General features: G+C 43.6%; 6 protein-coding genes across 15 annotated transcripts; 1 reads left to right on the forward strand and 5 right to left on the reverse strand.

The window, feature by feature from the left end:
- Positions 1 to 6,576: 6,576 nt before the first annotated feature.
- On the reverse strand, positions 6,577 to 30,617 carry MSMB (microseminoprotein beta). The gene is made up of 4 exons (XM_033943721.1): positions 30,461 to 30,617; positions 25,479 to 25,599; positions 14,529 to 14,634; positions 6,577 to 6,961 (listed from the first exon to the last, which is right to left on the reverse strand). Exons 1-4 carry the CDS (start codon positions 30,578 to 30,580, stop codon positions 6,832 to 6,834), a joined length of 477 nt encoding a protein of 158 aa, XP_033799612.1. The 5' UTR covers positions 30,581 to 30,617; the 3' UTR covers positions 6,577 to 6,831.
- Positions 30,618 to 199,350: 168,733 nt separating this feature from the next.
- Positions 199,351 to 549,860, forward strand: LOC117360112 (PH and SEC7 domain-containing protein 1-like). 7 transcript variants are annotated; one of them, XM_033943788.1, is made up of 18 exons: positions 199,361 to 199,483; positions 202,082 to 202,151; positions 213,785 to 214,850; positions 216,214 to 216,316; positions 238,153 to 238,660; positions 277,347 to 277,793; positions 310,078 to 310,278; positions 314,363 to 314,443; positions 320,007 to 320,119; positions 321,936 to 321,994; positions 324,515 to 324,604; positions 455,743 to 455,786; positions 503,348 to 503,526; positions 519,057 to 519,127; positions 536,882 to 537,039; positions 538,041 to 538,185; positions 547,155 to 547,298; positions 547,942 to 549,860. In XM_033943788.1, exons 3-18 carry the CDS (start codon positions 213,897 to 213,899, stop codon positions 548,185 to 548,187), a joined length of 3,543 nt encoding a protein of 1,180 aa, XP_033799679.1. In that variant the 5' UTR covers positions 199,361 to 199,483; positions 202,082 to 202,151; positions 213,785 to 213,896; the 3' UTR covers positions 548,188 to 549,860. The 7 variants fall into 7 exon arrangements, 6 of the variants coding, with proteins under 6 accessions (XP_033799678.1, XP_033799682.1, XP_033799683.1 ...); XM_033943789.1 differs by lacking the exon at positions 199,361 to 199,483 and adding an exon at positions 199,641 to 199,750; XM_033943787.1 differs by lacking the exon at positions 202,082 to 202,151 and having other exon boundaries at positions 199,351 to 199,483.
- Positions 549,861 to 568,635: 18,775 nt separating this feature from the next.
- On the reverse strand, positions 568,636 to 691,198 carry NFKB2 (nuclear factor kappa B subunit 2). 2 transcript variants are annotated; one of them, XM_033941033.1, is made up of 23 exons: positions 691,070 to 691,198; positions 637,767 to 637,885; positions 621,060 to 621,129; positions 620,199 to 620,239; positions 619,101 to 619,199; positions 611,414 to 611,565; positions 607,992 to 608,104; positions 606,112 to 606,270; positions 599,005 to 599,109; positions 597,067 to 597,152; positions 596,568 to 596,706; positions 596,338 to 596,457; positions 592,623 to 592,865; positions 591,106 to 591,247; positions 586,973 to 587,087; positions 581,652 to 581,859; positions 580,776 to 580,945; positions 580,307 to 580,409; positions 579,743 to 579,984; positions 574,864 to 574,933; positions 572,589 to 572,761; positions 572,375 to 572,486; positions 568,637 to 569,843 (listed from the first exon to the last, which is right to left on the reverse strand). In XM_033941033.1, the coding sequence occupies exons 2-23, from the start codon at positions 637,785 to 637,787 to the stop codon at positions 569,680 to 569,682; spliced, it is 2,847 nt and encodes a 948-aa protein (XP_033796924.1). In that variant the 5' UTR covers positions 637,788 to 637,885; positions 691,070 to 691,198; the 3' UTR covers positions 568,637 to 569,679. The 2 variants fall into 2 exon arrangements, with proteins under 2 accessions (XP_033796925.1, XP_033796924.1); XM_033941034.1 differs by lacking the exon at positions 637,767 to 637,885 and having other exon boundaries at positions 568,636 to 569,843; positions 691,070 to 691,187.
- Positions 691,199 to 695,862: 4,664 nt separating this feature from the next.
- On the reverse strand, positions 695,863 to 773,750 carry LOC117360104 (steroidogenic acute regulatory protein, mitochondrial-like). 2 transcript variants are annotated; one of them, XM_033943773.1, is made up of 8 exons: positions 773,725 to 773,750; positions 754,179 to 754,351; positions 748,644 to 748,766; positions 742,599 to 742,741; positions 735,842 to 735,997; positions 722,474 to 722,655; positions 704,548 to 704,671; positions 695,863 to 696,026 (listed from the first exon to the last, which is right to left on the reverse strand). In XM_033943773.1, exons 2-8 carry the CDS (start codon positions 754,240 to 754,242, stop codon positions 695,883 to 695,885), a joined length of 936 nt encoding a protein of 311 aa, XP_033799664.1. In that variant the 5' UTR covers positions 754,243 to 754,351; positions 773,725 to 773,750; the 3' UTR covers positions 695,863 to 695,882. The 2 variants fall into 2 exon arrangements, with proteins under 2 accessions (XP_033799664.1, XP_033799665.1); XM_033943774.1 differs by lacking the exon at positions 773,725 to 773,750 and having other exon boundaries at positions 704,578 to 704,671; positions 754,179 to 754,476.
- Positions 773,751 to 778,523: 4,773 nt separating this feature from the next.
- On the reverse strand, positions 778,524 to 781,867 carry LOC117359733. The gene is made up of 5 exons (XM_033942951.1): positions 781,858 to 781,867; positions 781,680 to 781,772; positions 781,394 to 781,534; positions 780,723 to 781,251; positions 778,524 to 778,584 (listed from the first exon to the last, which is right to left on the reverse strand). Exons 3-5 carry the CDS (start codon positions 781,497 to 781,499, stop codon positions 778,524 to 778,526), a joined length of 696 nt encoding a protein of 231 aa, XP_033798842.1. The 5' UTR covers positions 781,500 to 781,534; positions 781,680 to 781,772; positions 781,858 to 781,867.
- Positions 781,868 to 782,335: 468 nt separating this feature from the next.
- On the reverse strand, positions 782,336 to 949,212 carry LOC117359446 (microsomal triglyceride transfer protein large subunit-like). Of its 2 annotated transcripts, XM_033942239.1 has the most exons (19): positions 948,877 to 949,212; positions 944,942 to 945,129; positions 940,115 to 940,255; positions 922,417 to 922,524; positions 920,097 to 920,213; positions 910,082 to 910,221; positions 903,243 to 903,393; positions 883,302 to 883,456; positions 882,120 to 882,285; positions 863,286 to 863,393; positions 850,295 to 850,507; positions 849,052 to 849,263; positions 830,471 to 830,568; positions 818,826 to 818,947; positions 816,307 to 816,531; positions 800,461 to 800,585; positions 791,079 to 791,249; positions 789,870 to 790,044; positions 782,336 to 783,002 (listed from the first exon to the last, which is right to left on the reverse strand). In XM_033942239.1, the coding sequence occupies exons 1-18, from the start codon at positions 948,947 to 948,949 to the stop codon at positions 789,882 to 789,884; spliced, it is 2,676 nt and encodes an 891-aa protein (XP_033798130.1). In that variant the 5' UTR covers positions 948,950 to 949,212; the 3' UTR covers positions 782,336 to 783,002; positions 789,870 to 789,881. The 2 variants fall into 2 exon arrangements, with proteins under 2 accessions (XP_033798130.1, XP_033798131.1); XM_033942240.1 differs by lacking the exon at positions 782,336 to 783,002 and having other exon boundaries at positions 789,765 to 790,044.
- Between the last annotated feature and the right edge of the window lie 3,572 nt (positions 949,213 to 952,784).

Genomic DNA, 952,784 nt, shown 5'->3' on the forward strand with positions numbered 1-952,784 from the left:
AAACTATAAACTTATGTGTGTCCATCTCATCTCATGCGCAGTTCCAAAGGGAGTATAGCCAAAGGTCAGACATAGGCAGGTCAGGAGTGTTCCTACATTTTACATCAGCAGTCTCAAACTCAAACCCTTTGCAGGGCCACATTTTGGATTTGTAGGTACTTGGAGAGCCGCAGAAAAAAATAGTTAATGTCTTATTAAAGAAATGACAACTTTGCTTGAGGTAAAACATGTTAAAGTATAAATCTTTCCTTAATTGCTTCTGATAATTTCAGCTATACACAGCTGAAAACAGTGCAACATGTAGAAAGTGAAAAACTATCAAAGTATCAACTGCAAGAGACAAGATTTTGGACTAACTATTTTGAGGCCCTTGGTAATATAAAGAATGATTCTTTATGGGAAATGTGTGTCTTCGTTCGCAGCTGCCTTCAGCTCTCACCTTCTCCAGCACCAGACACACGCACAATCTGCACTGCCTCAAATGGTTACCTTACGTTCTGGAACGTTGCCTGCCTCACTGTTGTAACCTCATGCAAGCTCTTTTCTGCATCTGTACGCAATTGTCTCCTTCATTCCACCTCACAATCGCGTACAGATGCAGGAAAGCACTTGCGTGAGGTTACAGCAGTGAGGCGGGCAACGTTCCAGAATGCGACCGCCGGACACTCAAGGCACAAGTTTTCCATAAAGAATCATACTTTATAATACAGAGGGCCTCAAAATAGTACCTGGTGGGCCACGAGTTTGAGACCACTGTTTTACATGAAGTTATATGAGGGTTCTTCAAAAAGTTTCCACAGTTTCATATTTTTGCAGGAAATGGTCAGGGTAAGAGAAGTGGTAAGAGAGTGTGTCGTAGAATGTCATGTGACAAGTCAGTCAGGTAAGCCGGCTCACCATGCAGGTAGTGGTGTAATTTGTTTATGAGATATTTAATAAATAGTGTTTAAAAAAATAAAAGTGCAGAAATATTTTGAAGATCCCTCGTAGAATACTGTCATTTTGGTTCCTTTTTTTTTTTTTTTTTGCCCTTGAGTTTTTTTTAACTGCCCTTGAGTTAGACACAGGTGAAAATGGCAAAACATTATTTATAAACATATGCAGTGTTCAATCCTTATAAAAATATTAAAAAATAAAGGAAGAGGGGTATCAGAAACACTTGTAAAAGATGGAGCATTGAGCCTCCTATAACACAGTATTCCAGGTCCCGATCTTAATACCAAAACTTTTAATCTTATGGCTCTCTTTCCCGTAAACCAAAATTGTGCACTATTCAAACAGTCACTTTCAACATTCAAGTGGTACAAAAAATAGTCCAAAAATATATACCCAAGTTAAATATCTTACTTAGAAACCTTAATGTTATGAGATAAATTCAGGTTGTTAACCAAAACGCTTTGATGGTAAGTGCCAGGAGTTCTGTATTACCAGTGCTGGAGTCTTCAAAGACAGATAAGTGGTTGCTTTAAGTATATTGTTTTCTGATTAAATCACGATTAAGTTAGGTATATTACTTTTTATACAATTTTTGTTCCTCTTGGATATTGAAAACGATTGTTTGAATAGTGCACAATTTTGGTTTACGGGAAAGAGAGGCATATGATTAAAAAGTTTTCGTATTAAGATTGGGATCTAGAATAACTGTGTGTTATAGAAGTCCCCCAAATCCATCTTTTTACAAGTGTTTTTGATGACTCTCTTCCCTTATTTTTAAAATATTTTTTAATAAGGATTGAACCAGTGGCGTACCTAGCATATGTGACACCCGGGGCCCATCATTTTTTGACACCCCAACTCAATGATTTTTAGTAACAATCCACATATTGCACAACAAGAGTGTACCTACGAAAAGGCAGCATCTTAAACACTGCAGTGAGCACTAGAACACCAACACATACATTGTAAAACTAAACAAGCCAGATCCCGCACAGTTAATTGATCCTTTATAGTCAATGCTATCAGAAAGCCATGTCCCTTTCATACACACAGACAGATACACCCTCACCCAATATGGAATAATCACAAACTAAAAATAGAAATGTGTAGACAAAAGTTAAACTGAACCGCCAAGAAACCAGACTCTGCATACAATGCAACACCACAAAAACAGTAATACATGTCCTCTAATACTGTGCAAAATATAAGTAATACATGTCCTCTAATACTGTGCAAAATATAAAGACAGTAGATGTAAATGTGAAAAAACTGATACATAACAATCACCACTTTACAAATTAACAAATCTATATATATAAAATCGGAGGTATGTATGTGTGTGTGTATGTGCCGCGATCACGCAAAAACGGCTTGACCGATTTGAACGAAACTTGGTATGCAGATCCCTGACTACCTGGGATGATATGTTCTGGGGGTCTCACGGCCCACCTGCACACGTGGGCGGAGCTACAAACAGAAAATCAGATTTCACCCATTCATGTCAATGGGAAAAATGTAAAAAGCTGCCATTCTCACAGTAATTCAAAAACGGCTTGACCGATTTGAACAAAACTTGGTATGCAGATCCCTCACTACCTGGGTGGATATGTTATGGGGGTCTCGCGGCCCACCTGCACACGTGGGCGGAGCTACAAACAGAAAATCACATTTCACCCATTCATGTCAATGGAAAAAATGTAAAAAGCTGCCATTCTCACAGTAATTCAAAAACGACTTGACCGATTTGAACGTAACTTGGTATGCAGATCCCTCACTCCTGGGGTGATATGTTCTGGGGGTCTCGCGGCCCACCTGCACACATGGGCGGAGCTACAAACAGAAAATCTGATTTCACCCATTCATGTCAATGGAAAAAATGTAAAAAGCTGCCATTCTCACAGTAATTCCAACTATAAAACACTTTCTATGACACTATAACCACTAGGGACATCGTTTCTATTCTACCACGGACACCATACATATAGAGTTTGTATGTTCTAACTGTGTTTGTAACTGTTTCCTTCATGCACCCCAGTTCATAATGTTATTACATTACATGAGTACTCACATATGCTGAACTAGGAACACAGGTTCCATCCTGAACCGGGAAAAAACTGCTTGGAGTTTCCACATATTGAGATGTTTAAATCAATACTGAAACTTTTGGATGCCACTTATTCCAACAGATCTTCCTTTTCAGTTTAAGAGATTGCAAATTCCAGTGAGACTTGCATTCTCTATCACAATCAACAAATCACAGGAACAGACTATTACATACTGTGGAGTGGATTTAAGATCCCCCTGTTTTTCCCATGGACAACTCTATGTTGCTTGATCAAGGGTGGGTTCACCCAAGAATTTATATGTTCTTGCTCCTGGAGGTGAAACTAAAAATGTTGTTTATAATCAAGTTTTGTGTTAGTTGTATTGTATTCATTTTGTCAAATATTTCACATTATAATTTGAATATTGTACTTTTTATAAAGCTGTAAAAAAATAATTTCATTCACCACTATACAGTATCTTTATTTCAATCCATTTACTGTGTTATTGCTATCATTAAATACCCGTGCAACGCCGGGGCATCAGCTAGTAAAAAATAAAACAAATAATGAGAAATAAGAAAATACCATTTTATTGGACTAATCCCCCTAAGCTCGGTCCCCATCCCCGCAAACCACCTGATTCCATCCACACAAGCCTTGAATTGTTTTATATTGAACTTATTATATTAAAGTATAAAAAGAAACAATATTCTGTACGATTGTCAATTTCTAAATTAGTGTCTTCTCTCCACTCCCATTTCCCTTCAGCGTCCTCAGCCCACTCTCTCTCCACTTTCCTTCAGCGCACGCACATAAAAACAAGCAAGTCATTTTATATCATTTTCATTCTATTCATTCATAGAAATTAAAGTCTAAATAATGCCAGTCACATAAGAACATAAGAAGTTGCCTCCGCTGAGGCAGACCAGAGGTCCATCTCGCCCAGCGGTCCGCTCCTGCGGCGGCCCATCAGGCCCACTGCCTGAACAGTGGTCTCTGACTAAATTTTATAAATTACCTCTAATCCTATCCCTATAACCTTACCTCTATTCCTATCTGTACCCCTCAATCCCTTTGTCCTCCAGGTACCTGTCCAGACCTTCTTTGAAGCCCTGTAACGTGCTTCTGCTTATCACATCCTCAGGTAGCGCGTTCCATGTATCCACCACCCTCTGGGTGAAAAAGAACTTCCTGGCGTTTGTTCTAAATCTTTCCCCTTTCAATTTCTCTGAGTGCCCCCTTGTACTTGTGGTTCCCCATAATTTGAAAAATCTGTCCCTGTCCACTTTTTCTATGCCCTTCATGATCTTGAAGGTTTCTATCATGTCTCCTCTAAGTCATCGCTTTTCCAGGGAGAAAAGCCCTAGCTTTTTCAGTCTGTTAGTATATGAGAGGTCCCCCATACCCTTTATTAGCTTAGCTGCTCTTCTCTGGACTCTCTCAAGTACCGCCATGTCCTTCTTGAGGTACGGTGACCAGTACTGGACACAGTACTCCAGGTGCGGGCGCACCATTGCACGGTACAGTGGCAGGATGACTTCCTTCGACCTGGTCGTGATACGTTTCTTAATGATACCCAACATTTTGTTCGCTTTCCTTGAGGCTGTGGCGCACTGCGCCGACGCCTTCAATGATGTGTCTACCATCACTCCCAGGTCTCTTTCAAGGTTGCTCACCCCTAGCGGTGATCCCCCCATCTTGTAAGTGAACATCGGGTTCTTTTTCCCAACATGCATGACCTTGCATTTCCCTATGTTGAAGCTCATTTGCCACTTTTTGGCCCACTCTTCCAGTGTTGTCAGATCTTTTTGGAGGTCTTCACAGTCCTCCATGTTTTTGACCCTGCTGTATAGTTTAGTGTCATCCGCAAATTTAATAACCTCACATTTTGTTCCCGCCTCCAGGTCGTTAATAAATATATTGAACAGGAGCGGTCCCAGCACCGACCCCTGTGGAACTCTGCTCGTGACCCAGTGCCAATCTGAGTAATGGCCCTGTACTCCAACCCTCTGTTTCCTGTCCGCCAGCCAGTTTTTGATCCATCGGTGGACCACCCCTTGCACCCCGTGGTTCCATAGCTTCCTTAGCAGTCTTTCGTGTGGTACCTTGTCGATGGCTTTTTGGAAGTCAAGGTAAATGATGTCTATGGATTCCCCTTTATCCACCTGGCTGTTTACCCCCTCAAAGAAGTATAATAAGTTCGTGAGGCATGACCTGCCCTTGCAGAAGCCATGCTGACTCGACTTTAGCTGCCCATTGTTTTCGATGTGTTCCCAGATGCTGTCTTTAATCAGCGCTTCCATCATCTTTCCCGGGACCGAGGTCAAGTTCACCGGCCTGTAGTTTCCTGGGTCTCCCCTTGAGCCTTTCTTGAAGATGGGCGTGACATTTGCTATTTTCCAGTCCTCCGGAATCTCTCCAGTTTTTAAGGATAGATTGCATATTTGTCGAAGTGGCTCAGCTATTTCGTTCCTTAGTTCCTTGAGTACCCTTCGGTGAATGCCGTCCGGACCTGGCGATTTGTCGCTCTTTAGCCTGTCTATCTGCCTGAGGACATCCACCTTGCTCACCTCTAGTTGGACCAGATTTTCATCCTGATCTCCTTTTACGATCTTCTTTGTTTCACCCTGCCCCCTTCTTTCTTTCTCTCTCCATGCCCTCTTTCTTTCTCTCTGTCTGTCTTTTTCTCTCTCTCTCTCCGTGCCCCATTTTTTCTTTTTTGTTTCACCCTGCCCCCTTTCTTTCTGGCTCCCTGTCCCCCTCCCCTCGTTTCTTTCTTTCTCCCTCCCCTCCCCCATGCCACCGCCATTGGGAAAATGCTGCCACCGCCGCTGGGGAATAGGCTGCCACTGCCGCCATCGGGAACAGGCCGGCTCCGAGTTTGCCCTGCTTCTTTTCCCCATGGGGCCGATCAACTCTTTGCTGCCCGACATCAATTCTAAAGTAGGAGAGGACATTCCAGGCCAGCCAGGCAGCGATTGGCTGACCCAGAACGTCCTCTCCGACGTCAGAATTGACATCGGGGGGCGAGAGTTGGTCGGCCCTGCAGGGAAGAAAAGAAGGGAGAACTCTGCTGGCTTGTTCCCGATGACGGCAGTGGAAGCCTTTCCCCGGCGGCAGCCTATTCCCCGGTGGATGACCAGTTGGGCACTCCCTTGGGGCGTGCACCCGGGGTGGACCCCCCCCCCCCCTTGGTACGCCACTGGATTGAACACTGCATATTTTTGAAAATAATGCTTTTCTGTTTTCACCTATCCCTTCTCTTTTGATGAGTTGTTATGGGAGTGTGATTTTGTTTGTGATTTGTTCACTTTCTATTGTTATTCCATTGAGTTGGGCACAAGCATTTACATATATTAACCTTTGGAAGGCATAAATGGTCAGAGTTAGGCACAATAATGTGCACTAAAGTAGCATTCTATAAAGGGCATCCTGTGCAGAGCCCTCTTTGCTGAATACTGTCTTAGCCTAACTGTGGGTACCATTTATTGAATTCCCCTCCCCCCATGTTATACTACATGTAGGCATCAGGGAAAATGATATACACAAAGACTGGAGGGGGGGAGGGGGTTGGGGAAGTAAATAGAAAGAAATCTGGGATAATTGCCAAGATTTATTATAATGCATTTTATTTTCATCACATAGAAATCGTAGACCAGGAATTAGCAAAGTTTTCAGTGGAAAAGAGCAGAAGAGTTTTGCTTTCTAGACATTTAGGATCACTGTTTTATTTTGGATAGTTTATAGGTAAGCAAAGGTAACCACAGCTACTGATTTATGTGTTGTCCTACACCAAATCTGCTCTCCAGTTCTGGGGTTAGCATTTTCAGACACGGTTTTCAGCCATCTGTTAACCAATATAACTAGTCACTTTACAGTGCTCTTTGGGATTGTCCTTCTTCACCACAGTGAAAGAGCAGGAATCCTTATTAAAGATGGATTCACAGTTCTCCTTATCATATCCCACTGGATTAGGAATGCTATCAAAGAAGAGAGAAAATAAAATTGTCAGAACAAGACAAATCATGTACAAGGATGCTGTGCAATGTTGCTACTATTTGGATTTCTGCCAGATATTTGTGACTTGGATTGGGCACTGTTGGAAACAGGATACTGGGCTAGGTGGACCATTGGTCTGACTCAGTATGTCTACTCGTATGGAGCCCAGCATCAAAATAACTATGATCTGGAATTATTCTTCTTAATCTGCATCACTGCTTTTCTCCACATTAAATTTCATCTACCATTTGGATACCCAATCTTCCAAATTTTTAAGATCCTTCTGCAATTTTTCATACTGTATACAGTTTAATAACTTTACCCAGGGCTCCTTTTACTAACATATAGTAACATAGTAGATGACGGCAGATAAAGACCCGAATGGTCCATCCAGTCTGCCCAACCTGATTCAATTTAAATTTTTTTTTTTTTTTTTCTTCTTAGCTATTTCTGGGCGAGAATCCAAAGCTTTACCCGGTACTGTGCTTGGGTTCCAACTGCCGAAATCTCTGTTAAGACTTACTCCAGCCCATCTACACCCTCCCAGCCATTGAAGCCCTCCCCTGCCCATCCTCCACCAAACGGCCATACATAGACGCAGACCGTACAAGTCTGCCCAGTAACTGGCCTAGTTCAATATTTAATATTATTTTCTGATTCTAAATCTTCTGTGTTCATCCCACGCTTCTTTGAACTCAGTCACAGTTTTACTCTCCACCACTTCTCTTGGGAGCGCATTCCAGGCATCCACCACCCTCTCCGTAAAGTAGAATTTCCTAACATTGCCCCTGAATCTACCACCCCTCAACCTCAAATTATGTCCTCTGGTTTTACCATTTTCCTTTCTCTGGAAAAGATTTTGTTCTACGTTAATACCCTTTAAGTATTTGAACGTCTGAATCATATCTCCCCTGTCTCTCCTTTCCTCTAGGGTATACAAATTCAGGGCTTCCAGTCTCTCCTCATACGTCTTCTGGCGCAAGCCTCCTATCATTTTCGTCGCCCTCCTCTGGACCGCCTCAAGTCTTCTTACGTCTTTCGCCAGATACGGTCTCCAAAACTGAACACAATACTCCAAGTGGGGCCTCACCAATGACCTGTACAAGGGCATCAACACCTTCTTCCTTCTACTGACTACGCCTCTCTTTATACAGCCCAGAATCCTTCTGGCAGCAGCCACTGCCTTTAGATCTTCGGACACTATCACCCCAAGGTCCCTCTCCCCGTCCGTGCATATCAGCTTCTCTCCTCCCAGCATATACGGTTCCTTCCTATTATTAATCCCCAAATGCATTACTCTGCATTTCTTTGCATTGAATTTTAGTTGCCAGGCATTAGACCATTCCTCTAACTTTTGCAGATCCTTTTTTTAGCGGTTTTAGCGTGCGCTACAATGCCACGCACGCTAATCTGCAGCTTAGTAAAAGGAGTCCCTAGTTTTATGTCACCTTCAAATTTAATCACCTCACTTGCTCCCATTTCCAAATCATTTACTGGATTAATTCAGTGCATTTTATGATGAACTTTCAAAGGTAACCCTTCTTCTTCAGGGGTCTTAGAGCATGTCTTTTAGCCCTCACAATTATCTCAGACACACAACTAGTACCAAAGAAATGCATTCACACCACACCATGCACAGTCATTTACTTCTCTTTATTCTTGTTACATGGTACTCACACACACAACAGTAGACAAGAGGTTATACAAAATAGAAATGAACAGTAAGGTTGACTAAGATAGGACATATCTGACCCAATTTTGAATGTGATATTTTTGCCCAGAAGGTGCCAGGGCATCCCAAACCCATGAGAATGACAGGGATGTGGGTAAAGGTAAAAACTTTCACATTAACAGGAAAGAGGTTAGTTGTCAAACATGCAGTTTCCCAGGGGGAAGGAAAACAGAGCAATACCAGGATTCCTGGAGGTTAATGACTATACTAAATACATAGAGGAAGCACCTGTGAGGAAAAGCAAGCCTTATCAGGGTGTGCCTCGCTACACAAAGGGGAGTGAGAGAAGAGTGAAAAGCGAGAGGATCTCAAACAGCAGGCTTGCCAGAGGGAGAACTTGGAGGAAAGCTCCAGCCTTCAGGAGAAAGCAGATATAGAAATGTTGGATGCTGCTGAGAGTAATGGGAATTAGATTTTCTGCTTGGTGCATCTTTCATCACAAGGAGCCTCAATCTACCTCCTTATGTTCAATTTTGGATTACCTGTTCCATTTGTTTCAATCAGGCCTCAAAACAGCATCCATTCGAGTCCATCTCAGTGCAATTAAAGCTTTTCATCAGTCTATCGAAGAGAAACCCCTTTCTGCTCATCCTGTGGTTTCCAGATTTATAAAAGGACTTTTCAATGTCAAACCACCTCTCAAATCTCCTCCAGTGGTTTGGGATCTCAATGTTGTTCTTGCTCAATTGATGAAGCCTCCTTTTGAACCAATGGCTTCAGCTCATCTCAAATATCTCACTTGAAAAGTGATTTTTCTCATTGCTTTCATGTCTGCTCGCAGGGTCAGCTTTAGTACAAGCTTTAGTTGCAGACCCACCTTTCACAGTACTCCATCATGACAAGGTGGTCCTCTGTACTCATCCTAAATTCTTACCTAAAGTGGTTTCAGAATTTAATCTCAATCAATCCATTGTACTTCCAGTGTTTTTTCCAAAGCCTCATTCTCATCCTGGAGAAACAGCTCTTCATACTCTGGACTGTAAGCGTACTTTGGCTTTTTACTTGCAAAGGACTAAGCCACACAGATCTGCTCCTCAACTTTTTGTCTCCTTTGATCCAAACAAGTTGGGACAACCGATTTCCAAGCACACCATCTCCAACTGGTTAGCTGCTTGCATCTCTTTCTGCTATGCTCAGGCTGGACTGCATCTACAGTGTCAAATCACAGCCTATAAAGTCAGAGCCATGGTGGCATCAGTAGCTTTCCTTAGATCTACTCCTATTGAGGAAATCTGTAAAGCTGCCACTTGGTCCTCGGTTCATACCTTCACCTCTCTTTATTGTCTGGATGTTTTTCCAGACGGGATGGCCATTTTGGCCAAGCAGTATTGCAAAATTTATTCTCCTGAATTGCCAACACTCCCACTATCCCATTCTGGTTAGCTTGGAGGTCACCCACATGTTGAGAATAGGCTGCCTGCTTGTCCTGGGATAAAACACAGGGTGTTATCCAGGGACAGCAGACAGCTATTCTCACAACCCACCCACCTCCCCTGGTTGGCTTCTCTGCTAGCTATCTGAATTGAGGAGAGACACGTGCCCTGTGTCGGGCAGGAAGGCACTCGCGCATGCGCGGTGTGGCAGTCGTGAACTTTCTAAAGTTCTTCAAGCAAGACTGCTTGTGAAGCTGTCCACATCCGGGCTCCGTGGATGACGTCACTCACATGTTGAGAATAGTTGCTTGCTCTCCCTGGATAACACCTGTTACGGTAAGTAACTGCTTTCCTGCAAGTTTGTTCCAGGAGCTTGAATTAATGGATGTGGGTTTGGCTACTAAGCACTACTGAATGCAATGCTGTGAGTTTGGAGATTGCTGTGTTTTGGGACACTTGAGTGACTATTTTTGCTGCTGCTTATTTGGGGAATATGTTTTTTTTTTCTTTTCATCTTTTGTCTGGACTGTGTTATATGTGGGGGCTGAATCAAGGACTTAGTATTTGAAAACCCCAATCATTTGTTTTTGGGCTCTGTGTGGGGTAGGGCACAGCCTGGTACCATGAAAAGAACTGTGTTTTTTTTGTGTGCATTGCAGTTGCCTGGCTGTAAGAATTTGTTTTTTCATTGTTTTCAGCCAGAGTTTTTCGAAGCTGAGTTTTATCTAAAGAGGAAGAAGTTTGCCACTATCAGGGTGGGCATTTTGGAGCTGTTTATTGAGCTACAATGTAAAGCAAGCCTTAGGCAATTTTCCCAGCCCCAGCACTGTTTGGGTTTTTTTTTTTTCTTTATTACATTACATTAGGGATTTCTATTCCGCCATTACCTTGCGGTTCAAGGCGGCTTACAAAAGATTTATAAACAGGGTTACAATGGGATAACAATAGAATTGCTAGAGTGGTAGAGAGTACCGTATTTTCACGCAAATAACACGCACCCGTATAAAACGCGCACACGTGTATAGCGCGCAGAAATCACGATGATAAGCACAAAAACTTTGGTATAACGCGCTCACGATTATACCGCGCATGCTGCCCGACTCTCCGTTCACCCCCCTGACTTCCGTGCACTGCCCCGCCTCTCCGTGCGCTGTCCCGACTCTCCGTTCACCCCCCCCCTGACTTCCGTGCACTGCCCCGACTTTCCGTGCGCTGTCCCGACTCTCCGTTCCCCCCCCCTGACTTCCGTGCACTGTCCCCCCTTGAAGGTCTGTCCCCATCCTGAAAGCCTGGTGCCCCCCCCCCCCGACGTCCGATACATCCCTCCCCCCGAAGGACCGCCGATTCCCCAACAATATCGGGCCAGGAGGGAGCCCAAATCCTCCTGGCCACGGCGACCCCCTAACCCCACCCCGCACTACATTACGGGCAGGAGGGATCCCAGGCCCTCCTGCCCTCGACGCAAACCCCCCTCCCCCCAACGACCGCCCCCCCAGCCGACCCGCGACCACCCTGGCGACCCCCACGACCCCCCCACCCCCCTTCCCCGTACCTTTGGTAGTTGGGCCAGAAGGGAGCCCAAACCCTCCTGGCCACGGCGACCCCCTAACCCCACCCCGCACTACATTACGGGCAGGAGGGATCCCAGGCCCTCCTGCCCTCGACGCAAACCCCCCCCCCCCCCAACGACCGCCCCCCCCAAGAACCTCCGACCGTCCCCCCAGCCGACCCGCGACCCCCCTGGCGACCCCCACGACCCCCCCACCCCCCTTCCCCGTACCTTTGGTAGTTGGCCGGACAGACGGGAGCCAAACCCGCCTGTCCGGCAGGCAGCCAACGAAGGAATGAGGCCGGATTGGCCCATCCATCCTAAAGCTCCGCCTACTGGCGGGGCCTAAGGCGCGTGGGCCAATCAGAATAGGCCCTGGAGCCTTACGTCCCACCTGGGGGCGCGGCCTGAGGCACATGGTCGGGTTGGGCCCATCTGCCTCAGGCCGCGCCCCCAGGTGGGACCTAAGGCTCCAGGGCCCATTCTGATTGGCCCACGCGCCTTAGGCCCCACCAGTAGGCGGAGCTTTAGGATGGATGGGCCAATCCGGCCTCATTCCTTCGTTGGCTGCCTGCCGGACAGGCGGGTTTGGCTCCCGTCTGTCCGGCCAACTACCAAAGGTACGGGGAAGGGGGGTGGGGGGGTCGTGGGGGTCGCCAGGGGGATCGCGGGTCGGCTGGGGGGCGGTCGGAGGTTCTTGGGGGGGGACGGTCGTTGGGGGGGAGGGGGGTTTGCGTCGAGGGCAGGAGGGCCTGGGATCCCTCCTGCCCGTAATGTAGTGCGGGGTGGGGTTAGGGGGTCGCCGTGGCCAGGAGGGTTTGGGCTCCCTTCTGGCCCGATATTGTCGGGAAGTCGGCGGTCGTTCGGGGTGGGGGTGCGAGTGGTCCTGCCGGGGGGGGGGGATGTATCGGACGTCGGGGAGTCGGCCGGGCAAGAGGGCTTGGGCTCCCTCTTGCTCCGATCGTGGATGCGGGTGCGGGTGGGAGCGCGTGCGAGTGGTCGTTCGGGGTGGGGGTGCGAGTGGTCCTGCTGGGAGGGTGAATCGGGCGTCGGGCGGGGTGGGAACTATGTTTTAAAACTTTTGTATACCGCGCTCACGCATATAACGCGCGAGGGGTATGCGCGGTAGGTAAAAACGCGTATAACGCGCGCGTTATATGCGTGAAAATACGGTAGATCTTTTGACATTTCTTTGGTAGTTAAGAACAGGGAGGCTTAACAGAAGATTTATAAACTACAATTGTCCTTGCTATGATAGTAAAGGGTAGATCCTTTGTCTATTTTAGTGTTGTTGAGTACGTGTGGTTAGGGCTGTTTCAGGAATTTCTTGAAAAGTATGGTTTTTAGTTCTTTTCTGAATGTCTTGTAGTCTGGGGTGGACATCAGAAGCTTGGAGATCTGGTTGTCTAGTCTTGCTGCTTGAGTGGCTAGGAGGCCGTCGTGTAGTTTTGATCGTTTTACTTCTTTGATCGGGGGGGGGGGGATGAATGGGGAGTGTGTTTTTCTGTGTCTGGTTGTGGATGCTGGGATGAGGCGGTTGTTCAGGTAGGACGGGCTGTCTCCGTTAAGAGTTTTAAATAACATGCAGTAGAATTTGAATTGTATTCTTTCTTGGATTGGTAGCCAATGTGAGTTAATGTAGGCTTCTGTGATATGGTCATGTTTTCTCAATGAGTAGATGAGTCTTAAAGCTGTATTTTGGATTGTTTGTAGTTGTTTGGTCATAAAGGTTGGGCAAGGGAGGTAGAGGATGTTGCAATAGTCCAGTAGTCCTAGGATTAGGGATTGTACTATAAACTGGAATTGTGTTCTTTCAAAGAATTTCCGAATTTGTCTGAGATTTCTCATGATAGCGAAGGATTTCTGTATTGTGTTGTTTATTTGCGGTTGCATGGTACAGCATCTGTCTATAGTTATTCCTAGTAGTTTTATGGTGGTTTGGATGGGGTACTTGATTGAGTTGAGTTCTAGATTGGCTATGGTTTGGATTTTGTCATTTTCAAAAAGAATGAATTTGGTTTTGTCTGGATTGAGTTTAAGTTTGTGATCTTTATCTGGAGGCTTCTGTGTTTAAGTTGGTTTTGAAGTACTTGGACTGCTAAAGCTTATAAAGCACTTACCTGGAACCTACAGGAAGCAGGCTGGGTGGAAAGAACTTTGGAAAAAAAAAAAAAAAAGAAACTGTTAAAAAAAAGCACAGGTTTTCTGTCTGCTGGGGAAATCCTGAAAGCTACCCAGGATTTTACCTGATGTTTTCTGGCACTGGAGTGCATGAAGGTGCTCTGGTACATTATGAACATTAAAATTATTTTGCAATTTGCTAGTAGTGAGCGTTTTGGTGTTTTTTGTCTTTTATTTTTCCTTAAACCCTACAGGGCTATCTCCTTACTGAGAAGCGCGCCTAGGCCAGTTTTTATTGTGGCCAGCACAGGTGCTGTTGACCTGTTCCTTGGAACCTTGGTGGCTACAGTGTTACATTTTGAAGAGTTATTTTGCTCCTAGGCAGGTGAGACTGTTTTAGAATGCTTGTATATAATTGCTTTCCAATTCTGTAGGGTTCGATAAAATAAGAGTTAATTCAAATAAGTCAGACTATTCAGCAAGTATGCATGTTCATTCATAACACAGCACATAAAAAAGAAGCATCCTGAGAAGCTCTTCAGGGCATGTTGCTAAATTTATGTGGTCACCTTACATGTGGAAAATGCAATTGAATAAACTGCGTAACAATTCTATGAACTCTTAGCAAGACCATAAGCTGAGACCAGAGTCATTTTGCAACAATCTTAACAATAAATGGCTATGGTCTATTCTTCAGGGGCATAATCAGTACCCAGGAAGGACATTTACACCAATTTACCTTCTGAAGGGGACTATGCTGGATCAACACTTACTTGAAACAGCAGGTTATATAAGCATCTTTGCTGCAACTGCAATCCATGCAGTCCTTTTTCCACTTGGTATCAAAATCACGACGCGTTCTATCGGTTTCAACACATTCTGAAACAGAAGGGAAAACAGCCTAAAACATAGAACTCAGGTGACTCAAGATTTAAGAGCTGTCTTGCATTACAGTTCTATTCCATAGTTGCCAGCTTACAAGATAATAGAGCTACTTCTTGTTGTGTCCCTTAGCTGCCATTTATTAAACTTTCATGCCTACAGCTATCATCACTCTGCCACAACTCCTTGTCCCACAGCTTTCCCATAGCATAACTTTTATAAACTATAGCTAATACTTATGTGTTAAAGCAACAAGCAGAAAACCAGGGAAGCCAAGGTTCAATCTCACTCCCAACTAATATTCTTTTCGATTTGGACAGTCCCATCACCCTCCATTGGCTTAATTACAAATGTTACATTGTAAGCCTTCTGAGGACAGGACAGTACCTACTGTACCTGAATGTAACTCATCTTGAATCACCAATGAAAAGAAGCAAGCTAAATCCAAATACAGTACATGAAGGTAGCAGGATCCTCACAACCTTTATGTCCTCAGAAGGGGAACATTCTGGAGTCCCAGTTTCTAATTTGACTTGTCAGTAATGAAAAATCCCTGAGGATGGGCCAGTCCTGCCATTCATGGTGCAAGGAGCCTAGATGCACTAAAGTCAGCGATCCTCAAACAATCGTCGCTAAACCGGTTTTGACAGATTAGTGACGATTGGATTTGCCAACCCGTGTAGTTTTCTGCAGGATCGCTCCAGTCATGCAAATGAGGTCATTAATATTGAAATGCCATGTAAACTAGCAGAGCAAATGATGCTCTAACATGGCTTCCTGATGCACAAAAAAAAAAAAAAAAAATTGATCGCTTTTAGCGGTCCAAAAAAAGTGACTGATCAAGACCAGTTGCTTACCTCTCCTACCTAAACAAAAATGAGCACAGGTGCTGTGTGAGTGTAACACATGCAGAGACAACAAGGAAAGATAAGGGGGGATGTCTTTACAACTCAAACAAGTCTTTATTAGAAACAGTAGGTCCCAACCAGGATCTCAGTTTTGGTGTATAGACGAAGCCTTCTTCAGGGGACACTATAGGAAGAGTTGTAACATACAGAGAAAAATGAAATTAAAACCATGCCATAAAATATTCAAAATTTATATATAAAAAACATGAGGTCATAGTGTAAAACACATTAAAACAAATAAAAACAAATACATATAGACAAGATGGCGTCTTGAGCAGGACGCTGAGAGGAGCACTCCCCTCTCGCAGGAGAAATTTTCCTTTTCAACTTTTTTAAAAATGGCTTTTTTCATGCCTAAGAGAAGAGGGAAACCGAGGGGTATCCCTCCACCTACCTCAGGCTCCTCGACGCCGAGACAGACTGTAATTACAGCTTTTACAGTCCCTCCTTCCATATCGGGCGTTTCTGCTGCTGTGGAGCGAAACTCCACAGCTTGGACTGAGAGATGTCTCTCTTGTTGAGCCCACGAGGACCGCATACCCCTCCCAAACCTGGAGAAACGTCGGCGCAGCAGAACTGGCAAGAGGGCTCCCCCGATGTGTGGGGGGAGGCTCATTCTCTACCCGAGGTGAACCCGGAAGTGAAAGCAGCTACGCTGACTCCGATGTTGGAGACGCAGCGTTCAGGGGGAGAGGATCCGTTGGTAGCCAGCGGAGGGGAGGTTGCAGGAGCCCAGAGTTCTTCTCCTGGTGCAGAAGCCATACCAAAGTCGGCTGATATCTCCCTCCTTGGACCGTTGGTGAGACCACAGGCTGTTACCCTGGACTCCATTTGGTCTGCGATTGAGAACCTTCACCTGGTATGCACTAACTTTGTTTCTATAACTCAGAATTCTACTTCCAGGATAAGTTCTTTAGAGACTATTACCCAGCAACACCAAGTGGACTTAAAAAATTTAGACAAAGTGACAATTGAGACTAAGAATTTAATTACTAAACAAACAACAGATAAAATGATGATTTTGAGGAAGATTGAAAACCTGGAAAACCAGCAGAAAAGTTTGAATTTGAGGATTCTTAATTTTCCGGTTGCCAAGTTTATGCCACCTCAAGAACTGGTTAAGAACTTTATGTTGAATGTTTTAAATATACCAGAAGCAAGTCTTCCCCCGATACAAAAAATGTATTATTTAAAACAAGTGCAGAAAGAAAAAGCTTTAGTAGATGAAAATGTTCAATTAGATGTTTCTGCTATTCTGCATTCCTCTGGTATTGAAATTCAGGGAAGGGCAACACTGTTGGTCTCGTTGGTATTTCTTCAAGATAAAGAGATGTTGCTGAAATTATATTTTAATGTAAAGCAGATTACCTATTTGGGGGAAAGGGTATATATATTTCCTGATGTCTCGAGGTGGACGCAATCCAGGAGGAAAGAATTTTTGTCTTATAGATCAAAGGTGATTGCTTTGGGGGCAGGTTTTCAGTTGAGATTTCCTTGTAAATGTTTCGTCTCCTATCAGGGGAGTAAATATATTTTCTTTGAACCTGCCCAATTAGGCTTTTTCCTTGAAGGTAAAGGAATCTCTATACAGTCCGAATGATACAGGTTATTTCATGTGGTATTTAATTTTTTTTGGATAGGATAAGATCTAGCTGCTCTATTTCTTAATATTTTCATTCTTTTGTATATGTTCCCCTTCCCGAGGGGCTTTATTTCATCTTGTCTCCTCTCCTCAGGTTGTGGACTGTATTAGATTTATTATGGATGTTTAATTTTTAGTTCTTAGTTTGTGTTATGACTAAGAGAGTATTATATTTCTGTATTTGCCTTTAAACATCTTTGTATATAGGATGTATTAAAATGATAAATAAATAATATAAAAAAAACAACAAAAAACAAATACATATAAACCATAAGGCAGTAGTAGCATATATAGCCAAAATCATGACTAAAACCATCCAAATGAATAAAGACAATGCCCAAATGAATAAATGCTTTGGGTAAAGTCTCAACATATAAGAACAAATAGTAGTATTTATATATAGAAAACCTATAACAAAGTAGATAGAAAATGCGTGTACGTCATAACAGCAGCGAAAGCATATACAGTGGTACCTTGGTTTGCAAGCATAATTCGTTCCAGAAGCATGCTCGCAATCCAAAGTGCTCGTATATCAAAGCAACTTTCCCCATAGGCCATAATGGCAACTTGGACGATTCGTTCCACCTGACACCCGACCCTACCTCCGAGCTGATACCTGACCCGACCCCCGAGCTGACCCCTGACCCCAGGAACTGGCTTTATTGCTCCTCCGAGGCCGCCGGCGCTGCTCCCTCTCTTCGTGATCATCTCCTTCCCCCACTGACCAGCCCTGTCCTTACCTGTGCACTGCCGGTGTTGGAAAGTACCTGCCTGCTGCTGGTTTTCTGGGCTACTGCTGGGCCTTGAGCATCTACACATGCTCAAGGCCTTCTGGCTCTCACTCACTCCTTCTATAGAGCTTATTTTCCTATCACAATTCCAGATCTTAGTCCAGGCCCTAGTACTGGGTTTTCTAGACTATTGCAACATTCTCTATCTCCCCTGCCCCGCAACCATGATTAAAGAACTACAAAGAATCCAAAACACAGCTCTAAGACTCATCTACTCACTGAGGAAACACGACCACATCACCGAGACATACCTCAACTCACACTGGCTACCAATACAAGCAAGAATTCTATTCAAATTCTACTGTCTATTTAAAACCATAAACGGCGATAGCCCAACCTACCTGATCCAAACCACCGCAACCTAATTTAAACTACCACAACCAGACAAAGGAGAACCCACACTCCATTCACTACCCTCCAGTCAGAGATGTCAAACGGAAGAAACTGTACGATGGCCTCCTAGCCACACAAGCATCAAAACTAAACCACCAACTCTCCAATTTACTGATAACAACCTCAGACTACAAAATATTCAGAAAAGAAATAAAAACTCTACTATTCAAAAAAACCATACTATCCAACAAACCCCTGAAATCAACCTAATACCAAAAGAACCATCTCTACTCTCTAATACAATCTAATGCCACAAGAACCACCTCAACTTTCTGCATCAACCTTCTCTACTCTAATTCCTCTGGAAATGGCCAGATCTCTCCTTGTGTAATCCACCTTGAACCGCAAGGTAACAGCAGAATAGAAATCACTAATGTAATGTAATCATCATTCCATCCAGCATCTCCCCTCTTTCCCCTTACGTCAATATTTCCATCTTCTTTATATCTCTCATAAGAACATAAGAATTGCTGCTGTTGGGTCAGACCAGCAGTCTGCTCCCGCGGTGGCCCCCAGGTCAAAGATCAGTGCCCTAACTGAGACCAGCCCTACCTGCATGTGCTCCGGTTCAGCAGGAACTTGTCTAACTTTGTCTTGAATCCCTGGAGGGTGTTTTCCCTTATATCAGCCTCCGGAAGAGCATTCCAGTGTTCACCACTCTCTGGGTGAAGAAGAACTTCCCTACGTTTGTACGGAATCTATCCCCTTTTAATTGTAGAGAATGACCTCTCGTTCTCCCTACCTTAGAGGATGAACAACCTGTCTTTATCTACTAAGTCTAGTCCCTTCAGTATCTTGAATGTTTCTATCATGTCCCCTCTCTGTCTCCTCTTATCAAGAGAGAAGAGGCCCAGTTTCTCCAATCTCTCGCTGTACGGCAACTCCTCCAGCCCCTTAACCATTTTAGTCACTCTTATCTGGACCCTTTTTATCTTTCTTCATGTACGGCGACCAGTGCTGGATGTAGTATTCCAGGTGAGGGTGTACCATGTCCCGGTACAGCAGCATGATAACCCTCTCTGAACTGTTCGTGATCCCCTTCGTAATCATTCCTAGCATTCTGTTTGCCCTTTTCGCCACCGCCACACATTACGTGGACAGCTTCATCGACTTGTCGATCAGTACTCCCAAGTCTCCAAGTACAGCCCTGGACACCATGTATTCGTGTATAAGATTTTTGTTATCGACATGCATCACCTTACACTTATCCACGTTGAACCTCATTTGCCATGTCACGGCCCATTTCTCGAGCGTGTTTGTCACGTTGCAGGTCTTTGCAATCCTCCTGTGTCTTCCCTACTCCTCTCCCATATGTCTGCCCCTCTCTCCCCCTCACCTTCCATCCAACATCTCTCTGTTTACTTCCCATTCCATCATCTCCCTCCTCTCTGTACACCACCCCAACATCTGCCTTCTCTCTCCCCTGCTCTATCTAGAATCTGTCTTCCAACTTCTGTACAAAATCTACTCTCTTACTCTCCTCCACCCCAAACCATTAACACCAGTTTCCGCTCACTTGGAAGAAAACTGAAGATCAGGGAGGTGAAGGTGGCTTTCTCAGAGATCCTTCCGGTACCAAGAGTGGATGGAAAGCGACAAGTGGGTCAACGCCTGGATGAGATGATGGTGCGAAGAGGAAGGCTTTGACTTCATGCGCAACTGGCTGGCGTTCTGGGGAAAAAGCAAGTACTACAGGAAGGACGGACTACACCTCAACAAGGAAGGAGCAAGAGTATTGGCAGGCAACATGAAGTGGGCTATCGAGAAGGCTTTAAACTAAAGGACAGGGGAAAGCTGACAGTCGACCATCAGTCGATGGCCTGGACGACGAGATGCCCCAAAGAAGGAACTACGGACAACTACTCAGACACAGGAGGGGATGACCTCAAAGCAAATAAGGGAGACAACGCAGAAGCAGAAAAGGATACTGTGAAAGAAACAGCTAAGCTTAAAAAGTCCAAGAAGGTAGTACAAAGAGAACTTAAATGTATGTATACGAAAGCTAGAAGTCTGAGAAACAAAATGGGAGAATTAGAGACCATAACAAGACACGATGAGCTGGAAATCATTGGCATAACAGAAACATGGTGGAATGATGATAACAAATGGGACACAGTACTACAAGGATACAAACTATACAGAAGAGATAGAGTGGGGCACAAAGGTGGAGGTATTGCCCTATACTTTCAGGAAGGAGCAGAATCTGTTAGAGAGGCTACGATGGAAAGGAAAGAGAAGCTGGAATCCCTCTGGATCAAGATTCCTAGACACGATGGAGCAGACACAAAAATTGGCCTTTACTATCGACCCCAGGACAGACGGAGGAGACAAACTCAAAAATAACAGAGGAAATTAAACAAGAATGTAGGACAGGTAATGTAATAATCATGGGAGACTTCAATTTCCTGGGGATAGACTGGAACCTGGAACTGCAACAAGGAGGCCAAGTTCCTGGAAGTGCTAGGGGACTGCTTCCTGGAACAAATGGTGGGAGAGCCGACGAAAGGAAACGCCACCTTGGACTTGATCCTAAATGGCATTACGGGACCGACAAAAGAAGTAGAGGTCCCGGTCCCGCTGGGGATGAGCGATCACAACATGATTAACTTTAAACTTGACATTGGGAAAGGGAAAAGTACCAAAACCTTAACCACGACCTTAAACTTTAAAAAGGGAAGATACGATAGTATGAGAGTCATGGTGAAACGACAGTTCAAAAATAAGATGGACAAAGTTAAAATGGTAGATCAGGCATGGTCCCTAATGAAAAATACTCATCACGGAAGCACAAATCTCTACATTCCATGGATCTCCAAAGAAAGGAAAAAGAAAGGCAAAGGAGAACCGGCATGGCTTACTAGAGAGGTGAAGGAAGCCATAAAAGAAAAGAAGGACTCTTTTAAAAAATGGAAATGCATGAAATCAATCAAAGCTTGGAACAAACACAAAGAGGATCAGAAGAAATGTCACAAGGCGGTGAGGGAAGCCAAAAAAGACTATGAGGAGAAAATAGCGCAAGAGGCCAAAAATTCCAAACCTTTCTGTAGGTACGTAAGAGGGAAAAACCCCGCAAGAGAGGCGGTAGGACTGCTGAACGACCAAGGAAGAAAAGGGTACATCAAGGAAGACAAACAAATTTCAGACAGACTAAATTCCTTCTTTGGGTCTGTCTTTATGAAGGAGGACACCACAACAATACCAGAAGCAGTGAAAGTATTCAAAAGAGTAACAGAGGACAGCCTCACCACGGTAGAAGTGGACTTGGACCAGATATACTACCAGATCAACAAACTCAAAAGCGACAAACCCCTGGACCGGATGGAATTCACCTGAGAGTCTTAAAAGAACTGAAGGTTGAAATTGGAGAACTATTGCAAAAACTTGCCAACCTGTCAATTAGAACTGGACAGATACCGGACGACTGGAAGATAGTGAACGTCACGCCAATTTTCAAAAAAAGATCAAGAGGAGAACCGGGCAACTACAGACCGGTGAGCCTTACGTCTGTCCCTGGAAAGATGGTTGAAGCACTGATTAAGGATAGCATAGTCCGGAACTTGGATACACACGACCTGATGAGAGCCAGTCAACATGGCTTCAGAAAAGGGAAATCGTATTTTGATGAATTTACTTCAATTTTTTGAGACTGTGAACAAACAAATCGATAGTGGGGAACCGGTGGACATAATATACTCGGACTTCCAGAATGTGCTCAACAAGGTTCCACATGAGAGACTTCTCAGGAAAATACAAAGCCATGGAATAAAGGGGGGATATACAAAGATGGATAGGAAATTGGCTGGAGAATAGAAGGCAGAGAGTGGGCATAAATGGGAAGTTCTCAGACTAGGAGAAGGTGACTAGCGGTGTACCCCAGGGCTTGGTCCTTGGGCCCATCTTATTTAATATTTTCATCAATGACCTAGAAGAAGGAACATCCAGTGAAATCATCAAGTTTGCAGATGACACAAAGCTATGCGGGCAATCAGATCGCAGAAGGATAGCGAGGAACTCCAAAATGACTTGTGTCAGAGAAAAGGGCGGAGAAATGGCAGATGAAATTTAATGTGGAAAAGTGCAAAGTAATGCATTTAGGCGGAAAGAACAAGGAACACGAATATAGAATGTCAGGTGCGACTCTGGGTAAAAGCAAACAGGAAAAGGACCTGGGTGTACTGATAGATAGGACGCTGAAACCGTCAGCAAAATGCGCGGCGGTGACAATGAAAGCGAATAGAATGTTAGGCATGATAAAGAAGGGAATCATGAGTAGAGCAGAGAAAGTTATAATGCCGCTGTATAGAGCAATGGTCAGACCACACTTGGAATACTGTGTCCAACATTGGTCTCCCAATCTAAGGAAGGATATAAAACTGCTGGAGAAGGTGCAGAGACGAGCAACGAAGCTAGTAAAAGTTATGGAGAACTTGGAATATGAGGAAAGACTTAAGAGAATGGGATTGTTCTCCCTTGAGAAAAGGAGACTGCGAGGGGATATGATCGAGACCTTCAAAATAATAAAAGGAATCGACAAAATAGAGCAGGAAAAACAATTATTTACAATGTCCAATGTGACACAGACAAGAGGATATGGACTGAAGCTAAGGGGGGACAAGTCCAGGACAAATATCAGGAAGTTCTGCTTCACGCAATGAGTGGTGGACACCTGGAATGCTCTCCCAGAGGAGGTTATTGCAGAATCCACTGTTCTAGGATTTAAAAGCAAACTAGATGCACATCTCCTTATGAGAGGCATAGAGGGGTATGGGTGACTTAATTTATGCCAGGTGTACACCTGGCAGGGCCTCCGCGTGTGTGGATCACCAGACTTGATGGACCAAAGTCTGATCCGGTGATGGCAGTTCTTATGTTCTCTCTCCCCCCACCCCTTTTCCACCAGCATCTACAACCTCTCTCCCCCTCAACTCACATCCATCAGTGCCTGTTCCCTGTTTTCTATCCATCCCACATCAACCAGTGTCTGCTCCCTCTCTCTTCCCCACCCTACATCCATCAGTGTTTGCCCCATAGCATCCACACACCGCTGCTGCTTTCCTAAGCAGCAAATTGAAACAAACCAGCTGCCGACCCTACCATATATATCTGTGGCTGCTGGCTTTGCTCCAGAAGAAGAAGTGACATCAGAGAGGGCTGGCTGATAGCTGCGGGTATGTATGGGAAGGTCCCTCAGCCTGTTTTTGTTTGCCGCTGCTGCTGTAGCAGCAGTGGCACAGGTAGCAGCAGTGGCACAAGATGAAGAATTATACCGGAGGGGTGCTGGTCCCAACTCCACTGGCTGTGCAGTAAGGCTGAATGGCTGCATGGCCTCCTGCTAAAAGGTGCACAGCCGTACAGCTGCAGCTTATAGGGAACATTGGAATGGGGTATTGACCCTCTACATTGGTTTATATGACACATATGCTATACTGTACCCACTCCTTATGTGTATTAAGAACATAAGAATAGCCTTACTGGGTTAGACCAATGGTCCATCTAGCCCAGTATCCCATCTTCACAGAGGCCAATCTAAGTCACAAGTATTTGGCAAAAACCCAAATAGTAGCAGCATTCCATGCTACTATCCCATGTCTGTCTCTGCAGCAGACTAAGGACTTTTCCTCCAGAAACTTGTCCAAACTTTTTAAAAATCAGTTACATTAACTGCTCTTACCACATGCAACATGTTCCAGAGCTTAACTATTCTCTGAGTGAAAAAATATTTCCTCTTTTGGTTTTAAAAATATTACTCTGTAACTTTGAGTGTCCCCTAGTCTTTGTAAATCTTGATGTAGTAAAAAAAAAAATTGATCCCCTAGTTTTTCAAACAAAAGTATTTGAAAATGTTTATTATTATCACGATTTGATTTATGCACACTGACGTGCCCTATGATGGGGTGTAGCTGAAATTGAGTGGTATTTGCCCCTCATTCAACTTTTGCTGTCAAGCGCTGGAGTGATCTCATTGTGGCACTCCTTATTGCTTACTCCCTCACACTGAGGGTATGTCTACACTGCTCAGGATTTCGTAGACTTCAATCATATCTCCCCTTATCCATCTCTTTTCCAACTGAAGAGCCCTAACCTTTTTAGTCTTTCCTCATACAAGAGGAGTTCCATCGCCTTTATCATCTTGGTTGCTCTATTTTGAACTTTATCTAGTGCCGCTATATCTTTTTTGAGATAAGGAGACAGATCTAAACACAATATTCAAGGTGAGGTCACATCATTGAGTGATACAGAGGCATTATAACATTCTTAGTCTTGTTAACCATCCTTTTTCTAATAATTCCTAGCATCCTGTTTGCCTTCTTGGCCACCACTGCACATTGGGCGGAAGGCTTCTGCGTATTGTCTACGATGACACCAAGATCCTTTCCTTGAGCTCTAACCCCCAAGGTGATTCCTAGCATCCGATAATTATGATTTGAATGATTCTTCCCAATGTGCATCACTTTGCATTTGTCCACATTAAATTTCATCTGCCATTTGGACGCCCAGTTTTCCAATTTCCTAAGGTCCTCCTGCAGTTTTTCACAGTCCGCACGTGTTGTAACAACTTTGAACAGTTTAGTTTCATCTGCAAATTTAATCACTTCACTCGTAGTTCCAATTTCTAGATCATTTATAAATAAGTTAAATATACTGGTCCTAGCACAGATCCCTGTGGCACACCACTATTTACCCTCCTTCACTGAGTAAAATGGCCATTTAACCCTATCCTTGCATTTCTGTCTGACAACCAGTTCTTAAACCACAATTGAACATTGCCTCCTATCCCATTCACACTGTTGAACAAAAATAAAAATTTCAATAAAAGTTATAGTAAAAATAAAAAGAGGTACCATCATGGCATGTTGGCCCAGCATCTCCATTCGTGCTTTTCAGCTCCAGGGGAACTATCTCGGCTCTCTGAGCATCAAGAAAGTATCCTTGCCCTCACCCTCTGGTCCTGCCCATGGGTGCCCAAATCTTAAATCTAGCCCTGCTTGGAGCTCAGTCTGTTACTATTGCATACCACCAGAGGTTCTCTGTTCTCAAGCCATGCTACATAGCCAATGGCAGTCTCTAAGCAGGATGGCATGTAACTGCAATAACACGTAATCTTACCTGTGGGAACAATTGGTTTGCCATTACTGTCGATTTCAAGTTGTGGCTGGATTTGGTAACATTGTGCATCACACAGTGAGATGCAGATGCCAAAGGCAAGGGTGAAGATCCAAACACATTTCTGTGAAAGAGAACATTGTGAAACTCAGGCAAATTCTGTAGCAAATCCTCAATGATAAAAAAAAAAATAAAAAATCCACTTTTTTGGGTTTTGAATTATGACATCTTAATAATCATAATGCAGCCACCTTCAGGATGAGGACTTCAAAGAATGGATTTTGCTAAGGGGTTCTTTATCCAAACTGTGGTAAAAAGTGGCTTTGGCAAGTCCTTACATGGGTCTTTCCTGCATGCTAAGGCCATGTTTAACTTGGGGGGAAAAATGGCCAAATCCCCATTAATTGCCACACAATCATTTTCTCATTAGCACGTGATCACTGGTGCATGAGCCTCTAACGCTACCTGTTTTGTAGGTGGTAGGGACTCTGCAACTTCCACCTGCTGCTCGCACTGGCCTCAGCTCTCTTTTGATATCACTTCCTGGTCACGGGACAGGACGTGCCATCAGAAGGGAACCAAGGCCGATGCACGCAGCAGGTGAAAGATGCTGCTCATGCTAACGAACATTTAAGGAAGGACACGGGGGCGAGGGGCGCTCAAATGGTGGGGAAGATAGGGGGCGCACGGTGCACCGATGCCGGGTACCACTGCCCCAGGGGCCAACCTCCCTCACTATGCCACTGCTTCTCTCCACCCATCCCTCCTGTCGGCTCCTTTTTTTGTTTTTGTCCTGTTGCTGCTGCTCTTCTTCCAGCCAGCTCATCTTGATTGCAATTACAGAGCTGCAAACAAGATGAGCTGGCAGGGAGAGCAGGGGCTGCCCCCTTAGATGGGGGGAGGGTTTTGGGATGGGATAGCTGTTGTGTGAGTGCACAATGCATGTACAACAGCTAAAGGCAGCTCAAGAGCTACCGGAAAATTTTCACAGTAAAAGGGGAGGCGTTTCCTTTGTGCATCACAAGGAGACCTCATTAGACTATTAATGATCTCCTTGTAATGCATTGGCAAAGGATTCTTGGTATCTGATACGAGGGTTGGTAGCAGCCACGGAGAACCCTTTTGAATATGAGGAGAGCTGTGCCAGTAAGATTGCTTTAACGAGTCTCACAGGCACAGAAAGCTTTTAAGTATCGGGGCCTGAGTATTTAAGCCCACTCCCTGCTATCCCACTTTGTCTTAGGTTAATTTCCTGCTTCTGATCTTGCAACTAGAGGGAGGTCTTTTCACATATGCCTTAAGTAGCAGTCTAACTGAAAGAATCAACCGGTTCATACCTTCACAGGTTGGCCTTTAAAGGCACTCGCAGAGGAGCAAGGTTTCAAGAAGGATCACGGACAAGAAACAGAACTAAGGGCTGGATGCACAAAAAAATGTTTAAATCCTGTGAGTCACTGTGGGGACGATTAATTGTCCGTTTTGATAACGGCGATTGATGCTCAAACAATTTTTCAACCAAATTCATTTCCTGGAGTTCTGTCGTAATGCCATCTGATCAGTCATCAGAGAAAGCAGCTGACACATGTGCAGAGCCGGCAAGGGAAGCCGAGCAGCAGGGGAAGTCTGAGGCAGCCATCTGCCACTCAGTTGTTCATGGCAGGAAGAGTAGTTTTTTAATGGGCACAGATGTGTATGTGTTACATACACACATCTGTTCCCATTAAAAAAAAAAAAAAAAATTAGGCTGACCCCTGAACTTTAAAAAGTAAAATCGGCAGGAGTGATATCCACTTCCTCCTGCCTTGGCCAACCAGACCCCCCCCCCCCAACTTTAAATTAAAAAGCGGCAGGGCTCTCGCTAACCCCTGACACCCCCCAACACAACCCATACTTTAAATGACAATCCGGCAGGAGGGATGCCCATTCCCTCCTACCGGCAGGCCCACCCTTTCAGAATGGCGGGCCTTCCCCTTCCCGGTACATTCTGGGATGAACCTTTGAAAGGAGCCCTAGGCACCTGGGCCAATTAGAACCTTATGATTCTCCCAGTGCATCCCGGGAAAGGGAAGGGGGTGTGGGTGTCCGAGGCAGGAGGGAGTGGGCTTCTCTCTTGTTGTTTTTTGTTTTTTTTTAAGTTTGGGGGTCGTCATCAGGGGGAGGGCTGGAACAATTTTTTTTAACTGGGGACAGATATTGTGCATATCTGTGTTCATTAAGAAAATAAAATACTGGCTTTTTTTTTCTTGTAATGCTACCGGCACCTCCAGAGACCTGTTGGAGATATTGGAGCATTAAAAACTGGTGCTTCATTTTGTGCATCATGTGGGCATTGATCGGAGTGCTCATTGTAATATATTTATATACGATTATCGGATGCTGCTATAAATCACAGAAAAGACCATGATTTGCCGTTAAAACTGGTATAGTGACGATCGTTAAAAGCACGGTGAGTTTTGTGCTGTCTTGGTATAGTGGACAGTGATGGGGAACCTATTTACTCCTACTACATCCTAAAAGAAAGCAGCTGGAGGTTAGATTGTGTTTCTACAACAACCAGGATGCCTTTTCCATCTATAGAGGGCTGAAGGTATAACAGTCTACCATTGATTAACATCTTATCTATTGGAACCATCTGCCAGCAACTGGAGGTTGGGAAAAACTGTAAGTGAATAATAACTGAGCACTGCTATACATTTAATATCTGTCAAACGACTTAATACCACTAGCTCCTTCCCACTTCCCAATACCTTCCCGATTCCCCAAAGCAAACTCATCTACTCTTTATCTCCTCTAGAAATTACCAGATATCTTCTTTTTGTAATACGTTTTTTTGTAATTCTTTTGTAATCCGCCTTGAATTGCAAGGCAATGGCGAAATAGAAATCTCTAATGTAATATAATATGAACACCAGATGTCCTAAACTGTGTACAATAGAATCTCAATTAACTGGCACACACAAGGATTGATGGATACCAGATAACTGTTTTTCTGGTTAATTGAGAGTGTGTTAAAAACCTTGTCTAACATAATCTCCATTTCATCTCCACCCTCTGAACACTCCCTCCTGCCCTGAAGCCACAAAGCCCGCTTCCTTCCCTCAAGCTCTGAAGTGGCAGAAGCAAGTGGTGGTACTGAGCCATGAACCTCTTCGCTGGCTCCCTCTCTCTCTCTTCCTTACCCAAAGTGCAGCGATCAGCAGGAGGCAGCCTCAAAACAGGCTGCTCACAGCTAGCTATGGCAGGGCCTTTCTTCTGATGTGTCGCTTCCAATGCGTCAGAGGAAAGGCCCTGCTGTTTTGAGGCACAGGTTTAGCACATGAGTCCCTACCACGTACAAAATAGGTGGAGTTAAGGGCTCATGCACTAATGGCCACATGCCAATAGGGAAATTAGCTTGTGGCCATTACTGAGAAAATAGGAAATTTGTCCGTTTTACTCCTGTGGTAGAATGGCCTTGGCATAGAGAGAGACTCATGAAAGGGTGTGTTAAGGACACTTTTTAAATTGCAGTTTGGTAAAAAAAAAAAAAAAAGTCTGTTAAAGTTGATTTGTATATGTTAAAAAATTGTAATATATGCTAGCATTTTTTTTTTTTTTTTTATTAAAAACTGAGCAGAATCACTCATCTCATACATTAACCAAACTTTTTTTTTTTTTTTACAATGGTTAAGATATAATCACATATGGTCAAAAATATGCTCAGAGACACGGAGGCAAAAACATGGGGTGAACCCCAAGAATATCGCCTCACCACCCAGTCATTGCATATGATTAAGTGATGTGCAAAAAAATTGAAATTATTCGCTGCAAAAAGCACTCAAACTTATACTTATTTGAATATTTCAAGCAAAGAACTTATCTTAATCAGAGGTTCTTTGCATGAGAATAAGTTTGACTGCTTTTTGTAGCGAAAAATTGTATTTTTGCACATCGCTTAATCATATGCATTGACTGCGTGGTGAGGCGATATTCTTGGGGTTCACCTCTTGTTTTTGCCTCCGTGTGTCTGAGCATATTTTTGACCGAATATGATTATATCTTAACTATTGTAAAAAAAAAAAAAGTTTGGTTAATGTATGAGATGAGTGATTCTGCTCAGTTTCTGATATACTCTCTTTAATCACTCTCATCTCAGTGATAGTGTACCAGTTATTTGGTTTTCCCCATTACTTGTTTTGACATAGCAATTTTTTATTGACAGGAATGTTTGAAACAAGTTGACAAAATGACAAAAACAAACTAAATTGTTCCCTTGGCATATCCCTAGTAAACAGTTAGCATCCAAATTTCTCTCTACATGCTTCCTCTTTGAAAATCTCCCCCCCCCTCCATCATCTTCACCATACCCACAAGTGCCGCCACCAGTTCCACTGACAAGAGACTGGTCTGAGTATCCCGTGCAATAGTGACATGGCTAACAGCTCTTGAAACTGGAGGGGAGAGGAGCAATGCATTAGGAAATCATTTCAGTGGGGAAAAGGGGACCATATCAGCATTAACACCTGCACCATTCGGCGGGGAGAGCACCACTCCTGCACCCATCCCAAACTATGCCTAGAAAGAATGCATTTTGTTACCATAAAACTTCTTAGAAGATTTAAACCAGGGGTGTCCAACCTTTTGGCTTCCCTGGGCCGCATTGGCCAAAAAAAATGTTTCTGGGGCCGCAAAATGCTGCAGCAAGACAGAGAGAGCCAGCAAGACGGTAAACACCCAGGGGCAGCAGAGAAAAACACTGCATCACCCTTGACTGGGGCCACACAAAATATTTCACGGGGCCACATGCGGCCCTCGGGCTGCAGGTTGGATACCCCTGAATAACTGTAAAAAGAAAGGATCAGAATACTCGTACACAAACTGTAATTTCGCGTCTGCTTGAAATTTTGTTATTTGTTCTGACCTCAAAAGTATTCTATTTTATTACTTGAAGACAAACATTTCAACAGTGAGACACTCCCTAGAACCCAATATATGCGAAGACTTACCATGGTGAAACGCCTCAGCTTCTGAAAGATACTGACACTCAGCTTCTGGAGGATACTGACACTGTATCTCTGGGCTGGTTGATTTATATACTGTGTGAGGTAAGGTTTGTGCAAACACATCCACTCCCAAAGGCACTATACTAAACGCTAATGATTAAAAACACAAGCTATCTTTTATGGAAAAGTCTTGTCAACAGCAACCACCCACCCAGTCTTATCTCTCAGATGGCAGACAGCCAACTTTGGAAGGCTTCCAAAGAATGAAAGGCTTTTTTTTTTTTTTTTAGGATAACTTCATTTGAAGATATGTTGAATTTAGAAAGTTCTGAAAATCTGGCTATTTCCTCTGGATCGAGAGTGGCAGTAGACAGAAGGTAGGGAGGGAATGCTGGACACTGTGCTAGTTTTTATATTTGTGCTAGCTAGAATATATTTTTGTATGTATATGTAATTTTGGGTTTGTACCTTGCTTGATAGAGACTTAAGAGGGGAGTAACTACAGCTCTGATGATCTCCATAACTTACAACATTTTAAATACAATTAAATGCATTAACCCTCACCATGGAAACTTGTAAAAGTCTGATCCTTGCACGGGGAGACAATTCACTTCTTTTACTGACCAGTTTGTGGCTGTTTAGTGGAAATTAGCAGCAGTGGTGTAGCCTATAGCCAAGTACTGAGATTTTGGGAAGGAAGTGCCAAGGTTAACCTGTAAGAACATAAGCTGTGCCTCTGCTGGGTCAGACATGAGGTCCATCATGCCCAGCAGTCCGCTCACGTGGCGGCCCATCAGGTCCAGGACCTGTATAGTAACACTCTATCTATACCCTTCTATCCCCTTTTCCTTCAGAAAATTGTCCAATCCCTTCTTGAACACCAATACTGTACCCTGTCCTATCACTCGTTCTGGAAGCGCGTTCCAGGTGTCCACCACCCGTTGGGTGAAGAAGAACTTCCTAGCATTGGTTCTGAATCTGTTCCCTTTTAATTTTTCTGAATGCCCTCTCATTCTTGTAATTGTCAAAAGTTTGAAGAATCTGTCCCTCTCCACTTTCTCTATGCCCTTCGTGATCTTGTAAGTCTCTATCATATCCCCTCTAAGTCTCCGCTTCTCCAGCAAAAAAAGCCCCAGTCTCTCTAATCTTTCAGTGTATGAAAGGTTTTCCATACCTTCTACGAAATGTGTCGCTTTCTTCTGAACCCTCTTGAGTATCGCTATATCCTTCTTTAGGTACGGCGACCAATATTGGAAGCAGTACTCCAGATGCGAGCGCACCATCGCCCGATACAATGGCAGGATAACTTCTTTCATTCTGCTTATAATACCCTTCTTGATTATTCCTAGCATTCTATTCGCTTTCTTAGCAGCTGCTGTGCACTGTGCCGACGGCTTCATTGTCATGTCCACTATTATCCCCAAGTCCCTTTCTTGGGAACTCTCACTCAATAACAGCCCTCCCATCGCGTAGCTGTACCTCTGGTTTCTGTTTCCTACGTATAAGACTTTACATTTCTCTACATTGAACTTCATCTGCCATCTTGTCTCCCACTCCCCTAGTTTGTTCAGGTCCTTTTGTAAATCTTCGCAGTCCTCTTTTTGTCCTAGCCCCATTAAATTGCTTGGTGTCTGCAAATTTTATTACTTCGCTCTTCGTCCCTGTTTCTAGATTGTTTATAAATACATTGAATAGCAGTGGTCCAAGCACCGACCCCTGCGGAACATCACTTGTGACCTTTCTCCAGTCCAAGTAGTGGCCCTTCACTCCTATCCTCTACTTCCTGTCCACCAACCAATTCCTGATCCATCTGTGTACATCTCCTTCCACTCCTAGTTCTTTAGTTTCCGAAGTAGGCGTTCATGGGGTACCTTGTCAAAAGCTTTTTGGAAGTCTAAGTATACAATGTCTATGGGGTCCCCTTTGTCCATCCATTTGTTAATTCCTTTGAAGAAGTGCAATAAGTTCGTAAGGCACAATCTTCTCTTGCAGAAGCCATGTTTGCTTGTTTTCATAAGTTTATGCCTCTCTAGATTCTCCTCGATGCTATCTTTTATCAGCGCTTCCACCATTTTTCCCGGAACCGAGGTCAGACTTACTGGCCTGTAGTTCCCCGGGCCATATTGAGTTGAACAGGATAATTCAATTGGTTAATTTTACCCTGGCATTTAAACTTATCCCGCTAATATTAGGACTGCTGTCAAACTCAACCAGATTTGTCTAAGTTAAACTGTATATACTTTTGATTGTCTCTGAGATTGTGCTGGTAGCTCTAAATTGCTCAGAAAAGTTTTTTTGGAATATTAATTCCTAGGTATATTAGTAATCATAGGCAGCGGAACGCTTTATTGTTTGTGGGGCCCCCAAAGCTCCACCCTAGACTCCGCCCAAGCTCTGCCTCAGACCTTGTCCTGGACCCCACACTATAATAATAGTACTAAATTGTAAATGCCATTTCTTTCATTCATTTTTCATATACACACAATATAATCTTATTAACAATACGTAATAGTAATTGCAAAATTAAACTCTCTTCCCCACCCCTGCACAACAATTCTTCTCTCCTCCATCCCCATGTGTAATGTCTCCCTCTCTTTCATTGTCCACCATCTCTCTCTCTCCCCCTTTCTCTTTTCCTACTCCCTTTGCAGCAAGGGAGGGAATGAGAGAGAGAGAGGGATCCAGGGTGCATCTCTCCTACTCCCTCTACTGCCACATCCAACATTTCTCCCTCTCTTATCCCCTGGACTGTTTGCAGAATCTTTCACCCCTGCCCACCATTCCCATAACCAACATTTCTCCTTCTATCACCCCTCTCCAGCACCATACCACATCTTTTCGTCCATTCCCTTCACCACCATGCCCATCATCCCTCCCTCTTGCATCCTTTTCCATCTGTCCAACTGTTCCCTCGCCACCACCACCACCCTCTCTTTAGCTCACTCCTCTCCTACCATAAGAACATAAGCAATGCCTCCTCTGGGTCAGACCTGAGGTCCATTGTGCCCAGCAGCCTGCTCACGCGGCAGCCCTCTATCTCCTTTTCCAACAGGAAATTGTCCAATCCTTTCTTGAAACCAATACCGTACTCTGCCCTATTATGGCCTCTGGAAGTGTATTCCAGGTGTCCACCACACGTTGGGTAAAGAAGAACTTCCTAGCATTCATTTTGAATCTGTCTCCTTTCAACTTTTCCGAATGCCCTCTTGTTCTTTTATTTTTCAAAAGTTTGAAGAATCTGTCCCTTTCTACTCTCTCTATGCCCTTCATGATCTTTAAGTCTCTATCATATCCCCTCTAAGTCTCCTCTTCTCCAGGGAAAAGAGTCCTAGTTTCTCCAATCTCTCAGCGTATGAAAGGTTTTCCATACGTTTTATCAGACATGTCGCTCTCCTCTGAACCATCTCGAGTAACGCCATATCCTTCTTAAGGTACGGCAACCAATATTGGATGCAGTACTCCAGATGCGGATGCATGATCGCCCGATACAACGGCAGGATAACTTCTTTCGTTCTGGTAGTAATACCCTTCTTGATTATACCTAGCATTCTATTCGCTCTCTTAGCGGATGCTGCGCACTGTGCCGTCGGCTTCATTGTCATGTCCACCATTACCCCTAAGTACCTTTCTTGGGTACTCTCCTTCAATAACATCCCTCCCATCATATAGCTGTACCTCGGGTTTCTGCTTCCCACATGTAGTACTTTACATTTCTCAACGTTGAACTTCATCTGCCATCTCGTTGCCCATTCCCCTAGTTTGTTCAAGTCCCTTTGCAATTCTTCACAGTCCTCTTTAGTCCGAGCTCCACTAAATAGTTTGGTGTCGTCCATGAATTTTATTATCTCGTACCACGTCCCTGTTTATAGATCATTTATAAATATATTAAATAGCAGTGGTCCGAGCACCGAGCCCTGCGGAACACCACTCGTGACCCTCCTCCAGTCCGAGTAGTGGCCCTTCACTCCTACCCGCCAACCAGTTTCTGATCCATCTATGTACGTCTCCTTCCACCCAATGGTTCTTCAGTTTCCGAAGTAGGCATTCATGGGGTACCTTGTCAAAGGCTTTTTGGAAATCTAGATATATGATGTCTATGGGGTCTCCTCTGTCCATCCGTTTGTTAATTCCTTCGAAGCAGTGCAATAAGTTCGTTAGGCATGATCTCCCCTTGCAAAAACCATGTTGGCTGGTTATCAGAAGTTTGTTTCTTTCAAAATGTTCATCGATGTTGTCTTTTATCAGTGCTTCCGCCATTTTCCTCCGGAACCGAGGTCAGGCTCACTGGTCTGTAGTTTCCCGGGTCACCTCTTGATCCCTTTTTAAAGATGGGCGTAACGTTGGCTATCTTCTAATCCTCTGGGATCATGCCTGTTTTCAGGGATAGATTGCAAATTTGCTGCAATAGTTCCGCTATTTCCTCCTTTAGTTCCTTCAGAACCCTTGGATGGATTCCGTCCGGACCCGGGGATTTGTTGGTTTTTAATTTTTTTAGCTGCCTGCATACGTCTTCAAGGCTCACTTCCATGAATGTTAATTTTTCTGCTTGAACTCCTTTGAACATTTGTTCAGATTCCGGTATGTTGGATGTGTCTTCATTTGTAAATACAGACAAAAAGAGCATGTTAAGTCTTTCTGCTACTTCTTTATCCTCCTTCACCACTCCCTTCCTGTCTATGTTATCCAGTGGTCCCACCTCTCCCTATCCGGCTGCTTCCCTTTAACATATCTAAAGAACAGTTTGAAATTTCGTGCTTCCCTGGCTAGCCTTTCTTTATACTCTCTTTTGGCTTTTCGAAGCACAGGGTGACATTCTTTTTGATACCTCCTGAGCTGTTTCCAGTTCCCCTCAGTTTTGTCCTTTTCCCATTTCCTGAATTAATTTTTCTTATTGCCTATCGCTTCCTTCACTATTTTAGTTATCCACGCCGGGTCTTTTTGTTCAACTCTTTTTGCATCCCTTTCTGAATCTGGGGATATACAGATTTTGCTCCTCGCTCACCGTGTCCTTGAAAAAAGACCAGGCATGTTCTATCGTTTGAAACACTTAACCACTATGATAGGCAAAGTCCTCTTGCAAAAATGAAGACAAACAAACAAAAATAAGGACTAGAGCAGGAAAGAATTCTTGCTATTTTTGCACTACCGCTCTCAGAGACCTGTATTGTTTAAACACAGCAGTGTTTAAAACCACATAAACAGGTAAATGGTATCTTTCATTGAGCCGGTATTTTTCTGTGCAAAACTACAATCATGCTGCTCGCTCTTATAAAGTGCTGAATATAATAAATAACTTTAAAATGTGTATCAAAAAATTATTTGCACTTAACTTATATAAAAGCTGGCTTGTAGTTAATGATTGTTGTAGATAATGGCTAAACGCCCTACGGGACCCGTTTCACCACACTCAAGGGCTTCTTCAAGGGTCTTATGTTTGAAAACTACAAATGAACAACAAGACATAAAAAAGAATTCATTAACGTGAAAATGCAATAGTGCAAGAACTCATACTAAAAAATGAAATAATGAAACGGACATACTCACTGTGCAACTTTGTTTTCGTTAACACATGCAAAAATGGCGCTGGCGAACTTTAAACGCCACGCATGCGCATTTTATTCTCTTCCAATAAATGACATGCACATTCGTGCGCATGTGCTAACCAGATAACACAAACCAGTGAAACCACTGTGAACTACATAAACTTTCTTAAGAAAAACTTATTAACAAAAATTGGAAAAAGTTTAGAAAAAAGAATACCAATCAATATTGGAATTTAACCCTTGCGGTTTTAACATATTTAATCTGAATATCCATCGGGATTCGCGTTGATGTAACCTGCGTTGTCTATTACCTCCTCTCACATTTTGCACTTCTTTGTCAATCCCAAAACATTTTAAATCAGAAAATGAATGGTTCATCTGGATGCAATGTTCAGCCAAGGGTGCGTTGCGCTTAAAACATTTAATATTAGACTTGTGTTCACCCATCCTAATCTTCAATGATCTTGTGGACATGCCGACATATAACTTGTTACATGGGCACAAGATCACGTAAATGATGTAATCCGTGGAACATGTTAAGAAATGTTTTATTTTGTAGATCTTACCATCCAGTGGATTCGTGAACTCATTCTGAGAAACAGTGAACTTGCAAATATTACAATGTCCGCATTTAAAAAAACCAACGATCGATGGTCTTGGAGGTTTTACAATGTCACAGATAGTCGGAGATAGAATGTCTCTTAAATTCTTGTTTCTAGAAAAGGCTATTCTGAGATGTACATCTTCGAAAAGAGGGTTAGTTTCCATGATTTTCCAATTTTCCTTCAAAATGTGAGCGATAGAATTCCCCTCATTAGAATATCGGAGTGCACAAGTCATAATTGTGTCATCTGGTGTCACATCTTTTGGTTTTTTATGAAATAACCACTCCCTGTGATAATTTTTAGTACGCTTCAAAGCTTTCTTTAAAGTGGTTTTAGGATAACCTCTTTCTTCCAATTTTACTATCAACTCTTGAGATCTTATTTTGAAAGTTTTCTTAGAAGAACAATTTCTCTTCAATCTCAAGAACTGAGAAAAAGGAAGATTGTTCTTTAAACTAATTGGATGGCAGCTACGGTAATCTAGAAACGTATTTCTGTCCGTTGGTTTAGTGAAGATATCAAATTCAAAATGATCCTCTTTTTGAAAAATGGACAGATCTAAAAATTCGATGTTGGAATTAGACCAATTCATAGTGAAATGTAAATTTACATCACAACTGTTAAGCCAGTGCAGGAAATCATGAAGGTTCTGTTCTCCCCCTTTCCACAAAACCAAGATATCATCTATGTATCTGTGCCAACTGTAAAGCGCTTCTTTAAAAGGGGAATGATTTATCCAACATGCCTCAAACTCTGCCATATATAAATTGGCAGACCTTGATGTGACTTGGTTGCCTTCCTTGTTTTTTCTAGTTTAGGATTTGTTTGGCAAATTAGGAGTGTGTTGTTGTTGATATATAAATTGGCAACAGAGGGAGCAAACACCGCCCCCATGGCCACCCCTTTTCGTTGTCTGTAATATGTTTGATTATACATAAAAAAGTTTTCTGTCATGGTAATTGTTGCAAGATTTGATAAAAATTCAGTGGGGATGACATGAGGTCTTTCTCTCCTATCCAATACATCAGTGATGATATTTAAAGCCGCCTCCTGAGGAATAGAGGTATATAGTGCGGTGACATCAAAGGAAGCAAGGATGAAAGGAAACAAATCGCTTGGAACGTCATTCAGTTTTTCTATGACATCTCTAGAATCTTGGAGATAAGAATCCATTTTAGGGACTTCATGCTTAAGAAATTCATCAATGAATGTTGAAAGGGGTTCCAATAATGAACCCCTAGAGGACATGATAGGTCTCCCCGGTGGATCTACCAAACTTTTATGTATTTTAGGAAGGACATAAAAGGTAGATGTCATAGGTGTCTTCCTATTCAGATATTTATGGTCACGTGAGGTTAAGAAACCTTCTTCTACTCCTTGGTTTGTCAAATTTAAAATTTGAGTTTGTAAGCGAGGAGAAGGATTTACTGCTATTTGTTCATAAACATTTTCTTCATTTAACTGCCTCATGATTTCAGCGTGATATTTGTCTTGATCTAAAATGACCAAAGCTCCTCCTTTATCAGCCTTTTTAATCACAATGGTGTTATCTGATTTTAAAGTGGAGATGGCAATTCGTTCCGTAATGTTCAAGTTATTATGAAAACTTCTCTGGGAACCTTGCCATGTTGCCACATCTTTGAGAACACATTGTTTAAACGCATGGACCATAGGATCCAAAGGGATAGGAGGAGACCAGGTCGATTTCGGAGTTATGATGGTTCGATCTTGCACATTGTTTTTATTAGAGAAATAAATTTTCAATTGTAACTTCCTTACTAGCTTTTCCAAATCTATATTAAATTGGAAAAGATCAAAGGAAGTAGATGGTACAAATGAAAGACCATATGTTAAAACCCTCAATTCGATGTCAGTTAAAGGTCTCTTGGAAAGATTAATCACCACTGGTTTCTTTTGGACTGCGATCTTGTGTTGGGTCTTGATTGTTGACCCCCTCTTTTTCCTCTCGAACGAACTCTTCTGTTTGGTTGACCTCTCCGTAAAAAATTCACGGAACTACCGCTGCTGGTAGAAGCAGATGAGGAAGAGGCGTCCGATTGGGTGACATCATCTGTCCTAGTATTTTGTGGATTAAGTGTATCCATCCAAGAATAAACTCTATTGAGTGCATAGTCCTGTTCGTCTCGTTTATATTTTTTAAATTTATTTCTTTTCAAATTTTCTCTGAATTTTTCCATATTCTCGTTAAGATCTTTAAAACTACTAGAGAATTCAACTTCCGTTGTTTTGGTCTTCAGCTCTATCAACTCGGCATCTAATTTCTGTTTTAAATCATTAATGTGTTTGTTACTATTATCAATGATTAAAAGCATTAGATCTAAAGAACATTTATTAAAAATTTTATTCCATGTTTCTACAAAAGTTAAATCATCTTTAAATATCTGCGGAGCTTTCGACACCCGTAAACCTCTCGGGATCCTTTCTTTCTTACAATACTCGATAAGCATGTCGCTATTAACTTCCATGCCTATCAATGATTTAAATGATTTGGAAATATCAGACCAAATAGAAGAACTGGTATTCAAAGTTTGAGAAATATCGACTGAGTGGGGACATCTAATAGTTTACTCACTCGTTCTGTACTGAAGCTGAAAACTGTTTTCCATCCTTCAGTTGCCATGATAATCAGTGAAACACTTAACCACTATGATAGGCAAAGTCCTCTTGCAAAAATGAAGACAAACAAACAAAAATAAGGACTAGAGCAGGAAAGAATTCTTGCTATTTTTGCACTACCGCTCTCAGAGACCTGTATTGTTTAAACACAGCAGTGTTTAAAACCACATAAACAGGTAAATGGTATCTTTCATTGGGCCGGTATTTTTCTGTGCAAAACTACAATCATGCTGCTCGCTCTTATAAAGTGCTGAATATAATAAATAACTTTAAAATGTGTATCAAAAAATTATTTGCACTTAACTTATATAAAAGCTGGCTTGTAGTTAATGATTGTTGTAGATAATGGCTAAACGCCCTACGGGACCCGTTTCATCACACTCAAGGGCTTCTTCAAGGGTCTTATGTTTGAAAACTACAAATGAACAACAAGACATAAAAAATAATTCATTAACGTGAAAATACAATAGTGCAAGAACTCATACTAAAAAATGAAATAATGAAACGGACGTACTCACTGTGCAACTTTGTTTTCGTTAACACATGCAAAAATGGCGCTGGCGAACTTTAAACGCCACGCATGCGCATTTTATTCTCTTCCAAAAAATGACATGCACATTCGTGCGCATGTGCTAACCAGATAACACAAACCAGTGAAACCACTGTGAACTACATAAACTTTCTTAAGAAAAACTTATTAACAAAAATTGGAAAAAGTTTAGAAAAAAGTTTAGAAAAAAGAATACCAATCAATGTTGTTCTATCGTTTGCCATTTCTTGGAAGTGTTCCTAAGTTTCTTCCTTACCATTTCCCTCATTGCTTCGTAGTTTCCTTTCCTGAAGTTGAAAGTTGTCGCTATGGTTCTCTTTCCTTTTGGTATTCCTATTTCGCTTATCAAGCTTCTAATCAATGTACAAAATTAAAATAATTACATAGATAGGGACAAGAAAACATATTTGATAAAATTAGAGATAGACAAACAGGACCAATGGGTGAGAAGGGGGTGAAGTACAATTTTGATTGGAAAGAAAACAAATAAAGGAAAACATTGTGGAAGGGGCTAGGAAATAATATTAGATAAACTAAACTAAACTAAGCCTTAGGTTTATATACCGCATCTTCTCCACTGAAGTGGAGCTCGACACGGTTTACAGAGTTTAAAAAATATGGGAAGAGAGAAGAGAAAGAGTTTACAAAACATAAAAAGAGGGGATGTAATCAGGAGAAGAGATTATTATATGCTAGAGAAAAGCCAGGTTTTCAGTTGTTTTCGGAATAGTTGGAGGGAGTCCAGGTTCCGCAGCGGGACAGTGAAGTCGTTCCAGAGGCCGGTGATTTTGGAGAGGAGGGATCTACCCAGTTTACCTGCGTGGAGGATGCCATGTAGAGAGGGGAAGGATAGTTTATGTCTGTGGGCAGATCTGGTGGTAGTTGGTGTCGGGGCGAGGAAGGATAGAGGGATTAGGGGCGGAAGGATGCCGTGAATGATCTTGAAAGCCAAGCAGGAGCATTTGAAATGAATTCTGGAAAGTACTGGGAGCCAGTGAAGATTGGTAAGTAGAGGGGAGACGTGGTCATATTTGCGTTTAGCAAAAATCAGCTTAGCCGCAGTGTTCTGGATAAGCTGGAGTCTGCGAAGACTTTTTTTTCGTTAGGCCTAAGTAGATGGCGTTACAATAATCGAGTTTGGATAGGATGATGGATTGTACAAGGACGGTGAAATGCTTTTGGTGAAAATAGGATCTAACTTTCCTCAGCATGTGGAGGCTGAAAAAACAAGATTTTGCCAGGGAATTCAGGTGATCGTTGAGGGAAAGGGAGGAGTCCATAATGATGCCAAGGACCTTGCTTGAGAACTCAAGGTGTAGAGCAGGGCCTGTGGGTAGGTTGAAGAGGGCGGGCAGGTGAGCTAATTTTGGGCCGAGCCAGAGTAATTTTGTTTTTGATTCATTTAATTTCATCTGTACTGAGAGGGATCAGGCGTGAAGTCTCATTATGCATGATGTGATGTTCTCTTGAAGGTTTGGATCTGTTTCGAGGAGGATGAGGATATCGTCTGCATATGTGTAAATTGTTTCAAGGGGGGATAGTTTAAGGAGCTTCAGGGAGGTCATATATATGTTGAAGAGAATAGGGGATAGGGGAGAGCCCTGTGGAACACCACAGGATGGTGTCCATGAAGCGGATTTGGAGCCGTTTGTGTTGACAATGTAGGAACGATCGCGAAGGAAGTTTGAGAACCACTTTAGGACAGAAGAGTCTATCCCAATCTCGGAAAGTTGGTAGATTAGTATGTCGTGATGCACGACGTCGAAAGCCACGGAGAGATCAAACTGTAGGAGAACAGCAAATTTGTTTCGGGCGTGTAGTTGTTGCACCTTTGAGATTAGGGAAACTAGGAGGGACTCGGTGCTGAAATTGGGCCTAAATCTGTATTGGTAGTGTTGGAGAATGGAGAATCTCTCTAGGTAAGAGGAGAGCTGAGTGGCGACTATGGTCTCTAGAAGTTTTGTTAAAAGAGGGATGTTTGCTATGGGGCGATAGTTCGATGGTGAGGAGGGTCAAGATCGGGGTTTTTCAGAAGAGGGGATAAGGCAATGTGTCCCATTTCGGTGGAGAACAGGCCCGATAGTAAGACTTTGTTTATGAGGTTAGTAAGGGAAGAGATGGCCTGTGTAGGGATTTTTTCGTAAAGGTAGGATGGGAAGGGATCTAGGATGCACTTGCAGGATTTAAATTTAAGGCAAAGTTTAGAGATCTGGGTCTCGGATACAAGTTCGAATGTAGTCCATGATCTGTCGGCAGGGATAGCGTCGGAGTCTTTCGGGGGGAGAGAGTTGTAAGAGATAGCTGAGGGAAACGAGCTCTTTATGGTAGTGATCTTCTCATTGAAAAATTTGGCTAGGTCATTTGGAGATGGGAGGGGGAGAGATAAGATTGGAAGCTGAAAGGGGGGAATGCCAAATTTGTGTTAGGTGGAATCAACTTCAAGGAGTTATAAATCGAAGGCATCTTTAAATAAAAAAAACATTTTAAGTTACCCTTAAATTGATCGAGATAACTTTCTTCCCTTAAGTGAGCTGGTAGAGAATTCCATAATTGAGATGCTGTAACGGAAAAAATGGTATGACGCCTTGTATTAATAACTTTCAGAGAAGGAATGGATAATAAGTGCTGGTCGTTTGATCTGAGTAGCTGAGAAGGGTGTAAGAAGTAAGAAGTCTATGAAGGAGGGAGCCTTGGAAGTGTTTTAAACATTAATAAGTTTATTTTGTATGTGATTCTATAAGAGACTGGAAGCTAGTGTGCTTTCTCAAGAAGTGGCGTAAGATGGTAAAATGTCCAATGTCCAACAATTCTCTCCCTCCCTATACCCAACAATTCTCCTCTTTCTTTCTTTCCCCATGTACACTATCTCTTTCCCTCTCACATCCTTGCTCAACAATTCTCCCTTTCTATTCCCTCACCACCTCAGCATCTTTCCTTCCTTCCATCCTATGTCCCAAGTTCATGCTCCCTTCCTCCGTATCTCAAGTTTGTGCCCCCTCCCTCCTTCCAGCCTTTGTCTCAACTTTGTGCCCCCTCTCTCCCTTCTGTGCCCCAGCATGTTTCATCTCTCCATTCTGTGTCCCAAGTTCATTCCTCTTCCCTCCTTCTTTTGTCCCAAGTTCACGCTCCCTTCCTTCTGTGTCCCAATACACTCCTCCCTCCTATGTCCTAATGCACCCCTCTCCCTCCCTTCCGTGACCCAATGCACCTCTCTTTCTCCCTCCCTTCTGTATCCCAAGTTCATGCCCCCTCCCAAGGGTGTGTACCTGCATTTTGGCCAGCTCTAAGACATCCAAGTAGGCTTCCTCCAGCCATACTTTTTTCTTCACAAAGTCACAGGTAGCAGTAGAGTATAGCCAGAGGTCCTGGTGTGCTAGCTGCGTGGCCTGCCACCAAAAGGTGTGCAACCACACAGTTTAGAGCAGGGGTGTCCAACCTGCGGCCTGAGGGCCGCATGCGGCCCCGTGAAGTATTTTGTGTGGCCCCGGTTGAGGGCGATGCAGTGTTTTCCTCTGCTGCCCCTGCCGGCTCCCTCCTCTGTCTTGCTGCAGAGTTTGTGCGGCCCCAGAAAAATTTTTTTCGGCCAGTGCAGCCCAGGGAAGCCAAAAGGTTGGACACCCCTGGTTTAGAGGGAACAATGTTTTATTCCTTTTCAATTTTTATCTAATCATAGTAACATAGTAAATGATGGCAGATAAAGACCTGAACAATCCATCCAGTCTGCCCATTAGTTAAACCAATGAAAAATACATGATTAAATTAAATTGTCTCTTCTTTGGTATTTCTGGGTCATAGACTGTAAAGTCCACCTGGTATTATCCTAGGTTCCAAATGCTGTAACCTCAAATTATGCCCTTTAGTTTTACCATTTTCTCTTCTTTGGAAAATATTTGGTTCTATATTAATACCTTTCAAGTATTTAAATGTCTGTATCGAATCTCTCTTTATTTAGGTCTTCCAGTCTCTTGGTCTTCCAGTCACTTTCTATCTCCTTCTATTGTCCTCTAACTTTCACATTTCTCATCCTCCTAATCCCTTTTATATGCTTCCCATTACCACATTTCTACCATCGTATACTACTTATTCTGCATTTCCTTGACAACTCTTCCACAGGAATCCAGCATTTCTAGCATCTTCCCTTCTTATCACTTACTTCACTCTTGTAACCCAGCATTTTCTTCCTCTCTTCCGTTCTCTCTCCCTCCCACAAGTCTCGCATCTTTCTGTCCTTCCACTCCCTCCTCCCAAGTCTGACATCTCTCCTCTCTCCCCCTTCCAGCCCCCAGTCCATATTCTCTCCGCCTTATCCTGTCCATCTCTCCTCTCCCTCCTCTGTGTTCCCTGAGTCGTCCATCTCTCCTTCCCTTTCTGCCCCTCTCCTGAATCTCTTTCCCTTTCCATATTTTGCCCTTTCCACCAAATCCATCTCTCCCTCTCCCCATTTTGCCTCCTCCATATCCACTTCTTTCTCCCCCCTCTGCCATCTCTCCCTCCCTTGTACCATCTCTCCCTGATCTCCTCTGCCTTCCTCCATGTCCATTTCTTCTCTTGCTCCCTCTGTCCTCCAAATCCATCTCTAACTGTCAACCTTATACCCCCCTGCCATCTCTCCCTGTCCTCCTTCTACCCTCTCTGCCATCCCCAATTCCATCTCTCTCTGTCCCTCATAAATCTGACATCTTTCCCTCCCTTACCCCATTCCTGAGTCTCACATTTCTCCCTCCTTCCCTCATTTGAGTCCAATATTTCTCCGTTTCCCCACTCCTTCCCCCAAGTCCTATATTGCTCCCTCTCTGCCTTCTACCCCTCACCTGAACCTGAAATGTCTCAGGAGGGGCCTTATTTCTAGGCAGCACTCCGGTGGAAGCAGCATTTTGCTACCAGCCAGCGAACCTACTGGTCAGCTCTCTCTGCCGCATCCCTTCCCCGACATTTATTCCTTCCTTCTGCTCCGCTGCAGTTTGTGTACCTCAAATTTCTTGTAAAAAAACACAGCACCACACTAACATAAGTCCCTGGCGTCTTCTCTCCACTGTGGGCTGCCCTCTCTGCCAACTTACTGTTTCCGCTGCAGAAGGCCACAGTGTAGAGAAGACGCTGAGGCCAACGTCAGGGCGACACAGTGTTTTTACAATAAGTTTAAGGTAGAATGGGGTTGGGGGGTGGGGAAGAGTAGATGTCGGCGAAGGGATGTGGCAGAGAATCGACCAGCAGGTACACTAGCCGGCAGCAAGATGCTGCTCCCATGAGTGTGCCACATGTTTAGGTACACTATTGCAGCCTCACAAGAGGTGTTTCTAGCTGAACTGGTGGCCACTTGACTCCTATCTAGAGCCTTGCAGTCAGACCCCAGCACCGGAGCCCGGCAAGAATTGAGCCCCCAGCACCGAGGACCATGCTTTCCTCTGGATGAGCCCTCCTTTAAAAAAAAAAACCAAACAAACCCCAAATCTTTCTTTCATTACACAGATCACACATGCTATGAAACTGAAAGTAAGGGGAAAGTCTGGCACATTTGCACAAGAGTTTCATAGTAAGCACAGCTTTTGCGCGCAAGGCCAGGCAAGACCGGACATGCAAGCATACCTTCTTCTGCACCTTTAAATATAAACTTTTCAAAAATTGTTTTCACTTGCAAAGGCTTATATTTTAAACACAGAAAAACAGGTGCCAATGTATGCCGTCATATTTGTTTTTGCTCGGGTTGCACACATTTGTTTCTCACTATCGGCATTTATAGGCTGCATAGGTTTCCTTCTGCTTCTAAAAGAAGACAAAACTGGCATTTTAAATCCTCTCTTCAAAACCTTCAACAGCACCCCCGAGTTGGTGAGGTTTCCAGTGGTAAAAGACAGCATTTGTTTTTGCACTATTCTCTGAGCACTGGAAGGGAATACCAAACGACCTCATTAGCATCTCTTTGATTATATTTAAATACAATTTTCAGCCACCTTTGGCATGCATTTTATTTCCTGCACTAGAGCCCTCTGTATATTCTGTTCACATTATTGTGTGCGCTTGTCTGGTGCTAATTGCCTCTAATGCCAGCATTAGGTTTTGAGCATCGGGGCCTAAGGCAGTAATGAAAAGTAAGGGGGACAGTAGACTTGCTTGGAAAATGAGTAGAAAGCCTCCAACAGGGTTGGTGTTAATAGCCTGGCCAAGGCTGAGTATAATATTTTAACTTTTTGAATGAAGCACTTTCTCATATCAAGCAACAAACAAAAGGAAACCTCAATATTCCACTCGAAAAATGGAGGAACCACAAGATAGGAATGGAGTTGATGAACTTGGGTAGACCAAGTAATAAAGTTGATGCAGCTGACAAACTGTAGGGCAATAAATATGATGAAGAGTGTCACCAGTGGGGAGCCACAGGGCTTGGTGCTTGGACCCATGCTCTTCAACATATTCATAAACGATCTGGAAATGGGTACGATGAGCGAGGTCATTAAATTTGCAGATGATACAAAGTTATTCAGAGTAGTGAAGACGCAAGGGGATTGTGAAGATCTGTAATGTGACATAACTACGCTCGAGAAATGGGCAGCGACTTGGCAAATGAGATTCAACGTGGATAAGTGTAAGGTAATGCATGTCGGTATCAAAATCCCATACACGAATACAAGATGTCTGGGGCGGTACTTGGAGAGACCCCCCAGGAAAGAGACCTGGGAGTACTGGTTGACAAGTCAATAAAGCCGTCTGTGCAATGTGCGGTGGCGGCGAAAAGGGCGAACAGAATTCTAGGAATGATTAAGAAGGGGATCACGAACAGATCGGAGAAGGTTATCATGCCGCTGTACTGGGCCATGGTACGCCCTCACCTGGAATACTGCGTCCAGCACTGGTCGCCGTACATGAAGAAAGACACAGTACTACTCGAAAGGGTCCAGAGAAGAGAAACTAAAATGGTTAAGGGGTTGAAGGAGTTGCCATACAGTGAGAGATTAGGGAAGCTGGGCCTATTCTCCCTTGAAAAGAGGAGACCGAGAGAAGACATGTTCGAAACATTAAAGATAATGAAGGGAATAGACTTAGTAGATAAAGACAGGTTGTTTACCCTCTCCAAGGTAGAGAGAACAAGAGGGCACTCTCTGAAGTTAAAATGGGATAGATTCCATACAAACGTAAGGAAGTTCTTCTTTACCCAGAGAGTGGTAGAGACTGGAATGCTCTTCCGGAATCTGTTATTGGGGAAACATCCTCCAGGGATTCAAGACAAGGTTGGTCAAGTTCCTGCTGAACCAGAACGAACGCAGATAGGGCTGGTCTCAGTTAGGGCACAGGTCTTTGACCTGGGGTGCCGCCGCGTAAGCGGACTGCTGGGTGCGATGTCTGGTCTGGTCTGACCCAGCAGCGGCAATTCTTATGTTCTTAACTCCAAAGGTAAATTTAAAAAATCACTTTTTTGTTTATTGTACAACTTGAGAACTTTTGTGTATTGTACAACTTGTGAACTGCATCGCCAATTTATTATTTCTTTGGAATAAACATTGAACTTCTTTTTTATTTACCTTTATTGCCTTTATCATGCCAAACCATCTCAAGACATTAAATATGAAGCTCATTCCACCCTGTTGAATGTATTCTTGCATCCAGAGACAACAGCATTTCTGACCTATTTAGCCACGCACCTATTTCCAGTACATGACAAAAAAGTCTGATGTTATCTGCCACCAATCTCCCTTTCCAAAAAATAAACCTCCCTAAATAGTCTGGTGCAGTTTGATCATACAAGGCAAGACAAATATTGCATATATTTTATATTCATAATTTGAGAGTGAGACAGGTCTGTAGTTCAGGATCCGGTTGGGAGTTTTCAGAGGCTTTGCTAATACTATTATTACTTGTGTCTTAGTAAACATTCCAGATATACATCTCTACTCAGAAAATCCCTCATTTAACTGTAATAACCTGGGGGCCAAGTTCCAATGCAAAACACTAATAACATATTTTGTGATGAGACCATCTCCTCTTGTGGCCTTACACTTCTTCAGTACTTGGATGGCTATCAGGATTTTTATCATCTGTATGATTTCCGCCCCCCCCCAAAAAAAAAAAAAAAAAAAAAATTGGGCCTGCAGAAACAGAGAAAAATGAAGGGCGATAAAGACATGTGGCCCACCCACTCTTATCACTGCAGCTTCTGGTTCCACTGTAGGGTGTGAGAGCTCGGCCAGGAATCACAAGATTTTCTCCTCCAATGACATTTCAACAAATACTCTTTGTATGTCCTCTGTTTTAGAGAGTAGAGATAAGCCTTTTTGAATTGTTTGTATTTCATTCTCTCGTAAGCCTATAAGTAGTTTGCTAGGAGCTTAAACCTCTATCTTGCATGTATTTACTACAAAGAGCTCCCACCCCACCTGTTGATTTAGCATTGTATTCTTCTAGAAAGATCCATAGGAGAGTTTCCTTGCTGACACTTTACCATACACATCACTCTGAAGACAGCAGGATTATTTCCTATTTTCTTCTCCCACAAACCTGCTAGGTCCCCTTGTACTCTCCTCCTCTGTTTCCATGGGCAGCTTCATTTTCATGCTCACTATAATTCAGTGAAAATTAAAAACCAAAAGATAAAAAATGCAACTTAGTCATGTTTTGGTGAAAAGCCCACATAAAGATATTTTCAAAAGAATGTTGACTTCAGATGTGTCTGTATGAGTCCAGCGATGTCATATGGATGAATTCAAATTCTTCCCTCATAAAGTAGATTGAAAGCGGTATACTGTATTTTAAAAATTGTATTAATTTACCAGAGCAGCATCACTACCGCGGCTTTGTAAAAGACCCCCATAGTGGTGACTCAAAACAGGAAAAATGACATTGTACCTGTTAGGAATGTATTGTGTAAGAAACTTGTTTAAGTGGCTATACTTAGAACCTTTCAACACTTCATTTTTCAAAGGAATTGCTTAATGATGCATTACATTTGACAAAGGTAATTTTATAAAAAATTTCCTACATGAAAAAGAAAGGACTTTTATAAAAATGCCTGGTCACATAAGTGTATAAACATTATACCCCATGGTAGTGCACACCTGCATTTGCGTGATCTGCTGACAGGATCAGAGATTGGAGCCGGAGTTGTGATGAGATGCCCATTTTATAAAGTACAGATGTAAACACGTGAAGGGGCATAATCAAAAGACACGTCTTAAGTCCCCTTTTGGCCTAAGTCCCGAGTGCAGAAAGTAGGCAGCAGGGAAATGTCCATTCTCATTAAAAAAAACATCCAAAATGAGGGTTTTTTTTGAGAATGGCCTACCTCTACGTTCACAACAAAACAAAAAATAATAATTCAAAATTCCACAACCAAAAATTACAAAAATGGAATTAAAAAATTATATCACATTATGCCTCTGGTCATCTGACTTGTCTGAAAACTCATATATCCAACTGTTTCAATCATTAACTTGTTCGACAATAAGTGGAAAGGAGGAGAGACCTCAAACTATACGTTCGTGTCACACGCCAGCTGAATGGTTGTTCGGCCCATACGAACAATGTTGTAATCGCTGGTCTTCCTCCACCACCATTATTCTACTTAAATGTGCAAAATCAGCAATGTGCATGTGCTTCAAATATTTCAGCAGTGAAAAACATCAAACACACTTATCTTAGTGGTGCTGAACTGTTCATTCTGAATACTGATTCTGACGGGCCCGTTTCACCACTTCTTCTTCAGAGAATCAGACCCACAATGCAGACCAGATAACCAGTCGGCTAACTTGTTACGATCAACACACGTCACCATCTCACACACTCACTCATCCCAGCAACCTCATTAACATACCACAGACAACCTGACCTATTCAACTACAGTGACATCAACTTTTCAGCATATTAATGTAATGTAGCAAACTAACCTTTATCATTAATAATGCATACAATGACTTAAACTAACTCATTGTGTGTGTTGCATAATAATACTATCTCAATTCAACACTAAAAGGCTGCAGTGCAACAGCAAAACTTTTAAACTATAGTGGCTTCTATTGCTGCAACACGCTGAAGAGATTGCATTTGTCGCCACTGTAACTCACTACATAATGAATGCTAAAAGGTAAAAAATAACAGCAAGGTGGCCTATTCAGCCACAATCATTCCATAAATGATAACATAATAAGCATCTCACTGACTCAAGTACTACAAATACCAAACAAGCCATGCAAATTTGACATTTAAAACCAGTCAGTACTACAATGCCTGCCCTGTACGTACCAAATAACTGTGCCCACATGCTATACCGCTGACTTGCCCCAATTACCGAAACTGTTAAAAATCTCAAGCTCAACATTAACAGATAACACGTACTTACAAAAAAAAGAAGTCAATACTGTATCACAAGGGTGCTCCATTCGCTTCTGCTATTCTTGCCAATACGCCTGAATGATGGCGTCTCCGAAGCTGCCCCATGCCATGGCAAACGTAAAAACCTGCCATGCCCCCATTACAAGCATTGCCTAGATCAATTGGCCAACTGCTCATGAGTGTCAAACCTGCCACGTCCCCATCAAAGGGGAGACCGGCTCCCTATCAAATGGGAGACTGGCTCCTTGTCTACCATAGACGGGTTTTAGAGAATGACATGGTGACAAAATTCATCACCGTCCCCGCGGATAACCGCGGTAAACAATCTTCATGTCATTCTTTAAGAAGAGAGGGAAGAATCAGAGTATGAATGGCCACAACCACTGACCAGCAAGCTTTGATTTTAAGAATGCTGGTGTAGAAGGATTGAGGCTGAGATAGACACTACAGAATGACAGTCTCTGGTATCCAGAGCAGATATTGTGATGTCATAATGCCCCATTCCACCAGTGCCTAAGAGCCAATCACATCAGTGATGTCACAATGGCTTCATTATTCTTCGCTCACATAAGAATCAGAGTATGAATGGCCACCACTGACTCGCAAGCTTTGCTTTGAATAATGCTGGTGTAGAAGGACTGAGGCTGAAATAGACACTAAAAAATGAAATGGGATTATTTCCCGCGGTTATCCGCGGGGACGGGAACGGTGATGAATTTTGTCACCGTGTCATTCTACTTCCCAAAACAACCTCCTACTGTAAAACCTGCAGTCCAAACCAGTAAACAGATCAAACCAAAAAAATATGAGAAAATATATATGAGAGGTTGTTTAAATCAACTTTCACTATGCAGAAGGCTTAACTCAGGACTGTCAACACCCACAGCGTGACAGGGTACCGCTGTCAATGCCAAGACACAAAACATATAACAACACTCACACAACCAAGTGCAACCAAACTGCGGGCACCACTATCGCCTCACAGTCTCATTTATAACAGAAACATTTGTACACGCTCTCATCCATACAGGCTCATCAAAACTATTCTTAAAGCCCTTCTAATTCACCTCCTAAAGAAAAACCCTCCCATCCATAGATATATTCACTACTACAGGAAAACCCTCCACTTTATAGATTTATTCAACCCAATCGGCTCTACTGCATGCAGGTGATGTATCCAACGCTGCTCCCTTTATGTGAGCAGCCTATCCACATCCCCACCTCTCTTCTCTGGAATTATCATATCAACTGTCATTGCTTTAAAACACTCAAAATTGTGCCCAGTGGCCTGACAATACTGTACTAAAGGTGCACCAATTTTGCGTGCAGAAACAGATGATCTGTGTTCGGTCAACCTAACATGGAGTGACCGCGTGGTCTTACCCACGTATACCCTGTTACACAGACAGATCAAAATGTATACTACATTTCTGGATGTACATGTTGTTGCATGCTCCAAATGATACATCATAGGGATTGACAAAGGTGTCTCCCTCCATAGTTAAGCTACATGATTTAAAGGAGTCACATTTATAGTGCCCTATAGATGCCATTCTTTCAAATTCTTGAATCAGGAAAAGGCTATACGCAATGGCATGTCCTTAAAGACCGGATGCATTTGCATCACAGCCCAATTCTTCTTCACAAGATTGATTATCCGTTCTCCCCCTGATGCATAACGGGTGACTAAAGTCATTGTTTGAACATGTACTTCATCTTTCGAATTGGAACGTAGCACCAGGTCCCGATTAAGATGCTTAGCACGCTTGTATGTTTTCCTCAAAACACGTCTGGAGTACCCTCTCTGTTCATGTCCTGTAAAAACTGCTTTGCTTGCTGTTTGAAAGCCCAGTCATCTTTACAAATCCTTTTAAACCGCACCAGCTGAGAGTACGATAAACTCTTCTGTAAGTTCCAGGGATGACAACTATTGGAATGTAGAACTGAATTACAATCTGTCGGTTTTTTAAACATTATTGTTACAAATTTATCCCCAATCCTGTTGACCTTGATGTCTAAAAAATAGATAACAGAGGAGGACCAGTTAGCTGTAAATTGAATGCATGCATTACAACTGTTCAACCATTGCATAAAAGACTGGAGTTGTAGATCAGTGCCAGTCCAAATCATGAAAATGTCATCTATGTAATGTTTCCATAGAAAAATAGCACTCTTGACGACAGGGCCTCCGTCTGCGGTATGGAGGTGTACAGAGATTTAGGGCTCCTTTTATGAAGCTGCGTTAGTGGCTGTATCGCACGCACATTTTTAGCGCACACTAACCCCAGCGCTAGCCGAAAAACTACCGCCTGCTCAAGAGGAGGCGGTAGTGGCTAGCGCGGCTGGAAAAATAGCGCGTGCTATTACGCACATTAAACCATTAATCCGGCTTTGTAAAAGGAGCCCTTAATATCCAGTGTCACCATGAGCAGCGATGTGGGGACACAGGACTCCACCGCTGAAAGAATAGTCAAATAAGATTCGGTTAGCCCATGTGCCTAAGGCCCTGCCCATAGGAAAGGCTTTAGGCAACTGGCCCAATTCCATTTGGCCCAGGTGCCTAAGGCCCCTCCTATGAGTGGGGCCTTAGGCACTTGGGTCAACCAGGCCCTAGGCCCCTCCCTGGTGCATCACACAATGCACCAGGAAGGGGCAGGCCCATCTTTCGTAGGAAGGCGGGCCTGCTGGACAGACAGAATGAGGACCCGTCTGGCCAGCCAACTTTTGAGGTTAGAGGGGGAATCCAGGGGGGTTGGGGATTCAGGGGGTCCAGGGGGTGTGTGGAGGGAGGATCTGAGAGGGCTGGGTATGTGGGGGGTTTATGGGGTTTGGGAGGGGGTGCTTGCCATCTGGCAGAAGGGCTTGGGATCTCTCCTGCCAGTCATTGCCGCAATTTTGGGGGGTGCTTGCCTTCCAGCAAGAGGGCTTAGGATCCTTCCTGCCGGTCATCGCCGTAATTCAGGGGGGGGGGGGGAGGTGCTTGCCTTCCGGCAGCAGGGCTTGGAGTCCTTCCTGCCAATGAACCATGCCGGGAGAGGGGTACTTTGTGTCCGGCAGGAGAGATTAAGTGGTGCGGGTGGAGGGGGGGACAGGTTGTCTGGGCTGCTGAGCTGATCGCAGCGGCCGCTGTCAGCTCAGCGGCCCCTATTCAGAACTTATACCTGTTTTGACTTGGTTTAAGTCAAAACGTATAAGTTCCGTCTGGTATCCTGTCAAACCTTTTTGGTTATGGATGCCCACCACCTGCCCTATCCACTCCACCCAAAACTCCCCTTTTCACTCTAGGGGCGTACAGAGGCAGGGTAAAGGCTTAAGCTGGTTTTAGATATGTCTAAAACCAGCTTTGATTATCAGTACTTGGATGATCTGTCGTCTTGATCGTCCAAGTACCTACTTAAGCCACTTTTTGTATGTTTTTTAACATTTTTATTATGAGCCCCATAATGTACATAGGTAACAAACAGGCAACTGATCCAGTAAATAAGTTTATTTATTTAGCTTTCTATACCATTCTCCCAGGGGAGCTCAGAACAGTTTATGTGAATTTATTCAGGTACTCAAACATTTTTCCTTATCAGTTTCAGTGGGCTCACAATCTATCTAATGTACCTGGGGCAATGGGGTTGGGGGTTGGGTGGGGGGTTAAGTGACATGACCAGGGTCACAGGAAGCAGTGTGGATTTGAAACAACAACATCAGAGTGCTGAGGCTGTAGCTTTAACCACTGCGCCATGCTCTCTCCTTAGATTAGCAGAAAGTACTTCTGGATGATTGATTTTTTACTGATCTACTTGTTTGCTGCCTAACAATAAGGGGGAAAGGGATTGGGACTTGTATACTGCCTTGTAGTTGCACAACTACACTCAAAGCAATTTACATGTACAAGGTGCCGTATATACTCGAATATAAACTGGGATTTTTTGTGCCAAAAAAGTGGCCCAAAAATGGGGGTCCCGGTTTATATTCGGGCCAGTGCTCCCCTCCCAGAATTATTGTACGAGAATTCATGGGAGCCAGTCAAGTAGCCACTCGGTACCAAGCATGAGTGCCAAAGCGCGCTCCTGCTCATTGTCGCTCCAGGACTGAAGAAACCTGATCTCACTGCAGCCACCACTAACCAGTTTAGCAGCGGGGCAGGAGCACAGAAAGCTTGCTCCTGCCCGCTGCACCTCTGAACCACCAGGTTATCTGCAGAAGAGGTACGAGGACAGGGCAGAGAGGAGGGACAGGGTGCAGAGCCTGGGAGGGAGGGGAGATGAGTGCAGAGTCTGAAAGGAGAGGGAGGAAGGGGGGCTGTGTGCAGAGCCTGACAGGAGAGGGAGAGAAGGAAGAAAGGGGACTGGGTGCAGAGCCTGATGGGTTGGGAGGGAAGGGGGCTGGGTGCAGAGCCTGACATGGAGAGAGGGAGAGGGCTGGGTGCAGTGCTTGACAAGAAGGGAGCTGGGTGCAGTGCCTGACAGGGGAGGGAGGGAAGGTAGCTGGGTGCAGTGCCTGACAGAAAAGGGGCTGGGTGTAGTGTCTGACAGGGGAGGGAGGGAAGGGGGCTGGGTGTAGTGCCTAGCAGGAAGGGGGCTGGATGCAGAGCATGACAGGGCAGGGCACTTGAATATTAAGCCGCCTGACATATTCGAGTCATGCAAATACAAAAAAATAAACCCAAGTGATTAATATACAAAATATACCAACAAAAAAATTCAACTCACTTAATGAGATCAGTGCATATCCCGGCAACCACTTTTTTTTAGGGCTTTTTATCTCTTTTATTTTAGTTTTATTTAAATTCAGGAAAAGGCCTCAGAAAAGGAGCCTACGCACAGTCTTGTCACAGACCAGGGAATTCTGAGTAGTTTTGTAATGCTCCAAGCTCCAGTCATAGGCCATTAAAACCTGAATCTGTTTTTAATTTTATTTAAAATATTTTAATAAGTGTAGCTCTGTTACTTTTATTATTTAACTTCTATGTTAATTTATAACCACATTATTGTCTTTACTTTCATTATTTTTGCAATAGTTACTCTTCAGCAACAGTTAAACATAATTTAGAATGCACTTCTCTTTAACTTTGAGAAAATTGATAGTTTTACTTATCTTATAATTTATTTCTTAAATAGCTGTTACTTCTCAGTAATGATCTCTCTGCCGTATCAATGCCGACGCAGGCCAGCGTTTCGCGGAATTCAAACTCTTTCCGCTGCGTCAGGGCCAACAATACAGTATCAAGCCATGAATTTGATCGTGTCTACCATAGATTCTGAGAATCTATTTAAGAAATAAATTATAAGATAAGTAAAACTATCAATTTTCTCAGGGCTTGCACCCGGGGCGGACCCCCCCCTTAGTACACCACTGGGGTAGGGGCAAAAAAAACCATCATTTGTCAGAAAACAAATTCCACGATAACAGTACAACAAGTCACAGAAACAAACCCAGCGCTCAAGCAGGAATTAACCAATAACGAGGAAAATAGAAAACTTATCTTGACCATTAAAAGCAAATTGGACACGATCTTGAATGAAGGGAATCTTCGGGATCCCAGTCAGCATGGATTCACCAAGGGTAGGTCCTGCCAATCCAATCTCATCAGCTTCTTTGACTGGGTAACAAGAAAGTTGGACTTGGGAGAGTCTTTGGACGTCGTGTACCTGGACTTCAGTAAAGCTTTTGACAGTGTCCCACACCGCAGGCTGCTAAGCAAGATGGAATCGATGGGGTTAGGAGAGACACTAACTGCATGGGTCAATGATTGGCTGAGTGGCAGACTTCAGAGGGTGGTGGTTAATGGTACCCTCTCTAAAACATCGGAGGTGACCAGTGGAGTGCCACAGGGCTCGGTCCTGGGTCCACTCCTTTTCAACATATTCATAGGGGATCTGACTCAAGGGCTTCAAGGTAAAATAACACTATTCGCCGATGACGCCAAACTATGTAATATAGTAAGTGAATGCAGTTAACAGAATTATATGGCGCAGGACCTGCTTACATTGGAAAGTTGGTCCTCAATCTGGCAGCTAGGCTTCAATGCTAAGAAATGTAAGGTCATGCACCTCGGAAGCGGAAATCCATGCAGGACGTACTTCTTGAACGGAGAAACTTTAACTAGGACTTCAGCAGAACGAGATTTAGGAGTAATCATCAGTGCAGACATGAAAACTGCCAATCAAGTGGAGAAGGCTTCATCTAAGGCAAGGTAGATATTGGGTTGTATCAATAGAAGTTTCGTCAGCCTAAAGCCTGAAGTCATAATGCCGTTGTACAGGGCCATGGTGAGACCTCATCTGGAGTACTGTGTGCAATTCTGGAGGCCACATTACAGTAAAGATGTGCGCAGAATTGAATCGGTTCAACGGACGGCCACCAGGATGATCTCGGGGCTCAAGGGTCTCTCGTACGAGGAGAGACTGAACAAATTGCAGCTCTACACTCTCGAGGAACGTAGGGAGAGGGGAGACATGATCGAAACATTTAAGTACCTCACGGGACGTGTCGAAGTGGAAGATGATATTTTCTTTCTCAAGGGACCCTCGGCCACAAGAGGGCACCCGCTCAAACTCAGGGGCGGAAAATTTCATGGCGACACCAGAAAGTATTTCTTCACAGAGAGAGTGGTTGATCATTGGAACAAGCTTCCAGTGCAGGTGATCGAGGCAGACAGCGTGCCAGACTTTAAGAATAAATGGGATACCCATGTGGGATCCCTACGAGGGTCAAGATAAGGAAATTGGGTCATTAGGGCATAGACAGGGGGTGGGTAAGCAGAGTGGGCAGACTTGATGGGCTGTAGCCCTTTTCTGCCGTCATCTTCTATGTTTCTATGTTTCATTATTTCAGACGTTTCTCATTCTCATTCTTAATATTAAACCACATCATGCGGTAATCACTGGATGCCAGATGATCATCCACTGTAACATCAGAAACACTTTCCCCATTTGTAAGCACTAAGTCCAGTATGACCCCTATCCTGTGTGGGTTCCATTACCAGCTGCTGGAACAGTTCTCCTTGTAGAGAATCCAGGATTTCCCTACTCTAGAAGACCCCACAATAGGGATTGGTGGCTCCAATCAATATGGCGACTCCAATGTTTAGGATAGTGTTGCAGTCGATGGCATTATCTGGTTTGATTACTGTATTATGGTGTTCTTGGGAGTTCCTGAGTCAGTTTTGTGTGCGTTACAGGTGGCCAAAATGTGGTGGTAAGATCATTGTTCAAACTGAGTAGACGTGAACATGTGATGGATATTTTAAATAAAGTTATATTGGTTGATGGTAAAGGATAGGATACGTCACAATTTATTGGTAAACGTCTTTATGTGCTTTCAGAAGTTGAGCCCCCAAACATCTGGTCCAGAGTATTTTGCCACTTGAGTCGGCTTGCTTGCTTTGATCTATTGAGTACTTTGACTTGTTTGTCCCTTCTGTGCAGGACTTGTGGCTTTCAACATCCAGGAATAGTGTTTTTCACTGCATTGGCCCTAGGGAATGGAACAACCTTCCAGAATATATCCGCCATTACATTACATTACATTAGGGATTTCTATTCCGCCATTACCTTACGGTTCAAGACGGATTACAAATGGTTTGTCCAGAGACTAGAAGTATTTAGGGAGTAATTTGTACATTTCTTAGAGTTGTTAAGGATTACATCTGAGTTGACATGATATTAGAAGTTCATATGTAGTAGTAGCAGGTGTTTGGTTTTATGTGTTTTATGAATAGAAGAGTTTTTATTTCTTTTTTGAAGGTTTTGTAGTCTGTGGCCATGGTCAATGGGTTGTAGAGTTGTGGGTCGAGTTTTGCAGTTTGAGTGGCTAGAAGGTTGTTGTATAATTTTTTTCTTTTGATGTTTTTGGTTGGAGGGTGTGTGAATGGTGCGTGGGTTCTCCTATGTCTGGTTGAGATGGATTGAACTAGTTGATTGTTCCAATAGGCTGGGCTGTCTCAATTTATTGCTTTAAATAGTAGGCAGTAAAATTTTAAGTATATTCTCGCTTGTATTGGGAGCCAATGTGAGTCGTGGTAAGCCTCTGTGATGTGGTCGAATTTCTTCAGTGAGTAGACCAGTCTTAGGGCTGTGTTTTGTATTGTTTGTAAATTGTTTTATCATGGTTGCTGTGCATGGGAGATATAATATGTTGCAGTAGTCTATTAGACCTAGGATTAGGGATTGTACCAAGAGTTGGAATTGTTTTCTGTCGAAGAATTTTCTGACTGCGAATGATTTTTTTTTTTATTGTATTGTTGATTTGTGGCTGCATTGTACAGCCTCTGTCTATTAGCACTCCCAGGAGTTTTAAAGTGGGTTGGATGTGGTATGTTGTAGAGTTTATGACAAGGCTTGTTATGGATGGGGTTTTGTTATTTTCGAGTAGGATGAAGTTTGTTTTGTCTGGATTTAGTTTTAGTTTGTGGGCTTTCATCCAAGTTGTTGTTATTGTTTCAAGTGTTCTGTGTATTTTATCTGTCATGGATGGTGCTGGTTGGTCGAACGGAAGGAGAATGGTGATGTTGTCTGCATAGCTGTAGGAGGTTAGACCTTGTTTGTCTAGGTAGGAGCTGAGGGAGGCAATGTATAGGTTGAAGAGTGTGGGAGAAGGAGGTGATCCTTGGGGTACTCTGCAGGGGTTAGAGCACAACTCAAATTTTTCTTTGTTTGTTTTAACTCTGTATGTTCTGGATTGTAGGAATCCTTTAAACCAGTGATTCCCAACCCTGTCCTGGAGGAACACCAGGCCAATCGGGTTTTCAGGCTAGCCCTAATGAATATGCATGAGAGAGATTTGCATATGATGGAAGTGATAGGCATGCAAATTTGCTTCATGCATATTCATTAGGGCTAGCCTGAAAACCCAATTGGCCTGGTGTTCCTCCAGGACAGGGTTGGGAACCACTGATTTAAACCATGATTGTACTTTACCACTGATTCCTATTGAGTCCAGTATCTGTAGAAGGATGTTATGGTCTACCAGGTCAAAGGCTGCGGAAAGATCTAGTTAGATAATTAGCATTTTTTTTGCCTGTGAAGTGTTGTCTGGTGGTCCATGAGTGAGCCAAGTAGGGTCTCAGTGCTGTGATTGGTTCTGAAGCCTGATTGTGTTGGGTGGAGTAGATTGTGGTTCTCTAGGTATGAGTTTAGGACTTTGGCTACGAGGCCTTCCATTAGCTTGACATAAAGCGGTATTGAGGCTATTGGTCTGTAGTTGGATGGTTAGTCAGTTTCTCCTTTGGGGTCTTTCAGGATTGGAATGATGATGATTTCACTGAGATCTTGTGGGAAAAGGCCGTCAGTTAGTAGGGTTTGTATCTATTGCAAGAGAAGGGTGCAAAATAGTGTTCTGGAGGTTTTCAGTAGGTATGGTGGGCAGTGGTTGAGGTCGCAAGTTGCGTGGCTATATTTGTTGTAGAGTTTGTTGAAGTCTGACCATAGTATTGGTGAGAAGTGGGACCATCAGCAGCAGAAGTGGGACCATCAGCAGAATTTACAGAACTTTAAGAAAATATTGAAAAGACATTTATTCTGTATGATGAAATATGGGGTATGAGAGTGCTCAAGAGAGTTATAGTAGTGACTGTTGAGTGCAGGTGAGTTTAAAAGTGTATATTTAAAAATAAAGCACATAGAGACTTTCAAATATTCAAAGTACAGTACTGTCTTCTGACATCGATTTATCATTTATTATGACAGGTTATATTTACAAGCACTGTCATGATGCCAAGCTAAACAATTTTTGACAACCTTGCAAAAATCCAAAACAAACTTGCTCAACTCTTTATCAGTGACAGAATACAGTTTATCATAATTATTTTAAATATTGAGGGGCATTTATGATGCTGCATTTGAGTCCGACTTTGGATGTTTCCTGCAAGACATCCAAAAGTCAGGGTGGGGAAAGCATTTCCGAAATCGCTAGATGTCCAAATTTATTTTTGAAAATGACCTATTTGGACAACTTAGCCGCCAGGACATCCAAACTTAGGATGTCTAACTTGTTTTGCCATTTTCGACCACAACAATGCCCAAGTTCACAATGTCCAAATCCAGATTATCTGGACATGGGAGGGGCTAGCATTGTAATGGACTGGCCACATAAACATGCCAACCAACAGTGAGGCACCTTAGAGGGCACTGCTGTAAGCTTCACATAAAGAGTGCCCAAGTGTACCTCACCATAACCCATTAAAATTTATGATGAGCTCTCTAAAACGCCCACAAACCTATTATACCCACCAGTCTATACCCACAATAAACCTTATGGCTGAAGATGGCACCTATATGGCAGTATAGTAGGGTTTTGGTGGACTCAAACTTTCCACCATAAATGTAGTGGTTAGAGTGGCTTATGGGCCCGGGTCCTCCTCTCTATGCTTCACTAGGCCACTCACCTGGCTACTTAAGACACCTGTGTGATGCTTTACTAGGCCTTCCCATACCAGGTGCTGTTGTTCTAGAGACAGGTATGTACTGTTTCATTCAGATCTTTTTGGGGTGGGAGTGGGTAAGTGACCACTGGGGGAGTGCGTGGGGGTCATTACTTAATCCCCAGTGGTCATCTGTTTGAAATGTGCCAGTTTTTGAAATTTACACCTATTTTCATATTTCCCACAGTACAGGGGAACAGACAACACTGTTTCTCTTTCTGTGGTGTTGCTTTGTATGCAGAGTTTGGTTTCAGTTAAATTTTTGTCTAGGGGAGAGTGTGGCATAGTGGTAAAGCTTGAGCCTCGGCACCCTGAGGCTGTTGGTTCAAACCCATATAGCTCTTTGTGATCCTGGGTAAGCCACTTAATCCCCCCTCATTGCCCCAGGTACATTAAGCTCACCGGGACAGACAGAGAATGCTTTGAGTGCCTGAACAAATTCATGTAAACCATTATGAACTTCCCTGGGAGAACAGTATAGAAAACTGAAAAAAATATCTGTTCTATTTTTAATAATCTTTTTTTTTTTTAATTCTTTATTGATTTTTAAATAATAACAGTGCACTACAATGAATTATCAAGAGCAAATCAGAAAAAGCACTTTACACATACAAACATTTTAAAACAAATCATTTTCACTCCCTTCCCTTAATTAGCAATAATTTGAAATATATACTTATATAACTATAGTTTCCATAAACTATATACCATACATAATATTACTATCCTCCCTCCCTCCCACCCTGGATGTGCAAGGAAATAATCTAATAAGAAAAAGTACATGTCAGCTAATATGACCCTATATATGAAGTCAATGGACTCCACACCTTATTGAATGCATTACTATGTCCTAAACATTCAGCGTTCATTCTCTCATACTTATAAGTTGAATATAAGTTTGCCCACCAAAATGTGTAATTAAGTCTATCGCATTTCATCCAGTTACGTGTAACCATCTGAATAGCTATTCCTGTCATTATTAAGAAAAGCCGGCTTTTATACCAATCCAAAGACGGTTTAAGGTATAATATAGTACCACAAATTATGGCTTCATAAGTTAACGGAATTGATGCCTCAAGTACAAGATTAATTTGTCCCCAAATTGACTTCCAAAAATTAAGTATCAATGGACAATAGAACAACAAATGATCCTGAAAGGTCACTTGGACACACAAAGTCAGAGGCGTGAAGAAAGTACAAGAAATTTATTACGGTATACCGGACTCTAGTGCAGATAATAGCCTGCCTACTAGAGTGTCAGAAACAGGAAATACATGGACTTTTATGCCCTTTTTGCAAACTAATATATGCAAAAACTACAATTTTCATTTGTTACTTCTATAACTTTCTACAATTATTATTGGTCCTAAGCTAACACTAGCAGGTCACTTATCTAACTCTTACAGGTCTAAATGTTAAATGTACAGAATAAGGATTATAAGGATTATAAGGAGTGAGTCTATTGTTTTGGTAAATGTACAGAAGGGCAGGGTACATCATGGCTCAAACTCTTATCTATTTAGCTTACAATGTGGTAAGGCAGAGACATACATTTTAGGCAGATGAAGTCAATAGATTGTACACTTTCTTCAGCAATGTAGGCCAGAGCAATGTTTTAAACAACAGTTAACCATTTCATGACCCTACATTCCCCCCTTTCAGGCTGGCGTACCTAAGGAGCCAAGCCTGACAAAATAAAGTTAGGGGTCAGGAAAGTCGGGGTCCCCAGTGGATAAGAGACGATACTGGGAGAGAGCAAGGGCCAATGCAGCAGTGGAACAGTTGACAACAGAGTCCATAGTTCAGTGGAGCAGCTTTATGGCTATGGGGACTACACAGGGCAGGCAGCAAAGGAGCAGAGAAGACATGTATGGCCGTTTGGAGGAGGATGGGCAGGGGAGGGCTTCAATGGCTGGGAGGGTGTAGATGGGCTGGAGTAAGTCTTAACAGAGATTTCGGCAGTTGGAACCCAAGCACAGTACCGGGTAAAGCTTTGGATTCTCGGCCAGAAATAGCTAAGAAGAAAAAAAAAATTTAAATTGAATCAGGTTGGGCAGACTGGATGGACCATTCGGGTCTTTATCTGCCGTCATCTACTATGTTACTATGTTACTATGTTAGGGCGGCAACCAGCAAGAAATCACCAGACAACAAAAGGTAGGAAAATGATTTTATTTTCAATTTAGTGATCAAAATGTGTCAGTTTTGAGAATTTATATCTGCTGTCTATATTTTGCACTATATTTGTCTATTTTTTTGTTGTTGTTACTGAGTTAACATTGCATATTTTAAAGTCATCTGCCTTAACATCTTTGAAAAAACCACAAATATAAATAATTAACATTTTCTCTCTGTACAGTGTGCTTTGTGTTTTTTTAATTTTGTGGTTACCATTATGTATTAATAATATTATATTGTGTGTATATGAAAAATGGATGGAAGAAATTGCATTACAATTAGTATTATTATTATTATGAGAGTAGAGTCAGGGGTGGAGTTTGGGTGGGTCTGGGGCGGAGTTTGGCCAGGGGTACTCAGTTGGTATTTGTTAGGCTTAGGGGGTACTTGGCTTGAAAAGGCTGAGAAACACTGCTGTCATAGGTGTTAGAACGGGGGGAGGTCACAGGGGTTGTCAAGGGGAGCAGCAGGGAGGAGCGAGCTTTCCGTGCTTCTGCCCGCTGCTAACCCGGTCGGTGGCAGATGATTTCTTCTGCCACTGAGCGGCAACCAGCAGGAGCGCGCTTTGGTGCTGCCTGCTCAGCGCTCAGCGGCTTCTTTTACTGGCTCCTGCAAATTCTCGCAAATTGTGAGAATTTGCGGGAGCCAGTCAAAGAAGCCGCTGAGTGCTGAGCGGGCAGCGCCAAAGCAGGCAGTGCCAAAGCACGCTCCTGCTGGTTGCTGCTCAGCAGAAGAAGAAATAAGCTGCCACCAACCATGAGGAGGGAGGAGGATGGGGCAGGGTGCACTGCAGAGTCTGGGAGGGAGGAGGGCTGGGTGCAGAGTCTGACAGGGGGGAGGGAGGGAAGGAAGGAAGGGGGCTGGGTAAAGAGCCTGACGGGTTGGGAGGGAGGGAAGGAAGGAAGGGGGCTGGGTGAAGAGCCTGACAGGAGTTGGGAGGGAAGGGGGCTGGATGCAGAGTCTGACAGGGGAGGGGGAAGGGAAGGAAGGGGGCTGGGTGAAGAGCCTGTACAGGGGAGGGAGGGACAAGAGATGGGTGCAGAGCCTGGCAGGGAGAGGCTTGGTGCAGGGAGTAAGGAGATGGGAAGGCAGGGAGGACAGATGTTCAGGGGGTTGGGAAAGACAGATACTGCACGTATTGGGAGAGGGTTGGGAAGGACAAATGCACGGGCTGGGGGGAAGGGTTAGGAAAGGAGGAAAAGAGAGATGCTGCACAGGTAGAGTAATGGGAAGGGAGATAAATAAATGCTGCTGGTGGGGGGAGGGAAAAGGAACAGAGAATTGTTGGACATAGGTGTGTGGCATGAGAGGGAAAGAGAGATGATGTATATGGGGAAAGGAAGAAAGAGAGAGAATTGTTGGACATGGTGGAGAGGAGGGAGAAATGTTACACTGGGAGGGAGGAGAGATGACCCAAAGAAGGGAGAGATTTCAGACCACTGGAATGGGAGGGGGGAAAGAGAGATACCAGACCGCAGAAAGGAGAGGAGAGAGATGTTAGACCTCGAGAAGAGGGAGGGAAGGAGAGAGAGATGCCAGAGCATGGGAGAGGAGAGAGATTCCAGGCTATGGGAAGGAGAAGAGAAAGATGCCAGATCATATGATGGGGGAAGGGGGGAAGACAGAGATATTTGACCATGGGAGAGGGATGAGATGGTGCATAGGGATAGAGGGGAAGGGTAGACAGAGGGAGGAGATGGTGCACAGTGATGGGTGCGACAGGGAAGAGATAAGAAGAAATGCTTCTTATGGATAGATGGGGGTAGGGGAGAAGATGGTACACATGGATAGATGGGAAGGGAAGGCATGGAAAAGTAGATTTTGAGAAGAAAGCAGAAATGTTGAATGTTAAAAGTTAATGCTAAAGACGGATGTATTGAAGAAAGTGAAGGAGAGAAAAACAAAAAAATGGATACACAGTTAATAGCATAGACAGAAGGACGTGCAGCCAAAGACTGGGAAAGATGGTTTGAAACCCAAAATCATCAGGCAACAAAGGTAGGGGAAATAATTTTATTTTCAATTTAGTGATTGAATTGTGTCAGTTTTGAGAAATTACATCTGCTATTTATATTTTGCACTGTTCAGGAAGAAATGCATTTGTTTCTATTTCTCTGGGGGGTTGTACTACATGCAGAGTCTTGCATCTTAGGGTTTTGTTTGTATATGTTAGTACTTTTAGTTTGTGGTCCTGTATTTGCATAGGGGTTATCTGTGTTCTGCATGTGTGACCAAGGCCAGGTGTTCTGGTAGGAATGAATGTTGAGAAACATATAGTGTGCTTTGCATAGTTTAATTTTGTGGTTAACCATTATGTATTGTTAATAAAATTATATTGTATGTATATATGAAAAATGAATGAAAAAAATTGTATTACTATTATGGGGGCAGGGTCTGGGGCAGAGCTTGCGGGCCCCCCAAACAAAAAGCGTTCCGCTGCCTATGACTGCTGTAACACACTGGCAAAAAGAGAGAAATATGATATATGCCAGGAGATAGGAAAAAAAAATCTCAGGAATGTTGCCTTTATCAATCTAGACAGAAGCTGCAGTTTCAGGGAAATTGCATGGTGTGCAAAGAGAAAGCTTTTCCTAATCAGACCCAAGGACTACAAGCAAGGCTTATCACACACAATAAAAGGGAAATTATAAGGCTTATAAAGAATCTGCAAGAATAGACTCTTAGGCAATAAGAATAGTTAGAACAGGTTAGAAATAGAAAGTCTTATAAAGTGAAAGGAGAAGAATAGTCTGGAGGTAAGATCTCCTTTAGTGTCTCAGCCCCAATTAGATGAAGGTACATGCACATTATTAAGAGAGAGAGAGAGAGAGAGAGAACTCTATAAGAAATCAGCAAGTACAATCCCTAACAGACAGAAAGGAGAAACATCTCACCAAGCACTCGAAGCTGCAAACACACAGAAAGAAAAGAGAGCTGTTTCATCAGTCACAAGCATTCAGAGCTGCATACACACAGAAAAGACTTTCACACAGATCCTAACAGAAGGCCCCTGAACATGGGAAAGAACTAAAAATGTATAGGTTCTGTTTGCATTGGCCACAATGGAAAATGTCAATTCATCCTTCCTGACCTTCAGGGTCAAGGAAATAAAATTCTTCTATTCTTTTAAGTGTCAGTATTCTTAAGTAAATCATAACTATACTTCTGAGCTAAAAGATAATACTTTTCTGTTGTGAGATCATACACAGGTGTTGTTCATTCCCAGGCCCAAAACTTAAGTTTATGGGTGCACCTAACTGGACTGGACTATGCATGAAGTAAGCCCAGCTGCTTGAGATGGGGCAAAAAGATAGCAAGGTAACCCATCACTCTTACAAGTTAGACCTCAAACACAGGACACCTATGCAATTAATGCTAGGTCTTATCTGGTGGGAAACAAATATGCCCCCCAAAATATCACTTAACTAGGGGAACTTGGGCCTACAGCGTCCATCCCCAACCATTGCTCATTTACCAGATAGTGAAGGCAGACAGGGCCCAATTAAAGAGAATGTCCTAGGTTAAGACAACCTATGAGGTAATTGTTTCTGGTAATAGTTTAGAAGAGACATACAGACAGACACAAAAAGCGAATTGGAAGACCATCCTCTATAACAAAACCCTAAGCGTGCATGCACACTTAGGACGGCGTGTTCCCTGACAGTGTGATGTATCCCTCCATGCCGAATTCCATTTTCGAACACAGAGGCAGGGAACAGGCCGGCAACTCCCCCCTCGCGCCCTCACTCACCCAGACAACAAACTGCTGCCAACGCTACTGCTCCTCTTCAAAGTAGCCGTGGCCAGCTGTAGCAATCCCTTGCATCAGAGAGAATGTACTACCGAGGTGGAGAGCAGCCTTCGAGGTTCGCTACAGCCAGCCGCAATCCTCAGCAGGCTGCTTTCAAGAGGAGCAGCAGCGGCGGCTCATGCTGGTGGGCCAGAAGAGGGAGCAATACAGGCAGGCAGGGGGCCAGGGCGAGAGGGAAAGGGGGGCTGCTTTGGGGGAGGGGTGTGCTGGGGGCCAGAAAGCAATCATGCTTTGCTCTGGGAAGACGGGGACAGAAGGGAGCCACAGAGCAGGCAAGCATGGCACAACAGGGGGCCAGGGGGAGAGGGAAAGGGGGCTGCTTTGGGGGGAGGGGTGTGCTGGGAGCAGACAGCAATCATGCTTTGCTCTAGGAAAGGAAGACAGGCAGACAGACAGCGTCCAAGGAGAGAGAGAGAAAGAAAGACAGACACACACATCTATTCTAGCACCAGTTAATGTAACGGGCTTAAAGGCTAGTAAAGAAATAAGCCTGCATGCAGCCTTATCAGTAAGGCAAATGTCCTTGTACAGAATTTCAGTATTTTCCCCATCCAACTCCTTTGGCTGTTGATCAATTCTCTGCTTGTGCTCATCAGTGTTTCAGCTTCCCTGAGCCTTAGATCATACATCCACCAAATGGATGTCAAAAAATGGTAAAAATAATTAAAGCTCTATGTTAAGCTCCATGCACTAACAGGTTTCACTTTGTTTTGCAGCTGTGGGGAAAGGGGGGACAAAAGTGAGTGAGACAGAGAGTTTGTGGTTCCTCTAGGCCACCACAATAGCAGCTGGGAGGAGAAGTTATGTTTTTATCCCTGTCCCCAGGTAGAGGCAGCTTGTTTAGGGTGGCAATGCCCCCTCAATCCCCCCCCAAAAAGTTTCAAGTTTATTTAAAATTTCTTATACCGCCCAATCAGTCTTCTAGGTGGTGTACAAATTTGTAAAAACAAAAGAAAAACTTTAAATAAAATAAAAGTTTGGAGTGACACTACGTCACCAAACTCTAACTATAAAAACTTTAAAAAACTATTAAAAACACAAACAAGAACATAAGGTAAAAGGCAAAAACTACATAAGGCAAAGTAAAAGAAAACAATGAAGAAAAAAACAAAACAAAAAAAACAAGAGGGAGGGCTGCTGTAAGTGTAAGTATTTTCACTCAATTGCCCTTAAAAGGACAGTTAGGCCTCAAAGGCATCATGGAAGAGAAATGTTTTTAGCTTAAAGTTATTAAGATTTGATTCTTCGTGTAAATAATTTGGAATACTATTCAAAAGAGAGGAGGCAGTGACAGAGAAGATATCTCGTTGTGTATAGAAACTTCAGTGTTGATCTTAGGGACCTAGAAGGAATATATAAGGGGTAAGAAGATTATTTATAAATTCCGGCTGATTGTTTTGTCTAGTCTTAAATGTTAACAGATGAATTTTGTAAGTGATTCTATGTTCCACCGGCAACCTATACTCATGCTTTTTGTATAATTCCTTTCAACTTTTAATGGATTGAAAGAATAAACACTGACTAACCTAACCCCACTAACTTTCCACAGATTAGAATAGACATGGGCAAACTATGGCCCGCGGACCATATCTGGCCCATTTAGTTTTTTAATCCGGCCCGCCGATCATCCAAACCTCACCGACCGTGAGCCCTACATACCTCCCTCCAGAGCAGTGTCGGCCTTCTGTTGTCGGGGAATTCCCTCTGCCGTATCACTGATGATGTCATCAGTAACGTGGCACACGGAAGAAGGCCACGAAGCAGCCTGTTTAGAGTGCTGCCCGTCCGACACTGCTCTGGAGGGAGGTATGTAGGGCTTGCGGTTGGCGGGGTTCAGATGGGAGGGAAGGATGGAGGGTCAGCGGGGGTTCAGCAGCGTGGTGGGGCAGGTGCTCAAGGGTTCTGCTGCACGAGGGATGGGAGGGAGGGAAGGGTAGAAGCTGGGCAAGAGTTCTGCTGTATAGGGGGATGGGAGAGATAAAAGATGCTCTTGGTCCGGCCCCTCTGTCATATTTAAGAACCCATTGTGGCCCACGAGTCAAAAAGATTGCCCACCCCTGGATTAGAAAGTTCCCTCATGTTCCGGATACCTTCTTGTTTAAGCTTCTAAACTTTTCCCTGTGTACTGAGAATGTTGACATAACACAAAGGAAAGAGGATGGGATTTGATATTCTGTCTCTCTGTATATAATGTGTTACAAGCAAAGCAGTTTACATATTATACCGTATACAGGTACTTATTTTGTACCTGGCACACTGAAGGATTAAGGGCTCCTTTTATCAAGCAGTGGTAGAGCTTTTTACCGTGGGCCGGAGAAGTAAATGCTCCAATGCTCATAGGAATTGAATGAGCATCAAAGCATTTACCTCACCGGCCCACGCTGCTTCATAAAAGGAGCCCTGACTTGTCCAGAGTCACAAGGAGTTATAGTGTGAGTCAAACCTTGAGTTCATTTTACAAAGTCAAAGCTGCACAAAATGCATCAAAACCCATAGGAACTGAATAGGTTTTGGTGCATTTATCATGGCTAGGGTTAACAGATTTTACCTCAGTAAAATTCAGATCACGCCCCCAGGCCCGCCTAGTTCCACCCATCCCCGCCCCATTATGCACCATCCCCGCCCCCTAGCCCCACCCCCTGCTGCCTGTTTGTCGGGCAGGAAGACATCCAACCATGGGCGCATGTGATGTCATCATGTTGGATCCGTGCATGCGTGGATGCTCCCTCCCAATGCAATTTCTTTTCAAAACCCAGACAAAGTGCTGGGTTTTGAAAAGCTGTCTGGACCCCCGGACATGTCCAGGGAAATCCAGATGTCTGGTAACCCTAACCATGGCAGCATTGCTACCGCGGCTTTGTAAGAGGGGTCCTTTGTTCCCCAGATTCTCAGGCCACTGTGTTAACCTTTAGGTTACTCCTCCACTCCACTCCACAACACTGTGACTAATCACACTTCAGTTTAAAAAAAAAAAAAAATCCTGGTATTTTACTTGGGGCCATTTTTTTTTTTTTTTTTAGATGTTTATAGGTGAAATTTTAAATACTTAACACTTCTTCAATATAGTAAGAGATCATTTAGTTTTATTTATAAACCACTTATGGCCCAAGTAGTTTACATTCAGGTACTCAAACATTCTTCCTAATCTGTCCTGAAGGGCTCACATTCTATCTAATGTACTTGGAGCAATGGGGGATTAAGTGACTTGCCCAGGGTCACAAGGAGCAGCATGGGATTTGAACCCACAACCTCAGGGTGCTGAGGTTGTAGCTCTAACCACTGTGCCCATGCTTACTTTTCCAACCCTGACTTTTTGCATGCAATCTCATTTTCCAGTCTATTTTTTGAGAGACTTTTTAAGCTATTTTAATTTTAAGTCTCATTCTGGGCTGACATTCATTTTGACAGATTCTCTCAAAACTCATCGGCAAGCAGACTCTGCGTTCCAAAAAAATATGAATACTTTCCTCTAGCTCTGACATGTGGCACTGATACTGTTCTGTCTTTTCAAAAAGTAAATAATTTTCTGAGTGTATTCCAACCTGTACCTCATCAGCAGTTTTTAAACTGTGGTTGGCTTAATTGGTATTTCAAATGGCTCTCTGAGCTTCTCTCAGAAGTGGGTACACAAGCATAGCTCACTATAGCAATGTGATTTCTGAAATGTCTCCTTACTATTGCTATCTACGACTGTATTTCAGCACTGGAGCAACTCATCTAAACAACTTTCACAGAATCTCTCGGGTTTGAGATTAAAACACTACAGCAAGATAAGAGTTTGCTCCTTAAATCTGGCTTCCATTCACTACCTAAAGCTTCTAAAAATAATAATAATAAAAAAATGCTTTTTTTTCCAAGTTTCACTAACTTTTCCATACTTGCTAGTCCTCATCCAAGAAAGCTTTCATAAATGTTCATATCCTCTAAAAAAAAAAAAAATCCCATAAATTTAAATAACAGTAACTTTGTTCACTTGTAACAGATTATAGACAGGGTTTCTGCATTTCCCCACATATAGGCCGCCCCCATGTATAAGTCGTAGGAAATGCCGATTTAGATTTCTAAAACTCTTAGATAAGCTGCCCCATGTTACTAGCCATGGCTTATCTAAGAGTTTTAGAAACCTAAATTGGCCTATACAATGGAGTGGCCTATATCAGATCATCATCCCCTCCCTCTTAAATACCTCTTCCAAACACGCTGACTGCCTCCTCTAAACACGCTGTGCAGGGTAGTAGCGATGCTTGCGATCTCAAGCCTTGCCCGTGCCTTCAGTTCTCGCGATGACAGCCAATCAGGAAGGGCAAGGGGCTAGGCTTGAGATTGCAAACATCGCTCCTGCCCTGCACAGCATGTTTGGAGGAGGCAAGTGCAGCCATCCAGCAAGTATTTAAGGGGGGAAATGATGTATTGCTCCATATATAGGCTGCCCCATTTAAGCAAGCTGCACTCACGAGGCTGGTTTGCAAAATCTATGTATAGGCCACGGCCTATATATGGAGAAATATGGTAATAAGGCACCCAAGCAGCTGATTTCATCTAATGTTGCTGGGACAGAACTGCTTTCCCATAGCTTAGAACCATATTCTATAAACAGTGCCATTATCGGCAGCTGCCTAAAAAACGGCTATCGATCATGTGTCAATCATATAATAGCACCTTTTACAGAATCACAGCTTTCATCAAAAGTAGGCGCCAGAAATGTAAGCCGGGGTTTTAAAAGCCTACATGTCTGGCGCCTACCTTTGACGAGAATTATATCTACCAAGGCACCTTAGAACACACAAGGGCTGAAGGGGGCTTCCCGCGAGATCCACTGTCTAGATGAGCTTTGTGGATCATGCTGGAGCGGGGGACTCGCCCCTGGTGTCCATCTTCGGCGCCCCATGGTCGTTGCGGTCCTCTTCGCCGCCTCCGCTTGTCTCATGCACACCTGGCTCCGATGGCAGCGGCCTGTTTGGCGCTTGACCGGCCCGGAGTCTGAGGGCTTCTGCCCCGAAATCCCAGCGTCTCCAAAGTTCTCCAAAGTTTCTTGCCGGTGTCGCACAGTCCGTGCGCTATGGGGAACGCAGCAACAGCAAAGCAGGGGATTCCCTGTCAGCCCCAGCTCCTGCGGCACCAACACACACCAAAATCACCGGGAAAGTCATTTTAAAGACAATGTATTATTTTATTTTCTCTCCCTACTTACTTATGAATTATGCTTTTATTATTATTATTATTATCTTTAATCTTACTTATTGTTATACCTTTTTTCTACGTTTTATAACATTTTTGTCATTTTAAATTTCGCCAGAATTCTATTGTTTAACGGTCTCCCCTTATGCATTTATTCTTTGATCTTCTCTCTTCTATCTACCAAAGAATTTAATTCAATGCTGTCTTGTTAAAATGTTTATTTCTATTCCCTCTTCTATCTTTATTTTTAATTAATTTATTAATCTCCAGGTACTTTAGATAGATTGTGAGCCTTCGGGACAGAAAGGGAATTTTTTAAGTACCTTTATAATTTTCTTATTTTTTAATTTTAATGTATATTTTCTGTAAACCGCTTAGAACTTAACGGATGTAGCGGTATATAAGAAATAAATTACATTACATTACATTACAAGGTTGTTTCTGACTTTAACCACACCTACTTTGACCTTTGCTGTCGCCATAGACACGATGAAGGTGCCTACATTTCTTTAAAAGATGCTTAAAACCTTTTTAAATGACTTTTCCAGTGCAATAGGTGAGACATTCTAGACCAGTGTTCTTCAACCTTTTTACACCTATGGACCAGCGGAAATAAAATAATTATTTCGTGGACCGGCAAACTACTAAGACTGAAATGTTTAAAAACCCCATCGCTGCCCCATCCACACAAGCTCGTTCCCACAAACCATCTGATCCCATCTACACAAGCCTCTAATAGTTATGATTTTATATTGAACGTATTTTATTAAAGTATAAAAAGAAACAATATTCTGTACAATTGTCATTTTATAAATACAAATAATACAGGGCAAGGATCAACAAAACCCCTGTCTCCCCTCCCCTTCCCATATATCCCCTCTACTATCAAGAAAACTGAATAAGCTAAATTATTACAGAATGCTACACAAATATCATGCTAACAGAATACCGCAGTCACACATGGCAGGAATGGTGTTAGGGGGAGTGTAACTATGGCAACTGCCCCCTGGTCAGAGAGAGCCCTAGCCAGTTGGAAGCTAAAGAAGCACTGCCTGGGCTTTGCACTCCCCAGTTATGTCTAACATCAGCTCTAGCAGGTACATATTTCAAATCTGATATATTCTAATCACAAGATAGAAATAAAATTATTTTTTTCTACCTTTTGTCGTCTCTGGTTTCTGCTTTCATCATCTTTTCACTCTCTTCCATCCAGCATCTGCCCTCTGTCTCTTCAATCCAGCATCTGCTCCTTCCATCCACTGTCTACCCTCTCCCCCTTCCATATGATATCTGCCTTCTTTCTATGCCCCTCTCCCCTTTCCATCCAGCCTGTGCCCCTTCTCTCATTTTTACATGATTCATTCTGCTCTCTTCATTTTTATCTCTTCTACACCAGATCTAGCATTTTTGTCCCTCTCTCCTTATTTCTCATCTGACCCCCTTCCCAGCATCAATCTCTCTCTACTTTCTCATTCCACTGTCTCTCCCCTTTCCCTCATCTGATCTCTCCATTCCATCCTGACTCCTTCCCCTCTCTAATCTCTCTGCCAGCGGTTTCCTTCCTATTTTCCTCCTCCCCTGTCCAGCAGTACCCCTTCTTCCTTTCCTCCTCCCCTTATCCAACAGTAGCTCTCTTCCCTTCTCTCCTGTCCAGTAGTACCCCCTTCCCCTCCCTTGTCCAGGAGTACCCCTTCTCCCTTCCCTTCTTCCCTCTCCAGCAAAAGTTTCCTCTTTTTAGGCTAGCGGCAGCTCTGTGTGCTTTTAACTTCGGCACACAGCTGCCCCTAAGCAGTAGTTTAGCCGCAGTTTCATGAGGCAGCCTCGAGGCCTTTGGTAGGCCGGCCCACATTGCATAATCAAAGCGGGCCGGCCTAGCAAAGGCCCCAAGGCTGTCTCATGAAACCGCGGCTAAACTACTGCTTAGGGGCAGCTGTGTGCTGAAGTTAAAAACACACAGAGCTGCCGCTGCTGGTCTGGGGGTGTGGAGACAAAGGCAGGAGGCATACGCGGCAGGAGTCCCAGCATACGCGGTGGAAGGCAGGAGTCCCAGCATAGTCAGCTGACGCCGGCACCTTTTGTTGCGGCGGGGACCCGAATCGTTATGGGCCGGCAAGATTTTTTTGCGGAACGGTGATTGAAGAACACTGTTCTAGACAATAGGGTTATTCCCCATACTTGCATGCTCTGCAGAAGGAAAGAGTATATCGAATTTAAAACAATAAAATGGGGAGAGCAGAACACACACAGCTGCAGACAGGCTTGCAGAAGGAAAGACTGTAGAGGGCGCTAAACTGATCAATGAAGTACTACAGAGGCAGAGCAGTGCGGGTATGGGGAAATAACCCTATTGTCTAGAATGTCTCATCTATCTACTAGAAAAGAGCTTACCAGGGTAAGTACAAAATCTCTTTATACTGATTAACCTCCCCCCCCTTTTTTTGTTACAAAAGCGTGCAAGAGGTTTTTTTGTGCTGGCCGACATATTGAATACTCCGCTGCTCTGACGCTAATATGAACTCTATTTTCTTTATTTTCCTTTGATGTGTTATGGAAAACTTATAATTTCATAAAAGCAATTAAAAAAGTCATCTGAGCAACCCATACAATGCAAAACGAGAGTTGGTTCGTTCACAGGAACAGATTGGCCAGTACTGCTTAACCAAAAGTACTGTCTTGTGCTGAACAATAATGTGCCATGAAAGTATGAAGAGAGGATCACATAACCATTTTATTTATTTAATTCGTTTTCTATCCTGTTCTCCCCAAAGAGCTCCGAACGGGTTACATGTTAAACATACATAATATGCAGTTAATAGGTTACAGTTCGCCATAGTTACAGGACAAGTTTTGTGATACAAGTTTGTATCCTAACTTGAGACATACTAGGGATCTAATACCAAAATATATAATACAGTGGAACCTTGGTTTGCGAGTAACGCGGTTTGTGAGTGTTTTGCAAGATGAGCAAAACACTTAGCAAACTTTTGCCTCGCAAACCGAGCACTGCCCCGATAAATGAGCACTTACAGGTGCAGGAAGCGCCGCTTCGGGGGATTCCTCTTCTGTCCACCAGCCAGCCTTCCATGTCGGGTGCCTTCCGCATGTTGGAGAGCCTCTATCTGAGCCTATGCACCCAAGTGCCATCCCACCTGCACATTGCGTATGATCACGAACAATGTCAATCATTGATGTTGTGTGTGTCATACGCAACGTGCAGGTGGACCAGCACTCGGCTGCATAGGCTCAGATAGAGGCTCTCCAACATGCGGAAGGCACCCGTCATGGAAGGCTGGCCGGCAGACGGAAGAGGCATCCCCCCCGAAGCGTCACTGCGGGGTTCTTCAGCGGATGACGGACGAAAGAGGCGGACAGAGGAGACGGCGCTGCAGCACCTGGCACCCAACAGGTACAGACCCCTGGGCCATCTTTTGGGTTCTGGAACAAATCATCTACGTTGCCACTATTTTTTATGGGGCACTTTGCTTTGATATAAGAGTACTTTGGATTACGAGCATGCTTCTGGAACGAATTATGCTCGTAAACCAAGGTACCACTGAATACAGTTTTCAGGTTACAATTTGCCAAAGTTAAGTGCAAGGTTTATCAATATACACTTCTCCCTCCGTATTTGCTGTGATAGGGGATTAACAGACCTGCGTATGCAGAAAAAATGTGAATAACTTTTTCATATGTTATTCGCTGTTTTCTATTAAAACCCATCGTGACTATGGTGAAACCGCGAATAACATGGTGGGAGACCTGGCAAAACACAGTGAAGAAAGTGCTGGGAATCAGCGATTTTCTCTGTAAACGCTTGGAATCAGCAATTTCTCTATGCAAGCTGACGTAATTGGGGATGAGCCAGAAAGCTAAAATCTGTGAATAATCGAAACCACGATTGCTGAAACCGCGCATACGGAGGGAGACGTGTAAGTTTTTTCCCAAACTCAACACATACTAGGGATCCAATACCAATATACATATTATACAGTATACAGAAAAAAAAATCTTCTATGCTACTCCTTGCACGAAGAAAGAAATAGAGACAAGTATAAATTTGAATGGAATTTTGTACTTGATTAATTCTACTACAAGAATTCTAGGGATTATTTTAGATCAAACTCTCACAATGAATTCAAATACAGATGCTTTACCCCCCATTTTACAAAACCACGATAACGGGTTTTAGCACAGGCTAGCATGCTGAATGCTCTGCGCTGCTCCCAATGCTCATAGGAACTCTATGAGTGTCGGGAGCAGTGCAGAGCATTCAGTATGCTGGTCTGCACTAAAACCCCTATTGCGGTTTTGTAAAATGGGGGGTGCGGGATGGGAGTTAGTTAGGAAAAGTTTCTCTATGTTGTGGAAATTATGGAATATTAGACCACATTTCGATGTTTCTTCTTTTAGACTGCTGGTACAATCATTAATTCTAAGTATTTTGGATTACAGTAATATAGTTTACCTAGCGGGTTGTCAGAAAAATAGTCATAGACTCTGCATCATACAAAACACGGCAGTTCGATTAATTTTCAATCTGAAAAAAATCAGATCATGTCACACCTTATTACCAAAGATTACATTGGTTACCAGTCAAGGCCAGAATCAGATTTACGTTTGGTTGTATATGCAATAAAGTCTTACATGGTTTAGTACCTAATTATCTTGTGGATCATTTTTTTATACATTAATTCACAATGCCCAAGATGTAATTGTAATTTGTTTTCTTTTCCATCAGTAAAGGGTTATTTATACAAGAGCTATTGTCAACGACTCCTATCTTATTAGGCAGCTTCTTATGATAAAGAGTTTATTAATCTATTAGTTAGCTTTGTCCTCTACCAGCAGTTCAGTAAATTATTGAAAACCTACTTGTTTAAGAAATGTTTGTAATTTCTAGGTTATTTGTTTTTATTGTCATTGTTTCAATTTTCTTTTGTAAACCACATAGAACTCCTAAGGTACTGCGATATATAAATACATTTTTATAAGGTTATATTACAGGTTAAATTTGCCATATAGTTACAGTGCAAGATTTTTCAATACAAGTTTTTATCCTAATGTGACACTTACCAGGATCTAATACCAATATAAATTTCTTTGGAATCCATCGGTCATGGGCAGGGGAGTTAGGTGAGTTAGGTTAAGAGGTATGTTTTTTTGATCTGCGGGGGCAGTCGATTCCAGTGGCTCAGTATGAAGTGGGAGTAGGACCATCCTCCAGCAACTAGTTCTAGAACTTAACTATACCAGTACTATTATGTAACTTAGGGCTCCTTTTACCAAAGCCACGCTAGGGCCTTAACGCACGAAATAACGTGCGCTAAATTGCCGCGTGCGCTAGCCGCTACCGCAACAGAAACAATAGAGTGTTCAGTTTCCAGGCTCTGAGGGGCAGAGACTTGAGATCTGGATGAAGAAGTTGAGCCCTTCTTGGTCCTTCTTTTGAGTGATCAGTGCTGGAACAACTTGCAAAGGGGTAGAACTGTGAGGTTGCGAAGGAGAGGGAACTAATTCTGTGGAGGCCAGTAAAGCACTATGGGACATATTCTGTAATTGCGTGCCTAAAAAGATAGGCGGCTAAAGTTAGGCACCTATTTCATGTCAATCACAGGTGCCCATTACAGAATCATGCCTAACTAAAACGTAGCTAAAGAAAAGAGCTGACTCTGTATATTAACACACCTCAAGAGCAGAAACTGCTATGCAAAAATATTTGCTCAGAGAAATGTAACTCTAAAGAGGGAGAGGAAAATCTGATGCTAGTCCGTTGGTATGTGTGTTGCCTTATTCTACTTATGCATTCCAAATAAAGAAAATCATCAAACATCATTGGCCTATTTTACAGTATCATGCAGCTTTTCATGAAATCCCTAGATTTGCTTTTTCTAAACCTCCCAATTTGAAACAACAACTTACTCATTCACAATTTTTGAGTACAGCGACTTCTGATTACATTAGGGGTCAGCATTCACCATGTGGCCATTGCACATATTGTCAGTTCAGTGTTACCATTCAACAAATGTCATTACCTTCCCGATGCAAGTATACTCAGCATGTCACCAACTGTAATTCTCATCATGTGATTTACGCTATATGTTGCCCGTGTCAACTTGTGTATGTGGGGAATATTACACGCAGCTTGAAACACCGGATTGGTGAACATATGAGCCGTATACGCACCGCAGTGCAAGAAGCCCCCCTTGTACAACATTGGCAAGTTAAACACCATGCCATAACTGATTTGAGATTTACAGTTCTGGATCATTACAACAATGTCAGGGGAGGGGACATAGCCCGTGCATTGTGGAGAAAGGAACAGAAATGGATCTATGATCTCAATACTCTCCATCCACAAGGTCTCAACAATGAGATCGAGTGGGCAGCTTTCCTTTGATCATGTCTGGCACTCGTGATTTACTTTTGGAGTTTTTTGCCTTTTTTTGTATTTTTGTGATGTCATCACGTTCTGCACGTCCGGTTTCCCGCCTTTTTTGCCGGTTTAAATACGGCTGCGGGTGCCGGCGTTCTGTGTTGCACAGAGAGGTTTCATCTTAAGAACGGTACGTACTGTATTGTGCTCCTGTCCTTTTGGCTAGCTACAAGTTTTTCATGAGATATGCATGGGTTTGTGGCTTTTGAATGTTCCAGCCCATATCTATTGCATTTTAACAAGATTGTTCTTGTATTTCAGACACTTTTTTGGAATTGTCTTATGGTTGTTACCCTTTTCAGCTTTGATCAGACGGGGTCTCCTGAAGCAGATACTGAAACGGGGCCGCGTCGGGACCCTGATAAGTATCTTTACTTTTCAACCTCATGACTGTAAAGTGTCCAGTGTCAACCTAAATGCAAGAATTGAAGTCGTTTGAAAGTTTTTGAAAGTTTTTGAAAGCATACAGCAATATTAAGAGATTTATTCAGTTCAGTTTTTTCACTTATTTGCACCCTTGAGTGGGAATTGCTTTTGCATTTATTAAGCAATGATTGGAAGATAAAACTCTTTCGTCCAAGAGGGGGTTTCCTCTCCCTCTTTAGAGTTACATTTCTCTGAGCAAATATTTTTGCATAGCAGTTTCTGCTCTTGAGGTGTGTTAATATACAGAGTCAGCTCTTTTCTTTAGCTACATTTTTTCTGACTCCTTGGTTACTTTGTCCCTGCCATAGTGGAAACATAACTAAAACGTAGGCCAGGCTTTTAAAAGCCTACATTATAGGCGCCTAAGTACTTTAGAGAATCACATCTAATGGGGCTTAAGTCCTTCTCCGCCCCCTAAACACACCTACTTTGGAGTTAGGCACTATAAGATAGGTGCCTATCTTATTTAGAATCATAGATATATGCCTATAGCGCAATTCATATTTTTTTCAATTATGAGCTTATTAAAGTTCATAATTGAAGCCAATACAGTATACTACTTAAGTTAGGTACCTTTTATAGAATTTTTATAGAATTTCCCTCTATGAGAAGAATCATATTGCAACAACTTTTACTCTCAGCACGTGTAGAATTGGAGCGTAAGTGTAAAGAAGCAAATACCTGGTATTGCCAGAGCATCTGCGGTGAGATATAGAGGAGAAGGACAAATGAAACAGAAGAGAGGAAGCCTCACGTTCTTTGAGTTGAGGTGTTCCCCAGTCCCAAAGGAGGAACTCAGAATATCTACATGGAAGGATCACTCATGAAGTTGATGCATTCAGCTGAGTTTGTCAGTTTACTGATTTAGTGGTCCTGGTATGTAAGTAGCCAGGATCTGGATTGTCGCTGCAAACCATCGCCAAACACCAAGTGAGTCAACAGCTCTAGAGCATATGTTTCAAGTTTATTATAAATTTGATTAATCGCTTATTTAAAATTCTAAGCGATGTACAAATCAATAAAATTACAAATTTCTGGGGGAAACAAAACTAACGAATAGAACTAACCTAACAAAACATATTAAACAAAAGGAAAGGATGGGAAAAGAAATACAAGTTGTTGATAGTAAATAAGACACGTATGGGAAAAAAACAATAGGAGGGGAGAGAGCAATGTGCTTCAAAAAAGTAGTGAAATGGGATTCAATTGAGGCTCCTAATCAAGCTTTCTAGCTATCAAATGCATCTTTAAAAAGAAAGCTTTTTAACTTGCTCTTAAATCTGTCTAGATTGCGTTCTTCCCTTAAATAAATAGGGAGGGAATTCCATGTTTGGGGGGCTGTGACAGAAAAGATGAATTGCCGCCGTGTGTTAATGTTTTTGAGTGAGGGAACAATTAATAGATGTTGGTCATTTGACCTCAGTAATCTTGTTGAGGTGTAGGGAATCAATAATTTATAAATGGAGGCGGGAGTTTTATAAAGAGATTTGGTGTGTTTTAACCTTATAAGGTCTTTCTACATATATGCAAATGCCCAACCACAGACTGCGTAAGATTTAAAAAAAACAGCAATGTGTTCTCACCAGCCAGCTTAACATTATGGAAGTCAGCCCAAGCTTTGATTTGCTGGGGCTTACTGGTACTAACTCCATTAATCATTAAATATTTATAAGCCTCCCCAAACAAGATTATTTCACCACAGAAGAGCTAACTAGTACTAGCCTCAAGAATAAATATATAGAGAAAGAACATGGACAATAAAAGACGACACTTAAACCTGGAAACAACCCTTTTGGTCAAATAAAAAAAAAAAACCCAACAAAAGAGAAGAATGTCATGTGAAACAAAACCAGCATTTTCAAAACACACTGTGGTAAAAAACCAGCCACGCTTACCAAATAGTGCAGATCTCCCAGAACAATTGGCAGAAAGGGTCCTACATTAGGTCATTTCTGTTCAGCCATCCTCTGCTGTCAATCACCAGCACTGGCTGAAAAAGACTGCTCTAATAAAAAAGTCAGTTTTATCATCGCTGGCGTTCTTTAAAATGTGCAACAACTTGTGGCTTGCCCTAAGACCCTTTCTGCTAATTTTTGTTGATGATCTGTAATATTTGGTAAGTGTGGCTGCTTTTTACTACGTTTAAAATGCTGGTTTTCTTTACAAAGGCTTCCCCCCCCCCCTCCCATTTGACCAAAAGGTTAGTTTTCAGGTTTAAGTGTTGTCTTTTGAAGCCTGTGGGGTCCTTTTGCTAAAGCAGTGATTTTCAGCCTTTTTCATCTCATGGCACACTGACGAGGTGCAAAAATAGTCCAGGCACACCATCAGTTTTTAAGGCTATACAGTGGTACCTTTTTGGTTTGCAAGCATAATTTGTTCCAGAAGCATGCTTGTAATCCACGACACTCGTATATCAAAGTGAATATCCCCATAGGAAATAATGGAAACTCGGCTGATTCATTCCAAATCCCAAAAACTTTAATAGAAAATATAGTAAGTTTGCAAGCATAATTTGTTCCGAAAACATGCTTGTAATCCACAACACTCATATATCAAAACAAATTTCCCCATAAGAAATAATGGACACTCCATAACCCCAAAACTTTAATACAAAATACTGTATGTACTCATATTGCTTGTTTAGAACAGTCACTACACTCCTGCAGTGTGTGAGAGAGAGAGAGAGAACAACCATCGGCTCAGTTGTGATGATATGATGTGTGTATACTGTATGTACTTGTAATACAAGACATTGCTTGTTTATCAAGTTAAAATTTAATAAAATGTTTTGCTTGTCTTGCAAAACACATGCATACCAAATTACTTGCAGTCTAAGCTTTTACCTGTGTATATGTAAAAAATAGGCAGTTCTCAGGGCACACCTAAACCAGTTAGATTTTCAGATTATCCATAATGAATTTGCATGGACTATCTTCATCGTATGTAAAATGTAGCATCTCACCGAGCCTCATCAAGGCGCTTAAATGGAGAAGCTGTTATAGATTTGTCTCCGTGGTATCCATTATGTGCACAGTTATATAAATAGAGCATGAATGATCACTTTCTTGGCATAGTGCTATTTTAGACAGTATGTAATAGTGAGTAATATTATACGTAATTAATAAAATTGCTCTGAAACAACACAATAAAACTAGCCCAAAAATCTATACAAAACAATTCAAATGATTACTGTAACTAACTAAAGGTGCCATTTTGAGAATTTGCTCTTAAGGGAACCTTCCTGTCCCTCTTTTTCCTAGAACAAGTCTTTCTTTCAAGCTCCTTTGATGTTAATAGAATGCGTGGCCTCTTTCATACATGCAGAACACAGGTAGATCTTTACCAAGTATAGAATAAGTAACCACAAACAAAAACCAGACATACTGTATGTGTAGCAAAATTAAACTAAACCCCCAAGAAGCCAGACTCTGCATGCAGTGCAACACCAAAGAAATAGAACCAGTGATACACAACCCCCTGGACTGTGCAAAATATAAAGCCAGCAGATGTACATTTCAAGAACTGATATACAGTATTCCAATCACTAATTAAAAATGACAAAAAAACAAAACAGAAAATAAGGTAATACCTTTTTATTGGACTAGCTTAATACATTTTTGACTAGTTTTGGCCAAAATCTTATTTAGTTCAGGGCACTACACTGCTGTAATAATATACTATCCTGACCTAAGGAAGGAGATTTTGGCACCTGAAAGCTAGTCAAAAATATATTGCTAGTCAGACAGAAAGGTATCACCCTATTTTCCATTATTTTCCTTTTTATTTAGAATCCTTTAAAGCAGCGGTCTCAAACACGCGGCCCATGGGCCACATGCGGCTCTCCAGGTGCTATTTTGCAGCCCGCGATCTGGATGCAATCAAAACAGCATTTCTCTTCCCCCTTCCCTTCCTTTTGGAGCAGTAGCATGTCTGGCCGGCTCAGTCGATCGTTCAGTTCAAAGCCGCGGGTTGGCAGCTCCTCGCGCTATCCACTCCTGCATCAGAAGCCTATCTGATGTCACAACATCAGAGAGGCTTCAGACGCAGGCGCGGATCTCATGAGGAACCGCCACCCGCGGCTTTGCTGTATAGGGAAAGGGAGAGAAAGGGGAAGAGAAATGCTTCTGCTGCACAGGAAAGGGGGAAGGGATATGCTGCTTCTTGCTGCTGCACCCAATTGGGGAAAGAGAGGGAAGGAAGGAGAAGGAAGACAAGGGAAAGGAGAGGAACAAGAGAAGCCATGTTCATGGGAGGGAGGGAAGGAAAGGAGATATCAGAACATGGAGGGGAAGAGAGAGATGCCAGGGCATAGGGGAAGGGAAGGAGACAGATGCCAGACCAGGGGAAAGAAAGGAAGGAGGGAGGGAGAGAAAGGAAGGAAAGAGATGCCAGACCATGGAAATAGGACGGAAGAAGAGAGAGATAGGAAGGGAAGGGAAGACATGGAAACGTAGATTTTGAAAAGAAAGCAGAAAAATTGAACATTAAGTTAATGCCAAAGATGGATGCAAGGCAGAAAGTGAAGATGGAGAGAAAAACAGTCAAAGGACAAGAAGGCCCTGGAAACATAGTTGAAAGCACAGAAAAATAAAGTCACCAGACAACAAAGGTAGGGAAAATGATTTTATTTTCAATATAGTGATTGAAATGTGTCAGTTTTGAGAAAGAAAAGATATTAAACTTTAAATGTGAGGGCTGCAGAAAAAATAGAGTACTTGGAGGACCGCAGAAAAAATAGTTAGTGTCTTATTAAAGAAATGACAATTTTGCATAAGGTAAAACTCTTTAATATATCTTTCCTTTTAACTGTTAAAGGAAAGTTTTATAAACTATAAAGAGTTTTACCTCATGCAAAATTGTCATTTCTTTACTAAGGCATTAACTATTTTTTCTGCGGCCCTCCAAGTACCTACAAATCCAAAATGTGGCCCCACAAAGGGTTTGAGTTTGAGACCACTGCTTTAAAGTGAGCTAGCACAGCTACCATATTACTTCATCTTGGATTAAAAATAAAATTATATTTTCTCTCTTTTGGTATCTGGTTTCTGCTTTTTTCTATCTGTTCTTAACTCTCTTTCCAAGGATCTCCTGTCTATCTGACATTTTTCACTCTCTTCCTGTCTTCTTCACTCCTCCACTACATCCAGCTCCAACAATGATTTGTTTCTTTCAGCTTTCTTCTGTTTTTTCCTGCGTTTCTATCTATTTTTATTTAATTAATTCTTATGTAGTCTTCACTCTTCTTCTTTTTAGTGTGTCCACCTATAGTTTTCTCTATTTCTTTCACCCTGGCTCCCCTTTCCCTTATTCTTAGTCCACATTCTTTCATAAACTCTTTCTTCCACCCCCCTCCCCACCAACTAGGCTCTCTTCACCTCCCACCCAACTGATCACCAAGCTCTCTCCAGCTCCCTACCCCAGCACCCAGCATTTTTTCTCTTTCTCTCTCCACTTCCCATCCAGCATCTCCTCTCTGTCTCTCTCCCCCTTCCATCCAGCATTACCCATCTGTTGGTCAGTGCCTCTGACATGCAGTATTCTCCTAGCCCCCTTCACAATATCATTGCTGCTTTCTCCCCCTCCTATGCTTTATTGCCCTTGTCTCTCTTTCCCCTCCCAAAATAGTCAGTTTAAACATTAAGCAAAAATAGTCTAGTTTGACCAGTACCATGTCCAATGGGGGGCACTGCTACCTGCCTCCACCAACAGGCCAAGGACAATTTAGCTGCCACAAAGAAGTGGGTCGCAAATCTGTGTGCAAGTACCGGCATCCCCGGAGAGCATTGATGGAGGAGACAGAAAGCTGCAGTCATAGGGTACGAAGCATCCAGAACAGAATTCATGCAGCGCATGATCTCAGTCCAAAAGAGATGCACCTTCGGTCCCCTTGTAAGAACATAATCTCCAGCAGAGTTCAGAATTGTGAGGAAACATTTTGTGCAAACGTGCTGGAGTGAGATATCAGTGGTAAAAAAGTTTAAAAACATTTTCCATCAGTGATGCTGAGATAGATTACCGTTAACAGATGGGAGAAAATCCGGGACCAGCTGGGTATGGAAAATTGTTGGTCTACGAATTGCTCCCACCTAGCTGTGTAGAAAAACATGGGGGTCCGTTGGGATAACAAAGCTTGATATAATTTGCTTATGCCCCCTCTCCCTGTACCCAGTCTTAGAGCCCGTTCCAACATTGTCTCAGCCAGCTCCAGTTCTTCCCTCCCCCTATGCATTATAAAACCACACAACTGATGATAATGAAAGAGGTCTTGCGCAGAAATGTTATATTCTGAAATAAGCTCATCAAAAGGGAGAAATTTCCCATCCACCCAAATTTGAGCTAGTGTTTTCAAAGAATGTTGGGCCCAATTAAGAAAGGTCCAATCCAGTTAATTTAGGGGGTAGATAGGAAATGGCAGAAAGGATAAAGTATCTCTGATCTGGGAATTAAGTTATTCCCAGATTGGAGATACTTTCTCCTTCTGCCAGAGTTTTTCCAGATCAGAGGTACATTCTCCTTTCTGCCTTAAACAACCTGGGCCAATCAGAGCCTCAGGCCCCTCCCTGGTGCATCCCAAGATGCACCAGGGAGGGGAATTCCCATTTTAGACGATGCAGCATCAGCTGGGAGGAGGGTGTTCACGTCCCTCTGGCTTATCTGTTGAGGTAAGGGGGAGGGGGCAGTGGAGACGAGGGAGGGAGGTCACTTGAAAGCAGGGGAAAGTGGGCATCTCTCCCGCTGTGGGGGGCGGTCAGGTATTTTAGTGCAGCAGGAGAGAGTAGGCATCTCTTTTACTGGGGGGGGGGACGGTTGGGTCGTGTTGGGGTGGTCGCGTCGGGTATTTTAGTGCAGCAGGAGAGAATGGGCATTTCTCCTGTTGGGGTGGGGGAGCGGTTGGGTCAAGGCAGTTGCGTCGGGGATTTTAGGACAGCAGGGCATGTGATGTCATGCCACGCAGATGCCACATATCAGCATGCGCATGATGCCATCACGTGGCATCCATACATGTGCAGACTTCCTTCCTGCCTGACGAGCAGGCAGTGGAAGTGGGGCTAGGGTGGGACTGGGGGGGCGGGATAAGGGCGTTACAGGGCGGGGATGAGCACAACTGGGCAAGCCTGGGGGGTGGTTCTAGGGGTTTGGATTTTCAAATTGGAGAATCTGGCAACCCTAGTTATAAGCACTGTGGCCCTGTGTATGTTCAGCAGAACATTCTAGCTGGACATGTGGACTGTCACTTATTGTGAATTTCTTCCTTTTTTGCAAAGTTCTGGCCCTACGCTATGTCACGGCAAACGTCCACTGCACAGTTGCTACCAAGCTTCTGCTGCAGTTATTTCAGGCTTCCACTGTGCAGTTGCTGGCTGAGAACATTTCTTCCTGCTCTATACATCACCAGCACACTCATTGCACCCATTCTACATTATGCCAGCCACCGCTGGCGTTATTCCCAGATATTCAATGCTGGGCCCTGTCTGAGCTTTCGAACTGAATATCCTGTTTTGGAGAGCTGGCTAATGCATAGCAGTATAAGTCCAATATTCAGATCTTAGCTATGGGATACCACATAAAGATAGGACTGAATTAATGCTGTCCCCATCTATGCAGTAAATCTGACTTGTTACGTTCTGAATATCAGCACTTGACCTGTGAAGTGCTGATTCCATTCCTGGAATGCCCCCAAAATAGGCTCGAACTGCTAATTTTCAGCAGCAATAACTGGTTATAGATTCACCCTTTAAAAAAAAAAAATAATAAATTATATTCCGCATATCCTACAATTCTATGCGGATTACAAATTATTCAGGTACTCAAGCATTTTCCCCTAACTGTCCCGGTGGGCTCCCACTCTATCTAATGTACTTGGTGCAATGGGGATTAAATGACTTGCCCAGAGTCACAAGGAGCAGTGTGGGATTCAAACCCACAGCCTCAGGGTGCTGAGGCTGTAACTTTTTGTCCTGTTTGTCACAATTAGATTGTAAGCTCTCTCGAGCAGGGACTGTTTCTTGCATGTTAATGTACAGCATTACGCGCATCTGGTAGCGCTGTAGAAATGATAAGTAGTGGTAAGTGCCACTAAGGACTTCTTTTACGAAGCTGCGTTAGCGGCTTTATCGCATGTGACTTTTTCTCATGCACTAAGCCCCACGCTAGCCAAAAAACTATCGCCTGCTCAAGAGGAGGCGGTAGCGGCTAGCGCGGCTGGCAGTTTAGCGCGCACTATTATGCGAGTTAAACCACTAACGGGGCATCGCAAAAGGAGCCCTAAAAATTATCCGATAGTCCTTAACAGGTGATTAACTGGTCAGGAGCCATTTCTGGACAGTTCAATTGCTTTGAATATCGACTCCAAAGAATTTATACTTCCACCTCCTGGATTTACAACCTCATTGAGTTTTTGTCAAGACTATTTCTACTTCAACTTTGCTGCCTAAGCTGTTCCATGCAGAACTTTTAGGCCTCTGACAAAAGTCCTTTGTACTGAAACAGCGAATTCAGGTTACTCAGTCTGTTAGAAAAGAAATAAAGACTATACTCTTCAAGAAATCCCTGAAAAAGTCCCTCCCATCTTCTTCCTGACCCCCCCCCCCCCCCCCCCCGAATCAACCTGATCTACTCTTTACTCGCTGTGGATATGCCCAGAGATCTTCTTTTGTAACCCACCTTTTATATCTCTGGTAATCTGCCTTGAACCGCAAGGTAATGGCGGAAAAGAAATCTCTAATGTAATGTAATGTAATGTACTATGTCAATAAATTGGCTTCTTTTTGGGAACTGCAGTTTACTTAGTCTCATCTTCTTGGTTAGCTCTGCTCCTTCTCTGTGTTAATTCCAGTGTTGTTCAAAGTATTTAAGTAAAAAATAAATGTATAATTAAAAACATATACCCCCCCTTAAAACTGAAGCGCTTCTCAAAATACATACATAATTATAAAAACAATACAACCAATATATTTACATTTATCAAAAGAACTCTTAGGTAAAAATACAGGGCCAGATATATATGTCTCCTAAAAAAATCGACACCAACTAGTGCAGAAATTAGGTTCCCACTTAACCAATTATCAGCACCAATTTAGCCTATAACTAAATTACCCACCCTCTTTTACAAAGCTACATTAGGCTTTTTTTTTTTACATTACATTACATTACATTACATAAGTGATTTCTATTCCGCTTGTGCCTTGCGGTTCTAAGCGGATTACAAGTTAGAAGACTGGACATTTCCAGTAGCATTGCAGTACATATAAACAAGAATGCGTTAAGTTACCGGAGTGGCGGTATTACAAGTTAGAAGACTGGACATTTCCAGTAGCATTGCAGTACATATAAACAAGAATGCGTTAAGTTACCGGAGTGGCGGTATTACTTCCAACACTCATAGGAATTCTATGAGCATCGGAGCTAATACCGCTGCAGCCGGCGATCAAAAAGATTACCACAGCTTCGCAAAAGGGGGCTTAATTAGGTGCACATTATAGAATTTGGGAGCAAAAAAAGTAAAAGTACTGAAACAACAATGAATGCAACTGTTGTTAACATTTTTATCCCAACTTTATTGCCCTACTATTCAATCCACTTAGCCTTTAGTAAAACTGCAGTTTCTAGTGCGGGGAGCCACGCTGAATGGCCCGCGCTGCTCCCGATGCTCATAGAGTTCCTATGATCATCAGGAATAGCGCAGGCCATTCAGCGCAGCTCTCTGCGCTAAAAACTGCTAGTTGCAGTGTAATAGAAGAGGAGTTAAAGTTTGAAAATGACTGTTAATCATGTGAGTGTGCTTGTCAATCTTTAATCTGGCACAGCTAAAAAGGTGATCAACTGCACTGGCAGGAAGTGATGTATTCAGCCTGATTAAAAAAAAATTTCTTCACATCAAGCCAGGTTGCAATATTACTGATATCTTTTGACTGGGTCTGCAGGCATTGATCAAGGGAATCTCTGAAACACTATAGCAAACAATGTTTTATCATTATTATTGTTATTCTGTGTGTGTATTTTATAAGCCACTTAGATCTGTAGATTTGAGTTATATAAGAAATTAAAAAAAAAAAAAATCTGCATTAGAAATGGTACCATCTCATTCATCACTTGCATTCTTCATCTTTGTCATCATTGTCATGCTGCCCAGGTACAGAGAAGATTTTCGCAAGGTTGTAATCATTGTGTTGTTCTAACAATTTTTCATCTGATGGCAAACTCTGTTTAAATATCTTTGAGGCCCTTAAGGCCCGATAAGCAGATTTAGGGCTAGATTCACTAAGGGCACGGATCGGATTGGATCGGACCCGATCCGTGTCTGGGGGGCTGATTCACGAATCACCCTCATGCAAATGAGTGCGATCGGAATCACACCCCCAACTGACTGCAGGGATTGCTGAATAGTGATCCCGACACATGCGCAGACCATCTGTAGATGGTCTGCGCATGCGCTGGCCCTCCGTGCCCGGCAGAGCTTTTTACTTTTTTTCCGTGAGCCCATGGTTTTAACCCACTTTAAACCCGCAGGTTAAAACCATGGGCTTGCACTGCAGGGAAGAGAGCAGATGGGGCAAAGAGCAGGAGCAGAAGATCGGACCGAGAGAAGGTGGGGCAGAGAGCAGGAGATCGGGGCAGAGAGCAGAGAAGAAGGGCAGAGAGCAGGGCGGCAGAAGGCAGGGCATTCAGAAAGGACCTAAGCGACTGGTCCTCAGCAGTCGCTTTTTTTTGGATTGGTCAGCCCAGTTGGTGTCCCTCATTTTTTCTAGTGAATCGCTTCCTGCCTACAATTGAATGCCGTTCCTCCTCATTTGCATGCGTGGATCGGAGGATGATCGGGACAGAGGTTAATGAATCAGGTCGGAGGGAAATTGGGTCATAAAGGGGTCGCTAAGTGGTCGGAACACGATTGGTGGGCTTAATGAATCTAGCCCTTAACCTCTAAAGACTGTCAGTCCAGTAGGCAATCATCTCAATGTAAATGTTCCATGGGATAACCAGCATTCTGTTGTAATAAAGACATATGTCTGTTCACCAAGAATTGCAAGCAGCTTCAGCTACAACTCTGCTTCAAAGTGACCCAACTCATCACTTTTCTTTATGGCTGGAGATCAGTAACTAGTTCAACAAAAACAGGCAACTCCACTGTTTTCATAGTCACTAAACGGCAGAATTAAAGATGGGATGATCCACTTTTGTGTGATGAGTTTTTTTGCAATAGCAAAATTCAGTTTCAGCATTTTCTGGTTCATTTGATTTCCTGAGAAATCATTTACATTTTGCTTCTGCTTTAATTTCTAACTTTGAACTGAAAGCATCAGATGTAACTGAATAAAAGTAGTCAAAATTGATGAAATTATTACTTTGGCAAAAGTACAAGTAGCACATTTTCATGTACTTTACAAGTAAAAGTACAGTAATTAGTTACATTTACTTTGTTACTAAACTTCTCCCTCCGTATTCACGGTTTCAGCATTTGCGGTTTCGATTATTCACGGTTTTTAGCTTGCTGGCTCCTCCCCCCAAATTACATCAGCTTGCATAGAGAAATCGCTGATTCCAAGCTTTTACAGAGAAAATCGCTGATTCCCAGCACTTTCTTCATCGTGTTTTGCCTCTCCAGGAACAGAACAGGTCTCCCACCATGTTATTCGTGGTTTCACTATATTCACGATGATTTTTAATAGAAAACAGTGAATAACATATGAAAAAGTTATTCACAGTTTTTCTGTATTTGCGGTTCTGTTAATCCCCTATCACAGCAAATACGGAGGGAGAAGTGTATACAACATTAGTTACTTCCATCTGCAGAGGTTTGTTAACAGCGGAAGCTGGAGCGGCCCGCTTCCCTGAAGCATACCCATCCTAACCTTGAAACCCCAATCCAACCCCCCTCCAAAAAGACACGTATACCTGAGTGGTGAAACCTGGCCGCAGCCCTGTTTATTGTCAAATAAACATATTTAAATAACATTTACATATAGTAAACAACATATACAAACAGCATTATATAACAGTTTATCTGATTAAACCCACACAATGGTATCACCATTGTGACCCTGATCCCGAGCTACCGACATAGATGAAAATGGCCCCCGACCCTGCCGTCTAAGCAAGGGTCCGAGGGGTGGCATGACCCACATGCCCCCTTGTCCAGGGTCATCAGACCCACCAGGCACGGCTCCCAGCCGGCCCACCACTCATCCCATGATGAGACCAGCCGCCAGTAGCTTGGGATACCGCCACAGGCCTGAAACTCGTTACAGGCCCCCCCCAACAATGAACAGAGCTGCGGCTAGAGGTCTAACACGCGTTCGCAAGAAGAAGCAAAATCATCGAGCAAGAGATCCCACCCGGTGTCCGACAAATGTACCTGATCCCTGTAAAACAACCCTGAACAAGAAACATCAACCCAAGCATGCCTGATCTGCACCCCGCCCCGAGCGTCCACCCACCTCCCAATTTGTCGATTCACTTTGATAAGCCCCCTGGTCCATCTACGAGACACCAACCGCTTCGATCGCGGAATAATGTCGGACCAAACGAGCCGAGCACCAGGAAACCAACCCTGAATCACTCCAAGATCTCCAATTACCATATCAATAAAAAATTTTCCACTGAGTGAATCAACATCATTGCCCCCAAGGTGAAAAATTAAAAGATCCGGACGCCGGGCACGACGACGAAGATCGTCCAGAAGAGGGAGCAGCTGGTGCCAACGCATACCCCGCTGTCCCCACCAAGAGACATAGACTCCACGAAGACGAAGGCCCAAGTGCTGACCACACGGTCGGACCGCAGCACGCTCCCCGGCCCAGTGGACGAAGGAGTGCCCGATGATCCAGACCGACAGGACCCGTCGAGCGGCACCTGTAAAGCAAAGCCCAGCAGTCAAGCCAACGTCTCCCAACACCTTACAAGTTAGTAACAGGAGGCCATGCAGGGAACCCACCCAACAGGTCCCAAAAACAAACAGCCCCTCTACCAAACCGTCCACCCCACCAAGCTGCCCTGGACCCCCCCTACCGGCTCAGGAGCACCCTTACCCACTCGACTGACCCGACGGAGAACCCCCCCCGCCTGGCTCCCGACGAACGGATGTAGCCACGATAGGCATCCGAGGACCAACGACCCAACCGTCGAATAACCTCCGCAGGCACCCCCGCCTCGAAGGCACTGGTAGCAGCCCCTATGCGAAAGGAGTGCATGCCGAAGCGCATCGGCTCAACGCTGCAATGACCCAGAGCCCGACGCAAAACTGCCAGAAATTGGAAACGAGTAAGGCGAGTGCCGTCGGCATGAAGAAACAACGCCAAGTCCGAATCAGATCGAACCGCCATATAGGCAGCCAGAGATTGGACGGGGCACGAAGTACAGCCCTCCACTTGGTGCAATACTATCATGCGCCCTCTGCCCAGCTGATCCGACTTAGACCGGGCGATGAATAACTGCACTGTATCCCCATCCACGAGCACTTGACTATGCAGGAGACCGCGCATTCCCTGTAAGTCGGACGGGTGAACAAGCAACTCACCCACTCGTAAAGCCCCGAAGAACGCCAAGTAAAAAGCCGCCCTAAATAAACCAGCTTCAAAGCCCGAATGCGCAATCCCAGGCAAAACCCCTAAGATGCGGGATAACAATGCATGCGTGATAGGCAACCGGGAATCCGGCAACCGCGGAGCCACCCGATCCCAGGCCGCCAGCATCCTGCGTGGCAAAAATCCCGTCACTGGGCAGAACCACCCGAAGGCCCTACAAAAGAAAGCAAAGCCGGCCAGATGACCCGCCGCTGAACTACGAGAACAGCCAGCAGACAGGGAATCAGCTAAGAAGTCCGCTAACAAGACCTCAGTGACAGGGCCGGGGTCCCAACCCCGCGGACGCAGAAAGTTGAACACTGTGACAAACCCCCGATTGTACCGAGTCCAAGTAGCAGGAGCTACGGACTGCTGCAACAGGCTCCAGATCCGCTCACCACCTGGTTCCACAAGTGCTCTGGCATCGGTGACCCGTCCGTCTTCGCTGTCGGCGCCAGCTGCCGGAACTGCAAAAATTGAAATCGAGAAAGGGCATCAGCAAGCTTGTTCTGAACCCCGGGGACGTGACGAGCCCGAATGTATAAATTAAGATGCAAACAGCGTAAGACAAGTTCCCGCATCCCAGCGTTTACCTTCAAGCATTTCGAAGCTTGCCGGTTCACCACCTCCACCACCCCCATGTTGTCACACCAGAAAATAACACGCTGATTCCGTAACTTCTCCGGTCACAACTCACATGCCACCAACAAGGGGAAAAGTTCCAGCAAGGTCACATTGCGAGTAATACCCGCCTGACGCCAACCCTCAGGCCACGCTGCCGCGCACCAGTCCCCCTGAAAATAAAGACCAAAACCCACACCGCCAGCAGCATCCGATTGCAGCTCGAGATCCACAGAAGAGACTTCGGGAAGCTGAATCGGGAGCGACCCGTTAAACTGGGATAAGAATAAAGACCACATATGCAAGTCCGCTCGAATCCCCGCTGTAATCCGTACGAAGTGTCTACGATCACGTATACCCGACGTTGCCACCGCCAGACGACGAGAAAAGGCTCGGCCCATAGGCAGTACCCGACAGGCAAAATTAAGGGACCCCAACAAAGATTGAACCACCCTCAGAGTAGGTTTACGGGTGTCCCGAACAAGCGAAATCAAAGCTAACAACTGTCGCACTTTACCGGACGGGAGCCGAGTCACCATAGCCACAGAGTCAATCTCGATCCCCAAGAAAGTGAGACAAGTAGTGGGCCCTTCAGATTTATCAGCTGACAACGGCACCCCAAATTCAGCAGCCATGGCTTCGAAAGTAGATTTCAACAGACTACAATCACCAGAACCCGCCCCACCAACGAAAAGAAAATCATCCAGATAGTGAACCACCGACTCCCTCCCCGCACGACGAACAGTAACCCAATGCAGAAAGGAGCTGAACAACTCAAAGAATGCGCAAGAGACGGAACAACCCATCGGCAGACAGCGATCAAAGTAAAAGGCACCCTCGAACCGAAACCCCAGCAGAGGATACGAAGACGGATGAACCGGCAATAGCCTAAAGGCGGACTCGATATCCACTTTAGCCAGCAAAGAACCACTGCCTGCCTGTCGAACGAGGTGTAAGGCACAGTAGAAGGAGGCATAGCGGACAGAGCAAAGATCACGAGGAATACCATCATTCACCGAGTGCCCCACGGGCCTGGACAAATTATGGATCAGGCGATATTTGCCCAGCTCTTTCTTAGCGATAATCGCCAGAGGGGACAATACCATCACAGGGAACGGGCGCTCCCGAAAGGGCCCCACAATTCGCACCCGATCCAGTTCTTCACACAACTTACGTCGCACCTCCACCCGCAACTGAGACACCGAAGAAGCGTTGGACGCCTGAACATTAGCCAAAGGAAGTGAATATGGAATAACAAAACCCTCACTAAAGCCCCAGACAAGCGTCGCAGCGGCCCGCGCATCACTGTAGAGGTCCAACCAAGGCCTCATGGCACCCACCCGGACCGGGGTGGGCAACCCCTGCACCCCGACCTCACTTAGCCAGGGTGGGAGGTGGCCCAGCTCCCTTCTTGGGGCACTTGAGCGCTGAGTGCCCTTGCCCGCACAAGGAGCAGGCATGACGGAAACGACAGTCCGTAAAGGAACAGGAAGATTTATTGAACTGCCAGCAAAGGCCAGGACCCCCCCCCCCAGCCCCCGGGCCCCCAATGGGACGAAAGGAACGAGCCCCCCCAGAGACTTGAGACCCCGGCTTCCCCGACGCACTCAATCCCGACCCCGCAGGTTTCGACATATGAGTGAGCCACAGATTGATGTCCTGCGTACCCCAGGACATGTGCCGGTTTTCCTCCATCTTGTCGCGGAACGCTTCATCGTAGTTGACCGCCCGCCGAACCGCTGATAAGCGTCGAGGATGGAATCAGCATAGGCCAGCAACAGGCCGTAGTCCTGAGGGCGCTCCCTCCCCCAGACACTCGCCAACCTCAAAAATGCACGCGTCCAATTCACAACATTGCGGGACACCAAGCCCACCTTTTGCTTCCCCCCCTCCTTCTTACTCTTCTTCTTCCGCCCACGCACTCTGCCCTCCAGAAGCCGAAAAACGTCAACGCACGTACACTTCTGGATCTTACGACGGAGAGACCGCGGAACCTTCTCCCACAGTTCCGACAGCGCCACGAGAGCCGGAGCCCCCCGACTATCCCCCTCCTGCGCTGGCTTCTCACCCGCCCCCCGCCGAGGTGACCCTGCCGAGGAAGACAACGTCGAAGAGGAAGAGGAGGTTAAAGAAGACGAAGAGGACGAAGAAGAAGAAGCCCTACTCCGACGGCCCTTCCTACCTTTCTTCTTCCCTTTCCGCTCCCCCCCCTTGTCCCCAACCCCAGCCTCTAAGGCCATGTTACCCGTGGTCCTGACTCCTCCAGGTCCGCTTCCCGCACCAGGAGTGGCGCCCTCTGAAGCAACCACCATAACAGGGCTCTGGCTCGCCTGCATTGGCTCCTCGACTCCGGTCCGCGGGGCTTCCATCCGACCTCCAGTCGAAACTCCGGCAGAACAGGGCTCCATGAAGCGCTCACGTCCAGCGGCGGGATCCAGGGGGAAAAAATCCAAACAGGGGCCAGCAACCTGCACAGTATGAGGAGAAGTTAACCCTGGGGGCCAAGCCCCCACCAACTGATTTCCCCCCCTTCCAACCTCCGAGACCCGCCCCCAAAAGAGGTGCCAGGGCCCCTAGACGGCGATGGAACAGCTCCTGGGAACGGAGGAGGACCCATAGCCCAGGGGCCGGATCCCCAAGGAGAACCCCAAGGCCCAAATGCCCACGGCGGCCACCAAGAGGACGCTGGTGACCCACGACCCAACCTGGACGTGGAGGGAAACACGGGGGTATCCACTCCAACCTCACCCCTCACCCCAGAGGAATACGCCGGCCCACCCTGCTAGCCAGGCTCGAACCCAGGCCAGCCCAGACTCCCCTGGAACCACCCGGAGCTGCTAAAGGCACTTCAATAGAAGGCACACTCCCAGCAGCAGAAGCCCTCCCAGCTCCCTCAGTAGCAGCTGCTGAAGACTCCACAGGCACACAGCCTGCTCGAGGGACGTCTCTACCCCTCCCACGGCCTCCCTGCAGCCTGCTTCTGCCCCTGCGGGCCGACCCCGCGCAGCCACTACCAGACAGTACCTCCCCCCTACCTCCAGCGCTATCGCGGTTCGGGCAGCCGAACGCGAGCGCCAAGGAGGTAAAGATCGGCCCCTCCCACCAGAGGCACTCACCGGCTCCCAGTCTTCTTCGTCCAGCGAGTCTCCGGCTAACAGGGACAGCTCCACGGGATCAGCAGCATCGGAGGTGGGTGCACGCGCCATCCTCCCGACCCGACACTCGCCGCCGACACCCTCCGCCGTTCAGACACCCGAAATCGAAACCGACCACGTGGCAGGCCTCAGGACTTCGCGAACAGCCGACCCCGACAAAAGCAGCCTCGGAGGACAGGAAACCGTTACGGTCCTCCGAGAGCCCTGCTTATTTACCCTCTCCCCCCCCTACCCTGCGGCCCCGACTCGACCCTTTAGGAGGTCCCTCCCACGGCAGGAAAGACCTCCCCCCCTCAATTTAGCTTCCCTGCCTGCCTAACCGCCCCTTCCTAACTTTTTCCCGACGGACGGCTCCGCGGACCTCCCAGCTCCGCGTTAGAGCCGCCCGTTGAGACAAGCTCTCGGGCTTTTTATTCAAGTTTCAAATTTATTTGGGATATGATAAAATCACTTTTTTCATAGATTACAAAGCGATGAACAATAAAAAAAAATGAGGGGAGAGGACAAACAATTTTTTTGGGGAGGAATCACAGACATACTTTCCACGAGAAGGAAATGGAGGGAAGAACTACAAATTAATATAGGAAAGAGAACAAAGAAGGGAATAAACAGAAGGGCATTTGTTTGATCAATGCTTGCCTGCTTCGAGTGGAGATGTCAGATGGACTCCAAAATCAGATTAATTAAAGGCGTCCCTGAATAGATAGCTTTTTAATTTTGATTTGAACTTTTCAAGGGTGTTTTCTTCCCTTACTAGAGCTGGTAGTAGGTCCAGATTTGGGGATCAGTAACTGAAAAAAAGTGTGTTTCACTTAGTGTTTATAATTCGTACGGATGTGATTGTGAGAAGATTTTTATCCTCTGATCATAAAGTACGGAAAGGGATAATGACTATCCAGGAACAGTGGAGCTTTAGATAGTAGGACTTTAAATGTAATTAGTGCCAGTTTGTAAGTAATTCTATGGTTGATGGGGAGCCAATACGCATTCTTTAATAAAGGTGTGACGTGATCAAATTTCCTTTTTCCTGTGATAATTTTTATTGCGGTATTTTGTATTATTTGTAATCTCCTAATTTCCTTTTGTGCGATACCTTTGTAAAGTGAGTTGCAATAATCCAATTTAGATATTATCAGAGAATGTATTAAAGTATTCAAGGAAAGAGCATCTAAAAAATTGACCAAGGATGTTCTTTTTGTGATCACCATATTTTCTATTCTTCTACTTCTGTTTAGTAACTGTGATGTTGTATGTACGTTTCATCTACAGAATTTAGAGACAAGTATTTATTTTTCTTTCTTGTTCCTAACAATAAGACAGGTTTGCATTACATCAGATTAGTTCCGGTATAAGTCCTCACCTTTATTTATTTGTCAGCCTCTAAGATATTTTTCAGATGTTTTGTACACAAGACTTCCTAATAGCATCTAAGATTAGTGTTTGAATGACTGGTATTTTGAATTGCAGTCACAGTCATAGACTTTCATTATCCACACTTTTGTTGCAATGTTTGCAAGTCCACCCTAGATTAAATCAGCATCATTTTGTTTATACAAATTGTCTTGAATCTATATCCTTTCTTTCAAAATGTTGGATTCCAGCTATCATAGCACAAACTTTTGTGCTTGGTCTCACCTTAAAGAAATATAAGTCAACTGCTTTGGAGACAATATTTACATATTTACATCTTCATCTTATTAGAAGTAGATCCAATGCTGATCAACTTTGAATCAAATATTAACTCTTGAATTTCCAGATTATAAGCCCTGGCTACATCTGTTCAAATGAAACCCAATGTGGCAAAAACAAAATTATTGTGGTTTGGCCCAAAAACTGATCTTTTACCTTCTTGGATAACTTTTGAGTTCTGGAGATCTTTTGAAGAAAGATTTTTTATCTAGGGTATTGGGTATTTTGTTGAACTCTTCCCTTTCCTTTCAAAGTCAGGTGAATCATCTTTTAAAAAAATGTTTCTTTAGTCTTTGAATGCTACGGAGGGTGCGTTACTATTCTCTAAGCCAGTGGTTCCCAACCCTGTCCTGGAGGAACACCAGGCCAATTGGGTTTTCAAGCTAGCCCTAATGAATATGCATGAAGCAAATTTGCATGCCTATCACTTCCATCATATGCAAATCTCTCTCATGCATATTCATTAGGGCTAGCCTGAAAACCCGATTGGCCTGGTGTTCCTCCAGGACAGGGTTGGGAATCACTGCTCTAAGCAACATTTTGCTGTATTACATTACATTACATTATATTAGTGACTTCTATTCCACCCTATTGGTTCAAGCCATCATTTGGCTAAATTAGATTATTGCAATTCTATTTACATTTGCTTGAGTAAAGGAAATATCAACCGGTTACAATTGATTCAGAATACGGTGGCCATGTTGGAAAAAGGAAATTTGATCATGCTATTTTTTAAGAAATGGTACTAAGAAGTGTTAATTGCTTTTGTTTAGTAATTCACATTAGGTAAACTGTTTCCATGTTTATTGAAGTCGTATGTAAACTGAGTTGAGCCCCTGCTTCAGGAGATGACACGGTATATAAATCTAAGGATTAGATTAGACGAGCATACTCGCAAACCATCCTCCACACCACAATCCTGTTCATGTCCTTTTACTACAGGATTAATGAGGTGAACATGTCAGTGTATCAAATACTGCTGTGATCAATTCTTCTACTCTTTGATTCCCTTTTTCTTTGGCTTTTCCTCTATTGTAGTAGGAAATGCGTTTGTAACTTAAACTGTCCTTTTAAGGACGACTTAGATTTAAGAAAGATTTCTACTTACAGTTCCCCCTCCTTTTCTTCTTCCCCTTAAGTGTTCTCTTTCTTTCTATCAATTGTAGTTCCAATCCCTTCTTCCCTTTGTTCCCGTTCGTCTTTGTCCTTAAAAATGGTCTTTTCCCTTGGTTTGTTTTTGATTATATTGCATTTTAATTGGCATATTGTTATGGTGTTTTATGTTCACTGCCTAGAAGGTTTGAGTGGGTGGTTTAATAAATTTTAAATAAACTTGAAACTTGAAATTTGAAATGCACATTCCCATGTTAGTAGTTACCAGCATGTTACCAGCATCACAGATGCTTCAAACTGAGCAAGGTGAACTCATTCAGACAATCATCATTTGCGGGGTGAATGGTTAAGATATTATTTCACTCGGTGGCATAGCCAGACATGAATTGTTTTAGGAAAAATGAGTGTCCCTACCACCCAAAAATTTAAATTATCTTAGCTAGCACGGATCACTCAGCCCTGCCAGATGAAGATATCTGGAGCCTGCCCTCAGTCAAAGTGCTTTGAGCCACTGATATTGGCACCATGAACATGCAGGTTGTGAGAGCTGAGTGTGCCTACGATGCCAGCAAGGGCACAGCACATTCAGTTGTCTTCTAGCTGACATGGGGCTGGCTCCAGATTTCTTCAGCTGGTGGGACTTAGGGATTCTCATCAGCTATACTGACAATGCATCCAGGTGAAAAACACACGTTGCAGGTAAACAGCCTTGCTTTAATAACCTACACATGTATTTCCTGACTCTGTGTTGTGCTCAAATATTGTCCCTGAATATGCCTGTGTGAATATACATGTGATATCTTTTCACAGCATGTAATTTTATGCATATATACCACGGCACAATTTTATAATAGGTCTTTTCTACAGGTAAAACAGGATTTTCCTTTTCCAATCTTCCCCCCAAAAGAAAAAAACAATATCAACAAAAAAAATGTGAAATTACCTCCACAGGTCTTCATGTTATCATAGGACCCTTGTGTGAGAAGTCCAAAAGAATTCCAATTTTATACAGGCAACTTAGGCATGTGCATCACAACTTCCTCCAGGTCGCCCAAACTACCGTATTTTCACGCAAATAACGCGCACCCGTATAAAACGCGCACACGGGTATAGCGCGCAGAAATCACAATGATATGTACAAAAACTTTGGTATACCGCGCTCACGGGTATACCGCGCATGCTGCCCGACGCTCCTTTCGCCCGCCCTGACTTTCCGACTCTCCGTTCACCCCCCCTGACTTCCGTGCACTGTCCCCCCTTGAAGGTCTGTCCCCATCCTGAAAGCCTGATGCCCCCCCCCCGACGTCCGATACATCCCTCCCCCCGAAGGACCGCCGACTCCCCAACAATATCGGGCCAGGAGGGAGCCCAAATCCTCCTGGCCAGGGCGACCCCCTAACCCCACCCCGCACTACATTACGGGCAGGAGGGATCCCAGGCCCTCCTGCCCTCGACGCAAACCCCCCTCCCCCCAACGACCGCCCCCCCCCCCAAGAACCTCCGACCGCCCCCCCAGCCGACCCGCGACCCCCCCTGGCGACCCCCACGACCCCCCCACCCCCCTTCCCCGTACCTTTGGTAGTTGGGCCAGAAGGGAGCCCAAACCCTCCTGGCCACGGCGACCCCCTAACCCCACCCCGCACTACATTACGGGCAGGAGGGATCCCAGGCCCTCCTGCCCTCGACGCAAACCCCCCTCCCCCCCAACGACCGCCCCCCCCAAGAACCTCCGACCGCTCCCCCAGCCGACCCGCGACCCCCCTGGCGACCCCCACGACCCCCCCACCCCCCTTCCCCGTACCTTTGGTAGTTGGCCGGACAGACGGGAGCCAAACCCGCCTGTCCGGCAGGCAGCCAACGAAGGAATGAGGCCGGATTGGCCCATCCATCCTAAAGCTCCGCCTACTGGTGGGGCCTAAGGCGCGTGGGCCAATCAGAATAGGCCCTGGAGCCTTAGGTCCCACCTGGGGGCGCGGCCTGAGGCACATGGTCGGGTTGGGCCCATGTGCCTCAGGCCGCGCCCCCAGGTGGGACCTAAGGCTCCAGGGCCTATTCTGATTGGCCCACGCGCCTTAGGCCCCACCAGTAGGCGGAGCTTTAGGATGGATGGGCCAATCCGGCCTCATTCCTTCGTTGGCTGCCTGCCGGACAGGCGGGTTTGGCTCCCGTCTGTCCGGCCAACTACCAAAGGTACGGGGAAGGGGGGTGGGGGGGTCGTGGGGGTCGCCAGGGGGATCGCGGGTCGGCTGGGGGGCGGTCGGAGGTTCTTGGGGGGGGGCGGTCGTTGGGGGGGAGGGGGGTTTGCGTCGAGGGCAGGAGGGCCTGGGATCCCTCCTGCCCGTAATGTAGTGCGGGGTGGGGTTAGGGGGTCGCCGTGGCCAGGAGGGTTTGGGCTCCCATCTGGCCCGATATTGTCGGGAAGTCGGCGGTCCTTCGGGGTGGGGGTGCGAGTGGTCCTGCCGGGGGGGGGGATGTATCGGACGTCGGGGAGTCGGCCGGGCAAGAGGGCTTGGGCTCCCTCTTGCTCCGATCGTGGATGCGGGTGCGGGTGGGAGCGCGTGCGAGCGGTCGTTCGGTCGTTCGGGGTGGGGGTGCGAGCGGTCCTGCTGGGGGGGGGTGAATCGGGCGTCGGGCGGGGTGGGAACTATGTTTTAAAACTTTTGTATACCGCGCTCACGCATATAACGCGCGAGGGGTATGCGCGGTAGGTAAAAACGCGTATAACGCGCGCGTTATATGCGTGAAAATACGGTACTTCCTGGGGGGCTGTCTATTCGCAGATCATGTAAAAGTAAGCATAAGAAGGAGTGTTGAAAAGTTCTCAGCCCAACCAGTTTCCTAAATTCTGAGCCACTGTAGTTGAAAAGAGTGTTATCTTATTTTGTTAAGTGGCAGTTTGCAGAAACAAAATTCTATGTTTTGACATATCCACGTCATTCTCCCTTGGCTGGGCTGAGAATTTTTCAGAACCCCCTCATACACTTTCCATGCATGCACCTGTTATGTGTATTTGGAACTGCCCAATTTCATGCAAGCCCTGTTCTGCATATAGAACACTGTTTAATTGTGGGAAAAGTGTTGTAAAGTTACTCATTGCAGGGAGAGATTTTAAACAGGGTGGATAAAAATCAAAGATTTTTTTTAGGGTCACGTGATGCATTGAGCCGCAGCAGACGCACGCCGCCTGAGCTCCCGGGCCCCGAGTCCAAATTCGCCTTGTTGCTAGGGAGCCGCGGAACGCCAGAGACCCGCGATTTGCAGCGTTGAAAGCCCCCGCTGCATGGAGAAATTTTTATCCTCTCCCGCGCCGCTGATGTCGACCCGCCTGCACAAGAAGGACCGCGAACGCCAGCAGTGCAGCGGGGACAAAATGGCGCCGGGCACCCACGCGCCGGCGATCCAACAGCTAGTGCCGGAGGCGCTGACTGCACTTACACAGGCAGTCACAGTGGCCCTGCAGCCCAGCCTTGATAAACTTTCTGCACAACTTCTCAATATGGAACACCTACTCACAGAGACGACTGCCAGAACTACAGTACTAGAGACCAGAGTATCCGGTATAGAAGATACACAGACCACCCAGGCAGCTACTCTACTGGAATTACAAACCCTGACCCAGAAGCAAGCAGAGCACTTGGAGGACCTGGAAAATCGTTCACGTAGGTCCAATTTGCGCTTCCTGGGTATCCCGGAAACGGTAGCGGGCCCAAAGCTACTCCGAACCTTGGAAGTATGGCTCACAAACACCTTTTCTCTACCTGAGGGCTTGGGACCTATCCGGCTTGAAAGGGCACACCGACTGGGAAGGGAACAGGCCCGAGAGGCCCGACCCAAAATGGTCATAGCCAAACTATTGAATTACAACCACAAACTGGAAATCTTGCGCAAATATAAACAACTCCGGGAGACCCTACAATTTGAAGAATCGGAGGTCCGCATCTTCCAGGATTACTCAGCGGCCCTCACAGAGCGCAGGAAGCAATTTTATCCGATATGTGCCTCCTTGGCTGAGAAAAAAGTACGTTTCCTGTTCTTGTACCTGGCCGTCCTGCGAATTCACCATCTGGGACAATGGCATGTTTTTGACGTGGCTGCGGAAGCTACGCTATACGTGAATACCCACGTGCTTACCCAGTCTGATCTGACCTAATGGAGAGGGCTAAATTCTATGCTCACTTTAGCTAGTACACATGATTTGAGTTGATGTTTATACAGCTGTTATGTTCTGCTTGTTCATGGGATAGTATGTTGTGGATACGTTATCTTCTCTAAGTTTTTCTAGCACTGGGCTAACACTGTATAATAATTCTTGTTGCACTGATGGGACTCGGGGCCTGGAGTGGCATTACTTTGTGATCTTTCACATCTCTGGGACCGCCCGAGGGCGGACCCCTAGTTGTGATTTCCAAACCATGCGACAGGGGGATCGGCAGGGAAGGGAGGGGGAGTGGGGAGGGGATCGAAAGGGGGGGGGAGTCCTTTGCTATTATATTACTATAGATATAATATAGAGATGAAAGAGAGTGAAGATTCTGAAGTTACTGCGAGATTCTTGCCAGATAACACACTTACTCTATTGAGGGCACTCGGGCGGGTCCTGAGTGCTTTCTGGCTGCCCTGGGTATGGCTGGGAACCTGGGGCGGTTTCTTTCCTCACACTTTACAGTATTGGTTGTTATTCGCCCCTCTCACACAGCATAGCTAATACTCTGAGAATTACGTCATGGAATGTGTCTGGCATTACCTCACCTGTTAAACGTACCAAAATTCTAACACAGTTAAAACGTAATAAAGTAGATATAGCCTGTCTACAAGAAACCCGATTGACCGAGCTAGAGCATCGGAAGTTTAGGAGGTCCTGGGTGGGCGCAGTGTATGCAGCCTCTTCTCCACAAAAGCGAGCAGGGGTGGCGATACTGATTTCGCAAGTCTTTACCATATACAGCGAGAGTGATTGATGCCGACACACAGGGTAGATATGTATTGCTACAGATGACGGTAGGAACATACTCTTTCTACCTTTTGAATATTTATGCTCCTAATACTTACGCTCACGCCTTCTTTGAAGGTATCACGGCATTGCTTTTAGAACGCATTACTGATCCGGTCTATTTAGCTGGAGATTTTAATCAAGTTCTAGACCCGACATATGACCGCTCTGGGCCGGGACAAAGCGTAGGCTCCTCCCAAACTAGAGGCATACCCTACCTCTGTGCCACTTTGGATCTGGTTGACCCCTGGAGGCTCTTACACCCTACAGAACGGGATTATACTCATCGCTCCAGGGCGCATAACACTCAATCTCGAATAGATTACATTCTTACTACACGTAGGGCATTTCACAATGTGGACGCGGCGGTTATAGGTCCTGCAGTTATTTCTGATCATGCAATGATTTGGATTGACGTGAACCTGGGCTTTGGCATTCGGGGACCCGTACGCTGGCGCTTCCCTAGTTATTTGTATTCAGAAGACCATTTTAAATCTTATTTAACAACTAAATGGGAAGATTTTTTGACTTTTAATGGTCAACACTGTACCGATCCGACGCTGTTTTGGAGCACAGCTAAGGTTGTGCTCAGGGGGGATTGTATAGCATATGTGATAGCGCGGAATCGCCGGTTATCTCGGGGCATCCTTAGGCTAGAAAAAGAATTGGCCTCTGCTAAACACCATTATACACACTTTCCTTCACGAGCTTCTAGGGAACGCCTGATTTCTGTGGAGGCAACCCTTAATTCCTATATCCATGAACGTACGGTTAAAATGCTTCTGTATCAAAAATACCGCTACCATCGCTATGGTAATCGTGCGGGGAAATTATTAGCTCAGTTAACAACACAGGCTCGAGGTCATCGCTATGTAATGGGTCTGAAGGATGATAGGGGGCATTTACAGCACTCCACAGCACACATTGCTCAGATTTTTACAGAACATTTCCAGAGGATCTATGGGCGCCAGGACTCGGGAGCTGCCCCACTCAATAGGGATTATTTGGCAGATTCCGGCCTAATGCCCTCTCTGACCCTGATGTAGAATTTCTTAATGCAGCCATCACTCCTAAAGAATTGTCACATGCTATTAAACAGCAAAGAAATTTCTCAGCTCCGGGGCCGGATGGCTTTACCGCAGAGTTTTATAAACTTTTAGTGGAGCAGCTGAGTCCCTTCCTTAGGGATTATTATTCGCAGGTTACGCGGGATGAACATTTTCCCACAGAGGCGAATGAGGCTTTGATTACTTTGATTTTGAAGCCAGGTAAGGACAGCACTGCTCCTGAGTCCTATCGACCCATATCTTTATTAAATGTGGACATAAAAATTTTCTCCAAAATATTGGCTGATAGATTAGCCACTCTTCTCCCGAACGTTATCGCGTCGTCACAGGTGGGCTTTGTAAAGGGTAGGCAGGCGGTCCATAACGTTCGAAAGGCACTCTTGTCCTTGGCCCATACTCAATCTCAGGATGCCCCGATGCTCTTACTCAGCTTGGATGCAGCGCAAGCTTTTGACCAAGTTAATTAGACATTTCTCTTTGAAATACTGCACTTTATGGGAATTTCGGGCTGGTTTGCCACAGCGTTACTCACGTTATATTCGACGTCGCGGGTGAGACTGCTTGTTAATGACACTATCACTGACCCAATATTAATTGAAAGAGGCACACGGCAGGGATGTCCTTTGTCCCCCCTGTTATTTTTATTGTACTTGGAACCCTTTCTGCGCACTGTAACTCAGGATCCTGATATAGTAGGGGTGGATTTCGGGGATCATTCATTAAAGGTGTTAGCCTTTGCAGATGACATCTTGTTTATGCTAACTAACCCTTCTCACTCTATTCGACACCTTCTACAATCCCTTAACGAATTTAGATTTTATTCGGGCTTCACCTTAAATTATCAAAAATCTGTTGCTTTAGCTAGTCCGGTAACACTGCAACGGACCTGGAGGGGCCCTTTCCCTTTCACATGGGCTGAGCACTCGATTCGATACTTGGGGGTTTGGATCCCCCGAGACCTCCAGACTCTTTATGACTGTAATATTTCCCCACTACTCCATGACACTTTACGGGATTTACAAAACTGGTCTACTTTCCCGCTCACAGTAGCAGGACGGGTGGCTCTTTATAATATGGTGCTCTTTCCCAAATGGTTGTATCGTTTTCAGGTCCTGCCCCTGCTCTTATCCTATTCTCATAAAGCCCGGTTAATTAAAGGATTACAACGTTTTCTTTGGGGAGGTAAGCGACCCCGCATGCAATTTCTTAGAATATGCTTACCTAGGGATAGAGGGGGTTATGGCTTATTAAATGTACATTGGTATGCTATTGCTTGTCAGATGAGACATTAATGATTGGTTTAGGGGGACGTCTGACTTTACTGCGACATCATTGGAGTTGTCTTTGTTGGCTCCGTATCATGTGAGTTATTTCTTGCATGTGGCGGACCCACGGCTTCGTCCTGTGGTGGCCCGGTACCCGATATTTGCACCGGCTAGACGAGCCTGGAAGTGGGTTTGCAAAATTGCTAGATTGTCTTCTGAGGTTTCATTATACTTATCCATCCAAGGCAATGGAGCCTTTCAGCCTGGACTGCAAAATACCGCCTTCCAGAGGTGGGGTGTGAAGGGACTTCAATACCTATTACACTTATTCTCCGAGGAGCGGAGACTGGCAACTTTTGCTGACTTATGTCGGACATTTACTTTAACACCCAATGATTTTTTTGCATACTACCAAATCCGACATTATGTTCAATCTCTTCCAGCGCACCATCTTGAGGAAGATAACAGGGAGGCTCTTTCAGAACTCTTTAGCCTTTCTGCACAACAGCGGATTCCGCTTCACTTTCACATAGTGGGGATCCGGGATGGACACTCTGGCACTAATTTGGCCATCTTAGCGGCAACATGGGCTGAGGACTTGCACTGCACGCTAACGGCCCAACAGCTACAGAGGACGCTGAAAAACATTCTGAAGGTGTCTCCTAATATTGTCCACTGGGAAATGCAGTTAAAACTTGTTTTGAGACTCTATATCCCGCCGGAACGAGCAGCCCGGATGGGGATTACTACAATTCACTCTTGCCCGAAATGTGCACAAGCTCATGCTTCATTGGGGCATATGCTTTGGAATTGCCCCAAAATTCAACAGTTCTGGCGACATTTAGGGCACTATATTACGCAGCTTTGGGGGAGGCGTTGGCTCCCACAACCGAAAGCTTTATTTGGACTTTATAATATAGCTGCGCCCAAACCCAAAGGAATGTCAGCTTTTGTCACTAGAGTGCTTTTGATGGGCAAGAAGGCAATTCTTACTAACTGGTTGTCCCGTGATCCCCCTTCCTACGCTTAATGGAGAGCGTTGATGATTGTTCATGCGACGCTGGAGCGGTGACTGGTGGGGGATTTAGATCGTGGACCGGGCCGCAAATTCTGTCAGACCTGGGAATGCTTCTGGCAGGACCTCACACCATATGCTCGCAGTAGACTCTTGAATTGTTAGGACTATTTTACACTCTCAGTCATGGTAGTGGCATTGGACTTTTGGGGGGGGGGAGGGGGTGAACTAGCATTGTTATTCTCTGGATTTGTATGCAACTTCTATTTGTACGTTCTGGTTGAAATAATAATAAAAATCATTTGACTATAAAAAAAAAAAATCAAAGATTTTTTAAAAACTTTAAATCAGATTTTTAAAAATTTTAATTGGATTTTTTAAATAAAATGCTTTTTTGGAGGAAATATCTATCTAAGGGCCGCTTTATATTTAAGATACATTATAGTCTAAAAGTTATTCATCATGAAATAAGGATTAGTTTTTAATTATGTAGCATGAAGCTGAATATTCATGTAATATTTAAATTTTTTGCTAAATGAATTCCATTAATCCATTCATAACGTCATAAGCAATTTTTCTATCTAGAAGATATCACAGAAGCTTGGTTATGCATTTGTTATAACTGTGAATTTGTGTTTGCAGAGATAACATGCTTCTTCTACACAGCACAAATATTATAGACTATACAGAGTTGAGAAAAAGACTTTCTCCCTATTGTTCCTTTTTCAAATTGATGTACACAGAATCAGCCCCTTATCTCTTAAGTGCTAAGGGGCTCGTAATAACAATAATAAAAACATAGCACGGGCAAACTCTTTTTTAAAATCATTTTGACTGTAATAACTTTAAATGTGCAACTAGCAATTTTGCCAATGCTGACAGTGTCTGTGTCATTCAATGATACTAACAAGCGTGGCTATCTTGTACTATTTGATAAACTGCTTTTAACTAAATATTTTACAATTTGCCCCTCACAAAGCTTGTGCAGTCTGGTTTCTGTCACTGTGGCTGGCTTGTACTTTTAATAGGACCACATAGAGTACTTTTTTAATATAGGGCTCCTTTTACGAAGGAGCGCTAGCGGTTTTTGCACACGCGCTAGATGCTAACGCCTCCATAGAGCTGGCGTTAGTATTTTCTGTGTAGCGCAGGGTTAGCATGCGTGGCATTGTAGCACGCACTAAAAACGCTAGCGTACCTTCGTAAAAAGAGCCTATAGTCTATTGGACTGCCAGTAATATATGGTCTTTTTCTTTGTTTGAAGCTTTTTTGTTTTTTGCCGGATTATTTGGTCTTAATTGGATATCATCCCCGTTCACTGCCTGAAGATTTGTTTTCATGCTACTTATTGGCATTCAGGCTGAACTGCTCTTTTTCATACTGAGACTTTTTGACTCTGGTAAATGGAGCACTTTCTATTCTTCTGTTAAAACTTTTTTTCCCAAAACTGCAGAAGTTTAACATGCAATTATGAGATGTTGTAATATTCTGCTATATGATTTAGCAACACAGAGGGCTCCTTTTACTAAGGTGCGCTAGTGTTTATAGCGCACGCAGGAAATTATCCCGCAGGAAGTTCTGCTTCACGCAACGAGTGGTGGACACCTGGAATGCTCTCCCAGGGGAGGTTATTGCGGAATCCACCATTCTAGGATTTAAAAGCAAACTAGATGCACATCTCCTTATGAGAGGCATAGAGGAATATGGGTGTACACCTGGCTGGGCCTCCGAGTGTGCGGATCGCTGGACTTGATGGACCGAAGTTCTTAACGCAGCTTAGTAAAAGGAGCCCAGAGTGTTTTCCAGTTTTACCACATCATTTTTTAGTAACATACATAGTAAATGACGGCAGATAAAGACCTGAACGGTCCATCCAGTCCGCCCATAACTTAGAACATGAGAATCGTGCTCTCTAGGTGATTGATAGCTTTTAACGGTTTGTTTAAACAATTACCGCTGTAATCACTGACTTCAAATCATGTTGGTGAAGTTTTCAATTGAACATGCATACTTTATTGCACAGTTCCTTGTCTTGTAATTATGTAGCTATACTTCTCTACAAGCCTGTCATTTTTTTTTTTTTTTTTGTAATTCTTTATTCATTTTTATAACTTACATCAAGTGCATCAAAAGGTATCAACCATTTTAACTTAAATATATCACTTGAAATTCTACAATTTTTCATATTAAATAGAATTATCCCTTTCCCTCCCATCCTTTCAACATCTCATAACGCTTATACCATATGATAAAATCATTTTTTTTAATTTTCTGATACTTTTGATTTCAGATCACAGTGGCATAGCTATCTACTGTTCAAGATAATATATGTGACTTGCTGTTTACTTTTGTGCTTTAGTGAACACAACCCTTGAAAAAACTTCCAGCGAAACAGTTAGGCCACTGTCGGTTCACTAAGATAAGTGCTCTCTCTCTTTTTTTTTTTTTTTTTTTTGGGGGGGGGGGGCGGTTTGTTGTATGTCACTGCTGCCTCTGGGTTCTATTTGAAAATCAGCAAAAATTTCTGCTATAGAGACACTTCAGGCAGCAAGATCACTGTGATTTGTACTATTTTTATTATCAAGTATTTTGAAGAAAACAAAAATATGGGAAACAGGATGTTTGCATTAAAATTTTTTTTATTAAAAAAATATATATTTTCCCTGGAGAAGCGAATGAGGCTTTAATCACGTTGATATTGAAGCCTGGCAAAGACAGTTCTGCTCCCGAGTCCTATCGCCCAATTTCTTTGCTGAATGTAGACATCATAATTCTGTCCAAAATCTTAGCTGATAGATTAGCGACCCTTCTCCCCGATGTGATTGCATCCACACAAGTCGGCTTTGTACAGGGTAGACAAGCAGTACACAACGTACGTAAAGCATTGATCGCCTTAGCGCACACGCAATTCCATCACACTCATATGCTTCTACTCAGTTTGGATGCGGCACAGGCGTTCGACCAGGTCAATTGGACGTACCTCTTTGAAGTGTTAAATTGTATGGGGATATCTGGCTGGTTCGCCTCGGCATTACGCACTTTATATTCCACTCCAAGACTACGTGTCAATGACATTATTACTGACCCGATACCTATTGAGAGGGGAACTCGACAGGGCTGTCCCCTGTCACCCCTCTTATTTCTATAGTACCTCGAACCCTTTCTTCGCACAGTGTCTCAGGACTCCGACATAGTGGGTGTGGACTTCAGGACTCATTCACTCAAAGTGTTGGCCTTTGCAGATGACCTATTATTTTTGCTAACTGACCCCGCTCACTCTGTTTGATATTTATTGCAAGTACTTGACGAATTCAACTTTTATTCGGGATTTACGTTGAACTACCAGAAATCTATGGCCCTAGCTAGCCCCCTGACACTACAACAGACCTGGAGCGGTCACTTCCCATTTACGTGGGCTTAGACTTCAATTCGCTATTTGGGGGTACAGATCCCCCGAGACCTTTGGGGGTACAGATCACCCCATTGCTTCAAGACACCTCACAACATCTACAGAATTGGTCCACTTTTCCCTTATCGGTGGCGGGCCGGGTAGCCCTTTTTAATATGGTGCTCTTTCCCAAATGGTTATATCGTTTTCAGGTTTTACCTCTGCTGCTGTCCCATGCCCATAACATTCATTTAACGAAAGAGCTACAGCGTTTTCTATGGGGTGGTAAGTGACCACGTATGCCCTTGCTACGGATGTGTCTGCCCAGGGATAGGGGGGGCTATGGTTTATTAAATGTACGTTGGTATGCTATGGCTTGTCAGATGAGACATATTAATGATTGGTTTAGAGGCACATCTGATTTTTCTGCTACACCACTGGAGTTATCTTTGCTGGCTCCGTTCCATGTGAGCTATTTTCTACATGTGGCGGATCCGAGGATGCGTCCTTTGGTGTCTCACTACCCCATTTTTACGCCGGCCAGAAGGACATGGAGATGGGTCTGTAAAACAGCCAAATTGTCTTCTAGGGTGTCTTTATATTTGCCTATACAGGGCAATGGAGCTTTCCAGCCGGGCATGCAAAATGCCACCTTTCTTAGGTGGCAAACACAAGGTCTACAATATCTTTTTCACCTGTTTTCGGAGGAGGGGAGCCTGGTCACATTTGCCGAGCTGCAACGAACTTTTGACCTACAGGCTAATGATCTCTTTGCCTATTACCAGATCCGTCACTATGTTCAGTCCCTCCCAGTGGCTGCCCTTACTGAAGTCTGCAGGGAGGCGCTTTCGGAACTCTTCAGCCTTTCAGCCCAATAGAGGATTCCTCTACGATTTCATATTGTGGGGATCCGGGATTGCCAACCAAGTACGAATCTGGATATATTAGCGACAGCGTGGGCTGAGGACTTGCATTGCCAGTTGACTGCTCAACAGTTACAACGGGTCCTGAAGAACATTCAGAAGGTGTCACCCAATATTACTCACTGGGAAATGCAATTGAAAATTGTTCTTAGAGACTTTACATTCCACCGGAATGTGCAGCCCGGATGGGGATTACTGCGTCGCATTCTTGCCCGAAATGCAATCAGGCTCACCCATCTTTGAGTCACATGTTTTGGACCTGCCCCGCAATCCAACAGTTTTGGAGACATCTTGGCCTATATACCACATCGCTTTGGGGAAGGCGATGGCTTCCGCAACCGAGGGCGTTATTTGGATTTTATAATATAGCCTCGCCCAAACCCAGGGGAATGTCAGCATTTATCTCCAGAGCCCTTTTGATGGGAAAAAAAGCCATCCTCACCAACTGGCTCTCCCGTGATCCCCCGTCATATGCACAATGGAGATCCCTAATGATAGTGCACGCAACACTGGAGAGACGCATGGTGGGAGACTTGACTCTTGGCTCAGGTCGCAAATTTTGTCAGGTGTGGGAGCACTTCTGGCAGGACCTCACACCGCGTGCTCGCAGTAGACTTTTGAATCTTTAAGATTTTATTCCCACTCTCAGCTGTTGGACTGGCCATGGATTCTTGGGGAGGGGAACTGATTATATTGTTGAAAATGTTATTTCCTGAATGGTACTACTGTTTGTATTTGCTTCTTACTGCTGGAATAATAAAAATCATTTATGTGTAAATCTTTTTTATTATTGAATAACAACACAAGAACAAATAATCCAGCAACACGGTCAAAACAATACTTCCAGTTCCATTAATTCAACCCCCCAATTACCCAACCTCCCACCCACCCACCCACTCCCTCCCATGGGAACAGCCAGAGTTTACACATCAATTCAGCAGTCTACTGTGTACTACTGGTGTCAGAGTTTCGCAAAAAGGCAGCCAACACGTAAGTATGATGATCCTAATTTAGAGTTCATATCAGTAATGGCCAGACGTTCATAACCCGCCAGTTGGATCATCTGAGCGCGCCAATGGGCTAATGTTGGGGTATGAGAGGACAACCAGAACTGAAGAATAGTTTTTAGGCCCATGAATATTGTCTTTTGAACAAATGCTGCCGCTCCCGGACGTTTGGGCATTAAAATAAGTTTCAACGTAAAAAGAAAAGTGTTTGTGGGTGACCAAGTACAGTTCCAAATGGATTGAACATGCAGACAAATTATCTTCCAATATGCCTGTATTCCCGGACATAACCAAAACATGTGACCCAGAGAGGCCCTCGGGGTCACGCATCTCGGACAGCAGTCGGTAGTACTCACATGCGCCCGATAAGCCCGAACTGGGGCAAAATATGCCCGGGCCAAGAACTTGTAGTAGCGTTCTTTTTCAGCAGGAGATACCAACAGTCTCATTCCCAAGGAGAAACTCCGCTTAAGCACATCTTGTGTAATGGTAATATGTAGGTCCTGAGTCCATTGATTAGCCAGAGAAGCATAATCCAGGTTACCGGCTAGGTCTTGTAAGAAGCGGTGGTGAAAGCGTAATGATAAAGGTTCTTGTGCCGTCAAACAGAAAGCTTCGGACAGTTTATCCTGAACTTCTTTTCTCAAGGCTGATCTGGGCAAAGTGCTGACATAATGATGTAGTTGGTTATAAGAGAACCAATCACCGGGCTCTAGCATAGAAGAGTCACATAATGATTGAAAAGATTGGAGAGATCCATTAGACTGCAACACATGCCACAGATAATACATTCCCCTCCCATTCCACCAAATACCAGCGTTCAAGGGCATACCTGGGGAAAAGGCTCCATTGCCGGCGACAGGAAGACACGGGGTCACATCATATCTAACAGCCAGTCGCCGGCAAAGAGATTTCCAAAGTTTTCTCAATGGAAACAAAAATAAATCCCCATAAGTCACTTCCCTATTAGGTAAGCAACCAACATGTAGTAAGTAACTAAAGTGGTAGGGGGTAAATGCCGAACATTCCACCCTAGTAGCTGTAAAATAGGAAGTGGTACAAAACCAGTCGTTTAAATGTCGAGTTGGCAAGCCTCATTAAATCTACCAATATGTAAGAGACCCAGGCCCCCTTGGGAGGTAGGTAATGATAAGTTACGTAAAGGGATCCTAGATCTCCTACCCCCCCAAAGAAATCGTGTTACTGATCGATGATGTTGTCTGAGGTGGGCGTGCGATAATAATATAGGTAGTGTTTGCAAAATATAAAGCCATTGTGGGATCACCATCATATTATATAAAGCAATCCTACCCATTAACGTCAACGGATACGCTCGCCACGCCTGCAGACGCTGTTCAGTTCGAGAGAGCAAAGGCAATACATTTATAGAGTAAATAGTGGCTAAGTCCCTGGGAATGAGGACACCCAGATATCTAATGGATGAGATAGCCCATACAAGTGGAAAAGGTTCTGGCCAAGTGTCCCTAATTATGGGTTGTAGCGGGAGTACCATAGATTTCTGCTTATTCAATGTCAGTCCAGAATATAAGTGGAATTCGTCCAAAATCTCTAAAGCATGCGTCAATGAGCGGTGCGGCTGAGCAAGAGTAAGCAAAATATCATCCGCAAAAGCCAGCACTCTTAGTTGGGAGTTTCCCTCCGACAACCCCACCATAACATCATCCCTCTGTATTGTACGTAATAGCGGTTCTAAATAGATCAAGAAAAGTAAAGGGGACAATGGACAACCCTGACGAGTTCCCCGGCCAACTGTAAAGGTCCGCGTCAGGATACCATTCACTAGTAGGGAAGCAGTTGGATCTGTGTATAACACCCTCAAAGCTGACCAAAACCAGCCTTCCACCCCCATATATAACACCTCAAAGAGATAGTTCCAGTTGACTTGGTCAAAAGCCTTTGCAGCATCTAGACTGGCCAGAATTCCCGGTGTAGATGTCGCTTGCGCTCTAGACATTGCCAATAATACTCTCCTGACATTTACCACTGAATGCCGACTCTGGACAAATCCCGCCTGCGCAGGTGAAATCACACGTGGTAGGATAGGAGCCAAGCGGTTGGCCAGTAATCGGGCTAGAATTTTTAAATCTACATTAAGGAGGGATATGGGACGATAAGAGTCAACCTCATCTTTTGATTTGCCCGGTTTATGGAGTAGTGTAATGGTGGCGGTGTTAGCATGAGATGGAAAGGTTCCTTTCTCCAATGCCACCACATAATAGCGGAGAAGGGGTTCACACACCTGCAGTGACATGGCTTTGTAAAATTCATTAGAAAACCCGTCAGGGCCCGGAGCTGTACAGGATCGTAAGTGTTGGATCGCTTTCTGGATCTCTGTTCCTTGTATAGGTCCATTTAATACCGATCTCTGCAGGTCCGTGAATTTTGGCATGCCCGCATCTTCTAAAAAATCACAAACATCAGGGCCTGTATAGTTGCCAGGGCTTTTATAAAAATTAGAGAAATGCTGATAAAATGTCTCTGCAATGTCCGCCGGTTTAGTATGGTAAGAATTAGGACCCGATTTAACTCGGGGAATATAACGGTCGTCCTGCCAATTTTTAGTCAATGTGGCTAATAATTTACCTGTTCCGTTTCCGAAGCGATGGAACCTATACTTTCTATAAAAAAGGGAGCGCTTTGCCCGATCATGCAATAAAGCATTCAGTGCTACTTGTGCTGAGTGCATCTCCTCACCTAGTAATCGAGTAGGATGGAGGAGATAGCGTGCTTTCAAGCGAGTATATTGATTTTCCAATCTAATAATACCATGGGAAATACGTTTACGACGAGCAGTGACAAAGGAAATTATTGCTCCTCTGAGTACAGCCTTGGCCGTGTCTCAAAAGAGGTCTGGAGTGGATTGATGTTGTCCATTAGTTATCAAGAAATCCTCCCAACAAGAACCTAAGTATGTCAGAAAAGAAGGATCATCCTTCAAGTATGAAGGAAATCGCCAACGGTAGCTTCCCGAAGGAGGCGAGCCCCAGGACACATCCAGCCAGACAGGACAATGATCAGATATCGCCAATGGTCCAATGGTGGCCTCAGTTACCCGAGAAAAGAGAGATTCAGAAATTAAGGTATAGTCTAAACGGGAAAAAGTCCCATGTGCCCTAGATTGGTGAGTATAGTCCCGCTCGAATGGATGCAGCAGGCGCCAGGGATCCACTAGACCCAGGGTACCTCTAATTTTTATAAAAGCCCTGGCAACTATACAGGCCCTGATGTTTGTGATTTTTTAGAAGATGCGGGCATGCCAAAATTCACGGACCTGCAGAGATCGGTATTAAATGGACCTATACAAGGTAACCCCTTAGTATTAGCTGTAGAGGTAGAAGCGGATTGACCCGAACGGTCAACTGTAGCATCCATTACTTGGTTAAAATCCCCCCCCCCACCAATAAGGGAATGGAAGTATCTTGGAGTCCCAAAGAAACTAATGAGTTAAGATAGGATTGTGAATAGACGTTAGGCCCATACGTGATCAGCAGTCTAAATTCTGTACCCTGTAGTGAGATGTGTAATAGTAAAGTCCTACCCTGAGTATCTGCATGGCAGGAGGTGACAGCGCACTTCAAACCCTTGCGAATCAGTAAGCACACTCCAGCACGTTTACCCGAGGAGGAGGCATAGAAAACTGAGCCCGCCCATCCGCGCCTCAATTTCTCTGATTCTGCGGCAGTCAATTTAGTCTCCTGCAAACAGGCCAAATCTGCTCGGTGATGTTTCAAGTGTTGTAATATTTTGGATCTTTTTACCGGTGATGATATGCCGGAAACATTCCAAGAGACAATTCGAAGTGCGCTGTCACCCAGGGTCCCTCAAAAAACCATTTATACAGAAACATATATTCAAGTACCACGCCCAGGCACCCAGCCTCACCCGAGCGTATACCACACAGCACCAGTCAGAGCGTAGAAGAAACAAAAAGTAATACAGTATGAGAGCAGTAAAACAAACCCAAATGAAAAACATAACCATAGCAAACCTTAGCTCCATAGGCTGTTCCCAATCCCCCTCCCAATCCCAAATCCCTACCCTTGCAATCCCAGATACCTTACAAAACATATCCCGTCCGGAAAATGCCAGAGGCCCGTAGGACACCAAACGGAGCTCCAATCCCCTTAATGGACATTAATCTAAAGTGTTTTTTGAGCTTTTGAACAGTAAACAGTGTATATTCCATCCCGGCCAGGAGTAAAGATTGTCTGACCCAGGGATACTCAAGGAGGGTCTCCCGGAGACTTTAGGCGGGTATTAATGAACTCAGCTGCCTCAGATGCATGTGGAAATAAGTGCCAAGCACCCTCATGGTGTATTTTCAACAGAGCAGGGTAAACAAACAGAAAGCGCTGTTTGAGTTCCACCAAACGCTTGCAGAGAGGATAAAATTCTTTTCTCTTGTCTGTGAGGGCCGTCGAGTAATCTTGGCTAATTCTGATAGTCGACCCATGGAGTGTTAGTGAATCCATTCTTGCCCGGTACTGGCGTAGTATGGCTGCTTTATGTTGGTAGTTCAGAAATTTTGCTATTACCACTCGTGGTCTAGCATCATGCGCAGGTCTCGCTCCCATTCTATGGGCCCTTTCTAAGCAGAGGGAGTTGGAAATCATGGCATCCGGAAATTCTGTTTCAAGCCAATGCTCCAGTTCTGCCGGTAAGCGTGCATCAGGGATTAATTCCGGAACACCCATGAAGCGAAGGTTGCTGCGACGCGACCTATTTTCCAGGTCGTCAATCTTTTCGGCTTGCCTGTGCACTGTTTCCTGTAATGCTGCTATATCCAGCTCGTGGGAGTTAACATTGTCCTCTGTTGTGGAAACCCGCTGCTCCAAATCTGTCGTGCGGGCCGCTGTGTCAGTGAGCAGTTGTTCAAGGCGAGTCATAGTATTTGTTAGCACCTCCAGTTGCGGACCCAACACTTGAGCCACCGCCGACTTTATATCTGCCAGCGCCGCGTCCATAAACTCGGACACAGCCGTGCTCGAGGCGGCCGCCATTTTGTGTGCGCCCGAGTTTTGCTTCGGCATGCTAGCCCGCACCTCTTTAGATCTTGCTGCCTCTTGCGATCGGGTTAAATACTTGTCCATGCGTGCCCGCCGCTGTACGGTGCCAGGAGACCCGGCCAGGTTTAAAATTTGTAATGATTTAGCTCAGGAAAGAGGATCGGGTCCCGGAGCCAATGTGGAGCACGTCCTCAGCGGCTCACAGCGTCACGTGACCTCATAAAAATCATTTAAACATAAAAAAAATATATTTTCTCACATTTTGGAGCCACAACAAGGTTTTGACCTATAATAAGAAATTTACCCCATTTGCAAAAAAACTTTGTTTTTTTTTTTTACAAAGGGGAATTTGAGGTCTTTCCCCTCATTGCGTCCATTAGTATCTATTCCATTTTGTTTATTTGTGGTGTTTTATCAGTATATAATTACACAGTATTCCCCTATTTTTCTACGATCACTTTTGTGAATACTATTATGGAGATTAAGGACAAGGCCTGGCATACAGGCATTAGCTTCAACATTGAGGAGGCAAAAAATTTGATGAGTACATTCGATTCTATCAGTAATGATAGCAGTGCTGGTAACTATGGATGTTAGTGCCATTTTGTTTAAATCACCCGTCTCGAATTAAATGGGTCTGCCATGGTAGAATATTGTAAAAAAGAACAGATTCCTAGAGGTCTTAGGGTCAACTTGGCTCCTCAGATGTTTAAGTATGACAAAGATTTTATAGATATTTGGAACTGAATACTTAATACATATTCGTTGGACCTGATGCTCCACATCATTGAGTGGAGGCAGAAGGTCATAAATGATGAAAAGATACTATTAGATCAGGATTGTCACAAACTAAAAACAACATTAGGTAAGGAATCATTTAACATTAAAATGAAGGAAATTCATTCTGAGGTAGACAAAAACAAAGAACAGGTACGTAGTGTGGGACAGGATCCTGGCTAGGCCTAGTTGCCCCTCTGAATCCCAGTCCCAGAGTTTAAATAAAGGGGGTGGAACACAGCATTCAATGCTTCCCAAGAATTGCACACTGAGATTTCCCTGGTTGAATAAGGCAAAACACTTTAATGGTAAACGAACTTCAAACACAATTACAGAAATGGCATGAGCAAAAAGAAAAAGGCTTCTATGAATTCAGTTCATTCTTATAAGGAAACAAGTAAGTTCCACTTTAGCATAAGCCATGCTTTTAGACTCAGTCCAGTCCAAAAACAAAAGTCCAAAACTTTTCCTTCTGGCCTTACTCTTGGGCCTATCAAAACAGTGCATTAGCCAAACACTTCTCCTTTGAAAAACACTCTCCCTGGCTCTGGCTGTGGCCCTGTTGGGTAGAGCCGAATCCCCAAAAGGCTGGGAGAAGATAGGCCTGTACACCACAGGTGTTGCCGCCCTCCCAAAAAACAGGTTCAAGTTTTACTTCTTCACTCCCAAGCACAACTAAGAGCAGTGCACAAGCTGCTCCAAAAATAAAACACAAAAACTCAAAACTTTCAGCTACTGGTTTTTACAGTTCCTGGGGTAGCTAGAACCCCCGCAATGCCCCAGCATAATACTCTGGCAGGCTTTAAAACAAAAGGCCAAAATGCAAAACTCCAGTGAGGAAAAAACTGCCTGGCTTAACAGCCTACTCACAGTCCATCATCTGTTCTTCCCAGTCAGACAAAACATAGTTCTCTCATAGTCCTCAGGCTGGGCTTCTGAGACTGGTTTGGTATGGCTGTCTTCCAGCTCCTCCATCTCCCAGTCCTCGGAGAAACTGCCTTGAGGTGGCCCTGGTTCAGCTGAAAGGACTGGCTTCTTTCCCAGCTTATATTCAGCTGCTTGTTCCAGCTGTTTCTCCTTCTCCGATGAAGAAAGCTCAGTAAATGGGAGTCTTGGCAACCAGCCACGCCCCCTCCTAGCAGGGATAGACAAACTCTTAAAGGGCCCTGCATTCTCAATGTCAACCTGAGCTCTGGACACTCTTAAAGGGACAGGCTCCTTTCTAAAGCTGTACACAGGATTTCTACACTGTTCAGGATGTTTCCTATACCTGGTAACAGGGTTTTTAATGGGGCTTACAGAGACTTTCTCCCTGTTTCTAGTAGGGCTAGCCAGATTCCTGTCACAGTAGGCAGAAATTTTTAAAAAATCTCTCTCGTGATGAAAAGGATTATTCATCCAATCAGGTTTACCTGTATACCTGGATGTTTGATAACCATCAGTCTGGTCAGAAACAGAATCAAGCAGCTGGCTCTGTATTTGGGAGTCATGTGTCCTCCCAAAGTTCATCTATACATAGCAATTCCTCTGATGGTTTTTTAGCCACACGCAAGCAAAACTACAGAAGAACGCGGGGAAGAAGAAACAACTGAGGAAACAGATAACAAAGATTTCAAACAAAGAAATAATAACCAACGCTGTAATCTATAACGTCTCTACCCAGTACGCCATCAAAAGTGCGGAAGACATTGGCGCGCCAACAATCCTTCCCTGACATTTGCGTGCAGGACAAATGCACACTGCTGTATTTCCTTCAGTTTGGGGCCAAATTGTAAATGGATTGGGGGTGTTTTAGGTAATGGTGTGCATTGGCATCCCCCTCATTGTAGTGGGGTTTTCCCCCATACCCCCCCTCAACGAGAGCGGGAGTTACCCCCAAACCCCCCTCTGAACACAAACGGGAAGGGCGAACAGAAGGAAATATGGCAGCACACGTTGGTCCTGCACACAAATGTCAGGGCGGGATTGTTGGCGTGCCAATGTCCTGCATGCTTTTGATGGGTCTCCTCTCCACCCACATCTTGTCTACACAGGAAGAACAGGTCTTATCTCATAAGCTGTCATTTGTTCCCTCATCCCATTTTGGCAGTTTCCAGTTCCACAAGGATTTTGAAAAATTCATCAGATCATTACATTAAAAAATTTTTTTTCAGGATAAACCAAGTAATGATGGTTCTCTTGTATATAATAAGTCCTCCTGGTGCCCTCTGGGCCCCATTAATCTGATCTTCCAAGCTTTCAAACAGTTAGTATACCAGGATGTTAATGACCTGGAAATGACTTTCCATCTGAACAATTTGAACAAGGAACAGCGCCAGGCCATGTACTAACTAAAACACAATGCCAATATTGTAGTTAGGCAAGCTGACAAGGGTGGTGCCGTCGTTATTATGAACAAACAGGATTACATTGAAGAATGTCGTTCTCAATTGAGTGATTCCTCTGCTTATAAAAGATTACGTTCTCAAATTTTCAAGCTTACTAAAGAAGGATTAACATCTGGTTTCACAATGTGAATTCAATTTTTTGAATCTCAAACACCTAACTGTACCTGTTTTCTATACATTACCCAAGATCCATAAAGATCCAAATAAACCTCTTGGCAGACCCATCATTTCATCAAGGGGTTCACTGCTGGAACCTTTTTCCATTTTTTCTGATTTGTTCTTGAGAGAGCTAGTACAACAACATTCCACTTATATCAGGAACTCGTCTCATTGGATGGTAAAGTTCTATATATGTCCATACCACAAGATGATGCTTTGACTGTCATCAGAGACGCACTTGATAGAAGACCCTGACCACACAGAGTGCCCACTGAGTTCATCTGTTCATTAAGCAGAATTGCGATGAAGGAGAATTTTTTCTTTATTAGTCAAGGGGGCGACTTTTGCCCCTCCATAGCTTGTCTTTTTATGAATCAGTTTGAATGTTAGTGGATTTTTTGTTCTCCTTTTTGTAATTGCATTCATTCCTGGTACCGTTACATTGATGATTTTTTTTTTGTTTGTTATGGACTGGCACATCAAATTAACTCGATAATTTTGTCCAATGGCTTAATATTTGTGATGCTAACATCCAGTTTTCATTTCAGTATTTAACAACCACTATTTATTTTTTGGACATTGAGGTTCATCAGAAAGAATTATACTTCTTCAAGGAAGTTCACAAAACAGGCACAGACAGAAACACCTTATTTCATGCTTCAAGCTGTCATCCTTACCATCTGAAGCAGGGTCTTCCCTACTCGCCATTTATATGGTACAGGAGGATTTGAAGCAATGATTTGTCTTTCAAGAAACAATCCAAGAAATTGTATAAAGATCTTATGGATAGAGGTTATTCTGACAGGACCTCAAAGAGATATTACACCAGGGTGAAATATAACCATTGTGAGCACCTTTTACATGTAAAACAAGAAGTTACCCCTGCGTTGGACATACATAATTTCATAACCCGTTACACACACCGGGAGCACTATTATTGATAAAGTCAACAAGGGACACTGGAACATTGTCCAGGCTCATGAAGTCTTCAAACATACCAGATTAAGGAAAACATACACATGCGGAAAAAACTTAAAAGAAATCCTTAGTCCCTCCGATGTATCCAGCAAGAAAGTTCCCTCTACTCTGGGGATAAAGGGACACAACCGACATGGTACATGTATCAGCTGCCCGGTCATGCTACAAGTCAAAGAATTTGTGAATCCATCAGATAACATATGCTATGCACTTAAAATGTTCAGCAATTGTCATATCAATTATGCAGTATATGCTCTTGTTTGCCTCTGTAACAAAATTTATGTGGGCCAGACTATCAGACCATTAAAAATTAAACTTAATGAACAGCGTTCGAACATCAAGCGACAGAAATTGGAAGCCCCTCTGGTACAACATTGTATCACCAAAGCACACAAATTCAAGATGTTACAATGTGTTATCATTGATCAAATTCCGCACAATAAGAGAGGAGGGGGTGATCGTGACAAAATTTTGTATCAGCGGGAATAAGAGTGGATATTCAAGTTAAAATCTCTAGAACCAAATGGCCTTAACAACTGCCTTGAATGGAGGGCTTTTTTTCTGAGTTGAAACCAGATTAGTGTGCAATTTTGCATTACACTTTTTTGCAGTTTTATTCGGTAGTTTTTCTTTAATATTAATATTGAACATTTTGCTGTTTCAAAGTATATATACAAATGAGTAGCAGTATGACGCTGTTTGAATAGCCCCTCCCTTTACAGAGCTCCCAGCGCTAGTGTTAGTATCCCAGCCGGTATTATCAACATTTCTAAAATTTCTAAAATGGCATGGGCAGTCCCATTATTAAGCATTCTTACCGACATTTTGCAGTTCTGGTTATTTTTTTCACATATGCTCCAAGAGCATTGTGGGATTTGTTTTATAATTAATAAAAAAATTTTGAACAGCGCTCTTAGTAGTGACGTCAGCACTGACTTTATTCTGGCTGACGTCCATATAATTGCCAAAGGACACTCGCAAGTGTGGCCATTTTGAATTAACTTTTCAAGCCGATGCAGAGGCTAAATTTTGAAACCTTGGGTTCAAAAATTCAAAGTAAGTTTTGCTGCGTTTCAAGTCAAGCAATTTTGTCGTCGAGCAGTTTTTGGATTTTTAGAAAGCTTATTTGAATTCAGTGCACTTGGCTGTTATCAATATGATGTTTTTTCGTTCAGGTCTTTTCAATTGCCGATTGACCAACATGCAGTTTCTTTGGTTTGTGTTTCAAACGCCGGGTGTTTTTTCAATTGAATTTTTCAATGGATTTTTTTCCATTGACAGTGTTTCCATTAACGCTATGAGCATCCAGGTTGCCATTTTTGAAGTTTTTATTTCACAACATAGCATGGGCAACCTCTTTTTAAATCATTTTGACTGTAATATCTTTAAATGTGCAACTAGCAATTTTGCCACTGCTGACAATGTCTGTGTCATTCAATGATACTAACAAGCGTGGCTATCTTGCACTATTTGATGAGCTGGTTTTATCTAAATATTTTACCCCTCACAAAGCTTGTGCAGTCTGGTTTCTGTCACTGTGGCTGGCTTGTATTTTTAATGGGACCACACAGAGTACATTTTTATATAGTCTATTGGACTGCCAGCAATATGTGGTCGTTTTCTTTGTGAGGCTTTTTTTTGCTGGTATATATGGTCTTAATTGGATATCATCCCTGTTCAGTGCCTGAAGATTTGTTTTCATGCTACTTATTGGCATTCAGGCTGAACTTCTCTTTTTTATACTGAGCCTTTTTGACTCTGGTAAATGGTTCAATTTCTTTTTAAAAAAATCTTTATTGATTTTCAAAACTTTTAGCTGCTCCCCAGGTGGGATTTGTTAGGGGCCACTCAGTGTCAAGGAATTTACATTGTATATTGTTATCTTTGGATATGGTGCAGAGAGACTCACTGCCTTCTCTGTTAATAAGTTTTGATGCCGAAAAGGCCTTTCACAGAGTCCACTGGGAATTTTTATTTAAAGTACTTTGCGGGTATGGTTGTGGGGGAACCTTTTTGGCAGGGACTTGCGCCTTGTATCACAGTCCCACAGAGAAGCTTCTGGTGAATGATAGTTTTTCGGCTCCGTTCAGAGTACATAGAGGTACGTGAAGGGATGCCCCTTGTCACCTCTTCTCTTTGTCCTGGTTTTAGACACCTTACTGTGAGATATCCAATTGAATCCAGAGATAGAGGGGATAGGTATAGGGACTGAAACCTTTACACTTTCAGATTTTGCAGACAACATTGTAGTTCACGTTCTTAACCCCGAACATTCTTTACAGGCCTTGTTTGAAGCTTTTTCTGAATTTGGAGATTTCTTAGGCTTTAAGATTAATCTTGTGAAGTCGGAATATCTGGAGACCTTGCCGAACTGGCACTCCCGCGGACTTTATTCTTATCCTTTGCATAAAGCACAGGGCTCATTCAAATATCTGGGCATACAATTGGGAGTAAACACTCAACAGCTCTATGACTTTAATATTACTCCCCTCCTGGCTTTTACTAGACTTAGACTTCAACAATGGTCGGCACTTCCCCTAACTCTTATGGGTCAAATTAATTCGTATACCATGGTCCTTTCCCCCAAATGTTTATACTGTCTGCAAACTCTTCCTTTATATCTGAAATCTAGGGATGTTAAGGCATTACATAATATGCTGTCCTGCTTTTTTTGAGAAGGACGGAAAGCTAGATTGCGTTTCTCTCTTCTGCTGGGTAATTGGAAACAGGGAGGGTTAGGAGTTCCGGATATTATGCTTTATAATATGGCCTGTCTCTTATGCCACCTTGGGGGTTGGTGTAATCCCACAGAATGTTTTTCACCATTGCGATGGAGCGAGCATGGTGTTCCCCTTATCACTTACCGTATGTTCTCCATGCAAAGCCTAGGGCACTTCCTAGCTATATTAGTTCCTCAGTGTTAATTTAAACAGTGAAAAGAGTGTGGAAAGATCTGGCAAAATGGGGTCATTTTTGGCAAGGGATGGAGAACATGATACTTCGCAATTGGGGCTTGATGGGCATAGAGTTGCTCAAGCATGTTCTCACTGAGGACAGTAAGTTGTGCCCTCTGGGCTCCCTCGGGGGTCTGGGAACAAGTTGGTCAGAGTTATTCACTTACCAACAATTAAAGCATTACATACAGTCTTTGCCACTGTCATCGCTGGCGGTGGTGGTAGTCACATGCTTAGATGATTTATTAATTCCCGTGGAGGAGGATAATTTATCTATAACGGGTTTGCATAAAAAGTTAGTGCTGCACTTACCTTTGAAAAATTTTGCTGGGATCGTGCATAAGTGGACTACTGATCTGGGTATTGAGTTGACCCTCTCTGACTTTCTGAGACTTTTGCAGCGTATTCCAACATAGGTGACATCAGCGGAACTACGGGAGTGTTAGTTTCATAAACTCTATAGGGCCTATATCTCGCCACATCAATTGTTTCTGATGGGATGCATTCCTTCAGATATCTGTGGCCGCTGTCAGAGAGCATCTAATTCTTTTATGCATGCTTTGTGGAGCTGCCCCCAGATAGTCGAGTTTTGGACCGCAGTATTGGCTTATTTGGGGGCTATTTTGCAACAGAATATTCCTTTACATCCGAAAGGGGTCCTTTTGGGCCAAGTGGATGTTTTACATATTCAGGGGAGGGGGTCTAGACTTTGGGTTATAAAGGGCTGTATCTTCGGTAAAAAGTGTATCTTACAACAGTGGACTCGAGCCACACCTCCTTCATATTGGCATTGGAGAAATCATTTACATGAATTATTGCTCCTTGAATTTTGGGAGTTAAGACTAACGTTTAAAAACTCTAAGAAATTTTATTTGATCTGGGGGTCTTACCTTCAATCTTTATCCCCAAGGATACGCAGCTAATTTTTAAATAAATTGGGGAACTCTGCTTTGTTTCACAGCCCTCCACATTCCTACGCCTCTTAGAATTCTTTAGGCTTTATCCCATATCCAAGACTCACACAGCTACAGAAGGGATGGGGAGGGTGGGAGACCATAGAGTTCTTGAGGTTTGAGACAGACTGTATTATTCTCCAGGGCTCATAAGAACCCAGTGCCTTGGAATACTATATTCTTTAATCATATAGGGGTCTAGTCTCAGGGAAGGGTGCTTGGATGGTTGATGTTATCAATGTTCTGGTTACTCTAAATGATGATCATCTTGTCATGTTTATATAGTAGAGTCGTGATTTGTTAGTCAGTGTAGCTGCTATATATGATAGTGATCTTTTAGGATGTACTGTTTGCATAGTCATTGATTATTTTGTTTGCTGATAAGAAGATACCACCCTAAGGGGGAGGGTGGGCATTTTGGACTCTGCTGATGATTGACCAGTAGCATGCTGAAATATTTTCTGTCCTGCAGTATTATTGTTCATTGCTATGTGAGGGGGAGAGGGTATTCAAGCAGGATAATGGAAAAATGGATGATTTGAGTTGGTTTGTTGTATTCCGTATTGAGTTGTATTTTTGTGTTGTCATCAATAAAACTGTTCAAAGTAAAAAAAAAAAAAAAAATGGTACAGGGAAGGGGCGCACGTAGGAGGGGCAGAGAAGAGGGTGGGGGAAGGGCGCTACCACTCCGGGTGCTGCTCACCCTCGCTGTGCCAGGGTCCCATGCCAATGTTGGAGCATTCCTACCAAGAAAAGATTCATTGAAGAGAACGATTCAATCAGCATGCCAAGGCTGCCTCAAACCATTGATGAACTTCTTGTCCCCCAAGAGTTCCAGGAGATCAATATCAATGGTGCACAGCAGCAGTTCCTTCTATGCGACTCAGGTAAGCTCTTGCTCACACTGTGGATAGGGAGGAAAGAGCCAAGGGAATTAGCCTTAGGTCAGGGTTTATGATGGTGATTGATGCTAAAATACTGCACAACCTGACGAAGTGCATATCAAATAAATTAATTCAAACTAAAACTGAATCAAATAAAATCAAAACCAAATCTGACTAAATTCCATATATAAAGGTACTTTGATCAAAATTTGACACCACATCAAATCATTTGTTGATTATGCTGTAGGAGTGTTCTATCATTGTCCTTTTAAAGGCTTAAGGCCTGGCTAGGCCTGACACCATTTTACTGAATCCATCTTTGCTGAGCTGTAAGGAACTTTGATGAATCTGTTCTTTTAAAACAAAGAGACTATGAATTTTGCTGTGCTACAGAGTTCAGCTTGAAAAAGTATGTAGAAGCAAGTTATAAGCATAGTAATGATGTCTGTCTTGCTTCTTTATCATCTTGGCTGGACATGCTGTATTAACCTTGGAAGAAGGTACATGAAGAAACTTATTCACCCTCCTAGAGATAGGTATGTACTGTTTCATTCAGATTTTTTGGGGGGTGGGAGGAGGTAGTGACCACTAGAAGAGTGTGTATGTATGTGTGTGGGGGTCATTCCTTAATCTTGTCAGTTTGGGTAGTGATCATTGCTAAACCTGTTTTCACAATTTTAGCTACGATCGCTGCTAATTGACCCGATTCACAAAATGGCCCACCGTGTGTTTTCCCCCTTGATCGCCCATTTTCCAATCCGGCCATGCAAATTAGTAAAACCCCATGCAAAATAGCCAAGCGATTGATTTGCTTACATTGCTTGGCTATTTTCATCAGGTTTTATGATCCTAAAAACCCGACTGTGGGGGTTGGGCCCATGTGCCTAAGACCCCACCCACAGGAGGGGTGTAAGGCTACTGGGCCAATTCTGGTTGGCCCAGGTGCCTCAGGCCCCATCTGTGAGTAGGGTTTGAGGCACCTGGGCCAATCGGGCCCTAAAGCCCACCATTTGATGGATGGCAGGCCTGCTGGCCAGCCGGGCTTGGAACCCATCCATTCATCCAACTTTTTTTCAGGTACGGGGGGTCGGGTTGGCGGGGGGGTTGCGGGAGTCGGCGGGTGGGGCCGATTGGGGGTTCGGGGATGGTCATGGGGGGCTGCATCGGGGTTGGGGGGCTGGAATCCCTCCTGCCCATATCTTAGTGGGGGTGGGGGATAGGGGGGATCGCCTGGGCAGGAGGGGTTGGGCTCCATCCTGCCCAGATCAGATCAGCGGGGTGGAGTGGTCGCTGGGGCAGGAGGGCTTGGGCCCCCTCCTGCCCAGATTGTTGTCGGGGGGGGGGGGGAGTAGCTGGGGCAAAAGGGCTTGGGCTCCCTCCTGCCCGGATTGTGTCGGGGGAAGGGGTGGATCACTGCAGGAGAGATGGCTCATCTTTTCTGCCGCGATAGCGATCCCAAGTGCTGTGTTTGGTTGTATTGCTATTGCGGCAGGGGAGATGAGCCATCTCTCCTGCCACGATGGTTGCGGTGGGGGGTGGGTAAGTTGCCGGACTGCTGAGTAGAGGTCTGCACGGGAACGGGGATCGCGGGAATCCCACGGGTCCCACGGGGGTCCTGCAGGAATCCCCCCCTAATCCACAGGATTCCCACGGGGACCCCCCTTTAGCCAACGGGACTCCCATGGGGATGGAAGGCTTTGGAAGCAGGGTTCGTCCATATAATATAATGGACACGTCAGCCTTAGTAAAAGAGGGGGTTTATAAGTTAATTACCTGAACAGAAAACAAAAAAAAGGGTTCCACCAAAGAGATTCCACAAGGAAAACAGCAACACAAACAGAAAAGAAACTCTGGAATTGATGATCTTGTCAGAAGTAATTGCTGCTTTTTATGGGGACGGGCAGGGATGGAGGTAATTCCTTGCGGGGACGGGTGAGGATGGAGAGGATCCTGGCGGGGATGGGTGGGATTTCTGTCCCCGCGCAACTCTCTACTGCTGAGCTGATTGCGGCAGCTGCCATCAGCTCAGTGGCCTCTTTTTCGGCACTTATACCTGTTTTGACTTGGTCTAAGTCAAAACGTATAAGTGCCAACTAGACAACCTGCCTAAAGTTTTGGTTATACCTGCTGTACGCCTATGTCTAGGTCGGCTCACCTCCCGCCCTTTCCCTTCCTCTACAAACGCCCCTTTTCGCTCTATGCGTTTAGAGGCAGGGGAAAGCCTATGCTGGTTTTAGATACGTTTAAAATCAGCTTTAGTTATGGGTATTTGGATGATCAGGCTTTTTGATTGTCCAAGTACCCATTTAGGCCACTTTTTAGACAGTTTTTTTTTTTTTTTTTAAATTATAAGCCCCATAAGGTTTTTAAATAGCCCAGATTGGATTGGGACTTCAGTATAAATAGTCTCCAGAAAAAAAAAAAAGAAAGCCTAATGCCTTTTTGTGGGAGAGTCTGGCTCCCCACAAATTATAGAGGTCTTTTTATTGTGTACTAATGCGCATTTAACATGGAAAAAAAACACATACTGCAAAATGCATTAAATCAATTTGCAGAGATTTACCTGTCACCGTGCAATATTTAGGGTTTTTAAAAATGTTTCTTTGGGAAGAGGTGTGCAATGGGTGTGGCTGTGTTCTCCAGCTAGTTCAACCGCATTTGGGTGTGCTAATTGGATAATACTACAGCATGAGAACACTTAGCATCTCCACCATAGGAGGTGGTAAGTGCCTCCGTATTCATATATATATATTTTTTTTTAGTCTCGCATGCTAATAGAAAAATGAGTGCGGAACTTACAAAAAAGAAAAAAAGCTCTATTTTAGAGATGCACTAGAAATGGACTTAGGGGGTCTTTTACTACGGTGCGCTAGCTGATTTAGCACACGCTAAATGCAAAGGCACCCATTATATTCTATGGACGTGTTAGCATTTAGCGCGTGCTGAATCAGCTAGCGTGCCTTAGTAAAAGACCCCCTTAGTGCGTGAGAAAGTCGCATGTCAAAATGCACTAAACCAGTGGTCTCAAACTCGCGGCCCAGGGGGCCACATGCGGCCTGCCAGGTCCTATTTTGAGACCCTCGGTATGTTTATCATAATCAGAAAAGCAAAATAAAACAGTTTCTTGATCATATGTCTTTTTAGCTATAAATTACAATATTATTATTAAGACTTAGCCAAAAGGAAAGATTTATAAACCATAAAGAGTTTTACCGCATGCAAAACTGTCATTTCTTTAATAAGACTTTAACTATTTTTTTCTGAGGCCCTCCAAGTACCCACAAATCCAAAATGTGGCCCTGCAAAGGGTTTGAGTTTGAGACCACTGCCTTAACTGTATCCATGACATCCTGTTTGTCTTTGGGAAGCAGAGCCAAGATTGTGATGTCATAATGCCTCATTCCACCAATAAGAGCCAACCTCATCAGTGATGCCACAATGGCTTGATTGTCCTGTTCTCCCTTCTGCCTTCCAACCCAGCCAGCAGATTAACCGTTCCCCTTAACTCAGTGGTCTCAAACTCGCAGCCCGCCAAGTACTTTTTTGAGGCCCTCGGTATGTTTCTCATAATCACAAAAGTAAAATAAAACAGTTTCTTGATCATATGTCTCTTTAGCTATAAATGACAGTATTATTATTAAGACTTAGCCAAAAGGAAAGATTTATAAACTATAAAGAGTTTTACCTCGTGTAAAATTGTTATTTCTTTAATAAGACATTAACTATTTTTTTTTTTTCTGAGGCTCTCCAAGTACCTACAAAACCAAAATGTGGCCCTGCAAAGGGGTTAAGTTTGAGACCACTGCACTAAACCCATTTCTTATCAAATCTTTGTAAAAGAGGCTTCAAATGTTCTGTTCAAACTACTTTTCTCCTTTATTCTCTCAGACATACATACGCATAGGCACAGAGGGTTGCTGTACAGAGTTCCAGGAGCCATGCTTCATATGCTGATTGCAATCCTTTCAGCTGGGCTTCATAGATCCAGGATTTCCCGAGTCAGCCCCTTTTTCTGGGTGAGAGCAACCACAGTTAAGTGAAGCAAGTGTACTGTAGACTCTGTTTACAGATCTTCAACCGCCTTGCTTATGCTAAAAAATAGAAAGCAATCATAGGAGGTCTTTGCATTTCCTCTCTGTTTGCTTTTTTATTTGGGAATTAACCAGTTTTATAAAGCAAATGATCTGGCCCTGAAGGGTCTAGAAAATAAAGGAATGTGATGCCATCTGGTGGTTGTCAAATAACATGACCATTTAGAGGTCAAAGTTCAGCCAACACAGTCACCAAGTTAAGTTAAATGCCTTATGCTGGTGCCATATATTCAACACTATTGTCTGTATAGGTAGCAGTGCTGAATATATGCATTGGTTGGTGACCGTGCCTGCACTCTGTTAGTTTAGGACTGCTCTCTGGCAAGTCTACATTAAACAGATAAATTATCAGGTTAACAAATTTCACTGCGATCTGGACAACTTTTTGGCCTGCCCTTGTCTTACCTCTAACCCAGCTCACAAGTATACTACTACTACTACTACTATTTATCACTTATATAGCACTGAAAGGCATACGCAGCGCTGTACATTTTGACATTTAATAGACATTCCCTGCTCAGACGAGCTTACAATCTATATGGATAATATTACTCACTTTTGTAATTTAAACAACCCAATTGCAATCAGAATTCTGCTGCATTAAGGATCACTGGTTTGTCTTGCTTTGATGAACATATATGAGTACGTCCTTTTCTTATTTCCTTACTTTGAACCACGTCTCAGTGATCGTCACTATATCCAACTCATCTTCTTCCATCACTGCTTCTAGATCCAGAATCTTGTTTCCCCACACTTCAAGCATTAGTATATATTGCCCCCTTTTCCCATAAAACAGTTTCTTGATCTTATGTCTCTTTAGCTATAAATTACAATATTATTATTGAGACTTAGCCAAAAGGAAAGATTTATAAACTATAAAGAGTTTTACCTCATGCAAAATTGTCATTTCTTTAATAAGACATTAACTATCCTTTCTGAGGCCCTCCAAGTACCTACAAATCCAAAATGTGGCCCTGTAAATGGTTTGAGTTTGAGACCACTGGTGTAGAGGTATTCAGTGATTTACTTACCTGAGGGCTTATACTCACCTGGGGGCTTTGATCACCCTGCCCCATCACTTCTAGTTTAAAGCCCTCTTCAGTAGATTAGCCAGCCTGCCTTTCCTTCAGCATCTCTCAACACCACCATCCCCACTCCCAACCACCTTTTAAACATTTTGGCCCTGATTCTGCAAAGTGCTCCCGATTGTAGGCAGCTGTCTAATCAGCCAATCGGAAAGCATTTTTCTAAAAAAAAAAAAAAAGCTCTCTAGGCAGGCCTCCTATATTGAAGGCGCCTCCAGGGAGCCTAGAGAGGCCTGCAAGCCCACCTAAGCTTGCCTAAGGCTAGGCGGTAGCCTTAAGCGAACCTAGACGGTCCTACACATCTCCCTAGCAGAACAGGAGACGCTTATAATGTAGGCTAACAAAATGCTGGCCTACGTAGTAAGTAGACGTGGCTGCTATACCTAATCGTGGCAAGGATCTCCCTGCTGTGATTAGTATAGCGGCCGCACCTACGGCCCCAAGTCTCCCCTCCCCCCAGCGATCATGGCAGGAGGGTGCCCAACCCCTCCTGCCGACAGAACCTGCCCCCCTTGCCAATCACCAGCAGGAAGGTGCTCAACCCTTCCTGCCGACAGAACCTGTCCCCCAGTGGCGTACCTAGCATATGTGACACCCGGGGCCCATCATTTTTTGACCCCCCCCATCTATATGAAAAATATGATTTTTAGTAACAATCTACATATCGCACAACAAGAGTGTACCTAGGAAAAGGCAGCATCTTAAACACTGCAGTGAGCACTAGAACACCAACACATACATTGTAAAACTAAACAAACCAGATCCTGCACAGTTAATTGATCCAGTACAGTCGATGCTATCAGAAAGCCATGTCCCTTTCATACACACAGACAGATACACCTTTGCCCAATATGGAATAATCACAAACTAAAAATAGAAATATGTAGACAAAAGTTAAACTGAACTGCCAAGAAACCAGACTCTGCATACAATGCAACACCACAACACCACAAAAACAGTAATACATGTCCTCTAATACTGTGCAAAATATAAAGACAGTAGATGTAAATTTGAAAAACTGATACATAACAATCACCACTTTACAAATTAACAAATAAAAATAAAACAAATAATGAGAAATATGAAAATACCATTTTATTGGACTAATCCCCGTAAGCTCGGTCCTCATCCCCACAAACCACCTGATTCCATCCACACAAACCTTGAATTGTTTTATATTGAACTTATTATATTAAAGTATAAAAAGAAACAATATTCTGTACAATTGTCAATTTATAAATCAGCGTCTTCTCCCCACTCTCTTTTCCCCATTTCCCTTCAGCGCCCTCAGCCCACTCTCTCTCCACTTTCCTTCAGCGCACGCACATAAAAACAAGCAAGTAATTTTATATCATTTTCATTCTATTTATTCATAGAAATTAAAGTCTAAATAATGCCAGTCACATAACAAAACATGATTTTACAAAAATAATTCCCTGCAGTCAAGCCTGCAAGGATTACTAGATGTCTTTCAGCATCTCCCCTCCCTCCCTCCCCATTACCTTCGTGGCCAAGTCAAAATGATCTACCAACAATAAAATTTTAAAAACACAAAGCGCATTGTACGCAGAGAAAATGTTAATTATCATTTATATTCCACGGGTTTTCAAAGAGGTCAAGGCAGATGACTTTATGCAATGTCACCTCATTAACAACTATACAAAAATAGACAAATATACCCCCTCCCTTTTTATTAAACCGCGATAGCGTTTTTTAGCGCAGGGAGCTGTGCTGAATGCCCCACGCTGCTCTCGACGCTCCCTGCGCTAAAATCTGCTATTGCAGTTTAGTAAAAGGGGCCCATAGTGCAAAATATAGACAGCATATATAAATTCTCAAAACGGACACATTTTGATCACTAAATTGAAAATAAAATCATTTTTCCTACCTTTGTTTGGTAATTTCATCAGTCTCTGGTTGCACTTTATTCTTCTGACTGTGCATCCAATATTTCTTCCCTTCTTTCAGCCTCCTGTATGCTTCCTCTCCTCCAGACTTCATTCCCTCCCCCAACTTTTTCTTTGTTTCACCCTGCCCCCTTCTTTCTTTCTCTCTCCATGCCCCCTTTCTTTCTCTATGTCTATCTTTTTCTCTCTTTCCCCATGCCCCATTTTTTTTCTTTCTTTCACCCTACCCCCTTTCTTTCTTTCTGGATCCCTGTCCCCCCCCTTTCTTTCTTTCTGGATCCCTGTCCCCCCTTGCTTTCTTTCTGGCTCCCTGGCTCCCCCCCTTTCTTTCTTTCTCCCTTCCCTCCCCCATGCCACCGCCGCTACCACCACCATGCTGCCACCACTGCCGGGGAAAGGCTGCCACTGGCCATCGGAAACAGGCCGGCGCCAAATTCGCCCTCCTTCTTTTCCCGCGGGCCGACCAACTCTGGCTGCCCGACATCAATTTTAACATCAGAGAGGACGTTCCGGGCCAGCCAGGTAGCGATTGACTGGCCCAGAACGTCCTCTCCGACGTCAGAATTGACGTCGGACGGCTAGAGTTGCTCGGCTCGGGGAAGAGAAGCAGCAGGGAGGGAGAATTTGGCGCCGGCTTCTTTCTGATGAGGGCAATGGCAGCCTTTCCCCGGTGGCAGCCTATTTCCCGGTAAGTGGCCAGCTGAACACCCCCTCGGGCCTTGCACCTGGGGCGGACCACCCCCCCGCCCCCCCTTGGTACGCCACTGCTGTCCCCCGATGATTGTGGCAGGAGGGTACCCAACCCCTCCTGCCTGACCCCCAACGGCCCTCCTGAAGATTGTTGCAGGAGGTTACCCAACCCCTCCTGATGGCCCCCCAATGGCCCCCCCTAAGATCACCGGCAGGAGGGTGCCCAACCCCTCCTGTCAGACCCCCCCCAACGAACCCCCCCTTGGGCTTACCTGCAAGTTGGACCAGATAGCTCCTCGCATGTCCGGCCAGCAGGCCCACCTCCATCCAAATGAGGCGAGCCTGCCCTGCCCCTCCCCTGCCCAACCCACAGGATCCTAGGGCCTGATTGGTCCAGGTGCCTAAGGCCCCTCCCACTATAATTCTTAAGTTACGTCTATAATTTACCTCGTCTTCATTTCCAGATTTTAACCAAATCTTTTCCAGTTTTCTTAATTTCTGTTTAAAAGCCAATAATTCAGCATCATACCAATCATTTGAGGGCCTTTGTTTTCTTTTGCGTGTCTTTAATGGGGCTATTTCATTTAAAATCTGTTTACTAAAAGTTTCCCACATTATTGGAAAATGTGCCTCAGAATCCAATTTGACAGTTACTTAGATCATAATGGGCCCAAAATTCAACTGGGTTCACAAACCCTCTGTTGGTCACAATCTTTTCTTTCCTTTCATTTAAAAAAGTTAGGTTGAGATAATGTCTCCTGCCAACCTAGTGTAAAATTACAGATATAATGATATGACCAGATAGAATCTTTCCAATCTGCCTGCTTAAAGTAAATTTTGGGACTCAACAGCTCTTTGAAGGAAAAGGTAATTAAATCTAACTGGTAACCTTTTTGGTGCATTTTTACTGGCTTAGGTTTGAAAAAACCCAAAGAGGTTAAAAAGGAATAGAAATCAGTTGTATCTGCATTTTTATTTTGTTCTAGGTAAATGTTAATATCGCCCATCAGAAAGTTATAAGACCCCACCATTGTGTTAGTGAGGAGGAATTCATAGAATTCTTCCTTCACATTGTTCCATTTCTTGGGGGGGAATATAAAATAAAGTTACTATTTAAAATCCTACAAGTTAGAATTTCAAAATCCTCAGTAGATTTTGAGTCTAACATCCTAAAATCAAAGGAATCCTTTAAGATGATGGCTCACCCAGCTCCCCGTTTTCCAACTTCTGGATAAAATCAGAATTTTGAAGCCTTGAGGAAGACAGTCATTTACGATGGGATCATTATCTGAAACCATCCAAGTTTCAGTCAAAAATACAAAATCAGGGTTGGTCTCATCCAACCAATCTTTCAATAATTGTGTTTTGTTTCTAATTGACCGAATATTTAAGTAAAAACCTTGTAAATTATCAAAATTTAAGGTATTGGGTAAATTATAAAATCCAAGATTTTTTAAAACACGTTGTTTTTACCATAGGATTAACTAGAACTTTGAGAAGAGGTCACTACTAGTATTTGCAAAGGGCCTGAATCCAGACAATCATACAAGAACTGCCGAGAGTCAGGCTCTCCTACAAATTTAGTGGAATAATGCCAAGAATAGTGAACAGGAATAGGTTTGGAGTACAGCACGTCTATACACCAACTTTTATAGCAAATCAAATATAACATAGCAAGTAACAGCAAATAATTATTAAAAAGTGCCATCTTTACGCAAGGTAATATCAAATTTTAAAAGGGGAAAGTGCCTATGAATAGTTAATACTTATCCACCTTCCACAGTCCCTTCTCCTTACAGCTCCATTTTGCTTCGTCCTATCCTTCACGGCAAAATTGTCTCTCCCTGCCAGTAACTCTTTTCATACATTGGGTGGAGTAGGTACAGGAGGGGCCTAAGGCTACTGGGCCTATTCCAGTTGGCCCAGGCGCCTCAGGCCCCACCTTGCTGTTATCAGGCCCGATCTTGCTGTCATCAGGGGGGAGGGGGGCCAGATCTTGCTGTCATCAGGGGGGGGGGGCTTGATCTTGCTGTCATCAGGGGGGGCTTGATCTTGCTGTCATCAGAGGGGGCCCCGATCTTGCTGTCATGGCCATTAAAAAAAAAAAAATTTGGAAGGTGATGGTGAGTGGGCCCCCCTCATAATTTCAGGCCCTAGGCACGTGCCTCCTGGGCCTATCCATTAATCCAGCCCTGCTTAGAGGGCATTTCTATAAACTGGGTGCTAACATGTATGTGTGTCAGCATGCTGCCTAAGCGTTATTCTGCAAATCCACACATAACTTACTTAGCACAATTTGGAAGGAGGAGTATACAGGGACATAGAGGAGTACACAGGGAAGGAGAATGGGACATAGCCAGGGCTTCCACTTACACAAGTAACAACACAAGTTATACAGGAGAAGCCACTGCTTGCCTTGGATCGGTGGCATGGAATGCTGCTACTATTTGGGTTTTTGCCAGGTACTTGTAACTTGGATTGGTCTCCATGAGGGCTAGATGGACTGTTGGTCTGATCTAGTAAAGCTATTCTTATGTTCCTACCAACTTAGGCCTCCATGGCTGGTTAAATGCAAGCCCATAATTTATTTATTTAATTCATTTTATATCCCATTCTCCTCAATGAGCTCAGAATGGGTTACAGGTTAGCATATATAATATATAGTCGAATTGGTTACAATTTGCTATACTTATTATACAATGTGTTCATCCTAACCTGAAGACCCACCTCTTTTGACAATTAACAGTCTTAGTTTCTGTAAAACTCCTCCTACTTCTGTGTCCCCTCCTTGATTTGCCTTGAGCCTGTATAGGTATGTGTGATGCACGAATGGAAGATTAGATTAGTATACCTTTCTTTTTTAACCATTCGAGCATTAGGCTAAGGGGTTAGGTGAAAAGGTAGGTTTTTATTGCTTTCTTAAAGTTCAGAAGCCCTTCGAGGGATCTGATCTGGAGGGGCAGTTGATTCCAGTAGGTTGGTATGAAATGGGAGTAGGATCGTCATCTGGTGTTCTGGAGTTGAAGGGTGTGAGCACTGTACAGTGGTACCTCGGAATCCGAACGCCCCAGAACTCGAGCAACTTGGAATCCAAACTTTTTTTTTCTTCATTTTTGCCCCGGAATCCGAATGCTGCTTTGGAATCCGAACGTAGCTTCCTGGCTCCCCTCTGCAAATCCTTTCCGATCCTTAACATGTGCTTATCCATTAATGGCGACATCTTCAGCGGAGGAGACAGACCGCCGGCCCATCAGGAGAGTTCGATCGAAAGTGACACCCCATACCTTGCCGAGACCAGGATCTCCCTCAACCTGGGTAAAGATAGCATGACCTGGTCCTTGCCAGCCTTCTCTCGCCTTCCCTTCTACCCTCTTTTCTCTGGTCGGGCACGTGCGCGCCTCAGTGTGTACTGGGAGAGTGCGCAAAGAGTCGCTACTGGCCGTGGCAGCCGTGCGCGCATGTGCCCTGCTCTCCCTCATCTCGCGCGGTGTTGCTGGTTGGGACCAAAGAGCTCTGTCGGGTTCTCATAACCGTTTCAGGAAGCGGTTTCTTTTAATTTTTTTTTTCTTTCTTTGGTTAGTTTTGGAGAGTTGGAGGAGCAGAGAACAAGCTGCCGGCGCTCTTTCCTCCCCTCTGGGCTGCTGCCATAACTCCCACTTTTAGAATCGCTCTCTCTAATGTCTTTTGCAGTTTCTTTCATTTGATGAGAAAGAAAGTCCTGTAACAATTAGTTAGCCATTTCACAACTACAGTTCTCTTCCGAAATTCACGGGGTTTCCGTTCCAGGAACTCCCGCGAATTTTGAAACACAGAGAATGCGGTTTGACATGCAGCTCCTGATTGGTGTAGCCTGAATTTACTACAGGAAGAGGCGGTCAGAGCAGAACGTGAATGAGTGAGTCCGCAAACTGCAAATTCGGGGGGGAACACTGTACTATTAATCAAGTCTACTCGTACTGTTATTAGTCTTGCCTTTTGAAAAGAATTCACTCGGGATGTATGCAATATTGTACATGTTATATGTAGGTACTTTGTCCTTGGGCTCACAATCTAGGTTTTCTATGTGGGACAATGGAGGGTTGTGTGGCTTGCCAGGGTCACAGGGTCTGTGGTAGGAATTGAACCTGGCTCTCCAGGATGTCAGAGCACTGCAAGTTCAAGTTCAGTTTATTTGATACACCACAAATAAAAAAAACCCAAGGTTAAAATCTAAGCGGTTTACAATATAATAAAAATGAAGGAGGGGATAAAAACTAATAGACTAACAATGACACTACAGACATCACTGAAACACGAGGAAAAGAACAATAAGGAAAGATTACAATAAAGCCAAGGGAAGGAAAAGAAAGGGTAAAGGAAAAATCATGGGGAATATTAGGGTATAATGTTCTTATTCAGTGATGAGCTCATTCATTGGAACTGAAAAAAAATCCCTATTAGGTGGCTACTCCCCATTTTGCTCCCTTTGGTAATGAAAACTGATACAGTGTATCCTTTGGTAGGTATGCACTATTTTGCAGGGACACCTTTTTCAAAAAAGCACTTTTCATATTCACGCTTTCTTTAAAATCAATTTGTTAAAATGTCTTCTGCAATTTTTCCTAAGGGGCCCCTTTTACTAAGGTTCGCTAATGGATTTAACACACACTAATGTTTGTTTATTAAAATTTATAGACGGCCCTTCGCTTTACCATCAAGGCGGTGTACAAAATTAAAATTCAGAAAGGAATTCCATTTTCAAAAAGTATAGGAAGGAAAAGGGTACAAAAGTTCACAATGGACTTATGTTGGTAGAGAAATCCATAAGGTGGGTACAAAAGTAAAAAAACACAGAATGCCTAGGAGATGTTAGTCTTGCCAGATGAACTGATTGTAGTGTAAGTTGATGAGCTGTGGATGATCATAGTCTCCGTGAATTAGTGTGCATTAAGTGCCATGCAGTCCAAAAGTATAGAATGAGTTGTGCAGCATTTAATGCATGATAATTATTAGCACATCTTAGTAAATGGCCCCCTAAATGATTTATGTGCAGTGAATCAACGTATTGCAGTAGTATTTATATCTGCCAGAAGAATTAACAAATCGGTTCTGAAAAAGATCAAACCGGCTATGTCACTCGAAGCCCAAATGACGAAGTTACGACTGTCTTATTTTGGTCACACTATCAGAAGAGAAAGCTCACTGGAGAAGGGCATTATGTTTGAGAAGATCGAAAGAACCAGACAAAGAGGGTGACCTGCAATCAGATGGCTGGACATGTTGAAAACAACCATGGGGATGATGGGGGAGGACCTTACCGGACTAGCGCAAAACCGATCTCTTTTTAGATCGGTAATTCATCAAGCCACTAGGACTCGAGCATGAGTTGATGGCACCTATTTATATCCTTTTTTGTGGTAATGAGAACAGTTTGATAACTGGCAGAGTGACTGTGAAGTGCTAGTTAGCACGGGCACACAATTTGGCAGGGGCGCATTGTTTGCACATTAAACACTTTGGGGTTCATAATCAAAGCTTAAACACATCTAAAAACCCACCCAAGTTGGCATTTGGCTGTCCTAAAAGTGTCGATAATTGAAATGGCTTTTTGGACGTATCCAGGGACTTTTTAGGCCTCTGAATCCTGCTGTATGCCCAGAGCAGAAAGGGGTGTTTCTGGAGGAGTGGTGAGTGCGGGATGTGGGCCGACCCAGATTTAGTTGTCCTGCAGGGATAATTGAAAGTTTGATGAGACTTCATAGGTGAAATATACATTGTGAGTTAGACGATGTAAAAGCAAGCATAAGTGCCAAAAGGGTATCCAAAGTGACCAGATAACCAATGCAAAGACAAAGTAAAGACTCTCACACACTCCCCCCATGTTCACTGACCCTGTTGCACCCCACAAAGTCCAGAACATCAACACCTAGTATAGGAAAGCCTAGTAGAGCTGCACAGAGGTGGGTTAAATAGTCTGGGGGGTGGGCTAGTGAACCATAGAGAGGAAGAATCAGGCCCATAAGCCACTCTAAACACTACATTCATGGTGGAAAATGTGAGCCCCCCAAAACCCTACTGTACTGCCATATAGGTGGCACATGCAGCCATAAGTGCTATTGGGGTTGTAGACAAGTGGGTATAGTGGGTTTGGGGGGGCTCACCATAACCTATAAGGGAGTTCTGGTAAGATGTTTATGTGGCATCCTATTTGTGAAGTTCACAGCAGTGCCCTGTAAGGTACCCCTCTGCTCTGTTGCCATGTCTGGGTGGCCAGTCCATCACAATGCTGGCCCCTCCCACATCCAAAAGGTATTGTTCTGAGCATTTGGGTCTTGGACAAATTTTTGGTTGAAAATGTGTCATAAAGATAGATGTAGCGGCGGTCTGGATGATTAAACATCTGAATGTACAGATAGATGATTTTCGAAAAAATATTTTGGACGTACTTTTTGAGAACGGACATTTTGCTGCTGCCGACTTTGGGCAACTAGCACCCTTCATCCAAATCAGACTTTGATGTATCTTTTGATTATGCCCCTCTTTCTATATACCTATGATTAAAATTCCTTCTGCCATATAGACTTTGTGAAACGTTTCTTTGTTTTATCATTTTCCCTCTAGCAATAACTGTTAGATAATTGTAGTGTAACCTTTGACAGTGACACACTATTTAACCAGAGCTTGCATTTTGATTGGGGCAAACTTTCTGCAAATTAGAAAGTAAGCATTCTTTATTTGTTTAAAAGCAGTTTATTACAATATTTTCTACAGCTTAAGAAGTGTTACTTCAATTTCACACAGTGTGCATGCAATTTAACTTCAAATAGATTTGTGTCATCTGCAAATTTGATCACTACACTTGTCTTTCCCATTTCCATATCATTTATAAATATGTTAAAAAAAGCAGCTTCACAGTACAGATTTCTGCAACACTCTACTACTCACCTTCCTTTATTCAGAGAATTGACCATTTATCCCTACTCTGTTTTCTATCTTTTAACCAATTCCTAAACTAGAACAGAATATTGCCTCCCCCTCCTTTCCCATGGCTTATTAATTTTCTCAGAAATCTCTCATGAGGATCTTATTCAAATAGCTTTCTAAAAATCTAGATACAATACATCAGTTGGCTCACCTTTATCCATGTGTGTATTCATACCTTCAAAATAATATAGCAAATTGGCAAGGCAAGATTTCCTTTCGCTGAGCCCTTTGCTTCATTAACCATCCTCCGCCTTTACAAAACTGCGTAAAAGTTTTTTTAGCGCCAGTTAAAACACAGACAAGCTGTAGCACAGTATTCTAAGCCTGTTTGCAGTCCAGCCAAAACATTGGAATCTAAAAGACTGCATGTCCCTTTAATGTCAGCAGGAAGCTGACGTTAGAGCACTCACAGCTACAGAGCTTTCTCCCTTCCCCCTCTCCAGGTTGGGGAGGTGTGGCTTGGATCAAGTTAAAGGGAGGCGAGTGAGAGCTACAGGGGAAGAGCCTCGGAGAAAGCAGTGCTTGTCTCACCAGCTGAACCCTGATGAGAAGAGAGACTGAGAAATGTTGGGTGCTTCAGAGGTGCCTTCCACTACAGTTGAGAGGGAGCTAGAAGGTTTGGAAGCAATGGTTATTTGTGAGCCGTTTGTTCCAGAAGTGAGAGTGGAAGCATTGGACGCAAGCTAAGGAAAGTTCCTCCGATCACCCTCATATGCATATTTTTGTTTCCTGAATTCATCGGACCTGCTCGAATCGGGCCCGATCGGGCAGGTTCATGAATCGAGCCCTAACTTGCTTACAAGCTCTCCTAAGGTCTAGATTCTGTCTAGATGTTTCTGGAGAAGATTCATTTTGTCTTTGGAAAGCTTTATTTTTCTGCAGCATATATCTGTTTGCTTCTTTCTCCTGCTCTTTTGTAATGAGAGTAATGCTATTGCAATTTGAAGAAGGCCTGGTTTACGCAGAAGCGTTAGCAGGGCATGACAGAGACCTTCCTAGTCCTGATCAGAGGGTCTTATATACATGCAAACACATTTAAAACTTTGAAAAAGTCAGGATAATAAACAAAAGACCAGGAAACCAATATATAGCATAGGAAAAGGGGAATTCACTATTTGTGTGAGGTGTTAGGTAGGGCAGAATTATAGAGGAAATCAGGTATAGATATACATAATACATACATAGAGGTAAATCCATTTTGGGTTTCTGTCTTTCTGTGTCTCCTCTTCTTCTTGAGGTAAAATTTACTGCAGCTTTCCCACCTTGAGCCTCATGGCTCAAATTAATACCAGACCTCTCAGTCTGGCTTACTGAAGACATAGAGTTTCACATTTTTGAATACAGATAGTTATATGTATCTTATGAATGAAATATGTGTCTTGGTATGAGTGAATGGGATCCCATGAGTGATTATGTGTGTGAATGTATATTAAACATGAGAATTGGTTTTGAAAAACATGTTTTATATATTTTAAACCTGAAGAAACTTTAAGGGAGCCTAAGAGGCAACATCTGGCAATAGTTAGAGTCAGAGACACTGTACCAGTCTTTGAGAGACTTAGAGTAGGAAAGGTCAGCTAGTTTGACCTCCAGCATAGGAAGGGAGGGTACTTGTAGCCCACTTAGGAAAGTGTGTCAGTGAAACTTGAAAACTATCAGTTTACCAAAGCAAGTGTGTCGTTTGACACAGACAAGTGGTTTGATTTCACCGTTTTGAGAATGACAAAAAGTGTATATTGAGTATGTTATAATATTTTATGCATATTCAGAAATTAAAATATGATTTGTGAAACTTTTTTGTCTGTCAAAAGGAATGTTCTTTATTCAAACTTAAGGACAGCCCCTGTTGGCCGAATGGCTGACAAGTAATGATAGAATACATTAACTGAAAGAGGTCTTCAAATATAAATTTTCTATAACAATTTGTTATTTTCGAAACCACAGACCTCGGAAAGCCGTACTGTATGTATAGTGTCTTCAAAAAACATACAGATTAGTTACGGTAACCATGGTCGTCATAGGTCTCTAAAGCATTTTTATAAATATATTTTTTTAAATTTTTAATACATTTTATTGACTTAAGAAGTACTTATCTTATATCTATGCGGGCGGGGGTAGGCACTCCGACATAGACTATGTTTCGCCCCGAATGGGCTGTATCAAGGAATCCCCCTTATATCAAGCGACTCATGCTTCCCGCTATAGATTTTTGTAATGATGTCATGCTGGTCATGTAAGATATATATTGGTGAATGACAATTAAAGAGTTGGGATTCTTTGCTAGAAATGCCAGCTTTTGGCATCTGTAAAGACCCCCGATGACACAAATAATCTTTTGATAATTGTTATGGAAATAAATAAACGCAATAACATTTTTAATACATTTTGCGTCATTTGCCATTATTCCTGTACACTTTACACACCTAAGAGCAAGCCTAGCTGCTAAAATTCTAACAGTACTGTGCTGGTGATGAGAACTGGTAAAGGGAAGACTAAGGGCTAGATTCACTAAGCAAACCAATTGTGTACTGATCGGTTTGTGAGCCCTTTGTGACCCGATTTCCCTCCTGCAGTATTCCTCCTGCAGTAACCTGTTTTGCGATCCAATTCCGATCCACGCATGCAAATGAGGGGAACTGCATGCAAAGTAGGCAGGGACGCGATTCACTAAACAAATTTGCCAATTCGACTGTGCTGGCCGATCAACCCAAAAAGCGACTGCTGAGGACCAGTCGCTGAAGCCCTTTCTGACTGCCTTCTTCCTTCTGCCGCCCTGATCTCAGCCCCGATCTCCTGCTTCCCTGATCTGCCTGCCTGCCCCGGCTGTAGCTGCCCTGATCGCCTGCCCGCCCCGATCTGCATGTCTGCCCTGACACTGCCCTGATTGCCTGCCTGCCTTGATCTGCCTGCCTGCCCTGAAACTGCCTTGAATGCCTACCTGCCTCGATCTGCCTGCCTGCCCTGACGCTACCCTGATTGCCTGCCTGCCTGCCCCGACGCTGCCCTGATCGCCTGCCTGCCTCGATCTGCCTGCCTACCACGACGCTGCCCTGATCGCCTGCCTGCCCCAACTCTCCCACCCTTCCCCGCAGGCTTTAAGTGGGTTAAAACCATGGGCTGTAAAAAAAAAGTTAAAGAAAAAAGTGCCAAGCCGGAGGTCCAGTGCATGTGTAGACCATTTAAATATGGTCTGCACATGCGCAGGGATCGCTATAGAGCAATCTGTGCTTGCAGATGGGGACATTCCTCCGATCGCTCCCATCTGCATATTGGAGTTTGCTGAAGTTGTTGGACCTGCCTGGATCGGGCCCAATCGGGCAGGTTAGTGAATCTGGCCCTAAAAGTCCAGACATTGTTTTATGGTTTTGTTTTTGAACTAGAGCCAGACTGTATAGTTTGTGAAGCCAGTGTGGCCAGGTTGGCTCAGAGCTTTATTTCATTTTTTTTGTGACTGTATTGAAAAGTTATTGCAACCTGCTGACAATATCAGCGCAGGCTGACCAGGGGTCAGAAATAAAAGTACAAATTATTGTGCATTCCTGGGTGTGTGTTTTCCTTGCCTGTAACGTTTTGGTCATTTACCTGATAATATACACCCTAGGCTGGTGCCTAGAGAAGAGCCTAAAGGATTCCTTGGTAGGAAGGAACACGCCAAGTCAATAGCTGTTGCAGAAAGCCCGCTTCGCTGCACCTATCAGGAACCACGGTTGCAACATCCCTGAGTTCTTTTACTCATTTAAGATCAAATGGTCTAATTGACTCACTTATATGCTATCTGCTTCAAACATACCTGAAAAGTTTTTGCTATAAATTTTTGCCTTTACAGCAAGCTTCTTTTTAAATTATCTTTTAGCTTTCTTTATCAATGCCTTGCATCTAACTTGATAAAGTTTATACTTCATCTTGTCTTCATTCAGACTCTGTTTCACCTCATCTTTTAACTGTGCCAATTGTCATTTGGCACACCTCCCACCCTTTTTGATACATGGAATACATTTAGTCTGGGCTTCCAAGATGGTATTTTTAAACAACATCCATGCCTGTTTACAATCTTAACCTTTACATATGCTCCTTATAGCTTCTTGTAATCATGTTCCACATTTTATCTTAGTTCTTTTGATGGAAATGCCTTTTCAAACAGATACATCTTTAGCTGTTTATGAAATGACAACACTTGCTCTGTCTTTTGTACCTTATGTGCAATGTGCTCCATAATTGTGAGCCTGCCACCTTATATGCTTCTGGTGGGAAATGAAAACACATCTAATAAATACTTTCCTGTTGATTCCAGCATTCGTGAGAGGTGATAGATTGTCAGTGTTGCTGCTATGATCATGAGGGTCTCATTGCTCAAGGTTTATAAATCAACAGCAGCATCTCAAATTGAATCCGCCATACTATAGGAAGTCAGTGAAGCTCAGATAGAATAGATTTAATATGCTTAAATTTTGAACACTAATCTAGCTGTAGAGTTCTGCACAATTTGTAATGTCCTTAGGGCATAGGCTGGTAACACTAAATATAAAGAGTAACAGTAATCAACATGAGGCACTATTATATTGGCATAATAAGAAGCTAATTGGAAAAGTTTTTCTTAAAATGGATTAAATTTTGGATAGGATGAGAGCATTCATTAGAAAGTTTACACTTGATAAAATATAAAACTTTAGAGACTGATGAAGAATTGTGAAGCACAAACTCCCAGTGAATACAAAAACTTAACAGTCCTGTGTGACACCACTGAGGTCTGTATGGATTTTTTATGATTGTCTTTTATGAGTTCTGTTTGGATTTTTTATGATTGATATATGTGTGATTGTATGTTGGATTTTTATCACTGTATTGTTTATCATTGTACTTTTTTAATTGAATTTTCATGATTTTATATGTCAGTGTTTAATAAATTATCTCCAGAACATCTGTATCCACAGTTTTTGTTTTTGTTTTCATCAGGTGATTGTATGTCCAAACAGCAAAGTTTTATTCTACAGGGTGGGCCATGGAAAAGTAGCCCGCATCCAGCGATAGTATGACAAGATGAATGAGCAAGTGGATTGTTTTTATTCACTTACCCACAAGTTACATCAGATGGTGAAAGTGGTCCCCGTTCACATCTGTGCACCTTTGAGCACATCAGATCATGTTGGCTGATACTCCTTGCACCTCTTCAACAGTATTAGAGGCGGGCTACTTTTCCATGGCCCCCCTGCATTACACAAGCCATTTATATTAAAGTGTTTACAGAATAGTAGCATTTATGCATTAACTGCCTTACACCAGCCATTAATTAGGCACATAAATGTGGTCTTCTGCTTGTATTCTATAACAGCAGTTGTGCATTTAATTGCCGTCATCTGCACCTAGTGCTCATCATCCCGGTGCCTAACTTTAAGTGATCTGTTGAGAATTAACCCCTTCCTGTGCATAGCTGAAGAAGCAGTAAAAGGCCATGAGGGCCGAGGAGGTGAAAACAGTGAAGAGGCAAGGAGTGTGAATGCCTGCCAGGCCTACAACCTTTCAACTATTTGGTGTGTTGGCTTCCTGGTCGTGCTGATGTTCACCATGCTCTCTTATTGGGCCCTGTTGCCTCTGCCTTAGGGATAGGGAGAACATTGGATTATCTTTTATTAAAATAATAGATCAGGTGAAGAGCTTAGGGTTGGCATTTGATAGCAACGAGTATGGAAGCACAATTAGCAACAGTTTTACATATCTGTCATTTAAAGTTAAGGCAGCTTCATGTGCTGTGTCCTTTTTTTTAAAAGAGTTGAGAAAAAACCCCTTACAATATCAGCTTGGATATGTTTGCTAAAATAATCATGTCTTTATCGCAGCCTTAAAAGATTTATAGAAAGTTTTCCATGACTTAACATAGGAAGTGAGTTCCAAAATACAGGGCCATAAAAAAAAGAAAGCACTATGATGTATATACTTATCCCTCCATATTCACGGGGGATGCGGGCAGAACATAGCTGTGAATACTGAAAAACTGCGAATAACTTTTTGCATGTTGTTCGTGTTCTTTTGGTAAAATAGACCTGAAAAAGATAATAAACTGTGAATAACCTGACCTGTGATTTGCTCCATACAACGCTGGGAGTAGCAATTTTCTTTAGGAACTACTGGAAGCAGAGATTTCCTCCATGAACCACCAGGAGCAGCGATTTCCAATGTGAAACACTGGGCTCAGTGATGAAAATTAGGGGGCCGAAAAATCACAAATAAGCGAAAAATCACAAATAAGCGAATCCTTAGATACGGAAACCGTAGACTCATAATGAGCTGCCCATGGACTGGACAGAACCATACGATAATCGTTAATTTATCAAAGTGTTCGTAGGGGGGTATGTGGAATAGTCGGGAATGCAAGTAGGAAGGGTTACCTATACAGAAAGCCATAAAGACTAGAATATTTGTAATAGAGGGAGTGGAAAACATGAAAAAGGATCTGAAAAAGTTAGAAGAATAGTCTAATGGCTGGCAATTAAAATTTGGTTCATAGACAAAACTGTCGAAGACAAAGGCGCGCGCCGACATCTGAGCACAAGACGGAAGCGCGCGCCGAAGAAAAAGTGTTTTTAGGGGCTCCAACGGGGGGTTTTGTTGGGGAACCCCCCCCCACACTTTACTTAATACAGATCATGGCAGTGTTGTGGGGGGTTTGGGGGGTTGTAACCACCCTCATTATACTGGAAACTTAACTGTTTCCCTGTTTTTTAGGGAAAAAGTGAAGTTTTCAGTAAAATGTGGGGGATTACAACCCCCCAAACCCCCCCCATCGAAGCCCTTTAAAACAGTCATTTTCTTCGGCGCGCGCCTCCACATTGCACTCAGTTGTCTGCGCGTGCCTTTGTCCCGGCGCGCTTTTGACCTGACACCTAAAATTCAATGTAAAGAAGTGCAGAATGATGCATTTGGAGAGTAGAAATCTGAGGGAGCAATATGTGATGGGAGGTTAGAGGCTAATGTATATAGATGGGGAGAGGGACTTTGGGGTGATAGTATCTGAGGATCTGAAGGTGACAAACAGTGTGATAAGGCAGTGGCTGTAGCTAAAAGGATGCTAGGCTGTATAGAAAGAGGTATAACCAGTAGAAAAAGGGAAGTTTTGATGCCCCTGTACAGGTCATTGGTGAGGCCACACTTGGAGTATTGTGTTCTGTTTTGGAGGTCATATCTGGTGAAGGATATAAGAATATAAGAAGTGCCTCTGCTGGGTCAGACCAGAGGTCCATCATGCCCAGCAGTCCGCTCACGCGGCGGCCCATCAGGTCCAGGACCTATATAGTAATCCTCTATCTATACCCTTCTATCCCTTTTTCCTTCAGGAAATCATCCAATCCCTTCTTGAACCCCGATACCGTACACTGTCCTATCACACCCTCTGGAAGCACATTCCAGGCGTCCACTACCCTTTGTGTGAAGAAGAACTTCCTAGCATTGGTTCTGAAACTGTTCCCTCTTAATTTTTCCGAATGCCCTCTCGTTCTTGTAGTTTTCAAAAGTTGACTTGAAGTGGTCCAAAGGAAGACAATGGAAATGGTAGGGTGTCTGCACCAAAAGAAGTATGAGAAGAGACTGAAAGACCTGAATATGTATACTCTGGAGGAGAGGAGGGACAGGGGAGATATGATACAGACATTTAAATACTTGAAAAGTATTAATATTAGACCAAATCTTTTCCAGAGAAAGGAAAATAGTAAAACCAGAGGGCATAAATTGAGGTTGTGGGTAGGTAGACTTAGGAATAATGTTAGGAAATTCTTTTTCACTGAGAGGGTGGTGGATGTCTGGACTACACTCCTGAGGGAGGTGGCAGAAAGGGAAATGGCAGAATTTAAAAAAGCATGGGATAAACACAGAAGATCTCTAATTAGAAAATGAATGGTATATATTGAAGAGCTAAGGCCAATACTGGGCAGACTTGTGTGGTCTGTGTCTCATATAAGGCAATTTGGTATAAGGTGGGCTAGGGAGGACATCGATGGAAACTCCAGAAACTTGGAACACGAGGACATTGCTGGGCAGACTTTATGGTATGTATCTGCAAGTGACGAGATGGTTGGATAGGCTGGAATTAGCTTTGACGACAGCTCCAGAAGTAGAGACCTAAGGACAGTACCGGATGGACTTTACGGTCTATGGCCCAGAAATATCAAAGAAAAAAGAACAATTTAATTATCAATAGACTGGATGGACTGTTCAGGTCTTTTTCTGTTGTCATTTACTATGTTACTATGTTAGAAACATCTGAATTCAACAGGTAACCAGTGATGTTCTTTGAGCAGACGAATGGCACAGTGTTGTAAAGTTCTGTAGAGATATTGAAGAAGTATTAATTTATGCAATAGCTAATTGGGGGTAGTTTGGGGTGGAAAAAGCATATCTTGCCTGTCATGGCAGAACTTCACTGGCTTCCAGTTGAAAGCTTAATTGTTTTTTAAGGCTCTTTTTGAAATTTTTTAAAGTGTTACATGTCTAAAGTTTCAAGTTTTATTTTGATTTGATAAATCGCTTATTCAAATTTACTAAGCGAATTACAGTAAAATAAAAAAAAAAGAACGTACATTTAAACATGTTATTTAAAATTTAAAAAATAATGGGTTAGACTGACAAACTTACAAACTAATTGATACACAAGGAAGGGAGGAATAAAGTTACAAATCAATGCTTTAAAGTACAAAAAAGAACCAAAAAATGGAAAGAAACATTGGGGAAGGAGTAGTAAAAGCCTGGAGGATAACTACTTTACAAATTAAAGGTTAAAAGCTTCTTTAAAAAGAAAACTTTTAAAATTATTTTTAAAACGGCTAAGATCATTTTCCTCTCTTATATATTGAGGCAAAGACTCCAAAGTTGCAGGGCCATCACCGAAAACATATCGTGGTGTCTGGTGCCGATAACTTTCAAGGAAGGAACTACTAAAAGTTTTCTGTACTTGAAAGAGAAAAGTAAGATTAATACACCAAGGGTTCTTTTCACTTGTAGTCTATGTTGCGGAGCTTCCTGTCAGCTAAATTTCCTATGTTGTGGAAATTTAGCGCCAGCCAGAAATAAAGTCCTGATTTTGCTTTTGTGAACAGGACCAGTAAGAGGATTTAAACATCTTCTGCAATCATGGTTTTCTGGTTTTCTTCTTCTGGTGCTTATGGGACCAGAAATTGCTGGATTACGTGGATGGATACTGTCCCAACTTTGTTGGTTGGGCTGAGAACTTTTCAGCAGCCCTTCATATGGTGTTATGAAATGAATGGGAATTGCAATTAATATGTTACATATTTTTGAGTTGCATAATTATTTTATTGCTACCATGTATCTTGTAGGTCCACTTGGATTGTTTAGAAAGTTGATGGATGTTAACAAAACATGCTTCCTTCCTGGACCTTATCATTCCTCCTGTGATCTCTTAACCCCAAATAACTTTTACATCTGCATTATTTAACAGCCTAAAGGCTGCTACCATTGAAAATCTTGTGATTGTGGTTATCTCAAAATCAGACAATTTTATTTATTTTATTGGAAAAAGTGGAAGAGTAACCTTGTGGTAAAGGCAACAGGGGGGCTGGAGTTCAAATCTCACTGAGCTTCTTGTTAGGTTAGTCACTTCAATGGACAACATACACAAACGATTATGCCTTTTAGAAAATCCACCCTCAGACTGTAAGCCCTCTGGAATTAGGGAAACACTGGAATGAACTCATCTTTAGCTACCAATAAACAAGTATGATATAAATGAATTAACATAAAAAGTGACAAAAAAGTAATGATAACAGTGAGAAAAATTACATTGGATAGAAAGGACAATGTCAAGCTTCTGGAGAAATGTGGAGAAATGCAAGGTAATGCATTTAGGCAATAAAAATAAGGAATACGAGTATACAATGTCAGGTGCAACTCTGGGGAAGAGTGAACAAGAAAAGGACCTGGGTGTACTGATAGATAGGACCCTGAAGCCGTCGGCACAATGCGCGGCAGCGGCAAAGAAGGCAAATAGAATGTTGGGCATGATAAAGAAAGGAATCTCGAGTAGATCGGAGAAAGTTATAATGCCGCTTTATAGGGCAATGGTCAGACCACACTTGGAATACTGCGTCCAACATTGGTCTCCCTACCTAAAGAAGGATATAAAACTGCTGGAGAGGGTGCAGAGACGAGCAACAAAACTGGTGAAGGGTATGGAGAAACTGGAATACGAGGACAGACTTATAACACTAGGATTGTTCTCCCTTGAGAAAAGGAGACTGTGTGGGGATATGATCGAGACCTTCAAAATACTGAAAGGAATCGACAAAATAGAGCAGAGAAGATTATTTACATTGTCCAATTTGACACGGACTAGAGGACATGTAATGAAGCTAAGGGGGGACAGGTTCAGGACTAATGTCAGGAAGTTCTGCTTCACTCAGAGAGTGGTTGACACCTGGAATGCCCTCCCAGAAGAGATTATGACGGAATCGACCGTCCTAGGCTTCAAGAGCAAACTAGATGCATATCTCCTTAAGAGAGGCATATAAGGATATGGTGGACTATAAATTAAGCCAGGTGTACACCTGGCAGGGCCTCCGCGTGTGCGGATCGCCGGACTTGATGGACCGAAGGTCTGATCCGGAGAAGGCAGTTCTTATGTTCTTATGTTGGTATTGCTGTTTCTCTTGTTTCCTCAGGGATTATACAGATATTTGCCTCCTCATGGATTATACAGATATTTGCTGTTTCTCTTGTTTCCTCAAGGATTAATACAGACACTTTTTCTGTGGGAAGTATTGGATGTTGTTTTCCCTTCTTAGCTTTGGGGATATACGTCTCTCGGCGCTTCCTCCTCCTCCTCCCTCTTCATCCCTCAAAGCTCTCCCCTGCTGTTTTTAATTCAGCGCACACACTGCTTTCCCCCTGAGATCATTCGCTCTCATCCTCTATCCTAGCTCTCGTCTGCTGTTTTCTTTTAATCCTTCCAGAGTCTGTCGCTCTTATCCCTCTGAGTTATCGCTGTCCTCTCTATGAAGTTCTCCCCCCAGCTCTCTCTTGCTGTCTTTGTCCAAAGCCGGGAGCTCTTGCCCCTGTGGATCTCCTGTTAGCATCGTATGACTCTTCTGCTCTCTTCAGTTCCCCAATTCTCCGCTGCTGTCGTTTACTCGGAGCTTGACACTGTCGTCTCTGTGGGAGGGCCTAAGGGACTGTCCCGCTCTCTCTGATCTTTCCCCAGGCGATTCCCGCCGGCTTTGTTCGACGCTGGTTGCTAAACACCACGCATGCGCAGTGCGGCTGGAGCCGTCTAGCAGGGAGCTGTCCGTTCAGCACCACGGTCTGGAGCCCCCATAGTGCCGGAGCCTTGCAGTCGCCCGGCTCCTCATCTTCTGCCGGTAAGCTCTGCTCTGCCCATGGCTTCTCTCATCTGCGGCGGTTATATCAGAGGGGAAGGGAAAGAACTGTGTTTGTGGAAGAAGGTGGCTGGTAGAGAACACTTTGCGGCTGGAGTCAGGCTGCAACAGCACCCGACAATGGACGCGAACCCCAAAATTGGAGGGGCGAAAACCTGTCGCTAGCTTCCTCATCAGTGCGCTGATGGGGGCACGTTTTGCTGCACTGTCCTGTTCCACCCGTTACTATAACGACACATGAGAGATCACTACCAAAAGAGAATAGTATTTTGTAGATATATATGTGAGTGGGGTAGATTTCTCTATCTCCTTCTCGGCTCAAGTATTTCCGAAATCATTAGCAATAATTTTTCAGCCTGGAAAAAGAAATACGCACAAGGTGAAGTAGAGCAGTGAGCTAATTTAAGTGCACCACTGTAAGGGCAACAATAAATCTATATAATAGAGTAAATAAAACTTGATAAAAATAGATCTGCACGGTTTTCAAAAGGGACAGCTAAGAAGATAAGGAGAAAAAATTAACATTCAAAAGATAAAATAAATGCAAACCCCCCACAAAACTCCAGCATAGGAAACCAGAAAGGTATAGTTTGGTTTAGTGTTGAAGAAGATGTTGGAGAATGGCCACAGAAAGCAGATGTAGATTTGTAAAAAGAGGTAAATACCATACCATTTAGAGGAGATTGTATAGACCTGGTAAAATGGATAAGGCAATGGGCTATTAGTAGAATATTGAGGGGATTTAGACACATTATTGGGATTTCCATTGACTTGTTCGGTTTGGTCAGTATTTGGAGACTGGAATGGACCAAGAAGACTGGAGATTGGCAGATTTGCCCCTTCATAAAAATGGGAATGGAGGAAGCAGGGTCTGACCTCAGGGGTGAGTAAATTGATGGAGTCATTACTAAACACAAGGATAGTGCAATACTTGAATTCAAAAAAATTTACAGGATACAAGATAACATGAATTTAAAAGAAGATGGTCACATCAAACAACTATCATCAATCTATTTGACTAGATGATCAAAAAATTAGATCAGAACCAGATGATGGGTATAGTGTTTTCAAAATTCAGTGACACCTTTGACACTGTTCTTTACAGAAGACTCATACCTAAGCTAAAAAGCCTAGAAAATGGGCCCTAAATGGGTAAATTGGATTAGATACAGATTGAATGATTTGGAATGGATTTATAGTATCAATGGCATTTATTTCAAATACTGTGCCTCAGAAACAAGTTGCCATATATTCAATTTTGTACTCTATTTTAATAAGTGATATTGTAGAGAGAATAAAAGATATCTTGTTTTAGATAACAGTAAGACATGTAATAGAATGGACAATGTCAATGGAGTGGATACATGAGGACTGATCTTGGTAGACTTAAGGAACAGTTAAGTTTGATAGCAAAATATTTAGCACAAGAGGCTGACTGAATTTTGGTTTTGGTTATTTGCTGAAACTGGCCCTAATATCTTTTTTCTACCTGGTTGTGGCTGAAAGATTTTTTAAAAAAAATTTTGGCCATGTTTTTGATTTGTGCTGAAAATGGCCATGTGTTTTCAGTGGAAGCCAAATATTTGTGCTTTGTCCCATTTTTCTCTCTCTTAGATCCCCAAGTGCCTTCCCCTTACCTATAGGCCACCATGGGCCTATCTTACAATTCCTAGTGGTCTAGGGTGTAGTTGGGGCAGGAGTGAACCCAATTACTCCTGCTTATTTTGGCTCTGTTATCAAAATGGCTGCCACAACTGGGGCATTGTTCCTCCCCTGACTACATCACTAGACAACTAGGAATTATAACGTAATCTTGTGAGACGAGTCTACTCTTTGTATTCTTTATTTTGTTATACTGCATTTATAAGTAATCCAGTTATGATCTTGCACAATAGTTTATATGGTAAATAGAGTGCTTCAAATAAACGTTTCTATACAAAATTTTAGCAGGAATTTAAATCTGTAAATTTGAGATCATAAGCTCTGTAGGAATTAGCCTCTCTGTAAAGTTATGACATCAGCAGTCATTCTGAGTGTGGCACAAAGTCAGCCACTCTAAAAGCACCATGGCTGTTCATTTCAATTTTTATTGGCTGTGCTCTATATCTGTCTATCATTATTTAAATTATACTGTATTCTGGCTTTGATACTGAGGAACCAATATTCAGGCTGCAGGAGGCAACCCATCTACTGTAAGTCCTGCAATCGGTGCTGAGCCTGAATATTCAATGCCAGGCCATTTCTGGTGTCTGTGGCAATTTAGTCAGTTAAGTCGATATTCAACACTAACTGGCTAAATGCTTAATGGTCAAAGGTTGGCCTGCTATTTAGGCAACCTATTTTGACCACTAAACTTAGCCAGTTAGAGCTGAAGGTTAGTGCTTAATTGGCTAAGTTGTGCAACATAGCTGGTTAGTGGCTAGCCACAACAATTTAATATTTAGCAGAGATAACTGGTTATCTTGCACTGAATTATAGCGCTTAGCCAGCTAAGCACTATTTAAATGGCCAGGAGCTGAATATTAGGGGGCTTGTTAGCATAGAGATGCATACTACAAGCTCTGACCATCCCTAGTGGCCCTCACTGGCTCACATTAATGCAATCAAACTTGTTGAGGCATCAGCAAGGGGCAGGAGTGATGGGGCTGCACGCCTGCCCCCAATGACCATTGGACCAGGGGGGTTTATCTAGATATGGGGGCTGGATGGGCCTTGTGGGAAGGAGGTATTATTGTAGAGTGGGAATCTTGTTTAGGGGCAGCAGGGGGCTCAGAATTATTTTGAAAGGTTGTATGCATGGCCTGATATTCAATTGGCTGGGCCTGCATAAGCTCTAGGCAATCAGGCATTGCATATCAAGGCATAATTTAGCCAGTGACAATCAATTTTATATAAATATTGACCACCACTGTCTGAATATCAGGGGGGAAGGGACATGGCCCAGCACTGAATATCAAAGCATAATCTAGTCGGTAACAATCACCATTTAAAAAATTGACTGCCACTGGCTGAATATCAGGTGGAGGGTGTACAAGGTAGACACAGTTGAGAGGAGGCGTTTTTTGCTTGAAGGTTCCCCCCAGGTGAGAGAATGAGAGACACTGAGAGCAGCAACATTTGATGTCACACGCTGCTGCTGCTGGACCAGCTGTTTAAAAGAACTGCCCACCAGTGATCTGGTAGAGGAGGCACTGCTTGAAGATTACCCCCGGGTGAGAGAGAGAAAGAGACTGAGAGCAGCGCATGGTCAGGGGTGGTGTGCCACAAGGAGCAGATTTAGCCCTTTGGAGCCTGCAGGAGCTTCAAGAAGGCAGAATCTCAACTGGTTGTTTTCTTCTGAGGTATTGTTTTTGATCTTTCTATAATAGTTAAGTGGAAAGGGAAGGCTAAAGTTGCAAGTACTCCAAAGATATCTGGACCTATGGACAAACATGTTCAAATAAAATTACCTACAGTAACTATATGTGTGTGACTTGTCCATTTCTGGTGTCTCTTTGAGTGAGGCAGGGCATTCCACTCCTTCTCCTCCTTTTACTATTGTTTGTCCAGCAGGAGCATTTTTCCAAGATGGTTTAGCCCCAAAGGACAAAGTATCTTTGCATCCATGCACTTTGTCTTTGTCACAGCCACAAGGTGTTTGTGCATTTCTAATTTGACCAAAATTATTGATTAGCCTCGGTATTACATTGAAAGATATTTGGCAAGTCGTGGTTAGAACTGAGGAGTTCAGAAAAACTACTGTACCACAACTTTGTAGTTTTTCTCAGCAGACAGTTGACTAATTTCATGAAATGGACTCTAAAATTGAAAAGTTGGACACCAAGCTGTCACGTATTTCCTCAATGATGGTTAATCAGCTTCTTCAGCTTTTGTTAAAGACAGTTTAGAAATCCATAGATAGTTAGAACTTCTAGAAAATCGTATTAGTGCAAGAACATTACATATTTTGAATTTTCCTGTATATCATCTTTTGTCTTCTGAGATATTGTTGCATAGATATTTAAAGGAGATATTGCTGTTAGATAAGAGTGGAGGAATTGATTATTTCTGATTGTAGATATGTTTCTGTTCCTCAAGCTGAGAAGGTTGATGAAGGGCAAAAAGAAGGACCCAAATTAGAATCTTTAAATGTGACTAATTTCATAGAATCATCTCAGGAGAAAATCACTACAAGGGCCACTCTTTTGGTGCCCTTCTCAACTGAACAGGTAAAAATTAATATTTTGAAGAAATATTTTCAGAAAGAAAATGTTCAGTTCTGTGGTCATCCTATTTAGATTTTTCCAGATGTGGCTAGGACTACACAAATATGTCAGAAAGAATTTCTGAAATAGAAAGACAGGGTAACAGCTTTAGGAGGTTTTTTTCTTCCAGTTTCCCTGTAAATGTATGATACCATTGGAATCTGTTAGATATATTTACTTTGATCCCATTCAGCTTGAAAGATTACTGATTGAAAAAGAAGTTTCTTGATAAAGGGTAATGATAGTAGAGACAGAAAAATTTTTAGAAATAGATTTGAAGAAAATGGGGGTGGATCTTTTTTTTCCTTTTAATTTATTTCCTATATAATATTTCAGTTTGTTTCCTCTCATTAATGTGGACTATGAATTTATTTTTTATTTCATTTGTGTGAAATATGTATATTTGTAAATGCAAAGAAAAAAGGTAAAAACTGCCACACCAGCAGTTTCTCATCCAATTAGGGATTTATTTTTGCTACTGCTTCAGTTCCATCTCTAGCAGCATTATGGATGTTAGCTAAAAATGAACATACAAAAAGCTAACTCAAAGAAATCCCCCTGAGTGGCTCTTTTTTGGGGGGGTCCATTGCTACGGTGGAGAACTGTCTGGTCTGAATCTAGCAAAGTATGGCTTTCTGACTTTGATGTCTGTTCAGTTTCTCCTGGTTCTTGCGACTCTGGATATTGCCTCTCCAGGGCATTTATTCTGTGCACAGAAACTACCTCCCGAGTCAGCTATAGTTCTTGCATTTCCTTTCTGGTTGAAGTTGGGAGTGATCCTTGAACATAGACAACGTCTGGGACACTGTGCTACCGGGATACAAGCTATACCACAGAGACTCAGTGGGTCTCCCCATTCCATCCAGCCTGAGCCCCATCTCTCCTTGATCCAGCATTTCCCTTCTGTGTCTGTCAGAATTACCATTCCACCTATTTTCCAGCATCACCCTTCTTTGTGTCCCTCTCACCTATATCCCTATCTCACCACTTTTTCAGAATCTTCATTTGTCTCTGTCCTTGTCTTTACCCCATGTTCACCATTTGCCCTTTCAATGTCTTTATCTCCCCCCCCCTTTTTCAGCATTACTTCTATGTCTCTATTTCACTTCCTCTTCATGTCCCCTCTGTATCTCTATCCTTATTCAGTAGGTCCTGTTTACCCTTCTTCTTCTTTGTGTCACTATCTCTATTTTCAGCTTTCCGCCCTTTTCTTGTAGCCAGAATTTTTCCACCCTCCCTCCACTCCGGCCCAGCCCGGTATGAAATATTTGCTTTTGTTTCCCTCCCCTCTCTCTTTCTCTCTCTCATTCACCCACGAGTCCTGCATCTGGCCCTCTCCTTTCCACCTGCATCCAGCCACACACCCTGCCCTGCGGCCCTCTTCAGCAACTCGTCAGCAACGGTGATCAAGACAGGCTGCCGACATCGAGACCTTCCCTCTGCAAGTCCTGCTTTTGTAGAAAAAGGAAGTTGAAACAAGCGGGACTTGCAGAGGGTAGGCCCCGACATCAGAAGCTTGTGTCGATCGCTGCTGCTGAGTTGCCGAAGAGAGCCGCGGAGCAGGGGGTGTGGCCGGATGCAAGTAGAAGAGAGAGGGCCAGATAGGAAGGCTGTAGAAGCTCCGGAGCATGACACCGACCCCAGCCAGGATGATTTCTTTTTCAGGCTGCTGCCACTGCCACCGCCTCCCCCCCCCACCCCCGAATGACAAAAAACAGACTAAACTGGATGACCGGCGGCGTCCTCTTTGACGTCCGGGAGAGGAAGGCTGATCGGCCGGTAGATCGTGACGGCAACACAAGTCTATCACGGGATGGGCTCCGCGATCGACTCACGTTGCCTTCCCGATCTACCGGTCGATCGTGATCGACGTATTGGGCACCTCTGCTCTAGAGGGTAATCAAGAGGCCAAAACAGTAAAGAAATTAGGGAAACAAATCTAAAACAGAATCTTGTCAAGGTTTAAAAACTATTTGCCATTTTAAAAGATATGTGAGCCTGAATAGAAAAACAATGTAATTTGAACAATAATGGAGAAGCACTCTAATTTCAAACTTTAAATATTAATGTAACAGAAATATTCTATAAAAGCTGAAGTCTATTAAGTAATTTTACTGAACTCTTCAGGTATAGGGGTTCTTTTACTAGGTCATGATAAGCACTAATGCTTATCACAGCTTAAAATGGTGTTTTATGAGGAGTGCTGAGGCATCCCATGATAAGTAGCACATGTATGCATACTACTCACATACTAAAAAAATATATTTTTGATTTTATTGATGGGGCATGTCTGGGGCCAGAGAGTGAGTATTTCTGCACTAATCAGCACATCAGCATTGCCATGAGCTAACTCATTAGTACGTGAGCCCGTAGGGCCTGATTCTCAAAATGGTGTTCCGATTGTAAGCAGTGGTAGGCATTCTACAGCTGTCTAATGGACCAATTTGGACATGTGTTTAAAACAAAACAAAAAATTGATGCGGTGAACGACGACTACAATGTAGGCGTCTGACTCATGCCTATGGAAGTATCTATGTACGCCTATGGCCGGTGGATGTAGATATTGTTTATGCCAGAAGTGACCATAGGCATGCCTAGGCTCTTCTGTATGCATGAGTCAGATGCTTTAAATGTAGGTCTATAAAATGCTGGCCTACATTTAAGGCAACTTTACAAAAAAATAGACGTGATTCTGGACGCGGCACCTACCGATGATCGACATATGGTAGGCACCCATTTTGTAGGCGCCTACCACAGCAAATGCTATTTCCAGAATCAGGCCCTTACTGCCTACAAAATAAATGGCAGTAAGGGCTGACATGCTAATTTTGGTTAAAGCTGTGCACTAATGGCAACATTAGCACATGGCCCTTAAATCAGAAATTAGAAAATCAGCCACTTATAAAAGGGCCCCCATAAAGAATTGCAATAATCTATTTGAGACAGAATCAATAAGTTGGCCAATTAGATTTAATGATATTCATAAAAAAGGTTCTAATATACCCTGGCTTTTACTAAACAACGGTAGAGCTTTATACTGCAGACCAGTGAGGTAAATGCTCTGATGCTCACAAGAATTGAATGAGCTTTGGAGCATTTACCTCACCAGCCCATGGTAAAAAGCTCTACTGCAGTTTAGTAAAAGGAGCCTATAATAAGGTTACCTTAGTTTTAAGATATGCAATGAAATGAGGACCAGGTTGAACACTGGGGCTTGAGGCATAGGTTTGTCATCTGAAGCATCAAGAGTCCCAGTACACGAATTTGCTATACAGAATAGTCCAAGTTTTATTTTGCTGTAGTGATTGGGTGATATCCTTGTATAGTGACAACTGTCAATGTTTTATTGTAGACTACTCCTTATAAAAATAATCAGCCTCTCTCTCTACTATTCAGTACTAAGCAGAAGGCCTTCCTGAAAAGGCAACTGGATATCAGGCAAGCCATCACCCTGGAGTGGAGGGTCTATTTATTATTTGTACATATATGGATTGGTTGTGAAATTTTAACTTGCCGTAGTTGAGATGCATTTTATGGGACATGATGGTTGATTTTATCCTTCATACAAATGCTGACCATTTCACCTTGTATATTTACGTCTTTAAGAATTCTTAAGCATGTTTTTTGTGCAATGTAACCAAATCACTGTTGTGCCATGAAACCCCATATTACTGCTTCTTTCATCATCAATAGATTTGGTTGAGGCAAAGGTAAGAAATGTGAAAGAAGAAAAAGAGGTATTATAGAAATGAGGGATGATGTAGAGATGGAGGAACAGGAGAAGAAGGTAGAGGAGATTAGAGACAATGAAAGGAAGGGTAGGTGAGAAGAAAATGAACTGGAAAGGTGGGTGAGAGAGCTTAAAGTTGCGAGTCCATTACAATGCAGGCCCCTCTCACATCTAAATGGTACCTATTTGGGCGTTTCTAACTTGGAAATTTTGTTGGTCAAAAATGGCAAATAAAGTTAGATGTCTTGGCGGTCTAGACGTTTTGGCGGCCAAGACGTCCAAGTAGGGGATTTTTGAAAAAAAATTATTTGGATGTCCTGTTCAAAATTGGCTATTTCTCCATCTCCAACTAGATGTTGTGTGTGAAATGTCCAAAGTTGGACTTAGACATCCTATTAAAAATGCCCCTTCACATGTACATAAGACATCTAAGGAGTTTTTAATTTGTAAGGGAGACATGATAGAGATCTCAATAGGTATTCACTTCTGGCTACATTACCGACTGTTCATCTCTATAATTCCTTCTTCTCACATAGAGATCCTCTGGGCTTGTTCCATGCTCTCTTGTCTTCACCATTCTACTAGGAGGTTCATCCATGTATTCACCTCTCTTTCTGTAAATCTAATCTAATCTAATCTAAACCTTAAGTTTATATACCGCATCATCTCCAGTTTACCCATTTCACCCTCATTCTGGGATCCCAATAATTGGTAGGACAACAATTGGTAGAATGACAATAAGTAGGGCAACAATTGGTAGGAAGACAATCTGTAGGATACGACAATTGGTAGGATCTTCCTACCAATTGTTGTCCTACCAATTTTCAAACCTAATTTTCCTACACCTGCCAATTGTCAGAATGGCATCAGAGGCATTGAAACAGAAGGATGGGGGGGGGCCTTCCATGGGTGTGTACCTCTGGTCCATGGAGGCCTACTCCTTCTCTTCCTCCTCCTTCTTCCTTCCAGGCTTTTTCTTCCAGGCACACTTCTTCAAAAATCTGTGGGCAGCGGCTGACCCAGAAGCCTTCCATCTCAAGTCAGAGGGAACCTCCCTCTGATATTTCAATGATTCTCTGACATCAGAGGTAAAGCTTCTGGGTCAGTCACTGCCCACAGATTTGTGAAGAAGTGTGCCTGGAAGGAAGAAGGAGGAGGAAGAGAAGGAGCCAGCCTGCATGGATTGTCTTAGAGCAGGCAAGAAGGAGGAGGAAGTAGGCCTATTCAGAGAGGTATATAACCATGGGAGAGAGACACAAACTTGGGGACACAGAAGGGAGGGTGGGTGGGAGGGGATGCTTTGGGACATGGGTGAGGGTGCATGTTGGGACACAGGTGGATAGAAGGAAGGAAGGGAGCATGAACATGGGACAAAAGAAGGAAGGAAGGAGGGAGGGGGCACAAGCCTGGGAACGAGGGAGGGAAAGAGATGCTGAGGTGGGGAGAGAATGGAAAGGGAGAATTGTTCAGCATGGGTGTATGAGTGAGAGGAAGGAAAGGAAGAAAGAGGTGAATTGTTAGGCATAGGGAGGGAGAGAATTGTTGGACATGGTGGTGAGAAAGGAATGAGGTACAAATGCATAGGGAAGAGAGATGAGAGGGAGATATGTGGCATAGTGGTTAGAGCTAGAGCCTCAGCACCCTGAGGTTTAAAGACTAAACTTAAGTCCTGCAATATTATTTTAGTGTCTTTGAATGGGAGTTCTCCCCTACTATCAAATTGCACAAGAAAATGATTTGTGTCATTTCTGTGAATTTTTTTTTAAATTTCTTAGCAGTTCTTGAAAAATTGCATGAGTCCTTGCATGAACCCTGAATGTCACATAAATGCAAAAAAATTTGAGTACATTATATTTACTCCTTTTTCAGTTTGCTAGACTAATGCTTAAATCTGGTCCTAATTATGCTACTGTATGCATGCATAAGTTTCTACATCAGACATCTGTTTTCAACATTTCCCCTTTTCTTTGCAAATTAGCAGGGAAACTCTTCTTTCCTTAGGTGGTTCACATTTTTCATTAAAAGTGAATTTGCTGTAATTTTACATAATGGCAGGGAAAGAGAAATGATAGAAAGCTGGATGAGTGGGAGTAGTAGAAGAAAATGAGAGAGTGAGGAGATGGATGGAAAATTTTTGTTGACAATATTTAAAAGACCCAAAATGTGATAGAGCAGTGGTTCTCAAACCTGTCTCTGGGGACCACCAGCCAGTTGGGTGTTCAGGATATCCATAATGAGTATGCCTGAGAGAGATTTGCATGCCTGTCACCTCCATTCTATGCAAAATCTATCATGCATATTCATTAGAGATATTTTGAAAACCTGACTGGCTGGTAGTCCCCCAGGACAGGTTTGAGAACCACTGTGATAGAGCACTCAGCTGAGGCCCCATCCCACATAAATCTTGAAAAGAGGATAACCCAGTGGCAGAATTATGCACTTCCATTTGGAGACCTGGGTCAAATTCCTGCCTTCTGGATTAACCAGTGATGCTGCAGGAGAAGTGCTCACTCCCCCTCTCCCATGGAGATGGAATTCTTTATTTTTAGATTTTATTGTATTTTCAAAGTTAACATTAAAACACTGAAAGCACATAAACAAGCAATAAATATCAATTACATATTTATAAAGATAAATACTTGAATATGTAGTCAAGCTATAGACTATACAAAAAAGATAAAATCTCAAAAGCGATTACAATAGATATCAAAAGGGAGATGGAATTCTAATTCATCACTCTTCAGTGACACTTCCTAGTTCTGTATAGATTGCCTAGATTTGGGCAAAGATCCCAGCCTGCATGCACATTAGTCAATTAGGCACTAACAATCAATTACAAGGAGTTAGCAAGCATTTAATTGGCGATGATTAGCAGATACACGTGGAACTGCCCCACACCCTATTGTATAACATGCATGCCTAGATGTCACAGTGTGGAGCTCCAAAGGGGGCGTGGCCAAGAGAGACGCATGGCTAGGTCAGGGGTAGTCCCAGAAATTAGGTGTGACATTGTATGATACCTGCATTTGCATGCCTAACATGAGGTGGGCACAAACATTTACACCAGCCTTTAGCAGGCATAAATGGTCAGGTCCACAGTTAGACATGAAGGGCCAGATTCTCCTTGTGCCGCCAAAAGTTAGGCAGCGGTAGGCGTCCTACTGCCGCCTAACTTAATTGGTGATAAATGACGCAGTAATTGACTGCATCGTGTACAACCAATTAAAAAGATAATTAACACAAAAAATAGCCGCCGCTAAGCACCTTCCCAAACGGCACTGACTTCCCTGGCGGTTAGTGGCGCATAGTGATGCCGAAGCCCAGAAGGGGGTATGGTTACGGGTGGCGCCGGACTCTGGAGTCACTATGTGCCACTGCCTATGATTCTGACGTAAACCTGAGCGCCGAAAATGTAGGTCTCTGAAACCCTGGCCTACATTTCTGGGGCCTAGGGTCCCGTCAAGCTGCAATTCTGGAAGCAGTGCCCATCAGTGATTGACACTGTGGCCGGGCCAGACCCCAAGTAGGTGGGAAACCCCGGCTCGGATCACAGGTAAGATTTTTAGGAGCGCCTTTTATATGGCTGGTCAAAGGAAAAACCCAGAGACTGGACTTCTAGCAAAACTTCCTCGGGTTTATTAACGGACTAAACAAAACATCACTGCATGCACATTTGTCACAGGGCACAGTCATTGAGTTCACAGTATATTACATAAGTCCCGGGCACGCTGGATGTGCCTCGGCCTGTGACTGTCAATATTCCTCAGTGCATTGAAATCATATACAAAAAAAAAAAACCAGAAAAAAAAATGCTTCTGCAGCCTCTTCACTGCCTCCATAGCGTCCCCTCTCAGGACTAAGACTTCTCCCCAACCAGAGATGGTTTACTGATTCACAGCTGAGCACAACAGGTGCTAGTAAGCTGTCCACTATACTTTGCAGAGGAAAAAAAACCGTTTTTGGCTTTTATTATTTTTCCTCTTTCTCTCCCAGTCCCTCCCTTTGAAGGACGTTCACAACCTGAACCCAGGTTGTGCGGGCAAGCCTCCCTTATACTAAAGGTCTTCTCCCCACCCGAACATGCCCATAACATCCAGAACTTTAATTCAAAGGGCCCCTAGGAGAACTGAGGTTTAAGGAATTATTTTGGCATTGCTTAATTAGGCACTGCTGCCATGCCTTTTCCAGCTTAAGACTCCATGTCCATGTCTTCCTCAAACATGTATTCTCCAGAGCCTTCCTCACTGAGCATTTCCCAGGCTGGCTCCAGGGGATTAGGGCTCTCTATGAAGTCCTGCACTTCTGTCTGTTCCTCCCCTCCCCCTCTTGGGATGCCTGCCAGCCTTCTCAAATCGTTTTCCCCTTCAGGGACAACCTCCAGCCCCTCACCCCAAAATGTGTTAGGAAAGTGATTGCACTTCCCTGGAGTTAATCTCTCTCCCTGGGTGTCCTGGAAACTTTCTTAGCTGGCTTCTGGCAGAAGGGAGATAGCAGCTATCGTGGTTTGCTACTGGGCTCCTACAATCAGGAACAGGTGAACCTCCTCCTCCTCCCTGATTACTCTGCCTTCTGCCTATTTGAGGTTTGCTTGGTTGCAGGGCTCGGTGACCAGCTCCACCCCCTTCTGCCTTGATTTCTCTAACCTTGGGAAAGGAATAATAGGGACTGGCTTGTGGTTTCAATGCCCTCCCTTCCTGAATTTTGGGCTGGCTCCACCCCGGCTTTTCCTCCATGCTATTTGGTTGTACTACCCTACTGCTTTTACCAGGAGAAACAGGCTTTATCTTAGAGCTTACAGCTTTAAGGGCAGTATTTCTGACTGGACCCACAGTCTTTTTACCTGTGACAGGAGCTTCCCTGTTACAACACGCAGCAGGCGCCTGCTTTGTAAGCGCCTGCCACAGCAGGTGCCGCTTTCAGAATCAGCACCGAAATGTGTTCTAAGCTAGTATTCTATTAAGGATGTTCCACACAGAGCGCTCTTTCCAGAATATTAACTTAGTGTGGATCATCCCAGTGCCTAACTTTGGGTGTCATTTATTGAATCTAGCTCTTAGTGGCAGGGAGAGAGAATTCTGCTGTGAAGGGCTGGAAGAGGCAGAACATTGCTGAATGGGGAAGAGAGGCTATGGAATGGGGACAGAGGCCAGGAGTGCAACTGTGGGGCAGGAATAGAGGGGGCTAGGAAAGGATGAAGGGTATTGGAAAGTTACTGGCAAGGAGAGGAATAAGAATGGGAGATAATATTCTGCCATGAAAGACTGGAATAAACAGATACGAACAGTAAGAGGAAGAAGGGCTGGGTGAAAAGGACAGGCACTAGTAGTGGAGCTATAGAGAGAGGAATAGAGGGGACTAGGAAGAGGTATAGTGAATTAAAAGGGGTTATACAGAGAATATTGCTGTAAAGAGCTGGAAATGTCTGAAAGGAAAAGCAGCTGAGTGATGGGGACATCAACTGAGAATATAACTGTGAGTGAGAAGAAGCAGGCTGTGAGAGTGAGAAGAACTCTATGATGAGGGAAGGGAGCTGAGAAAAGATGATTTGGTAAAAAGGACAAGATATGGAGGAAAGGAGTGTTTCTTTGTGGGATTGGGAAAAGAGGAGCTAAAAGAAAGGTGAGAGGAAAGAGGTCATGATGGAGGGGAGAGATATGAAGGTGACACGGGTAAGAAGTGGCGTGAGGGAGTGACATTAGAAGGAAGTGAGGCTCTGAGAGAAGGTAGAGCAGGGGTGCCCACACTTTTTTGACTCGCGAGCTACTTTTAAAATGACCAAGTCAAAATGATCTACCAACAATAAAATTTAAAAAAAACACAACGCACATTGTACGCATAGAATTGTTAATTATCAATCCTATTCCGGGGTTTTTTCAAAGAGGTCAAAGCAGATGACTCTATGCACTGTCACCTCAGTAACAACCATACAAAAATAGACAAATACCCACCCCCCTCCCTTTTTACTAAACCACAATAGCATTTTTTAGCGCAGGGAGCTGCGCTGAATGCCCAGCGCTGCTCTCGAAGCTCATAGGCTCCCTGCGCTAAAAACCACTATTACGGTTTAGTAAAAGGGGACCATATTGTAAAATATAGACAGCAGATATAAATTCAGACACATTTTGATCACTAAATTTAAAATAAAATCATTTTTCCTACCTTGTCTGGTGATTTCATGAGTCTCTGGTTGCACTTTCTTCTTCTGACTGTGCATCCAATCTTTCTTTCAGCCTGTATGCTTCCTCTCCTCCAAACCTCATTCCCTCTCCCAACTTTTTCTTCCTCTCTTCCTGCCCTTTCTTTCTCTCTTCATGCCCCCTTTCTTTTTTTCCTGTTTCTCTTCTTTCCTTCTGTCTCCCTGCCTGCGCCCCTTTCTTTCTTTCTCCCTGCCCTTCTCCAAGCCACTGCCACTGCCGCTGCCATCGGGGAACAGGACCCAAACGCCACCAATGGATAACAGGCCCCAAAGCCGACACCGACGCCGCCCCATGCTCTCTCTGTATCGGGCCGATCAATCTTCCTCTCCCTGACGTCAATTCTGCCGTCGGAGAGGAAGTTCCGCCCAGCCAGGCAGCGATTGACTGGCCCGAACTTCCTCTCCGACGGCAGAATTGACGTCGGGGAGAGGAAGATTGATCGGCCCGATAGATCGCCAAGGCAAAGGGAGTCCTGGATGATCGATTCACTTTGCCTTGGCAAGCTGCCAGTCGATTGCGATCGACCTATTGGGCACCCCTGAGGTAGAGAGACAGGCTATGGAGAGTCAAACACATGGAGTAAAGATCAATGAAAATGTAAAACCCTATAGTGGCGATGTGAAGTAATTATATTACAATTTAATTTTTACAATTAAATGAATGAGATGTTATAATCATGGTCAGATGTTTCAATAGGTTTCCCCTTCAATTCACACCAACACAGAAGATAAACATTTAAATATTTGTATTTATTTGTTGCAACTAAAACCCCCCAATAACAATCAACGGTGAAAGAAAACTAAATAGATATGTACAAAACCACAAGTAAGTATTTAACTAGGTGACTGTTTTAAAACCAGATGTTTTTAGTCACAAAATTGAATAAAATGCATAAATTGTATATGTGCACACAAAAATAAAGTATGAACCCCCCCCCCCTGTTTTTATCAGTATCGCCACTCTCTTGCATTTGGTACCACTGAGTTGATGTCCTGTCACCTGTCTGTAACCAGCAGCTCCTCTGAAGATCCGTATGGTGCTACTATCCTATCCGTAAACAAATGAAATGAAGCAAAACCCTAACCTCCTTGGATGAATACAGGCTAAAGTCAGTGCCTTCTTAGGTTAAAGCCATGTATTTCTAACTATATTAGTGGCCAAAATTGTGGAAACACTAGCGTTTTAGAAACTGTATTTTAAAAACATGGCTATAACATCATAATTGTATTTAATCCATAAATTTTTGACTAATAACAAATTCTGTAGGACCAAGGGACATATTTGTCCCATAACTTTAAAATCCTATAAATTTTGATTGGGATAGTCTACAGTTCTAAATTTGATATGTACGGATTCCATATGATACTGCCTTTATGTAAACAAACTGGTTCCGACATTCATTCATTAGCGTCGTTGCCAGATTGACGAGAAGATTCACTTGCCACACTGTCCATAAGCCAGAAGCTTGATTTTTTTAAATAAAAATAATGATATTTCACAAAAAAAATCAATTTTTTGGCATCTGCAAGCCCTTTTTACCATAAAAATGTCGTCAAAACCACAAAAATTGGCCTACGATCCTTATGGTCCTGAAAGGGTTAACAAGAGCAGCATAATATTTGGCACATTTCACAAAAATTATGCTGTTCATAAGCTGCCCAAGCTAATACAAGGGGCCACTGAAAAGTTCTCAGCCCAACCAAAAAAAGAATGATGTGCAGCCATGAAACTTACAAGTTATTTCCCACTTTTCTTGACACTTTTGTTTTCATTTCATATTATTGAAATGAAAAGTGTGGAATAACTTGTAAGTTTCATGGCTCCACATCATTCTCTTCTTGGTTTGGCTGAGAACTTTTCAGTGGCCCCTTATAATGATAATTTGTCCAGTTATCCAATAACTTCATCAGTCCCTTAGCCTTGATTACTGCCTCTCATCTTCTTGGCATACTGTCCACAAGTCTTTGAAGATCAATAGGTATTATGTGGAACCAGGAGTTGATTATTGCTGCTATCAGCTTATGTTTGTTGGACGGTCGCTTTGCCTCTACTGTTCTCTTTAATCTGGCCCAGAGGTTCTCAATGGGTCTTGAGATCTGGGCTGTTTCCTGGCCAGTCCAGCAGCTCAACCTTGTCTTTGAACCAGGTGAGGCATTTATTGGTTGTGTAGCATGAGGCGCCATCCTGTTGAAAAATGAATGTTTGACTGGCAACAAAGATGTCTCTAGCTGTCTCTAGCTGAGGACAGGACCTAGGGCTGAAGGCCTTCCTTTATGCATTTGTCAGCAGTTATCACTCCATCAAGCACCTGCAATCGACCCATAACATCTCTGGACAATTTTATCACAACCGCTGGGATTCCTTTGCATAAGCTTTTTACATGCTTGTCGTATAGAGCTGGCTAAATGCCCTATTGTTATTACCACAGAGTATCAGTGTTGTATAAGCTTTTTACATGCTCGTCACATAGAATGCCTAACTAGTGTTTCTACTGAGTATAAGACTCCTGATGCAGGCTAGTTGGGCCGAAACATGTACATGTCAAGTCATTGAGTGAATTGAGTTATTGAATAAAGCAGAATCGTGAAACACACCAGCTTATCTGTTCTCTTTGGACATCTTCACTGTTTATTTGTCTGCACTTAATTCATGGAGGTAACTCTCCTGTTTTGCACGTTTGAACCAGGTGAGGCATTTATTGGCTGTGTAGCATGGGGTGCCATCCTGTTGAAAAATGAATGGTCAATTGGCAACAAAGATGTCTCTGGCTGAGGGCAGAACCTTGGGCTGAATGACTTCCTTTATGCATTTGTCAACACACCTGCAATCGACCCACAACATCTCTGGACATGCAGCCCCATACCATCACACTCAGAGGATGCTTTATGATGGCAGTGGTATACTCTGGCAAGCAGTCCTCACCTGGTCGCCAATGAGCATAACAGACACTGTCACTGCCAAATATGGAGATTCAGATCTTATTGCTCTATTGATCTATTGCATTGCTTTGTGGTCCATCTGGCATGCTCTTAAGCCCAGTTCAAACATTTACAAAGCTGAACTGTGTTGAGAAAGGGCTTTTTCCGGGGAATTCTTGCTCACAGGCCTGCTTTCATCAGTCTCCAGTGAACTGTTCAGTTTGACACCAACATCCCAGTTTCGGTCAGTGACTTATTGATGTCAGCGGCAGTTAATTTCTGATTCTGTAGAGTCAGTCTCACTATCCTTCTATCAGTCTGAGATGTTGTAACCTTTTTCCAGGCCCTTTCAGTCTTGTTTTTGATGCTTCTAGTCTCTTCAAAGTGCTTGCAGAGTTTCAGTATCCCAGCTGGTGATACACCTTGACCAAGTTTGGCTGTAATCTCTCCGTAACTGTAGCCTTCTTTTCTTAAGGTTATGGCTGTTGCTCTGTTTTTAGGCGACCTGTCAAATCTCTTCTGCAAAATTTAGCAATCAGCTGTAATTTTAGTGTATTTAGACAATATTCATTTAATTCAATGAAACTGCAATTAATAAAAATAGCAATTTAAATTTTGGCATATTGCACAACGGGTCTTTCGACAATACCCACAAGCTGTGATAACAATATCAGATTATCAAACGAAACACATATACAATTTACTGTACGTGCTCAAAATCTAAGCAATATATATCAAAAGACACATGACCGATTGTTTACTTTTTGATGTCTAATCGCTTTCATTCCTAACAACAAACCCCCCCAAATATTACGTAATTCACGTGATCTCCACCTCATAGACACATTCCCCCCCCCCCTTTTTTATACTATCACTCTGATCATATTAAGCTACAGAGTGCACAAGTTCTCACTGGATTCATCCTAGACACAGCACCATCTAGCTTTCACATAAATATCACTAGCACACCTTCAACTCAAACATATAATTTTATACATTTATACTCATAGGACCCCTGAAGAAGACATTAGGGTTGAAACACAGACCATTTATTTTTAAAATTTCTATACTGTTTTATTCCAAAATGGTTTACAAATAGTTACATACATAAAATCTTATAAAATTCAGAACAAGGTAAGAACAAAACAAACAGGTTCAATCCTTACATAAAATCAATTTCTCAAAGAAATGCATCTACAAATAGTTGTGTTTTCAGCATTTTTCTACATGAGCTTTTATCTCTACATGTTGGGTCCTCTTCATTTTATACTTGTGGATGGTTTCTATTGTTTCAAAAGCTGTGGATGATCTTCTTGATACAATAAAGTCTGCGTCAGTAGCATTAGACTCCACATCTTTGTTATGTATGTGTTCCTACATAATGGGTTGTAGTACACTTCTCCCTCCGTATTCGCGGTTTCAGCAATCGCGGTTTCGATTATTCACGGTTTCTAGCTTGCTGGCTCCTCCCCCACCAAATTACGTCAGCTTGCATAGAGAAATCGCTGATTCCAAGCGTTTACAGAAAAAAAATTGCCGATTCCCAGCACTTTCTTCACCGTGTTTTGCCTCTCCTTCAGGAATAGGCCAGGTCTCCCACCATGTTATTCGCGGTTTCACCATACTCACAAGGGTTTTTAATAGAAAACAGCGAATAACATGAAAAAGTTATTTGCGGTATTTCCGTAGTCATGGGTCTGTTAATCACCTATCACAGTGAATACAGAGGGAGAAGTGTATTGTTCATTGGGGTTTTTTTTTTCCTAATTCTTTATTTATGCATTTTAACTTTTTGACAAACACATTTTAATCAAAAGAAAGAAATAACATAATGCCAGTTTAACAATCATTCTCATAAAGCAAATCACAATTTTCAAAGGAATAACTATGCCGGCTTGTACAACTAGTCCACAATATGGGAGGCGAGAGCTGCAAATTTAACTGAAATATTTCACTAGTAATTATTCAAAAGAAAATAAATATGTGACTAGGTGGGCCCTGAACTTAACTTCATTGATCTAATATACAAGTAGCACATCTCACTTAATATCAACAATTTGCCCTTTGGCAGAAATAAAATTTGGCAACTGCTGAGGTTCAAAAAATATATATCTACTCCCTTGATAGTGCATAACACATTTGCAGGGGTACCTCAAAGCAAATGTTGCCCCCAACTGCATAACCTGGGGCCTCAAAATAAGAATGTTTTCTTCTCCTCTGAGTTGAATGTGATGTTCATTGTACCTGGCCACCCTCTCCTGCCCACCAGAGGAAGTATGGCTATGCTCTGGCTGTTGGTCAATGGTTCCTAATACATGGGCCTGGGTGCATCCCAGCCAATCAGGTTTTCAGGATATCCACAATCAACAGTTATGAGGGCTCTGGGTGAGTTCTGGAGGCAGCGCATGCAAATCTCTCTCGGCAATATTCACCTTTTAAAATCCAGGAGCAAGCTTGGAAATCACAGGCATTGACATTATCATGTATGCTTTAAGAATGCACAAACCCTGGCATACGCCCAGTGGTGCAGTGAGGGTCGGAGATGTCCAGGATGTTAGCCCCCCACTGCTGCGCCTCCTCTCTGCCCCCCCCAACTCCTTTCACGCCCCCGTGCCACACTCGCACCCTCCCTTCCTATCCCCGTACCTCTTTAAATCTTGGTCAGTGTGAGCCGCTTTTCTGGCCTGCTGCTCACTGCTGGTGTTGGCTTTCCCTCTGATGTCACTTCCTGGCCCCACACCCCAGCACGACAGCACCCTCAGCAGTCCACCCCCCCTTACTATGCCACAGCATACACCAGTGGCCTCAAACTCATGGCCCAGGGGGGCCACATGCAGCCCGCCAGGTCCTATTTTGAGGCCCTCGGTATGTTTATCATAATCAGAAAAGTAAAATAAAACAGTTTCCTGATCATATGTCTCTTTAGTTATAAATTACAGTATTATTATTAAGACTTAGCCAAAAGGAAAGATTTATAAACTATAAAGAGTTTTACCTCATGCAAAATTGTCATTTCTTTAATAAGACATTAACTATTTTTTTTCCTAAGGCCCTCCAAGTACCTACAAATCCAAAATGTGGCCCTGCAAAGGGTTTGAGTTTGAGACTACTGGCATACACCCATGACCTGGGAGAGGGGACTGGGAAGGAGACTGCAGAGATGTTTACTCACCTACATCACACCTTTGTCAGGTGCTGCACTGGTGAAACAAGTCTTGCTGCTCGTGCTGGCACTATATAGTGCAGGATCTGTTCTCTGCCACTGTGGTTTAATGGCTTTGCATACTCACTGTGGATATCTTGAAAACCCATCTGGATTGTGGCCCTCAAGGATCACGGTTAACCTCCCCTGACATAGGGGGATAACTTAGGAGGAGGGAATTATGGCTAGGTAGGCCAGTGCACCGCTGTCAAGAGAGAAGGGGAAGATACAGGAAGAAATGAAGCATCTCTGAACAGTGGCTTAGTGAGGGCGAGAGGTGCCCCCCTCCCCACCCTTGTCCCCCTCTCCCCTGCCGTGCGTGCGCCCCCCTCCCTTCCCCGTACCTCTAATTGTTCACCGCGAGCAACGAGACCTTCAATGTGCCCCTCGCAACTCTGTTGGCTCTCCCTTTGATACTACTTCCTATGCGCAGCACCCAGAAGCAATGTCGGCAGGAGATATGACGCGGTCATGAGGAGCCTGTTGAAGTTGTCGCTCGTGGCAGTGATCAACGAGAGGTGCGGGGGAAGGGAAGGGGGTGCGCATGGTGAGAGGAGGAGTGGGAAGAGGCGGGGACGGAGAGGAGGAGGGTGCCACACCCCTACCAACATGGCACCCGGGGCAGACCGCCCACCTGCCCCCCTCTTACTTTGCCACTGTCTCTGAAATACTGGAGGGCAGAATCCTCTGGATTTGGACAAAGAGGTCCAGGCAGTAGCAAGGCACTGCACCTCTGTCCAGGGGCGTAGTAATGGTGCATGGCGCCTAGGGTGGTAGCACCCTTCCCCCCCTCCGCTTGCACACCCCCTTCCTTTTCCTCATACCTTTTTAACTTCTCCGGTGTGAGCAGCATGCCCACGTCAGTGTTGGCTCACCCTTTGATGTCACTTCCTATGTGCGGGCCCTGTAAGTGACGTCACAGAGTGCCGATGCCTATGTGAACAGCAACCTCGCATTGGGGAAGTATAAAAAAAGATACGGGGGAAGCAAGAGGGCGTGCATGCATGGCAAAGAGAAGAGGGGGAGGGCAGAGAGGAGGGGTGCCATGCTCTTAGCAAGACAGTGGTTAAGGGGCTGGAGGAGTTGCCGTACCGCGAAAGATTAGAAAAACTGGGCCTCTTCTCCCTCGAACAGAGGAGATTGAGAGGGAACATGATCGAAACTGAGAAGAATAGACTTAGTAGATAAGGGCAGGTTGTTCACTCTCTCCAAGGTAGGGAGAACGAGAGGGCACTCTCTAAAATTGAAAGGGGATAGATTCCATACGAACGTAAGGAAGTTCTTCTTCACCCAGAGTGGTAGAAAACTGGAACGCTCTTCCGGAGTCTGTCATAGGGGAAAACACCCTCCAGGGATTCAAGACGAAGTTAGACAAGTTCCTGCTGAACTGGAATGTACGCAGGTAGGGCTAGTCTCAGGGCGCTGGTCTTTGACCAGAGAGCCGCCGCATGAGCGGACTGCTGGGCACGATGGACCACTGGTCTGATCCAGCAACGGCAATTCTAATGCCCGGGGCAGACCGCCCCCTGCCCACTTTACTATGCCACTACCTCTGCTTAGATCTGAGTTCAAACTAGATCTACAAGGTATTCTGGGGAAAAGAGTTAGGTTACACATGGACTCCTCTCTTTTAGATGGAGAGCCCCCCTCCTTTCTAAGATGCTATAACTGTTTAATATTTTTTTGTGGTCTGCACAGTTTGATTTTTGATAATACCCCCCTAAGATTTTCAGTAAATCGCTGCAGAACAAAACTGGTCTGAACTGAATATTAGGAAGGAGGGGGGGGGGGGGGGAAGGTATGGAGCGAATGGATTTTGGTGCCAACAGCCTCCCAGTTTGTATTGGTCCTGATCTGGACCTCCTAAGCTCCCAGCTTAAAACCTGCAAAAGCCATTATCACCTACCTGAAGTTATGCCCCCTCAGTTTACCAGAGCACAAAAAAGCCACTGTGAGGGTCCCTAGCATGGCAGGGATTACCCATACTGTAGATATAGATGAGCTTTCTTTTTTTTTTCTCCCTTCTTAGACCCTACTTCCTCTTTTGTCAGTGCTGTTCTTTGTTTTGCCTCAAAGGATAATTGTTTTGTTTATATAATAATAATAAATTTATTTATAACCCGCTATACCTTAACACTTCAAAGCGGTTTACAACAGAGAATTTGCCAGACGTAGATGAAATACATATCGAATTATATAACTTGCATGGTTGGGTTTCTTAAGCCAAAATTGTCATACAAATTAGATTTCACAGGTTTCCTTAAACATTTGGGCATTCTCATTAATCTTGAAAGATAACCAAAAACCACTAAGAAAAGGACTGGATGATGTTTCCTTTCTGTGGCAGGTATTCAGCACGTCACTTGATTGCTCTGCCCTTAACAATCTTTCCAGACTCTGAATGTGATGGATGCATCATTTCTGTTCCTTACCACGATCATTTGTATTCTGTCAGTGTGCAGAAATCTGTAGGAACAAACAGTAGAAGCTACCATTTTGCTGTAGCCTGTGAGTGAATTATTATTCAGTGACTGTTTGCAGCTTGAAGGCAACATAATGTGAATATTGTACATATTACTGTATATGCATTTCATTTTTACCTTATATTTTGGATTTTTAAGGTTTTATTTAAATTAGCACTCCAAGATCTTGCAGCATATGTATCCCTTGCAATGTTCCATTGTTTGATCTTTGTTCGTCTCAACAAATCCTTTAGTGGCACCCAAAAGGAATCATTGACAGAGATTTAAAAAAAAGCATATGCTTGTGTGGGCGAGCTGTCACTTTGGAATTCCATTCCATATGAGTTGTGATCAAGGTCACTCTATTAAAAAATGTAATGCCTTATTCTTTCTTTTTCATACTTGATACAGATTGACTGCTTTCTTGATTGTTTTTCAAATTTATGTAAAAGATTTATTTTCCACTCATTCCACAGCCAACATACATAATCAAAAGTCACAAAATAACAATACAATAAACCAATATTTAGAAAACTAGTTCCCAATACTGTATTATTATCAGAGCAAAATCAAGAAAAAGCTTTCTGAAACAGATATGTCAAGTTGTTTTCTAAAAATCAATTTATACAAGTTTGAATGGGAAAAATAATCACGTTATACAAAGCACCCAAAATACAGCATACCACAAAATGGGAAAAAGTCAGATAAGTTGAATCATCTAATTCAGAATTTAAAACTGGAAAAAATACCCCTGTGCCTTTAGGGATACCATAAAAACTGATACCCCACATTCAAACTTGTTTCAACTCAACGTTGAAACATAAAGACACATCCTTGGTCAGAAAAACTCCATCAAGTCTCAATCATTCAATAACCTTGCAATATCTTTCATTTAATTCTCCAAAATACTACGGGGTCCTTTTATCAAGCGTAATACCGCGCGTTAAACCACTTCCCCCGCTAGCCGCTAACGCCTGCATTGAGCAGGTGTTAATTTTTTAGCCATCCACGGGGGTTAGCGCACGATGAAATGTCCGACGCACTAACCCCGTTAGCGCGGCTTGATAAAAGGAGCCCTATGTTTCAAATTCAAAAAAATGAAAAAAAAAAAAACTTATCTGTTTGAAGTCCAATACACCGTGGTGCTGAATTTGATAGAAGCGGAGCTTTTAAAGCTTGGAGCGTACACCAACATTTTTGCGGTCAACAACCACCACTGCTATTAGAATAATCCACTCCATATCATGAGATTCCCATTTTCTAAATCATATGTGAACCTATTTTATGAACTTTCAATGGTAATGAATTCCACAGTGTAGGGCCAACTATTTTTGTTTATTTTATTTTAAATGTTTGTTGAATGATGCAGTTTATATGTATTATGTTGTAAACTGTCTTCTAGCCTTTTGTGGGAGATGGTATATTAGTTTCATCATTCAGTAAATAACACAGCCTTTCATAGTTCTATGCTCTATGTATGGGTATATAGCTCACAGATGTATATAAGTCTTCTAGATTTTTGGATTTCTTCCACCCCTACCTTCATCCCCACACCAATGGATGAGATCTGTAAATCAGCCCTGTATATGCATAGTTTTCTCCTCTGACCAAGTTATGCCCTAAGACTACTTAATTTATTTATTTATTTGCTGTGGTTAAAAATGTCCTAAGCTAACTAGGCAACTATTTGGGTACCACTGCTGAATATCAACAGTACCAAGGCAACTTCTGGCAGCCACCTTGGCCCTGATTCTATAAAAGACACCTATAATTAGGTACCTAGATTGGCGTGTCTAGCCGATCTAAGTGCCTAACTTAATTTTATTTATTTTTTATTGGCTTAATTGGTGCTGATAATTGAAAGTGCGATTAAAAAAAAATTAATTTGCTGGTAGGTGCCTAACTTGGTAGGCGCCTATCACTTCAAGGTAGATGTCCACACTGAGATGCTTACTGGTGCAATGGCAAGTAGACATTGTTAAGGGTGGATTTGGGGCAGAGTTTGGGCATGGATTGAATTAGGTGCCACTAGGTAGCTACCTTAGGCGCACTCATTTAGGCCAAGAAAGGCCGGCCTAAATGGAGTGCACCTAAGGATTTTAACACCTAGCAGTGCCTAAGACCACTTAGGTGCTGCTAGGTGTGATTCTATAAATGGCGCCTAATGGTTGATTGACAACTGCACCATTTATAGAATTGGGGCCCTTGTATGTGGATATTCGGTGTTAGGATCTGGATAGGGGTTGGCACTGAATATCCAGGTCTAATTTAGCTGGTGGCAACCAGCGTTTAAAGAAACACTGCCAGCTGCCAGCTGAATATTGCTACCAGTGTTGATTAGAAGAGTGGATTGATAGGTCGTTATTTGTTGTTTATCCTAACAGTTTTCTTCCTGCTCATTTTTGGAGCTTCCAGTTCAAGTGGGATCAACCTCTAGTCTCAGCTATCCAGGTGTAATTTTTCTTCTCTCCTTCAGTCTTGCCTGGATTTATGCAGCAATTATCCTGAAACAGGGCCAGCTACTACAGCTATTTTCAGAGTCTACAAAGCATGTGCCTTGAGCCCAGTTAGTTTGAGGGTTATATGTCGAATAAATACACAAGAGTCGAGTCTCTTTCAGCTGACAGGAAACTCCAGAGTGAGAGAACATAAAATGGAGTTAAGAGGTGCTTGTTCTATAAATAAAAAAAAAAAAGAGGTGCTTGTTCTGGATCGGTAGCATGGAATGTTGCTAATATTTGGGTTTTTGCCAGGTACTAGTGACCTGGATTGGCTATCGTGAGGATGGGCTACTGTGTTCAGTAGCATGGAATGTTGTTACTTATGCGGTTTTTGCCAGGTACAAGCAGGGCTGGATTAATCACTAGGCCAACTAGGCATGTGCCTAGGGCCTGAAACTGTGAGGGGGCCCGGTGAAGGAGGGCGACTCACCTTGCTATTTTTCAATGGCAACGGGCCCCCCCGCAGTAACGGCAACAGGTCCCCCGCAGTAATGGCAACGGGCCCCCCATGCAGTAACGGCAATGGCCCCCCCAACGCAGTAACGGCAACAGACTGCCTGCCCACAGCAATGGCAATGTGGCTGGATGTGTTACTGGAAGGTCCCGCGATGACTGCTTCTGCCGATCCAGCCCCCTCCGACGTCACTTACTTGCTCTGGAATACATTCGGCTGCGTTGGTGTTGCTGCTGTTGCTGCGGGCAGGTGGGCCCGTTGCCGTTACTGCGGGGGGGAGGGGCGTTGCTGCTGGGGGGACCTGTTGCCATTACTGCGGGGGGGGGGCATTGCCGTGGGGGGCCCATTGCCGTTACTGCGGGGGGGCTGTTTTCCGTTGCTGTGGGGGGTGCCCGTTGCCATTGCTGGGGAGGCAATGCTGTTGATGCGGGGGAAAGGCGTTGCCATGGGGGAGAGAGAAAGGAGGATAGAAGGGTGGTGGAGGGAGAGAGAAAGGGAGCAGGGTGTTATGGAAGGGTTGTGAGAAGGATGATATGGAAGGGTGGTGGAGGAAGAGAAAGGGGGCAGGGTGATATGGAAGGGTTGTGGAAGGAGAGAAAGGGGCTGATGGAATTGGTGTGCAGGGGAAGGGGAGAGATATAAGGGGAAGGATACTGGATGGAATTGGGTTGAAGGGAGAGAAAGGGGGCAGATGCTGATGGAAGTGGGAGGAAAGGAAAGAAGAGAATGAAATGCCTGACCATGGGGATGTGGGAGAGGGAAGGAGAGGAGAGGGTATACCAGACCATTGGAGAAGGGAAGAGAAGATGATGGATGCCACACCAATGGCGGGGAGGGAAGAAGAGATGGAAGGGAGAGGCAGACAATTTCTGGAAGAGGCACAGAAGGACAGAAGATGAAAAGAAGAAAGTGACAAGAAGATGAGGAGAGCAGAAACCAGAGAAGACAAAGGTAGAAAAAAAATTTCTATTTATTTATTTTTTTGCTTTAGGGGACATCGCTATTTGCTTTAGGGGACATCGCTATTTCTGAGGTGTTGCATTGTATGCAGAGTCCAGCTTCTTGGTGGTTTTATTTAACCTTTGTCTACGTATTTATATTTTATCCCCTCTTTTACAAAACTGTAGAGCATTTTTTAGCGCTGGCTGTGGCTAAAAACCATACTATAGTTTTGTAAAAGGGGAGAGGTTAGTTTGAGATTACATATTCCATACTAGGCAAAGGTATTTTCTGTGTTCTGTTTTTATGAAAGACATGTTTTTTTTGTTAGCGTTGACTAGCCTTGTTTGGTGAAATGCATCAGGCATGGTTCTTGGGAGCACCTTGAATTAACCTGATTTGAATCTCCTTATTTTTCTACCAATCTTCTTTTGTTTCATGTTGGATTCTTTGGTGGACTGCTTGCCTTGTTTTGTTGCAAGTTAACATACATGGAGTGGATCATGCTAGAGGAGTTACAGATTTGGTTGTTTATACATAGTAACATAGTAAATGACGGCAGATGAAGACCCGAATGGTCCATCCAGTCTGCCCAAACTGATTCAAGTTAAATTTTTTTAAATTTTTTCTTTTTAGCTATTTCTGGGCAAGAATCCAAAGCTCTACCTGGTACTGTGCTTGGGTTCCAACTGCCGAAATCTCCATCAAAACCTACTGCAGCCCATCTACACCCTCCCAGCCATTGAAGCCATCTCCAGCCCATCCTCCCCCAAACTGCCATATACAGACTGTGCAAGTCTGCCCAGTACTGGCCTTAGTTCAATATTTAATAATATTTTCTGATTCTAGATCCTCTGTGTTCATCCCACACTTCTTTGAACATATGGGTTACAGTTGGTTGATGTAGAGTGAGGCAGTTGAGAGGCATTGTAAACTTGGTTATTAATGTAGACATATTTCGGATAGTATTACTGCTTTACAACTATTTGAACACTTTTGTATATGCATGGAAAGGGTTCAGAGTTAAAGTCCTGGGTAAGTAGGTGGGAAGGGAAGGAAGGGGGATTTGTTCAGAGATGTTGGGGGGTTGCATAGAAGAAAAACTGTGCACTGGTATGCTAATCTTTGTTTTGAATTAAAAAAAAAAAAAAAGAAATACAAGGTGAAATAAAGAAGTAAATAAGAAAACAGATAAATGGGGAAGGGACAGGGGCGGGGCATGGACAGGGTGGGGCGGGACAGGGGCAGGGCATGGGTGGGATAGGGGTGGGGCATGGGTTATATACTACAATCCTTAATTGGTTTACATCAGATTTACTCAGCTGGACCTTCTGGTAATAACCGTAATATCCTTCTTTACCACAGGGTCCAGTTAGATTCTTATAGGTTGCTTCCAATTGGAAAGAGAAAAAGAAAACTTTTTATCTTCAGCGGTACTGCCAGCCAGCCTCCTGGTTTCACTTTTAAAGCACACTTTAACTTCCAGCAGCTTCTATGGTTTGTAGCCTTTCCTTCCAATCCTGGGTTTAAACTTCTTAATTGTAGTGCAACATGACTACACTTCTCCCTCCGTATTCGCGGTTTTAGCAACTGCGGTTTCGATTATTCATGGTTTTTAGCTTGCTGGCTCCTCCCCCTAAATTACATCAGCTTGCATAGAAAAATTGGTGATTCCAAGCATTTACAGAGAAAATCACCAATTCCCAGCACTTTCTTCACCGTGTTTTGTCTGTCCTTCAGGAACAGGCCAGGTCTCCCACCATGTTATTTGAGGTTTCATCATATTCACGATGGTTTTTAATAGAAAACAGCGAATAAATTATGAAAAAGTTATTTGCGGTTTTTCTGTATTCGCGGGTCTGTTAATTGCCTCTCACAGCGAAAACGGAGGGAGAAGTGTACTACATTTTCATTCTTAAACAGCACTATAGTCCAGCACCCTTTTGCAATTCCCCAGCACACTTAAATTTCCATGGAATCACTCGCTACATCATTTCAGTGCAGTCCATAAACTCATTTTCAGATTCCATTTCTATTTCAGGCTCCCCTAGTTCATCCTGATTCAATGACTCAGGGTAAGCAACTCCAGGTTCAGTTAGGTACCTGGGTTGCTGAATCCCTTTGTCTTCATTCCTAACCCGAGTCCAGCATGGCTTGGGCTGTGGCTGTTTCTCCTGGAAACTCCGGCTGGGAACTGCTGCTTTGGCTGTGACTTTTCCTTCTGCTGCTGCTGGGATACTTATGGCCAGCTCCAGGTGGTTGCCTGCCTCTAATTGGTGTTGTACAAGGAGGTATGTCTGCCTGACTTCCCTTAGCTTTCTGCCTAAGATTTGCACCCATCTTTGGCACAATATGTTCAAAGTTTTTCAAGTTAAAAATTAACTATGTTCTGAATAATTTGCACCTTGTAATATTCTTTTTACATGAGGCTACATAGATAATATTGCAGTAGTCTACAGAACTTTAAATCAATGATTGTACCAAAAGCCTAACAGAAGTAAAGTCAAAATATTTTAGAAAGATGCGTTTGCATCTTTATGTTTAAACCCTCTGCTTAGTGTACAGCAGCAGCTAAGAAAGCAAACAGAATGTTAGGAATTATCAGAAAAGGAATGGATAACGAAAATGAGAATGAGAATGTTACAATGCCATTTTATTGCTCGGTAGTGCAATTGTATCTCAAATACTATGTGCAGTTCTGGTCACTGGATATCAAAAAGAGTTATACAGTAGTAGAATTAGAAAAGGTACAGAGAAGGGCAATGAAAATGACTAAGGCATGGTCAACTTCCCTATGAGGAAAGACTAAAGTGGCTAGGGTTCTTCCCCTTGGAGAAGAGGTGGCTTGGGGAGATATAACAGAGGTCTATAAAATACTGAGTGGAGTGGAATGGGTAGAGGTGAATCGCTTGTGTACCCTTTCCAAAAAAACCCCAAGAACTATGAGGCATGCAATGAACGCAAGTAGTAGATTTAAAATAAACGAGAGAAAATAGTTAAACTCTGGAATTTATGGCCAGAGAATGTGGTGAAAGCTGCTAGCTTAGCAGGGTTTAAAAAGGTTTGGATAATTTCCTAATAGAAAAGTCCTTAAGCTGTGGACTTGGGGAAATTCTCTGCTTATTTCTAGGATAAGCAGCATAAAATATGTTTACTCTTTTGAGATCTTGCCTTGTATTTGTGACCTTGATTGGCCACGGTTGGAAACAGGATACTGGGCTTCATGGACACTCGGTCTTTCCCAGTATAAAAACTCTTAGGTTCACATGTTTCCCTTATAAAGGGGTCCTTTTACTAAGGTGCTCTAACTAATTTAGCGCACGCTAACGTGCCCATAGAATATAATGGGCGGGTTAGCATTTAGCACACGCTAATCGATTAGTGCGTGCTAAATCGGTTAGCGCACCTTAGTACAAGATGGGGGAAATGTGCCTACATACTTTCTCAGCCTGGGTGCGCTGTTGAAAAAAATACAGTCATGTTTGAGTGATGCTTGGATCTGCCTTCTCTGGGGACTGAATGTTGCTACCACAGCATCCCCAACCCTGGCCAGTGGGGAAAAAACCAGAAGGCTTAGTAACTGAACTAGAACATTCCTCTCAGCACCATACAGCATGGCTAGGGTCCCTTTATTCAGGTGGAAATGAGTGGATAGTTTAGCAGCAAAAGCTGCAAAGAATAAATTAGACTTCTAAGATATTCTAGCTTTAAAAGGGAATTTCAATCTATCTTGTGAAATTTCTAAGCTTTGGCTAAATGAAGTAGAATATAATAGCATAATCTGAAAATATCAGGAATAAGTTTTTATAGAGATGGAACAGCTGGATTAATAATGGATCATTTAGCCAACACTTGACTAGAGTATGGCGCAGTGGTTAAAGCTATAGTCTCAGCACCCTGGGGTTGTGGGTTCAAACCCACGCTGCTCCTTGTGACCCTGGGCAAGTCACTTAATCCTCCCATTGCCCCAGGTACATTAGACAGATTGTGAACCCACCGAGACAGACAGGGAAAAATGCTTGAGTACCTGAATAAACCCATGTAAACCGTTCTGTATAAGGACGCATTCAAAACATAGACAGCAAAACTCACCAATTACTAAACCTTTAGACCAGTGATTCCCAACCCTGTCCTGGAGGAACACCAGGCCAATCGGGTTTTCAGGCTAGCCCTAATGAATATGCATGAGAGAGATTTGCATATGATGGAAGTGATAGGCATGCAAATTTGCTTCATGCATATTCATTAGGGCTAGCCTGAAAACCCAATTGGCCTGGTGTTCCTCCAGGACAGGGTTGGGAATCACTGCTTTAGACCTTTATCAATCTTACGAGTAGATCGCAATCAATCTTTCGAGCACGTCGCTAAATTATTCCTTTTTTTTATGTGCTCCCACCATGTGTTTTTCCTTAAATGTTTCTTTTCTTTCTTTAAAGATTGTAGTTCATCCCTTTTTATCACCTTCAGAAACTGGTTCATGCTTTTGTTTTATCACATGTGGACTATTGCAATGTGTTGTACCTAAGTCTCTCAAATAAGGAACTGACAAAGTTACAGTTGACTCAGAATAGCTCTGCTAAAGTTATTTTGGGTAAGAATAAATTTGTTAGAGTGCAGTTATGTTGGGTAAGAATAAATTGGTTCTTTGGTTGCAAATTAGTGCCTATATAAACTACTCTGCATTTCTTTTAAAATATTATATGGTGTATGCCTGGTTATCCATCATCAGAAACTTAACATTGTAATACACGTTCAAAATTTTTATTTCACAAATAAGATAAGTATTGTTAATTGTTTTGTGTATGTTGTATTGTTTTAATGTGTTGTAATTCTTAATTTCTTATGTCAACTGCTTAGATCTTTTCATTGGACAGTATTTTCATAAATTGTTATAATTACTATTGTTACTTCTTTTTTTTGTTTGTTTCCATGATAGTCTTTCCCAAACTACACCACCTTACCATATATATGTAGGTTTTAATAATGATACTGTTAGTTAATGTTTGTTCTGTCAACACATGTTTTAGTATTCTTAGTATGTATGCTTGTAATTTTGTAAACCGCATAGTTTTTATAAGGTATATAATTTTTTTAAATAAATAAATGTGTAAATCCTGACTTTCTAAAATTGAGTTTTCCATGTTTATTGGGGTATACATTTAAATTTGAACTGAAGCTTATTTTGCTAATTCTGTTACTTTGACTTTTGAGTTTCTTACACAAATTATGAATCCAGATTAAGTGAATTGGAGTGACCATCTGTGAAATCTGGAATCAAAGATGGATACAGTGCAGAAAAATGGGACTGTTTATTATGGATAGCATGGTTATGCATTTGAAAATGGAAGCTTTGGAAAATGCAAATACAGTAAAATTAAGAACATGAGGATGGGCTACTGGGCTAGATGGACCATTGGTCTCACCCAGTAAGGCTATTCTTATGTTGTTATGTTCTACCATTCACTTGTTAAACTTTTCTAACACCAGGTGTTTGTCATCAAGTCACTTGTATTTGAGAAATGTGCTGAAGATTTTAAACCTGAGGATCTCTGGATATGGAGCCTGTTGAAACATAAATTCAGGAATGAACATGCATGTAGCAGCTACCTGTGGCGAGAGCAGCCATTATACATTAATCAATGTCTAAAACATCAGTGAAGGCCCTTCAATAACATACTGTACATGTCTAAGTGTTGGCACTCATGTGTAAGCTAATATTTTGCAATCTAGACGTGTATGCCTGCCATTTTGGAAACCTTCACGTCTAAATGCTCTCAATTAGATAAAGAGGTTGCAATACCTCCTGAGACAGTAGTTGTGATAAATGCTCTATTTGCTGGTTGTGAAAAAGGACAATGAGGAGGAAGAGACATTGATAGTTATCTTTCTGAAAGAATCATTACAGGATAACATATCTACTAGGGCAACCCTCAATGTGGCTTTGTGCTCCTAAACTTCTAGTTTAAGGATGTTGCTGTTTGTGGGCAAGGATGATCAGAGGAAGGCTTTTCTCCAGCTAAAACCTAAAATTGAGGTTACCCTAGAAATGCATAATCACGGATCAGGAGATTAGCTGTGTCATTGTAGACCTATTTCAGTTAGAGTTGTTTCTCATTTCCTGCAAATGTAATTAATAATATGAAAATTTTTCTTCTCTTATTTATCCAGTTTGTTTAAGGGGGTTAAAGTTGTTATTTAGCAGTGACTAGAAGAGATCATTTTTCCCCCTTTTTCCTCTTATTGCTTATTTGCCCTTCTTCCTTCCATAGTAGTGGACTAGAGGAAAATTTTGGAAACTGTATGTATCTTATTTTTATTTCTTTTTGAATTTTTTCTTGACCATTCTTCTTTTTCTTATTTCCTGATAACGAGATGTGTAAATTTTTTGAAAACTGCAATAAAAATAGTGTTAAGTGGCAGCAATGGTACCTACCTTGCCAGAAATTACACTTACCCTGGTACAGGTGTAAATGCCTGCACTTATAATTAAGTATACATGTAGATTAATGTATTCTTTAATCTACTGTATATGCATGTTTGAGGTTGGCTACACTGTTCAATCAACAAGTAGCTTGAATAGTTGCCATGAAGATATTTTGAATAGATGAAACTTACTGTTGCCATGATTGGTTGACTTTATGGTTTCTAGAACCAATCAGATGTTGAGTTAATCGGATTGGATGAAATATCAAGAATGCTGAGATGCCATTTTTTTGCATGCTCGGAGTGCAGAGGAAGTAACCTTCTAACTTTGAGTAAACTACTTGGGTTCTTATTTTTATTGGCTTGGTTTATAAGTGCATAATGAAGAATTATTTATTGCAGGTATACTAGATGTGAAAGTTTAGTGCCCCTGAAGAAGTGGTATTTTTTGCCATGAAATGATCGTTGGCCCTACAGAATGTGACCTTTTGCTTTTTATGTGGAGCATAACAGCATATTTTTCCTTGCATGGTTTGTTAATAGTGCAGATTTAATACATTTGGTGAAAGTGTTTTACGCCTATGATGCAAGTTGGTAGAGTCATAGTTGGTATAGTTTTTCTTTTGTCAATTATACGTATTTTATGGTGCTTTGTGATAAGTTGATTATTGGAGAGTTGTTTGTTTAAGATATAGATTTTTCTCCATTCCTCTTTTTTTTTTTAGTTTGTATACGAACTCCACCTAAAATTACAAAAGAAATACACCATATAATTGAAATACTCAAAAATAATTAAACAGCTCATTTTCAAAGCACTTAAACACACAAAGTACCATAGAAACCTAAGTGCTTTGAAAATGAGCCCCATAACACATAGTGAGAGAATAGGCTAAGCACATTAGCAATTATAAATACCCTGGGCAATTACAAACTCCACCTAAACCATACCTGTACAGGCTTACTGACAAATTACTTACCATCGTGTCATAGGATGTACTTTTATGCTACTCAATATTTGTATTTAATAAGTGGTCATTTATGTGTGTATATGGTCACATATACACAAAAATAATTTTATAAAATTAATTCCATAATGTTCATGCACATATGAATTCATAGATTAATGAAAGTGAAATCATCATAGTATGCATTAAATTTAATGTGCGCTACCAACATGAATGTAGAAACAGAGAAAAATGAAGGCAGATAAAGACCATATGGGCTATCCAATCTGTCCATCCATGCCATCTACTCTCCCACTCCCTTAGAGATCCTGTATACCTCACCCAAACTTTCGTGAATGATACTAGGATTCGTGAATGAATCTCCATTTTATTAACGTTCCTCAACCTAAACTTCTATTGAACTGTTCAAGAACTATCTGATGGAGATTTTGGAGATCTCTAAGGAAGCTATATCTACCTCTTGAGTGTATTTTTTGCCAGGAAAGACAAGAATCGAGTCTGGAAGGACTTTTTTTTTTAACATTTTATTTATAGCATATTCAATTTTACAATCAAGTATAATAATTACAACTTGAATCAGATCAAATCATGATAATAGTAAAACAAAAAGGAAAATAATATCTCTCATCTTTAGCCCACAATATTAGAGAGATCAATAAGGAAAAAAAAATATATTTCCCTTTCGTTTTATCCTCTCCTCCTCTCCTCATTTTATTTTTATTCATATAATGTAATTTTAAAACTTTCCCTTCGCCTCTCTCCCCTTTTGTTACATACTCTTCGTAATCAAGTCTTTGTATCGACCTTAACCCCCATTCTTTATTTTTGCTTTATATATATATATATATCTATATCTTTTATTACTGTAAACTGACCAGATACTTGGGATGGTCGGTATAGCAAAATATTAATAAATTTGAAACTTAAACATAATAATCAAGTAGCAGCAAGATTCAACCTATCCTACAGCTGGTACGTGCTAAAGCGTGGCAAGTCATGCATCATTAGCTATAATTACCAACCCTTCCTTCACCCCTGTAAATTCTATCAGCTGCTTTGTGATAGGTTGATTAATGGAGAGTTGCTGAAAATTTCAAAAGAAATCTGGAAGGACCATCAGTTGATAGTCTGAATGTCACACAGTTGTTGGCCTACACTTTTAGGCCAGGATTCACAAACACATTGCCTTACGTTGGGCACTGTCAGATGCCTAGATCACATTTATTAGTGCCTAAAGTAAGTGGTTTAATTGGGTTTAAGTGGCGCGATAATTGGTTGCACTATTAAAACCTCATTAAACCCTCATTAAAAAAAAATAGCCACCACTATGTGGCCTCTCGGACCAGCACCTAGGTCCCTGGCAGCTAGCGGTGCATAGTGATGCTGAAACCCAGAAGTGTGCATGGTTAGGGGGCGGCACTGGACTTCAACATTACTATGAGCGATTCTGACAGAACCATAGGTGCCGGAAGTATAGCCCTGTTAAACCATGGCCTAGGGTCCCTGCTCACTGCAATTCTGGAAGTGGCCTGTCCATGATTGACATGCGGCCGATGCCCGTCTGGTAGAGGCGCCGCTTCCAGAATCAGCCCCATAGTGACATCTGGTTGTTTTTTTTTTTAAATTATTTATTCATTTTTAACATTAAATATAAAGTGCATACACATAAGCAATCAAGTATTATAGTCTACTGCACTCTTTTCTAACAAATAAACTAAAGCTGTTTTAACCCTCCCCCCTCCCCTCCTGGATATGTATAACAATATTTCATGACTCAAAGGGAAATACTAATTTTATTACTACTTATATTATAACTTACAATATTTTGTTAACAGGCCCCAAATTTCTTTAAATTTGCTATGGTCTCCCTTCTGCAAAGAATTCATGTTTTCAAACTTATAAATCTGACATAGGGATTCCCACCAGAAGCTATAATTTAAGTTGTCCCAGCTTTTCCAATTTTTCATTATTAGTTGCATGACTACTCCTGTCATAATGAGGAGTAGTTTGTTCTGATTTGCACTAATTGGTTTCTTAGACAGTAAAATCGTTCCAAACAAAATTATATCATATGATAATGTTAATGGAACTTCCAAAACCATGATAATTTGACCCCAAATAGATTTCCAGAATTTGAGTATCAAGGGACAATAATAAAGCAAATGATCCAATGTCCCTACATCAAGATGACAGTGCCAGCATCTATTAGATTTAGAACTATCCAACCATTGTAACCTATCAGGGGTCCAAAAAAATCTGTGTAATAAATCTGTGTAATAAAAAAAACCAAGTCTGTCTCATAGATGCTGAAGCTGTACATCTCATTCTCCAAGTCCAAATTCGTGGCCATTGAAACGCAGAAATCTGCTGCTTTGTCTCAATACATTTGTTTTTGAGTCCAATAAGGACTGGGCGATAAGACTTTATTTTTGGAACCGTGATATGTTGGGGGGGGGGGGAATTTGGTGATGAGGTTTGGTCTGGGTTTTTCCTGATATCTATGAGCATTTACCTCACCAATCTGCAGTAGAAACATCTACCACAGCTTTGTAAAAGGAGCCCTAATCCTTATTTCATGATGAATAACTTTTAGACTATAATGTATCTTAAATAGAGATTTTTCCTCAAAAAATCCAATTTAAATTTTTTTAAAAATCAACTTTTTTGATTAAAAATAATCTTTGATTTTTATCCACCCTGCTTTAATTACACATTGAGTGAAGAAATATTATCTCTGGTTTGCTTTAAATTTACCACTTAGTAATTTCATTGTGTGCCCCCTAGTTCTAGTATTTTTGAAAAAAGTAAGCATGTAATTCCACTCGGTATTTTATAGCCCTCTATCATATCTCCCTTTCAGCCATGGAGTGATACAAAGGCATTACTCGTAACATTCTCAAGGTTGTTTTCCATTCCTTTCCTAATAATTCTCAATATTCTATTTGCTTTCTTAGCTGTCACTGCACATTGAGCAGAGGGTTTCATCATACCATCTAGAATGACACCTAGATCCTTTTCCTTGGTGGTGACTCCTAATGTGGAACCTTGCATCATGAAGCTATAGTTTGAGTCCTCTTTCCCACATGCATCATATCATCTGCCATTTTGTTGCTCAGTCTTCTAGTCTCGTAAGGTCCTCTTGTAATTTTTCACATGCCTATTGCAATTTAACAACTTTGAATAACTTTGTGTCATCAGCAAATGTACCCCCTCCCTTTTACTAAACCGCAATAGTGGTTATTAGCATAGGGAGCTGCGCTGAATGCTCTGCGCAGCTCTCAACGCTCATAGAGTTCCTGTGAGTGTCAGGAGCAGCGTGGAGCATTAAGCGCAGCTTCCTGCACTAATAACCGCTTTTACAGTTTAGTAAAAGGAGGTTTTAATTACTTCATTAATTATTCCCATCTCTAAATCATTTATAAATATGTTAAAAAGCAACAGTCTCAGCACAGACCTCTGGGGAACCTCAATATCTATTCAACAATTCTCAATGTTCTTGAGTTCATACCACGGATAGGAAACCATTAAATAATATTCAGTTAAACCTTGGTTTGCAAGCATAATTCATTCCAGAAGCATGCTTGTAATCCAAAGCACTCGTATATCAAAGTGATTTTCCCCATAGGAAATAATGGAAACTCAGACGATTCGTTCCACAACCCAGAAACTTTAATACAAAATACTATATGCACTTGTATTGCAAGACCTCGCTCATTTAGAACAGTCACTACACTCTTGCAATGTCAGAGAAAGAAGAACCTTCAGCTCAGTTGTGAAGTGTGTATACTGTATGTACTTGTATTGCAAGACATTGCTTGTATATCAAGTTAAAATTTAATCAAATGTTTTGCTTGTCTTGCAAAACACTTGCAAACCAAGTTACTTGCAATCCAAGGTTTTACTGTATATAAAAAATACATGAGAATGTGGAATACTAGTAGGAGGATGGAGGGTTTTTTTAGCTTATAAGATATTTTCCCTTTCCAGTTTGCAAATAAAGATTAAGGCCCTCTTCTATCAAACTGCGATAGCAGTTTTTACTGCGGAAAGCCGCGCTGAATGGCCCAGACTGCTCCCGATGCTCACAGGAACTCAATGAGCGTCAGGAGCAGTGTGAGCCATTCAGTGCAGCTCCCCGCCCTAAAAACTGCTATCGCTGTTTGATAGAAGAGGGCCTAAGTCTGGCGGCAAACGAGGATATGAGGCTTTTTCCTATTAGTAGAAACATACTTGCTTGAAAGTGAAAAATTATCTGCTTGAAAATGGAAAATTAATGGGAAATGGTCCCATCCATGGTATGAACTGTTAAAGAACATTGAAAATTGTTGAATAGGAACAGGGCTGAGAGTTTTGTGTTGGTATTTGATTGATCTTCTCTCAAAGTGTCTGTACAGTCTTTTTGCTTGAACCTCAATATCTACCCTTAACCCCAATATCTACCCTTTTCCATTGAGAATACTGAACTCTATTTTCTGTCTTTTAACCAGACCTTAATCTACAATAGAACATTATCTTCTATCCTATGACTTTCTCTGATTATATAGTTAATTAATCTGATTTGTCTGACAAGACCTGCCTCTAGTGAAACCATGCTGTCTTAAGTCCTGCAATTCATTGGATTCCAGAAACCTTACTTTTTTTCTGTTGTAGAAGGGCTTCCATTAATTTACTTACAGTGGAAGTCAGACTAAGGGGCTGGTAGCTTCCAACCTCCTCCTGAATGTACATTTCTAAGTACAAAGTTTCACAGTTGCGCCAAAAGCTTCAGCACAAAGTTGCACCTTCTGTGACGAAGATATGAGGTCTGTTCAAAATATTCCAGGACTGATTTTATAAAAATTTATTAAACAATCTTACAACTTATTCCATTGGGTTCCCTTCTAAATACTCCCCTTCTCTACATATAGAGGTACACTTTTCCCAATGTCGTTTCTACTTCTGGAAACAGTCCTTAAACGCATCTTCAGGAATTGCCAAAAGTTGTTGCGTTGAATTTTGATTTATGTCTTCAGTGGTGTCGAATTGGATTTAAGTTTAGGAAACAAGAAGAAGTCAGCAGGGACCAAGTCAGGAGAACAATCTGGCTGGGGAAGAACTGTTATCGCATTTTTGAGCAAAATTCACAAATTTTGACACATTCAAAACGCCTTCCACAACTCATGACATGTTTCCCTATAAGCCACTTTCAATATTTCATAAGTTTCTGTAGCGGTCTTACCCAATTTAAAACAGAACTTCATGCTGTAGCACTGCTCATTGAGGACGTACATGATGAAAAATAGCTGATCACAAAAACACACTTTCACAAAAACTGTTGTAGCTTGGAGACGAAAACAGATATCAACAAATGGAAAAGGAGAAATTAGGTTCTTCCCTGCTAATTTGCTTTCTTTTAGCATCTCCAGACCGGCATAGGCATCTTACAAGTGGGTTATATCTCATCATGACCAGCAGGTGGAGACTGAGACAAAACTTTGGAATGATACTTAATAGGTTACTCCCCCTAATTACCTCAGTCTGCCGAATAGCCAAGCAGAACTAAGAACTGTAAACAGAAATAAACAAGACATTTAAATACATCACAGGACGTGTCGAGGTGGAAGATGTCATCCTCTTCCCCAAAGGACCCTCGACCACAAGAGGGCATCCGCTTAAACTCAGAGGAGGGAAATTTAGTAGTGACACCAGGAAGTATTTTTTCACGGAAAGGGTGGTAGATCACTGGAATAAGCTTCCGGTGCAGGTGGTCGAGGCCACCAGCGTGCTTGACTTTAAAAGTAAATGGGACATGTACGTGGGATCCCTACGTAGGACGAATCACTAGCATCTAGACTTATCGGGGTGGGTCAGTAGAGTGGGTAGACTTGATGGGCTATAGCCCTTTTCTGCCGTCATCTTTCTATGTTTCTATGTTTCTAAACAGGAGTAACAACTAATATACTTGAATGCTGTTGGAAAATGCAAAGGAGAGATCCCAAACAGAAAATGTCCCCACAGCTCGCCAGCTGAGCCACAGCTGCTGTTCTTCAATTCTCCCCGGCCCTAGAAAAATACTAGAACCCGCAGAAAAAACAAAATCTGCAGAATAAGTGGGATTTGGTGGGGAGGGAGGGTTGAATGACATTTTTTTAAATTAATAAGAGTCCAGGACTGGGGGTGTCTGAGTTAGTTTGCTGTTATGTTTTAGTTATACATGCTTCTTATTTTATTTTATTGTATTCGATTCACTATTGTTGTACTATGCACCTTGGGGTGCCCTTATGTTGTATTTGATGTTGTTTGCATCAATAAAAATTGTTTGAACCTAAAAAACTGACAAATCTCTGGGCCCAGACGGAATCCACCCTAGGGTATTGAAAGAACTAAAGGAGGAAATAGCGGAACTACTACAGCAGGTTTGCAATCTATCCCTGAAAACGGGCGTGATCCCGGAGGATTGGAAGATAGCTAATGTTACGCCCATCTTTAAAAAAGGATCGAGAGGTGACCCAGGGAAAATGGCGGAAGTGCTGATAAAAGACAGCATCGATGAGCATCTAGAAAGGAATAAACTTATGAAAACAAGCCAACATGGCTCTTGCAAGGGAAGATCGTGCCTTACGAACTTATTGTACTTTGAAGGAATTAACAAACGGATGGACAAAAAGCCTTTGACAAGGTACCCCCATGAACGCCTACTACGGAAACTGAAGAACCATGGGGTGGAAGGAGACGTACATATATGGATCAAAAATTGGTTGGCGGGTAGAAAGCAAAGGGTAGGAGTGAAGGGCCACTACTCGGACTGGAGGAAGGTTACGAGTGGTGTTCCGCAGGGGTCAGTACTCGGACCGCTGCTGTTCAATGTATTTATAAATGATCTAGAAAAAGGGACAAGTGCGAAGTAATAAAATTCACAGACGACACCAAACTATTTAGTGGAGTTAGGACTAAAGAGGACTGCAAAGATTTACAAAGGGACCTGAATAGGCTAGGAGAGTGGGCAACGAGATGGCAGATGAAGTTCAATGTGGAGAAATGTAAAATCTTGCATGTAGGAAACAGAAACCCGAAGTACAGCTATACGATGGGAGAGCTGTTAATGGGTGAAAGTACCCAAGAAAAGGATTTGGGGGTAATAGTGGACAAGACAATGAAGCCATTGGCACAGTGCGCAGCGGCCACTAAGAAGGCGAATAGAATGCTAGGTACTATAAAGAAAGGTATTACAACTAGAACGAAAGAAGTTATCCTGCCGTTGTATCGGGCGATGGTGTGCCCGCATCTGGAGTACTGCGTCCAATATTGGTCGCCGTACCTTAAAAAGGATATGGCGATACTCGAGAGAGTTCAGAAAAGAGCGACACGATTGATAAAAGGTATGGAAAACCTTTCATACGCTGAAAGATTGGAGAAACTGGGGCTCTTTTCCCTGGAGAAGCGGAGACTTAGAGGGAACAAGATAGAGACTTACAAGATCATGAAGGGCATAGAGAAAGTGGAGAGGGACAGATTCTTCAAACTTTCAAAAACTACAAGAATGAGAAGCTATTCTGAAAAATTAAGAGGGGACAGATTCAGAACCAGTGCTAGGTGCAGTGGACACCTGGAATGCCCTTCCAGAAGGTGTGATAGGACAGAGTATGGTATTGGGGTTCAAGAAGGGATTAGACAATTTCCTGAAGGAAAAGGGAATAGAAGGGTATAGATAGAGGATTACTAAACAGGTCCTGGACCTGATGGGCCGCCACGTGAGCTGACTGCTGGGCATAATGGACCTCTGGTCTGCCCCAGAAGAGGCACTGCTTATGTTCTTATGAATACCCCTTCTTACCTAGGCATTCCCTTTCAAGAGTCAAGCTGTAAAACAAAAGGGACCCGGATCGAACATGGGAATAGGACCCTGAGTCAGAAGGTTGGGCGAGAGAGGTAGAGGCAGAGGATCCGCTACCAGATGCCTCACCAGGTTCACATGCCATGGATGTCTGGGCCAATCCGGGGCCACCAGAATCACAAGGCCCAGATGACGCACAATGCAAAGAGAACTCTGCCCACTAAAGGCCACGGAGGGAACACGTACACCAGACCCTCCATTGGCCATGGTTGGACCAGAGCATCATGACCCTCGGCCTGACAGTCTCTGCGACGACTGAAAAAGCGGGTTGTTTTGGCGTTGACACTTGTGGCCATCAGGTCCATTAAGGGCTGACCCCAAGCTTGCACTATCAACTGAAAAGCCACATGACTTAGACACCGGGATCTAATACATGACGACTTAGAAAGTCCGCTTGAACATTCTCCACTTCAGCTATGTGGGAGGCTGAGAAGTCCTGAAGATGAGACTGCCCAGACCATGAGCAGAGACGCCTCTTGCACCACCAGAGTGCTCTTAGTGCCCCCTTGATGACATAGGCTACCACTGTGGCATTGTCTGAAAGAACTTGAACTGACTTGCCCGTCATGAAGGATTGGAAGGCTAAGAGCGCCAGACTGATGGCTCTGGTTTCCAGAACATTGATTGACCAGATCACCTCCTCTGTGGACCAGGTCCCCTGAGCTGAGTGATTGAGACACTGAGCTCCCCAACTGAGAAGACTGGCATCCGTGAGCATCACCGTCCACTGTGGCTGATCCAGACTCACCCCTTGACCTAGATGAGAGGTCTGGAGCTACCAACGAAGACTGCAGCGAGCCAAGCTCCTCAGAGGAACAGGAAGATCCAGACTGTGCCTCTGGGGTGACCACCTCCGAAGAAGAGCATACTGAAGTGGATGCATGTGGGCTCGAGCCCACCTCACCACGTTGAAGGAAGCCACTATCAACCCCAAGGCTCGGAGAAATTCCTGCGCCCGAGGACACCGGGATGCCATAAGCAGGTGAATTTGAGATTGCACTTTGCTTACCCGGGCCTCTGGGAGAAAGACCTTGCTCAAGGAGGTGTTGAACAGAATTCCAAGGTGCTCCAGGCGCTGAGATGGGGGTCAACCGACTTTAGGAAAGGTTACCAACCCAGCCTGGCGACTGCAGGAACTCCACCACCTGAGCCGTGACCCGAGTGATCTCCTGCAATAACTTTGCTTGAATCAACCAGTCGACCAGGTAGGGATGAACTAGAATGCCCTCTTTTTGTAATGCTGCCGCAACTATCATCATAACCTTGGTGAACGTCCGCGGAGCTGTAACCAGATCAAAAGGAAGCGCACAGAACTGAAAGTGCTGACCCAAGATCACAAAGCAAAGGAAACGCTGATGGGATGCCCTGATTGGAACATGCAGGTAAGCCTCCATCAAATCGAGAGAGATCAAAAACTCCCCCAGCTAAACCGCCAGAATCACCAACTTCAGTGTCTCCAAGCAAAAAAGAAGGAACCCTGAGAGCCCTGTTGACCCCTTTCAAATCTAAGATGGGTCGATCAGTCCCCTCTTTTTTGGGCACCACAAAGTAAATCAAGTACCTGCCAGAGAAACACTCCTGAGGAGGGTCTGGAACTACTGCTTTGAGATCTAACAATCTTTGAAGGGTCCGGCAAAAAGCTTGCTTTTTCCACGGTGCCTGACAAGACGAAGCTAGAAAAAGATTTGGCAGGGAGTGAGCAAACTCCAGGGCATAACTGTCTCGAATCACCTCCAAGACCCACTGATCAGATGTGAGTTCTGCCCATTTTGGAGAAAAATTGTGCAGCCGGGCACCCACCGGAATCAGCGGGAGCAGCGGTGGAGGGATTCCCAGATCCTCGACAGGCCCCTGAAAGAACTGCATGCACTGAAAGAAACGACCCCTGGAAAACCCAGAAGAAAAGGGAGCAGCCCCATGCCCAGGGCGATATCTGCAGAACTCCTGCAAATGACCCCAAGCAGTGCCACCCCCTAACAACCGGGCGAACACGGTCTTCAGGCAGGCAGGGCACTTTAGAGTCCGTCAAAGTCTGAACTAACTTATTCAAATCCTCTCCAAACAAAAAAGACCCCCTAAAGGGAAATTTAGTAAGTTTAGTCTTAGACGCTGCACCGCCGACCAAGCATGAAGCCACAAGGTATGACGAGTGGTCACTGCAAAAGCCATAAACTTAGCGGACGTCCGCACCAAGTCTGAGAGGAAAGAGGCTGCCATCTCAATCTTTGCCACCTCCTGATCCACCAAAGACCAGTCATCAGACACATGATAAAGGACACACTCGGACCACTGAAAAACAGCCTGAGCTATGAGCCCACCCTAAATAACCACTTGGACTCCCAAGGCAGAGACATTAAAATTCTGCTTAAGAATGGTCTCCAGCTTACGCTCCTCAGAGTCCCATAGAGCAGAACAGCCCTCCATGGGCACAGTATGCCGCTTAGCAACAGCTGAGACTACTGCATCCACCACTAGCATCTTCAAGGTAGTCCCATCCCCCTATGGAATGGGATACAAACAAGTCATGGAGCGCATAAACCAAAACTGTGCCTCTGGCATATTCCACTACGCCTGGATAACAACCCGAATATCCTGATGCATAGGAAAAGAGCGGGACACAGAGCGGATCCTCAAGAAGAGGATCCTCCACACGCGGGGTCTCAGATGGCGCATCCTCAAAGCTCAACACCGAGGAGACCTGCTGAATCAGAACTGGGAGCTCGTCGCTCTGAAAAAGGTGTACGACGGATGCCTCCACGCTAGTAGATGGAGAAACCAAATCCCTGGTACCAGTGGCCGTCCCCTCAAGAGGTTCCTGGAAGTCTCCCCAAGGGTCCAGGTCCTCATTGAAGTCAACACGCTCCTCAGACCACAAGACTTTGTCCAAAGCAACCCGTGGGTGCTTGGACGAGGGAGCTGGTGGAAGGGGCAGTAAAGAAGTAGAGGGGCAGAGCTGCAGGGGGTGCAGAGGAACCCCCCCTCCCCCCGAGACCCCCCCGGGGCAAATGCCTCCAGCCGCCTGAAAATAAGCTCTGCATAAAGTAAAAAATAAATCCGGGGAAAAACTCCCTGGCGGCCCCATGGGACACCCTGCCACAGCAGGGGACCCAGCTAAAACCTGCCCCTGTTTCTGCAAGAGAAGGGGAAGGTCACCTGAGGCTGCAGAGAAACTGGAGGTTCTTCCCATCAAAAATGGTGAAGTTGCAGCTGAAAATAACCCCTCCAGGGCCTGTAGTAGCTGGGAAGCCTGAACTGTCCCAGCCGCTAAAGCAGGCAAGCCGGCATCAGCTGTGAGGGAATCCCCAGCTGCTTTGGCGGTAAGGGAATCCGTTTTACCCTCACCGTCAGCAGTTGAGTAAATCCCTCCGTCGGCGGCTGGGGAAGACCACTTGCGAGGCACTTTCAGCAGGAAGCCCTGGCCGCTGGCACCCACTGCCGACGAGGCTCCTCCACCGCTCCAGCCCGTGCAGCGCTTATACAGGCTGACTGCGAGTGTCTCGCGTCTGGATCAAAATGAACACTTCTTTCCCTTGAAGTGCTCATTACTCCATACGCACCTAACTAAAGAAAAGTGCTACAGTAAAATACATTAAATTTAAAGGGAAAGCAACTCTTCAGACCTGCACTGCCTCAGGATTTTTGTGTTTTTTTTTTTTTTTAACAGAACAGACTCCATTGGCTCTCAAAGCAGTATGCCTTGCTTGAATTAGGGGCAAGGCTTACTGCTGAGGCATCTCTAAAAAAATATTGGGGAGGTGGAGAAAAGGGAGGAGGGACCCCCAGCATGAGATCTTGTATCATTTTTCTGAGTTTACAAGGCTATGTACATCTCATAACTCTGTTCCAGCTTTGCCCAAGGTGTGCTCTTAGAACTCTTGTACCTATACCACAGTCCATGTTTTAGCAGTGTACTGTGTATTTTGCCTGTGTACCTTAGACAGTTTTACCTATATGCTATTTCTGTTTCTTGATGCTTGATATACTGGCTTTCACAAAACAGCCAAAGCGATTTATAATCGAAATTAAAACAATATCAGAAAGGAATCATAATAAAGAGAGGCAAAGGAAAAGTATTGTAGCAACAGGAAAAGAAAGAGAAGAGCTGCAATTCATGCAAGTTTATCACCGTGTCCAAATTCCTTATAAGGCAATAAGAAGAAGGGATGGAATGCTATTTCCAGAGGCGAATGCATAAAAGGGGGTAGATTCCAGTCCCACGGTGATAATTTAGGAGGACCAGACCAGCAATTAAGAGCCAAATCCTTGGTTGTCCCACAAATCTAATCTACGATTTGTGAATCGCTCTATGCCTAAATAGGTTCAAGGTAACGTACAATTCAAGTGATAGGTAAAAGATAGAAGAAATGGGTGTAAGGAGCTACAAAATCGCATTCCGTTTGCTACCTACGGCATGGCCAATGCGCTACTATACAAAAGGATGCTTCTGATTTCAGTCAAAAGCTGGAAGGTAAGGGGTTAGGGAGCCCGGCACTGTCACGAAATACAGACTCGTGGTTACTGAAAGCTGTATCTCATTATTAATGCCTTGGAAAGCGGTTAGTGCAGAAAGGCAGATGAGCCTCTTCCTGAAAATGAGTTAAAAAAAAAAAAAAACAACCCCTCCCAGAAAACCCAAAGACCTATTTGAGAAAGGTTTGTCAGGAAGACCTGAACTGTTGGTTAGAAGGATGCTACAACAGCATTTTAGCGACTACTCCTGACCTTGCCTCCAGCTGTCTGAAGAGCACGAGGCATTAAACCTCTCTTCCAATCGGGAGCTAACGTGAGGGGGCGGGGCAGCAGCCCTCATTGGCTGATCCGCCCGCTGCAAGCTTTGACTGACAAGGAGAGGGGGGCGGGCAGAAGCCGGATGGAATTTTGCAGGGGGAAACGCGTTAAAAACGAGACTGCGCAGCGATCTGTAGGGCATCTGCCGCGAACTTGCCATAATGCACCTGCGGGGGGTGAAGCATCAGCGGTAGTAGCAGGAGGCTGGGGGTAAGTGCCGAGTACTAAGGCTAGATAAGGACAGGCGATGCATCCGTCTCTTCCCTCCTGATGCACAATGAGCAGATCGGGCTGGAAAATCCCAGCAGAGGACAGATCTCTTTATTTAGATTATTTCTAGACCGCTTAAAACTAAGCTTCGTCAGATGCGGGCTCTCCAGTCCAGGAACTTGCTCTACAAAGCGGTTGCCCAATGCTGCCTGGCTGTTGGAGGGAAAGACCTGCTCATTATTCTCCAGTTGCATGAAGAATTTTAATGTAGGGGGAGGTGCATTGGAGTCGGGATGAGAATCGCTGCCTTAAGTTTGTGAGCTTGCGTGTTCCATTAATAATAAGAGGGGTTGACTTGGTGGTAACTCTTAAAGCGTCCAGTTAGAGCGTCTGTTATTTTGCCTGAGACTGAGGTTGTTCTAAGGACATGGAGGGTACCTAGGGACTGGTTGCCTTTGGGAAAGGACTGCTTTGATGCTGCAGGTTTGCAGAGATGAATTTCAAAATCGCCTTCTATCTTCTTGGGGCTCACAGACGGAAGCGTCACTGCCTTGCAGAGCCACAGGGCAACATAAGCTATATTCATTGAGAATGCTGATAAGGTCCTCTGCCTGGATTGGAGAGCAGAGCAGCTAGTAAAGAGTTAAGACAGGGAGTAAAAGATTGGGAGGCAATGCAGAGCAGGTGATTTAAACTTTGTTTACTTTATATAGTGCATCACCATATGCTACAACTAGCAAAACTCTTTAGGATGTACCCTCTATGAAAAGTGCTATATATATAAAAAAAAATCTACAGTATTCTCAGCATTACTTACATTTCTACCTCACTAAGACTGACTGTGAGTCCCTAAGGATTTTTTTCATTGTGCTAATAGGTGACACTTTAAAAAAATTGATGAAAATAGTTTTCACTCAACACACAAACTGGAATTTGTTTCCAGAGGAAGTGGCGAAAACACTTAGCTTTTAGACAAGCTCCAGAAGGAAATGTCCACACACCATTATTAGCTGTGCAGATTTGGGGAAACCCACAAGTTATCCCTGGGTATAGAACAGATGAAATAGGATTTACTTTCTGGGAACCTGTCAGTTCCTTGTGATCTGGATTGGCCACTGATGGAGATAGGATGCTTTGCTTGATGGACCATTGGACTGACCTAGTATGAAAAAAACCTTGATGGAAGCCTGCTCCATCAGTTCACACAGTGAGAGTAATTTTATCATGCACTTTTAAGTAGTAAAATAGGCACACATTTTGGAATGTTTTAGTCATATAACCTGCAAATGTGAAAAATACGTGCATACATAAACTCATACAGTACTGAATGGGGCAAAAGTACCACTCTAACATGTCACTTATGTTGCCAGCGGGTATGTGCAAGGGTGGAGTTCAAGTCGAATGTGGGTGGAGCAATGTGCAAGAGTGGAGTTCAGGTTTAATGTGGGTGGAGCAAACAAATATGTACTTAGGGGACAGCAAAAAATTTGCACCTAGAGAACACCTGGTTGGAGCCTATTCTAGAAAGGAATGTAGGTGCTTACTTTTCTTTATAGAATCCTAGCATAACATTAAAAATATGCACTATAATTAGATGTTAGCACTTAACAGCAGCCTTAGAGCTGGTATTAAGTTTATTCACCTAAATGCCAGGGATATGCATGTAACGTCTATATGTGTAAGTGTGAGTCCCAGCTAGACTGTATGTATTTGCAGAATAGTGCTTAGAAGGAATTTTGGCATTTATACTCACATTCATTGCTTCTTCTGGATGTCTGCCACATGCTACTCAGGTGCTTGGAGGTCACCAATGAGGTTCTGCAGTCAGATCATCTTTTCATATTCTTTGACAAGCAGAACAAGGGGGAAATGGTGTTGAAAGCCATGATCGTGAGATGGCTGAAGAAAGGTCATCCTTTCAGCTTACTAAAGGGCAAGCAGCCACCATAGGTCTTGAAGGCACATTCTAAGTGGTGAGCAGCAGCGTCTTGGGTAGAATCGGCTTTGACGTCACCGATGAAAATCTGTAGGGCAGCGACCTGAGCTTTGCTGTATTCCTTTGTGAAACATTACAGGGTGGATGTGGCAGACCGGTCTGACACGGGATTTAGAGTGTCAGTTTTGTGGGTGGCAGGCCCAGGGTCCCACCCTGGCTAGGGATTGCTTTTGAACATCCTACAAGTTCTAGAATAGTGTGAAGTTGCGCTATGGAAAGAGAAATGAAGACTTACCTGATCATTTTCTTTCCATTAGTGCTTCCCCCTATTCCAGCAGCCCACCTGAATATCTGTGTCTGTTGGAAGATGTGGCAGCTCACATCATTGTCTGCCTTGAGGTGAGCAACTAGGTGCAATATAGTTTCCCAACCCTCCAGGGAAGGCTCGAGAGAGGAGGATTAGCAAGTCGTGTTGTAAGTTGTGAGGATGAGCAAGACTTGTTGTAACTTGTTGCCTCCCAATCTTTTACCCACTGTTGTTGAGGTTCTACCTGTTATTTGTTCTTTCTCCCTTTTGTTTCTTTCTGCTTTTTTACATAAATACATGAGGATCTGGGTAGATATAATGGGCTCAGTTTAGTGTTTTCTATCTCCACCTGCAGGTCGATGGACACAACTATGTCCCACAAGTTCTGGAATAGGGTAAAGCACTAATGGAAAGAAAATTATCAGGTAAGTCTTAAATTTCTCCTTATGTCGGCTCTATGTCTGACACAAATGCAGCAGGGATGGACATAACTTGCAGTATCTTGTAAGTTGCCATTGTAAATGGGAGTCACGTCTATGGTCTGCCTTTGGTCTACCCCACGTATGACCTTCTTTCAAATATGTACTATATAAAGCAGATATTTGTAGAAAAGCACTTAGGTAGAATCAATGGTGTAGTAAGGGGAGCGCGGTCCTTCCTGGGCGCCGTCTTGCTCCTCTCTGCCCCCCGCTTCTTCCTGAGCCCTCCTGTCACGTGTGTGCACCCATTCCTTCTGTTGTACCTCTTTAATTTTCTTACTCAAAATCGCTATTACACCAACACTATTAATTTATCTTTCAAATATTTAATATCTTTTTAATAAATTGCAACATCATTGCATTCACATTTAATATACCATTCACCCCACTCTTATAAATGAAACCCTCCCAATCCTTTCACCCCAAAGTTCACCCTTTCACTTTTCTGGGGAGATGAAAAAAGAGGAGAATTGTTGGGCATAAAGAGGGAGAGAAAATTATTGGACATGGTGGAGGGAGAGGAGTGAGGTAGAGATGCATGGGGAAAAGAGAGATGAGAGGGAGTAATGTTGGATGTGGTGGTGGAGAGAGAACAGTGGGATGGATGGAAAGGGATGCAAGAGGGGCCTCAAAGAGGTGGAGAAGGTGTGAAAAATACTAAGATCCAAGTTACATACAAATTCAACTTAAGAACAGTTTAAAAAAATGAAGCCCGTTCTTAATCCGGGGACTGCCTGTATCTGTAATACTCAGTTTACAGGTTAAATTTGTCACTGCTACAGTGAATGGCAGCCTGCAGAGCGAACGTAGCAGGCTGCTATCGGCATCTGTAGCACATTCCCTCTGCCGCGGTCCCGCACTTTCTCTGACGTCGGGGCAGGACCGCCGCAGAAGGTTCGTGCTTCAGAGGCTGACGGCAGCCTGCTACGTTTGCTCTGCAGGCTGCCGTAATTACTTTAAAGATGAGACAGTGACCATGAGGGAATACGCTAAGAAGAACACTGGCTCTGCGATCTACCGGCGTTGCCTTTACAATCGACTGGTAGATCGCGTCAACGTTTTGGGCACCCCTGCTGTAGAATAATAATATACTCCTTCTCTCTACATTAAATTGGTATGGTCCTGAATCCAGAAGCATATTGGGTTAGTATAGTTAGTTCTCTTACATGGAGAATTTAATTCAACAATTGTATAGTTCAGTTTTAGGCTCTACAGCAAGGGCCTGACTTAATACAAACCTGGGCACAAATACTTTTGGAATCATAAGTAACATTAAGTTTCATGAGTTTTTAATATGGAAAATATAACAGCTCTCTTTAGGACAGAGAAAGTAGAGAAACAAGAGGGGGAGGTTTGTTAACCTGCTTCTCATTGGGATAATATTGGGACAAATCTCTTGGGGTATCATTATCTGCCTTGCTCTCTCTTGTTATTTTTTATTGAACATAGAAACAGAGAAAAGTGAAGGCACATAAAGTTCATATGGGCCTATCTAATCTGTTTATATTGGATTACCTTTTTTCTCATTTTGAATTGTATAGTCTGACTAAATCTACTCGATGCTCTGGTTTATTTACCTTTCCTAATCCCAAAAATTGCCGTTAAAAAAGTTTTTTGATAGAACCTTGGCCTATTAAGCAGGCAAAGTTCAAGTTTGGTTAGACGATATGATTCGACAGACTGCATCTTATTGCACTTTCAGGAAATTGGTTAAGACTTATTTGTTTAAAAAATTTGTTACTTGATCGATGATTATATCATAGAATTCATACTATAGTTTTATAAAATGGCATATTGTACTGTGGTTTCTAATGTGTTTTTTTTCATCACTGAATTGTTGAGTCTTCTTACTTTGTGAACCGCCTAGAACTCTTTGGGTGTTGGCGGTATAGAAAAATAAAGTTATTATTATTACTAGTCTTTAAGCCCATTACATTAACAGGTGCTAGAATATATGTTTGTCTTTCTTTCTGTCTGTCTGTCTGTCTGTCTCTCTCTCTCTCTCTCTCCTTGGCCCCCTTTCTCTGTCTGTCTTTCTGTCCTTTTCCTTGTCCCTATGTCTTTCTTCCTTTCTGTCTGTCTCTCTCCCTCCTGCTGTCTGTCATTATTTCCCTCTATTTCCCTGTGCAGCAGCATTTCCACCCCACTTCCCTGTGGAGCAGCAACAGCATTCCCCCCCCACTTCCCTGTGCAGCAGCAGTATTTGCCTTCCCCTCCAGGTCTCTGTGCAGCAGTAGCAGCATTTTCCCCCACCCCACCTTCCCTTCTCTTACCGCGATCTGGCCTCCTCCGTTTGGCCCCTCCCCCGCATTCTGGCCTGCTGCGATCTGGCTGCTCTGTTCGGCTCCTCCCCCTTCCCTTCCCGCGATCTAGCCTGCTCCATGGCCCCCCTTCCCTTATAGCGTTCCCCGCAGGCAGGCAGGCCCAGCTTCTTCCTTGCAGCTCGCGGCTGGAGTCCTCTTCTTTGTCGGCCCCCCCTTCCCTTCCCTTCCCATGGTCTTGTCTGCTCGTGCCAAATTTTTTTTTTTTAAGTTTACAGGTGCCGCGGCGGTTCGCGGCTGGAGTCCTCTTCTTTATCGCCCCCTTCCCTTACCGTGTATCAAAGGTTTTTTTTTAAAGTTTACAGGTACCGTGGCGCCTCCTCTCACGATCTCCGCCAGCGTGGAACCCTTCTCCGACGCTGGTGTGGCTCGTGAGAGGAGGCACACCGCGGCGGCTTTTAAACCCCGCAATTGGCACAGCACAGTACAGAAGACAGTCCTGGAGACTCGCGCATGCGCACTCTGCCGACCACGGACCTACAGATCAGGGATCAGGGAACACGCCGGTAAGAGTGCGCATGCGCGCTTAGCATTTTATTATAGTAGATTAAAGCTTTTCAAAATACAAAAGAAACTAATACATGTTGATTTTGTGACTAGGTAACAATACACATGTTATGTGAGCATTCCTGTTTTTTGGATAAGGGTTGGGCAGTGACTTTGAGCATTGCCATACTTCATATAGCAGGTGAAATATGCCATTGTGCAATGCTTAGAGGGTGCATTTTCATCTTCTTTGGTTATGATTGTTCGTATTAACCTATGTTGAATAATTAATAAAAAGGTTGAAACACAGAATGTTGGCTTGCAGCACTCAGCTAAATCAATATATTTTTGATATATATTTAATTACTGTCGTGCATCTGTATACTTTATCATTAAGACAGCTATCCTTGGAGCTCAAACGAGCTGAAAAGAGCATGTCTATAATCATTCACCCCCCCCCCAAATTAAAATTATATATCCCAAGTGCAATATAGGTGCCACTGTGAACCGAGCATTAATAGAGTGGAAGTGGCTGGCTCATCCGTGGGATGTGCGTAGGAGCTGCTATTCCCGGTAGGAGAACCATAATGATTCTGGCAAGGGAGATTGGGGATGGGTGGCAAGATTTGTGAGAAGCAGGTCAGAAAGGGAATTTTGAGGGTAGAAAAGTTCTCAAAAGGAGGACATGTCCGGGGGGATCCGGACGTCTGGTAACCCTAGCCACAATTCAATGATGAACCTTGTTGCCAGAAATCTAGGCCTTTAAAGTCCTGGCCTACATTACCAGTGCTTAAGTTCATCATTAGGCGCCGGTAGCCGTGATTCTTTAAGTGGCGCCTAAACGTGATTGACATGCAGCAGTCACTATTGTTCTAGGCGCTTGCTGTTTTAGGCGCCACTTATTGAAACAGCCCCAGACTGCCTCCGATTCTTTCCATACCCAAAACTACTTTTCATTTATTGTGTTTCTCACTTGTGTGAGAATTATATCCTTGTTACGCACCAGTAAGATAATGCAACATCTGCAGGTTTGTAATTTTGAGTTTGCTTGTCATTTTAGTTTTCTATGTTAATTAGGGCTTTACATCAATTAAAATTTTGAATTGCATGATTAAACGCAATTAAAATTTTGAATCGCGCAATTAATCGCATAAAGAACCTCCCTCACATTTCATCCTATGTAGTGCAATATATACATAGCAGAGGTAAATTCTCAAAACTGACACATTTCAATTCAGTTGCCCCACAGAAAGGTGATATATCAAATCCCATTACACCCTTTACTAAACTAAAAGTAAAACCATTTAGCTTACCTTTATTATTTGGTGATTTAGCTTTCTAATCATCTCATTCTGCACCTCTGGTTCTGCTTTCCTGCTCTGTCTATTCACTGTGTCTTTTTCTGTCCTGTTTACTTCCTGTCCTATAATCATCTTTCATGATCAACTTTACTTCCATTTTCTTCCTAAGAACATAAGAATTCAGGGACAGACCGAAGGTCCATCAAGCCCAGTATCCTATTTCCAACAGTTGCCAATTCAGGTCTCAAGTACCCAGCTAGATCTCAAGTAATAAAACAGATTGGACTACTAATGGACTCGATAAATAGAATAAGCTCCTTAAACCAGTCACTAGATACCTTTTTCTTGTATAGGTTTATTAATGGATTTCCTTAAAGTTCACTCATAAATTCTTGAATCAATATTTGAGGACTTGAGATTGTTAGATTTAGAGATTTTTAGTATTATGGAAACTAATTTCTTCTATTATTATGAACGATTAGACAATCTTTCTGTACAAAATGTTTTGATTTTGTTAAAATTTAAAATGATAAATAAAGAATTTAAAAAAAACCCCCAAAAAAACAGATTGTATGCTGCTTATCCTAAGATTAAGCAGTGGATTTCCCCAAGCCATCTCAATAATCAATAAAGGTCTATGGTCTTCCTTTTTAGGAATTTATCCATACCTTTTTAAAACCCCGCTAAGATAACTGATTTTACCACATTCTCCAGCAACAACTTTGTGCCTTCATTATATAAACATGTGTTGGCTCATTTGTTCCTGCGTCCAAATTCTTATGCTCGTATACAAGTTTCTTCACTTGGCAGTTCTATATTATCTGTACTGTCTCTTTTTGCCCCACAATCTACTCCTAAAATCTGCGCCTCAAGAAAATTGCTGTTATCTGTGCCCTTCTACGTCACCAAATCTTGACTTTGTTCATTCTTCCTTTGCTTTACAGACCGGTAAGCCTGACCTTGGTGCCGGGCAAAATAGTGGAAACAATTATAAAAAATAAAATTGTGGAACATATAGACAAATATGATTTAATGAGACAGAGTCAGCATGGGTTCAACTGAGGGAGGTCTTGCCTCACCAAGGTGCTTGACTTCTTTGAAGATGTGAATAAACATGAGGATAAAGGCGAGCCAGTTGATGTAGTATATCTAGATTTCCAGAAGGCTTTTGACAAAGTTCCTCATAAAAGGCTTCTGAGAAAATTAAACAGTCATGGGATAGGAGGCAATGTTCAATTGTGGATTAAGAACTGGTTCTTAGACAGAAAACCGAGGGTTGGGTTGAATGGCCATTTTTCTCAGTGGAGGAGGGTAAATAATGGTATGCTGCTGGGACTGGTACTATTTAACTTATTATAAATAATCCAGAATTTGGAACTACGAGTGAGGTGATTAAATTTGCAGATGACACTAAATTGTTCAAAGTTGTTAAAATGCATGCAGACTGTGAAAAACTGCAGGAAGACCTTAGGAAATTGGAAGACTGGGTGTCCAAGTGGCAGATGAGATTCAATGTGAACAAATGCAAAGTGAGGCACATTGGGAAGAATAATCCAAATTATAGTTATCGGATGCTAGGGACCAGCTTGGGGGGTCAACGCTCAAAAAAAGGATATGGGTGTTATTGTAGACAATACGCTAAAGTATTCCGCCCAATGTGCAGCAGCAGCCAAAAAGGCAAACAGGATGCTAGGAATTATTAGAAAAGGGATGGTTAACAATACTAAGAATGTTATAATGCCTCTATATCGCTCAGTGGTGTGATCTCACCTTGAGTATTGCGTTCAGTTCTGGTCTCCTTATCTAAAAAAAAAAGACATAGCGGCACTGAAAAAGTTCAAAGAAGAGCGACCAAGATGTTAAAGGGAATGGAACTCCTCTTGTATGAGGAAAGACTAAAAGGATTAAGGCTCTTCAACTTGGAAAAGAGATGACTGAGGGGAGATATGATTGAAGTCTACAAAATCTAGAGTGGTACAAGTGGATTTTTTTTTTTTTATAACTGAATCAAAATTTACAAAGACTAGGGGACACTTGATGAAGTTACATAATAGTACTTTTAAAACCAACAGGAAGAAATATATTTTCACTCAGAGAATAGTTAAGCTCTGGAACGCGTTGCCAGAGGATGTGGTAAAAACAGATAATGTAGCTGGTTTTTAAAAAAGGTTTGGACAAATCCATAGTCTGCTGGTGAGATAGACATGGGATGGTAGCATGGAATGCTGTTACTATTTGGGTTTTTGCCAGTTATTTGTGACTTGGATTGACCTCCGCAAAGACAGAATACTGGCTAGATAGACCACTGGTCTGACCAGTAAGGCTATTCTTATGCTCTTATGAATGCTTGGAATTAGGCCTTGCCAGATCAGTGTATCTGGCTCCTTGTCTAACTAAATTCAGATCCTACAGCACACTATGACCTTGACTAATCATCACAATCAGATTGTGTGTATGAATACACGGTCTTTAAAATACCTATTTGCCAAGCATGCTTCAATACCATCCACCCAGTATAATCTATTGTCATAAACAAAACCCAGCAGCACTCGGATTTGGAGTCGCCATCTGCCTGGCTACTTACATCCTACTGTCACTGGAGAAAGTGCAATTGAATACCTGTAATGGGGGTTCTCTGAAGACAGATGGCAAGATCATGTAGCCACACCCTCCCACCCATCTTCTCTTAGATATGAACTGATCAAGTGACACTTTTTGCCAGAGAAGATAGAAAAAGGTTGGATAAGTCTGCACTAGACCATCAGGAGCCACATTTTATATTTTGTAACATTTGTAGGGCCAAATAGTATAGCCATGTATTTTGCCACATGGTTCATCAAATAATAGCAAAATACAACAGTGTGTCATCCCCTCCCAGCTAGTCTCTCTCTCTTTTTCACATACCCACAGTCTTCATCCAGTCTACTTGCTGTCTCTCATATACTCCCCCCCCCAAGCTTTATCCAGTCTCTTTTCCCTCACTTGGCTTTTGTTGCAGAGCAAATAATGGGCTCCCTGCTTCCCCATGACTCGACTCTCTGCATGAGATTTGAAACAGAGATCAATCCAAACTTTTGGCACTGGTTGACTCAGACTTACAGAGCTCTGAGCCATGGCAAGGAAGAGAGAATCCATAGTCTGCTGTTGAGATAGACATAAGGGAATCCACTGCTTTCCCTGGATTGGTGGCCTGGAATGCTGCTACTATTTGGGTTTTTGCCAGGTACTTGTGAATTGTATTGGTCTCCTTGAAAACAGGATACTGGGCCAGATGGACCATTGGTCTCACCCAGTAAGGTTATTCTTATGTTCTTATGCTATAAGACTACATGAATTATCAAGCTACTGAGGGCCAGAAAAAAAGCACATAGAGGCCCGGGTTCTGGCCCTAGGTCGATAGGTTGGACAAGTCTGGTCTGGTGCATGCCAGGAGAAATTTCTAGCTTCCTCTGGATCTTTAGAGAATTTACTGTTGTCAGGTTCTATCTGAGTGACATCTACTTTTTCCTTGTTATGTCGCACCTAAAAGCTAAACAAATTTTAAATATTTTGTTGAACATTTTTTCCTATGTCAAGTGGTCTATGAACATGATTGATAGGATGACTGTATGGTTGACAGACAGGCATGATACTCTCGCAGACAAAGAAGGCAGGTGTAGTGGAAGTCAAAAGAGCTTTCTTATTGAACAAGTTATCAGAGTAGCACAATCTGTTCATGTTACAGTCTCAACCACACTGACAATCATTTCCACATTTCTTAACAGTTCTATCTTGCCAGGCGTCTTCAGCACAGTTCAAACTACTCACATATAAATCATGGCTGGGTTCTAGCTGGCGACACCCAGGACCAGAGTCTTTACAAATAAAAAAAAAGGCAACCTTCTGTTCTCATGCAATCCCAGGCATCTACTTCTTAACCCCAGATGCAAATCTCTGAGCTAGGGCCACTCCTCGCTTCTCTGGGACTCCCCCACAGGTACTGCAGCCCAGCCAGCACCCTAGGAGGATTTCTTCACTCAGGGTCTCCCTCCAGGAGTACTCTTGCCCTAGAGTCTCTCTGATTGGCATTTAACCACATCTCTGACTCACTCCTGCCCCTCTTTCTCAGCAGGTTTGTGCCACTTTCCATAAGAACATAGAAACTTGATGGCCCCGGGAAAAATGGCGGAAGCACCGATAAAAGAAAACATCAATGAACATTTTGAAAGAAACGAATTTCTGATAACCAGCCAACATGGTTTCTGCAAGGGGAGATCGTGCCTAACGAACTTATTGCATTTCTTTGAAGAAATTAACAAACGGATGGATAGAGGAGACCCCATAGGCATCATATATCTAGATTTCCAAAAGGCCTTTGACAAGGTGCCCCATGAACTCCTACTCCAGAAACTGAAGAACCATGAGGTGGAAGGAGACGTACATAGATGGATCAGAAACTGTTTGGCAGGTAGGAAACAGAGGGTAGGAGTGAAGGGCCACTACTCTGACTGGAGGAGGGTCACGAGTGGGGTCCTGCAGGGCCGCTGATATTTAATATATTCATCAATGATCTAGAAACAGGGACGAAGTGTGAGATAATAAAATTTGTGGATGACACCAAACTATTTAGTGGAGCTTGGACTAAAGAGGACTGCGAAGAACTGCAAAGGGACTTGAACAAACTAGGGGAATGGGTGACGAGATGGCAGATGAAGTTCAACGTTGAGAAATGTAAAGTATTACATGTGAGAAACAGAAACCCGAGGTACAACTATACGATGGGAGGGATGTTATTGAATGAGAGTACCCAAGAAAGGGACTTGGGGGTAATGGTGGACATGACAATGAAGCCGACGGCACAGTGCGCAGCGGCCGCTAAGAAGGCAAATAAAATGCTAGGCATAATCAAAAAGGGTATTACTACCAGAACGAAAGAAGTTATCCTGCTGTTGTATTGGGCGATGGTGCGTCCACATCTGGAGTACTGCGTCCAATATTGGTCGCTGTACCTTAAGAAGGATATGGCAATACTCTAGAGGGTTCAGAGGAGAGCGACACGTCTGATAAAAGATATGGAAAACCTTTCATACTCAGAGATTGGAAAAACTGGGACTCTTTTACCTGGAGAAGAGGAGACTTAGAGGGGATATGATAGAGACTTACAAGATCATGAAGGGCATAGAGAGAGTAGAGAGGGACAGATTCTTCAAACTTTAGAAAAATAAAAGAACAAGAGGGCATTCGGAAAAATTGAAAGGGAACAGAATCAAAACGAATGCTAGGAAGTTCTTCTTTACCCAACGTGTGGTGGACACCTGGAATGCGCTTCCAGAGGGCGTAATAGGGCAGAGTACAGTACTGGGGTTCAAGAAAGAATTGGACAATTTCCTGCTGGAAAAGGGGATAGAGAGGTATAGATAGAGGATTACTGCACAGGTCCTGGACCTGTTGGGCCGCTGCGTGAGCGGACTGCTGGGCACGATGGACCTCAGATCTGACCCAGCGGAGGCATTGTATGTTCTTATGTTCTTAGATAAAGGCCAAATGGGCCATCCAGTCTGCCCAACCGCTTTAACAACTATTTCTTTCTCTCTCTAAGAGATCCCATGTGCCTATCCCAGGCTTTCTTGAATTCAGATACAGTCTCTGTCTCCACCACCTCTTCAGGAGACTGTTCCATTCATCTACCACCCTTTCTGTAAAAAAAAAGTATTTCCTTAGATTACTCCTGAGCCTATCACCTCTTAACTTCATCCTATGCCCTCTCATTCCAGAGCTTCCTTTCAAATGAGAGCCTCGATGCATGCGCATTTACATCATGTAGGCATTTACCATATCTTCCCTCTCCTGCTTTTCTTCTAAAATATACAGATTGAGATCTTTAAGTCGGTCCCCTTATGCCATATGATGAAGATCACGCACCATTTTAGGAGCCTTCCTCCAGACTGACTCTTTTTGAAGGTGTGTCCTCCAGAATTGTACACAGTATTCTAAATGAGGTCTCACCAGAGTCTTGTACAGGGACATCAATACCTCCTTTTTCTTACTGGCCATACCTTTCTCTATACACCCTTGTATCCTTCTATCTTTTGCCATCACCTTTTCAACCTGTTTGGCCACCTTAAGATCATCACATACAATCGCACCCAAGCCCCTCTCTTTTGTCATGCACATAAGTTCTTCACCCCTAAACTGTACTGTTTCCTCGGGTTTTTGCATGACCCAAATGCATGACCTAGCTCAACTTCAACACCAGTGAGGAAATGTTCATATGGAAACCTGTCGGTATACCATTCCCTCCCTCACAGATTGCTAAAACTGTAATCATTGGCTGCATGTGGCTGTAAGATGGATGTCAGAATGAGATAGGGGGAGGAAGAATATATTTTTGTTTGAATGGCGCCAAATAATCTAATCTTCAGCCCCACCACCAAGCTCTCTAGTTGCTGATGCTTTGTTAGGGAGGTGGCCCTTATGGCCCATCCCATTCTGCTGCCTTTGGAATAAGAGAAAAATGATAGAGAAGGCTTGTAGGGATAGTGGCAGTGGTAAGATGCTCATGAAAATGGTAGTCAACCAGGAAAAAGAAACATTCTGCTCTGCACAAATCCAAAGAGTTGAAACAAAGGAAGCAGAGCGAGCCTGGTCTTCAAACAAACCACACTTTAATAGCAACCAGTGGATTATATACAGAAATGATGCATGGGACGTGACATGGACAGTGTTTTGGCAATTATGCCTGCATCAGGAGTCCAGGTTCGAATCAATTGGGATTACTCAATGCCCATGGATATCATTGCAAAACAATCAATATAATTTCTGAAGACGTAATGGAATACACTCCAAAAGGTAAAAGTACTCCTGATGCAGATATAATTGCTGAAACTTCCTTTGTTTGGACTCCATGAAAATGATGGTGCCATGCAGTGTGCTTTTAGAAGGATAAATGATGTTATTGCAAAGAGAATATGTGCATAGTCTCTTTCAAACCAGAGAAAAGAACTGCTAGAACAGGACCTTTCGTGGCCTTTGTTCTGATTTCATATTTCTTCCTTATTCTCTCAAATTACATGTGTTATTTTTATCTCCATACCTTACTCCTCTGTCTTAGTCTTTAACTATGCTCTGTTTCATTCTGCGGCATACAGAATATTCCGTTTCTATTTTTTACTGCTGTTCACATTAAATTCGACAGTGCAGTACAGCTCCTTCTATGCTTGAATTTTAATTTTCTTACTTTAAGAGGAGCTTCAAAAGTGCTAAACTGTGCTTCCCTGAAATCAGTTGGTTGTAATAGCTTGTCCCCTTTTGAAAAGATTGGTGAAGTGGTAGAAGTGGTGCGTTGATGAGGGGGGGGGGAGGGAATATATAAAATTTCTCTTATCAGATTGCAGTTTTCAGTGCCAAACTTTTTTTTTTTTTTTTTAATCTACTGCTTTCATGTTTTCATCCTTTCTCAAGTGTAATGATTTTCTCTCTACGCTTCTTTTAGATGTCATTGAGGATGAATTGCTGTACAGACAATCTACACCACTGCTGGGACATCACGGGGCTCTTCCAGCCTTGCACCCTTTGGACTGAAACCTGACTCTTCAGTGTCCAGGATGGCCCAGGCTGCGGGACTCATGTGCTTCCGCCCTGAGGGGGACTGCATCTTGTCATCTCCAAGATCCCTCAGGGGGTCCCCGAGGAGACCCTGGCTTCCAGCAGCATCTTCTGAGGCTGTGCATGGTTCTCTCCGCTCTCTCAGCCCCAATCTCAACTCGGGCAGAATCCAGCTGCTGAGGAAAAGCCTCAGCCCAGAGGCCAGGCTGGCTCATCTGGGTATGTACAACAGCACTGGATCCTTGGCTCGCAAGCATACGGAGTTGCCTTTAGGCTCGGGGCGAAGGACGGCTCCCTGCACGCCAGTGAAAAGCAGCTCAGGTCATCCCCTGTGCTCTCCTGGCAGTAGGAGTCCTCTGGCGCTACCTCACACATCCTGCCAGAGTACTGTTGTGACATTCACATTTGTGGAAAAAGCCAGTGTGAAGAATGTAAATGGAGTTCCATCTGCTGCCAGTCATGAGGAGAAGCAGGTTCCTAAACAGCAGAATGAAAACTTGACCTCTTCAGGAGTTGTTGAGACTTCCACTGGAACAGAAGCGAGCTCTTGCTGTGAAACAGCTGCTGTGTGTCAGATTTCTCCCACCAGGGATTCACAAGGTGGCAGATCTCCACGAGTAACACTTTCTCCTGGAGATGGAGAGCAGGTAGTGCATGGAAGCACACAGATGGTGCAGAGACAGTCTGAGACAGGGGGAAGTCTTTGTGCTAGAAAAAACAGTTACTGCCAGGATTCTCACCAAAAGAAAACAAAAACAGAGCATCTGTCGGAACGCACCATCTCTGCCGACCGCAGTCTACCACAGAGTCCTGTCACTAAAAAGCAGGACCCTGATCCTCAGCACCAGAGCACAGACTGCATCTTCACAGCCCTGACAAATGGTTCAGAGATCCTCAAGGAGACTGCATCAACCAATCACAGAAGTCCTGTTGAGATGGAATACCAGCATCAGGTAGCTGAAAGGGTTTCTGCTTTTACTTTTTTTTGAGATCTCATCCTCTGGTGAGACTTGTCCCATGGAATCAGCGGTCTCAAACACGTGGCCCGTGGGCCACATGTGGCTCTCCAAGTTTTATTTGAGGCCCGCGGTCTGGACTGGATAATTCCTTCCTTTTGGAGCAGCAGCGGGTCTGGCCGGTTCGTTCCGTTCAAAGCCGCGGGTTGGCGGCTCCTTGCGCTATTCGCTCCTGTATCGGAAGCCTCTCTGACATCACAACATCAGAGAGGCTTCAGATGCAGGCATGGATCTCGCAAGGAGCCGCCACCCGCAGCTTTGAATGGAATGAGCCGGCCAGACACGCTGCTTCTCCAGTGGCGTACCAAGGGGGGGGGGGGGGCGGTCCGCACAGCTGGCCACCCTACACTGTTCTTCCTAGAGTGCGGCTCGCGGCTCGTCTAGAGCAGGGGTGCCCAACTGCTTCCCTTCCCTTCTCACCGCCGGCACCATGCTCTTTGATCTCCCTGCTTCTCTCGCCGCCCGACCTCAATTCTGACGTCGAGAGGACGTTCTGGCTAGCCAATCGCTGCCTGGCTGCCCGGAACGTCCTTTCCGATGTTAGAATTGACGTCGGGCGGCGAGAGTTGGTCGGCCCCGTGGAGATCTCGGCCTGTTCCCGATGGCGCCAGCAGCAGCAGCAGCCTATTCCCCGGCGGAGGTGACATGGGGGAGCAGGAAGGAAGAAAGAAAGAAAGGGGGGGGGGCAGGGAGCCAGAAGGAAAAAAGAAAGAAGGGGGGGACAGGGAGCCAGAAGGAAAAAAGAAAGAAGGGCGGGGGGACAAGGAGCCAGAAACAAAGCAAAAAATGGGACAAGGAATCAGAGAAAGACAGACATAGAAAAAGAAAGAAAAAGTTGGGGGAGGGAATGAGGTCTGGAGGAGAGGAAGCATACAGGAGGCTGAAAGAAGAGAAGAAATATTGGATGCACAGTCAGAAGAATAAAGTGCAACCAGAGACTGATGAAATTACCAAACAAAGATAGGAAAATGATTTTATTTTCAATTTAGTAATAGAAATGTGCCAGTTTTGAGAAAGAAAAGATATTAAACTTTAAATGTGAGTGCTGCAGAAAAAATAGTTAATGTCTTATTAAAGAAATGACAATTTTGCATGAGGTTAAACTCTTTATAGTTTATAAAACTTTCCTTTAACAGTTTTACCTTATGCAAAATTGTCATTTCTTTAATAAGACATTAACTATTTTTTTCTGCGGCCCTCCAAGTACCTACAAATCCAAAATGTGGCCCCGCAAAGGGTTTGAGTTTGAGACCACTGCATGGAAGAGACTTCCTGCTGATGCTCTTCTTGTTTAATTCAGGTGGCTGTGTGGGCATACCCCAGAGGAGCATCTTCAAGAGCCCAGCAAATAGCAAAGGCAAAGTGGGAATTCTTCTATGGCTCTTTAGACTCCCAGAAAACAGGTAAGAGGATCAGTATGTGGAGGGAAATTTTTGTTCCAGAATTAGAAAGGATTATGCAACTGTAGAGCTGGAGTTCTCAACCCATTCTCGGGGCACGTCCAACCAGTGGCATAGCAAGGGAAGTTGGTGCTCGGGGCGGTGGTGCTCAGTATTTCTGTGCCGTACGTCTCTCCACTCTTCACCGCCACTTGCCCCCACCCCCGTGACCAGAAAGTGATGTCAGAAGGGAGCTGAGGCTGGTGCAAGCCGCAAGTGGAAGATGCTGCTGGCACTGGTGAACATTTAAAGAGATACGTGGAGGGAGGGGTGGAGAAGAGGAGAGGCGTCGGCTCCATTGCCCCCACAAAGATGGCTCCTTGGGCGGTCTGCCTCCCCCCTCCCTGCCCACCCTTACTACACCACTGCATTCAATCACTGAAATTTTTAGGATACCTCCAATGAATACACATGAGAGAGATCTGTATACAATTAAGGCAGTGCATGCAAATTTATCTCATGCATATTTTTTGTGGAGATCTTGAAAACCAGGCTGGTTTGGTGTGTCCTGAATTAAGAACCCCTGCTGTACAGGGTTATATGTACTGGAATTTCTAGGGTGTTTTTTTATTTAGCATTTTTCTTCCTGTGTAGCTCTATAGCTCAGTTGCAGAGTTTTGTCCTAGGTTGTCAGCTACTGACTCTCCAGTATGACCGTTTCTGTTAACGCCCTTCTATTTTTAAGATACTTCTGTCTGAATAAACCCATAGACTCCCCTAGATAACACATTCTGTATGGGGCCAGAAGTATAGATCAAAGCAGATGTTTCTTTGGCTGAAAATCATAGTACACTTCTCCCTCCGAATTCGCAGTTTCAGCATCCACGGATTCGGTTATTTGCAATTTTTTTTTAGATCCATTTCCATTTTTCAGGCTATTTTTAAGCCCTCTTAGACCCCCCCTTAAGCCTTCCTTGGCAGTCTAGTGGGTTTTCGGGGCATGAGCGATCTTCCTATGCTCCTGCCCTGTGCAAATCTCTCATAGGAAATTGCTGCCGTGAGCTCCCATAGTCTTGAGACTACAACGGGAGCTCATGGCAACAATTTCCTATGAGTGATCTGCATGGGGCAGGAGCCTAGCAAGATCGCTCCTGCCCCGAAAACCCACTAGACCACCAGGTAAGGCTTAAGGGATGCTGGGGGGAAGCGGAGGGTGGGTCAGAGCCGGCTCAAATATTATTCACGGTTTTTTAAATATTCGCGGGCCGGCTCTGCCCCTAACCTCCATGGATACGGAGAGAGAAGTGTAACTGATGGCATCACTTCCTGATTTTCAGAGGTTGTATTCCAGGCTACTTTGGAAGACCAATCTCTGAAGCCCATGCAAAAAGCTTGCATTAGAGCTATACACCAGTGTATACTGAGATGCCGATGAGGAGAGATTCGGCTGAATACCTACAGGATATGCCTCTTGCGGTGAGAGGCATGTCCTGTAGGTAGAGACAGCTGGTGCCTCTTCTCGCTGGCACCTCTCCTCCTCCAGCCCTCCCCCCTCCCCACTGGCAGCTCTAGATCACATCTGGAGGGTCTCCTTGCATGCACGGATGTCGACATGATGACGTCGCGCATTGCATCAACATGTGCACTAGTGCTGACCAATTCAGGAAAAAAAATTTGATTCAATTCAGCCTATTGAATTGGTTTATCGATTCGATTCGATTTTCCGGCCCAATTGGGTGTTTTTTTTTTTTTTTTTCAAACATCCTGTTGGGTTTATTTTATAGCCTCTTCACCCCCTTTGCCTTCTCCTAACCACACTGGCGCTGTGGTGTAAACAAAATAAACAAACAAAAAAGACTTTTCTTCTCTCTGTTAAATCCTAGCTCAGGTTTGCGGTCTAACACCAGCTCTGGCAGGATACATGTTTCAAATCTGCCATATTGTAATCAGAAAATGGAAAATAAAATTAGTTTTTCTACCTTTTGTTGTCTGGTCATTAGTCAAATCCTGTTGGTCCCAGGCTCTGGTTGTCTTCTGATAACTTGCTTGCCAGGGTCTCCTTCTTTCTCCATGCTAACCATCCATCTTCCATCTCTGTCCTTACCTTCCATTTCCCTTCCCTCCCCCGGAGGTCTGGTATCTTTCCTTTTTTTCGTCTCCATCCACAGATCCACCTTTTCTTAACTACCCTTCATCCAGCATCTCTCCCTCCTTCCCACCACCCCAGGGTTCACCATCTCTCCCTTTCTTTTCCCAACTACCCTCTTATCCAGTATCTCTATCCCCCCTCTACACCATCCCTTGTGTCCAACTTCTCTCCCTTTCTGTTCCTTCCCTCCCTAAATCCCATTGTCCATCATCCCTCTTTCTCTCCTCTATTTTCAGACCCATTATTTCTTCCCCCCAAAGTCTGACATATGCACGTGTCTTTGAAACCCCCTTCCCTCCCTCCCTCTGTGTACTTCTACACCAGGGCCCCCCTCCCCTGGTCTGTCCTCCCCCCGAAGCCCTGCATCTCCCCCTGAAGGCCTGCACCCCACCCCTAAAGGCCTGCCTGTCCCCCTTGAAAGCCTTTTCCCTCCCTGTACTCTCCACTCTCCCCTTTCTTCACCCTCTTCTCTCCATTCACCATTCTCCCTTCTGTCCTTTCATCTTTATTCTTCCCCCTTTCTGTTATTCTCTCTCTCTCTCCCTTCTCACTCCTTTCCACACTCCCTCACATCTTTCTCTTTTCTAAACAGTATCTTCTGTACTCTCTCTCTCCCTCTTCTCCGCAGTGGTTTGGAACAAGCCCAGGATGCAAAGTGGTCTTCATTAAGTGAGCAGGAACCACAGGGAGGGGGCAAGCTGCCTGGCCGATCTTTCCTCTCATTTCTGTTTGGTAGGTTTTAGCCGCTCTCAGGATGTACAACAAGCTTAGTTCTCTTTGGAGGGCCCAGAATGAACTGTGAGAACTTGCCATGGACTAGCAGTAGCACCGCTCTCTCCTTATTGTAATTTGCCTGACAGCTTAGAAACATAGAAACATAGAGCATGACGGCAGAAAAGGGCCGACGGCCCAACAAGTCTGCCCACTCAAGAACCCTCCCTCCCTCAAAAATCCATCTATTAAGCTTCCCTCCCTTCCTTGAGAATCCATCTATTAAGCATTCCTCTTAAGCAACTTCACCAGTCTGTCCCATCGTCTCTTGAAGTCAAGCGTGTTGCTGGCCTCGACTACCTGTCGTGGAAGACCATTCCATCGATCAATCACCCTTTCGGTGAAGAAGTATTTCTTGGTGTCCCCATGAAATCCTCCCCCCTCTGAGCTTTAGCGGATGTCCTCTTGTCACCGTGGGACCGGTAAGAAAAAAGGTTTCTTCCTCCACTTCAATGCGACCTGTGATGTATTTGAATGTTTCTATCATGTCCCCCCTTTCTCTGCGCTCCTCGAGAGAATATAAGCTCAGTCTGCTCAGACGTTCCTCATATGGGAGATCTTTAAGTCCTGAGACCCTCCTGGTGGCCATCCGCTGAATAGACTCCATTCTCTTTACATCCCTTTGATAATGTGGCCTCCAAAACTGAACACAGTACTCCATGTGAGGTCTCACCATGAATCTGTATAGTGGCAATATAACTTCAGGTTTTCGGCTAATAAAGCTCCTTCTGATGCAACCCAGCATTTGTCTAGCCTTTGCTGAAGCTTTCTTCACCTGATTGGTAGCTTTCATATCTTCCCGGATGATTACTCCTTAAGTCCCGCTCTGCTACAGTTCTTGTTAGGTCTTCACCATTCAGGGTGTATGTTCTGCAAGGATTTCCTCTTCCAAGGTGCATTACCTTACACTTTTTGGCATTAAAATTCAGTTCTTATACCTCAAGGGAATTTAATTATCCAAAGTGATATACTTAAATATGTTCTACTAACTCACTTTGTTATTCAAAACAATATCATATCAATCAATCAAGTAACTGAAGTTATTTAGTGAACACTCAGACCCACAGCTGAGGTCTCAGTGAAAAATTCACGGAGCAGCTGTTAAAGAGACCATCATCGTTGTTCACAGTCTCACCCTCCATACAACAGCTAAATAACTGCACAAAGATGGTAAAACAAAACCAACTTAGCTTTGAATGGAGTGGGTAATCGATATAGCTGCTCCGGGTTCCTTTTTATTCAAGTGACTGCATTCAATACAATTGCCGACCCCCCTACCCAGGTTTCGCCAACTGGCTTCTTCAGGAGGGGTACTATGAATGTAAAACAACCACATTAACACTAAAACACTTCAGTTACCACTACTCTAATTTTACACAATAATCACAATTAACTGCCATACCATTCACACTCGGACCTACCGGCATAACGCACTCCACACTACTCACAGACACTAGAGCTTTTGACGACGAATTTCCATCAGCAGGCTCACTTTATATACTCCTCCCCTTCAATTACGTCATACTGACGTCACTACAATCTAACCAAAACCCTGCTCCTTCTATAAATGGAACCATTCGATTTCGTTATTTAACCCTTTTGGGGTCAAAGTATGCCACTGGAAGATGAATTTTTGTTCCAAATATAGTAGACACTGAGTCACATCCCCTGTTTTTTTATGTGTCCTAGCTATCACTGTATATTTGACATCTTCAATTGAATGCTGCTGTTCAAGCCAATGGTTCACAAGAGGAGCCGACACACGATTACATCTAATATTACTTAGATGTTCGGCGATTCGAGTTTTAATGGCCCGCCGAGTATGTCCGATATAATAAAGCCCACAGGGGCATATTATACAATACACCACTGCCGTGGACAGACAATTAGTATTAGTTCTTAAGTAGAATTTCTTGCCTCCTGATTGAGGAATGAGTACTTGGTCAGTATTGAGGACATGAGAGCAATATGCACAATGGGCACAGCTTACATGAGGACCCCCATAATTCTGTTGACCGGGGGCTTGCTGTTTAAGAATTTGGCCCAGATTACGGCCTCGAGTGTAAGCGAACAATGGAAAATGGTTCATGCTTTCATGTACCTGCAATACTGACCAGTGCTTTAGAATGATTTGTCTAAGTTGTTGACTCCTACTAGAATAAGGTAATACACATACTAGGGCCCCACTTTTCTCTTTCTCCTTTGTATGAAATAACCATTCCCGCTGACAGTTGCGGGCTCTTTTCCATGCTGCTTTGACCACCCTGGATGGGTAGCCGCGTTCTATAAACTTTGCATATAATAGTGTGGCCTGCTGATGGAAATCCCCTTCGTCAGAGCATATCCTTCTCAGTCTCAAAAATTGCCCCACCGGTATACTATCCCGGAGAGGCTTGGGATGGTAGCTGTGGTAATGGAGGAGTGTGTTACGGTCGGAGGGCTTCCGATACAATGTAGTGTCAAAATGTACCTGAGAATCAAACTGGGATTTAACTACCTGAATGTCCAAAAAAGATACCTTATTGGAACTCACTTCATGAGTGAGAGAGATGTTAAGATCCACTTCATTTAATTCCTTAAGGAATTCCTCCAACTCGTGACGTTCCCCATTCCACGTAAAAAAGATGTCGTCTATGTATCTTCTCCAGAAACCTACTCTGTTAAACCACCTAGATGTATACACATATTTTTCTTCGTATTCAGACATATAGAGGCAGGCGACTGAAGGGGCCACTGTGGCCCCCATCGCCACCCCTTTAGTCTGAATGAAGAACCTATCTATAAACTGAAAGTAATTTTGACAAATCACGAATTCTGCCAATGTACCCACTAGTTCCTTCTTCTGTGTTGACATGTTAACACTGTCTATAGATTTCTTTATAATTGCCAGGGCCGCCGATTGTGGAACATTGGTGTACAGTGCTGCGACGTCTGCAGTGACCAAAAATTTACAGGCATGATTATCACTTCCCTGCAAAATTTGCAGGAAGTGAGAAGAATCACGTATATAAGACTGTTTTTTACTCACTTGTTCACAGATAAAACTATCAATGAACCTTGATAATGGTTCCAGCACTGAACCAATGCCAGCCACAATCGGGCGGCCCGGGGGGCATGTGGGGGATTTATGTATTTTAGGGATGAAGTAAATATAGGGGATTTCAGGGAATTCAACAGTCAAACTCTTGAACTCCCTGACTGTAATAACTTCCGTCTGGCGAGCGGTATGTAATACAGTATCAATTACTGTTTTAATATGTTGAGTAGGATCTCCATTAATCTCCCTATAGAAATTCTCATCCAACAACTGTCTAAATGCTTCTGTGCAGTACTGTTGATAATCTTGTATCACTATCACGCCGCCTTTATCGGCACGTTGGATAGTGATAGTAGGATCCTGCTGTAAAGACTTGAGTATGCTAAATTGCTGCAAAGTTAAATTCGAGCCACAATGGACATTGGAAGTCTCAATTCTTTCTACATCCTGTAAGACTGCTTTTTCAAAAGCAGCCACCGAAACGTCAGGTACTCCAGGCGGGATCCACTTAGATTTCACTTTTATACCTCTTACTGGTTCCACAGAGTCAGGAGCAGGTGAAGTCTCACCAAAAAACGCTTTTAGACATAGTACCCGAAAAAATCTATGTAAAGACGCTCGATTTTGAAAAGCGTCATACTTATTAACTGGTACAAAAGAAAGTCCTTTAGTCAGTAACTCTTCCTCTGCCGGGGTAAGCACTCTGGATGATAAGTTAAACACTCCGGTATTTACTTGCGGAGTGGTTTCTTGGGTCGAATTACTTTGAGTCTCACCACCGGATCTACTGCCTCTGTTGTCTCCACTGGCACCTGAGGTGGTAACCGTAAAAAAGAGTCCGGTAGCAGAGGAAGAGATTCTACTGACTTGACTGCACTTTTTCCTTTAGAGCTTGCATTATCCTCTGCTTCTGACGAAGATCCACTGGTGGATAGTTTGAACAACACCTTCTTCCCTGTTTGTCGGCTTCTTCGAATGTTGACTTTCTTGTTCATCCATGGGTAAACATATCCACGTGTGTAGTCCATGTGATCCCGATGATATTTTTTAATTTTGATGGCTTTTTGTTCACTAGTATAATTATTCATCTGTAATTCTAATTCTTGTATGCTTTGTTCAAACACCTCCTCTGAATTTTGATTTTTTAACAAATCTAATTTTTCAGCCAATTCGTTCTTCTGCTCCTGAATAATAGGAGCCAATGCGTCAACTGTGAGCAACATCAGGTCTATAGAGCAACGAGTTAACGTTAGATTCCAATTCTGAACATAAAGTGTATTGTCCATAAATCTTGGTTCCTTACGGATCCTCAACCCACGAGGTACCCTTTGGGCATGGCAATATTCGACTAGAGTTGCCGAGTGTAACTCTGCCCTAATTAGGGCTTTATTCAAAGATTTGACTTCTTCCCAGGAACAAATGGGATCTACATTGGCTCCATCAAATAATCTAGAGCTGGCTAACAGAGTGGAAATGCGTTCGTCTGTGAGCCCTGATTTGGAGGCCCATCCCAGGGAGGTCATAGTCCCAAAATTTAAGATAATATCTTATACCTCAAGGGAATTTAATTATCCAAAGTGATATACTTAAATATGTTCTACTAACTCACTTTGTTATTCAAAACAATATCATATCAATCAATCAAGTAACTGAAGTTATTTAGTGAACACTCAGACCCACAGCTGAGGTCTCAGTGAAAAATTCACGGAGCAGCTGTTAAAGAGACCATCATCGTTGTTCACAGTCTCACCCTCCATACAACAGCTAAATAACTGCACAAAGATGGTAAAACAAAACCAACTTAGCTTTGAATGGAGTGGGTAATCGATTACCCACTCCATTCAAAGCTAAGTTGGTTTTGTTTTACCATCTTTGTGCAGTTATGTAGCTGTTGTATGGAGGGTGAGACTGTGAACAACGATGATGGTCTCTTTAACAGCTGCTCCGTGAATTTTTCACTGAGACCTCAGCTGTGGGTCTGAGTGTTCACTAAATAACTTCAGTTACTTGATTGATTGATATGATATTGTTTTGAATAACAAAGTGAGTTAGTAGAACATATTAAAATTCAGTTGCCAAATACTGGACCATTGTTCCAGTAAAAGCAGATCTTGCGACATAGTCGGGTATGGTTGCGCTGCCTGGTTCTGCTGCGTTGCCCACAACGTTACATAGTTTAGCGTCATCTGCAAATAATGTGATTTTGCCACGAAGTCCCTGAGGTAGATCCCTTATAAAGATATTAAATAGTATTGGGCCCAAGACCGAATACTTCACTGCATACTTCCGATGTTTTTGAGGGAATACCGTTTACCATTACCCTTTGAAGCCTGCCACTAAGCCAGTCTTCTACCCATGCAGTCAGTATTACTCCTAGGCCCATTGCGTTCATTTTGTTCAGTAACCTTCGGTGTGGGACACTGTCAAAGGCCTTACTGAAGTCCAAATACACTAAGTCCAGGGATTCTCCCTCATCCAGTTTTTTTGTTACCCAGTCAAAGAAGCTTATCAGATTGGATTGACAAGATTTTCCCTTCGTAAAGCCATGTTGGTGTGGATCCCTTAATTTTTCATCATCCAGAATTTCATCCGATATGGTATTTTTATCAGTGTTTCAATGAGTTTACACACTATTGATGTGAGACTCACCGGTCTGTAATTTTCAGCCTAAGACCTGCATACCTTTTTGTGGAGTGGAATAACGTTGGCAGTTTTCCAGTCCAAGGGGACTTTTCCCTTGCTTAGGGAAAGATTGAAAAGCTCGGCTAACGGTTCTGCCAGGATATCCCTCAATTCCCGAAGTACTCTGGGGTGTAGATTGTCTGGCTTTGTTTACTTTTAGCTTTGGTAGTTCGTGGTAGACATCGCTCGTGGTAAATTCAAGGTCCCGGAAGGGGTCCTCTGAACACCCCTTTGTCTGTAGCTGAGGACCGGATCCTGGTGCTTCACAGGTGAAAACCGAGCAGAAGTAGTTATTAAGTAGTTCTGCTTTGTCTGCGTCCGAGTCTACGAAGTTTCCGTCGGGTTTCTATGTGTTTTTTTTCTTGTCACTAACGTACTTGAAAAAGGATTTATCCCCTTTTTTTGACCTGTTTTGCTATGCTTTCTTCCATTTAGAGTTTGGCCTCCCTGACTGTCTTTTTAACTTTCCTGGATTTCATCAGATAGTTTTCTTTATCTTCCGGTCGTAGTGATCATTTATATGTTACGAATGCTTTCTTCTTTTGCTTTACTAGTGCTGAGATCTCCTCTGAGAACCACTGTGGTCTATTTTTTTTTTTTTCTACGCCGTTTGCTCACGGTCTTCATGTATATGTTGGTTGCTTCTTCCAGGGTTGATTTCAGAGCCTACCATAGTACCTCTACACTGTTCGTCACGCTTTGGTTTTGTAGTTTTTTGTAGACATAGTCTCCCATGCACTGAAAGTCAGTTCCTTTAAAGTTTAAGACCTTAGTCGATGTATTTGACCTGGTGATTTCTTTCTTCAGGTGGAACCACACTGTGTTGTGGTCGCTGGAGGCCAAAGCTTCTCCCACCGATATCTCTGTGACGCTGTCCCCGTTGGTGAGCAGCAGGTCAGGATCGCTTGATCCCTGGTGGATTCCAGTACCATCTGTTTGAGACTTGTTCCTCGCATGGAGGTTAGTAGCCTCTTGCTGTCGCTGGTTGTAGCGGAAAGTTTGTTCCAGTCCACATCGGGTATATTGAAGTCTCCCAGCAGCACTGTGTCTCCTCGCAGTGTGATGTTCTCAATGTCTTCAATTAGTTCTTGATCCGCTTCACTCTTTTGTCTTGGTGGTCTGTACAAAACACCAAGATACAGGCATTTGTTATTGCCCCTAGCAAGGTTCACCCAAAGAGATTCTCCCTTATACTTGATGTCTGTGATTTTAGTGACTTTGATGTCCTCTCTAGTGTATAGAGCTACTCCTCCTCCTGACTTACCTTCTCTGTCATGACGGAGTAAGTTATATCCCGGTATGACCATATCCTAGCTGTGGGACTCTGTGAACCATGTTTCTGATATCGCCACCATATCAAGGTCGGCCTTTCTCATTTCTGTTTCCAATTCCAGGATTTTATTGCCCAAACTTCTGGCATTAACATACATGGCTGTCCATTCGTTCTGTCTGTATGAAGTGTTCTCTTTCCGAGGTAGTTTGTCCCCCTCTAACCCGTCTCTGTCCCCTTTGGTATATAATTGATTGCTTATCTTATAGTCTAGGATAGAGTTTTCATTTCTCCCTCTATCTTCCTCCTTATTGACGCAATTACTTACCTCAGATTCCAGTATGGAATCTCTGTCTCTCGCACTTCCTCCCTCTCCTTTGTTATAGCCTTTGTCCCCTCTATCATTGCTATTACGTACCTCAGATTCCAAGATGGAGATACCTACCTTACTAGTGTGAGAGCGGGTCCTCTCCCCCTGCTCACCTAGTTTAAAGCCTTCCGGAGCAGGCGAGCCAGGCGTAGTTCCAGGATATTCTTCCCTCTTTTGGATAGGTGTAGCCCGTCTGGTCCCTGTAGTCCCTGAAGTGCCTCTTCGTGGTCCAGAAAGCCAAAATTTAATTTCTTTGCACCATCCCCGTAGCCATTCATTCGTCCTCTGTATTTGTTCTTCTCTTGCTCTCCCTTTGTCTCTTACTGGTAGGATGGAGGAGAAAGCCACCTGCACTTCCATCTGTTTCAGCTTCACTCCTAAGGCTCTAAAGTATTCCGGTATCTTCTCCGGTGAGTCCCTGGCGATATCGTTTGTTCCAACATGGATGAGGAGCATTGGGTAGTAGTCTTGGGGCTTGATTATTTTTCCTATGCAGGCAGTCACATCCCGGATCCTGGCTCCTGGTAGACAGCAAACCTCTCTTGATTGCAGGTCTGGTCTGCATACCGGTCCCTCGGTACCTCGTAGCAAAGAGTCCCCGATGACAATCACTCTGCGCTCCTTGGGGGGGGGGGGGGGGGGTGCTGATTCATTGCTTCTTGAGTTAGGTTTGGCTGCTGGATTACAAAAGTACACTCCAGAATGTCTTCCTGACTATCCTCCTGAGCTCCGCTGGCAGGTCTCTCTTGTAGGGGCTGAAATCTGTTGCTCAGGGTGATTTGCGGTATCGATGTGGGAGTATTGTGCTTGCATGAAGATGAAGATAGCGAGGACCGTCTTCTGTATTTGCTTGCAGAGGTGACCAGTTGCCAGGTGTCATCGTCTCGTGTCTCTTCTTGTACCCCAGTTGTTACTTCAGTTGCTGCCAGTCTGGTTGCTTCGGGTATCTCTTGCACTTGCTCGGAGACTTGAGACAGTTCTTGGAGGACTTCATCGATGAATGTTTCACTCTCTCTGATACTTCTTAGCCGCTGCACTTCTTCCCTCAGGTTCGTCAGTTCTTGCAAGATGTCTTCGTTGGGCTGTTGCTGGGTGTCCTGTCCTGTCTGCGTAGAGACTGAAGTCCTCAGCTGGGGTTCAGCTTCGGTCTGCACAGAGACCTCCGTCATCCGTCAGGGGGGATCCTCTTCAGTCTGCACGGAGACAGTGGTCTTCATCTGGATCTTTTTGGTAGCCTGAGCGTAGATCTTGATTGCAGTCTTGGCGCTTCTAGTCTTCCCTTCCGTATCTTTAGCGAGTCAATTCCCCTTCTGCAGCCTCGGGGATTTTGCTAGGCCGCCCCACCTCCGATGATGAAACTTCCTTCTTCCTTGGAGGGGGGATGGCCTAGCAGAGGCCCCGAGGCTGCTGGAGGGAATTGACTCGCTAAAGCTATGGCAGCAGTCAGGCAAATTACAATAAGGAGAGAGCAGAGCTGCTGCTAGTCCAGGCTAGTGTTACGGGGAGGGTTTGAAATCGCCAGGGAAGGGCCGGGGAAGGCCGAGTCAGGAAGGGGAAGGGCCGAGGAAGGGCTGAGTCAGGCCAGGGAATCCCCAAGCTGGTGAGAAGGGTTTTAAAAATTGTTTGAGTGACGGGCAGCAGGATTCGCGCCCAGCTAAAAAGCGCTAGGGAGAACACTGCAGTTTCCTGCCTCAGAGACAGAAACTGTCTAAGAGCGGGAGCGGCAGCTTTAGGTTAGCGGCGTGGGGAGGAGGGTTGGGCCCTGAATCGAAGATGCCGATTTTTTTAAAAAAATACACATCGATTTGAATCGATTCCCCCAAAGTGAATCAGTGAATCGATTCGAATCGGAAATTGGGCAGCACTAGTCTGCACATCTCTGGATGCCCTCCAGCCAAGTCCCTGAGTTGAGTGTGCTGCGGCTTTGAAGAGTTTGCGAGACTCTTCTGTACACTGATGACTCGGTGCATAGCTTCTAATGTAAGTAGAGGTAGGTTATATAAATGGTCAGGAACCACTTCACAGGTCACAGACCTGATGGGCCGCTGCGGGAGCAGACCGCTGGGTGCGATGGACCTCTGGTCTGACCCAGTGGAGGCAACTTCTTATGTTCTTATGTTTAAATTTTGCTTCCTGATACAATAGACTTATACAATAGGACCTGTGCTACTCTTATGCACTGATCAGGGAGAGCACACTGGATGTATGTGCACAAGTTTCTGTGCTAAGAGTGGCTAATACCGTCTGCATATCTGAGCAGAAAAACACATCTGCAGTTGTGCTGGAATGCAATTCGTGCATACAGTTTTTGCAGTGTTGATATTTATGCCCAGAATAGCAGTCCAGCACACATTTTTTCTGCTCAGACCTGTGCACAGCTCTAGCTGCCCTTAACGTAGAACTGTCACCTCATTTCTGTCTTTTTTTTTTTTTTTTTTTTTAACACCTGCTAAAAGTTGGCAGGTCCCATATGCTTGCAGGAAAAAAGAGCAAGCATTAAATTCTCACAGATGCTACTGCTCAAAATGAGCTAGCTTTACTTCGCCTCCTTCATCTTGGCATTAATACCCCAATGTGCTCAGCCTTAGTCTTGTGTACTTCTCTGCATCAGGGTGGAATAGCTTTTTGTCTCATTACCATTGATTTTAATATGCCTCATGCTGGTGTTTAACCCAAGGCTTTGCACATGTTTAACTTCTGTGCAAAATTCTTTTTTGCATTATGTGCCCACAAAATATGGCTCAGATGTCATTTCTAACCCTCATAGTAATTGTCCATGCATTTGTGCTGTCTTAGCCCCTCTGGGGGGGGGGGGGGTCAAACTAAGAGCCCATGTCATATTGCTTTTCTTTCTGTTCCGTCCCCCAACAATTAATATTCTATTTTATGGAACAGAGTATAGCACATGATTGTGTAGAAGAACTCTGATTTTCCTGTTGTTGTTAGGTGCTATTGACTTGTGTTCGACTCCTAGCGACTTGATGAAAATCATCAAGGTTTGTGGCAGAATACAGAAGTAGATTGCTGGGCCTTTCTTTTGTGCAGTGTAAATTCGATGTTGGCGCATCAGACACGATCCTCTTGACTCCAACACTGCCCATCTGCTGCTGCCCAGATGGGTGGTACATCGTAGGTCTGACATCTCTGCTGAAACCTGTCCACCTTGGGAGGCCCTGCTAGTAGTGAAACTAGCAACGATATAGCTTTCTACTTCACAGATGTGCGCAAGCCCCAGTGGCACAACAAGCATATGTACCATGACTGGAGGATTTTTCTGTTATTAACTACAAAGCTTATCTACTCACACCCATGTTGTACTGTAAGTGATGTATCTAATATCCAATGACTTCTTTGCATGGTTTACGTTTTGCATGGTGCCCAAATGGTCGATCGCGATTGACCAATAGATCGCAAAGGCAATGCGAGTCGATCACGTTGCCTTTGTGGTCTTGTTGTTGCTGCCTCCCCGAGCCAGGCCAGGCGCGTACATGCACCGGACCCACAAGCCTTCACCTCCAGCTGGCCTGGAACTTTCTCTCAGAGACGTCAGAATTGATGTCAGAAGTGAAGGGTTGTGGGTCTGGCGCTTGTACATGCCATGCCTGGCTCAGAGAGGCAGGGAGAGAGAAAGAAAGACAGAAATAAAGAGGGGGCATGGGTAGAGAGAAAGAAAGAGAGAGAGAAAGAAAAGGGGGGTGGGGGAGGGCAGAAAGAAAGAAAGGCAGAAAGAAAGAAATATTGGATTTACAGTCAGAAGAAGGAAGTGCAACCAGAGACTCATGAAATCACCAGACAAAAAGGTATAAAAATGATTTTATTTTCAATTTAGTGATCAAAATGTGTTTGTTTTGAGAATTTATATCTGCTGTCTATATTTTACACTATAGCCCCTTTTTACTAAACCGTGATAGTGGTTTTTAGCGCAGGGAGCCTATGAGTGTCAGGAGCTGCGAGGGGCATTCAGCCAGTTTCCTGCGCTAAAAACCGCTATCGAGGTTTAGTAAAAGGGGACAGGGTATATTTGCCTATTTTTGTACAGTTGTTACTGAGGTAACATTGCATATTTTAAAGTCATCTGCCTTGACCTCTGAAACATCCCCGAATACAAATGATAATTAACATTTTCTCAGCGTACAGTGTGCTTTGTGGTTTTTAAAATGTTATTGTTGGTAGATCATTTTAAAAGTAGCTCACAAGACAGAAAAGTGTAGGGAGTTCTAAGCTGCAAAAAATGGCATATAACATTTATATCATGTGCACTCTGAGCACACTGCCCGGACCCTTGTCCACACTCTCGTAACCTCACGCTTAGATTAATGCAATCTACTTCTAACTAGTCTCACGCAGTGCCGTCTCTCTTCCCCGCAATCTGCGCAAAACTCTGCTGCACGACTCTTATTTATTTATTTATTTTTTCTGCTTCAAGCTTCATCTTTATTTTATTTTATTTTTATAAATCTTTATTGATTTTTAAACTTTGACAGTGCAATACAATTATTTGAACATAAATATTTCATAAAACGCACTATTAAATACACAATTTATATATAAAACAATCATTTTCTCCCACCCTCCTCCCAATTAATACAAGAAGACAAATTTTGTGTTTACAGTATTATAACTAAGTAATTTTAATAATCAAAGTACATTTCCCTCCACCCACCCTCCCCTGCATGTGTAAGGAAATCCAACAACAAAAAATAAATACATGACAATTATTACGATGTAATAAATACAGTCAATGGGCTCCACACTCTATTAAATGTACTACTAAACCCCAAACACTCCGCATTCATTCTCTCATATTTATACGTGGTACAAACATTTGTCCACCAAAACGTGTAATTCAGTCTGTCATAGCTCTTCCAATTATGTGTAACCATTTGAATAGCTATGCCCGTCATGATCAAAAAAAGACAACTTTTATATTTATCCAAAGAAGGCTTGACATGTAAAAGCGTACCACAAATTATGGCTTCATAGGTTAAGGGAATTGCTGAATCAAGAATAAGATTAATTTGTCCCCAAATTGACTTCCAGAAATTAAGTATCAAAGGACAATAATATAACGGATGATCCAATGTCCGTATATCACTATGACAATGCCAGCATCTATTAGACCTGAAACTGTCTAATTTTTGTAAACGAACTGGGGTCCAAAAAAATCCTATTATTATTTATTTATTTAAAAAATTTATATACTGTTTAAAACTAAACGGTTTACATACACAATGTTAAAAAGATGACAAAATAAAAGCAAATACATGATAAAATAATCATATAATAAAAAGAAATACAATCCTCAGGGAAATATCATAATGTGAAAAGAAGAGCTGAAATAACTTAAAAAAGGTATCAACAAATAGCTGTGTCTTTAGTAATTTTCTGAACCTACCCTTATCATAGCAATTTTGTATATGACCCACTAAAGAGTTCCATAGCTTAACCCCCGTACAACAGAAAGACCTTTTACCTGTCTTAGCAAGTCTTGGATTCACGGACGTCTTCAGTAAAGCTGAACTCTCAGAACGCAGAGATCTTTTTGATGTGTAGCTTTTTAAGTAATTCTGGGATGTTTCCATATACAAATTGATGGCAAATCGTCACTGCCTTATATTGGACTCTGAAGGCGACCGAAGCCAATGGACTTTTTTTTTTGAGATATGGTGAAATATGGTCATATTTAGACACACCCACTATCAAACGTGCTGCTGCATTTTGTATAACCTGTAGTGCCCTACATCTTGCCTTTGTTATTCCAAGATATAGAGCATTGCAGTAATCAAGCTGAGACAAGACCATGGCCTGAACAACAGTTCAAAAAATCATATGATTCGAGCTTTGGTTTCAATCGGTGCAACAAATGCATTTGTGCAAAACATGCCTGAATGGTCTTAGTTACTTGCAGGTTCATGTCACTCCTCTCCTTAAATCGATTCACTGGCTCCCTATCTGCCTTCGCATACAGTTCAAGCTGTTATTGCTGACCTACAAGTGTGCTCATTCTGCTGCCCCTCAATCTCTCTTCTCTCTCCTTATACACCTCCCAGATAACTCCATTCCTCAGATAAGCTGCTCTTAGCGTTACCCTTCTTCTCCACTGCCAATTCCAGACTTTGTTCCTTTCATCTAGCTGCCCCCTGTGTCTGGAATAAATTATCTGAATTTGTCCGCTGAGCCCCATCCCTTCCCTTGTTTAAAAACAGACTGAAAACCCACCTTTTTGATACAGCCTTCAATCCATAACCCCCCATTGCCCACCAACCTAGCCAGCAGATTAAGCGTTCACCTTAACTGTATCCATGACATCCTGTTTGTCTGTCTTGTCTGTTTAGATTGTAAGCTCTTTCAAGCAGGGACTGTCTTCTTTGTGATTCTGTACAGTGCTGCATTCATCTTGTAGTGAAATAATTAATAATAATAATAATAATAGTAGTAGTAGTAGTAGTAGTAGTAGTAGTATTACTGAGCATTTCACATTCAAAAGAGGTGATTCTATAAATTGGCGCCTCAGTTTAGGTAGCCTCAATGCCAAGTACTCAGTGCCAAGGTTCCAATATAGAACATCCAGAAGGGAGATAAATCCTTCTTCAGGTATATCAGTGATAGAAGAAAAAACTCAGGCGGGATTGTACGTCTTAGGAAACCAGACGGAAACTATGTGGAAAAGGATTCGGAAAAAGCCCAACTATTAAATGAATACTTCTGCTCAGTCTTCACCCGAGAAGCGCCAGGGCTCGGCCCTCAGCTACAGACAAAGGTTGGCTCAGTTGACCCGTTTAGTAACTTTGAGTTTACGCCCAGCAGTGTCTACGGTGAGCTGTCAAAGCTCAAGGTTAACAAAGCAATGGGGCCGGACAACCTGCACCCCAGGGTGCTTAGGGAGCTGAGTGATGTCTTGGTGGAGCCACTGTCCGCGCTCTTCAACCTCTCCCTTAGTACAGGCAGCGTCCCGTTGGACTGGAGGACGACTAACGTCATTCAACTCCACAAGAAAGGCTCAAAGATGGAGACAGCAAACTACAGACCAGTGAGTCTAACATCGATAGTGAGCAAACTAATGGGAACTCTAATCAAACACCAATTAGATAAGATCCTGGATGAGGAGAATCTACGGGATCCCCGACAACATGGATTTACTAAGGGGAGATCCTGCCAATCCAACCTGATCAGCTTCTTTGACTGGGTAACGGGGAAGCTGGATATAGGGGAGTCCCTGGACATCGTGTACCTGGACTTTAGCAAAGCATTCGATAGCGTACCACACCGCAGGTTACTGAGCAAGATGAGTTCTATAGGATTAGGTAACACATTGACGAAATGGGTTGGGAGCTGGCTTGGAGGTAGGCTCCAAAGGGTGGTGGTGAACGGCACCCCTCCGAAATGACGGAGGTGATTAGTGGAGTACCACAGGGCTCAGTCTTGGGCCCAATCCTATTCAACATCTTTATAAGAGACTTGGCAGAAGGGCTTCGAGGTAAAATAACATTATTCGCCGATGACGCCAAACTGAGTAATGTAGTGGGCAAATGCACAACAGACGAAGATTCAGTGCCCGACAACATGATGCACGACCTACTCCTACTGGAGCGATGGTCTAGGACATGGCAACTCAACTTCAATGCCAAAAAATGCAAAGTTATGCACCTGGGTAGCCAGAATCCATGCAAGTCTTATACCCTTAATGGCGAGATCCTAGCAAAAACGGTAGCAGAACGAGACTTGGGGGTAATCGTCAGTGAGGACATGAAGTCTGCCAATCAAGTGGAGCAGGCTTCGTCCAAGGCAAGACAAATCATGGGCTGCATACGAAGGGGTTTCGTCAGTCGTAAGGCGGAAGTCATTATGCCATTGTATAGATCCATGGTGAGGCCCCACCTGGAATACTGTGTGCAATTCTGGAGGCCGCATTATCGCAAGGATGTGCTGAGACTGGAGTCGGTGCAAAGAATGGCCACCCGGATGGTCTCGGGACTCAAGGATCTACCATATGAAAAACGGCTTGACAAATTACAGCTATACTCGCTCGAGGAGCGCAGAGAGAGGGGGGACATGATCGAGACGTTCAAGTATCTTACGGGCCGCATCGAGGCGGAGGAAGATATCTTCTTTTTCAAGGGTCCCACGACAACAAGAGGGCATCCGTTGAAAATCAGGGGCGGGAAACTACGAGGTGACACCAGGAAATTCTTTTTCACTGAAAGAGTGGTTGATCGCTGGAATAGTCTTCCACTACAGGTGATTGAGGCCAGCAGCGTGCCTGATTTTAAGGCCAAATGGGATCGGCACATGGGATCTATTCACAGGGCAAAGGTAGGGGACATTAAGGTGGGCAGACTAGATGGGCCGTGGGCCCTTATCTGCCGTCTATTTCTATGTTTCTATATTGGAATTGTTGCTCATGTTTAAGCACACCCTCTTATACCATGTCAATGCAAGATGTAAGCTGGCGCGCCTGGGTGCATTAAATAGCATGATTTAACCAGCCAGAAATGGGCACTGATGGATTAAATCACTTGTTCAAGAATATCCACTAATTTTCAGCAGCAATTAAGCAATTGGAGAAACTTCCCCCCCCCCCCCCACAGTTTTTGTGTTGTTTCTCTTTAAACATTAACATAAAGCATGCTGGCCAAAAGTGGATACTAGTGCTGTCCGATTCAGGGAAAAAAAATTTCTATTCGATTCAACCTATTGAATCGATTTTTCGATTCGATTTTCCTGCCTGATTGGATAGTTGTTTTTTTTTTTTTTTTTTTTAAACATCCTGGTATGTTTATTTTAGAACCTCTTCACCCCTTTTATAGCCTCTTCACCCCCTTTGCCTTCTCCTAACCACACTGGCGCTGTGGTGTAAACAAACAAAAAAGACTTTTCCTCTCTCTCTTAAATCCTAGCTCACGTTTGCGGTCTAATACCAGCTCTGGCAGGATACACATTTCAAATCTGACATATTGTAATCACAAAACAGAAAATAGAATTAGTTTTCCTACCTTTTGTTGTCTGGTCATTATTCAAATCTTGTTGGTCCCAGGCTCTGGTGTCTTCTGATAACTTGCTTGCCAGGGTCACCTTCTTTCTTCTTTCTCCGTGATAACCATCCATCTGCCATTTTTGTCCTCCCCTTCTGTTTCCCTTCCCTCTCCCGGAGGTCTGACATCTTTCCTTTTTTTCATCTCCAGCCACAGAGCCACCTTTTCTCAACTACCCTTTCATCCAGCATCTCTCCCTCATTCCCCACCACCCCAGGATCCACCATCTCTCCCTTTCTTTTCCCAACTACCCTCCTATCCAGTATCTCTATCCCCCCCCACACCATCCTTTGTGTCCAACTTCTCTCCCTTTCTGTTCCTTCCCTCCTAAATCCCATTGCCCATCATCTCTCTCCCTCTCCTCTATTTTTAGACCCATTATTTCTTCCCCCCAAAGTCCAGCATATGCACGTCACTTTGAACCCACCCTTCCCTCCCTCCATGTACTTCTACACCAGGGCCCATTCCCATGAAGGTTTGTCCCCCCTGAAGGTCTGTCCCCCCCCCTCAAGGGCCTACACCCTACCCCTGAAGGCCTGCCTTTTCCCCCTGAAGGCCTGTAAACCTCCCCCCCCCCCGAAGGACTGCACCCTCCCCGGAAGGCCTATACAACCCCCCTCCCCCCCTCCCCCGGAAGGCCTGCGTGTTCCCCCTGGCCTCCCAGCATCAATTTACCTCATTTCAGCAGCCTGGATAAGATCGCTAGCGCTAGCGATCTTAGCAAGCTGCCATCGGGTCTTCCAAGCTGCCTTCTCTCTGCCGCGGTCCCGCCCCTCCTCTGATGTTTTATGTGGAACGTTGTTACATGTTAAACCCCCTATGGATTGTTATAAATGTCGCCTTTTTCTTGTCATGACTGGGATAGCCATGCAGATGGTAGCCTGAAAGTGGAAGAATTATGACCGCCTAAATTTTCCTTGCTGGTGGGCAAATTTGTGCTCCAGCTATAGATATGAAAAAATGAATGCAGATAGTTTGGGGCACAGTAATTTATTTAAGCTGCTTTGGTGGCTGTTGACATCATATATTACCTCACTATAGTAGGTCTTTGATTATGAGTCAGTTTTGGTTTATTTTCGTACACATCCAGGAAAGGGTGGGTGGGGGGCTTTTTCTGTCCTAATTTGACTTTTGAGTATGTCCACCTGGGATGGGAGGAGGGTGGGAGGATATTTTTAATCTGAATATGGTAAGGTTATTGGGATAGTCTATTTTTCTGTGTTTTATTGAATAATCATTGGGTGGGGGGTGGGGTGAGAGAAAATGATTGGTTATGCATATTTGTAAGTTGAATGTGCTTTTAACTTATTATATTATATGATGATATATATTTGTGTATTGCACTTTTGAAAATCAATAAAGAATTTAAAAAACCCTAAAACCCTCAAAACATTAGCATAAAGCATGCAGACCAAAAATGGATACCTTATTTACACCTCTTTTGGGTGGGCAGCTCAGGAAAGTAAAATGGTGTCCAGCACTTCTGAAAAATGCCATGCAGGTCTGCTGTTTTCTTCCCCTGACTTCAGACATGTTTCTGGGAATGTCTCCTTGCAAGCCAGCTAACAGCATTCATGCTTTGGATGTTCATGGGAGCACTTAGCCAGGCTGGGGAGCCCAGTTTGCAGAGAAGGAAACTGAATTGCATTAATCCATTTTAATGAGGCTAGATTGCGTTGGAGATTGTATTCACTTTGTTTTATGGTGCCAGATAAGATGATGCAGTTGCAGAGCCCTTAGAGCTGCTCTCGTCTTTACTACACTTCTCCCTCCGTATTCACGGTTTAAGCAATCGTGGTTTCGATTATTCACGGTTTTTAGCTTGCCGGCTCCTCCCCCCCAATTACATCAACTTGCATAGAAAAATTGCTGATTCCAAGCATTTACAGAGAAAATTGCCGATTCTCAGCACTTTCTTCACCGTGTTTTGCCTCTCCTTCAGGAACGGGCCAGGTCTCCCACCCTGTTATTCGCGGTTTCACCATATTCACGATGGTTTTTAATAGAAAACAGCAAATAACATATGAAAAAGTTATTTGCGGTTTTTCTGTATTCGCGGCTCTGTTAATCCCCTATCACAGCGAATATGGAGGGAGAAGTGTAGAACCTTTCTCTCTTTCTTTTGTCACTGACATCTTTTTAACAAGATACTGCAGTGCCCTGGACATGTGGCACTTTGTGAATAAGGTAGGGAGGGGCGGCCCTCTTCACCTTTTTGGGCTTGCCTACTTGTAGATTAACTTAAAAGGGCTGCAGTTGCCCTTCAAGCCCAGTACTTTGAGGGCCCTTGTTTTAATCTCTCCTTCTGTATGCACTTGCATTTAATCTGCTACTTTATCAGCTTCTCGTATGTTTTCCTTATCACCTCCTTTATCACTGTCCTGATTTTAATCTCTACTTTTAAAGTTTTCACTTCCACCATTTTGTCCTCTTTCCTCTCTTCAGTTCTTCTCTTTTTCTGCTTATCTCATTCTGTCTGTTTTTTTTGGATGCGGAAATCACCTCATTGGTAGAGGTCTCATGTCTTTTGCACATCTTCTTTCTTCTAGGTGCCTCCTCACAGCAGTTTCCTACAAACTCAGCCTTACTAGCAGATTCATCCCAGACACCTGGCTGCCAAGAAAAGCATCAGACAGAAGCTGAACGACCTGTGTCTTCCAAACACAGCGTGAGCCATGTGGAGGTAGAGATAGAGCCAGTGTCCTGGGCTACCAAACATCCAGGCAGCTTGGAGACAGGCATCATCCAGCGCACGGTGAAGTACTCGGAGACAGACCTGGACTCGGTACCGCTCAGATGTTATCATGAAACCAACATTGACGACATCCTGGCTGAAAAGGAAGAGGTGGATTCAGCCATTGGAAGCCAGAAGGACAGTGAAAGCAACAAGAGTTTCACAGGAACAATGGGTGAGAGACAGAGAAGCCTTCTGATAGAATCACAAGATCCCCTGCACAAAGAGCATTGTACAATGGCAGTACAGAATGGGTCAGAAGTCCCACAAGAAGATGAGGATGAGGATGTGTTTGAGGAATCAAGGGCGGAAGGCAGAGCCAGGTAAGATTTTAATAATGAAACAGGCAGCTTCTCATGAGAAAGAATTTTGATCATTGTTGCTCACAGCTGTTTCTTACAGACATTTTAGAAAACAGCTAAAATCCTATCTTTTCTCCAAATACCTGACTAGCTGACTCATTCAAATATACAATTATGTTGAATGTTTATAATCTTTTGTAAACCGTGTAGACCTTTTTGGTAACACGGTCTATAAGTATTATGCTATGTTAGAAGAGTTTCCGGAAAGAGTAGAACTTCCAGTGCAAAAACTGCTCAACTTCTTGTGTTGTGAGGCTTCTCCAAATCACTAAATAAACCTGAAAATATGTTCAGGTGGAGAAAAAATACTTCAACACAACTTCAGTGCTATTAATTTGTTGGTTACCCAATCCAAGCATATCACTGCTCCATCATAAGTCAAAGAAAAGCATCAACAGTTTCATAAATGTTATATAAAAGCAAAAACGTTATGGCCCAGTAGTTAGAGCTACAACCTCAACACCCTGAGATTGTGGGTTCAAATCTCACACAGTTCCTTGTAACCTTGGGCATGTCACTTAATCTCCAATGCATATACCTACATTTTTCTTTAAATTCTTCTGTAGTCAAAACTTTTAGTAAAGTACTTAAAGCTTATGTACTATATACAAGGAGGGATGAGCCTCAGATCCCCGTCTTCAGTTAGATGGATCTTGCTGATAGACTAGAAAGGGTAAACACCTCATTGGCTTGTCTGAAACCTCCTTGTGGGCGTTAATTACTTTACTAAAGTTTTGATTACAGAAGAATTTAAAGAAAAGAATTGGTATATACATTGGATGTTGAATTGAACCTACTGTCCTGCATTTTTTGATAGAGTAAGTCACTTAATCCTCCACTGCCCCAGGTACATTAGATAGAGTGTGAGCCCACCAGGACAGATAGGGAAAAATGCTTGAGTACCTGAATGTAAACTACTTAAGCTATAAGTGGTATATAAATACTTAAATAAAATAAATACAAAACATATTGCAAACCTTATTGAAGGAGAGACCACCAAACTCAGTCAAAATATCAAGAAAACAATTAAGTATGGATCTCTAGCTCTGGGGTGTAACACTCAAGACCATGTCTCAAAGAATAAAAATGTACTGTCCACATAGGTGCATAATGCATTCAAATCCAAATTTTTGTTATTTATATCTCATTTATCATTACATGCAACAAAGCAAAACAAGGAAAATGAAAGAAGCATACACTGCATAATCAATCAATGCAATATAACAAAGCATAGCTAAAAAGAAGAAAATTAAATCATATGGACCACATTGTAGGAGTGACCAACTCAGATTCTTATACCACTAACAGGCAATAGCATTAAACTATACTCTTAACACGACCTGTTAATATTAAAATTAAGAATCAATTCCTTGAAGTACAGGTTTATCTAACAAAAAGTCTCTAAATCAGAAGTGTCCTGGAATATATACTTTATTTATTGTTCCCATAATTGACTAGGCATTTGCAAAGAAATCTAAGGAACAATATTGCTCCCACAGCCAAGACCTTAGCCTTTAGCTGTAGGAACTGCTTCCTATGAAACCGAGTATGCCTGGCCACATCTGGTTACCCCCCCCAAAAAAACGGAAAAATAGTTTGCAAAACTGGCCAGATAGCGTCTATGACCAGAAAACAAAAATACAAACTGGCACGCTATGTACACTTTCAGTGAACTAAATGAAACTCCGAATAATCTATTTCAAGCAGTGCTCAGAGTTTGAAATCTCAGAGCGAACTTCGGGTCACGCCCGAGCAGTTATCTGGATGCCCGAGCTGTGTCTGGAAGCTCAATCATTGCAAACGAGTGACACAGACGCATAACAGCTCGGGCTTGACCCAAAGTTTGGTCTGAGATTTCAAACTCTGAGCATTAGATTTCAAACTTGAGTCTCATTTAGTTCACCGAGAGTGTACATAGTGTGCCAGTTTGTATTTTTGTTTTCTGGTCATGGCTACATCTGGAAACATATTGATTGGTTAACCACAAAACAGAGCCTGCTTCTTAGGAAAATATGATTTCAAAATCAAAATTTTCTCTGCTTCTGAGAAAAAGGTTGCTAAAAGGTGGCATACTTAGTAATTAGTTCTTGGGAAGACTCATGAAACTGAGACAAGTTCAAACCATCAGGAGCAATTTGAGGGAAAGAGATTGGGACTTGTTTGCCGCCTTTTTGTAGCCATACAACACTCAAAGAAGTTTACATACAGGTACTTCAAGCATTTTCCCTATCTGTCCCGGTGGGTTCACAGTCTATCTAATGTACCTGGGGCAGTGAAGGATTAAGTAGCTTGCCCAGGATCACATGGAGCAGCACAGGGTTTGAACCCACAACCTCAGGGTGCTGAGGTTGTTGGTTCAAACCAGCCTTTCTTTGGTTTTCTTGGAATCCTTTAACATATAGTATATAGTCTCCACTGACAGAGGCAGTTTTAGAATATTGTAGAATATCTTTCAAATATATTTTCAGTAGTTCCAAAGGAGCCAAGTGATGTCATAGGGAAACTCAAAAATCTCAAATTGCTACTACGAAATTGATTTTCCATAGCTTCCAATTGATTATGTAACAAAATACTGTCCTTAACAAGTTTCAAGTTTTATTTTTAATGTGATATACCGCCTAGCTAATAGTCTAAGCCAGGGATCTCAAAGTCCCTCCTTGAGGGCCGCCATCCAGTCGGGTTTTCAGGATTTCCCCAATGAATATGGATTGAAAGCAGGTCATGCACATAGATCTCATGCATATTCATTGGGGAAATCCTGAAAACCCGACTGGATTGCGGCCCTCAAGGAGGGACTTTGAGACCCCTGGTCTAAGCAAAGGAAGTAGCAGCAACCTATATTGTCTCTATAAATTTCCCCATCTTCCCAACATTCCCACCAATCTCATCGGTTTTCAACCTCAGAGAATTTAATAGCTCCATCCTGAGAAAATTGACATAACGAAGCAATTGTCCCTTGCACGGAAGACTCAGTTCGCTTTACAACTTGCCACACATTTTGTAAAGTGACCTGTTTGCCCTGAAGCTCAGTTTCTTCAGAAATAATTGCAGTGACCAGCTGAACTGGTTTAGGGAGAGGGGCCTTCAAAAAAGAAATTTCTATACCCTCATTACCTATTATCTTTCCCATATGAGGTAAAAATAAGGGAGGAGAAGATTGATTACCTCATGGGGAAACAGCTATCTCCTCCAAAGATATGTTTCCAGGTTGAGAAGGTGGAGTTCATTCAAAGGATGACAGGGAGGCAACCATTGTGGAAGTATCAACTTCTGTTACCAAAGCAGCAGACCTTAAATGAAAATCCATAGGACCTTTTACTACAGTTGTAGTTAGCGATGAACCAGATATTGATTTACTCTTCCTATTTTTTTCCCCATGGTAAAAGTCGATAATCCTCTGCTCCCTGCTTCTCTGGGCTCTGAAGGAGCTCAAAAGGGGTGTGCCGCATACCGTGGACAGGGCTCAGAGAAAAAGGCCCCAAGGTCCCAGAGATGATGTCAGCAGTGTGCCCGCAACTTGCCTGCAGCAGCGGCGTCAGGAACACTGGTCTGTCCCCATTCAAATTCTCATTTTCATGGCGGGGATCAAATAAATCATAAGAACATAAGAAGCGCCATCTCCGGATCAGACCTTCGGTCCATCAAGTCCGGCGATCCGCACACGCGGAGGCCCTGCTAGGTATACACCTGGCTTATTTTATAGCCAACCATATCTTTATATGCCTCTCTCAAGGAGATATGCATCTAGTTTGCTTTTGAAGCCTAGGACTGTCGATTCCGCAATAATCTCCCCTGGGAGAGTATTCCAGATGTCAACCACTCTCTGTGTGAAGCAGAACTTCCTGATATTAGTCCTGAACTTGCCCCCCCTTAGCTTCATTTCATGTCCTCTTGTCCGTGTCAAATTGGACAATGTAAATAGTTTTTTCTGCTCTATTTTGTCGATTCCTTTCAGTATTTTGAAGGTTTCGATCATATCCCCACGCAGTCTCCTTTTCTCAAGGGAGAACAATCCCAGTGTTTTAAGTCGATCCTCAGATTCCAGTTTCTCCATACCCTTCACTAGTTTAGTTGCTCGTCTCTGCACCCTCTCCAGCAGTTTTATATCCAACCCAACAATATCCTTATTTCACAGGTTCTGCTTCAGGAGACTTTGTAAACTTGCTTTAACTCAAGGCTTTAGTATGGTTGAGCATTTGGAAGTTCTTGTACAACCCCACTCTGTTCCTGGACTAGTAGGTTATTTTCCCATACTCGCCAGAGCTTATACGAAGCCTCATCATACAGAATCTTGCGCTCTTCCCTCAGGACTGCCCCGCAGGAATCCAGTTTCTTTCCTACAAGCCAGACTGTAGGAACTTGGCTTTTCTGCTCATGTTTATTTTTCTTTAAACCAAATTTGTTTAGTTCGCGTTTGCCACCCTTGTGCTGTAGAAGTTCCGCATAGAGATAGCTCTGACTGTGGAAGATTGTAGACTTTGCAGAAAGACTGTTTCTGGGGTGTTGGCTGCTTGTCAGTGCACCCTCTGGACAGCCTGCACTTCGGATTGGGGCTCAGGGACTGTTCCCTTGGAGCTTGCACACACCAGGTTCATCTGTTAGTGGGTTGCGCCCAGACTGCATAGCTCCGTGGAAGTGCGCCTGGGATTGGAGCCGACTGCATCCCTCCACTAAATTGTATGCATAGTGTGTCTGAGAGTGGCAGAGGTCCCCAGCCATGGGTGTTGGGCCGTTGGGGCAGTCAGATCGGCAGTCTAGTTTGTGTGTTTGTTGAGTCAAAGGATCTACCTGTAAGCAGTTTTAGCTTTCTTTTCAGCAGTCCACAGCAGCACATTACACAGTGAGTACTGGGCTGACAGCCTGAATCAGCGATTTTGAGGGAGTCTCCAAAAGTGGGTTTTGGGAGGTTGGGGAGTGTGCCCTAACCCCTCCCACTCCTAAAATCCCAAAATTGCAGTGTTTTTAGTGTTCCTGTGCTTTTCCCAGGCTGTTTTATGTTAAAAATAACACCCGTGACGGCCATCTTGAATTTTCCTGATTCAATTAAAAGTTATTTTTAGCCTCTACAAGCTTCGTTTTCACAAGAAAACTGCTCAGATGGATTCCCCAGGGCAGGATTGCGTGGATTTATGCCTTAATTTTGGTGGATGCCTATCTGGTGTGCGGCTATGTTCCATGTGCGCTGCGGCGTGGGAGGGGACGGAATTTATTTGGCTCGAGTATACTCGACCTCTGAAGGGTACTTGACAACATCCGATGTTAATTGAACCCCCAGATATTTAATCGACTTACACACCCAGTGAAACGGGAAATGAGATTGCAATACCTGTACACAGGCAGAATCCAAATTGATATTGAGAATCTCAGATTTGTCCATATTAACCCCAAAGCCCTGCCATATGCCTCCAAAACACAGTAACAACTTTTTCAGGTACATCAGAAGAAGACAACCTGTGTGAGAGTTCATGGGGTCCACTAGACCATCAAAGAGCAAAAGGGGCACTGAGGGAGGATAAGGCCATAGCAGAGAAACTGAATGAATTCTTTGCTTCGGTCTTTACAGAAGATGCAAGAGATCTGCCTGAACCAGAATTGGTTTTCACAAGTGACGATGCAGAGAAACTGAAAGAAATCTCAGTGAACCTGGAAGACGTACTCAGTCAAATTGACAAGTTAAAGAGTGATAAATCACCTGGTCCAGATGAAATACACCCCAGGGTACTGAAAGAACTCAGACATGAAATTGCTGATCAGCTATTAGTGATGTGTAACCTGTCATTAAAATCATCCGTAGTACCTGAAGATTGGAAGGTGGCCAATGTTCTAGGGGTGGTCTGGGAAATCACAGACTGGTAAGCCTGACTGCCGTTCCGAACAAGATAGTGGAAACTTATTATAAAGAATAAAATTACAGAGCATGTAGGCAAACAAGGCTCAGTGGGTCAGAATCGGCACGGGTTCAGCCAAGGGAAATCTTGCTTCACCAATTCACTTCATTTCTTTGAAGGTGCAAATAAATGTGGATAAAGGTGAGCCAGGTGATGTAGAGGGGCATTTTCGAAAAGATTTCTGACTTTTCTTGCAAGACGTCCAAAGTTGGAGGTGGAAAAACAGTCATTTTGGAAACTGGCAACACCGTAAGACATCCACATTTTTAAAAAATTGCCTACTGAGATGTCTTGGATGCCAGGACGTCCAACCTGAGGATGTCTAAATTTGTTTGCCATTTTCGACCACAAAACTGTTCAAGTTCAAAACTTTTTTATCTAGACCATTTGGACTTGGGAAGGACCAGTATTGTAATAGACTGGCCACATGTATATACCAGTAGAGCAGTGGGGCACCATCTCTCCATAACCCACTTATAATGTATGATGAGCCCTCTAAAACCCCCCTAAAACCTACTATACCCACCTGTCTTCTATCCCAATAACCCTTATAGCTGCAGGTGGCACCAATATGACAGTATAGTAGGATTTTGGTAGGCTCACATTTTCCACCATAAATTTTGTGGTTAGGGTGGCTTATGGTCCTGGTTCCTCCTCTCTATGGCTCACTAGTCCACTCACCAGGCTACTTAAGACACTGTGATGTTGTATTATGCTTTTTCATACCAGATGCTGTGCTAGTCAGGTTTTCAGGATAGCCCTAATGAATATGCATGGAGCAGATTTGCATGTCTGGCACCTCCATTATATGCAGATCTCTCTCATGCATATTCATTAAGGCTATCCTGAAAACCCGACTGGCCTGGTGGTCCTACAGGACAGGGTTGGGAACCACTGCTCTAGAGACAGGTATGTATTGTTTCATTCAGATATTGGGGGTGGGGGTGGGGGTGGGAGGGGTTTAGTGCCCACTTGGGAAGTGTATGTGGGGGAGCATACCAATCCCTCCAGTGGTCATCTGATCAGTTTGGGTAATTTTTTTGCACTTTTAAAACGGGTCTAACTCACAGCATCTAAGTTCCATCCAAGATATCTATTTATTTATTTAATTCAATTTCTATCCCGTCCTCCCAGTAGCTCAGAATGGGTTACAAGTGAACATTCACAGTGGAATACATTTGGACAGTACAAAGACTGTACAGCAACTTGAATATAAGTCAGGAATGGCGAGGAGGGTACAGAAAGGAGGTGGGGGGGAATATAAGGGGGTCAAGGGATGATTGCAGTTGAAATTTCAGTTGAAGAGGATGATCTTTACCGCTTTCTGGAAGGTCATCAAGGAGTTCTGTAGGCTGATTTGCAGGGGGAGTTGGTTCCAGAGATGGGGGATGAAGTGGCTGTAGGAGTGCTTGTGGACGGTTTCTGACAGGAGGGACCTTCCTCAGGGGATGCATAGGCGTTTCAGAGTGGAGGAGGCGGGTGGAGCTGTACAGGATTAGCTTGGATCCTATGTAGGCTGGGGTGGTGGCGTAGATTATTTTATATGCTATTACCAGGGCCTTGAATACACAACGTTGGTTGATCGGGAGCCAGTGCTCTGTGCGGAGGGCTGGGGAGATGGGGTCATGGTAGTTGAGGTTGTATAGGAGGCTGTGTTTTGTACATGCTGGAAGCATTTGAGATCTTTTTTGGCCACTTCATTAAATAGGGAGTTACAGTAATCCATCCTTGAGAGAACATAGGCATAGAGGAATTGGGTTAGGTCAGGTTTGGAGATATAAGGTTTGATCCTTCTCAGTTGGCAGAGGTAGTAGAAGGCGGTAGAGACTATTTGAGATATATGGGTGGACAGGGACAGGTGGCCATCTAATGTTACTCCTAGGCTGCGTACCTGATCTGCTGCTGTTAGTGAAGTGGAGTCCCATGGTAGTGTTGGGCGTGTGTATTTGGTACTTTTTTCCCTAATCCATAAAAGTTCGGTCTTGGAGGCGTTCAGCTGTAGTTTGTTGTTTGTCATCCAGGTTTTCATGTCAAAGAGGCAAAGTTGGAGTTTGGCGATTTGGGATGATCAGTTTTTGCCTAGTGGGAGGAGCAGCTGGATGTCATCAGCGTAAGAGTATGTTTTAATGTTGTACTTTTGGGCTATATTGAGGACAGATCTGATGTAGAGGTTAAATAGGAGGGGGGATAGAAGGGCACCTTGGGGAGCACCGTATTTGATAGGTTTGGAGTCAGATTTGTGTGGCCCTAGTAGGACAGTTTGGGTTCTATGGTGAAGGAAGGAGGTGAACCACTGGAGGGCAGAGTCTTTGATTTCGAGATCACAGAGTCTGGATAAGAGGAGGTGGTGTTCAACAGTGTCAAAGGCAGCGCTGAGGTTAAGTAGGACCAGTAGGGCATCGCTGCCTTTGTTGAGTATCAACCAGCTGTCATCTAAGATATCCAGGAGTACTGACTCTGTGCTGTGGTCTTTTCGGAAGCCAGATTGTGCAGGGGACAGGGCTGCTTGTTCTTCTATGAAAGGTTGTAATTGGCGGAGCACTATTTGTTCTAGGAGTTTGGAGACAAATGGGAGGTTGGAGACTGGCTGGTAGTTGCCAGGCTTGTTGGGGTCGAGGGTGGGGTTTTTGAGTGTGGGTTTGATAATAGCTGACTTCCAGCTGAGTGGTACTGTCCCTGTGGTGAGGGAGGAGTTAATGATATCTGAGAAAGATTCATTACCATAAGATGTCCAAATCTAAGCCTATTCAAAGCCCACCCAGAACACACCTCCATCACATCCCCTTTAGTTTTGGTCACACAGCAGCTAGGATGTCTCGCAGGATGTCCAGAAAAATGTTTTTGAAAATTAGCACTTGGACTTTTTGGCAATTAAGACATCCAAATGCTGGTTTATGAAGTGATAAAATTTGCAGATGACACAAACATAGAAACATGATGGCAGATAAAGGCTAAATGGCCCATCTAGTCTGCCCATCCACAGTAACCATTATCTCTTTCTCTCTCTGAGAGATCCTACATGCCTATCCCAGGCCCTTTTGAATTCAGACACAGTCTCTGTCTCCACCACCTCTTCCGGGAGACTGTTCCATGCCTCTAGCACCCTTTCTGTAAAAATGTATTTCCTTAGATTGCTTCAGAGCCTATCACCTCTTAACTTCATCCTATGTCCTTTCATTGAAGTTTCCTTTCAAATGAAAGACTCAACTCGTGCGCATTTACATTATGTAGGTATTTAAACGTCTCTCTCATATCTCCCCTCTCTCGCCTTTCCTCCAAAGTATACAGATTGACTGGACTGTGAAAAATTACAGGAAGACCTTAGGAAATTGAAAGACTGGGTATAAAAATGGCAGATGACATTTAATGTGGACAAATGCAAAGTGATGCACATTGGGGAAAACAATCCAAATCATAGTTTCTAGATGCTAGGGTTCATCTTAGGGGTCTGTATTCAAGAAAAAGATCTAGGTGTTATTGCAGACAATACACTTAAACTTTCTGCCCAATGTACAGTGGTGGCCAAAAAATCAAACGGGATGCTAGGAATTATTAGGAAAGGAATGGTAAATAAGACCAAGGATATTGTAATGTTTTTGTATTATTCCATGGTGTGACCTCATCTTGAGTATTGTGTTCAATTCTAGTTGCCATTTCTAAAAAAAGATATGAAATTAGAAAATGTTCAAAGAAGAGAGATCAATATGATAAAGAGGATGGAACTCCTCTCTTATGGGCTCTTCAGCTTGGAAAAGAGATGTCTGAGGGAGATATGAGGTTGAGGTCTACAAAATCCTGAGTGGTTTAGAACAGATACAAGTACTCTTATCAAAAATGACAAAAGACTAGAGGACACTCAATGAAGTTACATGGAAATGATTTTAAAACCAATAGGAGAATAGTTAAGCTCTGGAACTCATTGCTAGAGGATGTAGTAATAGCGGTTTTGGACAAGTTCCTGGAAGAAAAGTCCATAGTATTCAATTGAGACAGACATGAGGGAAGCCGCTGCTTGCCCTGCGATCAGTAGCATGGAATGTTGCTACTATTTCTGCCAAGGTTTCTGACAGGTACTTATGACCTGGATTAAGACCATAAAAGAGTTGCCATACTGGGCCAAATCAAAGGTCCATCAAGCCCAGTATCCTGTTTTCAACAGTGGCAAACCCTGGTCACAAGTACCTGGCAAGATACCAAAGAGTAAAACAGATTTTATTCTGCTTATGTTAGGAATAAGTAGTGAATTTCCCCAAGTTCATCTTGAATGGCTTATGGACTTTTCTTTTAGGAAATTATTCAAACCTTTTTTTTAAACCATGCTAAGCTAACTGCTTTCAGCACATTTCTGGCATCAATTCCAGAATTTAATTACATGTTGAGTTAAGAAATAAACACACACCCATGCACACAGTACACATGGACTGGAGCAGATGCAAGTTTGTGCTACTGGGGGCTGTTTCAAAGGCTTATAAGCACAACTATTTTATTTCTTTATTCACTTATTTAGCCCGTCCTCCCAAAGGAGCCCAGAATGGGTTACAAGAGTACATTCACAGTATAAGTAGGACAAACTTTTTAGTGGGGAATACAGACTTGGTGGACATAGGGGTTTTAATTTCAGCTTTTACAGTATAGTGATAACATACAGACTTAAAAATACAGACTTAGTGGACATAGGGTGGTTTAAATTGCAGCATTTTCTAAAATAGAGGTAAAAGAGCTTTTGTTTTGCAGGTGTGTGCATCATTGAAGTATGGTGATTTTGAATCCAGTGGGTGTCACAGATAAGTTTTACTGTGATTGAGGTTGGTTTTTAGAATATAGTATAATTTGATTTTGTTTGGAGTGATTTGTAAGTTTGGTAATAGTTCAAGTTATGCTTGCTGTGGCATAGAAGTTTTAGTGAGAGTCCATTTAGTGTATTAGGCGGTGCTTTTGAGATCCATCAGTCAGGGGTGCAGACGCAGGTCGTTAGGGAGCTGGGTTTGTAAAGAGTCTATGGAGTTCTGAAGTTCCATAGACTGTTTAACGATATAATGGATGGGGGATGATATGCCATAGTCTGGGTATGTAATGTGAATAAGAGTATTTCTGGGCTGTTTCAGGCGTGAGTGAGCGGCCAAGTGGTAGGACCAGCCGTTTTTCTGCTTGGGATCTCAGTGATTGGTTGGGGACATAAATTTGTAGTTTGGTGCTATCTTGTGGAATGTCGTGAATGCTAAAACCAAGGATTTAAAGGCGCATCGTTTTTGGATAGGCAGCCAGTGGATGGATATTAGTGCAGGGGTGACATGGTCGTGGAAGCCCAGGTTTTTCAGGAGTTTGATTGCAGCGTTTTGCACACCTTGGAGACGGGAGTCAATTTTTGCGGGTAAGCCCACTAGTAGCGTGTTGCAGTAATCTAAGCGGGATAATACAAACGCATATAATAGTTGGGCAAATCGCTTTCTGAAAAGTAAGCCCATATGTACTTTAGCTGGTGGAGGTAATAGAAACATGAAGACACTAATTTTGATACTTGACCTGAGAATGACGGGTTTGAGTCAAGAATCACTCCTACGCTTCAGATGTTGTCATTGGCTGTAAGGGTGTCATTTCCCCAGGAAAGGGATGGGCGGGAGTATGTGCAGGAATTCTTGTGTATCCAGAGAAGTTCAGTTTTTGACGTGTTGAGCTGTAGTTTATTTGCCGTCATCCAGTTCTTTATTTCAGTTAGGCAGCAGTGAAGTTTTTTGATTTGTGAGTCTCTGCGTTCCTTACCCCCATGATCAGGATATAGTTATACAAGGCTATATCTATTCAGAAAAGAAAGGGTGGAAGAAAGAGCAGGTGTTTTATGACCTTCGAAGACCAAACTACTTGTGTGACCCTTAATCCAACTGATTCACTATTGGCCACTGTGGAAACAGGATACTGGACTAGATGGACCACTGGTCTGACCCATTATAGCTATTCTTATGTTCTTCTGACAGCTAGGGACAAAGATTCTGTGCAGTTTGATTGTCTCTCGGATTAGGACTGCTACTCCTCCACTTCATTTCCCTGGTCTTAGTTGGGGCATACTTCAGCCAATGGGACTCCTCCACTTTCTTCCTGCCAGGTCTCAGCTATTCTCAAGAAGTCTAAGTAGTGTTCACTGATGACATCATGAATCATAGGAAATTTTTTGTTGGCTGATCTGTTATTTACTAGGCCCAATTTCCCAAGTGGTGGTCTGTTAGCTGTAAGGGGTTACTTAATGGTGTTAGGCAAATATTAATGTGGGTTTAGTTAGATATTTTTCATCTCGAGTTTGTGACCTCTAGGCAGATGGGGGAGGTCTGTAAAATAATGAATGGAACAGAGTGGGTAGATATGAATTGCTTGTTTCCAAAAGTAAAAGGACTAGGGGGCACATAATTAAGTTACTAAGTAGTACATTTAAAACAAACTGGAGAAAATATCTTTGTACTCAACATATAAATAAGCTCTGGAATTCATTGCCAGGGAATGTGGTAAAAATGATTAATGTAGCAGGGTTGAAAGAAAAGGTTTGGACAGATTCCTGGAGGAAAAGTCCATGAACTGGACTTGGCAAAAATACACTGCTTATTCCTGGGATAAGCAGCATGGAATCTGTTTACACTTTTGGGATCCCACTAGGTTCTTGTGATCTGAATTGGCCATTGTTGGAAACAGGATTCTGGGCTTGAAGAACTGATGGTCTGTCCCAGTGGTGATACATATACTGTTTCTTCACTGTAGCCTTCACAAAACTCCAGCTGATTAGAGTCCAAATAATTACAATCAACAGGGATCTGAATCAATTACTTGGCCACAGTAGGTTTGATTACTTTACTTGAAAAGGCCAAGTTAAATAAAGAATAGTAAGTGTCAATCAGTAAGGGGTCCAGCTGTGGTTTTTTACGTAGGGAGTGAATAATTGTTTCCATTAAATATCTAGAAAAAATACTCTTTTGAAAAGAACTATTCATGATTCATTGTAACAGCCACAGTAAAGATGAAAATCGTACAGATATCTGTAAAGCAGTTTTATAGCCAATAGAAAGGAAAAAATCAAAAATATTGGAAAGGGGTAATATCATTTTTCCTAAAACAGTTTGTAGTACAGTAGAACCTCAGTTATGTAACCTCTGGCGAAACCGGAAGTTACATCAGAAGGAGGGACCTAGTGGCAAGAAGGTTCCCAGAGCAGTGCTTCGTGCAGGAAGTTTCCAAGTGGCTGGTAGGCCTGCCCCGGGAGGTGCGAAGGGGTCGATCCAGGACAGTTGCGGGTTTGTTGTGTTTTTTTGGGGGGGGCTTGTTGACGGAGTTCGGGAGCATGGGAGGGAGGGTGCGAGGGCTGTTGGATCCGCCAGAGGGAGGGGGCTGCTGGACTTGCGAAGGGGGGGATGCTGCTGTACCTGTGAAGGAGGGAGGAGTTTGGGAAGGGCTTGCTTGGGCTGCTGGATCGACTAGAGCGGAAGGGAAGGGAGACAATTACTGGATCTGTTCTGGGGATTGGGGGGAGAAGGGAAACTGGTGCTGGGCCCATGTGGTGGGTCGAGTGTAGCTGGAGGGAAGGGAGAGGTCTAGACCCACACTTGGGCGCTGAAGGAAGGGGATAGAGGTGTTGGACCCATGGGAAGGGGGCTAGAGGCAAGGGAGAGAGGTGCAGGACCTGCAGGGAGGACGAGAGAGAAGGGAAAGAGAAAAGCTGAACCAAGTTGTGCAGAACAAAATATTTTATACCTTTCTTAAATAATATTGTACAGTAATAGTACTCTTCCATGCAATAAACAAAGTGATTAATTTCTCGTTATTTTAATAATATTTCCTGACAATGTTTATAGTGATAATGGAGACCATCAAATCTTGAAAAAAAATAGGCATTTTGTATAGCTTGAAGGACCGTCCTACCTTCTAAAGAAAGATTATTTTTTTTACAAATTGTTGTCTCACCTTTTCTTGAGGGACACCATTTCTCCGGACTAGAAGTTCAACTAATTGAAGCATTGCCTCTCCCATACAGTTGCCAAGTGAACTAATGAAAGCTGTGCACTGTGAGCCAATGCAATTTTTCTAAGAGGGCAAAATTACTCTGGCAAAAATACTGATGAGTGTGAAAAGTATTTTGACCCTTTGGGAGTCTGTAGATCCCAATCTGATTCCCTCTTATTATTATTATTATATATATTGTTTTTAATGTGTTAAAGCAACTATATTTAGAAACTCAGGGGCTGATTCTATAATCAATGCCTAAATTGTCCGGTGCCTAGAAAAATGGCATCGGACCCATGTCAATCACACTTAGGTGGTGTTTACAGAATCGCAACTAGCAGTATCTATGTAAAAACCTAGGCACCTGAAATGTAGGCGAGGGTTTTATATACATATAGAGGGGCATAATCAAAAAAACATCTAAGTCCCCTTTTGGCCTAAGTCCTTAAACGTTCAAAGCAGAAGCAGGGAAAGTGTCCATAACCAAAACAAATGTCCTTGTTTTGATTATGGCCTGCCTCTACTAAACGCCTAGATCACCACTACGTCTACAAGTATACCCCCACGACGTCTACACTTTTTGCCCATAATGAACCAAAAAAACGCCTAAGCCCCAAACATCCAACACAAGGGCTTTTAGGCAAAGGAGGAGCCAGTCCTTTGCCTAAAAGATGGATTCTGTAACCGGTGTCTGTCAAAAACAACACCGGTTACAGAATCCCCCCCCCAACGATCCAGGCAGGAGGGTGCCCAAGCCCTCCTGCCCTGTCAAACCGCGACCCCCTCCCCTAGGACAACATCGGGGCAAGAGGGAGCCCAAGCCCTCTTGCCCCGTTGAACCGCGACCCCCCCGATGACATCGGGGCAAGAGGGAGCTCAAGCTCTCTTGCCCCAGTGACCCCCCCTCCGACACGAACGGGCCAGGAGAGAGCCCAAGCTCTCCTGGCCCCGGCGACCCCCCCAACTGGATTGGGCCAGGAGGGAGTCCAAGCCCTCCTGGCCCCGGCGACCCCGTACCCCCCACCCCCCACTACAATATGGGCAGGAGGGATCCCAAGCCCTCCTGCCCTTGACACAATCCCCCGGCCCCACCCCCCTTCCCCGTACCTTTAACGTTGGCCGGACGGACGGGTGCCAAGCCCACCCGTCCGGCAGGCCAGCCGGCTCCAGAATGGGGTCGGATTGGCCCAGCCATCTGAACCCCCGCCCACAGGTGGGACCTAAGGCACCTGGGCCAATCAGAATAGGCCCGGTAGCAGCGCGGTAGGGGAGATGAGGCATCTGTCATGCCGCGATGCTTGCGGTGGAGGGGTAGGCAAGTTGCTGGGGCCACTGAGCTGTTCGCAGCAGCCACAATCATCTCAGCGGCCCCTTTTTCGGCACTTAGACCTGGTTTGACTTTGTCTAAGTCAAAAAGGTATAAATGCCGACTAGGCAACCTGCCTACGGTTTTGGTTATACCTGTTGTACGCCTAGGTGTAGGTCGGCCCATCTCCCGCCCTTTCCCCTCCTCTAAACACGCCTCTTTTCTCTCTGTGCATTTAGAGGCAGGGGAAAGGCCTAAGCTGTTTTTAGATACGTCTAAAATCCAGCTTTGTTTATGGGTACTTGGACGATCAGGCTTTTTGATCGTCCAAGTAGCCATTTAGGACACTTTTTAGACTTTTTTTTTTTTTTGATTATGAACCCCATAATATATATATACAATATATATATTGTAGGACTAGTGTTTTAGCCTGTTACATTTGTTACAGTAACGGGTGCTAGAATAGCCCCACCTATACCCTGACTCTGACCCCACCCATGCCCTGCCTCTACCATGCCCGGACCCTGCCTCCCACTGATCCCAGTTCCACCACCTCACCTTTCACCATTTCCTTAGTCCTCTGTACCCTTTTGGCCCTCATAGATCCTCCACTGCATTTATCACCAAACAGGGCATTTCCCTCCATGTGGGTCTGGTCTCCTGAACCCCCATTACTTATCCGAGGTGGCAGCAGCGGTCCTGACGTACCAACCCCTCCTCCCTAAGTGCCCCAAAGCAGCAGCGGTCCTACCATTTCCATCTCTCCCTTTTCCCCTTTCACACACTCTACCGTCTCTCTCTGACCCTGTTTGACCCCTTTTGCCATCTTTCCTGTCTCCTCTGTCCTTTCCCAAGGCCATCTCTCTCTCCTGTCCTCCATCCTCCCTGAAGTCTGTCTCTCCCTATCCCCTGCCTTCTCTCCCTGTCCCCCTTGTAGCCCCTCTGTCCTTCCCATCTATCTCCCAAATCTGACATCTCTCCGTCCCTTACACCATCCCTGAGTCTCTCTCTCTCTCTTTCCTTTCCTCACTTGAGTCCAACATCTCTCCCTTCTCCCATTCCCTCCCCCGAATCCAGCACCTCCTTCCTCTGCGGAGCTCTCGCACCTCATCCAGCCAGGCTTCAGCCATCAGCAGCTCATTGGAGATACGGGTGGGACGGAAAGGTGGCCGCATGCCAGACCCCCGATCCTGCAGGGAATCAGCAGCACATCTGCACTCCCCCCATTTTTTCCTTCTACCATTTCCATCTCTCCCTGTCACGCCCTGTACCATCTCTCTCTGACCCTGTTTCACCCCTTTTACCATCTTTCCCTTTCCTGTCCCCTCCGTCGAGGGAGCAAGATTTTGCTTCCGTCCCTCTCTGCCGCTCCCCTTCTTATAATGCTTTCACCCTTCTCCCCACAATCAGTACTTTTCCCATTCTAAACTCCTTCCCCCCCCCCCCCCCGCATCTACCTATAGTGTTCTGTAAAGATTGCCGGGTGGCAATAGTGATTCCCTGCCACTGGTCCCTATGTCTTTTTTCCACTGCGGCCCACCTCAGTGGATGCTTCCCTGCTCGGCGATTACTTTCACACCCTCAGGCCACCTAGCAGATGCTTCCCTGCTCGGCGGTAACTTTCACACCCTCTACCATCTCTCTTTGACCCTGTTTCACCTCTTTTGCCATCTTTCCCTTTCCTATCCCTACGTCTTCTCTCCACTGTGGTCCCGCCTCCCTGCTGGGCGGTTCTACTGTACTGCGCATGTGGAGGCACGGAAACACAGATGCACGGAGTTTCAAGAGCGCATGTGCACTAAGGGTTTTATTATAGTAGATGTCAAAAGCATAGAGTTGCAACCAAAAGACTGCTGCAACCACAAGACAGTAATAATGATATTAAAAAGGTTAACGCTGCAGGAAGCTTTAAGTCAGTGCCTCGCAAACTTTCCAGAGCCGCAGCACATTAAACTTGGGGCAGCGGCTGGAGGGTCTGTGCACATGCACAGATGTTGATGCGATGACATCAAGTGCATGTGTGATGTCATCACATCGACATCTGGGCATGCAATTACTACCCCAGTGGGGCGGTGTGAAGAGGAGGAGAGGCGCTGGCTGACTTGCCTACAGGACGTGCCTCTCGCAGCACACCGCTTTAAGTTATGGCTAAATGACTTAGTTGAAACTGAGACTAAGGACTCTGGAAATCTACAGCAGGTAAAGCTAAGTAAACTATTTTCTTACACGGAAAATAAAGTAGTATGCCTGTTGTGTGCAGAAGCCAAAATGAGTTGCAATTTTTGCTGATGGTAACATTTGGTATTTATGGAAGCTTGACCACCTAAAGAGACATCTCGCTCAAAAAGTTCATCTGGAGGGAGTGAGCAAATTATAACAAATTCAACAAGACAGTGGAATAAATTATTTAGTGATGGAATCAGATTTTGATAGTAAGTCTAGATTGGAGTTTAGTAAGAGACAACACTGTCAAGCCAAACAAGTGAAAATATTGAATGACAATGTACTGCTTGCTGTTTCCATTGATTCTTCAATACTCTCCGTTCAAAATATCCATAATCACGTGGCAAGATATGTTACACGTCCAGAAAGTTGTCAGAGTCAAAAATTATGGATTTGAATTTGTTGAGGGCATTAAACGTGTCATTTTGCAAAATGTGTTGAATGATATTCACAGTGCCTCTTGCTACACATTACCAATTGTAGATTAAAGTAACGACATTTCAGTTAATAAAATGTTGGGGGTTTTTTGTTTGGGTTTTTTTTTTTACATCGAGTTTTTTCCTCTAAAATCAAGAGTTACAAAACAATGTTTGCTGGAATGATACAGCTATCAATATGTGATAGTGAGTCACTTTTTACAGCAATTTAAAAAAAGTCTATGGGGCTCATAATAAAACCCCCCAAAACAAACGTTCAAAACGTGGCCTAAATCGGTACTTGGACGATCAAAAAGATAGATCGTCCAAGTACCAATAATCAAAGCTGGTTTTAGACGTATCTAAAACCAGCTTAGGCCTTTACCCTGCCTCTGAACACCTAGAGCGAAAAGAGGCGTTTTTAGAGGAGGAGAAAGGGCGGGAGGTGGGCCGACTTAGACTTGGTCCTGCAAGTATAACCAAAAGTCTAGGGAGATTGCCCAGTCGGAACTTTTACGTTTTGACTTGGACTAAGTCAAAACGAGTATAAGTTCCGAATAGGGGCCGCTGAGTTGATGGCGGCTGCCGCGATCAGCTCTGCAGCCCCGGCAACCTGCCCATCCCACACCGCAATGATCGCGGCAGGAGAGATGCCTAATCTCTTCTGCCGCAATCGTGATCCCCCCCGAACGGCCACGAACCAGCAGGAGCGAACCCAAGCCCTCCTGACGACACCCCCGAACCCCTGCCAACACCGGCAGGAGGGAGCCCAGGCCCTCCTGCTGAAGATGCCCCCCCTCCCGCAAAACCCCATCCTTCGACAATACCGGCAGAACGGAGCCCAGGCCCTCCTGGTGCAGATGGTCCCACCCAGCAAACTCCTGTAACCACCCCGAACAATCCCACCACCACCCTGGACCCCCACACACACTAATCTCGGAGAGGGTGAGATCCAGAAGGCCTTGAGCATGCGCAGATGCTCAAGGCCCAGCAGCAGCCCAGCAGAAAACCGGCGGCAGGCACTTTCTAACACCGGTGGCGCACGGGTAAGGACAGGGCTTGTCAGTGGGGGGGGGGAGGCGATCGCGAAGCGAGAGAGCAGCACCAGTGGCCTCGGGGGGAGCATGGGAGTCGGGGTGAGTCTGGCAGGAGTGGGCCAGCACCTGAGAGTCCCGGCGGTATGGGGTAGTGGTATCCGGGAGGGGCAGCGTCCGGGAGCAGCAGGGCTCGGTGACGGTGGCGCTGGTTTGATTTACAGCCAGCACCCTGGAGCAGGGGCACACCATCACCACCCACACAACCCGCAGTGACATGAGCACCCTGCAGTACAGACCCCACCAAGGTACCACTGTATTTGTTAATATTGTACCTTAAAATCCAGTGTATTTGCTGTTACAATTTCCGTTTGTGGGACCTAGGAACACATTAATCCTGTTTCTATTATTTTCAATGGGAAACATTGTCTTGGTACTTGAACGCTTTGGAACTCGAACAGGGTTCTGGAACGGATTAAGTTCGGATTCCAAGGCATCGCTGTACTATAAATAAAAAAAAAAAATTTTTAAGTACCTTTTTTTTAATTTTTTTTTTTACTTCCCTGGCACGAGGTTGCTGCCCGTGCCAGCATTGGTGATCTCTCTGACGTCATTTCTGGGACCCGCATCTAGGAGGTGACATCAACGTGGGCACGCTGCTCACGCCGGAGAAGTTAAAAAGGTACAGGGAAAGGAAGGGGGCATACGCAGGGAAGAGGGCAGGGGAGGGGTGCCACTCATAAGGAGAATATCCTATCATCTGTCTTTGAGCTGAAGCTGAAACATGATTGCAAGACCATAATCTGACTCAGTAAAGCTGCTGCTACTACTGCTAATCATTTCTACTAGACATACGTAGCGCTGTACATCAAAACATAGAAGAGATGGTACCTGCTCAAAAGAGCTTACAATCTAGTCAAGACAGGCAAACTGGACAAGAAGGTGCATCTATAAATGTGCTAAGGTGGGAAATTGCAGATATTGGTGCTTAGAAGGTGGGTTGGAGTTTGAAATTGAAAACATCTTCAAAGAAGTGGGCTGTTCTTAATTTTTAAGCACTATCAATAAATGTTCAAAAATACGTCTGTATCAATGTACAATTTTACTAAATTCAAAAAGGACACCTCAGCCCCACCGCATATAATGTTTTCTATAGCGGGAAGTATATTGTGGTGCTTCATCATTGGCTATCACTTTTTGTTATTTCACTGCTGTTTTTAGTTATTTTTTATATATATATATATATTTATTTATTAGTTTTTATATCAATGGTTTAAGAAATAAATATTTCCTTCACACTAAACATTCTCCGTGTCATAGTGTATAGTTTAAAAAGTAAATAATACTTATCTCAGCCAACACCTAGGGAGTCTAACCCAGTAGATAGCGCTTAATTTTTAAGCGCCATCTACTGAATCTAGCCCTATATAAGATAGCATAAGATATTTGCCACAACAGAAAGAGGAGAATCTGATTAAAAAGACTTTGCAACATGCTTAGAAGAGGCTACAGTCTTATTATCCATTGCCCCAGCAACACTTCCAGTGCTGACCATACAAAAGTGAAATGCAGTGAATGATTGGCAAAAGAATTACAGTGGTGTCTACTCTGGAGACAGAAAAGAATACCCTAGTGATGATTTCCTCTGAGTACAGGAAGTAAAGGGAGGACAGGATGTGTCTTTCTATCTGCCTCATGACTGGAATTGTTATTAAGTTAATGAATAGGTAATGAAAGTTTTCAATCACAGCTTCCATAACATCAGAAAATGCTCCTACACCAGTAGCCTTATCGAGTTTCAGAATCTAAAGTGCAAGAGGTCTGTTTAAAATTGGACCAAAACACTGTCGTCTTCATTGGCTTCTACTGTGGGAAAGGGGGGACGGAGCTTGCTGCTTGTTAATGTTTCCTGTAAGGAAGCTGAGCAGATTATTAATCAGCTAAGTTGCCTTTATTCTCCTCTGGATCCAGGCCCAAGTGAGTTGATTAAGGAGTGTCTTGGTACACTGTTGGAATCTTTTACTCATGTTATTAATCTTTCTCTTCAGTCTGGTATTTTCCCAGGGGTACCAAAAGAGGCTGTTATGCTTCCTAGATTAAAGAGACCACATTTGGACTGAACTGTGTGAGAGAATTACCAATCGATATTCAATTAATCTTTTTTTTTTTTAGGCAAGATTATTGAGCTCTTGCTTGAGTATGAGTTATAGGATGTGTGTGATGAGCAAGCTTTTATTAAATGATTTTCAGTCAGGTTTTTTGTGCCCATTTTAGTATTGTCTGTGCTGATTACACTGGTGCCTGATTTGCAGAAGTGAAGTTGTATTCTTACGAATGAATATTTAAACTCCACAGCTGGCATTTCTTATAAAAGCTGTCCAAAGTGTTTAAACATATACCTAACTATTCAGCACCAGCTGTTCTCTGGATAGCTATCCAACTTTCTGAATTTTTATCAAGTACCAATGCATACTCTTTTGGGCCTTCTAAACTATATCAGACAAATTCTCAATACTAACCAAGATATTGTCCTTTTTTCTCTTAATATGTCAGCTGCTTTTGACCTTATGGACCTTGCCATTCTCTTGCATCATTTGGAAAAACTTCAGATTACGGGCTTAGCCCTTCATTGGTTCCATTCCTACCTGTTCGGCCATTCATACACTGTTTATCACTCTGAATCAAAACAGCTTCATTCCGGTGTTCCTTGGGTATCTGTGCTCGGTCCAAAACTCTTTAACATAGTAGATGACGTCAGATAAAGACCCGAATGGTCCATCCAGTCTGCCCAACCTGATTCAATTTAAATTTTTTAATCCAAAGCTTTACCCTGTACTGTGCTTGGGTTCCAAGTGCCGAAATCTCTGTCAAGACTTACTCCAGCCCATCTACACCCTCCCAGCCATTGAAGCCCTCCCCAGCCCATCCTCCACCAAACAGCCATATACAGACACAGACCGTGCAAGTCTGCCCAGTACTGACCTTAGTTCAATATTTAATATTATTTTCTGATTCTAAATCCTCTGTGTTCATCCCACGCTTCTTTGAACATAAGAACATAAGAACTGCCATCTCCGGATCAGACCCATGGTCCATCGAGTTCGGCGATCCGCACACGCGGAGGCCCAGTCAGGTATACACCTGATGTAGTTTTAGTCACCCATATCCCTCTATGCCTCTCGTAAGGAGATGTGCATCTAATTTGCCTTTGAATCCCAGCACAGTGGATTCCTTAATAACCTCCTTTGGGAAAGCATTCCAGGCGTCTACCACTCGCTGCGTAAAACAGAACTTCCTGACATTTGTCCTGGACTTGTCCCCCCTTAGCTTCAAACCATGTCCTCTTGTCCGTGTCGCATTGGACAATGTAAATAATTTATTTTCCTGCTCTATTTTATCGATGCCTTTCAGCATTTTGAACGTCTCGATCATGTCCCCTCGCAGCCTCCTCTTCTCAAGGGAGAACAGTCCCAGTTTCTTGAGTCGTTCCTCATATTCCAAGTTCTCCATACCTCTTATTAACTTCGTTGCTCGTCTCTGCACCCTCTCCAACAGTTTTATATCCTTCTTTAGGTTGGGAGACCAATGTTGGACACAGTATTCCAAGTGTGGTCTGACCATTGCTCTATAAAGCAGCATTATGACTTTCTCCGATCTACTCGTGATTCCTTTCTTTATCATGCCTAACATTCTGTTTGCTTTCTTTGCCGCTGCCGCGCATTGTGCCGACGGCTTCAGGGTCCTATCTATAGTACACCCAGGTCTTTTTCTTGTTCGCTCTTACCCAGAGTTGCGCCTGACATTCTATACTCGTGTTCCTTATTCTTACTACCTAAGTGCATTACTTTGCATTTCTCCACGTTGAACTTCATCTGCCATTGCTCTGCCCATTTCTCTAACTTATACAAGTCGCTCTGGAGTTCCTCGCTATCCTCCTGCGATCTGATTGCCCGGCATAGCTTTGTGTCGTCTGCAAACTTAATGATCTCACTGGATATTCCGTCTTCCAGGTCATTGATATAAATATTAAATAGGATCGGCCCAAGCACTGAGCCCTGGGGCACACCACTAGTCACTTTCTCCCAGTCTGAGAACTTCCCATTTATGCCCACTCTCTGCTTTCTGTTTTCCAACCATTTGCCTATCCACCTTTGTATATCTCCCTCTATTCCATGGCTTTGTAGTTTCCTGAGAAGCCTTTCATGTGGAACTTTGTCGAATGCTTTCTGGAAGTCCAAATATATTATGTCCACCGGCATTCCACTATCAATTTGCTTGTTCACGGTCTCGAAAAATTGAAGTAAATTCGTTAAACATGATTTCCCTTTCCTGAACCCATGTTGACTGGGTTTCATCAAGTCGTGTGTATCTAGGTGCCGGACTATGCTATCCTTGATCAGTGCTTCAACCATCTTTCCAGGGACAGACGTAAGACTCACAGGTCTGTAGTTGCCTGGTTCCCCTCTCGATCTATAGGATTAGGTAACACATTGACGAAATGGGTTGGGAGCTGGCTTGGAGGTAGGCTCCAAAGGGTGGTGGTGAACGGCACCCCCTCCGAAATGACGGAGGTGATTAGTGGAGTACCACAGGGCTCAGTCTTGGGCCCAATCCTATTCAACATCTTTATAAGAGACCTGGCAGAAGGGCTTTGAGGTAAAATAACATTATTCGCCGATGACGCCAAACTGAGTAATGTAGTGGGCAAATGCACAACAGACGAAGATTCAATGCCCGACAACATGATGCACGACCTACTCCTACTGGAGCGATGGTCTAGGACATGGCAACTCAACTTCAATGCCAAAAAATGCAAAGTTATGCACCTGGGCAGCCAGAATCCATGCAAGTCTTATACCCTTAATGGCGAGATCCTAGCAAAAACGGTAGCAGAACGAGACTTGGGGGTAATCGTCAGTGAGGACATGAAGTCTGCCAATCAAGTGGAGCAGGCTTCGTCCAAGGCAAGACAAATCATGGGCTGCATACGAAGGGGTTTCGTCAGTCGTAAGGCGGAAGTCATTATGCCATTGTATAGATCCATGGTGAGGCCCCACCTGGAATACTGTGTGCAATTCTGGAGGCCGCATTATCGCAAGGATGTGCTGAGACTGGAGTCGGTGCAAAGAATGGCCACCCGGATGGTCTCGGGACTCAAGGATCTACCATACGAAAAACGGCTTGACAAATTACAGCTATACTCGCTCGAGGAGCGCAGAGAGAGGGGAGACATGATTGAGACGTTCAAGTATCTTACGGGCCGCATCGAGGCGGAGGAAGATATCTTCTTTTTCAAGGGTCCCACGACAACAAGAGGGCATCCGTTGAAAATCAGGGGCGGGAAACTACGAGGTGACACCAGGAAATTCTTTTTCACTGAAAGAGTGGTTGATCGTTGGAATAGTCTTCCACTACAGGTGATTGAGGCCAGCAGCGTGCCTGATTTTAAGGCCAAATGGGATCGGCACATGGGATCTATTCACAGGGCAAAGGTAGGGGAGGGACATTAAGTGGGCAGACTAGATGGGCCGTGGGCCCTTATCTGCCGTCTATTTCTATGTTTCTATGTTTCTATGATCCTTTTTTGAAAATTGGCGTGACATTCGCTATCTTCCAGTCCTCTGGTATCTGTCCAGTTCTGATTGTCAGATTGGCAAGTTTTTGCAATAGCTCTCCGATTTCAACCTTCAATTCCTTTAAAACTCTCGGGTGAATTCCATCCGGTCCAGGGGATTTGTCACTTTTAAGTTTGTCGATCTGATAGTATATCTGGTCCAACTCCACTTCAACTGTGGTGAGGCTGTCTTCTATTATTCCACTAAACACTTTCACTGCTTCTGGTATTTTAGCGGTATCCTCCTCCGTAAAGACGGACGCAAAGAAGGAATTTAGTTTGTCTGCAATTTGTTTATCTTCCTTGATGTACCCTTTTCTTCCCTGGTCGTCCAGGGGTTCCACCGCCTCTTTTGCGGGTTTTTTCCCTTTCACGTATCTAAAGAAGGGTTTGAAGTTTTTGGCTTCTTGCGCTATTTTTTCCTCATAGTCCTTTTTGGCATCCCTCACCGCCTTGTGACATTTCTTTTGATCATCTTTATGTATTTTCCATGCTTCGGTTGTTTTCATGTGTTTCCATTTTTTGAAAGAGTCCTTCTTTTCTTTTATGGCTTCCCTCACCTGTCTGGTAAGCCATGCCAGTTCTCCCTTACCTTTTGTTCTCCCCTCTTTGGAGATCCTCGGAATGTGGAGATTTTGTGCTTCTGTGATAGTATTTTTCAGTAGGGACCATGCCTGGTCTACCGTTTCAAGTTTGTCCACCTTTTTCTTGAGTCGTTGTTTCACCATGGCACTCATGCGATCGTATTTGCCCTTTTTAAAGTTAAAGGTTTTGGTTAAGGTTTTGGCACGTTTTCTATTCCCAATGTCAAGCTTAAAGTTTATCACATTGTGATCGCTTGTGAACTCAGTCACAGTTTTACTCTCCACCACCTCTCTCGGGAGCGCATTCCAGGCATCCACTACCCTCTCCGTAAAGTAGAATTTCCTAACATTGCCCCTGAATCTACCACCCCTCAACCTCAAATTATGTCCTCTGGTTTTACCATTTTCCTTTCTCTGGAAAAGATTTTGTTCTATGTTAATACCCTTCAAGTATTTGAATGTCTGAATCATATCTACCCCTGTCTCTCCTTTCCTCTAGGGCAGGGGTCTGCAACCTTTAAGACATAAAGAGCCACTTGGACCCGTTTTCGAAAAGAAAAAAAAAAATTGGAGCCGCAAAACCATTATAAAACAAATCTAACACTGCATATATTGTTTTTTATCTTAATGCTATATACAGGATCATGCAGTTAGCTGCTCTCAATGCTCATAGGCTCCCTGCGCTAAAAAACGATATTGCGGTTTAGTAAAAGGGAGCCATAGTGCAAAATATAGACAGCAGATATAAATTCTCAAAACAGACACATTTTGATCACTAAATTGAAAATAAAATCATTTTTCCTACCTTTGCTGTTTGGTGATTTCATGAGTCTCTGGTTGCACTTTCTTCTTCTGACTGTGCATCCAATCTTTCTTCCTTTCTTTCAGCCTCCTGTATGTTTCCTCTCCTCCAGACCTCATTCTCTCCCCCAACTTTTTCTTTCTGTCTCCCTGTTCCCCCTTCTTTCTGTCTCTGTCTGCCCCCTTTCTTTCTTTCTCCGTGCCCTCCCCCAAGCCACTTGGTTTGCTGCCACCGCCATCGGGGAATAGCCCCCAAGCCACTGCCGTCCCAAGTTTTCCCTGCAGAAGCGTCGCGCTGACCAGCATTCCGCTCCCTGACGTCAATTCTGACGTAGGAGAGGAAGTTCCGGGCCAACAAGGCATTTCTCCTCATTCCATCCAGCCTGAGCCCCATCTCTCCTTGACCCAGCATTTCCCTTCTGTGTTTGTCAGAATTACCATTCCACCTATTTTCCAGCATCACCCTTCTTTGTGTCCATCTCACTATATCTTCCTTTCTTTCAGCCTCTCCTCCAGACCTCATTCTCTCCCCCAACTTTTTCTTTCTGTCTCCCTGTTCCCCCTGGCCCACGGGACTCCCACGGGGATGCCCCCCTGACCCACGGGACTTCCACGGGGACGCCCCCTGGCCCACGGGACTCCCACGGGGATGAAAACAGCCTACCTAAATTCTGGCGATGCAGGCATGCAGCTTACAAGTCCGGCATCGCGGCGGGAAATAACCATGCTGAGCAGTGAGCTCAGCACGTACACAGATGAAAGCCTTGCTTGCTGATTGGTCCGGCGGCACGGCGGGGCGGGGCCGCTGGACCAATCAGCAAGCAAGGCTTTCATCTGTGTACGTGCTGAGCTCACTGCTCAGCATGGTTATTTCCCGCCGCGACGCCGGACTTGTAAGCTGCATGCCTGCGTGACACACTACCAGTCTCTCCTCATACGTCTTCTGGCGCAAGCCTCCTATCATTTTCGTCGCCCTCCTCTGGACCGCCTCGAGTCTTCTCACGTCCTTCGCCAGATACGGTCTCCAAAATTGAACACAATATCTTTCTTGCTCCTTTAACACTTCTATTCCAATCACTTTCTCCTTTAACACTTCTATTCCAATCACTTCATCTATCCAGATGATATCCAACTTTTACTTACACTTTTTCACACACTTCTCTCAATTATTGTCTAGTTTCTGCCAAATTAGACATGATTGCTGACTGGTATTCAACAAACAAACTACAGTTATGATCTCCTCTGGCACTTATCCCTAACCCACCCAGTTTTTCAATGAATGGCGCTACTCATTTGTTGCATCAATCAAGATTCTTGGAGAAGTGCTTGACAGCTCCTTATCTTTCCACCCTCACATCTCAAAAGTAGTCTCCTCTATTTTCCTTGCTCTTTGTCGTATCCATTCTATCTGTTCACTTCTTCATGCAGGCTCCATCCACATTTTGTTACATTCTCTGGTTTTCTCTAAACTTGATTATTGCAATTCCATTCTTATTGGTCTTCCCAATTATCAGCTTCAATTAAAGTTACTAAAAGTCCTTTACTACTACTCAAAATTTGATCATGTAACCCCCCTCTTGAAAGCAGAACATATTTTCCCGGTTGCTTATTGTATTCTCTTCAAGTACAATCTTCTTTCCTTTCAGATTCAGTCATCTGGTCTCCCTGCTTTCTTGTTTAGTCTTTTTGTTCAATATTCTCCCCAGAGAACCCTCAGTTCCTCCCAGCAGCATCTGTTAACCATTCCTTCCTTCTGACAGTTATTTCTTGATATTCACAGAAGTTCATCCTTCCCAGTTATGGCCCCAACCTTATAGAACTCTCTCCCTTTTTATTTCCTTATTGAAATTTCTTTTTCAAAATTCAAAGCCCAATTAGAAGCCTTTTATTTTACACAAGCCTTTAACGACTAGCTGTTCCTTTCCCCTGATCTTGAATATTGTGTTCAATTCTGGAGACCACATTATCAAAAAGATGTGCGGAGAATTGAGTCGGTTCAGCGAATGACCACCAGGATGGTCTCGGGACTCAAGAACCTCCCATATGAGGAAAGACTAAATAAACTGCAGCTATACTCGCTCGAGGAACGTAGAGAGAGGGGAGACATGATTGAGACTTTTAAATATATCACGGGCCGCATCGAGGTGGAAGACGATATCTTCTTTCTTAAAGGACCTTCAACCACAAGAGGTCATCCGCTGAAAATCAACGGCGGGCAATTTCATGGTGACGCCAGGAAGTATTTCTTCACCGAAAGGGTAGTTGATCATTGGAATGAACTTCCATTGCAGGTGATTAACGCCAGCAGCGTGCTCGATTTTAAAAAGAAATGGGATATGTATGTGGGATCTCTATCCGGGTGAAGTCTGGGGGTGGGTCATTAGCGTGGGCAGACTTGGTGGGCTACAGTCCTTTTCTGCCGTCATATTCATATTCATATTTATATTCATACCTACTAAAAATACAGGTCACGTTCAACTTGGAACCCTGCAACTTTGAATTTTGACACAAGTAACTCATAGAGATTACATTGGTAATTCTTGGGAACCAGACCGGAGACAAGTAAAGTATAGTGCTGTGCCGAGAGACAGTAACATACTCCGTGACCCTGCAGGAGCAGGCCAATGGAGAACCTTGTTACATCTAAGGAACATTTTTGTTTTTATTTTCTCTCCTGCACCTGTGAATGGTACAGGATCCCTAGCCGATACTTATAATAAATTATATTTTTCTTTACCTGCTCCTGTTATGTGGCTCCAGGCCCACCCTCATTCATGTTACCACACTACCCTTTCTTTTCTAAAGACAATCTAGCCATGGTTATCCATGCAGTAGTTACTGTGTGATTAGACTACTGTAACTTACTTTTCTTTGGATTGCTTAAGATTAGAATTACCAGATTTCCTCTTTAAAAAAAGAGAACATCTGGCTGCGCTTCACCCCCAGCTCTGCTCTGCCCCCAGAAGAACCTTGTGTCTCCTTCCCCAAGCTCGGGGCTATGTCTGGAGGACATCTGTGTATTCACAGAGGCCCTCCAGATGCAGCTTCAAACTCAGGGCCTTTCAAAACCCAGACAAACTGCCGGGTTTGGAAATCCCTCCGGACACCTGGATAATCCTCTAAAAATAGGACATGCGGCTCCTCCTCATTCCGCCCCAGCCCTGCCCCCATACCTCATCTCCTCTTTTTCCCAGAGCACAAGGCCATGTCTGGAAGACCTCTGAGCATGCACAGATGTGACACGACGTCGCATGCATGCCCAAACTACTGAGCCACAGACTGCCTATGCGTACCACTCTCCTGACCCCTCTCCCAAGAACATTGGGCTCTTCCTACTCCCCTCATCAAGACCATGCCCCCCCTTCTGTGAGGGAGCAAGACTCTTTCTGGGGAGGTCAGGAGGGATGATTCAACTTGTGGGGGAGAGAGGAAATGGACATATTTCCTTATGTAGGTCCCAGCCAGTATTCAGCCTGGACCTGCATAAATGTCTCATGTGGGTCCCAGCTGAATATCAGCCAGCGCAAGTCAAGACATATGCAGATATTCAATTCTGGTGATCAGATATGGCTCGACATTTTCATATCTGGATCTAATTTAGCTGGCAACAGTGAGCATTTAAAACACTGCCGCTGACTGAATACTGACTGGTATAATATTTTTAATATACTCTGTTGTATATTACTGTGATCCGCTCTGAATTTATTGGTAATGATGGGAGTGGAGGAGTGGCCTAGTGGTTAGGGCTGGAGCCTTAGTACCTGAAGTTGCAGGTTCAAGCCCAGTGCTACTCCTTGTGACTCTGGGCAAGTCACTCAACCCTCCATTGCCCCAGGTATGTTAGTCAGATTGTGAGCCTACCAGGACAGAGAGGGAAAAATACTTGAGTACCTTAATGTAAACCACTTTCGGCTATAAGCAGTGTATAAATGCTAAATAAATTTAAATTACAGCCCTTATCGATTTGTTCCACATTTCACAAAATTTTATACCACTCCTTCATATCTCTTCTCCGAAGTCTCTTCTCCAGTGGAAGAGCCCTAGTCTGTTAAGGTTTTTTTCACCAGGAAGCTGTTCCAATATTTCCCTATCAATGGCCTGAAGCATAGCTAGGTTTGGATGTCGAGGGGAGCAGTCCTTTTGTAAAATAGGCATCAGTGTGAAACGGAAGGGCTGTTCCTCATAGGTACTAGTGGCGTAGTGAGAGGCGCCCGGGACAGTGGCGTAGTGAGGGCTGTTCTGCATAGGTATCAGTGGTGTAATGAGAAGCGCCCGGGACAGTGGCATCCCTCCCCTGCCCTCTTTTCTGCCCCCCCCACTTCCACATGCTCCTTCCCTGCCCTCTTGTGCACGCCGCTTCCCTTCCCCTGTACCTCTGTAATGTCCCTGGCGTGAGCAGCAATTCTCAAGCTCAGGGGTGTCAAAAGTCGATCTGCGAGGGCCGCAATCCAGTCGGGTTTTCAGGGTTTCCCCAATGAATATGCATGAGATCTATTTGCATGCCCTTTCATTGTATGCTAATAGAACTCATGCATATTCATTGGAGAAATCCTGAAAATCTGATTGGATTGCGGCCCTCGAGGACCGGCATTTGACACCCTTGCCTGCTGTCACGCCAGTGTGGGCTCTTCCTCTGACATCACTTCCTAGGTACGGGTCCAGGAATGACACGAGGACAAATTTGTCCTTGTCCCCGCAGAAACTCAGTTTCTCCGTCAAGTTGTGTTGCTGTCCCTGTCCCTGTCCCATTCCTGTAAGGTCTGCCTTAACCACACAAGCCTCAAACACTTATGATTTTAAAGTGTTTGAGGCTTGTGCAGATAACATAACAGATTTATAGACCGCATAACCATAAGTTCAATGCGGTTAACAAAAGCTATGCTTTGAAGACACAAATTATGTTAGAAAATAATGTGATAATCTAATTGGTCAGGAATTTAGAAAAGAGAAAAGTTTTTAGCAGTTTTCTAAAGTGTTCACAAGAGCTGGACTTGAGTATTAGTGGACGAAAATCTTTATCATAGTAAGCTGCTTGGTATGAGAGTATATGCTTATGGTATTTCTTACTTTTGCAGCCTTTAACTGACAGAAACGTAAAGAGGGCGTGTGATTTTCTGCTATTCTTATGCGACGTAATAAGCAATCTATCAACTAAGTATAATGGAGAACATAAGAATTGCCGCTGCTGGGTCAGACCAGTGGTTCATCGTGCCCAACAGTCCGCTCCCGCGGCGGCCCTTAGGTCAAAGACCAGTGCACTAACTGAGTGTAGCCTCACCTGCATATGTCTAGTTTAGCAGGAACTTGTCTAACTTTTGTCTTGAATCCCTGGAGGCAGTAGTGTACTAAGGGGGGGGGGGGGCGATCAGCCCCGGGTGCCAGCCCTGAGGGGGTGCTCCCGGCCTTGCCGTTCAGTCCCCCCACCCGCGAAGAACCGCTCGCCCCACTGACTTTCCTGCACCACCTATGAAGCAGCCCGCAGCAGGATCACGATGTCAGCGATCCCTGAACTGCTTGGGCGCTGCTTCCTGCGCCGCGGTCCCGCCCCTTCTCTGATGTCAGAGGAGGGGCGGGACCGCGGCACAGGAAGTAGCGCCGAAGCAGCGCAGGGATCGCTGACATCGCGATCCTGCTGCGGGCTGCTTCATAGGTGGTGCGGGGAGGCCAGGGGGGCGAGCGGTTCTTCGGGGTGGGTCAGGGCATCAGACCTTCAGGGTGGGGCGGGCGGGCAGGCAGGCAGGCTTTCAAGGGGGAGGGGGTGACAGGCAGGCAGGCCTTCAAGGGGGGGGGCAGGCCTTCAAGGGGGTGCAGGCAGGCCTACAAGGGGGTGGGACAGGCCTACAAGGGGGTGGGACAGGCCTTCAAGGGGGGTGCAGACCTTCGGGGAGGGTGCAGGCCTTCAAGGGGGGGGACAGGCCTTCAAGGGGGGTGCAGGCCTTCAAGTGGGGACAGGCAGACCTTTAAGGGGGGACAGGCCTTTGGGGGGGACCCTGGTTTAGAAGAACATGGAGAGAAGGGGGTGTTCAAAGAGACGTGCATATGCCAAACTTTGGGGGAGGGGAAGAAATAATGGGTCTGAAAATAGAGGAGAGGGAGAGAGATGATGGACCAAGGGATTTAGGGAGGGAAGGAACAGAAAGGGAGAGAAATTGGACACAAGGGATGGTGTGGAGGAGGGATAGAGATACTGGATAGGAGGATAATTGGGAAAAGAAAGGGAGAGATGGTGGACTCTGGGGTGGTGGGGAAGGAGGGAGAGATGCCGGATGAAAGGGTAGTTAAGAAAAGGTGGATCTGTGGAGGGAGATGAAAAAAAAGGAAGATACCAGACTTCCTGGGGAGGGAAGGGAAATGGAAAGGGAGGACAGAGTTGGCAGATGGATGGTTAGCATGCAGATTGAAGAAAGAAGGAGACCCTGGCAAGCAAGTTAGCAGAAGAAAACCAAAGCCTTGGACCAACAAGATTTGAAATATAACCAGACAACAAAAGGTAGAAAAATTAATTTTATTTTCTGTTTTGTGATTACAATATGTCAGATTTGAAATGTGTATCCTGCCAGAGCTGGTGTTGGACTGCAAACGTGAGCTAGGATTTAACAGAGAGAGGAAAAGTCCTTTTTGTTTCTTTATTTTATTTACACCACAGCGCCAGTGTGGTTAGGAGAAGCCAAAGGGGGTGAAAAAGCTATAAAACCCACCAGGATTTTTGAAAAAAATCACCCAACTGGGCAGGAAAATCGAATTGAAAAACCAATTCAATAGACTGAATCGAATCAAAATTTTTTTTCCTGAATCTGGCAGCATTAGTTTGCGCTACTGTCTTAGACTTTAGGACCTGGGATTGGGGAGAGATGGCATCCTCAGTACTTTATAATGCAAGTGAAACGAGGATTTGGTCAGACTTTTGAAGGGTCTGCAGAAAAAAAAATATTGTATAGGCCGGGGACATGAGACAGCAGGAAATGGGAACTTTTCTTCCTTCTATTTTTGTGAATGGAAAGGCTGAGGATGTCAGAGAGTTCAGTTAAAATATGTGCTTTATAAGAAAATATAATAATGTGTTTTATAAAGTTTATAGCATAGCTGGCCTACCCAGTGAGGTGTTCCTAGTGGTGGTGGTGGCAGCGTGTCAATGTGTTGAGAGGAAGAGGTGGTCTGGGAATTTCTGCTGAGCAAACTCCGGGCCCATTTCCACCCCCCAGTTAGTCCACTCCACTCAACTGGTTCACACACTGAGTGGGTCTTTGGGTGTTGTTTTGGGATCTCTTTGAGTGGTTTATCAGTATCTCCTTCTGGTCCAAGGAAGGAAACTTTGTTATCCTTAGCATTGACCTACAGAATATGTTTGTAACAGTGCTGCTTGTGTGGCATTAAGCTATGTAGTGATCGAAAGAAAAAAACAGACCTTTGCACATTTTTGCACTATATGGTGGGTGTATGAAGAGATTCACTTTTCCTGCACATCTAAGTCCATGTGAAGTTACCTTGTGCTGTATTTGACATCTAGCAAGGTCTCTGTTTGAAAGGAAAGATCTAAACTTAAAAATGAAGTGGCCAGAAGTTATGGTAAAAGCAGATAGTGTAGCTGGTTTTAAGAAAGATTTGGACAAATTCCTGGAGAAAAAGTCCATAATCTGTTATTAAGACATGGGGGAAGTGTTTGCTTGCCCTGGATCGGTAGCATGGAATGTTGCTACTATTTGGGTTTTGACCAGGTATTAGTGTCCTGGATTGGCTACCATGAGAATGGGCTAATGGGCATGATGGACCATTGGTCTGACCCAGTTAGGCTATTCTTATGTTATGTTCTCATCTGTAGGGGCCTTTGTTTTCACTTCTTATTTTAATGTATTTTTTTCTGGGAACTTAGTGTTTTTTATAATGGGAACAAAAATGGAAGAGAATTAATGTGTGTGGGATGAGGGGGTAACTAATTTCTTCAGCTAAATAATTCAATCTACCTCAAACAGACATAGGAGAACTCACGCACCATTCACACACCCTCCAACCAAAAACGTCAAAAGAAAAAAACTGTTCGACAACCTCCTAGCCATTCGAGCTGCAACACTTGACCCCCAACTCTACAACCTATTGACCTCGACCACAGACTACAAAACCTTCAAAAAGAAATAAAAACCCTTCTATTCAAAAAACACATAAAACCGAACTAACACAATCAGAACTGCCCAAGCATCACCTGCAACTACTCCTTATGTACTTCTGATGTCATGACAATTCAGACATAATTTATGTTATGTTATGTTTGGAATATAAGAAAATTTTCACTGCCTGTTTCTATTCTGACCATTTATTCCGTTTCATGGTCATTACAAAAAAATATTTTTTTACATGGGGGGGTGTCAAAAAATGATGGGCCCCGGGTGCCACATACCCTAGGTACGCCACTGTCTGGAGGGTGTCTTCCCCTATAACAGCTCTGGAAGAGCGTTTCAGTTTTCCACCACTCTCTGGGGTGAGGAACTTCCTAACGTTTGTACGGAATCTATCTCCTTTTAACTTTAGAGGATGCCCTCTCGTTCTCTCTACCTTGGAGAGGGTGAACAACCTGTCTTTATCTACTAAGTCTATTCCATTCTTTATCTTGAATGTTTCGATCATGTCCCCTCTCATTGTCCTCTTTTCAAGGGAGAAGAGGCCTAGTTTCTCTAATCTTTCATTGTACGACAACTCCTCCAGCCCCTTAACCATTTTGGTTGCTGTTCTCTGACCCTTTTGAGTAGTATTGTGTCCTTCTTCAAGTATGGCGACCAGTGCTGGACGCAGTATTCCAGGTGGGGGTGTACCATGGCCCGGTACAGCAGCATGATAACCTTGTCCGCCCATGAATTCACTCTGTCGTTATGCAGCAGAGTAAATTCATGGGTGGAGAAGGCTGAAGCAGTCTGTTTAAAGTGCTGCTGGCCCGACGCTGCTTGGGGAGGTAAGTAGGGCTCAAGGCAGGGTTCCGATGGGAAGGATGGGGATTTGGCTGCGCGGCGGGTAATCTGGAGGGGGGGGGGGCGGTGCTCGCTCAAGGGTTCTGCTGCACATGGGAGAGAGAGGAGGGAAGGGAAGGGAGGGAGGGAAGCTAGGCAAGGGTCCTGCTGCACATGGGAGAGAAGGAAAGATAGAAGCTAGGTAAGGGTCCTGCTGTACAAGTGATGGGAGGGAAAGAAAGCTGGGCAAGGGGCCTGCTGCATGAGGGATGGGAGGGGAGGAAAGATGCTGCACATGTGAGGGGAGAGAAAGGAAAGAGGAAGAATTGGGGTGAAGGGGAGGAAGGGAGAGATGATCATGTACATACCCCGAAAATAAGACCTAATACATTTTCGGGGCCTAAAATGAATGTAAGATACTGTTTTCTTTTCAGGAAAATACAGTAGTTGTGTAAGATCCTCTTTGATGCAAGTAGTTTTCCTTCAACTCTTGTTATATGATTCAGGATTTGATATCAGTAAATTAGAATGCACAATGTGTCAGTTGTGGGCTAGCCACATATCTGTGTGGGACAGAGGTGGCTAGAGGTCCTAAATGAGGGAAGCAACCAATCTAGCACATCCTATGTGAGATGCATAAATATAGAGGTCTGAGTCAGAACGTGAACTAAAAAGCTAGTTTCTTTTTTCCCCCCAGCCCTCATACAACAGTGCTTAAACTACTGTATTAACCATCAAATGTCTTTTTCCAGACTAGATCACAGCATGCTTTGCAATTGAATAGTAATTTATCTGTAAAGGCTGATGGTTGCTTTTGAACAATATCCAATTAGGTCAACTGAGGCAGAAAGAAAGGAAATTCTACTTGTCCAAAGTTACACAGGGTCCTCAGGGAGAGTTGAATTTGAATAAAGAAGTCCCTTTTCTCTCTTTGTCAATACTCTAACCATAACATAACATAAAAATGTATTTCTATATCGCAAATACCTTGCAGTTCAATGCGGTGTACAACAAAAATAAAATTGAATATTATCAGTGAATTACATTTAAATAACAATTTCTAGAATATTCATTAAACTACAAATATTTAGAGAATAGATATGTTTTTAAAAGTTTACTAAAATGCATATAAGTCATACATCTTCTAACCAGTGTCCCAAACTTGGAATCCCAAGACATAAGACATTTGACGATTTATAAATCTTGTTTGAGTACAACCTTTGACTTCTGGAAATCTAAAAAAGGACAAATTATGCAAAGAATGTCCTAGAGAAGCAAATAGAAAATGATTGATTCATCAGATATTTTGGTAACAAACCATATAAAACTTCAATAAAACTCTACTCTCCATTGGCTTCCAATGCAATTTTTGATAAAATGGGGATACAAGTACAGGTTAATTTCTTCAGATTAAAAATCAGTCTAACTGCTATATTCTGTATTATACATAATTAAAAAAAAAAAGATTGCTGTCCCACCAGATAAACAATGTTGCAGTAATCTAAAAGTCTCAGTGCTAATGATCAAACAAGTAACTGAAAAGTGTCTCTGCCAAAATACAATCTAATAGATCTTAATTTCCACAGCATGAAAAATCCTTTTCTCACAACAAGGTCATCTTGCAACATCATTCATTTTTTATCAATATGTACCCCAAGTATTTTAATAGTGGGGACTATAGGATAAATACTTCCTTCTAAAGCAGTGGTCTCAAACTCAAACCCTTTGCAGGGCCACATTTAGGATTTGTAGTTACTTGGAGGGTCGCAGAAAAAATAGTTAATGTCTTATTAAAGAAATGACAATTTTGCATGAGGTAAAACTCTTTGTAGTTTATAAATCTTCCCCACCCCCTCCCCCCGAAGGCCTGTATGTTCCCCCTTATTTGTAGTGTCTTCTGGCTTCCCCCCTGGCCTCCCGGTCTTAGTTTCACCTAATTACCGCAGCCTGCAGAGAGGATCGCCGGTGCTGTAGCATTCCTTGCAGGCTGCCATCAGCCTTTGCAGGACGTTCCCTCTGCTGTGGTCCCACCCCTCCTCTGACGTCAGGGGCAGGATTGCGGCAGAGGGAACATGCTGCTGAGGACAACGGCAGCCTGCAAGGATCGCTACAGCACCGGCAATCCTCTCTCAAGGCTGCGGTAATTATCTGAAGGTAAGAGCAAGAGGCCAGGGGGGAAGCCGGAGGACGCTGCAAAGAGTGGACAGCACTAGTACTGATCGTGGGCTTCATGTGGCTCCCAGGCCGCGAGTTTGAGACCATTGTTCTAAAGTTATGCTGTCGATATCACAGTTAGCTGACATAGCTAAGAAAAATTTAGCTTTTTCTCTATTCAGCTTGAACTTAAAGTCAGACATCCATCCTTCTATAGTAGATAAAACCAGTTCCACCCTTGAAATCTCAGCAGGTAAAAGAAAAAAAACCGGAAGGACAATTGTGATATCATCAGCATAGCTATAGTTTATAACATCCATATCTACTAAACACACTTCCAAAGAAGAGAGATAGATGTTAAAAAGGATGGGACATAAAGGAGAACCTTAAGGTAGACCGCATAGACTTTTCCATCTACGAGACTAATTCTCTTCCAATTTTACTTGTTAACTATGAGATGTCGAAAACCCTCTAAATCGTTGGAGGACATTGTCAGCTAATTCAAATGAGTCTAGACCAGTGATTCCCAACCCTGTCCTGGAGGAACACCAGGCCAATCGGGTTTTCAGGCTAGCCCTAATGAATATGCATGAGAGAGATTTGCATATGATGGAAGTGATAGGCATGCAAATTTGCTTCATGCATATTTATTAGGGCTAGCCTGAAAACCCAATTGGCCTGGTGTTCCTCCAGGACAGGGTTGGGAACCACTGGTCTAGACATAATAATATGATCCACAAGATCAAATGCAGAACTAAGATGTAATTGTAACACCAATGCATTTAGACCTCTACTTAATTTTCCATACATGTCATTCAAAAGAGATGCAAGAACCTATTTCTGTACTATAAAATGGCCTAAAGCCCGATTGAGAGTCGTGTAGCAAAGAACATTGTTCCACATGATTAATTAATTGATTGTGAACCAATCCTTCTATCACTTTAATAAAAAGAAAAATCAATGCTATAGGTCTATATGTTTCTACCTGGGAGATTGGTGTTACTATAGAAGGTAGATTTCAGGCTGACTTATGGTTGTACGGTTATGCAACCAACTTTCACTTGTTCTTGATTGTAAGGGAAGGGGGGGGGTTGAGATGAGGGGGGTTTCTTATTCCTCACTGATCTACAAACTTGTTTAATTCTGTGTATCAGCCTTATTTGTTCAATGAAAATGTTTCTATATAAACATAACAAGAGAGAAGGGGTGGGATGTACTCAAAATACAAGACTAGATGGGAAACGTAACATACATATTCTTTATTGCTGTATTGTGGTTAAGTCATCAATAAAAAATGTTGAAACATAGTGATTGGTGTTACTATAATGTGGCCTCTATCCATATGCACTTCGACCCCTAATGATCTTCCTTCCCTCTTCTCCCCTCCACCTTCACCCTTTACTAGTTAGGGAGACGAGTGCACATTTTAATCTCAAAACAATTGTTTATCAGCTCTGTCTCAAGAGTTATGTAAACCATCAAATGCCTGCCACAATCTGAAAGTGGTAATGACTTACTAAAAATCGAAAATGTCCTCTGGGCAGGGAAGTGGTTTCCTATACTAAAACAAAGAAAAGGTGATTGCTCTTTGGATGTGGAAATGTTTTGTCTATCTGGAAGGGATGGGAAATGAAGATTCAGGTCTCAGCGACACCAGCCTAATGTACTGAAAGCATGGTTTTCACAGGTGATTTGTCTACCTTTCCTCCAGGGTAACTGTCCAGGCCTCACTGAAATCCCCAGTGTCATTGTTGCCTGTCCACCGTCTTTCTGAAGATGGCACGGACTCCTTCAGCAAACACTTTGAGAACATCATGGAGTCCCATCGGGCTAAAGGCACCTCATACACCAGCCTGGATTCTATTGATATTCTTGCCTCTCCTACTCCAAGTCAAAGCAATTACTTCACCTTTGACTTTCCTACTTTGACCTCAGAAATACAGGACCAGATCTACCACAATGCCAAACTCATCGAGGAGAACTTTGCACCTCTGGCCTGTTTAGAACCAGATTCCGGTACAAGCTCCACCACAGACCCGGTCTCTAATGAAAAGGAGGAGGAGGAGCTGGGAGAAAGCAGCAGGGTGTTAAACAGTAGCCCACATAGTCCCTGTGGGTCTGAAGAGAGTTTCATGATGCCACATAATTCCATTACAAGGTAAGTGTAAATAATTCTGACTCCAAAACAGACCAAATCGTTTTGCAACTCGGTATTCTTTCAGTTTTGGTTTCTGTTCTTGTAGTTTCCTGAGATCTTGGGCTCAAAATCCAGGTGTATTCTTTTTTAATATAGAATGAATGATCCATATTTTCCTTGTAAACTCCAGTAATGACATAGGCAGTCTATGGCTCAGATGTTTGTGGAGTCAGAAAGTGGGCAGGGCTGGGGATGAGATAGGGCAGGGTAGACAGGGTAGAAATCCTTGGAACGGCAACAGCTGTGTTAGCACTTTTGAACTTTTGCCTCATCCCTACCTCTTTTAATAATTGTAATATGCAAGCTGAATACACTCATGAGAATTATCTGACAAATATTGTCACATCTCTCTCCTCCCTCCAACATCCAGCATTGCCACTGTCTGTCTTCCCTCCCTCCATCATCTGGTCTTTTTTCTTCCAATCCTCTACTATCCAGTACTGCCCCATTTCTTTTCCCATCATCTTATCTCCTTCTCTTTGTACCTCCCACACTTCAACCACTCTCCCCCATTCACTCCTTCACCAGAACCTCTGCAGGACTGCTACTCAACAAGAAATGGAATCCACCACCTTCCTCTGTGCATCCCACCCACTCCCTCACTTGCTCATTCTGCCTGCTGGGCTGCCAGCTTCCCAGTTAGGTAGCTGCAAATAATAAGAAACCATGGGACCATAGCCCTCGGTGCACCACTGTGATCCCAGCCTTCCAAATCAGAAAGTTATATCATAGGGAGTGGACGCTATGGCTTCGCATTGTTTGCAACTACTGAGTTGGGTAGTCACAGAGGCCTGGCAGGCAGAGTGAACAAGTGGGATGCACGGAGAGGAAGCTAGTGATTTCTTGTTGCCCCTGCAGACTTGAAAAGACAGCTACCCGGCAGGAGAGCAAATGGCTGTAGGGAGGGGTAGTTAGTGGTTGAGGCTAGGGAGGCTTAGCCTCTTATATGGGGTGCCTATGAGTAGCGGACATTTTTACACTTACATAGCTGTCTGTTTCTATGCTGGATAACCTTCAGGTGCTGTAGGTCTGGACTGAGATATATCAGTAGAGGGTTTCCTAATCAGTACTTACAAATAAATTTGTGTTATACTGATCTCATTCATAAACCTCATTCTTAAGCCACCATACATTGAGTATGAACCAGTTTTTAAATGTACTAGATTGGATTTATTGCATTTGATATACCGCTTGAACATAGGTATTAAGTGGTTTACAAAACTAAATATAGGCATTGAGCTACTCTCTGTCCCAAACGGGTTCAAAATCTAATTAAACATACAAGAGAAGACATCACTAACATTATGGAGATATATAATAAGAGGGAGGAAAAGAAAGTACTAAAAAAAGTCCATATACAGGAATCTGAAGAGAAATGATCAAATTCTAAGTCCAATACCTCTCTCAGAGTGAATTCAAAATATTAACCTAGACACTGTTTCATTGAACATTTTACTTGCATCAAAATGGTCGTGTTACTTATATGTTTCAAAATGTAAGGGGAGAGCCTCAGATCCCCGTGCGTTGCTAATTAGTAGAACCACACTGGAAAGGGAGCAATTCTTCACTGGCTTTGAATCCCCCTCCTACCACTGAATGCTGCTCAGACTTAAAGCTTAGAAGAACAAGGCAAAACTACTTAGCTGCAGGTAGGGTAATTGGATTGAAACATATAAGTAACGCGACTATTTTGATGCAAGTAAAATGTTCAATGAAACAGTGTCTGTTAATATTTTTAATTCACTCTGAGAGAGGTATTGGACTTAGGAAAAGAAAGTACCCAATGAAAAGTAAAAATCAGTGAAGGCAAAGAAAAAAAAATCCCTCAAGATCCAAGAAAATGAGTATTATGGTTACATTATAAGGAAAAATAGAATAGTTAAACTAACAATCTAAATTTATAAATATCAATAGCAGGAAAATGAGAGAGATTAAAAATTAACCTTAAGTAAACTCTACACCAGTGGTCTCAAACTCGCAGCCCGGAGGCCACATGTGTCCCACCAGGTACTATTTTGAGGCCCTCGGTGTGTTTATCATAATCACAAAAGTAAAATAAAACAGTTTCTTGATTATATGTCTCTTTAGCTATAAATTACAATATTATTATTGAGACTTATAAACTATAAAGAGTTTTACCTCATGCAAAATTGTCATTTCTTTAATAAGCCATTAACTATTTTTTCTGAGGCCCTCCAAGTACAGTACATACAAATCCAAAATGTGGCCCTGCAAAGGGTTTGAGTTTGAGACCACTGCTCTAGACAGTTTATAGTTCTGAGTTTCATTCCGGTCCAATAGACCAAGAAAGGCTAGCATTGTTAATGTGGATCCATAGTGAAGATGAAAGAATAGGTTGCTCGCGCTCCCCGTTTTAGAAGGGAGACTTTTTGGCCAGTCCTCTCATCATTCTGTCAATCTCATCCTGGTGCAGCAGCGATTTCAGTGGGTAGATTCTTGGACTACAAACACTACATTGTTTTGGGATGTAAGTTTAAAACCAGAACCAGCCAAAACATCTTCCTCCTGGAATGAATAACTTATCAGCTCTGTCTTTAGTCATGCTGGACTAGAATTTTTGCACCCTTTATCATTGGTGCCCTGAGCCAATGCCTCACCTGATCCAATAGGAGGGGAGACTTTCCCATTTAGATAGTGTCATTTGTCTTAGAAGTAACAAAATATACTTTAGCCCTTTTAATTGTAGGTCAGGGAATCATATGCAGAGAAGTGTATAACACGGGAGGTGCCAGTTCTCTCATGTTGACAACAAAGCTCAAATTGGGCCTCCCTAATTGGAGGGTGATGATTGATAGAAAGGGGGTATGCTATGCATATCTCTCCAAAACCCAGATAGCTTTTTCTGTACTTGCTGTGACCTTCACATAAGGTTTATGTTCGTTTAAAAAAAGAGAAAAAAACCCAGAATGAAAGGAGCACTGAAAATAAGATACTGAGAATCATTAGGGAGCTGGGCCTGAGGGGCCTAGGTGAGGTAGCATTTGTTAGTTCTTGTAGCAACTTAAAAAAGATAGGGCAGATTCCTAGTAGAGGAAAAACAGATTTTACTTCAAAGAAACAGAAAAAGTGCCTGTTTTTTTATTTCTGCATTCTTTCAAGGCCCATCTTGTAACCTTGTTCCTTCACACAGTCTAGTGTTTTAGCCTTGCAGATCAAACATCCCACCCTTCTCCAATTAGCAGTAATTCAGGCCTATTCCTCAGAAAAAAATTAAAGAGGTCAGCCACTGTATTAATCTTACTCACACTGTATAACTTGTAAAGGTCAAAAACCCCAAACTAAAGAAGAATAGTTTGCATAATCATGTTGACATAAAGTGCAAAAATACACAATAAGAATTACTATATTTATTCTTTGGAAGCTTCGGTCCATTAGGGCAGTGTTCTTCAACCTTTTTACACCCGTGGACCGGCAGAAATAAAAGAATTATTTTATGGACCGGCAAACTACTAGGACTAAAATTTAAAAACCCCGTTTACGCCCCATCTCCGCAAACCATCTGATCCCATCTGCACAAGCCGCAATTATAATTTTATATTGAACGTATTTTATTAAAGTATAAAAAGAAACAATATTCTGAACAATTGTGATTTTATAAATATAAATATACAGAGCACGGACCAGCAAAACCCCTGTCTCCCCTCCCCTTCACATATATCCCCTCTACTATCAAGAAAACTGAACAAGCCAAGTTATTATAGAATGCTACATAGAAATATCATGCTAACAGAATACTGCAGTCCCCAGTTATGTCTCTAGCAGGATATATATTTCAAATCTGATATATTCTAATGACAAAATAGAAATAAAATTATTTTTTTTATACCTTTTGTTGTCTCTGGTTTCTGCTTTCATCTTCTTTTTTTTCACTCTTTTCCTTCCAGCATCTGCCCGTTCCAGCCAATGTCTGCCCTCTCCCCCTTCCATATGTATCTGACTTCTTTCTATGCCCCTCTTCCCTGTCCATCCAGCCTGTTCCTCCTCTCTCCTTTTTACATCATTCATTCCAGCTTCACTGCCTTCTTCATTTTTATCTCTTCTACACCAGATCTAGCATCTTTATCCCTCTCTCATTTATCTGCTGACCCCTTTTCCAGCATCAATGTCTCTCTACTTTCTCATTCCTCTCTCTCCCCTTTCCCTCATCTGATCTCTCCATTCCACCCTGACCCCCTTCCCCTCCTGTAATCTCCCTGCCAGCTGTTTCCTTCCTTTTTTCTTTCTCCCTTCCCTCCTCTCTCTATCCAACATTAACTCTCTTCCCATCCCTTTCCCTCCTCCCCTCCCAGCAGCATCTCTCCTTCTTCTCCCTTCCCTCCTCCCTCTATCCAACATTAACTCTCTTCCCATCCCTTTCCCTCCTCCCCTCCCAGCAGCATCTCTCCTTCTTCTCCCTTCCCTCCTCCCTCTATCCAACATTAACTCTCTTCCCATCCCTTTCCCTCCTCCCCTTCCAGCAGCATCTCTCCTTCTTCTCCCTTCCCTCCTCTCTCTATCCAACATTAACTCTCTTCTCTTCTCTTCCCTTTCCCTCCTCCCCTCCCAGCAGCATTTATCCAGCAGCTTCCCTGCCTCCTACAGTGGCTTCCTCCCCTTCCAGCAGCTCTCAATACTTGCCTGCAGGAAGTTGCCGGTAAATCACTGCCCTGGCAAGTAGGAGAGCTGGTGGGAGGGGAGACAGCCACTGTGAAGGCTCTCTAGGATCTTGCTCGCACACGCTGACCATCTCCCTCCACCTGCACCTGAATCTGCAGCTCTCTCCGCGGCCCTCTTCAGCAACTCGGCAGGGGTGGCGATCAAGGCAGGCTGCCGACGTCGGGACCTTCACTCTCTGAGTCCCGCCTATTTTGTTTCAACTTCCTGTTTCTGAACAGGCGAGACTCAGAGAGGGAAGGCCCCGACGTTGGCAGCCTATCTTAATCGCCTAAGGCTGGGAGGAACATTAATGAGCAGGAACTGCAGTTGGCAGGAAATTTAACTGCTGACTTGATCTCGCCGGCCCTGTGCGGACCGGCAGAAATTTTCTGCGGACCGCCACCGGTCTGCGGACCGGCGGTTGAAGAACTATGCATTAGGGCGTATTTTGATGTTACATCATTTAGAGTTTTGGTGCTGTCTCTTATACTAAGCCAGCTTGATTACTGCAATATTGCCTATTTGACAATTTCCCAGAAGAATATGCAACGATTGCGAATAGTATAAAATGCAGCGGTCAGGCTGATTTTTAGGTTGAAGAAATATGATCACGTAACACCCTCCTATCGAGTACTGCATTGGCTGCCAATGGAGGCGCGGGTGAAGTTTAAATTTGGTTGCTTCTGTTTTAAGGCTTTGTTTGGTTTAGCTCCCAAATATATAATTGAGTTTTTCTCTTTTGCAATCAACAGACATAAGAGAAACTTGCATTTGAATTTTGGTTTTCCGCCTGTTAGAGGATGTAAACTTAAAAAAACATCATCAAATCCTTTCTCATATCAAGCAGCGTTATGGGGTAAGGATTTAGAACAATTGCTTTTGCTTACTGACACTTATGGGGAATTTAGGAGACATCTAAAAACATATCTGTTTTCGAAGTATTTAGGCAGCTAATTCGTAAAAATTTTATTATGCACTATTTTGATCATTTTAGTATCTCTAATTATTGGCTTTTAACTTTTTTTAGTTTTATTCAACTTCTTTTATTTATTTATTTTTTTAAACTACTGTAAACCGCATAGAACTTTAAGGCCTTGTGGTATATAAACTGATTATTATTATTACTTGATTTGAGGTTCAACTTCCCCCAGAGTTCTCCCCTTCACATACAAACTTTTTTTTCAAAAATGAGATCAAGCTTTGAATTGAAAGAGCTGGGTACTTATCTGACGATAGGAATATGTATGATAGTTGGTAAGCAGTCCATTGTTCGTGCTGTGATGATAAATGCTCAACAGCGCTCCATTTCGGAGGCAACAATACCTCCTTCCTCAAGAGCAGCGGCACTAATCTTCTCAAAGTTGAAAGGGGAAACGTGGAAACACGGGAAGCTGAGCTGAATCCCAAATGAAAATGGCGCTCCTCATTGGGACTCGCACCGTATAAAGCAGTTCTTGCATTTTTCTTCTTTACCACTTCAGCTAGTTCTCTGGAATGAAAGGATTTTTTTTTCCTGTTCTTATATGATTATCCCTTAATCAAAAGGGCTTATACCATTTTCAATGAATGAACTATGTTACTGTAGCAAGATTTCAATAAATCTCCCTTTTTGTGAGTCGTAGAGAAGTTTCTGGAGTCATAAGGGTAAATCTATGACAGGGTGCCCACTATGGGCACTGGTTTATAGCACCTATTTTAAGCTTCTATAAAGAAGAGTAGGTGCCTACCTTTTGTTATAGACCACTGATACAACTGGAAGAAAATGCTACATGAAGGCATGACCACTTGTATCAGCCCTACAGCTTTCTCCTAGATGCTACCATGTATCATGCTGCTGTACCGGGCCATGGTGCGCCCTCACCTGGAGTACTGCATCCAGCACTGGTCGCCGTACATGAAGAAGAACACGGTACTACTTGAAAGGGTCCAGAGAAGAGCGACTAAAATGGTTAAGGGGCTGGAGGAGTTGCCATACAGTGAAAGATTAGAGAAACTGGGTCTTTTCTCCCTCGAACAGAGGAGATTGAGAGGGGACATGATTGAAACATTCAAGGTACTGAAGGGAATAGACTTGGTAGATAAGGACAGGTTGTTCACCCTCTCCAAGGTAGGGAGAACAAGAGGGCACTCTCTAAAATTGAAAGAGGATAGATTCCGTACGAACGTAAGGAAGTTCTTCTTCACCCAGAGAGTGGTAGAAAACTGGAACGCTCTTCCGGAGACTGTTGTAGGGGAAAACACCCTCCAGGGATTCAAGACAAAGTTAGACAAGTTCCTGCTGAACCAGAACGTACGCAGGTAGGGCTAGTCTCAGTTAGGGTGCTGGTCTTTGACCAGAGGGCCGCCGCATGAGCGGACTGCTGGGCACGATGGGCTACTGGTCTGACCCAGCAGTGGCAATTCTTATGTTCTTATGTAAAAGACAGAATTCTATAATTTTGCTTATACCTGTGCATTCTGCTCATGTTCTGCCCAAACTCCACCCATGTACATGCCCATTGGCAAAGTACATTCCATCAAAGCATGGTCTGTATGTTTTCTCTATTTAGTAGCCTATATGAGGTCATTTATGCACATGAAGACTCTGATTCTATAAATGGTGCCTAAATCGATAGGCCCCCATTGGAAACAGCACCTACTGTATGTCAATCAGAGTTAGGCGCCATTTATAGAATGGCGCCTAGCGGTGCCTAACTCAACTTCTAGTGCAATGTGTCTAGTAGTCCTGAATGCTAGGGTTATGTAAATTGCTTACAGAATGCTGTCAGTCATCTTTGAACTCTGCCTCCTTCCCTGGACTCTTCTCCTGCCTTCTCAATTTTTTTTCTTCAAGGAAGTTGCTTAGAAGTGTTTCTGCTCTGCTCTGCGGTTTTATTATTTTGGGGTATTTTTTCTTAATATTCAGTTGGAGGCTTGGTGTCTAGAGGTTCCTACTTGTTGCGACCTCTGCCTGGGAGAAGACACAGACTCGCACTGCAGAAGTCTCCTGCTAGCAGGATCAGCCCTATGGGACACCTAGCTAGCCAGCCTGCTTTTACATTTTTTGGGGAGCTGAGGGGCTGCCCCCCATGTAGCTGCTTGCATCCCTGATTGGAGCTGTTTGGCTCCGTCCTGGCTTGGCTGGGCTTAATAGTGGGCCAGCTGTGTGGTCTTCTCCCCCTTCTCAGCGTGAGGTTATGGCTCAGTCCGACATTGGTTCAACTGGCAGTCCAGAGACCAAGTTTGTTACGCGAACCTGTCAGGCAGTGTTCTTATCCATTTGTCCCAGCTGCACTCCTAAGCTGAAGCAGGCAGGCACATGGCTCGGTGAGTAAGGCTAGTATAGCCTGTGGGGGAGGGGGTTGTCTCCAAGAGTGAAATTTTGTTTATGCAGCCAGATCCTAGGTTATCCACCTCTTAAATCTCTTTCCCTGTATTTTTTGTACTTCAGGAGAGTCCCCGTGGGCTGTTTCCTGTGCAATTTTGTTGGCGGTGGCTATCTTGGATTTTAAATGATCTTTTTTTTCTAAAGCCTCCATCTGCCTCAAAACCCCTCAATTTTACTTAAAATTGATAGGGATGGACCCTCAGGCCTTCTACCCCTGTATCATGCTAAGTTTCCACTGAATGGGAGGGGTAGCCAAGATGGCGGTGGTGTATGAGCTGTGAGTGAGACACAGTTGAGAGCTGACAACTGCTGGACTTCCTCATTACCTGGCGACTGCACAGAAACTTTTTCAGCGCTTCCTGTTATGCCGCATATGAAGAGGAAGGGGGTGATTAGAGCCTCATCCTCGCCGGCACTAACATCCACCCTAGCCCAGCAGACTGTCGATCACTTCTTCCCAGCTCTTATCGATGATGACGCAAGCAATTGGAGGTTTGGACATCCCGGCATTGGAGAGCCTATTGCCCTTTCGGGCCTTGAAACGTCTCTCTCACATGCGCCCTCCCTTAATCATCTGTGTCCAACTGTAACCGGGGCTCTGGGGCAGGAGAGCCGTGATCCAGGAAGTGGATATATGGGGTCTCCCAGCGAGGGCACAGCGTCAACAGAAGAACAGCTGATGGTTACAACCAAGAGAACTGAGGAAGTATCAGCTCCCATGGAGGCGTACCTGAATGATATCTGGCAGCGGCTACAACGAATGGAGACTAAAATGACCAAGACCACAGAGGAAGTAACTAATATTACAACCAAACTTGATACTTTAACTAAGACTGTGGATTTAATGAAAATGGAGTTTACAGACCAAGCCAGGCAAACACAGGAAGAAATAACACGCTTACAACAGTTTGAAGCAGCTACAATTATCAAAGATAATACCTTGATTCATAGGAAACTTGAACAGATAGAAAATTATAATCGTCGGCTAAATCTTCGTTTCCTGAATTTTCCTTTGGCTCCAGATGTTTTACCTATTGATTATCTTAAGAGGTATCTATCTGAGAATTTTAAAATTTCCCTTAATAATATTCCTCCAATTAATAAACTATATTACCTGCCAAATAGAAAGGATGAACAAAAGGATTCAGGGACAAAGAATGGTCAAAGGACTCAGATTGATTTCCGGCCCCACTCTGCAGCTCGAATTCTCCAGCAAGGTCCTGGGCATCATCATTGACTTTTCATTGTCCTTCAAAGACCACCTCAACTCCCTGGTAAAAAAATGCTTTTTCAGCCTACACATGCTGAGGAAAGTAAGATCCTGTTTCCAGCAAAAGCATTTTGCCGTTCTCATCCAATCCATCATCCTCTCTAGACTGGATTATTGCAATTCTATCTTCATAAGCCTAACGAAGAAAAACCTTCACAGACTCCAACGGATTCAGAATGCTGCGGCTAAGCTTATCTTTGCAAAAAGCAAATTTGATCACGTCTCACTGCTCCTGTCCAAGCTTCATTGGCTTCCGATAATTTCCAGAGTCCACTTCAAATGCATCTGCCTAACTTTCAAGATCCTCTGCGGCATTCTTCCTCCATTGGAACTCCTCAAATCTTAATACCACCAGAACTACCCAAAAGTTGAAATTATCCTTCCCTTCATCAAAAGGCATTTCCCACCCAGGAAAGCTGGGGACTTCCCTCCCCTTCAGATTCACCGAGCTCTAGAACAACCTTACCTCCCCTCTTCGGAACCTGAGCTCTCTCCAACTTTTCCATAAACATCTGAAAACCTGGCTTTTCTCAAAAACGTAACACTCCCCCTCCTTTGATATCCTAGTCCTTTGATATCTTAGTCCTCCAAACCCTCTTCTTTCCTCCTATCCTCTTCCTTTCCTCGAAGTTCCTTTTTCATCTCAATTCCTGTAAACCGTGCCGAGCTCTACGACTGTGGAGATGGTGCGGTATATAAACCTAAGGTTTAGTTTAGTTTAGTACTTCTTGAACAAACTTTAACAGCTGACAGGGAAAGAGCTACTCTTTTGGTGTCCTTTGTTTTTGAACAAGATGCCAGTATGATTTTGAAACTATACTTTAAGAACTCTCAGAAATTATTTGGAGGTCAGAAAGTATGGATATATCCCAATGTTTCTAAAACTACTCAAGAATGAAGGAAGGATTTCCTCTCTCAGCGTCAAGAGACAATTAAATTAGGTGCTACATTTCTTCTTGCCTATCCCTGTAAGTCCCTGGTCAGGTACTTGGGTGTCAAATATATATTTTATTCTCCAGAACATTTGAAGCAGTTTCTAGATATTAAGAAAATCATCAAGGAATGAATGGAAAAAGGGATTTATTGAATTAGTCGTTGATTCACACTAAGCTTTACTGCAATTGACATGTAATTAATATCTTCCTTAATATGTTTGACTACCCTTATTGAAATTGTGGTCTAAGAAAAGGGGATTAAGATTTGGTTATATTGTAAGAATTTTTTCTTCCTTTTTCTTTTGGAAATATTTTCCTTCTCTGTGTTTCATGTAGCAAGATGTTCTTGTGAATTTTATTTGAAAATTATAAATAAATAAAGAAAAAAAACAAGTTTCCACTGAATGGCCGGTTGAGGAGCGTCCATGTCCCTTTAGCTCCCTCGTCGTAGGGCTCAGTTACTCCGATGCATTCTTTCCCTCGTATCTGGACATCACAAAGCTGGTCACGGCTACTGAGAGTCACCAGAGGGGTTCCTGCGAGTGGAATTATATAGCGGACGCTCTGTATGACATTATCAGAGTCATGAGTCATCAGAGTTGATGAGTTATCTTGCTCCCAAACAGACAGGCATTATTGATCCCCTATGTATAATTTCTTTCCAACATCTCGTGGGTTGAAAAGAACAAAAAATTCCAGCCCATCCACTTCAAAACAGATTTTGTGATGCATGGACTTTATAAGAATTCTCTAACTTGTCATTCCTCTCAGTCCCAGCAGGTGTTTTGACCTTGATTCATGTTGCCAGGAGGGAGGGAAAGCATGTAGGACTAAGAGGTAAGGAGGGGATGGAAATAACTTAATATCACAGAGTTATAAGCAGCTGTGTTGACTGCAGCCTGATTTTAGTGGATCAGTAGGGTAACTGCTTCTTTTCTGGCATCCTGGAGGTGTAATATGGCATAGTTACATCTGTCAGTGGTTTCCTCCCTTATCGTCCTGAGCCACCAGATGGTGCACTATGAATGTAAATTCTATCCTCTGAGAGACCTGAAATAACATGTGTAACAAGATTTAAAACTACAAAAGAGGGAGATTCCTAGGGAGAAAGAAGGATCCTTTTTAGTGAAATCAGTTTTTAGAGGGCCCTTCAAATATAGACTTCAGCTTTTTAGTTTTTATAGGATAGGAAGGTGTTTGTTTCATGGTGGAGCATTCAGAACTAAATAGGGAGCATTAACTCATGAGAATTTCTAGAAATACCGTAAGTTAGTCAATAAAAATATGTATATTTTATAGTCGATAATCTTTATTTCCTAGCATGCTAAAGACTCAAAAAGGGTAATTTCATAACGGGCTGCCTTTCTTGTGACCCTGGGCAAGTTACTTAATCCTCCCTTGACCTGGGTACAAAATAAGTACCTTTACGGTATATATGTAAACCACTTTGAATGTGTAACCACAAAAAGGTGGTACAGTACTCCCCTGAAATTCACGGGGGTTCCGTTCCAGGAACCCCCGTGAATCTTGAAAAACCGCAAATACGGTTTTTCATGGGGGAGAATGGAGAGGGCAGCAGGAGAGGCAGGAGAGAGCAGCCGGAGCACCGGCAAGTGAAGGAAATCACTCGCTATATGCTCCAACCGCCTCTTTCTGCTCTAAGTCGGGCCATACCAATCAGGAGCTGCTTTGACAAGCAGCTCCTGATTGGTAAGTCCAACTTTAGTGCAGGAAGAGGCGGTCGAAGCATACAGCGAGTGATTTCCTTCACTCGCCGGTGCTCTGGCTGCTCTCTGCTGCCTCTCCAGCTGTCCTCTTCTGGTTGGCGGTTGCGGTCGGAAAATACCACGAATGACTGGGACCGCGAACCACCGACCGCGAATGACCAGGGGAACACTGTATACAAGTCCCATCCCCTTTCCCCAATCCCCTTTAAGCAGAGGGAATACATGCAAGTTACACCAATTTGTAGTGGTGACTGCTATCACCAGGGCACACCCTCTGCCCTCTCTCTTTGCTCTGGGAAGCCTCAACACCTTTAGAATAGAAAGAGGGAAGGGTGGGTAAGTGGACAGAGAAAGGTGGCAGAGCAGTTTTAAATGTTTTTATAGTGGGAAAGAAAACCCCAATCTCTGCTAAAGGATCCTTCACATGTTCAAAGAGGCATGTCTTTCCTTCCCTCTCAGCCATCCCCTTGTGCAGTATCTTTCTATCTATCCCTCCCTCCCATCCCCCTGTGCAGTAGAACCCTTGCAGTTTCTATCCCTTCCATTCCTTGTGCGGCAGAACCCTTGAAGCTTCTATCCCTCCCTTCCTCCCACCCCCTGTGCAGAATCTTTCTACCATCCCATCCCCCCCTTCTGCCACGCACCCCGCACACCCCCTGCCCTTTTCACGTCCAGGTGTTACTCTGCTGCATCACTGATGATGTCATCAGCAATGCGGCATGGAACGGCTGGGCGTGAGAAGGGCAGGCTGCGATCCAGCCTGTGCTGCCGACATTGCTGTTTGTTTCCAGGTATTTCGGCTCGTGGTCGTGGTTTGCATGGGAGGGAGAGTTGGAAGGGTCAGCAGGGGGGTGCGGGGTGCGCAGCGGCGGGGGGTATAGGAGGGATAAAAAGATGCTGCACAGAGGGATGGGAGGAAGGGAGGGATAGAAGCTTCAAGGGTTCTGCTGCGGAACAAGAACTGACAGGCAGCCATTAAGAGTGCAGGAAAGGACCAAGCAGGCATGCAAAAAGCGCACGCCTGCCTCATGACCACTGTGCCACTGCCGGAAGAGAGCAAGGGAACCAAGGTAGGAGAGCAGAAAGCACGCTGGACCACTGGGATGCCAAAAAGAGGTATGGTTTGGGGTTGGTTTTTTTTTTTTTTTTTAATATTCTCTCCTTAAGACGCACCCTTATTTCCACCCCCTTTTTGAGGATGGAAAAATTGCAGCTTATGGAGCGAAAAATATGGTATTTTCGAAAGCTCCAATAAAAATGGTATCATCTTATTTTCTTTGCTTTATTTCTTTATATTTTTTGGTACATTTTTAAATTAGGATGCAGTAATATTGTAGCTGTATTAGTCAGGGCTGGCTTTAGACATGCTGGGGCCCCTCTCCCAATTTCCCCACCCTCCATTACTACTATATACATATAAAACTATTTTAAATGACTTCACACACAACACACAGACAGACCTGCACCAAATACAGAACAATGGATCACAAAATAGAAATTTGAATACAAAAACTGAACTGGAAACCCCAAAACAAACTCAGCAAGTACTTCATTTTGTACTAAACACAATTGGTGGCATAACCATGAGAAGGGGCTGGACCTCCCACTTTGAGCTTAGGCCTCTTCAAAATGAACATCTCCCTTGCTGTAGCTGGTGGGAATCCCCAAGCCTCACCAGCTGATGACCAGCTCCTCAGGTCCAGAGACCAGAACTTTCCAAGTTTTGCAGCTTGCAACAGTATTTCAGAGCTGCTGCTGCCTCCCCACCCTCTTGGCTTTCATGCATGTATGAAAGCAGTGGCAGCTTGAGGATACAGCCACTAGCTGCAAAGTTTGGAGATTTCTGGTTGCTAGACTGGAGGAGAAGATCTTTAGTTGGAAGGGCTTGGGGATCCTCACCAGCTCAAGTACTTATATTTTGCATGGGGAGAAAATTTGCTGCCCATCCACTCATTTTGGGCTCCAGCCTCTCCCCCCTCTCAAATTAGTTGTGTAGCTATGCCACTGAATAGAATACAAGTATATTTGTAATGCACATGTCCCAAAGCCAACATATTCCAATTAATAAATTTAAAATAAAACACTTTTTTCTACCTTGTCTGGACATTTTGTTTTTCCATCATCTTGGTCCCAGCTTCTCTTTCTGCTTTTGTCCATCTTCTAATTCTCTTTCCAGTGTCTGCTGTCCATTTTTTTTCTCATCTTCCCTCTTTCTCCATTCCCTCACTATGCCTGTCTCCAACATATTGATTTTGCCCTTTCAGTCTTCTCCCTTTTTTCTTTACTGCCTCTGTCCACTCAAACCTCACCTTCTTTCTCGCCCTTCTTTTTAAATTTTCATCTACTTATCAATTTTTCACCTCCTCTCATTATGTAGCTCTTCCCTTTCCCATTTTTCTCTTTTTCCAGCCTCCTATTTCCTTCTGTCTACTCCCCATTACCACATTTCTGCCACTGTACTTAGTGTTCTCTTTCATCTTATCTTCCTCTTTTTTACCTCTTCCATGTGGCTCACCACTTTCAGAATTGCCCTCCCTCTCTCGTCAGGCTATAACTCCCTGTCCCTTTCTCTCCTTCCCCTAGCATCTTATCCCACCTCTCTTCCCTCCTATAGGTCCATCTTTCATCCTCTCTCCCCATGCTCCAACATCTCTCCCTTTCTTTTCTGTTCTTCTCTCCCTCCTTGATGCTGAACAATAGGTGGGAGGGAGGAAGAGAGGGAAAAAAGATGCTGTATCTCTTTCCCTTCCACTCCCAGACCTAATATTTCTCCCTTCCTCCCTCCTTACTCTCCTTCCATCTCCAGGTCCAATTCTCTCCTTTTCTCTTCCCAACTCCCCTCCCATGCCATATCTCTCCCTTTCCAACTATCCTATCTTCCTATTCTTTATATCTCCCTCCCTCCCTCTACACCACCCCCAGGTCCACCATCTCTGCCTTTCTCTTTCCAACTGTATTCCCTTCAAGTATCTCATTCCCCTTTCCTTCACAGCACCCCTCGTCTAACCACTCTCCTTTCCTCTCCCTCCAGACCATTGCCCATCATCAAAAATCGTGGTACTATTTTTTTGTGGTCAGAGGATTTGGTTATATTCAGATGTGACTACTAACACAGGAGAGAAGGAAAGAATTCCTAATTACGAGGAAAGAAAAAAAAAATTAGGAGCTACCCTTTTGTTAGCATATCCATGTAAATGTGTGATGTAAAAGTATTTAGGTTTGAGATATGTCTTCTTCCTACCTGAATATCTGAGGTCCTTTTTAGACCTCAAGAAGTTAAATGTTGGTGCTACATGAAGCTGAAATGTTAGGGTTAGGGTATCAAGCTACAAGGAACAGCAAAATTGGTGGCACATCAGAATGAAAGTGTTTTTGACGTACAAGTGAGGTATATGAAGACCAACAGCTCAGAGCGGCAGTCATGTTAGATGCCGACTCAAACCAATGGTTTTGCTAATAGCAAAAAAAATTGATATGTGCATTTGCCGAAACATGGTAGCATTGGGTGCTTTAGTGTCGATACATTTTCTCTCTGCCATACTGGTACTAGTTTACTGTTTGTTCCTTTGGCCTTTCTACTTTTCCTAGGTATGCCATTTTTGTGTGACTGCTGAAAGTGAATGCTACAATAGACTTTCTGTTAACCAGAACTCTAAAGCAACCAGTCACAAAAATCTAATACTTTAAATAAAAATGAAAATAAAATCAATTTCCGGTGGAAATTTAAGTGTAAACTTGGCACGCCACACCGGAGTACACCCACGCTTTGGCCACCACATGCCCGGTAGTTTGCCTGGAACAGTTTATGGTATAGCATAGGGTATAGCATTAGTTAGGCCTGTTTTTAATAGTAACTCTCAAGCAACCAGAAGCTACATTCATCTGGCATCAAATCAATCCCCATGGATGCCGGTTACCTGAGAGTCTACTGTATTATGGTATAGTAGAATTGCTGTATACATCCTGAATGACTTTTGTAACATTTTCTATTACTTCATAATTTGCCTGGTATTGGATTTTGGATTTGGATTTAGCTCATTCCTTTTTTAGTTGTAGCTTAATGTGAGTTTTGGGTACATTGTGGTTCAGTAGGTATTTTCCTGTTCCTGTACAGATTGCAACCTAAATTTCTAGTACAATAGGTGTGTCATTCTGGACAGTAAGGTATTCTCCTTCGCCAGAGGGCAATGCTGCCCTTTCAGTTTTTCCTTTTGCACGCAAGCCAGAAGGTTCTTTCTGATCTGCTCTGTATATTTTCTTATTTGTAGTATTTGTTTTGCAGTTTTGGCTGCTATCAGTGCACCAGAGCTCCCCAGTGCAGATGTAAGCTCTGCCTTCATGGGGAAGAAGCAAACTTGGGTCTGCAGCTGGTGGGTTAATCACTTGGGGATCTGTTTGGCCAGCCTGCAGAAAACTTTGTGGAGCTTGGGGTCCATATCCCTAGTTGCTTAGCTCACCTAATGAATTTCAGGGGCTTCAGCGCAGACTGTTAGGCATCCAGGGGAGCTCAGAGGGGTTCTTCAGTTTGCCAGCTGTGATTTCACCTTTCCCCTTCATAGTTCAGCGGGGATTAAGTATCAGTCAGACTGTCAGTCTGAAGATCTCAGCATTGGAGGACTGGCTGATTGAGGCAAGGATTCTTCTCCCAGATCCAGCTACTGCAGTTGAGGCAGGCTGCAGCACCTTCAGAGCACATGTCACAGCACCTTCAGGGCACGTCACAGTGAGTAAGGCTAATACAGCTTAGGGGCAAAATTAGAGGGGAGGTCTGAAAAACCTTTTTGAAGGTTTCTGCCACATCCTGTAGGGTCCCAAACCTCTAAAATCCTGTTTTCTGAGTTTAAAAAACTGTAGTAAGGTTGTTTTTGAACCATTTTTTGCCATTAAAATGCTGTTGTGGTGGCCATCTTAGATTTCCCAATTTTTTTTCAAAGTTCTCCAGATCCTTCAAATCACCTCGTTTTGACTCAGAACTGGCAGGGATGGGGTTCTCAGGCTCTTTTACCAGAATTGCACTAGATGGGTGCTGGAAGAACACCGTTGTGCTAGGTGCTGTGCAGCACATGAAGGGGTGGGGGCTAGAATCAGGCTTAGCCTCCCCTTTGGTCTCTAAGACTGAGGATCCTTCGGGAGGCCTGTTTACTAGATGAAAATCTCTCCCAGAGCTGTCTCAATTAGGAAGTTTGAGTCAAAACTGAAATTTGGATGTCAGTCAGACCTTATGGGTCTGAAGCATAATCTATTGCTTTAAAACATTGGGGGAATGTTTGAGCTCCATAAATGTTTGTGATTGGTATAGTTATCCTGATGTTTTGATTGTTCAATTAAAATGTTTAAACATGTTTGGCATACTTTCAGAGCAGAACAGATTTGTAGATCGTGGAGTCTCACCTTACCCCTCCTTCTTATATGTTCCATAATAAATAATAAGTAAGTTGATCAGCAATTGAATTCAGGATTATTAACTCTGCCCTCTTTATTTTTAGTTATTTTTATTTCTCTTTTTTCCCCCTTCCTGATGTTATTACCTTACATGTTTTCAATCCTGTTAAGAATTGTAGTTCCTCCCTTTCTCCTTTTGTTATCGGTTAGTTTTTGGTTTTTTTTGTTATGTCTTGTATATGTGATTTTATTTATCATTTTGTATCCCCCTATTTTTTAACTTGTAAATCGCTTAGAACTATTGATAAGCGTTCAATCAAATTTTAATAAAACTTGAAACTTCCTATATTGGGCTTTCATCTGCTTTGGTACAAACTGAAGGGGGCAACAGAGCTCTCTGGAGAAGGAGGAGGAATAGAAAACCTAGAATGGAATCCTTCTGCATGGCTTGCGAGCATAGGGAGAACACCCTACTGTCCAGAATGACACACCTATAAACTAGAAAAGATATTAGCAAGGTAAGAATCTAATCTTTTTTTGTACCTGAGGTAATGGAAGATTAAGTGACTTCTCCAAGATTTCAAGGAGTAGAAGTGGGATTTGAATCCTGGCTTCCCTGCTTCTCAGCTTGTTGCTCTAACCATTAGATGAAGCTAATACTAGGGTTACAGACGTCTGGGAAATCCTGGACATGTCCTCTTTTTAGAGGACTGTCTGGGTTCCCGGACGGACTTTCCCAAATCCAGTAGTTTGTCCGGCTTTTGGAAAGCCCTGATGAGCTCTGGCCACGTCTGGAGGCCTCTGAGCATGTGTGGAAAACGTCTCACACATCCGTGCATGCTCCAGGCCTTCCAGACGCAGCTGGAGCTCGTCAGGGAAGACAAGCGGAGGCTTTGTAGTAGCGGGGCTGGGGGCAGAATGGGGCGGGGCTTGAGGTAGAACTGGTTGGGTCTGGATGGAACGGGGTGGGGCCATGTGTTTGGGGTTCTACTGCTCAAAATATGGTAACCCTAGCTAATACAGATAATACATATTCTAAACATGTTTAGTAACTCAACAATAAACTAAAAGCCAGCAGACCTGAATCTTGGTAGCTATTTGACAACCTACCAAAATAACTGATAGGCAAATCATTTGTATGGTTCTCAGTAACCTCAGGATTTTTATTACACTGCTGATAAACCCAACTGTTCACATGATCAACAGGAAGGTGCTAGACTGGGGAGCTAATAGGACTGACTGGGAACCAGGTGTTAAAAGTACTGTGTATATTTCCAGAATACTGCAAATATTATTCTATTTAGTATGTTGGTGTGTTATTTTGATTTTTTTTTTTTTTTTTGGGGGGGGGGTACATTATTCCTGGAGTATATTCAGTGTGCATTTTACCATTGGTAACAGAGGTACTAGGGGAAAACAGCTTATACTGTAGTTGTACCAGAGCTATACTCTGAAAGACTCCTTCCTCACTGTTCAGAAGTGTTTCATTTTCCCTTCTCTGTTGATATGGATGCAACCCTCCCACCATGCCATGTACCGTTTAGTTTTAAACGGTATAGCAAATTTTAAAATAAATACTAAAACTTGGGGCTCCTTTTACGAAGCCGCGTTAGTGGCTTTACGCGCGTAATAGTGCGTGCTAAACCGCCGGCCGCACTAGCCACTACCGCCTCCTCTTGAGCAGGCGGTAGTTTTTCGGCCAGCGTGGGGGGTTTAGCGCGTGATTAAAAGTCGCGTGCGCTAAAGCCGCTAACGCAGCTTCGTAAAAGGAGCCCTTAGTCTCTTTTGTCTGCCCCAGATTGCACTCAAACCCCACTCGCATTTTATCCTCCCCAACAGCCAAATCACCGACTCCCTATGTCCAAAAACCTGAAAATTAATTGGGTGAGGGAACTGCAAAGCTTCAGATTCATTTAGGGTGCAGGTTCAAAGTTTGCAAAATTTCTTTTTATCATTAAATCAATGTGCAGGAAAAGCATAATAGGAGGAAAACCAGAACTGAATATGAAAAAGCAGAATACATTTTTTTTTTTTTTTTTTTTTTAGAAAAGTTTATTAAATGTTACAAAGATAACAGAAAAGGAAAAGTACTACACATCAATTTCAAAAAGAAAAGAACAGTAAAAGTAATTACCATCTACAGTATATAATACCATGAGCCCACATTACCGGAGAGCGAATAACAAAGAAAAGATAAATATGTATAATAATACAGGAAAAGTATCTTCCTACTACTTGGCCTATAATTAAACTTAAACCTTTTTATTTTAACTGCAGAAACAGTGAAATTCATACCTCACAGTATAAAGTACTTGTCTCCATAATACATTGAGTAACGAATCTAAACAAATAAGCAACACGAACGGTAACAAGAAATACCCAGTTCAGCCTCCTAAATAATTACCGTATTTTCACGCATATAACGCGCGCGTTATACACGATTTTACAAACCGAGTATAACCATGCGCGTTATATTCGTGAGCGTGTTGTCCAGATTTTTTTTTACATAGTTCTCCCCCCCGACGTCCGATTCACCCCGCAGGAACGCTCGCACTCACACCCGCACCCCCACCCCGAAGGACCGCTCGCACCCCCCCCCATCATGGAGAAGCTGCCTACCGTTGTCCTGCTGCTTCCTCTTCCGGCAGTCCCACCCTTTCTCTGACATCAGAGAAAGGGCGGGACCACTGGAAGAGGAAGCAGCGCAGACGCAGGGCTCAGAGAAGGGGCGGGACCGCCGGCAGAGGAAGCAGCAGGACAACGGTAGGCAGCTTCTCCATGATGGGGGGGGGGGTGGGAGGCTGTGGGGGTGCGAGTGCGAGTGCGAGTGGTCCTTCGGGGTGGGGGTGCGAGCGGTCCTGCGGGGGGGTGAATCGGACGTCGGGGGGGGATCAGGCTTTCAGGGTGGGGACAGGACTTCAAGGGGGGACAAGACTTCAAGGGGGAGAGGAGAGTCGGGGCGGCCAAAGGAGGGGCGGGCGACGACGGGAGAGTCGGGGCGGCATGCGTGGTATACGGGTGTGCGCGCTATATAAAAATTTCTTTACATAAATTACAATTTCCCGCGCGCTATACCCGTGTGCGCGTTTTACACGGGTGCGATGTATATGAGTGAAAATACGGTAGTCATCACTGCATCAGTGTTTCTTTCTTGCCTCATATGAGACTAGTAGCAGATTCCAGTCAATCAGTCTTCATCAGTTTAATCTTCTAAATCAGGGGTGTCCAACCTTTTGACTTCCCTGGGCCACATTGGCTGAAAAATTTTTTCTGGGGCCGCGCAAACGCTGCAGCAAGATGGAGGAGGGAGCCGGCAAGACGGTAAACACCCGGGGGCAGCAGAGGAAAACACTGCATCGCTCTTGACAGGGTCGCACAAAATACTTCACGGGGCCGCAGGTTAGACACCCCTGTTCTAAATCATGAAATCAGGAGTTTACTTCCAATGTTGTGCTATGTAATAAGCCTGGCTACATGCAAACAGTGTGCAAAGAAAGCTTTTTGGTCTTTAGACATGTTATCGTCCTCCCATCTGCTTAATAAACATGATTGCATAGTAAGTACAGTCTGTATCTTCAGTATCAGAGAAATGTCTTTCTCTACCTGTGACCATAGGGCTTATTCTTTAACTTATATGTGAAAATAATCTTCCCTTTCCCTTTCCAGCGCTGGGGAGTGAGACACACTAAACTGGGAGAAGAAAAATGGATATCAATTAATATAATGTGACAATTTGAATATTTCCTGGTTCATAACATTATCTGAAGCCGTGATATCTGAAGCCAGATCTGTTGCCAATCTGTGTCCTCTAGTTTCAGGGCGAGATTCTGGTTCCAGTGAACAATCAAAAGTAGGATCAAAAGTACTGTAGTGCAAAGTAAAGCTTACTAATTATTTTCCCCTGGATTCTGTCACCGAAAGTTGGGTGCGCATCACAGATCTACACGTAAATGAATTAGCTAATAGGTGATAATCAATTATTGGCAGGAACAACCCCCCTCTTACCATCCCCTCCCTAACCCCAGATCCTACTTTTCCCTCTCTTGGAAACCTCCTCTGATCTAACGTCGTAACCCTTCTTCCATAACTCTTTTTGTAATCCACTTTGAACTGAAAGGTAATGGCGGAATAGAAATCTGTAATGTAATGTAATGTAACAAGTGCTAATTAGCAGTCAGTAGTTATGAGTAGATACCATACCATATTGTTTCTATACCCCACAAATGTCAACTGGGAATCATTGCGGCTTACATAAGATTAATAAAGTTAGTAACATTGACATCACTTTAATGAAAACAGATGTGATTTTAGCACCTTCCTAAATTGACGTAAGCAGGTCGGGAGGCAGTTCCAAATTTTGGGCCCTTGAAACTCGAAGGTGGATTCGAAGAGTGATTTCCTCCGAACTTGACGTAGAGAGGGAAGAGGTAATTTATAGCATTGAGTCATTCTTGAGTTATAGGAATATGGAACTTGGACGGCCATAAGTAAGCATAGTCAAGCTTTCTCCTTATATGTATAGCCCTGTGAACCATACATGCAATTTTAAATTGAATTCTATACTTGACTGACAGCCAGTGTAATTCTATCAGCAGCAGACTGGCCCTCTCAAATCAGGCCTTACGGAAATCGGGCTGTGTTCTGGAGTAGCTGCAACCTCTGAAGTCCTTTCTTTGTGCCCTACGCCCATATTCTATAACCCGCACACCTAATATTTCCTGTGCGCATCTCCAAAGGAGGCATGATCAGAGGATGGGCATGGGCAGGTCATGGGTACTGCCAGGATTTAGGTGTGGAGTTATAGATTACCGTAGAGAATTACATGGGGACAAATTTGTCCCTTTCCCGGTGGGATCTCAATATCCCCATCCTGTCCCCACGAGTTCTGTCCCTGTCACATTCCTGCAAAGTCCATACATAAGCCGCAAACACTTGTAATTTTAAAGTATTTGAGGCTTGTGCAGATGAGAACAGAGCTTGCAGGAATGGGGCAGGGACAGAACATGCAGGGACAGGACAGGGATAGAGAGATCCTGCGGGGCTGAAGAAAATTTGTCCCTGTGTCATTCTCCAGATTACTGTCATTTCTGTACCTAACTGCCAATAGTTGGACGGGAATATTTACACCAGTGTTTGTCAGGCATAAACGCTCACGCCCAAAGTTAGGTGTGACAATGTATGCTAAGTTAGTATTCTAAAAAGGCTATTCTGTGCAGACCTACTTTTATAGAATACTATCTTAGTGCAAATCATCCTAGCAACTAACGTTGGTCCAGAATTTCCCCCTTTATGACTAAAACCAAGTTTTGTTATTACCTTCTCCATGCTGTTGAGTGACCTCAGGGATCCGTCATATCCCCCTCTTTAAAGTAACACATCTCTTTGAATCCACAGATATAAGTACTTAATGTGGGGTGGGGGGGGGGGGTCAATTTTTATGCAGTTCTTCAAAGAGATTAAAAGTAGGCTCTTTCACATCTGACCTAGGCAGTGTAATCCTGTTTTTATCCAACATCTGCATCCCTGATTGCCTTTTACGTCGGACCACCAGACCGAAAGCCCACCATACTTTAATGACGCACAAACCTACAAAGCTATTTTACCCATGTTAGGCTATGTCCATATGGGAAATGATGTAATTTAAACCATCATAGACTATGGGTTCCTTTTACTAAGGTGCACTAGCGGTTTTCGTGCACGCGCTAAACAGTAACGCCTCCATAGAGCTTGTGTTTGTATTTTTTGGTTATCGCGTGGTTATCGCGCGCTAATCTTTAGCATGCGTTAAAAACGTTAGTGCACCTTAGTAAAAGGAGCCCTATGTCTTCTCAGAAAATACTGCAATCTTTAAAACACCCTATGTCCACTGTCTATATCTCCAAATCTGTATGTTATGAATATACTGTAGAAGCTGAAATTTATACTTCTATGTACACCAAGTTTGTTTTTCCCAACAAAGTTTGTCTTACTTATATACTGTGAATGTAATCTTGTAACCTGTTCTGGGCTCCTTTGGAAGGACGGGCTAAATAAATAAAATAAATAAAGAACCTGTAGAGAATTGAACGCTCATAAATGAACCTTGTAGCAGGGGCACACATCTTTTAATACTGCCTTCCACTATCTACTTATTTGTGACAAAATAGGGCTAGTTCTAAAAATTAATAATAATAACTTAATTTTTTTTATACCATAATACTTCACAATTCAGTGCGGTTCATAAGAGAAACACTGAAAACACAGCAGTAATACACCAAAATACATAATTGATAAAATTACAATATTCCCCAGTTATACATGTTTCCTCAGGAAGAGCCTGACGAGCTTAGTTGGCCAAAAGTAGATGCCCTGGTGACTGTAGTGATTAAGAAAACCACTATCCCAATGAAAGGCGGGGTGGCCCTAAAGGATGCTTAGGACCATATATTGGAATCCTCTCTCCTTTGAGGTGGCGGTGCTGTCCCTTCAGGCTGTGGTTTGCAGCTCCTATGTGGCTTGGGCTTGTCTGTCTTGAGTCTAACAGCCAGTGGATGCGGTGGCGAAGACGGAGGTGTTTGGCCTCCAGGATCTCACCGCTATAGTCTGGCGTGGTCTACCTGGTTGACTCTATGATTTGGTTAGAGTGTCTGCTAAGCAAATGGTGGTGGCCATTACAGGATGTCGGATCTTATGGTTGCGGAACTTGGCAGCTGATCAAGCCTCAAGTTACGTTTGATTAAGCTTCCCTTTCGGGAACATCTTTTCGGGGAAGACCTAGAGAAAATAGTCAAGGAATTGGGAGATTACAAGGCCCAGCATCTTCCCAAAGATCATCCTTGAGGTGCAGGAAAGCAGGCGCTGAGCAGGCCGCACCTAAGGGATTCAAAGATATACTGGGTCATTCTCAGCAGTTTCAAAGACCGCTTTTTTCACAGAGGCAATCCTTTTGTTCAAACAAACGAGCTCCCCTTCAGGCCAGCTGTTCCACTTCAGCCTCCAGAGCAACACAATGACGGATGCTTCTGTAAGGGGTCATCTTTCCCTTTTTATGGAGAGTGGTCCAAGGTTACCTTGGACCAGTGGGTCTTAGAGATCATCAGAACTGGCTATAAGTTAGAGCTCACCTCTCCAGTTGTTGGGTCAGCTAATCTGGACTACACTAGTAGCTCAAGTCGTCCACTTATTTATGTATGTGTGTATTTATTAATTGTGCTCAACTTCGAGTAATGTATTCATGTATTAAGATTTGTTAACCACCTTTAGGAAGGGATCCATCAAGGCAATGTATAATAGGAGCCTGCTTCTCATGCCGGCATTGGCTTTTCTCCTGACATCACTTCCTGGCCCAGTGATCAGGAAGTGATTTCAGAGGGGAGCCAGGCCAGCGCAAGCAGCTGTCCTGAGAAGTTGCTCATGCTGGTGAAGATTTAAAAAGATACCAGGGGGGCGTGGGGTGTGGGAGGGGGAAAGAGGTGCCAGCGCCTCCACCAAGATGGCACCTGGGGCGGTCTGACCCCCCCACCCCTATCCCCCCCTTTACTATACAACTGCATCCATGACCCCCTCATCTAATCTAAAGTCCTGTCTATCTATTATCTACCAAGGATCAAGTCTTCACTCACTCGTAGATACCGACCATCACTGCAGTTAACTTTTTCCCTCTACTTAGATTGGCAAGGACAAGGGTAGGAGAGACAGGGTGCAAATATTCTCTCTCTATTTCCTACACCCCACTTAAATCTTTCTCCCTTCCTAGGCCAAACCCCATCAGCCTTGATGCTCCCTTCTGTTCATTTTCCAAACCTATATATTCTTTATATTTTTATACACTTCCATTCTTTTCCTCCTTTCTCCCCTTGCTCCTTATATATATCCTTCCTCCCCAGCACTCTCCCTCCCCCTTTCACATACTGTTCACCTCTTATTTAACTCTATTTATCTTTTTTTTCCCCTCCTCTATCCTCTTCACTGTCTCATCCACTCCTCTCTCCTTCACCTTTTCAATGTCCTTCATTTTTCCCCTTCATTTTCTTGTCTCTCCTTTTCCCCTTTATCCTTTGTCTTTTCCCTTCAGATTCCTTTTTTCCTTTTTATTGTCTTCTACCTTTCTTTCCTTTACCCTCCTTATCCTCTTCTCTCATTTCATGTCCCCCTCTTCTCATACCTACTTCTCATCTTAAATCTCTTCCAGGTTTTCCTCCTGGTTTTTTTTGCCATTGACCCCTTAATTTTTCTCTTTTCTCTTCCCCATAGCTGTCAGTACAGGCCAAGGGGTATATATAGTGCTATCAACCTTTGCGGGCCCTTCTTCCTTTTGCTGGCATGCCTGAAGAGTAACAATGAGTAGAAACAGGAGGAGGATCGTGGGGATTAGCAGCAATGCATATGCTCTGATTCCTGGTAGTTCACTCAGTGAGAGTAGGAAGTATGAAGCAATGCAGCTCCTGTCTGCTAGTGACTCATTTGCCCTTCCTTCACCAAAGACCCTTGGATGCTGGCTCCATGCTTTGGTCCATGTGAGCCTATGTAATGCCGTTATCTTCTTTGCGCTCAGATGGTCTCATTTGGCATCACAGCATTTTGGACAGTCACCAAACCCCATCCCCCTCTCCCAAATTCATTTTATGCCTGAATTCTGACAAAGATGGTCTCTGCGTATCAGGACTTTTGATAATGTAGCTCATGACTTTGACCACTAGACTACATCTGAACTTTGATATTGGGATCTAGATATCTCTGTGTCCCCATTCTCATGTTTATGCTAGAACAGAATGTCAATAGGTCAGGCTCATGCAGTAATCCACATGAAATGTCAAAAGTGCAGACCCAACATGGGCCATGTTTCGGCTATAAATGCCTTCCTCAGGGGTCCCAAACTACAAGGGCTTGAGATTAGAAGGCACAAGTGTGGGTAAAAGCAAAGGCACAGAAATCCAATGTGGGGTAAAAATCGCTCTCCAGGCTGCTAGTAGTGGCGTAGCGAGGGTGTGAGGCGCCTGGGCAGTGGTGCCTCTCCCCACCCCTCCGCAGCCCTCTTCTCCGCCCCCCCCCCACCCCTACATGCTCCTTCCCCACCCCCCACTGCCACATGCGCACACCGCTTCCCTTTCCCCGTACCTCTGTAACGTTCCCGGCGCAAGCAGCAACCCCCAACTTGCTGTCGCACCTGCATGGGCTCTCCCTCTGACGTCTATTCCTAGGCACGAGTCTAGGAAGTGAAGTCGGAAGAAGAGCTGACGCAGGCGCGACCGCAGGTTGGGGGTTTCTGCTCACGCCGGGAACGTTACAGAAGCACGGGGGAAAGGAAGCGGCACGCGCGGCAGTGGGGGAAGGGCAAGAGAGGAGGACGGGTGCTGCGCTCCTACCAAGATGGCATCCGGGGCAGACCGCCTCACGCCAACCCCTCCTTACTACGCTACTGGCTGCTAGAGTCATGAGTAGTCGCTAGTGGACACTTGCCCCCCTCTTTTACAAAGGTGCGTTAAGCTTTTTAGCGCGTGCTAAATACTAACGCGTGCATGTTATCCTATGGACGTGTTAGCGGTTAGCGCACGCGTTGATTTAGCGCACGCTAAATCTGCGCTAAAACGCTTAGCACGCCTTTGTAAAAGAGGGCCTTGGTTTTGGAAGTGGGTACGAAGGTTTCATTGATCAGTTGAATGGGTGCAGGAGCCAAAACCAACTAAGAACCCCTATGCTTGATTGAGCAGGGCAGATGTCCTATGATATGCAAGGTTATTGTCCGCATCTAGATATGAAACCACTATAAAGGAACACCAGCTGTAATAATTACCCAGCAAATGCAAATACTCCTTTACTCGCCCATCCCTAAGGATGTTATACAACTCCATGAACCAAATAGCAGCGGGGTGCCCAGCAGGGACTAATCTGTGTCTTTCTTGCTGTTTCATGTTTGCGTTCCTTTGTTCCTCTTTCTGCATGTGTTCTCTTGCTGTAGCGCTATGTCTCTCTCCAGGCTGGCGTTTCAGGCAGCGTAGGCCAATGGTTGTGAACTTTGCAATAAACCTAGTGAATATGTATCAAACGTTTGCGTACATTTGGCTTAAGAACCCAGGTTAAATTTGCATGTAAGAGTGAGGGGAGCCAAAGGAGGCAGGGAGTTAGTCACTCGGGCTCCAATACAAGGGGGTAAACAAGAAACATTTATTTTTAAAAAATCAATGTAATCTTAAAAATATAGAAAATGCATCATCACAGATAAAACTTGAAAATGGACCCAACGTGGGCTGTCGGGGTTACTGTAAAAGGTTTGTAGTCTGATATAGAAATATGAAAAAGTTGATGATTAATGTAAAAACAAACAAAAACACTTTTAACGTTTGTTTCAGTACAGTGAGCAGTGTTTCAACATAGTATAAACAATGATACCTAAATCCTTTTTCTGGACTGACTCCTAACGTGGAGCCATAGCTATAGTTTGGGTTCCTCTTCCTTACATGCATCACTTCATACAGTATTTGCTCACATTAATCCCCTCTTCTACGAAACCGCGCTAGCGGTTTTTAGCGCAGAGAGCCACGCTGAATAGCCTGCGCTGCTCCCAACGCTCATTGAGTTCCTATGAGCGTCAGGAGCAGCGCGGGCCATTCAGCTAAAAAATGGGAGCAGCGCGGGCCATTCAGCTAAAAAACGCTAGCGCGGTTTCGTAGAAGAGGGGGTAAAAGTCCCAAAAGCAGTGTGGCATTTCTAATCCTCAGTGCTATTCATTGAAATCAGTAGTGCAAGCCTCCATAACGCATCAGATTAAGGTTAGCAGAAATCTAGAACTGGGCTAAAAATGTCTCTCCTGGAGCTTGACAGTTCTGCACCTAGTGTTCTCTGTTTATCAACAAACCTCTTGCCGTGTCCCTTTTTCTACCCATCTCTGTTTGCACATGCATCTCAATTCTTTTGCATGCCTAATGTCTTTTCTGCAGAGATTAGCATGAGTAGGGTTGCCATATTTCTAGACTAAAAAAAGAGGACACCTGGTCCTGCCCCGTTCCGACCCCCCAGTCCCACCCAATTTCACCTCCAGCCCCACCCCATTCTGCACCAGCCCCACCTCCCCAAAAATCTCCCCAAGCTCGGGACCGCGTATGCGCATACATGGATGTTGATTCAATGATGTCACACACATGCGTACTTTCACGCATATATGATGTCATCACGTTGACGACTGCATTCGCAGATGCCCTCCAGATTCGGCCCTGAGGTCGGGGACTTCCAAAACCCGGACAAGCTGCCGGGTTTTGGAAATCTCTCCGGGCACCTGGACATGTCTTAAAAGAGGACATGTCCGGGGTTACCCAGATATCTGGTAAACCTAAGCATGAGGTCTAATGAGACCCCAAAGTTTAGGTCACAGTGCAGCTAGGCAGAATCCAGCTTTCCAGATATGAATCATAAATGCAGATACAATGCTGCAAGGAGTAATCAATAAAGTTTTTCATGCTAGAATGTTGCCATAGCAACAAGGAAGCCTGAACAGATGAATGCAGCACTTTGGTAGTTGGTAATTAACAAGAAAAGGTCAAACCACTTACCAAATCAGCCTTGCTTTGGAAGGGAGAACAAGAACAAAACAAGAAAAGGAGGTTATGAAGCAAACCTGCAAAATAAATGCTGGGTGTCCTTGTGCTCCAAACATTTTTCCACCGTAAGAAAAGAAGAAAAATGTCACTTTAGTTAGGAGTTCTGGTCTACCTTCTCAACATTATATAGAAACATTTAAGAAAGCAGTATTAATTCTTGCTGCATGCATTCTGCTTATAATGTTTGTGGTACTCTCAGCAATTCCTATCTGTGTTCATTGAGTTCATTATATTGTTATTGTTGAGCTGCCTAGAGTGAATGAGGAAAGACACAAGATATAATAACTCATATGCTTGAGGCATGAACATGCTGGGGTCATTATTCATCTAACGGCACTCAGCATTTTGCTGACCGCTACTAGCGTTATGCCCAGAAATTCATTATAGGGCCATGTGTGGGTAGGGGTTGCTAGATTTTACGATTGTAAAATACGGACACCCTAGACCTGCCCCCCAGGGCCACTCATCTCTGCTTCAGTCCCACCCTAGCTCAGCCCCTGCTGCCTGCTTTGGTTGGGCAGGAGGCAATCCGCGCATGTGCAGATTGCCTCCTGCTCGATGCGATTGAGAGGAGGCTTTTCAAAACCTGGACAAAATGCCGGGGTTTGAAAAGCCATCCGGAGGACATGTCTGGGGAAATCCAGATGTCTATGTGTGGGCTTTGGCTCTGAATTTCCAGGTTTGAGGAACCGGCTAAGTAGTAGCATACCAAGGGGAACTTGTGTTCGCGGTGGAGGCATCCTCCTCCCCCCTCCTGCCCCCCCCTGCACAATTCTCTGTGCCCTCATCCCTATACCTATTCAAATCTTTGCCGACTGCTAGTAGCATCTCTTGCTGCTCACGTTGGCCTCTTCCTACTCTCTGACATCACTTCCTGGTACTCTGTTATAGAATATGTCCAATCTGCACAGAATTTAGGCGCAGGCATTTACACCAGGTTTTAGTTGGCACAAATGGTTACGCCTAATTTTAATCATGGGACTGGCTACTATGTATGTTCTATGTTAACTTTAGGCATGATTTGTAGATTAGTGCTAAGCGTGTTCTTTTTCAGCACCAATATTTTTGATACCATATGTAGAATCTGGCCCGATATGTGTAAATGATTAGACTATTAGGGTTGGATTCTGTAACCGGCGCCCAAGTCGGTGGCTGCCTTAAAAGCAACCACCGATCACCTGTCAATTATTTTAGGGCACCAGTTACAGAATCTGTGGGGAGTCCTTGCCACTCAGCTGATGGGGGAGGGGGGGAATTCTCCTGCCGCAATTGGCTGCTGTGGTCTAACGGCAAAGATAAGCAGCTAAAATGTAGGCCAGGGTTTTCCGGACCTACATTTCAGCTGCCTATCTTGGCGTGATTCACAGCTGGGTAGCCACTTTAGCCCGCCTAACGCCACTTCCGGCATTGGCTATGCGAATATCGGGGGAGTACTGTAAACCACAGTCAAGGTGACATAGAGTAACCTCTTTTCCTTGGCATTGGTCTGCACACTGGTACAACAGTTTATGATAGAAAATTGCTCAGCATTATCAGGACTACAGAGCATAGACATTCAAGGGAAAAATGCTTGAGTATCTAAATAAACTCATGTAAACCGTTCTGAGCTCCTCTGGGAGAATGGTATAGAAAACTGAATGAATGATTAAATAAATAAATAAATAAATTAGCAATCCTAAGCTTGTCTGAGTGACACATTTCTTCCTTGGAAAAGTTAATGCCCTACTAGTGGCCCTGAGATCATTCTTTTAAACCTAGACCATAATGAATGATCACTATTGTTACACCATATGATTGAACAGAACAAGTGTTTCCAGTAATCCAAGTGGGTTTGGTTTTACCTGGAGGACAACAAAAGAGAAAAGGAGACCCCAAAATCCACAGTAGAATCAATCCAACGATAAAAAACAAAAAACAGTGGCTGCTGATGTTCTGAGAATGATTTATTATATGTCCTTTCACAATAAAAACATAAAAATACATGTGTTTTTATGGTTATATTGTGAAAGGACGTATAATAAATCATTCTCAGAACATCAGCATCCACAGTTTTTTGTTTTTACCTGGAGTGCTCTACTGCCACGATCCTGTTTTCACTTATTCAGTCAACAACCAATTAGATATTGTTTTACAAGATTTATTTATTCCAGAATATAGAAATTTGCATGTGATAGTAACCTAGAAATATATTATGATAATAGCATGCTTATTGGAACGTGTGTCTCGAAATACAGAGTTCTCTTTAAAATAATTGTCATTGCCTTTAGAATTTTTAAGGCTATTGTCTCACATTATTTTATACTCAGAGCAGTGTTTTCCCTCTTGCTCCTGTCTTTCCAATCAAGATTTATAGCTAAAGGACTCTCCAGTACAAGAGCTCAGACTTTCAACAACTCAACAAAGAATATTGGCTGATAAAGCCCTTGTATTGTGGAATTCTCTTCGATCTGACCTTAAATTTGAGGTAGAGCTTGGCTGTTTAAGATGAACAGGGTATTATATTTTGAAGCTGTGTTTATACCTTGTCCACAGTATATTTTTTGGGGGGTTGTATTTATATCTTGACTACTTCTTACATTCCAATGAGATCTCTTGTTTGTCATATATGTTTGTTTTGACTAGATGGTAAGTGGGCCATTTCTCCGAATGAGTTGCACATACCTCACTCCTAAACTGGGGCATGTGGAGTATAATCTCAGTCTCTCACATTTATTGTTAACGCTTACCATAGTACTTGTATTGAGCCAAAAAAGAGCTCCTTTTTGGAATTCATAAGTTGTAACATGAAAACTGTATGACGAAGGGACTGTCTTTCTTATCTGTGTCAATATAATCAGTGGCGTAGTAAGGGCATACACATTGGATTGGATACATATGAAAATAGTTGAGCTGATATTCATCAGGACATATCCAGATTTCCACTAAATATTGGTTCAGACTGTCATGGCACTCTGCTTAGCTCCTGAGTGGTCTGGGATCAATTCAGGATTCACCCAAATGTTATTCAGGCACTACTGATATTCAGTCCTGGTGCCTGGATAACGAACTGGGCAAGTAGGACAACGCAGAAAAGGCACGGCAGCTCTATCTATACTTGTCCAGGCACTGTTAACTTCTGAGTCCCAACAAAGATTTGGATATTTAGTGCTGGTACCCAGGTAAGGGCTAGCCATGAATATGAGGATCTAATTCAGCCCACAGCAGTAAATATTTTTTAAAAATGCTGACTGCCACTATGATTTTAGAAAAATACTATTTCCATGTGCTCTGTGTTCCGTCTTGTCATGTTTAAGGATTTGGTTATTTGATTCTGTGATTTCTTCCTTTTATTGCAGTGAACATCCCCTGAGCCCACTCGTCTCAGATTCTGAGTCAGAGATGGACAGCACTGAGCAGCTTGCACTAGGGAGCACTGATACGCTCTCCAACGGACACAAGGCTGATCAAGAGGCTGCCCAGCGCCTAGCCAAGAGACTCTACAATCTGGACGGGTTCAAAAAAGCAGATGTGGCCCGGCACCTGGGGAAGAAGTACGTGTGGGTATTGTGAGGAGCTGCCTGTCATTCAACAGAAATGCCAATTAACTCCAAGCCACGAGAGAGACACTCCAAGCTAGTCTTGGTTCCTTAATCTTCCTAAGCATTCTAGAATGTTCCATTTTGTTGTCATTCATGATGCTTAGAAGAGATTGAAAGAAACTTACATGGAACTTTTTAACTTTTCATGGAGTTACTTGGCAGCTTGGATTCAGTGTTTTATTAATGACTTGCAGAGAAATCCACTACAGCATAAATAAGCCATACACTCATCCATGATCAAACAGACAGGCGTGCCCTAGTGGGTAGGTTTATAGATTGGTTAGCTTCATGAAGAGTATCCTCTCTAATGAATGATATTGTTGGATTTTATTTACTTTATTGCGTCTTAGGGAAGGAGTTATCAGTGTGGACTGGTGTTAAGATATGCTTTTTAACTGTTAACCCCAGTTATTGGTAACTAGGTTTCACTCTATAAAATGAGACCTTTACTAAACAGCACAAGTTGTGGTAAAATAATTCAGCTTACGCTGATAACGCCCCCTTATCATTCCTTTAATTTCTCTGGGATGACAGTTTCATCCATTGGCGACATAAGCAGATAGCTGGTAAATATGGAATATGTAGTTATTGTATTTGATATACCGCAATTTTTAACAAAAAAAAAGTTAAGCCAAAGCGGTTTACAAGAATAAAAGTAATGGGATAAAATTTTAAAAAAAAGACAAACAGGGCAAGGGCACCAAGACAAGTGAACAAACTAAGGGCCTCTTCTATCAAACTGCGCTAGCAGTTTTTAGCGCGGTGAGCCGCGCTGCTCCTGGCGCTCATAAGAGTTCCTATGAGCATCGGGAGCAGTGCGGGCCATTCAGCGTGGCTCTCTGCGTCAAAAAACTGCTAGCGCAGTTTGATAGACGAGGCCCTAAATACAAATAGGCTGACAGGGGAAGGTAGAGCTAACAATGTTTTAAAGGGAAAAAAACCAAGAAGGAAAATAACAAAAGGTGAAAGGGTAAGAAGAGGGAAAAGCAATTTTGACACTGAAGTAATTGTAATAGGATAGACTGAGATTGATAATTAGAGAATGAAAAGTTTCACAGGAAACTGCATTTCGCGACCTTAGAATTACATGGTTCTAACTGTACCAAAAGTCATTCTCAGGAATTTGAAGTGGAGGTTTGTGGGGCAATTTGGTGTTCAATGACATGTGTGGATTTATTTATTAATTTAACACCAGAACAGAGTTTCTCCAAATACTACATGATGATAATATAAAGATCATGTCAGATAGAACCTGGAAGTCATCGGAGTTAAAAATACTGAAAATTGTCACTTAGAACCCTGTAATTCTAAGGTCGCGATTTGTAGAAATATGCAAATCCTGGTTAGGTCACTGTTTTATGCATGGAAATTAACTATCTGAAATTTGTCTACCCTGTTTGAAATAATACACACATTTTTACTTACATTTACAGTAACAGAGGTATTTTGAAAGGTGGAGCTAGGGCAGGGATTGAAGAGCATTGAGCAAAACAAAGAAAAATCCAACGGGTCTGTAGTGAAAGGCGAACACCAAAAACAAGAAAAAAAACTGCAGCGCGGAATGTACAAGGTGCAGGAATCTTTATTAAAAGTCGATACAAAATTGTAATCCATAAAAATGGCTCTCATATGCATGGGTCCATACTCCATATATATGAGAGCCATTTTTATGGATTACAATTTTGTATCGACTTTTAATAAAGATTCCTGCACCTTGTACATTCCGCTCTGCAGTTTTTTCCTTGTTATTGAAGAGCATTGAAACATCTGTATTTCAAAAGCATATGCATTGCTTTGGTTGCAAGAAGGCCCCACACAGAAAGTGGTGCAAGCATAGGTGTTGGAAAAGGGGGAGCAACAGGTGCCATGGCAGCCACAAAATTTTCCTTACCTTTCCTCTGGCTCACTGGTAGAGCCGCTGCCTCTGCATCCAGAGGTTGTGAAATCAAATCCCAGTGCTGCTGCTTGTGACCCTGGGCAAGTCACTTAATCCTCCAGTGCCCACCACTTTGAATGTCATCTTTGAAATGCCAAAGCAACAAAAAGGTGGTATTCAAGTCCCCATTCCCTTACGTTTCTTCTCCCCCCCCCTATCTCTTAATCCTCCTCTTTTGGTCTTATAGTTTATAATTTATTAAAATTTGCTATATTGTCTGTACTACTATCAGATCCAGTTGGTTTATAACCTAAAAACAAAAATAAGAGAAAGAAAAAGAACTACGACTTTGACAGGAAACAGATCAGCAGTCATTCCAGAACACACAAAACCCAGTAGAACAATGCAGGAGATAGAGGGTATGAAGGAGGGAAAAGGGAGATGGGGAGAGAATGTAAGGGGATGGGGGAGAAAAATGGGTCTTCAGCATCTGTCATCTATCTCCCCTGCAAGCTGTTCAGTTCCTTAACTCCCTTGACAAGGCAAAAGCATTGTAGCTAGATGGTATGAGACCTTGAACATATGTGCAGACTCAAAACATGCCAGCTAACCCCCCCCCCGAAACAGGAAGTTCAGAGGGGGCAGGAACTGACAGGCCATGAACCAGTGCAGATGTTTGGGGTTCTGTGCCAGCTGTGATGCTTGTGGGAGGAGGAAACGAGGAAGAGAAATGATTGACACCACAAGGAGTTGGGGGTTGAGAAGTAGGGAAGAAGAGAGATGCTGGATGCTATGGGGAATGACTAGGGCAGTGTTTTGCAAGCTTTGTCAAGCTGTGGCACACTAAACATAGTGGCCGCGACTCGAGGTATCTGGAAGTGTGTGGACGTCGAAGCGGTAACGTCACATGCATGTGTAACGTCATCACGTCAACATCCGTGCATGTGCGAAGTCCCTCCAGACAGGCCCTGAGCTGCCAGTGGGGGGGTGCTGGAAGGGAAGAAACGCAGAGAGAAGGAGAGGCGCTGGTGCTGGCTGACTGCCTACAGGATGTGCCTCTCGCCGCAAGAGGCACATCCTGTAAGGCACATCCTGTAGGCAGTCAGCCTGGGAACTACAACTACAAACAACTACAAACTATTCAAAACACAGCTCTGAGACTTGTCTACTCATTGAAGAAACATGACCACATTACAGAGGCATACATCGATTCACATTGGCTTCCAATCCAGGAAAGAATACAATTTAAATTCTATTGTATACTATTTAAAACTATAAATGGAGACAGCCCAATCTACCTAAACAACCGCTTCATCCAAACTACCTCTACCAGGCATAGAAAAACACACACCCCATTCACATACCCCCCAATCAAAGAAGTAAACTATATGACGGCCTACTAGCCACTCAAGCTGCAAAACTAGATAACCAAATCTCCAACCCAAGACTACAAGATGTTCAGAAAGGAAATAAAAACTATACTCTTCAAGAAATCCCTGAATAAAGCTTAAAACCACAAATACCTTCCTTCTTACCATCCTCTCCCTAACCCCTGATCCTACCTGACCCACTCTTGGAAATGATCTATAACTCTTTTTGTAATCCGCATTGAACCGCAAGGTAATGGTGGAATAGAAATCTGTAATGTAATGGCAGGGAAGGAATGGGAAGGATGCAGTCTAAATGCACAAGAGATTGCCAAGGAAGGAGAGGGAGATGAGAGGCCTAGAGGTGGAGCTTGGCGAAAAAGGCATTCCACTACCCCTGAGTGCAAGGATGTGTGGATGTACAGGCATTCTTTCCATAGACAGTTTTCATGGTGACAATTGTACATTCATGTTGAAGAAAAGTCGAAACTGTGCAATTAAAGTATACAATTTGTCTTCTGTATTCATACATAGAGTGCCAACATCACACAGGATCTTTGAAGGCAACCCTCGTATGAATCAATGCATGACAGTGTTTCATAATTTAAAAAGTCTTCTGAGTAGTTTACTCAACCACAACATTACAGGCTGATAAACAAAGAGAGATGTCTTCTGATTAGCTGAGTGCAGTTAATCTTTCCTTGTGCCTCTGTCTCTTCTGTTTATATGTTATTCTGTCCACACAAAAGCGTAATTCAGCCTTTTAACCATTTCTGTCTCTGTGCGTTTTGTCTTACAGGAATGAATTCAGCAAGATGGTGGCTGAAGAATATTTGAAGTTTTTTGTGTTCTCTGGAATGAGTCTGGATCAAGCCCTTAGGTTAGTGCTGACTCCACAGTCTTCTTGGAGTATGCTGTTACAAAGAGGCAGGAGCACCATGAGTATGGCAGCTATGTAGCAATCGGCTTAGCAGTTAAAGGGAGTCATTTAAAAAGGTACTTCAAAATGTAGAGCATTTTATGCACAAATAGGCTCTTTCAAAAATTGCCTGATATGAAGAAGTAACAACTAGTGCAAAGAAGTCACAGTGTCTACTTTTCACCCAAAATACACATAAGTGTTTCTGTAGACAGAGAAGAGGTGGAGTGGGGTTGGCAATTAAGCATGACATTTTATAAAATAGGTGGAAAACATAAAAATATTTGTTATAATTTGAAGACATTTATGCAAAATTATCTCACAATAAACCAGAGACTTCAAAATATTGTCATAATAATTTAAAATATTTATTTTACTGTCATTATCGCTCTCTGCAATGCACTGGGTATTTTTTTCATGTCACCACAAAATAATTTTAAAAAGTCAATTTTATTTGAAAAGTTCCTCCAGTTTCAAAGAATACCCATAGGAAAAAGAAGACGTGGAGGGGCATAATCAAAAAAACCGTCTAAGTCCCTTTTTGGCCTAAGGCCTTAAACGTTGAAAGCAGAAGCAGGGAAAATGTCCATAACCAAAAAAAACCGTCCTTTTTTTGATAATGGCCTGCCTCTGTATTCAGCTGTTTAAACGCCCAGACCACCATTACGTCTGCACTTATCCCCCCATGACGTCTACACTTATACAATGAAAAACAATCCTAAATACTGCAACTAACTAGCAGTGCACTTTAGTGTTAATAGCCCTGAAGATTGAAAGGGCTATGGCCTCAGAATCGGAGCCTACGTATCGCAATAGCAGTCACAGGTTAAGACTAGTCTGCGTAGTATACTCGCTCCTGCTCCAATCATCGGCCAACACCAATGCAAAATTTTTTTAAAGAATTTTCAAAAGCATATAAATCTACCACCCCATATGTTTATATGAAGTAAGTGCAAGCCATAATGTAAAGAAACAAAGACCAAAAAAGCAACTTAGCTTTATAGCTGATTTGTCTTTACAGGAAGTAACGGTCACTAGTGTTCGTATGCCGACGCGGCCAGCGTTTCGCGGAGTTTTATTGTTTTAAGTCATCCGCTGCGTCAGGGCCACTAGGACATTCAAAAGGTCAAGGCTTCAATTACTGCAGTAATTGACCTTTTGAATGTCCTAGTGGCCCTGATGCAGCGGATGACTTAAAACAATAAAACTCCGCGAAACGCTGGCCGCGTCGGCATACGAACACTAGTGACCGTTACTTCCTGTAAAGACAAATCAGCTATAAAGCTAAGTTGCTTTTTTGGTCTTTGTTTCTTTACATTATGGCTTGCACTTACTTCATATAAACATATGGGGTGGTAGATTTATATGCTTTTGAAAATTCTTTAAAAAAATTTTGCATTGGTGTTGGCCGATGATTGGAGCAGGAGCGAGTATACTACGCAGACTAGTCTTAACCTGTGACTGCTATTGCGATACGTAGGCTCCGATTCTGAGGCCATAGCCCTTTCAATCTTCAGGGCTATTAACACTAAAGTGCACTGCTAGTTAGTTGCAGTATTTAGGATTGTTTTTCATTGTATAAGTGTAGACGTCATGGGGGGATAAGTGCAGACGTAATGGTGGTCTGGGCGTTTAAACAGCTGAATACAGAGGCAGGCCATTATCAAAAAAAGGACGGTTTTTTTTGGTTATGGACATTTTCCCTGCTTCTGCTTTCAACGTTTAAGGCCTTAGGCCAAAAAGGGACTTAGACGGTTTTTTTGATTATGCCCCTCCACGTCTTCTTTTTCCTATGGGTATTCTTTGAAACTGGAGGAACTTTTCAAATAAAATTGACTTTTTAAAATTATTTTGTGGTGACATGAAAAAAATACCCAGTGCATTGCAGAGAGCGATAATGACAGTAAAATAAATATTTTAAATTATTATGACAATATTTTGAAGTCTCTGGTTTATTGTGAGATAATTTTGCATAAATGTCTTCAAATTATAACAAATATTTTTATGTTTTCCACCTATTTTATAAAATGTCATGCTTAATTGCCAACCCCACTCCACCTCTTCTCTGTCTACAGAAACACTTATGTGTATTTTGGGTGAAAAGTAGACACTGTGACTTCTTTGCACTAGTTGTTACTTCTTCATATCAGGCAATTTTTGAAAGAGCCTATTTGTGCATAAAATGCTCTACATTTTGAAGTACCTTTTTAAATGACTCCCTTTAACTGCTAAGCCGATTGCTACATAGCTGCCATACTCATGGTGCTCCTGCCTCTTTGTAACAGCATACTCCAAGGTCTACACTTATACCCCATAATGAACCAAAAAAACGCCTAAGCCCCAAACGTTCAACACAAGGGCTTTTAGGTGAAGGAGGAGCCAATCCTTCGCCTAAAAGCTGGATTCTGTAACCGGTGTCTGTCAAAAACAACACCGGTTACAGAATCCCCCCCACACACACCTTAAAGCGATCCGGGCAGGAGGGAGACCAAGCCCTCCTGGCCCGTGGCACCCCAAACCACCGACTATGTTCAGGGCAAGAGGGAGCCCAAGCCCTCTTGCCGCGCTGACTCCCTGACAGCATCGGGGCAAGAGGGAGCCCAAGCCCTCTTGCCCCGCGGCAACCCAACTGCCCGACTACGTTCGGGACAAGAGGGAGCCCAAGCCCTGCGGCACCCCGACTGCTCGGCTACGTTCGGGGCAAGAGGGAGCCCAAGCCCTCTTGCCCCAGTGATCGTCAACACCCCCCCATTACATTTGGGCCAGGAGGGAGCCCAAGCCCTCCTGGCCTCTCGCCCTCCACCCCCTACAATATCGGGCAGGAAGGAGCCCAACCCCTCCTTCCCAGGCGGACCCCCTACCCCCCACTACAATACGGGCAAGAGGGATCCCAGGCCCTCCTGCCTTCGACACAACCCCCCTGCTGACCCCACGACCCCTCCCAATCCCACCCCCATACCTGGTAAATGTTGGCCGGATGGACGAGTGCCAAGCCCGCCTGTCCGGCAGGCCAGCCGGCTGCAGAATGGGGCCGGATTGGCCCAGGTGTCTGAAACCACACCCACAGGTGGGGCCTAAGGCGCCTGGGCCAACCAGAATATTGATATGAGAGCTACTCTTCTGGTTACCTTAGATTCAGAATAGGAAAAGACAAACCCCTCCTTTTACAAAGCCACATTAGTCTTTTTTTATCTTCGGCTGTGGCAATATTATGCAGCTTTGTAAAAGGAGCCCAAAGATAATGAAACAATATTTCCTTAAAAAAAACCCAAAACAACAGTTTTTGTGGTCAAAAAATTCTTGTTTTACCAGATGTCTCCAGGACAACACAATTATGAGGAAGCATTTTTAAAATTATAAATCCCATGTTTTGGCTTTGGGAGCATCCTTTTTCTTTGTCGATTGTAAGATTACTTATGATGAGAAAAAAGTTTTTCTGTGATCCTCCTCAGAATGTGGTAAAAGTAATTTGAATAATTTCCTAAAACAAAAGTCCATAAGCTATTATAAAGATGGACTTCAGGAAATCTACTATTTATTCCTAGGATAAGCAGCATAAAATTTGTTTTACTTCTTGGGATCTTGCCAGGTATTGGTGACCTGGGTTGGCCTCTGTTGGAAACAGGATACTGGGCTTGATGGACCTTTGGTCTGCCCCAGTATGGCAACTCTTACCCCATCTTCTATTAAACTGTGCTAGCAGTTTCTAGAGCGGGGAGCTGCACTGAATGGCCCGCGCTGCTCCCAACGCTCATAGGAACTCTATGAGCGTCGGGAGCAGCGCGGGCCATTCAGCCTGGCTCCTCACACTAGAAACTGCTAGCGCAGTTTAATAGAAGAGGCCCTTAATGTTCTTAGTATACTGTATATAGTTTTCAGAAAAGCATAGAACCAAATGCACAAATACAGGCAGTCCCTGGGTTAAGAACGAGTTCTGATTTTTTAAACCGTTCTTAAGTTGAATTTGTATGTAACTCGGATCCTGTACAGTACACAGTCTATAAAAACATTAAACATTAAAGAAACAGTCCTCAAAATAAAGTACTGTAGTTTAAAGATAGGCGGTTTACACTTACTTTTGTTCTTCATCCATCCCACTGTTCCCTCTCCACCACCACATCCAACATTTCTCCCTCGCATCTCTCTCTTCCCCATGCATCTGTACCTCATGCCTCTCCCACCACCATGTCCAGTATTTTTTTCCCCTCCCTATGCCCAACAATTCACCTCTTTCTTCATTTCCCCATGTGCACTGTCTCTCTTTCCCTCTCATTCATACACCATGCCCAACAATTCTTCCTTTCTATTCCCTGCCCCACCTCAGCACCTCTTTCCCGCACTCCCTCCAGTGTTCCATCCTATCTCTCAAGTTCATACTCTCTCCCTCCTTTCTTTCTTCCTTCCTTTGTCTGAAGTTTGTGCTCCCTCTCTTCCTTCTGTATCCCAATGCATCCCTGCTTCTCCCTTCCTATGTCTGTATGCCCCTTCTTCTTCCCTTCCTGTCCAAACATGGCCCTCCTCCTCCCTTCCGTGTCCCAATACACCTCTTGTCTTCTTTCCCTCCGTTCTGCGCCCCAAATTCGTGCCTCCCACGGATGTGTACCTCCTCTGGCCGGCTCCCTCTTCCCATCACAGTTCTCTTTGCAAAGCTGTGGCTGCAGTTCCTGCACGCAGCTGACCTGACAGCCTGATCCTACGTGCCTCCCTCGGGTGTTTGCTTCTCTGGCAGGCTCTCTTGTCCTTGTGGCACTTCTCTTTTGCGAAGCCTTGGCCGCTGGTTTCTGCAAGTGGCTCGCAGATGTCCTGGAAGCTTTCTCTCTGACTTGAGGGAAGGCTTCCGGGTCAGCTGTGAGCCTCGTGCTGGAACCAGTGGCCGCAGCTTCATGAAGAGAAGGGCCATTGGGAGGAGAGAGCCGGCCAGAGGAGGTAAATACCTGTGGGAGGCACTAAGGGTCAGGCTGCCGGGTCAGCTGCTTTGCAAAAAGAACTGGGATGGGAGGAGGGAGCCGACCAGAGGAGGTAAACTCCCATGGGAGGCATGAATTTGGGACGCAGAATGGAGGGAAAGATGATGAGGGGCTCGTTGGGACATGAATGGAAGGAGGAGGGTCATGTTTGGACAGGAAGGGAGGAAGAAGGGGCGCATTGGCACTTGGAGAGGCAAGATCCCGGTTCGTAAGTACAAGTTTGATCTAAGTTGTGTGTTCTTAAACCGGGGACTGCCTGTAACACAATAGCGATATATTTTGTGAATTTTAATTTAAAAAAGTTGTATGGGAGGCTTAAGAACTACAGTATTTGTGATAACAACCTGACTTTCAGATGTCTTAAATAAAGCAAAGGCTTCAGCAGCAGACGTGAAAAGAGTTGCTGAGGCGGGATTTGTATTTACCAACGTCTCTTACAATTGGGCTGGTTAGTCGCTAGTTATTAGTGTTCATCTGGGTCAAGGGATCACTGAGGTACTCCAACCTGCACTTCTCTTTCACTCCAAGATGACCAACTTGCCTGTCTTTCTATCCAGGACATTCCTGCGGGAACTGGCTCTCATGGGAGAAACTCAGGAGCGTGAGCGGGTGCTGGCTCACTTCTCCCAGCGCTATCACCAATGCAACAGCAACACCATCTCTTCTGAGGGTGAGGACCTTACTTTCTGCATGAGTAGAACACATAGTTGAATATTGATGTGACTGTTGACTTAAGTATATACATGTAAGAAGTCACAGGGTGGACAATAGCAAGGGCCAGTTAAGTGCAGATAAACTCATCGACTACTAGACCATAATGCTAACTTCCTCACCAAAGCGTGTATAGTTAGAGAATCTCAGATGATTATATGTACCATATTTGATCAGTGTATCTCAGAGGTTTTTATGTACTTTAGGAAGGTTTCTCAATGTGCAGTACGTGTACCCCAGGGGGTACGCGGGCTTCTCATTAGGGGTACATGGGCTGACCGCCACCTGTCCGCCACCGCTGCTCACTGCCCTCCGCCCGTCTGCTCCATTTAATTCCCCCTCCCCCACTTCTGCTGCAACTACAAAAGGGCCAGGAGCGTGCAGTTATTGTACGCCGCTGGCCCATAAGCCTTCCCCACGAAGTCCAGGCCAGCCAAGCAGCTACGTTTCATGTCTCCCTGCCCCAAGCATATCTATATATTATACTTCCCTTGGTTTATGTTATCTGGTTCTTTTTATACTTTCATTTATATTTTATATATTTTCAACTGATGTCTCCTTTAAACTTTACTTCTTTACTTAACGATTTTGCGTCGATTATGTATCTACGTTCCTCCTGTCGTCACATTTCACCCTGAGCATTCACGTGGCTACGTTTCCCCTTTTTCAAGCCCTTCTGTAAAGTGCGCGGTTTCACTTTGCTTCTGCATTGCTCGGAGCGTTTACACACCACTGTCCGGTAAGATTCCTCCCTTTTTTTCTCTCATCATTTAATGCCTTTCAAGACTTTTACATCATGTTTTAGTAAGTTTTTATTATAATCCCCCTTGTTGCTGCTGTTTTAGTGGCCTCAAACTTTAGCGGATTGACTGATTCGTTTGCATGGTACCGGCTTCCCTTTGATTTTTCTCGCGCTATCTGGGCTCCCCTGTCTATACTTTTTCAGCTTAAGTGCACAGTGAAGCAGCTTCAACATGTATGTACGTTTTTTAGGACATATCTCAGTCTCACTTCATTTTGGTTTTGTCTAATATTTTGTATTTCTCCAGCTTTGTTGACACCAGTGCAAGCGCTCCTCTCTATATGCTGCCTTTACACGCATTTTAAACCATGTCTCCTGAAAATTTAGGTTCTTGTAACTACGTTTCTTCTTTCGTTTCCCAGCTTGGATGACACCAGTGCAAGCACTCCTCTCCATAAGCTGTCTATGCACATATTTCAAACCATGTCTCCTCAAATTTTGGTTTCTTTTTTCTTTTCCTGTCTCTCTGACATACTGCATTTTCGATGCTTGACTAATACTCGTTCTCCACCTTTCCTCCTTTTTTTTTTTGTAAGGACACAATATGAATCCAATATGTATGCATGTTCCTCCTGCTTGCAGGCCCACACTCCAAAATGGCAGGTCTTTCCCTTTTTGGTGCATGCCAATGACTGAAATCCCAGAATATATGCTTGTTCCAACTCCCCAAAACTAGGTGGTTCCTTATATCATTGCACCTTACAGGCTTCAGGTGCATAATTTTACCTGCTTACCTGGCAAGCACATTTTATAAATTCACCAATTTATAAAACACTGTTTTATCCATGGAAATGCTTCTGAAAATTGCTCTCTGGAATTTCTTGACATGAGGTTACTTTACATGTTAGGCTTATATACTTCCTTTTTCCCAAAATACAGACCCTTAATGGTTCAATAATAAATAGCAATACCATCAAAACAGTTTATAATATAATGTAAAACTAAATTGCCTTGTCTTGAATTTATCCTGTAGATGAAGTCCACACTTTGACCTGTGCTTTGATGCTCCTGAATACGGATCTTCATGGACATGTAAGTACTGCATAATGAGGGCGCCTTTTAGTAAAATGCATTAGATTTTGTAGTCACCGTGGATTAATGCAGAAAATCAACATGTGCAAAGCTAGTGTTGTAAGTATTGGGAGCGTGCCCAGCATAATCCAGTGCAGTTTGTGCATTAAAATTTGCACACAGATATCAGGTAAGGAGTCCCAAGCTAACTTTATGTTAGGACTCCCTCACAGAGTTATTAAAGGCCAGATTCTATATAGTGCATGTGGAAATCTTTGCGCATTGTTGAAATGCACGCACAACTTAATTGTTTAGCAAGCCAGTCAGCACTGACAATTGGCAATTAGCAAGTAATTGACACTAATTAGAATTTACCCACACAACTTTCTAAGCATATTCTATAAAGTGGTACATATACAGTAAATTCTAATGTGTGGATCTCAAAAGGGGTGTGGTCAGGGAAGGAACATGTATGGGTCATGGGCATTCCTAAAAGGCGCGCTGTTATAGGATATGCCTGATCTTCGCACAAATTAGGTGTAGGTATTTTGCCTAAATGTTAGTCACGTGCTTGAGTACGCTGCGTCTATCATTGTAGGTGTTTTATAGAATCTCCCTAAGTACCATCCTTTTCAGCACTGAATTTTTAGGCATCATATATAGAATATGGCCCTAAGTGCATCTGTGCTAACTGCAACAGTGATAGCACACATTAAGTTGTCCTGTGCTAACGCAGTATGTAGATAGCTGCAAAAATTAGCACTTGTTAACTGTTATGCAAGTGCAAAAAACAGGTATCATGATCTTGTGCTGTTTCTGCACGCTAAGTCATATATTAACTGCTTAATGCATAGACAAAAAGAAAGGGATCAAAAGGGTGCAATCAGTGGTATAATGTGGGGGGGCAGTCTGCTCAGGTGTCATCTTGGTGGCACCCCTGTCCTCCTCTCTGCCCCCACTGCTCCTTCCTCCCCCCAAGTACCCTGTGCGCGTGCCGCTTCCCTTCCTCCGTACCTCTTTTAACACTCCCGGTGCAAGCATCACCCCCAACCTGCTGCTCACGCCAGCATCGGCTCTTCTGATGTCACTTCCTGGCCCAGGTTGGGGTTGCTGCTCATGCCGGGAACGTTGAAGAGTACAGGGGAGAAGAGAAGGGGTAGGTGCTCGTGGCAGGAGGGAGGCAGAGAAGAGGGTGGGGGAGAGGCCCCAGGTGCCTCTCACCCTCGCTATGCCACTGGGTGCAATGTCCACAGAACAAACACCAAACGGCCTGCAGATTGGGGACCAAGATGTCTCAGACCAGTGATGTGCCAGAGATTCAATTAGAGGGGAGGTGGCTGAGGCCAAATTGGGTGAGCACAAATTTTTGTCCCCCCCTTCCCCCCCAACTCCCATCTCAATCTGTAAACACCTGAACTGGTAGGGATCCCCAGCCCTACCAACTGGAGGTCCTCCTTCTGCGGCCAAAAACTACCAACACTCACAGTCAGTAGCACTTTCTATGGGCCGCCACCACTCCAACCCCTTCAGTTTTCATGTATGTGTGGAAGGAGGGCTAGTACAGCAGCAGTCTATGGAAAGTGCTGCTGACTGTGAGCATTGAGAGTTTCTGGCTGCAAAAGGAGGACCTCTTCATCTGTCAGGTCTTATGGATCACCACCAGCCACAGCAATAAATAGTGCCATAATTTTGAAAGGGCCTGAGCCCTAAGTGTGTGTGTTAGGGTCCCCGCATGGCTATGCCACTGGCTCAGATCTCTCAATAAAAACCTAGGTGGTGCTAGGACAGTCCAGGGATGGAGTTGAGGAGGAGCTGGCATTTACATGAGCATGGGCCATATTCAGCGCCAGTGCCTGCATAGCTAAATGATCAAATTTGACTGTACAAAAGGCTATCTTGTCTTAACTATGCAGGTGCTGGCACTGAATATTGGCCAGCACATGCATAACCTCCAGGTTGCTGATCCAACTTCCTACCCCCTTCCAGTACCTTTTGGTTTCTTTTTTGATCCCCTCCCCTGACTTTCTGATCTGATCCTGATCCTGATTCCCCCATCCCCCGGGATCCCCAGCCATCCCTGTCACTTACCTGGAAATGATCCTTGGTAGTGCATTTTATTTATAACACTTGATTTTTGTTTTGCTTTGCTTTTATTTATTGTACTTTATCTTCCACATTTTGTAGCAAAAAAAAATGCAGAAAAGTGGATTACAGATAAAGTGCATAATTCTAATAACAATAAAATTACACAAAAACCGTACAGTGAAAAAATTCAAAAATCTCCAACATCACAGAATCACAACCATTAAAATGAAATCTTCACTATAGACTAGAAGTGTTCCAGGGATCATCAGCCACCATCTCTCAGCATCTCTGCAACCTTTGCTGTAGCTACTCAGGAACCTGGAAACTCACATACAGACGCATTAATATACAAGCATGCAAGCATGTGGGCAGAGTTCAAATGTAGTCCTCATACATTATTGCAAAATTTGAGGTGTCTCAGCTACTGAATTCATGTATCCTTCTTTCCCCTCCTAGAACATTGGAAAGCGAATGTCTTGTCTTGAGTTCATTGGAAACCTGGAAGGACTGAATGGTGGGAAGGATTTCCCTAGAGAGCTGCTCAAGGTAATTAGAAGTAGTTGCTTGTAAGCAAGGGAACCCAGGAGCTCAGAACTGAAATATAGCAATATTTTGTTCACCGCTGGATGAACTAAGGTTTTTATATTTATTTTATTTTCCATTTTCAGGATTTCTTTAGATAAGGTTGCTCAGTCTAACTACCAAGCAGTAAGCAGTTTCCTTTAAAACTGCTTCTTATGATCTCATAATGGATATAAATGGTCTGACATTATTGCTTATTTCTGAGTTGGTTCCCATATACACTTCTTCCTTCGTATTCACAGTTTCTGCACTCGCAGTTTTGCTTATTCGTGATTTTTTTGCATGCTGACTCTGCCTACATCATGAGTAAAGTTCCTCTTCCTTTACTGTACCAATAAAAAAAAGTTTAGCGCTTACCAACATTCACTCTGAAAATTGCTGCTTCCTCCCACAAAATTGCTGCTTCAAATTTTTCACCCTCAAAATCGCTGCTTCCAAGCTCCCCAGTGTTCACAGAGAAAAATGTTGCTTCTTGGCGTCTATAGAGAGAAATGCTGCTTCCCAGCATGCATGGAGAAAATCGCTGGGAATCGCTGCTTACCTGCTATCAGCCTGAAAATCGCTGGGAATCGATGCTTGAGAAACCAGTATTGAACTTTTTTTTTACCCTGTTGATTATTACTTTACACTACTTTATTGTTATGCAATAAATATTGTTATTCCCCCCAAATTGCGAATTTCAATAGTAATAATAGTGACTGTTTCCAAAAAATGCGAATAACAGTTGAAAAGTTATTCGCGGTTTCAATAGTAAAAACTCTGGCTGTTATTAAAAAAAACGCGAATAACATATAAAAAGTTTATTTGTGGTTTTTCCATATTCGTGGCTATGTTTTGCCCGCATCCACCGTGAATACGGAGGGAGAAGTGTACTCAAAGATGTCATCAACGGGTGACTGTACCTTTATAGATGACTGTTGTTCAGACTGTTGAATAGTGATTTAGCATCTCGCTAAGATTGTGAACTGCTCTGCTCTCCCTATCCCCGACCCTGATGAAATTATGAAACGCGTCGGTGGGGATTGAGACAGACCCAGTTTTACAAAGCTAAGTATTGCCTTTGCAGTAACTCATAAAAAATGATAATTATATAATTTATTGAAGCACTTGCACTTTACAAGCATTATGAAATGTTATAAAATGACATATCCACACATTACTATGTTCCTATGAGGACGGCTACCACACGAACATCAGGTGTGGCATTCTGAGGAACTTGTGTGTTAAATTTCTCCAAATCAGGTGGTAACTTGATATTTATTGGGATTTCAGCATTGTTACTTTGGTGCACTTTTAGATTTTGAGCCGTATAAAAATAAACATACTGCAAAGCAAAATTACAGAAACGCACAGCATAAAAGTACAGTACATGATATAACAACACAATTTGTGAGAGCAAGAGCAAGCTAGTTAAACATCATGTCAAAAAGCACTAGCAATCCATCATTTTAGTAAGTTTTTGTTTTTGTTTAAAATATTTTTAAAAAACCTCTCTTAGTCTGTGATGCTCAGATGGTTTCCTTCCTTATCTCAGGCTGTGACCCTGGTGCAACACACTAGCTCCTGCCATTGTTGCCATGAAAATTTTGGCCCTCTAGGTAGACACAGATCTTGCATAGAATATGTCATAAATTTTGAGTTTCTAGCAAATGGATGGCATTATTTTGGGAGGCACTTCTATAATTTAAATAAGAGTTATATCAGAGCAATCAAATAAGGCAATACAAAACAACTCTGCTTATTTTGTGACTCACACTAGAGAATCTTCAGATTGGAAGGGTGTATATTCTCTTACCCCTCCTAACTCTCTTCACAGTAAATAGTAGAACGTTTATAGATCCTCAGAAGTTCCACCTAGCACTCATACAAATTCATTGTGTCGGGCTTTATATACTACTTCCTCACCGGATCTTCCATACTTTGCTATTAAATTTATAAATACTTTTTTCTACCTTAGCGTATAAATAGTTTAAATACTTAGCTTAAAACTTGTGGTCATGCTTTCAGGGATTTATACCACCAACATGTTTCACCCGAAGGGGGTTTTATCAAGGCATCATATCCCTAATAGAATCAAAACAAACATTTTAATACTCACATATCTAAACTATGTTACTATAAACGTTGTACTATTTACTGTGAAGAGAGTCAGGAGGGGTAAGAGAATATACACCCTTCCAATCTGAAGTTTGGGCTATACTCTTACAGAAAATTTAACTTGAACTATTGTGCTGTTTGGTCAATTGATCACACTAGAGAAATTTGTCCCCGTCCTCACAGGAACTCAATTTCCCAGTTCCATCCCCGCGAGTTTTGTCCCTGTCCCTGTCCTGTAAGCTCTGCCTTAACCACACAAGCCTCGAACACTTATGATTTTAAAGTGTTTGAGGCTTGTGCAGATGAGGACGGAGCTTAGGCATTGGTGGAATGAGGCATTATGACGTCACAGTCTGAGCTCTAGAATGTCGCTACTTAGGATTTTAAAGTGTTTGAGGCTTGTGCAGATGAGGACAGAACTTGCAGGAAAGGGGCAGGGACAGGCAAAGAACTTGCGGGGATGGGACGGGAAAATGAGTTCCTACGAGGACGGGGAAAAATTTGTCCCGTTGTCATTCGCTAACTAACACCACACTGCCTTAAAGTACAAAAAGAAAACGGGGAAAAGAGGCCCCAGATTTCAAATTTTCATTAGCCCAAGGAACAACTCTATTTAAATAAACAGCATTTTACAGATATTTCATTGCTATGTTTTCCTGTTTCTGATACTCAAAACATTTCTTATCAAGCAGCATCAAAATCACTTAGGGCTCATTTCAGTATGGTGTGCTAACAGTTAGGGAAAGGGATTTGTATACCACCTTTTTGTAGTTTTTATAATCACACTCAAAGTGGTTTGCATACAGGTACTTCAAGCATTTTCCCTATCTGTCCCAGTGGGCTCACAATCTATCTAATGTACCTGGGGCAGTAGAGGATTAAGTGACTTGCCCAGGATCACAAGGAGCAGCACAGGATTTTAACCCACAATCTCAAGGTGCTGAGGCTGTAGCTCTAACCACTACACCACATAATCCATTGCTAAAAATGCTAAAAGGCCCTTAGCATAAAGTAAGTTCCTCAGCATTTAGGCCCAGATTCTGTATAGGATGCCTGGGAAGGGCCTAAACTCACCCAAAATAAACCCGATTCTCTAACCAATGTCCATGAGTATAGCGGCCACAGCTGCCAGTCCCCCCCCCAAACGATTATGGCAGGAGAGAGCCCAACCCCTCCTGCCTGAAGACCCCCCTCCCCACGTAGATCACGGCAGGAGGTAACCCCCAACGAACCCCCCACCCCTCCCGGAAGATCACCGGCAAGAGGGTCCCCAACCCCCCCTCCCTGACCCCCCCCCCCAACAGAAACTTCCAACCCTCCTCCCGGGAACCCCACCAGGCTCACCTTGAAAGGTGGCCGGCCAGGTTTTCCCATTGTCCGGCCCGCCTCCGTACATATGAGGCGGGCCCGCCCCTCTCCGTCCCATCCCACACAAGCCTAAGGCCTGATTTGCCCAGGCGCCTAAGGCCCCTCCTATAGGTGGGGGTCTTAGGTACATAGGCCATCTCGTAGAGGTGTGGGCCTGCCTCACTTGGTTGGAAGCGGGCCTACCGTCAGACGGTGGGAAGACACGTCCATCCATCTTTCAAGGTGAGTCCAGGGGGGGTTCCGGGAAGGGGGTTGGGAGTTTCCGTTGGGATGGTCCAGCAGGAGGGGTTGGGCACCCTTCTGCTGGCAATCTTCTGGGAGGGGTGGGGGGTTCATTGGGGGAGGTCTGGCAGGAGGGGTAGTGGCACCACTCCCCTGCCCTCGTCTCTGCCCCCCCTTTCCCTTCCCCGATACCCCCTGCCGTGCGTGCACCCCTTTGCCTTCCCACATATCTCTAATTGTTCACCGCAGCGAGCAACAAAAACGTCAACGTGCTCCTCGCGACCCCGTCGGCTCTCCCTCTGATGTCATGCATGGCACCCAGAAGTGATGTCAGCAGGAGAGAATACGGTCACGAGGAGCACATTGACGCTTTTGTTGCTCACTGCATTGAAGTTGTTGCTCGCGGTGGTGAACAACTAGAGGTACAGGGAAGGGGGCATGCGTGTGGTGAGGGGAGGGGTAGAGAGGAGGAGGGGTGCCAGCGCCAACACCAACATGGCACCTGAGGCGGACTACCCTTCCCCCCTTACTACCACTACTAGAGATGTCCTTGGTGGTCTACGGAAAGATCAGGGAAAAGCAATGCACACTTGCTTCTACCCGGTGCTGTCTCCTCTTGAGAATGGCTGCTATGACCTCTAGCGGCAGCCTCTTGGTACTTGGAAGTTTTGCCACTCTGGCTATTTTATCATGCTTTAGATGTTAACATGGATGCACGCTAATATCCAAAAGCCACACTAGCTGCTTACCACAGCTTTATAAACATGTCCAAAGGAGATAAATAAAGAGAGACAGAAATAGATAGGGGGAATAGGGTCGGGACTTGATATACATGCCTTATTCATGGTTTTGGCACCCGCAGTTTCGACTATTTGCGGTTTTTGGTGCCGAGACCCCCCCTAGTGAATCGACCTTACTTGGTGGTCTAGCGGTAGCGCGGGGCAGGAGCAATCTTCCTATATTCCTGCCCCGTGTAGAGCCGTCATTGAAAATGGCTGCTGTGAGTTCCCGTGGTCTCACGAGACTACAACAGGAACTCACGGCAGCCATTTTCGATGATGGCTCTGCATGGGGCAGTAGTGTAGGAAGATTGCTTCTGCCCCGCACCATCGCAAGACCACCAGGTAAGGTCCAGGATGCAGGAGGGAGGCGGGGGTGGGTCAGAGTTGGCCTGAATCCATCTATCATAGCTCATACAGTAAATCACAATAGACAGAGGAAAGGACAAGGGGGTACACCCAAAGATGGATGTTTTCTGTCAGAGGAAATATAACCCTACCCTTGCCTGGGTCCTGTTGCAGGTTATATACTTTTCAACAGCAATCTAATATTAATATTCAGCAATCCAATATTAATAAGAACATATAAGAACATAAGAACTGCTATCTCTGGATCAGACCTTCGCTCCATCAAGTCCGGCGATCCACACACGCGGAGGCCCAGCCAGGTGTACATCTGGCATAATTTTAGTCACCCAATATCCCTCTATGCCTCTCTTAAGTTTATGTGCATCTAGTTTGCTTTTAAATTCTAGAATGGTGGATTGCGCAATAACCTCCTCTGGGAGAGCATTCCAGGTGTCCACCACTTGTTGCGTGAAGCAGAACTTCCTGATATTTGTCCTGGACTTGTCCCCCCTTAGCTTCAGTCCATGTCCTCTTGTCTGTGTCACATTGGACATTGTAAATAATTTTTTTTCCTGCTCTATTTTGTCGATTCCTTTCAGTATTTTGAAAGTCTCAATCATATCCCCTCGCAGTCTCCTTTTCTCAAGGGAGAACAATCTCTTAAGTCGTTCCTCATGTTCCAAGTTTTCCATACCTTTTATTAGCTTCGTTGCTCATCTCTGCACCCTCTCCAGCAGTTTTATATCCTTCTTTAGGTTGGGAGACCAATGTTGGACGCAGTATTCCAAGTGTGGTCTGACCATTGCCCTATAAAGCGGCATTATAACTTTCTCTGATCTACTCATGATTTCTTTCTTTATCATACCTATCATTCTATTTGCTTTCTTTGCCGCTGCCGCGCATTGTGCCGACGGTTTCAGGGTCCTTTCTATCAGTACACCCAGGTCCTTTTCTTGTTCGCTCTTACCCAGAGTTGCACCTGACATTCTGTACTCGTGTTCCTTGTTCTTTCTGCCTAAATGCATTACTTTGCACTTTTCCACATTAAACTTCATCTGCCATTTCTCCGCCCATTTCTCTAACTGATACAAGTCACTCTGGAGTTCCTCGCTATCCTTCTGCGATCTGATTGCCCAGCATAGCTTTGTGTCGTCTGCAAACTTTATGATTTCACTGGATGTTCCTTCTTCTAGGTCATTGATGAAAATATTAAATAAGATGGGCCCAAGTACCGAGCCCTGGGGCACACTGCTAATCTCTTTCTCCCAGTCTGAGAACTTCCCATTTACGTCCACTCTCTGCTTTCTGTTCTCCAGCCATTTGCCTATCCAACTTAGTATATCTCCCTCTATTCCATGGCTTTGTAGTTTTCTGAGAAGTCTTTCATGTGGAACCTTATAGAACGCTTTCTGGAAGTCCAAGTATATTATGTCCACCGGTTCTCCACTATTAATTTGTTTGTTCACGGTCTCAAAAAATTGAAATAAATTCGTCAAACATGATTTCTGTTTCCTGAAGCTATGTTGACTGGCTCTCATCAGGTCGTGTGTATCCATGTGCCGGACTATGCTATCTTTAATCAGTGCTTCAACCATCTTTCCAGGGACAGACGTAAGACTCACAGGTCTATAGTTGCCCGGTTCTCCTCTTGATCCTTTTTTGAAAATTGGCGGGACATTCGATATCTTCCAATCGTCCGGTATCTGTCCAGTTCTAATTGACAGGTTGGCAAGTTTTTGCAAAATGTCTCCGATTTCAACCTTCAGTTCTTTTAAGACTCTCGGGTGAATTCCATCAGGTCCAGGGGATTTGTCACTTTTAAGATTGTCGATCTGGTAGTATATCTGGTCCAAGTCCACTTCTACTGTGGTGAGGCTGTCCTCTATTACTCCTTTGAACACTTTCACTGCTTCTGGTATTGTTGCAGGAAGGAATTTAGTCTGTCTGCAATTTGTTTGTCTTCCTTGATGTACCCTTTTCTTCCCTGGTCATCCAGCGGTCCCACTGCCTCTTTTGCAGGTTTTTTTCCTTTTACATATCTAAAGAAGGGCTTGAAATTTTTGGCCTCTTGCGCTATTTTCTCCTCATAGTCCTTTTTGGCATCCCTCACCGCCTTGTGACTTACTTTTCAGCCAGTTCAAATTGGTTTGGTCTTAGTTCTCTTTCTCTTAGAAGCTAGTTTTCTGTCTTTCCCATCTGTTATACCTTGATAAATGATAATATGCCTCAAATGGAAGGGGGGAGGGGTTCAGTTCTTTGCTTCACTTTAAAATAGTAGATGTTTCTAGAGCACTGTGTCTCAACAGAAACCAGCTTTTTCTATATGCATATCTCAGTTAGTACATGAGCAGATCAGTCCATACTTAGGCATGCACCCAAGCTTATCTAATGCTTCATACCACACTAGGCTTGTACATATTATTTTAGTTTTACAAGGTCTGTATTTCTACAGACTAGCAGAACTGTTGATAGACAGATATGTACAAAGTATAAGTTCTCCTTTATGAAATTTTCCTCTCTTTTGAAGTGTTAAGACCATATTAATTTTTTCCAATTAAGCCAGTTTCTCACATGATCCAGATCTTTCTTCCTCCCATCTCTAATGACAAGAAAGCCTTGTAAGAGAGCCCCCCATTTCCCATCTCCGTAGGCCCTCTTCAGGCTTACCACCGCAGAGGATATTCCCTGCCCGCCCAAAGCTGCAACCACCGCTGGGGATCCCTCCTTGCAGCCTGTCCTGCCTGCTGAAGCCGCTGCTGGAGATCTCTGCCCGCCCTCCCTCCCTGCCTGCCTGTCCATCGAAGCCGATCCCTCCTTGCTTCCTGCCCCACCTACTGCCAGGGTTCCCTGCTCCTCCATCAGCTGACCCACAGGGCTTCCCTGTGACGTCAGAGGAAAACCTTCTGGGTCAGCCGGGGGGAGGGGTGTTCCCAGTTACCTCCTCGCTCATTCTGCCTTCAGCAGTTTGTTCGGGGGACGCACAGCAGACAGCAATTTACACGCTGCACGTAGCTGACCCGGAAACCTTCTCGCTGATGTTGGAGGTAAGGCTTGTGGGTCAGCCACGTGCAGCGTGTAAATCGCTGCCTGCTGCATGTCCCCTGAACAAGCCACTGAAGGCAGAAGGAGCAGTGCAGTTCGAACAAGTAAGAGGACAAAGTGAGAAAGGGGTGGGGAAGGGGGGAGAAGGAGCACATTGGGACACTGGAGGGGTAGGATTCTTGGACAACAGCTGGAAGACAGGGAGGGTGGGGGGCATGAACTTGTTACAAAAGGAAGGGGAGCATGAACATAGAACACAGAAGGGAGAGAGGAAGGGGGCACTAACTTGGGACGGGAGGGAATAGAAAGGGAAAATTGTTGGGCATCAGTGTGTGAGTGAGAGGGAAAGGAAGAAAGAGGAAAATTGGGCTTAGAGAGAAAGAGGAGCGAGGTAGAGATGGATGGGGAGAGAAGGATGAGAGGAGAAATGGTGGTGGAGAGGGAACAGAGGGACAGATTGAAGGGTATGACAGGGGGAAGAATGTTGGAAATAGTGATGGAGGGAGAAATGTGGCATGGTGCTGTAGAGGGGTGATAGACGGAGAAATGGGCATGGGGCTGGTGGGCAGTGGTGAAAAATGCTGTAAATGATCCGAGGGATGAGAGAGGGAGAAATGTTGGATGTGACAGTAGAGGAGGTGGGGGAGATGCCTGGATCTCTCAAGACAGATGGACAGTGAGAGAGAGAGGGTGATTTGTTGCCAATAGGGGTGGAGGAGAGAGAAAGAAAAGTAGGACTCATTGGAGAGACAGAGAGAGATGTTGGTTGGGGAAGAGAATGAGGTCCAGAAGAGAGGAAGCGTGCAAGAGGCAGAGAAAGATGTTGAACTGGTGGAAAGGAGGGAGAAATGTTGGATGTGGCAGTAGAGGGAGTGGGAAATCTCTGGATCTCTCTCTCTCTCTCTCTTTGTTTCCCCACTCCCTTTGCAGCAAGGGAGAGAAGGAGAGAAGGACAATGAGAGAGAGAGAGAAGAAGACATGTTGCCAATGGGGGTGGAGGAGAGAGGAAGAAAAGTTGGACTCATGGAGGGACAGAGAGAGATGTTGGTTGGGGAAGAAAATGAAGTCCAGAGGAGAGGAAGCGTGCAGGAGGAAGAAAGAAATAAATATTGTACGCAGAGTCAGAAGGAAGTGTAACCAGAGTCTCATGAAATCACCAGACAATAAAGGTAGAAAAAATGATTTTATTTTCAATTTAGTGATCAAAATGTGTCAGTTTTGAGAATTTATATCTGTTCTCTATATTTTCAACTATATTTATCTATTTTTCTATAGTTGTTACTGAGGTGACATTGCATATTTTAAAGTCATCTGCCTTGACCTCTAGGAAAACCCCCTGAATATAAATGATAATTAACATTTTTCTCTACGTAGTGTTCTTTGTGCTTTTTTAATTTTGTGGTTACCATTATGTATTAATAAGATTATATTAGGTTTATATGAAAAATGGTTGGAAGAAATTGCATAACAATTAGTACTATTCTTATGGGGGTGGAGTCGGGGGCGGAGCTTGGGCAGGGATACTCGGTTGGCATTTGTTAGGCTTAGGGGATACTTAGCTTGAAGAAGTTGAGAAACACTGGTCTAGGGGAACTTAATGGGCAGTAGCAATACCCACATGCTCCTGCCTCTTGTGGCAATGGTCACAAAATGGCCACTGCAACCTCTCCTGCCCAGTTGAAACACTGTTTTGTAAAAAAATATCTTTATTCATTTTAAAAGCCAACTTCAAGCGCAACATATTATCAAGCAATGTACAAATAGACAGCACTTAATTCCATCAAATAATATAATGAAATAATAAAAACATATCCTTTCACACCCACCCACCCTTTCATATAGCAATCAAGAATAATACAAATGATCAAGACCAACAAATTACAATCAATTAATAAATTAAAGGCATATCCCCCCTCCCCACCACCCCTCCTGGACGTGTATAATCAAAGGGCTAAAACCAATAATCAATCTTTACAAAATTTTGTCAATGGGTCCCAAACCTCTCATATGTTCAAATTTATAAGTTTGGCACAAGGATTCCCACCAAAAACTATAGTATAACCTGTCTCAATTTTTCAGAATAAGTTGTATGGCAACTCCCGTCATGATGAAAAGTAATCTATTATTACATGAAGTTATTGGACTCTTGGCCCTCATTAACGTGCAAAATAGCACTATATCATATGCCAGTGCCACTGGAGCTTCCAGTATTCTATTGATTTGACTCTAAATGGATTGCCAAAATCTAAGTACCAAGGAACAAAAGAAGAGCAGATGATCCAGTGTCCCTATATCAAGATTACAATGCTAGCATTTATTTGACTTAGAACTATCTAATTTTTGCAATCTAACAGGGGTCCAAAAACTTCTATGCAACAAAAAAAACAACAAATTTGTCTCATAGATGCTGACGCTGTACATCTCATCCTCCAAGTTCAAATTCATGGCCACTGAGACGCAGAAATCTGCTGCTTTATCCTCAATGCTCCAAATGTCTCCAAGACTAGTTTTTGGTTTCTTATTCATATAACCAGATATTAATTTATACCACTGGGCGGCCTGATGTCCTAAGAAATCTGCCTGGAAGTATAGGACTGGCAAGCTATACTGATTTTTTTTAGATTTCGCCAATCGGGGAACCCCTTCTGAATGGCTTGCTTCAACTGCAACCACTTATAATTTTGAGACTTTGAAATACTGAATGATTGTTGCAGTCGTGAAAAATCAAGCATTTTCCCATTTGATAAAACATCATCTAGTGTAGTATACCTGCCTGCATCCAATGCCTCCAGAAGATCCCAGACTCGCCAATTTGAATCTTGGAGTTTAGCCATAAGGATTGACACATAGACTTCTCTACTGGAATATCTGTTAAGTTGTTAATAAATCTCAAAGTTTCCAGTTGTCAAATAAAATACTATTGTCCTTAGTATATCTGGGCAACTTGATACTTAAAACATGACACAATCGCATTGGAGACATGAGTTGCCATTCTAAGTAAAGCCAATCAGGAAGATGTTCCATGAGCTCAGGAAGGATCCACTACATACCCTGATGAAGTACATAGGCCTAATCGTACCTATAAAAGTTTGGGAAATTTACCCCACCCGCCGCAATTGGTTTTTGGAAAGATACTAAATCAATTCTCGCAGTTTTACCCAGCCAAATAAATTTAGTAAGGATACTATTTAATTTCTTATAAAAGGACCCCTGAAAAAAACTGGTAACATACCTATTTGGTAGCAAACTACAGGCAAAATCATCGTTTTAACCATTTGGACTCTTCCGCCACCAAGAGAGATGCAAATGGTTCCATTGCTCACACATTTCTGTGACCTTCAGCAATAAAGATTTTTCATTTACTTTCATTGTATCTTTCAGTGTTTTTTGAATCCAAATACCTAAATATTTTAGACCCTCTTCCTTCCAAAGGAAAGGGAATGAATCAAATAATCCTGTTACACAATGTACATTTAGCAGAAGGACCTCCGATTTACTGCAGTTTATTTTTTATGCAGAAAATTTTCCAAATCTGTCAATCAAATCTAGTAAATGCAGGATGATAGAATCAGGATTTCTCAAATGAAGCAAAATATCATCTGCCTAAGTAGAGACCTTATATTCCCGACCTGCATAAGGAATACCTTGTATCTCCTTTGCCTGTTGAATAGCCAATAGCAAGGGTTCCAGTACAATATCAAAAAGCAAAGGGGATAATGGACACCCTTGTCTAACTCCCCTCTCCAGACGAAAACGTTCTGAAAAAGTATTATTAATATGTAATCTGGTAAAAGGGGAACTATACAAGGTTTGAATCATTTGTATAAATCAAGAATCAATACCAAACCAATCCATTGCTTGATACATAAAGGTCCATTCCACACGATCAAAGGCTTTCTCTGCATCCAAAGATACAGAGAAGGACAGATCTTCCATGGCTTTTGTTAAATTTAACATATGAAAAGCCAGTCTGGTGTTGTTTAATGAATGTTTTTGAGCAACGAAACCCGTTTGGTGGGTGCCAATAATATAAGGGAGAGCCATGCCCAAGCGTAAAGCCAATTAAAACATTTTGAAGTTACCTTTGTGTGTCTATAAAATTGTCCCTGAAAAGCTACGGAAATTGCAGCTAAAGTGAAGCTGCTGATGTTTTTCATCAGTTTGGGAGGAGCTGTAAATATTTGTGTGAAAGTGTGTGTGTAAATCATGACTTCACCTGGGCTTTGTGTAAAACTTGCCACGAGCACTAGAGTAGTGTCCACGCACATGCAAACTTGCCACTGCTGTGCACGTACACGACAGGCGATTGTATCAGAGTGCAAAATGCTTTTGTAAAATCACTCCAAAGCACCTGAAAATAATCACATTGCAGATTTATACATTCACTAGCTACCAGTGACCATCATTTGAAGATTGTATGTATGAACTTGTAGTCTTAGGGGTCGGACATTCAGGACTACATCAACCCTGTGGGCAATCCTGGAACCAGTGGTGATGAACGTTTTTATGTTCACCAACTGCAGTGTCAGGCTATGTGTAGTGCTCTGGCATTGGTTTTAGGTTGGGCACTAAAAACTTATTCGGTTAAGGTCAGTATTCAGCCCAACTGCATAAGCTGAACTGCTTAAAGATAGTACTGCTGTTTATACTGCTCAGCTTAAGCAGTTATCTTATGTGGTCAAGGGTTGAATATCAGCATTTAACCGTATAAGTGCCAGCTCCACCCCTGGAATGCCCACGAGTTAACCGGCTTCAGTGATTCTATAAACCGTGCCTAGCTCCTAGGCGCCATTCAGTGCGGTTGTCAATCAGCCGCTAGGCACCATTTATAGAATCGCGCCTAGTAGCGCCTAAGTGCTTTTAGGCGCCAGTAAGCATTAAAACTTTAGGTGCACTGTCGTTTAGGCCAAGGTTTTCTTGGCCTAAATGAGTGCATCTAAGGTAGGTGCCTACCAGTGCCTAAGTCATTCCACACCCAGACTCCACCGCAAATCTGCCCCTAACCATGCCTACTGGCAGACAGGGGCCTCGGCGTAGATGCCTATTTCGAAGTGGTAGGTGCCTACCAGCAAATACATTTTATAAATCATTTTTTGGGTTTTAATAGTGCTTTCAATTTTCTGTGCTGATTAAACCAATTAAAAAAAATTAAGTTAGGAGCCCAGATTGGTTAGGTATGCCGATCTAGGCACCTAAATGTAGGCTTTTTTGATAGAATCAGGGCCTAACTGCAAATATTGAGCGATGCTAACCAGTTAAGTGCCGCTTAATATTGGCAGTAAGCGATTTAAGTAGGCAGGAGCCTTCCCGCCTGCCTTAATCATCTTGAATATTGGCCGGATACTGTAATCAAGTTTCAAGTTTATTTAGAAATTTGATTAATCGCCTAATCATATATTCAAGGCAATATACAATACAAAAATAGTTTATAACAACAAGTAAGGGTATAGTACAAAAGCTACACACATGGCACAGGACTCAATGAACCACTAGGAAAGGCAGGGATAGAAATACAATTCTTAATAGCAAGTGAGACAATTAAGGAAAACAACAAAAGGGAGGGATTTAAAAGAAGTCATGGAGCTAAATTTGGGCTAAAAAAAAAAATCAGAAATCACAAAAATTGTGCAGTCTTCACTAAGGGATCTGTCAGTTAAAAGCATCTTTAAAAAGAAAGCATTTTAACTTGCCCTTGAATCTATCTATGTTAGTGCTGCTCTATTCAGGAAAAAATATTTTGATTTGATTCAGCCTATTGAATCGATTTTTCGATTCGATTTTCCTGTCCAATTGGGTGTTTTTTCCCAAACATCCTGGTGTGTTTATTTTATAGCCTCTTCACCACCTTTGCCCTCTCCTACCCACACTGGTGCTGTAAACAAAATAAACAAAAAAGACTTTTCTTCTCTCTGATAAATCCTAGCTTACGTTCATGGTCTAACACCAGCTCTGGCAGGATACACATTTCAAATCTGACATATTGTAATCAGAAAACAGAAAATGAAATGATTTTTTCTACCTTTTGTTATCTGGTCATTATTCAAATCATGTTGGTCCCAGGCTCTGCGACAAACGTCTTTTGATAACTTGCTTGCCAGGGTCTCTTGCCCATTTGTTGTTTTCTTCTTTCTCCGTGGTAACCATCCATCTTCCACCTCTGTCCTCCCCTTCCATTTCCCTTCCCTCCTCCGGAGGTCTGGCATCTTTCCTTTCTTTCATCTCTATTCCCATAGCTGCAGCGATGGACCCCACCATCCCCAGATCCACCATCTCTCCTTTTCTCAACTACCCTTTCATCCAGCATCTCTCCCTTTCTCTTCCCAACTACCCTCCTATCCAGTATCTCTATCCCCCCTCTACACCATCCCTTGTGTACAACTTCTCTCCCTTTCTGTTCCTTCCCTCTCTTAATCCTATTGTCCACCATCTCTCTCCCTTTCCTGTTTTTAGATCCATTATTTCTTCTATCCCTTCCCCCATCTCCCCCAAGTCCATCTCCCCCTCTACCATCCATCTTCTCCCTCCACCAAGTTCACCTCTCCCATCCATCTTCTCCCCATCTCTCCTTCTCAACTCCAACAAGTCCATCTTCCCTCTTCCCCCCCAGCTCTGACTTCCAACACAGAAGCCCAGTATTGGCTGACAGAGGGCAACACTTGTGCATTGTGGCACCTACCAAGAGCTCTGGGCACTTCGTACAGCAGACAAATGCTTTTCCCATGAGCTGCAGAAGACGTGGCCTTGCAAAAGCCAAGCGAGAAGCATCTCCACAGCACTTCCAATGCGCTCGCACCACTCCTCGTGAGCCCCCAGCATGCCACCACATCACCTGGCGCTCACAGGGGCACAGGGCTCTGGCCGTCATGTGGCGGCTATTGAAAGGCCAGCCGCTGGCAGGGCCCGGGAGAGCAGACGCGCGCCACTGAGCAACAGCAACAAGAGTGGTGCATGCAGGTGGCAGATCGGGGGCATTTGCTGGGCTCCGGGGGAAGCATGAGCGTGCATGTGGGAAGATGAGGCGCGTGCATCTGCTGCCAGCCAACCAATTAAAAATCACCTTGCTGCTGCTAATCTGCACACAGAGGTCCACTCGGCTTTCCCTCTGCCACCGGAATCCTTGCTTCTGATGTAACTTCCAGTTTCACAGAACCAGAAGTTACATTAGATGGAAGGATTCCGGTGGCAGAGGGAAAGCCCGAACGGGTCTCTATCAAGGGGGCCGATGAATCGGTGAGTTCGATTTTTTGCAAAAACAAATCGATTCGAATCGATTCACCCGAAGTGAATCGGTGAATCGATGCGAATCAGGCAGCACTAATCTATATGTCTTTCTTCCCTTAGATAAATAGGTAAGGAATTCCATAGTTGAGGGGCTGTAACTGAAAAAAATATATCTGTAGGACTAAGCAAACATGGGTTGGACGCTGCAGTTTTAGGTACTGACTTTCATTATCAGAAGCGATAGAAAATAGAAAATTATTTTAATACCAAAATTTGCTTGTGTGTGTGGTGAGATATGGAAAGCAAAGTTAAAACTGTAGCTATTAAATGGCATTTATGACTTCCTAGGCAGCCTGTCTCATGAATAGGTGTAATTGTTCCACTGTGCATGAGCAGCTGTCATTCCGCTGTAAATGAAGGAGCATTTCAAGCTAGATGAAACTGGCAAGTCTGAAATGTTCCCGTTAAGGATTGGAGTGCTAATTTTAAGACTGTCCATCAAAAGAAACAAATCACTTTTATAATCAAAGCTTATGTTCTCCACTATCTCAGGGCTTGTTTCTGGGCACTGTACACCCTCCTTGCCATCCAGCCTTCTGCTGAGATGTGTGGGGCTCCCTGAGAAGCTCTGCAGGGGCTGGAGCAGTGTGGTGAAGGAATCAAGAGCTCTTTTGACACACTCCCAAGCTGCCAGGGATATGTTGTTTGTTTGTTTTTTAAAATTTCATTAGGTATTTTATTGTTAGTATCAAAAACAAAACAGGCCGCACAGTGGTACAAAGTATTAAATGGATTTATTAAAAAGAAATAAAAAACTTGTCTAAGAGATATTTGGAGCATTGAGATTAAGCATGAAATTACTGCATCTCAATGGCCACGAATTTGGTCTTGGAGGATGAGATGTACAGTGTCGGCATCTATGAGACAAACTTGGTTTTTTCTGTTGCATAGAGCGTTATGGACCCCTGTTCGATTGCAAAAATTAGATAGCTCTTTGTCTAATAAATGTTGGCACTGTCATCTAGAAGCAGGAACTTTAGATCATTTATTATTTTATTTCCCATTTATTATGAATTTCTGGAAATCAATTTGGGACCAAATTAATAGTTTATTAGATAACCCATATTTGGTATGGAAATGAGAGCAAAAAGTCAGATTTCTGCGAACAACAATAAATTATTACTTATAATGACTGGTGTTGCCATTCAACAAATTACATATAATTGGAAGGATTGGAGTTATAATTTTTGGTGGAACTCTTTATGTCATATCTATAAAATGGAAAGATTTATTGCAACACAGCGGGGATATTTCAGGAAATTTCAGAATGTGTGGAAACCATTTACAAAATATTGTACGGATTAGTTGGCATTGTTTCCCTTAATTTATTAGTTTAATTGTGAAGGAGGGGGATATTTTAATATTACATATTATATAAGATAATGGAATATATGGTAGGGAGGGATGGGGAGGGATAAGAGTTTATGTAAGATACCAATGATAGTTTTTAAGTGATGTATTTATTGTTAATGTGATTGAACATATATAACACTTATTGTAATTTTGAAAATGAATAAAGATTTATTAAAACAAAACAAAACACACCTGTGACTCTGGACAAGTCACGTAACCCTCCATTGCCCCAGGTATCAAAAGTTAGATTGTGAACCTGCCGGGACAGATAAGGAAAAGAGCATTCTCATATGTGGGTCCTAGCTTCTGGAACTCCATACTCCAGGGATTCCTTGAGGAAATACATGTACCTTACGTCTCCTTTCAGAAACAATTGAAATCAGTCCTGTTCCATCAACATTATGGAACCCTATGTGATTTTTCTCCATTGTCCATGAGCAAGTGCTTGTCATCAGCAGCAATGCATCTAATTCTTACTGATTTTGTGTCTGATTCCCATCTGTTCGTTACTCCTGCTCTCTTTCTCATTCTTCCTCTTTCATTCTCTTCTGTCCTCTAGCCTTTTCATCTGTCCTCTGATGGTTTATAAACATGTAAATCCTATTCCTATTGTAATAGCTTTACTTTTTCGCTGTAACAACTGGACCGATGGAGTTGGTCCAGAGGAAGGATACTAAAATGGTGTGTGGTCTTTGACAGACTTAAAGATCTCAATCTGTATACTTTGGAGGAAAGGCGAGAAAGGGGAGATATGATAGAGACGTTTAAATACCTACATAATGTAAATGTGCATGAGTTGAGTCTCTTTCATTTGAAAGGAAATTCTGTAACGAAAGGGCATAGGATGAAGTTAAGAGGTGATAGGCTCTGGAGTAATCTGAGGAAATACTTTTTTATGGAAACGGTGGTAGATGTGTGGAACAGTCTCCCGGAAAAGGTAGTGGAAACGGAGACTGTGCCTGAATTCAAGAGGGCCTGGGATAGGCACCTGGGATCTCTCGGAGAGAGAAAGAGATAATGGTTACTGTGGATGGGCAGACTAGATGGGCCATTTGGCCTTTATCTGCCGTCATGTTTCTATGTTTCTAATATACCCCTCTCCTTTACTAACGCGTAGAGCAGGTTTTAGCGACGCGCATAGAAATCCTGTGAGCGCCGGAGCAGTAATGTCGGCGCTAAAACCCGCACTATGCATTAGTAAAGGAGGGGGATAGTAGTATTGTAAACTGCTTAATACTCATGTAAAAGCGGTATATCAAATGTAATAAATCCACTCCAATCCAATACTTAAAGAGTACCTGAGTACTATTCAGTATATTGTAAACTGCTTTGGCTGAATCTCTTCATGAAGGCGGCAGTTAATAAATCCCAATAAATAATCAATCAAAATAGCAAAACACAAAACAGACTTGCATACAAAATCCCCTTAATTTTATTTTTTTTAAAATCAGCACTCGGTGTAGGCACTGATAGCCACTTTAGCTCTTTATTTGGAATTGTTGCTCAGAAGCAACATGTGTCTTCTGTGGCTCTTATGGGAGATCTACTTCTCCAAACGCCTGTTTACTTGACACTGGTGCTCTTGTTCAACATCAAGGGCTCCTTTTACGAAGGTGTGCTAGCGTTTTTAGCGTACGCACCGGATTAGCGTTCGCCAGCTGAAAAACTCCCACCTGCTCAAGAGGAGGTGGTAGCGGCTAGCGCACAGGGCACGGGGCTATTCCACCCGTTAAGGCCCTAACGTGCCTTCATAAAAGGAGCCCCAAGTTGCGTAAAGCAGCTGTTTTCACCATCTGCCAATTAAAGGGTTAAGCGCCAGAACGAAGGAAATGCAGTGTGCAATTGTATAAAGACCCAGATTTGGCATGGAACGTGGCCGTCGTGCCTATTTTTCTGTGTCCAAAAAAGAAGCAGAGGACCCAGGCTTTGTGCCTGGTAGAATGGATAGAACGTATGAAGATTGGACAAAGTCATCCTTATGAACTCTGCATCGGATATGGGAAGGTAATCAAGTAGTTTCCTTCCAGAATTTGGTGAAATTATGTGGCTTGCTTTTTCGAGATATTTCCATATAACAACAAATCAAATATGTTGTGCTTCAAAAAGCTAGCAAAGGTTATGGCCAAGTTTAGAAAAGGTTCTGCGCTTTGGGTTGAGCAGAGGTGGAATCTCTTTTGGGATAGGACTCGCCTATTTTGTACTATACAGCTATTTGGGAACAAGATGTCCATCAAACATATGATCTCTCACAATGGCAGAGGATATTCCACCTACTGCTGAAGGTGTCAATGTCAAGCAGGGTAGTGGAAAATGATTTAAAAAATCTCTATAGATGGCACTGTATCCCAGAGCAAATCTAAAATATCTTTTACAGGTTCATCATTATGTTGGAGGCTTCTATCATATTTGGTTCTAGAAAGATATAATTTGAGTACAACATATCCATATGAGGCTGTAATCTGCTTACTACATGTCATATGCATGTTGGACAAGCATCTGACGAGCTTTGGGTGCATTTAGTAATCTCTTAAGCTCTTTTTCTGCGACTGGGGCAAATTCGTGCCAGTACCTGTCTGCTGCACTTTATATTTTAGTTTAATTCTATCTTTTTGAGGTCTGTATTGTGACTTAATACTTCTTTGGGGGGGTGCTGAAAAGTTCTCATCCCAAACAAGACGAGAATGATGTGGATATGGCTCAATCAATGATCTGAAACAATGTCAAAACAGAATTTCATTTCTGCAAATTGGCACTTAATGAAATAAGATAACGCTCTTGTGGCAAAATAATGCTCAAAATTTAGGAAGTTGGTTGGTTGGACTGAGAACTTTTCAGCACCCCCTGGTGGCTGAGCTACAAAGGTAGGAAACATAGACATTGCTTACAGTCATGTTTTCCATTAGCTGCATATTATTTCAAAGGTAGACATTGTATTTTGGAAGTTAACCATGGTTTGTATGGTTAGGGACCAACTGTTGGCTATACATTGCCATGTGCTGTTTACAGTACCCCTGTTAGAGTGTTCAAATATGGCAACAGCTCATTCAGAAGCTCCTCCCACTTGTGGCACTGTCTGTGCTATATTTGAAGCCTGGGGACCAGCACCATATTGAACACCTTTACTTTGTGCCACATAGAGGGTTACCTTCCCCTAATGGTTACCATGAACGAGAAGTGGAGAAGGAGTTGATGACATATGCATTGATACTGATGTGTTACTCACCTGCCTAACTTCTCAAACCCATCTTCCCCCCCTTCCCGCTCCCCAAGAGATAATCTGCTTTATGCTGCTGCAGGAAATGGGCCGGTTTCCTCAAATCCTTAGTCTGTATGGAGACAAGAGGTGGGAAAGGAGAAAGAGAAGGAGTTTGAGTGGCAGCTAGATTATAGTTGTTTCACAATGCTACCTTGCCATTTACAGTGGGGATTGATGTTACTGTATTACATTACTCCTCCTGTCTCCACCTCTACATGCTTCAGTGTAGATTGCCATGCTGATGTCTGTAAATCTGCCTCATGACATCGGGGAAGTGGTATTGTGGCATGGCATCCTAGTGGTTAGAAATATTTGGTGTTTGAATGTGAAATTACTTCTCAGTCATTGCATAAACTTCAACATCCAGAAATCCTTAAAGCTGTTCTTGTATTAATGGAAATAATAGAGCTTTGCGCTTATCTCAAATAGTGACTTCTAGGTCCGGATGTGTTTCACCGAAGCTACCTCAAAGGACCCGTATTTAAATCTCTTCAATATTGCACGTGGTCTGTAAGAAACATATAATAGTATTGTATTGTGTTTATTTATTATTTGCCTTATACAAAGCGAAGGACAAATGAACAGACATAATAAATACCATTACAAACATAAAACAGTTAACATCGATCATTTTCAACTTACACAGCATCCTCCCCACAACCACAACACAGACATCTGTTCTTCAGCCACATTTCATTTTACAGCAATCTTTTAAATATCTCCATCTTCTCTGGCTGCCATATATATTGTGGAAGCCTGTTCCATTCCTCTGGACCAATGCAGAAGAACACCCCCACCCTTGATGTTTGAAGTCTCAACTCCTTTCTTGTTGGGATGGGCAGATCCCAATGTTCAGAGGAACGCAACTTGGGACGTGTAATATGATATGCCAGACAATCTGTTAGGTATTTCAGGGCCAACCCATGCAGACTTCAGTGCATAAACAAAACAGTTAAAAATACACTTATCTGGAGGGTACCTCATTACAAAGGGCCTTCAGACTTTCCACTCTTTATGACACTACAAACCGGAAGTGACATCACTAATCTAAAACAGTTGGGATCAAAGGCACAGTCATGATTTCAAAGAGAGCTGTGGAGGTCACTGTAAAAAAGCCCATCATTCCACTTCCCTGTTAAGACCTGATGGGGCCACCGTCTGCCAGTTGTATATCCATTTCTACTTTTAGGCTGCTTCGACAAAACGCGTCAGGATCTAGAAGTCACTATTTGAGATCAGTGCACAGCTCTGTTATTTTCATTAATACAAGAACAGCTTTAAAGTTTTCTGGATGTTGAAGTTTGTGCAATGATTGAGAAGTAGCTGAAATTATTATGTGGGGCAAAACTCCACGATGTGGTCTCTCTAGCAACATTTCTGAACACATATATGGATAATCATATAAGTTCTAATTTTACACTCAAATGCCAAGTATTTCTTTTGTTTGTTGATTAAGGCATTTTTACTTAGCTACACTGAAGAGTTTTTTCCCTATCAATTTTTGGGTAGCCTAGTGGTTAGAACAGTAGATCTGACATTCAGAGGTTGCTGTTTCAACTCCACCTACTGGTACCTGTCACCTTGAGTTATTCACTTCACTCTCTATATTGCCCATACCTTCCTATATTTCAGGTATGTTCTCTTCCTGTGCCCTGGGCTCACAAATAATTCTGTTGGCTTGGCCAACAGCAAGGTGCCTGCAGCATTAAAATCGGGCTGCCTTTTGCTGTTTGCCATTTTGCCTACTGTCTCTGGGTATATGATGTCATCACGCATTACGCTTTGACATCCATTGGTGCTGAAAACACCTTGCTGAGTTTTTGGCGTGCCACATTTCCATGCAGAATTTTGAGGCAGTATTCCGTAAAGGGTGTATTTTCTTCCGCTACCTTTGCTGAATACTGCTTCCAGTTTCCATGTGAATATTTTGGTATGGATTCAGGTTTTTAGGCACCATTTATAGAATTTAGCCCACTATGTCCAAGAACAAGCAATACATGGCCTCTATTTACAGTTCTATACAAGATAACAAATTCTCTTTTAGGAAATCTTTTCAGTTTATTTAACTTTTCATTTGAGTAGGCTGAAGTGGTCCTTTATTAAGCACTAGGAATTCTTATAACTCACCAAAAGGTTTTGAATGAAAAGGGTGACTACATGCACAATCTTTTTATTTCAGGGATACTACAGTATAGCATTTTTCTGAATAAGCAAGAGGTTGATTAACTTCAGATTCTAACCATGGTTGATGTATATTACAAAGATGTAGCACTATAAACCTTCAGAGGAAAAAGACTGCTTTAGATTAAGGAAGTTATTTATCAAGGGGCGCTAACCGATTATAGTCTATGGACGTTAGCATTTAGCGCGCGCTAAATCGGCTAGTGCACCTTAGTAAAAGGACCCCTTAGTGCATTCTAAATGCTAAGACGCTCATTATATCCTATGGGTGTCGTGGAGGGGCATAATCGAAAGGGACGTCTAAGTCCGTTTGCGTCTAAATCGCAAGTCGTCCAAAGTAAAAAACAGCCTAGGACACATTTTTTCGAAAAATACGTGCAAAATGTTTTTCGTTTCGAAAATCGTCTAATTATACATCCTGCCGATCTGATTGTCCAAGCCACTAAATCGTCCACCTTTATACCACATTTCCGTCCAACTTTTCATCCAAGTGAAAAACGCCTAGAACAAGCCCTGTTGGACGTGGGAGGGGTCTGCAAAGTGATGGATTAAACACCCAGACATGGCACCTAAATACTGGGGTACCTTACAGGTCACGTCTGTGAACTTCACAAAAAGGGTGCCATGTCATCATCTCACTACAGCTCCCTTAAAGGTCATGGTGAGCCCCCCAAACCACCTCCAGAAACCCCTAGACTTATCTACCACCCTTATGGCCCTTATGGCTGCAGGAGCCACTTATATGCTAGTGCAAAAGGGTTTTGGGGGTATATAGGGGAGTGCACATGTTTAAGTATCAACGCAGTGATTACAGGGGCATATGGGCATGGGTCCTCCTCTCCATGGGTCCATAACCCACCCTCAAGATGGCTTAAGCCGCCTCTGTGCTGGACGACTAGGCTTTCCTATGCCAGGCGGCCAGGTGATGATGGCCTGGAGGCTGAATTTTAAAGGTGTGATTAATATTTTTATGGGGGTGGGGGGGGTGTCGGTGATCACTGGTGTAGTGTGTGGGGGTCTGTTTCATGTGTTTGCGGTGCTTATCTGGTGACTTTAGGTGGGTTTTTTGTGACTTAGACCATGTTTTAAATGGTCTAAGTCACAATGTCCAAGTTCCGTCGATCCTGGGCTGTATAATTTTCGGTTATACATACTGTACAACTAAGTCTAAGCCAGCCCATGTCCCGCCCAACTCCTTCCCTCGACACTCCTCCTGAAACGCCCAGTTTAGCTTTGGTCGTTCAGCGGCACTATGAAGGCCTAGGTCGTTTAGAAATACATCCAAAACCCATTTTTATTATCGGCACTTGGACGTATTTGGGAAATGTTCGGCCAAGTGCCGAATTAGGCCGTTTTTTTTTTTTATTATGAGCCCCTTAGTGTTTAGCATGCACAAAATCAGTTAGAGCCTGTCGATGACCCCCCCTCCCCCCATATGTCTTTTCTGAGTGTTTGGAACTGTTTATCAAAGGAAAATGTCTCTGCTCCTCTGGTGCTCCAAATCACTGCTGCTCTGCATATTCCCATTACAGCTCAGCAGGGGAAAGAAAAAACCCTGAAATTACAAGTAAAACCACAATAGTTTGAGACAATATAGAACCATATATTTCTTCTTCTGAAAGAATATAGAAGAAGAATGTTTCAGCATTGTCAGTTTTCTCAGTTGGTTCAGCTGAGGTGTGTTGAAACCAGGGATGCAGGAGTACAGTCCTTGAGTGCCGCAATTTTCAGGATATCCCTAATGATATTCCTAATGAACCAGCTATTAAATCTTTAATACAAACAAGTATTATCTTAATCAATTCAATTTTAATATTATCTAACACAATTCATTTCATTACAGTACAACTTATCAATACTTAATTTATTAATAAATATCAGAATAATTTAGTCAGTGAATCTAATCCCCATCAACTCGCACTCACTTCCCACCTTTCACACACATACTACAGTCATTGTGATTGCTTTTATCCAAAACTGGATCTTGGTTAGTTCATGAATTCTCTGTCCTTATGATGGTCCTGTTCTTCAATTCATAAAACATTCAGCTCAACACAAGACTGTGTTTCGCCACCTGGCGTCTTCAGGAGCTGTGTTTGCAAGGCTCACCAACATCACAACTTCACCTACAATACAAAATAATTTACATACATTCCCTTTCATTCATGCTAAAACCTCACCAAAATCATGAAAAAAAACCTTTCACCTACTGGTAAACTAAGCATGACTTGAGCAGGGACCCAGGGTTTGGCACAAGCCGGGATCAGCTGACAAGCAGGAAACACCGTCTACCAGGAAATCAAACTGCATGACCTCACTTCCTCTCTATGAACCTTATATCCCTGTTCAAACAACTCTCGTTCCAGTTATAACAACTTCCAGTTCACTTTGTTGAATACAACCATATTCAGCCCCCATTAACTGGAAAAAAAAACCCCAAATTAGGCTTTAGGTTGACGAATATGCACGAGACAGATCTGTATACAGCAGAGGTAGTATTCATGCACTTACCGTATTTTCACTCATATACCGCACACCCGTGTAAAACGCGCACACGGGTATAGCGCGTGGGAAACTGTAATTTATGTAAAGAAATTTTTATATACTGCGCACACCCGTATACCGTGCATGCCGCCCCGACTCTCCCGTCGCCACCCGACTCTCCTTTCGCCTGCCCCGACTCTCCTCTGGCCACCCCGACTCTCCTTTTGCCCGCTCCAACTCTCCTCTGGCCGCCCCGACTCTCCTCTGGCCCGCCCCGACTCTCCTCTGGCCGCCCCGACTCTCCTCTGGCCCGCCCCGACTCTCCTCTCCCCCTTGAAGTCCTGTCCCCACCCTGAAAGCCTGATGCCCCCCCCCCCGACATCCGATTCACCCCCCCCTGCAGGACTGCTCGCACCCCCACCCCGAAGGACTGCTCGCACCCCCACAGCCTCCCCACCCCACCCCCCATCATGGAGAAGCTCCTACCGTTCTCCTGCTGCTTCCTCTGCCGGCGGTCCCGGCCCTTCTGTGAGCCCTGCGTCTGCACTGCTTCCTCTTCCAAAGGGAAATTGGACGTCGGGGGGGGGGGGTGCGAGCGGTCCTGCGGGGTGAATTGGACGTTGGGGGGGGGGGAACTATGTAAAAAAAACATTGTAAAACGTGCTCACGCGTATAATGCGCAAGGTTATGCACGGTTTGTAAAAATCGTGTATAACGCACGCGTTATATGCGTGAAAATACGGTAGATCTGGAATTCAGCATGCATGTTATTCTGTAACTATGCACATATCTTTGATAGCATGCAGTTTGTAGGTAAGTGTTCACATGAGACGAAGTCTGAGCGGAGCATGGGCAGGGCGTAAACATGCATGTGTAACTTACAGAATACTATAACTTACACATTTATCTCTGGAATCCAGGCACAAGTTTTTACATCAGCTCTATGGCTGGTGTAAGTGCTCACACCTGAATGTATATGTGTGTATATAAGTAGTGGTGGGGAGTGTGTGGTGCAGTGGTTAAAGCTACTACCCTAACACCCTGGGGTTGTGGGTTCAAATCCCACACTGCTCCTTGTGACCCTGGGCAAGTCACTTAATCCCCCAGTGCCCCAGGTACATTAGATAGAGTGTGAACCTACCAGCACAAACAGGGAAAATACTTGAGTACCTGAATAATTTGTAATCCACATAGAATTATAGGATATGCAGAATATAAATAAAAAAATTAGTTGTGTTAATATTCTATAAAGGAAAGTAGGTACCTCTTTTGACCCTTGTTTGGTGGTATGAAATCTTCAAGACACTTTTGAGGCCTTGGGAGTGCCTATCTGCATGTTTTATTAAAAATGGATGGAATACCTCACTATTAAGAGTAGGGTTACCAGATGTCTAGAAAAACCTGGACTTGTCCTCCTTTTTATAGGACTGTCTGGGTGCCCAGACGGACTTTCTAAAACCCGGCAGTTTATCTGGGTTTTAGAAAGCCCCAAACTCTGGTCATGTCTGGAGGGCCTCCGAGCATGCATGGATAACATCACACGCATCTGCGCATGCTCGGAGACCCTCCAGTCTCAGCCCTAAGGTCAGGGAAGAAGAGTTGAGGCTTTGTGGGGGTGGGGCTAGGGGCAGAATGGGGCAGGGCCATGTGTTCTAGTTTTTACGTCACTTAATATGATAACCCTAATTGAGTGCAAAATTGTTGTCCCATTGACTTGAATAGACCCAAATGAAAGAAAAGAGACAAATATTTGGAAACCAAAAATAGGGGTGATTGATCTTAAGAACATAATGTAACATTATACTTATAGACCGCGTTACCAAAAAGTTCTACGCGGTTTACAGAAGATTATAAACATTAAACATAATCGTATATTTGAATGAGTCAGCTAGTCAGGTATTTGGAGAAAAGTTAGGATTTTAGCTGTTTTCTAAAATGTCTGTAAGAAACAGCTGTGAGCAACAACGATTGAAATTCTTTTTTATGAGAAGCTGCCTGAGATGCTAAAGAGTGATTTAGGAATTTCTTGCTTTTACAATCTTTTATAGAAGGGAAATTGAACAGAGCATGAGTTTTTCTACTGCATTTGTGCGTAGCTATGGAAAAACTATTAGCCAGATAAGTAGGGGCTGCACCATATAAAACTTTGTAACAAAAACAGCCCAACTTGAACAATACCCGAGCTTCCAAAGGCAACCAATGCAATTTGCAATAAAATAACATAACATGATCGTATTTCTTCAATCCATAAATCAATCTAACTGCTGTGTTCTGTATCAATGATAATCTCAATATATTCTTCTTAGTAATTGATAAATAAGCAATATTGCAATAGTCAAGGAGACTCAATAGTAATGACTGGACCAATAATTTAAAGGCTGAAAATTCAAAATAGGGTCTAATTGTTCGAAATCTCCATAAAGTAAAATAACTTTTACGTACAACAGCCATACTAGGTCAGACCAACAGCCCATCTAGCCCAGATCCTGCTTCCAGTCCAGATACGTGGCAGAAACCCATCATTTTCTCATGTGCTCCCCTCTTATTTTGTATTATTGCTTTGTCTCTCTTGAAAGAATATTTTCTGGATTTGGTTTTGATATTTTTGCAATATTTCTTTTGTTGTTAATTTTAGCTTCTCAGATTGATCTCTTACATTTTTTTGAACTTGTGTCATCAGTCTCTTCTTCAGTTTCACCAGTCTCTCTCAAACACATTCTGTCCCAAGGAATATCTCTCAATTCCCACCCTGTCCCTATCAATCTCTGCTTAGAATCTCCGTTTCGTTCTGTAGTGAGACTTTTTCTGTCTTTTCTCCTTTTTTAAAACATTTTTACGGGGTAATTTTGTAACAGCTCAGCTAGATTGAGAGGGCAACTGAACACCTATTTTTAGCCTGTCTATAAAGACACAGAGGTAATCCAGGGGTGAACACTTGGGCACCATAGATTTCTTGAGGGAGATTGGACAGGGTGGTAAGAGGTGAAAGGGAGCCATTGAACTACCATGGATTTTTGGTGTGTGTGTGTTAGGGTGGAAGGTACAAGGGGATCATTGGGTCATTGAAATTTGAGAGAGAGAGAGAGAAGCACTGCTGTTGTATTTTGCAGGTGGCCGGAGGAGTTGCATACTAGAAAAGGATGATGTGGAGAAAAAAACAAGAGTTCTGACTTTGGATCTAAAAAATACTAAAGTAGGAGATGAGAAATCCCAAGAAAAGGATGTATTTCAATGTCTACATTTTTGTCTTTTGTTTTTTTTTTTTTCATATTCAGATTAACTGTGTTTGTATTTATTTATTTATACCCTGCCTTTCCCAAGGCGGGTCACAATAGAGTATGTACACAAAGAGAATCACATACAGTAATAGAAACATAGAAACATAGAAAGTGACGGCAGATAAGGGCCAAGGCCCATCGAGTCTGCCCACACCAATGACCCTCCCCTACCTCCCTTTGCGAAGAGATCCCACCTTTCGGTCCCATTTAGCTTTAAAATCAGGCACACTGCTGGCCTCAATCACCTGCATCGGAAGATCAGTACAACAAATCGAACATGAATAAAACATCACAGTGATAATGTAAAACCTCCTAAAATTATAAAGAGGGCGCCTCGCATCAAAAACTATAAATCAAGTCCATATTTCATCTTACAGAAGAGATATTTCTTCAACATTTTCTTAAAACTACTCAAACATGTTTGTTGTCATAAATATCCCGGAAGCTTTTTCCACTCCCGAGGACCCACACATGAAAATATGCTAGCTCTAGACACGGCTGTTTCACTGTCGGAATAAGTATGTCATCGTGAGTCACTGAGCACAACATGCACTTGGTTCATATGGCAGAATGCTATCCATCAAATGTTTTGGTGCCTTATTGTGTATACAAAGATGCACCATAACCAGTAATTTATAAAGGATTCAATGTTCAAATTTAACCAATACAAAGATATATAGCACTCTTATCATATGATCATTCTTTGTTAATCGAAACAGAGTTCGAACAATCACGTTCTGGGCTACCTGCAACGCACTCAGTGCTGATTCAGGTATACCCAGTACACTTCTCCCTCCGTATTCGCGATTTCAGCATTTGCAGTTTTGATTATTCACAGTTTTTAGCTTGCTGGCTCCTTCCCCCAAATTATATCAACTTGCATAGAGAAATCGCTGATTCCCGGCACTTTCTTCACCGTGTTTTGCCTTTCCTTCAGGAATAGGCCAGGTCTCCCACCATGTTATTCGTGGTTTCACCATATTCACGATGGTTTTTAATAGAAAACAGCGAATAACATATGAAAAAGTTATTCGCGGTTTTTCTGTATTTGTGGTCCTGTTAATTCCCTATCACAGCGAATACGGGGGGGAGAAGTGTAGTCGAAGCATGATAATATCACACTCTGCAAGACAGTCCTAAATATAGAAGCAGACAAATATGTATGTTGTTTTAAATTGCTTAGTAAAAAAAATCTATTTTATATATACAACCTAAACATGGACTGGATTTTGCCAATTTTGGGTGAATGGAGGTGTGGTTGAAAGAGTGAGATACTGGTGCATTCACAGAAGATGGAGTTCTGAAGTATACCTTCTCAACGGCTTTTCAGGTTTCATACACAGAAGGTTAGTAGTAGTCTTCACCTTTACAAAGTGTAGATCCATTATGACAATTATTCGAGGACTTGGCTATGGAAACCTCACCTGAGTGGAATGCCGCAGGGTTTGGTGCTCGGGCATGTGCTCTTCAACATATTTATAAACGACCTAGAAATTGGCACAACGAGTGAGGTGGTTAAATTTGCGGACAATACAAAGTTATTCAGAGTAGTGAGGACACAGAAGGATTGCGAAGACCTACAAAGAGACATAAATACACTCGAGGAATGGGCCGCGAAATGCAACGTGGATAAGTGCAAGGTGATGCATGTCGGTAACAAAAATCATATGCACGAATACAGGATGTCCGGTGCTATACTCGGAGAGAGCCCTCCGGAAAGAGACTTGGGAGTACTTGTAGACAAGTCAATGAAACCAATGTGTGGCGGTGGCGGTGGCGGTGAAAAGGGCAAACAGAATGCTAGGAATGATTTAAGAAGGGGATCACAAACAGTTCTGAAAAGGTTATCATGCCGTTATACCGGGCCATGGTACACCCCCACCTGGAATACTGCGTCCAACACTGGTTTCCGTACATGAAAAAAAACATAGTACTACTCGAAAGGGTCCAGACAAGAGCGACAAAAATGGTTAAGGGACTGGGGGAGTTGCTGTACAACGAGAGGCTGGAGAAACTGGGTTTCTTCTCCCTTGAAAAGAGAAGACTTAGAGGGGACATGATCGAAACATTCAGAGAGATTGTTCACCCTCTCCAAGGTGGAGAGAACGAGAAGGCACTCGCTAAAGTTAGAAGGGAAAAGATTCCGTACAAACGTAAGGAAGTTCTTCTTCACCAAGAGAGTGGTAGAAATCTGGAACGCTCTTCCAGAGGCTGTTATAGGGGAAAGCACCCTTCAGGGATTCAAGACAAGGTTGGATAAGTTCCTACTGGAACAGAACATATGCAAGTAAGGCTAGACAGATAGAGCACTGGTCTTTGACTTAAGGGCCGCCGTGTGAGTGGATTACTGGGCACGATGGACCACTGGTCTGACCCAGTAGCAGCAAATCTTATGTTGTTATGATTTCACTGAGAGATGGGACAGCACAGATACTTGCTATGATTCAAAGGAACTGAACTGTGCAAAGGTGCAACACAAAGAAGCAAAGCACGAGTGACAATAGCACTAACTACAGAGTAAATGATGCGTCCTGCCTCACGTTCTGTTTCCTAGAAGCCATGCCAAACATACTATAGTGTGTGCCAGAGAGAGAGATACGAGTAGCAGACTTCTGATCTTCATACATTTTCACTGAACGCTTCAGCTATTGCTACTTTCTTTTTAAATCTCTGTAGTTTGGCTGATGAACTGTGGTTTTGTTCAGCAGCAGTGCTGCTGCTAGCCCTAGATATCTTGGGAGCATCAACTACCTTCACTCTTCTGCTTCTACCACCTTTTCCATGCCTAATTCATAGTAACATAGTAGATGACGGCAGATAAAGACCCGAATGGTCCATCCAATCTGCCCAACCTGATTCAATTTAAATTTTTTTTTATTTTTTAAATTTTTTCTTCTTAGCTATTTCTGGGCAAGAATCCAAAGCTTTACCCGGTACTGTGCTTGGGTTCCAACTGCCGAAATCTCTGTTAAGACTTACTCCAGCCCATCTACACCCTCACAGCCAATGAAGCCCTCCCCTGCCCATCCTCCACCAAACGGCCATACACAGACACAGACCGTGCAAGTCTGCCCAGTAACTGGCCTAGTTCAATATTTAATATTATTTTCTGATTCTAAATCTTCTGTGTTCATCCCACGCTTCTTTGAACTCAGTCACAGTTTTACTCTCCACCACTTCTCTCGGGAGCGCATTCCAGGCATCCACTACCCTCTCCGTAAAGTAGAATTTCCTAACCTTGCCCCTGAATCTACCACCCCTCAACCTCAAATTATGTCCTCTGGTTTTAACATTTTCCTTTCTCTGGAAAAGATTTTGTTCTACGTTAATACCCTTCAAGTATTTGAACGTCTGAATTATATCTCCCCTGTCTCTCCTTTCCTCTAGGGTATACATATTCAGGGCTTCCAGTCTCTCCTCATACGTCTTCTGGCGCAAGCCTCCTATCATTTTTGTCGCCCTCCTCTGGACCGCCTCAAGTCTTCTTACGTCCTTCGCCAGATACGGTCTCCAAAACTGAACACAATACTCCAAGTGGGGCCTCACCAATGACCTGTCCAGGGGCATCAACACCTTATTCCTTCTACTGACTACGCCTCTCTTTATACAGCCCAGCATCCTTCTGGCAGCAGCCACTGCCTTGTCACACTGTTTTTTCGCCTTTAGATCTTCGGACACTATAACCCCAAGGTCCCTCTCCCCGTATGTGCATATCAGCTTCTCTCCTCCCAGCATATACGGTTCCTTCCTATTATTAATCCCCAAATGCATTACTCTGCATTTCTTTGCATTCCTCCAACCATTGTAGATTATAAGCTCTATGGAAAAGAGACTCTCTTTTATATATCTCTGTACAAAACCGCATACTTTCAGTGGCGCTTTAGAAATGATAAGCAGTAGTCGTGGTGGTGCTAGTAGTTAAGAAGAGTAGCGGTACTGTCTATCCATCTGACTGTCTGTCTGTTTCTAGCTGTCTGTGGTCTTTTGGGTTCTTTTCTCCCTCTGCTTTGATTATGCAGTCTGTCTGGATTCACAGAGCCTGACAGATTTTGAAAAGTGACTTTTCAAATGAAGCAGAGATTTATTTATCCAATTTTCTATACCGTTCTCCCCAGGGAGCTCAGAACAGTTTACCCAAATTTATTCAGGTACTCAAGCATGTTTCCGTCTGTCCTGGCAGGCTCACAATCTATAATAATAATAATAGCTTTATTTATATCCCGTCATATCTTTTCAGTTCAAGACGGTATACAGTAAAGTGGAAATACAGTGTGGATACTGCAGGTATCAATACAAGTGAAGAGAACAGGGAGATTACAGCATTGGTTTAGTGGGGAGGGAGAGAAGAGGGTGGGTTGCGCAGGTAGGAGAAGGTACATGTTGGGATTGTCGGTAGGATGGATGGGTTTTGAAGAATCAGATAAACTTGTCGACTAAGTGGGTTTTCAGAGATTTTCTGAAGGGGGATTAAGTAATTTTACAAGGGTCACAAGAAGTAGCGTGGGTTTGAACCCACAACCTCAGGGTGCTGAGGCTGTAGCTTTAACTACCACGCCACACACTTGTTTGGCATCATGTTACTATTGTTCTAATCTGATCAGGTGACCTCTGCTTCTTTTTTCTACCCCCACCCCACTCCAAAAGCTATGTCTGGCCGTATAGATATTTAGCAGTACCAAAAACAAATGAACACGAGTGAATTTCTATTCATTCATATCCCACAGGGGTTTGATTTATATAAAGATACACATACTGAAGATGCTCTCATTTATTCATTTAATCGCATAGTCACCGTTGTTGGCTCCCGCTGCAGTATATCAAGCACTGTGGAATAAATAAATAAAATAGATAATTCACATCCTCGCTGAATAATTTTATTTCCTCAGTAGAAAGGCAACTAGAAGAAAACAGATCAGATCAATAGACCCTGCAGTTAAGCAGCATAAGGATTCTATGAATGAAGAATGGGCCAGAAAAAAAAGAAATGGATGGACTGAATATCATATGTAGGTTCAGGAAGAAAATAGCACACACAGATTACATTCTATGCATGTTATTTTCCTTGAACAAATGCCCACACAGAACACAGATGCAAATGTCTGAGTACTTTGTTCTTGTTGCAGGTTTCAAAATCTAATCTAATCTAATCTAATCCTTGGGTTTGTATACCGCATCATCTCCACGTTCGTAGAGCTCGACGCGGTTTACAGTAGGAGAAATAGGAAGGATCTACAACAGAGGGTTAGAGGTAGAAGTGTGAAGAAAATGTAGAGGATTTGGGATGCCAAGATATAAGAGATTCCTTGATTCCTAAGTTGGAGGGAGACTTACATTTTTTGAGAAAAGCCAGGTTTTCAGATGTTTGCGGAAAACTTGGAGAGAGCTCAAATTCTGAAGAGGGGAGGTAAGGTTGTTCCAAAGCTCAGTGATTTTGAAGTGGAGGGAGGTCCCTAGCTTTCCTGTGTGGGAAATGCCTTTTAGCGAGGGGAAGGATAGTTTTAATTTGTGGGAGGATCTGGTGGTATTAGGGTTTGAGGAATTCCAAGAAAGAGGGATAAAGGGAGGGAGGATACCATATAGGATTTTGAAAGTTAAACAGGCGCATTTATAGTGGACCCCGGCGATTATCGGAAGCCAGTGGAGCTTGAAGGAATGCACACACTTTTGCTTTGAAAACTCTACATAACTTTGGGCTCCTTTTACAAAGGTGTGCTAGCATTTTTAGTGTACGCACCGGAATAGCGTACGCTATCCGAAAATCTACCGCCTGCTCAAGAGGAGGTGGTAGCGGCTAGCGTGGGGAGCAATTTGTAAAAGGAGCCCTTTGTCTCACTGTGGGAAAGTATGAAAGTTGGCCCCATAGGATTTTAGATTTGTTTTCTCATCTTTTTCAAATCCAAGCTCAAGGATTAATTATGTTCAGGTGTACAAGTTATGTCCCTTGCCAAATGGGCTCTTAATCTAAATTGTACTTGAGGCTTTCTCAGTGTTGCAATGCTGTAACTGTAATGCTAGGAGAGCAGAGTTTCTGGAGATCTTTAGAGTAACTGAGGTAATATATTAACAGTAATTTACTCAGTACGGTAATAGCACCAAGGAGTTCTTGTCCTTCATCACATAAAATTACTCCCCAAAGGATGGCTTTTACTTTTGTTTTCCCTATAACCCAAGTCCTGTTCTCACTAGAAATATGTTTTGGGATAAAAAAAAATATTTTCAAGTCCTTAAAGGAATCAGTCTTTATCATTTTTTGATTAACATGCTGTATTTTAAATTATTCCAGCTGAAATTTCATTGAACCAAGAGCACACTGTGGTGTGTTCACTAGAGCTATCCGATTCAGGAAAAATTTTTTTTGACTTGTTTCAATTTTGCCAATTGAATTGATTTTTCAATTCAATATGATTCAGTTCACTTTCTACGATATAGCTTTAAAATTAGCTGGCGGGTTTATTTTGCAGCCTCTTCACCAAACTCCACCCCCCTTTGCCATCTCCATCCCCACACCGGCGCCGTCAAGTGTAAACAAAACAAATACTGTTGGGTCCTAGTTCGCACTCGCTGTAACACCAGCCCCGGCAGGATACACATTTTAAATCTGACCTAGAGTAATCACAAAATAAAAAATAATATTATTTCTTCTACCTTTTGTTGTCTGATCATTTTATTATTAAAATCATGTTGGTACCAGGCTCTGGTTTCTGTTTGTCTTTGTTAACTCGCTCACCAGGGTCTCCTGCCCATTTGACATTTTCTTCTTTCACTATCCATCCACCCATCAGAAAAATGTTAGTCCACAGTCACATGGTAATGCCAGACAAGTCAAAATGGTTAACTTTTTCAAGCTGCTGAGAATATTTTATTGTGTAAGAAGTGAACATAAGAATAGTCATACTGGGTCAGACCAGTGACCTGTTTCTAAAAATGGCCAAGCCAGGTGACAAGTACCTGACAGAAACCTAAATAGTATCAACTTTCCATGTTACCGATCCCAGGACAATCAGTGGCTGCCCCATGTCTCTATCCTTTCTTTCACATCACCTGTGAGAACGCTGTATGCCCCTGACATATAATACATCAAATGGGGGTTGGATTGCATATCCTTTTGAGTTTTACAGGCATTTCAGAAAAACTGTGCACGGAGGCAGGTATGCATTGTACAGGAGTCCATTTCAGAGGTATTTGAACCTGGATTGACAATGCATTTTAAAATTTGTTCGAGAGAAACATTAATGAGTATTGTGCTCTGTCTCGGCCCAGCATCCATTCATGTGCTCTACTGGAAATTGCAGAGGTGGGTGGAGAGGGGGAGATGGAAGGGGCGGAAGTACTGCATGTGCCAAAGCTATCTGACAAGTCATGTTTTGCAAAATAATGTTTTGCAATTAGGTAACAGATGTGTTGGTGTAGAAATACACTAGCTTTAGTTGGTCATCCCACTTGCTTTCCTGCCACCCTCAATTAAGAACCAAAGTGTACTTAGAAGGTTGAAGTGAGGATATCACAGGCATGCTTGTTTTGTTGATGTTCAGGTCAGTTGCTTCTTGTAATTAGAGAGGTGATGTGAGCAGGACCAGGAGCTTCTGTGTGTGATTCACTCTATGTTACCTTGGCAGATCACTCTATCTCTCTCTGCCTCGGTGTACAAAGTTATGAGTGAGCAAGAATTAGAACTGCCTGTTTGCTGCCGTTGTCATGGAAACTGGGATATTTGGCATTTTCTAAAGATTTTTCACCCAGCAGTTGTCGCTCCGCTTTATTCCCTGCCTTATTCTTCTTCCCTGCTTTCTGTTTTTCCTAGTGATTTTGCTCCTTGATGATGCTGTTGAGCATGCTCTCACTTCGTGCACTTCAGGATAATTCTGTACTTTGAAATAATGCTCCCTAATGCGTTAGTTTCCAAATTACTCAATCCAGCATCCATCAATAATTTAATTCATTCTTTGATAATTTCATGCCTGGATTACTGCAATTCCCTCTATAAAGGAATAACCCAGAAGGAAATAAAATGCTTACAGATCGTGCAAAATACCGCAATCAAAGTTATATTCAACGCTAAAATATATGACCACGTCACGCCACTACTCATTAAGACCCACTAACTTCCCAAGCATGGCATTGTATTGCTGACTTTGATTGTAACCTCTTCGCTGACTTTGACTGTAACATCTTCGCTGATTGTCCAGCGCTTCTTGCTATAAACCGCCTCGAACTTCTATGGCTTAGGCGGTATATAAGAATAAAATTATTATTATATAAAATCCTTCTATTAACATTCAAAATCCATTCTAACAATTCCCCAGACTTCGTGAATAGATTACTCATTCCATATACCCCCCAAAGGTCCCTCCGTTCCACATCTCAAAACCTACTCGCGATTCCATCCTTGAGACACATCAGTTCAGTGTGCTCAAACATTTTCTCGGTTACAGCTCCTATCCTCTGAAACGGTACGCCAAACTACTTAAGAGAAGACACATCTTTACCTGGCTTCAAGTCTAAATTAAAAACCTACTTGTTTAAAGACGCTTTTAATGTATAACCATCCTGCTAAGGACATGACTTCCCTGAACTATATTAACTTATTTTACACCTGATCCCTTTACTCGTGTTCTTCCCATTTGTGCTTTTCTATCTAAAATAAAGTAGTTCTACCAGTTTCCTCTTATTCCATTTGTCTGTGTGTTTTGTTAAGTCTTTGTATGACAACCTAAAACTTAGGGGTCCTTTTGCTAAATATTAGTGCGTTCTAAACGCTAATGCATCCATTATAGTCTGTGGATGCGTTAACATTTAGCGCACACTAAAATTTAGCATGTGCTAAAACGGTTAGCATGCCTTAGTAAAAGGACCCCGTGGAGGGGCATAATCAAAAGAAATGTCTAAGTCTGTTTTGGGCCTAAGTCACACAAAGTCGGAAACGGGAAAAGGTCCATTTTTGAAAAATACGTCCAACATATTTTTATTTTGAAAATCGTCCAACTGTATGTCCTGCTGTCTGATCGTCCAGACCACTAAGTTGTCCATCTTTATACCCCATTTTCATCCAAAAATTCATCTAAGTCACAAACGCCTAGAAAAAGACCTGGGCGTGGGAAGGGTCAGAAAAGTGATGGACTGGACACCCAGACATGGCACCAGAGTAGTGTGGTACCTTACAGGGCACTGATTTGAACTTCACAAAAAGGGTGCCACATAAACATCTCACTACAACTCCCTTATAGGTCATGGTGAGCCCCCCAAAACACCTCCACCTATCTACCACCCCAATGGCTCTTATGGCTGCAGGAGCCATTTATATGACAGTACAAAAGGGTTTTTGGGGGGTGCACATTTTTCATCATGAATGCAGTGATTAGAGTGGCATATGGGCCATGGTTCACTAATCCACCCCCAAGACCGCTTAAGCCACCTCTGTGCAGCACTACTAGGCTTTGATGCCAGGCTGCCAGGTGCTGATGTTCTGGAGGCAGATATATAAAGTTGTTATTACGATTTTTATGGGGATGAGGGGTGGTCAGTGATCACTGGGGCAGTGTGGATCTGTACTTTGTTTCTGCAGTGCTTATCTGGTCACTTTGTATACCTTCTGTGGACTTTGACCTGGTTTTAGATGGCCTAAGTCACAACATCCAAGTTCCGTCTTGGAAGAGTTGTAAAACTTTTGGTTATACATGCAGTACACATAAGTCTAGGACGACCCACGTCCTGCCCAAATCCCGTCCTCAACACTCCTCCTGAAACACCCCTTTTAGCTCTGGTCGTTTAGCAGCACTGTGAAGGCCTAAGTCGTTTTTAAATACGTCTAAAACCCGGTTCGATTATCAGCACCTCGACGACTTGTGTTACTGATCGTCCAAGTGCCGATTTAGGCCAGATTTTAGACGTATTTCTTTCGATTATGAGCCCCATGGTGTTTTGTATTTATAAATATATGTACTTTTAAACTTTTGGATGTACACTGCCTTGAAATTTGATTTGGCGGTATAACAAATTTGAATAAAACTTGAAACTAATAACGGGCTTGTTCATTACTGTTTCTCTGCTGCAAGTTACTTGTCGTATAACTTGTTTTCAAATGGATCTTTGAAGGACAAACTTAAATATGGTAAAAGGGCAGTTTTAGGGCTCCTTTTACGAAGCCGCGTTAGCGGTTTAACGCGCATAATAGCACACGCTAATTTGCTGGCTGCGCTAGGCGCTACTGCTTCCTCTTGAGCAGGTGGTAGTTTTTCGGCTAGCGCGGGGGTTAGCGTGCACTAAAAAGTTGTGTTCGATAAAGCCACTAACGAGGCTTCATAAAAGGAGCCCTTAGTACCCGAAGATATATCCATGATTTTGTTCACAGCCCTATGTCGTGCTTTCCATTCCACTGTTAGCAGGGCTTACAACTATTACATTACATTAGTGATTTTTATTCCGCCATTACCTTGCGGTTCAAGGCGGATGGTATTTATAGTACAAGAGATGGCATTTTATTTTATTTGGTTGGATTTTATTTTCTTCTGTAAGCATTTTTGTTTTGTTGTCATTTATTTTTGTGATTTTTATTTATTTTTGTATTTTACTTGTTTTATGTAGTTCAACGTTGTTTCCATCGGTTAAGAATGATCAGATCCCTCTCAAAATTACTGGAACCCTCTTCTTTAAATAGTCTAATTCACTTTTTAGTAATATCCCGCTTAGATTATTGTAATGCTCTTTTCAAAGGCATAACAAAAAAAGAAATAAGACGCCTCCAAATCGTGCAGAACACCACAATAAAACTTATTTTCAATGCTAAAAAATACGACCATGTTTCCCCCCCCCCTTCTTCACAAAGCACACTGGATACCAGTTGAATATAGAATTACTTATAAAATCCTTTTACTAACATTCAAAACCCATTCAAGTAATCAGCCCGAATTTATCAATAGCCTTCTCATACTCTACTGTCCATCAAAAGCTCTTCGTTCGGTAACCCAAAATCTCCTAATGATCCCCTCCCTAAAACACATCAACACAATCAGATCTAGTAATTTTGCAGTGACTGCTCCCTCTACCTGGAATTCTATCCCTAATCATATTCGCTAAGAAGCATCTCTATCCCATTTTAAGACAAAGTTAAAAACTTTCCTATTTCAAGATGCTTTTGACATTTAACTGCCCTTTTCAGGGCTAAACTCCCTACAGTTAATTCCTCCGCATACCCCCTTCCTATTGTCTGTCCCTTTTTTGTTCCTTTACTTTGAATATTGTAGTTCTTCCATCCTGTTCCTGTTAGTCTTTGTATCTTTCTCAGTTTACTAATATCCTCTGTTGACAACATTTGTCAGTTTTAACCAGTTGTATTATTTTCAGTTGTAAAATTTTTAATTGTACACCACTCAGAAGTTTGATTGAACGGTATAAGAAATTTTTACTAAAACTTGAAACTTGAAAACTTTTTATTATGCATGTTTTATTCTTTGCCACCTAGAATTAGAAATAATGCAAGATACAAGATGTTGTAAATAAATAAAAAGAAGTAGAAATAAATAAATTTATCCCATGTCTTTTCAGTGGCAGCTCAAGACGCAATAAATATTTACGTTACAATTTAAGGGCCTCATTTTCTAACCTTACATTAACATGTTAATATGCATTGATGTCTTCAGAATTATGGTAAATTCAATACTTCTCGTTTTCTAAGCTGTTGCATTCAGGTAGTTGGGCTTCATTGTGTTATTGTTGGTGTTACCTTTTGGAGGCATTTTTTCACCTTTTGGTGTTATTATTTGTGTATTCAGGTAGTACCACAGCTTGGATTAAAGATAAGTGTTAGATATGGCGGGGCATTTTCAATTTGACGTTCAAGTATGGGAATATACATCTCCCAGAAGACACCCAAAAATTAGCAGCTATAATGCAAAAACGTATGGCATGTTTCAATAATTGGTAAGATAAACGTCTGGGAAATAGGCGTCCAGAAGCAATATCACTGTTCACTGATAAACATCACTGCACGTAAAAATACACTACGGAGAAAGGTCTTCAGTATTACCATGCAAAGAGAACGTTAGCGATGATATGAACATGTCGCCGTAGTAGTGAAATGATGTTCTTGCAACATGGTGAATGTGTATATATAGAACACACACAAAAAAAGGAACAGAAACCCCACGTATAGTCAAATACCAAAATAACAAGTGGGGAGTGGGATAGACTGCGTCAACCTGGGTAAGACAATCTTTATTTATGCAAATCAACTTACAAATATAATACATCTAAAATCACATGAAAAGTCCATTACTCACTGGACCTTTATACTTGGACTTTTCATGTGATTTTAGATGTATTAAATTTAGAAGTTGATGTGCATAAATAAGGATTGTCTTACCCAGGTTGGCGCAGTTTATCCCACCCCCACTTTTTCTTTTGGAACATGTATATATAACATGGAGCAATGTTTCCTTATGGGAGTGAGGAGTAGAGGAAAAATAGTAGAGGTAGCTCGTATAGAGACAGATAGCAAGGAGAGAGTGAGAAAGAGATAGATAATAGGTGGGAGAGAGGTAGAGGCAAGAGAGAGGAGGAACATGATAGGACAGGAGCATGTTCCTTAGGAGGGAGCCTAATTACACTCATATTTAGCACTTCACAGCATCTGGGGCAGAAATAAAAACCATCCTGACAGCCTTAACTTCTACACCACACAAGCATCTGACAAGGAAGAAAGCGGTGAAGGACAGCACACTGTACAGAAGGCCCTCACAGCATCTCTGGCTCCTCAAACATATTCCTTCTCATACTCCTTAACCCACACTCATTGGATTGACCACTGTCAGCTTCGCAGGCTGGGATACTGCCTTGGGAGACATGACTAATAAGCACAAACCCGGGGCCCACAAAATATCCACATCACAGGGCCTCCCAAAACCCACTTTCTCTCTCTCTCTCTCTCTACTCTGGGACCCCCCCTACCTGTGTCTACATGTCTTCTGTACCTCCGAAGTATGGTCATGAGGACCCCCTGTGCAGCCACCTCACCACTCAACTTCCCAGCAGCTACCATGCAGCCCTCACACAAACATGTTCCCAAACATAGCTAGCTGATCTACCCTCAAATCCCAAACATGGCAGCCAGAAGAGTCATGCAGTATCACAAGATCCCCTGATGGCTGTCAGCAAGCCTGAGGACGCATATGCATGGCAACGCATACATTCACACAGCCCTATCCACATAAGCCTCATTAATCCAGTGCCCCTGGCGCACCCCATCCTGAATGCCCATTGAGAGGCACTTTCCAGGGATCCCAGCTATGTCATCTCATTGCTGCCAAAGTGCCAACCCATTTCCCTGGTCCCCAAACCAGGCCACAAACCTGTCCCCATCTCTGCCCCTGTCTGTGTTCCCTCTAAGCTGAGCACATGAGCAGTCGCTCATACATACTAGGAGAGTCACTCACAGATTTTTACATGGCTGCTCACAAAAAATACTTGTAAATCTGGAAAATTGTTTTTAGAACTTGTAGCTCTCATGAAAAAAGTTTGCACACACCCTGCCAATTCTTTGAGAGAGCAATGGAAGCTCAGAGAATAAATGAGTTAAACCTAGCAGCGATTCTAGTTTTATTGCAGCGTCTTTCTATGGTCATGTTTGCTTACCCATATTATGTCAGGCGGCAGGAACCTTGTAAGACTCTCTACAAGTAACCTCAGTTGTGCTTGATTTTATGTCGTTTGGCGCCATCTACTGGGCTACTTTTTACAACCCCTGAGGAAGGCCTCTGTGGCCGAAACAGGGACCGTGTTGGGATCCAGTATATATCTTATTACAAAGGACTTTATAATCTTCTCTTCGCCTTTTCTCACTTTGTTATTGCTGCCAGGTTACTGCTGCTAGGTTATCAGTTTGTCTTTGCTGCTAGTTAAATAATTTCTTTCTGTCATTCTTAAATTGTCTCTAGTTTATAATCTTTTATAAACTGCGTAGAACTTATTGTTATGCGGTTAAGAAGCACGATGTTATGCCTGCCATGTTTTGTTTTATTCATGTGTATACTTATGCAAATTTTAACTGAAATTTAATATTTTAAATAAATGTATTTGTCCACACAGTGGTTTGACTAGTGTCCCTTCCCCACTTCTTTCTCTGTTCTCTTAAACTTAAAAAGAGCCATGATGAAATAAGCCAAAGGTTTAGTCTGGGTCAGATGGGAGCAAGAGATTCCATTATTGACTGAAAAAATATATTTTAAATTTTGATTTAAACCTGATACTAGTTAATTTTATGGCAAGTGCGGGACTCGTGAGAACTGGCGGCAGCCATTCAGGGAGCGGCGCAGGGCCATACGGGAGCTTAAAAAGCTCACTCCTGGAAGCCAGCCTGGGTGCGCCGCTGGCCACGAGATTGGAAGGAGGGGCTCAGCACGGGGCAGGAGTGCGGAAAGCTCGCTCCTGCCCATACACCACCAGAGAAAAGGTACGCGAGGAAGGAGGGATTAAAAATTGTTAGTATCGGCCGGGACGGGTGGGATCCCTCCTGTCCCAGCCTAACGGCAGGCCTGCAGCAAGTCCGGGAGTGTGTCAGGTGGTCATCGGGTGATGACCCGAATATAGGACGAGACCCCCATTTTTTGGGCCCAAAAATTTTGTCCTACATTCAAGTATATACGGTAAGTGGGAACAATGTGGATATAAAGACAGGGGACAGGGCAGAGGAATATTCCTGCTGTTCTGAGAAATAAATTTCTGAATCTGAATATACCCTCCATTTATTTTTGAGATTGCCTGAGGAAATTTTTATTTTTTTTTAATTTTTAAATCTTTATTGATTTTTAATCTAAAACAGTGTCACACAAATGAACAAACAGTAGGTATTACATACATTACACTAATATCTGTACAGGTAACATATATATCATTCAAGATTTTCAGTTTTCCTACATATAACAATCTAATATAATAAAACGCTAGGCCGCGCATGCGCATTTCCTATGTGTGCGCTGGTTTTCCGTGAGCTGTAGCGACACATAGGAAGTGCGCATGCGCGGCTTATGGTCTGTCCTGCTCCCTGTTGAAAGACGCAGCGGTCGCCGCCTCTCCGCTCTCTCTCTTCCTCCCCCCCCCCAAGGCCATCAAAAACCAACCCTTCCCGATTTTAAGTTGGGCAGTGCTTCTCCTCCGGTGCGGCGGCCCAAGTCGGATGTCGGCCGCGGCGGCCCGAGTCAAATGTCGGCTGCGGCAACTGCTGGCCGCGGCAGCCAAACCCAGAAAACAGTTCAGAAGGAATGTATGGGGGTGAGGAAAATACTGCACAGGGAAGTGGGGTGGGAGGGAAATGCTGCAACACACAGAAATGGAGGGCAGAAAAGGGGTTGATGGACAGGGGAAGAGGTGCTGATGAACAGGGAGGGAGGGGCAGAAAAATAAAGACAGGCCTACTGCTGGACAGGGGGAGCAGGAAGGAGGTGATGATGGACAGGGGTAGGTAAAACAAAGGGAGAAGGGCTTCTGCTGGATAAGGTGAGCAGTGATGGGGTGGTGGAGGACACAGAGGAGGTAAAAGGAAGGGAGAATGGACAGGGGGAGCAGGCAAGGGGTGGTAGTGGACAGCCAAGGAAAAAAAAAAAAGACAGAAAGCGACTAAGAGAGAAAAAAAAATAAAAACATACACACATATATATATTCTAGCACCCGTTAATGTAACGGGCTATAAGACTAGTAACATAATATAACATAATATATAGTATAAATGAAGAATAAAGTTACCCAAATGTCACCATCAATATTTATTCCCCTCCCTCCAACCCCCCCACCCCCCATGGATGTGTAAAGGTGAATGAACAAAAGGAAAGATAAGATAAATATATATATTATTATAATTTTACAAATTTAGTCAATGGGCTCCAAACTTTATTAAATACACCACTAAATCCCCTATTCTCTGCATTAATTCTTTCATATCTGTAAGTGGTGCACACGTTCTCCCACCAAAAAGTATATCTTATTCTGAAATTTGTGGAAGGTGACCCCTGTTAAAGTAACAGGATACAAAAGAGACACATTTTGGGAAGAAATTCCTGTACCTATGATTAAAGCAGGTGTGCATTTAAATTGCAAACTGTGCAACAAATTGCAAGGTCCAGTTGCTCAAATGAAACAGCATCATAAGAATTGTTCCTACACTGAAGATACTGAAAGGAATATATGATATAACTGCACCCACTTAGGGCCCCTTTTACAAATCCACAGTAATGTGTATAAAGAAGCTAAAAGGATCAGTTGCAAAGGTTAGGACTGTAAACCAGGCATGGATGTTATTTAAAAATACCATCGTGGAAGCCCAGACCAGATGTATTCCACATATCAGCAAAGGTGGAAAGAAGAGGAAGCGAGAGCTGGCGTGGTTAAAAGGTGAAGTGAAAGAGGCTATTAGACTCACAAAAACATCATTTAAAGAATGGAAAAAGGATCCGAATGAAGAAAATAAGAAGAAACACAAGCACTGGCAAGTTAGATGCAAAGCATTGATAAAGACAGCTAAGAAAGGATATGAAGAGAAACTTGCAAAAGAGGCAAAAACTCATAACGATTTTTTTAGGTACATCAGAAGCAGAAAACCTGTGAGGGAATCTGTGGGACCATTGGATGACCAAGGAGCGAAAGGGGTACTCAGGGAGGATAAGGCCATAGCGGAAAGACTGAATGAATTCTTTGCTTTGATCTTTACGAAAGAAGATGTAAAAGATCTACCTGAACCAGAAATGGTTTTCAAGGGTGATGATGCGGAGGAACTGAAAGAAATCTCGGTGAATCTGGAAGATGTACTGAGCCAAATCGACAAGTTATACAGTGATAAATCTCCAGGACAAGATGGTATACATCCCAGGGTGCTAAAAGAACTCAAACATGAAATTAGTGATCTGTAACCTGTCGCTAAAATTGTCTGTAGTACCTGAAGATTGGAGGGTGACCATATTACACCGATTTTTTAAAAGGGCTCCAGGGGAGATCTGGGAAATTACAGACCGGTAAGCCTCACTTCGGTGCCAGGCAAAATGGTAGAAACGATTATGAAAAATAAAATTGTGGAACACGTAGACAAACAAGGGAAATCTTGCCTCATAAATTTGCTTGACTTCTTTGAAGGTGTGAATAAACATGTGGATAAAGGTGAGCCGGTTGATAAAGTGTATCTAGATTTTCAGAAAGCTTTTGATAAAGTTCCTCACAAGAGGCTCCTGAGAAAATTAAAGAGTCATGGGATAAGTGGCAAAGTTCAGTTGTGGATTAGGAATTGGTTATCGGATAGAAAACAGAAGGTAGGGTTAAATGGTCATTTTTCTCAATGGAGGAGAGTAAACAGTGGAGTGTCACAGGGGTCTGTACTGGAACCGGTGCTATTTAATTTATTTATAAATGATCTGGAAATTGGAACGATGAGTGAGGTGATTAAATTTTCAGATGACACTAAACTGTTCAAAGTTGCTAAGACGCATGCGAATTGTGAAAAATTTCAGGCAGACCTTAGGAAATTGGAAGACTGGGCGTCCAAGTGGCAGATGAAATTTAATGTAGACAAATGCAAAGTGATGCACATTGGGAAGAATAACCTGAATCACAGTTATCAGATGCTAGGATCCACCTTGGGGGTTAGCGCCCAAGAAAAAGTTCTGGGTATCATTGTAGATAATATGATGAAACTTTCTGCCCAATGTGTGGCGGCAGTCAAAAAAGCAAACAAGATGCTGGGAATTATTTAAAAAGGGATTGTTTACAAGACTAAGAATGTCATAATGCCCCTGTATTGCTCCATGGTGCGACCTCATTTGGAGTATTGTGTTCAATTCTGTTCTCCTTATCTCAAGAAAGATATAGTGGCGCTAGAAAAGGTTCAAAGAAGAGCGACCAAAATGGTTAAGGGATGGAACTCCTCTCGTATGAGGAAAGACTAAAACAGTTAGGGCTCTTCAGCTTGGAAAAGAGACAGCTGAGGGGAGATATGATTGAAGTCTACAAAATCCTGAGTGGAGTAGAAAGGCTACAAGTGGATCGATTTTTCATTCCATCAAAAATTACAAAGACTAGGGGACACTCGATGAAATTACAGGGAAATACTCTTAAAACCAATAGGAGGAAATATTTTTTCACTTGGAGAATAGTTACGCTCTGGAACGCGTTACCAGAGGATGTGATAAGAACGGATAGCATAGGTGGTTTTAAGAAAGGTTTGGACAAGTTCCTGGAGAAAAAATCCATTGTCTGTTATTGAGAAAGACTTGGGGAAGCCACTGCTTGCCCTGTATTGGTAGCATGGAATATTGATACACCTTGGGTTTTGGTCAGGTACTAGTGACTTGGATTGGCCACCCTGAGAGTGGGCTACTGGGCTTGATGGACCATTGGTCTGACCCAGTAAGGCTATTCTTATGTTCTTATGATAAACCTGCCATCTCTCTCTGATTAGTAAGGGTAGGGTTACCATATAGCTCAAGAAAAAAAGAGGACAGACAGAGATATCTGGGTTTTACTTCCATTGAAAGCAATGAAAGTAAATCCTGGATGTCTCAATCCAGCCTTTTTTTACTGGAGCCATCTGGTAACCCTAGGTAAGGATGTCTTGGTGTTCCTATTTGTTGCAGGATGTAAGGAACTGCCTTTCGCAAAGTGAATGCCAACAACAGAAGTTTGACTAGAGGCTGATAAAGAGCAGTACTATATTAAATTAGTCCTTCCTAAAGAGCTCAGAACATCATCCCTAATAATTGGTTTTCACTGTGTATAATTCCACCTGCTATCTCTGTCTGCCCTTCTATTAGCCCTCAGAGGTTTTCTAATTATCTCTCAGAGACAATAAATAACTTATGTATCCTTTGTCACAACTGAATGGCTCTGATTAGCTTGTTAGTGATTGAATGTGATATGGTTTGTGTTCTTAAATCAATGAAATGTACTTGTCACCTGATATTCAGTCGCTGGCGGTCAGCATTTTTTTTTTAACTCTATACATTGCTGGCTGGATTAACCCCCAATATTTAGTGCCGGGCTTTGTCCAATCACCGGCACAGAATAGTGGAGTCTAGATGAGTGGCCAGGCTGCCAGAGCTTATACATTTCCAGCCGATATTCAGCCAGACCCGCTTAAGTGAGTTACTGTATGTGGCCCTGGCTGATGATTATTGGGCTGGGATCACAAAACCATTTTTGAAAAAATCCCCTCCCGACCCCCCCCCCTGTGGGCATTACGAACCCCTCTCCCACCTGCATTGTATCAAGTACCCACCTCTCCTCCCTCGAAGAATCCCCCCTACCCCAATGGATGCAGCAGCCATTATGAATACCTGCCGCTAGGGAGCCACACTCCTGCCCTTGAAGACTCCCGCTAGACCACCAGGTATACAGATATACCCGATGGGGACCCACCTGAACATTGGTGGGGAGAGGGGTTTGGTTTGGGGGATGGGCGGGGTGGGAACTTGGTACATCATGGGAGGGGAGGAGGATATGCAATGTCTGCAGGGAGTTTGGGAAGGGATTTTTTTAAAAAAAAGTTTTATGGGTGCTGGCTCAATGTTCAGTGCTGACACCCACATAGCAAAGTGACCAGATATAGGATAGCTTTTGAGCTGTCCTAAATCTGGCTGGGACCACAAAACTTTTTTTTTTTTTTTTTTTAAATAAGCCTCATGACTTCCCCCATGGACATTACAAACCCCTCTCCCACCCCCCTGCATTGTATTAAGTCCCCCCTCCCCTCCCTGGAAGAATCAGCAGCCATTATGAATGCCTACCGCTAGGGGGCCTCACTCCTGCCCCTGAAGACTTCCACTGGACCACCAGTTATACTGGTACATTCAGATGCAAATAACTGGAGAGTGCCCCTGAATATGTCAGCACATGTATAACCTGGGGCTCTTCCCCATTGCCACTCTCAGCGCTGCTCCTGAACTGCCTACTTCTCATTTGGGCAGTCTGAGGGAATATTCAGTGATACTCTCCAGTTAATTGCTGCTGAATGTCCCCACTTAAGGGATGGCAAGTGATTTAAGGGGGCAGGAGAGCTTCCTGCCTGCTTAAATTGCTCTAAATATCAGCCCCTTGGTGTCCCCTCAATTCCTTTCTTATTCACACTTCACAAACAGTGAGTAATAAAGTCTATGAAATTGTAAGGTATTTTATTCAGGCTTCCTGGAAACAAAGGGTGCTTCTATCATTTCTTAAACTGACAAATGTTAGGCCGTTTTTAAAGAAATCATGTGATGAGTGATGACCCCAGTTTGTTGTACAGTTACCATTCAAACTCCAGTTTTCTGTGTAAACTGGTTGAGCAGGCTGTACTATCTCAATTGCAGGATTTTTTTTTTAATACTAATAACTTACTGCATTGTTGTCAATATGGAGTTTGAACAGGGCATAGCATAGAGTCACTTTCAGTGTCTGTGCTGAACTCAGTTCTACAAGAAGTAATTTGGGGTCATAACTTGTACCTTCTGTTATTCCTGGATGCGTCATAGGATTTTGATATGATTAATCATTCAATCATGATATGTTGTCTCACTGATCTTAGGATTGCTTCAGTGGAATTACAATGGTTTACCTCTATTTTGTCAGGCTGGACTTAACAGAATTTTTGTTCTGTTTGACATCAGTTCGAAAGGAGTGAGGAGAGGAGGGGGATCCCTTATGTCTCTGCACTCTACTCTATGAAATCTTTACCTACACCTACTTTGCTGTATCTTGGATAACTGGGGCCATAAGTTTTAGATTATATGCCATTGATTGACCTCATGATTTTCTCCTGAAAATTTTTTAAAAGTCAGTTACTGTTACCAAACACAATTTGGAACAAATGATTCATCGGCAATTTCCAAGATCCAAAAACATCAGATTCAGCTTTAAGTTATTTGCATTATTACATTACATTACATTACAGATTTCTATTCCGCCATTACCTTTCGGTTCAAAGCAGATTACAAAAAGAGTTATGGAAGAAGGGTTACAACGTTAGATCAGAGAAGGTTTCCAAGAGAGGGAAAAGTAGGATCTGGGGTTAGGGAGCGGATGGTAAGAGGGGGGTTAAGCTTTATCATGGTATTAAGCTTTATTAAGGGATTTCTTGAAGAGTATAGTTTTTATTTCCTTTCTGAACATCTTGTAGTCTGGGGTTGTTGTCAATAGGTTGGAGACTTGGTTGTCTATCTTCGCTGCCTGAGTGGCCAGTAGTCCGTTGTATAGTTTTTTTCCGTTTTACTTCTTTGATTGGGGGGTAAGTGAATGGGGGGGGGGGGTGTTTTTCTATGCCTGGTAGAGGTGGTTTGGATGAGGTATGGTAGCTGAAGCAAAATTTAGAACCTAATGAGTATTGAACTGTTTAGCAGGCCATCATTTTGCTCACCCTTGATTATCACCCAAAGCTGGGTTTGCAAATTTGAGTCAGAAGAGCTAATAAGGTGCCCCCAATTAATAATTGGTGTTAATTGCCACTCCTTTGGAGTTACATGTGGGTCTGCCTTGTGCCTTATTCTATCACATGTGCACCTAAATTTTGTAGTGCACAACTCCAAAGGAGGCATGGTCTTGGGAGGACTATGGGTGGGTCAGGAACATTCCCAGGATTTAGGAGTGATGATACAGAATAATCTTATTTATGTACCTAACTCAGTGGTGTAGCGAGGGTGAGTGGTGCCCCTCCTCCACCCTCGTCTCCGTCCCCTGTTCCTTCCCCAATTCCACCTGTCACGCGTGCTCCCCCCTGCTCCTGCTGTGCTCACTCTCCCTTCCCTTCCCTCTAGTTGAAATTGTTGCTTGCGGCGGTCAACAACATGCTCCTCGCGACCCCGCCAGCTCTCCCTTTGCCATCACTTCCTATGTGCGGCATCCGGAAGTGACATCAGCAGGAGAGCTGACGGGGCTGCAAAGAGCAAACAACAACTTCAACTAGAGATATGGGGGAAGGGAAGGTGGGCCCACCTGAAGGAGAGGAATGGGAAGAGGCAGGGGGTGGAAAGGAGGATGAGTACTGGCGCCCCCACCAACAAGGCACCCCCACCAACATGGTGCCCAGGGCGGACTGCCTCCCTCGCCCATCCCTTTTACTATGCCACTGACCTAACTGCCATTAATTGGGTGCCAGCATTTACACCAGCTTCTGACAGGTGTAAATGCTTTTACCCAAAGTTAAGTGTGAGATGAGTAGTAAAGCTAGTATTCTCTAAAGGTTGTTCCACACAGCACCCTTTACAGAATACGTCTTAGGTGCTGGGATGATCCACACTGACTTTGGGTGCCATTGAAGATGCTGCGATATCTTCAATGTATTTGAATGACCTCACACCGACAACCCAGTTGCTGTATGTAATATATGTTTATTAGTAATAAACAAAAGTCAGCTTACATGTAATAAATTGTATCCAAGCAGGATATAGTAACAGCAGTTAGGCCAATGGAAGAATAACGCAGAGTAGTGGCAGTCTGTTGATATTATAATAATAATAACAGTTTATTTATGTACCGCAAAGCAGTGAAGTTCTATGCGGTTTACATAATTTAAAATACAATAAAAGCAGAAGATTAGAGAGTAAAGAACCAATAGCTAAAAACCCTAAAACACTAATAATTACGTAGTATAACATTTTTACAAATTAACTACCTGAATACTTCAAAAATAAATGTGTTTTTAGATGTTTTCTAAATTCCCCATAAATTTCAGTAAAAAGGAGCAGTTGATCTAAGTCTTTGCCCCATGCTACTGCTTGATATGATAGAAGATGCTGATGATATTTTTTAAGTTTGCATCCTTTAACAGGCGGAAAGGCAAAAATCAAATATGAGCTTCTTTTATGTCTATTAGTTGTAAAAGAGAAAAGTTTATTTATATATTTGGGAGTCAAACCAAATAGAACCTTAAAACAAAAGCAACTGAATTTAAATTTCACGCGCGCCTTCACTGGCAACCAATGCAACACCCGATAAAAGGGTGTCACATGGTCATATTTCTTTAACCCAAAAATCAACCTGACCGCTGTATTTTGCACCATTCGCAATCGTTGCATATGTTTCTGTGCAATTGCTGAATAAGCAATGTTGCAGTAGTCAAGTTGACTCGATATAAGAGATTGCACCAAAACTCTAAATTATATCAGTCCATCCTGCCTTTTAAGGAACTAAGCTGGACCTTTTATAACCAAACTTAGTAGCCTGGAGTTAAGAGTGCTACCTGGTAACTAATTACATACTTAGTTTCTATTAGATTGTCACACTTGTCATTTTTGCTGATTGGATGGTATACATAATTGCAGTTGAGTCATAATGAAGCTTGATGCCACCTGCTGTCAAATATGACTTCTCTATTTTCCCTGGCAATGCATTCTTAATACTAAGGTCAATGATCCCTGAGGGTAGGCACCCTCGGTGGGCACCTTTCCTCCTAATCTTGCTTGTAGATTGCCAGGAGCTTTATCTACAGTTCATGTCATTTTGACTATGCCATCTTGACCTGACATTGTGGCTTTATTGTGGACCAAGCATTTCTTGGAATGTCCTAGAATAGAACATCCATCACTTGTCACAGTCAACAGATAATTGCCAGCTTCTAGGGCAAAGATGAAGTCCTCTTGCAAAAGTATTATTTGTGCTGACAGGAAAATGTGCACTTTTTTGCACAGTTCATAGACCTTATGGTAGGTTTAATTCAGCAGCACAGTGTCTCTCCTGAGGGTCTGCTATAGGTCTTCTCCCTCACCATTTATTTCCCCCTTGGTGTACAAAGGTTTTTGTTTTCAAACTTCAAAACTTGGTTTACCAGTACAGCCTGCTGCTGCTTGGACTCCTTATCTCCCCAACAATTTACAGGTGCTTATGGACTGCCATTTTAAAATTTTTTACTTGGTTAACTACATGGAAGCAAGTATTTTCAGTGACAGGAGGTCAAGTGTGGAATTTTATTTATTTTTTCTTTTTTTTTTTCCAATTCTTTATTCATTTTCATATCTCATAACAAGTATACAATAATCATTCAATATTCATACAATTCACTTGTATAATTCATATAATATTAAATCTTATATTATCCCCCCTCCCCCCTTCCCTTCCACACATATCAACATTTTATTTGAATCTCACACATTATACCCTCCCAATCCCATATCATATTATTCTTCTATAAAAAAAAAAGTGTCTAATCATTCGAATATTCAATCAATGGCCCCCAAATTTTTTTAAACTTGTTATAATTTCCTTTTTGCATAGCAAGAATTTGTTCCATTTTATAAATATAACATATAGAATTCCACCAAAAAGTATAGTTAAGTCTTGTATAATCTTTCCAATTTCTAGTTATATTCTGAATGGCAACTCCTGTCATAATCATTAGTAATTTATTATTATTTGCTGAAATTTGACTCTTTGCTCTCATCATTGTTCCAAACAAAATTGTATCATATGACAGAGCAACTGGATTTTCTAGAAAATAATTAATTTGAGACCAAATTGACTTCCAGAAGGCGTTAATACAAGGACAATAAAAAATTAGATGATCCAAAGTCCCTGCTTCTAGATTATAGTGCCAACATTTATTAGATCTAGAGCTATCAAACTTTTGTAAACGTACTGGGGTCAAAAGAGCTCTATGCTACAAAAAGAACCAAGTCTGTCTCATAGATGCCGACATTGTACATCTAATTCTCCAAGACCAAATTCGTGGCCATTGAGAAGCAGAAATTTGATGCTTAATCTCAATGCTCCAAATATCTCTGAGACCCGTTTTTTGTTTTTTATTTGTAAAACCATATATCAATTTATACCACTTAGCGGCTTGGTGACCCAAGAAATCCGCCTGGAAACACAGGACTTCCAAACTATATTGATTATCAAGAACTTTCCATTCAGGGAACCCCTCCTGAATAGCCTGCTTCAGCTGCAACCATTTAAAACTTTGTGACTTATTAAAACCATATTTATGTTGCAGCTGTGAAAAACTAAGCAGCTTACCATTTGAAATAACATCATTTAAAGTTCTTATTCCTGCAATGATCCATTGTTTCCAGAGAATTTTATGACCGCCTATTTTAATCTTGGAGTTTAGCCAAATGGATTGATTTAATGATTTAAAAATTGGAATAGGTGATAATTTAGTAACATATCTCAAAGTCTTCCAAGTATCAATCAAAATTATATTCCCTTTGTATCTATTAGGCATTGTTATACTCAAAAGATGAACCAAATGTATAGGAAACATGAGTCGCCATTCTAAATACAACCAGTCTGGGACATTCTCCATGAGCTCTGGAAGGACCCAATACATACCCTGTCTTAAAATATAGGCTTGATGGTACCTATAAAAATTTGGAAAATTTACCCCCCCCCCCCTCCACAATTGTTTTTTGTAACTTTACTAAAGCAATTCTAGGTCTTTTCCCCAACCAAACAAATTTTGTAAGAATACCATTCAACTTTTTATAAAATGACCCCTGAAAAAAAACTGGTATCATACTCATTTGATAACAAACCACAGGCAATATCATCATTTTAATTGTTTGAACTCTCCCCCACCAAGATAAATATAAAGGATTCCATTGCTCATACATTTCCATTACTTTCTTTAATAAAAGTTTTTCATTTTCCTTTACTGTATCCTCAATAGTACTTTTGATATTGATTCCTAAATATTTTAATCCATCTTCTTTCCAAACAAATGTAAATGAATCAAATAATCCTTTGGTACAATGTACATTAAGTGGTAGCACTTCCGATTTGCTCCAATTAATCTTGTACCCAGAAAACTTTCCAAATTTTTCAATCAATTCAAGCAAACATGGAATAGTAGTCTCTGGTTTCCTCAAATAAAGCAGAATATCATCCGCATAAGCAGAGAGCTTATATTCCCAACTTGAAAACGGAATTCCTTGTATCTCCTTTGCCTGATTAATAGCTATCAACAAGGGTTCCAAAACAACATCAAAAAGCAAAGGAGACAAAGGACAACCTTGTCTAACCCCCCTCTGTAAACTAAATCTATCCGATAAATTATTATTAATATATAGCCTAGCACCAGGGGAGCTATACAATGTCTGAATCATTTGAATAAAACCAGTCCCTATACCAAACCATTCTAATGCTTGATACATAAAAGACCATTCAACTCTGTCAAAGGCTTTTTCTGCATCCAAAGAAATTAAGAATGCCGGATCCTGAATATCTTTTATTAAATTTAAAGTATGAAAAGCCAGTCTGGTATTATTGGAAGAATGTCTTCTTGCAACGAATCCTGTTTGGTGAGTATCAATAATAAAAGGGAGAGCTTTGGCCAATCTTAATGCCAAAACTTTGGCTAAAAGTTTACCATCTACATTAATTAATGAAATAGGCCTGTAGTTTGATACCAAAGTATGATCTTTGTTTGGTTTTGGTAAGACAATAATTAATGAATCTGCCATAGTACCTGATATACAACTTTTATTCAGTTGGTATTGATATAATTTTAACAAATAGGGTAACAAAGTATTTTGAAATAATTTATAGAACTCTACCGTATATCCATCACCACCTGGAGCGGATCCAACTCTAAGAGACCTCATTGCTGTTTCTAACTCTTTTAAAGATATAGGTTCTTCTAAACTTCCTTTTATATGTTCAGGAATTTGAGGCCCCTTAAGTGAACTTAAAAATTCCAATCCATCCTTTTCTCTATCTCTGTAAGATTCAGAAGAATACAAGTCTTTATAAAAACTAAAAAATTGTTTCAGAATCTGATCAATTTTATTATGTGATTTTCCATTTTTATCTTTTATTACAACAATTTTTGTTCTTCTTTTCCTTGCTTTAAGATAATTTGCTAACATCCTACCCGCCTTATTTGAATTTCCATAGTATTGAGTTTGTTGAGAAAATAAATCATTCCTTACAAATTTAGAGGATAACTCATTATATTTAACTTTTGCTTTTAATAATAATTGCAAAGTATTCCACTCCCATCTATTAATTAAATTACTTTCCAATACTTTAATTTCCTTTTCCAAATCAACAAATTGTTTTGTAAACTTTTTCCTAACGTATGCTGAATATGAAATAATATTACCTCTCATGGTTGCTTTAAACGCATCCCATAATACTTCCATATTTATATCATTAGTATCATTAATTTGGAAGAATTCAATCATTTTTATTTTAAAATCTTCAGTAAAATTTGAATCTACTACCAAGGAATTATCAAATCTCCAAACCGGCTTAGAATAATCCTTTTCACCATCCTTTAACTCAATCCATACAGCACCATGATCAGATAAGAGAATAGGATCTATAATAGATAGCTCTTATTACATTTTTCGCTAAATTATTTGAAACAAAAATATAATCAATTCTTGAAAAAGAATTATGGACCTGTGAACAAAAAGAGAATTCCCAATCATTAAAATGAAGAATACGCCATATATCTATTAAATCACAAGATTTTACCAAATTATCTAGCCCTAATGATTTCATAACTCTACTTGGATTTTTATCCATAATTGAATCCATTACAGCATTGAAATCTCCAGCCACCACTAGATTAGAAGCAGCCAGTGGCATTAAAATTTGTTGTAGGTTCTTAAAAAACTCCATCTGATTTGTATTAGGAGCGTAGATGTTAAATAAGTCCAGGGTATTATTTTCCATGCTCATTTCAATATGCACCCACCTTCCTAATGGATCCATTTCTACCATCTTAAAATCAGCTGTACATTTTTTATTAATTAAAATGGCCACTCCAGCCTTTTTCCCATTTGCTGGAGCAAAAAATACTTTTGAAATCCATCCCCCTTCCAGCTTTCTAGATTGTATTATGGACAGATGGGTCTCTTGGTTGAAATATACATCCGCCTGTTGCTTTTTAAGGAAATTTAACATTTTTTTCTTTTTAATTTGGTGATTCAGGCCATTGACATTTAAAGAGTTGAATTTAGTCTCTATCTTTCAACTCAATAAAATTTCAGCATTGACACTCCAGTTTATATAAATGAAATTGATTAGACACCATCCTTCCCATAACATCCATAAAATATAAGAATATGATATAATATCCCCTACTACACAGATATTCTTTCCCCTTACTCTTAAATATCCCCCCTCCCCATATACCTCCCACCCCTCCCTTCATTATGGATAAACTTAAACCACGCATAGGAAATGCAACCACTTCCATCCCCCAGGCATTTATACATTGTCTCCCACATATAAATGTACTTTTTCCCATCTTATATCTTACTACCATGACATATTTTAAATATTAACATAACTATTTATTTCATTATTTTTCCATACTTTTATATATCCCAATTTCCAAAATGGTCAAATACCACCTTTATCTTTTTATCAATTCTCTTTTAAATCTTTTAAGTTCCCCCATATTCAATATTAATATTATACTTCTTAATCATAAATCCATTACTATTTACTTATTATTATGTTCATCTGTTAACCCTCAACTTATATAAGTTTTCATTTAATTCTCTTAAATTAATTCATTTTTTTTTTTCAAACATCCTCATAAATGAACATTTCAAAACTCTACATATTTTTATAAATCCTCCTTAAGTTCATCTCATATTCCTCCCTCCTCCCACTTTCACAGCATAATATCTATATTTCTTTTAATTTATTTATGAATATGCTTCTTTAAATATATTTATATTAGAGTTCTAAACCATTTCATTCAATTTCATATTCACTACATACATACATAAAAGAAGAAATGTAACATTTTCATAAATCCTTAGCATTCCATCCATTCTATTCCAGTCTTACTTTTATATTCCATTCCTATTAATATATTTCTGTCTTCTAAACCTTTTCTTCCTTACATAGTCATTGGTTCAGAGTTATTCAGAAGGTCTTTCAACTTCCCTGGATCCTCAAAATATAGTGATTTACTCCCATAGGATATCCTCATTTTTGCAGGGAAATATAAACCGTACTTATATCCTTTCTTTTTAAGCTGTGGTCTTAACTGCAGAAACTGCTGCCTCAATGCTGCTGTATTTTTTGCAAAGTCAGGCAAAAATAATAATTTTGATCCTTTATATGTCAAATTTTTGTCTGCTTTTGCCAACTTCAGTATTTCAAAGGCTTGCTGAAACCTTAACAGTTTAAAGATAAGCGGTCTGGGCTTTGACTGACTTTCTGACCATTGGAACGGAATTCTGTGTGCCCTTTCAATTTCAAGAGGTTGTTTTAAGTTCAGCTGAAAAAGCTTTGATATTAAAGTCTCCAGAAACTTTATGGGATTATCTCCCTCCAATTTTTCCGCCAGCCCAATTATTTTTATGTTCTTCCGACGTCCACGATTCTCATAATTTTCCAGTTGTTTTTGCATCTCTGAAATGATTTTTCTTTCAGATTTAAACTGAACCTCTGTTAGTTCCAACTGTTCCATTTTTTTTCCAACATTGTCACTCTCTGGTTTGCCAATTCCAACTGCTTATTTATGTTGACAACCTCTTCCTTTACTTCCTGTATGTAATCTGTGTTCTTTTGTAGCATCTGCTGTATTTTTTCCAGCGCTGTCATCACTCCTTTTTTATCAAGTTCTTCCTCATCCGGGAGTGCAGTCTTTGCCGGCGTCACATGATCATGCTTGACACGCTTAGCAGTGCCCACAAAAGCCGTCTCAAGTTTCGTCTGCCTTGAAGTCGTCATCTTCCAACTTTATAGTAAGTTCTTTTGATACAGGAAACTTTATTTTACAGCGAAATTCTTCAGAATTAGTGCCTGGGGGAGCAGAGCAATGTGATCACACCTCCATCTTGTGCGTGTTCCAAGCCACGCCCCCCTTTTTATTTATTTTTTCAATTTTCTACACCATTCTCCCAGGGGAGCTCAGAACAGTTTTACATTAATTTATTCAGGTACTGAAGCATTTTTCCCTGTCTGTCCTGGCAGGCTCACACTCTGTCTAATGTGCCTGGGACAGTGGAGGATTAAGTGACTTGCCCAGAATCACAAGGAGTAGCATGGGTTTGAACCCACAACCTCAGGGTGCTGAGGCTGTAGCTTTAACCACTACACCACACTCACAGTATTAATTGGGGGAGCCATGAAAACCTGACTGGGTTGTGACTCTCAAAGTCCAAGGTTGCCCGCCCCTGGTCTAGAGGAACAATGGATGCATCTTTGAAGCTTCTAATACTAACTATGATTTTCTAACTTGTAGATGGATAATAGATGCTGTTAATGGTTGGAGGAATTATAACTATGAATTGAGAAAAGGAATTTGAACTTAGCTAATGCCTTTTGCAGTATTACTCAAGGCAAGTTACATTCAAGTATAAGAGGCTTTATTATGTTGCGGATGTTAAAGGCCATTAAGGGGTGTGTAAGTAGAGCATCTTTTTTAGTTTTGGTTCATTATTTATGGCAAAAATTGATTAAGCAAACTCCATATTAATAGGCAGTAAGGAATTTTAGAAAACTACAGATTCTTCAGAATGTAGCTATTAAGATGATTATGGAGAGTGGCAAGTGTGCTCATGTGACCCCTCTCTTGAAACGGAATCACTGGTTGCCAGTGTACTATTGGGTTCATTTTGATTGTTTTGAAAGCTGGACTATCAATTACACTGTTCAAACTGTTAAAGCTATATCATCCTTCAAGGCCTTTGCGGTTGTCCCAGTCTAGGATTTACCTGGATATATCCTCTTTTTACAGGACTGTCTGGGTGTCTGGATGGTTTCCTGGACTGGAAAGAGTTTGTCCGGGTTTTGGACTCACTCTCTCCAGTCCTGCCCCCCACCCCGGAGTCAGGCATGGCTTTTGTGAGTGTTCCCTGTCCCCAGTACCTTCTCCGGCACCACAATTTAAAAACTTCATCAGCGATGTGATCCTTCTGCCGTCAGCCTGCCCTGGAAACCTTCACTCTGCAGTGTCCCACCTACACAGGAACAGGAAGTGCTGCAGAGTGAAGGCTTTGCGAGCAGGCCGATGGCAGAAAGATCGTGTCATTAATGCTGCCTGCTGCCTGAAGTTTTGAAATTGCAGCGCTGGAGGAGGTACTGGGACAGGGGAGACTGACAAAAGCCATATCTGACTCTGGGGTGTCCTGAATGGGGGGCTGGAGAGAGAGGCTGTGCTGGGGCGGGGGGTTGGGCATGGCACTTTAGGTGGTACAGAGAGGTGGGGCAGGGTCGGGACCAGGGTCAGGTGTCCTCTTTTTTGACTTAGCAAATATAGTAACCCTATCCCAGGCTTATTTTCTGGCAGTTCCTACTGTAAAGGATGCCAGGTTAGAATGCAGCAGAACAGGGGGCCTTCTTTTATCTGGGTCCTGTGCTATGGAATTCACTTCCCTGTGTGCTGAAAGTAGAAGTATCTTTGCCATGAATTAGAAAAGCTTTAAAAGCCCATTTACTCCACCAGACGTTCGGCTACATTTTATAGGAAAATTAGTTGATTTTTTTTTTTTTAGCAATATTATTCAGTTTTTAGTGGTTTGTTTGCTGTTTGGAGTGCTTGGGTGAATGTGGTGCTTTGTTTGGATTTAACTGTGGGGTGGCATTGGGTTGGGTTTTACTTTTATTATAGAGTTCTTGTCTCAAATATTTTAAAATGTATTTTAATTGTAAACCACTTCATTTACTGTAAACTAAAATATGCAGTATATGAAATAAATAGAACCTGTATTTCCCCAGAGGGAAGTGGAGGGTTAAATGACTAGCTCAAAGTCACAAGGAGCATAAGAACATAAGAAATGCTGCTGCTGGGTCAGACCAGTGGTCCATCGTGCCCAGCAGTCCGCTCACGCGGCGGCCCCCAGGTCAAAGACCAGTGCTCTAAATGAGTCCAGCCTCACCTGCGTACGTTCCAGTTTAGCAAGAACTTGTCCAATTTGTCTTTAATCCCTGGAGGGTGTTTTCCCCTACAACAGACTCCAGAAGAGCGTTCCAGTTTTCTACCACTCTCTGGCTGAAGAAGCAGTGGGATTAGAATAGGCTCGCCTGGTACTCAGCCCACTGTTCAATTAGGCTACTCCTCCACTAATAGGATTATGATCCTTAAAACTGTAATATCAAAGATGATATTATTCTACTCTCAGTATCAAGATCAGTATATTGGACAGCAGTTGTTGAACTGGTGAATGATTGGGTATGAGGTACAAAGATTACATAAGAGTGGTGATATGAACAAAAGCAAGATTATCAGGTTGCTTAAATGAGGTGAGTGAGGAATCAATAAAATCTGCTTTTGCTGATTATTCTCCAATAGTTCCTAGGCAGTTCATTTTATGTTAAAAGAATTATGGCTATCTGTTTTCTTCTGTTTTAAGAGGCATTTTTACCAAATTGATTTAAGCGCAGGAAAATCAGATAATGAGAAAGTTATGAACAGAGGAACAGGATAAAATGCACTCTGGCTGTGTCTTAATTTAATTTGATCTATGATGATGGGTGATACTAAGCAGAAGGAGTTTATAAAGATCTTACAGGAGCAGCAATATTTACCCAATTGTTCAAAATAGCAACATGTTCATTTCATAACTCCACTTCTTTGTCTCGGTTCATCATAAGAAATTTCTTCTTACAGATTTAGCAAGCTCTAGAGTCATCAGGGAATATTAATACTTTAAAGCCTACTAAAGGGATTCTTTCTTAATTTTAAAAAAATGTTTTCAGAAGCAGGCGTGGTAGCTCATTTGTAGTGTTAACCAGAAGACCTGGGTTCAATTCCCAGGACTTGTCTTCTAGTTTGCAGACCTACATAAATCATTTGAATATCGACTGGCAGTGCTTTCCTTTATGTAATTTCTACTTGTGTACTGTAGGCTTTCCAAGGAGCAGAGAATAGGCAGAATGGGTAAGGGTTTAGCACTTAAAATGCATGCTTATATTCCCATCATGCAGTACTAAAAAATAAGATTTAAAAAAATATTAATCTAAATTATCATTATTACGAGCCCATTTTGAATACTGTATATACTTGAATATAAGTTGATCCAAATATAAGTCGAGACCCCCATTCCCCCCCATAAGGAGGGTTGACTCAAATATAAGTTGGGTTTAATATTTAAGTGCCTTACCCTGCCAGGATCTGCACCCAGCGCCCCTTCCCACCCCTGTCAGGCTCTGCACCCAGCCTCCTTCCCTCCCTCCCAGGATCTCCGCCTTATCCCCCCTCCCTGCCCTATCCATTGTACCTCCTCTACCGCTGAAATCCCTGGTGGAAGTGGGCAGGAGCGAGCTTTCCGCACACCTGCTCCGTTGCTAATTCGGTTGGCCGCTGCTGCAATTTCTGGCTTCAGCCGCTGAGCAGTATTGAATAGGAGCGTGCTTTAGCACTGCTGCTTGGCACTAAGCAGCTTCCTGAATGGCTCCTGTAGGTATTTAAATGGCTCTATCATATCTCCCTCTCTTCTGCCTCTCCTCCAAAGTATACATATTGAGATCTTTAAGTCTGTCCCCATACGCCTTATGATGAAGACCACATACCATTTTAGTAGCCTTCCTCTGGACCGACTACATCCTTTTCATATCTTTTTGAAGGTGCGGCCTCCAGAATTGTACACAATATTCTAAATGAGGTCTCACCAAAGTCTTATACAGGGGCATCAATACCTCCTTTTTCCTACTGACCATACTTCTCCCTATGCAACCTAGCATCCTTCTAGCTTCCTTCTAGCTTTCACTGTCACCTTTTCAACTTGTGTGGCCACCTTAAGATCATCACATACAATCACACCCAAGTCCTGCTCTTCTGTCATGCACATAAGTTCTTCACCCCTAAACTGTACCATTAGGCCTGCTGTTTCTGCTAACTTATATGGATATTTTATGGATAGCAGCTGGATATTATCACTCTTTGTATAACTTTAAACACTACTTCTGGACCATTCCACCACTTATAAAAACAGATTTTGGCCATATATTGTTTTATATGAACAGAACACGTATTCAATCTGCTTGGTGGCAAATGTAAACAAAGTACCTTCTTTTGGCTGCATAAGTGCTTTTGAATATTGAGCTCATAATCTTTAATTATATATTAATGCAAGTTAATTAGTAATTGCACCCACAGTCATTTCCAGTCTTTTAGAGATATTCAAAATGTTTTCATGGGGGGGGGGGGTCATGTGATGATTTGGACATGATTAGACGCTCACAACCTCATTTCTCCTCCAACCCCTATTTACTCACTGCAAATGGTAGTATTTTGAGCTGCACCACAACCATAGTCGTGGGCTGACTGCTGAGCAAAATTAGCGGCAGTTCTACTCTTGGCAGGGGCTGGTATACTTGTGCAAATCCTGCAGCCTGGTGAGAAGAGAAGCAAGAGCATGGGAGATAAAAATGGCAGCTGACCATAATTTTGATATGTGCTTCTTTCTCACAATAAACACAGGCCTTTAGAAGCTACACTATATTGTATAAACTCGAATATAAACCCATCCAAATGTAAACTGAGGTAATCTTTTCCCTCAAAGAAAGGAAAAAAAAAAGGTTGACTTGAATATTAACCAAACTCACGTCAGTCTTGCAAGGTTACTGTGGGAATGAGTGGTCTAGTGGTCAGAGATGCTGCCTCGGCACCCTAAGGTTATGAGTTCAATCCTTGTGACTCTGGGTAAGTCACTTAATCCCTCCATTGCTCCAGGTACCACAATTAGCTTATGAGCCTTCAGGGACAGATAGAGAAAATACTTAAGAATACCTGATTACTATTCAATGTATTGTAACCACTTTGTGTGAATCTCTTCATGAAAAGGCAGTAAATAAACATGTGGGAACTTGCATCAGCCATTTTGAGTAGCAAGACTGCAAAGGGACAAGAACCTAGGAGAATCGCTTTTGCCCTGCCTCATCACTGGACCAGCAGGGCTTAAGATAGACCAGGGGAGAGGCCTTTGATGGATCTGAGAGGGGGAAGACTTGAATATAAACCAAGATCCCCATTTATAGGCCATGTTTTGGCTCAAAAATCTAGGTTTATATTTGAGTATATACAGTAAGACATTCCATAGAGCATATATCACTAAGATTCTTATTTTCAAAGCAGGTGGATATCTCAAATGGTCAAAAAAAAAGATAATCTGCTAAAAATGTCCAAATCAAGATTTTTGAAAGGCAGTGTTTGTACGTTTTACACTGCAGTTCATCCAAATAGTAAGGGGACGTGGTAGAGGCATGTTTCGGGCAGGACTAGTGTGGGTCCAAAATTAAGATGTCCAAGCACCACTTTTAAACTTTTGTACGAAGCAGTTTATCAGATCATTAAATTAAATCAAATCAAATCAACCATGATAATAGAATGGGAAGAAACATCCAAGGCAAAAAATAACATTTTTGTCTAAACCTGTATCAATCACATCCTACTTGAGCAGCTAACCACCGGAGGAATGAAGGCACGATCCTTATTTATCCCCTAACACCCCTCTAAAAAGTGAAAGTGGATTCTAGGCTTCATGACAGCTTCAGGGATTATGGCCATTCCTAATGTAAGCAAATGTGGAATAGCCTAGTGACCAGTGCTATGAACTTTAAGCAATGTGACCCAGGTAAAGTATATATGAACCCTCCTGAAATATAGAAATGCCTACTGTACCTGAATTTATAAGACACCTGCGATAGGTATTGCAGTGGTGTACCATTAGATACAAGACAAAAGAAGAGATCTTGCCTCAGTATATAGCAAACCAACAGAAAAAGGCAAGTGAAATGTCTATGTCAACCAACAAGCATTTATCAATGTAAACAGTCTCAATATGGTTACTTGATTTGGTAAATGAGCTTGAAAGCTGAGGTCCCAACTAGGATCCCAGTTGTGGCAATCTGGAATACCTTCCTCAGGGAACAAACAAGTAACAAAAAGACTGGCTGGTTATTAAGATACAGATAATACTTTGTTAAAATTGCAAATAAAATGGTGTTGGCATTTTCAGAAGCTCTGCCGAAACTGGGATCCTAGTCGGGACCTTAGCTTTCAAGCTCATTTACCAAATCAAGTAACCAGTTACAGTTAGTTTATTTGATATACTGCTTTTTTAACAATCATTGTCAAATCAAGGCGGTTAACAAAATTAAAAGCAGTGGGTCTAAAATGAAAACTAAAACAAACAGGGAAAAAGACCAAGACTATAGACAAACTGGAACAAAATTATATTCAGGGAGGGGTTAAGTTACAATATTTATAGAGGGAAAGGAAAATTAAACAAGGAACCTATGAAAGGTAAAAGGGTAAAAAAATTTTTAAAAAATTCCGGGAAAAGAAGCGTCTATAGAGAATCACAGTTAAAAGACTTTCTAAAATAATAGGCTTTCAGCTAAGATTTAGAGTGATTGTTTTGATCTAAGATAAAGCAGTAACGAGTTCCAAAGGCTAGGGGCCATCACTGAAAAGCTAGACTATTTAATAAATATTTGTTGGTTGACATAGACATCTTGTGTACCTTTAGGTATAGTAGGTTTTTATCTGTTCATAGAGGACTCACAATAACATATAACTAAATTAATGTGTGATTTGTACTTGTATCCCATTGTTTAAAGACCACTGCATTGACCACTAGGCTGCCCCTCTGCTCTGAGGAAATATAGAAACATAGAAAGATGACGGCAGAAAAGGGCTACAGCCTATCAAGTCTGCCCACTCTACTGACCCACCTCATTAAGTCTGAGTGCTAATGACCAAGTTCCTTAACTCGACCCTTGTAGGGATCCCACGTGAATGTCCCATTTATTCTTAAAGTCAAGCACGCTGGTGGCCTTGATCACCTGCACCGGAAGTTTGTTCCAGTGATCTACCACCCTTTCTGTGAAGAAATACTTCCTGGTGTCACCACTAAATTTCCCTCTGAATTTGAGCGGGTGCCCCCTTGTGACCGAGGGTCCCTTGGGAAAGAATATGTCGTTTTCCACCTCGACACGACCTGTGACGTACTTGAATGTCTCAATCATGTCACCCCTAGAGAATAGAGCTGCAATTTGTCCAGTCTTTCTTCGTATGAGAGACCCTTGAGTCCGGAGACCATCCTAGTGGCCATCCGCTGGACCGACTCAGCTCAAAGCACATCTTTTCGGTAATGTGGCCTCCAGAATTGCACACAGTACTCGAGATGAGGTCTCACCATGGTTCTGTAAAGTGGCATTATGACTTCAGGTTTGCGGCTGACGAAGCTTCTATTGATACATCCCATCATTTGGCTTGCCTTGGATGAGGCCTTCTCTACTTGTTTGGCAGCCTTCATGTCTGCCCCTAGTGAATCCATGTTGGCAGGGATCCCTCAGATTCCCCTCATCCAATATCGTGTCTAATTTACCTTTAAGTAGAGTTTCCATGAGTTTACACACTATTGATGTGAGACTCACTGGTCTGTAATTCGCAGCCTCTGCTCTGCAACCCTTCTTGTGCAGAGGAACAACGTTGGCAGTTTTCCAGTCCAGGGGGACTCTCCCCGTTCTTAGGGAGAGATTGAAGAGCATGGCTAACGGTTTCGCCAAAACATCGCATAGCTCTCTGAGCACTCTTGGGTGCAAATTGTCCGGTCCCATGGCTTTGTTCACCTTGAGTCTTGACAGTTCTCTGTAAACATCAGCTAGTGTGAACTCAAAATTCTGAAATGGGTCTTCCATGCTTTGCTTTGCTTCCAGCCGTGGCCCGTGCCCTGGTGCCTCGCAGGTAAAGACTGAACAGAAGTAATCATTCAGTAGTTTGACTTTATCGGAATCTGTTTCCACATAATTTCCATCTGGCGTTCTAAGGCGTACTATCCCGTTTGCATTCTTTTTCCTGTCGCTAATGTACCTGAAGAAGGATTTGTCCCCTTTCTTAATGTTCTTTGCTAGAGTTTCTTCTGTTCGAAGTTTGGCCTCCCTGACTGCTGTTTTGACCGCTGCAGACTTTGTCCTGTATTCAATGTTAGCTTCTTTTTCCCCCGTGACCATTTTTGTACAAATGATCATAATCAGATATTTTGTGCCTGCTTTTTTAGTGTCCATATGAGGGAGTGCTGAAAGGTTCTCAGCATAACCAACTTCTAAATTCTAAGCATTATTTTGCCACTGTAGCTGAAAAGAGTGTTATTTTATTTTGTAAAGAGCCAATTGCAGAATCGTAATGCTATGTTTTGACATTGTTTCAGATCATTGATTGAACCATGTCAACAAAAAGTGTAGAATTTTCAAGTGTGGAACTCTGAGCCATCATGAAGTTCCTTTTCCTGCAGAAGAAAACTCCAAAGGGAATCCATGAATGTATAATGCAAACATTGAGTGATAAAAGCCCATCATACACCACAGTAAAGAAGTGGTGCAAACTTTCAGCGTGGCGATTTTGAGCTTGAAGATGCAGCAAGATCTGGGAGGATTCAGAAGGTATCAATGTCAATGACATGATTTGGGCAGATAGGTGAATATCAGCTAAAACAATTGCTGAGACACTACAAGATATCCAGGTAATGTGTTGGGTGCATAATCCACAAGCAGCTGGGTATTCAGAAGCTGTCAGCCAAGTGGGTGCCCAAATGTTTGAATGCTGATGAGAAATGACATTGAGTGGACAATTCCAAGTTGATTTTGCAGCATTTTCAGTGAGCTGATGCTAGCTTTTTGGAACAACTAGTTAGTGTTGATGAAACATGGTTACACCATTATGATCCATGTAATGGCAGCACTCGGGTTCTCCAAGACCATGGAAATTCAAGACCCAAAAGTCAGCAGGAAAAATCATCACTGTGTTTTGGGATCAAGAAGGTGTTGCAGTGATCTTCCAAGGGGCCAAATAGTTAATGCAGAATACTACTGTAACTTGCTGTGCTGATTAAAGGAGGCATTAAAAGAAAAAAGGAGAGTGAAGCTGCTGAAAGAAGTTCTCTTTTTGCAATACAATGCACCTGCTCCAAGGCTGGCAATACAATGGATGTTTTGATGCAGTTGGGGTTTCAGTGCATAGACCATCTACCCTACTCACCAGATCTTGCTCCATATGACTATTTTCTGTTTCCAAACCTTAAAACAAGTTTGAAAGGGTGACAATTTTAAAGTAATTCAGAGGTGATTGTAGCAGTGGAGCAGTATTTCAATGACCAGTCATCAGACATGATGTGCCAAGTGTGTTGAATTTAGGGGTGAATATGTGGAATAAATTTATATTCTTCATGGCTCCAATTCATTCATTCTTGATTGGTTTTCAGTGCCCCCTCATATTTTGGGCATTTCAACCTATCCTTAAAAACTGGAGAGATTCCAGAGGACTGGAAAATAGCAAATGTCACGCCCATCTTCAAGAAAGGCTCAAGGGGAGACCCGGGAAACTACAGGCCGGTGAGCTTGACCTCGGTCCCGGGAAAGATGATGGAAGCGCTGATTAAAGACAGCATCTGAGAGCACATCGAAAACAATGGACAGCTAAAGTTGAGCCAGCATGGATTCTGCAAGGGCAGGTCATGCCTCACAAACTTATTATACTTCTTTGAGGGGGTAAACAGCCAGATGGATAAAGGGGAATCCATAGACATCATTTACCTTGACTTCCAAAAAGCCTTCGACAAGGTGCCACACAAAAGACTGCTAAGGAAGCTATGGAACCACGGGGTGCAAGGGGAGGTCCACCGATGGATCAAGAACTGGCTGGCGGACAGGAAACAGAGGGTTGGAGTAAAGGGCCATTACTCAGACTGGCAATGGGTCACGAGCAGAGTTCCACAGGGGTCGGTGCTGGGACCACTTCTGTTCAATATATTTATTAACGACCTGGAGGCGGGAACAAAATGTGAGGTTATTAAATTTGCGGATGACACTAAATTGTACAGTAGGGTCAAAACCATGGAGGACTGCGAAGACCTCCAAAAAGATCTGACAACGCTGGAAGAGTGGGCCAAAAAGTGGCAAATGACCTTCAACATAGGGAAATGCAAGGTCATGCATGTTGGGAAAAAGAACCCGATGTTCACTTACAAGATGGGGGGATCACCACTAGGGGTGAGCACCCTTGAAAGAGTCCTGGGAGTGATGGTAGACACAACATTGAAGGCGTCGGCGCAGTGCGCCATAGCCTCAGGGAAAGCAAACAAAATGTTGGGTATCATTAAGAAAGGTATCATGACCAGGATGAAGGAAGTCATCCTGCCACTGTATCGTGCAATGGTGCGCCCGCACCTGGAGTACTGTGTCCAGTACTGGTCGCCGTACCTCAAGAAGGACATGGCGGTACTTGAGAGAGTCCAGAGAAGAGCAACTAAACTAATAAAGGGTATGGGGGACCTCTCATATACTGACAGACCGAAAAAGCTGGGGCTTTTCTCGTTGGAAAAGCGACGACTTAGAGGAGACATGATAGAAACCTTCAAGATCATGAAGGGCATAGAAAAAGTGGACAGGGACAGATTTTTCAAACTATGGGGAACCACAAGTACAAGGGGGCACTAAGAGAAATTGAAAGGGGAGAGGTTTAGAACAAACGCCAGGAAATTCTTTTTCACCCAGAGGGTGGTGGATACATGGAACGCGCTACCGGAGGATGTGATAAGCAAAAGCACGCTACAGGGCTTCAAAGAAGGTCTGGACAGGTACCTGGAGGACAAAGGGATAGAAGGGTACAGATAAGAGTAGAGGTAAGGTTATAGGGATAGGATTAGAGGTAATTTATAAAATTAGTCAGAGACCACTGTTCAGGCAGTGGGCCTGATGGGTCGCTGCGGGAGCGGACCGCTGGGCGAGATGGACCTCTGGTCTGCCTCAGCGGAGGCAACTTCTTATGTTTTTATTTAGGATGTTTGCAGCAAGAAATATCCATCTCACGTATTTTCAAACAGGAAATCACAATGTTTTTCCTGTTCAAAAATGGCTGTGAGGGGGACATTTTGAGCAGGATATCCCAATTCTGACTTGACTGTTCTGAAAATGCCCCTCTAAGAGTAAAGGGAAAGTTATGAGATAATGACAACTGTAATAAACATAACACCTTTCTAGGCACTTTAATCCTTCTCTTCTTAGAATGTGTTAAATTACAGCCTTTCTGGACAAAGGTATTGGAAAGAATAGCAAGCACTTTATCACTGACAACTGAATGGACGAGAATTGTATTTTATGAGTTTGTACAGATTTATGTTGATAGATACTGTGACTCATAATATATTTCATAGCTCTGTTTTGGATTTGACAGTTGCTGAAATGATGCTTGTTTGTTCTGTTTATTGTTTATAAATAAAGTTTCAAAATGTTTTCATGATTAATAACATTCTTTCCAGATGGATGTAGCCACAAAAAAGAGTGAGGTCCCAAAAAAAGAAGTGTCCAAGATGTAAAAGTCAAACCATGTATAATATGAACTATGTATAATGAATGTAATAATCGAACTATCATAACACAGGACATGGATTATTAAGAAATTGAAGCGACTGAGACATCTTGAACTCCTCTTCTTCTTACTGGACCTCACTCTTTTTTGTTGTTGCAGTCACCCTTGAGGCTTTTGCTTTTCTTGCATTTTTTCCCAAGTGGATATAAAAGGCATACAGTTTCCAAAGCTCTTTAGCCAAATTGATGTGGATGCCTTTTCAATATGACATCTAAACCCAATTTTGGACATTTTGGGACTAGTGTACTAGTTAGAGTAGAATATGGGCCTGGGTCTCCTTCTCTGCAGTCCACTGCACTGACTTCTAGGCTACTCTGGAGACCTTGGTGCTGCTATAATAAGATTGGCTATAACATCTGAAGCTGTCATACAAGTACATTAGATAGAGTGTGAGACTACCAGGACAGATAGGGACAAATGCTTGAGTACCTGAATTTAAACCACTTAGGCTATAAGTGGTATATAAATACTGAAATTAAATAAATAAATAAAGTATGCACTGTTTCATTCATATCTTTAGGGAGTGGGAGAGGGTCAATAACCACTGGGAGAGTAGGGGGGGCATGTCTTCATCCCTCTAATGATCATCTAGTTAGTTTGGCCCCTGTTTTAGCACTTGTTATTGAAACAGGTCTAGCCTCAAATGTCCAAGTTTTGCCCCTAGACCCTTCCTATAATGTTCCATTATTGCAGAAAAATGTCCAAATAATAAGTCTGCCCTAATCCTGCCCAAAATATGCCCCCTTGAGATTTACAGACAAACATCATAGAAAACTACCTAAAACGTGATTCAAAATGGCAATTTGGCAAACAAAACATCCAAATTCTACTTTATGCCATTTTTTGATGTTTTTCTCTTTTGAAAAAGAGTCCCTATGTCAACTAGAACTTGATATGTTGGGTGATTTTGTAGACTATCAGATTTTTTTATGTCTTGCTTTTATATTGAAATTGTTGGCTAGTTTTACATGGATAGAAATAAATATGGAAATACTAGAGGAGGAAATATTTTTTCACTCAACAAATAGTTAAGCTCTGGAAATCATTGCCAGGGGATGTAGTAACAGTGGTTAGTGAATCTAAGTTCAAATAGGTTTGGACAAGTTCCTGAAGGAAAAGTCCATTGTTATCGGATGCCTTGGGGGTCAACGCTCAAGAAAAAGATCTGGGTGTCATCATGGACAATACTCTGAAACCTTCTGCCCAATGTGTGGTGGAAGCCAAAAAAGCAAACAAGATACTAGGAATTATTAGAAAATGGATGGTAAACAAAACTAAGAATGTTATACTGCCCCTGTATCGCTTCCTGGTGTGACCTCACCTGGAGTATTGTGTTCAATTCTGTTCTCCTTATCTCAAGAAAGATATAGCGGTGCTAGAAAAGGTTCAAAGAAGAGCGACCAAAATGGTTAAGGGATGGAACTCCTCTCATATGAGGAATGACTAAAAAGGTTAGGGCTCTTCAGCTTGGAAAAGAGACAGCTGAAGGAGATATGATTGAAGTCTACAAACTCCTGAGTGGAGTAGAATGGGTACAAGTGGATCGATTTTTTTTTTTTTACTGCATCAAGATTTACAAAGACAAGGGGACACTTTTTTTTTAAGTCTTTATTAATTTTTAAAACTTTAAACAAGTGTAACATAAGATACAATCATTTTATACTTTAACATCACTTAAAATACCATCAAAGTTTAACTCACATTAAATATCCCTCCCCCCCATATATCCAACAATTGTACTTAAGCATAATAAATCATAAAATATTCCCTCCCTCCTCCCCATCCTGGACGTGTATGAACAAAGGGAGAAAATAATATTCATTCTGTACAATATTTTGTTAATGGCTCCCAAACATCCCTAAATTTCTTAAAATGCCCCTGCTGTATGGCTATTACATGTTCCATTTTAAAGATTTGGCATAACGAATTCCACCAAAAATTATAATTCAGCCGATCCCAATTTTTCAAATTTTTCCTAATTTTCTGTATGGCAACCCCTGTCATGATGAGCAAAAGTTTATTATTATTAGAAGAGATTTGACTCTTGGCTCTCATAGAAGTACCAAATAACACAGTGTCATATGATAATGCCACTGGATTATCCAGTAGATTATTCACTTGGCTCCAAATGGATTTCCAAAAACTAAGTATCAATGGACAATAGAATAGTAAATGATCTAATGTCCCAGCTTCGAGATGACAGTGCCAGCATTTATTAGACTTAGAGCTATCTAATTTCTGTAAACGAACTTGGGTCCAAACTGCTCTATGTAACAAAAAAAACCAAGTTTGACTCATAGATGCCAACGCCATACATCTCATCCTCCAAGCCCAAATTTGTGGCCATTGAGACGCAGTAATTTGATGCTTTATCTCAATGCTCCAAATGTCATGCAGACCAGTCTTTGGTTTCTTATTCAAAAATCCAGATATTGATTTATACCACTGAGCGGCCTGGTGTCCCAGGATGTCCACCTGAAAACATAAGACCAGCAAACTATGCTGATTGGTTAGATTTTTCCATTCAGGGATCCCCTCCTGAATGGCCTGCTTCAATTGCAACCATCTATAATTTTGTTATTTGTTAAGACCAAATTTGTTTTGCAATCGTGAAAAGTCAAGCAGCTTACCATCTGATATAACATCATCCAAAGTACGTATATCTGTCTTTATCCAGTGTTTCCAGATGACCTTAAACCCGCCAATTTGAATTTTGGAGTTCAGCCAGAGGGACCGACATGTGGATTTATGGATTGGAATAGGTGTTAAATTATTGATAAATTTTAAAGTTTGCCACGTGTGTAATAAAATTCTGTTGTCCTTATACAATCTAGGAAACTTGATACTTAGAACGTGACCTAATTGCATTGGAGACATGAGTTGCCATTCAACCATAACCAGTCTGGGAAATTTTCCGTGAGCTCAGGGAGGATACAATACATACCCTGACGCATAATATAGGCTTGATGGTACCTATGAAAGTTGGGTACCCCACCATCCACAATTGCTTTTTTGTAGAAATACCAATGCAATTCTTGCTGCTTTCCCCAGCCAAATAAATTTTGTCAGAATACTATTTAATTTTTTGTAAAAGGACCCCTGAAAAAACAACGGTAACAAGAGTCTTGAAGGAATTGAAGGTTGAAATCGGAGAGTTATTGCAAAAACTTGCAAACCTGTCAATCAGAACTGGTCAGATACCAGACGACTGGAAGAAAGCGAACGTCACGCCAATTTTCAAAAAAGGATCGAGAGGAGAACCGGGCAATTATAGACCTGTGAGTCTTACGTCTGTCCCAGGCAAGATGATTGAATCACTGATCAAGGATAGCATAGTTCAGCACTTGGACACACACGACTTGATGAAACCCAGTCAACATGGATTCAGGAAAGGGAAATCGTGTTTGACGAATTTACTCCAATTCTTTGAGACCGTGAACGAGCAAATTGATAGTGGAAAGCCGGTGGACATAATATACTTGGACTTCCAGAAAGCGTTCGACAAAGTTCCACACGAAAGACTTCTCAGGAAACTACAAAGCCATGGCATAGAGGGAGATATACAAAGATGGATAGGCAAATGGCTGGATAACAGGAAGCAGAGAGTGGGCATTAATGGGAAGTTCTCCGACTGGGAGATAGTGACTAGTGGTGTACCCCAGGGCTCAGTACTTGGACCGATCCTTTTTAATATTTATATCAATGACTTGGAAAACGGAACATCCAGTGAGATCATCAAGTTTGCAGATGACACAAAACTCTGCCGGGCAATCAGATCGCAGGAGGATAGTGAGGAACTCCAGAGCGATTTGTGTCGGTTAGAAAAATGGGCGGAGAAATGGCAGATGAAGTTCAACGTGGAGAAATGCAAGGTAATGCATTTAGGCAGTAAGAATAAGGAATATGAGTACAGAATGTCAGGTGCAAGTCTGGGAAAAAGTGTACAAGAAAGGGATCTGGGTGTACTGATAGATAGGACCCTGAAGCCGTCAGCACAATGCGCGGCAGCGGCAAAGAAGGCAAATAGAATGTTGGGCATGATAAAGAAAGGAATCTCGAGTAGATCGGAGAAAGTTATAATGCCGCTTTATAGGGCAATGGTCAGACCCCACTTGGAATACTGCGTCCAACATTGGTCTCCCTACCTAAAGAAGGATATAAAACTGCTGGAGAGGGTGCAGAGACAAGCAACCAAACTAGTGAAGGGTATGGAGAAACTGGTATATGAGGATCGACTTAAAACACTGGGATTGTTCTCCCTTGAGAAAAGGAGACTGCGTGGGGATATGATCGAGACCTTCAAAATACTGAAAGGAATCGACAAAATAGAGCAGAGAAGATTATTTACATTGTCCAATTTGACACGGACAAGAGGACATGAAATGAAGCTAAGGGGGGACAAGTTCAGGACTAATGTCAGAAAGTTCTGCTTCACACAGAGAGTGGTTGGCATCTGGAATACTCTCCCAGGGGAGATTATTGCAGAATCGACAGTCCTAGGCTTCAAAAGCAAACTAGATGCATATCTCCTTGAGAGAGGCATATAAAGTATGGTTGGCTATAAAATAAACCAGGTGTATACCTGGCAGGGCCTCCGCGTGTGCGGATCACCGGACTTGATGGACCGAAGGTCTGATCCGGAGATGGCGCTTCTTATGTTCTTATGTTCTTACCCATTTGGTAACAAACCGCAGGCAGAATCATCATCTTAACTGTTTGAACTCTCCCCCACCAATACAGATGTACAGTGGAACCTCGGTTTGCGAGTAACCCGGTTTGCGAGTGTTTTGCAAGACGAGCAAAACACTCAGCAAACTTTTGCCTCGCAAACCGAGCATGTTGTGGTGTACGAGCACCTCCCCATCGCTCTAACCGGCATCGCACCCCCCCGAACCGGCATCGCAACCATCCCCCCCCCCCGCGAACGCCCTCCCGCGAGAACCGCAAAGCACCCCCGTGCTGAAAGCGGCATCCGCCCGCCCTTCCTCCCAAGCATGGTCCTTACCCCTTCTGCTCGTTGTAAGGGTGAATGCGAGCTCCCGCCTCTTGCCTGGGCTGGGCCTTGAGCATCTGCGCATGCTCAAGGCTTCTGGCTCTCGTTCTCTCGGATCTCCGAGAGAACGAGAGCCAGAAGGCCTTGAGCATGCGCAGATGCTCAAGGCCCAGCCCAGGCAAGAGGCGGGAGCTCGCATTCACCCTTACAACGAGCAGAAGGGGTAAGGACCGTGCTTGGGAGGAAGGGCGGGCAGATGCCGCTTTCAGCACGGGGGTGCTTTGCAATTCTCGCGGGGGGGGGAGCGTTTGCAGGGGGGGATGGTTGCGATGCCGGTTCGGGGGGGTGCGATGCCGGTTAGAGCGGGGGGAGGGGGTGATGGAGCAGCGCCGGTAGCCTCAAAGGGGGGGGGTTTGGTGGAACGAATTGTTCAAGTTTCCATTATCTTCTATGGGGAAAGTTGCTTTGATATACGAGTGTTTTGGTTTAAGAGCATGCTTCTGGAACAAATTATGCTCTTAAACCAAAGTACCACGTAATGGGTTCCAATGCTCACACATTTCTGTGACCTTCAGCAGTAAAGATTTTTCATTTACTTTCATAGTTTCTTCCAGGGTATTTTTTATCCAAATACCTAAATATTTTATACCCTCTTCCAAAGAAAAGGGAATGTATCAAATAATCCTTTTGTATAATATACATTTAGGGGCCCTTTCATCAAGCTGCAGTAGGGGTTTAACGCGCGTAATACCACACGTTAAACTGCCTTCTGCGCTAGCCACTAACGCCTGCATTGAGCAGGCGTTAGTTTTTTAACCGGCCGTGGGGGTTAGCGCGTGATGAAATGTCTGACACGCTAACCCTGCTAGCGCACGGCTTGATAAAAGGACCCCTTAGCGGAAGAACCTCTGATTTGCTTCCGTTTATTTTGTAACCAGAGAATTTTCCAAATCTATCAATCAGATCCAGTAAATGCAGAATGGTAGTTTCAGGATTCCTCAAATGAAGCAATATGTCATCTGCATAAGCAGTGACCTTGTATTTCCGACCTGCATAAGGAATATCCTGTATCTCCTTTGCCTGCTAAATAGCCAATAGCAAGGGTTCCAATACAATGTCAAAAAGCAAAGGAGATAAAGGCCACCCTTGTCTAACTCCCTTCTAAGACAAAAACGTTCAAAAAAATTATTATTAATGTATAATCTTGCTTAATGGGAGCTATACAAGGTTTGAATCATTTGTATAAATCCAGAACCAATACCAAACCAATCCATTGCTTGATACACTTGATGAAGTTACAGGGAAATACTTTTAAAACCAATAAGAGGAAATATTTTTTTACTCAGAGAATAGTTAAGCTCTGGAACACGTTGCCAGAGGATGTAGTAAAAGCTGTTAATGTAGCTGGTTTTAAAAAAGATTTGGACAAATTCCTGGAGGGAAATTCCATAGTCTGCTGTTGAGACAGACATGGAGAAAACCACTGCTTGCCCTGGATCGGTGGCATGGTATGCTACTACTGTTTGGGTTTTTGCCAGGTATTTGTGACTTGGATTGGCCTCCGTGAAGACAAGATACTGGGCTAGATGGACCATTGGTCTGACCCAGTAAGGCTATTCTTATATTCTTCTATTGAGATAGACATGGGGAAGCCACTGCTTGTCCTGGGATTGGTAGCATGGAGTGTTGCTACTATTTGGGTTTCTGCCAGGTACTTGTGACTTAGATTGGCCACTGTTGGAAACAGGATATTGGGTTAGATGGACCATTGGTGTGATTAGTCTTATGGCTAGTCTTATGTTCTTGGCTATACAAACTACACAGAGTAATCTTTTCTAAGTTCAGATCTCAGAATCTCCCATGGAAAAACTGACTGAAGCATTTTGGAGGTCTGCAGTGAGAAGACGCGATATGTCACGCTCCATCTCTGGCAGTATTCAAATCCAGACTCAAAGCCCACTTCTTTGAAGATGTTTTCAATTCCAAACTCCAACCCACCTTCTAAGCATCAATATCTGTCTTATCATTCCCTCTGCAATTCCCCCACCTGAGCACAATGTATTGATGCACCTTGTCCAGTTTGTCTGTCTTGACTAGATTGTAAGCTCTTTCAAGCAGGGACTGTCTCTTCGGTGTTTTGATATACAGTGCTAATAACGCTACAGAAATTAGTAGTAGTAGAAGCCTATTCGTTCTTGCCAACCTAAGGCTCTCGCGGTTCCTTATTAACATGCTACCTTGTCACAAGAACAAGTTTCAACAGTGTCTGACATCCCCTCTCCATCAACCTTTATTCATGACTCTTTCTCTCTCGCTTTCTTCCATCCAAAATCTCTCTTTCATTATTTCCCTAAGTGCTTTTATTTATTTATTTTAAACATTTATATCCCACATATCTGAAATCTCTTTGGGTAACAACATCATATTCATAAGAAAAAAAAATACTTCCTTCTTGTATAATCCCCTCCTGTCTATAAACTCTTTCCTCCTACACAGACCCAGCTTAATATCAACTGCAGTATGCTCAGCACCCCTGGAAATGCTTCTTCCTCTTTCCATCCACCTGCCTTCTTTCTGAATCACAAGTTGCAGTGCAAAGAAAGGATAAAAAAAGGTATGCTAAAGGCTGTTCTGCAATTGTTCCCCTGTGATGCTTCTCCGTCTTTCTTGCTGCTGTTCCCACTGCCTGTAGTGCAGGGCCTGTGAACCCTTCTTGCTGCTGGGAGATCTGGTAGGTAAATGGAGAACTGGGAGGGAGAACATATAAGATCTCCCTCTGTCTAAATACAGGCATCTTTCAGCCAGAGGCTCCCTGCCTGGGCTGCAGTGACGGGGAATTATGACTCCCAGGGCACTAGTGCGTTCTCGGAATATTGTTTTGTCTGCAGTTGCTAGGCAACTGGTAAAAGTGGGCAATGCACCAGTTCCCTTTCTATCAGGAAACATATCAAAGCTATAATAAAACAATGTGATATGGGCTGTGTGCGAAAACAGGCAACTTATTTCACAGGGGGGGGGGTAGAGATGAGCATCATGTTCACTATATAAAGCAGTATCTCGCAAACTTTAAGAGCCGCAGCACACTAAACTGGTGGCTGCAGCCGGAGGCCTTCCAGATGAGGTCCTGAGCCGTCTGTAGGGGGTACTGAAAAAGAAGAGGCGCAGAGAGGAGGAGAGACGCTAGGGAGGAGGAGAGGTGCTGGTGGCGGCTGACTGCCTACAGGATGTGCCTTTTGCCACTAGAGGCACATCTTATAGGCACTCGCCTAATGCTGGCGCCTCTCCTCCCCAGTGTCTTGCGACACACCTGAAATCTCATGCAGCACACAGTTTGTGATACACTGGTATAAAGTGTTAGAGCACGTCAAGCATTCATACCCACCCTTTCTCTTTTAAAAATTGTATTGTGAAGTAGTGATATCTGGGAGCAGCTCTCTTGAACTGGAATTGCATTCCATGACTGACAGGGGCTGCGGAGATGAAGTATTGGGCATAAATACAAATAAGTACAAAACCAGAAATAGACTGGTGCTTCATACTGTGCAATAAGACAGTCACTGACTATAAGTACTGGTTATAGTACCTATTTCAAGTCTATTCTATAAAGAAAAGCAAGGCCCTGATTCTACAAAGCCCACATAAAGTTAGGCACCAATATCGGCGCCTAATTTAATTGAGCAATAGGCTTAATATTTACTTAACGTATTTTTCGCTCCATAAGACGAACTTTTTTCCATCCAAAAGTAGGTGGAAATCTCGGTGCGTCTTATGAAGCGAAGGTTAAAAAATTTGAATCCCCTGCTTAGCTGCAAGACCTCACCCCCCCCCCCCCACGCATCAGCCATACTGCCTTGTTAAACACCGCCTGTCGGTAACACTGCCCCACCCCACCCTGTACAATTGAAAAAAACCACACATCCCGCACCGCACCACCTTTCAGGACCACTCGCCCCCCCCCATACAATTACAAACACCCCCATGCCGCAGCCGCACAACCTTTCAGCACCGTTTGCCCCCCCATACAATTACAAAACAACCCCCCCCTGCCACCGCTGCCATACCTTTTTCCAAGCCTGGTGGTTTAGTGTATATCACTCCCTCAACAGCTCTGTATTATTTCCCGGAAGCAGGCACACAAGTCAGGAGCATGGCAGTCAGGGCCAAGCTTTACACGCTCTCGCTTGGGTCCACGCCGCTTTCTGAATGGCTGGCATCAATTCTCGCGGGACTCATGAGAACTGCTGGCAGCCATTCAGAAAATGCGCGGGACCAGGCGGGAACACGGAAAGCTCATGCCTGACCTCCGTGCTCCTGACTTGTGCGCCTGCTGCCCAAAAAATAATACGAAGCCGTCGAGGTAGGGAAGGAAAAATTTAAAAAGATATGGGTTTAAAAAATAAAAACAGCACCGGTACAAAGAGGGGGAGGCATGATAAAAAAAGGTACAAAGGGGGGGCTATGATTAAAGGTACAAGGGCGGGCTATGAATAAAGGTACATAAGAACATAAGAATTGCGGCTGCTGGGACAGATCAGTGGTTCATCACGCCCAACAGTCTGCTCACACGGCGGCCCCCAGGTCAAAGACCAGTACCCTAACCGAGACCAGCCTCACCTGCGTACATTCTGGTTCAGCAGAAACTTGTCTAGCCTTGTCTTGAATCCCTGGAGGGTGTTTTCCCCTATAACAGTCTCCGGAAGAGCATTCCAGTTCTCCACCACTCTCTGGGTGAAGAAGAACTTCCTTACGTTTGTACGGAATCTATCCCCTTTTAACTTTAGAGAGGGCTATGATTAAAGGTACGGGGGGCTATGATTAAAAAGGTACAAGGGGGGCTATGGTTAAAGGTACAAGTGGGTATACGATTAAAGGTATGGGGGGATGATTAAAAAAGGTACTGGAGGTACATGGGTAATGATTTAAGGTACCTGGGGGCACGTGGGAGTATGGGGGATGATTTAAGGTACTGGGGGGTACGTGGGGGGTATGGGGCCTGCCTGCCTACCTGTTACTAGGCCTGCCTGCTCTGTGCCCTGTCCTTGCTCACCTTGTGCCCTGTCCCGGCCTACCATTAGACCACCAGAGGGGGGGGATAGGGTACAGAGCCTGACAGGGAGAATTTGGTTCAGAATTTTTTTTCTTGTTTTCCTCCTCTAAATCTAGGGTGCGTCTTATGGAGCGAAAAATATGGTAATTTGTTTTCTATCCTGTCTTCTCCAAAGAGCTCAGAAGAGGTTACAGGTTAACGTACTTAATACTGAAGTGGCACCTTATTCACTCATAATAAGTAACCAAAGAAGTTCGGATTGCGTTCAGAACAGTGCTCAGAGTTATTCTTTTTTAGTTCAATATGTTTTTTATTATTTGCAAAAATAGAACAATATAAAGACAAGGCTTGTAACATTCAGGAATTTCTTTGAACAGAAAATTATACATGAATATCAGGTCTGTGAAATAAAAAACAATCAAATAATAATGTGGCATTATATAGATTGATTTAAGAAGGTATCAATGAGGGACCAAATATGTCTATATGATCTTGAAACTAGTGGAAATAGTTCCTCATAAGCTAGATGCTCATATCTTTTATATTAAGCAAAGTGAGTTCCACCAGAGGGTGGAGTTTAATAATGGAGCTGATTTCTAGTTTTCTTTTATGTCAGACCAAAACACCGGAATAAAACTGAGAGGGGCATAATCAAAAAAAACATCTAAATCCCCTTTTGGCCTAAGGTCTTAAACGTTGAAAGTAGAAGCAGGGAAAATGTCCATTATCAAAAAAAACATCCAAAAGCAGGGTTTTTTAAATAAAGGCCTGCCTCTACATTCAGCTGCTTAAACGCCCAGAACACCACTACGTCTAAACTTACACCATATAATCAACCTACAAAAAACCTAAGTCCCAAATGCCCAAAACAAGGGCTTTTAGGCGAAGGAGGAGTCAGTCCTTCGCCTAACAGCTGGATTCTGTAACCGGTGTCTGTCAAAAACAACACCGGTTACAGAATCCCCCCCCTACAATGATCCGGGCAAGAGGGAGCCCAAGCCCTCTTGCCCCGGCAGCACCACGAACCCCCGACTATGTTCAGGGCAAGAGGGAGCCCAAGCCCTCTTGCCCCGGCGGCACCTTGAACCCCCAACTACATTCGGGGCAAGAGGGAGCCCAAGCCCTCTTGCCCTGGCGGCACCCCAAACCCCCGACTACGTTCGGGGCAAGAGGGAGCCCAAGCCCTCCTCCCACTAAAATACGGGCAGGAGGGACCCTAGGCCCTCCTACCCTCGACGCAACCCCCCCCATGACCGCCCCCCCAAACCCCCAATCACCCCCCCACTGATCCGCGACCCTCCGCCGACCCCACAACCCCCCCACCCCTCCTCGCTGTACCTTAAAAATTGTTGGTCGGATGGACGGGTGCCAAGCCAGTCCATCTGACAGGCCAGCCATCTCCAGAATGGCTGGCCTTAGGGCCTGATTGGCCCAGGCGGATCAAACCCTGCCCACAGGTGGCGCTTGAGGCGCCAGAATATATGAGTAATATCAGATTGATTTAAATCTTGTTCAAACGCTTCTCTAAAAATTACTGTTTTTAACACAATTTTTAAAGATTTTAAATTTGCCTCTAGTCTCAGCTCTCTTGGCATATGGTTCCATAAATTTGGAGCCAACCATAAATTTGGCCAACCAGAATCAGCCCAGTTGTCTTAGGCCTCTCCTGTAGACGGGTCCATAGGCACATGGACCCAACAGGTCACTGGGGCAAGAGGGCTTGGACTCCCTCTTGCCCCGATGCTGTTGGGGGTTTGGGGTGCCGCCGGAGCAAGAGGCTTGGGCTCCCTCTTGCTCCAAACATAGTCAGGGGTTCGGTGTGCCGCCAGGGCAAGAGGCTTGGGCTCCCTCTTGCCCCGAACATAGTCGGGGGTTTGGGGTGCCGCCGGGGCAAGAGGGCTTGGGCTGCTATTGTTATTATGGGGTGGGGTATGGGATGGAGCTTTTGCCCCCCCCCCCCCCCCCCCACCAACAAAAAGTATTCACTGCCTATGGAATATTCTATATAGTGGTGACTCCTTTTGGGCACCCTGATGCAATGTATTATAAAAGAAACAGGGTGCTATGATTCTATTATAGAATACTAGTGCAAACCTGTATTGGTGCACCCAAAAGAATGGTGCATCTGTTTATACTCTCTCAATAACAGCTGTAAGTGAGTGCACCTAAACATGCCATTCAATGTTTGCACTGATAGTATTCTATAAGATGCATATGTTGAGGGTGGAAATGCCCATGACCCACCCATGTGTACACCAGTGTTCCCTCTAAGCGGGCGGGTGTTGTGAGCAAACTTTTTTCACTGTGAGCTAAAAATATCGGGCGCCAGCAAGTTATGAGCCAAATAAATATGTTGCTTTCTACCACAGAACTTCCTTACGTTTGTATGGAATCTATCCCCTTTCAACTTTAGAGAGTGCCCTCTCGTTCTCCCTGCCTTAGCTACTAAGTCTATTCCCTTCAGTACCTTGAATGTTTCTATCATGTCCCCTCTCAATCTCCTCTGCTCAAGGGAGAAGAGGCCCAGTTTCTCTAATCTTTCGCTGTACGGCAACTCCTCCAGCCCCTTAACCATTTTAGTTGCTCTTCTCTGGATCCTTTCGAGTAGTACCGTGTCCTTCTTAAAGTACCAGTGCTGGACGCAGTACTCCAGGTGAGGGCGTACCATGGCCCGGTACAGCAGCATGATAACCTTCTCTGTCTCTTCAGTCCAGCATCTGCCCCTTCCATTCACTGTCTGTCTTTCCCTGCCATCTCTCCTCCTGCCCCCCTCCCACCCCCCAATTTGGTCTAGCATCCATCATCTTCCTTCTGTTCCCCTCATGGTCTGGCATCTCTATCCTTCCCTCCCCCCTGTGGTTTTTAGCATATCTCTCTTCTCATTTCCTCCACTCAGATCTGATCATTCTCTGCTCTCTCTTCCCTTTTCTTCTCTGGTCTTCCTTCTCTATTTTCTGCCTCCATCTAAATTAAATTCTTTCTTACTATTTAGTCCCGTTTCCCTCTTTTCACTGTGTCTACACACAGCTTGTCACCCCTTTCCCTCACCCCTCCATTATCTTACTATTTTCTTCCCCCTTTATTTATCTCCTCCTTCCATCCAGTATGTGTTCTTTCCCCACTTCCATTCAGCATCTGCTCTCCCTTCTCAACTGACATCCATCTGCCTTCTGCTCTCTCTCCCTTCTTCTCACTTCCATCATCTGTCCCCTTCTCTCTCTCTCTCATCTCCTCCATTCCATCATCTGCCCCTTCTCTCTCTCTCTCTCTCTCCCCCCCCCCAACTTCCATCATCTGCCCCCCTTCCCCTCACCTTTGTGGGTCACTTTATTTCCCCTGAGGGTGGCTCATGTCACAGGGGAAGCTTTGGCCGAGCAGAACCGCTTGATTGACAGTGGAACTTACTTGATTGATGTCGATGCTGGGGCCCGTTGCCGTTTGAAGGAAAAAAAAAAAGGTGGAAAAAAGGAACCTGTAAAGGCGAGAGGAAGGGAAACCTCCAGGACAGCTGCTTTTTGCCCTCCTTCAGCGGCCCAAGAGTTCAGACCAGCAGCGGCAGCTCTGTATGCTTTTAACTTCGGCACAGAGCTGCCCCTAATCAATAGTTTAGCGCGGTTTCATGAGGCAGCCTCGGGGCCTTTGATAGCCGGCCCGCTTCGATGATGCGATGTGGGCCGGCCTAGCAAAGGCCCCGAGGCTGCCTTATGAAACCGCGCTAAACTATTGATTAGGGGCAGCTCTGTGCCGAAGTTAAAAGCATACACAGCTGCCGCTGCTGGTCTGGAGGTGCGGAGACAAGGCAGGAGGCAAACGCGGTGGAAGGCAGGAGTCCCGGCGAAGGCAGGAGTCCCGGCACAGCGACTGCAACAGGAAGTTGCAAGTCAGCTGACGCCGGCCTTTCGTTGCGGCGGGGACCGAATCCTTCGCGGACCGGCAAGATTTTGTTTGCGGACCGGCGGTTGAAGAACTGTGCTCTACACTGTGTGCGCTGTGACGAGAAACTTGTGCGCTGCGAGGTAATATTTTGTGCGTCAGCGCACCCCAGCGCAGCTTAGCGGGAACTGTACACCCCCTTTGCAAGTGCATGCTAGGGCAGAATAATGCATTAGTTACTCTGTCCTGGGTAACTCCGTTCTTCAGGTAAGTTTCTCTTGTCTGTACCCTTTTCCTCTACTGCCAGCTTCTGAACCCCGCCTCTTCTGCCATGCTGCACCAGATGCCTGGAACAAGTTACCTGAATCAATACACCAGGCTCCATCTCATGCTCAAAGCCCACTTTTCCGAAGCTGTGGTTAGGCCCTAACTCTTCCAACTTGTAATACAATATCTGTTTCTCATTTCCTCTGAGGCCCCCTACCCTCGCTACCTTTGTCACAACTTCAGAGAGGCTTCAGATGCAGGCGCGGATCTCACGAGGAGCCGCCACCCGCGGCTTTGAACGGAACGGTCGACTGAGCTGGCCAGACACGCTGCTGCTCCACAAGGAAGGGAAGGGGGAAGAGAAATGCTGCTGCATAAGAAAGGGGGACCCTAGGGAAATGCTGCTGCTGTACAAGAAAGGGAGAGGGAGGGAAGGGTGAAGAAAAATGCCTCTGCTGCACAGGAAAGGGGGAAGAGAAATGCTGCTTCTGTTGCTGCTGCACCCAATTGGGGAAAGAGAGGGAAGGAAGGAGAAGGAAGACAAGGGAGAGGAGAGGAACAAGAGGTGCCAAGTTCATGGGAGGGAGGGAAGGAAAGGAGATATCAGACCATGGAGGGGGAGGGAGAGATGCCAGGACATGGGGGAGGGAAGGAGACAGATGCCAGACCAGGGGAAAGGAAGGAAGGAAGGAAGGAGGGAGGGAGAGAAAGGAAGGAAAGAGATGTCAGACCATGGAAATAGGATGGAAGAAGAGAGAGATAGGAAGGGAAGGTAAGACATGGAAACGTAGATTTTGAAAAGAAAGCAGAAAAATTGAATATTAAGTTAATGCCAAAGATGGATGCAAAGCAGAAAGTGAAGACAGAGAGAAAAACAGTCAAAGGACAAGAAGGCCCTGGAAACATAGTTGAAAGCACAGAAAAATAGTCACCAGCCAACAAAGGTAGGGAAAATGATTTTATCTTCAATATAGTGATTGAAATGTGTCAGTTTTGAGAAAGAAAAGATATTAAACTTTAAATGTGAGGGCTGCAGAAAAAAATAGAGTACTTGGAGGGCCACAGAAAAAAATAGTTAATGTCTTATTAAAGAAATAACAATTTTGCATAAGGTAAAACTCTTTATAGTTTATATATCTTTCCTTTTAACTGTTAAAGGAAAGTTTTATAAACTACTAGTCTTTAAGCCCGTTAGATTAACGGGTGCTAGAACATATGTGTGTGTGTCTGTCTTTTTTTCTCTCTCTCTCCTTAGCCGCTTTCTTTCTTTCTGCCTTTCTTTTTCCTTGGCTGTCCATCACCACCCCTTGCCTGCTCCCCCTGTCCATTTTCCCTTCCTTTTACCTCCACTGTGTCCACCACCACCCCTTCACTGCTCTCCTTATGCAGCAGCAGCCCTTCTCCCTTTGTTTTACCTCCCCCCTGTCCAGCAGCACCTCTTTCCTTCTCCCCCTGTCCAACATTAGTCCTCCGTTATTTTTTCTTCACCTCCCCTGTCCATCAGCATCTCTTTCCTTCTCCCCCTGTCCAGCAGTAGGCATCCCTTCCTTTTTTATCCTCCCTCCTCCTTCTTATCCCTATGATACTCTTACCTTGCTCTGCCCCTGATCAGAGGTTCCCGACAGCTGCCCAGTTGCACCCATTGGAAAAGTTCCCACTGCCGCATCCCGCACCCCTCCTGACGCGGCTCCCGCTGTCCTTTCTGTCTGTCTCTGTCCCTGGCCCCCTTTGCCTGTCTGTCTTTCTGTGTATCTCCCTGACCCTGTGTCTTTCTTCTTTCCTTTCTGTCTCCCTTCCTCCCTCTGTCTGTCTGTCCAAAGCAGCATTCCATCCCCCTCCCCCCACACCAGTTCCCTGTGCACCTGCCCCTGTGTCTCTCTTATTTTCTTTGTGTTTCCCTTCCTCTCTCTGTCTGTCCAAAGCAGCATTCCATCCCCCTCCATTTCCCTCCCCCCACACCAGTTCCCTGAGCACCTGCCCCTGTGTATTTCTTATTTTCTTTGTGTTTCCCTTCCTCTCTCTGTCTGTCTGTCCGTCCAAAGCAGCATTCCCTTCCCCTCCATTTCCCTCCCCCCCCCCCCCAGTTCCCTGTGCAGCAGCATTAGCGTTTCCTCTACCCGCCCCTGTCCCTTCCCCTTCCCGCGGGCCGGACTACAAAGGTGGTGATTCCAGCAGCGCTTTTATCAGTCTCCACACGCTGCTTCGTGCCCTTCTGCCCTGATTTACTCAGGCACGTCCCTGATGACATCATCAGAGACGCGGCAGAGCAAATCAGGGCAGTAGAAGGGCCCGAAGCAGCGTGTGGAGACTGATGTACACGCTGCTTGAATCGCCATTCGGACCCGCGGGAAGAGAAGGGGGTGGGCGGCAAAGGAGAAACGGAGATTGGCGGCGGCGACAGGAGAAACGGATAACGTCGTCTGGCTGCGGTCCGGCTTGTGGAGGCGATCGGGTGGTGACGTATTCGCGCGCATGCGCACTCCTTCGGCCACAGACCTACAGCGCACGGAACACGAAAATAGGACTGCGCATGCGCGAGTTAGCCTTTTATTATATAGGATAAAGAGTTTTAACTCATGCAAAGTTGTCATTTCTTTAGTAAGACATTTACTATTTTTTCTGCGGCCCTCCAAGTACCTACAAATCCAAAATGTGGCCCCGCAAAGGGTTTGAGTTTGAGACCACTGAGCTAGAGGATAGATCTATAGCTCTCTAGATCTCTGGAAGACATACTTACTCTACCTGCAATTCTAGAAGTTTTGGAAAGTTAGTTGAATTATGTGATGAAATTACCATTTAGGTAGTTATTATTGATGCGTCTTTGCTTTTAAAATCTCACATTTCTACAATAGCTAGATCTTCCTTTTTCATGTTAAGAAGGTTTTTGTTCTATTTGGGAAATCATTAAAAGGAATGATCTTCAACTATTGTTCCATGCTTTTATTCTAAATTGAATTGATTACTGCAGCTCTGTTTTTAGCGACTTGCAAGTCAAAGCAATGAAGTGTATCCAAAGAAATAAAATGCTGCAGTCAAATTTCTTTATGGTGTTCCCAGCTGTCAAAGGTGTGAAGTGATATTTACAACAGAGGATTCAGTAAAAGTGCTGAACAAGAGAGCTCAATGACACCTACATAGCACCTTCCACCCCCACAATAACAACAGAAAGAGCTCAGAAGCTCCAATAGTATACCTTATGCTCCAGCTTACAACCTCTGGCCGGCATGCCTGCCACTTCAGAATGGTGGGCCTTCCCCTTCCCGGTGCATTCTGGGATGCACCAGGGAGGGGCCCAAGGCCCTTATTGGCTCAGATGCCTAAGACCCCTCCCATAGGAGGGGCCTTAGGCACCTGGGCCAATCAGTCTTAGGCCACTCCCACTGTATTCCAGAATGCACTGGGAAGGAGGCCTAAGACTCTGACTGACCCAGGGGAGGGGCCTTAGGCATCTGAGTCAGTTAGGGACATAGGCCCCTCCCCGGTGCATCCCAGAATGCACCGGGAAGGGGAAGGCGAGCATACTGGCCGGAGGGTGTAAGTCGGACTTTCTTCTGGACAGGTACAAGGGGTTGGGAGGACTTAGGAGTGTCAGGGGTCTACAGGTTTGGGGGGGGGGTGCTGCTGAGGGGGGGGTCTACAGTTGTGTGTGTGTGGGGGGGTGTTACCGGTTGATGAGGGTGGGTTGGGAAGTTCCAGGGGATGGCAGCAGGAGGGAATGGGCATCCCTCCTGCCAGCCGAATTTGGGAGGGGTTCAGGGGCAGGAGGGAGTGGGCATCCGCATCCCTCCTGCTGGGGTACTTCAGGGTGAGGGATCAGGGGTTTTGGGAAGTTACGGGGGGGGGGGGTTCCAGCAGGATGGAGTGTGCATCCCTCCTGGCTGACTTCGCAAGGGGGGTGGGGGGTTCCCTGCCACAGTTGCTCAGCTGATTATGGCAGGGGGATTCCCTTACCATGATCAGCTCAGCAGCTGCATCTATTATGCTGGCCTACATTCCATGCATTTGTCACAGCTCTAGGAAGATACTTAGGGCCGCCTAAGCTCGCCCAAGGCCACTTCTGGGCGAGCTCACTTCTAGCCTTACATGAGCTTAAGTGTCCCCATACATCTCCCTTAACCGTGACAAATGCCTACAGTATAGGCGGCCTTTTTTAAAACTTTTTTTTTAAACGTTCATCCCGATTGGCTGCTAGACAGCGGTAAGACACCTACCGCTGCCTACAATCGGGACACCTGTTTATAGAATCTGCCCCATAGTATGCACACTGGAAGTTTTCAAAGGGGGATTTTATCTTCAAAAAGAAACTTGCAGATTGGTAGGTACATATCTGCACTCACCTCAAATACCATCTGCTTCTGAACTAAGCTTCATTATGTACCTTTGTCTGTTTCTTCCCCAGCTCTTCTCACCCCCATAATCACCCATTTTGCCATTGTTAACTCTTCAAGCCTTCATTTAAAAAAGGCCCTATGACATGACTTCCTTTCTGTTCTCAAACCAGGTGAACTGACTCCCTGAGCTGTTACTCAAACCAAGGGATCAAGTTGCTCCCCGTAGACATAAAATGGGAGAAAAGCTTTAGGGTCTGCTTTTCAATGGTGACAGCCACTAGATAAAGTAAAATGCAGACACTAGTACTTTAATCATACTATATATTCAGCGGCACTACCGTTTAAGTAGTTCTGTTGAATGTAAATAATGCCAACGCTTATCTGTTCGAGTTAAGTCCTCTAGTTTGACAGACCTCCCCAGGAACTCCATTCATCAGGTATGTCATTATTATCTGTACCTCTCACTGCCAATTCCAGGCTCTGTTCCTTCCAACTTGCTGTGCTATACACCTGGAATAGGAATCCTGGGTTAATACCTAATGCTCTGTCTCGGGCCCTATTCAAATCCAGATTAAAAACCCACCCCTTATTCACCTGTTCAGTAGAATGTTTGTTTTAATCATTCCCTTAATAAATAACTCCCTAATCCCTTAAGAACATAAGAATTTGCCTCCGCCGGGTCAGACCAGAGGTCCATCCCGCCCAGCGGTCCGCTCCCACGGCGGCCCTCCAGGTCTATCACCTGTGCTGTGGTCCCTGACTATTCTTATAACCTACCTCAACTCCTATCTGTACCCCTCAATCCCCTTATCATCTATGAACCTATCCTAATCTTCTTTGAAGCCCTGTAACATGCTCTGTCCTATCACGGCCTCCGGAAGTTTCACGGCCTCCGGAAGTTATCACGGCCTTATTTGTCTTGAATAGATTATAAGCTCTGTTGTGTGTAAGTGTACAGTGCTGAGTATGTCTAGTAGCGCTATAGAAATGATAAATAGTTGGGGCAGAGTAGTAAGTGATCCAGCCCGTGACTGAATTATACTGCTCTTCACATAATGTTTTGGGCGGCCCTGTGGTCACAATGAATGGAATAAAGTTATTCATATAACCTATAAAAATTTTATTTTCAAAAGACTGCTGACCACATTACTCTTCTTGAATATTGGGCCTTTAGTCAGTAGCATAGTAAGTGTGTGTGTGTGAGTGGGGGAGTGGTCCGCCCCAGGCATGGTCTTCCTCGGGGCGAGGGCACCCCTCCTCTCTGCCATCTACCCACTCCTCCCCCCTGCTGCATACGCGCCCCTTCCCCGTACCTTTTTTATCTTTGGCGCAAGCAGCAAGGAACTTGCTGCCCATATCAGCTTTGATGCTTTGTCTCATGTCACTTTTGGGTGGAAGTGACATCAAAGAGAGCGCCGAAGCCGATGTGGGCAGGGAAGAGGGTAGGAGAGGGGTGCCATCGTCCCGGGCGCCGGTCACTCTCACTACGCCACTGTCTGTAGTAAATATTTCCTCAAACAGGTTGAAGCAGCCAGATTAAGCTAACATCTATTAGAAGAAGCCATTGTTCTAGCTTCAACAAACTGCAATAGGAGCTATTACATTTAGTTTTTCACTTATAACTAGGGGTATTTCATAATTAGTATGTGGCTTTGAAACACCTCCCCCTCACCCAAGATTAGTGAGAATAATGTCTTTTATGTATTCTGTACGTATAATGCTTCCTGGAAGTTTATTTAATGGTTCTTCAAATAAAGGTGGTAATATGAGGGTTACTGCACCCACATACTGTGATCTGAAGAAATAAAGAATTCATAATGGTTTCCTGTTACGTAAAAATGTTATAAAACAGGATACTTTGTAGATAGTCTTTTAAATGCATTTGGGTTTCTGTTTTAGGTACCTGTAAAACAGTAAAGAAGAGACTTTGACGCACCACATTTGATCTGTCTTTTGCCCCAATTCCTCTCACATTCTTTGTAGCATGTCAACAAGAGCTCTTGAGCAGAGAGACCTCATATAACTAGGCCTCACTGCAGTTATATATGATCTTGAGGTTCAGAGGGTTGCAGGGTTCATCATACAGTATCACCTGCCACTCTTCTAATTCAGAGACTCTGAGTGCCACTTCTGCAATACTTCCAGGGAATAGAGGCAGGGCTGGAAACTGTATGCACCAAATCACTGTTGAGTTTATGTGATTTTCTTTTTTGATCATTTTATAAATTTTCCTGTTCTCTGTTCTTCCCTGTAGCCACACCACCACACATATATTGTATGCACACACACACACACACACACATATATATATATATATATATATATATATATACAGTACTCACATACCCAGCCACAAATTTATATGTATACCTCCATCACCCATCATTTACAGCCATCCTCACTCTTCATCTACCACACCCTATCACTCAATCACACACTACAATTTTAAATTTGAATTCCTTCAGAACTATGGCTTGAATATCATCAAGTCCTGATGATCTTCTACTTTCTAGCATATCACATTTTTCTATAATCTATTATAGATTCTGCTTTGTTTCAATTCCTATAAATACATGTTCTAGTCAGGGCTGGATTAACACTTTATTGGGCCCCAGACATAAATATATATTTGTGAGCCCACCTACCATGGACCACATCTGCCACCATTATTTGACCTCTCTAGAAGTAGCAGGGAAAGTACAGAGCCTAGCTGTGGGTATGATTGCAGTAATAGTTTGTGAGTGAGCTTGTGGAATATGTAAGCACATGCTTTGAATGGAAAAGTTTAATGGAGAGCAGCCAAGTTACTCATTTCAAAAGGGAAACTCAGTCATGGATTTCTTCTACCCTATCCTGGAACACTATGGGACCTGAAGTTCTGAGTTCAATTGGTGGTATCAGGGACTATAAATAGAACACACTGAATTGGGATATATGTACAAAAAGAGAGCTGACCAAAAAGTCTCCCTCCTGGAGCTGGGTAGCTTGGCAACTCTGCAGCAGTGGGCTGAGAATCAGGGAAATTGGGCAAGTCATTATCACTATCCCTTGCTTTGGGTACAAACAAAAGATTCCAAGGATAGACTACGCAAAAGAGTATGATTTAAGGGCAGTGTGTACAACGCATTTGTGTTTTCAGCCTGTGATAAATGCAGAAAGCATAGTGTAAAACTCCTCCCCTGATGCAGTGGGTGGATCCACGAAATGGGAGTCCCATCGGGAGATCTAACCTCTGGGAGTATCGTTAAGTTTATGGATAAGTACTATTTTTCATGATGATTTTTTTCTGCAATTCAAATTTGGAAGTTTATACGGTATATCTCCCAGTAGGTGGAACACAAATGTGTTTTAAGATGTTTTCAGCCAAATTGTTCAAATAATAAGGACTGTATCACCATCTGTATTAACACTGGATTTCTCTAGGAAAAGTTTATTTGTATGAAATTTTGAATTTTGTATAAGCACCTGTTGAACAATGATGGTGTATGTTATAAATGATTTTGAATAGAGTGCTTTCTGTTAATAGATTGTGACAATTGCAAGAGTGCTGGTGGAGGTTTTTTTAGCTTATGATTGAAGGTGAGGTGCCCTGTTTTGCGCACCAGTCTGGGTGCAACAAGATTTGGCCCTTTATATCTGAGGCTTTTTCTCCACCTTTATTGAATGGGTTGGTGTGACTGGTTCTGAATTGGTTGGATTTTTTGTATGCTAGTATGATTTCAGTTACCCCAACATTGACTGGTTAAATGTTACATCAGGGAGTGCCAGGGAGGTAAAATTCCTAGACATCATAAATGACTGCTTCTTGGAGCAACTGATCCAGGAACAGTCAAGAGAGGGAGCTATTTTAGATTTGGTCCTTAGTGGAATGCAGGACATAGTGTGGGTGGTAATTGTGTTGGGTGGTAATTCTTCTGGGAAACAGTGATCATAACAAGATCAAATATGCGTTAATAACTGTAGTGACATTGCAAAAGAAATCAACTGTAGAGGCATTTGATTTTTGAAAGGGTGACTATGATAAAATGAGGAAAATGGTTAAAAAGAAACTAAAAGGATCAGTTGCACAGGTTAGGACTGTAAACCAGGCATGGACGTTATTTAAAAATACCATCATGGAAGCCTAGACCCAGATGTATTCCACATATTAGAAAAGGTGGAAAAAATAGAAAACGATAGCTGGCTTGGTTAAAAGGTGAGATGAAAGAGGATATTACAGCCAAGAAAGCATCCTTTAAAGAATGGAAAAAGGAACCCAATGAAGAAAATAAGAGACATATTCACTCTCAAGTTACATATAAAGCATTGATAAAGAAACCTAAGAAAGAACATGAAGAGAAACTTGCCAAAGATTCAAAAACTCATAACATTTTTTTTAGGTAAATCAGAAGCAGAAAACCTGTGAGGGAATCTGTGTGACTGTTGGATGATCAAGGAGCAAAAGGGGCACTAAGGAAGGATAAGGCCAGGTTTTAAAGGGTGATGATGCAGAGGAACTGAAATAAATCTTGGTAAATCTGGAAGATGTACTAAGCCAAATCGACACGTTAAAAAATGATAAATCACCTGGATCGGATGGTATACATCCCAGGGTACTAAAAGAACTCAGACATGAAATTGCTGACCTACTGTTAGTGATCTGTAATCTATCACTAAAATTGTCTGTAGTACCTGAAGATTGGAGGATGGCCAGTGTTGTGCAATTTTTAAAAAAGTGGCCCAGTGGAGATCCAGGACATTACAGACCGGTAAGTCTGAATTCAGTGCCATGCAAAATGGTGAAAACAATTCTAAAAAATAAAATTGTGAAACACATAGACAAACATGATTTAATGGGACAGAGTCAGCATGGTTTCAGCCGAGGGAGATCTTGCCTCAGCAATTTGCTTGACTTCTTTGAAGGTATGAATAAACATGTGGATAAAGGTGAAACGATTGATGTAGCGTATCTAGATTTTCAAAAAGATTTTGACAAAGTTCTTCATGAGAGGCTCCTGAGAAAATTAAAGAGTCATGGGATAGGTGGCAAAGTTCAATTGTGGATTAGAAACTGGTTATAGAATAGAAAACAGATGGTAGAGTTAAATGGTCATTTTTCTCAATGGAAGAGAGTAAACAGAGGTGTGCTGCAGGGATCTGTACTGGGACCGGTGCTATTCAACTTATTTATAAATGATCTGGAAATTGGAACGATGAGTGAGGTGATTAAATTTGCAGATGACACAAAAATGTATTCAAAGTTGTTAAAGCACATGCAGATTGTGAAAAATTGCAGGCAGACCTTCGGAAATTGGAAGACTGGGCATCCAAGTGCAGAAGAAATTTAATGTGGACAAATGCAAAGTGAGGCACACTGGGACAAATAACCCAAATTACAGTTAACATATGCTAGGGTCCACCTTGGGGGTTGGCGTCCAAGAAAAAGATCTGGGTGTCATTGTAGGCAGTACGATGACACCTTCCACCCAATGTGCGGCAGCAGCCATAAAAGCAAACAAGATGATAGGAATGATTTTAAAAAGTGATAGTTAACAAGACTAAGAATGTTATAATGCCTCTGTATTGCTCCATGGTGTGACCTCATTTGGAGTATTGTGTTCAATTCTGGTCTCCTTATCTTAAGAAAGATATAGTGGCACTAGAAAAGGTTCAAAGAAGAGCAACCAAGATGATAAAGGGGATGGAACTCCTCTTGTATGAGGAAAGACTAAAAAGGTTAGGGCTCCTCAGCTTGGAAAAGAGAAGGCTGAGGGGCGATATGATTGAAGTCTACAAAATCCTGAGTGGAGTACAATGGGTACAAGTGATCAATTTTTCACTCTATCAAAAATTACAAAGGCTAGGGGACATTTGATGAAGTTACAGGGAAATACTTTTAAAACCAATAAGAGGAAATATTTTTTCACTCAGAGAACAATTAAGCTCTGGAACGCATTGGCAGAGATTGTGGTAAAAGCAGATAGTGTAGTTGGTTTTAAGAAGGCTTTGGACAATTTCCTGGAAAAACAGGAACATAGAAACATGATGGCAGATAAAGGCCAATGGCCCATCCAGTCTGCCCATCCACAATAACCATTATCTCATCCTCTCTCTAAGAGATCCCATGTGCCTATCCCAGGCTTTCTTGAAATAAGACACAGTCTCTGTCTCCACTACCTCTACCGGGAGATTGTTCCACGTATCACCACCCTTTATGTAAAAAAATATTTCCATAGATTACTCCTGAGCCTATCACCTCTTAACTTCATCCTATGCCCTCTTAGTCCAGAGCTTCCTTTCAAATGAAAGAGACTCGACTCATGCAGATTTATGCAACATATCTCCCCTCTCCTGCCTTTCCTCCAAAGTATACAGATTGAGATCTTTAAGTCTGGCCCCGTATGCCTTATGACGAAGACCATGCATCATTTTAGTAGCCCTCCTCTGGATCAATTCCATCCTTTTTGAAGGTGCAGCCTCCAGAATTGTACACAATATTTTAAATGAGGTCTCACCAGAGTTTTATACAGAGGCATACTGGTCTACCTCTCTCTACACACCCTAGCATCCTTCTAGCTTTTGCTGTCACCTTTTCAACCTGTTTGGCCATCTTAAGGTCAACACATGCAATCACACCCAAGTCCCGCTCTTCTGTCATGCACATAAGTTCTTCACCCCCTAATCTGTACCGTTCCCTTGGGTTTTTGCAGCCCAAATGCATGACCTTGCATTTCTTAGCATTAAATTTTAGCTGCCAAATTTCAGACCATTCTTCAAGCTTCGCTAGGTCTTTCTTCATGTTATTCATACCATCCTGGGTGTCTGCTCTATTGCAGATTTTGGTATCATCTGCAAAGAGGCAAATCTTACCCGTCAGCCCTGCAGCAATATCGTTTATAAAAATGTTAAAAAGAACAGGCCCAAGAACAGAACCTTGAGGCACACTACTGGTAACAACCCTTTCCTCAGAGCAATCTCCATTGGTTACTACCTTCTGTCGCCTTCCACTCAACCAGTTATTCACCCAGCCTGTCACTTTGGGACCCATCCCAAAGGCACTCAGTTTATTTATTAGACATCTGTGTGGAACACTGTCAAAGGCTTTGCTAAAATCTTAGTACACAAACATCTAGCAGACTCCCTCTATTCAATTCTCTTGTCACCCAGTCAAAGAAATTGATCAGATTTGTCTGACAAGACCTACCTCTAGTGAATCCATGTTGCCTCCGGTCCAACATGGATTCACTAGAGGTAGATCTTGTCAGACAAATCTGATCAATTTCTTTGACTGGGTGACAATAGTCTGTTATTGAGACAGACTTGGGGGAATCCACTACTTGCCCTGGATTGGTAGCATGGAATGTTGCTACTCTTTGAGTTTTTGCCAGGTACTAGTGACCTGGATTGGCCACCGTGAGGACGGGCTACTAGGCTAGATGGACCATTGGTCTGACCCAGTAAGGCTAGTCTTATGTTCTTAACACCTCCAGGGCCAGTGCAGTGGTATTAGGCATCCTAGGTGAATCTAAAGCCTTACACCTCCTCAGTTAATTTTTAGACCAATAGGCTTATCTGCCCCAAGATTTTGATAATTAAACTCAATGGGGTAATAAAGTGATTTAAATCGCATGTTCGGGGCTAACCATTAATTTTCAGCAGCACTTAAATCAGTTAGTTTCACTGAAAATAACCGGTTAATGCCGAACTGAAAACTAGCTATTCAGCACTTAACCGGCCAGGTTAACCGCATAAACGAAACTATATAAAGTCAATCCTATCTTTATGCAAAGTTAGACAAGTTCCTGCTAGACCAGAACGTACGCAAGTAAGGCTAGACTCAGTTAGGGCTCTGGTCCTTTACCAAAGGGCCGCCACGGGAGCGGACTACTGGGCATGATGGACCACTGGTTTGACCCAGCAGCGGCAATTCTTATGTTCTTATGGCTCCAGAAACCCAGAGATTCAAAGCTGGTGTCTGGACATAGCCTGACATTGAATTTCCAGGTTTAACACCTCCATCGGTCAGCAAAATGCTGAGCATTATCAATTGAATATTAAGCTAAATAATTATGATCACCTCAATTCCACTACTCTTAAAACAATCCTGTAAAAATTCATAAAAGTGTTCTTTGAATTTATTTTGCTGTTATAACTTATTGTTTTGCTTTGACTGTCCCTGTCTTTGCTGCTCCCCACCCTCAAAAGTTGCCACCCCAGTTAACTGCCTAGTTAAGATAGCCGTGAACACCTCCCTTATGAAGAGAGGCCAAGCAAGTTAGAACTTTACAGCTTGAAGAAAAGACAACTGAAAGTGGAGATGATAGAGGTTTATAAAATCATGAGTAAGATGCAATGGTGAGCTTTCATCGTCTAACACATTTTGTGTAATGTATGATCACTGACTGCGGTGTTTTAATTTGTAATACGAGTATAACAGGATCCCTGATGAAGGCTAGTTAGCCAAAACATGGCCTGTCTGGGATTCACCTCAACCAAGTCTTGTAATTGTATGTCTCCATATTCACTTTCATTCAAGTGATCTAATAAAGATCTGTGCTGGTCATTCCCACTGGTTTTGCTTCTAATCTTAATCTATAATAATAAAACCCTAAGCGCGCATGCGCACTCTTACCGGCATGTTCCGTGATCCCTGATCTGTAGGTCCGTGGCCGGCAAGAGTGCGCATGCGCACTTAGAACTGCCCCACACTCGCAGACCTCCAGATATTTCCTCCACATATTTGATACATCGGAGCTGGAGGGAAGCGCGGACCTCCAGATATATACATCGGAGCTGGAGGGAAGGGGGGAGGCAAAAAGCTCGGCAGCAGAGACGCCATCACTTCTTTATTTACAGCTCTGAGCCGCTGAAGACTCTACCCAAAGCCCTGGCGGAAGGTTGACCGCTGCCCTCTCGCAGTAAGGTTATTCTTATGTTCTTAATGTGAAGCTACAGTCTTTAGGGGTTAGGTTTTGGTTTTTTTTAAAATCAGAGCCTGATTTCTATTTTTTTCATAGATAGCTTTGGTTTTAATAGGCTCTTTCATAGTCTCCACTCCTCGTCAAGATCTTTAACCCTCATGACTTTTTAATTTAGCATCCTTCAAATTAATTTCTCTACTATATTATGATTTTTCCTTTCTAACATATGCTTCAGTAGACATATTATTCTCCCTGCAGTAATTTTTTTTCCAAATGTAATTGCATTATTATCCACCACCCTCACCCCTTGCACCAGTTTCTGTATTATGTTAGAAACTGTATCTAAACAGCTCCACCTGTCACTGACTCCAAGACCAGCTGCTCCATGAAATAGTCATTTATAGCATCTAGAAATTTAACTTCCTGACTAGTCTGCATGACATTTACCTAGTTGATATTGGTGTCGTTGAAATTCCTATTTTTGTTGTGTTTCCAATTTTAGCAGCTGATCTAACCACTGTTAACATTACATGATCAATTTTGCTTAGGTGGACAGTAGTCAGTTCACAGATTATTTAAAATTGGATATATCGCCTAGCCCACCAGGATACAGGCAGTTTACAGACTAAAAAGCAAAATTCATAGAAAAGAATGCCATAAGATATAATAATAAAGAATGACATCATTCATGCAAAGGGAAGGGGATAAAAGAAGAGAAAATAATGTATATAGACCTCTATATGCTTCCCAGAATGCTAATAAATTTTCCATTTCATTTTGGACTGAATATTAAATGCCAATCTAAAAAATTACATCTTCAATAAAATCTTAAACTTCTTCAATGTCATCTTGTATAGTAGTAGTATAATCCCACAATTAAACATTTCTCCTTCAGGTATTAACAAAATTCAACTAGTGGCAGTCAACGTTTCTATAAACACTGGCTGGCACTAGCTAAATTAGACACAGAAATTCAGTGGGCACAAGGCAGCTGCCAGGAGTTAGTCTGGTAGTATCTACCGTTTTGCTATCCTAATTTAACCAGGATAACTCCCAGCTCTGCCCTCACTCCATGTCCTGGACTGCCCTGACCCTAAGGCCCAGATTCTGTATTGTGCGACCCAAGTTGCTCATGCAACTTAATTGTTTCACAAGCCAATCAGTGCTGATAATTGGCCATTAGCAATAATTGACACTGACTGGCTCTAATTAGAAGTTACATGCATAGCTTTCTAAACGTATTCTACAAAATGGTGCGTGTAAATTCTAGTGTGTGAATCTCAAAAGGGGTCGGAGTAAGGGAAGGAGCAAGGGAAGATCATGGTCATTCCTAAATGTTAGGCACATTGTTATAGAATACACCAGATCCACGCTCAACTTAGGTGCGGATATTTAGGCCTGGTTTTCATTGGACTAAATGGGTGCATGTAAATATTAGTAACATGTACAGGCACTAAGCATGATTTTATATATGATGAGTTCCTTTTATTAAATCATGTTAACACCATTCTGGTTGGCACTTTTTAGGCAGCATATTTAGAATTTCGGGGTAACAAGATACTATGCTGAATATCAGCCAGTGTAATTTAACCAGGCAGGAGCCTCTCCTACTCAGTTGAATCATTTTACGAGGGTGTTTTGAGAAGTTTGGTAAAAAAGCAAGTTAAACAACGTAGTCTTCATCAAGGGCTATATACTTAGTCCAGCGAGTTTCTAGTTTTTTTCTATCATAGGAAAAATAGCTTACGGAAAAACTAGAAACTCACTTGTGAGAGTGTGGTGCAGTGGCTAAAGCTACAGCCTCAGCACCCTAAGGTTATGGGTTCAAAACCATGCTGCTTCTTGTGACCCTAGGCAAGTCACTTAATCCCCCCATTGCCCCAGGTACATTAGAAAGATTGTGAGTTCGCCAGGACAGACAGGGAAAAATGCTTGAGTACCTGAATAAATTCATGTAAACCATTCTGAGTTCCCCTGGGAGAACAGTATAGAAAATTGAATTAAAAAATAAAATATAGCCCTTGATAGAGACTGCATGGTTTAACTTGCTTTTTTACCAAACTTTTCAAACCACCCTTGTAAATAATGAGCTCTTTGATACTAGAAAAAAGCAGAATACACCTGGTCTTCGAACAAATCAATCTTTAATAGCAACCATTTGAATAAAACAAACTACTCAGAAGACTCGACACGGGCTGTGTTTCGGCTAAAAAACCTGCCTCAGGAGTCCTAAATATATATATATATATAAAACAGTTTTTTAGCCCGTTACATTGACGGATGCTAGAATAGATGTGTAGACTTAGGTATTTCTTTCTTTCTCTATGTCTGTCTTTCTGTCTCTCTCCCTGGCCCCCTGTCTGTCTTTCTTTATTTCTATCTCTCTCCCTGGCCCCCTGTCTGTCTGTCTTTCTTTCTGTTTCTCTCCCTGGCCCCCTGTCTGTCTGTCTTTCTTTCTGTCTCTCTCCCTGGCCCTCTGTCTGTCTCTCTCCCCCTGTCTGTCTTTCTTTCTGTCTCCCTGCCCCCTGCCTGTCTGTCTTTCTTTCTCGCTCTCTCCCTGGCCCCCTGTCTGTCTTTCTTTCTTTCTGTCTCTCTCCCTGCCCACTGTCTGTCTATCTTTCTTTCTGTCTCTCCCCCCTGTCCAGCAGCACCCGTTTCCTGCTCCCCCTGTTCAGCAGTACCCTTCTTCCTTCCTTTTACCTCCCCCCAGTCCAGCAGCATCCCTTCCCTGCTCCCCCCTGTCCAGCAGTAGCCCTTCTCCCTTCCTTTTACCTCTCCCCTGTCCATCAGCACCCCTTCCCTACTCCACCTGTCCAGCAGTAGCCCTTCTCCCTTCTTTTGACCGCTCCCCCTGTCCAGCAGCACCCCTTCGCTGCATCTACTAGCCCAGGCAGCTTTGGGGCTTTTGCTAGGCTGACCCGCCTCGCATTATCGAAGTGGGCTGGCCTAGCAAATGCCCTGCGACTGCTTGATGAAACTGCAGCTGCTGCTGGTCCGGGGTGAGAAGAAGAGGCGACCCGGCATCGGTAATGTAGTCAGAAGGCAGGAAGTCAGCCGGCGTCAGAGATCGGGGCAGAAGGCAGGCACTGCGCATGTGCAGCACCATGGATCACGGAGGCACGGTGATTTAAAGTGTGCATGTGTGCTATTATAGCGAATAAAGAGGACATACAGTAACATAATATACTAGGTAAAAAACATGTCGAGTCAGGCAGGCTTTTTAGCCGAAACTGGGCCTGTGTCGAGTCTTCTAAGTAGTTTGTTTTATTCATATGGTTGCTATTAAAGACTGATTGGTTAGAAGACCAGGCGTACTCTGTTCTTTTCTGGATTCCTTGGTGTTTGTACAGAGTTTGACATTCTCTGTTTTCTGGCTCTTTGATTCTATCCAAAGAGATTTCAGGATGCACTTTATTAACCTCTTTTTGCCAGGTCTCTGAGGTGCTGGTTATGATTGGATCTTCATTTAGAACTTAATTCCAATCAATCTTTATTTTTTTTTTAGATTTCTGGTATATGCTAGTCTTACAGCTTCAAAATGACATTCCAGTTCTGTTTGCTGCATTCTTTTTTTTTTTTTTTACCTAACTGTAGGAGCAATGTTATCCATTCCAACAGCAGGAAAAAAAAAACAACTTAAAAAGAAGTTCGAGGAGGGGGAAGGGTTTAAGGGGGAGAGTAAGTGAAATGAGGTGAATAGAGGGAGGTGTTTAAAAAGGAAAGGAAGACTTGAAGAAGGGAAAGGGGTGAAAGAAGTGTGTTTGGGAGGGGAAAGAAGAGTGAGAACATCTACAAACTAGGGCTGCATTTTGATTAACATTTTCTATTGTGTGATATTTATTTATTTGCTGCAGCAGTAACTTGTGACTCCGGGAAAGTCACGTAACTTTCCATTGCCCCCAGGTACAAAATAAGTACCTGTGTGTAATATGTACACCATTTGATTGTAATCACAGAAAGGCAGTATATCAAATCTCTTCCATAAAGGACTGATAATCTCTCTCCCTCTCCCGAGATCCAATATCTCTTCCTTCCCTCCCTCTCTTGTTCCCCCAGATCCATTATCTCTTTCTTTCCTAGGGTCCATTATCTCTCTCCCCTCCTTCCCACTTTGTTCAGTAACTCTCCCTCCCTACCTCCTATCCACCCCTATAAGCAGCGACACAAACTTGGTGTGAGCAGAACCAAGCTTTTCTTGTGGCTGTTGGTGCTCACTGCTTTGGTCATAGCTTCCATCATTGTCCCTCCGGTTCTACATGCAGGTCCCCTACTGGGGGTTCGGCATCAGCCCTCCCTCTCAATCCTTCCCCCTGCCAGCCTGCCTTAAAGTAGAGAATAACACAATGACAAAATTCATCACCGTTCCCGTCCTCATGGATAACTGTGGGAAACAATCCCGTGTCATTCTGTAGTGTCTATCTCAACCTCGGTCCTTCTGCAATAGCATTCTTCAAGCAAAGCTTGAGGGTCGGTAGTTGTGCTCATTCATACTCTGATTCTTCCCTCTCTCCTTGAAGAATGACATGGAGAAGGTCTCCTGCGGTTATCCTCAGGGATGGGAATGGTGATAAATTTTGTCCCATTGTCATTCTCTACCTTAAAGGTAGTCTGTTGATCACAGGCAGTGGTAGCATTGCATAAACACTGCCTGCAGCCTGGTCTGAAGGTTTCCCTTCCCGTCCATGCTGAAACAGCCTGCTGCTCGCACTGGCATTGGCTTTCCCTCTGACGCCACTTGGCCCCACAACCCAGAAGTGATTTCAGAGAGCCAGGCTGGCGCAAGCAGCAGGCCAGAGTATTTGCTCGTGCTGGTGAAGATTTAAAGAGGTATGGGGGAATAGTGGGGGGGGGGGAAGGGCGGGGAAGAGAGGGCAGAAAAGTTTCAACACCCCCACCAAGATGGCACCTGGGGCAGTCCGCTCCCCCTTTACTATGCCACTGGGAGTAGGCAACCTTTACACACTGAGGGTCACATGAATATCAGTACTATCTTTAGTGGGCCGCACATAGAAAATTAATAAATTCACCACATAATTCACTGGCAACAAAATATTATGTGACTAGAGGGTGACCAAAACCAGGGTTCTCAGTTTCGACCAAAAATGAATCAGTAGCTAAAATCTGCCACTTGGTTTCAGCTGAAACCGAAGCTGAATTCAAAAATATTTCCTCACTTCCTCCTGGCAGAGAGCAGAGTTCTCCTATCCCCCACCCCCTGGCAGAACTGGACAGCCCCACCCTGGCATAGAGTGGAAACTTCTGCCACACTGGAAAAATGGGCCAAAAAGTGGCAAATGAGTTTCAACATAGGGAAATGCAAGGTCATGCATATAGGGAAAAAAAACCCGATGTTCACTTACAAAATGGAGGGATCAGCACTAGGGGTGAGCGACCTTGAAAGAGACCTGGGAGTGATGGTAGACACAACATTGAAGGCGTTGGCGCAGTGTGCAACAGCCTCAAGGAAAGCAAACAAAATGTTGGGTATCATTAAGAAGGGTATCACGACCAGGACGAAGAAAGTCATCCTGCCACTGTATCGTGTTATGATGCGCCTGCATCTGGAGTACTGTGTTCAATTCTGGTCACCGTACCTCAAGAAGGACATGGAGGTACTTGAGAGAGTCCAAAGAAGAGCAACTAAGCTAATAAAGGGCATGGAGGACCTCTCAAATACTGACAGACTGAAAAAGCTAGGGCTTTTCTCCCTGGAAAAGTGGAGACTTAGAGGAGACATGATAGAAACCTTCAAGATCATGAAGGGCATAGAAAAAATAGACAGGGACAGATTTTTCAAATTATGGGGATCAACAAGTACAAGGGGGCACTAAGAGAAATTGAAAGGGGAGAGGTTTAGAACAAACGCCAGGAAGTTCTACAAGTGGATACATGGAACGCGCTACCTGAGGATGTGATAAACAGGAGCACGCTACAGGGGTTCAAAGAAGCCTTGGATAGGTACTTGGAGGACAAAGGGATTGAGGGGTACAGATAAGAGTAGAGGTAGATTATAGAGATAGGATTAGAGGTAAGTTATAAAATTAATCAGGGACCGCGTGAGCGGACCGCTGAGCAAGATGGACCTCTGGTCTGACTCAGCGGGGGCAACTTCTTATGTTCTTATGTTCACCTCAAGGCAGAGAGCAAGTCCTACTGCCCCCTCCCAGCACAGAGCGGATCCTCGAAGGCTTCCCCCAACCACAAATCCTCCCACCCTGCCAAAGTTTTAAATTCCCCAGTAGTCTAGTGGCCTCTTCCTGGCAGAAATGATCCTCTCTCTTCTGCCTCTGCCAGGTCTTTAGTCAAAATGGGTGCCAGGACCTCCTAAGGCAGTCTTGCAAGCAAGGTTTGAATCCAAATTGAAACTTAAGATCAATCTATACGATTGGATTATCTGTCCTTATCTGTTCTTTGTTTTTGTGCACTGTTGAGTGGAAAATTAAGCTGGTATGGTGCTCAATAAAAAAAAATCATTCTTGAAAGATCCATTTAACGCATTCTAGATTATGGAGATTATTTTAGAAACCAAAGATGCACATAAATATTTCTATATACATGTGCATATTGAACAAACATAGAAAATCCAATTATAGAAAGCTAGGATAAATGTGCAATTGTGAATATGTGCAGATGGCAAGGGGGCATAGACATGTGGGCCTAGGGTGAAGCCAAGATGTCCACATGTATTTCCCATTTCTGTAAGGGAATGCTTGTTTTGGGCGGCACACTATAAGGGATTTAGGGAGATTGCCATCTTAATCCCCTGTTTTTCTTCATTCCATTAATTTGGTAGTGTCACTGCTGAAGATCCGGGAGCGGGACCACAGAAGATAAATGTGAATAGGGATGGTGGAGTGGTAGACCCCGATTGATTTTCAGAGGGTTGTGTTCATGAGGAGCTAGCTAAATTAAAGGTAGATAAAGCGATGGGGTCGGATTGTGTACATCTGAGAGAGCTGAAGGAACTTAGGAAAGTTCTGGTGGCTCTGTTGACTGACCTTTTCAGTGCTTCTCTAGAGTTATGAGTGGTACCAAAGGACTGGAGAAGGGCGGATGGTCCCTCTACACAAAAGTGGAAGTAAGGAAGAATTAGAGAATTACAGGCCAGTAAGTCTGACTTCTGTGGTAAGCAAATTAATGGAAACACTTCTAAACCAGAGAATGGTGATGTTTCTGGAATCCTGTGAGTAGATTACGGGACCAGAGGCAAAATGGATTCACTAGAGGTAGGTATTGTCAGACAAATCTGAATAATTTCTTTGACTGGACGACCAGAGAATTGGGTAAAGGGAGTGCATTAAATGTGATGTACTTAGATTTTAGCAAAGCCTTTGACTGTGTACCACACAGATGTCTAATAAATAAACTGAGTGCTCTTAGGACAGGCCCCAACATGACGGGCTGGGTCAGGAACTGGTTGAGTGGAAGATGACAGAGGGTAGTGGTCAGTGGAGATCACTCTGAGGAAAGGGATGTTACCAGTGGTGTGCCTCAAGGTTCTGTTCTTGGACCTGTTCTGTTTAACATTTTTATAAGCAATATTGCTGAAGGGCTGTGAGGTAAGATTTGCCTCTTTTCAGATAATACCAAAATCTGCAAAAGAGTAGACACCCAAGATGGTGTGAATAACATGAAGAAAGACCTAGCGAAACTTGAAGAATGGTCTGAAATTTGGCAGTTAAAATTTAATGCTAAGAAATGCTAAGGTCATGCATTTGGGCTGCAGAAACCCTAGGGAACGGTAGAGTTTAGGGAATGAACAACTTATGTGCACGACAGAAAAGCGGGACTTGGGTGTGATTGTATGTGATGATCTTAAGGTGGCCAAACAGGTTGAAAAGGTGACGGCGAAAGCTAGAACGATGCTAGGGTGGTTAGGAAGAGGTATGGCTAGTAGGCAAAAGGAGATATTGATGCCCCTGTATAAGACTATGCGAGACTCCATTTAGAATATTGTGTACAATTCTGGAAACTGCATCTTCTAAAAGATATAAAAAGGATGGAGTCGGTCCAGAGGAAGGCTACTAAAATGGTGCGTGGTCTTCATGATAAGGCATATGGGTACAGACATAAAGATCTCAATATGTATACTTTCTCTTTCAATTGAAAGGAAGCACTGGAATGAGAGTGCATAGGATGAAGTTAAGAGGTGATAGGCTCCTGAGTAATCTAAGGAAATACTTTTTTACAGAAAGGGTGGTAGATGCATGGAACAGTCTCCAGGAAGAAGTGGTAGAGACAGAGACTGTGTCTATATTTAAGAAGGCATGGGGTAGGCAAGTGTGATCTCTCAGAGAGAAAAAGAGATAATGGTTACTGCAGATGGGCAGACTAGATGGGCCATTTGGCCTTTATCTGCCATCATGCTTCAATGATTTCAGGATCTGAACCAAACTGGGAGAGCATACATGTCTAGGTTCCCAAAATAACAGATAAACATGGACTCGGATAAGTTTAAAATTTTATTTTCCCATTTTTCAAATGGGCTTTATTTTTGGCCATTTTTCACCACCAAGGGGGTTTCAAGGACAGTCGGTGTATTAGTGACTGAATAGACCTCTCTACACCAAAAAGAGCACTTTATATAATTTTTGATACACAGTAATTGGGATTTTCATATGTAATTTCAAAAAAATCTAAGAAACATTATGAAGTATGGAGCTGACTAATTTAGGCAGGAATATCATCATTGCCATTTCTGAGTTACCGTCTCGGGATAAAACACTGCTTTATTTAATTTTATTCAATTCAATCAATTACATTCCTATCTGTGGTAGGTAGAAGTGCTCTTTTGTGAAATTGGTTCATAGGACTTATGCCCTTGATATATTTGTTTATATACTTTTTTCCCCCCCCCCAATTGTTTGCACTTGGTATTTAGGATATTGGCAAATATTAGGTTTTTGATGATTTATGGTCTGAGCTACCCATGTACACATAAAAAGTGCCAACACTTATATATTTGTATTGCTGTGTGGCCCCCTCCCCCCATTGATGCTTTAGACCAGGGGTATCCAACCTGCGGCCCCGTGAAGGATTTTGTGTGGCCCTAGTCGAGGGCGATGCAGTGTTTTCCTCTGCTACCCCTGGGTGTTTACCATCTTGCCGGCTCCCTCCTCTGTCTTGCTGCAGCGTTTGCGCATTTGTGCAGCCCCAGAAACATTTTTTTCGGCCAGTGCGGCCCAGGGAAGCCAAAAGGTTGGACACCCCTGCTTTAGACATTAACTATTGCAAAATGGGTATTGTCATCGTGCATAGCTGGCACATTCATCTCCATCTGCATGTAGGTTAACAGAGGCTCCATGTTGGTAGATCCTTTTCTAAAATGTGTATTTCTAGAATTAGATTCATTTCAACCTGGAGATCTCAATTCCAATTTCTCCCTTCTCTCTCCAGTCTGCATTTACATATACAGACTATCAAGGGGAACAGAATTATACTTTTACCTTCAAGACTTCTTAGCATGGGGAAACATAACCACTCCTGTTCTCCTACCTGCAAGAATAATTACAGCCTTCCTACATCTCCCCCCTCCCCCCCCACCATTTCCAGCCTCTACAGGTTCCCCACCTCAGTGCATCCTATGCCTTTGACTATCTCACTTGTTTCTCAGGGCCCTTCCCCATGCCTTTGGCTCTCTGCCCAGTCTCTGAAAGCACCCCCACTCCTCTCTCTCCCTGGTCTTTGGGTATCCTTCCCTATCTCTGCTTCCTTTTTCAGGTTCCTTCCCTCTCCTCCTACCTTTGGCTCTTCCCAGTCTGTCATGATCCCTCCCTCCTGCCTTTAACAGTCTGTCTGCAGTCTCTCAGGGTCCCACGTGTTTGGATGTCTCAACATCCGGTTCTTAGGGCTTTGACTGTCACTCCTCAGTCTCTCAGGGTCCCTCCTCCTTGTCTGTCTCTCTCCTCCCCCTCCCCCAATTTCTCGGAATTCCTTCCCTCTCTCTCACCCCCTCAGCATCCCTCCCCATTTGCTGCATTACTGAGCGTCGCACCTCCTCTCTCCCACACACTGCTTGCCGCTCTGAATACTAATCGCCTTCGCTTGGAGCCGCTCTCGCTACTGCCGGCCATCAGCTTCTCCCAGCCGTTAGCCCGAGAGGCTGTCATGCACAGGAGCCAAGCAGAGGGCTTCTGAGCCCAAGGGGTGGGGGGCCCCCGCCGGTCACGCCTGTCCCACCTTCCCCCCCCCCCCTCAGTCCGCAGCCATGATCGGCGTGAACAGCATCAACAGCAGCGCCGGCCGCCTGCGCTCGCGCTCCATGTGCTCCGTACGCTACGGACGCAACTACCGCGGCATGGAAACCTTCTGCTACGGCTGGCCGCAGCGCTCGCGCACCCTGAAGCCCGTGCTGTACACCGACCTGGTGGTGAGCCGCCTGCAGAACCGCCGGAAGAAGAAGACGGTAAGGGGGGGGGGGAGGGGGGCTGATCGCTTCGCATGCAAGAATCACCGGGATCGGTAGCGCTAGCAGGTTTGTGATCGATCGGTGCAGGTGGATTTTTATTTTTTTTTTTACTTGATGTTGGCGCGCTTTAGACTGTTGAGTGAGTTTGAGCACGGGCTCTGTGATGGATGCGGTCCCACTGGACGCACCGGTGTCATCTAGGCAGGAATCTAGAGGGCTGGATTGATTCTGGCCTCGGCCCTAGTCAGAAGAGAGCCAGTCCTTACCTCCAGTCAGGTGTGTTGCCTGCCAGCTCTCTGCAGTATCTCTGTATACGTTTAGATTCTCATATTTTCCTGCGTTTAAACAATACGCTTGACACTCCTGCTAAAGAAAGTGGACCCCCCCCCCCCCGGGCTGACCCTCCTTCCTGCCCTTTTTTTGGCATACCAGTAAATTCCAAATCCATTAAAAATTGTTATGTTCTATCTCTGATCTGACTGTGGAAACGTTTTTTTTTTACCCCTCTTTATGGATACCAGGGCAGAAAATTGGATTGCTAACAAAATAAAATTTATGGCAGGGGTTACAGGCTTATCTCTGGTATTTAAACAGTGATGGGCTGGGGGAGCCTTGAAGTATCATTCCCTGTCCTGAGGAATAGCCTCAGTCTGCAACAGGATCTTAGCTCCTCCAGCTTCTTCACCTATGAGTGATGCAACCATTCTCAGCTCTCGGCCTCTGGCAATAGATGTCAGCCTGTGAAATGCTTTTACTTTATGGGTATGTGTATTTATGTATAAATACCTATGGAGAAAGATGTTTGTAAGACTGTGCCATGGCTGCAGCTAGTTTGCAATGATTTCTTTTGTCAGAAAAGTGTCCAGAAAATGCCTTAAGCTGTAACTTGCAAATGTTCTTACACTATCATGTCATGCCACCAGTGTCCACAGTTTGAGTATGTATCAAACTGTAGTATATGGATGTGGATTTTGTTTATAGTTGCATAAGAAACATTGAAACATGATGGCAGATAAAAGCCAAATGGCCCATCTAGTCTGCCCATCTGCACTAACCATTATCTCTTCCTCTCTCTGAGACACATGTGTCAAACAGAAGGCCTGCAGGGCAAATCCAGCCCGCCTGGCCTTTTTATGTGGCCCATGGCAACGTTCCTTATCTTCCCCTTCTGAGCCCAGTGTGTCCTCCCCTCTATGCCAATCCGCCGCCACCATGCCGGAAAGTGCGCCGGCTTCGGCAGCGACTCATCAATGCTGTTCATGGCTCCCCCTCCTGCCCTCCGTCCGCCGCGGTCCACCCGGGCAGAAACAGGAAGTTGCGCGTCATTGGAGACAGACCGCGGCAGGCTAAAAACAGGCGGAAGAGACACACACAGCACTCCCGAATCACTGAGGCCGGCAGATTCCCCAGCCTGGCGCTGGAGGGAAAGGCACGACGGGCTGTGAAGAGAGCGAGATGAAGGGAAAGAGGTTGGACCTGGGGTAGTGTGGAGAAAGAGGGAAAAAGTTACTTGAAGGGAGAACCGTTGGGAAGAGAAAGGGAGAAATGGTGGACCTGGGGGGAGGGAGGCAGGCAGACAGGGGGAGAGATGGGATGGGGGCAGTTGGGAAGAGAAAGGGAGAGAAGTTGAATCTGGAGATGGAAGGGAATGAAGAAATGTTAGGCCTGGGGTGGAAGGGAGAGAGAGATAAAGCACCTCTTTTTTTTTTTTCCTTCCATCTCATTGCTCAGCATCAAGGGGGGAGGGACGAAGAACAACAACAGAAAAGATAGGGAGCAAAATGTTGGACCGAGAGGAGGATAGATAGAAGGAAATAGGAGGCTGAGGAAGAAGTGAGATAGGAAATGGGAGAGCTACAGAACAAGAGAAGATAGAAAATTGATAGGTAGCTGAAAATTTAAAAAGAAGGAAAAGGATGAGAAAGAGGGTGAGATATGAGTGGACAGAAGCAGAAAAGACAAAAGGAGAAAAGTTGAAAGGGAAAAATCAATATGTTGGAGACAGGGACTGAAACAAATGCAAAATGAAATGGGAAACAAAACTACAAACTCAAAAGCACAGAACCAGAGTGGAATTGTCCCAATCAGAATGGTGCACACCAAAAAAAGTGTCCTTCAACTCATCTGATAAATCCAAATGTTTTAATTCATCCAAAGTCTGCACAGTTATACTGCCCAGTCTCTCGCGCGCTCCTCTGCACAGCCGCGGGAGAGACTGGGCAGTATAACTGCAGCTCCAGAGCCAGACTACCCTGCATTTAACTGTTTCAGCCTAGCAGACTCCTGAGGCAGGCCAGTTAGGTCGAAACATTTGCATGTCGGGTCATTGAGTCATTGGATGAATTATGAGACTTTGGATGAATTAAAGCATTTGGATTTATCAGATGAGTTGAAGGACACTTTTTTTGGTGCACCATTCTGATTGGGACAATTCCACTCTGGAGACAGGGACTGAAGCAAGAGAGAAGAGGAGGAAAAAAATGGACAGCAGACACTGGAAAGAGAATTAGAAGATAGACAAAATCAGAGAGAGAAACTGGGACCAAAAGCAAAATGACCAGACAACAAAAGGTAGAAAAAATAATTTTATTTTCTATTTTGTGATTACAATATGTCAGATTTGAAATATGTATCCTGCTAGAGCTGGTGTTAGACAGCAAGCGTGAACTAGGACCTAAAAGAGAGGAAAAGTCTTTTTTATTTATTTTGTAGCTGGCGAGGGGTTGGAGAGGTTGCATCCCTTTACTTCTACTAAGACTAACCCCTCCTTTGCTGGCACGCAGCGTGGGTTTTGGCGCCGGCGCCGGCTATTGATCCAGCACTCACAGAAGTCCTGTGAGCATCGGAGCCACCACCGGCGCTGGGGCCCACACTACACGTCAGCAAAGGAGGGAGCAAATATCTTAATAAAAAATCTGGCCCACGACTTAGCCTGCGTTTTAGATTTCGGCCCCTTATGTGATTTGAATTTGACACCCCTGCTCTAAGAGATCCCACGTAGATGGGCTAACCAAAAACTGAGATTTACATTTTAAATGTTGGTCCTGCTTTGATGACAAGGGTTCAGGTTTAATATTTGAGAGATAAGCTGTAAACCCTCCCACTGCTTTTTTCAATTGATACTCAAGCAGACAGATCTGTTGCACTTGGAAAAGGCCATTTCCAAAATACTGTAACACTGTTTATCTATGCATGGATAAACAAAGCTTTCTCTTTGTAGATGACTCTGAGAATAATTGTTTTATGCCAGCTGTGATCATGATAAAGAGGAACTTCCATAGTTCATTTAGGCCTTTTGATGTCTTCCCTGTAAAGACTGGCCCTTATTTTGGTAATTTTCCTCTCGCTATGTTCTCATCATCTGTTGCAGCTGCTTTAATTCACCATGACAGTCTGCTCCTGCCGGTCGATTGGAACATAGTAGATACGCAGATAGAGGATCTGTGATGCATGTACTCATGTCAACATTAGGAAATAAGTAGCCTTAGTTATTTTGGAAATGCTAATTATTTTTAGGCTGTATGCATTACACATCAGACTGATTTAGTCTTCCAGATCGTCTTACTAACGCATGTGCTATTTAGATGTGCTTGCACGTGGCGGGCTCTACACATGTGCATCAGAAGATACAGTTAAATGCAGAGTTGTGTGCGGGAAGCTATTCAGGACTGACTCACGGTAGCATCATGAAATAAACAGAATAGTCACTGGAGTCTTCTGTTGAGTCACATTTGCAGAATGTGATCTAGGGAGTAGCGCTTGGTCGACTAGGAAACTATAGACAAACTGAGATTCCCTTGTGACGGAGAACACCCTGTTGAGTCCAAAAAGAAAGGCCAAAACCCACCTGATGTGAAAGGGCCTCATTTGGAATACTGTGTGCAATTCTGGAGGCCACACTACCGAAAAGATGTGCTGAGAGTAGAGTCGGTGCAACGGATGGCCACCAGTATGGTCTCGTGGCTCAAGGATCTATCGTACGAGGAAAGGCTGAAAAATTTGCGGCTGTACTCACTCGAGGAACGTAGGGAGAGAGGAGACATGATCGAGACGTTTATGTATATTACCGGCCTTATCGAGATGGAAGAAGAAATTCTCTTTCTCAAAGGACCCTCAGCCACAAGAGGGCATCCGCACAAACTCAGGGACGGGAAATTTCATGGCTACACCAGGAAATATTTCTTCACCGAGAGAGTGGTTGATCCTTGGAACGAGCTCCCAGTGCAGGTGATCGAGGCAAACAGCATGCAAGAATTTAAGAGCAAATGGGATGCCCATGTGGGATCCCTTAGAGGGTTAATCCAAGGGAACCTGTCACCAGGAGTGGGATCCCTAGGATAGTAGACTTGGGGGTGGGTCAGTAGAGTGGGCAGACCTGATGGGCTATGGCCCTTATCTGCCGTCATCTTCTATGTTTCTATGATATTTTGAAAAGAATGGGAAAGGATGGGTGACTGTGGTCAGATGGTAATAGTAATAAATATTCCAATATACAGAAACAAAGTGACAGCAGATAAAGACTGCATGGCCCATTTATTCTGCTCATCCACACCAACTCAGCTCTGCAACCCATTTGCTTAGAGATCCTCCATGTGTGTCCCATGCTTTCTTACACGTTCTATATAGGTTGCCCAAAGTTGGGTATGCAAATTAGAATGGCAATTGCAAACCCATGCACAAACTAATTAGCTAATTAGGCACTAACAATCATTAATTGATGCTAACAAGCACTTAATTGACAGCAGTTAAGTTACATGCTGATCTGCCCTATGCCCTTTCTATAGTTTAGATTACAGTTTATTAAAAATTTGCTATACCAGGACAGTCACGTGGTGCCATGAGTTGGCGAGGACACTGAAATGTGGAGCTCCTTACGTCCCCCAATAATCCCTCAACTAATGGCTTAAGCTACTAAAACGAATGTAGTTCTGCATCCATGGCAGTGTACCCACTTGGAGTAGCAGATTGCAAATTTTGCTTTTGTTCACTTATTTATGGCTATGAAATCACAGCGGAAAGATAGAGAGAAGTCAAAAGGCCCACAACACAAGATGGCAGAACAGCTAGCCCACCAACCTCATCAATATGTGCCACTTGGACGTCAGAAATAACAGCCGAAGTAACAACTGCAGTAGAGGCAGTGTTGGATAACAAATTACAAGCACTCTACGATAGGGCAGAAGCTGTTCATGAATGTCTAAACAGCATTGACCTTGAGATTGATGAAATACAGCGACAAGGTCTCAGCGATGAGGGCCCTGCAGCCACGCTTCAAAAGAGGCTCAAGGACTTGGAGAATAAAGCTGTTGATCTAGAAAAATGTTTGCAGATAGAGAATTTAAGACTTATTGGAACACCTGAGTCTTCTCATGAAGGAGAATTGCTACACTTCCTGGAAAAGTGCCTCTCTTAGTCTGTGAATTTTGGATCTCAGGTGGGACTTCTGCGTAAAGAAAGGGTACACAGGGTAGTAGGCCTTCAATGCCAATCTGGTGCTAAGCCATGTGCAGTCATCTAATGCCTTTTATTTATAAACAGGCCATTTTAAGGGCAATTGAATCGGGCACTGAGTTAACTTATGAAGGCCATAAAAGCCTCTGCTTCCAGGACTACTCATCCAGAGTGGGAGAAGCTCAGAAAGAATTTGTACTGATCTGCTCAGCCTTAGAAAAAAAGATTTGGTTCTTCTTGCTTTTACTTGCAAAGCTGAGGGTGCAGTTACAGTTATTTTATTTGATATACTGCCATATTTAACAAAAAAAAAATTAAGTCAAAGCACTTGACATAAGTAAAATCAAGGGCAAAGTTAAAATTTCAAATAAACGAACAGGGTATAAGGATCAAGACAAGGGAACAACTGAACACAAATAGGCTAACAGAAAAAGGAAAGGTTTACAATGCTTAGGAAAAAACAAAAGGAAAACAACAAATGGATAAGGTTATAAAATAAAAAATAGGCATTAACCAAATTAAGAACAATCCAATTAGAAGGTCAAGTCAAATGCCATTGTAAAATAGTATATGCAGACAAATAAATCACTCTAGCTGGTGCTTATAAGTGTGCTGTATCAATAATATATGCAGTTTTAGATAACTATATGCTCAGAATCATGGAGGTGGTAAACGGGGGAAAAAACCCAACACTACCGCCTCACCGCCCAATCATCGCATGAGAGGAATATCACCAATGAATTTATATATTAACTTTGAATGCTCAAAACAGCCAAAATAGCTTTTAGTTGAGACTTAAAGGTCTTGAGAGATTTTTCAAGACCTCAAGTATAGTGGTAATGAGTTGTAAAGTGAAGGTGCCATAACGGAAAAACTAGTATCCCGGTTGAAATCCAGAAACATCTGTCTGATAGATGGTATAGACAGGAGGTGTTGTGTAGAGGAACGAAGATCCATTTTTGGTGAATAGGGGATCAGGTAATTAGACAAGAATGAGGGGAGACTGAATCTGGAAGGTAAGAACATTGTATTTGAATGGTATTCTATATGAAATCGAAAGCATGTGTTCTGATTTAAGCAGAGGAGTAATATGGTCTTATTTAGAATGATAATAAAGAAAACGAAGTGCAGTGTTCTGCACAAGTTGAAGACGTCGAAGTTGGTACTGGGGAAGCCCAATCAATAGAGAATTACAATAATCAAACCTAGAAATAGCCAGAGTGTGTAAGAGGATCCGAAGTGAACTGAAACTTAGGAACGACTGAATAGAGCGAAGCTGACAAAGTTTTAAGAATGAGGAAGAAGCAAGATTAGAAATGTGCGAATGAAATAAGAGCGCAGTATCTAGAGTAACTCCAAAAATCTTAATCGATGAAGAATACAACAGATGTGCTAGGAAGGATCAGCTCTTTGAAGATGCTCACCAGGCTCAGGACATTTTGAACACTCTGAATACAAGATCACACCCACGCCATAAAGAGATCTTTATATGGAGACATTTCTCACAGCAAAGGCTTTACATAGGATCTTTCTAATGTATGGTAGCTTTCTGAAAGTTGTGGACGCTATACTGACATAATTTCATGTCAGGAGCCTTATCAATGTTGTAGGTTCAACTACACCTGGGACTCGGCAGGTCTACCTGCTTATCTCAGGCTCCTGTGTTTACCTGAGTGGAACCCAGGCCTGATTGGGGAGCCGACTGTATTGTGGTTCTTATCACACCGATAAACCTGTGGTAATATGTGTTATAAGGGGAAAGCAGACACCTTGAGAGCCAGGTTCATGTTTATTTTTTTTTTTCTTAAACAGTAATAAGGGAAGTTTGGGGGAGGTGGAATACCTCACCTTCAGGGAGGGGCCAAGGGGCAGGATGGGGTTTGGGAAGTAAGGTTTTCAGTGGGAAAGAGGGAATTAAGTGTGCATGGTGGGTGAATGAAGGCGAGGAATGGTTGTTTTTTGTGGTACAGAAGGACAGGTGGTTACTGGATATGAGCACTTATTGGAGGGAGGTTATAGGCAGGGGTGCCCTTTCTCTTCTTGCTCATTGGTCTTTAAGTTTGTCATTGTTAAGAATTGAATTCTGACATATAAAATAATTTACTGGAATGTAGAAATCATCAATTCACCTATAAAGCGCAGTAAGATCCTGCAAACATTAAACACAAAGCACATATAGCCCTACTTCTGGCAGCTAAAGAACAAAAAAAAGTTGCGTAGATGATGGAGAGGGAACACTGTTGATAATCTTGTCTTACATAAAAAAAGCTGGGATGATGATTTAGTTTAGGATGACACCACAAAGAAAGGGATCAACAAGTGCACAAACAACAACAAATCCAACAAACAGTAGTACACAGGCGTACAGAACTGGAACTGAAATATTCTTTATCTACAAAGACCCGACACTGCCAGTGTTTCGGCCATTGGCCTGCATCAGGAGTCTTTATAGTTGTCTCATATGTATTTCACGTCTATCAATCATGTCCCAGAATAAAGATAATCCTTCAATGGGAAATATGTATTATAATGTATGCCCAACATATCAATCTGGGTATATAAACCATTGAAGATTTGAGAAAGCAGGCCATTGGCTGAAACACTGGCAGTGTTGGGTCTTTGTAAATAAAGAATATTTTAGTCTCAGTTCTGTAGGCCTGTGTACTGTTGGCTTAGGAAGGGGATAGCTGTGGAAAAGCACTCTGTTTTTACAGATGCCCAGGGCAGATATATCATCGCACACATCACTGTAAGTAGACAGGAACTGGTGTTAGTAAGTCTGTGTGCCCCAAACACATTGACAGATTCTTTTTCAGAGACATCATAAGATGCACATATTCCTTTTCAAATATTCCAGTCATAGTAGGAGGGGACTTCAATACTATCTTTGACCCTTTACTTGATAAATTCAATACAGGAATCACGCCGATAGATTGTTCAAAAGGTGTCTCATTGATTTGTGATTCCTTAGATTTACTAGGTTCTTGGAGATTTTTGCACCTGAATAATGGTGATTTTGAGCCAATCAGGACCATAGGCCCCTCCTACTGCATCCCAAGATGCATTGGTAGGGGGAATGCCGTCATTCACAGCATGCAACCCTATAGGCAGGAGGGTATGGGCTTCCCTTCTGCCGATTTTGCAGCGCAAGGTATGGGGGTGTCAGATGATATGGGGGGCACTGTTGCCTGCAGTTGGGTGGTGTCCGGTGATGGGGGAGTTCAGGGGAGGGGTGTATGGCTACAGCTGATCCTGGCAGAGGGAATTCCCTTCAGCTGAGCCAGCAGAAATCCCCAAAACCATATCAGCTGATAGGGATTTCTCTGCCCTGATCATACTAGGTAGTTGGATATGTCTACAAAACTTTTGTGCGTTTATCATGTGGACGTTTTTATTTTTGAAAATGGCCAAAAAAGGTAGACGTCCTAAGGACCAAAACTTATACGTAGGTCATTTTCAAAAATAAAAGATAGATGTCCGGCAGCTTTGAAAATGGACTTTTTTCTCCTGGGTTTGTGGACATCCTGCCCAAAAAGTACAACCTTAGACTTATACGTCCTATCAAAATGCCCCTCATATCGAACAGTGGTTCAGTAGTTGTCAATAAAATTGTTCAAAGTTAAAAATTTGCTATATCAGTGTTAGTGTGTGACTTCAAAAGGAGAATGGCCTTGGGAAGGGAATGGATGAGTGAGGGGCATTTCTGGATGTTAGGCACAATACCATAAGTTGTGTGCCAGCTTTTGGTGCTGCTCTGATGCTGTAGCTGTGGAGGACCCAGAAGGCGGGTAAGTAGTTGAGTGTGGGAGTGGGGAGGTACTGGACCTCATCACGCAGAAGGGTGCACCATGAAGGGGAAGGCCCAACTGCTGTCTTCTTCTGTATAAGGTATGGGAGCGGGTGGGTGGCTGAGGCAGGAGGGAGTTGGCATCCCTCCTGCCAACGATATTCCTCTTTCTGCAATCTTTGTAGTTTATGGAAGCTAACCTCTTATTCCTTACCTTCTCAGCTACTGCCTCACAAAAAGGTTTGTCACCCTTACAATAACTCCTTTCAGTTTTGCCCACTGTATTAATACTCCTTCCAGATGTTCCCATCCAGACAACAATTCCTTGACGTAATCCCCCATCTGAACAAAGTTAGTTTTTTTTTTAAGTTTAGAACTTTTACTTTTGAATGAGCTCCCTCTATACCCGTCAATATTAAATCGTACCATGCAGTGACCATTGGATTTCAGATGAAAACAAATTGTAACATCAGAAATACTTTCCCCGTTTGTAAGCACTAAATCAGTAGAGCCCTGTCCCACATGGGTTCCATTACCAGCTGCTGGAACTGTTCTCCTTATAGAGAATCCAGGATCTCCCTACTTCTAGAAAATCCCGCAATAGGGTTACCTTAATCAACATCTGGCATGTTAAATCACGTATTAGTAAAACTTCCCCTTTCTTAGATATATTCTGAATGTTTACTATTAAATCTCTGTCCACTTCTTCCGTCTGTGAAGGAGTCCTTTATATCACACCAATGTAAATATATTTACCATGTCCTCTTTCCAAATTGATGCACAGTGTCTCTTCCTTGCCCTGCAGATCCTGCAATCGTGTGGCTTTAATATGATCTTTAACATATAAAGCAAGTCCCCCTCCTTTTCTTCCTATCTTGTTTTTCCTGAACAGTTTATAGCCCGGTATAACTACATCCCAGTCATGGTTCCATGAACCATGTCTCTGTGATCACCACTATATCCAATTCATCTTCTTCCATCACAGTTTCTAGATCCAGAATCTTGTTTTCCATACTTTGAACATTAGTATATACAGTTTTCCAGACATTGCCCCCTTTTCCCATCCGTGTAGAGGTATTCAGTGATTTACTTACCTGAGGGCTTATACTCATCCGGGGGCTTTGATCACTCTGCCCCATCACTACTAGTTTAAAGCCCTCTTCAGTAGATTAGCCAGCCTGCCACTGAAGACACTTCTTCCCTTCTTTGATAGATGTATACCATTCCTGCTCAGCAGCCCTTGGAAAATCATCCCATGGTCCAGGAAGTCAAAACGCTCTCAATGACACCATCCACATAGCCACACATTCTTCTCCAGGTTGCGTGCTTCTCTGGCCTGGCCCTTACGCTCGACAAGGAGGATGGATGAGAATACCACCTGCACACTTGACTGCTTCACTTTCTCTTTCAGAGCCACAAAGTCACTTTTGATAAATTCACAGGTGTACCTGTCAGTATCATTAGTGCCAATGTGGATGAGCAGCATCAGCTAATAGTCATCAGGCTTGATGAGTCTTGGTAATCTTTCCGTAACATCTTGAATTTTGGCACCAGGCAGACAGCATACCTCCCGGGACATCATGTCTGGTCTGCAGATGGATGCTTCTGTACCCTTCAGAAGGGATTCGCCAACCACCACTACCTTACGCCTCCTAATGATCATGGATACTGCAATTTTTGGGATTTCAAGCTTTGGTCCTTCCTCTCTCTGGAATGCTCTCATCTTCTCCACTTTCAGGGTAGCATATCGGTTCAAGGGTGGGTGGAGTCACAGTACCAATCTTGCAGGATCCTATAATCTGATTCCAGCTGTTTTCCCTCTGTTGGAAATCTTTGACGTCTCATGAACCATTTCATCAATGTACCTCTCATTCTCATGGATGCTTCTCAGTCTTGCCACCTCCTCTCCCAGTTCCTTTACTTCCTTCATGAGGGAATCAAACTGAAGACAGCTTGCACATGGAACCATTCCCTCTGCTTGGGTAACATTTTCTCTCTGCACAGAGACAGAAGCTGTAACCTGAGCAGCAGCTTTGGTGACATATTTCTCAGCCATACTGTGGTTGCAGAAGTACTTACACCTGGAAGAAAAAAGAGAGAACAGAAATTCCTACCAAAGCAATGCTCTGTTCCTGTTTGGTTGAAGAGCCAAAAAAGCTTCGCCTTAGTGTGGGTGGGAGGGAATTAACCTCAAGGGTCATCTGTGGAGTATGATCTCTAAGAAAGTCCTCAGAAAGAAGATGACAGAGTAAAATATTGCACTAAATAAAAAAGATAAATATAATAAGCATCTCTGAAACCTGGTGGAAGGAAAATAACCAATGGGTTCGGGGGAGGGGACACTTTCATACCGTGGTACAAATTATATCGTAGTGACAGGGTGGATCAAATCGGTGGAGGCATAGCGTCATATGTTGAGGAGGGCTTTGAATCAAACAGACTAAAAATTCTACCTATGGGTAGAAATTCCATGTGTAAGAGAGAAAAGGATAGTGATAGGAGTGTACTACCGTCTGCATGACCAGGATGAACGGACAGATGCTGAAATGTTAACAGAAATTAGGGAGACTAATAAACTGGCTAACACAGTAATAATGGGTGATTTCAACTACTTCGATAGTACAGGCAGCGTCCCGTTGGACTGGAGGACGGCTAACGTCATTCCACTGCACAAGAAAGGCTCAAAGATGGAGACAGCAAACTACAGACCAGTGAGTCTAACATCGATAGTGAGCAAACTAATGGAAACTCTAATCAAACACCAATTAGATAAGATCCTGGATGAGGAGAATCTACGGGATCCCCGACAACATGGATTTACTAAGGGGAGATCCTGCCAATCCAACCTGATCAGCTTCTTTGATTGGGTGACAGGGAAGCTGGATATTGGGGAGTCCCTGGACATCGTGTACCTGGACTTTAGCAAAGCATTCGATAGCGTACCACACCGCAGGTTACTGAGCAAGATGAGTTCTATAGGATTAGGTAACACATTGACGAAATGGGTTGGGAGCTGGCTTGGAGGTAGGCTCCAAAGGGTGGTGGTGAATGGCACCCCCTCCGAAATGACGGAGGTGATTAGTGGAGTACCACAGGGCTCAGTCTTGGGCCCAATCCTATTCAACATCTTTATAAGAGACTTGGCAGAAGGGCTTCGAGGTAAAATAACATTATTCGCCGATGACGCCAAACTGAGTAATGTAGTGGGCAAATGCACAACAGACGAAGATTCAATGCCCGACAACATGATGCACGACCTACTCCTACTGGAGCGATGGTCTAGGACATGGCAACTCAACTTCAATGCCAAAAAATGCAAAGTTATGCACCTGGGCAGCCAGAATCCATGCAAGTCTTATACCCTTAATGGCGAGATCCTAGCAAAAACGGTAGCAGAACGAGACTTGGGGGTAATCGTCAGTGAGGACATGAAGTCTGCCAATCAAGTGGAGCAGGCTTCGTCCAAGGCAAGACAAATCATGGGCTGCATACGAAGGGGTTTCGTCAGTCGTAAGGCGGAAGTCATTATGCCATTGTATAGATCCATGGTGAGGCCCCACCTGGAATACTGTGTGCAATTCTGGAGGCCGCATTATCGCAAGGATGTGCTGAGACTGGAGTCGGTGCAAAGAATGGCCACCCGGATGGTCTCGGGACTCAAGGATCTACCATACGAAAAACGGCTTGACAAATTACAGCTATACTCGCTCGAGGAGCGCAGAGAGAGGGGAGACATGATTGAGACGTTCAAGTATCTTACGGGCCGCATCGAGGCGGAGGAAGATATCTTCTTTTTCAAAGGTCCCACGACAACAAGAGGGCATCCGTTGAAAATCAGGGGCGGGAAACTACGAGGTGACACCAGGAAATTCTTTTTCACTGAAAGAGTGGTTGATCGTTGGAATAGTCTTCCACTACAGGTGATTGAGGCCAGCAGCGTGCCTGATTTTAAGGCCAAATGGGATCGGCACATGGGATCTATTCACAGGGCAAAGGTAGGGGAGGGACATTAAGGTGGGCAGACTAGATGGGCCGTGGGCCCTTATCTGCCGTCTATTTCTATGTTTCTATGTATCAGGGCATGCTAGGGAGGTAAAATTCCTTGATGAAATCAAGGACTGCTTTATGGAGTAGCTGGCTCAGGAACCGACAATAAAACATAATATAATAACAGATTTCTATACCGCACAACCCTTAGTTCAATGCGGTTTACAAAAGATTAAGCTATGAGTAAATACAGAGATAATATACACAAAGAATTACCTAGCCAAAAATTTAGAAAAAAGAAAAGTTTTTAAAAGTTTTCTAAATGTTTATAGGATGTTGATCTGGCCAATAATGGGCAAAATTCTTTGTCGAATTGAGGTGATTGAAAGGAAGGACAATGCCCATGATGTTTCTTACTTTTACAGCTCTTAGCAGAAGGAAACGTAAATAGGGCATGAGATTTTCTACTGTTCCTATGAGTCATAATAACAAATCTATCAACAAGATAGAGAGGGGCAACACCAAAGGCGACTTTATAATATAAACATCCCAGCTTTAAAATTCACCCAGGCCTCCACTGGGAGCCAGTGCAACTCACAGTAATAAGGAGTTACATGGTCATACTTTCTCAGTCCAGGTGAAGCAATTCTAGATCTAGTTTTTAGTGGAGCACATGAATTGGTGAGGGAGGTAATGGTGCTGGGGCCGCTTGATAACAGTGATCATAACATGATCAGATTTGATATAATCCCTGGAATAAGTTTGCACAGGAAATTCAATACATCAACACTTAACTTTAAAAAGGAGACTATGATAAAATGAGGAGAATGGTAAAAAAGAAACTTAAAGTTGCAGCTGCAAAGGTCAAAAATATACATCAGGCGTGGTTGTTATTTAAAAATACCATCCTGGAAGCCCAGACTAGATATATTCTATGTATTAAAAAGGAGGAAGGAAAACCATGTATTACAAAAGGAGGAAGGAAGACCAAATGGCAGCCAGCATGGTTAACTAGTGAGGTGAAGGAAGCTATTAGAGCTAAAAGAGAATCCTTCGGAAAGTAGAAGTATCCGACTGAAAATAATTGTAAACAACACAAGGAATGTCAAGGAAGGCGAAGAGAGATCTTGAAAAGAAGATTATGCTGGAAGCAAAAGCACACAGTAAAAACTGGTAAGAGAATGACCAAGAGATTAAAAAAGGTACAGAGAAGGGCGACAAAAAGGTGGAAGTCAAATGCGCGCAAGACATATGTGCTCGGACATATGTGCAAAGACAAGTGAGCGCAAGATATGTAAGCGCAAGACAAGTGAGCATAAGATAACTGCACCAAGACATAAGCACACGGACAAATGGGAGCAGACAAGTTAGCGCAAGACAAGTGAGCGCCAAGACAAGTGAGCGCAAGATATGTAAGCGCAAGACAAGTGAGCATAAGATAACTGCGCCAAGACATAAGCGCGCAGACAAATGGGAGCAGACAAGTTAGCGCAAGACAAGTGAGCGCAAGACATCTGAACGCAAGACAATTCAGCGCGAATGATTTCTAGTAAAAAGCACGAGCATGACAAGTGAGCGCCGGCCACGCACTTTTGTCCTGTCACCAGATAATAGTGTGCAGGATCTTATAGTACAGGGATCTCATAGTCCCTGCTTGAGGGCGGCAATCTAGTCTCAGTTCATAGTCAAATGCTAATGTAACCATGCCTCCTACTAGAGGTGTGTAACATTCAGAAAGTTCTGTTTACATTATTCTAACTTTAGCACCTGTAATTATTTATTTGTGTTTAATGTAGTCAGGTTTTCAGTATTTCCCCAATGAATATGCACATAGATCTCAGTTCATAGTCAAATGCTAATGTAACCATGTCTTCTAATAGAGGTGTGTAACTTTCAGTAAGTTCTGTTATTTACATTATTCTAAGTTTAGCACCTGTAATCATTTATTTGTGTTATGAAGTTCATTATCTCACTGTAGTTCTAAATGTGTTAAAGCTAATTTGCATAATCATCTTTACATGACAGAATATTTTTTTGGAAATTTGGAAGTAGTGTCGCTCTCACCAAAGGCGAGTGAAATCCGAATTTGGATGTAGTTTTGCTCTCACCAAAGGCGAGTGAAATCCATGCAAGATAAATACCTGTTATAGAGCAAGTTCTAGACCAGACCTATAACGGACACAGTCAGGCAGCGAAAGGAAGGTGGACTGTTCTGAGCAAGTATAAAAGGAGCAAACGTAACCATTCACAAAGATGCTAGCGAAGGGAGGGCGGGCTGTTCCGAGCACATAAAAAAGGAACATACGTAACGAATCACAAAGAGGCTAGCGAAATGAAGGCGGGCTGTTCTGAGCATGAGTCTTTGTGCTCATTTGTCTGCTCCCATTTGTTTTTGCGCTCACTTGTCTGCGCTAATTTGTCTGCTCCCATTTGTCCGCGCGCTTATGTCTTGGCGCAGTTATCTTGCGCTCATTTGTCTTTGCACTCATTTGTCTTGCGCTTAGATGTCTTCCGCTCACTTGTCTTTGCGCTCACTTGTCTGCGCGTGTTTGTCTTGCACGCATTTGACTATGAACCAACAAAAATAATAAAAGGGATGGGACGACTTCCCTATAAGGAAAGGCTAAAGCGGCTAGGGCTCTTTAGCTTGGAGATGAGACGGCTCATGGGTGATATGATAGAGGTCTATAAAATAATGAGTGGAGTGGAAAGGCTAGATGTGACTCACATGTTCGCTTTTTCCAAAAATACTAGAACTGGGGGACATGTGATGAAGCTACTAAGTAGTAAATTAAAAACAAACTGGAGAAAATATTTCTTCACACAATGTGTAGTTAAACTCTGGAATTCGTTGCCGGAGAATGTGGTGAAATCAGCTAGCTTAGTGGGGTTAAAAAAGGTTTGGATAATATCCTAAAAGAGAAGTCCATAGGCCATTATTGAGATGGCTTGGTGAAACCCACTGCTTATCTTAGGATAAGCAGCATAAAATCTGTTTTACTATTTGAGATGTAGTAGCTAGGTACTTGGGACCTGGGTTGGCCACTGTTGGAAACAGGATACTAGACTTGATGGACCTTTGGTTTGTCCTAGTATAGCAACTTATGTCTTTATCTACCATTAAATGTATTCTTATTAGTGCCAGCTTTGAAAATCCACATCAAACTGCTATTGAACTATCAGTACTTAGATAAGTTATATGTTCCGTGACTGAATTGTGCCCCTGAATGCATAACTTTTTTCTCCTTCCCTTGGCCTGACTCAAAACAGTTCCCATTTCTGATGTATAACCCATTATTTGGTGAATAAAACAGACAGCAATTTTTTTAAAAAGTGTCAACACTAACCACATAAGTGCTTTTGAATGTCAGCCTTGTGGTTTTTAATGTGTTTAATGCAAACCTTTAATTCAGTCTATTCCATTGCACTTTGCTTTGCTGGGATGAGTTGGTCTCATAGGAGGCACTGGAGCTGCCTAATTAGCTCTACCTAGGTTGTTTGTACATTGTTTGTGTCATGGCCCAGTTCACAATGGCTATAGAAAGTCTACAGCCGTTTTAATATTTTTCATAATGAACTTCCATGCATTTAAATAAGATTTTTTTTTTTTTGTCTATTCATCAACACAATATATTCCACACCTTTCAGGAGAAAAAATGTTGTGTTGGGAAAAAAAATCCCCAAATGAAATGCAGTAGTTGGATAAAGTCTTCCCCTCCTCCCAAAATCAGTATTTAGTAGAAGCACTTTTGATAGTTATCGTACAGCTGTGAGTCTGTTGGGAGAGGTCTTCACCAATTTTGTGCACCTAGGCTTGTCAATATTAGACCATTCTTCTCTCCAAAACTGTTTAAGGTTTGTTGGACTCCTTGGGGGAGTGTTGATGAACAACTCTTCAAGTTATGCCTCTGATTTGCCATTACATTAAGGTTGAGGCTTTGACTAGCCATTCAAGGACATTTATGTTTATACTCTTTAGTCCTCTCTACTGCAGCTTTGGCTGTGTGTTTCAGGTTGTTGTCAAGCTGAAAGGTCAATTTTTATGTTTAAATGATTTTTATTATTCCAGCAGTAAGAAGCAAATACAAACAGTAGTATCATTCAGGAAATAACATTTTCAACAATATAATCAGTTCCCCTCCCATCCCCCCCTCCCCTCCCCAAGAATCCATGGCCGGTCCAACTGCTGAGAGTGGGAATAAAATCTTAAAGATTCAAAAGTCTACTGCGAGCACGCGGTGTGAGGTCCTGCCAGAAGTGCTCCCACACCTGACAAAATTTACGACCCGGGCCAAGAGTCAAGTCTCCCACCATGCGTCTCTCCAGTGTTGCGTGCACTATCATTAAGGATCTCCATTGTGCATATGACGGAGGATCACGGGAGAGCCAGTTGATGAGGATGTCTTTTTTCCCCATCAAAAGGGCTCTGGAGATAAATGCTGACATTCCCCTGGGTTTGGGCGAGGCTATATTATAAAATCCAAATAACGCCCTCGGTTGCGGAAGCCATCGCCTTCCCCAAAGTGATGTGGTATATAGGCCAAGATGTCTCCAAAACTGTTGGATTGCGGGGCAGGCCCAAAACATGTGACTCGAAGATGCGTGAGCCTGATTGCATTTCGGGCAAGAATGCGACGCAGTAATCCCCATCTGGGCTGCACGTTCCGGTGGAATGTAAAGTCTAAGAACAATTTTCAATTGCATTTCCCAGTGAGTAATATTGGGTGACACCTTCTGAATGTTAAAGGTCAATTTTTAATCTTTTCTTGCAGAAGACAGCAGATTTTCCTCAACATAATTCTATACATTTCTAGAATGGTTAGCACAGTGGGCTGTGGCCTAGGGGAATCGAGTTCAAGTCCCACTGCAGCTCCTTGTCACTCTGGACAAATCCTGTTATTCTCCATTGTCCTAGGTACAAAATAAGGGCCTGCATGTAATATGTAAACCACTTTGATTGTAACCCCAGAAAGGCAGTTTATTAAATTCCATCCCCCTTTCCTTTTCTATCCTGATAGTGGCCCAGATTTTCTATCTAAGAACATCCTTATAAAATGTTGCTGCTGCCACTATGCATTGTAGTATGAGTATGTTCTGCGTATGATATGCTATGTTGGGTTTGAACCCATTTGCAATCCAATCAGATAGTTCAATTTTAGTTTCATCAGGCCACAAACCCTTTTAGCCACATGGTTACAGTGCTTTGTTAAAGTTCCTTTGCATAATTCAATGATTCAGAGTAGGATTTCGTACATTGGATAGATTGTGAGCACACCGGGGACAGACTCAGAAAAATGCTTGAGTACCTGAATAAATTCATGTATACCGTTCTGAGCTCCCTTGAGAGAGCAGTATAGAAAATTAAATAAATAAACAGGTAATTTTATGATGAGTGGGAGTAAGGAGTTGAAAGCAACATAAAAAAGTGGGCTTTTAGCTTGGATTTCAATACTGCTAGAGACGGCGCCTGATGTAAAGACTCAGGCAGTTTGTTCCATGCATATGGCGCAGCAAGATAGAAGGAACGAAGTCTGGAGCAGTGGAGGAGAAGGGTATAGAGAGGAGGGATTTGCCTGATGAACAGAGTTCATGGGTGGGAGCATAGGAAGAGAGAAGTGTGGGGAAATATTGAGGGACTGCAGAGTGAGTGAACTTGTAGGTCAGTAAGAGGAATTTGAACTGTATTCGGAAATGGTTGGGGAGCCAGTGAAGTGATTTGACAAGAGGGATAATGTGAGTGTGGTAGCTCTCACCTTGTGTCTTTAGAGCACCTACACGGAGGTGCCCAGTTATAGAATTGATGTCTAGGCTATAGAGCAGTGGTCTCAAACTCAAACCCTTAGTGGGTCCACATTTTGGATTTGTAGGTACTTGGAGGGCCGCAGAAAAAAATAGTTAATGTCTTATTAAAGAAATGACAACTTTGCATGAGGTAAAATTCTTTATAGTTTATAAATCTTTCCTTTAACTGTTAAAGAAAAAATAGTTAATGACAATTTTGCATAAGGTAAAACTCTTTATAGTTTATAAATCTTTCCTTTAACTGTTAAAGGAAAGATTTATAAACTATAAAGAGTTTTACCTTATGCAAAATTGTCATTAACTATTTTTTCTGCGGCCCTCACATTTAAAGTTTAATATCTTTCCTTTCTCAAAACTGACACATTTCAATCACTATATTGAAAATAAAAATCATTTTCCCTACCTTTGTTGTCTGGTGACTTTATTTTTCTGTGCATTTAACTATGTTTCCAGGGCCTTCTTGTCCTTTGACTGGTTTTCTCTCCGTCTTCACTTTCTGCCTTGCATCCATCTTTGTTAAAGAGGCTTACAGGGACATATATAAATACTAGTCAGTGAAGTAACTATGATAATAAATAGAAAACTGACTATAGTAATAGATACCAGTGGGAAGAGAGCAAATGCCGTCTGAAAAATGCTCAGAAAGAGCAGAATGAGCAAGAGATTTTCTCATGTATGACAATTTTGAACATTTTTGTCGACTAAGCAAAATTTTTTTAAACAATTGAAGTTCTTACCAATGGTTAGAGAGTGATGTTTTACAAAGTAAATGCAATGATTGGATGGTAAACTCTTTCACCAAGGGGAGGTATTCACCCCCCTTCAGAGTTTCACTTTTTCTGAGCATTTTTCAGACGGCATTTGCTCTCTTCCCACTGGTATCTATTACTATAGTCAGTTTTCTATTTATTATTATTATTTGCATCCATCTTTGGCATTAACTTAATATTCAATTTTTCTGCTTTCTTTTCAAAATCTATGTTTCCATGTCTTACCTTCCCCCCTATCTCTCTCTTCTTCTGTCCCTATTTCCATGGTCTGACATCTCTTTCTTTCCTTTCTCTCCCTCCCTCCTTCCTTCCTTCCTTTCCCCTGGTCTGGCATCTGTCTCCTTCCCTCCCCCAACTTTTTATTTCTTTCACCCTGCCCCCTTCTTTCTTTCTCTCTCTCCATGCCCCATTCTTTCTATAGGTCTGTCTTTCTCTCTCTCTCTCCATGCCCCCTTTCTTTCTTTTTTTCTTTCTCCATGCCCTTTCTTTATTTCTGTCTTTCTCTCTTGATGCCCCTTTCTTTCTGTGTCCCGTTTCCCTTCTTTCTTTCTGTCTCCCTGTCCCCCCCTTTCTTTCATTACTTTTCCCTGCCCTCCCCCAAGCCACCACCATTGGGGAACAGGCCGCCACTGCCGCAATCAGGGAACAGGCCACCATCGCCACAATCGGGGAACAGGCTGCCGCCACCACAATCGGGGAACAGGCCAGAGCCGAGGTCTTAACTCTTACTGCTTATCTTCCCAAGCGCGGGGACGACCAATTCACGCCACCCGACGTCAATTCTAACGTCGGGGAGGAACTTCCGGGCCAGCCAGGCAGCGATTGGATGGCCCGGAACTTCCTCCCCGACATTAGAATTGACGTCGGGTGGCGAGAATTGGTCGGTTTCGAGCTGGGGAAGATAAGCAGGAAGAGTTAAGACCTTGGCGCTGGCCTGTTCCCCAATTGTGGCGGTGGCAGCCTGTTCCCCGATTACAGCGGCTTGGGGGAGGGCAGTGGGAAGGGAAGCAGATTGGGGACCCCTGCTTTAGGCGAGGACAGATTGCGGGCCGCAAAATAGTCCCTGGGGGGCCGCAAGCGGCCTGTGGGCCGCGTGTTTGAGACCGCTGCTATAGGGCAACCAAAAAAGAATGATTTGGAAGCGAGTATAGACTTTCTATAGCTGCTGATCTCATCTTACTCCTTAACCATTTAACTGCCTAACCACTTCACTATCACCCACCACTCCTCAGGATTATCATTTAACTCATTTCATTTCATTTTATCATTTTTTTTGTTGGTTCAGGGTCAATCTCTCTACACAATTCTGTCACAGTCTTTATGCTTACACCATTGTTCACTCATTCAACTTCACACATCACATTCACTACTGGTGGCACTAAGCTCCCCGTTATCACATTTCATACAATATTTCTTCATTCTTCAATAGGACCCCTGAGGAAGGAGTGTTTCTCCAAAACATGGACCGTGTAGGGTCCGTTTTCCATGTATATGAGAGCCATTTTTAAAGGATCACAAATTTATATGGCTTTTTAATAAAGATTCCTGTCCTTGTCACATTCCCACCTGCAGTTTCTTTCTTGTTTTTGATGTTTCCTTCTTTCTTTATTTAGTTCGATTTTTATCCCATCCTCCCAGAACAGCCTGCAAGCCTGTTTAGTTCAGAACAGCCTGCAAGCAAACATTCACAATGGAGTATATTTGGATAATACAAGGACTATATAGTAGTTTAGTACAAGGACTATACAGTAATTTAAGTAGAGGTTCAGAATGGAGAGGGGAGGGTAGAAGGAAAGGGGGATTTTAAGGGGTAGATTGCAGTTGTAATTTTAGTTGAAGAAGAGGGTCTTTACTGCTTTCCGGAAGGTCATCAATGAGTTCTGTAATCTGATTTGCGGGGGGAGTTGGTTCCAGAGTTGGGGGATGAAGTGGCTATAGGAGAATTTGTGGGCAGTTTCTAACAGGAGAGACCTTCCTGAGGGGATGCATAGGCATTTCTCCATTTCCGAGCGGAGGAGGCGGGTGGGGGTGTACAGGATTAGCTTGGATTCTATGTAGGCTGGAGTGGTGGCGTAAATTCTTCACCTTTTACTGCAGACTCAGATTTTTCTTTGTTTTGCTTTATAAAATTGTTTCCACATATGTATTCTATCTAATGATGAACTTTATTGTGAGATTGTGGTATTTATATTTAGTGTTCCTATGACAAACTAGAGCTCATCGCCTTTCTTTCAAGGCACGAGTGCCCAGTTCATTGACACACAAGTCTGAGCATTTCATGTCACCACTTACAAGGGCCACTGAAAAGTTCTCAGCCCAACCAACAAAGTTGGGGCAGACTTCACCGAGGACTAGACACTTACCCCCTCTTCTCCAAAACTTTGCTAGCAGTTTCTAGCGCAGAAAGCCACGCTGAATGACCCTTACCCTTGCTGCTCCCGACGCTCATAGGAACTCTATGAGTGTCGGGAGCAGCTCGGGCCAATCAGCGTGGCTCCCTGCGCAAGAAACTGCTAGCGCAGTTTCGTAGATGAGGGGGTTAGTCCAGCAATTTTCCACTTTTTTCGTGCCATATTTTTCCGACGGAAAGAAAAAGGGGAAAATCGCTGGACAAAGTATATAGCCATCGATGGAGACTTTGTTTGCTGGGCCGAGAACTTTTCAGCAGCCCCTCATAAGTCTCCCAGGAGGTCTCAGAGGCTCATTTTATGTCTGCAGTGATCTAGATAAATCTGACTTAACAGTGGATATACTGTGTATTCCTGCTGCCCTAAGGCATATAGAGAGTCAACCGTTCTCTCTTTTTTTCCCCACACTGAAGATGGAATGTGGTGGCAGTTGATGATGTAAAACAAGTGAGCCACATAGCATGGCAGCTTCCCATAGAACAGGGGTAGGCAATTCTTGTCCTCGAGAGCAACAGGCAGGTCAGGTTTTCAGGATATCCACAATGAATATGTATGATATGGATTTGCATGCACGAATTGCCTCCTTGAGATGCAAATCTATCTCATGCATATTTATTGTCGATATCCTGAAAACCTGACCTGCCTGTGGCTCTCGAGGACTGGAATTGCCTACCCCTGCCATAGAATATAGCTATTTTCTTAATCTTCCCTGAGTATATAAATGAAGCAGTTTTTTTTTTGAGATGGCAATACGGGGTGGGGTGGAGGACAGGCGTAAAAGCAGGTGTGGTAAAGGACTTGGGGTGGACTATAGGTACGGGAAAAGAGAGGGGCATGGAGTGGGCCAGGTGTAAGGTTTTGCTTTGTCAAAATCTTGGCAACTCTGTCTGGATGGAAAAATGTTTGCAAAGATGTTATTGATTGTTAACTGTTGGTTTCTAAATAAAAGAGCACGTCCTGACTTATTGCATTAGTGTTTCATCCCACTGGATCCTCAGAGGGGCTTTTTGAAGCCATGGGAAGATCGTGAAAAAGCTTCTCTCATTCCTTTTGCCTTTTCAGTTCTTTATTTTTCACGCATTAGAGCATTGTTTTTAGGGAATTCCACGATCCAGTGAATATTTTCCTAAATCCTGCTTCATTCTTCATGAGCCTGGGCCATGTGGTGAGTGATAGCTGGAATCTGAAATGTCAGAGAAAAAAAACATTTGCTCAGCTGAGAAATGGGAGCAGCAGCAAAGATTCCTGTCTGAAGTGATTCATGTTTTATGAATATATTTATTAATTGTGGTTCAGCGATGTTTTAATACTTTATTGATCGCACAGGAGGAGTCAATAAATAAAGTGTTTGTTTATTGCAGTACTTACAATACCACCTTTTGTAACTAAGAGGAAAACAGTTAACCATAAAATAAATTAAAGCCACAAATTAAAAAAATTACATTTCTAAGTACAGTAGAATCTCAGTTACCCATGGGGATTGGTGGATGCTGGGCAACTGTTTTTCTGGTTGATTGAAAGTGTGTTAGAAACCTTGTCTAACACAGATCTCAATTCTTCATCTCCCTCCCAATCCGAAGTACCAGCGCGGCAGTGGTCCTGAGCCACAAAGCCCCCTTCCCTCCCTCAAGCCCAGAAGCATCAGAAGCAAGGGGCAGTCCTGAGCCGCAAACCCCTTCGCTCTCTCCCTCCCTTCCTCTCCAAAGGGAGAGAGGGGGAATTTGTGGCTTAGAACCGCTGCCGCGCTGGTGCTTTGGGTTGGGAGGGAGGTGGGGTTCGCGGCTCAGGATTGCCACTGCTTCTAGTGCTTCAGGGTTTGGGGGGGAGGGGGTAGATGGTATGGCTCAGGACTACTGCCGCCGGTGCTTCAGGGGACTTTTTTTTTCCTGGCGATTTTTGTGTCGGTTAACTGAGTACTGGTTAACTGAGATGGTCCTGTACTCTTTTGCAGTGCTTTGAGAGAGATGAAATTCCATTATTTAATTGTAAGTATTCCCTTGCAGAATAGGTTGGGGTTTAGTGATCCTGTCATACTGTCACAGTCTAGTCTGTCAAAATGTGTTCAAGCCGTCCTCCATGGCTAACTTGTCTTTCCTTCCTTTTTGTCTCCAAAGGCTCTGTACAGCTCCATCAAGAATGAAAAGCTACAGTGGACGATGTAAGTACAGGACGGGGAGGTGGTGCATTGTCTTCTCTCCACTTTCTGCCACTTGTTAGTTCTCACATTGCCTCTGGTTTAGTGCTGGCATGTAATGTACGAGGGGATCTGTTAGTTCATTTGGAATCTCTAGTTTTTAAGGAAGAAGCTTGGCTACTCAGCTGTGGGCCACCTCTAAGGGCAGAGCTTATCAATCTTTCTGTCTCTATGACCCTAGGATCATGCCAAATAAAATTGTGTGGACTCCTCCCTTCCAAAGGTGCAGAATAGTGATGCATCTGTGAAGAACCTGCCAAGGTTGTGATCCAAGTCATTGTGATTTGGAAAGGCCGGGGTTTAGTGAAAGGTGTTTACTTTATGGGCTTTGAATAGCCAAGCAGGTGAGAATGCTAGTGGAGCCTTAAGAGATATGTCCCAGGATAGTGTACACTTTTTTTCTGTGTATTATACTTTGTGTGTTACGTTGATTTTTATAAGACATAAAGTATTTATTTTATAAGTATTTATTTTCCACCTGATATTTTACCGTGGCGGTCAGCATATAGGCAGAATCGGCTGGTGCTATCTGGTTTAAAACGTTGGACTCTGTTGTGCTTTGCGGCTGATGGCTGTATGCAGAGCAGTAACTGGACAGCTAATCAGATAAAGCTAGGGTGGCCTTTCTGCCGGAGCTATCCATGGGTAGAGTTTTTCAGATGGCACAGTAAATAGTTTTGATACAGTATTAATCTGTACCCTTCCCAAATCTCTACCCACTGTCTAGAGGTGCCAAGATGGACACAGGACATACCGAATAGCACTATCTGGTTAGCAGCACCTACTGTTTGGATAAGTGCCTTTGAATATCGGTTCCTTTTATTGTTATTTGTTTTACTTTTGACCTTTACCTGTTGAGTGATGGGACCATTGCTCTTTGTTTACTTCTAAGAAAGCTTACATATTAAGGGGGGGGGGGACCTTATCAATCAGTGTTGGGGCTTTAAGTCGTGCTGTTTGCTCCTTAACACAGCTTGACTTGTTTTACTGCAGCAGAAGGATTTGGGGGTTGCATTGAAGATCAGGGGTAGGAGAAAGGATTGGGGGTTGCATTGAGAATCGGGGGGCGGGGGGAGAGGAATGAGAATCAGATGGGGTTGCCATGTGACTGGGCCTTTAGGTAGTGGCCCGAGAGGTGGAGATCTCCGAGAATCTCGGAGAGAGCGAGAACTAGAAGGCCTTGAGCATGCGCAGATGCTCAAGGCCCAGCCTAAGGAAGAGGGAGGATTTTCGGGCACCGGCATGTCCTGTGCATTGGTGCTGGTGCTGGTGCCGGTGCCACATCGGGGTAAGAGATTGTGCTTGGGTGGGTGAGTGGGGGATGCCAGATCACGGGGGTATGGAGCAGCACCGGGGGGGGGGGGGGGGGGGAACGTATCAAGCAAGTTTCCCTTACTTCCTATGGGGAAACTCGCTTTGATATACAAGTAAATTGGTTTACGAGCATGCTTCTGGAACGAATTATGCTCGTAAACCAAGGTTCCACTGTATTTTAAAAAGAAGTACAAGCACACAGTCACTTTAAATTCCCCTTTGGCTAGTAGAGCCTGGGATGGCAGAAATGCAGATATTTGATTTCACATCACGTTAAGGGTGATGCTCCAAGGTGTTAGTTCTGTAACTTGTCGATAAAAAAAAAGATCTGTTTATTTTTATAATAACAAATATTGACTAGTTCAGGAACTGCTTGTGAAAGGTAAAATTGATCACAGCTAATGGATCTGGATTAATCAAGTTGCACAAAACTATTAATGGGGTTAAAATAAACCTTATCTCATGAAGATGTTAAGCAATTGTTTTAATAATCTAATTCATAGATCTCTATTTTTTGTTTCATGTAATTTATATTCTTGGAATGAAAAGTGTGCACAGTTCTGACTTTGTCTGTCTTCCTTCCTTTCTTGAGTCCATGCTTCTGTTTCATGCCACATGATAATTGTATTATGTTTGTATTAGTGTGATGCCTGCATGGACTTTTAATAAGGATCTGCTTAGCCAAGCCTCAAATAAACATAAGCATGCCCACCATGATGGATATTTTTTTAACTAAGGAGTTATAGCTCCTCCGGTAAAAGGTTCTGAACAAAACAGGAGGGAGGAGAGTCTTACTAATTTTAAGTGCCAATTGAATTATATACAAGGTATCTGTGAAAGAGTAAGGGGTTATCTTCTGCTAATGTTATCATTCCACCTCCATACAACAGGGGCTGCCAGCCCGAGACTGAGTGGACTACATGTCCCAGACCGCACTGGGCTTTATAGCTCATTTCAACCCTGCTGAGTCAGGGGACGGGGTTCAGCACGGAGGTGTTTATCTGCCACAGAGGAGAATCATTAGGGAGAGGTCCCAGTGTGAAGGAGAGAAACCTTCCATAGTAGTGGCTACATTCAAGCCCTGGGGAGGACTGGAGTGAGAAAGCTAGCCGAGAACCCATCCGGGAAAACAATAGAGAGATGAGCTTCTAATCCAAGACCTCTGTAAACTGAACCTGCTGATTTAAAGGTGACTGTCCTGCGTTTGGGGTGTGGCAGCTGAGCTGAAGCCAGTTGAGACTGTTGCTGGAGAAAAGGTTTTTTTTTTCTCCTAAATGTTCTTCTATTTGGACTATTTAACAAGTGGATTAGGAGCCAGACTTAAGGTGTTTTAAACCTGAGAGAACTGGGGAAATTGACCAAAAGCTGAGGTAGCTGGACTGAATGTGATATGGCTAACTGCCAAAAGTGTGGAGGCTACTGCACTAGACACAATATAAAATTTAAAAGTATATCTGTGCCTTTCCTGAGCCTATGAGGGAATAGGCTCAGGTAGATGTCTCAATAAAACACCTTCTAAAGTGGTTTATGTGTGCTGATTGGGTGAATGTGCAAGTTTTCAGGAAAACCCGGCCAGGAATCTTTCACAGTACCTCCTGAAAAAGCTGCAGTGCATGTTGTAGGATTGTGTCTTGGATAGACTGGAGCTACTGAATGCGCTTTGCAGTCCTATTCCTGGAATGATTGGGATCACTGCTGCGGAGTGAAGCAGGAATCCTTGTTCACGGTGGCTCATCTGCATCACCTCTCTGAGGCAGGTACACACTGACCTTCAGTTTTGAATGGGACTATAAATTTTCTTTTTGGATGGTGCAGTGTAGGTGCACCCAACCGTAGCCAAAGATGTGCTGTGGCTCAGCTTGCTCTCTTGCAAAGCTTAGATGCAAAGATGACTAAAATATATGGACTTGCATACATTTTTTTGGTACCTAAAACTAGGTTGCTCCATATAAAATTAACTCCTTATAGTCCGCTCCATCCATGATTTTAAGTGGGTCTGGCTGCTGCCAGGGCCAGCAATAGGGGAGGGCAAACAGAGCAGTTGCCCCAGTAGGGGAAAGGCCTAAGCTGGTTTTACATACGTCTAAAACCAGCTTTGATTATTGGTACTTGGACGATCTGGCCTTTTTGATCGTCCAAGTACCGATTTAGGCCTCTTCGTTTGGATGTTTTTTTAAAATTATGAGCCCCATAGTTTGTTAATAATGTTAGAAATGTATAATAAAAGTCAGTATTATTACATCTTTCTCTTGCTCCATGATATGACTGCTCCACGAGTACTGCGTGTGAAAGGAAAATAGTGGAATCAGAAATGGTTCGGAGAAGGATGATCAAAATGATAAAAACAGTTCCTATATGAGGTTAGCACTTTTCTACCTGAACAGGACATAGCTGAGGGAAGAAGTGATAGAGGTCTGAGGAATCCCAAGTAGAGTGGAATGGATAAAAACAAATTGGTTGTTCATGCTTTCAAAAATATGATGACTAGGGGACATACCGTGAAGTTACTGAGTAGTTAATGCATATAAAACAAATCGCAGAAAATATATTTTTCAATTGATGCACAATTATGGTCTGAATTATGCTGCCAGAGAATATGGTAAAAGTAGTCAACGTAGGTGGTTTTATATGAAGGTAAATCAAAACGTATTTAATAGCTTTAATAGAAGTAAATGCGAGCAATTTAACATATCACTTTTTCACATAGTCCCAATGAAAGGGTGTAGACCAGGGTTTCAGCATTAGTGAGGCCTGCACTCCAAAAGGATGTGGCAAGAGGTCATATGGGATGCAGAGAAGGGTCTTGAACACAGCAGAGGAAAGGCCGGCTGCAAGCAGTCTTTTTACAGTGTTTCCTCTACTGGCCGGCCACCACTGCTGCTTTGAGAGGACTTGTGGGTAAGAAATACTGGCTCCACACAGAAGGGGAGGTTGATTGGATACCAGATCTGTACAGGGGAGGGAGGGGTTTGGCATGTCAGGAGCAGGATGGTAGGGAGATGGTAGGAGGGGGGGTTGGAGAGCAAGAGGGGACAGGGAAGGGGACAGATGGTGAACCTCGATTGGGGGGAGAGGAGGGGACATGGATGGTGAACCCAGAGGGTAAAGGGGAGGAGAGGGGACAGAGAGATGAATGCTGAACCCATAAGTAGGGGAGTAAGAAAGTAACCCAGACCAGAAAGGAGGGTGGGAATGAGGGAAGAGATGCGAGAGAGGGAGTGGGGTGAGGGTGAGGGGACATGGATGCTTCTACAGTCTGGAAATTTATATAAAACTAGCTGATGCCCCGGCGTTGCACGGGTATTTAATTATAGCAATAACACTGTAAATGGATTCAAATAAAGATACTTTATAGTGGTGAATGAAATTATTTTTTTACAGCTTAATAAAAAGTACAATATTCAAATGATAATGTGAAATATTTGACAAAATGAATACAATACAACTAACGCAAAACGTGATTATAAACAACAATTTTAGTTTCACCTCCTGGAGCAAGAACATATAAATTATTGGGTGAACCCAGCCTTGAGCAAGCAACATAGAGTTGTGGGCCGCGAAACTCCCAGAACATATCACCCCAGGTAGTGAGGGATCAGCATACCAAGTTTCGTTCAAATCGGTCAAGCTGTTTTTGAATTACAGTGAGAATGGCAGCTTTTTACATTTTTTTCCATTGACATGAATGGGTGAAATCTGATTTTCTGTTTGTAGCTCCGCCCACGTGTGCAGGTGGGCCGCGAGACCCCCAGAACATATCACCCCAGGTAGTGAGGGATCTGCATACCAAGTTTCGTTCAAATCGGTCAAGCCGTTTTTGAATTACAGTGAGAATGGCAGCTGGTTACATTTTTTCCATTGACATGAATGGGTGAAATCTGATGTTCTGTTTGTAGCTCCGCCCACGTGTGCAGGTGGGCCGCGAGACCCCCCAGAACATATCACCCCAGGTAGTGAGGGATCTGCAAACCAAGTTTCGTTCAAATCGGTCAAGCCGTTTTTGCGTGATCGCGGCACATACACACACACACACATACATACATACATACCTCCGATTTTATATATATAGATTAGTGCTCTCTGCTTCTATTATTCAATCTTCAGTCAGTCAGTCTAAAACTAACTTTGTGAAGTGACTTACATCAGTTTAGTGTAATGAGTCTTTTGGTAGAAAACCATGATTTAAATCAAGTCTTTCCGACTAGTGATACTAGGTTTGAGACTTGGTGTGCCATCCTTCTTACTTGTTTATCTGGTTTTCTCCCCTCCCTCCTCCACTGATCCTTCTCCTCCTTTTCCCATTCTCCGGCATTGTTTTGATGAATTACAGAGTAGAGTTAATAGGAAGATGATGTAGTGCGTGGGCTTGTCATTATGACACAAGGACTCGAAGGCTGATTTGTTGCTATAAGCATGATGCTGCTCTCTGCCTTTCACAGATCCTCCACCCCCTCCTCCTTCTGTCCTGGTTGGTATCAACAGCACTTTCAGTGCCTTCTATTTCAAAGGGATTATTCAGACCTCTTCGTAATCCAGGCTTTCAGCTGCCTCAGCCAGGGTTGCCATGGCGACAGAACAGATGCCGAGGGTTTTAATTAGCACCCATTTCAGGTGGAAATATGTTTAAGGAAAATAAAACGAGTCTGGGTTGTATTCCGCTGGTTCCTGTTGGTTAAAGGATGGATATCTGGAACACCCTGCATAAGCTAAAAGATCCCATTACTAGCCTTTAACAGGATTGTGATAAATGAAACCTTCTGACTTAGCTATTATACATTATAGAGAATATGAAGACAGTGGAGCAGTTTGTTACTCTGTTTTCGCCAATTCAGTACTGCATGCTCACTTACACTACACACACATAATATTATATCAGAGAAAACAGAGCGACACTGTACATATGCGTGTATATATATATATATAGAGAGAGAGAGAGAGAGAGAACAAATTGAGACATCTGGAGCCGAATGGTAACCTTACTTTATACAAAAGTGAAGAAGGAGGGCAGGGGATCTGGAGACAGTAGGCTGTTTCTGAGTATTGTCCCAAGGGAGGTCTTCTAATGACAGCATTTAGGAATGTGGAGCAGTAAATGTGAGAACTGCAGGGAAACCACTTTGCTTTAGTGGTCTGACGAAGCTTGGCTAGACTGATTTTTCATGATTGCTCTTCTGTTTCTTAAGGTTGTTTCTAGATGTACTTCTCAGTATTTCAGCCAGGCTGGTGAAATGCAAATTTTTAAACATAAATCTTATTCAATTATTGCTATTTGTCACCCCCTTTAGCTGGTTTTGGGGTTGGGGTTTTTTTGAGGGGGAGGGGTTCCAAACATGCTTTCCAAGGAAAATGGGAGCATAGAAACAGAGAAAGCAATAGCAGCTAAAGATTATATGGCTTAGATCAGACATGGGCAAACTATGGCCCGTGGGCCATATCCAGCTCATTTAGTATTTTAATCCAGCCCGCGGTGTCAGAAGCAGCCATAGTTTCCCATGTCTGCCTTAGCCCTTTCTCTTACCATCATCATGCGTGGTGGCTGCTGCGCTTGCTGTGAAACGCTGCTCTTGCGGGCGGTCACGCCATCCTGAGTTAACTGGAAATGCGGGGCGCTGAACAGATTCACCCAGGCCAGTGAGGCGACGGACAAATACAAGTCGGGCTGATGCTGCAGGAGGCACCTTGTAACGAGCATTGATTTGTCTGCCCTTTGGGAAGGGTATTCTTACTTTCTTTTTTTTGTTGTTAATCGTTGCTGTTTCCTCCTGCAGCATCAGACCCTCCCCCCAGTAATGAGCATTGCTTTGTCTGCCCTTTGGGGGGGTTGTTCTTTCTTTCTTTTCTTTGTTGTTAATCGTTGCCGTTTCCTCCTTCAGCATTACACCCCCCCCCTCCTTGTCGCCCAACCCCTCTGTCAAATTTAAGAACCCATTGTGGCCCACGAGTCAAAAAGTTTGCCCACCCCTGGCTTAGATAGTCTGCTCATCCATAGCATCTACTATCCATTCTTTTCACCAGGGGCTCTTATGTATTTCTCCTGCACTTTCAATGCTATATGTGTTGCACTTCATTAGCAGACATTTGTCTGTAGCTGTGCTGTAGCAGTACAGATATGCAAATCTTATTAGCATGGGTTGGCTCAGTATGCAGCAAAAATGCTGATGCATTTGTTTGCTTCTTATCCTACTCCCCAGCTTGACTTCCCCTTCCGTTTGTTTTTCTTTGCTGGTGTTGAAGCATTGTCCCTCTATGGTGCCATCTTGGAATCATCAATTATGGGATTTTTGAGATTCGGTTTCTTTTGTTCCTGGCATGTTCTGACCTTTTCCACCTTAGGGGCTGCTTACTAGTTCTTCAGTTCAAAGGAAGGTGGAGATAGTATCAGTTTTGCTTGGTTTGAGAATCTGTTTCCATTTCTCCTCTTTTGGCAGAGATTCTTCTTCCCATCTGCTGGAGATCCTTGATACCTCAAGAAGCATTTTATCAGTATATTTCTGTTTGTAACAGATGCTTCTCAGCCTTGCCACCTACTCACTTGGTTCTTCCACTTCTTTCATGAGGGATTCAACCTGCAGACGTCTCAAACATGAAACTAGTCTCTCGCTTTGGATCATGCTTTCCAAGTGGAGAGGGACAGAAGCTGTAATGGGGCAGCATTTTTGGTGACATGTTGTTTCCCAGCCATAATTCAGTTGTAGGAGTTTTTGCACTTGTTGAAAGAAAAGAGAAAATGACTGATAGAAAGCTCCTATCTTTTTCTCAGCTGCTGTGTAAGTTTTTTTTTAAAAAGCAGCTAACTATTTCTATATGAGATCTAACTCCCTGTTCTGATTCCCTGTGTGTATCCTGCTTGCTTCCTCATCAAAATGATACACAGTTGTTTATTTTATCTTTTCAGACTTCAGAAATGTGTTTTATAGAAACATAATGGCAGATAAAGGCCAATTGACCCATCTAATCTGCCATCCGCAGTAATCATTTCCTCTTTCTCCGAGAGATTCCATATGCCTATCCCAGGTCCTTTTGAATTCAGACACAGTCTCTGTCTCCACCACCTCTTCTGGGAGACTGTTCCATGCATCTAAAAAGTATTTTCTTAGATAACTCTGGAATAGTGCTGCCCAATTCGCGATTTGAATCAATTTACCGATTCACTTTGGGTGAACCGATTCAAATTGATTTGCTTTTGCAAAACTCACCAATTCGTCAGCCCCCTTGCTAGAGACCTGTTCGGGCTTTCCCTCTGCCACCGAAATCCTTCCATCTAATGTAACTTCCAGTTTTGCGAAACCCGAAGTTACATCAGAAGGCCAATCGGGTTTTCAGGCTATCCCTAATGAATGTGCATGAGAGATATTTGCATATAATGGAAGTGACATGCATGCAAATCTGCTTCATGCATATTCATTAGGGCTATCCTGAAAACCCAATTGGCCTGGTGGTCCTCCAGGACAGGGTTGGGAACCACTGGTCTAATATACTTACGGCAGCAACAATCCAAATACTTTAACTGGTAATAATACAGTGATGCAGTATATCAGTACATCAGACAGACCTCAGTGGTGACTTGTTTCACTCAGGTATCTCAACCCATGATTCACCCATATCATCAAGGGTCTGAATATCTTAATCTAATCTCTTATTCTTATCAATATGTACTAAAACATCAAACTTACCGTATTTTCACGCAAATAACACGCACCCGTATAAAACGCGCACACGGATATAGCGCGCAGAAATCACGATGATTTGCACAAAAACTTTGATATACCGCGCTCACGGGTATACCGCGCATGCTGCCCGACGCTCCTTTCGCCCGCCCTGACTTTCCGTGCGCTGTCCCGACTCTCCGTTCACCCCCCCTGACTTCCATGCACTGTCCCCCCTTGAAGGTCTGTCCCCATCCTGAAAGCCTGATGCCCCCCCCCCGACGTCCGATACATCCCTCCCCCCGAAGGACCGCCGACTCCCCAACAATATCGGGCCAGGAGGGAGCCCAAATCCTCCTGGCCACGGCGACCCCCTAACCCCACCCCGCACTACATTACGGGCAGGAGGGATCCCAGGCCCTCCTGCCCTCGACGCAAACCCCCCTCCCCCCAATGACCGCCCTCCCCAAGAACCTCCGACCGCCCCCCCAGCCGACCCGCGACCCCCCTGGCGACCCCCACGACCCCCCCACCCCCCTTACCTTTGGTAGTTGGGCCAGAAGGGAGCCCAAACCCTCCTGGCCACGGCGACCCCCTAACCCCACCCCGCACTACATTACGGGCAGGAGGGATCCCAGGCCCTCCTGCCCTCGACGCAAACCCCCCTCCCCCCAACGACCGCCCCCCCAGCCGACCCGCGACCCCCCTGGCGACCCCCACGACCCCCCCACCCCCCTTACCTTTGGTAGTTGGGCCAGAAGGGAGCCCAAACCCTCCTGGCCACGGCGACCCCCTAACCCCACCCCGCACTACATTACGGGCAGGAGGGATCCCAGGCCCTCCTGCCCTCGACGCAAACCCCCCTCCCCCCCAACGACCGCCCCCCCCAAGACCCTCCGACCGCCCCCCAGCCGACCCGCGATCCCCCTGGCAACCCCCACGACCCCCCCACCCCCCTTCCCCGTACCTTTGGTAGTTGTCCGGACAGACGGGAGCCAAACCCGCCTGTCCGGCAGGCAGCCAACGAAGGAATAAGGCCGGATTGGCCCATCCATCCTAAAGCTCCGCCTACTGGTGGGGCCTAAGGCGCGTGGGCCAATCAGAATAGGCCCTGGAGCCTTAGGTCCCACCTGGGGGCGCGGCCTGAGGCACATGGTCGGGTTGGGCCCATGTGCCTCAGGCCGCGCCCCCAGGTGGGACCTAAGGCTCCAGGGCCTATTCTGATTGGCCCACGCGCCTTAGGCCCCACCAGTAGGCGGAGCTTTAGGATGGATGGGCCAATCCGGCCTCATTCCTTCGTTGGCTGCCTGCCGGACAGGCGGGTTTGGCTCCCGTCTGTCCGGCCAACTACCAAAGGTACGGGGAAGGGGGGGTGGGGGGGTCGTGGGGGTCGCCAGGGGGATCGCGGGTCGGCTGGGGGGCGGTCGGAGGTTCTTGGGGGGGACGGTCGTTGGGGGCGAGGGGGGTTTGCGTCGAGGGCAGGAGGGCCTGGGATCCCTCCTGCCCGTAATGTAGTGCGGGGTGGGGTTAGGGGGTCGCCGTGGCCAGGAGGGTTTGGGCTCCCTTCTGGCCCGATATTGTCGGGAAGTCGGCGGTCCTTCGGGGTGGGGGTGCGAGTGGTCCTGCCGGGGGGGGGGGGATGTATCGGACGTCGGGGAGTCGGCCGGGCAAGAGGGCTTGGGCTCCCTCTTGCTCCGATCGTGGATGCGGGTGCGGATGGGAGCGCGTGCGAGCGGTCGTTCGGGGTGGGGGTGCGAGCGGTCCTGCTGGGGGGGGGTGAATCGGGCGTCGGGCGGGGTGGGAACTATGTTTTAAAACTTTGGTATACCGCGCTCACGCATATAACGCGCGAGGGGTATGCGCGGTAGGTAAAAACGCGTATAACGCGCGCGTTATATGCGTGAAAATACGGTATATATACTTTGCTGTTTAAATGCATTTATCTTTGACTGGTGAATTCTGTAATAACTCCCTTGACTTAAATCAGGACCCCATAACCAACATGGGCTATGTTTCGTGAAAGCTTTATCAAGGCAGATCCTGAAAATAAAGCATAAATTCTCAATATAACTAAATTATACCCATATCACCCTAATAAACAAAGCTACATATAGGTGTGCTTTTCTTCTTCCATATTGTAACTCAAAATGGCGCCCCAAACAGGAACTATTTTTAAAACTCTAGTCATTTGACTCCAAGAACCAATCTGATTTGTTCAAATTAATGACAGCCAATCAATCTTTAAGTTTAAACCCCCTGGGGCTCCAATTTTTAATGAATAACTCCACAATTGCTCTTTATAATTTAACAAGGCTTCCAGAATTATTCTGAGAATGTTATAACTGAATCTAGACCCTCTATACCATGCTTTTTTTTCCTATAGGCGCATAGGTCAAAAGCTTGCACTTCACAGCAGAATCCCCTACAGAGCAATTGTAAAGAACCTGACCCCAGCCCTAGCTATTAACAAGAGGCATAGACCAAACTTACTTGTTTAAAACTATTTTAGTAACAAAGGTAGATAGATATTTTGACCTCTTTTGACTCACAGCTTCACAGCCAGAAACGATAGAAACACACACAAAATAAATCTCCTTTGAGTATTAAGGCAGTTTTGAAAAGAGCAATTTCAAAACCTGGGACTGCATGCAACAGTGGTATACACTGAAATTCAATCTTTTATTGCAAAGGTTAATTAAAATTGCCTTAAATTATCAAATGTTAATCTCCACTGTTATACAATATGCAGTAGCTTTGAACCTAATCTAAACAACAGTAACAACAAACTAGCAAAGGCAAATGAATTAATAGATGTTATTTAATATTTGGCTATAGTCTTTTATGAGTTCAAAGCATATTACAAATTAAGAAGACATTCATATCTGATATCTCTAATTACAAAATGAATGGTATAAAAACCAAAACTTAAATGGTTGCCTGTGTGTTTGATGTGTCGAGTAGTGCTTAGATGACTTGAAGAACTAAGGCTGGTACTGGGCAGACTTGCATGGCCTGTGTTCTGTATATGGCAGATAAGAACATAAGAATAGCCTTACTGGATCAGACCAATTGTCCATCTAGCCCAGAATCCTGTCTTCATGGAGGCCAATCCAAGTCACAAGTAGCTGGCAAAAGCCCAAATAGTTCTGTTTAGAATGGACCGGAGAGGGCTTTGATGGAAACTCCAGAAATCAGGAACACAAGGACAGTGCTGAGCAGACTTTTATGGCCTGTTTCACTGCAAATGATAAGGTGATTTGAATAAGCTGGAGTAGGCTTTGATGTCAACTCCAGTAGTTGGAACCTAAAGACAATGCTGGGGCAGACTTCTACGGTCTATGTCCCGAAAATTCCAAAGAAAGTCAATTTAATCATGAATTAATAATGTTGGGCAGACTGGACGAAGCGTTCAGGTCTTTATCTGCCATCATTTACTATCGAATATCATCTGAAATGAAATAGTCTCATTTATCCGATATTCTGGATTATCTGACATTCCTAGGTGATGTCACAGATTTGTTAATGAGGTGCATGCAGGTTTCTCTCTCTTTTGCATTTAGTTAAAAGGCTGCAGTCCTAGGGTAAGATTTGTGGGCACATTAAGGCCCCCTTTTACTAAGGCGATTAGCATGGGTCAGCATGGTCACCGTACCAAAATCCTTTAAATCCCTTTGGGCTTCAGTGCGGTGGTAGAGATGAAAACAGTTAACAGAATTCAAGAATAGGGGAGCCTTGGTACCTGACAGAGGGACGCACCAGAGGAGACTTATTGCAGCTCCAGAGTTTCCTGCAGCAGCACTTGTTTTTTTTCCTCAGCGGGCAGGCATTGAGTGAGAAGGACCCCTGACGTCACTGGGTCCGTCTCCAACCTCTCAAATTCAAGCTGCCGCTGTGGTTAACCTGGGAGCCTTGGTACCTGACAGAGGGACGCACCGGAGGAGACTTATTGCAGCTCTGGAGTTTCCTGCAGCAGCGCTTGTTTTTTTTCCTCAGTGGGCAGGCATTGAGTGAGACAGACCCCTGACGTCACTGGGTCCGTCTCCAACCTCTCAAATTCAAGCAGCCGCAGGGCCGCAGGGCGTAGCTGAAGGGGCACATCTGGCCCCTTGGGAGCCCCTTGGAGCCACAAGGAGCAGAGGAGCTGGAACTAAAGGTTGTATTTTTTTATCTTATAAATATTTGATAGATCGAACATGGGGAAAAGGAAAATAAAACCTAAGAGTTCTACACCAGCCGTATCTGGCCCCATGGATAAGCATTTAACTTTACTAACTGAAAATCCTTTAGTATTACCAATGAATATGAATTCCTCTATGTCAGGTGCTTCAATGAGTCCCCTCAAATGGACTCCTCCCCTTCATCCAGTATCCAATGATAGTGGGAATATAAACCCTACTATATCCGCCAAACATGTGATATCTCCCACTCAGACAAACAAATTGGTCTATACCAGAGATATCAAAGTACCTCCTTGAGGGCCGCAATCCAGTCGGGTTTTCAGGATTTCCCTAATGAATATGCATTGAAAGCAGCGCATGCACATAGATCTCATGCATATTCATTGGGGAAATCCTGAAAACCCGACTGGATTGCGGCCCTCAAGGAGGGACTTTGAGACCCCTGGTCTATTCTGAAATACTTAAATCACTTGATTTTTCAGGTGTAATGGAGGAATAACCACCAAAGGCTGAAACATGAGATATTACTCTTAAAGATTTGTGGTTAGGTATTTCTAGAGTTGAAGGGCTTCTCAGGTCAACGATGAAACAAACAGTGGACTTTTTACAAGCTGTTTCTCATAAACTAGTAAATGTGGATAATAATTTGAGTTGTTTGGATAGGCATTTAAATGTGATGGAAACACAGTGTAATACTCTTCAAGCTGTCTCAGTATCTGCTGTTAAAGATTCTACTGTGATACATTCCAAAATGGAATTAATGGAAAATATGTATAGAGCGAGGAATCTCCGCTTGGTCAATTTCCCAGTAACTCACTTATTATCATCTGAAATTTTATTAAGGAAATATTTTAAAGAAATATTGGGATTGCCCAATGCAGAGAATTTTTATTATGTTCCTCAAAAAAGAATAGAATCTGCCCAGGAGGTGGACCATTTGGTCACAACCGAAATTAATTTGACTGAATTCTTAGAAGATAGCCAGGATGTGATTCAGAGTAGGTCAACTCTGGTGATAACATGCATGAGTGAGATAGATAAGATGTTAATAATGAAACTTTATTTCAAAAATAGATTAACAAAATTTTGTGGAGATCTGGTTAGAATTTTTCCTGAAGTCTCTAGAGCTACTCTATTAAGGAGGAAAGAGTTTTTGAGATTAAAAGTTAGAGTTTTGGCTCTAGAGGCATCTTTTTACCTAAAATTTCCCTGTAAATGTCTTGTTAAATTACAAGACATTGAATATGTTTTTTGGGATCCTATTCAACTACAACAATTTTTAATTACTCGAGAACAGAAATGAATTAAATATTTCTTTAAAGTTTCAGACCTGAGTTTATGAGGAAAAAATTAAGAATCCCCTTAAAGTAAGGAAAGGGTTCAGACTCACGTGGGTGAGTCAAGAAGTACTTTCTTTATCTTTTCTTATAATTTGTTTCGTGAAAATGTATCATGTCTCCCCATTTATGTGGGCTTAAAAAGGAATTGTGTATGATTGCTTATGTATTGCTTATGAGATCACCCTTTTTTTCTTTTGTATTACTGGATATTGTAAATATTCAAATTTATAAAATTAAAAAAAAAAAGAATTCAAGAATAAGTAGGATAAACATAAATGAATCCTGTATCGAAGGCTTGGATCCAAACAAGCTTAATGGTAATTAGATGGCAGTACTAGTAATTGAGAAGCAAAGCGTTTTATGCCCTGAAAATGGCAAGGACAAATGAAATATGCAAACTGTATGTAGTATTACATTGCATGTTATGAGTTTATGCTAAACCTGAAATTTCCAAACCCTCAAAAAAAGAGGAAAACCAACCAAGAACCTTCCCCTGCTATAGGGTTATCACCTTGATCAAAACCCCTATTTAATCAAGTCACAGAGAGAAACAAGGTTTCAGTTGGAAAATTTAGGCAGAACCCAAACTGATGACGATTAGTGGTGCTTTGGAGATTAGTACCAGCTAATTTTTTGATGGAGTTAACAACTGTAGTGTAGCATCAAACTTATTTTTTATTTAATAATAATTTTGATAAACAAGTAGCTGGGGTGACTTTGGAGGCTTCATTTGCCCTTTCAATTGACAATTTATTTATGGCCATGTATGAGAGACATGGCCTCTGTTTATAAACCCAATCAGATTGCTGGGTGATGTAATTACGGGTGAAGAGTAAGGAAGAAGTTCTACTCTGTTCATTTATCCAGCAAACGGGGGGTTCTCCGAGGCAGCCATTAGCGAAACGCATCAGGACCCGCTGGAGTGAGACTGCTTCCTAAATACCCTTTCAAGTTAAGTTTTTTTTTTTTAAAACAACAGCCATTATAACCCACCTTTTGTTTTTTCCTTTTATGTTTTTTCTTCTTTTCTATCAAACATTGTAACTATTCCCCCTCTTATCCACACAGATCTTGTATGTTTTACCCTCAAATTATTTTAAACTTATGTTTACCCCCAGTTCGTTAAATGTGTTAAATTTTAACTAACAAATTTGTTTTCATGTCACCGTTAATATTGTACTTGTTTCATTTATTATTACATGTTATTTTATTGTACATCGCCTAGCAATTTAAATTAGGCGATTCATCAAGAATAAATAAACTTGAAACTTGAAACCTGAAGTTGAATTTTTTCAAGTATTTAAATCACTAAGAGTTGAAGATATCACCAATTACAGTTTTTGTATCACAGTGAACACAGTTGTAAAAGTTTTTAAAAAATATACACAGTATTATCTTTCTACCGATAGAGATGGTGCAATGATAGAGCACTGAAACACCTATAGGGGCTTGTCCCCGGTTTGTTATTTCATTACCAACTCAAGGTTCTGAGCACCATCTTGGTTTGAAAGTTTTTCTAACACTTGTAGTCCTTTCATTGTTGTTAGTTGAGTGACTCTGTTTATAAACAACATATATTTTTGGCAAAGGTTTAATCGTGATATTTGGGGGGGGGTTACTTTGGGAAGGAGCAGAACTGAAGTTGCAGCGATTTGTTCATTATTTGAACACTTGTCACACCTCTGTTAAATTTGATTGCAGTTATCATGTTAACAGCAATTACATTTTTGGATGTGGCAATGTAGAGATATTTGAAATGACAACCTTTTCAAAGATGACAGATTGTAATTTGTTGCTATATTATGACAACATTCATCCTGGATATTTAAAGAACTTTGCCATTTTTGCAAGTCTGAAGTTAATGCCATATTTGCTATTCTGATCAAGAATATTTATCTGCAGCAGCTCAGGTGCTACGTGTTTGGCTTGTAGTTATCCTACTGATTTTTTTTTTTTTTTGCAGCGCTGCTCAGGCATCAGAGCTAAAATCTTCCTCTTGCACAGTAGAACTGCAGGGGAAAGCAGGAAGTAAGGCTGTGTCTCTGTTCCCGCCTCCCTCTGCAGTCCTGATCTAACTAATAAGTTGCAAAGGAGACAGGACCAGTAACTTAGGAGACACCATTGGTCATATAGTCCTTAGCCAGCCAATAAACTGCAAGGGAATGCAGGACACAAGGTTGATGTATCCTAAGCTACTGGTCCCGCCGCCTCCTTCAACCTATTACACTGCACAACAATTTTTTGGTTAAGTCTTGATTCCTGAAAAGTTTTTGGTGATTATGACAGGTACCAACTTGGTATGCTCAAATATGGTTTTGGTTTTACTGCATCACGTAAGAACTATGAGAAATAGACATTTTTATGTTTACTGACAATAAAATATATAGTCAAGTTTACGTTTCGCACAAGCGACTAAATGAAACAGAATTAAAAGTGTTTTGCTCCCGAGTTTCTTTTATATTCAGTGTCTGGTGCATCACGTTGTAGCATCCAACAATAGTCGGCAAGCATTGACGGATTCCAATTGCCCTGGTATCGTTTCTCCATCGTAGCTATGTCTTGATGAAACCTTTCACCGTGCTCGTCACTCACAGCACCGAGATTTGCGGGGAAGAAGTCCAAGTGTGAATGGAGGAAATGAATCTTGAGTGACATATTGCACTTCATTCTCTTGTATGCTTTGAGAAGTTTGTCTACCAGCTGAATGTAGTTTGGGGCTCTGTAATTGCCCAGAAAATTGTCAACAACGTCTTTCAAGGCTTTCCAGCCAATTTTTTTCCGGCCCAACTAACAGATCTTCAAATCGCTTGTCACTCATAACATGTCTGATCTGGGGGCCAACAAAAATACCCTCTTTGATCTTGGCATCAGTTATTCTTGGGAACATCTGTCTTAAATAACGAAAACCTTCCCCTTCCTTGTTCATTGCTTTCACAAAATTCTTCATGAGTCCCAGTTTAATGTGAAGAGGAGGCAAAAATATCTTTGTCGGGTCAACAAGCGATTCATGTGCTACATTTTTCTGTCCTGGAACTAACTTTTTACGGAGTGGCCAGTTCTTTCTAGAATAGTGCGACTCTCTGTCTCGGCTGTCCCATTCGCAGATGAAACAGCAGTACTTTGTATAGCCAAGCTGCAGTCCTAGTAACAGAGCAACGACTTTGAGGTCTCCACAGATATTCCAGTTATACCTGGTATACTGGACATACTTTAGTAACATTTCCATATTCTCATATGTTTCTTTCATATGTGCTGCATAGCCAACAGGTACTGAAGGATAAACGTTGCCATTGTGCAACAGAACAGCTTTCAGGCTTAACATTGACGAATCAATGAAAAGACGCCACTCTTCCGGGTTGTGATCACAACCAAAGACCGAGAACAATCCTTCAATGTCACAACAGAAACAGAGACTGTCGACTTGTGCAAAAAATTTGGTTATATCATGATGCCGGTCTCGAAACACAGAAATTTTCGTACCTGGTGATAGCAAACACCATTCCTGCAGTCTCGAACCTAGCAGCTCAGCTTTTGCTTTTGACAGACCCAAATCTCTGACCAAATCGTTCAATTCGGACTGTGTTATCAGATGTGGATCGCCTGATGAGGATGGTTCAAAATCCGGGTCAATGTCACTGTTAGAACCCTGCACTGCAGTTTCTTCATCTGGTTCGTCTAAGGTCCAATCCTCTGGTGGTTTCGGAACTGGAAGACTGTCATCATGTGGCATGGGTCTCATTGCTGAAGGCAGATTAGGATATTCAATTGACTTCTTGTTTTTGGCAGAGAAACCAGACACATTAGTCAAACAGAAATAACAGTCCGTCACATGGTCTTTCTGTTCTCGCCATATCATCGGAACAGCAAATGGCATCGTCTTTCGAGTACCTCTGAGCCAGGCTCTCAGACTAACAGCACATGTCGCACAGCAAATGTGAGGCGCCCATTGCTTGTCTTGATCACCTATTTTGCAGCCAAAATACAGATGATAGGCTTTCTTTACAAGGGCAGTCATCGAACGTCTCTGAGGCGTAAGTGTATATTCCCCACAGATATAGCAGAATGTGTCGCGGCTGTTACGACACCGACGAGACATATTGCCCGACACCAAAACGTCTATAGCATCAAGCTTACTTACTGTTATATTGCTACAGCTACTATACTACTATACTTTACTATACTGATACTATATACACACACGGACTATCTATATTAACCAAATGAGCAGGATCGGTGTATGGAAGCCACCATTATAGCATGGTGAGACAGCGCAAGCTCGTTCAGACCTGCCCAGACATGCCCAGGATGTCATCTTCCATAAAACAGCTTCCAACCTGGCTAGATTTTATGCATGGACATACCCAGGCGGCACAAACCGTTGTTGATAAGACACTTATGGGAGAAAAAATTGTTTGCATCCAAATATAAGAAAAAATCACGACAAAATTGAAGATTTCTCTGAAATGGTACGTGATGGGTAATTTTTGATGTAATATTCATGATCAGCACCCAAAATTCTATAAGAAACACCCAGCAGTGTTCAGGAAGCAAAAACTTTGTTGTGCAGTGTTATCAGGCTAAGGGATGTCTGAGCAATAGGCTAATAGCAGGGAGCAGAAGAGAGCTGCTGTGTAGGTTAGACAGGCTTCCCACCTTTGGTCTACCTTAGAGAGAGGGATATGTGCTAAGGGAGGCACTAGGAAAGGAATAAGGAATTAATAGAGAAGCAGGGAAAGAAAAGAGTAAACACAGGTTGTGAGAGGACTCCTCCCTGTTGAAGGAAGAGATATGGAATGTGAAAGGGTGTAGCTGAAGTGAATACAAGCTGGGGAAGAGGGGATGGGCTGTGATACAATGAGAAGTGGGTGAGGGATAGGCTGAAGAAAGAGTCAATGAGATAAAAACTGGGAGAAGAACTGTGGGATTAAAAGGAGAGGGGAGCTGAAAGGCTGATAAAAGTGTTCTGAGAAGAGAAAAGATTAGGTTGGAGGCAAGAAATACTTAGGGGTGAAGAAAGGGATGGAAGTGGTAGGAGGAGTGAGACTAGTAAGAAAATAAGAGCATGCAAAGTTTTTAGATTTTTATGTTCATGATTCAAATCCATCAAATCTATCTATCAACTGGACGAGCCCAAGAATCACTGGGTGGGAGATATAATATTATTTGGGCTGGGTACGTTTTAGGTAACTGCTGGTATCTGCTTGATTCTTCCAACTTTATGGTCACTGGATGGGAAAGGGGGAGGAGGTTGTGGAAGCACGGAATACCATGAGCTGAAAATCTCCCTTTTAAAATTTAGTTCCTTTTGGCAGCTCTGATATTAAGATACGTTATGGTCAGGGATTGAACTGAGGAAGAATGGAGAGTAGCACTGTTCCCATTCCTTACAAAAATTAAAAATATATTTTTTCCCTATTACATACCAAAGGAGGTAGAAATGGTGGGGGCAGCCTAAAAAAATAGCACAGCAACTGCAGCCGGAAGAGTGGCAGGAGACCATTGGGGATGGGAGAGAAGGGACATGCTGTTTATTTGGCTCCCTGGCTTTCTTCATGCTTAATTGCTGAATCCTTCTCCCCCTCTTTGTTCTTGGTAAAACTCTGCAACCACCACTCAAGTCTCAACTCAGCTCCTTAAACTGGATGCTTGTTCTTTGGCTACCGGGTTGCCATATTTGTGAAGTCAAAAAAGGACACATGGCCCCCTCCCCTGACTCCTTCCTGCCCCCAGCCACATCCCCATCCTTGGATTTTTTTTTCTAATAGTAGTGCAACAAATGCTGAATAAATAAATACAATAACATCGGCTATTCTTAGACTGGTTCAATTATAGCATCAAAACATCAGCTACCAGTCCTAATTATTTATATTCATATATTTCTTAATGATCCTCAGAGGGCACCGACTATGCACAGAAGGAAATAAAAGAATAAAAAAACGGCTCCCACAGGCAATCTGAAGTGCAAACAAAAAAGGCAGTGTTTCAGAGCTACCCAAAAAACTAGCATTATCTGCTTTGCCCCATCAAGATATTCCAATCCTGCAAAAGGAACAACAGGTTCCATTTCCTGCATCACCTCAGCAAACTGCAAAATCCTTTTCAATATGAGTTTTTCAATCCCCCTGGCATATATGGGGTGGGAATCACCAGAATCTTCCTCTGTGAAGTTCAAGAAGAATCCATCATAAGAACATAAGAATAGCCTTACTGGGTCAGATCAATGGTCCATCAAACCCAGTAGCCCGTTCTCACTATGGCCAATTCAGGTCACTAGTACCTGGCCAAAACCCAAGGAGTAGCAATATTCCATGCTACAGATCCAGGGCAAGCAGTGGCTTCCCCAGGTTAAGTACTCCTTAAAATTAGAATCTGCAGGTTTACTGCATGTACAATCGTATACTGCATGTTTATTGCTGGACCGGTACGAAAAATCAACATGCACAGACTGTTACTGCATGTTTAATAGGCATAACATTATGTAACCGCACGTATAACCAACTAATGCACGAATAACCTGCGACCGTATGTACAAGGCCCGTCCAATTAATGCATGAATACTTACTATATGTTACTGCATGACCGGTACTACAGGCACAACCAGCCACAACTGGCTTCTCCATAGAATTTACCGTAGGATTATCCTTCTATTCAGAGTCAAGCTTTCGCTACCTCTCACCGTAAGTTCCCCCCATACCCAACCTGCCCTCACAATTCAACTCAGTTCCTTTCACCCAACTTACTCGGCTACAAAACCAGTCTCACCCTACCTCTACCTCTCTCTAGTGTCTGCTGACCCAGCCACACCCAGCCAGGCAATAGTCCCTACTTATCACAACCTGAACCACTCACCTTATCACACAATATGGCAATCTACAACAAACAACAACTACTCTTAGGGATTCTATACCTATACCTATTAAGTTCTAAATGCTGGGGCAATGAAGAAAACCCCCCCCAACCTATGCACACCTACCCCATCTCCTGGCTCAGACCAGTCAAACTAACTAAGCCCTCCAACCCTCTCCAACTCCCACAAAACCAGCCAAAACCTGGATTTGACCTTCATCAAATCACAGTACTAAACACCACCCACAAACACCGCAAACCACACAAGAACAAGCTCTGCAACAGAAACATAAAAAAGATAACATATTCGGAAATCCCTACAGCAAACAGTTACGAAAACATTAAGGGATATTACCTAAACACCCGTTCCGTGAGAAACAAAGCCCACATAATAAATGATTGGATACTACAAACAAAACCTGATCTCCTGTTTCTGACAGAAACATGGATGATCTCTGACACCGACACTATCATGAAAGAAATTCTACCTCAGGGATATAAAATTATCCCACTATCAAGAAACTGGAAAAAAGGAGGAGGACTAGCGATCATCCTAAAAGATCACTACAACTACACCAAGATCGACTCCAAATCTTCAGATAATCTCGAAATACTAACTTGCAAAATCACTAACGCACAGTTAGAAGAATCATTAACCACAACCCTATTTTACATCCCACCCAAAAAATGGTCAAGCGCAAAAGAGGAATTCGCCGAATTCCTTACCTTATCTAACCTAAAAGGTTCATACAACCTGCTTCTGGGAGACATAAACACTCACCTAGAACAAAAGACAAAACCAGAAATAACTGAAATCGCCAACCTCCTTATGTCACTGGACTTTCCACACCCAGACACAGAAATAACCCACGAAAAAGGACACAAACTAGACCTAATCACCTTCTCCCACAAAGAAATACTAGCCCCCAAAATACAATATCACTCAGGCCCCTGGGAAAAATGTATCTGGTCAGACCATTTCATTGGCAAGTTCAATCTACATTGGCAAAAACAGAATACACAACAAAAACACAAAAACGCAAATATGAACACAGTAACCACCCGTGGCATTATTAACCCAACCGAATTCTGGACCCACTACGAGTTACAACCCATAAACACAGAAATTCAGGATTTCCCCGCAACAAGGGAAATCTACAGCAAAGAACTGTTAGATCAAATAGCACCTTATAAAACATACAAAAAGAAAAATAGACCACCAAACGAATGGTTTGACGGTGAACTTCTAACCACCAAACAGGAACTAAGAAAACTGGAGAGAATCTGGCAAAAAACAAACAATGATTCAGACAAGTCAAACTGGAAACAAAAAATGAAAATATACAAAAATCTGATCAAAGAAAAACGCACTAAGCATTATGCAAATAAAATCGGTACTTCAAAAATAAACAGCAAAGAATTATTCAAACTAGTAAAAACTATAACCGATACAACACAAATACTGAAAAAGGACACTGAGCCCACTCCATCGGCACAAACCCTAGCCAACTTCTTTCAAAACAAAATCACCGAATTAAGAGCAACTCTACCCACATCCACAACAAATGCTCTTCAATTCCTGGACCCCCATGACCAAGACACCAGAGTAGACATGCTATGGGACCACCTCGAATACCCAAACTGGCAGCAATTCCTAAATTTATTTAACAAGTACACCAAATCTAACTGCCTACTTGATGCATGTCCCCCTAAAATCATGACAATTGCCCCCCTAGAATTTAAAAAGGAACTTTTTGCATGGCTAACATCCGCCCTTGCAAACGGAACACTAAACAAAAAATGGGACATATACTAATCACTCCAATCCCCAAAGATCAAAAAGCCTCCTCAGCACTGACACCCAATTTCAGACCCATAGCAAGCATTCCCCTCTTCACAAAGATACTGGAAGGATTGGTCAACCTTCAACTAGTCAATTACCTGGACAAATTTAACCTCCTTAGCGAACACCAATCAGGATTCAGAAAAGGATACAACACAGAAACTGTCCTAGCCTCCTTGCTGAACCACCTTTATGATCTCTTTAGCAAAGGCAAAAGCGCACTGATCCTACAATTAGATCTCAGCAGCGCGTTCGACCTGGTAGACCACGAAATCATGCTACTGTGCCTTGAAGCAATGGGAATCTCGGGAAAGGCAAAGAAATGGTTCCAAGAGTTCCTAACAAACAGATCCTACCGAGTAATCAGTAATGGAAACTACTCTAAACCATGGAAAAACCCTTCAGGCGTGCCTCAAGGTTCCCCCCTATCCCCCACACTTTTCAATATCTACATCGCCTCCTTAGGTCACCTACTACAAAAACTAAATTTAATATACTACATCTATGCGGACGACATATCCATCCTTATACCCTTAAACGACATCACAAAAGAAACTGTAGATAATCTCTCAAACACAATGACCGCAATCGATAAATGGACCACTAATTTCAAACTAAAACTAAACGCAGAGAAAACAAAAGTCTTTCTGGCTAGTCCCAATGACAAAATTACGAAAACATCGATAAAAATAAACAACCACGAATACCCAATTTCCAAAAACATAAAAATACTGGGTATCACTCTTGACACTCACCTAACTATGACTGACCACACAAACTCACTTGTGAAAAAATGCTTTTATACGCTATGGAAACTAAGAACCATAAAAAAATTATTTGACCCTTCATCATTCAGGTTGCTGGTACAGGCACTGATCCTATCCCTTCTTGACTACTGCAACATCATCTACCTAGGCATCCCACAAAAAACAATAAAAAAACTAAGATTAATACAAAACACTGCCGTTCGCCTAATTTTCGGACTTAGAAAAAACGACCACATCAGCCCCTACTACAAAAAGCTGCACTGGCTTCCAATAGAAGCGCGAATTCTATTCAAATTCGCTTGCACCTGTTTCAAACAAGCCTGGGGACTAGCACCTTCATACCTACTAACTCACTTCACCCTACACAACCCCACAAGAACGACCAGAAACAAAAACATCTTTGCATACCCAAAGACCACAGGCTGCAGATACAAATCCTTCTTGGACAGAACCTTTAAGTTCCAAGCGAACAGACAGCAAACCTGGCTGAAAAACCATATAAACGAACCAAATATGACTTATAATACATTCCGCAAATCGATCAAAACCACCCTATTCGCTAAATTCATTGACTAAAAAAGCACCAAATTCACACGTCCTACCCTAGCATGGGACTCCACTCTACTAACGGCAACAGATCAGGTACGCAGCCTAGGAGTAACTTTAGATGGACACTTATCCCTATCTGCCCACATATCCCAAGTAATCTCCACCTCCTTCTACTACCTCCGCCAACTGAAAAGGATCAAACCCTACATCTCCACACCTGACCTCGCCCAACTCCTCTACGCATATGTCCTCTCCAGAATGGATTACTGTAACTCCCTATTTAATGGACTAACCAAAAATAATCTCAAACGCCTCCAACGTGTCCAAAATGCAGCTATCCGCCTCCTACACAACCTCAACTACCATGATCCCGTCTCCCCAGCACTCCGCGCTGAACACTGGCTCCCAATTAGCCAGCGCTGTGCTTTCAAGGCCCTAGCAGTAGCCCACAAGAGAATTTATGCCACCACCCCCTCCTACATAAAATCTAAGCTTCCCATCTACACCCCCACTCGCTCCCTCCGCTCAAAATCGGAAATACGCCTATGCATTCCCCCTGGAAGGTCCCTCCTCTCAGAAACTGCCCGCAAACGATCCTACAGCCACTTCATCCCACATCTCTGGAATAAACTCCCCCCCCAACTCAGGCAACAGAACTCTTTATTGACATTCCGTAAAATGGTAAAGACCCTCCTCTTCAACTAAAGATCTCCCTCAGTCTACACCCCCCCTTAAACCCCACCTCACTCTTCTCTCCCCTATTTAACTTCTCCTAAATTTCAGTATAGTCCTCTCTTAGTCTGTACTCTGATAAATTGTCTGTACTCTGAAAAATTGTTTGTACCCTGATAAATACTGCACAATTTTGTATGTCCAAGCACCTAAACCTATTGTACATCTTATTTGCCTAATTACTTCTACTGTGTATGTTTACTTGTAGACCGTTCTGAGCTACTGGGAGAACGGGATATAAATCTAAATAAATAAATAAAAAAATAAATAAATAAATAAAACGGTCCCCTCCCCCACTAAGACCCCCCTCATGGATGTTCTAAATCTTTCAGACACTCATTACCCTTAGATCTCCAATTAATATGTAAGTTTACCATTTAGACTATTGTACGGCATCTAGACTCTTTGTTCGGTACGGTATTTAAACTTATTGTATAGTATTGTATTTAGACTTACTGTATTGTATTATATGTGGAGTTATTGTATTGTATTAGCATTGTACTGTACTAAGACCTTTGTTATTCGCTGAATGTCCAGCCTTCTTACATTGTAAACCGCCTAGAAGTCGCCTGACTATGGCGGTATAGAAAAATAAAGTTATTATTATAAAATAAAGTTATTATTATGTCTTTCTCAATAACATACTATGTCCAAACCTTTCTTAAAACAAGCTACGCTATCCGCTCTTACCACAACCTCTGGCAATGCATTCCAGAGCTTAACTATTCTCTGAGTGAAAAAAATATTTCCTCCTATTAGTTTTAAAAGTATTTCCCTGTAACTTCATCGAATGTCCCATAGTCTTTGTAATTTTTGACAGAGTGAAAAATCGATCCACTTGTACCCGTTCTACTCCACTCAGGATTTTGTAGACTTCAATCATATCGCCCCCTCAGCCTTCTCTTTTCCAAGCTGAGGAGCCCTAACCTTTTTAGTCTTTCCTCATACCACAGGAGTTCCATCCTCTTTATCATCTTGGTTGCTCTTCTTTGAACCTTTTCTAGTGCCACTATATCTTTCTTGAGATAAGGAGACCAGAATTAAACACAATACTCCAGGTGAGGTCACACCATGGAGCAATACAGAGGCATTATAACATTCTTAGTCTTGTTAACCATCCCTTTTTAAATAATTCATAGCATCCTGTTTGCTTTTTTGGCCGCTGCCACACAATGGGTGGAAGGTTTCATCGTATTGTCCCCATTAGAACCAAAGGAGCTAGCTTGGAAACAGAAAATCCCTTAGCATATGAGGGAGGAGAAATTAGCATGCTCTTCAGGAGTGCAAGATCAGCAAAAGGAAGCTTCCTATCCAAAATTTCTCAGGAAATGTAAATAAAGAATGCCTGTTGCTGCTTCCAATGCGGGATCACTATGCTGAGTCGTGCACTATTGGTTGTGCCGGTCCTCCGTCCCCTCTGACTTCAATTCCTATTCTAGGGCAGAAGACCGGCATAGCCAACAGTCACAATAAGCGCTTCAAAAGAGCGGCCCTGTGTGTTCCATTGTCAAAATCCGGACAAAATTAGAAAAATAAAAAAGCTTCCCAGATACCTGACGGAGCCCTAAAAAAATAGGACATGTCTGAGGAAACCCAGACACCTAGAAACCCTATACCGGAGCAATATCCTGCAGGCAGCCCTGGGCTGCTAGAACATGTTCTCATACTCAGCATCTAATCTTTGAGGTTTCAAACTATGATCCTTGCTGGTCTTCCAAAGCTCAGGGTGAACATGTGGCAAAAATGGCCATTGATGTGGAATCTGTGAGTACCAGAGTAAGTGATGCAGTGCCAAAAGGAATGAAGAATCGGTCCCACAAAACAGGAATGTGCCTGGAGCCAGGAAGAGCAAAGCAAGGAAATGATCCAAGCCCGTGGTCAATGGGAAGCCACAAATGGAAGATGAGCCACAAATGGAAGATGAGTTAAAACTACAAACAAAAGGAAGTCTCAACTGTAGAGGAGAGTGAGAAGTGGGAATCGATAAAGAGATAGGGATAGGTGAGCCAAACCTGCATGGAATGGCAACTAGCTAGGGAAAAATGCATTGGAGCTTGCAAGAGAGCAGAGGGAAATAGAGGGCTGGGAAAAGAAAAATGAGAAGCAGAACAGGTTAAAAAATTTTTGGGAGTACAGCAGGCCAAGAGCAATGAAATTCCCTGCCCCTAAATATAAAGCATCAAATTATGCCTATGCAGGAGGAGAAAAACTAAAACACCCCCCCCCTCCACTGAGGGAGGATGGAGGGGGAGATGAAACTAGGGAAAAGTGAAAAAAAAATAGTGGAATAGAGTACGGTGTAGATGGGTTGAGTGAAAAGAGGGACTGGTTGGAGAAAAGCGCTATGAATGGCTTCAGTGGAAGGAGGGAGAGGAAGAGAGTATGATGCTGATACACTGAGAAGGGAAGGAGAGAGTGGCTGGACCCTTGCTTTTAATTTGTCCACATTCCCTGCCACTGCTCTTAACATTTTTATAACAGGCTGGTCATCACTACCAGATATATTTTGTTTTTCCTTTTTTTTTTTTCTTTGATGGGTGAAGGGAAATTTGTTGTGAATTATGAGTTGAGCACCCCCAATAATTTTCAAAAGTTGGCTCTTCTGATCCTACTTGCATAACTAGGCAAGCTAATAAACATGCCTTTTATAATCCTAGGGAGCAGCTGCTGATTTATAGGAGTAAGCCAGGATTATCGAAAGCTATACATTTGTTTTGAAATATGCAAGGTTTTCAGAGAAGAGTGCTGGCATTATCAAGCACCATTGGAGAGTGTGTCAGACTCATTTCTATTTTTTGACCAATGTATTTTGGCATACAGTACAAACTGTAATTTGGATAATATTTTATGTCTCCCTGATATGTGAACTATCCCCACATAAAACACACTGGAGAATGTCAAGAGGTCACGCTAAGTATGATCACTTATAGCTTCCAGGACAGGCAAAATGTACTTTTTAACAGCACACTTCCTGTGTTTCTACACATGTGGTTTATTTGTGTTCAAACAATTTTTATTGATGAAAATATGCACCAACATCAGAACAGCATACAAGAAAACACAACAACAATGGTAAGAAATCCAAAAGTGGAACACACAGAACATCATCAAATTTTGCAATAGAGCAACCACTATAGTACCGACCCCCCCAAAACAAGTCCCCCCCTTCCTCATAGCAACAATACATCAACACCGCAGCAGTGCCCGAATGAGCCAAGGTCCTGGTTTCTGATAGACCTCAGCCTGTGAGGAGAGGAAAACGAAAGGCACAGAACCCCCAAACTCAAATAAACAGGTAAAGGAAGAGAAAGAAGAAGAAAAAGAAGATCCCTCTTCCACAGTGACTACACCAACCTCAGGATGGGCAGAAAGGCTCTTAGCTCCAGGTCAAAAATGGCATGAAAAACCCAGCAGGCCAACTCAGATCAAAATAAGTTGAGGACCAAACTGCGTGCCCGATGTGGTAAGGATTAAGGAAGATAAATAGGGCTCACATATTTTCAGAAAAAGGTTCTTTTTGTTCAAAAAATGAACGCATCTGTTCTCTTTCCAGTAACATGAGAGCATGAAAGCGATTCCTCCAAGCCCAATAGGAAGGGGGTCAGCAAAAGTCCAGACTTGCAGGATCACTCGTTTAGCCAACATCCCTGCCTTATGACTGTGAAAGCGATTAGAAATACGAAAGGCCTCATACTTGTCTAGCAGGAATCCAGCAGGCGAGAACACCAAAGACACCCCCTAAAGACTCTCCATATAACTGTTCAAGCGCCTCCAAAAACAACGCAACACTGAACAAGTCCAAAAGGCATGGAAAAAGGACTTTTTCACAGTCCGGAGAAGCGGCCAACCAGCCCGGAAAATACAATCCTTAGTAAAATAAGCTTGATGAAGCAGTCGGAATTAGCACTCTCTTAACGCCGCACTCACTGATAAAGTAGGGATTCTCCTAATCAGACTACCCAGATCCAAATCTTCCGGAGAAATGCCCACCTCAGGGCTCCACCTAGCAAGTAACCCATTCCATGAAGAACCTGTGGAATGAGCCTGTAATTCCCGGTAAAATCAAGATACAAAGGGGCCCATCAGCTCGGACCACTCAAAAAAAGAGTGTAATTTGTCCCCCAAATGGAGACCAAGAGCATGGGCATCCAACGATCAAATATAATGCTGCAACTGGAGATATGCAAAATAATCACCCCTAACAATGCCCTCCCTCTGAAAAGATATCCGCCAGGGTTCCAGAGATCCATCGGCTTGCAAAACATGGGACAAGAGAGTGAACCCCAACCGCACCCACCTTCTAAAGCTGGCGTTATCGTTGCCAGGTGAAAAAAGTAAATTCCCCTGGAGAGGCAACTGATCTGAAATCTCCAGATAGCCTGCCAACAAGTGTATGACCAGCCACCAAATGTCTCGTAAAGAAGTTATTAACACACTGGTCCGCAAGAGAGGCGGCAAAGATGTATAAGGAGCATGTAAAAGTGTAGAAAGATGCCAGGGGTGATAGTAAGCGGCTTCATAGTCAAAACAAGAAAAGACTGATTGACCCAATATCCAGTCTCCAAGATAGCGGAGTAAACAAGCCTGATTATACTTCTGGACATTGGGAATCCCCATCCCCCCATGCCTCCAGGCTCCCAATAAGAACTGAAAGGACATACGAGGTTTCCGACCCCCCCCTTAGGAAGCTCGAAAGAAGCTTGTACAATGCCTGTAAGTCTTTGTACAGCAGCCGAATGGGCAGAAGTTGTAAATCATAAAGCCATTTGGGGAAGACCATCATGTTGAACAACTGGATGAACCGACAAGGGAAAAAATTTCCAATGCTCCAGACGGCCTTTGGTGTAACTCGTCAAAGATTCCAGATTTATCGCATGTAGAATCGCTGTAGAAGAAGTCAACTACACACCTAAATAGCGGAATGCCCCTCCTGCCATTTCAAAGGAAAAGGACCTCTGGAACCATAGCGAGAGCCAAGGACTTATCAAGATTGAGTTTAAACCCATAAAAATTCCCATATTCCGCTATCGTCTCCAGGAGAGCAGATAAAGAGGTTTGGGACCAGAAGGTCATCTGCAAATGCCGAAATCTTAAACTCATGGAGCCCCTGCACCACACCCCGAATCTCTGGATTTTGCAATATGTCCCGGATCAAGAGATCCAGCGATAAAATAAACAAAAGAGGCGGGTCCCTCGTCGAATCTCAAAAGCCTGGGAAACAAGTCCATTGACCCCTATAGACGCGGTAGGGGAAGAGTATAAAGCCGAGATAGCCTGTAAGAAGGTCCCCGAGAAACCATATTTCATAAGGGTAGCAAACAAAAAAGACCACAAGACACGATTGAAAACTTTCTCTGCATCAAAACTCACTAGCAGAGAAGGCCTTGTGTGGCAGTGCACCAATTCCAACGAAGTAAGAATTTGTCTCAAGTTTTAGTGACCTTACGATCACGAACAAACCCCGCCTGTGGCTCAGCTATGAGATGGTGAAGTACCCACGCCATACGATTGGTCAATACTTTGGCGAAAAGCTTGGCTTCCACATTCAGCAGAGAAATGGGGCGATAAGAACCTGGAAGCATAGGATCTCGGCCCGGTTTAGTAACACAATGAATCGCGCCATGGGCAAAGACTGCGGCAAGGAACCTCTCTGGATAAAGGCATTGAATGTGGCCACCAACACAGGGGTGAACTCCGACAGAAAGAGCTTGTAAAATTCAGAGCGGAACCCATCCGGGCCAGGCAGTTTCAGGAGTTGGCTCCTCTGGATGACCAACGACACCTCTTCTGCAGAAACAGGAGCGGACAACAGCTGTTGGTGAGCCAGGGAGATCTGGGGTACTGTGCTGTTATCCAAATACAGCTTATTATCTAACTCTGGCTCCAAAGGCTGAGCATAAAAATCTTGGTAAAATGTCCGAAACACCTCCGCAATCTCCCGATCCATGCGTACTAGCTGCCCAGCCACAGAGTGAAGCTGAGTCACCCGCATAGATCCCCCGATGCCCGAACTAAGTTGGCCAAGAGCTTTCCACTCTTGTTCCAATGCACATGGAATCTATATTTAAAATATTGAAGTTACCTCATCGTTCGAGTGTGAATCAATTTATTCAAAGCCAACTGCGACGCAAGAAGAGCTTCCCTGCGGCACACAGATGGGTTCTATGCAAACCAGATACGACATGTGGTTTATTTAAATCAATGTCCTTGCCAGTTATGGAACATGGGTCAACATAAGAACATAAAAATTGCCATACTGTGACAGACTGAAAGTCCATCAAGCCCTGTATCCTGTTTGATCACAAACTGATCAATCCAGATCACAATCCAGTAAAACAGATTTTGTATTGTTTATCCTGGGAATAAGCAGTAGATTTCCCCAAGCCATTTCAATAATGGCTTATGAACTTATGTTTTAGGAAATTATTCAAACCTTTGTTAAACCCTGCTAAGCTAACTGATTTCACCACATTCTATGGCAACAAATTCCAGAATTTATTTACATGTTGAATGAAGAAATATTTTCTCCAGTTTGTTTAAAATCTACTAAATAGTAGCTTCATTGCATGCCCCGTCTTACCATTTTTGGAAAGAGTTAAAAAATTATTCACATTTTATAAAACAGAGAATAGTGATGTTTCTGGAACTTTAGGCAACATGGATTCACTAGAGGCAGGTCTTGTCAGACAAATCTGATCAATTTCTTTGACTGGGTAACCAGAGAATTAGATAGGAGTGTGCTAGATGTGGTGTATTTTGATTTTAGCAAAGAATTTGACAGTGTTCCACACAGGTGTCTAATAAGTAAACTGAATGTCCTCGATACAGGCCCCAAAATGAAAGACTGAGTCAAGAAACTGGTTGAGTGGAAGGCGACAGAGGGTAATGATCAATGGAGATTGCTCTGAGGAAAGGGATGTTGCCAGTGGTGTGCCTCAAGGTTTGGTTCTTGAGCCTGTTCTTTTTAACATTTTTGTAAACAATATTGCTGAAGAGTTGTCAGGTATGGTTTGCCTCTTTGTAGATGATACCAAAATCTGCATGAGAATAGACACCCCTGATGGTATGAATAACATGAGAAAGGACCTAGTGAAGCTTGAAGAATGGTCTGAAATTTGGCAGCTATGATTTAATGATAAGAAATGCAAGGTCATGCATTTGGTCTGATATTTGGTGGCTATGATTTAATGGTAGGAAATGTAAGGTCTGCAAAAACCCAAGGGAATAGTACAGTTTAGGAGGTGAGGAACAGGACTTGGGTGTGATAGTATGTGATCTTAAGGTGCTAAACAAATTGAAAAAGTGATGGCAAAAGCTAGAAAGATTCTAGGGTGCATTGGGAAAGGTATAGCCAATAGGAAAAATGAGGTATTGAAGCCCCTGAATAAGACTCTGGTGTACAATTTTGGCGTCCACACCTTCAAAAAGATATAAACAGCATAGAGTCAGTCCAGAGGAAGGCTACTAAAATTGTGGTGGTCTTCTTCATAAGACGTACGGGGACAGACTTAAAGATATCAATATGTATACTTTGGAGGACAGGAAGGAGAGAGGAGATGTGCATGAAGCGAGCATAGGATGAAGTTAAGGAGTTATTTAAGGAAATGCTTTTTTACAGAAAGGGTGGTAGATGTGTAGAATAGTCTCCCGATAGAGGTGGTGGAGACAAAGAAAGTGTGGGACAGGCATGTGGGATCTCTTAGGGAGAGTAGGAGATAGTGGATTCTGTGGAAGGGCAGACTAGATGGGCCATCATATTTCTGTGTTTCTGTGGTTACTCTTTCCAATCCACTCGGTTTTTTTATAGACCTCTATCATATCTCTTCTGAGCCATCTCTTCTTCAAGCTGAAGAGCCTAGTGGCTCTAGCCTCTCCTCATACGTAAGTTGCCCATCCCTTTTATCATTTTTGGCATCCTTCTCTGTATCTTTACTAATTCTGCTATATCTTTTTTGAGATATGGCGACCAGAACTGCATACAGTATTTGCGGTACAGCCATACCATTTTCATCTTTATTTTCCATCCCTTTCCTGATAATTCCTAACATTCTATTTGCTTTCTTAGCTGCACACACTGAGATGAGGGTTTCAATGTATCCTCAACTATGACACCAAGATCCTTTTCCTGGGCAGTGACTCCTAATGTGGAATCCTGCATAGTTCAGGTTCCTCTTTCCCACATGCATCACTTTGCACTTGCTCACATTAAACGTCATCTGCCATTTTGATGCCCAGTCTCACAAAGTCCTCTTGCAATGTTTCACAATCCTCTTGTGACTTACTAACTTTAAACAACTTTGTGTCATCAGCAAATTTAATTATCTCAGTAGTTATTCCCATCTCTAGATTATTGATAAATGTTTTAAAAAAACCAGCAGTCCCACTACAGACCCCTGGGGAACTCCACCATTTACCCTTATCCATTTAGAATATTGATCATTTAAACCTACTCTCTATTTTCTATCTTTCAACCAGTCAAATTTCCAAGGTGCTAAAAATATGATCTGTAGAACACTGACATAGCATTAAGCATTACAAATTTGAAGAACCTTTTAGCAAAATATGTGTAGGAAAGCCTAGTCGTGCTGCACAGAGGCATCTTAAGCCATCTTGGGGGTGGGTTAGGGACCCATGGAGAGGAGGACCCATGCCCATAAGCCCCTGTAATCACTGCATTGATATTGAAACATGTACACTCCCCTATACACCCCCAAAACCCTTTTATACTGGCGTATAAGTGGCTCCTGCAGCCATAAGGGCTATTGGGGTGGTAGATAAGTGGGTCTAGGAGATTCTGGAGGTGGTTTGGGGAGCTCACCATGAGCTATAAGGGAGCTGTAGTGAAACAAAGACATGGCACCCTTTTTGTGAAGTTCACAGCAGTACCCTATAAGGTACCCCGCTATTTAGGTGCCATGTCTGGGTATTCAGTCCGTCACTTTGCAGACCCCTCCCACATCCAACGGGGCTTGTACTAGGTGTTTTTGACTTGGACGAAACGTTGGATGAAAATGTAGTATAAAGATGGACGATTTAGCGACTTGGACGATCAGATCGGCAGGACATATACTTAGATGATTTTCGAAATGAAAAAAAATTTGCATGTATTTTTTTGAAAATGTGTCTTAGGCTGTTTTTTACTTTGGATGACTTGCGACTTAGACGAAAACAGACTTAGACGTTCCTTTCACGATGCCCCTCCACGGGTTTAATCTAATGATTAAAAGATGAAAATCTAGTTCACTCAAAAATAAATCATAAATGAGAAAAAATAAAGAGCAAACTGATACAATATAATCTGATTACTCAGACCTCATACACCCAGGACATTACTCAAATTTCTTTCTTGCCCTTACTGGGATGGTAGATTCATCATCGATCTGTTCATATATTCAATTTAAGGCTGTAACATAAACAGTTGTATGAATCAAAAAATACAAGAAGCACTTAACTCAAGGCTTGAGTTAAGTACTTCTTATATTTTTGGATGCACACAACTGTTTGTGTTAACAGCTTTAAATCGAATGTATATTTTTTTCGCCTTTGAGTTTGAACCATACAATCCAATAGAATGTCTTCTTTTAGGGAAGTCTCCTACCTTCAAACCACAAAAATAAATATTGTGAATAGAGAAGCTCTCTGATTCATATTATCTTTCTTCCCTACATAGAAATGCTGAAAAAGTCATTAACATAGCCTATAAGCATTGCTAGAGGAATAGTTCAAATCTCTTTCATCGGGCAATCTCCATATATGTGCACCAAAACAAACTGTTCCCAATCAGTGTAGCAGGATGAAATACTCTGAAAGAAATATAAATATACTTTGTATTAGAATCAATAAAATTTCAAAAAATCATACTTATCTGAAATAAGGAAGACCAACACCAGTCCTGCTCCCATAGCATTTTGAATTTTTAAGAGCCTTGAGAGAGAGCACTGCAGAATTTCTGAGACAATGCTACGGGAGCAGGATTGAACAAGGACTAACATTTCTAACACTGAAGCAATCATATGAGACAAAGCCCGGAGTTTTGAACTTATTAGGGGAGTTGAAACTTGATGAAGAAACTTCTTTTTACCACTGATGTGCTATTTTAGCACAGGTCTCATTGTATGCAATGACATCTAGATCAGTGGTTCCCAACCCTGTCCTGAAGGACCACCAGGTAATCGGGTTTTCAGGCTAGCCCTAAAGAATATATATGGAGCAGATTTGCATGTCTGTCACTTCCATTATATGCAAATCTCTCTCATGCCTGTTTTACAAAACCGCGCTAGCAGCTGCCGGGCAGCAACAGCCCCGAAGCCCTTTAAATCTCTATGGGCTTCGGGGCTGTTACCGCAGAGCCCACGCTAAACCACTTCATAAAAGAGACCCTAAGTGTATAGCCCTCGATGGAGACTGCCCCAACTTTGTTGGTTGGGCTGAGAACTTTTCAGCGGGCCTTCATAACTTATCATAATCGTAGCCCATGTTAATAATAATAATAATGCCGTTGTCCCCCTTCCAAAGTACTATTGGACTCTGTTTACTGAGATCTTTTTCCTCTATCATTTTACTTTTTAGACTAAATTCAATAAACAATACCCAAACTTGAGAGCTGAAAAAAAAATGTCTGTCAAATTTTGTTAACTTTCATAATTTATGTTAAAATTTCATCATCCATCTGTTCATTCCAGCCAGCTATGGAGGGAATCACAAGTCTCAAAAACTGTTAGGTGAAACACAGCAAAACAAACAAAAATGCCAACAGCCCAGAGGAGGCAGCTGTCCGGGTGTGTGGCGCAGTGGTTGGAGCTACAGTCTCAGCACCCTGGGGTTGTGGGTTCAAACCCCACGCTGCTCCTTGTGACCCTGGGCAAGTCACTTAGTCCTTCATAGCCCCAGGTACATTAGATAGATTGTGAGCCCACCAGGACACAAAGGGAAAATGCTTGAGTACCTGATTGTAAAACCGCTTAGATAATCTTGATAGGTGGTATATAAAAACCTAATAAACTAAACTAAGGGCTCCTTTTACAAAGGTGTGTTAGGGCCTTAACGCGCGGAATAGCGCATGCTAAATTGCCCCGCGCATTGAGCTGGCGTTAGTTCTAGAAGCGTAGCGTGGGTTTTGGCACGCACTAAAATCCTGCGTGCGCTAAAAATGCTAGCGCACCTTAGTAAAAGGAGCCCTAAATCTCTAAGGCAAAAGTGCACTGCAGTTATTGAAAATTCTAACAGGGTAACAGAAGGTGCATAAGTCATGGGCAACCTGCCAATTGTGATTTAAACTGAGGACCAAAGTTCCAGCACTGTCCAGAGTTTTGGAAATGCCCGCCTCAGGGATGAGTTTGACATGAAGAAACTTGTCTTATAAATTATTCATAAAATATATACACCGCCTGTTATGCCTATGGCCAGGGGGTAACTGAAACTCAGTATACTACGTGATATGTCTCCTCAAGTCTGCTTATCTGCTATCCTGACCGAATGTGACCTGAGTGTTGCCAACACAAAGAACAAAAGAACAGTAAAACCAGGTTGACCAAGTGTCGTAGTGAAGAAAGCTGGTTTCTGCAACAAGCCTGCTTATCTGCTATCCTGACCTCTTGACCACAGTGACCTGGGTGTTGCCAAAACAAAGAACAAAAGAACAGGTGTGCCTGAGTCATAGTGAAGGAAGCTGGTTACTGCAGGATCGGCTTGTATAACTATGAACTCAGCAGTTTTCACCCTATATAAGAAACGGGACTGTCCCCCAGAATGAGAATCCATCTCGTTGCAACCGCGGGGCAGTTCCGTGCCCTACCCACCTATCAATCACAGAGATTCCCGATTAGAAACATAGAAAGATGACGGCAGAAAAGGGCTACAGCCCACCAAGTCTGCCCACTCTTCTGTCCCACCCCATCGAGTCCGAGTACTAATGACCCAGCTCCTTAGCTCGACCCCCGTAGGGATCCCACGTGGATGTCCCATTTATTTTTAAAGTCGAGTACACTGGTGGCCTCGACCACTTGCACCGGAAGTTTGTTCCAGTGATCTACTACCCTTTCTGTAAAGAAATACTTCCTGGTGTCACCATTAAATTTCCCTCCTCTGAGTTTGAACGGGTGTCCCCTTGTGATCGAGGATCCCTTGGGGCAGAATATATCGCTTTCCGCCTCGACACGACCTGTGATGTACTTAAACGTCTCAATCATGTCTCCCCTTTCTCTACGCTCCTCAAGAGTGTAGAGCTGCAGTTTGTTCAGTCTTTCCTCGTATGGGAGACTCCTGAGTCCGGAGACCATTCTAGTGGCCATTCGCTGAACCGACTCAGCTCGAAGCACGTCTTTTTGGTAGTGTGGTCTCCAAAATTGCACACAGTATTCCAGGTGAGGTCTCACCATGGTTCTGTAGAGCGGCATTATGACTTCAGGTTGACGGCTGATGAAGCCTCTATTGATACATCCCAACATTTGCCTTGCCTTGGATGAGGCCTGCTCCACTTGTTTGGCAGCCTTCATGTCTGAACTGACGATCACACCCAAGTCCCGTTCTTCTGAAGTCTTAGCTAGTGTTTCTTCATTCAAGGTGTAAGTTTTGCATGGATTTCCGCAGCCGAGATGCATGACCTTACATTTCTTAGCGTTGAAGCCCAGCTGCCATGTCGAGGACCAGTTTTCCAACGTGATCAGATCCTGCATCATACTATCCTTAAGATTGTTTTCACTTACTATATTACACAGTTTGGCGTCGTCGGCGAACAGTGTTACTTTACCCCGAAGCCCTTGGGTCAAGTCTCTTATGAATATGTTGAAAAGAGATGGTCCCAGGACCGAGCCCTGCGGCACTCCGCTAGTTACCTCCGATGTCTCAGAGAGGGTGCCGTTGACCACCACTCTCTGAAGTCTTCCACTCAGCCAATCATTGACCCATGCAGTTAGCTTCTCGCCTAGACCCATCGACTTCATCTTGTTTAATAGTCTGCGGTGCGGGACACTGTCAAACGCTTTGCTGAAATCCAAGTACACTATGTCCAGAGACACTCCCAGGTCCAGCTTTCCCGTCACCCAATCGAAGAAGCTGATAAGATTGGATTGGCAAGACCTACCCCTAGTGAATCCATGTTGACGGGGATCCCTTAGGTCTCCTTCATCCAAAATCGTGTCTAATTTTCCTTTAAGTAGAGTTTCCATGAGTTTACACACAATTGATGTGAGACTCACTGGTCGGTAGTTCCCAGTCTCTGCTCTGCATCCCTTTTTGTGCAGAGGAACGACGTTAGCTGTTTTCCAGTCCAGGGGGACTCTCCCCGTACTTAGGGAGAGATTGAAGAGCATGGCTAAAGGTTTCGCTAGAACATCGCATAGCTCTCTGAGCACTCGTGGGTGTAAATTGTCCGGCCCCATGGCCTTGTTCACCTTGAGTCTTGAGAGTTCTCTGTAAACATCAGCAGTTGTGAACTCAAAATTCTGAAATGGATCTTCCATGCATTGCTTTGTTTCCAACTGAGGCCCGTTCCCCGGTGCCTCACAGGTAAAGACAGAGCAGAAGTAATCATTTAGCAGTTTAGCTTTATCTGAATCTTTTTCCACATAACTCCCATCTGGAGTTCTAAGGCGTACTATCCCATTTGTGTTCTTCTTCCTGTCGCTAATGTACCTGAAGAAGGATTTGTCCCCTTTCTTAATATTCCTCGCTAGAGTTTCTTCCATTCGAAGTTTGGCCTCCCTGACTGCTGTTTTGACCACTGCGGACTTTGTCTTGTACTCAATGTTCGCTTCTTTCTCCCCGGTGCGTTTGTATGAGAGAAATGCTCTTTTCTTCTCCTTGACGCGGTGAAGGATGGTGATGCCTGGGATCACGGTAAAATTATTCTATTTTTATATTCATCTATATATATATGTATAATAAAGGGTTATTGTCTATGCTTTTATATTGTCTGTGTGCTTTTCTGAGTGTCATTGATCATCCCATCTGACAGAAATAAGTGGCGGAACACTGCCTCTCTGAAATGTAATGAAACATCCAAGTCAGTTTACAGATCACAGATTATAACAATTATAAATAAAACACACCTGTACACACTGATTAGTAAATATCACTAATAATAAAACCCTAGAGCGCGCATGCGCTCTTGAAAATTCGTGATTCCTGGCGCCGTGAGGTGTGCTTCTGTGGCAGTATTCTATTTCACACCTCATGGCGCTTGCAGGGGCTGGAGGCGCGTGCGCGGTGGCTGAAGGTGCGCGACTGTGCTCTCTCCAAACCTCCCGGCTCCAGTGGCATAAGCAGCACCAGTGGCAGCAACCGAGTGGTGGACAGCAGCCCCGCTCCGGTCGTTGACCCTCCACAAACCTCCCGGCTCCAGCGGCGTAGGCAGCACTATAAACACGCTGCTTCGCGCCCTTCTACTGCCGATTTCCTCTGCCGCGAATCTGATGACATCATCGGAGACAGACGCGGGAGAGGAAATCGGCAGTAGAAGGCCATGAAGCAGCATGTTTAAAGTGCTGCCTACGTGGCTGGAGCCCGGAGGTTTGTCGGCGGTGGGAGGGTCAGGAGCAGGCCAGATCGAGCAGGACAACGGCAGTAAAAGAAGGGGGAGGGGCCGAACGGAGCAGGGAAGGGTAAGGGAAGAGTAGATAAGAGAAGGGAGGGAAAGAGGGGTTGGGGAAAATGCTGCTACTGCTTCTGCACAGGAAAGGGGGGGATAGGAGGGAAATGCTGTTGCTGCTACTTAGGGAAGTGGGATGGAAATACTGCTGCACAGGGAAATGGGGAAAAATGACAGACAGACAGCGGGAGGGAGGGAGACAGAAAAAGACACAGGGGCAGGGAGAGGGACAGAAAGACAGACAGAGAAAGGGGGCCAGAGAGAGAGAGAGTCAGTGGGAGAGGGAAAGGGGGTTGCTTTGGGGGGAGGTGTGTGCTTGGGGCAAACAGCTTTGCTCTGGGGGGGAAGACAGAAGGGGTCATGGAGAGACAGGGAGAGGGAAAGGGGGCTACTTTGGGGGGAGGTGTGCTGGGGACAGACAGCTTTGCTCGGGGGGAGGGGGAGACAGAAGGATACATACAGCAGCCAAGGAGAGAGAGATAAAGAAACACAGACAGACAGACACATCTATTCTAGCACCCGTTAATGTAACAGGCTTAAAGACTAGTTAACAATAAAATAATAAGTGAAAGAAAATCTTACTCCATCCTTCACATCGTAATCTGTGCACTTTAAATTTCAGTTTATTTTCAGTGTAAATTAATTGCCTATTCAAAACATCATTCTGTAAAGCGTGCAGAGCATAACTTCTGGAATTCTTTCCAGCCCCTCTACATATGTGTGTGCGTAAGGGTGGGGGTGGAGAACATACATATGTGTGTTTGAATTTGTGCATGTATGTTTAAATCTGTATTGCCTGCATGTGTGTATCTGTGTAACTGTGTTGTCCCAGTATGTTTCTTTGACCTGATTTTGAAAGGTATGATACAATATTTTATTTATTTTAAATTTTCTATTCTGCTTAAAACCTAAGCGGATTATATTAAAAGCACATACATAAGCTCTAACATATAACATTGAAAGCAACATGTCAGCCATGACATCTGTCTTCTCAAGTTTTAAGTTTATTTAAAATTAGATATCTAAGCAGTATACATAAAAGTAAAATTATAAATAAATAAGGGGCGATAAAGACAGATTAAAGCTTTCATACATTTGGTAAGGTGGGGGAAATACATTAATTGATAGGAAAGAAATACGAAAAGACTAAATATAATAGGGAGGGAACAAATTCTTCATATATAGTAGAAATTAATATTGTGTCTATGGATCAAATGCATCTTTTAAATAAAAAAGTTTTTAGATTAGATTTAAATTTATCTATAAAGGATTCATCACAGAGAAGCAATGGTAATGAATTCTGTAATGAAGGTGCAGTTACAGAGAAAATTGATTTGTGCGTGGTATCGTAGACTATTTGACGTAAGGAAAGTATGGCTAAGAGATTTTGGTTACTTGATCGTAATGATCTATGTGAATTGTAGGGAATGATTAATCTATCGATAAATCCTGGAGAGCGGAACATTATTGATTTAAAAGTTAGAAGTAATATTTTGTAAGTTATTCTGTAGGAAAGTGGTAACCAGTGAGCTTTTTTTTAAAAAATTAAAAGTAGTGTTACGTGGTTGAGGTTTTTTTTGCTTTAGATAAGAGTTTAACAGCAGTATTTTTATAATTTGGAGTCTTGAGTTCTTTCTGGTTTATTCCCTTGTATAGAGCGTTACAATAGTCTAGTTGAAAGATGACTAACAAGTGTATTAGGACGGAGTATCTAGAAGATTTGCAAAAGAACGAATCATACGTAACCTGTAGAAACATTTGTGTACTACGGTACTGATTTGCTGATGATACTATCAGAATATCTAATTATATACATCTCAATCCATTCTGAGCTCTTTGGGGACAACAGGATAGAAAATGAATTAAACAAAAGTATTCCATATTAATTAAATGCTTGTACAAATGAATGAGTTTTCAATTCCTTCCTAAAAGATTTCAAGCCCTTGCAGAGTCTCAAGCAACCTGGCAGATAATTCCACAATTGTGGGCCATATACTGAAAAAGCTGTTGCTTGTGTTCTTTTGTAGTGTATTTCCTCTACTAATTCGGTTGATAACCTCATTTCTGATTCTGATCTTAATGAGTGCAGAAGTGTGTATCTCCTTAGTATTTGCGATAAATACCAGGGTACCATTCCATAGATGAACAATTGTTAGGTTTTTATTCGCAATCCTAAACTTAATTGGTAACCAATGTAATTGCTTTAGTATGGGTGAGATGTGCACATATCGAGAAACCCCTGTAATTAGTCTTGCTGCAGTGTTCAGCACAAACTGCAGTGCCGTCAAGTATGTTCTGAATGGAGCAATTCTGAAACATTCCAAGAAAACAATATTTGCCATACTAGTCCAGACCTGTGGTCCATCTACCCGAGTATCCTGTTTCCAACAATTACCAATCCAGGACTCAAGTACTTGGTAGAAAATGAAATAGTAGCAACATTCCATGCTACTGATCCCTGAGCAAGCAGTAGCTTCTCCCATATCTGTCTCAACATCACACTATGGACTTTTCCTTCAGGAACTTGTCCAAATCTTTGTTAAACCCAGCTACGCTAACCACTTTTACCACATCCTCCAGAAACGAGTTCCAGAACTTAACTATTCGTTGAGTTAAAAAATATTTCCATGTAATTTCACTGAGTGTACCCTGGTCTTTGTACTCTTTGAAAGAGTGAAAAATCAATTCACTTTTTACCCATTCTACACCGCTCAGGATTTTGTAGACCTCATTCGTGTCCCACTCAGCAGTCTCTTTTCCATGCTGAAGAGCCCTCATCTCTGCAGCCTTTCCTCATATGAAAGGAGTTCCATCCTCTTTATCATTTTAGTCACTCTCTTTTGAATCTTTTGTAATTCTGTTATATCTTAGTTGAGATACGGCGACCAGAACTGAATTCGGTACTCAAAGTGAGGTCGCACCATGGAGCAATATAGAGGCATTATAATATTCTTGCTTTTATTTACCATCCTTTCCCTAATAATTCCTAGGGTCCTGTTTGGTATTTTTTGACCAACACTGCACACTAGGCAGAAGATTTCAGCTAATGTCTTCTTTGAGTCCCTTCTCTCTCCATGTCCTCCCCTGTGTTGCAGTCTGCCAAACCTGCAGGCCACTAGCAGTGTAAGCGATATAAGAACTGCCTTTGGCCTTTCTTTGTACAGCATCCTGCCTACACGGGAGCAGGAAGTGGCCGTACAAAGAAGGCTTCTGGGCAATTGAAGACAGCTCTTACAACACTGACACTGCCAATGGCATGCAGGTTTAGAGGACCACAATGTGGGGAAGGACATTTCTTTGTAGAGGTGAATGGACATAAATGATACCATGTACAGTGGTACCTTGGATTACGAGCATAATCCGTTCCAGGAGCATGCTCGTAATCCAAAATGCTCGTTTATCAAAGCGAGTTTCCCCATAGGAAATAATGGAAACTCGCTTTGATACGTTCCCACCCCCCCCCCCACCCCTGATAACCGGCATCGCTTCACCCCCCCCGCTCGCAAAGGCCCCCTCGCTCCAACCGCCCCCCCCCACCGCGCAAACACCCCCCCCCCCGCCAGTACAACTTAATTTTACCCACCTCCCCTTCTAGCACCGGCACCGGCACACAGGCACAGCTCGTGTGCCTAGAAAATCTTCCGGCTTCGGTTCATAGACATAGCGCGCCTTTGTCCCGGCGCACTTTTGACCTGACACCTCCGGCTTCTGCCTGCCTGCCTGCCTTGAGCATGCATCTGCGCATGCTCAAGGACTTCTATTCTCCCTCTCGCCAAGAATCTCGGCGAGAGGGAGAATTAGAAGTCCTTGAGCATGCGCAGATGCATGCTCAAGGCAAGCAGGCAGAAGGTCAGGTGTCAGGTCAAAAGCGCGCCGGGACAAAGGCGCGCTTTGTCTATGAACCAAAGCCGGAAGCCAGAAGATTTTCTAGGTACACGAGCTGTGCCTGCGTGCCGGTGCTGGTAATAGATGGGGAGGTGGGTAAATTTAAGTTGTACTGGCGGGGGGGCCGGTTCGTGCGGTGGGGGGGGGGTGCCGGTTGGAGCGAGGGGGCCTTTGCGAGCGGGGGGAAGGGATGCCGGTTATCGGGGAGTGGGGGGGTGCTCACAAATCGAGTCAACACTCGGTTTGCGAGTCAAAAGTTTGCTGAGTGTTTTGCTCGTCTTGCAAAACACTCGCAAACAGGGTTACTCGCAAACCAAGGTGTGACTGTATTTGGATTTTCAAAAAGCATTTGACAAAGTATCTCATGAAAGACTTCTGGGAAAATTAGAGAGTCATGGGATAGGAGTAATGTCCTTTTATGGATTAAGAACTGGTTGAAAGACAGAAAACAGAGAGTGTGTTTAAATGGTCAATATTCTCAATGGATCAGGGTACATAGTGGGATCCATTATACCATACAACCTCTCAATATAGCATTCAAAAGTCTTTATGTCCCACAGATTTAAACCCTTATGGGAAAAGTAATTGAAACTGAAGGGACTGCTGCTTCGAAAGGAGGAAATAGCTTCACATCCCCGTCTGCTGCCAGAGCTGATCATGCATGCAGACTACAGAGTGAACAAACCTCATTGGCTCAAAAAACCTCCTTCTGCCTACTGTAGGAGGGGCCTTAGGCACCTAGGCCAACCGGAATCATAGGGCCAATTCGCAGTGCATTCTGGGATGCACTGGGAGTGGCCTAAAATTCCGATTGGCCAGATCCCTTAGGCCACGCACTTTATGCAAGGTCTGTCATGTTGATGTTTCCGTAACATCTGTCATTTCACAAAGTAGCACCCATTAATTAAAAGGTATGTTAAACCACAAACCCATCTTTTATTTTGTTTAATGGCGGCTATTGCCCTTAATGTGAAGTGCGTACACATATATGTGTATACATGCATTATCAATATATACACATATTTGGGATGCCATTTTAGCTCCATGGGTATTGGGTTAAGAAGTGAGTTAATAAGAAAGTTATGTCTTTGTTTTGCTATTGGTCCAGATTTTAAGGTAAGTTCTATTGTATTTGGGTTTTGTTTTTTTTTAAACTAAAAATCATATTATTAATACAAGTACATGTCAACTCATTGAATGAATAAAGCACACATGTCTCTTTGGACATCTTGAATGTTTGCTTGTTTGATATTTATCTGTGGAGGTGATTCTCCTGTTTTCTATGTTTCACAGCACTAAGACAGGAACAAGGAACTGCAAAAGCTAGCAAATTTGCAAAGACAGAAAGATTGAAGGAAGAAAATTTTTTGTTAGTCAAGGTCTGTTTGGTAGTTTATAGATCTTTTCATGGGCAGTCTCCCAGATATATTAGTCGTTATGTACTTTTGGCTGACCGTGGTTGGCATTTTATGTGCTGTAAATTAACCGATGTTGCATTTTCCAGTAATGACTTAGTGTCAGATAATGAGAGGCATACTCAGTTGAGATTGTCATATTAGGCAGTGTCAATATGGAATTCACTTCCTTTAAATATAAGAGTGAAGAGAAATTATAGTTGTTTTCATAAGAAATGAAAGACTTACTTGTTCAATAAATATATATTGGTTGTATGCATTTTATTATGCTTTATTGTATGTCCTGGTAATGGCCAGTTTCTTTATTGGAATCTGCTTAGAATCATTGGTGGAATTCAGCAAACTATAAGAATAAACATATTGTTTGTGGATTATGAGCAGTTTCACAATTCAAATTTTAATGAGAAAAAAATTGGGGTATTTGAATTTATTCCTGTATTTTGATTTTGTATTGTGTAACATTAAAAAACAGTCATATTCATAAAGAGAATGAGAGCTTATAAAAAGTTCTTAAAGTACTTATTCCAGGCATGCTAGTGTACTTAAGTGACAGCGATACTGAGCTCCAGAAAGCCTAAAAATATATATACTGTATATATTTGATCAAGTTGAGTTTACTTTGGTGGCTGTAGCAGATGTTTTTGAAGCTTTCTGGTGCTCGCTATCGCTGTCACCTAAGAAAATTGGAGTGCCTGAGTTATGTGCTTTAAGTATTTTTTTTTAAAAGCTCTTACACTCATGAATACACGCTTGGCTTTTTATGTTATAGGGATTTTATTGCATTTAAAATGTGAAAGCAGAACATGCATTTAGATCCGGCTGAAAGAGACCACCTTTATTAAACAGATTTACAGCCTTTACATCTAGCCTGGATTATTCATAGAGCTCATTTGGTAGGGATTATCTTCCTATTTCCTTTTGTTGTAAGGGTTGAAGATTTGATTCATTATAGTTTGAAAGCATGCTTAAGCAGAAGGAAATAATTATCCTGCTCTGGAAAATTCTTTTTTGTGGATGAGACCTGGATCTGTGTTTACAAAATTGAAGGTAGAAGCCACTACCCAGCTTTAAAAAAATGGAAAACAAGGTACCTAAATTCTGCCTAATCTTGCCAGCTCCTACTGATATGTCCTTGTGTTTCTGTTTTTAGGCTCGGCAAGGATCTAAACACAGCTATTTTAAAACACAGTTTGCTTTTGCTGAGGTTTTTGTGCCTGCTATAAAAGCTAGCTATAGAATGGATTTCCATTTCGCAGTTTGGTATGATCAATATTGTTCATTCTTAACCACTGTTAAAATAATACACTTGTGTTTTAAAAACAAAACCCTACAAAGCTTGTTTTCCTTATATCTTTATCAAAATTTGACCAATTTCAATAACATTTGAGACATACTATCCTGAATAAAATTGCAATAAGCCTTCACTCATGCTGGCCACCTCACCTAAACATCGCCATCACCTAGCAATTATTGTCATGGTATGTACAGGTATGTGCAGATGCCATTTTACTTTAAACATCAACAGTTACCACAGTCAGTTACTACAGTTTTCAGCCAGGAAGATCCAGATCTTTATTACAAATCTGTATACATAGACTGGGGTAAGAGTTCCATGCTTACCTTGGAATGGCCTTACAGAAAAGATCAGAACTGAACCTTGCCACATCATCTTCTGAAGAAAACTGTTCGATACTGAATCTCAGTTACCCTCTCTTCTCTCCTTTTCCCTTCCTCCTCTCTCCCCTCTTTTTCTCTCCCTCTCACCTATCCACCTCCTCTCTCTTCCTCCTCTTTCTCTCCCCTCTTACCTCTCTTTACAGTCACCTTGATTGAGCCTGTATAGGTATGAGCGATGCACAAATAGAAGATTAGATTAGATTTCCAGTAAAGAGGTGGAAGAGGGTAAGTGTAGAATATGTTTTGAATGCCCAAAACACAACAAATGGGTATAATGTAAACAATTGATTGTTCCGAAAGGTGATAAGCACAAAAAACGTAAAGGGAACAATACAGAGAATTATTCAACACCTTTATTGACCCGAATGGTGCTCAGAATCCACAGTTGGATAGGAAAAAGCTTAACGTGGGGACAAAACCCCTAAGACAATTTCACAGAATCTATCATTGCACCACCGATTTTGGTAGAAAGGTGAGTAAAATGTCTCTGAAAAACGGTGTAATATTAGTGAAAAAATATTCAGTATATGAAATCTTCAAAGCTAGTGAGCTTAAGTTTGACTTATCTTAAATGTCCATGCAGCGATGATCTTCACAGGTTCTAGAAATTTTTCCAGTCATATTATTTAAAAAGTGCTTCTATTAACAGAAAACCAGATTGAGACTAAAACCAGTGATTGTTACTTTCACTAATTTGGTTTGTAATAGCTCTCTCTCTCTCTCTCTTTTATTTTTTTAAAACACAGAGATGAGGAAGAGCTGAGGAGATCCCTTTCGGAACTTGCTGATCCAAACCCCAAATCCATCAAACGCATCAACAGCTGTGGGAACCCTTTCCTGGACTTCTCGCAGGATCCTAACATCACCACGTACAAGCATGGTGTGCTAGTGCGTAAAATCCACGCCGATCCCGACTGCAAGAAAAGTACGTTTGGAGAGGGGGAGGTGCTGAATGGCCATATGCGAGTGGCAGTTTCTGAGTATTTTGATTCTTAAATCCCGCTTCAGACCCTAAAACAATATCGTGAGCATTATCACTTTATGAGCTGTATAACCTGCCTCGAGGTCTGAGACTTTTACAATGAGCATATATAAATGAAAACAGCCTAATTAACGCCAATAATTGAATGCTATCAATTAACTATTGGTGCTAATTGATAACAATTTGAATTTACGCATGCATTTTGTAGTCAATATTCTGTAAAGATGTATGTGTAAATTTTTATGCATGGATCTGAAAATGGGGCGTGACCAAGGGAGAGGTATTTCTAGAATTTGTGCACACTGTTATAGAATATGGTTGATCCATGCTTATTTAGGTGTGAGGATTTACACCAGGTTTCAGTTGGTGTATATTCTCAGATCCCAGCATTAAGGACTATTCTATAAACCAGTGTCTCACAAACTTTCCGGCCGGCAGCACGCCCCGGCCAGAAGGCACCTGGAAATGCGCGGACGCCCACCTGTCCGCGACCTGCTTTGGTGGAGAGATCCGGGAGATACGGGGAGAGGAGGAGAGATGCCGGCCAGGAGAAGAGTCATCTGCGCCGGCTGATTTCCTTCTCGCCGCGGCACACAGTTTGCGATACACTGCTATAAACAGTGCCCAATTGGGCACTGTTTATAAATAGCACTTAAGCCCATATTCTGTAAACAGCATCTTAAGTTACCAGTGCCTAACTTAAATGGAAAAAGCCATTTAAGCATGATTAAAATCTTTTTTTTTTTTTTTTTTAATATAAGCGGCTACTGGCACCTAGAAAAACAGTAACTTTATCACGGCTACGGAAGTGCTTTATGATGCTTAATGCCACTATAGGTGTGGCTGATTCCGGAAATGGCGTTAGGTGTCATAGAGTGCCTCCGTTGCTGAGATTCACGTGAAAGGAAGGCGCCAGAAATGTAGGCCTTTAATGCCCTGGACTGCATTTCCGGTGCCTACCTTTTCATGAAGCCGTGATTCGAGAAACAGCGACGTTGCATGATTGATGCATGATCAGCGGCTGTTTTTTAGGCGGCCGACACTGTCGTTTATAGAATCTGGCCCTTAGCACTTATTTTTTGGGCAACAAGGCACCACACAAGCATTTTGCGACATTCTCCCTGTTTCTGCACACTAAACCCTGTGTTAATGATTTTTTAGGAAATATATTCTGAGGGGTCGTGGAATGGATTGGAAATAGGTGTTTGTGTGTTATCCAGTTAGCACATTCTGATTAGTGCATACTAACTTGATAATGCAGAGTTAACACAGGAGCATTTAATGTTTCCTAAATAGGAGGCAGTTAATGCTGTCCTAGTATTAATTTTGTGCAGGTTCCACACACTAATGGGAACATTAGTGCCTGACCTGCAAAAAAGCCCAAAGCAAATGCCCTACAAATTATCATGTTAAATCTGGGTTAGTGCAGTGGAAGCTTCCACATTACAGCAAGCTAAGCTCAGATTTTATCGTGTTTTAGCAAAAGGGCCCCCAAGTTAGGAGCATAAATCTTTTGAATATCAGGACCTATGAGTTTAAGATAGTTGCATGCAGATTGTTTTAAGAGTGTAAATCTGCTAAGCGAATAACTGCAAAGTATGTTTTACCAGGACCCCACTGCAATGCTGAAAGAAACTGCATGAAGATGTTGTGTGACTTCTGATTTGTTCTGAGATTTAGGGATGACACAGGGGACTCTTTAATATCATAGGAATTTTCAATTGAACCTGGAATTGAAGGAATGAAAGCAAGCTAGTTAATGGCATAGCGAGGGAAGGAGGTGTGAAGGGCGGTGGCACTTAGCCTTGCTGCACTGTACGCCTCCACATTTTTCCCCACTGCATGCCCTCCTCCCCCCAATGTACCTCTCTGAATCTTTGCTGGCAGCAAGAAACATCTCCTACCTGATGTTGCGCTGGCCAGGAAGTGACATCAGAAGGAGAGTTTAGGCCGGTGCTAGCAGCAGATAGGAAATGTTGCTGGCTGCCGGTGAAGATTTGAAGAGGTAGGTAGGAGGAGAGGTGCCAGCGCCCAGGAAGGTATGTCTCCCCTCACTACGCCACTGGTGGCAGTGTGGTTTATTGAATCCTGATGGTTAACTGTCAAAGAAAGGCTAAAGTCTAAAGCAGGCAGTGTGTGACTCAGTCAAATCTGCGTGCTGCCTTTGAGATCTTGGATTGCAGTCGTCTTATGAAGAGCTCAAGCAATTTGAAAATTAGCGCATAGACCCCCCTGCTTCTCATATTGTTAGCACACAGTGAGAAATGGTAGGTGTAGTACTTTGTTATGTGAACCATTCTCTGATGATGAGTCAGTGGTAGCTCAGCTATAGGGAGTAGGATGTCGTAGCCACACTATTGCTGTCTGATGCCAAGTGTTACAGAGCTAACTCTGAATCTCTGTGTGTAAGCTCATAAAAAAATCTAATCTAGCACCGCATGTCAAGCTCCTCAAGGCTAATCATGAATATATTCATTTTTTTTATGAAAGTAAATCAAGGTAGCACCTCATGATGCTCAGTGTGGGTGCCAATTGGAGTGTGCTGCCTTGGGTATTTGATGTTATGTTTCTCATGGAGGTTTGGAAGTGAAGAAAGGATCTGCTGAACATTGTCCTGTATAAGGAATTGATGTATTAGGTTCCGAGAGAGTGAATGTCTGTGCCGGTGTATATATGTGATGATGAGAATTACAAGTTCTACCATAATTCTCTTGTTAGTTCATTTGACGTTTCTATTCTTCAGATCTTAAATTTCTAATCTCAGCAGCTTGTGTAGATATAGATATATAAAGCCCTCTCCTTTCTGAATTAGCGTTTTAATTGGAGCCAAAAACCTGCCTAAACAGATTAGTCTTTTTCTAAATGCTAAATAATCTGTTTTTTTCCTGCAAAGATGTTGGGTGTTGTATTCCATAATTGAGGCCATTGGATTGATGCATTCTAAAGGCAAATTCTATATTGGTGGTTCTGCATGGAAGAGACTTTATAGAATACTAGCTTAACGAGCATATTAGGCTCAATTCTAAAAATGGCAAATAACTTAATTGGGTTTAATTGGTTTAATCAGCACACTAATTGGCTAGGCTGATTAAAAATCAATTAAAACTCAATTTTCAAAAAACAGAGTCACCTCCAAAAGGGCCGCCATTATCCTGCCTAAGGAAGCACCTTATGACACCTAATGTCACTTTTAGCGTAGTTAACTCCGGAAGTGGCATTAGGCGTCATACGGTGCTTCTGTAGGCACAATTTATTTATTTTATTTATTTATTTACCACTTATATCCTAAGTGGTTTTACATTCAGGTACTTTATCATATTTCCCTATCTGTTCTAATGTACCTAGGGCAATGGGGGGATTAAGTGACTTGCCCAGGGTCACAAAGAGCAGCGATCAATTTGAACCCACAACCACAGGGTGCTGAGGCTGTAGCTCTAACCACTGCACCACGGCCTTTAAAACCCTGGCCTACATTTCTGTTGCCTACCTTTCACATAACAGCGATTCTGTAAACGGCACTGTTGTGTGATTGACATGCGATCAGCAGACATTTTTAAGGTGGCCACCAATAACGGTGCCTTTTGTAGAATCCAGGCCTTTGTGCCTAACTTTGGGCATGAGTATTTACACCTGCCAAAAGCTGATGTAAATGCTCACTCCTAACTAATGGCAATTTGGCATGGAAATGCAAGTATTCTATAATCCCTAAACTAAACTAAACCTTGGGTTTATATACCGCACCATCTCCATGAATGCGGAGCTCGGCAGAAAGATGAGAGAGGAACTACAGTGGAGAGATTAAAGAGTTAGGTGTAAAGGGGGAAGGTGAGAGGCCTAAGAGGGGGGAAGTCATTGAATTCTATCGTGTCCTTGCTGGTGGAGTCGTCAAGGTGGAGATTAACGTCTCCGATGATTAGTAATCTTTGGAATTTGAGAAAGGCATTAGTTATGGCCTCGAAGACAAGGTTAGAGGAATTGGACCAAGGGATAGGTGGACGGTATAGTAACAGGATGCCCAGTGGGTGAGGACGGAGCTCATCATTGATTGAGGCTAGCATATATTCTAATGAAGCGTGGGTGCCTCTCTCGAGGAGCTGGACATCAAAGAAGGATTTGTAGAGGAGTGCCAGGCCACCTCCTTTGCGGTTGATTCTGGGTGAAAAGAGGCCTTGGTAGCCATGGGTGCAGAGTTCGTTTTGTGTGAAGAGGTCGTCTTTTGAGATCCATGATTCTGTGATGCACAGGAATCCAGGATCGAGGTCCTCAAGGAGGTCTTTCAGAATTTGAATTTTATTGCATGCGGATCTGGCGTTGCAGTAAAGGGTCGGGACAGGGGTGAGAGAGTTAGAGGCATGGCAGGGGAGGTTAGCATGGGGGACAGGCTTTAGAGAGGTGGGATTGACTTTGCGGGGGTTTTTTCTGGTGGGGTGATTCGTGGGGCGCGTCAGGGTGTGGATTCTGGTGCCAGGGCCAGAATTGTGACTATTTGAGGAGTCGAGCAGGTTGGGAGAGGGAGGGTTCAGGCAGAGGGAGGTGTTGAGAGATGAGCAGAGCAGGAGTATAAGGACCCAGAGGGGTGGCTTCATGGTTGTTGTTTTTTTTTTGGTCAAAAAAGGGCCTTAGCAATGGGCAGAGACTAGTAACTGGACAAATTCCAGCGGAGGGGCTTAGCAATGGCTAATTGGGTAAGAGCCTTTATAATGCAATCAAGTAAACTGTACAGATCACGATGGAATTTGAACATGGGAGACTTAAGCCAGGCAGGCAGAGTGGAGGCAGCGGACTGAGTTGGCCTACGTCGGCCAATTCTTTCCCTTGCGGTGGCTGGAGCCGAAGAAGGGCTGAGCAGGAAAGATAGCAGTTTTACAGGTTTGAAGAACGGCTCAGCAAGGGCTGTTGGGGGCGAAGTTGGTCTCCCACGACGGCCAACTCTTTCCCTTGCGGTGGCTGGAGCCGAAGAAGGGCTGAGCATGAAAGATGGCAGTTTTTCAGATTTGAAGAACGGCTCAGCAAGGGCTGTTGGGGGCGGAGTTGGTCTCCCACGACGGCCAACTCCTTCCCTTGCGGTGGCTGGAGCCGAAGAAGGGCTGAGCAGGAAAGATGGCAGTTTTTCAGATTTGAAGAACGGCTCAGCAAGGGCTGTTGGGGGCGGAGTTGGTCTCCCACGACAGCCAACTCCTTCTCTTGCCTTCCATGCGGAAGCTCAGAATTTGCAGAGAAACCGTTATCCCCTGCTGGATCGGTATTCCGCCACTGCTTCTGCTGTCTGCCGCTGGTTTCGGTGCGGTCCCGGCGTCTCCCCGTGCTCACCGCTAATCCCCACACCTGATTTCCCGGCATGCTCTTCCTATGGCCATGCCCACTTTGAAGTTCAGCACAATTGAAATTAGATGCGGGGGTTATAGAACAGTGCGCACGGTATTTCCATGCATAACTATAAATTGGCTCTGATAACATTTGATCCTTTGCACCAGTTAAGGGCCAATTAGCCTGTCAAACTACTCAGAAATGGAAATATCCACATCTAACTGGGTACCATTTATAGAATCTGGAGGTATAAGACTAATTCAGAAATAGTAAATGAGCCTAAAGAATCCTCAGCACAGTTAATTAATTGGCTTATCATGAGCTTAAGTAGTTAGGTAGCAGGCAAACCACCCTGCAGAGGAAATCTGCAGAAGTGAGTTGGAGCATCCTGTTCTAGACAAAAGTCAAAAAAGGTTTTCAGTTTGGCTTTCACCATAAAAAGTAAGAATTCAGTGTGCTATGATCAAAAGAAGTTCCAGAGATCCTGTGAAAGGAGAGGGGATGCTTATCTGTCTGGACAGGGTTACAAGACCGTATGCAGGGCTGAAATTGCACATTAGTCAGACACGGCAGACACCTAGGGCAGCAGCTTCTGGGGTGTGGCAAAAAGCAGTGACAATGAAAGCATTACAAACTGAGAGAACCATCAGCATGTAACTTTTACCTGCATGGAGGATGGGGAGTTTTCCCCTAACCATGCTCCAGCAAAACGGGGTCTCCTGTTGGGATTATTTCGAATTTGACCTTTAGTGGTTGAAATCGTCACAGATAAGTGAAAGTTCGTGGATTTTTTTGGACTTGCTGTTTGGATACGGTCTTATATTGAACTATTTAAGCTGGCTATTGGACTTGTCATTTTCTGTGAAATTGCCTCCCGCCAAGTTTGAATTTCTCACAGCTTTTCTTAATTACCTGCTTGGGTCGAGACTGGTGGGTTCAGTATGTGGAGTTTTTTCTGACCGATGATGACAGTGGGTTTACTTTGATACAGCTTTATGCTGTTCATATGTCCCCTGTCTTTTTTTCCACTTGAGGAGTGTGTGGGTGTCTCACTAGCCTCTTCCCATAGTAGAAGAGAGTTGCTTTTTTCGGATTATTTGGAGTGTTTTCCAACTCTTTCCTGTGACTTCAGTTTTCAAATAACCCACTTGCTCAGCTGATAATTTTTGGAAATTGCCCTCATATTTTTGAAACTATAATGTCCAGTTATGCTTTTTATGGAATCGAGCTGGGGAAAGGTGGTGCTGATATGATCATTATTGTTGTGTTTAATTATCAGATTTTGAGAAGAGAGTACTAGGAACATAAAGGTTAACTGGTGGGGAGGGGGAGGCAAGACTGAAGCTTTGCCTAGTGTGCAATATCAGACAGAGGTAATGAAACACCTTTAGGGTTGGAGAGGCCAAACAATCTCTGGCCTCAACCCCAAGCTTTCTAAGTGCTGATGCTGTGTTGGTCAAACTAATAATAGTACCATGGCCCCAGTGGCCTACCCTATTCTCTCACTCTATGATATCAGGTCCATCCATCTTTGAGATGAAGTTGAGCTGGAAGTGGAGCTTGCATCAAGATGATGACCCCAAACATTCTACTGCAGAATAGCTGAAAAAGAAGAGATGTCATATTTTAGATTAGCCAACTCAAGAGTCCCAACCTAAACCTTATTGATACGTTGCAACAAGACCAGAGATGAGCTGTTCATTCAAGGAACTTTCAATTGTCACACAGCCAAGCATTTTTTCTGTGGAAGAAAGGACCTGAATCCTTAAGGTCGATTAAAGAGACTGATTAAAAGTTACAGGAAATGTGTGAAAGATGCCAAAAGGTGTCTGTGAAATGCTGTTCAGCATCACAGCTATGGTATCCCAGAGGGAATGGTTGATAGATCCTATGTGGCATGCATGGTATCTGTCCAGGGTGCTGAAATAGTACTGTAACTAGAAAAGGTTATCATTGATGAGGATGCCCAATTAAAGTAATGAAAAAATATGTACAGTGATACCTCGGTTTATGAGTGCAACGGTTTGCGAGTGTTTTGCAAAACGAGCAAAACATTCGCAAAATCGGCGCCTCAGAAACCGAGCGTGGCTCGATTTACGAGCACCCCCCTGCAATCCGACACCCTCCCCCCCCCCCCGCGATCCAGCACCCTCCCCCCCGCGATCCGGCATCCTCCCCTCCTGCGATCCGGCACCCTCCCCCCCGCGATCCGGCACCCTCCCGCCACGACCTGAAGTCCCCCAGACCCACCCGAACCCACTTCATACTTTCAGCTCGGCCTCGGCACCAGCGCTGCCATGTCCTGTGCGTTGGTGCTGGTGCCCGAAGATCGGCCTCCTCTTCTCTGCTGGGCCTTGAGCATTTGCGCATGCTCAAGGCCTGCGAGTTCACGTTCTCTCCGAGATCTCCGAGAACAAATTATGCTCGTAAACCAAGGTACCATTGTATATTATAAAACAGAACACTGACTGAACATAACACACACAAAAAAGTTCAGCCCTGGTCTAGGTCCTGGCAACTCAGCTTCAATGCCAAAAAATGCAAAGTCATGCACCTGGGCAGCTAAAATCCATGCAAGACTTACACCCTTAATGGCGAGATCCTAAAAAGAACTGAAGCAGAACGAGACTTAGGGGTGATCGTCAGTGAGAACATGAAGACTGCCAATCAAGTGGAGCAAGCTTCATCCAAGGCAAGGCAAATCATAGGTTGCATACGCAGGAGTTTCGTCAGCCGTAAGCCTGAAGTCATTATGCCACTGTATAGATCCATGGTGAGGCCCCACCTAGAATACTGTGTGCAAGTCTGGAGGCCGCATTACCGTAAGATTGTGCTGAGACTGGAGTCGGTCCAGAGAATGGCCACCCGGATGGTCTCGGGACTCAAGGATCTCCCGTACGAGGAATGGCTGGATAAGTTGCAGCTGTACTCACTCGAGGAACGCAGAGAGAGGGGTGACATGATCGAGACATTCAAGTATCTCACGGGCCGCATCGAGGTGGAAGAAGATATCTTCTTTTTCAAGGGTCCCGCGGCAACAAGGGGGAATCCTTGGAAAATCAGGGGTGGGAAACTGCACGGGGACACCAGGAAATTCTTTTTCACTGAAAGGGTGGTTGATCGCTGGAATAGTCTTCCACTTCAGGTTATTGAGGCCAGCAGCGTGCCTGATTTTTAAGGCCAAATGGGATAGACACGTGGGATCTATTCACAGAAAAAGGTAGGGGAGGGTCATTGGGGTGGGCAGACTAGATGGGCCGTGGCCCTTATCTGCCGTCTATTTCTATGTTTCTATGTTTCTAACTTCTCAGATCAAACAAAATCTAAATTACTGTATATCAATTCAAAGGGATCACAGGGTCAGATGCACAATCACAGCAATATGTTTACATTAAGCCTGCTGTGTTAAAGCCTCTGGCATTTAATCAGTCTCAATACACATAGTCAGTCATTCACTTTTTATCAGACAGCGATATTACAGAGAAAAATTTAAAATTACATTGGTAAGTCGGGAGTACCGTATTTTCACTCATATACCGCGCACCCGTGTAAAACGTGCACACGGGTATAGCACGCGGGAAACTGTAATTTATGTAAATACATTTTTATATACCACGCACACCCCTATACTGCGCATGCCGCCCCGACTCTCCTTTAGCCCGCCCCGACTCTCCTCTGGCTAGCCCGACTCTCCTTTAGCCCGCCCCGACTCGCCTCTGGCCAGCCCTACTCTCCTTTAGCCCGCCCCGACTCTCCTCTCCCCCTTGAAGTCCTGTCCCCCCTTGAAGTCCTGTCCCCACCCTGAAAGCCTGATGCCCCCCCGATGTCCGATTCACCCCCCCCGCAGGACCGCTTGCACCACCACCCCGAAGGACCGCTCGCACCCCCACAGCCTCCCCCCCCCCAATCATGTAGAAGCTGCCTACCGTCGTCCTGCTGCTTCCTCTGCCGGCGGTCCTGCCCCTTCTCTTAGCCCTGCGTCTATGCTGCTTCCTCTTCGGCCGGTCCCGCCCTTTCTCTGACTTCAGAGAAAGGGCGGGACCGCCGGAAGAGGAAGCAGCGTAGACACAGGGCTAAGAGAAGGGGCAGGACCGCCGGCAGAGGAAGCAGCAGGGCGACGATAGGCAGCTTCTACATGATAGGAGGGGGTGGGGAGGCTGTGGGAGTGCGAGCGGTCCTTCGGGGTGGGGGTGCGGGTGCGAGTGTGAGCGGTCCTCCGGGGGTGCGGGTGCGTGTGCGAGCGCAGGATTCGGCCTCCGTAGCACATTTAACCTTAAAACAACAAAATCCAAATAGCACCAAAAGGTTCCACAAAGAAAATGAAGCAGCAAAACAACAAAAAGATTGTGGAACAAAAGATCGGAGTATTTTCACAATGTTGACATCACGTTTCACCTCTTTTAGAGTGTTCATTACCATACTTTGGGTTCTTTTACCAAGGCGCGCTAGTCATTTTAGCACGCACTAAACACTAACGCGTCCATTATATTCTTTATTATTATTATTCATTATATTCTATGGATGCGTTAGCGTTTAGCGCGCACTAATATTTAGCGCGCGTTAAAATGGCTAGCACGCCTTAGTAAAAGGATCCCTTTATTAATTACCACCATTTGTTCTGCTTTACCATCATTGTCTTTTCATGATTTCATTTCACCTCACACAATTTATCATTCACACTTATATTACATGTGCACCATCACTTAGTCTTGTTTATTTAAATAAATAAATATTTTTTGTAAATCTTTTCTCTTTCCATCTTTTAGGACCCTATAAGACCCCTGAGGAAGTCATTTTTATTTTACCGAAACATGGCCCATGTTGGGTCATTTTTTATTGCATACATTACTTAGTTTCTATCCTGTAGGTCACTGTTGACTGTATACACCCTGTGTAGATTGTTTTTAAGATTATTTTTAAGATTATTTTAAGTTATTCGGAAGCTTATTAAACTACTTGATCTTTGGTTCCACAGTCTTTTTGTTGTTTTGCACATTTAACCTTTTGCATTTCAGCCTGGGCTAAGAAAGCAAAATGGCACCAAAACAGTGGCAGTGACATATTAGGTAATCTGTATAAATGATTGGAAAGGGATAATTTGGTTAGTAATTTTATAAAGTGTTTTTAATGTTAATTCCTGATTTGTGTGTGGAAAAGAGCTCTTATAACATTGCATGATGCATATGTGTGTAAAAATATCAAAGAAGAGACAAGTTAAATTAATCATGTATTTAATGGGTATAACTCAGTGTCCCGCAAACTTTCTCAAGCTGCGGCACACTAAAGCTAGTGACCCCGGCTCGAGGCACCCGGAAGTGTACAGATGTCGCCGTGATGACATGTGCATGTGCGACTTCATCACTTCAATGGCCATGCATGCACGAAGGCCAGCTGGAGAGGAGAGGTGTTAGCGCCCGCTGATTGCCTACGGGACATGCCTCTTGCCATGAGAGACACATCCTGTAGGCAGTCAGCTGGTGCCGGCGCCTCTCTTTCTCCCCAGTGTGCCGCAGCACACAGTTTGAGATACACTGGTATAACTAATGGGCAGACTAGATGATCTGTTTACTATTTTACTTTAATTCAACTTGCTTGTGGTTGTGTTCCTGGGCATAGTTTAGGTGAGATGTGGGTGGAGTCGTGAATTACACATGTTGTTTGTAAACTACACACCTACAAGCAAATTCTGTGCATGTTTATTAGGACATACTTGTTTTTAGGTTTCAACATTTCTTCCTATTTGATAATTGCTGTTGGAGGTCCTGATTTTGGGCCAGCACTCCATAGTCCCACCTAAAACATGCCCCCAACAGGCTCCCTTGCTATTTGAACATACTGCAGTGTTGGACGTCCCTTTCCTGTCTTTGCAAAATGGGGATTTGGAGATTTCAAGTTTATTAAAAATTTGATATACCACCTTATAATTTATTTCAAGGTGGTTATGCATTTTAAAATAGGATAAAAACAGATAATACAATTAAACATACCTTTAACAAAATAAACATACAAGATTAGACAAAACAATGACATACTCGATTAGACAAACGGGTACGAGTGGGGAAAAAAGCACACGGACATCCATTTGGGCATTCTGAGACATCTGTGTGCTTCATAAATAAGTGCCAAAGGCACCTATACTTTCTTTTTAGAATATCGCCAAAGTAGGTGCCTACTTTGCCTTTCAAACTAGACAATATTTTATAAAATTACCCTCTATGTGATTGTGATGGTATGTTGGCAGCATAATTTATTCTGCATCATGATTTAGTGGTTTCAGTAAGTGGAGCTTGGGTCCTAACTGTAAAATGAGAACTCACAGGTGGAGTCCCATAGAGATTTATATTGGCTTTGTAAAAATTTAATTTTTTATCTACTGTTTTAGGGGTTAATTTTATAACAGGGCACATAAGAAAAGTAAAAGTCATTTATTTAATAAAGGCAATATAGACGCTTATGTGCCTTTAAAAAATGAAAACCCAGAACCAGCCCTAATAGCAAAAATGTACATATGCTCATGCGTCACATTTGCATTTTTTAGGTACTAGAAGTTGGTTGATTTTGCTAAGTTCAAGTATTAGGTAGTGTAAATGATGACTGCACCTAAATTATTCACTTAAGTGCATAGAGTGTTTTATCATCTGTGCAAGTACTTGAAAACTCAGCCCAAACTCTACCTCAGTGTATGCCTACCAGCAAAGTGCACATCATCACATTTGCAAGCCCATGTGACAACATATGTGCAGAAATGACTTTATAAAATGACCTCCTTAAAGGGCAATTCTTATAAGAGGGTGCCTTCTAAGATTCAGTTCTATAAAGGAAAGTAGGTGCTTCCTTTCCTTTATAGAATACTAGTCTAACTGGATAGAAATGCACCTAATATTTGGGGGTGTGACCACATATGTCAACCTTGGAGCCACTGTTAAGAGAATAAAAACTACGGCCAATTTCTGTCTATCATTTTATTTTTTGTTTATAAAAATTTGGAATTACCTTCCTTCTATAGTTAGAGTTCTATCTCATTTATCTATTTTTTGTAAAGCATTGAAGACATACCTATTTCAGAAATTTACTAATGACTTTTCCTCTTCAAATAAACGAGTATAAAAGATAAAATTTTTGTATAAAAGATACAGTTTTTGCTGTAATCTCTTGTATATTTTATTAACATTTTGTTAATCGAGTCAAGCCCTCTTGTAGGGATGTAATCAGCATATAAAATCAAAGATTAGATTAGATATAAATGCTAGTGCATAAGTATAGCAGGAATGCGCATTCTATAAGTTTTATGCGCATAAGTCTGGGTCCCGCCTATGCCTCTTCCCATTTGTAAACTAAATTAAACCTTAAGTTTATATACCGCATCCTCTCTATAATTATACATCCCTCTTGCACATAGTATCTCGACTAGACTACTGTAATATAACACGAGTTCTTTGCTATAAAACATTGCATCTTCAACTAGATCAAAATGCAGCAGTAAGATTAGTATATGGACTATGGAAATCAGAGCACCTACAAGTCCTACTATAGGAAACTGTATTGGCTATCCATAACTGCAAGGATCAAGTTTAAATTAGGCATCACAGCTGTTAAGATCCTGAGAGGGAATGCCCCCGACTACCCAGCAGAGTTTGCCATCCTACTCCAGGGTGCCTCCAATAGATATTTCACCAGAAATCTTTTCCACTTAAAATTCCCAGCATGCAACAATATAAAGTTTACCAGGCAAATTACCTTGTCCATTCAATATAACATAACATAAAAATTCATTTATATACAGCAATTACCTCGCAGTTCAATATGGTTAACATAAAAGTAGAAAACTGTACATTCACAGTGAATTATAATCTCATTCAGAAAAATTTGTCAAATAGGTAAGTAACAATTTTCTAAAAGCCTGATAAGAGCTACAATTTATTATCAAATTCCAAAAGCTCTTATCCCACGTACCAACCAGATAGAGTAAAGAAAAGATCTTTTATATATACAGACTTTTACAGTAGGGAATGCAAATAGTCTAAAATAATGAGAAAAGTGTTTTCTGTCAACAAATTTAAAATGTTCAATAAGATAGTTATGTACAAGACCGTACAATGCTTTATAACAAATGCAGCCGAGCTTGAATAATAATCTTGCCTCGATTGGAAGCCAATGCAAAATCTGATAATATTTCATTACATGATCAAATTTTTTCAAGTTAAAAATTACTCAAATGGCTGTATTCTGAATAATTTGCACCCTTTTAATATTCTTTTTGCATGATGCTAGATAGATAATATTGCAATAGTCTAAAGAGCTTAAGACCAGTGATTGTACCAGAAGTCTAAAAGAAGAAACGTCAGAATATGCTCTGCTTGTTTGGAGCTTCCTTAACAAAAAATAACTTTTCCTGACTAGGACATTAATTTGAGCATCTAGTGATAGATTCCAATTTAAGTGAATCCCTATAATTTTTATGAATGGCATTGGAAAAGTGACCCCATTCAATTTTAAAGTGTCCTCTTTGATCTTGTTAAATGGTAAGGCTAGAAAAATTTTTGTTTTATCTGGATTAAATTTACAATAAGTTTGAAATCCTTTACCCATAAGTCCACTGTCTGTATTATAGAGGATATAAGATGTAAAGTATCAGCTGGAACCAACTACCACTTACACTACGATCTTGTGACCACTATCTCATGTTCTGAAAATTTTTAAAAGCATTTCTGAACCAAGACAGAAAGAAGTAACCAAAATGGTAATTGTAAAAGACCATTTCTAAACTGTCTAATGCAAATTCTGGGACATAATGAGAAGCCACTACTTGAACTTGTAACTATGTAATTTGTAACTATGACTTAACTGTGTTAATAACTGTTCTGATCTACCTGTAGTAGCAACTCTATTGAATGTCCGTGTCAAACTGTCCATTATAACATCCTGGATAATGTAATGTAATCCTCTTGTAATGTAATCCGACCTTGAACTGAATAGATAAAGGTGGAATAGAAAACCTGATTAACATAACATAACAGTGTTGTGCAAGTTATTCACATTGGTACAGAATAGCACTTGAATGGAAACCTAAAACTGATACTGAGCTCTCTTGGAAGCACAAACATAATCAGCAGAACAATATGAAAATACTGGATTGCAGAATTCTGGTCTCTGTGTTGGTCCTGAAGGAAGTGGATACATGAAGTTTTCAAGACAGCAGAATTTACTTTGACTGATCAGTATTCAAAACAATTGAATTGGCTAAAATAGGCAACTGTCCTGTTAAATCATTTGTTCCGGGCTATCCACTAATTTTCAGTATCACTAAACCAGTTATTGCCACTGAAAATTAACAGTTAGCACCTACACTAAGTGAAAACTGGGAGGGGGCCAGGAGCAGAGTCAGCAGTTGTCCAGTTCTGTGCTGATATTCAGCACTTGATTGACTAAGGTAACCACATAAATGGGACCACATAAAATACAGTCCTATCTTTTTACAGTAATTCATAGCCCTTACGTTCTGAATATTGACTTAACTGGCTATGCGTTAGCTCAGTGGTTCCCAACCCTGTCCTGGAGGACCATCAGGACAGTCGGGTTTTCAGGATATCCCTAATGAATATGCATGAGAGAGATCTGCATATAATGGAGGTGCCAGGTATGCAAATCTACTCTATGCATATTCATTAGGGCTATCCTGAAAACCTGACTGGCCTGGTGATCCTCCAGGATAGGGTTGGGAATCACTGCGTTAGCTGACTCCGTATAAACTGGATATTCAGTGCCAAAGGCCAACGTAACGTTCACCACTGCTGGCTGAATATTAACCCCTGAGGACCCACACATCCAGTCTTCCCTGAGGACCCACACATCCAGTCTGGGTACTAGGTTATCCAAAGTGAATATGCATGAGATACATTTACATATACTGGAGACTCAGCATGTGCAAATTTACCCCATGTATCTTCGAGATATCTTGAAAACTTGATGGGTTGTGGGGTCCTAAGGGCAGTTCTAGGTAGCTCAGATAGTTCATGCACCTCATCTTTGGATGATTCTTATATTAGTCTGAAGACAGTCTGTAAAGAGTCCAGAATCATTGAACTGAATCTTGGGGGATACTTTCAGTGGCTTCATGGCTTCCTCTCTGCTTTGTTTCTTTTCTTATCTTTCCTTTGACATGCAAGCCCCAAGGGGAAAAAGGGGATGGAAGACTTTCCACGGGATCCTGAAAGGAATGATTCTCTATCTGCAGAAGGTAACCAGATCTTTGTAAACAGATTGCAAGTAGAATCCATTTCTGATTCTGCAAGATAAAAGCAGAGATTTGTGTTCCTGCTGTACAAATAGGAAGTGGAACACATAAGCAAGTGCAGTAAAACTGGAGGTGTGCTAGTTGCAAGCTGCAGGATGGATTTCTTGCATCATATTCAGGGCTTCAAGTTTCCTGTGATTCTGTGGCCTTGGAAAGAGCAGTGGAATTGGCTAATCCCTTTTAGGATTAAGAGAAACCAATGGCTGTGTTTGGGGTATTGGGTAGCCCAACACATGCATGTAGGCAGGTATGCATCTCACATTCCTCCTGCATTGAACCAGCAGTAGGAAGAGAGAGTAGTGCTGTCCTTTTTTACCTCGTGTATTGATTAGTCTGTAAGTCTGTTGGTTTAACCCCATAATTTTAAATGGTATGTCTAAATATATGCTTATATTTTTTTTATTAATGTTGTATTTCGCTTAGTAAATCTAAATAAGCGATTCATCAAATTAAAATGAAACTTGATGGTACTTCAGGCTGTATAGTACAATGTCCATGCAGTTCAAAATACAGTGGAACCTCGGTTTGCGAGTAACCCGGTTTGCGAGTGTTTTGCAAGACGAGCAAAAGACTTAGCAAACTTTTGTCTCGCAAACCGAGCATGTTCCGATACACAAGCACCTCTCCCCGCTCTAACCGGCATCGCACCCCCGAACCGGCATCACAACCCCCCCCCCCCCGCGAGAACCGCATCACACCCCTGTGCTGAAAGCGGCATCCGCCTGCCCTCCCTCCCAAACATTCTCCTTACCCCATCTGCTGCTTGTGCGAGTGAAAGAAAGCTCCCACCTCTTCCCTGGGCTAGGCCTTGAGCATCTGCGCATGCTCAAGGCCTTCTGGCTCTCGTTCTCTCCAAGATCTCGTTCTCTCCAAGAGAACGAGAGCCAGAAGGCCTTGAGCATGCGCAGATGCTCAAGGCCCAGCCCAGGCAAGAGGCGGGAGCTTTCTTTCACTCACACAAGCAGCAGATGGGGTAAGAAACATGTTTGGGAAGGAGGGAGGGCGGATGCCGCTTCCAGCACGGGGGTGCGATGCGGTTCTTGCGGGTGGGGGGGGCATTCGCAGGGAGGGTTTGCAATGCCAGTTCAGGGGGTGCGATGCCGGTTAGAGTGGGGGGAGGGGTGATGGAGCAGCGCCAGTAGCCTCAGGGGGGGGGGAGAGGAGGAGGTAGAACGAATCAAAGCGAGCTTTCATTCTTATGGGGAAACTCGCTTTGATATATGAGCAACTTGGTTTATGAGCATGCTTCTGGAACAAATTATGCTCGTAAACCAAGGTTTCACTGTTCAAGGAAGGCTTCAGGTGGCAGAGGAAGAGGAGTGGCTTGGGTCTCATCTTACCTCTCTGAATTGTCACCAAGTTTATAAGTGTGTGAGAGAGAAAGAGAAGAGATCTTTGCCAGGTGAGGATGGAGTATGAGAGTTTACTTCTTCCAAACCCTAATCCATGTGCAGTCTTCTTTCCCTTTCGTTCTCCATTTTGGTTCCACCCTCCCTTTCCTTCCCCACCTTGGTTCCAGATTCACCCTCCCTCTTTTCCACTATTTTCTCTTCTCTCATTAGATCTCAAACTTCCTCATCTCCTCTCCACATCTGTCTTTGATCTTTTCTTCCCTTCCCATCTGTCTTTGATCTTTTCTTCCCTCCCCAAGTGCCAGTTCTTCCATCCATGCCCATCTATTTTGCTCCTTTGCAATGATCAGTATGATTCTTTTTCTCCCAACCAAAACACTTGTACAAAAAAACTTGATAAATTGCTAGCATATAAGAAGGTGAAGCCAACAAACAAAAAAAGAGGACCCAACAATTCCACAGTAAAAAGGGTTGCAACCAAAAGCAAGACTGCAGAAGTAATGTCTATGATGCAGGATTTTATTCAGTCAGTAAAATGTATCACAATAGAATCCATATGTGCAATAGAAGGCCATGGTATGCCCCCACCAGGAATACTGCGTCCAACACTGGTCGCCTTATATGAAAAAGGATATAGTACTATTCGAAAGGGTTCAGAGAAGAGCAACAAAATAGGTTAAGTTGGGGGAGTTGCTGTACAACGAGAGGCTAGAGAAACTGGGCCTCTTCTCCCTTGAAAAGAGAAGACTGAGAGGGGACATGATCGAAATATTCAAGATATTGAAGGGAATTGACTTAGTATAGAAAGAGAGATTGTTCACCCTCTCCAAGGTGAAGACAACGAGAGGGCACTCACTAAAGTTGGAAGGGAAAAGATTCTGTACAAACATAAGGAAGTTCTTCTTCACCCAGAGAGTGGTAGAAATCTGTAATGCTCTTCCGGAGGCTGTTATAGGGGAAAGCACCCTTCAGGGATTCAAGACAAGGTTGGATAAGATCCTACTGGAACAGAATATACGCAAGTAAGGCTAGACTCAAATAGGGCATTGGTCTTTGACTTAAGGGCCGCCGCGTGAGCTGACTGCTGGGCACAATGGACCACTGGTCTGACCCAGCAGCGGAAAATCTTATGTTCTTATGTCCTAAAATTTGAGAGTTCGATGATAAAAACAAATGCATATAAGTCAAGACTGCAGGAAAATCCTGGTCATGTAATTTCAAACTCTGGAAACCACCGTGTAAAAAGAGAATATCTAATTTAATCTTCCATTTGAATAGTCTTAGCGCTGTGTTGTGTGCAATATTGATAAAACTATACTCCAAGTGGCCCACTTCATTTAGTTGTCTGTAGGTTCAGACATATTTATTAATTTAAAAATGTATATTAATATGCAAATCTATGCAAATTAGTATACATACCACAGAGTTTCAGAAACGTTTCTGCAAAATGTTTTAATTCTTGCCAGAGGATTAACTTGTGAGCTATTAACAGGAAACCATGAACTCATCATCAGCTCTCTACCATGAGCTCATTGTCAGCTCCTATTGATCCTGTACTGAACTTTCTACTGAAACTTTTATTAACTATCTCCAATCTGTGGTCATTACAAGTCTTACTAAAGGCGTATTTCCATCAGTCTGGAATATCTACCCACACTTAAAGGAGGGTTCAATTGACTCCACCGATCCTAATAACTATCGCTTTGTTTCACTTACCATTTTTTTCAAAACTCACTGAAAAGATTGTAGTCATATAACTAGTTTCTTTTCTGTACAAAACAAACTGTCTTCATTCAAAATGCCAGAAAATTTGCATTTAAAAAATTTTGGGGGTTATTTAGGCCTATGATTAAATGAGACACCACAATTGAGGGATGTCTGAGGTCTTTATTCCCATGTAATTATACACGGCTGAGTCACATTATTATGACCACCACCTACCTCTGATGTCAGGGATGTATAGCCAATGAACGAATGCACTTGTCATGCACAGACTTTGTGGGTAAGATGTCAGTAAGATGCCAATATACAAACCATGGCTGTCATGGGGGAGAAAGCGAAATTTATCAGACATTGGATACTAGGCCAAGGGTGGCAGCATTTGTGAAAAGGTGGAGTTAATGAACTTTTCACTTGCTGCTGTAGTTAAAGTGTACTGTGAATGGAACCTTTTCTTTTCGATGACCCAACATGGTAACTGCGGGGCAGCACAAGCCATTAAAGCGAGAGGTGAATGTCAGCTGCGCAGGCTGATATGAGCTGATCAGCAAGCTACCGTGGAGCAGCTCATCATCCAAACGAACCTGGAGGCTTCCAGAAGTGTGTCTAAAATGATTATGTAGTGAACCCTGATGCAAAGGGGCTCTGGAGCAGATGGTTGGTGACTGCACCCATGTTCACAATGGTTCATCGCAAAAAACAGCTGCAATTTGCACAAGAGTGCCGACATTGGACTTGCACCAACTGACAGAGGGTTGCTCTCTCTGAGTCACATTTTGAGCTCCATTGAACGGATAGATGTTGGCATTTGAGGCATAAAACTGCTGTGAACAAACACCCAGCAACCATTATTGGATGTACACAAGCTGGTGGCGGCAACATTATGTTCTAGGGAATGTTTTCTTAGTATGATCTGGATCCTTGAAGGCACTTTCAACTGAAGGCACTCTCCATCCTTTCGGATCAAGTATACCCATACATTTGACTGTCTTCCCAATGGCTGATGAGATCTTTCAATAGGACAATACAACATGTCATACCACCAGAATTTTTTGTGAGTGGTTCGCAGAGCACAACCAAGACTTCTAGCTACTTCCCTGACTTCTGAATTCCCCAGACCTTAACCCAATCAAGTACATTTAACCTTGATCAACATGTTCAACGACTGATTCCACCACCATGCACCTGTCAGCAACTGTCAGATGCACTGCAGTCTGCATTAGTGCTGCCTGATTCATGATTCAAATCAATTCACCGATTCATTTCGGGTGAATCGATTCAAATCGATTCAGAAAAAAATCAGCCTCCCGATTCATTGTCTGACCCGCCCTTAAAGCAGGATCGGCAGCGCTGCTTCTTGCTGGCCGGCCGCTGCCACTCCTCCTTTAGAGGGCGAGTGGGGAGGGTGCAGGCCTGAGGTAGCGCTGTCACTTCCTGATGGGGTTCGGGGCCGCCTCCTTGCGTGGCTGAGTGCGAGAGAGCAGCCGAGCTAAAGAGCCAGGGTGGTCATGCAGTAGGAGAGCCAGACCAAAAGCATGTTCCTGTCACGGGCCCTGGAGAAGATCCTGGCTGACAAGGAAGTGAAGCGCTCCCAGCACTTCCAGTTGCACAAAGCCTGTTCATATTTCTTATACCTTACTCTCCTGTCCATACATTGTGTTCCTCCCAAGAGCAGTTTTTAGTGGTACCCTCATTCCTTCATGTTCTTTCACATCTTGCTAGAACCACTTCATTCTCAGTTGTTTCACCATCCCTTTGGAATGACATTCCTAAGCTTTAAGGCCAAATTCTTAAAGCTCATTTATTTATAAAGGCATTTGAAGCCACCTAGAATGGTCCCTTCTGTGCAGTAGCTGAGACTTCCTTCTGTTAGGGCTATGAACACTGGACTCTGGAGGACCTCCATATCATATGTATAATCCTAGATTTTTTAATCTAGCTTCTTTGCAATGTTATCCGCTGTGAACTAATTGTTGGCTATAGCGGAATATAAATGACTTAATTGTAAGAAAAGAATATCCATACCGAGTCAGACCAACAGAACAGAGGAATAGGTCAGCCTCGGATCTAACCCAGGTATGCCACATGGCACCAGTCAAGCCCAGGTCTTTGAAAATTTGATTCTGTTCTATGTAACATTTACAGGCCGCTCTATTCTCCAATCAGATTCTAGGCAGATAATATATTAAAAAGTTACTTCTAGGTGGAGTACTGAAGGGTTTATAATGAAGAAAAAAAATTAGTGACTAATGAAAGATACTCCAGTCATGGTACATGGGCTTGATGTGCCAATGGGGCTTGTGCACATCTGAGAAGCTGGAAGCTGTGCTGTCATTAGTTTCACTACCAGAAGGGCCTCCCAAGGCGGGCAGATTTCAGTGGAGATGTCAGACTAATGATATATCCACCTATCTGGGCAGCAGCAGATAGGCAGTGTTGGAGGTAGAGGATTGTGTTTGATGCAACAACGGCGACAACATCGAATTTATACTACGCAGATGAAAGGCTCATCAATCTACTTCTATATTCTGTCAAGAAAACTTGATAATGATGATGAGATATAAAGAACTGACATATAGTGCTAGAAGATGGTCCCCTAGGTGAGAAGGGCAGACTGGATGGGCCATTTGGCCTTTATCTGCCATCATGTTTCTATGTTTCTAAGGCACTCATTCACCATACTACCATGTTTCCCCGAAAATAAGACAGTGACTTATATTCATTTGGGGCCCAAAAAGGTCTTATTTTCAGGATATGCACATGATCATCTCTCCTTTCCTCTATTCACCCCAATTCTTCCTCTTTCTTTTCTCTCCCCCACATGTGCAGCATCTTTCTTCCCCTCCCTCCCATCCCCCTGTGCAGCAGAAGTTTGCCTAGCTTCTATCCTTCCCTCCCTCCCATCCCTCGGGCAGCAGAACCCTTGACCAACTTCTATCCTTCCCTCCCTCCCATCCCTCGGGCAGCAGAACCCTTAAGCACTCCCCCCTGCCCCCACCACGCAGCCGAACCCCTGCTGACCCATCCTTCCCTCCCTGCTGACCACGAGCAAGCCCTACCTTCAACCAAGCAGCGTTGGGCCGGCAGCACTCTAAACAGGCTGCTTCGGCCTTGTCCTTCAAGGAATTCAATCTGCCGCATTATTGCTGGGAAAGCCGATCAATGTCACCTTGATCCATGTATATGCTCCAAAGACAGATGCAGAAGATGAGGATGTAGAATTGATCTATGAACAACTTCAAAATGTAATAGATCAAATGCCGAAACAAGACCTACTGATCATTATGGGGATTTCAATGCAAAAGTAGGAAGTACATTTAAAGATGCAGTGGTTGGAAAGCACAGCATAGGAGAAAGAAATGAAACTGGTGATAACTTAGTACAGTTTTGCAAAACAAACCAGCTGTCAATATGAATACGCATTTTCAACACCATAAATGTTGCCAGTACACATGGACCTTTCCAAATGGCATGTATCGAAATCAAATTGACTACATCTGCATAGAACAGAGATGGAAATTTGCGGTTTTGACTGCAAGGACAATACCAGGAGCTGATTTTGGAATCGACCGCAAGCTTTTGACATGCAATATCAAGGTGAAGCTTCAAAAGAAGATCATTAGAAACCTCCCAAAATATGACATTGAAAACATTCCATCAGACTATTGGATAAAACTAAACAACAAGTTTGTCTTGATTGATACAGGAGATAGCCTGAAGAGTTATGGAATGACATTAAAACTGTAATTAGTGATGAAGCTAAAAAAAAAAAAAAACCCACTTCAGAAGAAAAAGAAAGCCAAGAAATCATCTTGGATCTCAGAAGAAACCAGAAAAGTAGCAGAAGAAAGAAGACAAGCAAATCTATTGATAGAGAAAAAGTATCACAAGTGAATCAGATGATTCAACATCAAGTTCGGCAAAACAAAGTACGATTTCTCAAGGATATTTGTCAGAAATTGAATCAGAACATGTAAATAATAATAATAACTTTATTCTTATATACCGCCAACAATCTTGCGACTTCTAGGCGGTTTACAATAAAGAGAAATTGTACAGACAGCGAATTACAGAGTATAGCAGTGTACATCTGATTATAACAACATTAATCGTGATAACAACAGTTCATAAATGGATAAACCAGATTATCTTTTCAGGAGATTAAGAGATTGTGGCAGAAATTCCAACCTCAACTGGGGATGCTTAAAGTCGCCAATGGAATGATACTGAATTATCCAGAAAGCATCAAAAAGAGATGGAAAGAATATACAGAAAATTTATACAAACAAGGCAATGAGGATAACATTGGGGAAATTGAAGCCAAAGAAGAATCAGATATTTTATTTATATTTTTTTATCTTTATTCATTTTTATACTTCCAACAAGTGTTTCATAATACAATACAATCATACAAACTTTAATATCACTTTTTATCACACATATTGAAACATAATATATAAATCCTCCCTCCCTCCCTCCGTTCATTATAACTTAATAATTTCATATAATTTGAAAAAATAAGCCCACCCTCCCCCCACCCTATACCTCAATAAATAAAAGGGGAATAAAATTATTTTTTAAATATAATCAATCCTTACAATAATTTGCTAATGGCTCCCAAACATCAACAAATTTATTATAGCATCCCTGTTGAATAGCTAATATTATCCCAGGACAAGCAGGCAGCATATTCTTGACTGATGGGTGACGGCACCGACGGAGCCCCGGTACGGACAATTTTAGAGTGATTGCACTCTAAGAACTTTAGAAAGTTCTAGCTCGGCCGCACCGCGCACGCGCGAGTGCCTTCCCGCCCGACAGAGGCGCGCGGTCCCTCAGTTTCTTAGTTTCCGCGGAGCTAAGAAGACGCGTTTTCAACGGCTGTTGAAACTTTTTTCTCTTTGCCTTCCCGCTCGCGTAAACTTTTGATTATTTAATCTTATTTCTTTTCTTTTTTTCTTTTTTGTAAAAAAAAAAAAAAAAAAACCCTTCGTTTTTTCTTTAATTTAATCTTTCCCCGGCGGGGCCTTCTGCCACCATCGAAGCCTCGGCCTTCGATTTGGCTGAAGCCGTTTTTCCTTTCATGCCCCCTCAACCGGGTTTTAAAAAGTGCCAGCGGTGTGCTCGGCCTATATCTCTCACGGACCCACACAACTGGTGTTTACAGTGTTTGGGTCCTGAGCATCAGGCCTCTACTTGCACCCGCTGTGCCACTCTAAAAAAACGGACATTAAAAAATCGCCAGATCCAGCAGCGATTATTGTTCGGTGCCGAGATGTCCGACCCCGTTCCATCGACTCCAGCTTCGGCACCGATTCAGTCGGCACCCTCTTCTTCGACGCCGCATGATTCCGCACCGGCGTCTCACCAGTCAGGTAAGCCGGCTAAGAAGCCTTCCCCGCTGGAGCGTCCTCCGGTCTCGAGTGCAGTGAGTCCAATCCTGCCGACTGTGAGACGCCAGCGGAAGCGTTCCGCCCCTATAGAGGTGAGTCCCTCGACATCGGGCTCCTCATCTCCGGGGCGTCGAACGGCACCGCAGGTACCGCAGAAGAAAAAGGCGGTACCGGTGCCATCCCTTGATGACCGCATCACGGCCATCCTTCAGGTGCAACTTAAGGACCAATTGAAACAGCTCCTTCCTGCTATCCTGGCTCCGAACCTTCCGGTGCCGGTCCGCACCGAGCTACCGGTACCGATTGTGGAACAGCCTGTGTTACCTGCTTCCACTGTTTCGGTACCGCTTCAACTAACCTCATCGGTATCGATGCCAGTTCTTGCACCGGAGCCGAGAGCTCACCATCAATCGGTGCAGACTTCGGCACCGGTGCGACCGATAACATCTCCTGACTCGATATCGATGAGGTCGGGTAAGTCGTTACACAAAACCCGACACTTACAATCATCGACACCTGAGTCTCGGGACCATACTCCCCATGTCAGGGATCCTGATCTGTGGGGAGACTCAGAGGAACCCTTTCTTTCTGAAGGTGAATGTTCCTCAGAGGAGGAGGATTCAACTGTCCCTGACCCATCCTCCAAACAAGTCACTTCCTCTTTCTCCTGCTTTTTGAAAGAGATGTGTGACTCCTTGTCCATTCCTTTGGAGGCTGAATCCAAAAAGTCCAAAGCTTTTTTGGATGCCCTTGATTTTGACCAGCCTCCAAAGGAATTTTTGAAACTCCCTCTTCATGACATCTTGAGGGAGACTTTCTATAAGAATTTAGAGACTCCTTTAACTGTCCCAGGGGCCCCACGTAAACTGGATTCTCTATATAAGGTAATTCCCATTCCTGGGTTCGACAAACCTCAACTTCCACACGAATCCTTAACTGTCGAATCCACCCTTAAAAAATCTTCAGGAGCCAGTGTATATGCATCGGTACCTCCTGGCAGAGAAGGTAGAGCCATGGATAAATTTGGTAAGAGGCTCTACCAAAATGCTATGTTAGCAAATAGAGCTAGCAATTATGCTTTTCATTTTTCTTTTTATTTGAAGCATCTCCTTACCACCATGGCTTCCTTCGAAAAGTACCTTCCTTCACGAAAACATCACTCCTTTCATACCTGCTTGTCGTCTCTTTTTCAATTACGTAAGTTCATGGTTAGATCCATATATGACACCTTTGAACTTACATCCAGAGCGACAGCAATGTCGGTAGCTATGCGTCGCCTGGCCTGGCTTCGGGTATCCGACCTTGATGTTAATCATCAGGATCGGTTAGCCAACGCCCCTTGCCTAGGGGATGAGCTCTTTGGGGAATCCATGGACTCAACCACACAAAAGCTCTCTGCTCATGAGACACGCTGGGATACCCTGCTTAAAAATAAAAAGAAGCCTCCTCCGCCAAAACCATATAGGCAGCAGTCGGCCTATCAACGCCGCTTCACAGCTCGGCCATTACCTACCACTGCTCAGCAACCCAGGCGTCAAAGGCAGCAACAACGTCAACCTCCCAGACAGCAGCCACAGCAGCAACCTGTGAAACCACCTCCTCAGCAGAAGTCACAGCCCTTTTGACTTCATTCTCCACAGTATAGCCAGTATTCCTATTCCTGCTCTCCTGCCTCAACCTATAGGAGGTCGACTTTCTCTGTTCCTCAGCCGATGGGAAGTTATCACTTCGGACCAATGGGTCCTCAACATCATCCGCCACGGCTACTCTCTCAACTTTCAGACTCTTCCATCCCAAAACCTGCCAAAAGAGTCTGCTTTGAACAGTCCTCAATCTGCCCTCCTCATTCAGGAAGTTCAATCCCTCCTTCTTCTAAACGCTATAGAAGAAGTTCCTCAAGATCAAAAAGGGCAGGGATTCTACTCCCGTTATTTTCTAGTCCCCAAAAAAACAGGGGATCTCAGACCAATTTTGGATCTCCGCGATCTCAACAAACACCTGGTAAAAGAAAAATTCAAGATGCTTTCTTTAGCCATCCTTTATCCTCTTCTCAATCAAAACGACTGGCTATGCTCCCTCGATCTCAAAGAGGCATACACTCACATACCGATCCATGTAACCTCAAGACAGTATCTCCGTTTCATGATCAATCATTGTCATTACCAATACAAGGTGCTGCCCTTCGGCCTTGCCTCCTCTCCAAGGGTCTTCACCAAGTGTCTCATTGTGGTAGCGGCATTTCTACGCTCTCACCACCTCCAGGTCTTCCCTTACCTGGACGACTGGTTAATCAAGGCCACATCCGCTCAAGCAGTTCTCCTGGCCACCAACCAAACCATCTTGTTTCTACAAATTCTGGGGTTCGAGATCAATCTACCCAAATCTCATCTCATCCCCACTCAGAGACTTCAATTCATTGGAGCGATCCTGGACACACTCCTCATGAGAGCTTTCCTACCATCCAATCGTCTTCAGACCCTTCAGTCTCTATGTCAGCAGGTACTTTCACTGCCTTCCATCTCAGCCAGGCAAATGATGGTACTCTTGGGGCACATGGCATCTACAGTTCATGTCACGCCCCTCGCACGTCTTCACCTGCGCACTCCTCAATGGACCCTTGCTACTCAGTGGTCCCAAGCGACGGATCCTTGCTCACGACACATATCTGTGACATCATCTCTTCGTCAGTCTCTTCAATGGTGGTTGGTATCCTCAAATCTATCCAGAGGTCTTCTGTTCCATCAGCCCCCTCATCAACTGGTCATCACCACCGACGCCTCTCTTTATGCATGGGGAGCTCACTTGAACGAGTTCCAGACTCAAGGTCTTTGGACAGCCCAGGAAAAGAAGCATCAAATCAATTTCCTGGAACTCAGAGCGATGTTTTATGCCCTCAAGGCCTTCCAACATCTTCTCTTTCCTCAGGTCCTCCTGTTGTGCACAGACAATCAAGTTGCGATGTACTACATCAACAAACAGGGTGGGACAGGCTCTCGCCTTTTATGCCAAGAAGCCCAAAAGATCTGGAATTGGGCCATAGATCACCATTTCTTCCTGAAAGCTATCTACATTCAGGGAGCACAGAATTCTTTAGCGGACAAACTCAGCAGAATTCTCCAGCCTCACGAGTGGACACTCGATCCTGTAACTCTGCAGTCTATCTTCACTCAATGGGGCACTCCTCAGATAGACCTCTTTGCAGCTCCTCACAATCACCAGCTGCCCCTATTCTGCTCCAGACTTTACTCTCCTCACCGTCTGGCAGCGGATGCTTTTCTCCTCGACTGGTCGAATCTGTTCCTGTACGCCTTCCCTCCTCTGCCTCTAATGTTGAGAACCTTATTCAAGCTCAAGAGGGAACGAGCCACCATGATTCTGATTGCTCCGAGGTGGCCCAGGCAACATTGGTTCTCCCTTCTACTTCAACTCAGTTCCAGGGAACCTTTTCTTCTTCCTCTGTTTCCTTCTCTGCTTACGCAACAGCAGGAAACCCTTCTACATCCCAACCTCCAGTCTCTGCACCTGACAGCTTGGTATCTCTCGGGCTGACATCTCATGATACTCTTTTATCTCAGCCTGTTCGTTCCATTCTGGATGCCTCCAGGAAACCAACCACTCTGCAATGTTACCATCAGAAGTGGACGAGATTTTCCTCCTGGTGTCTTCTTCATCATCTTGATCCCACTTCCCTGGCAGTGGAGACGTTGTTGGACTATTTGCTCTCTTTGTCTGACTCTGGCCTTAAGTCCTCTTCCATCAGAGTCCACCTCAGTGCCATTTCAGCTTTTCATGAGCCAGTCCATGGAAAACTTCTCTCAGCTCATCCCCTGGTGTCCAGGTTCATGCGTGGGCTTTTCAATGTGAAACCACCTCTTAAAGCCCCTCCTGTTATCTGGGATCTCAATGTGGTTCTTTCTGCCTTAATGAAGCCTCCATTTGAACCTTTGGCTACCTCTCCTTTCAAGTTTCTCACTTGGAAAGTGCTTTTCCTTATTGCCCTTACCTCTGCCAGGAGGGTCAGTGAGCTTCATGCACTGGTCGCAGATCCTCCCTTTACGGTTTTTCACCATGACAAGGTGGTTCTGCGTACACATCCAAAGTTTCTCCCTAAGGTTGTATCTGAATTCCATCTCAACCAATCCATTGTTCTACCTGTTTTCTTTCCAAAACCTCATTCTCATTCTGGAGAACAAGCTCTACATACTTTGGATTGTAAAAGGGCTCTGGCTTACTATCTAGAGCGTACGAAACCCCACAGATCAGTTCCTCAACTTTTTCTGTCCTTTGATCCAAATAAATTGGGACGTCCCGTTTCTAAACGTACGTTGTCTAATTGGCTGGCAGCGTGCATTTCATTCTGTTATGCTCAGACCGGACTGACACTGGAAGGTTCTGTCACGGCCCATAGAGTCAGAGCAATGGCAGCATCTGTAGCTTTCCTCCGTTCCACTCCTATTGAGGAAATCTGCAAGGCTGCTACTTGGTCCTCAGTTCACACTTTTACATCTCATTATTGTCTGGATGCTTTCTCCAGACGGGATGGACACTTCGGCCAATCTGTTTTGCAAAATTTGTTTTCCTAATGGCCAACCTTCCCTCCATCCCTCTTTTTGTTAGCTTGGAGGTCACCCATCAGTCAAGAATATGCTGCCTGCTTGTCCTGGGATAAAGCACAGTTACTTACCGTAACAGGTGTTATCCAGGGACAGCAGGCAGATATTCTTGCGTCCCACCCACCTCCCCGGGTTGGCTTCTTAGCTGGCTTATACTAACTGAGGGACCGCGCGCCTCTGTCGGGCGGGAAGGCACTCGCGCGTGCGCGGTGCGGCCGAGCTAGAACTTTCTAAAGTTCTTAGAGTGCAATCACTCTAAAATTGTCCGTACCGGGGCTCCGTCGGTGCCGTCACCCATCAGTCAAGAATATCTGCCTGCTGTCCCTGGATAACACCTGTTACGGTAAGTAACTGTGCTTTTTCTCCATTTTAAAGATTTGGCACAATGAATTCCACCAGAAATTATAGTTTAATCTACCATAATTTTTCCAATTTTTAGTAATTTGTTGAATAGCAACTCCTGTCATTATGAGTAATAACTTATTGTTTTTAGAGGATATTTGACTCTTTTTCCTCATTGATGTGCCAAATAATATCGTAAAGAAGTCATAGCAGCAATTAAAGCTTTTTTGAAAAATAAGTCACCTGGTATTGGCGGTATTCCAATTGAATTAATTAAAGGCTCAGAAGGTGCTATCATGGTCCTCACTCGACTGTGTCAACAGATTTGGAATGAAAAAAACATGGCCAACTGATTGGAGAAGATTACTGTTCATACCTATACCGAAGAATGGTGATGCCAAGAACTGTAACAACTACAGAACAATTCATTAATTTCACATGCCAGCAAAATATTGCTGAAAATAATACAATGAAGGTTCCAATCATACGTTGAGCAAGCTGGTTTCAGAAAAGGTTGAAGAACAAGAGACATTATTGCCAATGTTAAATGGATATTGGAGAAGAGCAAAGAATACCAAAAACCCTTATACCTTTGCTTCATCGACTACAGCAATGCTTTTGACTGTGTGGATCACAATAAACTATGGAGATCTCTAGTGGGAATACCTAAACGCATAACTCAGTTGATAGAGAGCCTATATGAAAATCAAGAAACTGCAGTGAAAACTGAATATGGCAACTAAACTAAAACTAAACTAAGCCTTAAGTTTATATACCGCATCATCTCCACGGAAGTGGAGCTCGACACGGTTTACAAAGCTTAAAAAGGAAAATTTACAAGAGCATATAAGCAAATTTACAAGAGCATATAAACAGAGGGGATGTGAGCAAGAGAAGAGAGGTTATATGTTAGACAATAGCCAGGTTTTCAGTTGTTTTTGGAAAAGTTGAAGGGAGCCCAGGTTCCACAGCGGGACAGTGAGATTGTTCCAGAGGCCTGTGATTTTGGAGAGGAGAGATCTTCCCAGTTTGCCTGCGTGGAATACGCCATGTAGAGAGGGGAAGGATAGTTTATATCTGTGGGTTGATCTGGTGGTGGCAGGCATCAGGGCGAGGAAGGATAGAACGATTAGGGGCGGAAGGATGACGTGAATGATCTTGAAAGCTAGGCAGGAGCATTTGAAGTGAATTCTGGAAAGCACTGGGAGCCAGTGAAGATTGGCAAGTAGTGGGGAGACGCGATCAGATTTGCGTTTAGCAAAAATCAGCTTGGCTGCAGTGTTCTGGATAAGCTGGACTCTGCGAAGACTTTTTTTTGTTAGGCATGAATAAATGGCATTACAGTAATCGAGTTTGGATAGGATGATGGATTGTACAAGGACGGTGAAATGATTTTGGTGAAAATAGGATCTTACTTTCCTCAGCATGTGGAGGCTGAAAAAGCATGATTTTGTCAAGGAGTTCAGATGATCGTTGAGGGAGAGGGAGGAGTCGATAGTGATGCCGAGGACCTTGCTTGAGAACTCAAGGTGCAGAGCAGGGCCTGTGGGTAGTGTGAAGAGGGTGGGCAAGTGTACTAATTTTGGGCCGAGCCAGAGTAATTTTGTTTTTGATTCGTTTAATTTCATCTGTACAGAGAGGGACCAGGCGTGAAGTCTCATTATGCATGAGGTGATGTTCTCTTGGAGGTTTGAAAAGTTCTGATCTGTTTCGAGGAGGATAAGGATATCGTCTGCAACACTGATTGGTTTTCTATAAAATGGGGTGTCAGGCAAGGATACATCCTATCATTTTACCGGTTCAACTTGTATGGTGAAACCATCTTCAGAAAAGCAAATTTGGAAGAAGAGAGTGTCGGTTTCAAAGTTGGTGGCCGAAATATAAACAACCTGTGCTATGCAGATGATTCAACACTCAGTACCAGCAGCAAAGACATGCTGTATCATAAGAACATAAGAATTGCCACTGCTGGGCCAGACCAGTGGTCCATCATGCCCAGCAGTCCGCTCACGCGGTGACCCTTTGGTCAAAGACCAGTGTTGTAACTGAGACTAATCACTGAGAAAAATCAAAGCCAAAAGTCATATCATGGATTAGAATGGAACATAAACAAGACGAAAATCATGAACACGGAAAATGGTGAAGATTTTGAGCTTGAAGGCGATAGACTAGAAGTTGTAAAGAATTTCAATCTCCTGGGCTCTTTTGTAAACAAAGAAGCAACTAGCAGGGAGGAAATACTCCACAGAATAGCACTTGGTCGCTCTTCAATGAAGGCTCTTGACATAGTTCAAAGGCAAGGAGGTAACACTCCAAATGAAGATCAGACTTGTCCACACACTCATTATCTCAGTGGTCAATTGCAGATGCAAAAGCTGGACACTATGGAAACAAGACAGAAGGACGATTGACTCATTTGAGCTTTGGGGCTGGAGAAGGATTTTAGGTGTGCCTTGGACCCCCAGAAGAACTACCAAATTGATTCTGGAAGAGATCAAACCTGCTATGTCACTTGAAACTGAAATAACGAAGTTATGACTGTTGTATTTGGTCACACCATCAGAAAAGAGAGATCACTGGAGAAGGACATCATGTTTGGGAAGATCGAAGGAACCAAGCGAAGAGGGCAACCTGCAATCAGATGGCTGGACACGTTGAAAACAACCATGAGGATGATGCTAGAGGACCTTTCTTGACTAGCACAAAACCAATTTATTTTTAGATCTGCAATTCATCATGTTGCTAGGACTCGAGCATGAGTCTATGGCACCTAACAACAACAACAACAATGAAAGATGCACCTATTCAAAGCACCCAGGAGTGTGCATTCAGCCCATCTGTCCTAGAGGTGGAGCAACATCTTGGTTTAGATGGATAAGATGGGAGACAGGAGGTTGTAGCAACAAAATATATATTATTTCAAACCTGACACCTGCTTTTTAATTCTGACACTAATACTGTATGTACTTGTGTTGCATAGTACAATTATAAGGTGCTGAAAGGGATTTTATTTTCTAATCCAACTGACATGGATTTCTTTGTTGGATTAGCAGTGTCAGCAGTGGCACACATTATTTAACTCCAGGATAAGCAGAATGAATAAGAAAATTAGACCTTTCTTTCTTTCTTATAGGTGGCAGGCAGAGGAACACTCTTCCATAGAACGTTTGCTAAACCGAAATGTACATTAAGAGAGTGCAAGGATGATGATGATAGTAAATAAAATAAGAGAATGATAATTTATGAAAATCCAGAAGAAATCCTAAAAATGGTATAAAGGCTGGTTTTCCTGCTGTTGAATATGCAGAATTTGTAGACATTACTTCCTAATGTATCCTAAGGTATATTCCCATAGGACAGGGCTTCCAAAACCTGTACTGGGGATCCCACAGCAAGCTGGGTTTTTATGAATTAGAAAAGATACAGAAAAGGCCAATGAAATTGATAAAAGGGATGGGTCAACTTCCCTATGAGGAAAGGGTAAAGTGGCTAGGGCTCTTCAGCCTGGAGTAGAATGAGTAGATGTGAATCACTTGTTTACTCGTTCTAAAAATAGTAGGACTAGGGTTCATGCGATGAAGGTACTAAATAGTAGATTTAAAACAAACCAGAGACAATATTTCACTTAATGGGTAGTTAAACTCTGGAATTTGTTACCAGAGAATGTAGTGAAAGCAGTTAGCTTAGAAGGGTTTAAAAAAAGTTTGGATAATTTCCTAAAAGAGAAGTACATAAGCCATTACTAAGATGGCTTGGGGAAACCAACAGCTCAATCCTAGGATAAGCAGCATGAAATCTGTCTTTTTCCTTGGGATCTTGCCAGGTTCTTGTGACCTGGGTTCGCCACTGTTGGAAACAGGATAATGTTCTTGATGGACCTTCAGTCTGTTCCAGCATGGCAACTCTTCTGTTCTTATGATACCCACAACAAATGTGTGTGAGATCTATTTGCGGGAATTGGAGACTCAGTATGTGCAAATGGATTTCACCCACATTCATTATAGATACCACAGGGAGCTGTGGGAAATTCTTCAGTAGGATCTCTCATAAGGATGAATTTCAATTTCTGGATCTTATTTAAAGATGTTATTCTGGCTGATAAGGCTCATAATGTAACACTTTTATGACCCTGTCCTTTTACCAGATTCCCAGCTTGCTTACTATTTCAAACAGAGCCCAACTTTTGGCTTCTGGACAAATATATTAAATAAGTGAATATGTTAAGGTTGTTTTCTTTCTTCATGTTGAGATCTTGAGCAAGTTCCTTGTGCTTTTCAGGAGGAGTACAAGCCAGGGAAGCCCCTCTCGGAGGAGGACCTGAAGAATGCCATTAGCATCCATCATTCACTAGCCACTAAAGCATCTGATTACAACAAGAGACCAAATGTTTTCTACCTCAGGACAGCGGACTGGAGAGTCTTTCTTTTCCAAGCACAGTAAGTTCCTCTGAACCTTGGAGTAAGTTATGCCATGTATTTTAATAGCAGAAGAAACGGCAAGTAGAGAATGACACGTGGAAAAAATTTGGCCACATCACTGCCATGTCTCCACAACCACATCCCTGCCCCCGCCCATCCCCGCAACCACTGTCCCTGCCCCGACCCTGTGAGCACTGTCCCTGCCCCGTCTCCGTCCCCATGAGCATTGTCCCCGTTCCGTCCCTGCAGCATCCCCATTTCCATTCCAGCGTCTTCTCCCCACTCTGTCCTCCCCATTTCCCTTCCAGTGTCTTCTCCCCACTGCTACAATTCCCTCTCACCACCTCACCGCCCTCTAAAAAGAGGATATATCCGGGTTTTCCCAGACGTCTGGTAACCCTAGTCAAGGTGAACTAGGTACAGTAAATATTTCTCTATCCCCAGAGGGCTCACAGTCTAAGTTTATACTTGAGTCAGTAGAGAGTTAAGTGACTTTGCCAATGTTTAGAAGGAGCAGTAGTTGGATTTGAAGTGGGCTTTCCTGGTTGTCAACCAGTATTACCCCAGTCAGTCTTGGAATACCGCCTTGCTAGTCAGATTTTCAGGATATCCACAATGAATATGCATGAAAGAGATTTGCATATAATAGAGACATTGTATGCAAATCAGCTTCAACTTCATTTCACCTCTGCTCAAGTAGTTATTAGAGCACCAGATAAGTATGAATGAAGAGAAGGACCAGGATGCAATGGTTAGGAAAACATGGCCATGTAATTCTTTGCATCAAACAGTTTACAATCCAACAGAAGCATAGGTAGGACCAGGAAGTTGAAGGCACAGGATTTGGCACTTTGCCAAGATCTACTAAGTCTTGGTACCTTTGTGTCTCAAGCATTGATGTTTTGGGGTGATGGTTTGCTTGCTTTTTCTTTCTTTTTCTTCATGTTTGGGTTTGAGTGGGGAGAGAGCAGGAGGCATGATGCAGTTGAGAAGTCTTAAGATTTGTCATTCTTTTCCAGGAACACAGAACAGATGCATTCATGGATCACACGCATCAATGTGGTGGCTGCCATGTTTTCCGCGCCACCTTTCCCAGCAGCCATTGGGTCACATAAAAAATTCAGCCGTCCTCTTCTCCCCAGTGCTACCACCAGGCTCTCACAGGTAACCAGACAATAGACAAGGTTTGATATTTATGGTTCATACACTTTTTTGTGTCTAATGCAGCCATATCCCTAATGAGTGAGTGATGTATTGCACCATCCATATTCAGTCTGGGTGTTATAATAACAGGATCTTTTCCTATGACAGTGATTCCCCAGTGAATTTATATCACTTGCCTATACAGCCAGTAGAAGCTAACAGAACTCATTTTTTATTACATTTTGGAGATCAGTGTTACTTTCTGGGGGAACAACAGAAGTATCAAACAAGTAGATTATGTTAATATAGCCTTATGATGTTGGATTGTCTGCTGCATTATTAAAGATGAATGAAAGTTCAAAATCAGCAAGGAAAGATGCTTCACATTGGGAGGGGAGAGAGAAAGGAAAGAGGAAGAATTGGAGTGGAGGAGAGGAAGGGAGAAATGATTGGCAAATCGGGGAACACTAGTGTCACGGATAGAGTTGGGGAGTGTCAGGGTGGCTTCGGAGGTCGATCTTAACTAGGGCTTATTTTTGGGGTAGGGCTTATAGTAGGATCATCTTTAAAAATCATGCTGGGGCTTATTTTGGGGGTAGGTCTTATTTTCGGGGAAACACGGTATTAACATTTCTGTGTAAATGACTGTACACATCTCTTAAAATATCAGCTTTCTTCATTTCTAAATTTCTCTTCAGTTTTTTGTTCAGAGATTCTTTTTTTCTTGTATATTTCCATTTGTTTGGAAAAAAAGTTGATCATGCATTAGTCCAGTCAGAGGCCCTCTCCTGAATTAACTCTTCAGTTCTTTATACAGCCTGCACAATTCAGATGAGTCAGGGTAGTTAACCAAGGACAAGGTATCAAACATATTAAACTTTTATTTTCCCCTGGGGAAGAAAAACAGAGCAAAAGGAAAAGAGGGACTTTTGTGTGTTGTATTTGCCATGTTGCTGGCTATTGACTTCTGAAAATCTGTCTTTTTAACACTACTATACTTTGCAGTTGTGAGAAGCTCTTAAAACTAAGTGGAGAATTTTTAGTTTGAGCTCGTTCTTTTTATATAGTTTCTCTTATAACTTCCAATGTTCATGACCCTCCTTCAAGTCTTTCATGATTTACTAGTATATCCTCATCCTTAGTTTAAGACAATGTGTCTCACTGGAGGACCATTTAGCCAGTCTGGCTTTCAGGAAAACCACAGTAAGGGGCTGATTTTATAAAGGGTGCCTAACTTCCCCCCCCCCCCCTTTTACAAAAGCACAGAAGATGTTTTTAGCACCAGCCAATGCGCTGAATGCTCTGCGCTACTCTGACGGTCATAGAGTTCCTATGAGCAGCGCAGAGCATGCAGCGCACCAGCCGATGCTAAAAACCTCTTTTGTGCTTTTATAAAAAGGGGGGGGGGGGTTAATTGGCAAAATACCCTTAACAGCCTCAATAATTAGTTAAAAAATTTCAGTTGGATGTTAGGCGCCTGTCCAATTCTATAAATGATAGGCGCCTATCGCAATGCACGTAGCAGCACCTAATGCCTAAGTTGGCATTTCTATGGGTAGAGCATGAGTTAGGTACCGCAAAGCGTGATTTTTCAAAAAGATCTTTGTGGCACCTTGGTCCATCTCTGTGGCTGGTAGGACCATCTTTGTAATGTACCACCCCACAGCATCATTTTTCATCAAAAAGATAGGCGCCTGGGAGATCCAAGATGGCGTCTGTCTGAGCTCGACGAGAGGACGCCGGGGAACTCATCAATAATTTACCTTTTTTCTTCTCATCGAGAATAACTTTTCCTGGGCATGCTGAAGAGAAGAGGCAGGAGCGTGGCTGGTGCCTTGCAGCACTCCGAGCCGGCTGCATTCAGCAATATTGATGAACTCCTGCGGTGTATGTAGGACATGACAGCGGCGTCGGTAGATTCCCCGCTGGAGGCGCAGCAGCGAGGCGAGGTACAGGCGATCTCCTTGGGGCTAGAAACAACACTTAACCTGGACGCTAGAGCACCGCCCCAACAACTCCACACCACTAGCTCTCCGCGGGAGGGGGTGTTGCTGGGAAATGGAGGACACTCTACTCCAGAGGCCAGAGCAATCGATCCGGAGAGTAGAAGCTTAGGCTCTCATTTTCTTCAAGAGAGCCTGAATTTGGAAAGTGAAGATTTAACATCAACTGGATCAAGATCATCCTAGAAAATACAGAAGCAGGAAGAATTAGCAGCTGGTGAGCAGTTTGAATTAACTTTACAATCTTTCTTGCCACAAAAACCCCATGAAGTCACACTAGAATCCCTTTGGGACTTGATATCTAATTTGGGAAAAACCTTTAATTCTCAGTTCCAACAAATAGAAGGGAAAATTAAAAATCTTGATAGTGAAATTGGGAATTTGAAAAAAGTACTACAAGTCTCTAAATCTTTAACAAATAATTTACAAGAAGATATGGGACTATCAAAGAAACTCTAAGAGACATTGATTAAAGATAATACAAACTTAAGAAGAAAAATTGAACCACTGGAGAATTTTTCTAGGAATAATAACTTGAGATTGATTAACTTTCCAAAAGTCCCTATGATAACACCTAGAGAAATGCTGAAACGATATCTTCAAGAAATATTGGAAATTCCCGAGTCTTCATTACCACCTTTTGCGCAAGTTTATTATCTTCCGACTAAGACTCGAGACATTCAACATGTGGTAAACCAAGAACCAATAGACATTTCAGCAGTATTAGAATCATCAGATAGGGAAATGTCTGTTCAAGCTATTTTATTGTTGACATTTGCATTTATCTCCGATAAGAGTTGGCTCATGAGAATGTTTTATAAACATAGGCAAAAAGAATTTCTAGGTTATAAGGTACAAATGTTTCCAGATTTGGCAAGGAAGACCCAAAGGCGTAGAAAAGAATTTCTTTTGTTGAAACCTGGTGTTTTGGCTTTGGGGGCAACTTTTTTTCTTAGACATCCTTGTAAATGTGTAATCTATATATATAAAATCGGAGGTATGTGTGTGTGTATGTGCCGCGATCACGCAAAAACGACTTGACCGATTTGAACGAAACTTGGTATGCAGATTCCTCACTACCTGGGATGATATGTTCTGGGGGTCTCGCGGCCCACCTGCACACGTGGGCGGAACTACAAACATAAAATCAGATTTCACCCATTCATGTCAATGGAAAAAATGTAAAAAGCTGCCATTCTCACAGTAATTCAAAAACGGCTTGACCGATTTGAACGACACTTGGTATGCAGATCCCTCACTACCTGGGGTGATATGTTCTGGGGGTCTCGCAGCCCACTTGCACACGTGGGCGGAGCTACAAACAGAAAATCAGATTTCACCCATTCATGTCAATGGAAAAAATGTAAAAAGCTGCCATTCTCACAGTAATTCAAAAACGGCTTGACCGATTTGAACGAAACTTGGTATGCAGATCCCTCACTACCTGGGGTGATATGTTCTGGGGGTCTCTTGGCCCACCTGCACACGTGGGCGGAGCTACAAACAGTAAATCAGATTTCACCCATTCATGTCAATGGAAAAAATGTAAAAAGCTGCCATTCTCACTGAAATTCAAAAACGGCTTGACCGATTTGAACGACACTTGGTATGCAGATCCCTCACTACCTGGGGTGATATGTTCTGGGGGTCTCGCGTCCCACCTGCACACGTGGGCGGAGCTACAAACAGAAAATCAGATTTCACCCATTCATGTCAATGGAAAAAATGTAAGAAGCTGCCTTTCTCCCTGTAATTCAAAAACGGCTTGACCGATTTGAACGAAACTTGGGATGCAGATCCCTCACTACCTGGGGTGATATGTTCTGGGGGTCTCGCGGCCCACCTGCACACGTGTGCGGAGCTACAAACAGAAAATCAGATTTCACCCATTCATGTCAATGGAAAAAATGTAAAAAGCTGCCATTCTCACAGTAATTCAAAAATGGCTTGACCGATTTGAACGAAACTTGGTATGCAGATCCCTCACTACCTGGGGTGATATGTTCTGGGGGTCTCGCAGCCCACCTGCACACGTGGGCGGAGCTACAAACAGAAAATCGGATTTCACCCATTCATATCAATGGAAAAAATGTAAAACGCTGTGGGACCGATTTGAACGAAAATTGGTATGCAGATCCCTCACTACCGGGGGTGATATGTTCTGGGGGTCTCGCGGCCCACATGCACACATGGGCGGAGCTACAAACAGAAAATCAGATTTCACCCATTCAAGTCAATGGAAAAAATGTAAAAAGCTGTGGGACCGATTTGAACGAAAATTGGTATGCAGATCCCTCACTACCGGGGTGATATGTTCTGGGGGTCTCGCGACCCACCTGCCCATGTGGGCGGAGGTACAAACAGAAAATCAGATTTCACCCATTCAAGTCAATGGAAAAAATGTAAGAAGCTGTGGTACCGATTTGAACGAAATTTGGTATGCAGATCCCTCTCTACCTGGGGTGATATGTTCTGGGGGTCTCGCGGCCCACCTGCACACGTGGGCGGAGCTACAAACAGAAAATCAGATTTCACCCATTCAAGTCAATGGAAAAAATGTAAAAAGCTGTGGGACTGCTTTGAACGTAAATTGGTATGCAGATCCCTCACTACCTGGGGTGATATGTTCTGGGGGTCTCGCGGCCCACCTGCACACGTGGGCGGAGCTAAAAACAGAAAATCAGATTTCACCCATTCAAGTCATTGGAAAAAATGTACAAAGCTGTGGGACCGATTTGAACGAAACTTGGTATGCAGATCCCTCACTACCTGGGGTGATATGTTCTGGGGGTCTCGTGGCCCACCTGCACACGTGGGAAGGGTGGGTTCACCCAAGAATGTATATGTTCTTGCTCCTGGAGGTGAAACTAAAAATGTTGTTTATAATCAATTTTTGTGTTAGTTGAATTGTATTCATTTTGTCAAATATTTCACATTATACTTTGAATATTTTACTTTTTATAAAGCTGTAACAAAATTATTTCATTCACCACTATAAAGTATCTTTATTTAAATCCATTTACAGTGTTATTGCTATAATTAAATACCCGTGCAACGCTGGGGCATCAGCTAGTTATCTATAAAACTCAGAAACATGTTTTCCTTGAACCTCATCAGCTGATGACTTTCCTGTCCCTGTCTCAATTGGAGAAGGAGAGTGCTCAATAGAATAAATGTCCTTACTCTCTGATAACTTATGATTTCATAAAGAATATTTTTCTCGCTTTTGAATTACATTTTGGATCAATTTGAGGACTTGAGAAGATTTATGTTAACATATTAAGCTTATTTAGTTTTGGTGTTATAGTTCTTTTTTTTTCTTGTCATGAATCCTCTTTCTGTACAAGTTTATCTTGATTGTATTGAAAACTTATAAATAAAATAAAATAAAAAAAGATAGGCGCCTGAAATGTAGGTTTTTAAAACTCTCACCTACATTTCAGGTACTTATCTCCTGTCCCAAGTATTCAGCAGAGTTTTAAACCTATTTTATTATTATTCTTAAGAGAAACTTTTTGTAAAACTTTCAATTTTCCATAGAACCTCAGTAATACCACTTGCCGCTCAACTATATATCACAGCGGTAAGCTTGACGTGTTGTCTCTTCATTGGTCCTTAGTAAATATTCATTGAGTAATTTTCATAATATTTTAAAGTGCATTTGTGCTTAAAGTATCTGTTTTAAAAAGTGCTTCACAATGTGTTTAAAGTGCTTTCAGTGCAAATTCAAATAAATTTATTATTAGAAAAAGCTTTTTTTTAAAAAAAAAAAAATTTTTAAATGTTATATTGAAAATTAAAATAAGTACTAAACAAAACAACCAGAATTGGATTGGATATCAGCATAAGCAACAGTATCAGTCACAACTGCATCCAAAAGAGTAACCAACAGCATCAAAGACAAAAAACATCTCAGCAAACAGTAGAACAGCAAAACAATACAGTAGAAACCCACGCAAAACCTGCACCTCACTACCCCCATCCCAAATGTGAAAACATAAACTCTACAGTAGAAAAAGCTTTACTTATCTTTATTATGATGATCCGGGAGAAGCAATTTTCCAAACAGGCACTTTAAGCACAAATGCACTTTAAAATATTATGAAAATTACCCAGTGAATATTTATTAAGGACCAATGAGGAGACAACACATCAAGCTTACCGCTGTGATATATAGTTGAGCAGCGAGTGGTGTTTCCGAGGTTCTATGGAAAATTGAAAGTTTACAGAGTTTTTCTTAAGAATAATAATAAAATAGGTTTAAAACTCTGCTGAATATTTGGGTCTGGAGATATAGCACTTGTTTATGAACCTAAGTTTAAGGATTTAATTAAAGTGAATATCTGATTTGGACTCTTTGGGCTCTTTTTACGAAGCCGCGTTAGCGGTTTAACACGCGTAATAGTGCGCGCTAAACCGCTAGCCACTACCGCCTACTCTTGAGCAGGCGGTAGTTTTTCGGCTAGCGCGGGGGTTGTTAGCGCGTGATAAAATGTCGTAGTGCGATAAAGCCACTAACGCAACTTCGTAAAAGGTGTACATAGGCACCACTAGCTGCAATTCTGTAAATGGCACCTAAGCATGATTGACACGCAGCTAGCGCCATTTATATAATCATCCCTTAAAGGTGCAAAAAATAGATTTGCATACACTAGGCTTCCAATTTTTGTCAGTCCCTCTCATATATATTAATTACAGATATGCTGAAAACCAGATTGATTAAGTGGGGCTCCAGTGGTTTGAGGAGCAGTGTGCTAGAACCGGAGTTACCGTATATACTCAAATATAAGTCGAGACCCCCATTCCCCCCAAAAGGAGGAAAAAAAAAATGGTTGACTCGAATATAAGACGGGGGCTTAATATTCAAGTGCCATAATCTGCACCCAGTGTCCCCTCCCTCACACCCTCCACTGCCAGGTTCTGCACCCTGCCCTACCAGGCTCTGAACTCAGCCCCCTTCCCTACCAGGCTCTGAACCCAGCCCCCCTCACTCCATGTTAGACTCTGTACCCAGTCCCCCCCCTCCCTGCCAGGCTCTGCACCCTGTCCCAACTTTCTTCTCTGTACCCTTTTACTTCTCTAGTTGTCTAGTGGTAAGCCGGGACAGGAGGATCCTCCCATCTCCAGTCCCGGCCGATACTAACAATTACCCTCTCCCTCCCTCCCTCCATTATGTACATTTTCCCTGGTGAGCCTGCGGTGTATCACACACTGAACCCCTCTTGACGATCTTGCGGCCAGCAGCGTACCCAGGCCGGCACGCAGGAGAAAGCTTTTCGAGCTCCAGCCCAGCCCTGCGCCACTCCCTGAATGGCTGCCGTGAGAACCACGAGTACCACAAGAACTGGCGGTAGCCTTTAAGGGAGCAGCACAGGGCTGGGCGGAAGCTCGAAAAGCTCGCTCCTGCTTGCCGGCCCGGATGCACCGCTGACTGCGAGATCGGCAGGAAGGGTTCAGCATGGGATACACCGCTGGACCACCAGGGAAAAGGTACGCGACGGAGGGAGGGAGGAGGGGTAATTGTTATTATCGGCCGGGATGGGAGGGATCCCTCCTGTCCTGGCCTAAAAGCAGGCCTGCAGCAAGTCTTGGAGGGTGTCGGGTGATTACTTGATGATGATCCAAATATAGGACGAGACCCCCATTTGGGCCATTTTTTTTGGCCCAAAAATCTCATCCTATATTCGAGAAAATATAATATTTTGTGATCCATAGCTTGCAGATAATGTAGTTTACTTGAGTTTCAATCTCTTATGGGTGTGGATAAGGATCTAGATCAGCATGTCTCAAACATTTTTAGCTCTGGGACACTAAATGGAGTAAAGGGTTTTTGCAGCACATTTTAATTGAAATTATAAAATTGTAAAACCAACAAAAAAAATTAATTTGAGATTTATTTAAAGTTCTTTAAGTTATGTATGGATAATTGTAACAGCAGTGAAACTAAAGTAGAAAGAATAGAATTGCTAATCAATGCAATGGATGAGCTTGTTTTTGAGTGCAAATTAACTCAAAATGCAGCTTGATAGTTGACAAGCAAACATACATTTCATCATCCACCATCTGCAGTTCTCTTTTTTTCAATTTAATTTCTGTCAAAACTGAAAATCCAAGTTCGCAAACATAAGAAGATCCAAACAGTAACAAAGCCTTGATTGCTTTGTTGTTCAAGTTAGGATAACTACTGCATTTAAAAATAAAATTACTTGCTGTTAGTTTTCAAGGACCAATCACGTCAAAGAATAATGCATACTGTATATCATCTATTCTAATGTATACTTATGAAGATAATTCTTCATATGAACTCGTGGTTCATAATACTTATGAAGTAAAATTCTGGAATCTCTCTTGGCAAATCCAGAATCTCTTCGGGGCACACTACTGTGCCATGGCACACAGTTTGAGAGACACTGATCTAGACTAAAGTGTTTAGAATATGGGTATGCAACTATGGTTCACAGGTGTTATAAACCAGTTAGTTTCAGGACATCCCAAGTGCATCCAAATGCATCTCATGCATACTCAGTGTGAATGATTTCAAATCCTGATCAGCTTGTGATACTTGAGGACCAGGGTTGCCTACTTTGGTCTAGAAGATATTCATGCACTGAACTAATTAAAATAGCGCTTTACAAATCTGTCCGTGAGATTCCACAACTGGGGAGGGGTGTTCAGGGTATCCACAGTGAATGTTAATGAGGTAGATTAGCATGCTTTGGCTCAGCAGTGTGCTGGTTTATCTCATGCCTATTCATTATAGTCATTCTGAAAATCTAATTGGCTCCAGGATCTCCAGGGCAGGTTTGGGAAGCCCTGGCCATATTGCTCGGCTGCTGTATGAATATGCTCAAGATGGAGGGATGTTAATAAGAATAGGTGGGGAAGAGGACGAGGCAGGAGAAACAAACATAAGGTAGACATATTTTGGGAAGTATTGAGTTTAATTCGAGAAGAGGAACACACTCATGAAACTGTACAATCTTTTAGGAGGAGCAAGTGAAGACCCATGAAACTAAAGTTAAATCTATGTCATCCGACTTGGTGGAACATCGCTCCTACCCGCTAGATAAGAAGCTGAAAGGAAAAGAATCTGAGGAATTTAAACAGAAAGAGGACTACCTAAAATTTGAGGTGAGAAGGTTTTTTTTCCCCTTCAGATGGATTGCTTGTAGGCCTGGGAAAATAAGCATCTGTGTCACAAAACAATAATTCATTCATACTTTCCCCATTTCTTTTCAGCACACATCTACACCTTCCCCTCTGCTTTCATTAATCTGTGCTACACCTTATATTGTCCAACTGAATATTTATTTATTTAAAAATGTATATACCACCTAGAATTTAAGCGGTTTCTAATAACAAACATTCATAAAATAAAACCATAACAGCACATAGACATTATATGATCACTTTCTACCTTATCATTCAGAACATACTATCTAAATACCCAAAACAGCATCGGAGTTTTCCTATCACATACTACATATAGGCATCAACAAATAGTTGTGTCTTTAATAAATTATTGAAGGTGAAACAGTCCTTACATATATATAAAAATATATACATATATAAAATAATTGTTCTGTTGAGGACATCTATTGTTCCAGTTCCTATTCTTCATTCCTCCCTCTCTCCCTTACACATAGCTTACGATTCTCAGGGGCTTTTTCCACAGCTGATATAGACTTCACTCTGATCCTCAGTTAATGAGTTGCATTTTCACTTCAGTTTTGCTTGAATCCTGTTCCATGGTTTTCTTCTCTCACCCTTTTAGAAGTCTCGATATGGTACATACGCCATGCTTCTGCGAGCCAAGCTGAAAGCAGGCACCGAGGACTTTGAAGCATTTGAAAGGAATCTCTTTGATTCTGAGGAGAGCGATGAAGATAGGCCAAAGAAGTCTCATTCCAGTCCATCCCTAAACCAGGATCCGGCTACTAATGCAAAAGTGAAACGCCATGTCTCAGAGAGGGGGAGCAGCTGCAGACCATCCCACAGCAGTGCCATTCAGAAATCTTAAATCTTTCCCAACAATGTCACCATTTCTGCTTTTAGCACTTCCTGACTTCCTTATGGGGATGCAGACCTGTGCTGGGAAGAACTAGCATGACTTAAAAATGCTGCTCTGGACATGAACCACAGGGAATCAGGGTGTTTAAGTGAGGATGTGTGATCTATGCAGATATATCCATTGTCTTCTCTCTTGGTCCTCTGGTTGGAATGGATCTACAGCAAGTGATGAGGAAGAGAGATGGCAAATAAGTTTCTGTGTCCTCTCTATATAAGGGATTTTTTTTTCCCCAAGTGAAGCATTCTTGGTAACTTTTCCTGGATCTCAATGTAGAGATGCTGAGGAGGGAGGACTACTGAAAGAAAAAGTCTAATTTCAGATGCTCACTTTTTTAGAAAATTCTGAGCTGCATTCAGAGCACAGAGACTTTTTTGACCCCATGATCTTCCCAAGGAACTTGAAATGCTTCTCTCTCGCTGAAAGCAAAATGTATAGAATTTATATCTGAATTTTATAGGTAAGGTGGCAGGCCCCTTGGGACAGGTGCAGACTTCTCATTCAGTGGTGATGAATATTGAAATAAGGCAAAATGTACAAGACCCTCTGCCAAGGGCTTAGGAAACGAGGCCAGCTCCTGCTGAGCTGCTGCCATTTTCACTCGGTTTTCTTACTGGTTTGCATCCTTTTTGCTGACATGGTTTTGCACTTTTACTACTTGATCCAAAAAAATGTTTTTTGTAGATTTTGATGCTTGGGATTGGGGCAGCGTCTCCTGTGATGGGTTTTTAACACTGGATCTTATAACTGACACACTATGGACAGAAATCTCTCAGGTGCAGCAAACATAGTGAGTGGGGAGAGGGCAGTGCTAAGATTAGGCCCTGGTCTGCATTTCTAATTGCTCCTGTCCAGGAGTCTGCAACTGGCTGACTGAATCCAATAAACTCCAAGGCTCCGAGTGAGATTTTGTGAGAATGAAGTGATGGAGAAGGAGAGGGACCAGTACAGATCCATTTAACTCTAGTATGTAAATCTGCTGAAGACCCATAACTGTTGAAAGGTATAGTGTTCCCAAACCCAGGGAACTGAAGCCATAAAAAATGCAGTTCTTGTTGTTTTGAAGCACCAGGAAAAACTAAGGACTGTGGAATTTGTTCAGTTTGACTCCAGGGTATTTTTCAGTTCTGGAGGACCATGAAGAATTGAAAAGCAGCCAGTATGGACTAGATAAGGGCACACTGTGAGTCCATCAAAGGCCCTGTTTCCTAAAGGTGTTTCTATGGGCATGCAATGAAGAAACTGATAGGTAAAAGAGGGTCCAGGGTCATTTTCCACCTGCGTGTTATGATTCTGGGCAGATGTTCGTGCTGAGTGAAATTTCATGTACCAACAGTGATGATGCACAAAGTTCATCCTCCCAGATGCAAGTTATTTATGAAAATGTTCAAGTTTCTGTTTTGTTCACTTTCTCTCCCACAACCATTCTTTATGAAATAGCTTCTTGTGCTTCAGATTTGCTTATCTCAAGGGAAGCAATTCTAAAACTCAGCATCGAGATGTAGGCTCTACAGTGGGGCCACTTTAACACTAATTCTGTAACTGCTTCAGAATGAACCTAAGCTGTTAATAGCTCAAAGCTGCATTGGCATGCCACAATATAGGTATGGAACCAGGGACTGGACTCCAGGAGTTAAAATGTACGTGTTCAAAGCAAATCAATAACACAATAAAAACAAAATCCGACAAATGCCAACAAGAAAAACCCATAAAATCATTCCAATGGGTACTGTGATAATTTTATGTTTTTTTCTTGTTGCCATTTGTCAGATTTTATTTTTATTGTATTATTGATTTGCTTTGAACACCAATAAACTGTGTACATTTTAACTTCTGGAGTCCAGGCCCTGGTTCCACTGTTTTGTTCTATATTGACTTTTTGTGGCACCTAGGTCCATTTGTTGTGGTAGGTAGGACCGCCTTTGTGGCATAGACCAACCCACAGCGTTTTTTGGTTTTCAAAAATATAGGCATGCCCACTCATGACAGTCAATGGCTGGTGTTAATTGGCATACCAAAATGCGCCATGCAATGCAAACAATTGCTAGTATTCTATAAGATGCCTGTGTCGTTGGTGACATGCTAATGACCCACCCATGCTACACCCACAGGAATCCCCACAAATTTTGAAAAACCACGAATGCGGTTTTTCATCCGTCAAAAGGCAGGTGAGGCAGGAGAGGGCAGCTGGAGCGTCGGCGGGTGAAGAAAATCACTCACGGTCTGCTCCGACCGCCTCTTGCTGTAGTAAAGTCGGGCTACACCAATCAGGAGCTGCTTTGACACGCAGCTCCTGATTGATGTAGCCCGACTTTACTACAGCAAGAGGCAGTTGGAGCAGACCGCGAATGAGCGAGTCCACAATTCACGAACCGTGAATTTGCAGGGGAACAGTGTAATAGAAAAAGCCTTTGGGGTCCTTTTACAAAGGCGCGGTAGCGGTTTAACGCGTGGAATACCGTGCGTTAAACCGCCTGCCGCGCTAGTACCTAACGCCCCCATTGACGAGGCGTTAGGATTTTAGGCTGCCGCGGGGGTTAGCGCACGATGAAATGTCCGACGCGCTAACCCCCGTAGCGCGCCTTGATAAAAGGAGCCCTTTGTTTATGTATGTATGTGTCTAAAGACAATGACAAATCAGTTGTTCTCTCCACTGGGATTGGAACAAATTGTTATATTAAATCACGGCAGTGGAGATTTAGGGTAGATGTTAGGAAGAGGCGTCAGTTACATTGGTTGTTAAGCAGGGTATGACGTTGCTTAGGAAGATGGTAGAATCTCAGTCATCAGAGCCTTTTAAGAGCAGGTTAGGTAACTTTCATTCAAGGTTGTTTTAACTGCATAGGATACACTGTGTGATCCTTGTGAATCTCTTCCATCTCTGTCTTGCTGTGAGTCTACATTGAGTCAGGATATAAGAACATCATGAATCAGGGCTGCATGTTTCCACAAGGCAGAAAGGCAAATTCTGTATTAATCATGGAAGCAAACAATCACATTCAGGAAGGCAGTTTCCTGCCTGGATTAGCCATTCCAAAGGTTTCACTGTAATGAATTAAATTTATGTTGCTGGTCAACTTCATTACTAAGTGTGAACACAAACAGAAAAGAAATCACCTCTCAGAATCATCTGGAGCCACTGCTTTAGATCATTTTCTTTTCTGTTGAACTGTTTTGTACATTTTTTTCCTATATCCCATGATAAGGAAGAGAAGCTACAGAAAGAAAACACAAATTCTGGTGTTCACGTTTCTAAAATTTGGAGTCAATTTACATAAATAACAAAGAGATTTTATTAACCAAGTGATACTTTCCCACTGGCAAAAAAAAAAAACCACAATAGCAATTTTGTGGTGGAATTTAGAGCAGGGAATGAATTAAGATTGAGCAATCCAGGATTTAACCCTGGAGTAGCTAATTCAGAAGCAAAAGGGTCTAAGGGGTCTATGAAAACACCAAAATGGCTGACTGCACTTTAACATGGAGTACTTTAGAAACATAGAAATAGACGGCAGATAAGGGCCACAACCCATCTAGTCTGCCCATCCCAATGACCCTCCCCTAATTCCTGTTCAAATGGGATTTTCGAGGGGCCACTGAAAGTTTTCAGCCCAACCAAGAAGAGAATGATGTGGAGCCGTGAAACTTTCAAGTTATTCCAAATTTTCTTGACACTTCTCATTCCAATAATGTGAAATGAAACAAAAAATGTCAAGAAGAGTGTGGAATAGCTTGCAAGTTTCACGGCTCCACGTCGTTCTCGTCTTGGCTGGGCTGAGAACTTTTCAGCGGCCCCTCGTAAATTTAACCCCATGACAAATGTAAATATTCTACAGCTATTTAGTATAGGGTGAAACAGCTGCTGGAGATATGAAGCCCTGTTTTACATAGAAGATAGGGATCAGAATTGAGAAATCTAGGTACAGTACTGAGTGGCATTGCAGAAACGAATCAGTTGTTGTAGAGTCTTAATTTCAGAGGTGGACATAAACTACATGGAATTAAAGAGAATAACCCCCTTGGGGAATTCTTCAATGTGTGTTACTATTAAGATGGGCTATTTTAGCACAAGTTGTGCTATTTTAGCACAAGGTCTCATTGGATAAAATGGGACCCTGGTGCTAAAATAGCGTGACTTGTGGTAATACAGACACAGGAGAACCCAAACACCATTCACATACCCTCCAATCAGAGACATCAAATAGAAAAAAAAACAACTGTACAATGGCCTTCTAGCCATACAGACAGCAAAACTAGACCATCAACTCTCCAATCTACTAATCGTGACCCCAGATTACAAAACTTTCAGAAAAGAAATAAAAACCCTGCTATTCAAGAAATCCATGAAGACTAACTAACACCGTATGAAACATTTCAATCCTCTGAAGCAACCCGCTCTACTCTGTACCACCTCTGGACATGTCCAGAAATCCTCTTATGTAATCTGCCTTGAACCGCAAAGTAACGGCGGAATAAAAATCACTAATGTAATGTAATAACCCATCTTAACAGTAGCACACATTGAAGAATTCCCTCCAGTGGCAAAGTAAGAGGAGGTGGTCCTCCCCAGGCACCGTCATGGTTGGGGTGCTAGCACCTCTCCTCTGCTACCCCTGCTCCTCCACCCGCTGCATGTGCATCTTCACTCCCCCTCCCCCAATGTGCTGCTCACGCCATCATCAGCTCTCCCTCTGATGTCACTTCCAGGTCCCATGACTAAGAAGTGACATCAGAGGGAGAGCTAACGGGGGCAGCAAGTTGGTGATGCTACTCGCACCGGGGAATTTAAAGAGGTAGGGGGAAGGGAAAGGGTGCATGGGAACTGGAGCAAGGGAAGGATGCCACCGCCTTGGGCTCTTCTTACCCTCACTACGTCACTGATTCCCTCCTTAGTCCCTCGTGTAAGCCCTTGCCTCAATGCACTTTTTCAAAACCTATGCGTGTTTTTGAGCAGCTATAAAACTAGATGTGGATATTTTTCCCCCAAATATATGTTTCCTTTGTAACGTAGGGATTACATGTATAGATTTTATTTAAACACAAAACCATGCCCAAGCCATACCCTCTTGAAATCTCTCCCGTTGTTCACATCTCCATTTCTAAATAGCAGCTTTCTGGAATTGTTTTTCACATGTGTATGCAATATACACATGTAAATGCTAGTACAGGAAGTTTCCAAGTTGCAGACGCCTGACTTAAGTACAACTCGTATTTAAGAATGCAGTTGTGGCTTCATTTGATTTCACTGAGTACTATTTCCAGTGGCATAGACTCCTATACTTCTCCTGTAGCCAATTCATGGCCACATTAAGAACAGTGTGAGGTTGTTTATGCTGTACCTTAGAGGGAACATTGGTAGGGACAGTTGGCCCTTTTGTCAGCTGGGCGCAGAGGTAAGCAGCAAGAATCTTAAACTCTACAAATTCTGAGTTACATACAAATCCAGCTTAAAACAGCTTTAAAAACATAAATCGTTCTTAACCCGGACTTCTAAAATAATCCCAAAATATCATCATCTGACTAGAAACTGGTGTTTAAGGCCCATTAAAATCTTGATAGGCATGTTTTACCATCTGACATACCTGTTGTGATCAACATCTTTGTCCATCTATGTATGTATATACAGTATGTATTAGGTGTCATGTATGTATGTATATGAACTGACAGACATAGTGAACAGAAGCTAGGTCATCTGTCCATTGACCACAGTCAGCTGGCAAGTACCCACTAAGGGGGCCTAATTCTATGCTTGTCGATCCATCCATCACCCTATGCAGAATTCTTGAATAGCACCTCTATAGAATGTGGCAGCAATGTACAGCCCTAACATAATTTTCTGTGTGAACCACTGGTGTACCTTGTCCTCTTGGCACATGTTAATGAAAACAATTGAAGCAGTTCACAAATGAAACTACTATTCAAAACCTTCCCTTTCCCACCCTCCTTAATAAAATCTCTTATCATTGCCTGGTTACAGACAATTTCTCTAAATCCTTACCTATCTCAAGCTAACCCCTTATTACCATGAAATAAAAACTTATGCACCTTCCCCAGTATACCCACTATTCTGACATTACGAGTCTTAAAGCTAAGTTTTTAGTGCTTTACAAAAAGACCCATAATGGTCTGGAGGATATAACTCGGTCCAACATTTTGTCCCATAGAGTGGCTGCCGCTGTTGAGAATGATCTAGACTTCAATTGAGTGCGCTGAAGATTTGTAATGATGGGACTTCTAGTAAGCCTCCCTAGCTAGAGTTCAGATTACATTTTGGAGCGTAAGGACTTGTACAGGTAGCCAATGCAATAAATCCAATAATGGGCATTCTAAAGCCCAGTATGGTACTAAGAAAATTAATCTAGCAGTTGCATTCTGGGCTACCTGTAACCCAGTTTAATAGGCATCTGGCCAATCCCACATATAGAACATTACAATAATCCAAAATAGGAAAGACCGATAGCTGGACTACCAATCTAAATAGGTCCACAGTTAGGGCTTCAACCAGTGGTTTTGAGTTTATATTTAAAACTTTTTGAGCAGCGTCTAGGCTCCATATACCAACTCGTGCCCTTACCACCCAATCACTATATTCTCATGAACCTTGGAACAAAACAGCACTTGTAAAAATTGGGAATGACAGAGGCAGGTGCCACTTTGGGCTAGATGCACTGAAGTCAGCGATCGTTGCTAAACCTGTTTTCACAGCTTTAGCGACGATCGCATTTACCAACCCGATGCACAAAACAGCTCACCGCGTGTTTTTCCCTTCGATTGCCTATTTTCTGATCTGGCCAGGTTTTAGCTATTGGAAAAACCGACTGGTTACAGTTACCGACAGGTATGCCTTGGGTTTTTTTTTCAGTGGCACAGATATTTTGCATGTGTTACATACGCAAAATATCTGTCCCATTTTTTTAAAAAGTCCCTCACCACTGATGAAGGCCCTCCCCAATGACCCCCGACGAATGTGGCACCGGGAATCCCCTCCACCATGAGAGAAAATTAGCAGGAGGGATGCCCACTCCCTCCTACCAATGGAGGCCAACCTGAACCAACCACTACCCTCCCAAAAAAAAAGGCAGGAGGAATGCCCACTCCTCCTGCCACCAGATGCTCCCCCAAACCCCACCCTCACTCCCTGACCCCCCCTGTACCTTTGCTAGACAGGAGCTGGAGTGAAGCATGTCCCTCCAGCTCTAAGCCCCACCTGTTGAAAATGTCAGACCTTCCCCTCCCCAGTACACCATGTGATTCACGGGGAGGAACCTAAGTTGGCCAACAGAGATCCATCCAATCGGTATTACCAACTGACTTTAGTGCATCTAGCCCTTTATGACTAACCAGTTTATTGAGGTACTAGTGTAGCCCGTTACATTAACGGGTGCTAGAGTAGATGTCTTTTTTTTTTTTTTTGGGGGGGGGGTTCTTTGTCTCTTTCTTTTTGGACGCTGTCTGTCTGTCATTCTTTCTGTCTCTGTCTCCCTGGCCCCCTGTATTTTTTTGTTGCGCCATGCCTGCCTGTCTCTCGGTGGCCCCCTTCCTATGTCCATAGTGTCCCATCCTATGTCCTTAGTGCCCTCAGTGACTCCTTCCTATGCCCCTTAGTGCCCCCAGTGCTGCCTTCCTATGTCCTTAGTGCCCTCAGTGCTTCCTTCCTATGTCCTTAGTACCCAGTGCTTCCTTCCCATGTTCTTAGTGCCCCCAGTGCCTCTTTCCCATGTCCTAAGTGCCCCTAGTGCCTCCGTCCTGTGTCCATAGTACCCTCAGTGCCTCCTTCCCATGTCCTTAGTGGCCACAGTGCATCCGTTCTGTGTCCTTAGTGCCCCCAATGCCTCCTTCCCGTGTCCTTAGTGCCCCCAGTGCCTGTGTCCTTAGTGCCCTCAGTGCCCCTTCCTATGTCCTTAGTGCCCCCAGTGCCTCTTCCTATGTCCCCCTCACTGCCTTCCAGACTTTGACCCAACCCCACCCTCAAAGTCAGCCTGCCTCCCTCCCATCCCCCTGTGTAGTAGACCCAATGAGCAGCATTTTTAAATTTCTACCCCTCCCCCCCCTATTCTCCCTGTACAGTAGAACCTGGCATTTTTATTTCTCTCCTTCCCATCCCCCCTGTGCAGTAGAACCAGTGATCAGCCTGTTTCCATCTTCCCCCCACCTCTGCCACTGTGCAGCCGACCCCATTGACCCTCCCATCTGCCCCTCCCACTGCGAGACCTACAAACCTTCCGGAACCAGCAGCATCGCTAGCACTTTAAATTTGCTGCTTCGCAACCTTCTAATGCCGATTTCCTCTGCCGCGTCTCTGTCTCTGATGATGCCATCAGGGACGCAGCAGAGGAAATTGGCATTAGAAGATCACGAAGCAGCGTCTTTAAAGTGCTGGGGACGCTGCTGGTTCCGGAAGGTTTTTTTTGTTTCAGGGTGGATGGGAGGCTCAACAGGGGTTCGGGTGTGGTGGGGAGGGGGGGGCCAAAGATGACGAACTGCTTCCTTATAGTGAGTCGAGGGAGGGAGTAGAAGCACGCATGGGCACTCTTGCCGGCGGGGACCTACAGGTTCATGGAAAATGGAACACGCAGGTAAAAGTGCACATGCGCGCTTAGGGTTTTATTATATTAGATGAGGTTTTTGAGGACAAGTCCACTTCATCAGATGTGTGGTCCAGGGACTTTGCAATTATCCCTCAGAAATATTCGCATTCATTGGTGGTTTGTAGAAGAATAAAAAATAGATAACAACAAAAAATATATGGAAACACAAGTCTCTGGAACAGTTTAACTACTTTAGCTAAGCAGCAGGTCCATATTGAATCCATCCAATTTGCAGAGGATCCAACAGCTTCTTTACCATAGTTCCTCCTGTTAATTAATATATGCTGTTTCTTGTATGTTCCAATTGTGCTTTCCATTCAGAAAAATTTATGTACACTGTATTTATGCACACTAAATCAACTTGTTTGCAAGTTTGGACACCCAAGTACACTTACCCCCAAATTCTATAAAAAGCGCTAAAAATTGCACATGCAAATTTGGGTGCATGCTCAATTTGCATGAGATTTGATGAATAGTGAGCCAATTAGGACCAACAATTGGGATCTTAATGAGAAATTGGTTTTAATTAAAATTTATGTCCATAAATTTAGGCACAGATCACATGCAGTTCCTAAAAGGAGACATGGAAATAGAAGGGTCATGGGCATATTGGGGGCCTTGGATTTACATGTGTAGCTATAGAATAAGTGGGATCTGTGTCTAATTTAGGCTCAAGGATTTACACCACGTTTCAGATGTAAATGGCTGCACCTAAAGTTAGGCACAGTTTTCGGTACTAAGCGCTAGTCTATAAGTGGTGCCTAACTTTAAGCCCTGTTCAAAGAATAGCACTGAGCGCTACTTTTTTATCACTAATTTTTGTAGGCTTCATTTGTAGGATTCAGTCCGCAATTCATCTAATTTTATACACATGAATGTCTGAAACAATCCAGAAAATGTCTGAAAATCAGCCAGAGAGCTCAAAAAATAATCCAAAAAAGAGACAAGAATTTTTTCAGTGCACATCCCTGACTGATATTTCCTGATTGATCCATTTTTAAGGATTGCCAATATAGCTGTCTTCCTGATACTTCTACCATAATGTCAGTTACACCTGCAAGGTGTCCTAGGTAATTGGAATATCCTTGCTAAATGTGGTCTGGTATAGACGTTTAAAAACTTCAGAGCACATTCAGGCATCTCTGAGGCTCAATGAAGGGCATTAAATCTAGAGGTTCCTTTGAATACCTATAGCTTCTTGGGGGTTTTTTGTATACTTGTCCAGAACCCTCTCCTTACACAACCAGATAATTGGCATGTCTCTGACATGCCAGCTTCACACCGAGCAGGTTTGCAGTTCAGGCAGCAAAGCTAGTTGTGTGATCTCATATGTCCTGACGTCAGCCTGTTCAATAGCAGGTATGTTTGTGCGGGTGGGGGGTGGGAAGACATTTTACTCCTGGTAATCCTGAAAACCCTGGTTAGATGTGCCTCTTGGAGAGGGGTGAGAAGCATTTTGTGCAAAACAAGTGGTGGGATGTTGTGATGATCATATCTGATTGTCTTTAAGATTATTAAGTAGGTTGTGAGCAGGTAGAGAAGGCAATGACTAAAGCCGGAAAGTAGCTTGGATGTCTTGAAAGAGGATTTGAGCAGAACCAAATTCTACACATGTATGCTCCCTTTCAGAAAGGGAATGCATATGTACATTCCAGTGTATGAATGTTGGGGTCTACAGCTGCTTCCTGGAACATATACACTTTTTTAATGTTTTGGGCAGCCCGTTACAGGAGCGATTAAGGGAAGAATCCTCCTTAATTCTTTGTTGTTTATGTCCTTCTCCACACTGAAACTTATAAAGATTGCAACATCCTTAGCTAATTAGAGCATTCATACATGCAGGTTTCCAAAATGGCACCTAAACGTGTGCAAATACTGACACGGTGTAAATTCTGAAATACCATGTTACACGTGCAAAGCTACTGAGTTTCATCTGTTGATGTTTTCCATGTTTATACACTTCTCCCTCCAAATTCGCAGGTTTAGGACTCGCGACTTGAGTTATTCATGAGTTTCTAAACCCAGACCCACCCCCGCCTCCCTACCACCTCCCAGACCTCTCCACACCTTACCTGGTGGTCTAGCAGTGAAGTGGAGTAGGAGCGATCTTCCTACACTCCTACCCTGTGCAGAGCTATCAACAAAAATGGCTGCCGTGAGTTCCTGTGGTCTCACAAGACTACAGCAGCAACTCACAGCAGCCATTTTTGTTCAAGGCTCTGCATGGGGCAGGAACAAAGGAAGATCGCTCCTGCCCCACTTCACCGCTAGACCACCAGGTAATGTGTGGAGAGGTCCGGGAGGCAGGAGGGAGGTGGGGATGGGTCAGAATCAGCCCTAAAGTTATTTGTGATTTTTCCATATTTGTGGGACGACTCTGCTTCTCAGCCCCACAAATTTAGAGGGGGAAGTGTAATTGCAAAATGGATGCTTCTGCTCCACATGCCACCACATACATATGCATTTCTGTTCTAGGTTGGCAGATACTTTTCTAAAGACTACTGGAATTGTACATGTTCAGACTGGGATATATCAATTTCCAATTTTTGTGTTCTATCGTGGCCTTTTTACTGTATGTCCACGGGTAAACTCTCAACGTGTGGACCATGGTTCCTTTGTGGTATGCGAGACTATCCCAAGGGATTCACCAGCATAACAGGATGGCAGATGAGAGAGAGTGAGAGATTGGTGGCAGGAGGGTGGATGGGACACAGAAATTTCTGCTCAGGAAAGGGTGAGCAGTTGATAGAGAACCATAAGAGCTATAGTAGGAGCTGACTTGAGAGAGGCTTGTAGGGCGCAGCGCTATTGTGAGATTCACCCATCCCATCAGCGCACAATGTTCCCAGCAGTTCCTCTCTAGTGTACTGAACTCCCCCCACCCCCACCTCTTGATTCTCCTCCTTCCCACCAATCTTCATCATGGTTCCTCTCTCAACCACTCACCTTAACCTGAATGGTTCTGCTCTGTATATCTTTATTTCTTTGTTATTTTTTTATTTAAAAACATTTTAATTCCATTTAAGCAGATTACAATAAAACATACATATTTTATCACATCAATAAATCACAAGCATTATAAAACTATTACAGAACTGTTAGCTGCCAGAATATCCTTTAAACAAGAAAGGACAGATGTACAATTCAGAGAATCTGCTACAAAGATGATTCATTCTAATAAAATACTTTGAAAAACAGATGAGTTGTTAGCAGCATTTTACAGTAAATGATTTCACATTATTACATAATCTTAACCTGTTTTTCATATATGCCATATAATTGCATATAAAAATTAAAGAACCCTGTGGGGGTCCACAAAATTTTGAAGGTCGAAAAAGGGGCTTCACTTTGACAAACTCTAGGAACCCCTGTTCTAAAGACAATGGGGGGAACCCAAATTACAGTGGTCTGCTATGAGTAGCACCATCTGTTAACCACTGCAGAAAAGAAGACATGACACTGAATTCGCACCTCCTCAGACTGCAATGGTTTCGTAAAGTCTTAAAAACTTTGTTGTTTTCACAGTATCTAAATGGTTTACCTGTAGAATCTTCTAACTGACAGCACTGCAAGATCTGCTACTATGATAGACTTAACTAATCCCTTTTCTCCTACTTTTTTACTTTCATGTGTATTCTGGTCTTTGACCATTTGTAAACTGAGTTGAGACTAGATTAGATTAGATCAGTACTCCTCGTATATCATGGGACATTATCTGACACCACTAACTAGAGATGAACTCGAATCATTTTGAAATATCCAATGCTACAAAGATCCAAGTGACCCAAAATTATATAAATTTAGGCCCTCTGTTACCAAGCCTTGGTAGAGCCCGGAGTGCTAAATGCTTCGACACTCGTAGGAATTCTATGAGCTCCAGAGCATTTAGTACTCTGGGCTGCAGTAGAAACCTCTTCCATGGCTTAGTAAAAGGGAGGAGGGGAGGGTTAATGCCATCACTCAGATCAAAAAACCTTTTTCGAGAAAAGGATCTCGGCAACCAACAAATGCAGACATTTAGGGGCATTTTCAAAACATTAAGATGTCCAAAGAATGGCTTAAATTGGCACTTTGACGTTTTCGCGCCTAAACTAGGGGAGCGTGGGGTGCAGTGGTTAAAGCTACAGCCTCAGCACCCTGGGGTTATGGGTTAAAACCCACACTGCTCCTTGTGACTGGGCAAGTCACTTAATCCCCCATTTGCCTCAGGTACATTAGATAGATTGTGAGCCCACCGGGACAGACAGGGAAAAATGCTTGAGTACCTGAATAAATTAATGTAAACCGTTCTGAGCTCCCTTGGGAGAACGGTATAGAAAAATTAAATAAATAAACATCCAAGTGCCAATTTTCAAAACTTTCTTTCTGGATGTCTTGTGAGGCATCCTACTCACTGTGGGTCCAAAACTAAAGGGGGGTGTATTGAAGACATTTGGGCTGGCTTTGGATGGGCTTAGACTTGGACTCTTGCAGGAATAAACCTTTCACAAGAGAAGTCCTGGATAGAACTTAGACATTCTGAGCTAGACCTGTTTTAAAAGTGTCTTAAAGTGCCAAAAAGGTGACCAAATGACCACTGGAAGAATTAAGTTGTGAAACACACACAGACCCCCCCCCCCTCAAAATCTGGTATGGGAAAGCCTAGTAGAGCATCACACAGGTGCCTTAAGTAGCCTGGTGAGTGGGCTAATGAGCCATTGAGAGGAGTACCCAGACCGATAAGCCACTCAAACAATTGTATGGTGGAAAATTGTGAGCCCACCAAAATCCTACTATACTGCCATAAAGGTACCAACTGCAACCATAAGTTTTGGAGAGTTCACCATACATTATAAGGGGGTTCTGGTGAGATGTACTTCTAGCACCCTTTATGTAACATTCACAGTAGTGCCCTCTAAGGTGCTCTATTGCCATGTCTGTGTGTTCAGTCCATTACAATGCTGGCCCCTCGCACATCCAAATAGTTTGGCTTTGGACATTTTGAACTTGGACGTTTTTTGTGGTAGAAAATGGCGAACAAAGTTGAATGTCCTAATGATTGGATTTCCTGACAGCCACGACATCAAAGTAGATGATTTAAAAAAAAAAAAAAAAATTGGATGTCTTGCGATGTTGCTGGTTTCAAAAATGGCTGTTTCTCCACTTCCGACTTTGGGTGTCTTGCAGGAAATGTCCAAAGTCAGACTTAGACATCCTATTGAAAATGGCCCTTGTTGTGTATGATCTGCTTGTCAATGTAGTTACTTTATCGTTCTTCAGTCTAAAAATTCAAATATGTGATGGCATTAAATTTGTAAAAAAATGCTGAAATACATAATTTTTGGTCACTTGGAACATTATCTGATACCCCCAGGATTGATCCATTGAGGGTGTAACATAATCAGATGGTTTACTCCACTCACCAATTTTTCTAACTCCAGTTGGAGGAGCATAATCCCTGATAAAGGGTCCATAGACCCCTGTTATATAGTACATGGTGCTCTACAAATACAGCTAATTTATCCAGTTACAAGACCCTTCTCACAAGGAGCTAACAGTTTGTAATCAAAGGGTGTGTGGGGGAGGGAGATTTACTATAGGTTGTGTGGCATATGGGGATGGGGGAGTTAAACAAGGGTCTGAACTGCTGTAGGCTTCTGCCATACACTTTGTTCAATGCTCTGCATGCTGAGAGCAGGAGAGTGAAGATATTAAGTAAATATTTAGTGACAGAAAATGTGAGTTGCCACTGGCAGGTCCTGAATGCATGCTGAGGTGTTAAAGGGGGGTGCAAGATGCATTTCTTAGGGGCATATCTTTCTATGGAGCATGTGAAATACTTTTTGGGGAAAGGATAGGGAGACGAGGGCTGGAAAGAAAGAGTGGAATGAAATGATACACACCATTCTAGCTGAAATATAATCACTGTCCTAAGCAGTATGTTGTGTTGTTTTGTTGTTAGGTTGTTTTTTTGTTTGTTTGGTTTTTTTTTGGGGGGGGGTTGTTTTAGAATGAGGGGCTAAAAAGGGAAGGGGTGGAAGTAGAGAAGTAATTTAGCCCACTAAAGCCTCCCTGAGTTCCCCTCACACCGACTTTTGCATCAGTGAGCATTGAGTTTTCCCACTGAATGTCTTTATAAATATATTTAATGTTTGTTTTCTTTGGGTTGAAACCATTATTTTTTATTATAATGATTTTTCTGTATGTTACTATATATGATTTGTACTGTTTGGATATTGGAAATCCTGCAAAGAGATCAATGACATAGCCAGGGGGGAGAAGGTGGGTAGGCATATGCCCCATGCATGATTCAGAATTGGGGCAAGGCTCCAGCTCCCTCCTTGCTGTTGTCACCTCTCTAGTGGTTAGAACAGCAGGCAGAGAATTGGAGAAGCCTGGGTTGAAATCCTGTTTCTCACACCTGACATTCCTTCTGACCTTGGGTAAATCACTTTACCTTCCATTCCCTCAGGTACAGCTTAGATTGTAAGTCCACTTGGACAGAGAAAGCTTGTGTACTTGAATCTGTAACATGCCTGCATTCACTTACTGTCTGCTGCTGGGCCTCAAAACGAGCTCTTAATGTCTTCTCTTGCTTCAAGATTTTAGAGGTGAGAGGAGGTAAGGTAGCAAGATGACAGGGGGAAATGAGGGTCGGGGGAAGGAGAGAAAACAGGCCGAGTCTTGGCATGAAAACAATCTAGGTTTTTGACTGGAGAATATCCATCTCTATTTTCTTTGGTGGATGCAGTGCGACTAAGGGAATGAAGGTTGAGTTGTGTGGCAGGAGTGTGCATTCACTGGTGCAGCGCTTCCCAAACCTATCCTGGGGGCTTCCCAGCCAGTCAGGCTTCAGGATATACACAATGAAACCTCTCATGAATATTCATTGTGGATAACCTGAAAACATGATTGGCTGGGGATTCTCCAGGATAGGTTTGTGAACTACTACACTGGTAAGTATTCAGTTTGTACATATTAATCTGTAGATTTGTTGGTTACAAAAATTTTGGGGGATGCCCAATCAATTAAAATCACAAAAAATTAATTTGAAACAGGAGGTTTAGCCAGACCTCTATTTCTGGGTGGACCTGGAGGCATGGTCCACATATTTCCTCTCCACCCACTCCCCCTCCCCTCAACGGTATAAACCAATACGTGGGTTGGCGGGTATCCTCTCCAGAGCCTCCACCAGATATCTAAACCTTGGGGCGGTCAGCGGCATGCTTCCAGCCACCGACAATAAGAGTCTCCTGTGCATGCTCAGTTCATGTGCGTGAAATGAGCATGCGTTGGTGGGTCTCAGCATTGACAGCCGGAAGCATGTTGCTGACTACCCCAAGGTATAACAGATCAGGAAGGCTTCACAGCGGACTCTATCTGGTGGGGCTTGAGGATCCCCGCCAGCTACGCTAACAATATACACTGGTGTTGGATATGAAATGAAAACTGTCTTCACTTTTCTTGCAGCCATGCACACCTAGGATTATTATACGTCCGGGAAAACCTAGACGTTCTCATTTTAGAGGACTGTCTGGACGGATTTTATAAATTGTTGAGTCGGTCTGGGTTTGGCAGGGCCGGCTTACAAAGAATCCAGTGTCTCTTATTCCTTAGTGCTGCAATTCTATTTTCTTTGGGCTTCCTGCAGCTCAGCAGTGTGAGCCTGCTACTGTTGGCCTGCCCTGGAAGCCACCTCTCTACAGGTCCCGCCTATGCGGGAACAGGAAGTCGCTGCAGAGAGGCAGCTTCCGGGGCAGGCCGACAGCAGCAGGCTCATGTCACTGAGCTGCCAGCAGCTTGAAGAAAATAGAATTGCAGAGGAGAGGAAGAGCCACCGAATTCTTTGTAAGCCGGTTCTTCCAAACTAGCTTCTTAGGAGCTGGGCCAGGGTCAGGGTGAGGGCGAAAGTGGGGTCCTGTGGCCTCTTTACAGGTAAAAAAAATATGGTAACCTTATGCACACCCCTACTGTGCAGATTATTAAAGGAGGTTTAAACAACCCAAGAGAGGAAACACAAGAACAGACAGTTTTCTTGGATCTGAGAAAGGAAACAGAGTGAGTCTTGCCATTATTTGAAAGGTTCTCTCCTAGTCCTCATCCCTTTATTTGTGAGAGGCGGGAGTTTTACTATAGGCTCTTATTCACATAAATTTAGAATTGCACAGAGCTTACAATTAAATTGTAGGCAGAAGGCACAAATATATGTCTTCTGGCATTTTGAACAGTGACAAAAGGGTTCTTCACCTCTTTCTTACTCACATCCCCCCAATTCTAGAGAATTCTTCCTGTCTGCGTTCTAGCTTTCCCCCCAATTCTAGAGAATTCTTCCTGTCTGCGTTCTAGCTTGACAGGTACAACACAAGTGCAGGAGGGGCCCTTCATTCTACAGGTGCCCCATAATCCCCACTCATGCCTTACAAGTCATGTAGAAAGTTCCAGAAATCAGTCATGTCTAATTAATAGGATTACAATGACATGGGGATAAATTTGTCCTCGTCCCCATGGGATCTATTGCCATCCTTGTCCCATCCCTGCGAGTTCGGTCCCTGCCCCATTCCTGCAAACTCTGTCCTCATCTACACAAGCCTCGAACAGAGCTTGTAGGGATGGACAGGGTCAGAGCTGTTGGCTCAAAGGTTATGTGGATTAAAACAAAACAGAAAATTAGATACACATTAGAGATCTTGTTAAAAATTAAATGGAGCACAGCATCAATTAACACAACAGGATTTGTTGGCCACATTCTTGGGAACACAAGATCCCTTCACATTATTATTGTTCATCTAGCAAGATAGAAGTTATCCATTTCACTTCTGCAGTGTGACTGCCCTTACCTCATGCCTGGCTTCTGTTTTCCAAAAGGATGGCCCTTCTGCATTCATTTGTTCATTCTGGGAATGTTTTAATAACTGTGTTTTTTACCTTTGTTATTCTCACAGAGCTGCTTTCTTATCTGAGAAGTGGTGAAGAGCTCTTTGTACAACTGTTCCCATACCTTGTTGGATTAAAACTATGCTGTTGAGAAAACGCATCAGACCTGCTTTATTGTCTCTGTGGTATGCGCCTTCTGGAGGGGAGGGAAGGGAGATTCATTCATAAATAGGTAATGTTATTTGAAAATATTAGCACTTACAAGCATAAATATCTATTTTACTGCAAAAGTGCCAAGGACAAAAACTGGCATCGATGATCTTGATTCAGTAATAAGTTTATTGAAAAGTCTTCACAATAAATGGTGCAGGTCAGTAGGACAATCCTAAGATACACGCGGTCCGTGTTTCAGTCACAAAGACCTTCTTCTGGGGTCCTGTCAGATATAACCACAAAGTTCGATTTGCAATTCATGATTTAATAGAAAAAAAAACTCTAAAAATTTTAAAAAATAAAATAAGTTATATAAAATTCTACAAAAACTACTAATTTTATAAATTGTTGAGTAGTCAAGAGATATATATTTCCTAAATATTGACAAATTTTGTCATATTTAAATATATGAAGGTTTTTGATCAATGAAAGATATCCACGCCACAATTCCTATTTGGATAATATTATTATGATCCTTGGAGTGGCAATTCTGAGATCTTTTCCTTCATTTTGACCATTATATATATAACATTCAGTTGGGTGGTCTTTTTCTCAGCTGATTAACCTTTTGTGGATCTAGGTCCTGTCAGATATAACCACAAAGTTCGATTTGCTATAAGTATTCAAAATACTGTGTATGCGAGAGCGTTGTGCTGCCGATCTGAGCAGTACAGGCAAAAGCCCCTGAATTTCCTTTTGCCTTCCTTACCTTTGTGTTTGGTTTCTCCTGTTTTCCTGTGGAATTTGCTCCTGGTGGATCTTTCTGTTTTACTGCAAAAGTGCCAAGACACACATTATTCTGTAATGCAAGGAAGCAATAAATATGGGCAGAACATGAGTGGGGCTCACAGTTACACACTTACCCCCCAAATTCTGTATATGGCGCCCAAGGTTGTGTGCACACATCTTAATTGATTAGCTTAATCGGTGCCCTGTGTTCCCTTTAAGGCCCAACTAGATGTGAACCAAAATTTTTCTGCATGAGCAGAGGACCTACTTGACATGAGAAACAAAATTTCTGTTACATGATCTCCTCTCTCTCCCCCCCATCCTTCCATCCAGCGTCTCCCCTCTACCCCTTTTCCAGCAAGGGTCCCCCTTTTCTGTCATCTTTCAATTTAGCATGACCCCCCTCTGTCCCCCCCCTCCTTCCATCCAGCATCTCCCCTCTACTCCTTTTCCATCCAGGGTGCCCATTTTCTCTCTTCTTCCTTCCATTTAGCATGTCCTTCCATCCATCATCTCACTCTCTCTATCCTTCCATTGGTCTGTTCCCACCCCCCTTCCCCTTCCAGAGTTACATTGGCTTCAATCTGTTCCCTCTTGCTGCTGCTTCTGATCTGTACTAGCGATAAGAAGAAAAAAAACGCATGTGGGGCCACTCTGCTCAGGCACATTCTGTCAGCTCTGCTGGTCCTGCCCCTGAACAGGAATTGACCTCAGAGAGGGCAAAGGACCGGCACAGCTGACAGCATGCGCCTGAGCAGAGCGGCCATGTGCGCTTTTTGCCGCTACTACTGCAGATCAGAAGCAGCAGAAGGGAGGTGGGACTGTGTAATTGCTACAGCCCTGGAAGTGAGTAACTATGTAAAATCTATGAGCGATCTCTCACGCGCTCACCTTAGAGGGAACATAGTCAGTGCATTGGCAATTAATACCCAATTAATTAACACTAATTGACGTCAATTAGAAGTTACACACACAAGTTGGTAGGCAAATTGCAGTTTTGTGTGCCATGTCCAGTGGATGAATCTAAAAGGGGGCGTGGCCATGGACAGATCAGGGGTGTTCCTAGAATTCATGCGCCAACCAACTGGTCAACGCATAACTTAGGCGCAGACATTTAGGCCTGGTTTTAGATGGCCTAAATGGGCACGCCTAAAAGTAATGACATACTGGTGCTATATTGATTCTATAAGGTACGCCTAACTTTTATAGAATTGCACTTAGTGCCATGCTAGTTGGCGCTGATATTTTAGGCGCCATATATAGAATCAGGCGGTTAGTTAGCAATATATTGCAGATTACTTTGCCTTCCTGCTACATTTAGATGCTCATAATTATGCCAGTTGGTGTAACTGCTGGTGCTTATATGTTAGGGGCTCTGATATTGGGTTACGCTATTATTCTACTATATAACAAAACCTGAGTGCCTAGGTGGCTCATCCTCACAGTGCCTAAATAAGGTGCCCAAATGTAGAATTGTCACCCTAGCAACTGAATATTGCCACCATGCTATCCGTGTATATTTAGTGCTGCAACCTATGTAGTGGCACTAAATATGTCTGCATGTTGGGAGTTTTAACCACATTCAGCATTAAAAAGAACATTCTGTCATAGGTGAATAGTCACCCACAAGTGTTTCCAAACATGTAACTGTGTTAGTCTGTAGTAGGGAAGGGTGGCCAGAAAATTTTCTCCTTTGTCATCTCTCCATGGGGAGAGAACCCACACACATAAACTCCCCTAAATGATAGGAAGACATCATGAAATGAAACATTTCTGGCCTCCTTCCTGACTTCCCACTACTACCTTGTGATCCAAACCTCTTCCAGTAAAGTGCTGTAACACTGATGTAGAGAAAACTATCACTGGAGAATTTTGCCCCAATATCACAGGATATTGCTCTGCTGCAGCAAGTGTGAGTTTTTAAATACATTTTTTGTGTTTCATACATGAGTATGAAGTAGGCACTGATTTATTAAATAGACAGTGGAATCTTTATTTGCAAAATAATATACAATTTAAAAATATTAAGACTTTAAAAAAAAAAAAACCATTTCTAGGAGCACAACGTTTGCGCGCACTATCACCATTGTACAGAAATCTCTCATACATTTTCATTGTGGATCGTCTGAAAGTTTACTTGGTTTAGGGCTCCAAGCAAAACATCCATGGTTCTTGTTATTACAATTATCAGAATTGTGTCCGGTTGTGATATTGTAGAATTATGAAAAATATATAGAAATGGTAAGATACAAATCTTGAGACTAGATGATTTCCTTCTTTATTTGAAGGAACTTTTGCCATTTTGGAATTCCATGTTCTTGTCTTTGTGAACTTCAGCACGATGTTTTTACTTGCTATCATCCCCAAAACTAAAAAAAATGGTGGAAGTCACTGAGCCCCTAGGATTTGGGATTTCACATATAGGTGCAGGGAGCTCTTATTCCAACTTTCCAGAATGATTTGCTTCTAGAACTCCCAGCTACAACGAACTCATTAAAATTGGCCCTCAGTTCGGTCCAAGAAAGACCTCTTTCTGAACACATTTATTCAAAATTAAAACAGATATAGAAGATCATTAAATAATAAAAGCAGACTTTTAGAAAACACACATGCAAAACGACACAGCACAAAGAAGGAAGAGCAAACAACAAAATATTACTATACTTATTTTAAAATACAGGAAGATAAATAGTCTGAACATTATGTTCATCTTTAGAGAAGGGCCTGACTGAAACTTGGCCAAGTTTTTGTGGCACACCCCTCCCCCACCCACTTTTTAACTTGCATGTAGAAAATTTTGTACGGTGAGAATTTTCTTCATGGGGGCTGGTCAAAAGCAACTCCCTCCACAGCCCAAAGCACACGTAGGAAGAAGTGAGTGATGCCAACATAGGCCTGGTAAGTGCTAACAGATCTGTAGCGTTCTCTAGCATAGGGAGAAGTCAGTTGGTCACCGCTGGAATCCTGGACAAATCTGGTGCACCATCACCAAGTCCAGTAGACGAGCAGTACCTTCCCCACTAGTAGGTACAGTTTGCCGAGTTCAGTGTTTCTACTGACTTTACCAGTAAGCAAATTTGCTGGGTAACTTTGCAGGGCTGGAAACTGGTGGAGATGTCTTTAGTTTCGTTAGTGATCTTGGTGCCTGCGGTGAGCTGGGTTTTGATGCTTTGGACATGTCATCATCCATAGACTGACTCCCATATGCACTGTCTTCTTTCCCATCTAAGAGAGGAAGGAGATACAATTAAAGCTTTTTTTAAAACCCTGTCTCGGTAAAGTGCTGGGACAAACCAACATGGGGGTGCGATATAACAAGGTTAATGTGGCTGACCAGAGAAATCCGACAGCTGCACAGGACAATGATACATAGGAAATAGAACAGAGGAAGAATGTCCCATGGACCAACCCTCTTCTCTGAGCTGGAGGACCAGAATTGCCTATCCCTGGTCTAGACTAAAGGCATGAATTTTCAAACACAGATTTCACTTTGACTAGTGCATCTTATGACATGGACTCTTGAAAGTTCAATGCCTCAACAAACCCTCCCTTTTACTAAGTTGCAGTAGAGATTTCTACTGTAGCCTGGAGCGCTACATGCTCCGACACTCATAGAATTCCTACGAGTGCTAAAGCAGCATTTAGCGCCCCAGGCCATGGTAGAAACTTCTACCACGGTTTAGTAAAAGAGGGCCTAAATGTGTTAAGACTGTAAAGTGCCACCAACCTCTGTAATAATTTGCCCAGTAAACTGAGGCCCAATCAACTTTAGCTTTGTATAAATAGTGACTGAACACCAAGACAATGAGACAATTTTAAGAAAACTTATTTTTTGACTTTAGCTCTTTTACTCACACTCCTGTTAGCTTATGTAATTTAAGAAAGGTATGGATAAAAGATCTGGGGGAGAGAACGTCTGATCTCTGATTCTTAAAATCGCAAGTTTCCCAAAATCAAACGTGTCCACATGCTGTAGCCCAGAGTCTGTCCCTTCACTATGAAAAGGGAGCATGAACAGTGAGTCACCCTTTAAATAAAAGGAGGGTTTCACTTCTTCCTCAACCAAAGATTTAGCAACAGCAAGTGGAGAAACAGGGGGGGGAGGCTAAATGGAGCCAGCACCCTGTGGAACCCCGCTGAGCCCATGAATGCCTGACAGCCTTTGTTCAAGCCCCTGCGATGCAGTAGGCGAGCAATACTGCAAGGGGAATGGACCCTAAGATCTAAAAGGTTTCTGCAGGCTGGCCAATAGGTACCACAGAGGGATTGGCCTGTCAGCTACAGACCACAGATTGCTTATCCTTCACGCAGGCAGAGAGCTGGGCCCTCGACTAGGGGAGCATCAAATCTGTCAAAAAACAAAAACTCAAAAAAAGACCAAAAAACAGAGCAGATCAGAAAGACTCCTTCTAGCTCAACTGCTGAAGGAAAAACTGAAGGGGGCAGCAGAGCCTTCTAGTGAAGGAAGAGGGATTCAAAAACTGAAGTGGATTCCTTCTGCATGGCTCGCGAGCACTGGGATATTACATGTCCATCCAGAATAGGCTTACCAGACGTCCGGATTTCTCTGGACATGTCCTCCTTTTAGAGGACACATCTGGACGTCCGGATGGCTTTTCAAAACCCAGCACTTTGTCTGGATTTTGAAAAGCTTCCAGCTAGAAGCGACGTCATGTGCGTATGCAACGCAGTGACATCACACGCATGTGTGTGACGTCATTGCGTCACACGAGTGCATGCAGGTTGCGGGAGGCGGAATGGGGTATGACTCGGGTGGAACTGGGCGGAACCATGGTCTGGATTTTAGTTCCGGGAAATCTGGTAACCCTAGTCCAGAATGACACACCTATTGCACTAGAAATAATGATTTCAGGAGGGATTAGGCAAGAAAGACAAGCACACAAACACAGCAAAGATGACCATAGGATGCAAAAACCCACCAAATTGTGAGCCTGGAAGATCTGCTGATCTACCGTGTCAGAAAAGCCAGATCTTGTTGGCACTGTGATGTGACGTCAAGTAAATACATTAAAAACAGAGATAAGCTGCACATAACACAATATCATGTGTGTGACTTGTTACTTCTTCCATTAAAGGCCTGGGCAAACAGCCAAGCTTCTACTTACCTTCTGGAGTAGAGATAGTCTTGTGGTAAGCGAAGCCTTTAAGGCACTCTGTATGACCTTTTGTTGTGCAGGGGTAAAATTGTGGAACTCCCTTGTTGGGCAAATACGGAAATGTTGTGATAGGGGCACATTTAGAAAACTACTTAAAACACAATTGTTTGTAAACCCGTTTCTTTAAGTAGTGATTTTCCCTGTTTACTGATTTCCCGAGGTTTGATTATCTGTGTCCATTTGTTGTACAATTTTATGTATGTAACATTTTTGTAACCCGTCTTGGTTTAAAGCAGTATAGAAATTTTTAAAATAAATAAAAAAATACCTGGTCTAAAACCAACTAACAGCTGTGGCAAAGAGGGCTGGGGAAAGCAGCTAAATTACCTACTGGTCTTCCTTGGTCACAGAGACTTAGGATATAGGATATCAATCTTTTCCCTGTAGAACTATTTCCCTGTAGTATCATAGTATGCATAATTTGGATTTAATAGTTCCTTCCTGACAGTAAATTCCACTGGAACCCCCTTCTGTGAAAAACTTCAGCAGAGTCTTGTCCATATTTCTATTCAAAAATATTCTATCATTCGTTTACTTCCATTCTTCACTTCCTCTCAAAGACCACCAATGTAAAATTACCTGAACTGTGCAACTTTTCATAAATCTCCGATTTCCGCAGGAGCCTCACACCCTCATTTAACCCCATGGCATCCAGTGCACTGATCACTTCATCAAGACTTCCACCGGAGAGCTATAAAAGGTAATTAAAAAGGTGATCAAGTAGGCAAAGAGACCAAAGCAAACTTGACAGGAACTCTCCTAATGTCAACAGCAAGAAGGGAACAGAACTAACTTCATAGTTGCGTAACAAGCTCCCCGCTGGAGAAGCAGTGTTACAGTAGGTCAACACCAAGCTCCGCAGTCCCAATTGGTTCGCTAATTCAGCCCAGTTGTGCCCAGGCTTGCCTCGGTTGAGCATATCTTGCAGGTCTTGGTCAATGTCTTTTTCCAAGAAGAAGATTTTCTCTGCAATTAGAGCAGCACACACTCCATCACTAATTTCAAACCCAGATGTGCCAAAAGACACCAGTAATTCAACAAGAGAAGAACCCAACATTAGAGAATGACATGAGGACAAATTTTTCCCCATCCCTGCAGGAACTCATTTTCCTGTCCCGTCCCCGTGAGTTCTTTTCCTGTCCCTGCCCCATTCCTGCAAGCTCCATTCTCATCTGCACAAGCCTCAAACACTTTAAGTATCCAAGGCTTGTGCGGTTAAGGCAGAGCTTACAGGAATGGGGTAGGGACAGGGACAAAACTCGTGGAGACGGGGGCGAGAAAAATGAGTGAGTGCCTGCAGGGACGGGGGAAAATTTGTCCCCGTGCCATTCTCTACCCAACATCCTCCACTCAAGAGCAATCAGTAGAAACCTCCATTAAGGAACAGCAACAGAGGCTAACAGACATGTTCTTAATTCTCTCAGGGTAACACATCTCACGTTCTTCGACAGGCATGTTTCAACACTAGTGCAAGTCCCATGGAAACTTTTATCCATGGGATTTTCACCCATCCTCAGAGCAAAAGTCTGCATTTACATTGGCTTTGAAATTGCCACAAGTGCCGAGTACCCATGGACACTTATCTCTGCTTTCCATGCTGTACTTTTTATACAAAAATATGATGCATGGGTGTTTGAAAATGTCACGGGTGTTGGTTCTGAGATATTCATTATATCTAATTAAGAGTCAATAAAGACACTGTGATTATAGCACATATTTGTTTGAAAATGTAACCTGAAACCATCTCCTACAAATGCAGCTAAACTTACATGCAGTGTTGAGCATGTGCCCTGCCTAGGACAATACTAACTGAATGAGCAGAATAGAAAGGTTTTTAAATAATGAATATTTTCGTAAAATTTTTTAATTGTAACAATATTTCATATCTATTTAACCAAATAAATAACCGATTAAGGGGCGCAGCTATCAATGTGGACTACCCACTGGCGTAGCGAGGGTGGGAGGCGCGAGGGGGTGGTGGCACCCCCTTCACCTATTGTCTGCCTCTCCCACTTCCACATGCATGCCCCTTCCATTCCCCCATACCTGTTTAGCTTTCCTGGAACGAGTAGCATCTCCAACTTGCTGCCCACACCAATGTTGGCTCTCCCTCTGACATCACTTCCTGGCCACAAGACCTGGAAGTAACATCAGAGGGGAGCGCCAAGGCTGGCACAAGCAGGTTAGAGCCGCTGCTCACACAGACGGAGAGCTAGAGGTACGGCGGAAGGGGGTAAAGGCACGTGTGTGGCGGGGGAGGAGTGGGAAGGAGCGGGAGAGGGGTGGAGAGGAGGAGAGGTGTGAGCACCCCCGCCAAGACGGCACCTGGGGGGGGGTCCACCCTATCTTACTATGCCACTGGAACTACCATTAAGACATGTTATTTTAGCACTAAATTGTGCTATTTTAGCACAGGCTCTGTTTTATGCAGTGTGACCTTCAAATAACCAAGGTTAACAGTAAAATGACAAGCCTTAACGCTGATAATTTGCCCCTAAATAAATATGGAAGATTGAGTGGCTTTTAGATGTGCAAACACCATGTTTTACAGATATACACAGTGATTTTAGAAAACCACTATTTACACATATAAAAGTCATAGCACACAAAATTTAAAAGGGGTCATATTGAGTTACTGTGATGAGGTTGTGTTGTGTTAAGGCCAGGAAAGAATGCATGTTATTTCCAATTTCACAAACAACACAATCATGCTTTAAAATTCTGGCTAGCTGAATTTACACCTGCTCCAGGTAAGGCATACATGTCAGCTAAGTGTTTGTTGGACCTGGATTCTGCACCAGTGATTTTTTTTTTTTTTTTGGGGGGGGAGGGGTAACTGTTCATACCTCAAAAATTCTCTACAGATTGCCTAAAAAAACTTAAATGTACCAAAGGTCTGCAGATTTGGACATCTTTAATCACAAAAATCAATTATGATGGAAATAACAAGATGGAAGCCTATTGGCTGATGATCCCTCTGTTGCACTGCACTCTGGAAATTAGTGATGGACACCAGAGGAGAGTGTGACAGTATAGGAAGCATAGGTGGGAAAGACTCTTCAGGTTACCTGGATGGACATCGCTACGATTCTCTGCACCGGAGTTCTGCTGGAGGGATTTCTGTAAAAGCTCTCGTACCTATGAGAGAGAAACACAGCCAAGAGTAAAGAGAAACTCCTTGGTGGGAGAGACTGCATGTACACAGGAATACAGGCAGAGCTAGGACAGGTTCAGTGTGGAAAAGGAAGAGAGTGAAGACAACGGAGACAGGTGTGAGTATGATGTAATAACAGAGTTCTTGAATATGATTCTTCCCGATTGTAATAAACTCAGGAAACAAACACAGTGGGAATGACCAGATGGATGAACCAGGTGATCCAGTACTAATTGTTTTTTTTGTTGTAAATCAAATATACAAGGAGCAGACAACTGAAATCATAGAAATCATAAAGGATAAATAGCAACAGACTCAAAATAGTGCCATACCAGAGACTTCTTGGACCATCAAGCTTTTGAGCTGTCTGGTTTTTTTTTTGACATATACTCATAAGGAAACTACACATAGGCAGAGTATGTGGTAAGAGTAGTTAACTTAGCTAGTTAAAAAAAAAAGGGTTGGACAAGTTCCTGGAGGAAAAGTCCATAGTCTGCTATTAAGACAGACATGCGGGAATCCACTGCTTACCCTGGGATTGGTAGAATGGAATGCTGCTACTATTTAGGTTTCTGTTGGGTACTTGTGACCTGAATTAACCACTGTGGAAACAGGAGACTGGGCTAGCTGGACCATTGGTCTAACCCAGTATGGCTATTCTTGTGTTCTAATGTGGCATATGTGGCTTGCTGGCTACCCAGGGTGGAGCAGCGCCCTCCTCCAAGCAGTCACGGGGCCATGGTCCACATGCGTGTGACCTCCAGCTCGGTTCATAGACAGTGGAGCACAAGACGTCAGCGCGCTGACAATCCAGCGCCGACAATTCGGCGCAAGACAGAAGCGCGTGGGGGAAAAAGTAATTTTTAAAGAGCTCCGACGGGGGGGTTTGGGTGGCAACCCCCCCACTTTATTGGTCAGTGTTCGCGCTGCTGTTGGAGGGGGGTTCGGGGGTTGGAAACCTCCATTATAGCGAAAACAGAACTTTTTCTGATTTTTGGGGGGAAAAGTTCTGTTTTCTCTATAATGTGGGAGATTTCACCCCCCGCAACGGCAGCGCAAACACTAACCAATAAAGTGGGGGGGTTGCCACCCCAAACCCCCAGTCGGAGCTCTTTAAAAATTATTTTTTCCCCCGCGCGCTTCTGTCTTCCGCCATATTGTCGGCGCTGGATTGTCGGCGCGCTGGTGTCACCTCCAGCTCTGCTGGTCCCCCACCCTGGAACAGAAAACTGACTTTAGAGGAGGTGGGGCTGGCAGAGTCAATGGTCACGTGCATGCGGATCGCAACCCTACGACCACTCCATTCACCTCCCAACTCCCTAAACCCAGAGCAGATCGCCCCCATCACCCTGCCTTTGGCATGCCACTGCATATAGGTTATGGACTAGAGCGCGGCAGATTCATATCTGAGCACTTCAGTATGTGTTCTCTGAGACAGCCCAGGCGAAACGCGTCAGAACCCAGAACATGTTTCTGAACCCCGTCCAGCTATTTTTGTCAGATAAGTTTAAGATTTTTTTTATTTTTGGGGATTACCACTTTTATCGTTTTAATTTGAAAATGTATACATCACGTCTTTTGTGCAATGATTAGAGGTGATTACTTCAGACGCTCCACCATGCGGGCTTGTCCCGCATTCTGACAACCAGTTCTCTGAGCACTCAAGAGATATGTGCGTAAGCACTGTGTTTGAATCACCTTTGCTTTAAGTTAAGTAGAGTCACTTCCTTTTTTTCTTTTTCGCTCTTTTGGGAAGAGAGTTATTTTGAGTTTGGTTCTTCCCGATTGTTTTTGGGTATTCTTGGGATAATCAGGAAAATAGTATATAATACTGCTCATACTGGACAATACATATCTGTATTAGAGGCCCAACATACTTGAAGGGCTCTGGCCTCAGAATCGGAGCCTACGCACAGCAGTGAATCACAAACTGAGAAGATCCGTGTAGTTAATACAGCTCCTGCTCCAATCATTGGCCAGTAATTTAATCTTTTTTTTGAAAAAATTTTTTATAAGGCAATTTAATGAAGCTAAAACCCTTTCAACTTTAAAGCAAACAGGGCCTCCCTATCACAATACAATGCTCTTTTATAAGCTGAAGACACAACTTTAAGGGGGTAGCCCCGGGTCAAAAATCTTTGTTTAAGGACATCAGCCTGACGTTTGAAGTCTGTTTTTGAGGAACAAATCCATTGTATTGTGATAGGGAGGCCCTGTTTGCTCTGAAGGGCTTGAACATCCAGAAACCAGGGGAGCAGGTCATGACGTGTGTTGTAACGTACTCGAGCCAGTGTCACCGTATGGTGCGCTCGCTAAAAAGACATTGGGCGATTTTACAAACTTCTGGCACTTTTAAAGCTTACGATCTAAGAATAGCTTTTCGGAGAACTAGAAACTTGAAAAAAATTCTGTGTCCCTCTATGCTTTCTAGTGCTGAGTGTGATACTGTATGGATGGGTCACAGGGCCTGTGGAACGTGTCAGATGTGTGGTCTTATGATGTGCACTAATAAGTTCTGTAATCCTAAAGATAATAAAGAGTACACCTTAAGACACACGTCTGACTGTAAATCCTGTGGTGTAGTATATATTATAAAATGTCCCTGTGAGTTAATCTATGTGGGGCAGACATCCAGAAAATTCACTACACGACTTACAGAGCACAAAAGTAACATCAAGAATAAGGTAATTGGGGCTCCATTAGCGAGACATTGTATCGATAAAGATCATGATTTTGGTTCCTTACGGGCTTTAATTTTGGAGTTGGTTGTTCCGGGTAGGAGAGGGGGGGACTTTAGGAGATATCTGGCTCAAAGAGAACAGCGCTGGATTAACAGGCTGGATACATTGTGGCCAATGGGCCTTAATAGATCGTTTGAATGGCAACATTTCTATTAGAGTATATTGTGATGAATGAATGATGACGTGGGTGTGTGTTATGTTATGACGTCACGAGTACGCTATAAAATTGTGGTTGCTGCCATCTTGATACGGTTTGAAAATCTGTGATCGAGTGAATTGATGTGAGTGTTAGTTTACTGTTATGTGTTTTGGTGGGTTTTGAAAGTGTGAATGCTCTAATTCTTTTTCTGATTTTTTAGTGAGCCTGTGATTTTGAGTGTCCTGGTGGCCCTGACGCAGCGGATGATAAAAATTCCCGCGAAACGTGGCCGCGTCGGCAAATTAGACACTGGTGACTGAACATGGTATAAAGACAAGTCAAGTTCTGAGATAAGTCTTTTTGGTCTCACATTTTTTCAAATCCTGGCTACTACATATGTATAATACCCCTTTAAAGTTGAAAGGGTTTTAGCTTCATTAAATTGCCTTATAAAAAATTTTTTCAAAAAAAAGATTAAATTACTGGCCAATGATTGGAGCAGGAGCTGTATTAACTTCGCGGGTCTTCTCAGTTTGTGATTCACTGCTGTGCGTAGGCTCCGATTCTGAGGCCAGAGCCCTTCAAGTATGTTGGGCCTCTAATACAGATATGTATTGTCCAGTATGAGCAGTATTATATACTATTTTCCTGATTATATTATATGCTGCTGGGGTAACTAGTTTTAGGTTGTATTCTTGGGATAAGCCACATAAAGTCTGTTTTACTCATTTAGGATCCTGCCAGGTACTTGTGACCTGGATTGGCCTCTTTTTGAGACAGGATATTGGGCTTGATGGACTTTCATTCTGCATGATAATGCTTACGCACTTATGTATGTCATTTTTAAAAATTATGTTGTCGTCATCTACCCTTACCTGATCCTGCCTACTTTGCCTCACAGGTAAAAGCAAGTTCTAGCCCTATAGAGCAACTGTCTTGTTATATATAGGGCTAGAACCTTGTCCCTTCTCAAAAGGGATATTGTGCAACTAGGAAAGGTTCAGAGAAAGGTGACAAAAATGACAAAGGGGATGGAACATCTCACTTATGAAGACAAGTTAAACAGGTTCGGACATTTCAGCTTTGAAAAAATACAACTGAGATGGAATGTGATAGAAGTTTATGAAATTATGAGTGAGTGAAATGGTTAAATAGGGAGCTGTCAATTAACCTATTGTTAACCGCTTTGATCCTAGAATTTGGCAAACTGAGACATATATAAAGATTTTTAATAAACATAAACAAAGGAAACAAATAAGCAGCAGAATATATTTCTCTATTTCAGTTTCTTGCAAACTTTCCGGCCGGCGGCACACTAAATCCAGTACCCCAGCAGGAAGGAACCTGGAAGTGCACGGACGTTGACGCGATGACAGCACGCGCATCCACGCATGCACGGAGGCCCATCTGGCCGTGGCCCGCTTCAGTGGAGGGATCCGGGAGGTGCGGGGAGAGGAAGAGAGATGCAGGCCAGGGGGAAGAGTCATCCGCGCTGGCTGACTTCCTACAGGATGTGCCTCTCGCACATCCTGTAGGCAGTCAGCTGGCGTGGATGACTCTCCTCGCCAGTGTGTCGCGGCACACCTGAAATCTCATGAGGGTAACAGTTTGCGATACACTGCTCTATTTCTTATTTCAAGCCTCCTTTTAACTGAGAAGTTTACAATAAAACATACCTTGCTTTGGCTGTGACTATGAAGAACTCTTCCAGGATAGGGGTTACCAGAATGCCTCTTTTTTTTTGGGGGGGGGAAAGGATTATTGTCAAGCAGTGTCCAAGATTCCTCATATCTCCCTTTCTAGCATAATGCTAATGTCAGTTCAAACACCATGGTCCTGGTTTGATTTAAATTTGCATATCAGGGACCATGCTGGAAAGATTACACCCACTGCTCTTGCGGTAAATAGACTACCTTTTGACTTCGGGTTAAGTCCAGGGGCGTGTGCCCTGGGTGATGCCTTTGCACAGCGCTCTCATGCGTCCTCTCCTCACTCATGGCATTTGGGTTGGATTCTGCGCCTCCACTGCTGTCCTCTTCACCTGACTCATCCGACATGGTGCCCAGCGGCTCATCCGAGTCAGAATCTGATCCACTGCTTGCGTCAGAAGGCGAGCTTGGCAAGGGTTCATCATTTTCAGAAAGAATGTTTGCTCCTGCGGGTAAGGAAGAAAGGGGCAATGCTTTCAAACTGCACCCACGAGGGAGATGTGGGAAAGAGAGAGAGACACCCAAAAGAATTTTTTTTAAAAGAAGAAATATGCAGAAAGAGATTATAAGAATGAAAGATCAAAGAAATACTGCTACCAGATTTTCCAGTTAAAGACCAGTTCAAATTGTGAAAAAATGTGAACAAAAGATAAAAATTAAAAAATGTGAACAAAAGACAAAAATATAATTAAAAGGGAGAGCAAAGATGATAATCTGATACAGGAAGAAAAAGCAATGTAGGCTGTAAGCTATGAGGTGTAACACTACCTGCTTTGATAAGCATCTTGGTGAGTACAGGTGAGCCCAGGCTGGCAGCGAGGTGTAGAGGGGTGTTCCCTGCGAACGTTCGAGCATTGACATCAGCCCCCAGCTGAAAGACAGTAACCCACGCTTTGAACTTTGACCTCAGCATGCAGCCCTGACAACCCTCCCTTGCCACTTCCAAAGAGGAAGCCCACCCCTGCACTAAAATCCCCTTCTGCTAGCACAGCCAATGACATCTGAGTTGGGAACTTTTAACAAGAAGAGGTGACGCTTCATGGAAAATATTGCCATACTTCTATGTATAACTCCCCTTCAGCTTGGATCTGGCAAGGTCAATAATCCAATCTAAAATCCAAATTCTTCCCTGTCAGTTATTGCATCACATGCCACTAGAAATGGCAATTTTGTTGTGAAGAAGGAAAACGCTATCCAGTACCCTCATTGCAGTGACTCCATACCCAGTCCCTCTTACCATTTTCACAAGAAGGGTAGCAATGTGAAGGCTTTCCACCTCAATGGCAAGGTGCAGGGCTGTGCGCCCACTCTTCCGCTCTGAGACATCCACATCCGCACCCTTCCTCACCAACAACTCCAAGCAACTCTCACTCTTCACCTTAACAGCCCAGTGAATGGGGAACAGGCCTGGGGGAGAGTGAAGAACCAACCATTAATGGGGTGCACCCTACAGAAGGCAGCAGAGGAATGACATGTTGTTACCTCTCTCCTCTTACTACAATGCTATCTCATCTTGTGGCCATTCTAATTACCACAGGAAAAGGCCCTCTCTGCTCCTAAATGGAGGGCCACCTTTTTCTAACAACCTCTCTGCTGTTCTCTCAGGGTTTCCGCAGCTGTCATTGTGCTTTCTGCAGGTTTCTGGGTCTCGCTGTGTCTTTGTTAGGTAGAAACCGACGTGGCTTTCTTCAGGGTATGTGCCACAGGGAGAACATCTTTAAATCTACCAGAGACTTTTCCATTCTATGGACTTTCACAGCAAAATTCAAATTTCTGACCAACTGACTTTCCTGCCAAAAATTCAAATTGATGGATTGTCCTGTTTCCAGTCAGGTCAGTGAACCCATTATTTCCAAAGTCACACAGCAGACTTCAGAGCATACCCTGATGAAAGCCACAGCATGATGGCTGAAACGTCAGTTTCTACCTGACAAAGACGCAGCGAGACCCAGAAACCTGCAACAAGCCTTTCTGCTATTTATTGCAGTGATCAATCCCCAGAGGGGAGGGGGGAAAAAAACAGAGAATGCACAGAAGAGTCAATGCTATTTTTCCTTGGTCTGGTAAAGCTATAGTTTCCCATTAGATGCAAACAAGAAGGATGAGCTCTTACCATTATAATCTGGAAAGTCAAGGAGATAACAGGAAGAGGCGTTCATATGCTCCAGTAGGGTTTGCAACATCACTTCATCCCCACTATGTAATGCTAGATGCAAAACCGAGTTCCCAAATCGGTCTAGGAGGGTGGGATCAGCCCCAGCCTGCAGCAGGAATGCCACTACCTTGGGCTGCTGGGTGATCACGCCCAGGTGCAGCGGAGTCTGGGGAAACACAAGAGAATGAAATTGTGGGTGGGAGAGAGAAGACAAGAAGGCAGAGAGGGGAGAGGAGAGGATGTCATAAAAAAAGACACACGTAGGCAGTGAAAAGATGATGGACTATGCATATGAGTAAGAGAGAGAGAGGAGCCATGGAAGCAGGAGAGATAGAAGATGAAAGAAACTGGGGCAATGAGAGGAAGGGTAAGAATAAACAACTAAGGGAGTAGGGAGAAGGATCAAGTAGAAGGGAGAAAGAGAAATAAAGATAGGAGAGTTCAGGGACTTAGGAAAAAGGTGAGAACAGAACACATGAAGAAAAGAGAAAAAGCCCCTTCATGCAACAAATATGCAAAAGGAATCCATAAAATGCCATTTTCAAAAATTCTAGACTTTACCAAAAGTTTATTCCATTTAACATGTTTGGAGGCAAACGACGTATATACTATTTCTATAAAATAAATATCCATGCAAGTTATAGGGATGTCTTCCCTCCAAGCACTCTTCAAACTAAAAGACTAAGGGCTCCTTTTATCAAGGTGCGCTATGGGGGTTAGCGCGTCAGACATTTCATCACGCGCTAACCCCTGCGGCACACCAAAAATCTAACGCCTCGTCAATGGAGGCATTAGCGACTAGCGTGGCAGGTGGATGAACGCGCGGTATTCCGCGCGTTAACCGCCTACCGCAGCTTGATAAAAGGAGCCCTAATTTACTAAAGTGTGCTACAAAGTGTTACTGCCATGGGTTTAGCTCACTACAACCTAAAAGAAAGACAGTGAGTTGTGGTAATAAAGTTAATCTGGTTAAAGTGCTTCTGAATATACCTGACCGAAGTTAAATAAATAAAACTATCCAGTCAACCTTAGCAGAGCCTTCTGCAGTGATCAAAGTCATCTCATTAATTTTAACCAGACAGGGCTAGAACACCTAACTTGCCCGTCAACGGGATGGGGGGATATGTTAAAAATCTAGGATTTGAACAGATAACTCCGCAGACAAATCTTTTGAATACTGGTTTCACAGTTTTTTGTGACCTTTGGAGCAGAGAGTTGCATAGGGATAGAAATTTCAAAAACCCAAAGTTATACTCCATTCTCTTCCACAGGAGTCAAAATCACTGCTCAGTGCACATCAGAAATAGGGGAGAAAAAGACCTCAGTATATTCAGTGCCACGTTCAATTCAAGCAATTGCCAAATAGTCAAGTGAGCACTCCTTAATCATAGGTCAAAAAAACTCCACTGAACATGTACAAAAAATGTACCCCCAATGTACAAAACAGTGATTTAAACACACTTTAGGAACAAAACTCATTAAAGTCACAATCTCTCATGGTTTCCCAAAAAGTGCGGGTGTAGCGTAACATCAAAAACAAACAGTTCACGTGGAAACACTAGAGGTGTTTAATCGTACAGAGGAAGCCTCAGCTCACATGCCGATGTATTGTCCAGAAACTCCTATCAAGCCGCATCGGGGATTCTAGTATGAGTTAAGGAGAGGAGCCAATAAATCAGTTTTAAAAAAATCAATGTAAACAAATCGCATCAAAATGCAGTAACAGAAAAAAAGGAAAAATCACTTAGCTTAGCAAATTCAATCCAGTTAATGTGGTTCCTCTTCTGTCTCAAAACGTGCTCCCGTCTGACTGCATCTCAGTGTCTTCCTTACAGCAACTGTAGCCGCACAAAAAACTTTCCAGTGCTCCAACATCAATTCTGCTTCCACACAGCAGACTTCGTACTCCACAACAGATTCACCCACACTGAATGCGTACCCTGTTTCACATAATGCGTCTTCAAGGGAGTTGCGTCTGTTGATTCACTCTTGAATTTTCCACCGAAGACACATTATGCAAATCAGGGTATGCCTGTAGGGAGTTTCAGTGTGGGTGAAGCTGATTTATTGGCTCCTCATAATAATAGAATCCCCAATGCGGCTTGATAGGAGTTTCTGGACAATACATCGGCATGTGAGCTGAGGCTTCCTCTGTACGATTAAACGCCTCTATTGTTTCCACATGAACTATTTGTTTTTGATGTTACGCTACACCTGCACTTTTTTGGAAACCTTGACAGACTGTGGCTTTAATGAGTTTTGTTCCAAAAGGGGTCCTTTTATTAAGGTGTGCTAACCAATTTAGCGTGCGCTAAAGATTAGCAAGCGCTAAATGCTTTGGCATCCATTGTATCCTATGGGCATCTTAGAATTTAGCGTGTGCTAAATCGATTAGCGCACCTTAATATAAGGACCCCTAAGTGTGTTTAAATCACTGTTTTGTACATTTTGGGTAGTAGAAACAAGTGGAATTGTCCAATAAGAAAAGGTGCACAAAATAAAAGTGTCTTTTAACTCATCTGGGTAATCTGGTTATTCTTTATTCTTCCAAAAATACTCGACCCGACATGTACATGTTTCGGCCCTACGGCCTGCGTCAGGAGTCTTGGAGATCTTTGGGTATATATAACCACGAGTATGGACCACTTTAGAATACCGTTTATGTCAGAACGCCGTCGTGTCGCTACTTGCTGTTACGGTATTCTAAAGTGGTCCATACTCGTGGTTATATATACCCAAAGATCTCCAAGACTCCTGACGCAGGCCGTAGGACCGAAACATGTACATGTCGGGTCGAGTATTTTTGGAAGAATAAAGAATAACCAGATTAACCAGATGAGTTAAAAGACACTTTTATTTTGTGCACCTTTTCTTATTGGACAATTCCACTTGTTTCTACTATTCTGTTTCCTGTGGATTTGTTTCCCCTGTGTTTTGCGTTGTACATTTTGGGTACATTTTTTGTACATGTTCTGTGGAGTTTTTTTGACCTAAGATTAAAGCATGCTCACTCGACTATTTGGCAATTGCTTGAATTGAGTATGGCACTGTAAATACTGAGGTCTTTTTCTCCACTGTTTCTGATGCACACTGAGCAGTGATTTTGACTCCGTTGGAAGAGAGTAGAATTTAACTTTTGGTTTTTAAGAACATAAGAATAGCTTTACTGGGTCAGACCAATGGTCCATCAAGCCCAGTAGCCCGTTCTCAAGGTGGCCAATCCAGGTCCCTAGTACCTGGCCAAAACCCAAAGAGTAACAGCATTCCATGCTACCGATCCAGGGCAAGCAGTGGCTTCCCCCCATGTCTTTCTCAATGATGGACTATGGACATTTCCTCCAGGAAATTATCCAAACCTTTCTTAAAACTAGCTACGCTATCTGCTCTTACCACAACCTCTGGCAACATGTTCCAGAGCTTAACTATTGCTCTGAGTGAAAAAAAAATTTCCTCCTATTGGTTTTAAAAGTATTTCCCTGTAACTTCGAGTGTCCCTTAGTCTTTGTAATTTTTGACAGAGTGAAAAATCGATCCACTTTACCAGTTCTACTCCACTCAGGATTTTGTAGACTTCAATCATATCTCCCCTCAGTTTTTTGTATTGTTCCTGCTCTAGCCCTTGCTAAATTTTTCTGTGTGTGACAGAAATTTCACCCATCCCCAATGAAATCTAACCTATCCTCACCTGAACCCTCTATGAACCATTTCAACCCCACAATTACTCTCCTCCATCCCTACCTGTACCCAGGGCAGGATTAATTCATCGAGGGCCCCTAGGCACACAAGTCCACTGGGCCCCCTGCCCCGCCCCACCCCACCATGCGTCCAGGTGGAACAGAAAGCTACATCAGAGGGAAGTTTTGGGCAAGCAGCACCGCTTGCAAAATTACAGTTCCCGTTGCCTTTCTTACCTGTGTTGCTTGCTTGTCTTATTTTCCGTCAATGGGGGGGGGCCCACGTTGCCGATTAGGGTGGCCCGTGTTGCCGATCGGGGGAGGGAGGGGGGCTGCGTTGCCGATCGATGCTGGAAGGGCCCATCGCCATTTGGAAAAAACAATGTTGATGCTGTCCTTCATCGGGCCCCCCTGACCATTTCGGGCCCTAGGCACGTGCCTACTTGGCCTATTGGTTAATCCTGCCCTGCCCGTACCTGCAAGCTGATGCTATTATTTACTTGCTCGCAGCCCTCTGTTTCCTCCCAACCCCAACAGCCTCCCATGGTTTTTTGGATGGTAGTCACTATTCAATCAATGAATGTTCCAAGCCTCAGTGTGGTGTTCCATCTGCCTCTCTCTGTACATCTCAAGCCTCATTCTAGTGCTCCAGTCACTTCTCCATGCATTCCAAGCCTCATTTATTTACATTTCTTATATACCATTCCTATTCAAAGTAGTTTACATTCAGGTATTTATATTTCTCCCTATCTGTCCCAGTGGGCTCACATTCTTGGGTCACCAGAGATTTTGACTACACTCCCATTAGTAGGGTTACCAAATGGCTCCTGAAAAAGAAAGACTGACTGAGACATCTGGACTTTACTTCTACTGAAACCAATGGAAGTAAAACCCAGATATCTCAATCCATCCTCCTTTTTCTGGAGCCATAAGGTAACCCTACCAATGAGGGTCCCATAGCAATTTTTCCCCATCCTCACTGGATTCCCATGCTAACTTTTTCCATACCCACAGGAATTCCTCACATTCTGCAGGATTATCACAATCCCTATTTCCATGTAGCTCTCCACTTTAGAAAGCATACTAGAGCGCAGCAATGAATGGGCATAAAAAATGCACAATCACATGCTTTTATAGCACAGTCATTACCTCCAGCTTTAGCGGTGAAGCAATCCACATTAATAGTAGCAATAATGTGGGCTTTTGCATTAGAGTGATCCCCACTGAATCCTAATAATAGCAGATCAGCACTATGGTCAATAACTGGATCCAGATTTGCCCAACAGGGTTGATCCAGTCCTGGGCTTATCCCAGTGCATGCTGGGATTTGTAAGCTTGCTTTTCTTAGGAAATGCAATGGGAAAATCAAAACTACAAGTCCCTGAATAAAATGGGGAAACCTAGGACTGGATCAACCCTGTCTGATAAATCTGGATCCAGCTGAATACTCTAATCAACACAATTACACAATATTAATCCATTCATTTTACATTTAATACAAAAAAATCAGCTCTTGTTTCCCAGCCCAGCAGAGAGGGACGGCTCTCCCTACAGGATATCACATAGCCTCAACCCACCAATCCCTTCCCCTCCCTCAGGCGTTACCTGGCTCAGGTGATTGCTCATGTTGATGATCTGGTGGCTTGGGATGCTGCCCATAACCTGAACCAGCTGCTGGATCACTGCCAACTGCTCATGAATGATCGCCAGGTGTAAAGGCCTGTAAGAAGAGGGCACATGTGATAGAGAATCGTTACTCAGTACCATCACCACCCCATGGGATAGTATCCCCCTTATGCTATAACAAATGACAAGTTGCACACAAGTTAAAGAATGCTGTTAAGTGCTAGTTGGGTACTAACTGATCTCCTATAGCTTTAGCAAGGGGGTGTGCACAGCAAGAGGAGCATGGGCTCCCACTAATGCATGTAACTTACAGAATACTGTAAGTTATGTGCTAAAGTGCCACATTTAGGTGCACACAGTTACTTCCGGTATTGACATGGCATAAGTGGGCATGCCTTTATGTCTTACTGCATTTCAATGTAAGAATCTTAACCGAAAAACCTCAGCCCCACCACTCCACCGCTATAATGATTTCTAAAGCAGGAGATTTCTGTGGTGCCTCATCATAGGTAATTCGTTATTCACTGCTGTGATTGTATTCATATAGATACTTTTTGTTCCTTTCACAGACTTTGTATTTGCGAGTCGGATGACTACGGCGACCTCGGGAGACCCTTGAGACAGCACGGAATGTGCGAAACATGTCGGGTCAGACTCCCAGGTTCAGCTGTGTATAGAAGTTAAGTATACACTCTTACACATTTTTATACTACTTTATTTATTGTAAAAAAAAGGAACAAAAAGTATCTATATGAATACAATCACAGCAGTGAATAACGAATTACCTATGATGAGGCACCACAGAAATCTCCCGCTTTAGAAATCATTATAGCGGTGGAGTGGTGGGGCTGAGGTTTTTCGGTTAAGATTCTTACATTGAAATACACCAACCTAGTCTTTTCTGTTTATGTATCCTATTAGAGAGGGTTGGTAGCGCACACATTTAAATTTACTGGTATTCGGGCTAAAGTTTATGTCTTACTGCAGCATTTTTATTTTTTTTTAATTTATTCAATTTTTCATAATACAATTCTCAAAGAATAATAAGAACAGATTTACAAACCACAAAAAGCAATGATAAAGTCTCTAACAATAGTTCTATCTAGCCCACATTATTGGTGGATTTACCTCACAAATCAGGTATCTTTATCAATAAATCAAGCTCAAATAAGAGGGTTTACAAAACCCTCAAATAAACGAGCCAGTCTTTCCTGGTGATTATTTATCTCTCTCCTGATTCAAAAATCAGCCTAAATAACTCAAACAAACAAAAATAATAAGCTAAACCGTTTTGTTTTTCTCTCCATTTCCCTGATACTTAAAAATTGTTGTAGCTGAATAGGATCCCAAAATATGAATTCCTATTCATGTAACTTAATTATTCATTTGCATGGAAACTGTAGCATTCTATAATGGAATCTGGTGTTAGAAACATGACGGCAGATAAAGGCCAAATGGCCCATCTAGTCTGTCCATCCACAGTAACCATTATCTCTTTCTCTCTTCGAGAGATCCCATGTGCTTATCCCAGGCCCTCTTGAATTCAGACACAGTCTCTGCTTCCACCACCTCTTCCGGGAGACTGTTCCATGCATCTACCACCCTTTCTGTAAAAAAGTATTTCCTCAGATTACTCCGGAGTAGAGAGCTGCACGGGAACGGGGATGACGGGAATCCCGCGGGACCCGCGGGGATCCCGCGGGTTCCCCTTTTGAGTCACGGGGATCCCGTGGGGACGCCCCCTAGGGTCGCGGGGATCCCGTGGGGACGCCTCCGAGGGTCGCGGGGTTCCTGCGGGGTTGGATCGCAGTGCACTCGAGCCGCGAGGGTAGTCTCCTTCTCCTTACCTGCCCTGTCGCAGCACACAGCCGAACGGAAATCTTCCCGATGTCAGCGCTGACGTCGGAGGGAGGGCTTAAGCAAAGCCCTCCCTTCCTCCGACGTCAGCGCTGACATCAGGAAGACTTCCGGTCGGTTGTGTGCGGCAGGGCAGGTAGGGAGAAGGCAATGGCGAACGAAAGAGGGGGGAGGGGGCGGTCCGCCCCGAAGAATGTGCACAGCCGGTCAGGTCCCCCGATCGACCGACAACAGGCCCGGCCGACAAACCTCCCTGCCCTGTAGCCGCGAATCTAAATTACCTCTTACAGCAGCTTCACTACTCCAGCTGCTGTAAGAAGGTAATTTAGATTCGCGGCTACAGGACAGGGAGATTTGTCCGACCGGGCCTGTTCTGTTGTCGGTCCGGTGCAAAAGCGCCACAAAGGTGGAGGCAGGGAGGGAGGAAAGGTGGAGTGGAGAAGAAAAGACGCTTAAGGGGGGAGAAGGCCGCTGAAAGCACTGGGGAAGACAAAGGGGTGGAAAAGAACGCTGAAAGGACATGGGGTAAACGGGAGGAAGGGGGGGGAAGGACCCTGAAAGCACTGGGGAAGACAAAGGGGTGGAGAATGCCACTGAAAGGACATGGGGAAGACAGAGGGGGGAGAAGGCCGCTGAAAGGACATGGGGAAGGCAGAGGGGGAGAAGGATGCTGCCTGACAGGACATGGGGAAGATGGTGGGGGAGAAGGACACTGAAAGGAAATGGGGAAGAGGGAATGGGAAGAAGACGCTGGCAGGGAAGAAGACAGAGGTGCCAGACTATGGGGGGAGCGGAGGGAAAAAGATGGGTGCCAGACCAATTTGGGAGGGGGGAGAAAGGGAGAGGCACAGTAACAGAGCAAATGGAAGACACAGAGAGAAGAGAGGCAGTGGATGGAAGGAATTGAATGAGAACATGAAGAAAGCAGAAACCAGGCAATAAAGGTAGGAAAAAAATTATTATTATTTTTTTTTTTTTTGCTTAAGGATAAAGTAGTATATTAGTTGTGTTGATAAAAATTTATAAACATTAGAGGTTCTGGTAGAAACCCGTTTACAAAGTATGTATTCTTCCCAATTAATATTTCCAAATTAATAAAGTCTTTTTGCTTATTTTTAAATGGGTTTCTACCAGAGCCTTTAATTCAGTAGCATAATTAAATGAAATAACTATTTCTGTAGTTTATAGGGACAGGCGGGGACGTAGGGGATTCCTTGCAGGGACGGGCGGGGACGGAGGGGATTCCTCGCGGGGACGGGTGGGGACGGAGGGATTCCTCGCGGGGACGGGTGGGGACGGGTGGGAGTCTTCACGGGGACGGGTGGGATTTCTGTCCCCGCGCAACTCTCTACTCCGGAGCCTATCACCTCTTAACTTCATCCTATGCCCTCTCATTGCAGAGTTTCCTTTCAAATGAAAGAGACTCAACTCATGCGCATTTACATTACGTAGGTATTTAAACATCTCTATCATATCTCCCCTCTCCCGCCTTTCCTCCATAGTATACAGATTGAGATCTTTAAGTCTGGCTCCATTCACCTTATCACGAAGACCACACACCATTTTAGTACCCTTCCCTCTGGACCAACTGTTATAGAATATGAGCTTAACGCACCGCATCTAGGGGGGTCTAACGTTTGGCACCCTTTACTGGATTGCCCCCTATATTTCTAATTACTGAACTACAACTTATACTGGATAAATGGAAAGCAGTGCTGCTGAAACAACTGGACTTAAGTTTGGCCTCTGATTTGGATGACCATGTTATTTTAGTTTTTTAAAAAACAGATGCTATTTGAGTTACTGGGAAAGTACTGAATTGGTCCATGTGGTATAAAATATTTCCTTTTTTGTATGTATGGGGGGGGTTGAGGGGAATGCATCAAAGAGCAATCTTACACTAAATAGGTGGCGGTAAGTGCTCACATAGTAATTGTAATTTTAAAAAAAATAGAAAATTGGCCATTTTGCGGTAAAAATGCATTAGTGCATGGAAAAAAATCTGTGCAAGGGCACACCACAACTTAGTAAAAGTCCCCTAGGTGAATATGTTGAATGAAAACTTGGTGGCAGTATCTTCGGCTTAGACCTTCTAAAAGGATACAGAGAGCCTTTGGGTCAGGCCCTAAAAACCTAATTACCTTTGATTCAGGGTCTTTAACAAATCTTATGCACTAATTCGAGAGATCCAGATATTCTTTATGCTGACTCTTGAAGATATTAAGACAGCTTTCAGATCAATTCGGTGAACTTACGTGTCTCCATTCTCATCCTTAATCGTCGTTAGGTGCCTCTGGCAAGCCAGCAACATACGCGGGTCTGAGGTGATGGAGTAATCTAGCAGGGCCCTTGCTGTGCGCTGAACCATCATCTGGGCTCTCATATTACAGAGCGAAGCTGGGAAAGAGAAAACAGTGTATTACCCAACAGACCCCCATCCACTCATTCATTCCCATCTTGTTATCCTAATCCTGAAAACAGTGTATTACCCAACAGACCCCCATCCACTCATTCATTCCCATCTTGTTACCCTAATCCTGAAAACAGTGTATTACCCAACAGACCCCCATCCACTCATTCATTCCCATCTTGTTATCCTAATCCTGAAAACAGTGTATTACCCAACAGGCTCCCATCCACTCATTCATTCCCATCTTGTTACCCTAATCCTGAAAACAGTGTATTACCCAACAGGCTCCCATCCACTCATTCATTCCCATCTTGTTACCCTAATCCTGAAAACAGTGTATTACCCAACAGACCCCCATCCACTCATTCATTCCCATCTTGTTACCCTAATCCTGAAAACAGTGTATTACCCAACAGACCCCCATCCACTCATTCATTCCCATCTTGTTACTCTAATCCTGAAAACCATGTATTACCCAACAGGTCCCCATCCACTCATTCATTCCCATCTTGTTACCCTAATCCTGAAAACACTGTATTACCCAACAGGCCCCCATCCACTCATTTATTCCCATCTTGTTACCCTAATCCTGAAAACACTGTATTACCCAACAGGCCCCCATCCACTCATTCATTCCCATCTTGTTACCCTAATCCTGAAAACAGTGTATTAACAGGCTCCCATCCACTCATTCATTCCCATCTTGTTACCCTAATCCTGAAAACAGTGTATTACCCAACAGGCCCCCATCCACTCATTCATTCCCATCTTGTTACCCTAATCCTGAAAACAGTGTATTACCCAACAGGCCTCCATCCACTCATTCATTCCCATCTTGTTACCCTAATCCTGAAAAAACTGTATTACCCAACAGGCCCCCATCCACTCATTCATTCCCATCTTGTTACCCCAATCCTGAAAACAGTGTATTACCCAACAGGCCCCCACCCACTCATTCATTCCCATCTTGTTACCTTAATCCTATCTCCTACATCTATCCAATGTCAACATTCTCTTTCAGCAACTTCACCCACATCATCTCCCTTACGTCCTTAAATCATAAGCTCTTTGCTTCCTCTGTGTACTGCCAATATCATAGTTTATCACTGGCATCCCTTCCCTATTTTCCACACCCTCATCCATTACCATCACCAATTCACAGGAACTCAGAACAAATTTTCTCAGGGTTCTCTCATTCCCAGGTTCCTGGCACACATAAGTGATGCAAGATTTTACCGAGTATTGAAATCCCAGACCTAAGACAACAGCTTGTTTGTGCTCTTCATCCCATATTCTGAGTCCTGTCCTTGCTGATCCCCCTCCCCCACCAATCTTCTAACTCATAACTAATTTGGACCATACCATGGCGCAACACTTGCTGGTACGGTGGCTCCTGCAGTCTCTCTTTGCAGCTTTCTAGTGGGGTATCTTCATTTTTAATCTTTTCCTCTCTCTCTGCAGGCTGGGGCTGTTCAGCTCTCTCGCCAGGCTCCTGGGGCTGAGTGTCTCCAGTCATCTGCGGCCCTCCTGCGTAGGACACCATGGAATGTGCCCCGAGTGCATACAGACCATTTGCATTGGAGAACTGGAAGTTTTGATTTCCTCCTGTAAGTCACAAAGCAAAATAAGAAATTCCACATGACCCCGCCATAAAGTCCCACGCAGAAAAAGAAGGGCCTTAAGCAACAAAAAGGGAAAAGACACAGAATCCTAATGTCTGAAGATTACTAGCCAGGGGGTCCTGGGTTGAGTACGGGCATAGTTCTTTTCACATCTAACCACAGAATTTCTCTCTTTCCTCTCTGTGTTCGCCTTTCTCCTCTTTGCTGGTTTCTCTATGACTTTCCACTCTATTTTATAGATTGCTTAAGTAAACCAGTTTGACCAGCCTGCCTGAAAGGTAGTATATAAAATAATTAATAGACATAAACATACAGAACATGTGGTGGGGGTGGGGGGGTATTTCTATAATAGTGTACCTATGTACCACTTATTCAATAAAGAAAAGTAGGCGTCTAGCTTCCTTTGTAGAATACTAATGTAACTAGGTATATTCATGCCTATATTTTAGGTGCCAACACTTCTACCAGTCATAGACCATGTGTCTGCACTTAAATGCCGGAGATATATGTATAGAAACACATAAACATGACGGCAGATCAAAGCCAAATGGCCCATACAGTCTGCTCATCCACAACATCCACTATCTCCTCCTCTCCCTAAGAGATCTCATGTGCCTGTCCCACACTATCTTTAATTCAAATACAGTCTTTGTCTCTACCACCTCCACTGGGAGACTATTCCACGTATCTACCACCCTTTCTGTGAAGAAGTATTTTCTTACATTACTTCTGAACCTCTTAACTTCATCCTATGCCCTACCTTTCCGGAGTTTTCCTTCATTTGAAAAAGACTCCCTTCCTGTACATCAACACCACAGAGATATTTAAACCTCTCTATCATATCCCCTCTCTCCTGTCTTTCCTCCAGAGTATAGATATTAAAGTCTCTTAAATGCTTCCCCATATGATTTATGACAAACATATATCATTCTATAATTTACCTGGCTGATAGTCAAAGTGATTTAAGCAGGCAGGAGAGGCTTAAATTATTTGTCCATAACTAACTGTGAATATTCAGGGGCACTTAACTAGTGAGTGCTGCTGAATATTTGTGTTGAATTTGCACCAAAGCTGGTGGCTAATTTGTGGGTATTCCAGGGACATAAGAACAGAAGAATAGCCTTATTGGGTCAGACCAATGGCCCATCTAGTCCAATATCCCATCTTCACAGTGGTCAATACAGGTCACAAGTACCTGGCAAAAACCCAAATAGTAGCAACATTCCATGCTACCAATATAGAACAAACAGAGGCTCCCCCCATATCTGCCTCAATAGTAGACTATGGATATTTCCTCCAGGAACTTGTCCAAACCTTTTATTAAAACCAGTTACATTAACCATCATTACCACATCCTCTGGCAATGTGTTCCAGAGCATAACTATTCTCTGAATGAAAAAATAGAAGACATCTAAAACTAAAGCAAACCCCAACTGAGTATGAGGCCTCTGTCAAAGATGATATGAGAAGAAACTGGAACTCCTAAATATGATGATCCCACAGAAGGAGTGGGGTATGATACAGACCTTTACTTGCTTGAAAGGAACTACTGAACAAACAAGCCTTTTCCAAATAAGGAAAAACTTCTGGGAGGCAGAATCAGAAGCAACCTCAAACAGTGCTGGAAGCCTAAAATGTCCTCCCAAAAGGAGTGGTGGAAGCAAAAATGATGTGGGATAAACACAGTGGATGCCTATAGGACAAGAGGATGGAAAATCAAGCAAGGAGCACCTCAACTCAAAACAAGCTCTGAAATGACTGTTGTGGGGAAAGTAACCTGCAAGGCACAACAGGTAGAGCCTCTCCAAAATAAAAATAGACACGGGGAAAGTAACCTGCATTGAGCACCAGGCATAAAACCCCTAAAACAAACAAAGAATGGGGAAAGTAACCTATACTTTGTGGCAGGCAGAAACCCCCCCAAATGCAAAAAAGGCAACACAACTGGGCAGAGTGGATGGACCATATCAGTCTCTCTGTCACCTCCTCTGTGCTACTATGAATTCCCACCTCATAATATCCTATGAATGCAAAAGCTGCATTCTCACACCTCAACAGTCACATCTGAAACTGTACCTCTGGGTTTGGTTTTGTTAACCATTTACAAGATTCCAGCTTAAGATTAATTTGCCCCAGGACCAGAAAGGCTACAAGACTTGCTCTGCCATCACGAGTCTACAAAAGGACTTCCAGGATGGTACTGAGAGGTGGAAAAGAGGGACAATGCATCTTAATCATTAGACAATGGGAACACACAGCAGCCAGACCTGGGAGGCATGCATGCTAGGTTGAAGAAGGAATATAGTATGAGGCTCCTGAATGAAAATTTTTATGGTGATGGCTGGGATATTAAAACCAGACTGAAATCTCCAGGGTGTCTGGGCTAACAGCTCTTTGTTTTTTTGGGGGGGAAGGGGTGCCATTTGTGCATGTACTTAATTTAATTCTCTTTTTTGGTGACATTCAGCGAGAAATAATATACATTTCTGTCAAATCTAAACAGCGCAATAATTATTATCAACCAATATTTAAATTATCACCCCTTCCATCTTTTGCTCAGTATTTATATCCCTTCCCCCATCTCCCATATTAACTTGAAAGTATTTATGCCTCTGGTGTGGTGGATCTTTACATAACATAACATAACATAACTTTGTTCTTCTATACCGCCTCAATGAAACGATTTCCAGGCGGTTTACACAGAAGAGAGCTGGACAATCAGCGAAATACAAATAGTTAAAAAAAATACAACAACATGTTTCCTATATATACACAATGTAAAATTTTTGTTATCAATAAAGCTTCAGTTAAGACATGAATTTATCAAACAGTACAGTCTTAATTTCTTTTCGAAATGCGCCATAGGACAACATGGCTCCACTAATGTAACTACCCAACCAGAACTGTTGCTTACTTGCTTGAAATGCAAGAGTCCTGTTCAAAAAAAATCTATATCTGCAGCCGGTAATTTTGTGATAGGTGAATAAAATGCAATTCCTAGTACGAAATGGGATAAAAGGTAGATTGGGGCCAGTCCCCAAACCAGCTTAAAGCAAATACAAGAGAATTTAAATATTACTCATGCTTCCACCAGTAGCCAATACAATAGTCGATAGTAGGGATTGCTCTTACAATCCCTTATTCATATTAAATCCACTCCCCCCACCCTACCTCTCGTTGGGTGTTTGCTTAACCTTTTCCAATCGTAATAAATTTTACATTACGCTGGTTCCAATCGTAATTATTTTAGCAAAGTTTTGTATTATTCACCGTTATCATTTACGGCTATTGTAAACATAATGTAAATAAGTCATAAGTCTGTAAATTCAAATATTTTGTGTCCTTGGCTCTTTATTAGTCCATACAGACTGTTTATCCACTGTCTATGTCATTTTTGGAATGTCCCGTCATCCGGGACACACAATAGGAAAAGGTTAATACCCTATGGCACTTACCTCCGCTCAATCCATAGCCTCCAGCGCCACCACCTGCACCCCCCATGGGTGACCCACTGCCAAAGTGGTGATGGAAGTTTGGCAGAAACTTCTTCCTCTTCCTCTCCACCTCCTCTTTATCTGTGGGGGCAAGAGAAAGTGCAGGCATTAGGGGCAGCGCCTCCTGCAGGTGGCAAGTGTAGGTGTGCTGTACACACTAGGACGAGTGCCTTGTGGCACATGAGCTTTACCTGGCTCCAGTGGGTAATAGGTAAATTGTTTTGCATCACTAACATCCCCGCCTCGTTTCCGCTTCAGCTGCAGGAATACATTGACAGGCCGATCAATCTCCTTCTTGTGATATGGTGGTGTCCGGAAGACAATGGCATACTGCAAAAAAGAGCAAAAGACACGTTACATATCACCAGCCCCTAGTACAACCATAGCCTCACCATAATGCAATACAAGAAAGAATGTGCACAGGGAATGCCTGTCTGCCCGCTGCAAAAAAACACAAAGCTCAGTATCAGGAGATAATCTGAGGTAAAGCAATGTCAAAGATCCGACAGATGACCTCCTCCTAGCCCCAACCCATCATTTCAGTACTCTACTCTTACCTCTGAGCCCAATATTAAATACTCACACTATTATAACCTGTCCATTTGATTCAGCATTTTACCAGTAACTGCAGCCTCTCACCTACAACTGTTAACCTACTGACTTAAGGAGGACCCCAGTCGAGTGTTTTACCTGCTTGTGAACATCTGTTGGTGAAAAGTCACCGAATGCCTGCCAACCATTTTCATCATCTTCATAAAACCTCACCTCAATGTCATCTGCAGACAGAAAGAGAGAGAGTCACTGAACTTGCTACCGAGCCAGGAATGGGGGAGCTGGTGTCCAGAGTAAGAGAGAAGATGATCACTATATCAGCAGCAGAGGAAATAAACAGGGGAGTCGCAGCATTGAAAAGAAAGGCGTAAGTCATGGAATCAGTAGCATGAGTGGTAGAGGAGGAGGAGGAGGAGAGTGTGGACGTCTGACGTATGACAGCATTATCCTCAAGAATGCTCTGAGAGTTGCTATGGATACACATTCACTTGGAACAACCCAGAAGGGCCTGAGACATTACCAGGTAAAGGTTCCTACTGTGGTCCATGCCCTGAGGAACAGGAGTACGCAACATTAACCAGCAAGGTAAACAGCAAGAAATGATAGTGCTACACTAGTGCAGAAGAGTGAGACAGCTTAAATAGGAAGTGATGAGATGCTGCACTGTAAGGCATCAATCCCTTTTGTACGTTCAAGGGTGTATATAGCACTTACATGAGGGGGCATGAAAACCTCCCATAGCATAGATGTCAACATTTCAAAATGACTGGGGGTACCAATTACTCCTCCCCCCCACAGGAGGTCCGTTATGACAGGGGGATGTTGGGGATTTCAGAGGGAGGGGTGTAAGGCTCTGCGGCTCAGCTGATCCTGGCAGGGGGAATCCCCATCAGCTAAGCTGCCAGGAATCCCCAAAACCAGCTCAGCAGATGGGGATTCCTTCTGCCACGATCAGACAAGGTTGTTGATAGGTACGTCTAGAAAACTTGCTTTTGTACGTTTTTCACATGGACATTTTTATTTTTGGAAGTAGGCAAAAAAGGTAGACGTCCTAAGGACCAAAACTTATACCTGGCTCTTTTTTAATAGATAGACTTTTGGCAGCTTTGAAAATGGACATTTTTCCTACTGGGTTTGTGGACATCTTGCACAAAACGTCCAACCTCAGACTTAGGCACACTTTCGATTAAGCCTCTCCACGCGTTCATTTTAACTTTTTTTTTTCACACCAGGGGTGTTTTATCTCTGTTTATCGGTTATAGCCTAAAATTTGTTGTTCTAGTTACAAAGCTCAGAAGTACAAGTCTAGATTTTCTTGGTCATAAAATATTGATGTTTCCAGATCTGGCACGGGATACACAGAAGAGGAGACGTGAATTTCTTATGTTAAAGCCAGGGGTTATCTCTCTTGGAGGGACCCTTTTTCTTCGTCACCCATGTAAATGCATAATACATTATCGTATGAAAAAAATATGTTTTCTCTGAACCTCTTCAACAGAAAGCCTTCTTGGCAGGAACTCAAATGGATAAAGGGGAAGTTTGAGTGCAATTTCAATATTAAGGGATCTTAGTCAAGCGATCTTATTTCCTTTATGATGTTTTGTACTACTTTGTGTATATTCGCAATTTAATCTTGGATCAAATTTGAGGACTTGAGCTGAAGTTGAGCTAAGTCTTTATTTTCCTTATATAAATTTGTATTTGAAACAACAGTGCGACAGGTGTTCCAGGCGCGCAAGTTGTGTTTTAGTTGTTTGTTTTTCTTCAACTTTCTGTACAAGTGGATACTTGAATTATTAATTTGAAATTTATAAATAAATAAATTAATTTGAAATTTATAAATAAATAAAAAAGAAGTACAAGTCTAACTATATTCTGAAGCCTGGTCTCCCTGACAACTCTGAAAGAGGAAAAGGATGGATGTAAACGCTACTGCTACTGAAGGGGTAGCTGGGACAAATTGAAACCTAAGAGAGGAAGCATTAAGCCCAAGGTAAAGCAGGAAGCTGTGGGGCTCGGATTTGAATTTAAGATTCTCAGATTGTATTCCAAGTCTATAGTAGGGTCAATTCTCACCTTTCTGTACCTTATCACAGAGCAGGTACACTTCATCTCCTCCCCGCACAGACCCTGCGGTCTTATCCATGCGAGAGATCTTCAGGTTGGAAGCTCCTGGTGATTCTAATAACAGCAAAACCAAACCAAAATGAAAGACAGACACTTAGATGGGAGCATGTTGCAATGTCTAATTGTGTCATGAGAGCAACATTCAAAAGCAGAAAGACACTCCAAATCCAATTAATAGGAAGTCAGCCTGCTCCAAACACTTCAACATTATAAACTAAAATAGCAACCACATGTTTACTGCTGCTATAAGTGGAGAAACTGTACCGTAACAAAAGCGCGCCGACAATCCTGCGCCGAAAATCCCACGCAGGACTTATGTGCGCCGCTTTCAAACAGTTGATGTTAGCGCTCTGAGGGGGATGTGTGGGGGGAACCCCCAAGTAAACTGACAAGTGTTCGTGCTTCCGTTGGGGGTGGGATGGCGAACCCCTACTACATTGAAAACTACTGAATACCCCAAAAAACTAAGGAAAACAGCAGTTTTCAGTGTAGTGGGGGAGGGGGGGTTAACGGAAGCACAAACACTTGTCAGTTTAGTTGGGGGGGGGTTCCCACACACACACTCCCTCAGAGCGGTAACAAGTGTTTGAACGTGGCATGCATAACTCCTACACAGGATTGTCGGCGCGCTTTAGTCCCACACGGTTTTGACATGTAACTGTTGAAACACACCTCCCCTACCCACTCCTGGCAAAGTTTTTGATGCTCTGGGCCAGAGAGGTGTGTTTCTTGGAGGAATGCAATATCTATTTTCTCCTTCTTAAACCAGTTGAAGAGTTTCTTGCGGTTTTTTTGGAGAGTTTATCCCATCTACATTCCAGTAAGATAATTTCAGCTTAACCATTAGTATTCAAGCTGACACAGATAGAAACAGTAGAGTGTAGATATGTAACATCATAGAGAGAGATCCCCCCAGCCAAGCCCTCCCAATTCACAACAAATTCACAGTAGAACAGGAAACCTCCCTGCTCTCTTATAGGTCCTCCAACCGATCACACAAAGGTGATTAACCAGCACTAGCAGACAGGCAGTTACCCAAACACACCACCCACACCAATCAGATCTCCCCCCCCCCAACAGCTATACCTCAAACACCTCTCACTCACACCCCGACTTATACCCCTCCCACCCAATCCCTCCCCCCGCCTTCATCCTCCTCCCCAAGAGATTCCTTCCCTCAGGTATCCCCAATAATACAGAAACCATAGTAAAACAAAAACCAAACAGCTCAATTTCAGCAAACAGATGTAGGATCTCGGGCCTCCGCGGCCAGATGTTCAACTGCGATACCCCAGCAGGTTAATAGGTACTCCTATGGAGAAAAACAACTCCCTCAAAACGGTATTGCAAAGTACACAGAGTCCAGTGGTACATCAAAGGCTGCGCACTGCAGCAAAAAAAGTGCCATATCATGCAGCAGAGTACAAAGAATCAAAAGAAAAGGTTTAGGGCACCAGCCCACCGCAGAACAGATATCACCTGCCAGTCCACAGAGCACATACCCGATTCTTCCAGTGGCATAGTCCATAAAATCAGCTGGAGCAGGTTTCGTGTTATCCACTGCCAGGAAGTTAATCCACTGCCCTCCTCCCTACTGCCAGGCTGCTGACCCTGCTCGGGAATATTTAGGGAGTCCAAAAAATGTTGCACTGCCTCTAGATCCTGAAGAAGAAGCACCTTACCCGCCCACCAGATGTACAGACTAGCCGGGAACACAAGCACGAAGCGCACCCCCTTCTAATGGAGGGATGTGCATATTGGGGCCATAGCGCGCCTCTCCATGGCCATCTTTATGGAGTAATCATTGAATAGAAGCACTTTCCATCCTTCATATTCCAAGGCAGCAGCCTGCTGATATGCTCGGAGTAGGGATTCCTTCTCATGCCAGTTCACATAGCGGGCGATGATGGTCCTTGGCTTAGCTGACTCCTGTGATTTGGCGCCAATCCAGTGCGCCCGTTCACAAACAAATGTCGTGGTGGAGGAGAACAGCCCTAGATGATCTGGTAGCCAAATGCGAAAGAAGTCATACATTTCAGTAACCAACTCCGAGAGTCCCACCACTTGGAAATTGTTATGGCGTTGCCGATTTTCCCGATATATGGCGCATCAACCTCTGTAAGGCGCTGGGAATGGGCGTTAAATTTTTAATTAATCCCATCAACTGCCGATTGCAATTTGTTTAGCCTGTCTTCAAGTGCAGTGGTGACCAGGCGGGAGATTTCTTGGGCCCATTCACCAACATTGGAAGGATCTGACATAGGCCGACATCATCTTGGAGTCCGGCATAAGGAACTTGCCTTTCACCACTTTCGGGATTTTTACCAGCATATCTCCGTCCCACAGCTTCAAGCCTGTATCGCTGATGGAAGCACTCTTGCCGGCACCTCAGGGTAGTGTTTCACCCCTAGATATCAGGCAGAAAGGGCAGAAATTTAGCCGGTATTCGGTGAGTGGCCGCGGAGCCCAGTAGCACACGTCTAGCTAGGACGAGTACATCATGTGACCCCACACTTCAACATTATAAAGAACTAACATACAGCTCATACACTGAAACAGAACAATGTTATTTTTCATACTTACAACCAATAATATACAATAAGGGAATATTCTAATCTGTGCCTCAATATAACAAATATCAAAAATACAGTAAGGAGAATAAGCCACTGTGGGCGTTTTTTGGCAGTTGAAGAAGGTTTGAGGAGTTGCTAATCGACATTCCTCCTCCTGATGAAGATATCTGAAACTCGCGTTGAGGAGGGAGAGAATTCTAAAAAGGAGATAAACTATTTCAACTGATGAAAGGAGAATTTCACAATATTTTAAGTAACCACCTCAGCATTTGATCATGAATTTGGAAAAGCTACTGTAAGAGACATAAAACACAAGGAGAATGTCTAAGGGCCAATTTCAGTTCTTCAAAGACAGCACAAACAAGTGAACAACAGGATAATTGAAAAATGTAGTGCAATCTGATGTTTGGAATGGTTATAGCTGTATGAGAAGTATTGGCACAAGATCACACAAGCATTTTTGAAGAAGAAAACAATTGAAACTGATGAATTTTATATATAAAACATTTTCTTGCTGAGAATTTTAAACAGTGTGGGGCTCATAATCAAAACTAAAATATGTCTAAAAATCCGCCCAAGTCGGTACTTGGATGATCTAAAAGGAAGGTTGTCCAAGAGCCGATAATCAAAATGGCTTTTTGGACGTGTCCAGGGACATTTTAGGCCTCTGAATTCTGCTGGTGTGCCCAGAACTGAAAGGGGCGTTTTTGGAGGAGTGGTTAGGGCAGGATGTGGGCAAGGTGTGGGCCGACCTAGACTTAGTCGTCGGACAGGGATAATCGAATGTTTGATGAGACATTGTGAGTTAGACAATGTAAAGACAGGTATAAATGGCCAAAAGGTATTGACAGTGACCAGAGCTGAATGTCCAGCTTTCTTGATTGTAAACCGCCTAGAAGTCGCAAGATTGTGGCGGTATAGAAGAATAAAGTTATTATTATTATTATTATAACCACTGCAAAGACAAAGTAAAGGCCCACACACACTCTTCCCCATGTTCACTGACCCCGTTGCACTCCCACAAAGTTCAGAATAAAAACGTACATACCTGCCTCCAGAACATCAGCACCTGCATAGGAAAGCCTAGTAGAGCTGCACAGAGGTGTCTTAAATAGTCTGGAGGGTAGGCTAGTGAACCATAGAGAGGAGGACCCAGGCCCATAAGCCACTCTAACCACTAAATTCATGGTGGAAAAGGTGAGCCCACCAAAAAAAAACCCAAAATCCTACTATATTGCTATATAGGTGACCTGGAGCCATAACAGTTATTGGGGTTGTAGACAGGTAGGTCTAGTGGGTTTGGGGGGGTGTTTTGGGGGGTTCAGAATGACCTGCAAGGGAGTTATGGTGAGATGTTCATCTGGCACCCTTTTGGTGAAGTTCACAGCAGTGCTCTGTAAGGTGCCCCACTACTCTGTTGCCATGTCTGGGTGGCCATTCCACCTGGCCCCTCCTACGTCCAAAAGATCTTGTTCTAGGTGTTTGGGACTTGGTCAAATTTTTGGTTGAGATTGTGGTATCAAGATAGACATAGTGGCGGTCTGGATGATCAAAAGCCTGGACATACAGAGAGATGATTTTCAAAAAACGGAATGGTTTAGACGTACTTTTCAAGAATGGACATTTTACTGGTGCCGACTTTGGGCAACTAGCGCCCTACGTCCAAATTGGACTTAGACATTTCTCTTGATTATGGCCCTCCACATGTATTGAATACGATTCATAGTAAAAAAAACAACAAAAAAACATATATGAAAAGAGTGATGTGTTGGATTTAATGAGGTTGGTTATTTATTTGAATAGTTAAATATATATATACACATATAAAGTACCATTATTTTTGATACTTATAACCAACACATATCATGAGAGCTCTTCATTTTCTCCCTTGCAATATCCTCGCCTCTCCTCCCCCTTCAGAGCCTGCCCTGAGCACTGCGCAGTTTTATGATCTTCACCGTGCCCACTCATGGATTGATGTCTATCTGGTTGATAGGAGATCTTGCACACACTTGGGCTGTTAGCTACCTTGCGTGCTTCAGATCTAGTTCCCTACTGTTGGGGGTCTTTCTCCTCTGTCCCGTGATGAGCGTCACCCCCCCACCATTTGGCAGATCCCCCTCTATACTCTCCATAAACTAAAACATATGCAGGGAAGTGGAAAGTGAAGAAGGTCAGTGAATAGCAAAAACTCAGCCCCTCTGAAATAAACCAGTTTACAAACTACTCAGAACTAAAACCCATCAGGGGACCCTGTCACTTGGCAGAGCAATTAAGCAGTGAGGATTTTCACCACACGATTCATTTTGACATCAGAAATCAAAGCCCTGCACTCTCTGTAATGACCTGAGGAGCCATAAGATGTCACTAGAGCTCCACATACTGGATTCCTCTTACACTGAAAACAGGATGGTACCACCTCTACAGTCACAGTACATTTCCTACCAAATGTACTACACAGAGTACAGAAGTACATTCTGTACAGCGGTAAGTCTTCTCCCTTTCTCTGATCTTAAGAACCCAAGATTTGAATATTCACATCTGAAAACACCCATTTAAAAGGCAGAGTGGTATCATCACCCCTACTCTGGCTTGGCTACCCTTTGTGAAAAGGTTTGAGGGGAGAGGGGAAGGCTGTTGAGTTACAATATAACACTTAAAACATGTAACACACTGCCCTAACTCCTCCAAAACCAGGCAAAAACAGAATACACCACACAGAATTTACAGACTAAAACTTTTGCATTTAACTAGGATTTCCAGACTTTCAGATTTCCCCGGACATGTCCTCCTTTTGATAGCTTTTCAAAACCCAGCACTTTGTCCGGGTTTCGAAAAGCTTCTAAGAAATCGCTGTCAGGCATATGCGGATGCCCTCCTACCCAATGAGAGCAGGCAGTGTGTGTGTGGAACTGGGCAGGCCTGGGGGCGGGTCTAGGGGTCTTATGTCTATGTGGTAGTCTTATGAGACTACCACTGGAAAGCACACTGGCCATTTTGTTATTGGAGCCAGCATGGGCAGGAATGATCTTCAATTGCTCCTGCTCATGCTGGCTCCAATCTCAAAAAAGCTATCGCTGAAGTTTGCAGCTGCTGTTTTGATGGCAGAGACAGCACAGGCATTAGCAAATAAGGATCACTCCTATCCCAACTAACCATGACCACCAGAGACTCTAAAGTAAGTTTGGGGGGCTGGTTTTTTTAGAAGGGATGAAGAAAGGATAGGGACTACCTTTGTATGGGGGAGAGAAGAAAAGAAGGAGGGAATGAAGGTTGCTACGGTTTGGAGACAGGGACAATTTTGGTTTCAGATTCAGTTTTAGCTGAAATCAAGCAACAAGATTTGGTCGCAGATTCAGTTTCAGCCCCCACCAAAAAAAAGGCTTCAGTCATCCTCTAGTTTTCAAAGAATGTGCACCATTTACAATGCAGGAAAAGCCTACTATTCTAGGTTTTTCCTGTCATTTTGGGATCAAAATGAAATGTTGTTGGCATTTTCCATGTTGTATCAAAGACAAGCACATTCCTAGAATACATTAATTCATGTCTTTGCTCTTTGCTAGACTGCCATGTTTATAAAAGTATTCTTGCTCTCAGTTAGGCCAGAACTTAAGACTCTGAAGTGCTCTAAAAGTCAGTCACCTTCACACCACATTCTCCTTTTCACTGGCAGCCAGCATAAAGTATGAAAAGGAGTGGACCCTTCCCACTCCCACACGAAGTCTCTGTACAGAATCATTCCTGCAGCCATGTTCTGTATTAGTTTCAGTCTACCAAGAAGTTTTACTTTTTTGGGAGGGGGAGGCTCATTTCTATCCTGTTCCCACTTTTCTGACACTCATCCCACCTCAGCAGTAGAAGAAAAGCCCATATTATAACTGAAGCCCCAATGACTTTTCTCATATTGTACAACTTTTTTTGCTAGTGCTGCTGGATTTTTAGATAGTTTTTTTAAACTCACATCTTTCTCAGACACTCGAGGTGAGTTACATTCAGATGCAACCCCCCCAAAAAAAAAAACAGAAGGGAAGCTGCAGATATTTCAAGTGATGAGTAATTTAAGACTATTTCATCCTATCTTGTCTCTCCAAAGTATCGTTTCTGCCTTTCAGCAGTATGGTTACATCTCCTACACTGGATGCCCTCTCCTGGGTCAAACCAAAGGTCCATCTAGCCCAGTATCCCATCTTCATAGCTGCCCATCCAGGTCACCAGTACTATTTGGGTTTTTGCCAGGTAGTGGTGACTTGGATTGTCCTCCATGAAGATGGGATACTGGACTAGATGGACCATTGTTCTGACCCAGTAAGGCTATTTTTATGTTCTCCCTTTACTGCCATACTTTAAGAGCAGAAAAGGAACTTAGATCAAATGATTATGCCTAAATCTAGCAGCATCCAATACTTGGGGCCCCCAGACACTGGGAAGGCAGAACAGCATGAAATCTATCCTGGAAGCTGATGAGCCTTCACACTCCACTTACTGCTGTCGTGGATGGGGTCTGAAATCACGGGTTTCAGAGGCAGGGTGAAGGCGCCGCTGCTATCGGGGAGATAGGCGGTAAAGCGAAGGCACACGATGCTCAAATCCATCACCTTCTTCAGCTCCTTTACCTCTTGCTCGATCTTGCGTAGATCAGTCTCTGTATGGGAAAGAGCCAGCAAGGAAAGAAGAGAGGACGAAGTTTATTTATCTCCAGCATTTGATATACTGCCATTTGGAACAACAACATGGCGATTTACAGTTCCAGGAGGATTAGCTCAGGAAGTGGAAAGAAAGAGGAGATTAGGGGTTAACGATAGCATAGGTGTCAGAATGAGGGAGGCCACAGGGGTCATGGCCTCCCCCCATATTCTTGGTCGCTTTTTTTTTTGTTTTGGCCCTCCCACTCACCCTTCTTCTAGCCACCGTGCAGCCACCGTGCAGTGTCAGACAGCAGGCTTGCCTCATAACCCTTCATTCTACTTCCGGAGATAGGCCTGCTTGTGGACGCTGCATGTCGGCTGCTGAAGTTTTAACTAAAGCACCGGGAGGAGGTGGGTGGGGGACTCAGGAGCTGTTTAGTAAGTAAGTTTGGGGGGCTGTTTTTTTTTTAGAAGGGATGAAGGAAGGATAGGGACTACCTTTGTATGGGGGAGAGAAGAAAAGAAGGAGGGAATGAAGTTTGCTACAGTTTGGAGACAGGGACAATTTTGGTTTTAGATTCAGTTTTAGCTGAAATCAAGCAACAAGATTTGGTCGCAGATTCAGTTTCAGCCCCCACCAAAAAAAAGGTCGTGTGCCAGGGTAGCGCTCCTGCGTTCCCCCCTCCTAAATAAAGCAGTGTTCCACTGCCTATGAACAACAGAATTAAAAGTGGTTTTGAGTGTGTACAATGCAAATAACAGAATCAAAGGCATAGATGTGAATAACCTGCATGGAGCGGCAACTACAACTATACCCATATTTCTGGGAAGACTAGATGGACTATATTGGTTGTTATCTGCCATCATTTACTATGCAACACAGGAAGGATAAAGAAGAATCTGTGAGCAGCAAGAGAGTGGCCATCTGATATTCTATGTCAATCGGAACAGAAGAGAAGTCTATGCATTGCTGAAAGTCAGTGTAAGAAGCAAAGATTTCAGGAGGTTCTTAAATTTGCCATAGTTCAAGGGGCAATGAATTCCAGAGAATAGGGGCAGTGCAGTAAAATGCTGTTTGCTATGTGCGTTCCAGTCTAATCCAAAGAAAGGAGGGAATGCCAGAGGTTGTGGTAAGAGTGGTTAGCGTATCTGGTTTTAAGAAAGGTTTGGACAATTTCCTGAAGAAAATGTCCATAGTCTGTTATTGAGAAAGACATGGGGGAAGCCACTGCTTGCCCTGGATTGGTAGCATGGAATGTTGCTATTCCTTGGGTTTTGGCCAGGCACTAGTGACTTGGATTGGCCACCGTGAGAACGGGTTACTGGGCTTGATGGGCCATTGGTCTGACCCAGTAAGGCTGTTCTTATGTTCTTCTGTTATGAGGAGGCTTCAGAGGGGGAGCGAAGTGGACAGGTAGGGCTGAAGGGAATCAGAAGAGAGTTTAGGTGGTGAGGAAGGCCAGAGTAAAATGTTAAATGAAACAAATTCTGGACAGAAGAGCTAGCCAGTGTTAGAGAAAGAGCCCAGTGTGAGTGCAGGAAGAAGGAAAGGTGTGTCGAAACTCTAGAAGCCCAGCTGTTTTTTGCACTGTAGGGACGCATCACACAGGCTGATAGATTTCATTTCTCATCCGGCATTCTGCATCCCCACTCCCCCACAAATCCAGGCCCGCACAGCTCTGAATATGCTCCCTGATACCCAGCATTCTGCAACCCCTATTCTCCCCACCAGACATACCCAGCACTCCACGGTTGTGAAAGTGTTCCTTCTGTAACTGCTGCTTCATCTTTTTCTTCATGATGTCTACCAGGTTCTTCTTGGTGACGTGCAGAATGCCCAAGTTATTAAACCTGAGAGAGGAGATGCCAAAGTTCACATTACAAAAAAACAACACACAGGGACATGTCATTTCTTTGTCTATGACCCTGTTACCCCTGCCGATGTGTTATCGTAAAGTGATGGCACCGCATAGGGAGAGAGGCATGAAGGAAGCCACAGAACTGGTGGGAGAGATATTTAAAAACAAGCCAAGCAGGAAGGCTCCTGCCCAGTTAATTTGTTGTGTGAGCACAGTGTCCCTGAAAATCCAATCGGACTGCCATGGCACTATCTAGGGAATTCTGGTGTGGTTCAGAAGTGGGGTCAAGGGCAGCACTGTGATTTAACCAGTTAGCAGAGGTATTCATTCCTCTAACCAGGTAAATGCCTGGATAAAGTCACTCTGCAAATGCCATAGACTGACAATGATTATTGGGGTCAGATTCATCTGGAGGCACTCAACACCTTTAGAAATGCTGATCACTGCCAGCTGAATATTTGGGGGAGAGGATTGTTAACAGAAATTTATTAGAGAAGGTCCTTCAGCTGAGCTAAAATGCATGGAACATGGCATTCAACTAGCGCAGGCTGTGCAAGCTCAATCTTCAATGACCACAAACATGGTAGGATTTCAGAATATCCCAGAATATGTAAAGCTCTCTCATGTATGAGGGTCTTTTCATAAATAATGCACACTTTTTTAAATATTTACATGTTTTTTGTTTTTTTTTTTCCAAGTATTTCTTTACAATCCTTCAGTATAGTCTCCCTGCTTTGCAATGACCAAGCCCCAACGTCCGGGAAGCTTCATTATTCCATACAAGACACCATTTTGTTAAGTTGCCAAATGGCTTAGTTACCGGCGGAAGAAAGCTCTTCTAGAGATGCAAAATGATATCCATGCATAGGTTGTTTCAACTTTGGAAAAAGGTTGAAGTCTGGTGGACTCATGTCTGGACTATAGGGAGCATGAGGTTACACCTCCCAGCCGTATTTGTGTAGTTTTTCAATGACGACATTCCCTATGTGCAGGCGAGCATTGTCGTGAAGAATGAGTGGCCCAGCCAAGAGCAACTGAGGTCAGGTTTTGTGCATTTGCAAAAAATCACGATAATACACTGCTGTAACACTTCTTCCACATGGAACTTTGTCTGTGATGATGATGCCTTCATGATCTTAAGCAAAAATCATCATTTTTTTACTTTTGATTGAGCTCGTCAAAATTTTTTGGGTCATGGGGAAGATGGAGCTCTCCACTCATCAATGAAAAACTACGCAAATATGGCTGGGAAGTGTTACCTCATGCTCCCTACAGTCTAGACATGAGTCCATCAGACTTCGACCTTTTCCCAAAGTTGAAACAACCTATGTGTGGACATCGTTTTGCATCTCTGGAAGAGCTTTCTTCCGCCGGTACCCGAGCCATTCAGCAACTGAACAAAAATGGTATCTTGGATGGAATAATGAAGCTTCCCAGATGTTGAGACTCGGTCATTGCAAAGCAGGGAGATTATATTGAAGGATTGTAAAGAAATACTTGAAAAAAAATAAAACATGTAAATTTAAAAAATAGTGTGCGTTATTTATGAAATGACCCTCGTATAGTCACTAAGAACATCCTGAAAACCTAGTTTAATGAGACAGACTCTGACACATTAAACCAGCTAATGGGAAATCTTGCCTCACCAATTTACTTCATTTTTTTTGAAGAAGTGAATAAACATGTGGGATATAGGTAAGCCAATTGATATAGCGTATCTAGATTTTCAGAAAGCTTTTGACAAAGTTCCTCATAAGAGACTCCTGTAAAAATTAAAAAGCCATGGGACAGGAGACAGCATGGGGTAGATTTACATGGTCACTTCTTTCATTGGAGGAAGGAAAATAATGGAGTGCCCAGGGATCTGTACTGGGATGGTCTATTTACATATTTACGAGAAATGATCTGGAAATAGGAACAGACGAGGTGATTAAATTTGCAGATGTGGCCTGTGAAATTTGTAGATGTGGCCTGTGAAAAATTGCAGACAGACCTTAGGAAATTGGAAGATGCGGCATCCAAATGGCAGATGAAATTTAATGTGGACAAATGTCAAGTGATGCATATTGGGAAGAATAACCTAAATCATAGTTATTTGATGCTAAGGTCCATCTTAGAAGCCACCACCCAAGAAAAAGATCTAGACGACATCATGGACAATGCGTTGAAATCTTTTGCTCAGTGTGCAGTAGCAGCCCAAAAAACAAACAGAATGCTAGGACAAAGCGGAATTAGAAAAGGTTCAAAAACAGTCGATCAAAACGAGGGTACAACTCCTCTCATACGAGGAAAGGTTTAAAATATTAGGGTTCTTTAGCTGGGAGAAGAGATGGCTAAGGGGGGGTATGATAGAGGCAAGGGTGGACTGACAGTGATTTTGTCCTCTGAGCACTGAGTAATGGGGCCCTTTTACCACCCATCAAAGATGATTAAACTAGATGGAAGCTAGGGGAGAAAGGGCTCCTTACTGCTGTGGGCCCTCGGGCGCTACCCTACTGTCCCAGTGGTCATTCTATCCCTGGACAGAGCTCTGTCCTGAGTCAAGTAGAATGGGTTACGAAAAATCATAAGAATATAATCAATTGTTTACTGTTTCAGAAAGTATTGAGACCAGGGAGAAGGAGGAGAGTGTGGTGCAGTTGTTAGAGCCACAGCCTCAGCACCCTGAGGTTGTGGGTTCAAATCCTGCGCTAATCCTTGTGGCCCTGGGCAAGTTACTTAATCCTCCACTGCCTCAGGTACATTTGATAGATTGTGAGCCCACCGGGACAGAGGGAAAAATGCTTGAGTACTTGTATGTAAATCACTTTGAATGTGGTTGTGCAACTACAAAAAGGTGGTATACAAGTCCCTATCCTATCCAAGGGAACGTGCTATAAAGTTACATTCTGGCACTTTTAAAACAGACAGGCGAAAATATTTTTTCATTCAGCAAATAGCTAAGTTCTAAAACTCGTTGCCAGTTAGTATATCTGGTTTTAAAAAATGTTTAAACAAATTCTTAAGGGAAGAGTGTGAAGACAGACATGGGGAAAGTCACTGCTTATTCCTGATACTTTTTTGCCAGGTACTTGTGACTTGGATTGGCCCCTGCCAGGGGCAGGATACTGGGCTAGTTGGACCCTTGGTCTGGCCCGATGTGGCTATTCTTATGTTCTGAAACTGGCCCATTTGTGGCACTGTAAGACTGAACTTGAAAAACTTTGTGCTAGAAAGTGGGATGGAGAGAAAGGTACACAATTCAAAGGAACTGACAGAGAGCTGGCATAGGGCAGGGTACTCCACGCTCCACAGTACATACCGTGCTGTCATGTCCTTGGGTCCCACTGTCACCACACAGGTGCCAATGTCGTTGCACTGCTTCCCCACCAGGCTGTGTGCATGCACTCTTGGGGGCTGTGTGTATGTCACAAGATCCACTTCGATCTTAGCCAAACCAACGTAATTAAATATCTGAACCAGACAACAGGGAGGAAGCTTAGTCAGCAAATAACTTTCATTGTGCCACTTACTATCCCACCTTAACACTGCCCCACTCACTCCTCTATACTAGAGAGTTGCGCGGGGACAGAAATCCCACCCGTCCCCGCCAAAGTCTCACCCGTCCCCGTGAGGAATCCCACCCGTCCCCACCCGTCCCCGTGAGGAATCCCTCCGTCCCCACCCGTCCCTGTGAGGAATCTCCTCCGTCCCCGCCCGTCCCCATGAGGAATCCCCTCCGTCCCCGCCCGTCCCTATAAACTTCAGAAATAGTTATTTCATTTAATTATGCTACTGAATTAAAGGCTCTGGTAGAAACCCATTTACAAATAAGCAAAAAGACTTTATTAATTTGGAAATATTAATTGGGAAGAATACATACTTTGTAAACGGGTTTCTACCAGAGCCTCTTTTGTTTATAAATTTTTATCAACACAACTAATATACTACTTTATCCTGAAGCAAAAAAAAAAAAAAAATAGAATTCTTTTCCTACCTTTGTTGCCTGGTTTCTGCTTTCCTCATGTTCTCATTCAGTTCCTTCCATCCACTGTCTCTCTTCCTTCTGCGTCTTCCATTTGCTCTGTTGCTGTGCCTCTCCCTTTCTCCCCCCTTCCAAATTGGTCTGGCACCCATCTTCTTCCCTCCGCTCCCCCCATAGTCTGGCATCTCTGTCTTCTTCCCTGCCAGCATCTTCTCCCCACTCTCTCTTCCCCATTTCCTTTCAGCGTCCTTCTCCCCCTCCCCCCATCTTCCCCATGTCCTGTCAGCGTTCTTCTCCCTCTCTGTCTTCCCCATGGCCTTTCAGCGTCCTTCTCCACACACACACCCCCGTCTTCCCCATGTCCTTTCAGCGTCCTTCTCCACCCCCCCGTCTTCCCCATGTCCTTCCAGCGTCCTTCTCCACCCCTTTGTCTTCCCCATGTGCTTTCAGCGTCCTTCTCCCCCTTCTGTCTTCCACAAATGCTTTCAGTGTCCTTCCCCCCCCATCTTCCCCATGGCCTTTCAGCGTCCTTCTCCACCCCTTTGTCTTCCCCAGTGCTTTCAGCGTCCTTCTCCCCCATCCTTCTCTCCCGCCCCGGGTGCAGCACAGCCGGCCAGGTCCCCTTACTTTTGTGGCGCTTCCCCGACCGACCGACCGACAACAGCCCCGGTCTGACAAACCTCCCTGCCCTTAACCGCAAATCTAAATTTCCTTCTTACAGCTGCTGTAAGAAGGTAATTTAGATTCGCGGTTAAGGGCAGGGAGGTTTGTCGGATCAGGGCTGTTGTCGGTCGGTTGGGGAAGTGCCACAAAAGTAAGGGGACCTGGCCAGCTGTGCTGCACCCGGGGCGGACCGCCCCCCTCCCTTGGTAGCCACTCGAGCCGCGAGGCTACTCCTCCTTACCTACCCTGCCTGCAGCACAGAGCCGAACGGAAGTCTTCCCGACGTCAGCGCTGACATCGGGAGGGCTTTGTTTAAGCCCTCCCTCCCCTCCGACGTCAGCGCTGACGTCGGGAAGACTTCCGTTCGGCTCTGTGCTGCAAGCAGAGCAGGTAGGGAGAAAAGGCGCGCGACTTAGTACATCCAGCCCCGCAGGATCCCCGCTACCCTCGGAGGCGTCCCCACGGGATCCCCGCGACCCTAGGGGGCATCCCCATGGGATTCCCGCGACCCTAGGGGGCATCCCCACGGGATCCCCGTGACCCGAAGGGGGAACCTGCGGGATGCCCACGGATCCCGCGGGATTCCCGTCGTCCCCGTTCCCGTGCAGCTCTCTACTCTATACCCAGTGGCAAATATGAGTGAGATGGCGGGGGGGGCAAGAGAAGGCAGAAACTACAGTAATTGCTATGGAGCCCTGCCCTCCACCCCACACCCCCGTATATCTATTGTTCTGCTCCTCAAGGCTTTGTGCCACAGTAAAAGAAGAAATGAAACTCAGGCTCCAGGTCTTCCCTTCCGTCCCTCCTTCCCTCAATCCTGTCCATAGATAAGAAATGCACAGGGAAGGGAAGGGAAGGGAAGGGAAGGGAGGGGCGTGGTATCTCCCAAAGGAAAGGGAAGATGGATAAAGAGCTAAGAAGCAGCAAGAGGAATGAGAGGGAAGAGATAAAAAGGCTGAAGGAGAAAAGATAAAATCAAGTGAAGAACTTGCAGAAAAGAAATGATCAGCAAGAACGATCAAAGGCAGAGAGACAGAAAGAGGTGGTGAAAGAGGAACAGACACACAAACTGAAAGAGAAAATGACCAGGAGCAGCAAATCAGGAGAGAAAACATTTCAGACAACCAAGGCAGAAAACAAAGCATACTAGATTATATGACTTAAATGTGGTTACAGTTATGATGTGCATATCTAATATAATAAAATGATAGGTCGCGCATGCGCACTAAAAAAAACGTGTTCCCTGGTCCGTTAGGAAAATACGAGTGCGCATGCGCGCCTACAACGTCACCACAGCCTGCTCTCCGTTTCCACCTCGCGCCACTGCAGGCCCCACACTCGCAACTCACACATCCGCTGCAGCCTAGCAACTCCGACCACAACCTTCCACCCTCAACCGCCTATGCCGGCTCAGGCTGGCGCGTTGAGGAGTCGGAATGCAGACCCGGAAGAGCGAAGGAAGCCTCACACTGAGCAACTGTATTTACACTGTGCAACGAGCCTCTGCCACGGTCCCGGGTTCCTCTCAGCCTACCCTTCTCGCGGTCTGGCCGGCTACCTTAGTCCTTTGCCGCCGCCGCCACCCCCTTCCCTTCCCTACCCGCGGTCGACAAAACTCTTGCCTACAGCAGCCGCCGCAGCACTGTAAACACGCTGCTTCGCGGCCTCTACTGCCTTCATTTGCTCTTCCGTTTCTCTGATGACGTCATCAGGGACATGGAAGAGCAAATCGGGGCAGTAGAGGCCGCGAAGCAACGTGTTTACAGTGCTGCAGCGGCTGCTGGAGGCAAGAGGTTTGTCGACCGCGGGAAAGGAAGGGGGTGGCGGCGGTGGTCAGGGACTAGGGGAGCTGGCCAGACCGCGAGAAGAGAAAATCGCGTGGGCCACGAAGAGACAGGGAGGAACTGGGAAGAAGGGAAAGGGGCCTGCTTTGGGGTAAGGGTGTGCTTGGAGGCACACAGCTTTGCTTGGGGGGGAGACAGAAGGGGGGCCACGGAGAGACAGGGAGGAACTGGAGCTGGAGAGGGAAAGGGGCCTGCTTTGGGGGAGGGGTGTGTTTGGAGGCAGACAGCTTGCTTGGGGGGGAGACAGAAGGGGGGGCCACGGAGACACAGTCAGGGAGGAACTGGAGGGCCAGAGGGAAAGGGGTCTGCTTTGGGGGAGGGGTGTGCTGGGAGGTAGATAGCTTTGCTTGGGGGGGAGAAAAAATGGGGGGCCACGGAGAGACAGTCAGGGAGGAATTGGAGGGGTAGAGGGAAAGGGGTCTGCTTTGGGGGGGAGGGGTGTGCTGGGAGGCAGACAGCTTTGCTTGGGAGGGGAGACAGAAGGGGGACCACGGAGACACTGTCAGGGAGGAATTGGCAGGGTAGAGGGAAAGGGAGCTGCTTCGGGGGGGAGGGGTGTGCTGGGAGGCAGATCATTTTGCTTAGGGGGGGAAGACAGAAGGGGGGCTACGGAGAGACAGGGAGGAACTGGAGGGGGAGAGGGAAAGGGGGCTGCTTTCTAGCACCCGTTAATGTAACGGGCTTAAAGACTAGTATATATATATATATATATATATTACAAAATGTGTATGCACATAAGATGGCTCTCCCCACGTTATTATTGAGTGATAGGTTCTAGCCATGCTACACCTCTGGAGACAGGACCAGTCACACTGTGAGTGAATGGAGGTGGGGGAGAATCATAGCATCTGCTGTGAGCCAAGGAAGGTCAGTATTAGAGAATGACACGATGGCAGTTACCTGCAGCTAGCTGCGAGTAATACGCCGAAACAGTGGGAGGAGGGAGGGGGGAAGTGCTCACTGTGCTCCGATTGCATTAGACAAGAAGCTTCCGCCCACACACACACGCGACTGCAGGCACAGGCAGGCTTTGCCGGCTTCAGTAAGTTTCTTTTCTAAAGCGCTGCAAAAGTAAGGGGGAGGGAGAGAGAGAGATTTGGCCCTAGGTAAGTAGGGAGGGAGGGGGCACGCACGATCGGTGACCGCACACCTACCCTCCCTTAAGTTTCTTTACTAATGTGCCGCGAAGGTAAGGGGGAGGGAGGGAGATTCTCGGGCCGCTGAAGGGCTGTAAGGTGGCGAGAGGGAAGGGTGGATGCTGCGGGGACAGGGCAGTGAAGGGGATGGCAGGGACGGGGTGGTGAAGGGGACGGTGGGGGCGGGGTTGGGGCGGTGAAGGGGACGGGGCAGTGGTCCGGTGACAGGGCAGTGACGGGGACAGATTTTTTTCCCCCTGTCATTCTCTAGTCAGTATCTACCCCACCTCCCTACACACACCACACACACCCCATTCACAGTCCATACTGCTCACCAGGACTCTATCTGTTAATGTCCCCTCTCTGTCATTGAACTGTGCACCCATTCATACCTCAATGCACCTGGTACCCTGACAACAGCAACTGCCATGCCAGTGCACCTCACCCCTGCAGCAACTAGTACTATTCCAGTAATGACACTCGGGCCCTAATTCTATAAAAGACGCCTACAGTTAGGTGCCTAAGTTAATTATTTTAATTGATTTAATCAATGCTGATAATTGACAGCACCATTAAAAAACAATTAAAAACTATTTTTAAAAATTTGCTGGTAGATGCCTGCACGGAAAGTAGGCATAGTCAGGGGAGGATTCTGGGTGGAGTTTGGGCATGGAATGACTTAGGCACATTCATTTAAGCCAAAGAAAAAAACCCCTGGCCTAAATGGAGTGCACCTAAGGATTTTAACACCTAGTGGTGCATATAACTGCGTAGGTGCCTCTAGGTGCAATTCTTTAAATAACGCCTAGCGGTTGATTGACAACTGTGTCGAACGGCGCCTAAGACTTAGGGCTAAATTCACAAAGGGCACGGATCGGATTGGATCCGTGAGGGATCCGAACGGGGCCGGGGGGGCTGATTCACGAATCACCCTCATGCAAATGAGGGCGATCGGAATCATGCCCCCATCCGACTGTCGGAATTGCTCTCTAGCGATCCCGACACATGTGCAGATCATCTGTAGATGGTCTGCGCATGCTTAAGAGCAGTGACATTTTTTTAAAACTTTACTTTTGTTTCTTTTTTTCTTTGCGAGCCTGTGGTTTTAACTAGAGAATGACACGGGGAAAAAATCTGTCCCCGTCACTGCACCGTCCCCGGCCCACCATCTTCTGCACCGCCCTGTCACCGCCATTCCCTTCACCGCCCCGTCACCGTCATCCCTTTCCCCGCCCCTACCATCCCATTCACCGCCCCGTCACCGTCCCCGCAGCATCCATATAAGCCTTAGTAATGCAATATTTAGCTTATTCCTTTCTTATAAATCAAAGTTCTGGCTGCTGAACTAGAGAAAGAGATGTTCAGCTGGCAGGGCTTTGTTTATAAATTTTTATCAACACAACTAATATACTACTTTTTTTCTACCTTTGTTGTCTGGTTTCTGCTTTCCACATCTTCTCATTCAATTCCTTTCATCCACTGTGTGTCTTCTCTCTGCGTCTTCAATTTGCTGTTATTGTGCCTCTCCCTTCACCCCCCCCCCCAATTGGTCTAGCACCCATCTTCTTCCCTCTGCTCCCCCATAGTCTGGCATCTGTCTTCTTCCCTTCCAGCATCTTCTCCCCACTCTGCCTTCCACATTTCCCTTCAGGGTCTGTTCCTCTCTACCCTCTTTCAATGTATGTTCTATTCCTTTCCACCACCACCCTTCCCTCCCTCCTTTACCATCTGTTCCTTTCTACCACCCTTCTTTCAGATCTTCTATCAGTCCCCCCACCATTACTAGCAGTGAGCAATCATGAGCATCATGAACAAATAGAACTTCTGAAAATTGTATTGCTGAGGCATTATTTCTAATGCCTCAGCATTAGACATCAATTTTATAATTCTTACTGTCTGCTCTGATTTCATTCACAATTTGGTTTGTGTTGTGGCTGAGGATTCCATGAGGCATTTAACCTTTTCCTGTCTCTTGAACTGTGATTTCAAGTTGATTCCTCCAATAATGGAGTCTCACGGGCAGTAGCAGTTTTCTCTTTTGGGCTCTTTTGACATTAAGGGATTTCTTGTACATTTGGTGCTGGTCTTCTTTGATGAGGTCACTTCAGAATCTATTTCCAAGGAAGAGAAACTTTTTCCCTTTCACTCCCTCCTTCCTTGTGTGAGCCGGGAACACGCAGTCCCTGCAGCCCCCACCCGCATGCCGGCTCGATCGTTTAACCAGCTTCCTCTCTCCACCTCACCTTAGTTTGCTGGCTTTCTTTTTCGGCGACCAGCACACTTTCAAAGAGCCGCGCACACGCGGCTGCTCAAAGTTCAATCTTCTGCTCTGCTGCAACTTCCTGTTTCCGGTTGGGTCAGAGCAGAAGATTGAATACTGAGCAGCCGCGCATGCGCAGCTCTTTGAAAGCGTGCCGGTCGCCGAAAAAGAAAGCCGGCAAACTAAGGTGAGGTGGAGAGAGGAAGCTGGTTAAACGATCGAGCCGGCGTGCGGGTGGGGGCTGCGGGGACTGCGCGATTCTTGATGCCTCACTGCGGTGACAAGACCATTCACCGCCCCACGGGGCGGTGAATGGCCTTGTCCCCGTCCCCGCAGAGGCTGCTATTTTTCATTCCCCGTTTTGGCGGGTTACCTGCGGCTAAACGCGGTAGCCGCGGGTAAACCGCCATCGTGTCATTCTCTAGTTTTAACCCGTGGGTTAAAACTACAGGCTCATAATGTAGGAAAGGGTAGGAGAGATCCGGGGCGAGAGCGGGGCGGCAGGAGAGATTCGGGGCAGGCAGGAGAAGAATGGGAGATTCGGGGCAGGCAGGAGAGAGCAGGAGATCGGGGCTGAAAGCAGAGAAGCAGGGTAGAGAGCTGGGTGGCAGAAGGCAGGGCAGTCGGAAAGGACCTCAGCGACTGGTCCTCAGAAGTCTCTTATTTTTGGATCGGCAAGCCCAATCACTACCTGCCTGCATTTGAATGCCGTTCCTCCTCATTTGCATGCGTGGATGGGAGGATGATCGGGACAGAGGTTAGTGAATTGAGTTGTAAAAGGGTTGTTAAATGGTCGGAAGTTGATCGGTGGGCTTAGTGAATCTAGCCCTTAGATGCCGTTTCTAGAATCAGGGCCTCAGTTCCTCCAATGCCTCTCCCACCTAACCCCACCAATGCATCATATACTGACCTGCAACTTTCCACACTAGGAGAATTGGGAAGCTCTTCCAATGCACCTCACTCCTGCCCTGCACCGTGTTACTTCAGTACAAGATGCATGCACACAAACCTACACCTGCTTGCCAGAAACTGAACGTGAAACTGGAATATTTATTTATTGGGATTTATTATCCAACTTTAGAATAGATTTGCCCAAGGCGGTGTTACATATGGCTGCTCACCTTTACAGTGGGAAATGTCTTCCTCCCCTTCTCACTGGATGCACCCGGTAGCCCGCCATGCGAAGGTCCCTCGCACCCATACCGAAAGCGGAAGCCTCGCTGAAAGAAAAAAAGAAGCTCAGTTGAAATGCAATTCATATATCCATGAGATTCCTCTCCAATCCATATGGTTATGGAGTCAGTCCATCTCCATCCATATGACACCAAACAGGCACAGTTAATGAGCTACGCTACTCTCTACAGAGCAGTGGCCAGCTGAGGCCTTGCACTGTGAGTGTTCTTCTAAGCACTATAAAGAATACAGGAGGAGATGCTCCCTGCAGGAATCACTCGCCATCAAGTAGTTACTGAATCCTGCTGGTACAGCCTCTCTCCTCAAGGGGTGCTGTAAGAAATAAATCTAGCAGCTGTAGTTCTTGCAGGACCACCTACAGGTGTCAGTAAAGGGAACGGTATAAGAGTGGGTTAATCTCATCTTCTCCCTGCTGGATTCACTCAATAGCAGGGGGTCTCAATAGAGAATGACATGGGAACAAATTTTTCCCTGTCCCTGTGGGAACTAATCTTCCTGTCCTGTCCTGTCCTGTTCCGGTAAGTTCTTTTCCTGCCCCATTCCTGCAAGCTCTGCTCTCATCTGCACAAGCCTTGATTTTAAAGTGTTTGAGGCTTGTGCAGTTAAGAAAGAGCTTACAGGATTGGGGCAGTGGCTGGGACAGCGACAAAACTCACAGGGACGGTACAGAGAAATTGAGTTCTTGCGGAGACGGGGAAAATTTTGTCTCCATGTCATTCTCTAGTTCTCAACCAAGTCTTCAGAACACACCTAGCCAGTCAGGTTTTCAGGATATCCACAATGAACAATAAAGAGATAAATTTGCATGCATGCGTTTTCACTGTGGGTATCCTAAAAACACAACCAGCTAGGTGTGTCCTAAGGACTGGGTTGAGACCCTTGCTTTAGAGAAAGGTATTGGAGTAAGTTATTAGAGTGTCCCAGCCCCTCCTGCATAGATTAACATCACAGCACTAACTATGAAGCATAACTGGAGATTCCAGTCTGATTGATTAGCATTTCTTCCATGCCTCCAGCACATATACCTGTTTTGGCTGTTCAATAATCAAGACATAGGGTCCTTCGGCTGTAAATGAAAAGAGAAAAAGGAACGAGTGACTGGAAGTTGAGCACATAGCTGCTTAAGGAAATTACTATTGTTCATATTCTAATCTGATTGTGACTATCTTCTTTCGTTATTATTGGTTTGTTTCTAGTCTGCACTCTCAGCGTCACATGATGACTAAGAACATGGCTGCTGTGGAATTTTTCAATACCCTCTTGGATTTTCCTATGAAGGAGAGGTGTGTGTGTATGTGGGGGGGCGGGGCGGTGGAATTTTAGCAGGTGTCAAACTGCACAAACTGCACTTAGCCCCATCACGGGGATTCCCAGGCTCACCTCTGCACACATACTGCCCGCCCAGGAACTCTGATCACTGTTTCAGCAGAAAGAAGAGCCTGAAACCACCATTACTGCCTTGCAAGGCTTAGCAGTCCTTGCCAGAACACATCTCCAGGCTTTTATTCATGTGATCTATCCATCCCAAAATGGGCTAGAGCAGAGGTCTCAAACTCGCAGCCCGCCAGGTATTATTTTGAGGCCTTCGGTATGTTTATCATAATCACAAAAATAAAATAAAACAGTTTCTTGATCATATGTCTCTTTAGCTATAAATTACAATATTATTATTAAGACTTAGCCAAAAGAAAGATTTATAAACTATAATGCGTTTTTACCTCATGCAAAATTGTCATTTCTTTAATAAGACATTAACTATTTTTCTGAGGCCCTCCAAGTACCTACAAATCCGAAATATGGCCCTGCAAAGGGTTTGAGTTTGAGACCACCCCTCACCCCCCCCATGATAGGGATCTGACTCTCATAATATTTACAGTGTCACTTACTGGTCTCCATCACAGGATCCTTCCCATCCATCATGAACCGTAAGTCATCATAGCCAAGACCATCTAGGCTCTAAAGGAAAAAAATAAACAGGCAGAAGATCCATGTAAGTAGCAGATTAACTACAGCAGTCTTATCTGTACCCTTCTCCTCTACGGCCAACTCCAGATTCTGCCCCTTCTACTTTATGTTCAAATCTATTTTATTAAGCAAAAATAAACACAACAGTAAGAACAACCATGATATGCATTTTCATCAACAACCGCGGAGGACCGGACTCTTATGCCCTCCCCGGACCCACCTCACTCCCACCCCACAGCAAAGAATCCCCCACCCTCCCTTCCCCATCCCCCCACAGATACAGAAACTCGTAGGCAGGGATCAGCAAAGACACTGAGAAGCACAGAGTCAGAGGTGAAGTCTATTCAAAACACGGCTACGACTCTCAGGAGTCAAAATGTTCAAATATGGAGTCCAAGTGTGAACAAAGTCTCTGCTCCGGCATCGAGAAGAACAGGCCAAACGGGCCTCCCAACCCAGCAGTTCATGAAGGCGATTCCTCCAATACCAAAAAGAAGGTGGTTCAGAAGAAAGCCAGCAACACAAGATACATTTCTTCCCCAAAATAAAACATTTACTAAGAAATAATTTTTCATAAGAAGTGTACATATTCAAGAAAGAGAAATGGGCAAACAGCATAGACTGCACTGAGACTGGCACAGGGGTCTGCAACAAGCCCTGTAAAAAGGAGGCCAGCTCCGTCCAGAATACCTGAATCCCCTCACAACTCCAAATACCATGAAAGTAAGAGTTTACCTCCACCGAACAGCGGATGCATAATTGAGTATCAATACAACCCATATGGTACGCCTGACTCTGGGAAGCATAGGCTCTCAGAACAGTGCGAAAATGACATTCACGTAAGTCAGCACTATGGACCAAGCCCGCAGTGCGTCTCAGGGTAATTAACAAAAAGTTTTCCCCCCCCCAAATCCCTACCCAGGTCCCGCCGCCAGGCCTCCAAAATACCAGGGAAAACCCTCGGCGGGCAAAGATCCAGGATCCGGCCATGCAAAACAGAGATAGAGACCCTGGAATCAGGATCTGCAGTCAAAAAAGTACAGAGCCGGGTCCCAAAATCTCCCCGCAAAGAAGTCCCCCGGAGGGAAGCTACATAGTGACTGAGTTGACAATAAGCAAAAGGAAGTCCAATCTCAGGGGCCCCCCTCCCCGCCATGTCAGGACAAGATAAGAGAGACCCATCATCCCACAGAACATGCCGCAACTGTTCCACCCCCCGAGCCCTCCACCGACCAAACACGGAAGGTCCAACCCCTGGAGGGAAAGCTAAATTCCCCACCAACGGGAGGAGTACACTAGTATGAGAGTCCTGATTCCACAACCGAAGGATTTGATGCCACACTGTCCACAAGGACCGAAACAAAATACTACGCTTACAGGGTCGCGGCAGTTTAGATAACGGGGCATGGAGGAGATACAATAGATGAAGAGGATAGAAATGATCCCGCTCCAGAGAAAGATCCGTATAAAAAGAGGTACCCAACACCCAATCACTAATATGATGAAGCAAACAGGCCTGGTTATAAACCCTGATGTCAGGCACCCCCAAACCACCCCCGTAGGCAGGCCCCACCAGCAAGGACCTTTTCAGTTTAGGTCTACGTCCACCCCAACAAAACCGGATCAATAGGGAGGTGAGGGAACGAATATCCCTCTGCAACAAAAAAAGGGGAAGAGTCTGTAGAACGTAAAGCCATCTCGGGAAGACCACCATACGAAATAAATTAATTCGTCCCAACAGAGACAGCGGCAGCGCCTGCCATTTGGCTAGCAACAGTTTAGTATCCGCAAGGAGTTTATCAATATTAAGACGATACAGTTGGGACACATCCATAGTCAGCCTGATCCCCAGATATCTAAAAGAGGAGTTAGCCCAGCGCAACGGGAAACTGTCCCCCCAAAACCGCCGAAGATGAACCGAGGAAGCCAGCGCCTCCGATTTCGCAAAATTCAAGGCGAAGCCAGAGAAATCTCCATATTCCCGAAGGCTCTCCAACAGTACGGGCAAGGAACGCTGCGGGTCCGTTAAAAAGACCAATAGGTCATCCGCAAACGCCGCCAGTTTAAAATGGGAGTCTCCCAAGGCCAATCCCCGAATATCCGCATTTGCCTGAAGCTCCCGAAGTAGAGGGTCTAAAGAAAGCACAAACAGGAGCGGCGACAAGGGGCAGCCCTGGCGAGTCCCTCGGCAAATAGGAAAAAAGCCAGAGCAAGTCCCATTAACCAAAATCCTTGCCTCTGGATCACTATACAGTGTCTAGATCGCACCGAAAAAGAAAGGGCCCAAACCGTACGTCCGCAGCACCGCAAAAAGGTAATCCCACCTCACCTTATCGAACGCCTTTTCGGCATCAAAACTGATGAGCATGGCAGGGCTACCGTCCTGTCCCACCCGTTCCAATGCTAACAAGATGCGCCGGATATTCTTAGCCACCGGCCTATCCCGCACAAACCCCACCTGAGAGTCTGAGTTCACCGATGGCAAAACGCGCGCCAGGCGTGTAGCCAAAAGTTTAGCCAAAACCTTCGCCTCATAGTTCAACAATGATATAGGTCGGTACGATGCAGGCAAAAGAGGATCCTTACCAGGCTTCGGGAGAACTATAATAGACACTAGATTTACGTAGCGAGGAAGAAAACCCTTAGCAACACTCAAATTATAAACCTCAGCCAGCACTGGCGCTACGTCCGTCACCAACAACTTATAGAACTCACTCCGAAGCCCATTTGGGCCCGGCGCCTTGCCCAACGGGCTGACCCCAATCGCCCCTTCCACCTCCTCTGCGGTAATGGGAAGATCCAAAGCGGCAGCATCCCGCTGAGATAAACAAGGCAAATCGAGGCTGTCAAGATAAAGTTGCCCATCCAAAAGCTCGGGGCCTGGATCTGTATACACCTCAGCAAAGAACTCCCGCAATAATTCACATATCTCCTCCGGCCGATGAAGCAGCACCCCCGAAGAGCCGATATACTCTCAGGTCCGCCCCTCGGATGCACCAGGCGGGCCAACAATCGACTACTCTTATTCGCAAACCGAAATAAGTGAAACTTAAAGTACTCCCTCGTCCGCAAAGCCCGGAGATGCAACAATTCATTCAGTTCCTGCTGGACCTCTAGAAGCTGTGCCCGAAGCAGGAACGAGGGCACCCTGCCGTACTGGCGTCTCAACACAGTCGCCTTCCGCTCTAAAGCCAGAATCAGCCTATGCTTCAGCTTCGACTCCCTGGCCACATAAGAAATGACATCCCCCCGTAAAACCGCCTTAGCCGTCTCCCAGTAGAGAATGGGATCATCACGATGCAGCTGATTATTAAGTTGAAAATCACGCCAGCGCTGTGTCAAAAACTCGTGAAAACGGGTATCCCTATACAGGTAACAAGGAAACCGCCAGGACCCTCTATTGTTCGGAGAGTCTCCCCAAGTCCACCGAAATCCCACCCAAACGTGGTCAGATATTTCAATGGGGCCCATATAAGAACATAAGAACATAAGCGTTGCCTCTGCCGGGTCAGACCAGGGGTCCATCGTGCCCGGCAGTCCGCTCCCGCGGCGGCCCCCCAGGTCCATGACCTGAAAGTGTTCCCTACCTAACCTAAAATATCCATATCAACCCCCATTACCCGGGGAAGCAGTGCTCGAGAAATAAGGATAAAATCAATTCGGGAAAGCGTCCCGTGCGCCCTGGACAAGTGGGAGTAATCCCTCTCCAACGGGTGTAGCACCCGCCACACATCAAGCAACCCCAGGGTGGATTCCAAAAGTTGACCGCCCGTATAAAGTTTGGAGGACTCTCTACCCATCGAAGCAGAGCGATCCAATTTTGGATCCGGTACCTCATTAAAGTCCCCGCCCACCAGCATCGGAACATCTCCAAACCGCAAGAGTTGATTGCGAAGCCCCCTAAAAAACCTGGCCGAAGGATTGTTAGGAGCATAAACATTGCAGAGCAAAAGTGGCCTATTATCAAGTAACACTAAGGCAACTATGTAACGCCCGCTAGGGTCGCGGAGCACTTTCTGGGTGTGTAGGCGAAGACCCTTACGGATCAAAATAATACCACCTCCCTTTCCCCCCACGGCGGGCGCCTCCAAGTAGGAACCCACCCACCAGGTACAGAGCTTGGCATGTTCCGCTGAGGATAAACGGGTCTCCTGTAAAAAGGCAATAGAGGTTTTAGAACGATTCAAACGCTGCAATATTTTGGAGCGCTTAATGGGGGAGTGGATCCCCCCAACATTCCAAGAAGTTAAAGTGTATTCAAGAGCAATCCACTCAATAGTCAAATCACACAAGAAGAAAGAACCAGTACAGTACCAGAGAAGCGTCCCAGCCACCGCTCCCCCAGCTTCTCGCCACCTCTGGCCCCAAGAATCAAGCCATACCCCTGCCACCGAGTCAATCCCCTTGCACAGAACCCCCATACCCCCCAAAAAAATTCCCCCAAAAGCCCCACCACAGAAACCCTGAAACCCTTCAAACCCCCCCCCCTCCCAACCACCCCCTTCCCCACCCCACGATCCCCCTCCCACAACCAACCCTCACCCAATCCACACCTAAGACACCCCAATAAGGGCATCACTTCCAGGAAACCAGTTACACCTCCCACGGGAATAATGACCAATACCCCCTGACCCGCAAACCCCAAAACTCAGAGAATAGTAAAAGCAGCCTCCATCAGCCAAAACCCCCCAAGACACTCAACCCACCCCTCCCCTCCAGGAACACCACAGCCACACCACCTACCCGCAGACACACTCTCCAAGCCAAATCCCCAATGCTTAAATAACCGGATAGGCCAGGAACAGACCCTAACTAACAAAGAACAGGCAGGTCAACCCCCCTCCTTCCTCACACACACCACCCAGGCAGACCTTCAAGAAAACATAGAGACCCAACTCTAAGGGAGAGGAGAGAAACCCCCAGTCCAAACTCAAACCACAGATCTGGCCCCAGATATGGGTCTCCTCAGTCCACAGCCGCTCCCTGCGGTGGTTCCTCAGGCAACATCTCCGTCACAAAACGCTGCGCGGCCTCCAAGGTGTCGAAATGATGAGCTCTACCCAGATGTGTCAACCTCAGGCGAGCCGGGTACTGCAGGGAAAAAGCAATGTGACGCTGGATGAGACGGGTGCATAAAGGTGAAAACCTGCGTCGTGCCTGAGATACCTCCGCCGAGTAGTCCTGGAAGCAAAGTATGGGCTTGTTGTCATACAAGAGTTTCTTGCCCTGCCGCAGCGCACGCAGGACCTCCATCTTATGATGATAATTCAGGATACGGCAAATGACCACTCGAGGTCTGTCAGCATTCTCTCTCTGCTGCCCCAAGCGATGCGCCCTCTCCACCCGCAAGGGGCCCGAGGAAGATGATAGAGACAAAGACTCAGGCAACCAGCGTTCCAACAGTGCCCCCAGCTCCACGTCCCGCACCGATTCAGGCAGGCCAACAAACCGAAGGTTATTCCGGCGGGACCTGTTCTCCAAGTCATCCACCTTGGCACGCAACGCAGCCAACGCTGAAGTGTGGGCGGACTGCTCCTGGGCAAGCTGCTGGACGTGATCCTCCGCAGCACTCACCCTCTGCTGAGTCTCCTTGACCTCCGATGTGAGGGAGGCAAATCGCTGGTCCAGCGTGTCCAGTTTATCAAGGATGCGCTGTAGTTTGTCCCCCAAAGAGCTCTCGAGGGCAGCTTGAACCTCTGCCGTAACTGCGGACACCCAGGATGAGCGCGGAGCCTCCGGCGACGGGGGTGCCACGGGATCCGCCAACTTGGCGTCTGGCAACTTACTCCGCTCCCGATCCTTCCGGACCGCCTTAGTTGCCATGGCGATCCCACTCTGGGCTCCCCGCTCTTACCGTGCCACCAGGAAGCTCCCCAGCACAGGGAGAAGACCGATCCCGGAATCCGGCCCACAGTGGAAGAGCCACACCGTGCCCCGGGGTCAGAGTCTCAGCCAACTGCCTTCTGCTGCACCACGTGGCCCCCGGGAGACCCGAGATCGGAACTGCAGGGCTGCCAGTCGTGCCGCGTCCCCAGTAACCTCCCCAGCATGGGGAGATGACCGCACCCAAAGGCAGACCTGCAGGGGGAGAGCCGCGCCGCGTCCCAGCAGAGCAGACTCACGGCCGCACGCTACCCGCGGCGCCACGTGGCCGCCGGCCGTCCCGAAAGAGTAAGGCAGAGCCGCGGAGGAAATTTCTTCTTGGTTGCTCCGCTTCTCCAGCAACCTCCCCAGTGCCGCAGACAACCCGAACCAGGGGGAAAAGAGCAGGTTAATTGCCGCGCTGCGGTCAGGTGAAGCGGAGCTGTGGCAGCACGTTGTCTACAGCTCCATGTTTCTGCCGGAAGTGCCCCTTCTACTTTGCTGCACCGTATGCCTGGAACAAACTGCTTGACTCTGTACGTCAAGCTCCATCTCTGGCAGTATTCAAATCCAGACTCAAAGCCCACTTCTTTGAAGACGTTTTCAATTCCAAACTCCGACCCACCTTCTAAGCACCAATATCTATCTTATCATTCCCTCTCTAATTCCCCCACCTGAGCACAGTGTATTGATGCACCTTCTTGTCCAGTTTGTCCCCCAAGGATCTATTCTTTCACCTTTACTTTTCAATATTTTTCTTGCACCACTAATGACTTTATGCCAATCTGTAGGCTTTCAAGTTTTTGCCTATGCTGATGATATCCAGCTACTGCATCCATTAAATAATAATAATACTACTGAAATCTCAGCGATTAATGAAAAACTTGACCAAATTTATTATTGGCTGGATACAAACAGATTGGCTCTAAACATTAAAAAAACTAATGTTAAGCTTTTTCCATGGAAAGATAGTTTTCCTCTTGTTACTCCAATTTCTATTCAAAAAGTCCCCTTACAATCAGTTAATAATATTAAAATTTTAGGGGTGATTTTCGACAACAAACTAAATTTTCACGATCATATTAGTAACATTGTGAAAACTACCTTTTACAGATTACGTAAAATTCGATCTATTTCTAAATTTCTATGTCCCAAATCACTTAATATTCTTATTCACTCTTTGGTGATGTCTAAAATCGATTATTGCAATTCTCTTTTCAAAGGAATTGCCTTACATGAAATAAAACGTCTTCAAATTATACAAAATGCTTCAATTAAGCTTATAACCAAATCTAGAAAGTTTGATCATGTAACACCTCTTCTTAAAAATGCACACTGGCTTCCAGTTATTCACAGAATAACGTATACACTTTGTATAATTACCTTCAAAACCCTTTACAATAAGACTCCCGCTTTCTTATTTAAACTATTAATTCCATATTCTGCAAAGAGAATCTTAAGATCTAATGAACAAAACCTATTGTCTATCCCTTCGTTGAAAATTATAAATACAAGACGACAATTTATTTTTTCAGTTACTGCACCACAGATTTGGAATGCCCTCCCTATATTTTTAAGGGAAGAAAAGGATTTTAAAAGTAACTTAAAAACATTCCTCTTCAAGGATGCCTTTGCAAACTAATTTTATGATCCTACAACCCCATTTTATTATTATTATATTTTGTTATTTTGTTAACCCTCTGTATTTTCCCTTAATGTTCTTTCTTTACTTTAAAGATTTGTATTTCATTCCTCCTTACCTAATGTTATGAATATGTTAAATTAAGTGTAATTCTGTCTTTTTAAAAATATTTTTATTTATTGTATTGTCACCTAACAAATGTAAGTTTTAACTTGTACATCGCTTAGAAGTTTGATTAAGCGATCAATCAAGAAACCTAATAAACTTGAAACTAGATTGTAAGCTCTTTTGAGCAGGGACCGTCTCTTCTGTGTTTTGATGTACAGCGCTGCGTATGTTTAGTAGCGCTACAGAAATGTTAAGCAGTTGTAGTAGCCTTCAGTAGCACAGCTTCACTATACCAGTGCTATTCATTTGAAATTAATTGCACTGCTTTTGTATACTGTTTAGGTCAGTGGTCTCAAACTCGCAGCCCGGGGGCCACATGCGGCCCGCCAAGTACTATTTTGAGGCCCTTGGTATGTTTATCATAATCACAAAAGTAAAATAAAACAGTTTCTTGATCATATGTCTCTTTAGCTATAAATAACAATATTATTATTAAGACTTAGCCAAAAGAAAAGATTTATAAACTATAAAGAGTTTTACCTCATGCAAAATTGTCATTTCTTTAATAAGACATTAACTGTTTTTTTCTGAGGCCCTTCAAGTACCTACAAATCCAAAATGTGGCCCTGCAAAGGGTTTGAGTTTGAGACCACTGGTTTAGGTTAACTCTAAAGTTCAGTTGGCAGCACGAGGGTTTTTGACCTATGATCGAGACGTGACCTACTACTCTTATCACGGTAATATCATGCAGTAGTCTTAAAAGGTCTCTGACGTCTTTTCTCTCGCTATCACGTGCTTTGCAGGGGTGTACAGTAGCATACTCTGGGGATCTCAAGCCCCACCTTCTGCAAGGGTCCTTGATGGCAAGAGCTGCTCCCTCTCCCACTTGCTCCAGCCTGCGGCACCGTCTAAGCACTGACCTCCCCCTGCTGCACACACTTAGGCCCGGATTCTGTTTAGGATGCCAAGTCTCAGCAGTCACAGGCGTCCTATACAGAATCGCGCCTAAACACGCCGAAAAAGAACCAGATTATCTAACCAATGTCCACGTTACATACGTCAGATAGAGAATCGGGTTGTAAGTAGACGAGGCCGCTATCATGAGGGAGGGGGGTGACGGGCAGGAGGACTGGACATCATGATTGTGAGGGGGAGGGGACACGGGCGGCTGCTAAACTTATCTCAGCGGCCACGTCTACTTACAATGTAGGCCGGCATTTTGCTGGCCTACATTGTATGCGGCTCCCGCTGACCTAGGGAGACGTGTTTGGCCGCCTAAGGCTACTTCCAGGCCAAACCACGCCCACTCCTAGCTTAGGCAGCCATGCACACCTTCCTAGGCTCCCGGAGGTGCCTGCAATGTAAGTAGCCTGCCTCAAGAGGTTTTTTTTTAAAAAAACGTGAGTCCCGATTGGCTGGTTAGAAAGCGGTAAGACGCCTACCACCACCTACAAATGGGACGCTGTTATAGAATCAGGGCCTTAGTTTCACGCATGCGTGAAAACGTCATGCGTGGGGAGGGCGAGGCCCAGGGGAGGGGATATGGACACCACTTGTGCCCACCCAGTTTGTCCAGTGGCCCACCCAAAATTTATGGTCAGGCTACGCCGCTAGTTGCCACTCAAATTTTATGCTCCTAAAGTTAAGAGTTCAGTCAAATTTTGAATATACAGTTATGCATTTAGTTCTAAATATTCAGAGAGGCAAATTTAGTGGCATACCTCTCAAAACTGGGAGCATAAACCTTTTGCATATTGTAAATGTATGGCTTCAATCCAAAGCAGCCCCTCTCCCAGCTGACCTAGAACAGAATCCTTTTTACATTAGCAAGTTGTCGTCTTCTGGGTATTCCATCACAAATCCTACAACTGTGCTGCTCAAGGAGGGAGTCAATATTGCAAACATTACTCACTATAAGCTCTTACCAAAAATCACCAGGATCTCCTGGTAGCCACTAGGAGGCTAATTTTATAAGGAGACACTCCGTCCAGTGGCGCAGTAAGGGTAAGCGGTGCCCCTCCCCCGCCCTCTTCCTCACCCCACCCCTGCCGCGTGCGCACTCCCCCATCCTTTCCCAGTACCTTTTTAACTTCTCTGGCATGCCCACGTCAGTGTCGGCTCGCCCTTTGACGTCACTTATTTTATTTATATTTTATTTCTTCCATTTGTGCGTCGCACATACCTATACAAGCTCTAGGCGACATTACAGAGGAAGGGGTTAGAAGAGGGTAGGGAGGACTATGGAGGGCAGGAAGGAGTGGAGAGGAGAGAAGCATGTAGAATATTTCATAGAAATTCCTAACTTTACAGATAGGAGCACCATCTATGTAAACGCCCAGGCTTAGATTATTTAAGTAAACATGTGAATTAACCTAAGCATGTACTTGCTCACACTCTCCAAACTCTGCTCCCGCACACGCCTAAGAAGGTACATGCTATCCTATCAACATGCATTATTTTATACCAATTGAAGTTTTATAATAGGTCACATAAACATGGAAACGACTTAATAAAAATGACACCCCCCTCCCCCCTCCACTGTGAGGGTTCCCTGCAACACACACTGATCATGTTTGCTGGCTCCAACCCAGAATTTGCAATTGCCAGCCTCAAGCCATAGTGAACCCCCATGCTCCTCAAAGTCTCCACCACTGAGCGAGAAGAGCATATATCACAGGCAGATTATCGCTTTGCCCTAAATGCTAATATTGACTGGCTTAGCATACCATACCACATGTCAGCAAAATGTAAACATTGCAAGCTGTCAGACAGAAAGGACATAGAAACTCTCAGAGAAACAGGAAATTGTATTTTTTTTTCCAGCCAGCCATTTCCTCCTGTTCCTTTGTGCTTGCAGTTTGACTGAACCAGGGCTAGGACCTGGCAAAATGTACTTTCATTCCCAATACACGTCCCCTCTTCTCCACAGGATTTTATATAGCCCCTCCCAGCTTACTTTAATGAGTACTGCAATGATGGCATAAAAACAACCCTACTGGGTCAGACCAATGGTCCATCTCGCCCAATTTCCTGTTTCCAACAATGGTCAATCCAGGTCACAAGTACCTGGCAAAAACTCAAACAGTAGCAACATTCCATGCTACCGCTACTCTGAGCGGGCACTGAAGCCAGCCACCAGCTGACTCTTTAGCAAAGCCCAGGGCTAGGATTACCAGACAGCCGGATTTCCCCGGACGGCTTTTCAAAACCCGGCACTTTGTCCGGGTTTTGAAAAGCTGGTGAGATCAGGGCCGGGGCTGGAGTGCTTCTGTGCCTGCGCAGACGCGATGACGTTGCACGCATGCGTGAACGCGTGCGAGATCATCACATCACATCTGCGCATATGGAGATGCACTCCAGCTCCAGCCTGAAGAGACGAGATTTGTGTGGGGCTGGGTTTGGGAGGCGTAATGAGGCAGAGCTGGGGCGAGGCCACGCGTCCTATTTTAACAGATGGAAAATCTGGTAACCCTACCCAGGGCTCTCTTCCCAACAGATGATCAAAACCTCCGCAACACCCCCAGGCTGACCTAGGAAAATGACAAACTTTGCACATGTTGAAGCATATAGTACGTATCACCTGAGCCATCATGCTGGTGGTAAATTCATTTTAAAAGATCCTGGTCCTCAATTAATTCCCCTTCTCCTTCCCTCTGAAGGGATTAGGGTGGGTTTCTCAGGAGAGAAGCATTTTCATCTGTACCCAGCACCCTTCCCAAAAATACTTGCAAAGAAGCATCAATAGGGGAAACACAGGCTTCGGACACAGAGCCCTTCACCCTCAACTCTGGCTCTTCTCCACAGTCACACTTGTCCTTCATTTCTCTCTCCCCCTGGAAAAGCCCACCTTCAGCCCTCTCTATACAATTGGGATACTCCACAGAAAGCCAGTGACAGAACATAGATATTACCAAAACTACCACCTTGAAGACCCCTGAGCTAGGGATGAGTTCTGAGGTCTCTGGGCACTGCAAAAAAGTGAATAACAGGTTATAGCTCTCTTTCATTTTAACCTTATATAACGTCTGGCAAGGAGCCTGCATAAGGCCAAGAACCAGACAGCTGTACAAATTGTTCAGTGACACAGACTTAAAAATGAGTGTAGCAGCAGTTACTCTAGAGTCTGGGATTTTCTGGCTATTGGAGATGGACAGAAACATAGTGGGCAGTTCTATAAAGGCCCAGATTCACTAACCTGCCCAATCGGGCCCAATCTGGGCAAGTCCGACGAATCCAGGAATGAAAAATATGCAGATGGGGCGATTGGAGGAATGCCCCCATCTGCCTGCACGGATCACTGTTGTGCAATCTGCGCGCATGCAAAGACCATCTGTAGATGGTCTGCGCATGCCCATCCAAGACACGACCCTTTTTTTTTTAACTTAAAACTTTTTAACTTAAAGCTTAGTTTTTAGCCCTGCGAGCTTGTGGTTTTAACCCGCTTTAAACCTGCGGGTTAAAACCATGGGCTCGCATGGCAGGGAAGGGCAGGAGAGCTTCGGGGAAAGGCAAAAGATTGGCGATGCGGCAGGAGAAATTCGGGGAAGGGCAGGAGAACGGCGATGTGGCAGGAGAGATTTGGGGAAGATCGAGGCAGAGCACGGCAGCATGCGGGGCGAGCAGGCAGGAGAGATTGCTGGGCAGAGAGCAGGGCTTCCAGTCAGAAAGACATTTTTGATTGGTCCCCAGCAGTCGCTTCTTCAGGTGATCGGCCAGCCAGTCGGATCTGAAATTTGGTTTTGTGAATCGTGTCCCAGCCTACTTTGCATGCGTTTCACCTCATTTGCATGCAAGGATTCAAAGCAGATTGCAGGAGAGGTAAGTGAATCAGGCCGGAGGGAAATTTGATAGTAAAGGGGTCGCAAACCAATCGGTTTGCTTGTGAATCTAGCCCTAAGAGTTTCAACGGGAGTTTTAGGGCCCACTTCCAATCTGCCCTGCTCTGTCCATGACTCCGCCCAATCCTTTCCAGCCCCGCCCACAGCAGCACAAGCAGAAGACTCTCCTTCCAATGGCAACAGGAGAAGCCTTCCTAAAACATTATTTCTTGCTGCCACAGGACCAGCAGCAACAGGAGATAATGTTTTAGAAAAGGCCTCTCCTGCTGCCACAGGAAGGATAGACTGCTCATCAGGAGATCCCAGTTCCTTAGTGGGAGTATGGGAGATGACTCGAAAAAGCAGGCGACTTGGCAGGTATGCCTATCTGGAGCCTGTGTGAAGGGGGCGCTGACCTTGCTCTATAGCAGGGGTGGGTAACCTCAATCCTTGAGGGCCACAACCGAATCAGGTTTTCAGGATTTCACCAATAAATATGAATTAGCATATACAAAATGTGAGAATGTATGATGCAGCTTCCTAAATTACTGCCCAAATTTACAATAAAGCTGTCTTATACCTAATACTTTCAAACATCAATTCAATTATTTTTCATCTAAGAACATAAGGACAAAAATTTAAATTGAATCAGGTTAGGCAGACTGGATGGACCATTCGGGTCTTTATCTACCATCATCTACTATGTTACTATGTTATTATAAGAATTGTCGCTGCTGGGTCAGACCAGTGGTCCATCATGCCCAGCAGTCCGCTCACGCAGCGGCCCTCTGATCAAAGACCAGTGCCCTAACTGAGACTAGCCATACTTGAATACATTCCTGTTCAGCAGGAACTTGTTTAACTTTCTCTTGAATCCCTGGAGGGTGTTTTCCCCTATGACAGATTCCAGAAGAGTGTTCCAGTTTTCTACTACTCTCTGGATGAAGAACTTCCATACCTTTGTACGGAATCTATCCCCTTTCAATTTTAGAGAGTGCCCTCTCGTTCTCCCTACCTTGGAGAAGGTAAACAACCTGTCCTTATCTACTAAGTCTATTCCCTTCATTATCTTGAATGTTTCGATCATGTCCCCTCTCAATCTCCTCTGTTGAAGGGAGAAGCAGCCTAGTTTCTCTAATCTTTCACTGTACGGCAACTCCTCCAGCCTCTTAACCATCTTAGTTGCTCTTCTCTGAACCCGTTCGAGCACTACCATGTCCTTCTTCATGTACAGTGACCAGTGCTGGACGCAGTACTCCAGGTGAGGCCGCATGGCCTGGTACAGAGGCATGATAGCCTTTTCCGATCTGTTCGTGATCCCCTTCTTTATCATCCCCCTTATTTTCACACTCGGATTGGAGAATAAGCAATCGCTCGGAAAAACACACAGACAGCAGTTTTGTGCATTGGGTCAAGGAATCTGATCGATCTCAAAACTGGTCAAGTGACGATCAGTAGATGATTGGTAAGTTTAGTGCATCTAGATCAAAGGCAGGTTTGAAGCCCTGTGGCATAGGGACACAGGGCAATTGCCTAGTTACCAGTAGAGAATGACACAATGGTTTTTACCCAGTAGCCGCGGGTAACCCACTGAAACGGGGAAAGAAAAATAGTAGTCGCTGCGGGGACGGGGACAAGGCCATTCACCGCCCCGTGGAGTGGTGAATGGTCTTGTCTCCGCAGTGAGGCATCAAGGATCGCGCGGTCCAGCAGCCCCCACCCGCCCGATCGTAGCGTTTAGCCAGCTCCCTCCCTCCACCTCACCTTATATGCCGAGTTTGCCGGCTTTCTTTTTCCCGAGCCACACGCATTCAAAAAGCCGCACATGAGCGGCTGCGCGAGTTGATCAATATTCTCCTCCGATGCAACCGGAAACAGGAAGTTGCAGGAGAGGAGAAGATTGATCAACTCGTGCAGCTGTGTGTGCGCAGCTTTTTGAATGCGTGCAGCTCTGGAAAAAGAAAGCTGGCAAACTTGGCATATAAGGTGAGGTAGAGGGAGGGAGCTGGCTAAACGCTGCGATCGGGCGGGTGGGGGCTGCTGGACCGCGCGATCGCGCATGTTCCCGGCTCACACTAGGAAGGAGGGAGTGAAAGGGAAAAAGATTCTGGGCCAAGGGGATGAAGAGGGAAAGAAAGAAACCCACAGCAGGAAAGAAAGGGGAGGACAGGCAGGTGAGCCAGATGCTGGAAGCAGGGAGGGGGGGGAAGAAAGAGGGAGAGAAGCTAGATGGGGTTGAAAAGAAGAGACACACTGATATGGAAGAGGAAGATAGGGGAAATCTGGACACAGGAAGGTAACAGAAAGAGGGGAAATTATGTGCATGGGGCATAGGGAGAGAGACATAAAGGGGACATGCCATAGGGATGGTATATGGACACAGGTGGGGGCAATGCCAGATACATAGGGGAGATATTAGAAATGGGGAAAATAGGAACACAGAAGCGAGATGGTTTGTGGGGATGGGACAGGGGCCGAGCTCGCAGGCTCCAACAGCTTGCACAAATTACATTGTAACGTGCCACGAAAATAAGAGGGAGGGAGGTAGATAGATAAGCCACGTGAGAGGAGCTGAAGGGTGGTAGAAAGGAACAGATGGTGAAGGAGGGAGGGAAGGGTGGTGGTAGAAAGGAATAGAATAGACATTGAAAGAGGGTAGAGAGAAACAGACCCTGAAGGTAAATGTGGAAGACAGAGTGGGGAGAAGACGCTGGAAGGGAAGAAGACAGATGCCAGACTATGGGGGAGCGGAGGGAAGAAGATGGGTGCTAGACCAATTGGGGGGGGGTGAAGGGAGAGACACAGTAACAGCAAATGGAAGACGCAGAGAGAAGACACACAGTGGATGGAAGGAATTGAATGAGAAGATGTGGAAAGCAGAAACTAGACAACAAAGGTAGAAAAAAAAATTATATTTATTTATTTATTTTTTGCTTTAGGATAAAGTAATATATTAGTTGTGTTGATAAAAATTTATAAACAAAGCCCTGCCAGCTGAACATCTCTTTTTCTAGTTCAGCAGCCAGAACTTTGATTTATAAGAAAGGATTAAGCTAAATATTGCAGTACTAAGGCTTATATGCATGCTGCGGGGACGGTGACGGGGATGGCGGTGAAGGGGACGGTTCATAGACAACGGCGCGAAAGACAAAAGCGCGCGCCGACAATTGAGTGCAGCGCGCGCCGCCGCACCGCTCTAAATTACAGTTTTTAGGTGCTCCAACGGGGGGTTTTGTTGGGGAACCCCCCCGGTTTACTTAATAGACATCGCGCCGGCGTTATGGGGAGTTTGGGGGGCGGCCATGAACCCTTTCTCTTAGCCCCAGGTATTCAGTGCTGGTGCCCGGACATGGCCTGGCAAATCTAGCCAATGATAGTCAGCATTTTACGCTGAACACTGCAGTATGTTAAGCTCCTAATTTTCCATCCCTGCTGCCACCCACTCTTTGCCTGTTTAGGATTTAGTGAAATTCTAAGCATAAATTTAGGCTCTCAGCCCTTGCACATTTTCACAGAGTAAGGATTTAGGAACTGAAAAAGCTTTGAAAAACTGACCCCCAACATGTCCTGCTCATATCACAGTCCAATTGACAGATATAAGTTACTGAAGCTAGCTAAGCCTGCCTTGTCCTTCACCAGGAGCCTGTAATATCTCTTCCAACACATGACTTTACAACCCCACCAGCTCATATGCAATTAAAAATACTACAACTTTGGTGTAACCTACTGGCTTTGCAACAAGGAGGGTGACAGAAAATTTCATCTAGGACAGTGTATCGCAAACTGTGTGCTGCGGCGCACTAGTGCGCCGCCCGAGATTCCAGGTGTGCCGCGAGACACCAGGGAAGAGGCGTCGGCTGATTAGGCAGTCAGCTGTTGCCAGCACCTCTCCTTCTCTCCAGCACCCCCTAATGGCGGCTCAGGGCCTCATCCGAGGGCCTTCATGCATGCGTGGACATCGATTTGATGACATCACGCATGTTCGCAATATCATCGTGTCGGCATCCATGCACTTCCGGATGCCTTGAGCAGGTTTAGCGTGCTGCGGCTTGGCAAAGTTTGCAAGACACTGATCTAGGACAAGGAGACATTTGCACTGTATCTGTGCTTCTGCAGAGAACAGGAACTGTTAACACAACATATACATTAAGGAAAGGAGATAGAAAAGGAGGAGGAGGAGAATGGAACAAACCACTTACTGCGTCAAACACTTCATCCATTTCTGTCTCATCAACAGGTTCTCAGACTTTTGGCACAGTTCACAGGTTTGTTGGTGGTAATGAGAGAAGTCCTCTGAACCTTCTGGCTGTCTCGGGCTCTAAAGAAAGAAAACTAGTAAGGAAAGGGGTCTCAACAAACAGAGCTCTGGGCTTGAGAATGGCAGTACATTAGCAATGTGGAGCTAGAGGCAGTGTATGATGAACTGCTGGCATAAATGCCCTCTAGGTTCCCTCAGGTCTATAAATTTTGATCCAGCCCTTCCAGCTGGCACCCAGAGCCTCAGACTCGTACAAGCGCTGCTGGAAGATGGACTGTAAGAATGACGATAAGAAGAGAGTCTGAGGAAAGTCCCTAAAATACCGGCACTACTGGAAATGACAGCAGAAACACGTGACCACAGGCAGCCTGGTCTGGCCTAGCCTGCCCGAGCAGGGAGGGAAAACCCTGGCAGACAGCAGGAAGAGAGGACTGTACTGAGATTGGTGAGGAGGAGGGAACAGATCTCGGAGCCCAGGAGGAAATGACAGCTGCACGGAAAGACATTGCTGAGTCAGGCTGGGATGTTCCAGGGAAGAAAGCCAGAAAGACAAACAGAAAGAGAAAGAGGTGGGAAGAGTTGAATGCTTTTCAGAGAGCGCTCACAACTCTCTTTGTTTACAAGGAGAGGCTGTGAACAAGAAGCAGGACCCTAAAACACAAGCCGATCCTATTCTCTGCTTCTATGTAGAGAAAGCACAGCAGTTGATTGCAACACATCTTACACTAAAGCAGTGGTCTCAAACACGCGGCCCGGGGGCCACATGCGGCCCGCCAGGTACTATTTTGAGGCCCTCGGCATGTTTATCATAATCACAAAAGTAAACTAAAACAGTTTCTTGATCATATGTCTCTTTAGCTATAAATGACAATATTATTATTAAGACTTAGCCAAAAGGAAAGATTTATAAACTATAAAGAGTTTTACCTCATGCAAATCGTCATTTCTTTAATAAGACATGAACTATTTTTTCTGAGGCCCTCCAAATACCTACAAATCCAAAATGTGGCCCTGCAAAGGGTTTGAGTTTGAGACCACTGCACTAAAGGTACTAGTCCCCTGATATTCAGCAGTTGGTGTTCAGTGTTGTTTTAAATGGTGATCGTCGCCGGCTAGATTAGCTCCTGATATACAGTGACAGGCCATATCCATTTTGTGGCCTGGCTACCTGGAGCTTATGCAGAGCCAGTCAATATTCAGCTGGAGCTGCATATTATTTATTTATTTAAAACTTTTTTTTTTATATCGTTTACGAAAAACTACACAGTTTACATCAATTAAAACATACATAAGATAAAAACAAACCATATCATGAAATCCACATAATAAAACAATTTTGTCTCTTTAAGTGTCAACTAATAAATCACTAGAGTACAATAGCAAACATGGTAAAACAGATTTTTTTTTTTCTTCAAAAACCGACTAATAAATCACAAAAGTGCAGTAACTGCTGATTTCTCAACTGCTTCTTAAATTGAAACCGGTTTACACACGGTTGCAATTGGCCTCCAGGACATTTCACATTTTGACACCAGCAATACAGAAAGTCATCGCTCTAGCTTCTGCATAATTTCCCTACACTATTGGAATTAATAGCTTTTGATTTTCGGATCGTAAAGGCTTATAAAGTGCCACAACTTGCCGAAAGTACCATGGTATTTGATGGTAAATAGTCTGGTGGACCACAGAAACAACTTTATGTTGCACCCGAAATACAACTGGTAACCAATGTAATTGCTTCAGAACTGGCATAATATGTGCCATCCTGTCAACTCCCATTAATAACCTTGCTGCGGCATTTTGTACCAATTGTACACTCTCTCTTTTGTTTCTGAAATTCCAAGATAGAGAGCGTTACAATAGTCTTAACTAGACAGAACCATCTCCTACACAACAGTCTGAAAATCAAAAGGCAAAATCAACGATTTCAAGCGATAGAGTATATGAAGTTGGTTAAAATATGCCTTAACAGTCTTAACTATTTGCAGCTTCATAGTCAGGCCTGAATCCAAAACAACCCCCAGAACAGTCATTTCTCGTCCAGTCTTCTATCTTTAACATGTTATAGTCTATTCTGGCTCTTTGATCTCTCTCATCCTATACCGCGAGGATTAAAAAGTTTCCTTCGCCGAGCAATTTTAGTAGGTCTGAAGGTTATATTATCTCTTTGGATAGGACCATTGAGTTCTGAGTATGGTCACTGGCAATTGCGTATGATTCATTTATTGAATCTGGAAAATATGCGATTGTCTGAGGTAATGGCGGAATAGAAATCCCTAATGTAATGTAATGTAATGTAATACTAAACAGGGACGGGTGCTGCTTACAATCTGGCAACCCTTTTTTGGACACTCCCCATACTTGTAGTCATGTATTCCTTGGTCATCTCTAATATATGTATATATATATATATACACACAGTGGAACCTTGGTTTACGAGCATAATTCGTTCCAGATCTCTGAGAGTCTCAGAGAGCGTGAGAACCAGAAGGCCTTGGGAACTTGGGCATACGCAGATGCTCAAGGCCCCGGCAAGAGGCAGGAACTTCTTTCAATGGCACCGGCACGTCCTGTGGGCTGCATACCGGTGCCAGATGGGGATAAGGTTGAATGCTATTCAGGCAGGGGAGGTACCGGTTCGCGAGGGGGACGTTCGCGAGCAGGGGGGAGCGATGCCGGTTCTCGGGGGGGTGCTTGCAAATCGAGTCAAAGCTCGGTTTGTGAGACAAGATTTGTGAGAATGTTTTGCTCGTCTTGCAAAACTCTCGCAAACCGCATTATTCGCAAACCAAGGTTTGACTGAATATATATATATTTTATTTATTTATTCTTTTGAATTGAAATCTTGGTTATTTTTTTAGTTATTCTTTAGTATTGTAGTCCTGAGATGGGTGGGATGGGAGGGGGAGGTTTTGGTTGGGTGGGATTGTTTCTTGTACAATTGTTTTTATCTATTTGTGTTGATTCTGAGACTTATTTCATTGAATGGCTCTTGCTTTGTTTATTTTATATGACTGTAAATTATATTTGAAAAGTTAATAAAAATAATTTAAAGTAACATGTTATGATTTAGGGACTGTTACAGATCCATCCCCCACTTACGTACTGGGAAGAAGAATGGCAATGTGAAGTGTGGCAATTGCCAATGGTGTACTAAGACAATTGAATGAAGTAAATGGAAACTTACGGGCTGGGAGATCCTTATAAAATCAAGAACACATACAACATGCAAATCTCATAATGTGGTTTACACTATCATATGTCCGTGTGGATTGGCTTATGTGGGAAGAACTGGTCGACCAGTATGTATCAGACTCAATGAACATAAATGCAGAATTTCAAATGGCGTTTTACAGGTACCACTACTCCAACACTGGCAAGATCCCGCACATACAGTGGATGACATCCAATGGAAAGTTATAGGCCAAATAAAGGAGGGTGGGAGGGAGGTCATTAAGAAACGAACACTAAATTTCTGTGAACAGAGATGGATCTTTACACTTAATACAGTAGCACCATTTGGCTTAAATCAAGAAATTGAATGAATGTCATTGATTTGAGCTCCTGATTCACTTTTGGCAATAATGACGTAAGCACAGAGAGAGTTTTAAATAGTGAACAAAAATGCCGCAGCCATCTTGCTAAGAAATGATCTGATTGGGATGGTGCGGAAACCAATTATTGTCCTAACAAAATAGTAGGGATAATATTTACCCTCATATTTTGAGAGTAGAGTTTGATATTTTTTTAAGAAAAGACTACAGGAATAACATATATCTACTTTATGTTGTAGGGGACTTTCCTTGAAAAAGCCGTAAGGCAAAACATGGGTTCTACTGCACAGGGGGATGGGAGGGAGGGGAGGGAGGCAGGCTGGCTTCGGGGGATGGGGTTGGGACAAAGTCTGGAAGGCAGTGAGGGGGACATAGGAAGGAGGCACTGGGAGCACTAAGGACACGGGAAGGAGGCACTGGGGGCACTAAGGACATGGGAAGGAGGCACCGGGGGCACTAAGAACACAGGACGGAGGCACTGGGGGCACTAAGGACATGAGAAGGAGACACTGGGGCACTAAGGGCATAGGAAGGGGTGCTAAGGATAGGAGGCACTGGGGGCACTAAGGACATAGGGGGCACTAAAGACACAGGACAGAGGCACTGGGGGCACTAAGAACATGGGAAGGAGGCACTGGGGGCACTAAGGACATGGGAAGGAGGTACCGGGGGCACTAAGGACATAGGACGGAGGCACTGGGGGCACTAAGGACATGAAAAGGAGACACTGGGGCACTAAGGATGTAGGAAGGGGTACTAAGGATATGGGCAGGAGGCACTGGGGGCACTAAGGACATGAAAAGGAGACACTGGGGCACTAAGGATGTAGGAAGGGGTACTAAGGATATGGGCAGGAGTCACCGGGAGCACTAAGGACACAGGATGGAGGCACTGGGGGCACTAAGGACATGAGAAGGAGACACTGGGGCACTAAGGACATAGTAACATAGAAACACAGAACATAGAAGATGACGGCAGAAAAGGGCTACAGCCCATCAAATCTGCCCACTCTGCTTACCCACCCCCTGTCTATGCCCTAATGACCCAATTTCCTTATCTTGACCCTCGTAGGGATCCCACATGGGTATCCCATTTATTCTTAAAGTCTGGCACGGTGTCTGCCTCGATCACCTGCACTGGAAGCTTGTTCCAATGATCAACCACTCTCTCTGTGAAGAAATACTTTCTGGTGTCGCCATGAAATTTTCCGCCCCTGAGTTTGAGCGGGTGCCCTCTTGTGGCCGAGGGTCCCTTGAGAAAGAAAATATCATCTTCCACTTCGACACGTCCCGTGAGGTACTTAAATGTTTCGATCATGTCTCCCCTCTTCCTACGTTCCTCAAGAGTGTAGAGCTGCAATTTGTTCAGTCTCTCTTCGTACGAGAGACCCTTGAGCCCCGAGATCATCCTGGTGGCCGTCCGTTGAACCGATTCAATTCTGCGCACATCTTTACTGTAATGTGGCCTCCAGAATTGCACACAGTACTCCAGATGAGGTCTCACCATGGCCCTGTACAACGGCATTATGACTTCAGGCTTTCGGCTGACGAAACTTCTATTGATACAACCCAATATCTGCCTTGCCTTAGATGAAGCCTTCTCCACTTAATTGGCAGTTTTCATGTCTGCACTGATGATTACTCCTAAATCTCGTTCTGCTGAAGTCCTAGTTAAAGTTTCTCCGTTCAAGAAGTACGTCCTGCATGGATTTCCGCTTCCGAGGTGCATGACCTTACATTTCTTAGCATTGAAGCCTAGCTGCCAGGTTGAGGACCAACTTTCCAATGTAAGCAGGTCCTGCGCCATATAATTCTGTAAACTGCATTCACTTACTATATTACATAGTTTGGCGTCATCGGCGAATAGTGTTATTTTACCTTGAAGCCCTTGAGTCAGATCCCCTATGAATATGTTGAAAAGGAGTGGACCCAGGACCGAGCCCTGCGGCACTCCACTGGTCACCTCCGATGTTTTAGAGAGGGTACCATTAACCACCACCCTCTGAAGTCTGCCACTCAGCCAATCATTGACCCATGCAGTTAGTGTCTCTCTTAACCCCATCGATTCCATCTTGCTTAGCAGCCTGCGGTGTGGAACACTGTCAAAAGCTTTCCTGAAGTCCAGGTACACGACGTCCAAAGACTCTCCCAAGTCCAACTTTCTTGTTACCCAGTCAAAGAAGCTGATGAGATTGGATTGGCAGGACCTACCCTTGGTGAATCCATGCTGACTGGGATCCCGAAGATTCCCTTCATTCAAGATCGTGTCCAATTTGCTTTTAATTAGTGTTTCCATGAGTTTGCACACTATTGATGTGAGACTCACCGGTCTATAATTCGCAGCCTCTGCCCTGCAACCCTTTTTATGCAGAGGAACGACATTAGCTAATTTCCAGTCCAGGGGAACTTTCCCCTTACTTAGGGAGAGATTGAATAGCTCAGCCAACGGTTTTGCCAGGACATCGCTCAATTCTCTGAGCATTCTTGGGTGCAAATTGTCTGGTCCCATGGCTTTGTTCACCTTGAGTCTTGCCAGTTCACTGTAAACTTCACCTGGTGTGAACTCAAAATTCTGAAACGGGTCTTCTGTGCTTTGTGTTGCCTTCAACTGGGGACCGTGTCCCGGTGCCTCACAGGTGAAGACTGAGCAGAAGTATTCATTCAGTAGTTCGGCTTTATCGGAATCTGCTTCCACGTAACTTCCGTCCGGTCTTCTAAGGCGTACTATCCCGCCTGTGTTCCTTTTTCTGTCACTAATATACCTGAAGAAGGATTTGTCCCCCTTTTTAATGTTTTTTGCCAGAATTTCTTCCACTCGAAGTTTTGCCTCCCTAACTGTGTGGGACACTATGGACATAGTAAGGGGGCCACGGAGAGACAGGCAGGCATGGCGCAACAGAGAAATACAGGCAGGCAGGGGGCCAGGGAGAGACAAAGACAGAAAGAATGACAGACAGACAGCGTCCAAGGAGAGAAAGACAAAGAAAAAAACCAGACAGACAGACATCTACTCTAGCACCCGTTAATGTAACGGGCTTAAACACTAGTAAGTTATAAGTATTCGATTAGAACACGGAGCACAAAGTAAAATACAAATTTGTTTTTTAAATAAAGCAGGTCTGATGACAATGCCAGTGCCGATATTGTTGCTTAGCTAAAGAAAACACGTGGAGGGGCATAATCGAAAGGGACATCTAAGTCCGTTTGCGTCTAAGTCACAAGTCATCCAAAGTAAAAAACAGCCTAGGACACATTTTCGAAAAATATGTCCAAAATTTTTTTTGTTTTGAAAATCGTCTAATTATATGTCTCTGATCGTCCAAGCCACTAAATCGTCCATCTTTATATCACATTTCCGTCCAACTTTTCGTCCAAGTCAAAAATGCCAAGAACAAGCCTGTTGGACATGGGAGGAGTCTGCAAAGTGATAGACTGAACACCCAGACATGGCACCTAAATAGTGGGGTACCTTACAAGGGCACTGCTGTGAACGTCACAAAAAGGTTCCTCGATGATATATTTTGCATATGGACTTCAACTGAGGAAGAGCTGACATTATTCATAGAGGAGCTGAATAGGTTAGATAATAACATCAAGTTTACAGCCACAATAAAACATCGGGAGATTCCGTTTTTGGATATTTTGGTTAAGAAGGGGACTACTCATCTTCAAACCTCTTTGTACAGAAAAGAGACTGACCACAACAGCCTCTTGCGTTTTCATAGTTTCCATCCTGAGAACCTGAAAAAAAGCTTACCCATTAGCCAGTTTTTGAGACTAAGAAGGATTTGCCACTCTTTAGATGATTTCCGTTCTCAAGCTAAACGGATGAAAATTAGATTCTATCAACGTGGCTACCCTTATGCCACAGTTAAACAAGCTTATAAAAGAGCTAAATATGCTCACAGAGAGTGGTTGCTGCAGGATATCAGTAGGGATGATAATTCCCTTGACACGGTGGCCTTTGTTCAAGAGTTCTCTACCCTTGCCCACCGGGTTTCAAAAATTGTGAAGAAGCACTGGCATATCCCCAGGTTGGTCATTCCCACTCTAGATGATCAGCCGTTATGCTCTTATCGAAGAAGAAGAAACCTGGGTGAAATGTTAAATCACCACAAACTTCAGGAGAGAGCTTCATTCGTGAGTGGGAATCACCTTCCAAGCGGTCAATGCCAGTGGTGTGCGTATACCATCTCGGGGGAATGCTGGACTCATCCTAGTACAGGGGTTATATATAAGACTAAATATAACACCACTTGTAACTCTGATAACGTGATTTACGTGATTCAGTGTCCCTGTCCCAAGTTGTATGTGGGCAGAACAACTCGTCCCATACGGGTCCGTTTGACCGAGCATAAATCCAGAGTGCACACACATACTGAATCTTCTCCGCTGGTCCGTCATTGGACTAGCTGCAGTCATACTCTTAAAGATCTTAAATGGCGTGTTATGGACCGTATTATTGTAGGGTGGGAGGGTGGGAACACTGTCCGGAGGCTTAACCGTTGTGAGCTCCGGTGGATGTTCATATTAGACTCGATGTCCCCTAAAGGGCTAAATGAATCATCGGACTGGTTAGCCCAAGCTGACCTTTAAGTTGGGCTTTAGTATCTCAATGCTTGTCCTTTTAATAGTTTAAGATGTTGGTCTCTGTTTCAAATAGGTTCTTATCCCTTTAAATTTTGTGAGGTAATGTAGTTTGTTTCCCCGGAAATGTCGTCATTTGGGAGGGGTATTTAAATCTCAGAGTCAGTACGCCGCGGCTTGCCTTTCTAAGCCGGTTGGCAGTACGCTGTGCATGTTCACTAAAAATGTAAGTAACGTATAATAAAGGGAGGGTTTGGGTTGTCCTAAAAAAATGTTTTTGGTTTAGTTGGAGGCCTTAACCCTAATGGTTTGTTTCTTGGTATTTCAGCTTCCCCATGTCGCCTTGACAAAGACATCCGAAACGCGTTGGCGTTCAGGGGAATGACCTTAAAGCTAAAACGCTGAAAGCTAAGTAACCTTAAATAAGTTTAAAGGACATGAAATGATAAGATAATTATCAATGAAAGAAAAAATAATTTATAAATAAATAAGTAAGAAAGAAAAAACGGAGGAGGAGGTTCCGTGGGGCAAATGAAGAATCTCTCCCTTCAAACTAAGTTGTTTGTCGGGTTGTCTGATACCCCATACGGTCCTCAATAATGATATACTTCATGAGTAGTTGAACTAGATTGCTGTGACTCTATGACTCTGTGATTCTTTGGTGTGTACGATTTTTGGGATTATTTATTAGAAGACATTTTTGATTGATTTAGGCTTTCCTATGACAGGTTGCCAGGTGATAATGGTCTGGAGGCTGAATTTTAAAGGTGCGATTAATATTTTTATGGGGGTGGGGGGGGTCGGTGATCACTGACGTAGTGTGTGGGGGTCTGTTTTATGTGTTTGCAGTGCTTACCTGGTGACTTTAGGTGTTTTTTTGTGATTAAGTCACAACGATCCTGGGCTGTATAACTTTCGGTTATACATGCTGTACGACTAAGTCTAAGCCGACCCACGTCCTACCCAACTCCTGCCCTCGACACTCCTCCTGAAACACCTCATTTAGCTTTGGTCGTTCAGCGGCATTATGAAGGCCTAGGTCGTTTAGAAATACATCCAAAACCCGTTTTTATTATCAGCACTTGGACGTTTTGGGGAAATGTTCGTCCAAGTGCCGACTTAGGCCGGTTTTTGGATGTTTTCCTCTTTTGATTATGAGCCCCTTGGCTAACAACTGGAACTTCTGAAGACTTTGTGAAATGACACTTAAATAAGTTTGTGTTATAAAAGATATATGATACTGTTGGTTCATCAGCATATTGTCAGCATGAAACCTGAAATTCTTCAAATTCTTTTCCCAATGATGCTACAAAAATATTTAACATATGACCATTATGCGAGACCCAGATGAATATCGGGCCACAACCCACATAAAATAAAAGTGCCCCTATCCCTCTCAGTGTTCTCCCCAGAAATTTTTTCCAGCCGGGTGGGGAGGGATGAGGAAATATGGTGGTGGGGAAAATTAAGGGCTCCTTTTACTAAGCTGCAATAGCGTTTTTAGTGCATGCAGAATTGCCGCGCTACACGGCTAGAACTAACGCCAGCTCAATGCTGGCGTTAGCATCTAGTACGCACGGCAATTCTGTGCGAGCTAAAAACGCGGTAAAACCGCTATCGCAGCTTAGAAAAAGGAGCCCTAAATGTGTACTATTTGTATTAGTTAATTATTATTAGTTATTTTCCAATGCTCAATTTGACTGCCTTTCTTAAGGTTTGACACTTGTTCCATAATTTTTTATTAAATTTAAGAAGTAACCAATTCTAGAAGTGAATAATTAGATATTTGCCCTCTTTCAAATGGTATAGAGCAGCGTCTCTCAAACTTTTTTAACTCCGGCACACTAAACGGAGCAAATGTTTTTTGTGGCACACTAAATGCAGCAAATGTTTTTCATGGCTGGAAAAAATTTCTGGGGAGAACACTGTTGCCGTTAGTTTTCAAGGTCCAATCACGTCAAAGAATGATTCTTATCTAGGCAATTGTATAATAAAAAGAATGGATAAGATAACATGAGAAGTGAAATTGTCATGAATCAGAGGGATACATACCCTGTATGTCCTAAAAGCAGGCTTGTGGATTAGATATAAACTATGAAGGCAGTGGTATACCTAGCATATGTGACACCCGAGGCCCATCATTTTTTGACACCCCCCATCTGTATGAAAAACATGCACACAAGGGTGTACCTAGGAAAAGGCAGCATCTTACATACTGCAGTGAGCAGTACATCAATACACCCATTGTAAAACTAAACAAGCCAGACTAGTACAGATCAGTCCTACACAGTCAATCCTAACTGAAAACCATGTTTTTCGAACACACAGAACACAGAAAACACCTTCGCCTAGTATGGAATATGTAATCACAAACTAACCCCTCTCCCTTTTACAAAACTGTAATGTGGTTTTTAGTCATGGTGGTAACAGCTCAGACTCTCATAGAATTCTGAGCAATTACCACCAAGGCCGGTGCTAAAAAAACACTCTACAGTTTTGTAAAAGGGGGAATAAAATAGAAAAACGTAGACAATGGTTAAATTGAACCACCAAGAAGCTGGACTCTGCATACAATGCAACACCACAGAAACAATAAATAAATATAATTTTTTTCTACATTGTCTTCTCTGGTTTCTGCTTTCCTCATAGTCTTGTCACTCTCTTCCTTTCATCCACTGTCTACCATCTCTCTGTCCCTTCTATATAATAATAATAATTTTATTTTTATATACCGCCAAAGCCATGATAGTTCGAGGCGGTTTACAACAAGAGGCGCTGGACAATCAGCGAAATAGTTACAATACAAAGTGATCGAAGTTACAATATAAAGTCGAAGAAGTTACAATGACTTGGTTACATAAACAAACCAATTCCTCTTAATAATAGCTTGAAATATCTTGAAACCAAAGAGTCACAGAGTCCACAGACTAATAAACCCAAAAAATGAGTATATTAAGAGGTCCGAAAGGGGTATCAGACAGCCCTACAAACCAATGAAGTTTGAGGGGGATACACTCTTCATATACCCCACGGTACCTCCTCCTCCGTGTTAATTCTTTTTCTGTTTTATTTAATTTTATCTTATTATCTTGTTACTTATTTGACATTATTACTGCTGGAGCTATATTATAAATACTTAGCTTTCAGCCTTGATGTCATTCCCCTGAACGCCAACGCGTTTCGTGTTCTTTGTCAAGGCGACATGGGGAAAGCTGAAACCCAGAAAAACATCATAATTAGCATTCCACTAAAGAATCAGCCGTAGTTAATCTCTCTACGAAGGAACTTAGTCCGATACAGGAGCAAGTTCTAAATTTGGGATTGGGCTTTGTTCCTACAGCCAAATATGAAGCCTTTAATACTCGACTATCTGTATTTAGTCTTCTACGTAAATTGCATCTGAAGATGTTTTTCCAAGATCATCAAACTATCAACGATGGAACATTGATATCAAATAAATCTAGTTGGTGTCCTGCGTCTCCACTTCATCCTAATTTGATTACTTTTCGAGACTTAGTGTTGACTGAGGTTGAGCGAGTGGAAAAACATATGGCTCATACTCAACCTCAGTTCAATATGTCATATAATGAATGGTGTGCTTTACAGGAACTGCGAAATGATATGTCCGTTATGATTTCCCGTGCCGATAAGGGAGGAGCCATTGTTGTGTGGTCTAAAGAACAGTACCTAAGAGAAGCTCATCGGCAGCTGGACGATTTGACTTTTTATCAACTTTTGCCTGAAGATCCTGCTATTGAACTAAAGCGCACCATTTCTGCTCTGATCTCGAAAGCATATAAACAGAAAATGATTACTTCCAGAGAAGCCGCCTTCCTCAATCCTAGTTACCATGTGACGCCTATCATATATTTTCTTCCAAAAATACATAAAAATCTGTCTAACCCCCCTGGGCGCCCTATTGTGTCCATGCGGAACTCTCTCCTTGAACCCTTGTCAAAATTTTTGGATATTTTCTTGAAGCAGAAGGTCTCTTCTATCAGATCTTATATTAAAGATACCACCCACATGCTTAGAATTATTGCCGACATGGAAGTTTGTGAACCCCACTGGATACTAGTCACACTGGATGTGACTGCACTTTACACCATGATACCTGTGGACAGTGCTTTAATTTTGATAGAACGTATTTGTAAGGAACAAACTATAAGACCTCATTTATCTTTGGAGATTCTCATGGAAATGGCTACTTTAGTCTTAATCCAAAGTTATTTTTGGTTCCACAATAAATTCTATTTGCAGAAACACGGAATAGCTATGGGGGCGTCTCTGGCTCCCTCCTTAGCTGCCTTATATATGGCAGATTTGGAGGAGGGCCAGATTTATCACCTTCCCGGCTACAAAAATGTGAAAATCTGGAGGAGATTTCTTGATGATATTTTTTGCATCTGGACTTCTACTGAAAAAGATCTGATTCAGTTCATTGAAGCATTGAATGCTTTGGATAATAACATCAAATTTACAGCGACCATTAAATATCATGAGATTCCGTTTCTGGACATTCTAGTGAAGAAGATAGGAGGTACTCACCTTCATACCTCTCTGTATAGAAAAGATACAGACCGTAACAGCCTCCTACACTTTCATAGTTTTCACCCTGAGAATCTAAAGAAAAGCTTGCCTATCAGCCAGTTTTTGAGGCTGAGAAGAATTTGTCATTCCACAGATGATTTTCGGGTGCAAGCTAGAATAATGAAAGCGAGATTTTACCAACGTGGATATCCCTATGCCATAGTTCAAAGTGCTTATAAAAGAGCTAAGCATGTGCATAGAGAGTGGTTGTTACATGAGACAAGCAGGGATGAAGATTCTCAGGACACGGTGGCCTTCGTCCAGGAGTTCTCCACCCTTGCCCATCAGATTTCACAGATCGTGAAAAAATACTGGTATATCCCTAGGTTGGCGATTTCCACCTTGGATGATCACCCAATTTGCTCATATAGGAGAAGAAGAAATCTGGGTGAATTTGTAAACCATAATAAATTTCAGGAGAGAAGTTTTTCCCAAGGTGGGAGTCAATGCCAATGCCAATGGTGTAGTTTCACCATATCTGGGGAAAATTGGACCCATCCTAGTACGGGGGAGATATTTAAAATCAAACATAATACCACCTGTAACTCTGATAATGTTATATATGTAATTCAGTGCCCCTGCCCCAAGCTATACGTAGGCAGAACGACCCGTCCTATACGGCTTCGTCTTACAGAGCACAAATCTAGAGTTTATACTCGTAATGAATCCTCCCCGCTTGTCCGTCACTGGATAAGTTGTGGCCACACGTTAAAGGACTTGAAGTGGCGTGTTCTAGATCGTATTATTGTAGGGTGGGAGGGTGGGAACACTGCCCGGAGGTTAAATCGATGTGAACTCCGGTGGATGTTCACTTTAGACACTATGTCCCCCAAGGGGCTTAATGAGTCTTCCGATTGGCTAGCTCAATCGGACCTTTAACTTCGTGCTGTCTCTTTAAATGCAGGCTAATCAGTTTTTAGTATGATCTGATGAGTTCCTCCCGGATATGTCGTCATTCAGGCGGGGGTTTTTAAGTCCAGAGTTTGGACGCCACGGCTTGTCTTTTCATAAGCTTAGCGGCAGTATGCAGAGTATGTTCACCTTAGTAGGTAAGCTAAGATATTGAAGCAATAGGAGAGTTATGATTTTAGTAGTAAAAAATTATTTAGTGGAATGCTAATTATGATGTTTTTCTGGGTTTCAGCTTTCCCCATGTCGCCTTGACAAAGAACACGAAACGCGTTGGCGTTCAGGGGAATGACATCAAGGCTGAAAGCTAAGTATTTATAATATAGCTCCAGCAGTAATAATGTCAAATAAGTAACAAAGTAACAAAGAAAAAGATAATAAGATAAAATTAAATAAAACAGAAAAAGAATTAACACGGAGGAGGAGGTACCGTGGGGTATATGAAGAGTGTATCCCCCTCAAACTTCATTGGTTTATAGGGCTGTCTGATACCCCTTTCGGACCTCTTAATATACTCATTTTTTGGGTTTATTAGTCTGTGGACTCTGTGACTCTTTGGTTACATAAAGTCACAGTGTGGGGATATCGAGAACATGTGAAAAAGAGTTCAGGAGAAGGTTTAAGAGTTCTTGGTTACAAATCGGTTAAACAGGTTGGTTTTAACTTGTTTTCTGAAGTTAAGTTAGGATGAGAAGTGCTTGATGATGATGCCTAGCCAGCCGTTTTGTTGACTTGCTTGGAAGGCTAGTGTTCTGTCAAGGAATCTTTTGTATCGGCAGGTTTTTATTATAGGGTGGCTGAACATATGAATTCTGTGTGAAGGCCTGGTGGAGCTATCCAATTTAAAATGGGAGACCAGGTATAGGGGGGGCCATACTGAGAATAGATTTGAAATAAAGGCAGGCAAATTTGAATAACACTCTTGCTTCTAGGGGCAGCCAGTGAAGTTTTTGATAGTAGGGGGTTATGTGATCCCATTTTTTAATGCCAAAAATCAGTCGTACTGTTGAATTTTGTATGATTCGGAGTCTTTGAATGGTTTTCTTGAGGGACCCCAGATAGATGATGTTACAGTAGTTGAGCAGGCTTAAGATGGAGGATTGTACCAGTAGGCGAAAGGATGCTGCGTCAAAGTATTTTCTGATGGTTCTAAGTTTCCATAGTGTCGAGAAACCTTTTTGATCAGTGACTCTGTGTGGATATCTAGTGTGAGGTAACGGTCTAGCGTCACTCCCAGGTTTTTTTATGGAATCGACGATAGAGAAGAGCTGTCCGTTCAGGGAGATTGAAGTATCTTTGATTTTGTCATTTGGGCTCGCCAGAAAGAATTTGGTTTTTTCAGCGTTGAGTTTCAGTTTAAACTCGGTCATCCATGACTCAATTTGCTTTAATGCTGATGCTAGATGATTCTTCATCTCGGGAGACAGGTTTGTTAGAGGATGGACTATGGTGATGTCATCAGTGTAGATGTAAAATTAGATTTTTAATTTTTGCAGTAGGTTCGCCAATGAGGCAAGGTAGATGTTGAACAGGGTGGGGGATAGGGGGGAACTCTGTGGGACTCCGCATGGGTTTACCCAGCTGAAGGATTGATTATTATTACAATAGACTTGGTACAAGCATTTAGTCAGGAAACCTTAGAACCATTTCAATACATTACCGGTGAGTCCAATTGATTCTAGACAGTCAGTTAGGATGGCATGATCAACTAAATCAAAGGCACTACTCAAGTCCAGCTGAAGGATTAGTGCACTAGAACCTTGGCTGAATAGATTCAGGAGGGAATCCAACAATGAAGCAATGATTGTTTCCATGCTGAACCCGGAACGAAAACCTGATTGGTTGTCATGAAGTATGCTGAATTTATCCAGGTATGATACTAAATCCTAGTTTACCAAGCCTTCCATCAGCTTTATGAAAAAGGGAATGTTTGCAATGGGTCTGTAATTCAATGTCAACTTAATAGATTCCTTGGGAAATGTACCAGACCGTAATAGAGAGGAGAGCCAATCGTGTAACTTGGTGACTTGAGCGGATTTCATGACGTTAGGTGGGCAATTGTCTAGTCTGCAGTACGAGTTGGCATATTTCGAGTAGAATTTGCAGAACTGATTCCAGGTGGGGATGGAAAAATTGCTCCAGAGCATGTCTACCCTGGGTTTGTTAATGGGTTGGGCAACTGGGTAGTTCAAGTGGTTGGTTGTGGAGGTCAGTAGGTTATTGATTTTGTAGTTGAAAAATTCAGCCAGAGCATTGGCCGATGGTGGGGAGTCAGTTGTGGTGCGGGAAAAGGCATGTGTATCGTAAAGATTGTTAACTAGTTTAAATAGATTCTTAGAGTTGGTGTTGGGAAAGTTTATTTTTTGTGCGTAAAAATTTGTGCATTTTGAAGTTATAAGATTTTTGTATTCTTTTAATTTTAGTCTCCAAGTTGTTCTTCCTATGTTATCTCCAAATTGTAGCCATTGTCTTTCCAGTTTTCGTAATTCTCGTTTTGCTGTTCCTAGTTCAGCGTCAAACCAGCCGTCTAGGTTTTTATTTCTCGTTTTTCTTAATTTGATGGGTGCCATCTTGTTTAGAATCTGCGTGCTCGTATTGGCATCTTCTCTCCTTGTATTCCCCTTCCATCTCTCCCTTCACCCCTATTATTCTGGCATCCATCTTCTTCCCTTCCCTCCTCCAATGGTCTGGCATCTCTCTCCTCTTCTTCCCTTCCCTCTCCCACACCCCTATGGTCTGGCATTTGACTCTCTCCTCTCCCTTCCCCCCACTTCCATCAGCATCTGCCCTCTTTCTTTCCCTCCAACCCAATTCCATCCAGGATCCTTCCCCCTTATGTCTCTCTCTCCTTTTCCTGCACACCAATTCCATCAGCATCTGCTCCCTTTCTCTCCCTCCACCATCCTTCCATACAACCCTGACCACCTTTTTCTCCCTCCACCACCCTTCTATGCTCCTCTCTCCCTCTAAACCAGCAAGGTCCCATGATGACTGCTTCTGTTGCCTCTGCCTCTGGAAGATGTAAGTGATGTTGGAAGGGGTGGGCCGGCAGACGCAGGGAGTTGCGGCAAGGTTCCGCAATGACTGCAGCTGCCGGTCCACCCCTTCCGACATCACTTATATCTTCGGGAGGCAGAGGCGACAAATGCAGTCATCGCATGACCTTCCTGCACTTCAGTGCGGCTGACGACTCTGCTTCGGAATAAGTATGGCAGCCACTCTGAGGTGCAGGTGCCATTTAGAGCAGCTTGGAAGGTTCTGGATCCAGCCGGCTGTGTAGCCTCCTAGGGCTGGCACCCGGGGCAGTCTGCCACTGTATGAGGGGACATAAAATAATAAAAAGAATGGATAACTTGACCGATTTAGACATGTCATACAATTATAACCACAAAAATATGTCATAAAATGTAATTCTAAACTCAAAAGACTCCAGACGAAAAGCAGACTATAGAAAGGAAACCAGAAAAGACCAAACCCACAGTACTAAGATCCAAATGCTAAAATCAGACATGTCCATTATGAAGAGACGTATGGATCACCGCTAATTATAACGAGTGAGTCTTTAAAATATGAGACGGTAACGGATAGCCAGACCTGATGGACGGAAGTGATAAATACTTGAGCCAAAACCAGAGCACCGTGATGAAACTTGAATGGAAATATGGATACCTATTTATACTTTTGAGTAAAATTGCGATGCGAACATGTCATAGAAAAGAATAAATAATGTGTAAACTAAAAACCAAGAACAACATATTATAACACCAAACTCAGAATTAATGAAATAACATGCTAAAAGAACTTAACCCCCCCCTAAAATAGGGCATATATATACTTAAAATGATGGCTGGTTACAAACAGTATGCCTAGACTATATAGACCTAAACAGGGCAAAAGTAAACGTATGGGAAATGAACAGCTGATAATACAGAATGTATCCTGAAAACATAAGCTGATAGTAGCTCAAAGACAAGCCGACCAGGTAGATGAAAAGTGAAACCTGGGAAAGATCTAAATTATTGTTCAAATGAGCTTCTATTAAAACCAAAGAATAAAACCACAGCACTCGGGAAAGTAAAAAAGGGAGAGTAAAATGGACTTACCGAAAAGGCCTCTGCACTGAGATAAACTCGTACGCAGAATAAATGTGAACACGCGACAGTGGGGCTATGATATTTGATCCGTTGAAAGAGGTGCCAAAAAAGTATCGGCAGTGGATTGAATGCACACTGATAGGGGAGGGGCATCAGGCTGTTAAAAAAGGCTGCTTTAATAAATAAATGAAAATACTGGTGGAAAACTAAATAAAAAATCAAAACCATGATAAAATGACAAATCTGACTGCAAGTGGTAGTGAAAGTAGCATAAGGCACCCGTAGTACTGTTAGTGCCAGAGCTGCTTAGAATAAAGAACCGTGCTGTACATAAGGATAAAAAAGAAAGAATGAGTTGATAAGATATAAAGTGCTGGCCCCTCACTGCACCACTTGATAAAACTAAGGAGCGATGTTCTAGAGCAGGGGTGCCCACACTTTTTGGGCTTGCGAGCTACTTTTAAAATGACCAAGTCAAAATGATCTACCAACAATAAAATTTTAAAAAAACACAAAGCACACTGTACGCATAGAAAATGTTAATTATCATTCCTATTCCGGGGTTTTTTCAAAGAGGTCAAAGCAGATGACTCTATGCACTGTCACCTCAGTAACAACCATACAAAAATAGACAAATACACCCCTTCCTTTTTACTGAACCACGATAGCAGTTTTTAGCGCAGGGAGTTGCGCTGAATGCCCAGCGCTGCTCTCGACGCTCATAGGCTCCCTGCGCTAAAAACCACTATTGCGGTTTAATAAAAGGGGACCATAGTGTAAAATATAGACAGCAGATATAAATTCAGACACATTTTGATCACTAAATTTTAAATTAAATCATTTTTCCTACCTTGTTGTCTGGTGACTTCATGAGTCTCTTGTTGCACTTTCTTCTTCTGACTGTGCATCCAATCTTTCTTCCCTTCTTTCAGCCTGTATGCTTCCTCTCCTCCAGACCTCATTCCCTCCCCCAACTTTTTCTTCCTCTCTCCCTGCCCTTTCTTTCTCTCTTCATGCCCCCTTTCTTTTTTTTCTGTTTCTCTTCTTTCCTTGTGTCTCCCTGCCTGCCCTCTTTCTTTCTTCCTCCCTGCCCTGCTTCCCTGCTTCGCGCCGATCAGCATTCCTCTCTCCGACATCAATTCTGCCGCTGGAGAGGAAGTTCCGGCCCAGCCAGGCAGCGATTGGCTGGCCAGAACTTCCCCTCCGAAGGCAGAATTGACGTCGGGGAGAGGAAGGCTGATCGGCCCAAGATCGCGATCGACCTATTGAGAGAAATGCTGCCAGGTACTGCCTTCGCGGAAACAGAAAGTAGGCAGGACCCGGCAGCAAGAACAGCAAATTGTAAGCTTTACTGACCTGTCTCCCGCCTTAGCCTGTAGCGAATGCATGCTTCGGGGCTCTTACGTGTGCGTGCCGGCTTCCCTTCTCTTCTATTCCCCCCAATCCCGAACATAACTTCCGGTTTCGGAGGGAAGAGAAGGGAAGCGGGCACGCACATGTTAGAGCCCCGGAGCATAAGTTCGCTACGGGCTAAGGCGTGAAATCTCCAAGACGTTTTTGTTTTTTTTATGTTGAGCAGCAGCGGCAGCAGCAGAATTCACGAGCGGAAGATAGCCGGGCAGTCATCTAAATTAGCCGGGCAGATCGCCCAGATAAAAGGCCTTAGGGAGAACACTGCCTCTGATCTCACCTCCCATCTCCCGCTCCTTGAGGATGTCTGTAGGCCCCCCAGGCACCCCCTCACCCAATGTGCTCTAGAGAATGACACGGGGACAAATTTTTCCCCATCCCCACAGGAACTCATTTTCCCGTCCCATCCCCACTAGTTATTTTCCTGTCCCTGCCCCATTTCTGCAAGCTCCGTCCTTATCTGCAAAAGCCTCAAACACTTTAAATCATAAGTGTTCGAGGCCTGTGCAGTTAAGGCAGTGCTTAAAAGAATCGGACAGGGACAGCAAACTCGCTGGGACGGGATGGGGAAATTGAGTTCCTGCTGGGACAGGGGAAAAATTTGTCCCCGTGTCATTCTCTACTTTAGAGTCCCCTTCAAGCCCCCCTAACAGGTCGGCATTCCCCCCACTTTTGATCAGGATAGGACTCTAACCTCCCTAGTGGTCCAGCAGGGTGTTGGGGGCAGGAGCGAACACCCCTCACTTCTGTCCCTAGCAGCAGCTTCCTCAAAATGGCTGCCGTGACCTCTTGTGGCACCCTCGTGGATCTGTGTAACTTACTATATTCTTTAAGTTGTGCACTTAAGTGGCAGCCCCACTTGCTCCACCCATGTTAATGCCCCCTACTATGCTACTTATTTGTGCTGTTCCGGTGCTTTGCTGCCACTTATGCACATAAGTCTATACCCTGTTATAGAACTGCCTTTCTTGTCCCCACCGCCTCCGCTCAGATGCTGTTCCATGCGTCCATCACCTTTTCCATAAAGAAGTATTTCCTTAGAATACTCTTGAGTCTTTCCTCTTTCACTTTTTCCTACGTGCTCTCATTCCAGAGTCTCCTTTCAAACTGATCTAAAAATCCAAATGAGGATTCATACAACCGTTTTCATGCAAACAGAATTCTAAAGAACCAAACTGTTACAGGCACATTTGCTTGTGCACATTTTGGAGGTGACTGGCCTGACATCTTACGTTTGGTGCCTGGCAAGAATAAGGATTTTGAAAATAAAAATGAACAGCAAAATTAGTCAAACTTAGATTACCCCCTACTAAAATGCATGAGGATCTTCAAAACCAGGTTCATTATCGAAGGAGCAAGATGCACAGGGGAAGATGCAAAAAACTCCAGTGCTGTACAGAAACAGCCCTGGAGAAACAACGTTCTGCTTTTAGCAACCAATGTACAACAATAACAGCATGTAAATCATATATGCATGCTGTTACAATGGAGCATTGGTCACTAAAGAGGTTAGAACTTCCTTGGGCATGCCCTCAACTGTGCAGTAGGCACAACTCTTGTGTGCATATCAAGGGAACCCCCCAATCCCACCCTACCCTAAAAAAGGTGATCTACTTGACCCCCCTCCCTTCCCGAGCCTCCCCAAAATAGCCATCATGGTACAGTGTCTGAGTCGGACAAGGCCCCCCAGCTGGATGGCTTTCCTCCTTCCCTACTCCTGAGCCCAAACAAGTGCCAAGGGTCCGGGATCCAACTCTCTTCCCCCTTCCCTCCCTCAAGCCCAAACTGGGGTCCAGGCCCCTCAGCTGGATGACCCTCCATGATCCCTCACTGTATCTTTTCCACAGCACGGCATGAGGGATGCCTACTGCCTCTTCCACTGGGATATTTATATGGTATTTAGGCCCCTCCCAGTGCATCCGAGGATGCATCAGGCAGGGTGCTGCCATTTTGAAGAGGCAGGAGGGATACCTACTCCTTCCTGCCATGCTATAGAAAAGGTACGGTTGGGGAATGGGGGAAGGAGAGGGGAGGGTTGTTCAGTTGGAGACCTGCACACTGGATACCTGTTTGGACTTGGGGGGGGGGGGGTGCCTGACCCAGCCATAGCTTGCCATGCTCCTTAACCACCATGGATATTTGTTTGTGGAGGGTTTGGGGTGGGTGGGAGGGGGGATCTGCTGGACCAAAAGGGATATTTTTGATTTTGATTGGTATCTGGGTCAGATTGGATTGGGATGGTCTGCTGCAACACCAGGGATGTTTTATTTTAGGGGGTGTGCTCACTTACCTGTCAGTGCTAACAGGAAAGTAAAGGTTGGGGACACTACCAGCAGATCAGAGCTGTTGGTAGCTTGAAAGGGCCTTGTGCAGACCATGATTCTATGCATTGCATAGAATCTGCTGATGAGCTTGTTTTATTACAAATGAGCTCATTAGCATGAGACTTTTGGTCACTGCTTCCGTGCACGCTATAAAGCCTCTGTGCATTGGCCTTAGAATAGCGTTTCATTTTCAATGAATAAAACTAGTCTAAATGAAGCACTGCCAACATTGTGGGCTTTGTGAATCTGCCCCACAGACCATCTTTAGAGCTATAACTAGTTAACCTAAGCTATCTAGCCAAGATTCATTACTCAAGTATTTACGAGCATCATCCAGCCTTGCAAGTTGTCATAGAAACGATAAGAAGTAGTAGTAGTCATGGGAAGTCCTGAGATGCAGATGAGCTGCCCTCGCCTTTTGTATATAGCTAAGGTTAAAAACAGGAACATGAGGGAAAGCACCACAGCTCCACTTTTGAATCCCCTATCTGGGGAAACTTGCACAGGTCATATGCACTGCAGAAGCGAGAAATTATATTCCAGGAAGTATGTCAACTGCTGCTACAAAAGCACCTGCTGGCCATAGAAACAGAATGGAGAGCTTAAAGGGCACTGGATGTCAAACCTGACCTGGGGGACTGTCAACCAGTTGAGTTTTCAGGATATCCCTAATGAATATGCATGAGAGAGATCTGCAAGCTTACCACCTCCATTAAGTGTGAATCTCTCATATGCATATTTATTAGGGATATCCTGAAAACCCGACTGGCTGATCCATCTCTCAGGGTAGATTTAAGAACCACTATCATAGGAGATTGCCTGACAGGCAAAAGAAAATGCCATTGTCCAGATATGCCAGGAGTCACAGTCATAGCAGAGCCTCAGGCCCACAAATGAGTGATCATAGGTCTTGCCATGATTGCCCCCCAGTTGCACAATTTCTGAGCTTCCAAAATGGGAAAATATTTAAAGATACCTGGGCTGTGGTATCTTGTCTTATACAATTATATCTATCTTTTGGTATAATATTTTTAAAAAGAAAAGAAACTGGGAGGTAGAGAGGAACCTCTCTAATTTTATGAATAGGTGGTATGGATAATTATAGTGTCAACGGAAAGACAAGTGAAAGGAGGCTTTAAAAGCACCTCAGATCTGCCTTCATTCCCTCAAAAAATTAAGAGGTCCCCTTTGTTAGCCTGTAACTGCATTTTTCCCCCATCGGATTTCCTCCATCTTCTGGGCTTCCAGTTCAATTGGAATTGGCCTCTGTCTAGCAATGGCTCCAATAGTTTTCAAGCGGATATACAAGGAATAGGGGTGGATCGAGGAATTTCCAAAAAGCAACACCAGAGATAACCAGCTGCGTTATAAATCTTTAACGAAAAAAATGTGTATGAATAAAAATGGATAAACAATCATAATGTGCACCAAAAAAACCCAAAATAACATATGTCCACCAGAGGATGTAAATCATAGAAGAAGTAAACAGATGGACTTGATAAAGATCTGTGTTTTGGCACAAAATATACCCCCCCCCCCTTTTACGATGCCACATTAGGCTTTTTTTATTGCTTGCTGCAGCAGTTTGAGTGTCGGAGTTAATACTGCCACGGCCAGCAGTAAAAAAGCGGCTTCGTAAAAAGTGGGGGGGTGGGGGGATAGTCAATACTGAAACAAATGCGGTGTGAAAAACTTCAAGAGTGGCAGAAGAGAGGTACTAGAGTCAGTAACAACACGGTTGCCAAAAAACAAGAGTTCGGTTACACCGCCACTTAAAGGTTTTCACAACGCAAGGCTAGCAAGTGCCCTCGGAAATCTTCAGCCTTATGCCCTCCATCAATTAACTGCAGCCTTCCCCAAGACTTTGATAATTAAACTCAATGATCAGGATCATCACACAAACATCCTATAAAAATGCAGGTTAAAGTAGGCCTAAATTCTGTAAACAACATGCTGCAGTTAAGTGGTGGTAGGTGCTTTACCTAACTGACCAATTAGAGGGTATGTTTAAAAAATATATATATTGAAGGCGCTGTTCTAAAACACCAGTCTTGTACCTCGCATAGAGACACCAAGGTTGGTGGGGGCGTGGATTGCGGCAGAAGTGGCAAGGGGGATATCTTTTCAACCAATAAAATCTTTATTTGAAATATACGAGTGCCAACAAAGATCCCTGTTTCAGCGTATCAAAAGATGCCTTCTTCAGGGGACAGTCTGTTGTAAACAAACGTAGAAAAAACAGCAACAGATGACCCATTCGCAGGCAGTCTCAGCTGTGTAAAATGCAGTGAAAGTGCGTTATTGGTTGAAAAGACATCCCTCTTGCCTTTTCTTGTTGACTTGTGTATACTGCAAGGCGATGGGCTCTTCTGTTGTCCACCTACCTTGCGTCAGAAGTGGCCAAAGACATACGTAGACGTCCCTATGCGCCTCGATAAGCATGAGACCGGTGCCTTAAATGTAGGCCTTTAAAATGCTGGCCTACATTTAAAGCGCCTGTTTTTAAAGCCGCAATTCTATGAACGGCACCTATGTGTGATTGACACGTAATCAGCAGCCGTTGGCGCTTATTGCTGTGCTTTAACTGAACCCTGCTCTTTGCTGCCTTTGAGATAAGTCTTGCCTCCTAATGGTTGGGCCAGCCCTGCCTCAGAGCCTCCATTGCAGGAAGAGATCCAGCTGGGTTCTGTGTGTACACTTCTCCCTCCATATTCGCAGTGATTTGGGATGAACGGATCCACAAATAACTTTCTCATATGTTATTCGCAGTTTTCTGTTAAAAACCCTAGAGCAGGAGTGCCCAAAATGTTGATTGCGATCTACCGGTAGATCGCAGAGCCAGTGTTCTCCCTAGCATTTCCCCAGTCACTTTCTCACCTTTAAAAGTACTGTACTATAATTATGGCAGCCTGCAGAGCAAACGTAGCAGGCTGCCGTCAGCCTCTGTAGCACGTTCTATCTGCCGCGGTCCCGCCCCGACGTCAGGGGAGGTGCGGGACCACGGCAGAGGGAACATGCTACAGAAGCCAACGGCAGCCTGCTACGTTCGCTCTGCAGGCTGCCGTAATTAACTTTCAACTGTGGTAGGCCCAGAGGGAAGAATGGAGGTGAGAACTGACCTGACAGTCACTGTGTGCAGGGAAGCAGCGGAGGTAAGGCTCCACACGTCGGTGTAAAATGTGCCTGTCTTTAGGACCCTGGTGGAAGGGGGGATTTCCTTAGAGACGCTGGAGCGGGGGGGGGGGGAATAGACAAAAGGACCTTGAAGAGGGTGAGAAAGCAGCCTTAGAAACATAGAAATAGACGGCAGATAAGGGCCACGGCCCATCTAGTCTTCCCACCCTAATGACTCTCCCCTACCTTTCTCTGTGAATAGATCCCACGTGTCGATCCCATTTGGCCTTAAAATCAGGCACGCTGCTGGCCTCAATCACCTGAAGTGGAAGACTATTCCAGCGATCAACCACCCTTTCAGTGAAAAAGAATTTCCTGGTGTCCCCGTGCAGTTTCCCGCCCTTGATTTTCCACGGATGCCCCCTTGTTGCCGCAGGACCCTTGAAAAAGAAGATATCTTCTTCCACCTCGATGCAGCCCGTGAGATACTTGAACGTCTCGATCATGACTCCCCTCTCTCTGCGTTCCTCAAGTGAGTATAGCTGTAATTTATCTAGCCGTTCCTCGTACGGGAGATCCTTGAGTCCCGAGACTATCCAGGTGGCCATTCTCTGGACCGACTCCAGTCTCAGCACATCCTTGCGGTAATGCGGCCTCCAGAATTGCACACAGTATTCCAGGTGGGGTCTCACCATGGATCTATACAATGGCATAATGACTTCAGGCTTACGGCTGACGAAACTCCTGTGTATGCAACCTATGATTTGTCTTGCCTTGTATGAAGCTTGCTCCACTTGATTGGCAGCCTTCATGTCCTCATTGACGATCACCCCTGCTACAGTTCTTGTTAGGATCTCGCCATTAAGGGTGGAAGTCTTGCATAGATTTTGGCTGCCCAGGTACATGACTTTGCATTTTTTGGCATTAAAGCTGAGTTGCCAGGTCCTAGACCAGTGCTTCAGTAGAAGTAGGTCGTGCATCATGTTGTCGGGCATTGAATTTTGTCTCTTGTGCTTTTGCCCACTATATTGCTTTGTTTGGCGCCATCGGCGAATAATGTTATTTTACCTCGGAGCCCTTCTGCCAAGTCTCTTATAAAGATGTTGAATAGGATCGGGCCCAAGACCGAGCCCTGCGGCACTTCACTGATCACCTCCATCATTTTGGAGGGGGTGCCGTTCACCACTACCTTCTGAAGCCTACCTCCAAGCCAGTTCCCAACCCATTTCGTCAATGTGTCGCCCAATCCTATAGAACTCATCTTGCTCAGCAACCTGCGGTGTGGTACGCTATCGAATGCTTTGCTGAAGTCCAGGTATACGATGTCCAGGGACTCCCCAACATCCAGCTTCCCCGTCACCCACTCAAAGAAGCTGATCAGTTTGGATTGGCAGGATCTCCCCTTAGTAAATCCATGTTGACAGGGATCCCGTAGATTCTCCTCGTTCAGGATCGTATCCAATTGGCGTTTGATTAGAGTTTCCATTAGTTTGTTCACTATTGATGTGAGACTCACTGGTCTGTAGTTTGCTGCCTCCATCCTCGAGCCTTTCTTGTGGAGTGGAATGACATTAGCCGTCTTCCAGTCCAACGGGACACTACCTGTACTAAGAGAGAGATTGAAGAGCGCGGATAGCGGTTCCGCCAAGACATCACTCAACTCCCTGAGCACCCTGGTGTGTAGGTTGTCAGGCCCCATTGCCTTGTTAACCTTGAGCTTTGACAGCTCGCAGTAGACACTGCTGGGCGTAAACTCAAAATTACTAAATGGGTCAACTGAGTCAACCCTTGTCTGTAGTTGAGGGCTGAGTCCCGGCGCCTCGCGGGTGAAGACTGAGCAGAAGTATTCATTTAACAGTTGGGCTTTTTCCGAGTCCGTTTCTACATAGTCTCCGTCTGGTTTCTTAAGACGTACTATCCCGCCTGAGTTTTTATTTCTGTCACTGATATACCTGAAGAAGGATTTATCTCCCTTCTGGATGTTCTTCGCTAGAGACTCCTCCATGCGGAATTTGGCCTCCCTAACTGCTGTTTTGATGGCTTTTGACTTGGCCAGATAGTCTACTCTATAGTCCTGTTTCCCTGATTGTTTGTAAGAGATGAATGCTTTTTTCTTCTCCTTGATGAGGTCCGAGATCTCCGCAGAGAACCACTGTGGCTTATTGTTCCTTCGCCGTTTACTTACTGATTTAACATAGCGGTTTGTTGCTTCCTGTATGGTGGCTTTCAAAGTCGACCACATTTCTTCCACGTTATCGGTTTCTGCTTGGCTTTGCAGCGCCTGATGAACAAAGTCTTCCATGTCTTTGAAGTTTGTGTCCTTGAATTTGAGGACCTTGGTCAGTGTGGTAGATTTATTGAAACCTTTCCTGAGATTGAACCATACCATGTTGTGGTCACTGGAGGCCAATGTCGCCCACCGAGACCTCTGTGACACTTTCTCCATTGGTAAGTATCAGGTCCAGTATTGCCTGATCCCTTGTTGGTTCCAACACCAGTTGCCTGAGTCTTTCTCCCTTCATAGAGTTTAATAGCCTCCTGCTGCTGCCGGAAGCAGAGGAAAGTGTGTCCCAATCCACATCAAGCATGTTGAAGTCACCTAACAATACTGTGTCCCCACGCAAGGTGATATTCTCTATATCTCCGATTAATTCCATATCCAGGTCATCCTGTTGTCTTGGGGGTCTGTATATTACACCAAGATACAGGCATTTGTCCTTCCCTCTGGCCAAATTAACCCAAAGGGATTTCCCAGTGTACTGTGATTCTGGTGACCTAATGAACCAAAAGGGAGGGGAAGACAAGGCAGATAAGGCAGATCCTGGACTACTAGAGGGGTTAGAAAGGGGAAACACTCTGAACCGAGGAGAGAGAGATGCCAGGCCCTGGGGAGGGGGAAGACAAAGAGAGTGAGAGAGACAAAGACCTGGACCAAAGGTGGGAGGACTCAAAATGTTAGCAGAAGGAAGATAGAGAGAGGGAGAAACTTGAAACAAAGGGGAGGCAGAAGACAGGGGGGCAGATGTTGGACTATGGGAAGTACAGATAGAAGAGACAGAGGGGGAGAGACCCTGAGGAAGAACAGAGAGATGCAAGATCAGAACAGAGGAGGGCGATATGTTGCCAATAGGGGTGGAGGAGAGAGGAAGAAAAGCTGGACTCCTGGTAGGACAGAGAGAGATGTTGGTTGGGGAATGGAATGAGGTCTGGAGGACAGAAGAGGTGCACTTGGTATATATATAAATAAATAGGGGGGGGGGGGGGTTTACTAAGGTGCACTAGCTGATTTAGCGCGTGCTAAATGCTTACGCATCCATAGAATATAATGGGTGCATTAGCATTTAGCGTGCGATAAATCAGCTAGCGCGCCATAGTAAAAGAGGGGGTATATGTTTAGTATTTTTATTGTTGGTAGATCATTTTGACTTGGTCATTTTAAAAGTAGCTCGCAAGCCAAAAAAGTGTGGGCACCCCTGCCCTAGAGAATATGATAAAACCGCAAATAACCTAACCTGTTCCTGTGAAGAAAGTGCAACGATTTTCTCTGTGCACGCTGGTAAACAGCAATTTTCTCTGAAGGAAATGCTGGGAAAAACACGTCAAAATTTTTATCGGTACTGTACTGTACTCATGGATGACATAATTTGGGGGAGGAGCCAGCATGCTAAAAATCGCAAATAATCGAAGTCGCGATTGCTGAAACCGCAAATATGGAGGGAGAAGTGTACTTTGAAGCATGGGTTAGATGAAAGGCCTTGAGCAAAAGGAACTTTTAGCAGGGAAAAAAAGGAAAAAGCTGCACACTTTTGGCCAAACCCTAGGGGCTGTCTCTGTTTCAAAACAAAAGCCTCTTCTTACTAATACACCTAAATAGCAAGGTTTGACAGGCAGGACATCCAGGAAGCCAAGAGCTCAAGGTCTAGCTGCATTCTTCATATGCAAAACACTTCCTGCGCCCTCTTACTGTGTGCTTCTAAGGGAGTTTGTGGACATGTCCTACCAGGCAGAGTGCAGAGGAAGTAAAAGCAGCTTAGTCAGACAAATGCCCAGATTCTCTCAAATCACCCTGCATTTAACGATGGCGTTAAACCATCATTAAATGCATGTATTTTACCACCCGATTATCAAAAATGGCTCACCGTGGTCTTTTCCATACTATCTAGCAGCCTCCAATTGTACTATGCAAATGTAATACAATGAAGTCATTAATATTAAAACTGTAGTATAATAAAGTCATTAATACAAAAAATGAGCTCTCCGGGCGACTCTCAAAAAGGAACACTCCTCTATTTACCAGCAGGGTCTAAACCACAGGTGTCAAAGTCGGTCCTCGAGGGCCAGAATCCAGTCGGGTTTTCAGGATTTCCCCAATGAATCTGCATGAGATCTATTTGCATGCACTGCCTTCAATGCATATTCATTGGGGAAATCCAGAAAACCCAACTGGATTCCGGCCCTCGAGGAGGGACTTTGACACCCCTGGTCTAAACTGTCGAAGTCTTATTTTCCTGTCAGTGCCTGAGCGCTGATTGGCTCAGGCACTGACATGAAAATAAAGCAGATCAGACCCACCACCACGAATGGACCTGATTCCCTCCTCCTACTACAAAGCCCCAAAACAAACCTGGTGGTCTAATTCTTCCCCTCCCTCTGCTGATGCCCCCCGAACCCAATGCGGAAGATCAGCAGGGGGAATGAAGGTCTACTGGGCTGTACCCCCCTCCAACGCCCCTGAACCCCCCGTACCTTTTTTAGAAGACTGTCAGAAGGCATGCTCACTCACTCCTGCCAGCAGTCCTGCCTCTTCAAAATGGTGGGCCTTCCCCTTCCTGGTGCATTCTGGGATGAACTGAGAGGGGCCTAAGGCCCTGATTGGCCCAGGCCTAAGACCCCTCCCCCTAGTGGCCTTGGGAGGGGTCTTAGGTGCCTGGGCCAATCTGAGCATTAGACCCTTCCCAATGCATCCCAGGATGCACTGTGAAGAGGCGAGCCTGCCAGTGGGAGGGACTGAGCATCCTTCCTGACGGCCTTCTTAACAAGGTATAATCCTGCGGGTCTTGCTTTTGATATCGATGCTATGATCAGGAGCCTTATTGCGCCTTACTTGGCTGATGGGTTTACAATTTCAGGATTGTATAAAGATCTGCAACGTTTAGGTGCTCCTGCAGACCGGAAGCATTATATGCTCGCTAGTTACGGGATTTGGGCTTCTCTGCAGATTCATTAGATCTCGTTGCTCTATTTGTAGAATTCCTTGCATCTCTGTGAGCGTTGAGCTCCGTGAATGTCAATTTCGGGTTATCTTATGCGCAGTCAACTCTATTATGCCGATTATGCTGAATCCCCCCCTTTGTCAGAAGTGCACTTTACAGGCACATTCCTTCTTTCATGCTTTTTGGGACTTTCCTAAAGTTAAGTCTTTTTGGAGACGGCTCTTGCTGTATGTAGAAACCCTCTTTGCTCATCCAGTGCCGCTGTCGGTGGCAGGTTTTCTGCTAGATAAATATGAAGCCTTTCGGCTTCCACAACGAGGTCACCATCAGTTTATTCGGAAGGTTGGAGCCTGGGAAAGAGAGTGATCTTTGCGGCTTGGGTTGATCCTGCTCCACCATCTTATTGGGCTTGGCAGAATCACTTGCATGCACTTATGTTATTGGAACGTAGGGAGGCTCATCTTAGTGCTAAACGTAAACGATATTTTCTTACTGTTTGGGATCCTTATGTCTCCTCGAGCTCACAGTGCCATTTTGAATTCCATTTAAATTGCTGATATGGTTGCAAAATGGCATACTGTGTACACTAATCCACCCTGCCTCCTCAAATGGCATCTGGTAATGGGCATGAACCAGTTGGGCTTCTAACTGTCCGGTAAATAAAGAAGATGTTCAATGAGCTCCTACTTTCCCCTGAATATTACAATGTCAAAATTTAAACTCTCTCTTCACATCCTTTTACATAGTAACATGGAGGGGCATTTTTGATATGACATCCAAGTCCAATTGTAGCCATTTTGGTGAAAATGTCTAAAATTGTAATCCTGAACATAGTAATTTTTGAACTGGGAAAATGTTTGTTTGAAGATCTCTAATTTCCAGATGGATTTGTGCTCAGTATGTCTTTCTTTAGGCACCATTTTCAAAAACAAAAAGTCCTAATGAAAAAATGCACAAAAGGAAGTCGTATAAATGGCTGTTTGGCACCATTCAAATAAATTGACTACATAAACATCCCAGCAGAGCAGAGGGGCAGCTGAGTAGTCAGTTCAGTGGACTTAACATAAAGGAATTCGGGTACAAATCCCACTGTAACACTCTTATTTTGTATTGTGATCCTTCCAAGAATACCTAACTGTACACCATTACAGAAGCCCTAAGGACTTCAGGTGTCTCCTATCTATAGGTACAGTTGGAATTTTGTAGGTTTTGGAAGACATACTATTTCTACCACAAGTGTACTAGTTAGAGTGGAATATGGACCAGGGTCCCTTTCTCTATGGTCTACTGCACTAACCGCTAGCCTACTCCTGAGATCAGTTTGCTACTCTACTAGGAATGACCCTAATATCTGAAGCTGTCACACAGGCTGGTATGTACAGTCACTGTTATATCTTTGAGGGGTGGAAGGGGATCAGTGACCACTGAGAGATTAAAGGGGGGGGGGGGTCATGCCTGAATCCCTCCAGTGGTTAGCTCATTAGTTAGGGCAGCTTTTTGTGACTCAGGACTAGATGCACTAAACACGGTAGTTAAGACCGTGCAAGTCGCTGTTGGCCGATTTTTGGAACTGTATTAAATAATGCATTTAGGTCAACAAATCTGAGTCAGGAAAATGTGCAGAGAGCAAAACTCACCAGCTGCTGCATAGGTGAGATCGTGTTTTGCACATTTTCTTGCATTATTTAATATAGTTAATCTTGGCATTAAGATTTGTTGCTTCAATCTATATCACAAAACTTGTTTATATAATCAACGGACTGCTGATTTATAACATATAACAAACTTATTGTGTGAATTTGACCCACAACCGCTTAAGTGACGTGAAACATACAGTTCAGTGAACTAAATAAAAAATATATACTATGGGGCTCATAATCAAAACGAAAATACGTCTAAACACCGGCCTAAATCGGCACTTAAGACGATCAGTGAGATAAGTCGTCCAAGTGCCGAAAATCGAACCAGGTTTTAAACGTATCTAAAAATGACTTAGGTCTTCACAGTGCTGCAGTACGCCCAGAGCTAAAAGGGGCGTTTTAGGAGGAGTGGTGAGGACGGGATTTGGACGGGACATGGGCCATCCTAGACTTAGTCGTACTGCATGTATAACCGAAAGTTTAACAACACTGCTTAGACGGAACTTGGACATTGTGACTTAGGCCACCTAAAACCAGGTCTAAGTCACAAGAAGGTATCTAAAGTGACCAGATAACCATTGCAAGGACAAAGTACAGACCCCTACACACTCCCCCAGTGATCACTGCCCCTCCCCCCACCGCCATAAAATTCGTAATAAAAACGTCACATATCTGCCTCCAGAACATCAGCACCTGGCAGCCTGGCATAGGAAAGCCTAGTAGAGCTGCACAGAGGTGGCTTAAGTGGTCAGGGGGTGGACTAGAGAACCATGGAGAGGAGGACCCAGGCCCATAAGCCACTCTAACCACTGCATGCATGGTGAAACATGTGCACCCCCCAAACCCTTATGTACTGCCAAACAAGTGGCACCTGCAACCATATCTTCATTGTGAACCGCCTAGAAGTCGCAAGATTATGGCAGTATAGAAAAATAAAGTTATTATTATTATTAAAGGGGCTATTGGGGTTATAGACAGGTGGGTCTAGTAGGTTCTGAGGGGTGTTTGGGGGGGCTCACCATGACCTATAAGGTTGTTGTGGTGAGAAGTGTATGTGACACCCTTTTTGTGAAGTTTACAGCAATGCCCTGTAAGGTACCCCACTACTTTGGTGCAATGTTTGGGTGTCCAGTCCATCACTTTGCTGACCATGTCCATGTCCAAAAGGTCTTTTTCTAGGTGTTTTTGACTTGGACAAATTTTTGGTCGAAAATGGGGTATAAAGATAGACGACTTAGCGGTCTGGACGATAGGACAGCTGGACACACAGTTAGACAATTTTCCCCAAAAAAAAAAAAATTGGGGGGGACGTATTTTTTGAAAATGGACTTTTTCCATGTCCGACTTTGGGTGTCTAGAAACTTAGGCCCAAAATGGACTTAGACGTATCTTTTGATTATGCCCCTCCACAATACTAAATAAAATAAATAACCTAAACTGCTACTTATAGCTGAGTCAAAGCTGCTACTGTTGCTTTATCAAGGCCAACAACAAAAAAATTTTTTCTTGGTGCCTTGGGTTTTTGATCTGTTCCTGGGGTTATTTGGGAAGCTAATTCAGAAAATTGCATCGGATAGTCCACATCACCTCTAGTTTCTTAGATATGGTTATGGGATAGTAGATATGCCTTTTGGATAGTAGAGCCAAACATGAACATTGGGTAAAAAAGATTGGCCTCCAAGGGAATGTATATGGTGGTTGGAGGACAAAATGTAATCAATAAACCTTTGGTAGCATGAGATAGAATCATATTGGCTCAGGTGCCCCAATCTCCTCACAAGGGAGGAGCCCGGGGCGCCTGAGACAATCAGGGCCTTAGGCCCCTCCCTGTGCATCGGCGGGGCCTAAGGCCAGCATTGTGTCGTAGGCCGGGCGGAGGAGAGAAGCAGGAGGACTTTGCGATTCCTCCTGTTCCCGAAGAATGGAGGACTATGGAGCAGGAGGGACTGAGCACCCCTCCTGCTCTCAATGTTTACAGATACAGGGGAAAGGGCTGGGGTGCTCGCCCGCATCTGGTGGCAGGAAGGAGTCGGCATTCCTTCTGCTGTAATTTTGAGGCGGTGGTGTGGGGCATTTTTTTGGGGTTCGGGGGAGGGGGCACCTTGTTGCAGGGGGGATTTTTTTTTTTTTAAATTTCAATCGGGCAGTTATTTTGCATGTATAATATACGCAAAATATCTGCCCGATTAAAAAAAAATAATTAAAAAACCCAGCAAAAGCACAGGCAGCAGTAACAGGAGGCTGCTTCTCTTGTCACTACTGTCAGGGCTCTGCCCTGACTCAATCACTCACTGAGCGATTGAGTCGGGAGCTTGAATGCTAATGATTTGCTAAAGATAGTGAATCAATCGCTGTTTTAAAATCGGCCAGGAATAGGCCTACAGCGATTGAATCGCTATATTTAGTGAATCTGGGCCTTAGATCGCTTTCCAGAGAACCTTGGTGACTTAAGCAAAGAAAGATTTCACCAAGATAAAAAAAAAAACCAATGAAAGCCAGATACCAAGGAAAATGGGATGCACAAATGATGGCAGACTATTATTGGAATCTTATGTGGGATTGTCCTAGCAGATCCCACTCTTGGAAGTCTTATAAAAGGATCTTCTTATGTGTTGAATGACTGGAAAGTATGTATCATGAACTTGTGCTTTTGGTATGAAATAAGTAGATTTTCACATTTTACATTTTTCTTTTAATTTTTAATATGTTTCCTTCATGCTTAACAGATATTAATTTGAACACTACATTAAAATATCCCGATTTTTTAATGGATGAGCAGAGTGAAGAGTGGTATATGGCACATGTTCTGTATCTCAAAAACAAGAGCTGAAAGGAGAAAACTGGTGCCATTTTTGGAATCAGCAAGTCAAATATACCCAGAACCAGATCTAACATTTAAGGCATCAAAATGAGTGTCGGTCACTGTAATGTTTAATTTATTTAAATCAAGAAGCCTGCTGAAACAATACAATTTTCAACTCGGTCTTAAATTCTATAGGCAAGGAAAGGGTTTAAGTGCCAAAAAGGTATTCAAAGTGACCAGATAACCACTGCAGAGACAAAGTAAAGACCCACACACACTCCCCCAGTGTTCACTGACTCCCTCACATACCCACAAAGATCGGAATAAAAACGTACATTCCTGTCTCCAGAACATTTGCACCTGGTTTAGAAAAGCCTAGTAGAGCTGCACAGAGGTGTCTTAAATAGCTTGGGGGTGGGCTAGTTAACCATAGAGAGGAGGACCCAGGCCCATAAGCCACTGTAACCACTACATTTATGGTGGAACATGTGCGCCCACCGAAACCCTACTCTACTGCCATATAGGTGCCACCTGCAGCCATAAGGAATACTGGGGTTATAGACAGGTGGGTATAGTGGGTTTTGGGGAGCTCACCATAACCTATAAGGGAGTTCTGGTGAGAGGTTTATCTGGCACCCTTTTTGTGAAGTTCACAGCAGTGCCCTGTAAGGTGCCCCACTACTCTGTTACCATGTCTGGGTGGCCAGTCCATTACAAGATTGGCCCCTCCCATGCCTGAATGGTCTTGCTCTGGACGTTTGGGACTTGGATGAAAATGTGGTATAAAGATAGACGTACTGAAGGTCTGGACGAACAACAGCCTGGACGTCTAGATAGATGATTTTTTTAAAAATACATTTTAGACGTATTATTCGAGAATGGGCGTTTTCCCACTGCCGACTTTGGACATCTAGCGCCATACGACCAAATCGAACTTAGACATATGTTTTGATTATGCCCCTCCACATGTCTGCATAATGAGAGATTTTTCTTTACATTGTACCATTAAAGGAAAACCATATTAGTTTGTACAATGAAAAATCAAAACTGAGGGTCAGTTTATGTGTTGCCATGCAAGGACCTGGGTTCAATTCCTGGCTCAGGACACCCGCTTACTGGGTTGCTGCCGAGGCAATATTCACAGCCCTTGGGGGCAGAGGTTGTCAGTATCATTTAAGGTCGACACCTAGTGGTCAGATTCAGTGCTCATGATTGCAGAATTCTGGAATAAGCCTTGATATATGATTTCTGACTGAAGACCACCACTGCAATGACCAGATCAAGTGGCCCTTTTACTAAAGGGTGTCAAGCCCTAATGCGTGACAGGCACATGAAAAACAGGCTACAGCAAAACACGTTAAAGTGTTTTGTAATACTTTGCCAATCTGTGCATTAGTTATTTTTTAAAATATTTTCTGGAGGGGTATGTCATGAGTGGAGAATGGGCATGGAAGCATTAACCTTTGCAGGGCCACATTTTGGATTTGTAGGTACTTGGAGGGCCTCAGAAAAAATAGTTAATATCTTATTAAAGAAATAACAATTTTGCATGAGGTAAAGCTCTTTATAGTTTATCAATCTTTCCTTTTAGCTAAGTCTTAATAATAATATTGTCATTTATAGCTAAAGAGACTTATGATCAAAGAAACTGTTTTATTTTACTTTTGTGATTATGATAAACATACCGAGGGCCTCAAAATAGTACCTGGCGGGCCGCATGTGGCCCCCAGGCCGCATGTTTGAGACCACTGTGCTAGATCGATAGCCAGATAGCATGTGCTAGTGCAAAAGCTGAGTTACCATTGGGGCACTCTGCAAATCCTAAATAAAAAGCGGTAGGTTCTCCCTTGTTAAATTTTTACAGGTAACACACAAACTAAAGAAAAAGTTATTCAAAAATGCCTTAAATTGTACCAGGAAAGTTTTGCATTAAGACGCACCAAACCCAGATTCTAATGCCCTTTAGTAAAATGTTTGCTAACTATTGTAGGGGGTATATAATTAAACAAAGTAAAAGTCCCTGGCTGTTTGTGAATGAAGGTTCATGATACCCAATCGCAGACTTGGCTCTATGCTAGCTGGAGGTGGAAAGGAGCAAGGAAAACCTGCCAGGAACATTCTAGAGCTCACTGTGCTTTCCAACATTTGATTACAACCATGAGTGCAGCAGCAACCATATACAAATGAAACAAACACAGAACTGCAACTCAGCAAGGCAGACCAATCCCCTTACTTATCTGTGATTCCAAGTTCAGGAGGAGAGCGTGACCTAGTGGTTAAAGCTACAGCCTCAGCACCCTGAGGTTGTGGGTTCAAGCCCTGTGCTGCTCTCTGTGACTCTGGACAAGTCACAAAATCCTCCACTGCCCCAGGTACATTAGATAGATTGTGAGCCCACCGGGACAGATGGGGAAAATACTTAAAGTACCTGTATGTAAACCATGAGTGTGGTTGCGAAACTACAAAAATATTTATGTATTCAGTTTTCTATACTGTTCTCCTAGGGGAGCTTAGAATGGTTTACATGGATTTATTCAGGTACTCAAGCATTTTTTTCCCTGTCTTTCACAATCTATCTAATGTACCTGGGGCAATGGGGGGATTAAGTGACTTGCCCAGGGTTATAAGGAGCAGCATGGGTTTGAACTCACAACCTCAGGATGCTGAGGCTGTAGCTTTAACCACTGAAGCAAAAACCCCACAACTGTATACAGGCCCCTTTCCCTTTACATTTTATCACTCTGTTTTGGATTTGCTCCCTCTCCTTCTTTAACATCAAAGTTTAAGAAAAATATAAAGGTTCAAGTTACTATTTTCTGATTTCTTATGCTGAGCTATTTAGAATACTAAAGTCCTAGACCTCCTTCCTATTGTTCCACACTTTCCAAAGGAAGAGGAGTATATTGGACCCAATACCTGAGGAGTCCGGGGGCATGAAGGGACTAAAACAGGAGGAAAGCAGCACCAGTCTCATAGGGTTAGAAATGAGAGTGTGAGACTCGGTTCAGCTGGAGCTCTATTCAATAAGAAAGAATGGAATTTTCTGACATTTCGACATAATAAAAAACAGAACTGGGTGATTCACTTGGCTGCTATTATTCTTAGCTTGGGTTTTTTTGTTGTTTTTTTTTGCTTCTTACATGCACCCCAGTCTATTCAGAAAGCCAGAGGGTGCAGTTTTTATAAATGTTATTTTTAGATGGTTTTGTTACATTCTTGTGCTCATAGTGGCACCATGTAGCAGCATCATACAGTTTCTCAAAATTTGGCCAAAAGACCAAGTAGGGACAATCTTTGGTTCATGGTTCTGACCCTGTGCTTGCATCCAAGCCAATAAGAGGCTAAAGGCTATGATATGCTGGCTCTTTGGCTTTAAAGAGAAAATAGAGAATCAAAAGGGCCCTTGTAGTGTACTAGTGTAGAATCTGAAGGCTTAAATTGATCCACAAGACAATGTATTTGCTATCACACTGTAAATCAGCGGTCTCAAACTCAAATCCTTTGCAGGGCCATATTTTGGATTTGTAGGATTGAAGGGCCGCAGAAAAAATAGTTAATGCCTTATTAAAAAATGACAACTTTGCATGAGGTAAAACTCATTATAGTTTATAAATCTTTCCTTAATTGCTTCAGATAATTTCAGCTATATACAGCTGAAAGCAGTGCAACATGCAGAAAGTGAAAAGCTATCAAAGTATCTACTGCAAGAGACAAGATTTTGGACCAACTATTTTGAGGCCCTCGATAGTATAAAGAATGATTCTTTATGGAAATCTTGTCCCTTAAGTGTCTGGCGGTCGTGTCCGCAAATGCCTTCAGCTCTCACCTCCTCCACGCACAAACTGCACTGCCTCCAATGGTTACCTTACGTTTTGGAACGTTGCCCGCCTCACTGCTGTAACCTCACCTAAACGCTTTCCTGCATCTGCATGCGATTGGACTCCACCTCACAATCACGTACAGATGCAGGAAAGTGCTTACTTGAGGTTTCAGCAACCGCCAGACGTGACCACCAGACACTTAAGGCACAAGTTTTCCATAAAGAATCATTCTTTATAATACTGAGGACCTCAAAATAGTACCTGTCGGGCCGCGAGTTTGAGATCACTGATGTAAATGATAGCAAATACAGAGTTTGAACTGGTTTAGCGTTGAAGTAATTTACCGACTGATGCACACAATGGCTCACCACGGGCTTTTCCATCTGTTCATTGCAGCCTTCAACTCTGCTATGCAAACAAGCTCATTATTATTAAAATGAGATCATTAATATTAAAATGAGCACTCTGACCATCCCTTAGGAATGCACAAAGGGCTCCTTTTACAAAGCTGCGCTAGCGGGGTTAACGTGCGCGACTTTTCATCACGCGCTAACCCCTGCGCTGGTCAAAAACTACCACCTGTTTAACAGGAGACGGAAGAATCTAGTGCGTTCAGTGGTTTAGCACACGCTATTACGTGCGTTAAACCGCTAGCAAGCCTTTGTAAAAGGAGCCCCAAATCTAGCATCAACTTCTAATGCCCCGAAATTACTGATTTGAGTGCATCCAGGCCTCATTTCTCTGAAAATACTAATCTGATGTTTTGAACTTTCAAACTCATTCAAGATATAGTTTATCCATATTTTCTCACTGCATGCCAAATTTAATACATCTCTGTCCTTCATAATAAGAGCTAGTTTGCATGTAGACAGACATATATAATTATTGCCAACATTCAATAAGTTAGAAAATGTTATGTTAATCAGGTTTTCTATTTCACCACTACCTATTCAGTTCAAGGTTGGATTACAAGAGGTTGGGTCAGTTACCCAGGAAGTTACACAGTTGAGTCACATTGTTATGGCTAGGTTTAACATATGGCTCCAGAAAAAGGAGGACGGATTAAGACATCCGGGTTTTACTTCCATCAAAAGCAATGGAAGTAAGGAGGACAGATTGAGATAGCTGGGTTTTACTTCCATTGAAAGCAATGGAAGTAAAACCCAGATAAGCAACAGGGAAGTACTGAAAGGACCAGTTCCAGATGCTGGGAAGGAAGCTGAAGACCAGATCGCAGAAGATAGCATTCTCGGAGATCCTGCCAATACCCAGGGCTGATGAGAAGAGGCAGATGGAGCTGCAAGCAGTCAACGTGTTGATGCGGCACTGGTGTGAGGAAGAAGGATTCCACTTCCTGCGCAACTGGATGACGTTCTGGGGAAAGAGCAAGCTATACAGGAAGGACAGACTCCACCTCAGCAGAGACGGAACGAGGCTACTTACAAGCAACATCAAGAGAGAAGTTGAAAAGTTTTTAAACTAGGAAGAAGGGGAAAGCCGACAGTCGACCAAGAGAGAGAGTCGATAGTTCGGGAACCGGTATACCTGGAGGATACCGTGCAAGAAAATAGAGGGAAAGACTCACCGGATCACAGACAAGACAGATCGAAAAGGACACAAGAGGGAAGGAAATGCAAGAAAGGAACAGGCCGCATACTCAAGTGTAAGAACATAAGAATCACCTCTGCTAAGACAGACCACAGGTCCATCATGCCCAGCAGTCCGCTTCCGCGGCGGCCCCAGGTCAATGACCTGTAAGTGATCTAATGCTCCAAAGCATTTTGTACTGTATAGTAACCCTCTAATTGTACCCTTCAATCCCCTTTTCCTTCAGGAACTCGTCCAATCCCATTTTGAAACCCAAAATCGTACTCTGCTCTAACACCTCTTTTGGAAGCGAATTCCAGGTGTCCACCACCCTCTGAGTAAAGAAGAACTTCCTAGCATTTGATTTGAATCTGTCTCCCTTCAATTTTTTTGAGTGCCCTCTAGTTTTTGTTGCCCCCGCCAGTTTGAAGAATCTGTCCCTACCTTCTCTATACCCGTCATAATCTTGTAAGTTTCTATTATATCCCCTCTAAGTCTCCGCTTTTCCAGGGAAAAGAGCCCCAGCTTCTCCAGCCTCTCAGCATAAGGAAGGTTCTCCATGCCCTTTATCATTTTTGTTGCTCTTCTCTGGATCCTCTCGAGTGTCGCCATATCCTTTTTAAGGTACGGTGACCAGTACTGTACTCCAGATGCGGTCGCACCATTGCCCTATACAGCGGGAGGATAACCTCCTTGGTTCTGGTAGTGATACCCTTTTTGATAATGCCCAACATTCTGTTCGCCTTTTTTGAGGCCGGTGCGCATTGTGTCGCTGGCTTCATTGTTTTATTCACCAAAACCTCCAAGTCCTTTTCTAGGTTGCCTTCCCCCAGTATCATCCCCCCATTATGTAGTTGTACATCGGGTTTTTCTTTCCCTATGTGCATGACTTTACATTTCTCTACATTGAAGCTCATCTGCCATTTATAATAATAATAATAATAATAATTTTATTTCTTATATACCGCTGTACCGTGAGGTTCTAAGCGGTTTACAGTAGAAACAGAAGAAATGCAATAAGTAAGATTAATTAAGATGAAGAGAAAGTACTTAGAGTTCCCTGACTGTCCCAAAGGCTCACATTCTTGCTAAAGTACTTGAGAAAAATAAATTACGGTAGTTAGATTATAAACATAGAGTAGAAGAAGGTAGGAAAACAGTTCATAGGAAAATTAATTTCGAATACATTATACATTATATATTGTTCAAGGCGGAATACAAATTATTTGCCCATTCACTCAGTTTGTTCAGGTCCCTTTGAAGTTCTTTACATTCCTTAACAGATCTAACTGTACCGGAGAGTTTTGTGTCATCTGCAAATTTTATAACTTTGCACTTCGTCCCTGTTTCTAGGTCATTAATAAATATATTGAACAGCAGTGGTCCCGGCACTGACCCTTGCGGGACGCCACTCGTGACTCCTTTCCATTCAGAATAGTGTCCCTTTACTCCTACCCTCTATTTCCTGTCCGCCAGCCAGTTTCTGATCCATCTGTGTATGTCCCCTTCCATCCCGTGGTTCCACAGTTTCCTTAGTAGACGCTCGTGAGGTACCTTGTCGAAGGCTTTCTGGAAGTCCAGGTACACTATGTTTATGGGGTCACCTCTGTCCAATTGTTCACTTATCCCCTCAAAGAAGTGCAGTAGGTTCGTTTGACATGATCTTCCATTACAGAAACCATGCTGGCTTGCTCTCATCAGCTTATTTCTTTCTATATGCTCATTGATACTGTCCTTGATTAATGATTCGGCCATCTTCCCCGGAACTGAGGTTAAGCTGACTTGTCTATAATTCCCTGGGTCGCCTCTGGATCCTTTCTTGAAGATAAGTGTAACATTCGCTATCCTCCAGTCTTCCGGGATTACCCCTGTTTTCAAGGATAGGTTGCAAATCTGCTGTAGTAACTCCGCTATTTCGTCTCTAAGCTCCTTTAATATTCTCGGGTGGATTCCGTCTGGGCCCAGAGATTTGTCAGTTTTTAGTCTATCTATCTGTTTGAGTATGTCTTCAAGTGCACGAACGCAAGGAGCCTTAGAAATAAGATGGGTGAATTAGAAGCTATGGCACAAAGAGATAATGTTGGCATCATAGAAACATGGTAGACTGAGGAAAACATCTGGGACACTATGCTACTGGGATACAAACTATACCGCAGAGACAGAGTGGCTCAAAAAGGTGGGGGCATTGCCATATACGTCAAAGAGGGATTTGAATCTACTGGAGAGAACACGCCACAACTGAAGAATAACTTAAGAGTCTCTATGGGTCAAAATACCAGGAACAAATGGCCTGGAAACAAAGATCGGCATCTACTACCGACCCCCAGGGCAGTCCGAAGAAATTGATGGAGAAATGACAGACGAGATTAAACGCAACTGTAAGGGAAGCAATTCAGTTATCATGGGTGACTTCAATTATCCGGGAATAGACTGGAACCTAGGCACCTCCGGCTGCATTAGAGAGACCAAGTTCTTGGATGCTGTAGGTGATTGCTTCCTGGAACAACTTGTCAAGGAAAATACAAGAGGAAATGCAATTCTGGACTTAATTCTAAATGGACTGCGAGAACCGGCACAAGGTGTAGAAGTAGAGGGGATGCTGGGAAGCAGTGATCACAATATGATCCGCTTCGATCTGGACGCAAGGGAGAAGCATCAGTACAAAATGACAGCCACAGCACTGAACTTCCGAAAAGGGAATTACGAAAGGATGAGACTCATGGTAGGGAAGAAGATTAAGAAGAGGATAAGCACTGTAAAAATGCTAGAGCAAACTTGGTCCCTTTTTAAGGACACAGTCACCGAGGTGCAAAATCTATATATACCGCGTATCAACAAGGAATCAAAGAGGAAAAAGAACAAACAACCGGCGTGGCTCACTGTAGAGGTGAAGAAAGCGATAAGAGACAAGAAAACCTTGTTTAAGGAATGGAAAAGGTCAAAAACGGACAAAAACGGGAACAAGCACAAACAACATCAACGCAGGTGCCATAAGGCGGTAAAAGAGGCCAAAAGAGACTATGAGGGAAAAATCGCCAAGGAGGCGAAGAACTTCAAGCTGTTCTTTCGATATATTAAGGGGAAACGACCCGCAAGGAAGCGGTGGGACCGTTGGATGACCATGGAATAAAGGGAGTGCTAAAGGAGGACAAAGCAATCACTGACAAACTGAACTCATTTTTTGTGTCTGTATTTACCGACGAAGATGGAAAACACTCTCCAGGGATTCAAGACAAAGTTAGACAAGTTCTTGCTGAACAAGAACGTACGCAGGTAGGGCTAGTCTAAGTTAGGGCACTGGTCTTTGACCTAGGGCCGCCGCGTGAGCGGACTGCTGGGCACGATGGACCACTGGTCTGACTCAACAGCGGCAATTCTTATGTTCTTATGCCTCAATCCGTCCTCCTTTTTCTGGAGCCATAGGGTAACCCTAATTATGACTACCTGTTAATATTCAGAATAAACACCTCTGGCAGCACAGACAGCAGCCAGGTACTGTACCATATATCTCCTACTGTATTGCAAGGGTTACTACAAATTTATCATTCAAGAAGGAATTTAAGGTCAAAAATTAGTATGAAATTGAATTTGGGCAGAAACAGGATAATAACTCACTCTAGGATTGGTGATGCTATGTTGTTTGTAGGGGGTGTGAAACTCTGGAATGCTTTGCCAGGATCTTGCATTTATGTGCAACTAGATTATAGTAGGTTTTAAGAAACTGTTGAAGACACAATTGTTTGTGAATGCTTTTATGTGATGCAATATTTTCGAAGAGTGAAGGGCTGTGATGATTTAATGATTAAGGAGTTATTTATTGTTGATTGATGCTTTTGTAACTACACATAGAATTAGATTTTTGGATGATTATGTATGTATTGTCAAACTTTTATGTGTGTTTTGATGTAAACCGCTTAGGTGTTATGCGGTATAAATTTTTTAAAAAATAAATAATAAAAAAGATGCTGGGTGTTTGCTAGAGGATCTGGAGCCATGCAGATTGCAGGGTGGCCAACAGTTGCTGACAGGTGAATCTAATCATCGAACATATCGATCGAGGTGGTGCCAAATGGTGAATCTAATCGTCGAACATATCGATCGCAGTGGTCCCAAATGTGCTCAGTTGGGTTAAGGTCTAAGGAATTCAGAGGCCAGGGAAGTAGCTAGAAATCTTGGTTGTGATCTGCGAACCACTCACAAAAAATTGACCTGTTGAAAGATCCCATCAACCATAGAGAAGACTGTCAATATGTACAGATGTACTTTGATCAGCAAGGATGGAGAGATATCCATATCAGTTGAGAGTGCCTTCCAGAGGTATCAAGGAACTGAGACCACACCAAGAAAACATTCTCCAGACCATAATTCTGCCGCCACCATCTTGTGTACGTCCAACAATGGTTGCTGGGTGTTTGTTCTCAGTGGTTTCACGCCTGACATGCCAACGTCCATCCATTCAATGGAGCTCAAATCATGATTGATCAGAAAAGGCAACCCTCTGCCAGTCAGTGCAAGCCCAATGTCAATACTCCTGTGCAAATTGCAGCTGTTTTTTGCAATGAACCCTCATGAGCATGAGTGCAGTCACCAGCCATCTGCTCCAGAGCCCCATTCGCAACAGGGCTTGCTGCACAGTCATTTTGGACACAGATCTGGAAGCCCCCTGGTTCATTGAATGGTGAGTCCACAGCAGCATGTCAATCAGCCCACACCAACTTGCACAGCCAACGTTCACCTCTCGCATCAATGGCTCATGCTACCACACAGTTACCACGTCAGGTCGTCAAAAAGGTTCCATTCATCCATTCATTGAACACTAACCACAGCAACCCATGAACAGTTCACAAACTCCACCATTTCTGAAATGCTGCAGCCCTTGGCTCAGTAGCTGATGATCCTACCTTGTTCAATGTCTGATAAATTGCTATTTTTCCCCATGACAGGCATAGTTGCTATACACTTGCTAGCATCCTACCTTATATACCTGCAAAGTCTGCACATGAGACATGCATTCGTTCACTGGCTTTGCATCCCTGATGTCAGAGGTAGGCAGTGGTCATAGTAATGTGACTCGACCATCAGGAAGTTACAATACCCAGTTTGACACGGACATTCAATAGAATTGCTAATGCAGGTAGATCAGTACAGTCTTTAATACAGTTAGGTTATAGTTACAAATACATAGTTATAAGATCAAGTAAGTCATCGTTCGTTCATCGCTATGTCCCAGGAGTTGCATTAGACAGTTTAGAAATGGTCTTTTACAATTACCATTTCAGTTACTTCAGGGTTGGCTTCCTGTCTTTGTATAGAAATGCTTTCAAAAGGTTTTCTGAACCTGAGATAGTGGTCATAAGATCGTAGTGTAAGTGATAGTTGGTTCCAGCATTCTGCTAATTGATATTGGATGGATAAGGTAATTTGTCTGGTAGACTCTATATTGTTGTATGATGGGAAGTTAAATGTATAAAGCATAATATAAACTTAGGGCTCCCTTTACAAAGGTGCATTAGGGCCTTAACACGTGGAATAGTGCACGTTAAAATGTCCCACGCGCTAGCCGCTACCGCCTCCTCTTGAGCAGGCGGTAGTTTTTCAGGTAGCGCACGCTAATCCGGTGCGTGCACTAAAAACGCTAGCGCACCTATGTAAAAGGAGCCCTTATAGATGATAACCTGTGATTGAACTAATATAAGAGTCACGAATAGCACCCCAAGTTCAATGCAACCCTAAACTATGATTGCTAGAAGGGAATGACAGCAGATGAACCAAGCTATATACTACGCACCTGGTACACAGTTCTGTTTCCCACTGTCAGAGGCAAGTTACACTGGCTTAAAAGGATACTAAATCTGATCCACTTTGGCAGTCCCAATCAAACTTTAGGGCTACTAAAATTCCTTCCTCAGTCATCTACCACCACCAGATCATCAGACTTCAGTGCTATTTCCTACTGTGGATCCTAAGATATCCAGTTTCAGAAGGTCATCATTTCAAGGGTGAAAGCTGGTTGTCATGGTTTTCCAGAAACTACAGGAATTTTTAAGAAACCTTACAACAATGTAAGAAAGCAGAGTTTGTAACCAAAGAGTCAACCACTGTGAAACATTAACAACTGCTTACAACAATGGAATGAATGTCATACTGCTAGACGCCAGCTAACCTAAGCAACCAGATGAAAGAGTTTGTGGTAAAGCCAGGAACTCACTGGGCAGGATGCTTGCTTCAGAAACAAAGCAATAACTAAATAAAAAAGGAAACAATTTTGAATGACTAATGGTTAATATAGCAGACTGAAATCCTGGGGAACTGGGTTCAGTTCCTACTGCAGCTCCTTGTGACCCTGGGCAAGTTACTTAACTCTCCAGTGCCCCAGGTACAAAACAAAATTGTGAGTCCACTAGGGACAGAGAAAGTACCTGCATATAGGGGTCCTTTTACTAAGGCACGTTAAAAATTAGCGCGCTCTAAATGCTAACGTGTCCATTATATCCTATGGATGCGTTTGCGCGCGTTAGCATTTAGCGCACGCTAAGGCGCACAAGCACGCCTTAGTAAAAGGACCTCTTAATGTGTTCAGTGCTGCGTATGTCTAGTAGCACTATAGAAATGATTAGTAGTGGTAATAAAATAGTTAACCATCTAGCTCCCACTTTTACAGTGTGCTGTATGTTTAACCAGAGTATTTTTTTATTATTATTAAAGAGGCATCCCCAAAGTGTGCTTAGGCTGGGGAGTGGGGTTTAATATTTTTGCAGAAACAAAAGTTTCAAAGCTATAAATGCACTTTCTCCCTTTCCACTCCTTGCAGGAATAGCAGGGACTATCGTAAACGTATGCAAACTTTCCAAAGGAAATTGCCTGGGTAATTTTTCTTTGAAAATTCACTGAAAGGTATGTGGGTTGTAAAAAGTACTTACATTCCTTGCCACTAAGCAGATTAGTGAAAAGTGCCCTCAAAATAGCAGTGGAGATCCCCACAGGTCTCAGGCTTATTGTTCAGGAGAACAGAGTTGCTTGCCTGTAACAGTTGTTCTTCAAAAGCAGCAGCTCAATCCGTCGTGCGAGTGGTGCCAAACATGTAGATTTGTTTTCTGAGCTTTCCAGAAAAGACTTCAAGTTCTTTCACTGCTCATGTGCAACAGTTTCTGTGTTGCCAGGGCCCTATGGCTCCTGAATCTGGATGTTACGGAGAAATGCAGAAAATGACAGCAGATAAAGGCCATATGGCCTTGCCTGTCTGCCCATTCGTATCTGCTATCTCATTCTCCCCCTACGAGATCTCACATTCCTGTCCCATGCTTTCTTTTTTTTCTGAATAAATTTTTTTATTGATAAATTGCAAAATAGCAAACATATGGTCCACATAAGATTGCCACAACAAACTAAAACTAACATATCCAGCTTGTCTATCTAGTACATAGAATGTTCTCTCTATGTTCTCTACTAAGATCAAATAAATGAACCAACTAGCAATTGAAAAACATACAATACGACTATCATGTTAACATTAAGAGGTCTTCCAGTAGATAAAGTAGCATATCGTATCTAGTCTCCTTCCTTGTCCCATTCTTTCTTGAATTCAGATATAGTCCTCATCTCCACCAGCTCCGTTGGGAGGTTATTCCACGCAACCACCATCCTTTCCATAAAGAAGGATTTCCTTAAAGTACTTGTGAGTCTATCCTTCTTCACCTTCAATGTATATCCTCTCATTCCAGAGTTTCCTTTCAGTTAAAGGAGACCTGCCTCCTATGCATTTATGCCTCAGAGATATTTAAACGTCTCAGTCATAGCTCCTCTCTCTTGTCTTTCTAAGTATTTATTTGTTTCTATTAGGGTTATGATATGCTTCTCCAAATTCAAGTTCAGAACAAATTGTACATAAAGCTGCAGTAGGTTTTATTCCTGCCTTCGAGGGATTAAAATCAAAGTTTTGTACCTAAGGCTATGCTAAGCAAAGTGATTTACCCAAGGTCACAAGAATGTCAGTGGGAAGGTGTTCTTTCAACTTCACATGATAAATGTATTTAGACCCTACTTGTCAGCCCATTTGTTTAAAACAATCCTGCCGACAATTGTTCTTTCGGTTCTTGATTACTGTAGTTTGGTACACCTGGCTATACCGGTGTCGGCGCTGTGTGCGCTTCAGGCAGCCCAAAATTCAGTGATCAGAATTCTGTTTAGGTTGGGGAGACAAGAACACATGACAGAATATTATGTGAGTTTCTATTGGCTAAAGTTGATCGATAGTAATAGCTTAAAGCGAATCCTAACAGTCTATAAGGGCTTGCACATCCTGGCTCCAAAACATCTTGTTGAAAGCATTCTGCCATGTGTTCCATCTCGTCCACTTTGACCTGCAGAACAATTAGAGCTGCAAATTCCATCTATTAAAAGAGCTGAGGCTAACAATGTCTAGGGAAAGTACATGCCATTGTACAGGGCCTAGGGAATAGAACAGTCTCCCTGAGTACATTCATCGGCAACAGAATATACAGAATTTTAAAAGATTGCTTAAACAGCATCTTTTTTTACAAGATGAAATACAGGGTATGAGTAAGATGACCATACGTCCCATTTTGAACGGGACTATCCCTTTTTCAGACCCCCTGTCCCATTGTCCTCATGCACAGCTTTGGGACACCGAAATGTCCCATTTTCTAAGAGCGTCCCGAAGCTGTGTGTGGGGACAACTGGATAGGCGATCGCAGGAGAATAGGCTCTTTCCCTGCTTCCCCGCCTGCTGCCGTAACAATAGCTGGAAATGCATGTCCAGATGCCGGCCCAGAATCCTTCTCCCCGACATCAATTCGATGCTTGGCTGGCCCAGAACTTCCTCTCTGACATCAGAATTGACGTTGGGGAGAAGGCTTCGGGGCCGGTGGCTGGACATGCCTTTCCTGCGGTTGTTGCGGCGGGCAGGAAGTAGCAGTGTGTGACGGCGGCGGTGGCAGACCGGGGGGGGGGGGGCAGAAGAATCGACGGTAGGCTGGGAGGGAGGGAGGCAGGCTGTTGGTTGTTGAGCTTTCTCATATTCAGCACGGCAGGAAGGGAGGCTGGCTGGCTGGCTTTGGGGAAGGGGGTGGGACAAAGGCTGGAAGGCAGTGAGGGGGAGGCAGGCAGGCAGGCTTGCTTTGGCAAGGGAGGAAGGGAGGGAGGCAGGCTGGGTGGCTGGCTTTGGGGGAGGGGGTGGGACAAAGGCTGGAAGGCAGTGAGGGGGACATAGGAAGGAGGGAGGGAGGAAGGAAGGAGAGAATGAGGTAGAGAAAGGAGGGGGGTTGTAAGCAGACGAAAGACTAGAAAAGGCCAAAGGGGAAAGACAGGAGGCAGATGCAGGACTATGAGAGGTTCAGACAGAGGGGGAGAGACCCTGAGGAAGAACAGAGAGATGCAAGATCATAACAGAGGAGGGAAAGACAGTGAGACCTGGAACAAAGGTACAAAGGAGAACTGACACAGGATCTGGGGAGGGTAACAGAGGGAAAAGAGATAGAGACCTGGACCCAAAGGGGAAAGGGCTGGAGAAAGAAAGAATGGATGCACAGTCAGAAGAAAGTGCAACCAGAGACTCATGAAATCACCAGACAACAAAGGTAGGAATAATGATTTTATTTTCAATTTAGTGATCAAAATGTGTCAGTTTTGAGAATTCATATCTGCTGCCTATATTTTGCACTATATTTGTCTATTTTTCTATAGTTACTGAGGTGACATTGCATATTTTAAAGTTATCTGCCTTGACATCTTTGAAAAAAAAACAAAAAACTCGTAAATGATAATTAACGTTTTCTCTGCGTACAGTATCCTTTGTGGGGTTTTTTTATTTTATTTTATGGTTACCATTATGAATTAATAAGATATTGTGTGTACATGAAAAATGAATGGAAGAAATTGGGGGCAAGGCTGGGGCAGGGCTAGGGTGGGACTGAAAATTAATAGATGTCCCTTTTTGATGAAAAAAATAAATGGTCACGTTAGGTATAAGACTGTGTTGTTAATAAGGAAGAGATAATTACAGCAAGGTGCCAGTCACCTATGTATTTTATTGGTTGTATTTTTGCTTTGTGTTGTTAATAGTGTCTTGTATTATTTGTTTATTTATTGTCAATTTTGTATGTAATTTTGTAACCTGCCCTGTGTAAGGGTGGGATATAAATAAATAAACCAAAACTGGAATTTGAATTGTGGCTTCCCTCGTTGGTAAGCCGCCAGCTCTCACCAACAGGGCATGCCACCACTCCTCTCACTGTTATATAAGATTACACCTGGAGTTGGGCAAATAGCACCAAATGGAAGGTAGGTAGGCGTATATGTCCAGCACACTGCTGTCTTCAGAGAACACCATTGAGCAACTTTGCCCTAAGTTCACCCTTCACTAGAAACTCTAAAAGGAACAGCTTTAGCCATTTTCTGGATCAAAGTCAGAGAAAGACGTGCTTCTAGCCTGTAGCAAAAAGAGTGCTAATGGGAGCACTAATTTGGAAAATAATTCCTCAACAATTATGTGAGGCTCCTGGATGCTTTGGAAAACACAGGCTGAAGGTATATCCTACACCAATCTTCCAATCAAAGACCCCCCTGCTTGCATAAGCAAACTAGACATGAGGGGCCTGCAGACCTGCTCAGTTTCCCACTTAGGAATGGTACACGTCTGACAAACTTGGGAGAAACTGAATTTAGTGGTAGCAGCTGATGAAGACCAAGGGTCAGGGGAAGATGTACAGGTTGCCCCAGACTCAATAACAAGTGGAGTGGGGAAGGGACCATAGGAAATTTTTAAAGGGTTTAGGCAGAGGATTAATTCCTTAGAGAAAACCAGGCTAAAGTTATAATGGTAGATGGGAATCCTATGGGCAACCACATCAGTTTGATGAAGTGGATCCCAATGACTGCAGCCCTAGTCCAGGATGACAATTTGGGTCCAGACATTCTGACACAGCCCAAGCCTTTGCAAGTCTCATTTGGTGAACAGCTTTCAGCCTCACAGAAAGCCAACCTAGAACAGCTGGTCTGCCAGAACCAGGACACCTTCTTCAACATGCTGAGCTGAACCCAACTTGCAACTCATGATGTCATCATTGAACCAGGAGTGGTGGTCCAAAAGCACCTGCACTGGATCCCAGAAGCCCATCAGCAGGCAGTGGTGAAGGAGATAATACCCAGATCTAGCATCTAGGCCATCAAAGAATCCATCAATAACTGGTTATCACCAATCATGCTGGTGCCTAAAACGGATGAGAGCTTCCAGTTTTGCTTTGACTTCCAGAAAGTGACTACTATCTCCAAGTTGGAGGCTTACCCGATGCCAAGAGTCGATGAATTAATTGGAAAGCTGGGAGGATACCAGTTCTTATTGACACTAGACCTGACCAAGTACTGGCAGGTGTCTTTCACTACATCTGCCAAGGAAAAGTCAGCCTTTGTGACTCCTCAAGGTTTGTTTTAGTTCACATCCTGCCTTTTGGCCTTCATGGGGCTCCTGCAACTTTTCAATGCCTTATCAATTACCTGCTAAAGCCACATGGTGGTTACATGGTTGTCTATTTGGATGACATCTTCATTTACATCAAAGACTGGAAAACCTCTAGTTGAAGTGGTACTAGATACAGTAGTTTATGGACAGCTGGATTGACAGCTCCAGTTTTACCTGGCTACAGGCCCCCCCCCTCACTCACGTTACCATAGTAATACGGACTGAAACCCTGACAAATGGTCTGGATGCAGGTAACAGCATGCCTAACAGTAGTTAGACATTTTTCTGCTTTTACTATCATTAACCATTTGATTCTTTAACATGCCTAATACAAAAAAGAACTGGGTCCACTCTTGGTTTTCCTCCTTGCTATTGGCTCGCATTCAACAGATCAGAATGGGAGAACGGGTATCTGACTGGATCCCCTTGACCACTGGGATTCTTCAGGGTTTGGCTTTATTTGCCCTGTGTCTGAATTCAAGAGGGCCTGAGATAGGCACGTGGGATCTCTCAGAGAGAGAAAGAGATAATAGTTACTGCAGATGGGCAGACTAGATGGGCCATTTGGCCTTTATCTGCCATCATGTTTCTATGTTTCTATTTAATGTCTACCTCAAACCAGTTTATAGGGGTGGATGCTTAGTGCGCCGTTAATCTGATTAATTTGTTAACATTTTAATTATGATTACATTTTAAACTAAACTTGCCTTCTCTCCCCTTGCCTATCCTGCAGTCCAGCATCTCTTCCCCCACCTCTCCACGTTTACTTTAACAGACTGGGCTCCTGATAGAATTCCTGGCAGAGGCTGATTCAGAAGCCTTCCCCCTGCTGTATCCTTCCCCTCTTCAACACAACTCCTATTTCACCTTTGCATGCTATGATTAAGCATGATTAATAGTGCAAGGGAGGGGAGGAACAGAAAGGGAGAGAAGTTGGACACAAGGGATGGTGTGGAGGGGGGTGGGGGATAGAGATACTGGATAGGAGGGTAGTTGGGAAGAGAAAGGGAAAGATGGTAGACCCTGGGGTGGTGGGGAAGGAGGGAGAGATACTGGATGAAAGGGTAATTGAGAAAAGGAGAGATGGTGGATCTGGGGATGGAGGGGTACATCGCTGCAGCTGCGGGGATGGAGATGAAAAAAAGGAAAGATGCCAGACTTCCGGGGAAGGGAAGGGAATGGAAGGGGATGGTTAGCACGAAGAAAGAAGGAGCCCCTGATTAGAAGACAACCAGATCCTGGGACCAACAAAAGGTAGGAAAAATAATTTTATTTTCTGTTTTTTTATTACAATATGTCGGATTTGAAAAGTGTATCCTGACAGAGCTGGTGTTAGACTGTGAATGTGAGCTAGGATTTAACAGAAAGAGGAAAAGTCTTTTTTGTTTACACCACAGCGGTGTGGGTAGGGCAAAGGGGGTGAAGAGGCTATAAAATAAACCTACCAGGATGTTTGAAAAAACACCCAATTGGACAGGAAAATCAAATCGAATCGAAAAATCGATTCAATAGGGTGCATCGAATTGAATTTATTTTTTCCTGAGTCGGGCAGCACTACTATAAATATAACATCAGTCTCTTCTAGGAACCCAAGAATCTAAAGTCAGACTTGAGATAACTAATAATGTATAGAATCAAAGTAATACAATAATGTGTTCTGTCTGATGGCCTTGTATAGTTTCCTAAATAAAAGGGATATTTGGGAACATAAATATCATAATAACCACAGTAGCACTTCCTATCTGTACTATGTTTCTATCTCTGTAACTAAAAGACACTTATCTTGCACACATCTTACATAAATAAAGATGTTCTCTAACTTCACAAAAGTGAACCAAATATCCGACCTGATGGCAAAAATTCATACACTGTGTGTCATGCAAGTTCCATAGCTGATGTGTAAATGCTACCTAAATACAGTATAATACAACTCACTAAGCCAGCTCCAGATCTGAAGGAAGCTGGACCTGCAGTCTCCAATCCCAAACTTATGTTCAGACATTATTCCCAGTAGAAAGGGGTTAATAAATAACCCATACAAGGAGGCAAAGAGCAACAGATATCAATCCTGCCAAACGGCTGATGATCAAGAAGTTATTTAATTAAACTGAGAACAGACCCACCTGACTCCGATTACATACATCCACAGCCCAGCAGTCCCGGTCCGGTCCGATCCGAACCCCTACACTTTTCTGATAGAAGTTCTCTGGAAAGTCCCTGTTTTGCTCTTGGAAAGGGGAATTCCCATGACGTCACACCCCGTTCCCCCCTCCCCACCCGGATGGTGGCAACTCTAGGCGCTTTCTGATTGGTTCAAAGCTAAAAATTTGGAGGTGGACTTGCGTTTCAAACCTCGCTATGGAAACAGATATGAACGTTGAAACGGAGACTTGGAACGCAGAACTGTATATTCAGGGGTTTTAACAACAAGCCGACCTACGATAAACCCCTTGAACTTGCTTTGACTGCTGCTTGCAGGCGTGACTAGTTGGAACACAAAGCAAACGGAGCTAAATAGTAAACTAATTGTTTCTTGGTTTTACCATGTTCTTCTCATTCTCAAACTAGGGTTTGTTAGATGCCATCTCAATCGCTCAAAACTATTGTTGGCTGGTGAATTCGTTCTTGCAGTTTGTCCTTTTATTCAAGTGCACTTTCAGCTATTGTCAGGCTCTGTACGCCTTTCGGATTTAAATGTTGTTTTACATAAAAAACCAAAACAAAACATTTAAGCAGTTCATTTCAAGAGCTTGTCTGTCTCTTGCTGCAAACTATCCATGAAAACATATTTTACCAAGGCCCTATGTAGCCATAGAGGGGCACAAGGTCATTCATTTTGAGTTCAGGCCCACCTAACAGCAGCACAGTTATAATGTGGTTGGCTAGGATTCCTAAGGGCACCTTTCCACCCCCCATTCCCATCTGACGGCTCCTGGAATCTCTCCCTCCCTCCCCCAGGCAATCAAAGGTCTCAACTTAATTCACCCAACCCCTGGCACCTTGTAAATCCTTCACTTTTATACTGGGACTCATATCCACTGCTCATGCTGGTCCCCAGGCATCCCTTTGGCATAACTTCCTATTCTTAGGAAGATGTGTCAGAGGGACAGCTTGGTGCTGGTGTGAGCAGCAGGTGTGAGTTGTTATAGGCCCTCTTTATAAAGCCGATTACCGCAGCAGCCCATAGTAATTGCACCAAAGCCCACTGGGAATTAATAGGATTCAGTGCCATTAATGCGCAGTAGTCTCTAGCATGGCTTTATAAAAAGGGGGATAGTTAATTATTTGTAACCCACCCTTATCCAGAGCAGAGAACAACTGAACATACACAGTAAAAAATATACCACACTAAAACACATTCTGGCAAAGAATTAAAGGACTAAAGGTATATGGGGGTTGGGGGAGTGTGGAGTTAAAAGACCCTTAATCTCCTGAGGGGGGAGAAGAGGGAGAAACCTATGGGGTCAGTGTTCTTATGCCTACCTACTTTGGGCTCAAAACCACCCAAAATTGGGTGTCTGGCCATACCCCTGCCAAGGTCTGTACCACTAGGTTATCTTGACCTAAAGGGTTTTCATTGGGAAAAAAACATTTAAAAGGCATAGTTTGGACAATATTTAAAGCAAGTTAACCCATCGGGAATGACCAATGACAAATTAACATAAGAATTGCCGCTGCTGGGTTAGACCAGTGGTCCATCGTGCCTAGCAGCCCGCTCATGCGGCGGCCCTTAGGTCAAAGACCAGTGCCCTGAGTCTAGCCTTACTTGCGTATGTTCTGTTCCAGTAGGAACTTATCCAACCTTGTCTTGAATCCCTGAAGAGTGTTTTCCCCTATAACGGCCTCTGGAAGAGCATTCCAGGTTTCTACCACTCTTTGGATAAAGAAAAACTTCCTTACGTTTGTACGGAATCTTATACCTTCTAACTTCAGTGAGTGCCCTCTTGTTCTCTTCACCTTGGAGAGGGTGAACAGTCTCTCTTTCTCTACTAAGTCAATTCCCTTCAATATGTTGAATATTTCAATCATGTCCCCTCTCAGTCTTCTCTTCTCAAGGGAGAAGAGGCCCTGTTTCTCTAGCCTCTCATTGTACGGCAGCTCCCCCCGTCCCTTAACCATTTTTGTCGCTCTTCTCTGGACTCTTTCGAGTAGTATTATGTCCTTTTTAAATAGCTACTATGTCCTTTTTCAGCAGTACTTAACTGGTTATCTTCGCTAAAAATGACCGGTTAGCACCAAAGTGCAAGTTGGCTATGTCAGGGGCATTCCAGGGGCGAAGTCCGGTTAGCTCCCAATATTCAGAGCTAACTGGCCAGTGTTAATGAATAAATAGTACCACATAAATAGTTGTCCTGCCTTTATGCGCTAACACATGGCTATTAGCTCTGAATGTCATGTTAACTGGCCTGGCTGTCTGGGTTGAATGTCTGGGTTGAATGCCACTGGCAGACATGAACAGTGCTGTCAGCTGCGAACTGAATATCAGGGAGATTGAGTTCAAACATGGTAAAAATTGAACTAGAGGTTTCAGAAAAAAAAAAATCCAACCCAAAAATGACCCAATGCATTTCTATAGGGGAAGGCCTGGAGGCAAAATAAATAATTAAGTGCCATCAACTCATGCTTGAGTCATAGTGATTTGATAAATTACAGATCTAAAATAGATCGGGTTTGTGCTAGTCTGGTAAGGTCCTCCAGCATCATCCCCATGGTTGTTTTCAACATTCCCAGCCATCTGATTGCAGTAACATAATAACATAGTAAAGGATGGCAGATAAAAACCTGAATAGTCCATCCAGTCTGCCCATTAATTATACCCATTAAAAATACATGATTAAATTAAATTCATTGATATTTCTGGGTCATAGACTGTAAAGTCCACCTAGTATTGTCCTAGGTCTCAAATGCTGAAGTTGCCATCCAAGCTCACTCCAGCCTATCTGACTGTCCTGTTTGCAGGATATCTGCCATAAAATCTGGCTAGTAACATCTTTATGTTCCAGGTTAGTAGGGATCCCATTGATGCCCTCCCCTGCCCAACCTACACCAAATTACAGACCATGCAAGTCTGCCAATACCGGCCTTGGCTCTTTAATTTACATCCTTTGTTTTCTAATTAGAGATCCAATATGTTTATCACATGCTTTTTTGAATTCCATCACTTTTCCTCTCCACCATTTCCCTCGGGAGGGCATTCCAGACATCTACCACCCTCTCAGTGAAAAAGATGCATTTCTTGGTTCGAGAAAAAAGAAAGAGGCATTGTATGCAGTAATGCACGTTAGAAAGACATATTTCTCAAAGGGAGAGAGAAGGCAAGGCCACTGTAACTGAAATATTTTGAGCTTACTCCATTGATGGCACAGGCACATCACTCAATCTACGCCAGGGGTCTCAAAGTCCCTCCTTGAGGGCCGGAATCCAGTCGGGTTTTCAGGATTTCCCCAATGAATATGCATGAGATCTATGTGCATGCACTGCTTTCAATGTATATTCATTGGGGAAATCCTGAAAACCCGACTGGATTGCGGCCCTCAAGGAAGGACTTTGAGATCCCTGATCTACGCTGTTCTCTACAAACTAGGACTATTGAAATTAGGACTCAAGATTCTGGGTGTGCATTTTCACTATCTAAAGCACAAGGATCTATCTTAAGACTGCACTGAGTCTTCATATACTATGTAATTGTGTATATGTACAGAGAAATTCTAAAAATGGTGCCTAAAATTTAGGTGCCGAGTAGTGTGATATTACACACAATTCTATAAAAGTTAGGCATAGTTTATAGAATCACCTAAAGAGGGCTTTGGTGTTGGGAGGCATCCTAACCTTAAGGGAACCCTATTTATGCCTGGGTTTTCTTGGCATGAGAATGCCAGTTAGGTGCCTAAGTCCAAAATAGGCGCCTCCATGAAAAACATGCCCGCAATCCTCCCCTAACCATGCCTACTCCCTCAAACTTTGTCGAGCCACTAAATAAAAGAAATAAAAAACATCCTATCCAAGACATTCTTGAAGACAAACTAACACCGCAAGACTCAGCCCAATTCTCTGTAGCAAATCACTCTACTGTTCAATTCCTCTGGAAATGGCCAGATAACTTCTTTTGTAATCCGCCTTGAACTGCAAGCTATTGGCGGAATAGAAATCACTAATGTAATATAATGAAATGTAAATATAGTGGCTGCAGTTCAAGGCATCTGAAAGTGCGCAAACGGGCCCTGAGCCGCCCGTGGGAGGATGCCAGCAGGGAAGATGCATGGAAAGAAGGAGAGGCGCTGGCTGATTGCCTACAGGATGTGCCTCTCACCATGTCCTGTGGGCAGTCAGCTGGAGCCGGCGCCTCTCCTCCTTCCCAGCGTCTCGCGGCACAACTGAAATCTCAGGAGGCACACAGCTTGCGATATACTTTAGGCACCTACCGCAAAGTGGTATAGGCGAAAACCTTCCAATTAAGTGCAATTAACATCAATTATGTGATGCTAATTGCCAATTCTCAGTGCCGATTAAGCCTTTTAAACAATTAACGCTGGCTTATTCAAAGTTGCCATATTGGTTTTTGCCCTGGATCGACTGACATGGTACTGCAAATGCTTCAGCACTCATAGGAATTCTATCAGCGTCGGAGCATTTACCTCGTTGGCCCGCTATAGTAACCTCTACCGCAGCTTTGGCTAGGTGTGCCGATCTAGACACCTAAGTTTAGGCACCATTTATAGAATCAGGGCTGTAGTGTATAATTTACACTATACTGTAATCCAGATTTTTCCCTCTCAGCCAATATCTTTTGTAATATTTATTCTGTAAGGGCTGTGTATCATCTAATCTGATCTTTGTTGGCATGAAGAATGAGAAGATGGCTCCAACAGCCAAAAGCCTATCCAAGGAAACACTATTCTTAGGTGCTTTAGTTTATCATAATTTTATTTCTTATTTTCAGACAGTTGTGCAATGGAAGACTCCATCCTGTTGAAGCTCTGGCTGCACTGCTGAGGTCGCAAGATGCCGGCGGAGGTGGTTGATAAAGTTTATTTGAGTGTGAGACATAGCACAGCTGATAATTGGTTTGGGAATCCAACCCTTTAAGAGTTAAAAAAAAAAAAAAAAGGAGGAAAAAACAAAGAACCATTAATTGGATTGACAATTTCACAAGAATTCTTTGACTTTAAGGAAGAATAAGTGGGGGGGCTGGCTGAGAGGGTATCACTCAGTTTCCCAACCATTTTATTTATTTATTTATGTCAAACATGTATAAATTACAACTAGTCAGTTTATAGAGCATGAATATAAAAACTTATGAATAAACATCATAAAGCAAAATCTTAAAAACAACTGTTTTTAAAATAGCCCACTGTGCCATTGAAAACCTTGGACATTTCACAAAAATGCTGTAACAAACAATTGCATTTTCAATAATCTTTTAAAGCTTAACTGGTCAGAACACAGCTGTAACTGTCCCACCAATGCGTTCCATAGCTTAATACCTGCAATACAAAACCATGATTTCTATGGTCCTATAGGAATCCACTTGTGGTGCAAACTATATGTAGCCATCAGATTTGAACACATGAAAGGCAACTAAATGACTGGACATCACCATTTGCACGCAATTTGTGCTTGTAAAATTACAGAATATTTGTGCATAGGTTTATAAGTATACACGTGGAGGGGCATAATTGAAAGGAATGTCTTAAGTCCGTTTTCGTCTAAGTCGCAAGTCGTCCAAAGTAAAAAACAGCGTAGGACACCTTTTCGAAAAATACATCCCAAAAATATTTGTTTTTGAAAATCGTCTATCTATACATCCAGCCACCTGATTGTCCAGTTCTCTAAATCGTCCATCTTTATACCACATTTTTGTCCAACTTTTTGTCCAAGTCCAAAATGCCTAGAAACAGATTTTTGGGACGTGGGAGGGGTCTGAAAAGTGATGGACAGGACACCCATACAGGGCACCTTACAGAGCACTGCTGTGAACTTCACAAAAAGGGTGCCCCATAATCATCTAACTATAGCTCCCTTATAGGTAATGGTGAGCCCCCCAAACCACTTCCAGAATTTCCTAGACCCACCTATGTACCACTCCAATAGCCTTATGGCAGCAGGACCCACTTATGGAGCAGTACAAAAGGGTTTTTTTTTTTTTTTAGGGGAGTGTACATGTTTCACCATCAATGCAGTCATTACAGTGGCTTATGGGCATGGGTCTTCCTCTCCATGGGTCCCTAACCCACCCCCAAGGCCACTTAATATGCCTCTGTGCAGCGCGACGAAGCTTTCCTATGCCAGGCTGCCAGGTGCCTGCCAGGCTGCCAGGTTATGGAAGCAGAATTTAAAAGTTGTGATTATGATTTTTTTTGGGGGGGGGTCGGTGATCACTGGGGTAGTGTGTGGGGGTCTGTACTATGTGTTTGCAGTGCTTATCTGGTCACTTTAGGTTAGTTTTTATAACTTAGACCATGTTTTAAATGGTCTAAGTCACAACGTCCAAGTTTCATCTATGCTGCGTTGTAAAACTTTCAGTTATATATACAGTATGACTAAGTCTAAGCTGGCCCACGTCCTGCCCAATTCCTGCCCTCGACACTCCTCCTGAAACGCCCCATTTAGTTCTGGTTGTTCAGCGGCACTGTGAAGGCCTAGGTCGTTTATAAATACGTCCAAAACCCGGTTTTATTATCGGCACTTGGACGTATTTTGACAATGTTTGTCCAAGTGCCGACTTAGGACATTTTTGGGACGTTTTTCACTTTTGATTATGAGCCCCTTAACCTACAAAGTGCCAGCAGAGCACATACCGGTAAGCGCTATTATTAGGGTTACCATATGGCTCCAGAAAAAGGGGGATGGATTAAGGCATCTGGGTTTTGCTTCCATTGAGGGTCATTGTTTTCAAGGACTTGTTCCTTGCAACAAACACCCCCCCCCCCCCCATTTATTTTGACTGTTTTGAGCCTCACAGTTTGAGCCATGCCCTCTGGTTTCCGGGAGGATGTTTGCGAACACTGGCGGTGTAGCATGACGTCTTTAAAACTGGGCTGCCTTTCTGTGTGAGTCGTCGTGCGGTGAAGGGAGAAGCATTTGTTGTGTGCTCCCCGAGGAGAGAGGTGTGTGAAATTTCTCCTTTCAGGATTTTATCATCTGTCAACTTTCTAAAGGATCGACTAGCGGTTACACCCTGAGGCAGCATGGAATTGTGAAACGCTGGCCATCGTTGGTGTGATACAAGATAAGTAGTTGCTTACTATTATCTGGAACTTCTGTTCATTTTTTGTTGCATTGCACAGAGCCATTTTTAACATGGTAAAAAGAGGTTTTTTATGCCCGTGAGGTTTTGTGCAGACATGCCCTGAGCCGCTGCTGTGGCTGGCGTGTGCTGCATTTTCTGAGGCTTTTTCTTCCTTTTCACATTTGAATTAAGTCGTGCATACTGGTTCTTGAACAAAGTTTTTTGATTCTGTGTGGGGTTCCCCTTCATTTGCATCCTATGCACCTTTGTGTGAAAGTGTGTTAGTGCTGATTGAGTGTTTTCACTAGACTGTGGTTGTTGGGCTATATATGCCAGTGTGCCACTTATGCATTATTCTGTGACTATTGAGCATAGTGCATATTTGCAAGGAGGTGTGCACACGGGTGGGGTATAGGTGAGGTTCCCACTTACACACATAACTTACAGAATAATATAAATTAGGCACGGCACTGCCACTTTTAGGCACCCACACTTATGCCAGCTCTATGGCTGGCATTAGTGCCAATGCCTAAATGTTAGATACACTGATACTCAGTTACGCTAGTATTCTATAATGGAATCTAGGCACCTAGATTCTATTAAAGAATAGGCTCTTACTGCACACCCTCGGGGCACTTAATTGGAGACGCTCAGTTATAGAATATCCTTCAAACCTTATCTATCATCTATTAGTAAGACTTGCTTTTATGATGAATCAGATCAGTTATTCATCTGTTCAACTGAACTGCGCTACATATTATCATCCATGCATGTGTTAACACGCAAATTGATGTAACATGCTTTTGAGGGGTTTGGTTAAGAGAGAGATCGAGCAGCTATAATTAATTCAAAATGTTGCTGCCAAATTACTTTTTCATGCTAAAAAAAAAATTGATCATGTGACTCCTATACTGCAAATGGAACACTGGCTTCCAGTGGAATGTCACATTGCATACAAAATTTTGCTGCTGACTTAAGATTTTAACGTTTGGGTTCCCCCTGATTTTTGTCTTTGTTTCTCCTGCCCTCTGTTCCAACAAGTACTTTGCGCTCTGGTCATCAGTATCTTTTAACTATTCTCTAAATCTGGGATATGCCTTTAGAAATATTTTAAATCTGGGATATGCCTTTAGAAATAACTTTAAAATGTAGAAAGAGAGCCCTCTGTTTGTAATGCTAAAGAAAGGTTCCCAGCACTATATATTGAGTGCTGGGAACCTTTCTTTAGCATTACAAACAGAGGGCTCTCTTTCTACATTTTAAAGTTATGTTGAAGTCCCACTTATTTCGCTTAGGGGTCATTCCACATCAAGTGGTCCAGAGCTTCCCACTTGACTATCTCATAAATTGATGAAAATTTTTTAGGGAATATGTTGGGACATCTAATAAAGATATCTAAAGTTTGGGGGCATGATCTCAACTAGGTCCAGAGTTAGGGGCCCCTTCTTTGGGCCACTTTTTGTATCCACAAAAGATGTCGAGTGGGGACCCTCCTTGAAATTGGACCAGTTGACATGGAATTACCCTTAGCTTTTAATATATGATCTAGTTGCCCTATAGATGAGCTGCTTTTGACCATTGGGAGTCCTGTGGAACACAATGAATTTACTGTCCTTTCTTTTAGAATGTATTTCTTTCCTATTATTTGTGTTTGTTATCAATTATAATTCACTTTAATGGCTTCATCCTAGGCAGTTTATTAAATAAAATCAACCTTGAAACTTCAACTTTGATTTCTCTCTTTGAGGACAACTCTGTCTGCTCATATAAAGAAGAGTCGGTGCCTACTTTGTTTTATAGAATACTAACTTAACAGGTGAAATCTGTGCCCATAATTTAGGGACATACCTTTATAGTGGCCATACCACTGGAATAGGAGCTCACATGTAATGTCAAAGATATGCACATAACTTATAGAATTCTAGTTATGTGCATAAGTGGAAATCCCAACCAGGCTCTGCCCATGCATACACACACCTGTGAAATGTACACTACATTTAGATACCTAGAGAATAGCATTTGAAGGAATTGTGGCATTTTCACACATACATGTGCACATATATGCCTATATGCCATTATTCTGACCATTAATGTGTTTTATTGGCACAAAAGGGCATAGCCACGGATAGGCTTAGATGGGCCTTGCCTGCCCAGTTTGGACTCGAGCCCGTCCACCTAGCATCCATAGACTGCCAGCCAGCATACCTGCCGGTTGACTGCTGTGCCCCTTTCCTGGCATCTACTCCTTTTATTCCCCCTATCCCAGAGCATAATTTCCTTTTATTCCCTCCCCCAGTGCATCTACCTTAAATTTGTTGTAAAAATTGTAGGGCGGCAACAGCGATTCACAGTGCTGTCCTGATGCCAACTACGGTGCCTTCTATCCTCTGCAGCCTGCCCCAGTGGAAATAAAAAAAATTGTCAAAGAGGGCGGGCCACAGTGGAGAGAAGACACTGGGGCTGGCGGAAGGACAGCACTGTGAATCACTGCTGCTGCCTGGCAACTTTTACAACAAATTTAAGGTAAATGCGCTGGGGGAAGAAAAGGAAATGCTGGTCCGAAAGGGAATATAAAGAGTAAATACAGGGAAAGGGACGTGGCACAGAAAGCCAACCAGTAGGTTCTCTGGCCGACAGCAAGATGCTGTTTCCTCCAGAGTGCTGCCTAGAAATAAGGCCCCTCATGAGATATGTCAGATTTGAGGATGAGTAGAAGGCAGAGATTGAGCGATGTTGGACTAGAGAGCTGCACGGGAACAGGGACGATGGGAATCCCGCGGGTTCCCCCTTCGGGTCACGGGGATCCCGTGGGGATGCCCCATAGGGTCACGGGGATCCCGTGGGGACGCCCCCTAGGGTCGCGGGGATCCCGAGGGGGAAGCCCCCTAGGGTTGCGGGATTCCTGAGAGGTTGGATGTACTCGAGCCGCGAAGCTCGTCTTCTTTTCCCTACCTGTCCTGCCACAGCACACAGCCAACCGGAAGTCTTCCACGATGTCAGCGTTGACGTCGGAGGGAGGGCTTAAGCAAAGCCCTCCCTCCCTCTGACGTCAGTGCTGACATCGGGAAGACTTCCGGTCGGCTGTGTGCTGCGGCAGGAGAGGTAGGGAAAATTCAAGGCAGTAGCGTACCAAAGGGAGGGCGGTCCGCCCCGGGGCAGCCTTAGGGAGGGGTGCAGAGCCGGCCAGATCCCCTTACCTTCATGGCGTTTTCCCCCGACCGACCGACAACAGGCCCGGTCTGACAAACCTCCCTGCCCTGTAGCCGCGAATCTAAATTACCTTCTTACAGCAGCTGAATTCAGGGCAGGGAGGTTTGTCGGGCCGGGCTTGTTCTGTTGTCTGTTGTCGGTTGGGTGGGGAAGCGCCACGAAGGTAAGGGGCAGGGAGGGAGAAAGGGAGGAAAGGTGGAGTGGAGAGGAAAAGACGCTTAAGGGAAATGGGTAAAATTGAGGGGGGAGCACTGGGGAAGACAAAGGGATGGAGAAGGACTCTGAAAGGACATGGGGAAGACGGGGGGGGGGAGAAGGATGCTGAAAGGACATGGGGAAGACAGAGGGGGAGAAGGATACTGAAAGCACATGGGGAAGACAGAGGGAGGAGAAGGACGCTGACAGGACATGGGGAAGATGGGGGGGGAGAAGGACGCTGAAAGGAAATGGGGAAGAGAGAGTGGGGCGAAGACGCTGGCAGGGAAGAAGACAGAGATGCCAGACTATGGGGGGAGTGGAGGGAAGAAGATGGGTGCCAGACCAATTTGAAAGGGGGGAGAAAGAGAGAAGCACAGTAACAGAGCAAATGGAAGACGCAGAGAGAAGAGAGATAGTGGTTGGAAGGAATTGAATTAGAACATGAGGAAAGTAGAAACCAGGCAACAAAGGTAGGAAAAAAATTATATTTCTTTTTTTTTTTTTGCTTCAGGATAAAGTAGTATATTAGTTGTGTTGATAAAAATTTATAAACATTAGAGGCTCTGGTAGAAACCCGTTTACAAAGTATGTATTCTTCCCAATTAATATTTCCAAATTAATAAAGTCTCTTTGCTTTTTTGTAAATGGGTTTCTACCAAAGCCTTTAATTCAGTAGCATAATTAAATGAAATAACTATTTCTGAAGTTTATAGGGATGGGCGGGGACGGAGGGGATTCCTAGCGGGGATGGGTGGGGACGGAGGGGATTCCTCGCGGGGACGGGTGGGGATGGAGGGATTCCTCACGGGGACGGGTAGGAATCCTCACGGGGGACGGGTGGGACTTTGATGGGGATGGGTGGGATTTCTGTCTCCGCGCAACTCTCTATGTTGGACTCAAATGAGGGAAGGAGGGAGAGATGTGAGACTCGGGGATAGGGTAAGAGAAGGAGGGAGAGATGTCAGATTTGTGAGGGAGATTGAGAGAGCGATGGACTCGAAGGATGGTGAGGGGTTAAAGGAGGTCAGGGAGAGGTGGCAGAGGGGGCTAGAAAGGGGACAAGAAAAGCTGGACTTGGAGGAGGACAGAGGGAGAGGGAGAGATAGGCATGAGGGAGGGCAGAGGGGTTGCTACTTCCCAGTTGCTACTTCTTTTTCTATCTCCCTTCCCAACTCTGGTATGGCATCTCACCTGCACAGTGGGAGGGGGGAGGAAGGGAAAGAGAAAGATGCCTGCTCTTATGGGGCTCAAGCCTGTCCAAAATTAGCTATCTAGCTACACCACTGCTGGTACATAAATTGTTCCCAGTTTATAGAATTAACTCACACATCTTATTTGCTAATGTGCATTAACCAGCAAACACACTTTAATCTGAGCAACAAGGTTGTTCTAACTTTATATGTCAAGCTAACTGTGCAGTGGGCTGAATAACAGCTGGTACATTGTTAAGTTCTGGTTGGCCACTGTAATCGGCTATTCAATACTGGTGCCTAGACATGGCTCAGTATTGAATAGTTTAGCCTGAGTGTGATGGGATGAATATTACCCCTATAGGGTGTATACTGATAGTTTGCTATTGTTGTGTATTATCTGGTTCAGGCACAACAATGGAGTCGTGAGGATAAGATATCAAGTAATCAGCCACGGGTATACTGTTCTGGAGTCACTTTATTGATAAATTTGCTATAAAAGCCTGTAGACTCAAGCTTTTATAGCAAATTTATCAATGACTTGACATCTTGACAAATTTATCAATGGCTTGACATCTTATCCTCAAGACTCCATTGTTGTGTGTGCTTCCCTCATCGTTGAGGCCTCCCTTTGGCTTCCTCTTCAGTGTTATCTGGTTCAGGGACACATAGGAACTCTGTAGAGCTTTCCTGAATAACAAATATAGATTACTTAGTTGTAACGGTTAACCTATTTACTTAGAATGGTTAATTGTAATCTTGTATAAACATAGCATACATACGTATATAATAGTGTAATAATGCAAATGCAAACATGATACCGTAGCCAAGCAGCTAGGCGGCCGACAACAATCTATATTTAAAATCCATTACTGATGTCTTTGAAAACCGCTCTGAATTGACTCCCCAGTCGTTAGTAGCGGTATAGCAAAATGAGATTAAAAGAAGCAAAATGAAATTAAAGATCAAGGGCCTAATATTCAATGCTATTTAGCTGACCAAGAATGGCAACTGGCCGACTAAATAGCACCCACTGATATTCAGCAGGATATTGCTGGCTATCTTCTGCTGAATAGCCACGTTGACAGATAGTCTTGTGACCGGCTATGTCATGGCATGTTACCGCCAATATTCAGTGGCCAGGTTGACCCGCCTAAAAAGCAGATCTATCTTTGGCCAATAGAACTAAGCCAGCCATCTGTTGAATATTGGCTTAGCTGGCTGCTGGATACAGTTCTGGCACTGAATTTCTGGTTTTCTGGCTCTCCCCCGTGGTCTGAATAGCAGATGGGAATAGGGTTAGCAGATGTCCCCGGATATGTCCTCCTTTTCAAGCACATGTCCGGGGGTCCAGATGGCTTTTTGAAACCTGGCACTTTGTCAGGGTTTTGAAAAGCTTCCTCAAAATCACGTTGGGCAGAAGGGCATCCGCACATATGCAGATGCCCTCCTGCCCAATGAGAGGAGGCAGAGGGGGCGGGGCTAGGGTATAACAGGGCAGGGATGGGTGGAACTAGGTAGGCCTGGAGGCGGGTCTAGGGGGGGTCCGGATTTTACTAGCACAGATTATTTGTATTTGAATTTAAATCAATATTCAACTGAATACAAATAATGAATCAGATATGAATATTTGGTACAGCCTTACACTATAGACAAACTGTTACAACTAGGTATTGCCTAGAAGTGTACTGCAATGAAAACAACTCAAATGTGATTTTTAATTTACAGCCTCGAGTTGCTGCTTTAATGTTGAATTCCTGGTTATAAGAAGTACCTTTTCTCTGGCTCTGCTGCTGGAACATACCTTGAGATCTGTGCTGAGAAGCCAAGTGAATTTGGTTTTCTTCTTATCATTTTCCAACGGCTTTAGCACAAAACAGGTGAGTCCAGTCTCAGCCCTGTTAGAAAAAATGAAAAGCAAGATTTAAATGGATTAATACTGAGAATCAGAAACTAGGGTTACCATATGGTTCCAGAAAAAGGAAGATGGATTGAGATATCTGGGTTTTACTTCCAATGAAAGCATTACTTGGGATATTCCTTCCCTCACTACTTCCCCTACAACACAGGTTTTGACTTTCTCCCTAAAGCTCTGCAATCATGGGGGAAGCCTGTGAGGGGCCACAAACCATGGCTCTATTTTGAACCTAATGTATGCATACTCTGAATCTGGCCAGTAGGTGTCCCTGTTGAGCAATGACTGAGACTCTTGCCCATAGGGCCTGTGAACATTAAGGGCTATTTTTGAAAGGACGTCTAGGTCTGACTTTGTACATTTTCCGCAAGACGTCTAAATATTGGGTGGAAGAAACGACCATTTTCAAACCTGTAAGACGTCTAATTTTTAAAAATGGCCCAGCTACATTCTTCTAATAACTCTAGATTAGCGTTTCATATGTTAAATTTATCAAAAAATTTGGAAGAGCCGGCTTTTGCTGTTTCTTTAGACGCAGAAAAAGCTTTTGATAGAGTAGAATGGAATTTCAAGCTTTGGATTGGTTTGGTATAGGGTCTGGATTTATACAAATGTTAAAAACATTGTATAGCTTCCCGGTTGCAAGATTAAATATTAATAATACATTGTCTGAGGGATTTCAATTGCGGAGGGGAGTTAGACAAGGTTGTCCTTTATCGATGCAACAAGCAAAGGGGATACAGGGTATTCTTTATTCTGATATGGAATATAAGATCTCGGCATATGCAGATGATATTCTGCTTTATTTGAGAAATCCAGAATCTACCTTACCTTGTTTGTTGGAATTAATTGAAGCATTTGGTAAATTTTCGGGTAATAAAATCAATTGGAGTAAATCAGAAATTTTACCTTTAAATGTTTATTGTCTAAAAGGTTTATTCGATTCTTTTCCATTCATATGGAAAGAGGATGGATTTAAATATCTTGGTATTCAAATTAAAAGTACAATTGATGATACAGTAAAGGAGAATGAAAAATTTGTTTTAAAAAAAGTTACAAAGTTATGTGAGCAATGGAACTCTTTACATCTTTCTTGGTGGGGGAGAGTTCAAACTATTAAAATGATGATTTTGCCTGTGGTTTGTTACCAAATGAGTATGATACCGATTTATTTTCAGGGGTCCTTTTATAAAAAGCTTAATGGTATTCTTACGAAATTTCTTTGGCTTGGTAAAATGCCAAGAATTGCCTTAGTATCCTTGCAAAAATCAATTGAGGAGGGAGGGGTAAATTTTCCAAATTTTTATAGGTACCATCAAGCCTATATTTTACATCAGGGTATGTATTGGATCCTCCCAGAACTCATAGGTAATGCACCTGATTGGTTATATTTGGAATGGCGCCTTTTGTTTCCCTTGAACTTAGTTCATGTTCCAAGCATTAACATGCCTAGGAGATATAGAGAAAATAAAATGTTAATGGATACTTGGAAAACCTTGAGATATATCAGCAAATTAACACCTATCCCAATTAATAAGTCAACTAATCAATCTTTATGGATAAACTCCAAGATTAAAATAGGCGGAGCCCAAGTCCTTTAGAAGAACTGGATTATTGCAGGTATTAGAACTCTAAATGATGTTATTTCAGATGGTAAACTGCTTGAATTTTCACAACTGCAATATAGATTTGGTCTTAGTAAAACACAAAGCTTCAAATGATTGCAGTTGAAGCAGACCATTCAGGTAGGGTTCCCTGAATGGAAGACTTTGAATAGTCAGTATAGTATGGAGTTCTTATGCTTTCAAGCAGACTTCCTAGGACATCAAGCCGCACTGTGGTATAAATTAATATCTGGATACTTGAATAAAAAAACCAAAGAATGGTCTGAGAGACATTTGGAGCATTGAGATCAAGCACCAAATTTCTGCATCTCAATGACCACGAATTTGGTCTTGGAGAATGAGATGTACAGTGTCAGCATCTGTGAGACAAACTTGGTTATTTTTATTACATAGAGTGTTTTGGACCCCTGTTCGTTTACAAAAATTAAACAGTTCTAAGTCCAACAGATGCTGGCACTGTAATCTGGAACCTGGGACACTTGATCATCTACTTTATTATTGTCCCTATATTAATAAATTTTGGAATTCAATTTGGTCTCAAGTAAATGCATTAATGGAAAATCATGTGGCACTCTCTTACGATACATGATGATGAGGGAAAAAAAGTCAAATATCATCAGAAAACAACAAGCTTTTATTAGTTATGACAGGGGTTGCCATCCAACACATAACCAATAATTGGAAGAATCACAGTAACCTTAGTTATACATTTTGGTGGAATACATTATGTCATATATTTAAAATGGAACGAGCAATAGCAATACAAAGAGGGACATATACTAAATTTATAAAAATATGGGGGCCATTGACAAAATATTGTAGTGAATAGTCATCACTTCTTCTCTTCTTCTTTTCTTTTTCTTCTTTTGGCACACCAAAGGGGGGAGGGTGTTGGGTACAATTTTACATAATATGTTATAATATATTCTATAATATGTGTATATTCTGATTGAAAATATGATGAAGGTTGGGAGGTGGGGGGGGGTAAACGTATCACTAGATTTTTATGTAGTAGATATCAAAGTGCTATTGTGTAATAACTTGTTGAAATATATTATTTTGTGCACTTATTGTCAAATTTGAAAATGAATAAAGAAGGAAAAAAAAAAAATGGCCCAGCTAGACATCCAATTATTTTTGCCATTATCAAAAAAAAAAAAGGTCTGAATTAAAAATGTCTAAAACAAGCCATTTACATGTAGGAGGGACCAGCATGTTTAATGGACTGGCCACACAGACATGCCAGCAGAGCAATGAGGCACCCTAGGAATCACTGCTATGAAATTAACATTAAGGATGCCAGGTACATAACTCCCGTACATTATATGGTGAGTCCTCCAAAATGCCTCCAAAACCTACTATACTCATCTGTCTACCACCCCAATAGCCTCTATGACTAAAGGTTTCACTTATATGGTAGTACAGTGGACTTTGGTGAGCTCACACTTTTCACCACAAGTGTACTATTTAGGGTAGCATATGGGTCTGGGTCCCCTTCTCTGTAGTCCACTACACTGTCCACCAGGTTACTCCAGAGTACGGTTACCAGATTTCCTCTTTTAAAAAGAGGATACATGGCCCCACCCCAACATGGACCTCGTTTCTACTTCCCTGAGCTCCAGGACACATCTAGAGGGCCTCTGCTCATGCGTGAATGTCAACACAATGACATCATGCTCATGCGTGTGATGTTATCACATCAACATCTGCAGCTCCAAGCTTAGTGCCTTCCAAAACCCAGACAAACTGCCAACAAATATCATCCTACTTGGGGCCATGACACTAATAATGCTTCACAACATTCATTCCTACCAGAACACCCGGCCTTGGTCATATGTGCAGAACACAGATAAACTCTTTGCAAATAAAGGACCACAAACTAAACGTCCTAATATACACAAACGAAACTCTAAGATGCCAGACTCTGCATGCAGTACAACACCAGAGAAACAGAAAAAAATATAAAAGCAAAAAGATGGCACAAAAGTTTCTGGAAGTCACAGGAACCAATGCAAATTTATTTGAATCAGATAGCCAGAAAAATATTGCAACATGTGTCGTACGAGTAGAAACATATGTTGGACCCAACACGGTCCATGCTTCGACTATCATTGCCTTTGTCATTGCCTGATATTATATTGGCCCGTTTTAAAAACATTTGAAACATTTTGACCCATTTTAAAAACAGGTCTAGCCCAAATTGAGCCCTGAATGTTTGATTATTGCTTAGTGCTGCTAAGCCCATCCTAATCCTGCTCAAAACATGCCTCTGACATGTCCCCTTCATTTTTAGACACACTGGAAACAAAAAGATGTCTAGAAAGTCAGTTTCAAAAATGCCCACTTGGACATTTTGCCTGTCAAGATGTCCAAGTGCCAGTTTATGCCATCTTTTGGACGTCGGTCTTTTTTGAAAATGAGCTCCTCTGCCTCCAGGTTATCCCAGTACCAGAACGAAAAGCAGTGGTGAGACACAGGTCACTGGTCACGACTAGCTGCATCCATATCATGTGTCAAAACCTTTTCATTTTGTAGCATTTGTTCAATGTGGTAAATAAAAGCTCAGTTTTGGGTGTCACACCATTTTTCTTGTTGATGACAGAGGGAGTTTTGGCTTACCCATCAGGGCTGCCCAAGTCTGGTCCTCGAGATCTACTGGCAACCCAGGTTTTCTGGATATCCACAATAAATATACATGAGAGAGATTTGCCTGCACTGCCTTCTCGGTATGCAAATCTCTCTCTCGCATGTTCATTGTGGATATCCAGAAAACCTGGCCTGCCAGTAGATCTCGAGGACTGGACTTGGGCAGCCCTACCTATGCAGTGGTCCATGTAGCTTCTACTAATTTTGGCACGGTATATTTAACCCACATATTAGTCTGCTAGTTGCTGCATCTCATTGGGGATCACAGATGAATATTTTGATTTCGACACCAATTTAATGTAAGGAAGTTCTTCTTCACCCAGAGAATGGTGGAGAGCTGGAACGCTCTTCCGGAGTCTGTTGTAGGGGAAAACACCCTCCAGGGTTTCAAGACTAAGCTGGACAAGTTCCTGCTAAACTGGGACGTACGCAGGTGAGGTTGGACTCATTTAGAGCACTGCTCTTTGACCTGGGGGCTGCCGCGTGAGTGGATTGCTGGGCAGGATGGACCACTGGTCAAACCCAGCAGTGGCAATTCTTATGTTCTTAATTACAAGCGTCGTAACAGTTTTTCAAAACTGGTGAGTGTGTGCTCGTATGTATCATCATAAAACTGTTGTACTCAGGAGGGATCTCAGAAACCAACAAACAATGTCCAGTTTTTTTGTAAAGTCTACTTAGAGATAAATGCAACCAATAATTAAGGGTCTAATATTTAAAAGGGATTTAAGCATCTAGGAAGGCTCCCGCTGAGTGCCAGTAGAGCACATATTCAGTGGTTCTGAACTGGATAGGACTGTTTTGACCACTGCAACACTGCAGGGTGAGCAGTGTCCAGGGTGGTGGCACTTCTCCCCCACCCTCTTCCTCTGCCCCTTCCTTGCCCCCACCCGCCGCGCGCCCCCCTTCACTTTCCCTGTGCCTTTTTAGCTTCTCCAGTTTGAGCAGCATGCTGCCCATGTTGGTGTCGGCTCATTCTTTGACGTCACTTCCTAGGCGTGGGTCCCAGAAGTGATGTCAGAGAAAGCGCTGATGTCGGCGTGGGCAGCAACCTCGCGCCGGGGATAGGTATGTGGGAAGACAAGGGGCACGCACACGTGGCAAGAGGAGGAGCAAGGAGCCGGAAGCGAGCGAGCAGGACAGAGAAGAGGAGGGGTGCTGTCCCGCCCTTAGGAAGACCATGCCCATGGTGGACTGCCCCCCCCCCCTTCCTATGCCACTGGCAGCACTATTTGGCTAGTGCTAAGGTGGTCATAGGGTGAAGTCGGGGTGGCATACAAAATCAGATCAAAGCCCCACGGTAGAAATATCCACCAAGAAGAGTAGGGATGGGAAAGCACCAGGGTTAATCGTCCAATGACAGAATTTATTGTAATATAGAATTGGGATCCAACATGGTCCATGTTTTGGCCCAAGAAAAGCCTACCTCAGGGGTCACAATACTCGTATTATATACCATGAATCTTCTGATACAGGATTTACATAAAAAGCTATTAATTCTAAAGAGTCATATGCATCCAAAAGCGGATGCTTTCAAAAGGAGCTTTGTAGACGTGCTCATGGATTCATATGCCGCTTTAGAGGCACTAGCTTGATATACATATATCCTGTTCCGATATACATATATCCTGTTCTGATTCAAGCCAGCCATCCTCCAGATGCATGCGCAGGACCTCTGAACTCCCCCGTCAAGCTGGCGCCGCTCCAACAACACGCGCACCATGTACAAGCACACAGGACGTCCTGCGTGCTTATACGTGGTGCGCGTGTTGTTGGAGCGGCGCCGGCTTGACGGGGGAGATCAGAGGCCCTGCGCATGCATCAGAAGAATGGCGGCCGGCTTGAATCAGAAGCCGGGAGGCGCTGGTGAATGGAAAAGGCATCGACCGAAGAGGGAGGAGAGCCGCATGGGGACCCTGGGGAAAGGAAGCCACCACGCTACAAGGGCTGCAGCATCCATAGGCAGGTATCCACTCCTGGGCCACCATAGTAAACCTTGGTTGTGGAACGAATTGTTTCAGTTTACATTGTGGCCTATGGGGACATGTGCTTTGATATATGAGTACTTTGGATTACGAGCATGCTTATGGAACGAATTATGCTCGTAAACCAAGGTACCACTGTATAAAGTTTCAAGAAAACTACTCAAGTACAGTATTACAAGAGGACTTTGTGAGACTGGAAGACTGGGCATCAGAATGGCAAATGATGTTTAATGTGAGCAAGTGCAAAGTGATGCATATAGGAAAGAGGAACCTGAACTATAGCTACATGATGATGGGTTCTGTGTTAGGAGTCACTGCCTAGGAAAAGGATCTAGGTGTCATTGTTGATCTAGGTGTCATTGGGGGGGCGTGTCTAAGCCACAGACAAGATGGATGCTTGAATCTCTCTCTCCTCCCTCTCTACTTAGATTATTGACTGCCTGACATCTTTTCTCATTTTTTTTGGGACTTCTCATCTACTTTTTTCAAAAGTTAAACATGTCAGCTTCTAAACAATGTAAAATGGATACTTCTCCTAGCTCCACTGCTAGTTTGAAAAGGACCAAACAGGATCCTCTGACACCGGAGAAAATGGCTCCTGAGAAAAAGTCTGCCACCTCAAATGATGTTATGCTGGAAGAAATCAGAGCCCTTAGGGAATTGACCACAAAACATTTTGAAACTACAAAAGAGTTAAAAGATGATCTTGCTGAGATCAACTCCTCTCTGACACAATTTCAACTGAGAATTGAAAAGCTTGAATCCCGTGCAGACTCTGCTGCCTTGGAGTCAGCTCAATTTCAAGATCTCACTGACAAGCGTATAAAAAAGCTTGAACAAGACCTCGAGGATATTACTAACCGAAGCAGACGCAATAATTTAAGAATCATTGGCTTAAAGGAACATATTGAAGGGTCTGATATGACTGAATTCCTTAAGAAATGGCTACCTAAGGTATTAAATATGGACCCTGACTGCGAGCTGGACATCGAGCGCTCTCATCGTGTTCCCTCTCATATGCGCCTCAATCAGTCTTCCCCACGCCCGGTGGTAGCCAAATTCCTTCGCTTTCCACAGGCTCTACAAATCCTCACTGCGGCCAAGAATCACCCTGGACTGAACATCGACGGACGGAAGATACTAATTGTGCCTGATCTTGCAAAAACCACTGCTAGAAAAAGAAAATCATTCCTTGCATTAAGACCACGACTGAAATCCCTCAACGCACGCTATGGTCTCCAGTATCCGGCACGGATGGTTGTTACCTTAAATAATTCCACTAAAGTCTTTGATTCACCTGAACTCCTGCAAGCCTACCTGGATCAGACTCAGTCAAAAAACTCCTGAAAGTGCCTGCTTTCTCCTCTCTCACTGGATCCATGTTTTCTGCAAGTGTCAGTGTTTCTTGCCACTGCAGACACCTCGATGTCTCCTGACTCTGATTTGAAGCTGTTTACTGTTCTTCTGCTGGTTAACTCTGTTTGAAGCAGACATTTGGTTTCGGTTTCCACATATTGAACTACTGCGAGATCTGTTTAACTTGCTGAGAACTCTTTCCCCTTATTTTGCTTTACTCCCTGTCCTCGTGTTTTCATTACACAAAATGGCTCCTGCCCTGCCTGAGGACTTCCAGCACAAGTACTGTTAATTACTAAAAAGCTTTTTTTTCATTATCCAACTGATTTCTTTCTCCATAATTGTCTTCTCACTTTGTACTTTTTAATATTATGTCTTCTTTCTTTAAATGATTTTTTGCATTGATTTGTTTCTGCATTTTCCCTACCTTCGGGGCTTTTTACTGCTGTTATACTCTCTGGTATTGCTTACTGCTTCCACTTATAATGCACAATACTCCTGCCTTTCTTTATCTCCAACTTGAAGGCTATTACCCTGTTTTGAATTACTGCATTGACTAACCTCACACTTTTTGATTTCCTAATTGCTAATGTTCGTATTGCTGCTCTATCCTGACTGTTAGATTCTCTCCCCAGTCTACTGTGAGATTACAATGGTGCTATAAGTAAACCCAACTCTTTCCTTTAATTTCTCTATCTTTCAGGTTACTGCATTTCCCTTCATTGTTTTAATTTATAAGTTGTTCATCCCCATTTATAATCTCACTCTTTAATATTGGTTTTTAAGTCTCCTTTTGTATTCTATGGTTTACTAATACAACTGTGAATTAATGAACTGCATTCTTTATTTTCCCTATCTTGTTACTACATGTGCACATATATATCCTCAATACCTTTGGATAATTCCCTAGCATCCTTATGTTCCTAATGAATTTGTTACATCTCATTAACTACGGTCCAAAATTGCATGAATTCTGTATATCCTGCTCTCTCTCTAATGTGTTTAATAGTATTCAATTTGTCCTTTGAATCTCCCATATGTCAGTTATCTCTCATACTTGTTTTCACATTGTCTTATACTTGCTGTATGCAGCTTATACATTATTAATGCTTCTTATTTATCATTTTCTCCTTCATAATATGCTAATTGATGAATTTTGTAGCATTTTTCATACTTTTAAGCTGTAATGTACTGTTCCTCAACTGAAATACGTTTCTTCCTGCATCCCTCTATTGCTTGCTATTATATACTGAATAGATTTCCCTCTCAGTTTGCAATGTTAATTGTACTATAATTTTGTGTAATCACAGATTGGTTAAATGAATTCATACCTTTTATTTGATGTCTAATCATCTTGTTGCTTAACTTTCTGTGATCTTTATTTATTTGCATCTCAATGAATTTTCCTCCTTAGTCCCCTATGGCTTATATTTTTGTATAACTTATCAACTACTGTCTTTCTGTATTAATTACACTTCTGTTCTCCTACTCTCAGAAATCACACTGTAGTTGCTTGTGTTATTAGTCTGTGCAGTTTTTCTTTTAAGCCCCTTTACTGGCTTCCTGTCACCACACTACTGAATACAACCTGCATTTGTTGATTACTTACTCAGTTATATACTTTCTGTAATTATCTTTTATTGAACTCATCCTACAAAATGAATTGCTAATACTTCCTATATATTATCTTTCCTTTTTCATAACATACTGACTCATGGATTTAAAAACCGGTTTCATATTTCAACAAAAAAAAAAAAAAAAAAGGGGGGGATTGCTATGTACTGTTTTTTTTTTTCTCTCCATTCCTTTATGTTGTTTATTGGTCTATAATATGTGAATCTTAATATATGATATTCCTTGCTACAAAATATGATTATATACCTTTTCATTATTGTTTGAACATTTCGCTGCTTAATTATATGTGACTTTTTTACATTGCACATTTCTTTGAATTTATCTCTTACTTCTCATGCTGTAGGTTCTCTGCAACTCTTAAACATTCCTGTCCTTATATACTAGCTCATATTTTTCTTTGTTGATCTCCTGGTACTTTATTTACTTGATGATATTATTAATCCACGCTTCTTCCTTAACATCTTCTTGTCTGATTATTTTCATTATCACGCTCTGTCCACCTCGCACTTCTTCAATACTTATAATAGATTGCTTTCACAATCATTTCAAACTTAAGACTTCTCAACACTAATTTTCTACTGGAACTATGTTATCACTAATTCCCACCACTCCCAATCTTCTTTCTATGTCTTCCCTTTTCTCCTCTGTCTGGCTTTCTTGAATACTTAGTTATACCTATTGGAGGATGTTTCTGTTTTTGAGCGTCTCTTGTTCTGTTGCTTCCCCCTGATATCTCAATTATTCTCGCCTGGCTGAGCTCTTGCTCACTATGCCTACTTCTGACATAGTCCCCTGGAGGCCTACCTTTTCTTCTCTCTCTTTCTCTCCTCCTTCTAATTGTCATGATTGTATAGGCTTAAACATATCCTATTTGCATTATGTCTACCTCTAATGCCTTAGCCACACTCAATTATGTATCCTGGAATGTAAACGGTTTGCGACACCCAATCAAACGGAAAATAATTTTCACTCATCTTAAAAAATTTAAACCTTCAATTGTTTTTTTACAAGAGACCCATATTTCCAATACTTCCCACTTTTTGAACCCCAAAGATGGACTAAACTACATTGCTGAATCTCCAGCAACTGGCAGAAAACATGGTGTTGTAATCTTATCTCATAAAAATGTCTCTCTCCAACTCCTAGAATCTAAACATGATTTAGAGGGTAGATGGTTAATAGTTAAAGCACAAATTTATTCGCAAGAAGTACTTCTTGTTAACGTATACGCTCCAAACATTGACTCTCCTGAGTTCTTTACACAACTTTTTCAGTCTGTTTCAGACTTCGACCCTCTTCCTATTATTATTGCTGGTGACTTTAACCTACCTCTGGATATATGGTTAGATAGACACTCTCCTTCCTCTATCACCCCAACTAAAGCTGCCTCTGCTCTACATTCCCTTATTAAACATTATAATCTTACCGAACCATGGAGATTACAACACCCAGACGACAGGGACTATACATACTTCTCCGCGCCTCATTGTAGTTATTCGAGAATCGATTACTTTCTTATCTCTTCCTCGCTGATCCCATGTCTAACTGCCTCTAAGATTAATACTATAGTTGTCTCAGATCATGCCCCGATATCTATCAAACTGCAATGGTCCTCCATTAATACGACCAAATCTCCTATTTGGAAGTTGTCTAATTCCCTGCTAATGAATGACGCTACTAAACAAAGATTAACTAAATTTATAGAGGAATTCTTTTTATTCAACATGACTGAATCAATGGATGCACTAATTATATGGGAGGCTTTTAAAGTCTCTCTTAGAGGTGAGTTAATTTCTATTCAAGCATATGAAACAAAACAACAAAAGCAGGAACTTCTTAACATTGAATCTCAAATTATAATTCAAGAACGACTCTTCTTTGCTTCTAATGATAAAACTCTTCTACCCGAAATATACAAATTGAAATATGCATACAATAAGTTAGTTAGCCTTGCTGCACAGCAAGATATCTTTTTTACTTCTACCAAATATTACGTAGAAATGAATAAAAGCAGTAAAATGCTGGCTAATTACCTTAAGAGAAAAAGAGTTAAAGTACAGATCCCGACGATAAAAACCTCTACTGGACAACTTCTTTCTTCTCATTCTTCTATTTCGGCGGCTTTTCATTCTTTCTACTCTCAACTCTATTCCTCAGATACCCCTGATCAATCGGATATTATTAATCAATTTTTGACTTCTTTGAACTCTACTAAACTTACAGTATCGGATTGTGAATCTCTACAAAGATCATTTGACGTTTCTGAAATAGTGCTATCTATAAAACATCTCTCTTCTGGGAAATCACCTGGCCTAGATGGGCTTACGGTAGAGTTCTACAAAACCTTCCAACAAAAACTATCCCCTATACTCACGTCTCTATTTAATTCTCTTAATCCCCAGAGGATCTCCAACAGTCACTTTTTAGATGCTGTTATCACAGTTATCCCTAAACCCAACAAAGACCCCCAGCAAATCCCCAATTATAGACCTATATCGCTTTTAAATGTTGACTACAAAATCTTTGCTACAATCCTCTCTTCTAGGCTGCAACATCATATTAGTAAAATTATTTCCCCACATCAGGTTGGTTTTATGCCAGGCAGACTCATTACTGATAATTCTCGCCTGTTTTTTCATTTAAATTCCATCGCTAACTCTTCTCATGAACCTTGTATAGCTCTTTCTTTAGATGCTGAAAAAGCATTTGATAGAGTAGAGTGGTCTCACTTATTTCAAACAATGCAATGGTTTGGTTTTCCTCCTAAATTCTTAGAATATGTTAAAATCCTTTATTCTAATCCTAGAGCCTCTGTTATTACAAACAACATACTGTCGCCTTTTTTTACCCTACAGCGAGGTACTCGTCAAGGATGTCCCCTCTCTCCATATCTTTTCAATTTGGCCCTCGAACCCCTTCTTTTAGCCATTAACTCTCATAAAGATATCTCCGGTATCCTGCTTAATAAAACAGAATATAAACTTTCAGCATATGCTGATGATGTCTTACTATATCTCACCCAACCAGACAAATCCCTACCTGCTCTCTTTAATCTAATTCAGGTCTTCTCTTCATTTTCTGGTTACAAAATCAATAAGCAGAAGACGGAAGTACTACCTCTTAACAAGTATTCACGTCCTGAATTGATCCAATCATTTGACCTTCTTTGGTCTCCATCACATATAAAATATTTGGGAATTAACCTCTATACATCCCTTCCTGCTACTATTAAACATAATAGTGATAATCTCATAGCTATTCTTAAATCATTAATACAATCTTGGCATCCCCTTCACCTTTCCTGGTGGGGTAGGATAGAGACAATCAAGATGGTAGTAGCACCTAAAGTTAACTTCGTACTCAGCATGATCCCCCACATATTCTCGCCTCACTTTTACAAACTGATTGATAAACACATAAATACCTTTATATGGAATAACAAACCGCCTAAAATAGCTCTTAAAAAACTTAAAGCTCCAAAGACCAAAGCAGGGGTTTTTCTTCCAGATTTTCTAACTTATCATAAGGCATTTATAGTACAACAGACCACCCACTGGTTTTCCACCTCGAATGCTTACGTCCCCCTATGGCTCCAACTTGAACGTGCTCTCTACCCGGCATATCTGACGTTGGCCCCGCTATTAACTTCTGATGCTTTACTTTCATCTGTAAACCCCATCATATCCCAATCTGTTACCTGTCTCCTTGAATTCGATGAGCTATTAGAAATACCCGTCAGAACTTCAGCATATATCTCCATTTGGTATAACTCGTCTTTTCTAATAAATAAAAAACCAATAATCTGGCCTCAATGGTCCAGACTTGGGATACAATACTTGATAGACATCTGTACCCCCTCTCTACAACTTTTGACCTTCTCGGAGTTGCAAGCCAAATTCGCCCTTCCGGCCTCATCGTTCTATCAATGGCTTCAACTCACCTCCATGATAAAAAAATCTAAAGTCTTACAGCTGAAAATCTTAAGAACCCCTACTATACTTACGCTGTTTCCCAAACTCCTAGTAATAGGCCATGTTGCTTCACATCTCTATAAAATACTTCTGAACTCCCGAACTGACGTTCATATCCCCGTACAAAACTCTTGGGAATTAGATTTAAATTGCCATTTACAAGATAAACAATGGGAAGTTTTTTGGTCTAAAACTATCCGAACTATTCCATCTGCTAACTCTATGCAATCCATGTTCTTTCTACATCACAAAGCCACTTGGACGCCTCAAAAACTACACGTCTCAGGTCTGCTGCCTGCTAACAAATGCTGGAACTGTAAATTGCATCCAGGTACTTTACTGCATATGCTTGTGGAATGCCCCTGCTTACAAAACTTCTGGACGGATGTCTGGTCAATTATTCAAAAAATTTTTAATTTTACTTTCAATTTTTCTCCTACAGTGGTCATATTGAAATCTGAGACTCCTTTGCTCGACTTAACTGCACCACATTATGCCTTATTTAACACGCTTCTCATTGTTGCTCTGCGACTCATATTATCTAACTGGAAATCGTTTGATTCCTTAAACGTGCACTTTTGGTACCAATCTGTCCTACTACAACACAAGCGTGAAATGCTGATCTCTGCTGCTATTCCCCTGAACGCTAAAGTCCATATTAAATGGGCTAAGTTCACCGAATACCTGAATTCTCTCTAATGCCTTACCGCTCATAAGTTAATGCCTAACGTCTTTTATATCTTATATCTCTCTTTCCAACTTCTTCCTCTCTCTCTTTCTGGCCTCTGGGGGACTCTCTCTTCTCTTTCTCACCCCTTGTTGCTTTCTTACTTACCTTTCGCCCTCCGTCATCACCCTTCTTTTTCTTTCTTTTCCCTCTTCTCTCCTGACCTTTTTTTCTTTCCTTGAATATCTTCCCGCTACTTATCACAACACCATAGAATATTTTTACCTCTGATTATATGTATCTAACGATTTTCTGTTGTGCTTGAATAATTGTTTTTACTCATTTATTGTTCCACGATTATGGTATTGATATTGATTGTTTGTTTCTCTCCTTTTTTTGTATTTTGATAAAATTTTCAATAAATTTTCAAGAGAAAAAAAAAAAAAGATCTAGGTGTCATTGTTGAGGATACGTTGAAACCCTCAGCTCAATGTGCAGTAGCTGCTAAGAAAGCAAATAGAATATTAGGAATTATCTGGAAACGAATGGAAAACAAAGATGAAAATGTTATAATGCCCTCGTATCACTCTATGGTACGGCCGCACCTCGAATACTGTGTGCAGTTCTGGTCGCCATATCTCAAAAAATATATAGTGAAATTAGAAAAGGTACAGAGAAGGGCGACAAAAATGGTAAAAGGGATGGGATAACTTCCCCATGAGGAAAGGCTAAAGAGGCTAAGGCTCTTCAGCTTGGAGAAGAGATGGCTCAGGTGTGATATGATAAAGGCCTATAAAATAATGAGTGGAGTGGAAAGGGTAGCTGTGAATCGCTTGTTCACTCTTTCCAAAAATACTAGGACTAGGGGACATGCGATGAAGCTAGTAAGTAGTAGATTTAAAACAAACCGGAGAAAATATTTCTTCACACAACATGTAATTAAACCCTGGAATTTGTTGCCAGAGAATGTGGTGAAATCAGTTTGCTTAGCGGGGTTTAAAAAAGGTTTGAATAATATCCTAAAAGAGAAGTCCATAGGCCATTGTTGAGATGGCTTGGGAAAATCCACTGCTTATTTCTAGGATAAGCAGCATAAAATCTGTTTTACTACTTGGGATCTAGCTAGGTACTTGGGACCTGGATTGGCCACTGTTGGAAATAGGATACTGGGCTTGATGGACCTTCGGTTAACCACAGGAACAATCATAATATATTTGTAGATATAATACAATTGGGAAAGTTCTTGCAAGATAAATTAATGGCACAACAGGACAACTGTCACCCAAAACCACTTTTCCTTTTTGTTTGTTTTAATGTCTATGGGATGGGATTATTAATTGAGTTCTAATATAATATATCCAGTGTTCAATTTCTTTTTCTATTTATAGGGGTATACTTGGACTCTAGTTAGTGCATTTTCTCCCTGATGTGGACTTTATACAGTTATTTTATTAATTTAAACATCTGGTTGCTATTCAGCTGGCAGAGGTGAGCTGAGCATTTCTTAAAATGCCTGCTTCTGGCAGCCAAATTAGACCCAGATGTTCAATGCCAGACCATGCCCAGGTACCCACATTGAATATCCAGGGTCATCCATGAACTTGGAAATTAGGAAATTATGCAGTGCAGGCACCTGCATATCCTAACCAGGCAAAGATAGGAGTGCCCTGTCACCCCACTACTCCGAGAAGCTCATTGGTTACCAGTCTCCCATTGAACTACATACAAAATACTTTTGCTCGTTTTCCAAAATTAAACTTACCCGCTCCCCAGCTTTTCTCGACAAACACATCTTATTCCCCATACTTCATCTAGGGCCCTCAGATCCGTCAAAGAGAACTTACAGACCGTTCCCCCGATTAAAGAGCTCTTCTACACCAGAAATACCATTTTCTCTGCCCCTGCCCTCGGGAATGCCATGCCATCACATCTCCGTCATGAAAATTCTCTCAACAAATTCAAAATCAAATTCAAAACCTTTCTATTTCAAGATGCTTACCAAAACACTAGATAAGATTCTTTCTCCAACCACGTCATACCAACAATGAGAACTGCTTCTACGAAGTGACTCCCCATTTCCTCTCTGTTTTTCCCTTTCCCCTTCCCCCTCGTACCTCCCTTTAATTTTATTTTTTAATGTAATTTCAAATCTTCCCCTCCCCAAACACCCATCATATCTATAGTGTCTATGTCTCTGTCATAGTCCTGTTTCACCCCACCCATTTTAATTTTTTAATTTTACATTTTACATTTTATTATCTCAATTTTTACATGTTGATGGTCGGTATATCAAATTATAAATAAACTTGGAAACTTGTAAGTACAGTGGAGTGCCGCAGGGGTCTGTACTAGAACCGGTGTTATTTAACCTATTTATAAATGATCTGGAAATTAGAACGATGAGTGAGGTGATTAAATTTGCAGATGACACTAAACTGTTAAAAGTTGTTAAAATGCATGTGGATTGTGAAAAATTGCAGGCAGACCTTAGGAAATTGGAAGATTGGGCGTCCAAGTGGTAGATGAAATTTAATGTGGACAAATGCAAAATGAAGCACATTAGGAAGAATAACCCGAATCACAGTTATTGGATGCAAGGGTCCACCTTGGGGGTTAGCACCCAAGAAAAGGATCTGTGTGTCATCGTAGACAATACGATGAAACCTTCTGCCCAATGTGTGGCAGCGGACAAAAAAGCAAACAGGATGCTAGGAATTATTAAAAAAGGGATGGTTAACAAAACTAAGAATGTTATAATGCCCCTGTATCGCTCCATGGTGCGACCTCATCCAAGTTTCCAAGTTTTATTTAAAATTTGATAAAACGCTTATATAAAATGTTCAAAGCGATGTACATCAATAAAAATACATAGGTAGAACATGTAATAGACAGACTTTAAAACATGACGAAACAGACGAAATGGGAGGGGAACTAATTTTTTAAAGAAAAGAATACGTAGTGGGAAAAAACATCAGGGATAGGGTCGCTGGTAATCAAAAAAAAAATCTGGAGTATTGAGTTCAATTCTGATCTCCTTATCTCAAAAAAGATATAGCGGCACTAGAAAAGGTTCAAAGAAGAGCGACCAAGATGATAAAGTGGATAGAAAAGAGACGGCTTAGGGGAGATATGATTGAATTCTACAAAATCCTGAGTGGAGTAGAACGGGTACAAGTGGATTGATTTTTCACTCCATCAAAAATGACAAAGACTTGGGGGACACTCAATGAAGTTACAGGGAAATACTTTTAAAACCAATAGGAGGAAATATTTTTCCACTCAGAGAATAGTTAAGTTCTGGAACGCGTTGCCAGAGGTTGTGGTAAGAGCGGATAGCTGGTTTTAAGAAAGGTTTGGACAATTTCCTGGAGGAAAAGTCCATAGTCTGTTATTGAGAAATACATAGGTGACGCCACTGCTTGTCCTGGATCAGTGAAACAAAAATAAAGTCACTGCTGGATCATCAAACAATGTAAATTGTAAATGCATTTACAATTTACATTGTTTGATGATCCAGCAGTGACTTTATTTTTGTTTCACTGACCTCTTTAGTCACTCTACAATACCAACGGTGTATTTGAACTGGTTACCCCTGTTATATTTTTTGTGACTTGTCCTGGATCAGTAGCATGGACTATCGCTACTCCTTGAGTTTGGCCAGGTACTAGTGACCTGGATTGGCCACCGTGAGAACGAGCTACTGGGCTAGATGGACCATTGTCTGACCCAGTAAGGCTATTCTTATATGCCACTGAATATCCTCTTCTGCTCTGCTAATCTGAATTCAATTAGGCAGGAGACTCTCCTACTTGTTTAAACCCCTTTGAATATCTACCCAACCATATTTACTACAAGAACACTGGGAAGCATTTCATTGTGTATTGTAAAGGGAAGAGTTACCTGATCAATCCCTTTTGAGGAGGCATGAGATCAGAGTAGGTTGCTGTGCCAACCACATAGATAGTTGATCCCCGTCTCTTGGAGTGGTGGACACTGACAAAGTCCCTTTGATCGATCAGGTTCCCAGGGGATTGTGCAATTTCATGGGTTACAAGAGTGTCTTTTCCAATTCGTTGCAAGACCTTAATAAAACATAAACAAAACACAAACAAACACTCTAAACAGTAGTCTTCATTAATTTTTAAGCGAGGGATGTTTTGGGTCCACAAGGACTGATGGAGAGCCAACAAATACCTTCCTACTTGAGGCCCTGATGCCAGTAATGCTTCTCGGTGCTCATTCCTACCAGAATGCCATATATACTTGAATATAAACAGAGATTTTTTGGCCAAAAAGACCCAAAAATGGGGGTCTTGGTTTATATTTGGGTTAGCAGTGCCCCCCCACCCCGAACCTGTTTGCAGACCTCTGCTGTGCCTCCCATGAGACCTGGTGGTCCAGCGGTGACCGGGACAGGAGGGATCCCTCCCGCCTCCCCATTCTAATTATTTTTATCACCCTTCTGCCTCCCCAACATATCTTAAGTATTTCTAGTGGTCCAGCGGTGGCTGGGACTGGAGGGATCCCGTCTCTTCTCCCAGCCCGATTCTAATTATTTTTTTATCTCCCTACCACTTCCCTCACGTAACTTAAGTATCCCTGGTGGTCCAGCGGTGAATCACGGCAGCAGCAACCTTCCTTCATTCCTGCCCATGTAGAACCATTAGTCTCTTGAGAGAGACTTGGGTGTGCTGGTGGATGCATCACTGAAGCCATCTGCACAGTGCGCAGCAGCCTCAAAAAAAGCCAACAGGATGCTGGGCATCATAAAGAGGGGAATAACAACTAGGACGCGGGAAGTCATCATGCCATTGTATCGAGCGATGGTGCGTCCACATCTGGTATACTGCGTTCAATATTGGTCGCCGTACCTCAAGAAGGACATGGCAGTACTTGAGAGAGTCCAAAGGAGAGCAACGAAACTGGTAAGAGGGCTGGAACACTGCCCATACGCCGAGAGGTTGGATAGGCTGGGGCTCTTCTCTCTGGAAAAAAGGAGGCTCAGGGGAGATATGATAGAGACCTTCAAGATCATGAGGGGCATAGAGAGGGTGGATAGGGACAGATTCTTCAGGCTGAAGGGGACAACAGGTACAAGGGGGTATTTGGAGAAACTGAAGGGAGATAGGTTCAAAACAAATGCAAGGAAGTTTTTTTTCAAACAAAGGGTCGTGGACACTTGGAATGCGCTACCGGAGGAAGTGATCAGGCAGAGTACGGTACAGGGATTCGAACAGGGATTGGACGGATTTCTGAGGGATAAAGGGATCGTGGGATACTGAGAGAGGTGCTGGGATGTAACACAAGTATAGAAAGCTAACCAGGTAATAAGTATAGAAACCCAATCAGGTCGTGCATGTGCAAGACCGGAGGGTTAGGACTTCGATGGGAAGATAGGACTTCAATGAGAAACCAAGGTGGCAAGGGAGCCCCTTCTGGTGATTCAGACATGTCGTGACCTGTTTGGGCCGCCGCGGGAGCGGACTGCTGGGCAGGATGGACCTATGGTCTGACCCGGCGGAGGCACTGCTTATGTTCTTATGTTCTAATTAGCTGCCATGAGTTCTCGTGGGACTGCTAGAACTCGCAGCAGCCAATCAGCTAGCAGCTCTGCATGGGCAGGAGCGAAGGAAGGTTGCTTCTGTCCGCGCAGAGCCGCTAGCTGATTTTACTCTCCTCTCCATTTGCTGTTTTTCTCTCCTTCACGTTCTGCTCTATATCCATCTTTGTTATAGCAAATTACAGGGACTGTCTATAAACAATAGTCAGTAAAAGGCTATGTATATAATGGGAGACAGACTATATAATAAAGAAACTACCAGTGTGGAGAAAATGAATAACTCATTAGCTGTACGCTCAGAGAAATGAAACTCTGAAGAGGGGTTGAGAACCTCCTCTTGGGGTAAGAGTTTACCATCCAATCATTGCATATGTTTCATGAAAAAACACTCTCTGAACACTGGTAAAACATGTATTGATAATTAGACTTGCTTGTAAGGCTGGCGTAAATATTCAAATTTCTTATGCCACAAATCTCACTGGATTGCTAGTTTGGAACACTTATCTTGTAAGTATAGCTCTCAGGGGTCTCAACGCGGCCCCGTTTCGTGTTCTGCTTCAGGAGACCCAGAAACACTTAATTGAACGATGTACTCATTGAGACTCTGTACAACAGTAACAGCTTTCCATGAGAAAATCTAAAATACAAAAATTTAAATCAGAACCACACAAACCGTAGAAAAATATACTTAAATAGTCTACGCTGTGGGAAAAGTTAATGTCTTATTGGCAAAGATGAGGCGGGAAACACAAGAAAATTCAAAAAAGTACATACCAATTGCAAACTTCCAAAGTTCCAAGCAACAGAGAGCCTGCCTCACCCGATTTAAAGCAAAGGGGAGGGAGGGGGAGGGGAGCTCTGTATGCAAACGTGATGACATCATAACGTGAAAAAAGTTACAGCTGTGGGTGAACAACTGTCACTGTAAATAAAGATGATTGAAAAGATGAAAAAACTGTAAAAAATGAAAAAATGTAAAAAGATATTTGTGAAAAGTCCCAAACACATCAGAGAAAAGCCACCCATTCTATTTCATTGTTAAGTCCTTGAGGGTGCAAAGTATTAAGTTCGTGTATCCATTTCTGTTCCTTTCGCCAGAGTAGCTTAGCTGTGTCACCACCTCTCGTGGTAACAATGGTGTCTAATACTGAGAATTTCAAATCTGCTAAAACATGCCGGTGTTGAAGCCAGTGAAGAACCAACGGGGCTTCTTGTATGCCTGACTTAATTCTGCTGATGTGCTCAACAATCCGAGTTTTGACACTGCGGGTGGTGCAGCCCACATACAGTAGGCTGCACGGACATTGAATTACGTAAACCACTTGTTTAGAGTTGCAGTCCGAAGCCCTCAGCGTGTGTTTTCTCTTTATGTGAACATTCATCTCTTGCAGGGAAACACTGTATTGGCATATTTTGCAATGCTCACACGGGTGATGACCACCTGCGGTGGCAGGGACTTCATTAGAGGGACTGATGAACTGAGAGTGAACCAATCTCTGTTTCAAATTTTGATTCCTAGAAAATACAAAACGAGGAAGTTCTTGAAATTCCTGATGTATCTGTAAAATGTGCCAATGTTGTTTGATGATCCGTTTAATTTGAAACGCTAAGTGTGAATATGGTAACACACACACTAAAGACTGTTCATTAGATTTAGGATGGGATTCTAACAACAACTCACGGTTGGCATATAGCCCCCTTTTGTAGGCTTTTCGAATAACTGTAGTGGGATACCCCTTCTCCCGGAACTTCTCTTTCATAGCTTCTGATTTGGCAATATAATCCTTCACAGAGGTGCAGAGCCTACGAAGCCTCAGAAACTGCCCTGCTGGGATGTTATCCCGCAAGTGCCTGGGATGAAAGCTATCATACTGTAGGAGGTTGTTCCGATCAGTTGGCTTGCGGTATATGCTAGTTTGGAACCTTCCATCCACCATAAAAATGTTGATGTCCAGGAATGGCACTTGATAACAATCCTTGGTCATGGTAAACTTTAAATTGACATCACAGTTATTGAGCCATATTAGGAACTGATCTAATAGTGCGGGCAGAATTACATGCAGCCACGCTAGCAGAATACTGCCGCTTAAAGAGAATCCCGCAGGGACTCCGGATGCGCACTGAACCCAGGCTATTTTTAGACAATGCAGCATTTTTAGACAAATGGAACGCCATTCTGAACAAATGCTCCCTTGACCTAATGCTTCTAGTTATAGAAACCACTAAAACAGAAATACAATCGTATAATAGTGAATTTCAAATAGCTAAGGAATGCTTAGAGAGCAGTTTGGCTACAGATGAATACAACAAGTCTCTGCAAGAATTTAACACCAAGATAGAAGGGTTCAGGGAGGATCTTAGGAAAACTAAAATTAAAAAACTGCGCCACGATGAATTAGACTATACCAAGGGTTTTGTCTATGCATGGATGGACAAATCCCGTTCTTCTAAGCGTGCCAGTCGCCCCACATACACACACACATCATCGGATTCCTCTGACGATGACAAAAGACAGCAGAAAGCTACCTCAGCAGGTCCCAATATCCATTTTCAAGGGGGTCCAAAACCAAACACAAAGAGGCCTCTCAGACCCAGACAAACAAGAAACCAGCCTTAACATCTAATATTTTTAATCTCTCTCACAGGACCCTTACCCCAGTTGAAACATCAGTGTTAGATAAGGGGCTTTCGTTTGTTCCTTCAAGCAACTATCAACCTTTTGACACCCGAATAGCATTATTTAAGTTTATTAGGAAATGTAAACTTAAAAATTATTTTCAAAAGGAAGAGTCGGGTAGTCAGGATAACATCATAGTTGACCCTGAGGTCTCTGACCAGCTGAAGCTACAGGTGAAATCTACATGGTGTCCCCCAGGCACCGTTGACCCTCACATACAGGCATTTGAAAATCTTATTTTGAAGGAAGTGGGGATTTTAGAACATCAACAATTCCCCTTGCGCCTTAACCTCTCCCGCAGACAGCATGAGGCTTTACAATCTTTAGCCTCGGATAGCAGCATTGTTATCCGCCCAGCGGATAAGGGGGGAGGAATAGTTATCTTAGATTCAGACCAGTATGTTGCGGAAGCCTCTCGCCAACTCACAGACACCACATACTATGAGGTGTTGCATCAAGATCCCACTGAGGATATTCAGGATGTCATTTCCCACTGTTTGGTTCAAGGTTTGGAGAAGGGGATTATTAGTGAGAGAGAATATAGGTTCCTGTCATGCAAGTATCCCAAGTTTCCAGTCATATATTTTGTTCCCAAAATTCATAAATCCCTTACTAACCCACCAGGCAGACCGATTGTTTCAGGCATAGGGTCTGTTTTGGAACCTCTCTCGTCCATACTGGACTCATACCTTAAAGATCGTGTTCCTTTAGCGCCTTCATATGTTTTGGACTCTGCTAGCATGATAAAATTATTGGCCACATTTGATAACATCCCTAATAGCGCTACGATTTTTACCTTGGACATCACAGCTTTGTATACGAACATACCTCAACGTGAGGCAATAGATATTGTTAGATCTGAATTACAAGCGCTGGCCATCTCTGGTAACAGGATTACCTTCCTTGTGAAACTAGCCTCTATCGCCTTAGGTATGAACTATTTTCAATTTGGAGATACCTTTTACAAGCAAGTTAAGGATACAGCCATGGGAGCCAAAATGGCCCCATCCATAGCCTGCCTATATGTTTCTAAGTTTGAGCAGATGTTTTTATATCCATCAATATATTGGCAAAATCTCCTGTTCTGGAAGCGATATATTGATGACATTTTGGGCATATGGATGGGTACTGCAGGAGAATTAGATCAGTTCCTAATATGGCTCAATAACTGTGATGTCAATTTAAAGTTTACCATGACCAAGGATTGTTATCAAGTGCCATTCCTGGACATCAACATTTTTATGGTGGATGGAAGGTTCCAAACTAGCATATACCGCAAGCCAACTGATCGGAACAACCTCCTACAGTATGATAGCTTTCATCCCAGGCACTTGCGGGATAACATCCCAGCAGGGCAGTTTCTGAGGCTTCGTAGGCTCTGCACCTCTGTGAAGGATTATATTGCCAAATCAGAAGCTATGAAAGAGAGGTTCCGGGAGAAGGGGTATCCCACTACAGTTATTTGAAAAGCCTACAAAAGGGGGCTATATGCCAACCGTGAGTTGTTGTTAGAATCCCATCCTAAATCTAATGAACAGTCTTTAGTGTGTGTGTTACCATATTCACACTTAGCGTTTCAAATTAAACGGATCATCAAACAACATTGGCACATTTTACAGATACATCAGGAATTTCAAGAACTTCCTCGTTTTGCATTTTCTAGGAATCAGAATTTGAAACAGAGATTGGTTCACTCTCAGTTCATCAGTCCCTCTAATGAAGTCCCTGCCACCGCGGGTGGTCATCACCCGTGTGGGCATTGCAAAATATGCCAATACAGTGTTTCCCTGCAAGAGATGAATGTTCACATAAAGAGAAAACACACGCTGAGGGCTTCGGACTGCAACTCTAAACAAGTGGTTTACGTAATTCAATGTCCGTGCAGCCTACTGTATGTGGGCTGCACCACCCGCAGTGTCAAAACTCGGATTGTTGAGCACATCAGCAGAATTAAGTCAGGCATACAAGAAGCCCCGTTGGTTCTTCACTGGCTTCAACACTGGCATGTTTTAGCAGATTTGAAATTCTCAGTATTAGACACCATTGTTACCACGAGAGGTGGTGACACAGCTAAGCTACTCTGGCGAAAGGAACAGAAATGGATACACGAACTTAATACTTTGCACCCTCAAGGACTTAACAATGAAATAGAATGGGTGGCTTTTCTCTGATGTGTTTGGGACTTTTCACAAATATCTTTTTACATTTTTTCATTTTTTACAGTTTTTTCATCTTTTCAATCATCTTTATTTACAGTGACAGTTGTTCACCCATAGCTGTAACTTTTTTCACGTTATGATGTCATCATGTTTGCATACAGAGCTCCCCTCCTTCTCCCTCCCCTTTGCTTTAAATCGGGTGAGGCAGGCAGGGCTCTCTGTTGCTTGGAACTTTGGAAGTTTGCAATTGGTATGTAATGTAAAGTAATGTAATTTATTTCTTATATACCGCTACATCCGTTAGGTTCTAAGCGGTTTGAAGAAAATATACATTAAGATTATAAATGAGAAGTAAGAAGGTACTTAAAAAATTCCCTTACTGTCCCGAAGGCTCACAATCTAACTAAAGTACCTGGAAATTAATAAAGAAGAGAAAATAAAGATGGTTGAAAAAAGAAAAATTCTATGTGAATTTATAGGATGGAAATTAAACTGACAGTGAAGAACTGTATGAAAAATACATATGGAATTCAGTTAGAGAGGGTAGGTTATAATCTATTTATGGTATTTGTTTAATTGGAAGGTGTTAAGGTGGGTAATTTGGGGGAAGGTTATCTGAAGGTAGGTGAATCTTCTGGAGGTAAAAGAGGAGGGGTTAAGATATTTGGATTAATTTTTTGAAAAGCAGGGTTTTGATTTCTTTTCTGAATGTTTTGAAGTTGTCTGATATTGTCATAAGATTGGAGATGGAATGATTGATTTTTGCTGCTTGTGTTGCTAGAAGGTTGTCAAACATTTTCTTGCGTTGTGTGCCTTTGAGTGGGGGGAAGGCGAAAGGGTTCGAGGTTCTTCTGTGTCTTGAGGTGGAGATTTGGTTTAAGCGGTTATTTAGATAGGAGGGGGAAGAGCCGTGTAATGCTTTGAATATCAGGCAGTAGAATTTGAATTGGATTCGTGCTTGTATGGGTAGCCAGTGAGAGTCTAAGAAGGCAGTTGTTATGTGATCTTATTTTTTGAGTGAGTAGATCAATCTGAGGGCGGTGTTTTGTATGGTCTGGAGTTGTTTTATCATAGTGGCTGGACAAGGAAGATATAGGGAGTTGCAATAATCCAGCAGACCTAAGACTAGGGATTGGACGATTAGTCTAAATTGTGCTTGGTCAAAGAATTTTCTGATTTTACGGAGATTTCTCATGGTTAGAAAAGCTTTCTGGGTTGTTTTGTTGATCTGGGGCTGCATTGTGCAACATCTGTCTATCGTAACTCCTAGGAGTTTTAGTTCGGGTTGTATTGGGTATTTGGTATTTTTGATTTTCAGTTCAGTGATGGTAGGAGTTTGGGCTTTGTCGAGCAAAAGGAATTTTGTTTTTTCAGAATTTAGTTTTAGTTTGTGATCCATCATCCATTTTTCTACTGTGTCTAAGGTTGTTTCTAGCTTTGTTGTGGTGGTGGTCTCTGATGGGTCGAATGGGAGGATTATGGTGATGTCATCAGCATAGCTGAAAGATGTGACATCTAGGGTATCTAAAGTGGCTCCTAGGGAGGAGATAAAGAGGTTGAAGAGCGTAGGTGAGAGAGGTGATCCTTGTGGAACTCCGCAGGGATTTGTCCATGGTTCTGATTTGATATCATTGTATGTACTTTTTTGAATTTTCTTGTGTTTCCCGCCTCATCTTTGCCAATAAGACATTAACTTTTCCCACAGCATAGACTATTTAAGTATATTTTTCTACGGTTTGTGTGGTTCTGATTTAAATTTTTGTATTTTAGATTTTCTCATGGAAAGCTGTTACTGTTGTACAGAGTCTCAATGAGTACATCGTTCAATTAAGTGTTTCTGGGTCTCCTGAAGCAGAACACGAAACGGGGCCGCGTTGAGACCCCTGAGAGCTATACTTACAAGATAAGTGTTCCAAACTAGCAATCCAGTGAGATTTGTGGCATAAGAAATTTGAATACTTACGCCAGCCTTACAAGCAAGTCTAATTATCAATACATGTTTTACCAGTGTTCAGAGAGTGTTTTTTCATGAAACATATGCAATGATTGGATGGTAAACTCTTACCCCAAGAGGAGGTTCTCACCCCCTCTTCAGAGTTTCATTTCTCTGAGCGTACAGCTAATGAGTTATTCATTTTCTCCACACTGGTAGTTTCTTTATTATATAGTCAGTCTCCCATTATATCTATATCCATCTTTGGCATTAACTTTTAACATTCAACTTTCTTCCATTTTTTTCTGTTTTCTTCTCAATCTGTCTACCTTTCCATGTCTTCCCCTCCTCTCCATCCCTCTGCACCATTTCCTCCTCCCTCCTCTCCATCCATGTGCTCCATCTCCTCCCTCTCTCTGTCCTTCCCCTTTCCTCCCCATCTTTCTTCCCACAGAGGTCTGGCATCTTCTTCCCCTTTCCCTTCCTTTCTCCTACCCCCACCTCCACTGGGATTCAGCACTTTTTTTTTCTTTTTTTTTATCATATTTATTGAGTTTTGTGATTTAAAAATACAGTCAATACCAACATCAAACAACAACAGCAAACAGTAGAAATGAGCAGGAACAGTCAGATCTATCGTGTTATTCCTTCACGGAGACCTACAGAAACCAAGCCCCCCCCCCCCCCTCCACCAAGGAACACCCTCCATCCCTAACGTGACCATTTATTTTTTTCATCAAAACAGGACATCTATTAATATTCATCCCTGCCCCATTCCCACCCTAGCCCCACCCCCACCCCCAATTTCATCCATTTATTTTTCATGTACACACAATATCTTATTAATTCATAATGGAAAAACATAAAATTAAAAATAAAACACAAAGCACACTGTACACAGAGAAAATGTTAATTATCATTTACGAGTTTCAGAGGTTTTTCAAAAATATGCAATGTCACATTAGTAACTAGAAAAATATAGTGCAAAATATAGACATCAGATATAAATTCTCAAAATGGACACATTTTGATCACTAAATTTAAATAAAATCATTTTTCCTACCTTTGTTGTCTGGTGATTTCATGAGTCTCTGGTTGCACTTCCTTCTGACTGTACATCCAATCTTTCTTTCTTTCGCATCCAACATTTCTTTCACAATCCAGTCCCATCCCCTTTGGGTCCAGGTCTCTCTCTTTTCCCTCTGTTACCCTCCCAAGATTCAGTGTCGGTTCTCATTTGTACCTTTGTTCCAGGTCTCCCTCTCTCTCCCTCCTCTGTTATGATCTTAAATCTCCCTGTTCTTCCCCAGGGTCTCTCCCCCTCTGTCTGAACCTCCCATAGTCCTGCATCTGCTTCCTGTCTTTCCCCTTTGGTCCAGGCCTTTCTCTAGTCTTTCTAATCTGCTTACAACCCCCCCCCTCCCTCCTTCCCTCCCAGCAGATTTTAGCATATCTCTCTCCTCCTTTTCTCCCCTCAGATCTGGTATCTGTCTCCTTCCTCTTTTCCTCCTCCCAGGTCTGGTATCTGTCTCCTCCCCTTCCCCCCCTGCTCAGGCATCTCTCTCTCCGCTCCCTTCCTCCTGTTCTACCTTCTCAATTTATTTTCTGCCTCTGTCTAAATTCTTTCTTACTATTCAGTCCTGTTTCCCTCTTTTCACTGTGTCTACTCACAGCTTGCCACCCCTTTCCTTCACCCCTCCACTATCTTCTTCCCCCCCCATCCAGCATGTGGGAAAGCAGCAGCAGTGATGAGGAGGTGAGGGCCCCTCACCTCCTCACTGCTGCTGCTGCCCTCCCACATGCGCCTGACACTGATGGCACAAGTTCTCCCCACTTCCATCATCTGCCCCCTTCAGTTCTCCCCACTTCCATCATCTGCCCCTTTCTCTCTCTCTCCCTTAAGTTCCCCCTCACTTCCATCTGCCCCCTTCAGTTCTCCCCACTTCCATCATCTGCCCCTTTCTCTCTCTCCCTTAAGTTTTCCCCACTTCCATCTGCCCCCTTTTCCAGTCCCCACTTCCATCATCTACCCCAAGAAGGAAAAGATTGAGGTCAGTAAAGGAGCACATCTTCCCCTGCCACAAGAACCAAGAGGGAAGGCCATGCCAAGATCAAACCGAGATTACTCCCCTCCCCCCATGCACCAAAATAATGCATGCTGCTGGTATTTATTTTGTTTTTGCACTGGCGGAAAGGATGTGACAGGCCCGACAAGACCAGTGAGCTAGTGCAGAACTTCCCCCAACGCCAGACCAAATGCTACCTCTTTCACGGCTGACCGCCCGGCTGACGGTGGAAAGTGGGGGAAAAACGTGAATATGATCGCCTCCATTCCAATGCCCCGGATGGAGCACACACTGACTACAACGACGCTGCCTCCCGTACCGACACTGACATGGAGGGAAGGCAGGGCTACCGCCAAATAGAGGCACTCCCCCTCTGGACGGACTCAGAGAGCCTCCACTGACACAGCCAAGGGCCTGTACCCGAGGAAGCCCAGCAACAAGGACGCTGTTCCAAGATGGGCTTCCTGCCAAAACTCGTACGACTGCTCCGACGTGCTGCGCAGCATAGCTCTTTCAACCAGACTGGGTAGACATGCCACGGGAGGCGAAAGGGAGAGGAGGGAGTTCACAGCGTCGTCAGCGGGCCCTCCTGGCAGACACGTGCCTACTGGGCCTACACACTGGCTTCCCTACTCTGCCGAAACAGGAATGATGTAATTTCCTGTTTCAGATGCGAAGGGAAGCCAGCACTGAGTTCAGTTTGCTTGCAGGCGAGAGAGTAGTAAGGGAGGGAAGCTGACCTCACCAGCCAATCGGGGGGAAGCTGCCCTTTTTGCTCCCCCGCCTAACACCAGTCCTGGGGCAGGGAGACAGCCCATTCTCCTGTGATCTCCTGTCCCGTTGTCCCCACACACAGCTTCGGGATGCCGGATGCCGTCTCTGAAAACGGGACATTTCAGCGTCCTGAAGCTGTGCATGGGGACAACGGGACAGGGGACCTGAAAAAGGGACAGTCCCATTCAAAATGGGACGTATGGTCACCTTAATTACACCATACATTAGCACAGACCCATGCTAGCATCTAATGCATGTTAAAACCTCATACTAGCTGCTTAAACACGGTAATGGCATGTTTAAACTGCTAGCATGGGTTTTTAACATGTGTATAGGCGTGACAAGGTGGTATGGAGGAGTGGTGGTGATGCTCAGAGCAGTACCGAGCAATAAGGCGCTGATTCTATAAATGCTGCCTAAATTCTAGACACTGCTCCATATAGTTGTCAATCAATCACTAGGCGTCCTTTATAGAATCATGGCTAGTGGTACCTAGGCATGCTAAGGCAGATTCCTCCCCTCTATCCAATCCCCCTGACATCTTTCATACCCTCCCAAACATTTGATCCCCCTCCCCAAATACCCACATACATCTGATCACTTTGTAATTTTATCTCCTGATACCCACACACACACATATCCAGTCTCCCTTCCTTATATGAAGTTTCAAGTTTATTATATATTTGATATCCTGCCTATCATTACGTCTAGGAGGATTACAAAAGGTTAAAAACAAAGTTTAAAAAATAAAGGGAGTAAAAATAAAAACAATACATCAGACTGAAAAATATAATCTTGAGAACATAATGGTGGGGGGGGGAGGGAAAAATACAATATTCAAATAGTAGCAGTAGTATCACAACCCTACCTCTAGGGCAGTGGTCTCAAACTTGCAGCCCGCCAGGTACTATTTTGAGGCCTTCAGTATGTTTATCATAATCACAAAAGTAAAATAAAACATTTTCTTGATCATATGTCTCTTTAGCTATAAATTACAATATTATTATTATTAAGACTTAAGCCAAAAGGAAAGATTTATAAACTATAAAAAGTTTTACCTCATGCAAAATTGTCATTTCTTTAATAAGACATTAACTATTTTTTTCTGAGGCCCTCCAAGTACCTACAAATCCAAAATGTGTCCCTGCAAAGAGTTTGAGTTTGAGATCACTGCTCTAGGGTCATGGTGGCCATTTTGGATCCTAGGCAGGAGCAGAGGAGTATCACTCTCAGCAGGGTAGGCTCTGGGGGTGGGATAGAGAAGGGCAGAATCTGGGGGCGGGGCTAACATATGGGGAAGCAGAGTTGGTGGACAAGGAGGGAGATCGGACAAAGCAGAGTATGGCAATTTAGGGGGGACTGAACAGATCTGATGTGTAGGGGCGTGGGGAGGGGGTTTGGATGTGTAGGTGAGTATCAGGAAAAGGAATCAGATGTACAGTAAAGCAGGACATGTCCCCTGTATTTACCACCACAACAGGTTTTGCATATATTGTATACTATTGGTCTCTTAGGCTTCCATGGCTGGCATCATGATTGTTGCAGTTGTCCAGGTCACGCTGGGAAGATAGAATTGACGTTTCAGTCATCATGCTCTGTAGCTTTCTTCTGGGATTGCTATGAGGTCTGTAGTTTGTTTTTATGTATAGTGGGTCCTCCAACCTGATTGGCTAGGGCATGAGGCAGGAAAGTCCACTGGTCCTGATTTTGAATTGTGGCGGGAATGTATGCTGTTCAAAAATCTGAATTATGGCGAGAAAGTTTGTTGGTCACAAATGTGAATTGTGGAAGGAAAAAACCAGCAGACTTTCCCACCAAAATTCAAATTCAGGACCAGCAGACTTTCCTACCTCAATTACCTCAAGCCCCAGCCAATCAGGTTGGAGGACTCACTATATATAAAGACAAACTGCAGGCCTCATAGCACACCCTGAAGAAGGCATGATGGCTTGATGGCTGAAACGTCGGTTCTACATACTCAGAAGTGGCGAGACCCAGACAACTGCAGCAATCATTGTATGCTAGTGTTTGCAACAAGCGCACAGGAAGTGCAAAAGCTTAACACACTTTAGTAAAAGGGCCCCTTAGAGCCTGCCTACCTCCACATGGCTGACATGATTCCAATCATTCATTTCTTCCATTTTGTCAAACAGGTGGCTATGTAACTGGTCTGCTGGAAAATCCACAACAGCCTCTGCTCTGAAGACTTTGCCCAGCTTAGGAAGAAATGTACTCTGCACTGAGATGCCATTTTCCTAGATATTAAAACAGTAGTGTTGCAAACTGAATGCAAGTTAAATGTATTTTTCAGTGTATGAATTTTACATTTCAGACAATATAGTGGAAAAAGTATTAATACAATAAAGGCCATATTTAAGCCTTTCAGAACATTCTCTGAGCAGTATTTGCACACAGGCTTTCTTGTGCTATGGTTTTTTTTCCAAATGCTTTTCCCTTCATTAGAAAATTGTCTGGGGATATCCTGCTATTTCAAAATTCTAAATAGACCTTCAGTATTGCTTTGAATGATTTTCCAGAGCATGACAATCCATGTTCATTGATATGTAAATCTTAAAAGGAGTGCTTCTCCTGCAATTTTAGGGGTCCTTTTAAAAAGAAATGGTAAAACGTGGCCATAGAATGCCCTTATGTGGGTCTTTCCCATGCACTGCCATTTTTGCTGCAGGAGGAAAATGGCCCATTTTCCAAATTACTGGCCATGCACTAAGGTTGAAGCACCAAGGTCAGAGTGGTATGAAGTTTGACAGCCCTCCTCTTTCTCCTGATGCAGCTCCTGCGAAACAAGGCCTTTAGGCCAAAATTTCTTGAGAATTTGAGAAATTGTGAATTTAGAAAAGAGAAATTTAAGATTGTGACTTCAGTCCGTTTGAATTATAACCACGGTTTGACTGGAGTACAACGCTATGAAGAGAAAGTGCAGCTAAATGACTGTGATTATTTTCTTGTTTTTGAATGAAAGGCCCTTTTGCTATTTCACACTGGTTTGCCATTTTTTTAGTCTTTTTGAGTGCAGTGGAGGGTATCCCATATTATTTTTGTCCTTAGGAGTTTTTTTTCTCCCTTTGGAGTTTCTTCTCCTTTCGACTTTTCTGATAATGGGCCAATGAGAATATTATGGACTCATTAGAGAGACGTTAGTCTCACTGCTGGAGTATATACCCTTTCAGGGTTTTGAAGCTAAATTTGATATTAACAGAAGCATATTTTCAACGCAATTAGGGCTAGATTCACCAACCTTCCCGATTCACTCCGATCAGAGGCAGGCCAACTGATTCACAATGGGTCTGTATTCAAATGGGGCGATCGGAAGAACGCCCCCCCCCCCCCCCCACCGACCACAAGGATCGCTTGAGAGCGATCCTGACGCATGTGCAGACCATCTTCTTTGCCTGTAGATGGTCTGTGCATGCGTTTGATGTCCATGTTTTTTTATTTTCCTTTTTTACACACGGGTTTAAAGCGGGTTAAAACCACGGGCTCGCGCTGCAGGGAAGGGCAGCAAGCAGGAGAGTCAGGGAGCAGGGTGGCCAGCAAGAGTCGGCAAGAGAGAGAGCAAGTCGGCAAGCAGGAGAATCGTGGCAGGAGAATCGCAGCAGAGAGCAGGGAGCAGACAGCTTATAATCCCACAGCTCCTTTTAGCTTCTCCCTTGTTAGGCCATTCTGGTTTCTACTGTCAGGTTTATAAATAAATATACTTTTGTAATGATCAGGTTACCAGGCAGTAGCATAACCCTCAACCCTGGCTCCTGAAACCTGCTCAGCAAAGGTCCCTATCAGAACTCCACACTCCATTACTACAGCTTATAGCAGGAGATGCTTTACTCGGGGTAGAGAGCAGGGCTGGTGGAAATTGGCTGGGATTTCAGGGTGGCATGGAGCAGGAGAGTCGGCAGCGATTTGTGCAACTGGTCCTTAGCAGTCGCTTGTTTTGGGATCAGCCAGCCCAGTCAGTGTTCCTGAAATTGTTTAGTGAATCACTGCCTGCCTACATTTGCATGCCGTTCCTCCTCATTTGCATGCACAGATCAGATCGGAGGATGATCGGCACAGAAGTTAGTGAATAGGGTTGGAGGAAAATCAGGTCAGTACACGATCGCAAACACGATCGGTGGGCTTAGTGAATCTAGCTCTATGATTTACAAAGTTACATAGGGCTAGATTCACCAAGCCCACCAATCAAGTCCCAACCACTTAGCGACCCTGACCCGATTCACTAACCTTCCTCCCGATCCGATTCCAATCTGCGTATGCAAATGAGGGGAAGGTCATCCAAAAGTAAGAAGGTAGCAATTCACAAAACAATTTCAGGAACACTGACTGGGCTAGCCGATCAAAAAACAAGTGACTGCTGAGGACCATTCGCTTGTGGAAAAAACCCTGCTCTCTGCCACAATTCTGCTTCTCCTGCCCCAATTCTGCTTCTCCTGCTCTGTGCTCCGACTCCGTGGTTTTTAACTCACAGTACAGCCCCGCTTTCAACCCACAGGTTAGCACCACAGGCTCGCAAAAGTTTCCAGCTCAAAAAAAAAAAGTTTCCAGCTCTTCCTTTGCGGTGAGCATGCGCAGACCATCAACAGGCAAAGAAGGTGGTCTGTGCATGATCAAGGATCGCTCTCCAGCGATCCATGCGGTCAGTGGGGGGCATGCCTCCGATCACCCTCTTTTGCATCGCCCCCATTTGTGAATCTGGCGGCCTGCCTCGGATGGGCCACGGATCGGGCAGGTTAGTGAATCTCGGCCATAGTGGCTTATGGAACTTTGTCAGTCTAAGTGCTTTGAAAATGAGCTCCATAGTGTTCAATAGAGGTATACATCCATTACACACAAAACTAATAGGACACAAATTTGCAACATAGATATACAGGTAGTAAAGTGTCTTCTAATATAGATTTGGATAAGGCATGCACTAAGGCTGCCAAAAATTAGTGCACGAGTCCTTACCAACATCTATTTTATAGGCAGTAATGGTAGGGTTACCAGACATCCGGATTTATCCAGACGTGTTCTCTTTGTCCAAGTTTTGAAAAGCTTTCCGACAAAATCATGTCAGGAAAGGGCATCCATGCATGCACGGATGCTGCCTGGGGGCAGGGCTGGGGTGAAACTGGGCGGGCCTGGAGGCATAGCCATGGGTCCAGATTTTCCTTCAGGAAAATTTGGTAACCCTACATAAGGGTTAGATTCTAGAAATGGCACCTAACACAATAGGCACCTAGCTAAACAGCATGGCCATCAAAGTTAGGTGCCATTTGTAGAATCGGACCTAGCAGTGCCTAAATTGACTTAGTCGCCATTAGGCATCATAATCTTAGATGCTGGTATATTAAGCCAGGGCATCCTTGGCCTAATGTACCGGTGCCTAAGTTAGATGCCTACCGGCACCTAAACCCACACCAAAATTCTGCCTCTAACCATGCCTATTTGGTGTATAGGCACCAGTAGACACCTTAGTGTAGATGCCTACTGCAAGGTGGTAGGTGCTCACTGAGTTAGGTGCTACCGCTATACATTTTTTTAAAAATTGGCTTTTAATGGTGTTTTCAATTAACAACGGCAATTTAAAAAGTTAACCCCGCTTTTACAAAACCAGAGCACAGTTTCTAGCGCCGGCCGCGGTGGTAACATCTCCAACACTTATAGAATTCCTATGAGCATTGGAGCTGTTATCGGCACAGCTGGCGCTAAAATCCGCACTACGGTTTTGTAAAAGGGGGGTAAGTCAGATGCGTAAATCAGCAGGCGCTGCCAATTTAGGCAACTAACAGTGGGTGTCTTTTAGAGAATCAGGGCCGAAAGGCTCATGTGCTAATCCTGCACTAATCAGTTGGCATGCAGCAATGTAGATGTGCTAATTGATTAGCGCAGAAATGTTCTCTCTTCGCTCCCAGACATGCCCCACCACACAAAATTTTTTTAAAAATTTTTAGCGTGTGGTTTTCATGTGCATATTTGGAACTTATCACGAGCCATTTCAGCATGTCGCACAGTAAGCCCTTTTAAGCTGCAGTAAGCACATGCTAGTGTTTACTGCAGCAGCTTAGTGAAAGGAGCCCTTAGGGAGCAAATATTTCGATGAGATTTATCCCTGGTACAGAAATCGCAGCAACTCTGAATTTGCATGTGTTTTGGTACTTTTAAAAAAATGGTTGTCTCTTGTAAGCGGTTGTATGGGAGGGGGGATTTTTTTATTCTTTTCTCTTTTTTTTTTTTTTTGCTGTGCTTAGAAGAGAAGCTAAAATAGAAACATAGGGGGGCCAATAATCAGACTGCAGAGACAGCCTGCACTGTATCTAGCGACCGGCATTGAGTTTCAGGGGCTGAGACATACCAACTAAGCTGATATCCATCAGCTGTCTGGCTAACTTCTAATGGACAAAAAGAACTTAGCCAGCGAGATGATGGCGGTGACCAGCAATGTCATGTGACATAACCAATCATCAACCAGTCTGCCAATGGGATATTTAGTGGGAGATGGTCAGCCATCTCCCACATATATCAGTGGTCAGTTGGCTATGTGCTATTTGGCAGGCCAGGAACCATTTCTGGCAAGTCAAATAGCATTGAATATCAGGTGGATACCCGCTACCCAAAGTCAATGGAACAAAAATTTGTGGACACACAAACAATAACATAGTTACACCAAATTCTCAAAAGCAGTTTATTTCCAGATAATTCAAATATTATTTGTGCCTTGCCTCCATTGCTCAAACTTTTAGTTTTCATCTGTTTGAGACTTAAGGGCCTGACTTTATAAAGCTTGGAGAAGCGGTACATATCATAGAAATGCTCAAATAATTTAAAAGTAGAGCCAGGGAGTTGATTAAAGGTGCAGACATATAGACTACTTTATGAAAAAATATAGGGGTTGATAGTCACCAGCTGCAGTGAGCATTTTTTATGCTGCCATCAGCATTATTCCTATGTTCGGGCAACAATATTGAATATCCTAGTTTATGTGACCAGCTATTTCTAATGCTAGTTGTTTCCAAACCCATATGCATCAGAACAGAGGAGACTACAGGTTCCATGGACTCCCCCCAAATTCTTAGTCACTGGGTTTAGCACTCCCGCCCACCCTTCTCTTGGTGTTAGGCTTAAATCTTCAGGCAGTCGTTGCGCAGCATAGAGTTACCAGACGTCTGGATTTTCCCGGACATGTCCTCCTTTTCAAGACATATCCGGGGATCTGGACGGCTTTTCAAAACCCGGAACTTTGTCTGGGTTCTGAAAAGCAATGAGCAACATCGGGACAGCATTCGCGCATGCGCGGATGCAACGCGGTGACATCACACCAGCACATACGTGAATGCCGTCTAACATCACTCATTGCTCGTGCAGGTCGAGGGGGGTGGGGCGAGGGGCGGTGATAGCGAAATGGGGCCGGCAGAACTGGGTGGGCCTGGGGGCGGGGGGCCATGGGTCCGAATTTTCCATTTGGAAAATCTGGTAACCCTAGCACAGCATCAAACAGCAGGCCTGCCCCGAAACCCTTCATTCTACTTCTAAGGGCAGGCCTGCTTGTGGATGCCGTGCAGCAGCGGCTGAAGTTTTAAATCTAAAGTGCCGGGAGAAGGTAGGTGGGTGGGGGACTCGGGAGCTATTGAGAGGTCATGCACTAGGGCAGAGCTCCTGGACCCCCCCCCCCCAACAAAACAGCGTTCTGTTGACTATGCCCAAACCTGGTCCTGGATGTACCCGAGTGAATCAGAATATCCACAATGAATATTCATGAGAGAGCTTTGCCTGTACTTCCTCCACTGCATGCAAAACTCTCTCATTATTATTCATTGTGGATATCCTGAAAACCTGACTGACTGGGGTGTCTCCAGGACCGGGTTTGGGAACCACTGACTTATGCGGTTATGTGCAATATTCATTTAACTGCATAAAGATAGGACTGAATTTTATTTGGTACAATTTGACCACTAAACTTAGGTTGTTAAGTGCCGACTCTGCCTAGGGACTACCAACAAAATAGCCGATTTTGAGTTTAGTGGCTTGTGGTGATATTCAGGGACACTAACAGGTTAAGTGCTGCTGAATATCAGTAGATATCCCCAAACAAACAATTTAACTGTCCAGAAACTGTTTTTGGCCAGTTATACTGCTTTGAATATTTGCAGGGCATTATTGTCAATCTGTCACTTAACTATGGGTGAGCAGCTTGGTTGCCTAGGGAAACATGTGACAAGTGGCATCGCCAGGAGCCCAAGTGGGATCTCATACCGAGAAAGAGGGGAGTGAGAGTGCATGCAAGCTGGAAGAGGAAAATCCCTTCTGCACTATCCTGTGTCTGTCATCAGCACTAGGTAAGTGCTTCCTTCAGAGCAAGCCCACAGCCTCTCTTGCTGGGCTATTGTCTCTCCCAATCTTTCCAGCCTGCCACAACCTCCTTCACTGAAAATAAAAGTGGCACAGTAAAGTTGAAGGGAGGTCGCTTGTCTTCTGAAATGGAGCCCAATGGAGTGGTACCACATTCCTTTGAGAGATGGGGGTGGTGGGCAACAATGTTTTCTTCCAGGGCACCAGGGAGAGTGTTGCACAGTGGTTAAAGCAACAGCCTCAGCACCTTGAGGTTGTGGGTTCAAACCCACACTGCTCCTTGTGATCCTGGGCAAGTCACTTAATCTTCCACTGCCCCAGGTACATTAGATAGATTGTGAGCCCACCGGGGCACACAGGGAAAAATGCTTAAGTACCGTTCTGAGCTCCCCTGGGAGAACACGCACCAGAGCCAACATAGGCCAAACAACTATAATGTGCGACTAGGTCATTCTCTGAGCTACAGCATTTTACATGAATGTTTCCAATACTAAGAAAAAAGACAGAAATTACTTGGTGAACTTCAACCTTCCAGCCTTCGAGTTGTTGCAGGATTCCCATAGCACATTGAAGAGTGGCCTCTCCGTGTTTCACATAGGCCAGGTCCGCACTGGAGGATACCCAGTGACTATCAAGGTAACTATCCTGTTCTGTGCCTAGGATAAAAAACAGACATTAAAACCACTACTGTTTCATTTAACAATCCCACTCATAGGTGTCAGAACGTGAGGTGGGGGGTGGGGTGGCACACAGGGGCCATGGCCTCCCCAAAAATTGCCAATCGGAAGTATGGCTCTCATGACTGGGGAAGGGAAGGGGAGGACAGAAATGCCAGACCATGGTAGGCAATAGGAAGAGGAGAAGGAAAGAGAAGGAGAGAAGAGGAGATACTAGACCACAAAAAGGGAGAAAAGGAAGGAGAGAGATGGACAAGAAAGGTAGGAAAAATGATTTTATTTTCAACTTAATGACTGAAATATGGTGCTTTTGAGAATTTACATCTGCTGCCTATTCATTTGTTTCTATTTCTCTGGTGTTGTACTACATGCATGCAGAGTCTGGCATTAGGGTTTTGTTTGTGTATATTAGGACTTTTAATTTGTGTTCCTGTATTTGCATAGGGTTGACCTGTATTCTGCATGGGTGATCAAGGCCAGATGTTCTGGTAGGAATGAATGATGTGAAACGTTATTGGTGTCATGGCCCAAAGTAGGAACATATTTGTCGGCTCTCCTTCACCCCCTTTTGAACTCAAAACGGCCCTCACTTTATGGAAATAGGGAGGAGAGATGGGGCAGAGGCAGGCTTTTTTTTATCGCCAGCCATGACAATATTAGCTCTGATGCTCATAGGAATTCTATGAGCTTCAAAGCTGTTATGCTGTGGCCAGTGCTACAAATTGCGCTACGATTTTGTAAAAAGGTGGGGTGGGGGAGTACTTTGTGTGATTACATATTCCATACTGGGCGAAGGTGTGACATGGTTCTCTGTTTGCATTGACTGTGCAGGATCAATCTGTACTAGTCTGGCTTGTTTAGTTTTATAATGGGTCTTTTGAGGTTCTACTGCTCACTGCAGCATGTAAGATGTTGCTTTTTCCTAGGTACACTCTTCTTGTGCGATATATGGATTGCTACTAAAAATCCTGTTTTCATATAGCTAAGGGTGTGTGTCAAAAAATGATGGGCCCCGGGTGTCACATATGCTAGGTACAGAAACACAGATGTATTGAAAACCAATGTATGTAAAGCAACACTTTCAATTGGTGACTACTATGATTGTAGGACAATGTAGTAATAAAGTTTTGCAGAAAACTATGTGAGACAAGTATCAACTCTAAATTTGCTCAAAAAGAAGGAAAAAGCCTCAGAAAAAGGCCCTCCCACCGCCACAAAGGTGGATATCAAGGTGATTAGACGGTAACCTCACAGGCAAAACCTTCGTTGAAATGAGTGTTTGAGCAGAAAAACTTGTGCTTCACATATACAAATTTGTAGATAGAGGAAAAACCACTTATCTTCAACTGATCGGCATACCGACGGAGGCCAGCGTTTCACCGACAAGCTGCATCAGGGTGTGACCCGACCGATCAGTCTTGAAAGAGCGGAAACTACCGCTTCAGAAGAGTCCAAAAAGATGGCTTCCTTTTTGGATGGAAGCCATCTTTTTGGACTCTTCTGAAGCGGTAGTTTCCGCTCTTTCAAGACTGATCGGTCGGGTCACACTCTGATGCAGCTTGTCGGTGAAACGCTGGCCTCCGTCGGTGTGCCGATCAGTTGAAGATAAGTGGTTTTTCCTCTATCTACAAATTTGTATATGTGAAGCACAAGTTTTTCTGCTCAAACACTCATTTCAATGAAGGTTTTGCCTGTGAGGTTACCGTCTAACCACCTTGATATCCACCTTTGTGGCGGTGGGAGGGCCTTTTTCTGAGGCTTTTTCCTTCTTTTTGAGCAAATTTAGAATTGATACTTGTCTCACATAGTTTTCTGCAAAACTTTATTACTACATTGTCCTACAATCATAGTAGTCACCAATTGAAAGTGTTGCTTTACATATGCTAGGTACGCCACTGCAATGAAGAAAAAGTCCAAAGGCAATGGAAATAAGAACCAACAACATTTTATTTTGCTGCCAGCTAGTTAGTGGTGTACGTGAGAATGCCCATACATGGGAAGAGCTGACACGGCCCATCTTTGCCAAAACACGGCCATGTCAGGTCTTCCCATGTATGGGCATTCTCATGTATACCACTAGCTGATAGCAAAATAAAGTGTTGTTGGTTCCTATTTCTATTGCCTTTGGACTTTTTCTTCACTAACTTCTTTTGGTTTCTCCAGCATGGGGTTTTTCCTTCTATTGCTTATCTTTCTTGTTATCAATCCATAAGTTAAATTACCAGAAAAAATACAAAATAACCACTGCAGGCATCTCTGCTCAGTCAGAGCTAGGATCGAGTCTGCAGGCTGCTTCATCTTTAACCATTTTGACTAAATGTCATCCCCTTCTTACCACCCTGGGCACACTGCCAATATAGCCCTTTTTCTGGTATTTTCCATACGTACTCTATATGCTGAGCTACAGATCCAAAATGTTGCACATCTGTACCTCCGTGCAAGCTGAGCCCTTTTATATAATATTCCATGAGTTCTGAGCCGTCTGTTGCTGTCTTCAATATTCATCATCTTGTACAAGCTAATATTCAGTTATTCTATAAATTCAGTTCCAAGCATGATTATGAAGAATATTATTGTACACTGTTACATGCATTGAAAAATGCACTGAAAATTGGTTGTGCTACTATTGTATTGCCCAGTATGATAAATACTGGACCAATCTATACTATTATGTAGGGCAAATTAAAGTACACATTCCAGAACTGTATGAAATGAGAGCTAAAAAAAAAAGAGACTACTCCAAGAGGGAGGTGAACACCCAGAGCAGGCTTCTAGAGAAAGTGTTAGGAACCCGAATATTGCTTGGGATAGACTCAGAGGGGCCTTAATGTCACGAGAAGAGAGAGGGTACAATGCAGAAGCACAGTGGGCAGGTAAAAGGAGACTGTGTGGCTCACGTGCTCCTCCTTATCTGCTGCTCTTTCTATGGGCCTAATATTAAAAGGGAAATAATGGGGGCAGGAGAGGCTCCTACCCAGGTTTTTTTCCTGCCGACTCGGCCAAACTTGAATCTTTAGCAGCACATGCTTGGATAGTGCCATTGAATATCCAACCAGACTACACTGGCACTATTCAGGTAGTGCCGGAGCGGTCCAGGGGCGGAGTCAGGAGTTACCCAGCTTGTGGAAATAAGCAGGTGGCTATCTGGATAAGGTTAGGACAGCAAAAAAGCTGTTTTAGCCTTATCTAGTTAATTATTTGAGTACTGGGCTGAATATCACCAGTATTCTAATTATTTATTTACTTAAAAAGACTTATAGCCCGCTTAAACCTAAGCAGGTTCCAAAGTGCATATAAGAGTATAACAAAACATAATTAAAATGTATAATATAAAACACATAAAAAAATACATCCTACATCTTTTTCGTTTCTTAATTGCTACTTATAAAACTTTTTAAAAAAAGCTTCTACAAAAAGAGATTTTTAGAAGCTTCTTGAATTGTACAATGCAGATCATTAATCAATCTCAGTTGTCCAACCAAGTTATTCCATAATTGTGCCCCTGCTATTGAAATGGCCATGTTCCTAGTACTAACATATTTTATTTGCTATATTCCATCCACAGACAATCACATTGCCACTTCTGATCTAACAACATAAGGTAAGTCCAGAAAAGAGCAGAGAAGACCAGACCTTCAAGCCAAAAAATACTTTATTGACAACCAAATGAAGTGGAACATAAAACCAGACCTGAACCATGTTTCGGCTGTAGAGCCTGCATCAGGAGTCCGCAAATGAACCCACTCAAAGATGGTCAAAGTATAAAAAGCTTTGGGATATCTTGGGATAACTTTGGGAGCTTCTGGGATATCTTGAAGTCTTTACTTTAGTCTTTACTGAGAAAGACATGGAGGAGTTACTGGTGCCTGAAATGGTATTCAGTTCTGATGAATTAGAGAAACTCAAACAAATCTCTGTAACACTGGATGATGTAATATGTCAATTTGACAAACTGAACAGTAGCAAATCACCAGGACCAGATGATATACATCCCAGAGTGCTGATAGAAAAATGAACTTGCAGAGCTATTGTTAGTAATTTGTAATTTTTCTTTAAAATACAGCATAGGACCGGAAGACTGGAGGCCAATGTGACGTCATATTTTAAAAGCAGCTATTTAAAGCTGCTGCTCGCACCGGTGAAGAACTAGAGATACAGTGGGAGGGGGAGAGTGAAAGTGCGCATGTGGCGGGAAGGAGTGGGAAAGAGTGGGAGGCTGAGAGGAGGAGTGGTGCTGGCACCCCTACCAAGAAGACATCTGGGGCAATCCACCCACCTCCTGAAGAGGCTTGGGTTGGCACACATGGCGTAGAAGCGTTAGCAGGGCATGACAGAGACCTTCCTAGTCCTGATCAGAGGGTCTTATATACATGCAAACACATTTAAAACGTTGAAAAAGTCAGGATAATAAACAAAAGACCAGGAAACTGATATAAAGCATAGGAAAAGGGGAATTCACTATTTGTGTGAGGTGTTAGGTGGAGCAGAATCTTAGAGGAAATCAGGTATGATATACATAATACATACATAGAGGCATTAAGAACTCCATCTTGTTTTCTGTCTTTGTTCTTTCTGCATTTCCCACCTTGAGCCTCGTGGCTCTAATTAATACCAGACCTCTCAGTCTGGCTTGTGGAAGATATAGGGTTTCATATTTTTGAATATAGATAATTATTTGTATCTTATGAATGAAATATGTGTCTTGAGTGAATGGGATCCCATGAGTGATTATGTGTACGAATGTATATTAAATGTGAGAATTGGTTTTGAAAACCATATTTTATATATTTTAAACCTGAGGAAATTCTGAAAAGTATCACATCTGGAATTCAACCTTTCTGACCTTTAAGCTAAGCAACTCTCTCTACTCTGTGAGGGGAATAGCCCTTCCATCTTCTTCTGTGCTGACAGGGACACAAACTTTTCAGCAGATGCTGAAAACAAATGCAGGCTGATTTTAACACAGACAAGCTGTTTGATTTCACCTTTTTGAGAATGACAAAAAGAGTATTGGATATGTAATAACGGGTTTATGCATATTTAGAAATTAATGTAAACAAAAATATGATTTCTGAAACTTTTATTTCAATGTCAAAAAATAATTTCTTTGTTCAAACTTAATGACAGCCTCTATTAGGTGATTGGACAGAAAATATATATTGGTGAGCAACGAATTATAGGTTGAGATCTTTGCCAGAAATGCCAGCATTTGTCATCTGTAAAGATTTTCCGATGATGCAAATAATCTTTTGATGGATGTTATGGAAATAAATAAAAATAATACATTTTTTAAACTTTTTGCGTCATGTGCCATCATTCATATACACTTTCCCCACCTATTAGCAAACTTGGCTGCTCATTTCCCCTTACTACATCACTGGGTCTACAAAATACTGAGTGGAGTGGAAAGGGTAGATGTGAATTCTTTCCCCAAAATACTAGAACTAGGGGGCATGCGATGAAGCTACTAAGTAATAGATTTAAAACAAACCAGAGAAAATATTTCTTCATATAACGTGTAATTAAACTCTAGAATTCTTCACCGCAGAATGTGGTGAAATCAGTTAGCTTAGCAGGGTTTCCCAGATGTATGGTAACCCTACATAGGGCCCTACATCAGGACTTCCTAGACCCAGCATCCAATCAAGTTTTCATGAATATGGCTAAGAAATTTATATATACTGGGGTTCCACATTTACTGTGGATATCCCGAAAACCCAACTGACTGTGGTATTTCCACGATAGGTTTGGGAAGCCCTGTACTACATACATCAGTACTTGAAAAATGCAAGCCCTGCAGGATGCACACATCAGTTTCTAGAGGTAAACCTGTGGTTAAACTCGTTCAGAACCAGGAATCTGCAAAAATCTGAGAACTTACCAATATCTTTACGCACTATCTTCTGAATGTGATGCAGGATGTCAGGAAAGAGACAGTGGGATTCCTTGAACATGAGCTTGGTCATATTCTGTCCTAGAACTGCCACGGCTGTTCTTTTCAAACCTGAAGAAACATGCACAAAACAGGCTTTAACACTGGCATGTACTCATTCAGCTGTCTATTAATATTATACACCCTGCTCCTCTACCGACAAACTTTCAACAAGTTCTTGAACTGAAAAATGAATGGGGAAAATGGATCAAAATATTCTAGCAGTTCTGAGGTACTGTGAGACAAAGTAAAAGAGGAAAAAGGCAAACCCAACAATATCTAAGCAAGATACCCTGCGGCCAGATGGGCTGTTAGGATATCCACAAGCTAACTTGCATGCATTGTGAAGCCAGTATATGCAAAATTACCTCACGCATATTCATTGTAGATAAAACTCAAACTGGTTATGGGGTGCCCAAGACTGGTTTGGGAAGCCCTGACCTAAGCATTTCATTCCTCCAGACTTATTGTAGCTTTATGTATCTCACAGATGACGGGGAGGAGTGGTGAGGGGGCTTATCAATTACTCCTTTGTTGTTATTTTTTCAATGGCATTTTCTGAAACGTTAAAATTTTTAGAAATTCCACGTAAACAGTTCATACATGCTTTTAAATCAGACACTGAATACAGCAAATAATCTGACACAATATTTTAAAAAATTCTTGAGACTACAACGTGAATTCATGGCAGCCATTTGGATGAGTGATCTGCATGGGACAAGAGCGTAGGAAAATCATTCCTGCCCCGAAAGACCGCTAGACCACCAGGTAAGGTCCGGGGAGGTCTGGGAGGCAGGAGGGAGGTGGGGTGATTCTGGTTTTAGGAAGTCACGAATAATCGAAATCACGAGTCCTAAAACCGCGAACCGGGAGGGGAAAGGGTACTATTTATCACTTTCAGTATATAGCGCTGAAAGGCATATGCAGCGATGTACATTTTGAAATTTAATAGACAGTCCCTGCTCTGAAGAGCTAGGGTTACCTCTCTGCCCCCACTCCTTCACCGCCCCCCACTGCTGTGCGTGCACGCCACTTTCCTTCCCCCATACCTCTGTAGCATTCCTGACATGAGCAACCCCAACCTGCTGTCATGCCTGCATTAGCTGTTCTTCTGACATCACTTCCTGGACCTGTGCCTAGGAAGCAACATCAGCGGGAGAGCTCAACAGCAGGTTGGGGGTTGCTGCTCGTGCCAGAAATGTTACAGAGATACAGGGGAAAGGAAGTGGCGCGTGCACATGGCAGTGGGGGATGGGTGGGGAAGGAGCATGTAGGGATGGGGGGAAGAGAAGCGGGCGGAGGAGGGGGCCACCACCCCAGGTGCCTCTCTCCCTCGCTATGCCCCTGGTTAGCACCCCTTGATGGCAGTAAAGCAGAGGAGACCAGAGTTCAAATCCCACTGGTGCCTCCTATGGCCTTGGGCAATTGTTTACCCTTATATTTTATTTTATTTTCTTCCCTCCTTTTGCTAAGCTGCAGTTGAGGTTTCTACTGCAGCCCGAAGTGCTAAATGCTCCGACACTGCTCTTAGAATTCTTATTTATGTGCTAAGGGAAAAATTCCATTCAGAATTCGGCACTGATAAAAAAATCGGTGCTGAACGGTATTCTATAATGGGTGTTCTGAGCTCAACTTTGGACACAAGGAGTTACACCCAGTGGCATAGTGAGGGAGGTTGCCGCCGGGGGTGGTGACACCTTGCATCGCTGTGCCGTGCATGCTCCCCCCCCATGTATTCTGCCACTGGAGCATCCCCATATTCTTTCCATCACTGGAGCATCCCCTCCGCTCCACCCGTAACTCTTGAAATATTCGGGGAGGGGGCGCTGGAGTTTCCACTTTCCCCCTTGTACCTCCTTAAATGTTCGTCACCACAAGCAGCATCTTCCACCTGCGGCTTGTGCTGGCTATGGCTCCCTTCTGATGTCACGTCCTGGTTCCGAGGCCAGCACGAGCAGCAAGTGGAAGATGTCGCTTGTTCCAGCAAACGTTTAAGGAGGTACACGTGGGTGGGAGGTGAGGGTGGAGAGGAGGAGAAGCTCCAGTGCCCCCAGAAAATGGCACACGGGGCGGTCTGCCCCCCACCCCCTTACTATGCTACTGGTTACACCATCTGAAACCAGGTGTAAATTCTGGTTCTACAATATGTGCGCATTTTAAAAGAATGCCCCTCACCTGCCCATGGCCTTTCCATGGCTATGCTCCCTTTGCAGACTCACAAGGAAATGTGTACATACTATTCTATAAACGGGCACATATGTTTTCACCGTGACCTGTCAAATGCGCGCTGACAATTGTGCCCCAACATTTGCGTACATGGGGGGGGGTGAATGGGGGGTGATCCGACCTGACAATTTTGTATTTTTGAGGGTTACCTGTAAAGGGTTCCCATAATCATCATGTAAATCTTACCCTAACACTAGATAGCAAGTGAATGTTTCAACGCGCTGCAATTGTTATGCGCGCACTTGTCAGCGTGTGATTGTCCTGCACGCAATTGTCGGTGCACCGTTTTCACATGGATTCCCTATTTTTGCCCCATTTCAATGTCTCACGTCAGAACGCTTTTTCACGCCTAACTTTCAGTGCCATATATACCGTGCTTCCCCCAAAATAAGACAGTGTCATATTAATTGTGGGTCAAAAACACATTAGGGCTTATTTTCGGGGGAATGTCATTTTTTTTCATGTACAACAATCATCTCTCCCTTCCTCTCTTCCACTCCAATTCTTCCTCTTTCCTCCCCCTCCCCCCATGTGCAGCATCTTCCCCTCTTCCCCATTCCCTTGTGCAGCATCTTTCTATCCCTCCCTTCCATCCCCCTGTGCAGCAGAACCCCACCGACCCTCCCACTGTGAGACTGACATACCTCCATTCCAAGGCCTTCAAAAACAGCAGCAGCGGCAGCAGAAGCACTCTGAACGGGCTGCTTTGATATCAGTGATGCAGGCAGAGGGAAGGCCCCGGCTGGGAAGGCCATGAAGCAGACTGTTCAGAGCTGCTGCTTTAGGAGGCCTCAGAGCGGAGGTATGACAGGTTTCACCGGGGTAGGTGTTGCTGAATCAGTGTGTCGGATTTTTTTTCCAGTGAATCGGGCAGGGATGGAGTCAGGGAATGTCGGGGACATTCGGGGTTGATCTTAACTAGGATTTATTTTTGGGGTAGGGCTTATATTAGGAGCATCTCTAAAAATCATGCTAGGGCTTATTTTCAGGATAGGTCTTATTGTGGGGAAAACAGGGTAGAATTTCCCCTTAAGTGACTTATGTGCACCAGGTACCGAATAGCATCTAGCTTTGATTTGTTAGCAGCCTTGTAAGTGCTGAAATTCTGTGGCATACACACACTATCGGTGCCTGTTTAGTTACCAACTTACAAAATTCCCTTTACAACCTCAGGCAGCCCATTTATTTATTTTAAACATTTCTAAGCCGCTTTTAACCAAAGCGGCTCACAATTGACATACACAGCCTCAAAGACATACATGTCTACAAATATCTAAACAACAAAACTAAATAAATAAAACAAAGTTAAAATAGGGGTATATCTTGTCATATCTATCAGAAAAGAAAGTTATATCATCGCAACCAAGGGAAAATACCACTAGCAAAAAAATGCTTGTGCAAAGAGGTAAGTCTTCAATAATTTTCTAAAATGTAACAAACTTCCACAGAATCTCAAAATTCCTGTCAAAGCATTCCATAAAGCAGGGTCGGCAATGGAGAAATAAGATTTAGTGGTCTTCACATAATGCATTGTATCGCTTTTACATGTGTCAAGTAACAAACAGTTCTTAGATCGCAATGCTCTGGATCAGGGGTGCCCAAAAGGTCGATCGCAAAGGCAACGCGAGTCGATCGCGTTGCCTTTGTGATCATTTTCTCCCTGCTGCTTCCCCAAGCCAGGCCTGGCGCGTACAAGCGCCGGACTTACTAAACCTCACCTCCGATATCAATTCTGACGTCGGAGAGGGAGTTCTGGGCCAGCCAATCGCTGCCTGGCAGGCCTGGAACTTCCTCCTTGACGTTAGAATTGACGTTGGAAGTGAAGTCTTGTGGGCCCGCCGCTTGTACACGCCAGGCCTGGCTTTGGAAAGCAGCAGGGAGAACTCGCATTGGTGACTTGGGGGTGGGGGTAGGGAAAGAATCGGGGAAGTGGAGAAATTGGCACAAAGGCTTGGGGGGCAGGGAGAGAGAGAAAGAAAGGCAGAAATAAAGAGGGGGGCAGGGGGAGAGAGAGAGAAAGAAAGGGAGAAAGAAAGAGGGGGGCCGGGGGGAGAGAGAATGAAAGGCAGAAATAAATAAATATTGACTTTACAGGAGAAGGAAGTGGAACCAGAGACTCATGAAATCACCAGACAAAAAGGTAGGAAAAATGATTTTTTTCAATTTAGTGATCAAAATGTGTCCGTTTTGAGAATTTATATCTGCTGTATATATTTTTTACTATGGCCCCCTTTTACTAAACCGCAATAGCGGTTTTTAGCGCAGAGAGCCTATGAGCATTGAGAGCAGCGCAGCTTCCTGTGCTAAAAAACACTATCGCGGTTTAGTAAAAGGGGAGGGGGTATATTTATCTATTTTTGTATATTTGTTACTGAGGTGACATTGCCTTGATCTCTTTGAAACCCCCCCCAAATATAAATGATAATTAATATTTTCTCTGCGTACAGTGTGCTTTGTGTTTTTAAAAATTTTATTGTTGGTAGATCAATTTGACTTGGTCATTTTAAAAGTAGCTCACAAGCCAAAAAAGTGTGGGCACCCCTGCTCTGGATGGTCCATATAATATCAAGCACTTAGCTAATTAGTCTGGCAAGGTATCATAAATACCCTGTTGGACAACTGTCAGAATTGATTTCAAAGGGATCTCCTGTGCCTGCTCTTGCCTGTACCAGGGGAACTTATCAGTTGTAAGTACGAGGTAGAATTCTGCATGTGCGAGATCACAATTCATATAAACAGTTGGCACTAGAGGAGAAAGTAACTAGCTGAGTGGTGAGGAATTCTGCACTCGCAGAATTCCGCCAGGTGTAATGGAATTCTAGGTACAGCAGCACCACAGCAGCCGGTATTACTTACACAGTTACAACAAATAACATTCTACCCTCAAATAAGGAACCAAAACAAAGCAACAAAATATGACCTCAAACGATTGAATGGGTCAGGAATGCAAACATAAACATGAGCAGAGCTTAATCTTATTTATTTAAAACATTTTTAATCTGCCTTTATCCAAGGCGGATTACAGGTTTCCATGCATAATAAAATCATAAAATAAAAAGACATACATTAAGTAGAGGAAAATACAGAAATACAATAGTCACAATATGAATGCATTCAAACTGTTCTTGAGTACCGTCTTTCTTCACTTTAATATACCATTTACTTGTTCAAACCACTGTTATGCATTCACTTAAAAAAAGCTTGAACAAATAAGTAGCTTGCAGTTGTAAATGAAAAGGAAATCCATTCTGGCTTTACCTGTCACCTGTCGGAGGTGTTCATGGGAGATTCCACAGCACAGTTTGAAGGTTGCTGGCAGCATGGTGGGACAGAAGCAGCCTTCTGAGCTCAGCGCCAGAGCCGTCCTCACTGAAAATATCTGTCTTTATAAGGATGATGAAGGCCAGCACCTGATGCTAGGCGGTGTCATGCTAGATAGGAGTTGGGAATGGCAGGGAGCCAAGGACAGCAAAAGCAGAGCAGGGAGGGGTAGTCCATGCAGAGATATACAGACACAAGAAACATATCATCAGCTCCAAAACTGACTCACCACAGATAACATTATATACATGCATTCAACTAGAGAATGGCATGGTGACAAAATTCATCACCGTTCCCATCCCTGCGGATAACCACAGGAAACCATCTCCAAGTCATTCTTTAGGGAGAGAGGGAAGAATCAGAGTATGAATGGGCACAACCACTGACCCTCAAGCCTTGTATTGTAGAATGCTGGTGTAGAAGGACTGAGGTTGAGATAGACACTACAGAATGACACGGGATTGTTTCCTGCGGAGACGGAAACAATGATGAATTTTGTCACCATGTTATTCTCTACTAGTCGTTAAGCCCATTACATTAACGGGTGCTAGAATATATGTCTGTCTGTCTTTTTCTTTCTGTCTCTCTCCCCTCCATTTCCCTGTGTAGCACTGTCTCTGCTTTCTTCCTCATTCTGCACTCTCCAGCTGCAACATTACTGCCTCGCTTTTTCTCCCTGCAAGCATCTCTGCTCTTTATCATTCCCAGTCTCTTTTTCTCTTCTTGCAGGGGTCTCTGCTCTCCTTTATCTATATGCTCCTGATTCCTGCAAACCTCTACGTTCTCCTGTTTTCTCTGTATGCTCCTGATCCTGTGTTTCCCTGTAGGTGTCTCTTCCTTTTTTTTTTTATTTTTTTTAATTTTTATTCCTTCTCCAGTCTCAGTTCTTCTTTATCTGAACATTCCCTTCCTCAGTCTCTCCAACTGCAGCTCTCTTGCCCTCTAAGCCCCTGCTATGCCCCTGATCCCCTTTCACTGACCCTTGCGACTGCATCATTTTTGTTATGCCAGCTGGGTTTCCATAGGTACAAAAAGTCTCCCCCACCCCAAAAAAAGATGTTAACAGAATAGGAGGGAAAAGACAACTGGAACTAATCGCTGTAATAAGTGATAAAATGAAGTCCAATGTTATAGTGAAGGAAAGCCCTCAGTCACACAGCTAACCTGGGAAAAGTAAGAAAACCCCAAGGGTACAGTTGTTTTCTTACTTTTCCCCAGGTTAGCTGTGTGACTGAGGGCTTTCCTTCACTATAACACATTTAATCACTTATTAAGGCGGTTAGTTCCAGTTGTCTCTTCCCTCCTATTCTGTTAACATCTTTTTTGGGGGTGGGGGAGATTTTTTGTACCTTTTGAGATTTTTTCTCCTCCAGTCTAAGGGTTCTACTTGACTCAAGCGGGGTTTCCATGGCAGGGTGCTCGCTAATGCCCCAAACTCGTGCTCCGCCTTTTCGTTATCAACCGTGAGCCTGAACTCTGAGGTGAGAAGCAAGAGGAATTGTTGATTACTCTTAATTTCTACCATGTTTTGTGCTCCCTTTGACGATGGCCCTGCTACTACTGTGGGCGAGTACAGACAGGTGCTGGGAAGCGCTTAGGTGAGGGTGACAGGCCCGAGCTCCGGCACTGCCGGCAGAAGTTGCAAACGCTTCCCCAAACCTCCCTTAAAATCAGCGCTGAAACGTGGGCACTTAACCCCGTAATTGCCACAGCATTGCTGCATTAGACAGTCCTGGGGAGTAGTGTGTGGAAGCGCAATTCACTTTGTGGTCAGCTGCCATCACATTTCGCTTTGGGGGGAACCGTTGTAAGGGCGGGAGTAGTGTGTGGGGCCGCTATTTAGTTCAGCTGCCAGGGCTGTTTGGATCCGCAATTCACTTTGGGTTCTGCTGCCGCGAGCGTGGGGTCGTTGTGATTCAGTTTGGGTTCTGCTTCCGCGAGTATGGGGTCGTTGTAAGCGCGCATGCACACTCTTACCAGCCACGGACATACGGATCACAGAACATGCGGTAAGAGTGCGCATGCATTTTATTCTCTATAATCCAGCATCAAATAGAACAAATTTCAGTGTCAACCACACTCCAACACACAACTTGTTCCATAGTGACATAGTATATGACAGCATATAAAGGTGGCCGGAGCTGTATCTGCTGCTTCATGCAGGTTATACTCCTCTATGTCCTGTTTAAAAGTTGAAGGTCATTTAAATTTGGCTTTGATTTCATCCTTTCTATACAGCAGAGGTTCTCAAACCAGTCCTCAGGATACACCCAGCCAGTCAGATTTTCAGGATATCTGCAAAGAATATGCATGAAGTAGATTTTCATGTACCACCCCTCATTGTGTGCAAATCTACCTCATGCATATTGTGACAGGGAAGTTCCTGTCACGGCTAAAAAAACTGCTAGTCCAGTCAAAAATACAGCCCTCAAACCTGCAATCCCTAAAATAAAGCCTGTACACCCTCCTAAAAGCCCTAATTTAGTACAGAAAGAAAGAGAAAAGGCAGGGGATTTCCCAACCAGAAATTCAGGCAGGGAGGGCACACAAAACACTATCTATCCCCTATTATTCCTTTCCCTACTCTAAGGAGAAAAGGAGAGTCAACACAGAAGGGGGTGGAGTTTGTCAGGAGGTTCTACAGTCACCTAAGCCTCAAGCAGGAGGAAGGCAGGTGAATAAATTAACCCCAGCTGACTCTAACAGGGGAAGCAGAGTGCAGCACAAGGAGAGCAGCCCAACCACCTTTGCAAACCCCTAGGAATGTGTGATTGCACCAGATCAACAAGCAGGGAGAGGAATCCAGCAGCCAGCTAGGTACTGTGAATTCCCAGGGGAGCCTAAGGGGTATGGCTAGAGGTTCTTTCAGATGGAGAAGGACCTGGCCAGGAAACTTTCCCAAACACCCAGAGAGGGAGATGGGAGGTGGAGAGTGAAGCAGGGGAATTTATGGAGACAGAAGACAATGACTATAGCCCCAGTGACCCAAGGTGGGGGTGGTGCAATGAGACTGAAGCAGAGTTAAGTGTACCAGAGGAATGTATGGAAACCTGATTTAAAAGTTATAAGTTGTGACATTCTTCCTTCTAAAATAAAGACTGCCCAGAGAAGCCTGTGATCAATTAATGCCATAGAAACAGCAGAGGCTGTCTGCTTGAACCAGGCTTAAAAGCCATATTACCAGGCAAGGTCCCTGGGTAACAAAAGCTCTAGGGCTGTGGTGGCATGTTGGGAGGGTCTGAACACCTGGATACAAAAGGGAGGCTTGCTTCCACACAGATTGCAGTGCAGGCTATGAAAGTCCTTAGTGGGACAAATTGCTAATAATAATAAAAGCCAAAAGAAGGGCTTTTTTTCTTATACTATAGCGTAGGGAAGTGCAGGCACCGGCAGTGCCCAAATAGTGCTGGCAGAACTGTAGCTAGGAGCAGCCAGCAGCCTCAATAAAGGGGGAGCTTAAGAAGACAAGAGTCTGGAAAGTACATTTTGATTTTTGGTTGTGATATGATGGAAAGGACTGTCCAGTCCATGAACTGATTCACAGGGAGCAGAACCTGGAGTGTGGTGAAATAAACTGTAGTGCCAGAGATTATAAAACGCCATGGAATTTTTCTGTTACAAACATTAAACCCGGTGAAGTTTTGTTTACAAGAAATACAGACTCTGGATTTTTCTTCTACCAGCCATATAAAAGGCACATCAAAAATCTTCCGTGTGGTCCAAGCTGGGGTTTCCTATTCACCTGGGGCCTGGCCCGGCCACAATATTCATTGTGGGTAAGAATCTGACTGGCTGGGTGTATCCTGGCTTGCTATATAAGGATCCTCTGGGTTCATCCCACCCAATTTTGAATTCCGTCACTGCCCATTAAAACATGGCTGCATTAACATCTTTATAGGGAGCATGGCCATCACTCTGGAAAGTGATTTGACTGCTCACAGTTAGCAGGTTTCCTAGATATGTAGTCCACGTGGCCTCTGGCCATCCAGCTAAGCAGGCAGTCCTTTCAAAATTCACCAAAGGTCTGAAAAAACTCCACATAACATGTACAATAACTCACATTCAATTTTAGGCAGCAGCTGAGACCAGCGTCCTATTCAGAATTTTCCCCTAAGTGAAATTAAGGTATCCAAACAAAGAAAAATTGAATGTGAGTTATTGTACATGTTATGTGGAGATTTTTTTTTCAGACCTATGGTGATATGGGCTGTATAAGATTCATTGTAATAGAGTAGCCACACATATCAAAGTCTGTTTTTCTCCACTTTATGTGTTTGTTCACTGCTTCAGTGTTCTGAGTGAATGTATGACCCAACAGCAGTACGTAGATCAAGTTTATTATTAGTTGGAGATGGAAAGAGACTCCTGCTATATCAGCTTTTTGCTAGAAGCTGCATCTCCAGTCAGTGGTAACCTCTAAAAAAAAAAAAAAAAAAAAAGTTTCTTTGTCTTGGCTAAAGATTTAAATGAGTTCTGAGATCCAAAACAAGAGCTTTCCAATATATCAATTACTTTTCCTCCTACTTCTTCCCACACCTAAACCTTGCAACATTGGTACTGGGCAAAATGTTAAATATTACTATCATAAAGAATAAAAATACAGAGCATGCAGTATAGATAGGCAAGGATTGATGGGACAATGCCATCATGAATTTAGCCAAGGAAAATCATGCCTCACAAAATCTGCTACATTTATTTGAAGGGATGAATAAACTTTTGGATAACAGTGAGCTGGTTGATATTGTGTATCTGGATTTTCAGAAGGTATTTGATAAAGTAATTCATGAATGACTTCTGAGGAAATTAGAAAGTCATGGGATAAGAGGCAATGTCCTAATGTGGATTAAGAACTGGTTAAAAGACAGAAAACAGAATGTAGGGTTAAATGGTTAATATTCTCAGTGGAAAATTGTAAATAATGGGATTCCCCAAGGATTTGTAATTGGACTGCTGCTTTATAGCACACTAGTCTTTAAGCCTGTTACATTAACGGGTGCTAGAATAGATGTGTATGTATGTGTGTCTTTCTTTCTCTCTCTCTTCTTGGCTGCTTTCTGTCTGTCTGTCTTTCTGTCTCTCTCTTTTCTCGGCTGTCCACCATCACCCCTTTGCTGCTCCCCCTGTCTAGCAGTAGGCCTTCTCCCTTCCTTTTACCTCTCCTCTGTCCAGCAGCACTTCTTCCCTGCTCCCCCTGTCCAGCAGTAGGCCTTCTCCCTTCCTTTTACCTTTCCCCCCTTACCTAATCCGCCTGTCCAGTAGTACCCCTTCTCCTTTCCCTGCTTCCCCTGTCCAACATCCGCTAGCCCGGGCAACCTCAGGGCTTTTGCTAGGCCGGCCCACCTCGCATTATCGAAGTGGGCCTGCCTAGCAAATGCCCTGCAGCTGCTGTGTTTGCTGGTCTGGGGGTGAGAAGAGGCATCCCAGCAGCGGCGGCGCAGGAGTCAAACCGCCACCAACGCTCAAATCTCTCCATGAGCCGCAAGCCGCCCCATGCACTGCAAATTGAATTCGGCATGGAGGCAGACAGCACGATGGCAGGGATCACAAAACCATAAACACGCATGTGCTTAGGGTTTTATTATAGAGGATTTATAAAGGATCTAGCAATGGAAATAATGAGTGAAGTGAATTAGGGCTCCTTTTATCAAGCAATGGTGTAATGCCAAGTTCGTTAGGTAGTCAGCACTTCACGGCATACAAAGAGACATACACAAGATCATGCTTATTATACTAATTTAATCGTTACATAACTTGCATAGCAGTAATATACAAAACTCAAATGATAACAACTTCACCATGATCGAGGCAATACTGCCCCTCACAGCCGGGAAATCCCCCTTTTCAGGCAGCCGATGGACCGGGTCAATCACAGGACTCTCCCTTTGTCACGTATACCAAATTCCACAAGCCAGCTTCTGGAGAAATGGCTGCACATTCCACCCTTGAATCTCAGGAGACTGCAATAGATTGATAGGAGGTAATTCATACTGTGGTAGTGGTTTGTTTATAGAGGCGTTCTTGAGACCAAACACTGTGTTAAAGCTAAGTAACAAATTAGTCACTTTTTTCAGTGGAAATAGAGTTGTGCATGAAGCAAGTGATAAACTAGTATGAAGCTATATAAATGAAACTATGAAGCTATATAAACAAAATAGAATGTTATAAAAAGTTAGAAATATAAAAAGTAAAAAAATACAAAAAAAATATACTTTTTAAGAAGTTGGAAAAAGTTGAGCTTCAATAACTAATTCCTTAAAGTTAACGGGTTTTTATGGCCGATGACTGGAGCAAGGAGCGTGGCAACTATGCCGATTTATTCAGTCTATGACTGTGCGTAGGCTCCATATCTGAGGCCTTTTCCCGTAGAATAAGAAGTCACAGAGTGAATACACTTCTCTAGATAAGTGGGAGCAATATTTTTTCTAGTATAGTATTTGTTTATAAGTGCACCAGGTGAGGCCACAATTAAAAAAGGTTAGTAATAAAATTGATAAAGAAGTGTGACACTTGCAGGAATGGTAGATGGGATTAGTCTCATGCTTCTTTGTCCCATTCAAGTATGTGAATTCTGTACAGGAGCATTTAGGGTCCATCTGCATCAACATTCCAGAGTCAGATTGATATAATGTCTCATAGGCCTCTGCTGACATTGGTTAGGCCAACCAAAAATGCTGGCTGCTAGCAGCTTGCAGTACCCTTCTATATGGCATACACTTCTGTAACTGTTTTGTAAACAGCCAGTTTGCCCTTCGCAGATGCCTCTCTTACCTCCAACATTATATCGGCATGTGCCCTTGTCCTGCACAATCTCCAAGCTGTGAAGATAAACAATTCCCATTATGAGTTCAGACCTCTGGCTTAGGTTGTACCCATCTTTGAGCGAATGAACAGTGCATAAGGGATGCAGGAAGTATTCTCAGGAGGTTCAGGCTTAAAGGTACCCAGATGCCATGAGTATGGGTATGGGACGAGATCATATATTATGTCTGACCCTCGTATGCATTGCAATAGACCATGCCAAATTAATCAAATTAGAATCATATTAGCAAGTGTCAGAGAAGATACTGGAAATTCATGTATAACCATCTTAAAAGGTAGGGGGAACTTTGTGGGTGTAAAGAAATGTACATGTGTTTCATTTTACAGCAAAGGAAAATCATAATAATACATACCATAAATTTGTACAATAATTATCAACGGGGTGAATTAAAACATTAAAGACATGATTTGCAGTAGTTTTCTACCCAAATAAAAGTTTTCTAACTGAGACAAAAGCATCTCGTAGCAAATTTTCAACAGTTTGTGCAATTCGTAAAGTCTGGAAAGTCCATAGAATCATTAGTTGGAATAGGTTGTCCCATTAATTGTGATGGAGGACAGAGGTGAATGACTTCACAAGGTATTGCTCAGTAAAGAGCTTTAACTGTACAGCAAAGTGTTCTAAGGAAGGTGGCTGTCATGTATCCAGGGATCCAATGAACAGGAAACATTTTGTGGAAAGAATAGGTGAAAACAAAAGTGTCCAGCTCTGAGGTGATACAGCATGTGAGGAAGTAGAGAAGTAGGAGATCTTTGCAGTCAAGGTGCAGGAAGATGAATTAGTCCAGTAGGAGCTGACAGTCTCTTTACAGCATGTGTGAGGAAGTCTGACAGTCTCTTTAAACTGCACATACAGGGCACAATGGACCACTGGTCTGACCCACCAGCTTGGAAGGAGTCCAGGTGCCATCCAGCGGCTGAACCCCAGTGTGATCCAAATAAGAGATAGAAAAAGAGAGAGAAACCATGTTGCCCGTACTGAGTGTGGCAACATGTGACAATATTAATCCATTTACTGGATATAGGTATGGCAAGAGAGAGAGACAATATTCAGGCACTTAATCAGACATTCCAAAAAGATATGTTTTTATGTGCTGCACACAACTATTATTGTACCTCAGAGAGAACCATAATTATGTACTGATTGTATTTTTAAAAAATTTTGTCAGAAATGTGTACTGAATTGATCATATCTAGTGAGCACCATGGAATAAACATTGCATAAAATATTGCACAATTTGGATAGTAAAAAGTCAGAAAAGAACTTTAGAAATGGCCAATGTTATGTATCCTGGGGTACCCTATAAACTAAAACAAACTAAACAGACCACATGGCACAGACACAACAGAAAACACAAAGTTTTAGGCTTGAAACTGTTCTTCCATCTGTCAAGGATTCAGGTCTGAACTTAACTCTGCAAATAAATACACTTTTATACAAAAAAAACAAAACAAAACATAACAAAGAGGCACACATAAGTAAAGTATATGTACAAATAATGCATAGCATAACTATCTCATAATCAGAAAAAGCATAAAATTAATGTCCCTTTTAGAGTGTCTCTATCTCTGCAGTGATAAAGAAGATCCTTGGAATACATTAAAAATATCTCTGTGCCAAAACTTGTCTGGGATAGCTAGGTATATATTCTAACTGGCTGCTAAGAAAAAGAAGAAACATTTTAAAATCAATAACATCCTCAAGGTCCCTTAGAACAAAATTTGTCCATGTTCCATTCAAGCCGACCTGGACCATGTCTGCCACCTGGGTTCCACTACACTCTGAGGAATGGGCACTGCTGTGGAGAGGTCAGGTGCAGGCTAGATGCATCTTTTTTTGTCTGCACTGTGTGTCCTGGCATTCAGAGGCAGATTTCCAAAAATCATTAGATAGGTCTAGGACAGAGAAAAATGCACATTTGGGGTTAAATTTCAGAGTAAGATGCTGCCACTTGTGCTACAGACTTTGAAACCTTATTTAAGGCCCGAGAGTCTATAGTGATCCTACTGGAGCCCCCTGGTTTAGCAAATGACCAGGCTGGAGAGCCACATGCTGAAGAGATAGGTCCACTCGGACCCCTCTCCTCAATCTTAGGCACCACCAGTTCTGTTAACAAAAGTTCAGTGTGCCTTTTCCCACAATCTAGCTTCTCTTGTGCCTAAACTGAAACATGTGCAACCTTTGAGTGAGTAACACTAAGGTCATGCTGCTGCACTGGCATGCTACACTGCATGGCTAACTACGCAGGAATAACCTCATGAACTGGAATTCCTATGTCCTGCCACAATGCAAGACCAGCCACATCCATTATTTCTGTCTCTGCATTCTCACTTATGTTAGCAGTAGTTTCTACAATGTCTTTCATTTGTTCATTTTCTGCAGGGATAGACATGCACTTTGAAGCTGTATCATTTATACCCTGAATCTCATACATTTCCAAATATTTCTGATCTCCAGTAGGAGGCGCTCTATCTGTAAAACTGATTCTGGCCCCTGCATCAATCAAAGTTAATTTATCCTGACCCTCTATGGTAGTATTAACATTGGGGCAGCTGCAAGTGTCCAATATCCAAGTTGCCACCTGCCTTAAGCTGAATTCTTTCCCCTATCCTGCATCTCCAGAAGTGAGTCCACAGGTAAGTGAAAGGAGTCCGTCAGGGCTGTAAAGCTTAAGCCACCTTGGTATTTGAACACAGAGAGAGAGTCAGGACATCCTTATGCTATAGTGATATTTTTCCCAGGCTGTCAAATCACTCTTTACTTTGTCCAATTCTAACTGCATTGTTCCTTTTATATTTCCCTAGACCCCAGTGAATCAGTATTTCAGTAGCTCATTTGCCCCAATCATTTATGTTAAAAGGCATAGGGCCCACTTTCTCTATTATTCTCTCAATGTCGCTGTCTTTCATATGTCCATGCAGCACTACTGTTACTTCTCTCACAAAAACAATCTCTAAACCTGTACTTTCATACATCATACTTTTATATATCAAGAATATTTCATACATCATACTTTTATATATCAAGAATATTTGATACCATATAAGGCTTTTGCATGCATATTGGGGGGAGTGTCTTCCCCCTCACACAAGGATTTCCAAAAGTTACATTCTAATACAAAGAAAATATCCATACATACAGCTTTAAATCATTCCCTTAAAAGTCAAACTGCTTCTCTCATGCTACTGAGTCTTTTAATAGAATGCACTGAAGATCCCTTGAAGGGGAGTGGCCAACACACTCCCAAAAAATCTACTTTTTCCTATATAAATCCTCTAGTACAATTCTGAGATAAATATATATTCTAATCTAAGAGTACTATTGTATTTTAATGGTTTACTAAAATTTAATTCATCATATATGCATTTTGTATATTCAATTAGTGTTTCTAACTTTACTCTGCAAAAAAGGGAAAGGCCCCAGGGAATGTACAGCAACCAGGTCAAATACCAAACTTTAACTGCCACAGGGCTCTGGAGACCAGACTGGGCACTCATTAAAACAATGGAACTTCATAAAGCTAAGCTACCACCCCTGGTTTATCTTCTCTGGCCTTCAACAGAGCTTATCAATTAATTCTAGTGCCCTGAGAGAATATTTGCTTTTCTCCTGTTTCTCCCAATCTTCTGTAAGACGGGATAGTAACGTGCACACTTTTTTTTCCCCCCACCTTCCCCCTCCGTTTGTCTGTTCTTTGGTCTGCAGCTGGTTTACCTTTGTCTGGCCTGCTACAAAAACTCTGTGCTGTTTTTCTATAAATTGACTACATGGATTATATGGTAAAGGTGGCACAGGTGCCAAAGGCAAAATCTATGAGGAGATAGCATTAACCTGTCCCTGTAAGGCACATTTTGATTTTAAATATTTTAATTCTGCCTTATCCTCTTCTTTTTTTTTAAATCTTTATTCATTTTTAAACTTATAATAAGTGTGATAACATATCCATACAAATAACCATAAATATATCGCTTAATAATCAACAATGATACATATAATATTCTCTTATCTCCCCCCCTCCCCACCCTTATCTATCATATAATCAATACTTATACAACATGTAATAAAAATACCCTCCCTCCCACCCCATAATTGAACTTGTAAATTTAAGGGAAACAATATTTTTCTAATCATTACAATACTTTGTTAATGGCTCCCAAATATCTTGAAATTTCCTGAAACAACCCTGTTGTATTGCAATAAGTCTCTCCATTTTATAAATATGACATAAGGAGTTCCACCAAAAATTATAATTTAATCTATTCCAATTTTTCCAATTATATGTAATTTGTTGAATGGCAACCCCAATCATTATAAGTAATAATTTGTTATTATTTATAGATATCTGACTTTTTGCTCTCATTGCCATACCAAACAGCACAGTATCATATGATAATGCCACAGGGTTATCTAATAAACAGTATGGGAGGGGGATGGATGTGCTTTATCCTCTTCTAATTGTTTATTTATGGCAAAAAAGGAATCTGTAGCTTGAACAATTTGGGTTCGTAGCATGGATATATTAATCTTAGGACCTTTAAATTTCTTGGGGTTACCATACCCAGTGTCCACTAGAGCCTGGACTTATTGTTCTCCCTCGGATATTTCCCTTTTTATTGGAAGCGGTAGTATCCCTTGGTCCCCAATTACTGAGATCTCCAAGCTGTCTAACCACTTCCAATACTCCAGATACGGTATTCCCTGTTTGATTAATCAACACAGTCATGATCACCTGCTTATAGGCTGGAGAAACCATTCTGATTATTTTATTTCTCATGGAGATCATGAAGACAGTGTCTAAATATGTATCTGCATGACCCACACTTACTGCCATTGTCATAGCTTCATCCTTGATCCTTTGTTGGGCATATTTCAATGTATACCATGTTTTGTCATTAGGGAGCCAATCTGATTCTAATGGGTATCTAAGTACCACTCCCCCTGCTACTAGTTTTAATAAAGAATATTGCTGATATTGGCCAGGATTAGGCACGTTGCACAGTGCTTCTTATACAGTAGTTTCCTGACTTAATCTCACAAATTCTGGAGCATCCACGTGATCCAGCATTAATCCTGCTGCGTATGCATATTAACCACTGAACCAAAGCTCCCCTACCCGCTGGGAGAATCGTGCCATTATATCCGTTATCTCTTGTTGACTATAATCTTCCATAATATCATTTCGTACCGCCTGTCCGGTTTGCATATCTCTACAACTTGCGGCATTCTCTCATTAACAAATTCACATCATGCACAACTCAACTTCCCTTTCCTTTCTGTGCAATATATATATATATATATATACTGTATTTTTAATTCTCCATTCTGTTCCCTTCTTCCACCTTTGCTAATCTACAGAAGTAAAACAAAACTATAACACTTTTATTTAATTATTTTTCCAAATGCTCTCTATTATTTATCAATACAACATTTTTTCTTCTGTTAGGGGTTTGTTTTTTTCTTCTCACTGGGGGGATAGAGGGAAGGGAAGTGATAGAGGGAAGGGAAGTGAGAGAGGGTGCTGGACCTTTAGGGAGTGCTGGAGGGAAGGGGTTTGTTGATCCTTGTTCTGTATTGTTTGTGATTTATAAAATCTATAGTATAAAAAAACACACGAGAAGTAGAATCTCATTATATAACAACAAACACACTTCTACAGAGTATAAGAAAATAAGAGGGTACTAGTGATATTGAAACCATGAATGGAAGAGTCAATGCATTCAAAAGGCCCTTCACCACCAAGTGCCAAACAAACCCAGCTTCTCAAAAATGGGGAGAAAAAAAAGCTTCAAACCCCACCACCATCCCACAGAAATTGACTGATGGACTTTATGGTATTGGGAACCTCATTGGCATAAAAAAACCTCCTCATAACATTGGAAGCTAAATGAGTGGCTCTGTGCAATGTAAAGTAAACACCACTTATCACTGAAAAATCGTTGTGCTTATATTGGTGACAAACACTGTGCTCATCTGTACAGATGGTCAGAACATATCGACGGTGGCCAGCGTTTCTCACTACAGCTGCCTCAGGATATAGACAAACTGTACTTTAAAGAGCATCCAACTGGGATGTCTCACTGCTTAGTAAGTTTCAGTCAGTAAGCAGTGGCAGATCACAGCTGGATGCTATTTAAAGTACAGTTTGTCTACATCCTGAGGCAGCTGTATTGAGAAACGCTGACCACCGTCGATGTGTTATCCCTGCATTATTCAACAGACTGGCATAGTTGCCGTCATACTTTTTTCTCCAATATGTTTTACCACTAGTATTAGGGTATTTTACTAACTGCCATTTTTGTACCATTTTTTATTTAGTTTTTTTAAATTATAGTTTTATTTCCCATGGAGAACTATAGGTGGTCTCTTTGTTGTTACTTTGTAGTCACTTTGATTTAGTCTCATTTTTCATCACCCATAACATTTGCCCGTAACATTTGTGTGTCCTTATAGTGCATTATACACTCATTTTGAATATATGTTCTACAGTTCCCCTCTGTGGAAGTTCTTATTAGCATTATTTTCAGTATTGGTTAGCTTTTTTAATCATATTAATTCTTCCAATAACTACTCTCTTATTATCTCTAAAGACCTAAGAACATAAGTGCCTCCGCTGGGTCAGACCAGAGGTCTATCATGCCCAGCAGTCCACCCGCCCATATCCCTCTAATTCTCCTCTTCTCCAGGGAAAAGAGCCCCAGTTTCTTCAGTCTCTCAATACCCACGGTTCTCCACAATTGTGATTCTATTTCGTCTGGTATGTATTATTTTTTCTGCCTCCTCTCTCCCCCACAATATTGGGTTACAGCACATTCAATCACTTTTTTTGACTATCGCTACACAAACATGGTCTGACTGAATATAGTAATTCATGTGATCTGGTAAATTTTAGCCATGAAAATTCACCCAACTTCCTGTCAAAGGGGTCCTTTTACTAAGCTACAGCAAGCCCTAGTTTGCAGTTATAGCAGCTTAAAAGGGCTTAACGTGGGACGAGGTAGCGAGGCGTGATCAGGGCATGGCCTGAGAGCACTGTGTGCAGTGACTGCGTGCTGCAGAGGGTGTTCGGGGAGGATTCATGGTGGCTGCGAGCTTCTGACGTGCAGCGGCACTGCGCAGCAAGAGCAACGAGCGGGGGGAGAGCAGCACTCTTCAGCAGAGGTGTTATTCTCAACTGAGGCCTGGGTTTCACACCGACAGGTATTTGGCCAGGTGGTAGGAAGGTAGGGCACGGGCCGGCAAGTATGGACACGGTGGAGGGAGGGAGGGGGTTTGAGTGGAGATGGCATGTGGACCTGCGCTGGCCACATGGAGAGTAGGCTATGGTGGCATGGCTGTTGCGGTATGACTGAACGGTTCCTAAGGGGGAAAAAAGGGGGAGTTAGTAGTTGCAAACATGAATGGAATGGATTTGGGGTATGGGGGTACATAGATAGCAATTAGTGGAAACCGTGAATGGAAAAGATACTTTAAAAAAAGGGTGAAAGGATTGCATTTGAGTGTTTCAGCTCAGCAGTTTGTGCGCATCGGAAGGGAACAGCAGTGATTCTTATTGCGTTGATTGAGAGTTGCTGGATTATGGATGCTGTTGCAACAGGAACTTTGTAATTCAGACTCATTATGATTTATGGATGCTATTGCATGGGAGCTTGATGATTCATAGAACCTAATAGGTTGTTTATGAACCATGAAACCTAATAGGAACTTGATGAACAAGTCCTACATTGATGAAGGTGCTGTATATGTGAATAATATGTTTTATGTTGGAAAAATTTGTTTAAATCTTATACTTCCATATTATTTGCTATTAGTCCTTGTTCTCAGTGATGGCTCCAGCGCGCCGGGAGGAAGAGGACACCTTGCTAACTAAGTAATCTGGCTTGCTCGCATTCTGGCTTCGGTGGGCATGGTGCATTAATTTGTTCCCGAGTGTAGAGCATGGGGAGTGAGACCAGAGCCACTGGAAGAAGGGCACAATGCAGTTGCAGTGCAAGGTAGGCAGCAGAAGTTTTGCTTTCCTTGGGGTGGGTCCTTGTGATCGGTCTTGTTGGTGCACTGTATGGCGTGGGAGGGAGGGGTTAAGCAGCGCAGCTTTATCTTGTTCTCGGCACTCTGGTCGGCCTGATGGCTTTCTGATAGTTCTCCACCGAGTCTCGTTCTTTTGAAGTGTTTTGTTTATTTGTCCGATGACGGCAGGCTCCAGATGTTGCCGGAGGTCCCTTCTGCTGGTCGCTTGGGAACTCTGCCATCAAAGACTGTTCGGCGAGTGGTGTGAGCGGTAGTTTTGTTTTCCTCCATCCCGGTGGCAGTGTCCTCAGCCAGAGCATCACGTTGGTGGTGCTGGGAGCTGGGGAGAGCGTGGCGGGTGGGTGGAGGTAGCACAGATGCAGTCAGAAGTGGTAAGCATGTGTGGCGCGCCCTCGGTATGGGAAAACACCAGCACGAGGCATTTGGCATCTCAGCAGTAAAGTGTTTCAGCCTACCAGGAAAGAATCAGTTTCTGATTCACTGGCCTGCTCCCTGGAAGGGGCACGTGTGTAGCAGGGGGAGGAGTGGGAAGGGGGGGCGGAGAGCAAGAAGGGTGTCAATGACCTGAAGTAGATCACGCCTGGGGTGGACCACTCCCACTGCATTCCCCTTACTATTCCACTGGTCCTGGGTCCCAAGCAAATGTGCCTGTTCCAATATTGCCCAAAACGACCCTGGAAGATGACCCAGATCATTTCCTAGTGAACTCTGGGAGGACTGCCCATTTGCTGTATCTGAATGACTAGAGACAATGTGAACACATATTTGGGAAACCGGTTAACCAGTGGCAGCTAAACAACCTTCAAAAGTGCCTGATGGTTGTTCTACCTATAAGGAGGTTAAGGAATCAATCTTGGAGTGGGCAGGGAACACCCCTGAATCCTATTGGCAACGGTTCTAGAAAAGTACCCTCCAGATAAAAGAGACTCCTTATGTTGTTTTCTACAGGCTGAAAGAGGTTTCATGGAGGTAGTTGCAACGAGAGGATAAGTCTGGCATGGAAGTAGCAAATGTGGTTACTATGAGATAATGAGTGAGGCAACACCCCAAACTTATGATAGAGACTGCCTTAGAAGTGATGGAAGTGTTCCATCAAGCCCAATTAACTCCTGAATCAGAGAACGAGACCAGGAGGGAGTCCTGAAAGGCAGAAAGAAATGACAGGTGTCGAGTACTCCAAGGAGAGGAGACTACCATTAAGCCCAGAAATCCAGAAGGTGAGGTTAGAGCAATGGAGGCCAGTTTCACCCAGGATACACTGGCCAACTGAACTTTCTCACTTGCTTTAAGTGCAGAAGCAAGAGCCATTTCACAAGAGACTACTTGGATTTAAGCAACGATGCTATGGATGTGAATGTTGTAGAACCTCACAGAAGTAATTTTGTGGAGGCTGTAACTGTGTGATGGAAGTGGAATTGAATGGGAATCCCTACCAGGCATTGATTGACTCTAGCAATGTCAAGACTCTGGTGCAGAGGGAAACCATGACCTCACTGCAAGTCAATTATGAGTGGGCTGTGGTACTCTCATGTGTGCATGAAGATCACAGACAGTATCCTACAGCTCAGGTGACTCAAGATTCCTGTTGGGCAAGCCCAGCTGGAAGTAGCAGTCTTGCCCTGGCTTCCCTACCCAGTTGTTTTGGGCCAGGATTTTCCAAAAATTGGAAATGTCTGGGCTCAGCTAATTGCTGGTCCACAAAGTAAGGAAGAAGAGTCTTTCCCCAAGATCTTCCCTTTGGAGGATCCTGACCTCTATATAGAGGACCCAAAGGTGCCTAAACCCACCCACAATGGCGGTTGGAAAAATTTGCTGCCCCAGAAGTGCTGGGAGTGGTACCACAAAACACAAATGCAAATAGGGATGGAGGCGCAGTAGACCCTGATCAATTTTCAGAGGCTTGTGTTCGTGAGGAGCTAGCTAAACTAAAGGTGGACAAAGTGATGGGGCTTGATAGCGTACATCTTAGGAAAGTTCTGGGGGCTGATCTTTTCAATGCTTCTCTAGAATTGGGAGTGGTATGTGAGGACTGGAGAAAGGTGGATGTGGTCCCTCTCCACAAAAGTGGAAGGAAGAATTAGGGAACTACAGGCCGGTAAGTCTGACTTCTGTGGTAAGTATATTAATGGAAACACATAGCCAGGCATATACAGAGTTATGTTGTCAATACTGCCTGAACTACCAGTTGATGGGAAAAACTGAAACTCTTTCCTTTTGTATGTGCTGTTTGGCATTTGAGAAGTACCCAAAGCTCAATAGGATTTTATCTGAGCTGTTATATGGGCACAGACCAAGGGGAATAAGAACTTAAGAATTGCCTTACTGGGACAGAACGAAGGTCCATTAAGCCCAGTATCCTGTTTCCAACAATGGCCAACCCAGGTCTCAATTACCTAGTTAGATTCCAAACTGATGAATAAGCAGTTGATTTCCCCAAGCCATCTCAATAATGGGCTATGGATTTCTCTTTCAGGAAATTATCCAAACTTTTTTAAACCTTGCTAAGCTAACTGATTTCACCACATTCTCTGGCAACAAATTCAAAAGTTTAATTACATGTTGTGTGAAGAAATATTTTCTCCAGATGTTTTAAATCTACTACTTAGTAGCTTCATTGCATGCCCTCTAGTCCTAATATTTTTGGAGAGTAAACAAGCGATTCATATCTACCCTTTGCACTCCATTCAGTATTTCATAGACCTCTATATCACCCCTGAGTGGTCTCTTCTCCAAGTTGAAGAGCCTTAGCCACTTTAACCTTTCCTCATAGGGATGTCATCCCATCCCTTTTATCATTTTTGTCATCCTTCTCTGTACCTTTTCTAATTCCGCTATATATTTTTTGAGATATGATGACCAGAACGGCACACAGTATTTGAGATGCAGCTATACCATTGAGTGATACAAGGGCATTATAACATTTTCATCTTTGTTTTCAATTCCTTTCCTGATAATTCTATTTGCTTTCTTTATCGACACTGCACACTGAGCCAAGAGTTTCAATGTATCCTCAACGATAACACCTAGATCTTTTTCCTGAGCAGTGATTCCTAAGGTGGAACCCTGCATCACAAAGCTATAGTTCGGGTTCCTCTTTCCCACATTCATCACTTTGCACTTGTTCACATTAAATGTCATCTGCCATTTTGATGCCAAGTCTCCCAGTGTCACAAGATCCTCTTGCAATTTTTCACAATCCTCTTGCGATTTAACTTTGAACAACTTAAGTGTCATCAGCCAGCAAGTGTAATTATCTCACTAGTTACTCCCATCTCTAGATCATGCTAAAAAAAGTAGCGGTCCCAGCACAGACTCTTGGGACCATTTAAACCTACTCTGTTTTCTGTCTTTCAACCAGTTTTTAATCCATAATAGGACATTACCTCTTTTTCCATGACTTTCTAATTTCCTCATAAGTCTTTCATGTGGTGCAGTACTTTGTCATGTCTTTTGAAAATCCAAATACACAATATCAATCAGCTTACCTTCATCCACGAGTTCATTCACCCCTTCAAAGAAATGCAGTAGATTGGTGAGGCAAGATTTCCCTTGACTAACTCCATGCTGGATTTTTCTCATTAATGTATATGTTCTGTCATTTTGTTATTTATAATAGTCTCTAACATTTTGACCGGCATTGATGTCACCAGTCTATAATTTCCCCGATCACCTCTCAAACCCCTTTAAAAAATTGGCATCACATTGGCCACCCTCCAGTCTTATGATACTGTGCTGGATTTTAAAGAAAAATTACAAATTACTAATAGCTCTGCAATTTCATTTTTCAATTCTATCAGCACTTGGGGATGTATACCATCCGGTCCAGACAATTTGCTACTGTTCAGTTTGTTAAATTGACTCATTACATCTTCCAGTATTACAGAGATTTGTTTGAATTTCTCTCATTCATCAGATTTGAAAACCATTTCTGGCACTGTTAACTCCGTCACATTTTCCTCGGAGAAGACCTAAGCAAAGAATTCATTTAATCTCTCTGCTATGACCTTGTCTTCCCCGAGAGCCCCTTTTATTCCTCGGTCATCTAGCAGTCCAACTGATTCTCTTCCCAGATTCTTGCTTTTAATATACCTACTAAAAATTTTTACTGTGTGTTTTTGCTTAGTGGAATCTTCTTTTCAAGGTCTCTCTTTGCCTTCCTTAAACTAAACTAAACCTTAAGTTTATATACCACATCCTCTCCATAATTATAGAGCTCGGCATGGTTTACAAGAGCTTAACATAGGAAGGAACAGCATAATGGGGTTGGAGATTGAGTATAGGGGGGAAGATAGCATTACATTTTTGTGAATAGCCTAGTTTCCTTATTAGTGCCTTGCATTTGACTTGCCATTCCTTGTTGTTTACAATTATTTTCAGTTGGATATTTCTTCCACTTTCTGAAGGATTCCCTTTTGGCTCTAATAGCGTTCTTCACCTCACTTGTTAACCACACCAGTTTGGCCTTCTTTCCTCATTTTTCTAATAAATAGAATATATCTAGCCTTGGCTTATAAGATAGTATTTTTGAATAACATCCATTCCTAATGTAAATGTTTAACCTTTGCAGCTGGATGTGATTCAAGAAGCCTGGGAAGACGAACCTAGGCCAGGGAGGAATTTGGCTGAGTAAGTACTTACCATGCAGGGGAGACTGTGAAGACCGGAGAGGCAGCCAAGCTCTGCTTGAGAATGCTCAGATGGGAAGTAGTATAATGAGTACACCTCATGTCAAAATGATTGACAGCTGTCAGAGATAAGGATTGATCAATCAGTGTTCACTTCCGGGTTAAGCCCCGCCCACTCTCTGCCCTAACCCCTCCTACTCCACACCCACTTTTCCCTTAGCCCTGCCCACACCACACCCACTTTTCCCATAGCCATGCTAAGGCCACACCCCCTCCCACCCATGCCCCTCCCATTCTCCACCCATGGCCCCTCCCCTCATGCCCCGCCCTACCCATGACCCCACCCCTGGAAATGCACTTTCTGATGACATCACTGGAAATGGGGGCGTGTTTGACCCCGGAAATACGCTTTCTGATGACATCACCGGAAATGGGAGTGCCTGCCCTTCCAGAAGTGCACATTCTGATGACGTAGGCAGAAATAGGGTAAATGAAGCGTCGGAAATGCGCTTTTCTGACCACGTAGGTGGAAATAGGGGAAACAGACTTAGTCAAAACCCCAGGAAATGATGTGGCCAGAAAAAGAAGTATCTTTATTTTAACAGTTTTTTTTAGTTAAAAGACAGGTTTTAAGAGCTCATGGATAGAGCAGATCACAAAACAAAAGACATTCACAAAATCTTTCCTGTTTTTTTAAAACAGACCAGGGCAGAAACAAATGAGAAAAGGCTGCATTTATTTATTTTTTTCTTTTCTGGTTTTAACACACTTTCAGTAGGAATTCTGAGTTAATGGGCCAGCTCCCCTATTGTCATGATAACAGCTGAAAAGCCCCTTGCAGCCCCCCTGATAAAGCCAAGGGGGGGAGAGGTGGAGGTGTGTTTAAACATGTCTGAACATGTCCCGGTCCCCTACTGTTGTCTTAACAATCTGAATAAAAAACAAAAACAACTGTCACCTAACAGGGGTCTGTTAAAAAGGCAGAGTTTTAAGACCTATTTTTTTTTTAATTTTTTTAATTTAGAGCTAAGCTGTCAGAGCTGAATGGAACATGAAAGAATCTTTATTGAAGCAAATTTATTATGATCCATACGCGACAGGAAGCTATGGAGGCATTAACCCTCTACTTCAAGCGGCTAAAAAGAGCGATATTACAGTCCGGAGAAAAGACGTAGTGGACTGGGTCACCGGTCAAAACGCATACAATTTACACAGACCGGCTAGAATCCATTTTAAAAGAAATAAAACAATGGTGTCAGAAGTTGACAGCCTGTGGCAAAGTGACTTAGTCGACATGTCAGCCTTTGCTCATTATAACAACGGTTACAAATACATCTTAACGGTAATAGATATCCTGTCAAAATATGCATGGGTCGTGAGTTTAAAAACAAAAACCGGTCACGAAGTTACCAAAGCCTTAGAAACAATATTTAATTTAGGGCGTACACCTGAAAAACTTCAAACAGACAAGGGTAAAGAATTTTTAAATAAGTCTCTGAAGAATTTATTAAAACAAAAAGGTGTTAGCCATTTTGTGACCCATAATGATGTTAAAGCAGCTGTAGTAGAAAGATTTAACAGGACTTTAAAATCCAAAATGTGAAGGTATTTTACAGCCTATAATACCTTTACTTATCAAGACGTCCTACAGGCTATAGTGCACAGCTATAATTATAGTTTTCACAGAACGATACAGGCGAGGCTTGTAGATGTGACACCCTCAAACTCTTTGCAGATTTGGAAAACAGTCTACGGCAGTAACATCAAATGCGATCCCACCAAGGATCTCTTAATGAAAGGAGACCATGTGAGGCTATCAAAAGTTAAAGGAAAATTTGAGTAATAGCAAACATGGACGGATGAGATATTTATAATAAAAGATGTTTAAACAGGGGTCAGAGAGCAACATACAAGATACAGGATTACGATAGCGAAGCTATACAAGGTTCTTTTTATCCTGAAGAATTACTAAAAGTCAAGCCTCTACAGGACAGAATATACCGTATCGAAAAGGTTCTAAAGGTAAAAGGAGGGGGTAAGAACAAAATTTGTCTCGTGAAATGGAAAGGGTGGCCTGATAAATTTAACAGCTGGGTGAAGGCCTCAGAGATTCAAGACATCTAATTTTGTCTTTTGAAACAGCACAGAGAGAAAAAAAACCAACAACAAAAAAAGAATGACGGTGGCTTTTATATCACATTGCCTAGCAATGCTTCGGCAGCTATGTTTCCCCATAATACCAGCTCTAATTTTACCATACAAATAGCTAGGCCTTTGGACTTACAGGGGCCATGGGTCGCGGAGCTGGTGGAAATACAATACCCCACATACTTGGGAAAATATTAAGGAAGACATAAAGTACATTGTCACCTCTGGAGAAGGAAATGTACACCAATTTACAATCCAGAGAGGATATTATGCGATCATGGGGAGGTTATTGGAAACCATGAATCATGACATTAGAAGCGTCTATGAGTCAGAGACCGCTGAGAATCATATATGACCCCAATACGCGAAGAATTCATGTAAAATCAGAGGATAAGTCTGTTATTTCTGCAGGGGGTGATTTAGCAACCATTTTGGGGGTAAAGGCTAACGTTAATACAAGGCATTCTCATTTCCCAGCAAATATCGAGGCCGGCTTTAATACCCTCTACATGTACACCGATATTGTAGAGCACCAGTTAGTAGGTGACCATTTTGTACAACTGTTGCGCTGTGTTCCAGCTCTAGGGTCAGCGGATAAGTTTATCACCCTCACGTACGATAAACCGCACTATGTACCTGTGAACAAGCAGCACATCGACACCATCACATTTGATCAGAACAGGAACGTTTCATTTAGTTACGGGAAGGTGATCCTTAAGCTTCACCTGCGACCCAGGAAGACTGTTGTGTTTTAAAATGTTGGTGTCTAAAGATTACGGAGACCCCAAAGCATACAAAAATTATTACACAGCACAAGCCGGTTATGGACTTTCAGGATATCACGGGGCCCCTGTCATGTACGGAGCCGGTGTAGGTGGCATATTTTGTAATCTCTTTAGAAAAGCAATACTACTTTTGAGAAGGGGTTTTGAAATAAACCACATGTGAAAGGAGCCACAAAAAACATAGCTAAAGATGTCATGGGCCATGTCGCAACAACCACCAAGAATTTAAGAAAAGTTTTGCTATTTGGCGTTTAGCAGGGTTTAGCTGAATATGGTCTGCACGCAAAAGTACACCTTCTTTTCTATAGAAATCAGAGATGTACATGTTTTGTTTTTCTGTATCATTGCACCACCGGGGACAGTCAGAAGCCTCTTGTTTTTGACGGAGGTGTATTTTGATGTATTCAGAAAAGAGACTGTCAGATTTTTGCTCGAAATGCCAGATTTCATAGATTTCAACAACCACATAACCTTTTGCAATGGCAACATCCATCTCCACTGTACACCAAGTCCCCACGAAAGCTCTCTCCTTATCGGTATGGGCACACGTTTCCTGTTGCCGTGCATCGGCGCACGTACAGCACAAAGGAAACATAAGCATACCGCCCACCCTGACGGGAAAGAGCTTTCTTGGAGGATATACTTTTGTTTTTATAAAACCAAAGTAATTTGTGGGTGAACCAAAGTTGTCATAAATGATTTGCGGATGGCCTGTTGGATATTCCTTTGTTTTCAAGTTTATTCATATATTTGATTAAATGCTTATCCTAGGATACTAAGCATTGTACAATAATAATAAAAACTTTTATAAACAAACAAATAAGTCAGACAGTTTTTCTTACTTAACTTTTAAGACCACAGTGGTACAGTGGAAGGGGAGGGGGGGAGAACTACAATATTTATAGAGAAAAGATACATAAAAGGGAAGTACATTAGGGTAGGGAAAAGTTAACAAATTTGCTGGACTAAATCAAATAGTCAATTAAAGGCATTTTTAAAAAGAAAACATTTTAGATTGCTTTTAAACTTCTGTATATTTTGTTCGGATCTTACATATATAGGAAGAGAATTCCAAATCATAGGACAAAAGGGTATAGGCTGGTAAAATCGTAGTAGTGTATTTTTTTCCCAGGTTTTGTTTTGTAGTATAGAGAAACAGCATTTGTTCTACCCCCAAAAAGGGTTGCGGTAATGCAGCGCTAGCCAGAAAGTCTGCACAGCCCCTATCATTTTCTTTGACCATCCGCTTCCACTCATGCTCCCACAGACTTACGACCTTGAAGCCCAGGCTTTCCAGGTAGGCTGTCTTTAGCTGCTTTTTGTAATAAAGAAAGCCATAGGTCGTGGCTGCTACAGGATTCTGGTCTTTATCATTATAACAGACCGAACCATGATAAAAGCAACTATTAAATTCAAAAGCTGTTTCTACCCCATCAATGACAGCGTAACTGTAAAGAAAATAAGACCCCAACCTTTCTTTCACCCCCGTTCAGAGCATGCATGATCTGTATATTTTGTGCAGCCTCTTGAATAGAGGGGGATGAATATCTCTTTTTATGTCTGTGATAGTTCTCCGGGGGGATGAGCGCCACTGTCTCGGGTTCTAAAAACATAAATCTGAACATGGCCATACATGCAGAGGCTAGGGTTATATATTGGAAAGGGTCTAAACAATTCATTAGAATTTCTGAAGTACCCTCACGTTCTACAACCACATCTTTCTGTGTCATTTTCATGATTTCTGCTCTGTAGAGAACACATGCCTGTCGCAAAATAGCTACATCCTGTTGACAGTAATAAGCCAGCTCTTTTTGCAAATCAAACGTCTTGTGCTGGCTGTCCTTGTACCATTTAAAAAATTCCTCTTTTTCTTCAGGCATCATGTTTCCCACACCATAATGCTCCATATCCGGCATATGCCCCACATAGTTTTGATTTTCCTGAGTATTAAAAAAATGCGGGAAATAACCTTTACAGCCTGGAAAACCTAAGGCCTTTGGAAGTTTGCTAAGTTTCATAGGTAGGAAATTTAGAGAGTCTATGAAACGAATAGCTAAAGATTCTACTGTGATTTGTAAAAGCTTGCCACCTTGAACCAACAGATCTGTGTCCATCTTTTCCTTTAACAGTTGGCTAAGAACAAAATACCCATCATAGCCTTTGGCATTATGGGCTATGAAGGTATAGTCTTTAAATTTTTTGTCACAAAAAATCTGTATAAAGGCAAAAATACACTCAAGACCCTTGAATTCCCATTTTCTTGTTTCGTACAAGTCCTCGGCCTATATGTAATTAGGAATGTGCCAGCCCGTTTCCTGCATACATTCGCAATCGTAAATAATATACTTTTCAGATGTTTTGAGTTTATCGATGGGTGTCATAAAACATAAGTGTATGTCATCACCGCTTAAGGGTTCACGGCATAGCTTACACATCCTACCCTTACATTTATGTTTTTCGTTCACATAGGACTCACATTTCAGACAGTGTTTTAGATAAACACTCCACTTCTTTTTTCTGCGCCAGCTGCATGTCTATCTAAACAGTCTTTAGAGCGACATCTTGCAATTAGAACACGTCTGTGTCGAACAAAGACGACACCATAACGTACAGGAGTGGTCGTGACTATAGGGCTTCTGGCAAAAAATACAGAAATTACGCTTCCCATAGAATTTTTTGACATCGGTTATGCCGTAGAAATGATCGTCATGTAGCAATAAGAAAAACGTTTTTGGATACACGGGTTGATTTGATGTTTTAAAGCAACACCACGAGTTTGTATAAAACACAACTCATATTTATCTTTAAATGTTGTTCCATGGTTGCTACATCATTGAGCATAACTTTTTTATGTACCGACCACCCCAAATCATTATGTAGCTTTTCAGCACCTGTTAACAGCTCAGCATCTGTGAGTTTTACTGGCGACATAAGTGCCGTAAGGCTACCGGCAAAACATAGGGACCTAGACAAGCTGGAAGACTGGGCAAACAAATGGCAAATGTGCTTTAACGTGGAAAAATGCAAGGTCATGCATATAGGGAAAAAGAACCCGTTGTTCAACTACAAATTGGGGGGGGCATTGTTGGGAGAAAGCAATCTTGAGAGAGACTTGGGTGTGCTGGTGGATGCATCACTGAAGCCATCTGCACAGTGCGCAGCGGCCTCAAAAAAAGCCAACAGGATGCTGGGCATCATAAAGAGGGGCATAACTACCAGGACGCGGGAAGTCATCATGCCACTGTATCGAGCGATGGTGCGTCCGCATCTGGAATACTGCGTTCAATATTGGTCGCCGTACCTCAAGAAAGACATGGAGGTACTTGAGAGAGTCCAAAGGAGAGCAACGAAACTGGTAAGAGGGCTGGAACACTACTCATATGCTGAGAGGTTGGATAGGCTGGGGCTCTTCTCTCTGGAAAAAAGGAGGCTCAGGGGTGATATGATAGAGACCTTCAAGATCATGAGGGGCATAGAGAGGGTGGATAGGGACAGATTCTTCAGGCTGAAGGGGACAACAGGTACGAGGGGGCACTCGGAGAAACTGAAGGGAGATAGGTTTAGAACGAATGCAAGGAAGTTTTTTTTCACCCAGAGGGTCGTGGACACTTGGAATGCGCTACTGGAGGAAGTGATCAGGCAGAGTACGGTACAGGGATTCAAACAGAGACTGGATGGATTCCTGAGGGATAAAGGGATCATGGGATACTGAGAAAGCTAACCAGAAAATAAATGTAGAAACCCAACCAGGTCGTGCAGGTGCAAGACCGGAGGGCTAGGACTTTGATGGGAAGATAGGACTCAATTAGGAAACCGAGGTGGCATGGGGGCCCCTTCTGGTGATTTAGACAGGTCGTGACCTGTTTGGGCCGCCGCGGGAGCGGACTGCTGGGCAGGATGGACCTATGGTCTGACCCGGCGGAGGCACTACTTATGTTCTTATGTCTGTATTATTCAAATCTATTAAATACATCCTTTTTTTCTGAAAAATATGGCTAAACAGTATAGATTTAAAAACCCTACGGGCCCCACCACCCTTGTTTCTTATTACAAGTACAACATGGAATAAATCACAGACCTGTATTTCTCTGTGACTTTGAAAGAGTTTAGCAACCAATCTAAGAAATCATCAGCATCTATCGATTTGGGATTTAATTTACCAGAAAACAAGGAGTTGTGAAAAAGAGATGAATGTAGATGCACTTGTACGTAGTCACCGGGCGATACTCTGTTGCTAACATTATCCAGGATATGTTGAATGCCTTGGCATATAGCATTTTGAGCCTCACGTAATGATGTTATCCTGTCTAAATTAATGAAACGAAATTCTTCTGAATAAAGTACACCATGAAATTTGTCCAGTTTACGATCCCATCTTTTCACAAACTGGACATAGCTGATTGGTTCTGAATCTTCAGAAGGACCTAATGCACCCTTATTTGACCCATCCTCTGACACTTTGCTGCTATCAGAATAATCAACTTCATAACATTCTCCTTCTTCTGTGCTGTCCGGCTCTGAGACATTTTCGCTGTGTGTCTTTTTCCTGTTAGACTTTTCTGTCGGCTTCACAGTATCTGTTTGCGACTTTCTAACATTTTCTTGATCTACAATTTATAACATAGCATAACCGTTAATACTTTTTCCCCTTTGAGGATCTAACTGTACTTAACATTTTCTTCATCAACCATTATAAAAGTAATGACATTTTCTTTTACACTAGTCTCCTTACAAAATCAGAATACTTACTATTTCGTTTATCTTTTGGTTTCCTGTAAACACCTTTGGGCTCTGGTTCCCCGTCTAAGCTTTCACTATGCGATCTTTTCCTGTTAGACTTTTCTGTCAGGTTCATGGTATCTGCTTGTGACTTTCTAACATTTTCCCGATCTACAATTTATAACATAGCATAACCGTTAATACTTTTTCCCCACCCTTGAGGATCTGACTGCCTAATATTTTCTTGATCAACCATTATAAAAGTATAGAAATTTTTCTTTTAACCCTAATCTCCTTACAAAACTAGGATACCTACTATTTCGTTTATCTTTTGGCTTCCGGTAAGGAGCCAGTTGTTGGTTAGAACTTGTCGATGTAGAAGGAGTTGGTTCTCCAGCCTTTTCTTGGTCTAATCATAACGTAAAAAAAGAATGTTTTGTAGATGCTGTTTTTAAAAACCAATATATGTGCCAGACAATACATTTGTCACTTACTGTTTAATATCTGTTGTCTTTTTCTGGTAAGAGATAGTTTATTTCTACCATCAGATCCCCGTTCCTGTTTTTTAAATGCAATGATAGATTCAGAGACAGAAAAAAATGATATCCCTAAAACCCAAAATAAAAGCCCCTTTTCTACTCACCATGTTAGCGGTTGATGTATCCGGGGTCCGGTGTAACATCCACAAAAACCAGAACTTATTTTTATACACTTACAACCATCTATAGAAGTTATCCATTCACAAAGGCTTTATTGTATGTCTAAGGCCTCTGCTAGAGTTTGTTTGTCTTGGTTAGTCATTTTAGATATCAAAATGACCCCTACGTGCCTAGAGCCTAGTTCCTTATAACTTGTCACACCTTCTATTGTTTTAGTTTGGGCTGATAATTCACGTGGCTAGCCATTCCTAAAACACACCACACATTTTGTAATTTTTAAAAAATCTTTATTTTACAACAATAAAATGTTTAAACTTTTATACAAACAAACATGCAGTTACATACTGTATTTCCCACAATCCCAAGAATAAAAAACATGTTTTAAAAAGCATTTCTTTTGAAGAATGATTTATAATCGGTGTCACGGATTAAATAATTTACAATCTCTACATATTCACCATCTCTCATGAAATTGACCAATTTATTGAGTAGTCGTGGCCCGTTTATAGAGGTCTTAATATCTCTAATTAAATCAATGATTATATTAATGCTTTCATTACAAAGCATCAATATTTTCATTTTATAGCCTACAAAAGTGACTACATTTACCACACGTTCTAGGCACAGCATGTCACAAGTTTTCCTGATTTTCTCTTGTATTTCCTTTTGTCCCCATATCAAGCAATCGTGGTGTTTTTGCCCCCCAACACATATTAAGCAGGCTCCACATCCTTCACGCCTTGCAGACATTTATTTAGAATGCAGTATACAGCTACCTTTATTACTGATTTAAGTACTGTTGGTGTTTTGGAAAGGCCTATGCCGGTCCACAGACCATAATCACAAGAATCTTCAGGTTTACATTCATTCACCGCTGGTTCTCTTTGAAATGAGAAGAAAAAACACAAACAGGATAGATTTATCATCAGTATGTACATCTTGTCCACAGGTTTCTGTGATCGTGAAGATCCGCCACTTCCCTACAAAAAAAAACACAAAAAAACATAAATAAATTTTCCTTTTTAAAACACACAAACACATTCAGCTTCATAAACTCATTCCTATGGGAGGGGGCGTGGCCTGGACGGGGCTATGAGAAAAGTAGGCATGGAGTGGGCAGGACATGGGCGGAGTTTGGGTAAAAGTGGGCATGGTTTGGATGGAGAATGGGCGGGGCTTAACCCAGAAGTGACCGCTGATTGGTCGATCCTTATCTCTGACATCTGTCAATCATTTTGACATGAGATGTACCCATTATGGGTACTACTATGGGACAAGCCCGAGCCTGCAACCAGATGGCAGAGAACCATCCAGCCATGAGAGTCTTGGTCTTCCTTCCATCTTCTTAAAGTAGGTTATTATGTAAATGGCAAGGACTGTATGAAACAGTAGTGAATACAGGACCTGTTAATTATAGGGTGACCCAACCTGATAAGTGGAAATAAGATGAAGATCTTCCATTTCAACCTAAAGAAGTGGAGCCTGATGACTGCAGCATTAGTCCAAAGGAGTGTCTTTGGTCCAGAGGTTTTGAAGAACTGGTGCCCCTACAAGTCCCATTCGATGATAAGCTTTCTACCTCACAGAAGGCCAACCTAGAACAATTGGTACACCAAAACCAAGATGTATTTTCAGGGAAACTGGGCCAGACTCACCTTGCAACTCATGATATTATCAATGAACCAGGAGTAGTGGTCTAGCAATGGCCCTATCGGATTCTGGAAGCTCAGCAGCAAGCTGTGGTGAAAGAAGTATCTGAAATGCTAGAACTAGGTATTATTAGTGACTAATGGTGTACCCCAGGGCTTGGTACTTGGGCCAATCTTATTTAATATTTTCATCAATGACCTAGAGGAAGGAACATCCAGTGAGATCATCAAGTTTGCAGACGACACAAAGCTATGCCTGGCAATCAGATCGTAGAAGGATAGCAAGGAACTCCAGAGCGACTTGTGTCAGTTAGAGAAATGAGCAGAGAAATGGCAGATGAAGTTTAATGTGGAAAAGTGCAAAGTAATGCATTTAGGCAGAAAGAACAAGGAACACGAGTATAGAATGTCAGGAGCAACTCTGGGTAAGAGCGAACAAGAAAAGGACCTGGGCGTGCTGATAGATAGGACCCTGAAACCATTGGCACAATGCACGGCAAAGAAAGCAAATAAACTGTTAGGCATGATAAAGAAGGGAATCAAGAGTAGATCGGAGAGGGTTATAATGCCGCTTTATAGAGCAATGGTCAGACCACACTTGGAATACTGTGTCCAACATTGGTCTCCCAATCTAAAGAAGGATATAAAATTGCTGGAGAGAGTGCAGAGACGAGCAATGAAGCTAGTAAAAGGTATGGAGAAACTGGAATACGAGGAACGACTTAAAAGACTGGGATTGTTCTCCCTTGAGAAAAGGAGACTGCGAGGGGATATGATCGAGACCTTCAAAATACTGAAAGGAATCGACAAAATAGAGCAGGAAAAAAATTATTTACAATATCCAATTTGACACGAACAAGAGGACATGGAATGAAGCTAAAGGGGGACAAGTCCAGGACAAATATCAGGAAGTTCTGCTTCACACACAGAGTGGTTGACACCTGGAATGCTCTCCCAGAGGAGGTTATCTTGGAATCGACCGTCCTAGGATTTAAAAGCAAGCTAGATGCACATCTCCTTACGAGATAGTATATAGGCTTATAGATGGAAAATATTTATAGAAGAATGCGTACTGTTGCAACCTAAGGGGTGGGATACACTATAGCCCTCCCCACAATATCTTCTATATTACAACTGTTTATTAACAAAAGTCTTCAGGCCCTCAGAGGTGCCACCAGATGCTCAATTATGTCTCATAGCAACTGGCTTTATGCCCCCTATCGTCATCGGGTCTCTTTAGTTTTTTAAAGTTTTTTTAGTGCAATGCTATATTTTCGTGTTAATTCAATAAATAGTTGATAAAAGTTAGAACTTATCTTGGGTGGTTCAGCCAAGAGGGATAGAGTACTGCCAACATGTTTCACCCTATTCGGGTTTCCTCAGGGCACAATCCCTCAGAACTGTGTGTGCTCTATACGACGTGGCCACCTGAATGAATGATCTAAGATCTAAGATCATTCATTCAGGTGGCCACGTCATATAGAGCACACACAGTTCTGAGGGATTGTGCCCTGAGGAAACCCGAATAGGGTGAAACATGTTGGCAGTACTCTATCCCTCTTGGCTGAACCACCCAAGATAAGTTCTAACTTTTATCAACTATTTATTGAACTAACACGAAAATATAGCATTGCACAAAAAAAACTTTAAAAAACTAAAGAGACCCGATGACGATAGGGGACATAAAGCCAGTTGCTATGAGACATAATTGAGCATCTGGTGGCACCTCTGAGGGCCTGAAGACTTTTGTTAATAAACAGTTGTAATATAGAAGATATTGTGGGGAGGGCTATAGTGTATCCCACCCCTTAGGTTGCATCTCCTTACGAGAGGCATAGAGGGATATGGGCCTCCGCGTGTGCGAACCTACCTAGGGCTCATTGGACACTACCAGTGATTTATCCTGGGGTTTGCTAAGAAGGCAGAACCACTAACCCACCTTCTATAGAAGACTGCCCCAGAAAAGGTTAAATGGACATCAGAACGGGACGTTGCATTTCAAACCTTGAAAAAAAAAAAAATATCTGCTCAGAACTAGTGCTGGTCAACCAGTCCTTTGTTGTGCAGATGGATGTATCAGAAATTGGGATTGGTGTTGTCCTGGTCCATGAATTGGATGGAGAAGAATACCCAGTGGACTACATTAGCTGCAAGCTGTTCGCTAGGGAGAGGAACTACTGTTGCCTCCTAGGGCCTGCTAGGATCAATGCGGTCACCCATCAGTAGGTGGCACTGAACAACACTAGGCCTGCTTCCCAAAATGGAGGAAGCCCTACAGGGGTGCTGGCTTTAGATAATAGCCACAGCATTACCAAAGACAACTCAGAATAGCACACAAGAAACACAGAGGCAAATAATTTAGTTTTCAAAAAGGAAAACAGTCTTTTATTAAATAATCCTTCAAGTTTCAAAAACAGATCCACAAAATGAAGCAAATTCAAAAACAAGCAAAAAAGAAAAATATAGAGAAAAAGAAAAATAACACAGCACTCCAAACACAGTCCAATGTGACAAGTGCAAACAGCTGGCTTCTTAGATTTCTTCTGCTTAGCTCCTGGTTATGGCTTGGCACAGGTCGGCTGGTTGTTACAACAAAAACCCGGAAAAGAAAATGGGTCAGTTTTAAATAAAGGCACAATTACACAGTTCCTTTCACCAGTTCTGCTCACTAGCAATGAAGGGTTTATTGTCTTTAGCCAATTTCCCAAACAGAAGAAAAGGTAAACCTGAGGTTTCAAAATATCAGCAAAAAGACCCCCTCAAAAATACCCAAAACAGACCTTAGTTCTAGCAGTCCTTCCTTTACTCCAGAAGCTTTAAAGAATTTCTCATTAGTGCCAGCAATGGTTCAACAATTACACTCATTCCCAGAACAAACTCACAAAAGGGAAACAAAAACCAAACTGCTCCTGCTTTCCAGGTGTGGGCAATTAAAGACCTTAAAAATTAAAGCACAACAAAGGTTCTTTTGCAACAGGGCAAAACTTCTCAAAAACACAAAAAGGGAAAAAATAGCAGTGCTACCCGCAGCTAGTTTCCATTTCCTCTGTTGGCTCACCTTGAGAAGGGAAGTTCCTCCATAACTAAGGTGACCATACATCCCGTTTTGAACGGGACTGTCCCTTTTTCAGCTCCCCTGTCCCGTTGTCCCCATGCATAGCTTCGGGATGCCAAAAAGTCCCGTTTTCAGAGAAGGCGTCCTGAAGCTGTGTGTGGGGCCAATGGGACAGGGGATTGCAGGAGAATGGGCTGTCTCCCTGCCCCAGAACCAGCGTTAGGGGGGAGCAAAAAGGGCAGGGCCTGGCCGCCCCTCCCCCCCAACTGTCTGGTGAGGTCTTCTTCCCTTCCTTCTATTCCCTCACTACCCTCTTGCCTGCAAGTGAACTAAACTCAGGCCGTGGGGCTCTAGCACGGCACACACTGGATTCCCTTCGCATCCGAAACAGGAAATGATGTCATTCCTGTTCCAGACGAGAAGGGAAGCCAGTGTGTGCCGTGTTAGAGCCCCGCGGCCTGAGTTCAATTCACTTACGGGCCGTAACTGTGGAGACAACAGGACGCTTTGCCATCTCCCACCCATTACCTACCTCAGTTCCTCTTCGCTGGGGTTACCGGGCAACGAAGATGGGCCCAGACCGGAGAGAGAGCTCGTGAAGGTGGCAGACTGCCCGCCACACCCCGAGGGCCACAGCAACTGACAGGTTGCGTACCGCCCAGCGTACAAAACTCAAGCAGTCGACTTCTAATCAGTCACACTGGATGCTAATCATTTTGGATTTTCTTTTTCTCCTTCCTCTAAGGATTATTTATGTACCTTAAGGAAGGAGAAGAAGAAGAAAATTCAAAACGATTAGCATCCAGTATGACTGACCATTCTACAAAGCCAGGATTTTATGGGCTCTCATACAAGTGTAGCCAGTATTCAAAGGACCACTTCTAAAGTCCTATTTTTCAATTTTTTTTTTTTATCAGCACTCTTAAGGCCAACTCTCTGAGCATTTGCATTTACCCATCACTTGCACATGGAGGGGGAAGAAGACAGATGCCAGACCAGGGGCAAGGAAGGAGGAAGGGAGAGAAAGGAAGGAGAGAAAATGCCAGATAATGGAGGGGGGAGGAAGAGATAGAAGAGGAGAGCAGAGAGGTGCCAGGGTATAAGGGAAGGGAAACTAAGGAGACAGATGCCAGACCAGAGGGAAAGGAAGGAGAGGAGATGCCAGAGCATGGAGGGGGAGGGAGAGGTAGAAGAGAAGGAAATGTGTGTGATGCCAGGCCATGGGGTTGAGTGGGAAGGAAGGAAGGAAAGGAGAAGAGACAGATGCCAGAGCATAGGGGAAGGGGTGGAGACAGAAAAATGAAGAGGGATGAAGCTGAAATGAGAGAGAGAGTGGACACTGGATGGAAAGGGCAGAGAGGGTGAACAGTAGATGGAAGGGGTAGAGAGAGGGGGGACCGGTGCTGAATGGAAGTGTGGGGGAGAGGGTGGACAGATGCTGAATAGAAGTGTGGAGAGGGGGGCAGACATTGAATGGAAGAGGGTGAAAAATGAATGGATGAAATTGGGGGCGGGGCTAGGGCGGGATGGGGCGGGGCTGAATATTAATAGATGTCCCGTTTTGATGAAAAAAATAAATGGTCACGTTATCTATAACCTCCATTACACTCTTCCTAAATCTGGCAATTCCACCTGAGTGGGCTAAACAGGTTCCTTCAGTTCTACCATCTCCACATCAGGTCTTGATTTGGGTTGGAACTTGTCCCATGGCCAGGTCTGCCTTTCTGCCACCTTCTGTACTATTGGCCTCCTTCCACCTTCTCCCCATTCTGTCTGAGGCTCTGGCTTATATTGGTGAAAGTTCCGCCCCAACCTATGTGGTATTGGAATTGGCCAAGTCTCTCTCTCTCTGGCTCCCCCTTTGGCCAGACTGCAAATAACTGCTAGGAAACTGAGATTGTTTTAAGGGTTTTATTTGCTGCCAGGGTCTGAAACCTAGAAGATCTATCCTAGGATAGTCAGCTTGACCTGTCTGAGAGCCTGGGAAATTTTCCTGGTGAGTTTTCTTGACCCTTGGTACGGTATTTTTTCTGCTTTTAAAATGTGACAAGTCAGGAGCAGTGCTGGACTTGCCACACTATGCAGTAATTAAAAAAGGAGACCCTAAATGTCAATGGGCCCTGGAAACAGTCCAATAGTATCTACTGGGATGACATCTTCTGCTGGTCATAGACCACAAACTCCTTCAGTGGATGGCTTGCCATATGAACTTGAGGTGGTTCCTTCACCTTAAAGACTTCAGTTTTGAGGTGTGATATTGGGTGGGTCAAGAGCAAGCAAATGCTGACTTTTTGTCTCAAGAGGTGGATCCTGACATGGCAGGCACTCAACCAGGCAAAACTGAGCTGAAGGGGAGTGTATATGAGGGAGTCTATAGGACATTACCATTCCCCTTGCTGAATATTCCCTCACAGTGTCAGAGGCACCTTAACCTACGTAGCTGCTCACTAAGGGGAAGTGACATGGGAGGGGTGGAGCTGGGAATGCAGCTGCCAGGAAATATAAGAGGCAAGGTCAGTGTTAGGTTAAAGAAGCCCAGGGGAGAAGAAGGAAGACAAGACCCCAGTGTGCGCCTTGAATACAATATCTAGATATTCTGCTTGGCTGAGGTAAGCCAAACTTCTTTTTTTTCAATACATGTGAGCCTTCATCTGACATCTTGCTGGGACCAGACCTTATTACCTGACTTAAGGAAGACTTTTATATAATGTGTTTGGGGCATGGCAGTCACAGACCACAGATGGGGCTTTGGACTCTGTCAATCACAGACCTATCTCAAGATTTTCTGTTTCTGAATTGAAAAGACTGCTTCCTTTCATGCCTGGTCCTGTGAACTAACAGGACTAGGAGTTTTTGAGTTAATAAAGAGTTCATTTTGTGTACCTTCCATGACTGTGTCTGGTTATGTTTGCACAAGCTAGCCTCAACACTCGCTTGCTGTTACAACCACAAAATCTGAAGCTGAGAACCAGTGGTTTCACAGAATACAGCCCCCCCCCCTTTAATTTTTGAAAACTATTAAAAGCTATCAGATGAAATAACCATTGGCATCCATCGTTTTTTATTTCTTGAAAGCAACAGGTCTCCAGCATGAACAGTATGTATGAGCAGGGCTCCTTGGGGTAGGAAGGAAAAATGCTGACCAGTTGCTCTAGTTACAGCTCTGGGTCCGGCTGCAGCGCCTTCATCAACTTGCACATCTCCGAGTTAGCATGATGAAGGGGAAACTCTCTTCCTGGCACAGTGAAGCGCCTGCCTTTGTGTGCTTTGTGGGTAACATTTCGCTGTGGGAATGATTCAGAGAGGGAAAACAATTCTCTATAAGGAGAGAACAAAAACAGGAGAGGTCAAACATATGGTCAACATCCTACATGAGACAAACGTTTTGTACATGTTACAGTAACAGCCTTTTGAGGGGGCCTTGGGGACCTGGGCCCCCCTCCCCCACTTTGGGCTCAGGTCTCTTCCTAACCTCCTCCCTATGGCCAAGCTGTTTCCCCTCTCCTCTTATTGCTGCAGGACAGAGGAAGTTGGAGGTGTCTCCAGCCGCCAACACTGGTACAATTGCATGAGCACGCTCAGTTCACGCAAGAACTGAGCATGCTTGGAAAGTCCTGCAGTACGCGGCTTGACTTCTTGTTTCTTTGAGCAGCGAGAGAGTGGAGCAGCTCAGTAGTGAATATCTGACTTTTTCAGTGCTTCCTTAAGAGTAGGGAGTGATCCTGAGGGACTGAAGAAGAGTGGATGTGGATCTGCTTCACAAAGCAGAAGTAAAGAGGAGGTTAGGAGCTACAGGACATCGGGGTGGGGAGGGGGACATGACACTTTGCAGAGAGGTGGGAGGGGGTTCCAGAGGCCTGTGGTGGGGTCAGGATAGGGTTTTGTAAAACAAAAAAAAGTTATGCAGTTTGCAGTTCCAGTATCTGGGTCTGAATAAGCTCTGGCAGCCTGCATGTTCACACTTAGCCCCTGGTACTCAGTGCCAGTGCCTGGACATGGCCCAGCAATGAATATTAGGGAATAATTCAGCCAGTGATTCAAGACAAAGTTGGACAAGTTCCTGTTGAACGTACGCAGGTGAGGCTGGACTCATTTAGAGAACTGGTCTTTGACCTGGGGGCCGCTGTGTGAGCAGACTGCTGGGCACGATGGACCACTGGTCTGACCCAGCAGCGGCAATTCTTATGTTTTTATGACTACTGCTGGCTGAATATCAGGAGGGGAGGGGGGACGACTGAAAAATCATATCATTTTCAGACCTCCTGAGTGGAAGTGAATGTCCTGGCTTTATGGCCTCTGGTCACAGCTTCCATATCTCTCAATTACATGGAAACAAAGCTCCCGTCTCTCACCTGTACAACAGCTGGTCCTGACCCAGTTGAAGACAAATTTGTACTGGATCCTCAAAAACTTTAACCAATGTGTCAAAATAAAAGATGAGCTCAGCATCCGCCTCGGTTTTCACATCAGCTTGGAAGAAATCAGTGCCAACTTCCGCTTTAAAGTCAATGGACAATCCAGCTCTGGAATGGGAAAAAGACAAAATCTGACTCGTGGGTTCTTCTGGTGGGGATTCCTCTCTATTGAAGCATATTATATGTTATGATACTGTGTACAAACCTTAGAAACAAAGACGACTTGTATAAAGGAAGAGTGGTTGCTATTAGTCAATTTAAATACATAAATCAAGAGAATCCACTGTTCCAAAATTAGAATGTAAATTCATTCAAATCCTATATAATAAAAAGCTAGCCGCGCATGCGCACTCCTATTTGCGTGTTCCGTGCACTGTAGGTCTGTGGCCGGAGTGCGCATGCGTGCTTATACATCATCAGCCGATCGCCTCCTGAGCAAGGGATTCAGTGTTTTCTGAGGTCCCTATGTTTGCACATAAAAGGAATAAAAATTTAGGAGAATATTTCAATGTTAATTTCACTAATCAAGATAATAATATTCTAAGGGGACATACATGTTGTGGCAAATGTAAATATTGTTGTCATTCTTTGACTATTGACCAAATAGAATTACCTAATATGCATAAACCTTATTACTTACGGGGAATTTTCTGTCCATGTAATAAGATATACATTGGTCAAACTAAGAGGGCTATTAAATTGAGAATAGCGGAACACTTGAACAGTATCCGTACTAATAAATCAGAAGCTCCTCTAACTGATCATTGGTATTCAGTTGGTCATTCATTAAATGATCTAAAGTTCTGTGTAATCAGGCAATTCAAGTTCAATAGACAGGGTGATATCTCTCATACTCTTATATATCATGAACAACGTTTAATTTATTCTTGGAAAACAGTAATACCCAATGGTCTTAACAAAGGAATAGAATGGACCATTAGATGATCGTTAAGTTTCTGCTTTCCGTTACAAGCATTAATTTGCTAGATTCACGTTATTCATCACGTGATCATTTGACGTTCCTATAAACGTCCTTACGGTTTACGTTGAGTCAGTTATCTCTGCTAAGATTCTCTAGCGGCGTGATCCCTCCATTAGGAGTTCCGAAGGTAATTTTCATTTTGAATTTATACGATATTCTTTGAACATGCTAGTTTTTAACTGCACTTTTTTATGTGTTTTATTTAGTTTTCATTGTTTCCTCCTGATGAAGCAACTCTCAGTGAAACATGATCGGTGTTGAGGAGATTTTGGACATTTTAACTTTTCACGTTGTGGAGTTTTTGGATACATGGTGTTTTTTGTTAAAGCAGTTTTTTGTTTTTGGGGACTCACGTTCATAATACTTTTTTCAAAGCCAGCTTACTGCACGATTGTCAGCACCTGCAACAACCTACAAGCATTCACACTTCTATTTTCATCTTGTGAAGACGAATGCAATGAAAGTGGACCCTATATTTTTCACCTGATAATCATCTTCATTAGGATCCAGCTAAGTATTTTTCACATTGTCTGATATATATAGGTCAACTGAAATAGATCAGACTTAATCAATATTGTAGGGTTGGTAGGCAGGTGAGTGCAATGATGTAGCTACATTACATCTTTATTCCATAAACCTGCTGGTAGAGGAGCACTCTAATTCATATTTTATTATATCTTATTTTCTATTAAGTAATATATAATCATATTCACTTTATTTGTTATATTCTAACTAGAAGTACCCAGAATCATACGAAAAACAGGCACTTTTGTAGAAAAACTCCACAAAAATACTGCACTATCATGTTCTGATATCCATTCCATTACCGTCCCATAAACATCACCCCCTACTGGCCACGAGCCACTACTCCTCACTCCACAAGCCGGACCGCAGCCAGCTGCCGATCTCCATTCCTCCTGCACCATGGCACGCCAGGCATGTCCCTGCCTCCCCCGCCGCCAGCCTCGGGCTCCTGGGGGCCGGTGGCGCGAGCCGCCCGGCTGGTGCTGAGGCCTCGCCTCCCCGCTTCCTCCCTACCCGGACAGCTTCCCACGAGGAAATAACAAAACGCCCCTACACTCACAGACCCGCGAGCAGGGTTGCCATGGAAACCCAGCCGGAATAACATGCAGTCGCAAGGGTCAGTGAGAGAGGATCAGGAGCTAAAGAGAGATTTAAAAAAACAAACAAACAACAGTGGACAAGGAGAGAGAGACACACAGACACTCACAGAAGGACAGGGGGCTAAAGAGACAGATTGAAAAAATAACAAAACAAAGAGGACAAGGAGAGAGAGACACACAGACACTCACAGAAGGACAGGGGGCTAAAGAGACAGATTGAAAAAATAACAAAACACAGAGGACAAGGAGAGAGAGAGACACAGAAAAAAAATGACAAACAGACATACAACAGCCAAGGAGACAGACAACAAAAAAAATACAGACATACTTACATACAGCGTCCAAGTAGACAGAGAGACAGTGGGCAAGGAGACAGCAAAAAAAAAAATACAAACAGCCAAGGAGACAAACAGAAAAAAAAAAATAAAATACAATGCCCAAGGATAAATTCAGGAAAAAAAGACATACAGACATACAGTGGCCAAGGAGTTAGACTGCATAAAAGACATACAGCAGCCAATGAGACAGACAGACTGACAGCGACCAGGTAGACAATCAGCAAAAAAACACAAACAAACACATAAAGCAAAAAAAGATAAACATATAGCGGCCAAGGAGACAGGCATGCAACAAATAGGAAAAATATGAAAACTTTTAATAAATCGACCATATGTGAAGAAGGAATAAAAAAAAAAAGGAAGAGACACCTACAGGGAAACACAGGATCAAGAGCATACAGAGAAAACAGAAGTTTGCAGGAATCAGGAACATATAGAGAAAGGAGAGCAGAGACCCCTGCAAGAAGAGAAAAATAGCAAAGAGACTGGGGATGAGAAAGAGAGCAGAGATGCTTGCAGGGAGAAAAAGCTAAGCAGTAATGTTACAGCTTGAGAGTGCAGACTGAGGAAGAAAGCAGAGACAGCGCTACACAGGGAAATGGAGGGAGGAAAGAGACAGAAAGAAAAATACAGACAGACATAAATTCTAGCACCCGTTAATGTAACGGGCTTAACAACTAGTAATCCAATAATTTAATACTTTAGTAATTCAATAATATAATAATAACAAAACATAAACATTAAAATATATTCCAAAACTGACTGTTGCTCCTGGGGGACCTGTAAGGGACCCGGGGAGAGGAAGAAGCGATATGGATTGCTCTGAAAAGAGAAGATGGAACTTCTATCTATGTGGGTGTAATCTACAGACCTCCGACTCAATCGCAGCAAATTGATAAGGATCTGATTGTGGATATCCAAAAGTTTGGAAGGAAAGAGGAAGTTCTGCTATTGGGAGATTTCAACCTGCCGGATGCGGACTGGAATGTTCCGTCTGCAGAATCGGAAAGAAGTAGGGAGATTGTGGATGCCTTTCAAGAGGCTCTGCTCAGACAAATGGTGACGGAACCCACAAGGGAAAAAGCGATATTGGATCTGGTCCTCACAAATGGAGAGAGTATCTCTAATGTTCGAGTGGGTGCTCACCTGGGAAGTAGCGATCATCAAACGGTTTGGTTTGATATAACAGCTAAAGTGGAGAGCGGCCGCACGATACTTAAAGTCCTAGATTTCAAACGTACGGACTTTAATGCTATGGGAGAGTATCTGAAGAAAGAGCTGTTAGGATGGGAGGACATAAGAGAAGTGGAAAGACAGTGGTCTAAGCTGAAAGGAGCGATAAAAATGGCTACGGACCTTTATGTGAAGAAAATCAATAAAAACAAGAGAAAAAGGAAGCTGATATGGTTCTCCAACCTAGTGGCTGAGAAAATAAAGGCGAAGGAGTTGGCGTTCATGAAATATTAAAAAACCCAAGAAGAGGAGAGCAGAAAGGACTACAGGGTAAAACTGAAATAAGCCAAGAGAGAGATACGTCTGGCGAAAGCACAGGCGGAAGAACAAATGGCTAAAAATGTAAAAAAGGGAGACAAAATGTTTTTCAGATATATTAGTGAAAGGAGGATGATGAAAAATGGAATTGCTAGGCTAAAAGATGCTGGGAACCAATATGTGGAAAGTGATGAGGAGAAAGTGAATGTGCTAAACAAATACTTCTGTTCTGTGTTCACAGAGATTGTCTGGCAAAGTTAAACGAGAAAATGGAGTAGATTCTGCGCCGTTCACGGAGGAGGGTGTTTATGAGCAATTTTAAAAACTGAAGGTGGATAAAGCGATGGGACCAGATGGGATCCATTGCAGGATACTAAGGGAGCTCAGAGAGGTTCTGGCGAGTCCTATTAAAGACTTGTTCAACAAATTTCTGGAGACGGGAGTGATTCCTGGTGATTGGAGGAGAGCGGATGTGGTCCCTATTCTTAAAAGTGGTCACAGGGATGAAGCAGGAAACTACAGGCCGGTGAGCCTCACTTCAGTTGTTGGAAAAATAATGGAAGTTTTGCTGACAGAAAGGATAGTGTACTTCCTTGAATCTAATGGGTTACAGGATCTGAGGCAACATGGCTTTACAAAAGGTAAATCGTGCCAAACGAACCTGATTGAATTTTTTGATTGGATGACCAGAGAGCTGGATCGAGGACATATGCTAGATGTAATTTACTTGGATTTCAACAAAGCCTTTGATACAGTTCCTCATAGGAGGCTGTTGAACAAACTTGAAGGGCTGAAGTTAGGACCCAAAGTGGTGAACTGGGTCAGAAACTGGCTGTGACAGACGCCAGAGGGTGGTGGTTAATGGAAGTCACTCGAAGGAAGGAAAGGTGACTAGTGGAGTCCCTCAGGGTTCGGTGCTGGGGCCAATCCTGTTCAATATGTATGTGAGTGACATTGCTGAAGGGTTAGAAGGAAAAGTGTGCCTTTTTGCAGATGATACCAAGATTTGTAACAGAGTAGACACCGAAGAGGGAGTGGAAAATATGAAAAAGGATCTGCAAAAGTTAGAGGAATGGTCTAATGCCTGGCAACTAAAATTCAATGCAAAGAAATGCAGAGTAATGCATTTGGGGATTAATAATAGGAAGGAACGGTATATGCTGGGAGGAGAGAAGCTGATATGCACGGACGGAGAGAGGGACCTTGGGGTGATAGTGTCCGAAGATCTAAAGGCGAAAAAACAGTGTGACAAGGCAGTGGCTGCTGCCAGAAGGATGCTGGGCTGTATAAAGAGAGGCGTAGTCAGTAGAAGGAAGAAGGTGTTGATGCCCCTGTACAGGTCATTGATAAGGCCCCACTTGGAGTATTGTGTTCAGTTTTGGAGACCGTATCTGGCAAAGGACATAAGAAGACTTGAAGCGGTCCAAAGGAAGGCGACGAAAATGATAGGAGGCTTGCACCAGAAGACGTATGAGGAGAGACTGGAAGCCCTGAATATGTATACCCTAGAGGAAAGGAGGGACAGGGGAGATATGATTCAGACGTTCAAATACTTGAAAGGTATTAACGTAGAACAAAATCTTTTTCAGAGAAAGGAAAATGGTAAAACCAGAGGACATAATTTGAGGTTGAGGGGTGGTAGATTCAAAGGCAATGTTAGGAAATTCTACTTTACAGAGAGGGTGGTGGATGCCTGGAATGCGCTCCCGAGAGAGATGGTGGAGAGTAAAACTGTGACTGAGTTCAAAGAAGCGTGGGATGAACACAAAGGATCTAGAATCAGAAAATAAGATTAAATATTGAACTAAGGCCGGTACTGGGCAGACTTGCACAGTCTGTGTCTGTATATGGCCGTTTGGTGGAGGATGGGCTGGGGAGGGCTTCAATGGTTGGGAGGGTGTAGATGGGCTGAAGTAAGTCTTAACAGAGATTTCGGCAGTTGGAACCCAAGCACAGTACAGGGTAAAGCTTTGGATTCTTGCCCAGAAATAGCTAAGAAGAAAAAAATAAAAAAATTTAAATTGAATCAGGTTGGGCAGACTGGATGGACCATTCGGGTCTTTATCTGCCGTCATCTACTATGTTACTATGTTACCTGCGCTGTTCCTCCTCTTGGTAAAGAGTGTTTTCGAAACACGGCTCGTGTTGAGGGAGTTGGAACTGATATGGAATGCCTTTGTATTCAACATTCAACGCTTTTTATTGGATAGTTTTATCTTTGATGTTTCTGAACATGATTTGATCACATGATTGCTGCACTTGCACTTTAATTTGATGACACACCTAGGGATTTGATTGCACATGGACTTATGGATTATGGAGTATGAACATTGACTTTGCTCAGATGGTTAAGGATTTCCATTGGCCTCTTGATGTCTCCTTGGACCTTAGTTTGAAGTCTGAATGAATTAAAGATAAGTGAGCTATTTCAGTATATGTATGTATTGTTTATAGCAGGGGTACCCAAAGTCCCTCCTCCTTGAGGGCCGAATCCAGTCAGGTTTTCAGGATTTCCCCAATGAATATGCATTGAAAGCAGTACATGCACATAGATCTCATGCACATTCATTGGGGAAATCCTGAAAACCTGACTGGATTTGGCCCTCAAGGAGGGACTTTGGAGATCCCTGGTTTATAGTTTATATTCACTATTGTCCTTCTGATGGAGCTATGCGAATGTGATGAAGATTTGTATTCCTTCCTCTGAGTTTTGGAATATATTTTAATGTTTATGTTTTGTTATTATTATATTATTGAATTATTAAAGTATTAAATTATTGGATTATTTGAATGAATTTACATTGTAGTTTTGGAACAGTGGATTCTCTTGATTTTTGTGAAGTTTTATAGGACTTTTCAGGATGTATTACTTCCCTTATTGTTAACACTGATTAATTTGCAGGATGCGGGTGGTCAGCTCACTGTTTTTATGCGTCTTGCAGGGGTGATGGTGATTCCTAAGGAGGGGATAGATCCTTTGGCTTGTTCTTCCTATCATCCTATCTCATTGTTGGGGGTAGATACTAAGATTTTTGCTTGGGTAATGGAAGATCGGTTAATGAGTTGGGTTCATCAGAACCAATCTGGCTTTATTGTTGAGTGGCAGGTGGGAGATAATATCCAGTGTGTGGTCAATTTGAGAGAATGCGAGGACAGGAGGCAGACTTTCCATTGATCGACGCAGAGAAAGCCTTCGACCCTGTTTCCTGGCCATTCATGTTTCAGGTGCTGGACCATATTGGTTGCGGTCCCTGGATGCAATGTTGATTTAGAGCTCTGTATAATTCCCCTTTGGGGTATGTAAAAGTCAATGGGAGATATACTGAGGCCTTCCCATTGGCCCAGGAGATGAGGCAGGGTTGCCCTTTATCCCCGGTGTATTTTGCTTTAGTGCTTGAACCTCTGGCTCATAGGGTGAGGAATAATCTTAGTGTGCAGGGTGCTAGGACACCTGGGGGTGACTGTAAAGTTAGTCTATTTGCAGATGACAGTCTACTTGCAGATGACATTTTGTTTACTCTCATGGATCCGAAGAGGTCCTTGATAGCTGTGGGGGGTAGTTATGAGTATACAGCCAGTTGTCTGGGTTTCGGGTGAATATGGTTAAATCTGAGTTGTTGAATGCCAGCCTTTTGCCTGGGACGGTACAGCTTCTGATTCGTAGGTTCCCATTTTGATGTGTGAAAGGGGCGTTGAGATATTTGGGGATATATTTGGGGCTGCCTGCACTTAGTCTCTATGATTTGAACTATATCCCGCTTCTTCGTAAAATTAGAGAGAGGATTTGAACTCTTGGGAGATGCTCTGCTTTTCTTGGCTGGGCCGGATTAAAGTGGTTAAGATGATGATCTTGCCCCAACTTTTGTTTCTCTTTCAAACTCTACTGATCTGGGTCCCTAAAAAAGTGCTTGCAGGTTTGCAGCAGAGGATTTTTGATTTTATTTGGACTCAAACACTCTAGGATTAGTAGAAATGTGCTTTGCTTGGTTAAGAAGTTAGGTCATTTGGCTGTACCCATCATCTTAAAATATTATCAAGCTGCACAATTACGAGCTCTCCTGGAGTGTCAGATTCAGACATGTAAATCGTGGATGTAGAGCAGGGTGGAGTAGATTCAATTGTCCTTATGCATTTACCTTGGTTACCATGGGGCAGGTTCCCTGGGGGGGGGAGTTTGGAAGCAGTGACCACTACCTTGAGAATTTGGTCAGCAGTGAAGAATTCAGTCTTGAGGGGTAGAAAACATTCCTGGTACACCCCACTCAGATTTAATATTGATTTTCTTTTGGGAGAGAGGGCGGGGGGTTTTCTCCAATGGGAACTTAAGGGGTTGGTCTGTGTTGGACAACTCATAGATATTGATAAGCAGATGATCCAACCATTTGGGGAGCTCCAGGAGAGATATGGTTTGGCTGCCCAGGACCTGTTCCCATATCTACAAGCTAAAACTTATAACCAGAAGACAGGGATCTTGGAGCAGCTCCTTGGGTGGGGGGGGGAGAGGGGGAAATGCATTTGAGCAGCTCCTGGGCCCAGTGGTTTTAAAGGGGATAATTTCTGCTATCTATTCCTGCCTTAATGATAGGTGTGCTATGCCCCTAAAATACATGGTTGCTTGGTAACTGGACTTGGGTTGGGCGATTATTCCTGGGGATTGACATACTAACTGGCATCATGCTACTTCGTTTGGGTTAGCTAGCGTTGTAGTGGAAAATGGCTATAAAGCATTACTCCACTGGTACTATACTCCTGTTCTCCTAGCACTTTAAATTTTGCAGATAGCTGGCTAAGTTACACAATATAACCGGCTAAGTGCTAATATTCAGCGGTTATCTTGCGCTGAATATTAGTGCTTAGCCAGCTTTGTGCTATTTAACCAGCCAGCTCAGCCTATTGAACCAGACAGTTCAATAGCGTGGAATATCGGGCAATTAGAAATTAAGGTTAATAAACAAATTGTAGGGTCATAGAGGTGACAGTATTCAATACTGTTATCTTAATCAAACAGTATGTAAAAAAAGCTAGAAGGAACTAAAGTAATGATCAAAATTGACACATAAGGGGCTGGGCCAAAACCACAAAGTTCAACAGTTCATCTAGAAGCAGTGGTTCCCAATCCTGTCCTGAAGGACCGCCAACCAGCCAGGTTTTTAGGATAGCCTTGATGAATATGAATTGGGCAGATCTGCATACCTGTCACTTCCATTATATGCAAATCTCTCTCATGGCTGGTGGTCCTCCAGGAGAGGGTTGGGAACCACTGATCTAGAGTGTCAGGTTCTTGAATATCTGCTCCAAAACCTCAGCAGTAAGCTTACAATTTAGAACAGTTTATTTACCCTAAAGGTCTGAAGGTAGAATATTTCCTGGTTAAAATACAATACCTTGTTTTGATACTGATTTCTGACTCTTGATCCCACAGATTTATACCAAGGTCAGCTGAGATGTCTAGTCCAAGTCCACCCAAGACCTCTATTGTTGCCAGCAACCCAGACTGTAGTGAGATCCTCTGTAAACAGAGAAATGATGGTAGGATAAGATTAGATTATGTAAAAAAAAAACCAAACCAAAAGCACCCCATTTCTATATAAACATTTATCTTAGAAGGGCATAGGGGCATTGCACCCCACCCCCTCTAGGATCCCCATTAAAGCCTCTCACATGTGTGCACGTAAAGACTGGTATTCTATAACATGGTGCCTCGAGGTGATGACATATAATTTAAAGGTGAACATAGGCATGGATGGGTTGGGCAAAACATTGGCAAGGAACACAAATTATAATTTACATGCATTTTTTTAAACAATCTATGCATGAGTATTTATACTAAAGTCCAAACAAGTCAAACTGACCTCACATTCAGATTAGTGACCAAACCTCAGAATTGTAACCGCCACATTTAAAGTCACTCAGAGGTATGCAACTCTTCAAGTATTTATACTGGCATATTTGTACTGATACATTGGCATTCTATAAATAAAAGAAGGTGCCTTCTTGGTATTTAAAAGCCAGTGTCCCTTTATAGCAGTGTATCACAAACTTAGTGTACTGCAGCAGATTCTAGGTGTGCCCCAATGCCGGTTGACTGCTTAAAGAACATGCCTCTTGTGGCAAGAGGCACGACCTGTAGGCAGTCAGCTGGAGCCGACGACTGTCCTCGCCAGCGACTCTCCCCGCAACTCCCCTCCTCCAGGACCCCCCCACTGAAGAGATAGAGTCAGGTCAGGTTGCGGCCGGAGGGCCTATGTGCATGCACGGACTTCCAGATGCCTTCTGGCCGGAGCACCGAAAAGGAGGACCTGTCCGGGGAAATCCAAACATCTGGTAACCCTACCTACAGGACAATTTTTGGAGGCTGTAGTGCTGTACACTTTGGCTGCTCAGGAACCCAGACAACTGCATTCACCCTCTTTCACACAAATCACGGAGAGGAAGGAAATAAATTTATCTATCACATCAAGGACTTAAAGACCATACAGTAATAATAATAATAATAATTCTATTTCTTATATACCGCTATACCATAAGTTCAAAGTGGTTTATAACAAGTTACATACAATGAGAGTACATTGGAAAGTTGGTCCTCAACCTGGCAGCTAGGCTTCAATGCTAAGAAATGTAAGGTCATGCACCTCGGAAGCGGAAATCCATGCAGGACATACTTCTTGAATGGAGAAACTTTAACTAGGACTTCAGCAGAACGAGATTTAGGAGTAATCATCAGTGCAGACATGAAAACTGCCAATCAAGTGGAGAAGGCTTCATCTAAGGTAAGGCAGATATTGGGTTGTATCAATAGAAGTTTCGTCAGCCAAAAGCCTGAAGTCATAATGCCGTTGTACAGGGCCATGGTGAGACCTCATCTGGAGTACTGTGTGCAATTCTGGAGGCCACATTACAGTAAAGATGTGCGCAGAATTGAATCTGTTCAGCAGACGGCCACCAGGATGATCTCGGGGCTCAAGGGTCTCTCGTACGAAGAGAGACTGAACAAATTGCAGCTCTACACTCTCGAGGAACGTAGGGAGAGGGGAGACATGATCGAAACATTTAAGTACCTCACGGGACATGTCGAAGTGGAAGATGATATTTTCTTTCTCAAGGGACCCTCGGCCACAAGAGGGCACCCACTCAAACTCAGGGGCGGAAAATTTCATGGCGACACCAGAAAGTATTTCTTCACAGAGAGAGTGGTTGATCATTGGAACAAGCTTCCAGTGCAGGTGATCAAGGCAGACAGCGTGCCAGACTTTAAGAATAAATGGGATGCCCATGTGGGATCCCTACGAGTGTCAAGATAAGGAAATTGGGTCATTAGGGCATAGACAGGGGGTGGGTAAGCAGAGTGGGCAGACTTGATAGGCTGTAGCCCTTTTCTGCCGTCATCTTCTATGTTTCTATGTTTCTATGAGATGTTTACTACAAGAAGTAAGAAAGTAAGAGATGTTTACTACAAGAAGTAAGAGATGTTTACAACAAGATACATACAATGAGTGTATGAGTTGTAAGGGGAACAGAAAAAGTACTTTCTGGGATACAAATTGCAAATGGAAGAGAACCAAGATGGTTTGAATCAAAAGGAAGTATCTAGTCAGAGATTGGGGTGCAGGGGAAAACAATTTGGGTGGAATACCTTTACAAATGGGAAGAAGGATGAGTTAATCTAAAATCAAGAGAATTGGGGAATGGGATGAGGATAGCTGAGGGGGATTGGGCAAGAATTGGAAATTAGAATTTGTTAAAGAGACGGGTCTTCAGTGATTTTCTGAAGTCGGCATAAGAAGTGGTCTCGAGAATGGGTTTTACGAGCCATGTGTTCAGTAGGGCAGCACTAAAGTTTCTGACCTTCCATGTAAGGTTTTATTTATTTATCTAGGTTATTAACCTCTGAGTAACCTTTTTAAACAGAACTCCAATCTGTATATTTAATTCTCATCTGAGATTGTATAATCTCTCAGGTCTAGATTGTTACTGCTAAATTAAAATCACACAGGTAAAGGACTGTGTACACTTCTCCCTCCGTATTTGTGGTTTCGATTATTCACGTTTTTTAGCTTGCTGGCTCCTCCCCCCAAAAAAAAATTACCTCAGCTTGCATAGAGAAATTGCTAATTCCAAGCGTTTATAGAGAAAATTGCTGAATCCCAGCACTTTCTTCACCGTGTTTTGCCTCTCCTTCAGGAACAGGCCAGGTCTCCCACCATGTTATTCGCGGTTTCACCATATTCACAATGGTTTTTAATAGGAAACAGCGAATAACATATGAAAAAGTTATTTGCGGTTTTTCTGTATTCGCAGGTCTGTTAATCCCCTATCACAGCGAATACGGAGGTAGAAGTATATTTGCAATATCTGTACCAGTACAGAAATTGATACAGGAACTGGAATAAACCAGCAAGTATGTTTCAAAGTCATTTGTTTCTAATTTTTTAGACAACTCGCATTTAAAGGCAGTATCTCACTGCTCTCAATTCTCCTACCTGCTGTAATATTGGGAACTTTATTTTTAAAACGTCTCCCATACACTACAGTCATATCATCTTTTCTTCTTTAGATATTACTTCTCTCACAACACATCAAATCTCCTATTTTCACTCAAATATACAGTCGGACAAACAGCAGCTCTTCCATAAGCGTCTTCTCTCTTTCACTGTGGCAGTTACTCTCCAGCTGCAAAACTTGTAGCAAGCTCAGAATTATGCATTATGATTCCAGGGAAAGCTCATGCCTGCACATTTACACTATTATCTTGCTAGAAAATATTAAAATGTTTTTTTTTAAAAACCCAAAAAACCCAAGAACCACCTTGTCAGGTCTCTTCTGCCTTGGGCCCAGCCATAAAATATATGTTTATTTATAACCACAAGAGAATGACATGGGGACAAAATTTTTCCCCGTCCCCGCGGGACCTCATTTTCTCATCTGCGAGTTCTTTTCCTGTCCCTGCCCCATTCCAGCAAGCTCTGTCTTCTGGTGTCAGAGAGAGAAAGAGAGATGGTGCACATAAGGAGATGAAGGAAAAGGAGAATTGCTGGGCAGAAAGAGAGAGGGAGAGAGAATTGTTGGACATGGTGGTGGGAGAGGAGTGAAGTAGAGAGATGCATGGGGAAGAGAGATATGTCAGACCACTGGAATGGGAAGGAGTGTGAGAGAGAGAGATACCAGACCACGGGATGGAAGGGAAGGAGGGAAGAGAGAGATGCCTGATTGCAGGGAGGAGAGATGTCAGATCGCAGAAAGGAGAGGAGAGAAGAAGAGAGATGTTAGACCATGGATAGAGGGAGGGAAGGAGAGAGAGATGCCAGACCATAGGAAAGGAGAGAGATTCCAGGCTATGGGAAGAAGAGGAGAAAGATGCCAGACCATATGAGGGGGAAGGGGGAAAACAGAGTTATCTGAGCATGGGAGAGGGAGGAGATGGTGCACAGAGATGGAGGGGAAGGGGAGACAGAGGGAGGAGATGGTGCACAGCAATGAATGCGGCAGGGAAGAAATGCTTCTTATTGATAGATGGGAATAGGGGAGAAGAGGGAGGAGATGGTACACATGGATAGATGGGAAGGGAAGACATGGAAAAGTAGATAGATTTTGAGAAGAAAGCAGAAAAATGGAAGAAAGTTGAATGTTAAAAGTTAATGCTACAGATGGCCATATCCAAACAGACCGGGGATTTTAAATTACAATCCACTTGAGGGGGCAATACTTTCAAAGTAGAACAAAACACAAAAGACCCCCTCTCATCAATACTGGGCAAGTTTCTCAAATAATATCATCATATGCCATTTAAAGTCTTTTAAATATTTAAATGTGCTCATATAACCATATAACCATACTCCTTCCCTTTGACTCACAAGACCCCACTACAACAGATAACCTGGTAAAAACCCTAGAAATAGTGGAAAACTGGATGACAGAACACAAACTGAAGCTCAATCCAGACAAAACTAAATTTCTACTGCTTGAAAAAGACAAAACCCCTTCGATAACAGAACTAGAAATAAAAACCACCAAATATCCTATACAGACCACTCTCAAACTCCTTGGAGTAACAGTAGATAGATGTTGCACTCTTCAGGTGCAAATCAACAAAATCACACAAAAAGCATTCTTTACCATGCGCAACCTTCGCAAAATTAGAAAATTCTTCGGCAAAGATCAATACAGACTCATAGTTCAATCCCTAGTCCTAAGTCTACTGGACTATTGCAATATCCTCTACCTTCCTTGTCCCACCTACCTATTAAAACAACTACAGACTGTCCAGAACACTGCCCTCAGACTGATCTATTCCCTTCGAAAATTTGACCACATCACCAACGCCTTCCTAGATTCACACTGGCTTCCAATACAAGCCCGCATCCAATTTAAGCTATATTGCATAATATTCAAAACATTAAACGGAACGGCACCCTCCCACTTAAACAACCGCCTAAATAGGAACCTCTATTCCAGACAAAGGAGAACCCAGTCCCCTTTCTCCTACCCCCCTTATAAAGGCACTAAACGCAAAAAGATGTACGACAACCTACTAGCAACACATGCAGCTAAATTGGACCCCTCCATCACCAACCTACTGACAGCTTCAACTGACCTCAAAGCTTTTCGAAAAGAAATCAAAACCATACTATTCAAGAAATACATCCTAATTTCCTAACCACACTCTTCCCCCCTCTCTCCCCTTCTTAGGATCCTCCCTTCAAAATGTGATTTAGACCTAACGCCTTTAACTGTATTCCTCTTCCTGAAAATGTATTAGGCCCTTCGTCGTTAATTGTACTCCTATTCCTGGAAATGTCCAGTTATCTTTTTGTTGTAATCCGCTTAGAACTGCAAGGTACAGGCGGAATAGAAGTCATTAATGTAATGTAATGTAATGTAATAAGCTCTTCAGCAAGGCACCACAGCAGCAGTACAACGTCGCTGAAAAGGTGCTTGAATTTTAATCATAACACATTACATGGAGCAAGGATTCGAGCTTCTACTGGAGTGGAAAAATGTTAGAGCTCTACAAAAGCTTTTTAACAATAGACCACTTATCTGAAAAAGTCAGTTCACGGCTCCAACACAGTCTGTGTTTCGCTATGCTACCTCAGGAAGCCGGAAGGATAAGCTTTTTATATTGATTTTATTTGCAATGTGCAGTGCCTGAGTCCTTTGGTCTACGCCCAGGGCGTCTTTTTTCAACATCAAGTGTGTAGACCAAAGGACTCAGGCATTGCACACTGCAAATAAAATCAATATAAAAAGCTTATCCTTCCGGCTTCCTGAGGTAGCATAGCGAAACACAGACTGTGTTGGAGCCGTAAACTGACTTTTTCAGATAAGTGGTCTATTGTTAAACAGCTTTTGTAGAGGCATAACATTTGCCAATCCAGTAGAAGCAAGTATTCTTGCTCCATGCAATGTGTTATGATTAAAATTCAAGCACCTTTCCAGTGACGTTGTACCGCTGCTGTGGCGCCTTGCTGAAGAGCTTATGAACACATTTAAATATTTTAAAGCCTTTAAATGTTATATGATGATATTATTTGAGAAACTTGCCCAGTATGTGGGGTCTTTTGTGTTTTGTTCCATAAAGATGGATGTATGGCAGAAAGTGAAGGAGAGAAAAACAGCAAATGGATACACAGTTAAGAGAACAGACAGCACAGTTACTTACCGTAACAGGTGTTATCCAGGGACAGCAGGCAGATATTCTTAACACATGGGTGACGTCACCGACGGAGCCCTCGGTACGGACCTTTTTAACTAGAAGTTTCTAGTTGGCCGCACTGCGCGTGCGCGAGTGCCTTCCCGCCCGACGGAGGAGTGCGTGGTCCCCAGTTAGGATAAGCCAGCTAAGAAGCCAACCCGGGGAGGTGGGTGGGACGTAAGAATATCTGCCTGCTGTCCCTGGATAACACCTGTTACGGTAAGTAACTGTGCTTTATCCCAGGACAAGCAGGCAGCATATTCTTAACACATGGGTGACCTCCAAGCTAACAAAGAGGGAGGGGGGATGGTTGGCCATCATGAAAATAAATTCTGTAACACCGATTGGCCGAAGTGACCATCCCGTCTGGAAAAGGCATCCAGACAGTAGTGAGTAGTGAACGTGTGAACTGAGGACCAAGTGGCAGCCTTGCAGATTTCCTCGATGGGCGTGGAACGGAGGAAAGCTACAGAAGCAGCCATAGCTCGGACTCTGTGGGCCGTGACAGCACCTTCCAGTGAGAGACCGGCCCGAGCATAGCAGAATGCAATACAGGCAGCAAGCCAATTTGAAAGGGTCCGTTTGGAGACAGGACGACCCAAACGGTTGGGATCGAAAGACAAAAATAGCTGAGGGGATGTACGGTGAGCTCTGGTACGATCAAGGTAGTAAGCAAGGGCACGCTTATAGTCCAGCGTGTGCAACGCCTGTTCCCCAGGGTGCGAGTGAGGCTTAGGGAAGAAGACGGGCAGCACAATGGACTGGTTGAGGTGAAAAGCCGAGACCACCTTGGGAAGGAATTTAGGGTGGGTACGCAGAACAACCTTGTCATGGTGAAAAACAGTGAACGGTGGGTCGGCAACCAGTGCATGCAGTTCGCTAACCCTCCTGGCAGAGGTGATGGCAATTAGGAAAAGCACCTTCCAGGTAAGGAGCCTGAGCGAAGTTGTGGCAAGAGGCTCAAATGGAGGTTTCATGAGTGCTGAGAGAACCACATTCAGGTCCCAGACGACAGGAGGAGGCTTGAGAGGCGGTTTGATATTGAAGAGCCCTCTCATAAATCTGGAAACCAGAGGATGAGCCGTGAGGGGTTTTCCGAGAATAGGCTCATGAAACGCAGTGATGGCACTGAGGTGGACTCTGATGGAGGTAGTTTTGAGGCCAGCATTGGACAGCGAGAGCAAATATTCCAATACAGTTTCCACCGCTAAGGAGGTGGGTTCCTGATGATGCCGGAGACACCACGAGGAGAATCTGGTCCATTTCTGATGGTAACATTGGAGGGTGGCCGGTTTCCTGGAGGCGTCCAAGATGAGGCGGACCGGCTGAGATAGATTCTCTGGAGAGGTCAGCCCGAGAGAAACCAAGCTGTCAGGTGGAGCGAAGACAGATTGGGATGCAGTAGAGACTGATGCCGCTGCGTAAGTAGAGTAGGAAACACAGGAAGAGGAATGGGCTCCCTGGAGCTGAGTTGGAGCAGGAGGGAGAACCAGTGTTGGCGAGGCCACCGAGGGGCGATGAGAATCATGGTGGCGTTGTCCTTGCGGAGTTTGGACAAGGTCCGCAACATCAGAGGAAGTGGAGGGAAGGCATACAGGAACCGATCCCTCCAATCGAGCAGGAATGCATCCGGGGCCAGACGGTGAGGAGAGAAGAGTCTGGAACAGAAGAGGGGCAGTTGATGATTGTGAGGTGCTGCAAAGAGGTCCACCTGCGGAGTGCCCCATCGAGCAAAGATGGAGAGCAGAGTCGGAGGGTCCAACGTCCACTCGTGAGGTTGAAGGATGCGGCTGAGATTGTCGGCCAGGGAGTTCTGTTCGCCCTGGATATAGACCGCCCTGAGAAAGAGATTGCGGTCCGTGGCCCAGGTCCAGATGCGCAGAGCCTCCAAACAAAGGGGGCGAGATCCGGTGCCGCCTTGCTTGTTTATGTAGTACATGGCGACTTGATTGTCTGTGCACAGGAGGAGGACTTGAGGACAGAGGAGATGTTGGAAAGCCTTGAGGGCGTAGAACATGGCTCTGAGTTCCAGGAAATTGATGTGATGACGACGCTCCTGTGGGGTCCAAAGTTCCTGGGTGCGTAGATCTCCTAGGTGAGCTCCCCACGCATAGGGGGACGCATCCGTGGTGATGATCATAGAGTGAGGGGGTAGATGAAAAAGTAGACCCCTGGAAAGATTTGAGGAGTTCAACCACCATTGGAGAGATTGCTGAAGAGATGATGTCACAGAGATGGGATGAGAAAGAAGATCCGTAGTCTGTGACCATTGGTTGGCGAGGGTCCACTGAGGTGTGCGAAGGTGGAGACGTGCCAGAGGAAGGACATGCACCGTCGAGGCCATGTGACCCAGGAGGACCATCATCTGACGGGCAGGAATGGAGGGATGCAGGAGCACCTGACGACAGAGGTGGAGCAGGGTTTGCTGACGATCGGAGGGGAGAAAAGCCCTCATTAGTGTGGTGTCCAGAACTGCTCCAATGAACTGAAGTCGCTGGGTGGGAAGCAGATGCGACTTGGGGTAGTTGATCTCGAACCCCAGGAGGTGGAGGAGAGAGATGGTGTGATGAGTAGCCTGTAGCACAAGTTGAGACGTAGGTGCTTTCACCAACCAATCGTCCAAGTAGGGGAACACCTGGAGGTTGTGAGACCTGAGAAAGGCCGCCACTACTATAAGGCACTTGGTGAAGACCCTGGGTGAGGAAGCGAGGCCGAACGGTAGCACCTTGTACTGATAGTGGTGGTGCAGCACCTGGAACCGCAGGTAGCGGCGAGAATTCTGATTGATGGAGATGTGAGTGTAGGCCTCTTTGAGGTCCAGGGAACATAGCCAGTCGTGTTGAGAAAGAAGAGGGTAGAGCGTGGCAAGGGAGAGCATTCTGAACTTCTCCTTGACCAGACACTTGTTGAGGTCCCTGAGATCGAGAATGGGACGGAGGTCTCCCGTCTTTTTGGGTACCAGGAAGTAGCGGGAGTAGAATCCCTGACCCCTTTGATCTGGAGGTACTTCTTCGATGGCATTGAGAAGGAGGAGGGATTGAACCTCCCTCAGGAGGAGGGGGGTTTGAGATGAGTGTGAAGCAGACTCTACGGGAAGGTTGTCCGGTGGAAGAGTCTGGAAGTTGAGAGAGTAGCCGTGGCGGATGATGTTGAGGACCCACTGGTCCGATGTGATGACCTCCCAACGGCTGGAGAAAATGGTGAGACGACCTCCGATTGGTTGTGGAAGAGGTAGCGAGGGTGGATGACTGGCTATGCCCTGGAGAGAAGAGTCAAAAGGGCTGGGATTGCTTAGCAGGCTGAAGAGGCTTGGAGGGTTGAGTGGCCTGAGAACGAGCCTGGGCATGGTGCTGCTGTTGACGGGGCCGCCGAGGTTGTTGAGGAGGCGGATTGAGTGGCCTGGCTGAGAACCTGCGCTGATAAGATGACTGAGGTCGATAAGGTCGGGCAGGCGGAGCCTTCTTTTTTGGTTTGATCAGGGTGTCCCACCTTGTTTCATGGGCGGAGAGTTTCTGGGTGGTGGAATCCAGTGACTCTCCAAAAAGTTCATCCCCGAGACAGGGGGCATTGGCTAGACGGTCCTGGTGGTTGATGTCCAGGTCGGAGACTCTCAACCAGGCCAAGCGGCGCATGGCAACGGCCATGGCAGAGGCACGGGAGGTGAGCTCGAATGAGTCGTATATCGAGCGGACCATAAACTTGCGCAACTGAAGAAGGCCAGAGATGTGCTGTTGGAACAGTGGGACCTTGCGCTCCGGCAGGTACTTTTGAAGGGCAGACAGCTGTTGGACCAAATGTTTCATATAGAACGAAAAATGGAAGGAATAGTTGTTCGCCCTGTTGGCCAGCATGGCATTCTGGTAGAGCCTCTTGCCAAACTTGTCCATGGTCTTACCCTCTCTGCCAGGAGGGGTAGAGGCATAGACACTGGAGCCCTGAGTCTTTTTCAAGGTGGATTCAACAAGAAGGGACTCATGGGGCAATTGAGACTTGTCGAACCCTGGAATAGGGATAACTCGATAGAGGTTGTCCAGTTTACGTGGAGCCCCCGATACCGTAAGGGGATTCTCTAAGTTTTTGTAAAAGGTCTCCCGTAGGATGTCATGCACGGGGAGCTTGAGGAACTCTTTAGGAGGCTGTTCGAAATCTAAAGCCTCCAGGAAGGCTTGAGACTTCTTTGAGTCAGATTCTAAAGGAAGGGACAGGGCTGCAGACATTTCCCTCAGAAATTTAGAAAATGAGGACTGCTCCGGTTTGGAGGTGGCATCGGGTGCCGACGGGTCCTCCTCAGATGAGGAGGGATCCTCCTCGGTACCGAGAGGAGTTTCCTCCCATAAGTCAGGGTCCCGGACCTCTGGTGCATGTCGAGACACCGGGGTGGAAGGTGAGGTATGGCGGGTTTTGGATAAAGATTTTCCAGAACGCACCGAAACGGTACCAGGAGAGGAAGACCGGCGTCGATCCCGGTCCCGGGAAGAAAGACGCACTGCTTGGTGCCGAGGAGGATCCGATGTGGTATGGGAGTGAACCACTGGATGGGCATGGAGCTGCTCAGCCGAAAGAATCGGCATGGAAGTGTTGATGGGTACCGAAGGGGTGGATACCGGGGGCTCGGTACGGGGCTCGGGCCGGTCTGGTACCGGAAGGAGCGGTGCCAGGATAGTGGGCAACAGGTGTTTGAGTTGCTGCTGCAATTGTTCCTGGAGTTGAACCTTTAAGATGGCCGAGATACGGTCATCTAGGGGTGGCATCGGAACCGCTTTCTTTTTCTTCGGTTCCTTAGATGCCGCTCCACGCCCCGGCGATGAGGAGGCCGATGACGAGGCACTCACCGAGATCGGGGCGGAGCGCTTGCGGGACCGGTGCGATGCCGGCAAGGTCGGCGTCGCCACCGTAGTTGGAGGGCGCTCGAGGGAAGAGGAAGGCTTCTTAGCCAGCTTACCTGGCGCCAGAGACGCCGATGTGGGGTCGGGCGGTGTCGAGGTAGACGGTGCCGATTTCTGTGGTACCGTTGTCGATGTCGAGGAGTCCATCGCCGACCCGGTGCCGAAGAGGAGAGTTTGTTGAATTCTTCGGTTTTTAAGGGTTCTCTTTTGAAGAGTGGCACAGCGGGTGCAGGAGTCCGCCCGATGCTCCGGACCCAAACACTGCAAACACCAATTGTGTGGGTCAGTGAGGGAGATCGGGCGTGCACACCGCTGGCACTTTTTAAAACCGACCTGCGGGGGCATGAAGGGGAAAACGGCCTCCGCAAAATCGAACCCCGAGGCCTGTATAATGGCAACAGGCCCCGCCGGGGCAAAACGAAAAAAGGGGAAAAAAAGCAAAGTTTTTTTTTTTTTTTTTTTTTACAAAGCAAAGAAAAACGAAACCCGAAGGCAAGGAAGATAAAAAAATGGAAAAAAGCGCGAGCGGGAAGGCAAAAAGTGGTTTCAACGGCCGTTGAAAAAACACACGCGTCTTCTTCGCTCCGCGGAAACGAAAAAACTGGGGACCACGCACTCCTCCGTCGGGCGGGAAGGCACTCGCGCACGCGCGGTGCGGCCAACTAGAAACTTCTAGTTAAAAAGGTCCGTACCGAGGGCTCCGTCGGTGACGTCACCCATGTGTTAAGAATATGCTGCCTGCTTGTCCTGGGATAAAGAAGGAAGTACAGTCAGAGACTGGGAAAAGAAGGTTTGAAAACCAAAATCACCAGGCAAAGGTAGGGGGAATGATTTTATTTTCAATTTAGTGATTGAATTGTGTCAATTTTGAGAATTTACATCTGCTGTCTATATTTTGCACTGTTCAGGAAGAAATGCATTTGTTTCTTTTTCTCTGGGGTTGTACTGCATGCAGAGTCTTGCATCTTAGGGTTTCGTTTGTATATATTAGTACTTTTAGTTTTTGATCCCGTATTTGCATAGGGGTTATCTATGTTCTGGTAGGAATGAATGTTGAGAAGCATACAGTGTGCTTTGTGTAGTTTAATTTTGTGGTTAACCATTATGTGTTGTTAATACGATTATATTGTATGTATATATGAAAAATGTATGGAAAAAATAGTGTTACAATTAGTACTATTATGGGAGTGGGGTCTGGGGCAGAGTTTCAAAGCAGCTCCTGATTGGATAAGGCCCAACTTAGTGCAGGAAGAGGCGGTTGGAGCATACCACGAGTGATTTCCTGCACTCACCGGTGCTCTGGCTGCTCTCTCATAAGAACATAAGCAGTGCCTCTGCTGGGTCAGACCAGAGGTCCATCATGCCCAGCAGTCCGCTCACGCGGCGGCCCATCAGGTCCAGGACCTGTATCCTCTATCTATACCCTTCTATCCCTTTTCCTTCAGGAAATTATCTAATCCTTTCTTGAACCCCAATACTGTTCTCTATCCTATCACACCCTCTGGAAGTGCATTCCAGGTGTCTACCACCCTTTGGGTGAAGAACTTCCTAGCATTGGTTCTGAATCTGTCCCCTCTTAATTTTGCCGAATGTCCTCTTGTTCTTGTAGTTCTTGAAAGTTTGAAGAATCTGTCCCTCTCCACTTTCTCTATGCCCTTCATGATCTTGTAAGTCTCTATCATGTCCCCTCTAAGTCTCTGCTTTTCCAGGGAAAAGAGCCCCAGTTTCTCCAATCTTTCAGCGTATGAAAGGTTTTCCATACCTTTTATCAAATGTGTCGCTCTCTTCTAAACCCTCTCGAGGATTACTGCACAGGTCCTGGACCTGTTGGGCCGCCGCGTGAGCGGACTGCTGGGCACGATGGACCTCAGGTCTGACCCAGCAGAGGCATTGCTTATGTTCTTATCCTTCTTAAGGTATGGCGAACAATATTGATTCATCCTTCTTGCCCCTCAGTTCTCTCTCTCAATTTAAAGTACCCACTTCTTCCCAATTATCCACCATTCTACACTCAATAAACTCTCCTAACAATATAATCGAAACCTTTCCTCCACACTTACTTAAAAAATTTTTCTCTTTTTTTGGACCTTACATAAGGGAGATGATTTCTAAATCTTTTTCTGAACGTCAAGTTCCAACATCATGGAAAACTGCACTAGTTTTCCCTAAACTCAAACAATATAACACTGATCCCTCTTTACCTAATAACTATCGTCCTATCGCAAATCTGTCTCTAATCTCTAAAGTTACTGAAAAAATTGTTCACACTCAACTATCCGATTATTTTGATCAAACACATGCCCTTCATCCATATCAGACAGGCTTTCGCTCTTCACATTCCACCGAGCTATCATTACTAGGTCTCATCTCAACAATACATTACTTTCACGACCACCTAAAATCGGTTATACTAATCTCTCTCGACTTATCTGCGGCATTCGATACCATCGACCATTCTCTATTACTATCTAGACTGTCAGATTGTAACATCACAGGACACGCCCTTAATTGGCTCATATCTTATTTTCATCAGCGAAACTTCAAAGTTTATGCAAAAAACCAAATTTCTTCTTCAGTAATCCAAAATTTTGGAGTCCCTCAGGGCTCCATCTTGTCTCCACTACTGTTCAATATCTTTCTATCCCCTCTTCTTTCTCTCGCACAATCACTAGGTTTCTCTATTTTCGCTTACGCTGACGATATACAGTTGCTATACCCGATTAACACCTCAAACCTTTCAGATATTACCGATCTAAATGCCAAACTGATTATCTTAAGTGATTGGCTTCTCTCTAACAAACTCTCACTCAATGTCGACAAATCTTGCGGTCTTCTTCTCCCCATTAAAAAATCTGAAATAATACCTGGAACAATTTACATCAAATCTACACCATTACGTATGGAAACCAAAATAAAATTATTAGGCGTCTTCCTAGATAGTGAACTTACATTTCACGATCACATTAGTTCTGTTATAAAAACTTGTTTCTTCAAACTACGTATCATTCGCTCCCTCAGATCTATTTTAACTTCCGACTCGATTACCATACTAATTCATTCCCTAGTCATCTCACACTTAGATTATAGTAATTCTCTTCTCAATGGACTTCCCCAAAAAGAACTTCGGCGACTGCAACTTATTCAAAATACTGCTATTAAACTCATTTACAATGTTGGCAAATTTGAACATGTCACTCCTCTTTTCAAAGAGGCTCATTGGCTCCCCGTCACTCATCGGATACTTTATAAAATCATACTACTTACTTTCAAAATCAAACACTCTCACCTGCCCCTGTTTCTTGATAAACTTCTAATCCCCCAAAGTTCTTCTCGTTCTTTAAGATCATCTGATCAAAAACTCCTTTTCATTCCTTCTCTAAAAGAATCTTTCTACACCAGGACTACTAACTTTGCCATAACTGCACCCACATTATGGAACTCTCTCCCCCAATTTCTTCGGGACGAAATCCAATTACCAAAATTTAAGACTCTTCTTAAAACTTACCTATTTAAAGATGCCTATGCTAAATCTTAATCTTTTTTTTTTCTTTTTTTTTTCTCGTCCACTTGTTGATTTCTTCTTCAATCTAATTATCATTCTCACAGTATATCTCTCATACCAGGCACCCCCGCCCCCTGTGTTATATCCCTTCCCTCTATCTCATTTCTTCTAAGATTATGTAACTTTTTCCCAACCTTCCCAATTACCCTCACTGTCAGGTTTGTCCATATGTTTTAAATGTTTCTATTTTTTCTCACTAATCTTTCCCAACACATTTAAATATTTCTTTCTTTCCTATCTAGATTTTTATTGTTAACCGGTCAGATATTTGTTTTATGATCGGGTTATAAAAAACCAATAAACTTGAAACTTGAAACTTGACGCAGTATTTTAGATGCGAGCGCACCATCGCCCGATACAACGGCAGGATAACTTCTTTTGTTCTGGTTGTAATACCTTTCTTGATTATACCAAGCAATCTATTCGCCTTCTTAGCGACCACTGCGCACTGTGCCTCTCCCGCTGCCCTCTCCTTGTCGGCGGTTTGCGGTTAGAAAATACTGTGAATGACCGGGACCGCGAACCGCCGACCGAATGACCAGGGGAACACTGTACTGCCCTTTACTGAAGGATACCCAAAAAAGTGAAATTACGTAAAGAACGTTGAGATTTATTAATAGAGAAAAGATCTACTGAACATTCTGGAACTTTGTAATATACGCAACCAAATTACAAACAATCCTCACTTCAAATGGAAGCCAATGTAAAGGACTAAATCTCCCTCCCTCTCACCCCCAGATCACCACCTCAGCCATAGATTCTACTGGTGGCCCTTCCATTGCTGCTGGTCTACAGCTCACTCCACCCTCTCTCTACCCCTAGTTCAGAAACCCCCCCCTATCTACACGTATGTGTATTTATCTTTATAAAATTCACTTAAAATGTTGCCTGAAATTGGGCTTAGACTAGGACTCTCCTTACACATTACCCTCAACAAATCACAGTTCCACTACAGAAAGCTCTTTTTGGTTTTAGATCAAGGATTTCATTTGGTTGCACACACATTTCACTTGCAATCTGGAGCAATAATCAAATGATCCAACTAAAATCTATATTTTGTTATGCTATCACTTTCAGATGGTGCTTTTACCTGTAGATGGTCAATCAGCAGGATATTTCCCTTGACTATGGTGGTAGGTTTTCCAGTGCTTCCAAAGAGTTTAGACAATAGATCTGTATACCCGTGAAAAAAAACAATTGGACGCAACTGGACATCCAAGAGACTGACAGATATCCCAGCCCTGATCTCCTGGTTTTTATCTCCTTCACTTGGGCTCTCCATCAGAAATTCCAAGCCTTGAACTTCAAAAGAAACCTCAAAAAACAACGAGAGATATTATATCATGCAAAGAATAAGAGGACATTTTCACTGCAATGTATAGCATTCAAACAAGTACAAGCATACTCTGTACCTACAGCCAAATCAGGTACCCACAAACATTTTTTTTTTCATGTTTCTTTCTCCACTGTGTTTTGATACAGAGTAAATCAAGATGTTGGAGGAGCCATTTACTTTTCCAATACAGTACAAGCAGATTTCACCTCCAAGTGGACCTGAGTGGATTAGAACGGGTACAAGTGGAATGATTTTTCACTCCGTCAAAAATTACAAAGACTAGGGGACACTCGATGAAGTTACAGGAAAATACTTTTAAAATCAATAGGAGGAAATATTTTTTCTCTCAGAGAATAGTTAAGCTCTGGAACACGTTGCCAGAGGTTGTGGTAAGAGTGGATAGTGTAGCTGATTTTTAGAAAAGTTTGGACAATTTCCAGGAAGTAAAGTCCTTAGTATGTTATGTCCTAGATTGGTAGAATGGAATGTTGCTACTATTTGGGGTTTTTTGCCAGTATTGGTGACCTAGATTGGCCACCGTGAAGACGGGCTAGTTTTTGCTTTTACCCCTCCCGGTTGTTCTAACCCAATATGTTTCTCTTGTGCTATAACCATTGTAGTTCGTCCATCTTCCCAGCTTGTACCAGTCTAGAATTGTAACTCTGTTCGAAGTTGTCCATGTATGTTATTGTTCCCCTATTTTAGTATTGTAATTCGCTTAGAAATATTTGATAAGCATCTGTATCAAATTTTAAATAAAACTTGAAAAACTTGGTCTGACCCAGTAGACTATTCTTATGTTCTTTGCTCCTCTTTCAACTCCTTGTCTACCTTTATCCTAATCCAGGAGTAGGCAATTCTGGTCTTCGAGAGCCGGAGCCAGGTCAGGTTTTCAGGATATCCACAATGAATATGTATGAAATGGATTTGCATGCACTGCCTCCTTGAGATGCAAATCTATTTCATGCATATTTATTGTGGATATCCTGAAAACCTGACCTGGCTCCGGCTCTAGAGGACTGGAATTGCCTACCACTGTCCTAATCCAATCATTCCCATACCTGGGCCTGGAGGAACCATGGCTAGTCGGGTTTTTAGGATATCTACAATGAATATCCATGGGTGATATTTGCATGCACTGCTTCCATTGCATGCAAATCCTTTTCATGAATATTCATTGTGGATATTCTGAAATTCTGACTGGCTGGGGTGCCTCCAGGACCAGGTTTGGAATCCAATGTCCCACTTACTTTGGCTCCGTCTACCATTTGCAATGATTATGGACCTATATTCCTTCGTCTAAGGGGAGAATGTGAGCAATCGTTCATACATTTTATATGGTCACTCACAAAAACACTGACCCAACTTGACTTTAATGAGATGAACTAGAGACGGGTCAGGAAAAAAAATACATATATTAATCTTTTCTCTCAAAGACAGATGCAAATAGTCAAAGACTATCATTTATTCCTCAAACAACCAGTCTTTCCCCTTCAAAATGTGTAGATATCTTGAATGTGCTTTCAGGTTTCTCAAGATCTCTATTCATTAGCCTTTGTTAATTTAACATTCTTTGTGCGTGTACCCACTGATGCTGTATCCTTGGTAAATGTTGAAGATCGAAGGGGAAAGAGATGGAAAGGGGAAGAAAATGGGGCAGCATACCAAGTACCAGAGCTTGTGGCTAGGAGAGATCTGCCTCCCTCATCTTCTTTCATGGGGGTGGGGTTGTGTCACTGCCCTGGGAGCCTCCTACCCTCGTTATGCTACTGGGTTTGGTTATAGGGCAGTTGGATTTTCATCCTGGCTATAGTACAGAGACGATGTTAGTGGCTCTTCATGAAGATATGTTTAGGTGTTTAGACACAGAGTCCCTAATATTCAGACCGTGGAAGGCTATCTCCCATGGGCCAAGGTGATCCTAGATATTCATTGCCAGGGCCGTATCTGGCCACCGGCATTGACTACCTGGGTCAGACTTAGCTGGCCAAGACAATATTCAGCAGCTGGCTGGCTAAAGCAAAGCGGCAAAAGATAGACCTGCTTTTTATGCGAGTCTATCTAGCCGCTAGCCTTAACCGACCAAATGGCATTTAGCCAGCCAAAAGCCATTCCCAGCTGGTTAAAGTCCTGATGCATATCGTGGGGAGAGTATTAGCAGTAAATGTGAGAGAGCGAGATCATATTCCACATACTCTGGCTTAGTAGTGAGGTTCAGTATGTGCCAAACTAACCCCATTTGGCGACACAGCCCCAGAAACTTTGTTACAAACCTGTGAAGCTTGAAGTCTGTGTTCGTGACTGACTAAGGTGATGTCTGAAATACTCTGTCTGAAGTTCCCAGTCTCAGTGAAGAGCATCTCTAAGCCGTAAGTAGCCAGCATGTCCTCCGAGACTGAAAAAAAAGACATGGGTTAAAGCCAGAGGTGCCCTAACTTCATACACAGCAACTTAGTAGATGACGGCAGATCAAGACCTGTAGGGCCCATCCAGTCTGCCCAACATGATAGACTCAAAACATAAAATATGATGTGATATTACATATGCATACTTGATCTTAATTTGTCCTTGCCATTTTCAGCACATATATAATTGTTACCCCAGAATGAAACACAATTTCAAAATAAATAAATAAACCTTTCAAAGTATTAGCCTATGCTCAGAGACCAGGAGACTTTATGAGATGAATATCTCAAATTGAAGCCTTGCCGACCAATCGTTGCATATTGTACAATCACAAAAATTGAAAAAACTTATCTTAAATTCTCAAGTTTTGTATGGTCCTGACACAGACCATATTTTGTCTCTGCCTCAGGGAGATCCAAACACGGAGTTCATATAGAGAGACTGGGTCCCTGTACACTTTCATAGAAATCTTCAATCTTCAGGTGGTGTAACAAACCTGTGTGCTTTTTGCCATTTTCAGGGCACAGACCATAGAAGTCTGTCCAGTTCTGGCCTTGTTCACCAGTTATTGAACCCATCTTTGACATTCCACTTTCAGGCGGATTTCTTGGGACACCAAGCCGCACAGTGGTATAAATTGATATCTGGCTTTATGAATAAAAAACCAAAGATGGGTCTTAGAGACATTTGGAGCATTGAGATTAAGCACCAAATTTCTGCATCTCAATGGCCACGAATTTGGTCTTGGAGAATGAGATGTACAATGTCTGCATCTATGAGACAAACTTGTTTTTTTTTGTTACATAGAGCATTTTGGACCCCAGTTCTATTGCAAAAGTTGAATAGCTCTAAGTCTAATAGATGCTGGCACTGTAATCTGAAGCAGGGACTCTGGATCATTTAATATTCTATTGTCCCTGTATCATGGCCTTTTGGAAATCAATTTGGTCTCAAATTAACTGTCTATTAGAGAATCATGTAGCTCTATCATATGATACAATTCTATTCGGGATGTCAATGAGAATAAAAAATCAAATTTCATCAAGCAATAATAAACTTTTATTGATAATGACAGGAGTCGCCATAAAACATATCACCAGGAATTGGAAAAATTATAGTAGACTTTATACTTTCTGGTGGAACTCGCTGTGCCATATTTACAAAATGGAAAGAACAATTGCCATACAAAAAGGAAATTATAATAATTTTAAGAAGATCTGAGGGCCATTGACAATTTATTGCAATGATTAGACGCCATTTTCCATTGAAAATACATTTACAATAAGGGGAGGGGGGGTGCTATAAAATTCTGTTTAAGGTTTACTTAATACCGTATTTTCACGCATATAACGCGCGCGTTATACGTGTTTTTACAAACCGTGCATAACCTTGCACGGTATACGCGTGAGCGCGTTGTACAAAATTTTTTTTACATAGTTCCCCCCCGACGTCCGATTCACCCTCCCCGCAGGACCGCTCGCACCCCCACCCCGAAGGACCGCTCGCACGCACCCGCACCCCCACCCCGAAGGACCGCTTGCACGCACTCCCACCCGCACCCCCACCCTGAAGGACCGCTCGCACCCCCACAGCCTCCCGACCCCCCCCATCATGTAAAAGCTCCTACCGGTGTCCTGCTGCTTCCTCTTGGCGGTCCCGACACCCGACACGATCGGGGCAAGAGGGAGCTCAAGCCCTCTTGCCCCAGCCAACCGCGGCACCCCCGACAAGATTGGGGCAAGAGGGAGCTCAAGCCCTCTTGCCCCCCCGACTCCCCGACACGATCGGGGCAAAAGGGAGCCCAAGCTCTCTTGCCCCGCCGACTCCCCAACTCCCTGACAATATCGGGCCAGGAGGGAGCCCAAGTCCTCCTGGCCCTGGCGACCCCCCCCATTAGTTGTTCGGGCCAGGAGGGAGCCCAAACCCTCCTGGCCACGGCGACCCCCTACCCCCACCCCGCACTACATTACGGGCAGGAGGGATCCCAGGTCCTCCTGCCCTCGACGCAAACCCCCCTCCCCCCAATGACCGCCCCCCCCAAGAACCTCCGACCGCCCCCCCAGCCAACCCGCAACCCCCCTGGCCGACCCCGACACCCCCACCCCCTTTCCTCATACCTTTGTGTAGTTGGCTGGACAGACGGGAGTCAAACTCGCCTGTCCGGCAGGCAGCCAACGACGGAATGAGGCCGGATTGGCCCATCCGTCCCAAAGCTCCGCCTACTGATGGGGGCCTAAGGCTCTTGGGCCTATCAGAATAGGCCCGGGAGCCTTAAGTCCCACCTGGAGGCGGGGCCTGAGGCACATGGGCCCAACCTGACCATGTGCCCAAGGCCCCGCCCTCAGGAGGGACCTAAGGCTCCCGGGCCTATTCTGATTGGCCTAGGCGCCTTAGGCCCCACCAGTAGGCGGAGCTTTGGGACGGATGGGCCAATCCGGCCTCATTCCGTCGTTGGCTGCCTGCCGGACAGGCGGGTTTGGCTCCCGTCTGTCTGGCCAACTACACAAAGGTACGGGGAAGGGGGGTGGGGATGTCGTGGGGGTCGGCCAGGGGGGTCGCGGGTCGGCTGGGGGGGTGGTCGGAGGTTCTTGGGGGGGCGGTTGTTGGGGAGAGGGGGGGTTTGCGTCGAGGGAAGGAGGGCCTGGGATCCCTCCTGCCCGTAATGTAGTGCGGGGTGGGGGTAGGGGGTCGCCGTGGCCAGGAGGGTTTGGGCTCCCTCCTGGCCCGAACAACTAGCGGGGGGGGGGGGGGGGTGTCGCCAGGGCCAGGAGGACTTGGCCTCCCTCCTGGCCCGATATTGTCGGAGAGTTGGGGAGTCGGCGGGGCAAGAGGGCTTGGGCTCCCTTTTGCCCCGATCGTGTCGGGGGTGCCGCGGTTGGCTGGGGCAAGAGGGCTTGAGCTCCCTCTTGCCCGATCGTGTCGGAGGTGCCTGGGGCAAGAGGGCTTGAGCTCCCTCTTACCCCGATCATGTCGGGGAGTCGGGACCGCCAAGAGGAAGCAGCAGGACACCGGTAGGAGCTTCTACATGATGGGGGGGGTCGGGAGGCTGTGGGGGTGCGAGCGGTCGTTCAGGGTGGGGGTGCGGGTGGGAGTACGTGCGAGTGGTCCTTCGGGGTGGGGGTGCGGGTGCGTGCGAGCAGTCCTTCGGGGTGGGGGTGCGATCGGTCCTGCGGGGGGGGGGGGGGTGAATCGGACGTCAGGGGGGCATCAGGCTTTCAGGGTGGGGACAGGACTTCAAGGGGGAGAGGAGAGTTGGGGCGGGCGAAAGGAGAGTCGGGGTGGCCAGAAGAGAGTCGGGGCGGGCGAAAGGAGAGTCGGGCGGCGACGGGAGAGTCGGGCAGCATGCGCGGTATACGGGTGTGCGCGGTATATAAAAATTTATGTACATAAATTTGTGTTTTTCGCACGCTATACCCGTGTGCGCGTTTTACACGGGTGCGCGTTATCTACGTGAAAATACGGTAGATATGAATGTAATATTTATATGAAATTTATGATTAAAATATTTGTGGGAAGGGTGGGTCTGGGAAGGAATAAATTCATGTATTTAAGATAATAATAGAAAGAAATTCAAGTGATGTGTATTAATTTAAATAATTTAATATTGTGTACTTGATGAAAGATAAAAATGAATAAAGATTAAAAAAAAAAGAAAGAAAAAGAACCCATCTTTGACATTCCACTCCAGCCTATCCAAATCTGTCCAGCCACATCTGCCTGGCACTGGATTTGCTTCCCAATTGCTGGTTGCCATTTAATAATCACTAAGTCTGTTTGGTTCCATTCTTCCATACAGGGCTCCTTTCTGCTTGATATTCAGACCATAGGAGATAGCTGGCTTTCTCCTGTGGTCTGCAGCGAACCCAGAAACTCAATGCTGGGTACTCTGTGCTTCACATATCCACTTAACTTATCCAGCATGTATTTGTAAGTTGGATGTACATAGGGCTGAAGCATCAGTGAGGCATAGGTAGGTCTCCCATTTACCGTATTTTCGCGGATATAACGCGCGCGTTATACGCGTTTTTACCTACCGCGCATACCCCTCGCGCGTTATATGCCTGAGCGCGGTATACAAAAGTTTTTAAACATAGTTCCCCACCCCGCCCGACGCCCGATTCACCCCCCCAGCAGGACCGCTCGCACCCCCACCCCGAACGACCGCTCGCACGCGCTCCCACCCGCACCCGCATCCACGATCGGAGCAAGAGGGAGCCCAAGCCCTCTTGCCCGGCCGACTCCCCGACGTCCGATACATCCCCCCCCGGCAGGACCACTCGCACCCCCACCCCGAAGGACCGCCGACTTCCCGACAATATCGGGCCAGGAGGGAGCCCAAACCCTCCTGGCCACGGCGACCCCCTACCCCCACCCCGCACTACATTACGGGCAGGAGGGATCCCAGGCCCTCCTGCCCTCGACGCAAACCCCCCTCCCTCCAACGACCGCCCCCCCCCAAGAACCTCCGACCGCCCCCCCAGCCGACCCGCGACCCCCCTGGCCGACCCCCACGACCCCCCCACCCCCCTTCCCCGTACCTTTGGAAGTTGGCCGGACAGACGGGAGCCAAACCCGCCTGTCCGGCAGGCAGCCAACGAAGGAATGAGGCCGGATTGGCCCATCCGTCCTAAAGCTCCGCCTACTGGTGGGGCCTAAGGCGCGTGGGCCAATCAGAATAGGCCCTGGAGCCTTAGGTCCCACCTGGGGGCGCGGCCTGAGACACATGGTCGGGTTTGGCCCATGTGCCTCAGGCCGCGCCCCCAGGTGGGACCTAAGGCTCCAGGGCCTATTCTGATTGGCCCACGCGCCTTAGGCCCCACCAGTAGGCGGAGCTTTAGGACGGATGGGCCAATCCGGCCTCATTCCTTCGTTGGCTGCCTGCCGGACAGGCGGGTTTGGCTCCCGTCTGTCCGGCCAACTACCAAAGGTACGGGGAAGGGGGGTGGGGGGGTCGTGGGGGTCGGCCAGGGGGGTCGCGGGTCGGCTGGGGGGGCGGTCGGAGGTTCTTGGGGGGGGGCGGTCGTTGGGGGGAGGGGGTTTGCGTCGAGGGCAGGAGGGCCTGGGATCCCTCCTGCCCGTAATGTAGTGCAGGGTGGGGTTAGGGGGTCGCCGTGGCCAGGAGGGTTTGGGCTCCCTCCTGGCCCGATATTGTTGGGGAGTCGGCGGTCCTTCGGGGTGAGGGTGCGAGTGGTCCTGCCGGGGGGGGGATGTATCGGACGTCGGGGGGGGGCATCAGGCTTTCAGGATGGGGACAGACCTTCAAGGGGGGACAGGACTTCAAGGGGGGACAGTGCACGGAAAGTCAGGGGGGGTGAATGGAGAGTCGGGACAGCGCACGGAAAGTCAGGGCAGTGCACGGAAGTCAGGGGGGGTGAACGGAGAGTTGGGACAGCGCACGGAAAGTCAGGGCAGTGCACGGAAGTCAGGGGGGGTGAACGGAGAGTCGGGACAGCGCACGGAAAGTCAGGGCAGTGCACGGAAGTCAGGGGGGGTGAACGGAGAGTCGGGACAGCGCACGGAAAGTCAGGGCGGGCGAAAGGAGCGTCGGGCATCATGCGCGTTATATGCCTGAGCGCGGTATACAAAAGTTTTTGTACATATCATCGTGATTTCTGCGCGCTATACCCCTGTGCGCGTTTTACACGGGTGCGCGTTATATCCGCGAAAATACGGTACACATCATTTACAGAATACTGTTATATATGTCCCTGCTGCACTCACACCTACACTAGCTCTATGGCTGAAATATGTGCAAGTGCCTGGTTACACTAATATTCTGTAAAGGAAAATTGGCACCTACTTTCCTCTACAAAATAGGCTCCTACTGTGTGGCCTCTGAGCACCTCATTGCAACCATCCAGTTATATAATTGCCTTTTATGTGTGGTGGTCCTGTATTAAGTTCTGCTTGAGGGGGAGGGTAGATACTTGTTTTCCTGGTTAGAGGAGGTATGGGCCTAATCCTTTAAAACCTAAAATTTATGGTTTATTTATATCCCGCCCTTACCCAGGGCGGGTTACAAAAAAATACATACATATAAATCAACACCAAATAATACAATACAACACATCTAGTTTAGTTACACCAAACTAGGTGGACGACCAGCATTCCACTTTCAATACATGCTTCAAAATTAGGCTCCATATTTCATTGGACAAAAAAGATGCCATTTAAGTAATCGCTTAAAACCTTCCAAATTCTGCTGTACATGATCATCCCAGAACTGGATTCTGATACAGTTTTCCATTGCTAGTAATCAAAGTTTAAAAATGAACTTAATCTATTTAAATGTGCATCTAATCGAAAATAAGGGGCGAGATGATATATGACTTTATTTCTATTTAAATGTGCATCTAATCAAAAATAAGGGGCAAGATGATATATGACTTTATTTTTATGTTTTGTTTATTGAGAACTTCTGTGCCGCTACTAATGACTGGGGGGAGTCAATTCAGAGCTGTTTATATGAGCTTCTGTAGAGATGTTAAAATAGAGTTACAAAGAGCTTCTGTAGAGGTGTTACAAAACAGTTTTTAATACCGGCATATTTATGCCATGATCAATCATACTGCTTATATGCACACATTTATATCATAATCAATACTGGTACATTGATTATCCTACTTATATTACATCATCTAATATAATAAAATGGTAGGACGCGCATGCGCACTAAAAAAATCGTGTTCCCTGAGCTGTCGCGTTTTTTTTAGGGCGCATGCGCGGGTTGTACGTCACCAATGTTCCTCCTCCACCATGCAACGCAAGCCATGTCCGCCGCCGGCCTCGAGCTACTGGGGGCCGGCGGCGCGAGCCACCCGGCCGGTGCTGAGGCCCCGCCTCCCGCTTTCGCCCTACTCGGCGACGCCAGACCCGGACCTACAAAACGCTGAGGCCCGTCTTCCGACCTACACGGCGCCGCCAGATCCGGCACCACAAAACGGCCCTCACATCCGTGAACATGCTTGCCATGGAAACAGAGGGGATCAGGAGCTAAACATCGATTTTAAAAAACAAACAAACAACAGTGCACAACGACAGAGACACACAGACACTCACAGAAGGACAGGGGGCTAAAGAGACAGATTTAAAAAAATAACAAAACACTAAGGAGAAAGAGAGACACAGGTAAGGAATGCTGCTGGGCAGGGGGAGCAGGGAAGAGGGTCAGGGGGAGAAAAGAAGGAGTGCTGCTGGACAGACAGAGCAGGGAAGAGGAACAGGGGAGCAGGGAAGAGGAACAGGGGAGCAGGTAAGAAGTGCTGCTGGACAGGGTGAGCAGGGAATAATGACTGCGGAGCAGGGAAGAAGTGCTTCTGGACAGGGGGAGCAGGGAAGAGGGACAGGGGGAGCAGGTAAGGAGTGCTGCTGGACAGGGGGAGGTAAAAGGAAGGGAGAAGGCCTACTGCTGGACAGGTGGAACAGGCAAGGGGTGATGGTTGACAGCCGAAGAAAGAGAGAGACAGAAAGCGGTCAAGAGGAGAGAGAGAAAAAGAAATAAAGACACACACATCTATTCTAGCACCCGTTAATGTAACGGGCTTAAATACTAGTCCTACATATATAATACTAGGTTTACCATTTTCAGCTAATTACACTTTATTTAAGAAGGTTGCCCATTTCAGCTAAATATAATCTATTTACATGCATCCCAGAAAGTTCCAGCTTCCTCTCTCTGTCAACTTCATAATTTCAGTTGAAGTAGTCTGAGAAAAGGGTAGTCTCTACCCTTTTCTTGAACTTTCCGGTGCCCTTTTCTAGCGTTATCAGTGATGGACAGTCAGACATACACTGCCTTACAAAATTTTGAAATAGGAAGATAGATATCAAATTTGTCTGCCCTCATACTGGTTTGAGCATCAACCTACAGAGGGAAAAGGGGTATGTGGTGTACTTCCAATAGAACACACAACAGCGGGGCCGACGGAAACAGATCCACCAGTAGTGCTCTTAGGAAATCCTTTATTTGCATCAACAAGGAGTCTGACTCTTGATCTGGCACTGATGAGAATAATATTAAGCAGGATTTAGGGGGTTCATACCCCTATATGTGTGAGACACCCTCTACCTGAAATACCTGAGAGAAAGGGGACAGGAATGGATGCCAGAGGGTGAAGCTGAAAGATAGGAGCTCATATTAAAGCAAGAATTGCTTTTAACCTAGTATTGATGACAAAGATTATTGCTTAAGGCTAGCTAAGGTTTAAAATAGATATTTGTCCTCAGCTACTACATCCTGTAGATTGGGTAATAGAAGGTCCAGTGACCGAACAGAGGAAGTGCTATGTTTACTGACCTAAGTGCTAGAACAGGGAACATGTCATTGGATCTTAAGATAACACGCTGTTATAAGATGTCTAATGCACAAAAATAGATGATGATTTCTGATACTCTAGAATTAAACCTCCTAAATTGCTGATAGGAGCGGAACTAATTGCATGTGATTAACTAAAACCATTACAGGGTTGCTAATGTTAGGGAATGTTACTAATGAGATAAGAGTCAAAAGAAATCATATGACCAATGAACCAAATATGGACCTAGTGGCAAAATGTAGTCATATAGTATGCAATTTATGACTGGATGCTAATGAAGTAATTGTATTGAAATTGGAAATGCATTAACTTACATATAAAAAATAATAAATGAAATGATGTCACAAATTTAATAAAATGGCCTGCAGCCTATGGTTCGGAGAGATGCTTGGGTGGATACTGCCTGAAAGAGCAGGCCCCAAAGTACTCTCCCTTGAAGGCTTTTATGTTTTAAACTTCAATTTGTATCCAGTTGTTATTCCTTGGCCTCCCTCAGAAATGGAAAAGGTCTGAGTAGGAAATCTGGCCATGCAGATAATGAAAGCAAACAATGTTTCAGCTTTATAGCTTGCCTCAGGGATTCTTGCGTCTATAATCCTTAGGTTCCTTGAGGTTTCTAAGGCAGAAATGGCAAGTTACCTAGTTCCAGGCTGGAGAAATTTTATCCACTCCTGGATTTGAACTTACATTCAAAGAAAACTCAAAGGTAAATGGCATTACCCCCCCCCCCCCCATTTTTTTTTTTTTTTTTTGCAAAAAGAACATGGCTTTTAGCGCTTGCTGTGGCAGCAACAGCTCTGATGCTCATAGGAATTCTATAAGCGTCAGAGCTGTTACCGCTGAGGTTGGTGCTAAAAACCGTGCTACAATTTTGTAAAGGGGGAGGGGGGTTAAATTATTATTTGACATGGGTTGTTAATGGTATGGACATCATTATGCCATTCTGCTGGTCTATTATCCCCTTTCTCTACCGCCCCCCCCACAAAATACTCACACTATGGATAGCAATCTTATCATCTTGGTTCTTTATGGAACATCTTAAGAAGAAAATTTTATTTATTTAAAATTGTATATCCTGCCTATTCTTAGTTGGGTTACAAAATAAAACATACTTATATTATTAATACATACATCGCACAAACATCAACATTCACATCTCCTTTCCTCTTCTCCATGTAAAACACAATAATCTAAAAAATGAAAACCTTCCCAAATAACTGCACTGCTTAAAAATGTGTTCTATAATCCCTTAGTACTACTTCACTTTCCAATTAATTTAACATAAAAAAGCCTGTACAAAGAGATGAGTCTTAAGTAGTCTACAAAATTGTTCATTGTTCTTACATGACCATATACTACTACCTGGCAACTTAGTCCATAAACCTAATGCCGCCAATGAAAATGCAGAGTAATCGTTACAGCAAAATGTACAGTATCCATAACCAATTGCATAGTTATATCAGATCTTAAGCTTCTATTTGACTTATATACAGACAATACCTGTTGCAAATACCATGGTACCAGATCATAATCTTTGATGTATCATCAGCACTTTAGATTGCACCCTCCACATAATTGCAGCCAATGTAATTGTTTTAAAACTGGAGTCCTAGAAGTATATCAGTTAACCCCATCACAACCCTTGCTACGGCATTTTGAATTATTTGGAATGCATATAACTTACTTCATGCAATCCCTAAATATAATGCATTACAACAATTTTTGTATAATCCTGAATCAACTTGTGATCTTGATTTCCCCCCATGTGAGAACACAAGCCACTTACATGGAAAGTTTGGCTACTCAAGTTAGATTATATTAGTGGCTTCTATCCCACTGATACCTTTCAGTTCTAGGCGGTTTACAACAAGAAATTAGCCTGGGCATTCCCAGGGAGATTACAGGTTGATAGCTATAGTATGCATTGGGATCTGGGAAGGACCAATGGTTGTGAACTTTAAAAAGGAAAAGGAACAATTAAAATTCTCCAGCTATATATACTACCAAAATCACAAACAGAAACGCAACAACAGGATCTGCATTCATGCATCCTACGAGTTCCCATGATGTGCACATCACTGCTTTTATTAGCAGACCACCTCAGCTCCTTTCATAGAAGCCAACTTTTCAGAATGATGAGGTTGCTACATTCAATGCAAATGACCCTGCCCTTGACAGAGGATTTGTGCAATGTTGGGGGTGCTTGAGCTCCCATTGCATCCATAGACCCAGTACCTTTGGCTCTTCTTAAGTTTGAACCTAGAATCTTGATACATCGGGTCTACTCACTAGGGTTAAGGGGATTTGTGCATTATTGGGGGTGCTTGAGCTCCCATTGCATCCATAGACCCAGTACCTTTGGCTCTTCTTAAGTTTGAACCTAGAATCTTGATACATTGGGTCTACTCACTAGAGTTAAGGGGATTTGTGCAATATTGGGGGTGCTTGAGCTCCCATTGCATCCATAGACCCAGTACCTTTGGCTCTTCTTAAGTTTGAACCTAGAATCTTGATACATCAGGTCTACTCACTAGGGTTAAAGGGATTTGTGCATTATTGGGGGTGCTTGAGCTCCCATTGCATCCATAGACCCAGTACCTTTGGCTCTTCTTAAGTTTGAACCTAGAATCTTGATACATCGGGTCTACTCACTAGAGTTAAGGGGATTTGTGCAATATTGGGGGTGCTTGAGCTCCCATTGCATCCATAGACCCAGTACCTTTGGCTCTTCTTAAGTTTGAACCTAGAATCTTGATACATCGGGTCTACTCACTAGAGTTAAGGGGATTTGTGCAATATTGGGGGTGCTTGAGCTCCCATTGCATCCATAGAACCAGTACCTTTGGCTCTTCTTAAGTTGGTACCTAGAATCTTGATACATCAGGTCTACTCACTAGGGTTAAGAGGATTTGTGCAATATTGGGGGTGCTTGAGCTCCCATTGCATCCACTGAACCAGTACCTTTGGCTCTTCTTAAGTTAGAACTTAAAATCTTGACACATAGGGTCTACTCACTAGGTTCAAAATTCTCAAATTCAACACAGCTCCTCAAGTAGAATGATTTAGTTCAAGGGTTCACTGATTTAGTTCTGGATACATTGGTCTATACATTATTTTGATTTTGTTCTTAAGACTAATTTTCATAAACATATCAGCAAAGCATTTACATTAAAGAAAAAAGTTATTCTGTTAATTACCTGCCAAGAGTCCAGAAAACACCATGGAGTTACCAGTTCTAGAGAAAACGCTGTAATTGTTTAGCCATGAGTCTTTCAAAATGTCCTGGATAACCTTCCTAAAAAATTTGGTACAACATAAACTGAGTCCCAAACATTAAAACACCATCAGCTTCAGAGAGATGATTGAAATCAAAGCTACAGCAGTTTCTGGTTAAAATAACTGGAAGAGAAAAGAATTTGGAAAAATGAAGCAAAAGGAAACAGGTCAGTCAAAGAGGTATAAAACTGTTAATCCTAATGTTCAGGAGTAGACCTAGTGCCTCACCAGATGGCAACAGAAGGTGAAGCTCTCTAAACGCTTAGGAATCTATGGAAATAAGATGTACCTTTGCCTCACATTGAGATTTGGGTACTGATTAGAGAATGACAAGGGGACAAATTTTTCCCTGTCCCTGCAGGAATTCAATTTTCCCATCCCATCTCTGTGAGTTTTGTAGCTGTCCCTGTCCCTACCCGATTCCTGTAAGCTCTACCTTAACCGTACAAGCCTCGAACACTTATGATTTTAAAGTGTTTGAGGCATGTGCAGATGAGGATAGAGCTTGCAGGAATGGGGCAGGGACAGGAAAAGAACTCGCAGGGATTTTAAAATTTGTCCCCATGTCATTCTCTAGTACCAAATAAGAAAACACCTTCCCTTTCTTTACAACTATCCAGAATAGATTTGAAAAAGAACCAACCAAGTCTGGTATTTTGCCTTCAGAAGGAAAAGGTAGGGGTCGGCAGGGAAGAAGGTTGGTCAGGGTCGGGGGGGAGGGGCGTTGGTGAGGAATGTAAAAAAAAAATGATGACTGCTTGTGATTTCAGTTTGGATCATTTTTATTGTATATTATAGTCTCCCGTCTTGCTGATTTTGCATACTCCTACATAACAAAGTGATTTTACATTCTCCTACATAATAAAGTGCCCTGATTAAGTCTTCATGAATATTCAGAAGAAAATATGTCTCCATTTTCTAGTACATTCACTCAGCAATCTAAACCTTCCAGTTCAAGGGTGCCAAGCAAGTGGTATTTAATTTTAAAATGTTTTGCATTTCCACTGGCCAAGCTGCTGTAAAATTAGCTGCTCAGATATTCAGGAACAGATCTCACGCTGTACCAGGATTAAAATGCATTGCCAGCCTGTGAATGTGTAGTTCTGTTCAAAGCGGCCACAAGAAGCACCAAGGTCCTTCCAATCTCTCATTCCCACCCACTCAAGTATCTGGACATTATCTTTTTTTAAAATCATATATCATCATTATTTTCAGAACATTTGCCAAGTTGTTTTTTAAATCTCTGTAAATTCATTCTCCATTTTTCCTTCTTTTTTTTCTTCTCTTGTCTATTTTATCTTTTATTCCCACAGTACTCTTTACTTCATGCTGTTTTTCTTACTCATTTATTCTATATTTTCTACTATCTCATTTTTTTCTTTGCCTATTGCTAACTTCTTTACTCACTGCTATCATGTTCTCTCATAAGAACCCCCCCCCCCCCCAAAAGGCAAATGCCACCAAAGGGGTGCAGGAATCAAAGAGGACAGGAACAAACTACAAAGTCAAAGACAACACCAGCATGGTAGAGGCTTGCTTTATTGGTGAACATTTAAGCAATATTAGGAGAAGCTGGATCACGGCACTCCTGCTGTCACATTTGGTTGGATAAAGAGCACTCCATTGAGGCTCTCAAGAACACGGTTCTTTTTCACGCTACTCATTTTTCAGGAAATTTGTCAAAATATTTACTCATTTTTAAGTGGCAAACTCTGTCCCCTCAGGGATTAAATGCAGAAACAGACTAGTTCCAGTTATGATTTGTTATTAGGGTTGAGGGTAGTTTTTCATTTAATTTATTTTATTCTGTTTTTCATTTATTCTTCTGTTTCAGTTTTTGTTTTTAATCGTATTTTTTTCTTGGATGACGTCATTTCTGGCAGTCCATTTAGAGAGAGATAGAAAGGGTGGGGTAACAGTAGGCGCTCATACGCAGCTCAGTCTTCCCTGTAGAAATCGCCAAGACTAGGTATGTTAGTTATCAATTTATAAACCAATTTATGTTAAGATAGTTTAAAACAGTATGAGTTAGGAACTGTTTTAGTGATGGTAGTATAAGGAGAACATGATCATTCAGTATATTTTTTGTATTTGTATTTAATCGACAATGACCCCTACTGAGGAAGAGTGCGAAACTCAAGTTGAGGGGCCATTTTACTCAAATTGTTTTTTGATGCATTCACTTATGAGCACTAGCACCTACACAAGTTTCAGTGCATTCAACAAGCCTTCCCACAACATCTAAGATAAGTTTGTTTCAGCTTTTCTTATCTTGTTTTAGTCCACTTGGAACATCGGTGTGACAAAAGAGGGAAGGCAACGGGACAGTAAAGGCAGTGGTGGTCCCAGTGGCAGCCATAGTTTAGTGATATCACTAAACAGTTTGGTTGAAGGGTCTGAGCACTTTACTTATAATTAATAGTTAAGTTTTAATAGAGCTGTGATAACAGTGGTATAATGCTTTATTGGTAAAACATATCATCAATAAAGGCTCATTCCATGCACATGAATTACCTGGTGGCCCATAAAACTTGGATGTTATGTTATGTTATCCCTGTCAGACAATGTACTGCCATGCCATGTTTGCCAACACCTTGTATAAAAACACTTTAATATATATGTAACCTTGTAACCCGTTCTGAGCTCCCCTGGGAGGATGGGATATAAAATCAACCAACCAACCAACCACTTAAGTGTACACGTACCTAAAGAGAGTGAGTATTTTATAATGTAAGCATGCAAATAGCACTTAAAATTAAGTGTCCAGTTCTAGAATAAGAAGGAAAGTGCCCGTCTACACTGCAAATAGCACAAGCTATTTAAAAGAGGTTTTTGCTTATTGAATTCATTTTTCGTCTTAGCTGTGTCTTGATTATAAAGGTACTTTCTGTTATGATTGTAGCAGGTTTCCGGGGTCTTGCCGCATCTGTGTAGAAAGAACCTGTGGCTTTCTTCAGGGTATGTTGAGGTCTGCAGTGCATCTTATATATATATATATATCTATAGTGGGTTTACGGACCTGATTGAGAACAGGGCAGACTTTTCGCTTAAGTTATTTAATATATGTCTTTATAGATATAGCTCTATGATATATATTTTTAGTTATTTCTATTTTTATTTTTATCTTTGTACATTAGGAAGGCATGTACCGAAACACAGACCGTGTTGGGTCCTGTGGTTTAATTTTAAGATGTTGTTTTTAACCGCAATTATTTTAATAAACTTTGCCTGTATCATTGCACATGTTACTGCAGTTCTCCTTGCTTTGTTTTGTCTTTGACCCTTTTACTGCAGATTTTGTTGGTTCTTCCTTTTTTGTTTGTGTCCCCCACAGTGACAGGCAGAGGGAAGGAGAAATTAGGTTCTTACCTGCTAATTTACTTTCTTTTAGCCTCTCCAGACTGGCATAGGAATCTTACAAGCGGGTATATATCACATCATGACCAGCAGGTGGAGACTGAAACAAAACTGTGGAATAGTACATAATAGGTGCATTTCCCTATTCCTATTAGTCTGCCGAATAGCCAAGCAGAACTAAGAACTGGAAACACAAATAAACAAGACCCCGAACTGGAGTAACAACTAATATACCCAAATGCTGTTGGAAAATACAAAGGAGAGATCCCAGCAAGAAAATATCCCTACAGCTCGCCAGCTATGCCAGCTGAGCCACTGTTCTTCAATTCTTCCCCCAGAAAAAATAAAAACTGCATGCGCAAAAACCCACAAGAATAACCCAAGAACAACACGACAATAAACAGGGTGGGGTCCTATGCCGGTCTGGAGAGGCTAAAAGAAAGTAAATTAGCAGGTAAGAACCTAATTTCTCCTTCTTTAACAACTCTCTAGACCGGAACAGGAATCTTACAAGCGGGACATACCAAAGCAGTCCCGAAGGGCCGACACCAGAACACGCTCACCAAACACCATGTCTTGACACGCCTGAATGTCCACATGGTAGTGTCAAACAAAGGAATACAAGGAAGACCAAACAGCAGCCTTAAAAATGACCACCAGAGGCACTAGCGAAGACTCAGACCAAGACGTCACCTGATCCTGAGAGAGAATAAAGCTTGGATACATCCCGAGGAAAGTCCTGGCATTGGCCAGGTGAAGGGGGATGGGAAAAAGACAAAGATCACTTTGCTCTTTACAGAAAAACTGCCTTCACCCCCTGCAACTGACATCTACCTTATCTATCTCTGCAGATGATAGAAACAGTAGATTAACTATGGAAAGATATTTCACCATTAACTGAAGAGCATGCAAAGATGGAGAAATACGCTGTTTTATGAGTTCAATTAGCTACTAAAACTAGAGAAAAAGCAACAGGTCCTGAGGCTGTGGGCTAGCTGTGGTTTTACACCAAGGCCCACCCAGCCAGATACCATAAAGAGATAAACAGACCATGGTCAGAAGACAGAATTCTCAGAAGAAGGAATTCATAAGAAAAATCACCTAATAGAAAGTATCAGAGATGTTTAAAGTTGGGAGGGGGGCTTGTGCTCGGAAGTACTAATATGGTGGGGAAACAGGCATTTCGGGGAAAAGGTAGGCTTTACGGAAAACAGAGTAGACATATAACATGACGTAGAGGAGAATAGCCAATAAATGAATGTAGCTAGGCAGTAAATAACCAATAAGGATGTATCATGTGATGTAAACCAACGTGGTGTTGGCCACTAAGAAATGTATAAAAACCAGGCCTTTAGAAGGGAGAGGTCAGAACAGACATCAGAGGACCTCTAGGCCTAGAGGTCACCTTCTGTATCACCTTCTGTTACACTATATACTATATGATCTATTCTTGTAAGCTGTTATTGATTGACTAAATAAATATATACTTATTGAAGCCAGTATATAGTGTTCGAGGTCTCATTACCGAGGTAGGCCTGGACAGCGGCCTATCTACATCAATCCCGAGTAGAATGAGCCTTGAGAAATTCCGGAACAGGCTTTTTCTGAAGATATGCGGACGCAATAGTCTCTTTGATCCAACGCACAATGGTAGCCTTGGAAGCGCCATCCCCCTTTCGAGGACCCGCAAGAAGGACAAAGAGATGATCTGATTTCCTGAACTCCTGGGTCCTCTGCACATAAGAGCGAAGAACCCGACAGACATCTAGCTTGTGCAATTATTTCTGCTCAGAAGATCCCTCCTGACTACCCAACACCGGGAGGACCTCTGTCTGATTGACATGAAAAGGAGAAACCACCTTTGGAAGAAAAGAAGGAACAGGCCTCAACACTACCCGCTCCCTAGAAAACTCCAAGAAGGGAGACCTACAAGAGAGCCTGCAGCTCCGAAACACGCCTAGCAGAAGTAATAGCCACCAAGAAGAGCACCTTAAGAGTAAGGTCCTTCATCGAGCAGGCGCCCAAAGGCTCAAAAGTGGGGTGCACCAGCTCAGACAAGACCAGATTCAAATCCCAAGAGGGAACAGACGGCCGCATGGGAGGCTTGAGCAATTTGGCCGCCCGCAAGAAGCGAACATCAGGAATGGCAGTCAGCCGCTGACCCCAAAGCAACCCATGAAAGGCTGACAAGGTCACCAGCTGAACCCAGAGAGAAGACCAAGTCAGGCCCCTGTCCAGGAAATCCTGTAAGAACTCCAAGATGTTAGATAGGGAAGCGCAAAAAGAGACCATTCCACATGCTCCACACCAGTCCTCAAAGATATGCCAAACCCGCACATTAGCCTGAGATGTGGAAAGTCTCCGGGATCCCAAGAGGGTGGAAATCACCTTATCTGAATACTCCTTCTTACCTAGGCATTCCCTTTCAAGAGCCAAGCTGTATGACAAAAGGGACCCGGATCGAACATGGGAATGGGGCCCTGAGTCAGAAGATCGGGCGAAAGAGGCAGAGGAAGAGAATCCGACACCAGATGCTGCACCAGATCTGCATACCATGGACGTCTGGGCCAATCCAGAGCCACCAGAACCACCAGGACCAGGTGACGAACAATGCGGAGAACTCTGCCCACTAATGGCCACAGAGGGAACACATACAACAGCCCCCTCTGTTGGCCATGGTTGAACCAGAGCATCCAGGTCCTCAGTCTGTCTCAGCGATGACTGAAGAAGCGGGGTGTTTTGGCGTTGACATTCGTGGCCATCAGGTCCATGAGGGGCTGACCCTAAGACTACACTATCAACTGAAAGGCTACGTGGCTTAAACACCACTCTCTGGGATCTAGCACGTGACGACTGAGGAAGTCAGCTTGAACATTCTCCACTCCAGCTATGTGGGAGGCCGAGACGTCCAGAAGGTGAGACTCTGTCCAGACCATGAGCAGATCTGCCTCCTGCGCCACCTGAGTGCTTTTGGTACCCCCTGATGATTGACATAGGCTACCGCCCTGGCACTGTCCGACAGAACCCTGACTGACTTGCCCATGAAGAAGGAGCAGAAGGCTAACAGCACCAGATTGACTTCTCTGGTCTCCAGAACATTGATCGACCAGGACGCCTTCTCCATGGACCAGGTGCTCTGAGCTGAGTGACCTAGACACTGAGCTCTCCAAACGAGGAGACTAGCATCCGTGAGAAGCACTGTCCACTGTGGTTGATCCAGACTCGTCCCTTGATCAAGATGGGAGGTCTGGAGCCACCAACGAAGACTGCTACGCGCCAAGCCCCGCAGAGGAACAGGGAGATCCAGACTGTGCCTCTGGGGTGACCACCTCCGAAGCAGAGCATACTGAAGAGGAAGCATGTGGGCCTGCACCCACCTCACAACATCTAGGGAAGTTGCCATCAACCCCAAGACTTAGAGGAAATCCTGTGCCCGAGGACACCGGGACGCCATATGCAGGCGAATCTGAGATTGCAATTTGCTTACCTGGGCCTCTGGGAGGAAGACCTTCCCCAAGGAGGTGTCGAACAGAACCCCAAAGTACTCCAGACACTGAGATGGGGCCAACTGATTTTTGGAAAGGTTGACCACCCATCCCAGCGACTGTAGAAACTCCACCACCCGAGCTATGACCCGGGTGCTCTCCTGAAACAACTTCGCCCAAATCAACCAGTCATCCAAGTAGGGATGCATCAGAATGCCCTCTGTCTGCAAGGTCACCGCAATGACCACCATAACCTTGGTGAATGTCCAGGGATCAGTGGCCAGACCAAAAGGAAGCGCACAGAACTGATAGTGCTGACCCACGATCGCAAAGTGAAGGAAGCACTGATGGGAGGCCCAAATTGGAACATGCAAGTAGACCTCTGTCAGATCGAGAGAAGTCAGAAACTCCCCCGGTGAACCGCCAGAATGATAGACTGCAGTGTCTCCATGCGAAAAGAGGGAATTTTGAGAGCCCTGTTGACCCCCCTTTAAATCTAAGATGGGCCGAAAGGTCCCCTTCCTTCTTGGGCACCACAAAGTGAATTGAGTACCTGCCGGTACCACACTCCTGAGGAGGTACTGGAACAACCGCTTAGAGATCTAGCAAGCGTTGAAGGGTCTGGAGAAAGGCCTGCGTCCTCCATGCCGCCTGACAGGAAAAGATAGAAAATGATCTGGCAGAGAGCGGGCAAACTCCAGAGCACATCCGTCTTGCACCACCTCCAGGACCCACTGATCGGACATGATTGTGGCCCATTTGGGAAAAACCTCGCACAGACGGGCACCCACCGAAACCAGAGAGGGCGCTGGCAAGGAGTCATTGGGCAGGATGGGCAGCAGGGGAACTAGCGGAGGGATTCCCAGCTCCCCCGACAGGACTGCATACACTGATTAAAAACGACCCTGGGAAAACCCCGAAGTTGGAAAAGTAACAGCCCCACACCCAGGGAGGTATCTGCGGAACTCCCGTGGATGCCCCCGGGGAGTACCATCCCAAGCCGGGAACGGTCCTCAGGCAGGCGGGGCAGTTTAAAGTCAGTCAGAGTCTAAACCAACTTATCCAAATCCTCTCCAAATAAAAAAGACCCCCAAAAGGGAAATTTAGTGAGCTTAGTTTTAGATGCGGCATCCGCCGACCTAGTGCGAAGCCACAAGGTACGATGAACGGCCACTCCAAAAGCCATAGACTTGGTAGACGTCCGCACCAAGTCATAAAGGGCATCTGAGAGGAACGAGGCAGCCATCTCAATCTTTGCCACCTCCTGATCCACCAAGGACCAGTCATCAGACTCACGATCCAGGACATGCTCGGCCCACTGAAAAACGGCATGAGCCACCAGCCCCTCCAAATAGCTGCCTGAACCCCCAAGGCTGAGACATCAAAATTCTGTTTAAGAATGGTCTCCAACTTACGCTCCTCAGAGTCCCATAAGGCAGATCCGCCCTCAACAGGCACGGTATGCCGCTTAGCAATCACTGAGACCACCATGTCCACCACTGGGGACTTCAAGGTAGCCCTATCCCCCTCCAGGATGGGATATAAAAAAGCCATGGAGTGCGCCAACCGAAATGGTGCCTCCGGCGTAGTCCATTGCGCCAGGATGATATCCCAAATATCCTGATTTATAGGAAAAGAGCGGAAAGCAGAGCGGATCCCTCTAAGAGGGTCCACTACACACGGGGTCTCTGGTGGTGCCTCTTCAAAACACAGCACCGAGGAGAACTGCTGAATCGGGTCTGGCAGCTCATCCCCCTGAAAAAGGTGCACCACAGACACCTCTTGCCGGAAAGTGGAAAACCCGACACCCCACCACCAGTGGCCTTCCCCTCGAGAGGATCCTGGAATTCCTCAAAAGGGTCCAGGTCCTCATCCAGGCCGACACGTTCCTCCAACCACAAATCCTCATCCCAAGCTACCCTCGGGTGCTTAGACAAGTGTGGAGGAAGGGAGGACACCAAATGTGTACAGGGAGGCAAAGCCACAGGGGGTGTGGAGGGAACCCCCCACCCCCAAAATCCCCTGGGCGCTCGCCTGCCGCCTGAAAATAGGCTCTGCACAAAGCAAAAATTAAATCACGGGAAAAACGCCCCAGGGGACCCATGAGACTCTCTGCCACAGCAGGGGACCCAAGGGAACCCCCCACCCCCAAAATCCCCTGGGCGCTCGCCTGCCGCCTGAAAATAGGCTCTGCACAAAGCAAAAATTAAATCACGGGAAAAACGCCCCAGGGGACCCATGAGACTCTCTGCCACAGCAGGGGACCCAGCAGAAATCTAACACTGTTTTTCCAATACAGGGGGAAGATCACCTGAGGTTACAGACAAAATGGATGGGCCTGTCTATAAAAATGGCGAAGTTCCCGCCAAAAATAACCCCTCCAGGGCCTGTAGCGGCTAGGAAGCCTGAACTGTCCCAGCTGCTAAAGCAGGCAAGCCAGCATGAGCTGTTAAAGAAACAGCTGAGCGGAGGTCCCCAGCTAAACTGGCGGTAATAATAATAATTTATTCTTATATACCGCCAGACCACGAATGGTTCTAGGTAGTTCACAGCAGATAAGGCTGAACATGGGGAGTATGGGGCGCAGTGGTTAAAGCTACAGCCTCAGTACCCTGAGGTTGTGGGTTCAAACCCACGCTGCTCCTTGTGATCCTAGGCAAGTCACTTAATCCCCCCATTGCCCCAGATACATTAGATAGATTGTAAGCCTGCCAGGACAGATAGGGAAAAATGTTTGAGTACCTGAATAAATTAATGTAAACCGTTCTGAGCTCCTTTGGGAGAACGGTACAGAAAATTGAATGAATAAATAAATAAATAAATAATCCAGCAGATATACAATTCAAAAAGATAGATCAAGGTCTAAAATGTACACAATACATGTTATATTTAAAAAGCATTAGGAAGCTTAGGTTACAAATTTGTCAAATAGTTGTGTCTTTAATAGTTTTCTAAAAAAAATAATAGGTTGAGACTCCTGGCATGAATTTGCCAAACCAGGCGTTCATTTTGGCTGCCTGGAAAAAGAGAGTTCTCTCGAGAAATCTCTTCAAATGGCACGATTTGAGAGTAGGATATGAGAATAACTGAACTCTAGCTGTGGGCTTATTAGAGTGATTTAAAGAGAAATGGGAAACAAGGTAACCTGGGGACATACCAAAGATTGATTTGAAGCAAATACATGCGAATTTGAATAAAACTCTAGCCTCAATCGGTAGCCAGCGTAATTTTCGATAATAAGGAGTAACATGCTTCCATTTTTTCAGACCGAAAATCAGTCAGACCGCAGTGTTTTGAACCACTCTTAGTTTTTTGAAGATTTTCTTATAGGCGCCCAGGTAGATTATATTACAATAATCAAGGATACTCAGAGCTCCTTTTACGAAGGTGCGCTAGAGTTTTTAGCGCACGCACAAAATGACCGCACGCTATAGCATGAAAATCTACCGCCTCCTAAAAAGGTAGTGGCTAGCGTGCTCGGGAATTTAACGTACACCATTGCGCACTTTAAGGCCCTAGCACACCTTTGTAAAAGGAGCCCTCAGGATCAATGGCTGAACTAATAAACGAAAAGAAACTGTATCAAAATATTTCTTAATGGTTGGGAGTTTCCAAAGAACTGAGAAACATTTCCTGAGTAACAAATCTGTGTGTTGTTCTAAGGCAGGGGGGTCCCCAAAGTCCCTCCTTGAGGGCTGAAACCAGTCGGGTTTTCAGGATTTCCCTAATGAATATGCATTGAAAGCAGTGCATGCACATAGATCTCATGCATATTCATTGAGGAAATCCTGAAAACCCAACTGGATTTAGCCCTCAAGGAGGGATTTTGGGGACTCCTGTTCTATGGTAAGGTGTCGATCTAAAGACACTCCTAATATTTTTATGAACTGTTCTATAGGATAGTTAGTCAAAACCATTCAGATGTATCGTTGATTCTTTAATCTTGTCATTAGGACTTGCAAGAAAAAAATTTAGTTTTTTCAGGGTTCAGTTTCAATTGAAATCAATCATCCAGAATTCAATCTGTTTCAGAATAGTTGCTATAAAATTTGTTATCTCTACTGTCAGACACGTTAGGGGAATGACTATAGTGATGTCGTTAGCATAAATATAAAACCTAAGATTTAAACTTTGCAAGAGGTTTTCCAATGATGCAAGGTAAATATTAAACAGGGTCGGAGATAAATGTGAGCCTTGAGGAACCCCGCATATGTTTACCCAATGATAAGAGAGTTTATCATCCTTGAACATTTGGTACGATCTGCTGCCCAGGAAACCACGGAACCAGTTCAGGACATTTCCCGACATACCAATAGATTCTAAGCATTCAGTTAAAATAGTATGGTCGACCAGATCAAAAGTGCTATTTACATCAAATTGCAGAATCAAAGTGCTTGTACCCTGCCTAAATAATGTGTAGACATAATCTATCAGGGAAGCCATGACTGTTTCGGTACTAAAACCCGACCGAAAACCAGACTAAAACCTGACCGAAACCCGACCGAAAACCAGACCCTGCAGCAATTTAGTAAACAAAGGAATGCTAGCAATAGGCCTATAATTAGAAGCCAAGGTAATAGATTCTTTGGAATTTTTGACAATTGATGTAATCAGTATCTGACCTAACTCCTCCGGAAAAGTCCTATTAGACAGTAAGGAGGTAACCCAGTTGAAGAGTTTAACCTTGAAAGTGACTGGGGCATCTTTCATGATGTTTGGGGGACAGCTGTCCAGTCTACAAAAAGAGTTTGCATACTTGTAAAACTTACAGAAAGTATGCCAGTTAGGAGCTGCAAACTTATCCCCAGCACATATCAACTCTAGGTTCCTCTAAACTCTGAAAAATAGGGAAACTCAGATAATTGTTGGTAGAAGCTGCTAGAGTAGTCCTCAGTTTCTGTACTTTGTTATTTAAAAAAATCTGCCAGCACATCTGCAGAGAGAGTGGATTCTTCAGTGGAACTAGTAAATATCTCTATATCATATAAGTCATTGACCAGTTTAAAAAGGCTTCTACTATTAATAGATGGGTTACCTATCTTTTGAGCGTAAAAAGTTAGACATTTCTCTTTGATCAGATTTTTATATTCTTTTATTTTTAACCTCCAGGCCACCTTGTGTTCCATGTCTCCTGATTTTACCCACTGTCTTTCCAATTTTCTTACTTCCTTTTTTATAACTAGCAAGTCTGTGTCAAACCACCCATCTAAGTATCTTTGGCTCTTTCTTCTCAATTTAATGGGGGCCATTTCATTTAAAATCTGGGTATTAATATTTGTCCAGGAATCCACAAAAGGAGTATCATCATTTGGCTTTGAAATAATATCATAATGAGACCAAAATTCAACTGTGTTGATCAAACCTCTGCTAGCTTGGAATTCAATATTTCTTTTATTTTCTTTAGCTTTTGCTTGGGTTCTTTTTATTTGCCAGTTGAATTCAAAATTACATAATTGGTGGTCTGACCATAAGGAGTCAGACCAGTTAACTTGCATCCAACAAATCCTAGGATTAACTAATTCTTTAGAAGAAAAAGTGACCAAATCTAACTGGTGGCCTTTTTGGTGGGTCTTTTCAAGAGCAGGTTGGAAAAAACCAATGACCAGAAATCTTTAATTTCTGTTTGATCTACCTGTTCAAGATGAATGTTAATATCGCCAATCGGTAAATTGTAAAAACCCGCTATTGAGTTTGTTAATAAAAATTAATAAAAATCCTCCTTGGCTAGAGTCCATTTTCCAGGTGGGATATAAAACACAGTGATTATTAAGGCATCGTCTAATAGATTGGGCGTTAATTTACAAGATAGAACTTCAAGATCAGAAGTGGTTTTCGAGTTTAAAACAATAATGTCTAAAGAATCTCTAAAAATTATGGCTAATCCTCCTCCTCTTCCCCAACTTCTGGCCAAGGATATAAGTTTAAAACCTAAAGGGAGGCATTCTCTAATGATGATCTCACTATCAGACACCAACCATGTTTCTGTTAATAAAACAAAATCAAAATTAAGATTCCTTCAACCAGTCTTTTACCAGCTGGGACTTATTTAGTAACAGTGGATGACAGCAGATAAAGACCCGAATGGTCCATCCAGTCTGCCCAACCTGATTATTATTAATTAAGTTATTATTATTATTATTTTAAAAAAATGTAATTTTTTCTTCTTAGCTATTTCTGGGCAAGAATCCAAAGCTATACCCGGTACTGTGCTTGGGTTCCAACTGCCAAAATCTCAGTTAAAACCTACTCCAGCCCATCTAAACCCTCCCAAGCCCATCCTCCCCCAAATGGCCATATACAGACACAGACCGTGCAAGTCTGCCCAGTACTAGCCTTAGTTCAATATTTAATATTATTTTCTGATTCTAGATCCTCTGTGTTCATCTCACGCTCTTTGAACTCAGTCACAGTTTTCCTCTTCACTACCTTTCTCGGGAGCGCATTCCAGGCATCCACCACCCTTTCCGTACAGTAGAATTTCCTAACATTGCTTTTGAATCTACCACCCATCAATCTCAAATTATGTCCTCTGGTTTTACCATTTTCCTTTCTCTGGAAAAAATTTTGTTCTACGTTAATACCTTTCAAGTATTTGAACGTCTGAATCATATCTCCCCTGTCCCTCCTTTCCTCTAGGGTATACATATTCAGGGCTTCCAGTCTCTCCTCATACGTCTTCTGGCACAAGCCTCCTATCATTTTCGTTGCCCTCCTCTGGACCGCTTCAAGTCTTCTTATGTCCTTCTCCAGATACGGTCTCCAAAGCTGAACACAATACTCCAAGTGGGGCCTTACCAATGACCTGTACAGGGGCATCAACACCTTATTCCTTCTACTGGCTACGCCTCTCTTTATACAGCCCAGCATCCTTCTGGCAGCAGCCACTGCCTTGTCACACTGTTTTTTTGCCTTTAGATCTTCGGACACTATCGCCCCAAGGTCCCTCTCCCCGACCGTGCATATCAGTTTCTCACCTCCCAGCATATAAGGTTCCTTCCAATTATTAATCCCCAAATGCATTACTCTGCATTTCTTTGCACTGAATTTTAGATGCCAGGCATTAGACCATTCCTCTAACTTTTGCAGATCCTTTTTCATATTTTCCACTCCCTCTTCGGTGTCTATTCTGTTACAAATCTTGGTATCATCTGCAAAAAGGCACACTTTTCCTTCTAACCCTTCAGCAATTTCACTCACAAACATATTGAACAGGATTGGCCCCAGCACCGAACCCTGAGGGACTCCACTACTCACCTTTCCTTCATTTGAACGACTTCCATTAACCACCACCGACAGCCAGTTTCTAACCCAGTTCACCACTTTGGGTCCTAACTTCAGCCCTTCAAGTTTGTTCAACAGCCTCCTATGAGGAACTGTATCAAAGGCTTTGCTAAAATCTAAGTAAATTACATCTAGCATATGTCCTCGATCCAACTCTCCAATTAAATCAGGTTCGTTTGGCTCAATTTACCTTTTGTAAAGCCATGGTTGCCTCGGATCCTGTAACCTATTAGATTCAAGGAAGTACACTATCCTTTCTTTCAGCAACACTTCCATTTTTTTCCAACAAATGAAGTGAGGCTCACTGGCCTGTAGTTTCCTGCTTCATCCCTGTGATCACTTTTATAAATAGGGACCACATCCACTCTCCTCCGATCCTCGGGAACCACGCCCATCTCCAGAGATTTGATGAACAAGTCTTTAATAGGACTCGCCAGAACCTCTCTGAGCTCCCTTAGTATCCTGGGATGGATCCCGTCTTGTCCCATCGCTTTGTCCATCTTCAGTTTTTCAAGTTGCTCATAAACACTCTCCTCTGTGAACGGCGCAGAATCTACTCCATTTTCTCTTGTAACTTTGCCAGACAATCTCGGTCCTTCTCCAGGATTTTCTTCTGTGAACACAGAACAGAAGTATTTGTTTAGCACATTTGCTTTTTCCTCATCACTCTCCACATATCGGTTCCCAGCATCTTTTAGTTTAGCAATTCCATTTTTCATCTTCCTCCTTTCACTTATTTATAATTTTAATGTATATTTTCTGTAAACCGCTTAGAACCTTACAGATTAGCGGTATATAAGAAATAAATTACATTACATTACTAATATATCAGAAAAAATTTTTGTCTCCCTTTTTTACATTTTTAGCCATTTGTTCTTCTGCCTGTGCTTTCGCCAGACGTATCTCTCTCTTGGCTTCTTTCAGTTTCACCCTGTAGTCCTTTCTGCTCTCCTCTTCTTGGGTTTTTTAATATTTCATGAACGCCAACTCTTTCGCCTTTATTTTCTCCGCCACTAGTTTGGAGAACCATATCGGCTTCCTTTTTCTCTTGTTTTTATTTATTTTCTTCACATAAAGGTCCTTAGCCATTTTTATCGCTCCTTTCAGCTTAGACCACTGTCTTTCCACTTCTCTTATGTCCTCCCATCCTAACAGCTCTTTCTTCAGGTACTCTCCCATTGCATTAAAGTCCGTACATTTGAAATCTAGGACTTTAAGTATCGTGCGGCCGCTCTCCACTTTAGCCGTTATATCAAACCAAACCGTTTGATGATCGCTACTTTCCAGGTAAGCACTCACTCGAACATTAGAGATACTCTCTCCATTTGTGAGGACCAGATCCAATATCGCTTTTTCCCTCATGGGTTCCGTCACCATTTGTCTGAGCAGAGCCTCTTGAAAAGCATCCACAATCTCTCTACTTTTTTCCAATTTCGCAGATGGAACATTCCAGTCCGCATCCGGCAGGTTGAAATCTCCCAACAGCAGAACCTCCTCTTTCCTTCCAAACTTTTGGATATCCACAATCAGATCCTTATCAATTTTCTGCGATTGAGTCGGAGGTCTGTAGACTACACCCACGTAGATAGAAGTTCCATCTTCTCTTTTCAGAGCAATCCATATCGCTTCTTCCTCTCCCCAGGTCCCTTGCATTGGATATTGATCTTTACATAGAAAGCTACTCCTCCACCTTTTTGACCATCTCTGTCCTTCCGAAAAAGATTATATCCCGGTATGTTTGCATCCCATCCATGTGATTCACTGAACCATGTCTCTGTGATAGCGACAATATCTAGATCTGCCTCTAACATCAGGGCTTGAAGATCATGAACTTTGTTGCTTAGACTGCAAGCATTTGTGGTCATCGCTTTCCAGCTCTTTTTTCAGCGGTAATCTCCTTTTTCGTATAGATTTTTGTTTCGTTTCACTTTCCGTTGCAATATTAAGAAATGAGTTGCTGATATTGTTTATGTTGCAATCTTTACTACTATCACATCTTTTCTTTTGCCGGGGGTGGTCTCTATAATTGTCCTTCATACATATACCACCCCCACCTTCTAGTTTAAATGCCTAGAAACATATTGTCTAAATTTCTCTGCAAGGTTTCTTTTTCCTGCTGTAGTAATATGTAGCCCATCAGTGCAATATAGCTTCTTGGCCTTCCATGTATTTCCCCATCCTCCTATGTACCTGAAGCCTTCTTGATGATACCAGGCTTTGAACCATCTATTAAAGTTTCTTATGGATCGTATATTTAAGTATGAACAACAAAACTTTTGATAGGAGGGGGATTCAACTGTTGCAAAGTAAGAATGAGTGAGGTTTTTTAGTACACGTTGTTTTTCTGATGTAAGGCTTGTTAGACCTACGAGAGGTAGACAAAACTGGAATATGAAATGGACCCATTTCAGTACAATCATATAAGTGACGATGAAGAGTAATTGAGGAACCTAACTTAACAGGGCGAGTTCTTGTATAATACACAGGGATAGAAGAATAAGACAGGACTACTGACTAGCTCCTAAAACTAATTAAATAAAAGAATAACAGTAAAATCAAACGATTTTTAAAAAGTGCCATAGTGCTGTGCAAAAACCTTTGCATAAGATTAAGAGGAATTATATGGAATGGTAAATAGCAGTTATTCAATAATTAATAGTTTTAAACAACATTAATAAGCTAAATGAAAAAATTAATACCATCTGCTAATCTACCTTCAGCAGTAATTCATTAAAAATTGATAGAATGTGAATAATTAGAAAGAACTAACATCAATGCTAAATTAATAGCCTAGTAATGACGAATAGAATTAATAGCCTAGTAATAACAAATAGAATTAATAGCCTAGTAATAACAAATAGAATTAATAGCCTAGTAATAACAAATAATAGAATAAAATTAGTAATTGCTGCTGGTGATAATCCAACAGCAATAGTAGAATAAAAACCAATAGCAGCAATAATAGATTAAAAACTAATGGACTAAACAAATTAATAAATTAACTGCAGTGGTAAGTTAAAAACTATTAAGAAGCCAGCAACAATATACCATTAATAAATTGGCAGCAATAACAAGTTGGTAAACTAGCAGCAAAGAATGATTAAAGGCTGGCAGCACAAATAGGATCAGCAACAGTATCCAATTGATGAACTAGCAGCAACAGATAAATTAGAAAACTGGGAACCAAAGTAGAGGACCAGCAGCAAAAATAGGAAGTCAGATGTTTCCACTTCTCCCGTGCTGGGCTTTGAACAGAGCCCAACGTCTGACAAAATGCAGGGGGCGGAGCAAGCTCACACGCTGTTTAGCAGCCAGAAACTTCACAAAAATAGGAGGGCAGAGGGTGGAACAATCTCTCTCACCCGAGGCAGCAATACAGCAGAATCAGCTGGAGATGATACTTTTCCCGGGCTGAGTTTTAAACAAACTCAGCGTGTGAGGAAATCTCTCCGTGGGCGGGTGGGGGAAGACACTAGCGGCGGGGAGCCCTGGACTCCTGCAGCCATTGCTGACGAGTTCCTCCACCGCACCGGCCTGTACACCGCTTGCACAGGCCAGCCGCGAGTGCCTTGCATTTGGAGCACAATGAGCACTTTTTCCCATGGAAAGTTCTCATTGCTCCATACGCGACCTAGCTAGAAGAAAAGTACCGGTTAGTTGAAAAATACAGTAAAATACAGCAAATTTAAAGGGAAAGCAACTCTTCAGATTGGCACTACCTCAGGATTTTATTTTTTTTTTTAACAGAACAGACTCCACTGGCTCTCGAAGCAGTATGCCTTGCTTGAATTAGGGGTCAAGGCTTACTGCTGAGGCATCTCTAAAAAAATGTTGGGGAGTTGGAGGAAAGGTAGGGGGAGGGACCCAGCACGAGACCCGCTGGGTGTGACATTCCCGAGGTCACACAGACCCCCAAACAGAGCCCACCCAAGCTTACTCCGGCATAAAAATGGGGACCAGAATCCCTAAACAAATTCCAACAGCCCTACCAAGGGAGATGGGTATAGCTCCTCACACCTGCTGAGACTGAAAGAAGACTGATAGGAATAGGGAAAGGCACCTATTATGGACTATTGTACAGTTTTGTTTCAGTCTCCACCTGCTGGTCATGATGAGCTATATACCCGCTTGTAAGATTCCTATTCTGGTCTGGAGAGTTACTAAAGAACCCAAGTTCTGTACTTTATCTAAGAAATATCCTAAGAAAAGTCCCTTTTCATAGGCATTCCCCCTGACTGTCAAGGCAAAGACCTTGGAGTAGATATATGAACTTGCAACACATAAAATTTAGAAGCAGATATCATGAGAAGAGATGAAGTGTAAAGATCAAAGAAAGGAGATAGGAAAAGGCTTCTGAGCAATCCTTCATTTTATTTTACCTTGTCTGATCCTGGGAATGCTGAATTATTTGGATTTTAGAACACAAAAGCTTTGCTAGTTCGGCATCCATTTTGTCAAGGGCCAGCAGAATGTTGATGACATCCATGTGCAAAGGATCTTTGACTAACAAGATTTCGGCAGCTGCTAGACGAGAGGTTCTTTCATATTTTCTCTGGGTCTGGTGGAAAATTCTCCTCAGGGCCTTTTTCACCTTGCACAGTTGAAACAGATTGAAATCATTACTCTGACTATCATGCCTGCTGGTCTATCTTAACTCACAGAAGTTAAAACAAACTCTATTAATATGTGTCAGCTATTTTGGATTTCATCCAATGTCTCCCCTCTGTTTTCAGTTTGCTACCGATGACGTGAGTGTCACAACATAAATGCCAGAAATTTCATTCTGGTTCCTCTTGAACTGCCTTCTCAACACTTGGGTCAACCCAGTGCTGAGTGCAAAAGAAGAAGCCAGCCCAAACCATTACAGCCAGCAGTTAGACTGTAGACGAGCTGACAGACATGCCAAGGTGATCACACAAGGATAGCCAATAAAGAGAAAAAAGCAGCACAAAAAAGCACCTGCCGTTAGGCCATTATAAATCGATTTTAAAAAATTAATTTTCAGGGTTGGCGCCTAACTTGGTAGGAACCAGGTGGGTGTCTATACCGAGGTGCCTACCTGAAAATTAGGCATGGTTGGGGGCGGAGTTTGGTGTGGAATGAGTTAGGAATTGATATTTTAGGCCAATAAAACCCTGGCCTAATAAACTGGCACCTACCATTATGATGCCTACCGGTGCCTAACTTGATTTAGGCGCTGCTAGGCTTAGAGTTACCAGATGTACGGATTTTGAGGACATGTCTGGGTGTCCGGACGGCTTTTCAAAACCCAGCACTTTGTTCGGGTTTTGAAAAGCCTCCTCAAATCGCGTTGGGCAGTGAGGAATTCCGCACATGCGCAGACTTCCCTCCTGCTCGACAAAAGCAGATAGTTGGGGGGGGGGGGCACGGGGCTAGGGCAGGATTAGGTCATTACAGGGCAGGGATGGGTGGAGCTGGGCAGGCCTGGGGGTAGATCAAGGGGTGTCCAGATTTTCCAATTGGAAAATCTGGCAATCCTAGCTAGGTGTGATTCTATATATGGCACCTAACTTTGACATGTGGTAGGTGCGATTTATAGATTCATGCCCAAAATGAATCCAGGGGCAGAGGGAAAACAGAAATGAGATAGCCAGACCTTACCTTCATGGTCATATACTCAGCCGGAAAGCTCTGCAGGGCAGACAGTGCTGTGTCCGATAACACCCCAGGGCCGTTCTCTGCATGCTCAAGCAGAAGAGGGATGGTTTCCGGCAACTTTGCATTCTTCATGGACAACAGGTAAATCTTTTTCTGTGATACCTCCACTGACTTTTTCAGGCCCTCCACCAGGGTTGCCTTTGCATGTTCCACTTCCTGTGTAATGACAATAGGAAACATTTCAACAGATCCTGAAAGTTTCAGCAGTGAAAGACCAAGGATTTGAGACCTTTATAACCCCCCCCCAAAAAAAAAACAAAAAACCCAAATTCAGCCTGCACTACATATGGCTTCTAATAAGTTTGGTATCCTGCACAAATGTTTCATCCCAGAAAACCTGGAGTTTGGTTTGTGATGATTGGCCAATTTAACATCATTGCCTTCTCCCCCATGACCTGTTGCAATGTGAAATTTCATGTTGTGTGACATAACCACATGTTATGTCTATGTTGTGTGACATAACCAGTTACCGGCCAATCCACTGAACTGGATATTCAGTGGGAGATAGCCGACTATCTCCCATTTAATATCGTTGAATAGGTGGCTATGTGCTATTTAGCTGGCTAGGAAATGTTCTTATCCAGCATACCTCAACTCACACTGGCTTCCAATTCCGGCAAGAATACTATTCAAATTCTACTGTCTACTATTTAAAACCATACACGGCGACAGCCTAACCTACCTGAACAACCGTCTCATCCAAACTACATCAACTAGACATAGGAAAACCCACACTCCATTCACGTACCCTCCAATCAAAGAAGTCAAACGGAAAAAACTATATGATGGCCTCCTAGCAACGCAAGCAGCAAAACTCAACAATCAAATCTCTAATGTACTAATTATGACCCCAGACTACAAAACATTCAGAAAAGAAATAAAGACTCTACTCTTCAAGAAATTCCTGCAAATTCCTTCCCACTTCCCAATACCACTCCCTAATACCTTCCTGATTCCCCAAAGCAACCTCATCTACTCTGTATCTCCTTTAGAAATTACCAGATATCTTCTTCATATAATACCTTTAATGTAATTCTTTTGTAATCCGCCTTGAACTGCAAGGCAATGGCGGAATAGAAATCTCTAATGTAATGTAATATAGTGCTGAATCTTGAATCCAATGTAAACATGTGTATGGTGTTGAAAATCCAGCACTGGTAAAATTTGGCACTCAACGCTATTATATAATAAGCACTTTGGGATGAGCACCCTGAGACAGTGGGTTCAAACTCTGCATTGCTCCTTGCGACCCTAGGGAAGTCACTTAATCCCCCACTGCCCAAGATACATTAGATAGACTGTAAGCGGGGGGGTCACGTGATGCACTCAACCTGAACGGACGTCTCTAGACCTCTCTCCTGATCCCGGCCCTGCTTTATCGGCTATATACCATATACTTTTGGGTTCTGTTTGCTGACACGGTTTCTCTCTGCACGGGTACCTCAGTGGGCTGCCAGCTGGTACCACTTTTGCTGGGGTTTCGAGTTATGCCGACGAGAGCCTCGAAGGCCTCCAAAGCTCAGCACAGCCTTTCAACCCAAGTTTCCAAGTTTATTGGTTTTTAATATCCCGACCATCAAACAATTGTCTGGCCGGTTAACAATAAAATTAAAAAAAGAGTTAAATGTAGTAGTATGTGCAAAAAGATGTCTAAAGTTAAACATAAATGACAAAGACTTGACGTACTGGAGTGTGAGGGCAGTAAATGAGGAAAGGGAAAAAGTTACATTGTATAGATGAGAAGGAGAGAGTAAAGATGGCGACGGTACCCTCACCTGCCAAGGTTCAACTTAGCCCGACGATAACATTACAGGCCGATGCCATTGAGGAACTAAAAAAACATCTCACCGCATTTCTTGATGACAAGCTCACTCGGCTGCAGACCACGGTGGATGGGATGAAGGACACCGTCGAGTGGCAGGCCACTCGTATCCAGCATGTGGAGGATCGAGTGTCGGCACAGGAGGATCGAACAGTGGCTTTAGAAGCGGGGATCCAGTCCTTGGAGGAGAAATGCCGCTGCCTGGAAGACCGAGCGGAGGATCTGGAAAATTGCAGCCGGAGGAATAATGTCCGGCTGATTGGAGTGCCAGAATCTCTCCCTGCTGCGGATCTTCCCGCCCTGATCTCCACGTGGCTGCCCAAAGAGCTGGGAATGGACCCTGGCGGCGCTCCCATATTGGTTGAGCGGGCACATCGGCTGGGGAGCCACCGAGAAGGAGATCTGCGACCAACACCTGTGATTGCCCGCATCCTCAACTTCGCTGATAAACAACGGCTTCTCAGCGGCTATAAAGCGAAGGGGACTCTCTCTTACGAAGGGAACCGCATCTTGTTGTTTCAAGACTATTCGCCGAGAGTAGCGGAGCAGAGAAGGGTGATGGCTCCCTACTGTACCCAACTTCACCAGCGGCAGATGTGGTTCGTGCTACAATACCCGGCTAAGCTGAGGGTGCACTATGAAAATCAGGCCATCTATTTTACTTCCCCTGCTGAGATCCGCACCTTCCTGGAGGGACTGCCCGGCTGACTATCCTCTGAGGGGGGATTCCTGGACGCTGATGTTGACTTTTACTGTTGCTGACATGGTTCCTGAGAGAGGGCAGGGGCTCTTGACTTTTTTTTTTTTTTTTTCAGCGGGTGTCCGAGCTGTGCTTAATCGGGTGGGGCTGCTCTCCCCCGGGGTCCTTTCTCCTCCCTTTTCCATTTCCTTTTGTTATGCTCATTGCTTGTACTTTGGCACTTTTCTTTTCCTGAGGACTAGGAGCTTTAGTTGGCCTGCCCGCTGCTTGGGGGGTTGATTCATGTTCGCCCCCGGGGTAAGTAGCGGGCGCTCTGTTGTGCTCCTCCTCGGGCTTTTTCCTTTCTTCCCTTTTCCTTCCCAAGTCACGCTTTCACTTTCTCTTTATTTTCTTCTTTCTTTCGTTCTCATTTTTGCTCTCTTTTCTCGGTATCTCTTTCTTTCTGTGCTGATTAGGTGCCTTAACGGGGGGGGGGGGGATGGGGGGGACGCATGTCTGGGGTTGAGCTTTAGCTCTTTTTTGTTTGTATTCAGCGTTTTCGATAGTACCGTTGTGTATACACTGTTCAGGTAATTTGCTGTACAGCAGTTCAGTTTTATATGTATGATTTCTGCTCCCTGCCTGTTGTTTTTCCTTTACTTCTGTAGGTACTAGGTAGGGGGGGCCTGTCTGTATTTGGGGCTTTCTTTTCTTAGGGCACTTCTACCACCCCCTGCAGAGGGGGGAAGGGGCTATTACTGGACGCCAGTTCGGGATGACTGGGGGCCCGGTGGGAGGGCTTTGTCAGATCTAGGTAGTTATTTTCTTTTCTTATCTTTTTTGCTACTTTTCTGCCCGGGATGGGGAGGGGGTGAGGGAGGTTGAGTGCATGCAGCTCTTTTGGGAGATTGGGGTTTGGAAGGTTTGGGGAAAGCTTTCCGGGAGGGTGGTGGGGAGAGGGGGGGTGGGGGTGTGAGTGATGTATGGATGGGGATGCTTGTTGGGTGGTATGTGAGGGTTCAGGGAGATGGGGTATGGTGGGGACTTGGCAGACAGGAGACTGGAGGGACCGTGGGAGCTCTGTTATCCGTGGGAGCCAGGCCTGGCTGGGGGGTCTGGTTTCTAGGACATTTCCTTTTTTGTAGTCTATGGCTGAACTGGTGGCTTTTTATGTTACACAGCTATGGTTAATTTGACTGTAGTTACTCTTAATGTTGATGGTATCCATTCACCTATAAAACGTAAGAAAATTCTTACTTGGCTCCGGCACCATCATGCGGATGTTGCTTTCCTTCAGGAAACTCACCTAACTAGCGCTGAACACGAGAAGCTGCGCCGGGAGTGGGTTGGGGACGTGAGGTATTCCGCATATAATGGCAGACAACGGGGGGTGGCTATTTTAGTTCATAAAAATGTGCCCTTTAACATTCATAAGACCATTCAGGACAAAAATGGTCGTTATGTTCTGGTTTTAGGGGAATTATGGGGTTTCCAGTTTCTCCTCTGTAATTTATATGCCCCAAACGTCTACGACCATAGCTTTTACTCGGGGTTGTTGGGTATTGTAGCTCAATATCCTTCATATCAGTTGGTTGTAGGCGGTGATTTTAATTTTACTGCTGACTCGACTATCGACTGCTCTCCTGCCAGGCCGCGGTTAAAAAACTCAATCCGTAGGGGAGTGAACTTCTTCTGTGAACAGCTAGCAGTGGTAGATACCTGGAGAACTCTTCACCCCTTTGAGTGAGAGTATACCTTTTACTCCCATCCTCATTCCATGTATTCTAGATTGGATTATGTTCTAGTTTCCCAGGCTCTGTTCCCCCGGGTGGACAAAGTCTCCATAGAGGAGACCACGCTCTCAGATCATTCGGCGGTCGTGATGGTCCTGGCGGTTACGGACCGACGGGGGGATAGTTCCTGGAGGTTCCCTGCCGCTTTATATTATGATACGAAGTTTCATGAGTATTTGCGAGCCCGGTGGGTGGATTATGACTTGTATAATAATACTTCTGACATTGATCCGGCGGTATTCTGGGAGGCCTCTAAGGCAGTGCTGCGGGGGCATATCATCCAGTATGTGGCTACTGTCCGAAAACAACAAGGGGAGAAGCTTCTTGCCCTTTCTGGGCAGTTGGCGGAGCTCCGTAAACGTCATCGAATAACATTACAGGGAACGGATGGCCAGCAAATTCATTCTCTGCGTTCCCAGATTAATGAGATTCTGGACCACCGTGCCTGTCAGGATATATATTACCAGAAATTTCGTCTTTATCGGTGGGGTGGGAAGGCCGGCAAACTTCTCGCGAATTTGGTCCGGCCTTATCGGAAGAAACAAATCATTCGATTGGTGCGGAATCCCCAAGGAGAGAGTTTCACTCAGGAATCTCAAATCAGGGAACAATTTGTGGCTTTCTATAGTGACCTCTACGCGAGGAGGGACTTCTCGGAGGAGGACAAGGACCTTTTTTTTCGGGATATTTGTCTTCCGCGGCTCTCCGAAGCTCAGGCAGTGCAGCAGAATGCCCCTATTTCTTTGGAGGAAATTCGGTTGGGGATCAAAAAGCTAAAACTTACTAAATCGCCGGGTCCGGATGGGTTTGGCCCTGAGTATTATAAGTTATTGCCTGATGTGCTCGAGCAGCCTCTAGGAGAGTATTTCAACTTCCTTACTTCTTCTCCGGCAGGCCTTGAGAAAAATCTATCTCATATCACATTACTTCCAAAGCCTGGGAAGGACCCTACGCAGGTTAAACATAGAAACATAGAAGATGACGGCAGAAAAGGGCCACAGCCCATCAAGTCTGCCCACCCCAACAACCCTACCCCCTTGAATTTACCCCCCTAGAGATCCCACATGTGTATCCCATTTCCTTTTAAAATCCTTCACGCTGCTGGCCTGAATCACCTGAGGTGGAAGTTCATTCCAACGATCGACCACCCTTTCGGTGAAGAAGAACTTCCTGGTGTCGCCATGAAATTTCCCACCCCTGATTTTCAGCGGATGGCCTCTTGTGGCAGAGGGGCCTTTAAAAAAGAAGATATCATCTTCCACCTCAATACGGCCGGTGATATATTTAAACGTCTCTATCATGTCTCCTCTCTCTCTACGTTCTTCAAGTGAATATAGCTGCAATTTATTCAGCCTTTCTTCATACGGGAGGTCTTTGAGTCCCGAGACCATTTTGGTGGCCATTCTTTGAACTGACTCAACTCTCAGCACATCCTTTTGGTAATGTGGCCTCCAGAATTGTACACAATACTCCAGATGAGGCCTCACCATGGATCTGTACAATGGCATTATAACTTCGGGCTTCCGGCTGATAAAACTTCTTCGGATGCAACCCATCATTTGTCTTGCCTTTGATGAAGCCTTAGTTGGTTGGTTGGTTCCTATCGCCCGATCTCCTTGTTAAATCAGGATGTTAAATTGTTGGCTTCTATCCTGGCGGCTTGGCTGAATGCATTCCTCCCTCAGCTCATTGGTGCAGATCAGGTAGGATTTGTTCCTCAGCGGTATGCCTCCATGAATCTGCTCAAGGCCTTGACCGCTATTCATGACCACAGGGGGGGAGGGGGGTACTTCCGCGATTGTCGGGCTCGATATGGAAAAAGCCTTTGATAGTATATCTTGGCAGTACCTTTTTTGGGTGTTGCAGGAATATGGCATAGCTAGGGCCTTCCTCACCTGGATTCAGGGGCTTTATAAGCAACCACAGGCGCGCCTCATTATCAATGGAGGCCTTTCGCAGCCCTTTCCATTGTGCCGGGGTACGCGTCAGGGATGTCCCCTTTCTCCTCTGTTGTTCGTCTTAGCCATTGAACCGCTAGCTATTAAGATCCGTTCTAGCTTGGATTTGCGTGGTATTCATTTAGGGACAATGGAGTGTCGTATTACTTTATTTGCAGACGATATCTTGCTTTTTTTGGATCAGACCCCCCCGTCATCTACCTGTGGCTCTCCGTTTGGTGTCTGAGTTTGGTCTTCTTTCCGGTCTTAAGGTGAATTGTGAGAAATCGGAATTGTTGCCTCTAGCGGGTCTTGCCTGGGAGCCCTGGCACGCGGGCTTGCAGATCCCTCCGGTGCAAAAGCCGATGCGGTATCTTGGCATTTATCTGCACACGGACCCCAAGGTTATGTATCAGAGTAATATTTTGGCTGCTATGGAAAAAATTCAGACTCTTTGCTCGACCTGGCGGGATCTTCCGCTATCTCTCTTAGGGCGGGCAGTGTTAATTAAAATGATCTTATTACCTAAATTGTTGTATCCTCTGCAAGCAGTGCCCTTTTGGGTGCTGCAGCAGGATGTCCGCAAGATCCGATCTCTTTTCTCACTGTTTCTTTGGCGTCACCGGACAGCGCGTATCGCGTATGTGAAGTTGACGTTATCCAAGTGGGAGGGGGGTTTGGGCCTCCCGGACATTCGTGCATATAATGTAGCGGCTTTAATGCGCTTTGTTCATGAGGGGGTGTCGGGGGTGACTAGATTCTCCCCACCGGGCTGGATGGATGGTTGGTGTGCACCCTTTACATTTTTGAATCTTGTGCACGTTCCTAGTGGTAGGGGGGGCCTGTTGCCATCAAAATTGCAGTTTTTACGTCCTTTTTGCCAGGCCTGGAGGTGGTGGCGCAGGGCGCAGGTTCGATCATCCAGGGCTTCTCCCTTTTTGCAACTTTCGGGTAATCCCAGTTTCACCCCGGGTCTTGGCCGGTCTCCGTTTTCTACTTGGGCTTCCAGAGGGGCCCTGACTCTCTCATATGATGGATGAGGCCGTGGGTACTTTTGCCTCTTTTGCCCAGTTCCAGGATAAGTGGGACATTCCTAAAACTCATTTCTTCGCTTATTTACAAGCGCGCCATTACTATCAGAGTCTTTGTTTGCAGTATGGCGAGGACTGGACTTGTGGACCCCTCGATGGATACTTACTGAGTGTACCGGCTGCTCTGAGTTCTCTTTCGGTTTGGTACAGGGTGGTCCGTTCTTCTGCTTCTCAGGGGCCTTTGACTTTGTTACGTGAATCCTGGAATCGGGACCTGGCTACCCGGTACACTCCTGATTCCTTTATGGCCCTTTTTCAGATCTTGCATGTATTTGTAAAGTCCGCGGCCTGGCAGGAGACCCAATTTAAAATCTTTCACCGGGCTTACATCACTACTGAACGGGGTGCTCGCTTGGGTTTGTGGGAGGAGTCTGTTTGCACCAAATGCAGAGGGGTCCCGGGAACGCTCCTGCATTCCTTTCTGGAGTGCCCTGAGCTCTCAATATGGAACTCCTCCTTTGTGCAGCTTCGCTTAGTTCTGCAGCGTCCTATAGAATGGGATTACAAAACATTGCTTCTTGGCGATCAGACCCTGCTGGAAGAGCAGGGCCTCACTGTCCCTCAGAGAAGATTTATTTACTTGACCTTGTTGACGGTTAAACGTCTGATCTTACAATTTTGGACTAAAGCAGGGCCTATCCCCTTGGATTGCTGGGTTCGCCAGATGCTTGACTTGGCTCGTTTTGAGCTGGGCTATCATAAAAATTCCTCCAACCCTGAGGTGTTGGCTTATTTAGCCTTGTGGCAGGTGTTCCTACGGTTACCTCTGGTCTTTAGAAATGAGGGTAAGGGGGGGATTGACTGAATGGGGGGAGTGTGTGGTGAATGTTTGTAAGTGTGACTGGTATGCTTCGGGTGGAGTGTGTGTTGCTTTTAGCATAGGGGGCTCTCGGGGTGGCTATGTTGTCTCAAAAAACATTAAAAATTGGTGGAGCTGATGAGGGAAATGGGCTGTTTATTTTCTGGAATGTTTCTTTGTCTTTTTGCTGTCTCCAGTATTGCTGCAGATGACTATTGTACTATACCCTCCGTTGTGGTTGTTGTTATTTTACTTATGTACTCTGCTTGTTTCTCTTGTTGCTTCATTAATAAAAATGATTTACAAAAAAAAAGATAGACTGTAAGCCCACTGGGATAGATAGGGAAAAGTGCTTGAGTATCTGATTGTAAATCGCTTAATACACCCTGTCCAAGTGATAAATCAAATCCTTTTCCTTTTCTAAAATATCATTGAGCAATTTTGGGTGTAAGGATTAAGGCCAGCTGAAATCTGGTGTAAATCCTGGCACACAAATTGAGCACAGATCCCCGCTATTCTGTAACACCTTTTCAGTTGCGCACAATCAGATTTAGATGCCCACTGTTACAGAATAGAGCAGAGCCCAAACCATAATTAGTATCGGCTCCAATAATTAAAATATTGGAGCTCATTAACTAATTACTTTGGGTGCTGATCTGGGATTTGCGCCCTTTATAGAATCCGGAGATACATGTGTACGTGTTTACATCACAAATCCACTCAAACCATACCCTTGGGAAAGCTTGCATACAGCAAGGGGTTCATAATCGAAACAAAAATAAGTTCAAAAACCTGCCCAAGGTGGCAATTGGAGGACCTAAAAGACAGAGCTCAAAGGGGCATTTTGGAGAAGTGGTTAGGGCATGAGGTATGTGGGATGTGGGCCGACCTAGACTACGCTACTCCCGACGCTCACAGAGTTCCTATGAGCATCAGGAGCAGCGCGGGCCATTCAGCGTGGCTTTCTGCACTAAAACCTGCTAGTGCAGTTTAATAGAAGATGGGGTTAGTCATCCTGCAGGGATAATCGAAAATTTGATGAGACTGCCTAGATGGAACTTATACATTGTGACTTAGGCAATCTAAAAACAGGTATAAGTGCCCAGAAGGTATCCAAAGTGTCCAGATAACCACTGCAGAGACAAAGTACAGACCCCCACATACTCCCCAAGTGATCACTGACCCCCCTCACACCCCCTCATAACTGCCTCCTGAACATCAGCACCTGGCATAGGAAAGCCTAGTAGAGCTGCACAGAGGTGGCTTAAGAGCCTGGATGGTGGACTAATGAGCTACAGAGAGGAGGACCCAAGCCCATAAGCCACTGTAACCACAATATTCATGGTGGAAAATGTGAGCCCACCAAAAAAAAAAAACAAAAAACCCAAACCCACTATTCTGCCATATAGGTGCCACCTGCAGCTATAAGAACTATTGGGGTTGTAGACAGGTGGGTATAGTGGGTTTTGGGGGACTCACAATGACCTGCAAGGGAGTTGTGGTGAAATGTTTATGTGGTATGCTTTTTGTGAAGTTCACAACAGTGCCCTGTAAGGTGCCCCACTACCGTGTTGCCATGTCTGGGTGACCAGTCCATCACTTTGCTGGCCCCTCCCACGTCCAAAAGGTCTTGTTCTGGACGTTTGAGACTTGGACGATTTTTTGAATGAGAATGTGGTATTAAGATAGACGACTTGGCGGTCTGGACAATCAAATGGCTGGACATAGAAGTAGACGATTTTCAAAAAATATATATTATGGATGTATTTTTCGAGAATGGACTTTAGATGCTGCTGACTTTGGGCGACTAGTTGCCCTAGGCCCAAAAAGGACTTAGACGTTTCTTTTGATTATGCCCCTCCAGCATGTATACATACATGCCACCTTGTTGGTACATGTGCAAAAAATGCATTGAAATGGCTGCACAATTCAAAAATCAATTGTGTATAAAATCAATTGTGTATAAAATCAATTTTATGTATAGGAAAAACTTTATAAAATGACTCCACGGGGTAAAGTTCCAAACTTTATTTTTGTGGTTAAGCCCCATTTCACCTGTGTAAAAGGGCTTTTCTACAATTATCTCACAGTTATGTGCGTATAAAGAGGGGAACAGAAAATGGTTGCATATTCAGGGGAGGGATTTTGGTGCAAAGTATGCATATATTTTCTTAAATATGAGTGTATGTGCTTACTTTACACTTGTAAGTTTACACCAATGCCTCACAAGAGGATTGTGAAAAATTGCAAGAGGACTTTGTAAGACTGGGTATCACAATGGCAGATGACATTTATTATGAGTAAATGCAAAGTGATGCATGTGGGAAAGAGGAACCTGAACTATAGCTATGTGATGCTGGGTTCTATGCCCAGGAAAAGGATCTAGGTGTCATTGTTGAGGATACGATGAAAACCTCAGCTCAATGTGTGGCAGCTGCTAAGAAAGCAAATAGAATGTTAGGAATTATCAGGAAAAGAATGGAAAACAAAGATGAAAATGTTAAAATGTCCATGTATCGCTCTATAGGATGGCCACAACTTGAATATTGTGTGCAGTTGTGGTCGTCGTATCTCAAAAAAGGTATAGTGGAATTAGTAAAGGCACAAAGAAGGGCAACGAAAATGATAAAAGGTTTGCGACAACTTCCCTATGAGGAGAGGCTAAAGCGGCTAGGGCTCTTTAGCTTGGAGCAGAGATTGCTCAGAGGTGATATGATAAAGGCCTATAAAATATTGAGTGGAGTGGAAAGGGTTGATATAAATCACTTTTTCACTCTTTCCAAAAATACTAGGACTAGGGGGCATGCAATGAAGCTACTAAGTAGTAGATTTAAAACAAACCAGAGAAAATATTTCTTCACACAATGTATAATTAAACTGTGGAATTCATTGTCAGAGAATGTGATGAAAACAGTTAGCGTAGCAGGGTTTAAAAAGGCTTGGATAATTTCCTAAAAGAGAAGTCCATAGGCTTGGGAAAATTCACTACTTATTCCTAGGATAAACGGCATAAAATCTGTTTTACTCCTTGAGATCTTGCCAGGTATTTGGGACCTGGGTTGGCCACTGTTTGAAACAGGATACTGGGCTTGATGGACCTTCAGTCTGTCACAGTATGGCAATTCTTATGTTCCTGTGTTCTCACCATGTGCAAAGGTACACGATAGGTGTACTTAGCCACAAGTCCTGCAGGTTTTACATGCTTGTGATCTCACCATGTGCAAAGGTACACGATAGGTGTACTTAGCCACAAGTCCTGCAGGTTTTACATGCTATTTTGTAAAGATAAACACTTATGTTAAAATAGGTCCATACCTGAACTTACTCACAGAGGATATCTTTCTAACAAGTTGGCTAGGTATGGAGGGCAAGCAGGCGCCTATTTTATAAAGCCAAATAAGTGCCTATGGTGGTTATTTTAGAAGTATCTATACATCTAAATAAGCATCTGGAGAGAACCAGACGTTTAAATACCATTTCACAACAGGTATCATTCAGACGTGTGGAGACTTACTATGTCCCAATGGGAATGGGGTATGGGGAGGGGCTGATCTGGGCAGGACAATGTTCATGCTGGTGAGGGGATCTGTCAGTGCCTGGAAGGGAACTGGTCATTTTGGGGAGGGGGCAGTTATTGTTGGAAAAAGGGCTGTTTGTGTTAGAGGGGCCTGTTCATATCAGGGTGGGGTTGGTGATGTCCAGGAAGATTATTTTTTTTAATCTATTTGGATGAACACATCGGGATAGGGTCAGTTTTGCGAGAAGTGGCTCCTGCACATGGTCTGTGGCTGACCCAGAAGCTTTCCCTATGATGTTAGAGGGAAGGCTTCCAGGTCAGCCACAGGCCATGTGCAGGAACCGTGGCTTTGCGAAGAGAAGTGCGGCTGGGAGGAGGGAGCTGGCTAGTGGAGGTAAACACCCATGGGATGGAGGGAGGCATGAATTTGGGATATAGAATAGAGGGAAGAACAATGAGGAGCATATTGGGATACAGAAGGGAGAAGGAGGATCGCGTATGGACATACCACCAAGAGCAGCTGAAAAACTTCTTCTCTGTAGGAGTGCAGAATGGTACAACAAATGCTTCATATTGCATGGGGACTTTGTTGAAAAGCGAAATGTTAAATTGCTCACAGTTACTTCTATTAAAGTGGTTAAATGTATTTTGCCTTTACTTTGATTTACCCTCATGAATATCTATCTATATATTTTTTTCCTTTGGGTTTCTTTATATTTTAGGTATCAATGTTTCCCTGATGGGTAAAGAGTCATAGATTTGATATACTGCATTTCTGTGGTACAACCAAAGCCCAAAGTGGGTACTTTCTCTGCCCCTACTGGGCTCACAATTTAAGTTTGTGTACTTGGAATAATGGAGGGTTAAGTGACTTGCCCAGAGTCACAATGGGACCTGAACCCAGTTCCCCAAGTTCTCAGCACACTGCACTAAGCATTATGTATTGGGCTTTAGTACATCAGTGAATAGATGCTGCTCAAATAAAGTGATCATTACCATACTGCTGTTTCTTGTGATTAATATCCAACTGTATGTTCTGTCAGCCTTTCCATAGTGAAGGTCTATTAACAACATCAGCTCTACCATGAGTATTTAAGAACCCTAATATTTTCATGGTTGATGTACGAGGTTCATTTTGAGCACTCTTCTGTGCACTGCCCCACTTCTCCGTGTGGGATGCTTACCTATTATCATTGTTACGTATCCAGTGGCACAGTTAACTAGGTGATAGGACTCAAATTGCCAATCTTAACATATATTGCGCATCCTAGAAAATGAAAGTGCCAGGAAACCAACCTTCAAGTCACAGAGTTTCATTTGACACATATTGTGGACAACAGCACCAATTACGACAATCCCACTCTCCATCAGTGAGGGGTCAATCACCAGCCCAATCAGCTTCTCCTGGATGAAGGAATGGAGAAAGAAGAACATTAAGTCAAAGGTGAGGCAGCTTTCTCATTCTGAATTCTAATTTCCCAAGTCCATCTCTCTATCTACCACCCTATTCACTCAAGACACTACACCAGGGGTAGGGAACTCCGGTCCTCGAGAGCCGTATTCCAGTTGGGTTTTCAGGATTTCTCCAACGAATATGCATTGAAAGCAGTGCATGCAAATAGATCTCATGCATATTCATTGGGGAAATCCTGAAAATCCGACTGGAATATGGCTTTCGAGGACCGGAGTTCCCTACCCCTGTACTACATCATTTAAAAAAAAAAACCCACATCTCTTAAAATTTCTGTCAGTATGGTCACACCAGTTGTTTTAAAAGGCAGAAACTGTCATAAGCTGCTTTCTTTACAAAACAGGAGGACGGTTTAGAAGGCTAAGGCCTCATTTTCACATGTAAAACGTTGATTCACATATCTAAATAGGCATACAGATGTAAGAAGTGATACCAGAAAAGCCACCACTTATGTTGGTATAATCACTGAATGCACAGATTTGAAGGGGGCATGTTCTAGGCATGGTTCAAGTGGAGTATGGAGAAATTATGTTCTTTCCTGCTAATTTTCTTTTTGTTAGCCTGTAGACTGGTACAGTTATTCTTTACAGATGGGTAATATCTCACTATGACCAGCAGGTGGAGACCGAGACCAAAACTTGGTTGTAGTATATTAGCTGAGGCTCCCTCTACCAACCCAGTCTGCCAAATAGCCAAGCAGAACCAAGAACAATACTAACAGTGCAAAATACTAACAATACTAACAGTGCAAAAACAACAAAACATATGATAACAACTGTTGGAAAATGCATAGAATTAAAATCCGGCAGTGAAAGTGTCCCCACAGCTCACCAGCTAAGCCAGCTGAGCCATAGTCGCTGTTCTTGTATCTCCCCAGCCCTAGAAAAATACTAGAACCTGCAGATAAGCAAAATCTGCACGCGAACAAAATCCGCAATCACTGCAGAAAGACAGGGAGGGGAACTGTACCAGTCTACAGGCTAACAGAAAGAAAATTAGCAGGTAAGAACCTAATTTCTCTTTCTGTGTCGCCTGATAGACCGGTACAGTTATTTTTTAAGGATGGGACATACCAAAGCAGTATCCCGACACCAGAACACGTTCACCGGACACCACGCCCCGACGCACAAGAACATCCACACGGTAGTGTCTGACAAAGGAATGTAAGGAAAACCAAACAACAGTCTTACAAATGTCCACTGGCGGCACTAGAGAAGACAGCCCAAGAAGCCGCTTGACCCCTAGTGGAATGAGCCTTGAGAAATTCCAGGCCTTTTCTGAAGAAGAGATGCGGAAGAAACAGGCTCCTTATCCAGCGAGCAAACAAAATCGCCATCCCTCTTACGAGGACCCACCAAGAGGACAAAGAGATGATCTGATTGACATGAAAAGGAGAAACAACCTTTGGCAGAAAAGAAGGAACAGGTCATAACACAACCTGCTCCTTAGAAAACTCCAGGAAGGGAGTGAAAGCCTGCAGCTCAGAAACACATCTAGCAGATGTAATAGCCACCAAGAAGACTGCTTTTAAGGATAAGGTCCTCCAATGAGCAGGCACCCAAAGACTCAAAAGGTGGGCGCACCAGAATGGACAAGACTAGATTAAGATCCCAAGATGGAACAGCCGGTCACACAGGAGGCTTGAGAAACTGGCCTCCCGCAAGAAGTGAACAACATCAAGAATGGCAGTCAGACACTAACCCCATAACAACCCATGAAAGGCTGACAAGGCCACAAGCTGAACCCGGAGAGAAGACCAAGCCAGGCCCCTATCCAGGCCATCCTGCAAGAACTCTAAGATGTTAGACAAGGAAGCATGAAAAGAGACCACTCCACGTGCAGCACATCACTCCTCAAATATACGCCAAACCCACACATAAGCCCGAGAAATGGAAAATCTCCAGGACCCCAAGAGGGTTGAGATCACTTTATCTGAATAACCCTTCTTACCTAAGCGATCCCTTTTAAGAGCCAAGCCATAAGACAAAAGGGACCCGGATTGAACATTGGAAAAGGGCCCTAAGTCAGAAAATTGGTCGAGAGAGGCAAAGGATCCGTCACCAGATGCCAAACCAGATCTGCATACCACAGATGCCTGGGCCAGTCCTGGGCCACCAGAACCACAAGGCTGGGAAGCCAAAAAATACACAGAAGAACTCTGCCCACCATGGGTCACGGAGGAAACACGTACAGAAGCTCCTCCGTCGGCCATGGTTGAACCAGAGCATCTAGCCCCTTGTCCCGACCATCTCTGTGACGAATGAAGAAGCAGGGTATTTTGGCACTGACATCCGTGGCCATCAGATCCATGAGGGGTGGGCCCCAAGTCTGCACTATTAACTGTAAGGCTGCGTGACCTAGACACCACTCACCGGGATCTAGCACGTGACTACTGGGAAAACCGCCTGAACATTCTCCACTCCTGCTATGTGGGAGGCCGAGATGTCCAGAAGATGAGACTCTGCCCAGACCATGAGCACCACCAGAGAACTCTTGGTGGCCCCCCGACGATTGACATAGGCCACCGCCATGGCATTGTCTGAGAAAACCCGGACCGACTTGCCCATCAAGAAGGACTGGAAGGCTAACAACGCCAGATGGAGGCTCTGGTCTCCAGGACATTGATCGACAAAGATGCCTCTTCCTTTGACCTGGTGCCCTGAGCTGAGTGACCCCAACCGAGGATACTGGCATACGTGAGAAGCACCATCCACTGTGGCTGAGCCAGACTCACCCCCTGAACTAGATAGGTGGTCTGGAGCCACCAATGAAGAATGCAGCGAGCTAAGCCCCGAAGAGGGACAGGGAAGTCCAGACTGTGCCTCTGGGGCAACCATCTCCAAAGAAGCGCATACTGAAGAGGACGCATATGAGCACGAGCCCACCTCACTATGTCTAGGGAAGCCACCATCGATCCCAAGAATTGAAGGAAATCCTGCACCGAGGACACCGGGATACCATAAGCAGGCAAATCTGATTCTGTAATTTGTTTTCTTGGGCCTCTAAGGAGACCTTTCCAAATGAGGTGTTGAACAGAACCCCCAAGGTACTCCAGGTACTGAGAGGGAGCAATCGACTTTTGGAAAGGTTAACAACCCAGCCCAGCGACTGCAGGAACTCCACCACCCGAGCAGTGACCCGGGTGCTCTCTTGCAATGACTTTTCTCGAATCAACCAATCTAGGTAGGGATGAACTAGAATGCCCTCTTTGCGCAATGCCACAGCGACGACCACTATAACCTTGGTGAATGTCCGCGGAGCCATAGCCAGACCAAAGGGAAGCACACAGAACTGAAAATGCTGACCCATGATTGCAAAGCGAAGGAAATGTTGATGGGATGCCCAAATCTGTACATGCAAGTAGGCCTCCGTCAGCTCAAGAGAAGTCAGATACTCCCCCGGCTGAACAGCCAGAATAACAGACCGCAGAGTCTCCATGCGAAAAGATGGGACTTTGAGAGCCATATTGACCCCTTTCAAATCTAAGATGGACTGAAAGGTCCCTTCTTCCTTGGGCACCACAAAGTAAATTGAGTACTTGCCGGTGCAACACTTCTGAGGGAGCATAGGAACAACCTTTGAGATCCAGCAATCTTTGTAGGGTCTGGCGAAAGGCCTGATTCTTCCACGCCACCTGAGAAGAAGTAGTAAGAAAAAGATCTGGCAATGAGTGGGCAAACTCGAGCATATCCGTCCCGAATCTTCTCCAGGACCCACTGATCGGACGTGATTTCTGCCCACATTGAATAAAAATCATGTAGCTGAGTGCCCACCATCCAGAGTGGTGCCAGCAAGGCGTCATTGGGCAGCAGGGGGAACCGGCGGAGGAATTTCCAGTTCCCTGGTGGGCCCCATGAAAGGACTGCATGTGCTGAAAGCAATGGCCCCGGGGAGACCCAGAGGCTGGAAAGGAAGTGGCCTCTCGACCAGGGAGGAGAAGGAGGAAATCACGCACACACCGTCAAGCAGTACCATCCTGTGCCAGCGGCCTAGCATTATCTTCAGGCAAACGAGGTACTTTAGAATCAATGAAGGTCTGAACCAACTTGTCCAAATCTTCTTCCAACAAGAAAGACTCCCTAAAGGGAAATTTCATCAGCTTAGTCTTGGATGCTGCAGCCGCTGATCATGCTTGAAGCCACAAGGTACGGTGTGCAGCCACTCCAAAAGCCATAGACTTGACAGGAGCTCGCAAGAGATCATGGTATCCGAGTGATAAGAAGAACCCATCTCAATTTGGGCAACATCCTGCTCTATGAAGTCCCAATTATCAGACACACAGTTAAAGACATGCTCGGTCCAGCGAAAACATGACGGAACAACCAGCCCGCCCCACATCACCACCTGGACCGCCAGGGCAGTAACATCAAAACTCTGTTTAAGGAGGGACTCCAACTTACGCTCATCAAAGTCCCTCAATGCTAAGAGGCCTAAACTTCCCCAGCTGCTATGCAGGAAAAACCGGCATCAGCTGTTAAGGGAGTCCCCAGCCGCTTTGCGGTAAGGGAATCCTTTCTGCCTAACAGTCGACGGATGGGGAACCTCCTGCATGGGCAGCGGGGGAAGCCCGGGCTTCCCTGCAAACAGCTGTTGGCTGCGAGGTACTCACGAAGGGGATCACTGGCAGCCAGCACCCAATGCCGACGAGGATTCCCCTTCACAGTGGCCTGCCTCACGGCTGGATTACAATGAGAACTTTTCCCCTTGCAAAAGTGCTCATTGCTCCAGACGTAACCTAGCTAGACTAAAAGTGACAGTTAGTAGAAAAATACAGTAAAATACAGTAATTTTAAAGGGAAATAGCCCTTTAGACCGGCAGCTTAAGAATTTTTTTTTTCTTTTTTTCTTTCAGAACAGACTCCACGGCTCTCAAAGCCAGAGGCCTGACCAGTATCGGTGGCCAGGCTGCCAGCCGAGGCACCTCTACAAAAATGTGGGAAGGTGAGGGAAGGGGAGGAGGAACCCAGCACAAGACCCACCAGATTTGACATCCACTGAGGTCAGATGGATCCCCAAACAGGACCCGTCCAAGCTCCGCCTGGCAAAAGAAAGGGGAACCAGGAGTCCTAACACAAATTCCAACAGCCCTAACAGATGGAGCCAAAATGTCTTACCACAGCTGCTGGAGACTGAGAAAAGACTGGGTTAGTAGAGGGAGCCTCAACTAATATACTATAACCAAGTTTTGGTCTCAGTCTCCACCTGCTGGTCACAGTGAGGTATTACCCATCCATAAAGAATAACTGAATCGGTCTATCAGGTGACACAGAAACGTGTATTTCCTACTTCACAAAAGAAATATGCAAGTCCTATACCAAAAGCAATGCAAAAGTGGGCATAACTTTTTTATTAACTGGCATAGGTCGCTCAAATTGTACGTCAGTAGAGTAACTTTTCCTCTATGCAAAGGAACATAGTCTCCATCACGATGTATTTGTACCATTGCTGAACCCAACTCTCAAATCCTCTTTGAAAAAATTCAAGTGTGCACTGTTGTACCCATTTTTTCACAACTACTTTCATCGCGTCTGTGCCATCAAATTGTTTTCCCCGAAGACACAGGTACTAAGCACAATTCTATAAAAGGTGCATGCACCTTGTAGAATCACATTAAGTGCTATTTTAATCAGCAATGATTTTTTGGCTGCAATATATAGAATCAAGCCCATAATACATAAATGCAAAGGGGTGTCTAAAACAGGCAGACAATGGCCAGGGCTTCCACTTATGCACATAACCTTAAAGAATAGTCAGTTACATATGCTTTTGCTACATTTACACCACAACAGGTATGCCAGGTCTATAGCTTTTTCCTGCATGGCGATGTTGAGTTTTGCTTGGTTCGCCAAGCCATTAATGTTATTCCGCATTTGTATTTGCAACTGTATTTAACATCTTGGATCCCTGAGGAAGGCATGTTCTGCCAAAACATGGCCCATGTTGGGTTCTCCAGTATTTTCAAGGATTTTCTGAATAAAAGGATTGTCAAGAACATTGTATTTCCACAGTTTCGTTTGTTTGGGATTGTTCTTCTATTCCTTTGGAATATTGGGTCTTCTCTTCCTGTTGTGATTTTGAGGTCTATAGCTGGTACAACTATAGATGTGGGGCCTGACCATAAGGCCTGATTCTATAAATGACCCCTAACTTGGAAGATGTCAAGGAAAACGGCACCTACCACATGTCATTCAAAGTTAGATGCTGCTTGTAGAATCACACCTAGCAGTGCCTAAATCAAATTAGGCACCAGTAGGCGTTTACAGCTTAGATGCCAATATATTAGGGCAGGATTTTGTTGGCCTAAAATACAGCTTATAATCCATACCCAAACTCTGCCCCTTAACCACGCCTATTTTCCCAGTAGGCACCTCAGTGAAGATGCCTACATTGCACCTATTGGAAAATTATTTTTTCTAAAATTGGCTTTAAATTGCACTTTTCAATTAACAGTGGCAACTGAACCAATTATAAAATTAAGTTTGTTGCCTAGATGGCTCAGTGCGATGATACAGGTGCCTAAAGGTACGGTATGTGCTTTTTATAGAATCAGAGCCATAATATAAGGCATGCTGATGCCAGGTTATGCTAGTATTCCAGAACAGAATCTGAGGCCCCAATGTTCAAAACTTACTGTGCCTTTAAAGTTCGACACTAAACCAGTTCTAACCAGTTTTGCATACATTTTAGCTTCTGATGCACAAAATGGCTCTGCACGGTCTTTTCTGTGCCTTGTAGCAGCCTTTGAGACTACAGTCAAACCTCAGTTTGCGAGTAACACGGTTTGCGAGTGTTTTGCAAGACGAGCAAAACATTCTCACCAGTCGATATGCGAGCCCCCCCCCACCCCACCCCACCAGCAGCAATCTGTGTGGTTGGTGTGGGGCATGCCTCCGACTGCCGTAATTTGTATGAGGACACTTTGTGGATCGGTTGCTCAGGAAGATTCGGCCAAGGATCGGAAAGGTAAGGGGGTTTAGTGAATCTAGGCCTAGAGACCAAAAAGGAAAACGCATAGTATCGAGTGGATTTATAATAAAGTCAGGAAGAAGAGGGGAGAATTAGATGGTTAACATTCAGTTAACGAAGAGATCAGATAGGCTGAAATCAAGTTGAAGAGATAATATGGAATTCCTGTGTGTACGACTAGGAGATAAACACAGTATCTTAAAATTGAGCTTGATAAGAAACTGGTAACAAGTGGAGTGATTTTTAAAGGGGGACACAACTTTCAAAATTATTACCATTACAAAGAAATCAAACCGCAGAGTCTTGTATGTAAAGTTTGTAAATGTTTAAACTCTAGCTATGATAGGCCTGCACAGATCACATTACAGTAGTCCAGATGAAAAATTACAAATGCATGCATATGTGTGTGTAGTGCTGGAAAGTCTATGACTGTTTTCAAGGGCATAATCTGCGCAGGGCAAGAAAATCAGATTGGATGGAGGGTGGTGGTCACGGGTACTGAGAGTGAATGTGGGTGTGGGGAGATGGGTTTCGTTTCGGCTGAAACTGAACTGCAAATTTTGGTTGCTGGTTTGGTTTCAGTTGAAACTAGAGAATGACACGGGGACAAATTTTTCCCCGTCCCCACAGGAACTCAATGTCCTCATCGCTGCTTCATTCATGTAAGCTCTACTTTAACTGCACAAACCTTGAACAATTATGATTTTAAAGTGTTTGAGGCTTGTGCAGATGAGGATGAAGCTGGCAGGAATGGGGCAGAGACAGGGAAAAGAACTTGTGGGGATAGGACGGGAAAATGAGTTCCTGCAAGGACGGGGAAAAATTTGTCCCTGTGTCATAAGAACATAAGCAGTGCCTCTGCTGGGTCAGACCAGAGGTCCATCATGCCCAGCAGCCCACTCACGCAGCGGCCCATCAGGTCCAGGACCTGCATATTAATCCTCTATCTATACCCTTCAATCCCCTTTTCCTTCAGGAAAACATCTAATCCTTTCTTGAAACCCAATACAATACTCTGTCCTACCACACCCTCTGGGAGCGCATTCCAGGAGTCCACCACCCTCTGGGTGAAGAAGAACTTCCTAGCATTGGTTCTGAATCTGTCCCCTTTTAATTTATCCGAATGCTCTCTCGTTCTTGTAGTCTTCGAAGGTTTGAAGAATCTGTCCCTCTCCACTTTCTCTATGCCCTTCATGATCTTGTAAGTCTCTATCATGTCCCCTCTAAGCCTCCGCTTTTCCAGGGAAAAGAGCCCCAGCTTCTCCAATCTTTCAGCATAGGAAAGGTTTTCCATACCTTTTATCAATCTCGTCGCTCTTTTCTGAACCCTCTCGAGTATCGCCATGTCCTTCTTAAGGTACGGCGACCAGTATTGGACACAGTACTCCAGATGCGAGCACACCATCGCCCGATACAACAGCAAGATAACTTCCTTCGTTCCGGTTGTAATACCTTTCTTGATGATACCTAGCATTCTGTTCGCCTTCTTAGAGGCCGCTGCGCACTGGGCCCACAGTTTCATTGTCTTGTCTACCAGTACCCCTAAATCCTTTTCTAGGCTACTTTCACCCATTACCAGCCCTCCCATCGTGTAGTTGTACCTCGGGTTTCTGTTTCCTACGTGCAAGACTTTACATTTCTCTACATTGAACTTCATCTGCCATCTCGTCGCCCACTCCCCTAGTTTGTTCAGGTCCATAGAAACATAGAAATAGACGGCAGATAAGGGCCACGGCCCATCTAGTCTGCCCACCCCAATGACCCTCCCCTACCTTTCTCTGTGAATAGATCCCACGTGTCTATCCCATTTGGCCTTAAAATCAGGCACGCTGCTGGCCTCAATAACCTGAAGTGGAAGACTATTCCAGCGATCAACCACCCTTTCAGTGAAAAAGAATTTCCTGGTGTCTCCGTGCAGTTTCCCGCCCCTGATTTTCCACGGATGCCCCCTTGTTGCCGTGGGACCCTTGAAAAAGAAGATATCTTCTTCCACCTCGATGCGGCCCGTGAGATACTTGAATGTCTCGATCATGTCACCCCTCTCTCTGCGTTCCTCGAGTGAGTACAGCTGCAACTTATCCAGCCGTTCCTCGTACGGGAGATCCTTGAGTCCCGAGATCATCCGGGTGGCCATTCTCTGGACCGACTCCAGTCTCAGCACATCCTTACGGTAATGCGGCCTCCAGAATTGCACACAGTATTCCAGGTGGGGCCTCACCATGGATCTATACAATGGCATAATGACTTCAGGCTTACGGCTGACAAAACGCCTGCATATGCAACCTATGATTTTGCCTTGCCTTGGTTGAAGCTTGCTCCACTTGATTGGCAGTCTTCATGTTCTCACTGACGATCACCCCTAAATCTCGTTCTGCTTCAGTTCTTGTTAGGATCTCGCCATTAAGGGTGTAAGTCTTGCATGGATTTTGGCTGCCCAGGTGCATGACTTTGCATTTTTTGGCATTGAAGCTGAGTTGCCAGGACCTAGAACAGCGCTCCAGTAGGAGTAGGTCGTGCATCATGTTGTCGGATATTGAATTTATGTCTGTTGTGCTTTTGCCCACTACATTGCTTAGTTTGGCGTCATCGGCGAATAATGTTATTTTACCTCGCAGCCCTTCTGCCAAGTCTCTTATAAAGATGTTGAATAGGATCGGGCCCAGGACCGAGCCCTGCGGCACTCCACTGATTACCTCCGTCATTTCGGAGGGGGTGCTGTTCACCACTACCTTCTGGAGCCTACCTCCAAGCCAGTTCCCAACCCATTTCGTCAATGTGTCGCCCAATCCTATAGAACTCATCTTGCTCAGCAACCTGCGGTGTGGTACGCTATCGAATGCTTTACTGAAGTCCAGGTATACGATGTCCAGGGATTCCCCATCATCCAGCTTCCTCGTCACCCAGTCAAAGAAGCTGATCAGGTTGGATTGGCAGGTCCCTTTGTAAATCTTCGCAGTCCTCTTTAGTCCTAGCCCCATTAAATAGTTTGGTGTTATCTGCTAATTTTATTACTTCGCACTTCGTCCCTGTTTTTAGATCATTTATAAATACATTGAACAGCAGCGGTCCAAGCACTGACCCCTGCGGAACACCACTCGTGACCCTCCTCCAGTCCGAGTAGTGGCCCTTCACTCCTACCCTCTGCTTCCTACCCGCTAACCAGTTCCTGATTCATCTGATTACGTCTCCTTCTACCCCATGGTTCTTCAGTTTCCGAAGTAGGCGTTCATGGGGTACCTTGTCAAAGGCTTTTTGGAAGTCTAAGTATACGATGTCTATGGGATCCCCTTTGTCTATCTGTTTGTTAATTCCTTCGAAGAAGTGCAATAAGTTTGTTAGGCATGATTTTCCCTTGCAGAAGCCATGTTGGCTTGATTTCATAAGTTTATTTCTTTCTAGATGCTCTTTGATGCTAACTTTTATCAGTGCTTTTGCCATTTTCCCCGGAACCGAGGTCTGTAGTTCCCCGGGTCACCTCTTGATCCCTTTTTAAAGATGGGCGTAACATTGGCTATCTTCCAATCCTCTGGGATCACACCTGTTTTCACGGATAGATTACAGACTTGCTGTAGTAGTTTCGCTATTTCCTCCTTTAGTTCTTTCAGTACCCTAGGTTGATTTCCGTTTGGGCCCGGTGATTTGTCAGTTTTAATTTTTCTATCTGCTTGCGTACGTCTTCAAGGCTTACTTCCATGGATGTTAATTTTTCTGCTTGTTCTCCCTTGAAGATTTATTCAGGTTCCGGTATGTTGGATGTGTCCTCTTTTGTAAATACTGACGCAAAGAACATATTTAGTCTTTCCACCACTTCTTTCTCCTCCTTCACCACTCCCTTCCTATCTCTGTCATCCAGCGGTCCCACCTCTTCCCTAGTCGGCTGCTTCCACCTAACATTTCTGAAGAACGGTTTGAAATTTCGTGCTTCCCTGGCTAGCCTCTCTTCATATTCTCTTTTTGCTTTTCTAACCACAAGGTGACATTCTTTTTGATACTTCTTGTGTTCTTTCCAGTTCTCCTTGGTTTTACCCTTTTTCCATTTCTTGAATGAATTCTTATCACCTATCACTTTCCTCACTTCTTTAGTTATCCACTCCGGGTCTTTTAATTGGCTCTTTTTGCACCCTTTTCTCAATCTGGGGATATACAGATTTTGCGCCTCGCTCACCATGTCCTTGAATAAAGACCAGGCTTGCTTTATATTCTGCCATTTCTTTGAGCTGTTCCTGTTTCTTCCTTACCATTACCCTCATCGCTTCGTAGTTTCCTTTCTTGAAGTTAAAGATTGTCGCTGTGGTTCTCTTTCCCTTTGGTATTCCTACTTCAACTTTGAACTTGATCATATTGTGATCGCTGTTTCCCAACGGTCCCACTACTTCCACTTCCTTTGCAGGTCCTCTTAGCCATTAAGGATTAGATCCAGAGTGGCATTCCCTCTCGTCGGTTCTCTGACAAGCTGATCCATGAAGCAGTCCTGTATAGCGTCAAAGAATCCGGTCTCCCTGGCGCATTTTGAATTTCCAAGACTCCAGTTTATCCCGGGATAGTTGAAGTCTCCCATAATAATCGTGTTACCGCTTTTGTATTCTCGTTTCATCTCGGCTTCCATTTCCTCATCGGTAGCTTCGGTTTGCCCAGGTGGACGATAGTACAGGCCCATCTTTATCTCGGGCCCTTTTCTTCCCAGTATTTTAACCCATAGCAATTCCAATTTGTTGGTCATCGCAGCTGTGTCCACTCCGGTCGAGTGTATGCTTTCTTTTATGTATAGGGCTATTCCTCCTCCTTTCTGGCCTTTCCTGTCCTCGCGATAGAGTTTGTACCCCGGCAGTGCTATATCCCATTTGTTTTCTTCATTCCACCATGTTTCGGAGACCCCAATGATGTCTAGGTTCTCAATTTTGGCCATGACTTCTAATTCCCCCATTTTGTTCCTTAGGCTCCTTGTATTAGTGTATATGCAATTTAAGTCCTGGTATTTTTTTATCTTCGTTTCCTTTCCCTGTGCTTTGATCTTTATTTTCTTCTCCTGTGCTACTATCCTCCTCTTCTGGATCAGTCAACTCCTGTGTTTTGCCCGTTATTTCTTCCCAGCATTTTTCCCACTTAGTATCTTCACGGGATACCTTCTTCCGAAACGTCGACTCTTGGTCGACTGTCAGCTTTCCCCTTCTTCTTAGTTTAAAGCCTGTTCTATTCCTCTCCAGATGTTGTTTGCTAGAAGTCTAGTTCCCGCCTTGCTCAGGTGCAGTCCATCTCTCCTGAAGAGCTTGCTCTTGCCCCCAAAACATTGTCCAGTTCCTCACGAAGTGGAACCCTTCTTCCTCACACCATCTCCTCATCCATGCATTTATTGATTGTAGTTCCATCTGCCTCTTCACATCTGCCCTCGGTACTGGTAGGATCTCTGAAAGCGCTATTTTCTGAGTCCTCATCCTCAACTTCCTTCCCAGAATCTTGAACTGTTCTATCAGTGCACTTCTACTGTAGTCCCTCCTGCTGACATCATTTGTCCCGATGTGGATCATCACTGTAGTCTCTTCCGTCTCTGCTCCTTCTAGGATCTTTCCAATTTTGTCCACGATGCCTTTTGTTCTCGCTCCTGGGAGGCAGGTCACCAGTCAATCCTCTCTCCCACCTGCTATGTGGCTGTCTACTTGCCTAATGATTGAGTCTCCCACTAGGATCACAGACTTTCCCTTCTTCAGTTTTCACTCCGGTCGCAGGTCTATGTCCTTGGAGTGCTTTGCTGCTGCTTCTTCTTCTATGTCCTCGGTGTGCTTAGCTGCTTCTTCTGGGCATTGACTAGACCATTCCTCTCCTTCCTGCGGGATTCATCTGTGGGTATCTTCCTTGGAGTCATCTTCCACTTGTTCTCCCTTCCATCTTAGTGTGTCTTCATCTTTCCTCTAATGTTCGTGTTCTTCCACCCTCCTCCTGTAGACCTCCTCAATGAATTCCTCAATGTGCCTCCCTCTCATGAAGTCCTCCGCTGTCCTGAGTGGGTCTTCTGTGAGGTAGAGTCCTTCCAGCTCATGAATCCTGTCCTTCAGTTGCCTGACTTCCCTCTTCAAGCTTTTCAGCTCCTGACACCGACTGCATACATATGACTGCCTCCCCGAGGCAGACTGTCATATGTACATATGACAGTCTGTGCAGAACACTGGAAAGCTCATCTTCTGGATTCCCTCTGCTTCCATTTCTGTCCGCCTTTTTGGAGTACTCTCTTTTATTTCACTGGTAACTTTTTGCTTGTGTGAGTATGTGTTCTCTTCTGTGCCTGCTTCTTCCTACTTCCTTATTCCCTAGTTATATGCTTCTCCCTGTATCCACTTCTAATGTGCCGTTTGTCTAGTGTCGACTAGTGTTGTGGTGTTCTGTGTTGGTTGGTGTTCCTAAACTTAGGATAGCAGTTTGAGTGTGTCCTGCTGTTGTTACATATGTATGTGCACTTGTTTGGTTGTTTGTTGGCTTCCTTACCTTGATTGCCCTTCCTTGGTGTCCTTGGGTGTGGCGACTCTGCCCTTCTTGAGGCCCTTCGCAAATGCGTTCTCGCTAAGGCGAGCACCTTTGCTGCTCGCCGAACGACTGCACACTGTTGACTCCTCCCCTTTTAAGAGGGAGCTCGGGTGATGACCCCTCCGACGCAGTGGGGATGGGCGGAGCTTACTCTCGTCACTGCCCCTGGATCTCTCTTTGCTTTTCCTCTCTTTCTCTCTCTCTCTCTGCTGGCTCTCTTTCTCTCTCTCTGCTCCTTGCTAATTTCTCCTACTGGTGGTTTTAGTTGAAACCCAGTGTCCTAGTTTTGGTAATCTTCTAGAGCAGGGGTGTCCAACTCGTGACCCACGGGCTACATGCGGCCCAGCTCAAGGGTGATGCAGCATTATGCTAATTGCTGCCTCCAGGTGTTCATTTTCTGGCCAGCTCCCTCCTCCTTCTTGCTGCAGTTTTTTTTCTGCTCTAAGCCGCGGGCTGAGGCTCCTTGCGCGCCCCGCGGCTGAGTTACATAAAATTCCCGTTCTTACCCTGTGGACTGCCTGTACTGCACATGTGCAGCCTGCAGTGTGCGGCCTCTAGTGTACGGCCTATTACTTAGGCCGGGATAATTTATTAAGATTTGAAGAGGGTGTGAGAGCTGAGTTTGGAGAGCCTTGGTGAACCTAACACCCAATAAAGTGCAAAAAAGTCATTTATAATAAAAAATATCTGCAGCTGACTGTGATTTGTGATGGGGCAGTTCTACAGGTAAGGGGTAGATTTTTTTCAATGAGATATTCATTAAAATGCTGAGGGTCAACACAATGATGGCTCTAGAATTACTGACTAATCTCATAGGCTACTGTTATTTACAAATTTGTTTTAAAAAAATCTTTAAAAAAAAATCTTTATTCATTTTTTAAACTCACAATAAGTATAACACAAAATACAATCATTTTATACTTTAACATTACTTATTATATCATCAAATTATAGCTCTCATCAAATATCCCCACTCCTTTATATTCAACAATTAATCATAAGCAGGAGAAATCATAAAATATTCCTCCCATCCCACCCTAGATGTGTATGAACAAAAGTGAATTAATGTTTATTCTATGCAATACTTTCAATCTTTACAGTATCTTGTTAATGGCTCCCAAATAACCTGAAATTTCTTAAAACTTCCTTGCTGCACGGTAATTATCCTTTCCATTTTGAAAATGTGACACAAAAAGTTCCACCAAAATCTAGAATTCAGCCTATCCCAATTTTTCCAATTATTTGTAATCTGTTGTATGGCAACCCCTGTCATAATGAGTAAAAACTTATTGTTATTAGAGGATATTTGGCTTTTTGCCCTCATTGACATGCCAAACAATACGGTATCATAGGATCATGTCACCGGATTATCTAACAAATTATTTATTTGACCCCATATTGATTTCCAAAAAGCAAGTATTAATGGACAACAGAATAACAAATGATCTAATGTCCAGCTTCAAGATGACAGTGCTCTATGTAACAGAAAAAAACAAGTTTGTCTCATAGATGCCGACACTGTATATCTCATCCTCCAAGCCCAAATACGTGGCCATTGAGATGCGGTAATTTGATGCTTGATCTCAATGCTCCAAATGTCCCGAAGACCAGTTTTTGGTTTCTTATTTAAAAATCCAGATATTAGTTTATACCACTGAGCAGCCTGATGTCCCAGGAAGTCCACCTGAAAGCATAAGAGTGGCAAACTATACTGATTACTGAGATTTTTCCATTCAGGGAACCCAACCTGAATGGCCTGCTTCAACTGCACCCATCTATAATTTAGTGATTTATTACGACCAAATTTGTGTTGAAATTGTGAAAAATCAAGCAGCTTACCATCTGAAATAACATCATCCAAAGTACGTATACCCGCCTTCATCCAATACCACCCGGATGGGTGGTGCTGAGACTGGAGTCGGTTCAGAGAATGGCCACCCGGATGGTCTCGGGACTCAAGGATCTCCCGTACGAGGAACGGCTAGACAAATTGCGGCTGTCCTCGCTCGAGGAGCGCAGGGAGAGGGGGGACATGATCGAGACGTTCAAGTATCTCACGGGCCGCATCGAGACTGAGGAAGATATCTTCTTTTTCAGGGGTCCCGCGACAACAAGAGGGCATCTGTGGAAAATCAGAGGCGGAAAACTACGAGGTGACACCAGGAAATTCTTTTTCACTGAAAGGGTGGTTGATCGCTGGAATAGTCTTCCACTGCAGGTGATTGAGGCTAGTAGCGTGCCTGATTTTAAAGCCAAATGGGATCGACACATGGGATCTATTTACAGGGAGGGACAGTAGGGTGGGCAGACTTGATGGGCCGTGGCCCTTATTTGCCGTCTATTTCTATGTTTCTATGTTACTTCCAGATGATGACCTTAAATCTGCCAATTTGAATCTTGGAGTTCAGCCATAGGGTCTGATGAGTTGATTTATGAACCGAAATAGGTGTTAAATTACTCACATATTTTAAGGTTTTCAATGAATCTATTAGAATTGTTATCCTTGTATAATCTAGGCATCGTAATACTCAACACATGACTCAACCTCAATGGTGACATGAGTTGCCATGCCAACCATAACCAGTCTGGGAGTTTTTCCATGAGCTCAGGGAGGATCCAGTACATACCCTGACAAATAATATAGGCTTGATGGTACCTATAAAAGTTGGGAAAATTTACCCCACCCTCCACAATTGGTTTTTGTAGAGAAACCATGGCAATTCTTGCTGCTTTCCCCACCCAAATAAATTTTGTCAGAATACTATTTAATTTCTTATAAAAGGACCCCTGAAAAAACACCGGCAACATACCCATTTAGTAACAAACCACAAGCAGAATCATCATCTTAAGTGTTTGGACTCTCCCCCACCAAGACAGATGTAATGGGTTCCAATGCTCACACATTTCTGTGACCTTCAGCAATAAAGATTTTTCATTTACTTTCATAGTTTCTTCTATTGTACTTTAAGATTAAGATTTTTTTTAAAGCACTTTATGCTTTAAAAAAAAAATCTTAATCTCACTAATAAAAATCTACCCCTCACCTCGGTATGTAGTATGTTATATTACTTGATTGTTCATATGTTTGCACTATGTATTTGATGTCAAAAACAAATAAAGGATAATAAAAAATGAAATAAATAAAAAGACTGTTTTGCACTTTATTGGATGTTAGATTCACCAAGGCTCTCCAAACTCAGCTCTCACACCCTCTTCAAATCATAATAAATTATGAATGAGCTTGGGAGGGCCATGGAAGTGACCAAATCTGATTTTTGGAACCCCTGCTACGTGCAATTAATATGCGACAAGTGAGGACCCACTCAACACAGCAGTGTAATTAAAATCTTCCCAGTTCAAGGAAAGCCAAAAGCAGCAAGCAAATTTTCTGGCATTGGAGCTAAGATGCAAATCTAACACAAGCCCCCTCGAAAAACCAATAATAATATCAAACTACACTCTCGACCTGGTTCACAGCACAGTAACCCTTATCATGAAAAACCAATGGAGCCGTAAAGGAAAATACTTAATGTTACTATAGGCACCAGATATTACAACCAAAAATGGACAGTCCACAATTAGCACTTCAATAACGCTTCTTCTTTGAAAATTATCTTGAGATAGGAAAAAGCCTCAGATCCCCCCTCCACCAAACCGATAACTCAGGTTGTAAATAGGTGGAGACTAGCCGGGGTACATTTAAATCATTGGCATAAAAAACTTCCTCATATAATATTTCACTATAAGAAAAAGCCTTGTGCAATGCAAGTGGATAACAGTCCGCTTAGCTTACAAAACTAATGGTGCCTACAGTAACATTGGAGAGCAATGTCTCGCAGAGATAGAGGTAAAAGCACACCACACATCGCTTCCTCCGATGTGATGGTTTGATTTTCACACGCCTCGGTGGATGGTGCCGACGGCTTTAAGAATAGTCTGTCGCCCTTACAAATATGATGTTCCAATAATCTCCGCTCCTGAAGAAGGCAGCGAAACGGAGCTCTGTCAAGTGGTGATATTGATTTCTACAGGCAACATATACTTCTAACAAAGATTGAGCTAAGTATTTGTGTGCAAGCAGTTTTGGATGAAATTCTACATACAACACTATGAATTGCCATAAAGAATATGAACTTTTAACAGAATGAACTATTTTTGACTCGTATGAACTTTATGAACTATATTTGTTTATCGATTTACTGAATCTAGAATTTTCTATTTCACTATTCAGCAATTTTGATATGAACCGTTTTCTATTTTTATGAAATACATGGAAGCAGGGTATAGTTTATGGTACTGTTTCAATATGGAATTTTTTCCAGTGTTTGCACTCGCACGCTAAACTTTAGACTTTTTAAAGGTTTTTTAAGATGCATTTTCAGCACTTTAAGGACTTCTAGCACTTTTACTTTATCACGTTTTGGGAGACAATTCATTTTTTTGTTTCAGTATTTTTTCTAGTATAATTTTTTCAGTTTTATTATCTCCTGGAGTAAATTTTTTGCAAGTGATTTAAAGTACACATTTTTTGATTATACACAAAATAGGACAACATGATGTACGAGGCATAGAAACATAGAATATGACAGCAGAAAAGGGCCATTGGCCCAACAAGCCTGTCCACTCTAAGAACCCTCCCCCCTAAGCACTTCCTCGAAGTGAACCCACATGCTTATCCCATTTTTTCTTAAAATCGAGCACGTTGCTGGCCTCAATTACCTGAAGTGGAAGATCATTTCAACGATCAACCACCCTTTCGGTGAAGAAATACTTCCTAGTGTCACCATGAAATCTCCCACACTTGATTTTTAACGGATGCCCTCTTGTTGTCGTAGGTCCTGTAAGGAAAAAGATGTCTTTTTCCTTACAGGACCTACGGCAGTTATTATTTAGACTTAGGTCTGGTGCTGGTCACCAATGAGTTACTGACTGAGCCAATAATTCCTCGTGTGCAATCTGAAGGGCTCATACTGATGTCCATTGTTTAAAGTCTTTTTATTTCAAACATTTCCCCCAGGAGAACAAGAGCCAATTCTCATTTGGATTATAGTTTGGACACTATTGGCAACAAAGTCCGAAGGGTTCTTTTATTTGAGCAGATTATTGGCAGACATGCACCTAAATGTTGGTACCCCATTACAGAATTACCCCCGCCCCCCAGTGTCTTAGGAACTTACCAGGATATGTAGGAGGTCTTTCGAAGGACGCGGCACAAAGACTGCTGCATAGAGAAACTTCTCCACCAGATACTCCTGCTTTTTGTCAGTGAAATCCAGAAATTCAGTCAGGGCTGCTAAGGAGGCCGAGGACTGTGCTGCCACAGCAGCATCAATCAGGAACGGACTACAAGGAAAGCACATATGGTTGAAATCTTGCATCTGTTTCAATGCTATTTCTTTGCTGCTGCTTGTTTTTATTTTCTTTTGGCAAGGTTCTCCCATGGCTTTCATTTCCAGCCCAACCTGAACCTTTTCCTGTTTTGCTGACAAGCGGGTACTGATTTTCACACAATCCTCAAAAACAAGTAAGAGCAAACAAACCACAAACACGGTACCTCAAAAATGCTTGGTTGTATGAAAATGCACATTCACATATCATTATACATTTTGTAGTGATATGTTTAAAAATGAAGGAAGAAGGATCTCAGAAATCCAAACCATAGACTAGTTAACTGTCTATTGGTTATCAATGGATTGTGATGTCTTTCATTGATCCTAAAAAACCTTCAAGAAATTTTAAATATATTTCTATTTTTTAAAATTTTTTTGAAGGGGTTTTTTTTAGGATCAATGAAAGACATCACAATCCAGTCTCAAGTACAGACTAACAAGGTGACAGAATCTATCACTGTCCCCGTCCCTGCGGATAACTACAGAAGGCCATCCCCACGTCATTCTTTAAGGAGAGAGGGAAGAATCAGAGTATGAATGGGCACAACCACTGACCCTTAAGCCTTGAAGAATGCTGGTGTAGAAGGACTGAGGTTGAGATAGACACTAAAGAATGGCATGGGATGGCTTCCTGCAGTTATTCGTGGGGATGGGGACAAATTCTGTCACCGTGTCATTCTCTGCTCAGAAGGACGTTTATAAGGTTTTTTTAATGGAATAGGTTTGAAAATATTGAAGGCAGGTATGATAGGTGATTTGTTTATATTAGATTGGCAGCACTGAGTAAAATATATTATCTTCATGAGAAAGGTGTTTAAAGAATATTCATGAGACATATTTGCATATAATGTAGGAAATGCATGCAACTATATCTCATGAATATTCATTAAGAATATACAGTACTAAAAACTTGACTGGCTTAAGGACCTCCTGCTTGCAGTTTGATACCCCAACCTAGATTCTACTTACAGAGATGTTTTTGAGGCTTTCGTTAAAAGGTGAAGAACATCCCTCTTTTCTGCTTGCCGCAGCATCTGTACCAATGTGTGGAAGAGCCTGGTGGATGATGCGCTGGCAACATCTGTTTGTACTGGTTGGTCTCCTGGCATCAAGAAGGTTTCCAGCTAAAATCCATCCATATTGAAAGAGGGAGAGAGAGAGAATTAATTCATCTCTTAGTTTTCTGAAATACTAGTGTAGTTCTCCTGTTCTACCTGTATAGTTGAAGAATTATTACAATCTTTTGGGCTTATGAATTCAAAAGGAGGCAAACAAAAAGAAAGTGACAATTTGGTTAGAAGTTCTGGAGAACTTCAAAGGAGGAGAATGTGATAACCAGGCACATAGAAAGGTATGTACAACTGCTAGAGGTCACAACCACCATTTTGAACCTGGAGCCAGTATGGGCAGCAGCAACTGGGGGGTCAATGCTGCCCCTCCTACCATAGACCACCTCAGTAGAGAATGAGAGAGGGACAAAGTTTGTGCCCATCCCTATCCTGTCCCTGCTTATTCTGTCTCTGTCCTGTCCTACTGGGCTCTGTCTCCATCCCCGTCCTGTCCCTGCCAGCTCTGTCCCTGTCCCCACCCCATCCTGCACAAGCCTGAAACATTTATAATTTTATATGTAAATTCTTTTATTAAAGTATTAAAAGGGACAATATTCTGCATCTTCTCAAAGATTCAGTTGCTTGTATGTTTACATCATCTGGGAAAATAATTGGATTGTCTTTCAAATATGGGTGTAGAAGAGAATCAATAGTGGTTGAATCAATAGCGGATGAACAAACAAAAAAAAAAAGGGCAGATTCTCAAAATTAAAATCTGCCTTTAATGTACTCGCTAAACCATTTCCAGACAGTTTAGTGTGCATGTATTTTAGTGGCGGACTATCAGTATGGCTTAGCAAGGTCTTTTCTGAGTTTTCTAGCCGTCTCCGATACTGCCACCCCCATGCCCATAGGGATAGGGACAAAATGTGTCATTCTTTAAAAGCTTCAGATTAGCCATGAGTGCTCACCCAGCTACCGGTACATCCTCTGTTTTGACTTGTTTTCTATGATTATCCATGTATCCATTGATATTTTATATTTTTGGTTTCTTTTATTATTATTCGCTAGGACCCCTGATTGAGTGTTAACTGAAACACGGACCGTGTTGGGTCCCCTGGTTTGTATAAGGTGGTGACACTAACCAAAACCAAAATTATTTTAATAAACTTAGGGCTCCTTTTACGAAGCCGTATTAGCGGCTTTATAGCACGCAACTTTTAGCGCGCGCTAACCCCTGCGCTAGCCAAAAAACTACTGGCTGCTCAAGAGGAGGCGGTAGCGGCTAGTGCGGCCGGCAAATTAGCACGCGGTATTACGCGCGTTAAATCGCTAACGCAGCTTCGTAAAAGGAGCCCTTAGCTCACATCTTGTACTTTGTCAGCAATTTCTTTTTGTTTGTTTTAAGCTGTGTAAAACCCCCACCACCCTGCAAGGTAGATTGTATTTGAATCTGTGCTTTTGGTGATTTTTTTTTTTTTTTAATTCCACAGGGCTTTAGATTGCTTGCTCTACTTTGTAATGTGTCAATGTTTGAGCTAAACCAATGTCTCTCAAACTTTTCTAGTTCTGGCACACTAAACGGAGCAAATGTTTTTCACAGCACATTATAATTGAAATTATAAAATTGCAAAACCAACAAAAAATTAAGCCATGTATGGGTAATTGTAATAATGGTGAAACTAAGGACCTGTTTTATGAAACCGCGCTAGCGGCTGCCACGCGGCAACAGCCCGGAAGCCCAAAGAGATTTAAAGGGCTTCGGGGCCATTGCTGTGCGGCAGCCGCTAGCGCAGTTTCGTAAAACAGGGGGTAAAGTAGATAGAATAAAATTGCTAATTAAGAACTTTATCGGACGATTAAATTTTCTCTTACAGGGAAAGAATGATTTTTGTAATGAGGAGCAACCAGATGTTAATAAATATGCAAATTATTTACAGAAGAAGTTGGAGGTAGTTCCTAGTGAATCTAAGGAAGGGGGATGTTTGGAGAACGATTCTGTTGGCGATCATTTAAGACAGTAAGTAGAGAGATCTGTCAAGTTATTACACATATTTCATCAACACATGCGGTTTTGGATCCATGTAATTCTAGTATACTTCAGCAGATACCTTCGGTCTTAAGTACTTTTGTTACCTCATTTGTTAATAAATCCTTGGGGGGGGACAACTCCCTATGGGTTGTAAGGAATCTACAGTTATCCCCAACACTAAAGAAAAAAAGGATTGGATGTTGAGAACTTGAAAAATTTTCGTCCTATTTCTGTCATATCTTTCTTAGGTAAGGTGATTGGGAAAGTAGTGTTAAACCAACTGAATGACTACATATTACAAAATAATTACCTTGATGCATTTCAATTTCGGTTCCGTCAGGCACATAATGTAGAATTGTTACTGCTCTCTGTGATGGAGGTTTTACGAGAGGGAATTGATAAATGGAAGAAATATCTTATGATATCACTTGATGTAACAGGTGCATTTGACACAGTAAATTTGCTGTTGAAATTGAAGCATTTAGGTTTTGCGGGGGAGGTTTTGAATTGGTTTTCATCATATTTAAAAGTTAGAGCTTTGCGAGTAAGGCGTGGGCAATCTGTTTCCAGAATTGTGGAGGTTAAAAGGGGAGTACCTCAGGGTTCTGCTCTTTCTGCAATTCTGTTTAATATTTATTTGTATACTTTGGGGGTGAAGTTTCAGGAGATGGGAGTGCAATACCAAATATACGCCGATGATATTTTATTCTTCTTTCTGGTGAGTGATGCACTTACTGCTGAGCAATGTTTGCAACGATATATGGAAATGATTGTGGGATGGATGGATGAATATAATCTGAAATTAAATAGTAACAAAACAGAGGTGACGGTGGTAAAAAGCCAAAGTGTTGATGTGATGGGTGAGAAACTGTTAGTCAAAAAAGAGATGACGATATTGGGAGTATGTCTGGATAGCTGTTTGACCATAGAAAAACAAATATTGAAAATGAGTCAGATGGGTTATATGCAGTTGTTATATAGATTAAAACCTATGTTACTAGCATATGATTTCCATAGTGTGGTGCAAGCATTAATACTAAATAGAGTGGACTATTGCAATTCTCTTTATTTGGGAGTTGCTAAAGTGAAGATGAGGGCACTGCAGATGTTAATTAACTCTGCTGCAAGATTGATTGCTGGGGTTTCAAGAATGACTCATATAACCCTAGTGATGAAATAATTGCATTGGTTACCTATGCAGCAGAGAGTACAGTTTAAGGTTCTTTCAATCATATAGCAAATTTTATATCACGTTTCTCCAATGGTACTAAAGGGTTTTTAAAAAAAATCTATCAACCCAGAAAATGTTTGAGATCTGAAAACAGTATGAAACTGAGTTTGGAGGATAAGATGTTAGTCTCTCATGTTAAGATTGAGGCAACAATGCTGTCTTTAGCTAGTGCCAAGCTCTGGAATGCGTTGCCTGGTATTCTGCGATTCTGTGAAGGGAGACTGAACTTTAAGAAAATGTTGGACCTTTTTGAGTGGAAGAAGCTCTCGAGGGGAGAAGGTGAGCTCGTTCAATTTCAAATGGATGCTTGAATTTCAATGATAGAACCTCCGGAATAAAAGATGTTAAGAAATCAATTATATTTGCTCCTTCCAAAACCTTCTTTCAATCCGAGAATCCAAATGTTATTTCTTCTATTTCTGTTACACAATTATTTGTCAATGCCTTCCTGTGCTAATGCTATTCTCTGTTCACGCCTTCCTGTCCTGTAAATGATTTTATGGGATTTTGTGTTTCCATCTTGTAGGATGAATTTAAAAGAAGATTTTAATAATGATATTGTTAGTTAATGTATTTTTGTCTTGTTGAAACATGTTTAGTATTTCTTAAATATGTATGCATGTAATTTTATAAACCGCATAGTTTTTATGCGGTATATAAATTTTTAAATAAATAAATATGACAGGATCCTCAACAGTGTGGAAGAAGAAGATACGGCGGTGGTGATCCATGTGGGGACGAACAATGTGAGCAACAGGAACTACAACAGGGAAGTATTGAAGGACCAGTTCCGGATGCTAGGAAGGAAGCTGAAGACCAGAACGCAGAGGATAGCATTCTCGGAGATCCTGCCGGTATGCAGGGCAGATGAGAAAAGGCAGATGAAGCTGCAAGCAGTCAATGCGTGGATGCGGCGCTGGTGTGAGGAAGAAGGATTCCACTTCGTGCACAACTGGACGACATTCTGGGGGAAGAGCAAGCTCTACAGGAAGGATGGACTCCACCTCAACAGAGACGGAACGAGACTACTTGCAAGCAACATCAAGAGAGAAGTGGGCAAGTTTTTAAACTAGGAAGAAGGGGAAAGCCAACACTTGACCGAGAGAGTCGATGGTTCGGAAAACGGTATACCAGGAGGATACAGTGCAAGAAGATAGAGGGAAAGACTCACCGGATTACAGGCAAGACAGATCGAAAAGGACAAAAGACAGAAGGAAATGCAAGAAAGGAACAGGCCGCAAACTCAAATGTATGTACACAAACGCAAGGAGCTTTAGAAATAAGATGGGTGAATTAGAAGCCATGGCACAAAAAGATGTTGACATCATAAGCATCACAGAAACATGGTGGACTGAGGAAAACATCTGGGACACTGTGCTACTGAGATACAAACTATACCGCAGAGACAGAGTGGCTCAAAAAGGTGAGGGTGTTGCCATATACGTCAAAGAAGAAATTGAATCTAATGGAGAGAACACGCCACAACTGACGGATAAGTTAGAGTCTCTATGTGTCAAAATTCCAGGAACAAATGGCCTGGAAACGAAGATCGGCATCTACTATCAACCCCCAGGGCAGTCCGAAGAAATTGAAGTAGAAATGACAGACAAGATTAAACGCAACTGCAAGGGAGGCAACACAGTTATCATGGGTGACTTCAACTATCTGGGAATAGACTGGAACCTAGGGACCTCCAGCTGCATTAGAGAGACCAAGTTCTTGGATGCTATAGGCAATTGCTTCCTGGAACAACTTGTCAAGGAAAATACTAGAGGAAATGCAATTCTGGACTTAATTCTAAATAGCCTGCGAGGACCGGCACAAGATGTAGAAGTAGATACGATCCTGAATGAGAAGAATCTATGAGACCCCCATCAACATGGATTTACAAAGGGAAAGTCCTGCCAATCCAATCTGATCAGCTTCTTTGACTGGGTAACAAGAAAGCTGGATATAAGGGAGTCCCTGGACGTCATGTACTTGAACTTCAGCAAAGCGTTTGATAGCGTCCCACACCGCAGGTTATTGAGCAAGATGAGTTTGATGGGATTAGGTGAAACATTAACTGCATGGGTTAATGACTGGCTTAGAGGAGATTGAGAGGGGACATGACTGAAACATTCAAGGTACTGAAGGGGATAGACTTAGTAGATAAGGACAGGTTGTTCACCCTCTCCAAGGTAGGGAGAACAAGAGGGCACTCTCTAAAGTTGAAAGGGGATAAGATTCCGTACAAACGTAAGGAAGTTCTTCTTCACCCAGAGAGTGGTAGAAAGCTGGAACGCTCTTCCGGAGGCTGTTATAGGGGAAAACACCCTCCAAGGATTCAAGACAAAGTTAGACAAGTTCCTGCTGAACAAGAACATGCGCTGTTAGAGCTAGTCTTGGTTAGGGTGCTGGTCTTTGACCAGAGGGCCACCGTGTGAGCGGACTGCTGGGCATGATGGACTACTGGTCTGACCCAGCAGCGGCAATTCTTATGTTCTTTTTTTCTTGCCTTTGCTGACCCCCTGATACAGGTGTATGCTGAAACACAGCTTGTGTTGGGTCAATAAAGGCAAGTCCCTGTTCACTGAGGTCCTTTGTGCTTTCTTTGCTGTATTGTGCTTGATGTGCTCTGTCCTCTCTGATACAGTGTCAAGATCTCCCCTGAAGGAACCTGCTCTACTTTGTAACTTTCCTGGAAATGTCCAGATAACCTCTTGTGTAATCCGCCTTGAACCGCAAGGTAATGGCGGAATAAAAATCACTAATGTAATGTAAATGTAGGCGACTCAAAAACAAACTCGGGGAATATAAATCTAATATTTGGTGGATCCAAATGATGAACAATTTCACTGTTCCCTCTAAGCTGAGCAGGAGTCCTCCACCCACAGTCTCACCAATAGAGGGTGCTGTTTTACTGTCACATTTTTCAATTGTGAGGGACAGGCAAGTTCTGCAGGACTCCAGGGAACATACCTGTCCTTAGCGACTGAAAATATTCCACCCCCTAGTGGTAGCAATGCAGCTGGAGGACACCTGCTCAGCTTAGAGGGAACATGTAATTTTAACCTTAATACCTTAATATGTAAACTAACTTCGGAAGTGCAGCAATGAAGGTACTCTTCAGCAGCGTCATGGAAGTTTGTGAACAACTAACAGCAACATTTTAAAACATTCTATTTCTTTTTTTGTTATAGGAGAAGCAGTAGTCCTCTTGGTTGTCACAAGAAGTGGTGGGTTCTCTGAGGCAGCCCGCAAGGGTGAAACGCAACAGAATCCGATAGTACCATCACAGCCAGCTTCATTGACTTCACCAGGATATGGACTTTTTTAGCATTCATATGAAATGACTGAAATTTTAAGCATGAATTTCAAGCACTAAGCACTTTATATAAGAAAAAAATCACAATAAAATAATATAATAAGATTACTTAAACAGATTTTCAGTGTAGGAAGAAGTGCAGTGATAGACCAAGGGGGTTTGCATTTTGGGGCGTGTCCCCGTTTGCGGCTTCTCTACCTGCGGGTTCTCAGCACTTCCGAAGTTAGTTTATATATAATGTATTAAGGTTAAAATCACATAGGGAGGGGATCGGTTATTTATATAATTGAAATGTAAATGTAGGCGCCATTTGCAGAACTGTGCCCAGCAACACCTACATTAAGTTAGGTGCCGGTAGGCGCATGCAAGGTAGGCACAGATATATTAGGCACCTAACTGAGATGCCTACCAGTACCTAATACATACCACGCCTACACTCTACCCCTAACCAGGCCTGTTTTGTAGGTAGGCGACTCAAGCATCGTTAGGCACAGCATCAATATTCACATGCACCTTAAATTAATGATTTTAATGGGGGGGGGGGTAAATTAGGTTTTAATGGCATTTTCAATAAAAATGCTAATTAACATAATTAAAATAAATAATTAAGTTGTGTGTGGAAACTGGCTAGGTGACACCAATGTAGGCGCCATTACTGACTCCCCCCCTAATTGTTAGTGTGCTAAATTGGATAGCACACCATAATTAAAGGACCCCTAAGTTCACAAATTAGGCTCATAAATCTAGGTAAATGAATGGCAGGTGTAAATTTATAAAGCATAACTTTTAATCTCCTAAATTAAGTTGAATTTTCAGCTGAAACTTTCTTCCTAAATTTGGCTGAAAATAGGGCAGAATTTAGGAGTCTAACTTAGGAGCCTAAATCCAGGAGCTCAGCTTTTTTTGACTATCAGGTCCAATATGGTTTGATTTGGTAAATAAAAATGCATTCAATTAGTAGATTTATTTCGTCGGCATACAAAGTTTACACTTGGTACACTGGTGCTTACTATTTTAATAAAAATTGAATTCTATTTTTGCTTTAAGATAAAATCCAATCTTTTCCCTCAATACCCTGATAGCCTATTTCTCTAGATTTATTCTGCATGATTCAAGGTTAATATTAAATCGGCCTTGAAGTAAACTGACAAGAAATTCAGTATCTAGCCTTCAATTACAAATTAAGTTTTTTTCTTCATGACCTTGAGAATTATTTCTTGAGGTCAAACACCTGACAGGCAGTTGTAATTCCAGCTTACAAGGGGGAAGCAAGGAAAAAAGGGATGATATATAAACTATGTACCACAGTAAATCTAATGTTTTTAAACCATTGGTCTCTAATGTGCAGCCAGCCCTCAAAGTCGGCTGAAACGCTCAAGTCCTGTAAATGCATTCATTTCAATCTTGTCCATTTGACATGGTAAATGCAAACAAATCTCTTGTGTGTTGCTACTGATGGCAATCCAAAATAAAGTGAGTTTTTAAAATATATCCTTGAAGTGTTGTAGAATCAATATTACTATTAATTTTTAATGTTTCATACCCATTCTGAACAAGCAGGTCAAGGCAGTTTACAAAAATCCGTAGTAAGTATAGGCTTGAAATCTTTTGGTGGCCCTCAGAGCTTTCTCATGGCCCTTTACATCAAAAAGGCTGGAGACCACTGGCTTAAAACTTTCAGATGAAAACAGGCCATTCTGCTTTCTAGCAGTAAAGAGAAAGGAACTGACAGCAGACACAGTGATGCAAACACTGTCTGTGTCATCCCATTCAAAATAATCTGTCTCCAATTGCTGCAGGTCCAAGAAAACAACAAGGCAGCCAGTTTGAAAAGCTAAGGTGAAGATGGAATAAGCAGACCAGATGGGTCTATATATATGTTTATTTTAAATTTATTTTTTAAAACTTATAAACCGCTTAAGTCTAAGCGGTATACAAATATCTTACATACACAAATTGTAAAATTAAAACAAAGCATCATAAAATACTACTATAAATGCAAATCAATCCTTCCCAATTTCCTTTTAAAACCAAAACCACTAAAACCTGGAATAATCAACAGCCCACTGAATTAAGAGAAAGGCATAAGAACATAGTAATTGCCGCTGCTGGGTCAGACCAGTGGTCCATCGTGCAGTCTGCTCACATGGCGGCCCCCAGGTCAAAGACCAGTGCTCTAAATGCGTACGTTCCAGTTTAGCAGGAACTTGTCCAACTTTGTCTTGAATCCCTGGAGGGTGTTTTCCCCTATAATAGACTCCGAAAGAGCGTTCCAATTTTCTACCACTCTCTGGGTGAAGAAGAACTTCCTTACGTTTGTACGGAATCTATCCCCTTTCAACTATAGAGAGTGCCCTCTTGTTCTCCCTACTTTGGAGAGGGTGACCAATCTGTCTTTATCTGCTAAGTCTATTCCCTTCAATATTTTGAATGTTTTGATCATGTCCCCTCTCAGTCTCTTCTTTTCAAGGGAGAAGAGGCCCAGTTTCTCCAATCTCTCACTGTACAGCAACTCCTCCAGCCTCTTAACAAATATCTTACATACACAAATTATAAAATTAAAACAAAGCATCATAAAATATCTGAAGAAAGAGAGCTGCAAAACAGGAATTGATGGGATCCTTTGCACACAAACCGCTCTCTCCAGTCTCTTCCTTCCTCATCTTCTCCTGAAGCAATGTCAGAACACCTGCTTTCTTTCTCTAATACATGGTTCTCAGAAAATGAGCCGCATGGTACCCCAAAATCCATGCTGCACCCAAAGCTTTGCAAGAACAGAGTGGGATTTCAAGCAGTGTATGGATCACGTTCTCTGAGAACTGCATTGTGCATGCAGCTGTTCTGAGATCAGGGCTAGGGCAGAATGGGCCCAGGGCAGAAACTGAGGCCTCCTTTGGTATGAAGGCCCAGAGCAGTTGCCCTGGTTGCCACCTGACCCTGTCTTAGACTGGCGCCTGTTGAGCAGATTAGGAGAAGATAAGATGGCTGGAGGAACTGGCTGATGAAAGGTATTGGGGGGGGGGGGGGGGGGGAGTGACAGCTAAGTTTTATGGTTTCCATTCCACCAAATATTTACTTCCAGGTTTTCATGCCAGTCACAAAACAGGCTGCTTTACCGCATCATAAAACTCTCACCCAGTTTGGTCCAATCTGTAGTTGCTGCCTAAAACTACATAATTAGTAATAGGAAACATCCCAGAACTTAAGCTTCCACTTGCTTACATTTGGGGGGGAGGGGGAGGATAGGGGGGAACAGTGTTTCATCTGCTTCATTGCTATTTATCAGAAACTTGAGATTGAGCTATGAATATGATTTCCTACTTTCAGAGCCCAGCTGCAGCTTAGGACAAATGAGATGGCTTTTCAGAGCACTGAGGGACTCCAAGGCCAGAGCAGGGAGGCGAGAAAATATTGAATGTAAGAACTAAAGCACCTGGCAGATGTGATAGTGAAATGAGGTGAAAACAGCGAAGCCTGAGGCGTATTGGTAGGCCAGTTCCTTATGCTGCAGGAGTACAACAGCAGTTGGGGAGAGGGGGTAGGGGGGAGTTGCAAGTCATCCTGCAGTATGGACACAGATTTCTGGGGGAGAAACTGCAGGTCAGGAGTGTTCCCTCTAAGCTGAGCAGGTGTCCTCCAGCTGCATTGCTACCACTAGGGGGTGGAATATTTTCAGTCGCTAAGGACAGGTATGTTCCCTGGAGTCCTGCAGAACTTGCATGTCCCTCACAATTGAAAAATGTGACAGTAAAACAGCACCCTCTATTGGTGAGACTGTGGGTGGAGGACTCCTGCTCAGCTTAGAGGGAACAGTGACTGTCGTCGGCGCCCCGGCCCCCCGACATATGGTATTATCAGTATTTGGAGAAGCCTGCAATCAGCTGTCTGAACCCTGCCCACTTCTAGATCAGCAGAGATCTTGGTCCCTCACTAGCATGGAGATAACTGGTCCTATGTTCGTTATCATATGCACTGGGAAAGAGTTCTCTTCCTTGCTACAGAGATTCCTTCCTGAGAGACTTAACCCCTGTTTTACTAAGGTGCACTATGCGTTTTAGCGCGCACTAAATATACACGTGCGCTAACCGCTAACGCGTCCATAGACTAACATGCACACATTAGCGTTTAGCGTGTGGTTAGCGCGCGCTAAAACGCTTAGTGCACCTTTGTAAAAGGAGCCCTAAGTCTTCCTGCCTTGAACCCTGTCTGCAGCACTGTGCAAGGACAGGATACCAGGGAAAGCAGTGAGGGCCTCTGACAAATCAAGACAAATAATTCCTACACATGAGGATTCAAACCTGACCTGGACAAGCAGGGATACTCCTGCCCCTACTAGGCTTCAACAGTGCTCCTCATTCAAATTCCATACTTAACTTTTTTACCACTCATTCTGAGAATCAGACTTCACATGCTTAGAAATTATTCTTAATATTACTAATAGCAATTGGCCCAATGCTCTAAAGAAATATACAGTCATATACAACTTCACTAGCTGGGCATTTTCAGTACTGGCTTAAAATCTGACTAAACAGCCCAAAATTTTCGATATAAACAAGGGCCATAGGAAAGATGGACTGAAAAATTATACAGATAGCAGCAACAATCATTCACTTTCCAGGTAACTTATACATTAAGGGCTCCTTTTACTAAGCCGCGCAAGCAGTTTAACGCACTTAATACCGCACGCTAGCCGCTAATGCCTCGCTTGAGCAGGCGGTAGTTTTTAGGCCAGCGTGGGGGTTAACGCGTGATGAAATGTCGCACGCGTTAACCCCGCTTGCGTGGCTTAATAAAAGGAGCCCTAAGTCAAGGCCTGCTGAATAGCAGGTTTTAAACAGATATTGTTGTCATGGTAACCACACTATCCATATATTTAGTAGTGATACCTGCACAGATAGTGGTGCTGGATATACAAAACACGATAAATGCTGTGGTTAGCATTTAATTGTTCTAGTCACTATGCAGGCTCAATATCGGGCCCAGTAATTAAAACAAATGGGTCAATATTCAACCCACAGTGGTAAACAGCTAATAAGCCACTTATGACCGTGGGCTGAACTGACTTGGATATTTAATGCCAGTGCATACATGGCTCCCGGCACTGACTAACCAGGTATGACCATCGATCCAGAAGTTAGCCAAGCACTAGCCGATATTCAGAGCAGTGTCTAGTTAACTCACCATGTAAAGTTAAGGCAGCTGTTTTGCTATCCTAACTCACTGAGGTGATTTGTCGGCTACTGGACTGAAAATTGCCACTAACCAGTTACGTTTCCACTCCACTCTAGGGCCACCTACAAACTAGCCATGTTGGGCATAGGCGATTAGAGAGGATATTCAGAAGCACCGTCCGATTAAGTGCCGCCGACTATCCCCAAATAACCCCGCAAAAGCCATTTAAAAAGGCCAAGGGTATGGTGTCACTTGGGTGCTATGCACAATTGCATTTGGACTGTTACCCCACATAGAAGTTTGCTGGATTTTATGGATGGCATAGGGGACTACTATGTCTGTACTTTTTCTATGCAAAGTTTGCTTGATTGCTAAGAGAGGTATCCTGTTGCAGTGGATATTTTCAGAACCAGTACCTCTGTAACTGTGGGGTAATCAGATGCATTAATTACTGAAAATGGAAAGGATGTATGTTGATATTAGGGGCCATAAAATAAAGAACTTTTTTTTTTTTTTGAAAAAAAAACAGAGATGCTGCATGGGCAGGAGTGGAAGGAGAGGGAAAGAGAGATGCTGCACAGGCTGGAGGGATGGGAAAGAGAGATGCTGCACAAGCTGGGCTGTGGGGGTAGGAAGGGAGGGAAAGAGATGCTGCCAATGGGGGAGGGAAGAGAACAGGAAAATGGTTGGACATGGGTGTGTGGATCAGGGGAGATAGTGCACATGGGTCAAAGAAGAAAGAGGGAGAAATACTGGATGTTGTGGTACAGCGAGAAGGGTGGGACAGATGGAAAGGGATGCAAGAGGGAGGAATATTGGACATGGTAGTGGAGGGAATGGAGGGAGAGATGCAGATTGGTGCAGGAGAAGGGTGATTGAACAAGAAATATTTGTCATAGAGCTGGTGGGCAGGGACAAAAGATGCTGCACAGGGTACAGGAGATGAGAGAAGGAGAAATGTTGGACATGGCAGAAGGGGGTGGGAGAGATGCACCCTGGATCCCTCTCTCTCTCTCTTTCCCCACTCCCTTTGCAACAGGGAGGGAATGAGAAAGAGAGAGAGATGATGGACAGTGAGAGAGAGAGAGGAAGACATGTTGCACATGGGGGTGGAGAGAAAGAAAGAGAGAAAGAGAGAGAGAGAGAGAGAGAGAGAGAGAGAGAGAGAGAGAGAGAGAGATGCTGTATAGGGGTTGGAAGGGGAAAAAGAGTGAGACTAATCCAGGACAGAAGGGAATGAGGATGCTGTGCAATGGGAGGGAGGGAAGCGAGAGAGAGAAATGCTGCACCAATACCCTTTGTCTCCTTCCACTTAACCAGCTTTTAATACAGTTCATCACATTAGAGTCCATACTGCATGCATTCAGTTTATTTATCAATCTCCTGTGTGGCACTGTGTTGAAAGCTTTGCTAAAGTTCATGTACACTACATCTAGAACCCCTCTCATATCCAACTGTTTAGTCACTCAGTCAAAGAAACCAATCAGTTTTGTCTGCCTCTCATAAAACCATGCTGCCCTGGGTCCTGCTAGAAATCTTACTATCCTCTGTTTAAGAAGCATTTCCATTAGTTTACTCACTACCAAGGTCAGACTAACTGGCCTGTAATTCCCAACCTTCTCCTTACTTCCACTCTTGTGCAGAGGGACCACATCTGCCCTAGAGAGTTGCGCGGGGACAGAAATCCCACCCGTCCCCACCCGTCCCCGCCAAAATCCCACCCATCCCCACCCGTCCCCGTGAGGAATCCCTCCGTCCCCACCCATCCCCGTGAGGAATCCCTCCGTCCCCACCCGTCCCCGCGAGGAATCCCCTCCGTCCCCACCCGTCCCCGCGAGGAATCCCCTCCGTCCCCACCCGTCCCCGCGAGGAATCCCCTCCGTCACCATCCTTCCCTATAAACTTCAGAAATAGTTATTTTATTTAATTATGCTACTGAATTAAAGGCTCTGGTAGAGACCCATTTACAAATAAGCAAAGAGACTATTAATTTGGAAATATTAATTGGGAAGAATACATACTTTGTAAATGGGTTTCTACCAGAACCTCTAATGTAAATATAAAATATAAATACTCAGCTGATGAGAACCCACAAACTGTCAGCTGAGGACTTCCTTTGCAGTTGGCCTGGGGTCCCTTTTGCCAAGCTTGGCAGGCAGCAGTAGCGTCCCTGAGTCACAGATGCTGGCACCTCAGTGGCTCATGGATGCTGCCAGCGACTGCTGCGCTTGGTGGAGGGGAGTTCTGACCATCTCTAGAGGAGGTCCTCTGCTGGCGGTGCTTGGGGATCCCCACCAGTCACAGCAAGGGCCAACAAGTACTTCAACACTGTAGAAATAAAACCAGAAATGCATTTCCTTTTCTTTTGAACACAAAACAAAGATATCTGCCATATACATTTCCCAAGGCAGATGACTCTATGCAATGTCACCTCGGTAACAAAATACAAAAATAGACAAATACACCCCCTCCCTTTTTACTAAACCACAATAGTAGGTTTTAGCACAGGGAGTTACGCTGAATGCCTCGCGCTGCTCTCAATGCTCATAGGCTCCCTGCGCTAAAAAACAATATTGCGGTTTAGTAAAAGGGAGCCATAGTGCAAAATATAGACAGCAGATATAAATTCTCAAAACAGACACATTTTGATCACTAAATTGAAAATAAAATCATTTTTCCTATCTTTGCTGTTTGGTGATTTCATGAGTCTCTGGTTGCACTTTCTTCTTCTGACTGTGCATCCAATCTTTCTTCCTTTCTTTCAGCCTCCTGTATGTTTCCTCTCCTCCAGACCTCATTCTCTCCCCCAACTTTTTCTTTCTGTCTCCCTGTTCCCCCTTCTTTCTGTCTCTCTGTCTGCCCCCTTTCTTTCTTTCTCTGTGCCCTCCCCCATGCCACTCGGTTTGCTGCCACCGCCATCGGGGAATAGTCCCCAAGCCACCGCTGTTCCAAGCTTTCCCTGCAGAAGCGTCGCGCTGACCAGCATTCCGCTCCCTGACGTCAATTCTGACGTAGGAGAGGAAGTTCCGGGCCAACAAGGCATTTCTCCTCATTCCATCCAGCCTGAGCCCCATCTCTCCTTGATCCAGCATTTCCCTTCTGTGTCTGTCAGAATTACCATTCCACCTATTTTCCAGCATCCCCCTTCTTTGTGTCCATCTCACCTATATCCCTATCTCACCACTTTTTCAGAATCTTCATTATACGGATTTTTTAAAATAAAATAAAAAAAAAAAAAAGAAAAAAGGTCTTAGGGATATTTGGAGTATTGAGATTGGTCAGACAATTTCTGAATCTCAATGGCCACGATTTTGGTCCTGGAGATTAAGATCTACAAGGTCAGCATCTATGAATCAAACATGGTTGTTTTTATTACATAGAGTGTTCTGGACCCCAACGCGCCTGCAAAAAATAGATAGTACTAGATCTAATAGATGCTGGCATTGTAAATTAGAAATTGGGACGTTAGATCATTTAATCTTTTTCTGTCCCTGTGTAAACGCATTTTGGAATTCAATTTGGCCCCAAATTAATAAGTTACTAGAAAATCATGTAGGACTCTCATATGACACTATATTATTTGGCACTGCAATGAGAACTAAGAGTCCGATTTCAACAAACAATAATAAGCTATTACTAATATTAACAGGAGTCGCCATGCAACAAATCACTCAAAATTGGAAAGATTATACCAAATTAAATTATACGTTCTGGTGGAATTCTGTCTGTCATATTTATAAAATGGAAAAAATAATAGCGTTACAACAGGGAAATCTTCCTAATTTCAAGAAAATTTGGCAACCATTGACAAATTATTCTAATGATTAGTTTCTTAGCACAATGATAAAAATTATATATGAATGGGGTGGGAATTGATTAATTAATGGAAACATATTATATAAAAAGGGAAAAGGGAATTATATTCTATATGTTATTGTATAATCTTTATCATATTATATTTTAAATAATATGAATTATTAATGATAAAATTTTGATATGTAATAATTGATAATATTATATATGAATCAAATATTGTAAGAATGGAAAATTTATAAATAAAAATTTAAAAAAAAAAAAAAGAATCTTCATTTGTCTCTGTCCTTGTCTTTACCCCATGTTCACCATTTGCCCTTTCAATGTCTTTATCTCCCCCCCCCACACACACACTTTTTCAGTATTACTTCTATGTCTCTATTTCACCTCCTCTTCATGTCCCCTCTGTATCTCTATCCTTATTCAGTAGGTCCTGCTTACCCTTTCTCTTCTTTGTGTCACTATCTCCATTTTCAGCTTTCCCCCCTTTTCCATTGTTAATGCACCCTGTAGCCAGAATCTTTCCACCCTCCCTCCACTCCGGCCCAGCCCAGTATGAAAGATTTCCTTTTGTTTCCCTCCCCTCTCTCTTTCTCTCTCTCTTCTCCTCCCTCACCCACGAGTCCTGCATCTGGCCCTCTCCCTTCTACCTGCACCTGGCAACACCCCCCTGCTCCGCGGCTCTCTTAAGCAACTCGTCAGCAGCGGTGATCAAGACAAGCTACCGACATCGAGGCCTTCCCTCTACGAGTCCCGCCTTTGTGTAAAAAGGAAATTGAAACAAGCGGGACTCGCAGAGGGTAGGCCCCGACGCCAGAAGCTTGTGTCGATCGTTGTTGCCGAAGAGAGCCGCAGGTAGAAGGGAGAGGGAGATAGGAAGGCTGTAGAAGCTCCGGAGCATGACACCGAACCCGGCCAGGATGATTTCTTTTTCAGGCTGCTGCTGCCGCTGCCGCTGCCATCCCCCACCCGAAATGACAAAAAACAGCCTAATGCCCGCGTCGGGAAATAGCCATGCTGAGCAGTGAGCTCAGCACGTACACAGATGAAAGCCTTGCTTGCTGATTGGTCCGGCGGCACGGTGGGGCGGGGCCGCCGGACCAATCAGCAAGCAAGGCTTTCATCTGTGTACGTGCTGAGCTCACTGCTCAACATGGCTATTTCCCGACCCGACGCCAGACTTGTAAGCTCAGCTGCATGCTTGCATCGCCAGAATTTAGGTAGGTTGTTTTCATCCCCGTGGGAGTCCCGTGGGCAAGGGGGCGTCCCCGTGGGAGTCCCGTGGGTCAGGGGGGCATCCCCGTGGGAGTCCCGTGGGCCAGGGGGCGTCCCCGTGGGAGTCCCGTGGGCCAGGGGGGGAACCCGCGGGATCCCCGCGGGACCCGCGGGATCCCCGCGATCCCCGTTCCCGTGCAGACCTCTAATCTGCCCTTCTCCACTCCTCTTGGACCACACAGACTTTAAGGAACCATTGAAAAGATGAGACAACGGAGCAGCTAGAACCTCTCTGAGTTCCTTGAGTACCCTGGGATGTATCCCGTCAGGCCCCATCGCTTTGTCAATTTTTATTTTAGCTAGCTCCTCACAAACACAGAATCTTTCCGGATCTACTATACATCTATTCTCATTTGAATTGTCTTTCATCCATGAACACAGAACAGAAATAATTGTTAAGCAGGTCAGCCTTATCCTTTTCACCCTTGAGCCTCACTATGCCATTTTGACACTTCTTTCTACAATGTTTCCCCAAAAATAAGACAGTCTTATATTAATTTTGGGCCCAAAAAAGGCACTAGGTCTTATTTTCGGGTAGGTCTTATTTTTTTTTCATGCACAATGATCATCTCTTCCTTCCTCTCCTCCACCCCAATTCTTCCTATTTCCTTTCTCTCCCCATGTGTAGCATCTTTCCTCCCCTCTCACCCATCCCCTTGTGCAGAATCTTTCTATACCCCCTCCCTCCTGTGCAGAACCATTGAAGCTTCTATCCTTCCTTTCCTCCCTTCCCCCTGTGCAGCATCTTTCTATCCGAAGGGGATTACAGGGTATAGATAGAAGGTTACTCTACAGGACATAAGCGAAAAGCGTATGACAGTTTTAGGGTATGAGCACTATCAGGTCCTGGACCTGAGGGGCCAACGCGTGAGCGGACTGCCGGGCATGATGGACCTCCGGTCTGACCCGACAGGGGCAATTCTTATGTTCTTATCCCTTCCATCACCCCTGCCGCTGCTGACCCTTCCATCTCTCCCTCCCATACAAACCCCAACTGCGAGCCAAAATACCTGGAAGCAAACGGCACAGTCGGCAGTACAGGCTGGATCACAGCCTGCCCTTCTTACATCCTGGTGTTCCTCTGCCACATCACTGATGATGTTATCAACAACGCGATACAGAACGGCTGGGCGTGAGAAGGGCATGCAGCAATCCAGTCTGTGCTGCCAACACTGCTGTTTGTTTCCAGGTATTTCGGCTCGCGGTCGGGGTTCACATGGGAGGGGAAGATGGAAGGATCAGAGGGGGCGCACAGGGGAGGGAGCGCTGCTTCTGGCGACTAGGGCTTATTTTCAGTGGTAGGGCCTCAAAAAGTCTGACCATGTTAGCCCCTTCTACAGAAAACTTCATTGGCTTCCAATTGAAGCAAGGGTCATCTTCAAATTCACCTGCCTCTGCTTTAAAACCTTGACTGGATCATCCCTGATATACCTGTCACGTCACTTTGTGTTCCCAGGCTCTAACCGAACACACAATGCCCACCTGTTTGCCTTCCCCTCGCCAAAGGGATGTATTTACAAAAGATTCCTGGATAAAACCCTCTCTTTTCAAGCTGGCAAATGGAATGATTGCCTTACCACCCTCATCTCTCTTGCCCCATCCTACCTATCCTTCAGAAAATCTCTCAAAGCTTACCTCTTTGATAAATTTCTCTAACCCCATCCTTCCTTCCTTTCCTCTCCTTCCTCACCTATATACCTCTTCTTCCCCGGATCTTACTATCCTCATCCTGCACTCCCTTGTAACTGTATATATTCCTTTCTCTCCTCTCTTCATCCTTCCAAAGTATTTTAGATCAATGTAGTCTTGTTAGAATGTTTATTTCTTATTTTTCCTCTATCTCTATTTTTCACTTCTTTGTTATTCTCCAGGTACTTTAGTTTAGATTGTGAGCCTTCGGGACAGTAAGAGAATTTCTAAGTACTTATCTTACTTTTTAATTTTAATTGTTACTGTTACTAGTTACTTTACCCTGGTTAATCAGACTCTGCATCTTCGCTGTAAATGTACAGTCTCTTCTCCTGTAAACCGCTCTGAACTGTTTTGTGGTATTACAGTATACAAAAATAAAGTTATTATTATTATTAAGACCTACCCTGAAAATCATGCTAGGGCTTATTTTTGGGGTAGGTCTTATTTTTGGGGAAACACAGTATCACATATATAAAAAACATTTTGTCCCTCAGTTTTGCCATATTGGCTATCTTTTCTTCCATTTGCATTTTTGTTAAGTATGTATTCTTCCCAATTAATATTTCCAAACTAATAAAGTGTCTTTACTCATTTGTAAATTGGTCTCTACCAGAGCCTCTAATTCAGTAGCATAATTAAATGAAATAACTATTTCTGAAGTTTATAGGGCTGGGCGGGGATGGAAGAGATTACTGACGGGGACAGATTCAATTTCAGCAGTGACAGACAGGGATGGGTTTGATAACAGTGGGAACGGGTTTGATTTCTGTTCCCGTGCAACTCTCTACTTTAGAACAACTCAAGTAATAGAGACATTATTATTATCCACTTTAGATATTATGTGAAAAGGTATGGATAAGGGACAAAAGTTTTGTTTTGTTTCATTGGATGTGTCCTTAGTCGATGTGGATCTTTTGTTAGCCAAACTTCAGAGTTGTGGGATGAGAGGTGTGGTGGGGCAGGGGTCTCCAAAGTATGGCCCGCGGGCCACATCTGGTCCACAACATGATTTCATCCGGCCCGCGGAAGAATTGTGCGGAAATGGCCAATTGGACTAATTTCCCAATGAGAATCCGCAAAAAAAAAACCAACCCAGGGGTGTTGATAGATTTCAAATGCAGGTACATTAGACAGACTATTAGCACACCAGGGCAGATAGGGAAAATGCTTGAGTGCCTGATTTGTAACCCATTCTAAGCTTCTTTGGGAGGACAGGCTCAAAAACCAAATAAATATCAAGGCCAAGCGCACCTGCACAGTAAAACCCACAAAGGCTTCTTGGGGTTAGTTAGGGAGCCTTTCTTCAGCACTGGAAGCTGTTTAGTGCTACAGAACTTACCAATGGGCACTGGTGGCAGGTCCTCTTCAAGGGCTGGCCATTGATATTCGTTAGCTGATACTTTTCTGATAACTTAGCCAGTACCTCCTGGATGCTTTGACCAGATGTCTCAGCGGGGCCTGCAGCTGAAGATACCAGCTCTACTTGCTGTCTGTAGAGGAACGGTAATATAATATGTATTACTTTACTGAAAGTCAGGAGATCATTTCAGGGTATGAATACAACAGTACTGGGAAAGAGTCATGTGGGAAGAAATTTTACAAAACTTTTTCCCATGTGTAAAGCCAGTTTTACACACAGAAAAGTCATTATATAAAATTGTGTGGCCATTCATATCTATACATGTTATTTATACATGTGCAAAAAGAAACAAAAAACAATGTGGAGAAATGATGTTCCAGAGATGGACTTTATTAAATATTAAAATAATATTAAAACTTTCTCCACATTGTTTTTTGTTTCTTCTTGGATTTGTTTGTGGAGATCATTGGGTCAATTCTCTTGTTTTCATTTATATATGTGCTACACATATGAAGTGTACACATATACATTTACACCTTGTTTGGAGCAGCTGTCAATTTGTCAGCATTTGCACATTTTTCAGGGTAGTTTTGGAAGCATATTTTGCAAAGAAACACATGAACCTAATGCTGCCTTAATTAAAAAGGTGCCTTTTTGGACTTTTCACATAGGTGCCCTGTTATAAAATCTGGCCAATGGAATCTAAAAGCACCCCTATTATATCTAAACACTTGTTTCTTCTGAAATTCTAATGCATGCCACTGTAGCTTACAGACGCCCAATATACAGCTGAAGCCCCACCATCAGTGAAGCAAGTAAGAACCCAGTCAGAGCCATGCTGTACAAGGAAGGAGAAATTAGGTTCTTACCTGCTAATTTTCTTTCTGTTAGCTTGTAGACTAGTATAGTCCTTACGAATGGGTAATATGCCTCACCAGCAGGTGGAGACTGAAATCAAACTTGTATATCAGTATAGGATCCCCTCTTGCTACTCCAGTTTGCCAAAAAGCCAAGCAGAACCTAGGAAATTTCTTAACTGAAAAATAGTAAATGACACTCCAAACAGGAGTGTAAGAAAACAACAAACATCTTTAAACATTAGAACATGTATAGAACTTGATCCTGGAAGTAAAACATCCCCACAGCTCACCAGCTAAGCTAGCCGAGCCATCGCCGCTGTCCTTAATTCTCCCCGGCCCTAGAAAAATATTAGAACCCGCAGAAAAATTCAAAATCTGCACACAAGTAAAAACCCACAAACACCACACAAAGATAAACAGGGTGGGGGACTATACCAGTCCACAAGCTAACAGAAAGAAAATTAGCAGGTAAGAACCTAATTTCTCCTTCTGTGTCGCTTGGTAGACTGGTATAGTCCTTAAGAATGGGATGTACCAAAGCAGTACCCATCAAGGGTGGGACCCCCAAACGGCGACTGGTATAGTCCTTACAAATGGGACGTATCAAAGCAGAACCCATCAAGGGTGGGACCCCAAAGGGCCGACACCAGAACACGTTCACCGAATACTGCATCCCGACGCGTGTGAACATCCACACGGTAGTGTCTGACAAAGGAATGCAGAGAAGACCAAACTGCAGCCTTGCAAATATCCACTGGAGGCACTAGAGAAGACTCAGCCCAAGAAGCTGCCTGACCCCTAGTGGAATGAGGCTTGGGAAAGTCTGGAACAGGCTTCTTCTTCAGAAGATAAGCGGAAGCGATAGTCTCCTTGATCCAGCGTGCAATAGTAGCCTGAGAAGCGCCATCCCCCTTACGAGGACCCACTAGAAGGACAAAGAGATGATCTGATTTCCTGATCTTCCAGGTCCTTTGCACATAAGAGTGAAGGACCCGACTGACAACCAAATTGCACAGCTGTCTCTGCTCAGAAGATCCCTCCCAATAACCTAACACTGGGAGGACTACAGATTGATTCACATGAAAAGGAGAAACTGCTTTTGGCACAAAGGAAGAACAGGCCTCAAGACAACCTACTTCCTAGAAAACTCCAAGAAGGGAGCCTTTCAAGAGAAAGCCTGCAGCTCAGAAACACATCTAGCTGAAGTAAAGACCACCAAGAAGGCCATCATAAGAGTAAGGTCATTCAAAGAGCAGTCACTATCGGTTCAAAAGGAGGGCGCACCACAATGGACAGAACCAGATTCAGATCCCAAGATGGAACAGAGAGTCGTACGGTAGGCCTGAGCAACTTGGCCGCCTGCAAGAAGTGAATCACATCAGGAATAGCAGTCAAACGCTGACCTTTCAAGAACCCAGAGAGAAGACCAAGCCAGTCCCCTATCAAGGCCATCCTGAAAGAACTCTTAAGATGTTAGACAGGGAAGCGCGAAAAGAGACCACTCCACACGCATCACACCACTCCTCAAATAGATGCCAAACCCTCACATAAGCCCGAGAGGTGGAAAGCCTCCAGGACCTCAAGAGCGTTGCGATCACTTTATCAGAATACCACTTCTTACCTAGGCGACCCCTTTCAAGAGCCAAGCCGTAAGACAAAAGGGACCCGGATCGAACATTGGAATGGGACCCTAAGTTAGAAGGTCATCCAAGAAAGACAGAGGAAGAGGATCCACCATCAGATGCCTCACCAGATCCACATACCACAGTCGTCGAGGCCAATCTGGAGCCACAAGAACCATGAGGCCCGGATGGCAAATTATGCGGAGAAGAACTCTGCCCACTAATGGCCATGGAGGGAACATATACAACAGCCTCTCCATTGGCCATGGTTGAGCCAGAGCATCCAGGCCCTGAAGACTGAAGAAGCGAGGCGTTTTGGCTTTGACACTTGTGGCCATCCGGTCCATGAGGGGCTGGCCCAAGATTGCACTATCAACTGAAAGGCCATGGGGCTTAGACACCACTCTCCAGGATCTAGCACGTGATGACTTAGGAAGTCCACCTGAACATTCTCCACTCCAACTGAGATCTCTTGAAGGTGCGACTCCGCCAAGACCTTGAGTAGAGTCGCCTCCTGCGCCACCAAAGTGCTCCTGGTGCCCCCCTGATGATAGACATAAGCCACCGCCGTGGCATTGTCCCACAGAACCCTGACTGACTTGCCCATCAGAAAGGACTAGAAGGCTAGCAGCGCCAGACAGATGGCTCTCCAAAACACTGATCGACCAAGAAGCCTCCTCCATGGACCAGGTGCCTTGAACTGAGTGACCTAGACACTGAGCCCCCCCCCCAACCGAGAAGACTGGCATCCATGAGCAGCACCGTCTACTGTGGCTGATCCAGACTCTCCCCTTGTACAAGATGGGGGGGGTCTGAAGCCACCAGCGAAGACTACCCTGAGCTAAGCCCGGAAGCGGAACAGGGTGATCCAAACTGTGCCTCTAAGGTGACCACCTCCGAAGAAGAGCATACTGAAGAGGACGCATGTGGGCTCACGATCACCTCACTACATCGAGGGAGGCTGCCATCGACCCCAAGACTTGGAGGAAATCCAACGCCTGAGGACACCGGGATGCCATAAGTAGGCAAATTGGAGATTGCAATTTGCTTACCTGGGCCTCCGGCAGGAAGACCTTCCCCAAGGAGGTGTTGAACAGGACCCCAAGATATTCCAGACTCTGAGATGGAGACAACCTGCTCTTTGCAAGGTTGACTACCCATCCCAGCAACTGCAGAAACTCCACCACCCGAGCCATGACCCAAGTGCTCTCCTGGATCGACTTGGCTCGAATAAACCAGTTGTCCAGATAAGGATGAACAAGAATGCCCTCTTTGCGTAACGCTGCCACAATGACCACCACCACCTTGGTGAACGTCCACGGAGCCATGGCCAGACCAAAGGGAAGTGCACAGAACTGATAGTGTTGCCCCAAGATCACAAAGCGCAGGAAGCGATGATGGGAGGCCTGAATAGGAATGTGTAAGTAGGCCTCAGTCAGATCTAGACAGGTCAGAAATTCCCCCCAGCTGAACCACCAGAATCACAGACCACAGAGTTTCCATGCAGAAGGAAGGCACGTAAAAAGCCCTGTTGACCCCCTTCAAATCCAGGGTGGGCCGAAAGGTCCCTACTTTCTTTGGCACCACAAAGTAAATCAAGTACCAACCTGTGCCACACTCCATCGAGGGAATTGGAACCACCGCGTGAAGATCCAACAATCTTTGAAAGGTCTGGCAAAAAGCCTGCTGCTTCCATGCCACCAGCAAGGGAGAAGTGAGAAAATGGTCTGGCATTGTCCAGGCGAACACTAGAGCATAGCCATCCCTGATCACTTCCAGAACCCACTGATCGGACGTGATGTCTGTCCACTGTGGATAAAAGTCTCTCAACAAGGCGCCCACTGGAACCAAGACGGGCGCCGGCAAGGAATCATTGTGCAGGACGGGCGGCAGGGGACCCAGCGGGGGCACTACCTGCACCTCGGCGGGCCCCACGAAAGGAATGCATGTGCTGGAAGAACATACCTCTTGAGAGCCCAGGAGACTGAAAAGAAGCAGCCCCTTGACTGGAACGGAAACGGCGGAAAACAAGCCCACGAGCAGCGCCGCCTTGAGCCAGTGGCCTAGGCCTATCCTCAGGCAAACGAGGCACTTTAGAATCAGTGAGAGTCTGAACCAACTTGTCCAGGTCCTCACCAAACAAGAAAGATCCTTTAAAAGGAAACTTTGCCAACTTAACTTTGGACGCCAAATCCGCAGACCAAGCACGAAGCCACAAGGTACAGTGTGCTGCCACTCCTAAGGCCAGAGACTTGGCAGAAGCTCGCAAGAGGTTATACATGGCATCTGAGAGATAAGAAGCACCCAATTCAATTTTTTGGCAACTTCTTGCCTTAGCAAATCCCAATTCTCAGATTTATCATCAAGTACATGCTGGGCCCAACGAAAACACATCCGAGCCACCAGCCTGCCACACATAGCTGTCTGGACCGACAGAGCTGTCACATCAAAACTCTGTTTAAGGAGGGACTCCAACTTACGCTCCTCCGGGTCCTTCAAGGCCACACCGCACTCAACAAGCATGGTATGCTACTTAGAGATGACCAAGACCACCACTACAGGTGACTTCAGTGTATCCCTATACCCTTCCAGAATGGGATACAGCAGGCCATTGAGCACACAAAGCGAAAAGGGGCTTCCGGCACCTGCCACTGTGCGAGCATGATGTCCCGAATATCCTGATGCATAGGAAAACAGCGGGAAGCAGAGCGAATCCCCTTAAGAAAGGGGGCTCTGACACGGGGTCCTCAAAGTGCAAAACCGAGGAGACCTGAATGATTAACTCATGTAGCTCTTCCCACTGAAAAATGCACACTACAGATGCATCTTTGCCAGCTGGGCGGTGCTTGAACCCCTAGCCGGCGGAATCTGGCCCCCCAAGAGGATCCTGGAATTCTCCCCAACGGTCCAGGTCCTCATCAATCACTTCGTGCTCCTCTGGGAAAAAATCCTCATCTCAAGAGACCCTCGGGTGTTTGGATGAGAGAGGAGTAGAGGGGGGCAAAACTGCCACTGTGGGAGCCGCACCAGGGAAGACGTCGAGGGAAGACGTCGAGAGTAACCCCCCCCCACGAGACCCCCAGCACGGAACCTCCTACCGCCAGCACATAAGCTTTACAAAGTGCTAACATAAATTCAGGGGGAAAGACCCCTGGCGGCCCCAAGGGACTTCCTGCCCCAACAGGGGACCCTGACATACCTTGCACCCCTGTATTTCCAGAACAGGGGAAAGGTCACCTGAAGTAACTGAAATGAATGAGGAGGTTCCTGCCAAAACTGGACCTGAAACAGTTAAAATTGGAGCTCCTGCGGCCTGTCATGTCTGAAAAGCCTGGGACTTTCCTGACACTGAGGCCGAGGAACCGATGCGAGGGACCGATGTGAGGAACCGATGTGAGGACCAATGCAAAAAGGGAATCCCCAGCCGAACCGGCGGTAAGGAAATCCTTTTCTCCCTGACCATCAGCGGCTGGGGAACCCCCCTCGTGGGCGTTGGGGGAAACCCAGGCTTCCCCACAATCCGAAGCCGAACCATGAGGCACATGCGGCGGGGTGCCCTGGCCGCCAGCATCCGCTGCCAACGAGGCTTCTCCACCACTCCGGCCTGCACAACGCTTGCACAGGCCGGCCACGAGTACCTCGCGCCTGGAGCACAAGGAGCACTTTTCCCTTTAAAAGAGCTCATTGTGCTGAAAACCACCCTAGCTGTAAAGAAAGTGCCGGTTAGTTAAGAAAACCCCAGAAAAAAAGGCAGTTTTAAAGGGAAATGAGCCTCAGGACTTTTTTGTTATTTCTTTTTACTTAGTCAGAACAGACTCCATGGTTCTCAAAGCTGGAGGGCTGACCAACCAGGGGGCCAGGTCGCCTGCTGAGGCCCTCTACAAAAATATGGAGAGATGGAGGAAGATGAGGGAAGGGACCCAGCATGAGACCCGCCGGGTTTAACACCCCTGAGGTCGGATGGATCTCCAAACAGAACCCACCCAAGCTCTATCTGGCACAAAAAGGGGAATCAGGAGTCCACAAACAAAATTTCAACAATGCTAAGAGGGGAGCTAAAAAGTCTTACCACCTGCTACCGGAGACAGAGGAAAACTGGAGTAGCAAGATGGGATCCTATACTGATATACAAATTTGATCTCAGTCTCCACCTGCTGGTAGCAGTGAGGCATATTACCCATTCGTAAGGACTATACCAGTCTACCAAGTGATACAGAATACTGTATTCTGTTCTCTCTAAGCCAAGTGGGATTCATTCAACTGCATTACGCCTTCCAATCAAAGCCACAGAAAGATAAAGTGACAGCAGAGGCAATCAGAGTCTTATGGGACAAACCTGGAAGTTATTATGGTCTCAATGTAAATTGAATGATTTAGAGAAAATATCTGAATTTCTTCTGAAACCACTGACTGAATAAGGCCATCTTTCAAAGAGTAAGTGCTTGTACTCGTGGGCTGCCACTGAACTCCAAAGATCTGAAAATAAAAAGGCACAGTATGTCACCCATCTGTTTGCTTTTCTCTCCAGGATCTTATTCTGAAAGTGTTCACTACAATTTAATAGAAATCCTATTTACTTGACATCCCACATTCACTGCTGAGACATGATGTGTTATGTCAATGGGGGTGGAAAAGACCTCATGTATTGGCAATTAATATGAGCATGATGAAGCCAAAATTGTAAAATCATCATGCAAGATTACATCATATACAATATAAACTGCCTTTCTGTGGCTGGCACTGTGGCAAATTGACGACTGCCCTGTTTGTGATGCCACTGTTTAATCATGAAAGGGTGTAACCTGCACAGAGTGGCAGTAGAATGGATGAACTGTGCAAGTTTTTATCTGCTGTAATTTGCTTATAGTCAACCAGTGGCGTATGAAGGGGGGGCAAGGGGGCAGTCTGCCCCGGGTGCCATGTTGGTCAGGGTGCCCACACCCTTCCTCCTCTCCGCCCCCGCTTCTCTCCCCCTCCCAACGTGCGCAGCCCCCTTCCCTTCCCCCATACCTCTATCTGACGTTTTACTTGCAGCCATCAACAACATGCTCCTCGTGACCCCATCAGCTCTCCTGCTGACATCACTTCCAGGTACCACACATAGAAAGTTATGTCAGAGGGAGAGCCGACAGGGTCGCGAGGAGCACATTGTTGACTTTCATGAACAACATAAAAGCATAAGAATAGCCTTATTGGGTCAGACCAATGGTCCATCAAGCCCGTTCTCATAGTGGCCAATCCAGGTCACTAGTACCTGGCCAAAATCCAAGGATTAGCAATATTCCATGATACCAATACAAGGCAAGTAGTGGCTTCCCCCATGTCTTTCTCAATAACAGACTATGGACTTTTCCTCCATGAATTTGTCCAAACCTTTCTTAAAACCAGTTACGCTATCTCTTACCACATCCTCTGGCAACGCATTCCAGAGCTTAACTATTCTCTGAGTGAAAAAAAATTTCCTCCTATTGGTTTTAAAAGTATTTCCCTGTAACTTCATCCCCTAGTCTTTGTAATTTTTGATGGAGTGAAAAATCGATCCACTTGTACCCGTTCTACTCCACTCAGGATTTTGTAGATGTCAATCATATCTCCCCTCAGCCGTCTCTTTCCAAGTTGAAGAGCCCTAACCGTTTTAGTCTTTCCTCATATGAGAGGAGTTCCATCCCCTTTACCATCTTGGTTGTTCTTCTTTGAACCTTTTCTAGCGCCACTATATCTTTCTTGAGATAAGGAGATCAGAATTGAACGCAATACTCCAGATGAGGTTGCACCATGGAGAGATATAGGGGCATTATAACATTCTTAATCTTGTTAACCATCCCTTTTTAAATAATTCCTAGCATCCTGTTTGCTTTTTTGGCCGCTGCCGCACATTGGGGGGGAAGGTTTCATCGTGTTGTCTACGATGATACCCAGATCCTTTTCTTGGGCGCTAATCCCCAAGGTAGACCCTAGCATCCGGTAACTGTGATTCAGGTTATTCTTCCCAATGTGCATCACTTTGTATTTGTCCACATTAAATTTCATCTGCCATTTGGATGCCCAATCTTCCAATTTCCTAAGGTCCGCCTGCAATTTTTCACAATCCACATGCATTTTGACAACTTTGAACATTTTAGTGTCATCTGCAAATTTAATCACCTCACTCGTCATTCCAACAACAACAACTTCAACTAAAGGTACGGGGGAAGGGAAGAGAGTGGGGTGGAGGTCAACTTTAGTCAGGTAGCTAGCGGGATATAGTTAGGACATCAAAGACTTTGCTTATTATAAAACAAATTAAAGGAAGTATCATCAACCTTTTCTAGCGAGATTTTTGTAGCCTTTTGTTGCTTCCCTAGAATCTGCCTTTGTTTGGTTTTTCTGTTTCATTTGCTACTATCTGGCCAACCAAGTAATTATAGAAGTCAAGCGGAATTTTTCTTTGAAAATCAGGTACTGGTAGTGGGCCAGCAGTCTCGGCATTGCCATCCTCGCCAGGTGAGGCGCCACCCAAGAGAAGCTATGAGGTGGCTCTGGAAGCATGGTCCCCTCATCCGGGATACTTCTTCCCATGTATCTTTCACCTGCAAACTGGCCAGTGGCTACAAAGCTGTTATGCGCCTGTAAGTACTGCAAGAACTTTTAAAATTGGCATCCTTGCATGTTAAAGCTTTACAGGGGGGTAGTAAACTCACAGCGGTGCATTCTGAAATGCTGGCTGCCCCTAGTTTTTGCATGTCCAGATATTCAGTGCCAGGCAGGGCCATAGCAAGGTATATATAGCTGATGCAGCTGCACAGGACTTAAGGGTAGTGGAGGACATTCAAAATGGTCATGAGCTCTAGCAGTAGTCTACCACTAGAGGTTGCAGCCACTATTTTGAACCTGAAACTAGTACAGGTAGCAATGACTGAGGACTGCTGCTGCCCATCCCACACTATATTTTGTGAAACCAGAAATTATATCAAGGAGGGACTCGGCAGAGGGAGGCCTCAGTGCAGGCCTCTGAAGATTATTCTCCATAGTATGGCTGAGGACTCCTGAAAGTAAAATAGGCGCAGGCTGAGAGGGAAGCTGGGCAGGAAGGTTTAGGTATGCTAACCCATGCTCAAATTTTTTTTTTTTTTTTTTTTTTTTTACTGTGGGAACAAGACTTTTAACCACTCCTGTGGGGCAGTAAAAGGCCTTGCTGTTGTAAACTAGGCAAAAGTGTTCCTGTTCCCATGGATTTCCTGCGGTTTGCCACAGTAACCTGTCCCTGTGTCATTCTCTAGGTAGGGCTAAATCTGTACTGGGACTGGTGTTATTCAACATATTTATAAATGATAAAAAACATGACGGCAGATAAAGGTCAAATGGCCCATCTAGTCTGCCCATCCACAGTAACCATTATCTCTTTCTCTCTCTGAGAGATCCCATGTGCCTATCCCAGGCCCTCTTGAATTCAGACACAGTCTTCGTTTCCACCACCTCTTCCGGGAGAGGTGTTCCATGCATCTACCACCCCTTCTGTAAAAAAGTATTTCCTCAGATTACTCCTGAGCCTATCACCTCTTAACTTCATCCTATGCCCTCTCATTGCAGAGTTTCCTTTCAAATGAAAGAAACTCGACTCATGCACATTTATATTATGTAGGTATTTAAATGACTCTATCTTATCTCCCCTCTCCCGCCTTTCCTCCAAAGTATACAGATTGAGATCTTTAAGTCTGTCCCCATACGCCTTATCACGAAGACCACACACCATTTTAATAGCCTTCCTCTGGTCCGACTCCATCTTTTTTATATCTTTTTGAAGGTGCGGCCTCCAAAATTGTACACAATATTCTAAATAAGGTCTCACCAGAATCTTATACAGAGGCATCAATACCTCCTTTTTCCTACTGGCCATACCTCTCCCTATGCACCTTAGCATCCTTCCAGCTTTCGCCTTCACCTTTTCAACCTGTTTGGCACACCCAAGTCCCGCTCTTCCGTCGTGCACATAAGATCTTCACCCCCTAAATTGTACCGTTCCCTTGGGTTTTTGCATTTCTTAACATTAAATTTTAGCTGCCAAATTTCAGAAATCATAATTACAAGTGAGGTGATTAAATTTGCAGATGATATCTCCTTATGAGAGGCATAGAGGGGTATGGGTGACTTAATTTACGCCAGATGTACACCTGGCAGGGCCTCCGCGTGTGCGGATTGCCGGACTTGATGGACCAAGTTTTGATCCGGTGATGGCGGTTCTTATGTTCATATATTAAACTCTTCAAAGTTGTTAAAACAAATTCGGACTGTGAAAAATTGCAGGAAGACCTTAGGAAATTGGAAGACTAGGCATTCAAATGGCAGATGAAATTTAATGTGGACAAATGCAAAGCGTTACACATTGGGAAGAATAATCAAAATCACAGTTACCGGATGCAAGGTTCCATCAGTACTCAAGAAAAAAGATCTAGGTGTCACCTGAGAGCAGGCCTGCACAACTCCGGCCCTTGAGGGCCGAATCCAGTTGGGTTTTCAGGATTTCCCCAGTGAATTTGCATGAGATCTATTTGCCAGAGCAGGAGAATTGGAGCAGAGAAGAGAGCAGAGTGGCCAGAGCTGGAGAATCAGGGCAGAGAGCAGGGCGGCCAGAGCAGGAGAATCAGGGCAGAGAAGAGAGCAGAGCGGCCAGAGCTGTAGAATTGGGGCAGAAAGCAGGGCAGCCAGAGCTGGAGAATCGGGGCAGAGAGCAGGGTTTTAGCACAAGCGACTGGTCCTCACCAGTCGCTAGTTTTTTGATTGGTCAGCCAGTCTGTGTGCCAGAAGAAGTTTTGTGAATCGCGTCCTTCCTGCTTTGCATGCCGATTCCCCTTATTTGCATGCACATATCGGGATCGGATCGGTACACAGGTTAGTGAATTGGGTCGGAGGGAAACTAGGACACAGAGGGCTCGCAAACCGATCGGTTTGCTTAGTGAATCTAGCCCTTAGAGATTACACTTACTGGACTGGAAAATCAGGGCTGAACAGTATTCTGCAATGGGCATTCCAGGATTGATACCCTTTATAGACTAGCACAGTGGTCCTTAAACTTGTCCCAGGGGACCCCCCCAGCCAGTCGGTTTTTCAAGATAATGCATATGCATAAGCGAGAGCTGCCTATAAAGTAGGTAGTAGGCATGTAAATTTTTCTCATGCAGATTCATTAGGAATGTCTTGAAACCCCGATTGGCTGGGGGTCCCCCAGGACAGGTTTAAGAACCACTGGAATAGCACATAGCACCAAGATCTGCACTGAACTTTGGACATGAGGAGTTATATGAGTAAGTTGAGCACGGATCCACACTGATCTATAACACTGCATGCATTTCAAGGGAATGCCCCAGACCTGTCCATCTCCATGGCCATGCCCCCACCGCAGATCCGGGCGGAAATACTTAGGCGCTATTATGTAAATGGAAGCATGTGCTTGAGTGGATTTGCCATTTCTGCCCCATTTCAGCACCCTGCATCCATTAGAACTCTTTTAAGTGCAACATTTGGTACCATATATTGAATTCCCCTGATTATGTATTGTGCGTCCTGCTGAGATATGGCAATCGCTGAGCCAGTGCTTCGTAACAAGCAGCAGCTGTCTGACAGAAACTTATGCAAGCCTTGCTCCTTGGAATGGAGAGCAAAGATTATTTGCAAATGGTAAAACAGAGATAATTTTAAAAAAGAAGTGGAGCCAAGTCAAAAAAAAAAAAATAAAAATTTCTGGCTCAAGACTAAATCTTGACCTTGTGCATGGGAAGAAGAGAGAAAAGGATTTAATGACACCAATGCAGAACTTCAGCAGTCACCCTTCTGAGGACAAAAGTATCAAAAGGTACATTCAGTCAGTGAGACAAGTGGATATTAGCCACTAATCTCCGATGAACTGGGTTCAAATCTAGTTGCTACTTAATATACGATGGAACTTAAGCTTGTAACACTAATGTAATAAATGAACATCAACTTACAAATTTGACTCTACATCAAGCCACACAATGTATTTGTTTTTAGGAGGAAAAGACTTCAGTGGCTTAATATGTCAAATGGAAACAAATGCAGCCTCAAAATGAGCCCATCATTGTCAGACTTTAAAAAATCCCTTATTTTATATATATATCTTCTTAATGACACCCTAAACTAGTGACATAAAATTGACGTCATGAAATTGGATACTTTTACGAGGAGCCGCTGAAAAATTCTCAGTCCAGCCAACAAAGTTGGGGCAGTCTTCATTGAGGACTACACTTAGTCCAGTGATTTTCAACTTTTTTCATTCCATCGGAAAAATACAGAACAAAAAAAAAGTAGAAAATGGCTGAACTAAGCATATAGCCCTCATGGAGATTGCCCCAACTTTGTTGGTTGGGCTGAGAACTTTCAGCAGTCCCTCATACACACTTAAATATTTTTACATAGCATCCAACTACACATTCGTCATAATATGATTTTTGTACTGCAGCAAACGCTTTGTAGTGTAAGTGGTGGCACGCTTATCTTTTAAAGGCTCAATGAAGCCATCAATTTCGCCGACTGGCTTCTTCAGAAACCTTCATATAATCACCACATAAATTTCATTTGCTTTACTGGAACAAATGCCAATTATGTGGCGATTGTATGAGGGTTCCTGAAGAAGCCAGTCGGTGAAATTGATGGCTACGTTGAGCCTTTAAAAAATGCGTGCCACCACTTAAACTACAAAGTAAAGCGTTTGCTGTAGTACAAAAATCATATTACGAAGAGTATGCAGTTGGATACTATTTAAGTGTGCAAAAGTATCCAATTTCATGTATTCAATTTAAATGTCACTAGTTTGGGGTGTCATTAAGATATATAAAATAAGGGTGTTTTTTTAAAGACCAATGATGGTGTGCTCATTTTGAGGCTGTGTACTTTTGTAGGAGACATATTAAGTCACTGAGGCCTTTTTGTTCTAAAAACAAATTTCGTATATACTTGAATATAAGTCAATTCGAATATAAATCGAGTCCTCCTTTTTCCCCATAAAAGGAGGAAAAACGGTTGACTTGAACATAAGTCGGGCGGCTTAATATTCAAGTGTCCTACCCTGTCAGGCTCTGCACCCAGCCCCCTCCCAGCCAAGCTCTGCACCCAGCACCCTTCCCTCCCTCCATCCCCTGTCAGGCACTGCACCCAGCACCCTCCCTGCAAAGCTCTGCACCCAGCACCCTTCCTTCCTTCCCTCCCCTATCAGCTCTGCACCCTGCACCCTTCCTTCCTTCCTCTGTCAGGCACTGCACTCTCCCCCCCCAGGCTCTGCCCTCTGTCCCCCCTCCCTGCTCTATCTTCACACCTCTGCCAATCCCTTGTGGAGGTGCAGCAGGTCCTCTGCCAATCCCTGGTGGAGGTGCAGTGGGCAGGAGCAAGCTTTCCAAACTCCTACCCTGCTGCTAATCGGCTGCGTGATCCAATTTCTTCATCTAAGCGGCATGAGCGGCAGCGCGATTTGGCGCTGCTTCTCCGCGCTGAGCGGCTTCCTTACTGGCTCCTGCAAATTCATCTCTGTTCCCATCCCCGTAGATAACCGTGGGAAACCATATCCATGTCATTCTTTAGGGAGAGAGGGTAGAATCAGAGAATTTTATTTATTTATTTAAATTTTTTTCTATACCGCTTAAGAACTAAACAGTTTACATGAGTTAAAACAAACATAATAATTATGACACGAGTTAAAACAAACATAATAATTATGACAAACTAAATCTTAAAATCAACAGGGGAGAACTATATTTTCTTTTCCAAAGAACTATTAAGTCATAAGAATGCAATGACAAACAACTGGGTTTATGAATGGTCACAACCACTGACTCTCAAGCCTTGCATTGAAGAATGCTGGTGTAGAAGGACCGAGGTTGAGACGGACATTAAAGAATGACATGGGACTGCTTCCCGTGGTTATCCGCGGGGATGGGAACGATGATGAATTTTGTCACTGTGTCATTCTCTAGTGCAGATCAGTCAAGGGTACCAGTGGTAGAACTGCATATAAGAGTCAAGGGATGCTACAGGGCTTAAACAAGATGCATTGAAAGAGATGTATTTGCAACCAGTACTGAAATGGCAAGTGTTGAAGATCATTAAAAGGCCCCAGTCAACTTTCTAATTATTTAATCTCATTTTTTGATTGTCTAGTGGCCACTCTTGGTACTGCTACCTCTAACAGAATACATTGAAACCTTGTGGGAACTACTGGTACAGCAGCCACTCATGTCGGAGGACATACAAAGTATTAGTCAACTCTTGTCCATCTCAAAAATACATTCACCTTGAGAATCAGACTTTGGGGCACACACTGAGTCAAGCTGTTGTGTCAGATACCAGAGCTAGTCACAGCGAAAGGCAGGCGTGCCACTGTGGCAGTAACACACTCCAGGGAGAGTAAATGATGGCCGGGCAGGCAGAACTGGTTGCACCAGCATAGGCAGATTACATTAAATATGCCAGCAATGAGTCATGGAGGAGGACAGGGATGGTACTGCAGTGTCAGTGTGGAGCTTGGTGTGAGGACCGTAGCACTGACCACTGCGTTTTCAGGAGGTGAGAAATCACAGCTGGTGTGATACAGGGATACTACCAGGCATTCTGTGTGCTGCATAGTTTGCAGATGTCAGGCAAGATGAAGCAGCATTGGAGGGTATCAGAGAGAGACAAGTAACATAGTAGATGATGGCAGATAAAGACCCGAATGGTCCATCTAGTCTGCCCAACCCGATTTAATCTAAAAATTAATTGGGTTTTTTCTTCTTCTTCTTAGCTATTTTTGGGCAAGAATCCAAAGCTCTGCCTAGTACTGTTCTTAGGTTCCAACTACTGAAGTTTCCGTCAAAGCTCACTCCAGTCCATCTACACCCTCCCAGACATTGAAGCCCTCCCCAGCCCATCCTCCACCAAACGGCCATATACAGACACAGACCGTGCAAGTCTGCCCAGTACTGGCCTTAGTTCTTCAATATTTACTATTATTTTCTGATTCTAGATCCTCTGTGTTCATCCCACGCCTTTTTGAACTCCATCACCGTTGTCATCTTCACCACCTCTCTCGGGAGCACATTCCAGGCATCCACCACCCTCTAGTGGTTCAGGAAGTTGAAGAAAGGGGGATTGCTGGGGTGAGGCTCACGATAAGCTGGGAGAGCCATGAGGTGAATGGAGAACATTAAAGGGTATCAGCTTGTGGGTGAGAGGAGATCAAATTTAAGAGTAGCAGAGAGAGAGAGTGATGGGATCAGCACTTCAGTGTTTTAGAAAGATAAGTGTGCCACCACTTAAACTACAAAGTAATGCAGTACAAAAATTATATTAAGAAGAGTATGCAGTTGGATGCTATGTAAAAATATTTAAGTGTGTAAAAGTATCCAATTTCATGTATTCAATTTAAATGTCACTAGTTTGAATATACAGTCGACTCTGCTTAAGTACACGCCCCTCGGACCGGGTCGCCACGGCGTTTAAACGGAGTGTGCGCTTAATAGGAGGGGAGGGGGAGGCTGCAGCTAATCCGGCTCAGTTTAAATATGGCGCGTGGGCTGCTGGAGCCTAAAGTACAAGAAAGCTATGCCCTACAGCTTGAGTGGAAGCGGAGCACTCACTTTCCCAGCTGTCCCAGTGCTTAAGCTGCTGTGTGAAGCCCAGCCATTCCCAGTCAGAACGTGATTGCATTTAACCGGAGTGAACGTAACGTGAAAGAATAGAGGTTGGACCTATGACAGTGCGCATAAGCGGATTGTGTGCTTATCTGAATTGCAAATATCCGAAGTTTATGTCCATTGATTTTAATGGGTTTAAATGGTTTAATTTTAATGGGTTTAATGGGTTTAATTTTAATGGGTTTAATGCATTTAAAAAAGCGGACCCCTGGTGGTAGGGTGCGGATAACTGAAGTGTGCGCTTAACCGACGTGCACTTAGGTGGAGTCGATTGTACAGTCATGTGAAAAAATTAGGACACTCCATGAAATATTCAGTTCTTTCTTAAGAAATGTTCATATATCAATGTAAAATCTTTTTTTTAATTTATCTCTGGAAAAGAAAGTGATGTAATTGCAGGTAAATAACAAAACTTTTCCTTGATTTACTCATGAAACAAAAGATATCCACAAAAATGTGGTCAAGAGTAAGAGAGAAAATAAAGGTAAGCAAGACTGCAATAGAAATTATCACAGGAAGTCAGAACACAAGAGTAGCTTAATTTTTTTTTTCTCCTCATGATTTTGCAGGCAATGGAAAACTTTATGGGCAACATATTTTCTGGCATTTGCCATGGTACTGCAGGGAAGCAGGGTCCCACCTTGTTACAAGCCAGACTAGTATACGCTAACACAACAGAAAGAATCCACTTGCTTTTTTAGTTGAAGTAAATTCCACTCCTGAACCGATGCAGCTGAGCAGGTCTTTTGTCTTTGTGACCAAGTCCTTGGAAACTTTGTAGGAGACCTGGCACTTTCCCGACACATCATCCTACAAAAATTAAAGATGTAGAACAGTAAAACTCATCACATCTCATGCACAGTTGATCTGTTCCAGGAGAAAAATTTTAGGCCATTCCTGGATTTCTGATATCTGTCTTCTGGTGCACTAACAGGCCTGTGGCCTTGATTTGAACAGATAGTGTCAAGGTTTATAAATACCACACCACTAGCTTGGATTTCAACAGAACCAGACAGAGAGAAAGATATGCCAATTCAAAGTCTATACTACCAAGGTGAAAGGAATGGAATCGGGAGATGGCAGTGGAGAAAATGGGCACAGATAAGAGTGAATTATTGACAGATGAGGCCTCATTGTGCAATTAGTAGGTTGCTTGCCTTCTGTACCCACAATCTGAGTTCAAACCCTGCACTGGGATTTCTGTGAAGTAGCCACTTTCTGGTTAACTCAATCTATCAAGCTAAGTTTGTTAAACTTTATTTATGGCTTATCCATTTAGATGATCACAGTTTTCACTAAAGTATTGGACATTTTAAATGGACATTTGATAAAAGAAAAAAAGATATTTAACCAAAATCTAAATTTCTTTCTTCCGATCGTGGATGGTGCAATGATAGACTCTTTGAAAGTTCTTACAAGGGTTTTGCCCTGGTTTGGTTACTTTCTTACCATATATTGGTTCTGAGCACCTTTGAGGATTAAAGACATTTCTATTTTGTTTTTTTGTTTCCTTTTTTTGTTTTGGTTTGTTTAACTCAATCTATCTACATTCAGTCAATAAACGAGTATCTGGTCTTACCTAGGGGAGTGGGGGAGGGTTAAAGTTGACCGAGGAAATCAACAGCAAACCACCCCATTAATAGTCTGCCAAGAAGCCATCACAAAAGTGGCAGCCCCCATAAGTTGTTTGTGACTTGATAAATGCACACAGGGGACTACCATTTTATCTGATGAACAGAGTTGTTGAGAATGGACAATGATATTTTTCTCTCCCCCATTCCACTTTTATAATATACTCTGATGGATCCTCCTGCATTGCTAGACTACTATATTGGAACTAGAGAATGACATAGGGACAAATTTTTCCCCGTCCCTGCGGAAACTCATTTTCCCTTCCCATCCCTGCAAGTTCTTTTCCTGTTCCTGCAAGCTCTGTCCTCATCTGCACAAGCCTCGAACACTTTAAAATCATAAGTAGCGACATTCTAGAGCTCAGACTGTGACATCATAATGCCTCATTCCACCAATGCCTAAGCTCTGTCCTCATCTGCACAAGCCTCAAACACTTTAAAATCATAAGTGTTCGAGGCTTGTGCAGTTAAGGCAGGGATAGGCAAGAATAGGGCAGGGACAGTAACAAAAGTCATGGGGAAGACACAGGGACATTGAGTTCCTGCGGGGACGGGGACAAATTTGTCCCCATGTCATTCTCTAATTGGAACCTCTTCTCTTCTCACTCTATACTTATTCCCTTGGTATTCTGGTCTCCTCTCATGGTTTTCAGTACCATCTTTAAGTTGACACCTCCCAGATCTATCTCTATGCGTCTCTGTCTTTCTTTGTATGACTCTTTTCAGGATATCCTTTTTGTAAAATATCTGTTATATACAGAATAAAGCGCAGATGGATAAATATGATTATTCTACAAACCTACACACTTAGGCCCTGATTCTATAATGTCCATCTAAAGTTATGAGCCGATATCGATAAGTGTGATGCTAAGCATTATTCTATAAAACTTAGGCGCCCATTATAGAATTACGCTTAGCGCTGCCTAAGCATGCTTAGACGGTGCTAAGTGTTCAAACATTTAGGCGCATCATATTTATGCCAGGGTTTACTTCGCCTAAAATTAGGTGCCTAATTCACAAAGAGACACGTAACTGGAAAGCACGCCCAAGATCCTCCCCTAACCATGCCCACTTTTAGCATAGGTGCTTTTGGGCTAGGCGCCTACTTTTTATAGAACTGAGCCCAATTAAAGCCGATTAAGAGTTGTTAATTTCCAATATTGACCTATTAAGTTAGGCGCCAATATTGACACCTTATGTGGACTTTATAGAATCAGGGTCATATTGTGCACATAACATTGTACCTGTGTTAAAGTAGTGCCCCCTAAAAGGGCCTGTTGTATTCTTCCAGCCCTAGTGCTTCCTGGTATGTGAAGCCTACTATAGGTCATGTAGACACTGGATATGAAGGATTTAAAACCATAAAGTCCAAAAAAAATTACCTCTGTAACATTGCCAGAAAGTAACTGGAGCTGAAAGAGACTGACGAGACCTCGCTTCAGATCCATGGTTCGCCCGCTGCCCTCTACTGTATCATATAGACCTTCAACCTGGGAGAAGACATGTGTTAGAGACAATTAGAAACACTTCTAAAAAGAGAGACAGCTTCATGACACCACCTGTAGCAAGACTGGGAAAGTTCCTGTCCTTCAAACTATGCTGAGAAAGGATAAATTCATAAGAACACATATTTTTTGTTAGAGCAACAGGATGTAACAACACCTTTATTTTAAAAGCATTTCCATGTGTACACAGTATGGACCAGATTCTACATAGCACAAACAAAGGGCTATATTCACAAAGCAAACCGATCGGTTTGTGACCCCTTTGCGACCAGATTTCCCTGCTGCACTATTCACTAACCTCTCCTGCGATCCGCTTAGAATCCGTGCATGCAAATGAGGTGAAACACATGCAAAGTGGACAGAGACGCGATTCAATAAAGAAAATTTCAAATCCGACTGGGCTGGCCAATCAACCCCAAAAGCGTCTGCTGAGGACCAGTCGAAAATGGCTTTCCGACTCTCCAGCTCCATTTAAAGCCCTGCTCTCTGCTGCCCCAAATCTCTCCTGCCTGCCGCCCTGATGTTCTTCCCCGGATCTCTCCCCAAAATTGCCGCATCGCCGCCCTGCTCTGCCCACATGTCTCCTGCCTGCTTGCCACGACTCTCTCTGCCTCCCCTGACTCTCCTGTTCTCTGCTGCCTTTCCCCGCAGTGCAAGCCCATGGTTTTAAAGCAAGCCTGCACTGCGGGAACAGCAGCAGAGAGCTGGAGAGTCAGGGCTGGCAGAGAGCAGGAGAGTCTACCTACCGGCCCAACACCCCTGCCTGGCCCGACACCCCCCCCCCGTACATGCAAGTTGGGAGCAGGAGGGGTGCTTAGTCTCTCCTGCTCCGTTGACCTCCCTTCTTGCCACCGGCCCCACCGGCTCAACCATCGCACCCCCGACCAGCCCCACAGGATGCACGACTGGCCCATATTGTCACCAGTCGGGCCCACAAGGAGACTGCTGGGGTCCGCAGAAAGGTGGCAGCACGACCCTGGCGTGGCTCCCAAAGGTAATTTAGTTCTCTGGTGTAATAATAATAAATCAAAAGTTCTCAGACTATTGCAGTACATTTAATCCACAAAATAAAAAGAAAACACAATTATCGTACCGGCTTTCATTTCACAAGCAAAAAGTTTATAGTAGTCAGTTTGTAGTCCAAAAAGTGAAACACTAGCTCTGCCCCAGGTAAGTAGCCTGCAGTCATGTCCTGGGCAGTTCCATACTGTTCTCCACAGGAAAAAGGGAGAAGCAAAAAAATAACCAACAACAATTCCAATACATGATTAAGGAATCTGGGCTTTAAGTTAATACAGTTCTGAGCTTCACCAGGCCCTTTCAAGTCAAACAACCAAAACAAAACTTTCGCACAATGCAGTCCAAACTTTGCCTCTTTAGGCTGTAGCAACTCTCCAGTCTCGGGAGACTGGGAACAGAATTGCCGGGTCCACCTTTTACTATTGGCTTTTACATGCACCCGCAAAAATCCCAACCCTAGGTCTTCGGGGAACCCTCCCCAATTCTGCAAGTCACTGGCTCTTCATGCAGAAAACACCAAAAAAAAACCCACACCAGCTTCCTTCTGGCTCAGACCCAGCTGAAGTACAGCCACTTAATTAGGCTCTATCCAAACCAAGTCCAGTATCAGCCCAGCCCCTACTGCTGTGCACTCAAAAAATAAAACCTTTCAAAACAGTTCCTTGGAAGCTACTTCCTTCAGTAAAGTGTCCTCCAACACAACATCAAAAAAAAAAAAAAAAAAAAAGAAAAAGAGCAAAATAAATTACTGGCAAGAAACTGCCACACTCACATCCATCAGTTCTAAGGATTCAGCTACAGGCATTGCAACCTCTGTTATGTCCATACATTCCTCCGGAGCCTCCAGATCTGTAGTCTCCTGGAGTGCAGAGCCTTCCTATTCCATGGGCTCCTGGCTTGTGCCTTGCTTTGCCTGGCCAGAAGAGTCCTATCTGCCAGGTCCTCCTGGGTTGCCTGTTCCACAGACTTTGAGAGCTGTTTTAAGGTGTTAAAGCCACTCCCTAGCTTACATGGCTTGGGCACAGGTTTGAGTGCTCTCTGGCTCCCTCTCAGTTCACTGGGAATGTTGCTGTTTGGGAATTGATTGAACTTCCAATGTCTAAGGGAGCTTGCTTTCCTAACAGGCTCTGGCTCTAGAATGAGTTCTGGGTCAGGGTCAAGTTCATTCTCCTTAGGATAGGCAGCCATGTCCTCAACAGCCCCCGAGGGTCTACATTCTCCTGGTTTCTTGCCTCGGGGAACTGGGTTAGTACCTGACTTAATCCTGACAGGTTCATCCCTAGGGATGGAAATGTCACAATATCCACCTGCCCCACGTACCTTACGAATGTTGGGAGCAGGAGGGGTGCCCGGTCCCTCCTGCTCCTTAGGCCCCCCAGGATACATCTTCAGGAATATGTCATCTGCATAACCAGAGACCTTGTATTCCCGACCTGCGTAAGGAATACCCTGGATCTCCTTTGCCTGTTGTATAGCCAATAACAAGGGTTCCAAAACAATATCAAACAGCAAAGGAGATAACGGACATCCTTGTCTAACTCCCTTCTCCAGACAGAAACATTCCGAAAAAGTATTATTTATATATAATCTGGCAGAAGGGGAACTATACAAGGTTTGAATCATTTGTATAAATCCTGAACCAATACCAAACCAATCCAATGCTTGATACATAAAGGTCCATTCTACCCGATCAAAGGCCTTCTCTGCATCCAAGGATACAGAGAAGGCTGGATCATCCATGACTTTTGTTAAATTTAACATGGGAAAAGCCAGCCAGGTGTTATTTGAAGAATGTCTTTGAGCAACAAACTCCGTTTGGTGCATACCAATAATATAAGGGAGAGCCTTGGCCAAGTGCAAAGCCAATAACTTAGCCAAAAGTTTGTCATCTACATTTATCAAAGAAATAGGCCTGTAATTTGAAACCAACATTGGATCTTTATTTGGCTTCGGCTAAACAATAATTAACGATTCTGCCATAGTACCTGTAATGCAACCTTTAGTCAGTTGAACCTGATATAAATTTAATAGATGAGGTAATAGGGTACTTTGAAATGATTTGTAAAACTCTACAGTGAAACCATCACCACCTGGAGCGAATCCAACTCTAAGGGACTTCAATGCTGCTTGTAATTCTTTCACTGATATAGGCGCATCAAGAGTTACATAAGAACATAAGAAACGCCTTCACCGGATCAGACTGAGGTCCATCTAGTCCGGTGATCTGCACACGCGGCGGCCCATTTAGGTACTCCTTTTTGGAGACCCGGATTTACCGTATCCCTCAATATGATATGCAAGAAGGTGTGCATCCAACTTGCGCTTGAATCCCAGTACAGTAGTTCCTTTTATATGCTCAGGAATTTTAGGCCCCTTAATTCCAAAAATTTTAAACCATCAAATTCTTTATTTGAATAAAGCTTGGAAGAATACAAAGCTTTATAATATTTCAAAAATTGTTTTAAGATAGTTCCAATTTGAGAATGAGTATCCCCATTCTCATCTGTGATAGCCACAATTTTTAACTTTCCTTAGCGTTAAGGTAATTAGCTAATACTCTTCCTGCTTTATTCGAGTTTCCATAATACAGAGCCTACTGAGCCATTTGAGAGGAAATCTCATTGTATTTATATTTAACTTTTAAGAGGGCCTGTAAAAGTAGTTTGGTCCCGTTTCAAGGCCAGTTGTGACTCCAAGTCTTTAATATTTTGCCCCAAATTTGAAAATTCTTTATTGAGTTGTTTCCTGACGTGTGCCAAATATGAGATTATTTGCCCTCTCATAGTAGCTTTTAAAAGCATCCCATAAGGTTTCTAAAGAGATATCATCTGAAACATTGAGTTGAAAATATTCAGTTGGGATCTACAAGCAATGTATTATTGAATCTCCAGACAGGTTTACTGTAATCTTGTTCATCCATTTTCAGTTCAATCCAAATTCCACCATGATCTGACGAAATGATTGGATCTATAGTGGCCTTTATAACCTGCTGCATTAAATGATCTGATACAAATATATAATCTATTCTGGAAAATGATTTATGTACCTGGGAGCAGAAAGAAAATTCCCAATCATTAAAATGAAGAATCCACCATATATCTTTAAACCACAAGATTGTACCAAGTTATCTAGCCCTAATGATTTTAGTATTTTACTAGATTTTTTATCCAATATCGTATCCATAACTGCATTGAAGTCCCCCGCCACCACTAAATTAGAAGCAGCCAGTGGCAGAATCAACTGTTGAAGAGTTTTAAAAAGTAAATTTTGATTTGAATTAGGTGCATAGACATTAACAAGCCTCAGAGTATCTTTTCCCAAGCTCATATCCACCAGTACCCATCTCCCTGTGGGACTGCAGAAATCAATTTGAAAGTAGATGAACATTTTCCACTAACTAAGATGGCCACCCCAGCTATTTTCCCTAATGTGGGAGCAAAAAAACAATGCTTAACCCATCCACCCTCTAGCTTTTTTGCTTCCATGGCATTCAAATGGGTTTTCTGTATATAGTATATATACGCATTTTGATTTTTTAAGAAGTTAAGTATTTTTTCCTCTTAATCGGATGATTGAGACCATTGACATTTAGAGAAAATATTTTCAGAATCATTTTGCCATTATAAAAAGGAAATGGAACCACAAAACATACCCCTTAATTCCATTTATACCTAACACCATCACCCCTTGATCAATACAAGTCTACACCCCTACTATAAAATCCCCATGACCCCCCCTCCTCTAAAATCATATGACAACTTGAAAGCGCACATATAGACAAGCAACCCAAAACCACCCCAGGCACCCTAAATATTTCTCCCTAAAAATTATCATTAACATCCACCCCAGAATACACTAACAATATAGTAAAAAATTGAATACTATGGGGTCCTCTTATCAAGCAGCGGTAGGGGTTTAACACGTGTTAAACTGCCTGCCGCGCTAGCCGCTAGTGCCTGCATTGAGCAGGCGTTAGTTTTTTAGCCGGCCGCGGGGGTTAGCGCATGACGAAATGTCCGACATGCTAACCCCGCTAGCGCGGCTTGATAAAAGGACCCCTATATGTAATAAGTAAATAAAAGGATTTTAAAATGATTTTTAAAACAACTACCATTAAGACTAATAATTAATATTAATTGATATTATAATGAATTTCATGAATATAAATATGCCTTTAATAAAGTGAGCAATATATTAAACTTCTCACATATCACTTATTAAAAAATAAATTAAAAAACCTACTCAATTTGCTATCATAAGTAGTTAGCACATAACATATATTATCCTAATTAAACTAAAACCAATTTTGGGACAAAATTCATTCCTTAGACATACATATTTTAAATCTAACCAATTACATCTCTAGTTTATCTTCAATCAAACTTTAGAGAAAAATTTTAAGTAGTCAATAATAATCAACCTAAAAACATAAAAATTAATTAAATAGCTTTAGACAAAAATAAAGAAATAAATACTAAAATAAATAAATAAATTTGTATTCTGTAAGACATTTAAAAATACTTTTTATCCTTAACTTCTCCTGTTCCATTCAGAGGTGGATATTGTCTCAAATCTGCACATAAAGTTCCTCTTTCAGTGCTTCTTGTTCTACCCATGCTTTTTCCTCACTAACCTTACGATCATCCACCAACTCTGAAACACGTTTGTTCGATATTGCATTATCTGTCTCCAGCTGGTTCTTCTCATTTAAAGCTTTGTTTAAACGATTCTTCCAGGTCTCAACAGCAGACAATGTCTCAACCAACTGTGTGTCCTTTTCATGCAGTTGCATGCTCAGTTTTCCTAAAGTGTCCTCACTGTATTCAGCACGTTGTTGCTGTGCTTGGGTGGGGGGATTTTTTAATTATCCAGCAACCAGCAGCATAGACAGAGGTTCAATTTGGTTTATTGTTAGATTCTACACCGCTACTAATAACTGGGAAGTCAATTCAGAGGAGTTTGCATGAGCTTGTATAAAAGGTGTTACAATACTTGAGCTTCTATGGAGGTGTTTCAATACAGTTACAAAGAGCTTCTGTGAGGTGTTACAATACATGGGCTCTATACAGAGTTACAGGGGCTTCTGTAGCAGTGTTGCAATACAGAGTTATTAATACCAGTATAATTATGGCATATTCAATCAATCATGTTACTGGAACATCGATCGTCCTACTTATATGTATATGTTACTACCAAATCAATTGTTCTACCTATCTTCACATCTAATATAAGGTTTACTATTGCAGCTAAGTACATAATATTTATACACCTATTCAACTAAATAGTTCTGGTACATTCCCTTATCCTTGGACTAATAGACTACTGCAACATACTATACCTCCCATGTACAGCAACCATGATAAAACAATTACAAACTATACAAAATGCAGCCCTAAGACTCATCTTCTCATTGAAAAAATATGACCACATCACAGAAGCATACCATGACTCTCACTGGCTCCCAATACAAGCAAGAGTACACTTCAAATTCTACTGCCTACTATTCAAAGCTATTAACGGAGAAAGCCCAACTTACTGGAATAACCGACTAACCCAATCCACCTCAACCAGACACAGGAGAACCCACTCACTATTCACACACCCACCAACCAAAAATGTGAAACGAGGAAAATGATATGACAGCCTAATAGCCAGCAAAGCAGCTAAACTGGGCAGACAAATCACCACTCTGTTGTCATCGATCACAGACTACAAAACCTTCAAGAAAGTTACTAAAACCCTACTCTTCAAAAAATACATAAAACCTATCTAACACAACCAGTTCCTACCCAAACCCCACCTACCCACTCTATACTCTAATATGCCCCCAACTACCTAACTAATGCTAAATGCCTCTATTTACCCAACACTTACCACCTTAAGATATCGACAACTCTCTGGTAATTCTTATTACCCAAACATTTATCACCTTAAGATCTCGACAACTCTTTGGTAATTCATATGTAACTCTTACAACATCTCTTATACTATTCCTGTAAACTTTTATGTAATTTCTGAAAACTTTTATGTAATTCACCTTGAACCGCAAGGTATTGGCGGAATAGAAATCACTAATCTAATCTAATCTAATGCATCTGTATCGTGTATGTTTATCTTTGAAGTATTATCTTCCTCAGAGTCTAGTTTTCGGGAGGGGGGGGAAGCCTGAGCTCAAAGGTGGTGGTAACAAAATTTGTCCTCATTCTCCAACTCTCTGCCTCTACCCTGCTTTCTGTGTTCATCCTCCCTTTAAAATATCTGAGTTGGCGGGGATCCCCAAACCTGCCAACTCAGAGATCCTCCTCCAGTGGTTAGAAACTTCTAACACTTACCATTCGTAGCCATGTCACCTTCCTCATCTCTACCCCATGCATAGAAAGTGCTGCCAACTGTGAGCTTTGGGATTTTCTGCCTGACAGAAGACCTCTTCAGCTGGTGTGGTTTGGGAATCTCTGCCAGCCACAGCAACGGACAGTGACACAATTTTCAGAGGGACTGAGCCTAAAGGGCCAGGCCTTCCCCTCCCCCCCAGTACTATGCCACTGGAAGCAACATATCTGGGCACAGGATATTGCTATCTGCCAAGTCTACTACTGAGCTCCTAGATAGAGGAAGAAGGCATAAAAGACCCAGGCGCATATTGTTGTGGTTAGCAAACACTCAAAATAACCAGACTTCCTTTAAAATCAATATCAGCTGACCATTGTGCTGCCACTTCTTTTTTGTTCCCTCTCCACCATCATTTTCCCTTTCCTCTCCTCTCCTCCTTCCCATTATCTGCTTCTTCTTCACCCCCTGGATTCCTTGTCCATACAAAGTAGGGGCATGCATGGAAAAAAAATTCAGTTCAACTGGATTTTTTGACTAAATTTTCACAGTTGTTTTAGTTCATTTCAAAAATCAATGCATGAAACATTTTATTGACAAACACAAATTCTTGTAATGCGTATAAATAAGTTTAATGTGCATTAATAGGTTTTATGTCCTTAAAGACAATTTAGTGTACACTATTTACATGCATTAGAAACTATGTACAGTTGCTACCTAGTGATCAACTGAACAATTATAATAATAATAATAATAATAATAATAACTTTATTTTTCTATACCGCCATAGTCAGGCGACTTCTAGGCGGTTTACATTGTAAGAAGGCTGGACATTCAGCGAATAACAAGTGTAGTACAATACTAATACAATACAATAAATCCACATATAATACAGTAGAGTGAGTCCAAATTCAAAATCATACAATAAGTTTAAATACAGTACCGAATAAAGAGACTAGATACAGTACAATAGTCTAAATGGTAACTTACATATTAATTGGAGATCTAAGGGTAATGAGTGTCTGAAAGATTTAGAACATCCGTGAGAGGGGTCTTAGTGGGGAGGGAACCGTTTTAGCCAATGAATTTAGCGAATAGGGTGGTTTTGATCGATTTGCGGAAAGTATTATAAGTCATGTTTGGTTCGTTTATGTGGTTTTTCAGCCAGGTTTGCTGTCTGTTCGCTTGGAACTGGAAGGTTCTGTCCAAGAAGGATTTGTATCTGCAGCCTGTAATCTTTGGGTATGCAAAGATGTTTTTGTTTCTGGTCGTTCTTGTGGGGTTGTGTAGGGTGAAGTGAGTTTGTAGGTATGAAGGTGCTAGTCCCCAGGCTTGTTTGAAACAGGTGCAAGCGAATTTGAATAGAATTCGCGCTTCTATTGGAAGCCAGTGTAGCTTTTTATAGTAGGGGCTGATGTGATCGTTTTTTCTTAGTCCAAAAATTAGGCGAACAGCGGTGTTTTGTATTAATCTCAGTTTTATTATTGTTTTTTGTGGGATGCCTAGGTAGATGATGTTGCAGTAGTCAAGGAGGGATAGGATCAGTGCCTGTACCAGCAACCTGAATGAAGAAGGGTCAAAGTATTTTTTAATGGTTCTTAGTTTCCATAGCGTGTAAAAACATTTTTTCACTAGTGAGTTTGTGTGGTCGGTCATAGTTAGGTGAGTGTCAAGAGTGATGCCCAGTATTTTTATGTTTTTGGAAATTGCGTATTCGTGATTATTTATTTTTATCGATGTTCTCGTAATTTTGTCATTGGGACTAGCCAGAAAGACTTTTGTTTTTTCTGCGTTTAGTTTTAGTTTGAAATTAGTGGTCCATTTATCGATTTCGGTCATTGTGTTTGAGAGATTATCTACAATTTCTTTTGTGATGTCGTTTAAGGGTATGAGGATGGATATGTCATCCGCATAAATGTAGTATATTAAATTTAGTTTTTGTAGTAGGTGACCTAAGGAGGCGATATAGATATTGAAAAGTGTGGGGGATAGGGGGGAACCTTGAGGTACGCCTGAAGGGTTTTTCCATGGTTTAGAGTAGTTTCCATTGCTGATTACTCGGTAGGATCTATTTGTTAGGAACTCTTGGAACCATTTCTTTGCCTTTCCCGAGATTCCCATTGCTTCAAGGCACAGTAGCATGATTTCGTGGTCTACCAGGTCGAACGCACTGCTGAGATCTAATTGTAGGATCAGTGCGCTTTTGCCCTTGCTAAAGAGATCATAAAGGTGCTCTCATACCCCACCAGAATGAATTGTAAAAAAAAACAAAAAACAACTTATCCTTTTTCTATTTGCCTAAACATTTTAGCTTTTTTTTAAATTGCTTATTGGCAATTTTCTATGATTGACGGTTGCAGCTCTTTATTTTTGTTGAAATCTGTGGATGTGGTCCCTAAAAAATGGTATTAAATTCTTATGAAATCACTGGGTAGCTAGAAAGGCAGTACTGCTATGGTCAGACTAACTCCCTCCTTTATAAAGTCACACTAGCGTTTTTAGCGCCGGCCGCCGTGGTAACAGCTCCGATGCTCATAGAATTCCTATGAGCGACTGAGCTGTTACCGCCATGGCCGGCGCTAAAAATGCTAGCATGGCTTTGTAAAGGAGGGGGTAAATTTGAAATGTTGATTGCTTTTTAAATTCCCTTCCTTCTTGTTACCCTGCCCCCCCTCCCTCCCGCCTCAACTATCCTTACTTACATTAGGACTAACAGTCATGGAATGAAGCTACCAAATAGTAGATTTAAAACAAACTGGAGAAAACACTTCATGCAACATGTAATAAAATCTGGAATTCATTGCCGGAGAACATGGTGAAAGCAGTTAGCTTATAAGGGTTTTAAAAAAAGATTTGGCTAATTTCCATAAGCCATTATTAAGATGGACTTGGGGAAATCTACTGTTTATTCCTAGGATAAGCAGCATAAAATCTGTTTTACTCCTTGGGATCTTGCTCGGTACGTGTGACCTGGGTTGACCGCTGTTGGAAACAGAATACTGGGCTTGATGGAACTTTGGTCTGTCCCAGTATGGCAACTCTTTTATTCTTGTACTGTATTGTAAACCTCTCCAGTGTTCTCCCCAGAAATTCTTTCCAGCCGGGTGAGCCTGGTTGGGGAAATATGGTGGTGGGGAAAATTAAGGGGTCCTTTTATCAAGCCGCGCTAGCGGTGTTAGCGCGTCGGACATTTCATCAAACGCTAACCCCTGCGGCCGGCTAAAAAACTAACACCTGCTCAATGCAGGCGTTAGTGGCTAGTGCGGCAGGCGGTTTAACGCGCGGTATTACGCGCGTTAAATCCCTACTGCAGCTTGATAAAAGGACCCCTAAATGTGCACTATTTTTATTAGTTAATTATTATTAATTATTTTTCAATGCTCAGGTATCAGGGGGAGAGTATAGTGCAGTGGTTAAAGCTACAGCCTCAACACCCTGAGGTTGTGGGTTCAAACCCACACTGCTCCTTCTGACCCTGGGCAAGTCACTTAATCCTCCCATTTCCCCAGGTATATTAGATAGATTGTGAGCCCACCAGGACAGACAGGGGAAAATGCTTGAGTACCTGAGCTACTCTGGGAGAACGGAATAGAAAATTGAATAAATAAATAAATAAATATTGCTGGCTGATTTCTTTTAGCCTCTTGATCACAATTTAGGGGCAGTGTAAAAAGGTGGTTACAGCGCAAGAAATGAATAACGTGCAGATCAAAGCACAACTTGGGCTACTTTTTGCCATGAGTTTAGCTGGAAAAATTTTTCCATCTGGCAACCCTGTACTCCACTTCCATTCAGCATCTGCTAACCCCTCTCAACTGGCATCCAACGTCTGCCCTCTTCTCTCTCTCCCTTCTCCCCATTTCCATCATCTGCCCTCTTCTCTCTCTCTCTTTCCCCTTCTCCCTTCTTCCATCCTGCCTTCTTCTCTCGCTCCCCCTTCTCCCCACTTCCATCATCTGCCCTGTTCTCTCTCTCACTCCTCCTTCTTCCCACTTCCATCATCTGCTCACTTTTCTCTTTCGCACCCCCTTCTCCCCACTTCCATCATCTGCCCACTTAACCTCTCCCCATAGTTTGCCCATCTCCCTCCTTTCCCCTCACCTTCAGGGGTCCCCTTTCTGATGGTTTCTTTGTTAAATGGGGCCCTAGACAACAAATGTTATGTATGTAGGGGTCCGTATTTTGTCCCTACAGTGGTTATCTGGTCACTTTGGATACCTTCTTGTGATTTAGACCTGGCTTTAGAAGGCCTAAGTCACAACATCCAAGTTCCGTCTAGGCAGTGTTGTAAAACTTTCGGTTATATATGCAATATGACTAAGTCTAGGATGGCCCGTCCTCACCACAAATCCCGCCCTCACCACTCCTCCTAAAACGCCCCTTTTAGCTCTGGGCGTACTGCAGCACTTTGAAGGCCTAAGTCATTTTTTAGATAAGTCTAAAACCCAGTTCCATTATCGGCACTTGGACGACTTGTCTCACTGATCATCTAAGTGCCGATTTAGGCCGGTTTTTAGACGTATTTCCGTTTCGATTATGAGCCCCATAAGTTCTTTATCCTTTGTTCGTTTGGTCTGACCGTTATTGTGTTATCTAAGGATAATGTTGTGGGTGGACCTTTTTACTCTATTTTTTGCTTTGTATAGTTGCTTTAAGATTGTCACCACTCTGCTGCCCGGGATCGGGACTCCACAGCACTACTAGTGGTAGAACATTGAAATTACACTGACGTGTGACCCGAACTGGAGTCACCCTGCAGGAATGGAGTGATAGGAGGAACACAACAACACACAACTCCAAAGTTAGGTAATAAGGTAAATTTTACTTTCATCAACAAAAAATAAGGTCAAGGATGGCAAACAAAAATAGATAATCAGTTTTGTCCCATAGCAGCAAAAACCACAGCCACATAACAAAAGAGAAAAATAAAAGGTTCAAGTTTTTCCTTCTTTCCACCAGAGGAAAACACAAGGTTCTTGAGCACTGGCTCTCCTTAAAGCATATGGCCAGATTGTGCTCTTCCACTGCTCCCAAACAGGGAATCACTAATAAAGTCCTCTGCACTGCTCTGTGCACTGCTTGCAGATATCAATTAGAAGCCTCCAGCAGAGTAATGAGCCCTGCTGGGTCAAACAAGAGTGTCCCTTACAATTAGCTTTTCAAAACAGCTATTCAAAATACCCGCCCAGGGTGTTAGCAAACCTCACCCAAATGAGCACTCTTAGCTTCAACAATTTAAACCCCAAAATGCTGAGTTCCCAAACCAGAAAGTCCCAACAAAACTCAGTGCAGAAAAACAAGATCATTAGCACCTGGCAGTAAGTCCAACCTGAAAAAGGTTCAGGATCCTCAAAGAACTCCTCAGGCAAGCTCCCTTGAAAATCCATCGGAGTTTCTTCCTCAATGTCCTGCAGATCCAAGGTGTCTCCAGCCTCAACTACCTCCATAGGTGTACTGGTATCACCTCTGCCTGAACCAGGGGGGTCCTCCTGGGAGAGGAACCTGATCCTTCTCCTTAGCTTGCCTGTCTGCTTCTCCCAAGCTGCTGGCTATTCTAGAGCAGGGCAACACCCTGATCTAGCTGAGTCAGCAGGCCACAGTGACCTGGATGTTGACTGCCTAGTGACTTTTCAGAGATTTCGGGCTCCCCCTAGGGGTGAACTGGGAAATTACCATGCTCAGGATCAGGAGGGACCTTGGCACTTCCCTTCCTGGATTTCTGCTTTACTTTCCCCTCTTTCTTAACAGGGACCTTGGCAGGCATCGTGTCTGACTGGTCATCCAAGATATACATCTCACCATAACCCCAATATAATTTATGTTGAACCCTCTAAAACTCCCCCAACACTCACTACACCCACCTGTCTACCACCCCAATAGCCCTTATGACTTGGCAGGTGGCACCTATATGGCAGTAGAGTAGAGTTTTGGTAAGCTCACACTTTCCTCCATAAATGTAGTGGTTAGAGTGGCTTATAGACCTGGGTCCTCTTCTCTATGGTTCTCTAGACCACCCACCAGGCTACTAGGCTACCAGGCTACTAGGCTTTCCCATACCAACTGCTATTGTTCTAGAGACATGTATGTACCGTTTCAATTAGATCTTTGTGGGATGGGAGGGGGGGTTAGTGATCACTGGGGGGGGTCATTACTTAATCTATTCAGTGGTCATCTGGTAAGTTTGGGTAAGTTTGTGGTACTTAGATGCTTCTAAAACAGGTCTAACACAAAGGGCCTGATTCTCTAAAAGTGCGTCCCAATTTTAGGCAGCTGTAGGCGTCCTACAGCTGTCTAATCAGCCAATCAGGATGCACGTTTTAAAAAAAAAAATGCTCCCCAGGCAGGCCTGAAGGCGCCTCCGGGAGCCTAGGGAGACCCGCAAGATGCCTAAGCTCGTCTAAGGGCCTTAGGCGGGCCTTAGGCTGAACCTAGGCAGCCCTACGCGTCTCCCTAGTAGATGAGAAGCTTAAAAATGTAGGCCAGCAAAATGCTGGTCTACATTGTAAGTAGACGCGGCCGCTATACTTATCGCGGCAAGGGATCTCTTTGCCGCTATAAGTATAGCGGGCCGCGGCCTGTCCGATCGCTGGGAGGAGGGTGCCCAATCCCTCCTGCCCGAAGACGCACCCTCCCGACACTACTGACCGCCCCCCCCGACATTACCGATCTCCCCCCCCCCGACAATATCGGTCGCTGGCAGGAGGGTGCCCAATCTCTCCTGCCCGAAGACGCACCCTCCCGACACTACCGACCGCCCCCCCCCGACATTACCGATCTCCCCCCCCCCCGACAATATCGGTCGCTGGCAGGAGGGTGCCCAATCCCTCCTGCCCGAAGACGCACCCCCCCCCTGGCGCTAACAACCCCCACTCCACCAAACCTGTTCTTACAGATGGGTCTTGCACGTCGAGCAAGCAGGCACGCCTCGTCGAAATGAGGCGGGCCCGCCCCTTCCCGGCCCATCCCGCCGAAGCCTAAGGCCTGATTGGCCCAGGCTCTAGAAGCCTGGACCAATCAGGCCTTAGTCATAGCGGGTCCGCCCATCCCCACTTAATCTAAGGCCTGATTGGCCAATCAGACCTTACACTTAGTAGGGATGGGCGGACCCGCTATGCCTAAGGCCTGATTGGTCCAGGCTTCTAGAGCCTGGGCCAATCAGGCCTTAGGCTTCGGCGGGATGGGCCGGGCCCGCTTCATTTCGACGAGGCGTGCCTGCTTGCTCGACATGCAAGACCCATCTGTAAGAACAGGTTTGGTGGAGTGGGGGTTGTTAGCGACAGGGGGGGGGGTTGCGTCTTCGGGCAGGAGGTTTGGGCACCCTCCTGCCAGCGATCGGTCAGGGGGCCACGGCCCGCTATACTTATAGCGGCAGAGAGATCCCTTGCCGCGATAAGTGTAGCGGGCCGTGTCTAGTTTAGGCCGATTCTGAATAGGACGCCTCTCCCGGGCGTTCTATACAGAATCAGGGCCTAGGTGTCTTGCGGGCCTCGCCTTCAATATAGGCTGCCTGCCTTGGGAACATTTTTTTTTAAAAAACGTGCATCCCGATTGGCTGATTAGACAGCTGTAGGACGCCTACAGCTGCCTAAAATCGGGACGCACTTTTAGAGAATCAGGCCCAAAATGTCCACGTTCCATCTAGGACAGGGGTGGCAATTCCAGTCCTCGAAGGCTGGAATCTAGTCGGGTTGTCAGGATTTCCCTAATGAATATGCATGAGATCTATTTGCACTGCTTTCAATGCATATTCATTGGAGAAATCCTGAAAACCTGATTGGATTCTGGCCCTTGAGGACCGGAGTTGCCCACCCCTGATCTAGGACATCCTAGGAAAGCTTTGATTATAGCCACAAGATGTCCAAGTCTAACCTACTCAAAGCCCATCCATAACATGCCTCCCATGGCACCTCCTAGACCTCTGGATACATAGTGGGCAAAAAGCATTGCTAGATGTCCAGAAAGTAAACTTTGAAAATTGGATATCCTGGTGATTAGGACGTCCAACTGCCAACTTATGATGGTTTTAGGACATCTTTATTTTTTGATTACGAGTCCCTTATTGTTCATTCAAGTATTAGGTATATTGTTAATGTTTTATTATTGCTTTGCTGCTTGTCATTAATGACTGTATTAGCCATCTAAAGCAGAATGTGATTTTAGGATGATCTTCTGTAAATTTTGTTTTGTGTGCTTTTTTATTGTGCATGTATAGTGCTCCCCCAATCATTTCACGATTGGCTATTCGCGGTCCCAGTCATTCGCGGTATTTTCTGACTGCGAATGATTGGGCAGGAGAGGGCAGCCGGAGAAGCAGGAGAGAGCAGCCGGAGCACCGCCAAGTGAAGGAAATCACTTGCGGTATGTTCTGACCGCCTCTTCCTGCACGAAAGTCGGGCCTCACCAATCAGGAGCTGCGTGTCAAAGCAGCTCCTAATTGGTGAGGCCCGACTTTAGCGCAGGAAGAGGCGGTCGGAGCATACCGCGAGTGATTTCCTTCACTCGACGGCGCTCCGACTGCCCTCTCCTGTCTCCCCTGCTGAAAACTGAATTTGCGGTTTTTCAAGATTTGCAGGGGTTCCTGGAACAGAACCCCCACAAATATCAGGGGAGTACTGTATTAATAATTTGTACCCTGTTTAGAACTGTGGGATAATGCGGGTTATAAATATTTTAAATAAATAAATAAAAACACAAACATTGCGGATAGAACACTACCGTTCTATAATATCTGTTTCAAGAACATTCTGGAATGTTTAATTTAAAATGTTATAAATAATTTTTTCAACTACCTTAATGGCTGCAATCCTTCTGTCCAAGGACTACACACCATCTTTATGCTCTAAATTTTCTGGAGGTATTGGAAAGAAAAACAAACACTGCCCTATGAGAAGGGGAAGACCAATTCAATGCAATAAAAAATCATCGATGACACTAAACTAGTAGATAACCATATATACTCAAATATAAACTGAACCGAATATAAACCGAGGTAACCTTTCCCCCCCCCCCCAAAAAGGAGGAAAAAGGTTGACTTGGATATAAACTAGGGGGGAGGGGTTAATATTCAAGTGCAGTGCTTTGCCTCACTCCCTCCCCTGCCCTGCCAGTCTCTGCACCCAGTCTCCCTCCCTCCCTGCCAGGTTCTCTACCTTTTTCCCCTTCCCTTGCAGTCCCACAAGAACTCATGGCAGCCAATTAGCTAGCGGTTCTGCATGGGCAGGAGCGAAGGAAAGTCACTCCTGCCGCGATTCACCGCTGGACCACCAGGGATACTTAAGGTTTGCGGGGGAGGCAGGAGGGAGATAAAAATAATAAGAATCAGGATGAGACAGGAGGTGGGAAGGTTCCTTCCTGTCCCAGCCACCACTGGACTATCAGGGATGCTTATGGTATGCGGGGGAGGTGGGAGGGAGATAAAAATAATTAGAATCAGACTGGGACAGGAACCGGGAGGGATCCCTCCTGCCCCAGCTACTGCTAGACAACCAAGCAGAGGCCTGCAAACAGGTTTGGGCGGGGAGCAGGTCAGCACTGACTCAAACATAAAGAGAGACCCCCATTTTTGGGCCATTTTATTGGCCCAAAAATCTCAGTTTATATTCAAATGTATATGGTAATAGGTTGTGCTGTATATCATAAAAGACTGTAGATCCAGACTTAACACACATCTCTGTTTCAGTTACTAAAGCCTTCCTCAGGGGGTCTCAAGATCTAGACAAGTACATGTCACTTTCATGTGCAGGCAACAGAATTTTTTTTATCAAAGAGTCTGCATATGTGAAGAATAAATATAGAGACAATGCTTTCAGCACCTCAAAGGACTATCAATAACAAAGCAAAATAGTATAGTTTCACAAGTCTGGAACTATTAGTCTACTAGTTTATTGTCATCAATGACTTTATATTGCATTAAATTTTAAAACCGGAATCGAATTGGTTTTCCCCAACTTTCTTCTGCTTGACCTAAATTCTATGAAGCAACAGGGAAAAATTATTTTTACATTAAGCCCCTAGTTATCATAAGTTTCCTCTATTTGTGTCCATAGTGAAAATATTATATCTAAGAGCTTCCCAAGACCAAGATGCTTGTTTACAAAAGATCATGATCACAGTGCTTACATCCTTCACATATACAACACTTCCACAATGCCAGGATCTCAATAATGTAGGTGCAGTCTAAGAATGGCTTTTCCAATAAAAAGTTTATTCAAAAATTTAAAGATGGTACCTTCCCAGAATTCCAGTGGAACAGAAACGGTAGCATCAGATTGGTGGCACTCTCCTTACCCAGGACAGCCTCAGCAGACAAATGGATCGATGTAGTTTCATCTTTCACATCTTGTAATTGGTGGATTTTAAAATCCAGCATCTGAAATGGCAAACAATTGATCGGACAAGCCCTTGTTACTGTTGTGAAAAGGCTGATCAGTTGAATATATAACGGAATACTGATTTGGGAAAGATATCACCCACTGAATAATTCCTTTCAAAACAGTTAGAACATGTTATTAGATAACTCTCTCAAGAACATTCTCCTGTGAAAAAAACAGAACCACAACAGGAATTCTCAAAGCAATAAACACGGAAGAAACAAACAGTGACATCACTGTACAACTGCATCTTCTTCCTTTCGTCCAATGAGCCACAAAGTGACAGGTTGCACTATGCTGTCTAACCAGGATCAATGTTTGAGATGGTTTGAGGTTAAACCTTACTTGAGGCTGTTAATATATAGAAATTAAAAAACAGACAAACAAAAACCAAAGGAAATAAGGTAATACCTTTTTTATTGGACTAACTCAATGGATTTTATGATGAGCTTTTGAAGGTAACCCTTCTAAGGAAAACATGAAAGCATTTCAGTGATAGTTTCACATGTAGAGGGAGGGAAAGGTGGGTAAGCGGAAGACAGAGGCCTAGAAGCACTAAACGTTCTGATCGTGGATCGATAGTCACTAAACCAGTTTGACTGGTTTAGCAACCGACCAAATTTGCCGACCCAATGTTCAAAACGGCTCACCGTGTGGTTTTCCGTACATTCATTCATTCTCCAACTCTGGCATGCAAACGACCCGATTACTATTGAAATGAAGTCATTAATATTAAAATGAGCCATCTGATCTATGGCCTAACATTGCATAGTCATAAGCAGGCCGCCAATACCAACCCGAAAAAAACGACAGGTCTGCCATGTTTTTTCATTTTTTTCTATGGGCACAGATGTTGTGTTTGTGTAACACACACACAATATCGTCCCATAAAAAAAAAAAAAAAGTTGAGACGCACCCCTCCTCAACCCCCAGAACATAAAGAGGCAAGAGGGATGCCCATTCCTTCCTGCTGCCACGACCCCCTTCTCCCTAACAAGCAGAACCGACTCCCCTCGGCCAGGACCCTCTTCCCCGTACTTTAATAAAAATCAGCAGGAGGGATGCCCACTCCCTCCTACTGCTACAACCCCCACCCCTCGAACCAACCCCCATGCCAGGACTTCCCTCCCCCACTCGTTACAAAAAATCAGCTGGAGGGATGCCCACTCCCTCCTCCCACCGGATGCCCTACTGAAACACCCCTATATCTCTGTATGAAGACAGCAGGAGGGATACCCAATCCCTCCTGCTCACAGGCCTGCCACTTCAAAATGGCAGACCTTCCCCTTCCCGGTGCATCTTGGGATGCATGGGGATGAGTCAAAGGCCCTGATTGGCTCAGACACTTAAGGCCCCTCATAGAGGAGGGCCCTTAAGCATCTGAGCCAATTTGGGCCTTGGCCCTCTGCCCAGTGCATCCTGGGATACCCCACCTGGATTCTAACATGCACAGTAAAGAACTATGCATGCAGCCACCTCAACGGTGGAGGTGGATAATCGTGCAGTCTGCTTCAGGTACTGGACTGCCAGACAGCTTACAAAGAGGAAGGAATAAAACATAAATAAACAATGTGACAATTAAGATTGCCCAGTTCCAGAGGCAGACCAGAGATTTGTCTTCCAATTACGTATTTTCTATGGAAGAGGTTTGGAGTATAATCACAGTAGGAAATTTTACAGATCAAAGACGTTTACACTCTGGGACTTGCTCACAACAAGATTAACTGGTAGTACTGTGGAGAAGGGAGGGACAAGGGAAGGAGAGAAGGAGCTAGATTCACTAAGCCCACCAATCAAGTCCCGACCACTTAGTGACCCCTTTGCGACCCTATTTTCCTCCGACCCGATTCACTAACCTCTGTCCCGATCGATCATCCTCCGATCCGCGCATGCAAATGAGGGGCAATGGCATTCAAATGTAGGCAGGCAGTGATTCACTAAAAAAAATGACTGGGCTGACCAATCAAAAATAAGCAACTGCTGAAGACCAGTCACTCAGGTCCTTTCTGACTGCCCTACTTCTCTGTCCCGATCTCCTGCCCTTCCCGCAGTGCAAGCCCGTGGTTTTAACCCGTGGGTTTAAAGCGGGTTAAAACCAAGGGCTCGAAAGTGAAGTTAAAAGAAAGAAAGAAAAAAAAAAAAATTGCTGCTTTTGTAAACATGCACAGACCATCTACAGGCAATGAAGATGGTCTGCACATGCTTCAGGATCGCTCACTAGCGATCCATGTGGTCAGAGGGGGGCGTTCCTCCGATCGCCCCCATTTAAATACTGACCCGTTGTGGATTACTCAGCCTGCCGTGGATCGGCCATGATTGGCAGGTTAGTAAATCTAGCACAAAGAAGGAAGTGATGATGGGGATCAGAAGGAAATTGAATCAGCATTGTCTAGTGCAGGGCTGCCCAATTCCGGTCCTTGAGATCTACTGGCAGACTAGGTTTTCAGGATATCCACAATGAACATGCATGAGAGTGATTTGCATAGCAAGAAGGCAGTGCAGGCAAATCTCTCTCATTCATATTCATTGTGGATATCCTGAAAACGTGGCCTGCCAGTAGATCTCAAGGACCGGAATTGGGCAGTCCTGGTCTAGTGCATTGGGCAGTGCCACACATCATCAAGGGCAATTAAAAATAAAAATGCAGAAATACAACCACGTAAGGTGTATTGAAGTAAAAATAAGGCAATTTCTGGTTTATCAAGCAAGTATAACAGAAAATAAAACCCCGGATTAAAGCCCTTCTTCTTCTTCCTCCCCACCTCTACTTTCCCCTTCCTTCTCCTGCCTGCATTTCTTCCTTCCTTCTAATCTGCTTGAGCGGCTCTTCCTCACTTCACTGCCTCATTGCTTTCATTCGTTCTCTCTTCTTCGCATTCTTTTCTCTTCTTCCGTTTGTTCTCTCTTCCATTCTATTCTCCCCACCTCCCCCTACTCCTTTTGCACAGTACAAACAGCAGGAGTCACTGCAGACAGGAACTCCATTCCAGTACTTCTGCCCTTATGAGAGCTCGTGCAAATAACCAGTAGGTCACAGAAGCTGGAAGGCGTGGATGCAGCAGAGATGAACGCTGCCTACCTGCCCGCCCAAACCCACAGTCTGTTTATACCACAGCTCTCACACCACACCAAGTCATATCATTTTAAAGTGACCTATGTTAGGGGCCCTTTTAATAAAATACAGTAGAATCTGGACTTAATGCATGGTAACATGGGACTCTACCGTGTGCTAAGCTCAGATTTAATGCAGCACTTTGGGGGGATTCTCTAATATACTTTATTGCATATCATGCGCTAATATCATTAGCGCACAGTACCCGCCAAGAGTTAACACAGCAGCCTCTTACTGCCCCCTACTTAGGGGGTGCTCAATGCTCCTGCATTACCTCTGCATTAACCTGTTAGCGTGCACTAATTGAAACGCGCCAGTTAATTAGTCCAGACATGCCCATTCCTCGTCCATGCATGCCCGCTCCCAAAAATATTATTTTAAATTCATTAATGCATGCTTAGTGCATGGGAAAAGCAAAATTGTTGCAAAACACTTCAATGTGTTTTGCGCACTAAGAATGTATTAGGGCTTAACTCCCTTCAGAAAAGGGGCCCCTTTTAAAAGCCACAGTAGCAATTCTCCCATGGCAAATGTACCAAGGCCCATTCAATTCCTATGAGCTTTGGTGCATTTGCCACAGAAGAATAGCTACCATGGCTTTTTAAAGGGGTCCTTAGTTCTTTGTCCAATTTACAAATGATGCATTTTCTGCCTGTCTGTGTTCAAGACATTGTAGGTAGTTTAAAAGCATGGCTTAATTTCTTGGGTGAACGGCTTGGAACACAATTTGCCCGCTTATTTTCAGACTTCAGAACAGTAGGGGCATTTTGTTCCATCCCCTCCCTTCCAAACAGCTACAGAGAAGACAAGGAAAAGGGGGAAGTCTGGAACAGAGCACAGAATTATCTCTCTGCTTCCTTATCTATCTCTGTTCTTCCATTGATCCGACCCCTAGCTTGCTTGTCCCCTTCCCCAGCTCCACAGTTCCACTTCCTTTCTGTCCTCAAATGAAGCCCTGGTTAAAAGTCATAGGAAACTCTATAAAGAGATCAATTATGCAAAGCACATTGTTTGCCTTTAGCCTCATTTGTTAAATTCAAAGACTGGGCTTTCTATAGAGAACTTTGCTTGCATTGAATTTTTTTCACTTTCAGCAATTTTTCAGGATGTTAAAACCAGGAACACAAGATGAGCTTGCAGGATGTTACGTCGGATCTTTAAATCATTTTTTTGCTTTGATATATGTGCACAAAAACATTAGTTATGATATTTTGTAAGTTGCATATGCACTTTTGAATTTCAGTAGCTTGGACTGCTGATGAGATGGTTTATACTGACATATGATTCTCACATTTCATGGCCCATTTTCACAAAATTCATTTACATATATTATTTATTTGGGTGGGGGGGGTCTGTCTTTAATAAAGATTAGCTCGTGTTATCTGAAGCAGGGCTTACAGGAATAAAAAGAGGCCCTGTAGCAGATAACATGAGCTAATCTTTAATAAAAGATTTGATAGATTTTTTTTTTCTCTCTCTCTTTGCACTGTGGCTTTAATTCAGTTTTGGTCTTTGGGTCAGGAGAGGACCCTCTTCCACCTGTTTGCTTTCCTGACTCTCCTGAAAAACTCACCTGGACATGTACCAGCTGCTCCCCAGGGTGACTGTCGTTTCTCCATAGGAGATGAGTCTTGACAGTGGCCTCTGCCCTCAGTCTGCTCTCTGGTACAGACAACTGGGAGCGATGCTTTGCTTGGACATCCAGTACATAGCGGTACTGGTAAATAATCCCCGGTGAGAAGAATGGAAAGTCCACATGTCCTGCAAAGAGAAAACAAGAAAACCTAGTTTATTTTGCCATTATTTTCTACTGTATATGCTTGGCCATAGAAAACTACTTCCACAAGAACATGCTATTCTTAGCTTGTTGGGTTTTTTTAAAATTATTTTTCTAATTTTATCATTAGGGGAATTCAACAGAAAGCTTTCAAAACTTATTTTCCTTTCTTTTATTTCTACGATCTTGATCCCATGATCTTGAATTATCTTGGATGATTTTTTTCTCTTTTCATTATTATTTTTTCCTTTGTAATAATTCATATTTCTGTATTACATTATATTGTGATTATCTCCCCCTTTTACTAAGCCATGGTAGAGGTTTCTACCGCGATAAGGGGAGCTAAATGCTCCGACGCTACTCCGAAGCTCACAAGAATTCTATGAGTGTCGGAGTATTTAGTGCTTCGAGCCACAGTAGAAACCTCTACTGCTGCTTAGTAAAAAAAGGGGGGGGGGGGTTATATTAATTGAAATTCTTGGGGAAAAAAAGTTTTCAGAATAATTTGCCTCCCCTTGTTCCTTGTATACTTTGACAAAATATGGAAGAGTCACATTTGAAGGGAACAGTGAGCTGTGAAATATGAGGGATTTATGATCTCACCAAGGCTTCCTATCAAAAAACACAATTCTTTAAGGAGAAGCAAGAAATACGAGGGTTGATTCATAAGTCATGGCAATTATTTTTTCTAGGACCCCTAATGAAGGCGTGTTTACCGAAACATGGACCGTGTCAGGTCCCTAGGTTTGTGTAAAGGGAAGCATTAACCGCAATCATTAATTGGTATAATAAACATAGCCTGCATCTTGTACATTTGTCTGCAGTTCTTTGTTTTTCCTTGTGGTGCTTTTACTTCACTGCAGATTGGGTTGGATTTTTCTTTTGATTTTTGCACTCTGTATGTTGGCATCTTAAAAAGTGGCACCACTGAACCTCTGGCAGTATGGTCAAACTGCCAAATAAGGCTGGAAAAGTAAAATCACAGTGCCAAAATTTTACAATTTTTTTTTAAACCTCAGAAACAATTCCTGATTCAGTCAACTTGGAAGTGTTTTGCATGCACACTGCACATTTCTGCATGCTAAAAGACACGTGATATGTGCAGCAACATTACAGCAAGAAAATGCAAAATAAACCAATGCACTAAAACAGGAGTAGGCAATTCCAGTCCTTGAGAGTCACAGGCAGGTCAGGTTTTCAGGATATCCACAATAAATATGCATGAGATAGATATGCATCTCAAGAAGGCAGTGCATGCAAATCCATCTCATACATATTCATTGTGGATATCCTGAAAACCTGACCTGCCTGTGGCTCTCGAGGACAGTAATTGCTTACCCCTGCACTAAAAGGATAGTATCGTTTTTTACATCGGTCCTTAATTGTACAGTGGCAGAAGGTTAGCTAGAGCAGGGGTGTCAAAGTCCCTCCTCGAGGGCCGCAATCCAGTCGGGTTTTCAGGATTTTTCCAATGAATATGCATGAGATCTATTTGCATGCACTGCTTTCATTGTATGCTAATAGATCTCATGCATATTCATTGGGGAAATCTGAAAACCCGACTGGATTGCAGCCCTGGAGGAGGGACTTTGACACCCCTGAGCTAGAGGATCCTTTGATTCAAGAGTGTAAATACAGTACTGGAAAGTGGCTTTATCCATTAGTGCTCTGGTCTTGCCAGTATGCAGGGTTTTTTTTAACCTTTGTGCCTAGATCTCACATTATTTCTGACTAATGGTGTCAACTGTCATTTCTAGGATTCTCCCTGCCCTGCGGGACTTTTGCAATACTGTAGTTTCCTGGCCGGGCTCTTAACTTGAACTGCTGTCACTACTTTCAGGTCCTTGAAGATCACAAAATTCCTATCATCTTCTTCAGTTCTGGAGAAGAGGTCTGCACGGGAACGGAGATCGCAGGAGTCTCACGGTTCCCGTGGGGATGGAAGGCTTGGGAAGGAGGGTTCATCCATATAATATAATTGACACGTCAGCTTTAGTAAAAGAGGGGGTTTATAAGTTAACTAGTGTTTAAGCCCGTTACATTAACGGGTGCTAGAGAAGATGTCTGTCTATCTTTTTTTTTTCTTTGTCTCTCTCTCCGTGTACGCTGTCTGTCAATCTTTCTGTCTGTGTCTCTCCCTGGCCCCCTGTCTGTCTTTCTTTATGTCTCTGTCTCCCTGGCCCCCTGCCTGCCTGTATTTCTCTGTTGTGCCATGCCTGCCTGACTCTCTGTGACCCCCTTTCTATGTCCTTAGTGTCCCATCTTATGTCTTTAGTGCCCTCAGTGCCTCCTTCCTATGTCCTTAGTGCACCCAGTACCACCTTCCTATGTCCTTAGTGTCCCATCCTATGTTTTTAGTGCCCTCAGTGCCTCCTTCCTATTTGCTTAGTGCCCCCAGTGCCTCCTTCCTATGTCCTTAGTGCCCTCAGTGCCTCCTATGTCCTCAGTGCCTCCAGTGCCTCCTTCCTATGTCCTTAGTGCCCTCAGTGCCTCCTACGTCCTCAGTGCCCCCAGTGCCACCTTCCTATGTCCTTAGTGCCTCCTATGTCTTTAGTGCCCTCAGTGCCTCCCCACCCCCAAAGCCAGCCAGCCTGCCTGCCTCCCTCCCCTCTGTACAGTAGAATGCTTGAAAGCAGCATGTTTCCATCTCCCCCCCCACCGCCACTACCGCCGAAGTGCAGCCGACCCCACTTACCCTCCCATCCGACCTTCCCACTGCGAGACAACCAGAAACCTCCCGTCTCGAGCAGCGGCCGCAGCACTCTAAACACGCTGCTTCGCGGCCTTCTACTGCCCACGATTCCCTCTGCCGCATCATCGGCAGAGCACATCAGGGCAGGAGAAGGCCGCGAAGCAGTGTGTTTAGAGTGCTGTGGCCGCTGCTAGAGTCAAGAGGTTTGTCGGGACTGTGGGAAGGGAAGGGAGGCGGCGGCAAGGACTAAGGGAGCCAGCCAGACCGCGGTTGGAGGGTCGGATGGGAGGCTCAATAGGGGGCGAAGACAAAGACATTCAAACTCTCGCTGGGGGCGGAAAAGCTCTGGACCCAAGCTGGGAGGAAGACCGGCGTTTGCTGAGGCTGCGACCGCCTGGAGACTGCATTCAGCCCCAGGAACCCCGTTGGCCTGCACTGCACACTCCAAAGAGGGGAGCAGAAGGAACGGCGGTGGCAACAGCAGTTTCTTTCGCAGTGAGTGGGGGGGAGGGGAAGCTCCAGAGTGTTCCCTGCCGCTGCATTCTAAAATAGAATCCGGCCACGGATCACACACCACAGCGGCAGGGAACACGAAACCCTAAGTGCGCATGTGCGCTTAGAGTTTTATTATATAGGATTACCTGAACAGAAAACAAAAAAAGGGTTCCACCAAAGAGATTCCACAAGGAAAACAGCAGCGCAAACACAAAAGAAACTGTGGAATTGATGATCCTGTCAGAAGTAATTGCTGCTTTTTATGGGGACGGGGGGGGGGGGGGGATGGAGATAATTCCTTGCGGGGACGGAGAGGATCCTGGAGGAGACGGGCGGGGATGGGTGGGATTTCTGTCCCCGTGCAATTCTCTATTCTGGAGATCTGAAAATAGCCTCCTCCTTGTCATATCCCAGAAATAAACACAAGCCTCTTACTTCTACTGAGCTTAAACATGACTGTGCTTAACCTGGACTGGCTTAACACACTAGCCGAGCTGAACTTGTCTGCAAGAAGAAACTGCTGTCCAAACCTCCTTTGCCTTACCTTTAACAGACGAAATAATATGAAGCAGGGTCAATAGCAGCACAAAGGCTCCAGCTGCCGCCTGGGTGCACATGATGCTGCTGCTGCTGGTAACGAGAATGTGAGAGCAAAGAGAAATGGCCAGGGCCAACCGGCTCCTCCAATCCTGTCCTTCCTCCAAATTACACAGATTAAGAAAAGCCACATCTGCAGCCAAGCAAACATGGGTACGGGAGCGGAGTTGACAAGATGCCTTCCCGAGGATTCAGCCAAGGCAGGATGGATTTAAGCGGACATCGCTCTGGAATCGCGGGAGGAAAAGCGAAAGTGGAAGGAGCCCCGAGCAGCCTCCCCCACCCCCCTCGGATTCCTTAAAGGCGCAGGACCCCAGGACGAACACGCTCCGCCCCAGAAAAGGGGGGGGGGGGAGGAGACTCCGAGTCTTTCCTGGCCAGAATCTCCTCGGTGAAAAGGCAAAGCGGGAATCTGTGTATTTTGGCTCTTCGGGTTGACAGTATTTCAAGCTGTCTGGGAAAAGCCTGACTAGGGGAGGGGTGAAATTAGGACAAGACCCTTCCACTGTTGTAGTTCTTTCTGAACATGCTCACGAACTTGTGAACTGAACTATTCCACATTCTGCTGTATATGTCAAACAGTTTTGCTTCATTCTTTATAAATACAACTGGACTACGTCTAAAAAGTATTACATCAATTCTCTAGACCTGACTTATCTTTGTAGTCCTTAGTCCTTTTTTTTTTATTTTAATCTTTATTCATTTTTAAAACTCATAATAACTGTAACATAAAATACAATCATTTTATACTTTAACATCACTTAGGGCTCCTTTTATCAAGCCGCGCTAGCGGGGTTAACGCGCGTGACTTTTCATCAGGCGCTAACCCCTGAGCTGGCCTAAAAACTACCACCTGCTCAAGAGGAGGCGGTAGCAGCTAGCGCGGCCAGCGGTTTAACACGCATTAAACCGCTAGCGCGGCTTGATAAAAGGAGCCCTTAATATATCATCAAATTCTAACTCTCATTAAAATATCCCCCCTTCCTTATATTCAACAATTATTTTTAAGCAAAAAAAAAAAAAAAATCATAACATATTCCCACTCCCATCCCACCCTGGACGTGCATGAACAAAAGGGAAAAAAATTAATATTTATTCTATGCAGTAATTTCAGTCTTTACAGTATCTTGTTAATGGCTCCCAAATAAGCTGAAATTTCTTAAAATTCCCCTGCTGCATGGCAATTACCCTTTCCAAATACAAATGAGATTTCCTCTCAAAAGGCTAGGAAAGAGTTGTTTTCTCAACAGCCTCTGTATTATGGAAACTCGAATAAAGTAGGGAGAATACTAGCTAATTATCTTAATGTATTCCTTAGTCTTGATATAAGCACCGTTCTCCCTTTCCTTCTCTCCACACCACATGTCCTTGCCAGTGGCTTAGCAAGGGTAAGTGGCGCCCCCTCCCCCACCCTCTTTTCCTTCCTGACCCCCCTGCTGCACACGCTCCCCTTCCCCTGTACCTCTTTAATTTTCCTGGCATGAGCATCACGTACTTGCTATCCCGCGACATGTCTGTTATCCCTCTGACATCACTTCCTAGGCGCAGGACCTGGAAGTGACATCAGAGAGAGCTGACACCGATGTGGGCAGCAAGTTTGTGATGCTGCTCACGCAGGGAAAATTAAAGAGGTACAAGGGAAAGAGCATACGCATGTGGCAGGGCGGGTCAGGAAGGAACAGGGGGCAGAGAGGAGGACGGGCGCATGGGGTGGACCACCCCCTCCCCTTACTACGCCATTGGTCCTGACTATCGTCCTTTTCCTATCCCCTCACCAGCGATCTTGTCATCTACCTTATTCACTGCACTCAAGCTCACGCTTTCTCTCTCTTCCATTCATTCATCTCCTTTCTCTTTGAGCCCCACCCTTCTTCGACACTGCCCTCATTATTCCCCTTTGCTTTGGTGCACTGTCTTCTGCTGGGGATGTCAATACCAGCCCTGGACCTCCACACCATCTGCTTCCCCATGTGTGTAACAGCCCTAACCTTATACCTATTCCTCTCCTTCAGTCCTTTCTTCCTTTCTCAGGTGCCCTATGAGACGCTCATTCTGCCTCCAACGAACATTCATGACCACTTTATCTCCCAGTCCCTCCACATGCTTGCTCAAACTACTGAAACATGGATTTCTCCTGAGGACTCCACTGCAGCTGCTGCCCTCTCCCATGGTGGTTACTATTTCTCCCATACACCATGCCCTTCTGGTTGAGTCGCAGGTGTTGGGCTTCGCTCTCCTTCTTGCAGATTCCAACCATATCTCCCACCTCAGTCCCACAGTCTTTCCTCATTTGAAGTCCACTCCGTCCACCTATTCACTCCTCAACCTCTTTGGATAGCAGTCATTTATCGTCTCCCCCCACCCTCCCCCTCCAAACAAGTGTCCTTCCTCCTTTCTCACTGAATTTGATTCCTGGCTTTCGGGCTTCCTTGATTCATCTTCTCCGTTCCTCATTCATGGGGATTTTAACTTTCACCATGACAATCCCACTGACAAGTATGTTTCTAAGTTTCTTGCCTTAACCTCCTCATTTGACCTCCAGCTGTGCTCCACTACCCCCACTCACCGGGATGGCCACTGTCTTGATCTTGTCTTTTTCTCCAACTGCTTGCTCTCCAACTTCTCTAACTTACTGCTCCCCATCTCTGATCATCATCTAATAACCTTCACAATTACTCCCCCTCCCCCCTCAGCCATGCCCCATCACCACCAACAGGTTTCAAAATCTTCAAGCCCTTGATCCTTCCACGCTCTCAACCACTGTTTCATCTCTCCTTTCATCCACTATGTTATCCACGTCTGTTCACGAGGCTGTCTCGTCATACAACTCTATTCTCTCCTCTGCTCTGGACACCCTTGATACCCCTATTCCCCACTCTCTCAGGCGTACCAAACCTCAACCTTGGCTCACTCCCAGTATCTGCTTATGTTTTTATACCCACTGTGCTAAGCACCCATGGCTCAAATCTCGCATACATGCTGACTTTCTTCTCTTTTAAATTTATGCTGGCCTACTTTAATTCTGCACTTACACGGGTCAAACAAGACTACATCCAACTAACTCCCTTTCTTCCAACCCCCATCGCCTCTTTGCCATGCTGAACTCCCTCCTCAAATAACCCCCACTTCCAACCCATCCTTCTCTCTCTTCCCCAGACTATGGCTGATTACTTCCACGATTAGGTCCACACAGTGTCATAGTAAGGTCCACCCCAGGCACCATCTTGATAAGGGTGTCGTCACTCGTCCTCTTCCCCTGCCTCCCCTCTACCATGTGTGTGCCCCTTCTCTTCCCCCATACTTCTTTAAAGTTCGGGGCACAAGCATCAACCCCTAACCTGCTGGTCGCACCAGCGTTGGCTCTTCCTCTGATGTCACTTCCTGGACCCACACCTAGGAAGTGACCTTAGAGAAAGAGCCGACGCTGGTGTGATCTACTTGTTGGTATTGTTGCTTATGCCTCGAATGTTAATGAAGTACAGGGGAAGGGAAGGGGTTCAGACAAGCACGGCAAGAAGGAGCAGATGGTGGTGAGGCAGAGAAGCAGGCAGGGAGGGGTGCCACCGCCCCGAGCACCTCTTACCCTCGCTATGCTACTGGGTCCACAAGATTGCCCTTTAATTCACTACAAAGTCACATCCTTCTCCCCTATCCACCATCCACTCCCCTTAACTTCAAACTCATACTACTCCTTCACCCAAACAATTCAGGAAGTTCCCCTTGCCTGGTCCCACCCTCTTGACCCTCTGTCAACTACCGCTGACTTTTCTTCCGTCTCTAAAATCACAGAGGAAGAATTTGTCCACCCAAGCCTCTTCCCTTGTTTAAAAGCAGACTGAAAACCCTTCACTGCCC

This window comes from Geotrypetes seraphini, chromosome 4 (genome assembly GCF_902459505.1).
Source record: "Geotrypetes seraphini chromosome 4, aGeoSer1.1, whole genome shotgun sequence".
Lineage (NCBI taxonomy): Eukaryota > Metazoa > Chordata > Amphibia > Gymnophiona > Dermophiidae > Geotrypetes > Geotrypetes seraphini.

What these genes read in the sequence shown, in the direction of transcription:
- MSMB (XM_033943721.1), bottom strand. Translation starts at nt 30,580, where the DNA reads ATGTGTTTGCACAAACCTTACCTCACACAGTATATAAATCAACCAGCC. An exon ending in CAAACCAATTGTTCCCACAG is followed by an intron (nt 14,635 to 25,478) that starts GTAAGATTACGT and finishes CTTCTGTTTCAG; the next exon opens with AATGTGTTGAAACCGATAGA. An exon ending in TATATAACCTGCTGTTTCAA is followed by an intron (nt 6,962 to 14,528) that starts GTAAGTGTTGAT and finishes CTTCTTTGATAG; the next exon opens with CATTCCTAATCCAGTGGGAT.
- LOC117360112 (XM_033943787.1), top strand. Translation starts at nt 213,897, where the DNA reads ATGGCCCAGGCTGCGGGACTCATGTGCTTCCGCCCTGAGGGGGACTGC. An exon ending in GAAAAGCTACAGTGGACGAT is followed by an intron (nt 455,787 to 503,347) that starts GTAAGTACAGGA and finishes TTTAAAACACAG; the next exon opens with AGATGAGGAAGAGCTGAGGA. An exon ending in CTACCACCAGGCTCTCACAG is followed by an intron (nt 538,186 to 547,154) that starts GTAACCAGACAA and finishes ACAATCTTTTAG; the next exon opens with GAGGAGCAAGTGAAGACCCA.
- NFKB2 (XM_033941033.1), bottom strand. Translation starts at nt 637,787, where the DNA reads ATGGATGAAGTGTTTGACGCA. An exon ending in TTATTGAACAGCCAAAACAG is followed by an intron (nt 619,200 to 620,198) that starts GTATATGTGCTG and finishes TTTTTCTTTCAG; the next exon opens with CGAGGCTTCCGCTTTCGGTA. An exon ending in AAGGATGAGAATGGAGACAC is followed by an intron (nt 587,088 to 591,105) that starts GTAAGTTCACCG and finishes CTCTTCTTACAG; the next exon opens with GCCTTTACACCTGGCGATCA.
- LOC117360104 (XM_033943773.1), bottom strand. Translation starts at nt 754,242, where the DNA reads ATGCTGCCAGCAACCTTCAAACTGTGCTGTGGAATCTCCCATGAACAC. An exon ending in GGAAGGTTGAAGTTCACCAA is followed by an intron (nt 735,998 to 742,598) that starts GTAATTTCTGTC and finishes TTTAATATCTAG; the next exon opens with GAAAATGGCATCTCAGTGCA. An exon ending in ATCATGTCAGCCATGTGGAG is followed by an intron (nt 722,656 to 735,841) that starts GTAGGCAGGCTC and finishes TGTTTTATTAAG; the next exon opens with GTCTTGCAACGAATTGGAAA.
- LOC117359733 (XM_033942951.1), bottom strand. Translation starts at nt 781,499, where the DNA reads ATGAACCTGACAGAAAAGTCTAACAGGAAAAGATCGCATAGTGAAAGC. An exon ending in ACCAAAAGATAAACGAAATA is followed by an intron (nt 781,252 to 781,393) that starts GTAAGTATTCTG and finishes TATAAATTGTAG; the next exon opens with ATCAAGAAAATGTTAGAAAG. An exon ending in AAAGTCACAGAGAAATACAG is followed by an intron (nt 778,585 to 780,722) that starts GTCTGTGATTTA and finishes TTTAATACTCAG; the next exon opens with GAAAATCAAAACTATGTGGG.
- LOC117359446 (XM_033942239.1), bottom strand. Translation starts at nt 948,949, where the DNA reads ATGTGCACCCAGGCGGCAGCTGGAGCCTTTGTGCTGCTATTGACCCTG. An exon ending in AATTTACTTCAACTAAAAAA is followed by an intron (nt 910,222 to 920,096) that starts GCAAGTGGATTC and finishes TTTTATTTTCAG; the next exon opens with ATCTTTGGAGTTCAGTGGCA. An exon ending in TGAAACTCTGTGACTTGAAG is followed by an intron (nt 850,508 to 863,285) that starts GTTGGTTTCCTG and finishes GTCATTACACAG; the next exon opens with GAAGTGGAACATGCAAAGGC.